This window comes from Eumetopias jubatus, unplaced genomic scaffold (genome assembly GCF_037043125.1).
Source record: "Eumetopias jubatus isolate StellerSeaLion01/CBP00866 unplaced genomic scaffold, mEumJub1_p1.0 scaffold_4, whole genome shotgun sequence".
Taxonomy (NCBI): domain Eukaryota; kingdom Metazoa; phylum Chordata; class Mammalia; order Carnivora; family Otariidae; genus Eumetopias; species Eumetopias jubatus.
In genome coordinates, this window is record NW_028274810.1 from 99,083,454 (window position 1) to 100,069,484 (window position 986,031).

The 986,031-nt window shown below is 48.1% G+C and overlaps 11 protein-coding genes, 1 long non-coding RNA gene, 1 other non-coding gene and 3 pseudogenes across 29 annotated transcripts; 7 read left to right on the plus strand and 9 right to left on the minus strand.

Moving 5' to 3' along the window:
- Positions 1-5,949: 5,949 nt before the first annotated feature.
- LOC114213420 (U6 spliceosomal RNA) lies at positions 5,950-6,023 on the minus strand (annotated as a pseudogene).
- A 214,361-nt stretch (positions 6,024-220,384) lies between these two features.
- CASZ1 (castor zinc finger 1) lies at positions 220,385-273,169 on the plus strand. The gene is made up of 19 exons (XM_088023051.1): positions 220,385-220,521; positions 220,948-220,986; positions 248,559-249,035; positions 252,110-252,944; positions 253,977-254,045; positions 255,562-255,652; positions 256,362-256,526; positions 257,477-257,649; positions 257,862-258,706; positions 261,004-261,139; positions 261,375-261,438; positions 262,759-262,913; positions 263,017-263,139; positions 264,124-264,462; positions 265,974-266,172; positions 266,904-267,075; positions 268,808-268,959; positions 269,123-269,264; positions 272,067-273,169. Exons 1-19 carry the CDS (start codon positions 220,473-220,475, stop codon positions 273,167-273,169), a joined length of 5,328 nt encoding a protein of 1,775 aa, XP_087879177.1. The 5' UTR covers positions 220,385-220,472.
- Positions 273,170-282,105: 8,936 nt separating this feature from the next.
- PEX14 (peroxisomal biogenesis factor 14) lies at positions 282,106-425,680 on the minus strand. 5 transcript variants are annotated; one of them, XM_088022614.1, is made up of 10 exons: positions 425,602-425,618; positions 415,322-415,490; positions 409,548-409,595; positions 373,903-373,987; positions 309,378-309,506; positions 293,529-293,614; positions 290,497-290,599; positions 289,225-289,322; positions 285,305-285,396; positions 282,106-283,407 (listed from the first exon to the last, which is right to left on the minus strand). In XM_088022614.1, the coding sequence occupies exons 4-10, from the start codon at positions 373,973-373,975 to the stop codon at positions 282,975-282,977; spliced, it is 1,014 nt and encodes a 337-aa protein (XP_087878740.1). In that variant the 5' UTR covers positions 373,976-373,987; positions 409,548-409,595; positions 415,322-415,490; positions 425,602-425,618; the 3' UTR covers positions 282,106-282,974. The 5 variants fall into 5 exon arrangements, with proteins under 5 accessions (XP_087878740.1, XP_027964270.1, XP_027964271.1 ...); XM_028108469.2 differs by lacking the exon at positions 415,322-415,490 and having other exon boundaries at positions 425,602-425,680; XM_028108470.2 differs by lacking the exons at positions 415,322-415,490; positions 425,602-425,618 and adding an exon at positions 425,260-425,391.
- On the plus strand, positions 352,607-352,710 carry LOC114213426 (small nucleolar RNA U13). The gene has a single exon (XR_003610212.1). It is a non-coding gene; the product is annotated as a small nucleolar RNA U13 (small nucleolar RNA).
- On the plus strand, positions 416,211-416,324 carry LOC114213418 (U6 spliceosomal RNA; annotated as a pseudogene).
- A 1,525-nt stretch (positions 425,681-427,205) lies between the features above and the next one.
- DFFA (DNA fragmentation factor subunit alpha) lies at positions 427,206-434,925 on the plus strand. Its single transcript, XM_028108156.2, has 6 exons — positions 427,206-427,411; positions 429,150-429,311; positions 430,575-430,717; positions 432,844-433,033; positions 433,238-433,389; positions 434,140-434,925. Exons 1-6 carry the CDS (start codon positions 427,288-427,290, stop codon positions 434,350-434,352), a joined length of 984 nt encoding a protein of 327 aa, XP_027963957.1. The 5' UTR covers positions 427,206-427,287; the 3' UTR covers positions 434,353-434,925.
- A 5,737-nt stretch (positions 434,926-440,662) lies between these two features.
- Positions 440,663-455,397, minus strand: CENPS (centromere protein S). Of its 3 annotated transcripts, none has more exons than XM_088022615.1 (5): positions 455,248-455,397; positions 452,603-452,726; positions 451,871-451,904; positions 447,718-447,784; positions 440,663-440,878 (listed from the first exon to the last, which is right to left on the minus strand). In XM_088022615.1, the coding sequence occupies exons 1-5, from the start codon at positions 455,302-455,304 to the stop codon at positions 440,663-440,665; spliced, it is 498 nt and encodes a 165-aa protein (XP_087878741.1). In that variant the 5' UTR covers positions 455,305-455,397. The 3 variants fall into 3 exon arrangements, with proteins under 3 accessions (XP_087878741.1, XP_027964116.1, XP_027964115.2); XM_028108314.2 differs by lacking the exon at positions 440,663-440,878 and adding an exon at positions 445,455-445,991; XM_028108315.2 differs by lacking the exons at positions 447,718-447,784; positions 451,871-451,904; positions 452,603-452,726; positions 455,248-455,397 and adding an exon at positions 442,133-442,264.
- Positions 455,398-462,319: 6,922 nt separating this feature from the next.
- On the minus strand, positions 462,320-478,245 carry PGD (phosphogluconate dehydrogenase). Of its 2 annotated transcripts, none has more exons than XM_028108154.2 (13): positions 478,131-478,245; positions 477,454-477,529; positions 476,498-476,677; positions 474,403-474,468; positions 473,329-473,447; positions 471,159-471,228; positions 468,810-468,944; positions 466,858-467,047; positions 464,004-464,134; positions 463,686-463,819; positions 463,204-463,303; positions 462,947-463,069; positions 462,320-462,849 (listed from the first exon to the last, which is right to left on the minus strand). In XM_028108154.2, the coding sequence occupies exons 1-13, from the start codon at positions 478,136-478,138 to the stop codon at positions 462,730-462,732; spliced, it is 1,452 nt and encodes a 483-aa protein (XP_027963955.2). In that variant the 5' UTR covers positions 478,139-478,245; the 3' UTR covers positions 462,320-462,729. The 2 variants fall into 2 exon arrangements, with proteins under 2 accessions (XP_027963955.2, XP_027963956.2); XM_028108155.2 differs by lacking the exon at positions 478,131-478,245 and adding an exon at positions 477,695-478,029.
- Positions 478,246-487,098: 8,853 nt separating this feature from the next.
- LOC148164566 (uncharacterized) lies at positions 487,099-490,796 on the minus strand. 2 transcript variants are annotated; one of them, XR_015768022.1, is made up of 4 exons: positions 489,858-490,796; positions 487,660-489,011; positions 487,452-487,586; positions 487,099-487,343 (listed from the first exon to the last, which is right to left on the minus strand). It is a non-coding gene; the product is annotated as an uncharacterized LOC148164566 (long non-coding RNA). The 2 variants fall into 2 exon arrangements; XR_015768023.1 differs by lacking the exon at positions 489,858-490,796 and having other exon boundaries at positions 487,660-489,359.
- Positions 490,797-494,048: 3,252 nt separating this feature from the next.
- Positions 494,049-635,399, minus strand: KIF1B (kinesin family member 1B). 4 transcript variants are annotated; one of them, XM_028108143.2, is made up of 46 exons: positions 635,112-635,399; positions 620,001-620,181; positions 597,370-597,446; positions 596,443-596,622; positions 592,985-593,050; positions 588,810-588,988; positions 588,135-588,246; positions 585,313-585,390; positions 584,522-584,587; positions 580,005-580,080; positions 579,193-579,271; positions 577,991-578,133; positions 574,012-574,145; positions 566,912-566,991; positions 565,149-565,224; positions 561,335-561,414; positions 560,729-560,835; positions 559,860-559,943; positions 559,194-559,374; positions 558,992-559,064; positions 538,909-539,002; positions 537,731-537,879; positions 535,752-535,930; positions 535,065-535,202; positions 528,330-528,448; positions 527,327-527,412; positions 526,861-526,990; positions 526,508-526,670; positions 523,013-523,103; positions 521,204-521,322; positions 520,528-520,583; positions 518,357-518,465; positions 516,947-517,013; positions 516,042-516,126; positions 513,324-513,429; positions 508,461-508,575; positions 507,478-507,611; positions 506,640-506,701; positions 505,302-505,447; positions 504,661-504,900; positions 503,479-503,550; positions 501,545-501,666; positions 499,838-499,987; positions 499,276-499,468; positions 498,949-499,067; positions 494,049-494,487 (listed from the first exon to the last, which is right to left on the minus strand). In XM_028108143.2, the coding sequence occupies exons 2-46, from the start codon at positions 620,104-620,106 to the stop codon at positions 494,313-494,315; spliced, it is 5,196 nt and encodes a 1,731-aa protein (XP_027963944.1). In that variant the 5' UTR covers positions 620,107-620,181; positions 635,112-635,399; the 3' UTR covers positions 494,049-494,312. The 4 variants fall into 4 exon arrangements, with proteins under 4 accessions (XP_027963944.1, XP_087878742.1, XP_027963945.1 ...); XM_088022616.1 differs by having other exon boundaries at positions 574,012-574,223; XM_028108144.2 differs by lacking the exon at positions 494,049-494,487 and adding an exon at positions 498,154-498,427.
- A 23,183-nt stretch (positions 635,400-658,582) lies between these two features.
- Positions 658,583-787,397, minus strand: UBE4B (ubiquitination factor E4B). The gene is made up of 27 exons (XM_028108147.2): positions 786,685-787,397; positions 746,534-746,720; positions 730,888-731,023; positions 724,585-724,672; positions 723,423-723,567; positions 721,303-721,531; positions 712,934-713,075; positions 711,924-712,024; positions 710,595-710,709; positions 706,518-706,601; positions 703,748-703,804; positions 703,076-703,192; positions 702,882-702,980; positions 702,187-702,300; positions 700,533-700,731; positions 698,037-698,175; positions 686,531-686,630; positions 685,159-685,286; positions 684,208-684,306; positions 683,081-683,316; positions 675,255-675,381; positions 673,349-673,493; positions 669,251-669,385; positions 667,480-667,671; positions 660,937-661,111; positions 660,227-660,373; positions 658,583-659,939 (listed from the first exon to the last, which is right to left on the minus strand). The coding sequence occupies exons 1-27, from the start codon at positions 786,706-786,708 to the stop codon at positions 659,878-659,880; spliced, it is 3,522 nt and encodes a 1,173-aa protein (XP_027963948.1). The 5' UTR covers positions 786,709-787,397; the 3' UTR covers positions 658,583-659,877.
- Positions 787,398-833,121: 45,724 nt separating this feature from the next.
- RBP7 (retinol binding protein 7) lies at positions 833,122-846,769 on the minus strand. The gene is made up of 4 exons (XM_028108163.2): positions 846,697-846,769; positions 836,311-836,489; positions 836,085-836,186; positions 833,122-833,272 (listed from the first exon to the last, which is right to left on the minus strand). The coding sequence occupies exons 1-4, from the start codon at positions 846,767-846,769 to the stop codon at positions 833,222-833,224; spliced, it is 405 nt and encodes a 134-aa protein (XP_027963964.2). The 3' UTR covers positions 833,122-833,221.
- Positions 846,770-852,286: 5,517 nt separating this feature from the next.
- NMNAT1 (nicotinamide nucleotide adenylyltransferase 1) lies at positions 852,287-883,128 on the minus strand. 4 transcript variants are annotated; one of them, XM_028108160.2, is made up of 8 exons: positions 883,052-883,128; positions 882,661-882,850; positions 882,034-882,157; positions 862,429-862,599; positions 861,151-861,334; positions 858,290-858,432; positions 857,570-857,945; positions 852,287-857,325 (listed from the first exon to the last, which is right to left on the minus strand). In XM_028108160.2, exons 4-8 carry the CDS (start codon positions 862,541-862,543, stop codon positions 857,301-857,303), a joined length of 843 nt encoding a protein of 280 aa, XP_027963961.1. In that variant the 5' UTR covers positions 862,544-862,599; positions 882,034-882,157; positions 882,661-882,850; positions 883,052-883,128; the 3' UTR covers positions 852,287-857,300. The 4 variants fall into 4 exon arrangements, with proteins under 4 accessions (XP_027963961.1, XP_087878743.1, XP_087878744.1 ...); XM_088022617.1 differs by lacking the exon at positions 852,287-857,325 and having other exon boundaries at positions 857,373-857,945; XM_088022618.1 differs by lacking the exon at positions 852,287-857,325 and having other exon boundaries at positions 857,373-857,945; positions 882,633-882,850.
- On the plus strand, positions 877,139-878,232 carry LOC114213135 (RWD domain-containing protein 2A pseudogene; annotated as a pseudogene).
- Positions 883,129-883,174: 46 nt separating the features above from the next.
- Positions 883,175-896,310, plus strand: LZIC (leucine zipper and CTNNBIP1 domain containing). 2 transcript variants are annotated; one of them, XM_028108162.2, is made up of 8 exons: positions 883,186-883,219; positions 883,838-883,940; positions 888,910-889,018; positions 890,055-890,190; positions 892,368-892,466; positions 895,334-895,429; positions 895,604-895,685; positions 896,168-896,310. In XM_028108162.2, exons 2-8 carry the CDS (start codon positions 883,886-883,888, stop codon positions 896,224-896,226), a joined length of 636 nt encoding a protein of 211 aa, XP_027963963.1. In that variant the 5' UTR covers positions 883,186-883,219; positions 883,838-883,885; the 3' UTR covers positions 896,227-896,310. The 2 variants fall into 2 exon arrangements, with proteins under 2 accessions (XP_087878745.1, XP_027963963.1); XM_088022619.1 differs by lacking the exon at positions 883,838-883,940 and having other exon boundaries at positions 883,175-883,219.
- A 19,564-nt stretch (positions 896,311-915,874) lies between these two features.
- On the plus strand, positions 915,875-966,599 carry CTNNBIP1 (catenin beta interacting protein 1). 2 transcript variants are annotated; one of them, XM_028108165.2, is made up of 6 exons: positions 915,875-916,075; positions 923,813-923,866; positions 939,449-939,533; positions 944,198-944,316; positions 944,885-944,975; positions 964,149-966,599. In XM_028108165.2, exons 4-6 carry the CDS (start codon positions 944,221-944,223, stop codon positions 964,205-964,207), a joined length of 246 nt encoding a protein of 81 aa, XP_027963966.1. In that variant the 5' UTR covers positions 915,875-916,075; positions 923,813-923,866; positions 939,449-939,533; positions 944,198-944,220; the 3' UTR covers positions 964,208-966,599. The 2 variants fall into 2 exon arrangements, with proteins under 2 accessions (XP_027963966.1, XP_027963965.1); XM_028108164.2 differs by lacking the exon at positions 923,813-923,866.
- The last annotated feature ends 19,432 nt before the right edge of the window (positions 966,600-986,031 follow it).

Genomic DNA, 986,031 nt, shown 5'->3' on the forward strand with positions numbered 1-986,031 from the left:
AGGACGTGGCTGCAGCAGGAGCTCCAGAACCTTCCTTCTCTGCTCGCGGGGTCACCTTTGTCACCATCTGTGAAATGGGGAGAACGGTGCCCCCCTCGGGGGGGGTGGCGGGGCTCCCGGGCCGCACAGTGACCAGCCATCCCGGTCGGCCTGGGTCTGCCCTGGTGTGGGCACTTGCAAGTCCCACAGCAGGGGAGCCCCCTAGGTGCCGGGGAAACCGGGATGGGTGGTCACCCCAAGTGTGGTGCCTCTGGTGTGCATGCGCGGGCCATCGGGGCACTCCCTCCACCCCCGACTGCTGGATCTGAAAAGGAAGGAGGAAGAGTGAGGGAGGAAAACAAGACGAGAGGGCCTGGGAGACAACCCTGATGGAAAGTGGGTCCCGGAGCGCGTCTGTGCCACGCATACCCGCTCTCGGCCCACCAGCTGTGCCCGGGACCCCAGCTGCCCCCTTGGCCGGCCCCAGGGCGGCAGCTGAGGCAACGACATTTCTCGGGGTCTGTTGACACTTGAGTCCCAGAACATAAATGATTTTCTCGTCTTAATGAGCAAACAACCCAGCCGGCACCGTTCTCTCGCTGGCCTCCTGCTGGGGTAATTGCCGGCGCTTATGTGCTCAGGCAGAAATGTTTACTCACTCACCTTTGCTCACCGCTTGCCAAGAATTTGTTGCTTCCTCTTTGTACTGCAGTCTCCCTGACACTGCCCCTGGGAAGCGCCACTGGCCAGGTATGTGGGCAGGAGCGACTTTCTGGAAGGCCCTGCCAGGCCCGGTGCTCGGGGACACGCGGAGGCAGAAGGTTTTGACTTCTCTTCTCCTTTGGAGAGGGGCTGGTGGATGGTGCCAACTCTTCTGGGCTCGTGTCTTGGCACCCGAAGCCGGAAGCTTCCCCTGGTGCCCTCCAGGCAGAGGTCTGAGGCCATTTGAGAGGAAATCCGAGGAGGGGTCCCGGCTTTGGGTGGGAGGCTGGGCAGGAGGTCCCTCCCGTGCTGAGATTCTCCGAAAAGTCTCCAGTGCCGAGGAGCTTGATCCCTCTGCAAGGCCACGCGTTTCTTTGGCAGAGCTGTCTGCCCCCACTTCCCTCTGGCTGGTCCCGGGTCGGCCCTCAGCAGCCTCCTGGAAGGAGCTGGGCCCTTCTCCGTTTTACATCCTTTCCAGTATTTGAAGTCAGCGAGCTTTCCCTTCCTCAAGTCTTCCCCTGAATTCCTCATGCCAGTCCTTCTAGCTTAGGGTCTGGGGACTCCCTCCTGTCCCCCTCCCCCTCTCCGGGCACCCACCTAGATTCAAGGCCCCCATCGCCAATGTCCACTAACGCACTGCCGAGGGAGCCGAGAGGAGGACCCCGGGTGCGCCCGGCCAGACGGAGTACGGGCCGGTCTCCTGGTCGGCCCGGCTGGCTGGGGTGACAGCACCCTCATTCTCTCACCCGTGTGCCGCCTAGTGAGTGCACCTACTACGTGCCAAGCGCCCCTGCGAGGCCTCAGCTCCCCTCAAGTGTCCGGTCCGCCTTTCTCCTCGCGTGGCCTGCTGCCCTGCTTCTTGCTCCTGCCCACCCCCTCCTTAGCCCTGTCACCTTCCTGAGTGTCCCCTCAGGGAGCCTTCTCCTTGTCCCCCTAGTGACCACGTCTCTTTGGTCAGACCGTTGATGAGTGTGTCCCGTTTCTTCAGACCCCATGGCTGCTGTCCCTTCGGGGGGAGCTGGGAGCTTTTCTTCAAGAAGCTGGCCTGGTGGGATTCTAGCTGGGCATCGATACCACCCCCATTACCGTCCAAGGCCCAAGGCAAGACCTGCTTCAGAGGCGGGGAGTCAGTGCTGAGCTGGGGGAGGGGCCCTGTGGCAGGGCACCCCCGGAACCCCCGTTGGGCGCCGCTGCAAGGCCCCAAAGAGCAGTCCGCTGCTCCTCCAGTGCCAATTGTCCACCTGGGACACTGGACAGATTTAGGCAGGCGGCTTCGAAAATTGGGCTCCATTAGCGTAAAGTGCTCCGCATGGCAGATGAGGGGCTCCTGCAATCATGCATTCAGCCCATCCTGATCATGGTGGCAGGAGCATAATTACCATCTCTTTAAATAGCCCAAAGTTGCCGTGGAAGAGAAGACGGCTCACATGACATTTGCTCTGAGCTCGATTCCTGCTAAAAATATCCGGGCTAAATAATATTTCCGGGTTGCGTTGAAGCAGCAGCCCCTGACCTGAGCTCTGTGACACCTGGGGCTCGTCCAGAGGCTAGACACCTAGTCCAGAGGCTAGTCTGGAAGGGCGAGGGGGTCCCTGTGGAGGGAGTCCGTTTCTGGACGGAGTGGTTCGGAGGCCACAGGGGGACACTTCTGCCTCACCAGGTGCTGAACCCCTCCAAGGAGCTCCTGCCAGTCCGGCTGGTGAACAGCTCTTAGGCCTGTTCTTTAGAAGCTGCTTGCCTACTGGGTAAGGCCCAGGAGCGCCCCTAAGTCCACCCTGTCTGGCTTCACCTCTCGCTCGTTCCATCCCTTCTGTGTCCCTCCCTCCTCTGGGCACCTTCTCCCCAAGGCCCCACCCCACCTCTCCTCTCCATAGCCCCAAACTTGACCTTGCTTCCCTGAATTGCTTGGGACGAAGAGACCTCTGCTGTCCTGGAGGGTATGAGTGTGTACGGAGTCTGGGTTGGGCGTGGTATATAGTTGTAAAGTGGAATCATCTACCGGAGACTTCCAAACCCGGGGTCTTTATACTCCGGGGAGGTCCCAACATGGGCTCCAGGGGGTCTGAGAACAAAGATGGGAGAGGGTCTGCGGCCTTCAGCAGGCCCTCCGGGGCTTCATGGTCCACCAGAGGTTGGGACCCCAATCTAGACCCTGTATGTAACAACTACTTCGTTCAGCCCAGGGTATTAATACAGAGAGGCTTAGAATCTGAAAGAGCACTTCCTACCTCTGGGAAGTTTAAATCCTAAGGAACTCTGTATGCAAAGTTGGGTGGATCAAAGGCTTCACCCCGTGTGCCTCCATCAGAGAGGACTAAGACTTAGCATGTGATAGAATTTTATCATGGAGGGTTTCCTGACAGGGCTCTGGTGATTTTAAGGCATAAGGGATGGCCTCACCAAGCCCCCAAACATCTCTTTCCTTGTTCATGATGCCTGAAACCGTTTATTTGGAGGCAGGTGCTTTCATTTAGCTACTGCAGAACTGGCTTCAAATGCCCCCCACGAGAAGGCTGACACATGAAACTCTTGCTAAAGTGTAAACAATTGATACGAGCTTTGTTTCTTAAGAGCAGCTTTGGTGAGGATGGGGCGCCAGGCTGGGTCACTAAAGCTAAAGACAGTCTCGGCAGAGACATTTCTGCAGCTTCTGGGGGGCGGTCCTGCTCCTGGCATCTGCTTCCTTATGGGCCTTCACAGATGGCAGGGTACCCTGGATGTTTGGGGATGGCCTTTTTCTTCTGCCAGGCAGTGACACCAAGCATCAAGTGATCTCATGTCACCGATCAGGAAGTGTGCTGTGCTGGCCGTGGGCATGGCCCCTGGCTGAGGTCCTGGCACCACCCTTTTGTCCACATACCTGCAAAGCGTGTATTTTTCTTTCTCTCTTCCTTTCTTCCTTCCTTTCCTTTTCTTTCTTTCTTTCTTTCTTTCTTTCTTTCTTTCTTTCTTTCTTTCTTTCTTTCTTTCTTTCTTTCTTTCTTTCTTTCTTTCTTTCTTTCTCTTTCTTTCTTTCTTTCTTTCTTTCTTTCTTTCTTTCTTTCTTTCTTCCTTCCTTCCTTCCTTCCTTCCTTCCTTCCTTCTTTCCTTCTTTCTTTCCTTCTTTCTTCCTTCCTTCCTTCCTTTCTTTCTTTCTTTCTTCCTTCCTTCCTTCCTTCCTCTTTCCTTCCTTCCTTCCTTCCTTTCTTTCTTTCATTCTTTCTTTCTTTCTTCTTTCTTTCTTTTTCTTTCTTTTTTTCCAAGTAGGCTCCATGCCCCACGCGGAGCCCAACGCGGGGCTTGACCTCACCACCCTGAGTTCAAGACCTGAGCCGAGATCGAGTCAGACACTCAACTGGCTGGGCCACCCAGGTGAACCAAAGTGTGCATATTTCTGTGTCACATATCCTTCCCCATTCCAGGGTCATCCCAGCCAGAGTTGGAGGTCTTGCTTCACATCCCAAAGCAGAGACTGGGTCTGGTCAAAAAAAGGCTCCCACCCGCACCTGCACAGGGTCCCGAAACAGGGACCTTGTGGTGATCAGCCACTTGGTGGCCAGGGTGCTCCGGGTCCAGCTCAGTGTCCTGGTGGTGGCGGCAGCTGTCCTAACCCTCGTGGAGGTCCCTTCGAGCCAGTGACACCAAGTGGAATCAGAGACGTGGAAGGCAGAACTGTGGGGCCAGCTGAAGATGGATCCTTGCCGCTGATACCCCTGGGGCCTGGCACTCTTGCCAGGGTGGCCCCCTGGGAGGATGACCCTGGGGGACAGGATGCACCCTGCCACGTGCAACTAACTCTTCGTGGCCCCACAGCAATGCCTAGCTGGCTGCAGGACCTCTGCGAGTCACTTAACCTTGTTGAGCCTCAGTGTTTTTCATCTGCAACATGGGAATACGGGTACCTGTAGGGAAGACCGTAGATGACAGGGGGAGGAGCTTAGCAGAGTTCCTAGCACAAGATGAGCCATTTCCATTTTGATCCGCCCAGCTGTCTGTGTGGGCTCCAGTTCCTCAGGTCGCTTACGAGATGGATCAGGCTCTTTGGCAAAGAGCGCTGCGTGATGCAACTTATTTCTTAATCCAGGACGAATGCTTTTCTAAACACGGTGTGTGTCCTCTGTGCCAGGATGCCGGGATCCATGTCTTGAAAGAGGTTTTCGGCGAAAGCCCGGCTACCAGACAACCTGGTATTCGCAAAACCACCAGGAGCAAAACCCATTGATATACAGCGTAAGGAAATACACATAATTCACAAATGATGTCGATCACTTTCATCTTAGACTTCACAACTGTCCTCAATAGAAGACAGACGCGAAGGAGATTTAACGCAGATGTTAATAGTGCAAGAATGCCCCGTTACCAGGATATGATGTTTCGGTGCTGCATAAAAATGTAATTATATTCAGAACTATATTTAAAGATTAAAAGGGGGACTGCCTACCACATCTAGCCCCAAATTCAGAATTAGAAACAAAGGGAAAAAGCGGGGTGGGGGATGAGTTCTAACAGTCTGCTGAGAATGGAAATGTTTCTTGAAAGTTTTTACACATTTTGGCTGTTTTTATTTTAACAGTTTCCTGCAGCATTGACATTGATTTTGGAAAGGGAGGGCTAGATCTTTATCTGACAAATATCCACTAAGCACTTGCCTGAGGGAGGGCCCTTATGAGGCAGGGGAGGGAACAGAGGCCTCCAGCATCAGCCCTTGCTCTCAAGTGGCGTCCAGTCTCGAAGGGGAGGAAAGAAATGTCCGGAGAGTTATAAAGTTATAAAGGAGGGCAGGCGGGCTTGGGGGGAGATGTCAAGGGGCAGATGATCTTTGTCCCAGGCTTTGAAGCGAGGGTGGGTTCTCTATAGGGACATAGTAAATAAAATACAAAAATAGCTCAGCAACAGTAATGAGAACAATTTAGGAAGACTTTTTGGCCTCTCTGGAAAGATTTACATGGGGAAAGAATGTTCTCTTCCTCGTTTTATTAATTTAATATCAGCAGCCAGAATGAATCTCTCCTCTCCCTGGCTCCCAGCACACCTTCCCTGCACCTCCCGTCTCTCTTTCTTTCTTTTCCTTCCTTCCTTCCTCCCTTCCTTCCTTCCTTCCTTCCTTCCTTCCTTCCTTCCTTCCTTCCTTTCTTCCTTTCTTCCTTTCTTCCTTTCTTTCTTTCTTTCTTTCTTTCTTTCTTTCTTTCTTTCTTTCTTTCTTTCTTTCTTTCTTTCTTTCTTTCTCTTCCTTCCTCCCTCCCCCTTCCTTCCTTCCTTTCCTTCTTTGTTTTCTTTCCTTCTTTCTTTTAAAATATGGAATGCTTCACGAATTTGTGTGTCATCCTTGCTCAGGGGCCTTGCTAATCTCTGTATTGTTGCTTCCAGGTCTTTCTATTCTTGTTATGGTTATTGGCTCACCCTCCTGTCTCTCCCTCTTGTATGGGAATGCTTTGAGGTCAAGGGCTGTGTCTTGTTCAGCATTTTATTCTTCCTGGGACTTATCATACTGCCTTCCCTTGGTAAGCACTTAATAGATGCTTGTCAGACTACATTTTCACCAGGAATTTAAAAAAAAAAAACGTTTTAGACAAAGAACATTTCTCTGTGTAAATATATGACTAATGCGCTGGAATATTTAATGCGCCGGGATTGCCTAAGCACTCTGTGGTTACAGTCTTTTCCATCCCTCCCCCCACCCCCCGCAAAGTGGTTAGAACCTATAGGAGAAATCCTAATTATTTAAGCTCATAGATGTCACGGATAGTGGAAGCAAGGGGCTGTCCAGCTTGGAGAAGAAAAACCAGCAGGATGGTTAAACTGTAGTTGTTTCACATTTTATCAGCACCATACTCTAACCAACTGAGCTAACCAGCCAGCTCTGTTTCACATTTTAAAGCAGAGGTTCTGACAAAAATGCCTCTATGGGTCAGGCAGGGAGTGTACATGAGTGAGGGGGAGTGAACCGGTGGCCCAAGGGAGGGTGCTGAAGGCCATGGAGAGGACAGGGCGTAGTGGAGATGCCAGTGAGCTGGTGGCCCCCAGACCCCGCCAAATCTTCTGATTTTCCAGGAGAAGCTGGTTACAGAATTTCATCAGTTAATCTAAAATATATTTAAGACCCGCCGCAGGTCGGGGTGCCCGGGAGGCTCTGGCGGTTAAGCGTCTGCCTTCAGCTCAGGTCATGATCTCGGGGTCCTAGGATCGAGCCCCTCCTCCGTGCGGAGTCTGCTTCTCCTTCTCCCGCTACCCCTGCTCATGCTCTCTCAAATAAATAAAATAAAATAAAATAAAATAAAATAAAATAAAATAAAATAAAATAGACCCGTTGCAGGCCAAACCAAACATGTCTGAGGCTGTACTTGACCTATGAACCAGAATTGGCAAGCTCTAACTCGGCAGTTCTCAACAGGGGTATGTTTTTGCCTCCCACGGGACATTTAGCAACATCTGGAGACATTCTTGAGGCCACCAGCATCTGGTGGGTCAAGGCTACGGGTGCTGCTAGACATCCCATGGTGCACAGGAGCCCACAGCAAAGAATGATCTGGCCCAGCAGGTCCGTAGTGTCCCAGCAGAGTCTGGTTCTGTGTGATTCTTGGGACTGGGCTGATGTACATGGCCTCAAAGTAGGGAATGGCTTAAAGATGAAATCAGCTGGTGGCATCAAGCAGGGGTAGGAGTTGGGGCCAGTAGGTCCTTACAGAAAATGTACAATCCTGTGATTCGATTTCAAAAATAGATTTTGACACTCACGTATTCTCAACAAGGACTCCAGGTCCAGGGTCTGTGAAATTCTGCCAATGAAGGGAGGTTGTTAACCCAGTGCTTGAATTTGAGCTCCCAAAGCCTCTATTTTCCCATCTGTAGAAGGGGGACATGAGTGGCCCTTTCACCAGGGTGCGGGGAGGATCGTGTCTCTTTGGGAGGAGAACTGACCCCTGCTTCCTTTCTGGAAAATTCTGGAAGGGAGCTGTCTGCTTGAACTGCCGTGCTGAGGACTGCTCCGTCTCCACCGTTCCCAGGAGAGGAGACCCTTCCTGCAGGAATTCCATCTGCTGTCTCTCCCCAGTTCCAATCTGCAGGATCAGCTGCCGCGGATGGCCTCTGGGAAGGGCTTTGTCAGAGCTTCGCTCTCGAGCCTTCCGAAGCCCAGTCCATCACCTGGCCTCCCCACCGCAATTTCCTCAGAGGGGCCCCAGCCCCACGAGGCGTTGGTGGACCCAGCCAGGCATGAGACCCTTCTCCTTCACCACCATTATTCCCAAGGGAGCCCCACTTTGACCTCCCACCAAGTTTCCTCCTCAAATTCAGAACATTCCCTAGAGAAAGCGGGGGGCCCCCAAGAGTTCCCATCTGAGGGCGGCTCCCTTCGAGCTCTCCTGTCCTTTCATGGCCCCCGGGGGCCTTGAGAGCCGGCAAAAGGAGGTGGTGGGTAAGGTCAGTGGCTGTGCACGTGGAGAAAGGAAAACCAAGGCGTGCCTCAAAAGCCTTGTGGCCGGAGCCTGGGAGCAGGCCTGGGGCACCAGCTTGAGGGCAGAGCTCCCGAGGGCCATCTCTGGGTTGCCATCCTCGGCATGGCCTAGGCTCACATCCTCCGATTTCTGATGCTTTTTCTCTCCACTGCTCTCCCACTGAAGAAGGGGCTTGGACCATTCCTGCAAATAGCTAAACCTGTAGAAGAAACATGGCCCCTGGGCTCCCCCAGGGAACGTGGAGTTACCCGGGCCCGCCCTGGCCTCAGCTGCACTGTCCTCAGAGTCCATGGGAGCCGTCCAGGCCAGCCCCGGCCCCCTTGTCCGGTCTCCCCAGCCCCCACGGCCTGACCATTCATTTGTTCTCAGATGTCTCCTCTCCTCGGCTGCCTCTCTGGGCGTCCGAAGAGTCCGAAGTGTTCCTGGTCTCAAGGCCATCTGTCACCCTGACAGTCTGGGAGCTCTAAGGCCTGAGCAGGGCCCTGCCCAGCCACCCGGAGGGCTCCTCCTGCCGGGAATGTTGTCAGGGGGGACGTGGCTGCCAACTAGCCCAGGCGAGGAGGACCTGGCCGCGCTGGCCAGGAGGTCTGGCCTTTGACGAGGCTCTCGATGACCAGCGTGGATGAAGAGGCACTGGCTTCCTGATGTTCCCCCCACCCCGACCCCCAGATAGCCCCAGGAAACATCCTCCATAATGGAGGCCTCAGGACCATCAGGGAGGAGGGTAAGGGGCACCTAGACCTGCCATCCCAGGACCAAGTCAGGACACGGCGGGGCCAGGACTCATCCTCCTGCTGGGAATGGATATGCCGCAGTCACTGCCCTGCCGTCAGCCCTTCTAAGGTGTGGTGGCAGCAGCTAGGCCCAGCACCCGCCTGAGCCCTCGGGGAGGCACAGGGTAGGCCCAGCAACTGCCAGTCGCAGGCAGCCCCTGACGGCTCTTCTGGAGAGTTCACTGGCCTGCACCTCTAAGGAGCCCGTGGCTTCATCGGAGGGCGGGTAAGAGAGAGCCTGAGGCCTCGAGTCAGCCCCTGGCCAGTGGAGCAGGCTGAGTGGGGGGCCGCGAACATGTCCAGCAAATTCAGAGCCTGTGGGCTCCCGCAGACGTTTTCTGGTCCAGCCTGGCCAAACCCGGAGAGCCTTTCTGCTCAGCAGGGGACACCCTGGCAGGAGCCGACACAGCCTGCAGTGGCAACCTATAACCTGAAAGTTATAGGTCTCCCGAGCTTCAGAACCACGTGGAGGGGCTTCTGAGAGGCCCCCTTGCTGGGGTGAGTCCTGGGAGCACCCCAGGGGATGCCAAGCACAAAGGAGTGGGGAGGACAGTATTCGGGCGTGCCTCCGGCTTGCTGGGACCGCCAGCGTTTGCGTGCTTGCCCACTCCCTGTGATGTGGTGAGGCATCGGGGGCGGAGAGGGGGAAAGCGTGCACGCTCTGTAGCCAGGCTGCTGCGGTCTCTCCGCTCTTCGGCTGTGTGCCTTTGGGCAAGGCGCTAACCTCTCTGCGCCTCAGTTTCCTGATCAGGCAAATGGGGGTGAGAATAGTTGGGGCCGTTGAGGGGTAAGCGAGGAAATGTAAAGCCTTCAGCGCAGGGCCCTGCACACAGCGTGTGCTCAGGACGTGTAAGTCATTCTCGTGGTTACCCTGGCAGCTATTCAGGCAAATCAGAACAGCCAAACTGCGGGGCTCCCAGGCCCAGGCAGAGGGGATGCGTGCTCGTTCCGGGAGAGCACAGAAGGCCTTCAGCCACAGCTCAGACATCTCTGGGGGCGCTGGGCGATGACAAGATCCTGCAGTGTGAGATGCCCTCCCCTGGGCCTCCGGGGCCACGACCCTAGGTCTCTCAAGGACCCCATGAGAGGAGAATGGGGAGTGTTGCTGCTTTGTTTTCATGACTCACTACTCTCTGCCTCCGGTTCCCATGGCAGCAGCTGGTACCCCGCTGGCCTGGGCAGCTCCGGTGACCCCTGTTGACCTCCGGGGACACCAGTGCTCCCAGAAGCCCAGCCGTGGCCTGAATGGGAGCAGCACTGGGTGCTTCCCTGGAAGGGGGGCACCCCCACCCGCTCCGGGCCGGCCCATCGCTGGAAGTGGGATTTGAATCGCAGCCAAGGAGAGGAGGCCGTGGGCAACGCCCGGAACGCGAAACAAATAAATAAATAAATAATCAGGGTTGTCTTGGCTGATAAACGGTCTCTACCTCTAGGACGACTTCTCCCCGCTGCCTGCCCCCCCTCCTTCCTCCTTCTCCGGGCTGATCCATCCCAGGCAAAAGCTTAATAGCCCCATTTAAGGCTTTTCCTTTTCACCACGGAATTGAGCTGCTCCTGCCATTACGAGGTTTTCAGCTTCTCTCTGAAATCAAATTACTGACTCCATTTAATTTTTTAAAAGCTCGGATGATTTCCCTTCTTGAATCAGAGCCGTGACTCCAAGGCCAACCCCTCCCACCCCACCCCCCCGCCCGCCCTGCCAGGCGGTTCCCCTGCGGGCAACCGCTGCCCAGGGACGGCGGCCCCCATGCCAAGGCAAGCCTGACACCTACAGGGGAAGCCAGCAGGAGGCGGCCAGAGGCCGTGGCGGCTGCCCAGGGCACCTGGCTGGGTGGCCCAGCCTGGGGGAAGAAAGAAGGACTGACCTCCCCTAGGCTGGGATCACCTCACAGGAGCCCATGGTTTTCGGGCTAGAAGATCATGTTCATAGGACGGTGGGGAAGGGGGTTAGAGCCCAGGGCTGATGTTGTGGGCTCACTGCTGCCTGGTTCTCCAGACCCCCAGTTGCCTTCTCAGAGTGCATATCACGGCCCCTGTCACTTGACAAATGTTTACGGAGTGCGTTCTCTGTGCCAGACACTATTGCAGCTCTGGGAAGGGAACTGTAAATTGGACAGAGAAAGTCCCTCGTGTGGGAGCGAAAGTTCTAGTGGGCACGTGTGTGTGTGTGTGTGTGTGTGTGAGACGGGGGGTTGGAGATGGACAATAAAGCCACACGTGGACAACTTTAGATGACACCAAGTGCTCTGAAGAGACCCAAACACGCAACCTGCATGGGGCGTAGGTTGGGGCGGGATGGTCACGGCAATTCCTCTGAAGGGGAAACCAGGAAAGAGTGGGGGGTGGGGTGGGGTGGTGGTGGAGAGGGGCATCCAGACAGAGGGACAGCAAGTGCAAGGGATCTAAGGAGGTTTGGAGGGACAGAAAGAAGGCAATGGAAGCTGGTGGAGTGAACAGGAGAGAGCAGGCACGTGGGAGCCCAGATTTTATTCTGGCTCTAAAACGCTTGCTGGAAAGTGGACATCAGAGGGCAGGAACAGCTGAAAGGGGATGGGGGCGGGAGGCCCTGGCTGAGAGAGGCCAACCCACCCCCCAGGAAGATGACTTAAAGGGCTCCTCTCCAAGGTGCCACTCCCATCCTGTGTCCAGATGACTCAGTGAAGGTGGCTGCAGGTGATGTGTGAGACATGTCACCACGCTGGCCTGTAGTCTCTGTCTCTCTGTTCCCCGCCCCACCCCCATCTCCCTCCTCCCCTTCTCCATCTTTGCCGAACCACCCCGCTTTGGGACCTCGAGGGCCGGGCCCCCCCCACCTGCCCCCCCCCCCCCTGCAGCCAAGAGAGTCCTATAAAGCAGGGCTGACCCTTTACCAAGTCCTCCGCATGTTTAACCACCCTGTGCCCTTGGAGACGAGACAAAGGGAAGGGAGTTAATGAAATCTCCAGCCTTTACCTGGCATAAATGGCTCTCCCCGCAGCAGGGAGCGAGTGGCAAGGCTACGCGGATCTGGGCACGTGGCCCAGCTCGGCGGACGGCGCAGCTGCAAGCAACCACTTTACTCCTCTCCCCTTGCTCCACTCCACACTGACTCAAACCCGGGACAAGCTGCGTTTCATGAGAAAGTGCTCAGGCTTCTGGGGAGTCTCCTGTTTTCCCTCAATGTCCCCAGATCCATGAGTGACCAGGGCTCTGGGTCTCCCAGGGCCTGGGTCGCACCTGTGCCCAATCCCGGGGTGGCGTGGGCACGGGCACAAGTGTTCTCCCTGCTTGGGGGGCCTCCACTCGTCCTGTTGAGACCTTCTAGGTCTGGCAATCATTTCTTTGCGACTGCTGTGTCTGTGATCAGTGAGATCCTGGCAAGGAGTGGCTCTTCCCCTCCAGGTCAGCATCCTGTGGGGCAGGATCTCAGACAATCTGGGATTTGGGGTGGTTAGACATTGCGTGACTCCCTCCCCCCCAGTAGCTTGGATCCCCATCTTTTTCACCCCATCAGGGTCTGTGATGCATTTACTGTCCTTCTGTTCTGTTACACGGAGCAGCCATGGGCCAGTTTCCCTTTTGGGTTTTCCTCCCTGACCAAAAAAGCCAATTTTCATGCCTTGTGACATCCAGGCTCATTGTTGTTCCCTCATCGAAGGTCTTGAATACCCAGATTTTAGACGCTCCCACGGCAGACTTGTATGACAACGTGCTCTTCCAGCTTTAGCGGCAAGTCTCCGCTGGGTATTTGAATATTACTTAAACTGGAATTGGAGTCATCAACCTCATAATCCTCCAAATTACTGCATAGCCAGTAAGGGCTTTTTCTGGGTGTCCTGTCCAAGCCGTGCGACCTTGAGCAAGTCAGTTCAATCTTTCTGTGCTTCTGTTTCAGGAATAGGCTGAAACAGGGAGCAGGAGTGGATGGTCAGGCAACTTCCACTCATGGGGAGACAAGTCAAGAGTATCCCGTTGTAGGTCTGCAGGCACCCCGCACCCCTGAGAGTCCATCTTCAGAGAGTCCAGCTCAGCCTAGCCCCGGGCCACTGCCTGACCTCTCTGCTGCTCATAGGTCTTGTCTCTCTGGCAGTGGGGGCCGCCAGAGACACAGGCCCAGCCACTGGGGGGACAAGATGGGACGATATGGACAGATTGTCACTCCCCAGCAGCTGGCCAGAGTTCACCCTTATCTTGCCCCAAAGGTGACTCCCACCGGCTCCTCATTCCTCTCCCAAGGCTCAGGCTGAGGTGCCCCACATCCCAGATCTCAAAGCCCTCAAAACAATGGTTCTCCAAGTGGGGTCTCCAGACCAGCAACATCAGCATCACCTAAGAAATCGGTTAAAAAAAAAAAAAAAAGCGAAATCTTGGTCTCCATTCCAGACCTACAGACCCCAAAGCACAGAGGCTGGAGACCGGTAATCTGTGTTTTAACAAGCCCTCCAGGTGAATCTGATGCACACAGAAGCTGAGGACCGCTCACTGCTTGGGAAAATCTGTGTCAGCTCTCCCTGCCCCCACCCCAAGTCAGAGAATTCCTCTGCCTCCATAATAATAGCAGTACTTGACATTTCTACAGCTTCTAAGTGCTCAGTGCATCTAGCTCCATCTCTCTGAGGAAGAGAAGAATTGTTCTTCCTATTTTATGGACGACGAAACTGAGGCTCAGGACTTTACCCAAGTTCCCACGGCTAATAGGTGGAAGAACCGGGGCTCAAACACCCGCCTCCTCACTCCAAGGCAAGGGCTCTCTGCTGGACACCTTGGGTTTCCAGGGATCCTCAGACCAAAGGAATAAGCACAAGTCCATCAGCTAGAGAGGAAATTCCGCCTTCCAGCCCCCTCTCCCCAATTTCCAGTTGCAATCCCAGGAGAGAGCATCCGGGAAACATAAATTTTGCCTGGCGGCTGAGAGCTCTGAAAGGAGTCACACGTCAGGGGGATGGGACTTTATTTCTCAATGAAATAGCCTTTTTATGGTTGGAATAAAAGTACCAGCGGGAGCCCAATGCCAGGAAGTAGCAGGCACGTTTGATAAACTCCTTCAGCCAGGGGTGGAGCAGCCGGGGAGGGGGCGGCTGGAGAACGTTCTCCACGTTTCGTTTCCAAATCCGTGGTTCGCTTCAGGCTAGAGCCGGGAAGATCCGGGGTCCTTCTCGTGAACCCCGCGGCTGGAGAAGGGTCGGCCCTGGACCTCGCGAGTTCCTTCGCTCCGCAGCCGGGTCCTGAGAGCGGGGGCTGCAATGTGGAGAGTGGGCGGCAGGGGGCAGCATAACCCACCGTTCCAGCTAGGGCGGGGGCCGGGCGGGGGGCGCCGCGGGCGCAGCGGGCAGGGGGGGGGGTCTCCGAGGCACAGAGGGGGTCAGCTGTAACCCACAACCTGGGACTTCTCCCTCCTCCCCTCAGCCCTTCCCACCCCCAAACCCTTCGCAGCCAGGACTGTTCGTCGTCCTTATTCTCGCTGCAGCCTCTGCTAATCCAAATCATCATGGGGTAGCGGTCATGGCGTGGGGTCTTCTCCATCCCCTTGCCTACCCTCTGGCCAGTTTCTCCAAACTTCTCCGGGCTTGACTTTGGACCCGATTAACCCTTTAGCTTCCTTCTGAGGGGTCTCTTGAGGGGGCTCAGAATGCAAGCGTGTGTGTGTGTGTGTGTGTGTGTGTGTGTGTGTGTGTGTGTGAGAGTGTGTGTGTCTGGTGGGTGGGGGACCACAGCCTTCATGGTCACCGGGGGCAGGGGAAAACCCTGAAGGACAAAGAGAAAATGAGGAAACCTCTTCCTTTGAGCATGTGTGTGATTGGCAGGTTTACGGCCTCGGGAAGGTGCGTGGTATTCTGCACAATCAAGTCATTTTTAAAAATAATCTTCCTGCTTAAGTCGTACACGCCGCTAATTGCATTTTAATAAGTCTCTTAAAATCTTGCCATATTTTTTAATATCCTAATATTAGGTAAGTGATTGCGGGGGACACTGGAGGGCACAGGGAGTTTATATAATGGAGGAGGGTGGTAATGAAGATGGGGGTAGTGGTGGCCACCAAGTGGCCTGTGGGGTGTGTGTGTGTGTGTGAGAGAGAGGGGGTGAGTGTTTGTCCATAAGGGAGTGTATATGATGGGTGTGTGAGTGTGTGTGGCCGTAGCCTGGGCTTTCCCTCTGACCCAGCCCACCCTACCTTCTTTTTCCCAGGATGAGGGTCCTGAGCCCAGACAGGAGTTGGGACTTGGCCAAGGCCATGTAGCAAGAGGGAGACCAATGAGGGGGGGGACTCCAGCCTCAGGCTTGTGCGAGCAGAGTGAGAACCACCTTGTGCCGTCCTGAGCACGGCAGCCTTGCACACACATTGCTTGTTCTACTTTTCCCCTGCTTGGTGACGTGGGGAGGGAAAAGGTGCAGAGTTCCCAAGGGTAGCTCCTTGGGTGTCCCCTGGAGCTGAGACTTGAACTTGCAGTTGCAGCCCCAGGCCTGGGGGAGGCTCTTAACCAGGACTGACCGGGAGCCGGGAGTCTGAGCCGGGGTGGGGGGGGGGGAGGTCCAAGGGTCCAGGGCCAGGGACACGGTGTTGGGAGCAGCAGGGGGCCTGGCAGAGGCAGGCAACCTACCAAGGATGGTAGGTGACTGTGGTCTGTTTGACTCCCGACCCCTCTGTAACCGTAGGGTGGGGTCCCAGGGCCAAGGGCAACAGGGCACCTTCTTCTCAGAGCTCTCCGGGGGGGTCAGAAGTCTGGGGAGGGCACTGTGAGGTTGTCAGGCCTTGGACCTTGTGAGCGCTGGACTTCTGGAGGCCTCCCAAGACCCCACTGGCCCGGGCCTTCCCCTTCCTCCTCCTTTCTACACGCCCCTGGCCGGGTGGGAGGCACATGTTGAGCGAACTTCTGAACAGGAAGTCAGCATCCAGGTCGTCCCAAGTCCCTTTTCATGTGGTTTCTTTAATCCCCCGGGCTGGGTTTCAGAAGGGTTTTACAGTTTCAGTTTTACAAAGCTACGTTCCCTTTAATGTTGGCGTTTTTCAGGAGGTGGGGGGAGAGCAGCTTCAGTCAAAACATGTGTGTTTTACATCAGCCAGCTGCGGACCGCACGGCCCGGGGAGGGGAGGCAGCAATGTGGCCTCCAGGCTCGGCGGCACCCAGAGGGTGCAGACGGCTGGCTGCTGGGGCCAGCCCTTGAGCCCGGCTCACCTCTGCCCCTCTGCCCCTCCTCCCTGCCCCCTTCCCTCTCTCTCTCACACCCAGGCCTTCATGGGGTTCCCCACAGCCCGCTTCCAGCCTTCTAACCACCTGGGGTCCCCTCCGGTCCACACTGGTCATCACAGCCGCTCAGGCCTCCCAGAAGTGGGCATGCCCATATGCCGTGCCCCCTCCCCCACCCTGTGTTTTCACTTAGTACTGTCCCTTAAGTCAGCGCTCTCTTTATCACACACACACACACACACACACACACACACTGCCTAAGCAAAAGTATCCGTGAAATTGTGACTTCCATGTGCTGGTTTATCTGTCTGGTCCAACACACAATCAACATATCTACCCCCACGGAAATAAAGAGGGGGCGATGAGCCCCCTAAAGTCATCCTGCCCGTTGTGCATGCTTCCAGAAGTCCCATGTTCTCTGAGCCCTTATCCTGGGAGAGAAGAGGAAGGTCTGGAGGTGAGGCGCCCCGCCCCGGGTCCCAGAGTTTGGTGTCTCCAAGGCCAGACTCCTTCCTGCTCCATCGCATCTGTCCTTAGGGCAGGCTTCTTGTCTTCAGAGTTTCAGGCTTTGGAGAAGCTGCCTGGGGCCACCCTGAGCTCCCCATGAAGAGGGCTGAGTTCCCTGGCAGGGTGGCTGAATGGAACGAACACAGACTTTGAAATCAGTCAGATGTGGGTCCGACTCCCGGCTGCCTTCCCTCCTCCCAAGTGTGTGGCTGTGGGTGACTGTCTCCACGGCTGCCAGCCTCCATTTCCCCATCTGTAAAATGGGGACAACTATATCCTGCCTGGAAACAGTAATGCGAGGGTCCGAGACACGTCTGGAAAGGGTCTGCCTCAGCCCCCCCTCACCCCCCGCAAACCTACTGGTCATCATGGGCACTCTGGACCCGGTTCTTCCCCACTTTGCTCCTTTCTCCAGCCCTGGCTCTACCGCCTCTCCTCCCTGACTCATGAGAAGCAGCAAGATGTCAAGAGAGAGGATCAGGAGAGAGGGGCCTGCCCTGGAGGGGTCACTGATGTGTGTGCGAGGATGCTGGGTCAGCGGTGGTGCCCCCCGCGCCCTCTGCCAGGAGCAGGAGGACAAAGGTGGTTCTTCCTCAGAGGTGGGCTGGCTGGGAGACGCCAGAGGCTGTTTGGACAGGGGTCAGGACCCAGGACACCTGGACGATGCTGCCTGGGACCATACGGGGTCTGGGATTGCAGAAGCCACACCCCTGGTACAGCAGACGCCCCAACCCCTAATGGCAGCTTTGTTGCTGCCCTATTGCTTTAGGAGGGTTCTGGAGGCTCTGCTGGCCTGGGACAGGGGAGGGGCCTGCCGCGTCCCATGTGTGGCTTTGCCTCCGTGGTGGCCGGGAGGTCCTCTGAGCATATCTCTGGTCTGAGCCGCCATTTGGGGGCCACAGGCGTCACTGGTGAAGGTCAGTGGTCCTGCCTCCCCCCAGGCCAGGGGCTGCCCCCAGGGGACCTAGGAGAGAGGAGGAAGCAGAGCTCAGGCCAGAGCTTGAGGGATTAGCCCTGGGGTGGGCACTGTTCTAGTAGCTGGTTCTCTTCCCTCGGTGCCTGGGAATGGTTAAGAGACCCTGCAGAACTTGGAGGTGATGATGATGATGATGATGATGATGATGATGATGATGATGTTGATGATGATGATGCAGGGTGACATGTACTCAGCGATTTCTGTGAGCCAGACACCATGCTAAGCACTTTGCACGCGCCATTTCATTCCATCTGCTCTATGGTACGTGCCAGCCGGGCATCTAGAACAGTGCCTAGCCACAGTAGGCCGTCAGTAAATAGTTGTTGAATTAAGGAGGCTTACAAGGTCAAGCGGTTCACCCAACTCTCTTTTCCTGTGTTGATTCCTAAGAACTGACCGCTCATGGTGGACACTCGGGCCCTGGCAGAAGAGAGATTTGGGGTGGCAGGTGCCCTCAAGTTCTGCACATCACACCTGGTTCCTCTTCTCCAGGGAGGCTGCGGCAGGACACGTCCCCCAGGATGGAGGGTGTTCCCTCCGCTTCTCCCCCAAGCCACCCAGGGGAGAAAGGCCCTTGGCCTGGGGCCTCTTCTGCTCCCCCTGGGGCAGCGCAGAAGTGGGCCAGGCCCGGCTGCAGCTGCGCGGGGCCCAGGGAGGAGGGAATCAAAGGCAGCCATGTGGGCCCCACTTTCATCTCTGGCTTCAAAGAGGTGCAAACAAACTCTGTCCCTGTGCCAGGCAGCAGCAGCTCCCTCCTCGAGGCCCCAGCCCGTGCTCTCCCTCCCTCCTGCTCCTTCCTGGAAAGCCAGCAGCGCCTCAGTCCCAGGGGCACCCCACAGGGGCCCCGACTCGTGGCCACGCGGGAGGAAAGGGGCCTCTCTGCTGAGCTGGGGGAGGAAGGGGGTTGGGGGCCTCGCACTAATACTTGTCCCCACCGTGGGCCTGGCTGGGAGCTGGCGGCTCGCACACCCTTCGCCATCTGATCTCTCTGGAACCTTTCCATTGAGAGCCATGTGGTCCAGCATGACGGCCCCATGTGGCTACGGAGCACCAGATCATGTGGCCAGTCCGGAAGGAGATGTCTGGGAAGGGTAAAATACACACCTTGGACCCCATATGAGCAAAAGTGTATAAAGTGTCTCATTTATCAATTTTGCATTGGCTCCGTGCTGAAATGATAATATTTTGGAGGATTGGGTTCACAAGGTATGTTTTTAGTTCTTTTTTTTTTTTTTTTTTTTTTTTTTAAGTAGGCTCCACACCCAGCACGGAACCCAGTGCGGGGCTTGAACTCACGACCTTGAGATCGAGACTTGAGCTGCGATCAAGAGTCAGACGCTTAACTAACTGAGCCACTCAGGCATCCCTTTTTAGTTCTTTTATTATTATTTTTTTAACAAGGTATGTTTTTAAAGTTAAGTTCACCTGTTACTTTTTATTCCTTCAAGTATGACTACTAGGAGATTTGAAAGTACCTATGTGGCCCACTTTCTTCAACGTCGACCTCTCAGCTCCGGACAACATTCTCATCTTGCAGATGAGGGGCCTGAGGCTCAGAGGGGTTTTGGCACAGGACTCTGAGGTGCTACTCAGTAAAAACCGGTGGAATGAATGAGTCGATGGATGAATGGCTAATGCTGGCTGCAGGGGAGACACAGATGAACCCTGGCCCCATTCCTTGCCCTCAAGGAGCTTCTAGTCCAGGATCTAGTCTAGTTAGGGGGCGGGTGGAATTAGAGACCCCAGCCCTGTAGTGGGGGGTCCCTGGACCTCTGAACAGCAGGGAGATTAAGAGGCTCCTGGGCTTCATTGCTTACCAGTGTGTGACCTTGGGTCAGTTATTTGACCGCTTCAGGCCTCAACTTTCTCATCTGTAAAATGGGGCTGCTGATGATACATTGCATCAGCAATTAGCGACGACGCAGGACAAATGCTGTAGAGTATCAGCAGGACACAGCCCTGCGCTGGAGAGAGCCACACTCCCAGCTGACACTCTCCCTCCAAGTCACTTCTCTGGGTTCACCTGGTGCCAGGAGTGCCTGCTCTCTGAGATAAGCATCTCCCATCCCCCCACCCTCACCCTGCTTCCAGTCCCCTCATCCCTTTGTTCCTTGACACCCCCCCTCCCAGCTCTGTCCCTGAGGTCCAGTGGCCCCTAGAAGTGACTTTAGGACTTTCTCTTTTGGAGAGAACTGAACTCCAGTAAACGCACCTCCTTTTGCTCACTCTGACCAAAGACCTCCCAGGGAGGGCTGGGTGGGGTTTGGGGGAGCCCAGCACGCTGTCTGACACAGGAGGCCCCTCCCTAGGAGGAGAGGGGGACCTGGCAGAGAGGAGAGTGGGGTTCCTAGAGGTCTGGGCTGGACCTGGAAAGATGTGGGTAGGTGCATGCTACCAGAACCCAGGACAGTCCAGACCGGGGGGGGGGGGACAGAGTAGCGAATGGCCAGGAGGCACATTTTGGGGAGGGAGATGACCCATCTCATTCATGGTAGGGTTCAAGGGGAGATGCAGGAGAATGTCAGGGACTCCACTGTGCAGGACTTGCTGAATGCTGAGGGAAGGGGAGCAGGAGGGGCGGGGGTTGGGGGTGCCCAGAGACAGTAGCAGGAAGTGGCATGATTGGAACCACACAGGCCAATGTGGACCAGATGTGATCCGGGTCGGAGGCTCATGGAGGAGGGCGGAGTAGGAGAAGGGGCGAGGCAGGCTGCTCCCACCACCCCCACCCAACGCCCTCCAGGCCAGTGGGGTTCTGCAGCTGCCAGTCACTGAAAGGTAATGAGACCCACACCCGGGAGGTGATTTGCATAACTGCTCCCATAGTGCCCTGCAGCCAGTCTCTGGGGAGGGGGCTGGACAGAAACCTTGTGGACAGTGGTGGTCTGGCTCTCAGCCCCCAGCCAGGCCCAACCCTCCCCTCACTCAGCCTCCAGCCCAGGGGATGCTTGAGGGTCCAGTCTCTGGGCTCTAGAGGATGCTTCCTTCTCCCACAACTACTGTTCTGTCTCATTACTCATACTCTAAACTCCTGCTCCTGCCACTTCTTCCAGGAAGCCCTCCCTCATTCTCTGGTTGGACGAAACACCTTCTCTGAGTTCCCCGAGCCCCCACTGTTTATTCTGGTGGGGGATTATAACTGTCTCTTCCAATGAGCTACTTAGACACCCACCCCACATATTGCCCCCTGCACTTGGCACTGGGAGTAATGGGGAAACCTCCTTGCCCACATCTTCCAATACCCTTAGGCCTCTCCAGACCCCAGCGTCTCCCCCATACGAGCCCCCAAACCTCTCTACTCGTAGGGCCACATGGAGATAGATAGATAGATAGATAGATGGCTTCATACATGTCGCATGAGTCCAAATTTCCTTCTAAATCTTTTTAAAAGGCATCCATACACACAAATGTACACACATATACAGGTGTGGTTTATCCAAAACTGAGAGCAAACGGCACATCTGGCTCTGTGACTTGACTCGTCTCCCCTCCCCAGCGTCCTGGAGATCTAGCTCTCCACGACTGAGAGTGACCTCGTTCTTTGGAAGGGCTGCATACTATTCCACTTTAGTTGCTTCCGACTTTTCCAGTGTTGCAGCAAACACCCTTGTTTGTGCCTCTCTGAGCTCCTCGGTGGGTCTTTCTCTAGGCTGCATTCCTCGAAGTGGAATTGCTGGGTTAAAAGTTATGTGCATTTTAAATATTGATAGATGGTATATATCGATCATTTCCAATCAGCACGCCACACATGACCTCTGGCCTCAAGAATCTACAGCGCAGAGTCCAAATGTTGCGATTTTGGTGTTCAAAGGCCCTCCCATTGCCCCGCTTCTGCTTCTGTCCCCAGCTCTGTGGTCCCTGCACCACTGATGGGTCATGAGGTCAATTTCATGAGTGGTGACTAGCATTTGAAAAAAAATAATGAAATGGGTTAAGTTAGTGTAGAAAACATCAGATGCATTGCATGTGGTAGGGTGAGAACCGCCGTGTGAAACTTTTCTCTGGTTTATATACGTGTGTGTGTGTGTGAGTGTGTCTCTACGTGTGTGCTACAATGTAAAATGTGTTCCTTACTCACAAGCTGAGGTGAAGAATTTTGAGAAACACTGCCTACATTTCTGCACCAGCCAAGCCCCCCCTTAGCATGACGAGCACGTTCTTGTTCCAAGCCTTTGCCCACACAGGCCCTCCGATGAGGTGCCCCCCTTCTGGGTTGCTCCTGTCTAGGTCTTTCCTACCCTTAAAGCTCGGCTCACATGTCCCCTTCTCCAGGAAACCCTCCCTCTCTCTGCCAGTGCACAGGCTGCCCTGCAGGGCAGGTCCCCAGGCCTTCCCACCAGACAGCAAGCTCCTCTAGGAAGAGGCCCGTCCTACAACTGATCCCACCTGTGGGTTCTAACAGGGTGTCCACACACAGAAGGGCCAGAGCCAGGTTTTTGACAATAACTGGGTTGGTACTGTTGCTGGTATCAGTGATCCTGTGCTGGTGACAATAAGTGGCGGTCATCGTAGGGGACCATTTTTGTGCTTGTGTGCCTGCTCAGCATCCTGAGAACCCTCTTCCTGGATTTGAAGTATGTCCCACACTGTGAATCCTGCTCTCCCAAGGCAGAACTCAGAAATTCACTGTCCTAGCCTCCCTTGCAGCTCGAGTGTGGCCACGTGACCTTGCCTCCACCAATCACGTGCAGGCTCAGGGTTCTGATTTGGAAGAGGCATGGGCGGGCTCAGGGCTGGTGAGCACGCTGGAGCATGCTGGAGAGACCAGCAGATTGCAGAGGCAGCAAGGGCCCGGCAGGGGCCCACTTCGGTGCTATGAGCCACCTGTATTCTGACAGCAGCAGAAACCTCTCCTCTAGAGCAGCGCTGGGTGCTACTCCAGCCTCCGGGTCTGGTTCTGGGGTGCCTCCGGAGAGGCTGTGACCTACCAAATACCCCCTTGTTTCAGGCCTATTGAAGCGGAACTTATATACAGTAAAATTACCCTTTTCATATGCACAGTTCTCTCTATCTTGACAAGCTTACACGGCCTTCCAGCTGCCACCCCAATCAAGATGTAGAACATTTCGGTCACCCTCAAGAGCTCCCAAGTGCCACTTTGTTTATTTTATTTATTTTTAAACTTTTTTTTAAAAGATCTTATTTATTTATTTGAGAGAGAGAGAGAGTGAGCGAGAGAGAGAGAGTGAGCAAGAGAGAGAGCATGAGCGGGGAGGAGGGGCAGAGCAGAGGGAGAAGCCGACTCCCCGCTGAGCAGGGAGCCCGACGTGGGGCTCGATCCCAGGACCCCGAGATCACGACCTGAGCCGAAACCAAGAGTCGGATGCTCAGCTGACTGAGCCACCCAGGCGCCCTAATTTATTTTACATAAGCTGTATGCCTAGTGTGGGGCTTGAACCCATGATCCCGAGATCAAGAGTCACACGCTTCACTGACCGAGCCAGCCAGGCGCCTCACAAGTGCCACTTTGTGGTCAGTCCCGGTGGTGTGTTAAAGCTGCTACCAGTGGTGTGAGAGGCAGTTGTTGAATTTTCAGGAACTTTGCAAGCTGGTGGTTAAATGTAGGCATGATTAAGTATTAAATTTTATAAATTAACAAATATATTAAAAACAAAGGTAATAAACTCATCGTGTCCTAATTATTTTGCTACGTTTTACTATTTATGCCCCTGAAATGGTGTTTATCATATCTGTATGGTAGAAATACTAGCTAATGACATGCTGCTGGTAAGTTCTTCTCAACAGAGTCTGGTGACTTTGTGTTGGTAGTGTGAAATTGGGCATGGTGGGAGTATTGATGCCAGAGAAATTGGCAAATGCTACAAATCAGGGTTTGCTTTGTTGGTTGTCGAGACATAAGAGAGTGATGGAGAGAATGTGAATAATGCAGATTAAACCTAAAAGTGTTTTTTGTCTGGGGCCATTACTTGGTGAATTGCACAAAAAAATTAAGGGAATACTCTTCCAGTATTTAAAAACTAGTATCTGGTTCAGCAAAGAACCACCCAATCATTGATGAATGAATGAAGGAAGTTCTTGACATACATCTTAGTGGTTTTGGTTTTGTCTTATGATTGTCAAATGATGGCCCCCCAAATCTTACCCCAATACACCCTGTTGGTAAGATGAAGCTGAGTTTATTGCTTGCCATGGTTAGGAAGAACACCACACCAGAGCTTTGTCAGTATCTCAAGGTGGGGATTCGTAATCAGAATTTACTGAGAATTGTGAGTTTGGCTTAAGGAGGGTCTTTCAATGCAGGGGTTTGATTAGGATTGAGTTAGGGTCACAAGAGAACAGTCCAGAATTGGTAGGGACAGCAAGCTAAGGATTTTTTAACGCAAGGGAGTCAAGGAGTCTAAGGGTGCAAACTGTCTGTTGATGCTTTTCGCTGAAGAATTGATGGGTCTTTGGGGAAGTTTATATAATGAATAGTCAAGTCATTTACCTGAGCAAGTCTCCTGGAATAGCGTGAAGATAACAGAATAGAAAAGTCTTGTTAATGTAGGGATGCCTGAGTGGCTCAGTTGGTTGGGCATCTGACTAACTTTTGTTTCCAGCTCAGGTCATGATCTCATGGGCTCAGCGGGGAGTCTACTTGAAGAGTCTCTTCCTCTGCCCCTCCCCCCACTCATGAGCATCCTCATTCTCTCTCTCTCAAATAAGTAAATCAACCTTTTAAAAAAAGTCTTATTGGGGCGCCTGGGTGGCTCAGTCAGTTAAGTGTCTCTCTTCAGCTCAGGTCATGATCCTGGGGTCCTGGGATGGAGTCCACATAGGGCTCCCTGCTCCGCGGGGAGCTTGCTTCTCCCTCTCCCTGCCTCCTGCTTGCGCTCTCTCTCACTATCTTTCTCTCTCTCAAATAAATAAATAATCTTTTTTTAAAAGATTTTATTTATTCATTTGACAGAGAGAGACACAGCGAGAGCAGGAACACAAGCAGCAGGGGTGGGAGAGGGAGAAGCAGGCCCCCCGCCGAGCAGGGAGCCTGATGCTGGGCTCGATCCCAGAACCTTGGGACCATGACCCGAGCCGAAGGCAGACGCTCAATGACTGGGCCACCCAGGCACCCCTAAATAAATAATCTTTTAATAAAAATGTCTTATTAATGTAGAGACTAACTTGTGTTGGGGGACAGTTTCAGGCTTCAAAGTCCAAGCTGGGTGAGGGCAGGCAGTTTTAGGTCTTGCTCTTTAATGTTAAAGAAAATACCAACCAATATTCATGTTGGAACACACTTACTTGTTAATTGCAGGTATGGGTTGGCTACAGACACATGAGTTTGGCCAAATTAACTAAAGCATTCTATGAGCATCATTTGGCTGTATGAAATGTATAATTTTATTTATAAATTATGAGCTATAAATTCAGCAAAGTTGCAGGGTAAAAGATCAACATACAGAACTCAGTTGCATTTCTATAAATGCAATGAACAACCTGGAAAGGAAATAAAGAAATTCCATTTACAACAGTGTCCAAAAGATTATAATACCTAGGAAACACTGACCTAGAAGAAAACCCAAGGAGGCGAAAGACTTGCATCCTGAAAACTACAAAACATTGCTGAAAGAAAGTAAAGAATTAAACAAATGGGAAGACATCCCATGATCAGAGATTGGAACACTCAATTCTGTTAAGATGGCAATATTCCCCAAAGAGAGGTACAGTACAAAGCAATCCCATTCAAAATTCCAATAGCCTTGTTTGTAGGGCTGGAAATGCCAATCCTCAGAATCTTATAGAATTCAAAGGGGCCCCAAGTGGCCAAAAGAATATTGGAAAAGAAAAACAAAGTTGAAGGGAATGTATCAGTCTGCTAGGGCGGCCATAACAAAGTCCTGCGGAATGGGTGGCTTGAACAGCAGAAATGTATTTTCTCATAATTTTGGAGACTGGACGTCTGAGATCAAGGCGTTGAGCAGGTTCAGTTTCCTCTGCAGCCTCTCTCCTTGGCTTGTGGATGTCCATCTTCATTTCCCTGTGCTTTCACATGATCTCTCTTTGCATGTCTGTGTCCAAATTTCCTCTTCATATTCCAACACTGGTGGTATTGGATTAGGGTCTACCTTAGTGACCTTATTTTAACTTAATCACCTCTCCAAAGACTCTATCTCCAAATACAGTCACAAGCTGAGTTACCGGAGGTTAGGACTTCAACATATGAATTTTGGGGGTGGAGAGGACACAGTTCAGCTCATAATAAAGGTCACACATCCCAATTTAAAGTTACTGCAGGGCGCCTGGGTGGCTCAGTTGGTTAGGCGACTGCCTTCGGCTCAGGTCATGATCCTGGAGTCCCGGGATCGAGTCCCGCATCAGGCTCCCTGCTCGGCAGGGAGTCTGCTTCTCTCTCTGACCCTCCCCGCTCTCATGTGCTCTCTCTCTCATTCTCTCTCTCTCAAATAAATAAATAAAATCTTAAAAAAAATAAAAATAAATAAAAAATAAAGTTACTGCAAAGTGACAGTAATCAATACACTGTGGTATTGGCATAAATATAGATATACAACCAGTGGAATAGAATTGAGAGTCCAGAAATAAACCCAAACATCTATGAACAACTGATTTTCCACAAGGGTGCCCAGACCATTCAAGGGGGCAAAATAGCCTCTTCAACCAGTGGTGCTGGGATAAAAGGATGAGGTGCCTGGCTGGCTTAGTTGATGGAACACATGACTCTTGATCTCGGGTTGTGAGTTCGAGGCCCATGTTGGGTATAGAGATGACTTAAAGATAAATAAATGAAAGGGTGAAATTGGACTCCAACCTCACTCCTTATACAGAAATTAACTCAAAATGGGTCAGTGACTTAAATATAAGAGCAAAAACTATAAAACTATTATTAGAAACGTAGGAGTAAATCTCCATGATCTGGATTTGGCAATGGATTCTTAGACTTGACAGCAAAAGCACAAGCAGTAAATGAAAAAAAAATAGATAAATTTGACTTCATCAAATTAAAATGTTTGTGCATCAAAGGATATTATCAAGAATGTGAAAAGACAACCTACAGAACAGGAGAAAATATTTGCAAAACATGTATCTGATAAGGGTTTAATATCTAGAATGTCTAAGGAACTCTTAAAAGTCAACAACAAAAAGACATACAAGCCAATTTAAGAATTAGCAAAAGAATGGAACAGACATTTCTCCAAAGAAGATATACAAATGGCCAACAAGCATGTGAAAAGGTATTTAATACCATTTGTCATGAAGGAAATGCAAATTAAAACCATAGTGAGATATCAACTCATACTCACTAGAATGATTGAAATTTTTAAAAAAGATTTATTTATTTATTTTTGAGAGAGCTAGAGAGAGAGAGAGAGAGAGCGTGTGCGCACAAGTGGGGGGAGGGGCAGAGGGAGACGATCTTTTTCTCTCTTTCCTTCTTTCTTTCTCTCCCTTCCTTCCTTCCTTCCTTCCTTCCTTCCTTCCCTTTCTCTTTCTTTCTCTCTTTCTTTCTTCCTTTCTCTCTCCCTTTCTCTCTCTCTTTCTCTCTCTCTTTCCTTCTTTCTTTCTTTCTTTCTTTCTTTCTTTCGAGAATCTTTCAAGCAGACTCCCTGCTGAGGGATGAGCCTGACACAGGCTCTATCCCACGACCTATGAGATCACGACCCAAGCCAAAACCAGAGTCAGACACCCAACTGACTGAGTCACCCAGGTGGCCCTACAATTTTTTTTAAAGGAAAATAACATTTGTTGATGAGGATATGGAGAAAAGGTAACCCTTGTACATTGCCAGCAGGAATGTAAAATGGCACAGCCTCTGTGGAAAACAGTTTGGCAATCCCTCAGAAAGTTAAGCACAGTATTACCTTCTGACCCGGCAGTTTTACCTCTAGGTATAGACTCAAGAAAAATAAAAACATACGTATACATAGAAACTGGTACATGAATGTATAGCATTATTCATATAGTCAAAGGCTGAAAACAACCCAAATATCCATCAACGGATAAACGGATAAACCAAATGTGGTACATTCATACAATGGAATATTATTCAGCCATGAAAAGGAATTATGTTCTCATATATGCTACAACCTGGGTGAGCCTTGAAAACACGCTGAGTGAGAGGAGCCGGACACAAAGTTCACATGGTGTATGATTCCATTACATGAAATGTCCAGAATAGGCAGAGCCATAGAGACAGAGCAAGGTAGTAGTTGCCAAGGAATGGGGGAGGGGAGGTTGGGGAGTGATCACTCAACAGGTATGGGGTTTTATAGGATATGAAATGTTTTGAAACTAGAGAGAGGTGGTGGTTGCATAACATTGTGAATGCACCAAATGCCATTGAATTGTATACTTTAAAATGGTGAATTGTATGTTATATGAATTTCACCTAAATATAAAAAAAATGCACTACACATCTTCTATATCAGTAAGATTTATAATAAACGTGTATGTGTGTGCATACATGCTCTGCAAATAGCGAGCGACATAACCACATATAAATACACATATACATGAATATACATATACACACGTGTGTGTGTGTGTATACACCTCCCACGAGCTGGTCTTTAAACCTTAACAGCACATCACTGATGTGCCCTCCTTAACCCCCAGCCTTTTGTGGCCATTCATCTGATTTCTGTTGCTACAGTTTTGCCTTTTCTGGAAAGCCTTATAATAGAATTATACAATATGTAGCCTTTGGGGTCTGCCTTCTTTACCTTTGAGGATCATCATGTTGTTGCCTATATCAGTGATTTGTTCCTTTGAATGGGTGTACCACCCTTGCTTGCCCATTCACCTGTTGATGGACATTTGGATTGCTTCCAATCTCTGATAATGAATACAGCTTCTATGAACATTCACATACAGGTTTTTGTGAGGCTATGTATCTCAGTTTCTCTTTGGTTAATACCTAGAGTGGGATTGGTGGGTCATATGTTTAGTGTATGTTTAACTTTATAAGAACCTGCCTACCTAACAGTTTTCCAAAGTGGCTGCACCATTTTGGATTCGCACCAGCGATGCACAAGCTTTCCATTTGTTCTGCATCCTCGCCAATGTTTCATATTGTTAAGTTTTTAAATTCGAGCCATTCTAATAGGTGTGTAATGGTATCTCATTGTAGTTTTAATTTTCATTTTCCCAATGACTAATGATGTTGAGCATCTTTCATGTGCTTTTTCTCCATCCATGTATCTTCTTTGCTGACGTGTCTATTCAATTCTTTAGCCCGTATTTTTACTGAGTTGTCTCCTTTCTTATTTTTGAGTTTTGAGAGTTCTTTGTATACCTGGTTACTGGTCCTTTATCACATATGCATTTTGCAAATATTTCCTCCCAGTCTGTGGCTTGTCTTTTCATTTTCTTAACAGTTTTCCAAGAGCAGTCATTTTTTAATTTTGATGAAATTAAATGCATCATTTTTTTTTTTCTTTTATGGTCTGTGCTTTTGTCCTAAGAAATCTTTGTTTAACTCAAGGTCTTAAAGAATTTCTCTTGTTTTTTTTTCCCTAGGAGTTTTGTAGTTTTAGATTTTACATTTAGGTATTTGCCTAATACCGTTTTTACTCAAATCAGAGTGGGTTCTGCTGTCTGCAACTGGGAATGCAGGCTGATGTGGAAATGATGGTGTTGGTGGTTATGGTGATGGCACGGGGGTCAAAGTCTGATGGGTGGGGACAGAGGTGCTCATAGCTATGATCTAAGGATAATGTGGGTGCTGGTGGTAATAATGGAGCAAGGGAGGTGTTGTTGATTAGTTTCTAGGTGAAATCCTACTGAGATACAAAATTCATGGCAGCCCTGTCCATTCTGGACAGAGTTGTTATTTGTCACCAACTTGTCCCTTCTCATTAAGGATCTGTGCCTATTATAGACTCCTGCTTGACAATTTCTATAAAACAAAAGAGAAAAAAGTCAGGAAAGTTAGGTGAACTTCAATGCCATTCCCAAAAAACGTGCTGTGGACATACTTGTAGAAGTTTTCGGAAGCACCCATATCATGGTGTCTGTTGCCCCGTTGTCTACTGTAGGAAAAAAAAATGAAATTAGAACAGTCTAAATGTCCACCAATAGGAGAATGGTGAAATTGACAATGACAGATCCATACTGTGGAGTATTAGGCGGACTTCAAACAGAATGAGGTAGATCTTTACGGATTTCCATGGAAGGATACCCATGATATATTGCTAAGTCCAAAAACCAAATTGCAACATATAGGATCCCTTTTTTTTTTTTTTAAGTACATACAGATGTATGTTTGTACACGCAAAGAAAATGTCTGGAACCACACACAAGAAACTATTAACAGTGGTACCTCCAAAAGAGACTTTTCACTTAACATGCTTCTGATCTGTTGGAATACATTGCCTTGAGCAGTTACTACTTTAATCTAAAAATAAAACACACACAATCATACATACAAGGTGAGGTGGGGTGAGATTATTCCCTTTATTTTAGAAATACAAGAATGGAGGCATGGGTGGGGGGTTGTCCTGACTTGCCCAAGTGGGTGGCTCAGGGAGCCAGAGGGAGGAACTGGCTAGACAGGAGTCCTCCTGTCTGGTTTTCCAGCCGCTGCCCCACCCCGCCTTCTTTGGAAGCCAGGAGTCCTGCCTCCTTGCCTGTTCCAGGGCGAAGCTGACCTCTGAGGGCTGGTCAGCCACAAAACTGGTGACGGAAGCCTACAGCCTGGGCTGGCCCATCATCAGCCTTGTCTCTGGGCTCCTGCAGCCTTTCTCATCTCCCCATGTCCTGGTGCCCCAGGGCATGGCGTCCCAACAGCCCCAGGAAGACTTCCTGCTGGTTGAGGTGGGGGATGCTGCTTAGAGGGGTTCGCTGAGCAGGGGCTAAGGATGAGGAAGAGAAAAGAGCATTTCTTCACACATGACCTGGGGTCCGCCTGTGTCAGCATCCCCTGGGAATGTTTTAAGAACGCTGACCCCCTGGGCTCCACCCCAGAGCCAGTGAACCTGAACCACTAAAGAAGGAAATCAAAGCCCAGGTTTGGTAAGATTCGGCTGTGGCAGTGCAAAGCTACGGTGCTCAACCCTGGTGCTTTAAAAAATATTGGTGGCCAGGTGCCACCCCAGAGACTCTGATTGATTGATTGATTTTCAAATTATTTTTGTTTATTATTATTATTATTATTATGTTAAGTAGGTTCCATGCCCCACGTGGGGCTTGAACTCATGACCTCCTGATCGAGAGTTGCATGCTTTACGGACTGAGCCAACCAGACGCCCCCCCAGACTCTGATTTAACCCATCTAGGATGTGGCCTGGGCATTGGCATTGTTTTCAAGACACCCCAAAAATCACTGGCCATCCTTTCCAATGACATCAGAATCTCTGGGCTTGGATCTTGGCATTTGGCTTTTTTAAAACTCCACAGCAGATTCCAATGTGCAAACAAGCCCAGGAGCCTTGATGGGGTCCTTGAACGAGCAGCCTCAGCTTTACCTGGGGGCTTGTTAGAACCTGGAATGCCTGGGTGGCTCAGATGGTTAAAAGTGTCTGCCTTCGGCTCAGGTCATGATGCCAGGTCCTAGGATGGAGCCCCACGTCGGGCTCCTGGCTCAGCAGGGAGCCTGCTTCTCCCTCTCCCTCTGCCTCTCTCCCTGCTCATGATCACTCTCTCTCTGTATCTGTGTCTCAAATGAATAAAAATAAAATCTTTATTTAAAAAAAAGAGAGAGAGAACCCCAAGCTCCAACCCACCGAGACCTACTGGATCAGAACTTCCACTGGATCAGGATTTGCATACACGTTACAGTCGGAGAAGCTCAAGAGGACTTAGCTGAAGCCCTAATACCCCAACTTTAGGATAATCTGGCAGTTAAAAAAAAAAAATCCTCTTTCCCAGGCAGCACCCAGGGCTGGGCGTCACTGGTTTGAAAGGTCCCCAGATGATTCCAGTGTGCAGGGCAGAGAACCTCTATGTGGAAGGCTTAGCCGGCCTGGAGGTAATCTCTTCCCAGTTAGGGGCTCCTCTGGGGTCAGCCTGGATTTCATTCCACTTCCCAGGTCCTGTGATCTGGGGCCGGTTACTTAACCCCTGTGGGCCACCGCTTCCTCATCTGTGAGAGGGAGCTGCTCACAGTGTTTGGCTCCCAGGGTCATTGGAACGAAGTAGGGTACACTAAGACGTCTGGCTCTCGGGAAGTGCTTTGTGTCAGCTTCGGCTTTTCTCACCATTGGGCAGAACCCTTGGGTATGAAGTTCAGTGGAGCCCCGAGGGTTACGAGCAGAGGGTCTGCAGGGAAACCCACCATGCGAAAGTGTGACGTGTAGGCCCATCGTTCAACTTGTCCGAGACTTGCTTTCGCATCCAGAAAATGTTAGTAATACTAACAGTGCCCACCTCGGGGTGTGCCCCCTGCTGACAGGTGCTGCAAGCTCACATCCTTGCCCGCCTGGAGGCCATACATCCCAGACACAGCTCCGTGCGTGTAGCATGAGTCAGAGGCTATTTTATCGAAAGTTCTTAAGCAATCAAGGAAGAAGGTATTTTCATCATGTTCCCAACAGCAACATTGTTTCCAAACTGTCCACTGGAATCTGTTTCTTCACTCTAGGCTCCTCCGCCCTGTTGGCTGCCCCTTCTCTCCTCATCCTCGGACAACCTTCAGAAACCATTTCCAAAGAGAAATTCTACAAAGCCACACTTCACCCAGGTCCCTTAGCAAAACAAGAGCTACCTGCCCTGTGCCGTTCAGAATGCTTTACACGGAGAGGCTCATGCAGAATTCACTTTCATCCTAGGAGGCAGATCTCTTATCACGCCCATTTTACGGGTGAGGAACTGAGGCAGAGTTTGGGTGATCGTTCCAAGGTCACGGGGCTTGTAAGTGTGGAATTGTGTGATTCTAATCCAGGCTGGGTGCCTGTCCCTTAAACCTCTCAGATGTCTCGCGTGTTTTCCTGAGGGTCGGCAGGAATTCTGGGTCTCACTCGGTCCACACAGGGCTAGAGGGAGGAGTAATTAGAGCTTGCTTCACACAGTAACTTCCTTTAGCACATATTTACTGAGTGCCTACTATGTGCCAGATGATAAGGACATAGGGGCAAGCAAACAAGATGTGGTCCCTGTCCTCACAGAAACAGCCCATTAAACTGTTGGCAAAGAAAAGAAAAAAGCCCCCCCCCCCGCAAACCAAGAGGGACACAGGCATTGTTTTGGGGACCCTCTGAGCCTTGCTGGGCTGCTTGGCCTACAGCCAAACCTCCCCCCTTCCCCACAATTCTCCCATGGAGCCCAGGGGCAACAAGCCCCTCCTGCCACTGACCCTGGACTCATTGGGGTTGGTTTCTGGTGACAAGTGAGCAGGGTGGGTCGCCAGGCAGCAGGACCTTGGCCCGCAGGTGAGGTGTAGCCCTGGCCCAAACCTCAGCAACTTCTCAGCCAGGATCTGGGTGCCCCCCTGAGACTTCCTCTCTGCCTCTCCCCGCAAATGCTGGTAATTGGTAGACAAAGGAGTTTCAGACAGTTGGGGACCTGCGTCCTTTGAGTCCCTGAAAACATGCCATTATTAATTAAAGACTTTGGCTTCGGTGGGGCCCAGGCCTGCCTTTTTCTGGCTGGGCCTCAGACTTATGTCTCTCCAGTAGTGTCTTCTTGCTAAATTTTTCAGTGTTTTTAACATCAGACTGATGTTACGTATAATTACCAACTTTGCACCCAAATTATATTTGACATGGCTTGTGTGGGAAATTAGACCATTTCAGCGCCTACAAATTCACCTGGGGAAGCCAAGGCAGGCATGAGGGCGTGCTGAGGGGAAGTAATTTAAATATTACATGTGCCCTCGTGAAAATGCCAAAACTCTTTAAACTGTCAGGAAGAATTCTGTCTCCCCCTCGACTTGCCCCCCCCGCCGCCCCCGACTCACTGAGCATGCTGCGGGTCGGGAAGCCAGGCTCTGTGTGTGGGGGGCTGTGGGGAGCCCTTCCCACTGGCGGCACTCATGGGGATGGCCTGGTTGGCAGGGGAGGGGCCTCCAGAGACACCCCAGGGGTGGGTGGTCCCGGTGTCACCTCTGCGGGAGGAGTCTGTCTGGTTGTCTGTCTCTCCCCTTTCTCCCTCCTGCCTCTGACCCATCTGTCCTGCGCTAGGGGAAAGGAGGCTCCCCACCCTCATCCCTGCCCTGGACAGCATGGCCACAGCACTCAGATCCCAGGCCCTCCCGAAGTGTCAAGGCCAGGGCTCCTTGGTCCAGTCTAAGCAAGGGTCCATCACAGAAACCCCTTCAAATCAGAGAAGCCCTCACGGGATTGCTTTATCATTTCACTTCAACAAATCCTGGATATCTACTATGTGCTGGGATCCAGAGAGGAATAAAACTCATTCATTCATTCGTTCGTTTATTCATTCGTTCATTCCTTCATTCATTCCTCCATAAACGCCTATTGAGCACCTACATGTGCCAGGCACAGTGCTATGCACCAGGAATATAGATTTTTACAAAGATTCATTCATTCATTCATTCATTTGTTCATTTAACAGGTGCCAGGTTCTGTGCAGGGCCACAGAGATGAAGCAGGCTGTGGCCAACCCTCAGCTGCTCTCAGTGAAGCTGGAGAGACAGACTTCTAGGCAAATAATGAGTTACTGAGTTGATCAGGCTGCAGGCCAAGCCCTGCCTCAGTTATTGCTTTGCGGATGGAGGCTGCCCAGTGAGGGAGGGAGGCCCTGGTGACTTCTGAGCACTGTGGCCTGGACCTGTGTGTCCGATGACAAGGCAGGGCTCTGCAGGTGACAGCCCACCCCTGTTCCGGCCCTGAGGCCCACAGGGGCAGGGAGGTGCAAGGCCCAGCCTGGCAGGGTCTAGGAGAGGTGCCGCCCTGTTCTCCGCCCCCCCCCCCCCCGACCCCTGACTCCCTGTCTTAGACTCCAGAGAGCACAGCGGGTCCTTCAGTGAGGTTTACCACTGGCTGGGAAGTGTCCTGGGCCTACTTAGGAGGCAGGGGTGTGAGAGCAGAGGGCCCCCTGTCGCTGCCCTATTACCTGCGCCCGGCAAGGCCCCCCACAAACAGGGACCCTCAGCCCAGAATAAGGGGTTTCAGGGAGGTACCGGGCCTCACAGCCTTCCAAGGTCCTGCCTTCCAGGGGTGGGGTCTGCATCGCTCCCTTCGAATGTGGACAGACCTTAGTGATGGCAATGAGGCTCTGTGACTCCCGAAGCTAGAGCATTAAACTTCCACGCACTTCTGTCTTGTTCTCTCGGGACACTAGCCTTTGGGACCCAGGCACCATGCTGTGGAGGAGCCACACAGAGAGACCATATAGAGAGACAGTGCATGGGGTTCTGGCCTGGAGCCCAGGCTGAGGCCCCAGCCAAAGCCAGATGCGTGAACAAAAAGCCGTCAATGATTCCAGCTTTTGGGTCTTCCAGATGAGGCTGTAGAATCGTGGAGCGGATTCCTACCATGCCCTATTCAAACTGCTGCCCCGCAGTCTGTGGGCCTAGTAAGATGGCTGTTTGAAGCCACTAAGTTTTGGGAGTGGGGTGTTATGCAACCATAATGACTAGAACAATCTCATCTGGACCGCTCCTTTGCCCCACGTATATTTCCCTCCAGGGAGGGAATAGGCCATGCTCTCCCACACTCCCCGCCTTTGGCTGCACTGTTCCCCTGGCCTGGAATACCCTCCCTTCTTCGTTTTTCTGGCAAATGGCTGACTCTTCCTTTAAGAAGTAGTTCAAACTCTGGCTGAGAGCCTCCTCCTCCAGGAAGACTTCCCTGACCTCCTACAACTGGTGAGGTGCTCCTCTGTTTCCCCACAAGGCTCATCTCACTGATTTCTATTTTAGCGGTCCCAGTTTCCCCCACCGGGCTGTGAGCTTCTGGGGAGCAGGCTGCAAGTCCTGCCCCAGCCAGCACCTGGGGCCCTTGTGTCCGGCAAAGGCACGGGCTCATCTGACTGATTGGAAGGCACAGAGGATACATGCTGTTCCCGGGAACCTGGTGGGCCTTCCTTCAAGTCTGGGCACCACCCCTGCCTGTCCCCTGAGCTTCCATCACAGGGATCACCACTGGACACGAGGGCCTGATCTGGACTCCGAGTGACCCGGGGTTGGACTTCCCCATTTCCAGGCCTAACCGCCCCCACCCCCCCCCAGAAATGAGAATGTTGGATGAAGAGGAGGCTGGGGATCCTCCAGCTCATTTTCCCTGGGACCCTCTGAGAAGGGCGAGGCAGCTTTCCCTGGCCCTGGGACCGATGCATAAGACGATAACCGGACAGTGAACCAGGCAGGAACGGCTACGGGAAGGAAGTTCTGTCTGGCCATCTTGGCTCCTTTTCATGGACTTTGTTCGAAGTCTGGTGAGACTCAGCAAAACGCAGCCCTGGGGGCTAAACCAGGGATGACAGAGGGTCTGCTGGGAGCAGGTGCACCTCGAGGACAGGGCCAGGACCGCTGAGGGGCAAGGGCAAAGGTTTGGAGTCTGCCTGCCTCCCTGCCTGACAGTGAGTCCTGATTCTCCTCCGCCCTCGTGTAACTCAGGCAAATCACTCAGCAAGCCTCAGTTTCCTCATCTGGAGAACGGGGATAGCAATAAAGCAAACGCTGTGGGGAGCTGCTCAGAGGATTTGAAGATGGGGGGCATGCACGCCAAGGACTCCATGTTCCCCACCAGCGAGGTCTTTAATGTAACAGAGTCGGCATTGATGGGAACTTGCCTAGTGCAATGGGCTAGGTGTCACTTTTTCTCACGATGTCAGTTCCCACCAGAATCCTGCAGGGGTGAATATCTTTATTGCTATTTCGTAGGGGAGGGAATGCGGCTCAGAGAGGTTGCATGACTTGTCCAAGGCCACACAGCCATGGAGAGGTGGGGCTGGAAATTAGAACCCGGGTCCAGCTGACCCCGGAGATCTCCCGGCCTCCCATCCTTGGATATTTCCAGGCAGGGCAGGGCCCAGAGCTGTGACAGCTGACACCACGGCACAGAGAGCCGACCTCAGCACTGTCCGTGACGATGATGGCGGAAGAGGGGGATACGGCCTCCGTGGGCTCTGTTCTCCAACCCTGCTTACGGCAGATACCCCCACCCCAGCGGCCGAACACTGCAGGTGAGGGGACCCCAGAGTGGGCACCAGGATGGGGCCATGAGCGTGCTCAATGGGTGGGCTGGAAGCTCCCCTCACCTGCAGCTCTGACAGGCAGAGGCCTGAGGTCACCCTGCCAGGCTGGGGACAGACTGAGAGGAGAGGGTGAGTGACACTTCTCCCCCAGATTGACTGGTAATGGGTGGTAATTAAACGAGCACAGTCCTGCCCCATGCACCTCTGACCTCACGTGGGGACGCACGCGGACGCAGGGACAGACCCCCAGCCCTGCAGACACACGGGTACCCACACAGTTGTGTTCACAGGCTCACGCGTGCGTGCTTACCATGTTCGAAGATGCACAGGTGGCTCTCTGGGTGGAGCATCTGTAGGTACGCGTGGCCTGGTACACTCGGGGCCTTGCCCACCTGTCCGGGCTCAACACTGATTCCTGAGACCACCTGCGCGCGTCTACACGGATATGCAGCAGGTCCACAGCTCCTGGTGTTCCTCTGCCCTGTGCAGACGCATCTGTGGGTCTGTCAGGAAGGTGGAGAGGGGTCTTGAGAAGCAGAGGGTCCGGAGCCAAGGCTACCATCAAAGCCACAGATCCTCCCTGTGTTCTGAGCCTCAGTCAGTCCTGGTGACAAACCCATCCATCAGGTAGTAAGAGAGTAGCTCTTTTTTTTTTTTTTTTTTTAAGATTTATTTATTTATTATTTTAGAGAGAGAGCAAGCAAGCATGTGAGCGGGGCGGGGAGGGGCAGAGGGTGAGGGAGAATCTCAAGCCGACTTCCTGCTGAGCCAGGAGCCTGACGCAGGGCTCGATCTCACGACCCTGAGATCATAACCTGAGCCGAAACCAAGAGTCAGACGCTTAACTGACTGAGCCACCCAGACGCCCCAAGATAGTAGCTCTTATTGTTCCTCATTTCAGTAGCAATGAAGCACAGAGGGCTCAGAGAAGTTAAACAGCTCACCGAAAGTCACAGAGCTGGGGTCGAGTCAGGCAGCTGGGCAGCTCTGAGCCCCAGGCCTTCCTCAACCGATGATAATGCAACCGTGGGGGGCCCTTGTGTGCTGTTCCATCATAACCTCCCCCGCTCGGCACCCTGCCCCCTCCCGGGGCCCCCAGCACTTTAACCATCTGTGCTGGTTTAAATACACTGTGAACTGGAGCTATTTGCTTTTCTGCCCCCTCCTCTCCCTCTCCCCACCTGCCCCCCACCAGCCCCCACCCACCGCACACACAATGTAAACCCCACAGACTTACAAACAAGCATTTGTCAATCCCTCTCTGCATTCCCAGTGTCCTGGCACATAGTAGGGCCTCAAGAGATATGTGTTGCATGGAAGGACTGGTGCATAAATGAACAGGGTCATCCAGCCTGGACACATGGGACCTCTCGCTGTTCCAGGTCCCGACGAGGGAGGGCTGTGAGGCAGGAGGCTGCGACCACTGGGGGGCTGCAGAAGACACTCTTAGCTCCTTCCTGATCACTCTCTTGGGAGAACAGGCATCCAAGCTGTGGCTGGGGGTGCTGACTCCTGAGCTGGGCACTGGGCGCCGGGTGTCCTGGAGGTGGCCTCTCCCTGTTCTGTTCTCCCACATGGACACCAGGCCTGGGGCGGGGTAGCCTCTTGGGTGCACACTGATCCTAGGCAGTGCCCGGAAAGGTGTTCCTGGCTGCTTCTCCGGTCCCCATCCTGCCCCAAGGCCCCGCCTGCCCCACCAGGCCCCCTGGTGCCCCTGCCTACCACTAGGTGGCACCAAGTGCTCTGAGACAGTAGGGAGCTGCCCCCCCCCCCCCCCCCGCAAGGTCTCAGGGGTGGGGACGGGTGGAGGTGGGTCCCAGAATCGCCCATTCTGGTCCTGGCTCGGCTTCCTGTGGCCATGGCCCTTCCTTTGAATGGCAGAGCAGCCCCTAAGTGCTGAGCTCTGTGCTAGTGGATTTTTATATACGACCTCACATTCCCCCCCGCAAGCCTCACAAAGACCTGAGGAGGTAGACACCATCCTTGCCCCATTTTACAGATGAGGAAGCTGAGGCTCGGAGAGGTTGAAGCGATGTGCCCAAGTCACATAGCTAATAAGAAGCAGAGCCTGGTTCTGTTCGTAACCGATGCTTCCCTGAGGTTCTCTCCTAAGGGTCCGTGTCCCCCTGAGTGAGCGATGGGATCCCAGAGCTGGCCTGAGGCTCTGAGGAAGTCTTTGGGCGGGGGGACACTGGACTTGGTGGGCTGGGGTGGGTGTGGAGGGAGAAACAAGGGCCTCACAGCAGGTTGGAGGGCGGGGTGAAAGAGCCCCTGCTCCTCCCCCGACCCCCCACCAAGGGGCCAGGAAACGGAGGCAGGACTACCAAGAGGGGGTCAGGGCCTGGAAGGGAAACCGAGGTGGAGAGGCAGAACCAGCTCCCCCAGAGTGCCAAGAACAGCTGGGAGAAACTTCAGGGGGGAGGGCACAGGATGGAGGAGGAGTCATTCCAGATGTTACAGGCAGCGCTGTGTCCATATGGTGCTGAAATTGGGAGGCCCTGTCTTTAACTGTGCTGGCTATGATGGGTCAGGCCCAGATTGGGGGCCCTGACTCTGGCGGAGTGATGGAACCCCCAAATGTGGGAAGCTGGGCCTGCCCTGGGGGCTTTGGGGAGCAGAGCCAGATCAGCGATGGGCCAGATGTGCTCTAGCCTTGGCCACGATGACAGCGTCCATCCATCCATCCTTCCGTCTACACGTGGATAGTGCCAGGTACTGGGACATTGCAGTGAACAAGACCAAGGAGATCCTTGCCTCCCTGGGGCTTTGGTCTAGTTTGGGAGAATCTGGCAATAGACAAGTAAATGTAAACAGAGAGGTAAGATGAAAAGTAATGGAGAGTCTAGTTTTAGACTGGATGATCCAGGAGGACTTCTTGGGGGAGGCGGTATTTGATGGAACGGGCCAGAAAAGACTTCAGGCAGAGGGAACAGCAGACTCTAAGGTCAGAGCGAGCTTAGTGGCTGGAGGACAAGAGCAAAGATCAGTAGCCCTGCTACAGAGTGAGCAAGGGGCAGGGGGTGGGAGAGGAGGCGACAGAGGAGGGCGGGGCCAGACCAAGGAAGATCCTCCTGGGATGCAGAACGTTCCCTGGGTGGGATGGAATGCACTTGGAGAGCATTAGACAAGATGTGGTTTGCATTTTGGAAGATGACACTGGTTGATGTTGGCGAGTGGATTACAGGGGCAAGGGTGGGGCAGAGAGACCAGCCCAAGGGCCCAGGGGCCCAGTCTGGAGACTGCCAAGCACCTGGGTGGCTGGGTACCACGGGAAGGACACGGAACTGGGTCTCTGGGACTCTGCCCTGGATTCTAGTCCTGACCACATCGCTCAGTGGCTGTGTGTGACCTGGAGTCAATAACTGTCCCCCTTTGAGCCTCAATGTCTTTATCTGCAAGAATGTAGGCAAGAATAGCTGCCCAGCCTCCTTCCCTGCGATGCAGCGAAGGTCAGTTGGGGCAGGACAAAGGGCCAGAGCTTTATAAGCCATAAGGTGCTGAGGGTGAAGCTAGAAGGTGGGAGGTCCCTGAGCCTGGGGCTACTTTGGGAGGCAGATTTTTTTTTTTTTCCTGGGAGGAGCTGATAAGAGGATGACACTGTGGTTGAAATCATCCCTGGGGGTCAGCCCCCAGCCCTGCTCTGGGCTCCCCAGTCCCCTGCGCCTGGGATCCCAGCGGGCGCCCGACTCCCTGATCCCCAGAGGCTGCTGCACCCTTCCCCCACCCTATGTCCCTCGATCTTTTTTTCCCCTTGCATCTCCTTTTTAAAATAAAAACGCCGGCCACTCGCAGCTCACTGATGTTTATGCCTCAGTAATACATTATGTATTATTTTGTTTTAAGCACAGCTTTTGCATCCTGACAGTAACAATAAAATGTGACTATGGGATCGCTAATACAGACAGACTAATGTTTCCATCGCCCGCCTCTTTTTTTTGCGTCCTAAGCACTTTTGAAAAGGCTCCTTTTATATTCCTAATAAAATTATAGCAAAATACATCGATTTACTGGAAAAGAGTTTAGGGTCGGGGTTGAGTTTTTTTCTCCCCCTCCCCTTGTGTGGGCTTCTTTTTACCCCCCCCCCAAAGGCTGATGAATATTCTGAATCAAAGCTTCTAAGTGCTTTTTGACCCGGGGCTCAGGTTGTGTCCAGCGCGCTGTCGGATCCTGCGCTGCTCACCTGGCCCCCAGCCAGTTTCAGGGCAGGGGTGTGCATGCGCTGAGCGCTCTGGGTGTTGGGAAGTGGGGGTGTATCTGTGTCGGGGCATCTGGGTGTTGAGGTGCGTGGGGCTGTGTGGAAAGACGATTGCGGTCTGACTGTGTGTTCGAGGCTATGTGCTAGCGTGTGTGCTGGGGAACGCCTGTCCAGATGAACATTTCTGGGGGTCAGACCTGGGGAGTTGTGGGTGTCGAGGTGTGTGTGTCTACACAGAGCTCTGTGGGGTCTGGGTGTGTATGAACGAGGCATGGCAAAGTGGTTCCATGTGTCCAGGGACCACCACCGGCTGGAATGGCTCTGCGGGGCTCAGGGGTTAAGTCAACAGGCAGATACCAAGTCTCTGGAAGGGTTGGGAGGGGTACCCCCCAACTGCGGTGGCCTCCTGGGCAGGAGTGGTTAGGGGCAGCAGGTAGGGGAAGGGTCCCAGACCACGTGAAGGAGAAGCTGTGGATGGAGAGAAGGAACGGGGACTCCGGGGAAGGTGACAAGCCACACACTCAGCATTTTTGCCAACACCCTGCCCAAGTGTGGGTAGTAGGTCCTGGTGGGCCAAGCAAGAGGTGGTAGCCTTAACACTCTGCCCTGTTTACACATCTGGTGGCAGGACCCAGAATCTGGGGGGCAAAGCCTCTCTTTCTAGCTCCTCATGGGTTGGTTTCCTGGGGCCAGACCCTACCAGCTTTCACACTGCCCCCAGGATCAAAAGTCGGGGAAATAAAGAGACCCTCAGTCCCTCCCCACCGGGGACCCCCTGGGACCTCCCGCCCCCAGCCCCCAGCCCCCAGCCAGAGGCGCTGCGTCCTGGGTGTCGAGCTCAGCGGAGGACCCAGCAGAGAACCATGGATCCCCTACACCCTGGCTAAGGCTGAGCTGAGTGCCCGCGCTCCGCCTGCCACTCCAGCTGAGCCTCCCTTCCTCCCACCCTCCCCTCTCGCCCTCCCCGGAGTATATGTGGATTTGCACGATTCAGAAACAGGGAAGGGAAAAAAAAAAAAAAAAAAGAATTGGGTTTTGTGTACTAAGCACTTTTGAGGGCAATCTGGGGCCCCCTAATCCAGAGGTTTATAACCTCCCCAGCTAATGCTCTCTGACACTGTGTTTTGATATCATTACTACATTATACTCACAATTTTTGAGTGAAAAAATACAGTACTTAGAAAGTCGAAATTCATAAATAAATTCATGTCAAACCGCACTTAATATTGATTTTGTTAGTGTTCAGATTCAATAATAAGGTACTGCGTGCATGAATATTTAAATATAATCATCATTTCTGCATCTCCTAATGGCTTCTGCCCCTCTACACTCAATTTAAACACAATTTAAAAACTATAATGTATTGAAAAATACTAGGATTTAGCAATAAATCATCATCGGGAGATTCCAGGCCTCTTATAGGGTGGCTCGGTATGGGTTTCTCCGGGGACTGTACAATTAGATTCATGTTTTTAAACTTCTCAATTATCCATATACCATAATTTTATGTGAAAGTTTGTTTCGCTTCCCCCGCCCCCGCCCGCTGCCGCCGCCCCCCACCCCTCGCCGCACCCCCCCACCAAGCCTCTCTCTGTAGGAAGCGGTAGAATAGCGCTTAAGTGTTCTCTTAGCCTGAGTGGAGTGGGGTCAAAGGTGGCCGTCCTCAAACTGAATTAGAGGCCAGGCCTGCCAGAGGCAGCCGGCGCTGAGTCACTTAATCACATTATTTGGGAAAAATATAGGGGGGAAAGAGATAAAATGACTTAAAATGAACTTGCCAAGGAGGAAGTGGAGTTTTTTAGATTTATTTAAAAAGCAATCCTTGGCTTGATGAAATAGACGCAGGGCTGCCGGCAGGATGTGGTCTGGCGGAGGGGCGGGAGGGGGGCCGTGCGCCGGGAGCGGAGGGGCTTCCATGCTGGTCCCTGGGCCCCAGACCTCGGCGAGGAGCCCCTGCGGATGCGGAAGGCCCCGGGGTGAGCAGGAAGGGGTGCCCTGCTGCCGTCCCGTCCTCTGGGGGCCTGAAGGCGGCTGGAGCAATAGGTCCCCCCGGGAGGACAGGGTGTGGCAGGGCCCCTGGGGGCATCTGGGGCCCTGCATGGTGCCCTGACGGCAGCTGGTGCTGACAGATGGCCATGGAAGGGACATAGCAGCGTTGATGGATGACAGGAGTGGCTAGGGCCCAGGGACTTGGAGGGATGATGCCCACTGGCTCAGAGCACCGAGCCCCCGCCCAGTTACAGAATGGATATTATCATTGACCCCACTTCTCAAAGCACCTACTGTGTGCTGAGTGCTTTACATACAGCTCACTGTAAGGCGTGGTCATGCCCATTTTATGGATGAGAAAGCTGGAGTTCAGAGTGATACAGCGATTTACCCAAGGTCACACAGCTGGGACAATGGCAGGATTTGGCAGAGCCAGCTCATTCTAGAACCAACGTTCTTCTGGGAGTGGCTCCCTGCTTCTCTTGGAAGGTGCAGTTGGAGGGTGGGGATGATGTTGACCCTGAGCTTCGGCCTCTGGCATGCCCCAGAGCTGTGTAGATGTTTGAAGCCCAGGGAGACAGGACCTACATCTGCCCCCACAGGGAAGGGGCAAGGACTTGGCACATCTGGGTTCTGGAAACCTGTCTGATCCCTGGAGTCCGGAGCCAGAGGAGGGTCGCTCGGGTGGATCCAGAGCTGGAACTCTGGTCTTGTCACCAAGGACAACCCAAATATTGGACAGACAGGGAGGGAAGCCCGAGGGCAATGACGTCCCTGGAGCCACCCTAGAACAGACAGGACAGGCAGCTGACAGGAGTGGAGCCTTTCCACGTGGGACAAAAACACCAGGACAGGGGCACCAACTGGGGACGGGAGGGCCCGCGAGGGGGTGACACCTGCTGCTTCATGAGCCCAGCAAGGATGGACCATCAGGAGGAGCCATACCACCAGCAGGGAGGTGGTCAGGTATGCGTGCTCTGGTCCCAACACACCTCTCAGTCTCTGAGTCTCATTTCACATCCGTGAAATGGGGAGAAAGATGGTACCTACCTGGGTGGCTTGTCATAGGAAGTGCCCATTCCCGTGGTAGGTGGCTATCGCAGCTGCTCTAATAATGGCCTATCTGGGATCAGACTTGGGCTCCAGACCTCCAGAGCAATGTTTTTCTTCTGGTCTGCACAGCCCTAGTCCCTTTGGGTGGGTTGGGGGGAGCCAGGCCCCCACCCCCAGCAGCTGGCTCTGCCAAGGGGGAAAGGGGGAAAAACGCTAAGGCTGTGTCGGCAGGTTGCCTCTCCCCGGACCTAGGGCCCAGGGGAGGCAGGAGGGTCAGGGGAGGGGGCGGCATCGGGGCCTGAGTGCCCAGCCCTGCGGCTCAGCCTCTCCAGCGACGCACAACTCCCACAGATTCCTGTTGAGGGCATTCATTCATTCTTCCACTCTTTCAGCAAATACCCACCCTAATCCAGGCACTGGTCCAGGGACAGGGATCCATGAGCTAACAAAGCAGCACTCGGAGCCTAAGACGGAGCCTCTGCCTCTTTCCAGGAGTACTCTGCCTTGGTTTTATCAGCTGTGACAGGGGGATTAACGTTGCCTGTTGCAACTACTTGTGGCTAAATTGTGTGAAATCACAGAGGTGAACGGGCACATGATAAAAGCTGCCCTCGAGTGAGCTATTGTTCTTTTTCCCATGAATGGATCTGACAGGACTCTCATGGATGGGATTATTTTTTCTGTCTGTGTTCCTGCCAGGCTGAGGCTCCCAGGTTAGGTTAAGGGCAGGAGCAAAGGGGAAACAAAATTAAATGTGGGACTTTGGGAAAGTGGGAGCCACTGTGGGTTCTTGAGCTAGAATAAGTCACTGAGGAGGCCAACCCAGGCCTCTCTGTTCCAAAAGACCTGGGGAGAAGCCGAGGGGCAGGGACAGGTGGGAGGGGCCCTAGAAGAGACGTCCAGCTAATTCCTGCACCCCAGTTCCCTGCTCTCCCTGACCTGGCCGTGGGCCTGGGATCGGGTGGGATGGGAAGGAAGGAACTCCCTTTGCCCTCATCAAAGTTAGCATCTAGCAAGAGGCACTGCCCAGAGCCTCCGAACTGTGAGACCCCCCTCTTTTAGACAGGGAGGGAGTTTCCAGGGAGAGAGAAGGCAGAAGGCCCGCAGACAGTGGGCAGCTGGTGGCTCTGGACCCCTGGGCTGGGCCCTCATCTCTGCGCTAGGGGCTAGGGCGGAGTAGGAAGGGCTGAGTCTCCAGAGGATTCTTCCCTTCCCCCTTCAGTCAGCCTCCCCGCCAAAGCACCCAGACATTCTCCCTCGGGAAGCCCCCGAGCCTGCGAACCCCTGGACCACTCTTCAGTTCACCTCCAGCCAACACACTTACATCGACCTTCCGTCTCCCTGCAAACCTCAGTCTGCACATCTGTCAAGTAGAGCCACTCAACCTGAGCCTTTCCAGCAGGGCTGTTGCGAGAACTCTGTGGGTCAAGGAACGCAAAGGGCTTGCTGAACAGGAGAGTCTGTGTGGAACCCCTGAGAGCCCTAAGAAGGAGTCAAGTTCCAAGGCCACTGACAGGCCGCTGACGATGGACTCCGGCCATGCCCTGGTGATCAGGCCAGGGAAGGGCCGGGTGCCTCCCTGGGCTCTGTCACTCTGCATCCAGGGTCCGTTTTTTTCTGGAAAACAAGCGACATTCATCACTAGTGACAGCCGGGCCCTAATGCAATCTCGGCTGGAGCCATGAATTGCAAATGCGCTGCAGCGAGGAGGCTGCTCCATTAGGCCCCCCAGGGAGGTCATGTGCCCTGCGCCCCAGGGTGCTGGACAGTGATGGGGATACCTAGAAGACCCAGCAGGGTCTGGGGCTCCCTGCGGTCACCCTGGGCCCGGCCCCAGCTGCCTCAGGGTCCTAAGGCCCTTAGGGAGGGTGGGGACAAAGACCAGGCTCCAGAGTGGGTGGAAGTGGGGGCCGGTTCCTGGTGACTCAGACCCTGCTTTTGTCGCTCTGTGAGATTCACAGGGAAAAAATAAAACACCCCGGCAATTAACTGGAGCAAGTCAGATGAGTGGGATCAGGCGGGCGGGGCAGCTGCCTGGCAATCTGGAAGGACCTTGCCCAGGCCAGGAGCACTCACGTGATTGGGGGAGCCCTGCCCCTTGCCACCCTAGGGGACCCTGCGCTCTGCCCCTTGCCACAGACAGACCCTGCCTTCCCCACCTCCACGTAGCCTCCGTCCAGCTGCCCACACTCGAGTGTCCTCATCCTCCCGAGTGAGCTGGGCTCTGCTCCATTCCCGGGCTGTTGCCCTCCCTGCCCCCCAGCTCCCACCCCCGCACGTGGGTGCCCAGCACTTCCGGTTGGATCCAGCTCTCTACTCGCATACCTGCTCCCCGGCCTCGCATGTGTGCCCAGCCCCCTGCCAATCCAGCACTGAGTCAGGGCGCGCCAGCCAGCCTCTGGCACCCAGTGTAGACGGGTGGGTTTGTTTTTCCCTGTATGTTTTGGGTTCAGGAAAAAAAAAAAATCCCCAAATGAGCTCTCCCTGGGGCACTTTTCCCTTCATTTTTCTGCCCAGGTGTCTCTAAAGGGAACTTCATTGTCTGTTTCAAATTCATTTGCACTTAACTCATCTAGAAGTTTTGCAAGAGCTGTTTGATGTCCAAGAAGTCTCTGAGCACCCCCTACACACACCTCTCCCCACCCCTGTAATGAGCCCTTTAACCCTTGGAGACCCAGAGCTGCCTTAGGGCTTGAGTCAAAGGGGCAGGGGAGGAAGAGCTCAGGATGGAGCCGGCTGAGGGAGGGGCGTGGGGGTACGGAAGATCTGCCCAGCGTGCCCCCAACCCCCGCCACATGTCCACCTGGGCATCTCTCAGCAGCCCCTATCCAGTGAGTGGCTCTGGCCCCTGCTGGGTGCAGGGCCCAGCTGTTGGGGTTTTGAGCTTCCCCCACTAATTAATGGGTGCCTGTGAGGGTTGACCCAATCAAGCACCCAAATTAATCTCAATTACAGCGATTTGGTAACTGCAGTGCTAGCCAGCCGAACTGAGCCGGGGTGGGGATTTCATCACCTGAGAATGGGGAGCCGGGACAACTCAGCCTCGATGTTATCGGGAGGGCGGAGGGGGGTGCTGGGTGGGGCCCAGGGGCCCCAGGCAGCCTAGCCTTTATCAGCACCATCAAATTAGTTCACACCAGCTAATATTCACGTTGGCAGCCTGGCCCGAGGAGGGCGGAGGCGGCTCCCGGTGGATCCTGGGCTGCAGTACCCTGTTCCCCACCTCCCACCCCTCACCCCCACCCCGGGGTCCAGCAGCTCGAAGCCTTAGGGAAGGGGCTGGTGGGCCAAGTATGTGGCTCCGAAACTCCAAGCTGGCAAAGTTCCAGGCTCTGAAACCCAGGGTCCAGCTGGGGCGTCTTCCCCTGGGCCCAGCACTGTTGGAAGGCAGCCGTGGGCTGATGACTCCCGCACACTGGCAGCTAGCTCCCTGCAGCTTCCAAAGCAGTCCTATCCAGTAGCACTGGTTTGCTCCCTACAACATAACATCCCACAGGGCAGGGCAGGGCAGGGCAGGGCAGGGAGTATTAGCTCCATTTTACAGAAGGAGAAGTCGAGGCCCAGGGAGGAGACACACCTTGCCAGGCGAGCCAGTGCAGGAGCCAGGGCTCTACACAGGCCGTAGGACTCCTGGTCTAGTGCTCTTCCCACAAGAACACATCTCCTGGGAGACCGCACCCCTCCCTCCCACTTCAGCCCTCCCCGCCTCCCACCACACACTCTGAACATTCAGGCCTTCCTCCCTGCGCCTCCGGCCCCGCCTGCCCTGACCCCTTGCCATTTACTCATTTGTTCAGACAGGTGGACTTCCCTGAGCCTCAGTGGCTTCCTTTGTAAAATGGGGATGAAAATCATGCCTCCTGCCCCCCCTGCCCTCCCTCACAGGGCAGGTCGAACTGCTAAAGCCCTGTGCAAATGTAAGCCTTAACTGTTGTCTTTCCTGGTAGTAACGGTGAGGGGGGTGGTGTAGGAGAGCTGGCAGCTCATCTGTGCCCCAACCTGGGGCACTTCCCTGTGACAAAAGAGGGGCAGGGGAAGTCATCCTCTCTGGCGTGGGGAGATAGCTCTCTAATAGTAGAATCCGGGCGGCAGGGGCCTGGGGCTCTCCCTCACCATCCCGGCCCACCCACACCCACACCCGAGACTCTTGCGTCGGAACACTCAGCTCCTGGAGGGCCGAGGAGGCTCCGGCACCGGCCCCGCCCGTCAGGGTAGGGGGAAGGCTCCTGAACACACGGGGGAATGAATCAGGTCCAACTTCCCACTCAGGCGGCACTTAACACGGCGAAGCCAGTTACACTCACCCACCCCCCCCACCCCCCGCCCCGCCAAGCCCCAGCCTCCTGGGGGCTGTTCTCTGTCCAGCTGGGTCTGCCGCACCCTTGGCAGAGCCCCCGGCGTGATTTGCACCCACTCCACCGGCTCAGGCAAGGGACTGAGAACTTGGGATGGGAGTCTGCTGGGAGTTGCTGTGGCCGGCACCTCTCCAAGCGCCCGCCAACCCTGCTCTCCACCCCCACTGGGCTGCCACCCCTGGGGCGAGCGGGCGCCCTGAGAGCCCTCCTGCCTGCCCCCACTTCCCGCAAACGAAGCGGCAGGATGATTGATTTTGCAGGAAGAGTGGCCACGAGGGGAGGGGTGTGGGGCGCCAGGGGTCCTCACTCCATTTGTTTGTGGCTGTGAGTCAAAGTTAGGTCTCTCTGGGCAGGGTGTGAGGTGTTCCCCAGCTGCTCAGCCTTGTCGTTGGAGGACAGAGAGGGCCCTAGGGGTCCAGCAACATGGGGGAGGGGTCCTCTGACCCCGCAGGGTCCTGGTCATCCCCTCAGAGTGACTGGCTTGGCTCAGGGAGGGGTGGACTCCCCAGCTGTCCCTTGCTTGGTCGGAATTTTGCAGTGACTCCTGGGGCTGGGAGTGGAGGGAGGGGGAGGGGGAGCTTCTGCCCCATCCCCCTGAACAGACCCCAATATGGCCTGTGACCCAGGCCCTGAGACCCACGGAGCTCCCTGGGGGCCACTGGGGAAGGAGAGAACTCTGAGCCATTCGAGGGCCACGGGTACGTGTGCCCAAACACACACACATACACAAAAATCCATGCACATTTCCCGGCATTTACACTCACGGGCGTGGGTGTCCTATAGTCTAAGGCTCACACGGCCACTAGATCCCACCAATGTTCTCATGCTTCTGATTCCCATGTCCCCCGCCTCCATGAACGTCTCTTCATGGACGCACACACTCACATACGCACACATGCACAGGGACGGAGCCAGGGCCTCGAGGCATCACACCCACAAAAGTGAGCACTTGACGCAGGTGTGCCCCGTCACAGGGGTGCCCAGATGTGTGTGCCCCAAGAAAACACGCGGCAGGAGTGATTGCTGCTGCCAAGCAGTCCCCGGTGTGTGCACAGGGACAACACGCTCTCCAATGATTAGAAACAGGAACTTTTTTTCCCCTGTTCCTATCGGAGAGACAGGCACACCAAAACCTAGGAAAGAGAAATGATTCAGACTCTGGGTGAGTCAGCAGGCAGCCAACCCCAGGAAGGCACCTGGATTCCCGATGCTCCAGAAAAACAGGCTGGATGCCTCTCCATTTGTCACATTCGTCTCCATGCCCCCGGGCCTGGCACGAGTGGGCGTGTGGAGAAGCAGCTCCTTCTAACAATGGCGGAGGAGGAGATGACTTCCGCCCGCACTGAGAATCATGGGGGACTTTTTGGAGGAGGGGATGGGCAGGGGGATCTTCAGAAAGGAAGGGGGAGACAGGCCCTATGAGAATTGCTATAAGCTGGCTGTCTCGACTTGGGTGAAGGAACGGAGGCAGGCTCTGGAAGCAGGCGGCAGCAGAGAGGGGCTGGGGTGGGCTTCCTGATGGCACATTTGCACACAGCCAGGCTGTGCCGGGTGCTCTGTGAGACCCAGGCAGGCCCTCAGAGGCAGCCTCACCTCCAGGGACCTTGCAGCTCAGCTGGGAGGACAGATCATTTCTGTCATCCAAATACAATCATGAAATCTTGGGGGCATCGAGAACCCCCCACCCAAGTTGGCCACTCAGTTAGCGTCCCTGGAGCTCAAGGGGGAGTTGGGGAGCCTCAGGCTTCCAGAGTGAGAGTGGCCCAGAGACAGGTGCATTGGGGTCCGTACAGAGAAAAGGCAAAGAGGTGGACTCCAGGCTCCAGACGTGTCCAGGGATGCCTGGAGAGACCAGCACAGCCCCCAGAGGCCCCACAGTGCATAAGGGTGGCCCTCAAGCACTCCCAGCACCACTTCATATGCAGGGATTTGCCACGAATCCCTTGTGGGGCAAGGGGCTCCGCCTTACTGACAGCTGTCATGGGTGCTACAGTAGAGGCTCTGATAAGGCCTGCAGAGGTGAGGCTGCTTATGCCATGGTCACGCTTCCCTGACCCCACAAAACCTCCACCTATTCACCTGCTGTGGAGCCAGCATGTGGAAAACTCTGCCCTGCATCTTTAAAATCTCCTTTGTCCTGATTACCAGAGCATTGCGATTTCCCTGTTCGTTGTACTAGATCTGCAATATAACAAAGAATAGAAAAGGTTGTTTAGATCTTTTAATATCTCATCTCCCAGAAGGAACCACTGTTAACGTTTTGGTCTATTTCTTTCCTGTCTTTTTTTCCTTGTGAACGTGTAGGCCTGTGGGGAAGTGCATAAGAACACGTAAATCTAAATTGGGATCACAGAGGGGCACCTGGCCGGCTCAGTAGGTGGAGCAAGCGATTCTGTAATGGTTGTGAGTTCGAGCCCCACATTGGTTATGGAGATTACTTAAAAAAATAAAATCTTAAAAAAATATTGGGATCATATAGTCTTGTATCCTGCTTTTTTCCTGCATTGTTATGAATTATGTAATATGATTAAAGAGTGCACGCACAGTTTAAAAAACAATAATAAAACAGACAGCCAGATATCCACTACTCCATTTAAGAATTATATACTACTTTTTCACTTCCCGTTATACTGTAGACATTTTCCCATGCCATTAAATATTCTTTGAGAACCTGAGTTTTAATGGCTGCCTCATATCCCTTCAAAGGCTGTACCATATTTTATTTAACAAATCCCGTCTTCTTAGAAATTCAGATTGTTTCCGATTTTCTATATTTAAAAGAACACTGTGATGAACGCTATTGGATGTAAATCTCTGCCCATAATCAGAACAATCTCTGTTTCTTTATTTAAGTGGATAAAAGTAGAATTATAACGTTTTGAAATAGTAACAGCCAATATATACTAAGCATGTCTTTGCCAAGCAGGGTACAGACCGCTCTGTATCCATTAGCACATTGAATTGCACAGCTCCAAGTGGTAGGTACTATTCTTACTCCCATTGTACAGATGAGCAAACTGAAGGTCAGGAAGCCAAGCAAATTGCCTCAAATTACATGGTAGTAAGCGGCAAAGCTGGTCTTTGAATACCCGCAGCCTGGTTCCAAAGGCTGAGCCTTTAACCACTATGCCATGCTTTGGTTGGGTATTCATTCAACAAAATTTTTTCTGAGCACCTACTATGTGTCAGGCACTTTTACAGTTGATGGGTATACAGCCGTGAACCAGATGGATGAAAATCTCTGCCCTCCATTCTACTTGGGGAGATAGATGGTAAACACAACCAAAGAAATCTTTAGATTCTTAGAAAGTGGTAGTCTCCCCGCAAAAAATAAAATGGAGAGGAAATGCTGAGGTGGGTGTGCAATTTAAAATGCGGGGGCAGGGGGTCAGGGAAGGACTCACTGAGAAAGAGACATTAGAACAAAGTCTTTTTTTTAAAGATTTTATTTATTTATTTATTTATTTGAAAGACAGGGAACAAGAGAGAAAGCACAAGGTGGCGGGGGAGGAGGGAGAGGGAGAAGCAGACTCCCCACGGAGCAGGGAGCCAGATGCAGCCTCCATCCCAGGCCTCTGGGATCATGACCTGAGCCCAAGGCAGACGCTCAACTGACTGAGCCACCCAGGTGCCCCTAGAACAAAGTCTTGAAGGAGGTGAGGGAGGGAGCTCTCCTGTGATCTGAGGGGATAACACTCCAGACAGAAGGATCTGCAGGTGCAAAGGCCCTGAGACAACAGTGAGCTGACTGTGGAAGGGATAGCAAGGAGGCCAGTGAGGCTGGAGTCGAGTGAGAGGTGGAGTGTGGGAGGAGGTGAGGTCAGACGGATCACAGAGGGTCAGGTCTCAGGGCTCCAGGGACCACTGTAAGGATTTGGCTGGGAGCCATGGAGGGTTTTGGAGCAGAGCAGTGAGGTGATCCTACTCCAACAGGACCTAATCTAACAGGATCCCTCTGCCTAGTGGGTGGAGAACCTCTGTAAGGGGCAAAGGTGGCAGCCGGAGGCCCCTGGGACAACTGAGGCTGGAGACGGTGGTTTATACCAGGCTGTTAGTGTGGGGTGCAAAGAAGTGGCTTCCTTCTGGATATATTTTAAAAATGTCGCTTGGCTATGGGATATTAAGGATTCCAGAATGTCTCTACAGTCTGGAGCTTGAGCCCTGGAGTGGGGGAGATGCATTTAGCACAGCTCAGAAAACTGTGGGAGGAATTTGGTTTGAACTGGTTGAGTTGTAACTGGGTGCTAAGGCACACATCACTGCTAGCCTGACAGCCCGTTCCCTTCTGCTGGGCATACAGGAGGATGGGACATCCTGCCGGCTTGAAGTTAGATGTGACCACAGATGAGCTCTGGTCAAAGAGTTGTGGGCGGCAGTGATGTGTGTAACTCCTGGGTTGGGGTTTTAATCCTTCCATCTCTGCTAGTCCCTTGCTGAGCCTGCTCTGAGGTGGAACCTCCACCAGCCAGGGATCCTGGGTGACTCATGGAGGAAAGCCCTCTGCCCACCTGCCCTGGACATGTCTCATCAGAAATAAATGTTTGGGGGCGCCTGGTTGGCTCAGTCAATTAAGCGTCTGCCTTCGGCTCAGGTCATTATCCCAGGGTCCTGGGATGGGGTCCTGTGTCAGGCTGTCTGCTCAGCAGGGAGCCTGCTTCTCCCTCTCCCTCTGCCTGCCACTCTGCCTACTTGTGCTCTGTCTCTCTGTGTGTCAAATAAATAAAATTTTTTTTAAAAAAAATAAAGGTTTGGTGTACTAAGACACTGAGATTTTTGATGTTTTTTTTTTTTTTAAGAAGTATTCATTTATTTTAGAGAAAGAGAGAGAGAGAACCCGGGAGCAGGGAGAGGAGCAGAGAGAGAGGGGAAAGAGAATCCTCAAGCAGGCTCCTTATGGAGCGTGGAGCCCAACACAGGGCTTGACTCTGAGATCATGGCCTGAGCTGAAATCAAGAGTCAGACACTTTAACCAACTGAGGCACCCAGGCGCCCCTTGATTTGTTTGTTATCACAGCATAATTTATCCTCTCCTGAAAATACAGGCATTTATTAGTAGGACTGCTATGTAAGGTTGCACAGATTGTACACTGTACCAGGGCAGTATCCCCAAGGGGGTTTCATTCTGATCATAGACTTGCCTAACTTCTAAATCCTGCACGCATCTGAAGGACCGTGTCCTGTTGCAGCCATGCTCATGGCACCCCCGAGGCTGCCCCTCTTGTTTATTAGGCTCTCTCAAAGACCTGATTTCCCCCCCACACCTCCCACCCAACTCTAAGCCTGCCACAGCCATCTCACAGGGTGGGGGTGGTTGGGAGTGTTCAGTGGGACTGTTGGCTTAGCGCTTGGGTATAAAATAAGCAAGAGTGTGGATATGAGTGTGTGCCCAGTGAGGGCTACCACTCCCTGGAAAGCTCCTCCCGGGCAGATCTGGGCCAAGCTGAGGGGATGAGTGAGGGGGCACAGCCATGCTCCAGAAGCTTCACTGCTTCCTAACGGGATACATATGCTCTGGCTACAGATTTAACAAGAAGTCTGATTTATGGAACTGCCATTCATATGAATTTAAGCTGGATGCTACCGATTAAACCCCAGAGCTAGTGCTCCCTCCACCTCTCCCCTGCTGCCTCTCTTTGCTCTCCTCCCTTCCCCCTCCTTTATAGGAGGGCCAGTCTGGGGTTGCCCAGCGCAGCCTGGAGTGAGTGGGCAGCTCATTCTGCTTTCTGCTGGCCAGCCTGCCTACAGAATAAGTTTTACTATGTAGGACGTAGTTTTTTTTTTTTTTTTTTTTAAGTTTTGTTTCGTTTCTTAAGGAAGGCACCTTTTCTCTGAAAGAAGACATTATAGGCAAGCGTGGAGCTCTGGAGAGAGGTTTGAGCTAGAGATGCAAATCTGGGAAATGCCAGCACTTATTGGTGTTTAAAGAGCCATGGCACTGGGGGATCACGGAGGGGGAGGGGTTACATGGAGAAGGGGCAGAAGACCCAGCAGGGAGGAGAAGGAGCAGCTGGGACACAGGAGAGAACCAGCCAAGTAAGAAGAGGCTTCCAAGGAGTGGCAGGGACCAGCCCGCGTCAGTAAAACCGAGAGCGGAGAACTGACCTTTGGGCTTTAGCTCCGTGGAGTCACGGGTGTCCTGGCTGAGAGTAACTGCAGGGAACGGGTTCAAGGGAAGATGGGGGCGGGGTGGGGACTGGAGAACAGGGAGCTCAGGTGCCTCTTTCAAGGAATCTTACTGGCCAAGGTGTAGAGGATAAGGTGGTAGTTGGTGGGCAAGTGGGGTTGAGGAAGAAGTGATGTGCAGGAGAAAAGTGAAGCTGATGAGAAAGAGCCTGAAGGCAGGAGAATCCCTGTGGCCAGAAGTTCTGGATGCAGACCCCCACCAGCAGCAGCAGGTGAGAATGGCCTGTTCCCACAACCCCCTGCTTACCCCATCCCGGTTGGAGCATCTCATGCCCTCTGCATGAGAAACCTTATGGGGTTTCCACTTCCCTTCCGACGGGGAACTAATCCCTGGGTTGGGGGGGGGGTGTCTCCCGCCATGCAGGAGTTAGGATTCAGACCTGAACGAAGCTACAGATGGGGAAACAGAGGCCCAGAGAGGTCGAACAATTTGCCCAAGGTCACACAGCTATTAAGTGGCAGGACTAGAACGATCTACCCTAATTCTGCCCAACATCCTCCCCCATACTCAAGGATAAGACCCTGTGGGTTCTGCGGATTCTGCTTCCCACTAGCGTTTGTGTTTCTTCCTTCCGTACAGGGGTACCAGGATCGCCAGGAAGATGTGACTCAAGGAGTAGCCCCCAAAGGGCTCACAGACCACCTGGGGAGATCCATCCACGGTCCCGATTATTAGATGGGGAGTCAGCTGTCCCGAGGATTGTTCAGGGGGTCGGTGAGAAGTGCACAGGTACCCCACTAAGTGTGGGGAGGAGGGGTGGTCAGGAAGGCCTCCCTGGAATCTACTTCTAAGTGGAGAGCCAAAGAATGAGCGTGGTGAGGCTTGGTGAGGAGCGGTGGAAGGACCGACGGGTGTCCCTGCAGAGGGCACAGCACGTGCGACGGCTGAACAGCCCAACCGACAGGGAACCGGCTGCTGGGAGCGGGCATCGGGACGAACTGGGGGCTGACGGGGGCCCGCGGCCCGCCCGTGGGGTCGGCCCCCGCACCCCCTTCCCGCCCGCGCGCCACAGGGGCCGCCTCGGCGGAGCCAGCCCGCCCAGCCCGCGCGGGGGTCGCGCGGCCGGCCGGGGGCGTCTAATGGGCTGCGCGGCCCGGGTTCCGGGGAGTGGTCCCCGGCCGCGCTAATGTGCGGTCGCCCCGCCCGCCGGCAGCTGGTGCCCCCGCGCCGACCCCGGGCGCCGATCGATACGCATCAGGCGGCGGGCGGCCGGGGGCGCCCCCTCCTCCCGGGCGCCTTTGCCCGGTCGTTCCGGGGCCTCCCGCGCTGGGGGTGGCGGCGGGCGACGCGGGGAGGGGGCGCCCCGCGGGGGGGGGGGTCGCCCGGGGCTCCTCTCCGCCGCTCGGCGCTCGCCTCTCACTGCCTCCAATCTCTCGCTCCCTGCCCCTGAACTGGTTCCGCGGCCCCCCGTCGGCCCCTGTCCTTCCCAGCTCGGAGTCTCCGTCTCTCCGTGTCCGGGTCTTGGGGAGGACCCGTCAGGCGCCCCAGGCGGGAGGCTGTGGCCTTTGTGCGCAGCCTGGGGCCAGTGGTCTTGCGGCCTCCTGCCCTCACTCCACCCCGCCCCGCTTCCCTTTGCCGCCCCTCTTGCGGCTGGGGGCCTGGGAGTCCCAGGTGGCTCCTCTGGGGACAAAGCCAAGGCCAGGGGGACCAGGATGGGGCGAATGAGGCCCTGGGCGGCAAAACTTGAGGAGCGCCCCCCCAAAAAACCCCTCAGAAATCAAGATCAAAATAACACTTTAATGCAATATTTTTAAAAAGCGAACTTAATGCAAAAAAATTCTGTAGTGAACAAAATACCAACACTTTGCAAGGTCAGTAACGGCCAGGCAGAGCCATAGTGGGGCCCAGCAGCAAAGGAAAAATCAGAAATACGATCCTGTTTTACTTAAAATGTTGGTGTTTTGGGGCGCCTGGCTGCCTCAGTCGGTGGCATGTGCGGCTCTTGGTCTCTGGGTTGTGGGTTCGAGCCCCACGTTTGGTACAGAGATTACTTAAAAAGAAAATCTTTAAAATAAAATGTTGGTATTTTGTCCATCTTGGATTGTTCCTGACTTTAAAGGAGGCTGATACAGAGGGGTCCTGGGATTGTGGATGGAATTCCACACCCAGGACTAAGACTGACCAGTGAGAAAGGGTCGAGGGCAAGCGTCTTAATTAGCTTTTTGATCATTTACATACCGTGCGATTCACCCATTTAAAGCGTCGGATTCAAAGGTTTTTGGTATATTCAGAGTTGTGCAACCACCACCACACCCACTCTGGAACATTTTCATCACTCCTAAAAGAATCCTTGTACCCGCTAGTGTCAGCTCACTGTTCCCCTCCATTTCCCCAGCCCTAGGCAACCACTACTCTTTTGTCTCTACGGATTTGCCTATTCTGGATATTTCATATAAATGGAACCATACAACATGCCATCTCTTGTGTAGGGCTTTTTCCCTTAAGTATAATGCTTTCAAGGCTCATCCCTGTCGTAGTGTGTATAAGTACTTCATTCCTTCCTGTTGCCCAGTGATCTGCCATTTTACCCACGCGTTCATCAGCTGATGGACATCTGGGTTGTTTCTCCTTTGGGGCTGCAATGAATAATGCTGTTACAAACATTTATGTACAAGTTTTTTGGGGGACATATGTTTTCGTTTCTCTCCGGTGTCTACTTAGAGTAGAATTTCTGGGTCACGTGGTAACTCCGTGTTTAACCTTTTGAGGAACTGCCAGCCTGTTTTCCAAAGCGGCTGTGCTCTGTTATGGTCCCCTCAGCCATGTATGAGGGTGCCGATTTCTCCCCATCTTCACCAGCACTTGAAATTATCTGTCTTTTTGATTATAGCTTTCTTAGTGTGTGTGAAGTGGGATCTCATTGTGGTTTTGATTTGCATGTCCTTAATGGCTAATGAAGTTGAGCATCTTTTCACATGCTTTTCAGACGTTTGTATATCTTCTTTGAAGAAATGTTTGTTCGAACTCTTTGCCCATTTTTTCAAACGTCTCACTTATGTTTTCAGCAAAGGCATCACAACACACTGTTCTGACTTGCGTCTTTGCACTCGACAGTACGCTTTGGAGATCTTTTCATGATTTTTATAGATCAACCTCACTATTTAAAAAATTTATTATTATTATTATTATTATTATTATTTTAGAGGGGGGGGCAGAGGGAGAGAGAGAATCTTAAGCAGACTCCATGCCCCTCACGGAGCCCAACGCGGGGCTCGACCTCACAACCCTGAAATCATGACCTGAGCCAAAATCAAGAGTCAGAGGCTTAACCTAACCACCCAGGTGTCCCGCCCCCCACTATTTTTAAGTAGCTATTTAAGGTTTCATAGTATGGCTGGGCTATAAGTATTTATCCCCATCTCTGATGGATGGACATACATGGTTTTCAAAAATGTTTTCTCTTACAAGACAGGTAAACATCCTTACACACATCTTTGTGTACCTAAGTGAGTTTTTTTTTAAAGCTCTAGAGGTGGAAATCCAGACTTAACATAGTTTGGGTGTGGATTATTTTTCTCGTGGCCTGGTCTTTAGTCATGTAGAAATGTTAAAATTTGATGTCTCTAAAAAGAGTGCAACCCTCCTCCTTTTTGGCTCCTGGGTCTCGTGTCTTATCTTTCCTAACCCAAGGTTGTGAAAATATTTTCCTCTACTATTTTCATATTAAAAGATAAATGGAGAGATATATTTTGGGTGTGATGACAATATTGAAATAAAATAAATTCTTCTTAAATTAACTAATAAATCTAATGCCATCTCAGTGAAGTTCCCAATGTAAATTTTTATCAAACGTGATAGTTTATATGAAAAGGGAACATGTAATTTAAAAAATTCAAAAGTGAATAGTTGAACAGTTGGCAAAATGCACTGTAGAGTCATAGTAATTAAAATAGTGTGGTATTGAAGGAGCCCCTGTTGACTCATTTGGTAGAGCATACAACTCTTGATTTCAGGGTCGTGAGTTCAAGCCCCACGTTGGGCATAGAGATTACTTAAAGCAAACAAAAACTTTAAAAAATAGTATACTATTGGAATGAGATCAGGTAGATTGATCAATGGAAAGAAACAGGTCTGTGTTTATATGAAAGTTTACTTTACGATAAAGGTGACATTTCAGATAAGCAGATTTCAACAAATGGTTCTGATTCAAATTGCTATCCATTTGGTGGTGAATATTTATTCATTTATCCATTGAATATTTGTGAATGCTTAACACAGGCCAGGCACCCTGCATGTGGACACTGGGGTGGAGCAGTGAACAGACAAAAGGACAAAAATTTCTGGCCTCATGGAGCTGACATTCTGGTGAGAGAGGCAGTTAATCAATACAATAAGTAGGTAAGCTATATGATCTATGAGAAATAAAGGAAGGGTAGAGGGATGGGGAGAGAAATGGCAATTTAAAATAGAAAGGGCAGGACAGACTTCAATGTAAAGGTGATATTTCAGTCAAAACTCAAAGGAGATCAGGGCGTCGGCCTTGTCGATGTCTAGAAGGGCCATCTGAGCTCAGGGAACAGGCAGTGCAAAGGCCCTGGGGCAGGAACATGTTTGTGTGTTTTGAGCTCTAATGTCTGGACTTGAACTCTCACCCTGAGGGAGCTGGGAGGCATTGAAGGACTGTGAACAGAAGTGTGACAGGAACTGATTTATGCTTTAACTGGACCACTCTGGGATCTGGGAGGAGCACAGATTGTAGGGGCCAGAGCAAGAGTTGACTTAGGAAGACCAGGGGGGATGGCGACTGCAGTTACCCAGGTGGATCAGGGTGGAAGCTCAGAGGAAGGGAGAAGTCAGGTTCTGGACGTATTTTGAAGATAGACAGGATTTGCTGATAGACTGGGTGGGTGGGGGAAGATGGTCAAGGGAGACTTCAGGGCTTTTGATCTGAGTTTCGGAAGGCAGGAGCCGCTGTTTACAGGGGCAAGAAGGGGATCAGGAGCTCAGCTTTGGACGTTTGGCATTTGAGATGCTATTAGACCTCTAAGTGGAGATGCTGAGTAGGAGGAAATAGTCCTGTCCCCAGCTGAGAAGAGAGATCTGGGCTGGACACAGCGCTGGAAACCGTGCGGCAGCTGTGAACCGCATGTGCCTGGTGAGCACTTGAAACACAGCCAGTCCGACTGAGATGTGCTCTCGGTGTAAAATGCACACCAGATTTCAAAGGCTTGGGTGGAAAAAAAAAAAAAGTAAAACAGCTTATTAATGATTCTTTTCCACTGATGTATCCAAAGAATCATATCTTGGATACATTTGGTTAGATAAAATACAGTATTTACATTCATTTCACTTTTTTTTTTTTACTTAAAAAAACGTGGCTACCGAGAAAATGCTTCGTTGTCTAAGAGGCTTGCATGATATTTCCATTGGACAGTGCTGGTCTAGATGCTGGTTAAAAGGTGTCAGTGTGGGGCGCCTGCGTGGCTCAGTCGGTTAGGTGTCCGCTTTTGGCTCAGGTCGTGATCCCAGGGTCCTGGGATCGAGCCCCGCATCGGGCTCCTTGCTCAGCAGGGAGTCTGCTTCTCCCTCTCCCACTCCCCCTGCTTGTGTTCCCTCTCTCGCTGTCTCTCTCTGTCAAATAAATAAATAAAATCTTTTTAAAAAAAAAAAGGTGTCAGCAGGATGGGGTCGCTGTGGGAGTGAGTGTGGTGGAGCAGAGACCCAAGAACATGCCGCGGATCGCGGATCCTCCAGGGTGGAAGCATTTGAGGCAGAATCGAAAAGGAGGCCAGAAGAAGCGATGAAGGAGGTTGGAGGAAGAGCAGGAGGGGGCTGTCCCAGAAACAAGGGCTGGAGAGCTTCTGGGAGCAGGGAGACCTGCCCAGGGGCCAGGGCTAACCATTGGAGTTGGCAACCTGATCACCAGTCGACAAGAACATTTCATTCCTATGGTATTCCCGAATTCCTACAACTGCTGTTGGCTGGAGTTACAACAATGAATAAGGCGAGCTGGCCCCTGCCCTCCCCGGCTCACCATGTAGCTTTGGGGGGGGTTGCAGAAAGGGTCCCCAAATAATGAGCTGCGAGTCACCTGGAGGAAAGGTGAGGGAGGAGAGCCAGAAAAGTCCAGAACTAAGGTGCGGAGGCCCTGCCCTGAGGGCTTGGGAGAAAACCCCCATCCCTGAGTCCAAAGCCACCCTTCCCCCCCCCCCCCCATAGACCCTGGACAAAGGCAGAACAGGAATATCCTGCTAGGAGCTTTTCAGGGGTAGAGACTCCTCCTAGCATTCCTAGAAGAAGGCAGGATTTGAACTCAGGGCTCTCTGGCCCCAGAGCCTATGTCTTCAACCACTCTCCTCCCTGCCCGGATGTCCATGGGGATGTGGACAGTGACAACAGACTCTTCTCTCTGTGATAGCTCGGAGCTCTTGGGCTGCAGAGTCCCCAGCTCTGTCTCCACAGCCGGCCCCCAGCACTGCAGTACTTTCTGCTGAGTTCCCCTTGGGGAGTCCCTGCAGCCTTAGTTTGCCCATCTGTCTAATGGACCAATCAAGCAGGAACAGCACATTAGTGACCGCACCACACTGCCCGTTGTAGACAGAGTCAGCTGGGAGGCTGAAGCCGGACCATGCAACGGCAGGTGTTTTGGAAGCTGGCCCCCCGGGGAGGAGGGCAGAAGAACTGGCTGCAAGGTCACTGAGGGAGGGCAGGCACCGGGGCACTGGGGCAGGCACGGCCCCCGAGTCCCTCCCTGGCCTGGGTCCCAAGAGTTCTGAGCTCCATTTCGGTGCCCCTGAAGGTCAGGCAGCCCTCTGGCCCCCGCTGCCCCCTCCTGCCTCTGACTGTCCCCTCTGCACTGGATAAACAGCACCTCCGCCCGCCTGCCTCCTCAATCCCTCACGCTTCACCAGAATTAAATTCATCATTCATTTTTTATGGTTTATACATGGTGTAATTTATGTTTTCAAATATATTGAGGTCACACTTTAGCAGAAAAAAAGTATTTCACGTTGAAATTGAAGGCATGTGTGTTCCATTAAATGGGGATGTTTGGGATAATTTTAAAAGGCTAAAAGTAGTAGAAAGTAACATTAAAATAAAATTTGAGAGATGTAATTACCCCTAATCGCACCATAAAATAATCAATACTGCATTCCATTATTTCTGACTTCCCTAGTTATAGCTTTTTTTGTTAAGCTCTTGAATATTGATGAGGTGAAAGGGTCGTGTCTTCTGGCGGAGGTCTGATGGAGGTGGGATTAAGGTGGTGTCCTCTCCGATTATTCCGTGGAGACCCGTGAATGCTGCTCCTTCTCAGATGTGAATCCCAGGGGGCAGCACCAGGCTCCCTGATCTCCCGTCCAGTGCTCTCCCGGACAGCTCTTCCCACATGGGGCCTCGTGGGGAAGCCAGGGGGAGGCCATGGAGGCAGGCCATGTTTCTCTGGGCTATATTTTTGGAGCACTCACTGTGTGCCAAGTCTGTGCAAGCCACGTGGATATATCAGCTCACTACCACTTAAGCAGCTTTCTGCAGTGGGTGTCGGCGAGTCTCCCCACTTTACAGATGCGCACACTGAGGCTCAGGGGGCTAGACTTACCAAGGGGATAGGCTGAGAGGTGAGGATGCCGGCAGGAGGCTACAGGGGTGCTGAATGCCCCCGGGGAAGGATGACTCTGTGCCAACCTCAAGGACAGTTGTCACTGGCCACAGTGGTGTGGATTTAGCCAGAAAACCTCTGGTTCCCTTTAGGACACCTGAGAATTTCCATCCCTTCCTTACAATTTAGATAACGGCTTCACCTCTCTGAACCTCCATGTTTTCATCTGGAAAATGGGAATAATGTTAGAATGCCCTTCACTAAGTGTGTGGTTTAAGGGAGCTCATGCTGAACGCGGTACAAGGCACATGGGAAGTGCCAGTCAGCAGTAGCTATGAGGGTATTGGTGACACTAATGAAGATGTCACTTCTTTTCCCGGGCCTCAGTTTCCCCAGGTCTAAAATGCTCTGGGTGGGGCACTTGAACTGGACAAGGGAAAGGCCTATCTCTCTCCGACATTATGTGTTCTATGATCTATGCACCAGGGTTCTGCCATGTGGGGGAGAGACTCCAGCCTGTGTGCCAGACCACAGAGGGCCCTCAGAAGTTTATCTCATCCAGCCCCCACACTCCCACAGGGTTACGTGTCTGAGGGGTTGCTCCCCAATCCCTCTTCCCCCCACCTTAAAGAACCTGCGCACTTTTTTTTTAAGATTTTACTTTTTTATTTGAGAGAGAATGAGAGATAGAGAGCACGAGAGGAAGAGGGTCAGAGGGAGAAGCAGACTCCCCGCTGAGCAGGGAGCCCGATGCGGGACTGGATCCCGGGACTCCAGGATCATGACCTGAGCCGAAGGCAGTCGCTTAACCAACTGAGCCACCCAGGCGCCCCACTGCACACTTTTTTTTTTAAGTAAACTCTACACCCAACATAGGGCTTGAACTCACGACCCTGAGATTAAGAATCTCAAGCTCTACCAATTGAGTGGCGGCAGGGGTGGGGGGGTGCCCTAAACTTGTACCTTTTTAAGCTGCAGATAATTTTCCTGGGGCTTAGGACTGAGCCCTATGACAGCCTACCTACATAATGAGAGCACCAATGTGGTCCTTTGGGCCCCTGAGCTGACCCTTCACACCTTCATGTCCAGCACCCAGACACTCTCATATCCAGCATATGTAGATATCCTTATATCTGCTATCAAGATATTTATGTGCCAGAATCAAGACATCTCCCTCCTCAGAATCCAGATAACTGTATGCTCGAGATCTGGACACCTCATAGCTGCATTATTCACAGTAGCTGAAAGGTGGCAACAGCCCAAGTGTCCATGGATGGATGGATGAGTGGATGGATGGATGGATTGGTGGGTGAGTGGATGGCAGGCTGGCTGGCTGGCTGGATGAGTGGATGGATGGTTGAACAAAATGTGGTATAACCATGTAATGGCATGTTATTCTGCTATAAACTGGAACGAGGTACTGGTATATGCCATGACACGGATGAACCTTGAAAACACGCTGTTCCATGAAAGAAGCCAGATACAAAAGGCCAGAGGTGCATGATTCCATTTATATGCAGTACGGGGACTAGACAAAGTCAGAGACCCAAAAGTAGAATGGTGGTTACCAGGGACTAGGAGCAAGGGGAAGCGGGAGTTAGGGTTTAATGGATACAGAGTAAGCAAATCCAGAAAAGGGAAATCCATAGAGACAGAAAGCAGATTAATATCTGCCTGGGGAAGGGGGAAACGGGGGAGTGACCGCTTAATGGGTAGGAAGTTTCTTTTTGGGGTGATGAAAAAGTTCTGGAACTGGAAAGTCACATAACATTGTGAATGTACTTAATGTCACTGACTCATACACTTTAAAATGCTTACAATGTTACATTTCATGTTCTGTGGATTTCACCATAATTAAAAAAATTTTTTTAAATGTCTGGGCACCCCAGGGTCCAGTCCTGCGCCTGAGCCCAGCTCATGCTCTGTGCAGGGTTCTTGGTACTGGCTGCTCAGCCCCAGCACGTTGGAAGCCTGGGACAACAGGGAGCTGATGGGCAGCCTCCCTCACTGGGTCATTACCATTAATAATAAACAACAATAGAGTGTATTTTTAAAACTTTCCCTAATGGAGATTCCCAAGCAGCAACCAAAACACTCAGATTACCCATTGGTCCCCTAAAGATACTGACACATAAAAGCCGTGTGGACCAGGAGGGCTGGGGTGAGGTGGATGCTTCCTGGCATCTGGGCAGCGCCCCTCACTTATCCCTACCCCCCGCCTGCTCCCCCCCCCCCCAGCTTTATCCAGAAGTACCAAGGACAAAGGCAAAGGAGGGGGGTCTTCTTTTTTTAAAATTAACATATGATACATTATTTGCTTCAGGGATACAGGCCTGTGATTCATCAGTCTTACACAACTCACGGAGGAGGGGGTCTTCTGTACCCTCCAGGTTCTCACCAATGCCTTGGCCCTTGGACTTAGCATTGTCCACAGGCTCTCTTTTCTGCCTGTCCTTCCAGAGGCTGTGCTCAGGGGTGGTGCGAGGGGACGCTAGGCCGGACACTGTTCGTTCTTAAATTTCATGCCACTGCTCAGCACAGAGCAGCCACCAGAGAGACCTTCCCTCAGGGAACCCCAGGCCAGGTGAGTCACCAAATTCCCAAGCCTCAGTTTCCCCACCTGTAAAGAAAGCAATGAGGGCACCTACCTCACTGGCTGGGGAGGGTTAGAGATGATGTGTGTGATGTCTCAGTGCTGAGCAAATAGTGATCATCATTCCAGACACGAGGCCAAGGCCTCCGGCCTGTGTGGCTCATGCTCTCCGAACTTCCCTGGGTCCACCTGGCACCCTGGCCAGCCGGTGCCCCTGCCCCACTGGGCTCTGTCGTGACGAGGCCCATCTTGATATGGACCACCTGTTAAAACGCTTACTCACATGGCTTGTCAAATGACCCTCCTGGCAGCCCTGGTTGGGAAGGACTGTTGCCCCATTTTACAGATAGGGAAACTGAGGTCCACAGAGGCAGAGAGCTTGCTGGATGGGGGTTTCAAAAGCAGTACTTCAGAGCTAAGAGCCATTGTTCCAAACACTATGCAATGACTGAGTTGGAGTAGCAGGGTCCCAGCAATTATGCAATCTCTGCATACATTTTTCTGGAGTGAAGACACATAGCTCACCAGATTCTCAAAGGGATCAGAGACAGACCTCTGGTTAAGTCCCAGCTCCTCCACTTCATGACTCTGTGAGCCTTGGCCAAGTCTCTTCTCCCCCCGTGCCTCAGTTTCCCCATGTTTTCAAAGTAAGCCTTTGAATGGAAAATTCTCTGAGGCCCCTCGAAGCCCTGCCATTCATTCCTTGGATCCTCCCATTGGATCCTCTCCCGCCCCCCTGTTCCCCCACCCTCACCCCTCACCCTAGTCCTGGCCCCCTCCCCCCGGCCTCGGGAACAGCCATAGGCCCCAGCCAGCAGGCACACCCGGCTAGGAAGAGAACCGGTTCTTGGCCAGAGCATGTCAGGGAGAAGGCAGCTGGCCCTCAAGAGCTCTCTGTCACCTTGACCCCAACACTGCCTGCCCAGTTTTCCTCTGAGGTCAAGAAGGGCCCCAGCCAGACCCTGTCCAGAGGCCCCGGGGCCCCTCACTGACCCCTGAGCCAGCCACAGCCCACCCACCCGGCGAGATTTAATTGGTTTCAATTGACAAGCATAACAAGAAGGCTCTTTAAGGAAGCTTCGGAAATGGAAGGGAGGCCATTAGGAAATTTACATTTGCGAATATGATGTTTAATTAGCAATACCAATAAATTAATAGGAGAATCTTGCTGCGGTTCTGGGTTCATAAAACACCAGCCTCGGTCGGCAGAAGGGGAATGCGGCAGCCCGAGGCCGCCTGAAGGGAGAGGACCAGGCCATGGGCGCATCCCCCGCGCCCCAGCGCCCTGCACCCCCAAGCCCGTCCGTTGACGTTGACAGAGTGGGGGGTGGGGTGAAGCCAGCACCGACTGAGGGACTGGGAGCTTGTGAGTTCATATCCTGGCCCAGCCACCGGCTCCTCGGAGAAGTCACTCCATTCTGAGCCTCCAGGTCCTTGTGTGTCCGGTGGGGACAGTGACGATAGCGTATGGATAAGTAATGTGGGTCGAGGCACATGGAACAGAAAGAAGCTGGTACAGAATAAGACTTAGTTCCTGTTGCTGCTTCTGCTAACATCATTATTGATGGCTAACAAATGAGAAGCACCCGGCGTGGAGGGAGGACTTGATAAATATGAGGTATTTATATGAGGCTTTTACTTTTCCTGTTCGGAGCCCAAGCTGCTCTTCTGGGCTCCTGGGCACTTGGGACGGTTGCCCCGATGGCACTCTTACCCCCCGAGCTGGCCCCCTTGGCGTCACTGGCTCTGTACAGGTCAAGGCACATCTTGCTTATTGCCCTACCCCCTGCCCACAGCAGGCAAACACATTTGTAAACAAACACGGGATACCCAGCTCTGACAGGTGCTTCCCCCACTTCCAGACTGTGAATGCCTCCTGAGGGCTTTCGGTTTTGCTCCCACCTCTCCCCAGGGCTGTCCCCGGACGGCTACCTATCTTCCCACCTGCCGGGCCTAAGGCACCATCTTCTGCCAGGAGCCAGGCTTCTCTGCCTCCCCAAGCATGCCAGTGCCCTCCTGCCCCTAGGCCTCTGTGAATGCAGGGCTTATCTCCAGGTGGCCTTCTCTGGCTGATAAACTTCTGCTCCTTTGCAAAGGCCCAGCCCTACCAAGCCCCCTCAGACTCCAAGTGAGCATCAGAGTCAGCTCCGGGGGCTGGGAAACAGGAAGCTTTAGTCACCTGACCTCCCCCTCTTCTCTGCCACCACCACGGTGCCCAGCACTTGTAACGGGGACCTGCCGGTCAGTCCTTATTCAAAATAGCTGGTGCATGCACCCCGATGAGCCTGTCCTCTGGAGGCTCAGATTACTCTACCTTTCATGGATCCTGAAAGACCCCCTCCATGCCTCCTCTCAAGGAAAACCTTTTCTGGCTGTTTCTCCAGCTTCCATGTTCCCACCTCACTTGGTTCATTCCTTCACCACCATGTTTTCCAGTGCCCTGTAATAATTTGGCTCGTGGTTGTCTCTTGCCCTAGGACTTGGCTCAGAACTGAGCCTTCCATCTCTAGCCCTTTCTAGGAATAGAGCCTGCTCTGCCCAAATGGATAAATAAGCAGATGAATAAATCCGGAAGTGGGGTTAAATGTTGCCTCCTCCAAGAAGTCCTCCCTGACTATCCTAGCGCTATTTGTATACGTTGCATGTGTTTATTGTCTCTCCCACCAGATTGTCAGCTCCTCAAAGACAAGAACCTTCATGTTTTGTTTACCATGGCTTTCCTGGCATCTTTCCTGGAGCTTGTCACATGGCTATACTAATATGCATTCACTGGATGAATGAATGAATGAATGAATGAGGGACTGTGTGAATGAATCAATGACTGATGAGAGTGAATGAATACATGAGCAAGAGAATGAATGGATGTCATCATGAAGGACAGGTGGAAAGAGCTTCCCAGGGCTGGGGGCAGAGCCCAGTTTCTCCTGAGCCCCGACCCCCACCAGGATCTTGTTTCCCCAACTGTTTATTAGGTTGTGTAAAGTGCATAGAAAACACGACAATAATTAAAGCAGACACAACAACAGGTAATTAATTGCATTTCCAAAATTTGATCCATGCATATGAATGAATGGGAGGTCACAGATTCATTCACAGAAGCGTCCCACACTCCTCTATGCTCTGCAGGGAACAGAGGCGGGGGGTCTTTGCCAGGTAGAGCTCCCAGAGGTGGGGAGGACATCCCTGGGGAGGCCATCTCTTCTTCCTCACCCCCTTGGTTTGGCCTTAGCTCCACAGGTGAAGGTGAGGGAGAGATGATGCAGGGAAGATGTGGCAGGAGGGATGCTCCCAGGGACTCGCAGCCCTGGGAAGTCTGGTGGCAACTCCCCCGAGTTTGGGGGAGGTGACCAGTAGCTGAGCTTGGAGCAGGGGATGGGTCCTCAATCCAAGTTCGCTAGCCTCAGGACAAGACCCTGGGGTGCTTGCTTCAAAATGCAGAAGCTCACATCCTCACCTGAATATTCTGAGTCAGGAGGTCTGAATGCGCCTATGTCCCTGCTTAAAGCAAGCTCTCCAGTCATTCTGGAAGCCTTGGGAACTTCTCGCTGGCTAATCTCAGGCAGTCCCTCAGATCCTCAGTCCAGAACTGCCCTCTCTCCTTACTACCCGCCATGAGCATCAGAGGGAGGACAGAGTCTGGACCAGAGGACAGGTGTCCTGGAGTGCAGGATGATGGAGGGGGCAGGGCTGCTGGCCTAACACAGCAACACCGTATCAGGTACCACAGTCAGAGGAGCTTTGGAGCACAGGGGACAGTGGGGGATGAGACCCCTCTAGGCCCCAGAACAGTCTCTGACTCACGATTCTGCTAGGAAAATGTCCCCTCCTCCAGGAAGCCTTCTCAGCCCCCAGGCTAATTGAGTACCCCATCTTTGGGCTTCTAAACAACCAGGGGAACTCCCCCCACTCTCAGCACTAATTCTCTGGAAAAGCAGGCTTCCTCTCTACCCTCCAGCAGGGTTAGGGCTGGGTCTGGCCATCTCCGACTCCAGAGCCTCGGTATGGCCCAAGGTGGGCACTGATGATGACAAGTGTGGCTGGGCCCCGTCATATCCTTCAGCCTGTCCCAGAATGCACCTGCTGCTTTTATAGACAGTCCCCATCACTCTGACTCAAACACCCCAAAGACATCTCTCTGGCCATAGGAGCAAGCTTGGCTCCCGTGCCCCTCAACCAACAACAGATAGAAGTTGGTGGATAAATACCCCAGCCACCCTGGGACAGTCCTGAAATGGGCTCTAGTCTGTGCAGGGTCCCCGGGGGAAGTGAACCCCAGTTGCCCACAGCAGTGACTGCACCTGGGCCCCCCTTCTCTGGCCTATCTCCCCACTCGCTCACTGTTCTCCCTGGGGAGACCTCCCAAATGTCACCCAGCCAGATGGTTGGTCTACTTTCGGGGAAGCCCAAACTGAAAGAGCAACCCTAGGAGGACCCCTGCTTACTAACCAGAATTCTCCCCGAGGAGGCTAGGTTGCCCTACAAAGCCCTGTTCATCCCTCATCTCACTTGGCCCATGCAAGGCCCTGTGAGGCCAGCACTGCTTTCCCTCCCATCTTTACAGATGAAGAAAGCCAAGCACAGAGACGTCAGACTCCTCAGCTGAGCTAACAGAGCAGAGCAGAAGGAAGCCAGGGACTGGAACCCAGGCCGTGCTTGAAGGAGCAAGAAGATTCCAGGGTGAAGGTTGCTTACGGGTTGTCTTCACCACCCTGAATTGTTGTTCTCTTAAGAGCCAAGACTGTTCGTGAAGTTCCCGGGTGACCATATGTTTCCCATGTGTGGTGTTACCAGTCTGGGCCCCGGGACACTTGAGTTTGCAACCCGTTTCTAGTGACCCAGACCAAGTGCTGGCCCAATTCAGAGGGCTGGTGGTCCAGCTCAAGGTTCAAGTCTGACCTCTGCAGTTGGGGTCCAGGACACAAAAGGGCTCTCTGGGTGGAAGGATGGAGTACTTCCTCCCTGCTCCAGGTCTCCCGCTCCATTCTAGCCTCAGGCTCTGTAGAGCCTAAGATTGAGTTCAGATCTGCTGTGTGATCTTGGGCTTGTGACTGTACCTCTCTGAGCCTCAGTCTCATCATCTGTAGCATGCAGATGGGGCTTGCAGTCCTCCTTTGCAGGGTGTTGCTGGGACTAGAGATCCCAACACGTGCCAATCTTTCAGCAGGTGCTCAACAGATGGCCTGGAGATGTGACCCAGAGGCCCAAGGTCCCAACCTCTGGAATGGCTGCCCCTCCCTTCTGGCTCACTGAGGCTGGACTGTGGGGCAGGCGACAGACAGCAGGACCGTCTGGGGGAGTGGGGCTTTCAGTAGAATCTGTTCCCAAGGTCCCCACGGGCCTGCATGACTGGGAGCTAAACCAGCTACTGGAAAGCTCAGCCAAGACCTCTGTTCCCCTTCTCATTACCCGCTTGTCAGGGGGAGGCAGTGGGCCCAGAGCGCAGGCAGTCATGGCTGTGCACCCCCAGAGATCACAGCCATCTTGGGGGACACTCCAGCCCTGGCAGGGGCCCGCTCTTGATGATCACCCTTGGCCTGTATCCTCTGCCACCTGACTTTTCCAGGCGAAGAGCAGCCAAGAAGGTCCATTACCCCCCAGAAAGGAGCCCCCAAGGAAGACACCACCAGAACCCGTGTTCTAAATTGACAGATGCCCTCAGGTACACAGTGGACTTTCCTGTACTTCATTTTAACTTTTTTTTTTAAAAAAGGTATCTCAATGTTCTAAATGTTCTACAGAAACTTGGAAACACTTGTGAAATTGTTTGCACTATTTTTTAAAATATCATTAACTTAATCAGATAATTATATATTTGATATTTACCATGAGCTATAAGAGACAAAAACGTCACCAAATCAGTTGTGCTAATTTTTATAAATGAATTAAGTCACCTCCTCTGCTCTCTGCTGCCTTCCAGCTGGTCCTTCCCCGAGGCTGCACGCCTGGCCCGGGCCAAGTCCTGGTGCAGGAGCCCCGGGGTGGGTGGGAGTGGGCTTCCCCATCCTCCCCCCACCCTCCCCCCACCCCGGGATCACGACCCTGGAGGCCCCAGGCGCTGCGCAGCCCGCCCCGCCTCCTCCCCAAACTCGGTTCCCAGTCTCGGGGTCGTTGGAGGCTGTCCCCCCCTCCAGACACGGAAGGAGGGAGGGCGAGCGCTGGGCGGCTGGGCCGGGGGAGGGAGGACGGCGGCGGGCAGGGAGACCTGCCGAGTCCTCCTGGTGCAGGCTCGGTCCCCGGGCGCGGCGGGGCCGTGCCCCGCGGAGCCCGCGGCCGCCGGTAGGGGGCGCCTTGGTCATGCATTATTCATCGCCGAGCCGCCCGCCGCCCGCGCCGCCGCCGCCTCCCTCGCTTTCCCCGCGCGGGCTGCGGGCTGCGCGGAGGAGCGGGAGCGCGGAGCCTTCACAATATTGTGGCAGCTCCGCGAGTGACGGCTCAGGGGAGGCGGGGGTGCGCAGCCTGGGCGGCGGGCGGCGGGCGGCAGCGGGAGCGGGGGCAGGGAGGGGTCGGGGGTGGGGGCGATGCTGGGTCACACGGCCTAGAGGGGGCTCAGGCGAGGATGGTGTGTGGTTTCCCGCACGGGCAGAGCTTCTAGCGTCCATCCATCCGTCCGTCCGTGCATCCATCTGTCCATTCGTCTCTCCTTCCTTCCTTCCTTCCTTCCTTCCATCAAGTCAACCAACACCTATGGGAGCATCTGCTCTGTGCGAGGTGTAGGGGCCATAAGGGTGAACAAGGTAGGCAAGGTCCCTATCCTGACAAAACTTAATCTCCAAGTGGGGGGCCGGCGGGGGGGGGGAGAGAGATAAAAAGCATGTAAGCGCATAATTAAGATAATTCCAGATAGTGACAAGTGCTTTGAATAAAACAAAACACGTAGGCTTGATAGCAAGTGTGTGTTGGGGGCCGTTTAGGTGGTCGGGCGTGGGGGGCTTCTGCGAGAAGGTGACATTTGTGTAGAGGCCTGAAGAATGGCCTGCATGAGCCTGACCTTGGCTAGTCCCTGGACCTCTGGAGTCTGTCTCTCCTTGCCCCACCTCTGGCCTTCTAGGGGTGCTATAGAGAGGTCAACCCCCCACCATCCCGAGAAACAGGGAGAAGGGTGAGGCCCTGAGGGGGCCCAGGGCTCAGTCGGGAGGGCACCCCTTCCCAGCCTTCCCCTGGGCTGTGGGCACTCGCTGAAGCCCGGGCAGGAGGCCAAGCAGCCAGGCCTGGAGCAGGGGCATCGGTGTTGAAAGGTGCCCCCTCCCCACCCCTGCACTGACCCTGGGCTGGGGAGCCTCAGCGTGGAGCCCTCCAGGAGGGTCTCACCATCCCCGCCCCCACCTGCTGGCGGCCTCCCAGGTCCCTGGCTGGCTTTGGGCCCTCGGGCAGGGGGCAGGGAGGGCGTGGGCTCGGGGTCATCGCCAGCATCGGATTTCCTTTCACTTGTGCAAAGACTCGTTGACGCCTGAGCACATCAATATCCTTAATGACAGTGAGAGGAGCCGGACTGCAGACGCCCGAGCACCACACACCCCCCCCCCCCCGCCCTCTCGCCTCCCCCCTGCCTCTTCCTCTTTTTCTCCCTCATTCCCTGTGTCCTCTCTCCCTCCTTTCTCACATGCCTGTCCCTGTCTCTCCTCTCCTTTCCCCTCTCCCGTCCTGCTGTCTTTCCTCTCTTCTATCCTTGCTGCGGGTCTCGCCTCCCCTCCCTCCCCTCCCCTCCTCTCCCTCTCCTTCTCCCCCTCCCAGGACCCCACGGCTCTCCCGCATTCACAAACTTTCACCCCGCAGCTCAGGGGGCCCCAGCTGGGCCAGTCCGCCTGTGTGTCTGTCCATCCCCAGCTGGGCCCCGACGCCTTCCCAGGAGACAGCCGAGGGGAGGCAGGGCCTGGTGCAGTGGGGCCCAGGGAGAGGCTGCCTAATCCTGCAACCACAGCCCCCCCCCACCCCCGGCACACACACACTCCGGCTTGTGCCTTTTGCCCAAAGGCACACGAGCTTCTGCCTCCCTCTACCCCAGCACTGGGAAATTAAAAAGCCAAGTTTGGGTGTGGGGTGCCGTGGGAGAGGGGAGAGTTTTGGGGAGGATTTTCTGTTTTGTATTTTTTATGACCATATATAATTTCGCATTTCTCCCCTCAGCCCCTGCCTCCTTGGCTCCCAGATGTGTCCCACATTGAAGAATTATCTCTCCTCCCCAGAGTGAAATAAATGCAATCAATATGAGTATTGCTCTCAGGGCCTTGAAATATTACATTAATGTTCCATGTGGTGACATTTTAGCTGGAATTTTCAAATACATTATGATGGTTCAAATTAATATTTATCAGATCAGCTTTTATATTTTGCAAAAGAGAGAGAGAGGGAGAGAGGGAGAGAGGGAAAAGGAAAGACAGAGAGAGCATTATTAAAATACAAAATGCAGATCAAGTCTGAAATCGATGGTCCATTTTCCCAGCACTTTCCAGGGGCTGTCTTTAGCTTTCTGGGTTTGTTTTTAAATTTATTGGTATTTCAGGCAAATCTATTGGGCTCCCTTGGCCCCCTGGTCGGCCTCCCTCCTAGCTCCCTCTTGAAGGCTATGGGCCCCCTTCCTTTTTTGTCTTTCTCTCTTTATTATCCTGAAATGTAAATTACGACATTAGCCGGGTCCTTATTTTTTTTTAAACTCTCCGATGATTAAATCTGCTACACGACATCCTTGTCCTTTCTATAAATTAAATCATCTTGGCTTTGCACCTCTAGCTCAGGGCAGCCGTCGCCCGGGTGTCGAGGCACGGGGCAGCTGCCACTGAGGGCTGGGGTCCTTGTCCACCCCCTGGAGCGCACACCCGGGGAGCCTTTGTGGGGGGCAGGGAGACCGCGGGCCTGGCTCCCCGCTTTTCTGCCAATCAGCAATGTGAACTGGAGGGAGGAGGTGGTAGCAAGTGTGCATTTCACTTTATTTCAGTCACTTCCAGACTGATTACTCTGTGAAGTGGAAAATCCAGGCAGATTAATGGTTTAATTCTCTCTTTTCTTTTGCGTTTTCCCCTCTGCCTCCTGTTTTGTTTGGTTTTGTTTCGCCAGCACCCCCCACCCCCTTCCTTTTGCATCTTCTTTTCCCCTCTCAGAGTTGCATTCGTAGACAGGCAGGCACTTGGGAGAGGGGGACCCGGGAGCCACGGAGCCACGGAGCCACGGAGCCACGGAGCCATGGCGTGGCTGGCCCCGGCATCTGGGAGACACTCCCAGCCCCACCCCAGCTCGACCTGGAAGCGGCAGGGTTAACAATGCCCCCTTGTGCCCTTCACTTTCCATTTCCTCCCTCAAGTTCTGAGTGAGAGTTTGCACCGGCAGGAGCGTTTCCTGTCGTGTGCACGGAGGTACACACGCGTGCATGCACGCGCTCAGCCCCCCCCTCCCCATGGCAGACCGCCCGCGTGCACGTGCAGGCGCACACAAACACGGCGGGCTCGGATCTGCGTAAAGAGAGCTGCCCTCTCCTGATGTGTCTCCCGCCACTGCTGATCCGGCCAAAAGAACGACAGGAAACTTAAAAAAGAAAAGGAGGAGGGATCGATTATTCGACCTGTACTTGAACCCGACTGAAAGAGATAAAGCAGAATTTTCAATAGGTCCCCTGCCCTTTACACCAGGAGGGAAAGAGGAGAAGAAAAACAAGAGATATTTATATGACAGCAGCTGCTGAAAATAGCATTTCAGAGCCATAAAAAAGGCAAAAAGAAATTCAATGGTAGAAAAGGCAAGAAACTCCTCGTCTGCTCCCCAAAAGGCGAAGCAGGCAGTGAGCGTCTCTCCGGCTGGAAATGCATGCATGCCTCCTATAGATCTGTTTGAAATTATACTTGTCATTGAGGGGGAATTTATGCTTCTATTGATCTGCAAAAGGAAAATATTAAATGGTTTGGTTTTGATCTTTCAGTGACCCCAAGGTCAAGGGTAGTAGCGGATTAGTATTCATAGAATTCATCACGGAATTGCAGCCTGCATCCACTTTATGCAAACACGCTCAAAACACGCCTGGTGAAGCAGGCAGCAAATGGCCAATGACAAGGAAAAAGCCAACGGCACCCCCCTCCGTGGGGCTCGCCCCCTTCCCACCCTCCGGGGAGGAGAAAAGAACAGCCAAGGGGTGAGTGCACGGATGCATGGATGGAGGACTCTCCTGGGCTTGCGGTAAAGGCACGGTTCCCCCACTGGGGCAAGTACAGAAGGAAGTTCAGAAGACCACCCACCGTGGGGATTATGGTGTGGGGCCCAAGACCCAAAACACGGAGCGTGGGGGAGGGCAGGCAGGTAGGAAGGGCCCCCCCCCCATCCCTGGAGCAGGATGTCCCCGGGAGGGCAGTGACCAGACACACGCACATGTGCACACGCACTCAGGTAGTGCAAGCCTAGGTCTTTCCTGAAGGGAGGAACATGATGTGCTGACCAAGCGCCGAGAGGTACACTGCTCTCCAAGGATATTGTTTCTCGTTTCCACGCAGAGGCGCGGCCTTAGTGGGAGGCGACCACGTGCCCAGCTTGGGGCGACAGAGAGGCCAGGCATGCGTGCTTCCCTGACCCAGCCAGGCCCTTCGGCTTCCCCACTCTCTTGGGGGCCACGGGACCTGCGTCCAAACGTGTGTGCCAAAGGGACACTGGTGGAGCCCCTGGGGACAGGCCACAAACGCCCCTCCCCGCCCTGCATTCGGCACACAAGTGCCCTCTTCACAGAGTCTGTCCCCAGTGGTGGGAACATTTGGTCAGTAACAGTCACTTGCCAGTGAACTAAAAATAACCCACCCAGCGTATCCCTGCAATGGCAGGAATTCTGGCTGGCCCTGGTTCTGCTGGCTGGTCAGGGGGCCAGCAAGGGGCACAGATCCTGACTCCCGTTGGGGGCGGGAGGGGCAGACCTTGGCGGGGGGGTGGGGGGAGGCGACAGACATGACCATGCTTGATATCTTTATGGGGGTTCCAGCTCTCACGTGCTTTACCTGCATTCTCATCTCGCTTAAGACGACCGCAGCTCCGCAAGGCAGGGGTTGTTACTATCCCATCGTATAGATGAGAAAACTGAGCTCAGAGACGCAGAGTCAAGTGCTTCAAGTCTCAACTCTGTGCTGACACCAAAGTCCACTCTCTTAACAGCTCTGCTCTAGGCGCCTAGCACCGTTTGGGTGAACCCCGGGGTTGGTTCACATTTCAGGTTGGGGGAGAGTGTGGGATGGGGACAGGGGCTCAGAGGCCTTGGGGGGGTTAGGAGTTGTGAGGAGGGAGAGGGAGAGGGGCCCCGGCCCTGCTTCCTTGTCCCTGTGAAGGAGGACAGCGTTCTGCCTATTAATCATGTTTCATTTATATTAGCTTGACTCGATCTACTGTATATTTGAAATGGATTTAATTTTAGATCACGCACTATGGAAGGGGGCCAGTTTGGTGTAAGGAGCATTATGAATATTTTCCATAAGCTGGATATACATTATCCAGGGACAGATATACGAGCAGCAGCCCAGGGCTCCCAGCTGGGGGAAGGGGGCTGCTCTCTCCTTCCTCCCCCCACTCCCCTGCAGCCAAGGGGCACAGGGCTTTGGAGGGAGGCCTCTCTGCCCCCAGCCTGTGGAGGGTGGTGGGGGCATCTCAGCCCCATCTTTCTCCTGCCAGTGAGCTCATCTCCACTGACCTTGAAGCCGCTGCTTCTCCCAGCTCCAGGCCAAGTTGCAAGCCGGCAGGTGTGTGCAAGGAGGGAGGAACCCCCAGGCACGGGGCCCTGGAGCTGTGGGAGGCAGAAGGCCCAGCCTGAGGTACAGGAGAGGGGGTGGGATCAGAGGGGAGAGGGCCTCTGGACTCCCACCTTTAACTCCAGGCTCTGGTGAAGAAGGAGATAGCTCGGCTTCAGGCTGCTCGGCTGGTGAGTGGAAGCTTCCTGCTCAATCAAGCAGGGATGGGCAGGCCAGATTTAACCAACCCCAGGCCTCCCCTCCCCCAACCGTGGCCTGGGGGTAGGCCATGGGCCTTTTCCTTTTCCAAGGGCACTACAGCTAAGGGGCCCCTCTCCAGGAAGCTAAGGCTCACGGTGGGCAAAGGATAAGCCTATGGACACATAGTTGGGAAGCAGCTGAACTTAGTAACCTCCTGTTCTGCAGCGCTGTGTGCATGGGGTGGGGGGGGGGGCTTCCTACCCATCCCCTGCCCACCCCCAGTCCCCGCCGTTAGCCCCATTGGACAAGTGGGGTCTGTGCACTTGCACCTTCATGGTGCTTTCTGGATTGCTCAGGGCCCCCTACCCCACCCCTAGGACTCCCACACCTGTTAGCTTAGTGCTGACCTTCCCACGGGGGAGCCAGGCCTCCCGTCATGCTTTACAGATTGAGGAAATTGAAGCTCAGGAAGGTTGTGACATTCGCATCCAAACGTGAACTTGTTCTGTCTCCCCACCCCCAAACTGGCCCCCACCGGCTTGTCCATCTGGGATCCCCAAGCGGCACCTCCCAAATCCGGCGTGCGTCCCTGCAGCACCCCCACCTCGCCAGGGCCAGCCATCCTGCAACAGTGTCTCCGTCGCCACCATCCCTCTCCTGGAACGCTGCAGGGCCTCCCAGAGTGTCCCCGAAGTCCCCTGCCAACTCCAGTCTGTTCTCTGCACGGTGGCCAGAGAGACCGTGTTAAAACTCATCACGGCTAAGTCGTATGCTCCTCCTGTACTCTTGGGGTTGATCCCAAATCTGTACACGTGGCCTAGACGGATCCTCAGGGAGGGGACCCTGCCAACTTCCCCAGGGTCACTCGCTCCTCTCCAGCTCCATTTCCGGCCTTTCCAGCTGTTGACCTACCATGTGCCATGGTCCCTCCATCACAGAACTTGGGCACAAGCTGGTCCCTCTGCCTGGGTCCCTGCTCCTCCCACTTCACCTGCCTCCCTCCTTTTCAACCCGCAGGTTCTACTTCACCTTTCGGGAAGCCCTCTGATCCCACATACCCCCTCCCCCAATCCAGTCTAAATCAAACCCCACTTCTGCCTTTTGCGAATCTTACCTCCATAAGGGGGTCTCTGGGATCTGGCTGTCCACACCCAGCAGACGAGACTGGGCATGCGCAGGGCCCACGCCATGGGCAGGTACCAGCTGAACTCCCGTATTCACCACCATCCGCTCATCCATCAGCTCCTCCATCGACGAGGAATATAATACACCCGTCACCCACCTCAGCCTGGGCTGGCAGCCTTTCAGAAGTGGCATGCGACGCTTCCCTTATTCATTCTTAATTTAAGGTTTTGTGAGTTGTAATAACCCCCCTTTCCCCCAAATCACTGGGGATGGGACCTCCGTGTCAGCCCAGGCCAGGAGAGCTGAAGGGTAATTGCATTGCACGTATGCTAATGGTTGTCTGGAGAAGACAATGAACTGGGACGGGGGGCTTCTCTGTGCTCAGAGAGCCTGCAGGGTGGGGGAGCCCAAGCTGGGGTGGGGGAGGCTGCAGCCCTGAGCCAGCTGGGTGCATCTGGGGACTGCGGGGTCCACAGTCTACGGTAGAGGGGAAGCTGAGAGGGACTAGGGTCCCAGCCTAGAGGGTTTGACTGGGGACAGAAGGCCTGGAAAGGGGGTCAGAACATTTTTCTTCCTCCAACTCCTCATGCCTCACCACGGCACAAGCCGATCCCCTTTCCTGGGAGGAGACAGCCCCTTGGGAAGAAGGAGAATCTGGGAGGATGGACATGGGGGAGGCAGGGATCATGCAAATCCTGCTTCTGCCTCCCACAAGCTGGGTGACATTAAACAAGCCACTCAACCTCGCTGAGCCTCAGTCTTCTTGTCTTTGAAAAGTCTTCTTTTACTGGTACGTACCTCTAAGCGGGTCCATACGTGAAAAGAGACCATACATTAAGGTAAATTGTAGGGTGCTTGGTTCATGTAGATCTTCAACAGGTGAACTCATTGCTGAAGTTTTTATAACTATTCATCTGATATGGCTCTGCCCACAGCCTGTGGTGAGGTAGAGTGTGGGCCTCCTGGCTTCTTACCTGGAGGAGGAGCGCTCCCAGGAGAGAAGGAGAGTCTTGAGGCTCACGTGGCACCTCCTCAGGGAGGCCTTCTGCCGCCTCCTCTCCCGTTAGTCTCCCTGGGAGCATGCTCTCTGCTCCTTTACTGAACTTATCCCAGCTTGTAACTAAATATTTGTTTTCTTGCTTATTGTCTGTCTCTCTGTCTAGACTGTGGGTTTATCAGGCAGGGTACCTGGAATAGTGCCTGGCACATAGCAGGTGCTCAATGAATATTTGCTGAATGAAGGAGTAACTGAAGGAGGTCCATGCAGAAAAGTGGGAGGCAAAGGGTACATGGAGGGGGATTCAAGGGTAGTGGCGGGCGGACTCCTGGACCCACCTTACTTCTGTCTTGGGCCTCGGGAGCAAACCCTGCTCTGCCTCATGGTCCTGTCCCCATTTGGTCACTGGAATGGACCTTTTTGGCCTCCCTGTGGATTCAGGAGCTGGTGTGAGGTGCTAATGGAGGGCGTGGGGTGGGGTGGAGGGCCCTTTCCAAGCTGGGTGCCCCCTGTGTCTCCTCCCAGGTTCTTCCCTCGCTGCCTGCCCGAGGCCATGCGAGGTGTCTAGGCCCTCTCACCTCCTGGCAGGCTTCTCCCCCAGCCCCTGGGGCTGAAGGTTCCCCAGCACAGTTCAGCTGTCCCTCCTCAGGGTCTAAACAGTGGTCTGACCACCCCCTTCCCCAGGAAGGCTGCAGCCCTTGAACAGAGAGCCGAAGCCCAGCGTTTCAGGTAGGTTTTGCAGGGTGCTGGGGCTTTTGGGGAGCTCATGATAGTGGCCAAGGAGGGTGAGGAAGAAACTTTGGCAGTGTCCCCTCCCATGGCCCCAATCCCTCTGCCATGGTCCACTGGTGCCAAGTCACCCACATCTCAGGGCCTCCCCAACTCTGGCAGCAAGCAGAGGCCAGAGGCCGGCAGCCCACTCACAGCCCAAGCTACGAGGCGTCTGGGCCAGGCCTGCCTGGGCCCTGGGTGGACGAGGCACATGGGCCCGAGGACACTTGTGATGCTTGAGAGCTGCCCGCTCTACCCCACGGGGCCCTCAGCAAGGGCCAGGCTGAAGTGCAGCTCCTCTCAAAACTTCCGTGTTGTGAGGCTGCGGGAGAAAATAGATCTGATGGGGCTGAGCTGGAGAACGGGCCTTCCAGCTTATGGGGGGCCCTGTGCTGGGGGGACTGGGGGTTCTGCGACAGACAGGAGGGAGGAGTGGGGGAAGACAGCCAGACACAGAGGCAGAGAAAGACGAAAAGAGACAGATTTATCTAGGAAAAGACGTGGGGGCGGGGAGCAGAACCAGGGACACGGAAGCAGAGCCAGAGGGACTCCGAGAGAAGCAGGGAATGACCATAAGTGACTCCTCAGACACAGACAGACCCACGATGAGGGAGACTGAAGCAAAGACGCCAGAGTGTGAGGCCAGCGGGGAGCGTGTGTGCGTGTGCAAGGCAGACGGAGAGACACAGCGAGGGCCGGGGCTGCGGCGAGGCACAGAGCAGTTTGGCCAATACTTCAAATCTGATGGAAAATTGAGGCGGGGGCAGGTGTTTTGCATCCAAGAGAATGCATGTCCTCCTCATGTTACCGTTCCCGAGAGTCTGTGATCACATGTGTGGGGTGTGCACGCATGGGAGTGTGTGATGGTGCGCGGGGGGGTGCAGGGCTCAGTTTCCCCCACAGCTGTCCCTGTGCCCCCTTGGTGAGGACTCTGTGTGCAGATGGCCCCGGCCGGAGGGCTGCGGGGCCGGGATGGGTGGGCCGCCAGACGCACGCCCTCACCGGGAGCCATCAGCAGCCAAGGACCAGGCAGGCAGTGAAAGTGAACCGTAGAAGGGCCACTTCTCTGGCCTCTGTTCACTTGACACTCTCTAACCCAGAAGCCACCTGTTCAGCCATCAGTCACCCAAGGAAAACACAGCTTTCCTGAAACTGGGAATTGGATAGACAGTCCTGGGAGGGGGTGCATGTGGGGGAAATGCCTGTTCTCTGCCACTTCCAGGGGGCCCTTCCCTGGGCAAGGCAGGGATGGGCCGGAGGCCTGTGTCTGGCCTGAGAGTAAAAACCAAAAAACCGAAAAACCAAAAACAACAACAACAACAAACAACAACAAAACCAAAAAACCCAACAAACTCCACCAAAAACAAAAACCAAAAACTTCCCAATTTGGCACCAATGTGACGCATTTGGGAGGCTCTGAGAGAGTGGGGTGGGGACCCAGAAGTGCCCACTTTAGGGTGGCATAGCAAGGGCTGTGCCCTGGGGGAGCAGCTTCATGAGCTGTGTGTCCCTGGGTGGGGATGGAGCAAGGGCAGGCGTGGGGTGGGGGTGTCCGTGGAGCCGGGCTGGGCCTTGGGGGGCAGGCAGGGCGGCCGAGGCCGGGGAGGAACCTGGGCTGGAGACAGGCCTGGGGCTCTGCCCAGCGGCAGCACCGGGCCAGGAGAGGCCCCCGCCTTGTCCCTCCCGCCCGCCCCCCCCCCCCCCCCCCGTGCCCCGCCTCGGGTAGCTTGTTAATTTCATCGTTTAGCCCGTTTATGGAGTTCCCAGTTGCTGTTGCTTTTATAAACAAGCATTTTGGTGACCTTCCCCTCCGGACATCAGCTCCACAAGAATCCCGAGCCCTGAACATTTATAAATAAGCCTTCTCTCAAGTTCCACAACAGGTGTGACCTCTCCCCCGCCCCCCTCCTCTGTCCTGTCCGAAAACTGAACAGTTTCAACAAGCAAAGGGAAGCCGCCCAGGCTGTCTTAAAGGGGTCGAGTGGAGGCCATGGTGCGCGTGGCTGCAAGGGATACTGGCTTGCCTCTTCCTGCACCTCCCCCGGTGGAGGGTCCCAGGGGAGAGGGCCAGGCCGGTGGGCAGTTGAACCCCTGACCCCACTTCCCCAAACACCCCAGCCTGGAGACTGTGGCCAAAGAGGGTTCCTCAGCTGATGGAGTGTATCTGAGTCAGGCCTCTCCACTCCAGGGAAGTTTTACCAAACTTCACCCCCCCCAATCCCCTCCAGGGTCTGCTCCTCATTTGCTCCTCTCCTTGGCTCCACCCTGAGAAATATAGAACATGGTCCCCTCTTCTTCCCTGCCAAAAGCTCTCTGATTCATGATTCAGAGGCCGGGCCCAGATGGGTGGGCATTTCATACATTTACTTCACAAGTGTTCAGTTATTCAACAAATACTTCTGGAACTCCTACTCTGAGCCAGGCTCTGTGCCAGGGAGATAAAGCTGAAGGAGACTCAGCCCTGCCCCCAAGGAGCTCACCATCTAGCAGGGCAGACAGCAGAGCAGTAAGACAAGTGAGCCATGGGTGCCAAGGCTCCTGATCTCCGTGGGTAGAATGGGTCCTGGGAGCAAAAAAGGGGATCTCCATCTGGTCTTGGGGCAAAATGCTTCCTGGAGGGGCTGGTTCTTAAGTTATCAGGGGCTGGTTCATGGAGGCGTCAAGGGGACAAACATTGCAAGCAAAGGAAACAGACAGGGCAGGGGCACAGAAGCAAACAAGAACACAGCCCTGGGGAGACCTGTAAGAGTTTGGTCTGGCTGAGTTCAGCAGGAGCGGCTGGGAAGGAAGGACTCTTACAACCCATCATCCGCATGCCCGTCTCTCAGAGCAGCGCAGGGCTTAGATTTAGAAACACCAGAAAACAGGGACCAGGCCTATGATAACTGGTCCCCTGGGGGGGGGGAATGGGCTTTTAAAAGTTCCTTTTGTAGGTAACATAAGACAGATGGTGGCAGGATGATGAAGACGATGATGATGACCAAGAGAGATGATGAGGGAGAGGGGGGAAGAATGATAAGATGAGGAGGCTAGTGACACATGGGGATGCAGATGTTGATAAGGATATACCCGTGGTGACTGTGGCGGTGATGGCAGTGATCATGGCGGTGATGGTGGTGATAGTGAGGGTGGTGGTGATAGAGGTGATCACGGTAGTGTTTGCGGTGGTGCTGATGGTGGGGTTGCTGATGGTGGTGATCGTGGTGGTGGTGATCACGGTGGTGGTTATGGTGGGGGTTGTTGTGGTGGTGGTGGTGGTGATGGTGGGGGTGGTGGTGATAGTGGTGATCATGGTAGCTATGGTGGGGGTTGTTGTGGTGGTGGTGCTGGTGGTGGTGATGGTGGGGGTGGTGGTGATAGTGGTGATCATGGTGGTAGCTATGGTGGGGGTTGTTGTGATGGTGGTGCTGGTGGTGGTGATGGTGGGGGTGGTGGTGAGCATGCGGTGATGGGGGTGGTGGTGATAGTGCTGGTTGGTGCCTGTGGTAAGGCTAATGATGGTGGCGATCAGAATGATCAAAGATGGTGATCCTTTGATGGTTGTCATGGTGATAGCTGAATCAAGCTAAAAGGATTATTTGCCTCAGTGTAGCACTAGGCAGGAAGGTGATAGATCTTAATCATGCCTATAAGAGGCCATCAAGGTCACAATTCGGTTGTACATGTCAAGTATGACAAGGTAAGGATGGAAACAGGGCAAGAAGCAAAAGGCCTCAAACCAGGACTGAGTGCGAGACAAAGTTAGGACTTTTGGGCACAGGGCGCAGGTCCAGGTCTGCTGACAGGGAGCTTGGGTGGGAGTTGTTTGCCTAGGGCCCCCCGTGGGCCCAGGGTGGGCCCCGTGACTAGAGGGCCTGCAGGGCCCGGACTCCACACAGATGACAGCGTGAGCCATAGCTGTGGGAGCACTGGGGGTAGCCAGGGACCCAAGGCCTGGGGGGTCTGACGGAGGAGCCAGGGGACCTGGGACCCCGTCTATGTTAAGGGCCTAACTATTACTTCCTTCCATGTGTCCCGCGATTCGCCGTTTAAAAAAGAACTTTCCCCTCCCTCCTCTCTTATAAACTCGCAAGGCCCTTGGCGATGGGTGCTGTTACTCATTTACGGAGACGGAAACTACTTTGCCTGGGATTTACTCTCTCATCTTTCCCCTTAATAGCCCTGCTTCCCTCTGGCTAGCACAGCGGGTGGCCTCCCTCAGGAGCTTCCCTGACCAGCCTCAGGGGGGTTCCACTACCTCCTCTGGGATGGCCAGGCTGTGGTCCAGTAGCCTGGCGATCTGTCTAACTCCACAATTAGACTAAGTGTGAGCTTGCTGTGGGCAGCCCCCTGCCTTTACCTCCACCCCCAGGAGCCGGCAGGGGCCTGGCTCAGAGAGTGCTCAGGAAATGCCATATTTATTGATCTTGGTCACAAGCTAATTCAAGGCCCCTCCGCTGCCCCCTCCCCCTGATTTTGGCTCTGCTACTCAACTCTCAGGTGGGCACAGGCCTCTGGGCCTCAGGAGAGAGGACAGATGTGGGCGGGCCTGGCTCAGCTGCCAATCTAGGGCCAGCGAAGGGAGGATTTGGGGCTGGGATGTAACAGCAGTGCAGCTCCTGTGGGCTGAGCCCCCTTTAATGCTCTGTCTGTCCCGAGGGGCTGGCTAATGGCTGACTGGGCACCGTGAATTTAACAGCATCAGAACCAAACCAGCCTTGTCTGCCCTTGACTTGTCCCTTCCCCCCTCACCAGGGACTGGGGCCTCCCCGGGGGCCTGCCTTGGAAGAGTCAGCCAAGCTTGGGGAAGTGGTGGGGGGGTGTGGGCTGGATTTTGGCCAGCAGATCCAAGGCAGCAGGGGAGGGAGAGCTCCCCAGGCTCTGTGGGTGGCTGGGGTGGGTACAGCCAGGCCACTGGCCAGGAACCCTAGGACAAGCAGCCTCACCTCTCCAGGTCCTGGATGATCAGGTTGATCACCTCGTAGACACCTCTCAGGATCTGTCAGTGAGAGCAGATTTATACCATCCCGTTTATACCTTCTGGGGGGGAAGTCCATGAAAATACAAGTCGGTGATACCATTACTGGTCATAACAATGAAGTAGGACCCCCTCCCCTTTCGCGCCATGCTGCAGAATCACAAAGAACAAAGCGCTTTCTGCATGTTGTCACATTTGAGCCTTAGAACATCCCTGAGAGTAGGCAGGGCAATAATACTAATAAATAGTAATGGCTCCATTCCTTGCAGCTCTGCTCTGTGCCGGGCACGGTGTTGAGTGCTTCATTCTGGCCCATTGGGTCTTCTGAGGCTCAGGCATCCTCTCCTTGGCAGGTGTCCTGCGTGCTGGCTCTGAACGGGTCATCCCCGCCACCTCCCAGCCAGCCGAGGCCCCAGCCGAGGCCCCAGCACTCACTGACAGCCCACAGCAACCTATTGTCCTGATGTGGAAACTGAGGCTCAAGAGAGGAGCAGTGCACAGCGGGGGAACAAGCCCTGCTGGGCTTCAAAGTTCCAGTGACCCTAGGCAAGCCCCGCCCCCCACGCAGCCCTTAGCTCCCCCAAATCTGCGTAATGGGAGATTGCAGGGCGTGAGATTGAAAAATTCCTGAGCTGCTTTGGCTCCATCCATTTCACGAGCATGTTCTGAGCGCTTATCACCTGCCCGACTCTGTCGCAGCTGCACAAGCAGGGCCAACACAAGCCCTGCCTTCATGGCAGTCACGGTCTGGTGGGACGGCAGGAGGAACTGAGGAAAGGGAAACTGGGTGGTGATAAGCCCTGCGAGGGCAACGGGACAAGGGGCAGGGACAGTGACCAGGAGAGTCTTGGGGAGGTGACACGAGCAGAGGAAGGGCCCAGCTTGCAAGCAGCAACCACCCTCAAACCGGACCCTCCCGCGTCACGTGGCCAGGAACTGACAGTGGCAACACTCGACTGTGAGTCTCCCGGCTCCCATCCCCTTCCAGGGTAGCTCCCTGGGCCAGAGCTGGCTGGGCATTGGGAGAAGCAGATCAGCATGCTGGTTAAGCCTGAGGCTTCATTTTGAATCCTGGCTCCACTGCTTACTAGTTTATGATTTATTATCTATCTATCTATCTATCTATCTATCTATCTATCTATCTATCTATTTATTTATTCTCCAGGAATAATTGTCTTAGGGATCACTGTCCAGTCAAAAGGTATAGACCCTCCCAAAGTTTCAAAGGAGACAGCAATGCAGTCAGGACTAGACCTCGGGGCTCTGGACTCCTGGGCCCGCTGCTCCTTCCTCTGTCCACTTCCCTACAATGAATTGGGTGGGGAGAATCCCTGTGCTTTGAGCCCAGCTGTGGATCTTCCAAGACCTCTTGGGACAGAGGTGATGGGCAGGGAGCAGGGAGCCCAGGGCTCTGGCTTCACAAACACAGCCCAGAGGCTTCTCCAGGGCAGACCTTCGGTCTTTCTCTGATAAAATGGCAGCCTGTTACTGAGCATCAGGACAAGCCAGGCACATTCCATATGCCATCTCATATAAATCCCACAACAATCTGGTGGGATGCCCTCCGTTTGATCGATGGGGAAACGAGTCTCAGAGAGGTAAAGTAGCTTGCCTCAGGTTTCACAGTGGGAAGGTGGCTGAACTGGAATTTGAACATGCCTGATGCCTACGGATTCATTTGGTCAGTGAAGTCACACACACACACACACACACACACACACACACACGTATTAACTAAGCACCTGCTCTGAGCCAGACAGGGATACAGGCGGTCTCCGCTCTCAAGGAGCTCAGTCTGATCAGTGGCAGGTGCTAGACCAATGGCAAATGGACCTCTCGCTTACTTACTATAAATACCAGGTAGCTCATTCTCACACTTTCTCAAGGTTTTGACACACAATCACCTTCTCAGTGAAGCTTGGACATCTTGTCCAAGATTTCCCCCCACCCCCTTTGGTTTGTTGGGTCTTGCTTTTCCTTGGCTCCGATTATCTAAAATGCTGTATACTTAACGTATTTGTCTTGATTATTTTCCATCTCTCCCACCAGATCAGGGGCTGGCAAACCATAGTCCTTCAGATCTGGCTCGCTGCCTGTTTATGTACAGCTGGTGAGCTAAGAATGGTTTTTACATTCTTAAATGGTTAACGAAAAAATAAAAAGAATAGCATTTTGTGACACGCAAAAATGATATAAAATCCAAATTTCAATACCCATAAATAAAGTTTTATTGGAACACGGCCATGCTCATTCATTCACGTATTGTCTCTGGCTGCTTTCACACTGTAATGGCAGAGCTGAGCAGTGGTGGCTGAGACCAAATGTGGCATTCCCTGCTCGCTGCCCAGCACGCTGCAAATCACAGTGACATGGTTACAACTCGATTTCGCCTCTTGGCCCACAAAGCCTAAATATTTACTATCTGGCCTTTCACAGAAGTCTTCTGATCCCTGCATTAGAATGCGAGTTTCACAGGGCAGGGCCTTTTTGTCTATTTACTTGCTACTGCGTCCCCAGCATCTAGAACAGTGATCTGACTTACGCTCTGGACAGATGGAGTATCAGGACTGAGATTTACCCTCTCACCTGAAGTGTTAGAAAACTGGACAAAATCTATGAAACAATGGTTTTCAGACATTGGACGACAGATGGCACAGGACAGTGATCCCTAAGAGAAGGAAAACTTGAAATGAACCTGACGATCACCCCCAGCTTACTGTCTAGAGAAAAGTATCGGACCAGGGAAGGTATGGGTACAGGGAAGGAATAGAGGAAGCCAAGTGGAGCCTGGTGGTCTCACTGAGTTGAAGAGAGGCAATTTGGTTTCAGGGAGGCCAAGAGGCTGAATTTGTGAGCCAAATGCTGAAGAGGAAGCCAATGCAGAATGTGCATGCAGAGATATGAGGAGCGGTCCTCTCTTGCACCCCCAGAGCGGAAAGACTTCCTGCTACATGGGGCATCAGGTAGAGTCCTTGGAAGGGCATTGCTTTAGTAGTGGGGCCAACTGAGCCCCAGACTAAGGCTTCACTGAATTGACGTTAACAAAGTTGAGAGCAAGCCTCCCTTAATGGTGTCAAATCAATTCCATGTAGCCTAACTCATCTTGGAACACAGCCAGTAATATTTAAAGGAATACAACCAAATCCAGTCTTCAACCATGTAAAATTTAAAATGTTGGTGGAAGAAATAAGTACATGGATGGTGGATGGTCGGAGCCAGGTTCCTCATGGTTGGGGAGGGAGTTACAGATGAAGGAGCGCCAGACTGAAATCTGTGGATTGGATTAGTTAAAGACATCACTACGAATTCATGTTTAGTGTAATGTAGATACAGATGGATAGACACAGAACCAGGTATTGATATGTGCATATACATGGGTTGTGTCTGATGGGAGGACCTAGAAGCACTGATATGCTAGTGGCACCAGGCATCCCCAGCCAGATCTTGGTTGTTAATACTATCCCCCAATAAAAGGAGAAATGAAAGATTTTAGGACCAGAGTAGGGAAAACTCAAGATGAGCCAGACCATCTCATATCACTGAGAAGTAAGGAAGTGCTCCAAAACCAAAACTATGGGGCATGTCAAAGGGACACAAGAACTAACCTGAAAGAGCTCCCACTAACCAAAGCAGGAACAATTTGGACAATAAAGTAAATTGTGTGGTATTGGATTATAATCCAATGTATAAAATAAATATATAAGTCCATACTGATATAAATAAATATAAGAGTGACTGAAAAAGGTGGGGGGGGGGAGAACAGGTAAATCTTTCTTACAGAAGAATTCCCGAAAATGTATGTCAATGCTCCTCCTATAGGAGTTAAGGCTTAATTCCCCTTTAGTGTTGTCTAGACCTAGTGACTTGTTTCTAAAGAAGATAGTAGGGAAAGGAAAAAATAGTAACCTTACGGTGGAGAAACCTGAAAAACACCACCTTAACCAAGGGATGAAGGTTAAAAACATGGTGATGTCATGTCAATATCAGCTCCCCCTACTATGATGTCCTAAGAAGGGCACTTCGCCTTGATGATACTCTTTCCAAAAATCCATAACTCCAATCTAATCATGAGAAAAACAACAGACAAACCCAGCTCAGGGGACATTCTATAAGATACCTGGGCCCGTACTCCTCAAGACAGTCAAGGTCATGAAAAATAAGAAGAGACTAAGAAATTGATACAGGCCAGAGGACTTTGGGGAGACGTGACAAATTCAATGCAATGTGATATTCAGGGTTAGATTCTGGATTGGAAAGAGCACATTAATGGGAAAATTGGTGAATCCCAAATACTGTCTGGAGTTTAGTTCATTGTAATGTGCTAATGTCAGTTGCTTAGTTTTGACTAATGTACCATGGTAACGTAAGATGTTAACAATGTGAGACATTGAATAGGAGACATATGCAAGCTCTCTGTACCGTCTTTGCAACTTTTCCGGAAGCCTGAAGTTATTCCAAAATAAAAAAATTATTTAAAAATATCCAGCGTCCAGTAAAAATTACCAGGTAAGGAAAGAAGGAGAAAAACATGACCCATAACCAGGAGAAAATGCAATCAGTAAAGTTCTGGGGCCCCTGGTGGGCTCAGTTGGTAGAGCCTGCAACTCTTGATCTTGGGGCTGTGAGTCCGAGCCCCACTTTGGGTGTAGCAATTACTTAAAAATAAAATCTTTAAAAAATGCCAATCAATAGAGGTAGACCCAGAAATGTCACAGGTGGTAGAATCAACAGATGAGGACATTTAGAATAACTATTATTAAAATACTCTCCATGTTCGAGATAGTAGAGGAAAGGAGAAACATGATGAGGGAGGTTTAAAAATGTCAGAAGGACTCTCAAATTCTAGAGGTGGAAAAGACAGTATCTGAAATGAAAAATACACTGGATGGGATTAACAGCAGGTTAGACACTGCTAAAGTGAATTCAGTGACCTTGGAGTTTCAGCAATAGAAATGACCCAAAATAAAACGCAGAGGGGGAAGACAACTGGGGGGCGGGAGGACGTAGCAGAGCCTTAGGGACAGTGGCACAACATCAAGAGGTCTGACATATGTATAATTGAGTTCCAGAAGGAGATGGTGGGAAAAGATATTTGAAGAAATATTGCTAAAAATTATTCCAAATTTGATGAAAACCTTACACCTGCCAATCCCCAGAGTTTCATGAGCCCCAAGAGAAACCACACCTGGAAACATCATAGACAAATGACTGGAAACCAATTTGTGATGGAAGAACAATGCCTGGCACAAATATTCAATAAATATTTGCCAACTATTGAAATGGATGAAATGAACAAATATGTAGAATGTCAAATAAAAGCTAGGGAGAACAATTAAACAAGATAAGGGGAAAAGGGAGTGCCAGACCCAGAGGAAGGAAGTTTTCCATGGTGGGGGGGGGGTCTGATAACATGACATTGGAGCAGAGCCCAAAGGAGGCAAGGGGAGCAAGAGGTGTGGGTGTCTGGGGAAAGAGATTTCCAGGCAGAAGAAGAGCCTGTTCAAAGCCCTGAAAAGGGACCATGCCTGGTGGGTTCAAGGAAGAACAAGCCAGCCAATTTGACAGGAGTGAGCTGGGGTTAGGTCAGCACACGAGGTCAGTGAGGTTGGGTTTTGTGGGCAACATAAAGACTTTGGCTTTTACGTTGAGGAAGATGGGAATCTTGGAGCACCTTGAGGAGTGGCAGGTCTGAAGAAGGCTTTAGAAGGTTCACTCTGGACCTCGAGGGGCAAGATTGGAAGGAGGGGGGCTGTTGCAATAATCCAAGGGGGAAATGATGGTGACCCAAACTGGGGTAGCATCCATGCGGATGGTGAGAGATGGCTGGGGTCTGGATATGTATCTTTTGAAAGTAGAGACACCAGGATTTGCCTAGGGCCTGGATGTGGGGTAGAGAGAAAAGACAATAAGGGAAGACTTTAGTAGAGGTTTTGGCCTGGTGGTCAGAGGCACTGAGTTACCATTTACAGGAAGGGAAGACTTCATGATGAGCAGGTCTGGGGTAGAGTGAGGATCAGGGACAGCAAACACAGAGCCATCTCCTGTCTCCTTGGTAGACCTTACTGATGGACCGCTCCACTCTTCCTCACCACCCTCAGATGCAGCCTGGGAATGCTTCTCAACACAGCGCACGCAGTAGGCCTTCAGTGGTTCACATAGGAGGCAACAGGTGTAGCTGTTGAGAGTTTGTGCTTGGGGGCCTGATTCCCTGCGTTCAGATCCTGGCTTCACCACGAAGCAGCTTGTGACCTTGAGCAAGTTACTTCATTACTCTGAACCTCAGTTCCCTTATTGGTTAAATGGTCCTGACTTTCCTAGTTGCTTAATATATGGACACTTAGCTCATTGAGTTTTTGTGAAGATCAGATGAGCGAATGTATGGACAACCCCACACACAGCGCCTGGGCCGTAGCGAGGGCCCCATGGACAGCGGCTGGCAAAGGCCACCATGATTATCTGCCGGCTCATCAGTACTTTGCCTGAGGAGGGGCCCCAGGAAGGGGTGAGCGGGCGACAGAGGGTAGGCGCTTAGGTTTGGTCTCTGCCCTGTGAGTCCTTAACGGGAGTGCTAGAGAACCCCACACGGGCCCAGATGAAAAGTCTCCCATTTTTGGACAGAGTGGGCACTCGCTGAAATATAAGAAGTCCCTGTTGAAAAATGTCCCTGCTGTGAGCACTGCTGGGTGGATTAGCTGGCATTCCTTCTCCTCCATTGAGCGGAGTCGCAAGCTCATAAATATTTCAGAATTGGCTGTATTCAATCCTGCGCTTGTCCCGTTTGACGTCTGTTCTCTCAGCTTTCAGAAGGAGACAGGTGCAGAAGGATGAAAAGGAATTTCATTACGAAACATCCCCAACTCCCGACGTGCAAACACATGCTGAACTATACACACACCTACTGCCCACGGTCACATACACCCCGTGTGCCCACGCACGTGTGCAGGTGCGGCCACGGGGCCCTCGACACTCCTGTGTCCACACGGGCACACCCGCACACAATGCACCCGGCAGCCACACATAGAGGTACATGGGGAAATTGTGCCTGTGGACGAGCGTGTGCCCAAACACGGATGGAGCACCCAGGGGTGCGAGCACGAGTGTGTTTACAGTCCCTCTGTGTGGGTGTGCGTGTACACACACATTTCTTATGTGCATACACAGAGGTGCACATACCAGTGATACAGCCACTCAGGGGCACGTGCTTACACGCGCATGCGTGATGTGTTGCTGAGAAAAGAAACATGTAGAAGTTGTATCGTTGTCCAACTGAATTATCCACGATAGGGAAAAATCAGGCGATTTAGGTGAAAAGATGGACGGGAAGGGGCGTGCAGGGCTTTCCTGTTGAAAACTTCTGTTTTCCCTGACATGGTATTGAGCACGCACGCCCCCCACACACGAATGGAGCCCTGTGCGCACAGACCTACAGGTCCACGAGCGTGCCAAGCCCGAGATGCATGTCGGCTCCCCTCTGCGGAGACTGTGTCATGGACACCCATGGTAAGCATGACTTTGACGGGCCACACTCTTGTGCTCGTAGGCATATGCACTCATGTACGCACCAACACACACACACACACACACACACACACACACACACCTGTGCTGGGCATCTCAGGTTTTCCCTCCTCTCTGAGAATTTGCCCACTCTTGCTGCCCGCCCTCTGGGTGACTGGGAGACTCAGAGGCCTGGGGAAACAGAAAGGGTTTCCAAAAATGCATGACCAGGCATCTGGCCCTGATCTGGAGGGAGGAAGTCATGGCTCTGGATCCCATCTTAGTAGCGAGAACTGGAGGTAGATGGGGGAGGGACGGTGGGGAGGCAGGATCCCGACCAGCAGCCCTGAAATTTCCCTGCCATCCACCCTCAGGGCTGGCCCCACTGGCCCAGGGGACCAGGCCCCAGCTTAGAGGTTCTGGGGATCCCATCACCTAAGACCCCAGGTCTTAGAAGAAGATTTAAGCCCACGTAGGTGATGCCTGCTTTGCCCCCATTCATGCCTTTGCTCGTTCATAGACGGAATAGCCAGTGGACACCTTCTTGGTGTCAGGAGGCCCGAGGACTGTTATTTGCTCTGTGCTAGTGAGCAATCCCTAAGGGCCTGTTTCTCCGTGAGCACCCAGTCCCACCGAGATGGGGCTTGTGGGTGGGTTAGCTTCAGCCCTCTGTCAAGCAGAGCCCAACCTTGCTTTTTTTCCCAAACAGAACCCTTGCAAGCAGGCAGGGGTTGGGGAGGGGCTTTCAAATAACCAATCAGTGGACCTTATGGAAATGTATGCAAATTAAAGATGCAAATCAGCACCAAGTCTTTTTGCATCTGCAACCAGCCCAACCTGCCCTAGGTGAGCACTTCCTTCCCTCTCACAGGAAGGATGGGAGTTCCAGTAGCGGTAGGAAGCAGGCCTCTGGCTGGAGTTAGTTCTGAGGTCCCTGCCTACTAGCCTGGGGGCCATCCCCCCCACTCCCCTCCGCCTCCCCACTGCCAGGCCCAGCTAGCTCCCCTGCTAGGGAGTGGGGTCCCCCTCCTGCTCCAGCCTCAGCTGACCCTGTCCACACTCAGCCACACTCTGTCACGCTCATCTGCACACTTGCTTATGCAATATTTTGTGTTACCCATGTATGTGTTCACAGACATCTTTGCACCATTTCACTTTGTCGTATGTACCTACACACATTCACGTCTTTGTATTTGCACATCCACACACACTTACCCTGTAGCACACTTGTTCACACACATGCACATCACTTGCATGTGTTAGCATACACCCACTTGCACGCCCACACACACCTGTCCTTGAACTCGTGGGAGCTTTGAACTCGTGGGAACCTGTGGACCTGTGTCCCATCCAGGCCAAGTGTCCAGGGTCCTGGGAGAGGCAGCTGGGCGGGGCCGTGTGGTGGGCTGGGTGCCCCTACCGGCCGACTTACCGACCGATCTACCGACCGACCTACCTACCAAGACCGATGAGGGGAGGGCGGGAGGGCCCACTTCCTGGGGGCTGCCCAAGAGGCCAGCCGTCAGGGCCCAGTGTGGCGCCCCATGGGCTTCCCTGAATGGATGGGGACCCCCACTAAAAAAACACCCCCAACAGCCTCTGGGACAGACAAGAGGGTGGGTGCTCCCTGGATAATGCCTCCCTCAGGAAGTAGTAATTGCGGGGTAGAGAATTAGATAATCAGCACCGCCAGGAAGTGGGGATGTGCTCGCCTTGCCTTTGTTCCTAGAATGAATACGTGGGGGATGGGAGAGAAGGAACCCAGCCAAGCTCAGGGAGGTTGGGGGGATGCGGAGCAGGGTGCCCTCATCCCTCATCTGCCGCCTGGTGGGTGCCGCTGCTAGGCGTAAGGCGGGCACCGTCAGGGCCCAAGCCCACCAGCGGGGGGGAGTCCTAGGGGAGCCAGCTGGGCCTTGGAGGGGCCTGAGAGCAGCCTCATTGCACTTGCCTTCCCCTGGGCCTTGCCCTCCACACGGGAAGCGGCCAAGGGCCCAGGGAACAACGTGGACCTGAGTTCAAATCTTGGCTCCTTCACTTTTGGCTCTGTAACTTTGGGTGAGGCCCTGAACCCTTCAAGCCCCAGGACCCTTCCTGCTGGCGCGGTGCTCCTGGGTCACGGTGCGCTGATGACAGAGCCCACGCTGACCCTGTGGCCAGGCTGTGAGAGGGCCACGTGTGCACTCTCAGCGAGCCCTCCCCCCAACCCCCCGAGGCCAGGAAACGGAGGCATGGGGAGGCCTACGAATGGCTGGGGTGGCCCATGAGCAGGTGGCAGAGCTCGGGTTTAAGCCAGGTCTCTGGGACACCAGAGTTCTCCCTGCCACGGGCAGCCGCCCCGTGTCTGCCGGTGGCCCTCTCCTGGTCTGGGGAAGGGCCCCCCAGCCTTCTTGACATGCCTCCAAGGAGACTTGGCATGTCTCCCGAGGAAATGAGGCAATTGCAGCCAATTGAGGAGTAGGCAGGCCATCTTCTCTAGCCTCTCCTTGATGTCCATCTGCATCCCTGCCAGGCGCACTGCCGTTTGCCTCCATGCCTGCGGCAAGTATCCTCATACACCTGTAAGGACTTCCTCCTGCCTGGGACCCTCCTGTGCATGCCAGGCCCCCCACAGGGGTCCCTTTGAAAGACTCTTTCCACTTGATCTCTGAGGCTCCTGCTCCCAGGCCATGGATGAAGTGAACCCCTCCAGCAATTGGTACTTTATACACAGGACTGCGCCAGGCTCATTGCACAGATGCAATCACTGAGGCCGGGGATGGGCAGGGGTTTTTCCAAAGGCATTCTTGGGGCTGTGGTTTCCCCTTTTGTAACAGGAGAAGGTTGGACTCTCTCCCCTTCCTTCTCAGATGTGCCTGTCTCCACCCCGACAGGCACCTGGTGCCTCAAAGCCAAGCTCAGCGTGACAAGGAAGGTTTTCCAAGCTGCAGGGGGAGCAAACTCACCCCAGGCCCCTGCAAAGATGGGCCACACGTGCACCAGCTATGGGACTCTTGTTCCTTCCCCAACTTCCCCATCCTGTTCTCTGCCTGTCTGGTTCCAAAGCGCTGGAGTGCAAGTTCCAGCCTGGATGGTGTCTTGACTGCACCACGTCCTCACCTCTGACCTGGAACAGGAGAACTCGGCACCTAGCACCTGGGGCATGACTTGCTATGCTCTCCTTCTCAAACCTCAGTGTTCTCATCTGGAAAATGGGGGACATGAGTCTACATTTCTGGAGCTCAGAGGCCATGGGGTAGATAAATAAATCGGCAAAGAAGTGTGACAAGGGCCATCATCAACACTGCCGTTAGCATGTTGTTTGTGAGCCCAGCCCTGTTCTAAGCACTTTACCGGCGTCCCCTCCTCCAATTGCCCCCCTCCCCAATCCTATGAGGCAGGTACTCTTACCATCTACCTGCCAGGAATGCCTTTCCCTCAGAAATGCCTGGGTCACTCCAGACCTCTTTCTGGGATTGACCTCCTGTTTCAATTTGTAACCCCTCACTGCACTTCCTCTGCTTCCCTCCTAATCCTGCGAAGTATTTAATTTCTTTATCCTGATTGTTGTCTGTCTATTACATTAGGATGTGAGCTCTGTGGGGCAGGGATTTGCATCTCTTCCCCCCCAACCCCACTGTTGCTCTTCTGGTGCCCAGGGCAGTGCCTGGCACATAGCAATTGCTCAGTATATATTTAGAGAATAGACACCCATTTTACAGATGAAGAAACTGAGGCCCAGAGAGGTTCTGTGCACTGTTCCAATGGGTGCAGAGTACAGCCTCCTCAGGATTCCCCAGCACTATGGGAAGCCCACCAGTTCCACCAGTCAGCTCAGTCTGGCCTGGGACTTGTGCTCCCCCTCTGCCCTGCTCTAGGTGGCAGTGGTGGCGGGCAGACAGTCCCCCCCCAACCCTCAGCTCTGTCCCTCCCACCCTCCCTCAGGGACGTGAGGTTGGGAGGGGCCACTGAAGGGTGGGGAGAAGCCTGACCCTCCCCCCACGCATCCTGGGCTGCCCCACCCCCGGCACCCCCCTCAACCCCGGACTGGAAATCTGACACCCGGGGCCCATCTGCTGCCCTCCTGTCCTCCCGCCCCTGGAGGCCGCTGGGCCTGCGGCTGCGGAACCGTGATTGTTCGGGGCTGAATGGGCAGGCCTGGCGCCCGCGCCAGGTGCACCATTGTGAGGGCCCCGACACCTGCCTGGCGGGGCACAGGCTCTGCTTGCGCGGACCCTCGCCTGACTGAGAGGAGCCGCCCACCCGCCACCAGGGGTAGAGCCGGGGGCTAGGCTCCTGCTGCTTCTCCCAGGGTAGGGCACCCCAACCACACCCTGAGTCCCTGCCCTGCTTGGGTCTGTTTCCCCAGCCCCTCCAAACCCACCACCTCCCTGGTCCTCTCTTTGTCTCTGAGCCCATGTCAGGGATGCCACCGCTTGCTGGCCATAATGGGCCAGAGACACAAGGTCTCTGAACCTCAGTTTCTCATCTGTAGAATGGGGATAATCATTAGACACACCCCGTGGGAGCATTAGGAAGATCAAAGGCGATATAGTCCATGCCACACTGAATACCTAGTGGTGACAGAGAAAAGCCATTATTATTATTAAGACCTGGTAGTGTGCAGACAGGAACCCAGGGGAGCCAGTCTCAGCCCCCAGCAGGCCCAGCCAAGGGAGCCCCCAGCCCACCCCCCTGCCTGTCTCCCCTTGCCCGGCCTCCCGCCCGCTCTATGAAAATTTAATGCCGGGTAATGACAGTCTGGGCTAATGAAAGAGGCTTCTCTTCTGGCAAAAAGAGAAAAACAAACAAAAATCAACAACCTGCAAGGGGGCATTAACTTTTCATGAGATGCTCTCCCCACTGACACCCGCCACCCCCCTGCCCTGGCTCACCCGGGCAGCGCCAGGCCCCCTCCTTCCTTCCTTCCCACTCCGAGCTGGGCTGGGCAGCCTGCAGTGGGGGTTGGGTAAGCCCAAAGGGACCTGGCTCTCTGGGGGCATCTTCCGGGGGCTCCTCCCCAGGGCATCTGCCAACTTTGGGGAGGGAGGGGAGCCCCTGGGGGCCTTTGGGGTAGGGCTCCAGCCCACAGACTCTTCTCTGGGTGGTGGGCAGGCATGGGGGTGAACGGAAACCCAAGTGGGTGGGAGAGAAGAGGAAGGGCTCAGAGACCCCCTGACCGCCCCCCCCGCATGCGCCATCAGCCGCCCGTGCCGCGCGAGGCCTCTGCAGCTTGGCTATCTGCTGCCAGGAGGCTGGAAGCGGTTAGAGAAAAGGGCACGGAGCGTCTCTCGCCGCCTTTCCCTCTCTTTGTGGTATCCTGGAGAGCCATTGGCTGCTGCCTGTGATATCCTGAGAGATGCGACAATTAATTTTCTTTTAATCAAGGTCGGATGAAGTAAATTGGCGCGGTTCTGCAGCCCTTCATTTTCTGTTTTTGCAGTGATGCAAAACAAATATGATCAAATTATGCTCCTTCTCACCTTATTGAATTAGGAAGCATGACTGATCAGAGGGAGTGGAAATGGTCTATACCATGGAGCACCCCCTTGCTTTCTCCCTGCCCTGGCCTCAGTCTCCCTGAGATCATGGGGACTCGAAGCAAGTTTGCCTCTGGCAGAGAGAGCCCAGGGCGTTGGAAGACAACACACTGCGTGGTCCGTGCTCAGCGAACTAGTGATTCAATGAGTCTACAAATGAATGAGTGAGTGAGTGAGTGACAGATGGGGTCAAACATCAGAGCCAAGTCGGGCTCAGAGCAGGACGCACTCACTAAAGACCAGAGTCACGTCTGCCAAGCTCTCTCTAGAACATCACCTCGTTTGCTCACCGCTATCTGAGATGATCTTGTTCATGTGTCTGTCGACACATGTATTGTCTGCCTCTCCTTCTCCGATTTGGGCTCCAAGAGCTCGAGGCTTTGTCTGTTTTGTTCACCACGAGTCCTGGCATCTAGTAGGTGTTCACTAAATAGCAGCTGAGTAGCCGAGTGAGTCTGATCCATCCCGATGACGTGGCTGGGCTCCTGGTTCAGCAAGGGCGACAGACATCGACAACCCTCAGGCCACGTCACTGGTGCCACACAGGGATCTGAACTCAGGGCCACCACCAGAGTGGTCCTGATTCTGGGTGGCTGGGTGGAGAAGGTGACATTTGAGCTGGTTCTGAAAAGATAAGGAGGAGGTGGACCCCAGGAGAAGCAGGGGGAGAACATTCAGGCAGGGTGTATACAGAGGCTTGTGGTCGGTGATGACAGGGCTGGCCAGCCTGGGGGGCTACCACGAAGGGGATTTGTGTGGCTCTGGGGTTAGGGATGTGCCCTAGGGCACCCGGCTAACCTGGGCTCAAGTCCCAGCCCCTTTCTTGACATTTTAGATTTTCTGTCACCCTCTCTGCAGTGAGGATGACAGATGACAATCCATCTGAGAGTCATCTGAGGAATGAATGAGTGACGGCTATGTCAGCTGTTCTCCCGGAGTAGGCGCTTGGCGAATGTCAACCACCATCACCACCGTCATTTTTATTTCTATTCGGAAAGGCAGGCTGGGGCTAGACTGGGGAAGGCCTTGAATGCCACAGCAAAGAGCAGGTAGGTATGTGGGCTTCTCAGGCTGCTGGTGAACCCAGCCCAAGATGCTCAGAACAGAGCAGGGCAGGCAGGGTGGATCTCTGTAGACAAATCCATTTTGCAGGTACCAGGAGAGCTGACTGAGGGACTCTGCCAGCATCCTTCTCTAAAGCAAAGACTTTTATCTTAAAAGTGAATGATCCCCCCCCCCCCATCCCTGGGCATTGGATCAGCAAGTTAAGAGTTACTTTTGCTTAGAGCAAGGTGGGCCTGATCTGTGATTCTCAGGAGTGTGCTGGAACCCTCCTGTTGTGGGCAAAGGCTCTTTGGGGCGTTGGGGATGGAGGGCATTGATGATATGGTTGCCACTCTCTGGGAGCTTTGAGCCTAGCTGGAGACAAGACAGGCGCATGCAGTGATAAATGCCATGACGAAACAAACAAGGTGATGCACACACGCACACACGCACACACGCACACACACATACACACACACACCTTGAAGAAAAAGAGAAAAAAGACTGGAGAAGTAACCCAGCCCCCCGGAGTCAGGGACACTGAGTCCAGGGCATTGGGCCTGAGGTCTGTAATGGCTCAGGGAGGCACAGTGGGGCAGGGAGGCTGCCTGGAGGAGGACGGAGAGCTTTAAGCAGGGAAGCAGTGGGACCTGCGGAGGCAGGAATGAGCTGTTCTCAGTGGAAGGAGAGGGGTTTGGGGAGCTCAGGGATGAGGTGAGTCCCCGAGGGCACATGGATAAGTGGGATTGTCCCTCTCTCACGCCCCGGGGGCAAGGTCTGCTGTGAAAACATCCATGAATCTGGTCCTCAGGAGCCTTGGGGAAGCACCCTCTGAGCGCCTGGGCCTGAAGGGCCGCTCCTCCTGAGCAGTCCGTGGTTCTTGGGTTTTAGGAGTAAAAGGCTTAAGACTCAGACCAGCGCCATCTCCAGCTAGACTCTGGGCAGCCTGCTATCACGGGCAAGATCTGGGTTTCCTGGCTCTCTCATGCCTGATTGTGTAACCTTGGGCAAGTGACTTGACCTCTCTGGGTTGGAATGGGATGAAGCTCAAGGGACTTGTTATGTAGTCCAGCAAATCCCTTGATGTCTTTGGGTCTGCCCTGTCTCAGGGAAATCACTTAGCTAGTTTTGGGTCCTCAGCCTGGGCTGGGGTGTAAAGAGACGGGGGGATGCGTGAGCCATTGTGCAGATGGATGACTCTGGGCATCGCTCCATGGGCTTTCCCGGTGTGTGTGTGTGTTGTGCCCGTGGGACTGGGCCACAGCCTGTGGGACCAGTCTTTGGGTGGAGACCTTTCCTCACTAGCTGAGTCATCACCCCCGGGGTGCAGCTGATGACCCAGATGTGGCAAGGTCAGGACCTATCTTTATCTCTGTCATCTCCCCAGTGACTTCCCTTCCCCTTCCTCTTCCTGTTCTCATCCCCTCCTCCCGTCATTGAGTGGGCCAGGCCGATGCTGCAACTACTCAGGCCCAGATTTCTCCTATGCCAGACATCTTCTCTGGTCCTCCTAGGCCTTCTGTCTCTAGGTTCGATGACAATAATAATAGCCGCCATTTATTGAGCAGTTACCAATTATGCACTGCTTTGCATACATTAAATCTAATCACTCTATATGCCAGGCGAGGTTGTTATGATTATTATCCCATTTTACAAGTGATGGAAAGGAGGCTCAGAGAAGGTGAGCGGCTGGCCCAAGGTTGCAGAGCTAGGCATGGTTAGGCGGGGAGCTCAGCTGAGTTGCTCTGACGCCAGAGCGTGCGATTTTTCCATGATGCTTTGCGCAGTCGGTGTGCATCGTCCCCTCCGGGCTCTCTGGAGGTCCTCCCTCTTGTCCGAGTGCCCTGGCCCGGGAACTCCCAGGTCCCTGTCCCAGGTCCAAGCCCATCAGGGCTCAGTTCTCTCAGCAGCCAATCCGATCGTTTCCTCCAGTTAAATGGATGAACTTGCTCATTGTCAGAGGGGCCTTCTAGAGACTCTGCCTGAGTCCAAAGGGCCGTGCGGGATAAGGGGCTGTGAAAATATCCATGAATCTGGTCCTCAGGAGCCTTGGGGAAGTACCCTCTGAGCGCCTGGGCCTGCAGGGCGAGTCTGCAGTCTGCTCTCTCAGTGGAGGAGGCCGGGGACTCCTGGGGTCAGGGGGAAGGTGATGAGGGGGGAGGGGCAGCTCCGGGGGTGGGGGGCGCCCAGCTGGTGAGCGGTGAGCCCTCCTTATCCGCCATCAGCGCCATGCTGCTTATCCAGGTTCGAGTTTCATGTCTCGTTTTCACTCTGGCCTTTTGCTCACACCCAGAGCGGGTGGCATGTGGGCCAGGGAGGACAGGGTATGGGGGAGAGTGGATCCCAAGGAGAAACCCCTCCCCCACGGTCAGGAGTGATGCTCTGAGGACAAGTGAGAAGCATGGCCAGGAGCCCGGGCTCCGACACAAGGCCCCCACCTGCCTCTGGCTCAGTCCTGGGGTTACTTCTTTCCTTGTTTTCCAGATGAAAGTAGCTTTGCTGAGCTCCCCCCGATTGTCAAGGCCACATATGTTTGTCGTATGAGGCTCAGGCAACTCAGAAGAGAACTCCCCAAATTGTTCCTCCCATGGCTGACATGGGGGGAGCGGGGTGCTGTCTCTATGCCCCTGTGCCCACAGACGTCTTTCTCCGCTAGGGGAAACAGGATGCTCTGCCTCACAAAGTTCTCAGACCTGCTTTTTTCACTTCCCATGTGTTCTGAACCTTCCTTCGTGGCCGTTGAAAGCTACGTCCGATGACCAGACAGGAGTCCCCCCTCCCTCCCTTGGGCTGTCTTTAACCAATTCCCTCATGCTGCACGTGGAAATTGCTTTCGCTCTGGCCCTCCCGGCTGGGCATCTCGACCTCCCCCTCCCCCTGTGCTCCTCCAGCTCCATCCACCACGGAGGGTCTCCGCTCACAGGCATGAGCTGGTGTAGGCGGCAGGCAGGGTTCAATGCCGCGGGAGGAACTTGGGTGTGAATGCAAGAGACCTGGGTTGAAGCGTCTCCCGGGCCATCTATGAACCATGAGGACTTGAATAAACTCTTCACCTTTATGAACCTCAATTTTCCCGCCTGAAAAACGGGGGGAAATAATAAACTCCTTTTTTAGGGCCAATGTGAGGAATTTGTGACCAGTGAGGTGGGTGTGAGCCAGTCCTGGGCGCATGGTGGGGGCTCAGCACAGTGGAAATAAAGCCAAGGCAGAGGGGGCAGCTTTGTTCAAGGTAGAGGCAGGCTGCGCAGAGATGTGGGGAGGGGATCCATTCTTTCTGTCTCACACCCACTCATCTTCTCCCTTTCATTCTTTGCTTTAAAAAAACGACACACACATGCTCATCAAGGAGAAGTCAGAAAATACAGAAGGACTCTAAGAAAGTGAATGTAATTCCCTGGTGATTTGACCCCTGTGAATTAACTCCTGTGAACATTTTCTGGTCATGGATTTGAAAGGCAGAGCCTGACCATCCCCGGAGGGCCCTCCGCTACAGAACCAGGAAGTCAGGACGTGGTCGGCAGTAAGTGGGATTGAAGGTAGATTGGGGACGGACTGTCCCAGCTGAGAGGGTCAGCGTCCCTGGCTCAGGTGATGGAGGAAAACAGAGGAGGACGGGGTGCCTCAGGACCGGATGCTGGCCGAGTCCCCGGCAAAAGCGCTGACACTCGAGGGTGGAAGAGAAGGGCCATGAAGTCGGGACAGGTGGCACTTTGAAGATGGCTCTTACAGAGGGGAGGACTGGGGAGGAGGGAGGGACCGTTTGCAGCCAGAACCCTGCGTCTGCGAGGGGGCTGGTGGGATGAAAGATGGTGGTGGGCTCTGAAAATGTGTGTGTCAGCATTGGGCAGACCCCGCCAACACTCAGAGCTGCCAGGCAGGGAGGCACTTTCAGGGCAAGTGGAGAAAGTGCCAAAGAGCCGGGTCGAGCGATAAATCTCTGGCCGGAACCTGTTCACACCCCGAGAACCCCGTCTCCTCCAGCCACCGCTGGGGGAGGGGGGCCTGGGATCTGGGGGTGCCTCCGTCATTCTTCATCATCCCATAGCCATCCCTGTCTCCCCAGGAATGTCCTTCATCTGGCCCGCAGGGTTCATGTCACCCCATGGAGCGCGGGCTCCGTGCCACTGTACACTTCGGAGAATCATTAGCAGAAATCATTAGCTAGAATACAGCCTCCCCCATAAATCTCCCCTGCACCTGGATCGTTTGTCCGTGCCTAATTTCCATCTCCCGAACTTTATGATTTGTCCCTCGTTTGATGAGAGCTTCTCCCATCAATTGTGCCGTAAGTGCTTGCTGAGAAAGACCCCCTGCACTGACCCCATCTCAGACGGACGGGTTTGGGCTCCTTGCCCTGCATGCTGGGTGGAGGCCCCCTCCCCAGCCCCCTCCTTGGCTCGTCCCTCAAAGGGCAGCTTAAAGACGCTGTGCCCGCAGTCTCCCTTAGAGATGGGAGGCAGAGCTGGGCCCAGAGTGTGCCTGGGACAACGGAAAGGAGAGAGGTGGGAAGGGCTGGCCAGGTGTTGGGGGGAGAGTCCTAGGGGAGGGGTCAAGAGGCTTGATCTTCATCTCTGCCTCAGCTCATGGTGTGGTCCCAAGCATGTTGCTTTCCCTCTCTTAGCCTCAATTTCCTCGTCTGATGCACGAGGATAGATGCTGCCCATCTCTCATGGTTATGGTGAGAGTTGAGGTCATTCATTCATTCACTTGCTGATTCATTCACTCATCTGCACACATTCAAAAACCTCTCAATACGTTCATCCACTCTGTAAGCGCCTGACGGACACCTTCCCTATGCCAGGCCGTTCTGCACACAGACAGAATCAGCAAACGACTTGCAAGCTGGTGGAGCTGGAAGCAAGCTTGGGGGTTAAAGGCCGGGGCCTTGTGCCCGGAGATGTGTATTCTGAATCCTGGCTCTACCACTCACTCGCTCTATGACCTTAGGCAAGTCATTTGCCCTCGGGAAGTCTCCATTCCCTCATCTGTAAAATGGGGCTGAAATGAGTGACTGTCTGGAGAGCACTTAATACGGAGCATACTCTCAACACACGACACCCGTTGCCATTGTCATTTTGTCACTGCGAGGACACAGAGAAACAGTGGGATTCCTAAGCCACATAGGGAATTGGAAAATGTGAACGAGATGCTTGGAGAAACGCAAGGGGCGGGGGGGACAGGAACATGGGTCCAAGGGCTTCTGCCCAGGGAGGGAGCATTTATTTATATATTTTTTATTTTTTTAAAGATTTATTTATTTATTTTGGAGAGAGAGCGTGTGCGCAGGAGCAAGGTGGGGGAGGGGCAAAGGGAGATGGAGAGAGAGAGAATCGCAAGCAGACCCCCTGCTGAGTGCAGAGCCAGACTCAGGGCTCAATCTCAAGACCCTGAGATCACGACCTAAGCTGAAAATCAAGAGTCAGACGCTTAACCGCCTGAGCCACTCAGGCACCCCAGGGGGAGAGCTTTTAAAGCCTTGCCTCACTGCCCAAGTGAAGGGTTCAGAAATGTCTGATAAACCCCAGGGGAGGAGAGGAGCGCAACTCAGATCTCCCCCCCCGCGCCCCCCCACACAAGGAAGGGTGTTCCCAGGGTCTGTCCTCAGACACAGTACACTCGCTCCCCTGGTTGGGGTGAGGATGTGGACTCCAGGAAATGGGGAAATCTGGCCGGCGAGCCCTTCCCGAGGCAGATCTGGAAGGCTCCCTGGCCGTGATGAATGTACCTCTGGGTTTTGGGACACAGCGTTAAGCCCTGTCCGCCCAAGGGAGGAAGCTGGGAGAAGACAAGGCCTCTGGGACTGGGGCAGGGCTGGGGAGGCACGGCCCGCGGAGGATGCTTTGACTTCCATCATGCTTTGACTTCCATCAGGACGGTGGCAGGGACAGGTCGAGTGGAGAGGAAGCTCAGGAGGGGACACTGAGTTTCATTCTGGACTGGCTTCTGCCTGGTGGGCGGGGGAGGGGCGAGGCCAGCACCGTGATCACTGCGCCTGGTGTTTGCAGGGATGTCCTTAATTCCCACTGTGGGTGGCCAGAGAGCCTGGCCCTTGGGTGTATGCCTCGTGGCCTCAGGGGAGTTACTTAACCTCTCTGAGTCTCAGTTCCCTCCCTTAAAAGAAGGGTTGATAACCTCACAGATCCCCTCAGGCTGCGGGGAGAACAGACGGTAAACCTCTCAGTTCAATGCCTGGGACCTGGTAGGCACTCAAGAAATGACAGTGTCACCATCCAAGAAACTACCCTTGTTAGGACATATCTGCTTTATTACCTTCCAGCAAAATTACAAAGGACATGATTTTTAGGCCTGTTTCCGGGGTAGAGAAACTGAGACCTAAATCAGCTCCGAACGGACACAGTTTCAAGCAGCCGGCGGGTGGCGAGGCTGGGACTAGAACCCCCGCCTCCTGACTCCCATCTCTCAGTGCTGCCTGGCCACAGCCCCCAGTGCGTGAATTCCCAGGAGCTGCAAACAAAGAGCCCGGGTTCCGATTCATCAACATCCTCCCACAGGGGTGACTCACCTGGGAGAGCGAGAGAGCAAGAGCAGAGCGCACCTGTCCTGGCACATTCCCGCCCCCTGGCCTGGCAGCAACCGCTCAGCGGACCGGAGGGCCCTGGGAAGGGGTGGGGGGGGGTTGGTGTGAGGGGAGGAGGAAGTGGAGGAAGGGGCCCCACCTGGGCAGACCACAGAGCCTTGGGGCTGCTGTCTCCCCCAGCCTGAGGGTCCCCAGGGTAGCGCCCTCGGCCTGAGGGCAAGAGAGTGGACCTGGGCGGGGGGTGGGGGGTGGGGGGTGGGGGGGCGGAGCGGGGCGTGGGGGCCCCGGGTGCCACAGGCTGGGAAGCAGCTTGCCAATTTTACAGGTCACATTATCTTTTATGGGCATCCTAAAAAGAATGTCAGACACTGGAGGGTTTTTTTCCCCTTTTCTCTCTGTCTGTGTCTCTGACTCGGATCACTGCAGGATTTTTATCGCAGGCCTGGCCAGAGGAGCTGGGCAGCCCCAGTGGTACCAGCCGAGTGCTGGGTCCCAGGAGAGCTGGGTATTCCTTCCTAGGGGGGAGGGGGTGGTCTTGTGGCTGGTGAGAGCAGCATACTCCCGCCCCCTTTGGGTGCAAAGGCGGCGGTCCCCCCCTCCAGCTAGGACATCAACTAGAGTTCCAAGTGCTCTCTTCCCTGCTCCACATCCACTGAGTCCACCGATGGGACTGGTTTGTTTGCAGCACCAGCTCTCTGCCCTGCTTATGCCCATGAAGCCCCTGACTCTCCTCATCCCTTCCCAGGTGACTTGATTTCCCCATTGGTGCCACCTTCAGCTGATCTTGCTCCCATCAAGAGCAAGCCCATGGAGTCCCCAGGAACTGGTTTTTGGGCTCCAAAGTCCTGCCTGGGCAGCCTTGCCTCCTTCACCTTTAAAATGGGCTGTGCATTCCCCAAAGGCCTTATGTCTGGGCCTTAGGTCCTTACCCTTAATCCCATTCTGGAGCGGACAGGGAGAGACCCAGCAGACAAGGGTGTAGGGGTGGGGGAAGGGTGCACTTAACCAGGAGAAGGATATTCGAAGGCTCCCTGCGTCTTGGCATTGGTTTTGGGTCCCAGGTCCACTGCATAACATCTCTGGGCCTCAGTTTCCCCATCTATAAAATGGGAGCGATCATAATAGTCCTTATTTCATGAGGTCGGTGGAGGAAGTCACTGAGTTCACAGGGCCTGGCCCATAGTAAGTGCTCGATAAGTGCTAATGATCATAATTAGTGTTATTATTAGTCAAGCCTGGGTCCATTTGGGCTGCTTTTCTCTGTGCCTGGAGACTTCTCTCTCTGCCTGGAGGTAAAGAGGACGTGGCTGATGTGGCAGCGAGAGGCACCGGGGTGACACAGAAGGAAGCTCTCTGGGCCATGATACCAGCGTCAGCCAGGGGGACGGGGGGGGGGGGGGCGGGCGGTGTGTGACAGCTTTTTCCTCTGAAACGGTTAAGAAAGAGGGGAGACTAGCCAAGAAAGCAAGTGCCTCCCAGGAAAATTAGGCAGTGGGCCTAATGAAAACCAGGCAGCGGGCCAAGTCAGAAATGTGACCTTCCTCCTGCCTCTCCTCTTTCTCCTCTCTGAGCCTCGGGTGGGGCGGGGCAGGGTCTTTGCCTTCAGCCGGGTCTCAGGCAGCAGGTACCACTAGGTGGGGGCTGAGGATGGGGAAGCAGGGGCAGGGTAGGCGGGAGAGAAGACCAAGGGGAGGGGTCTGGGAGGTGGCACGGGACCGGATGAGCTGGGCAACCGATTCTGGCCTTAGAGTCAGATAGGTTTTTTGGGCCTGCTGGACTCTTAGAGAAGCTCTAGTTCAAGCTCATCGTTTTATCCACAAGCCAAAGAGGACCCGGAGGAGTGAGATGGCTTGAATAGCAGGCAGGAGCAGAGCCCCAACTTGAACCTGGGCTCTCAGCTTCAACACCCTCCTGACCTTCCTGCTCTGGGCTCAGGCGGAGGAATCCAGAGGCCTTTGGACGCCTGGCTTTCCCAGGCTAGGACAGCTCTCCATCCCTGGAACGTGAGGTTTCCAACCTTCTCCCCCAAAGGGCCACGGAGAGCACCCCTCGCCTGGGCATGCTGATGGTGAGGCCCCAGGGGTCTCCCTCAGGCTTGGCTTTCTCTTAAAATGTGGACAGAAGTTTGAGATGCTATCCCATAATGGATCTGTGCTGCTTAAATAAAAGATAATGCTTCTCCCCCACCCCCATCCTTCCCCACCCCAGGCCAATTTAAAGGAGTGACGTATCAGGATGATGTGCCAGGTTTATCCTGCCGATTCGTGTCCCCCAAGCGTGGGGCAGTAGCTCCGCAGGGGGACAGCTGCCGCCGCTACGGAAGCTCGCGGTTTACCGGTCCACTCAAAGACAGAGGATTCTGTCAGTTCTGGTCGCTGCTGCGCCGTCAGTGGCCAGAACAGCGCTTGTCACACAGTAGGTGCTCCCTGTATGCGGGAGTGACATTCCAGCTGCAGTTTGAAGGATAAGGAGGTGGGAGAGAAGGGACAAGCCTGGAGGCAGAGGGAACAGCACGGCCGGAGGACTTGAGGCAAACAGAGCCCAAATGAGTGAGTGTTGGAAGAGCCCGAATCGGACGAGGCAGATGTGGCTGTAGTGGGACACGGTGTCACCTCGGACAGGTTACTGGTCCTCTCTGAGCCTCAGTCCCCTGGTCTGTCAAATGAGAGAATAAAAGGATCCACGTCACGGGGAGTTGGGAGGACCAAGGCGTCGATGCACAGGGCCAGCCCGTGGCCAGTCCTGAATATGCAGGGGCAATACTACGACGATGACTACTAATTTGACTAATAATTAATAATAATAGTAATTATTGCTCTAACTACCACCAAGAAGCTCTGTTTTTCATTTTAGACCCTGCCCCCATGCCCCATCCCAAACCCACGCCAAGCTACAGCCCAGGGGCGCCCCCTTCCTGTCCCCACTCCTCTTGAAGGTCGGGCCTTCCCAAGGTTATCTCTGTTTTTCTCTGGATTCTGTGAAGTCGCATAGGTCACACACTCTGGGGCTGAAAAGTGTTGCTTTTTATAGCCTTCCCTGATGGCAAGGAATGCCTGTGGGGCCCGTCCTGGGGCAGAAATACCTCCAGGGGCTGGGGGCCCCACAGCCACACCAGCCTGACACCCCAGGAGTCTGGGGCCCTCCCAGGCCAGGCATCCCCCCACTGCCAGGTGTCAAAGGGGCAGGGAGGCTGGCCGAGAAGGTGAAGTGGCCTGGACAGTGAGCCACGGGTCCCCAGTCCCAGCTGTGGCGTTGGGGTGAGCCATGATCCTCTGTGGGTTCAGTTCCCCTATCTGTAAAATGGGGCTACTGGGCCTTGTCGGCCTTGGGTGGCAGGGGTGAAGGGTCAGGAAGCTTTGGAAACGAATGGGGCAGAGGGTCAGTGGTCCTGTGGCCAGAACCCTAGGACGGCGAGAAGGAAAGGGCCCGGGGAAAATGTGGGCAGGCCTGCGTCCGTGTGAGAGCCTCGGTCGTCCCGCGGCGCTAAAGGACTTGGCAGGAGGAGGGAGGAAGTGTTTCCGTGTGGCAGGCGCTCCGCCTCCTTTACCTCACTTAATCCTCCCCGGAGCCTTGGAGTAGGAGCAAGTCATCAATGTGGTTGACAGATGGGGACACCACGGCTGGCAGAGCTGAAGGGCTTCACCCACAGTCACCCGGCGAAGAGGGTGGAGCTGGGATTTGCATTCAGATCTGTCCCTCCTTTGGGTCCTTTCAGCAGGCAGCACCCCCCCCTCCCGCCGATGGCTGGCAACAGGGGGGGTGGCTGTGTCCCCATGTCAAGCCCTCACCTTGCAAAGTTCCTCCCCCCCCCCCCGTCCCATTCCACCAGGCAGGTGCCGGCAGCTCCCTCGCCTCGTCTCTGCGGTCCCCCGTCTCTTCCCAGCGTCCCCAGGAAGGGGCTTGGCTCCGGGGTCCTGGCTGGACCTGACCAGAGGGCTTGCTCAGCAAGACCAACGCTGCACTTTGCTCCTCCCCCACCCCTCACCCCACCTCTGCCTCCCCCTCCCTCCTTTTAATCTAGTTCTTATCAGGGATGATAACATTCAGCAATAATAAACCCGACTCCACTTTCTAACAGCTGATTGCCCCACGCCCTGATTCAGCGATGCCGCAGCCCGTGTCCCGGGCAGGAGACCTCCGTGCGGCCGCCCCACGGCGTCTGCGGCCACTTTCATCACCCCCACCCCCCGCTGGCTCCCTTCGGGCCTCTGGGGAGAGGATGAAGCCTCCCATTTCTCCAAGTATCTCAGAGCTGCTCCCTTTTCTCTGGGAATCTAGAGAACACGCCCAAGGCTCACCTGCGGTGTCCATCTGTCCATCCCCCTCTCTAAATAACAGCAAGCAACAGCTACTGTTAATTGAGCACCTACTTGGGGATAGGCTCTGTGGCAAGTGTTCCAAGCATTTTCTCAATAAATCTTAAATAGCAGGTATTATCCTTAACCCCATTTTATTCAGAGATGAGCGAACTAAGGCTCAGAGAGGTCAAGTGGCTTGCCCAAGATCACACAGCTGGTTAGGGACAGAGTCAGGATTCCGACGCAAGACTGCTAGATTCCAGGGTCCAGACTTTGGAGCACTCTGCCTCCTGCTTGTGTTCTGCCAGGTGGGGAGCCCTTGCCAAGCAGCATCCTAGCCTCACGTAACTTGGGTGGCTCTGCCCCTAGGGAGACAGCCTGAGGACCCTGCTCTTTCTCTCTCTGCCCTGAGGTCTGTGGTGGCAGGGCTGAGTGTGGGGGTTCCTGCTACAGCCCGAGCCTGGGCCAGCTGCCAAGACTGAGCTGGGGTGCCTGCACCCTGCGAGGACCTTTGTCCCTTTAATAGGTCCTTCTTGGTACAGGACGTCCCAGGGCAGAGGGCACAGCCTAAGTGCCAGGCCTGGGCAAGCCCTGCCCAGGGCACTCCCCATGCTCTGGGGCTCGGGGGAGGGCACCCACATCTTTGACTGCAGGCACTGCTTTCCTTGCGCCCAAGAGCTGGGGTTCCCTGTCATCCCCAGCCAGAGCGGGGCTTAGGGGCTCCTAGGCACGGCGGTGGCAGGGTGGGCAGCCCAGATCTTTCTAAATAAAGTTCACAGACAAGACCCTCACCCCCACGGGGCGCCTGGGTGGCTCAGTCGTTAAGCGTCTGCCTTCGTCTCAGGTCATGATCCCGGGGTCCTGGGATCAAGCCCCGCGTCGGGCTCCCTGCTCCGCGGGAAGCCTGCTTCTCCCTCTCCCGCTCCCCCTGCTTGCGTTCCCTCTCTCGCTGTGTCTCTCTGTGTCAAATAAATAAAATCTCAAAAAAAAAAAAAAGACCCTCACCCCCAAAGTTTGTACCGATGCCCCCGTTCCCCCCACCTTGTATCAACCCACCTCGTTCTCGTCCCCACAGCCCCTGCTGCCCCACCGCGGCCCCCACCCCCGTCATACCTGGGGGGGGCCCGTCCTCCTCCCGGCGCGGTCTTCAGGCCCTGCTCCCAGGGCCTCCCCCAGAAAGGCCTCTCTGGCTCCTGCAGCCCACAAAAGTCTCCTTTCCCCCTCCCCCAGAGCCTGCAAAGCTTTGACGGAGACCTCTGTGCTCTGTGTAGTCCTCTTCAGCGGTGCTGACCGAGCCCCTCCCGCGGGCCAGTCCCGGTGCCACGCTCTCTAGGGCGGGGGGAGAGAAAACAGTGGTAACCACAGCCCAGCCTTGTAGGGGAGGGAGAGCACCTCATACATTCCCACAGCACTTTTCTAAGCAGCACAAGCACCACCCCCTGTGCCCCCCCAGGTCCCCAGGTCTCTAGTCCCCAGGGGTGCAGCCGCTCCAGGTTCAGCCCTGGTGTCAGCTCATAGTAGGTCCTCAAAAAGTACTTGCTGGTTGAAGAATGAAGTGAATGAATGAATGAGCCAGTACCTGTGGGTTAGCTTCATTTCCTCTCCTGGATTCTAAGCTTCTTGAGGGCAGGGACCAGGTGGTCTTACACTCAGGAAAAGCAGGTGTCTCCAGGACCTTAGAGGAGGGACATGTAACTGAGGCTAAGGCAGGTAGCCAGTGTTGTCTCATTGCAGAGCTGACAATGGAAGGGTAGGGGGCAGGGAGCAGGGGGGGAGACCATTCCTGGGAACGCCATGCCATGAGCCAGGGCCAGGACCAAGATCACATGGCACTTTTGAGGGAGAGCAGAAGGTCAGTGTTGGAATGGGGAAGCCACGGAGGAAAGAGCAGAGGGCAGGCCAGACCCCACTAGGTGGGACCTGGTGAGTCCTGTGAAGGAGGCTGGACCGGATCATCCTACAGGCCCCGGGGAGCCTCTGATGGGCTCTGGGCACCATTGCATGGACAGCGGGTAAACAGGACCAGCTGGGGGCCAGTGTCCTGTTGGGCGGCTGTAGGATTCTAGAGGAGCCTGAGGGCAGCTGGATTTACTGCTCTTCCTTCCTCAGCACTAGGAATCTTAGCCTCCGGGGACGCTCGGAGCTCATTCAGTCCTGTCTTCAACTTCCAGATGGGAGCACCAAGGCCCAGAACTAGGGCCAGACTTGCTCAAGTTTGAGAAGGAGCTGGGGCGAGAACCTGGGTCCCGGGTCTCAGGCCAGGGTCCCCCCACCCCCACCCGCACCCCCACCACCAGAGAGCAGGGAAGGGTGGTAGGCACCTGTGAGAGCAGGACGCACATGCTCAGGCCACAGGCAAAATAGTCTTGAGTGGTCCTGGCAAGACCAGGGCATTTAGAATAGTCCAGAACTGGGTGCTGAGGATAAAAAAAATCCTTCCAAGAAACAGGGGAGGGGGAGCACATTGAGGACCGGGTTTGAGTGTGATGCAGGATCCCAAGCACACTGAGCCCCCAGCCCTGGGGGGACGCCTGGCAGCCTTGCTGCTTTTCAGGAGGCAGCCTGAGTCATGACGTAATAATGTCATTACTCCACCTACAGTGGTAACAACAGGGCCACCCTCTGTCAGGCACCTCCTATGTGCCCAGCACTATCTTGTTGAGCCCTCGTGATCACCCGTAAGGAGGTTGGGTCATTGCCCTGTCTACCAGGGGAGGAAACAGAGGCACAGACCAGTGACATAATTTATGTGACAGCTGAGAGCGAGTCAGGATTGGACCCCGAGGGACCTGACCCCAGAGCCATCTCTTAGCACCATGGCACAGACCTGGGTTATGCCAAGTTGAGAGTCAGGCAGGCCTGAGCCCAAGCCCCGCCACTAAGTGACCATTGCCATTTATCCTGCTTGCTGAGCCTCGGTTTTCTTACCTCTGTTCCCAGCACGCAGGGATAAGGATGAGCTGACCTCCAGGAGCTGCTCCGAGGACACAGGAGGTGCCTGTATTCCAAGTGTCCGGAGCAGGAGGGGGCTCCGGCAGCCAGCCTGGCCCTGCCCGGCCTCCATCGGTTGCCCGCACCTGGCCCCGGGCACATTCAATCTCTGCCCCACGCCCATTTGCATGCCAAGCCGCCAGGCTTGGCCGCTGAGCCAGGCCCGCCTCCTGGTCTCCCTCCTGTGCAGGGCGAGGGGGAGAGGGCTGGGCCATGGGGCGTCTCAGCCGAGCGCTGGGCGGGGGTGGGGGGTGCTCCGGCCTCTCCTGGCTGGGGCTGGGGGAGAGTGGGCGCTGGGCACAGAGGGCAGCCATGCTCTCTGAAGGCCCAAGAGTTCTGGAGAAAGGGTGAAGCCTCCCCCCCCCCGCCACCGCCCCCGTCATTCCCCTAGGCTGCTTCCTCAGCCCTCCATAAAGGTGTTTCATGAGCAAACATAGATGTAAAGAGGAGACCCGCTTCTGGGAAGACTGCCTCCCCTGAAATGCCACATAAGCCATTCCCTCACCCACCTCCCCTGACTGGCTTTGGTTTAGACGGCTCTGCTGAGCACTCTGAGCCTCAACCTCCTCCTCTGTAAAATGGGACGAGACTTCCTTCCTGCAAGGTTGGGAGGCTTCAATAAAAGCACCTGGAGGGATGGCCACTTCAGCTTAACCAGATACTCCCCTGCCTCAGCTGTCAGGCTGAGGTTCCTCCTTTTGAGCACCCGGGGAGCCTGAGGACCTGTTCCCTCGCTCCTGGGGTCCAGGTGGGGAACAGAACCAGGGCGGGCTGGCTCCTGCCTCTGCCTGTCCTCGGGGTGGCAGCGCCGAGACGTGGTCTCCCCTCCCCAGGGCCCAGAGGAATTTGGACAGCAAAGAAAAAACAACAAGCCCCAGCCCAGTGTTTTTTATTTTTGTCCTGAACAATGCCGTTTCTGGGCTGGTTGCTGAGCAAATACTGCAGGAGGCGGGCCCCATCGCTGACGCAGGCTGGGGTATTATCGGAGCTACAGCCCCGGTCCCGGGGCCCTGTTGCCCACAGATTCTTCCCCAGGGACTCCGGGTTCCCCTGTTCGCCCCTCTCAAGTCCAGCCACCTCTGGGGAGGAGCCCTCAGGGACTGGGTTTCGAGGGAGTCCTGACTTGAGAGAAGTTGTTATGGAGAGCAGGACTGCCCCCCCAACACCAGGCCTCCCCCACTCCATCCTCTCTAGGGCAATAGGGAGTTTGACCGACTGTCCCAGTTTGCTCCAGACTGTGGGGTTTCTTGTGATGGGACTTTCAGCACTAGAACTGAGACAGTCTTGAGCAAACCAGAATGATTGGTCACTCTACAGGGCTCCAAGAGTTGAGAGTCAACAGGGAAGATTCCTTGGAGATGATGATGATGATGCTAACGGACATGGGCTACTACCATCACCACCACCACCATTTATTGAGTGATTGCAACCATGAGGCCCATTTTACAGCTGAGAAAACGGAGGTTCAGAAATTGACCTGTGGGAGGTCATGTGGCTGGGAAGTGGCGGTACAGTGAGGTAAACCCAGGGGGTTTCCAAAACCCTAGCTTTCAGTTACTCTTGGACCCATCTAGGAGACTGACCTTGGCCAACTACAGATGGTAAGACCAAGGTCGAGAGAGGTAGAGAGAGCCCAATCCTTAACTGGTGCTCCCTCGATATGGCTGTGGCTTTACGGTGCCCTTGCCTTTCAGTATTGGGGGGCCCAGATGCCTGGTGGGTGGCCCCACCCCTGAAAAACACGTATCAGCTGGTTTGGGGCAAGAAGATGCTTCTGGCTTATCTAAAGGGCCCCAGAAATGGCCCCAGATATGGGGGGGGGAGTCAGTGTGGCCCCTGGAATCTTGCTTTCCTTTGAGAACCTGTTGTGAAGTCAGACTAGTCACATTCAGGACTCCGACCAGGACAGGGTCCCAGAGCTCCAGCTCTCACGGGGTTCTGAAAACTGGAAGGCAGGGGTCAGAGCTGACCTGGACCCCTTTCTCTGCAGAGATTGGGCCTGGGGCTGCCCGTGTGGCCCCCTCCTCTCTGTCCCCTGTGCTTGGCCAGTGCCTTGGCCTCCGTGGCAGGGAGGGCGCTGGTGTTCGCTCTGGGGGTCTGTTTGAGGTTTCCTCCAGCGGCTGGTGGCGGCGGGTACAGCTCACTAATTAATTAGCGCTTAAGTACTTAGCATCCTCCTGCATCGTGTCAAACGAGGATTTGAGTCTTAATTCCCTGTGTAGGTAACGGCGGGAATGTGCCTGGGAGAGCGGTCAGGACTTAGAGGAAATGCTTCCCCTCGCTTGGATGCCAACTGGGAACACGGGAGCTGCAGAGGCGGAGAGAAACCCAGGGGGGCAGAGCTCCTGGACCCCCAAACCCTCATCCAGCCCCACACCCACTCGCTTACCCACCATGGCTGAGAGCAGTAACAACGCCGGCTCCGCAGCCAGACGGTCTCGCTCTGACTCCCAGCTCCACTGCCTGCTACCCGTGCGCCCCGAGGGAGTCACTTAATCTCCTTGGGTCTTGTTTTGTGTTGCATGGAGGTGATGATCATCGTACCTACCCATAGGATTGCTGCAGAGATTAAACAAGCTAACTCGGAGAAATTCTGCAGACCGTGGCTGGCCTGTGGTCAGCCCCTACTGAAAGGAGCTCTTCTCTTTCATGTATCCACTCTCTTGGTCGTGTTTTTTTTTTATTTCTCCCACAGACATTCATCAGGTGTCTACTAGGTACTGCCCAGCACAGGCCTGGGTGCTGGGGGCAGGGTTGAGCAAATCTTTCCACCTCGCTAAGCTTTGGTCTGACCATTGGTAGAATGGGGATGATGATGGACTATCTCAAAGGGGCAGAGGGAGGCTTCAGTGAGATGCTGTAAGTCAAAACCCTCAGCTCAAGGCCTGCCACAGGCTGAGCCCCACGTTGCTGGGTATTGGTGAGAGGAAGGGGAGCAGGGGCCCCAGGACAACTGGGGGGAGGGGGGCTGCAGGCCAGGCAGGTGGCCCTACCTCCATTACTCACAGCCCAACTTTGCTCACAGGACCCACCTGGGAAGGAGGCTCCATCCCTTGGCTGCTGTGGGCAGGGCTGTTGGGACTGCTTGGGAGGGCTCCCCCACTCAGTGCCAAGACTTAGGGATGGTAGCTAAGCGTCTCAATGGGTCCTTGTCAGGGGAGACACAGGGCAGGTATAGCCACATCTGGGCCTTCTTTTCCAAACACTTTGGCATGTTCATTCTCCCTCGGCATCACCTGGAAATGCTGGGCCCCGGGGATGGTTTTCACTGCTTGTTGTCACAGAAGGGGCATCGGTGGGGTCTCTAGCATAACCCCCCTGCAATGGTGAGTCTTGGGGAGGGGGGAATGCATCTCAGCCCCATAGAATGCTAGTTGACCATCCAAAGGTGCCAGAAAAGGTCCCAGGCTACCTCTGTGTAAGTGAAAGGTATTATGAAGGGGTAGAGGTTGGGGGGTGGGTTGCAAGGCAGAGTAGGGGAGTGGTAGAGGGAGGTGCTAGAAATTGAGTTTGAGGTTCTCCGATGGACCACACGGCTCTGCTCCGTGACCTGAAGAAAGCCGCACAACCTCTCTGAGTTTTGATTTTCGTAGGTGAAAGTCCTGCAGGAGACAGCATCTCCAGCTGAGTGCTGTGTAAATTGATAGCATGTCATAAAACTTCAGGGATTGTGTTATTTAGGAACCAAAATTGGCTGATGGTCCTACAGAAACCTTTATCTGCTACAGAAATCTTTACAGAGACTCAAATTCAGCTGCAGCCATGGTGCAGTGGTCCTAACACGGAGTCTTACCCTTCATAAAAATCCCTGCCGTATTTGCAGGGCCTACCACGTGCCAGGCACTGTGCTAAGCACTGGGCATTTCTTCTTTTTTTTTTTTACTGGGCATTTCTTCTATCTCAACTCCTCACCACGGACCAGCTCACTGGCGAGATGGGTGCTCTTCTTCCCCTCTTACAGATGAGGAATCCCAGGAGCAGTGTGGCTAAGTCTCTTGCCTGAGTTCTTCCAGCTGCTAAGGGGTTGAGCCGAGATTCAAACCCAGTTCGGCTACCCCGAGCACTCAGCGAATGTTTACTGAGTGAATAAATGAACAGATGAATGGGAGGTTCAGGGAAGTTGTTGGTTAGAAGGTAATGAGGGGGCTCTTCATTTTCAGTGAAGCTACGAAGGCGGGGGGGTGAGGAAAGAGTTCCCCATGGCTTATGTCGGTCTCAAGCCATTACCTGTTATTGCACAGAGCTCCAGAAGTTTGAGATGAAAAGGAAAAAAAAAAAAAATCCCAGCCCAGAAGGAAGAGTGCAGTGTTCCATGGCCAATTTGAGTATTCACTGTGTCTTTGGAATGGAGCATCTGCTACCTTCCAGGCACTGGGGTAGGGGTTTGGGATGCAACGCTGGACGGACCAGACATCGTCCTGCCCTCAAGGTGCTTCTGGCACGTGGCAATGGAGGGGCATTGCGCAGGAAGACCTCGTGGAAGGGAGCACATTAGAAGAATGAGAGTCATAATACAGCCTACAATCTGCTCCTTGACCAAAAGGATAGCTCACATCCACTGCGGGGTGCTGAGCCCCTCACGTGCTTTATCACCCTTGGCCCTCCACACAACTCCACTTGACAGTTGAAAAACGGAGGCATAGAGAGGTCACCTTGCCCGAGGTCAAACTGCTAGTAAGGGGCAGACCTGGGATTCGGACCCCGGGGTGTCTGACCACAGAGACCCAGCGGTCAGCATGCGCTCTGGGGAGTCCATTGCTTGGGTTGGCAAAGCTCCCTGCACACAGCGCGGTAGCACAGGAAAGGTGGGGGGAGGGCACAGGCAAGTCCCCAGGCTGGTAGCTGGTGTCCTATCTGCAAGGCTGCCTTAGCAAGCGCAGCCCCAGCCTCAAGGCAACGGGAAGGAAGGGGAGCTGTGGGAACAGAAGGGCTGGGCAACTCGCTGGGCTCCGAGGTCACGAGAAGCTTGGACAACCTCTCTGAAGGTTCCTGGCAATGTCCCTGTGGGAGCCAGTTCATGGATTTTAAGAAAAAAAAAATCATTAAAGAAGTTAGGATGACGGAGAGGCCGTAAATGTAAAATATTGTATCCCAAGAAGCCGCAAGCAGAGTTCATCTTGACAAGGCAGAACACGGTCCAAGAAATAAATCATTTTGTTTTCCCCAGATGGCTCCCCCTGAATCTTCCTAGGATGTCTGCACCAAATCTCAATTTGCCCACCTACCTGGGACCCATGAAGACCGTGGCTACACCTGGCCGATGGAGGGACAAAGCATTGGCAGAATGAGAGAGAGCTGGACCCCCCCTCCCCGTGGTTCGGGCGCCCAAGAGAGCCAATCCTCCAGACATCCCCCCCGGCCCCCAACTTTGGTGGTCAGCAACCATAACCATAATGCCAAAGGCACTTCACTTCCTGGACATTCCAAGGGGTGTCTTTTTCTCTCCTCCCTTTGCCCTGGGGCTCCCCACAGCCAAGCAGGTGCCACCACCCAAACACACTCTTTCATTCTGCTCCCACCTTCCTTGGGCGAGCCGCAGAGAGAATCAGGAGTGAGCTGACTTAAAGGTGTTGAGGACCCCCCGGGGCCCTGCCAGCTCAGATCACATGAAAGTCGGTTGCAGCCTGGGCCTGGACCCCGCCAGCTGAGACAGAGGGCCTGAGGCTGGTGGGAGGATTTCCAAGGTCCCACCCTAGCCCCCAGCCCCCACATCCAGGGTGACTTCCAACAAACCACCTGACCCCCCCCCCCTTCCCAGCTGGGAGACAAGGAGGGTGACATTGAGCGCCGGCTCTGGGGCGTCCTAAGGGTTAACTAATTAATGGTTGGAAAGTGCTTTGAAAAAATAAAGTGCTGGATAATGGGAAGGGCAATTATGTTGGGAGAAACTCCTAATTTGGCTGGAATTGATGTTAATGATAAAGTATCTGAAACATGTAGCAAGCAGGCGTGATTGTATTTTATATGACAGAGAGAGACACTCACACGCAGGGGACATGGAGAGCAGTTAATTTGGTTAAATAAAGTGAAAGATAAAAGGAACGCGGACACCACAGAACTCGCTGTTTATCTGGACTTGGCGTAACACTGTGGAATTGTATCGGGCCCTTTGGCTCTTATTTATTTGTTTGTGATTGACATAAATGGGGAAGTGCCGGGTTTATGGCTCAAAAAGAGGCCACGGAAAGCAGGCTCTGATTAGGAGGCCTCCAAACAGGTGCCGGCTGAGTTCCCAGGAAGGAGCCAAGGTCTCCGACAGAGTCAAGGTGGGTGAGGATGTCCCCACTGCACCCCATCCTGGAGGCAGAAGCCTCACCCACCAGAGCTGGGGGTACTGAGATGACCACCAGCGCCGTTCTCTTCCCTTCCAGAGGGAGAAACTGAGCCCCCAAAAGAAGGGTAAAGAATATTAATCACTCTGGGAACCAACATTTAGGAGCACTTCGGTCTGCCAGGGTATCATTTTCAACCCCCCCACCCCCCCACCCCTGCTTACAGTGGATGAAATGGGGAAGCTCAGAGAGGTGGAGCAATGTGCTCAAGGTCACACAGCCAGGAAGTGGTGGGGCAGGGAGTGGGGCTCAGGCAGCCTGACTCTGGGAGTAAAACCCCACGATCCTGACTTTTGGACTATCAATAACAAGCGCTCTTGATATGCACAGCTCTGCTCTCCCTGACTGGTTCTGCTTAAGCAGGGAACCAAGACAAGGAAAAGGGGGAAACTCTTACACCTGTCCAGTGAGGACTGAGCGCCGGGGCCTCCTGGCCTGACTGGGACCCTCTTGGGAGGGTTTGAGCCATAGTTTGGTGCCTGAGAGGACAGCATGACGTTGCCCCAGGGAAGAGCAGGAGACTTGGTTTCTGGAAGGTCTATGAGGTCCCCGCAGGTCCAGATTAGTATTCAGTATTTATAATATTTCCATAATGGTAAAACAAAAGAAAACAAGCAGAGAGAATGCATTTTTAATCACCAATCATTTCTCTTTGTTTGTTGTGAATGAACAGCGAGGTGAAATAGTATTTCATAATCACCCCATTCGAATTTTCCTCCCCTCAAAGCACCGAGAAATCTCTAAATAAAATAAATAAACAGCCAAGACCTTAAAATAAATTCCAGAGGGCAGAGTGCTCTGTGTGGGTTATCACAGCTGTGAGGGGCAGGGGCTGGGAGGTGGAGAAGGAAGGACAAAGGAACAGGGGCCTTGTCAGTTACCTGGGGTCAGACACCCGACTCTAGGTGACCCACAGGTGGGGTCAGAATAGCACAGTGATGGTTTGAAGACCCAGAGAGCGAGGTGGAGCTGGAACGCACTCTCTACCCTTTGTTTCCTCTTCTTTATTCTTCCAGAATTTTCTGTTCCTCATCCTCTCACTGTAAACCAAGGGAACTCCTGTCCCCTGCTCCCTTGGAGCTTTACAGTGTCCCTCTCAAAAGGCTACCCATGCAAGGGATCGTCTCTGTATAGTGTCTGCCTGTCCTCTGAGCTAGTCCAACCCTCTGAGTGGATAGAGGAGGAAACCATAGCAAAGAGAGAATGCAAGGACATATCCAAGACACGCCAGCAAGCTAGTGAAAGAGCTGGACATGGAACTCTGGGGGCCTGACTCCTCATCAGGCCACCCGTTGTGTACTTGAACTTTTCTCTAGGTGTCTTCGAGAAACCTCCTGTGACACTGACTTTTCTTCACAGCCTGTTCCTGGTATTTGGTTTTGTGCATCTCAGCATCCCCAGATAGTCAGGTTCTAGCAAGTTTCCTGGTACATGGGGGCACTCACCAGGTATTTGTAAGATATATGGATCAGTGAATGGATGGATGGATGATGGATGGACGGATGAGTGGATGGATGGATGGATGGATGGATGGATGGATGGATGGATGGGTGGATGGATGAGTGGATGGATGGATGGATGGATGGATGGATGGATGGATGGATGGGTGGATGGATGAGTGGATGGATGGATGGATGGGTGGATGGATGATGGATGGATGGATGGGTAGATGGATGGATGGATGGGTAGATGGATGGATAGTTGATGGATGGATGGATGGATGGATGGGTGGATGGATGGATGATGGATGGATGGATGGGTAGAAGGGTGGATGATGGATGGATGATGGGTGGATGGATGGATGATGGGTGGATGGATGGAAGATGGATGGATGAATGGATGGGTGGATGGATGGATGGGTGGATAGATGGATGGATGGATGGGTGGATGGATGGCTGGATGGATGGGTGGATGGATGGATGGGTGGATGGATGGATGGATGGATGGGTGGATGGATGGGTGGATGGATGGGTGGATGGATGGGTGGATGGGTGGGTGGATGGATGGATGATGGATGGATGGGTGGATGGATGGATGGATGGATGGGTGGATGGATGGGTGGATGGATGGGTGGATGGATGGATGATGGATGGATGGATGGATTGATGATGGATGGATGGATGGATGGATGATGGATGGATAAATAGAGGCTAAAACTGATTTTGTCCCCTCACTGGTCATTAGCTTATTACCAGATATATAAGCCAATCACAGTGTAGTTTACTTAATATCTGGGGTCTCCAACAATCTCCTGAAGGACCCCAGGAAAAAAAATCACCTTCTAGCAAGTCAGACCCCTTCCAGGTAGAAATATGAGGCAGAGCTCTGGGGCCAAGACGGCCCTCTGTTCAAGTGAGTCATGTGGTGAAGACCACTGGTCTGGGGTGGGAGGACTGGAGCTCTGTTCCCACTCTGCCACTGACTTGCTGCACGGTCCCCGGTGATACACGGCTTCCTCTCTCTGGGCCTCAACAGTCTCTTCTGAAATGTTCTCTATTAAATGTTCTAGGCTCCGAGTCTGGACCCTTCGATGCAGACAACTCAGCCAGAACTCAGAAGAGCTCTACCTCTGGAGGTCCTATTTTATAGTCTGGGCAGCCCCTCTCGGTCTGTCCCGACACCCCCCTCCCATGTTGAGGAGCACCCCTTAGCCCTCTCCAGCCTTTTCCCTGGCTGGGGAGTTGGAATGGGGGTAGATCAAAGCATCAGGATATTCTCAAAGCCGGGCTGTTCTGGCCATAGCCAAAGCCCACACTCTCTGAATCTTATTGAAAAAATAATAAAAAGGTAATTACTTTGTCATTACTGAACACTGGTTTGTCTTTTTTTTTTCCTTAAGCCATGACCATAAATAACCAGCCCACTACCCTTCAGAGTGGACACACATATACATACAGGACCTGCCTCCTTCCAGATGTTGGTTCTCCCCCCCATGCCCTGGTATATACCACACATCCACACACACCGTGTACATCAAACACAGGGGTGCTGCTCGTTCACCTGACATTTTCTAAGCATTTTGCTAGATTCTGGGAATAATAAAAACAACAGTTATTATGTATGAATCCAGGCTAAGTGCTTTGCATGAATTATTTCCATTAGTTCTTCTGACAGTGCTGTGTGAAACAAATACTGATTTTTGTTGCCATTTTACAGATGGGTACTGTAAGTTGAGGGAGGTCAGGAACCTGCCCAAGGTCATACAGCTAGGATGTAGTAAGAGAGTAAGTAGCAGAGCCAGGATTTGTACCCACGTTCCCCGATTCAGAAATCCACGCTCCAGTATACCCATTATTTAAACATAGATTTAAAAATCACACACACACATAGTTGGCGGCGAGAAGATAATTATAATACGGTGTGATAAGTAATGGGACAGAGGAAACAAGGGGGCGGTGGGAGCCCAAATGGCAGCATCCAAGCCCATGTGGGGCAGGGGGATATCAGAGAAGGCTCCCTGGAAGAGGTGATATCGACTTTGGTCTTAACGGATGAATGGGAGCAGAACAAGTAAAGAAAGTAAGAAAGGCCTTCAGGGCAGGAGGAACAGCTTGGACAGAGGCCTGGTGGATCTCTAAGCAGCTCTGTGCAGCTGGAGCAGCGGGTGTGCAAGTGTGCAACAGAGAGAATGTTGAGAGGTGAGGCTGGAGGGGCAGGCGGGCGGGCCGTCGCTCCCATCCCGGCCAGGCTGGCCCAGCGGGGCAGCCCTCCCCCACCCACACTCAGCTCCCTGGCACTCCTGTCCCTGACACGAGGGCACCTCATCAGCAAAACAGCTCTTTCCTGCCTCCCCGGCCAGCCCCGCCCTCTGTGAGACACCGTGCCATGGGCGGTGGCTGGCACCTGCACAGGTGCCAGGCGGGAGGAAGCATGGCTGCTTCCGGAGTCTCAGAGCAGGTTCCTGTGGCCATGGCCCGGCCACGCCAACCTCAGGCAGGACTGCATCCCGGGGCCGAGGTGGGACCATCACAGCCAGGCCATTCTGCTCCTGTCCCCAGAGGTCCGCACTGATTTCAGATCCGGGCGAGGCGGGGAGGAAGGGACAGAGGGGCGACAGGGGTGCACGTGGTCTGCGGCAGGAACGTGGTCCGTGGCAGGAACGTGGTCCGTGGTGGCCGCGGGGCGTGGGTTTCGCTCTGAGCACAGGTGGTCCCTTCCGCTTCTCCATCACTGGGTTTCCCTGGTTCACCAGAGCCCCAGTGCCAGGCCTGCCCCTCCCTGGCAGGCGTGGGAGGGGTCAGGTGTTGCCTGTGGATCTTTGGGTAAGAGGTGATGTCAGCAGTCAGCCCTGCCCTTCACCTGGCTGTACTTCTCTGCATTCAGGTGCCTGTTGACAGCGTGAGCACAATCTTGCGGTGTGCAAACAGCACATGGCCGTACCTCCGTGACCAAACCCTCCTTTAAAGGGACATGGAGTGCACACGCTTGGGTATACCCTCAGACACACACTCTCCCGTTGCAGATAAAATCAGACGCACACCTCCCTACTAGGCATGAAAGTCACTCCTGTCCACACATATCCTCCAATCGCCCAGGCCGACGGCTGGGGTAGGCCCCAAAAGAGGTATGGGGGTACATTTAAATTCATTCTTCTAGTTTTTTTAATCCAATTCATGCCCAAATACATGACTCTCTGATCTCGGGTGTTTTTTTTTTTAATTTTATGAATTATATTTATATTTGTATTTCTCTGTGTTTCCTGAACTGTTAGCATGAAATGTGAATTACCCTTTTCTTCAGAAATTTAAAGCTATTTTTTTTTTAAGTTATTAAAACTGAAAAGGGCCACAGAGGCCAGAAACCCTGGGGCCAGAAAATATTTCCTAAAAGGGAAAAAATTAGTCACCTGCCATTCTCCTCGTGACCCGGCAGGGGTAAACATAAATCCCCCCAAAAAGTGAGTTAATTAGAACAAACTAGAAAGGAGAAGCTCGAACGGGAGCTGAGTGAGAGCCCAGGCAGGGAAAGCGAAAGCAGGTACAAAGTGTGGATCCTGAGCTTGGAAAACAGATAGTATTTATGGCACAGAAATCCCTAAGACTCCTCTGTCGAGAGAGGTTTCTGGAAGGTGTGGGCGCAGAGAGGTAGGAGGAAGCCAGAGTTCATCTCTGTGGAGGCTGAAAGACTGAGACAGACCCCACCCCTCCACCTCCAACAGTTGAGCGGCTGCCCAAGAAGCCTGGGCTCAGGTAGATGTTCTGCAAAAGGACTCTGCTCTCAGCTCCAGGAGTCTGCCCTTCTGCTTATCTCTGCTCGAGGCTGTGGGTCTGAACAAGGCCACTCAAACCTTGAAACAGCCCCTGCTTGTGGCCAGCATGGTTCTAATAAGGATTCATTACTAGAATCACAGACTTTTTCACCCATTAAATTAACAGGGGTTTAAAAAAAAAAAGAGGGAAAGAGAGAGAATACCAAAGGTTGGAGAGCTTACTCAGAGAACACGGCAGTGGGAGAGCAAATCCACACAGCCTTTCCCAGGAAGGGGCAACTGGCAGCAGAAAGGAAAAGCTTGGAGATGTATGCACTTTGTTTACTCAACACTTCCATTTTAAGGATGGTGCACGGTTCTTTCTGGACAAGGATATTCATTAGAGTTCTTTAGGATAATGGAAAGTATTGGAAAGGAGTCTGATGTCCACAATTTCCCAGGGTGAGGGACTGGTTAAGCAAATTATGACGAACTCTACAGTCCAGCCAGCAAGAATCCTGGCATGGAAGAAGAGCCAATGGTGTGAGAAAATGTCCACCCTGCATACATGTGGCAGGCTAACACACCACCACCACCACCACCACCACCACCACCAGGTATGTTCAGCGCTATTCTGATCTTATAAAACAAAACACAACGAAAAATAACAAACAAAAAAACCTAGACTGGCAGGGAGTACACCAAAACATCAACAGTGATTATTCATGGATGGTGGGATTACGGATGATGTAAATTTTCTTCTTCCTGTTTATCTGTATTTTGTGAATTTCCTATGATAAACACGTATTATAAATATATAGTCAGAAAGGAATAATCATGTACTTTGCAAAAAGTATGAGGAAATCGGGGTGGTGGTGGAAGGATTTGTCAAGTTCATCAACTTGGATGGGATTCAGGAACCATGCTTAGCTTTTGGGAAAAAGCCCCTCTCCCATTCTCCCTTCCCAGGACTCCCGAGAGGCATTCGTAAATAAAAGAAATGCATTCAGCTTTTTTTTTTTTTTAATTACAACTTGCCCAGTAATCACCATAATCATTTATCTCAGGCATTTGTTTAATTATTCAGTCACTAAGCATCTATTGAGCACCTATTTTGATGCTAGCACCAGGCTAGGCCCAGGGACCCCAGAAAACAGACCTTGCCCAAGGAAAGTCTCCAAACCAGGAGAAGCTTAGGAGAAAGGGAGACAGAGCACATAGTCTGTAATTTTTTAATTGAAAAAAATCGTCATTTTTGTCAATACTTATTGAGTGCTTACTGTATACAGAATCTGGTGTGGGTCCTGAATCTCCTTGGTTCCTTTTTTGTCTTTTACAACATTGAGATTTGATTTACAGTTAAAGGACAGATCTGTTCTCCTTCGTCCCTCCTCCTTTCCCAACACACTCACCTTCAAGTTTCATCTCTTTATGAGCTCAGAGTAAGGGTAAAAAAAACGCTTGTTGCTCTGGTCTAAGTCACCTCCCGGCCCAAGCGTGAAAAGCATCGGCTCTGGATTCAGACAGCCCATTTCAGCCTTGGGAAAGTTACTCTGTGCCTTGCCTTTTTCATCTGTATAATGGGTATATTACATATACCCCCCCCCACCATTGTTGTGAGGGTCTAATAAGATGATTCAAACGCTTAGCCTGGTGCCTGGCGCATGACAACCACTCAGCAAATAGTAACGATTGACGTCCAGCTAGGTGTTGCTTTCCGTCACCGCGAAGGGACCAGAAACCAAAAGACTGTGACCAGGAAGCTGAGCTGTGATTGCTTTCAAGTCTTTGCCAATTACACAGACAGAGACAGAAAAATTTCTTTGTTCAATAATCATCAGAAGCCTCGTGGGTGCCAGGCACCGTGCTTGTCACCCTGGCTTTTGCCACAAAGGCACAGACCCTCCATTCAGGAAGCTCACAGTCCAGGGGGGAAGGTGGCGAGGGCAGGGGGTGGGGGTCTTCCCCTCGAGACTCAGAAACAGAAGAGGCTCGCAGTGGAGGCAGGGGGCTAGATAGATGACCTCCACAGGGTCCTTCACTGACCCTACCCCCCTCCTGCCTATGGAGGCTCCTCTGTTGGGGCGTAGTTTACCAGAACCAGCTATATCCTCACGGTTGACCCCTGGCCTAAGGTCAGGGAGTGGGAAACTTGGCAAAGCCCCCTTGCCAATCTGGCAACTTCTGGCAATTCCTGGGTTGTATCAGCTCCTCCTCCTTCCTCCAAACTTTGTCCTGGGAACTTTGCTGTTATTCTCCTGTAGCACAGGCTTCTCAAGGACAGAGGCCATGGAGGCTCATCTTGATTTGGTGCCTGACTCACAGACAGTGAAGGCCTACTATGTGCCGGGCACCATTCGAGGTGCTGAGGACATGAGGGAACACAGAACAAAGTCCCTGCCTCCAAGGAGCTCCCATTCTAGCAGGTGCAACCGGACAGGAAATACAAGGACAAAATGAATAAGCAAAATCATTGCAAACACTCCAACAACGTAAAGCGAGAGAGAAAGCTGGAGAACTACTTCAGGGAGAAAGCCTCCCTGAGGAGGTGACATGTGAGCAGAGACCTGAGTAATGCCAGGGAAGCAGGCGCAGAACGGGCCTTCGAGGCAGAGGGAACAAGTACAAAGGCCCTGAGGTAGGGACAAGCTTAGTTTTCCAGGACAGCAAGAAGCTAGTGACTGAGGGGTGACCCAGGGGCCGGCAGTGCCAGGTCTTGCTGACCATGGGGAAGAGTTGGTATTTCATTTTAGGGAAAGCTCAGGAAATGCTCAAATGAAGCAAATGAGGAAAAGAGCACGTGATTTCAGGCTCTGCAAGAGGAGTGGGGGGTGAGCAACGAGACAGCAAGAGGCTTGAGAGACCAGAGGCTACGTTTTAGGTGTGGTGTTCTCTCCTAGCCCCTTGCTTTGTTTAAAACAAAATTTTGTTTGAGTTGGGGGGGGGGGTGGTCAGGAAAGGAAGAGTTAGCGTCCCTGTTCACCTGGCACCAAAGTCCTCCGCCCTGCTCCCCACTCTTGCCACTGTTTCCAGGTTCCCCCTCTCAGATGAGGCTCCTTCAGAGGAGGCAGAAAGACTCCCTGGAGGATGGGAGAATCGCGAAGTATCTGAGAAAAAAATGGAGGGAAGAATAAATGTCTTAATAAAAGTTTGGTGCTTGAGACGTGGCTGTTGGGAGGGGGGGTGAGCCTTCTAGTGAGAAAGCGGGAAGGCAAAAATTAGCGAGCTCCTCCGGCAGCTCCTCAGAGGCAGGGCCTGTCTCGTTCATTTGTGGCTTCCCTGGGAAGGACCCGCTCTTCACTGGGGGCGTGACGAAAGCCCGCTGAATGAACGTATGCGTGCAGGACTCCTCCGGCCACTCTGGAGGAAGAAAAGGACAGAGGAGAAGAAGGAAGGGAGAGAGGACAGGAAGAAATGAGAAGTAGAGGGAGCACTGGATGTCCCAAGGAGCAATGACAATTACTGGCATTTATCGATCACTCACTTGGCTCAGGCGCTTTTCCTGCATTAACTCATTTTAGCCTCTCAACAAGCCCAGGCAGTAGTACTATTATTATCCCCATTTTACAGTTAAGGCAACTGAGGCACAGAGGGGTCAAATGTCTTACTCAAGGTCACTCCGCTGGTGAGTAGCTAGGGTCTGACCCCAAAGCACAAGCTGTGACCCACTTCTTCATACAGCCCCAGGAGTGGAACTAGCCTCAAATCCAAAACTAGAAAACCTCCCTCACCACTACTCAGGTCATTACCCTCACCATGCCTCAGTTTCTCCTTCTGCAGAATGGCAGGATTGGGCTTGAGATCTTTGGGGCCGTGTGTTCTGCTGAGTCACCAGACACAAGGGTCTTTTGCGTGGTAGGCCAGCACACCAACTCCTGAAACTGAGGACTGATTTGATGGTGTGGGGTGGCGCTGGAGAGTAATGGGTCAGTGGTCCATGGGGACTGTTAATTATTGATGTGTTGCCGCTTCCTGTTAATTACAGGATTAAAGAGGGGAGAAAATTCTCTGAACCTGAGAGGTGTGTCCCACCCCCAAATCTGGCTTTCCTGTGTGGACAAATCCCAAACATGGGATTCTCAGATCCATGCCAGGTGGGAAGGAGACAAGCTGTACTTTTGAGGGTTTTTTTGTTTGTTTGTTTTTTTCTTAGCTGGTCTAAAACAAGTAGAGATCACTCCACAACTATGGGATAAGGGGATGGTTGGGCCTCCTCTCTCAAATCTGGAGGCTTTATTAGGGGACAGGGCAAATTCTGGCCACCTCAGGGCCAGAGGGCCATGGAGTCCCGAGTCTCTATGCATTTACCAATTAACTTCCAGCTTAAGGCAGGGCATGGAATGCATCCCAGCGGATGTCTGTCTTGGGCAATTACCATCCAGGGCTTCTGGAAACTTCCGGTCCTGAGAAGCTTTGCCGAAACCCTGCAGATTAGGTCCCAAAGTCTACCAGCCTGCAACACCATTTACCAGCCTGTGGTATTTCCTCTTAGTTTAATGCATTCTGTTGAACACTTCTCCAAACTGTGGGTCATACTCTGAATTTGTATTCATTTATTCAACAAATCATTTAGTTATTTCGTTTACTATTGCGGTCAATTTTTCACTTCTCTCACCATTGGAGTGTTTACCCATTTCTTTCACGTCTGATGTTATTTCCATCATGTCCTTGTTAAGAAGGAAAAACAGGAACAGTGACGAACGAACTCAGTCCTAGGACAGGGCTGGCCTGGCAGGGAAAGGCAGGACCAGCCACTGCACCAAGACTGCAGCTGACCTCCAGGCTCAGCCTGGTGTGGCCACCTCAGACCAACTGGGAGGTGGGCAGTGGGGACAAAGGGAGAGAAGGGGGGCTTCTCCAATGGAGTTCGAAGGTGTCCCCCCCCCCCCCCCCCGGCAAAGAGGCCCTCCTCTGTCACCTGGGAGGGGTAAATTAGCTCTCCCAAAACACGTTATCCAATTGCCTTGCTTTATTTTCTTCACGGATCCTTGCACTCTCTGAAATAATATTATTCATTTGTTTTAATGTTCATTTCCTTCACCCCTTCACACCCCCTCCACTCCCAGCCAGGTTCATTCTTCACGGCCTATCTTGCTCACTTAAGGATTTATTTCTTGCACAATGGACTGAATGAAAAACTCCCTTGCAAAGAGTAAGTGCAAAGCAGATATCAAAGAGTGAGAACATCACGTTCCTTTGGGTTCAACAATTCTAACATTCTAACTTGCAGAAAAGAGCTAGGTCTTCAGTGGGAAAGTGGGAGGCCGACTGGCTCTCTGGGATCAGAACAGGTGAAAAGTAACCCACTCCTGGCCCTTCTCTCTTGTGCCCCAGCCTCAGCTCCACTCTACTAGGGGGTGCAGAAAGCTTCTCCAGCCGCAAAAGGGAGCCGTGCGCTCAGATGCTCCTCCGCAGGCCACGTCTCGCTGCGCGCACGAGCCGAGCTCAGCCTGGGCGGTGGGTGGGAAGGAACCGGGAGGGGAAGGTCTGGGGGTGTGAGGGTGGAGCGGAGCCCGGCCCAGCAATCCGTCCCGGGTTTTGCATGCCACCTACTCGCCCGCTCGGCCGCGGAGAATTCCATAATCACAGCGGGCGAGAGCGGAGACTGGGAGAGAAAAATCCGGGATCCGGCAACTTTGGGCAGCGCATGCGCGCCCGCGGCGCTCCATCCCAAACACACACACATTTTTCCCCCGGACTTGGAAAGTCACCCAAAGCCGCCCCAAGTGCAGGTAAGAGACTCGGCGCTCCCTCCGCCGCGGCCCCCCCACGCCCCTCAGCTCCGAGGGCCTCCCGAGGTGCTTCCCCGCCTCGCCCCCTGTCCCGGTGCAGCCCCCCATGTCCAGGGCTGCCGCTTGCAGCAGGGAACGGGCGAGCGAGCGAGCGAGAGAGCCAGCCAGCCAGCCTGCCTGCGCGCGGCGGCTGCCACCCAACTCCGGCCGTGCGGGAGGCAGGGGGCACGGAGGGCTGGCATCCGGGCGCGGGGCGGCGCGTCGCCCGCCGCGGCCAAGGGAATGCCCAGCGCGCGGCTCCGGGAGAGGGGAGGGCTGCTGCTCCTGGGGGTCACTTACTCCAGCTGAGGGGGCGGCGGGGTAGGGGAGAAGAGGGGGAGGTGCCAGGCGCGAGTGCAGGACTTTGCAAATAGGGTGGGGGCGCCCCCCGCGCTGCAGGCTCGGGGGGGGGAGGCAGGTCCTCGCCAACCCTGGGTAATCACTCCTTCCCCCTACGCTCCCCCCCACACCCCGGGCTGTAGGGGTTCGAGCGCCCGCCAGGGCAGAGAAGGAGGCAGGGGTGAGGGGTGCCTGGGGTGACTTTGCAAGACTTTGCCCAGGGGAAGGGGTGGGTGGGGAACCCCTCCAGCCGACTCTTGTGCCCCAATACCAGGGTGTAGGTGCCACCGGCCGAGGTAGGCAGTGTTCACTTAGGTGCGGGGTGCCAAGGGGTGCCTCCGGGTGGGAAAACGAAGACGAAGGGTTGCATGGCTGGGGGGAGCGGCGCCCCCTTTTTCATTTGTGCCTGGGAAGTTTGTCTCAAGTGCGCTGCTCCGGGCGCGGCAAGTGGCGTTCCTCACTCCCCCCCACCTCCACCCCAGCCTCCCCGGGCGCAGGGCTGGCAATGCTGGGCACAGGGAGCCGGGGCACCGGCTCGGGGCCATGAGGCTGTCCGCCGGAGCCCGCCTGGGTCCGGGGAAAAGTTCGGGGGAGTTGCCGCGGTTGTTGTGTGCGCTGGGAGAGAAGTTGCGCCCGGGGATGTGGGACGTTGGGCTGGCGGGCAGGCGGGTAGAGCGGTGCGCTCCCAGGGGGCTCGGCCGAGGTGGGTGAGGGTCTGGCGGGGTCTGTGCCCCAGGGTGGGCTGAGGGTGACCTCGGGGCTTAGCATTTGGGGAGAGGAAACCCTGAAACCAGGGACGCGCGGCTGAAATAGGCACGAGGCGGAGGACAGAGAGAAGAGTAGCTCGTAGGGGAGCAAGGGGGCATCGACGGAGAGAAGGCCGGACCACCCGGTCACTTGGGGTCGACCTTCAGGGCAAAGGAGCGCGTGGTGGCTGGCGGAGGAGTGTCGCGAAGCGGGGCTCCAGGGGGCGCGCGGGATTGGGGGATCGGGTCGGACCGACAGTCAGGGAGCTCCCGGGGCAGGGGGCCGAGTCGTGCGCCCGGGGTGAGCCGGCCGGGCGGAGTGGCGGCCGGTTTATTTTTACTCGGTGGCATTTGCAGAATGTGCAGCTGATGGCCGTCGGCCGCCAGGAAGTTTTGCTTTCTGTTCTTTCTCTCTTCCCGAAGCCAGCGCGGCCGGGAGCGGGCAGGCTGGGGAGCCGGGCCTGGGAGGGGAGGGGGCGGCCGCTAGGGTGGCAAGGTGCGGGCAGGGGCGCGCTGGGGCGGCGGGCGGGGGCTGGCCGGCGAGGGCGGCGAGCGGGCGCTGGGTCGCAGCGGAGCATTTGGGCGAATGTCTGTCCCCAGCGTTGGGAGCTTCTCGGAGAGGGGAACAGGTGTATGCGCCGTCAATCACGGCGGGAGGGACACTTTGGGGGCGTAGATTAAGATAATAATAATAGATTTTTCTCTAGGGGGTGGGCGCAGATTCTTCTTCCAAGTCGTCCCCGACCCAGGTCCGAAGTTGGGGGAGGAGAAGAGTGCCGAGGGAGGCAGGGGTCCGCTTCTCCCTCTACACAAGTTCTTCCGGACCCAACCTCAGCTTGGGAAGCGGGCCCTGGGTGCGGCGAGGACCTCCATCCAGTCACGCTGGGGAGGGTGCGGGTGCGTGTGCGGGTGCGTATGATTAGTTCACCAGGGAAGCAGCGAAAACACCCCTCCAACAAGCCTGGAGCGCCCCCAAACCCAGCTGGATCAAGGGGCAACTGGGGGGGGCGGTTATGCGTCGCTGTCCCAGCGGAGTCTGGGGGCACGATCCCCAGAGTGTGTGGTTGTTCCGCCAACACCCGGTACACTCAAAGAGATGGGGGCGGCGAGGGGGGAAAAGGCCAAGGGTAGTCGTGGAGCAAAGTTGGTAAATTTAGGACGTCTCGGAGCTGGCACAAGCGCTCGATAAGAGCGCGCGAGGGGACTGGAAAACAGATCTCCGGGTAAATTGGCGCGCCCCCCCCCCGCCACGGCGCGCGCGCACACGCACACACACGCGCGCGCGCACACACACACACACACACACGCACACACCCCACACACGTCGCCGTCCTAAAGGGAGCTGTCCGGGCTGAGCAGGAGCAGCTGCGCCGGGCGTGGTGAGGGGGGTAGTTGGTCCCCGGGGGCTGCGCCCGGGCTGCGCTCCACGTGCCCAGAGGGGGCGCTGGGCCGTTCGGCGCCCGAGCGCAAAGCTCCGGGTTTGCGCCTTGGTGGCGGCCAGGAGTTGCGTCCCGGGCGGGCGTCGCGTCCCGCGCCATCTCCGGCGACTCGCGCTACCTCCCCCGACGCCAGCCGCTTTCCCACTTGCCAAACTTCGGCTTTAGGGTTTGCCCCTCACTCGAGCTCTCGGACCCTCTGCAGGCCAGGGCGGGGAACTTTTCCCTTCCCGGCGGCGGTCACCGTCTCTCTCCGGGATCCCGCGAGCTGGAGAGATTGCCCCCCCCGCCCCCATCTTGTTAGCCACCTTAGAGGCGGTTAACGAGAGTTTATGGGGAATATTGTTGAACTTCAGTAATCAGGTTTCCAGCGATCTTATGCCTCCTGTTTAATTTATTAGACTAGTTATTTATTCTGTTGATGATAATCTGTTGCTGGTTTCTATGGAGATGTTAAACTGATCTCTTTCAGAAATCAAACTCCATATGCACTAAAACGTTTAAAGGGGCAGTGCCTCTCTCTCTGTCTTTTTGATTTTTGTTTTTTAGACTTTGCACCTTGCAGAGACTTCGCGTCTTTCCCTGGGTCTCCGTGCATTTTATTTCCTTCTTACGAAGGAGAGGAGCCGGGAGACTCGCGCTTTGTGGCAAGTCCAGCTTATTATGGCTAGAAGAGAGCGAAGGCTTTGATCCCTAAGTTGCATCATCATTTAAAACAGATCATTTCACCACCACCCCCTTCTTCCCCATCGTATAAGAGCAAAATTCTTTCAAGATCAAAGAGTCCAATCTAAAACAAAAAAACAACTATTGTTAAAAAAATAGGAAGTTAGTCAAATGTGAACCTCTCCTTTGTATCTGCTCCCCTTGTGTTGAAAGAATTTTTTTAATAAGAAAAACAAAACTTGTAGCTCAGCTAATTTTTCATACTTATTAATAGTTTATCTGCCCCCCCTTTTTAATTTAAAAAGAAGTTCAAAGTTAGATTTCTCTGCCTGTGGGGGTTGAGGTATATTTGCTTCTCTTTTAGATCCTGACCATCTGTTTTTGGAAAATTAGCCTCTGGGAAGAGGGGAAAGTTTTTACTCAAACTTAATGGGAGTACTTTAAAAAATTTTTTAAAAATACTCAAATATTTGACAGTCCTAATTTCCCCACTTTTTTGGGGGGGAAAGATCAGTAACCTCTGTCCGTGTATAAGAACATATCAACTTTTTCTCCTTTTCTCCTCCTCTTCTGTTATTTTTCTGTAGACTCCTGACTTTGAGGGGGTGGGTGCAGTGAATTAAGAAAGTAAGGCGAAAAAAAAAATTATCTTGGTTTGTGACACTCTGAAAAATTGCAAACCTACTCTGAACTCAGATATTTATCACGCTGACAGATATGATACAAAGCGATTGCATTTCCTAATGATCCTCTGGGACTGAGTTGTAGGTAAAACCATTTAATGCATTTTTAATTTTAAAGTAAGGCCCGGTTCCATTTTCTTGGTGGTGGGGGGAGTGGGTGTCCCTCTCTAGAGCTGATGCTTTCTGAGTATACTGTTTTCCTTTTTCAAGTAGAATTCCCCACCTCTACCCCTTCACATTTCCATTTACTTTGGGGAGGGGTGAGCCACACACAGGGCATTTGGCTTTCATAAATAAATTTATATCTGGCCAGAAGGTCCAAAGCTAAATAAGAGCACACTTAAAAAAAAGAAAGAAGCAGAAACAAACCTCAGACTCCACCCCTGCTATAGGAAATAAAACAGAGTCAATACTTGACTTTTTTTTTCCCCCTTATGCCATCCTGGTTCTCTTTTACATTATTTTATTTTGGAAGGAGGTGGAGTGGTTGTTGCTTCTCAGCTCGGAGGAGAGAGGAGCCATTCCTGCTCTTTCCCCCTTTGCTATATTTTAAAAATTTGTTTGATTTGGATTGCAAACAGAACAGGCTTACGGGAGAAAAGAGCACTGTGGCTTTAAACTCAGGAGTTTGCATATTCTCCTTGTATCTTTCCCCTTTGCTAATTATTGTGTTGTTTTCAGAGCAAATATGTCATATCCATGGCGACCGGGCAGGTTTATTGTCTTTCTGAAGCAATAGCTCACATAAGTAATTAATGACTTTCTTTTTTTTCCTCTGGCTTAGGTTAAACAGATCATTCAAGGAAAGTCATATCTCTCTCTCCTCTCTTCTCTCTCTCTCCCTTTTTTTTTAGCCCAGTGACATAAGAACATGAGTTAGAACAAGAAAATACTTTAACCAAGAAGTCAACAGCTTATTTTCCCCCATTTCTTTTCAAAGCTGAAGTGTCAGCTTTCAGACATATGAGGCTGTCATTCTGGCGGCTGAGAGCTATGTAGTCCACGCCTGGGTTGGAAATCCATTTGGAGGTTGTGCAGCAGGGAAAGTGTTGGCATGGGGGGGAGTAACCTGCAGGAATTTGCTTTTGAGGTGGGGGGGAAGCACTCCAAAATGAGTATTTCTCCTGTATTTAGCAGAATTTAATTAAATTGTTTACAGGAAAGAAGTAATGAGTTGGTAGTAATGTGTGCCCCCCCTCCTTTCTTTTTCCCAGTCTGGTTAATTGGAAAGACAAAGTTTTTCTTTTTTGATTCACCTTGAGCTTCAGCTTTCTCCAGCCTTTGTCTCAAGTGTTTTTTCCTGGAAAAGTACCTTTTGGAATCCCCTCTGGTTAGTATTTCCAGAATTATAGTGGAGGGGTTGTTTGTTTTTTCCCTTAGACCTACAATTCGAAACTGGTTTCAACTATGATGATTGATTATGACTTGGATTTTTTTTCCACTTTTTTTTGGGGGGGTGGCTTTTTGAGGATGTAACATTATATAGACGGCCTATCTCCTTTCTGTATCAAGAGACAGTGTTGTGGAAGGTAGAAGAAATGTTTTCCTTTTTTAAAAAAAAAATCACCATGTATGTTCCACCTCTTTCAAATGGACTTTTTTGCTAATAAGAAGTCTTATGATGTCACTCTTAACTTTAGAAATACACTAGATGTCCAACTGATATTCTCCAGCAGCTCTCTTTTCTCCCCCCAACAGATATGCATTAATTAAGCACACTTATACTCTCCGCCCCCCCCTTTTGAAATTCCACATATTGCTAAGGTTTGGTGTGTGTCCTTAAGAAAGGGGAATGAGATAAAGAGAAAAGCATTTCCATTATATTTATCCTTGGACACAATTAAAGAGGATATTCTCCCCCCCTCCCATTTGAAGTAAGTTAAAAAAGGCCGTGAGTCAACTGAATGAATCTTGAGGCTTTTGGCATTAAAAATAAAAATATAAAGCAGAAGAGAGATTTCTTTGGTATCTGGTTTCTGAAGAGCAGAAGAGAAGGCCAGGCGAGTCTGGTGCTGAGACTCCAGCGGAGTTGTAATTGAGCCCGTAACCTCTTGATGTCTATATCAGAAAAGCAGACATGAGCAGAGGGAACCGAGGAGAGGCAAACAAGCCTTGTAAAGGAGGGAGCTCAGGGGGAGATTCAGAGAGAGAGAGAGAGAGGCGGGGGGGGAGATTTAATTTATAGACATTTTAAAAACTGTAATTTCATTAGGATCTGTTCTTCCCTTTCTCTGAAGGGCAGCCCGGCAGACCGATAAGGCCAGTCCCTCTGCTGAGATGCCTGGTGTGGCTCGGTGGGCGTGAACTTGGGCATCCTTTGCAGACCCTCGGGTTCCTTTGCTCATTGCCCATTTTCTGACGGCTTCCTTATTTTGGAATTTAAAAAGTCCCACAGAACCAAAAGTTAGCCATGGCCTCTGGCTGCCCGGAGATCTCCCTTGTGGGTGCCATGCCGTTCCTCGAGCGGGTCTGTCTCCTGCCTGGCCTTGGCATCTGTGTGTCTTACGTCTGGCGCTGGGCTGCCCGTGGTTCCGGCTGCAGGAAGCCAATGATGAGGGGGGCACCCAAGCTCTGCCCCCCACAACCCCCCTCAAGTTCACCAAGTTAAGTTGCTGTGGTGCTGAGGCCACCGTGTGGGTAGGTGGGGGGGTGGGGGGGGGAGCTGAAGCCTGTCATAAATTCTGCAAAAATTAATCAACCGTTTAAGAGCCGCACGTTAACGAGGTTGTGCAGGCAAGCCGGGCCCTTCTCCAGTTCCCCCTGCTCAAAGTCCAGCAGAGTGAGGGGTGGCCTGGAGGGAGGGGAAGAGAAGGGGGAGTTGTTTTTTTTTTTTAATCTGAATAATTGAGAACAACTAGGGAGAGGGAAGAAGAGAGAGGGATTTATTGAATATAAATCCTCAAGTGCCCTTGTTCCATATTGTTGGAATTTTTTTTCCCTTTTGGTCTGGTTTTGTCCTGTGTGTCTTTGGTGGAAAAGACACGTAGAGAAAGACAGCAAGGGAGGGGGGTTGGGGAGAGAGAGGGAAGGATAGAGAAGAGAGAGAGGGAGAGAGAGAGAGAGAGAGAGAGAGAGAGAGACGTGTGGCTCCTTTGGAACTCATTATCATTCTTAATAAGCCTTAAGGAATAAAGAAGAGCATTGAGTGTAAATGCTGGGTAATCCTAACACTTCTCAAGGTGAGAGGAGTCTTGAGGACACAGAGAAAAGAGAGAGCAGACGAGGGGGGCAGCAAGCAGTCCTGGGGGAGTGGCGGGCCCAGGGTTTGGGAGGCTCTGCAGGAGGCCGGGAGGCTGGGGTTGGGGGGAGCCCAGAGGAGCCCAGCCAGCCGGTTGTCTGAGATGACACTGGGGATCTCAGGAGAGGGTGACTCCTGAGGCGAGGAGCAGGGGTGAGGGAAGCATCTGCCTGGGTCAGCCCTGCCTTGGGTTGGGGTAGGGAGCAGGGGCCACAGGGCCTTTCCTCTTTTTCCCCCGGGGAACTGTCTCCCCAGCAGGCTCAGCCGCTGGCTCCCTGGCCTCAGGTTCCTGGAGAAGGGGGGAGAGCGGCTTGTCGTGCCCCCTTGGGCTCCCCTGCATTGTTCGCTCTGGTAAGCGGGAGGGACAGAGCCGCGGCCAGAGTTCAGCTCTGGACACTAGGTGGCTTAGAGGATCTTCGAGGTTTTCCAAGACAAGCAGCCGCTGGTTTCCTCTCTTCTCCCCGCTGGTGGGCTCTGCCGTGCCCGTCCTGTGTCGGGCCTGCGGCCGCCCTAGCACACTAACAGGAGGATGAGTGGGCCTTGGCACACGGGCATGGCACAGCTCCCGGGCCCAGCGCTCCCCATGACCGGCTTCCAGGCCAGGCGAGGAGGAGGCCCCGGGGGCCAGAGAGGCAGCTGGTCAGGGCCACTGGAGAGGGGCAGTCGGGGCACGAGACACTGCTGAGCCCGTGGTGGTAGTGGGAGGGGGCGTCTCTGCTTCTTCCTCTTTTGAGTTCCTATGCCCCCTTTGAGAATCCTCTTAATAAAAAAAGGTCTCTCAAGCATAAATACTACTTATTCTTTGAGGGGTTTCACAGATCTTATAAACCCAGCTAAGGACTCTCTAGGGTCCCTGGCTCTGGTGGGCTTCTTTCCAATTCTCCAGGACTGTTGTGGGGTGGGGGGTAAGGAAGTGAGGAGGCAAAATCAGGCCTCATGTCCATTGCCTCCCCTGTCTGCCTCAGTGCCGGGGGAGCAGAGCCATGTCAGACTGTGATCCAGAGTCCCCCACAGGTGGATTGGGGCCAACACTCAGGTTCCCGTCTGAAGAACCCACACCTGCTCAGATCGATTCCCCTCTCCAGGACAAAGGCAGCTTCCCCCTCATCTGGCGGGCATTCCGTGGGATGCCTAGGGTATTTAAGGAAGGGTCTTAGCCAAGGCCATGGGCAAACCCTGGATGATTTTCTCTGGGAACAGAGCGGGCAAGAGATACAATTCAGGTTTGACTTACCATAGTTAGGTTGTGTGTGTGTGTGCGTGTGTGAGTGTGTGTGTTTTAACTCCGTGTTTCTTTTGGGAAAGCAACTTCTGGGGAGCATGCAAAAGGGGGTGCGTGGGAGTTGGAGATGAAGGCTGGTGACTGAGCTGGTGTGAAACGCGGAGGGAGAGCAGAACGGGTTAATGGCGGGTGGATGCTGCTCCTCTGTTGTTTAAAAGCAGTAATGACCAAATCGCATGGCCAGCGTGTGCTTGCTGACGAGATTTACCGAAAGGAAGCTGCGCTGCCTCTCTGCTGGTCTTGGGGTGGGTAAGCGTGCCGCGCGAGTGTGTGTGAGCGCGTTTGTGTGTGTGTGCGCGTGTGTGTGCGCGCGCGCGATGAGAAGAAGCGGTGGGGAATCAGCTCTGCCAGACTGGCACCCTTCTCCAGCACTAATTGCTGGCAGAGACCCATGGGGGCTGTGCGGGTGTCTCCAGCTCCGCCTGCCCCCCTCGCCCCTGGGGAGCTCGGCTGCGCAGCGCTCTGTGAGGGCCATTTCCGGGCCCACTCGTCCTGGAGGCTCCTTTGGGAATTTCAGGGAAATCTGATCCCCGGGGGGACGACCATGGGCCAAGCCCAGCATCCCTGGTCTGGCATGAGGGGACGGGATGAGACCTGGGTGGTCTACTTGTAGGGGTCAGGGGACCGCATTCCTGTTCTAGCTCCGCAGTAAATCACTGTGTGCTCTTGGGCAAGTCATTTGACCTCTCTGGGCCTCGGTTTCCTCTCTTATCAAATGGCCTCTGACCCGATTTCCCTGACAGGGTCGCCCTGCTGGTCGGCTGGCCCTGTAGCTAGGAACGTTCTTTGAAATCGTGAAATGTAATGAGGAATTTATCATGGCCACGTGGTCAAGTGCATGGTGTCCCCAGCGTCAGATGAGCCAGTTTCATGTAATATGGGATCCAGGATTCCAGAAAGCCATGGGCCTGGACATGGTGTGTGCGGTGCTGGGGCTGCATTTTTGTATCAGGTTGTGTTCTGGTTCTCATCCTTGGGAGCTTGGGGCTCAGTTGGGCGGTGGGGTAGTTGCTTTTCAGGCAGTATGGGGGCTCCCTTGAGGAGCTGTGTATATTATGGATCATGCATTCTGAAACTAGTTAGCTAGGGATCAAAGTCATGGCCTTACATCAGTTATTTAACTAGACTGTGCCTCAATGTTCTCATCTGTAAAATGGGGATAACACTCTCTGCCTTGCGGCATTGATGTGAGGATCAGATGAGCTGAGACTCGTGAAGTGTTTAGAACTGGCCTGGCACCTATGTGTGTTTCAGACTCACATGGGAGGGAGTGTGGACACACCTGCTGCCCACCAGGGCACGCTGTGGACGAGAGAGAAGGGAGAACCCACTCTCTATATCTGGAGGCTGGGATGCCCGAAGGTGTGGGCTGTGATGGTGTTAGTTGGAAATTCTGATTTTGTGTTTCATCTTTCGGGGCTACCTTGAGGTCTCCGGGTATTTTTGGTGATGAGTCAGAAGGCGTCGAGAAGCAAGGTGTGCCCACCTTTGGAGTCCGACCCGAAATGGGAGAGGGGCCATTGGTCTCTCATCCCCATTGTGGCCAGAGTGGATGTTCCTGGACCTGGGGAAGCAGGGAGGTTCATCACAGGAGCTCTTTGGGATGGGAGGCAAGGGGTCTGGTGGAGGAAGCTCCTGGGAACCACTGCAAGGTGCTGGTGGCCTGCAAGTTTCATGCTGAGTGCGGGGGGGCCCCGGAGGCCAGCATGGGTGGGCTCTGCCGTGGCGGAGATGGCGTGGCCAGCAGAGGGGTAAGAGCCTGCTTTTTTTTTTTTTAAGATTTTATTTATTTATTTGAGAGAGAGAGGATGAGAGAGAGCACGAGAGGGAAGAGGGTCAGAGGGAGAAGCAGACTCCCCACCGAGCAGGGAGCCCAATGTGGGACTCGATCCCGGGACTCCAGGATCATGACCTGAGCCGAAGGCAGTCGCTTAACCAACTGAGCCACCCAGGTGCCCCAAGAGCCTGCTTTTGGAGTCAGGCTGGACCCAATGCGAACCATGTTTCTCTTGGTTAGGCAGATTAATTTCTCTAATCCTTTGTTCCTACATCTGTAAAATGGGGCTGGAATTCCACCTGTGAGCACAGAGAGAACAATAATCCTAACTCCCGTTCACTGAGGTTTGACTTGGAGGAAAGCGGGGCATGGTGGGGATGGAGCCTCGGCTTCCCCCCTGCCCTTGGGCGATCCTGCCGTGGGGAGCAGCGCCGGGCCTGAGCGGGCCTGGGTGGAGGTGTGGAGGGAAGGGCCAGGAGGAGAGGCAGAGGGGGCTTGGAGGCAATGACCTAAGGAGCCAAGGACGTGGGGGCTGCGAAGCAGGGGGCACTGGAGGGGCGAAGGGCACTTATAGAAGATGAGGTGTATGAATTGCCCCCGGCCTCTCCCCTTTCACTGTGCTATGCCAAAACACCCCGGTTCTTGTTTCACTATCTGAGATCTGGGAGCAGGTTAATTTCCATGACGAACTCCAGGCCACGTGCTCAGAGGATTTATCTAATTAAACTGATGCTTTTTTTTTTTTTCTAAGAAAGAAAGGAAGGGAGGAAGGGAGAAAAGAAAGATAGGAAGAAAGGAAGGAAAGAAGGAAGAAGAAATGAAGGGAGAGAAGAAAGGATGGAGTGAGAAGTAGGGAGGGAGGGAGGAAGGATGGATGAAAGGAAAGGAAGAGAAAGAAAAGAAAAAAAGAAAGATGGGAGCAAGGGAGAGAGGGGCGGAGAGAGAGAAGCTGGAGGCAGACTCGGGATTTTTGGAAGGCTATGCCAGAATGGAGGAGAGGCTTGGTGGCTGAGGTGGGGGCCTTCCGACCTGGCCACACTTCTGTCTTCCAATGCTTTCCAGTTTACTTCCAACATTGCTCTTGGGCTGGGAGGGAAAGGGGCAGCTGGGGGGATTCTGAATCTGGACTGTCCGGTACAGTGGCCCCTAGCCCATGTGGCAGTTGAAAGGAACTGAAATGAAAAATTCAGTTCTTCAGTGAGCTAGCCACATTTCAAGTACTCCATAACCATCAGTGGCTACTGTGTTGGGTGGCACGATAAAGAGCATTTCCAGCATCACGTCAAGTTCTACTGGACAAGGGAGGTATAAGAGGGGCAGGTGCTTCCCTCCTAGAGCCTGGGCTAAAGGGAAGCACAAGCCCCCAGGGGACAGTGATGGAGGCAGGGGTTCAGCTCCCTGCCTGCAGCCAAGGCCTCCGTGGTGCTGGGGCCTCCTCTCTCTTTAGAATCTACTGCAGGTTTCCTCTCTCCCGGGGCAGGCTGAGATGGTGGGTCTACAGTTAGCAGAACAGGATTTAAATCCTTTTCTCACTTGCAGTCTTTTTGACTTGGGGCAGAGGTTGTAACTGTCTGATTGTGTGGACGTGGCTAACAGGAGGTGGTATCTGCTCAGTGGGTCTTTGGGAGCATTGCCTGAGCCAGTGGGTGTGAGCACTTAGTAGAGCACAGGGCTCATCATGAACACTCAGAAAATGGGGACCACAGTTTTTATAATAATTATATTATTGTTGATATTATTTTAATGTGATTATTGAAGAGCTTTTCTGGCTGCCAAGTTCTTAAGGACATTCCCACACCAAATGCTAATTTCTCTATAATCAACCCTTTTCAGAATTAGGTTAAATGTGTCCGCTCCCACCAAAATCCCTACCTTCTGGGAGCCTGATTTGGATCTCTTTCCATCTCTCCCCATCCCTTCTTTCTTTGGGAAAAAAGAAGAGTTGGAACTGCCCTAGAGTTAACTCTTGCAAGCCCTTCTACTTGTGAGAGCCCCTACTTCTCCCAGCACACAGAAATTGTGCCTGTGTGTGCGCACGCGCGTGCACCCGCGCGCGCGCGCGCGCACACACACACACACACACACACACACACACTTCTCTACTGGCCAAACTACATTAAACAACAACAACCCAAACTATTAAAATAGGGGAGAGCAGATGTGGCCCAGGCGGGGCTGGCTGGATTGTTTGGGGCTGGGGGTGGGGGCGGTGGCCTCTGGGAGGGACGTGTGTGTTTATTCCTGGACATTGCCCAGTGCCCTGTGTGCTAATGTGGAACTGAAAAGTCCCCTGCATTGTGCAGGCTCCTTTCCCCGTGAAAAGGCAATTGAGTCAGTGAGTTCTGAATGGATTGGAGCTGACAGTAAATGAGAATTTGGCAGTGGGTAGAAAACAAGCTCCCCCCACCCCTGCCCCCCACCTAACACACACTCACTCATCCCTCCCTAAACTCCCAATGCTCGTAGGGTTGTTAGAGGGGTTTTGAAACAAAACTTACGGTTTCTTTTCATACGTACAACATTATTAGCAGGGGTTCTGCCCCAACCTGCCCCCTTCCCCAGGGATGGCCTAACCCCCTCCCCGTCTCCTCGGTGGCTCCACCAGCGATCCTGAACGAGTTAAAGGCTGAATCAACTCTAGACCCAGCTGTACATTTTACTCTGGGTTCCTGAATGAAGCGATGTGCTGTGGTCAGCATGATTGGAGACTGTCTGCCCCGGGTGGCCCACCGGGCCCCCACCCTGCTAGGCTCCACCAGCTTCCATGGGACCTGCTGCTGGCAACGGGGGAGCCTTGTCCGGGGGTCCCCACATCCGGCCTCCCACGAGAGACCTATTTTAATTTTAAAAGAGAGGTTGCCTCATCTTGAGCTGGTATCATGCCTGGTTTGCAAAGAAGGCTTACAGTTTTGAGGGTTTGTATATGCCATGGGCCCTGCCCCCCTCCCCCCTCCCCCCGGCCATGTTTCGCCTCTCTGCCAAGCCCACCCTAGTAGATTGGTCAACAGACATTTACTTGTACGTGGCCCTTGCAATGATCCCCTGTCCCTAGACCTCCCCACTTAAACATTCCCAAGAGAGCCAGGGAGGGAAATATCACCACCTTACAGGTGCTCCTCCAGTCACTGCCATGTTTGTAAAATGGCAGCTCTTGAACTTGACCATCCTTTCTCAGTGGAGGTGTGGAGTCCCTCTTCTTCCTCAGGGGCAAGAGGCAAGGGGAAGCACTCATTTTGGCAGGATCACAGCCTGCTTTTGGAGGGGGGGGGGTCATGTGTCCCGCAGTGCGGATGTCTCTCCGGGGGTCCTTTTCTGGAAAAGGTCCAGTGGAGTGTGGTGGTTCTAGCAGCTGTGCTGGGAGGATGGCCCCCATGCAGAGGCACTGTAGGATAACTGAGTGCACCCGTTCAAATTCCTAGTTCCTCCTTTATTAGTTCTATGGCTTTGGGTACTTCCCTAGCCTTTGTGAGGCTCAGTTTCCTTCCTTGCCAAAGGGGAGAGATCATAGTGCCTCCAGCATGGGGTTGCTATTGGGATTAAATGAAAAAATGCTGGTAAGGCACTTAGGGCGAGGCCTGGTGGGAACTAGGGGTAGCCATTATTGCGACCATTACTCTTACGACTCCTTGCTCCCCATCTATTATCAGGAAGGCAGGAAGGTGGAGGGCTCGGGCCTGTCGTTGTGTTCAGGCTCCAGGATGCCCCAGGCCAGGCTGGAGTCTTGGCACCCCAGCCCAGAGGCTGTGGCCACCAGAATTCTACTGAAGCATACTTGCCAAACCAGCAGAGTGAACATGAAGAACGTGAACATGTCAGCCCAGTACAGAGCACTGGGGGGGAGCAGGGAGACGGCTTGCCGCAGCCGGAGCTGGGTTCACGGACCCCCAAGGTGGCAGCCCCTGGGCCGGCCTGGCCTGCCTGGCCCAGGGAGGGGTTGGCTCCCAGACACTGGCGCCATCTTGATTCTCCTTGGCCTCCCCTCTGCGGTCGGGAGCGTGGCCCTTGCCCTCCCCCAGGAGAGCAGGTGGCCTTTGCAGCCTGGCACCTGTTCCTGGACAGCGGCTGCCAGGAAGGTGCAAACTGGGGATCGCCCAGTGTGTCTGCCGAGTCCTTGCACGAGGCCTGTTTACTCCCTGGAAGGGCTCATCTGGGCCTGACCTGGTGGAGGAGGTCAGAGCAGGGCTTGTGCTGTCGTCCCCAGAGACACCCCCCACCCCGCCTCCGAGCCCTCCAGGTGAGTCCCAGGAGGGTCCCAGGAGAGCCAGGACCGGCAGCCTGAGGGCTGTGTGTTGGGGGCTTGCTGGGGGAGTGACGAGAGCCAGGAAAAGGGATGAAGGATGTAGAAGGAAATTGGAGAGGAAGCGGGTGAAGCCTCTTGCCTTTGTCCCCAAGGGGTGATTTTACCTTTTCAGTTTATTAAAAGAGGAAGGAAATAGACATTTTTCTGAGCACCAACTAGGTGTCAGATGCTGTGCTGTGACTTTCTGTGGGACTGAAGGACACAGGGAAAGTAGTGGTTCGACTTCTGTTGTACCTGTCAGGAAATAAGGCTCAGAGAAGCTAAGTAATTTGCCTGAGTTCACCCAGCTGGCTAAAAGGAGAGCCAGCCTTTGGACGCCAGCTGATACAACTCTGAAGCATTGCTTTTCTCCATGCGCTGGGAGAATATAACCATATTTTAAGTAGTTTTTGAGAAACGATAAAGGAAAAACATTCACTGATAATTTAACTATTGTAATATCACCTCCTTTAGTATTTAGTGTATTGTTATGTCTTTTTTTTTATCCTTTGGTGACTGTATATATCTGTATAATATACATTTTACATAATTATAATCCTAAGAGAATATGATCTTAGTTGAGAAGTGAGAGGGTCTCCTGAGCTGGGGCCACCGGGGAGTGATTGATTCTCAGCAAAATGGAAACCTGGGTTTTGGCCCTGAGCCATCATTTCCGTAATGAGGTTCCTGAAGTTGCATCGGAAAAAGCAAACTGGGTGAATGGAGAGGCAAAGAAGACCCTTGCGTTCCCTCCTGGGCTGGTTGGGTGCAGTTAAGTGGTAGAATTTTCCTTTTAACTCACTTCCTTCTTGCTTTTGACAAATGGGAATATTTGTACCATTTTCCCGAATGACCTCCTCTCCTTGGGGTAATGAGAAAATGAAAGTCTTTGCTAAGTGCTTTGAGATATTCAGATATAAAAATGGAGAGCAGAGTGTTGTCATGGGCCTTTTGCTGCCAGGGTGCTTTATAAAGAGGAAGTACGGCTTGTGGGGGTGAAGGTCAGCGTGAGGATGAAGGCCATTGCTGGAACCAGCGTCTCTCTGGGCAGGAGGGCAGGGGCGTGCATGACTCGGTACAGGATGGGGAGGGTTTTGGTGGAGCCTCTGCCTGTCCTCCAGGTTCACACTCCCAAGGCCAGGGTGATCCAGATCGTTCAGGCAAATCCCCCAGCTCGGCCAGAAGCATGTGGCTAAATGGTTCAATTCATGGAAAGGTCTCCCACGGGCCCCCTTCTCCCTCTCTGACTTCCCAGCGTCAGCCCAAGAATAACAGGGCGGAAGAAATACTGTGTCACCTATACAAGTAATAATGTTGAAGATGATTTCGAAACATGGAAAAATGTTTATTACGTGAGTGAAAAAAACAAAACACCGAAGGCCAAGTGAACACCATGTTAGAAACTATATAAAAATCACAAATGCGTATGGACAAAGCTTGAAAGGTAATCCTCCAAAGTGAAAATTATAGCATGAGCGGTGGGACCACGGTGATTTGTTTTTTATTTCACAACATTTTCTTTAAATTCCCCCCTATGATTAAAAACCAACAAAGCCAACGTGGCAGCCCAGTAGGGAGCCTGGGGAGGGGGAGGGGGCGGGGCAGCGCCAGGCGGGAGGGCGCCTGCACCCACGGCCCCCGCAGGGTGCTGAGCTCACCGGCTGTGGCAGCCACAGAAACCTATGAGATCTCCAGAAGCCGAGGCGTATCGGTGACTCAGACCTTCGTGTTATGCTGTTCAACAATAGCTTTTGTCCTTTGCCCAAAACCCTAGGCCAGTGTGTTAAAAAAAAATTATAAAATTATGAGATAGTTTGTACTTTCCTTCCCAGCCTGTGCCAGCTTCGGGTGCTTTATTTATTCAAGGTGGGGAGGCAGGGAAGGCGGGGTGGGGGTGGGGGGTAGAGAGAAAGGAAAAGAAAAACAAGGTAGAACTCGGACAAGGCCCAAGAAACGTTTGAGCCTCACCAACAAACTTTCTTTTGTTTCCCCCTTGGGGAGAAAAAAATAGGGCAGAAAAAATGCAGAGGACCAGTTTGAACCAAATAAAACTCCTCGTATTTTGTGCATGGGGTTGTTTCTTGCAGTGGGTTTTGCCTTTTGTTTGTTGAATAAGAAAGCTACTTCATGAAGCTCATCTCTGGGCCAGAACATGGTGAGGGTAGGAATGGAGGGCCCTGAGCAGAAAGGGCTGGAGCAAGAACAGCCAGGTTGGGCTCTGGTGAGCATCGATGTCTCACTTGGCTGTTCTGGCCAATCATGCCCGACTGCCAAGAGCCTTTGCCCCCACTTCTGGTTGGGTTTAAGTAAGATTCCTACCTCCTGGTGTCCCAGAAGCAGCTCTGTGCAAGTGGGACTCAGAATTCCATGTGAATCGGGAATTAGGATGAGTTTGTCTTGGACTAGCTTGGACCAGAATGTTCTTTCCAGAACACAGAGCTTACCGGGGCCCTTACATCTATTTTTCTCCCATATTACCTTGTTTCCCTGACCCAAACCACTTCTCCTAGTGAACCTGTCAGGCGGCTTGGACCCTGGGCGGATTGGCGATTCTTTCTTCAAGATTAGTTCAAAGGATTCTGTGGGCGAAGGATTCTGTAGGGTCTTTGGCAGCAGTTTGACCAGTAAGAGAGAGGAATCTCTTGGGTCAGAGGCAAAGACACAGAGGTCTGTGGTGGCCTGGCCTGGAACTCAGGCTTTCATGTCTGAGGCCGTGCTCCTCTGTCCCACCTTGTCCAGGCCATCTTGGAAACGGATTTGCTGTTGAGCTTCCAAGGCTCTGTGGGCTTTAATGGGCCTTCTTGATCTTTCAGTCGCGGTGATCTTTCCTAAGAAGACAGTGCAGAGGTTATTGTACCTGTTTTACAGATGAAGAAACTGAGGCCCAGAGAGGAGAGGCACCTTGTCCATGATCACACAGCTAGTCAGTGACAGATCTGGAACCAGGACAGAGTTTGGGGCCACTTGGAAACATGGTCATCTGTGCCAGTGGCTCGGGGCAAGGCTGACTGGTCCCAGACAAGGAATTCTGCTTTCTTCCTCTTCTGGGAAACAAAGGGACCCTCCTGGAGCATCAGATGTTTTGTGGCTGTGGTTGGAGTGACTGGTCTGGTTTTAGGGTCTGTCTCTGTTGAGGAAAGAGCTCTGGATGGTGAGCCAGGACAAGGGAAGTGCTAGCCGCACCTCTGTCACCTGTGAGCAACCACATCCCAAGCCCTCAGCTTTGCTGTCTGTGCACAGAGTAAGAGTCTGGCCCCAGTGGTTCCTTGTCCCGTCCCATGTCAGGACAGCTGAGCTTCCTGCCACAATCCAGAGTCCCCAGCTGTGCCATGCAGCAAACCCTCTCCCCCAACCTGTCAAACCAGAGGCGCCAGTTTCCTCAGGGCTCCCATGAGCTCCCAGTCCCTTTCTTATGCCAAGGAGAGCCTTTGCAGGCTTGTGGAGCAATGCCCCCCAGCCCATGCCCCATGCACCTGCTTATTGATAACTGCGTGTCTGAATGTGCCTTGTGTCACAGCCCTTTGGTTTGAACTTGCCAAGTACTGAGAGGCCGAGACGTGAGGAAATTATGAGCAGGGGAGGGAAGTGGTACCCTCTGACAAGAGGCAGCTGTGGTGAAGGGGGTAGGCGCCATGCCCAGGGTGAGCGCCATCTGGGCAGGAGGCCTGGCTTCCAGCTGTGGGGGCTCCGGAAGGGCAGAGCCTGGGAGGAATGATTTTGAAGCCACTACTATGGAGATTAAGGGGATGAGAATGTAAATCTCAAGTAAAAAGGTAATTGAATGTAATAGCAAACACTGCTCGCTCTATGTTAATTTTAGCTCTTCCCCTGGATACAAGGCGCCGTATTAGTGTTTTATTACCATTTTGTTTGCACTAATAAAATAGTAAAATTTATTTCAAGGAAGTTGAAGGATGGTTTTACAATGCAAATTTGAAGAAATTGGACTTTTCATTTATGCCTCTGCTATTTTAAACCCTGACGGGTGTAAATTAGCTACAGGAACCGAGCAGACCCCACTGATGGGGACTTGAGAGGCGAGAGCCCTGGCAGAGGTTCCAAACTACCTCAGAGCAGAAAGCAGAGACTGTTCCACAGAGAGGCTGGAGGGGCACAGAGGTCTGATTGGGTGGGTTGGGGAGGTGGGTGAGAAAGAGTCAGGCACGAATGACCCTGGGGGTATGCAAGCATGTCACGCACCGAGCCTGCGTGGGGAGACACGCGTGGCTGCCGACCTCAGGGCTGTGTCTTTCCTCTCTGCCCTTTGGCCTCCTTCCTGTCTTGACATTGAGCCTCGATTAACCAGGTGACTCCTCAAAGGGAACTGAGCAATGCTTTCCTCTGCTCCTAGAAAGGAGGAGTAGACCAGATGTCCGGTCCTTTTTTTTTTTTTTTTTAAAGGGGCTAAAAATTGAGGGGAGCCATAGGAGTGTACAGGAAAGACCCAGAACCTAAAAGGAGCTGGGGAAAAGGACCCAGGTAGGATACCAGCCCAGCAGAGGTTCCAAGGCATGTTCCCCTTGTCTGTTCTTCCTTCTGTCCTGTGCATACTTAAGAGACAGGAAGCAAAACCTTTTTCAGTAAAAGCCAGCATCCCATCAGGTTGGGCCCACTGGTCCTGGGTATGGTCATACCCATGAACAAAAAGGCTAGAGAACTGAATTTAAAAAAATCCAGTTGTCTGAGTTTTAGGGAACCCGATGATGGCATAGGAAGGTGAAGGGAAGGAAATAGGAGACCGGAGAGTTTCATTTTGAGTTTTGGGTGAAGAATTCAGGTTGGTTCTTGTTTTATCCAAACCGGTTTGTTTATCTCTGAGAAATTATCAGCAGCAGTGGCCCGAAGCAATGCATTGGGGGACCCACTTCCAAAGGGTAGGGACCCGAACAAGTGTACCGATGTCTGGCGAGGTCTGCGACACGTGTTGCCCAGGGTTCTCTGGCCGCCTGCCTGATGTGGGGGAAAACAGTGAGCTGGTGACACCGGTTTCCAGCCCCAACCCTAGGTCTTGTGGGTTTTTTGTCAGTGTGTTCTCTCGCCCTTGTTTGGGAGTGGTGTGTGTGTGTGTGTGTCTGTGTGTGTGTGTGTTTAATGCAAAGATTCAAAGTGTTGATACTGGCAAGACCAGAGTTGAGAGACTGGAACACAATGGCGGCAGAAGGCAATCGAAGATTCCCTTGACTGCAGACGGTGTGAGCTCTGGGTGTCAGCACTCCGTAGGTTTGCAGGGAGCTTGGCACCCGAGCAGAGGAGGATGGGCACAAGCTAGAGTCGGGCCTGTGGGGTCACGTATGGAGCAGACTTAGGTGCCGGGAAATCACCAAGGGTCAGGCTTCCAGCAGTAAAACCGACACCCCACATGGTTATGGTTAAGGCAGGACAAGTTCTGCATCTGGGCCTCTCAGCTTCCTTTTGGATCCAGGGTCTGTGGATGGCATTTCTTGGGATCATGGAGTTCGTGCAGAAGACAAGGGGCTCCGGGCCCAGCCCCATAACAGGCCAGGAAACTCTCTGTTCCCCTGCTGGGTACCCAGGAGGTCCCGGTGGCCGAGGGGACAGAGAGGGAGGACCTGAGCTGGCTGAGGCGGCCAGGGTGAGGACAGCTTTGAGAGGGTTGCCGAAAGAAACCAGAGATGAGGACACTTTAAAGGGGTGCGACTTTTCGCTTTTGAAATAGTTTCCGATTCTCAGAGAGAGCGGGGAGATGCACTGCTGTGTACCCAAGGGTTTAGAGAGTGCATCAGGCAGGGGGGCAGTTACACTCCGGGTGGATTTCGATCCAAAACTGTAATTACATCAAGGAGCAGACAGAAATGGGAAAAGCGGGTTAGTGGCGTGGCCCACTTGGGCCTAGTGGTGGAGGTGGCTCCGGGAGCCCCTCTCAGGCTCGACCTCTGTGCCAGGATCCTAGCCAAGGTGGTTTGCCCCCCCCCCCCACCACCACCCCAAGGAACAGCCAGGATCCTGGGCGCTTCTTTTCTGTTTGTCTGCTCTTAACGGTCCCCAGGCCACCCCTGAAGAGGTGAGTCTCCTCTGTGCAGGTCGAGGGCTGCTCTCCGTTCTCCCTGCTTCCTCTCAATGCTGGCTTTCCCATTCAGTTCCAGCCTAGAATAGAAGGAAGCTTCACTTTGATTGATTGGACTTTCTTTTTGGCATGAGGTCTATGCGTGCGTGTTGGAGAAAGGGTGACCCTAGAGGACACCATGGATCACTCTCATAGGTGGCCTTGGTAAGCCCCCGAACCTAGCTCCCTATCTGCTGCTTTGTCCTATTTGTTTTGGGGGAGCCTGTGGCCTGGTCCACAGCACCTCCCCAGTTCCCCTTTTAATAGGGAGAAAAAGTGGCCAGAACTTTTGGTCTTTGGCCCACAAGACCCTTCCTGTCATCCTCCTCAGCCCTCTGGGGTGTGACGGTGGCATCCCCAAGTATTCCAAACCCCCAGCTCACCTTTCTCTTCTCCCTGCCCCCCCTTCCCTGCACCTGTCAGCTGTTTCATTGACTGTCTGGCTTGGCTGCCACCCATCCTACCTCCCAGGCCTCCCCCGCCCCCTCCCCCCAGGCCCGCACTCCCTCCCTTCCTGTCTCTGCCCACGTCTGTCTCTACCTGCCCGTCGCCGGCACACCTGAGGATCCGAGGCTGCCTAACGGAGTGCGGGGATGGTTCAGGGTGTTTACCAGACAGCAGGGATAAGGTATTAAATCCTGTTGCTGTCTTCCCAGGGCCAGGTTCCTCAGATGGTTTTCCAAATTCCTAATCTCAGTGCCCACATCCCTGCCCAGCCCATGTTTGATGGGAGCTTTCCTTTCCGATTGAAGCTGAACCGAGCAGGATCTGTGAGGCTGGGTCTGGCTTCCCACCGGTGCACAATGACATGGAGGTCCAGCCCCTTCCTCTCTGGTTCTTCCTTCCTCTCCTCCTTCCTTTCTTTGGGAATCTTAGCGAGTGGGGGCCAGGATTCTGCCGCCAGGTGTTCTAGAGCCTTCTTGCGTGCCCCTTTCCCCACCAGTTTTGTCTTGAGGCCACCTGCTGCAATGTAGGGGAGGGGACTCCAGAGTGGGCTTAGTGTCAGAAGCAAGGGGGACCCCAGCTTGAGGATGGTCTGAGATGGGAATGAGCAGGTGAATGACAGCTTCTCCGGAGGACATCGTTAAGATTCTTCCCACTCGAAATAGAAAGGGCCAGTGTGGAGTTCTGCTCATGATGCTGAATACCCTGGCTTGCCCCAGGAGAGAGTCTGCAAGGCAAACCTGTTCCTCCATGGTGTCTCTGCACTGGTTTTGGAGATGCAGGACCAGGGAAGCAGTGTGCTCCTGTCTGTCCTTGTTAAGCTGGCTTACCCTCCAGGAGGAATGACACGGGGGCTCAGAAACTCCCCAGTGAACAGGGACATTCAAGCACCCAGTGATGTTCACTTTCTGATCTGGGGCAGAGGCAGCTTCCAGGGATCTTCACTTCTCTGGGACATCCGGGGCTTGTCTACTTTCCTGCAAACTCTGTCCCCATGCTTAGCCTTCTCTTTCAGAAACTAGACTAAAAGTGCAGATTAACTTACTCTCCCCCATCCACCACCACCCCCAGGCTGGGAACTTTCTAGGAAGGGAGGAGCAAGACTCTACAGCAACCTCCTGAAGCATCACCATGGATCTACCCTTCGGGGGTGCCTGGAACTGATGGATGTGTCCTTTCTCTGAGCTGCCATGGGACCCAGACCAACCCTTCCAATTTCAGCTTCTCTTTCCCTGGCTACAGGCTCCCTCTTCTTTCTCTCCCCTGTGCCCCTTCTCCTTCCTCCGGGCAATGGGACATGGCTTGGGTGTCCCTCGCTCACCAGGTGGTTTGCCCTCGATCCTGCTGCAGATGTTTCATGTCTCCACCCTCTCCCCGCTGCCTGGGCAGTGAGCACGGCACTGGGCTTCCTCTCTCTCCCCTCCTGAGCGCGGGGCACCGACAGGAGCAGTGGGATCTCTGGGGCCCGGCAGAGAGGGGTTTGCAGGGCTGGGGACAGGGCAAAGGGTGGTGGCACGCTGGGTCCTCAGCCAAGATGCTCACCATCGAGGCTTCTTCTGTGATCGTACAAGCCGTGGCTTCTAATTTTATTTTGGGGTATTCTTTTTCTGGTATGTGTTGGGCCAGGATTAAGAAGTGGAATAGATGAAAAGAGGGCCAAGAAGTTCTGGAAGATGACAGTTGGGCTGGTGGGGAGGAGGAGGAGGGAAGAGGTGAAATTAATTCATTAGAAAAACTTGTTTACTGGCTTTGCTTAGGCGCCTCCATTTTAAAAGTCTACGTTTACAATAAGTCGCTAATTAAAATACAAAATGAAGCAACAGCTATGTTTTTTTTTCCCTTACACTTTAATTGCATGATTTTTTGTGATGTAATTTCTGGAAACACCCAGTGTACCTCACAGAGCTGATTGTTTGATAAACTAGAAGCACCTGAAACCAACCCAAAAAATAAATATATAAATCCAAGGGGAACTTAAGGTAGATTGGAAATGACAGAGACCGGCAGACAGCGGGGAACCAAAAATCCATAATAATAATAATAAGAAGAAAAAACCCTCTTAAGTAAGGACATTTATCCTGCTTGCCCCAAAAGGAGAACCGGTCTGCGCATCTCGGGGGGGCGGGGGGGCGGGGAGCTGAAATGGAAACCAGACCGAGTGGGGTAATCGCTCCCTATCCCGCAGCCCCTAGTTGGTGCTATGGAAAAAAAGCAAAATCAACTTGGACTCTTCCCTGGTTCCATTTCTTTGCTGGGGCTGCTTCTTTCATCACAGACCTTTCAAGAGGATTTTCATCGTCCCCCTCGTTCTGAGCCTAAATGCAGTCCCAAGAGGGAGTAAACGGAAAAACAAGCCTCTCTATGCCCACAGAGGGAAGACAGCATGTCCCCAGGCTTGGGCCGCTGGCCCCGAGTTCCTGGCTCTCTTGGAAGGGGTAGTGGGAAAGGTGGTCCATGGTAAGAATGGTGTGCGTTGTCTTTCCTCCGTGGCCTGCCGCCTTCTTTAAGATGCAGACCTGGGTGGTGATTGCAAAACTGCTGAGAAACCTGTCAGGAACTGACTCCGGGGAGGGGCTGGGAGGAAACGATCCTGCTGGCAGCCTGGCTGCTGGAGAATCCTAGGCCCGGCCTCCTCTGTGGGCCCCCAAACTCCTCAATGCTGGCATCTGGACAGTGGGAGCCTGAGGGACAGAGGGGACCCGTGACCACATGGCCTTCCCTTTCTCCATCCAAAAGCCGGAGGCCCAGTTGGCCAGGGGTCCCAGAAATCTCTCTCTACACTCCCCACCGGGGTTGGAAGGATTTGCTTCTTTTTAGGGTCTTTCTAAAAGACACATTTTCTCCCTGATTATAACTCGTGCTTATGGCTCACTGGAAAACACAAAGAAAGTGTGAAGAAAATAATTTAAAAATATTCAGTGCGCTCGTTAAACAGGCTAGGGGAACAGAGAGACCGGGGTTCGCAACCCAATTTTGCCACCCAGCAGTGCGACTTCGGGTGAGTTACTTAAGTTTGCTGAATCTCAGTTTCCTCACCTATGGAGTGGGGATAATGATCGTCTGCATCTTGGAAGGAGGTCAGATTCAGTGTGAGGATCCGTGTAAAATACTGAGCACAGAGCCTGGCACACAGCGCCCGTAAACATTAACTATTTCTGATACTGTAGTTAATAATGATTATTCCACTGCTTTGAGATACTAGGCTTTTAAATTTTTTATGAAGAATTTTTTTTTCCTACATCGATGAAATTCTCTAACCCCACGCCGCCCAATACCGTAGCCTCTAGCCACGTGTGGCTGTTTAAATTAAGTAAAATCAAGTCGAATAAAAAATTCAGTGCCACAGTCACACCCGCCACACTTCAAGGACTCCGCAGCCACACGTAGCCAGTGGCTGCCCATACTGGACAGCACCGAAAGTTCTACTGGACGGCATTCTAAACAATAGAGTCATCTGGGTTTTCCTGCTTTGGGTAAATGTGTGTTGATGGCTGCATAGTAGTTCGTGATGTGGCCGAATCGCCCTTCTCATTGGCTTGAGGCTTTGTTCCTGGGGTGTTGGACCATCCTCTGGGCTCTGATTGGGCCTGCTGGGCTTGCCCGGCCAGGGCTCTGGTGCTGTGGCGCTCTCTGATTGGTGCTAGGCAGCAAGGGGTTCTGGGAAGAGCAGGGCCTTGCCTGCTGATTGGCTCCCGGTGGTGGGGCCAGGGCAAGAGGCGGGGCTCTGCTTGCCCCCAGTTGGTCCTGACAGACAGGAGGAGGCTGCCTCCCCTGAACTCCCAGTGTGTCCCCCCTCAGGCTGGCTCATCCGCATCGTCACCTCACAGGGCCCAGACCAGGGAGAGGAGGGACGTGTCTGAGGTAGTAAAAATGAACAATAATGACCCACCCTCCACTGACCTGAGAATCCCAGGTGTACCTCGAAGCCCCCTCCCCCCACCCGGAACCCCCCCTCCCCTCAGGGAGTCCTCAAGGAGCGGGCAGCCTTTCTTGGTGGGGATGAATGTTGTGGTTGGGGGCCGGCGGAGGCCTCCAGATCCTGGTGAGGGTCTTCAGGCTTCGGGAAGGGCCGGGACTAAAGATGGTGGTGGGGTCCCAGGTCCGGGGCAGCTTCAGGAAGACCTCGCCATGGCAGGTGGCATCCTGCAGCGGTGTGGTGGAGTGAGTGTTGGGGGCTGGGGGCTGTGGCCCGAGCCGCCTCTCCAGCGGGGCGGTCCACGCCCCAGTCACGTGGCTGAGGGCAGCGCTTTGGGTTGGGGGGCTGTGGGTGGGCAGGACGGGCTGCGGAAGTAATCCCCGGAGCAGTGGGCAAGACAGATGGGCAGAGCCAAAACCGGACCTGCTGATGTGGCCCTTTCTGCTCGCAGCGGATCATAAAATATGGCTCAGATTTTCATTACGGGCTCTATCGATTATCTTCTGGGACGGATGAATTATAGAGAACATTAAATTTTTTTTTAAAAAGCAAGTGAGAGAGGAAATATCTGAATGAGTTTGGGTGGTCGATGGCAAAAAGGGCTGAGCCACCAGACCTGCGGGGCCTCCATCTCCGGGCAGTGTGAGGACAAGACCCCTCAGGGCAGGCGGCCTGTGACTTCAGCTTATGGCCTCCCCGGGCCTGGCCTCGCCACAGGGGAGGCCTGTGCTCCCCTTTGCTCCCCTTGCCTGTGCCCCATCCCCTCCAGGGGTCTGGGCTAGCTTCTGGGGAGGCAGACAGTTGGGTTGTTCGCAGGGTCCTGACCCAGAAGTAAGACTTTTCCTGGGCTTTGGGTCTCTGTGGTTGGGAGGTGCTGCTGTGTTCCCTCCGGGGATCTCCTGATTCCGGGGATGCCCACCTGGGCACTGGGGAGATTCAGAGGGCCTCCCCGAGTCAGGGCCGGGATGGGAACTCCTGAAGAACGTGGCCACCTCAGCTTTTCCCTGTTCCTTGTTTCTTCCATCGGCAGTCACTGGCTTGGAGGATCTCTGTGTTCCCTTTGGAAGCTTGAGGAAAACATGTCTGGGTCCCCCTGCTGTGCATCGAGGTCCAGTCTGGAAAGAGAATCTCCTGAAAGCCCATCCCTCCCTCGCTCCCTCCCCAGCCCCTTCCCCCTGCCTCCCCTTGCCAAGCAGTATAGTGCAAAGGTGGCAGATAGGCCTGGGTTCAAACCACTCCTGAGCGTGTGACTTGGGCGGGTCACATTCCTCTCTGAGTCTTAGTCAGTCAACTATCCATTTGAGATAATAACCCACCTCCTTGGGTTCTTATGATGATATTAATGTGTTAAAATCCTTAGTACGTACTGCTTAATAAACAACTGGTTTTTTCCTGTACTGTGGCAGAGTCTGGAGACCCTTACCGCCGCCTTCATTTAGCCTTTTTGATTTATGATTGCATTGTACAGATGGGGAAACTGAGGCACAGAGAGGTTAAAGTTATTTGCCCAAGCTCACCCAAACTGTAAATGGCAGAGCCTGGATTCATGCCTGACGGTCTGGCTCCGGAGCTTGTACACTAAACCCCCGTGTCGCACCGTCCCCAGGATCTGGCAGGGGCGGCCTATGTGCGTGTGCCTGCACGTGTGTGCTCACACGAGTTCCAACAGCCCTGCCCTCGTGGTGGTCTCCAGACCCCCCACACTTCCTGTGGCTCCTTCGGGTCATCGGCGACCCCAGCGTTCTTTGGGGCCCTGTTCTGCGTGGAGTGTTATCTCCCTACCTCTGCACCATCCCCCTCATCCTGGCTTCACCTAGGCTGCCCTGAAAAGGTGGTGGTTTCCATGGATATCCGTCTCCCTCTGGCGACACGCCCTTTTTGTAGAACTCTGCTCCCTAGAGTTGATTGTTTTTGGCACACAGCTCTGTAAACTCATCCAACAATTAAAAGGGGGGAGGGGCAGAACAAAAAGGAGCCGGATAGTAACTGGGGTGAGCGAGAGGCGGGAGGGGCCTCTGGGATGTGGGTCCCCTCTCTGTCTCTGGTCGGCAGCAGGACAGCACCTTACGTGCGACATAAACAGCTGGCCCGGAGTGCCGCCTGCGGGGTTCTGAGAATTCAGAGCCCCGCGTTTCCTTACATTTGGGCTGTGTTCTTGTTCCCCCCTTTTCTGTCCCTCAGAAAGTGAGGGGCCCATCCGCAGAGCCAATGTAGCCATCTCCGGAGGCCACCCAAAGTTCTGAGATGCCAGCTTGGACCAATTTGAATATTTGCTGCCCTTGTTTTGGTTAATTGTGTATGTGTTTGCTCTGTTTGTGTACCATCAAATACCTACTGCTTTGGGCGGACCCGTCGTAGGCTGTGTGAGATCACAGATGAAAAATGCAGTGAAAAACACTTTCGTGCCACAACACATCGTGTAGGATTTTTGTATTAAGATGTGGATTTTTTTATTGTTTTTTTTTTCCCCCTTTTCCATACAGCCTGAAGTTGGGCAATGTACACGTCTGTGTTTTTGTTTTCACTCCGGGTGGTTTATGAAATCTGCTCATTAGGGCTCTGTCCTCTCCCCATCCTGGCCTGGCCTGGTCTTTCAGCCCTTTATCCTCTCGGGTGTAGATCTTTCCCCATCGCCTCCTGTTATCTTCTCTCCTTTGGGGAGATGCCGGGTACCCTCGCCACACGCGCTCACCCATATGACAATCAGGGGTTCCTGTGTCCCTGCTTCTCAGTCCCACATCTCTGAGGCAGATGTGCCTTGTAGTAGGAGGTCCCAGTGTGGAGGAGGCAGCAGAAATCTCTGTGCTACCCCACTCCCTCCCCGCGGAGAAGCCCCTTCCCTTGCCCCTGGTCCGGAGAGAAGAGACGGAAGCTGCCCCATTCCCACAGAACCTTCTGACTCAGAGTAGCCCACTTCTGGGTGGCCTTATTGCCCCCCATCTCATCAAATGACAGCAGTGGGCAGCTCAGCCTCTTCTCCCTCCAGGAGGCCATGCCTTCGGCTGGGACCCCACTTCCTAGGTAGGTTCAGGGGTTTCTCCTGCTCCCCGGGCACCTCACCATAGGCCCCACCTTTCCCCATTCACAGCCCAGCCAGAGGGAATCACCTAAGCACGACCTTTGTGTTCCCTCTGGTTGTGATCTCTGGGTGCTTTCTGCTGGCTCTTCAGGGTTTGAGGGAGACTTGTTTGGGGACAGGAGGACGGAGAGGCAGGAGCGGAAAGAGCATTAGGTGTGGGTCACTGCTGAGACCAGGGCTGGGGACAAAGGGGAACTTGAATGTAAGTTGGGCCTGGGAACCTGTCAGCCCCGAGTCCAGGCCTGAGCTATGTGACCTTTGGCAAGTCACTTCATATCTCTGTGCATCCCCTCCCTAATCGATCCACAGAGACCCTAATCGTGTTGTAAAGATTTGGCGAGATCACACGTGTACAACACTCAGCACGGTGCTTGGTGAATAGAAGGCATCACGTGGGCCTGTTGGCAGAGTTGTGAAAACCAATCATCTGGTGTGCCCTCCACTCCCAGCATGCTCTCTGTCACATAATAGGTGCTCAATCAGTTCTTCTTGGCATCAGGGGACCAAGCGGTCCCCTTGAACCTGGAAGCTGTTCATTCATGGTGCTAATGGAGGAGCGAGAAGACCAAGATGCCGGTTGGGGCTTAGGGGAACCAGAAGGAGTGGAGCAGGAGAAACGGCCAGTGAAGAATTCTGTCGTTGGACAGGGCTGAAGCTGCCCCAGGCCCATCTGACTGTGACATGAGATCAGGGACTGGTTCAGTTCCACAAACACGCTGTCCACTGTGGGCCAGCTGTTGTGCTAAATGCTGGGAACGCAAAGATAATTAGGACCTGGTCTCTGCCCTTGAGGAGTTAAAAACCCAATGGTGGGGACAGACTCGTGAACAAATTACTTTAGTCTGGTACAGATTTAAATGCCACACTGAAGGATGCGTGAGGAGCAGAGCAGAGAGGCATATGGTCCTGCTTGGAGCGGATTCTGGAAGGTTACCTTGAAGAGGTGTGGAAGAAGGTGGTGGTGGTCGAGAACATTTCTGGAGCACTGTTAACACCTTGTCCATCTCTCGGTGATGCCCCACCACATCTGCTAGGTAGGAGGGAAGAAGGTGTTACCTCCATCTGTGGAGAAATGGGGCCTTGGGGAGATCATATGGCCTGTCCAAGGGCCCTCAGTGAGTTAAGTGGCCCGACTGGGACTCAGACCCATGTCTTCTGATTCTCGGCCCTGTGTTATTTCTGTACCTGCACATGGCTTCTCACCCCTTCACCCCGGAGCTGCTGGCCAGAGAGCTCTGTCCTCTGGGCTCTCTACCTACTGACCGAGATTCCTGCTTGCCACCATGGCCCCGGGGGCCTGTGCCGTGGGAGGGCCCCGTCCATGGCAGGCCCCAAGGCCTGTGCCCTGGTTTGGTAAATAGGTCAGGCCACTTGCTTGGGGACAGTCCCTGAGCAAGGCCACACCCTGGCAGGGCTGGAGGAGGGCAGGAATGGGGAAGACTGAGGAGGAGGGGGAGGGAGAGGCCTGGCCACACCCTTTCTCCAGTTGTTCTTGCTGCCAAGGTGAGAAGTTCCCTCTGCCCTGGGCAGGCCCCTCCCTCAGCTGGAAGAGGCCAGACAAGGGCCCCACCAGGGCCTGGAACACCCTCTTCTCCTGGAACTGGAATCCCCTTCTGAGCCAGGACATAAGAGCCTGGTATCGTTCACATTCCCGTGTGTGTGGTTGGGCTCTGGTCATTCTAGCTCCTTGCCAGGAATCAGGGAGGTGGGAGTGTTCCCCTTGACCTTTTCCCTGGGAAATGTATATGTCTGCAAGGGGAGAGTGTGAGCCACCTGTACAAGATGTTGGCTTTCAGGTGAGGTGGGGGCCATTCTGATGGGATATTGGAATGGAGCTCCCCCCACCCAGCAGAAGAATGTTCTGGGAGCAGGGCGCTGTAGGTGGTCTGAGGCACCCCTTCCTCTCTGGCTCAGAGATATTTGGCTGGTGGGTGAGCTGCCCAGGGCTTTGGGCAATTCTGGACCAAAGGCCTGAGAATGTCAAAGCCCAGAAGAGTAAGTCTCACAGTGGCCCTGAAGTTCCCATTAAAGTGTTTTTTCCTCTTTTTTAAAGAAAAAAATATTCCCAAACTGGAAAACAAAGGAAATCCACTTCCCCCAAATCACACGAAACTCACATTAGGGGCCTGGCGGGAATCCATGGAAACCAGGAAACCCGCTGTTAACCCTGTATGGTGCTGAAGGGTGGGGTGGGAGCCGGGCCGATCCGAGTCCAGGGGCCACTGTCACTGGCCCATCGCGGTGGCAGTGCCCCAGAGTCGAGGTGGGGAGAGCTGCTGCTGGGACCTCTCGCTTTCACAGCCCAACAACCCCTTCCACTCGGGGCCCAGCCTTGGGAGGCAGGAGAGGAGGGGTTCCTGCCCTCCAGGGAGGCTTGGGGATCCGAGGGCTGGGCCACGTTGGAGAACCTGCTGGGTGGCTGCCCACACCACGCCACACCGTAGAGTCAGGCTGAGCCCGCTCACACGCCCCGGGAGCACACAGGCGCCATGGATGCTGCCATCCCCCCAGCCACCACCCTCCCTGATGCCAGCCCCATGTGCAGGGAGGGGGGCTGTGTGGGAGCAGATAGAGAGCCCCTTTGGGGTTTCCACACCCCACTCTCCCATCCATGCGGCTGGACCTCCGGGCCTGGGAGCTTGTGCACCGAGGTTAGGTGCTGTATTCGTGTTTGCATGCGCATGGGCTGATTTTTCTAAAAAGGCTGAAAATATTTACAGATTTGAAGTTGAAACGCAAACAGGAAAAGCCCTTTAAAAAGTGAGTGTAGTGGATATTCAAAACAGGAATCACCATGGAAACACCACAATATTTGCTTAAATTGACACAAAGGTTGCCGGTAGCAGGGCACCAACTTTCTTTGGCCACATTTTTTTGGGCCAACACCTATCACACATGAATCTCGGCAGCCCCCTCTCAGTATGTGCCTGCACCCTCGGTTCTGTTCTATGGGATGAGATGGCACGGGACCAGCACGGATGGCGGCGGGGAGTGGGGGAAACAGAAGAAACCAAACTGACCATCCTGGGTCGCTGCAGAGACACCTGTTGATTCCGTTTTTAGAGACTCCCACAGGGCCACTGGGGGGTCACGGGAGCAGCTGGGAGCTGGCCTAGGGAACATCGGGAGGGAGTGGAGGTTGGGGAGCCCAAGGCTTCATTTGGTTGTGTGGCTTTGATCTGCCTTCCAGTGTCAGCGTGATCCATCATTGTCAGGCTGACCTTTCCCCCCGGGGTGCTGAGCCTTGGGTGTGATCCCTCTGTTACTACCTGGGGTGGCATCTGATTGGCCTATCATGGTTTCTACCTGTCTGATTCTTGTGTTAGGTGTGACCGCTGCTTAGCAATTGGCTAATGATTGTGCAAAGGGTGCATTGGTTGTAGGGTCAGGCATGGCAGGCAGGGTCCGAGACTCTTACCAGCAACGGGCTGGCTGGTTACGGTGCAAAATGTTGGAACCACACCATCTGTTGTCCTCTTCTCTGGAGTAGCTTTGTGGGTCTCCGCTGTAGCCTAATAATCTGTTCTCCCTTTTCATTTTGGTAGGCAAACAGACCTCGCCGACTGAAGGCAAAGACCCCTTCCATCTCACCTGCCCTTCCAGCCGCCACAGTTGTCGACCCCCTCCCGTAGAAGGGAATCCTGCAGCTTCCAGCATTGGAGTGGACTTTGGACCCCGGCCTCTTGGAATGCAAAGGTGGCTACTCCTGATTCCCAAGATGTGTCTGGGAAATGTGGGTGGGGGCTGTGGTTGGCCAGTTTGGGGGTTCCTTCTTAGGATAGGGACTGAGGAGGCCTTTCTCAGAGGATTCTGACCCAAATGGCGGTGGCTCAGGCACCTTAGAAGAAAGTAAGAAGACATAGGAGTGAGGACAGAGCCCTGGCCTAGGAACAGGACCCGGCGTATTGGCCCTGGCTTTGACACTGAGTCACTGCTTTCTCCCCTCCAGATCTTGGTTTTGCCTTGGGTAAAATAAGGATATTAGAATAAATGGCCTTTAAGAATCCTCCCAGCATTACCAGTGTATGACATTGAATGGTACCAGCAGCATGCAGGTACTCTAGGCGAGGCCTGTGCCATAGCAGACAGCACTCCTGGAGCTAAGCATTGGGACATTTCTGCACATCCTCTCTGGGAGCAGTAGGTCCAGCCCATCTGCATGTCCAGAGGCCGTGGCGCTGCTCTGAGCTCATGTGTGACTTATTGGAGCTCTCTCGGGTGGTCCTCCAGCCCAGGCAGGACCCTCCTTAGAGGAGAAGCCACAGGTGTCTTTTTTTTCCTAAAGATTTTTTTCATTTATTTAGAGAGAGAGCGAGCGTGTGTGCATGTGAACCAGGGGAGGGGCAGAGGAAGAGAGAGAATCTCAAGCAGACTCCCTGTTGAGCACAGAGCCCGGAGCCCAATGCTGGGCTCGATCCTAAGGCCCTGACATCGTGACCTGAGCCGAAATCAAGAGTCTGATCCTCAACCAACTGAGCCACCCAGGTGCCTCCCACAGGTGTCTTGATCCAGGCTCAGAAATCGCCCCTCGCCGAAGGCAGGTCACTTACACCAGGGATGGGTAGTCTGTGAGGCTGGTACTGTCAGATATCTCCCTACGGGTAGCAGACACGGCAGTTTTTGTGGTGGGGGGTTGACACAACAGCAGGTGACTTACCACATATTGGTCGTCATTCAGTGTTCCCTCGGGATCCCAAGGAAACCAGTCCAGAAGGGTTAGATGCTGATGAAATTGGGCACAGTGTTAGGACAGGGGCCGAGGTGGAGGGTCTAGAAAATGGCGGGGAGGGCAAGGCCGCAAGCCACTCCTCCTGTGTGCGCAGGACAGGAGTCAGCAGCCCCAGCCTACTTACCAGCACCGTCCCTCCCCGTGGGCGCCATGGGCAGGTGTGTCTTGCCCCTCCCTCCGTGGCCAGGCTCTGCAACTCTGGACTTTGAACTTGCACGGAGGAAGCACTTGGCAGCGATGGGTGCCTTGGTGCCCACTGGGGTTTGAGAGGTCCCCAAAGCTGTGGGCCTGCTTGATTCCAGGCCGTGCCACCTCAGGGACTAGAAGCCTTGGATACAGGGCAGGGATTTGCAAATCAGATGTAAATGTCGCCTTGGGTTACTGTGGTGGAGCAACTGCATGGCCGAGACTCTTCTTCCTGGTGTCTAGAATGCGATCACACTCCAGGAGCTGGTCTGTCCACATTTAAGATGTGTCGCTGGTGTCCCCTGATGGTGGTGTCGAGATTGTTTGGTGTAGTGGTCTTGCTGGGTGTTTGGCACGAGCACCTGTCTGTCTCTACACTTCTTGGGCTCTTCTTGCCTGACTCTGCTTCTCTGATCATCGTGGGTCCTGGGAAGGCAGACCCACGTGTCTTCAAGCCTCTACCTGGTCTCCCTGGCCCCGACTGGGCCCAGCACGTGAGCAGCAGGTTGCCAAAGTGCGTGTAGCTCCCCCCTTTGAAGGGGGAATATTGCCCGTTCTGTTCTCAGTGGCCGGCTTTTTGTTTTCTTCATTCCCTCGGCAAAACATGCCTATTAGTTTTTCCCTTTCTGAAGTTTCCACTCACTGTTGACTCCCAGGGGCCATGCTGGCCTAGGGGACGGGCTCCATGAGTCCTGTGGGGCTCCCGCATCCTGGCATCGGCCATCTAAAGCTTAATAATGAAGCTTAGGAACTCTGAGGGCCCTGAAAGGGAATATTGTGGCCAGGCCCCTCCACACTCACCCACCTCTTCCCAGGGACTGGGTTTGGCTGCAGGCCCGCGTCCTCTAGGGCAGGGCTGACCCGTGGTCTCAGAGATGTCCTTCCTCACCACCCTGGAGTGTGGGCCAGGGGTGAATCTATACTCAGGCCCGATCCACAGGCCTGCTCCTGTCTAGTTCAGACTCTCCCTATTTCTGGTTGTGCTGCGTAAGATCTGGTTATATTTAATCAACAGAAACCGAGGGCCTGGTGTCTGCCAATCATTGGGGGTAGAGTGGACAAGACAGCCCCGGCTCTCATGGAGTTCTGGTTGGGCAGGCCAACAAGGAATCCACAAAAAAGGAACAAGGACACCGTTAGCACAGAATGGACATAGGATGAAGGGGTGTGAGGTGAGGGGGCAGTCAGAGGAGGCCTCTTTGAGGAGGTGACAGCTGAGATGGAAGGAGAGGAAGTGGACAACCCTCTGAGAAACAGGCAGAATATTCTAGAAAGAAAATGATTGGTCTAAAGTTCCTGAGGTGGGATGAGCTCAGTACATTTGGTAACAGAAGGAAAGTCCCGGTGGCTGGGAGGTGGACCCGTTTGTAGGGGTCAGTGGGCCTAGGGAAGCTGGCATTTTATTCTTTGGGTGACAGGAAGCCACTGGAGGGTTTTAAGCATGGAGGTAAAGTGATCTGGGTTTTGCTTTGAAAAGCTGGCTGGGGCTGCAGTGGGAAGAATGGATTGCACGGGGCAAGAGGAGAAAGCAGCCCAGAGGGGAGGCTGCTGTGGACGGATGCTGACACGAGGAGGTGGACAGCATGGAAGGGCACAGAGTCCATGCGTTGAGAGGGAGGGTGAGTAGTGCTTGCTGCGGGAGCGAACGGCGAAAAGAGGAGCCAAGCCAACCCCAGATTCTGGGGGCCCCTGATGTGGCCCTGCATCTCCTCCCCTCTCACGCCCCCACCCTGCCAGGGCCAGGAACTACCCGTGGCTTTCAGAGGCCATGAGTTTTGTGATTAGGGAGAAGCACCATCCGGGGCCCGGTGCTGGCTGCTGAGAAAGCGTGGTTGAGTGGGTTAGGCACCTCTTGGCCAGCACCGTGTAGAGGGAAGGCCAGAGGCCCACTCGTCTCTGGCATTGTTTTCAGTAGGTTATTTCCAAACTCACCGTCCTTTTGGCCCAAAGACTGCATGGGAGCCTGTTTTGTGCCTCTGCTCCGTGGGCTCGGTGCTGGGTTTGAGGTTGGGTCTAGTTCATATAGTTCCTGTCACTGTGGTCTTAAATGTGATCTGTGTTCTCAAGGGCTGAGCATCTGCATACCTTCTCCCGGGCATCCGGTCACCCAGGGCCGAGAAGGGGGTTTGTCTAAGACCTCCTCATTTCCACTGGGGCCAGCTCAGCTTCCAGCCCCAGTGTATGGGCTGGGATCCTAGCAGTCTTTGCATGTGGAAAGTCCTTTCACAGTTCACGGTGTGGATTCCCGTAGGTACCCCATCAGATTTGACTTGGGCCACTGTCCCCTTTTCCTGGGCCTCTGATACAAGGCTTGACTCTCCTGGATCTTAGTATCATCTACTTGGGCTAGGATGAGGCAGGCAACCCCAAACAGCGATGCTATCACAGTGAAGCGATCCTGGGCCCTCCGGGGTGAGTGTTACGCGTCCCAGACAGCAAGCCAGAGGCCTGGCAGGAGGGAGCATGGAGCTGTCACAGCCGGCTGCGGGGGCCCCAGTGAGTACTTGCCCAAGCTGGCAACATATTCTCAGCCATATGGGCCAGCTCAGCCCTCCAGGAAAGCTCTGGAGGTTTGACCTCCAGGGGGAGTGACAGGAGGGAGCAGAAGGGCAGGCTGGCGACGTTTGCAGGGGGTGACAGGGATGTCCCAGGCGGGCAGCTGGTGCCTCTGCCTGGCTCCGAGGGGGTGTCAGCCAGCCTTCCTGGGTGTGTCTGCCAACATCAGAACCCTGGGCTGAGCCCCGGGGGAGGGTGTGTCTGGGTGGGCAGGCGTGGGAGGCTCTTCTGCTTTCTGCCTCCATGGCCTGTACTAGATCCATGGCCTTCACTCATAACTGGACTGGACAGTTCTAACTCCTTCCTCCCAGGCTCTGATCTGATGTGGGGCTGGCCGCTCCAGGCAAGCAGCTGGGGGAGGGGGTGTGCGGTGGGGAATCAGGAGAGGTACTGGCTATGGGACTTAGGGGCCCGAGCCCTATGCCACCCCTGGGTAAGATCACGCTCAGGGGGGATGGCTGAACTACAAGGCGTGGGAAGTGTCACCGAACCTTCTGGTTTCTATTCGGGGTGAGAATTCGGCCCTGATGCTGCGGACGCCCCAGCCCTGGGCCTCCTTCCTCAGTTTTCCCCCGTCTCCTAGCAGACTCAGGAAGCCCCTGCATCCCACCAGGCGCAGACCCAAGGGGGGAGGGTTGGGGAAGGGCCGGCCGTACCTGCCCGCCTGGAGCTACCTCAGGGCCCCTCTGCATTTGGGGACACAGTTGTTCCAAAAGGACAACAGCCCATGGCTTTGGGAGGGTTAACGTCTTGTGGACAAGGGGAGAAGCACTTCTGCCCTGCCTCCATCCTTGTGACCTTGGGGCCTCCACAGGGAGAGCGCTCTGGTGGTGTTGGAGGAGCACCATCGGGGTGCCCCCAGAGAGGAGTCCCAGGGACTGTGAACATGTCGTCCTCTCTTGCAGATCCCCGGGCTCCTGCTGTTCTGTCTCCCCCAGCTTCCCCGGCCTCTATTATTCCAGAATCTACCCAGGTGTAGAGCTGGTCTAGAAAGCCCTTCAGCCCAGAGGACACCCCACGGAGGCCTGAGGCAGCCCAGTGCAGGGACCCTTGGGTGGCTGCCCCACACCACCAGCTACTGCTTCTCCGTTAAACCTGCTCTGGGCGTGTTCCTCACCTTCTGCTACCCACTCGTGTTTTCTCTCTGATTTGGTTTCTTGGCCCCTAGGGAGCAGGCGCCTTTTCTGCCCCTGAGCCTCCATATGGCAGCCTGGGGTTGGGACCCCTGTGGCCAGGGTGAGTGGAAATGGGAAGGTGTAATTAATCACTAGTTTCTTCTCCAGAAATGCTAATCGGGAGAAGCAATTAAAAGCAACTTTTTTCCCTTAGTAATCTTCACTAAAAGCTGGTAATGAAGTTTAGGGCCGTCGTGACTCAATATTTCAGCTTCACCGACTCAAGTCAAAACAATCCAAGCCCAGGAGTTTGCCAGCAGCTGAGCTGGGCCCAGGCAGCAGCTGGGAGTCCCCACTCCCTCTCCTCACCCCCTCACTGCCACCCAACCCCCCACCCGTGCTTCTGGGGCAGAGCCCATAGCAGGCCCAGCTCGGGGAGGGTCTGGGTGGCAGGGAGATGGGTCCCCGAGGCCATCCTTCAGGAGACCCAGAGCCGGAAATGCATCTTAAGGGAAATGATAGGACCAGGTAAGAGGAGCACCTTGCCTCTGGGGGGGCAGAAGGGGGAATCGGGGGAGATGGGTACCTGGGAAGCCCCCGGGGCAGCCCAGAGTTCAGCCACATTCGGCTTAGAGCTGGAAGTGGTGGTGGTCCAAATCTTGGCCTTCAACGTCGGTCATTCATTTCTCATTTTCATTCATTCATCAAGCCTTACTGAGAGACATGGTGAAGTGGACCCGAACCACAGCAGCGATTGAACAGTGCTGTGGGATTTGCATTTCAGTGGAGGGAGGCAAATGACAAATGAGATTAAGAAATACAGTATTTGTTGGATGGCCACGTGTGTCCAGGAGAAAACCAGCACGTTTAGAGAATAGGATGGGGAGAGCGTGCGGTGGTGATGGGGGAGGATAGTTTGTAATTCTTCAGTGTGGCATCTGGGGGACGCAGCACTGGGATGGTGGCATCTGGGTAAGGATGGAGAAGGTGATGGAGTGAGCCCCCCTACTTAATACCTGGGAGAAGAGTGTTCCCATCAGGGGGAACAGCAAGTGTGAGCTCCTAGATGCAAGAGCAGCCTGACTTGTTGGAGGGCATCTCGTGGGGGAGATGCCACGTGAGGTCATGGGGGTGCGCGAGGGACCCCAGATCCCCCAGGCCTTGTTGCCATTACCCCAAGTGAAATAAGAGGCTTTGGAAGAGTTCTGGGTGACTCGATCTGATCAGGCACAAGTTCTTTATTAAAAAGCAAGACCCAACTGTCACCGACTCCTCCTTTCCCGGGCCCCTAGGTGCATCTGCACCCACAGCCTCCCGGGTATGTGCTCTTGAGCAGGGGAGGGGAGTGCTGAGGGCTCTGTTGCAAACCGTGCCCCGCCCCCAGCCTCTGCCCACCCTCTCAGTCCTCCTCAGGGAGCGGTTCAGAAACAGGCTCTTGTCACTTTAAGCAGCCCCCCGCCCGGCTTCCCTGGCCTGCTTTATCTGAAGTCCAAGCGCATGTTGTTCCAGGACCGATCCGCTTTAGCTAATTAATAATCTGACAGGAGCCACCCAGGGGATTAGCCTCTGAGCTGAGCTCCACCAAGCCCCAGCAAATGAGCCCTGTACTCCTTGGGGACACAGAGGTGACTTTGAGGGGTGCAGGGAGAGGGGACCCCCACAGGTGAGCTGTGGCACCGGGCTGTGTCGTAGTGACCACTGAGGGGAGAGGGCGGAGGTGGGGGTGGGACAGGGACAAACAGAGCCTCTTGAAAGGAGGACTGCTCTCCGAGACGGGCGGGATCCTCCTTTCTCCCTCACTGCCCCCCACAGTCCTGCTCACCCACCTGCCAGGTGTGACCTGCCGAGAAGCGGGAGCGAGTGGCCGGACTTAGCAAATACAAAAACGGGCTGCATGTTGGACACTTGAAACTAACATGACACTGTATGTTAACAAACTGGAATTAAAATAAAAACTGGAAAAAAAAAATACAGGATGCTCAGTGAAATTTGCATTTCAGATAAACCACAAATAAGTTTTAGTAGAAGTATGTTCCATGTAATATTAGGGACATACGTACACTAAAAAAGTATGTGAGGTTTATCTGAAATTCAGATTTTGCTGGTGGTCATCCTGCATTTCCTCGGCCAGTCCTGAGCGGGGAGGGATAGAGGCTGCTGGGCTCTCTCCCGAGAACAGCCAGGAGCTCCCTCTGGAAGAGGTAGCACCCTTGGGGAGCAAGGCGGGGCCAGGACAGTGACTCCATGGGCATGCTGCTGCAGGACGAGGAGGATGGAACAAAGGTCAGCTGCTTGCAGGAGTCTCTAACCTATATTTAGGCCCAGGTGGCCCTTGGATGAGTATAGAGTCCAAGTCTCCTCCGAAGGATCCATGGCCTCCAAGCCGGAAAGGAAGTCCCAGAGCTGCCTCCCCTGGTGGGGGTGGGGGGATGGCGGAGGGGGGGGGTTGCTGATGTCCGGGAAGAGTCTGGGGCCTCTGCAGAGGGGAAAGTGTGAAGTTGCTGGGGTCATCTGGGTTAGGTGGTCATCATCTGTTAAGGGCATCTATCTGCTCTGAGCCTAGGGAGAGGTCAGCAGGGAGGGCCCACTGTGTGGGCAGGGCCAGGCCAGGTCAGGTAGAAGGTCAGGGACAACAGCCTGCCATGCAGAGCCACCTCCAGGTTCCAGGGCCTCGGGGCACGGATAGAAATACCCATCTGCTGACCCCTCGGCGCCCACCCGCAAGGCCACTGAACAGCCCGAGCTAGGGGTCGGGCAGCCTGGGATGTCATGCTGGTCTTTATTGGAGTCCTTACTATGGGATCCTCCCTGTTCCCTCTCATGACCCTTCTCACCCCAGCTCTGTTCCCAGTGGTCAGGGTGCTCAGGGTGGGGAGAGGGGCCAGCTGCCAGCTGGTGGTAGTCCAGCCTCCTGCAGCCAAGGGGCCTGATGCCAGGCAGGCGGTGCCCCTGAGGTGGGAGCTCTCTTACTCCCGCTCCGTTCTCTAGGAGTTAACAACATCCCGTGCCCTCAAGGCCTCCTCTCCCCCAGCCCCTGGGCTGCCCTCCTCCCAGCCTTTCCCCCCCCACACACAGCCAGCTGTGGAGCCCCCCTGGCGCAGGAGCAGATTGGGCTGGGGGTGCCGAGCTGGTGGGAACCTCTTCCTCCTGCCGAGCTCTCAGCCTCTTCCCCAGCGTGCCCGGCGGTTTGGCCCTGTTTCGCGAGCCGTCTGCTGCCCGTGCTGCCTCTGACCCACATCGTTAGCATGGGCATTTATATTTCATTAACGACATTAAGCCCAAATGGCATTAAAAGCAAAGCTGGTGATAAATAGCTTATTAATAAACAGGGAGTGCTTCGTGCTGCCTGGCCTCTCCCAGCCCCGGTGTTAACCCTTGCTGCCCTAGACAATCATGTTTTGTCCCAAAGATCATCCCCCCCAACTCCATGGTGGGCCTGGAAGATCCAGCCGTGTGTCCGAGTTCTGGCTGCTCTGAGGTGGATGCCTCGTGGAGCCCGAGTGGGCCAGTTTGGGATCACTCAGGCTCATGAAACCTGGCCAGACCCCTCACAGCCTCTAATCAAATCATTACCCTCTCTCTCCTCGCTAGTTTCAGTTCTGGGCTAAACATTGTGGGAAGTGTGGCTTTTCTAGGCCGTAAGCTCAGATCTCCCCCATTACTCTGTAGCTCTGTCTGAAAGGAGGCCCATAGAATGTTTGGACTCCAAAAGAGCGATGCTCCTGAAAATGATGCTCATAATAATAATCATGACAGTAATAATTGAAGCTGGCCCCTCCCGAGGGCTACGTGTGAGCAGTCCTGCTCCGTGCCACCCCAGGGGCCATCCAGCTCGGTTTCATTTTATAAGGGGGAAAACCAACTCCCCGAAGAGTGAGTCGGGTTCATCAGCTGGAGCCTACACCTCATAGGTGCTGGCACCGGGGCATTGGGTGGCCTCCCGAAATAGGGCCTGTTGCCATCCCCACTCCTGGGCCTCTCAGGGCCACCAGGGCTTCTCAGCTGTGGCTCCAGCCTCGATTGACCCTAGCTCCTTGCCCCTGGGATTTGGCTGTTTCATTACTCGATGCCTGGTTGAGTGTGCCTACACAGGCTGGCCACCTGGAGGGCACATTCTTGTCCCTTGTAGGCCACCACCCCACCTAGGACCCAGAGATGTCAACAGAGAGCCCGTGGAAGAGTCCGTGGTACTGCAGAGGCCCCAGTGAGCTTTTTGCTTCTGATTGGAGCAGCTTCTTCTATATGGTGTCCTCCTGGGGCAGGGTAGGGGGGACCAGTCAGCCTTGATTGTCTGGGGTTTTAAGTTGTTTGTGTTTTTTGGACACAGAGTCATCTCTTAACACTTCCAAGAAATAGGGGCAGACTCAGCCCTGGGTCCCCTACCCCCTAGCTGAATTGTTTGAAGGCAAAAGGAAAGTAGAGTCTTGTCTAAACTTGGGCTCCACTTAGAACTCTCTCCTACTGCAAACCTGGACCAGAGTTCTCGTTATTTTCCCCGTCCTTCTGGAGCTCTCTGGGTCCGGGCCTGGCTGAGGGAGAGAAAGGGTTTTTGGAGGGGTTTGCAATATAGAAGGGGAAGATGGACGCAGGGTGTAAGGTGAAGATGTCATGTCATTTTAAGGGGAGGACAGGAGTAGAGGGCATATTGCTGGGACCATCTGGTTGTGTCTGGTGAACACTCGGGGAAGACAGAGAGCTAATTAATTAGCAGGACTCCTGCTACCTCTGCCAGGAGCTTGGACTGCTTCTCCCAGCCTGTTCCCAAGCTAGGAAGGAAGTTGGGAAGCAGTGGCCATAGGGCTTGTCCAGGAGGAATCCCACCTGTCGTGATGGATGGAAGCCTGACCAGCCTCACAGAGCAAGGCAAGCAGGAAGGGGCCAGCAGGGAGGCCCACTTGACCCGGATGGTGATGTGGGGACTGCCTTGGAGGTCAGATTCACACCTGCTTCTCCTCCTGGAAAGACCTTCCAGCTTGCTCTGGCCATGTACGCCTTGACCTTGACCACAGGGCATGGTGGGTAGCTAGGAAAGGAGTTGTGCTTATCACCTGCTTTACACTCTGAGTGCACAAGGCACATGCATTAAACCAGTGCACAGAATCCAGCAGCCAGTGCGAAGGGGTCAGCCAGGCCTAGTGCTAGAGGTTGGACTAGAGAACTGGGTGGCAGAAGGGGCAGATGGTGAGAGACAGGCTTTGGAACTGGACCCACCTGGGCTGCAGTCAGGCCCATGCTTGGTCGACATGTGGCTATCATGTCACCACGCTTAGCCTCGATGTCCTCCTCTGTAAAATGGACATGACAGTTCCTTCTTTGCAGGGGTGTGGCCTCTTCATTGCTTGCAACCGGGTCTGGGCCCCTTAAGGTGCTACCGCCCTTCCTGCCCTTTGGCCCACTGCTAATCTGTGGTCACTGACATTCTGTTTGAGAGCTAGGAAAGGAAACTGGTAAAAAAAACACAGCATATCTGGCGGGGCACAGCCCACCACGCCAGCAGGGGCATGTCTTGGCAGCAGGTAAGGGCCGGCCCATCCATTCGGTGGGGTTTCTGGAGCACATCTTCCTAGGCTAGGCTTAGAAGAGGCAGGGGGCGGAGGAGAGCCAGGGGAGCACTGTGCACCCCACTCACAGTGAGTGCCCGTTCTGGTAGAGGAGCCAGGTGTGGGTGTGGCAGGTGGGGTGACATGGGACAAAGCAGGACGGGGATCTTCAACATGGTTGTCCCGTTGCCTTTGATGCCAGCAATGAGGTGGCTCTTCCTCTCCCTCCCTTGGCCGTGCCCACTTGTAGTAGGCTGGCTTTAGTTGTAAAGCCACCTCACCATCCTGCCACACCGCACAGGTGGGGGACCAGGCTGCCCTATCCTGCTCGCTGGCTTGAGGCAGGCTGGGGCTCATTCCTCTCCTGGGTTCTTCCCTGGGTTCTGGGTGCAGTGCCTCTCTTCTGCCATGGGGACCAGCTGTCGTTATGACATCAGTGCAGGCCATTGCTTCTGCCATGGTATGGTTCATGCTGGTCTTGGCACTTGGCACGACACCCCCACCATGGATTTTGGTTAGTCCGCTGAGTTGCATCTGTTGATATGAGGGGTGAGAGTATGGACACCTTTCTCTGCACACCCCCACCTTCCCTTTTCTTTCCAGCCCCACATACCCAGTCCAGGTTCCCCTATGTCCTCCAACGGCCAGGGCTGGGCAGGGGCTCAAGGAAAGATCATGAGGTGGCCAGTGCCACCTGGAGCCCAGGGGCTGTGCATGCTTCCCTTGCCTGGGCATGTTGTCACCCCAAGGGTTCCTGAGAGCACACCCTCACATGGAGGGACCATGTGAGGAGAGGCCTTGGGGCATTGGCTTTGCCTACATGACCTCAGGGCCACCTAACTCCTCATGGACCCAGGACAAGGGTCTAGAGCCACAGCTTGGAGAATAGCTCCAAGGAATGGGAGCAGTGTCATGTGGGTAGATTGGTCAGTGGCCAAGGAGCCAGGCCTTGTGACTTGATGGGCACATCTTTCAGTGAGTCAAAGGCCATTCCAGACCCAAAGCTTTCCCCTTTCCTTGCTCCCTCACCTCCAGAGCTGGTAGAAACTGCTCACTTTCCCCTTGGCCTCGTGGAGCCCCAACGCTGGGCTGGCCTCCTCAGGCTGGGGCCTAGGAAGGCCCTGGGAAAAGGACCCAAGACCAAGCCTGGCCCTTGCCTGGGGTGTGCCGTGCTCGGCTTCGTGCCTGCCCTCACGATGGCCAGTGCCAGCACTGCAGTGCCCACCACAGGACAGGCAGGCTTCATCTGAAGCCCCTGGCCTTGGGAAGGGGGAAGGGACCACATGCATATTCCCTCCTCAGGGAGCCTTCTACGTTCATTTTTCTTTTGCCACTATTTTTTCTTGGGGTCTAATTAAAGACTTGGAGCCGTTTACAGCCTGTGGTTGGCTTTTTATTTGGGTCTTTGGCAATTACCTCCCGCCCTAAAATAAGTTTCGATGGAACAGGGGTAGGATTTTTCTTTTTGGCCAAGTTCTCAGCTTTAATTTTGCTGTGTATACACGTACACATGCATGCACAAGTTGCGTGTGTGTGTGATAGAATAGGATGAAGCCTTTCCGTTCTCCCTGTTCCAAATCCTGCCTCCTTTTCCTTCTCACTGTCCCCATCTCAAGTGTCCTGTGGCCAAAGCAGAGCCTGGACAGCAGGAACAGTATGTCCTCGGCCTTGCCCTGCCTGGAGGCGGCTCTGTGACAACAGGCAGGTCATCTGTTGACTCTGTCCCAGTTTCTTCAACTGAGAATGGGGCCAACGAGTTGGGCATGCCAGAGGCTTCCCTATCACACTGCTTTGAAAGCAGACATCTTGCCACAAGGGGGAAGGTCATCCTTGGGGTGGGAGGAAGCCACCACCAAACACGAACTGATTGGCCTCACTTTTCCCTCTTGGTCAACACACCTTGTGTTTGAATAGGAGCATGTAATCATGTTCCCAAAGCTCTTCCCCCACTTTGCCCCTCTCGGTTCCCCCGGCCACCGTGAGAGCGGGTGTGATCACCCCATTTGATAGGCGAGGCTCCCTGTAGCCAGAGATAATAAGTAGCTTTTCTGATGTCGCTTGGCTTATAGGGGGAGAGCCTTGGGATTCAAATCCAGATCCTCTGATCTCCCAAAACCCACATCCCAGACCGGCTACGTAATTTGCGGGGCCCAATGCAAAATGAAAATACGGGGCCCCTTGCTCTAAATTATTAAGAATTTCATGATGGGGCACCTGGGTGGCTCAGTCGGTTGGGTGTTCAACTCTTGGTTTCGGCTCGGGTTTTGAACCCAGGGTCCTGGGATCGAGCCCCATGTCAGGTTCTGTGCTCAACAGGGAGTCTGTTGGAGCGTCTCCCTCTCTCTCTGTCCCTCCCCCTCCCTCTTTCTCAAATAAATGAATAAATCTTAAAAAGAAAAAAAAAAAGAATTTCACGACAGTGAAAGCACATGCTCTCCTAAGCGTGGGGCCCTGGGTAACTGTATGGGTTGCCCACCCAGGCAGCACTCCCTGTCTCCACCCCCTTGAGTTCCCTTCTCCTGTTTACCAACACTCCCACCTGCCTGGTGAGGGGCAGGGTAGTTCATAAGGAGTCACTTGTGCTTCAGGTCCCTGGCCACTGTGGCTTTCTCCTGCAGTTGGAGGGGACTCTGGGTTCTCCCTATTCTTGGCCTGTCCCGCCTGACCCCTATCTTATGAAGAATCACTGCATTAGCATGGTGCAGGCTTTTTGGGATTCCCTGAGTCTCTTAGGGTCCTCCAGGCCTCCTTAAGGCCTCCTGAGACTTTAAGTCAGTCAGAGGTGAGGGGAAAAAAAAAAAAAGAGTAAAGAGGATTTGGTACGAACTCCATTTCCATACGGTGGAGGGTGAAGGTTTTGGGGATTGATCCTCCAGGCCCATTCAGGAGCTCTACGGATCTCTCCTTGTGAAGTTAAAGCAGGTGGTGACCTGCCAAAAGGTCCAAGTCATGCTGGGCTCCGATTGCCATGCTTGGGGTAGAAGGTCAGGCAGCCATTCCTGGGGCTGATCTGGAAACTTCCTGGTTGGTTGTTGGGCACTTGGAGTAGCCACAGGATCTTGTGGGGTTCACCGAAGTTTCCCAATAATGGATGGATTGATAGAGTACCCAGTTGGGCATATGTGGAGTGTGTGTGTGTTCTCTGTGCTGGGCAGCTACTTAAAGAAGAGCTGAATGAATGGCTCTCACTGGCTCCCCTGGACAGAGCAGCCTTTGCCTGGCCATCTGGGAGCATGTTCCCTTGGCCGTACATGCCTGCCCCTCACATTCTTTCTCTCTCCTACTAATACATCCCCCCCCACAAGAAGTCTGGGAACCAAAGTCCCGGCCCCAGGACCCCACCCCTGGCTCGCTCTGTGGCATCGCCTGCTTCCTAGAAAACGTTCTAGATTCTGGACCTTGGACATACTTCAGGATGAAACGTGTCCTGAAAGCTACAGCAGCTGGTTTTATGATGGGGGGGGGGACAACTTTATCTAAAATTGGAGGACGGGGTGGCGGTGGGAACCGCATAGGTGTAAGGTCTGAGGCGGTTTGACTCTAGGAGGGAGAGAGTGCCCGAGTTTCCAAGGACTGATTAGATGGCATGCCAAGTGTATTAAATTTTGCAGACATTTTAACAGCAATATGCTAGATAGTTGGGTGTCCCCCGAGGCGGCTGGATTTTTTATATCCTTCACAGAAGGTCGGAACCCTCTTCTGCCTCCCCCCCACCCCATGCTCCGTGCTCCTCTCTCTCTCTCTCTCCCTCCCTTCTTTCAACCATTTTCCTTGCTTCTTGCTCTCTGCTCATAGAGAACCTAAATGACACCTCTGATCTCTGCCCAACAGGGCATTCTGTCCCTCCTGCCCTCCTGTCAGTAGACCAGGGGTCTCCAGGGAAGGGGATAGGACACAAATGAGGGGTTCGATTTCTATGTTTTCTCCCTTTCCCCTTCCTCCCCCCATTTTGGAGACTGTCGTAAGACCTACTCCCCCCACCCTCCTTATTTTTATAGAAAAAAAAAAAAGGCAGGAAAAGAATCCATCTGGCATATGAATAATTGAAATGGCTCAACTCTGTTCCTGTTGCTGCTGTTTGTTCTTGGCTCCTCGGCCCCCAGCCCAGCCCCCTGAGCACGGCTCTCTAAGCAGAGGGTGTGTGGGCATTCTCAGAACGTTCTCGGCAGAGGCCTAGAGCTCTGCTCAATCTTGAGCCCTTTCTCCCCATGAATACATAGGTCTGAGACAGAGGCATTTGGAAATCGGTTGCTTTCCTTCTCACCACCCATGCGGACAGCCAACCTCTGGCTAGAGTCTCCCCAAATATCACTCAAACTGGAATGGTTCCTTTGGTCCTTGGGCCTCAAGGGACAGTTTCCCCTGCCCATGATTTCCCACAGGGCTCCCCCCCTGGAATTTTGTGGCTGATGCCCAGGCTCCTCCTGTCCCCAGCCTCTGCGCCTCTGTCCTCAGCTTCAGGAGATTCCTGTCTGGGAGAAACTGGCCTTTGCGGCCCTCCCTGCACTGCCTCCAGGAGACTGCTGCCAGCCACCCCCCTACCTTGGCACTGACCCAGGCACCTTGCTCACAGCCCTGGCCCGCCGCATCCCTTCTCCTGTCCCCAGTTTGCCCAGCCACGGGCTCTCGCACTCTTTACTTGTGGGAACTGTGAAAGCCAGAGATTTGTAACTTTTCTTTCTACAAGTTGGGAGAAGACAAGGCGGCAGCAGGGTGGGGCAGGGATACAAAGATAATGGACTCACGCCTGGCTAGAAGGGGCCGCCTGTTCACTTTCCAGAGCCTGGGCCAGCTGCACACCAAGCCCCCAGGTCCGGACGGAGAATTCGCTGTCTCTTTAAAACCATTTAGGGGAAAAACAAAAGAACTTTAGTGCATTAATTCTAGATGAAGATGGGTCTCCAGATGACAGGCTGATCCACGTTATTCCCCACAAGACAACTTCCCCCGACCCCCCTCCTCCTCCCCCTCCCTGCCCCTCTGCCCGGTTCTTTGTCGCCCTCCACGGTTTGACGGGGGTTGCTATGAAGTGTAATCGTGTGCTTTGTGTTTGAGAAGTCAATACTTTTGTTTGTCTGTTTGGGACATCATGTTTGTGTCATGTGTGAGGTATTGACTTGCAGCCATGGGTCTTGTGGTTGTAAAGTGCTGTGAGCCTGTGTGCGGTTCAGAGCCGCTGAGGGGTCGTGGGGGGGCGGGCACGTGTGTCATGGCAGAGTGGCGCGGTGTCCCTTTCCCCTGAGCTTTCTGGGTCAGGCACATTAGGTCTCAGAAATATGCACCCCCCCCCCCCAGGAAGAGGGTCTGAGCAGCACCAAAACCTTCTAGCTCTTTCCCAGGTTCGTAAAAAAACAAACAAACAAACAAACAAAACTGCTTGCTAAGCAAAAAATTCAGATGAAATTCAAATCAGGTTTGTTAATATATAACCATATATATATATATAAAATGATATATACACGTATGGTTATGTATATGTCGTTTGTAAAGACTCCTACACATGTTATAAAAGCTGCAAAATGTCTGGCATTCCAGGGCCTGGGACAAATAATTAGATATTTATATCCAATAAAACTGGTTTGATGGGGAAATCGTTTCCCTCTGTGTGGATTCTCAGATGAGGATGAGTTTCGGTGGTTGGGTTTGTTTTTTCCCTAACAATAAAACCAGGGCTTTGGCACCAACTGATGGACTTCCGGTAACTATCTCAATCTTTTTGCACCATGGCTTCTGCTAGGCGGCCCACCACGTCAGCCCAGCTCTGCTGTTCCCTCCTGCCTTTTCATGTGCGCTGGAGAAATGCATGTGTGTGGAGCCCCCCTCCCTGCACGCCGTGCCCAAGCTCCTGACCCAGGGCCCGTGTGGGCGCTGTGCACCTCGTGTCTGCTGCATGTCCCCATCCTCTGCCCTCACCCAGCCCGGGGCCACTGCGGTGGGTCTTCCCTCTGTTCTTTGCTCTTTTTTCCCTTTGAACGGTTCTCTGGAATGGGGCTTCTGCCTAATTATCCTTTAAAGCCCCATTTTAGTATTTTTCTGATTTCATTAAGCCCCTCTTACCCCCAGTTTTCAGCTTCTCTTCCTCTGTCTCCTGCTTCTAGACCCTTCTCTCCCCACTTTCCCGAGCCCTGCTTAACCTCCTGGCCCATTGCCTTCAGGGCCTCTTCTGCAGTGTGGAGCGGACCCAGTGAGCCAGTCTGCCTTACTGTCCCGGCTTGGGGAGAACACCTGCCCCCCTTGATTCTCTTCCATCTGTTACACAGTTGTGAACAGATGGAGCCAAAAGAGCCACGGATGAGGGCGGTCTCCCTCTCCCATTCTACAGATGGAGAGCTGAAGCCTTGCATGGGGCAGGCGGGGTTCCTCACTGGGATGGGGCAGAGCTGCAGTGGGGAGTGTGATCCCTCACTTTCCAGCTGGTTCTGGGAGTGTGAAAGACCCACAGGCCCCACTGCCAGTTGGCAGTAGTTTCTGTGAGACTTTGGGCAATGGGCCTCACCTCCCTTGGCCTTGCTTTTCTGTTTTTGTACCTTGGAGTTGGTCATTCTGATGCCGTAGGGTCACTGAGAAGAGTAAATGTGCCAACACATGACGAGCCCCTGGGTGGGTGCTCGGCCTGTGGGGTGCCCTTCCACAGAAGGTGGTGGTAGTAGTGTTCACCCTAACTGTGAAATGAGGACCCGTTGTGACACGGGGCTGAGACCTTGCCCACCAGGGGTGCCACCCACACAGCAGGATGGCCTTTACCCCTTTCTCCCTGAATGGCTGAGTGCCACCCCTTCAGGTGGACCCCGGCTGGGATCAGAGCACCTTGCGGCTTCCCAGAGCTCAGGCCCTGACTAACTTCAACCCGGAAGGAAAGGGCAGGGATGACGGAGGAGCTGGTGGAGCGTGGGTGCTCAAGTACAGAGGTCTAATCAGGAGCTGGAACCCCAGAGTGGGCCCAGGGAAACTGGAGAGACGACCCACAGCGGCCGGTCGGGGACTGCGGGCCCATGGTTTTGACAAAGGCCTTTCAGATCAAGAATTTGAAGTCTCTTGTAGGGTCTATGGGAAGACCCAACGGGCCAGCAAGGCTGGGAAGGGGGAACGGGCCCTATGGAAGGGGGGGGTTGGGGCGCTCAGGGAAAGGTCTGTTAGCCCAAGTGGGAGCAGCCGAGTTTAATTACAGAGCAGCGAGTGAAGTGAAAATACGGAGCCCTTGATGTGCAGCTGGGGCTGCGGAGCGGCCGGCACACACCACGGCCCCCGTGCCCTTACCCTAGCCCTGGTGCCCTCCGCTGTCCTCTCATCTCCAGGGGCACTGCCCTCCCAAGGTGTGTGTGGCTGGCGGTTCCGGGCCCCTGGGAGGATGTTCCTGCCAAGTGGCACACACAGAGGGGCACCCACCAGCTTTATGTGCACCTGCACCAGAGCGCAGGAGTGACCCACACACACATACCCGGGTTGTCCATACGCATCTTTGGTGGCCGTGGTTGAGTGACACATTTGATGCAGAGCGGACTGGACTCTGGCCTAGAATTGGAAACTACCCTTGAGAAAATTCTTGGGTGTCTTGTTTTCTGTTATTCCTTCCTTATTTTTTTTTCCCTTGCCACCCCCTTAAATAAAAAAAAAAAGAAAAAAGAAAAACTCAACAAGGAGAGCCCAAGCTTCCTATGACTGGCTCTCAGAGAAGCCAGTCAAATCTCCCCTCGTTGAGAACATTTTGACAGCATAAAATTGCTGCCGGAATGTGACTTTAGTGAAAAGTAAAAAAAAAAAAAGAAAGAAAAAAAAAATCCTTCCTTCATGCATATGGAGTTTTTTGGAAAAAAAAATGGTATTTTAATGCTTTCTATTAAATTGGGACTAAAAGTGGTGTCTTAATTTGCATGCATTAGCATATTTGCATATAGATCACTGAAATGGTGGAAGAGAGAAGAGCCTTTAAATGAAAATTCTTTTAAAGGCACAGGCCTGCCTCTCTCTTCTCCCTCTGGAATTCATGCTCACTCTTTGCTTCTCACCTCCCACCCCACCCTTTGTGTCTTCCTTGCAAGCGGACTGGAGGGTCAAGGCCCTCTGTCTCTGGAGCTGGCGCAGGGTGGAATCAAGGGACCCTTGGTCACCTTGTGGTCTTGCAGCCTCCCAGTGCAGGCAGGACCCCACGCAGGCCGCCCGGGCTCCCTTCTGTCCTGGCGGCAGCCCTGGAGGAGGAGCCTGTGTTCACAACAGCCAGGCAGGTGGCCTCATGCCCCTGGTCCTCTGCCAGCCATTGTCCTTCTCCTCTCTCCGTTCTGCCCCTCCTGCCCGTCCTCAGGCCATGTGGATGCTCTGCAAGCCTGCCTCAGGGCACCCGTCCTGCCAGCCACTGGGCCTAAGCCTTTGGGCACCTGGTACCAAGGGAGGGAGTGGGTGGGGTGCTCCTCCTGGCATTTTCTGCTGTGTCAGCCCCTTGGGACTGACCTTCCCCACCTTCCTCGACCGGAAGGCCCAGATTACCCTGTTCCCTTTGATCTTTCTGGTCTCTGGTTCAAATGTCACTTCCTCAGAGGCGACTCAAGTAACCCCAGCTCTCTCCTCTGTGACTCTTTATCTTTGTGTTTTATTGTCCTCCAGCACTCAGTAGTTTTTCATTTACTGGATTAATTATTCCCATCCTGCCCTCACCGAGGCTAAGCCCCATGAAGGCAAGGGATTTGGGTCTGTCTTGTTCACAGCTGTACCACCAGGACAATGTCTGGCACATCATGGTGTTGAGGAACTGTTTGTCGAATGAAGGAGTGGGTGCCAGGACCCTGGTGAGGGCTGACACCATCCCTGGAGTCTCTACCCCTCCAAGCACAGTGCCCCTGGGGTGCTGAGTCCCAGCCTGCGTGAGAGGTGCTCAGCCTGGCGAGAGGAGCAGGGACTGGAAATTGGTCAGCACCTTCCAGTCTGATATGAGGCCCTCGAAGACAGCCATGGTAGCCCACGCTTATTCCTTTGGACAGTAGGTTGCAGCCAGGCCTGACCCTGGAGAACAGGCGTCCAGGACGGCCCGGGTGCAACTTCTGGCTCAGGGGAAGAGTAGAGGCCAATGGAGCCAGGGGTCCCCTTGTGGCAGCCCAACCCTACAGCCACCAGACTCCCCCTTGGGCACCCCCACTCCAGGGAAGTGGAGGCCCCCCAGAAACTTCAGAGCCAGCAAATGAGAACCTCAGCTTTCTAGAACTAGATCGCACTCACCGGCTGGCCCTGATGTGAGTGGCAGAGTCCTAGGGAAACCCCCACCCCCCTCTGCGTTGCACAGGGGCCAGCCGGGGAAGTGAGGTCTGGCTGCTGAGCTCTGCACCTCCCGGCTTCACCACTCTGGTGGGCTGGGCTCTCTGAAAGGCCCCTCCAGGCTGACAGCAGGCAGCCTCGGGCTCCATGCCCAGCCTGAGGGGGGGAGGGGCCAGAGGGGTGAGGGGGACGCCCAGGCTTGGAGTGGGGCTGTGCCTCCACCGCTAATGAAAATCGGAAACCAATTGAGCAGGACAAGGTGCCCAGCCAGCAGGTTGTGGGAACGAGGGGCCTAATGGATGTGGCTGGGGGGGAGCGGATGCCTCATTGATCGCCCAGTGGCTATATTTATCCACTTTGGGTCTGTGGCCCCAGCAGCTGGATGGTGCAGGGATAAATAAATGGCCACTGAAATATTCATGAGCTGCACATGCACATCCGTGGTCAAGGGGACCGCCAAGGGCCTTCTCTTCCTTCCTCTGCCCCATCTCTCTGCAGGGGCCTTTCAGGAAATTCCTCCCACCTGGGCCAGGTGAAGTGTGGCACAGCCCAACTGGGCGCTCAGCCCAGTCAGGTACCCCTGGGGAGTGCCTCCAACCTGGGGCTGGCTGACTCACTGCATGTTGATCCCTGCCTTCCCTTTGTCCCCGGTGTTTCTCCTGTGCTCCCATGGCCCTGTCCCTTAGGGATGGATTGGACACCTCGGGCCATGTCTGTTTGCTTGACCCTCTGTGTCCTCACTGGACCATGCACTCCTCAAGGACGGGCTTTTGTGGTTCCGTTGGTCCCTGTGTTTCCCACGTGGCCTGGCATGGTGCCTGGCACAGCCTTGAGAGAGGGGCATTGCATGTGACGGGTGACAGCTCAGAGGTGGCTTTGAATCTCAGTCCTGCCCTGTCTTTAAAAGTGACTTAACCCCGCTGGGCCTCCGTTTCCTCATCTGCAAACTGGGATCACCGACTGTGTTACCTGTGCCTCTTAAGTGTGGGCCTGGGACGGCCTGCATCAGACTCTCAGGTGAAGCAGGTTAAAAATGCAGATTCTGATCCCTCCAGATGCAGAATCAGAATCTCTGAAGCCGGGGCCTGAGGAGCCTGCAGGTTTAAGGAGGTTTTCCGGCGATTCACTGATCACCAAAGTTTGGAACTCCTTTGTCCAGGTAACAAATGGGGCTCTCCTCTGTGAACCAGAGTTCGACTGCGTGTTCCCCCAAAGCCAAGAAATAAGGCCAGGAGCAGGAGGAGAGAGGCAAGATTCTAAAGCATCTATCACCCGGGTGTTCCAATGAACACCTGGCTTGGGGGTTCCCAGAGACCAAACCGAGGTCGGTCCGGTTGTGCTCAGTGGCAGGGCTGGCCCTCCACAACAGGTGGGTGGCACAGGGGCACGGGCATCTGGGCTGCGTGTTGCTGGCAGAGCCCCCACGGAGCATGCACATGGTGCTCTTTGGGGTCTCTTCTGCTTCTTGCTCTCTGTGGTTCTTCCCCCATTCAAGGAAGGCAGGGTCAAACTGCCCTGTCCCTGGGTAGCGGGGAGCAGCGTCAATAGTGTGGCTGCCTGACCAGAGCTGACTGGAAAAGCACATTCTTCAGCCAGATGTGCTTGCTGCCACCCATGGTCTGTCTCTGGCTACCCCGTACCCCTACAATGCTGCTGCCCACTTGGTGCAGCCCTGGCCGTGCGCGGTTTGCCTGTTGGGTGGCACGGGGCCTGTCCCCTGGTAGGCAGACGCCTGTGACTCAGAAACCATTTGACCCCATTTAACTGAAGAGAGCGAGGTTAAGCTGGCCATCTGTGGAGGGTTCTCTGAGGGCTCAGGGCACAGAAAGCGGGAAAGTCATTTGGGATGGTTGAAGGTAGAACTTCTGTCCCCGGCACTCAACTAAAAAGGCACCTGCTGTCCCTCCTCCTTGCCTGCCCGCCCCCTCCCCCCAGCCAAAGTTTGATCCAAACAGAAGCAAACTTTGGGGACAGCCCTGGCGCTGCGTGGAGCCAGCTGAGCCTGCGAGTGGCAGCGGGAGCAGAGGGAGGCAGCCTCCGCAGCCCTGGCGCCTGACTCCGCTGGTCCCCCATCCCCTCCAAGAGCTCCCCATCCGCGCCTGCATTTGCAGGCGCCTCTCTCGGCAGCTCAGAATGCAGCTTGGGGCCCGTGGCGGCTCAACCTTTCCCTCTCCCAGAGCCCCGGTCTAATCAACCCCTATAATTTATGCAGAAAATATGATTTATATTTAATTTCACCACACTTGCATTGTTAATTTGAGATGTAATTAACCCGTCGCCATGACAACTAATTTTGTGATGCCGTAAATTACCGCCGTCTTTTCATCAAAATTCAGTTACTTTGGCTCCTGTGTGCAATGTACTGATGCAATTAGGTTGCTAAGGGCAACTCAAAAGTGTTCAATTTCTTTTGTGCAACTGCAATGGGGTAGAAGCTCCCTTGCGTCCTCCCAGGGTCCCGTTGGCCGTGGGGTGGGGAGCTGGGGGTATGTGGCCCGCCCTAGAGGAATGTCGTTGGAAAGCCGGACTGGGTGGGCGCCTGCTGTCCCCACTTCTCTCCCTCCCACCCCCCTCTCTCCAGTAATCATTCTTAAACAGTGACCCCTGGACACATGCTCCTCGTGCCCCTCACAGGACCCCAGAGCAGGCAGAGGGACTCCCTTCCAGGCCCCGGACCCCGTTCCATACACTTTCCTGTCCCAAACATCCTGGTGCTCCAGTTAGAAAATGAGAGAAAACCACCTCGTCTTTCTTTTCTCCTGGTGTCTAACTTGTTTATATAGATCTTCCCTTCTCCCTCTCTCTCTCTCTTTTTTCTTTATTTAAAACAAAAACCCTCTGTGTTGCTTTTGTCACGTTAATTCCCATTTTGCCAACACCAGGGGCCCAGGCAGACGAGTTACCAAGGAACACAAAATTTTAATTAGTGTATTTTAATCATTCAGGCTTTCCGAGCTAATCCACATGCCCTAGAGAATTCCCGAGATGCAGCTCTGCCCTGCTTTACCATTTATTGTTGAGTCTATTATAATTACTGTTAGCAGGTGGGGACTGGGAGATGTTTATTATGAGTTTTTCATCTTTAGTATAATTACCGAAAAAAACAAAATAAAAAGATGTCGTTGTATTTTGTTTTCTAGAATTTTTTTTTCCAGGGGAGGGCATGGCCGTGGGATTTTTTTCCCTGCTTCTTCCCAGGCAGGTGAATTGGAGTTTCCATGCTGGAAGATAACACTCATCAAGATCAGCACTGAGTCGTGCTCGACACTCCACAGACCCAGGAGAGGTGGGCAGCTGCCTCCTTTGCTTGTCATCTGCTGGACCGGGCCCTGGGGTTGTCCCCTTCCAACCCGCGTGTGCCTGGTATGTGGAGAGGGTCAGGGCTGAGGCTGATAGGGCCAGGGGGTCTATCAGTGCTCCTACCTGGCGCTGGCAGCTCGGCCTGGTATGGGCCAGTCTGGGGTCAGCCCCAGGTGGACCGGTCAGGGGTAAGAATAGGACCTGGCATGGTTATAAATAGAACACTTAACATTTATGTGGCAATCCCTATCTCATGCTCTTTACCTCCATTATTTCACTTAATTCTCTAGCAACCTTATGATACAGATACTAATATCATCTCTGATTTATAGGGGAGGGGCCAAGGCTTGGAATCACAGAGCTAAGAAGTAGAAATCAAACCCAAGGCTCCTACCACCTATACTGTATTGTCTCTACTGAGCAGGTCCTCCAGATACCACCTCCTCCCAAAAGCCTTCCCAGACTGCCCAAGGCTGTGTTAGGATTCTCTTCCTGCTTTCCCACAGCTTCGCAGTCAAAGTGCCTGCCCCTGTGGCCTGATTACTTCTCTGGGAGTGAGACCTGTGAAGGTGGAGGGCTTTCTGCCCTTGTCCCTGATGGGCACCTAGCATGTAAAATGGTGCCTGGTGCAAAGCTAGCTCTCAGTGCTATCTGTGGGTTGGATAGGCCTGCAGGTGTGTCTAGTAGAGTGCTGCACCTTAAGAGCCTCAGCTCGGGGTATCTGGTCCTAGATGTTTGGCTGGTTGAATGTCCAGAGACTCCCTCTAAGATGCTGCTCTCAGCAGAAGCCATAGGGCCTGTGGGTCACTGAGCTTCAAATTCTGGGAGGAGGTGATGACCTGGGGTACCAGGTCAAGTTTGGATGCTATCCTGGGGACTTTGTGTGTGAGATGAAAACACATAGTTTCAGTGTTCACATCCCCGGTACCCTGTGTTCTGGGGGTACCTGGGGAACCCGGCCTGCCCTTTCTTTTCTTTCTCCTTTTCAAGATCAGTTTTCAACTGTTTTCCCCTCTCAGTGATGATTTTGAAGTTTTCTTGGAAAATTCCACATCTCTGCACCAGAGCCAAGTTTGGGGCTGAGAATCGTTGGTTTACCCAGCCAGAACAGAGCAAAGTGAGCTGGAGCCTGCCTCTGCTCATTTCCAGCCTGGTTACCCATGGGGACCAGTGGGGGAAGGTAATTAACACGTCTCTGGGAAGGGGCCCCGGGCATCCTGTGAATTGCACACTGGTGGCAGGAATCCCTGTTCAGCTCTAAATTCTTGGGCACCCCCGCCACCAGCTCCTCTTTACTTTCTGATGGGGCAGTGGGGCCCAGGGCATGTTACCTCCCTTGCAGCTTGCATTCCCGAGCTGCCGCCACCACCGCCACCTCCCCCCCCCCCCACTCTCCCGGGTCAACTCAGAAGTGGCCGCCTCCTCTCCCTTTCCCTCTGCTCACTCAGGGCCTCTCGGTGGTTCTTTTAATACTTGTCGGGACCATCTCACCCAGGTCACCATCCTGCCCAAGGTTGTATCTCTCACCATAGGATGCGATGTGGAGTTCTCCTCAAGGGCTCTTACTGAGTCCAGGGCCATCCGTGGGGGCAGAGAATTATCCCTGCCAGAGCCCTGCTCCACAAAGCGCGACAACACGTGCCCTCTGCCTTCTTCCTGTCTTCCCCATGCCCTAAGCCAGTGGTTCTAGAACCATCAGTCTCAGTGCCCCTTTATGCTCTTAAAAAGTATTGAGGACCCCAAAGAACTTTGGCTTCATATGGCATATAGCTATTGATATTTAGTGTGTGAGAAATTAAAACTGAGAAAAAAAATTCAAAACTTACTAGTTTCTGTAAAGATAACAGCAGTAACACGTTAACAGTAAGAGTAGCATTGCGTTCCATGTTCACAAGTTTCTTTAATGTCTGACTTAACAGAGGACAACCAGGCTCTCACACGTGCTTCTATCTTCAATCCTGGCTGATATATTGTTTTGGTTAGTCTGTGGAAAAAAATCCAGCTTCCCTCGGATGTGTATCTGGGAAAGGGAGGACTATTGAAGTGGACTTTGCAGATCATAGTGGATGTACTTCTTTGCTATTACACTAAAACTCGGCAAGCGATGGCTTCTCAAAGGTCAGTTGCAGTGTGGAATCTGAAACTACAGCTCTGAACTTTGCGCACTCTTCCATTAAAACCCACTGGTCTGCCTTGCGCTTTGAATGAATCATTTCTCAATGCGTGATTTTGTAACCTGACGCATGGGTCATTCAGAAAATACTGGTTCACTGAGGAATGTAGATCTTCCAAATGTCGACACATTTCATGCCACGATGTTTTAGAAAATGAGGTTCCTTAGTATCATCACGGGTCTCATTTGGAATGAGTGATGTGTTAAGTTGTAGGACGCTGTCAAAGTCACGGTGGCAGAGATTTTTTCCAAAAGTCTCATTTTCACTTGAAAGCTCAGATTTTATCACTGGTGACAAATACTGGCAGTTTTGTTTCCCCCTTGAAGCAACAGTCTTACTTTGTTCAATTTTGAGAAAAATGTCTGCCAGATACCCGACTCTGAAAAATCAGGGTTTGTCTGTCAGTCACTCTTTCAAGTTAAAATGGTGTTCGGTGAAAAGAGTGGCTTTCGGTGCAGTCACGTGGGTACCCGTCCTTGAGGCCAAGCTCTGGATGTCAGGACGCAGCAGAAGAGCCTTGTGTATACTTCCCTTTCCGTCCCTCAGGATGTTAAAAAGACACGTACTCAGGGTAAGATTTCATAAAAATGAACAATTTTTATAGCTTCTTCAAGGACATTCTTAAGTGAATATGGCTCTTCTTTCCCTGCAAGGGCGTGGTGATGACCAACACAGTGACCGCAGAGCACTGGTTGGTGCGGGCGCACCCTCGGTTTTACCTACCACTGCTTTCTGCCCTCAGTGCCCAGGTCGCCACAGTGAGAAAAGCAGTTGCATCTTAGCATTATTATGAAAAGGTCTCAGGAACCCCCAGAGGCCCGCGGGCCACACTTGGAGAACCGCTGCCCTTAGCTACCCCAGTCTCCCTCTCTTGCTCTCCATCTCTGTCTCTCTCTCTGGTCAGGGCTGAAGAAAAGTGTTTCGCTCTGGCACTTGGTCTCTGCCCTCAGAAAAGGCTAAGGTCTTGGCTGGATTCAGCCCCTCCCTTGGGCCCCCCGGCCTCTGTCCGGGGACAGGGCCCTCTTCGAGAGCTGCCATGGGGAGAGACAGCAAGGAGGTCCTCACTGGTGGCCTGGGACGTAGGACAGGAACCACCCTGCGGTCTGTGTCCGTGGACGCCGGCACCCTCCTGGCCGTGGCCTGAATCACTCCAGCAGGGTCTCGTCCTCCCCTAGAAAATCCTCCTGCAGCCCCCTGGCTTCCCATTAGGGCGCAGCCTGTGTTGAGCTTGGGCTCCCCCTGCCCCCGCCCCACAGCGGCCCAGTTTCCCAGCGGCCACCTGCCTTCACGCCGGTGGGGGGGGGGGGTCGGGCGGGGGGGGGGGCGGTATGCAGAGCCAGAGGCAGGCCCGCCTCCCCCTTCTCCTCCCTCTGCTTCCCCACTCGGCTTCCCCCAGCTGCCTCCCAGCCACCTCCCCCAGCATGGCAGCCTGTCCGAGACACTGGGTTTTGTCCCCTAGATCCTGGCACCCTGAGAGTGAGGGAAAATAGCTGTCCTGTGAGCGGTGGGGGGAAGGCCTCTTGTTTTCACCTCCCAGTGGCTGGTTTTCTCAACTTTCCCATCCCAGCTCCTGAGGAACAAAGGGCCTCCGGCTCCCGTGTGCTGGGCCGGGCCCAGTGAGGGGACTCACCAGCAACTCTTTATTGAGTCTTCAAGCGCTGGCCAGGCACTCCATTAAAAAGCCATTCCCCTTTGTGCTGCCCGGCCCCCAGCTGTCCCCCCTCTCATGTGACGGTCGGTCACAGTTGTAAAACAACAACACACAGAGTTGGCAACTAACGAGGCTTTTTTTCACGCCAGGGTCTCCATGGCAACCCCCGTCAATCACCCCTCAGGAGCGCTTTAACCTGACCAAGAGGGGGAAATAAAAAATAAAATAATAAAAAAAAAAAAAGCGAAGAAAGAAAGACTTGGAAAGAGAACGAGAGGCCAGTAGACAACTTGGGGAGGGCAGGGGGTGGGGAACAATTCAGAAAGTTTCTGGGGTTTGCTCCCTCAATGAGAACACAAATGAAAATTTAATAGTTTGGATGGGATTGTCCCAATGACCTCAGGGGAAGGACATTCATTTTAATTTTTACATATAGTACGTTTGTTGCAACTAATTTAACAAAGGCTTCTGGCATTATCCCGTGGTCCATAAAATGACCAAACATGGTTGTCTGTGGACAGAGTGGGAGGTAGGGCAGTCCTCTGGCCCGCTGTAGTGAATAGATGGTACCATGGGCCCAAACCCAGAGATGCCCTGTTTATGGCCTCGAGCCAGCAAGGAGAACCATTCCGAGCCTGGCTGGGGTCCAGCAGAGTGTCTGAGTTCTTCCATGTGCGGCCGGGTGCCAATGGGGTTGGCCCATGGTATGTGGTGGGCATGGCGCCAAAGGGACATTTGGGGGCCCCCGTACTCCATGCCATGCGGGGACGGAGCAGACCCACCCCCGTGACGTGTCAGGGAAAGCCCAGAGTGACAGGCAGTGGTAGGACCCCTAGTTCTTCATACGATGCCATGCCAGCAGATGCCCACTCCTTGGGCACGTGGCATCCCGCCAGGGGTGAGTTCAACCTTCCACGTGTTGGCATGGTGCCGGGGGCATGGAAAGCCTGAATTCTCAACCCCCCCTGCCTCACCCCCTGATACTCATACATGCTGTCTGGCCGCTAGCCAGGGGCTCCACAGGTTCCAAGGTCTGCACAGTCTGGGCACGGGCAGCTGCTGCCTGGCCCTTCTGAGAACTGTGTTCGGGAAGAAGGCAAAGGCCAGCTTCAAGGCCCAGCCTTTCACTCTCAGGGCTGCCGACTACCCCGAAATTGGGGGCCCAGGCCTCCTTTCTCCATGGAAGTGGTAGAAGGTCAGAAGTTTGTGGTTCCCAGCACCTCGGGAGGTTTTTCTCCTTCTTGGAGTCTAGGAATCCAACTTGGGATCTGAGAGGAGCGAGGAGGGGACCCAAGAGGGCAGAGCCTGTCAGAGAGTGGGCATCGGGTCTGCATTTGCTTGGCACCGTTAGGCCATGCTGAATCCCCAGGTCCCTGAGGATAAAAGGGCTGGGGTTCTTGAGTCTGTGGGTTTCCAGGGGCCTAGGTTTTTTCTGGACTCCCAAAGCCTTGCAAAAACCTGGTACCCAGAATAAGCAAACAGCTGATGGTTGTGGATGGATGGATGGATGGATAGATGGATGGATGGGTGGATGGCCTGGCTAGAGCATGGGGTCTCAGGGCCACTTCCTGTACAGGCTGTGGGCTGGGCTTGAAAGGTATATGTATGCCTCACGGCTTTGTAGTCAGTGCTCCACAAGACACCCAGGACGCCCAGCTCCCTCCAGACCTGGAACTGCCATGGGCCACCCGCTACCTCTGCCCAGTTCTCCCACAGCCCTCTCGCTTCCCCCTCCGCCCTCCCTGACAGGTTGTAGGTCTTGACACTGGCTCGCTCCCCTCTCTGCCTGCACTTCAGTCCGGGGTCCTTCGCACTCGCACTCGTGTGCTCTGGGGCTCTGTTCACACACAGGGCCAGTAAAGTGAAAACCTTTCCATCCCATCCCCCACCCAGCCGTCACCTCTCTCCTTTCTCCTAGCTTTGATGACGGGAAGCTCCCCGAGGCCCCATACAGCACTATTTACATGACATCTCAGTGGGCTTGGCAGGGGCTGACTCCCGCCCTGAGCCATTTTCCCCCAAGACAGGGAGAAGGCCAAGGAAGATACCCTGGTTTCAGGGCAGGCCCTGTCCAGCCTGTCTTTGGCCTCCCTTCCGAGCTCCGGCTCGCCGCTGGCATGAGGACCCTCCAGGGACTGGAACAGCCTTGGCTGGGGCTCTGTCTTTGCATCTCTTTTCCTGGGTGCCCTGGGAAGCTCCTGCAGGGAAGGAATGTGAACAATCTGCTGGTGTAGTAAGCTGGCACCGTACCCAGGCAGGGGCCGCTCAGTGCCAGAGCCTAGTAAAGACGTTGGCGAGGGCTCCTCTCCCATGCCCGGAGTTTCCTCTGTCCGGATTGGCGTGCGGCCTTCGGCCGAGCCTGAGGCAGCACAGGGAAGAGGTGGCATCCGGCAGGCCCCAGCCTGGTCTGCCTGGAGGACCACACCTCCTCGCCGCCTTGCTCTCGCCAGCTCGCTCTAGCCCCAGCTGGAAGGAGCACGATGGCGCTGTTCTGTAGCATGGGGAGGAGGGAGCCACAGGGTGCGGGGTCAGCCAGGGCGGGCGGGGGTCCCAGAACTCTCTGGCTGTTGGTCAGCAGCAGCCAAACACCGGAGGCCTGGCTTCACCTCTCAGAGCCTCATTGCCTCCTCAGTAAAATGAGGATATGAATAGCCTATCTCCCTTCTCGGGTTTCTGTTATCCTTTAATGAGGTAGTGGGTATAAAGGGCTTCGGCCCGCCTGGGATACGGTAAGCCCTCACTACACGCTAACGAGACACATCAGTGTTTGTAGCTGGAGCAGTAGTGACAGTGGCTACCCCAGAGGTGGTTTTGAGGAATGGATGAGCCAGAGCCGGTGAAGCACTTAATACACCGCCTGACATACAGCGAACTCAGCAAATGTTAGCTGTCACCATTATTATTACTATTATCATTATTATTTCCTGGTGCACTGAGGTGGAGCTTCTCTCGTACCACACACCCCATACCAGGAGCCCTGCTCTTCCTGCTGAGGGATTCTGGGGATGCTGCCCCCTGCTGAGTCTGGCTGATCCTTCTAGAATATTCAGTAGGTCTTCTTGCCCCCACATTTACTCTCCAGCACCTGCCCCGCTGCCTTACAGACCCCCTGCCATGCCCTCCGTGCCTTCTGTCACTCTCACCCACTGTTCTAGGATTTCCCAGGCACCACCCCTCTGGGGTTTCCTAGCAGAAAAGGGCACCCCCAGAACCCTGCTTCTGCCTCCTACCCCAGCCTGGCCTCCCCCAGGCCTGGAATCTGACTGGGTATTGTAACATAGTAGCTGAATGAACTCCAGTTTCAAAGGTTAATATCAAAATCTGGAGTGGATTACCTAAAAATTACTTACAACACCATTAAAATTCTGAACTCTTTTTGTTGTGGCTGTAAATTAATTTAAAATGTCAGGTTTTTTGAGAAATCCAATAAGAAATTGAGCCAACAGAGCAATCTGCAAACTGTCTGGCAAAGAGGAAAGTGTGTCTCTTCAATCGACAAGGAAAAATATGGAGCTTAACTGGAACCATATGGCTTAGTACTTGAGAGAAATCTGCTGAAGAGGGAGGGCGGTGGGGGGGGAGGGCGGTGGGAGCTCAGCTGACAGCCACACACATGCAGCAGGAGGCCAGAGGGGAGCAGGGCCAGCGCAGCGGCTTTGGTGAAGCCAAGGGGCCTGGCAGGCACCTGGCACACGGCCTACTTGGCTGCCCCCGTCCACGGTCACCAGGCTGCCCCAGGCAGCGACTTGGTCAGTCCGCCGTCTTAACACGTTCTCTCTGTGTCCATCCGGAGCTCCCCGGCCCCCTCGGGAATGCTACCCCACCCCAAGGGGAGCCCACACCCCCTCCTTCCAGGGGACCACGGGCATCAAGTGTCCCTGCCTGGGACAGCCACCTGTGTGTCTGTGAGGGCCGCCTTCCCTCAGCCTTCCATGGGCTTCCTCCAGGCCAACATGTGGTCCCCATTACTCCTGAATTCCCCCAGATTTACAACACATTAAGTAATTTGTAGGTTATTTCAACTCCAATCTGCCAAAGTTGAGAAAATCAAAATGAAATTCAAACCACAAGGGAACTTCAAAGAAAGAGGAAGAGGAGGAAGACAAGAACACTTGAGTGCATGCTCTTCCTCAGGTCCCCCTGGGTCCTCTTATGGCATCCTCTAGGAGCCCTACTGCCTGTCTTCCTCTGCTTCCCCTCTCCTTGCCTGGGTACCCCCCTCGAGATAGGGTGGTGACCCCTGTTGCCCCTCTGAGGGTGGATGCAGAAGTCCAGGAGCAGGTTGGGGGCTTGTGTTAGCTGGTGTTTGGGGCCAAGGAGAAACCCCCCCCCTCAACTTATAACCCGAGCCCCCCCTGCTAGTTGGGTTATTCTGGAGCTCCAAAGCCTGCCTCTTTGCTTTTCCGGCCCATTTTGGGGGACTTTGTGCCAGTGCTCCTCCAGCCCCCATGTGCCTGGGACAGCTGACAGCTGGTAGGTACCACCTGGCCCCTCTGTTTAATAGCTCAGGTTACCTTATTTTGCTTTCTACCCTTTAAAACAGCCTTGTAAATAAGCAAACACTCGGTGCCAAGCACCTTCGGCACTTCGCCAGGCTGGTAAATATTTTAGTAGTGACTTGGTAACAGTTGTGTTCACTTTGATTTCCTCAGAAAGGTTCTTGGTGCTGGGGAGGGGGCCGTGGCTCTGGGAAATGATTTGCTGGTTATTTATAGTCCGGCTCTGACCATGTGGCCTTTGCTCTAACCCTGTGGATTGTATGCTGGGGTATTTTTAAAGCTAGTATGGCATTAACCTTCTACCCCTTTCAGCAAAGATGGGGGGACGCTTCTACCTCTCTGAAAGTGACCCATGGTGAAAGAGCTCCTAGGTCTCAGATTTGGGAAACAGATTCTAGAGTCTTCCCCACCAAGAACCTGAATGATCTGGGAGACCCTAGGAGACCCCCAGGGTTGGGTGTGAGTGAGCCTGGGGTTGGCCCAGTCTGATGTGGTTTGGACTTGATGAGAACCCCAAGGTCCCGGAGAAAGGTACATGGAGCCGAGGCCGTGTTGAATGGGGTGCCACCTGCGGCATCTGGCATAAAGCAGACTGTGGGAGTAGCCAGGTTGCAGAAGGAATTTGGGGGAAATGCAACAATCAGACAAGTTTTCTAGGTGTCTGGTTCTGGACCCATACCCCAGGGGGAAAAAATGGGAGACAGGGCAAGGAAGACTAAGGGATGGAGGGAGCTTCCAGTTTGGTGCCCTGGGGTCTTGACCTTCCCAGACAAGGGCACCTGCAAAGGGCAGGGCCTCTCTGCCCAGTGCCAGGAAGCTGGTCTAGGTTGACCCAAACTTGGACATCAGGCCTTCCATAGGTCAGGCTGCCATCTCCAGCTGGGCATGCTCTGCTCCCAGGCTGGGCACCAGGGGAAGGGTGAGACAGTGGAATAGGGGCAGGCCTCTGGCTTTAACACACTGCTCAGGGCCACAGCCATGTACTCCTTTGTTTTATGGGAAGATTTACTGGACAGATGGGTTGGTTTTAAAGGGACTCTAAGTCATGGCACCGGGAAACCATATCGATGTTCCCGCACCCCAGTGCTCCACAGGCTGTGCCTGGGAGCGCCTGTGGGGTAGACACATGCAAAGTAGGAACAAGGCCTGTCCCCTCTCACCGAGCCGGTGGTGGAGAACAGGCCAAAGGGAAAGTGGGCACTTCCGGCCAGGAGAAAGCCAGGCTTGGTGTTCGGGAGGACCCTTCCTCTGGTTCTCCACTGGCAGGTGGGGCCTTCCCACCGGGGGCTTACAGTCAGAGCCCTGTTCAGCTGACCAGCCAACCTGCTGCCACTCCCCAGCCGCCTGCCCTTCCCCCTTTGGCTCCTGGCGCCATGATGTGCGCCTCCCGTCTGCGCCCACGCACACCCCATTGGTGCTTAGCCGCCGTGGGCGCAAGTCAGGTGAGCGGCAGACAGAGTGGCAGACCCAGCTCACCTCCTTCCCCGCAGGACTGGTGCCAGGGCTGCGCTCTTCCCGGAAGGCTTCCAAGCTCCCCCGCACGGCATCCTGTTGAGCCTGTTCCTGGGGTGCGGGGGCAGGCCTTCTGGGGGGAGAGTGTCTGCCCCGTGCTGCCGTGGCGCCGGCTTTTCCTGGAGGCCCAAGTCGGCGTTGCCAGAGGCAGGCAGCTGGGCCAGGGCAGGAGAGGGGGACGTCTGAGATGGCAGTCAGCTGGGATGGAGCCACCTCGCCACCACCACCGCCGCGGCCCCGCTGGGGACAGCCTCAGAGCCCCAGGCACATCTGTGTTGGTGCCCACTAAGTGGTGGTTGCTTCGCTGGCCCTCAGTGGGATTTGCCCTGCAGTATGCAGACAGAGTCCCTCACTGTGCCCTCAGCTGTGCCCAGCACCCACAGCAGTGTGCAGGGACCCTCATGGCTCTTTGGCCTTGCCGACACTGGCTCCCCAAGCCCCCGTTTTCAATGTCCTTGGGAACTCGGGGGAGTTCTAGGGAGGAGGCAGGAAGGTAGTAGAGGCCTTCTGAGGGTCCAGAATGTTTGAGTCCAAATGGTAAGAGACCAGCCTTGCAAGCTCCTGAGCCCCAAGGCTGTGCCCTCCAGTCTTCCCTGGTCCACTGGCCCCTTGAGTGGGAAAGAAGAGTGCTTGGGTGAATCTCCTTCTCCCTCTTGGCCTTGAGTTTGGAACTGCGTCACACCTGGAACCCTCTTGTTCTTCACCTGGTATCTTGAGCAAAAACCTGTCTTTTCCAGTTTCCTTCTGGCCTTTGGTAATAAGGATGCCTGTCAACACTCATTCCCTTCCGCATTCCCCCTAAAGGAAAAGGAAGCCCCATGGTCCTACTGAGGGGTCTAAGTAGCTCAGGGGTGCCTAGGCTGTAGCAGCTAACCCACCCCCTTCAGCGCCCCAGGGGGCTGACGTGCAGGTGTCTCTGCCTAGCCGGCGTGCATGCCCAGGCATCCTCAAACATTTCCGTAGACTCCCTGTGTCATCTAAGGGGAGGACACCATGCCTCAGTTTCCCCAGGTGGCTTCTCTCAACAAGTGCTGGGAGAGATACATCTGGAGAAGCAAGGGAAGAGAGTCAGGGGTGGGTGCCTAGAGGACCCAAAGAGGTTCCCTCTCATTCCTCTGAACACTTCCTAGCGGAGGCGGGGAGCGGAAAGCAAAAAAGCACCTGGCCGGGAGTGAGGCAGGAAGGTGTGCTGCCTGAGGCCTCCCCCAGCCTGTCAGACCCAGCAGATACCCAGCCTCCCTCTCCCTGGTTTGCGGGCCAGCGCCTGAATGAAGTGCACGTAGGAAGGGAGAGTCACCGGCAAAGTCCTGTAGAAGGTCAGGGTCAGTGGCTGCCCGGTGGGACCAGAAGCAGGCAGAGCATCTGCCCTCAGTTGGTCCCTGACATAGGCCTGGTGGGGAGGGGCCACACAGGCAGGTAGCCAGTTTGCCCTGCTTTTCCTGGATGCCTACGTGGATGAGTCCTGCTTTCGAGCTCCCTGAGAGCTAGGAATGGAGGAGATCCTATGAAAATGATGATATGTGACAATCAGTCACAGCAATTAGTGTTTTGGTTAACAGGCCTTTTTTGTTTTCTCTCACCCAGACAGAATGTCACAAATAAATCCTCTCCTGCATTTGCATATTAATTGGATCGGAGACGTCAAGCATCTTTCATTAAAGAAAATGATCTGCATATTTGGAGACATAAAATAGTTATTTTGATGGGTTTTTTTTCCTAAGATCAGGGGGTGGGGGAGGTAGGTGATGGGTGCAGTAGAAATTGAGGTAGAGTGAAGGCAAAGCCAGCCCCTCTGTCTGAGTTAACCCTGTGCGGTCTGGAGTCCATGGGCCAAGCTTGGGCAGAAGATCATTAATGTGTAAGTCAATCCAGGAGCCCAGGGGCCCCAAGGAATCGCAGGGTTGCCCAGGAGGCCGGCTTGGCCCCTGTGCAAAAGGGACTCCTACCAGAGATGTGGGCGAGAAGGCAGGGTGCCATCCTGACTGCTGTCCTGGGTGCATTTCCCGAGGGCAGGGAGTGGTGGGCAAGGGGAGTAGTTCAGTGCCCACCTGTGTCTTGGGGATCTTGGCTTGCTTTGCCCAGCTCTCTGCCCCCCCCACCTTGACCTCAGGGTCAGCCCACTCCTCCAGCCTCCTGCTCTTCCTTTCCCCTGGGCTTACCCATCTGTGCCCCCTTTCTGCATGCTCTCTGACCTTGGGCTTCCCTGCACCCACCATCCTCCCTGTCCCCACATGGAAAGTTTTCTGGGGGCAGTAGAAGCAAAGCCTGGAGTCATTATCACAAGCACTCGAAATAACCCAGAAAGCCACTGGGCCCATATTAGGGCATGAGTTGCCCAGGAAAGCTGAGTGAATGTAGAGTTTTTGATAGGCAAATGTAACTGCCTAAAGTCATCCTGGTTTCCCCCTCCTGCCTTTAACGCTAGGTCCTTGTGGGCTGCTCATGCCAGTGTGCTGGGCAGGCACCAGGGACAGCCTCCTCTAGACATTTCAGACCTCCCCTGGATTTTTTGAGGAGCACAGCCGTGAGGCCGGTCAGCAACATCTAACTTACGGCCCAGCCTCTCTGCCTTCATTGGGCCTAAAGCCACAATCCCTTGTGCCCTATCCTGGTTAGGTGTTCAGGTGATGATGATGATGATGACAATGACAACGACAAGGATGACTGCCACCACTTTTTGCACATAGGAAATGTGCAGACACTTGGCTAAGCTTGGCACTCTCTGTCTCCCCGAATCCTCACTGCCACCCTCTGAGATAGGCACTATCAGCGCATGCATTTGATAGATAAGGAAACTTGACCTCAGAGGGGCTGGATAAGGTGCCCATGGTGCCATCAGGGTTCAGAACGTGCAGCCACAGCCACGCTCTTCACACAAGGCTGTGGGGCCTCCGGGTCGTGGGGACCAGTGGGATCTGGCTCCTGGTTTGATGGCAGCTGACTGTCATGTCTGCGTATGAAATCGGAGGACGTGGGTTGAGACTCTTGGCACTGCTGCCTCCCCTCACCCCCTGGAGAAAGCCCTGCCCATGTTCACAAGACTTGCAGGGGGCTGACTCCTGTGGGTTCTGTGGGCCCCCGAACCAGAGGGGTCAGTTCCAGGCCTACCCACACTCCTGGTGCGCAGTTTTGCTTAGAACTGTGAAGTGCCCACTTCCCCTGTTCCCACACCCTGCTGGTCTGTGCCATGCAGTTCCCTGGGCTCCTGGGCTCCCTAGGGAATTGGGCTGGCCCCGAGGGCATGGCCAGCTCCCTGGTTGAGCTGTGAGGCCACTCCACCTGTGCAACTCCCCCCACCCCACCTAAAAGGCAGGCCAGCCTATCCTTGTGCCCTGCAGTGGGCCCGAGCGTCCAGTGGAAGGATGTTGGGTTGGTGTTGCCTGCCCCACAGTGCTGCTTCTCAGGGACGCCCTTCTCCGAAGCACCCAGATTCTGAATGTTGGGTGTGTGCAGCCTTGGGCCATCACCTTGAACTTCAGGGTTCTTTCGCTTTTGCCACCTTCCTCCGCTAGCCAGGGCACTTGGGCAGGAGCGCTGCTTCTGGGTCTGAGGGGAAGGCAGGGAGGTATGGTAGAAAGAACCAGGGCTTTTCATTCAAAATGAATCAGTTTGGACTCTGGCCTCGCTGTTTTTATGAGTATGCACCTTGGGCAGGATTTCTTCCCTTGCAAAAAGGGGGCAGTCATTCCTCCCATGGGCAGGGTCTGAGGGTAATTTGGTTCATCTCTGTTGAGTGCCCAGACACAGGCCTGGGATAGGGCAGGCCCCCACAAAGGCCAGCTCAGGGGGCATGTGCTTGGGTCTACTGCCTACTCCCCAGGGGGTCAGGACTCTGGAAGGGCCTCCCTGGCTGGGGGATGGATGTGGTCATTTCCCAAAGACCTGGCAGCTTTGCCCAGTTTGTTCCTTGTCCTCTCTGGCCCTCAGCAACTTTGTCAGCCTGTGCTTCTGGCAGGGCAGGTGGGGGCGCCTAGTGGTCCTCAAATTTGGGGTTCTTGGAGAAGGAGCCTTGGGTGCTCTGCTTGAGGAGCCTGTGGACAGGCCGGGTGTTTTATGGAGTCGGGGGTCCTACAGCAGCTGTATCTGTCAGACGCCAAGAAGCCAAGTTGGTTTAATATGATTGTAGCTGCTGCTTTGATAAATCAAAATAATTAAAAATAATAAATTTGATTCCTCAAACCAACAGGCTGTGTGTGGGCGCAGGGCCTGGGTTGCCGAGCTAGGGCCGGGGAGGTGGCAGTGGAGGGGGGGCCTGGGACACAGGAAGGCCTGCCTTCGTGGGATCATAAATGAGGAGGTGGACGTGAGCTTGGCAAATCAGTTAGGGGAAGAGGGTCTTTCACTCCACAGAGCTGTTGGCCAGCCTGGGCTGGAGCTCCCACTGGGGCCTGCCACTGGCTCTGTGGCCTTGGGCCACCTTCAGTTTCCTCATCTGACCCCCACCTCATGGGGCGGTGTGAGGAGTCAAGCCTGATGTGAACGCAGGTCAGCCCCGTGTTGAGTGGGCCCCAGCGGCCCCCTCGGTCTTCCTTTTACCCCCCTTTGTCACTGCCGTGACCAGGGCACCCCCCCTTTGGCAGTGCTGTGGCTGGGGCACCTTGCTTTGGTCCTGCTGTGGCCAGGGCACCCCACTTTTGTACTCCCAGGGCACCCCCCTTTGGGCAGTGCCATGGCTGGGGCCACCCTACTTTTGTGCACCCAGGGCACCCCCTTTGGTACTGTTGTGGCCAGGGACCCCCGCTTTGGCAGTGCCGAGGCCGGGGCACCCCCTTTGGTACTGCTGTGGCCGAGGTGGCCAGACATGTTCACAGCAACTGAGCAGCCTTGCTGGTCCGGCAGCTCACCAGGAGCTCTTCCTCCAGCTGCCGGCTGTTGTCCCAACACAGGATTGTTCTGTTTATGAGGACATCCCCTGTTGTAGGACGTTTCTATTGATAGCTTCCTTCTGCTTCCAGCGCTGGGGCAGGAAGTACATATGCCACTCCCTGTGGACCGGGGTCCCTGGTCTGGGTGCCGGCAGCCCTGACACGGGTGGGGGGAAGTTGGAGAGGGCAGCTGACCCCTTGGCTTCCACCCTGTCCCCTCTCCCCCTGTCCCCCCGCCATCCTCAGGAGCTGTATTTGGTATCTGATCCAGAAGAGCCTGAGCAGCTGGAAATCTGAACTGAGTGGAGGGGGCAGGGGCTGGTGGGGCGGGAGGGACAGGGTGTCTGTCTCTTTAAATGCACTTTGTGTCAGTGTGATAAGGAATTTGATGGCTTTATCAGAAATACCAAAGCTTTATTTAGCAGGGTGAGGCTCACACCACTCAGCTCCACACAATCTGCTGATAAATTGCAAAAAAGAAAAAACCCAACATCTCACCAACACCCAGCACAGCAAGGGGGAAAAGGCAAGGCAGGCGGAAGGGCAGAGAAGCAAACTTGGAAGTTTTGGGGGTTGTGGAGTTGCAGGGGGTGAGAGTGGTGATGGGTGCAGTGGGAACCGCAGGGGCTTTCTTGAAAGTGCTAACAGGCAGGCGTTCTTCCATTCTCGACTGGTGGCCTTGGTAGATTTTTCTGGCTTTCGGCAAAAAATACAAGAAATATCTTCATTCTTCCAGGGAGAGAGCTGGTGAAAGAGACCTTTCATTCTCCTCGGCTGCTTTTACCTGTTCCTCTTGTCCCTCTGCCATACCAGCCCTCCTCAGTCTCTAGGTGAATCCTCCAGGCCACCCGGCTGGCTGAGCTGGTGCAGGCAGGGAGCCTTGGGAGGGGGACATGTTTGGCAGAATGCACGAGAGACCGTCAGGCGTGGGGAGTTGCAACTCTGAGAAAGGGGTCCCCCCTCCATAAAGCAAAGTGTGGCCAAAGAAGCAGGGGAGGGGAGGTCAAGTCTCTGCCCAGGTCACAGGAGGAAGCTGGAGGTGCTTTGGCAGGCTCTGCCTACTGTGACATTCCAGGACTTTCCGAGCTATCTGCCAGTTGGGTGGCTCTGGGGGAGCCCCCTATCCTGGCCACTGTAGATTTCTGTACCTTCTGGACGGTCAGCAAAAGGGCCGAACGGCATTTCTGTTTCTGTCTCTTCCTCCTCAAGCCTTCTGTCTGCACCCCGGATGCTTCTTCTTGCCCTTTTCTCTTGGGGAGCCCCTCCCTGATCTGGCTTTCTGGCCAGTGCACAGGCTCAAGGGCAACAGCACCCAGTACCCCTCCTGACTGTCCCTACTCCTCCCTTTGCCCTCGGCTCCCTATGCACCTTTTGATGTGAGCAGACCGAATTTCAGCCGCAGTCCCCACAACGCCTCTTTGCATGTGCTATGAAGGTTGTGCCTCTTCCAACTTCTTCCAGAGACGGAGGCAGGTACTACCTTCTGGGTCCAGATGAGAGCCACGTGGAAGGGGAGCGAGTTGGGTGCCGTGTGTAGTAGAAAAGGAGGCACCTCTGTTTCTCTGACTTCCTGGGGGCTGTCCTCTGCCCAGCTAGCCCAGCTCCCTAGCTCCCGGGCCCCTCACCCATTTCTAATGACACGATGGCCTGGAAGAGCCAAGGGCTCGGCGTGGTTACCACGGGCCCCGGCTATCCCAGGTCCAGGGCTGCTACTGCTGCTTTCCTCTACCCAGTGTCCCTCTTGGTGCCTCAGGGGGTTGGTTGAGGTGGGAACATCTCTGCCCACATGGCTGTCCCCAAACGTGGCTAAAGGACTAAGGCTTTCCAGGGCCTTCCAAACAGGGTGGAGGCTGGCTGAGGCCAGAGGATGCTTCAGGAGCAGTTGCAGGGAACCCAAAGTCAGGTTGACCAGAGGCAAGAGTAAGCAGAGTTTGAGAACCAGCCGAGCCAAGGAGGAGCCGAGCCGGTGTGCTTTCTAGAGGCAGTGACCTGGAGGGGGCCCTAGCCAAGGTGAGGCCAGCCAGCCTGAGTGCCATGGCAGGTCAGTCTCCTAGGAATTCCTCAGCTTTAGATGGTGGAGCCCCCAGGATTAGCCTGACTGCCAGGAGAGGGGAAATGCTGGGCGGAGAAACAGGGGAGCTCTGAGGAGAGGGTGGGGGCTGAGCTGGCCAGGGAAGGGCAGAGGGTGGAGGAAGCTGTGGAAAGGCCGCAGCCAGGAGACAGACAGGAGGAGTAAATGGAAGTGACAGGGTCAGGCCAGACCTTTGTCCTCCAGCCTGATTAGAGAGTCTGCCCTGGATTTCTGAAACTTTGGGATGTTGTCGGACAAACTGGAGCTTAATTCTGTCAGAGCGCTGGGGAGATTAGAATTGACATCCTGGGAGCACATTCCTGGCTGGGCAGAAATCCAGCCCCCGCTGGGAAAAACCTGTGAAAGCATGGCCAGCCCAGGGGTGGTGGCGGGGGGTGCCCGTCAGGCCCACTGGCCACTTCAGCCTTGTGGGTTGGAGCCAGGAGCCTTCGGAAGGCCCGGCTGTGTTGTTGGAAGCCTCAGGCCCAGCAGAAACAATGGAGGCACAGCAGAGCCCCTTCTGAGTCTAAACCCAGGTTCTGTGCCTCTGCCTAGTGGGAAGAGGGCTTAACTGCCTTGGGAAGAGAGCTTAATTAAGTTGGTTGGACCTCAGTTTTCGCATCTGTAAAATGGGACGGGTCTGCCTTCTGGACCCACTGAACTTTCCTGTCCTTTGACGTTGAAGGCATAGCCTTGGAAAGCTGAGAGGAAGGGGTCAGGCTTCCCTCAATGAGCTCCCCAGCACTGGTCGGAGCCAGGGAGTGCCGTCCCTGCAGGACGCTGTGGCATGCCATGCGAAGGTGCTCGCCCCTACACCAAGGAGGGCCTTTCCAGCAGCCAGCCCCGTCAGCTGTGAGCAGCCCGCAGTTCATCTGTGCCCTGTGTGTCTAAGAGCTCCCAGGAAATCCCCCTGCTCAAACCAAGTGAGCCCAAGCAAGTGACTCGGGCCTGCCCTGCGGCAGCATCCCATCCAGAACAGCTCCTCTCAGACCAGGAGATGGGGTCGGAGGACCTGAACAAGGACCGAGCACCTTAGCCCCAAACCAGGCTGTTTGGGGAAGAACAGAGTACCCCTCCCCACTTCCCTCCCGGTTCTAATGACTTTTAAATATTGGTAAATATTTTGGCTAATGCAGGCTCTCATGGCAGAGAGCAAAGCTGTCTGCAGTTCAGGACCTACAAATTATTTATTAAAGATCTGAGATGCGGCGCAATTATGTGGAAAGAACCCCCAAAATTAAATAAATAACTAACAAAATAAATAAATAACAGCCACACTGGCCGCTTGCAGGCTTGGGGAGCTGCATACATGATTGCCGTCTTGATGAACTCCCCCCGGATGTAATGAGCTGATTTTCTGCTGTTAATATTGCATCTGCTGATGAAGGATTCGTTAGGATAATGGAACGAAGCTAAAATATAAATGACTCCCTGTCAAGAAGCAGCTTTTGTTTGTTGATCTCCTGACAGTTCCCGGGCCAAGGCAGGGGTTTCTGTGTGCACACGCATTCAGGATGTGGGCAGGAGGGCGGGGAGAGGGCTCGGGGGGCTGCCCCCAGGGCCTGGCTCTCCTGGTATCCTAGGCTTTCCCTGCCAGGTGGAACCCCATACTTTGGGAGGGGGTCCCAGAGCCCTGTAGGTGGAGAAGTCCTTCATCCAGACCCTCCTTCCTCTCTCGGAGGACAGCTTGTCACACCAAGTGGCTGAGCAGCAGCAAAAGTTAATCAGGGGAGCCTGGCGGAGACGGATGGCCGGGGCCGTGCATCTTGGGATCCACACACCAGACGGGATGCACCGCGTGTGCGCAGGGGAATGGTAGCATCACGGAATCCTAGGCTCTTGAGTGACGTAGGCTGTGGGGAGGCCCATCCTTGCAGCCACACTCGCCTTTCCATATTGTCTTTTTTTCCTCAGCGGTCACAAAGCGCGTCTCACAGAGGCCTAGGAATTCCTTGGGCAGGGTGAAAGCCATTCTCGAGGAGGATGGGCCCCATCTGAAATTGTGATGATTCACCTTCCCACCCCCTTGCTTGGCTTATCTAACACCTCTGCTGAGCTGCCACGTGGGGACTATCTTTCTCCTTTCTCAAGCTGCTGGGGCTGCTTCTGCCACTGTTTCTTCGGCTTTTTTACGTTAGCTCGTTGTGGTAAAATGTACGTCACCTAAAATTTACCATCGTCATCATTTTAAACCGTACAATTTAGTAGCATTAAGCACCTTCATGATGTTGTGCAACCCTCGCCGACATCCAGTTCCAGAAATTTTTCATCACCCCGGACAGGAACTCTATGCCTGTTAGCAGCCACTCCCCAGTCCCCCCTCGTCCTGCCCCTGATGACCGCTGACCTGCCCTCGGTCCCCATAGATTTGCCAGTTCTGGATATTCCGTTTTCGTGGAATTGTACGATATGCGCCCTTTGCGTCTGGCCTCTCTCACTCAGCATGTTCTTGAGGTACATCCATGCTGTAGTGCGTATAAGAACTTCATCCCTTTCTGTAGCTGACTGATATTTCATTGTGTGGCTCTGCCTCATTTTGTTTATCCAGTCGTCCGTTGACGGACATTTGGGTGGTTGTTCACCTTTTGGCTCTTGTGAAGAGAGCATCTATGAACATCTGTGTTCATTTATCTGGGTCCGTTTTCCATTCTTTTGGATATATACCCGGATCTGCCCCCAGCTTCTTCAAGGCAGGGACCCTGAAAGTTAGTAACAGGAAATGTATATTGAGCACTTACCATGTGTCAGACCATAGTGCTGCGCATTATTTCAGCAAATCTTTGCCACCACCATGAGAGTAGAAGCTCCGTGAGAACTGTCTTTGGTTTCCCACAGTTCTCTAGGCCTAGGACAGTATCTGGCACATAGTAGATATTCAAGAAAGACTCACTGAACCAACTGCCTTTGAGGTGGGGACTTCTGTTCCTACTTTTCCATTAAGGAAACTGAGGCCTGGAAAAGGTTAAGCAGTCTGCCCTACCAGATTCCCGTGGTTATAAGTGACAGAGGCAAGATTTCAGCCCCACCTCCCTGACTCTGCTCGTGCTCCCACATGCTGGACAGTTTCTCTTCCTCATGCCTAGCACTGTGCCCCATGCACACAGTATGCACTCGCTGAATTCCTAAGCCCACTGTGGAGCGGGGGACAGAAAGAGATCTAGGGTCGATTTACCTGGCAGAGGGGCTGGGTGACGCCCAGAGCAGCTGTTGGCTTTCTGTGCATCTCTCTGGCAGAATGGGACCGTCTTTCTAAGGAGGCACTGCCTGACTCTCATTGAGCTCCGAGGTGGCAAAGACTGGATTGGACACTGCTGAGCACTCCTCCCAGGAAACCTTGCTGACAATCTGGCCAGAATGACTCCTTGCCTTGACCTTCAAGGCTGTCAGATAGGGGAGAGAGCAAACCCAGCCGCCGACCTGGATCCCTCTTACTGGGGAGAGGATGGGCCCCACCAGGAAGGTCTCAGGCACTTCTGCCTTGAGTGGTCAGGCAGGGCTTTCACGAAATGGAAGAGTTTCTTCCTCCCCTGGGGTCTCAGGAGGGATGGGGAGGCTGACTCCTCTTCTGGAAGCCTGAGAGGGTAAGGCAGGGCCTCCCATCACAGGCCGAGTCCCGGCAGCGTTGGTCTCAGTTTCTGAGACAGGAAGAAGAGAGAGGGCAAGCCAGGAATGGGGACCTTTCAGGGCAGCATCCAGCAAAGGGACCAAGGCCTGGGCAGGGAATGTCTAAGGCAGAGAGGGTGAGCAGGAGGCCCCGGGGCTGGTGGGAGTCAGCTGAGTACTTCCCTGCTTTTTCATTTATGTATTTATTGAACACATTTCCTGAGCCAGGACTTGACAGAACAAGGTGGGAAAACCCCTTTCCTGCCCCCAAACGACTAGACCCTCTCTCCCTGTTGACCCTGTACAGATTTTTCAGGATTCCGGCCAAATTCCAGCCCAGACTGTGTTTGGAAACCAGCCCCCACCCCCGCCCCCCCAGAGCCAATCCAGAGACCTGCTCGGACTCCTGGTGCTGGGTGCCCGCCCCACTTGCCCCCTGCCTGCCTTGAGGTGTTAGGTCCCTTTCCCTAAGAGGGGACAGGCACCTGCTGGATTGTGCAGAGCCCTTGGACCCCTCTTTGTCCTGCTCACCACTGTGTAAAAGTCAGGCTTCCTTTGACCTTTCCATCTTGCCTGGTTCGGCTGCGGCTGTCCTAGTGACACACATCCCCTGGGGCGTCTGCCGGCTAACTGCTCAGCCCCTGCCTGCCTGCAGCCTCTCTCTCCCTGGCCCTGCTCCCCTGGCAGAACTTTCTATTCTTTCTTTCTTCCCCCTCTATTCCTCCCTCCCTCCCTCCCTTCCCTCTCTCTCTCTCCCTCTCTCTCTCTCTCTCTTTCACTCTTTTAACATGGTTTTCCTAAAAAGTTTTTTAATCAATCAAATTTGAGGCAGAAAATAGGTTTTGTCACGCCTGGTCCCGGGGTGGTGTGGCTCTCACTCAGGCTCCTGACAGCTCCTCAATGCAGGAAGGAGGCCAAACAGAATATTTCTCGGGGAAAGTGCCCGTTTCCATGACACTGCCCCTTGTTGTCTGAGCTGCCCCCCTCCCCAAGCTGCCGGCTGACATGGCCTCAGCCCCTGTGAAAGGGCCGTGGAGAGGGTGTGTGTGTGTGAGGGTGGGGGAGGGGCAGGGGACAGCACTGGGGGGTAGATGGGCGGCCGACAGCTGCCCTGAGCCTCCGTGGCCTGAGAGGGTTGGGGAGCAGGTAGGGGCAGCAGGGCCGAGGAGCCTGGCCTGGTGCTGCATAATCAGCTGAGCCTCATAAATATGGGGCTGGGGAGCCGTGGGCGAGACACTCCGAAGGCAAGTCCAGGATAGTCGGTGGCTCCAGCCAGAAGGGACTGCAGCTGGATGAGGCCTCTTCAGGTCCCGGTATGCCTGGCACAGCAGCTTCTTCACCCTTCCCTCTGCCCCTTCCCTCCTCTCCCGGCCTGTCCCTCCACCCTCTCACCCGTGGCAGCCCCTCTGGCCTCCATCCAGCCCTCCTTCCACCCAACCCTCCTTGTGCCTGGAGGAGCCTCCAGCGAGCATCCCATTCCCCCCGGCTCACCACGCCCCCCCCAGAGCTCCCCGCTGGCCCTCGGCGGGGGGGTCTCCCCCTCTCCTTCCCACTTCCCTCTTCCTCCTTCCCACCTCAGACATTCACCTTCTTCTCTTGCTTCTACTCTTCTCGCTCTCTTTTATAATTAATGATTAGTTTTAATTGGTTTGCTTAGGCAGCCTGACAGCAAATTAACAGAAGCCAGCCCAGGGCTGCCAGGCCCGGGGAGAGACCACTGCACTCCGGCACTGGCCGGGCAAAGCAGGCCAGGCCGAGCCAGGGGACCCGTGGGCCGGCTGGGCGGGCCTCCGAAGGACAGCTCTCACAGCGAGGGTCGAGCCACACCTGGCGGGCGCAGTGGCCGATGGGAAGAAGGCAACAGACTCTTGGCACGCGAGGCACATAACTGGCAACTTTCTCTGTGCACTTCTGTTCTTCTCCTCCTCCTCGCACCCCTCCCATGTTCTCATTTACAGAAGACATCGTCCACATCTGCGGAAATTAGGGCCAGGTATAAAAGGAGGGTAGGGGCCCTGCCTTCAGACTGGGGCAGGGCTGGCTTGATTGTGATCCCACCCATCCTCACTCACGCCATGGGCCAATGGGCTTAGCGGCTTGACACCTCTGGGGCCAAGCTTCTGCTTTTTCATGTGGAGAGGAGGGAGCCAGCCGGTCATCAGGCTGTTTTAGCTCAGCTGCCTGCTTCTAGTCTGGAAGCTCCAGGACCTGGTTCTGTATCCGATTTGCCGTGCGCCTCTGCACAGAATACAACCTTTTGGTCCTCAGTTTTCTGGTCAGAGTACTTAGGATGAAGGCCGTCGATGGGTGGATGGGCCAGTGGGGAGGTGGCTGGACGGCTGGCAGAGAAGAGACACGTCGGCCATGATCCCTGAGCATGTCACTTCTGTTTCTTAGCCAAATGTGGGGGCGCCTGCTCTCCTCTGTGTTTTCCCTCTCTGTGTCTGTCCCCTGGCCTTGTAGAAGCCCTTCCTGAGCCCCGGCAGCTCTTCTGGTCCTCTGTGGGGCCTTGGGTGTGCCCGGCCACTAGCTCACACAGGCCAGACCAGACGTCAGGGACAGTGGGGGGCAGAGAGAGACAGAAGATGCCCCATTGGGGAAGAAAAGAGAGGCGAAGCTGAACTTCTTGGGCTCCCGCTGGGGTTCCAGAATGCACCCAGCTGACCTCCCTGCTCCAGTCTGGCAGGCCACCTGCCCCAGGGGCCTGTGAGAGGCGCCACCTAGGGCCGGCCCCTCAGCCAGCATCCCTGCCCCTTCCCCCCCCCCCCCCCCCCCCCCCGCCAACTCCCGCAAAGTTTCCTGCGATTGTTGTGTGCGATCGGATCTGCAAGTTGCTCTCTCTAAGCTTCTTGTCACATTTTGACTTAATGAAGTGCAACTGCTGAGGGATTTGGGTTCAGCGCTCCGGCCTCCCTCGCTCCCTTGTTGTCAGAAAACAGGGGCGGTTGGGGACGGCAACACCGTGCTGCAAGTCGTTATCATTCCGGTCAGTCTGTTTAACACAAAATTAAACAAAGAACTAATTAGTGCCTCATGAATTAATAAATGCACAGTTGCAGGGGAGGATGGGAGGGGAGAAAAAGGTGGTGGAAGGGAGATACTGGAGTTATGGGGTTGGGGGGCTTTGGGGGTTCAAGGGAGGCTGGCCAGGGCGCCCGGAGAGATCTCAGGCAGCGAGCATAGGATGGACGGGCAGCCGGGTTCTGACAGCCAGGCCTGCCTAGCGCCTCTCAGCAGAGGCCGCGCTCTCCAGCCCCTGCCCTGCAGCCCTGCCCTGCTCCAGCCGGCCTCCGTGTCCCGCAGCTCCCCTCTCTGGCCTCTTCCTCTTTGGCACTTCCTCTGGCACTCTCCCACCTCACAAGCCTCCCCCTTCCTCTCTACTGCCCCCTATCTCAGTCGACCCAGCCCTCTGCTTGACCCTCAGCCTCTCACCCTCAGGGTCAGGTGGGCCTAGGAGGCACCCCCCCAGGGGGGCAGGGGGAGCAGCCTCCCCAACTGCCCAACGCCCCCCAGAGCCCTGGGCCTGGCAGGGTGGGCTCTGCCCCGGTAGGCACCTCTGCCCAGGCAGCCCGACAAAGGCTGCAAAACCTGGCAGAAGACCCAGCCTCCTTAGGAGGACTTGTCAAGTACAATTAGCATTATCTGTCTAAATATGTCCTGGGCAAGAGAGGGAGGGCCGCAGGACTGGGTGGCATTCCGGGAGCCCCGTACAAGGTCACCTCACCTCTTGCAATCCCCCCAATCTGATTTGGGGATTACACAGCCTAAGGAAATTGGTGTTATTCCTCTTGCATCATTGATAAGCCACAAATGAGGGAGTGGGGAGGAAAAAACGTAATAAACAGAAAATTCTTCCTGAGTATGGGTTAGGGTTCTCAGGCCCCGGGGCAGGGGGGGTAGAGGTGGGAGTCCGGGTAGGGGACTGAGGGCTCCTTGGGTTTTCTATCCACATCAGGAGTCTGTCTCCCCAAACTCAAGCTCTGGGCAGGAGGGTCTGAGCCTGGCAAGCTTGGCTGAGTTATATGTTGGCTAAAGATCCTCTACGTTGTTGGACCGTGTCCCTTTCCCTACGTGGGCCCCTAGCATGGGTTGTTGTGTCTCCTTTTAGGACCTCAGGGTAGAAGGTGCTGTCATAGCCTGTTTCTGGGAGGTGAGGCTTCTTGGTGCCATGGCCCCTGGTCCACCCTTGCTCCTCTGTCTCCCACTTACTGTAGTGAACAGCTTGGCATCTGTCATTTTTATTCCCAGGGGCTGGGGAAGAGAGTGAAGGAATGGGCACTGCTGTGCTCTGTGGTGTCCCCAGGCCCCTCGGTTTAGCCACTGCAGCCCCCCCACCCACAGACTCCTATCTCCGCCTCTGCGGATGCGTGTGCAGTAGGGTCTGGCTGTTCTCTCTTTCGTTAGGGGTGTCCCGAGTACCCTATTTCCCCTAGCATCGTCTCCTAATGCTTTCTGAACTTTTTCAAATTTTGGTTGCCATATACTTAAGTGAGCCACAATCCATTTTTGACCCCCTTTGCCGGTCCTGGAGCATTAGCCCCTTGGCCCGTAGGTGGCAGGGAGCCCTTGGGCACAGAGCAGGCTGGAGGGCATGCGCTGGGAAGTTGTGGGCATCCTGCCTTGAAAGACTAACGGGGATCTTCTCTCTCCCTCCCCAGGATGAAGTGACGCCCCTACTCTGAAAGAGGAGCCTCTAGGACCCGTTACGAGGTAAGGCCTGAGACCCCTCCCTGTTCCTTGTGTCCTCCCCCCCTGCACTGGTGACCTGGTACAGGTGTCACTCTGGGCTGGGTCCAGTCGTGCGGAGCACCCAGGGGGTATTGGGAAGATGGAGAGTGGGGATTGGAGCCACACTGCCCATTTGCACCTGGCCAGAAAAGATGGCCCCAGCAGGAACATGTCAGATTGGCTCTTAGGCTGGGAATGGGCCGGAGTGGGGGGGCATGTGGGCTGTGGACTGTGGGCACGGAATGTGTTCGTGGTAGTGTGGGGCAGAGGCATCCCTGGTGCCAGGGTTTGGCCGCCCATTGGTGCCATCCCCAGTTCGTAGCGCCATCTGCCCGCTGTGGCAGCAACTGCTGGCTGTCCCTGGAAGCTCTGCTTGTGGCTCTTGGGGAGCCTCGTGGACTTGAAAGCCCTAGAACTCCAGCCCTGCCTCTCTCCTTGGAGCTACCCAGGCTGTGGGCTCCTCCCCCCTCCATGAGTGGCTGGTAGGGAGGAGCCCCCATCAGGCTGCTGACCTGCCCTTCCCAAGCCCGGGGCTTCCCCGGTCTGGCTGGGCCTTCACAGGCTGTCTCAGTACCCGAGTGGCTCGAGGAACGTCGGGGGCCACCAGGCCTCGGCCCCAGGCAGCGCGGTGTCAGAGGTGACCGGTGGAACGCCAGTGTTATGTAAATAGCGGGACCTGCCTGGCGGGCGAGCTGGCTGGCTGCAGCCATCCATCATCCTCGCTCGACGGGGTGGGGGACAGACAGGGCACCGTGCGCCTGGCTCCAAACCTGTTTGTTTTCCCTTTGTCTCCCGCGTTTCGGGCCTGGCTGTGACCGGCTCCGGGTTTTGTCCTGCTGGCCCCCTCCCCCGGGGAGGATGGGGGGAAGGGAGGAGATTCGTGCGGCTCCCACCGCGGCATCCCTTTCGGACTTCAAAGGCTCCCCCAGCATTGTCTGTGCCTGCGGGCAGTGGCCCTGAAAACGTGATCAGAGGCGGCCGGTGTAGGGCAGGCCCGGCCCGCGCCCTGCGCTCTCGCTGGGGCCCGTAGATTCCTCCCTTTGCCGCCAGCTCCACCCTGGTTACAGCTCTGCTCCCCAGGCCTCTCTCCTCGCCTTCCTCTCCCCTGGCGTCCCTTCTGGCCATCCTGGCCCACTGCTGGCCACTCCCTTCCCCTCTTAGCCACAGCGTAACACCTCTTTGGTGGCATCAAGACTCCTAGAATGTTGAGAGCTCCAAGTCACCACCATCTACCGCTTCGTATCATCCATGAGAATCGGAAGCAAAGTGAAGGGCTTCTTGGCAGGCTAGGTGCCGGGGCCGGTTCTGGGACATCGACTCCCCCCCATCAGTGCTTGTTCTTTCCCTTCCTTTTATCTATCCTCTGCTGGTCATGAGAGCCTGACTTCCACCTGAGGCCTTCGCCCAGCCCTTCCCTCCATTTCTCGGCAAGGTCCAGATTGGATACTCCCGTCCCCAGGCAGTGGGATGGCATCCTATCTTCTGGAGGCCCACTGCCTGTTTTTGTAAATAAAGTTTTATTGGAACATAGCCACGCCCACTCATTTGCATACTGGCGGTGGCTTTGGCTTACTCTACAGTGGCAGAGCTGAGCAGCTACAACAGAGAATGTTTGGCCCACAAAGCCTAAATATTTACTCTCTAGCCCTTTAGCAAAAGGTTGCTGTCTCCTGACCTCTGTTCTTTTTTTTTTAAGTGACAAAATATACCTAACATGAAAATTACCATTGTAACCATTTTTAAGTGTATTTTCCTGGCATTAAGTGTGTCCAGTGTTGACTGTCATCTGCCCTGAGCTCTTGTCTTCCATGGGATTGCTCTGAGGGGCTGCGGGCTGTTTGCAGACCTGGTCTGTTAGGGGCCGCCTTCTCTCTCTCCGCCCTCCTCAGGGCCTTGTCCTCGGCTCAGTCCCACCCACCTAGAAGTCCAGGCTTGCCTTCCCTTTTTGCCTTCCCAGCCACCATTTCCTGAGAGCTTGGCATCCCATCCCAGGAGCCCTGCATAGCCTTTAGCCTTTACTAAGCTCTCACATCCAGTTTCCTCTTCTGTAAAGTGAGCAGAATAGCTACTTTTTTTTTTTTTTTTAAGATTTATTTATTTGAGGGAGTGTGCCTGTGGGAGGGGCGGGTCGAGAGAGGAGCAGAGGGAGAGGGAGAGAGAGAGAATTCCAAGCAGACTCCTGCTGAGTGCAGAGCCTGACTTGGGGCTGGATCTCAGGATGCTGAGAGGATGACCTGAGCCGAAATCAAGAGTTGGGTACTTAATCCACTGAGCCACCCAGGCGCCCCCAGAACAGCTACTTCTGCAGACAGAGTTACTGGGAATAGTGAGTTAATGTGGTCAAAGGTGTCTGGCCTGGGACCTGACAGGTAGGAAAAACTCACATTCCCTCCTTCCTTCATAGCTTTTCACCTCCCAGAGCCCTAGCTGTCCCTGGGCTGCTTCTAAGAGGTTCCCCACCCCTGCCCAGGGACTTGTGAGCCTGACTTCTTGGCGAACGAGAGTCTCCTCACTCCAGTGGGCGCCATGGAAGAAAATGCCCCACAGGTGGTGGGCTGAGGGGCATTGGGGTTCTCAGGTCAGTGCAGGGTCCTCTGCTGCAGGGCTCTGGGAAATCACGTAAGTTCTCTGGGCACCTCTCTCTCTCTCCCTCTCTCTGTGAAAGGGCATCCTGCACCATGCTCTCTGCTTCCCAGGCTGTTGCAAGTAGGAACTAGGTGCTCGGGGGAGAGTCGTGAAGGTTGTGTTCGTGGGTGCTGCTGGAAGTGATGCAGGCCAAGAGTTTGAACGTGGGCCGTTCTGGGGGAGAGGTGGGAACTAGGCCATAGTTCCAATTGAGAAGACCCCGGAAGTTACGTGGTGGGCCCTTGCTCCATACAGGGGCAGGGACCAAGGCAGCTCTGACGTGTTACTGGTGCCGTGAGCTGATCTGGGAGTCCGGCTCCAAGCCCTAGAGGAGCTGGCGGGGGAGGGAGGCCAGGGGAGGGGGAGGGAAGATGAAGCTGGGCAGCAGTTGGAGGTCTGAGGCCAGATCTGTGTCCACTGGCCACCCACTCCTGCTGCTTCTGCTGCCGGCTCTCTTACTGCCCTCTTTCCTTGGGCTCCTGGCCTTTTGTGTATCTGTGTCCCCCTCCCAGCATCCCACTAGTTTCTCTTCCTCCTGGCCTTCCCACCACCCATACTGCCACCCCCAACTCCAAGGCGCACGCACGCTCTCTCCCCCTCCCTCCCTCCATCTCTCTCTCCTTTTCATCTACTCCGAAGGCTTTACTTTACTTCCTTGTCACCCTAATTGATTGCATTAACCTTTCAGCGTATTGGATTCCTCGGCATCGTGCAGAGAGCCCTGCGCAATATGCTTATAATCTGAGCCATAATGGACAGTTTGCAGTCAACAAGCCCCTCTCCCTTCTCTGCCATTGGCCCGGTGACATCTCTCTTGCCCCAGCCACCACGGCCACTTCCCACCCCCCCCACCCCCCCCCCCCCCCGCCTCAGCAGGGGTGGGGCAGGGAAATGAGGCTGGGTGGAAGCAGACACAGCTCGGACCCCCCCTCCACCCCCCAGGGATTTCCCTGCACCTCCCCCCCTCCCGGCTCTGCCCCTACTCTGCCTCTGCTTCTCCTAGCCTCCCGGGCCCCCGGCCCTTCACCGGGCCTCTGGGCTTGGAGAATCCTCTCGGCTCAGCTGTTTGCTCCTGGGACTCTGACTAAGGAGTGGCTGACGGGGCCAGTTTGGATTTGGGGAATAAGAGAGACCCCTGGTTCCACCAGATGGATCTCAGAGCAAACCGTCACTCCTTTGCTTGCCTCGGAGGCTTTGGGGAAAGATGATGGTGACCACTTTAGGAGGCAGAGGGAGGGGATACAGGCAGCAGAGCAATAAGCTGGAGAGGAGCCTCTGCAAGGTAGGCTGGCTGAGGCTCACAGGAGACCTGGCATGGGGGAGGCAGGAGAAAATGAAAGTTGGCTTCTCAGGTTAGTGAGAACAGGCTCCCTCAGGTGGGTTCCTGGACGGGCACCTCCTGGTCCAGCAATCAGGCAAAGGAGCCAGTCCATGCCGGCTGCCTGGTCTTGGGAGCTCAGCGAGCCCCAGCCTCATAGGTCCTGGCTGGGGCTGCCAGCCCTCAGACCCAAAGCCCGGTCAGCTGAATCTTCATTCACAATAGGCTGGACGCCGGGTTGAATACATTAGTGTCAGGCCGGAGGAGCGGGACTGAAGCTCCCCTTAGCCCTGATGTACTTCCTCTCTCCCGCACGGTCCCCCCCCATCCCACCCCCACCCTCTGCCCATCATCTTCTCCTTCCCAGCACCCCCCTCCTGCCGTCACTCCATCACTCCGAAGGGCAGGCTTTGGCAACAGGGGGCCGGACTAGGTCCTTCCCACCCTCTCCCAGGGATTTTGGGGGTGGGCAGAGGGCACAGCAGGGAGAAGCCAAGCAGCGAATTAAAGTTTGGTGATTGTCAGTGTCAGGAGAAGCTAAATAACCCTGTAACTAGTATGAAGGTGAATTCACGGTCTGCTGCACATGGAAAAGATGAGTGCTCTGGGAGACGAGGGAAGCGAACGGTAGAGTCTGCCTGCCACGGTGGGCAGCCCCCTCTCCAGGGACCCAGGCACAGAGGCGGGAGGAGGGCCATGCCCTCTCCCATCCCTGCCAGGGAACAGCCGCCCGGGACCCCATCCACATATGGGGGGCAGCTCAGCTTGCTTAACAACCTGCTGACCCAGCACTGGGGACCCAGGGAGACATCTGTGGGCACACAGCCCAGGGCCCAGGATGCCAACCCATCCGGCCGGGTCCGTGTTCGTCTCTGCTCACTAGTCCTTACTGAGCGCTTACTCTGTGCCAGGCTGCGTGCTGTGCCCTATACCATCACTCTGTAGTAAGTGCTGTTGTTCTTCCTCCCATTTCATCCCCACTTTCTTATAATCCACTTCTCTGAGCTATAATTTACATGCCAAGTGTGCAGTTCAGTGGTTTTTTAGTATATTACCAATATCGTGTGATCACCATCACTATCTAATTTTAGACTCTTTCCACCACTCCAGAAAGAAACCCCATACTCATTAACAGTCACTCCACATTCCTCCTTGACCCCCAGCCCTAGGCAAGCGCTAATTATTCTCTTTGACGCTGAGAAAATGGAGACTCAGAGAGGGTCCATGACTTGGTCAAGGTGGCACAGCCAGCGAGGGAGGGAGCTGGGATTGAACCCAGGTAGTAGGACTCCAGAGTCAGTGCTCCTTGAGGGACTGTCTGCCCGATGTCCTGGCCGCCCCGGCCGCCGCCACCCCCACATGCCCTGCCGCGCGTTTCTAACAGCCCCAGCTCAGGCGTGTACGAGCGCCAGCCAAACACGTAGGCCCAGGCGGCAACACGCATCTCTCTCCCTAGGTACACTTGCGAGCCCATACAGAAAAATCTCACACCCCGCGGAAGGACAGCCAACGTCCCCTCCTCTAGCACCTTCTCTTCCCCAGCCCAGCTCCTGGAAGGGAGGGTTGGCACGGGATCCAGCGGCAACAGGGGAGCTCGAGTGGCCAGTGAGGCCTCGGTGGTTTCAGAGTTTTAAAAGGAGAAATCTCCACATCGCCTGTAGCTGATCATAACTAAAGTCCGATGCCAACACAACATTCCTGAACAGGTCCCGCTTGGGTTGGGGCCACCAGCTAGGCTGTGCGGTGCCCACAGGGGAACTCGAGAAGCTCAGCACCCACGTCACACTTAACTCTCTTTCCGTCCGACTCTCTCTCTCCCCTTTGCCTCTGTCCTGTCCTTCCCACCTGCCTCTTTCTTCTTTACACCCCTGCTGTCCCACCCCAAAACTCCAAAAAAAAAAAAAAATTTTTTTTTTTTTTTGGTAGCCATACTCTTGACTTGCAAAGTTCGGGCATTAATCTGAAACTCGTCCTGCCTCTGATAAGAGATGAATACAGGAGGAAACACAAAGGGAAAGGTAGACCAGAGAATGAGTCTGTTGGATTTGGTTTGGGGTTTTTTCCTCCTTCTTCTCTCTCCCTCTAAAGCGGAGGATCCGGCCGGGCCAGTTTGGATATTTATTAAGAAAAAGCCAAAGATAATTAACTTTTTTGTTTTTGTTTTGTTTGCGGGTGCCTCCCCTGCTGGCACTCCTGACTGCCTGGCAAATTAAACCTGCTCCCTGCTCCCTGGGTGCTGGGCTGCCGGCAACTTGGCTGCTAGCTGCCCAGGAACTGCCCGGCCCCTCAGCCGCCCACCCAGCCACCCACCTCGGGGGTCAGACCCAGGGTCACTTTATGCCGCCCACCGATGCCACGTCCCCCCAGGCTCTTCTGACTTCTAGAGCAGCCTTTAGAGCTGGGTAAGTGGCCTGCGGGGGAGAGAGAGGAGGGCTGCCATTGGGGTGGTGGCCAGCACTTCCCTAAAAAGAGAAGCGGTAAAAAAGCAAGGGCTACCATGGGGCCAGGGCATGCCCCTTGGCCAGTTCAGGGCTGTCGCCTTCCAGAAGAGGGCGAGAACAGAGAATGAGCTGCAAGTGGAGAAGAGGCCAGCTTTGGGCCATGGCCACCGCCCGCTCTCCTAGGAGGCGGCTATATTGCCAGAACCCATGGGCCTTGGGAAGGCTCTGGAGGAGACTCAGGGCCACAGAACCATCCCACGATAGCTGTCTACCTTCAACACTGGCCTCCGTCCCACCCCCACCTCTGACCCAGCCCAGGCCATCTGCGGGCCCCACAGCATGGTTAGGGAACCCCGCGCTGCTTCTGGCCTGCCGCCCTAGAACCCTGCAGAGCCCTGAGGCCAAGCTCCGACCTGAGCCTGAGCCCTGTCCGTGGGCCAAGAAGGTGGCAGTTCTAGACCTCTCCGTGGGGGGACAGAGTTGAGAGTATCTCGGGAGCTGGGACAGCCAGTGGGGAAGGCAAGTCCTCTCTAGGGGCCAGCCAAGCAGAAGCTGAGGGTTGGAGGTGTGGTTTGCCCCTCTGCTAAATGAATATGGCTCAGCCCCTCCCTTGGCAGAGACCTCTCCTCCGTGCCCCTGGCTTCAACCCCAACTGGGCAAGTAGGCAGCGATGCGAGGTCCCTCCAGGTGGGGAACCCGCTTTGGTGCTGGTACAGAAAGGAGGGCATTTTTTTCAAGGATTTTGCTGGCCCTTTTTTTTTTCTCTGAAATATAAGGATGTGCAATTTTTTTGGTTTCAATTTAGCATTGGAGAATTTTATAATTTAGTAATTAAAATCTCTGATAGGCTTTAGAAATTGCGGCTAATTGAATTTAATGGGAAGATGATTTTCAATTTTATTTGATTACCGGGACCCCTGGCATCGGTATTTATGGGAAAAAAATGGGAAATGTGCTGTGTGGGCTAAGATGGCATAATTGAATTAGGGATAATCGGATTTCTCCGTCATGAATTTCACTATAATTTTCCTATAATTTTCCATTAGATATCTAGTTTACAAATATTCACAAAGAAATGAAGCTCTTTCGGAATGGAGATTGCTGGCTAACAGGATTACGGGGCCGAGCGTGCGGCTGTGCCAGCCCCTACATGGCCATAATGCGATCCCTGTATCTGCCTTATACTTAGCCTGAGCCTGGCTACAGCCCCTCGCTCCGCCACCCACTTCCCTGCTCCTCTCTACCCTTTGTACCTTCTCCGTCCCTGTGTGCCCCCTGCCCAGACACCCACCCGTCCCTGGCCCACAGCCTCTTGCGCCCTGGCAGGCCGTCCCTGTGCCACCGTGCTTCCTGTCCACACCTTGCTCACTTGACGCTCTCCCCGACACCCTCCCTCTGTCAGCGCAAGCAGTGCACTCACACGCAAACACACGGACTCCCTCGCAGGTGCGAACATGCTTGTTCACATGCACACACAGTCCTTTGGCCAAGGCTTCTGTGCCCTGGCCCAGTCGCCTCAGAGGGAACCAGTTTATTGGGATCCTGGGGTGGGGTGCAGGAACAAAAGGAGCTTTGTTCAAGTTTATGTGAAAGTTACAAATTCAGAATGAGAGCAGATAAAGCCTGAGATACCTGGTGTGTAAACAGGCTAGTGAGTGAGAAGGCCCCAGGCTCGGGAGGGAGAGAGAATGAGTGGGCACGCTCTGGGGGTGTGAGGGGACCAGGAGCCAACCGTGGAAGCTGGCCTGGGGAGAGCTGATGGTTTTCCCTGGACTCGTGTGAGGGACCCAGTGGCCGGGATTGCTCTGCACGGCTGCACATTTTCTCTTGGGGATGGGATGGGGTGCATAAGGAGGAACTGGTGTCTCTGGGCCCAAGGCCTCGAGACTGGGAGGAATTGAGGCATTGGGCTTTCCGTGCCCTGAGTCCCAGGCACAAATGTCCTCACTGTGGCCTGGCCTCAGGGTCTAAGAGGTGTCACCACATCAGGGTCCTCAAGGCAAAAATGGGCCATAGCTTCAGAGATGCCAGAGTTCTGGGCCTCTCCCCTTCCTACAAGCACACACCCAAGGAGAAAGAAAGAGAGAGAAATCTGGGGACCCCTCCATTAGGCAGCCTCTGACTCACACCTCATGACCTCGACGCCTCAGCCTTCTTCTCAGACTTTCTTAAATCATAACACGCCAAGATGGCCTCATTCTCTGTGCCTCTCTGGCCTGCCCTCCACTCTTGGGCAAGGCCCCTTAAGCCTTAGTGGCTGCCTGTGGCTGTCGCAGAGGCAGAACAGAGGCTCTTCGACGGCCCACGCTTCCCGCCACCACTGTGCCTGACCGGTCCCTCTGGCAGGCCCTGTCGGCTCTGTGCGCTGCCAGATCTCCAGCCTTTGTCCACCAGAGGCCCCAAAGTCACCGTGCAGCCAGTCCAGTTGGCCTTGTCTAGGTAACTGGAAGGTATGCCCTCCCATGCCCTCACCGCCGTCAGCAGGATCCCAGAAGGGTATTCAGAGACAGCCAGCAGGCCGTTTGGGTCACATATGCAGGGGGCTCCCCATACATGCTTTATCATGTAAACCCAGAAATCACCCTTCCCCTCGTATGTGACTCTTATGTCTTCAGGCTTCCTTCCACACCCCAGCTGCCCAGGTGGGGAAGCAGACACTCAGGATTGGGGTTTGGGATTGACTGCCTGTTGTTACAGCCAAAGGCTGTAAGCCTCGCTTCGGAGGGTCGTAGGGGAGAGCGGCCAGAGACATCTGTATAGTCCAGAGTCCTGGGCATGGAGACGCCCTCTCCGACATCCCACGTGGGGAGCAGAGCTCACGGTCTTCTGTGCCTGATTACCCTGTACCAACTCTTGTCCTGGGCTCCGGGTGGCACATGGCTCGGTTAAGCTCTGATCCCTTATGCAGGGTTTTAGGGTCAGGGGACCCTCCGCAAAGTGTCTGGGCCTCTCTAGCTACTTCTCCTACGTAGGAACAGGGCAGGCCCTGGAGGGCAGAGGGTTGCGTGTGACAACCAGGAAAGGGGGTTGCCAAGAAGGCATCAGGGAGGACAGTCAAATAGGGAAGAGATGCTAACCTCCTCCCTGTGATGCCATTTGGAACTAAAAAAAAAAAAAAAAAAAAAAAGACTAAGAAGAAAAATAAGGGGAAAGTGGGAGAACGAGTAGATTGGTTATTCTCTGACTTCTTTGCCCCAAGGTTTCCCTGAGCCTCTCCCTTTGCAAAACAGACATATTGCAGAAATAGGCCAGTGCCATTTTGCTGAATGCTGCCAAAAGACCAGAGAAAACCCGGGGTCTATTCCCCTCCCCTAACTGGAGGCAGTGTGGCTTTCCCTGAAACAGGAGGAGAGGAAGGTGGCAGCACAGGGATACAAGGGACAGAGGAGAGCTAGTGACAGTGAGATCTAGGTACTGTACTGGCAAAGCTGCCCTTCTCCTGCTCACCTGGCTGCCTCCTTCCTTGAGGCCCCCCAAGTCCAACGGGTAACTTGGATCACTAAAATTTAAGGAATTTCAACATATCTGGCCGTAGCAGGGACATCTGGGGACAGAGACCCACCAAAATGCTTTCTCTGGGGGAAAAGGAGGAGGGCCAAGGAGAGCACGGGAGCCCTGGTCCAGAGATGAGCTGGCAGACAGGAAATGCGGCCACTGCCGGAGGGACAGGTGGGGGGACACTTGTTCCCTGGTTTAAGGGTGCCTCTTCGCTCCATGCCAAGATCCTTAATGCGGCTCGGCACAGGCAAGAGGGCAGGAGGGAAGCCCAAGTGATGGCATGGATCTGTGGTGGGTGCTCGGACTAAAGTCTCCCAGCGGAGTGAGGGAAGGAGTAGGTGCTGGATGCCCCTCTCGGCCCAACCGCGGAGGAGGAGGAGGAGAAAGGCCCCGGGCGGAGAGCAGGGATGTGTAAGGGGCCTGGGTCGGTCTGGGTTAGCCCGGTAGGGAGGGCACCAGGGCCCATTTCAAAGCACAGCCAAGCCCAATTGGTGGAAGCCAGGGGTCCTGGCTCTCCTTGGAACCTGCGGGGGGTGGCGTGCAGAGCTGCGCGAGGCCGACGCACACGACCCGTCCCCCTTCCCGCACCCCCCCTCCAGGCCCACCACCCGGTAGACTTTCCTCTTTGGGACTAAACAATCCCGCCACCCCACCCCCCAGCCCCCCCCCCGCCCCGCCATGAGACTCGGGTACGAGGGGAAACACAAGCCCTGGTACCGCCTCACCCGGAGCCCACAGGGCGCGCGAGAGGGACCACGAGGGCGCGCGACCCCGTGGCGCTCACACCTGCGCCCGCCCTCACGGGAAAAGTTTGCGCGGCCGCGCGCGCCGCGAGCCCCGTGCCGGCCGGCACCCGGAGCGAGTCCGCGCGCGGCCGCCGTCGAGTGGCGCCCGCGGGGCCGGGGCCAGGGCGCAGGCGGGAGCGTGCGAGCGCGCGGCCGCCGGCGTCCGGCCAGAGTTGGCGCGGGGACGCGAGCGCCGCCCGCCTCGCCCCTCCCGCCCGGGTCCGCGCCCCGAGTCCCCGCCTCCCTCCTCCCGAAGTCTAAGGTTTGGGGAATCACTGAGCCAATGAGGCGGGCCGCCCGAGCGGGTGTGCTGGAGCTGCGCGCGCGAGCGCGGGCGCGCGGAGGGGAGCGGCGGGGGCGCGCGTGCGGGAGCGGCGCGGGAGGCGGGCGAGCGCGCGCCCATTCACTCCAGCACCGCGGCGGGCGGGCGCGCGCGGGCGGGCCGAGCTGTGCTCTTTCACCTGCCGGGGCGGCACGGCTCGGCCCGGAGGAGGCGGCGCCGCGGCCGCCCTGCCAATCACCTCGGCGCCTGGCAGCGCCCCCGGCCGCTCCCGTCCGCCCGCTCCCTCCTGCCAAACTGTTACCCTGAGTGTTACCGTCAGGAGCAATGACATCAGGGCTTTAAAACAACTTGTTATTCGGGGAGTAATCAGTTGCAATTAGGCATTAATTAAGTATTATGAAAGTTGATTATTTAAGTGAATTCGGCTTTCGACTCTCCGACTATGGTGAGTACGGCAGTGGGGCGGGGGAGGGCAGGGGGCGCCGCCGCGGGGCTCGACCCCAGCGCGGGCGGGGGGCGCGGGCGGGGGCCGGGCGGGGGCGGGGGGCCCCCCTCGGCCTCGCGGGCCGCCGGGCCCCCCGACTCGGGCCGCGTCTATAAATAGTTTCTCTTTTAGTTTAATAAACTCGAGAGCCGAGAGGAGCTGCTCCGAGTGTGCAATGCCGGAGCGTGAGAGAGACAGGGGAGGGAGGGAGAAACTTTCGCTCTCCCTCCCGGGCCCCCCTGTCACTGCTCGCCGGGTCCCGGGGACTTGTCCGGCACTCGCTGGGGGGTGCGGCGAGCCGAGGGGGGCGGGAGGGGGACGGCGGGCACTGCGAGAGACTAAACAGATGTTTTTTCTTTCCCCTTCTGTTTTTGGCGTTCCTCGAAGAGTTTGGGACCAAAGAGAGGAGAATGGATCTTGGTACAGGTACCGGCGGTGGGAACCAGGGGAGGCTCTTTCACTTTTCTTTCGGTTCTTTTACGGAAGTTAGTATTTTTAGCCCAATGAGGTAGCAGCTGAGCAGGGGGTGGGGGCTGGCCTGGAGAGGGTCCAGTGCCCGCTGCGCTTCTCGCCCTGGTTTCTGGATTGCGAGGCTTCTGATGATATTATTGTTATTATTTGTTACTTGCTTAGTGACTGTGACTAATTTGATGCTTGTCATTATGAAAGAACCGAGGGGAGAGGGAGCTGGGGGGCACCCAGAGAGAGGATTTAGGGGGTTTTTGTGGGGGTTTTTGTTCTCCGTGTTTTTGAATGGCTCCGTGTTTGGTGTGTGTGTGTTTCTTTTTCCCCTGCAAAGATCGCTGTATGTCAGGCTGTGGGGTGTGTGTTTTTATTTTTTTAGTGGGGGGTGGTTTAGTTTTTGAAAGCAGCGTCCTGTTGGGAAAGGTGGTTAGTCTGGTTTCGGGGCGACTGTCTCAAGGTAAAGGAATTTAATTTATTTGGGACAAGGCTGTGTCGGATGATCAAGCTGCTTATTATGGCTAATGAGTATTTTTCACCTGAGAATCCGTGGGATGAGGCGGCTGTTATCAGTTCAAAGTCAGGGGCCCAGGACTCTCTCCCATCCCCCTTTTGAGCTTCCCCCAGGGGGTACACCAGGCAAACTACTAAATTTGGACTCTGGGTTTTGGGGGCCCTAGTATGGCGCCTAGGCTAGGGTTCCAGATAGCATGATGCTGGCCTGGGGCAGTTTCTCCTGATATTTTGGTGTTTTTATTGGTTTTAATCTAATTTTTTCAATATTTCGCTTCTCTTCCCACCTTGGGTTCCAACCTGAGCCCAGATTGAGGTTTACCATAAGCTCCTCAGGCTCTCAATTAGCCCTCTCTGTTGAAACCACATTTTGACCAGGACCCCAGATCCTAGCCTGAAAAAGCCACTGTCTTCTTAAATGTTTTTGAAAGAAGTCCATAATAAACAGGCTGATAATTCACTGAGACTGATCTCTGAACCCTTATGTCTCATTTCTGGAAGAATAGGTGGTGGTTAGGATTATTGTTTATAATGGGCCCAAGTTCATAGCATTGCCCCTTGGGGCCCATGAGCTGACATATGACCTTCTGAGGTCAAAGGGGAGTGGGCAGAGAGAGCAGGAAGGAGGCAGCACTGGGGGGCCCAGGGTAGGTGACATGGCAGTCAGCTCTGGGTAGTGGGTGTGTGTTTGTGGGGAGGGAGGTGGCTCAGAGTTTTTGTGACGGTGTCCAGCCAGGTGTGATCTCAGGTAATCTGACGTGGAGGTCCTCGGGACCTCTGTGCCCAGGAAAGATGTGATACCCCCTGCTGGGCAAAGTGATGAAGGTGTGTAAGGCCACTGTTGCCACGCTGCCCCTCCCTGGCCTCCACGCCCACAGAGAAGCAGCCCACCCCCACTCTAATCAGGTGTCTCATCGCCTCCTTCCTCCGGGCCCCACCCCCTTTCTTCAGAAAAAGGGCCCCCACCCAACCCAGCCAAGAGGCAGTCCTTACAGATGGGCCAGGCAGTGTGCACCACCCCCTACCTGGGGCAGATGAGCCTCTGCTTGTGGGCGGGCACGGTGGACCCAGGCATTACTCAGCTGGAAGGCAGGCCCTCCTCGTCTTCCTCCCTCTAACCTGGGTGCCAACTGGAGGTGGCGTCCACCCTCCTACCTTACCCCACACAGTCCCTCCCAGTCTGCTGTGGGCGCACGACTCCAAAGCCCTTCTGGAGGGTGCCTCCGACTGGAGAGAGAGCCTCCTGGGCCTGTGGGTGGCAGAACCTCTTAGAGCATCTCTCGTGGGCCTTAGGGAGACTTGCTTCTCCCAGCATTCCAGGGATAGGCTCTGGAAACTTTTCCTAGAAGTTGGAAGAGTCACTGAGGTGGACTGGTCCGTCCTCTAGCTGGAGCAGGGCTCTCCCAGCGGGGCTTAGACCTGGACTCTGGCTGGCCACTCAGTGAGGGGAGGTCCGGGTGTCGGAGCTCTGACTGCTTCCTGGAGGAGTCATCTGGCGATACCATCTCAGCCTTTTCTTTGAATTTGGAAGTTTCACTTAATTTCAGAACTTCAGAAGAAAAATAATTTTTTCCCTCTTCACAAAAAAAGGGAAGCAGGTGGGAACTCTGAGATCCCCTTCGGAGCCCATCTCTGGGCTGACTCTGTGCTCATCTTCCCTCAACATCTGGAATGTACTTCTGGATCCAGCCATGGCCGGAGGTCTCGTCACTGGCCGGGGCTCGTTGCTGAGACTGTGAGGGGCTCTCTTCTTTGGGGGGACCATGGACAGCTTCCACTGAGAGCTATTCTAGCAGAGGACAAGGCTGGAGGCTCAGGCCCCAAAGAGGTTGCTGGTGCCAGGGACCCTATAAGCACTGGATCATGGGTTTACATCCTCTCCAGCCTGGGACAGGTCCAGGTCCTGAAGCATTCCGTCCAGAAGCCATTCAGTGGTGGCAGAACCTAGGCTTCTCAGGAGGGGACAGCAGGACCTCAGGGCCGTCCAGGGCCACCCAGGGCCATGTGGACCCCTGTCCCCCCACCATAGTTCAGCCAAGGGCTGGATCAATCTGGACGTCTTTAGCAATAAAAAATGCCGATGTCGTCCTAATTCACTAGGCCCCGAGATGACAGCAAATTTACATTTTTTAATTAAACTAGCAGCCAGTTTTTATGAGAGGGGGTTGGGTTATGCAAATCAAATGGTTGTGTACGGAAGATTAGGAGAGTTTGGGAATAAATTCCACAAATGCTAATAAAAAAAAAAAAGGAAAGGGAAAGAGAGGAGGGAGGGAGGAGAGAGAGGAAGAGAGGAGGACATAGTTCCATTAGGCCCTTTTAGAGTGATTTCCCTGGGGGAGGGAGCCGGGCGGGAGAGGGGGGGGAGCTTTCAGACACAGGTAAATCCGTCCTGCAGTTGGGAAGCTCCCCAGTGTTAGGCCCCACTAGGCTGATGTCTAGGCCCCAACAAGACTGGAGGCAGGGGCACAAGGGCCGTGAAGCAACAGTGGAGCTTTGAGAGGGACCTTGCCCTTGATTCTCAGGGTCTGCTTGTAACTGCCCTCACTCTCCCCAGGGAGAGTGTGAGAAGAAGAGGAGAGGCTGTCCAGGGCTAGAGCTGTCCATCAGGATCCAAGCTAGGCCCCACCAGGTCAAGGGCCAAAGAGGCAAGAGAGCAAGTTCAAGGGGATGGCCACGGACAGAGAGCCAGAGAGGGGTGGCACTGTCCACTTGGTAGCCATGGTATCAAGGTGAGGTCAGTGGGAGGAATTGGCGTTGCTCACTGAGCCAGACCTGCTTTTTCCCTGGATAAGCTCTGCTGGAACTCTGGGGCCGGGAACCCCTGGCCTTGTGCACAGACACACCCCCACCCCCACCCCCACCCCGCGCCATTGCTTCTGAGCCCTGGCCTCAGGAGTGGAGGAAGCCTGAAGCAGGTTGTCCTCAATTTTCCTTCCTCAAGCCTTTACTTGGCCAGATACACCCACTCGACCAGTCTAAGCTAGGGCCAGTCCCTGCAGTCAGGTTGGGCACCGGTTTTGCCAGTCTGCTGCAGGGGGTAGGTGCCATCTTGGCAGGAAGGTGCAGTCGGAGCCAAGGACAGAATGGGCTGTCTGGGAAGTAGCGAGCTTCCTGGTACCATTCAAACAGAGGCTGGCTGTGACGTGTGTGGGGACTTGAGCATCAGGTGACCTTTAAGGCCTCTGGCTCTCCAGCTCCCAACTAGATCTTACTGGGGAGCATCAGTGGGGGCAGTTCGTGGGGGCGGGGTTGAGGGGACGAGGTGAGAAGCACATCGTTTGGCTTCTCTTCGGAAGAAGGCATTTGCGACCTGTGGCTCCGGACTGCGAAGTGGCCCTCGCACTAGCCCTGGTCCTGGTTGTGAGACATGAGAGCAGAACACCGGCTAAAAGCCCAGGCGTAGCTGTTCTTGCAACAAGAGGCAGAGGCAGCAAAGGCACATCTGGAAGGATCCCTAGAGGGGCCCCACCCCAGGCCCTTTTCTCCTATAGGGACCAGCCAGGAGAACCCATTAACTCTCCTCTCCGAGAAGGGCACTGGGGCCACTTAGCCAGACCTCATGCGGCCTGGCCATCGCTGCCGCCATTCGCCCATCCCCCACGGCCAGGGAATCTGGCTGAGTTGCAGCTTGGGTTTTTATGATGGAAAAATAAAATAAATGGAGACACCTTTGGAGGGCTGAGTCACGAAGCAGCATCTCCTCATTAAAGCTGCTGCCCCTGGCTCAAGTCCCTGGGCTGGGGATTGGGTGGGGCCCGGGAAGATTCTGGGCGCCAGCTCCTCCGCCTGGACCCTGCCAGGTTAGTGGTGTGCCTGCCCCTCCATCAGCCTCCTCTGGCTGGCCCGCCATGCTTAGAGGGGTCAGGCCGTTTCTCCCCGCTCCGCCCAACTCACCCGGGGCCCCAAGGCTTGTCTTTTACCACTGCCCTCCCTGAGCTGGTTTTTAAACCTTGACCACCCCGGTGGCTGCCACATCTTCTCCTCCTCATCATCATCTTTGCCGTGGGTTCGGGGGAGGAAGTTGCTCTGTAGTAATTCCAGCCTGAGGGTCCCTGAGGCAAGCAACAGCTGTCCCAGGATACCTGGGCCAGGGTACAGCAGGAGGAAGAAGGAGCAGGGGAGGAGGAGAAGGCTGGCGGTCCCAGGGGGCAGAGGATGTCCTACGTCCCTTGGACCGATTGTGAAAGGCAGCCACTTGGTGGTCCAGCATTCACCTCTCTGGCTGCCTGACCGCAGCCTGGCTCCTCACACCCCGCGTTCATCAGGACATAGTGTTCCCTGTCCGGGAAGAGACCCCGTGCAGGTGGTGAGGCTGGCGATTCAGAACGTGTTAGGGAGCACCTGCTAGAGCTGCCGTGGCCGCGAAACTGCCTGGTCCTTCCCTGCATTCCGGGACCCGCCTGGTGGAGGGAGACAGGCGTGTTCAGCTGCCACGGGGCAGAGGGGCACAGGGTGAGGAGCCCAGGGAGCTCTGTGAAGGAGTGGCCTTTGGACTTGATAAAGGATGGGAAAGTAGCGGCACAGATGGAGATAGGCAGCCAGATGTTCCCTGCACCCCCCAGCACGTTCTGGACTTCACATGGCCTTGCTCCCTAGTCCTCTGCCACCCACCCCCCAACAGAAACTCCTGCTTCCCATCCTGCAACCTCAGCCTTCTGCCCTTTTCCTCCAGGCTGCCCAGATCCCTAAAGCCAGGCCCTCCTGCCTACTTTGCCCCTCCTTAGAGCCTCATGCCCAGTTGGCCCTGGAAAGAGATATGAGATAAGAGGCTGGCTTGGGACCTGCATCTCTGAGGATCTGTTTAGGCCCATGGCAGTGGTGTGTCCAGGTGGCACTCAGGCTTCTGTACCCTGGCCCCCAGAAGGTCAAGGCCAGCAAAGTGCTTTCTTCTGCTACTCCTGCTCCTAATGGCGACCATTAGAGATAGGTCTGTGTTGACATCCCCTCACAGCACTTGGTACGGGGCTGGTCTCACGCCTTCCCACTGTTAGTGCTGGTGGAATTGATTGATTGATGTGCCTCTTCGCCAAGTGCCTCCCGGCTTCTTAGTGGGGGCAGAAGGAGGCAGGCAGGAAACGTTGGCCGATTCCCTTGGGACCTGGGTTTTAGCTCCTTGAGAGCTTTCTATAGCCTGGTTTACAGGAAAGAGTGGGGCTGGGATTAAAGATGACATGAAGGGGGTCCAAGGATAGACAGGCATTGTATGGTTAGATGGGGGCCTGCATTAGCTGCTAACTGTGACTCTGGCTTGGGCCTGGGAGGGTATTTGGCACCCGTAGCCTGCTACCGTGTGGGGGGCAAGCGGGCAGTGGCTGATGCATGGTCTGGGACTCTCCTTCCTCCCCTGCCTGTCTCCATCTCCCCCCAGGCAGACCTCACTACAGCATGTCCATCCTCTCTGGTCCTGCTCCCAGTCCCAGGACCCCTCCAACTAGGTAGGCCCAGTGCCAGAAAGAGGGCCCACCCCACATTGCCGATACCTCGGACCTCTGTCCCCTGGCGTGGCATTTGGGCTAGGGCACTGTCTGGCTTTGGAGGAGCGGGGGGGGGGACGGGATTGGACACATGTTATGTCTCCAAAGACCAGGGATCCCCAGAGGAAACCTTCTCGAGGTGAGCTTTGGCCTGATTTGGCCTTTCCTTGTAAGGCTTTCTCCATGAATTCGGGGGACCCCTGGGAGGGAATGTGCTGCATGGAAACTGGTGAAGAGTAAGAGGGGCTTTACCACGTCACCATCACTAGAAGTACATCTTCTCTTTGGCCAGATCATCACCTCCCTGTAGACCAGGGCCTGCCTCCCTGTCATCCCCTCAGCCGGCGAGCCCAAGGCCACAGCAAGCCAGGTGGGCTGCCTTGGGGAGGGGTTGGCCAGGTGCCCCACTGCCCAGCAGGGGGCGCCCCAGTGTATCTGCCCCAGTTCTAAGGACTGGGATGCTGGTCCCGGGTCTGGTCTGAGCCTTCTGGCCATGGGTGGGGGGAAGGGAGCTTCCCCTCCCCACCCCCAGAGGTTCCTTGGCTGAGTTTGTTTTGCCAGGGTGACCTGTTTAATCATCTCATTTTCTGGTGGCCGTTTATTCCTCGTTTCCACGGTTACGGCCCCATTAAGGGGAGAAGCAATAAGGCAGCGAGTCAAACAGGTAATAAAAACATTAAGGCCCATGTGCACTGAGGGAGGGCGGGTGGGTGGGAAGGGGGCTCAGTGAGGTGAGGCGGCCGGGGGAGAAGCAGAGGTAAGGGGCCACCAGGAGGGCTCCTGGCCGGCAGAAGCAGAGGACCGCTCCCCATGCCCCGGCTTCTGAGCTGCACCCTTTGGGGGCCGAGACCCAGGGCTAGCTCAGGACCATCCCCAGCCCTCGGTGCCCTGGCAACAGGCTGTATGTTGGGAAGTAGCACAGGAAGGAGAACCGTGAGAGTGACAAAAGCCTCCCCCAGGACTCCTCCCTGCTGGCTGTGCAGTCTGGTTGCAGGCCTCACCTCACCCTCGCTTGGTGGGGGTGGGGGATGATTTCTGACATTGTTTTGAGCTCTAGAACTTTTTTTCTGCCAACTTTATCAGAAAGCATATTTGTGGTGAGTGCTGCTAACAGGGCCAGTCTGGTGAGTAAATATTCCTGGTGTGGACAGCCCCGCGACCTTGAGAAGGAAGAGCGTAGCAGGGGGGCCAAGGGCATGTAGGAGAAAGGAGACCCAGTGGCCCCAGTGCTGTTGGGCGGCCCCCTAGGATGGAGTGAGGGGGCCAAAATGTTTGGGTTTGGCCTTCACAGTCTCTTCCCAGCAGTGTGGTCCGTCTCAAGCTCAAGTGACACTTGGCTCGGGCTGGGGTGTGTGACTTTCCTGCTGGGGGACTGGGCCGGGAGCCCTTGGTGTTGCTCCCACAAAGGACTTTCTGGCAGATTCTCCTCTGGGCTCCATAGAGACGCGGCCCTCCCTTCCTTTTGGAGGTGGAAGCTAAAAGGAAAGTCAGCCTCTTGCCAAGCCCGTCTGAGCCCAGGGGCACGTGCCTCCTACCCTAGGGGCCTCCTGAGTGGCCCCAGCCCCTCTGGGTGGCCCTCGAGATTGACAAGTGAGCTACTGGTCAGTGGGGTTGACCAGGAGGGGAGAGGGCCCTCAGCCAGGAAAAGTGGGGCTCCGACTGGAGGGGCAGTGCCTATGCGTGCTTGAGCCCGCCGCTGCTGCCCTGAAACCTCGGGTCAGTGGCTCAGAGAGAAGAGCAGAGGTTCCCGTGCGGGGTGCCTCTGAGTGAGGAGTGCCTACTTTCCTTTTCTCCCCAGTGTTCTGATCCTTTGCAAACTCACCGAGGTCTGTGTCTCCAATTATTAAATTCAAAGTTGATTTCTGACTCGAGAGGGAGAAAGAGAGGAAGGTCTGGGAAATGGGGGAAACCCTCTGGCTGGGAAGTGTGTCTTGGGAGCGGACCTAGATGAGTTAATATTCCGATCAAACAATTAAAAATAGAAAATGCGCCCGCGGCCCCAGCTGCTGAGGCTTTTCGGCATCTGCCACCAGGAGGTTCACCAGGCAAGTGGTGCTGGAAAGGCGTTTTTCCACAAACAGAGAATATCAGAGACTACCGTGCACCCCCCCACCCCCACCTCCCTCCCAGGACCCAGGACAGGTGTCTAGGGGCTCCCAGCTCTCCCTGAGCTCCCCTCATGGGCCTGGAGCCAGGGTCTGTGCAGCTTCAGGGCGGCCCTTCTCCCCTGCAGGGCCCAGCCATGGCGGTGAGGTCATCGCCAGATGCCTTGCTAATTGCTTTAAGAATCTAACTTAAAATAAGATGAAAACTTATATTCCTGGGTGAGGAATAATTTCCCATCGAATAGTAAATTAATGGAAGGGTTATACCAGGGGGCCTGGCTGGGAGGCCGTGCTCATCTGATAAATCCAAGTGGCTTGGGCAAAACAGGTCTAGACCGGGGGCTCCCCTAAACCTCAGGCCAGGCCCCGTCCTCCAGCTCTTCTTGGGCTCCACCATGGCCGGCTGAGCTGAGAGGACATGTCCCATATGTGCTCAAGGTTCCTGTCAATGCTGGGGACCACTTTTCAAAGCCCCCAGGTGGGAGAGGCTCAAGTCTGACATCCCTCCGGCATGAGAAGGCCTTGCGTGGTCAGTTCACCTGGGAGCACTTGCCAGCTCCCAGCATGGTGACCAGCCACGCTGGTTTGCCCAGGACCTGAAAGACCCACGTTCCGTGAACACCTCAGTTGTGGAGGCAGGTGGACGGGCTGATTGACAGTGCCCCTCCCTTGGGGTCCCGGGGAGCCAGAGCACCTCGTGGACTAGAATACTCTCCGTCCAGGATGGGTGATTTACAACTGGTTCCACCTAAAATGCCCATCTCTGTGGGCTGCTGCCTTCGGTGAAGCGCGTGTGAACTCAAGCGGGTATGACACACGTGTTCCCAGGCGGGACGAGGCACTGCCTGGGAGCCTCTGCTGGACGTAGGAAGGGACTTGCCCCTGTGCACCCACCTCCACGCCCCTCCCCTTTCTGCTGAGCCCTTCCCCCTATGGCAAGGATGGGCACACGGGGCAGATTTGTGACAACAGAGCGCCGATGAGTTTACCTAGTACCTACCTGCCTTCCGAGAGATTCAGAGCACGCCAAGTTTAATATCCCAGTTCCTCGGAAGAAAGACAGAGAGTTGTCCTATTTCGCAGGTGGAGAAACAGGAGGTCCGGAGACACAGACGGGTCAGGGAGGGGAGCTGCCTTCCACGGGGAAGAGGGACTTGCTGGAGGACCCCTCCACTGGCAGCCCAGTCCTGGATATTTCCCGTGCTGCTGGGCCCACTGCCCCAAACCTCTCTGGGTGCCCCCTAGATCCCACCTGTAACATGTGGGCACATCCCGGGCCTCCCCTGCAAAATAAAATGCTCTTGTTCATGCGGTTGCATTTTGAGCTTTTTGGAGGTAGCCTCCCCTTGAGGCGCTTGTAAGTACCTATCTCCTGAGAAAGGGGTATCCCCTTCTGTTCACAGGGAAGGGTTGAAGGGGAGTTGGAAAACATTCTGACTTGTCTCTTTGGTGAAATGGAAATGAGTGGACTGGACCCAGGGCCCTTCAGGAGGAGAGTCTTAATGAACGGGCATTCTCCTAGGAGACAGGACAGCAGATGCATGTTTGTTGCGTGTGTTTCTGTGTAAGCATAGACTTCGCTAGAGGGGATGATCAGGACGTTTCCGGAACCTGGTTCACCGGGAGACCCTTGCAGCTCGGCTAAGGGGTGCATATCACCACTGGCCTTCATGGCTTCTAGAAGTAATGGGCCTCCTTGGGAACCGTAGAGGATAAACTTGCTGCTGGTCCCTGCGTGGGGTTTGAGCCCAGGGGCTGTACTGAGTATGGCAGGTGTAATCCTCCCCCATGTGGACCACGCTGCTTTCAGAGGGAGGGAGGGAGCAGTTGGGTGTTCTCGGGCAGACTGCGGCTGCTTGAGCTTGAGCGGCCTCTTCCACCCTCCTACCGCACACCTACCAGCCCCCCACCCCCACCCCAGAGGAAGGAATTATGGGGCAGTAGGACTGAGAATTCCTAGTCTAAACAACTCAGGAAACCATGCTTCAGGAGTGAGCCAAGCCGGAACCGCAGATGGCGCGAGCCTGGGTTGTAACTACAAGGACAGTGGCTGCGAATGTTCCATGTTCTATGGCAGTTGCTGTTCAAGCAGACTGATTGGTGAACTCCAGCCTGCTGGGATCTGAGCAGGCTCTCCTCTGTTCATCTTCTCTCACCCCCAGGGTGGGGGAGCGAGGCTGGGTTAGACAGAGGGGACAGCCTGCCAGCCAGCCCTAGAAAAGCAGGTGGAAGGAGGAGGAGACAAATAGGCAGCCTGGGAGCACCCGGGCCCTGGCCAGAGGGTGCAGCCTCTTGCTCGGTCCGCATGGGCCCTTTTCCCAGGCCTGCCTGACAGGAAGTGTCACTTTGGGGGTTCCTGGGAGGCCTTCAGATAGGTGGTGAATGGAGCTCCTCCCTGGAGACTCCGGGGCAGGGCCAAGAGCCCAGAGAAGGAGCTGGGGATGTTTTCTGTTTCCAGGTCCCTTGGGGGCCCAGGGGCGGATTGAGACAGGCTCCTTGCAGGGAAGGTGTTAACAAACAGCAGGTGATTAAACATGACAAGCGGTGACATTTCTGTGCAGGGTTCTTGGTCCCGGCAATGCCAGGAATGAAGCTATAAACCCTGACATTTTGTGTTATGCACTGAGAGGTTTTTAATAGACCTCTCTCCCTCTTCCCCAGTCAACTTCTCCTTCCCTCTTCTCCCCTCCGCTAAACCCTCCACCCCCTTTGTAGCCACTGCCCCCACAGAAGCCTCCTGCCTCCCCATTCAGCCTGGCCTCAGGGAGCCTCCAATTCCTGTGCCTCTGCAGGCCTCCGGCCACTCCCTCCCTCAACCTCCAGCTCTCCTCCAGGGCAGGGGCCAGCTCTCCCAGCTCTCCCAGCTCTCCCACTGCCCCCCACAGCCCCTCCCTCCGCTTTGATCTCTCCCCACAGCCTGCACTCCCTTCTCCTTTTTTTGGGTCCTGATCTCACAGCCTCACCCTCTGCTGTGGCTGTGCCAGTTGTTTGCAATGGCAGGTGGCTGTCCCTGTGCCCTCTTTGTGTTGATAACATTTTCAGACAGACTTGAGAGGGGCTGTAGGGAGGTGGTGGGGCTGGGGCTGGGATTTTCCCCCATCTTTTTTCAATTTCCTTTTCTCCTTTTTTGGGACAGAGACGGGAGGTGGAGGGAGAGCAGTGCGAACAGTTGCTGGATTGATTCCGAAAGGGCCTGGCTGGTAACAGTTGTTCGTCTCCCAGAGAAATGTTGGAACAACTGGGGCCTCTTTTGTTCTCGGGGCAGAGCCCTGTGAAGGGCATTTGGAGGTGAGCCTGAGGCACAAGAGGGTCAGAGACCCAGGAGCTTCAAGCCTCAGTCCCACCCAAGGGAGGAAGGGTTCCTAGAGCTCCGCGGGGCCTGCTTGGTACAGAAGCCGGGCCACACCCCCCATCCGCGCTCTTCCCCTGATGAACTTGAGAAGCACTTAGTTTTCTGTATTCATTCAGTAAATATTTATTTGGGTCAGGCACTCTGCTACAACAGTAGTCCCATCCTACGGACCTTGCAGCCTAGGGAGATAGAAGGGTCATTAAACAAGTTACTACAGAAGCGCTGCCACACGGAGCAGGGCGTCAGGAGAGGACGACGACGGGACCCTCCAGAGTGTGGTGGTCTCGGAAGGGCTTCCAGGAGGAAATGAAATTTCACCTGGGACATCTGCAAGATGCGTGGGGGTCCGGGTGGGATTAGCCTGGCCCTGAACTGAAGGAGGTGGGGGGGATGCTCCCTGTTCCCTAGGGGCTGGCTGGCGGGCCAGGGGTGAGCGGTGAGCTGTGCCAGCCCACTAGGGCCGTGCCCCTTCGCGCTCTGGCTAACAGGCCCGGGACTTGCTCTTCCAGCCGCCCTCCTACCAAGTTGACGCATCTGTGCCAAGCATGGTGCTTGGAGGCAGAGCAGGAACGTGGCTCAGCCCTGTCCCTGTGGGCGGGAGAATAGCCAGGAAGTCAGCAGGTGCCACTGAGGGGTGGGCTGCTCCCACTGTTCCTCCCGCGAGGCCCCTCCGCTGATGACTCACTGAAGAGGGGGCGGGGGAGAGCATGCAGACCCGCGTGGAGGGTAGAGCTGCAGCAGGAGCCCGGGGGAGCCCAGCTGGGACGGTGGCACATTTCTATGTCCCCTCTTTACCTCCTGCACCTGCTGGCCTCCAGGAGGCCCTCCTCAAACTCACAGCTGGCCTCCCTCCCGTGCCTTCCGTGGTGTGTGGAATGCTCCGGTGCTGGTGTGTCTTCCCCAGTAGACTCTGAGCCCTCTGACACCTGAAACCGCGCTCCCCGAGTCCCTAGGGCCAGCAGGACCCTGCGAAGTATCTGCCTATAGGTACTTGGGATGTATTTGAGAAACTCGCCTGGGCCCCAGAAGACGAGGACATGCACTGACCCTTAGAAGTGAGGAGCCCGTAGACAGACCAGGGGGCCCCTGGCGTTGGGGAAGCCAGGCTCTGGGGGTCCAGGTTCAGTTTCCCCACCCAACCCAAGCTGGCCTCACACCCCAGTCATTCAGCCGTAGCAATGGGGCAGCAGTAAGGCCTGCTGCCTAGAAGGGCCTCAAGGAGACTTCTGAAGGCTTCCTTCCCCACCGTCCTCTGCCTTTGCCCGGAGGTCAGACCCAGGACATCCTGCCTCCACACCTGTTCCCTGAGGAGGACCAGGTTAGCTTCTGGTCCCCGTTAAAGGGTCTAGGGCAGATTTCAGTCATAACACCCCTTCCCCACCCCATCCCAATCCGGCCTTTCTGCCAGATTTGGCCTGGGTCCCCTAATGCTACCCTTTGTCATCCACTTCTCAGAGTCCAGCCAAGACCCAGGAAGGCCCCAGAGGCTCAGCCTTCCTGAGCCCTTGGCAGCCGAGAGGGATGAGGCGTGCAGAAATGGGAGGGGAGGGGAGCCCCAGAGCCAGGACTTGGCCCCCTGCCTCTGTAGATCCGGAGCCAGGTTTTCCTGTAATCCCTACATCCTGTTGCAGATCCTTAATCAGCTGGAGCCCAGGTTGGGCCGGACCCTGTAGTGACACTCGGGGCTGTAGGATGGAAAACCTGAAGTGGAGCTTCCGGAGTTGGGGTTGGGGGCTGCGAGGAGGAGGCAGGTGGAGGGGAGGAGAAGAGAGCCCATGCAGGCACAGGATGTGGACAGAGCCCAGAGCCGCCACCCACCCAACCCAGGCTGGGGGTGGAGGAGCAGCTGTTGCAGGCTGGGAACCAGGGATGTGAGAGGACGAGGAGGGGCCCACGTGGGGGCCCCTGGAGAACACCAGAGTCTGTGGGGGCTGCCCATGTTGCCTGTTAGCACCATTGAGACAGCTGACCCTGGAGTCGCTCAGATAGTGAGCAAAGACTCCAGCCGGGAAACAGCAGAGAGGGGGGACCCTGGGTGCTGTGGGTTCCAGGGGTCTACACCAACCTGGGCCCAAGTGCAAGGCGGGAAGGGCTCCTGCCCCGCTGGGAGCTCTGCTTCCCGAGGAGGGCTGAGGCAGGGGACCTGCAACTGTTGTGCTGGGGACTTGGGCAGCCAGGGGACCAGGCTCCTCGGGGGGAGCAGCAGGGGCCCCTGAGCAGGAAAGCGGGTTCCCAGGATTGGCCATTCCCTTCAGCCAGGAGCAGCGGGCCCTGGTTGTCCAGCCCGGCTCCACAGTCCCTGCATGAGTCAGGGGAAGGGTTGGGGACCGGGGGGGAGGGGGGGACGATGTACCCCTCCTGGACCTCAACTCCGTGTCTCCCAGGAGCAGTGGTGGAGCAGGATAGGGGGCAATGCCCAGGCCAGAGACAGCCACGGAGCGCAGGCCAGGAGTGGGCTGGCTGGCAGTGGTCGGGCAGACGGGCGTCTGTCCTGCCAGGGGCCCAGGCTGGCTATGCAGACAGCCTCTTTTCTATATGGAAATGAAGAATTTAGGCTAATGGAGCTCAACCATCTCTAATTTTGCGATGGCAGGAGGATTTTGATTGAAAGTAATTAAGCAAGCTAGCTGTAAAATTAATTAAAGCAAAAGGGGGGGATTTTTTATTGGATTGGATAGCGATATAGCGTCTGTCAGGCGGGGGACGGATGGGGGTGACCTGAATCCTCTGCCCTCCCCCCTCCCACTCGGGACGTTTATGTCACTTTAATCTCCTTACAGCGGCTGCTGTGCATTTGTTTGAAATAATCAAGGAAATATGGTCAGAAATTGTCAGCTTTCAGATCTAATTTACCTGACGGCCCCTGCGCGAGCCGGCGCGGCCCAGGGAGTGAGCGTGCGTGAGCGGGCGGGGGAGCCTGAGTGGGCACAGAGGACACCAGGCTCTCCAGCCCCCTCCCCAGCCCCAGGCCCCCTCCCAGGGCAAAGGGAGGGGCTCCCCAGGCCTGTGGGCACCTCCCTGGACAGGCCCCCGCCCCACCCACCTGCTGCCTCCCCCTTGTGCTGTAACCAGCTTTGGGTTTAGGGCCACAGGATCAGGGAGGTGACGGTAATTCCTTACTCCAGATGGCTGACAACTGCTAAACCCCTCCACCAGGGCCACAGTTTTAAAAATACTCTTAACTTAGTCCCCTCGTGTCGTTGGCAGCCTTAGCAAGGGGATTGTGGAGATGGGCTGTAGGGAGGATGGGATGGCAGCGTCCACCATCACAACCCTCTGCCACCTGCTGCCATCCCCACCTTCTTTCCCGGGGCTGCCTCTCTCCCAGGCCCTTCCTCTAAATCCCAGAATGGTGTTTGCCCTGTTTTCCCCTTCACAGCACAACTCACAAGTTCTGGGGGTCTCAGTCTCTGCAAGAGGAAGGTCCCCTCCCTCGAACACACATGCTCCCACCCTGCACCCAGGCAGGCTCTCCCTCATATGGCCACCCACCCCCATGTCCTGCCTCTTTTCCAGTGGGTAAGCCAGGCCACAGACTCTCCTTGTGCTTCCCCTGGGTGCTGGGAGCCTGAATCTCAGGCCCTGCGCCCTGAAAGTGTTGGCTTGGAGCCATTTGGGGTCCTTGCCCAGGTGGGCCAGTGTGGGGCTGAAGCTTTTCTAGCAGGGAACCCTTGTGGGTTTTGGGGCCAGTGGGCCCTGGAGCAGTCTACAAGGGCTGCAGAAAGATCCCCTTTAAAGCACAAATGTGTAGCAATTTGATCTGCTGGTCATGAGAGGGCCCAGGTGGGGAGTTGAGGCTCCGGATTTGTCTGGTCCTGACGAGTTAGTGACACAGGCTTCTGAGGAGTCTCTCAACCTCCTGGGCCTCAGTTCCCTTGCAGTTCTAAAGTTCTATGCAAATCTAGGACAACCTGTGCTCTGATCGCTGCCACCCTTGGGAGCTCCTTGTCCAGCCAGAGCTCCTTGCCATGCCCCTGGGACAGGGGAGAAGGTGGAGGGTTCTAGAAACAGAGCAGATTAGGATGTGCAGCCTGCTCCCAGTTTGCCCACATTACAGCACACCTGTTAGAAGCCCTCTGTCCCCACCTGCCCTCCTTCCATCAGTCCTTATCCTAACCCTGAGTGTGTCTCCCTGCTCTCACCCCAGCTTTGGTGCTGGGTGACTCGGGGGGAGGGGGGCCTCCTCCAGCAGCAAGGGAGGCTGAGCCCCTGACTTCCTTCCAGGCTGGCTCTTGAGCAGAGCAGCTGGGGGATCGGGAAGCATTGCCTGCCCCCTTCTTGAGCTCTCTCTGCCTGACCCTCCACTCTTCGCACCATGAATCACTCATCTTGGGGCAGGGGGTGGAGCCCCAAAGCGCTCTGCCCAGGAAAGAGTGGGAGGAGAGCCCTTGTCCTCCTGGCTCTTCTCCACATCTTCAGGGCAAAGTTCTTTGTGTCTAGAGCCCAGGCGGCACTGTGGTCATTTGGGCCCAGCACTCCCCTGGCTGTGCCTGCAGGAACTTGGTGAGAGGCAGGGGCATGGCCAGGCACCATGAGGGCCAACCAGAGCCAGAGTCCCTGCCCTTTGTGCCCACCAGCTGCCCAGGAACCAGATCCCAGGAGACACAGGCCCCAGCCCAGCACCTCACCTCCACGTGTGGCTCTCAGCTGCTCACGTCAGCCCCCGCAGCTGAGATGTAGAAGACCCAGCCTGGGAGCCAGCAACAGGGACCCAGCAGGGCGGCTCTCCCTGGGCCAGGGGCCGGTCTCTGGGCTTGATGCTGGTCCAGGCTGCGGGTGGCGGGCACCAAGGTGGAGAGAGGCTACAGCAGAACTCAGATGCCCACTCAGGCCTGGGCAGGTTGGTGCACTGAGGCACAGGGATGTGGAGAAGGCCAAGAGAAGGTTCAAGAGTGCTCTTAGGGTCCTCACGGTGTCCCCATGTTGGCCCTTTGCTCTGCCCTTGTGGGAAGCCCTTGAACTGGGGGTGCTGTCCCCAAAACCGCTTTGGGAATGAATCCTATGCAGTGAGGAGAGAGCTTTGTGCAGTGGCTTCTCTTGGAAGGACAGGCACAGGTAGCGGGCAGGCGAGGTCCACAAGACTGGCCACGGGCTCTGAGATTGTAAGGTCAGAGAGAGCGAGTCCCCAACAACGTAGCCCCGGACAGCCCAGGGAGTCTGGGAGAGAGATGAAGGGTGGGTATTTGGGGGCTGCTAAGTCTGAGGCCCACCCAGGAGTACCTGGTGCCCATCACCTGGCTGGGGTTTGAGAACACACATGCACTGTGGCCTCCAAGGGTTCCCGCCCACCCTTCCTCCTCGGCCCCCGAGGCTTTAGGAAAAAGCAAAGCATGCTGGCCTTGTCCAAGTGGAGCCCTCCTCTTTCCGGGGCTCCTCCCTGGCTCTCTGCCATCCCCTACAGCCAGGTGTCTGAGCCTCTAGGTGGAGCTTGTGCAGGGAGAACCAGAGAGGGTGAAGGATGACTGGCTCGGCCTTGGACCAGCCCTCCAGGCCTGGCTCCCTGAGGCCCTTTATGAATGGGGAGGACTCCCACCAGCCGGGGCCCACCCTGGCCTAGCTAGCCCCATGCTTCCTCTTTTTAGGTGGGGCCCAGCATGAGCGGGGCTGGCTAATCTCCCCGCCACTGAGGGCAGAGAGGAGGGTCTGTCCTCTGAGTCCTTGCTCATGCTTCCTAGTGGCCAGTAGCTTCAGGAGAGTTCTCAGGGGTATGTGGTGCCCCAGCCACAGGAGCTGGGAGAGGTACCTGCCTGACTGGGAGAGGAGCCCAGAGTGGCTGGGGTCCAGCCCTGGGAATCATTCACGGCGGGGTCTGGCGATGCCCACGGTGCTCCCCCAGCCAGAGCCATGCTGGAGTTGGCTGGATGTGACCAAGGCAGCGGGCTCCCGGAAGTGCCCGGGGCCAGGCTGGGCTCCGGCCTGGCAAAGCCTCCGCCACCCGGCTCGGCGGTTTCCTGCCGGCGTCAGGCCTTCTCTCCTGTTCCCGTGGCACCCACCCCGCTCCTCCGGATCCTGGGGCGGGGGTGGGGGGGTGGGGTGGTGGTGGCTGGTGGCTGGTGGCCCCGCACAGCCCCGCGGCAGCTTCCCAGGCCCCTCTTCCCCTCCCTCCAGCCTGGCCCCACTTCCTCACCCTTCAGGCCTGAAGCCCCCCTGGCCCAGTCCCGGCCCTGTCCTCCAGCCCCGTCCTCCGGCCCCCCTGGCTTCACAGTCGCATTTGGCTGCCAGCATAGGGTACTGCAAAACTGCTGGCACTGCCAAAACCCCGTGTGCGCTATGACTCCCCAAACATCCCTTTATTTTTATTGTTCTGTTAATTACTGTTTAAACTTTAATAAGTCACTTCGTCAGGAGGGGGGACCTGCCGTGAGCTTTTCTGTGCAAACACGGGCCCGGGAGTGACTCGGGTGTAATATAACCCTTTATGCGATGTGGGAATGTTTAGATTGTAACAGAAACTTGTTATTTTAATGACAGTGGGGGGGGGGGATCTGAACATGGAAGGGGAGGAGGGTGGGCTCCCCTTGGGTCCCCACCGAGGGCTGGGGTGGCCTGGCGACAGCAGGGGTGCTCCCTTGCTGCTCCGAGGATGCCGAGGGTCAGGTCCGCCCAGAGGGGGTGCCTCCCAAGAGATACTCCAGGACTCGAGGGCAGGAGAACACTCAGCTCTCAGGGGCCTAGACAGCTGAGGGCCCCAGGAGAAAGGGGGACTCTGGGGGTTGGGAGAAGCAGGAGGACCCAGAGTTCCTAGATCTCTGGGAGGCTGGTTTCCCTTCCCTGCCCCCCCCACCCCGGTCTGGGAGGGAACAGCCCTTCCCCCTACCAAGGCAGGGACCCTGCCCACAGTCACCATCCAGTAGAGGGGCAGGCCCCACGTGCTCCGAGGTGCTGTGCCAGACATGTCACTCGATTGCATCTGTTCAGCAGCCCTGTTTCAGATGAGGACACTGAGGCCCAGGGCAGAGACCAAATTTCCTTAGAAGTGGCGAGCTTTAAGAGGAAGACCCAAGTTTCTAATGTCGATTTGTCTGATCTGGATGCTGTCAAAGTCCCAGCGCCCAAGCGTGGATGGTATGGGAGGGCCAGGCACTGTCCCTCGACGGCAAGGCAGAGAAAGGCTCCGGGCACTGCGCTGGGAACCAGGATCATCCCCCTCAGCCCTTGGGCAGGGTTCACCCCTTGGGTCTCCCCTCCTGCTCCCCATCAGGAGGAAGGGCTGCAAGGTGAAGGGGACATGGAAGTAAGGGTCGTCCCCAAGCCTGGGCATAGGACACTTGCCCTCTTCCTCAAAAGACCTGGCTCCATCTCAGGGAGTTGGGGTTCAGGCCTAGGGTAGGGATGATGGTAGCCAGGTCTTGCTCCGGTGCCCTGTCTCGCTCCAGTTCCCCCCATCCTCTATACCCAGAGGCACTCCTGTCCCAGACCCCTTTCCAGAGCAGGTGATACCTGGACAGGGAGCCTTTCTCCAGCATCTGTGGGTCTCCTTCTGGGGCCTCATGAGGGCATCTGGGCCTGGTTTCCTACTTTGTCTTCACTCAGTCCCTCCGCCTGTCCATCCTTTCATCCATCCATCCACAGAGCTGAGCTTCTGCTCTGTGCCAGTACTGGGTGGCAGAAGGGCATGAGCCCCGTGCTTGCCCTCGAGGGCCCATGCCTGGTGGGGCAGTGAAGAGGAGTTGGGGGGAGAGCACAACGAGGACTGTCCCCTGGCCTGCGCAGGTGCTCTCAGCCAGCCAAGGCAGAGACCCTTGCCCTCCCTCCACTCTCTCCCCTCCCTCTGCAGGCTACGCCCACGAGGGCCCCTCCCCAACCCTCCAGTGGGCAGGGCCAGAGGTTCAGGACCCTGGCTCCCTGGAGCTGGAGGCCAGAGCCCCCCAGATGGCAGCGGCGTGGGTCACGAATCGCTGAGGTTTTCCTTTTCCGAGCAGCGCGTTTCCCTAAATTGTCTTTGACTGCGTGCATGGGTAATGAAAGTTTATGCCCTTGTTAGAAGGACAGGCGGCCAGTTCCAGTTAGAACTGGGGCTGTCTCCCTGCCAGCCCCCCCCGCAGCCCCCCCCGCAGCCCCCCTCCCCAGCAGCAGAGGGAGCAGGAGCACAAGTGTGTGTGTGTGTGTGTGTGTGTGTGTGCCCGCGTGTGCGCGCACATGCACACACACACACACACACACACACACACACACACACACACTCCTCCCTGGTGGATAAGAAGGCTGTTAGGGGAAGGGAGAGGGGACAGGGAAAAAAAGAAAAAAAAATTTCCATATTTGTGTAAGTTGCTTTAAAAGCATTTTATCATGTCATAAAAAAGGGAAAGTACTCTCAGAAATTGATCCTCTCCGCCAGCCCATTGGACAGAAGGACGTTGGGATGTTAATGGCCATCCTGCTCCAGGGTGGCTTATTAAAAAATTTATACATAAATGCTTAAAATTGCATAAATTATTTAAAAAAAACCAACAAAGTAAGCAATTTGAATTCCCTCTTTTCCTCCCCTTCGCTTGGTCCCCCTTCTGTGACCCCCCCTTTTCCGGCCCCTCAGCGTGGCCCTCCCGTTCCCAGGGCCCCCCCGTCCCCCTCCTCGGGGCTCCCCTTCTGCTTCCTTCACTTCCCACCGCACCCCAGCCCCGTCCGCCCTGCCCTCCTCTGGGCTTTCCCAGCCTCACCCACAAATTAACGGAACAGCCGGCCCACCACCAAACACTCACATGCACACGCACTAATAAAAACACCACTAATAATGCCCCAAATCGCGAAATTAAATATTAAGGCCAGAGGAGGCGGACGTGGAGCGGAGCCGGCTGCCACCGTAGCCGAACTTGGAGCTGATGAGTGTGTCTCTCACAGGCGTGGAATGTCACCCACACATCCCGGAGACTGGAGTGGGGAGTTTTATGATGGTTTTTCATTGATTTGTTTCCCCAGCGCAGCTGCCGACCTCTATTGAGGGACAAACATAATCAGCACTGACGCAAATTAGATGGTTATTCGTTTTGAAAATTGACAGAAAAACAATAAAAAAGATGAAATGCTCCCAAATCAATAGATATAATGAAATTCAAATAATCCGAGAGATGAGGTCTCCATGGCAACTGATAATGTGGAAAAGAAAACAATTTAATAAAGGACAGACACACTTTGAAAACAGATTGGGCCCAGGGAGGGGGGCGGGCTGGCGGGCGGAGGGCTGGAGCGGGCGGGCTGGCGAGTGAAGGATCACTGTCCGTCCCAAGGACACCCGCCATAATTAAGCGAGGCTTTCGGCCCCAGAAAGTGCAGATTCAGGTTTTAATACACAAAATTATTTCAGGAGCAGTGAATCGGAAAGTCGTTTGTAATGACCTTCCTGAGAGGCCCGGGCGCGGGGCATGTTGGAGGCTGGGCGGCCGGGCCGGCTGAGTTATGGCATATTTGTGTTTTTATAGTGCGGAGGGGAGGGGGTGGGGGGGAGGGGGGGAGAAGGTTAAACAGTATTTACAGCTCAGTTGTTTTCAGAGAGGAAAGAGAAATAGAGTTCACGGGAGATGCGGCGGGCAGGCGGGCGGGTGAGCCGGGAGGCCTCCAGGGCGAAGTGGGAGAGGTGGGCCCCGGGCGGGCCGTCCCCCCTCAGGCTGCCTTGCCTGGCCTTGGGGATCCACAGAGGAGGCCAGGAGAGGACTCTCCCACTCCGCTGCCTGGTGCGGCCCAGCTACTGGGTCCTTCCGGGTCCGGGGCCTCTCTGGGTGATGGGGGTGGAGGCCTGTGTCCAAGCTGCGTGCACATCCGGCCACACCTACTGGAGTAAAAAGGTGGGGCATCCCTGTGGACAGGTGGCTCTGGGCGCTCACCTAGCCTGGGCACCTTCCGAGGCCGCTGGTCACTCCTTCAGATGGTGCCACCCTTCTTGAGTCCTGTGCTGTGTCGGGGGCAGGCCCGGCCTTGGGTGGCCTTGGCTGGCCTTGGCTGGAGAGGAGCTGGGACCACAGCGTGCCCCTCTGCAGTGGCCTGCGAGTGCTGGCCTCCCTGCGCTTTCCGTGGCTCCACCTCCGCACTGAGTGCTTACCTTGGGCACACAAAAGGAGAAAGCTCGGCCCTTTGGGTTTGCGGAGGCAGGGGCCACAAAGAGTGGAGGGGTTGGAGCGGAGCCCCTCCCCGGCCCTCCAGAGCCACTCGCCTGGGGAAGGGCAGCTCAGGTGTGAGCCCCTGGCCCTGGGGGGGGGGGCCCATGGGAGACTCCCTGCCCTCAGGCTCTGACTCTCTTTTCAGCCGCAGGAGCCCTGTTTGTGCTCTGTTATCATGACCACACATGGCACGCTCAGTTTCCGGGCCGCTCCGCATGTGCACGTGTGACTTCTAATATGATTGTACAAATACGGAGACACCCAAGTGTGTGTGCACGTGCACGGTCTGTGTGTGCGCCGTGTGTGTGTTTTAAATCTCCCCTGGGTGGTAGCTCTTTTTTTCTCTCCTTCCTGTTTGGCTGTGACCTGGGGGAGATTGATAGCCAGCCTGTGCGGTGGATGCTAACAGTTCCCCTGATTTATAGAGTTACTTACGCTAAGTGAGGCCACTTAGACGCGTCTGGATAGTAAACCTTTTAACTGGACTAAAAAATCATAATAAATAAATAAACAAAGGGGGGCAAGTAGGACCTGGTGGCCGGGGCCCCCCCACTTCCTGCCTTAGCGCTGTTGGGGACCAGGGGGCCTGGCTGAGAGCCCTGGGGAGCAGTGGCCCTGCTCTCACCCGCAAAAGCTGGGCGGCCCTTCTGTTCCGAGCTGGGGGTGGGCTCTAGCCCAAGAGAGGAGGACCCCCTCTCCTAGAGGACAGGTGCTGGCTTGGGGGAGGGAGTCAGAGCTGAAGAAGATAATAGGGCTAGCAGTGGGGGCAAGGAGAGAGGTAGGAGGGATGGTCAGGGAGCTTGGGGGGAAGCAGGGGATGGGTCTCTAGGGGGACCCTTCCTGGCTCCCTAGACTCACTGTCCCTGTGGCACCTGGACCTTTCACCACAGTGATGGCGCTTGTAATGACGTGAATGTCCGCCCCCTTGTCTGAGTTTGAGCTGGCTGTGATGGCAGGAACCAGGACAGTCTGTCTTGCTCACCTTGTGTCCTGAGGATTAAGCCCAGGGCCTGGCCTGTAGAAGGAGTTCAGAGGGGTTGTTGAATGAACATAGACACATCCCCCCCCAGAACGGGGGTTGGTGGCCTGTCAAGTTCAAGTTCTTAGGGATGCAAGGGTGGAGGCTCCAACATTGCCACCACCCTGATTGGGAGGCAGTGGGAGGAGTGTGTGGGGTGTTAGACCATGACCTTGGACATCTGAGCCCCGTGGGAGTCCAGTTCCAGCACTGACTCTGGGTCACCGTGCGCAATTACCAATCTCACCAGGCTCTGCTTCCTCGTCTGGAAATGGGGACAGGTCAAAAGCTTCATGGGACTGTTGGGGGGGGGGTGGTCACTGACGTGCCCAGTGCAATCTCTAGCACAGGGGAGGTATTCAGAGGGTCCCAGCTGCCCCATCACTCTGGGCTGTGGGCCCGTGGCCTGGCAGTGTCCGTGGCCCCTGAGCTGCCTGGCCGCGGGCAGGTGGGCCCTGGAGCATCCCCACCCCAGGGATGGGTGCCTGGCCCTTGCCTCCCCACCTCCTGATATACAGCGGGCATTAGGCTGCCCAAAGGGGACACTGCATCCTTAGGAAGAAATATGTCCTCATTTTTCTTAAACACCGTTTCCACTGAGTGAAATGTTTAGAAGGGACGCACAGGGAGAACTTTATTTCCTACCAGGGAGTTCAGAGCCACCAGGCAGAGCCCATAAAGCACCCGGAGCCTGGTAGCTGACAGGCCACCCAGCCCTGAAATGCATTACTCACGAGTTTGGGTTGGGGGGGCTGCCAGGCCTGCCCAGTCCCCAGGGACTGCCCCCCCCCCACAGCAGGACAAGCAACTTGGAGAACCAGGCCATGGACGCTGGGCACTGGAGCTTCTCATCCCCTTGAGCACAGGCTGTGCAGGGCAGAGGAGGGCCTGGCCCCAACCTGGCTGGGAGGTGGAGCCGTTCCAGCCACCCCCAGCCCCTTAGTCCCCAGAGATCCGGGCCCAGGGGCCCAGGTGCAGCTATAGGAGCCCCCCTGTCTCCCCCATAACTGGCAGGAGCCCTGGCCTCCTCAGCCTTTGGAGGGAGTGATGAGATTCCTGCCATAACCGGCCCTTCTCCCGAGGCCCTCCCTTCATTTGATTTCTGAAGCTGGCTGATTTGAATATTTATAAATATCAGTAAATTATTTATTGTAGCAATCTGCTGCACCATTTTACCCATTGCAGTTAACACTTTAGGGGGCTCCGTGTTATGGGAACCAGGAGTGGGGGTGAGGAGGAGACAGGGCAGAGAGGCCTGGGACCTCCTACAGCCCACCCAGGAGCCTGAACTGGGGACGTGGTGGCAGCCTCAGCACCTTGCTGAGCCTGGGGCCTTGATGAGCCCAGGCTCTGGGGTGTCTGCACGGCTCCAGGATCAGTTGTTTCTTCTATCAAAGAAGGGATGATGGCAGTCCCTGCTTCACTGGGTCATTGTGAGGCATATCGTGAGATAGTACCCAGAAATGTGCATGGAAAGTCTGGTTTCTGCCCCACCTGCCTGCCATCAGGATCTGCTCAGCTCACAGAGGAGAGCTGCTTGCAGGTGGGCTGGTGGAGTTTGGAGCCCTGGGAGGGAAGGTTCAGACCCTGGGAGCTGATGCAGGGGAGGGGGGGTGGCGTTTGTTGCTGAGTGGGCAGCCTGTCCCCCGGCCAGGCCCCCCCAGGCTCTCTGGTCTCCCCTCTCTCTTCAGGGCCGGGTGAGGTTTCCAGGTCTTGGGATCTTGTGCCTAGATGTGCACCACACCTGCTTGCTTGTCGTCCCCGCCCCCCCCCCCCCGCGCCAGGACTCAGCTGCCTTTTCGCAGGTCCTTGCTTGCCAGAACTCTCCCACCTTCAAGTCCCGTGGCCCTTTCACGGAGGGGAGAGCCCGCCCAGGGCCGTGAGCTAGCAAGGGGGAGAGCCAGGCTATGCCCTGGGGCTGTGCCGCCTCCTGAGGCTCACCACACGGGGCCAGAGCTGCTGGGGCCAGAGACTAGAGGCTGGGAGAGCCGCTAGGCTTGCTGCCTGCATGCAGGTCCTGGCCGCTCCTTCCCTCGGGCCTGACTGGGCCCACCTCAGCTGCCTCGCCCCCTGCCTCCTTTCTGGAGCCCGTCCCTGGGTAAGCAGTGCAGGGAGTCCCCTCGCCTTCCCACCCTCTGGCCCAAGCCTGCCTCCCGGGCAGTATTGTTCCCAGAGGAAGTGTCCAGTGTAAATAGAGCAGCGGGCAGGCTGGTGGCGGGAAGGAGATGAAAGGGGCAGTGACAGGGCCGGGGACGGATGGCTTCCTCCCATTGAGGCCTGGCCACGGCGTTTATATTTTAGGGAAGAAAGTCGGAGGAATGTTTACATGGACAGGAGCCTGGGGTCAGACCACGAGGGGGGTAGTCTGTATGTCCCAGGGCCCTGAGGGAGGGGGAGGGGAGAAGGGCTCCACGGAGTGGGCCGGAAGGCGGATGGACCTTAGCTCTTTCATACTCCCTACGGCTGCCCTAGCCTCTGCCTCCTGCCCTGCACCCCAGGCCCACACGCCTTCTCCACCTCTACCCTTGGGACCAGCAGTAGAGTCAGAGGGAGGGCAACATCTGGAAGGCAGGTGGGCTGGGGCAGAGCAGCATCTGGAGGGCAGGTGTGGGGGGTGTAGGCGGAGCAAAGGGGCCTGTGGGCTGGGGGTGGGCCCTGGGTGCACAGCTGCATCGCAGCTGGTGGGGGCCCAGGAGGGACCGAGCCAGGCACACAGCCGAGACCAGGGAAGGGTGGGCTGGACTGGGTGGGCCCAAGTGCCGGGAGGCTCCAGGATGGGTGGGAGCCCAAGGAGGGGGTGTCATCAGCAGCAAGTGCAGCCCTGGGAGCTTCTGCTTCCCTCTTCCTTGGGATAAATATTTATAGACCCATTTGCTGTCTGCCATACACACTTGGCTGCTTACCTCCTGGTAAAAATAGAGCAGGCTCCCCTACTCCCCCCTTCCCTTCCCAACCAGGGCAGGGGACAGAGGGGGCCAGGTGAGGCCTGCTGCCTATAGGTCTGCTGGAGGAAACTTGGTGTTGTGCGGCCTGGCGGCTGGCCCAGCAGTTGGGTGGGATGGTGTGACTAGGGGACCCCCGTCAGTGCTTGGAGACTTGGGCATGGGCAGCACAGACTTGGAGATCTGGGTGAACTTGGGGAGAGCGGGCCCCTGGCCTGGGCAAGGGTGGGGCCCAGGAGAGCCAGGGCCCCAGGACTGGGAGGACTGGTGTGAGCCAAGCAGAGCCTTCTCTGGCGCTGCACACTACCTAGACTGGCCTAGGTCGCCGGGCCGCTAGGGCCCCAGGCCATGTGTCCTGGCAGCCGGCTTCAGGGCAGGTCTGGGGCTGCTGGGCATTGTGCAACCACCCAGGTGCACAAGCCGAGTCTCCTCGTGGAACAGGGTCTCTGGGCAGGCCCAGGTGTGATCATCCTGTCTGAGCATGCCTCTCGGGGGGCTTCCAGGTGTGGGGGTTTTTAGGGTATTGACCCATTATAGGGAAGCCCCTTCTGCCCCTGGCCCTGGGAGCGGAGCCCCTGCCCTCACTGAGCCTTTTGACCATTGTGGGTGGAGACTCAGACATGCCCATTCCTCCGTTGAGGGACACGCGAGGGAGCCCTGCCACTGAGAGACTCCAGTGGGGCCCCCTGTGCCCATAGCCAGTGTGGTCTGAGCCTGTGTGCCCAGCCCACCATGGGGTCTGGCCCACAACAGGAGCTGACTAAATGGATGGATGGAAGGGTGGAGGACAGACAGATACGCAAACATGTGTATGCGTGTCCACCCTTGGCCTTTGTGGCAGGTCCCAGGCTGTGTGGTGAGGGGACTTGCCGTGCACCATCCCCTCCACCCCGGACCCTGGACGCCCCACTCAGCAGCCGTGAGGAAGGTGGCGAGGCCTCAGGCGGCCTTAGTTAGAGTTTCTGTCGAGCTGTCATGTGCAGGGATTCGGCACCGCAACTGCAGCTTTTGGGCTCTCTGTTGGGGATGTGAGGAATCCCAACCTGTTCCAGCTGTGGCTTCTCCAGGTGGGGACGTGGGCTTCCCAGAATCAGCCAGGCCTTCTAGGGCCGCGGGAGCTGGCTGAGGCCGAGAAGGCAGAGTGGGATCCCCGGACAGGGATGAGCGGTTCTCGGAGGGACTATCAGGAGTTCTGTCCTTGAATGGCCCTCACTGAAGCTTGAGGAAAGGAAATGGCCAGAGAATTCGAGTGGGTCTGTGAAGGGGAGGGGAGGGAGGAAAGACAGAGGCCTTCAGAGGGCCCTGGGTGGCTGGGGGGAGAAGGAAGGGGTCTCGGGGCTCTCCAGTGAACAGAGGTAGGAGTCCGGTGGGGCCCAGGGACCAGGTCTGGCAGAGGAGCTGCCAGGGAGGAGATGCTCAGGTGGGGAAGAGCGCCAGCCCCTTGTGGCTGGGACAGGAAGGCAGGGGGTTGGTGCAGGCTGCTCCCTGGCTCTCGGCAATCTCCTCCCTGCGCGGCAGGCCATGGCGGGGGGCGGGGGTGGCACATGCTCCCGAGATGCTGTCACTTACCAGCGTTACCCAGTGCCCAGCCCCTCAGCCAGCGTGCATACCTCAGTATCCTTGCGTGTCAGAGGACATACCGCCTCCTCTATCTGGGGTCATGTCTGGCCTGCTTCTCAGAAGAGGAATTGAGGGCCAAGCAGGTGTAAGAAATGCTTCCAGAAACCAGGTGCTGAGGAGAAGCCTGCCCCTGGTGTTTGAAGATCATCCATTGGGATGTTCATTTATAAACAAGCCCTCCTTGAACCACCTAGTACAGGCCCGCCCCAGTGCCCAGCTCTGAGGATGGAGTGCCGGGTGAACTGGGCCCCTGGAGCTCGGGGTCCGGTGAAGGGCCTGAGGCCCCACCAGCCAGGCTCAGGACAGTGCGGGGAAGGTGGAGGATTGGGAAGACATGGGGCCTGGGGGCTGCCGAGGGTGGTGGGGGGGCGCTGAGCCCAGCACGTGCCTGCCCCTGACCTCTCCGTCTGCCCCGCAGCTGAAGGGACCCGGTGCACCGACCCACCTGCAGACAAGCCCGCAATGGCGGCCAAGCGCAAAGGCGGCCTGAAGCTCAATGCTATCTGCGCCAAGCTGAGCCGCCAGGTGGTGGTGGAGAAGGGGGCAGAGGCAGGCCCCCAGGCCGAAGGCAGCCCGCTGCGGCCGCGGGACCGAGAGGCCGGCATGGCCCGGGGCACCCGCAGCGAGGAAGACAAGAGGCGGGCAGTGATCGAGAAGTGGGTCAACGGCGAGTACAGTGAGGAGCCCGCGCCCACGCTGGGCCTGGGACGGATGGGCCGCGAGGGCCTGGAGCTGCCCCCCGAGGGCGTCTACATGGTGCAGCCCCAGGGCTGCAGCGACGAGGAGGACCACGGCGAAGAGCCCCCCAAGGATGGCAGTGGCGTTGCGGACGAGAAGGAGTCTGATGGGGCAGCCTCCAAGGACAACAGCAGCCCCAGTGCCAAGCAGGCTTCCGGTAGGTGTCTGAGCCCCAGACGGACGGATGGATGGATGGCATGACCCCGTCGGCGGGGGGAATGGGGGGGTCCACGGAGCCTGCCCCCTTCCCCCACGTGTGCTCCCCTTACCGGTACCTCATTCTGCCCCGCCCGTTCTCCTGACATGGGGGCTTAGGGCCAAGGTAGTGGCCAGAACAGGGGAGACTTGCTTGGGGTGGCAGAGAAGCTTCCCAGGGTGAGCCGGGCTGGGGGCGACTGTGAGCACAGGGGTGTCTGATGGCTGCAGGGATGCAGGACAGAGGACAGACTGTTGGACTGTCTCTCCACGCCTGCGCAGAGGAGCCTACAGGGGCAGGGCTGGTCAGCTCCAGGATAGGCCTACTCTCCCACCCTCCCCTGTCCTCTCCCAAAAGCCTTACCCTCACTAGGGACATTGGCTATCCCAGGCAGGACCTCTCGGGGGTGAGGCCCAGGGCCGCAGGATGGCCCCACCCAGCCCAGCCTGCATATCCCATCATACCCACCTGCCCGGGACGCACTCCTCTGGCTGACCTCTTTCCTGTGCACGAGATGGCTAAGGCCCGGCTTTTCGGCTGTCTCCTTGTCCTTACAACTCAGAGCAGCCTGGAGCTCCTTCCCCTCCAGGGAGGGAGGGCCTGCAGTTTCGGGTGGAAGGGGGTCACCACCGCTAGGATGGAACCCCAGGTCTGGGTTTTTTTCTCCTGCTCCTAGCCTCCTTCTCAGGCCTGTGCCTGGTGCCCCGAGCCTCCCCTGCCTGCTCCCCGATCCCCTTCCCCCTGCAGCGAGGGGCGCATCTCCTCCCTGCGCGGGGAGCCCAGCGCAGCCACATAATTATGCATATAAGATATAAACAGAGCTGTTTAATTATCCTTCGCCACATCAGTGACAGAGTAATTAACAAACATTGCAAGATCAATGAGGAAAAGTGTGACCTTCAGTTTCCTCTGATAGGAAAAGCCCTTGCCGTTCCCAGACACAAGGTGATTGTGCTGAGCCAGAGGAGAGGGAGGGACAGGGACAAGGGCCGCTGTCCCGTCGGGGCCCCAGCCCCTCCCAGGCCCAGCTCTGCCCTGGTTCCTGCCTTCTCTCAGCCCAAGTGGGGAGCTGGGACCCTGGAGGTAGGGCTGGAACTGCCAGTGGCCTCATGACCCAGGCATCGCTCCTCCTCGGGTTGGAGGCCCCGTGGGACTGCGGTCTGACACCTGGGGCAGCCTGCTCAGCCCAGGCCACCAGAGAGAACCAGCTAGAGCCCTATCCGCCCACCGGGCTCAGGCCACCTTCTCTGGGCCTGGGGGCTCAGGAATGCAGGCCTCTGGGCTGCCCCAGACCCCCGCCAGGCCCCCTCCCTCCGCTAAGCTGCCTGCCCTTCAAAGCCTTCTGTCTCTCTGCCATATATAGTGAGGGCTCAGCTGCCTCCTGCTATTTTTAGCCCCTTTCCCTGGTCCCTGAACCACTGAATCTTAGCAGCCAGAGCCCACTCCTCCCAGGCTGGGCGCCCCCCACCCCACATAGCTTGAGGTTAGGACAGTGGCCCACCGGCCACCCCACCCCAGGGAACAGCCATCTGTTGGCTCCTGGAGTCAGTCTGCCCACCTTGGGGGCCAGGTGCTACCTGCGACTGTCCTTGTCACACAGACCTGGTAGGTGGGGATGTGGGTTGGGAGGTGACCCCCATCGGCCACCCTGCTGGGGTCCTGGGCCTCCCCTTCCTCAGCCACGCCTTCCCCTGCTGTGCTGTTAGGACTCCCGGCCAGGCATCCTGCTTCTCCGAGTATGCCCGGCTTTGTGGGCTCAGACGAGAATGCAGAGAACGTGTGTGTCCCTGAGGCCCATGAGGGTCTCACCCTCCTATGTGCACCCACCCCTGATTCAGGACACAGCACAGAGTAGGTGTTTAGTGAGTTTCTGCACGGGAACGAGCAGGTCTGGGTGCGCCGCAAGTCACACGTCGGCTGTGGTGGAAGGTGGTGTGTGCAGGGAGGCAGGTCTCCACAGGAAAAGCCCACGCAGCATAGGATCAGCTTGCCTCCACCGTCAGGAGACTCATCCTGGGGAGATGCGTGTAGGATTTGGGGTGGTTTGTGTCCATGCGTGTGTTTGTGGAGCTGGGCAGGTAGCTGGGGGTGTGCATGTGTGTGCGCGTGTGCACACGGGTGTTTGCTCATGTCCCTGTGGAGAAGTTGCCCCCACAGTGGGCACAAGTGGGGCCCACAGACGGGCCACAGTCTGTCCGCTGCCAGGGCTGGCAGGCCCAACCTCTCAGGCCCGGACTCTCCTCGGGGGGACCACCCTCACATGCCAGCACAAGGATTGGCAGGGGAGGTTCGTAGGACTTCCCACGTCATAAATCTTCACTGCAGAGAGCCCTGAGTGAGTCTGAGTAAACACATCGGCAGGGCACCTGCCCCCTCCGCCCTGTTGTCTGGGACCCTCAGCCACTGGGGGGCTGGTGGGAAGCCAAGAGGCCAGCTCCTGGGGAGGCTTGGGGCAAGCCCTCCACCTCCCGGGGATGAGGGACTGTGTGTCCACTTGGGGGATCCGGGAGAGTCCCCCAGGTGGGCTCAACCAGTCCCACCCCAACCCTGTCCCCAAGGGCTCCCTCAGCTCCTGGGGTCCCTCCTGATGGCACGGCCGCTGCCCCACATCCCTACCTGTCCCCAGCCCCCATGTCACCCCACCCTGAGGAGGCGGGTTGGGATCTGGCCTTACTTCCAGTAAAGTGACTTCTCTTTCATATTAGGCCAAGGCGAGAGAGAGGAGACATTTATGAAACTTTGTTTAATGTACTGAAAAGCCATCGGCCAGAACATTTAGGAAATTGATTTTCCTGGCATTGATGAACTCGTTTTATTTTACCCCGGTATTAATTACTTTTTTTTTTAAACAAATTAATTTAAGAGTCGTAAAACCTAACAAGTGAGCCAAATGTCCATAGATCATGTCGTGCTCCGCCCCCTCCCCACGCCAGCCTCCTCCCTCTGTGGGTGGGGGCTTGTGGGGAGGGGGTGCCCCCCATCCCTTGGCCACCCTGCTCTTTCCCAGAGGTGACTGGGCTCTCCCCGCACCACAGGAGAGGCCTCCTCACTCCGGGACTACGCGGCTTCTACCATGACCGAGTTCCTCGGCATGTTTGGCTACGATGACCAGAACACAAGGGACGAGCTGGCCAGGAAGATCAGCTTCGAGAAGCTGCACGCAGGCTCCATCCCGGAGGTGGCCACCTCTTCCATGCTGCCTGCCTCCGAGGATGCCCTCAGCAAGCGGGCACGCTTCTCCAAATACGAGGAGTATATCCGCAAGCTCAAGGCCGGCGAGCAGCTCTCCTGGCCAGCCCACAGCACCAAGGCTGAGGAGCGGGCAGGCAAGGAGGTGGCGGGGTCCCTGCCTGGCCTGCGGCTGCCCAGCAGCACAGCTCACCTGGAGACCAAGGCCACCATCCTGCCCCTGCCCTCACACAGCAGCGTCCCCATGCAGGGCCTGGTGGCCCGCGCCTCCAAGTACGACTTCTTCATCCAGAAACTGAAGACAGGCGAGAACTTGCGGCCCCAGAACGGTAGCACCTACAAGAAGCCATCCAAGTACGACCTGGAGAATGTCAAATACCTCCATCTCTTCAAGCCCGGGGAGGGCAGCCCCGACATGGGCGGGGCCATTGCCTTCAAGACGGGCAAGGTGGGGCGCCCCTCCAAGTATGACGTCCGTGCCATCCAGAAGCCAGGCCCTGCCAAGGTCCCGCCCACCCCCAGCCTGGCTCCTGCGCCCCTCCCCAGCGTGCCCAGTGCTCCCAGCGCCCCTGGGCCAGGGCCTGAGCCACCTGCCTCCCTGCCCTTCAACACTCCCGAGTACCTGAAGTCGACCTTCTCCAAAACAGACTCCATCACCACGGGGACCGTCTCCACTGTCAAGTAAGTCACGCCCCATCCTGAGCTCGGGACTCGAGTAGCCAGGAGGCCCACTTCTCTGCCTCTGAAGCCCATGCTTGTGCACACATCCACTCATACCTTAGGCATATCTACCACGCACCCAGGTTAATATACGCTCAGGTTCTCATACATGTGCTTGCACACACACACACACACACACACACACACACACACACACACACACACACATAATCGCTCATGCCCATTTCATGGGCCGGACATCTTGCGGTGTGCACACTTGCTCTCACATGTGCTCATCTGCTAACACGCACACTGGGGCCCGCTGTGACCCCCCATTTCCCAGTGACAGGCTTTCTCCACCTCAGATGCAGCCTTGGGGTTGGCTGGGGAAGCCCCAGTCTGGGTTAGGGGTTCTGGGCTCCAAACTGGTGGTCATGGCTCCCAGGCTCAAAGCCTGGGCTCTGGGGAAGGCAGCGAGAGAAGGCAGGAGTCTGGGGTGGGGGTGAGCCCACTCATTGCTAACCCCCAGGCAATGGTAAAATTCTCTGTGGATCAATTGTGTGGGACTGGGAGACACCCTCCCACACCCTTGAGGCAGAGCCCACAACCTGGGAGCTGATCTAGGGAGTTGCCCACTGGCCTGGGGCGGGGGTGGTTTCTGACCAGCTAACCACACTTGCTTGGCACTGCTCTCACCCCTTCCCCTGGGGTCTTCCCATCCTCCTCCTGACTCGCAGTGTACAACGGGGGCCAGGCCCCAGCTTCTAAGGCTTCCTACCCAGCTGGACTCCAGGTGGGGCCCACGGCTGAGGTGGAGCCCTCCAGCCGGCCAGCTTGGGATGGTCCTCCCTTTGCCGGAGTTGGGTGAATTGAACCCAAGCCAAGGTTCTGCCAAAAGGGCTTTTCAGTCCCACCTTGAGGGCCTCAGAACATGACAGAGCAAGAGAGGGAAGGGCCAGGGCCCCAGGGCAGGGAGCTGCCCCCTAGACGCTCCTGGGGCATGAGGCTACCCCCTGTCCGCTAATCGGCTGTGCCCTGTGTGTCTCTCGCCAGGAACGGATTGCCCACAGATAAACCAGCTGTCACCGAAGATGTAAACATTTACCAGAAATATATTGCCAGGTAGGCCCCTGGGGAGGAGACGGCCATGGAGAGAAGGTGGGATGGTGCCAGGAACGCCTAGGGACTGTGGGACCATATGTCCATCTGACCGCCAGTGCCAAGGTGCCTACTGCTTTCCCACCTTTGTGCACTCCTGCCCTCAAATTCCCCCAAGGGACTACACCCCATCTCAGAGCCCCTGCCCCCTGATGTGGTCTGGGCCAGGGTGGCTGAAGGCCACAGGTGAGCCCAGAGCCCCACCGTCGCTTACATGGAGTCTTGGGTGGGATGCAGGCCAGACATGAACCAGTGGGGATGAGAAGGGGTGTGGGCGATGGTCCTCCCTGACCTGGCCTCAGTGTGCTCCCTGGGCCAGGCCTTGATCCTCACCGCTCGACTCCAGACCCGCTCCTATACATTTCTAAGGTAGCAGGATGGGCAGGTAAAGAACCTTCACCTTAATAGATTCCCCCAAATCAGGCCCCTCGCTGCCAGCGCCCGATGGGACAGCACGTAGCAGGGGCTGTGCCCCGGCCTCTTTCTGCTGATCTTCTAGATTCTTCCCACCCCTCTCTGCCTTTTAGCTTCTCTCTGTTCTATTATTATTATTATTATCATTATTATTAGGGCCTCAGCAGATGGCCCTTTTGGCAGCTTCAGCGTAAATATGTATTTGCAAGTTGTTCTCCCCTTGAAGGGGGTCTCCATCTCTGTCCTACAGTCTGAGGCCCATCTCCTCCCCCACTGTCATTGCGGGCTCTCCCCCAGAGCGGCTTCCCCAGGGTAGCCAGCGCCGAGACCGAGAGCCACACCCCGGCAGCCTCAGGGCCTGGAGAAGGCACGGGGTTTCCCGGGAGGCAGGCAGTGGCCGGGCAGCCTGGGGCTCCTGGCTGCCGAGTTGGCTAGAGAGCACACTCCCTGCCGCAGGAAGCCGAACAGATGCTGTGCTTTAAAAATTCATAACCCTGGGCTGTTTCAAGTGTCAGGAAAGCCCAGGACAGAGAGAGGCTTTAACACCTCTCAGCAGCTGGGCCCTCCCAGCCTGTATCTGCAGCACCTGGCTTAGCCCTGGGTGGGGGGCCAGCGGCGGCACCTGCAGGAAAGGCAGTCGGGCCATGGTGGGGGGCTCCTGCCCTCACTGCCTCATCCCATCCCATCCCAGGCATCTTCCTGTGTCTCTGCTCTGACTTTCGACCTGCCCCGGCTTCTTCCTCCCCACCTTGGTGCCAGGCCTGTGCGCCTCCCTGGGCCCTCGTTCCCGGGGCAGGTGGCACAGGCCTGCAATTCAGTGGCTCTGGGATTCCCAACAGGCGCAATCCCTCCCCCGGCTTTCTTAGGCCTCTGCCACTTCACCCCTACAGACTACCTCTGCTGCCCCTGCACCCCCACACAGGGCCCTGTGCCCCCGTGAACCCCAGCAGCGCTTCCCTGAGGTATGGGCACACATTTTTCTCAGCTGCTCCGGTCAAGAGCCTGAGAAGCATCCTCACTGGGACTGCTGCCCAGAGAGCCCTGAGCCCCCCGCTCGTCCTTGCAGGTTCTCAGGCAGTCAGCACTGTGGCCACATCCACTGCGCCTACCAGTACCGAGAGCACTACCATTGCCTGGACCCCGAGTGCAACTACCAGGTAGGGTCCAGTGGGCACCAGCCCTGCCCCTGCACACCGGCCCAGGGGCAGACGAGCTTCCCGCAAGTGCGCTGGGGGCTCTCAACTCAAGCAGGCAGAGATCCCAGAAAACCAGCCGCCGCAGATAGGCGTCTGATAGGAACCTGAGCCATCTGCATCCCCCGGGTGATAATTGAAGCTCCCATTCACTGGGGGCTTGCCCTGCCCCAGGGGACCAGGCCAGCAGGCAGAGGCCCCTTATCGGACGTTCCCAGTGTCTTCGTGAGGTCAGGACTCCTGCCCCGTCTAACAGATGATCACGTTGAGGCCCAGATAGATTGTCACTTATGGTCAAAACCCTCTTATACGAGCAGAGTAGGTTGTCCCTCTTGCTCACCAGGGAGCTTGCGCTGGCACAGCCCGTTGGTGGTCCTGGGCAAAAGGAGTCATCACCCATCAGAGCCCCTGCCTGAAGGGCTGGGCCCGCTTCGGCTTCTCTGCTCCTGGGCATGACTGCCCGGAGCCTGGTGGGAGGCCAGGGCAGGATCGGGGGTGGGGGTGGGGGCTCCAGAGCCTTTGGAATAGCTCCGTCTCCTGTCTCCTGTGCTGGCCCGGAGGCCACACGGGCTGCCTCCACCCCAGACAGGATTACTCCCGGGGACAGCCAAGGGGCCAGTGGTCTGGGCGGGGTGGGGGGGCTGGCCCCGACCCACGCGGCACTGTCTCGCAGAGGTTCACAAGCAAGCAGGACGTGATCCGCCACTACAACATGCACAAGAAGCGTGACAACTCCCTGCAGCACGGCTTCATGCGCTTCAGCCCACTGGACGACTGCAGTGTCTACTACCACGGCTGCCACCTCAACGGGAAGAGCACCCACTACCACTGCATGCAGGTGCCCCGCCCGCCCCGGGGGCCAGCGTGGCGGGGGAGCGGGGGCGGGCAGGCCGGACGGCAGTGTCGGGCGGGCCGGGTGGGGGGCAGTGTCGGGCGGGCGGGCAGGCCGAGGGGCAGTGTCAGGCAGGCGGGGGGCAGCGTCGGGCGGGCCGGGGGCCGGCCCCATGGCCATACTTGGTGCGGGTGCAATTCAGGGAGCTGTTTATACAGACCAACATTTTTCAGGCTTTAACACCAAGAGCCGCATTGCAAATGGTTCCTGAGGAGGTTTTTGTTTAATTTTCTGTTTTAATGCCACGCAGAGTCTGGGCTTTTTCAAGGTGTCAGGTCCAGGGGGGAGCGACTGGGGGTTGCAAATAGCAGCCGGCGCGCCTCCCCCGGTATTTGTCAGGGGGTTGTTATGGGCTCCGTGGAACAACCTGGGCCGGGAGGAGAGGGGGGCTCGCTCTCCGGGCCCTGAGATGGTGCAGACACTGGCACAGCCCAGCCTTCAAGAGTGCTCAGATTCCACTGGTTTTTACTCAATATGGCCACGTTGCCTGCCTTGGCCCAGCCCGGGTGGGGTGGGGAGGGCCCTGTGCCAGGAACTGTCCACGAAGTGAGTCCCTGGGCTGAAGGTGACCGCCAGGCCCCCCAGGTCCAGCCCTGCCCACCGCCAGGGGCTTTGGAGGGAGAGCCACCGATGAGGACCCCAAACCCACCTAGGTGGGGCTAGACTGCCGCACCTGTGCCGGGAGGCATCCAGGGGCCCTGAAGACAACCCGACCCTGAGCACAGGCGAGGCCTGGAGGGCCGGAGGGGTTGTTAGAGGCTCTCCACCGCCCAGGGGGATGTTTATGGGGCCGAAGCCCCCCTGAGCAGGGAGGTCACTGGCCAGCAGCACGGCTGCTCTGACCTGGGCCCTGGGGTGCCTGGCCTCAGTTGCCCTGACGGTCGTCCTGCCTGCAGGTGGGCTGTAACAAGGTGTATACCAGCACGTCAGACGTGATGACCCACGAGAACTTCCACAAGAAGAACACCCAGCTCATCAACGATGGCTTCCAGCGCTTCCGAGCCACCGAGGACTGCGGCACAGCCGACTGCCAGTTCTACGGGCAGAAGACCACCCATTTCCACTGCAGGTAAGCGGGGCGCCAGCCAGGGAGGCTTCCTGGTCGGGGGGTGGGGAGGGGGGAAGGATGGACACAAAGACGTGGGCCATACAGGGGTGGGGGGCTGCCCAGAAACTCCTCCTGGGCTCCCCCCACCCCGCGCTGGGGCCAGGGTGGGAGCAGGGCAGGACCACCTCCAGGCCCCCCGAGGCCCTGCGACAGGCTCCCGATGTCCCGTCCAGGCGCCCCGGCTGCACGTTCACCTTCAAGAACAAGTGTGACATCGAGAAGCACAAGAGCTACCACATCAAGGACGACGCGTACGCCAAGGACGGCTTCAAGAAGTTCTACAAGTACGAGGAGTGCAGGTACGAGGGCTGCGTGTACAGCAAGGCCACCAACCACTTCCACTGCATCCGCGCCGGCTGCGGCTTCACCTTCACCTCCACCAGCCAGATGACCTCCCACAAGCGCAAGCACGAGCGCAGGCACGTCCGCTCCTCGGGCGTGCTGGGGCTGCCGGCCTCCCTGCTGGGCGCCAAGGACACAGAGCACGAGGAGTCAAGCAACGACGACCTGGTCGACTTCTCGGCCTTGAGCAGCAAGAACTCCAGCCTGAGCGCCTCCCCGACCAGCCAGCAGTCCTCCGCCTCCCTGGCCGCTGCCGCCGCCGCCACCGCCGAGGCCGTGCCCAGCGCCGCCAAGCCTCCCAACAGCAAGATCTCGGGGCTCCTGTCCCAGGGCCTGCCCGCTTCCATCCCGCTGGCGCTGGCCCTCTCCAACTCAGGCCTGCCCACCGCCGCCCCCTACTTCCCCATCCTGTCGGCTCGGAGCGGCGCCTCCCTGCCCGTGGGCGCCCCCGGCCTGCTGGGTGCCATGTCATCGGGGGCAGCGGCCTCAGCAGCCGCTGACACGCCTGTTCTGGCTGCCTCGGGAGCCGGCGACTCTGCCCCGGCGGCTGCCTCCTCCGTCCCGGTGCCCCCCGCCTCCATCATGGAAAGGATCTCGGCGAGCAAGGGCCTCATTTCACCCATGATGGCCAGGCTGGCCGCCGCCGCCCTCAAGCCCTCTGCCACCTTTGACCCAGGTGAGCAGGCCAGGCCCTGCCCCAGGAAGCAGGCAGCCCGCAGACCCCGGGAACCCACAGCCTCGGGTTGCGGAGCAGAGGGGGAGTGAGGGTGGAGACTGGCAAAGTGCCTTTCTACTCCTGCACCCATGGCCCCTGCCCGCCCAGCCCCCCGTATTGCCTGGTCTCTGTCTCCTACCGTTTATTTGCTCTTGGGGGCCTCTCATTCTGGCCTGCACCTGCAGGCAGCCCTGGTCTTTCATCTGTGAAGTGGAGGCGGTTAAGCCTTCACATCCTGGGGGCAGTTGGTCCTCACCCACTGCCCTGACTTCTCACCCCACCTCGTCCCGAGTCCAGCCCCTGATGAGAGCAGTCCCGGAACCCCACGTTTCCCTAGGGCCCCCCTCTGTGTCACCTGGAGGGGGCAGGAGTCCAGTGGGGTGGCCAGACTTCAGGGATGCTTGGGATTCACACCTGGCCAGCCCCTCGAGGCCGAGGACATCCTTCCAGTCTCTCCCCCTCAATCAGTGCCATCTGGTAGAACTTTCTGCGACCACGGAAACGTTCTGTTCTGCGCTGTCCAGTATGGCAGCCGCTAGTCACAGGTGCCTGTTGAGCGCTTGAAATTGGCCATGTGACCAGGGAACTGGATTTCTATTGGATAACTGAGTCACACCTGCCCAGCTGCTGCCATGTTGGACTACGCAGCTGGAGCCTCCTGCTCACACCTCCACTCTCCCTCTGGCTCGCCGAGGGGCACGGTTCTCCTCTCTCACGTTTTCCACTCTTTTTAAATGTCTTCTGTGTCTCTGGAGCTCTTCGGCTTTTCTGTTTACCTGGCTCTTCTCCCCTGTCCCCTGTGACAAAAGTCAGCTGTCACTTCGTCCACTCATTCAACAACCGCTGTGCTTGCCGAGGGCCAGGCAGCTGGCTGGTGCTGGGGACACACAGGGAGGCAGAGTCCTGCCTTGTGGAGCTGAAGGACCAGTGCGGATAGTCTGCTCCCGGGCACACAGCTAGGAGGGGGCCAAGTCTGGACTTGGACCTCAGTGGTCCGACTCCTGAGCCCGAGCGCCCTGCTCCTCTGTGAGGTCATCTCGAGACCAGCTAAGCCCTAAGGTCCCTGTGGCCTAGCCCAGGGATCTGCCCAGACCTCCCGGAGGGCCTGCCAGTGCTTGGCAAGGGGGCCGGGCCGTATCCTGGGGGACCTTGGGCAAGTGACTTTGGGGAGCTACCGGCATGTGGACGCTGAGTTCCAAAAACTCGGCTGTCCCCAGTGGGACACTCCTGTCAGCTGGAAGTGGCGAGACGCACCTTCCATTCCGGGCATGGGACGGACAGCAGGACTGCCCGGGGGGCCATGCCCCTCTGGCCAGCTGCTTCAGGGCCACGTGGAGCTCCGTGGCCAGACTGGCAACTTCTTCCTTTTCATTAGAAAAATCTCCTTCCCCCAAAAGAAAGGGCAAGGAAGGGGAGGAGGCCCATTTTCCTTTATTTTTTAATAAAATGCCACTTGCTGCCTGTGAAGCAGGCCTCTGTCAGCCGCAGCGCCTTGGGGCAGAGCAGTATTTCAGCCACTTGGGGATTGTGGAGAAGGGCTCGGTGGACACGCTCCTGTCAGCAGCTTCTTCTGCCCCTGCTCTGCTCGGCCTCCTCGGTCCTCTGTCCACCCCACTCCAGCCTTTCCTCCAGTGGCGGCACCCCACCAGCTCCCACCTAGCCCCGGTCCAGCCCAACCCGGCCCAAGTGGGCCTCCTATCCCTGCCCTGGACAGCTTGACGGGCGAGGTCACATAGTTTGAACCGCTCTGATTGGCTGTCAGCTTCCATAGCCCTGACACAGCAGATGCCCCTCTTAGGCATGCTCAGTGGAAGGCAGGGCCGTCGCCCCGGCAACAGTGGGCCGGGGACCTGCAGAGGGGGCGCAGCTCCCAGTCTAGATCTGCCACTTTCCCTCAGCATTAACAGAGTCTTTAATAAAAGCCTAAGCGGCAGCCCCACAAATTGACGATGACAGTCGGCGGAGAAAATGAAGGGCCCCCACCCCCGTGCCAGCCCCCTCCCCAGCCTCCCGCCCTTCTCCTCCAGGAGGCCCTGAGCCAGGACAACTTTGACATAATTTTGCAATAATTATCACTTGAAGAATTGCCACACAGGGGTAAGCGTCACAAGCGATCATGTCAGTGGGGAGAATCGCTGACCAGCAGCCAGGGCTCCCCCAGGGCCCCAGCCCACCCAGCCCACTGCCCTCCTTGCTGGGCGGTGGGGGGGTTCCGGTTTGTGCCCCTCTAACACCATCTTCCCTCCCCTCCCCTGTAGGAAGTGGGCAGCAGGCCGCCCCTGCCAGGTTCCCCACGGCCCCGGTGAAGCAGGAGCCCGGTGAGGACACTGGCACCCCGGTTCCCCACGAGGCCTCCCAGGACCGCAGTTTAGACCTGACTGTGAAGGAGCCCAGGTGAGGCGAGGCTGGGGCCTCCCAGTTCTGCTCCACAGCAGGAGGCTCTGGGACAGCACCCCGGAGGCACACCACACAGAGGCCAGGGGCCGACTCCTCCTAGCAGGGGTCATCGTCCTGCCCAGGCAGATGTAGCAGGCGGGGCGGGGGCCCAAGGGATGGGCTGGGAAGGGTGAGTATCTGGGCTCAGTCCCACGTACATCCAAGCTAAAGCCCCTTGGTTTGTGTGTTCCAGCAATGAATCAAATGGCCACGCAGTCCCGGCAAATTCATCTCTTTTATCCTCGCTTATGAATAAGGTAAGAACCATCCATCACACGCCTCCCATTCCCCCACCCAAGAGAAATTAAAGCTATGCTGGGGGGTGGGGGGGATGTGTTTGTTTTTTAATGTTTTGCCTCTAATAAGATGAGTTTGTACCATTTAAATTTTGAGGCCATTTTTCATCGGATATAATTTCAGAGCCCCTGCTTACAAATTAATTTAATGAACTGGCTGAAGAAATATATTCCAGCCTCTGACACCCTTTTTTTCCTTTCAGATGGAGGGCTCCAAAAGCTTTTCCAGAGCCCTCTAACTTCTTCTGCTCTCAGTTATTAATTTTATTTATTTATTTTATATATTTTTTTGTTTGTTTAAAAAGGGGTGGGGGAAGGGCCCTAAAGTGGGAGCAAAGCATCAATTTCCACTTTTCGGGTTGAGTAATGGTCTCGGACGCCTTCTGCAGAGGTCGCTCCGGAATATTTATTTTAAATAATGCAGGGTCTTTGTAAATTATACATCATCTCAAATATATTTTCCCCCTTCACATGATAAATTTGACTACAGCAAGATTAATTTGGTTACCGCACACAAGTGACTGCTGAGGGAGCTGGGCCCCGGCCGGACCTCACGGGTGGGGGTCCCGGCTGGGCCCTTGGGGAAGGAGCCCCCTGCTACCCTCTGCCCTCCGCCGCAGGCCCTGTGCCCTCCGCCTTCCCTCCCTCCCTCCTAGCTCTCTTGCTCTCCTTTTCCCTTCTCGGATCACTGCCCCCCGCACCCCCTCGTTCCTTCCTGTCAGGGCCCCACGCCCCATGTGGGTCGAGCCTTTACACGGGCTCCCCTCCCCACTCCCCCTCCGGGGCCCAGCAGCAGTGAGCCATCTTGATCTCACCCCGTGAGCCTCCCTCCCTCCCTCTCTGCTCCTCCTTTGTGTGCCTTCTCTTGTTCTCAAGGAATTCATAGGGGATCCCCCCCCCCTCCTCCTCCTGCACTTCTTTTGAAAACCTGGCAGGAAAATAACCAGGGAGCCATGAAGTCTGGGAAAAGCTAGGCTGGAGTATGTGCCCAGAGTCTCGGCCTTAGCTTGAGTGATGGATCTTAGCACCACAGGGTTTGTGTGGAGGAGCCCTGGCATCTCCACGGGGCCAGGGTAGTGCTGCACGTTGCCTGGGGCAGCGTTCATTCAGAGCAGGCTCGGCTATGGCCAGAGCCTCGTGGGGCCAGGCCTCCTCTCCTCTCCCACGGCTCTGGTCCGTTGCAAGAGGCCCGAGTGGCCCAGAGCTGCTGCTGCTCCCAGGGCGGCCACGTTTGCGTCTTGAGGTCCCCAGCCTCAAGCACGGCCCCTGTGCTCTTCGCAGATGTCTCAGGGCAACCCCAACCTCGGCAGCCTGTTGAACATCAAGACGGAAGTGGAGGGCAGCGCCGCCATGGAGTCCTCGCCCTTCCTGGGCAAGGCTGTGAAGGCGCTGGTTCAGGAGAAACTGGCCGAGCCCTGGAAGGTGTACCTTCGAAGGTGAGGGGCTTCCTGGCAGAGCAAAGGAGCAGGGAGGGCCACGCCCACCCGTCGTGGTGGCCAGTACCCCAGGGTTTCCTCTGACCACCGGTTCCTCTGCCAGGTTTGGCACCAAGGACTTCTGTGATGCCCAGTGTGACTTCCTTCACAAGGCCCACTTCCACTGTGTGGTGGAGGAGTGCGGTGCGCTTTTCAGCACCCTGGACGGGGCCATCAAGCACGCCAAGTGAGTGGGGGTCCCCGGGGCCCATGGCAACCTGGCCTCATTCATCCCAGCCAGTCTCTAGGCTCTGGGCTGCGTGGGCCCTCTAGCTGCTTTCCAAGCAGACACCCGTGTGCAGCTCCCACCAGACCTCAGAAGCTGAGCTGGCTTCTTAGAAGGTACTGCCTGAAAGAAAGGCAGGCTTCCCCGCCCTTCCACCTGCTCAGGGAAGACCCCTAGCAGGGTCTTCTGAGCCCATCCAGGCCCCACTTAGAGACCCGGAGCAGGGTCTGCTTCTGCCCCCCCCGCCCAGTGCAGCCGGCAGCCTGACCACACATGTTCCCTGCAGAGTTAGCCGGAGAGACCCCGCTCTGACCCAGGCAGGGACCCTAGGGGAAGACCTTTCCCAGCCACAGTATTGTAGACTAGTAGATTCTCTTTGACCTAAAAATAAGGAAATTAATTTGTAAACCCATTGAGCTGAAAAGCAGCAGGCCAGCCACCTAGCATAATTGAACCCAGAACTTGTCGACATTTAAAACAGACCGAGGCTGCTGGGCCCTCGCTCAGGCTCTGCTCACTGCTTAGGCAGCCCAAGCTGCTCGTCTGCAGAAGAGCCAACTTCGAAGGCTGAGAACCGCCTTTAATTCTCAGAGCAGATTCTGGAAGCACGGACTTCATGCGCCAGGGCCTGCTGTCCCTGTCTCCCCCACCACCCCGCCCCGCTCTGTGTAGGAGGAGCTAGGGACAGCCATAGCAGGAAGGTCACATGTAGGAAGGTACAGTTAGGGCCGAGCCAGGAGCCCAAGTTGAGGACCAGAGGATACGGCCATTTGTTGTCAGTCCTTCCTTCCTGGTAGGGTCACGCCTAGGACTGGGGACTGCGGGGGGAGGGGGGGAGGGGCACACTGGGCCCCTAGGCTTGTGATGGGGTCAGACCCCCGGAAAGGCTACCTGCTCGGGGCCCTCGTCACTCCCCACCTGAGACGTGGCTTCTGCCTGTTGCAGCTTTCACTTCCGGACGGAGGGAGGAGCAGTGAAGGGAAACACAGAGGCCTCCTTCCCCGCCTCGGCTGCGGAGACCAAACCTGCCTTGGCCCCCTCGTCCCCTCCAGCACCTCCTGTCACCACAGCCACGGTTTCCTCTCTGGAAGGTCCCACTCCCAGCCCGGCCGCCGTGCCCTCCACCCCCACGCTGCTTGCCTGGAAGCAGCTCGCTTCCACCATACCCCAGATGCCTCAGATTCCAGCGTCAGTGCCTCACCTGCCCACTTCACCCTTGGCAACGACTTCTCTAGAAAACGCCAAGCCCCAGGTCAAACCCGGATTCCTGCAGTTCCAGGAGAAGTGAGTCCCTCGATGAGCCGGGAGTCCCGTGTCCCCCGCGTGTCTCGGGAGTAGGTTCTAGTAAGGGCAGCCGCAGAGGTTCTGCTCCTCACCCTGCACTTAGCCCTGGCTGTCCCCAGCCTCTCTGGGACACTCATCGGGCAATGGCCTTCTAGCCAAAGATGCTGCTTCTCTGGCCTTCCCTGCCTGTTCCCAGAGCGGCCAGCTGGGGGGGTGGGGTGTGGCGGCCGCTGTTCCCGAGGGGCAGTGGTGACACTGTGAGGACCCGTTTGGGTGGGCTGGGAGTGGTGGGCCGCATCTTGCCCTAGGCCTCCTTGTGGGTCTCTTTGGCTCGCGCCCACGGCCGAGCCTCTGCGGGACGAGCGAAGTCATGGGTGGGGGGCGAGGGGGCTAGGCGCCCCCCCCCCGAGGCCCGCGCCCATCTGCACGATGGCCTGAGCTCTCGGGGGTGGAAGGGCCCTTCCTCACTGGATGGTGGTGGCGCCTTGTGGCGAGAACGGTGACTCTGTATCGTTACATGTGCGGCTTCCTGTTCTCAATAAAAGTAATAAATTGGATGTGAACACACACCGCCTGAGCGGCAGCTGTCCTCCCTCTCTGAGCACCTGGGGCTGGGCCTGCGGCATGGAAGGGGACCTGCGCTCCTCCCCATACCTCCCTGAGCTTTCTCCGGTCCCCCTCGCCCTCAGCGGCAACCCTCTTAGTTTCCCCAGTGCGGTCGGCCAGGGCCGAAGTGGTGGCCGTGGGGGCGGCCAGGGCCGAAGGCTGCGGCAAAGCATCCTCGGCGCCTGTCTGCCGCCCAGTGGGGCAGGCCGTGGGACAGGGCTGCTGCTCCCTGGGTAGGCTGGCATGGGGCGGGGGGGGGGGCTCGGCCCAGCACCCCTCCGCCCCCCAAGCTCCACCACTCAGCTGGCCTGTGAGGTTCTCTGAGTGGGCGGGAGCCCCACGCCCTGGGCCGACCCTGGGGGGCCCCCAGCAGCCTTGCGCCTCGGCAGCACCTGACACCAGGCACGCATCCCCACTGGTCGAGGCCTCGTGGTAGCAGAGTTTCCTGGTAGGGCTGCCCACCCATCTGCACCCTGTCAGTCAGCCACACCCAGTGCAGTGCCTGTGCCAGGCCTGCCAGGCCCTCACTGGCCCCCCGCCAGGGCTGGCAGCGCCCTCTCTCAGTTTCACATCCAAGAGGTTACTGCAGCCGTCCTTATCTATAATCCTGAGGTGTGGCCATGGAAACTACGTGTCCCAGCATGCAATGCTCTGGGCAGCCTGCACACTGCAATCCTTCCTGCACCATCCGAGCTCCAAAAAGAAGGCAGGAATGCATGCTGGGATCTGTAGTCTCCTCTGGCCAAAGCCACTTGTGGTGTGGGAGGAGGGCAGCCCAGGGGCCAGTCCTCTGGGCTGCACCCCAGGGGATGAGGGAGCAGAACCCCAACACGACAAATGTCAGGATGTCCATGTGGAGGGCCCTGGGAATGCCAATGACCTTCTGGGCTGTGGTTTCATTCCAGCGATCCTTGTCTCGCAACGGACTGCAAGTATGCCAGCAAGTTCCACTTCCACTGTCTCTTTGGGAACTGCAAGTATGTCTGCAAAACCTCGGGCAAGGCCGAGTCGCACTGCCTGGACCACATCAACCCCAACAACAACCTGGTGAACGTGCGAGACCAGTTCGCGTACTACTCACTTCAGTGTCTCTGTCCCAACCAGGTCAGCACAGGGAGGGGGCGGGGGCAGGGCCGGGGGGTGGGGGTCAGCACGGGGCGGGGGGCAGGGCCCGGGACCAGCTCCTCCTGGCAGGGATTCCGTTTCTCACGCCCGTTTTGAATTGGCCTCCTCCCGTCCCTGGAAAGGGCACTGTTGGCCCCTGGAGGCCCCTGGGCAGGGGTCCAGACTGGGGCTCCATTGGTGAGGTCTATCATGTCATCCCGGCCCTCAGTGGGGACGTCATGCTGGACAGCTGCTCTACACTTGGCATCATTCCGCCCGTCCTGGAACTGGGCTCCCTTTCCCCACACGCCTAGAATTTTACAATTCTAGGCCCACTGGGCAGCTAGAGATTCAATTGTCCGTGCCCCAGACAGGAAGGGCAGATCAAGTTCACCTTAATAAAGGCCTACCCTGAGACTGGTAGAGGCTGTCTGGTAGAGCGCTTTGAGAAGGAATCTGATCCCAGAGCTGGGCGATGCAGAGAGAGTGCGGGGATAGATTAGTGATGTCTGCTCTGGGTGTGGGATGGGAGGCAGTTGGCAAGTTCACCAGATCGGATGTTTCAGTCAAATGACAAAAGGGACAATACTGCTTTTGCACACGTGAAAGGTCTGTACCCGATTCCTGATTCTGAGCACGGAGGAGGGCCTACCATGGCCCAGAGGCGGGGGCCAGGTGGGAGCTCACGGAGGCTGTCCGCCTGCTCCTGACCCCCCTGCCCCTCCCCGCAGCACTGTGAGTTCCGGATGCGTGGACACTACCACTGCCTCCGGACTGGCTGCTACTTCGTGACCAATATCACCACCAAGTTGCCATGGCACATAAAGAAGCACGAGAAAGCCGAGCGGCGGGCAGCCAACGGGTTCAAGTACTTCACCAAGCGTGAGGAGTGTGGCAGGCTAGGTACTTGCGGCCGGGACTGGGGGTGGTGGCTTGTGGCAGGGGTGCAGCCTCGACCCCCTTTCCCAGTACCCACCTCTTGTCCCTGCCTCTCAGGCTCCACAGTTCTTTAAAAATGTCCCAGATCTCACAGGCTAGGAATTGTCACGTGGGCAACACTGTCCAACACAAAGAGCCCAGGAAGAGGGGCGAGGGTGACTCAGAGCACTCCAGCCACCACCCCCTCCCCCCGAGGAAAATGCCACATGGGCAGAGTCAGGCCCTGAACCCGGTGTTCTTTCCTTTTCCCTCGAGGCCGTGCCTGTAACGTAGGAGCTCCTGAAGTGACCCGCCCTGGGATCTCTTTCCAGGGCTTGCACTACAAGGGCTTTGTCCAGGACGGACCCTGCTCTGTCTGCTCGTGTGTTCGTGCAGCAGATGTTTATTGAGGAATGGCTGCGTGCAGAGCGTGCTGTTGCAGGAGGTGGCGGGGTGGGGGGTGGTGGCAGTAAGGGTTTGGGGCGTCTGCTCTGGCCAGCACCGTGCTTAGTGGCAGGGATCTGGTGGGACAAGCAGGTACGCTGCAGGTCAGCCCAGAGCATTTGCAACCTGGGCCACACGTGCCCTGAGCTTAGCAGCAGATGCCAGGGAACGGAGTCTGCTGTGAGAGCTGGGGCCTCAGCCGGGAAGCCGTCCACAGCCCCCGACCCAGGGCCCCCCGAGTTGCTCCCTGGCCCCAGCTTGCCCTGGGGGATGCCTTTTGGGGAGGGGGCTCTGGGATGAGCGGGCAGAGGGCAGAGCCCACCCACGTGCCCCACGACGGAGCCACATGTTCCTGGGCCTGCAGATGTGGGGCAGGAATCTGCCAGCAACAAACTGGAAACTGGAAGGCAGGTGGCCCCGAGGCAGGCGGGGCAGACATCTGGGCTGCAGGCCGGGTCTGCTGGGATTCAGGTGGCTGGAGCAGCAGGGCCTTGGGGGACCAGAGGTGGGGCTGCTGCGTCTGCAGACTGGCCCTTCCAGAGGGGAAGGGTGAGCTACTCAGGGCAACTGCCAGAAAAGGGCAGGAAACAAACCTTTCTTTCAAGTATTAATTCAAAAAGAATTCATGGTCTGGGTGAGGGTTGGTAACTGTGGCAACAGAGGTCAACATTCGCTGGCCTGTGCTGTCCTCAGGCTCAGCTTACGGGTGTTGGGGTGCTCCCTAGCTGTCCGTATTTACTCAACTTTGGGGGTTTTGGGTGGTAGTTGGGGCCAAACAAAGCTGGGGGATGATATAAGACACCTGGCCAGCCCCGGTGCCATGGCAACGGGCAGGCCTTCACCTGCCCTGTGCCGACACTGCTTCAGCCCTGCCCAGGCTCTGTTTGTTCTCAGCCCAGAGCCAAGCGGAGGTGGGGTGGGGGCAGGGCAGAGACCTAAACAGGTCCGGGGACAGGCACCCGGGCTCTCCAGAGGAGACGTGGAGACATGTCTTGCTTGCTGGGAGGGGGCTGACCTGGCGGACGGGTCATCAGGGTCTCGTCTGGAGCCCTGGGATCTCTCCATTGGGGGCCCAGCCTGCCATGTCACATGCCCTCCTGCCACCTGGGGGTGGGGTGGAGTACAAGGCCTCCTCAGAGGAATGCCCCCATGGGTTGGGGGAGACGTGCCCTCTCCCCGGACGCCAGTGCGCAGAAGGCCACCGACACGCAGCAGGTGCAGCAAGCGTTGGCCGGTGCGGGGTGCTCACGGCCAGGCGGGGCTGTGTCCGCAGGCTGCAAGTACAACCAGGTGAACAGCCACTTCCACTGCATCCGGGAGGGCTGCCAGTTCTCCTTCCTCCTCAAGCACCAGATGACCTCCCATGCCCGGAAGCACATGCGGAGGATGCTGGGGAAGAACTTCGATCGCGTCCCCCCCTCCCAGGTGAGAGCCCCTGGCCGGCCGCCACTCCCTCCTCCGCCTGGGGTGGCGACAGGGCATCACCCTGTCCCGCTCTTACTTCCAGGTGGGGGGCCCGTGCCGCCCTGAAGGCAGCGAGACCCCCAGCCCAGCTTCCTCAGGGCCCCCCGCCCCCGCTTCCTTTCAGGGCCCCCCGAGCCTGATGGACACGGAGACAGACGAGTACATGGATTACACGGGCTGCAGCCCTGGCGCCGTGTCCTCCGAGTCGTCCACCATGGACCGAAGCTGCTCCAGCACCCCAGTGGGCAACGAGAGCACGGCGGCAGGTGAGTGCGTGGCCAGGGAGCTGGGACAGCGCCAGCAGCAGGCCAGGAAGAGACCGCGGCAGGGGGGGCCCCCCCGGAGACTTCCAGCCTGGGCCAGGCCCCTCCTCCCAAGGCCCAAGGCACTGCTGGGTCGGTCTTAGGACTGGAAGGTCATGGTCAAGTGGCCTCAAAGGGGGGACAGAGCCAGCCTCTGGGTGTGGCAGAGCCAGCGGGTCTGTGGGACACGGGTCACAGAGGCCACCTCCTGCCAGCACTCAGCCCTTGGCTTCGGTTTCCAGGAGAGGACCCCAGGCTTGTCCTCTCTGAGCGCTAACCGAATAGAGCAGCACAGCCCCCCCCCCCCCCGCCCAGGGGGGCAGGTAGGCCGGGGACCTGCCGTAGCCCCGGGCCCAGCACCCCCAGCGGCCGGCATCGTCCCAGACTGGGCTCCCGCCCACGCTGGGCTTGGCCGCAGGCCCTCCCCGAGCCCACCGTGACCTCCCCCTGCACAGTCTGCCCCTCCCGTTCTCTCCTCCCCCACTCTCTCGTGGCGCCTCTCTGCTCATCTGTCCACGTGTTTTCATATCATACTTGCTTCTGCCATTGGGTTTCTCATTTGGGTTCTTTTTTGTTTGTTTTTTCTTTGTTTTGGTTTCCTTCCCACCCCCCCCCCCTGCGTTTCTCCGCCCTCTCCAGGCTGCTCGGCTCCTCCTCCTCCTCCTCCTGCCGCCGCCGGTGACCAGGCCGCCCGCGTGGCTCCGCCGCCCCCACTGACCCCATCCTTCTCAGCGGCCGTGCTCCGGGCGCCCCTCCCCTCCCTCCCATGCCTCTTTTCTCCGCCCTGTCTCTCATACTCTCTGCTCGGTGCCACTCTCGGAGCCCCCCGGGGCCTGGGCCACCCTGTCAGCAGCCCACCCCGCTTCCCGCCCGCCACTGCCACTCCAAGTCCAGTACAAAGCGACGCCCCCCTAGTTCAGGACGCTGCAGGTAACTCGCACACACCTTCCCGCCGGTGTTTGTCACCCCGGCTGACCCTCAAGGCCGTGATCCCGGGGCCTGACCTTTTCCTGTGGCCTTGCCGGCCTGAGGTCAGGGCCGCCTTGTGCCCCTCACAGCCCAGCAACCCCCAAGACCAGAGAGCCTAGTCTCTGCCCTGCGGACGGCTCCTCTCCACCCCTGCCCAGCCCTGGGTCCAGGCGGGGTCCTGACGTCAGTCTGAACCCCCATCCCTGGGGCCAAGCAGGAAGAAGGGGGGAATCTCTGTGGCCCAGGCCCCAGGCAGTGCTCAATGGCAGAGGCGCCTCCTGCGCCCACCCTCAAGCCCCCCCCCCCCACATATCTGATGCCCTGCAGGGATGAGACCTGCCCTCCTCTCCCCTCCGGGGTGTACTCATCAACCCGGCTCTGTGCCTTCCCTCACTCATTTGTGCCTCACATTCTGCTGAGTGCCAGGCCGGTACTGTGCCAGACCTGGGGGTGTGGCGGAGAGCAGGGCAAGGGGTCCCCCGCCTTGTGGGATTCAGCCCATGGAAAGCTGCTGCTGCCATAATCAGGCAGAAGCCTGTACCAGCCACCACTCCGCACACATCTGGGTCTCCTGGCCCCAGACCCTCCCTTGTCTTCTGCTGGGCACCCCCACCCCATGGCAGACCTTGGTTTCACCCGCTAAGGGTGGGTGACTGGGTCTATTCCCTTAGTGGACGATGCGGCCCAGTGGTGCCACGGAAGCTGGGCATTCTAAGCAGGTTCAGGGCGGGCTGAACACATCAGCCACATGGGAGAAGCCTGGAGGATGCCCACCCTTGACCCTGGCTACGGCCGGGCCCTGAAGCTTTCTCTCTGGTTTCTAGGGTGTGGGGTAGGAAGCGCTAGGAGCGCTAGGAGCGCTGCCCTTTCCCCAGTGGCCTGTGCCACGCCCCTCACCCTGCAGCAGTAGGGGCCACGGTGCATCCCCGAAAGGGGATAGCAGAAGCAAATCCACGCTGCTGGCCAGGCAGCCCTGGCAATGGGGCATCCTAAGTCTAGGGAGGCAGTTGCATCCAGTAGGGAGGGCACAGATGGGCACCCATCTGTTGGCTGAGCTCCTGCTCCAGCCCTGGCCCCTCAGCAGAGCTGCACTCTCCCGGCTGACTGGGGCCAGAAGACCCCAACGAGACCTTAAAGAACCTTCTGGTATGAGGGGGAGGGTGCCCCTCGGGGCAGGGAGTTGCAGTCCCAAACAGCCCTGGGGCGCTTGGCATCCCTGTTGCAAGTAGGCCGGTCCCCTGTGCAGACAGGTGGGCAGCCGGGGAAACTGGTTAGCCAGCTGGAGAAGGAACTGGCCTGTCCCTCATTAGAGGCGGGTACATGATGGTGTCCTGGCCCCCGGCCAACCTGGGTAATTATACTCTGCCGACCTAGATTCCCCCTTCAGCTTCAATTAGCACGGGGACGTGTCCTCACTTCCCACCCAAACTGGCCGGGAAGCAGCCACCACATCCCCCCGGCCCCCCCCCCCCCCCGCCCCGGGCTGCTTGCTCTGCCACCCCAGGCGGATGCCGGTGCCCTCATCCTGCAGACTTGGGATGATGTGAGGGGAAGCCTGGGGCCTCCGTGGCTCTTCTTGGGAGGGGGAGGGGGAGAGGCCCCCAGAGCCCCCTCCACCCCACCCCGGGGAAGCCAAGGCGTTGACCCCCGAGGGGCACCCTCTGGCCGTGTGGTGCCAGGACTGGGGACCCGGTGGCGTGGGTGTGTGATCCGGGGAATAGTGCCCTGGGGCGGGGGTTGTGTGCGGGAGTTGTGGGGGGGGTGGGCACTGACCGCCCCCCCCCCGCCCCTCCCCAGGGAACACTATCTCCCTGCCGACAGCCTCTGGGGCCAAGAAGCGCTTCTGGATCATTGAGGACATGTCGCCCTTCGGCAAGCGGCGCAAGACGGCCTCCTCGCGGAAGATGCTGGACGAGGGCATGATGCTGGAGGGCTTCCGGCGCTTCGACCTCTACGAGGACTGCAAGGACACAGCGTGCCAGTTCTCGCTCAAGGTCACGCACTACCACTGCACGCGGGAGAACTGCGGCTACAAGTTCTGCGGGCGCACGCACATGTACAAGCACGCGCAGCACCACGACCGCGTGGACAACCTGGTGCTGGACGACTTCAAGCGCTTCAAGGCCTCGCTGCGCTGCCACTTCGCCGACTGCCCCTTCTCGGGCAGCAGCACGCACTTCCACTGCCTGCGCTGCCGCTTCCGCTGCACCGACAGCACCAAGGTCACGGCGCACCGCAAGCACCACGGCAAGCAGGACGTGATCAGCGCAGCGGGCTTTTGCCAGTTCAGCTCCAGCGCTGACTGCGCCGTGCCCGACTGCAAGTACAAGCTCAAGTGCTCGCACTTCCACTGCACCTACCCCGGCTGCCGCCACACGGTCGTGGGCATGTCGCAGATGGACTCGCACAAGCGCAAGCACGAGAAGCAGGAGCGCGGGGAGCCGCCCGCCGCCTCCCCAGGCCCCGCCATCGGCCTGGACGGCGCGCTGTCGCTGGGCGCCGAGCCGGGGGCTGCCCCGCTCTTCCTGCCGCCCGCCGCCGCTGCCGGTGCCGCCGGTGGCCCGGGGGGGCTGGGGCTGGGCGACCCCGGCGACCCCGGCCCGCTCGACGGCCCCGGACCCCGCGACAGCCCAGCCGCGCCCGCGCCTGCGCCCACAGCCGGAGAGTCATCGCAGGAGGACGAGGAAGAGGAGCTGGAGCTGCCTGAGGAGGAGGCGGACGACGACGACGACGAGGACGACGACGACGAGGACGAGGACGACGACGACGACGACGACGACGAGGACCTGCGCACCGACTCAGAGGACGAGTCGCTGCCCGAGGCGGCGGCGGCGGGGGGGGGGCCCGGGGCGCAGAGCCCGGAGCGGGCGGCCCCTGCACCCGCCGCGGCCTCGCCCTAGCCGGCCCGTCGGGGGGTGGGGGGGGCACGCGGGGACCGGGCCCGGGGCCGCCTCGCCCGCCCCTCCCCCCACCCTGGTGGCCGTCGCCATTCCTTTCGTAAGAGATGCTATTTATGTGCAACGCTGCCCTCGGTCCAGAGCGAGAAGGTCGCCCCTGCTGCGGGGCTCGGGGCGGCGGCCCCGCCGGTGCTTCCGGACCCCGAGTCCGTCTCAGGACAGAGGCGGGGGGGGCCCTCCCTCTGGTGCTCCCGGGCCGCCCCCACCCCGCCCGCGGCGCGCGGCCAGTGGCCGGAAGGACCGGCTGCGAGCGACCCTCCTCTGGCTGCACTTCGGGGATCTTCTTCAGGGAAACAGAAGGTGCTCTTGTCCGGGGTGGGACCGAGGAGCAGGGCCCCCCCCACCCCCACCCCGAGGGCGAGGTGGGCGCAGATAACCAGGCAGCCGCCCCGCGCGTGCCCTCCCCGCGGCCGGAGACCCCCGGGCCTCACGACCACGCCCGGTGGGATTCCTCATTGCTCAGGACCGGGAAGGGCGCTGGGAGTCACCGCGACCCCCTCCCCTCACCCCTCCCCGAGGCGGGCCGCAGTAGCATCTGGCAGGGCCTCCCATTCGTGCAGCTAAGACGCTCCCTCCCGGCCCTGGGGGGTGGAGGGGGGGGCAGGCAGGACAGAGGCAGCAGCGCTGGCGACACTGCAGGGACCGCGCAGGGAACCTCACGGAATTAGCCGAGCCGGGGGCCGGGGCGCTGCGCCCCACTGCAGGGCCCGGCCCTGGTGTCTGCTCCCAAGGGCTGGGGCCCGGAGGCGGCGCGCCTCCGCCTGTCGCTTGGGGACTCCCAGGCCCCAGCCTCTCCCCCCAGGATCGGGGGGAGGCCGAGGCTGCGTCCGCTTCCAAACCCAAGAGCAGCCGGTGCTGGGGTGCTGGGCCCGTCAGGGGTCTCAGCCACCCACGTGGTGAGAACAGGAAGGATACCACTGTCTGGGGCTTTAATATTCAAAATGGGGGAAAAAATGCGAGAAAGTTGTACAGTATTTTTCCTGTAAAGGTTATTATTCTACATAGAACAAAAAAAAAAAAAAAAAAAAAAGGCAGGCGGGCCGCGAGAGCACAGGCCCGCCTCGGACCAGCCCTGAGGTTGGAGACCGAGTGCAATCGCTCACGTGGGATTTCGTTTCGCATTTATTTTAGAGGCCTTACCAGTTTGAGGCTGTCTGTCTTCACACTAGCACTGACGGGAGCTGCGTGATTCCAACTTTTAACTTGAATTTTGTAGAAACAAGGAAAAAGGACTATTACTGTTGATACAAGTTTGTAGTTAACATTTGAGTTTTTCTCTATTGGTTATGCGTGTGGCTTTATAGGGCTTTTTTTTTTCCAGTTTGTTTTTATTTTATTTTTTTGTTTGGGATGCTTCTTTACTGGTGCAACCCATCCAGATTTGCTTCCCTTTGCAAAACGTGCCCCCTTCCCGGAGTGGATGTGGTCACCAAGCCCAGCTTGCCGGGGGGCGGGGGGCGGGGGCGGCACAGGGACAAGGGCTTCCCGGTGTCTCCAGTCCTGGCCACCCGCCTGGCTCAGGTGGGACCCTGAGACTCAGCCACAGGGAGAGAGCCAAGCCCAGCCTGGAGGAGGCCTGTCACCCAGAGCCTCCCCACAGATCTCCAAGGGGAGCCCCAGATGGCAGGGGGCACTGGTTTCCTTTTTTTTTTTTTTTGGTCCGTGTGTGTGTGTGTGTGTGTGTGTGTGTGTGTGTGTGTGTGTGTGTGTGTGTGTCCTCTTGGCTGCCCACAGCCAGAGAGCCAGGATCATCTGCACTGGGGAGGGAGCAGGGAGGGAGGCGCAGTCAGACGGAGCGTACCTGATTCATCAGGCAGCAAATCGTTGTCTAAAACAGCCCCTACCAGAGCCTCCTGAATTCTGTGGGCGCCACGCTGCTGCTGAGCACTCGCCCAGACTCTGTGCCCTACCGCAGAACCGCTGGGTGTGTGGAGGGAGTTTTGTAAAGGAAAAAAACAAAGAAACAAACAAAAAAAAAAACAAAAAAGCAAAACACAAAAACATTTTTCAATGTAGCAAAATTAAACGAAAAAATAAAAAGAAAAAATCGAAGATGCCGACAGTGCGAAGTCTAGCCTTTTGTAACCTTCATATTGCACACTAGGACTATAAGCCATTGCTAGCTCATTTTGAATTTTAATGTGTAATTTTTGTTTTATTTTCTTTCTGTGGGGAAAACAATGCTTGATCCACCAATGCTCTTTTTAATGTTTTATAACTATGTATGTGTATATATATAAATATAAAATAACATGTATGCACATGTGTGTCTATATGTATATACATATATAGATATATAGAGATATATAGAGAGGTTTTGAGACGAAAAATGCAGAACGTGAAAACCGAACTGAACAGCGTGTGCTCTGATTACTTGAATCTGGTCTCCTCGGCACCTGGTTAACTGAATATTTTTCCACTTGAATTTAGTGCTATTAGAAATTTAATATATGTGTTTTATTTATTTGATTTTTTTTTTTGCATGACTGATGCAAGGTTTGACATTTTCACTCAATAAAAACTGGAAAAAAAATCTATCAAGTTATCTTTTAGTTTTAAAACCAGCCCCAAGTGGCTGGCGGGGACCCAGCGGTGCCGGACGGCACAGGGCAGGGAGGAGTGGAGGGAGCCGGTCACCCCTCAACCCTGGCAGGAACGGGGCAGAGCAGTTCCACCCTGGGACGGAGCCAAGTTCCTCCAAGTTGCTGGGGACAGACGGTGGGGAGCTCAGGCCCTGTCCACCCAAAGGGTGGCCTCCTTCCCCAGCCCTGCCTGAAGCCCCCGCGTGAGGCTCAGCGGCTGCCAGAGGGCACAGCTGCCTGGCATGGAAGCCTCTGGCCGCAGGCAAAGGTTCCATGGGCTCCCCGCGCCCCCTGAGACCCTGGCCAGCCCCAACCTCTCGCAGCCAGGGCTACTGGGCAGGCGTTTGGCAGGGTCATCCCTCTGCCTCCTTCTTCGGTTCCTTCCTCCTTCCTGCAGGGACCTGCCTGGGCTGGGAACGGCGCGTACCCGGATCCGATCCGGATGCTGGCTCGGCTCCTGCCTGGAGCACAGCGGGGCAGAGCCAGAGGGGGCCGACTGCTAGGTCCTCAGCCACCAGCCCCAGGCCTGAGCTGCCGGCCCTGGTGGCCCCTTGGCAGGGACCGGGGGGGGGGGGGGGGGGCAGGGCAGGTGGGCTCCCTCGCAAGCGTGCGTGGACCGCCACCAGGCCTGGCCCAGAGTGCAGGCCTCATGCCTTGTTTGCCCTGACACTTCTAAATGGTGACCCACTTCCCACTAACCCTCATCATCGGCACCATCTTGCCAGCCTTGCCCTGAGCTGACGTCCTTCCAGGTGGCCAAAGCATCCCAGAGCCCCGCGGGGGCGGGGACATTCTTCCACTTGGAGGGGCATCTCCCTGCGGGTCACAGCCCTGCATTGAGCACACCCACTTTCCTGAGCAGGAACTGGGGGCCGGGAAGGTGAGGCCCCACGGCGCCCTGCTCCCGGGGCCGGGGCTGGGGGCTGCCTCTCCCTCCCAGTCTCCCGGGTCTGCACCCGCCCAGCACCCTGCCCCATGTCCTTCCCACCACAAGGCCTCCTTCCCGGCCCAGCCCCAGCACAGAAGGCCCTTCCTTTTCTTCTTTCTTCCTGGAATGCAGCCCACAGGCTATTTACATAAATATGTTTGTAACAGACGCGAAAATATATACTTTTTTCTGTCTTATTAAAATGTTCAAGTTGGAACTCGCCTATTGTTTGTGGATATCTCGATTCTGTTAAATAAAACAGTGACTAATTTATGGGATAAAACACAAGTTCAACAAATTAAAACCATTATTGGAGCTTCCCAGGCCCTGGTGGGCCGAGCAGCCCTCCCGTGGGGCCTGAGGGGCGGCGCGGAGCCAAGCCCGGACCTCAGCTGGGTGAGGGGGTGGCGTGACCACAGGGCTGCTCCGGGTGCTGCAGCAGGGGGCCAGGGGGCAGGCCCCACAGAGGCCTTGGAGGGCCAGCTCTCGGGGGCTCCAACATCAGCTGCCTCTCAGGGACCCCTGGGGCCCAGGGGAGGGAGGAGAGACTCAGAGCAGATGCCGCCCCCAACACAAATGCCCCCTCCCCAGCTGCCCCCCCCCCCAGGTCTTCCCCGCCCAGATGGATCTCGGCAGACCCACACACAGTGGACAGGAGGAGGGAGGCCCAGCCAAGCTGCGGGCAGGCCCGGCTTCCAAGCTAGACTCAGGACAAGGCAGGCACAAGGGCCCAGGGGCATAGATCAGGAGGGCCTTGGACCCGGCCCAGGGAGGGGGGTGATGGGTCTCGAGGTGCCCCTCCAAACAGCCTAAAGGGTGGACAAGGGCCTGTGACCCATCAGGATGCTGCACCCGGTCAGCTCTCACTGCCCCGAGTCCCAGGCGCTGCCCCAGAGGAGGGCAGAGAGAAGTGGCCACATCACCCCCCAGGAGCCAGTGCCCACTGAGACCATGTCCCCCACCCCAAAGAGGGAGGGGCTCGCAGCTGCAGCGGCACCCCTCACCGCCCCCCACCAGGAGTGGGCTCAGGCCCCACAACACTCCCTATGGCTTGCTGGACTCAGTAGGCAATGCAGTAAAACACGGCTCCATTCTTGGGTGTAATTAGCTGCGGTGGCGTGCTACTCCTACACCCAAACTGGGGCAAATTCGAGAGTTTTGTAACCTCTCGGAAAGAGCCAGAACCAGCTGCACAGGCTCATGCTGATGTCAGCGGCCTGCCCACCTCCCACAGACCTGGCCTGGCTTGGGTGCTACCAGCAGCTGAGTCATCCATGGGAGTTGGGCCCCGGCACTCACGAGCAGCCTTGCCCCGGCCCCACCTGGACCCAGTGACAGGCCGGCCCCCTCCCTGGGCCCCGTCGCCAGCAGGCCCAGTCAACCTGGGCAAAGGCAGCTTGCTCTCCAGCCTCCATGAGGTGGCCCTGGCCCCACAGGCGGTCTTGGCCCCGGACCAGAGCACAACGGGTGGCGGACGAAGTGCGGCTGCCCCAAGGCCCGGGTCAGGCCTCCAGGAAGCCAGGTGGACAGCAGGGCCCCTCGGATGGGCTGGAGCCCTGGGGAACCTCGTGGGGCCAGGCCCGTGCCACCCTCGCTGGGAGGAGCCGCCCCACCTCCGGGGGCAGCCAGACAGGAAGCAGCGCCCAGGAGGCCCGCGGCCCCCACGGGACGCACACGGTGCCCGGCACGGCCTGCCGCAGCTCCCACTCGGGGCAGACGCGTGACCTGGGGAAGCCCAAAGCTTTCTCCCGGCCAAAGAGCCCGCTCAGCCCCAGCCAGAGCTCCCCTCAGGCCTGGGGGCTGCACCCTGGGTCCCCTGGGCATCCTAGGAACCGCTAAGGCCCAGGAACGACTCTCCTGGGCTGCTGGCCGCGGAGGCGGAGGGCTGGGCATCTGAGTGTGCAGATGGGTTTTAAAAAATGTGGCCGTCACCATAAAGAAGGTCCTTCTAGGACTTGTCAGGGAGCAAGGAAAGGCTTCAGGCATTCCCCTTACAAAATAGTAAAATCTCACGTTTTCTTCTAGAAGAGCCTAAACTTTAAAGTGCTCAATAACTAAGGTTTGTTCATAATTGGGGTGAAAGGCACCCAACAATACTGGAGTGGGCGGTGGGGGGGAGCTGGGAGCTGAGGGGCCCCCCGGGAGCTGCAGAGAGCACCCCCCCCAGCTCAGGCCCTCACATGGACGGGGTGGTGGTCCCATGTCAGCACCACACCATGAGGGTGTCTCCCCAGTGGCTGCCCCCCACCTCCCAGCAGGGGCGGCGGATCCCAGGGTGGGAAACAGCCATGCAGGGCAAAGGCGCAGGGGCAGGACTGGGGTCTACCCCCAGGTGAGCACTTCACCTGAGGCTGGAGCCACACGTGCAGGGTCTCACCAGCCCCTTAGCTTCTGCTGCCTGGAGCCTTCGACCCTCTTCCCTGGGTGCCTTGGCAGAAACTATCTTAAACAAACAGACGAAGAAACACTAAGGATTAAGTAAACTCCTGAGGATCAGGTTGTCAGAAAACGTCTCCTGCCGGTCCTTCCTCCTCCCTGGGCTCTGGGGTAGGGGCAGCGGGAGGGCTGGGGCAGGGGTAGAGCTGGAGCAAAAGGATGGCTGGGGCAGGGGTAGAGCTGGGGCAGCGGGAGGGCTGAGGCAGGGCAGAGGGAGGGCTGGGGCAGGGGCAGGGGCAGGGCTGGGGCAGAGGGAGGGCAGGGGCAGGGCTGGGGCAGGGGTAGAGCTGGGGTAGGGCTGGGGAGGAGCAGGGGAGGGGCAGGGCTGGGGCAGGGGTAGAGCTGGGGCAGAGGGAGGGCTGGGGCAGGGGTAGAGCTGGGGCAGAGGGAGGGCAGGAGCAGGGCTAGGGCAGCGGTAGAGCTGGGGCAGGGCTGGGGCAGTCACCAGAGAGGGAGGTTCTGGGACCTGACCCAAGAGCCAACCTCAGCGCCTCTGGCTGGGCAGAGGGCAAGGGTGGGAGAAGAACCTTCTAGAGAACCCCTCCACTCCCATTTGGTGTGAGCCCCCAAAGCCACATGACCGTCAGTGAGACCAGCCAGTCCCAGGACCACTGGGTGAGGAGGAGCTTCCCGTCTTCAGTAAAATAAAGGTGGGGTCGGGGGCTGCAAGCACAGCCACACACCCAGGCGGCCCACAGCAAGAGATCTGTGCTCTCCATTCCTCTCTGTACTGATCGGGCTTTGTAAACCTCTTCGATGGCTTCACAATATGAAAAACCCCAAACACTCCAAACTCAGCAGCCCCCTCCCGCCCCCAGAAAGCTCTCCTTCCCAGCCCCAGGGGTCAAGGCCACTGTGCGGAGGGCAGGAGGCTGGGCGGGCAGGTGGGGAGCAGCCTCCTGGGGCAGCGCCAACACCAGGCCACGCTGGCTTGGGGGGCGGGGGGGGGCGGCTTCGGCCACAGCAGAGCTGGAGCCCAGGAGTCACAGGGGGGTGGCTGGGGAGACCTCGGGGCCAGGGGCGGTGGCCCCGCAGCCTCTCCCGGGGCTGGGGCTGGTTCTTTCCTAAAAGACACTTTACAAAACTACATTGTCACTGAGTTTAATAATCTTCCCCCTTCCAGAAAGGCCTGACGGGTGCTGCTTGCTGCTCACTTCTGCCCCATTCCAAATATTTTTACCTTATTTGGATGAAATGCATTATTTTTCTAATGAAAGGCTTTTTTTTTTCCAAAGGGCTGTTTTCCCTCCGTCCAGCAGCTGCCTTTATTAGGCAGCACTCACGCCGTTTTGGGGAGGGGTTTTTTCCTCCCTGAAATCTCGCCAGACTCTCTGTCCTCAAAAGCTGACACTGGAGCTCAGGACCCGCAGGGCAGAAGGCCTCCAGGTCGTTTTCCTTCCCCATCTCCCGCACGTGAGCCCCAGGGCCCCCACCAGCCCACTGGACCCCACTGCCCCTGGCTGGGGATGGCGAGGCCTCGGGTCACCGGGTCTCGGGGGGCCGCCACCCACCGACCCGCCCAGCGCGCCCACCCGCCCAGCGCGCCCACCCCTACAGCGCTGGCCAGCGCCGCCCCGGGCTCCCTGCCCTCTGCCCTCCCCCTCTGGGGCCACTGCAGGAGGGGCCCCTGCAAAGGTCTGAGACCAAGTTAGAGACGGTGACAAGTGGTCACCAAGCTGAAGAGCTGAATGGGGGACCCCAAAGCACCCACCGAGGACCTGGGGTTTCCATTCACTGAGGAGAGGTGGTGGCCCAGCGGGGTCTCCGGCCACATCCCACGGAGGCTGAGGGATGGAACCAGTCCTCCAGCCCTCTGCTCATTTGTCTCGGGTCCGCCCACCCGGCCCCCCGACACGGGGCGGGGGGAGTCCTCGGCCCAGACAGGCTGGTAGCCCCCGCAGACTGAGAAGCCTCGCTGCTTTGGGGGCAGCAAGGAGGCGGTGGGGCAATGCAGGATCTGCTTGGCCCTAGGGAGCACGTGGTGGGGACAAGGGTCCACAGGGACATTACGGGAGATTATGAGCATCAAAGGTAACACCTGAGAGTCGGCCAGAGGGCTGGACACTCAGGAGGGTCAGGAAGAGTTGAGTCACTGTCACGTGACCCGTGCATGGTGCCCTGGGCCATGGAGCCAGGAAGGGGTCTGCAGCAGCGGGGAGGGGATTGGGCTCTGAGCCCCCAAAAGGGGGCCTAGGCAGAAGAAATGTCTTCTGCGACAAAAGAGCCCCAGCGCCGAGTCTCTCACCCGTCGATCCGCAGCCGCCTCCTTCCCCGGGGCTGCCGATGGGCCCGAGGCCGGGCAGCGGCGCACGCACGGCGGTCAGGCCACGGGGCGCAGGCCCCCAGGGGGACATAGCCCGCTGCAGGGCTCTGCCCCCCGGCCGCTCGCCCTGCACTGTGTCTCCACTCTGTAGCTACACGAGGCGCCTGGAGGTGGCCATGCCGTCTGTCCCCAAGCCTGGCCGCAGCACAGGGGCTTGAGGGAGCGGGGGCTCCTCGAAAGGAGGGTCGCGCTGTTTTTCTGGGCGCAGCTGAATGCTACGTGAAGGTTAACGGGAGACAGGGAGGGAGAGCGGGAGACGGGGGAGGAAGACAGAGCGAGACACACGCTCTCCTGGGAGCACATTCATCCATTTAAGGAAGGAGAGCTCATCACACTCAACACCAGGTCTATATACAGTAACATGAGGTCCCTTCTCCTGCATCAGGATGTCGCCCTTCAGCACCGAGGACCAAACCCTCCAGCTCGCAGGGAGCAGCTCACGAAACTCGCCTCGCGAAAGGGACCGCTGCCCCTCGGGCCCAAGGGCAGGGCTACCCGGGCCTGGCCCCCCAGCCGGTCCCCCCACCCAGGGTGCACCTGGCACAGCCCTAGGGGAACCCCGCCTCTGGGCACAGGGTACTACGAGCAGACAGAGAGACACAGGCAGGAATTAAATAGCGACAACTCGTATTTATTACAATTATATACAGTACTATCTTATATTCTGAAACCTAGACCTGATCACACAAATGAACATGTGTTTCTGGGTGGGAAGGGCAGACAGGGAGGCCCTGACGCCTGGCTCCTATGTGGGAGTCAGAACCACGTCTCACCACGGGGTTAGCTGAGTCACAACGCAGCAAGCGAGGACGGCAGAAGTGCAGTGTGATTTCATTCATCTGGAAGGACGGCAGGGCACGGTGGGGCTGGGACAGCGCATGGGGGCGGCATCATCTGGACGAGAACTGGCTGGGAGGCCCTGGGAGGCCCTGGCCCAGAGAGAAGAGCACGGGGCCGTGGCTTCTGGAAACATGACAAGACGGCCCCCACCCCGGCCCCTTGCGGGGCAAGTCAAGGAACCATGGCAGGACAGGAGGGAGGCGGAAGAACAGACACGTCAATGCAGCCCTTCCTCCTCGGAGCATCAGGAGCCAGGTAATTAAACTACCTCTTGTCATGCACGGTGTTAGGTTGGCTAAGATGCTCAGCGGACACGCCCTGGACGAGACCTCTGTCCGGGAGCCGGGGCTGGGGGCGGGGGGGCCGTGCTGGAGCCCAGAGCACAGGCCACCCCCCCCCACCCCCCTGCCCCGCCTGACGTGAGCACAAGGCCGCAGGCCCGTCGGGCTGGGGCTGCGCCGAGGAAGCGGAAGGCTGGGGCTGGCGTTCAGGCGAGGGGAGGCTGGCCACACAGAAACGCGACCCCGCGCGCAGGGCTCAGGCCCCACGGAGGCGGCGACGGCTCGGGCCCGACCCGGCTTCACGCCGCCCCCCGGCGACCCGCTGGCGGAGGCCCAGCCCCGGGGTGGTGGGGGGCACCTAGTCCCGCTCGCTCTCGTTGCTGGCGCCCTCCGGCCGCCGCAGCTTCTCCACCTGCTCGGTGATCTGCCCGTCCCCGCCCCGGCGGTCCTCCCTCTGCACCCCGAGGCGGCCCTCCTCGGCCACGCGGCTCGCCTCGTCGTCGTCCTCCCTCTTCTCCTCCTCGCCCTGCACCTCCATCCGCACCTGGCCCTTGACGTCCACCATCCCCTGGCCCTCCTCCTGGGGGCCCAGCAGGTGGTAGGCGGCCGTGGGGCCCTCGGGGCTGTGGCCCTCCTTCACGGGCGAGGAGGACGCGGACTCGTTGCTGACGGGCGAGATGTCACTGCTGCTGTGGTGGGTGGCAGCCGCGGGGCTGGACGGCGACGGGGACTTGACCGGGATCTGCCAAGACGGGATCTTCGGGGCTGAAGGGGACGGTGGGAACTGCCTCCTGACGGGGGGGGGGGGGGGGGGGCGAGAAGCAGGGCTGGTGCCAGTGCCCCGGGGCCCTCCCTCAGCACAGCCACATTCCCCCATGCGAAGCGCTCCCCCCGCCCAGGGCTGCTGAGCAGGGGGACAGCCTCCCCTCAGCCTCCCCCTCCCGCCCCCACCTCCCTCCCTGCCTGCCTCCCAGAAACAAGGCCTCTTGGCCGTTGGAGGCTGGAGCAGCTGAGGTGGAAGCCAGAGGAGCCCTGTGAGGCTGTGGAGCGCCCTGCCCCACTCGGCGCCTCCTGAGCCCCCCCTGCCTTGGCAGGTACCCGCCCCCTGGCCCCAGGGGCTGCCACACGCGGAAGCCCGCTCTCTCCTGCTCCTTTGCATCTGGGACGGGGTGGGGGGGGGTGGGGGGGTGAGGACAGGGAGCCAGCAGGGCACTGAGACCGAGCCGGAGAAATGGGAACCCAAGCCATGCAGCCTCAAACTCCATCTACCTTGTCCGCAGACTGGGCAGAGGGGGGAAGACCTGGCCACCGGCTGTGGGGTCAGAAACCTCACAACCAGAAGGGTAACACTGGTGCACTTTGCTAGAAAACCTCTGAGCTCAACATTCGACAGGGAAGTCACTTCTCCACTCCTCTTTCCCTGCTCTGGGCCCTGAGCCCTGGGCCAGCAGCCAGCCGGACCAAAGCCGAGTCCATGAGGGACCCGGGAGGTCAGGCCCGCTTGGCAGTGGTCTAGGACATCCAGGCCCATCCCTGCCTGAGCCAAGAGGACAAAGGCCTGCTCTCTCCTGGGCGGCCCACCGTCCACCAGTGCTGGTCCCAGGATAGCTCTAGCCCCCTCGGCTCCCACAGCGGGGGGAGGGGCGGGGGAGGGGGGGCGCACAGCGAAGGCGGCCTGGATGCTAACGAGAGATGCACTTGGCACTTTTCTTGGCTCCAATGTTACCCAAATGCCGGCTCTCTGTCCCTCTGACCTCAGAGGCTCTTGTCTCCGAGGTTCAGAAACAAAGGATTTCTCCTAATGACACACACCTCTCTTAGGGCCACATTCTTTTCTTCCAAGATGGCCTACAAGCAGGTGGCTTGGGGAACTGGATCCCCTGGTTGGGACCACAAGACCCCTGCAGCCCCCAGTCTTTGACCCCAAGTGAAGGGCCACTCTGTGCCTTCGGACTGCCTCACGGAGCCCCCACTAAGCCCCGGAGAAACGAGAACGCAGCCAAGGCCAACCGGAAGTGCCCTGAGGTGAGGTGACCAACTGTCCCAGGATCTGTCCCAGGACGGAGGGGACACAAGTCAGTCCCCCTGCACTCAGGGCAGCACTGGGACACAGCCTCCCGTGTGGAGGCTCAGGGAAGGTGCTATCACCACAGAGGGACAGCAAAAGGAGACCACTGCTTCTGTCCCCTGCCTCGAATCCAGAATCCTTCCAACCAAGGACTCCCTGGCCTTCTGCAAGGGACCTCTCTGGGACCAAGCTGTCACTGAGAGGTCCAGCGTCGGGGCTCAGGACGGAGGAGGAGCTGGTGTCCCTGTCTGGAGGTCCTTCTCAGGACAGGGATGTCCTCCTTCGTCCAAGATCCTGTGCTGTGGCTGCAGCTATCCCTGACCGGGTCTTGACAGGGCTGAGGAACTGCTGTACCTGAGAACTTGGGGGCCCTGTGGACTGTCCCCACCTAGAGTGGAGAGGGAGGGGGCCTCCCGGGGAGGGAAGGCAGAAGCTCCAACGACTCCCAAACTCAATGCCTGAGTCGCCCAGCGCCACCAGGGGCTGGACGGACAGGGGCCCCTCGGGGAGATGCGCCCCGACCATGACAGCTGGCCAGGCCCCAGGAGCTCGGGCTCTGCAGTCCCGGGCTGGGGGCCGGGGCGGGGGCAGAGCCACAGCCACGCCTTCTCCCCTCCTACCGGTTTAAAAGCAGCCCCTTCAAGGAGTTAATTTCCGACTTGAGTTCATTGATATTCTGAGACTCCAGGATCCAATTGGTAGATGAGGTGGCCTGAAAGTCAAAACACGGGAGAAGGAGGATCAGAGCGGCACCTCCCTCCTGCCCTGTGAAGCTCAGACGGCCAGGGTGGCAGGAGGGGCTGCCATCTCCAGAGGACCCAGGGTGCGAGTGCAGGACCCAGGGCCTGCTAGGTCCTGGGTGCCAGCCTGGAGACCCCCTGGGAAGGTTCTGCCACTGCCTGTGCAGGGGTCTGCCTACCTGGGTCTTTCTGCTTCAACGATGGCACCCTCAAAACAAACATGCCCACAACTCTGAACATCGGATGATACTAAGCAATTGAGACATGTATTTAGGTATATGGTAACGGTATTCCGACTATGTAAAATAATGGCAACACAAGAGCCCTTATCCTTCAAGAGATGCAAACCAAGTGTCTGCAGTAGCAAATGATCCACCGTCTGGCGTGTGCCACCACACGAGCTGGGGGCTGTGGGCTGGGGGGCCAAGACCGTGCCCGGCGGTGTGCCGGAAGCAAGCCATCCGCTCTGTGGCCCTCCATTTCCGCCTGTGTTTGAAATGTCCCATTAAAACTAAACTAATAAACTAAGTGAATTCCATCTCCACATCAACTGCTCCAGCGGAGTGCCCCTCCCTGCAGAGACAAGCCCACCACACACAGGAGGGAACCCTGGGGCAGAAGCCGGCAGCGCCACAACCCACACTGGACAGGCCTACCTCGCTTCCCTACTTTGTAGGTACTGTGCTTTTTTTTTTTTTTTTTTTTTACAAAGTGAAGGTTTGTGGGCAGCCCTGCGTCGAGCAAGTCTGTTGGCGCCATTTTCCCAATACCACTTGCTCTCTTTGAGTGTCTGTGTCACGTTTCGGCAATTCTCTCAATATTTCAAACTTTTTCATTATTATTATATTTGTTATAGTGATCTATGATCAGTGAATAGGACTCACTGAAAGCTCAAATGATCGTTAGCAATTTTTAGCAATAAAGTATTTTTAAATTAAGGTATGCACATTTTTTTGGCATAATACTATTACACCCTTAACAGACTAAAGTATCATGTAAACATAACTCTCGTACACCCTGGGAAACCAAAAAAGTAATCTGACTCGCTTTATTGTGATACTGGCTTTACTGTGGTGATCTGGGACCAGACCCGCTGTATCTCCAAGGTGTGCCTGTGCTGGGGGGCCGGGGAGACCGCTGAGCACTTGCCTGGCCCGGCCCCCAGCTCCAGTGGCAAGCAGGCCCAAAAGGCAGGCTTCGCCTCAGGAGCACCTTCCCGCACTGCTGGGCAGCCCTTGGCTCCCACCGCAGCGAGGTCAGGCCCTCAGGCTTGCACCCAGCTATCTGCAAAGCTACAATGTGCGGGCCACTCCATCCGTCCACAGCCACTGCTTTGGGATAATTCTGAAGGCTCAGCAGAGAGCAAGAAGCTGTCCTAGGACTTAACGCCAATTCTTTCCCTGAAGAGGGCCCACGGGAGAAACTGCCACAACCCCTAGGACAGACGCCATCCTTGACCGTTTTCCAAATAAACTTCAGAGAACTACACCTTTCTTTGGCAAATCTCGTTGGGATAGACGGAGAAGAGGAAAGTCCAAACGGTGGTCCCCCAAATGGTAGTTGCTGGTGGCCAAGCGGTCTGTGAAGTGTTTATGGGCCAATTCCAGGTGTGATGGGCCCAGGTGTATGGGCCTGCATCCACCAGGCTGGAGGCCACCTCCAGGTGGCTTCAAGTACACGGATTAGTCGTGTAAGGCCCCAGCTTCCCTAACACCTCTACCCTGGCCTGACCCAGAAAACCGGAACCGTAAGTTCAGGAGAACATGGGGAGGCACAGGCTGGCAGAGGGGAGGGGCCCCGGATGTTCCCACCAGGGTGGCAGGGGTCTCTGACCTGGGGTGGGGGCCCCACTCAGGTGAGCACTCCTCTACAGGGAGAAGCCCTGCAGAGGGGCTGGAGGTCTTGGAGGGAGCGCACACAACCCCCCTGCAAACACCAGCCACCCGCACACACATCCCCTCGGGGTCCTCACTCCAGACCACCAGACAGCGCAGATCCAGGAGCCACCGTTCTGGCTTCTCGGAGACCTTGAAAGCCATAGCAGCGCATTAACAAGGGAGCAATTTCCACTCACCGGCCTACAAAGGACTCAAATTTCCAAACGCATATGGTGCCAGATGCCAGGATTTAGAAATAAAATCTGACATCTGGGGCTTTTTAGCCAGTCTCTTTAAAAAAACAGTTGTAGAAAACTCTCAACCTTCAGTTTTATGTAGGTTTTTTAATTACTTAACGCTCCTCTTTTTAATTTTTTACAGTGCTGCAGTAGGAGTTTGGAAGCCAGATATAAAAACTTACATTACAGCTGAGAAAACACAGCTCTGAGTCGCTGGTTTATGGGGTAACCAAAGTCTTCGCGCATTTGGGTATAGACACCACACCAGTGAGCCCCGCTGCAGTACAGGAGAGGATGAAAGGGGGCTGGGGACGCGGGCGAGGGCGGGGGGAGGCCGTTAGGGAAGCAAGCAAGCACGAGAAATTCACAGAGACGGCTCTCAGCCGCCAAGCACAATCTCGGGCCCCCTCCCCTCTTAAAATGCAACATGTGGTCTTAATCTTAATGCTCAAGGTCTGCAAACAGTTTTCCAATTTCCGGAATGGCTTCTGGCCATTGGCAAGCCACCACTCCCAAAGATAATAGAGGAGAGCAGGGTGGGGGCCATAACCCGGCCTTCCCGGCTGCTTTACGGGCTGCCCGCCCACAGGGAGCACATACCGTGGCTAGAGGTGGCCACGGGCAGCCACGGGCAGCCGCCACAGCCATCTGAGGAGGAAGTGGGGTACCCAAGAAGGGGGTTCTTGGGGACCCTCTTCACAAGAGGCACCCCAGATTCCATCGGAAATGGAAAGATTCCTGTTTCACTTGGTTTTGCGAATGTAAAAGATTTGAGCGCTGGCTCACATCTGGTTCTGCACCGGGTGGGGCTTCTCCTGGGAGAGCCACTCAGAGGAGGTTCCTTGACTGTACAGGCTGTGTGGAAACAACTAGAAAGCAGCACGGGGAAGGGGATGGAGTGGGGAGCACAGCGGACGTCCCGGAGTCACTGGTGGACTACTGTCTCCTGGCTTGGGTCTGTCCAAGACAGTGCCCTGGGAATGAGACTGTCGCGCACCCACAGACCCAAGCCAGCAGCCTGCCATGCTGGGAGCCGACGGAAGCCAGGCACTGTTCTGAGCGCATACAGACAACGAAGGCGGTGCCATTAACAGCTTCACTTTACAGATGAGTAAACAAAGACTCAGGGAGGTTAAGTAACTTGCCTGTGCTCACACAGCTAGCTGGTGGCAGAGGCAGATTGAGACCCAGGTGGTCTGATCCTAGGATCTCATATTGCCAAGACTGGTCAGATGTGGGAAGTGAGGCAAGGAAACTGCTCCTTCAGGGGTCACCTGACTTCCCGAGAGCTGAGTGTAGAGACTCTGCCCACTGTAGCCAACTTCACCCGGTGTCTTGGCACACTCCCCCTACCTCCCTGTCCCCTGGACTCGCTCTTGGCCACGCTGTGACCTGTGATCTAACATGCTCGGGGAGACCATCCTGTGTCTACCCCAACCACATCCAGAGCTGGGTGTGTGCTGCCTGCCACAGGAGGGCCACAGGCAAAGAGCTGCTTCTCCTCCCCCTGCTAGGAGAGGGCATGGAGAGACGGTGACTCCCTCCTCTCTCTGCAGAGGGCATGTGGGCCCCTGCTGTGTAACGGGCACGAGAAAAGACAGAGTCGGCCCCCATGGAACACAGTGAACTGGGCACAAAGGCCCCTAGAGGAGCCCTGGATCTGGAGAGGGTCAGGGACAAGTACCTTGGCTGCAGCCAGTTCGTGGGCGAGCTCCTGGACCTTCTGCTGCTGCTGAATCAGCAGCTCCTGGACGGAGGCTAAAGTCATCTGTAACTGAGTCACTGGGAGGAGAAAGCAGTCGCATCTCTGTTAAATGATACGGATTCTTCCCCTCTCTGTCCACATACCTAGAGTTGCCGCATCTCACTGATCTGCAGACACCCCCCCACCCCGCAATGCATGTAATTTATCTGCGCTCTGGGCCATCTACCTGCACCGCATCTAACCTCTAGCATTCCCACTCCATCTTTCCATTGTGCACTTGTCCGTGGTCAACAGTATATCCGTCCGAAACCTCTCCCCTCCAATTACACGTGCTTATGATTTGCTCGGCTCTTCCGACTCTGGTACCGTCTGTGTCCCTCATCTCAGCCCCTCACCTCGTGGGAACCCGTGGACTCTCCCAGGCTGGCAGAAACGCATCTCAGGCCCGAGATCCCGGCAGTGGTTCAAGACTCCAAATCCTGCTCTCTGGCCGTTCCTCCCTGCTTTCCACACCCAATCCCGAGGCTGCCGGCATGCCCCCGGGTCACAGTGTCACAGGACCGTGTGGGAGCCACAGGCCCCAGTGTCAGCCTCCCTGGGGGCGGACACACCAGAGCCTCTCTGGGGGCTCTGCAAACGCACCCCGGGGGGACAGACTCCTGCCTGGGACAGTGGCTCTGGCGCTTGCCTGAGTTTTTAGATTCAGAGCCTCCGTCTAGTAAACAAGTTTATAAAGAGGAAAAGCCACCTCTGGTGCGACAGGTCCCAGCTAATCTGGGCCATCGTTGGGGCACCGGGTAATGAACGCCAGCCCCGTGGAGTCGATGACAGAGGAGGTGGCTGGGGTCCCCGGAGCCGCAGTAATTACAGCCTTTCTTGACCCTGCGTTGGATTCTTAGAGGGAAGGGGGAAAGAAATCACTGAAAACCCCCCTGAAAACCTCACAGAAGCAGAAATTAAAAATGAACTTTACAGCCCTTAGAAAGGCTGTCATTTTATTCCCCTTATTAATATTCTGAGGTTGGGAGCCTTTCCGTAAAAACATAATTAATTGAGGCCGCGCCGACAGTAAACAAGCAATTTCAAATTAAACCGAAATGACGGCGGCTTCATTTGCAAATGTGAACAGATTCTCAGAGCAGATAAATGAAGTCACCACATAAAGTGGAGACGGAGGGGGAGGGGCGGGGCAGAGAAGGGGCTGCTGGAGAAGGCTCGAAGGGGCGACTTGATGGAGTCATTAATCTTTACCTGTCTGTGCCACGCTGCCACTCAGCTCCGAGAGACTCGCCTCCATACTCTGCAGGTGCTTCCTGTCCTCTCGGCCACCCATGACGAGGGGGAGCAGGTACCTCTACAAGGAGCAGGGCAGGCGTCAGCAGTGGACACACACTTGGGGTCATTCTCCAGCCACCTCTCAAATTCTGCCCACCCACTTTCTCTCTGTCACCTCCGGGTTTCGGAAACCCGCCACAAACACCGTCAATGAGATACTTGAAAGTTACGAGGCTGATTAAGATTCTGCATAAGGACAAGGACCAGGAAGTAGGGACAAGTTAAAGTCAATTTGGTCTATTTTTGGTCCTTTTATTTAATTATCTCAATGATGCTACGTATATTTCCGTAACAAAAAATATTTAAAATTCTGCTCTGGAAGTTGTAAGATAAAAATGTAGAAGGTGATACAAGACAGTGACACCACTGGTGGCCTCCAGGGAGGAGCGGCAGGGCCGCGTTCGACTGTACACTTTTCTGATCCTTTAAACATTTTGATCCACGTGAATGAATCACCATTCAGAGACAAATGCATAAAATAAAATAAACAAAAAAATCATTCGAGAAACTAGATGAAAATCCACAGCACATTTCTGGGCCTTTGGTCCTTTTACTAGGGAATAATACACGGCATTCCGAGGCCATTGAAAGAGGTCACACCTCAAGTTTTTTTCCTAAACTAAGCCTTGCATCCTCAGAGCCAGCGCCCTTCGGGTAAGAGTCAATCAAATGCAGTCAAATTCCCCCAGACACAAGGGCAGAAGGGAGAGTAAGGGGCAGAACCAGAAGAAACTGACCCCGGGGAGAAGGAAGCAGATGCCACGGGGCAACCAAACAAGGTGGCCCAGAATTCGGGAAGCCCAGGGGAGGATAAGGGTCTCGGAACATTCAGGAAGAAGGCAGGTGGGGCATAGCTGGTAACTGGCTGCCTGCTTTGAGGTGGGAAGGGGTGGAGGGTGGGCAGCAGGGCGGCCGCTGGGAGGGCTGGATGACAGAACATGGGCACTGCACTCCAGAAACCCTTGTTTTAGAAGCGTGAGCCCAGTCTCCAGTTTTAATGGGGGCGGGGGGCCCTGGAGGCAGCACAGGTCGGCAGGTGTGGTAACTGACAGGTGGGACCAAAGCATGTGGCTTCTAATTCCATTTGGGGCCCAGATGGGAAAAGAGACAGCAGCAGCTTCTTCATTAAGGGTTCTGTACCAGGGAAGGAGAAGGAGGTCTCTCACAGAACTCACTTCAGGAGCAACTCTGGAGTGAAGATCATTATTTAGCAAAGACACAGAAGCATTTTCTATTTTGCAAAAAGCTTTTCAACCACTGTGTGAGTTATTACCCACAACTGAGCCGAAACTCATCAAATGTTTAGCCTTACCTTCCAGGTTGAGTTTCCTGAGTGTAAAAGTCAAGGGATTCTCACACACATAACAAACAAAAACTTCTGAGATCAAAAAAGCCAAAGGAAGGAGCACATACACTCCCCTGAGCCTAAATCATTACATATTTATAAAACAAGGTGATGGTTCTTACTTTTTTTTTTTTAATGTAAAGAAACTAAACAAAAAAATTCTCATCACCATTGCCACTGATCTTTCAGTGTCTCTTACTTTTTAAGGCAAAGAGTAAAGATCAGAGCTTGGTGGGAAAAGCTGATGATACCTCTGCTTTGTTCCAACAGGAACTATACCCACTTCCAGCAGACCACAGGCCGTCCGAGGGGGGCCACGTGATGATTAGGTACTGCTTAGTAGAGCTGGGACCTTATTTTGAGAATTCTGTCTTAGCATTTTATTCTTCTTCTTCACACAGGGTAAACGAAGGGCATCAGGTCAGGGGGAGAAGTCCCAGGACCTAGAACATTTTGCTTCTGGATTTCTGACATGGAAATTTCCAATTCCAAGAATAGACGTTCCTCTGAAAAAATTCTACTCTGCTGCAACTCTGTCACTAGCTTTTGCATGAAGTCAAAAATTAAGAATCCCAGAGCACAGTGTTTAAACATGTTTCCCGTGCTGAAAGTTACAACAGTGAGTCTGGGTATTCGTTGCAGGTGACATCAGGAGGAAAGAGGCCTTCTCTCCAGGACCAGCAGAGAGTAAGTCCTCTGGCCACTGTTTTGCCTTTTGTCTCCGGGACCTACCCTGGCTCTGCATCTTCCAGAAAAGACTCGCTCACTTCACATCAAAGTTAGTATCTGGTAGTTCGTATCCGGTTAGTATTTGGTATTCCAAGTACTTCCTTGATACCAAATACTAACCGGATAGGAAGTACGTGTTCATTTCATGCCTGCAGTTCTTCTGGAAGCAACCAAGTCTGGGATCCTGAGGGCTGACTATGAAGTTTGGGGAAAAAAATCCTAGATTTACAGGGATGCCAACACAATATGTAGGAAACAAAAACAGAGCCCATAAATAAAATGATACTGGGATTCTCAAAGCCGGTTTCAAATACTCAAGTAGAATAATAGCACAGAGTGCTTCCTGACTGCCGGGCACATAGCACTTTCCAAAGGAGCTTCACGACAGCCTCGTGAGGTAGGTACTATCGTCCCCATTTTACAGATGAGACCACTGAGCTCCTGCTAAGTGGCAGAGCTGGGATGCAACACAGCAGCTGGGCTACAGGGTCCCTGCTCTCAACCACCTTGTCATTCTGTTTCTCAAAATGTCCCAACTACTCAGCATATGCTGGGCACTGTTCTAAGTACCCGACATGGCCGGTTGATGGACGGGCCCCATGGTCACCCTGCGCAGCAGGGACTCTGAGGAGCAATGCCCAGTGCAGCAGATGAGCAGTGTCTGAAGTTGCCAAGAGCACCCATCCAGGTGGGGGCAGGACAGAGATTGAAAAAGACGCCCCCCGCAGAAAACGTGCTCATCCGTACACTCTGCCCCTGCAAGCGGCCCCTCTCCTGCCATCGCACGCACTCCAGGGCTGGGCACCTCGACACAGATCAACCTTGGAATGGGGCTGAATGCCGGCCTGGGGGGCACAAGGAAGGGCGGACGTACCTTGTAGAGCTGGTGAAAGCCGAACGCAATGCCTGCCGTGATGACAGCCAAGGCACCGTAGTCTCTCCATCGGGACCCCACAGAGCCTGAGGTTGGGAGAAAACGTGCATCAGGAGAAGCACACACATCCTTCCCAGGCAGGGGAGAGCACGTGTACTGTTTCTTAATCTCGAAGGATCAGCAACTGTGACACACAACGGCGGGAGACAGCGTGTGACAGTGAGGACAGTGGCATGGCTGTGTCTCTCTCTTCTGTCCAGGCTCTCGAACAACCCGCCTCAGCGACACACCTGCTGTGTGGAGGTGGGTAGCCGTGAGCCAAGTCCTCGGTGGCAGTCAGGTGGCAGAGGTGATCTGCGGACCTACTACATGGACTCCACTCTTAGGGAACAAAGGGTCCTGTGAGGCTGACACAAACACTTAAGTGTGCATAAATACACATCCCCATGCCCTATTACACACAGGGATGAGCTAAGAGCCGCCTCAGAACCGGGGGAGGGGAAAGGAGGAGACTGCATCATTTGTGTATTCAAGACTTCATGAAGCATCAACTGTGTGCCGGACAGTGTTGTAGGCCCAGGGGCGTGGGGTGATGAGACCCCGGTGCCCTGGAATGCTCTCATCCTGAACCATGCAGCAGACAGCTTACAAATGACTGAACAAGGTAACTCCAGAGAGTGATCAAGAAGGCCCAACAGGGTGGGGTGCCTGGCCGGGCTCAGTCGGTGGAGCATACGACTCTTGGTCTCGGGGTCCTGAGTTCGAGCCCAACATTGGGCAGAGAGACTATTTAAATAAATAAAATCTTTAAACAACAACAAAAAGAAGGTCCAACGGGGCAATGTGAGGTGGGAAGGGCCAGGGAGGAGAGCCAGGGGTCAGCAGGGCCTTGGAGGAGGCAAACACTGAAACATGCGGGGTCCCGGGGACAGAGCTCCAGGCAGGGGACGAGCAAGTACCAAGGCAGGGGTTGACTTGTGCTCAAGGAGAGAAGGTGGCCACTGTGGCCCCAGTGAGCAACTGGGCCTACCTAAGAGGGGAGACTGGCCAGAACAGAGAGGGGCCAATCAAGCGGGAGTGGTGGAGAGTAGAGTGGAGGGAAAGAGCTGGGGCACGCAGCGGCCAGGTGGAGAGTGTGGCCAGGCCACCTATCACCGTGTCACAAGCAGTCGGGTCACCAAAGGCTCTGAATCCGGGAGTGGCCCAGTCCGCCCTGTATTCTGGGAGAACATCAGGTACCCTCAAGGGCAAGACACAGGCGGGAGGGGAGGGAGGCCAGGCAGGAGGAGGCTCCTGCCAGGGGGTAAGACGGACCAGGAGGGAACAAGAGGCTCAGAAGAACCCACGCTGCTGTCGGGCGGGGACCAGACACGGGCAGCCCGTCCTCCTGCAGGAGCAGGACCCTGGCCCAGTGCTCTAGAACACACCATTTCAGGAGCTCCCCCCCGACTCCTGAATGGGATTCCAATCCCACAGGAGGAGAACAGAGTGTTCTACCTTGTGATCTCTCCCACGGACTGTTTACAAAGTGCCTGCACGTCCATAATCTTCTCTGACGCTCTGCCTCCTCTCAAGGGATCTGCCACGGAAGGCACGGCGCACCATTTCCAGAATGATCAGTGGTGCTGGACTCTAATCGGGTCTGCAGAATCAGACCACAGTGCCCACGGCAAGTTATCCAGAAGGCACCCACCCAAGGCGTGCTGTTATGACAAGAAAGCTGGGGTCCGGACACGCACGAGAGAAAAGGAAGAACAACAGCATTCTCAAACTTCTTGAAAAGACCACCACAGCTCCCGGAGCAAAGCCCCATGGCAAACCGTGGGGACAGACACTGTGTGTCTCAGCCTTCACCTCTCCCTGTACCTGCAAGCTCTCCAGGTACTCGTCATAGCCTGGCATCTCCTGACAAAGGAGAGCAGGAGAGGGACCTTCTCCAGGCTCAGTGGCAGGATGTGGGTACTCGGTGAGGAGGGCCTGCTGACGCACGGGCCACCAGGGGGATCCAAGGGGCAAAGACCTCCAAGGGTGCGAGGGAGACGCTCCCTCCTTACCCGAGCTGCCAAATTGGCTTTCAGGAGGCAGATGTGACAGTGATGCAGGGGCCTGAAGGAGTCTCTCCTTGCCCGCCTCCCCTTACTGCCAGCACGGCCTGTGGATCCCAAACCAGTTTCCCAGCGTGGCCCAGCCCTGGAGTCTCGTGCACAAACTATAATCAACAGGTGGCCTCTCCCTCAGCCCTCAACTCCCCTTTTCGTTTTACAGCTTTTGAGCGGCTCATAGATGCATATGGTCTGAACAGCACATAGCATCTGTCATCAGTCTACTGCCAACAGGCTCCCTCCACCACCCAGAGCCACTGTGAACAGCTTCCCGTCTGTCCGGCCCGAGACTTTTTAAGCACATATAAGGCAAAACAGATATGTATTATTTTTCTTCTCATACACCCTACCTCTCATCCTACTTTTTTCCCCACAGCTGCGTAATAGTCCATTTAAGCCATTCCCCACTGATTTCCGGCCTCTTACTATTTCACACAGTGCTGCCCCCAAGGGCCATGTACACATGTCATCTCACATATACGTGTGAGGATGGCTCCTAGGAGCCTGGGTCAGAGGTACATGCGATTAGCAATTCAGAAAGATATTTTCAAATAGTCCTCCACGGGAGCTGAACCAGGCTGCTCCCACCAGCCACATCCCAGAGTGCCTACTTCCTCACGGCCACCAACACTGCGCATTCACCACACCCGCACTGCTGCCCATACGAAAGCAGAAAAGACTACTTCACGCCCGCTTTCATCTGCATGAATCTTACCGTGAGTGAGGACTGAGCATCTCTGCACTGCGTGTCCTTTTTGGCATATTGCATATGATCCCTACTCTCCTATTCAATTTCTTTATTAATTTCCTCATCAATTTATAGAAATTTCTTATATAGCTGAATGCGGCTTTCAGGAGGCAGAGGTGACAGTGATGGAGGAGCCTGGAAAATGAGCCCTCTGTCTATGACAGAAGTTGCAAAAATCTGGAACGCCTGGGTGGCTCAGTCAGTGAAGCGTCTGCCTTCGGCTCAGGTCATGATCCCAGGGTCCTGGGATGGAGCCCCGTGTTGGGCTCCTTGCTCAGCAGGAAGCCTGCTTCTCCCTCTGCCACTCACCCTGCTTGTGCACGGGCACTCTCTCTCTCTCAAATAAATCAATAAAATCTTTTTAAAAAATTGCAAAAATCCTTCCTGGTATATTTTTCTTTTGACTCTGCTTATGGTGTCTCCTGACATGTAGCATACCCATGTTTATATAAATGTATCTGTCTACTCTCGCATGGGCTCTGGGGTCATCCCCACTCCCTCCCAGGGTTGTGCAGTGACACTCAGGGTCACAGAAGCTGTCTCCAGAACGGAGCTCCGCTGGGGCGCCTGGGTGGCTCAGTCAGTTAAGCGGCCGACTCTTGATTTCAGCTCAGGTCACCATCTCAGGGTCCTGGGATGGAGCCCTGTGTTGGGCTCCGTGCTGAGTGTGGAGCCTGCTTGGGATTCTCTCTGTCTCTCCCCCTCTGGGACTCCCCCTGCTCCCTCACTTAAAAAGAAAGAAAGAAAGGAGTCCCGCTGCTCTGCTGTAGTGAATATCCCCGTCCAACAAGCGTCTACGTGGCTAAGCAGCTGCGGCTCATTAAATCGAAAGCTCTGAGACCACTGACATAGATGGACCTTTCACCCTGGGCTGGAGGAGCCAGGAGGCTCTGAGTTCCGGGCAACCTTCTCATTTGTCTCGTTCCAAGCCCACTCTGCTCTGAGTGCCTGGATGCAATATCCAACATCCAGCACAAGCTCGTTTTTAGGGGGAAAAGTGGAGATAGAGTCACCTTATCACTCTTCAAGAGAGTCACTGGTCAGGAGGGCTTTCGTCCACACCCGGAACATCCATCTGTGCTGTCAAAGTCCTCAGAGAGAGCACCTTTAAGATAGGCACATGTCCAGAATACTGTATTCACCACAGACTTCTCAAATCCCCACTCTGTACCTTGCAAGAAAACAGCTGCACCTGGGCAAGGAACTGGACCAGAACCCAAAGTTTGCCTGGCTCTTTCTTTCCCGAAAACGTATGCAGTCTTGAGAAGCTCAGCCTCTCATTCTGGGCACTGGAGCTGGAAGGCTGAACAGGTGATGACAGTTCAAGGGTCCACGAACCAGAACCCCCGTGACAGCTGCAGCTGCCTTTCCAGAGCTCTGACCTCTCAAGCACCAAGCAACACCTGTGGCTCCCTGCTGGCCGCACCCTTCAGCCCCCGCACCGCGACTCGTTCCTGACATGCTCGCGTTAAGAACATTTTATTGCCCCTTGGTTTTCATTATTAATGAAAAGGGACCAGAATGATCTTTCCTAAAGTTCAGAGAGTCTATAAAGACAAGAAGCTGAAATGCCATTTTACTCGTTTTGGAGATGTGTGATACAATTCTGTCTTGTGGCAAAATGAAAAAAGAGAGAAACTTAGATGGAGGGAACTCTGACCCACTGCACGCCTTTCAAAGGGTAACAGACCAGGGCTACTGAGAAAGCACTCGGCGTGATCCCAAACTGGCTCAAAGCCCCAGCCATGGCCACGTGGAGTCCTCTCTGCCGCCCACCCTGGGGCCAATCTACCCCAAAGCCAGTGCAGACCCCCCCGAGGGCATGGGGAGCAGGGCACCGGGTCCCCACGCTCCCCGAAGGTCCAGAATTTTACAGGCAAGGGCAGAAAATGGGGTCAGTCACCTTTCTGCTCTCTCGGAAGAAAGGGGAGTGGAATGAATGAGCTTTTTAAAAGCTTCAGAGCCTCCAGTCTGGAAGCAGATGCCCGCCTGCGTACAAAGCAGACAACGAAGCCTGAGATCAGAGATCCTGGTTCCACACCACCAACCCAATGGCTCCCAAGGACGTTTTTCTCTTCTCATCAAGCACAGGCCACTTGACTGAAGGCGGCAGAGCTTTGCTACGTTGGAAGAACGGAGGAACAATGATCTGTTTACTGTCACTCAGATTCAAATGGTCCACAGCACTTCCCCAACGGGCCCGACCAGCTAACGAGCTGAATGGCCCAGAACTTTACCAAGACTTCATCACAGGCATCTCACAAAGAATGATGAGACGGTCAGTGGTGGCAGCAGGTGTCCCCCCGCACAGCCCAGCATGCTGGCGCTGCCCCGCTGCCTCAGGCAGCAACGAGGTCCGAGGACAAATCACTGCAGGAAGAAGAGCACAGGGCTCTTCGAAACTCAACGCCTTCTTTCACCTCTCGAAGGACTCTGTCAACTAGCCTGAGCTCGGACAGTCTCCAAAGAGGTCCTCCTGCCCAAAGGCGAATCCAAAGCATACGGTGGCCCTGTCAGGGGCAGGAGAGATGCATCCCTGTGACTCCTTAACCATTCCGTGAACACAACTAAACCAACCTGACTCCATTCCTTTAGTCAAACCTCCACTGAACAAAAAATTCTCACCTAGCAGGCAAGAACAAACATCAAATAACACGTGTGGGGCTGGGAATCCCACACACAACACAGCAATGTTGAACCTGAAGTCCCCAAGTCATGAACCTCCACTCACTGATACTGTGGAAATCCCACAATCCACAATCCAGTAAAAGGTCATCAACAGTACAGAGCTGGAAACGTCACAGAATCGTCCTGCTGAGATAGTCTGAGGTGCTTGCTAATGACGGGGAGAAACTATCAAGTCCTCGGGGAGGCCGACAGCTTGAGCACAGGGCAAGGTCCCCTCCACGCTCCGCAAGGCTGGGGCTATGACGCCACACGGTGCCCTGTCTAGCTGCTCAAATCATCCCAACAAGCCACCCTGAAAATTAAGTAAGACAGGCTCTTCCACAGTGAGGTCCTGGAATCAAGCCAGTCTGCCAACCCCGTGCTTGCTATAGCACAGAGTGGCGGGGCGAGCGGCACACAGACCAGCGACCTGCTGAAGGGTTATTACGGGCAGAGCTGCAGGGGCCTGGCCACTGTGCGGGGCCCACTGAGGCACATGGCTGAGCGTGGCTGGCGGCTGGAAGGACACACCAACCAGACAGCAGAAACTAGAAGCACTTGGGCAGCTGTGAGGCAAAGATACCACTGTCACCCCACAGTGGTCACATCTGAAAATTCAAGGTCTGTCTTCACATGAACATCCTGTGAAAGACAATCCTTCCACTTCTCACGAGCTGCTATGCTATCGCTGGTGTCATCTTTAGGCAGGAAGGACACGGACAGTCATATCTATACCCTCACTCACAGATTAAAATATATGAGCTCTAATTAAACTGTAAGAACTCAGAAGAGCCCAGGAATAGGCCCAGGTGTATGTAATCTAGGGATTTTTTTGATGAAGAGGCCCAGGTAATTCTATGGGGAAAGGATAATCTGTGTAACAACTGTGCTGGGACAAGTGGAGAGCCACAGGGGACGAAACTGAATCTTGACCCTCACCTTGGGTCATACACAAGCGTGAACCCAAAACGGACCACATGCCGAAGCCAAAAAGCAAAAACTCTAAAGATGCCGTAAGAAAACAGAAAACAGAGAAGAAAATCTTTGGGGTGGGCAAAGACATCTTAAAATTCAAAAAGAATGAGCCATAAAAGGGGGGAAAAAGAATAAAATGGACATAATCAAAAGCTTAAACTGGGGCTTTTCAAAAGACACTGCCAAGGAAACAAAAAGGCAAGTCATAGGAGGGGGAGGGAATATCTGCAAAACATATATCTGATAAAGAGCTACATCCATACAACTCAATAAAATGACACGATTTAGAAAAAAGTGTGAGAAAATTGGAAGAGATGCTCCATGAAAGACCTATGCATGGCCAATAAGCACATGAAAATATCATTAGTCATTAGAGAGATACAAATTAAAAGTACAATGATTACATACACATTTCTAGAATGGCTAAACTTAAAAACTGAGAATACCAAGTGCAGATAAGGATGTGGAGCAACTGAAATTCTCCTACATTGCTGACGGGAATGTAAAATGGTGCAACCGCTTTGTAAACCAGTTTTATAATTTCTTACAAAGTCAAACATACACCTAACGTGTGGCTAAGGCAATCTACTCCCAGGTATGAGACTAAGAGAGAAGGAAGCATACATGCACACAAAGGCTTGCACTTGCACACGAATGTTCACGGCAGCATTCTTCATAAGAGCCCCAAACTGGAAACCCAAACAACTATCTATGGTCAATGGACAAACTGTGGTATATCCAAAGAGTGGAGTAACAGGAGTTAGCAAACTATGCCCACTTGGCTAAGCCCCACCTCGGCGAGCTTTTATTCAGAATAGTTTTTGTATTTTTAAAGCAATGTGGGGGAGGGGGACACGTCACAGAAACGTGTATTTGTGTGTGTGTGTGTGTAATATGAACGGTATATATATCTCAACATGGATCTGTCTAAAAGAATTACGTTCGTCGGTAAAGAAACCAGACACAAAAGACTACATGCTACACGATGCCGTTTACATGAAAAGTTCTGAAAGGCGGAACTTTCGTGATCCAAAGTAGACTGCTGGTTGAAAGGAACCTGATGTTGAGAAGAGCGCTCGTGCAAGGGGCACAAAGATGCTTTTTGGGCTTGTGGGAATTTTCTATATTGTAATTGTAGTGTTGCTTACATGAGCTATAATTCATGAACTCACCAAACTATACACTTAAAATTGATTCTTTTTTTACAGGTTTATTTATTTATTTGTTTGTTTATTTATTTAATGGGGGGGGAGAAGGAGAAAGCGTGCACACGCACACACGCAGGGGAGGGGCAGGGGGAGAGGGAGAAGTAGACTCCCTGCTGAGCAGGGAGGCCAACACAGGGTTCGATCCCAGGACCTCGACATCATGACCTGAGCCAAAGACAGACGCTTCACCAACTGAGTCACCCAGTTGCCCCTAAAATTGATTAACCTTACTGTGTATAAATTATACTTCAAAAAAGCTGACTAAAAAGAAAAACGAAGAAAAATCCAGAAATATAACTGCCATATGACCTAGAAATTTAACTCCTAGAGGTCTATGCAAGAGGACTGAAAACATATATCCACTTCAGATTTGCACACAAATGTTCTTAGCAGTGTGATTCAGGTCAACCAAAACTAGAGATAATCTAAATGTCTGTCAGCTGGTGACCCACTAGACACAAGATGGTACACGCCCATACAATGGGTGCTCTTCAGCAATAAAAAGGAAGTGCTGCTATATGCCACCACACAGAAGAACTTCAAAAATACTGTGCTCACTGAAAGAAGGCAGGCACAAGGGACCACCTATAGTATGATTCCATTTACCTGAAATGTCCAGAAAAGGTAAATTTATAGTGACAAAGTAGATTAGTGCTTGCCTGGGGTGGGAGGTGAGATTCTCGGTAAATGGGCACAGAGCATCTTATTTGGGGGAATGAAAATGCTAACACTGATTATAAGTGCATCACTCAAAAAGATACTGAAAGTTAGGAACTGTACATTTGAAACGGGTGAGTGTTATGATATGTAAAATGTACTTCAGTAGCTTTGTTTAAAAAAATTTTTTTAAAGAAGAGTCTAGAAACAGAGCCATGCATATATTTATATAAACAATTGATTTTTGATAGAAGGACAGGTAACTCAACGGGGACAGGAGAATCTTTTGTACATACAGTGCTGGCACAACCGGACATCCAGACAAGCAAAACTGAACCTTGACCTTCACATTGCACCATACATAAAAATTAACTAAAAATGAATCACAGATCTCAACATTAAAGCAAACACTCTAAAACTTCTAGAAGAAAAAAGTAGAAAACCTCTCTAACCTTGGGGGAAGTAAAGTCTTCACAGACAGGACACGAAAACCGTAAGTTGTAAAAACAAAAACCAAAACCAAACAAAACAAAACAAAAAACAAAAAAAGAAACCCAGATAGGACACCAAAACCATGAACTGTAAAAACAAAAATGAAAACAAAAAACAATAAAAGAAGAAACCCAAAGATAAATGGACATCATCAATTTTAAAATCTTTTGCAAAAGGCAGTGTCAAGGAAAAGAAAAAGGTAGCCACGGGCCAGGAGGAAATACTAACAAACACACATCTGACAAAGCACGTGAATCCAGAAGATGTAAAGAACTCTTCCAACTCAAGAAGACAATTAAAAATAGGCAAAAGATGGGAACAGCCACTTCACAAAAGAAGGTGTGTGCAAATGCACAAAAAGCATGTAAAATGACGCTCAACATGATTAGCCAACCTGGAAATGTAAACTCAAACCACTATAAGATACCACTGTATAGGCATGAAAATTGCTGGCGTTAAAAAAGACCGAGAACACCAACAGCGGTGACCACGACTCTCACACGTTGCTGATGGGGATGTGAAATGGCACGACTGCTTTGAAAACCAGTTTGGCAGTTTCTTATCGAGATAGATATGCACTTAACATATGAGCCAGCAACTCCAATCCTAGGCATTTACCCAAGAGATATAAAAATGTACAGACTTGTACACGAACATTCACAAGAGCTTTGAGCGTCCTAGCTCAGAACTGGAAACAGCCCACAACCCCTCCACCGGTGAATGGACAAATGTGGTACATCTCTACCATGGAATACCGCTCAGTAATAAAAAGGAAGGAACCCCTGCTATGCACGGCGACTCGGATAAAGCTCAAAAACATTATGCTAAGCATAAGACCAGACGAGAGAGTACATACTGTATGATTCCATTTATATAAAACCCCAGGAAAGAGAAGTCTAGTCAGAAGCAATGGAAGGCAGACCAAGGGTTGCCCCAGAGCCAGGCTGGCTGGGAACAGGGCACAAGGGAACGTTCTGGGGTACTGCAAATGTTCTCCAATGTGGTGATGCCCACATGGGAGTATACTCCTGCCAAAACTCAAAATCACACAAATAAAATAGGTCTGTTTTATTTTAGGTAAATTATACCTCAATAAAATCGATTTAGGGGAAAAAAAAACTCAGAATTTTTAAAACAAAGAGAAAAGGTAAAGGGAGCCAGCAGTGATTGAGAACAATACCCAGCAGTGTGGGCTCTAGGTTCTCTCTCTGCTCAGTTAGCAGCTGACACCAAGGGGAAAAGCAAGACCTGAGAATGCAAATTCAACTTTTTAAAGTATCCCCTGCAACTTCTGACACATACAAAAGAATATAACATTTATATAAGTTATAAAGCATGATAATAAAATCAGTAATCCTAAACCCACCTACCGTACCAGCTAGATCTTTCCAAATACCACTGAAACTAGCCATGCGTTCCTCTCCACCCAAGGGAAGCTATCATCCTGAAGTTAGTGTTTATTCCAACTCAAACCTTCTGTGGGATATGAAAAGCTGAGAACATGCCCCACCAGGACCAGGACTGCACTTCTCAGCCTCCTGTGCAGATGGGTGTGGCCGTGTGACGGGGTTCCAGCCAGGGGGCAGAAAGTGAAAGTGATGCGGGCAATTTCCAGGAGGTGTCCTTAGAAGGCTGGTCCTCCCTCCTGTCCCTCCCCTCTTGCTGGCTGGACAGGAGATGGGACGGCTGGAGGGGTCACACCAAGGCACAGGATGGGTGCTGACCAGGTATCAGGGGTGCAGAGCATAGAGCCCCGACTGCCCATGTTTACAGAAGCAAGAAATATTCTTCCATCTCGTTTAAGCCACTCTTATTTTGGGTTTTCTGTTATTTGTTGGGGAATCTTATAAAATGAACACAGGCTGCACTGTGGGCAAAGATATAATCCTACCTACCACCAACACCAAAGACTCTTTCAATGGCCTAAGAAACCTACGGAATGGATTTCTTCACTTGGTTCTTTCCTGGGACACTTGCCCTCCTCAGTATCTACAAATGGCATTTATGCAGCTCCCACAGGGCAGCACAATGAGAGTAGCACAAAGCAAACAAAACAGACAGGGTGCTAGCTCTTGAAAAGCTACTATTCTAAACCAGTCACATGGACAAAAGAAAAAAGACAATTTCCTAAAAATTAGAGAAATGTTTTCTTCAATATATAAACCAGTAACTTCTATGTAAGTAAAAAGTGAGATCTGCCTTCATAAATTCCAAAAGCTCTCATTACATTACATCACGCCAAGCAAGATGGAATGGGTTAGTCTTCACTGTACTCCCCCAAGCACTGGGCTTCCCTCTAAATGGTCAAATGGTGGCCTTCTGAAGGCAAGGCCTGTCCGCTCCCAGAGCCCGCATGGCCAAGCACACATGAGGCCCCACTCATTGGCTCCCTGGGAAGCTCCCCCTGCATGGTGGTATTACAGGACAGCCTTTCAATTCCTAAGCACATTCCCACCACCATCTATCCATTCAACAAGCATTTCTAGAGCACCTAAGTCAGAGCCTTGGGTTATAGATTTAAAAAAAAAAAGAAAAAAAGCCTCTAATTCAAGGAATTCCAATGTAATAGAAAAGACAAGTGAATAAACATTTAAGGGTAGTATGGCAGAGAACAGGGGACTGGGCAGGCCAAGGAGAACCTCCGTCCCACTGGAACGGAGGCATCTGGGAGAGTCCCGGGAGGAGCTGACGGCTGTCCCCAACCCTGAGGGACAGCAACGCGCTGGCCGGGCAAAGAAGTGGGGAAGGCGCTCCGGGCAGAGCATCCGGGACAGCTGCCTCACACACTCCCAGAACATCTTCCCTACCTCTCCGTGCAGCATCTTCTCAGATGATACAAATAATCTTAATATTAGTCTAAGAATTATATGGTCAAATAGGTAATATAGCCTCAAAAATGATTAGATGACACATTTTGAAGTAAAAAAAATCAATGTGCTTTTGACTGTCCTCCATTAGGGTGATGGCCTGGCTGCCACCTCCCTCTCCAGGCCTCTCTTCTGGCCCTGCCATCCCAGGCTCCAGCCACTGAACATCGCATGGTGTCATGTCCATATGCCTTTGCCTTAGCCTGGCTGCTCTTGTCCATCTTGGTTGGTCAAAAAACTGACCATGTCCGCAACCACCCCCCCAATCCAGTTAAACATCTCCTACTGTCTGATGTGTCCCTTTGCCTCGTCTGTGCCACTGGCTTCACCTGGACCTACTTCATAGGCACCACTATCTGCTTAACTGCCTTTCCTACTCGACAGGAAAAACTGGAGAGAACAACTAGGCCTTATTAATCTTTTCACCACAGGGGTCTAGCACAGTGCCTGGCCCATAGCAGGAATAAAATAAATGCTTGCTCAGTGAATGAAGATAATTACGGGTAAGTATATGTTGCTCAACAGGGCTATGAAGAAGCACAGTGAGAAAGAACCCACAGTCTCAGGATTTCTAATCAAACTTTGGTCAAAGCCTTTCAATAACCTCACACATGTACGTCCCAAATGAAGCTATAAAGGTCAACCTTTAAAAGACCTAAGTTAGGTATTAAAGACAGTGAGGGAAAATATTTAAGCCTAACAAAAAAATATTATCCTACAAAATTTATAATGGCCCTGCCTAAATCCCAAAGCTACCTTGCTTCTTGTTTCTTTGGGAGGAAATAAAGAAAATCAGCTTGCAACAAATCAATCAAGCAAGCATTTATCAGAACTTCATGTTCAGGACTGGGTAGGTGCTGCGGATATACACACACACCGATTCCTGATTCAAAGTCGAACAAAAAGAAAGCAAAACGAGAAGCAGAGAACGTCAGATTTCCTCTCGAATCCCAGCCTGACTTTCCTCTGAGCCCTGACAACACTGGCTTATTCTCACACCAGGTGACATCAAGCTTCCCCTCAGTGTCAACCTCCTACAGCTTTCACAAAGCCTTCTCTGACTTCTCTAGCCCACATTAATTTTTCTCTTTTCTGTATTCTTATGGAATTTCTTGTCTGTATAATTAATTTTGGCATTAAATCACACTGTATTCTTATGGAATTTCTTGTCTGTATAATTAATTTTGGCATTAAATCACACAAATATAATGTCTTATATTATTATCCTTTTCTTACGAGTTTATCTTTTCTCTCCCAGAGAGCCTATAAGATTTTTAAGGATCACGTTTTGTATCTCTGACGATACTGTACTAAGCACACAGTAAGTAGATGCTCAATAAACACGGATGGATAGACCTGGTACCTTTCTGGCAGGTGTCCAAGTTCTCTTTGCTGACACAGGCATTTACTACCATCTCAAGGTCAAACACATTCACCAAAGAGCAGAGATACCAAAAGAGGCACAGAGTGGGACATCTCCCACCAAAGCAGAAAGGCCAGCGAGTCCAGAGGTGATAATCCAAGACCACCGGGCTCCATGGCGGGGGGGGGGGGGGGGGGGGGACGGCGGGGGTCTTGAAAAAACTTACCCCTCCCTGAGACATGAGCACCTGGGGCAGAGCCCAGAGAATCCCATTTTCTAGGCTTGGGTTCAGAGAAGGACTATCTGTCCTTAAAGAGCCAAGACATGGGAAGGAAAGGGCTCTAGATATAAAATGGCAGGAGCACACATGAGTGGAGGCCATAAATCCCTCCCAGGACGCAGACAATGCCTCAGTGATAAGCATGCAGATTGCACACCTAGTTCAGAAACTCCCCTGAGTTTGCTTGTAATTAAAGGGGTTAGAAAGGTAAAAAAAAATATATAAACCCAATTAATCATTTAAATATTTAAAGTCAGATTTTTTCCTCACTCCAGGATTAGTATATTTCATAATGCCAGCAGCAGACAGCCCTGGTTTTTACTGGGGTTCATTTTAGAGCATGTTTAAACTAGTCAGATTGAGTGATGCTTCCAGCAACTAATCGCATGTCAAATAAAAGATATTTTATGTAATAAATTACCACTACAAGTAATTCAAATGTCATTTATCAGTTTTATTATCAGTCAGGCAAAGTCTTGTTTCTCTATATTAATCAAAATCAAGCTTTTTTTTTTCTTTTTGAGCAGTTTTGACACCTCTTGGCAAAAGTACAGAAGTGAAGAGGTAGAGTCACCCCGGGAGCTGAAAAGAGCAGTGTAACAGTACAAGAGGAATGAAGCTCAACAATGACAAGTAGAAACTTCAGGGATTTAAAATTGCCATTACCATTGTTTTTATACTAGTGTCAAAGCAGGAAGGAGTCTGTCTCTAAGAAGATGTATTTTATTTTTAGGGCTGGGAGACTCTTAAAAATACTCCTACCTAAATACCTAAACGTGCTATGCTTCTTCTCAGAGAGACCTGGACAGAAGAATCTAGATGACGGCATTGTCCCCCTCCCCGACTTCTCTCACCTCTTTCAGAAAGACCAACAGTTTAACCCTTTGTGCCTACCATAAAGTAGGCAAGCGCGTGATGTTTTAGGCCAACTTTGTGACCAACCAGAACAATTTGTTCTGAGCAAGAAGTTTCCAAATAGCCAAGAGACCTGTTTGGTTTTAAGCCATGGAGGAAACAGCTGGACCAGAACAGATGTGCATCTTAGAAAATTCTGCACCCCAGCTGCCACTGCCTGTCCTCAACAAATCCCATTAAATGGCTGGGCCCAGGGACACAACTAAAGAAAAAGTGTGGAGACCTAGCCTTTGGATAGAAGGAAAGACGGAGAGTATGTTTAGTGACCCAAAACAAACACAATGGATCGGCAAGAATGCCGGCCAGGAAGGAGACGTGAGTCCCAGCCTGACAAGTAGTTGCTACTGACTCAGTAGCTCCAATACAAGGCTTACCCCTGAGCACCATTTCTTGGGTCTCAGAGGTCAGGGGACGCCAATGGTTTGTGAGACAAGGTGACCACAGATGAGGTGAACTTGAATTTGTGCCACCTGGCCTCACCCATTCAGCCTTATCCAGAAAGCAAAAGAAAGGAGGTATCTAACTGAGATCTGTGACACCATAACCCACTGCCCGGCCCCCCGCACTGTCTAAGCCAGTGAGGAGGACAGCAAAGCAAGAGCCAGAAGGTAGCTGCAGACCACGTGGTGGGGGTCAAAACAAACCTGGCATTTTGTTATGCCTTCCAAAATCTGACATCTAGCACTGTTTTAAATTAACATGTTTTGAAAAAAATAAACCTTCTAAGATAGACAATTACAGAAAAGGCATTTTGAAAGACAACAGATCCAACAGATCCAAGGCTGAGTTATGTTAAAGACATGAAACTTGAGCTATCTTCCAACACTTTGAAGTGAATTTTAATCTTTTTAGACTTTTTATAAGTGACTTAAAGAAGGGGTTCTGGTTGTATTTTGGAGACTGTACATTTATTACTAGTTTGAAGAACAGTTATTCCTCAAACAGCTTCACTTAAAAACAACATGGGTCCTGTTCTCATATAATTAAAAGCTAATTCAAAAAAGGACCTTTACATTTAATCTGAAATTCTCTAACAGACTGTCACCAAATAAATATACGTGGTATAGCCAGGACAAGGAAGGAAAGAAGGAAAAAAGGAAGGAAGGAAGGAAGGAGAGAAAGGTGATGGGAGAGGCCACCCCAAATCTACTAATATTAACTTTAAAAAATAAAATTAGGAGAGGAGTCATTTCAGTGAGCAAACGAGAATGCGGCCATGAATCAGACATTCATGTTCTTCATGAAAGAGTGACATGCAAAAGCATGATGTAAGAAAATAGAAACAGAACCAAGAAATACTTTTATAGATTCTTACTTGTAACCAAAATATTTCAAACAACACAATACACTCATTTATTCTGGTCCCTCGTCTCTTCTTAAACCTTTGTCACATACTTAAAAGTTTGTCTAGGAGAGGATTTGGGTGTGGCACATTCTTTTGGAAAAACCCAAGAGCTGTCTACTAATCCCGGTTTCTCCCGGCTTGCTGAGTCTGGGAGTTGGGAGGCACTGCTCTTTGGCCGGAATCCTGAACCCCAGTCAAGGTTAAAGCAGGAGTTTGAGCTGGTGACTTACTGTACGGCTGAGAAATGAGGTGAGGGGGCTGGACAGGAACCACCTGTGTGCCTGGGCCCAAGGACGAAGGCTCATCGGCAGCCGTGCCCGACTGCTGGAAAGCCAAATCAATCTCTTCATCTGTCAGCCCTGGGGGGAGAAGAGGACATAATTGCAGGTGAATACCTTTTGCCACTGTCCCTGGCCGCAATGAAATCTTCATTGAGAAAAGACCCTGAGAGCCCACAGAGTGCCTAGCATCCTGGTAAGTTTCCTCCCCGATTTCGGATTCTCTGGAACCTCTCTCAGTTGCAATTTAACCTTAAGCGACAGAATATTAGCCTCCACACTGCTTCCAAATGTGGCTCATTCAATTTCCTTAATTTATCCTTGAGTTTATTGCTGCTTTTGAAGTCGCTCCGTACTGCAATTCTCCGTTCTTCCCCCGAAAACAGATACCATCAACTGCAAATGTGACTCATTTTAATCTGTAATGGTGTTAAAAAAAAGAGGGGGAAAAACTAACAATAATGCATGAAAACAGACAGGGAAACAAAAAACTAATTATTGGGTGAGACGACTAATTAGTCTCGATCGTTTCCGAAGACGGGAATAATTTGCTTTATTTTATGACAAATGCAGAAATAAAAAGAAAAATCAGGACTGACTGTGATTAGTATGAATGGGATACAGAATGTAAAGAAGAAAATAAAACAAGAAAACAGATCAAAACAAGGCCAGGCCCAAACTTTCAGATGGTTATTGCTCCAGCCTAGCATAGGCTGCTGGTATCGCCTTTGGCAAGCTCTTCTGCCTCCCTTTGTTTCAATCCTCCCCACACTAGAGCGCACTGCGCTCAGGACAGCCCGGAAGAGCAGGGCGCCATCTGCAGTGGCTGCAGCGCGTGGAGAGGATTTGCCCATGGGAGAGTAACAGGCCGGGGAGGGCCCGAGGAGACCCCATTTCCAGTGGGCACACGGCTGCAGCCCACCGGGGCCGCTGGCCCTGTGGCAAGAGGACGAGGATGCCAACCAACCCAAAGAACAGGAACGAGGTGTGGCACACAGGTGTGAGAAACACTTGCCCACACGTCCGAGAAGTGGGTACAGTGGGTATGAAAGTGCTCGGGCCGCCGACAGTGGGAGCGGCAGTGAGGAGGTCACTGCTAGGTCTGTAGAGACCCCTCCGGCCAGCCCGGGCCGTTCCAGGAATCCCAGTATCCAGTGCAGCCGCCACGGAAAGCCTTTTAAATGGGGGCTGAGAGCTTTTCCCCATCTGGTCAGCAGCTCTCCATTAGGGGCCCAAGGCACGGCGTATTTGCCCCTGGGGGTAGATGAAGTTCAAGGAGCTTCTGAGGATCAGCATCTTCCAGAGCACGGGGCCGCCCGCTCTGTGCCGAGGGGCTAACAGATGGGGCGCATTACTGCTCCCAAGCACAGTACCACCCAACACCACACTTGCGTGTAGCTGGTGGAGCGCCTCTGCCACTTTTCAGGCCCCACCGCCAAGCGGTCAGGGAGAAGGCCTGCACTACTCTAAACGGCCCTGGACCCTCCCTACGCTGAACAGATGAGGGCTGTCCCCCCTTTGAAACCGCAGCCTTGCCCCTTCCCCCTCCGCACACAGGGGAGCCAGCCAGTGGTGGGCAAGGCTGCCCCTCAGTGAAGCCTGACTGCTGCTGCGGGGTGGGGGGGGCAGCGCACCCCACTCTCAGCGCACCAAATGGGCAGATGAAAAGGCTGGTGCTGAGCACCTTCAAATACAAAAGCTACCTTTGAGTATGCGCGGCTGTACTGGGCCGTTCCTCCTCCCAAATTCCCTAGCTTGCCCCAAAGGCCTCCCGACAGAAACAGGGGCAGGACAGATGGACAGGTACCCCGAGCGTGTGCCTCTCGGGCTCCATCCAGCTTGGGAGTGACGGCTGGCCAACTTCCAAAGAGAAAGGGGAACCCCTTTCAGAGTTCTCGGAGGAAAGACCCAGTTTTAACCAGTTCGTCATCCGCCGCGGGAGCAGCAGGCGCACGTGCGGCGTCAGCAGGGGCGGATGGTCACTGGTACACTGCGGCCTTTCATAAACCTGGTGGTTCGTGTGCCTTGTCAGCCGCTGGCTGCAAATGAGGATAATTTTCCCAAAAGGAGCATTCAGTTGCTTTCTCATTTTCCCTTTTGGCTCTTTCAAATATAAACAAGTACGATAATGTTTAACGCTGGGGAAATATACAGTAAGTCAGGGACTATGCCGCGGCCCTGAGAGCCAGAGCTGGTTAAAGGGACAACACTCCCTGCCCGCTGCTCTGCCCTCTGGCCCCGGGCTTTTACGAAGCCTATTTTCCTAATAAAACATGTTCCTTGCGTTATTGCAGCCGAGCCCACTCCTGAGGCCGTGGTTTAAAGGGCATCAGCACTTCCTTCCAAGCTCTTGTTTTTCAGAGACCTTATCATTTGATGCTCTAAATTTACATTGGCTGGAATTCTGATATCCCCAGTCCTCCGGAGAGTCAGGATTTTGATTTAGTTACATAAAATGAATCACTTTTCTTCTTGTAAAAAAAAAAAAAGCATTTTCATGATCTTACTGAATAATATAATTTCATAGCTGGACCACGATCCCAGCCACTGCGTTCATTTAACAGATAAACAACAACAACTAAGGCCCGCGAAAGGTGAAAACATGCCTCAGATCCCATGAGGCAGGGCATGGTGCTGCCAGCTCGACAACCCACGGCTCTCCATCTGCCGCCTGGTGACTGCCCCTCTAGCACAGAAACAACAAATAGCACATTCTGAAATCACGTCTTAAGTCTTCAAGCTTGTGAGAGGTTGAGAGAAGCGCTAAATGGTCTCTCAGCCCCAGCTGGCACCCCATCTACAGGTGAGGGCTGATGAATGGCGTTTGGGGGCCAGACCAAAACAGCACAGAATCCAAACACCCAGATCCTATCTACAAGTGACACGGGGACAACTTTTTGAACAACTCCAGAATGACAAGGGTAGTGTTCCCACCTCGTTCTAATATTCTAACTCCCAATAAATCCAAAGGCCTCTCACAGATCTTAGAGCCCTCTTCCTCAGAGTGCCCCCAGCTTGGGGTGCACTGGCCAGCCAGATTCAGTGTTCTCTCAACTCAGGTTGATCCATCTGGGACTCATGGAGACTCAGCGGGAAGGGGTGTCATCTCCTCAGAACACAACAGTTACCTACGCAGTCATGGGCTCCGTAGATGAACTGACCCTGCCTTCAGGGAAGAGGGACAGTCACAGGACCCACACACAGGATATCCAGGCTTCCTTACCCTCCCCCCCCACACAGACGGCAGAGAGCTTAGATTGAGACCTTGCAGAATCCCAAAGGTTAAAAGAAATAATAAAGGAAACCGCCAATTGGAAGTGAATTATATTTGGCTGTGAAAGCAGAGGCATAGGCTATATTATAAAAGGCATCTCTTTGCGTTGTTTACCATCACCCTGACTAATGCAGACCTTTTTGTTGTTGTTGTTTTAAATAATCTCATGCAAATTAGACACACACACTTCCTTCCAGTTGATTGCTATCTGCAAGGAATAATCTAACCGCAGAGGGACCAAGCAAGGGCTGAGCAGAGCAGAGACGAGGGCAAAGGGTGTTGCCTGCCATGGAGTCTTCCTTCAGCCACCACCTTTGGAAGAATTAGCCAATTTCAATAAAGCCCAAGAGTTTCTTTTAGTTGGGGTATCAGTTTGCATTATGTGATATCACTAGCGCTTTGCATTTAGATTCTTTCGGTAACGTCAACCTTTGCCACTTGCCAATTCCAAGAGCTACCCGCCTTGGTCTGTGATAATTAAAACGTTATCATTGGGGTGCCTGGGTGGCTCAGATGGTTGAGCGTCTGCCTTCGGCTCAGGTCATGATCCCAGGGTCCTGGGATCGAGCACCGCGTCCGGCTCCTGGCTCAGTGGGGAGCCTGCTTCTCCCTTTCCCTCTGACTCTCCCCCTGCTCATGCTCTCTCTCTCTCTCTGTATCTCTGTCTCGAATGAATAAATAAAATCTTAAAAAAAAAAAAAAACGTTATCATTCACAGAGAGTAAAACCAAGAAAGTCCTGCTCAGTTATTCCAACCACTCACTAGCTTTAGCCAAAAGGAGGAGAAAGGAGTGAGGGCACCGGTCCAATGTGAGGAGGCCGGAACACCTGTCTCTGAGAGGCAGTGTCATTTCACCTTTAAGATCACAGGTGCCTGGAGGTGCCTGGGTGGCTCAGTCGGTTAAGCGGCTGCTTTCAGCTCAAGTCATGATCCCAGGGTCCTGCGATGGAGCCCCACGTCCAGCTCCCTGCTCAGCGGGGAATCTGCTTCTTTCTCTCTCTCTCTCTCAAATAAATAAAATCTTTAAAAAGAAAAAAAAAAAAAAAAGGACCACAGCCGCCTGACTGGCAAAACTGAGAGCTCTCAAGTCCCACCGTGCAAACGAAGGTCCCGAGCGCCCGGAATCAGAGTGGAGTCCTGGCTCTCTGAGTTCTCTGGACTCTACTTCCAGAACCAGTGCCCTTTACAAGGAGACGGCCGCGGCCCTGTGCAGAAGCCGCCCAGGATATTTCTTTTCCAACACTTTCCCCAGGGTGGGATTCTTTTAAAGAACAGAGCAAGCAAGTTACAAGCTATTGATTAATAAAGCCCCTTGTTACTGCTGTGGGCAACTCAAGTGAACGGCCTCCTCGGGGCTGCCACGTTTGTATCCCCTAGAAGATACACAGATTTGTTTTCTTTTTCTAAAGGTTTCGATTCAAATGCAAACAAAACCAAACTGGTTGACTTTGTGAGCCGCAGCTGGGAGCTGGGACCTGGGAGCTCGACGCTGCAGGTCCTTTCCCACAGACTCAGACAAAACTGGGCACCGGGCACCGGGAAGAGCTGACTTTTAACTGCAGGACTGGCTGTGCAAGGGCTTCTCAGAATAAGTCACCTCGGTGCTGTCCCCAGTGCCCGCTGAGCACTGCCACGGGGCCTGGCCCTATGCAGGTGAAGCAGAAAGACAGGTGACAGCAGACAGCAGCATTCCCTGCATCTTGCAGGTCAAACAGGTCAAACAACAGCCAGGACAGCGGGGTTAGGAATAGTTTGGAAATAAGCAAAGTAATGAACACCCGACGGCACCTTCCAGCCGGGCCTGAGTTTTATAATAAAAATGTCAAGTCTAGCTGGGATTGGGGAAGAGGGCCAGAGGGCCAGCAGCAAAGGGCGGCAGCTGCAGGCTGGCCACTGGGGCCACCTTCCTCCCACATCACAGTCCCTCCATGTACAGGGTTTGGGTGATTCATCTGGGACGTGCGAAGACTGTGCGGGGGTCACCTCCCTGAGAACACAACTAGTTATCTCCCCATGCACACTCTGAGAGGAGATGAGGCAGAGAAGACAGCTGGCTAAAAATACTCCCCAAATTAAAAGAAAAATCAACTCTCTCAGAAAAGGCTGGGGGGGGGGGAGGGAAAAAAGTATTTTTTATTTTATTTTATTAACATTTTGTTGGAACAGTAGAGTACAATAAGGACTCTCAGAGCCTCTAAAAGTCGTTGGATGACCTGTAGACCCCTATTTCCCAGTGCCTTGTATAAAATTGAATTTTTTAAACATAAATTACACGTAATGACGACACTGTAAAAACTAACAGTAATGGAAAGCTGTGCTGTATTTCATTAGCCTGTATTATTCCGTGCCACCTGATCCAGCCGGGCCTTGTTTATGAGTTAGTGTGTTAGCAGATGCCGATGGAAGCATTTGCTTCGACCTTGCTCTTCTCATTGGGGCATGAAATTACGACGGCAGCACCTTGATATTACAGCCATAAATACAGTAAACTGCAAATTTAAGCCAACGGCTCCTATTGTCTCTGAACATAAAGCTGATCGGTATTTATTTAAAAGGAGAACAAAAAAAATATTATATATCACCTTGTTTATGGGGCCTCCCCCACCCACTTTCTTATCCCCTCCCCCAGCCCCCCAACCTGTCTAATTCACTTGGTTAAAATATTAAGCAAATAAGCCAAGTGCTTTCTCCTCTACTGATTAACTATTCTCAAGCGGTGAAAACAGTTTTTGAGAAAACTAGTTCCAAATATCATTAGCCCCTGAAAGAGTTTTTATAAAAACTGATCTGACAATAGGGCTGGTCCCCACCATCCTGATACTAATATGTAAATTCAGGAACAAGACATGAGACTTTCCTGTCTCCTTAAATGAGGAAAGTTCAAACAGTAGGAGAAAAGCTGCTGATGATGCCCTGAAATTGAATGTCCTCTCAGTACCCTTCTAAAAATCGTTAGGTAGAAATGCTATTTCAAAAAGCAGCAAAACACTGCCTCCTGCCACCTAAGGAAAGAAAGAAAGATACCTAACCAAGAATATAATTCTCATCTCAACACAGGGAGCCGGGGACCTCTCATTAAAATCTGCACCAACCCCCTCCTTATCCCAGTGAACCATAAAGACAATATATCCTTTAAATACATTAAATGTGCAAGAAAAATAAACACAAAGACAAAAGGACACTGGATACCACCCAGCCACGTCTCCTAGTATAAATCACTGAGTAAAAAGCCAGTGCAAAATGTATTGCACTCTTAGCTTTGAGACTGAGGAACCAGGCAGCCTTGCTCAGCTGTCAGTCTGAAAAGAGAAGGCAGTCTGTTCTCCTGATGTTGGTGGAAGAGGATCCCTCTGCATCTCAGAGAGGCAGCCGAGAGATGTAAAAACTCAGCCAAGTCCAAGTTTGGAGATTTCTAACAGTTGGTGGTGAAAACACCAGCACACCAGCAGGCAGGCTCTGCAGCCACTACCAGCAAAGCCCCGCAAGACTGTCTGAGCCGTGAATTACATGCAAGTTTCGGGGAGCAATTGCATTCCAAATCAGACAGGCTGGGGCCCCGGGGCCCAGTGCTCAGTAGCATCAATGGCCAGGATCACTAAGTTTTGTACATTTACTTCGGATACGTTATTCCACAGGCAGACGTACTCCCTTGGAGCCCTAAATTACTTCAGCCACACCAGTCACCGAGCTTAGCTCCTTCCGCATAAGGAGGAAACTTCCCTATAAAATTTATTGAGCTTCTCTGGGGAGTAGTATAACTGGTGAACAAGACAGAAGTGAGCTGCCCCTCCGTGTAACACAAATTGAGATCTCTCATATGAAAGACTGGGAGGGTTTCCAATCAGCATCCATGATGTCTATTTTTAGATCTATAGTCTAAAGGTTTTTTTTTCTTTTAATCCCTCTCTGCTAAATTAAAAACAAAAACAAAGAGGAGTTGATTTTGTTATTTGATCATCAATTCCAGAGGATTAATAGCACGGCAAATATTGTCGCCGGCTGCTGTGGACAGCAGTATCTAAGCCAGCAGGTCCTTGGCAACAGGCTGAGAAGTCAGCCCTGCCACTGTGCGCTGAACAAGTCCTGGGGAAGGAACTGTGTCTTTAAAGACCGGAGGGTATGATAATCAGGAATCATAGCTATGTGAATGCCAAGGGCCAGGTAAGCCAAAGGTATGTTTGTGCATATGCAGAAAAGCCAAATTAATAAGCACTTTTAACTATACTTGAAACCTGCTCCTGTTTTAGAAGAGGCAGAGAAGTGTATTTAAAAAAAAAAAAATTTTTTTTTTTTTTTCACCTTTGACAACCAAACCAAGAAATTCAGATCTGGAAGAAAAGCTGAAGCTCATCTGGTCGATCTCCTATTCTTTTCCTTTCCTTTTTCTTCTGTTTTAAAAGTCGAGAGAAAAGGACACAGAGAGGGACAGTGACTCACCCACAGCCCCTGGTGAGCCCCAGAGGCAGAACCAGATTCTCAACACTGAGTTCTTTTTACAGGGTGGCCAGTGGGGGGCTGGGGGGGTCAAGCAAGAGCAGCCGGACATGCGTGCTCCCCTCTACTATCTGACACAGCTAGGACATTTTTAATAAGCAAACTCTTAGAATCAATTGCCTCGAAAAAGAAGAAAAACAAAAGAATATATATGGAGCATAGGGTGAAAACAAGGGAAAGGGTATACAGAAACTCTATGTTAAAAAAAAGAACATATGTATCTACACACATGCAAACACATCTATTTAGTTGTGTGTGGGCATAAAATAGAGAGAGATGACACAGGTAACACTGGTTACAGACAGAGAGGGGACTGGCAGCTGGGGACAGAGACTGAAGGCAGACTTTACACTGTCTACCCTTGGGAACTGTATTCCATGTGAATATATTTCCAATGCAAAAGGATAAATTACTTTTTAAGAATAAAGAGAATATCTGGAAGGGGAGAAAAAAAAAAAACCCAAAAGCCTGAATCCTGAGCAAAATCACTTAAAAATGTTTATCCCCATTTTCTGGAGGGAAAAACCAAGACAGAAAAAGAGCCCAGAAAACTGGGATTAGATCAATTACCACATTTTCTAATTTCTTGCTTAACCCATTGTGGCTGTAACCACAGCAGCCAAGTACAAGGTGGCTTGCTTGCTTTCTTTTTTTTAATGTGTGTTTTTAAAAGGCAGGCATCTGTTCTATTTTGACACATCCTGGCCGCCCAAATGTTTCTTTCAGCTCTAAATATTTGCTTCACCAATGGAAATGTTTCCATCACTGCAACAAAACAAACATTTGCTTTGGGATGGTAGGGACAGCCATACGCTGTTTCATATGTTAGTGATCTGGGAGACAACTCACCATGGGCCCCAGATCAAGGCGGAGATTTCTGTTCCTTAAGAAGAGCACTGGTGTAAGAGCTCAGTGTACCAAGACACACTTCAGTCACTCAGCTGAGTGCTGGGACGGTTCAGTGTTCATTTGGGGTTTTCTTTAGCATCCTGAATCTTAAGTATATGATCAGAAGGTCTATTATTCGGCATTCAACTTACTTCCTAAAGTTTTAAATTACCATGGAACTACCAAATCTTTTTAAAGTCCTCATATTTATCTGATATTAACACATTAAAACACGCTGTGTCTTAATAGGTCAATACCGTATGTAAATTATTTTGTCACCACCTATTTGTGTAGCTCAAATGACTTTGGTATTGGTTACCATCGTCAACATTACTAGTGTACAGATAAATATTTAGTACTCAACCAAATCCATAAATGTTTGAGTGCTTATTTTGCTAGGCAATGTGAGAGCCAAGACCTCATCTTCCCTACCTGTTAAATGGCAGCCTCCCTAAGACCTCCTCCCCTCAATTTCTTATGTTGAAAGAGTATTTTGTCTGTCTTCTATTTATAATATAATACATGTAATATTGTATAATATACAAACATAAGATCTACAATACATAGACATATCTATCTACTGACAGTAAAAATAGCACGTCACTTGCAGAAAACACGGAAAATAAAGAAAAGCAGGGAAAGTAAAAATCATTCCCATTTCCACTCTCCACCTAGAAATAACAGCCAAAATTTATAAAGCCCAAGTGTCAAAGAATAATTTAAGGAGCTTTTTATATTTTTAACTGTTTGAATGCCAAACAGGAGCAGGGCCGCCAAGGGGTGCAACGGCAGGGCCCCATGTCACTGTGCCTGTGGCACCTCGTGGGCCTGTGCAGCATGTAACCCACGCGGCGAGAGGTGACCAGGGGTGGCCCCTTGGCTCCCAATTTACAGATAAGGAAGCTGAGCTACAGGGACAGTAAGCAGTCTGTCTCAGGTCCTAGTGCCTGCAGGTGGGGACAGGCAGGAATCCCCACGACTCCAGACAACACAGCACAGTATTCCAAACCTCTTGTTCATGTTGAAAGGAGACACTGACATCCTGCTCTCACTTCTGGCATATCATTCAGATGTGTTGGTAAAGTTATTAAGATGGAATTTTTTCAAAATAAAAATGACTTTTTTGGCATCAGAATAGCCCAAAGCTGGCAAAGGAGTGCCAACTGAGAAGTTTGCTGTGGAAGTACAAACCGAGAAGCTTCTAGAAGATAATTCCGCACTCTATCTCAAGAGTATTAAAAATGTTCAGGGGCGCCTGGGTCGCTCAGTCAGTTGAGTGTCCGACTCTTGGTTTCGGCTCAGGTCACGATCTCAGGGTCTTGAGACAGAGCCCCGTGTTGGGCTCTATGCTCAGCATGGCATCTGCTTAAGATTCCTTTTCTCCCTCTGCCTCTGCCCCTCACCCCCCAAAGTAAATAAAATCTTAAAAATAAAAATAATGTTCATAACCCTTTGACTCAATAATTTTACTTCTAGGAAATCATAAAATATACAGTATAAGACTAATGTACAAAGATGGTTTTAAGAAAAGCAAAACATTTAAACAACGTAAATGTCCAAAGAGGACTGATTAGACAAATTAGGACACATTTCAGTAATGTGATATTATTCAACTGTGCACATGCTCATGAACAATTTCTGATGGCATGGGAAAATGCTTTTGATACATTAAGACATAAAAAGCAGATGTTGCATTCATAGCTTGATCTTAATTACATTTTAAAAAAGAACAAAAGGAAGCAGGAGAGTTGCATCATTTTTAACTTAATCTGAATCCAACTTACACATCTTCAGAAGAGAGAAGGGAAATTAACACTACAAGCAGTGGTGAGGGCCCACCATTCCATTCAAGGAGTGTTGTGTTTGCAAGCAGGCGTGACACAGGACGTCTGAATTTGCTGTCTGCTCATCAACTCATTCCCATGCGCTCTACAGTCTGAGCATCCTGCCATGGGGAACTTTTCCCCCATATATCTTGGCACCCATATGCAAAGCCAACCATGTCATCTGGTGTTGAACCAAAGATCTGCTTCAATGGGAAGAAAAATGTTGCCATGCCAGACCTACTGAGAAGCGATACAGCAGTATCCTGCAAAACACCTTTCTATGGGATTTTTAACAATTGTTTTAAAAATATTTAACAGATATATTTCCATAGTACAATTCTGTATTCTAAAGATACAAAAGGGTATACAGTGAAAAGCTGTCTCCCTCCCACTCCTGCCACCCCTACCATGCAGTTAGATCTCCCAGAGACAACCACTGCTACTAGTTTCTTATATGCCTTCTAGAGATAGCTATGAACATGAAAGTGCTCTTCTATATCCATATAATATACATTTTATATATTAGTGTATATATGCATAAGTATATTTTTTGTATAAATAATAGCATGGTGTAAACACTATTCTACAAGTTGCTATTTTTAATTAGTGCATCTTAGAGAGTATTCCTTATTAGTATCTGCAGCGCTCTCTCATGCTACTTAGTAACTATAAGGTATTCCATTTTGTGGACATACCATAATCCATTTAACTTGTCCCCTATTGCACATATATTACAAAGCCCCAAAACAAGTCCTTGTATGTACCATTCATACATGTGCAAGGTGCCCCTGGGAGTAGGCTCAGATATGTGCAGTTCTAATTTTGATAAACATAGATTAACCCTCCTGAGAGTGGTTTCCATTTACTTCCCACCAGCGTGCGTGTGTTGTTGTGCGTTCCAGAGTTGTGCTTCCACAACTCTGCCTGCATGATGCTATCAAGCTTTTTCTTTGTCATCCTGAAAAGTAAAAGAATGGCCTCATTGTAGTTTTAAGTAAACTTTTGTTGGCGTTCAACATACATATAGAAGAGCACCCATTTTAAGCCGACGGTCTGAGGTATTTTCACACAGTGAAAATCTCCATGTAGCTACCACCCAGATTAAAAAATAATAATAATAAAACAACAGCCTGTGGGAGGAGCCCTCATGTGTCCTTCCCGTCACCACTGAACTTCTACTACCACAGATGAAATGCGCCTATTTTTGAACTATATAAAAATGGAATGATTCCGAAAGCATTCTTTCACAGAGGACTTCTTTTGCTCAACATCACACTTGTGTGATGCGCCTACACTGGTGTGTGTTGCCGTGGTTCATTCCCTCTGACTGCCATATAGTATTATCACACAGGACAAGCATGAACTACAACATATCTGCTTGTTCCACAGCAATGCTGCTAATCACATTTTGACACATAGACTTCGGAGGGGACCTGCTGGATCATGTGGGGTGTGCATATTCTCAGCTGAACAGACACTGTCAAGTTTCCAAAGTGGTCAGGCCAATTTACACTCACACCAAGAATGTGGGAGAGTTCTAGCTGTTCTACATCCAACACCAAAGTTCAGGGTTTTTCCATTTTGGCCATTCTGGTGGGTGTGAAGTGATTATCTTGTTCCGAATTTAATTTGCATTTCTCTGATGACTAATGAGGTTGAACTGTCTTTTTGCATATTTAGTGTCTTTACTGGGTACAGTGTCATATACACATATGTGTAGATATACACTATTTATATACGGATGCATAAATATGGTAAGTTTGTTAACTGTGTTGTTGAAAACTTGATTTCTGTGTGTACTATCAATTATTAAGAAAGAGGTTTTAAAAAAACTTTCCATTGTGATAGCAGATTTGTCTAGTTCTCCTTTCAGTTCTGTTTAGTTTTTTTTTGCTTTCTGTATAACGAAGTGATGTTATTTGGTATATACATACTTAGAAATGTCAAATCTTCCTGAGGACTGATCATTTGGAAATTGCCTTACCTCTCACTCCACTTTTAAGTCTATCTTGTCTGATATTAGTATCTGGTTTCTTTTGGTTGGTATTTGCGTAGTATCTTTTCCCATCGTTTTACTCTTAATGCTGTGTGTCTTTTCATTAAAGGTACGTTTGATGTAAGCAGCACTGAATGGGGTTAGCATTTTTTTAAATCTAATCTTGACAAACTTTGCTTTTAATGGAGTAGTTAGTCTATTTACATTTACCGTGAATACTGAAATTTGGGGGTTTATCTCTTTGATCTCACAATTTGTTTTCCTTTTGATCTGTTTAATGCCCTCCTTTCTCTTCTTGCCAACTTTTTAATTCAGCTTTCCCCTCCACTGGCTTGTAGTCAAGGTGGTTTTTGATGGATTTCTTCACTGTAGTGTTACTAACTTTCCTTTTGTAGTTAACTAAACAGCTTGCAGGAGAGACTCTCAAACTTTCACCTCTAATTTCAGCATCCATCAGTGGACTGTGTGTCTGCGATGATAATTACTGTCATGTTTGCCTAATGGGGGATCCTCAATTTTTAAGAGTGAAAGGGGTCCTAGGCTGGAAATGTCTGAGAACCAATGCCCTAGATACCACCATACACCCTTGACTTACTATAGTTTTATATAAATGAGAAATATTACCATTTTGCCAGCAATTCCAACACTTTCATCCATCCTTCTGCCTGTGTTAACTGTCACACATTTCAATTATACATGTGTCTTAAACCCCACAAGAAAGACACTGTTATTTTATACAGCCAATATCCATTTCTTTTTGTCCCTTCCCTTGCCTGCCAGCATTTCTGTCTTCAGGTAGGATCATTTTCTTTCTGTCTGAAAACTCCAATAGTGTTCCTTTCAGTGCAGGTATGCTGGCAATGAATTCCCTCAGTTTTGTTTATCTGGAATATCTATATTTTCCTTCACTTTTTAAAAAGTGTTCTATTGTGAAATAATTTCAGGCTTACAGAAGAGGTGCAAGAATAGTACAAAGAATTCTCATGTTATCTTCCACCCAGACTCTTCAAATGTTAAATCTGCTTTATTATTCTCTATCAATCTATCTACCTAGTTATTTTCCCTGAACTGTTTTAAGACTAAGTTACAAAGAGGATGCCCCTTCCTCCCTAAGTATTTCAGTATTCATTTCCTGATTCTGGGGTGGGAGTCCATGCTCATACATAACCGCAGTACAATTATCAAAATCAAGAAGTTAGCATTGTTAAATTTTTATCTGTAGCTCAGACCTCCCCTCTGAACCCGATTCCCATTAACCCATATGCCCACCTGGGGCCTCCGCTCGTATGCCTGATAGAGACCTCAAGCCTACCATGTCCAACACTGAGCTCCTCATCTTGCCCCACCAAGATTAATGGCAACTCCATCCTTCTAGTCACAAGGTCAAAACCCTTAGATTCATCCTTAGCTTCTGCTTCTCTTTCAGACCTCAGATCCAACAAATCAGGATATTCTGTTGGATTTGCTATCACGTAATAGCCAGGGAGGTAACTGCTCTACCATTTCCATTATCGTTCTCCAACTGTCTACTCTTACCGTGGCAGCCAGGGTCATCCTGTAGAAGCTTAAGTCAGATCATGTAAGCCCTCTGCTTAAACCCTATGGTGGTCTCGCATTTTATGAAAAGTAAAACCAAAGTCCTCATGTGGATCAATACTGCTCTATACAACCTCGCCACCTATCAATGCTGCGTCCTCAGCTCTCACTATGATCCACCTTGCCTGCACTCTGGCCTCCTTTCTGTTCCTAGAATTTGCCAGACAAGCTCCCTCTTCACGCTTTTGTACAGGTGGTTCCCTTTTCCTGGAACTCTTCCTGCCCAGAAATTTGCATGGCTTGCTTCCTCATTTTCTTCAAGTTTTTGCTTAAATGTCACTTTAGTGGAGACTTTCCAGACCATTCCATTTAAAATCACAACCTTCCAAGAACTCTCTATTGATCTTACTCCACTTAACATTATGGTTACATTTCATTCCCCTAACGGTCTCCTTTTCCTCCCACCATCAGAATGTAAGCTCCATGAAGGCAGAGACTGGGGGCTATTTTATTCACTGCTATCTTTCCCGGACCTAGAATACTGCCTGGATTCTATTGGTACTGGTAGGTGTTCAACAAAACTGTGTAGAAGGAAACCCAATATGCAAAACAGCTACTCACAGGTTTGGGGAGAGCCAGCTGGAGCATGGAGCAAACCTGGAGTCCCACCTTCTTGATCCCTCTCTGCCCCTGAAACATCCCGTTAGAACCTCCAAGGCGCCCCAGAGGGGAGTGTAAAACTGTAGCCATATATTCATTCTGCACTACGGCCAACTAGGTTGTTCCCAACCCGACAGGCCTTGCCCTCCTCAGTCCTCCACCCCGATGCTCCACCCACTGCAGACGCCTTACAGTCCTACTCGGACCTTGTCCCTCGTCCTGGGTTCTCTCTCCCACCACCAGAGTCTCCTCTGGACACCCCAGCCAGATCACTTGTCTGTAGCCATTGCCATCTATACAATATTCCTCTGGTTGCCAAACATAGGTAGCTCTGTAACTTTCCTTTTGTCTTGTATGGTTTTCTAACCATTGTTGAACTTCTACTGTCTTATTCGCAGCTGTATCAACTAAGCCTAACCTACAGATGAACCTGTAGTGGGCATTCACTGAATATTGTTCAATGTGTGAATAAACATGAATAAAGCATACAGGTATTTAATGGACTGCAGATTGTTAGCAACTGAAAGATATATTTGTAACACTTGGGGACAATCTCTTTTTTCTCTCTTTAAAATAAAGTTCTTTACCATAAAACTCATTGCCACTGCCACAATAAGCATGTAACATTATTTTTGAAGTTCTATCCCATGCAATAAGGCAGGACATAAAATATTTAAGAACTGGAAAGAAGATCACAAAATAGTCAATTGTAGACATTAGGATTATATTTCCAGAAAAATCAATTCAATAAAAAAGTTTAATGAGATGGTTAGATTTATAATATATACTTTTAAAAAACTGAAGAGCATTCCTACATACCAGCAACAAGTAATTAAAAAATAAAATGAAAATAAATTCCTTTCACAATAGCCACAAGAAATATAAAATTACTATGAACAATCTTAAAGTATGTTAGATCTATATAAAGAAAACCTTGCAAGAGAAATAAGAATGTTGATGGGGCACCTGGGGGGCTCAGTCGGTTAAGTATCCAACTCTTGGTTTCAGCTCAGGTCATGATCTCGGGGTCCTGGGATCGAAATAGTCAGGCTCTGCGCTGAGCATGGGGTCTGTTTGAGATTCTCTCTCTTTCCCTCTCTCCTTCCCCCCAACCTCTGTCTCTCAAAAAAAGAGAAATAAGAATATTGAAATAAATGGAATAGTCTTTTCAAATTAATTTGAAAGATTTGATCCAATAAAAATTCCAATTATTTTAAATTTTTTCAAAAGGTTACCCTGCATAAGCAAGTAAGAATGTCCAAGTAAGAATAATAAGGAGTGTTTGGGAATTCATTCTGTCTCCTTGCTGGATATTTAAATATGCTGCTTTGAAATCTATTTAAACTAGCTCCTCTAGGGATTTCAGTATGCTTCCGTAACGCATCAGGGTCTACTCTGAATTAATGTTCTACCACTTTACATATTAAGGACCTTAATCTGATACATATTATTATATGTGCCATACCGTATGTATTAACACATTTTATTAAGAATCAATCTCATTTACACCTCCTGTGCCTTCTGTGCTGCTGTTCTACCATTCATCCCATATACACATATATGTATGTGTTATAAACCCCAAAATATCTTGCTTTAGACAACTTTTACAAAATTTAAGAATAAAAATAAAAATAGTATTTTATAGTCACCCACAAATTTCACATTCCCCATGCTCTTTATTCTGTCTGGGGATCCAAATTTTCTCCTGGTATTATTTTCTCTTCAGTATGAAGATCTCCCATTGATATTTATTACAATGTATGTCTGCCAGCAACAATTTCTCTCAGCTTTTACTAGAAATACCATTATTTCTTCTTCATATCTGATGGATATTTTTACTGTGTACAGAATCCTCGGTTGACAATCTTTTCTTTCAGTATTTAGAAGGTATTATTCCACTGTCTAGTGGGCTACCTGGCTTCTGACTATAACTCAGCCATCATTCTGATCACTGTTCCTTTTTCTTGTCTTTAGTATCCAGCAGCTTCACTACAGTAGGTTTAATTTTCTCTGTATTTATCCTGCTTGAGGTTGGTCATGCTTCCTGGTTGCTCTGTGTGTGCATGTTTTAATCAAAATTGGAAGTTTTTCAGCCAACATTTCTTCAAATATTTTTTCAGTCTCAATCTTCTCAGATTTTGAAGCTGTGACTCCTTGAATGTTAGGCAACTTGATCAGTGAAGCTCTGGTCTTATTTTTTCAATCTTTTCCCCCTCTTTGTACTTTAGTTTGGAAGAGTTCCACTGACCTGTCTTCAAGATCACTGATCCTTTCTTCTCTTGTGCCCAATCGGCTATTAATCCCATCCAGTGAAATTTCAGTGACAGGTTTTATCTTTTTCAGTCCTAAAATTTCACTTGGTTCTTCTTCACAGCTTCCGTACCTATATGGCATCTCCTCATCTCTTTATCCTTTCCCCCATATTTTTCACATACACTCAATATATTTTTCAGTTATTTTAAAGTGTTTTGTGTGTGTGTCCTGTGAGTCTATTTCTATTGATTTTCACTTCAAGTAAGGATCATAGGTTCCTGTTTGCTCATCTTCGCATCTCTAGAAAGGTTTTATTTTATACTGGACATTGTGGATGGTAAGCCGTAGAGGCTCCGGATCCTGCTGTCTCCTTCTAAAGACCTGAGTTTTGTCACAGTAGGCAGTCAAATTACTGGCAGATCACCTTAATCTGGGGCAGACCATTTTATACTTTATTTCTTTTTTGTGCTTAATCCTTAATCCTAGGGAAAACGCCATAGTCGTAGGCATTTCCTACATGTTTCCTCCTAATGGGTGTTCCTTCTGGGGATTCAAATGGAAGTCCAAAGGGTTTATTATCAAGACCCTCTAACTTGATAAGACTTAAGCTCTAAATGCTTCCTTTCCTACAGTAGGTAGCTGCTGAAATCAGCCTAGAATCTGTGACACCTGCCCTGTGCATGGGCAGTTCAGGGTTAGCCTACAATTTGAAGGGTGTTTATATGCAGGCTGGGGTTCCTCCCTCCAAAGTTCTTCTTCCTGTAATTTCCATTTTAAGTTCTAGCCACTCTGGCATCTTTGAAATCCATCCCCCAATTCCTCAAACCAACATGGTGGCAGCTTTCTGCTTAACTTCTATTTGCTAGAACCTGATGGACAGAATCCCTCAAGGAAAAAGTCATACGGAGTTGGCTCTCACCCAAAGTGGTTCCTTCTCTCAAGAATCAAATTCTCTCCAATTTCTGATTGCATTTGGTTGCTTTCTTATGCCTTCAAATAATATTTTCAAAATATTTTGTCCAGAATTTATATCTGTTATTGGTGGGAATGTTATTCTGATACAAGCTACTCGGTTATTACTGAAAGCCAGAACTCTAACTCAGAATGTTTTGGGTTTTTTTTTTTTTTTAATATTTATTTATGTATTGGAGAGAAAGGGTGCACGTGTGCATGCATGCAAGCAGGGGAAGGAGAGGGGGAGAGAGAAAATCTCAAGCAGACTCCCTGCTGAGCATGAAGCCCCACACCAGGCTCAATCTCACAATTCTGAGATCATGAGCTGAGCTGAAGTCGCACACTTAACCAACTGAGCCACCCAGGTGCCCCTCAGAATGTTTTTGAAAGAGAAAAATGATGGAGTGAATTTTATCCTTGTACATATTAATATTGATGATAAAGATAGAGGAATTAAAACATTGTGGCACTTTTGTAAGAGTGTATAGGTCAATAAATACAATACGATACCCCTGAATGAGACCTTGTTACACTAAAATTTAATATATAATAAAGGAAGCAAAACAAATGGGGAAAAACTATTTGAAGAACATTTTTGGGAAAACTGATGTTTGAAAAGAGTGTCACTTCATATCATTTCATTAAATTCAGGAATCAAAGAGTTAAACATAAACCATATACTAAAATAAAATGTGTGTGAATATTTAACTTATTGCTGGTTTTGTGTTTGTGGATAAACTACTGAACCTTTCTCCTTAGTTTCTTTCTCAAATGCAAGAAGATAATAAAAAAAATACCCACCTCACAGGGTTCTTGTGATTAAATAAAGCCACTTAGCCCATTGCCTGACACATAATCACCCCTCAATAAATGTTAGCTGTTGCTGTTGTTGTTACTATAATTATTATTATTTAATAATTATGGAAAAGGAATCTCTTTCATAAAAATAATAGAGAAGTTATGAGAAGATTGATAGATTTGATTATATGAAAATAATCACTTTTATATATTAAAAAACATAAAAGGCAAGGAACAATGGGGAAATGTTTGCAAACATGACAAAGAATTAATATTCTTAATATATAAAGGGCATTTAAAAATCAATAAGTAAAGCACTAGTATCCCAGCAGAAAATAAAGGATTGAATAAACATTTCTGAGAAGAAATAAACATATTTTAGAAGTTCAACTGTGTTATTAATCAAATAAATGCAAATGAAAGTAATCTGAGGAAGTGGTCTTGTTCCTGTTTTGTTGTTTTTTTAGGGACCAGACACATTTAGTATATTAAGACAGATATTCTCAGTCCCTGGTGAAGGAACTGGTAAGACCATGTGGAAAACTATTGCTATGTATCAAGAGTCTTAAAAAAAAATCATAACCTGTGATTCAATACTTCCTCATTTCAGGCATCTATTTTGAGGGAATATTAGACATCTCTGGGGTTTTGGTTGCCTAATTCCTAAAAATAAAAATTAAGAAAGAAAATAAATTAAGTACTCATCTCAAGAAGGTAAAAGAAGAACATCAGAAAAATCCAAACATGGGCACCTGGGTGGCTCAGTGTCTGCCTTCGGCTCAGGTCATGATCCCAGAATCCTGGGATCAAGCCCCATGTGGGGCTCCCTGCTCAGTGGCGAGCCTGCTTCTCCCTCTCCCACTCCCCCTGCTTGTGTTCCTTTTCTCGCTGTGTCTCTCTCTGTCAAATAAATAAATAAAATCTTTAAAAAAGAAAAATCCAAACAAAGTAGATGAAAGGAATTCTGTAGAAGAATGTTACAAATTTTCCAGTGGCCAAATTTTCTTGCAGGTCTTCTTACTGTAAATTTTACTTTTATTGTCTTCTGGTCAGAGAAGGGGGTGTTATACAATCTCTGCCTTTGGACTTTGAGACTTTTCTTTGTGGTCAATTTACCTAACTTTTTATAAATGTACTGAAAAATTGAATATTACCTGTTTCGTGGGTACAAAATTCTTTTTTTTTTTTTTAAAGATTTTATTTATTTATTTGACACAGAGGGAGACACAGAGAGAGAGGGAACAAGCAGGGGGAGTGGGAGAGGGAGAAGCAGGCTTCCCGCTGAGCAGGGAGCCCGATGCGGGGCTCAATCCCAGGACCTGGGATCATGACCTGAGCCGAAGGCAGACCCTTAATGACTGAGCCACTCAGGCGCCCCGGTGGGTACAAAATTCTATATATTTATATACCACACAAGTTTATTCATTGTTATCCAATTATTTCACATTCTTACTTATTTTGTGACTGTTGGCATATTAAATTCTGAACCATGTTAATGTCTTCAACTGTACGGTTTTAAATTCTTCTTATATTTCTAATAGTTTTGCTTTATATAGTTTTATAAAATGTTTTCAAGTGCATAAAGTTTCATTGATCATTATGTCTTCTGGGTGGAGTGAACTTTGTAATGGTATAAATTGACCATTCTTTTAAATATTTTCTAACCTGGAATTTCTAATCTGCCAAATATGAATACTGCCAATTCTGCTTCTTTTGGTTGGCATTTGCTTCACTACATCTGGCCCATCCCTTGTTTTCAATTTTCCTATGTTGTTTCATTTCAGGTGTTTCTCCTGTAAACAGCATAAAACTGGCCTTTGTTTCTTCCTCAGGTTGTAGTGAGTCTGTGATCTGTTGTTTAATAGGGGACTGTTTTAATCCCATGAATATTTATTGTGTTCACTGCCTCTAATGTTATAGTTCTTGTTTTTCCTTTCCTGACCTTTGTTGATCATCTTTTCTTCCCTCTGAATGTGACTTAAAAGTTCTAACTCCTATTTCCCTCTAGTCTAATAAGAAGAATGAGCCCTGTTTTTTTAAAAAATTGAGAGATAATATACCAGTTACTCTTATGTACACAGCTTGAAGAATTTGTACACATGAATATACTGTGTAACCACCACTCAGATTGAGACCCAGAACATTTCCTAGTATGCCTAAAGGCAGCCCTTCCCATCCACACCCTCCTCAAGGCAACACTATTACTCTGACCCTTAATATTAGTCTTCCCTGTTCTGAAACTTCATATAAATGGTATCTATTCTTTTACATCTGACTTCTTTGACAAAATGCTTTAAGATTCATCCATTTGATTGCACAAAGCAGTAATTGATTCTTTTTTTCTTTCTGTGTAATATTCTATTATGAGTCTACACCACAAATTACCCATTATTCTGCTGATGGACATTTCCCCCCAAGTCTGGGCTATTTTGAATAGAAATAAAAACTGCTACATATATTCATGTACATGTCTTTTCATGGATATATACACATACACTCATTTCCTTTGGGTCTATACCTAGTACTTGAATTGCCAGATCACAGAACAAGGATATATCTAACTCTAGTGGAAAGTGATAGTTTTTTCAAAGTGGGTGCACTCCCACCAGCAACGCCTGAGGGTTACAGCTGCTCCACATTCGTGTTGCACACTTAGTATTCTCACTTTTTAAATTTTAGTCATTCTGGTGGGCATATAATGGTGACTTGCTGCGGTTTTGAATTATATTACCCCAGTAAGTAATGATGTTAAGGCATTTTTTTATAAGCTCATCAACCATTTAGAAATGCTCTTTAATAAAACATCCGTTCAAATCTTCTGAACACTTTTTTTTATTTTATTTTATTTGAGAGAGCAAGAGAGAAAGTGTGAGCAAGCATCAGCAGGGGGAGGAGCAGAAGGGGAGGGAGAGGGACAAGCAGACTCCCGTGCTGAGCGCAGAGACTGACTCAGGGCTCAATCTCACAAACCTCAGATCATGACCTGAGCTGAAAACAAGAGTCGGACACTTAACCGACCGTGTCACACAGGTACCCCTTCTGAACACTTTTTAAAATTAGGTTATTTGACTTTTTCTCACTGATTTGTAGGAGTTCTTTATACATTCTAGATACAAAACCTCTGCCAAATACATATATCATGAATACCTTTTCCTGGATGTATTGCTCTCACTGTTATTGCTTCATAAATAGAAGTTTTTACTTTTGATGTTGCTTTTTTTTTCTTTTTATAGTAGTAGGTTTTGTGACCTAAATAAGAAATCTTTGCTTATTCAAAGATTATGAAGATACTCTGCTATGTTTTTCTAGAAACTTCACAGATTTACCTCTATTGTTTATGTATGTTGTGAGGTAAGAGTCAAAGTTGATTTTTTTCACATGAGTATCTGATTCCAAAACCACTTTTTTGGAGGAATGGCACGTTCTGTTAACTTATTTATTCATCAACATATATCACAGAGAGCCTACTAAATCAGACACTATGTTACAAATCAGTAAACAAGAAAGATATCATTCTTATCCTCATAGAATCTAGTGAGTGTCTGTCAGCCCTTAATTTCAGAAAATTCTTGATCTGCAGAAACTGACTAAAATCTCTAACTTGTGTCCAGTATCTAGCTACCTGATTGCACTAAATTAATTAAACTCTATGTTCTGCTTCAATTTTTCCAAATATAATACAGAATGATGGTATTTAAGGAAGGAGCATGAAAAAAACTTACTCCTTTTGATATTTTTCTGATTATGAAAGTAATATTCCAAAACTGAAAACAACTGCTTTAACAGAGAAAAGCTGAAAGAAGCCAAATGAGAAAAATCACCTACATGCCTACCATCCAGAAGCAATTACTGTTAATATGTTGAACATAAAATGAAATCACATCCTAGCCAGAGATTTTAGTTATTTATACAGTGAAAACTCTGTAGAGTCAAAATAGCTCTTGAAATCCCTTTTAAGGGAGACTTCCAGCTGGACATGGCAGCTTGAACGCACACAGCTCTGACTATTATTTTAACTCATTCTACATTAACATGATAAAAAGGATTCATACCCAGGGACCTTCCAATTAGTTTTTTTTTTTTTTTACAGCCTCTGTCTTAAATATCAGACAGCAAAGGATCATCAGACATTTAAAGGAAATTTTGAAAATGAAAATCAGAGCCCTGAAAACATAATAAAAAAGAATTGAGGAAACAAATTATTTAGACAACAGGAAAAAATAATATGCTCAGAGAAAAAAAGAGAGGCTGCATCCAAGAAACAGGAACAGAATGCCAGAGAAAATGAAGACACTTAAAGATCTGAGCAAAACAAAAACAAACAAAAAACCCTTTTTCAAGAGAAATATTGGAAGATAAAATTATTAGAAGATAAAATATTGGAAACTATCCACAAAGTAGGGCAAAAAAAACCCAAAAAGATGGAAAACAGGAAAGAAAAAGTTTTTAAAAAATATTTGAGAGTCAACCTGGGATATCTAAGATCCAACAGGAATTCTTGGAAAACAAAACACAGAACACAAAGGAGAGAAAATTATTAAAGAAATAGTATAGGAACATTCCACAAAGCTAAAGGATATGAGTTTTCTAATGAAAAGGTCAGCGAATGATGAACACAGTGAATGGGCGGGGGAGCTCCCTAGCGCACAGGGAAAATTTCAGTGAAATTCAGAATATGTAGAATAAAGATAAGAAGTAAACCCTTCAGGGGCACTGGGGTGGCTCAGTTGGTTAAGTGTCTGCATTTAGCTCAGGTCATGAGCCCAGGGTCCTGGGATCAAGCCCCGCATGGGGCTCCTTACTCGTCTGCTTCTCCCTCTTCCCCTGCCCCTCCCCCCACTCATGCGCTCTCCTCTCTCTCAAATAAATAAAATCTTAAAAAAAAAAAAAGAAGTAAACCTTTCAGAGGGAAATAAACAGTTCACAAAAAAAGGATCAGGAATCTGAATGGCATCAGACTTCTCAGCAGCAACACTGGAAGGTTAGAAGACAATAGAATGTACCCTCAAAATTCTGATGCGACATTATTTCCAATCTAGAATTCTAAACCCAACCAACCTAAAATTGAAACATGAAGGTAAATTGAAACATGAAGGTAAAATTAAGAATATTTTCAGAAATACTAGGTCTAGGGGCTCCTGGGTGGCTCAGTCATTAAGCGTCTGCCTTCGGCTCAGGTCATGATCCCAGGATCCTGGGATCGAACCCCGCATCGGGCTCCCTGCTCGGTGGGAAGCCTGCTTCTCCCTCTCCCACTCCCCCTGCTTGTGTTCCTTCTCTCACTGTCTCTCTCTCTCTCTGTCAAAAAATAAAGAAAATCGTAAAAAAAAAAAAGAAGAAAAGAAAGAAAAATACTAGGTCTAAAAATGTTTACTCCCCTCCCCCCATATGCTTCTTAGGAAGCTTCTGAAGGATTTGTTCCACCAGACCAAAGAAGCAATCCAAGAAAGAACACGAAGAAGCCAGATAAGAAGAAATAGATCAGGAGAAAGAGATAAAGGGAGAAGCCAGATAAGAAGAAATAGATCAGGAGAAAGAGATAGAGGGACTACCCAGAATAACGGCAGAAGGATGACAGCTAAACAGCAGATCTAGGGAGCAAAAAGTTCAGACTAGAGGGCGCCTGGGTGGCTCAGTTGGTTGGGTGTCGGCCTTCAGCTCAGGTCATGATCCCAGGGTCCTGGAATCTAGTCCCTCATCTGGCTTCCTCCTCAATGGGGAGTCTGCTTCTCCCTCTACCCCTCTGCCTTGCTCATGATCTTTCTCTCACTCTCTCTCAGATAAATAAAATCTTTAAAAAAAAAAAGTTCAGACTAGAGCAGGAGAGCAAATGGCACTAAGAAAAAAAGTAAGTCACCTGATGTCTTTGATGATACTGAGGGGAATTACAGCTCCAGCAGAAATTCTGAGGATTACTTAGTGATAAGTACATAGAACACTAAGCAACCTGACCCACCAAGAAATAGTAAAAACTCTTTTTTTTTTTTTTTAAGATTTATTTATTTGACAGAGAGAGACACAGCGAGAGAAGGAACACAAGCAGGGTGAGTGCAAGAGGGAGAAGCAGGCCTCCCGCTGAGCAGGCAGCCCAAAGTGGGGCTCGATCCCAGGACCCCAGGATCATGACCCGAGCCGAAGGCAGACACTCAACAACTGAGCCACCCAGGCACTCCTAGTAAAAACTCTTAATAAATATTTCCTTAACATGATGGAAGGGTGGGGAGAGGCAGATAGACAGATGCAGGAGTACTTGTATATGTGTGGGTTAGTGTCACTCTCCAAAGCTGACATCATGTTTAACAGGGAGACATAAATGCATTATAAAGCCAAGAATAGGACGAAGATGTTCACAAAGCATCACATTATTTATCACTTTTCTGGAGGTATTAGCTGATGCCACTGAACAAGAAGAGACAGAAACACTGTAAAGGAACAGGCAAAAATGTGATTTCCCAATAGTACCAGGAAAACTAATATGAGTCAACTAAAAAAAGAAGAAAACCCACCTTTTATAAACCATATAGTTACATGTTTACATTCAAAATTAGTAACTGACTGAACAACTCTGAACAATATGGGTTCGAACTAAGTGGATCCACTTACGTGCGGTTTTCTATCCAGTACTATAAATGAAATTTCTCTTCTTTATGATTTCCTTAATAACACTTTCTTTTTTCTAGCTTACTTTATTATAAGAATGCTATATAATATATAACATACAAAATATGTATTAATCAACTGTTACCAGTATGGCATCCAATCAACAATAGGCTATTAGTAGTGAAGTTTTGGGGGAGTCAAAAGTTATACACAGATTTTCAAGCACAGGAGGGACAGGGGTGGTACCCCACATTGTTCAAGGGTCAACTGTATATTAAAGGTGATGAAAATCACCTTTAAATTTAAAGTCTGGGGGCACCTGGGTGGCTCAGTCAGTTAAGCGTCTGGCTCTTTGATTTCAGCTCCAGTCATGATCTCAGGGTCATGAGATGTAACCCCGTGTCCGGCTCCGTGCTCAGCAGGAAGTCTGCTTGAGATTCTCTCTCTCCCTCTCCTTCTACCCCTTCCTCTGGTCATGCTCTCTCTCTCTCAAATAAATTAAATCTTTTTAAAAAACTAAAAATAAGATACCACTCTAAGCAGCAACAAAAGACAAAATATCAACATAAATTTAGAAGTAAATGGGCAAAATCTATATAAAGATATTAAGGTATATTAAGGAAATCTTGAATACTTGGAAAGGATTACCTTATTCTTATATAGGAAGTCTCAATATTATAAAGATTTCATCTGTCCTGAACTAATCTATAAATGTAATGTGATTCCAATATTTCAAATATCAACACTCTTATGTTTCTTTTCTAACTAGGCAAGCTAATTTTGAAAATTATACAGAAAGTAATAAGAATAGCCATAAAAATTCTGAATAATTGAAAAGACAATGAGGGAAGATAAACCCTAATAGATAATAAAACATACTCTAAGATAATATGACACTCGTACAAAAAGAGACCAATCAGAGCAGATGCAAAGGAATCAAATGGAAACTCTACAACTGTAAAACACACTTCATTGAAATTAAGAACTCAACAGATAGTTTAACAGCAAATTGGATGCAGCAGGAGAGAGGATTAGTTAACTAGAAGATAGGTCAGTAAAAAGAAAGAAGAGGAAATGGATGGACAACACAGAATAGAGCATAAAAGACATATGGAACCTGGAAAAAATGCTCTAACATAATTATAATCGGAGTCTAAGAAAGAGAACTGAACAAGAGCAAGGCAGAAGCCATATTTAAAGATATAATGGTCAATAATTTCATAAAGCTAACAAAAGGCAATCAAGCCACATATTCAAAGGCTCTATAAAACTCAAGCAGGATAACTATAAAGAAAACCACCGTAGGCAGATCACAGTAAAACTGCTTTAAAAGTAAAAAGAAAAATCTTAAAAGCAGCTAAAGAAGAAAAGGACATATTACCTTAAAGGAGCAATAAGACTGATAAACGACAATGGGAGCCAGAAAATAATGAAATAACATCTTCAAAGTGCTGAAAGGAAACAGCTGCCAATCTAGAATTCTGTACCAGCAAGAACATATTTCAAAAGAAAGGATTAGAAAAACACCATTCAGCAATCCTCATAATAATTGATCTGAGGCAACTGAAATGAGGATTCAGCAATCGCCACAATAACTGATTAAGAATCATTAATGGGTGGTAAAAAGAGTGGATGAAAGTTGATGAAAAAAGAGGATATTTACATAATCCCAATGTATCTCCTCAAAAGACACTTATTAATTACAAAAGGGAAAAAATATTAACTTTACAGTGGAGAAACCTGGGAGGCACCATCCCAACCGACGGACCAAAGTGAAACCACCAACAGTGGGACAAACCAACGTCATACGCCTCCTTACACGATGCCCTGGGAACAACACAGTATCGCTGCCATGGTATTCCCACTCAAAGTGCAGCAACTAAATCTAGTCATCAGGCAACATCAGAAATCCAAACTGAGGTACAGGGTGCAAAACTGTCCTATATCCTACAAAAATGTCAAGGTTACAAAAGACAAAGCCTTTTGTGTTCCAAGTCAGAGGAGGCTAACAAGATAACAGCAGTCATAAGCAACTCATGATCATGGATTACATGGTGGACCAGGAAAGAAATTTCTTTTTCGCTACAAAGGACATTATTAGGACAACTGACTATATTTGACCAAGGTGCACTGATTACATAATAGAACTTTATCAAATTATTTTCCTGATTTTGATGCATGCATACACGTGTCTATAGGAAGGGAGAGAGGAAGGGGAGAGGAAGTGGAGAGAAAGTATATATGGTGAAGTAAATGATAACATTTGAGGAATTTGGGTGAAAGATATATGGGAATTCATTGTGCTACTATTGCAATTTATTTAAAAATATGATTAAGGAGATGGGCGGAGCAAGATGGCGGAGGAGGAGGAGACCTAGATTTCATCTGGTCTCAGGAATTCAGCTGAATAGGGATCAAACCATTCTGAACACCTACGAACTCAACAGGAGATCGAAGAAGAGAGTAGCAACAACTCTCTGAACAGAGAAGCGACCACTTACTGGAAGGTAGGACGTACAGGAAAAGTGAATCCGAGGCAATATTCGGGAGGATAGAGGGCGGGAGAGGGGGCCTCCGTCCGCGGCTTCTGGCAAGTGATAGAGCCGCGGAGCACAAAATCGGAACTTTTAGAAGTCGGCTCCGCTGAGGGACATCGCTCCAGTGGCTAAGCGGGGGGTGGAACCCTCGCGGGACAGTGCGGTCTCAGGACCCTCGGGGTCACAGAAAGACCGGGGGAGCCTGAGTGCGGCAAAGCTCCCAGGGATCGGAGCGGGGAAGCCGGCTGCAGAGACGGAGCCGAGGCGCGGGCTCTCAGCTTGGGGTGGCCATAAACTGTGATCCGCGGTACACTCGGGCTACTGCTCCTCCAGCACGGACCCAACAAGCGGCAGAGCCGGGGAGACTCCCCTTCCTCCCCCGGGAGGAGCGGCGCGCGAGCGCACGCAGGGATCTACTGGGTTTGGAGACTCCACACAGGGTCAGGTGCCACAGACAGAAATGCTCGGTCACAGGCCGGGTAAGCACAGAGTGCAGCCAGAGACTGGGAACCCGGGAGTGACTGCTTTTCTCTGGGGGTGCACTGAGGAGCGGGGCCCCGAGTTCTCAGCTCCTCTGGGTGGAGAGTGGGAGACCACCACTTTCACCCTGGTCCTCCAAAGCTGTACCGAGAGATTGCAGGGAACAAAAGCTCCTGAGAGCAAACCCAACCAGCTTGCTTAGCCCGGACCAACAAGGGCAGGGCAGTACCACCTCCGGCAAAGACATTTGGGGACCACGGCAACAGGACCCTCCCCCAGAAGATCAGCACGAACAGCCAGCAAGCCAAGACCAAGTTTACCGATCAAGGAGAACGGGAGAACTCCAGCGCTAGGGGAATACTGCACATAGAATTCATGGCTTTTTTACCATGATTCATTAGTTTTTCAAAGTTAATTTTTTTAACTGTTTTTTTTTTTATTTTTCTTTTTCCCTTTTTCAACCAACATCTTATCAATCCCTTTTTAAAAAAATTTTTTTTATTTTTCATTTTTAGAGTCATATTTTATCCCTTCAGAGTAGTTACCCTTATTTATGGCATATATAGATGAGTTGTTCTCTCTTTAAAATTTTAAGATACAGTTTCTTCTAACAGATCAAAATATACCCTAAATCACTAGTGTATGGCTTTGTTCTAGTCTCCTGCCTGATCACATTCTCTCCCTTTTTTTTTCTTTTTTTTTTTTAAATCTTCTTTCTTTTTTCAAACAACTTATTTTATCAATTCCTTTTATAAAATCTTTTATACTTTTCATCTTTACAATCATCTTCCATACCTTCATTGTATCAACCCTTATTTTGTACATATAGGAGTCTTTCTTCCTTTAAAATTTTAGGAGGCACTTTCTTCTAACAGACCAAAATACGCCCAAAATCTAGTGTGTGGCACTGATCTATGCACTAGCCTGATCATATTTGATCATACTCTGTTTTTTGTTTTGTTTTGTTCTGGTTTTGTTTTTATCTTTTTCTCTTTTTTTTTCTCTTTCTTTTTTCTTTCTTTCCCTTTCTTTTCCCCTGGTTTCAGGTCTTTTCTGATTTGTATAGAGTATATTTGCTGGGGACGTTGTTAACCTGTTAGCATTTTGTTCTCTCATTCAACTATTGTCCTCTGGACAAAATGACAAGATGAAAAAAAATCACCTCAGCAAAAAGAACAAGAGGTAGTACCGTCTGCCAGGGACCTACTCAATACGGACATTAGTACGATGTCGGACCTAGAGTTCAGAATCATGACTTTAAAGATACTAGCTGGGCTTGAAAAAAGCATGGAAGTTATTAGAGAAACCCTTTCTGGAGAAATAAAAGAACTAAAATCTAACCAAGTCGAAATCAAAAAGGCTATTAACAAGGTGCAATCAAAAATGGGGGCACTAACTGCTAGGATAAATGAGGCAGAAGAGAGAATCAGCGATACAGAAGACCAAATGATGGAAAATAAAGAGGCTGAGAAAAAGAGAGACAAACAACTACAGGACCACGAGGGCAGAATTCGAGAGATAAGCGATACGATAAGATGAAACAACATTAGAATCATTGGGATCCCAGAAGAAGAAGAAAGAGAGAGAGGGGCAGAAGCTATATTGGAGCAAATAATAGCAGAGAACTTCCCTAATGTGGGGAAGGAAACAGGCATCAAAATCCAGGAGGCTCAGAGAACCCCTCTCAAAATCAATAAAAATAGGTCAACACCCAGACATCTAATAGTAAAACTTACAAGTCTCAGAGACAAAGAGAAAATCCTGAAAGCAGCTCGGGAGAAGAGATATGTAACCTACAATGGTAGAAACATTAGATTGGCAACAGACCTATCCACAGAGACCTGGCACGCCAGAAAGGACTGGCAAGATATCTTCAGAGCACTAAACGAGAAAAATATGCAGCCAAGAATACTATATCCAGCTAGGCTGTCATTGAAAATAGAAGGAGAGATAAAAAGCTTCCAGGACAAACAAAAACTAAAGGAATTTGCAAACACGAAACCAGCCCTCCAAAATATATTGAAAGGGGTCCTCTAAGCAAAGAGAGAGCCTAAAAGCAGCACAGATCAGAAAGGAACACAGACAATATACAGTAACAGTCACCTTACAGGCAATACAATGGCACTAAATTCATACCTTTCAACAGTTACCCTGAATGTAAATGGGCTCAATGCCCCAATCAAAAGACACAGGCTAACAGATTGGATTAAAAAACAAGACCCATCGATATGCTGTCTGCAAGAGACTCATTTTAGACCCAAAGACACCCCCAGATTGAAAGTGAGGGGGTGGAAAACCATTTACCATGCTAATGGACACCAAAAGAAAGCTGGGGTGGCAATCCTTATATCAGACAAATTAGATTTTAAAACAAAGACTGTAAGAAGAGATGAAGAAGGACACTATATCTTACTTAAAGGGTCTATCCAACAAGAAGATCTAACAATTTTAAATATCTACGCCACTAACATGGGAGCAGCCAATTATATAAGGCAATTAATAACAAAAGCAAAGAAACACAGACAACAATACAATAATAGTGGGGGACTTTAACACCCCCCTGACTGAAATGGACAGATCATCTAAGCAAAAGATCAACAAGGAAATAAAGACTTTAAATGAAACACTGGACCAAATGGACTTTACAGACATATTCAGAACATTCCATTCCAAGGCAACGGAATACACATTCTTCTCTAGTGCCCATGGAACATTCTCCAGAATTGATCACGTCCTAGGTCACAAATCAGGTCTCAACTGGTACCAAAAGATTGGGGGGATTATTCCCTGCATATTTTCAGACCACAGTGTTTTGAAACTAGAACTCAATCACAAGAGGAAAGTCGGAAAGAACTCAAATACATGGAGGCTAAAGAGCATCCTACTAAAGAACGAATGGGTCAACCAGGAAATTAAAGAAGAATTAAAAAAAATTCATGGAAACCAATGAAAATGAAAACACAACTGTTCAAAATCTTTGGGATACAGCAAAGGCAGTCCTGAGAGGAAAGTATATAGCAATACAAGCCTTTCTCAAGAAACAAGAAAGGTCTCAAATACACAACCTAACCCTACACCTAAAGGAAAACAGCAAATAAAGCCTAAACTCAGCAGGAGAAGAGAAATAATAAAGATCAGAGCAGAAATCAATGAAATAGAAACCAAAAGAACAGAACAGATCAACGAAACTAGGAGCTGGTTCTTTGAAAGAATTAACAAGATTGATAAACCCCTGGCCAGACTTATCAAAAAGAAAAGAGAAATGACCCAAATCAACAAAATCATGAATGGAAGAGGAGAGATCACAATCAACACCAAAGAAATACAAACAATTTTAAGAACATATTATGAGCAACTCTATGCCAGCAAATTAGATAACCTGGAAGAAATGGATGCATTCCTAGAGATGTATCAACTACCAAAATTGAACCAGGAAGAAACAGAAAACCTGAGCAGACCTATAACCACTAAGGAAATTGAAGCAGTCATCAAAAATCTCCCAACAAACAAAAGCCCAGGGCCAGATGGCTTCCCAGGGGAATTCTATCAAACATTTAAAGAAGAATTAATACCTATTCTCCTGGAACTGTTCCAAAAAATAGAAATGGAAGGAAAACTTCCAAACTCATTTGATGAGGCCACCATAACCTTGATCCCAAAACCAGACAAAGACCCCATCAAAAAGGAGAATTACAGACTAATATCCTTGATGAACATGGATGCAAAAATTCTCACCAAAATACTAGCCAATAGGATCCAACAGTATATTAAAAGGATTATTCACCATGACCAAGTGGGATTTATCCCTGGGCTGCAAGGTTGGTTCAACATCTGCAAATCAATCAACATGATACAATACATTAACAAAAGAAAGAACAAGAATCATATGATCCTCTCAATAGATGCAGAAAAAGCATTTGACAAAGTACAGCATCCTTTCTTGATCAAAACTCTTCAGAGTATAGGGATAGAGGGAGGGTACATACCTCAATATCATAAAAGCCATCTATGAAAAACCTACAGCAAATATCATTCTCAATGGGGAAAAGCTGAGAGCTTTTCCCTTAAGGTCAGGAACGCGGCAGGGATGTCCACTATCACCACTGCTCTTCAACATAGTATTAGAAGTCCTAGCCACAGCAATCAGACAACAAAAAGAAATCAAAGGCATCCAAATCGGCAAAGAGGAAGTCAAACTCACTCTTTGCAGATGATATGATACTGTATGTGGAAAACCCAAAAGACTCCACCCCAAAACTGCTAGAACTCATACAGGAATTCAGTCAAGTAGCAGGATATAAAATCAATGCACAGAAATCAGTGGCATTCCTATACACCAACAACAAGACAGAAGAGAGACAAATCAAGGAGTCGATCCCATTCACAATTGCACCCAAAACCATAAGATACCTAGGAATAAATTTAACCAAAGAGGCAAAGGATCTGTACTCAGAAAACTATGAAATACTCATGAAAGAAACTGAAGAAGACACAAAGAAATGGAAAAACGTTCCATGCTCATGGATTGGGAGAACCAACATTGTGAAGATGTCAATGCTACCTAGAGCAGTCTACACATTCAGTGCAATCCCCATCAAAATACCATCCACTTTTTTCAAAGAAATGGAACAAATAATCCTAAAATTCGTATGGAACCAGAAGAGACCCCGAATAGCCAGAGGAATGTTGAAAAAGAAAAGCAAAGCTGGTGGCATCACAATTCTGGACTTCCAGCTCTATTACAAAGCTGTCATCATCAAGACAGTGTGGTACTGGCACAAAACCAGACACATAGATCAATGGAACAGAATAGAGAGCCCAGAAATGGACCCTCAACTCTATGGTCAACTCATCTTTGACAAAGCGGGAAAGAATGCCCAATGGAAAAAAGACAGTCTCTTCAACAAATGGTGTTGGGAAAATTGGACAGCCACATGCAGAAGAATGAAACCGGACCATTTCCTTACACCACACACAAAAACAGACTCCAAATGGTTGAAAGACCTAAACGTGAGACAGGAGTCCATCAAAATTCTAAAGGAGAACACAGGTAGCAACCTCTTCAACCTCAGCCGCAGCAACTTCTTCCTAGAAACATCGCCAAAGGCAAGGGAAGCAAGGGCAAAAATGAACTATTGGGATTTCATCGAGATAAAAAGCTTTTTTGCACAGCAAAAGAAACAGTCCACAAAACCAAAAGACAACCAACAGAATGGGAGAAAATATTTGCAAATGACATATCAGATAAAGGGCTAGTATCCAAAATCTATAAAGAACTTATCAAACTCAACACCCAAAGAACAAATAATCCAATAAAGAAATGGGCAGAAGACATGAACAGACATTTTTCCAAAGAAGACATCCAAATGGCCAACAGACACATGAAAAAGTGCTCAACATCCCTTGGCATCAGGGAAATTCAAATCAAAACCTCAATGAGATACCACCTCACACCAGTCAGAATGACTAAAATTAACAAGTCAGGAAACGACAGATGTTGGCGGGGATGCAGAGAAAGGGGAACCCTCCTACACTGTTGGTGGGAATGCAAGGTGGTGCAACCACTCTGGAAAACAGTATGGAGGTTCCTCAAACAGTTGAAAATAGAGCTACCATACGATCCAGCAATTGCACTACTGGGTATTTCCCACAAAGATACAAATGTAGGGATCCGAAGGGGTACGTGCACCCCAATGTTTATAGCAGCAATGTCCACAACAGCCAAACTGTGGAAAGAGCCAAGATGTCCATCGACAGATGAATGGATAAAGAAGTGGTATATATACACAATGGAATATTATGCAGCCATCAAAAGGAATGAGATCTTGCCATTTGCAACGACATGGATGGAACTGGAGGGTGATATGCCGAGTGAAATAAGTCAATCAGAGAAAGACATGTATCATATGACCTCACTGATATGAGGAATTCTTAATCTCAGGAAACCAACTGAGGGTTGCTGGAGTGGTGGGGGGTGGGAGGGATGGGGTGGCTGGGTGATAGACATTAGGGAGGGTATGTGCTATGGTGAGCGTTGTGAATTGTGCAAGACTGTTGAATCACAGATCTGTACTTCTGAAACAAATAATGCAATATATGTTAAGAAAAAAAAGTTAGCAGGAGGGGAAGAATGAAGGGGAGTAAGTCAGAGGGGGAGACGAACCATGAGAGACAATGGACTCTGAAAAAGAAACTGAGGGTTCTAGAGGGGAGGGGGGTGGGGGGATGGGTTCGCCTGGTGATGGGTATTAAAGGGGGCACCTTCTGCGTGGAGCACTGGGTGTCATGCACAAACAATGAATCATGGAACACTACATCAAAAACTAATGATGTAATGTATGGTGACTAACATAATAAAAAAATTTTTTAAAAAATATGATTAAGGAGCAGCGACTGGGTGGCTCAGTCAGTTGAGCGACCAACTCTTGGTTTCGGCTCAGGTCGTGATCTCAGGGTCATGAGATCAAGCCCCATGACAGGCTCCACATTCAGCACGGAGTCTGCTTGAGATTCTCTCCCTCTGCCCCTCCCCATGCTCATGTGCTCTAATAAATAAACAAAATCTTTAAAAAATATATTAAGTATTAAAAGAATAATTTCAAAATTAAAAAGCCTTTAAAAAATTGAAGAGAAATGAAGTCATTTTCAGACAGACAAAATCAGAGAATTCATCACTAGCACACCTGCACTAAATGAAACACTCAAGGAGCTCTTCAGACAGAAGGAAAATGATTCTAGACAGAGGGCAGAAATGCAGGAAGGTATGAGGAACAAAGGAAAAAACAAATATAAATAAATATTGACTGTATAAAACAACAATAATGTCTTATAGGGTTTGAAATCTATGTAGTATTAAACTACAAAAAATCCCACAACACAAAAGGCAGGAAGAGAGTAAACGGAAGTGAAATGTTCTAAGCACATTCAGAAATGGTAAAGATCCTCACTGATTGAGACTTAGGTAAATTAAAGATGCGTACTGCAATCTCAAGGTCAGTGGTTCTCAAACATTTTGATCTCCTGACCCCTTCACACTCTTAGAAGCTATTAATGATTTCAAACAACTTTTGTTAGTAAAGATCATATGTACTGATACTTACCATATTAGAAATCAAAATCAGAATACTAAATATATAAAACAAATAGTAACAGATGCAAAGGAAGAAACTGACAGTAACGCAATAGTATGGGACTTAACACCCCACTTATTTCAGTGGCTAGATCAACCAGACAGGAAATTAATAAGGAAACACTGGCCTTGAACAATGCATTAGACCAGATGGACTTAATAGATAGACAAATAGAGAGATAGATAGATATAGAACATTCCATCCAAAACTACAGAATACACATTCTTTTCAAGTGCACATGGAACATTCTCTAGGACAGATCACATGTTAGGCCACAAAATAAGTCTCAATAAGAAGACTGAAATCGTAGCAAGCATCTTTTCTTCCCACAATGCCATGAAACTAGAAATCAATTACAGGAAAAAAAAAACAACACACAAACACGTGGAGATTGAACAACATGCTACTAAACAATCAACAGGTCAATGAAGAAGTCAAAGAAGAAATGAAAAACTACCTTGAGATAAATGAAAATAAAAACACAATGTTCCAAAATCTATGCGATGCAGCAAAAGCAGTTCCAAGAGGGAAGTTTATAGCAATAGAGGCCTACCTCAAGAAACAAGAAAAATCTCAAACAATCTACTTTACACCTACAGGAACTTAAAAAAAAGAACAAACGAAGCCCAAAGTAAGTAGATGGAAGAAGAAAATAATACAGATCAGAGCAGAAATAAATGAAACTAAAACTTAAGAAAAAAAGACTAATGAAACTAAGAGCTGGTTCTTTAAAAAGATAAAACTGATAACGCTTTATCAAGACTCATCAAGAAAAAAAGAGAGAGGGCCCCCAAAAATAAAATCAGAAATCAAAGAGAAGTTACCAATACCACAGAAATACAAAGGATAAAAAAGACTACAAACAATTATATATCAACAAATTGAACAACCTAGAAGAACTATTTCCTAGAAATATACAATCTTCCAAGACTGAATCAGGAAGATATAGAAAATATGAACAGCTGATTACTAGTAATGAAATTGAATCAATAATCAAAAAACTCCCACCAAACAAAAGTCCATGACCAGATGGATTCACCAGTAAGTTCTACCAAATATTTTAAGAGTTGATATTTATCATTCTCTAACTCTTCCAAAAAACTCAAGAGGAAGAAATGCTTCCATGCTCATTCTATGTGACCAGCATTACCCTGATACCTAAACCAAAGACACTACAAAACAAAACAAAAACAAAAAACAAAACAAAACCCACACAAGCCAATATCCCTAACGAACAAAGGTACAAAACTCTGCAAAACTGAATTTAGCAATACGTTAAGAGGATCATAAACCATGATCATGTGGAATTTAATCCAGGGATGCAAAGACAGTTTGATACCTACAAATCAATCAACATGACACAACACATCAACAAAACAAGGGATAAAAATCAGATCATCTGGAACACCTGGGTGGCTCAGTCGGTTAAGCGTCTCACTCTGGTTTCAGCTCAGGTCATGATCTCAGGGTCATGAGATCAAGCCCGGAGTCAGGCTCTGCACTCAGTGCTGAGTCTGCCGGAGATTCCCTCTCTCTCCCTCTGCCCCTCCCCCACCTTTCTCTCTCTCTAAAATAAATCTTTTTTAAAAAATCAGATCATCATCTCAGTAGATGCAGAAAAAGCACTTGACAAATTCAACATCCGTTTATGATAAAAACTCTCAACAAAGTAGGTAGAGAGGGAATGTACCTCAGCGTAATAAAAGCCATATATTACAAACACCCACAACTAATATCATACTCTATAGTGAAAACTTAAAAGTTTTTCCTCTAAGATCAAGAACAAGACAAGGATGCCCACTCTTGCTACCTGTAGTCAATACAGAATTGGAAGTCCTAGCCACAGCAATTAGGCAGGGGAAAGAAATAAACAGCATCCAAGTTGGTAAGGGAGAAGTAGAACTGTCACTATTCGCAGATGACATGATACTATATATAGAAAACCCCTAAAGCCTTCACCCAGAAACTACCAGAATAAATGAATTCAGTAAAGTTGCAAGATACAATATCAATATAGAGTAATCTGTTGTGTTTCTATATGACAATAACTACCGGAACAAGAAACTAAGAAAACAATCCCATTTGTAACTGCATCCAAAAGAATAAAATATCAAGGAATACATTAAACCAAGAAGGTAAAAGACCCATACTCTGAAAATTATGACACTGATGAAAGAAACTGAAGACAACACAAATAAATAGAAAGATACACCATGTTAAAGGACTGGAAGAATTAAGAATTAATATTGTTAAGGGGCGCCTGGGTGGCTCTGTCAGTTAAACATCTGCCTTTGGCACAGGGCATGATCTCAGGATCCTGGGATTGAGCCCTGCATTGGGCTCCATGCTCAGCAGGGAGTCTGCTTCTCCCTCTCCTTCTGCCCCTCACCCTACCCCACTTGTGTTCTCTTTCTCTCTCAAATAAATAATCTTTTTTTAAAAAAAGAATATTGTTAAAATGTCCATAGTACTCAAAACAATCTACAGAAAGCAATCCCTATCAAAACACCAGTAGGATTTTTCACAGAACCAGAACAAATAATGCTAAAATATGTATGGAACCACAAAAGGCCCTGAACAGCTAAAGCGATCTTGAGACAGAACAAGCAGGAGGATATATCATTCTCCTAGATTTCAAACTATACTACAAAGCTACAATAATCGAAACAGTATGGGACTGGCACAAAAACAGACACAAAGATCAATGGCACAGAACAATGATCCCAGAAATAAGCCCACCATATATGGCCAATTAATCTACAATACAGAAGACAAGAATATACAATCAGGAAAAGGTAGTTTCTTCAATAAATGGCACTGAGAAAACTGGACAGCTACATGTAAAAAGATGAAACCGGACCATTTTCTTACACCATATACAAAAATAAATTCAATACGGATTAAAGACTTAAATTAAGATCTGAAACCATAAAGCGCCCAGAAGAAAATAGGCAGTAAGTTCTTTGACATTGGTCTTAGTAATATTCTTCTAGATCCGTCTCTTCAGAGAAAGACAACAAACGCAGAAATAAATGGCACTACATCAAACTAAAAAGATTTTACACAACAAAGGAAACCATCAAGGAAACGAAAAGACAACCTACTGAATGGGAGAAGATATTTGCAGATGATATATCCAATAAGTGGTTAACATCTAAAACATATAAAGAATTTATATAACTCAATATCAAAAAAACAAACAATCCAATTAAAAAATGGGCAGATGGGCGCCTGGGTGGCTCAGTGGGTTAAGCAGCTGCCTTCGGCTCAGGTCATAATCCCAGGGTCCTGGGATCGAGCCCCGCATCGGGCTCCCTGCTCGGCGGGGAGCCTGCTTCTCCCTCTCCCTCTGCCGGCCTCTCCGCCCACTTGTTCTCTCTCTGTATCTCTCTGCCAAATAAATAAATAAAATCTTTAAAAAAAAAATGGGCAGATGACCTAAAAATAGAGGTTTTTCCAAACAAGACATACAGATGGCCAATGGGCACATAAAAAAGATGCTCAACATCACTAACCACCAGGGAAATGCAAATCAAAACCACAATGAAATATCACCTCACACCTGTCAGAAGGGCTGTTATCAAAGAGACAGGAAAGAACTAGTGCTGGCAAAGATACAGAGAAAATGGAACCTTCCTGCACTGTTGGTGGGAATGTAAATTGGCACAACCACTATGGAAAACAGTACGGAGATTCCTCAAAACATTAAAAATAAACTATCCTACAATCTAGCAATTCTACTTATAGGTGTTTATCCAAAGAAAATGAAAACTCTAATTCAAAAAGATATATACACTCCTACGTTCATCACAGCATTATCTACAATAGCCAAGATCTGAAGCAAGCTAAGTGTCTACCAAAAGATGAATGGATAAAGAAAACCCTGATATATAAACAATAGAATATTACTCAGCCCTTAAAGAAAATGAATGAAATCTTGCCATTTACGATAACATGGATGAACCTAGAGGATGTTAGGCTAAGTGAAATAAATCAGACAAAGACAAATACTGTATGATTTCACTTATACGTGGAATCTAAAAAATAAAGCAGAAATAGACTTCATAGAGACAGAGAACTGATGGCAGCCAGAGGGAAGGGGTGGGGTGGGGGGAGATGAACAAAATCAGTGAAGGGTATTAGGATGTACAACCATCTAGTTATAAAATAAATAAGACACAGGGATATAATGTACAGCATAGGGAATATATGGTGAATAACACTATAACAACTTTGTATGGTGACAGATGGTAACCAGCCTTATCCTGGCACCATTTCATAATGTATATAAATACTGAGTCACTATTTTGTACACCTGAAACCAATACAATATTGTATGTCAATTATTCTTCAATTAAAAAATCAAAACTGAAGGGGCACCTGGCTGGCTCAATCGGAAGAGCATGCGACTCTTGATCTCGGGGCTGTGAGTTCGAGTCCTGCACTGGGTGTAGAGATTACTTAAAAATAAAAAATCTTTAAAAAGATATCAAAACTGAGAAATTTAAAAATAATTCATTTAAAAATAATAGCAATAAACTTATTATACGTTAATATGAATAACATTTTTATTAAAAAAAAAAAAACATAACTAGGGGCTCCTGGATGGCTCAGTAAGTCCAAGTCTTGGTTTCGGCTCAGGTCATGATCTCATGGGTCATGAGACTGAGCCCTGTGTGAGGCTCCATGCTCAGCGGGGAGTCTGCTTGAAGATTTTCTCCCTCTGCCCCTTCCCCCACTTGCACGCACAATTGCGCTCTCTCTCTCAAATAAATCATCTTTAAAAAAAGAAATAGCTAGTTTCCAGAACAAAAAATAATTAGTGAGGAGGATAGCACAAGTTAACTTTTCTGCAAATCTTTTATGTCTGGCTTAATAGAAGACAACTGAATTCTCATATCTGCTTCTGCATTCCATCTGTTGTGATATGTTGGGTTGGTTAAAGAAAATGAAAATACAGACTAGTACAAATATATATTGCAAAAAGAGAGGAGTCTCTTATTTTTTTTTTAAAGATTTTATTTTTTATTTGAGAGAGAGAGAGTGTGAGCACGAGTCAGGGGCAGAAGTAGGGGGAGAGGGAGAAGAAGACTTCCCCGCTGAGCAGGGAGCCCGACACAGGGCTCGATCCCAGGACCCCGAGATCATGACCTGAGCCAAAGGCAGAGAGTTAACCTACTGAGCCACCCAGGTGCCCTGAGAGGAGTCTTTTATTTTTTTTTTTAAATATTTTATTTATTAGAGAGAGAAAGACAGCGAGAAAGGGAACACAAGCAGGGGGAGTGGGAGAGGGAGATGCGGGCCTCCCACGGAGCAGGGAGCCCGATGCGGGGCTCGATCCCAGGACCCTGGGATCATGGCCTGAGCTGAAGGCAGTCGCTTAACCGACTGAGCCACCCAGGTGCCCCGAGAGGAGTCTTTTAATAGCTTTCTCAGATAACTGTGGATATTCTTCTGTGATACTACACCAAAAATTCCACAAGTGGCAGTTTCTTAAGGATTCGTTGCAATGTGAAATCCTATCGAGAAACTCTCATATCCTGTTCCATTAAAATTCATTGGTCTATCTTGCACTTTGAATGGACATTTTACTCATGTGTAATTTTATAAAATCATGCATTGATCATTTAGGAAATACTGGTTCACTAAGGTATGCAGAGCTTCCAAACGCTGACACACTTTTCATACACTATCAAAACAGCACGCTCATTAGATCACCATGATCTCCTCAGAATTCATTAACTATGGGGAAACTGCCTAGTTCACGGTGGTGGGTACATGTTTTTCCAAAATTCTAATTTCATTTGAAAGTTCAACTTTTATTACTGACAACCAATACTGTCAGTATGTTTTCCGCAAAACAACAGGCTCACTTTCTTTTTTTGAGAAAATGTCTTCCAAATACTAAAGTCACAGTTTCTCTGTCATTCCCTCAAGTAAAAGTGATATCCAAGAAAAAAAGCAGCTAGTTCAGCTCATAACTCAAATGATCACACAAGAACTTCTCCTGAGGCAACCACTCCGCGGCATACGCAGAAGTACTTTATGCCTATTTCCTATTTCGTCACATGAATATTACAAAGATGCATACTCAAGTGGCAAGATTTAATAAAATTAATCATTTTTACTCTTTCATCAAGGACAGTCTTCAATGAAATAGCTTTTTTTTTTAAACCGCAAGTGCATAGCAGTAAAAACTACAGCGAAAGCCAGCAGTTTACCCAGCATTGCTTCTGCACTGTCACTGCAGAAGCCAACACAGTGAAAGAGGTAAATAATGTCTTACTGCTGGCTATGAAAATCATTTTGACCTGACTCCCTGAAAGGGTTTTGGGGGGGCCCCAGAGCTCTATAGACCTAAAACTTTGAAAACTTCTAACCTGATCTAAGGACAGAGAACTGGAAAGATAGCTCAAGCTTTCTTAAGCTCCTCAGTAAGAGAAATGTTGATGATAATAAGTTACAAACTAACTTAAAAACCATTTTTCTATATGAGAAACAATAAATGATAACCATAGCAAACTTCTTAAGAATCCAGTTTCTCACTGTAAGAAAAGATATAAATGCAAAATAAGAGATGAAAGGAAAATCCTGTAATATTCGGTTTGAATTGTGTGTATATGTATATACATACGTATCATGTGAATAAAAACAAATAAAACTGTGTGTGTGAGAGACAGAGAGAGAGAGAGAGAGAGAGAAAGAGAGAGAGAGAGAGGGGCTGTGTGTAAAACCAGTGTCCAGATCCCAGCTTCTAAGTAACATTCCTACTGAACAACACTTGAGGAAAATGTCTAATGCCTGGCTTAATTCACAGACAGTAAAAGGTGCACCTGAGACGTTTGTGCCAAAAAGCAAGGGACCCAGGAGCTAACCTGAATAGGCGCCCACTCATCTGACTTGGAACAATGTGAGCATTAAAATGAAATATGGTAATAATGGACTATTCTGAACTAAAGAGTATACAGTGATACTCAAAAGAGAGAGCAAGAGAGAGAGACAGAAGAGGGAAGGTGAGAAAGTTCTTTTTTATAGAAAAATACTAGGCAATAAATGTATATAAAATAATTAGGAAATAGCTATTTTTAAAATCCCAAAGAAACAGCTGATTCGAGCAAGGATCTCCAATGGTCACTAAAACCACTGAATGAAAGGTTGTTGAGCAATAAGAGAACATGCTCTCAAAGAAGCACTCTTCTCAGATGACTTATTTGTTACAAAGGAGAATTTTACAGTGGAGAACTCTGGTAGCTACCTGACGAACCCAGTGATCGACTTAACACCACCATTAGGAAGAATCTGACATTTCTCACCTTCTGATGTGATGCAAAAATAAGGACATGATGTTGCTTATAGGGTATCCTTGCCAAAAATGTTTAATTTCAATCTTATCAAGGGAAAACGATGAGACAAATCTGGTATGTATGATATTCTATAAAATTGACCTGACTGACCTTTACAAAATAGTCAATGACAAGTAAAACAAGAAAAGGCAAGAGGACAGTCACTGATGAAGAGACACAGCAGTAAAATGCCTCGCATAAGCCCCTGATTACAGGGCACAGAATGAATTTGGGGACTGGGAAAATTTAAGTATGGACTACACATGAGATGATTTTCTGGAATTAGTGTTAATCTCTTAGGCGTGGTTATGTGAGGGAATGCCCTATTTTAGGAGACAGACTGGTGTAACTGGGGTTGAAGTGTCATGGTATCTACACTTACGTTTTTTTTTTTTTTTAAGATTTTTTTAGATCCTTTGGTAGTTCATAAGCGTGATGATTGGGTGTTCACGCTGTTGTGTGACATGTGCCTCCCTCCAACCTTGTTACAACCTCGGCACATTACCCATCTGACGTGAAAAAAAAACAATAATAAAAAAATAAATTTTTTTTATTTATTCATTTGAGAGAAAGAGAGCGCAAGCAGGGGTAGCGGCAGAGGGAGAGGGAGAAGCAGGTTCCCCGCTTGCTGAGCAGGGAGCCCAACACAGGGCTCGATCCCAAGACCTGGAGATCATGACCGGAGCTGAAGGCAGACGCTTAACCATCTGAGCCACCCAGGTGCCCCTGCAACTTACTTTTAAAACAGAAAAAAAAAGTATGTGTGTAGAAAGAAGAGTGAGAGAGAGAGAGAGAGACAGAAAGCAAATGTGGCAAAATGTTAACAACTGAGAGACTGGATAAAAGGTATCTGTTCCGTGCACCATTCAATTCTTCAGTAATTCTGAAATTATTCAAAATAAAAAGATGGCAAAAAAAAAAAAAAAGAACACCCCAAGTTGGAAAGAGTATACACAGACAGGATTTGATCCTATAAGAAATGAAGAACTACAGAGGCGCTTGGGTGGCAAAGTTGATCGGGCCTCTGACTCTTGGTTTCCACTCAGGTCGTGATCTCAGGGTCGTGAGAGCAAACCCCGAGTCGGGCTTGGTGCTCAATGGGGAGTCTGCTTGAGATTCTCTCTCTCCCTCTCCGTCTGCCCCTCCCACTACTGTGCCCACACACGCGTGCGCACTCTCTCTCTCGATGAATAAATCTTTAAAATTAAAAAAAAAAAAAATGAAGAGATACCCAAAGTTTCCATGCAAGGAAGAGACCGCTAAAAGCAGAGTTCGAATTTTACCAACTGGTGACAATGCGCAGAGGGACCAGAATCTGGTGACAACAGCAGCCCAAGTGCCCTACCCGGCGGCTACCCAGGCCCACGTTAATAAAAGGACTCCATGTTCCATCCATTGCCATAATCTATCTCGGGGTGAGCCTGATGACACAGAAGCTGCCATTAGTGCACATGTCCTTGAGACAGAAGAGGTCACCTTTGATGTCCCACAGTATTCTCGTCTTACGTCCTCTTTAAGTCAAAAACTTGCCCTTTCCACCCCCAACTTTACACTGTTTGTAGGAAGGGCTGGCAGTGCTGGGAGATGGCAGCAGCTCTGACTATTAGCCACCAGCCCCTCCGCCTCCCTCTCCAAGGCACTGGCTCTGTTTCACACAGAGAGCCGCAATTCTGGAGTCTAGTCACTGATCTATTGGCCAAGTGACTTTGGAAATCATGTCCACTGTCTTTCAGCTTTTCTGCCTGAAAAAAATGTTGACTTTCTAGTCTAATACAAAGTTGTTATGAGCATGTCAAACACTTTTGGCCCAAGAATACATATTGGCCAACATAGGTAAAAAGTTAGGGATCATTATTATTTCTTTCATATTCCTATGCCCTTCATTTCTAAACTGATGCTTTGAAGAGAAGCATTTTACTTCCTTGAGCATATGTATTTAATTAATCCTGCTCTGGAAGGCCCAGCCAAAATAATAACAAAAGTCATGTAACACTGGAAAGGGAGAATGTTGTTATTTTCACATAATGTGTTACTAAGAAAACCAGTAAGAACAATCAGGACTATTAAAAAGAATACAGTAAGATAATTTTTAAAACATAAAAATCCACAGCTTTCCTAAATATCGGCAAAGATTAGAAAATATAATAAAAATAAAGGCCCTATAAGTGTAAATGCAAGAAGAGTGTCAAACTTCATCAGTGAGGAACGTACTTTACTTGAAAGATAACACCACATTCATGAGTGGAAAACAGTGTATCGCAAAAGTGCCAATTCTCTCCAAAGCCATTTCTACGTTGGATGTAATAATCCAAATTCCAAAGGGATTTAATTTTTGATTGGCATGGAAAGGGGAGGGGTGGGACCAAAGAGGAGAGGAGGAAACGTGATACGGTGATTCTGACATGAGCTTAGAAGTACACAAGGGCCACAGGGCACCTGGGTGGCTCGGTCGGTTAAGCGTCTGCCTTCGGCTCAGGTCATGATCCCAGTGTCCTGGGATCGAGCCCCACATCAGGCTCCCTGCTCGGCGGGGAGCCTGCTTCTCCCCTTCCCTCTGCCTGCCACTCCCCCTGCTTGTGCTCTCTGTCAAATAAATAAATAAAATCTTAAAAAAAAAAAGTACACAAGGGCCGGAAAAAACGGGAATATTCTTTAAAAGGACAAAGGAAGAGTACAACTTATGCTACGGATAAAAACATGTAACAAATCTACAACAATCAAGATACAACAAGCAATACATATATCCAAGAACAAGAACAGAACGTCCTTGATCACACATCAGCCTATTTAAGATAACGGTGACATGTGACGTAAGCAGGGAAAAGACATCATTTGAAAAATGGTGCTGGAACAATCGAGTTGGTCATTAGGAGAAAAGAAAGTTATATCCCCTGTTACTCTACTAAAAACAAATCAAATTCCATACAAGAAAACTAAATCCATAAAAGAAAGGAAGGAGGTGAATGTTTCTTTGCTGTTGAGGTATGTGTGTGTCTGGGTGGCGGCTTCTAGGCTTGACCGAAAGAAGACACGGTGAAGACGACACACCCGTCGACATGGAGCTCACGCTCGGGGCTCAAGTGCCCCAATGGCAGCTGCTGATGTGGGAGCCAGCACAGGCTGTCAAAGCGCAGCCCAGCAATGCACAAGGAGACAAAAACAGGCCCATTTCCCTAACCCGGAGTTCTACTCTAAGGTTTAAAAGGTCTTTTTACTCTAAAAAGGTAATCACAGAAGGAAGAAAATTACCTATTTCTCAAGGATATTAAAGAAGATTTGCTATCATGGTAACAAACAGAAACAATCTAGATGTCCATCTAGGGGACTGGCTAAAAGAAACGAGGGTGTAGACTCTCAGCAGAATACCAGGCAGCAATTACAATTGATGACAGGGATCTGTATTTATGAACATGAACTTAGGTCCCAGACATAGCGTCAAGTGGGAATCAGGGGGAAGGATGGGAGGAGAAGAAAACCCAGGTGATTTTCTAAATGCCTCTAAGGTGGGACCCAACAGTTCCAACAGAAGCCAAAAGGCAGGGAGCTCTAATCTCAGCTTCTAGATCTGTGGTCCCCCTCGGACCCAAGTCACAGATTCTTCCAGGTGCCTCAGTCTCTCAGTCTATAAAATGGAAATTAAAAAATGTCACTGCCCTTATGAACCCCTCCATTGTCCCCAGGGCACTCTGAGGATTAATTAGCTGGTATTTGTGGAGTGGCTGTACTGAGTTATTACAGAAAATTTTCCATTAGGTTCATCAGCTCTTGAAAGTTCTTAAGCAAAACTGAAGAAGTTTTGATGAAATGCCCCAAAGACAAGCAAGACTGATAATAATGAAGCAGGAGAAGAAACACCCTGCAACCTTGTCCCCTCCCTCTCCATGGCAGGCAGCGCAGCAGCCCAGGTTTCATCAGCTCTCCCCCAGGATGAGGTCAGCGCACACAGACTGCCTCAGGTCCTCCAAGGGGACGATTATCACACTGTAACCAGTGTCCCCAGGGCTCCTTATTAGTCTAATAGAAACCCTTCATGCTCTCGTAGAGACCGGCGGGGACTGTGAGCCTCCAAGGAACACGGTGTACCAGCACCCCCGCCCCAAGTCACTGAAGAGCTCATTCCCTAATGAGGGGCACAGGGACAGATGTGCACGGTTCCCCTTTGCCACGTGTCAGCCTATCCTGTGGAATGCAGACTGTAGCTGCCAAGCTCTGGGAATATCTAGGGAGAAACGGAGCAGCTTCCAGAGGGCCAGAGCATTACCAATGTCACAAACTCCAGCCAGGGGCACAGAGAGACAAAGGTCGCACACTGACGGGGCAGACAGCACACAAGGCCAATCCCCGTCGTTCACAGAAATCCCAACGCATGGCGGCACAGGAGGAAGCCCGCCAGCAGTCGTGAACCCTGGCAGAGGAGGCTGTACAGAGAAGGTGGCCCCTCTCCCTTTTGCCCCATGCTCTGTGGAGTGTCCAGCCTGGCCTGTGAGCGCCAGCCCTGTAAGTCGGAATGCTTTGTCCTAAGAGTCTGTGCCATGCACATTCTTTAAAATTATTCCGCTTTCTTCCTTCCCTAATTCCTGTGTCTCTCTTTCTCTGTCTGTGTCACCCAGCCTCCTCTCCAATCTATTCCTGTGTGTCCCAGAGGGGCCAGAGTGAAGCAAGTCCTACGGTTATGATGCAACGCCTGGCCACAGGTGAGACCCGGACTCTTCTGGAAACCTTAATGAACGGGCAACAGCGGCTTGTGTTCTTGACAGCACACAGGTGCTGATAAATACCGACCTCCAGGGTATTCTCTGTAAACACAGGCAGCGCGGCCCCTCACCCTCACCCTCACGGGGGCGCACACATGCGCGCACGCGCACACGCGCAGGCACACTCCCAACCTCCCTGGCTCTGCTCTCGCACCTCAAAAACAAATTATTTAACTATTCTCTTCCCTGAGGATTAGAGCTGTAATTTCAAACCCACAGCTCCTCGGCTTGTCTCTCACGCATGCAGAACATTCTGATAGGTTAAATGCTGCCATTTAATTACTATAATGAGAGGTGCTTTTTTTGGGTTTCCTCAAACATTGATTTTTCCCTCTCGTTTTACACTGGAAGTCATCTTTAACATGTTTTTCTCCATAATTTTCCCCATCCTCCCTTCCCCCCCCCCCACCATGTACACAGGGAGGGAGGAAGGAGAAAGGCTCTTTAGGTCAATGTCTTGAAGAGTTACCAGAGGTGAATGGAAAGCAATACCACACATCCAAACCATTAATTAACAATCTCTTTTTAATATAATGTTTAAAAATCTTAATCTAAGAAAAGGCAGAAGGAAGAGGCAAAAGCCACCAAAGTGGACTACAGCAGTGACCATCCCAGACAGAAATGGTCAGTGAGAGACCAGAAAGGGCTGGGGGTGGGGGTGGTAGGGAGCCGTCCCGTGGGTGACTCTAATGAGGGGGCCAGAGGAGTGATTTCTGGAGATGTCCAGCTTTAAAGCAGCCCCAAATCAAATAAGGAGGCTGTTTTCCATGAAAAGGCTGGATAAAAGCCAACTGAGCAAGATGCCTACAAGGAAGAAACTTGCTTTCACATACACTTTTTAAAAGGTATGCAACCTATATGCTTTCTAAAACTGCAGATCATAATCCACCGCCAAAACGAGTGCATTCTGCCTCAGGAATGGGTCCGGACGGAGCTGCAGGGCAGTCTGAGGCTGAGTGTCTGGGCCTGGGGTAGAGCTGGACCAGCACCAGAGAAGGAGTCTGAGGAAGTGAAATGCTCTTCCCCTTCCCTCCTCCAGGGGACCTGCCCTGAGCTCTGCGACCTCCCAGGGAGTCATCCATCACTAACAGCACTAACTGGGCCTCTTCCACTCTCACTCCTGCTGGAGCTGCTGCCTTAGGCTTTCTGCCTTAGCTCCACACACTTTCTATCCCTCTGACTCATCGATTCACAAGAGTTAAGGTACCGAGAAGGCCATCTGCTACCAGAAAACCAAGGCACATGCAGAGTCAGGTCACTGTAACCATCAGGTCGTACACTGTGCAGGGAGGCCCTGACACCCGTGGAGACCACATCAGCAGAGCCTACTGGCCGTAAGGAGTGGATCAGTGGAAATACATACAAACATAAATGGACCAAATAAATAAAATAAACAGTCAGACTTAGGGCAGATGGCAGGGGGAGTGAGGAGCTTTCTGGAAGAAGCGTTTCCAGTGGCAACTCACCATGATCCTGGTCCATTTCCATGGAACCCTCTTTGGAAAGGAGAGGCAGGCTTCACCAGGAAGCAGTGATCGCCTTCTCACAGAGAAGCCATTTCCAGATAAAATACCACTTGCTTTACAAACGCCATCTTCTCTGTCTTCAGAGAGCTTCAAATTTCAGTGAAGCCACTCACCCATGTCTCTCCACACAGAAAGCACGCCTGACAGTCACCCGTGGAAGCAGCATGAAAGCCAGGAGACCCACACCATGCCACTGGTGTCTGATGGTGACACACTGTGGTGCAGCCGCGGTGTGAGCACTAATCACACGGGGGCCTCCTCTGGAGCCCATGTTGTCTGATTCCCAGCCCCGCACTCTCTCCACTCTATCCGTTCTCCTCCATCCAGGTCCCCAGGCCAAAAACCTTGACAGTGACCACAGACACCTCTCTTGCCTTCACTCCTCGCATCACTCAGCCACCAACTCCTGCAGACTCTACCTCCACACCGTCCCTAATCCATCCTCTCCAACCCCACAACAACCGCCCTTGTCCATCCATCATTTCTCACCTGAATTACTCAGCGAACTCCCAGCTGCCCACCCTGCCTTCAGAGAGCTTTCTCAAACACAAACATATGATTCGACATAAAACTCTTCATAGCTTCCCCACTGTCCACATAATAAAACCCAAACCCTTGAGTTAACATACGTGAGGTCTGACCCCTGCCTACCTCTCCAACTTTCCAGCCTGTTTCCTGAATCTCCAGGCCATTCCTGGTCTCAGAGACAATGTTCCATCCCATCCCTGCATAGATTAAAGTCAGCACGGCTCCCCAAACCCTAAAGACAACGAATCCTCTTGGGAACACCTGTAGGGGTAACCTCTCCTATAATGATGCCTTTTCTAACCCTTCCACTATAATCCTCCCCCCGACCACAGAACTGATCACTCCCTCCCCTGGGCCCTACACATACACCTATTATAGCCCCTGTAATGTGTTATCACCCATATGACACCTGTTTACATATCATGGAACCTCACTAGACCACTAATATTAAATCTTATTTTTATATTTTCAGTGCTTAGCACAAATGTTGGCCACAGAGGAAATGGGCATTTAATAAATTAGAGAATGGATGGATGGATTTTCCCACTGTATTATACTGTCCCTGTGTATGAAACTGGGAACTAGCAATTCATACAAACACATACCTAGCCATATACCTAACAATCCATATAAAGGAGAAACAAACTCAGAGCAATGATTCTAAGAAGCAGATAATTTAAAAATGCTTGTTTCACCTAAATATGCATTATAACTTCCTGACTGTGTTTGTTGTTAGACTGATATGAAAACTAGTTTGCATCCCGGATCCATCCCTGGGTGGAAAGGGAGCAGAGCTACAGAGAATTAAAGAACTGATCTAAGATTAAACTTTTGCGATGAATATTCACCAGCGAATAGCTGAGAAACAACCATACTGTGTGTACTACTCTCAGTTCATCATGAAATGCTTTTAAACAAATACCTACCATTTCCTCAAAACAAACAGAATAATTATGGTAAGGCCTTGTTATCATTCAGCTGTACACACGATATACAATAACGGCCCTGGAACCACCTCAAAATAATCTCAAAGCCAGATCTGTGTCGCTGGGGCAAGGTTTCCTAGGGCACCAGACTCCAGTGTTCTGTGTAATGCAATGACATCCGAGCTGATGGAGGTGAGCTCTGCTCCGTGGAGGTTCAACTCCTGAGAGTGGATCTTAAAGGTGAGGCACAGCAGCTCAGGAGAAAGTCGATTTAATTTGTTTAACATCATAAAAAGGGACATTTCCACATGGACAGCAAGGACATGAATATCATGTGTGTATGGCAGAATTATAAACGCATTTTTGGCGAAATTCAATAAAGCTGATTCTACTGCATAAGGTCAGCAATTTACTATAAAAAATGATATGATTGCAATTTTTAATATAACCCATGTATTTGCTGCAAGATGCTCTAGAAGATTGTGTAATGTAACCATTCGACCTCTCCAGTGGAGCAGAGATCACCCTATTTACCCTTTATTGTCCTGATAAAAGCCTCCGCACAGAACAAAGTCAACAGCATTTACGAACACAGCCATCCTCTCAAACCTGAACCTTCCTCTCCTCAAACACAAGAATGAGCTCTCTGGGCAAGAACCCTCACAGAAGGCAGCAAGAAAATCTCCACGACTAAATAAAACTAAAATTACCTTCGTCTTCTATTCCTGATAATAGAGATGTATGTGAAAAGGCATGCATGAAATAAATAACCTCTGTGGTCACTCCGGATTTCATTTCTGATACCGGGATTCTTCAAGGAGAGCACCCTAGTCCTCATGAGCAGACGGTGCATTGAGATTCAACGGCTCAGTGATGACAGACACCTGTTCCTCAGACTCACTGGGTTGCCCAAAGCCCTCATGCTCACATGCACTTTTTTTGAGGAACTAATTCATGTTACCATGAAGATTAAATGAGTAAATGTATGTGAGAACGCTTTTTTAAATGTAAAGCAATCTACAAAGGCTAGTGGTGATCATACGGTCTGTATCAAACCACCTCGGGCTTGCTTATGAGTCACAGTATCTCTATCACTAGTAGTTTCTACGGTCTCAGCACCAAGTTCTCCAATGGCATAGGCCCTTTGTGTCCCCACTTCGTGCACTTAGCATAGTGTTCACCAGACTTCAAACTAGAAATGCCTGGCGAACGGGGATGAACTTGGTCACTGATGATATGAAAAATTACAGACAGGGATATGAAACTCCAACGGAACTTTTATTTTCAATGGCATCTCTAGATGGAAGCTGGTAAGATGTTGCTCTCCTTTTCACTCATGACTACTATGGGTTCTTGGATCAAAGCAGGCTCGTTTTCTGCCTTGGAGTCTTTGAGATGGCTGTTGCCCAGCCGACACTCCTGTTCTTCATGTCCTGATTTCAGCAACCCTCCCAAAGCAACCCTCCCCACCCTCCTGCCCCCACCCTCCCAATACCCTCTATCAGAGCACCTTTGCTTAACTGCGACAATTCTGCACATTTCGCATTTCTGTACCCGCCCCCGCCCTCACACCCCCCGCCCCCCGCCCCCCGGCTCAGAATGCTGCATTTTATTAGCCCTGATATTCTTGGTCCTAGGGCCAGCATAATGCCTTGTAAAAAAAATATGCTCAATAAATACTTGCTGGATGAATGCATGAATGAATGGTAAAAACCTTTCAAAATCAGGTATTCAGGTCCTGCACACAACGGCACTATTTTCTGTTCTATTTTAGTACTTAGTCTGCTCTTTTCAGTACTGCTTCACGGAGAGGCTCTAACTAAAAAAAAAAAATGTAAGTAAATATCAGAATTGGACTCAAAAGAGGTCATCATGAATCTCCATATTTATTCTCTTTCAATTACATTCTGTACAAATTAGCTCCGTTTGTAAGTTAAACCGATTTTTCTAACAGCCTCTTCTTCAAACTCAACCTGTGTTCTTTCGGCCAAGACCCCAAATTTTGCAATTAGAATAATTTAATTGACAATTCTGTTTGTGACTCACAAAGCAGGAGAGGGTATGGCTTTGTTCTTTAGCTTCATAGGTTTACCCCTGTCAGTGGTAAAATATTTTTCTTGTCAGCTGAGAGTAGAGATCCAGCTTGAAGCCAAAAACAGAGTGGACGAGAGTCCCGTTCCTCTGCACTTTTAGATTTCATTGACAAGATGACATTTGTGTGGTTGTGATATTTAATTTATCACAGAGGGTCATGATTTCTTCCCCTGAAATGCCATAAGGTAAACTTCAACTTTATGAATGAAAGCCTTTGCGATCATTTAACAAACTGAAAATCTACACAAAATTTAAAGACCACCGTCTTACTACAGACAATCTCCTCAACAATCTAATTACAGAAAGATTGCTCGAAAGGGCTTTAAAACTAAAAAGAATAATTAACAGTAAGAGACTGGAGCATTCACAAGTCTTCTGTCTGATGAAAGGGGCGACATCTGAGAAGACTAGCTCCTACCAGGATGGTTTAGAAACCAGACGCAGGCCTGTGGAAAGTTGGAAGGGAAAAAGTAGTCGAGTTGTTCAATTTAAATAGGAGCCTGCTTGCCCCATCATGCCACTGCCTGAGGACCGTTACGAGGGACCTCTACTTACCATCACAAACAGAAAGAAGATAAAGCTCTTGACAGACCAACTAGCAAGCCTACAACAAAAAGTAAATTTAAAATAAAAGCACACTAACTCATGCTTCGCAAATACAGATACTCATGCGCGCACACACACATAGCAGGAGAGGCGCAAAAATACTAATATAATAATGGATTGGTACATGAATGAATACTATTCAAAGTTACTTTAAAATTTTTCTAACTATAGTTCAATCAACATAAAATATTGTAAAGCAGAGATTGCCTAACGTTATACCTTAGGTTAAGTTTCCGAAGTCCCCACTTCCAACATTTTCCAGACAAACCCACATATCATGTAGTCCCTTTGGTGAAAACTCGCTTGCCCACCCTCAGCCGCTAAATCTCATTACGACACCCATCCCTAAGTGAGCCAGAAAGGACTGACAAGTATTCTTACAACAAGCTCAGAAAGCCAGTGGCGATAAAGACCACGTCAATATTTATCTCTTGGACAAACTGAAGATATATCACCACACAGCTCTTGTTAACAATCAAAGGTCCAGCTCTTCTCAAAAACAACAAAAACAGTTGACTAAAAACAATATCCCCCCTTCACATATACATACAATTTGCTCTTCGTTGAATGAAATACTTTAGATTTACAACTAAACCACTGCCACCTGCTTAAAGACTGAAAACATGAACTCTCTTTTGGCGGACTTTTTTTATTAGCGTGTTTTGGAGACAAATGAATGCCTCCCTCATTTTGTGGACCGTTTATCTAAATGGCTTGAAAAATCCCAAGTTAAGCTTTCAGTAAGAAAGAGGCTTATGATAAAGAGGTGCTCAGACGCTGTTTGGGGGCAAATATGTTGTATGTGTGAATCTAGAAGATTCTAGAAATGCTAGAAGAATTTTTCTTCTACCGGCTCCTCCGATGGCACTCAGCGTCCGTTCCCACCTCTTCCTAGTGTGCCTTCCTCTGTTAGAGAAGCCGGATGCTAAAAGTTACCCTTCCCTACCCTACTCCTCGGCAGCGAGAGTTCTGGATGGGAGTTAGGAGCACGCACAGGTGATCTGAAAAGTGGAAACGAGGTAAAAGATCTGTACCTTGCTGCTTTTGACTGTGGCAAACATGGGCCAATCAGCAAGCCGGATACTGGAAATACCTAGGTTCCCTATCACAGTGCCCCATCTCTAGCCCTCGCTTCACGGGGATCAAGGGACAGTTTTACAGAGGTAGAAGCCAAGTTCATATCCCAATGTCCTGCCACTGTTTTCACGGATGTAGAACACACAGCAGTGGTGGCAGCAGCAACTTCCCGGTCCTGAGTCACAGCTACGAGGGTGTGCTCTTGACCTCGAATGTTCCAGTGGCAGCCTCCCAATTCCCCGCTTTCCTGACTGGAGTGGAGGGCGGAGCGGTGCCCCTGGCGAGTCACTCCTTCCATACTCTGAAAGTCATTCCTGGAGGTCTGGTCTTGATTCCACTCCTCTGGCCCTTTTTACAGTGAGCAAGCCCCTAACTGCCTGTATTAAATCCCTCTCTGCTCAAAATTCCTAGAGGTTCTCGTGACGTGAATTTTTATGATACCAACACATTTGTCTTTTTAACATAACATTACAGCAAACTGACTACAGCCCATTAAGAGTACAAGTTCGAAGAAGATATACTCTGTCATATCATGGTCATCGTCAACTAAGCCCTTATTTTCAGTGCCAGGCACTCTGCTAAGCGCTTCTCACCTTACTTTCTTTAATCCTTACAAGAACCTTTTGTAGTAAATGCTACCATTAACCCCATTTTACAGATAGATAAACCACAGCACAGTGAGGGTAAGTATTTTATCCAGGGCCACACAGCTAGAAAGTGGTGATGCTAGCATTTCAACCCAGACAGTCTGTGCACTATTACCTCCCACGCCGGAGTACTCCAAACGTGACCTATTATTTAGTCTCTTAACAATGCTGCCAAAGCCACGTGGTTTTACTACTAGAAAGACATTATAAATATGACACCTGCATCTTCCTCTTCTCCAGGCTCCAAACCTACACACTCCTACACGACTGGGGAGAACATAAAATGCCACAACCACTTTCGAAAACAGTTTGGAAATTTGTTCAAGAGTTAAACATACACCTACCACATGATCCAGACATTCTACCCCTCAGTACCTGCTCAAGAGAAAAAGAATATGTCTCTACAAAGATTTATACACAAATATTCATAGCAGCTTTATTTTTAATAGCTAAAAACCAGAAACTCCAATCAACAGGTGAATGGATAAACAAGTTGTATTATATCCAAACAATGGAATACCATTCAGCAATAAAAAGGAATGAACTGCTAATACACGTAACAGTGTAGACAACTCTCAGAACATTTATGCTGTGTGAAAAAAGCCAGACCAAAACGTATACACACTGTACGATCCCATTTATATAAAATTCTGGAAAATGCAAATTAATCTGTATGAAAGAAAGCAGACTGGTGCTTGCATGGGAACCAGAGTGTGGCAGGAGGAAACATTTGGGGGTGACCAGAGTGCTCACTATCTTGACTACAGTGATGGTTTCACACCTATACACATGTCAAAGTTTTAAATGTTGCACAATTTAAATATATATAGTTTATTGTATGTCAGGTATACCTCTATAAAGCTGCTTAACATACCAAAACCACCCTAAGAGTCACCTTCAGTCCTGTCTCCTGCACCTCACGCACCCAATCTCCTACTGAGAATGGCTTACTCTTTCCTACAATGTCTGTGGCTGTCCTTCCTTCCCAGAAAGTATGTGGGAGAGTTCAAAGAACTCTAGTCAGAAGACTTGGTCCTACGTCTACTTCTGCCACATATTTGCACTACTTAACCTTTCTGAGCCTCTGTGTCCTCATCTATAAAATGGGAGATTTGCTAAATCACGTATTCATTCATTCAACAAATGTTTATTAACTTGCCTACTAAAAGACCATAGTGAAGAAATTAATCTGTGTCTTGCAAACCATAAAATTCTCTACATAAATATGCTGGCATTTTTTTAAAACGATTTTATTTATTTGAGAGAGCATGAGCAGGGAGGTGCTGCAGAGGGAGAAGCAGACTCCCCACGGAGCAGAGGAGGCTGACCCAGCACTCGATCCCAGGACCCTGAGATCATGACCTGAGCCGAAGGCAGAGGCTTAACTGACTGAGCCACCCAGGCGCCCCTGTGCTGGCATTTTTATTTCCATCTTTGCTGCCACCTTCCCAGTCCAGATCCTCCACACTTGACAATGGACTTGGGCAGTGCCTTTCTTTGTGGCTGGTTCTACCATTGCCAGGCCTATAATACAGTTTAAATACAGAGCCCAGAGTTAACTTCTTCGATAGCATCGTGACAGAGTTTCAACTGATTCAAATAATGCTGTCAACCATGATTTATCATATTGAGTCCTAAGGCTGGCTCCTTCCTCGCGGCCCATCTCACCAACCTCATTTCTCTTTTCTACAGAGCCCATGGGCCAATCCAGCTAACAGCACGTAAGCCTCCGCATGAGCCTCCCGCACTAACACTGTCTTCCCCACTCTTCTCTGAGCATCTACACCCACTGCCTCCCTCGTTGTCTATGTTAAGACAGTTAAGAAGGAGCTCTGCTGACCTAAGTAACTGGAAAGGAGCACTTTCACTGGCTACTCTAAGGCTAAGGACAAAAAGAACTGCACACAAACACTGTACGCACTCGAGCTGATGATGGCGTACAGCCTAGCAGCTTTGAAACTACCTTACGTGTGCACCAGAGATGAATAGATATGTGCAGTGTTGACTCAAGAAAAACCGAACTCCTTCTGTGACTTGTCCTGGTAAGCACCTTCTATTTCTAGTTTGCCCAGGCCCTCCTTCAGTAGCCTCTCACTGGGGCCGGCTCTGCTGGGCATGGAGGAAACCGGGAAGAGTGAGGCACAGTCTCTGCCCTCAAGGGACTCACAGTCCAGTGAGCTTTACACCCCGGTCCCTCCTGGTCGCACAGGGCCGACTTCTAACTGAGACACTGCCGCTCGTCGTGGATACGCGTAGACACTGCTCAGAGGCACTTCGCCCCCATCCCTGCCTCCTTCCTACGAGCCTCTTGCACTGTGAAAGACGGGTACTTCATTTTTCTCTCAGGAAGTGCCTAACATGATAATACTCTGCACACAACACGTACTGAATAAAGACCAACCACCTAACCCATGGCCGAGTACCCATAAAACATCGCATAACGACAAAAGAAAACTAAGCCATGTGTTTCATTTGGAACAGACTGCGACCAAGTTTCTGAAGCTTTCCATTTATTTGAATGCTTTTTTGCATCAAAAATTAAACTTATGAGCCCACATCCCTTCAAAAATGAGCTGAAAAAGGATTCTTTTAGAAAGCATTTTTGCTGTAACCAATGACCAGAATGTCCCCTCAGAATCCAAATCTGTGCTAAACGTTAGTGACAATTTGTTATGCAGCCTTTTTTTTTTTAAGATTTTATTTATTTATTCATGAGAGACAGGGAGAGAGACAGAGAGAGAGAGAGAGAGAGAGGCAAAGGCAGAGGCAGAGGGAGAAGTAGGCTCCCCACTGATCAGGGAGCCCGATGCGGGACTCGATCCCAGGATGCCAGGATCATGACCTGAGCCGAAAGTAGATGCTTAACCATCTGAGCCACCCAGGCACCCCGCAGCCTTTTTTCTCTTATTGATTTCTTCTTACCTATAGTCACGTTTATATTAGAAAAGTTTTATATTCTTTCTATATTCTTTATATTCAAAGTCTCACGAAATTTTAAGAAAAAACACACCCTAGCCTACTCACATATGCAAAAGGCTTTTACTTTAGCATAGTGCCAAACCAACACAGCGCCAACAATGTCTACACAAGGATATTCACTGGGGCGTTGTTTGAAACCTCAGACGGCAGGAACCAATCTAAATGTCCACTAATCTGGGACTGGTTAAAAAAAATTCTGATACACGCTCATCCTGGAGTACTACACAGCCACTGAGAAGAATGAATCCAATCTGGAGGTGCTGATGTGGAATGACTCCTCAAATGGAATGCAAGTGTAAAGGTGAAGTGTAAAATACTACTGCATTTAAAAGGTGTTTGTCCTTCTCTGGAAGGAGTAATAAATATTAACATGCTCTTATGTGGATAGATGATCTTGGGAATGATACATAAGAAACTGAATAAACAGAAGCATCCTCTGGAAAAGAGAATGGGGGCGACAGGAATAAGAGACACAGGGAAGACTAATTTTTCACTGCATATCGTTCTTTACGGTTTGAATTTTTGAAGCCACGTACATACCTTACCTTTCCAAAAAATTTTTTAAAAAAACTTCAAAAATACTACTACCATACATGACAACGTCACTTTGCTTTTCTTTGTAGCGTTGTCGTAGGCACACAAGGTTAAGAAAAGAGGAATCACTCTTCACTTTCAGGAAAAACCTCAAAGCAACTGGGTAAATCCAAAAGAGCTCTGTCCCTCTCCCCACCCCGCCCCAAGAACCTCTGGGCCACAGCCCCCCGTGGTAGGGTGAAGTGTAGGAACCCATGTGACTCAGGCTTCTTGGGGGAACAAGTGCCACCAGCTCCCCCTCTGAAGGAGGAGGCCATAGCGTCCCCATTTCCACGGCCTTCAGCCGGCCCAGCTGCTGCAGCTCTCATCCTGGATGCTGAAAAAATCTCTGGAGTTCAAGACAAGTTTGGATAACAAGGGGAGCAGGAAAATTGATGGGGGGAACACCAGTCAGTGTGATGGATAGGCTGGTCCAGAACAGCAGGTGACGGATATGCAGATGCAAGACTGGCAGGGAAGGAAGATGGTCCGTTCACAACAGATGGATGGAGGTGCTCAATCATCCTCAGGAACGAGCCCGAGGCTGCCACACACTGCCCTGTCTGCTCCGCCACCGGCAGCTCCTCACTCACCTTCAGGGCACGGCCCCAGCCCAGAGGCTCTCTGCACGGGACCCACACCAGGGCGGGGTCTGCGGGACTGACGGCGGGCAGTGTTTGAGGAAATGCCACTTGACTGCAGGCGGGACTCTCGGGGACTGAGTGCTAGTGAACTTCCTCCAGCTTCCAAAAACACACTCATTTTGTCTCTCTGGATAGCTCACACTCTGGGGTGTGGCTTGCCCTGCTGGGGTGACCTGTTTGCCCAGACCGAAGGGACACAGGAATTCTAAGACATAGGAATTCCAGTGTTAAAGCCAGGACAGCGTGGGGCAAACCGGAACCAGTGGCCACCCGACTTACCAGCCATTGCCCTCTCGTTTTTCTTTCCCTCTTCATCATCGGTGAGAGAGACCCCGCATCACCTAATTCAGTTCAACCTCCTGACTGAGCCGAACTCCTCAGGTCAGGTATTTTGTTTCTTCCAGTCATCTAAGACTAACAGAGAGGTAAGACAGTAAGAAAAATCACCCACCCCCCATCTTTGCCCAGAAGGGGAGCATCTTTTTAAAGCATCCATGTTAGGGGGGACCCAGCGGGCTCAGTCGGTGGAGCGTGTGACCCTTGATCTCGGGGTCGTGGGTTCAAGCCCCACACTGGAGGTAGAGATTACTTTAAAAAAATAAAGAAATAAAATAAAACATCCATGACAGAGAAGGCATAATTACTCCAGCAAATGCAGGAATGAATCTAAATCTCGATGCCACAATCCACGTCTCATTAACAAAGAAATCAGAAGGGCCAGACAGCCCCTCCAGAGCCAATACCCTTCCTTCCAGCTCAGCCACAGGAGTTTCTGAGGGTGAGAAAATGGGCCACAGCCAAGCATGGGGTCTCCCTTCCCTGCCCCCTCCAAGCTCTCTGCTGGACCCAAGCTCTAGAAAAAACAGTGTTATAAAAATACTTCTGGCTTCACTAAGACACATTAAAGAATTAATTATAAAGTAAAGCTGAAGGAGAAAATTAATTTTAGAAACATATGAGGTTACAATTTTTTTTTCCTGGAGATGGGGGAGGAAACACAGTTATTTTAGTTCTCATCCTGGGGGCACAAGCTGGGAGCTGTCCAGTCGATAACCTGGCCATCAGAACAAGGTTTGTAATTAAAAGGTCAGTGACCTGGAAAGCCAGGGCCCCACTCCCAGAGCTTCTCAGTAATGACGGAGCTATTAAATTAAGACTGTTATGAAATCAATGCTAAAAAAGCTTTCATGGTAACGAGATTCCATTCAAGGACATGCAAACTACCTCATGAAATGGACGTAAATGATAAAAAAGAAAAGTAATAAAAGAGAGTTAAATTGAAATCTGTGTTAAGAATTTACTCCCCCTTGAAATACTCCAGCGAGAGCAGCCCTTCACCTCTACCCCACTACCAAGGTTGAGACCATCAGGTTTCTTCCTCAAGTTCATTTCCAGCAAGGAGGCGGCTTTGCTACCGGGGGTTCTGCTTCCAGGAACAGAAGAAAGATAAGATCTTGTTTCACCTTTTAGAATGAGAAAGGATGGTGGTATGTCTCATTTGTTTAGTTTTCCTTTCCCCCTGGACTATTTATTAGATGAGCGAGAACACAGCCCTTTACTTACACACTTGAGAAAGGCACAATAAGCAAACGTCTCAGCCAACACCACCCAGGCCCCATTATGCAGGATTATACAGAGAAGTGTGTGATGCTCATCGTTTTTCTAGAAGCCTGTTTTGCAACAGATAGATTAGGAGTAAGCTAACAGACAACGCTATCTTCCCCCCACCTCACCTACCCCCCCCCCAACGAAGAAGCATCACTTTTACCCACCTTACACTCAGCCTGCCAACATGTTTGGAAGCAGCCTGCCTCCTACACTTTGTGGTTGGATAAGGTGTCAAATAAACATAAGCCTATTGACAACGCTGTCCAAGCCTCTAACTTTTTGGACCGATTCTATTGCTGTTTTTAAGCTACTCTAACCTCCTGGACTGCAACCCACTTAAAGTCCAGACATGATGCCTCCCTGGTGAGAACTGCCTCCCTATGCAGTCCAGTTCCAGGAGGGCTTAAACCCCACACATAGTCCAGTGATGCTCATGTGCGGCTGACTACGCGGCTGACGTGCCATCTGCAGAATCAAGCAGTTGGAAGGAAAACAAAAACGTTTATTCTAATACTCCAAAGGTGAACAGCTGCTTTTCTCTTCCATCCAAAAATTCCCAATAAAAGAAAGAAATGTCGTAAATTACATAAAATGGCAGTACAAACTTCAAGGAAAATGATAAATGATTCCAATAACTTCATATTTCTCATTAATGACTCCATATTCAGACTTTAAAGCATCCAAAAGAGAACTCAAAACACAAAAAACAAAAACAAGAAAACCACAAACACAGAAGACCTTTGCAAACCAAAGCTCTTGCGTGTGCATCCCATCCACTCCCCACTAGCCTGCCTCCGGTCCCCTCGGCACCCCGAATCAGAGAGCACAACATTTAACGTGTCAGTAACGGAGGCAGGCTGTAGCCCTGCTCTGGGCTGTGGTTTCACATTAAAACAAACTCAGCTGATGTGCCTAAAGTAACCCTCATTTTCCACTGAACTGACATGCACTACAGGGACCTCAATTTCTATATTAAATATTAAATAATATTAAAAGAAAAAAACAAAATTGGATTTGCCTTTTCAGGAAAGAGATGTTTATTAAAAAAAAAGAAAGTCAAGATTATAATTCAAGACAGTGCTCCATTGCAATTCCCTGAAGTGACATTTGCTAGGAAAAGCCAAGACTACAGTAGCTGCAAGCTCGCCCAAAGCCAGCGCTCCAAACCCACCCCTGCGACGAGTCCTGCGAGGAGGCATGGGGAGGATGCCAGAACCTTGGTCCCTCCCCTCAGGACACCCTCCCCGCCCGCACAGACCAGTCCACCAACTCTCTTTCCTTCCCAAGTACAGTTAGGGACAGGGGAGACTGGCTCCTTCGCAAAATCCCCTCCTCCCTCACCCCACTGGAGCCAGTGCCAAGTTCCGCGGACCATGTACACCTGACCCAAGGAAAAGCTGGAAATTTAAAAAGTGAAGTGTAAATCCACAACGGGGCACTTCTTCCCCAGATGCCAATCAAACCATGGAATCCTCTGCCCAGAAAAGGTCCTGCCAGAACTTACCCTATTGGGACTCAACTCAGAAACAGATAATTACTGACTGAAGCAGCATTTTACAGGATAATGGAGATGGGTGATTATGGCCAGTGATTCTGGACTGAGGCTCAGCGTAGACTCCTGTGGCTCTCTTTAGAGGAAGAAGGGTAGGAGGCCTCTCCGGGTTCCCGCTGCCTGAAATTCTAAAAACTCTCATCCACATTAGGGGTCAAGGAGGAACTGTGCCCACTCCACACTGACAAATACTCATCTCCCTCTCAGGCGTGCTCCAGTCGCCCTGTCTAGGTGTGCAAGCCGTTCCCACCCCAGCGCTGGGGCTCCTCAACCCCGGGCACCCAGCATTATTTTCCTCCGTGGCACTTGTCACCTGACATACAATGGATCTCATTTTCTCATTGGTTAATTGTCTGCCTTTCCCCCTTAGAATGTCAGCCCGGTGAGGGCAGGGATGCTGTCTGCCCTCTTCTCTGCTGAGTCCCTAGGGCCCAGAACGGGGCGTGTGCAGGACAAACACTCTTCGATGGATTAACTAATCGACTGGTTTTGTCTTGCGTTATTTTTAAAGGAGCAACAAATAATAATTGCACAAAACAGTTTCCTCTCCACAGTAATTATTAGCCAACTAACTCAAAAGAAGTATTATTTGGTCCAGAGTTTCTCTCTCTCTCTTTTTCCTCTCCCTCTCCCAGTCAGGGATTTATTAAAATTAAACAGATTAGATGGAGCTCCTGATACTAAAACTGCTCAGCAAAGCCTGCGGTGGGGAAGTGCCGAGCAAACACCAGAGACATTTGTCTCTAAATTGCTCTAAATACCTTCTGCAAATGAAATTCTAACCCAGCTGCGTTTGAGAGAAAATGAGGAATAACTGGTCATTGTCAGTGGAAGAGAAGATCAGGCAGTTATAATACCGCACAATATACTGGGGCAGAGGATCTCTCGGCAACCATAGATTTTGTCTCAGGTTACTCCGGGTAATCAGCACAGCTTTTAGGCTCAGCTTTCCCCGGCTTCGATGCTTTGATGAGAGAGCTGAAATCCCCAAGCTTTTATGATTAATTACTCCCCATAGGTACACATATTTCAAGGAAAAACTCTTTTATGGCATGATGGTTGCGGAGTGCAGAGGCCGGCCAACGCACTCCAAATTGTAATAACCACCTACGGATGGGGGGCGAGCACGATGCTGCCAGCAAATGCACAACACCCCTCACCAACTCCGTCGCAGGGGCCAGCCCTGAGGCTGCCTCTGAACAGATGCCTGCGAATGGAGAGCTTCAGGCTCATTCTGCCCCAGTGCTAAGGGTGCAGGCCTGGGACACGGTCCTGCAAGCATCTCTGTGGTGGGACGCCAGGGAGTAGACGGAGGAAACACCACCAAACCACTCCGTCTTCTATTTCCAGCCACAGATGACTTCAAGCTCACAACCTCAAATTCTGAAGCTGACATTCCAGCTCCTGAAGAAAAAGGAGTTTTGTTTAGGGGCGGTGGGGGTGGGAGCGGCAGACAGGAGGAAGAAAACTCACTCCCCCCCACCATGGTATATAAGGGCCTCTACACAACTTTCCAGCTTTCTAGAAAATTAGACGTTCAAAGAGTGAAAAGTCAAGATTCCTTTTTTGTTTGTTTTGGGGTTTGTTTTGTATTTTACAGAACAAGAAAAATATCCTAAATTGCAACAGAGCCAGAAGAGATTCTTTCTGCTTTGGACAATATTGAATTTGTCAAGATCCATTTAATCCCTGCTTACAGAAATACCATAAAACCAGTAATTTACCACTTCAATCCGTAAATCAGACTGACCCCCAAGCTTGACCTTAACCTGACCTTGTTTAGTCATCTCATTTCCCTAGTCTTTCAATTTCTTTCTTCCTGATTCTTTACTGAGGCAGCTGACCTCCTAACCTAAAGCCAGTCACTGTGTAGCCAGGGTCATATTATCAGAAGAACGGACCAGAAGCAGAAGTCCTCCACAGTCTCATCCAATGGGCCTCTTCTTGCTGCCTGTGCCAGGCTGTCCTGGGCTAAGTTGTTGGCCTCACGTCTGGTGCTGGATCATCCAGACAGTATCATCTCTCTGCTCCACTATAAGGAAAGAAGCCTGCATTCCCACTGAGGGGGCTCCCCTCACCCCCACACCAGTGGGACAACTACGGAAGGTCCTTTCAGCAACAACGTGGCTTTCATCTGCCCCATCCCCAGTCCCTTTCTGCAGGCCACACTGTATGGCCTTGGGAAACCTGTACCTTTCTTCTTAAGGAATGCTCTCCTGGTCGCAAGTGGGCTCTGGCGGACCCGGGAATTCTGCAGAAACTTCATTGCTGTGGCAATCTGGTCAGGGAGATAAAAGAAGAAAAGTAAACTTCAATAGGCTGAATTTCAAGATGAAAAATCCTACCAGTTTATCCCAGGTCCAGAGAAATAGGCACACCATTGTGGTCAAATATATAACCAGTTATTTCTCACATTTAAAATTTACCTAAATAAAAGACTATGTCAGGTCCCACTGGCTCCCTGTATCTGATTCTATCAAACCTAACCTCCTCAGCCTAGCTTTTAAGACCTGCAACAATCTGTTCCTTTTCTCCCTGTTCAAGCTGTATCTTCACACTTCTCGGCAGGTAGCCAGCCCTCTCCTGGCAATGCTCATCCACGTCACTATACTTGTGCTCAAACTATGCCCTTGTTCTAGACGGCCTCCCTTTCCCGCCTCTACCTGTCTAAACACTGCATACACACACACACACGCACACATGTACAAACACACGCACACCAGCACAGCCCTTTTATAACCTGTGCTAACTCCTCAAAGTCTTCCCTAAATAAGCAAGCCATCTCTGATCTCCCTATTCTCTTAAATTCTTTAATGCTCGTAGTGTGTACCATATAATTGAAGACATAATTATACTGTCTTCTAATGTTCAGGCTGCCTCCCCAACTACACTGCAAGCACCTGAGGAGAAGAGACCACACTGCCTCCACAGAGCCTGGCAAAGTGCTGAGCACAGACCGGCTGGGAAGGATTATAGAAGAGACAATGCACCCAGCCATTCACACCGGTCCCTCTAACGCAACGGAGCTCAGTCCTGAAGAGATTTCAAAGGACAAAGTTTGGGATTTCACGGCTAAAAGCTGACAGACTGACAGACGATCCCCCTACCTCTGGTAATGATATTATTTAATGAAATCTTCGTATCTGCAAATAAGCCAAGGAGGGGGTGGGAGGAAAACTGCTGAAGGCATTAACCTTCGCATCACTCAGCACACACACAGTGTGTGTTTGCACGCCGCCTGTGTGCTCTCTGACCCGCACACTGGTGCAATGGGTGGGACACGCCAACCTGCCCCAGACAGGAAAGGGGCCGTTTTAAATGACTGGCATTATTCATCTCATCAAGACCAAAAGAATAATACAGTCTCGCGTTACAGGTAAAGTCAACAGACCCTGGAGTTCATTCCTAAGCTGTTGAAAGAACATATTTCTAAGGGACCAAATATAAGGAACTTTTCTAAGATCCTTCAGACTAAGGGTAGCAGCTATCCAGAGACTCAAGCACAAAGAACTGTGACTATCAATGGAATACAACTTACAAATATTCTCCTATTTTATATGAATTTAATCCTGAGTCCAGCCAGACTTCCCTGGTAGCAAAAGATAGGAGGATAAATGAGGGGAAAAAAAAAAAAGACAGAAGGCCAGGGCAACTCCCTTATGTGCCTTCCCCTGTGGTCCCTCTGTTGGAGGCGAGCCTGAGACATTCTCCCTGAAGCGTGAATTCCGGTGTCCCAGACCTTCAGATTCGGGCCTGGTGGCGGTAAGACACACTCGTGTTCCTAGAGACTGGTTGTAATCCATCCAGCACTGCAAACCTCTTAACCCCCATCATGAGCGGCAGTGGTAACCAACCAGCTCTGGACTAGAGAGAAACCGATGCTCCAGATTCTAGACCCCCGAACTCCACATCCCACGCCCCCTCGGCCCCTCAACCGTATCTCCTCGGGTTGCACCAAACTTAAGAACAATCTGACACACATCTACAAAACGGATGCGTTTTAATGAAGCGATGGGAGAAGGGAGAGAAAGAAGAGGAAAACAGAGGGACTGGGGAGCAGGAGGGAGCGGCAGGGGAGAAGGCAGCCACGGGACAAGTGGAGAAGGCAGAGGAGCTGGACCAGAAGGGGAGGCAGAAGAAGTGGGGAGAAGTGAAGTGGGAAGGGGACGTGGGGAAGGAGGAAGCAGAGAGACAAGAGGAAGAGAGGCCTGTGTTCAGGAAGGAGTGGACAGCTACACAGTCACAGGCCTCACGGGGTCAGTGGCCATCGGCCTGGTTCAGGTGGCTCGGGGATGACTGCTCTTCACCTGGAGAAAAAATGCACCTTCCATACACAAGACAATTACAGCACCAGTACCATGCGGCAGTGCCTGCATGCGGCGATGTGTGCACCAGGTGTCAGAGGGAATGTGGATGAGCGGCCCTTAAGCAGCAGATATTAACAGCACAGCTCCTCTCATTTACCCATAGAAGCATCGACCTTTCCTTCATCCTTCCAAAATTTTCCATGACAGAGAAAGAAAACAGAATCCCACCACTAAAACGCACAGGTTTCACCTTGCTTTTTTAATATAGTCCTTGGTATATGCATTTCTGGTCAGAGAGCAAAGTTCTGATGGGTTTAATGGTGCACTCAATGCAGTGCTTGGCGCATTCCATCAATTTTTTTTAAAAAATTGCATCTCTTATTTCTTTAAATACATTAATCAGCCTAGTGTAGGCAAAACGGATCCATCGGACAATGCAATAAACATGAATTATCATCTATCCAACACGCATAATGGCTTAAAAATACATAATAGCAGGTGTAGTTTAAATGATTAGTTATTACACCTGTGGTGGGTCTGATTCAATTGGGAAAAATCATCTTTAATAGGTTAAAAGGTTTAGATCACCATGCTTTCCTTAAAGTGGCTGCAGAGAGGGAATGATGGAGTGCTCTGTCATTAGTAATTCATTTAAGAAAAACGTGGGGGATATAGCAAAGAACAGCATAAAGGAGCGAATCCAATTTAAACATCAGGTAAAGTAGAAAACACCTTTTAAAAAAGCAAGATAAATGAATTCGGAAGGGAGATGAAATTGACGTATTTATTTTAACGGGAATTTGACAAAGTCCCGGCACACTTCAAACTTGCAAAAATATGAACAATTTCTTTTAAAGTTTCCATTCACTAATTTCAAGCCATATAAAATCATACTGCCAAACACCTACATAAAGTATATTTGGGGCTTGTTTATGTTCCTCTTGATCTTTGTCTGAAAATGCAGGCGACAGGCAAATCACATATTTAACAGCATCGATATCACTACGCCAGATGCAAAAATATAAAGCATCCAAACTAACAGCCTCAACATAATGTGCTGAATAAGAAAGATACCCAAATAAGCAGCTACATGTAAGTGTGAACATATGAAAACCTCTCTCCGCCGTTCACTAATTATTTCTTTGGCTACTCTTTACTCCCCCACCCCACCCCCGCCGCCCAAGGACCTGGCGCTACAACAGGGGGGAAAGGCCTGTCCAATCCGGAATTTTATATGCCCGGGAATTCATCCACAGATGGTAAAAGATTTCCCCCAAATCTTTACCCATAATGCAAAGGTTTTAGCACACTAAGTAACTGCCAGCACCCTCGGTCCGCATCTTTCATTCACCCATGGTTGGACACTTTTCATTAACTTCATGAAGCAACTCAACTGACTCTTCCTCTGCCGAGGTCCAACACACACAGCGTGCTTTTGTTGGCCGAAGGGATGCGGTGCCTGCAGCCTGTCCTGTATTATCGTTTGATTTTCTAATTAGGAGATGAATGTGCCTATTCATGGGTTATATCTGTGCCCAACTAAATTACATAAATTCAGGCCAAATCTTCCGCCTCAATGTCAAAGATGTAAAACGGAGACAGGAACTTTATTGCACATGTTGTGGGAGTGCAGTAGGCCAGGGAAAATTCTGGCGCAAAGCACCTGATGCCGCTGTGGGAAGCCACTCACTGCTGAGTCCACGAGAAACGTGGAATCGGCTTTCCTTTCCCCTCCTCTTGCACTGAGAGTTCCTAATGAGTGCACCTCGGATTACCAGGAGCTGCACCATAAAAATACAGATGACGAACTCGGAAGAAAACAGAAGGAAAGTTTCTTGCCACCCCTATTTCTGTGACCCTATCTTCTGCTTCCCTCCCCCAAAAAGCAAAATAAAACCACCCTGGCACCATCGAACTCCTCAGTCTTAGGGAAATTTTATCATTTTCCCTGTTTATCACTAAAGTGACTGCCCGCCTCTGCACTGGGCGCGCCAGAGGGACTGCTGCAGCCAAGAGGGAAGAGGGGACTTGGGGCTGAAGGACACCTTTTGGACCCCAGATGATCAGCCAATCGCGAGAGACCCTTGTTTGAGAGCCCAGGATTTGTAACTGTAAATCAATGGAATACAGTATACTCGGGGGCTCTCTACGATGAACTATGTGCTGTTAAATGCACTGTGTAGGGTAAGTAATCCCTGGTGAGAAGAATCGAGGTTCTGGCAGTCCTCGCTGAAGAGGTGCTTCCTATGTGTTTCCCACTCTCCTACAAAAGACCTGTACACTGTAATCTTCAGAACGTACACTTTGTTTTCTGCACGAGGGGGACGGGAGAATAGAGCTTGCCTAATAACGAGCCTGGGGTGTGAGGAAGCCTGAGCACTTTGCACCTGACATGTAAACCGGATGCATTGTCTCCAGTGACACTTATTTGGAATGCCACCAATTCCAGCACTCCTGTGTGTTACATACACATCTATCTCCTAAACCGTGAGCATTCATGAGCCATTTTAAAATATTAAAAATATTCAAAAATTAATGACACTAACAACCAAAGCCAAGTCCTTTTTAACCCAGAGAGTTCACAACCGGAGGGCAAAAGAAATGACCGATGTGCGGGCCTGAACCCCCACTCCCGACGCTGCGCCGGCGCACGTGCACTGCTCAGAAGATTAAATTGCCTCTGAAAGGTTCCTATGCTCGTGCTCTAAAGTAGATAGATACCCAGAATCCTGTTAACAAGCGTTAGACCAAAGCCAACTCGAGTTTTAACAAGGACTGACTTTAAAAGCTAGGCAGTGCTGAGAACGAGAGCACCCTCTTCAAACAGAAATGCTGCATTTTAGTAAGAAATCAGTACTCTGTCAGGAGTTCCTTGACAAATATGGTCATCGGTGGCACAAGGAAATAGTTGCAAAGCAGCTGTTAATCAGAGAAACACATCGTAGAACGCTGATGCTAGCACTCGTGAAAAAATGCAACGGGCTAATTATGAAGCTATATATCTCACTAAAGAGGCCATGTTCCTTGAGATTCCAGGCAAAGCAGTCTCAGATCCAGGATCCTAGGACAACATAATTCTGGCTCTCTGCATCCAGAATCCTCTCTAATCTGCGGCCGCCAATCCCAGGCTCTTCGTTCTCTTTCAAGCCTCCTTGCTCTCCTCCTAGCTAGGGAAGGGGCTGAGAAGGGTAACCGCTCTGAAAGCAGGGGCACCCGCGAGCCACATACCAAGACACTGCACGAATGCACCCAGAAGGTGTCAGATCCTAAACCAGAATGAAAGGAAATCTATGAGCCCGCAAAAGCAATGTCAGAACCCTCGTTCTAAGTGCGGCAGGGGAGCAAACGTGTGTGAGCTTCAAGCAAGGGGGGCCGCCCCCGCCCTCCCCCCACTCCCCCCCCCCCAGTCGCCAAAATGAAAAGAAAGAAGAGAAAGCAGCAGCAGTAAACATAAAAACTGAGACTGTTGTGTTTGAAATCCCAAAAGGAGGAAGGGGGCCTGGCAGAAAGCTGCTCTCAAGAGTGTGAGGTGCCACTCAGGGAAGCTGAGGTGCTCGCAGGCAGGTGAGGGGAAAGTTAATATGCACAGGAAGGCTCGGTCAGCCAAAATTCAATACGATCCCGTGCAAGGACAAGGAGGAATGAGGCTCCCCGAAACCAGACTAGTGGGAGTGGGGGGAGGGGCGCCACTGAACGCTCGGAGCAAAACCACTGGAATGGCAAGAGGGGAATAACCTTGAAGTGGACGCGCACCGCTCAGGCAGCCCAAGTGCAGAGCCAAAGTGCCCCCTAGCCGGAGCCAGCGGCCACGCAGGCCAGGGGCGGCAGCCCCGCTGACTCGCACAGCCCCAGTGAAGTGTTTTCACTCAGGGAAAATGAAATGTTTTGCAAGATGAAACAGAATGAAAATTGAGGTTTTAGGTAATTACTAGTTGGCATTTACATATCACGGGCTGGTTCAACACCTATTCATTTTCCTCTTTTATTTTCAATTTTTTAAAATTGCTCATTAAAAATGAACAGATGACAGTGACAGGAATTTTTTTTTTTTTTTACTCTTTCTCCTTCTCTGAGGGTTACAAAATCAAGAGGTACTTCTAGCCCGTTTATCTACAGTTAACACACACACACAGAGGTATGTTTCATTTACATCAAGGGGGAAAAGAGAGGGGAAAGTCAACAATAGCCAGGAAGTTCAAAGATAAAGACAGTGCGTTGTACGTGAGCCAGCCTCCTGCACCTGGGCAAGGAGTGCCCTAGTCAGCGCCCCAGCACTCAAGGAGTTAAAGGAAAGAACCTCTCTTTCAACTTGGAATTTCCTGGTTTTTGTCACTGTGTCCTTCCCATTGTTGATTTGGGTTACAACCCTATACTAATTAAGCTTGTGGGCCCTAATTTCCTTTGTTTTACTTTCCTCTGTCCTTTTGTTTTTCACATTAAAGAAATAAAGTATCTCTAGTAGGAGTGCACAAGAGTTGACATGATAGAACATAATATTTTTAAGGTCTACTGTGTAAATCTGTATTTAGGGAATTCCAAAGCATGCATTATTGACCCTAGTCTCCCTTAAAATATATTGATATATGTAGTAAAAGCCTTTATGAAAAGTGGCAACATCGTGTGCACCAAAACTACCTTTCAAAGTGAAATACCTCTGCATTTAAATTTTTCTTCTTCTTGGCCCGAGTTAAAAATATTGCATGAACTGCTTGTCAGAATGTCATTGTTTTGTTATTTGATTAAACTAGTTCTTCCAGAAATGTGTGTGGAAATTAAAAAGCATCTTAAGCCAACGTGCACGGCTTAATATCAAGTGACAGTGATTTTTAGGGGCGCAAGGGTGACCCTGGAGGGTACTCTGGGTGCCAGCCTGCAGCCCACGGGGAGCCGGTGCAGTTGGGGCAGCAAAGCTGAAAAGCAGAGGAGCTGCCGCTGCACGGCCCGCCTGTGACCGCGCCACACACAGGGCCGGAGTGCACACGCTTGCCAGAGAGGAAATGAAAACCCTTGCTTCTGGGTTGAGAAGATCAAAGTTCCTTTTTAGGAAAGGTTGAGAAGGAAAAGGATTTTCTCCTTCAGGGAGAAAGAAAAGCAAATTTAAATGCCTTGTCCCCATGCATCCCCACCTGAATTTAGATAGCAGCCCCTCTAATTTTTGATGCGACCAACAAAGCAGTTACCCAAAGAGGGGAGGAAAAAAGGATGACATTTGCCTTTTCCTTGGCTTTGAAATCCAACTGGCAGCAAATTGTTTGAAGTCCTGCTTAGAGAAGAAACTGTAATAGCCTCCATACTGAAAAGAGGAGGAAAATGCCATTATACACGGATCACGGTAACAGTGACCTCAGCGGAGAAGGCAAACGAGCTGGCTGCAAGTCGGAGGTCCGGCCAGCATGCCAGGAACAGAAATAAAAGGCTTATGTGCCAGAGACATGTGGCAAGAGTTGGGTGCTCGGTCCCAAGAGGTACCAAGGAAAGGCAAGGAGTTCAATTCCTTAACACGGTGTCTTTCAACAGCTCCTTGACTGCTCCTTCTGCCAGTTTCCCTCGGTTTTGCATTTTCTATATTCCTTTAATTTCCCTGCGCTGCTAAAGAGGAAGCAGAGAGCACCCAGGCTTCGTGTTGTAAAATTAATGAAGGTGTCAAGCTGTTGAGTTGAATCACTCCAAAGGAATGTAATGACTCAGTGTCCAAGATGCTCCCTAGGAGAACTGTGAGCTCACTCAGTGACGGTGGCTGGTGACTCCAACACTAAAAATATGTAGCATTCAGTCCCCAGGACCTTCCTAATGATACCACTGCTTCTACCTACCCGTCCCTCTCTCTCCACCACAGGCTGAATTTTCTGCTTTCTGGTTACGGCTCTCCAACGCCACTTCTCAGATGTTCAGCAGATGGAACAGTGCTTCACGTCCCACTTCTTTTGAAGTCGGGGCCACAGGGAGATTGGCAAAGCCCTCTCCAGTCATGCACTATCGAGATGTGGGGGGACGAAGGTTATGTCACGGACAGTGTCAGTAGGGGCTGGACACTGAACGGATGACCACCAGGCGGTGCAGGACAGGGTCCCCTCAGGATGGCTTAGCACCTTGGGCTCTGAGAGCAATGAGATGGGCTCCTGGATTCCACGGAAGATAAGCTCTAGACCAAGAAACTCTGTCTGCAGTCACCCCACATACAACACAACACTAAAACCTATGAGGTGTCACTAAATGCCACTCCTACCAGACATCCCACAAAGAAACTAGAGACTTAATGTTAAAATAGATTTGAATACAAAAGAAACAGTCTTTTTTTTTTTTTTAAAGATTTTATTTATTTAATTGACAGAGAGAGAGGGAACACAAGCAGGGGGAGTGGGAGAGGGAGAAGCAGGCTTCCCACCGAGCAGGGAGCCCGATGCGGGGCTCGATCCCAGGACCCTGGGATCATGACCTGAGCCGAAGGCAGTCGCTTAACCAACTGAGCCACCCAGGCGCCCCAGAAACAGACATAGTCTTGAAACAGTTTGAATGCAAAGACAGCAAGAAAAGAATTTAAAATGACAAATGTCATTATTTACAATAGCCAAGATATGGAAACAACCTAAGTGTCCAATGGATGAATGGATGAAGAAATTATTATGTGTGTTCTCCCTTTCTCTCTCTCTCTCTCTCTCTCTCTCTCTCTCTCTCTGTCACACACACACACACACACACACAGAGGAATATTATTCAGTCATAAAACGAAAGAATGAAATCTTGCCATTTGTGACAACATGGATGAATCTCGAGGGTATTATGCTAAGTGAAGTCAGACAGAGAAAGACAAATACCATATAATCTCTGTTACATGTGGAATTTAAAAAAACAAACAAACAAATAAGGGGCACCTGGGTGGCTTAGTCGGTTAAGCCTCCGACTCTTGGTTTCCGCTCAGGTCATGATCTCAGGGTCATGGCATGGAGCCCTCTGTTGGGCTCTGCCCTCAGCAGGGAGTCTGCTAGGGATTCTCTCTCTCTCTCCCTCTCCCTCTGTCCCTCCCCACCGCTCGCAAGCTCCAAATAAATAAATACATACATACATACATACATACATACATACATACTTAAAAAAACACACACACACACAAGCTCATAGATACGGAGAACAGATTGGTGGTTGCCAGAGACAGGGGCTGAGAGGTAGAAGAAATGAGTCTCTCCTTTGTCTGTGGGACAGCACTAAAGAAGAGCTAGAGGTATACCTGTTATTATTTATGAAAACAATTTTATCTCTTCTTTTTACCACTGTCCGTCATCTGTCTGCTTATTTGCTCAATCCTAGTACATATGTATAGCAGTGTCAGGATTGTTGACTTGCACTCCCCTGGGAAACAACTTTATTAACTACAGGTCAGTGCTTATGTATGATTCCTTTAGTCCTCAGACTACAGTCTCCACGTGTTTCCTAAGGTACGTACGTAATTTTCCCCTTATGCCCTTGAATGAAGTTATGTCCTAGACTTGGAACACAGGTTCTTTTTTTAAAATACATTTTTACCCCCTTCACGCATTTCTTCTACCCCTCAGCCCCTGTCTCTGGACACTTTCCATACTGTGACATTCTGCTACACTTTTTTGCTTTTGTACGTGATCTGCCCTCTCTGCAGGTAGCATTCCCTACTTAACCTACTGAATTAATTTGTACTCCTCCAAAACAAAAAAAGAAAAAAAAGAAAGAAAGAAAAGAGGAATTTTCAGCTAGGCCCGCCTGGACTCCATTCTAGCTCACGTGCAATTGCCTTGGCCTCCAGGCTGGATATCGCTTAACTAGACAGTGTGTTATTTAAAATATTTTGTATACAGGGGTGCCCAGGTGGTACAGTCAGTTATTAAGCCTCTGACTCTTGGTTTCAGCTCAGGTCGTGATCTCGGGGTCATGAGATAGAGCCCTGAGCACAGAGTCCGCTTCAGAGTCTCCCTCCCTCTCCCTCTGACCCTCCTGTTCGTGTTGTCTCTCTAATAAATAAATATTTTTTAGAAATGTTAAATATTTTGCATATAAATAAGTAAATAAATAATGACAAATGTGGACAGCCTTTAAATCACCTTTAGATCTACTGGAGATCCCCACAAAGTAAGCAGTTAATATCTGCACTAACAGAAGACCACCAGGTCCTAGTTTCTGCTATTAGTTTAGGTTCTTTTATGGCCTAAGAGGAAAATAAAAGTATGAGATCCAAAAGTATGATTCATAATACTGGCAGACTCAAAAATCTTCAAATTTACAGTAAGATGATAGGGATTAGAAACGGTTTCTATTCAACTAGTGAAATGAAATCAGCTCCTCTCAGAGGAAAAGCACCCTCCTCCCCAAGCACACAAGCCCCAGAGAGTAGACAGGAATAGGCTGTCTACAGAGGTGGGCCACGTCGGGGGAACCGACTCTGGCTATCTGGCATCCATATGAAATAAGAAACTTGGTGGTCAGGTTCTATCTTCTAAGAAAGGGGTATCTGATCTGGGTCACGCCCCTGTAGCTGACTTTAGGAGGAACTTATCCACACCATGAGTACGGAAGAGAGAAGCAAGGCAAGCTACACCTCGGACATAGATGGGGAATTAGGCATCACTCTTTCCTTGTATCTTCCAGAAGCACTGACACAAGAGCTCTGGAACTGACTCTCATCCCCACTGTCAGATTTGTACCCACAGGACCAAGGTGTAAATTCAGAAGACAGAGTGAATCAAACACTATCACTCTAGTTGCCTTCTCTGATAAACTCCAATTTAAACTTTTAGCTCAGCAAGGAAATCCACAGTGGGAAGGAAGAATCAAATGGAAGAACCATCATGGCTTTGAACCATTCTGTAATCTTTCACTAAACATGGTGAACATTCCTATTATTAACAACCACAGCTACCAATAAAAAAAAAAAAAAAACACCTTTAAAGATAAAAGATTCAAGAGAGGCCTACTAGACACCAGAGCCACCTTAGCCATGAGGCCCTCATTACAGATCTCCCACCTCTGACGGGCAGATCAAAAGGAGGGTCTTTACGCCCTGCATCTGATATTCTTACCAATCTTGGTCATCTAAAATTAGTATGTAATTTACTTACAATTAACGCAACATTTAAACAATTTTCACCATTAAGCAAGTCAGTTCTACTGAGCACCCTGCTCCTCCTCTAAATTAATAGTAACTCATTTCCAATTTCTTCCAGCTCTGTCTGGGAAACAGAGAAGTTCACTTTTTGTTATCTGAAGGATTATGAATTACCATCTTGCTCTGCAACCTTCTTGATTCTCCACACCCCAGTAGGAGGGTGAATACTTTGAAATCACAAAATCCCTACATTTCCTCAATCTGGCAGAAGCTTCCTGAGACCTCGCTCATCGTTCTCTGCTCATTGTCCTTTCTCTCTCTCTTCCTGCCTGTTTAAACACATGGACACAGAGTTATTAACTTTTACAGGAAAACCAAATAAAATAATGTCGAAGCAAAACTGCGGTGATGTCAGGCTGCAGCTAGCACCATTCATCTGTGGGAATCTGATTAGCGCTCGAGTGGCAGAGCTACCTGGAAAAGTGCTCACAATCAAATAAAAAAATGATACCAAAACATTAACCTGATGGCTAAAAACTCCACATCTAAACAGTTAAAGTAATAAAGGAGCTTTTATTGAGTATTTTTTATATTTCATTATGCCCCAAATTGACGAGGACTCCCGGATACATTTTCTAGACTTTTGGTTCCTCAAATCAAATGCTCTCTTGGACTTTTTTTTTTTTTTTAAACTAAAAGGAAACAGCATTTCTTGTAAATTTGAATGAAAGGATTAAAGCTTCTCCTACAATATCGATATCAGCCTTGAGTGCAAACACAGCCAAACACTGCAACAAACAGAAACCTTTTTTGGTTTATGTACTTTCATTCTAAACCTGACCCTAGCCAGCAGAGAATTTTTCTCTATGAGTTTACCTTACACAAACCCTGTATTTCCTCATTCACCCACGTTTTGCTCAAAATTGGTAAGGAACAGAACCTAGTGGAATGGCAGAACAGAAAGCAGGCTGGGTCTCAAAAGACACCTGCACACGGAGTCCAGCCCTGACATTAATGGGTCCTGAGACCCAGCCTCTCATGTCCCCGCTCTGGGCCGCAAATTCCTTCATTTCTGTAAAACGAGAGCTAAAGCAAATGACCTTCTGGACCCTCCAGCCATCCACTCTATAATTTCTAAGTTGACTCCGAGAGGCAGCCTGTCATATCCTTGGCTCAGGCCAAGGATAAGACCCAACCCTTCTAGAGCTCAGCTCTTTAATCTCACCCAAATTAAAAAAAGGGAGAGAGAGAGAGAGAAAACCAACAGAGAAGAGGAAGGAGAGAAGGAAAGGGAGGAAAAAAATCACCGTTGCCAAAAAAGAAATGACAGATTCCACATAATATGGCACATAGCAAAGCTTTACTCACACTACTTACACTTATTTTACATACAACTTAGTTATCTGATATCCAAATTACAGAAGATTAAAACTGAAAATGAGAAAGGAGATACAAGCCAGCTAACAGAGAGATACTTAGGGAAAAAGACCAGACAGCAAAAGAAGCCTAGCAACAAATGTCAAGAGAGAAACATCTATGAAAAGCAAACAAAAAACTCAAAAAGTTTATTAGTTGGGGGTTGTTCGGCGTAGGTGGAGTCATTCCGAATAAGAGCAAATATACAACAGATCTATATTCCAACAGTTTTTGAAAACAGAGCTCACTTTCAACACAATATAAACATTTATGTCTACAGTGACAATAGTGAGTCATGAGGACTAAATTATATTCCAGATACTCTGCCTAATAAAGTAAGAAAGTATATAACCCATTTTATGTAATTCCCAGCCCAAAGTTTCAAAGTGTTTTGTTTGGTTTTCACACAGATCTTGATGGCCATTTCATTGTGCCTATCCAAAATGACTCATCTAGGAGGGAGCCAGAGATGGTGGTTTTCTTGGACGGAACATGAACAGTTTTGTTTTGTTTTGTTTTAAAGATTTTATTTATTTATTTGAGAAAGAGAGAATGAGAGACAGAGAGCACGAGAGGGAAGAAAGTCAGAGGGAGAAGCAGACTCCCCACTGAGCAGGAAGCCCGATGTGGGACTCAATCCCAGGACTCCAGGATCATGACCTGAGCCGAAGGCAGTCGCCCAACCAACTGAGCCACCCAGGCGCCCAAACATGAACAGTTTTTACTCAAGTTAGATTAAGAAGCAGGAAGCCAAAGATTAAATAATGAATAGTTCCTGAGCAGTAACCGGGTCCACACAGTACACCAGGCACTTATAAAACCAGGTACAACAAGCGAAGATGCTGCTTTTGCTGTTACAATCCAGAACAAGGAAAGGAGTCAAAAGGGATCTTACGCCATCCAGTCCCACATACGATCTAAGACTTCCCCCCTCTTCAACAACCTTGACAAATGATCAGTGGGCTTCCACTTCAATGCTTACAGATAAAACAAGAGAAACAAGAGAACTCAGTCTCAAGAGACTATCAATTCATTTTCAGGAGTCCTTTTATTTTATTTTATTTTATTTTATTTTATTTTATTTTTAAGTAATCTCTACATCCAACGTGGGGCTCGAAGTCACAACCCTGAGATCAAGAGTCCCATGCTCTACTGACTGAGTGGCCAGGTGCCCCTCAGGAGTCCTTCTTTGAACAGAGGTGAAATCTACTTTCCTGAGCTTTCTATCCACTGGCCCCAGTTTTCTGTAGGAGAACAGTAACAGATCCAGTTTTTGAAACAACGCTGGGTGAGGAATTAGGAAAGGCCTCTGTCACTTGGCTATCTTTTCTATAAAAGCATTTCCCTTACTCTGCTTATTAACTAAATGTGAACACCAGTTTCTCTGTATAACAGCTTCATGAATTCTGCTCTTAAGCTTGGTAAGAGCAGCCTTGCCCTTTGTGGGAGGGCCAAGGCTACACCTGTAATGTCAGAATGCATTAGCAATAATAAAGGCCACAGTAATGCAAGAGACGACTTCATACACACGTCATTCCCGAGTGGGTAAATTCAATCAAATATGGCAATGCTTCCTACAATGCTCTGATCACTGGGGCCAGTGTGTGTGACGTGGGCCCACTTACTGGAAGCTGCTGGAAGCAGAAAGTGAGCGCTCTGCTTCAAGACTGTAACGGACGGGTTTTTACCAGCCCATAAGTGGTTTGGCCTCCTCCTTTCCCAGGAATTACCTAGAAATTCATTTATGTCTAAAGACTACAAATGTAAAAAAAAAAAAAAAAAAAAAAAAAACTTCAGAAGGCTAAAAGCAAGGACACGAAGAGAAGGGTAAAAAGGCATAGTAGTAACCCCTCAGCCTCATCTTACAGACATCTTCCAGGGAGAAGAGTAAGCTCCGAAAAGGAGGGGATCATCAACGAAGCAAAGCCAAAACTGACCTGGTCCTAGTTCTAACTCAGTCACCGTCTTTGGTAACTTTCCAAGAAGTGCTTACCTTTCCTGTTTCTACTTCCTCATCTGTAAAATGGGACTAAGACTGCAGAGAGACGCACCAAAGTGTCACGTGGAAGAATTAGTTAGCATTTATACCACACTTTTGATCTTCAAAGTAAGATTATTAGTCTATAAACTAGAGTAGATGTGGTTTGAAAAATCTTTTAAAAACCAAAAATGAAGCGTGCAAGCAAATTCAGAGAAGCAAAACAGGCTGACGTCACCTCGCAGCAGCCAATGCCTCTACCTCCCCAGGCACCTACTTTCTGCCCAAATCTGCATCTGCATGTGGAGACAAAGGTGTAAGAACGTTTTATTAGGAAAAATGGGAGGGGGTGGAAAGAAGAGAGAAAGGAGAAAGAGAAGGTTCGAGAAAAGGCACTGAAGAGAATGTCAAGGGGAAGAGACCGGGGGAGAGACGAGTGGACGGGGAAGAAGGAACAGGGAGCAGGCAAATCTATCCCTGGAAGCACAGCAAGAACAGGAAGGGAGGAAGAAAGAGAAAAACAGAGAAATGGAAAAAGCAAACATCAAGGGAGCAAATATGAAGTGTACTGTTTTCAAAGAAAGCAAGACAGTCAAAAGTAAAAGTTAAAATCTGAAAGTTTAAAAAAGAGGAGGACAAAGAGCAGAGGATAGAAAAGGAGAGCATGAAGCTTTCGGGAGTCTGTCTGGAAACCAGAAAGCTGGAGGAGAGATCATTAGCAAGTCCACAGTGCGTCTACAGCAATACCGCGCGGGTCAATTCATTTAACGCTGCCCTGTACATTTACAGAAAAGTACCTCTGATATAATAAAGGCTCATAAACACGCAGAAATTGGGTTAGACCCGTTTCGAATTCCTGCCAAACAATGGTTCAGAAAAATGAAGCTCTATTTTAATTAGCTGGATTCGCGAGTGATTTGATAACAGCAGATGCTGTCTGGATGCTTTCAGCTTGATGGGCTCCACATATATGAACTTAGAGTGGTTTTGATGCAATTAGGTATTTCTTTCTGCTCCAACATGCCAGGCCCAAGGACCTGAGCCTACGTGTAGCCCCTGCATATTACTATATTAATCTACATGTCAGTATTTCAAATTACAAAGATGAAAAAAGCGACCACATAAGTAGAAAAGTCGTTTTTAAAAGTCACTGGTAGGTAGAAGAGGACACTCTCACAACGAATTTTTCTTTCCACTGTGGAAAGAAAAGTTGGGGACCTGGGGAAAAGCCACACAGGGCAGCACCTGTAACAGAATCATTTACTGCCAAAGCTGGAACACAACCGCTTACTTCCAATTTTGTGATTCTAGGCCAGCGTTACGGCAAAGGATTAGCTGCCTAATGCACAGCCCAACCTGGGACTAAGTGGCCTTCAAAATGTTCTTTGTAATCAGGCATCCTATTATAACCCAGAGTGCCATTGCTGAGACAGGCGATGGTGTTCAGGACCGCAACCCTGCAAGTCCAAGTATTTTCACCAGGTGCTTTCAAGCTGGGCACCTTACTGCCCCCTCTCTCCCTTTTAAGCACTCTCTCTTCCAAAGAGCGTTCTGTTCGCTTTTCCCCAAAGCACTCACTGCCTTCGGCTAGGACCACTTAGAGCACCACCACCCACAAGTGCAGAGCTGCTAAAGGACCTGCACAAAGCGAGAGCAGCTTCCAGCATCGCGACTTGCCTAATAGGAGGACCTGATCTGTTCATTACCCGCCAGTTTGTCACGGCTGGGCTGAGAAGGGAAGGATGATGAAAAGGGGGGTGTTGGGAGGAAGCTCTCTACTAGATGGTGCGCTACTCTTCCTGAAATTCTGAATTAGGCTTTCAAAATCACTCACCCCCTGTTGGATGACATGTAGTAGAGAGGGTAGAAAAGAGACACAAGAGTTTTGGCTGATTCATTTGGACAGAGCGGGGAGCACCTGAACCCCACCACTACCACCACAAGCACACAGGGAGATAAACACACCCCTCACTCTCTCTCCAAGAGGACAAAACGGACATAATGACCTTCACACCACCTCCCCTTCGCCGGCGCTAACAAGCTGAGCACTGTAAATCAAGGATGAAATCCCTGTGCCAGGAAAGCAAAGAAGAAGCATTTCTTCTGTAAAGAGCCCAAAGATGCCGCCTGCTTCTGAATCAGCACTTCAGGGCAAGTGTTTGGAAGGCAGGAAGCTTGATGCCAGCAAGCGAAGGAAAAATAGGTATTTATTATATGTAGTAGGCCTTCTTCAAAAGTTATTTATTTCACAAAACCACTCTGCTAAATAGAGGTTTCAATCTAATTGGAATTGCAATCTGCATATTGTAAATGCAGCAAATGACAGCCTTCGAGACTTTTGTTCTACTCCACAGTTTATGGGTTCACTAGAAGATTTCCCAGTATACATACATAAGCGAATGGAATAAAAGAGTACAGAAGATTATCTTTTAACATATATATTTATCTATCTGTGTGTATTTATTTATTTATAATATTTCTTCAGCCCCTTGTAGTCCCCAAAGGAGAGGCAGAGGGTCCACACTGTGAAATAGGATAATGTTTGCAAGACCCCCAAGAAGACAGAGCCACTAAGGACAAAGGAGGCTCACAGAGGCATCAGGTTTGTGCTGAGCTGTGTGTTTGGCCACACAGGTCTCTGGTGAGATCCCACTCACCGCACGCCTCCTCTTTCCTTCTTGGGGGAAGTGAAGAAGGGACCCCTACTCATCTTCATTTCCCGCCTCTTCTCCACATTCCAAATTAGCCATGTTAATTAACAGGGATGCAAATAGTCACCGTCCAAAATAAAGGCGTTTAACAAGAAGTAAAAAGAGACCTTATAAATCGAATAGAAATTTTTAAAAAAAAGGGGGGGGAGGGAAAGAAAGAAACCACCCAAGGCAAAAGGTCAACCTACAAATAATTAAGGAAATGAGAAAGAAAAGGGACAGGTCAGGACTTCCCACAAAGGTCTGAAATTTTCTGTTTATACCTCTGGGTTCACATCAAAAAGTGATTTATGGCAGAGGGGACACTATTCTGGGGAAGAGAAGTAGGCATAAAGATTCTAGAGTCCCGCACATGCCTGGGACTTCTCTCCCTACGTCGCATTCAAAATAACTTTCTGTTCCCTTTCCCCCTCGCTCATTTCAAGAAAGAAGTTACTTAATTTTTTCAAACACTGCATCCCTAGAACCCAAAGATATCCCTTGCTTCCTTAAAAACGAAGCATCTTGGGGCACCTGGGTGGCTCAGTCATTAAGCGTCTGCCTTCGGATCAGGGTCCTGGGATTGAGGCCCGTCGTCGTCGTCGTCGTCGTCGTCGGGCTCCCTGCTCTGCGGGGAGCCTGCTTCTCCCTCTCCCACTCTCCCCGCTTGTGTTCCCTCTCTCACTGTGTCTCTCTCTGTCAAATAAATAAAATCTTAAAAAAAAAAAAAGAAGCATCTTCTAGTTTATATTTTTTGCCCTCCATACTCTGACAATACCAGCCTGTCACAGGGTGTAAACTTCATCAAAAAAAATAATGATTATAACAATAATAAAAATCAGAGCTTCAGCTTCCCATTAAAAAAAAAAAAGATAAAATAAATATGAATTTGAAGGGGAATTCTGCCAAAACCTGAACCTCCCAAATCTGGTTCAGCCACATTCTTGCCCACAGCCTGTACTTCTTGGTGCCTCCCTAACATTTTTCAAAATGCAGCTGCACAGACCTCTTAAAATTCAGATTTCTAGCACCTATAATTAGAGGGCGCTCAAGCCAGGCTCCTTTAATTAATGAACCTGACTCCTCACTCTTCAAAGGAAATCTGCATAAGGGATATATCACAGGGGTGAACTGACCCCCAATCAGCGCTATCTGCTCACTCTGCCTGATGGCAGCCAGCACTCTGCACCTCCAACAGGAGAGTGAGGTTGTCCCCACCCCCCCCCACCCTCCGCTACACATCCCAATCTGGCACAAGCCTATTGTGCGGTTAAGGCCATAAAACATTTCTTGGAACTTAAGGGAAGAGAAGCAAGCTTTCCTGGGTGTGCCCAGCAAAACCCAAAGAGAATTAGATTCCCCCTGGTCTGAGTGTTCCCTGATTTCACTTTCTTCCCTCTGCCAGGATGAAGTGGGGAGTGCAGGCGGGAAAGACAGCCACTGTTCCAGGGTCGACAAGCAACAGAGGGAGCAGGCCTGGGCTTTGAAAAACTGTGGAAAAGAAATAAACACAAAAGACCTGGGATTGACATTTCATCCCAAGAGCTGAAATGAAACTCTTTAAGGCAAAACAGGTGGGGAAGGAGTCATGACCTGAAGATACTGTTCACAGGGTCTGGAGAAGAATCTGTGCACATCCCAAGGATGACAAAATGACCTCAAGATCTGTTTCCGGGGGTTCCTCACCCATTCCTGACACTACTCCCTTCTAAGCCAACACTTGATTACCAGTTTTTAAAGAACTGGTTTTCCTTCTGGCTGTCTGGGCAGCACAGCCCAGTACTGTTTGTACAGTGCCTGCACCAGGACAGCCTGCCGCCACTCCTGAGAACGGTTATGAGCTGGCTTGTAACGACGTTCACTGGAGAGCAGGCTGCCTTTGGCTGCAACAGAGACTGGAAATGGTTGCAAACAAAGTCACAGATGCCAGAACATACAAGGCCTAGGTCAAATCAAGACGACCCCAGGTAAAGTTTCAGGTAGATCTGAGATCTGAGATCCAGTAAGAGACTCTAACGGATCTGGCAATCATGAAAACAGGTTCTGTCTGGTCACTATCATCTGATAACCATTTCTCAAGGGTCTCTCAGGCCCACGGCAAACCCAGGGGAGCAAATCTGCATCACTGACCAAGTAAACACACCTCCTCTACCGGGGGGGAGAGAAAGTTCTCAAGACTATATACCCAGTAACACACTTGCTGCAGTTTTCCCAGTTTCTCATGTGATTTGGGCTATAAAACGATGCTGGCGAGCTAGGGGGAAATAGCATCAGGGTGAACAAATGAAAACTTGGGGCGCACTGTCCTGGCTTCCCAGTTCTCCTAGGGCACTCTACAGCGCAGATGCCAAAGACTGAATTCAGTTATCTGTACTCTGCCAGAAAAGGGGGCTTTAACTTCCCAGTGTTTCTGCTGTTGTGAATATGATTTTGGAAGACAGGGAAACGAATACGAACGTCAGTCTCTCTGATGGTTAAACCGTCAAATCCATGTGAGGCATGATCAGTCACCGACCAGTGAGTCTAACCCCATGGCACCTGTCTTGTTTCCTGGCGTGGTGACCTTCGGCCTTTATGCCCAACACCCAGCCACTAACACCGCACATCATCTCTGCACTCCCGTTAGATCTGTCCCCGAATCCATCAGCGCACTGTGACCTGGACCCACTGACTACGGTGCTGCAGGGAGTTCCAGGCTCGGAGCACCACGGATGATGATAAGGAACAACCACTTCTGTATTCCCAGACACAAGCAGCCAGAGCTGGGTGAAGGATTTTTTTAATTTCGCCTGGTTTTCCAACCAAGACACTCTCAAAGTTCATCGGTCTTTGAAGTGGAAGCATTTGATTTTCGAACAAACAAACAATTAGAAGCACGGAACTAGCGAGAACACGGAATTGAGGACGAAGGTCGGGACATGTGAAAACGCGGGGCCGGGAAGCAGCTGAGATCAGAAATGCCCAGGGATTCTTAGCATGGGAGCTCACACCAGCAGGCCAGGCACTCTCTTCCCAGGGTGTCTCTAGGGGAAATCACCCATCGATCCTAGGACACATGCGTTCTAGGACCAATCCCTTACCTCAGAACAGCCTCTGCCTCAAATTCCTGCTTGTGCTTTAATGTTTAAATTATTAAGTGCATTAATGTATTTACATTATTCAAGTCTTATGTGCATTTTTCTGAGATAATTTATGTATAAGAGTTTGAATGTCCATGACTGTTAATGTCTACAACCCTTCCTGTTCATTATTGATTCTGGAAGAAAAAAAAAAGTCAGAGTTTTAATGCCTTATTTTTAATGTATTAAGAGTCTGAATAAGTGCCTTCTTTTTCTTTTGTAATTTCATAATTTAAGTAGTGCATTTATTAAACTGACACAGTATGAATTGTGGTGAAGCCTGGCACGGCTCCACGCCGCCGGAGCAGCCAGCTGGAGGAGCGTGCCCGCTCCTCCGAGACCAGGCGGCAGCTGGGCGCTCAGCACCCGTCCCACCTCCACGAGGCCAGGACAGGCAGCAGATGGGCTGCAGGCCCTCACCGAATTTAGGCCATGCAAGCAGATTTCGCTTCCTTCGTTTTCAAGTTCTTGCCCCGCCCCTCTCCTTGTTCAGTAAGGGTTTCCAGAATGCTGTTGAGCTGCCTCTTTCTATTAAGGCAGAAGTTTTCTGTCCACGGCAAGTCCCCGCCCTGCGTGCTCCAGGTGATACCCAAACTGGCCATCAGCGCAGTTTTTTCAAAAACAACATAAATTCCAGGGCTTGGCATAGCAAAAACAAGCAAACAGAACAACTATTTTTAAAACGGAGGGTCTCAAAATGCACACAGACATCTCAAAGACAACACCTCCAACTTGAGCAGAACTTCTTGGAGATCCAGTTCCCCAGCAGAAAAGCCCTCTTTCAACTCTGGCCAACAGAGCGACAGTGACACCCAATGGCCTGTTGGTTCAGTCCCAACTGAGCATTCCCCGTGTCTCCCGCAGAGATGGGTCTCAAGCCGAGTTCCTGCGAGAACACAGAAGCTCAAAAGAAACTCAGACAACAGGTACTCATCGAGAAACTGAATTGCTAATGGATAAATTTCCTGCCGCTACACGGAGTACATATACACACCGTATGTAACAATACACGTGTGCGCAAACTGCACAGCAGAACACACATCAGTACGGTCTCTTTCTGACAGGGGATGTGAGCACACGTGCACATGCACACACACCAATGCACGATGCATGGACTCTGCCACACTGTACAAGTCAACTTGAAGTGGCAGAAGGGATGCCAGAAGTTGTTCGTGCTGTTTTACAACCAGACTGTTTCTAATGTCATCCGTGTACGTGTACACGCTTCTAATACATAAACATTATATGTGTTCTTAATATATCATCTCCCTTTCTTTTTTTTTCACTTTTCCCTGTTTCCTTCTTTTCTTTTTTGGCTACTCATTACCATTCTTTAACTGTTACAATTTATATCAGCATATAATGTTAAATAATTACAGGGAGCGGAGCTCACTCTAGTGAGGATATAAACGCGCTGTGGGAATCTACAGATTTAAACAAATAACGCTCACAGCAGGGGGTGAGCGGATGAATTAGCATTAATATCCTGCCTGGGAGATCCCAGTGCACTGGTACTGCTTAAATACAGATCTTTTCTGTAACAGTCAATATGACAGCTCCCGGCAATACGGCCCCTTTCCCTTTCCCAGTCAATATAGCAGCCAGTGAAAATAGAAATGTCCCTGTAGCAATCAATATAGCAGCCAGCTAAAATAAACCCTTCCCTTTTAAGGGCTATATAATAGTCAGCTAAATGGAAGAATTGGCACCCCTGCTGGATAGCTCAGCAGAGAAGCCATGAGCACTAAATGATCCTTCTGCTTCTCCAACAGGCCCTGCCCAGGAAGGGCGAAAACATCCATAGGTAGGGAATCCGGGGAGAGCCTGCAACAGACACTTGGCAGGCTGCTCCTGGTCCCCAGGAGTAAATGTCATTCGCAGGCTTCCAGGTACCTCTCACTGAAGTTTAATTAAAATGGCCAGAAACTCCAGAATCCTTGCTCAAAAGGTCAGCGGGAACAGGGGAACATCTGTCTCCAGTGGGGAGTGAGAGTATCTTGATGTGAACCCCGTGCCCCCCTCCCCGCTCCTGCCTGCCCACTCCCGCCCTGCTCCCAGCCTGCTCCCCACCCTGCTCCCACCCTAGCCCCAGAAGGGAAGAGTATTAAGTTAACAGCCTGTGGTTTTCTGTTTTCCAGCAAAAGGGATGGCGGTTGTGTCAGAATCAGACATCCAGCCAAGTGGGTGAGAAACAGCATTCTATGTTGAATGCCGCCCAGCAGACAGATACACAGAACTCATTTTTAAAACTCACAGCCATCACTCTGTTAAATATTATAACGATATCCTATTCCCCCTGCCACGCCCTGATTCTGATTCACAACTTGGAAAACACTCTCCTTCCTTGGAGACATATAGGAAAGAAGTTTAAGTATAACAGAATTCAGAGGATGGCTTGCTCTGAAGGCCAAAACAGACCAAAAGCCTTTCAAAAAGAAGAAAAAGAAAAACAAGGAGTATCCGATTAAGACAGGTTCCTGTTCGTTTGAAGTCCTCGCTCTTTTTCATTCTAACTAGCTACTTCTAAAATTAGTTCAGTTGGATGTACGAATTTGACAAACGTGGAATAGAACCACTGACATCAGTGCAGGCTTCCAACCGACACTCCTGAAGTTAATGCTGGGATTCTGTTATGCTCCAAAGCAGATGAACATCAGGGACTCACCCCACCTTCATTAAAATTCCACAATCTGTCTGCCATCCTTGGGGGAAATCCACTGAGGGTCCCTGTTTCCCTGGCCAGGTGTTTAACACCCAGTGTTGCTCATGTCATCAATCAGGTGACTCAGTCAAGTGCCACAGTGTCAGAAACCGCCGGAAAAAAGATCCTGCAAGTCCTGGTTTGAGAGCTCAGGTCCTTAAAAATTTAGATCCCAACATCCAGCCTAAGCTATAGGACTCAGCAGGTGCTCTTGACTTCAGGAATTCCAGTTAAATAACATCTTGGAGCAAAAAAGGTTGGCATGCTTGCACAAGGCCCTCTCACGGAAATCAGCACTTCGCTGAGGGAGACGGGTACCTGGTCCTCCAGTCGGTCCTAGGAAATCCTAGCACGCTCGCCACCGTGATCGTGGCAGCCACAAGGACAGAGATGGATACGTGGGGAGACCCGGGAGTCACCCATAACTGCAAAACGTAGATTCACAGAAGGTGAGTAGCTATTATGATCTGACATGGCACTTAGCTTCTAGAGCTGCCGCCAACGAGTACTTTATAAACTTTGATGTGCAGAGACATTTGTTTCCAAGTCTAAGCCCCACACAAAAACTGGAGGGTGCAGACTCTCAATCAGGTGGCTGGAGAGAACGCGGCATGGTGTTAGCAGACTGCTCCATCTGGGTCCTCAAAAGGCAGAGGGGAGGCAGGGAGGAAGGGAGAGAGAGAGAGTAATGAAAGAGAAACAAAGTATGAAAGGGAAGGAGAAAGGAGAGGCATGGGAGAAAAGATGGGAGGTAACACAAGAGGAAAGAAAATGAAAAAGACGAAAAGCCCACTTTGGCATTTGCAGTTTAAAGCTTTCAGGGCATTTTATGAAATGACAGTTGCAATAAAACAAACAGAACGGTGAGTCATCGGGTTTCCAACTTCTGAGTCAAAAGGGGCTGTTTCTAGACAAAGTGCAAAGCAGCTCTGCTGCAGGCACACTTACGGTGCCTGTCAGAGCGACAGGACAGGATGTGGAGAGAGGACAGGGAGGCGGGAGTGAGCACCGTCTTTGCTGGCCCCGGTGTCACTGCGGATAAGGACCGTCAAGGTTTAAGCCATAGTAGTGGGAAGGCTATAGGGTCTCAGCTATGATGCCCCCTCCGACGCTCCCTGTCATAAAACGCCCGCTTCATGTTGCTTGCGCGGCAATGACACACCACACGCCCGCACACGTAGGCACCAGTGGGCACCTCACACCCTGAGCCCCCAGTCAGAGGCAGGCAGCAGCTGTGCCCCCCAGCTCCCAGGCCCCGCACACCGCCCACCAGTGAGTACACGCACACTCGCACACGCACGCACGCACACTCCACAAGTACATGCTGAGTGCCTACTTCCTGCCCAGAGCAGAGCTATAAGGATATTTCCCCATCCCACAGAGGGGTCAGCATGATGCCTAGGTGCCAAACACCCAGGAGACAAACAAATGAAACGCACATTCTGCTTGGAAATACGGCCATACAACATGGGGACGCCTATGCTACGTCTGCACCTAACAGCCTTACACCAGAGCTTGCTAACCTAATAGTGAGATGCAACTCTTCCCCCTCCTGTGCCTCCTATAATACAAATCAGATAAAAACCCGACAAGGTGACTAAACTGAGCAGCCACTAGACTTGCCTTTACTTGGACACAGCTGACAAAACTACAGAAAACCACTAATATCAAGAGCATCTTTTATCTGCAGCCTGCCACCTAACCATTCTAGGCTCACAGGGAACCGCAAAAAAAAAAAAAAAAAAAAAAAAGAGAAACAAAACCTATGCTAATACTTCATAGACATAACAAAGAGGCAGGAACTAATAAGCAAGAACAAGATGGACATGAGAACCACACACAGGGATAAATAAAATGAAGTTGACATCTGTAAGTCAGGGAGACCGTGCTCAGCAATTAGAAAAGCCAAGGTACAAAATTAGGAAAGGCCTGATCCAGTCAAGCCCAGCCCGGTGGCAGATACAGAGTGATAACTCACAGTTGCTAGGTGGGCAGCCAGTGCCAACCACAAACCATCACTGGGCTGTCTTCCCTGTTGATCTATAATTGGCAAGTCTGTGATAGAGCTACCAATTATCTTTAGGCCCCCTGTATTTAGTTCACAGACAAAGGGAAGCAGGAGAGACCAGTTAGTAATGAGTAAGTAATGGCCACTAAAATACATTGTATTTTACAGAGCTCCTTCGGCAGGAAAAGCCATTCGGAAAATAAAAAGTGAAAGAATGAAATAAGCTAGAGAAACTCAATTTTCTTCTCCCTTCTTCCCAAAGCCACACTTAGGATAAAATGAGGTTTGTGCAGGTTAATCCTTATGAGGTAAGAAAAAAATGATTAAATACATTAAAAAAATCAATCGTACATTAAACCAAATCCAGGAACTGCGAAAACAACCACCACAGCGTTGCTCCAGCCAGTGTTAGCTCTGCCAGGCTGGCCAGTGGGGGATGCCCCACCTGATGGAGCCCGCGGAGGCCATAGAAGATGAGCAGAAAGGGGAGAGAATGTAGCTGGGGGGTGGGATTCCGGGTGGGAGGGACTACAGATCTGGATTTCACTGGAATAAAGTTATTTTCTAGACATAACAAAGAAAGAAATAAAATGTTGTATCAATGGGGCTCTGGAGACCCGGATGAATTCTTCAAAAATCCAATAGAAGTAACAATAATAATTATAATCATTTGATAAACAGAAGTTATAAACCACTGTCAAATGACTTGCCACTATTTCTAGTTATTTCTTCTGTTCATTAGCAGATTCTATTAACTGCTATTTTTCAGAGAGAGAACTGGAGGGGTGAGGTGAAGAGGCATGCCTTTGTCTTTGAGGAAAGCCACTCTCGGAGCTGGCATTGAAACTCCCACCCTTCCCCGGTGCTCTCAGGCTCAGGGGTCCTCAGATGAAAGCCCCTGCAAGCAGGCAGAGCCCTGAGAGCAGCCATCAGTCACTAGCTCCTCCCACAGTGGAGTCAGGGCTGAGAATTCTTAGCTAATCCTAAATAAACCTCCCAGGACTGAAATGTCGTGGCCAATTTGCTTCTCGGTGTGTACTGCAACCATCCGGTTCTGCCTGCAACCAAGCCTTCCCCTTTCCATCACTCGCCTGAGCCACGCAGCTGGAAGATCTGAGGGACAGGGCCCTGGCAAAATTTGGGCTTGTGGGAGGGTGGTGCTAGTCACTCACTTCAACAAGGCACAAGTTGGCCATGTATCAGACTTGGGCCGCAATGTCTAAAACAACTGGCAAACGCAAAGTCTCCCCTTCGATGTGCTCGTGAAGTGAGTCATTTAGAACCGAAAACACACCTCTGTAAAACCCAGCTTGGGGTGGGGGAGAGAAGGGGAGGGAAGCCCAGGGAAGCGCCCAGAGGAAGAACAGGTAATCAAGCATATGACAGTCGTGTTCCCAACAGAGTAAAGACACGTGCCCACAGGGGAAAATTTCAAAACATCTACACATTATTAGAGTGGGTTATCAATGGCAACAAGTAAGATCTGACAAAGAGATTTTACCCTCTTAAAGACATCGCTACGTCTCTTATCTTCAAAGCAAGTGAACTCTGCTGTTAACTCTGACAGTGAGGGATTTATGGATGTCGATGGGGACACAGATAAAGGATCTACCTGAGGGGGGCAGAGAAAGCAAGGATGGAATACCCTGGATCCTGCAGTTTCTTTACTTAATGTGGATTCAGGTGACTCCCCCGAAGACCTGCACAGCCCAGCACCACTAAGAGCTAGAGTCAAAAGCAAATTGCTCAATTGTGGAACCTTTCCTCCGACAGCAGGAGGTAAAACAACAAGCAGCTGCTGCCCCCTAGAAGCTGGCAGGGACATCGCACTTTGCTCTAGAGACAGATGAAAAGATCCTATTATCGCGCCTCGATTCCTCAACCTGTCATTAGTGAGGTACAGGGGTGCAGCCGCCTCCTCCAGCATGAGGAGGCCCACATCACCTGTGATAAATTAATAGGTGCCTTTTCAACAGCTAAGATGCATACAAAAGACTCCCACCGGGGAGCACGCACGAAGGCAGCAGCTTCAGAGGCAGCACAGACGCACCAGGCAGCCCCTGAACAGAGCCAAGGCCCCTCTTGCACACTCTGGCTCCAGGCGGCGCAAGGTCAGCACGCTGTCCCTGCCTGGGACTCAGACAAGAGAGCTGGGCTGTCCGCACCTGGGGGGTTCAAGCCCAGTCCCGCCCCCTGCAAACTGTAGGAACTGGCCTGCCCTGGGCTTGTTTCCTCATTGTAAACTGAGGAAAAGAGTAGTTCTCACCTGTTTGTTAGGATGAAACAAGCTAACAAAAATAAAGAGACCAGCGCCAAGGCCGGCAAAACACCCCGTTGAAGCCCTCCTGACCTAGGCCATCAGAGCCGGTAATTGGTCAGTTAATCGAAAAATCGGTTAAAGCCGGGAATCATTAAAAATGGAGCCTACTCTATATACCTTAACCATTTTACATTAACTTAAAACCTATAAACATACAGTCATTTGTTAATCTTTTGATGTGGAGCCAAGACCTTTTCTTTGAGTGTGGGCCCACAGACTGAAGTTCCCAGACGTCTTTCTTGCATAAACCCCACCCATGACACACCCTTCACAATTTCTAAAGCAAAGTGAGAACTTAAAGACACTAGTAACGCAAATCAAAGTACTTAATACTTGTAGATTTTTATGATCTTCCCCCAGTTTGTCATCTTGCTCACACCTGAAAAGACATTCTACTTGCAATTCACATTTACCAAAGCATTCAAGCTTAGCTTTCACAGAAACTTCTTTTCACACTTAATGTTTATAAAACACTATATTTGTAGCTCCCTCTGTTCACTTTTGTATTCTACCTGTTTATAGCATATTTAACAAAACTGCCTCATTCGCTAACAAATAAAATTGGCACCCACAGGTTCAGGGCAAGCTGATGACCTCTTGGTCTGCAGAATAGGGGTGGGCATGACGGGCCGGGAGCCGCCCGTTCAGAGCACCCCAGGCCTCCTGGAGCGGCTTCCCTGGTGCCATAACAATGGGTCCGTCGTTTCGAGGAGTGTGTCTAATGTGAGTTCCTGACGCTTTAAAAAAAATACTTATTTACTGATGCTGCCGCTTCACATGACAAGAGGTTTGAAATAACTCCCAGAGGTACACACAAGCCAAAAGGATGCAGCAAAAAAAAAAGTATAAGGAAAGGGGAGAAAAGATGTTTAATACATATTGTCCACGTTTTCCCCTTCACCATCAAAATCCATCTGCAGTGAAGTGTGGAAAAACTAAACCATTTATACAAATCATCAAGTTGCGCACCTGATCCTGTTAGCAGCTCCTCCCCACCAGGCTGGAGAAAGCTGCCCTGCCCCAAAGACCCTCTTGCTGTGGCCCACTGGGGCCACAGCAGACAGAGAGACAGGGAGGGAGGGAGGGAGGGGGGAAGGGGGGGAGGGAGAAAAATGGAGAGAGATAGAGAAAGGCCTCTTGACAGACACCACAGGGTGAAGGCTGTGACTGGGACCCAGAGCGCCACGCCACAGACTCAGTAAGCACAAAGAGGCCCCTGTGCCACCAAGGACACCGCTAAGGCAGGGGGTCACAAAGATGGCAGCACGTCTTTTTCTCGACAGGGGCAATTTATCCGATCCACTGGGGGCTATGAGTTAGCTCCTCTGTGACTCTGAGCGTCAGAGAGTGCCCCCGGGTAGATTTACCTCAAGAATCACTCAGTGTCGGCCCCATCTCTAGACTGTTCAGACAAACTCATAATGGCAGGGAGAAGATTTGTGGAGCAACAAGCATAAATCTTGGTTATAACTACAAACCATAAAAGAAAGGCGAGCTGGGAGGGAAGAAGGAAGGGCGGCGAATGCGTCCTCCTGCAAAGCACCACTTCATCTTCCTGCGGCTTCTCATAGCACAGAAGTGGGATTAACTACAAGATCGTATTTTTCAAACCCAAATTGGTCTGCATGGTTTGAGAACGTGTGAAAATATTTCAAGTGAAATTATCCTGGAAAATGTGGGGCACCTGGCAGTCCTCAGTACATGACATTCAGCAGTTCTCAAACCAGGGGCTCGTGGGAGATTTACAGAGTTTGCCACATGGAATACCCATCTTTTAGGTGGCACTTAAAAAAAAAAAACGCTTCTAAGTGAAAAGACTTTCAAGTAAGATAATGATCGATCTTAAGCAAAAGAAAAACCTTTGAACGCCCTCTGCCCAAATAAGAGCTTCCTTTACCCCCACCTCAGCAATGACCAAGGGCACCTGAAGAACTCTGAGACCATCTCCAGGAGAAAGGGGGCAACCACAGCCTTTCCTTCTGGAAGAATGATGCGGGTGACAAGATTACAGACTGAATTCGCTCAATTTCTGTGCGACTCTGCAAAAGGCACAGGGGTGCTGGGCTCCTGAGTTTCCAGGACACTTGCCCGGTTGGTCACCCGACAGTCAGGGCCTCTGACTGCAGGAACTGTAACAAATACCAAGTATTACTATAAAAGCCAAGAATCCAAAGTATAAACAAAGCTGAGTAACTATTTCAAATTCCATTTCCCTAATTATTACTCCTAAGAGTTTCGATTCGTCTAATAACTATTTGTAAAAGGATACCTTAAAACTGAAGAAAACCACCTCTTCATTTACCTGAAAGAGGAAAGAACTTAAAGGGCCCCACCTAACTTATTCAATAAACCTCCTCTAGAATAGGAAGGACGAAGTAGAGAGATACAGTAATTTCAAAATCAGTAAGTGGCCTAGAGATGATAGACAAGCCACCCAGAGCCGGAATGAGGCTTTTCTCAAGTTCATCCAGCTCCGAGGACTCTCGTCAGCTTCCTCCCCCAACGACCTGAGGACTCGCTGGCACCCTCCTACAAAGGGGTATCACTGTCAAAAGAATAGCATTTTCATCACTGAAGGCACCAGGCCTGAAGCCTGCTCCCAGGACGAAGGCGTCAGAGGGGTACCCCGCCAGCCCCACCCTTCAGTTGTCTCTTCCTGATTTCAGTCCCAAGTTTCTCAGCAGCAGTTGTGAGGGGCTCACTCCCGCCCATGTACTGCTAGTAATGGTTTAAGTACTAAAATCTGCAGATGATTTGCTTTTAAAAAATAAATAAGTAGTTAGCAGATTTAGGATTATCCCTATGATGTCACCCCCATTCACCTGTATCCAGACAGATGTCCCTGAGTGGAAATTACAGCTCACCTGAGTAAACCTAACTCAGCACAGGAATCAACCACAACAGATTCTTACAATAATAGTGCTTAATACTTTAGATTTGCCATACTGATTTATTTTTCCTGAAAAAAATGACAGTTTTCTGAAATCTCTAAATGGGCCAGTTTCATTACCCCTGTGCTTGTGAATACATCTTCATGAATACAATATTAAAATGAATTTGGGCCGCCTGGCTGGCTCAGGTAGTAGAGCCTGTGACCTTTGATCTCGGGGTTGTGAGTTCAAGCCCCCCATCGGGTACAGAGATTACTTAAAAATAAAATCTTTTTGGGGGTGCCTGGGTGCCTCAGTCATTAAGCGTCTGCCTTCGGCTCAGGTCATGATCCCAAGGTCCTGGGATCGAGCCCCGCATCGGGCTCCCTGCTCCGTGGGAAGCCTGCTTCTCCCTCTCCCACTCCCCCTGCTTGTGTTCCCTCTCACGCTGTGTCTCTCTCTGTCAAATAAATAAAATCTTTAAAAAAATAAAAAATAAATAAAATAAAATCTTTTTTTAAAAAATCCATTTTATTTCTCCACGAATTGCTTTGAAGTTTATGAAATATATGCATCATATGCTCCATATATGCACATATACATACACACATATGCACATGAGTATACACAAAGAAATGGGTTGAACATGTGAATGTCATCCTTCAGAGATTTTTGGTGGAGACAGAACATGAGAAGCATCTGTCCCCAGTGAGCCCACCAGCAAGTATGTCCAAAGAAGTCTAGCCACAAAAGATACAAATACAGGGTGAGTGCCAGGAATACACTCACTCGCAAGGTCTCTAGGAGACAGGCAACAAGCCATAGGCATTCTTAAAGAAGAGCTCACAGACTAAGTCCCTGAATTCATCAAGATATTAATGGCCTTTTGATTACCTGCCTCTGGTCAACTGACTTAAAAACCAAAGAGAAAATCTTCGGTGTCCCAGGCATAAGGTAGATGAGCTCCCCAAGAAGGACTGAGGTCAGATCGATAATGTAGGACCCCCTGGGCAAGGTTCCATCAGCCTCAGGGAGAAACTGGAGGCCACCGGATACTTCTATACTTAGAGGGCAAAGCTGAGACATGGCCTGGCTCAGCGAGTGCAGAGCATCCTTATTTTTAATAATTCAGCCTACTAAAAACAATTAATCCTAGGTAAGGTGATAAAGTAGAAATGACCATCATATTTTATAAAAATAAATCTGTCGTAGTTTGGGAGTATTGGGGTGGAGGGATGCAGGGAAAGGACAAAAACCAAAACAGAACCAAAAACCTATACCTGTTAAGTCACAGGAAGAAAGAATGGCAGAAGACACATCCATTAGGAAGAACTTGGTGTCAAAAGAGCAAAAAGTCAAAATGCTAATTTAACCCAAATGCGTAAGCATTGTATAAAATAGGTGGCCTGCAGTATTGCTGGATATTGAGGAACATGTGTTGAAACCTGTGAGCAAGATGCAAACGAAACCTTATTTATTGCTCACTTCAAATAACCTAAACTCAGATGACTAAAAGGACTCTCAGATGGTTACTTAACCCTAGTTTCTGGGGCGCCTGGGTGGCTCAGTCGGTTAAGCATTTGCCTTGGGCTCAGGTCATGATCCCGGGGTGCTGGGATCGAGCCCCATGTTGGGTTCTCTGCTCAGCGGGAGCCTGCTTCTCCCTCTCCCTGCCACTCCCCCTGCTTGTACTCTCTCTGTGTCAAATAAATAAATAAAGTCTTAAAAAAAAAAAAAAAAACAACCTAGTTTCTGAATCCCAGCAAGACAGAACCCGAGTTACTCCATGCCAACAACTGTCCACTCATTTAAAGACCCCTCGGCCAGGTGGGGCTTGATCCTGCGTGAGCTGTGCAGGGACCTGACCCAGCGCCCGAGCACATGCCCACACAGAGGATGAGAAAACTGGGGTCTGAGAGAATTTACAGAAGGTTTTCAACAGGTCGTTGGGCGGGTGGGGGGCGGGGGGCTGGAGGTCGGTACTCTGGAGGACTGTCAAAACTCCTTGCCCCAGGAGGCAAAGCTCAGGGAAGAAAGTATGAAGAAGAAAAGGCAATCGGCCATTTTAACTTTGGCAGAGTTTTATCATCAATAATAAGGGAATTTCAACTGGGAGTTTACAGAATTTATCAAGACCGGTCTGTTCACCAGTCTCCAGCCCTGAGGGCATTACGACATTACAGAGCAACTATCTCACTAACACGGCCAGGGTTGCCAGGGTGGCTTTCTCATGGCGGGGAGGACCGAGGGGCAAGAGAAGGTAACATGCAATCACCACGTGGGTGGGACCCAGACAAGGGGGCGGCTAAAAACACCCGTGTGTCGTTTCCAGACTACAAGACGATACTCCTCACCACCCCAATCACACACCGTTCTTCTGGTCGAGAGAGGGCAGAGACGAAAATCAGGCCCTCCTTCTCTAGCAGATAAAGCAAAACACTAACGCGAGCCCCCGAACATCACCTGTCCCGGCCATCTGCGTTGTACCGACCACTCCATGGAGCCTCTTCTGTCACAACTCACTTCTCTAATAAAGGGAAAAATTACTCCAAAGTGATCACCTAGTTCGGGAGACCAAGAATAAGATGATGTGTCTTCAGTACCCTATTCTTAGCCATTTCAGTGTAGAGAACAGGCAGCTTCCACGAAAGAATTTTATGGAAAATATGCTCTCAGTTAAAAACAAAAACAAAAGCAACTTAGCAGGGTGTTCCCTCAACACTGGAAAATTCTATTCCTCAAGACCTGGCTTCAAGTTTCACAAAAAAACATCCCTAAGTACACCCCAGGCAGAACTCTTCCTTCTCTGAATAATGAGGGCTCTTATACTCCCAGCCAGGCAATTCTGCACCAAATTATATGCGATTCTGTACTGTTTGCTAAAATTATATATGGTCTTGCGCTGTCTGCTAATTGTTTCATGTGTACAAATGCCTTTTCTTCCCCAATAAAATGAATAAATTACTTAAGAAGAAGGCTCAATTTTCTTCTTCAATTGTCTGTTCCTCCTGAGCATCAACAGACGGCTAATGCACACGCCTGAGAAACCTCCCCTAGGGAAGGGGGACTTGGACAGAGGGCTGTGGGCTTTCTATGGGTGGGGGATACCACCCCATCCCTTCACCAGCACCCTGTGACTCTCACCCAGCCTACTGCCAGCTCAAAGTCCTGTACCCCTACCCACCACGAGTCCTCACTAGTCCTTGGCAGGCCCCGCTGCCTGGCACCCTCCCACCACTGCTCTCGAGAGGCAAAAGTAGCTCACACAAGACCATACAACTCGGCTGGTGCCCTCATTTAATCAGGCTGCTGCGAGTGGTTGGCCAAAAGCAATAAGGGCATGACTGAGAGACTGTGGGAGTTTAATATAAAAAAATTAATAAAAAAAAAAGGGAAGGAGAAAGGGTCTACCTTTTAATAGGGCCCTAATTACCCAACTCATAGGATCAGCCCAAGTGAGATGGGAGTTTATTTCAGGGTTTTTTTTTTAATTATTGTTTTTTTTATATATATATAAATTGCTGCTATGTGTTTTCTTTCCTCTGAGCAATTATGTAGCAAGTACGTAAAGAGGGGAAAAAATATTAATTAAATATAAGGTAATTGTAGAGTTGGCCTGGAGAGAATGAGTCTGAACTCTGGACAATCACAGGCTACTAGGGTTTGAAGACTGCTCGGGGCCTCCCAGAAAAGAAAGAAATGAAAATACAACCAAACAACAAGCAGATGCAGAGTACAGCAGGAAAAGAGCAGCATCCAGAAACGTTAGCACAGCAAAGGGGCTGCCGGGCTCCAAATACCCAGAAATCAGCAAGGCTGCCGTTGCTTAGGGCTCGCTGCTAGAAAGAACTCCCAAGAGTTTACCCAATCATGCTGCAAAAAGAAGCACCAGTCAGCTCTGCCGGGGATCAGCAGTAAAGTCAGTAGATAAAAATGTAAAAGGAGGGCGCCTGGGTGGCTCAGATGGTTGGGCGTCTGCCTTCGGCTCAGGTCATGATCCCAGGGTCCTGGGATCGAGTCCCGCATTGGGCTCCCTGCTCCTTGGGAGCCTGCTTCTCCCTCTGCTTCTCTCTCTCTCTCTCCCCCCCCGTCTCTCATGAATAAATGAATAAATAAAATCTTTAAAAAAAAAAAAATGTAAAAGGAGACCAAGGAGGTAAAGGGCTGCAGAGGACTACAGCATTCAATTTGGACTTTAGTCTGAAACTAACCACAACTCCAGCCTGCAGGGCACTGACAGGCCCCAGGGGAACACTCCAGCTCCCTAGCTAAGGGCCTGGCAAAGCAAAGTCCTTCTGAAGCCTCTGGCTTTCCCACCACCCTGACCTCCAGGACAAACCCGGGCAATACCAAGAGTGAAACGAAGCCACTGTGGGGTGTGGTGGGAAGGGAGCTGGACTTGGTAACACTTGGTAACAGTGGGTGTCACAGAAGACAACCACACTTCCCTGAAACAGCCCCAGCAGGGCTTACGTCACCCTGGTCTTTAAGCCTCAGCCAAATCCAACTCACCTTCTGCCTTGGAAAGCCTGAGTACGGGCTAGAATTCAGGCCTGTTCACGCCAGCTAAGGACCTCACATCACCTCCTCCCACTACTACCGGAGGAGAAGCAAGAAAACCAAACCTGGGAAACCAAAACTGGGCGGTGCATCCCTGAGCTTGCTATCACCATCCAAACAAAGACAAAGCTCTAAAAGCTGGCCCTCCATAAAACTTATCTGGTTAGTGCACAACAGGTCTTGCTACTCAACAAACAGAATTTGCAGTAGGCCCTGAAATGCAAGCTAGGATGAAAATGGGGGGTGCTGGCAGGGACTGGGGCTCAGACCACCAAAGCAAAAGCGCTTCGTGAAGAAAGTTACCTTCAGTACTCAGGAGGCCGCTGCCCTGTCAATACTAGAAGCAGGTAATGTTGGTACGAGCATCACAAATTACCGACCAGGCAAAAACAGAACTCCCTGCCTTACCTGTTCCTCAAAGGCCACCTGACAGCGCTCTCACCCTGAAGGGCAAAATGGCTATTTCAGACAATCAAGTAGCAACTTGGTCCCAACCCCACCTCCGAAGGGTTCAAGCAACCCACTGATTACTACTGATCAACAACAAACAAAGTGGTGCGTCAAGCCCTGAGGTAGATGCTCTCTGTTTCAGAAAAGACCAGGCTTTACTAAGGAGGGAGCCCACTAACCCTGCATGCCAGAAAAGAAATCAGAAATCAAAGGTCATTAAGTTAGTCTCCACACAGCACTTACTTTTGAAGAGACACTAATGATGCAAAACTATAGGATCCTAGGATTTCACACACTCACACAGTATTTTAATGATTAGAAAATGATACTATATATCTTGGGTACTTACCAGAGGCTCTCGAGGCACCACATTTTCACTTCCTGGAGTAGAGCTTGGCTGCAAAGAAAAACAGAAACAAAAAATAAGATCACAGTGCCACCCAATGGACGTCAAAAAAACAAAGACACTCCATTCTCAAACAACACACACCAACACCTAGTCCTCTTATTTCTCACCAGCTTCTCAGACTGTAGAGTGTTCCACGGTGGGCTGCCTGTAAGAAGTGGCCCAGCCACGGAGTCTGAATTTGCCGGTGAACATGAAGAGACTGCTTCTGGATTCACTGCCATAGCACATCAAGGAGAAGGCTAGGCTTGGCTTAGGAGGGCCCGAGATCAGCAGCTGAGCAGCAAGGGCTGGGGACCATCACAAGATCCACAGCAATAGCGAAGTCCAGAGGAAAGGTTTCATGTGAGAGCAAAATTTCCCTTTTGCCACCTTCCCACCAACTGATGGGGAAAAGCAGAGCCGAAGTGGAAAACCAGATCCAGCCACAAGGGGGCCCCAGGTGCCCACACTCTGGATTTTCTCCAGGCATCTACTTGGAACCAGAAAGCAAAGAAACTATGGACACTGGTTCCGATTTATCACCTGTCACTGAGGACAACAATCCCCAATACTAAGGAAGCTTGAATCTGTTGTGTAAATAAGGCAGTGACAGGCCGAAAGACCAACCAGCAGGCAGGGAGCATGTGGCCCACCGGCCTGGCTCCAGTCTGTCACCCTCTCCTCTCTCTGGAGCTCACATTTGCCTTCAACCCTTGGCTGATGATCTGGCCAAATTTAGAGAAAGGGAGAGACAGAGACAGACAGACTCGGAGGAAACTCACAAATCTCCAAAAGAATAGAACAAGCAGTTTGAGAGAGTTATGATTAGTTTACTGTTACTGATGTTCAAGCCAATTTCCAATTATCTACAGATAATATCCAGACAAGTGCAGCTAATCTGTGGGTCTCCGGAACCAGCCTCCAGCCTCCATACTCCTCCCAGTTTGTTCAGATAGCAAGTGCCAGGCCTCCGGCGGGGGGGGGGGGGGGGGGGGGCAAAGAAGGTGGGAGAGGAAAGAGTCCAGTCCACGGAGGGTTCCCAAAGATCTCCTCATGCCCCGTTGCCCCCGCATGGATGGCACACAGCACAGTGACAAGGACTCTGCTGGGAGAAGGACAGTATCTCTTCATCTAAAGTCCCAGCACAAGGCCAGCCTAAACAAAACCAAGTGGAAAGTCTCAGGGAATCTGAGCTCGCGTTCCCTGCCTCCCTTCCCCTGCCCTGCTCGCTCCCTCCTAATGTTCCCAGCAGGCAGCAGTGAGGGGCAGCAGGGATAACCCCCCACATTTAGATCTCTAGCCCAGACCCCCCTCGGAGTTCTCCATCCAGCCGCCTTCCAGCCTCCTCTGGACTCAACAAATTCCTCGGCAGATTCATAAGCCCCTCCCGTGGCCACACATGCCCTCTTCCACTGTTCCCTGTCTGCAAGAACGGCACAACCTTCCACCAAAATACACAAACTGGAGTCCAAAGGACCATTCTGGACAGCTCTTTCTCTCCCACTCACCAGAGCTAACACAATTATCAAGTCCTGCCAACATTCCTTCCTAAATATCCATGGAATCAGTCCATCCACTTCTCTCTACTTCTACTGCCATCACTTGGGTCAAGGCTTCCAAAAATCTCCTCTCTGGACCACTGCCAAGAGCCTTCGCATCAGTTCACCCACATCCATGCTGGCTTTCTTCTAATTCACTTTCCACACTGCAAACAGACTATCATTTCAAAACGGTAGTAATCAGATCTCACCCTTGCCCACCCCAGTAAACTTCTACAACAACAGCTCTAATACAGAAAACCCTCTCAACATGGCCACAAGGCCTTGCGTCCACTGACTAATTCAGGTGTGTGTGACGCCACACTGCCCGGCTCTGCCCACCAGACACCCGGGCCTTTGCACATGCTATCCCTGCCCACACCTCTGACAGTTTAACTCGTCCTTCAGATTTCAGCTATGTCACTTCCTTGGGGAAGCATTTCTTCTCTGACATCCAAAACAGGGTGAACTCTCCCTAATCTATACTAACACCATCCATCTCTCTTCCAAGGACTGAGCAGAACTGCAACTTTACCTGTGTGATTATCTGACTGAGGTCTGTGTCCCTCACCAGATTATGAACTCCACAGGGGCAGAAACTGTGTGATTCCTGCATCCCTGGGGCTTAGGACAGTATCAGGCACGGATCAGGCCTTCCACAGACATCTGCTGAATGAATGAAAGGCAACAACGAATTAAACAATGGTTCTTACTCAACTGAATGGATTATAGACTCAAGTTCATTATCTTCCTGAGGGCTTCCTTCACTCCACTTGGCAAATACGGAATGCTAACATTTATCTAGCTCTTTCTTCATTTAGTTCTACAATAAATTCTGAAATTATTGCTGATGAGAAACTGAGGCAAAGGAGGTTAAATAACGTGCCTGTGATGACTCAGCCAGTAATTGGGACTAACGGGATTTGAAACATTCTACTTAAAATCATAGAGTTTTAGACCACATTTCATTAAGCAACACTCTTAATGCTACCCCTCAAATAATAATGTGGGTTATTTGACTCAACAAAACTAACTCAAACAGCTTTAATACTTAGGAAGCCTCATTCTGACTTAACCCAAAGTTCTCTTCTTCCTGAAATACAACTAATCAGTATGAATCATTATCACCAAGGAACTTCCCTTAAGATTAGTTCATCTCTTGAATAGCCAGTATTTGCCCGAGGGAAAATAGTACATAGTACTAAGGAAGTCTCTTTCATCATATACCCTTTTGTACCTTTTTAAACTGTAAGCCACAGAAGTGAACTCTGCTTAAAAAATAGAATATTAAAATTTTCAAAAAGAAAGCTGCTCTCTCTTTCCAACACTCCCCTCTTCCTTGGGGGACCCACCACTGATGCTGGTTCCTTATGGATTCTTCCAGGGACATTCAGAGCATTTAAGAACCCATACGCGTATGTATACCTCCATCAAGGAATCTGAATAGTGACACTCTCCAAACTCCTCAAGTCTTGACTTCCAGAGCCTTCCTCAGCACACCAAAGCCCGGACTCCAAGCCCAGCCTGAGGGCTGCTAAGAGGAGCAAGATTTCCCCACACCCTGTTTGAACTCACAGTGCTACCGAGGTCTGTCAGACTGTATCAGTGGGCTCACAGAGGACCTCTCACCAATCTGGGAATTGCCCAACACTGATTATATTCTAGATGATTCTCCAGCTCATTTTGGAAGATCTGCAGTCTAAAACGGACCATCCCCCATTTCTCATCTCAATGTTCTTTAGAAAGTGGTTTCTTGATGACTAAAACAGCCTTCATCCTTACTACTCTCCACACTGATTTCCTTGATAATACCATCTGAAATTCTTCGTTCAATAACTAGTTTATTACCCCACTAGATTTTAAGCTCCCTAAAGGCAGACACTTTACCATCTTACTGAAGGCTGATCTTCGGCACTTAAAAGAGCACTGGTACCAAATAAATATGATCTTAACCTTTTTTTAACTAAAAAAAAAAAATTAAAACAAAGCAATCACTTCATACACAAATACATAAAGGAAGCAAGTAGAAGACCACAGCAGGACGTGCCCATCTTGGAACATTTCATCTACAACTTAACACAAACCTAGCCTACTCCCCAGTGCAGTGTTGTGGTCCACTGGTTCTCAACCCCAGAGCAGAATCACCCCCCCACACAACACCCCCTAGAGGGGCATTTGAAACTGTCGGGGGCGGGGGGGGGGGGTGGTTTCTGTGGTCACAATGACCAGGGGATCTCACTGGCATTTAGAAGGCAGAGGCCTGGGAGGCTCTACGTCCAGCACTGCATGCAGTGAACAACTGTTCCTTCCAAACACCAACAGGACCCCTTGGAGAACGCTGACCATTCTGCTTCCTCATGCTGAGGGGAAGCACAGACTCCCATCTTTAACATGCAGCATTAGGTGTCGCTTCAAAGGGCAAAGGTCTGAGCAGCCAACTGCTTGTCAGAAGCTCAGTCCCCCAGCCCGCGGGTCCGTCCAGCTCACCAGCCCAGCTTTTATGAAAGCCCAACACTTCTCAAACACCTGCCCCTGCATCGACCCCTTTTAAGTGGTCAAATCTATTTTCTGGCTTGAGACAAATCTCTACAAATTAAATTCCACCTTGATCCTGGAAATTTTGACAGGGCGGTCTTGACTTCAAAAATAACAATAACTTGGGCGCCTGGGTGGCTCAGTCATTAAGCGTCTGCCTTCAGCTCAGGTCATGATCCCAGGGTCCTGGGATCGAGCCCCGCATCAGGCTCCCTGCTCCGCGGGAAGCCTGCCTCTCCCCCTCCCACTCCTGCTGCTTGTGTTCCCTCTCGCTGTGTCTCTCTCTGTCAAGTAAATAAAATCTTTTAAAAAAATAAATAAAATGAAATAAAATAAAAAATAAAAAACAAACAGACAAAAAAAGACCACAGTGGCACAGAGAAATGCTCCCAGTTTGATAGGCACAGAGGTGCTCTCACTCCTGCTGCCAGGCGCTGACCTCCCCCAGCCAGAAGGTGTGCCCAAGTGCTGACCTTGAGGCACAGCAAAGACCAACGGCACACGCAGCTCAGGTCGGAGCACCTGGCAGAACATCCCGTCCCACCCCTGCCACGGGGCTCTGTCCTACACCGGTCTGGCCTATAGTTCTTTGCAGAGAAGAAGAAGGTTCAATTCAACAATTATTTTTTGAGAGGCACTGGCACAGAGGCAAGTGCATGAACTTGGAACCTGTAACTGAGTGACTGTGGGTACACTGTTCAACCTCCCTGAACCTCAGTCTCCCCACCTGTGGGAATAATGGGAAAAATACCACCACCTCACGACCAGGCTGAGATGAGATGATAGAAGTTCTATCCTCTCGCCCCTCTGCTCAGAATCAACCAATAGACTTCTGCGCTGTCTGTGATGGAGTAATTGGGACCAGATTTAACCTCCCACCGTGAACAATTAGAAAACTAAACAAACACATGACACCACTGTTTGTACACACTGGACAGTAGTAATTCCTGACAGAACAGAAACAAATGATACGAGCCCTAAGGTCACTCTGGTTTTCTGCCAAGAGGCATGTTTCAGACTAAGAAGGGGGGCGGGCGGATCCCAACAGAGCATGGCGGTCTCTTGCTGAGTTGAGGAAACAGAGATTAGGGTTCAGGGAGGCTAAAGCAGCTGAAAGTTGCAGGACAGAGTTCCAGACAGCAGAGGGCTACGCCAAAAGAAAGCTCCAGAAATCTGCACAGAGGTTCCCTTACGTCTTTGCTGCACAGTAAAATGTGTGCACACACAGAGTGAAACTCCACAAGGCTGAGAAACAGCAATGAAGAAGCCGTGAGGTGAATGGCTCCCAGAGTGGGGTGTCCTCACTGCTCAGTCAGAGCACTCAGTAGAGACTGGAAGGGCCACATCCTGGTAGGGGAAGGGCAGGTTATTCCTAGGGTAAAGGTCACCCTAGACCCACCCTAACAAAGCTTAAAAATGGGACTTGATGGAATCAAAATGAACCAAAAGTAACTTAACTACTCACCAGAACAAATCTCAACACTCTTCAAAGTAAGATCACAAAATTCAGACCCTCGACAATGTAAAATTCACAGTATCCAGCACCCAATCAATAACCTCAAAGATGTCAAGAAGCAGGGAAGTGTGATCCATAATAACAAGAAAAATTAGAAGAAATCATTCACAGACAAAACAACATTAAGACAGGTGTTACAGGGGCACCTGGGTGGCTCAGTTGTTAAGCGTCTGCCTTCGGCTCAGGTCATGATCCCAGGGTCCCGGAATCGAGCCCCATGTTGGGCTCCCTGCTCGGCGGGAAGCCTGCTTCTCCCTCTCCCACTCCCCCTACTTGTGTTTCCTCTCTCGCTGTGTCTGTCAGATAAATCAAAATCTTTAAAAAAAAAAAAAAAGACAGGTGTTATAACCTTATTCAAGAACTTAATGCAATTTTAAAAAATACATACACTGCATCATTATGTTCCACACCTGAAACTAATATAACATATGTCAATTATGCCCAATAAAAAGAAAATTCAAAGGAAAACAGGATCATAGTAAGGAGAGAAATATATTGCACAAAAAGAAAGTAGAACTTCTAGAGATGAAAATATACTATCTGAAATAAAAATTTCACCAAATGGGAGTGACAGTAGATTAGATACTGCAGAAGAAAAGGTAAGTGCACTTGAAGATACAGCAACAGATACTGACCAAAATGAAGGACAAAGAAAAAAAAGAAAAAGAACGAAAAATATTTGAAGAAATAATAGCTGAAAATTTTCCAAGGTCGATGAAAACTACAAACTCCCAAATCCAAGAAGCTCACAAATCCAAAGCAAACACAAAAGCATTCTAAGGCACTACACAATCAAACTGCTAAAAACCCATGAAAAGGGGGAAATCTCACAAGCAGCCAGAAAAAGAGAACCATTACCTACAAATATTAATCAAGACTAAGAATGACTTCAGACTTCTGATCAGAAGATATGCAAGCCAAATAAAAAATATAATAGCATTGTATCTTTAAAATGCCTGTGAGGGTAAAACCTGTCAGCCTAGAATTCTATATCCAGTGAAAATATATTTCAAAAAGAAGTACAAAATAAAATATGTGCTTCCTTCAGCAGCACATATACTAAAATCGGAACAACACAGAGAAGATTAGCATGGCGCATGGCCCCTGCACAAAGATGACATGCAAATTTACAAAGCATTCCATGTTTTTTGTAACGTGTAGAATTTTTCACTTATTTCTTCCCTCCTATTTTGGGTTTCATTTGCTTTTTATTTCTCTAGCATATTTTCTAAAGTTAGTATGGTACTCAAAATGTTACTTCCTTCCCAGCACTGCTTTGGTTGCATTCCACAAATTTAAATTATATTGTTTTCATTTTTGTTCAGCTCAGAATATTTTACTTCCCCTATGATTTCTTCTTTCACCCATAATTCAGAAATCCATTGTTTAATTTCCAAACATTTGGGATTTTTCCAGATTTCTTTTCTATTATCAATTTCTAGTTTATTTATTTATTTATTTTATTTTTTAAAGAGTCTACTTGAGATTCTCTCTCCCTCTCCCTCTGCCCTCCCCCTGCTCATGTGCTCTCTCTCTCTCTCTCAAAATAAATAAAATCTTTGAAAATAAATAAATAAATAATAAAAAATTAAAAAGAAATTATGTAATGAAACTTAAAAAAGAAAATTCTAGGCCCAGGTGGCTTCACTGGTGAATTCTAGTAAACATTTAAGGAAAAAGTAATGCCAATCTTATACAAACTATTTCAGAAAAAAGAAAAAAACAGTAAAATTTCCCAACTCATTTTATGAGACCAACATTACCTTAATACCAAAATTAGACAAAGATTTCACAGACACACACAAAAGAAACCTACAAATCAATACCTCTCTTAAACATAAATGAAGAAACCCTTAACAAAATACTAACAAACCAAATCCAGCAATATATAAAATGGATAATACTTCATAACCAAGTGGAATTTATCCAACAAAGTTGGTTTGACATTTAAAAATCAATCAACACGAATCATATTAATAAAGAAAACAACAGGATCAACAGATAGCAAAAAGAGCACTTGACAACATAATTTTTTCAAAAACACTCAAAAAATTAAAAAGTTGAAAAAAAATTAAATCTCCTCCATTTGATAAAGGGCACCTTCAAAAAAACCTAAGATGGAGGGGCGCCTGGATGGCTCAGTCAGTTAGGCATCTGCCTCTGGCTCGGGTCATGAACCCAGGAGTCCCGCATGGGGCTCCTTGCTCAGCGGGGAGTCTGTTTCTCCCTCTGCCCCTCCCGCCTGCTTGTGCTCTCTAATAAATAAATAAAATCTTGAAAAAAAAAATAAATGTGAACACTGAATTTTCTCCTAAGATCAAGAATAAGGCAAGAATGTCTATTCTCAATATTCCTCTTAACATTGTATGAGAAGTCCTAGAGAGCATATAAATTGGAAAGCAGTAAGTAAAGCTATCTTCATTTGCAGATGACAGGATCATCTACAAAGAAATCACACAATCTACAAAAAGAGCTATTAGAATTATAAGTGAGTGTAACACAGTTACAGATAGGAGGCCAACATACAAACTCAATTTTATTTATTTTTTTATCATGGTAAGTGCACTCTTTAATCCCCATCACCTATTTCACCCATCCCCCCACCCACCTCCCCTCTGGCAACTTTCAGTCTGTTCTCTATAGTTAAGAACGTTTCTTGGTTTGTCTCTCTTATTTTTTTTCCTTTGCTCATTTGTTTCTTAAATTCCACATATGAGTGAAATCATATGGTATTTCATATGGTATTTGTCTTTCTCCAACTTATTTCACTTAGCATTATACTCTCTAGCTCTACCTATGTTGATGCAAATGGCAAGATTTCATTACTTTTTATGGCTGAATAATATTCCATTATATTCATATATGAGATAGACACACACACACACATATATATCTCACATCTTCTTTATTCATTCATCTATCAGTGGACATTTGGACTGTTTCCATAGTATGACTATTGTAAACAATGACACAATTTTATTTTATTTCTATATACTAGCATTCAATGATTAAAAATGAAATTTTAACATGACATCCATAAACAGCATGCCAAAATATGAAATATTTAGAGAGAAATTTAACAAAATGTGTACATGACCTACAAACTTAAAGCTACAAAACACTAGTGAGAAAAATAAGACAACCTAAATGAGACACATATCATGTTAATGAATTAGAAGATCAATATTGCCAAGATGTCAATTCTCCCCCAAATTGATCTATAGATTCCACACAATCCCAATAAAAATCCCACCAAGCTTTTTTGTAAGAATTGATAAACTGATTCTAAAATTTGTATGGAGGGGCACCTGGGTGGCTCAGTCGTTCAGCGTCTGCCTTCGGCTCAGGTCATGATCCCAGGGTCCTGGGATCGAGCCCCGCATCGGGCTCCCTGCTCCATGGGAAGTCTGTTTCTCCCTCTCCCACTCCCCCTGCTTGTGTTCCCTCTCTCCCTGTGTCTCTCTCTGTCAAATAAATAAATAAAATCTGTAAAAAAAAAAAAAAAAAGCATCTGCCTTCAGCTCAGGTCATGATCCCAGGGTCCTGGGATTGAGCCCCACATCGAGCTCCCTGCTCGGTGGGAAGCCTGCTTCTCCCTCTCCCACTTCCCCTGCTTGTGTTCCCTCTCTCGCTGTCTCTCTCTCTGTCAAATAAATAAATAAAATCTTTAAAAAATAAAAAATAAAATAAAATAAAATAAAATTTGTATGGAAATGCAAAGGACCATAGCTAAAACAATTCTGAAAAACAATAAAGTCAAAAGACATTACACTACCTGATTTTAAGATTTACTATAAATCTACAGCAATCAAGACAGTATTTCATGGGGCACCTGGGTGGCTCAGTCGTTAGGTGTCTGCCTTCGGCTCCAGTCATGATCCCAGGGTCCTGGGATCGAGCCCCACATCGGGCTCTCTGCTCAGCAGGAAGCCTGCTTCTCCCTCTCCCACTCCCCCTGCTTGTGTTCCCTCTCTCACTGTCTCTCTCTCTGTCAAATAAAATCTTAAAAAAAACAGTATTTCATTTGCATTAGGATAGACAGAGAGATAAATGAAACAAAATAGAGCTCAGAAACTGACCTATGTATATACAATTTTTTAAATTTTTTTTAAAGATTTATTTATTTATTTGAGGGAGAGACAGCACGAGTAGGGTGAGGGGCAGAGGGAGAGGGAGACTCCCTGCTGAGCAGGGAGCCCAGTGTGGGGCTCGATCCCAGAACTCCAGGATCACAACATGAGCTGAAGGCAGACACCTAACCAACGAGCCACCCAAGCACCCCCAATTTTTTAATTTTTGACAAAGGTGGCAATTCAATGGAGAAAGGTTAACCTGTTCAACAAATGATGCTGGAATAAGTCATATCCATATGGGGGGAAAAAAGGAATACCAGCCTCTACCAATAAGCACATGAAAAGATCCTAATGTTATTAGTCATCACAAAAATGCAAATTAAAACCACAAGGAAATACCACTACACACTCAGTAGAATGGCTAAAATTAAAAAGACACAATGCCAAGTGTGGGTGTGGATGTAGGACAAGCGGAATGTTCATATACTGCTGGTGAGAATAAAAAATAGTACAACTTTGCAGAAACACTTTGTTTATAAGACTAAACATATACTGGGGCACCTGGGTGGCTCAGTCGTTAAACGTCTGCCTTCAGCTCATGATCCCGGGGTCCTGGGATCGAGCCCCACATCAGGCTCCCTGCTCAGCGGGAAGCCTGCTTTTCTCCCTCTCCCACTCCCCCTGCTTGTGTTCCCTCTCTCGCTGTGTCTCCCTCTCTGTCAAATAAATAAAATCTATTTAAAAAAAAAAAGACTAAACATATACTTACCATATGACCCAGCAATTCCACTCATAAGTATTTACCAAAAAAAATGAAAACATATCTCTTCACAATACATGAGTATTTATAGTAGCCCCAAACTAGAACCAATCATGTGGGGAACAGACTCTAAGGTGACTCCCAGGATCCCCACCTCCTAGTATTCATGCCTTGTGTGGTCCCATTGAGTGTCACTTGCTTCTGACCAACAGGACATGGTAAATATGACAGGATGAATGTAATTACATGTATATGGTTACATTATGTAAGACTGTAATGTCTATTTTGCTAAGGGACTCTCTTCCTTACTAGCTTTGAGGAAACCAAGTGACCATGTTAGGAAGACCTCTGTGGCAAAAAAAAATGAGGGTAGCCTCTGGCTGACTGCCAATAACAAACTGAGGTACTCATTCTGCAGGCCATAAGGAACTAAATGCTGCCAACAGCCACATGAGCTAGGAAGCAGATCCTTCCCCAGTCAAGACCCAGATGAGATCACAGCCCCAGCAGACACCTTGATTTCTTGCCTTGTCAGACTCAGCTAAACTGTGTCCTTACAGAAACTGAAACAAAAAATGTGTGCTCTTTTTGGTAATTTGTGTAAATGTGTTGTAATACTGTTATGCCGCAATAGATAATCAACAGAATCCAAATGTCCATAAATTGGTGAACAGATCAACAAATTGTGGTATATCTATACAAGAGAATATTACACACTAAGAGAAAGCAATGAATTACTGATACAACAATGTAAGTTTCACAAACATTACTCTGAGCAAAAGAAGTGAGACACAAAAGAATACATACATTATGAATTCATTCATATGTAATTCTAGGGAAGACGAATATAACCAACAGCAACAGAAAGCAGTTCAGATTTCCTGAGGCCAAAGGCTAGGATTTACTGAGGCATAAGGGAACACTGAGGAAAACTGAAATTGTTTTGATCTTGGTTGTGGTGGTGGTTACACAGGTATGTACATTTGTCAAAACTCATTAAATTGACCACAACACACCTATTAGAATTCCACAGTAAAGTTTTTGGCCATAAGGACTTTGTCGCTCAATAAGCTATTAAATTAATCTATGGATTTTAAGTTAGGATAGGGGCAACCTTTAGGGGGTTGGACAGTGACAGGAGGGACACCAGGGGGGCTTCTGAGGTCCTGGTAATGTTTGATTTCTTAATACAAGTACTGGTTACACAAGTATGTTCACTCTGTGAAAATTCACCAGGCTGGACACATAATTTGTGTGCTTTCTGGGTATATGTTAAACTTCAGTTAAAAAAAAGAAAAGAAAAAGAAAAAAATTTAAAGACTAGGGGATCATTCTGGATTAAAGCACACTAAAGAGAAAAATCAATGCAATCCCTATTTTTTTTTTTTTTTATTTGACAGAGAGAGACACAGCAGAAGAGGGAACACAAGCAGGGGGAGTGGGAGAGGGAGAAGCAGGCTTCCCGTCGAGCAGGGAGCCCAATGCGGGGCTCGATCCCAGGACGCTGGGATCATGACCTGAGCCAAAGGCAGACGCTTAATGACTGAGCCACCCAGGTGCCCCTGCAATCCCTATTTCTTGAATGGATTTGGATTTTTCTTAATTGGGAGAATATGAATGTGGACTGTATTATTAAATAGTATTTTATCAATACTGAATTTCTTGTATGATAATGGTATTACGGTTATATAAGAGAATAACCTCACTCTTAGGACACTCTTAAAGGAAAACCCTGAACGCTGGTGTTTATCTTAGCTGTCCTAGGATGAAACACCGTGATGTCTGTAACTCACTCTCAAATCTTTAAAAAAATACATGTAAAGAGACAGAAATAAAGCAAATTCAGCAAAATGTAAACAGTGTATCTTGATGTTTTTATAAGAGTTTTACAAGAGTTCTCTGTATTATTTTTTCAACATTTCTAGAGGTTGGAAAATTTTCAAAATAGAAAAAAGTTGAGGGGGGAAATATCTCGTTTGAACTACTGTTATTCAAGAGTTCACAGACTTCCAAAGCTGCCCATAGATTCTTGGAGAAGGAAACGAACACTCATTGAACACTGCGCAGCAGAGGCTCTTTACGTCCACGATTTCAGTCAACCCTCAGAACAACCCTGGGGTAATTATTATTTTACAAAGGGGAAAACAGGGTCAGAGAGGTGGAGTGACACGTCCAATAGCAAGTGAGTGCTGGAGTTCAAGGTCTGTCAGGATACAAGGCCACACTCTTCTAGTCCTTAATGTCTTCGCTGTGTTCTTTTCCCTTCCCTGCTTCTGCGTTTTCTCAACCCCCAATGTACTATATCCAGGGAATCTCAACAGATTTGAAATCTCTGTTCCGTAATATAGTCAATATTGAATAAGCACTAAATAATCAGACTGAACCACACTTTTGCTCTTCATTGAAGATAACTGGTGGAGAAGTACAGAAATAGGGATAACAGCTCCCATTCCTATGGGCCATACCATGTCCAGACTACAAGGGCCTCTCCTAAGAGATCAACCACGCAAACAAGGGTAACATGGGGAAAACAGAACAAGGAGAGGAAGCAATGCATGTGATTTCTAACTCCAACAGACCATCTTGAAGAAAAACTAAAAAGAACACCATGATGAATAAAGCAAGTATGTCACTGACATCTAAAAGTCACAAAGGACAGCTAAGATAAACACCAGCATTCAGGGTTTTCCTTTAAATTGGAAGGAAATTACTCGAGAACAAATAAAAGAACAACTTTAGTGGGCTGGTAGTCAATATGTGAAAAATCATACCCCCCAAAAAAACATTATAATAAGGCCTGAAGAAAGATTTCTCGTTTGTGAGTGGAAATCCAGAATTTAATGAATGCAATAATAACAGATAACACACTATGTCAGGCACTGTTCTAAAATTAAGTTAATTTAAGGGCGCCTGGGTGGCTCAGATGGTTAAGCGTCTGCCTTCGGCTCAGGTCATGATCCCAGGGTCCTGGGATCGAGCCCCACATCGGGCTCCCTGCTCAGCGGGGGGTCTGCTTCTCCCCCTGCTCATGTTCCCTCTCTCTCTCTGTGTCTCGAATGAATAAATGAAAATTAATTAATTAATTAATTAAAATTAAGTTAATTTAGGAGTGCCTAGGTGGTTCAATTGGTTAAGTGTTCGACTGACTCTTGGTTTGGGCTCAGGTCATGATCTCAGGGTCGTGGAATCAAGCCCCCATCAGGCTCCACGCTCAGCAGGGAGTCTGCTTGAGACTCTTTCTCCCTCTCCCTCTGCCCCTCCCCTGATTGCACACACGCATGCACTCTCTCTTTTCAAATAAATAAATCTTTAAAATAAATAGAGTAAAATAAGTTAATTTATTTATCCTCAGAGAAATCCTACAAGATAGGCAATAGTATCATTCCTATTGTGCAGATGGAGAAACTAAAGCCAAAGAAGTCAAGTACCTTGTCCAAGATCACACAGCTCCAAGTAGTGGGGCTAGGATTCTAAACCAATAGGGAGGGCTTTGGAGCCCATACCACTGTTCTACATTGCCTCTCAAAGGAAGAAAGGGTTGGCTATCACCCTGTATCTTTCAAAATGAGAGACTGAGGCCACAAGGCCAACCCACAGACCTTCTATGAAACAAATACTAACTCAGCCCCGAAGGCAAAATGAGTTCATTCTTACAGACCAGGTTTGCGGGGAATTATCCAAATAGTTCTTTCAATTCCACTCTGCTTTGACTAGAGAAATGGGAAGCCAAGTAGATCAGGATTTGAAAATAAAATGACAAGCAACTGCTGAAGAGAGATGGTTCACTTAATAAGTGTGCATTTGCAGCTTATTGTTAAGACAGTGACAGAATTTGGCATGAAGAGCTCAAATTTTCCCAAAACTGCCAGCGTATTCTGACGCAATCCCAACTCTACCAGCTTTGGAAAGGAGGGCAAAAGAGAAGCAGAGCTGAAAACCAAACAAGTGCGGGCCAAACCCCCTCAAAGGACCTTAGATCCCTTCCACATGTACCGAGAGGACAATTTCCAGAACCAAGGGAATCCTTGGGCACTACAATGGCTCCAAGTGGCAAGCTTTTTAGTAACCTTCACAGCACTGACAAATTAAAAGTCCTAGAAGAATCAGGGATGGAAGGTACCTTTAATCCCAGGCTGTGGGCATTCCTAACATACAACAGTTCAGAAAAGTCCAGATTCTGAGGAGCCTCAGCATTTCCGCAAGCTAAGTGGGCTAAGGCAAGAAAGGAGGGCCCTGCCTCTGAGACACTCGCACAGTCCAGAATTTCTGACAGTGAGAAGGCCAGAATCAGTCCTAATTATTTCCCCTATTTTACAATCCAGATATCTTTCTGAATCACTCACTCTGCTAACAGAAGCTGGTCTGGGGAACACACAGCTCCTCTAAGTGCTATTCCTGTAACAGACTTATCATGAAGAATAAAACAGTAAGAAACTTGAAGTGGTGTTCTTCTGCCAAGGAAGGAAGTGAAATACCAGTAGGCTGTGAAGTCTACAGGTGTTTCAAGGAGGTGAGAGATGAATGATGGAAGTCCAGACTGGAACCATTTTCTTCTTCCTCTCACTAATCCTAACTAAATTTAAGCATGTGTGGCTAACTAGTGGAGCCACACACATCTGGGTTTAAATCCCGACCCAATCAGATACATGATTTAGGGCATGTCACAGACCTTTAGCATCCACTTCTGTGAAATGGCAGTTAATAACTGCCTGATTTTCATAAAGGTCGTAATGAGCACTAAAGGAGATAGTTAACGTTAATTTGTCCCCAGCATGACAGCACACCCTCAGTAAATACAAGGTACCGCTTACCCCATCCACCTCACTCCAGCCCACCCCGCCTTTGAACTTCAAATCCTTTCATGGGCCTTATCATCTACTGCTTCCTGACAGCAGACGTACAGGCAAGACCACTGGTCCTCAAGGTCCCCTTAACGGAGCGGGATTTCGCTGAAAAGCTAGAGCGGAGTCCTCTGGCCGAGAAAACCAAACTCTGGGGAGCAAGGATGGATCCTCAACCAAAAGCCTGGTGGCGTCTGTTGTTTACAAGTGAGACCCCTTCCTACCAACGCACCGAGAGGATCCGAGTACATTTCCGACCCTCCAACTTGGCAGAGAAAGCACAAAGGTGACGAAGAGGCTGGCGATGGGGCCACTTCAGCGAGGCTGAGGCTGTGGGAGAGTGGGAACCCTGACAGATTCAGGGCCCTCCTGGGAGGGGACAACTGAAAACGATCGAGCCTCTCACCCACCTCTCCTCAAGCAGGGGCCCTTACAGCTCAGGGCTGAAGGCTTCTCAAGCGTCCTGCCACCGTCCCGGCCAAGCGCAAGTGGGGCCCGAGGGGCCCTGAGGCTGGAAGTGGGGGCCCACGGGCGCACCGGAGCCCCGGCTCGGCAATGTGGTCTAAGAGGGGTCACCGGGGGAGGGGCCGGGCGGCGAGGACCTGAGGAGGGGCGGGGCCCAGGAGGGGGCAAGAGGTCTGGGCCACCGGCTGCGGAGGCTCAGGGACCCCGCCCGGCTTCCAGCCGCACGCCGAGCGCCCCCTCCAGCCAGGGTCCCCGCCACTACGGCGGAGCAGTCCCACTCCCCTTACCTGGCTCGGTTGCTCTGCCTGCTCCGAGGACGCCATCTTTCTGAGGCCTAACTAATCTATCGCCGCCGGGCGAGGCGTCTCCCAAGCGCCCTCGCTCTCGCTCACCAGCCCAGACCAAAGTAGCCGGAACGGAGCCGGTCGATGGCGGGCACGCAGGGAGCGGAGCGAACACCCACGTCTGGGTCACCTCGCACTGTTGCCAATTAGGTCTCCGCTGGCCAGGAAGATCCTAAGTCCGTCCTTTTTGCATTTTTAGATGTGTATTATTCTCACTGAATTAAATCTCTGCCCATCCCCAAGGGGCCTTGGGCACAGGCAGGGACTCGCTAAGTCTTTAATAAATGGGAAGAAACTTGGAAATTAATTAATTAATGGTTCGGTTCAGTACCATTTGTTGAGTACCTACTACTTGCCAGGCACTTTGGTAGTCGCCAGAAATAAAAAGATCCAAGACTCACCTCCTGCACACACAATTACAGCATCTTGGAGATAGGAGTCTGAAACTGCAAAACTCCGGTTTGCAGATCTATTAGGAGGACACTGAACGGGGCTTTTTGGAGAGGCTTCCACGTTCTTACTTTATAGTAGTTGAGTTGTTAGATTTTAAGCTAAGTATAAAATTACACGAAATGATTGCATGTATTAGAACTACCAGTTTGTATTGCAGTTGGGTTTTGATTGATTATGTATGGAGTATTCAAAAGGGTTGCCTCAAGTAACAATTCCCCCTACCAAACACTGTTTTAAATGCCTACCCTTTTCTTACGAGATAATATCTTATTTTCTTATAAAAAAAAATACGAAAGAGACTGTATGAATATGGGCTATTTCTCTTTACATAATATGCCCTCACCTTTTAAGCGAGGAACCATTTTGATTTTTTTATTATTATTTTAATGTTAACTCTTTTCAGAGGGGGTAGGTAGCAGTATTAGAACGAAGATGAATTTATTGCCAAGCAGCATCTGGACAATCTCAAACAGTGATGTGGTTCGCATTTTCCCTTTCCCCTCTAATTTCTTTGAGACCTTAATGTTTAATCTAGTTATGTAAGCATTTTGTTCCGGGATCCCAACCCAATTTGCACAACTAAAGCAGGGAATCGAACTGGTGGAAATGTGCGAGTATCTTATGCTTCTCTGTTACATTTTCAGCAGGACTGAAAACTACACTCATCAATTTTTAAAATTGACTTCCTTCAGATTATCCTGAGGGTTGGGACATCTTACAGATCTTTTCAGTCTGGACAGGGAAAACAAATTAATACAGTACAATGACAGACTGTTTCATCTAAGTATTAATATTATGCATCTATATATGTAAACAAGAGTGCTCTGAAAACCCAAGGTAGTATATATGCGTGTCTTTCATAATGCAAAACAAATCCCTATTGACCTCATTTTGAGCCCGCTACTGAAACTCCTAAATACAAAGTAGAAAAACACTCCCCGGGGCCGTATTGAGCAACATAACGAAGTCGGCTTCGAACCCAGAGACTACAGCTCCCCGCATGCCCCCGGAGCCATACGTGATTAGCCGCAACCAGAACTACATCTCCCAGCGTGCCTTGGTCCCACGCGTGATTTGCCACAAAGAGAACTACACCTCCCGGCACGCCACAGGTGGGGGGAAGGTGCCGCGCTGAGCCTCCCTGATTTCCCGGAGTCAGGTCCCACCCTGAAGAGGATGGAAGTGGTCGGGGAGGCCGAGACTGAGACGCGGGCCCTGAAGCCGTGTCTGCTGCGCCGCAACCACAGCCGCGAGCAGCACGGCGTGGCGGCCTCCTGCCTCGAGGAGCTGAGGAGCAAGGGTGGGCGCGGGACGCGGGCGGAGGCTGTGGGGGCCCGGGCCGGGGCTGCGGAGAGCCGGGCCGGGTGAGGATGTCTGGCAGGGGCAAGGCGGGGTCAGCAGGAGCGACTTGGGACGGAAATAACCGACGTGGGCATAGCGATTATCTCGTGTGAGACTCGTAATGGTGGGAAGGTAGACGGGAATCAATACGCAAATTAAGACCGACTCGACTTAGGTGCCTCGCCTAAAATAACTGACCTTGGACCAGACCCAGCCGCCCGGGCTCCGTACGGTGATACCGGCGTCCCCGGCTGAGCTCCCGGCCGGGTTGGGAGCGCCTTTTCACCGTCAGTTCTCGCAGGCACTTGTGCGGCGAAGAGAGAGCCGACCATTCTGGAATTCCAGACAAGGAGCAGGTGCTGTGAGTGACCGGGGTTCTGAATCCCGGCCCCACACTTACTAGCTGCTTGACCTTGTACTTAAGCAGCCCGCGACCCTCAGTTTTCTCATCGGCAAAATGGGTATAATATTTCCAGCCCTGCTTTACAGGATTGTTGGAACTCTCAAAGCAGATGATATATTTACAGACTTACAAGTATTATGAGCCGGTAGCAATAAATTGTTTATCCACGGAAGTTCTACTGGCTAAAGGTGTGAGCGGAGCGGTCCCGGAAATGTAGTCAAAGGGGGTGTCAGGGTTCAGTGGGCTTCCTCTCAGAGTCACCAAGACCCAAAAATTACCAGACAGAAATCTTTCAGAGACCCAGGAGCAGCCAAAACATTATAAATGCTTTAGTGAGATCGTTTTTGCCATATCAACCTTCACATATTTTTCCTTGGCATTAGGGTACTTGAATTTTAGTTCCCCTTTGTGCATCGGCTGGGTGCACTTGGCACAGAAGCTTGTGTGTTTATGTTCTCTGGAGCTCAGCCTTTGGAAGGCTTGCTGTTCTATTTGGGTGCTGGATAACATTGCCCAACCATATACCTAGTCTTGTGGCTACTTTGCTGCTCACTCTCATCCCATTTGCATTTTAGACTTTGTCATCACTAAATGGGATGGTACAGATCTGCCCTGGACAAACCTTTTTGCCCTTTGACAATAAAGATGAGAAGCTACTGATACAAACTTCTGCTTCTCTTGTGCCTTCCTATAGGTTAGAAAGGCTGCAGAGAACGATGCTTCAAAGAACACAACACATTTCCTTTTTCCTGTTCTATTCTTTTCTTTTCTTGCTTTTCTTTCTTTCTTTCAACATTTGACACAGGAGAATTTATAAGATGACCACTGAGTAAATGAATGAAAGACTGCTCGTTCACAAGGAATCAAATCAGACTTTGGTTTGTTTTTCATCCAAGTAAAGATGGGCGGGCCTTCTAATGTGGAGGTAGAGCAGCCGGAGGAAACTTTTTCAGGAGTCAGGCGGTGGGTTTAAATCTCAGCTCTGACACTTACTGTGTGACTTTGGACAAGTTACTTAGCCTCCCTGAGCCTTGGGTTTGACATCTGTAAAATGGGAATAACAATCGTAGATACCTTATAGGATTTTTAGGGGAATACTGTATACAAAAAGTACTTAGTACCAGGCATGTGGGAAATGGTAATATTAGTGCTAATAGTTAATAGTTGTTATTGTAGTTACTGTTAACTACCAGGAGTTCTGCTATGCTCTGGGAGCACATATTTAGTGAGCACAGGGACAGATGTAATTTCCTTATGGATACTTGTCAATCGCCAAATATTTTATTCCTCTCAGCCTGTGACATTCTGGCCATTGATAAGTCCCTGGCACCAGTCACCCTGGTCCTGGCAGAGGATGGCACCATTGTGGATGATGACGATTACTTCCTGTGCCTACCTTCCAATACTAAGTTTGTAGCGTTGGCCAATAATGAGAAGTGGGCATACAGCAATTCAGGTAAGAAACTCTGGCCACATATAAAGTCATCTATGCAATACAGCATCCACCATGATTCATTTTACTGCACAGGTACTGGTTGCCATTTGTCTCGTTCAGCATCTATGCAGCCAACATTTACTGAGCACCTTCTGCATGCCAAGGCGTGATGCTGAGTCTTGGGGTAAAGAATGAGACGCGGGCCCAGTTCTCAAATAACTCACAGACCAACAGTAACTAAAATGCAGTACGACAGAGAGATCAGTGCCACAGGCAGAGTCAAGCTGCCTGGTTTCACTCCAGACTATTTTTTACTAGCCATGTGACCTTAGGCAAGTTACCTAACTTCTTAGCACCTTACTGAGGTAATAATTATAGTACCTTTCTCTCTTAGGGTGTTGTAGGGCTGATCGAACATAATATATATCAAACCAGGGTTTCTTGACAATACTACTGACATTTCGTGCTGGAGAATTCTTTGTTGTGGGGGCTGTCCTGTCTGTTGCAGGATATTTAGCAGCAACCTCAGCCTTTGCCCACTAGATGCCAGTAGTATCTCTTTACCCCCGTTGTGACAACCAAAAATGCCTTCAGGCATTGTCAAATGTCTTCTAAGGGGAGGCAAAATCACTCCCAGTTGAGAACCACTGATAAAAAGCATTTAGATCTTGCCTGACACACAGAAAGGGCTTAGTAAATGTTACCCCATCATCATTACTGGAGATACAAAGGGAACTAATATTGATGAGCAAGGACCAAAGGCTAAAAAAGTGTCCCCATTGAAGACAGTCCCCATGCCACTAAATTGAGGAAGTCACCCTTCAGCAGTGGCTCTGCCAGCCACCTTTGTGCTCCAAAGTACGGGGACAGCAAACAGTGGCAACAGCTCCTCCAGTCAAGGATAAGACTAATCCCCAAGCACAGGAGAAGTGCTGGTGACAGTGAATGTTTTTGTATACAGAAATGGAACACAGAGACACAACAACTCACCTAAAGGGAAGTGTGGTAGGATCCTGGGTGTGCATGACCATGCATCAGGTTTAAAGTGGCTTCTTTCCGTAAGAAGGATACAGAGCAGTTCCACACAGAAATAAATCCAGGGTGGAAGAGAAGGGAAAATGTAGGTCCTAGATGAGGATTGGCTTTCCCATGAATCCCTGAGGAAAGGCTCTTCCTTCACCACTGAAATTATCCTAAATGGCCAGTCCGAGGCCTGTGTGTTGGAGGAGGAGGTGAACACAGCACCTCAGGTTACCTGTGACTGGCTGCTTCTCCCCATGTCAGATGGAGGCACGGCTTGGATTTCCCAAGAGTCCTTTGATGTGGATGAAACAGACAGTGGGTCAGGGCTGAAGTGGAAGAATGTGGCCAGGCAGCTGAAAGAAGATCTATCCAGCATCATCCTCCTGTCCGAAGAAGACCTCCAGGTAAGTCCCCTCCACAACTCATAGCCACGCTCCTCTGGCCTCTGCCACCCCCAGCCCCTTAGTTTCCATGTGTCTTCCCACAATAATTTCATTATGGCTTAATTTTCAAGCAATGCTTTGGTGACAACCAAGATTCTTTCATTTTCTAATTCTCGCACCTAGAGTAGAAAATACAGATGCCCAGGGGCGCCTGGGGGATGCAGTCGGTTAAGCATCCAACTCTTGATTTTGGCTCCGGTCATGATCTCGGGGTGGTGAGATCGAGCCCCACATCAGGCTCTGTATTCGGCACGGAGTCTGCTTGAGAGTCTCTCTCTCCCTGCTCCTCCCCCTGCACTCTTGTTCTCTCAAAATAAATAAATAAAATCTTTAAAAAAAGAAAAGAAAATACAGATGCCCAGGCCTCACCTAGACCTATTTAGGCTCACTGGGGCGGCGGGGATGGGGGGCGTGGGGGGTTGTTAAGGAGGTAGTGCCAAAGAATGGGCACTACATCAGGAGGAGCCGAATTAAATCCCAGCTCCATCGATATGACTTTGAGCCAATCAGATGTAGCCAGTTTGCCTACATTTCCTGTCCCGTAAAATTGGGATAAAAATAGTACGTGTTAATTCCAAAAAATATTTCTTGAGCCCCTGCCCTGTGCCTGGCAGGGTTCTGTCCACGGGGCATGGTGGTGAACAAGCCAGACACAATTCTGATGGAGGGGAGCATCTTAGATGGGTAGCAGGTGGGGCAGTGTGCCGAGAGTGGTACGGCTAGTAGTCTAGATTGGGAGGTCAAGGGAGGCCCCTTCAAGGAGGTAGCTTTTTAGTAATTTTTTAAACTTATATATTTGGATAAATAATATGAATACATTCACATGGCTCAAAATCTGAGAGGTCTATAAAGATATCCTGGTAGCCAAAAAGTGAAACCAACCCAAACGTCCATGAACTGATGAATGGGTAGATAAAACGTGGTCCATCCACACAATGGAATATTACTCGGCCCTGAAAGGGAATGAAGCATTAACACATGCTGTGACATAGATAAGCCTTCAAAATATCGTGCTAAGTGAGAGAAGCCAGACATGAAAGGCCACGGATTTTTTTTGTTGCGTTTATATGAAGTGGCCAGAATAGGCAAATCCATAGAGATAGAAGACAGGTGAGTGGCTGCCTAGGGCTGGGGTTGGGGGGACTTTGAGAAGAAATAGGGAGTAACTGCTAATAGGCACAGTTCTTTTCGGGGTGGTGAAAATGTTCTAAACTGGATCGTGGCGATGACTGCACAACTCTGCGAATGAACTGAACCCACCTAGGTGTACACATCATATGGGTGAATCGTGTGGTGTGTGAATTACATCTCAAGCTTTTGGGCGGCGGGGAGAAGATATACATAAAAATCTGACTCCTACTCCTAGCCACCAGGTTTCTCTTCCCAGAGATAACCAATCTCTCAAATTCCCATTCTAAATTTTATATACCAGGAAATACAAATATATTTTCTCCTCCCCTATATTACACAAGTGGAAGCATATCTACTCTTTTTTAAAGAAATATTTGCCTGGGTGGCTCAGTTGGTCAAGCCTCTTGACTCCTGATTTTGGCTCAGGTCGTGATCTCAGGATCGTGAGATCACACTCTGCTACAGGCTCCATGCTCACAGGGAGGCTGCTGGAGATTCTCTGTCCCTCCCTCTCTGCCCCCCGACCACCACTCATGTGCCCACGTGTGCTCTCTCTCTAAAATAAATAAATCTTTTATAAAAAAAAAAATACTTGGAGAGTAGTCTAGATGAGTATATAAAAGACACTTGTTCTTTTTTACCACTGCATAATATTCCCTTTTGTGCGTATACTGTGACTTATTTAAGGAGTCGCCCCCCCATTGGTGGATCTGTGGGTTGACATCAGTCCTGCTGGTCCAGACAGTGCAACAAAAAACTTAGATCAGTGTCATCTCACACACATGCTTGTCCATAGAATAAATTCCCAGAAGTGTAGTTGGCAAACATGGGCAGGTTCCCTAGAGGAGGCAAGGACACGGATTGCTGAAGGGAGGAGGGAGCCTGCCATGGACGGGTCGGGGCCACTTTGTTTTGAAAGATTTTTAGGTTTGTTAAAGTCTGTATTTGCTTGTTAGGTGCTTATTGACGTTCCATGTTCAGACCTGGCTCAGGAACTATGCCAAAGTTGCGTCACGGTGCAGGGGCTCCAGAACACCCTCCAGCAGGTACTTGACCAGAGGGAGGAAGCCCGACAGTCCAAGCAGCTCTTGGAGCTTTACCTCCAGGCTTTGGAGAAGGAGGGCAGCATCTTGTCAAAGCAGCAAGGTAGGACTCACTGGCCAGGGGAGTCACCCTGAGGGCCGAGGGCCTGGAGAGCCTTTCCTGGGGAAAGAACCATGGTTTATAATGGGATCAAACAAGGGGGGAGCCGCAGCTGCTGGCGTCTTGAGACCACGTGCTTCCGTCCTGCCTGACGGAGGGCTGTGTGTGCGGCAGTGGGGCCATCTCCGTCTCACGTCTGCTTTGCAGAGGCCAGCGCTGGCTTCAGTGACAAGATGGATGCAGTGGACGCGGGGAGTAACCGCGAGAGCGCCTCCGAAATCACCCTTACCAGCCAGGTCCTTACTGCGCTGAAGGAGAAGCCGGCCCCAGAGCTGAGTCTGTCTAGTCGGGATTTGGAGGTGGGCAAGACCCAGGGACCCTGAGCTGCACGAGCCACTCCCCCCCAGGGGTGCAGTGTTTGCCTGCAGAGGCATGTCCGAGAATGCTTTTCACCTCTGCAGACCCTGACTCACAGCTGCCCACTTGCGTGTTACATGCAAAACATCTCATTTAATCTATATCAAAACGGCTTGACAAAACGGGGTACACCCCCTCAGATCGTCAAACATTATTCTCTGGGGCACAGCAGGTTATGGAACGAGCAAAACCTGACAGGGAGGCAAGGCAGGGCTCAAGCTTCTGGTTCTATCAGCCCTTGAGGAAGACCCGTAGTCAGTGAGGCACATACATGATCATGGTGAAAGGCACGCCTGAGCGGGTCCTCCCGTGCTGGCTCCATGGCCAGGGAACCAGAAGCCTGATGCCGAATCCATCAGAGTGGGCGCTGCTTCTCATTCTTCATCCTTGTCGCTGTCCAAAGCACCTCCCCAGTGTCAACTGGGAGGGAGGAAACCTGTTGACTTGGGCTGGGCTACATTTCCTGTAAGTGGAGGACTTGGCTTTCCAGAGATCCTTTCCTGGCAGTATTGGAGGGTAAGGAAAGGCCCGTGGCCGCTGAATGCGAAATAACTCTGGCATTTCAGCGCCAGGACATAACATAAGCTGGTACTGCCTGGTCCTGCTCCCCCAAAGAAACTCCCAGGAGCCTGAGAGCAGCAGGTGAGGAGAGCAGAGGTCGTGGTTCTCAGTGGTTCTTATTCTTGCCGCAGTTGGTCACCAAGGAAGACCCCAAAGCGCTCGCTGTTGCCTTGAGCTGGGGCCTAAAGAAGACAGAAACGCTGCAGCAGGCCTGTCACCAGGAGCTCAGCCTGCGTCTCCAGCAGGTGCAGAGCCTGCGTTCTCTCCGGAGCGTGTCAGCAAGGAAGAGCTCACTGTCCGGAGAACCGCGGGAGCCCAAGCGAGCCAAACAAGAGCCCACATAGCCGCCGCTGGAAAGCCTGCGACCTTGTTCTTATTCGCAGTAAATACCGTCAGCCTAATTCCCCAAGCTGTGGCCTTCCTACTGGCCTCCCTGCCTTACAGCGTGTTCTCCTGGAACAGGCTGGAAGACCAGCCTCCTGTCCCTTCCAGAAGAGCCCTGCCACCTGTTCTGAATGACAAGGCTGCATCAACAGTACCTCCCATCTTCTGATGACACCTTCTTAGGTTCTCCGTTTGAAAGAAATTGTCAAGGACAGTGAAAAGAAATTGTCGCATTTCAGACTCACTGTCCTCGTTCTGAAGCCAGAACTGCAGAATTTTAAACACAAGTGATGGTTGAGAAGGTGACAGAACAGAGTTGATGTATAGCCACAAACTTATGTCTCAAGTTAATGAGTTTTTTGGTTTGTGTAAAGGCGCATATTAAGTTTGCAGACCACAGGGACATATGGAGAGTGTAATTCGCCATTTCTAATTGTGAAATTATATCTGTTACCACTGTGAGACTGTTTCCAGTTTTCTAATATGTTTTATCAGTAGGGGGATGAAAGGTCATTAAATTGATCTCCATGTGATATGACTGTGAGTCTCTCTGGGCGCAAAGCAGAGCCTTCTGGTTTATATACTTCCTGTTTCTGTACAAACTTGGTCTTTGGGTTTTGTACTCTTATTTGGAACAGATTTTCATCCAGATGAATGTCCAGCCTGACATTCAAAAGCCACGCAGGATTGCAGGATATGGGCCGATTCTTCATTATGCAGAATCGTCCGGTACGTGGCCGGAAGAACTGGCATCCCCCGCATCCCCCTACCCGCTCAATGACAATAGCGGTCTGCAGGCCCCGAGACAACTGAAAACATCCCCACACACTTTCAGAATGCCCCTGGAGGGGCACTAATGCCAGTTGGGGATTTTTCTAGCAGGTTGCAGTCTGCTCTGGGCTAGCACTTACCATCCTGGAGCATCACAAAACTGAGTGAGCTGGCCAGGGTGTGGCTTGTCATCTCACACACATGAGTGAAGCTGTGCTCCGCGAGGTGCAGAGATTTGCCCCACGTCACAAGGCTGATTGGAGGGCCAGGATCCTGGTTCTAATTCCGGTGCTCTTCCCACTTATTTTTTTGAAGACTTTTTTATTTATTAGAGAGAGAGAGAGAGAGAGAGAGCAGGTGCACAAGCAGGGGAGAGGGGCAGAGGGAGACGCAGACTCCCTGCCAGTCAGGGAGCCCAGTGTGGGGCTCAGTCCCAGGACCCCGGGATCATGACCTGAGCCGAAGGCAGACGCTTAATTGACTGAGCCGCCCGGGTGCCCAGTGATCTTCACACTTACGTGTGTTTTCTCTTAGGTCCACACATTCTTCCTTCTACATCCAGATCACTGGTTTTGTTACACCAACATAATAAGTTAGAGTCAACTCAAACTGGAAAAGACCTCCTGTGTCTGCAACATAATTGCCAATAGATTTCTGACTGCAGGCACAGTGCTGGTGGTATAAGAGAAGCAAATAGCCCGGTGAACACTGTACAGTTAGCCCAGTGGTAAAGGAAGCCTGGATTCCAGAAACAGAATGGTACCTCTACTCACCAGTTCTATCAACATCTCCATCTTTGCCCTACTGAATTAAAAATACTGGCTCGAATTATGTCTGTCAGATACACAGGAGAGCTTTAGTTGCCTGGCCTGGGTGTTGGTGTTGGTATGCTCTACTAGAAACCGATCTACCAAACATCTTGTCTGCATAGAATAATGGAGGAAGTACTGTGGGCTTGGAGGGAGCCAAGCCCATGGATGAAAGTGATGAAAGGGTTAAATGAAGTAGTGTCTGAGGAGGAGGCCAGGATCTAGCCCAGGCAGGAGAGCCATTTCCCTTATCTCCCCGGGCCGGGGGAAGAGCAGAGACAGAGCTGTATGAGGCCCCTGTCTATGGGTCTACGAGGCAAAGATGTTAGTGTGCAAACTTGGGCCCAAAATGCGTAACACGTGGGGCTGCAAACACATTATGTTGCCCCTGGTGCCATTTACCTTCCCCGCGCCCCTGTGCCTCCAGGCCTTCCAGAATAGAAACGGAGCAGCACGGCAATATGTCTAAAACTAGGAGAGAGTGAGCAGGGCAGCCTGTTCTTAACGGTAGCAGAAAAGAATGTCAGAGGAAGCAGCTGGGACTAATGAACTCTGCATTAGCCATATTCCATTCTTTCAACTCAAGTCAAATGTCGGTCCCCATTAGGCAATTGGCTTTGACAGAAGCTGTGCTAATTACCACTTACCAACCTTTAATTTCTGGGGAAAAGCAAAAGGAAAAAAAACTAATGGGTTTTTCATTTTCCAGAGAGAAAGGGATAAAATAATAGTAGTCTGGGAAAAGAAAACCTGCATTAATTACAAAAATGATTAATGTGACTTTACTAACCAGATCGTTTAGCTGTTTTATTTCTTACCATCCACTCAATTTTTTCTTTTATTCTTTTATTTATTTATTTATTTATTTATTTGTTGGCCTTCAGGGTTTTTTCTCCATTCTATTTTAATTGTAGCGTTTTGCCTTAATTATCTTGCTGTGTCTCGTATTACTTGAAGTGTTTAAGGACTTTGTAAGTGATGTGTTCTGAACACCCAGCCACTGCCTGAGTCCTCTGACAGTGGGGTCCTCCGTCCCGCTGGAAGGCCTCCAACGAGGGGGATAGACTCGTTCCCAGGAAATGCTTTGAATTTTCAGATTGCAGAACCTCAAAGTTCACTGTTTGCTCAAACTACATCAGAACACACTTTGCAGGGGCGCCCGGCTGGCTCCTTTGGTATAGAACATGGGACTCTGGATCTCAGGGTTGTGAGTTCAACCCGTGCTGGGTGTAGGGATTACTTGAAAATGAAATCTTTTTAAAAAAGAACACACTTGGCAATTACAAGAAAGTGAACCACCAGGTTAATGCATAGATACTGGATTTTCCTCAATATTTCCCAATACCATGTTCTAAGAACTATCACCAAAAATCTAGCTTTTCCCCCAGTTTATAATTATTTTAATAAGACAAGCACATGTACTTTTTATCACTTAACTATAAGTGGAAGAGATAAATTAGCGTTACTTTTATTAGGGTTATGACAAGCTAGAAATAGTGGGTAGCCCAGCTGCCCTTTGCCTTTTCCTTTCTCATCTAGAAACCAAAAATTTCCTTCTTTTTAATACCTACCTGACTTTTCCTCTTCTGATTTGTTCAAAACGGAACCTAGGGGCTCCTGGCTGTCTCAGTTGGAAGAGCATGTGACTCTTGATCTCAAGAGTTAGAGCCCCACATTGGCTGTAGAGATTATTTAAATAAAGTTTTAAAAAATGGAATCCGTAGCTCTACTAAAGAAGCTGCTACTAAGATGTGGGTGATCCCTTCAGCAGGTGCTGTTAAATCAAGGTCTTTAAGTGTCTCCCATGAGCCCACCGCTCTGAGTTTCCTAAAGCCTAGAATGGTTTGCCAACAGTCCTGAAATATGAATACCATGAAGGATTTCTGTCGAATGTTTATGTCACACTCAATTCTTCCCCAGCGGTTAAGGATCCATTCTGGTGCCAAATATTAGAAATAAATGCAAGAGGGGCGCTTGGGTGGCTCCGTCAGTTGAACGTCTGACTCTTGATTTCAGCTCAAGTCATGAACTCAGGGTTGTGAGATCGAGCCCTGCCTCGGGCTCTGCATACTGCGTAGAGTCTGCTTGAGATTCTCTCTCTCCCTCTCTGCCCCTCCCCCTGCTCGTGTGTGCTTCTCTCTCTAATAAATTAATAAATCTTTAAAAAGAGAAATGCACAAGAAAGAATTACAAGTTGTCCAGGTGCCGATGACCACATCTACACACTTGTCTATATTGAACTACAGAAAGGTTAACTTTGAGAAAAGTCTACCCAAAACCTGATGGTAGAAAATTACCCTAATATATCCATTTCACCCTAATGTATTCATCATGAGCATATTAATCTAGTCTACCCTGCAATTGATGCCAGTTAACATTCTATTCAGCCCCCTGAACTCAGGTAAACTTAGATGTGACAGATTTCCTGCCAGTCTCATTAGCATAGCCTCATTATCCTTCAGATATTACTTAGTTCAAAGTTATAAGTCCCCAGTCCTAAGGACTGTGTATGTATGACCCCAACTGAGGGGCGCCTGGGTGGCTCAGTCGTTAAGCGTCTGCCTTCGGCTCAGGTCCTGATCTCAGGATCCTGGGATCGAGCCCCGCATCGGGCTCCCTGCTCAGCAGGGAGTCTGCTCCTCCCTCTCCCACTCCCCCTGCTTGTGTTCCCTCTCTCGCTGTCTTTGTCTATCAAATAAATAAATCTTTAAAAAAAAAAAAAAAAGAAATTGAAAAACAAGGAGCATGCTTTTCTTCTAGGAAAATCTTAAAAGACAACGTTCCGAAGGTTAGCTGGCCTTCCAGGCTGGCATCTTGCACCAGTGCACTAACCCAATAACTGGTCTCTTCAAGCTGCTGTGTCTGGAAATTCGGATCTATTAAGGTCCTCCAACACATTATACTTTACTCAGCTAGTAATTATGGATCTGAGCTCAGCTCTGCAGAAAACAGAACGGAACGGTCAGCAGTCATACTCTGCGCCTTCTCCCCTGGTATCCCAAGAAAAGATACAATGCTCCTCCAGCCAGCCTTTGCCAATTTTCCCCATATTAGGCCTGACCCTCAGAAACTTCCCATGACTCCAGGTAATGAATCTCTGAACTTTAAAGTTTAGTATCTAAACACCTTCACCCTGGAAATATTCTTCAGAGTCTGGCATTCAAGAGCCATAAACAATATGCAGAATCAAGCAAGGATTTTGGTGCTATGGGGGAGAACTAAAGATTTGATTCAGGTTTTGAAACAGTGATTTGTTCGCTCCTCATTTCATTGGAGCAGCCGCAAATCCTGGACCGCATGGGCCTTGACAGCTGCTCGGCCCTGTATTACAGAAAAAGGAACTCCCCTCCTGTGTAGCCATCACTCATTGTCCCTTCTGTGGAAATTCTTGGGGAATGGGAAAATGATATTCAAGTCATATATGCATGTGGAGGCACCGGGATGGCTCAGTTCGTTAAGCGTCTGCCCTTGGCTCATGTTGTGATCCTGGAGTTCTGGGATCGAGCCCGCCATCGGGCTCCCTGCTCAGGAGGGAGCCTGCTTCTCCTTCTGCCTGCCGCTCCCGCTGGTTGTGCACGCGCTCTATCTCTATCTCTGTCTCAAATAAAATCTTTTTTAAAAAAATTACATGTATGCATCTGTCACGGAACAAAGTCTGGTTCCTGCGATCCTGAAAGGCTTAAATTAGAAGTTGAGGCAAGGGGGCGCCTGGGTGGCTCAGTTGTTAAGCGTCTGCCTTCGGTTCAGGTCATGGTCCCAGGGTCCTAGGGTCGAGCCCCGCGTTGGGCGCCCTGCTCGGCGGGAAGCCTGCTTCTCCCTCTCCCACTCCCCCTGCTTGTGTGCCCTCTCTCGCTGTGTCTGTCAAATAAATAAATAAATAAAATTTTAAAAAATAAAATAAAAAAGTTGAGGTAAGCAGGCCACAGGCTCAACAGCAGCCCTGCTCTGTACTTGGTTTGAAATAAGGCCTTTAAACAGACTTCGTTCTTCACGACGCAAACGTAGAAGCTCTGATCCATGAAAGAACTGTAACAAATTAAAATTAACTGACTGATGAAAACCAGTATGGGTATTTTATCAGAGAAGGTTTGAATGTAACTCTTCTTATGAGTATGTGAACATGAGATCATGTTTGAGCGCGTGACATTTGTTTTTAAATTGGTTTTCGCCAAAACACAAGAAATAATCATTTTGCTCTTTGAGCACAATGTTAAAAATTTGCTTTTAATACGAGGGCGATATTTTTTAAGTTAGACAATTTCTATGAAAACAAACAAATAAGATGTTATTCTGGGTTCTTAAATATGTCGCCTTTAACTGTTTTTTAAATCAAAGGAAAGGAGACAAGGGCAGAACTTCCAAGCACATAACTAAAGTGAAAAGAAAGCCCAATGGGTACACTACAGCAGAAAACGTAAAAATCTTTTTCAAAAATGTTCACTTTGGGGAGCGCCTGGCTGACTCAGTCAGTGGAGCACGGGACTCTTGATCTTGGGGTTGTGAGTTCAAGCCCCACGTTGGGTGTGGAGATTACTAAAAATAAAATATTTTAAAATATAAACAAATAAAACGTTCCAAATTACACAGGAAGGAGAAGACAACTGTGTGAAGAAGAAAGATCACGGCTGTTAATACATTTTATTCAGATCCATGGTCACACTCCTTTGCATGAGTGATCAGGGGTAGAGTTTTATTTGCAGGAGGAGAAGGTCTTCCAGAAGAAATCCTTGCAAGGTGCCTTCTCCCGCAGGGACCGCTGAGGGGGCGGGACATCCTGCCGCTTGGCCACCTCCCCAGCTGCCCCTCCTGTGAAGGGGGCTGCGCCCACCTGAGAGGCCCACTGGTACCGCCCAGCCAGGAAAGTCAAGAGGCTGTTCTTCTTCATTTCTATCACTTCCTGCAGATGCTTTTAAAAAGACGCAGAGGACAAAGGAAAGAAAAATAATCAACCATCTGGTTGAGCCAGCATTAAAAGATCTACAATTCCTTACTCAAAAAAAAAAAAAAAAAAAAGATGCTTCAGAAGAATAAATCACATTTCCATTTAAAGGATGAGAAAGTGGGGCGCCCGGGTGGCTCAGTCGTTAAGCGTCTGCCTTCGGCTCAGGTCATGATCCCAGGGTCCTGGGATCGAGCCCCAGGGTCCTGGGATCGAGCCCCCGCATCGGGCTCCCTGCTCCACAGGAGGCCTGCTTCTCCCTCTCCCACTCCCCCTGCTTGTGTTCCCTCTCTCGCTGTGTCTCTCTGTCAAATAAATAAATAAAATCTTTAAAAAAAAAAAGATGAGAAAGTTAAAAGAAAAATAAAATAAAGAATGAGGAAGTTAAGAGAACACCTTAATGAAATTGTTCTAGTTAGAGAAGGAAAAGTTAAGAATTTTCAGTCAAGGAAAAAAAACGGCCTGTTTGGCCCATAATCTTGGCTGAGGTCCTTCATTAGACGAGGTCAGGAAATCTATCATTTTCCCTGCCGCCAAGTGCCTGGTCTGACTCCTGGATGTCCACAAATTACTCTTTGAGACAGATCAGATTGAGACGTGATATTCCCCTCTTTCAAATTCCTTAGAGAGCTTCTAGGAGTAACCTGATGATAAATGATTTGTGTGAAACTCATCTGGTAATTTTAGAGAAAAATCCATTTTTAATGGCCAACTTTATGTACTCTTTCTTGGAACTTTTTCAAAATGGAAAAAAAAAATAAATCACCTCACAAAGTTACGAATTCTCACGACGGAAACTGTAATGATGTCAATGAATCTGAGCCGATGAGAAGAGTCCCATACCTATAAATTAAGATTCTAGAAGCATGTGTGGCAAACGCAGGCCGCTGGCGGCCCCACGATTGCCCTGCGATAGACTGGTACGATCACTTAACGTTTCAAAGATGAGCAGGTGGAGATCGCTGGCAGGGAAGCTCCCCCCTTGAGTTTCGGAGCTCTCTGCAGGTTGTTGGGACCACTGGAGATAAACAAGATCCCGCAGTCTAAGAGGGGACATCGCAGGCCGGGGGGGGCGGCTGGGGGGGCACCCCACAAAGGTCAGCCCTGCCTGCCATCTGTCCTACACACGCTCGCCCTGGAGCTGCCGGCGAGCCACGCCAACAAGGCCAAGGAACAAGACAGCCAGAAAGTGGGCTAGCCTGTGGCCCCGTCACTACTCACCCGGCTGTCGTGTCCGGCGAGGCCACCCTCCAGGGACAGGGCCGCGGTGGCCCCCGAGAGCAGGAGTAGGAGCAGGAAGAGGGGCGGCAGCATCCTGCAGGCTGACCGGCACTTCTCTCCAGCTCTGGGGCCGCTTATCCTTGGGCGGCCCCGAAATCCGTGTTTTGTGCACTTGGGTCTCGTCGAGCAGCCGAGGGGAGGGGCGGCGGGGGGGGGGGGCATTTTAATTAAGCTCCACCTGCAGCTGGTTTTTTTGTCTCTGTCCCTATCAAAAGCCTGTACCCCCTCTTCCCTTATCCTCAAGCAGTGATGCACCTGCCTAAGCTCTCAGCCCACAAAAGCGCTTTTGGATCGGAGTTAACCCCTTCATTAAAGCCACCATGGTTTCCCGAGTTTAGAGCGGATCTGCTTACTTTGGAGGACAGTGCGCTCGCTCCTGAAGGAGTCCCGCTTCCTCATAATCACCCACAGGCGGCAGGAAGCCTTGAGCACAAAGCCAAGTGATTTCGCACAATATAAAATCAGCGGTGGCTGAGGAGCTGAGAAGCTGAAATTCTGCCCATGTAAGGTGTGGTGGAATCTGCTGTGGGCCGAAGAGACAAGGGGGGGCTGAGGGGTGCAGGGAGGTGCTCGGGGCACCTGCCGGCTCTCACCGAATCGCAGGCAAGGAGGCTGAAAACCCAGACAAGAGGGCAGGTTCAGGAGCGCCCGGGGATGCTGGCCCCAGAGGGGCCTGGCTACTTCTTACTCAATGACCTGCACTTGACCCGCTTTCCCGGGAAGGCCAGAATGTGGAGTCCTCCTCTGTGTACCCCCCATAACCCCCCCCCCGGCTTCCCCTCCCTGGTCCCAGTTTCAGAATCCCACAAGCAAATGCGCAGACCCTCTTCATCCAACTGTGAGAGAGCCGGTAAACTGAGTCACGGGCCGCAAACCTGCCACACGGGGCCAGGAGCCACAGCATGGTTCCAAGTGGAAGTTAAGCAACCGAACGGACGCTCTCTCCAAAAGTGAAGGCTGACTTTCAGTTTTCCAAAGCCCTGGTTTACACCCCTCCCCCAAGGGAAATCTCCATCTTAAATTCCATGTCAGCAGAGGCGTGTAAAGATTCTAGGCAAAACGGGCATGGCCTGAAGAGTCATGGCTCGTTACTGCATGTTGCTTCGTCTTTTTTTTCTATACAAAAATATTTTTTTTTGCCTAAGAAAATTCCCACAAATGGTATTAAAAATTGAGATTCTTTTTTTAATTCAGTAGACTCCACGCCCAACGTGGGGCTTGAACTCATAGCCCTGAGATCAACGGTCCCATGCTCTACCGACTGAGCCTGCCGGGTGCTCCCCAAACGGAGAGATTCTTACAGATGAGAAATGCACGGCAGCTCGGCCAGCTTCTTATACCCTTGGTATATTTTGCAGATTTTACTGGACAGACTCCTTAGACACTCTGAGCACTTAGTGCATACACAGTACACAGGACCCACACCACCCACACCAGCAGGGCTGGGAGAGCCTAGCCAGGGGGCAGGACCTACAGCCTCCAGTGCAGTGGCAGTGCGCCAGGGAGGGCGCCACGGGTGGAGGAAGCTTACATGCCCTCTTTTTCATGGCCACCTTCAGGCAGGCGGCCACCTGCCTTGGTCCTTCGAGGAGAGGGCTGAAGACTAAAACCCTGGCTTTGCTCCTGGCCTCTCTGTGGCCTGTTTCCTCATCTGTATAATGGGGATTAAAAAAAAATTAGTACCTACTGCCCCCGTCAGAGAGCTGTCGTGAGGACCGAAGAAGGTCCCATAAAGCACCCAGCCCACGTGGAACCCATGGCAGGACGCACGTCGGGCAGCCCTAAGAAGACATCCTCAATCCTTCTTGTTCCCCAGGGTAAGGAGAAGAGCCGCACACCACAACATGGGGGAGCCCCAACAAGACCCATGCAACCCAAGGGCTCCTACTTATTTCACCAGCACATCTTACGTGCCAGGGTCCAAGTATCTCGGGGTGCCTCCTGCAAGCCCCGCACTGCACAAGGCACCACCCATCACGCTCTCCAACCCAGAGCCTGCCCTCCGGGAGATGATAACCTAAAGTCTTAGGCAAGAACGTGTTTCTGAAAAGATGTCGAATGGGAACTTTTGATTAAAAGAAACTCAGTCCAGAATTATTTTGAAAAACAAAGAGTGCTCCTTCTAAAGGTCCAAATGGGACCAAGAGAGAAGTTAGAGAGTGGAAGACTTCTCTAAGTACAGAAGAAACCTAACAGTGAGTGTCCCATGACCGGACGGGCTCTCTGTCCCTGGAGAATTCTCCCGGAGTTCCTAGGTGATGGGGAACCTGGACTATATGACCCCTAGGGGCTCTTCAGAAATTCCACAATTCAGTAAAGGAAGAAGCATGTCCCGATGTAGCCTTTCTGGGACATCCAGGTTTTAAAGTATCAGCTGTGTGCGAGCCAGTGCACATTCCAGCTGCTGGTGTGTGCAGAAAGGGATGCTTTCAAAGTTCCCCGACTCCGGTTAATTTCAGTAATAACACATCACCACGAGCCCTTTATTTCCAGCGCTTCGAGGAACCGGTGCCACAAGACGACGACAAATACTGTAAATATAAGTTGCCCCCATCTATGTGACCAGGACACATTCCTTCTTTATTTGGTTCATCATCTGGTAAGTGGTTAATAGGTTCACGTTTAGAGGAGCTTCCAGGACGCTGAGGAAGCCAGCCCACAAAAACAGGGCCCTCCAGAAGCCCTTTCTGCCATCTGTCCCCAAAGATGGAATCGCACAGTACGATTCACCCCAGGGTGAATACTGTCTTGACTGGTCAGCAGACCCGGGCAGCGCGCTAACCTCGTCAAGCCTCGGTCTGCACGCCAGTACAACGGGGAGAATCACATCCGCCCCACAAGGCCGTGAGGATGCACTGAGGTCCCGTGTGGAGCCCCGGGGCAGCCCGGCACAAAGAGAGGGCTCCCAAATGCAGTCCCGTTCCTTATCCCTCCTGCCCCAGCAGGGAAAGGCACGCCCTGGGCACCCCTGACACCCCGCAGAGAAGACAGCAGGACTGGAAGCTCCGGCCCTCACAGACCGAACCAGAGCACCACACAGGGAAGCGTTTTGGGAAGAGAGCGGGTTTCCTCTCAAGCAAAACCTCCATCCCGTAGAACCAGAGTTAAATTACAAAATAGCCGGAGAAGAGTTATATAAACTGTGTTTCTGGAGAAAATCACCTTTAAAAAGTAAAACGGACACTTTCCAAACGTGCACCTGTGAGCACCACATTTACCTTGTGGTCACACGCGACACAGGCTTAAAAACCACACCGGTGGATCAACAGAACTAAACAAACAGCTTTACTCGTCTCTCGGGGACTGTCAGCCGGAAGAATCATGGAGAAGAAGAAAGAGGTAACTGAGATGTTTGCTTGAAAAAGTCAGTCACATCTCATTGCTGACACAACCTTATTAATGGCAAGAGACCCCACTTCCAGTCTTGGCCCCTCGGACTCCTGTGTTAGCACAGGGGAGACACGGAGTGTTTGCTTGAGCGTCCCCGGCTCCAACGCTATGGCTTTTGCAGCCGATGACCGCAGAACACAGCCCAGCAAGCCTCTTAGCCTTTTTATTTTAATCTCTACTGATCCCTTCGAAGATCCCTTTGTGGCAGCCCCTGCCCCCCGCCGCGCCCCTGCTGAAGGGACAGAGCCGGCCGGTGGCGATGGAGTCAAGAACCGTCCTTTCTGGCGGCGGCAGCCTCTGCCGGCACCACTGCTCTTGTGTTGTCTTCCTCTAGCTTCTGCTTCTTCTTTGCTTTTTGTTCTGTGTTAAACTGAGCGAGCTCTTCGGTTTTCTCTGTGATGTATTTTAGCTACCAAAAAAAAAAAAAAAAAAAAATTAAAGCATTACAAGTTTTATCTGGTTGTGAAGCCACTCTATAAACCTGGGGGAGCGGAGGGGAATCTACCCCTCCTAACCACTCCCGCCCTAAGAATTTGAGTGGAAAAGCCTGGGTTACATTCCTCAGAGCGAAACAGAACTTCCACTTTTTCCTGGAAGAAGCAATCAACTCCAGAAATCAACCGAATGCTGCCCACACTCCTACCCAACAGGCAGGAGCTCCTTGAGTAGTCAAAAGAGTTAAAATGTGGAGTGTGCAGAAGGCACGCCAGGCCTAAATATACTCTACCAAGCACCAGTACAATCAACAGCCCCCTAAATGTATCCAACTGACATCACGGAGCAGCTACTATGCACCAGGTCCCAGGGATACAGGGTAAATGACGCAGGTCCCTGCTGTCGGGGAGGATTTTATCGAACGCGTAAATTTAGCCACAACTCTGTCATGAAAAGAAATTGAGAGCCCCAAGTAAAAACGGTATTTGGAAGTAAACAAATGTGCAATAAACAGATAACTTCCCAGCTAACATTCTAAGATGACTGGCACTGCCCATTCCTTTGCCAAAGGAAGAAAGGGCTCACCGAAGCCGGCCAGCTACCAGCCATGACCTGCACAGAACGGATGGAGAGAGGGGAAGTGTCTTTCCGCGGATGCACAGCACCACCAGCCACCTTAGCTGTTTTCCTTAGGAATCACATCCTTAGCCTTGACTTTAACTTTGGAGAGAGGGTATCAGAAGAGCGGAGCGGGAGGGGGGTGGGGGGGTGGGGGGGGGCGGTGCCGCCCAGTGGAAGCGGCACCAGATTCCAGGCTCGATGGTTTGGGTTCGGCAATCCACCCAAGAGCTCCGTGTTCAGCTCTGCGAGGTTCCTGAACTCCAGCGGCCTCCCCTGTAAAATCGGGCTAATAAATGGGGTTATGAAAAACCCTCAGAGGGTGGCTGTGAGGTTTTAAATAACATATGTAAAATAATAACTATAAAAGCCCACTGTAAACTGTCAACTGCTATATAAACTCATTCAGCAACTACTTCTTGAGCACCTGCTGTATGCCAGGTCCTATTCTAGGCACAGCAGATGGAACAGAGAAGAGACAAAGGTCCACCCTGGTGGAGCTCACATGACGGGGCACGAAAAGTGTTCTCACTGCTAGGATGAGACAAGGTCAGAAAACCTCAGACGCCCTGGGTCTGCCCCTGGTCACGGCCACTAGCCAGGGATGATCACAGCATCACCTGTAAAATGAGGGCTGGTCAAGCTGAAGTCTAGATTTCTTTGGAAAGACAGAGAACATGCTCGCTTTCCTGCCCGCCCTGCCTGTGCAGACACTGCCTCCATACCTGGCCCATCAGAGCAGAGCCGTGGGCACCGTAACACAACTCTCCCCACACGCTCTAGCCTGTGGCCTGTCTCTGACACCACGCTGTAAATGGAACACAGGGCCAAAGTTTTGAGATGTTACGGAAAAGGCAAATTATGAAATCCAGAGAGTGCTGATTAGAAAATTTCAAATTGGCTTAGCGAGATCCATCATGATGAAAGAGAGACTATAAATTGCGGGCAGGTCTGAATGGTTCAACCGTCTCTCGTTTTTAATGCAAGGTGCCCTGGGGAATCGCTTCATGGCTGCGAGTGATTAATTGGGAATAATGTATTCTGCTGGGAAAGGGGAATGAGGAAAGAAATTCATCTCTCACCAGTGAATTACTCCTCCTGGCTAAGAGCTTCACATCTTCGGTGTTAATTGTGCTTCTTTTCGCGTGTCTGTAGAAAGGGCAGGAACAATTCACCAAAATGTTTAGTATCACTTCCAGTTTTGATGAAACCCAAAAGTTCATGGTCAGACTCCAAACTAGCAAGGCTCTCTAAGAAGCCCATCTTTTTAGATTAAATTCATTAAGCAACAATGACATAAAAATGAGTGAAGTGACTTCGCCAAGATACTAATTAAATAAAGAGACCAAGGAAAGCAGCAGCCCATCTGTCCACCTCCGCCCGAGGCCATGGGTGCCTGAGCAGGGACTTGCTTGGGCACAATGGTCACAGCGAACACCACACAGCACGTCTGCACACACCTTTAGTGAAAAGAGAAAATGGCACAATATCAAACAACACAAAGATCGCCTCTGCTTAAACAGATGTGAAGTAGAAGAACAAAGATCCCGAGTTCCCGAGGGCTAAATTACAGGAAGCAGCTCAGGCAGATGTCCCCCTACACCCCACTTCCCAACAAGGAGGTAATGCACTCCCTCAACACAGCCGAGCTACAAGCTAGAACAAAGAACATCTTTTAAACTGGAGTCTGTGTCTTGCTCACAACTTGGACTCAAAATCTCATTCCAATCTCTTATCTTTGCTTTAAAAGGTAATTTCAGATAATAAGCTACAGTCAATAATTTATTGCTCTAATTACACCATTTCTTGCCATTTCTCACTTCCTCCAAAAATAAGTAGAAGCCTTATGCACAAAAGTAGGCATCTTTGTATCCTTAACAACGAGTAGAGTGGCCAACACACAGTCCTCCCCAAATATCTGTTCCATTAACAAGAAAATCGCACAGAAATTACACTCCATAATTTGGCCGAATTAAACCTTCACCTCCCACTAAATATGCAGATGGCACGTGTCATCTCCTCACGACTGACAGCATCTGCCTGCGCCGACAGTATCCATATCAGGAGGCGACTTCTAATCGGCCATCCGCAAGGACCGGGAGAGAAAGGGGAGGGTCAGAAGGGGACATCGGTGCAGCCACAAGGTCGGCAGCCGGGCCACAGGTGTACCGGGGGAGGCGGTTAGGCGCCATGCACACAGAGTGGCCCTCAGCCACACGATCGGGCCGCTCGGCCGGTTTTCACATTCTTCACAAAGTGCCACAAGAGAACAAGCAGAAGGAGGCAGCCTAGTGAGCTGTTTACAGAGTAAGGTCAGTGGATCTGTTCACAAGGAAGCGTTCAGGAAACAGCAAAGCCAAGCCTCGCCACCACGCAGCTTGGTATGTGCTACCTCTGCACCACGTCTTAATGCTCCTTCCCTCTGCACCACGTCTTAATGCTCCTTCCCTAAATGGAGGGGCGGGCATACCCGACGCCGGCCGCCGCACGTCAGAGACTCTCCTAAATCAAACCTTTTTTTTTTTTTGCATTAGATTATTTATTTATTTATTTATTTATTTATTTATTTATTTATTTGACATAGAGACAGCGAGAGAGGGAACACAAGCAGGGGGATTTGGAGAGAAGCAGGCCTCCTGCCGAGCAGGGAGCCCGACGTGAGGCTCGATCCCAGGACCCTGGGATCATGACCCGAGCCGAAGGCAGTCGCCCAACCTCTGACTCCAGAAAATTACCCAAGGGAAAATTACAAAGCAGTTTTTCATGTAACACTTTTAGCAACACAGGTTTTAAAGAGGATTCCCAAAATGTTCCTAAATCTATTCACTGTCTAATGTCTATCTTCTTCAAAATGTGGCATCTTTAACGTGTTAACGGTATCAGGTGACTAGAGATTTCAAAGTAAAGGAAATTCGCAACTTAAACTGGGAGATGATTTTCCAAAGTTTACAGGTGAATTATTTCAAATTTAAACCCATTTTCTCATAGAAACAATGTTACAAATATCGGTTAGGTTCCCAGCCAGCTGACAAAGACCGTTTAATATACAGCTGGCCTGAAACGGTCCTTCAGACTCCTTGTAGGACTCACAGTTCTAGAAGACAGTGGCCTCGGGGAAAACACAAAGCCACAGGATAAACAAAGCTGACCTTCTGGGAATATCAATTTTATCCTGTGATAAGCTTTATTTTTTAAGATTTTACTTATTTGAGAGAGAGAGAGAGCGAGCACGAGCAGGGAGGAGAGGCAGAGGGAGAGGGAGAAGCAGACTCCCTCTGCTGAGAAGGGAGCCCGATGTGGGGAGCCCCCTCACCCCCACCCCGAGATAAACTTTAAAACAGGATTTTATATATATATGACAGCAAACTGAACTATTTTGAAGATCAGTGTGAAATTAGACAAAGGACGAGTCTTCGAAGAAAATCCGTACTTGCGTTGGCTCAGGGTTCGGGGCGGGGTGGGGGGGGGCGTGAAGAGCACTGGAAGACACCCCTGGACACGAGAAAGGGGAGACATTGCTTCATCAGTAAGCCTCTGCCTCTCTCACTTAGACAACAGCAGCGAGACAGCCTTTATACAGACCCCCTGACTGAGATGATGCCCTTCCCTGGGGCACTTACACTCTAAGTGACACACGGCTCTCCCCCCACCCAACAAGTACCCAGCAAAAGAAAATCAACCTCGGGGCGCCTGGGTGACTCAGTCGTTAAGCGTCTACCTTCAGCTCAGGTCATGATCCCAGGGTCCTGGGATCGAGCCCCACATCGGGCTCCCTACTCAGCAGGAAGCCTGCTTCTCCCTCTCCCACTCCCCCTGCTTGTGTTCCCTCTCTGTGTGTCTCTCTTTGTCAAATAAATAAAAATCTTAAAAAAAAAAAAAAAAGAAAATCAACCTCTTAACGTAATCATGAAACACAGAGTACCTGAAAGCGCAATGTATTACAATGCTAAACATTTCCAATTTCATTCTTATTCCCAGTATTTTTACAGAAGCATCTAAAAACACTTGTTGTCTTTTCCCACAGCTAACACAAAAATGGCAGGAAAAGCCACGACTGGGGGCTTACTGCTGGCACCTAACCAGGCAGAGGCCAGAGAGGCCCAGAAACACCCTACGACGCGCCGGACAAGTTCCCACCACAGCCCAGAATGAGCCGGTCCAAAACACCAACGGTGCTGAGATGGAGAAACCTGGCTCGATGTCGATAAACTTTATGTTCAAATCAAATAATCATGTGCTTACATATTCACATTTTGTGCCACCCTTTGTAATAAAAAGAAGTTGTATTTTCCGAAAAAAGGAAAGACGTGGCAAGAGGGGTGATAAATGTATTTCGCAAGAGACGCGGGGCTTCGGGGGGAGATAGTGGGCGCCACGTAAGGAGCCCCCACCTGAATGAACAACGAACACACCACAGGAGCTGTTAGTATCCCATAATATTATCTCATCCCTTCTGGCCAAGCTGGCGATGCTAAGCAGTTTTTAGGGATTCATATACACAGGGATAGGAAAGATTTAGAGTCTGCCCTTTGAGAACCTACTGCTTTAATTCATTCAAAGTACTCACCCGAGCAACAGAGAGCTAACAGGAACAAGGTGAAAAGCTCGGGGTATGGGAGAGACTGGCACCGAATCAGCAGTGTGAGCAAAGTGGAAAGCTTTAGCCCCTTCCGGCCTCAGTCATCCAAATTGCTTCATAAAAGCAATTCGTTGTGCGATTGTTTTCAATTACCTGAGGTACTAATTGAAGAGATGAGCATAAATCCCCTGTAAAAGCTCAAGCTTCCCCACTGAAAGCAAGTCACCCACTTTTCAAGGAGTGTGTTTCTCGGGTGACAGACGCTGTGGACCTGAGGCTGAGTGCCGGCGGGCGCTGGGTGCTGTCACTGCCCCGACACCCACCAGCGGTCACCACCGGGCACCCAGTGCGGGCGCGCCCCACACCGCCCTGCAGGGTCACAGCCCTCGAGCTGTTCTTCATACCTTTTTAACCAGGAACTGAACAAAAAGTACTCAGAAGACATTAAAAAAAAAAAAAAAAGCCAAATCAAGCCTGAATGGACGTGATTAAAGCAGATGTTATATTCTGGCAGAACCATGATGAGAGAGAAGCCTCCAATAAATCCACACACACCCAAAAAAAAGACTAAAGCTCTCCTGAAATACACCACCAGATGGAGAGTGTGAATAGGACGTGCACACACCCAGCGGCAGATACGCAAGCTCTTTACCCACCTTGCAAACATTTCAAGGTCTTTGGCAAAAGTTTCTGAAAGAGAAAAAGACGTGCTTTAGCTGCCCTCGTGTCAATCTTATTTCAGTAGGAGGGAAAGTGCAACCTCAGCTCCCCCCGTACGGCGATGAACACAACAAGCCCTTTCCGTGCTGGCTGGATGCGCTTCGGGCCGCCTGATCCCTGGACAGGAGCAGGAGCCTTCAGCTCCTGTCCTTTTTGCTGGCTGGTTGTTTTGTGAGCCTTTAGCCTAGGCCGTGTGATTTATTCATTAGGACCTCCTTGTCGTAATTGTGGTAATTGTGGCCACACCTCTTCTTCCATGAAACTAACTCTAAATGTTAAATTTTGCCCCACGTTAGGGCTTGAGAGGACATTAATTTCCTCGGACGTCAAGCAGATACCAATGTCCAAGCTCAGCTGTCATATAAGCCATGGCATGGGCGATATAAAAATGTTATAAAGCAATGAGATAAAAATGTAATGCCTAATGTTCCAGGCAGTTTAAAACAGAGTAAAACAAACAGGTTCATGCCCAGTGTTAGGTACTAGAAATAGATGTTTCCATAAAACATCTGAATCTTACAGCCAAGAAATGTTTCGTGACTAGCACCTGGTGGTAATGTTCTCCGTCTGTTGGTGGGACGAGCCACAGCACCCGGCCACACATTTCTCCCGGACAAAAGCGACTTGGGGGATTTCTACCCACAGAGAGGAAGGCCCTGGCTTCGTACCGCACTGCCGGAAGGTCAGCTCCGAGACTGCTGCGATGGTTTGTTTGCTGAACGGCATCCCTCTGTCCGATGCAACTTCCTCACAGAGACAGCCCACAGTGTAGTGGACAGCCGCTTTCAGCCTCTGCAGCAAAGAGTCAAAATACTTCATGGGTGAGGCTGCAAAGAGCTTTCCACACCTTCGAAAATGAAGACCAAGGAGAGGGATCTGCTCAGCCTAATTCCTTCAGCACTTTCCATAATGGCTGAAGACTTTTCAAGTGTACTAATAAATTAATGAGGCCCTCTGGAGTGTGACTTGGAGAAACATTACTTCCTTGTTAACGGTTATGATTTAGGTCAAGTAAAGATAAGGAATTACAATGGCAGGTCAGCGGGGAGAAAAGTCAGACTTGCACTTGCAAGGTATCTGCATGACTTTACTCAGGTATTCCACAAATGTGCACCTGTTCCTACTGAGTAAAGGCATATGCTAGGTGCTCAGGGAACAATGACAAACCAGACAGGTTACTCCAGTGAAATGCAAAAGGATCCCATCCCTCTGCAGCAAGTCTCTGCCAGCCCCAGGCCTACATGTGACAAAGGACAAACGCTCAGGACCACCCTGGGAAAGGCCTGTGAGGACACGACTGACCCTCCTTTGATTTGCTGGCTTGCTAGCCCACCTCACCAGGACGGACCCTCCCTGTTCCTTAGCAACCCTTTTAGATACTGAAGAGCATAGCTTTCCCATGCAGAGGAGCAAAGAAGCAACACAAAGCCAAGCCAAGCCAAAAATCTCAGTCTCCTGTCAACAAACTTACTGCACCCCTGGGTGTGCTCCTTCTCTATGCTGGAGATAGACCTGAACTGGACAGGGGGACAGCTGAACCCCAAACAGCAAGTGTTCACAGCTGAAACAGAATGAGGAGGAACGGCAGAAACAGGTCCAGGACCCCAGGGTAGAGGCCGATAAGCAAGGGCAACGACCTTTCTTAGTTTCAGATGTCAAACGACTAGGTAAGTTGAGGCCTATGGTAGGAGGAGACAAAGGGACCATCACCCTGGGAGGGATAAAGAGCCCCCAGGGTCATCTTTTTTAGGTACACGTGGGGGTGTCAGTAGCGGAACAGGACAGGGAGCCTTCTGAACGTCCCAGAAGTTTTTTATCCCTCCTCGTCTGCACGCCTCCTGGACAGGGCCAAGTGCCCGTGCCTTCTTTAATGTTGCAGACAACACTGCACTTCGAGCCTCAATCCCCAGATCCAAATTCCTCGAGGGCAGGACCCTGTCAGTTTTGTTCACGACAACTGTCCACCCAGCACCAAGAACAGCTGGATGAATGGGTGGCGGGATCCTCAACCTGCTCACCAATTTCTCAGCCCATCTTTGCAGCCTTACTCATTTCTTCAGTTAAGTATGGACGGTCCACTGGGAGCCAGGCCCTGCACTAGGGGCTGAGAATACAAAAATGAAAAGGACAGCCTCGGCTCTCAGGGTTTATCTCCCACCACACCTTTGCCATCAGCGGACTCTTCAAAACCATCAAGGTCAGGAAAAACAGAGGGTGGAGAACTGTTCCAGGGAAGATCAGAGACAGGATCTTACTAAATGCAAGTTATGCCCCTTGACTGGATCCTGGATGAAAGAAAAAAGACCAGAAGAAGAAACAGCTTTGGGACAACTGGGGAAATGTGCATATGGACTGATCGTCAGAGAACAGGATTTTACCAATATTAAACTTTCTGAGTGGTGATACTTGAGGTTATTATGTACGAAAATACCCTTGTTGTTGGGAGAGGCATACGAAAGCACTAAAACTTAAAGGGAAGGTGTCAAGGTACCTGCAATTAAATCTCAAATGATTCAGAAAAAAAAGAGAGAGCGAAGGAGCAAATACAGCGAAGTGTTAACTGGTGAATCCAGGTGAGGAGCACATGGCTGCTGAGCGCACTATTCTTGCAACCTTTCCTGAAACCTTGCGCCTCCCAAAAGAGAGCAGGCGGTGGGTTAACAGCTCTGAGACGGAACCCGCGCAGCTGAGCTCACTGCCGGCTCTTCAGGCCACTCTCTCTGAGGTGGCCGCCCTGGTTCTTGCTTTTTACCTCTTCAGGGCGTTGCGGCTCTCCGTTCTCACGACTCTGCCCCTGTGCTCGCTCCCGGCGGGGCCCGCAACCGCCCCGGGCGGAGTTCTGACCACCGGCTTCCGCGTGCGGGAAGGCGGGGCGGGAGCAGAGCCGCGCGCCGCTGGCGCGGGGGAGCCGGGGCTGGGACCCAGGCGGGAAGGAGCCGCCGGCTCTCGGGCTCGCAGGCCGGGCCCCGCGCTAAGTGGCTGTGCCTGGATCGCCTTCCCGGGAGCACACCCTATTCTCACTACAGCCCTGAGAAGGGAGACCGCGGCTGTCCCAGCCAGACGGGGGGGGCCCCCCCGTCCCACTCCGACCCGCGTTACCCTGGAGACCGCCTCCCAGCACCCCCCGCGGCAGCCCAGTTGGCGCAGGCGCAGGCCGCCGGAGCGCGCCCTACGCCCCGGGGGACCCGCCCCGGGGGACCCGCCCCGGGGACCGCGCCCCGAAGAGCGCCCGGCGGAGGCCTCGGGGCCTTTCCCTCTCCAGAAGCTCCACGCCGTCCTCCCCCGGCCCGGCAGGGACCCGACTCTCCTGTACCTGTCGGTAGGAGAATTGCTGCTGCTCCTCGCCACCCCCTTCCTCCTCCTCCTCCATCACAGCAGGGCCGACCCGGGCAGGCGCGCGAGGCCAGAAGGAGGCGGCGGCCGGGAGGAGCCGGTCGGATTTCCCGCCGCCGCTCGGGGCGACGGGCCGCGCGGGGGGACAAAGCGCGAAGCCCCACGCCGCCGCGCCGCACGCGCCCTCTGGCGGCCGCTCCGGGAACGGTCCTTCGCCGTCCGGGGGCGGGACCCGGTGGCCCGAGCCACCTCCCGGCCCCGTGGCTTTACAGGAGCCCTCGGGAAGAAGGCGTGTGTGCGGGGACAGCGTTGTCGGGCGGCACCGTTCACTGTGAATTCCGTGTGGCTCTGACCTCCGCTGGCCTTGCAAAACCCACCCAGTGTCCGTAACTGTGCCACCGACAGCAGTGTTAGGGCGTCAGACCGCAGGCAAATGCTGGATGACTGTGCCAGTCAGCAGCGCAGAGTCAGTGAGTAGGTCACAGAGCCCGGGCTCGGTCACTCAGCAGCAGTACAAGGGCTCCCAATTAAAAAAAAAAATTTTAAGTAAGCTCTGTCCAACATGGGGCTCGAACTCACGCACCCAGAGATGCATGCTCTTCCAACTGAGCCAGCCAGGTACTCCAGGGCCCGCAACTTTTTTTTTTTTTAACATTTTTAAAAAGATGTTATTTATTTATATATTTTATTTTTGTAAAAAGATTTATTTATTTATTTGACAGAGAGAGACACAGCGAGAGAGGGAACACAAGCAGGGGGAGTGGGAGAGGGAGAGAGCAGACTCAGAGCCGCTGGGAGCCTGAGATCATGACCTGCCCGGAAATCAAGAGTCCCTGCCCTCCCGAGGGAGCCAGCCTGGCGCCTCAGGGCCCTCAGTTTTTAAAAAGGATTTTGACTTGGTTACATATTTTCTAAAGTCTTGCTGTAGTCATCAGGGAGAAAACACTCTCCTTGGACCTCCTCACCCTTAAGGCTTAAGGTTGTGTTCCTTTTTGATTACATATGGAGGTGAGCGTTGAGAGTTCCTGGGGGTATTTCGAACCCCTTCCCAGGGCACGTGGAAATCATCAGCCTTTCCTGACAAATATGAAACTAAGGAAGAAAAGGGTGCTCGGTGTGTATTTGTGCTCAACTGAGAGAACACACAGGCAACCTCCCCTCTTACCACCTCTGTGGAGAAAGTCAGGGATGGGCGGGGGAGGGGGAGATCGCCAGGGCAGAATCCCACAAGGGTTTCCTGTGACTCATCACCTGCAGGTCCACATCCCTGCTGAATCCTAAGTGGTGGAGGCTGAGGAGGCAGAGATGTGACATACAAAGTTACAGGGGTGATTATATGCCTAACCTGGAGATTTTGTTCTTCAAAGTAATCTACAAAGGGTTCTTAGAAACACGAAGCTCTAACATATTTTAATTGCCAGTTTGTAGAATGAGGACATTAAGGGAAAGAGACCTTGCAGACCAGTATGAACCGAATAACCTTATTTTTGTTTTTAAAAAAGAACATATGCATCCATATGGAGATGTGGGATATTTGAAAGGAATAGAAAGCTGGAAGGATACATAACAAATACCGTGAACTTCTGAGCAGTGAGTTGAGGAGAAGGCAGATAAAGACACTCAGATTTTCACTTTATATATTCCTGTATTCTGCCTTTCTTAACAAGTATGTGTGTCTTTCCCATAAGCCACTCTTGATCTTCCTCTTCCACAGAAGTGCCCCAAATCCCATAAGCGTGCCGATGGCTGAGACCCAGAGAACCTCCTTCTGGAGGAATCGGCCTTCTGATCAATTTCCATTGCATCGGAGGTAACCTGTACCTCTGGCCTCTTCTCCCCGTTGCTCCCTGGGAGAATCCCAGTGTCCAGTCTCCTGGGATGGTCCCCAGTGCCACGCATGGCAGGCCTCTCACGGGATGTGCCTGATCTGCAGCCTCTGCCTTAGCAGGCCCAGTTCTGCCCGTCAGTAGCCGCCTTGCTCCCCATGCTGCCACTCTTCGGTCTCCAGCAGGAAAGGGGCCGGGGGGTGTGGAGTGGGCGGAGAGCAGGTGGGGAGCTCCAGCCCTAGGCCCAGACCTCGGGTTCGGAGCCTAGCCCCTATCACAAGCTTTGTGACCCAGGGCGAGCCGCAGAACCTCTCCAAGCCCCAGTTCCTGCATTTATAAAGTGGGGACCCTAGTACCAACATAGACAGTGGTTGTGAGGCCGAGGTTGCACCTAAGTGCTCAAAAAGTAGTCATGGTCTTCTCCTGGGCAGTTTTTGTGCTTTGTACCTTGCATGTTATCTCATTTTAAAGCAGTTGCTTCCCAGGGCACGGGGGTGGCTCAGTCGGTTAGGCGTTCGTCTCTTGATTTTGGCTCAGGTCGTGATCTCAGGATCATGAGATGGAGACCCGAGTTGGGCTCCGTGCTATGTGTGGAGTCCGCCTGGGATTCTCTCTCTCCCTCCCCCTCATATATATATATATATATATATATATATATGTATAAATTGCTTCCCAGGGCAAAAGAACGTTATTCTAGTGATCTGTGGAATGTGCACGCACTTCAGAGTCTGATAGAGGAAGGTCCAGAGCTGAGGTATCACGTCACAGAAAATGGGTCTATTTGGATGGAGTGATTTTGCCCGGTAAGGACCCAGCCACAACAGGCGGCCGCTAGGTGTCAGCCTTGTGTCACGTTGTGCAACAAGGCCAGCCCTGCAGCGGATGACCGTACCCTTCCCCAGGGCTTGCCAGCTCCTGGCCTGTTCTCCGCGCCCTCACACGTAGGTACTGGGACCCCGTTTGATATGGGAGGGAACCGGGTCACAGAGGTGAGAGAACTTTGCCCACGGTTAACGTGCTAGGAAGTGGTGGAGCCCAGAGCAGCCTGGCTTCTGAGCCCGAGCCCGAGCCCTCACCGTAAGAAAGACAGGGCTTCCTGGATCCTTTTCAGCTGCCTTAAATAGGGTTCCATGAATAATTAATTCAATAACAGTCATCATTTATTTCCTCTAAAACTGCCCTGTAAAATGCTGATTCCAAAAAATCAATCTCCTTTGGTTGTCGTGTGGATTCTGTGAGCGCCCTGAGGTTAGGACTTTCCATCTGCTCTCCCCACTGCCACGTGGTCGCCCGCACAGCGCTCGGCAGGTGGTGGGTGCACGGTGAGCAGGCCGTGGCCGAGGGGAGGAGTGAGCTGTGCACACGGAGCGGGAAGGTGGTGCCGCGGTTAAGTGTGCGGGCTCGGGCGCCAGGTTGCCGTGGTTCTGGCTGCAGTGTTTCAGGGGCTGTGACCTCGGACAAGTTCCTTCACATCCTTGTGCCTCGTTTGTAAACTGGGGATAATGACAGTACCTGCTTCAGAGGGTGTTGTATTAAAAGAGTTCACTTAAAACAATGCCTGCTGCACCGTTATTATATTCCTGTATGTGCCATTTATATGGTATGAGGCCCTCAGGAAAACTCCCAAATAGGGCCAGAGGTCCTGACTCCTCCATTTAACAAATTGTCTTTTTCCAGGGAAGCCTATGGGACAGATACTGGCCCGAAAAATCGAGCCAGTGTCTCCTGATCCACATGCTCCTCTAGAACCTTGCCACTCCGCCATCAAGAGGTAGAGTCTCATCCTCCACCCATTGAATTTGGGGTGCTCATGACTCCCTTGTAGCTGATATAATGTGGCTGAGATAATGCTGTGTGGCATCCATGGCTAGATCTTAAAAGGCAAGGCTGCGTCTGCTTTGTTAGCTGGAACACTCACGTTTGGAACCGAGCCCCGGGTAAGAAGTTAGCCCAGCCTGAGGCTGCCATGCCGTGAGGCAGCCCAAGGCCACATGGTGAGGCCACATGTACCTTTCTCAGCCCTAGCTGAGGTCCCAGCCAGCAGCCAGCATTGAACGCCAGATAAATGAAGAGGACAGACATCTCCGAGTGACCCCAGCCGTTGAGTGGCCCTGAGCTGTCCAGTCTTTTTGCTGAGGCCCAGATACCGTGGAACAAAGACGAGCTATGCCCCCTGTGCCCTTCCAATTCCTAACCCACAGAATTAGGATAATAGTAATGGTTATTACCTGTGTTTAGGGTGGTTTGTTAAAACAACGTACAGGATTACTAGACAGTGAACGTATATGTACTAACATACATGCTAAGCATAGTACTTATATCCTGAAGGTCTCTGCCTCTCCTAAAAGGATCGGCTCCACATCCGCCTCAGTGACTGTTTAACATTGTCAGTCCCCTGCCTAGAGTCTCCTTGCTGAGAAATCCTGTCTGCTCCCTTGCCTGATCCATCGGTCTTTATAACCAACCTCTCTGTGTCCAAAATAAAGCAGAAGTTGTGGCCAAAAAGTCATTAATAGGATTCCTGCCCAGAGAGGCCCCTTCCTGGAATAGCCAACAGGTTGTCCCTGCACAGTCAGGTTGAAGGGGGCAGACTTGGCTGGGGGCAGAACCCCTGTGCGGCCACCTCCATCACCTTCAGGACTGTTGACCAGCTCAACTTCCACAGGAGCCGGGTAAGAGATGGCAGACCCTGCGCAGTCACTGTATGGCGGGCACTAATTTCCCCCAGAACAGCTCTGTGAGGGAGTCTCATCGCCCCTTCCGTGCAGACAAGAAAGCACATGGGCACAGAGGGTAACGAGCGGGGCAATGGTGAGTTCGTGGCGGGGCTGAGCTCGGGGCCCAGGCCCCCAGCCAGGAAGCTGGGCTGCCCTTACTGGAGCTAACGGTTTTTACTGATCTGTTCTTCAAGTCAGTCACGGGATGTAAACTTCAAAAAGCAGGAATGCCTATCTAGTAAAAATAGTCTCCCCACCAAGGACCTAGGCAAAGGACTGTTACATTCTTTAACAGTAAAAACAACTTCCTTTTATTGTGCCCTCACTGTGTGCCAGGTACTGGGCCAAGGAGTTGATATATAATCTGTTACCGCCCCGATAACCTGGGAAAGTCGTTTTTAACCCCGCTTCGCAGATGAAGAAATGGCAGGGCGGAGGACGTCGATGCCAGCCAGCAGGGTCCGGGTGCACGCTCCGGCCCTTCTCTCTGGCCCAGGGGCCAACGTGGCAGCAGCTGGGAGCTCATTAGAGACGCGCAGCGCGGGACCGCACTTCTGTCCTGCTCAATCCCAGTCGGCCCTTTTTCTCAGGACCCATCCCCGGGGCTGGGGGCTTGTGTAGTTTGAGAAGCCCCACCGGCCTCCCCTGGCCCTTCTGGAAGATGTCTGTCTTAACCTACACGCCCCGCCGTGGGGCACACGGAGGAGCCCCACCAGGAACCTTCTGAGGACTGGTTTGCAGAGTGAACTCCCCACTGGGTGCTGAGACGTAAATCTGGTTTCTAACTCTCAGAAATCCCACTGCTTCAGGACAGGTGCAGCCTGAAGTGGTAATAATGCCACACAGAGGTGCTGATTACGTGCCAGGCACTGGCCTTCTTACTCCCCGAATCCTCAAAATAGCCTTGAGGAGACAGGTACTGTTATCCTGTTTTACAAATGAGAAAACTGAGAGCAGAGGTAGTAAATAATTTGCCGAAAGGCCTACAGCCAGTAGGTGGAAGGGCCTGGATCTGAAGCTTCATTGCTTCCGGATGGTGAGCAGGGGCTTAAGCTCTATTGCACATGATCAGTAGGATTTCGGACACTCCTCTGGACAGTCCCGCTTTCCTGCATGTGCTTTTGCCACTTAGCCTCCCAGCCCTCACAGGTGTTTCTCTTTGAAGGAACTCGCTCTCCATCCTAGGAGGACCTGTCTGCCTCAGAGCAAGTGGTCAGAGATCACCTGCGAGAAAAGCTGCATCGAGGGGTTCCCATCCCTTAAAAAAGAACCGTGTCGGGGCACCTGGGTGACTCAGTCGGTGAAGCGTCTGCCTTCGGCTTAGGTCATGATCCCAGGGTCCTGGGATCGAGTCCCATGTCGGGCTCCTTGCCCAGCGGGGAGCCTGCTTCTCCCTCTGCCGCTCCTCCCGTTTGTGCGTGCGTGCTCTCTGACAAATAAATAAAATCTTTTTTTTTTAAGATTTTATTTATTTGACAGAGACACAGCGCGAGAGGGAACACAAGCAGGGGGAGTGGGAGAGGGAGAAGCAGGCTTCCCACTGAGCAGGGAGCCCCATGCGGGGCTCGATCCCAGGACCCTGGGATCATGACCTGAGCCGAAGGCAGACGCTTAACGACTGAGCCACCCAGGCGCCCCAAATGAAATCTTTAGAAGGAAAAAAAAAAAAGAACCCTGTCATGAGCAGTGACTCAGCACCTCTTAGATTTGATGGTGGGGCCGGGGAGGGCTGCCAGAGCCATGTCTAGCGAAGTACTTACATCCACGCTGAGAGCTTCAAAAGCTGAACATTTAATGAAGAGGATCGCCTCCCATGTCAGCTCTGTGAGCCCCTGCACTTTTTGGAAAGAGGTCAGGGGTCAGATTACACACCAGCTGTCAAAACAAGGAAGTCCTTTGCTCTATTCTAGGATACTCTCAAGACTTTGTAAAGCATTCCAGAGAAACCTTCTAGAGTTAAGCTGCTGGAATAAAACAATTACACTGGCGCCAGGCCATATAACACTATCAGCAAGTGTGCTAGCAGGACTTTTGTTCTTGACCAAGATAAAGTGAACAGGCCCCATTCAAGGAGGCGGCTTAGGTTGCTAAAATTCCCGCCCCAAACCCATGCGCCTGGCTTAGGGACAAACAGAAAGAGGTGGGCACACTGAGGCCCCCGTGTCGTTTAAATGTAGTTCCCTAACACGTGCAGTATGAAGTGTGACACACACAAGGCATGAAGACTTATCAGAGAACATCCGCAGACCCAGAACCCAACCCGAGAAAACATTCGGGTCCCGTGTCGCCTCCTCGTCCCTCCTCGCACAGTTAACCAGGATCCTAACTTTGGTGTGTTTCTTGTATTGTTCTGGAGTCTTTTTTTAAGGAAAACGGAGAGGAAAAAGTGAACACGGCTGGAAGGAAACAGCCTCCAATGTGATGAAACCAGCCGCAAACCTCCCTGCCAGTGGTGAGAATGGCTCAGTGTGGCCGAGGGGAGAATACTGAAGAGTCTGGAGAAAAAGCATACGTAGAATGTACCTTTTATTAAGTAGAGAAAAATGGGAAATCTACTACGTGATACAAAGTTTCCAGTTTGAGCAAAGTCCACAGAAGCCCTTCCGATTCCCGCGTGCCTCTAGCAGGGGGACCCACTGCCCCCTCAGCACAGGGACACGTGGGAAACGGCTTCCGGGAGCTGATCACGCAAGCACACACGTGCTCGCCTCCTGCTCAGCTCCTAGAGGCCGGGGCAGAGGGCATGGTGCTCCTCACAGAGCTGCTTTGCACGTACACTCACGTGACTTTTTTAGGAGTCTCTTATGAGACTTTATTTTAAAAGGTCTGAGCAGAGAGGAGGGCGGAGGGCTGTGTAAGCAGTGTTGGTGGCAAGTGGAATGTTCCAGTCCGGGGAATAGCGGCAGGTGACCGGTCTGATCAGGCATTGTATGAAGAGGACGACACGCTGCCACCGTGGCCCGTCCAGTTAGTGTGGATAAACTGCCCGGGTTTGGCTAAGAGTTCGTAAGTGTGAGCTCCAAAGTAGTCCCGCTGAGCCTGAAAACAAGAAGTCGAGTTGGTTGGGATGATACGCGGACAGGCCGCCGTCAGGCAGCAGCCAGGTTAATGTTTACCACCTGCTCAGAAAGCTCACCTGGATGAGGTTGGCCGGTAGCATCTCGTGTCTGTATCCGTCGTAGAAGGACAGGGCCGTGGTGAAGCAGGGCATGGGGATGCCCACCTGGACCCCGGTGCTCACTGCCCGCCGCCACGAGCCCTGCGGCAAAACAAGCCCAAGACTAGGGGTCAGCCCCCCGAGAACTGCTTCCTTTCTAAGTGACAGAATTCCATATGCACCGAGGCTGGGAAGTGAAAAATAAAATTCCCAGCACCCAGCTCTGGGCTACCTACCTGGCAGTTTTCAACAGCTGACTTAAAAAAGTCATCTAGGAGCAGATTCTGAAGTTGTGGGTTCCGATCAAACGCATCCTTTATCTTTCCTAGGAACACGCTGAAATGATCAAGAGGGAAGCAATCGTGACTCTTAACCTGAGCACGCTGGACACCTGACAGAAAGCAGCTGACACATACCCTAGTGACGTACAGAGTTACTCCTAAGCCCTGACAGCCAGTGGTTCGCTCAGGGACAACAGGGGGCCTGAGGTCCAAGAGGCAAGGCCAGAGGGTGTGATCGTTCTCACAGAACTACTCTACAGGGTACAGACAATCTAGTCAGAACAGGTAACGTACAGGAAGAAAGTGGGACATGACCATCTAAACCAGTCTTGTCGCCAGTGCAGAGACCCACCGCACCACTCCCAGGGCAACTGTCCACACAGGCGCAGAGACCACCACTCTCCGACACGGGGGCTTGGCGTGTGCCCCGCACTCACCTCCTGATGATGCAGCCCCCTCTCCACATTAGGGCAATGCCACCATAGTTGAGGGTCCAGCCAAATTCCGTGGCCGCCTGTCTTAGCAGCATAAAGCCTTGCGCATACGAGATGATCTTGGAAGCATAGAGGGCCTAAAGAATGACAGACCCACGAGAGCTAGAGTTAGCCACGGCCTCCCCGCACCAGCAGTGCGGGTCTTAGCAGGGACAGTGCTAACAGGACAGGGCTCTGCTGCCCCCACCTGGGCCTCCCACGCCCTCCCACCCCCACTGTCACCCGAGGCACCAACGACCACGCCCAGGGACTGGGCCCCACCTTCCGAATATCCTCCAGGAATGCTTTCTTATCACCTTCAAACTGGATCTTCTGGGGACCCTTCAGCTTTTTGCTAGCCTGAATCCTCTCATCCTTCAGAGATGATAAGCATCGAGCAAAAACGGCTTCTCCTGCGTAGGGGAAGGGATAACATTGCCGAAGTTCACTCATAAAACCGAAGGGAAGAGAGTACACGTAAGCCAGAAAGAATGAGGAAAATTAGAAAAGGAGCTGATTTTCAGTTGCCAAAAGAGCTGAAGTTTCAACCTTAGGCCACAAAATTTAACCTGGCTCAGAAAGAGTTTTGAACTTATAAAAAGCTATAGACAGTTAACTTGGTAACTAAAACTCCAAACAAGTCAATCTTCCAACATGAATGTAGGGTATCAATCACAAAGATCAACATGAAATTCAAAAGGGGACTTCTGAGCGCCTGCCAGGCTCAGTTGGTGGAGCCTGCGACTCTTAATCTCGGGGCTATAAATTCGAGTCCCATGATGGGTGTGGAGATTACTTAAAAATAAAGTCTTAAAAAAAAAAAGGGAGGAGTTCTAGGGAAAAAACAAGGAAGTAAAAAACCACTTTTATTCAGAATTACTCTGTTAGTCCATATGTAAAATTTCAATTTCACTTGAGAGGACTTTTAATTTTTAAATGCTCACCAAAGCCTCTCTGTACTCACTACCCCTTGAAAACTAGTTAACATCAGGCAGCCTTGGAATTCAGCTAGATGCTCAACTACGGTGGCATTGCCTTGATAACGGGGGTTGTCTGCAACAGCTAGTACAGTGAGAAATAACAGACTCGCCCCTCAGAAAACTCCATTTTTTTTTTCTTTAAAGATTTTATTTATTTGACAAAGACACAGTGAGAGAGGGAACACAAGCAGGGGGAGCAGGAGAGGGAGGAGGAGGCTTCCGGCGGAGCAGGGAGCCCGATGTGGGGCTCGATCCCAGGACCCTGGGATCATGACCTGAGCCAAAAGCAGAGCCTTCTGAACCACCAGATGCCCCCAAAACTCCATTTTCTAATTATTAAAATTTAGTTTCCAGTACATCCTTGATCACCATAATTTTGTTTCATTTGAATAAACATTTCAATATGGTGGGTTTTTTTCAAAGATTTTATTTGTCAGAGAGAGAGCGCAAGCAGGGAGAGAAGCAGGCAGAGGGAGAAGCAGGCTCCCCGCTGAGGAAGGAGCCCGACGTGGGGCTCGATCCCAGCACCCTGGGATCGTGACCTGAGCCGAAGGCAGACACTTAACCGACTGAGCCACCCAGGCGCCCCTCAATATGGTATTTTAATATCAAGACATTTAGCATCTTCAAAATCAGCCCTTTGAAAAGACAACTTGCTCAACTGACACTTTATTCAATTAAAATAAATTACTCTAACTAATCCCCCCCCCCCCCCCAGACAAACTGGAGTAAAACCTCTGGCCATTCACTTGACAGGCCGCCCAAACTCGGAACACAAGCCGGCTCGGGCGGGCGGCTCCGGGGGGGCCCCGCCCCGCCCGCCTTGCTCGCGCACAGGCACGTGGACCGGGCGCCGGGGCAGAAGCGATGGTGTAACGCAGCGGGCGCACGGAGGCCGTGTTACCCAAGGGTCAGCTGCAAGACTTCCTTCCCCATTAGTTCAACAAACACGAAGGGCACCCACCCAGGGCTGAAGCCTGGCCTGCCTCGGGCGGGGAGGAAGGGCGCACGAGAGCAGGGCTCTCTTTGAACCTACACTGCTCTTCCACTGCAGTCTGGGACGAGGGCCGTTCCCCGCCGCCGTGCCCTCGTTGCCCTGGCCCTCGCTGGCTAAGCAGCCCGCTTCTCCCCACGTGCCTCCCGGCACGGCCACTGGCAGCAGGGAGCCTAATTCATAGGAAATGAAAAGGAGGGAGCGGACTAGGGCGGCGAAGCAGACAGGAAAATCTGTTTTACTGGAGGGGCGCCCTTCTGCCAGGAGCAAAGATGAGCCTTTCGCTCGGCAAGCTAGGCACCTTGTTTTACTGACCGTTCTCAATCCTGCCAGAAGTGTACCTAGTTTACTCTTAAAGGACCAGCTTGTTTTATGAATCCTCTTATTATTTGTTCTGTTTATTTCTGCTTTCTATGATTTCCTTCACCCTGTATCTTCTCGAGTTTGGTGCTCAGCTCACTGCTCTAAAACAACATGCGAGAGAAGGACACACACAAGTGGTCAGGATAGTGGCTTTCTTCTAAATGAAGAACGAAGGAAGAGAATATTAAAGGACCTGAAATGTATAGGTAATATTTTATTTTTAAAATATCTGGAGGAAGGGCGCCTGGCTGGCTCAGTAGTAAGAGCATGTGACTCGATCCCAGGGTCATGAGTTCAAGCCCCATGTTGGGTGTAGAGATTACTTATAAATAAATAAATAACCTTTAAATAAAATAAAATGAAAAATAAACAAAATACTGGGGGGGAACCTAATCAAAATATTAACAATAAATGCTGAGGATGTAAGCTTATGTCGTTCGGTGAACTTCCGTATGAACAATTTCGTTACCGTGATCTTCCGCACTGGAAAGTCATGGAAGTCACTGACCACAGTTCAATCCCTAAGACAGAAGCTACCCCGAAGGCCGAACTACATAAGAGAGCCAGGAACTCCCAAACGCATCTCAAAGCCCGTATGACTGAGAGAAGGTTATCAGGAAGAGACCCGCAGAGTGTCAGCCTCTCACACGGGAGGAGCAGAAAGCACTGAACGCTGATGAGGGTTGCACACATTCTCCTGAAAACCCGGTCCTTAGTGGCCAGTCCACCCCAACATCCCAGAAGGACAGCAAGAGCACACCAGTGAGGCGAGGGGCCTCAGCTGAAAGCCACACGTTACCGATGAGGGTGACGGGAACGCCGTACTCCAGGGCAGAGATGGCAGTCCATTTCCCTGTGCCCTTCTGCCCCGCGCTGTCCCTGATCTTCGGCAGCAGGTGTTTGCCGTCGCTGTCTTGGAACTTGAGAATATTGGCCGTGATTTCAATGAGGAATGAGTCGAGCTCTGTCTTATTCCATTCCTCAAATGCCTAGTGCAGGACGTGAGAGCAAACAGCGTGAGAGAAACCAGGCCCACGCACAAGCCCCCTTCCCTGTGAAGAGTGACCGGCGCTCACAACTTGCCCCGCCCTGCAGGCTAACAGGCTCCATGTACGTGTCTGAGCCCTGCTCCCCCCGAGTTGAGTTTTCTGTTCACCACGAGTCAGCTGTATTTGATTTGAGCCTGGTTATGCCCATTGATGACCAGCACGGCTCTCCCCTCAGAGCTAAGCGCTCCTCACCTCACACCATCACCTCTTCGGAGGCCTTCCCTGCTCACCTGACCTACTCCTTACACCCATTTCCTCTTCTTCGGAACAGTTACCGCCACCTAGTTTTACACTGTCTGTGGGGTTACTATCGTGTCTTCCCAGCTCCGTGCAGGCAGGGACTTCGGTTTTTTCACTATTACATCCCCAACATCTAGAACAGTTGCTGGCATACAGAGCAGCACTCGTATATATAAATACATTAAGTTTTAAGTAAATCAATTACATTTGAACACAAAAAAAGAAAAGCACGGTTTCTATGAACATAAGGTTAAACTTCTGGAAAGGAGTAAAGGCAAGTCAGTGAAACAAAGTGGGGATGACAAGTTTAAAAGTTAGAAGGAGGGGCGCCCAGGGGGCTCGGTCAGTGGAGGCTGTAGCTCTTGATCTCGGGGTTGTCAGTTCAAGCCCCACATTGGGTGTAGAGATTACTAAAAAGATAATAAACTTTAAAACAAAAAAATTAGGAGGAAAAACTGTAAAAAATCTGGAAGGATTCTGCAGTGTCACCTTGCAAGAAGTGTCCCTAAATCATGTTCCACTCAAAGTCACTGGAAGTAGAAATTCTAGATGATGAGAAAGACAACTCTGATGCTGCCCAGCAGAGCCACACTTCGAAGAAAGGACTGGAATGGTGATGAATGTGCCTTCCTCTATTTTCAGTGAAAATAAATGTTTACCTAGGAACGATGCTGAAGTCTTTAGAGAAAAGAGTACTGGTGTTTACCTCGAAATGTATTTTTAGAAGATCAAACTGAGAGAGGGATGGGCAGACATTCAATAAAGCAAGTGTAGTAAAATGCTAGTAGGCGAATATGGGTGGTGTGCACACAAGTGTCCACTACCAAAGTCTTTCAACTTTGCTGTGTGTTTGAACATCCGGTTCATAATAAAATGCTGGGGGGGAATGTTTATGTTTCCCCCACTTTGACTAACTTTTGATTAACTGTCAAACAGCCAGTCCCAACCTGACCAGGAAAGCAAGCTTCCAGCCTGCCTCTCCTATGGGACAATGGGGGGACCAAATGAGGTAATGACCATAAAAGGACACAGGCCTGACACATGAAGGGTCACTAAATGGTGGTAATGATCACCGCCAAGATTTTCGGGGGACTTCTGGCTCGGCGGCTAGCTATCCTATCGTACAGCTTTCCCTTAAATCAGGCTGAGTCCATTCTTTTTTTGTTTTTACTTGAGAGAGAGAGAGAGAGAGAGAGAGAGAGAGAGAGCGCGCACAAGCGGGGGAGAGGGAGAAGCAGGCTGCCCACTGAGCAGGGAGCCTGACGCTTAACTCAAATCATGACCTGAGCCAAAGGCAGACGCTTCACCGACTGAGGCACCCAGGTGCCCCTGGGCTGAGTCCATCCTGCCACCAGCATGACCACAGGAAGGAGGTGGAAGAAGGCTTCACTGTTGCTAGCAAATCCCTCTCATCTGAGCAGCGGTCACCTGCTGTAGCCCGGAGGCAGGGCCCGGGACTCACCTTTGCCATCTCGTCATGCCCCATGCCCAGCACCTCCTTCATCAGGTGGTAGGCCTCACAGATGAGCTGCATATCCCCGTACTCGATCCCGTTGTGCACCATCTTCACGAAGTGCCCTGCTCCTTCACCTCCCACCTGTCAGGGCGACGAGCACCGGGAGGCCTTCAGAGGCAGGCAATAACCCAGAAAAGCCCGCGTCATATTCTTTGGCGAGGCTCCCTCCCCATACAAAAAAATAACAAATAGGGAGCAAATATCTGTAGTACTTTTAAATTAAGCGTCACTAGGTAACAATTCAATCCAAGCTTCAGTCCAGTCCAGTGTTCCTTCAAACTCACTCTGAATTCGTTCCTTTCAAGATTTTTCCAACCTCCCATTCACTGTAAGCACCCACATCTCGTCAGCCTGCATTTCCCACCTTCCCTTGTTATGAAGGGCCCCTCGCTCCCAGCCCTGCCCACAAGTGAAAGACCTCCTCTTCCCGAGGTCACCATTCTCCTAGCCACTGGGGGTTAAAGTTGGCTAATGAAGTCACTGGCACTGTTAAGTCTATAACTGTGCTGTAGTTGTTTCCAATGGCTACCAGGGGGTAAAATGACCTTAGATCCCAGGTCTGGCCCTCAACCTGGTAAGCCCAGAAATGTGTTCTTGCCGTGTCTCACAGTTGACAAGATACAGATTTATAGTAAAGCTGGCAAGATGTATACAGTCAGAATGCCAGTTTATGAATTTAGGGTAAGAAACTTAACTACGGATTTTAGTGGCTACAAGCGTTAGTCCCGACAGCACATTCTGTCCCTACAGACGAGCTGCGCAGGAAACCAAATCATCTGAGAATTGCTCAGTGGGCCAGGAATCAGAACAAAGGGAGTTTCAGGGTCAAATATTCAGTGACAATGGGCTCTGCAGTCAGGCGCATCCATCTCCACAACAGGCATCTATACCTGCGCAGTGGCCCCGAGGTTTGCTTGACCTGAGCGGTCTCTGCTGTCACCGCTGGGATCCATACAATTGACCTTTACATCCAAGACTCCCGCCCTCTGAGTTTCCACTGCTGACCTGCCCCCTTCTGATTCTGACACCTTCTTTGGCTGCTAAGTAACATGGCTCATAAGATCTTACTTCTTCACCCCATCCTTCCTGTAACTTCAAGAGTGAACTCAGGAGTGCCTGCTTTTAGTATCTATACCAGTTTTCTCAATAGCCTGAGAGTAAGCCTGAGGCTGAAGAACGTCAAGCTCCGACTCGATCAAGACACAGCAGGGCCAGTACTGGTTTTTCTTCATGATTCTGTTGTCTACAAGAAACGTCTACAAAGGAGTGACTGTGGCTGTCCTTTTACTATAGTAATCGACTGTCATGGCCTGAAAGTTCCCTGCCCCATCCATACTACTGAGAAAATCCTCAACCCTCCAAATCCAGCCCAGCCTCTCTCCACCCTAGGCAGACTTTGCCTGACTCGGGCACCACTGGTTAAGATGTCCGGACCAGCACTGGGGGCTACAGCTGCCGTCAGGCCTCCCCCCATTCCTTGTCCACCTCAGGCCTCCTTCCGTCTCTGCCTTCTACCTTCCTCATACGAAATAAAACTAATAAAGGGGATTAGGAGCTAAAGAGACCCCGGAGACCACCCAGCCCACCCCTCATATTTTACGGACAAGAACACTTTTCTGACTGACTCGATAATGTCCCACAGCGAATGGAGAGACGGAATTACAGGTCAGGTCTCTCAGCCTAGTGCTTTGCCCACCCATGGCATGGACTGGGGCTGCAGGAGGGATAAAACTGATTTTGGTAGCAACACAAAATGCAGAAAGGGAGGCACATACGAATGAGCCTAGGCCTCCCTCCCATTTCGTGAAGGCGGAAGGCCATACGTCGCATACTCTGTTCAAGCACAGAATACCTGCGTCCCAAGCTACAGGAAAGAGATTTTCCACATCCGTGGCCGGGACATCTGACAGCACCAGCCCTTCAATCCTCCCCCTTCCATGCAGGCAGACGGAGCCCACCTTTCATTCTGACATTTTCTTCACTTTCACGAAGTCACACAGCTAATAAAACAAGTCACGCTTCACCTCATCCTTGCTGTGCCTTCTTAAGAAATCCAACTTTTAGATGAATTGAGGAGGGCAGTTTCTAATACCAACCTCAAGGCTCTGAAATATTCAGTTAGGAGGCAAGGACACGGGAAACAGGCATGCATCCTAGGCCTCAGCTGCGCTAGCAACTTCAAGATTGAGAAGCTTGTCACAAAACTAACGACTGCCACCAGGCGGTCCTGGCTCTGTGCTCTGTCATGTCCGTGCCCATGTTACCAGCTGGCTTGAAAGAGGAGCCAGAACTTGCCCAGTCACAGCAGGGTTCCCCCGTCCCGACTTTCGCAGCGATGCCTTGGAAGATTGTCTTGATGTGGGGCCTGTGGGAAGGAACCACGTAGTTTAGCTGCTGAAAAGAGGGACTGAGATCTCAGTTAAATACTCAAGGACCTCCCGCCAATCTTTTTCTTTTGAATGGGAGGTGAAAGTGCCAAGTCCACGCGGAAAAAGTAATCAATGTGCCAAGTCCACATGGTAAGCCCCGCAGAGGCTGCAGACTATCTGGTTGGAGAAGACAGAAAGGCCAGCCGGAAGCATCCAAGTACCAGGAGAAATTTCCTTTGCACTATAAAAGGAGCTGTGATGCGAAACAGCAAGCAACAGGGAAGTTCCCGTGGAGACGCCTGTTACCGGTCTGGATGCATGCTATCAGGCACAGCATGATTCCGCACGCGCACGCGCAGAACCGGGCTAGAGTTCCCAGGGCAGCACTCTTCGTTAGTACTCGGAGAGAAAGCAGCTGTTCTTCACCCCTCCCACTGCCCCCCAGGGGGATCTGTGAACTCACAAGGCTTTCTGCTCACGTTCTCACTACTGACCAATAAAGAGGCTTCTCCACAAGAAGTGTTTGGTAAAGGCACAGGGCTGCCAGGGTTGCAAAGTGAACGCTCAGGATTAGAGCTAAGACAGCTGCACGTTAACCTTTAGAACTTCACTGAACTCGTACTGTGCATTTCGGGCCATGGCACCACTCCTACTTCTACTGGGGCTCGATTTCACCAGCCTGAGACCGTGAGCTGAGCCTAAATCGAGAGTTGGGACGCTTAACCCACTGAGCCACCCAGGTGACCCCGTTTTAAACACTATATTAACCATCATTCCTATTACTTTTAGCAAACAATTTGAATGAGTCTCATATATGCTTAAGTTTACCAGACCGGTCTGAAAGAATGAGCCAGTCAATGAGCAACCGGAGCATCTCTGCATTATCAAAGATTTTCATGTGTGTCATCTGCATGTCTAGCCCAGGATAAATGTTTGTAAACTATTGAGAAGCAGGAAGGCCTCTATCTACTTCTCGATTTCACAAACTGCAGGGGCGCCTGGGTGGCTCAGTGGGTTAAGCATCCGACTCCTGATGTCTGCTCAGGTCATGATCTCGGGGCCAAGGAGATTAAGCCCCATGTTGGGCTCCGCACCCAACGGGGAGTCTGCTTGTCATTCTCTCTCTCCTCTCCCTCTGCCTCTCCCCCTGCTGACACACGCTCTCTCTCCTCTCTCTCCAATAAATAAATATATAAAATCTTTAGATTTCACATACTGCAGAACATCTCCGAACTTACTCATCAGAGAGGTAATTTAAAGAATAACCTTCCCCAGGAAACCCTTCACCTCTGGGAATTAGATTTGATCACTCCTTACTTCAACTCCTAATATAATTCTAGCATATTGGAAATCAAACTCATTTAGGAAAGAATGGTACCTTTCCACGTCTCCCTCAAAAGGATCCCTCCTTTTCTGTTTCTTTCTCTTCTGCTTACCTACCTCCCTCTGTCTGGCTCACCTCTCTGCAAACTCAGCAGCGGGTTTCCCTCAGTCTGCGTCAGGCGTGGTTATTACTTGCACCTTTTCATTTTGATTCTCTGTCCCACTCACCCCGCACCCTTATGCCTTACGCACCCCACCCCTGCTCTTACATCACCACCGCACCCTCCCTTCTATGACCAGCATTTCCTCTTACATACAGCACAGTGCACAGTGTAAAACTTGTCTTCTCCCCAAGTAGATACAAAACTTCCACCTCACTCTCCCAGGGACAAAACAGGCCCTGTCAGATTTTTCCATTACTCACGATTATTAAATAAAAGTTATTTTAGGACTGTCCATCACTTAGAGAGGCAGACTTTACTTCTAAGTCCAGACAGTGCCCAGGACATTATTCGAACGGCTTCCTTAAAGCCCCTGAACTTGGTAAGCCTGTTTATAGAGTTTCCAGTATCAGTCTTGGAGGGAATAACAGAGGAGGCAAAAGAGAATATGCACATACAGGATATCAAAGCAGCAAAATGTAGAGACAAAAGAAGTGTTTCCCGCATCTCCACCACTCAGGGGCCACAGAGATCAGCACTGCCCACGGCTCACTCCCCTCACAGCTCAGGCTCCCTTGTGCTGAAGTGGGGGGTGGCACCTCTGATACCCACCAGGCTTCTTTGTCCCCTCCTGGCATAAGTGAGGGGCCATACCGGGCTCCCTCCTCTCCACCACTGACTCCGCTCCCCACAAACAGGATGCCCTTGGCCTTGAGGTCGCGACATCGTCTCTGTATGAGAGAAAAATAATTTTGTTGTGCTTCCATAAGACAGTTTCTCCCGATGAATGAGAAGAGGTATAAGACAGGTATGGAGAGCCCACACTGGACATGAAATGACCCCAGCATCCAAGAATAACCTGATCATTCAAGAAATTGTAGCCCAGGGTGCCTGGCTGGCTCAGTGGTAGAGCATGCAACTTTTGATCTCAGGGTCATGAGTTCAAGCCCCACATTGGGTGTGGAGCCTACTAAAAAGAAAGAAAGAAACAATTTTAAAAAGAAATGTAATTCCCTCAGTTTGGGAGTTAAGAAAAAAAAAATCCAGGGAGCCTGGCTGGCTCAGTCAATAAAGCATGTGACTCCTGATCTTGGGGTTTTGAGTTTGAGCCCCATGTAGGGTATAGAAATTACTTAAAAAAAAAAAAAAATCCATGGAAGTTTAAAATAGCTATCCTTCCCCCAAAGGGAAATAATAAATAAAGCCAAACATACAATCTCATTTTCCTAGAAGATCTAGTACCATAAGACTCCATTAAGAGTTGGTGGGTTTTGAAGAGGCGGGGGGTTGGTTTTTAACAGTTGGTTTCATACAAGTATGACCTCCTGCCACTCAACACTTGAGATGGTACAGGGTCTTCCTTCAGCCCACAAGGCCAGTAAAGCCATGGTTCTCAACCACGTTGTTCACTGATGTGTCATGGCTGCTGGCAGAGGAGGGAAGAGCTAAGCACAAACTGTCAGCCTGCTCTCTCTGAGCAGAAGTCCTCCTTTTGAGTTACAGGTATGACTGAGGAGACCTCAGGTACGTCTCAGCAGAAAGAGAGGCTGAGGACTGCAGTGTCCGCACCAAGCTCTAGCATCAGCACTGCAGAAGGACGGTCCACTCTTTTATCACGTGTGCAATGCTGACACTTTTTTCTAGAATGTTCTCAGAAAGGAAGAATTTAGACTGAAGAATACTTACTGTGGTGTCCCTGTATTCAGAATTTCCTCCATCAATGATGATGTCACCAGTGTCCAACAATGGTACCTGTAACCAGACGCTAGCATTAAGGTGGGCCAAAGAAATGAAAGACAAACTAGAACGTACCTTGACCAATTAAAACAAACAAGAATTTAACCCAAATAAACCCAATCTAAAAGCACATGTTACTTAATTTTCAGTAATCCTCCCTGTGGCTAGAGCTGGAGCCTATGTGCAAGGTTAGGGCTTGTAAACCAGTTGGAACTCTCTGCAATGAAGATCGTTCTCTTTAAAATTTTACGACAACCAAAACCTACTTGAAAAATTTTGTATTTCCACTGTGTGCCACCGGACGCTTTACAGTCGCAAACCCTGGGAACAGGACTCATTCTAAAGGATCCCATCATTTCCTGTAAAATCTGCCCAGAGCAGGGTGGGGGTCCGGTAAGTGGCCATCAGCTGGTTTGGTGCCTGACTCAGCGATGTGATCAGCCCTGCCTGGAGATGGCAGAAGACCAGGCCTCGAACAAGCGCATCTTCCTACGGTGCACAACGAGGCTGGCTTTATTAGTTATTCTTCAGTCTCCCCCTGCCAAGGATCCAGCGAACATGACTTCATGTTTTCTTATGCTGAAGAATAAGCTACCACCTTCCAGGCCATTCTTTCTATAGCTAATCGTGACCAGCTTAGCATCTCGCTACACAAAAAGCTTGGTATGTCCTCTCCTTATCACAGTGTTCTTCCTTTCTAGGTCATTTTTTTCTTTAAATGGTAGCACACTGGTTACAAACTCCTCTCCGTGCAGAGTCACCCCCACTGTTAACAGGACTCCCATAGAAAAGGAATGTTCATCCCTTGCCTTTGTTTATTGTCACTACATTCTCACAGCGAAACTGTTTCTTCCCATCAGCTAATGCCCTGGTTTTTCCAGAGCTGTTACTGAGAATGGTTTTGAGTATCTTCGTAAGTTATTTCCACACACGTTCCCCTTCGCCCGTATGCTGTGTGTGGTTTTGTGGGTTTCGTTGCAAGGAAAAGCACCCAAGGCTACAGGGCACCGGCTGCGAGCTTGTCTCCACTGACCCTCTGACTGTCGGCGAGGTGTGCTGAGGGGCCCCAGAGGTGCCCCAGAAACCCCTCACAGCAACAGCGCTTCACCCCAATGTTGCTGGCCACGCTCCCTGGGGAAGAACGTGTTGTCACTACTGGCTCTTCCTCTCCCACCGCCGTCCCAGTGGGAGAGTGGCCATCAGCCCCCCTGTGAGGGGACAGCCTGGCGGAGACCACACGGAGGAAGGAGTAAGCCCACCACCCCCTAGCCCTGGGGCCGCGGGGGAAAGCCTACAGGAGGGGTCAGACTAAGATGTATCAAAGAACCAGAATGAGCACCTGCACAGAGCACCCCCGCTTCAGCTGATGCGCAGGGTCAGAAGTGAAGAGAGGCCCTCTCCGGGGCACCCACCCTGGGGTCACCCGCCTGCCCTAGCAAGGCCACTACAGCCCATACACGTTTTTTCTCCCAAAGAATATACTTCCAAAAAATATATACACTTGCTAGAGACAACAAATCATTCAGATAAAGTACCCAGCATGTAATCCTAGGATTCCCTAAGGGGATCTCATCATTTATATTAAATTATACAATGACTTACATATAGTTACTTTATACAAATGCTGAAAAAAATCTACTTCTAAATTTGGACACTACGGTTTATTAGTGAATAGCACTAGACATGCATAATGTACAACCAAAACAGTTAAGTTTTTTTGAATATCAAAGAGAGAGAGAGACCGAGACTACTACTGTTTCAGTTCCTACTGTTAATGAATTCTAATTGAAATGTCTCTTGGGGTCCCAGAGTTTCACATATATGGAATTAGTACCACCTGAGGATATGTTGTGACTTAATTAGTGCCAATCAAGTTAACCAACACTGAGACATTGAGGCACTGTTTTGTCTGGACTAAGCAGTTCACATCCAGACCCTGAAGAGAAAAAAAAAATCTCTTAAGAAAAAACTGGTGAAATAGCTGAAGGACTGAAGGAGAAAAGCTGCCCCCACCAGCAGCAGCCGGGAGCAGACCTAGCCTCACCAATTTGTCAATGAAATCATCAACAGCTTGACCAGCCTTGACGAGCAGTATGATCCGTCGTGGCTTCTTCAGCTTGGAGACCATCTCCTCCAAGGAGTGAGCACCAACCACTTTGGTTCCCTTTGCCTCATTGGCCAAGAAATCATCAACTTTGGAGACTGTCCTATTGAAAGCACAAACCTAGAAGGACAAAAGGTCTGATTAGGAGACCCAGAACACAGAAGACCTTCAGACCCTAGATTAAGCGGCAGTGAAATTTCTACTCAGCTGCCTGAGGCAAATCAGGCTGGAGTCTGTCACTAGCTGATTGGGACTCAGACTCAAGCCAAGGAACCAGCTGCTGCAAACTGTTTTATCTTTTGTCACCAATACTCTTTGTATCGAAACAAGCTTAGTGTTTATACTATTTAAACTTTCACTCACCCCAGTTCTCATTAGACAATAAAGTTTGAGTTCTACGAACCCAGGGCGGATTTCTCCTCAAGATACGGTTAAGATGGGGCGCCTGGGTGGCTCAGTCAGTTAAGTGTCTGCCTTCGGCTCAGGTCATGATCTGGAGGTCCTGGGACTGAGCCCTCCTGGGCTCCCTGCTCAGCAGGGAGTCTGCTTCTCCCTCTCCCTCTGCCCCTCACCCCTGGCTGGTGCTTTCTCTCTCCCTCTCTCTCAAATAAGTAAATAAAATCTTCAAAAAAAAAAAAAAAAAATCCGGGTAAGTTTATTCAGGTTGCAACCTTACAGATACATTTAGCAAGACTCTCCTTCAGAGAACGGTGGAGCTGCCCCTCCCCCCATGTGAACTGGTGCTTCCCCTTCCTTTGCAAAAACCTCCTGAGCAGCAACAGGGAATAATGTATCAAGAGAAGTAAGCCGCAGTTGTATAGGATCTTGGAAATCAACAGCGGTGCACCGATGCACACCAAGAACCCACAAGAGAAGTGTGTGTCCTCCAGACTTACCACAAAGCCATGGTCATTCATGTTCAAAATTAAGTTCTGGCCCATGACAGCCAGTCCAATCAGTGCAATGTCAGCTCTAAAAGACCAGGAAAGGGAATAACGAAAACTGTGTTAGTTCCACTTAATCCATTCCAACTCAGGGACCCAAGAGTGTCCTCGCTCTTGCTATGAATGAATAATTCGCCTTCCCTTTTCCTCCGTCCCCTTACTCCCTTTCACCCTTGAGAACCCAGGCACGCACCTCCCAGGCCCCTACAGACAGGCCACCCTGCACTCTGCCACTTCAAAGGACCTCAAGTTCTCTTGAGATCAACTAATCCTGCAGGAGGAGGGCATGCCATCTTTGCTGTGCCCCAGTCTACCCGGCAATGACTCATCGCGGGTGTCCTCCCCCGCGCCCACTGGGGAGAAGCCCCTGCAGGCACGGCCGCCGACGGGCCAGCCACTTCCCCAGCTCGAGCCCTGGCTTCCCTCGGCCATGCCGCTGCCCTCCGCGCCGAGCCCCTTCTGGAAACGGGGGTCCGCCCGGCGCCGCCACGACGGGCCTGAGACCCTGAAGGTCCGGGGCTCCGGGCGCCACGAGGCCCGGCTCCCGCGACGCCGCGACCTCAGGAGTAGCTCCGCCCTTCGCGCCGGGCCTCAGAAAGTTCCCCGGGCGTCCGCGGGCCGTCACTCACTGGGCCATGGCGGCGGCGGCGGCGGCAGACCGGGTGGAAGTGGACGAAGCCGATGAGCTGAGAGCGCGCGGCCCGTCTACTGAGGTGGAGTCGCGCTCCCGCACGGGCCCCCAGACCCTGGCCGCGGCCTTCCGGCGCCGACCAATCGGAAGGAAGGGGCGGAGCTGTGCAGCGACGCCATTGGCCCTCCCCCGCGCCTGTTAGACCACCTGAGGCAAACGGGCCCGCCCACTCCCGGGGGGGCAGGCTCAGGAGAGCGCCGAGCACATCGATGGCAACGCCGAAGCCGGCGGGGCGGGGACTCCTGGAACAAGCCCAAGGGGGCTGGGCGCGCGGTTGGGGCTCTAGAACAGGTGGAGGAGGCCGGGAAGCGAACAGGGGCACCCGGGACGGGCACAGAGGCCTGGGAAGGGCGCGGGCACAAGTGGAGGGGCGCCCGGAACAGGCACTGGGGGCCCGGCGGCTTGCGATCCCTGGTGGAGGGGGCGGGGGACGCGAGCCAGGAGGCACTGGGACAGCGAAGGGGGCCGGGCGCAGATCGGGGAGCGACGGCTGAGGGGCGGCGGGCGGCCCCACCCGGACGCGGGAGTAGAGGACACGCGGGGCCGGGGCTCGGCTAGGTTGGAAGGGTGGTAGCTCACTCCGCGCTGTGCTTTCCACTGTCCCCGGCCCTCGGACGCCTAGTTGTCCGAGTGTCCCTCGCCCCTTCCTCCCATCCCTGCCGCGCACTGTGGGGTTCACCCCGGTCGGGGACCCAGGTTCGTTCTGGCACGCGGATGTAATGAGCGCCGGGAAATGTGGGTCCTCGCCCACGACCGTGCGCGGGGACCGCGCGGCCCCTGGTTGCAGGAGAAGGCGCAGGCGCAGAGCAGGCGGTGAACGAACTTGCTGGGATGCGATGGGGCGGTCATTGAACTTCCCGTACAGCTGAGGCCCTGGAGGCGGCCCCACAGCCTCCTCAGGAGGCCCGCTCCGTGCTCCAGGCATCTTCCCGTCCGCGCTGAACCCTCCTGCCTCTGACAGCAGATGCTGGTGAACCAGGGTTGGCGCCTCCAGCACATTTTAGGATTTTTTTTTTTCTTCCTGTGAATGCTTCCTATCATCTAACATGTTACCTTGCACATATTAAGTGCTCACCGGAAACAAAAGTCACACAGCTGTTTAATGGCTTGTTAGGGGCCCAGAGCTGGTCCCATCACACCAATTGCACAAGTTCCTTTGTAATACAGGTTTTAACAGATATACTATAATAACTTACATGTAAGCCTGTGTCGCACTACAGGGGTCTTTTCCTATTGGAAGTTGAGTATGAGTAAATCACAGTTGACGGTATTTTTGAATGCAATATGGAATCTCGCTCTGAATATTTAAAATACCACGACCTATCTTGCATGTAAAAACTTTTGTGTATTGTTTTCTGCATTAAAGGCATTCTGTTAATTCGTTCTTTTCCTTGAGTTGCTTCCCTATTTGCCGGTTTTGTACCAGCCAGGGCTGACACTCCTGAAGGTCAAATTTTCCTTTCTCTACTCTCCCGTGTGGAGCATGGCGTTCATGGACTCTGTGGTTGACTCACTGTACAATGTCCAGGTGGAGCCAAGATTAGAACAGAACTTCCTCCTTAGGAAGAAAAGTCCCTGCCCCATGAGGCCCTTTGCGTCATTCGTTCTTGCTTTTCCTGGTTGCAGAAATATACAACTGGAAGCAAGCCCAGAATTTATTTTAATTATCTGTTGGTTCAACATTAGTCATTTTTTTTAAATTCCAGTATAGTTAACATGCAGTATTATAAGATGTCTCAGGTATACAGTGTAGTACTCAATAATTCTATACATTTCTGTTCATCACGATAAGTGTACCCCCTTTTTTAAGATTTTATTTATTTGACACACACACACACACACACACACACACAGAGAGCACAAGCAGGGGAAGCGGCAGGCAGAGGGAGAGGGAGAAGCAGGCTCCCCGAGGAGCAGGGAGCCTGACATGGGGTTCGATCCCAGGACCCTGGGATCATGAGCCAAAGGCAATCGCTTAGCCAACTGAGCCACCAGGTGCCCCTAAGTGTACCTTTTGTTAAAAGTAATCTTTACCCCCAACGAGGGGCTCAAACTCATGACCCCAAGATCAAGAGTCACATACTCTACCAACTAAGCCAGCCAGGTGCCCCACATTAAGTATACTCTTAATCCCCAACACCTATTTTACCCATCCCTCCATCCACCTCCCCCCTGGTGACCATTAGTTTATTCTTTATAGTTAAGAGTCTGTTTTTTTGGTTTGTCTCTGTTTTTCATTTGTTTCTTTTTTTTTTTTTTAAGATTTTATTTATCTATTTGAGAGAGAGAATGAGAGCATGAGAGGGGGGAGGATCAGAGGGAGAAGCAGACTCCCCGCTGAGCAGGGAGCCCGAGGCGGGACTCGATCCCGGGACTCCAGGATCATGACCTGAGCCGAAGGCAGTCGCCCAACCAACTGAGCCACCCAGGCGCCCCTTCATTTGTTTCTTAAACTCCACATGTGAGTGAAATCATATGGTATTTGTCTTTCTCTGACTGACTTATTTCACTTAGCATTATACTCCCTAGATCCATCCATGTTGCAAATGGCAAGATTTCATTCTTTCTTATGGCTAATATTCCAATATATATATTTTATATATATTTACTGCATCTTCTTTATCCATTCATCTATCGATGGACACTTGGGATGCTTCCCTAGTTTGGTTATTGGAAATAATGCTGTTATAAACATAGGCGTGCATACATCTTTTCAAATTAGTGTTTTTAACTAGGCTCCCTGCCCAGCATAGAGCCCAACTCAGGGCTTGATCTCAAGACCCTGAGATCAAGACCTGAGCTGAGATCAAGAGTCGGACACTTAACCAACCGAGCCACCCAGGCACCCCTCGAATTCATGTTTGTTTTTTTTTAAGATTTTATTTATTTATTTGACAGAGAGAGACACAGCGAGAGAGGGAACACAAGCAGGGGGAGTGGGAGAGGGAGAAGCAGGCTTCCCGCTGAGCAGGGAGCCCGATGTGGGGCTCGATCCTAGGACCCTGGGACCATGACCTGAGCCGAAGGCAGACGCTTAATGACTGAGCCACCCAGTCGCCCCTCGTGTTTTTATTCTTTGGGTAAATACCCAGTAGTGGAATTATTGGATCATAGGGTAGTTCTATTTTTAATTTTTTGAGGAACCTCCACACTGTCTTCCAGAGTGGCTGCACCAGTTTGCATTCCCACCAACAATGTATGAGGGTTCCTTTTCCGCCACATCCTCGCCAACACCTGTTGTTTCTTGTGTTTTTGATTTTCGCCAATAAAGCCCAGAATGTATTTTATTTTTTTAAAGAGGAACAGTAGCTTTTTTTTTTTTTTAAGATTTTATTTATTTATTTGAAAGAGCACGTGAGAGAGAGGCGGGACAGAGGCAGAGGGAGAAGCAGACTCCCCGCTGAGCAGGGAGCCCAATGTGGGACTCGATCCCAGGATCCTGGGATCATGACCTGAGCCAAAGGCAGACACTTCACCGACTGAGCCACCCAGACGCCCCAGAATGTATTTTAAAGCTACACGCGTGATGCCTGTCTGCCCTCACTACTTCGTCGAAGGGAGAAGGAAGTGAATATGGGAGCTGATGAAGCCAGGCAAAATCAGGGAGGGCAGAGCTGCTTCCATCACTGGTCACCGGTCACTGCTGAGGCATAGGGACCTAGGTCTTAACACCAGCTTTGGTGACTTTGTAGTTTTGGATGAACCAGGCTGGCAGGAATCTTGGGGCCCTCACACACTCTAGTGTACAAGGAAGCTTCATAAATATGAACTCCAATTCCATAGATCTGGGGTAGGCCAGGAAGTGCATTTTATCACCCCAGGTGATTCTCACTGCAAATGGTCTCTGGACCACCTTTTGAAATAGTTCTTAAAGAGTGGTCCACGACCCCTGGAGGTCCCTGGTACCCTTTCAGGGAGAAGTGGGCACCAAACTATCTCATTAGCACTAGCAAGATCTGACTTGCCTTTTAAATCCTCATTCTCGGGGCACCTGGGTGGCTCAGTCGTTAGCGTCTGCCTTCGGCTCGGGTCATGATCCCAGGGTCCTGGGATTGAGCCCTGCATCGGGGCTGCCTGCGGGCAGGAAGCCTGCTTCTCCCTCTCTCATTCCCCCTGCTTGTGTTCCCTCTCTCGCTGTGTCTCTGTCAAATAAATAGAATCTTAAAAAAAAAAAAATCCTCACTCTCTTACAAGTGTCCAGTGGAGTTTTCTAGAGGCTCTGCGACACGTGATATGGAAGAGACTAAATGCAGAAGCAAATACGAGATTCCAGCCATCTTAAACTGTAGTAAGCCAGACGTTAGAGAGATTTCAAAACCGTCAAACAATGACACATATCACTGAATTTCCTTTTGTTTTGGGAAATTGTTATTCAAAAGTTTCTCAGTTTTGATTTCTAAAATGGTAACTATTGATAAAATTCACATAAACGAAAGCTCTTTGTATCATCAGTCCTTAAGAATATGAAAGGGTCTGAGAAGGGTGGTTTTGGAACCACGGATCTAGCCCAACTCCTCTTTGAGAGAGGAGGAAATTGCGGTTCAGAGAGCCGAGACTTGCTAATCAGAGAGGTACATCAGAACTGCCCCTCTGGGGACAGATTAGATGCCCTCCAAGGTTCCTCTCAGTGGACCCTGGGGTCCAGAGACAGATTCAGTGGTAGGACAGCACCCTGTCGCAGAAGTCAGATGGAAGGGCTGCTTGACAGAGAAGGGGAAGAATGGGTCTTGGTGTCATACTGTCCTTAGCTCGCTCCAGTTCCACCTCTTTCTAGCTGTGCAATTTGCGGCAAGTTGAGTCTTAAGAGTTTCATGTGTAAAATGGGAAGGACAAAATCTCAGAGGGTAGCTCTAGGGTGAAATGACACAAACAGGGACTTGCATCTAGACTTAATGCCCACATGCTAGCCTCTTTTTTTTATGGAAAGGACACAGAAGAGATGCAAGAACTTTGCAAGGTTTTCATTAAGGCTCACGTGATTTGCTCAGTGAAGTGGGTGCCTTGATCACTGGAGATTACAGAAGATATACCCTAGTGAGAGACACATTTTTTAACAGTTTCTTTGCCATTGTGAGGGCAACAGCCGTGAGGCAGGGAAAGGCTTTAACCCACCTGGAAAACAGATACATAATGACAAGGGCGTATCGGTAACTCACACTAGGTGGAAACCGAAGCCCAGCTGCAGGTGTTCAAAGTGTCCAGAAGGAGGAGGGAGGAGGCCTCTGGGAATAGACAAGGCTCTTCCAGGATTATGGACCTGACAAGTCAGACATTGCGGTTAGACGGTTTCTGTAATATTACAGAAGCCTCGCCACCAGTGTCTGTCTATAATTTGAGTCATCTTATTTGAAAATGCCCTATGGTGGGTGAAGGAGTGCAGAAACGGAAAAATGGGGTTTGCCGGGGAGTCGGGAAGGACCAAGTGCCATCCTGGTTTCCCCAAGGCCCTGACGGTTCGGTTAATTTACAGACACCGGTCAGCCCCCTCTGATTCAGGAGCAGACTGTTGTCATGTCACCAGGACATCAGGATGGCAAGTCTGGCAACGAGGGGCCATTACTGTAGAAGCAGAATGGACTTTATCCACATCTGCCACCATCATACAAATACAGCATAAAGAAAATGAAGTTTTGCTTCTTATTTGACAATGCTTCCCATGAAATGTAACATAGCAAATAAGGCCAATTAGTTGAACAAATCCTTTGGAATGTTCCAGGTCAAAAAGACTTCAGCAGACCAAAAGTAAGACAAAACAAAACAAAAAACCTTTGTCTATTTATTTATTTATTTTTAAGATTTTTATTTATTTATTTGAGAGAGCGCATGCAGGGAGAGAGGGAGAGGGAGAAGCAGGCTCCCCACTGAGCAGAGAGCCCAGTGCGAGGCGGGCTGGATCCCATGACCCTGAGATCATGACCTGAGCCGAAATCAAGAGTCAGCCACTTAACCGACTGAGCCACCCAGGCACCCCCCAAAATAAACTTAAATAAATAAAATAAAATAAACAAGGGGCGCCTGGGTGGCTTAGGCATTAAGCATCTGCCTTCAGTAGCAAGAAGGCTGCTTCTCCCTCTCCCACTCCCCCTGCTTGTGTTCCCTCTCTCACTGTGTCTCTTTATGTCAAATAAGTAAATAAAATCTTTAAAAAAAATAAAATAAACAAAAAACCCCACCCATGTTACTAAGGACCCAAACATCTATAGTTTCTGTGAAATGAGGAAGCCAAAAGTAGATAAACCCATGTTCAGTAACTAATATTTTAGTATTATATCTTATTTGGAAATGATCTACATATTTAATGAAGTTAACTTAATTCACCATTTAACCTAACTCAGCAAAACTTTTAAGATTTTGGGTTACCAAAATCTTTATGGGTACATAGAAACTTTATGAGACATCAAAGTCCATCATTCTTCCGAGTATTTAAAAAGAGACAAAAAACATTTTGTCTAAGAGATCATGATATCAACCTATTCGAGTTTCAGTAAACCCAGGCAGAATGAAAGTTTTAATTTTAATGCTGATAACTCTAGAGACAAGTCTATTTTAAGTAAACCAGGAACTGAATATTTTCCCAGATCACGTGAACTTGAAAAAGCATCTGGATTAGCTTCAGTGTGTCTTAGAGTTTTAGAATGCCCTATCCTTACAAGCACTTGTCCAACTAAATAGAGCTCTTTGACAAATTAATTTTAGCAATACTATTGGAGGTAGAAAAATCTCACATTTATACCATATGTATGTACGGACACAGAGACAGATGCAGGGACCCTGTAGTTACTAATATTTGCGGAGAAGATTTTCAAGATTTGTCTTTGTTCTTGGAATTGATCCTAAGGAAGAGGTGCATGAGAACCCTTTTAGCAGTTTATATTATAAAAAGGCCTCTTTCCCCCTTTATTTTCCCTTCAATCTCAGGTGATTGTGGGCTGTATTGACATTTCAAAGTCCTGATAAGATGATTTAAGTTTGAGGGACAGAGAAAGAATGCACATTCCTCTAGAAGGACTTTGGTTTCTTAAAGCCAGTAGTTTACCAGCGGTTTAAGATAATTAGGGGAAGTTTGGGGACTGGGACAGGAACAGGTGGGCTTTGAATTGCCTCTAGAGCTGCTGTTTCTAGTTCCGTAAAGATTTGAAAGATAAGGACAGTTGCTTTCAGTTCCTCAGACAACTGGGTTATAACTTAAATGATATCATGGGTCAATCCACCTACTCGACTACTTTATCTCAATTTGCTTTTTTCCCCTCTGGGTACATAGTTCTTTTTTCTTTTTTACACTTTTATTCATTTATTCAGGAGAGGGAGAGAGCATGGAGGGGGGTTGGTCAGAGGGGGAGAGGGAGAAGCAGGCTCCCCACTGAGAGCAAGGAGCCCGATGCGGGACTCGATCCCAGGACCCTGAGATCATGACCTGAGCCGAAGGCAGAGGCTTAACTGAGCCACCCAGGTGCCCCTGGGTACATAGTTCTAATTTTAAATATTTCTGGCAGTATTGAATAATCCCCCCTTTGGTGTAAGATAGTCCACAAAGAGGGTGTGAAGGATAATAACTTCCCAAGATCCAGAGTTACTCCCGAAGAGAGCCAAAAGAAGGAAACAGGACCGCAAGTCCCGGGCAGGGCAGAAAGCCCAGCCCAGCTGTGCGACGGAGAGAAAGGCAGCAGCTGGAACAAGAAGAATCAATTTGGAAAGGGACATGAAATTTTCTCCCCGTAACTGGGCACTGCAGATAGAGATTCAGAAGAGCTGATTCTGGTAAGAATTTCCACCCTTTGCTGGCTTCTGCCAGATTTTCCAGGATCCCCTGTGCTGGCTCTGGGATCTACCAGAGTCTCCCCTTGGCTGTTTACCGGAAAACCCCTCAGTTTCGTCAACTCTGGAGGGGCCTGTGTGGGGGTCCCTTCTTTGAAGGTAGATAGGGGTGTGTGTGCAATTTTTCATTAGCCTCTTGCAGTGAATCTTTTTTTTTTTTTTAAAGATTTTATTTATTTGACAGAGAGAGACACAGCAAGAGAGGGAACACAAGCAGGGGGAGCGGGAGAGGGAGAAGCAGGCTTCCCGCACAGCAGGGAGCCCAATACGGGGCTAGATCCAGGGACCCTGGGATCATGACCTGAGCCGAAGGCAGACGCTTAACGACTGAGCCACCCAGGCACCCCATTGCAGTGAATCTTTTAATGAAACACTCAGGGCTTTTGAAACCTTTTCGAGGCTTCTGCTTGCCAATTAAAACAGGTATCCCATTTGGCTTAATTTGGGAAACTCTGCTTCCAAGGGTACTTCCTAAATAAATGATCTTTTCTAATTGGAATGTTCCCCATAGGGACCACAGTCTTTTCAGGCTGCAACTCTGAGGGCTTGCAGCAGCTCCGTAGGACCCTGGCTGCAAATGGAATTAACTCCCAGTTTTGCACAGCCATATCCAACTGCCCGTGGGGGGCAACTCGCATCTCTGTCTGGCCTTGTTTTGGGGCCTCCAGCCTGATGGTTCCCTAAGCCAAATTCCTCAGGAAACAAAACAAGCCTAGTGAGATTTTGCTGTTTTTGCTAGGCATCTGCAACTTCTAAGAAAAACTTATGTTGTTCTTAGACATAAAATAAGCAGGTGTGTTGGAAGGTTGAGCATGTGACTCTTTAGAATTTAAGGATCCCATTGCTAAGACTTTGGGTTTCTCAACAGCCGAACTGACACCTAAATGGGATGTGCAGTGAAGCTGAGGACTGTGTGTGTTCAACAGTGTACCTCGTTGCATGGAAGTTTTCTTGAGGTTGGTGGGTGACCTGATGTCAATATAACCTGTTCCATGACCAACTTATCCTATCACAGGATCTTCTGAAGGTGGCAAGTGCTCTAACAGTCTTTATTTATTTATTTAAGATTTTATTTATTTATTTGACAGAGAGAGACACAGCGAGAGAGGGAACACAAGCAGGGGGAGTGGGAGAGGGAGAAGCAGGCTTCCCGCAGAGCAGGGAGCCTGATGTGGGACCCGATCCCAGGACCCCGGGACCATGACCCGAGCTGAAGGCAGACGCTCAATGACTGAGCCACCCAGGCGCCCCTCTAACACTCTTTAAATGTTCAATCTGTGCCAACCGATTTTTGTGGTTTTGGCTTCTTCTGAGATCCCCGCTAGTAAGCCTTTATCTATAGAAAATAAGACAAACATACATATGCATCTTAATGCATTGGCAGTAACCAAGAGACGTTACAGTATCGGCCACAAGACTGCCCCGTGCGCACCACCACCGATACCTGTGGACACTTGCTAGAGTTTTCCATCTGGGAACTTGTGATCTGAAAGGCCAAGGGCTTGGCTCTGGGCAGACCCCCTGCCAGCTCAGCTGGGCTCCAGGCATAATAACTCTCTGCCACTCAAACTGACCTGCCCTGTAAAGGAAAGCTGATTAGATCAGGAGCCTGAACACAAAAAGGGCAGAGCTTAGATCCAGGAGGAACTCACCAACAGCCCTTGGAAACAGGGAGAGAGGCAGTGAACTCAAACGGTTCAGGAGTATAATACCAGTTTCTCATCCCTGAATGCTGCTGGAAGTTCGCTTCGAATCCCACTGCTGCCACCAAATCTGTTAAATAACAAAAATTCAGCCAAATACATTTTAAAGATCTAATTGGCTTTCTTAATCGATTCATGAGTCGGCAGCATCCTAAGCAGGTAGAGGGGGGCTCCAAAGGGCTACAGAAGAGGAAAGCCTTTAAAGGTAGAGAGGGGAGTAGAAAAAAAGGAAATTGTTAGCAAAGAATTTGTTGTTTTAGGCAAGGTCACCCCCCCACGCCGCCGCCAAGAGGAACCCAAGGGTCCACCAGGAAATTTCCTAACGTTGACCAGGAAATCCCCATGGTCACTGGTACATCTCTGGGGGGCTAAAACTGCAGTTAGGTTGGGTACTGAGGGTCAATTTAGTGATTTGGGGGCCTGCACTTGTGCAGGTCCCCGGCAGCCTGGGAGGTGTGGAGCGATTACCCACTCCTACCGCACTCTTGCTCCCACAGTCTCCCTGATAAATTTCTGGCTCATCGGCTGCCTGACCTGCTGAGACCTCAGGCTGGCAAGCCTCAGGTTCTTCCCATTCATTTCTCACCCTTTGCTGCTTTTGGCTGATAAAAAACCTACAGCTCTCCTCCATGACCCCCAAACAAAACATGATCAGTATGCCCCTTCAGAGCAGCGCCCTGATCTGGTAAAACTGCTTCCCTTGCCGACAGAGAGGGTGGGCGGTGGGGGGCAACTCCAGGCAAGAAGACTGCAGGCCTCCACTGCTCTTACCTGCCGCTCTCGTAGTTTTTCCCAAGAATAAATGCTTTTTAATTTGTCTTCATTTGGTCAATTTCCAGAGCCTTGAAACATTTTTTTAAAGATTTATTTATTTACTTTAGAGAGAGAGAGGGCACAAGCGGGAGGGGCAGAGGGAGAGGGGGAGAGAATCTGAAGCAGATTCCGTGCCAAGCGGTGAGCCCACGACCCCGAGACCACGACCCATGCTGAAACCAAGAGTAGGCCGCTTGACTGACTGAGCCAGGCGCCCCACCTTGAGACATTTTTAATACTTCTTCCAAGTGTTATGCTTTCTTATTTTTTGCAGAGAGCACGGCCTATCCTCTCCACGCTGCCAGAGCCCGCACTCCGTCCACAACTCTGTCCTTCCATCTGCGGTGGGGGCCTTCACCGTTGAGTCCACCAGAGAGCGGTCAGGGTCTGGAGGTTTCCAGACACTGATCTGGGGGCAAACTGCCAGACTGTGCCGGGGCTGCCTCCACTGTCATTCGGCACCTCAGCTTCATAAGAGAGGAGAGCCACTGAGAAGCAGAACATGCAGGGAGAAGCTTCAAAGAGGACAAAGGGATCAGGAACTTCCCCTAATTCCTGTTATTCTCCAGGGCTAACAAGGGTTGGCAGGGCTCTTCGGGCGCCTGGCTGGCTCAGTTGGTAGAGCATGCAACTCTTGTTCTTGGGGTTGTAAGTTTGAGCCCCACGCTGGACAGAGTTTACTTAAAGAAAAAAAAAAAAGTCTGTAGGGTCCTTGACCACAGGGTCTGTCCTGCCTCCTTCCCAGGGTGGGCAGATCAAAGTGAGCTAATCTAGGAAAGTTCCTTGCAAACTTCAGATTGCTACATGGTTTGTTGTAGGTTTTTTTTTTTTTTTTTTTTTTTGAGAGAGAGCATGGGGGGGCAGGGCAGAGGGAGAGAGAGAAGCAGACTCCTCACTGAGCAGGGAGCCCAACACGGGGCTCGATCTCGTGACCCTGAGATCATGATCTGAGCTGAAATCAAGAGTCGGATGCTTAACCAAGCCACCCAGGCGCCCCTCACGATGCCGTTACTATCTAAAATGACAAGGAGACTCAGCGCAGGGAAGGAGACTTGCTCAGCCCGTTAGAGGCAGAACGGAACTTAGGCCATAGGCCAAGCTGGCTAAGGCAGAGCCCAGCACTCTGTCCTCGTGGGAGTAGCAGGCCATCATCAGGAGGCTCAGAGACACGTTTCCCCAGCAAAACTGGGTTCAGCTGCATATTAGTGACCTTTAGTTGACTTTCAAAGGAAAGCTAAATCGAAATGGCCTTTCTGTGACTGGTTTTGGAGAACAAACCGCCCTTTGGAAATTGTACAGGTGGCTCCCTCAGGAGGGCCTTGGTGCCCACACACCTTTCAGCTTTGTTGCAAGGGTTCCCTCCGTCCGCTGGGCTCGGCTGCAAGGAGAGCCGACCACCAGGTTTTGTTGCAGGAACAAGTTGATTGCTCTAGTCTGAGATTTGGCAAGTGAGAGAAATTATGCTGAGTCAATGTGACTAAACATCTGGACACACCCAAGTTATTACTGAATAGGCGTTGCTTTAGGCAAACATGTTTAAATGTCTAATCCAACAGTCCCCATTCATTTCCTTCTATTACTAATGTTGCATGCAGCACAGCCGTCCCATTGCTTTGCTAAGGTGCTAAAAACCAGCAAAAAATGCTGTTTCCCAGGACCGTTGGCAAACTACCACAAACTGGCTTAGGAGAGGGCAGGTGTCAGGACAGTGACAGTGAGGTTTTCTCTTTTCTGCCAGCCAGGCCACTAGATAAAGAGCCAGCACCCCCCCCTCCCCGAGACTCCCCAGGCTCTTCTGTTTTAGAGATCTTGATTAACTGACCATTTGCGCCACTTGTTTCTTCTTCCTCCTTTAAATTCCCTTTTTTTTTTTTTAATTCACCAATAAACAGTGAGCCCAGGGATGCCTGGGTGGCTGAGTCAGTTAAGCGTCTGCCTTCGGCTCAGCTCACGATCCCAGGGTCCTGGGATCGAGCCCTGTATTGTGCTCCCTGCTCAGGCGGGGGGAGCCTGCTTCTCCCTCTCCTCCTGCTTGTGCTCTCTCTCCCTCTCTCTCTGACAAATAAAATCTTAAAAAAAAAAAAAAAAGACTGAGCCCAGCTAAACCCTGGATCTCCTCCTCCCCTAATAAAAGCAGAACCCCAGGGGCGCCTGGGTGGCTCAGTCGGTTAAGCGGCTGTCTTCGGCTCAGGCCATGATCCCAGGGTCCTGGGATCGAGCCCCGCATCGGGCTCCCTGCTCGGCGGGGAGCCTGCTTCTCCCTCTCTCTCTGCCTGCCTCTCTGCCTACTTGTTCTCTCTCTGTGTCTCTCTGCCAAATAAATAAATAAAATCTTTAAAAGCAGAACCCCAGGCCTGGGTGCTCTCTAACTGTAACCTTGCTGGGTGGCCCCAGGAGTGCCAGGCAATTTCCAGATCCTGTAAAAATAATAAAACTTTTTTGTTGTTGTTGTTCCCCAGTTTCCTGATTATTGCCGAAAGGCACCTTGCAATCAAAATAACCACAGGGCTGGTCTAGCCACAACACTGGTTACTGATGGGCTGAGCCCAGCACACAACAGCAGGGCTGGGACAAAGGCAAGTCTCTCCCAGAGATGAACAAAGTCAAGCTGACATTTAGTTTTTAGAAAATCCTCAAATGCTTGGCTTAGAATGCTTAAGAAAAGTCAACTCAAGTTATTCCTCACCTTAACTTTTCACCTTGCCCTAAATCCCCAAATCCCAAATCAAAGCATGGGCATGAATTCTATAAAAACAGCCCTTCTATGCAACTCTCCCAGGGCAGAATCCTTTGTTAGACTTACGTAAGAGGGTGTCTAAGTTAACAAACCTACTAGCTGGGGCAGATTTGAAAATCTCAGCTCTGCCACTCACTTGCTCTAATTCCTGCAACTGAACTCAAAGGACTCGTTCACCTGCTAGGTAGAAAGATCAATTATGGAAAAAAACCAGGAGACCATATATTCAAAAGCCAGAGGAGCAGGCAGGTGATGTACTCAGAAAAGCTAAATTAAAAGGGACTGTGCACTCTCTGGAAGCCTTCCCTTCGCTCCACACATGGCTGTCTGATTTCTCCTAACCCGTAATGCTTTTATCCCTGAAGATACCTGTTGTTCTTTGCCAACAATCTCAACGCTCCCGACAGCATCTGTACATGTCAAAAATTGACATCAGAAATGTACATGCTCCAGTGTAGGTTGGCATGATACTGGTGTAATGGTGCAGACCTACTCATCCCTCATCTGCTGGGATGTGCTAACACCTAACTGTGCTCAGCTGTGTAAGACTTATTCCCCGGCACGTTTCTTAGGAATATCTCAAGTTTGGTATCTGTGTTTCCAAAAAACTGTTGAACATTGGAATTTTACTCATGTTTCCCTGACATTACATTCCTATTGGTATCATTGAAGACAATGCTCAGTGGATTGAAAATGGTACTATTTTGTGGTGCTTGTTCTCAAGCTTAGATCATTAATATGTAGAGTGGTGATGCTTTTGGGGAAAAAAAAAGGGACTGTGCAGAGACAAAGAGTTCCTACGAGACGTGGAAGAATCTCCAAACCCGACCACAAGTGGAATGACAAGAAATAACAGGTAGGAAAGTAACACATTCAACGTACACAGTTCCAGGGGACCTCCTGATGTTCTGTACTGTCAACTTTGTGAGAGACATGGCGACCCTCAAGAGAGCGACCCTGGTGAGGGGCCAAGCCTACACAAGCCTAGGGATGAGGTGTGGTTGCAGGAGAACACCCACTCTATAAGACTAAGTCGGTGTCAGTGCAAATCCAGTGGAGTTCAGGAAGGCATGGCTGACATAACCCCTGGAGCTGACTTAGCTTTTAAGGCCGAGGAGTCCCACAGAGAGAAGCTGTAGCAATTGGAAGAGGCCCTGCATGTGTTCGCAGCACTGGCTGCCTGCGGCTGCCCCTGGGGGACCTGAGACCCAGCATGCCCCCGCACCAGCCTGCAAAGCTCCACACGCTGGTCTCTTCCCCTTGCCGGGTTTCCCTTCCTGCTCACTCATCCCGTCTGCACACAAACATGTTTGTCCTCTCCCTCCCGACTCGTCCTGATGCCAGTGTTCCAGGACCCGAGCCTTGGTTCTCACCGACTACTCATTTCCGGGCCTCCTCGCCTCCTGCCTTTCTCTGCCACCCTCACGCTGACAACTCCCAAATCTGCGTCTCCGGCCCCACCTGTCCCCTTGAATCCAGCTGCCTTGGCGTCTGTATAGTCAGGTGGAAAAGTCGGGGTCTCCAAGTGAACATGACTGGAACCAGATCCTTCACTGAGCACCGCCAGCCACCCCCACCCCATTCTCCCAATCTTCTTCATTTTAGGCAATTGCAACATGTTCTTTATGCTCGGGCACACATCCCGAGTTACCTTTCTCCCCGACTGCATGCAGTGGCTCAGCAAATCCTTGTTAGCTCCGACATTAGAATATCCTCAATCGGACCACAACTCCCGCCTTTACTGGTCCTACCTGGGTCCCAGCTGCCACCCTCCTCTGGGGACACTGGGCAACAATTTCCTATTTTGTCTCCCTTCCTCCACTAGGCCCCCGCATCCACACCCCCAACAGGCTGTTTCTCACCCAGCAGTCAGAATGGTCTTTTGAAAACACAAATAGGACCATGTGACTCATCTTCCCCAAACCCTTCACCGGCTTCCTATTTCACACTAATGAGAGTTACCTAAGCCTTAAACCACCTGGCTTTTAGTTACTTGCTGCCGCCAAGGCTCTTGTGTTCTCCCCTTACCCAGACGGGCCTCCCTGCTAACTTTGGGACCGACAGAGGACACTGCTGCCCAAGGGCTTAGCTTCTCTGCCTGGAGACCTCCTTGCCCAGGCTTTGCACGCATATGCATTCCCTCATTCAAGTGTCTGCTCAAAAGTCCTCCACCAACACAGGCCTTCCCTGACAAGGTCTAGAAGGATGCCTCCCTCCCACCCATCCCTTCCATTCACCTGCTGTTTGCTCGGTCACTGACCACTTGACGTTAGACATTCCCCATTCGTGATATAAAGGTCTTTCCTCACGGGGACGGGAATGCTGGGGCGCATTGTTTGCTGCTGAGTTCTCACACACTGGGCGCGGGCATGGGGTGGGCGCTCAGATGGGCACTGACCCAATCACTGCCCTTTACCTGAATGCTGCTTCTCCCTCCCTTCTGTCTCCCCGCCAAACAACCAGGACGGTGGTCCCTGCTCATGCTCTGTTCACAATGGGAACTTGTTAAATGAAGCACAGGGTGAATGATTCAACCTCTCCGCCCAGAAAAACCACACCACCACTGGAGAGTCACTGGTAGGTATCTAAGGAGAGGCTTCGGGAGAACCCACACAGCACTCAGGAGGAAAGCATTTTCAAAAGAAACAGCACCTACCTGGCTTTATAATAACCCTACTCTGAATGATCAGAAAAGCCATAGGTCACACCACAGTAGTATCTTTGCAAGTCAAGAAACCTTGTGTAACTACCTTTCAAAGGATGCAAGAATAAATGCACGTCAAGAGCCTTCTGATGCACTGGTTGTACCTTTATTATGTTTACCTCGTTCACTAAGAGTTCCGTGATGCAAGGTTACCATACACAGTTAGATAATGTCCGCATTGCACATCTAAGGCTATACAGCAAAAGAACCGGAATTAGTACAAATACAAGAACTATATTTACATTCTGTATACTCAAGCTCCAAACATCAGATAATATTTACATAATAAAACATGAAAATGAAAATCTGAAATTAATAATGTACATTGTTGCTAATGAGCTCAACTCCTTACTGGGGAGAGATCAGTTTGCAAAGTCTTGGTTCAAAAAGGCCACATGTGCTCCACAGGTTCCGTGGCAGCACATGCGGATGGTGAGAAGAGACCCGAAATCCCGACGGGTGGCGCCTTGCACGCGAGAAGGCCAATGGAGTCCTCAGGTGAACCGATGCCAGAATGTGCAGCCTGGAAAAAGGGAACTTGAAGACATGAAGACAACACACAACAGCCAGGGTTTGGCAAGAGACCAACCTCAGCTCGGACTTCCTGAGCACAGCTTTTAACATGAAATTTGCATCAACTCTCATTCTTTCCTTTAAATGATCAGAGGCTTTCCTAAGATTCATGGGGGCTCAAATCCGAATTTCATAAATGGCCTTTTGAACAACTACAGATAATCTCTCAGCTGACATTGCCATTTCCTAAGGAAGCACCATCAGTACATCCCTGCTACACAGTCATGGTTTGGCCGCACACTGGGGTGAGTCATTACTGGCCACGGTGGACAGCCACAGTGCACACGAGTCAGAGTCCTCTTGCAAATACACTCAGCAAACCTTTTGAGAGCTGCAGCAGAATTAGTGTCTTCTTTTTAAGGAGCAGGTTAACAATCACATTTTAGAAAGGGAATCCAAAGCAAAAACGAAGGACCCAAGTCAGAGAGACAGACAAGCCCTGACCCCGTCCTGGAGGACCCGAGTGGATGCAGCACGAGGAAATGGCAGCGTACCGGAGCTGCTACGCACTAGGTCATCCGTTCTTTCCCAGTCCAATGTGCAATTAATTACAGTGTATAAATATACAAATACCTTACAAAATTAAATATCCCTGTAAACCACAACAAGCAGCAGGCAACACAGTCTTTGCTTTGAAATGTGCCAGAAGTCATTTTATTTTTAGATCCCTGAAGATCTTTCCCAATGATTTAACTTACTCCTTCATCTTAAAAGAACTGAAAATATGAGTAGCTGTAGAAGTTCAATGGCAGCCGAAGGGGGAAATAAAAATGTAAAACAACAGTGGTTTCTTAGCCGGGAAAAATCATTCTCCTTCCCCTCACAGTGACGGCGCGAGTGTCTTAATGACGTGCTAGGATTGGGGTGCCCACCCGGCTGCCAGCAGCAGCCCTTCCCCACGCCCCTGGCTGAGTGCACGGCTGGTCGGCCCTGCACAGCCTGGCCCGAGAGCTGGCTGACTCCCAGGCAGGCACAGAGGTGAGGAGGCTGTGGGCGCTGGTTTGGTGTGGGCTGTGAGGTCCTGTTTTGCTTTGGCAGGAGAAAGGAGGGTGGGGAAGGAGGGGAGGACATGATTACTTTTAACTAGCACTCATTTCTTCTTAATTTGGGTAAGAGCTTTTTCTTTGTTTTTTGCTTGTTTAAAGGAATGCTTTAGGGGAAAAAAAACACATAAAAAACCCCAAAAGGTAGTTTTCTTAAATACCAATATTAATATTATATTAATATTAAATATCAACTTTTCTACCACCATGGCTTCAGCTAAATCCTCATAAGTAGTTCCTGCCATAAAAGCTCTCTCAGCTTCGAAAGTGGGGATGGATCTGTCCAGAAAGGGAACATTAATCTTGAAACTGTTCCAACTACAATCTGGACATGGGCCGCTAGAGGAAAAGGGGGAAACCAATAAGGGCTGTCCTCAGACTTTCGGTGGAAAGCACACCTGCCAGGGACCCCTGCCGGACGTAATGTCCTGCTTCCTCAGGGTGCCCTCTCCCCCGGGGGTGATACGAACAGTCCAGTTCTACCTGTCCTAATCTCTGACACCTCCAAAGCAAAGACTTTCCAAGCCAGTTCTGAGTTAGAAGAAAAACCAAATGCCATTTCAGTGTATCACATGATGTGACTCCCCCTCAGCCTTCCCCACCTCCCTCTGTCATGGACATGGGTCCCTCTATCAGACTTCGTGACAAACAGCAGCGGCACCTGTGACTTCATTCTACAACGCAACCTTCGAATTTCATCTTCATTTCCCCTGAAATCAGATTTCATTCCAGTCCAGGAGTGATCTCTAAGCACCAACAGATCCTGGATTTGAGTCTACACCAGAAGGGCATACTGTGTCCACTAGACAACTAAGGAACCTCTAACTACATTAAAAATCTCACGCACTGCTTAGAAAACAAATAACATCACAGTTAATGACCTATGTTTTGAGGAGAGGAAGGAAGTTAAAAAAAACCTACTGTAGAGTTTTTATTGATCACTTTCCAGCTAAGGTCACAGACTGGGATTTCTAGCCTTTTAAGCTCTCCACGATTCATGTTTCCTCCTCTTTGCAGGGCAATTCTACCGAGGCCAGGAGACCTGTTCTTAGCGATGAGCCCAACCAGGAAGTCAGAAGCAAGGGTCTGCTGACACGCACCAGCCCCTGCCCCATGCTGCCTGAAGCAGAAAATCAGCCGGACCCCACCACCTGGGAGGCAGCAACTTCAAGGCTGGAGACCCTCAGTCTCCGCGAGGTGGGAGAGAGCAGATACTTCCCTGAATGCCTGAGGGATGGTCAAACAGAGATGTGCGTGAGGGAGGTAAAGGATGGTACAAAACACCCCAGGTCAGATGGCAAAGCAGCTGAATTAACCCGCAGGCCTTCCTTTCCCCAGGCCATTCCTATAAAACTTACTGGCAGCTGAAAGAAAAAGAGTATTTTCTTCCATGATGGCGTCTGGATGCAGATGACCCTGTTCTGTCAGAGAGGGAGACTGTCAGCAGCGAGCTTCCTCCTTCCTCCTCTGGCAGTTATTTCCACATCCCATGAAGGTAACCGAGAGGCAAGGCGGAGGCAGCAGCAAGCCACTGCGGCCAGGGCTCAGGTGCGCCTCTTCTCTGCCCCCAGGTGTCCTTTTGGTTTTTTTTTTAGTGGTGGGAGGGGATTGGTTTTAATCCCGGGATCCAGAAAGCAAAGCCTGCCTAGTCTGCTTATTTATCATAATAGGGGGAGAAGCATTACTGAAAGTATTTTCAATTTGACAAGGATCATTGGAAATGACCACTGGATTCAGAGGGAGACTTCCAAGTCTATACTTGAGGGTTACATTTCTTTGATCAAATGGAGCTACATCAATCACAGGGTCACTACTCAGCATTCCCATAATTATAATGACAACAACGACCATCAAGTTCACGAGCAGAAGTGAGTCATTCCCCCCTTGTGGGACGTTTGTGTCTGACACTGTACTAATTCCAAACTGTACCATCACTGACAAGAAGAGAAATGAGAAACTGAGAGAGAAAAGCAGTTCACAGGAGCGCTGCTGTGAGGAGCTACCCTCATCGTACTGTCAGCCCGCCGTCATGACCCACTGTCAAGCCCCACGGTCCTCTCAAATCCACAGGCAGTATCCTTGGCCCTTCCCTTCTTACAAAGTCAGCAGCAGCCACTGTTCCAGGTCCGCTAAGAAGTTCTCCCTTCTCTCTTCCACTAAAAGAAAACCGCATAACTACGTTCTAAATAAGCTCCACTTTCAGAGAATACACCTGTGCCATTTCTAAGCTCCCCACAACCTTTTCCCTGAATGGAAAATGCAGGGATTAGCAATGGCAAAGAGATGGAAAGGGAAAAGGTAAGTTTTTTCCTTTTAGGTTCTAAAAAAAAAGCCAGATGTTTCCTCCCGTAGTCTCTAAGCCACCCCCCCCACCCAAAATTGAAGTGATATCACAGAGAAAAGGAAAAGTATTATGTTGTCTTAAAAAACAGACAAAGATATCCAAAGACAGCAGTACAGACATCACAGGGGGTCATAATGGGGACCTATCATACAAAAGGAAGCCAAGAGACACACAAAAATAATTTGGAGATTCACTGGATCCCCTCTGGGTTGTTTTGTTTGTTTTTCTCCCTTTTGTTAGGCCACATGCTAATACCAAGATTCTCAGCACAGGAAAAAAAGAGAAGGGTACAGAGCAATGGAGACGGGGACCAGGAGAGCTAGCAAGAGTATTGACAGGAGGGAAAGCAGTTACCCCACAGGCTTACACACGAAAGGGGCCATCAAGAATCAGAGAGAGAAGGAAGCAGCAACACTTTCTTTATGTCTCGAAGGCGAGTGAGGACGCTCGGCAGGGTCCCTTAGCACTTCGGGTCGCTGGGGCACCTGCGAGAGAGCTTTGACCTACAGGTGACAGAGGAAGAGGGCGGATTAGAGGAGCTGGGTCCAGATGTCTCTCCCCTCACAAGTCTCCCTCCTCTACAGTTCCCTCCTTGAGCTTCTTCCCCTCCAGCACTCAAGCCCCAGGTCTCTAGGCTCCCTGAATAAGCAGGTGAAGCTGTGGGGGCCCCTGGGACACAAGCCCCTCACAGGATCAGAGGCTGGATCACAGGGTGGAATACTGGGAGACCATGAAGGTTTTCACCACCTTCCCCTGACTCAGTCAAAAAGTAAAAAAATAAGAAAAAAATCTTGAGAAACAAAATCAAAGCAGGACATTAACTGGGTACAAATGGGACCAGGTTCCCTTAGCCATTCAGGGCACCAGGTGACACCTATGAGAAGCTGAGGCCTCATCACCACCTTACAGTCACACTTACGCTGCTGTCCTTCCTCTATAGTCAGCCTGCTGTTGGGGAACAAGACTTCCTTCTCGATTCACATTGGCCAGAAGCCAAGGAGAAGGAGACATGAGGACAACTTACCGTATTGTGCCAGCAAGGAGTGGGTTAAAGGCATATAACCAGTCGTTCATGTCTTTGTCATTGAGAGCCTGTAAAAGGACCCCACGGTGCTTTGTGCATACAGCAAAGATGTTTGGTGTCTGAAAGAGACACAGGGGGACGGGAAGGTTACGATGGCTGCTGACAACGGGGACCACCCTGCCATATTCCCAGGGCACACAGCACCTCATACTGAAGGTTCAGGGAGACCAGACACATAGGAGAGATGCCACACTACACAACAGAGAGTTCAGAACTCAGAAGGGAAGGGGGCAGGCGGCAATTAGTAGCCAAGAGAGCAGGACTGACCTTCACCATGGCCTGCTGGTCCTCGCTATATTCCACCTGTGCTGTGGACAGGTTAATGATGCCACGCTCCACTGGGTCTTTGTCGCTGTTATAGATAAAGACATAAGGGCGACGGACCACAACAAAATGTTTAGCCCAGTTGCTGTAAAGTGGCTCCTTGAAATGCAGGTATCCTTTCTTAGAGACCACGGAGCTAAAAAGGGCAGTACAAGAGAGGTTAGTTTCTCGCAAAAACAAAGTGATCATGGCCTGAGGAACATGAAAATATGTCTCACCTAGGCCCAGTCCCTAGGATGAACAAAACAGGCAAAAGATCTGTTTGGCCGAGAATCTTCTCTGCTAAATTAACACAGCAACAGAGCACAAAGTACTGCCCCCACAGCATACTGTGGTGTGGTGGAGATGCCTGACAGGGCACAAGTGCAGCAGGAACCCAGCCTGGCTCTTTATCCCAGATTCCATTGATATTAGACAATAATATTCACCTCAAGTACAAGAGCAGAGAGTAAATTACTGTGATTTGTCTTTTATACCTGGCATCCCTGGTCAATACAGTACTCACCCTGGCCTAATTTCTTCAATATCTGGAACAAGATTGAGAAATTCATTTTTTCCTGCTCGGGCTAAATAAGGTGTTTCCACAGTTGGGACGATCTGAAACTGTTCAAATTCTGGGCAGGGACTAGAGGCCCGGGAATTGGCTTCTGGGGTCCTTTAAAAGAGAAAGGTTATAGGAGCTTCAGCAAGGTCAATGCATAATGTGTACAATCCTCTCACCAGGAGGAACAAGCCCTCTCCTTAAGAGCAGGGGCCTTGCAAACATCAGTTTCAGAGAGCTCAGCTAAGACAAGTGGGTGTCAGAAAGTTAATTCCAACTTCAACTGCGGTCATCCTTTAGAAGTTACAAAAGTCACCAAGGCCTGCAGTCCCTCTTCCTACTCTGAAGCCCTCTGAACAGAAGCGTCTGGGGCATGAACTCCATTCCCTTACATGTTTCTATTTCATTTCAAGGCCACAACTAGGGCAGTGGTTCTCAAAGTGTAATCCCTGACCAGCAGAATCAACTTCACCTGGAAACTTGTTAAAAATTCAAATTCTTGGGCTCCAACACAGACCTACGGAGTCAGAAATGATGGGTGGAGTTCAGCCACCTGTACTTTAACAAGCCTCCCAGGTGACGCTGGTGTGCACTGACATCTGAGAACCACTGCCATAGGGGGCTGGCAGAGAAAGTAAACAAGTGGGAAGAAGCTGGCTTCCCAAACGACCGCCGACTGAGAGCAGCCGGGACCATGACGTGAGCAGGAGCTCCTACGCTCTGCACCACAGGTTATCGTAGAGCAGCTTAGCCTGATGAATTGTATCCCACCAACTCTAAAAAGCCCATCTTTTAATACTTCACCATTTCTCAAGTTGGGATGCATCTTACAACTGATGACACACGTCACATTTTGGTTGGCAGTGCTTTCTTCTTTCGTAGTGGCACATAAAATAATGTTACGGTTGATGACATCACAAATTAATTCAATTACCTGGATGTGTTACTTTCTCAGCCACACTCAACTGTCGCCATGTTGGTACACTAAGACAGACAGCTGGACGACACCCAGGTGGGTTCTGACAGGTGAGCACAACGAACGGAGACGGGCCCGGGGGTGTGATGGTGAGTCACAAACAAGTGATTACAGTGATGAATTCATGGGATCTAGACTACATTTGTCTCTATTATTCTTACCAATATGTTTCATTGTGCCATCAAAATATATTTTCCAAACTAGTTTTAAACTGTTTTCCCCAAGATGGGACTTGCTCTGTCTGGTATGACCGGGGAACCAAACAGGAGTGGGAATGGAAGGCCAAAATGAGCAGGGGAGGGATTCCGAAGAGGAACCAAGGGTTTTCTTGCAGAAAGTTGGTGAGACATGGTGTTAGAAGGTACAGGAGCATCTCCCTGGGACTGTGATACCCAGAAAAGGCTCCCACATACTTCTGAGTGCTGTCAAGATAGATGGTCCCGCCCTCAGCAGAGAACCACTGAGCTAGAGGAAGGCTGGCATTTCTTTGGTTCTTAGGCTAGCTTTTCTCAGTGAAGTCTGGGTACTTACAGCTTCTTTCTTTTGTATGTACGTATGTGTTGTAATCATTACCACCAATGTGGGACTTGAACTCAAGACCCCGAGGTCAAGAGTTGCATCCTCCACCAACTGAGCTGGCCAGGTGCCTCTTTTAATTATGATTATTTTTTTTTAAAGTAAACTAGGGTACTTACTTCTGATCCAGAGAGTTGCTCCTAGCCTCTACCAGAGAAGGGCAGGTGGAGGAGGGAGTGAGGGTCGAACTGCTGAAACTGGACACAGAGGGATCCCGTCCGATAGGAGAGATATCAGACAACTGGAGGCAAACAGGAGACAGCAAGTGAGATTCAGCTGAAAACCCAAAATACCTCTGCAACGAGGAGCTCTGACAGCCAGTAACCTCACATTCATAAATCTGCTGCTCTAGGTTATTCAAGAAAACGACTTATAAGTACTTTATGACCTGAATGTCACATTAGGAATCATTTACAAAAGAGGCAAGGCTGGCTTTTTATTTTGTGACTGTCCTGCATTAATTAAATGAGCCTATCCCTATGAGCCCAGTATTTAGAACAACAGGCACTATTCTAAGAATATGGCAGAGGCCCTGCCCTCCTGGAGCTTACGTTCTAAGTGGAGAAGGCAGACAACAAACAAATCAACAGACACTTTGCAAAGTGTCAGGTAGTCCTAAAATCCAGTAATTCTACTTCTGGGGGTTTACCCAAAGAAAATGAAAATACTAACTCAAAAAGACATACACACACCTACGTTCACTGCAGCATTACCCACAAGAGCCAAGATATGAAAGCAACTCAAGTGTCCACTGATAAGATGAATGGATAAAGAAGATGGTCTATATTCACAATGGAATATCATTCAGCCATAAAAAGGAATGAGACCTTGCCATTTGCGACAAGATGGATGGACCCAGAGGGTATTACGCTAAGTGAAATATGACCGAGAAAGACAAATACCATATGATTTTACTTATATGTGGAACCTAAAAAACAGAAACAAAACCAAGCAAAAAACCAGACCTTTAAATAGAGGAAACAAACTGAGGGGAGACCGGTGGGGGGATGGGGGAAACAGATGAAGGGGATGAAGAGGTACGACGTCGAGTTATAAAATAAGTAAGTCACGGAGATGAGAAGTACAGCATCGGGAATGCAGTCAATAACACTGTAATAAGGTCGTGTAGCGACAGATGGGAACAATACTTATCGTGTGGTGAGCCCTGGGTGAGGTACAGAACTGTTCAATCACTGTGCTGTACGCCTGGAGCTAATTTAACACCGTGTGTCAACTACACGTCAATAACACAAAGCATAAGGTAATGGGAAGGGCTACAGCAAAAACTAAAGCAGGGAGAGAGGTCAGACACAGCTTCAGAGAGCTGCTGCCTTTACAGAGGGGGCCAAGGAGTTCATTTTTGAGCCAAAAAATGGACACGATAAGGGCGCCAATCATGGGCACTTCTGGAGGAAGACTACCCCGGGGAAAGGAACAGCAAGGCTGCCAAGGCCACCTAGGCAGCTGGAGTCTGAGGATCAGCAAAAAATGTCACAATGACTAGAACTGCATGAGCACTGCAGACGTTCTTCAAAGTGCTCACCTCATTCTTTGTTGAGGGCGACATTTTTTTTTTTAAAGATTTTATTTATTTGAGAGAGAGAGAGAATGAGAGATAGAGAGCACGAGAGGGAAGAGGGTCAGAGGGAGAAGCAGACTCCCCGCTGAGCAGGGAGCCCGATGTGGGACTCGATCCCGGGACTCCAGGATCATGACCTGAGCCGAAGGCAGTCGCTTAACCGACTGAGCCACCCAGGCGCCCCGAAGGCGACAACATTTAATGCCACCATGAACCTCAGGGCTTCTGGTGTCCTGTCACACGGTGACATACCAGCCCCTACAGGGTCTCCTCCGAGGGATTCGGGGAAAAGCCAAAATGTTTCCCATCTGATAACACTCTAAGAGACACAGGGGGATGCGTTTATCTGCAGAAGTCTGTGTTCTGCCTCTGAGAAATTAAATAAATACAAGAGCAGATACGCCCTACATCCTTAGACCCATCTGAAGCCACCTCAAAGCAGGGAGCCTGGGACGGGATATCTGAGCTGCTCACCTTACAGTCACTGATGCTGCCGTGCACCTGGCTGAACTCCCGGTTGAAGGTGTGAGTGAGAAGTTGCAGGCACTAGGGAAGAGAGAGGAAAGTGTGAGTTTCAATGGTTAAATGAAGCCCTGGATGCAAGGCAGGAAGAGAAAACAACAGGCTAACACCCACAGTGGAGCTCAGGTGCTGCCCCAACACCTCTAGAATTAAGTTAGAATTTAGCAAGGGAAGCCTGGAGTATGCCTAACAAAGACAAATTAAGTGGATAAAAGGGCCATTCTCAAGAGGACAAAAGCAAATAGCTGCCAACACCACAGATGAGAAGTGCTTAAGAACACAATAGTGCCCCTTCCGATTCGTCCTGGTACTAAAAGCCATGGAGACTTCTGGATGGACATATTTTTCTAAACTGACTAGAAGACCGTTTGGTTATTGAAACAACATGCCACAGAAGCCCTCTCGCCTCTATATTCCACTGTGGGCCAGTTGTCCAGACACCATATGCCTGAGTGTCATCCTCAGCAACCCCTCTGCCCTCTCCCACCCCATCTGGGCAACAAGGAGTGCCGCCTCTACCTCCCCAAAGTCTCTTCCGTGACGACTCTTCCTCTTCTCCCTGCAGCCTCCCGCCTCAGCTGAGACCCACACCATCTGGAGCACCGCAATAAAGAGCTCTTTGTGCCTCTAGGCTCTGTCACCCCAAACCCACCCTCTTTCTTGCTGCCACAGCAATCGTCCTAAAACACAAACACCTGTTTAAAATATTTCCGCGTCACCCCCAGGACACTCTACACTCTAGTCCAGTCTCCAGACCCTGCAAGATCTGGTCCTGCCCCACGTCTCTGACTCCATCTCCTGCCCCTCCCCACTTTTCCCATGTGATTCCATAGCACTGAAGGTGTAGCCTACGAGGCTTTCCTCTGGTGCAGCCTTCCAAGCTCAGCTCAGCAGCACCGGCCCGTGAAGGCCTCTCCTCGGGCTCCCCCAGACTCCAGACACACACCTCTATTATATGCTTGTCACTGAGTCACCTGTGAGTTAAGGGTAGAAATGGAGTCTTATTTATTTCTACCTTCACAGCTAGTACAGGCCTTAAAACAGAGGCCCTCAAAGATGAAAACGAAAAATCCAAACTAGCTCACGGGAGTCTCACGGTGGGAAAATGCTCGGCAACAAGGAAGGGATTCACACCTTGGTAGCCAGCTCCTTCTCTCGATCCACCAGGCTTTCAATGTCTGTCGAATCGTAGCCGCTGCTCTCGCTGGGAGTGATGGCACTTTCAAAGGTGGTGGTAGAGATCTGAGAGGAGATGCTGGTGGAGGTGCTGAGGGTCCCACTGCTGAGGCTGGGGGACAACGAGTCACTCAGGGACTTGGGGATGCTGTCACCAAGTCTCTCACGCAGCAGCAGGAAGTGGCGAGTTTTTTCCACCTAAGAAGATCAACACAAATGCCTCAGCAAACATAAAACTTGTTAAGATTCCTTTCTTTTTTTAAAGATTTATTTGTTTGAGAAAGCGAGTGTGCACACATGTGAGCAAGGTAGGGAGGGGCAGAGGGAGACTGAAAGGGACAGAGAATCTTTAGCAGACTCCCCACCAAGCAAGGAGCCTGACGTGGGGCTTGATCTCATAACCTGAGCTGAAAACAAGAGTCGGACACCTAACCAACTGAGCCACCCAGGCACCCAAAGCTCGTTATCTTAATAAGCAAAATATGCCTCCATCATAACTGAAAGCTGAAAAGCCAAGATCACACAGAGAAGGTGAGTGTGACCGATACTTTGGGAGTCGTGCTCAAGAGTTCATCTGAGCGTCTCCTGCCCTTGGATACCTCGTGAAGGAGCTCCAGCTTCTCTAACTCCCACTGGTGCTCTAGGATGAGACTGTCCCCGCGGGGCCGCCAGCCTGCTAAGTTCTCTTCTCCCCGCACATAGGCCACAGATGTATCCAAGATTTTTCTTCTCCTCCTCTGCATGCCTGAGACAAGAGGAAATAATTTTTTTTTCAGAGAAAAATCTGATTGCATTTTTAGCTCAAAACAAACTAATAATTCATATACATGGCAAACCAACACAGTCAAGACACATGGGATTTTGATTATTAATAAAAATTCATCCCTTTTCCCTCAAAGCAATTCTCTGAACTTCTTTTAAAAGAGAGTTTTACATTCTTTGATAACTATGAAGACTATCATGCAACTTTAGAAAATGCCCAAGTTATTGTGTTACATGAAAATATAGAAAGACTGACTAGTCTGTACCCTACGGTTCCAAATATATAAAAATACACCCATATGAAAAAAGTAAGAAAGGACCACCTCTCCACCCCCAACCACACCCCACATGCAGGAGCTCAACTGGGACTGCAGATGACAGACAGCTTCAGCCCCATCATTTTCCATTAATTTTAAAAAATGTACTGTTTTTACATATCAAAAACACAAATTAACCTTAAGTAAGAAAATTTCTCAAGGATGTATCCGGACACTATAATTAGCTGCTATTGAGACTTGGATTCATACTCCAAATTCTTATTTTAATCTAAATCTTACCTGTGGGACCTGACCTTCTTCTGTGTATGTTCTCTAAAATGAATGATCAAACTCACCTTAATCAAATGTTTTTTAAAAACCCTGACTTTTGTCCACGTTCCGGCTTATAAACATAGAACTGCAAAGGGCTGCTTAAGGCCACCAAGCTAGAGGAACAGCAGCAGGCCAGAGAGACATCAAAAAGGACACAGCACAGATTCAATTTAATCATTTGTCTCCCTAGAGCACAGGAACTTTGAATTCTAGTTTGACAGCACCTATAAAGTTACATTTTGCCAAGGTATCTTTGGTGCTAACGTGGAAAGGGAAATGGTTATGAAGTTTGCCGAGCCAAATTCATTCTAATAGACTCAAATTTTTTTATAATATATTGCAACATCATGACATTTTGTTCAATACAGATTTTATAACTGTTTTTTGCAGGTCACAAACCAAATAGTGTTGTAACTCAGAAAAAGGTAACTCTCATCACCACCAAAAAACTGGCTTATAAAATAAATATACCTGGTTTCTAAAAAGTTTTCTATCTATCCTACATGGGTAGGATAGATTTTTGACATAATATACTCCAAACACAGGCAAAGATAACTATCACCTCCCCAATCCATACAGGCTTACCTGGACTACCCGTGTCTGCCATTTTGCATAAACTGAGTTCATAAATTCCAGTGACTCGATTGCTATTCGAATTAAAACAAACAACTGTTTAACTTCTTATAGCACAAAAACAGGAAAATCTCAATTCCTTCTACTTAAAACACTGTCTCCTGTGTAGCAACTGCAGCCCACCCTCAAATATAATTACAGACATTTCTTATTTCTTTTCTTATTCTGAACTTAAGAAGTATATTTTTCCTAGAAGGAGTTTGTTTTCATCCCAATCTTTTGAATTACTTCAACAGGAGGACTAAAATTGAATGATAAACTCAAAAGTTTATAATACAAATATAAAAAATAAAAATCTGCCTTACCACAAGAGAAGAGATGAGGGGGAAAGTCTGACTAGAATGAAACGATGAGCATCAAATTTGAGGGCATGTGATTAGGAAGGGTACTAAACCTTCCACGTATTAGTAACACTTGTTATTTAGGCTGGATAGTGAGGCACAGGTAATCCCTGTATTAGTCTTGACGTATTTTGATATACCTTAAATAGGAATAATCTTTTTTAAAAGAAGAAAACCCCAGTGGTAATCAGTTAGAATTAATGAAATCTGAAAGAACATTTAGTCCCTGCAAAATTGTTCTGCGAGTGCTCACGATGTAATACTCCTTCCTTCCTTCACACACTCATGTGTCCATCAGTATTGCAGTAAATGCCAACACTTTGAAGTTACTGCACTCCTGGTATCAGGTTGTAAGCCAACGCTGAAACAGCAGGCGACGGACACCGAGGGCTCAGCTGCTTCTGTAGTGGACAAACAAGCTGGAAGCTACACTTGTCTCTGAAACTTACGAGTCTGGTGACTTTGAGTAGCCACTGCCGAAGAGGCTGCGCAGAGAGCGTGGAGGTGAGATCTTGGCGTCCCGGGAGTAGAAGACCATGCACACGTCCTTGGTGATGACCGCCGGCTGGATGCAATGATCCAACTGAAAGCACAAATGAGTGGGCTCCATTTAAATGCAGACAGAGCCTCTGTGGCAGGATTCTGTGCACCAGCTTAATCGGAAAGCTGGTCCCAGAGGTGGGGGCTGGAAGATTTATTTCAGCTCTACCAATTACTTCAACAGCAGCTCAGCAGATAATGTGTGCAAGATTAGGTTGTAGTCCTTGCAGCTGCTTTATTTTCCCCAATTTTTAAAAAACTTTCTTCTGAAATAATGGCTAATAGTTATTATCTATTATGTGCCAAGCACTGTTCGAATGCTTTTGTATCTGATCTCTCTACACCTTTCTGAGGTAAATGCCATCATTACTACTCCTGTTTAAGAGATGAGGGAATTGAGGCACAAAGAGAGCCCCTGTGGAAGGACATGCTGGCAGTAAGTGGCAGCACCGGGATCCGAACTCAGACAGGCTGGTTCCAAGGTCTGTGCTGTTGATCACTACTAGGTTCTGCCCACAGCCGCAAAAACAAGAGGCAAAGTTTTTTTTAAATTGTATCTTCTTTGAAGAAGGCGATTAGGTTACTAAAACTGAAGTTATAATAGAAGCCATGACTTTAAGTTTATTTATTATTTTTTTTTAGTAATCTCTATACCCACTTATGGGGCTTGAACTCACGACCCCAAGATCAGTTGCACGCTCTTCTGACCGAGCCGGCCAGACCCCCCGTTGTAGGATTTTTGTGATTACATAGAGATGAGGAACAGAAGCTAATAAAATCACAACAGTAGCAAACAGTTGACAAAAAAATCAGTCGAATCTTTCCTCCTCATTTCTTGTGGTAATGTTCAGGCCTAGCCATTCGTGGTGATTTAGGTTCAAAGTCTCCTCACCTCTAGGTATGCTGACAAGGTCATGTAGATCTTTTCCCCATAGGGCGTCACTCGGTTCAGAAGGAGAGAGTTATGGAGGGAGCTGTCCCACACAGCCTCGAAACGGTAGAAGGTCCTGAGGTCAGAAAGGCAAGAGGGAGCCATCCAGAAGAAGTGAAGTCACCTTAGTCCAGGTACTCAGTAACACTACTGAATCCTACACCAACAAATAACTTGGAATACACTGAAATCATTTAATGACACGGTGGATGGAGCCTTTATCCCCTAGAAGGAAAAGATAGGCCCCCAGTCTTTCGCCCCACCCACCATCCAGGAGCACTTAGTTATGCTTTTTTTTTCTGGACAAGTCTGCTTCTCTGCCTATAAACATAAAAACAGATCAATCAAAGAGATTAAGATTGCCTGTGGACAGAAACTAAAGGAAGAAAGCCTAAGTAAGCGCCTCCACAGTCAACAAAGAGGGCAGGAAGCAAATCCTCAGGAGCCTGCAATCCTATCTTCACATCCCAGTCCAGTTCCGCTGTGCCTTCGAAATGTCACAAACACCTGGGAGGCCTGACAGAGAAAACAGGCAGAATAATTTAAGTACAGAGTCTAATTTTAAATAAAAGAACAGGAGGCTATTCTTAGCTGATGTTTTAAGTAAAAGAATGATTTTAATACCAAAGCTGGCTAACTACTATTTGTTACTTTTCAAAAAAATCCACATGAAAAGCAATCTTCCGCTTCAGTAACAACTAGAAGCTTGACTTAATAAGCACCCAGAAACAGTTTTTTAAGTTGTTCTAATATCTTCCTTTTCTCTTACTGGTAAAGCCCCACAGACCTGACCTGACATCCGTTCCGCCAGTTCTGCAGCGTCGTCCGAAGCACCGCACTGAATTACAGCCCAGCTCCCAGCCCTGCCCGCAGTGCCCTCCACCCCGACTCCGGCCCCATGACGAGTGTCTACTCTGCACAATGCACGTTCCATCACCACTGGCTCGCACCCAGTTCAGCGACTTTCTGCACACTTTGCTTCCTTCTACATTCCTCCTTGCTCCTTCCCAATGGTAACCTTGCTATTGCTGTCTTTTCTAGATTTCCTATAACAAATAACTTCCTCAAATCAGATGAAGAGAGATGGGAAAGACTTCCTTCACTACTGAACCAGGATTTTTTTTCTACCCCAAAAGAAGAAAATAGATGAGACAAGCAGCTCTGACAGCAGAAAGAGAAATGTTTAAAAATAAACAACCTATTTCTCACAGCCTCAGCTTCCCAAATAGCCGAACTGGTCTCTACTACCTCACAGGATAAAACCAAGAAAACTGAATAATTATGCAAAGCTACAGAGCAGCAAACCTTCAAGCTTCTGACAGAGAGGACAGACAAGGAGAACAGAAGACCCAGGTTGAGATTCCATATGAAAGGAGGGGGAGTAACACTCTAATTTGTAATCTAGCAGAAGAAAAGCTGAAGATGCATAAGAATAAAATGGACAAGAGTTTAGTAAATGGGATGAGAAAAGAAGAGCTCTACCAATCACTTAAGAAGCTGTATGTGAAACTGTACACACAACAGGAAAAGCCAGGGCACAAGGGTATAGGATAAGGTGCTGCTCTATCCTAGGTCTGCATGGGGAAAAACTACTAAATTAAAACAGTAGTCTAAGCAACATAAGACATAAAGCATTCTGATAAACTAGAATCTTCATGTGCAAAAAAGCAAACAGAAAATACCTAGGAATATCCTTATCAAGAAAGAGCCTGCAAAAACATAGAAAAGGCTTTTGTTAGTGAAGTTGCGGAACAAAAAAGTAAAGGAAAAGAGAAAAGCAAAAGAGAAAAAAGTATATAAAAAAGGACAAATTTGCTGTTAAGCAAAGTGAATCCAAGTGGACAATTAACAGAGAACTCCATGGGGCACAATTTGATAGACAGCTTACAATGACATGGGTCCCTCTCCTGAGACATTTAATTAAGGAAAATGCTGGGCACAGAAGGGATGGTGAACACCACCTCTATTAACACCTGTCTGCAGGTGACTCAGTACTGGAAATGGTAGGAAGCTGCTGTGGAGTGACAGGAAAACCAAGTCAATTAGGTAACACAGAAGCAGGACTGGGAAGAAAAGCAGGAGTGGCTCTTGTGGGCTACACACCCAATCCACACGCCAGAATAGCTCTCACAGATAAATGTATATCACACACCCAAACTGCAGTTCTTTTAAGTTCAACTTTAAACATTAAACCTTAGGCAAACAGAACAAAAGCTCTCTTAACCAAATTCCACTTAGCAACTTGCTAAATTAACTTATGCTCTCTGTATTCCTAATATAAAAAAGGATGTCCATTTTGCACTGAGCATCCTAAACTAGTGGTATCTCATATGCCAGACAGTTTGTTTCTAAGAGTTGAGTATTGTGCTTATCAAGTATCAATAGTATTTGGTCCTGAACCTGTTTATACAGTTGTACTTATTATAATCATCTAATTTAATAAAGTATTAGGCAAATCCATGAAACATGAGGGCAAAAGGAATTTTTGTTTAGTGAGAAACAAAACTACGTTTAACTTAAAAAAAAAAAAAGAAGAAGATAGCGGGAGGGGAAGAATGAAGGGGGGTAAATCGGAGGGGGAGACGAACCATGAGAGATGATGGACTCTGAAAAACAAACTGAAGGTTCTAGAGGGGAGGAGGGTGGGGGGACGGGTTAGCCTGGTGATGGGTATTAAAGAGGGCACGTTCTGCGTGGAGCACTGGGTGTTTTGCACAAACAATGAATCATGGAACACTACATCAAAAACTAACGATGTAATGTATGGTGATTAACATAACAATAACAAAATTTTAAAGAAAACTACGTTTAACTTTATTTATTTATTTAGAGAGAGAGTGAGAGAGTGAGAGCGTGAGTGAGCAGGGGGAGGGTCAGAGAGAGAGAATCCCAAGCAGGCTTCTCGGTCAGCACAGAGTCAGACACAGGGCTTGATCTCATGACCCTGAGTTCGTGACCTGATCCAAAATGAAGAGTCAGATGCCCAACCGACTCTGGCACCCAGGCACCCCAAGTTGAATGTTTTTAAAAGATGTGATAATGCTGAGTTAAAAACCACCTGTTAAGTTTGGGTATGATCAATGTAAAAAAAAAGGGGGGACAAATAATAAAATTTTAATGATAAATTATAAAAAGTTTAAAGGATTTTGCATTTAGATTCTTCATAGGTTTCTAGTTCTTGTTCCACCAAACTAAAAACCAGATGATGAATTATGGGCATGGTTTTGCAAGAAAGACAATCAGAAGTTCAATAAATGAGCCTACAATTTAAGGAAAGGCCTTGGTCCTACAGTAAGAGCTTGACAAATTAATGTACGTTTATATAGCTTAAATTAAAATGTTTAACGTGCGTATCTTTTTTATTATACTTGACTTTAGCCAACTTTTTTGATTAATTAACTCTAAACTTCTCCTGTGAAAGAAGCTGCTTCTAACAAAAGCCAAATTAATCTATAGCATCTGACTCGTAGCTGGGTATGAATCAAAGGACTTTTGAAGGTTACTCTAACGTAGGCAACCAGCATTTCAACCAAACATCATTGTTCTGTGTATTTTGCTAAGTATTCTAGGGAAATTTAAGATCTATTTCTCACAGTTGCCAAGAAAATATGGTGAATGCCACCTGAATATCTGCTATCAACGTCCAGCTGGAGAGAATACCATGTGGGCTTAATGTTGACTTCAGAGAAACAGGATTCTTCACGATCCTGCCCAGGAATAGATCGGGCAGGGCCAGAGCATGCTTCTTTACTTCTGCCACCCCTGCCCTACCCGCACACCCTCAGATTCCTTCCCTCTCTCTCACAGTGCCTGCAGCCCCACCTACAGGCAAAAAGCACACAGTTGCTTTTTTTCCCCTCTTTCTATGCAAAACTGTTAACACAAGGAAACAATGGAAAAAAATTAATCCGGGCCCAAACTTCTAATCCTGTTTCTGCTTTCTGTCTCCTTTTTCCTCTCCCTCTTTCCAACACAGATGTGAGCACATTTTTCAGGAACAGAGAGAGGTATACAGAAGTCCTCCTGTAATGCAAAGGCCACATCAGAACACACAGCCACCTCTGCTCCCCAGCCCTTGCCACATAAAGGAGTGGGGTCTGTGCACAGTGACATAACCCCTTTCCTGGGGACAGAAGGGGGCCCCAGGAGATTTATCTCCAGTCAGACATGGGAAAGCAGACTGGCTATGGACTTCATGCACTGTCATCACTTGATTATAAAATGGAATTTTAAGGGAAACTAATTTAAAATTTGAAATAAAATTCACTACTTATAGCAGACAACCTTGTTCAGAAGAGTTTATATATATTAACTTATCACCTTTATGAGTAAACGAAAATGAAAAGCAAACATTGAGACTCCTGGAGCCTCTGCTGGCAGCGGCCAAAGCTAAACACAAGACCGTTCGTTCGCTATGCCTGGGAGGGCATGTTTCCATGACACTCAGGACCAACAGACCTTTCTCCACAGCAACCCCTTCATAGGAAAACACTTAGCTCAGCAACAATTAATTTGTACTTTTAAACCCTTGGGTAGCATGCTGCATTTTCTTTTTCTGTTCTTGTCTCTCAGACTCTGTTACATCTACTCTAACTCCACAAAGGACAGAACATTTTCATTCTATACAGATAACTGATCCACATACACTGATCTCTATTTATTTATTTACTTTTGGAGAGCAGGGGGGCAGGGAGGAAAGGGATGTCTGAAGGGAGAAAGGAATTTGTTTCTGCACCTGAACAGCAGTCACTGGTGAACAAGGAATCTAATGGGGGAGCATCAACCCCCAGAGGGTGGACTCATTGGGCTGCGTAGGGGCCCTACCTGCTGGAGTTGTGGGAGGACTTCAGGTACTTGGCAGAGATAATATTTAGAGAGAGGATGGCATCAACCGCAGCCTCATCCACCTCAGCCTTATTCCTGATCCGGCCTACAAGGAAGAATAAAGAAACTAGGAGAGGGGTACACTTAAAAACACAAGGGAGATTCATTAAGCCAAAGACAGACTTTTAAACCCAGGTACCTTCAGGTGCTGGAAGGTCACGTGGCTCACCACTGAGTGGTCTCCCACAATCCGTGTCGCCTTCCACTTACTTCCCACATTTAGTTCACTGTGAAACCCGACTGACTCTGTTCAAAAAGTGTCTCATATTCATCTCAACTTTTATTTCTGATATCACTGCCTGCTCACAAAGATCATCCCCTTCCTGTCTGGAACACTGTGATGGCCACTGCACTGGCCTCCCGGCTGCTCACCTCTCCCCCTCTCCAATCCACCCCATGCTCACTTTACATAAACTTCTTAAGCCACTACCTTCATTATACCACTTTCTTGTTCAAAATCCTACAACCGTTTTCAAATTAACACTAGGGGAACCCTAGGGGATGTATGGCATAGAGGTCAAGAGCACAGCTTAGGGAGCTGGACTGCCTGGGTTCAAATCTCAGCTTCAACACTTTCTGGCTGTGAGGCTTAGGCATATTGCTCAACCTCTCTGAGTCTTGGTTTCCTCATCTGTGAGGTGGGATTAACAATTCTTCCCTCACATGATTGTTACAACCACGTTACATGTTTGTTATATTATCTTAAATAAACTAGTATTTCTGAGCATTCAGAAATGTACCTGTTACAGAGTAAGCACTACATAAATGTTCATTAAAAAAAACCCTTGAAAACCACTGCTCTAGACAGAAGAGTGTAAAATCTCCCTTTTAAGGGTTCTTAATCTAGTCCATAGATACTCAAAGGGTCTGTGTATAGAATTCAGGAGGTCCATGTGCTTAAATGGGAAAAAAAATTACAACTTTATTTTCATAAACCTCTGACTGAAATCTGGCATTTCCTTCAATTATGAAGGGAGGGGACAATCCACAGGAAAATCAGCAGTACCTGTGACTTTGTCCACAGCAGAAATCATGTAAGTTTTCATATCATACTAAGGTAAAACATCCTGACATTCCTTACACTCTGAATGACAGAAATCAGACCCACTGCTTCTTTAATGCATTTAATGCATTAATATAAATAACAGGTTTTTTTTAAGATTTTATTTATTTATTTGACAGAGAGAGATCACAGTAGGCAGACAGGCAGGCAGAGGGAGAGGGAGAAGCAGGCTCCCTGCTGAGCACGGAGCCCAATATGGGGCTCGATCCCAGGACCCTGGGATCATGACCTGAGCCGAAGGCAGACAGACACTTAACGGACTGAGCCACCCAGGCGCCCCTAGATAACAGTTTATATTATAAATCCGTTTAGTATTTGAGAAATTTCAGTACCATTAGTTCCCTTTGTAATCCTATGTACAGTTGACCCTTGAACAAGAGTGTTGTTGGGTGTGAAAGGCAAGGGTCCACATATACACAGATTTTTTTCTATAAATACATTCAGCATTGTAAACGTATTTTCTTTTTTTTTTTTTTTTGAGAGAGAGCGCACATGCGTGAGCTGAGGGGAGCAGAGGGAGAGGGAGAGAGAGAATCTTAAGCAGGCTCCAAGCCCAGCACACCCGACACGGGGCTCAGTCTCCCGACCCTGAGATCGGGACCTGAGCCAAAATCAAGGGTCAGACACCTAACCAACTGAGTCACCCAGGTGTCCCCTTACAATTTCCCTAATAACATTTTCTTTTCTCTAGCTTACTTTAAGAATATAGTATATAACACATATAACATACAAAATATGTGTTAATTGACTAAGTTATTGGGAAGGCTCTGGTCAACAGTGGGCTGTTAGGAGTTAAGTTCTGGGGAGTCAAAGGTTAAAAGTGAATATTCAACTGTGCTTCTAACCTCATGTTGTGCAAGGGTCAACTGTACTTTATTTTCTACATTTAAAAAACATAGTTCTGAGGCTTCACCACTGTCAAAGGGGTTCATGGCAATAAAAGATTCAGAACCCTGCCTTAGACTCTAAAGCTTACATGGTTTAGTCAATTTTTTCTTTTCATCATGCAACCCTGGCCATGGGTTTCTAGCCATTTGCATGTTAGAGACGTTCCTGACTCTCTTGCTCAAGATGTTTCTGTGTGTGGAAAACAAAACAAAACAGATGAAAACGGATCCTTTTTGCTGTTAATTCTCAGCACAGATCTTTCTCACTTGCCCTTGCACTTACTCATCAAACTGTTTTGTTATTTTTTTTTAAAGTATATATATTTATTTAAGTACTCTCCACATCCAGGGTGGGGCTTGAACTCAGGACGTTGAGATGAAGAGTTGCATACTCCACCAACTGAGCCAGCCAGGCACCCCAAACTGTTTTAAACATCCATAGGTTGTCTCTTCAACGAAACTGCAAGCTCACAACGAGCAGAAACTTCTCTTATGCCCTCTCTGAGCCTCTAGCACAGAACCATTCGGTAACAGAGTAAAATAAAGGTTGGTTGAATAACATATCCCTAACGATGGGAGCTGAGAAACAAGAGCAGTTTCAAACTACATGTGTTCTCCACAGTCTCTGTTTTCCAGTACTCCTTCCCCACATTCCCCATGTTCCTCGAAAAAGCTTGGCTCCAACCTCAGCCTGTGGAATGTACTCACCTACCACCAGCTCACGAACATCCTTCCAATGGAGTTCACTCCCCTTCTCGTGGATGATGGTCACTGTGATCCTTCGCTGGATGCCCTAGGTAACGGAGCAGGGTTGCAGTTTAGGTGGCACAATCTATGACTTCTGGACTATATGGTGTAGGGCTGGGCAAGGAGAGGTCTGGAGAGAGGGGGAAACGCCGCCCCACTGTTACTCTAAACAGAGGGATTTTAGGTCAGGGGATGAGGAAGAACCAGGTTCTGACATGGCTTTAAGAACAGATGACCAGATCGTATGACCCAGAATATGAGACCCTCAGCTCCTATGCCCACCTGGGTTATAAGCATTTTTTTTTTTAAAGATTTTATTTTTAAGTAATCTCTACACCCAATGTGGGGCTTGAACTCATAACCCTGAGATCCAGAGTCACATACTCCACAGATTGAGCCAGCCAGGTGTGCCAGTCAAGCACTGTTGAGCACTGACTGAATCTACTTTTGATTTACAAAAGGGGGACCTACACTTCATGGCCAGATTTTTAGTCTACTGCAACTTCCATCCTCTATCTCCATTAAGAACTTTTAACTGTGAAAGCAGTTTCCAAACATGAAAACTGTATATAAAACAATAAAATTGTTTAAAATGACATGGGAGCTGCACAAATTATAATAATTGAATAAAACAAAGTCTTTTTCAAAATAGGTCTTCTAAAATATATTTATATATATAAGCAAGGGTATAATATCAGCCAAGGTCTGAGGACGAAATTAAAAAACAAACATACAAAAAAAGAAAAAAAAAAAGGACAAGGTCTCTTCAATCCCCAAATCCACTTAAAATGAAGAGGAAAAGCAGAGAAAGAGAAAGAGCTCTGTGTCCATCCTTCCTAGGCCCTCTCTGGCTCCCTCGTTAGTACCTGATGGAGCAAAAACGTCCCCTGGCAGGGCAAGCCTGCTGTGTGGTCAACCACAGCTGGGATGTACCTATAAAAATAGAAATGCACAAGAAAGCAGTTAGATGGGATGCTTGTGCTGAGTGCCACCTCATCCACAAGGTCCTCCCTGTCGCTACATCCCCCATGGTCTCTGTTTCCTGTCTTCCTCGCCATCTGGGCACTTCATCACACACTCATTTGCATTTAATGAACCTTTTCACTTATCCACACCACATCACCCTCACTAGACCAAAGTGCTCACAGCACGGTAACATCCTTCAGCCCCATCCCATCCTCCTGCGTAACAGATACGCCATAAATAAATGTACAGCTGCAACAGGAGGTGTCAGGAGGGAAGAAAGGGATCGTTTCAGATTTTAGTAGTTTTTAAGAATCAGAAAGCAAGGAACTCAGTAGACACCATTACCACTGTAACTATGTGTCCCTCATAATGCAAGTTATAAACACATTATAGATCTCTCTACAGAAAGTACAATTTCTTAAAGCAACATCACTATTGACAATTAAATACAGGACTGATGCAGCCATACTCTCACACAGAGTAGGAACTCAAAAAATGTTCCAGGGAGCTGATCATGATGGCGGTACTCAGCATTATAAACAGAGGATCATCAGGGTAACATTTATTCCCTACCCCTTACATGAACTGATAAAGCCCCTTGCCTCTGTTTCGGAATGGGATCTTTTCTGTGTGTTTTTCCAAGAGCATTTTAGAGACAACTGTGAACAATTACATTCACCACTTACTCTAACACAGCTCACACAGAGAAAGTAAGCTGATGTTGATTATTTTTATCTAGGTCAACAATCCTCAACTGGGGGTGATCTGCAATGTCTGAAGACATTTGTGGTTGGCACACTGGAGGGCAGGTGCTACCGGCAACTTGTAGGTAGAGGACAGGGATGTGGCTCAATATCCTACAGGACAGCCCCCCATGACAAAGGGTTATCCAACCCAAAATAGTGCCAAGGCTGAGAAGCCCTGGTCTAAAGAATCATTCTGTCCCCAATCCTCTCACTGAGATTATTAAGGTTAAAGTCCTGACTATATTATATGCAATATGCTTCTGACTCCCTTTGCTTTGCTGCTGACAAAATCCACTCTGTTAAGTTTTCCTTCCTCATACAAAGTGCCAGTCTCCGTGTTCTTGGCTCTTGCTAATAAGAAGGCAAACTATTATTCTGGACAGTCACTTCTTTGACAAACATCTAATTCCAAAGAATAATACCAACACCACCAAAAATTCAATTCAAAACTGGAATTCAACAGTGACAATGATTCTTTAACCTGATAAGAGGAGACTCAAAATAACATTTTTTTTATTTTGAAAAACTTAGCCTTTGTTTAAAAATTTGGAAAGTTGGACTTACTCTCCTGTAGGCTCCAGTTCACTGATCTCAAACCAAACCAGAAGATCATACTTGCTCATGCTCTGGCCAAGGCTGGTTTTGCTCATGGTGTTTAACTTGGTGGCTGGAACTTTTAAAAGTTTTTAGAAAATATCAAAATATGGTCCAAGTCTACTTAGTAAAAGCATAAGCTCTTCAAGGACACACTTGGGAAAGGTAACAAGAGTCGGGGTGAGATTTCAATGTAGAAGACCCAGATAAACGTCACCATCAACAACATCAGTGCCTCTAAATTCAGAGAACTGGGAAAATGGAGAGTTGGTATCTTTCTCCCTCTCACCAAACAGTGTATCTAATAACAAGAAAATAGATTTTGTGCAGAGTAAATGTGCTCATAAAACCATTCAAAAACCTTCCTTAGACTCTCCTATTCTGTGGCATGTTGAGCATGGAAATGATGTGGGAGAGACAGTGTGGGCAGAGCCTCACACCTCACAGGGTCTCCTCAAAGCTGGAGTGCATGAGGGAAGACCCATGCTCCAGCCCAGTGGTTCCCAAACCTCCCTGCATATGGGATCTTTAAGCAAAGCCCAGGCAATTAAATGACAATCTCTATGGGTGGGACCCAGTCCTCTGAGAGGACTGAAACCCTTTCAGGTGATTCTAATGTGCCCATTCTCTGCTCAGAACCTGGGAGCACTGGAGTGAGAGTCCAGTGACTTGGGATCTACTACTATTCAACCGCTAACTACTAGGCGACTTTGGTTGAGTCACTTAATCTCTGGAAGTATGTCTCCTCATCTACAAAAAGTAAATTAGAATATTTAGCCTGCAATCTTGAAAAGGTATCGTGATGACCTACTGACATGACATATCTAAAGGGGCCTCATGACTCAAACAGTACTAGTCAAAGGTTAGCCTATTTGCACTATGCACTCCAGCTGAATTCCACGTGAGTTGGTGCTGCTAGTCAAGAAAAAATCAGTGTCACTGATTCTGGCAGTCATCTGAGGGCCAAAAAGCAAAATCTGAAGTATTAAAAACAAACAAACAAAAAAAAACCCAACCCACCTACTAGTAAAAATCTTTAAAATTAAAGAACCATTGCAGAAAATCCAAGTGAACAAACATAAGGAGATTCCACAACACCCCCCATCCCCCCGCTCCAGGGTGATGTGAAAGAGGCTCAAGTAGAGAAGGTGTGTCCTCACATCTCTCCAAAGGAAACGTATTCTTGCCAATGTGCTAGACCCTAGATCCGGTTCAAGCAGCAAACAGCAATGCCAGTATTTCCTACACTGAGAGCCAGGCTTTAGGCTAAGCCCCTGAGGATGGTTCTACACCTAAGGCAGAGCTAAGTCAGCTACTAACCATCTCGTTTGGGTGCCCTCTCACTCTGGCAGCCTGGCACTGGCAGAGAGAGAAAAGACGGCCCTGGGTCCGCCCCATCCTGGAAGGTGGCAACAGCGGAGGAAGCAAGTGCATTGGCGTGCTCAGAAAACGCGTCCAACACATGCACATTCACATAGTCAGCTATGAGAAATCGAACCAGTTCAATCTTTCTCTCATGGTCTGAAGGCAGGATGGAGAACAGGAGTACAGAGGTGGACAAGTACAGGGTAGGGGGGGAAGGTGGCAAGTGGGCAATGAGGAAAAAGGATGAAAATAAAGAAAAAGCAAAACAAGATGAATGAACATGCAAAATACATCTGATACGCAAAGAAATGCCCAGTCACCCAACAGTTAGAAGGAGTTACATATAAAGCAGAGAGATTTAGGAACAGGTATCGTGATGACCCACTGACACGAGGCATCTAAAGGGGCCTCATGACTCATACAGTACTAGTCAAATGATTCTGGCAGTCATCTGAGGGCCAAAAAGCAAAATCTGAAGTATTAAAAACAAACAAAAAAACCCAACCCACCTACTAGTAAAAATCTTTAAAATTAAAGAACCATTGCTTATGGTTCTTTATGGAGCTTATCAAAATCTACAATAGGAAGACCAGAAAGTTGGCAGGGAAGGAGCCCTATCGTTTCTTACTTCTTATTTAAATCAGGAACCAAGAATTCCAGTTCCTGCTAGACACGGGAACATGGAAGGATACACGGGAGTGGAGCGGGCACGTAAAAATGATTTCTGTCTGAAAAGCCATCCGAATAAGAGCCCTGTCACCCAGAGAAGGGCTCACCTGGCTTGGAGAGCGGCATGGGCGGAGGGAAGAAGCGACGAGATGGCTGAGGTGGGCTGCAAAGGAAGGAAACAAAGTTCAAGGCTGAGAAAGGGTCTCATGTTGACATTAATGGCATGTTTAAATCCCCTCTAGAAACAGATCATTTGCACTTTCAGATAAGGCATAATATCAGACACCAGACATAATCCCACCTAGTCAAACTGAGGCTCAGATATTTTAATGAAAGTCCCCTGTGGGTCCTAGCTAATAAGTGAAGTATGAGAAGTTTTCTGTCAACACTGACACTCTGCCATCACCCAAAAGGCCCCGTGGTTGCTCTCTTCACCAACTGTGATGTCTCCACTTACAGCTCATGCTTCCTGAAGTTCTGGGTAATGAGGAACAATTACACACAATCCTCATGTCTTATCACCTCACTTTCTATCCTGTTCAGTCTCTTCCTACAAGAGATGGTACTCCAGGTCAGCTGGGCAAAATTCAACGTGCTTTACCTACAGTTAGTGGTTCCATGGCTTAGAAAAAAGGTGGTGATGTTTCTAAAGAGGAAACATCAGGTAACAGAGAAAACTGTTCTTCAGTTATCTTAATCCCTTAAAAGATTTCTTCCTTCCCGACAAGTGGCAGTAAGAGTAACAAAAGCAACAACAAGAATCTTTGCTTATCTGGTTCAAACCTGTTAAGTTCCTGTCCTTGCAGATGAAGTGGGTGCTGCTGATAATGCCCAAAGACTTCAAATACTATCGGTTTGGTTTTGATATAGTCCACAAATGATTCAGTGACCTCCACTGCAATCTAATAAGGAATAAAGCCAAGCTAGATTAGGGAAAGATTTACGATAACAAACACACACGTTTGCTGCAATCAGAATTTTAGCACTTTTGAGCAGCCAGTATGAGCTGGGTATTTGACTCTGCAGGCCTCTCACACCAAGACAGGGGCTCCTCCCTGGCTTTCATTCTAAAGCAACTTTACCAAGCTCCAGGCCTTCAAGACCTTCCGTCACCTGCCCTACCTGCTGCCCTTCACACACTTACTGTTTTGGCACAATTTCACCTGCTGCTCCTCTTGCCTGCGCTTTGCTCCCCTGTGGTGCCTGAGGACTGAACCAGGGGACAGCTCTGCCTGGAAGGCCTGCCCCTGTCTCTGTGCCTCTAAGTTATTTCCATACTTCAAGGCCCAGATTTAATAGTAACAACAGTGAGAAAAACATGACTGTTGACCAGGCACCAGGTACAATACCAAGTTGGACCCACCTTTTCTTATTACACTATATGCTTCAGGAAGTTCCCCACCTCCTTTCTCCACCCAACATAACTTAAAAGTATCTTTATATTAATGGAAATAACCTTCCCTTCTTTCTACTCCCTTTGCATTTAAGGAATACCTTTCTGGATCGTGTGCTACTGCTGTTTAAATATTCATTTTATTTCCCCTAAGCTCTTCGGGGGCATGATCCTCTGTGATTCATCCTTACTCCCCAGACGTGTCAGGCACAGTCCTTGTGCACATTATCCCAATGAATATTTATCAGTTACGTGCATGCTTATATTCATGCAATGAAACGTAAAAAAGAAAAGTTTTGTGTTTGCTGTTCCATTTTCAGTGTTGTCCTTTCTGCTTGCACTTTAGAGAGTGGATATGGTTAGCAAGACAATGAGAGTGTTTCATGTCGTGGTGAAGATCCTGGATACCAGAGCCACATTGCTCTGGGTTTAAACCCCATCTCCGCCTCTTCCTAACTCTGTCCCCCTGGTGAGTGACTTTAACTGTTCTGTGCCTGTTATCTCAGCTATCACGTGGTGGTTATGAGGGTCTATAGTATAAAGGTAAGGATTAAATGAATGAAGACACAAAAAAGGCATTTGGAACAGTGACTGACACGAAATAAGCTCTAAAAGAATGTTAGCTATTGTGATGAGGATAATGACTTTGAACAGAGTTTGGGTGACCCTTCCTAGAAGAGACGGAAGGCCAGTTGTCTTATTCCACAAATGAGAGCTGTAAGGGGCACTCATGGATTCATCATACTATCAGCAGAAACGAAAAGAGACTGAATCTTAATTTAGCTACAAAAGATCATTTTAATTTTTTCTACAACTGAGCAATCTAAGTATCTTATAAAGGACAATACATTAACTTTAACAAAACTCATATTAAATGCACTTATTTTTCTAGGATGGAAACACTAAAAACAACTCCCTACATTCAAACTGATGGAACATTTTATTGGCAGCCCAACCCCCACACACTCATGGGGCCCATTGTAACTCCGAGAAGGCTGGCCGCTCAGTCCACTGAGGATTACCTCACCGCTCTGGCCACTCCCTCCATTGTCTATTCTCAGCACAAAGCAGCTTGGATAATCCTCCTTCCAGGGCTGAGAAAGCCAAAGGCCGCCCACACAGGATGAATGCCTAACACTGGCCTCTCAGACAGCCCCCAGACCTGCAATGCGTTTGGCAAAAACGTCCATGTCACTTACATTCTGCACGTGATAAAAGCCCAGAGGACTTCCTCTGCCATTGTTTTTGAGGGGTTCAGTGGAGAATGCTTCGTCATGGCGATGCAAAAAGCTTAATTAAAAAAATAAGACACATGAACTTCGCATTACACAATTTCATCAAGATCTGTGTTTTAAGAACCTGACTTGGAGGGGTGCTTGGTGGCTTAGTCGGTTAAAACGTCCGACTCTTGATTTCAGCTCAGGTCATGATCTCGGGGTCATGAGACGGAGCCCCGAGCTGGGCAGGGAGTCTGCTTAAGATTCTCTCTTTCTCTCCTTCTGCCCCCTCCGACCACCCTGCTTAAAAAAACAAACAAACAAACAAACAAACAAAAAAAACCTGACTTGGATTCTATGGAAAAAAGCAGTCTACTTAAGCACAGTCTTTAACTGAATCAAGTAATTTGTAGTTCCTTGTAATATACATTTTCCATTATCACTCAAACAGCATTTTAGATTTTATTTCAAAAATGACTGAAAGATAACTGACCCTGACCACTTAGCTATGTGGACACAGATGCAAGAGTATCTCAGAGAGCATCAAGAGTGAATTCAGTGAATTCCTGTTTCTTTGTAGGACATTTTTTACTGAGAATAAAAATTATGAAATCATTTTGTGCAGAAAAGATCTGGCAGATTCAAGCTTCCATAAGGCAGTACTAAAGCCTGTTAGTGTTCTTGCCTAGGAGAGTCTCTGACGACCTGTAAAGATTAGATTTAAATGTCACCTCTTCCAGGAAGTCTTCCCTAACTCACCCAAACAGTTGTGTCTTCCCACAGCACTAGGGACCCATTTCTCTTCAATAGCAATGGTTTCACTCTTTGTAATAATGTATTTATATGCCTGTCTCCCCGAAAGACAGCGAGTATCTCCTATAGTGCTCCAGATATAGAAGATACTTCTGAAATACTTGTGAAGCAACAAACTATGTTTATTTATTCTCACAGATAGTTTTTACTACTCGCTCCCTCCCTATTAGTCTGAAATAAACAGAAGTAGAAAATTAAAGAATACTGAATACAAAGATTTACTCCCAGACAGAAATATCCATCAGAAGGACACCCCACACCCCACAAGAGAAAAGGGGGAAAAAGGGAATACTTTGCATAGGGTAGAGAAACCAGGATTATGAACTGCCTGTCTTCTGAATCAGTTCACTGAGTGTGAGGACGGCGTGTGCTGTCGTCCCACGTTCCCCACCCCAGACACCACCCGTTACCCGCACCGAAGCAGTCTGGACTACACGCACCTTCGTCTATTTGCTTTCTTTCCTCTCGTTCTTCTTACCCGCCACCCCCTTTTTTTTTTTTTTTTTTTTAAGATTTTATTTATTTGAGAGAGGGAGCGAGCTCATGAGAAAGCACGAGTGGAGGGGAGGGGCAGAGGGAGAGGGAGAGGGAGAAGCAGACTCCCCACTGAGCAGGGAACCCGACTCCGGGCTCGATCCCAGGACCCTGAGACCACGACCCGAGCCAAAGGCAGACGTTCAACCGACGGAGCCACCCAGGTGCCCCTCTCCTTCTTTTATTTCTTACTCTTTTTTTTCCTCTCCAGACCATAAGCTGTATATGCCAGGGCATTACTTGATTTGTGATCTACACTCCTCCCATGCTCTGCTTAGAGCAGGTACAAATATCCTGGGGTTCCACACTGGTGATGCATGAAATCATTCGTACTGCCCGACAGCTGTGTCTTCTCTGTACAGTATAGGCCAGATGAGAGTTTGTAAAAGCTCAAGAAGAATCTGGCCCTTCTTTATATATGAGTCAACATTCCGTCTTCTCCACAGCTGACACCAGGTGGAGATGCTGCTCTCTTGCTGGAGATTTTAGGACAAAAGATTAACATAACATTACTGGCATTTCACATGCCAGTTAACCAAGTAGGTCTTTTCCATAAAATATTTCAGTTGCAGGGCGCCTGGGTGGCTCGGTCGGTTAAGCCTTTGGCTCAGGTAATGATCTTGAGGTCCTGGGATTGAGCCCCAGGTTAGGCTCGCTGCTCAGCGGGGAGTCTGCTTCTTCCCTTCCCTCTGCCCCTCCCCCCTGCTCATTCCCTCTCTCTCCAATAAATACAATCTTTAAAAAAATACTTCAGTTGCCTAACTGGTATAATAATGAAAGCTCAAAGCAACTGGATCATCTAGCCAACTCCACCCCCCACGTTAACTTAGGGCTGCTAGTGAAAACACACTGAATGGGCAAAATCAACACTGGATAGATAATACTTCAACAACAATTGTGAGTTACAGCAAATGATATTAGTGGCTTACTATGCAGTAATCACATTTGATTCGGGACTTGGCTAAAATCTCCATAAAGGCAGTGCTTTGTCAACTGTATTAGGACCCCTAGAAGGCAGAGAGGCACATTCTGAGGGAGAGGGATGGCAGAACTCTAGAGCAACCTCCTGGTGGCGCCAGGGGCCAACTGCAGACTTCAGGAAGGAGGCGCGTGAGACAGCACTCTCTTGTACTGTGGCCCTTCATAAGTACTGAAGAGATACACTGATGTCTGGAGGTATTAAAACTTACGACTGTCAATAAAAGTGTTTTCCAAGGGAGCCTGGGTGGCTCAGTTGGTTAAGCGACTGCCTTCGGCTCAGGTCATGACCCCAGGCTCCTGGGATCGAGTCCCGCGTTGGGCTCCCTGTTCAGCAGGGAGTCTGCTTCCGCCTCTGACCCTACCCCCCTCTCATGCTCTCTCTATCTCATTCTCTCTCTCAAATAAATAAATAAAAATCTTTAAAAAAAAAAGTGTTTTCCAAGGGGGGGTCATGAGAAGAAAAACTCCAGAGTTCCAGAGGGTTATAGGATAGAAAGAGCTTGTAAGTGGCTAAGGAATGAAACCTGTCACATCTTTTCTACATACTATTCTTCAGTTGACGTGGAATTTTACTCTAATTTATTTGTTTTTATCCCCCAAGTATTGAACAGGCATAACTGGTAGCTGGATAATTCATGGCCTTCAGACTTGTTTATTAGTAAGCTATTTCCCCATGAAGAGCATTAAAAAGATGAATAAACAGGCTTATCTACCTCAGATCCTATATTTCCAGCAGAGGGGGACAGGCCACAGTGTCCAGATACACAAGATACTCCTGAAATATCTATGTGGTCAATATGGCAATACCAGACTGCTTCCTGTTGCTTTTTCGGCAGAGATAATCAAGAAATGCAAATGCTCGGTAAAGCAGCTGACAAAGACCAACTTACACCAAATTACTCCCTATATAAACCTCTTAGCAGGATGCATGGTCACACTCCTCCCCACAGCGAATTCTATTTCATACCATTTTAGGTTTCTGGTTCTTATTCCCCCCTGGAGTGAAGAAAGCTGTTTTATTTCAGAAACTGGTGGTAGTTTCCCTCTTGAGAGTGTTAACACCTCATATGTGTAAAGTAAAGCACCGGGTGGTGCACAAAGGATGTCACCTGGGTCAACAGCTAGGTAGGCAGGCAGAGGGGGGCTTACTTGAACTGACAGAAGATATCTGCATACTCGGGGAGGATCCCACTGGCCTGTAGCACAGTTACTCGGAAAGTGAAGGCACTGCCCAGTTTCAGGTGGTTGCCGATCTCTTCAGAAAACCCTTCCATGACCATCTTACCATCCAGCAAAGTGCCTGACTTCAACTCTAAAGAGGGTCAAATGAACACACATATGGTTCAAATATGGCACAGAACACCTTTCAAAGAGGAGAGAGGAGGGCATTCTTTCCATTCCTAGTCGATGAAAGCAACTATCTCCCTTGACAGTGGTCAATATTTTGCCCTCTTTGAGAATGTCCCCAGTCTCCCCAGTCACAGTAAACTCTGTCTACGTACCCAAGTCATTCATTCGACTGATTTCTTCTGGAGGAGTGATGACCTCAGAACTCTGACCCTGCCCTTCCACAATCCTCAGTTCCTCCAAGGACAGACCAGAACGAGTCATTGCAACTGAAGAAAAGTCATTCTGAAAACAAGGCAGGAACAGGTAGATGATCAAGTAGCACAACAGCATATTTCCCCCAATCTCCTTACTTAATGTCTATTTGCCCAACAAGCAACAGTGACTGGAAAATTATGTGAGTTAAGAGCTGCCTGAGAAAGGGCAATACAATAAAATATAAGTAAGGACCTTTACCTCTGTAATTGTTAGACATGCCCTGTGTTCTATGGAACAAGCCCGTAGTTACCTGTCTTTTGTAGTTCTAGGTAGAAGAATTGTTTCCTAGTGAACGTTCTCCTTATAAACCTGTCTTCTACTTTCTCCTTCTATGAGTTTTTCTCTCCCTGTAAGGCTTCTCACCTGATTAAAGTACTCGTTGTCAAAAGATATTTTAGCTGTTCCTGATTGTCGAATTCCGGAACCATAATCAGGAGCTTCTTCATCCGCTAGAAAACAACAACAAAAAAGAGAAGGATCAAATGAGACTACATACGGGCCAGACGAATGGCTCCTGTTGGATTGTGAAATAAACAGGAAAGTAGTGGAGTCTTCCGGTTCAAGGACTTTAGTAAAAGGAGATGCTAAACAACCTTTTGCTTCAGAAAGGAAAAGCCGGAAGCAGCAAAGTCACAGGGGCTGCTCCCAACTCTACTCAGGTGTATTTACCACCCTGCTCAGCTCAAATGAGACTAGTTAATAAAGAATTGGTTTTATTCTTGCTATTGTTCAAATGTATACCTAGAAACACTGATCCTTCACTTGGCAAGATGATGCTCAATACCACCCAACAAATATTTGAAGGTACTCAACTGTACCTGCACAAACTTTCATAAACTCAACCCTGGTGACCGTGCCACAGATTTCCACAGGGAAAAGCTGAGAGGTCACTCCATACCGTATGGCATTTGGAAATTAAAAGAGAAAATTTATAGGAAATGGCCACATTCTTTCCTCAGAATGTAGGCTGGATCATGGAGAAGTGTAAAATATCAAAATCTTGATCCATAAACAAAACAGTAAAGGACAGAAATGTCTGGCACAAGTACCGTGAGAGAAAATTAAGCAAGAAAAAAGTCCTGAATATCCTTTGTTACTTCTGAAGCAGTTTTATAAACGACTTTCATATAAGAGTTGTTCTTTATGTCAAAGGAAATCTCTTCATCCCATTACTCCAAAATAGCTGTGGCCCAGACTAAACAGAATCTATTTATGATAGTGGGGAATAATAACTAAAAGGAAGCAATAAAAGCTTTCTCCACGACAGAGAAGCCATCATGCAACTGAAGTGTGGCCCATACAGAACTGGCCTGCTTTGTCTCTAGGCAAAGAATCCAAAGCTCTCACCCGGAAGAGGGTCACCTACCTGCAATGGCCTGCACAGCCACACGTAGAAATCCCCGCACTTCACCTTTCTCACTGACAATGGCCACCCTATGAATCAGGGGCACAGGATACAGCAGGTTGCTCAGGTAAACAAATGCCCTAGAGACAGAAACCGGGAGACAAACATCTGAGCACCCCGCAGACACAGAAGCTGGCTTTCAGATTTCCCGAGAATACCTTCAGGGCTTCTGGGCCCTGTCTTAAGGCCACCTTTCTGTTCTGCACTACCAGACTGCTTCCTGTTGCTTTCTTGGCAGAGACAATACAGAAAGAAATGCAAATGCTTGGTAAAGCAGTCGACAAAGACCAACTTACACCAAATTACTCCCTATAAAAATGACCAGTTAAAAAACAAAATGACTAGTGTAGGTAGAAGAGTAACAATTGGAAATAGACTTTCAAGATGACTGTCCTATGGATACCGCTAAGGGTGGAGAAAACGGAACCCACTAAAGAACTTAACCTTTTAACATAATGGCGTTTTATTTCTGCCAAGAGATAAAGCAGAAATCAGGAGACAAAAAAGGCAGGAGATGTGCCTGAAATACAGTTAATAACTCTAAAATAGATTTCAAGTCACAGCATTATGGAAATGCTCTAGGAAATAACTATTATTTTCAGGCAAGTGACTGACACATACGAGCAGAGAGGCTTTGCAGCCAGAAGTTTCTGAGTAGCAAGCTTATAGGAGACTCTGGCTGGACACAGAGACAAATATCCAGGGAGAAAAAGATAGCTCATCCCTAAAGGACTGCTTTTGTTCCTGGAGTCCAAAACTTAACTCAGAAATGGAAACACAAAAGGGAAGTTACAGACCTAATATCGTCTATTTCAAACAAACTAGCAGAGTCCCATCACATTTGTACTCTTTTTACTTCTTTCATTATTTTGTATGTATTAATTTTTTTTAACTATAAAAAGGTGATCACCAAGCTTAGGTATGTTCATTTCAATTAGTGGATGTGATATAGAATCTAGTTCCTACTGTTACTCTTGTCTTCCCACTGGGTATATGCTGATCTTCGAACACAAGGCAAGACAAAAAGTAAACATCTGCACCAAGAAATCAAACATAACTGAACGTGACACATATGCCTGTCTGCTGCTTTTCCTGTTCTGAATCTACATTAGAACAAAGAGAAACGGGAAGATGGAGTGGATTTGTGGGATTTCAACTCAAAGTAATGAAAAAAATACTGAAAACAGACAAAATACACCACAGAGAAACACGTTAATAAAACTTTAAGAGCATAAATGAAATGTGAATGAAAAGTATAACAAAAATAACTGTAAGTAAAACACTGAGTCAGATCAAATGAAGTCTACTTCCCTTTCAGTCTGCTCCAAATGTGGGGAAGGAAATGCTAAGAAACAGAGGGTTAAAGCTTTGTTGTGTAAAAATTAAAAAATGAAAAGTCTTCTAAAAAGGATTACAAACAAGACTCTCAAAAATCAGCTACTGTGACAGAGTTTAAGGACTAAGAATTTGGCATATGGTACCAAACAGACTGCTTCACTTCCCAAGTCAGCACCATACAGACCACCTTTGTCTCTTAATGGTATTCCAGCCACACGTGCTCACTTTCAATGCCTCGCCATTACAGAGTCACAGCACATACCTGTCCCCTGCGTAGAGTCCTCCCTGAACTCTACTACCCACCTCACACCTTTGATTTCATATCTGCAGGTCTTATTCTGAACACTCTCATGACAGGCTCCCCCAGTGTTAAGTGATCTCAGCAACACACATGATTCCATCATTGCTATGATTTTCATTTATGTGGCTGTTTAATTTGTCTGTCTCACCCAGCAGACTGCAAACCCGTGAGAGCAGGAATCATGTCTGATTTTGCCTGCCACTGTCTACAGAGGGTCTGGCATATTTATTGAGTAAATACACTCAACATTCAATCAACATGATTGAGCATCTATGTACATAAGTGAATAGAAAATGACTTGTCCTCTATCTTTAAGTAGAAGTGGAACATTTTCCAGAAAAATGGGTTACAACAGAGGTAGAGAAGCAAAGCCATCCAACTTTATATACTAGGTTGATTTTTCTAAGATAATACTCAAGATGGATATTAACTATAGAGAACATGTTTAGGTTCCTAACTATACTTAATGTGTATAGTTGTTTTTATACTTACACCAGGAACGCCTGTTTCTGATTTTCAAAAAAGCTTCCCACTTGAAGGCACTGCATATCATGTTCACACACGCATTACAACAAAGTACTGTTTGACCACACATTAAAGACAAGAATCTCCTTGCCACCTATGGCAATGGTTATTCCAAAGGTGAAAGGACAGAAAGTATTCTTGTGTATTTCCCATCTTAGAAAAGAGACTTCTCTGATTCTCTGGCTACGCAACTGCACGGTCACTAGCCAGCTCTCCCTGTCCTATTATCAGAAGACGACAGCCTTAGCCCAAAGTCAATGCTGTAGAAGTTCTCCTCTGAAGTTTTTTGAGCTGGAATTTTTATAAATACTCTGCATTCTTGAGAGTCCTTATACTTTGACCTAGCAGACTGAAGGAGAACAGGAATGAGAGAGGGAAAGATGTAAAGGGTGTGTTAGCATAAGTTCTGTGAAGTTACATCAAAAAGGGAAACAAATTTGGTCAACATAAAGATAAGACAAATCAGCCTAATTATGGTTCTAGTTACAGAACACAATGTCGGTTCAGACTCAGATGTCAGGATAACCATCTTTTGCCCCCTTTTAACCCAGAAGACTAGCTTAAATATTTTACATTTCATCCCAAATTATGATGGATGGTTCATAACATCCCAGCATGCCATAAGAGAATAGCTAAAGGGACAAGCTCTTTTCATTTTCATATAAAAATTCACCAGAGGCAGCCAAGGCCAAGAAACAAAACCTACAAATGGAATTTCACAAGAAACTGGAAAATTTTACAAGTGAATTGTATTTGCAATTATGCGCCAATATGGGAAATCCAATCCTGCCAATCACAAAAACAGGAAAGAAGTTACTTCTCTTACACATACAATGACCACTACATATCTGGGTGATGTTGCAGAGTTATCGATTTCGATTGTAGATGAGAAATGTAGTCAAGGGCGAAAAGTAAAGAGCTATCCTTCATTTTACTGATGGCCATGATTTCACCTCCTCCACTAGCCTCTTCACCGCAAGTTAAAGTTAAGTTTTGGAACCTGGGAAGCCGAACATATGGAAATTACTTGAAAATCAAAGCAGAGCTGATTGCTTTATACCTACACTTAATCTGATATGATTAAAATGAATAAAACAACAGAGAAAATAATGCATGTATCTTAAGCCAGTGAATGTCCATATTAAGTGGGATTCTGACTTAAGTTCTCCATACAAATGACTCAAAATACAAATGCTTTGGAGAACTCTTAACCAGGATATTCACTTTGCTAGTGTGGATGACAGAATCTGAAAGATAAAAAAGATCTTTAAGGCTCTCTGCTTTCCTACCTAACTCCTCATTTATACTTGAGAACCCAACAGGCCTCAGTTTCAGTTGAGCTGACGTTAGGCCTCAGACATCTCTTAGGGTCAGTGTTCTTCCCGATGTGCCATGTAAGATGAAACTACATAGTCCTCCCCGTGCAATGGTGCATAACACAGACGAGCAGCATTAGAAGCTGCGCAACTGGCACCAGGACCAAGCAGTTTATGAACAGAAACTTGGTTCTAACTTCCAACCCTTTTAGAACACACAGCCATAAAATAAGAAAAAGCACTATGGTCCCATTATTTGTACATAGAACTACTGTTCTCAGTTTTAATATAAATCAGCTTCTCTGAAATTCTAAGCATCTATTCCTGGCAATACACCAACAGAAAACAATATTCATGGCTGCACAATCCCTTAATGTTTATTCATAGAAAAACTGAAGAGATGTCCCTCCGGTATCACAGAACCCCGAGACTGTATAATATTAAATTACAATCCATGGTCATAATTGAGGCTTTCATGTCTACCAGAGATCTTGCCTTTCCCTCTTTCCACCACAGTAACTGTATGCTACAGTAGTTATTTAATCCTTGCCAGGTGACCAACATCACACCATGAGCTCAGTGCTAGAACTTTACCTCCCTACCGGGTCAGGATACTTGCCACGCTTTAATTTTTAGAGAACTGGTGTTTATCCGTTTAACACTGGCATAATTCCCTCTTTTTAAAGGACTCAGCAATATGTGGTTCTAATGCACCGTTAAGATCCAATTTCATACCTTAAAACCTGGACACACTTTTTGTTAATGCAGCACGTGCTGCACTGTTGAATTTGTAATAAAATTACTTCAGCATGAAGACTGGGTGTAGACAAAGACCCCAGTCCAAGGAGTGTGCACGTGAGAGCTCTGCATCACTGACAGATGGAGTCAGAGACAAGGCCTGTTTGGAAAACCAAACTTAACACAAAGCAGTTTCATGTAGTGCGGAACAAATATCCATTGTTGATGGTGTCAATAGATAATTTCATGAGATTCATCATTATAAAACCTATAGGTAAAATTCTGGCAGAAGCCAAAGATCTACAGATAGGCTCAGTGAAACTGGCCAAAGAAAGGCATCCATTTCAGACAAAAGGTAACTTCATGTTCCGGATTCTTTTTCTGACTCAAAGTAAGTAAAAAATAAACCTAACACTACTCCTTTATATTTACTTATTTTTTAAGATTTTTAAGTAATCTCTACACCCAACTTGGGGCTCGAACTCACAACTCAGAGATCAAGAGTCGCACACTCTATTGAGTGAGCCAGCCAGGCATCCCCTTTTTATTTATTTATTTATTTACTTACTTATTAAGGTTTTATTTTTAAGTAACCTAACACTACTCCTGATTCCACTTTTGTCCTCTCGATTCCTGCCGGTGTTACACATCCTTTAGTCTAACCTTGGCCTTGCTCCGATCTCCTTCTCATGTCATCCCCATATGCTTCTTCACTCACATTCCTACAAAAAGGAAGCATCAGAACATAGTAACATTCTTTGACCTTGTAACATTAGACTCTTAGCTTTAATTACTTTCTCCTCTGGGGTTTTCTCCTTCAGAGGGAAAATACTGGGCAGTTTAAGACAGGGGTCCTCTGCGTAGAGCCTTTACACATTGCCGTACGCCGTGCCAAGCAGACTGCGTACCTCACAAACACTGCCTGAGGGCTCTCCCTCGCCAGATCAGCGTGTCACAAACTGAATCTGCTAAGGAAAGATCATCCAAAATTGCACAAGGAGCCTCTTTAAAGCAAGAGCTGGTCCCTTTTTGCCCTTCTCACAATCACCTCACCAACCTTCCCACTAAAATGAACCATGGGGATCGGTCGTAAAACGGGTCATGCCCGTCACTGAAGAGATCTGATCCCTCCTCCGTCCCTGCGTCAGAGCCGGTGTCATCCACGAACGCCTCATCATCAAAATCCTCCATTTCATCCTGCTGCTCGTCAGCCAGCTCAGTGATGTCGGAATCGGCCGTGGAAAAAGTGGGGGAGGGTGTGCGGTCAGCAAGGCGCTCATTCACACAGCCGTGGAAAATGGGGGAGCTAGACACCAGGGAAGACGCCAAGGGACACAGCCAAGGAAGGAGAGAGGAATAGTTGGTTAAACAGGAAGCTATATGTGTCAACAGGACAGAACCCACTGGGGAATCAACACAATAAAAGCAAGTGGAAAAGCAAAAGGATAAAATGCGCATAAAACATCTGGTTCGGGTGAAAGGAAATAAGGACTGGTCCTTAGAATAAGAAAAGCAAAGGAAATACATGAGTAGAAGATCCAGATCCCAGGTAAATAGGGTGTTGTAAAAATGTTTATATTTTCCAGTTCACACAAAAGATCAGCAGCCAGGCCTCAAAGGAGCCACTCAACATTTGGTGAAATAAAAAAGGTGATCTTTATTCCAGTTCCCATGGCATCTCGGAGCAGAAAACAAAATGGATGGAATGGTATATGGCAAAGCAAGTACGTGTCTTGCTTGGATAAGATGTGTTTCGCCAATTCAACTCTTTAGAAACACTCCACTATCAGAGTGGAATGGAACAGATTTAACTTCATTTCTACAAAATACTATGACTTCAGCTCCTCCTTTCTTCCTAGTTCCTTTAAAAACGGTCAGAAAAATTTTGCAATTGAAAAACAATTCAAATTCCGAAATCATTAAGCTCAAAACTTGCATCTCTCTGCTTTTTAAATTCTAAACCTCTAAGAACTTGGGACTCAGTATGGATTCACAGGGGCACTACTTGTTTTCATTACAAGTTGGAATTTATGTACACACAAAAGAGGCTCAGGCATATGACCAAGATATGCAGTTGGCTCACCCTTGGCAAAGACTAATGTAAGATAAATTGCCTTAAAAAAATGAGACACTGGATCAAGGAGAGGTTGCAAGCTGGTAAGCTGTAAGTCATACTATGATTTTAAACTGTGCAAGATATAGACATAGGCTTTCTTTTTCTTTTAAATTTATCCTCTTCAACTGTAAGAGGCAGGGAAGGCTGTCAATTACTCCGGATGAAAGATAAGACTTAAGTGCGCACACTGAATAAAACAAAGGGAAGTACACCAGGTGACACATGGCTGTGTCTGAGTGGATGAGATTACACGTGGAGCATTTCTGCACACTTTTTCTTTGAACTTTCTGTAATATCTGCTGAGGTTTTAAACAAAATCATTCACTATTTAAAAAGAAGACATTGATGAAATCATCACGTACCTTCCTACCAGTTTGAACCAATGGAACCGGTCATAAAACGGATCACTGCCAGTCACGGTGGCTTCGCTTTCATCCTGGGCACCCGAGGCCACCTCACCTGCCCTGTCATACATCTCTCGCATCAAATCCAGCCTCTGCCTGCATAAACATAAAGTGCACTGGCTTAATATCATGAGATTGCATTAAAATTTCACTTTGGAAGTATCTTCCATGCAAGATTAAAAACAAAAAAGCTGCTCCCACCATTTAATGATATTAAAAAAGGATGAAGGTCAAAAGTACAGGAACTCAAAACACTCAGTATCCAAAGTGTCTGAGTCTAGAGACAAGCCACCAAAAGGAAAAAAGGCCAAGTAACCCCTACTGAATCATAACAGAAATGTAGTTCGATGGTATATGACATCTCAAATATACTGAAACAGTAGGAAATACCTCACCATATTACAGGCAAAAGGAAACCACATTATAACTTTCCCGTTTATGACCGATCATCAGATCCAGAACAGAAAAGATGAATAATTACTAGACCCAAGATAGAACTAGCTACTGGAGAGCAACAGCATTTAGCGCCACAGAAAAGGAAGCAATAGTGACATCACAAGGCAGAGAGTTTGAGGGAGCCCACCTGAGCAATTCATTATTATTTCCTAAATAAAACAACTGGTTTTATGAGGAATGTTTTCATACCTGAGTTTCTCCAAAGACCAATAATGTGTCGCTCCATTCTTCAGATCCTGGACTTCTACTGCCACCACAGTACGAGGGAAAGGTCTGTCTTCATGAGTTTTTTCCATCTCAGTGGGAAGTAATTCCGGAGGCAAAGGGGAGTACAACGTATCCGTCAGCAGAACAAACTGAAACTGCACCTACGTGGAAAGAATAAACCATCCAAATGGCCTTTATGTTTTCAGCAAGTCAACTTCAGAAACAAGGCAATATAACCATGCCCCACGGGAAAGAGGTCAAACATGTATCACGCTCAACAGACAGCTTGTGATTAACTGGGGGAAAAATGGCCACTTGTATACTAGCTGTAGAATAATCCTAATTTCAAATTAAACTATTTACAGACTTTGTTCTCCTAGCCTGGCGCAGTGTTTTTACACAAACTAAAATCTCAGTACATGTTTTGGTTGATGGAATTTACACAAGAGAACAAAAGTTGGACCCACGAGGACATCTCTAGCCTCTCACTGAGGTGGGTGCAGAAATGTCAGTTTTCCATCCTAAATTCAAGTATCACAGGTGCTACTCTTAAAAGTGCTTACTACATGGTAAGTGCTTTGTGTGCACCCTGTCATTTATTTCTTGCTACCGCCCTATATTTTCACCTATAAATATTAAGTAAATGCTAGGTACAGCAGCAGGAAGAAAAGACATAGTCCCCTGCCTGTATTTCATCTACTTGAAGAGAGGGCTGAACATTTACAAAATGAAATGGGATGCCGAGATTGAATGAAGAAGATATCCTACCCTATTTTACAGAACTAGAATATAGGGAAGAGAATGAATCTCCCCAAAGCTGAGCAGTCCGCTCTTTCCTGCCATGTGATACTGTCCCCTGCTGTCATCCTAGTAGCCTCTAGACCATCCAACAGTGGGACATACAGAAGAATCAATCTAAGATGTGCTGTGACCTTCTGGTAATAAGGAAAATCAGTAACATTTATGGCCTTTTACCAAGTCCAAGAGCTATTTCAGCTCTTTACATCTACTCCTCCTTTCATGCCTCACAGAACCCCAGGTGGCAGGGGCCGCTGCCAAGTTCATCTTGAGGGAATGAGGGAACGTAGGCACAGGGCCATTAGGGTCAACACACAAGGCGCGCTGGAATTGGTGCCTGGCTGGCTGGCTGAGTGCAGAGGGCCCATCCGCTGCACATACCTGCCTCCCAGAACCTAGAGCAAGAAGGGCACTTAGGACTTACAGGTGCAAATGTAATGGTCGAAAACTAAAAGAAAATTGAGATTTTCAGAAACCCAAGAATAGCATTCTCCTATTAATATGTTTCCCTAGGTCTTGGGGCACCTGGGTGGCTCAGTGGGTTGGGCGTCTGCCTTCAGCTCAGGTAATGATCCCAGGGTCCTGGGATCAAGTCCCACATCAGGCTCGGCAGGGAAGCCTGCTTTTCCCTCTCCCTCTGCCTCTGCTCACGTGCTCTCTCTCTTGCTCACTCTGTTTCTCAAATAATAAAATCTTAAAAAAAAAAAGTTTCCCTAGCTCTTGTCAGAATACAGTCTTTTCATTTGTAAATAAGATAGAAAACAAGTTATTTTAAAAGTGTCGTGTAATTGGGATGCCTGGGTGGCTCAGCTGGTTAAACGTCTGCCTTGGGCTCGGGTCATGATTCCAGGGTCCTGCGATCGAGTCCTGTATGGGGCTCCCTGCTCAGCGGGGAACCTGCTTCTCCCTCTCCCACTGCCACTCCCCCTGCTTGTGAGCTCTCTCTCTCTTTCTCTGACAAATAAATAGATGAAATCTTTAAAAAAAAATGTAGTGTAATAAATATTTAATGAGTACCTACTACATTCCAGGCACATATGGTAAATAAAGGCATATATAACCCTGTTTCACAGCAAACGGCAGCTGAGTTCAAGATGAGAGCCATGAGCCCCCTGAGGGTCATCTGCACCTCCAGATGACCCATGGCCTCCCGCCCTTCATACCTTCTTCTTCAGTTCAACACTGATGGCGTTGGCCTCCTTCAAGTAAACAGCATTGCCCCAGAGTAAATCCCTTAATGAAGTAAACTGGTGAGACTTCCACTTCCGGAAGGCCCACTGGGCCAGCTCAAATTCATGTTGTGTCCAAGGAGCTGAAAGAACAAATGAAGGGTAACAAATGGTGATCTCATGACTACATAGAAATTACATCTCTCCTCTACCTCATCTCTCTTATCAAGTTAAAGTATTTTTCCATATTTCTCCATTCAGCTGCTTTTGTTTTCTGCTTTTCAGTAACGCTTACTAAATTTTGTTGATATTATGATGGTAGTATGTACATTTTAGAGAACCTAAAAAAATCCTATTTAAAATAGTGCATGAAAGAAATAGACTTTTCTTCCTTTTTAAGAAACATATACATCCAATACATGGCTTATAATGAAGAACCCTCTGGTATATTGTACAACTTCATGTAATACCTATTTTTTTTGCTAGTGCAAGAAATAAAAAGGTCATATTTTACTTTGATATTAAAAAATTTAAGAATTTAATACATAAATTAGAGATTCTCCAAAGCTAATCTGAAGCCTTGAGGTTACTGGGAGGTTGGGTGGAGAAACAAAATGTGATCAATGTTCATACTGTATTATAAGGTAATAACAAACAAGGCCCTGATTCAGCTAAGAGATTCTGAAAAACTTAAGGCAGGTAGGCATGACTAAGCAATAGGATTAGAAATCTGCCAGAAATGGCTTTAATAAACATTAATATATTCCAAAGTCCTCTCTGGGTAATCCTGGGCATAAACCACAGATCAGCAAATCAAAGAGTATCTTAACAAAGATTAAGCTCTGTATTTATCTGCAATATATACACAAGCTTCACATGTATAGTAATTTGAGACAATATATGTAAACTGCCCAAGAGACTTCTTATAAGGACCGAGCTAAGAAATCTTGTGTTCTAAGGAACACAGTCAGCGCCGCTCCCACCTCAGAGAGCACAGTCTGTGTTCTCAGCATCGAGAATCTTTTGAATCACCTTTAAACTGTCTCGGTAAAATATCAATAAACGGTAGGGCCAGCTATGATCAAATCCAGCTTTGATCACAGATGAAGGGCTAATCTTATAGTACAGATCCAAAAGCTACACAGAGGGAAGTTTCCATCTCCAGATTTCACCTTCTTCCTCCTCTTCCTCCTCTTCTGTCGTCTCTGCAGCGAGGGAGCGGGTCTCCACCTGCTTCTGCAAGGCCTGCAACTTACTCTCGTAGTCCTGGATGAAAAGAGAGGAGAGGACAGGTAGGAGAGGGAGGAAGTGGATGGAGGGGAGGAGGAATGAGAGCAGTGTTGGGGAAAGTAGAGAAAGCAAAAGATAAAAGAGAAGACAGAGGCAGGAAACGACAATAAAAAGACATACAGAGAAATACGTAGGAAAAACCCACAAAGCACACAAGACAGTCTGTAAGGGGTAAATGCTGAAGAAAGCGAACTGCAGTCTCTTTCTACTCCCTCAGACTCAAGAGTTCTTTATTTGGGGTTGAGGTCCAGACAGGGGGACTCTTGAGGGGAAAAACACGTGTATCCCTTAAATTTATTTAATAGTATTTTTTTTTAAGATTTTCTTTATTATTTGACAGAGAGAAACACAGCGGGAGAGGGAACACAAGCAGGGGGAGCGGGAGAGGGAGAAGGAGGCGTCCCGCGGAGCAGGGCGCCCGACGCGGGGCTCGATCGCAGGGCCCCGGGACCATGACCTGAGCCGAAGGCAGGCGCCCAACGACGGAGCCGCCGGGCGCCCCTAATAGTAGTATTTAAGTAGTACCTTCACACATCAAGGAATTCTAGAAAAAACAGTACTGGAAAATTCACCAGTAGCACCAACAGTTCTGATCCGCTGTTTGAATGAGAACCGTGGACTCTGAACTCCCTGTGGATGACATATTGGTACTTCTGCAGCTGTAGTATGCGAGATGTAGCCTCCAAGTAACCAAAGACCACAGTGTTATTAGGGCTGAAATAATCTACAGGTTGTATCTAGTTATTCAAGAAGGGTATTTTAAAATATAATATTATAATACAAAATGTATTATTAGAATACAAATCAGACGTATCCTTCATTTCTCCATTTACTCACTCCACGCATTCTCAGTGAGGGTGGTATCACCTTGAAGAGGGCAAAAAAAATGGTTCTTGAAGGATACAAAAAAATCTTACTCTTTTGATGCATAAAGCACAAATATACATACAGTACATAAACAGATGCACTATATATCTGAGTATTAAAATTTCATGGTGGGGAGAGATTAAGGAAAAAATATTTAAAAAGATTCCTTGGACTGTTAATGTTTAAAGCTTGTGTTATTGAAAATAAATCAAGTAAGGTTAAGAACAGAGACCTTCACATAATAAAATACCAAATCATAGCATAAGCATTGTATTTTAAGATAAGACTGCCTGGGTTTCCTGCTTCCTTGGACTGACCCAATTATGGGCTGTCCTGAGACAGAGGGATTCAGTACGGCTATGTATTGTTTTTGAACAGAGCTCACCCCAAGCTGTAAGTGAAATATTCTTCTCATTACAAAGGACCACTGAGAGCCTCCTAGCAAACTCTATTACGAAAGGAGCTCCCAGTGGCGATGCTAAGAGGGACGCAGATATTCTCAAGGCTCATCATTTACCACTGAGTCTCACAGGGGAACCTTCTCTCATTAGAGGAGATGGCCCTGAGCAGGAGCCAGACACAGCTTCAGTCAATATCGAAACACACTTTTTAGGAGACTATGTACTGTGGCAAAAAAAAAAAATTTCAATTTGCAGGTAAAAGTTCTGCTCCTGGCACCTGCTCTTACTGGTCTTATAATTCTGGGAAAGTTAAATCCTCTCTACACTTCATTTTTGTCATCTTTAAAATGAACAGTTTAGTTCCTGACCTGTCTCCTACACAGGACTGAAAGAAGAACCAAATGATGAACCATTTAAAAATGCATGTGGAAGTCTTCTTCATTGGTGACACACACTATCAAAGTGACAGGCTGTGTTTTAAAAAGTTTATTTGCTGGGGCGCCTAGGTGGCTCAGTCAGATAGGCATCTGACTTCGGTTCAGGTCATGATCTTGGGGTTCTGAGATCCAGCCCCGAGTTGGGCTCTGCGTTCGGTGGGGAATCTACTTGTCCCTCTCCCACTGCCCCTCCCTCCATTCATGCTCTCATGCTCTCTCTCTAATAAATAAAAATCTTAAAAATAAATAAAAATAAAAAGTTTATTTTCTAAGTATACCCAGCACCCAGATCTTGGTTTCTAAATACGATTCCCCACTAAAAGGAACCAGGGCTCCTTGGGAAAACAACCAATTCCAGGTCTGAAGCAAGGAAAGCACAAGGTGAGCTCAGAATATCTTGTGCCAGAAAGCACAGAGGTGCTCAAACACTGATGGGGCCATTTCCAAAGGGCACAGAACCCCAGTAGCCAGCATAAGAGTAATAACAGAAACATGATATAGCACACTGGGTATTAAAAGGACTCCAGGAGTCCACAGTGTTACTAAAAGAGGGAAAAAAGGGAGAAGCCCTTCTTTGCTCCCCCACAAAAGCCAGCTAATAAATAAATGCAGAGGAATGGCAATTAGAAAAACTACATTGAAGCCCCAGATGTAATGACTAAATCAGGCAAGAATCATTAATAAATGCTAAAACAACTGAGTGAAAGGCGGATGGAGAACAGAATAGTCACACAATCCCAAGTGCCACCCTAGATACACGTTAATAAGACAGAGAAAGAGCTGGGGAATGTCACATATAATTTATAAACTTTAACATTACTGATAACAGGACAATTGGACATTTTGTCTGCCAATGTGACATGAGAGAAGTACACAATGTCACCCGGACAGCTTTCTTATGAAACATGCTTAACCTAAATCTAATCTTGAGGAAATAAACAGACTAATCAAAATGTAGCCTATTCAAAAATACCTATGTAATGAAAGAGAAAAGAAACATCATAACCAAATGTAACACAAACTTTGCTCCGAACTGGGATTAAAAAACGCACACACACTTGTAACCATTATATTTTTTAGACAATTAGGAAAATTTGAAAATGGACAGTATATTATATAATCCTGAATCAGTACTAAATTTCTCGGATAGGTTAACGGTATTAAGAGAATACCCCTGATTTTAGGATATACACAGGGCAATATTTAGGGGTAAGCTGCATCATGCCTGCAACTTACTTTCAAATGATTCAGAAAAAATACACAAATATGGGTACATGAAGGTTCATTATACTACCTTTTCAGCTTCTTGGTATGTTTGAAATATTTCAAAATAAAAGGTTGTGGAAGGGGTAGTTTTTTTTCCCTTAGAAAACCTATATGTTCTATGGGATCCTTTCAGTAAAAAGAGAAAGATGGCTGATTTACCTAAAAATCCTCAGGTGGGAAAATGTTAATATTTTATCTTGAGGATTTTTTCTTGTTTTTCATTTTCCCCCAATTTTTTATTATAGTAAAACGCATGTAACATAAAATTTACCATCTGAACCATTTTCAAGTGCACAGTTCAGTGGTGTGAAATACATTCACACCGTTGGGCAACCACCACCACCGTCCACCCCAAAACTCTTTCCATCGTGCAAAACTGAAACTCCATACCCATTAAACACTAACTCTCCATGCTCCCTTTCCCCTCCCCTGGCAACTACCATTCTACTTTCTATGATTTTAACTATTCCATATAAGTGGAATCACATAATTTTAGTTTTTAAAAAAGATTTTATTTATTTATTTCAGAGGGAAAGACAGAAGGAGAAAGATGAGCAGGGGCAGAGGGAGAGAGAGAAGCAGACTCCTTGCTGAGCCTGACACAGGAGCCCGATGCAGGACTCGATCCCAGGACCCTGGGATCATGACCTGAGCCGAAGGCAAACACTTAACCAACTGAGCCACTGAGGTGCCCCAATTTTAGCTTTTAGTGACTAGCTTATTTTTGAAGCTTTCTTCAAGACTCAGTTTACAAGTTTTATTGCTCAAACTACCAATAAAAACAAAATCCTTAGATTCTGACAGTTAAGGTATGAAGATGACCTTCCCTTTAAAGGCTCTGGTTATGCGTTAGTGGTAGTAAAGCTTACATAAAAAGGTCTCCTGTAACACTATGGACCTAGAATTTTAACTGCATTTTGACTCAGGAAAATTTCTATCAGCAGTTGACAGTTCAAATTATCAACACTATAACCTGAACTGGCCCTCCTCTTCCCCAAACCAGGCTGTATATGAGCTTCCAACAAGGACATTTTGTATGTCATCAGAAAAACTCGAAGTATTGGATTTTCCTACAACAAATGGATAAACAGATTTGAATACTATTGTTCTGTTGATTCCACAGTGGAAACTAGGATAATTATGGAAAGCCTATCAAATAACAATATATTTATCAGTAGCCTTTTGTGTTTATAAGAAGTCCCAACTAGTTAGATATATCCCCATATTTATAAAGGTACTACAGTGGCTGTTCCCACTTCTAGAATGTTCTCCCTCTCCTGCCCATCCTTGTTTTTAAGTTTAGTTTGCACCAGGAACTGTTCTTAATATTTTGTATAGGTTATCTCAATCTTCCCAATAACCCTATGAAGATGGTACTACTGTTACCCTCATGTTAAAGAAGAAGAAAAAGGCTTAAAGAAATTAAGTAATTTTATAAAGATCAGAGTTAGTAAGCATGGATATGGGATTTGAACTCAGGCAACTGGATTCTAGGGCATGCTCTTTTAACCACTATCATGTCTACTACATGCAGATGTTAGGAGAACAGTGGTCAGTTAAGACAAAAGTCTCACTGGTGAGGGAGAGAGAGATGATCAATAGTAAACAGACACAAGACACACCATGAGTTCAGTAGCAAGAAGTACTGTGAAGGAAAATAAAGATTGGTAGGTATGGGGGTTGATACAGAGGCAAGAGGAACAGGAGGAACTTTTAGATTAGGTGCTCAGGGAAGGTCTGTTTGCAGAAAGGACATTTAATCAGAGATCTAAGCAGGCATGCTGAGAGATCTCCGGGGGGAGTGTTGGCAATGGTGATGATGCCAATCGAAACAGAACTAACAACAAGTACAATGGTCTTGAGAGGAAAAGGTGCCTGGTGTGTTTTCAGGAAAAGCAAGAAAACTTGTGTGAGTGGAGTGAGGAGCTACAAGGCTCAGGGATGCAGTTGTGAGGGAGGCAGACAGGGAGTGGGTTATGTCCGGCCTTACAGGACATGGTAAAGACTGTGGATTTCATTCTAAGGGAAGCCACTGGGCAGTTTAGAGCTGGGAAGTAATATGGGCCTAGAACATGTTTTAAAAACATTGCTCTCCGTGGAGGAAAGCATGGGGACAGCAGTGCTAGGGAGATGGTGGTAGGTGGCCCAGGGTGTCAGCAGTAAAGGTGGTGAAAAGAGAATGGAGTTGGGCTATGCTTTACAGGTAGAGGAAATACAACTTACTGATGATGTGGTCATGGGGTATGAGAAAAAAAGGGGGAAACTGAGGATGGCTCTTGGATGTTTGGCCTGAGCTGGCTGCCAGTCAGCTATATGGCTGTGAGGTCATAGTTGTGTGTCAGCGTCTTGAGGTCAGGGCAGAGGACTGAGAAAACACCACTGGGTCTGTCATCGTGGAGATCTTTGGTGGGCCTGAGAAGAGTGGCTTCAGTGTGGTGATGTGGAACAAGAGTGTGACTAGAGTGAGTTCAAGCAAGAATGGGGAAAAGAAACAACAGAAGAACAGTAAAAAGAAATAATGGGGGTGGGCGAGTGGGAAATAATAGAGCAAACTCTTTAAAGGAGTGTTTCTATAAAAAGTAACAGAGAAATGGAATGGTGGCAGCTCTCAGACAACATGGGAGTGTTTTGTAAGTGGCAAAACAAAGCTGTGCTTGAATGGAGGTGTTCAAGAGAAGGGTAAATGCATGGTGAGTTCTTGAGAAGGTGATGGAGGATAAAATGCAGGGAAAATGGGTGGGGCTAAGGTAGGAGCAAGGCCAGTCCAACCATCATCAGGAGGGAAGGATGCGTGATGGATGCACAAAGTAGAAGTGGGCAGAAAAGAAGTTTTCTTAGGATCAATTCTTTTTCTCAGTGCAGCAAAATGGAGGTCATCAGCTGAGAGCAAGGAAAGGCCACCTTTCATTCCCAGAGTCTCCTGGCTGTAAACTTTCAGCGCACCTCATAGCATTTTCCGTCATAGCATTTGTCACAAATATACCCTGTATCTCCTGGTGTGACTATTCATCTAATGGCTATCTTGTCCACAACTGTGAACTTCCCAAGGCTAGAGATCTGCCATTCACCATGGAATCACCAGCATTTGGTGCCTATCTGTCTTCTAGATCAGATACATAGAAAGGCACTAAGCTTCTAGTGGAAGTTCTCAAAGTGACTATCTTCTAAATCAGGGTTGGCAAACTACAGCCTATGTGACGAATCTAGTCCCCTGCCTATTTTTTGTAAATAAAATTTTTACTGGAACACAGCCACACCCATTCCTTTGCATACTGCTGCTATTCAGCTATAACAATGGAGCTGAGCAGCTGCAACAGAGACCATGGGACCCACAGAGCCTAAAATATTCACTCTCTGGCCCTTTACATAAAAGGTTTGCCAACCCCCCATTCTAGATCAGTGGCTCTCAGAGGTGGATGCTGGTCCAGCAGCATCAGCATCACCTGGGAATTTATCAGAAGTGCAAATTATGGGGTATCTGGGTGGCTCAGTCAGTTAAGTGTCCAACTCTTGATTTCAGCTCAGGTTATGATCTCAGGGTCATGGGATCAAGCCCCGAGTCAAGCTCTGCACTGGGTGTGGAGCCTGCTTAGGATTCTCTTTCCTTCTCCCCCTCCTCTGCCCCTGCCCTCCCCCATCTCTCTCTCTAAAAACAAAAAATAAGAAGAAAAGAAAAGAAAAAGAAAGAAATGCAAATGATCAGGCCCTACCCCAGACCTCCCGAATCAGAAACTCTTGAGGTGGGCTCAACCATCTCTGTTCTCACGAGCCCCCAGGGAACTCTGATGCACATCAGTTTCAGAACCACCCTCTGGATAATGTGTACTGAGGAATGGTGGAGCTAACAGGATAGGTAGGGCATTTATTCTAGGTGAGTTTATGTTCCCATGGAAGAACCAAACAAGCACAAAGACAGGCTGTCATTATTAACCTGTGAGAGCTGGCCTGGCGTGGGCTGGGGCAGGAGAAGTGCCTTCGAGTGCAGGTCTGAAGAGGAGTCACACATGATGAGGAAGGACTCGAGTGTTGGGGAAGTGCAAAAGCCCAGAGGTGGGGGACACACTTGGCATGTTCAAGGAACAAAAAGTCTGAAGTGCTTGCCGCGTGGGAATGTTAAGAGATGAAGTCAGAGAGGCAGGCAAGCAGCCAGAACACGGAACACTCCGTAGGCTATGGTAAGAAGGTTAGAGTTTAAAGCACAATGGGAAGCCACCAGAGGCCACTGACAGGATCTGATTTTTGTTTTCACAAGATGATTCTGGTTGCTATGCGGACAGTGGCTTAGGGTCCAGGACAGAAGTGAAGAGACAAGGTAGGAAGAGCACTCTCAGGAAAAGATGCTAGTGCCACACTGGAGCATCTCCGAGGAGGTGGCATTTAAGGTGAAATCAATGTCACCATTCTAGGGTTTCTGGTTGGGTCTGTTTTTGACATTAGAGACTTGGCTCCTTTTGCTAATATTGCCTTCCCCTCTTTTAATGGCAGATTATAATTAGCAAGCAATAGCCGGAAGGGAGGTATCCACGCCCCGGTTCTTGTCAACGCCTAACCTTGCTCCCCACCTGCGGCACGGTGAGGACGAAGCCTCAGTCAGACCTCTCCCTCCAGAGATCCCCAAACCACCTATTCTTAGACCTGAGTGGCTCCTATTTTCTCCCAGTCCCCCAGGGCCATCTTGGTCTCTTACTTTCCAACCATGATCCAAGTGAGAGCATTCATCACCTTTCCAGTCGTACATACAGGGTTTATCCCACCCACAGACTGATTTGTTGATTCTACTTTCCCTCTCTCCTTTGTCCGTGCCTTTGGAAAGTATTGTTTCTCTTTTAGTCCATACAGCAACTTCCCAACTGAGGCACTGAGCTCTAAATTTGCCTCCTTCCAACTCAAGCTTTAACCATTACTAAAAGGTGAATCTAATCATGCGATCCCCCTGTATAAAATCATTTGGTAGCTTCCCATCACACTCAGGATGAAATCCACACTCCACAGCATGCCATGATGTGGACCTTGTCTATTACCTCTCCCTGGCACACAGCTGCTGTGCTGACCACCGCGGGTTACTCGCAAATACTCGCAGTTCGCCGGACCTGACATGCTGCTTCTCTCCCCCTACCATTCTTCACTTGGATAAATTCCCAGCTGTACTCTGGGACTCTGCTCTTGGCTCAGGGCCTCCTTCAAACACCTTTCCTCACTCTCCCCCTGTGCACACGACTATCACTGCACACCTCGTACTACATTGGAATCATCTGTGTCACCCTAGAAATGGTCAGTCAGATCTTGGCAACTTTTCCACCAGTTTCTCCACTAGCAGAGAAATACAAAGTACCCTGAGGGACAGAGTATAAGGCCTGAAGCAGACCAATCCACATATAACATTTTTCTCAAGTTCCAAATTTCATATCATAAACTCAAAGGGGAAAAAAAGAGACTCATGTAGATTTTGTATTCTACTCCATAATACAGGATTGTGTCTATCATTTTTCAATATAAAAAACAATGTCATGTCCAAATGATCATTAAGATTGATGGCCCACTCCAGAAAACTCTTCTGCTTTATCCCGTGTCACCTCCAGCACACCACGAATACTCTGGGTGGAGAAGAGCAGCAATTAAGGGTAAAAAGAGAAGCTAAACAGAGTTACTGAAAGCTCTGTAGAAATTCAGTTTCTATCCATGTGAAGGGAACTATACTATTTCATTTTAAAAACTTTCAGATTGTATGATAAAAAGATCGAAAATACAGCTAAGATAAACTCAACTTATACTAGACAAGTTTTTATTTAAATAAAATGTGGCATAAAGTAGGGGTTAAAGATCCCTTTTAAGATAGAATTTTGATAAACAGAAAAGGGAACAGAAGCAAAAGCTTTAAATGAATCAAGTTCATGCAGAAATACATTAAGAAAAAAAGATCTGGTTTGCAACCATCTTCCGATTAAAAAGGAATAAACAAAAGTCAAGACCAGACTTAATCACAGCACCACCCTGTTTCACTTTTCCTTCTTCCCACATAAGAGAGAAATCACACTCTTAAAAGATGGTTTCAGCTTTTATTGAACGAGGACTTCATTTTCTAACATGAAAAACTAACTCTCCCTTTCTGCAAAGGTAGATCTTACACTCAAAGACAATCTTCATGCATTTTATTTTAGAAATTCGGGGAGAAATCCATAGTTCATTAACAAGATTCACAACTTCTTTTTACAGTAATGATGGCAGGAAACCAACACATTTCACAACCTGGAGCGGTTCAAACTAAGTATGTAGAGCAGATTTTGAAATCTTGGGAAAATGACATAAACTGGACAATTATGAAAACTGCTCATAATGTGGACTCTGGCTCTTACAGTTTAGGACAAATGTTGGCTCTACACTGTATCTGAGAAGGGGTCTTCACTATGGGACATTTTCACACCATGGCAGCTTCCCCTCCTCCCAGGCTTTTGAACAGATCATTAAGGCAGGTCTACAAAGGACCAGTCAGGCACAGGGGTACCAGCAGCTGACCAGAGGAAATCTATGTAACTTCCTGTAGTCTGACAGCCTTTAATGCAGACATCAGTGTGGCAAACTCTGTGCTGTGTTGTGTTTATTTTCAGCATCAACCTGCACCTAAAGCACAAGAGGTCACTTCAAGTCACTTCAATGGAATAAACAATCCCCAGTCATTGCATTTTCAGTGAATGGAGCAAAGAATCTGAAGTGCTAAAAAGAATTAGAGGGAAAAATAAAGGAAAAGCCCTTTGGTTTAGACTTATTAGATGAACAGAAGATCTTTAACTCTTTAGGGAATACCACTGTGGCATACAAAATTATACTAATTAATTAACACTCCTTCACATTTCCTTAATTTTCAGATCATATAATTTCAGCAGCATACTTTCCCCATTTTTCTATAATAGCTATGAATACTTCAGTAATATAATAACGGTTTAATGATGACCATTTCTCTTTGGTCATGTAGTATTTAGGCTTAGGGAGAGATTCTGTCAAATTTAAAAACAAAAAAATATAAGCTATACCAATAGCTCACAAAAGCATGGCACTAATAGCTTATTTAGTAAAAAAAAGTCAATGAAGTCCTTTTATTCACATTCGCCCAGTTATCTTCTAAGACAAACATCTGCTCTGAAATGCAGGAGGGCACATATGTGGCAATCAATCAAACCTTGGTTCATTTTCTGGTCATCTGAAATTAAGGGCTCCTTTAGAGATCTAAACATTTTTGCAATTCGAGGGCACCTAGACCAGCGGATGAAGCACAAACACAAACCTAATTCTTTGGAATATCAGTGTGGGCACAGTGCTTACCACAACCCACATTTGTAAATGCAAATGCTGTATTACTTTCCATTCTATAATGTCACCTGATCACCAGTAGAAACTCACTCCTGTTGTTTATCCGGAAAGGGAGGCACCTGCTCATAATAAGATTAAAAGGCCACCATAAAAATGAAAATACATACGGCTATCCTATGGTATTTCAAGTTAGGGAAATGAGAGCCCACTTTTGCTATGGAGTTGAAAGCGGAGTTAATTATTACTAATATTAATACAGGTATCCCCTGCATCTCGAAAGTGTGTGTTAGGCCACTTTGCTTCTATGAAAGACCCCACGTTAGTACCTGTTTTTGCTACCCGAAAGAAGTCCAAAGAGGATTTTTGCTTTTATGAAAAACTGCACTGTGTGTGTGTGCGTGTGTGTGTGTGTGTGTGTGTGTGTGTTTGCAGCGAGCCAGTATAGAGGTAGCACACACATCCCAGGCAGCTAGTGGCCCCACCAAGCTCCTTCCTGGGAAACACACACAGCATGTCAGCCTCCAGCCACCAGAGCTCTGAACCGTGTCAGTGAGCATCCGGGCTTTATCTCAATTTATTTTGCGCATCCATCAGCAAGATGTGTCATAAGGTATCAGAAAAGCCTAAGACAGGTGATTTTTTTGAGTCTGGGAACCTCAAAAATTTTTTCCATATAAATTAATAATAATGGCTTCTTCACTTTACACCATTTCAGCTTATGAAAGGTTTCACAGAAACACTCTCTTTCGGAAAGCAGGGGAAACCTGTCATAGAAAACGAATTTTTTTTTGCAAGAAAGGAACAATTAATATATCTATGAATCATAAAGAAGAACAACTGAGGCTTACACAAGACGCACTGAAGTGACTGATCTGAAGTAGTCTAATGAGTTCATTCACCCACATGGTACAGGAGATTGTCTCAATTTAAGTCTATCCGTTACAAACATCATTCACCCTAATCTGCCTAATCTGTCTAATCTGCCATAATACCTCAGCTGAAGACGAGAACCGTTCTAGCTATGAAAGCAAAAATATCCCCAAAGTTAATCAGAAGCAACTTTCTGTGCATTAAGAAAGCATTTTCTTAGAAGCAAAAAAAAAAATTAAAAATTAAAAAAATACTATGATTAAAAATAATGTGTTCTAATAAGGCATAGAGCCCACACGCAAAGGAAAAGAAAACCACATAGTCACAATCTTTAACAGCTTCCTTGAATGCTACTTGCTATGATGGCTGCAATTCTACACCGTCTGGAAGACAAGTGCTGGGCAGGTGACTCCATGACTTAGAGGAGTTGTCATCACGAAGTCAGGCAGTATCCCAGACATCTCTGGCTCTTCGCACCGCCTCTTAAAAAAGTTGCTGAATAGTTCAAGAGATGAGGAAGGATGTAGAAAACTATTCTTTTCTTCCCATTAATATCCATCTTTTTTAGTGGATTCTCCAGTGAGGCAAACTGAGACCACGACACGGTAAAATGAGGTATTGATACAATTAATGTTCATCAGGACTTCTCTCCTTGCTTGAGCATCTGTGAGCATTACTACTGCACGCAAAGAATAGTTTATTATACATCATCTCCTTTATTCTCAATCCAACCAAAGTTAACTTATTTCATGATCTCATCATCCACTAAGAATAAACAGCACAGAGCCATACACTGTGGCCTTCTCCCCACGTCCCACCTCTTCCCTCTCCACCAAATAAGCTCCCTGTGAACTTACACACACTGCTCAAAGAGCCATACAAGTGTTTTGTTGGCGTTTCTGTTGGCATGATTTTGGTGAATGGTTCAGAGTGTGAATGTGTGTGTGTGTGTATGTGCGCGCACGCGCCTGTGTGTGTGTCTGTGTGAGAAATGGTATGTTAAACTTCAAAAAGCAAACTACAAACAAATCCAGAAACGGTGCCAATTTAAAGATTTCAGTATTATGACAAATTTCATACACATACTGATACATTCAAAAGAAAAACACAAACAAACCTACTGAATCAGTTCTATGTAAAATATGGTAGAAGAAGAAGATGGGGAAGTTCTGTGGAAGTGCAAAGCTGTGTACTATAAACTATGTCCAAAGACATTTAGTTCTGGCTTATGAAAATTCCAATTATATTTAAAGACAGGAACAGACATGGATGAGAAATCCAGAGCTGTGTCCACAAAGTTGAATGTTATTAAACTAATGTCTAACATTTATGGGGAAATAACAGACACTTAAATTCTGTGTATCAAATTCCCCCTTTGAATGTCTGCATAAACCAAGAGGCAGGGCTTTCTGGGTGTCAGATCAGTTTACAGGCATTATAAAAACATAACAAACTTACACCAAAACAAGACCAGTCTGTGTAAGTGTATTATCTAGGCACCAAGAAAGGAGGCAAGTCTCAGAAAAATAAGGGAGGTCTCAGTGTTTTGTCCAAAATTCCAGAAACTGCCCATTTGTGGCATACAAACAAAAGGGAGGTGTTGAACTACCAGTGTTTTATGTTTTAACAATATTAAAATCAGTTAAGATTTGTAGGAACGCAACATTAAAACCATAATGGAAAGAGTAGAAACTCAAGGCCAAGGCTAGAACCAACTCAAATCATGAGCTAACATTGCCTGTTTCCTCCACCAAGATTTCAAGTTTGTCCAGTAATTTATACTGTGGTTTCTCGACCAGCTTTGAGATTAGGTGCCGAAAACTGGCGCCTCATCCTTGGAGGTGTCACAAACTGGCTACAGTGGTTGGGCTTGTCCGTCTGCTTCTGAAAGGAACTGGCTGCATTGCCCTCTAACTGACCTCCAGTGTTGTAATTACAGTAAGACTGACGGTGTTGGTGAATATGGCGCTTTGCCTGGAAAGTCTGCAGATCGGCAGTGGGGTGACCACTGTGGGAATTTAATGATTCTGAGGAGGCAGATGCCTGGCAGCGCGTACTTTTCGGTTGGCCATTATTAAGAGAATTGCTTCTCCAGCGTAACTGAGGTGGCTGTTGTTGGGTGTTAACATGCTGCTTGCTAACTTGGATGTGATCTTGACTTCGTGTGCCCTGAGAGCCCCATGGTAACTGGGGATCCTTAGAAGGTGCTCTACCCCCCTTTTCTTGGCTCTCCTCTTTATTTCCTTTCCTTCCGTCTTCATCTTTTGGGATTCTAAGCTCTATGACCTCATCTTCTGTTATGATGATATGAGTCCCAGGGCTCCAGGAGTTTCTGTGTTTAGGGTTGCTCTTAAAGGGGAACCGGGGCTTGCGGTTCTCAGGAGGGATGAACCTATGAGGTACGTTCTGCCTACGCAGCTGCTTTGCTATCTCCTGCTGTTGCAGATTCTTAAAGCGGATTTGCTCTTGCCTCATCCAGCGCAGACGTCCGCGTCTAAAAGCGGGATCCCCGTTCATCAGCTGGGAAACGCGCTCCTCTTTCCCAAGTTCTCCACTGTCCCCTCTGCTGCCGTCATTTTCAGACTTGCTACTGACACCAGCACCAACAGGCTCCTTTGCTCTGTGGTTTCCTTGGCTTTTCTGTTCCTGAGATCCAATCAGGGGCAAGACTTTCTCCATTTTAAGCATTTTGTTTCTTAGGACTTTTATTTCCTCATCTTTCATGTTATTTTGCTTTTTTACTTCTTGCAAAATATCTTCCAGTTTGTCAATGTGAACCTTGAGGTCGTCTACATCAGTCCCGCCTTTACCACTGGCCATCACGTCTTCGATCTTCTCATCCCCTACACCGACAGTGTCCCACACATCCCTGGCCACTGCCCTCCAGGAGTCCCGCTCATTGGGATCTTTCTTCCCATACATGGCACAAAGCTCTTTCATCTTAACAATGGCCAAGGCTTCAATCTCCTGCCGACTGTGCCTAAAATCGTTGAGCGCAACCTCATAGCATATCTCTTTTACAGCCTGAATCTTAAGATCTGAGATGGTGACCCACTTGGAATCTTTACACAGGCGCCTTCTTTGGGGGATTTGATACATTTTAATTGGCTCTCGTTTCTTCCCACTGCTAGGGAGGCCACACTTTTTAACAATGGTTTGCAACTTGCTGGGAGGTAGCTTTTCTCTCAGAGAAGTAATCAGTTTCCAGCTCTCTTCGCAGGACCTCTTGTCAGAATCGTCCCCGCTATCAGAATCCGCGTCCTTTGGAAAAACAAAATCAAAAAATGGCCCCAAAATAACCAAAATTAAAATGTAAAAAAGGAAAATCAAATCGAAGAAAAAAAACAAGTAAAAAAGCCTTAACCAAATTTAAAACCAAAACCAAAAAATAAGTAAATAAAACTTAAAAAAAAAAAGATAAAACAAAAAACCCCCTAAGTGGTGTGTAAGTTTATTAAGACTTATGTATATATAGGTCATTAATATAAAGATTTGCTTGTTTAGTAACACCAATGCGAATTCCCACTTTCTGGCTTAAGTGATGAAATCTGCAATCCAATTTCTTAGGAGGATTGATACGGTGACCTTTCCCTCTAAGGTCATGTGAAGTTATTAACAAAATGCTGTGAAGTAACACCTCCACCATCCTGTGGAAATGTAGTAAAACCTACGCCCCACACATGCTAACACCCCATGCAGCCATGTCCCCACATTTGCCTTGGTTATTGCTGTTGCTTCTTCCAGAAACTCTTTCCCCCATGAGTGAGCACAGATGCCATACAAGATGTGACGAGCAGGCGGATTAACAAAGGTTAGTAAGGCTGTAGGATGCCACGTTTTGTTTAGCTTTACTAAAAAGAGCAGCCCTAGAAAAAAGTTAGAAGAGGAGAAGGTAGAAAAAGAAGCAGTCAAACAGGGATGATGTTAAAAATGAATCCCTATCAGCAGACCACATGGGGTTCTTATCAACCAAACTTTTCTCTAGAAGACAGGTGAGTTTTGAAACTAGTCCTTTCATGAGCATATACTGGATTTACTATTTTCCTGTCATGCTAAATTGATGTGCTACATTTGTACAACTAACATTTGTTACCCATAGAACAAGGAAGCATAAAAAAAGGATCCTCATAGTGGGTCTGCTTTTTTGTTTTCACACACTTAAACCAATAAACACTTCACCTCCAAAATTTTAAGAAGTTTCCAGAACATAAATTAAGCTAGGCAAATATACTTTCATTAAACATCATTTAAAATTCCCCAAGTAATATTTTAATAAATATGACCTAAAGATGTTTTCTATCTATGAAAACCCATGGCATTTCTAGCTATTTGAGGAGTATCACTTTAAGTGACAACTCTACCTATAAGCACATAAAACAGAAAGATTATATTCTGCTTAGGTAAAATAGATCCACTTTAAAATGCTGTCTCTAATTCTGTCTTCCCAGCTATGTTTGCACTTTACCTCATTTTCAAAAACTTTAGATGGGCAGTCAGGCTGCTGTTTACTTCTGTTTTAGGCCCAAGTAAAACAGCAGCCCAGGGGTGCCTGGGCGGCTCGGTCGGTTAAGCTTCTGCCTTTCGCTCAGGGTCCTGGGATTGAGGCCTGAGTCGGGCTCCCCACTCAGAGCACGCAGTCTGCTTTTCCCTCTCCCTCTGCTGCTCTCTTGCTTTCTCTCAGATAAATAAATCTTAAAACAAAACAAAACCACAGCCTGACTGCCCAACTAACTAGTCTTCAAGGGCTACCTGGATAATAATCAATCGTTCTTAAATAACACAAGCACATCTTTATGACATGCAAGCAATGTTGGATCTACACAAAAACAATGTTAGATTTAGAATTCCCTATGAATTAAGGAAGGCTTAAGGAAGAATTTCTATTCAGGAAATAAAAGTTCCTTGGAAAAGAAACTATTCACTTAGAAGAGTAGTTCAGGACAGTCTAGTTAAAAAAAAAAAATCTTAATACTCTCTTTTACTTGGCTGTGATTACCAAAATTATCTCTAGTAAACAGTATCTTGCTTTCTAGGCCAAAGATGCCTATGTACAGTTATTTCTAAAAAATAACTTTTAACAATAATGACAATAATTTGGTCCCTGAATTTGGAGGTGCTGATTTGTATTATTTCTGTTGGTCTATAAATGGGTACTAAACCCATTTATAGCCCTACCTATTTGAAAATTTAACAAAAAGCAGAGTTAAATTTATAGACTCTATACTAATTTTTTTTCATTTTTAGTTTAAACCTCAGAATGTCTCATCTGAGTGATAAAAGAGGACATTAATAAACATTAGAGGAAAAAAATGTGTCTGACTCCTAAAAAAGGTCTTCCTGCCAGTATGTATAAACTAAATTTTATAGAACATAATATACTCTGACCGTTCCCATGTAACTGACAACTATCACTCTATCCCCCCACCCCCAGCTTCTTTTCTTTTCAAGATTGCTCAAGGATGAAATGAATACTACCTAATCTACGAAATAACAAATATTCTAATCACTGCTTTCATAATATCACGCTTGAGAGGCAGAGATTAGGTCTTTAAACTCTAAAATAAAACATAAATAAATAAGAATGTTTACATAAATCCAAAGGAACTCAAATTAAACTAAGCGGCCATAATTTTCATTCTTTTTAAAATACTATCACATTGGGGGCACCTGGGTGGCTCAGTCAGATAAGCATCCAACTCTTGATTTTGGCTTAGGTCGTGAGATCAAGCCCCACATTGGGATCTGTGCTAGGAGTGGAGGATGCTTAAGTTTCTCTCTCTCTCCTTCTGCCCCTCCCTAACCCCCCCATAAATAAGATAAAATAAAATAAAATACTATTTTGTCTTTGTAGAGTATGTTCTCCTTACAGCCCCCATATCACATACTGACCATGATACTAAAAATTCCGTAGGCAAAGTTTATGTGCCAAGATGTACACCCTATCTCATGTCAAAAAAGATTTAAAGATATTTAGATTCACTTATTACAGAGTTGGAAAAACTACTACTCAGGTCTGGCCAATTCGTGTCACTAAATGATGCTTCTGTTTTCATTAAATCCCAAAGCAAAGGCCTCCTGAAGAGACTGTGCAAGAAGCTTGTGCAGAAAGAAGAAAGAAGATACCTAAAAGACATAGGTGAAAAAGCAAGCACAGAAAGGACCAGGTGTGCAATACAGCACTAACTAGAAGAGAAGGTTCAGCACTGCAACTATATGACGCATCTGGGGAACTATCATAATAGAAAACTCATAAGCCTGAATTCCGTTTTTTAATGTTGTCATTATGCAAAAAATGATTACATATATTAAATACATATTTACTGAATAATTATTCCTTTATACCCTCTCAGTGTTTATTCATAGGGTGCATTCAAAATGTATCTGTTGGCTGAGCAATACAGGGTCATAAAAATACATCTTCCATTCAGTATTGTTACTGCTAAATATTCTTCAGGCTAAGGCATTAGAAATCAATTCCTCTGGGGTGCCTGGGTGGCTCAGTTGGTTAAGCGACTGCCTTCGGCTCAGGTCATGATCCTGGAGTCCTGGGATCGAGTCCCGCATCGGGCTCCCCGCTCAGCGGGGAGTCTGCTTCTCCCTCTGACTCTCCTCCCTCTCGTACTATCTCTCATTCTCTCCCTCTCAAATAAATAAATAAAATCTTTAAAAAAAAAAAAAGAAATCAATTCCTCTGGAGGACAAGAAATCTGAGTGGAATAGACAGTTGGACCTAGGGGGGAGGAAAGCAACCTTCTTGCTTTAAGCAGCTGCTCTTGAAAATCCTAGCTTGCTTTCAGATACACAGAACATATGACAACCAGAACCTGATCCCTTGCAGGCTAAGTATGTCCCCTGGAAACTAAGTATGTCTTAGGGACATTTACTTTCTCTTTATTTGATGGTCATCATCTTTATTTCAGAGCAAAGAATGATCATCAGCTCTTGGTTATGGAGAGCACCAGCCATCATCATTCTTTCTCACCTGGTTACTCAAAGGCTGGTCTTGGATGAGCAGTGCTGGCATCACCTGGGAACTTGTTAGAAATGAAGACTCTCAGGTCCCACCCCAGGCCTACTGAATCAGCATCTGCATTTTAACAGGACTCCCAGCTGGTGAAGAAGCACTGCTCTTACTGGACAGAAAGAATATTGAAGCAATTCAGAAGCCCCAAGATTAAGCTTCAGACCCATGACTTAACAGATGTTTAAGAGTGAGCAAGACAGCATTTTTTAGCCTTGGTTTCCTCAACTATAAATTGGAGGTAATATTACTCTTTTATTTACATACACACCTATCAAGGAGGGCTGTTTTGGGAATTAAAAAAAAAATGATGGCTGTTAAAGCTCCCTGTAAATTATAAAGCACTATACAAATACAAGGCACTACTGTTAATGATACATACAGCTTAATGATACCTGTCCTCATTTGATCTGTCACAGACCATCAGAGGCATGTTATTAGATTATACATTATTAAGATAAAAGGCTCCTCATGTGTCACACTTTTCAAGCTCCTAATCACACTGTAGCCAAATCCTTCTGTTTTCATTAAAAACTAAATGTCAACTAGGCCTCATAAAGGGATTTGAACACTGCTATTGTCTTGCCCCAAATACTTGATTTATTCTTTCTTGGACTTCACTAGAGTTTCTAAGACAACAAACTAACTGGTTTAACCCACTGCCAGGCCTAAGAAATGAGTGACCCTGGAAGAGGCTGCTTTTGGCATTTCTGGCCCATTTAGCACCAGCCTCTTCTCCAAAGCAGAGCATGACCAGAAGGCTGCAGTTTACACACACTATTTTAGATGCTATGTTTTATGCTAAGGGAAGAAACCAGTATCCCAGCTTTCTCCTTATCTTAAAAGAAGTCTATGGGTCTTAAAATATCCTAAATTGTATCCACAGTACCCAAAGGTTTATTATACCTTTTCCTTACATATCAAATGAATGCCAAGAAGAAGCTTTTTATGACCAGGGCTTTGTTAACCAAAGCTGGATGGCTTTAAAAATGAAAATCTAACTAATGGGTCAACTTATTTATTCATGAGATTCAGTTTCTATCAAACTTAGAGAATCAATTTACATCATAAAATGCTAAATCCATTAGAATTATAAGCTGCAGCCTCAAACCAACTTTTCAGCGGCTCACCCAAATCTTTCTCAAACCGGAGAAACCAGGCTTCCTTCTACTATCTGAGCTGCTGTGTAGCCCCTGCTTCCACTGTCATCCCACAGGCCACGGAGACCCTTATTGAGAATTCAGACTCCATGCAGGGGAACAGAAAAGGATTAACACATGCAACTGTGTAGCAACACTTTTAGACACAGTTTAACTAAAAAAAGAAAAAGAAAAAAAAAGTCTGCCCAGCACAAGAACAATCCCCAAGTCAGCCCAAGAGCAGAGAATTAGTACTATCAGGTGATCAGAAACAAAACCAAGGCAAACACTCACTAAATTCAATATTCAATATATTTATCATTAAAAGAATCACCACTGCAGCATACTCAAAAACCACCATCAAGAGGTAAAGCCTACCAGAAAAGCTCCCACTAGCTCCTCAAAAAGCACTTGGTTTTGCTAGAACTAAAGATTTAACTTTAAGACATAAAAGGCCCAAAACTGTACCTTTATGGACACTTTTTCAAGCTAAGGCTACCAGGAGATGTAAGTTCATTCTCCATTAAGTAAATGAGAGAAGAGCATATGGTATCAGTGAGAGCTGGACAAGCAACTGGGCAAGTGCTCATCTGTGGAACAGGGAAGGTATGAGAGCAAGCTGCCCTTTTCCTAACAGAGGATTCAGGATGGACTCCTACCAGTCTCTGCTGCTCCAAGAGAAGATCTGCTTCTTCCTTCTCCTTTTTGTATAGGATCTCCATCTCCTGTAGTCTAGAAGGAAAAGAAAAACAAGGGAGGAAAGAACAAACTGTGAAATCACTGGGCTGTTTCATGAGCACTATATACTGCATGTTTAAAAGAAGTGATAGTCATGGGGGCCATATCATATTTGTGCATTACCTTTTCTCCATCTCCTGCTTCATATCAATCCCTTGTTTTTCCAGAAGTTCTCTCTGGGCAAATGTCCAGTCCACAGGCTCAGAGGGGGTCTCAGCAGAAGGAGTCTTCTCCCGCTCTGCCCGTGCTTGCTCCGGGTGGTTGAAACGAAACACATGGTTTTTACCCATGATGATACGGTTTCCTAGCACAAAACAGAAACAGAGTTAAGAAGCCATTTTTTAAAGGTATACCTATCTAAGTTAATAACCTCACTCTCCCTCCCTTTCCCTAAGGCAAAAAGACAGCTTTTGGAGTTTTACAAGAACAGAAATCCTAATGCTATCATACTTCAGTCTTTAAACAAAGAGTCAAAAATTAAGAGTTGCTCACACAAACCACGTGTTCTTTACTGAAGACTTCAAACCTTTCCCAGTCTCAGGGGCGCCTGGGTGGTGGCTCAGTTGGTTAAGCATCCAACTCTTGATTTTGGCCCAGGTCATGATCTCAGGATCCTGAGACTGAGCCCCAAGTGGGGCTCCCTGCTCAGCGGGGAGTCTGCTTCCTCCCTCTTCCTCTACCCCTCCCCCCAACTTGCGTGCACTCTTTCTCAAATAAATGAAAAAAATCTTTAAAAAAAAGGAAAAAGCAAAGGACTTCAAAAAAACAAAACAACTTTCCCAGTCTCACCTGAGCGCAGCTGAACAGGCTGGGCCACCCTCTTGCCATTTACGTAGGTTTCTGAGCGTTCACAGGGCTCTAGGGTCACAATAACTAAGAAGAACAAACTAGTATTAGCATCACAAACCACTGGAATAAAACAATGGAAAGAAGATGACTGTGAAGACTCAGGGTAACTAGAATACATTCCTGCAATCAGCCAAGCGGCAGATAATTTATATAATAGTTCATTTTAGGGTATCAAAACCAGGGGTGTGGCTAAGAGAAACATTTAAATGAATGTGACAAACCTCAAAAGAAGATGGGAAATGGTCGTTTTGGTGATATGTAACAGTTCAGTCCATAAAACTGAAAACCATCAGAAATCTTAAGTGTAAGATATAGGTACTAAACCAGAAACATAAGATCAAAAGCAGCTAAATATTTTGATTAAAGGAATGAGTCATTTAGCACAAAAATACCATTAGATTATTGTTCTGTTAGTAACCCAGACAAAAATCAAGACCGACTTTTTCTTCCCTTCTAGAAAAAATACGTTCTGGGTTAAGATTAGGGGTCCTTCAAATCTCCCACTACCCAGGATATTTGTTCTTTTCGTACTTGTCTATTAAATAATTAACATTCAAGACCAAGCCTAATTGCCTATGTCCTGCTCAGTTCTTGGCAGTTACAAAAGGGCTCCTTTTGTCCAGGCTATTTTCATGTAAAACAGCTATGTCCGTCCCTGCATTTGTAAGCAGGCCAGGTTTCTCCATTTTCCCAAATATTAGATTGTACAAGAAAGTATCACTGAGAGAGACAGGGAATAGCAAGCCCTGGGGATTTCTAGTAATACAGAATGAAAAGGTTGTTGGAAAAGCTATGCCAGGAACTCTCACCGTCCCCACTGTTGTTTCTCTCGCTCCGGAAGATACAATGCTCTTCTTGAATGTGAGCCCCACTCAGCACGATGTCCTGGCGCCGTTCAGCATCTGCTTGGCCAACCCTGAACACAAGAGAAAGTGTTTCCCAGGGAAATTCAGACACAAAAAGCACTGAAAACAATGAACCTCTTTCTCCCAAAGAATATTCTTTGGTATGCACAAAAAAGGTATCGCTTCTTTTTATCAGAGGCTTTCAACTGCAAATTTTATTTTCACATATGACCAACCTCCCTACATTAGAATAAGAAACCAAGGAGCAAGGATACATCAATGTAACTCACTCAGCTTTATAAAAAGACACGAGTGAACTAATCTCCCTAATGAATTCATATAAGAAGTTAGAAAAAGAAAATTTTTACTTAGGGTTTTTAGGGAAAACTACATGTTAACTGGTTCAGATGGCTAAAGCACTTACATAATTTGGGAAGACAGGATAGTTTGTAACTATTTCAGACACAAAAAACAGCAAGTCATTACAACAATTTTTCAACAAATAACATCTCTTTAGTTATTCATTTACGAGAACAGAAAACAGTAAATGACCAAAAGAAACAAATATACCTTGTAATTCCATCTTTGATGTAATAAAGCAGGCATTCAGACATTAGTGGGTCCTCATTGAGGTTAACAAGATGTGGGGTCTGAAAAAGGGTACAGATGATCAATTTGGAGCAAGTACCACTGGGTGGGCAGTGACAATAACAGTGACCTACAGGAGGCCAATGGCTTCCTGGATTACCCACAGTTCCTAGAAGAGGAATGTCTTTTATTCCTAGTTCCCAGCTGCAATTCCATACAAAAAGAAAACACTCTCTTCAGGCCTTCTCAAACTGCACTAATACATTCTATTTAAAAACATGAGTTCAGGGCACCCGGGTGGCTCAGATGGTTAAGCGTCTGCCTTCGGCTCGGGTCATGGTCCCAGGGTCCTGGGATCGAGCCCCGCGTCGGGCTCCCTGCTGAGCAGGGAGCCTGCTTCTCCCTCTGCCTCCCTCTCTCTCTCTCTGTCTCTCATGAATAAATAAATAAAATCTTTAAAAAAAATAAAAAATAAAAACATGAGTTCAGGGATAAAGAACAAGATCCAATTCTTGATAAGGTCAAAGCGTGAAGAATACAACAGAAAAACAAGGAGAGGACGAGTGCCTGGATGGGTTCACCATAATTTTTGTAACTATCTGGACAAAAATCTTGAAGGGTGACAAAATATGCTGTCCCAAAATATGCCACTTTACATATTGATTATTTTGAGCTGAAGGCACCTGAAAAACAGCAAATGCAGGGAGAAGCTTCCTTCGAACCCCCTCTCCTGCCTGAAGACAGGTCCTCCCAAATGGCCTCGGCCGCCATGTCCCCTCGGGAGTCCCTCAACCAGGAAGGAAGGACTTGAATCCCAGGAAAGGGAACCAGAAGTCGACACCACACTCACATAGACTTTGTCACAAACGATCACACCTTCCATCTATTCTTCCAAGGGCCCCTTCATCTTTCCTGAAACTCATTTATTCCCTCCTGAGAGGCCTACATCCCCACTCCCCTTTTCCTACTAGGATGGTATTTAAGTCTGAACTCTAAGCCACCTTGGGGAGTCACTTACTCTCCCTTGGGTAGCTCCCAAACATACCTGAGGCAGACATGTTAATACGTTTATTTTTGTTTTTCTCTTATTAACCTTTTATTACTGGGCTCTCAGCCAAGAACTCAAACAGGTAGAGGGAAAATTATCTTCCCTTCCTACAATCTCCAGAAATACTTAACTTTTCATTTACTTTATAAAAATGGGTTTTTCTTTCAAGATTTCATTTATTCATGAGCGAGAAAGAGAGCGAGCGAGCGATAGAGAGAGCACAAGCAGGGGGAGAGGCACAGGGGGAGAGGCACAGAGGGAGAGGGCGAAACAGACTCCCTGGCAAGCAGGGAGCCCAAAGCGGGGCTCGATCCCAGGATCCTGAGATCATGACCTGAGCCAAAGGCAGACACTTAACCCACTGAGCCACCCAGGTGCCCCTATAAAACTGCTTTAAAAAATGGGGGACTGGGTGGCACAGTCAGTTGAGCATCTGACTCTTGGTTTTGGCTCGGGTCATGATCTCAGGGTTGTGGGATCAAGCCCCACACTGGGCTCTGCACTCTGGAGTCTGCCTGAGATTCTCTCACCTTCTCCCTCTGCCCCTCCTCCCCCTAAAATAAATAAATCTTTAAAAAAAAAAAAAAAAAGTCCCCACATCCCCTGGCATTTCCCTCTATAATTTTTATCACCTCTTCCACGGTCTCAGCTATTGTCTTTAGTTTATTAGTCTTTACATTAAAGAAGAAATCAAAATCACTGACATTCAACAAATGTACACATCTTGTAAAAATCCTCTTCATCTATCTCTAATATTTCTAAAATCTTTGAAAAACCAACCTTCTTTGGTGAAAATACCCCACTGGAATCCAAAAATAAGTCACATGGTCTTGGGGTCAAAATCTACTCAAGACAGTGCCAGCAAATGTGGAAAAATGAAAGAAGAATCAGATGAGAGGGTTAAGAACAGGGAATGAGAAAGATGATTAAACAGAAATTAGAAAAAGCTCTACATCAGCATCTGCCTCTGTAGTCTAAGAGCTCTGCTGGTTTGAGAAAGTCAAGGCCCTCTGTGGGCTGTGTTCTTTAAAGCCCATTAGGACACTGGCCTTAGAAAAAGGGAATCCTGGAAACAGGTTTTGCCTGTTTGCCCCTTGCCTTAAAAGTATTTCCCCCTGACCCAGTTTTATGGAGGTATGATTGACAAGTAAAAATTGTATACATTTACGTTGTACAACATGTTGTTTTTTTTTTTAAGGTGGCGAATGTGCATGCAATGATTACCACAATCAAGTTAACATATCAGAAACAGGTTCTAAAACTGAATCTGGATGTAGCCAGTGGTGTATCCCTTCCTTTCCTGAGGTAGTCTAGAAAGTTAAAACAAGATGCATAAAATTAAAGTAAGAAAAAGCTTTGGAAACAGAGATCTCAGTGTGGAATTCCGTGCTGTTTATATCACACTTATTTAAATTATTTATGACTTGTGTTAAATGCCATAGTTTTACAAATGTTGTTACAAAAATTTTCCATATAGTTCTTAACACTCAAAGATGTTGTAAAATCTCTTTCAATATACACAAAGGCACAAATCTGATCAAACCCGTAACTGCTAAAATCTCCACAGTCCTAAGTATGCTATCTCAACAAATAATGTCTTACTGAAGGAAACACTATTAAACTGAAAAATCACAGACCGTTGGCAATACACACACAAAATACTCTTATTGTTATTCCAGTTCTACAATGTGTACCAAAAATGTCTTTAAAACAATCTTCTTTGTTGATAATAATGCAATGGAATTCCTAAAAAAAAGTTATGTGACCTTGACAGAAAAACCAAACCTAAAGAGTCCTAGCAAAAACCAGGAATATTTCCTATCACATAAACACAAAAATGGAAACCCCCCTGCCCATTCTATGCCAACCTAGAGAGATCATCATCAGACCCTGCAGAACATGTGTAAGTCTCTGATAGGCAAGCTGGGGTCATCTGAAATGAAGAACCATTTATTACTGGCACGAATATATCTGCTGTGTAAATAAATAAATATGTTCTATTATTGTCATATAAGAAGCACACAAAAATAATTTGATAATAGTTTTCCAATATCTAAGAATAACTAGGAAGCAACTTAGTAAAACAAAACAAAACAAAAACAAAAAACCCCCAAAACCAAAACCTACCTTACTCTTCTAATTAGCTACAAGGAATCTACTACCTAACAACTATAAGATTATGTAAGTGGGAGGGTACTACTGGAGTCATTTAAAAAAAAAAAAAAAACCTAAGAAAGGAGCAGAGGAGGCTAGAAGGGTGAGAACAGGAACTGCTTTACTCAGTATAATGGTTGTCTGTAACACAAACTACAGAAACAAACTTGCGTGGTATTTTTCTACACAAACCTGAATAGCTGAAATTGCTTCCAAAGAGTTATAAATCAGGGCTGCTGGCATCTGTGGGAAAATCTACATAGAAAGAGTAGCCAAACTGAAGCAAGGTATGTGAGGTGAGAGGCTGGGTATTTTAAGAGAAAGCAACAATGCAGATGAGTAAACATACTGAATCATGACCGAAAGTTAGATTTACTGCCTTAGGTTTTATTTTGTAAACGGCAAACACAATAGGCATTTTAGAAACAGGCTGCCCTTGTACTGTAAGATGAAATCAGAAATGTCTGAAATTAAGACAAATCTTAAGATAAAATGAAGGGAGGAGGGGCCAGCCCTGAAAGACCGGAAGTGCCTCAGTGACCAAGACAAACAGGAAGTGCTTCTGTTGGGTTGAGTTTCACAACAGGCTCCTACCTTCTTAGGTGAAAAAACTCCCAGGGTTCCTCCGTCTTCCCGAATGGCCACTCCCATCTCAGCCAACAAGGCCTCTCTAGAAAAACAACAAGCACATCAGAATACCAATATCAAAATGTCAATTAAATCAGTCTCTTGTGAACTGGAAAGTAAAGCATGCAAAGCAAAAACTGTTGTCTGTGTTAGTAATACAAATGTGAAAAATCTGTCTCTCCCATCATTCATGAGAATTTAAGGGAAACAGCACATTCAAAATAAGTTCTGTTCCCATGTTAGGTAAAGTTGAATTCACCCAAATAAGAACTTTGTCTCATCTGACGACTTTGGAGGCAGACAGTAATTCATAAATAATATGTCTATTAATACAAAAAAAAGGAAGATGGGGTATTCCTTAAGGCCAGACATCTAACTCAAAGAACCATTTCTTCAAAATCTAAGAAAGAAATCAGAAAGTAACTTGGATATATGAAGACTGTCTTTAAGTGTGATTTTCTCAAATGTGATGCTCCCATGCCCAACATCATATTGATTCAAGAATTTTAGCTTAAAATCCCTGTAATAAGAGGGGCGCCCAGGTGGCTCAGTCAGTTAAGCATCTGCCTTTGGCTCAGGTCATGATCCCAGGGTCCTGGGATGGAGCCCCACGTTGGGCTCCCTGCTCAGCAGGGAGCCTGCTTCTCCCTCTCCCTCTGCCTGCCTCTCTGCCTACTTGTGCTCTCTATCTCTCTGTCAAATAAATAAAATCTTTAAAAAGAAAAAAATCCCTATAATAAGAATATTCTAATTGTTTGATACATCCACTGCATCAATACATCAGCACTTACTTCTACCTCATCTTCCATAAAGGGGGATGACAAGTCTGACCTTTTTTTAATGTATATTCAACCCAAGAGGAAAAGTATTATTTTGGGTTATGCTCACCTTCAGGGTAGAGAACTGAGAGGTTAAAGTAGAAAAGGGATTTTAAAAGTCTGCAACTCAGGGCGCCTGGGTGGCTCAGTCGGTTAAGCAACTGCCTTCGGCTCAGGTCATGATCCTGGAGTCCCAGGATCGAGTCCCGCATCGGGCTCCTTGCTCAGCAGGGAGTCTCTGCTTCTCCCTCTGACCCTCCCCCCTCTCATGCTCTCTCTCTCTCTCATTCTTTCTCTCAAATAAAATATTAAAAAAAAAATAAAAAAAATAAAAGTCTGTAACTCAAACTACTTCACCTCTTACCAAAGAGGTTCTATAAAACATAACTCATAGATAATCATCAGAGAGCTTTATTATTTGGGCCTTTATCAAAGGCAGTTGTTTTACAAAGTAAAAACTCTATCCCAGGGTACCTGGGTGGCTCAGTCAGTTAAGCATCCAACTCTTGACTCTTGATTTCAGCTCAGGTCATGGTCTCCGGGTCATGGGATTGAGCCCCGCATTGGGCTCCATGCTGGGTGTGGAGCCTGCTTGGGATTCTCTCTCGCCCTCTGCCCCTCCCCCACCCTAAAAAGAAATGTTAAAAAAAAAAAACCCTCTATCCCTCAATATCTTCCATTTTACATGGGCCCTGAACACGATGCAATATGGTAATGAGCACAGGACTCCCTAGAGTAGGTCTAACTATATAAGCTCTGCTGGGGGAAGACCTAGAGCAGGCTGAGTTCTATTCTGTCTGTGGTTGGCAAGGGGGCCCTTCATTTTTACTTCCAGCTAACTTCTCCTTCTATAAAAGGAATTCCAGTTCCCCTGAGAATGTGCAGACAACCCCGAGAGCTTAACTTGCTGACCTCTCCATTCTGATGGCCTCTGTTTTACGCAGCTTCTCTTCCCAGGTCTCATTCAGCTCAGCAATGATCTTCTCCGATTCCTAAGAGGAAGTCCACAGTTAAAGTGAAGAAGTGCCTTATGATGTAACACACTATGTCTAGGAAGGACAGCAAGAAGCACACAACGCCCTTTGTGGGTATGAGGCAGAATCTAATACAATGAGATCTTTTTCCTTTCTTAATATATGTGCAATAAAATTCATGAAGACTAGGTCTAACATTAAATCAGGCATAGATATATAAATTCTCCTAAGTCCTAATAAAAATGCCTAATAATGAGTGAGTGTGTATGTGTGTGTGTACAGAAAGAGAAGTAACATTAACACCCAAAATGCAGGACTCTATTTCTGAAAACAAATTCTACAAAAGAATAAAGCCACCAAAGGTATTTATTGCTTTTGTTTCACTATAATTTCACTGTAGCCCTGATGGGGCTCAGAACGTGTTCCCCTAAAATACGACATCTTGGCACATTGACTATTTTAAGCTGAAGTAATTTGAGAAATGGTTTCTGCAGGAAGGACTCTGAACTCCTCAAGCAGGTTTTAAGACCCTCATGAGAGGAGCCTCCCTACACCTGGAGGAAAGGCGCATCCTCATCTCCAAAGATGGAAGAACACTAAGAGGAATCTGAACAAACAGGCCTTGATAAGTTTCCCCCAGGTCCTATCATAATTTCCCACAACTCTTCCCTCTTTATCAAACCTAGCAAAAAAAATGCTTTAACACTTCTTTGGGTCTTTATTTCCTTATGAAGGCTCCCGTGTCACATAAAACTTATATTAAATAAATTTGTGTGCTTTTCTCTTATTAATCTGTCTTTTGTTTGCAGAAGCCCCAGCCAAAAACCTGAAGGGTAAATGAATATTTTAATTCCTCTACAACATAACACCCTTCTGAACACAACCCAATACCTGATAGAGAAAGAGTTAGTATTAATCTCAGCCGAAGGCATATAGCCACTAAAGTGACAGTTTCCTAGTCTCCCGCTGAGTTTTTATGAATGCCAGAAATTAAGAACTAAAACATGTTTCCTGCTCCCAGGGAGTAACTAACTGTACACGAGGAAGACAGAAGTAACTAATGATTCATTCATTCAATAATTATACAGAACTACATTATATGTTAAGCCCTGTTTCAGGCAACTAGGGATGTGGCAGGGAAAAATCCCTGATTTCATGAGACTTACATTCTAGTAAAGAATGTAATCAATTTTAATCAATAATTCAAATATATAGTACATGGGATAGTGGCAAGTGTCTTGGCGAAAAAGCAAGAAAGGGAAAGGGGTAAATGAGGGAGCAATTTGGAATGGGGTTGTCAGAACAGGGCTCACTGACAAGGTTCTGTGTGAGCAGAGACAAAGCAGGAGCTACCACATGAACATGTGAGGGAAGAGGTAAGAAATGCCTGGCATTTTCCAGGAACCACAGTGTGGCCAGAGCAATGCGCTTGCAGACTGTGAATGGGTAGGGCAGGAGAAAACAACAGAACACTGTGTCACGTGCTAGAACTGAAGTGTTCACAGGTCGCTGGAGAATGGGTGAGCATAAGAATGACGCTCAGACTGATGAATGAAGGACAAGTAGGAAATCAACTCGGTGAAAAATGGAGGGAGGAAGACAACCTGAAAGGGGGACAAAGCACATGCAAAAAGCAGAGGAAGATCTGGTCATGGAGACGGAATTAGAAAGTCAAAAGATGATGCCAGGAGCATAACAGTGATGAGATGCCAGTTCTGATGACAGCAGCACTAGTGATTCAGGATGAAAACCCTGCACAGTTTACAAAACAGCTCACTGTCTGATTCATTAAACAGGCCATTGTAAGAAGCCTCTGGGATCTGAAAACATAATTATCTACAAAGAAAGAAACAGTGAGCACATAATACAATCAATCCTAAGGTGTCTGCAATTCGGTTTTCCGGAAGGAGGCATGGGAGCATGTTAAAAAGCCATGAGAGAGAATTCCAGGCGGCAGCTGCAAAAGCAAAGGAGTACAGGAGTCAGGAGAAACAGACAGGGGAGCATCATGATGACGACAGTGAAGAACAACTAGCTAAGCAGGGCAAAGAGCAAAGGTAGAAACAGCATGGGCATCAGTATGGTTCCCATGAAGGGGGCTGCTGAACAGGTACTCATTCAGAAAAGGGTCAGTCACAAAGGGGTAGATGCCAGAACAAGTCAACAGAGGGAGTGGGGAAGGTGGGGAGGAAAGACAGAACCACCTAAATTGCTCTCATTAACTCTCCCAACACCCAGGGGCTGAAAGACTCAAACAGCTACCTGAACAGCATCTCTCCAGTGGCCTCCAAGAGGACGGATTTAGCCTGCAGTGCACATACCCCTCCCAAGCTGAGACAGGAAACAATGTGCCACGCTAGAGGGCCAGCAACCAAAAACACCCATACAATTTCAGCAAGGAGGGAGATGGCCAGGAACCAAGTGGTCAGTAAGCACCACGAAAGTTATTCAAACAACTCTAACAGACTAGTACTAAATGCTTTTACACAGGACCATGAGAGGGCAAATACAAGACAAGTTGGCACCATACCCTACATGATAGTAAGGCTTATTAAAGACAGCTGGGTAGGAACCTTTACAATCTCAAAATGGTAACTTCGAAAGAAAGGACTACAATAGGCTGCCCAAACAGAGCATCTAGACTAGTGCTTATTATACAGTGTGGCACACAAGCCCTGACGTTGGTGATAGAATACAAACTGACCCATGAGAAACTTAAATTTGTTTTTTCCTGGTTGTTATTTTCAGGAAAAGATCATGTCTGATAAGAGATTTATCTGGCTGGGGCGCCTGGGTGGCTCAGTTGGTTGGGCGACTGCCTTCGGCTCGGGTCATGATCCTGGAGTCCCGGGATCGAGTCCCACATCGGGCTCCCTCTCAGCAGGGAGTCTGCTTCTCCCTCTGACCCTCTTCCCTCTCATGCTGTCTCTCATTCTCTCTCTCTCAAAATAAATAAATAAAATCTTTAAAAAAAAAGAGAGAGATTTATCTGGCTGTATGAAAGCTATTCTATTTTGAGGCAACTGTAAATTCACCCAAGGTAGCAAAATCACTGTCTAGGGATCCTGTTGTCATTCTGCTGCCAATTCTAATGCGAACTCTCTAATTTTACTTCCCACCTGGAGGGTAAATCAGGACATGATCTCTTTGTAAAAAAGAGATTTAATGAGTTAGCTGAATATGGTATTCTTTTATTTTTCATTACAGCTTCACGTGGCAATTTTTATGTTGTCTAAAAAGCTATTTTTTAGGGGCGCCCGGGTGGCTCAGCCAGTTAAGCATCTGCCTTCAGCTCAGGTCATGATCCCCGGGTCCTGGGATAGAGCCGAAATCAGGAGTCCCTGCTCAGTGAGGAGTCTGCTTCTCCTTCTCCCTCTGCTCCTCCCCCTGCTCTGGCTCTCTCTCCCTCAAATAAATAAATAAAATCTTTAAAAAAAAAAAAGCTATTTTTTTTAAAACTCTGAAGAAAGGTTAAAGAAAATGATATTAAGCAAAAGTTCAGTGCTAGAAAAAGCCATTTATTCCAGAACCATTCTAGAGATAAAGAAACTGGGGACCAGAGAAGCTAAGAGACTATCCTGAGGCCACACTACATCCTGAGCCACTAAACCCTAGAGTGGGGTTTCCTGACTCTTGATGCTCTTTCTTCAATTAAGGTAGAATCACTAGGCTTTAAAGAAAATATTCTACAGAACAGCTCACCATCAATTAAGAAAGCATGAAGGATATTATTTCTTCAAGCCCGAATAGCAAACTTAGCATAAATAAAACTGAGATGCCAACAGGAGATAACTTTTGATCTCTGAGTTATCAACTTACCCTGCAGGCAGGCCTGGCACACTGGTGCCCAGTGCTGCCCATTACCCACTCTAGAAACCCAACTTATAAGATTAAATTGAAATTGGGATGCATGCTTCAGAAATGAGGAGTCCGGACAATCTTTAAGGGTCCTTCCTTCCCACAGGTAGTACACACAAAAAAATTCCAAAAACAACAGTGACATCAGGAATCTATTTTTAAAGCTCCAAGAAATGTTGGGCTCAGGCGCCATTCAACTTTGGTCTCACATCACGAATGTCTAGCTATCTATGCAGCACTTGTTAATAATTATGTTCACACAGCTAAACACAATTTAATTTCTCTGTCATGATTCGGTTAAGGTGGCAGAGAAATCCACAGAACAAGTCAGAAATATTTCCATGAAAAAAAATTACAGTTTCAACTGTGATATTTAAAAGATTAAATGCTTACTACATGGAACATTCCTTGAAGCCATCAGATAGCCAAGGTTTTACTGTACTGAACATAGTACGCTTCATAAGTGTGTTCCAAGTGTGGGGCCCTTGGGCTGCCTAGCACAGCACCTGCCCTTGCATGCTTCCGTAGTGGATACTTGTGGATATTTATAGTCCAAGCCTAGGCGATGGCACTCATAGTACTAACTTTGATGCCAGACTAATAAACAAACCCCAGAGCCACCGCACAGTAGCTATAGTTACATATTTAAAACCTTACTGAATAAGAATCTAAATCAAGCATACATACATCTCAACCCAGTTTGAGTTGTGATTAAAAAATGAAAGGAATTACATTTCACTCTATTGCCAGAGAGGTTTGTGGAGGGGTCAAGATCGTTTATGATGAGGTAACATGGGTTTCTTCCATATGGAAAGAAGTTATTCAAAAAACGAAGCAGTAGCAACACATTATACAAAAGTATTTTACAAACTGATCATATTTTTAAATTCAAAAATAAAGAGAAGCAAAGGGAAATAACATGTTAGGGAAGTGAATTAACCTCTATTCCTGTTTTCCATTACAGTATTTTTCTCCTGCAGTATCATGTCTTAGGAACGCAGCTCCTAAACACTCAACAATGAAGTAGTCCAAAAATGAATTCTCAAGCATTTCTGTTGTATAACCACTGCTTGCACTGTGCATGCAAGATGCTATCTGCCTGAGGCATTACAATGCAGGTCTGCTGGACTGAATTCTCACCATTCACAAAAGAGGAGCAGAACGGAGGCATTTATGCCTCAGTGGATGGCCATGCTGCATTAAAAACTCAAGATCCAATGCAAAACCATCAAGAAGCAATTTTCTAAAGGTAGGGAAAATGGAAGATTTCACTTATGCTGACTTAAAGGAAAATTAAAACACAGAAACGTATTTTCTGATAAAAGTAATACAGTTTTGTTTTGGTGGGAAGTAGGAAGGTTGGGGGGAGGGTTCCTTGAATATTGGCAGTGTTATTCCCCAGAAACTATGTGGATGACATTGGGTGACCTAATTCTTAAAGAGTCTGGTTAATGTTTTGACTCCTAACATTCAATGTTATTTTCAATTGGTCCCATTTGGCAGTTAGGAAAATTATTTTCTTTTACATCAAGACTTAAGTTAATGGAAATTATAATCTTATTTGTACACCAAGGCTTTAATAGGCGATATAAGTAAGATTCAAAATCCCCAAAGAAAAAGAACATCTTATATTAAATAGTAAGTAGGAGATTTCACTTCTTTCCCACGGAACCCCTGCATTTCCCCCACTGGCCCAAACAGAATCCTGCACTGCAACTTTGTCACCAATGCCCATCGTAAAAAAAACACACACATAAAGCTGTCCTGCACAGGCTTCACTAATGTCTTTATCAAAATTTCAAAGGCAATTTCACAAAAGCAGAAATTACCCTTCAATTTGCAACAATTAATGAAATGAAAAGATTTCTCACCCTTCTCCCTCTGCTAGGTATCTCAGAACTTTACCCACTTCCTACAAATATGTTCTGAAGGAAGAAACAAGATCATTACTTTTGTTTCTGAAGCACCTTAGGTTAGAAGTAAGTAAAAAATGCGAAGGAAAAAGGTAGGCTGACTAAGAAGCAGAGGCCCAGTCTTCATATAAAATCTTTCTTGGCCTCACCTGAAAACTGAAATGAAACCTTCTGCCATCTTTAATTATCAAGCTTCATTCCCTTTTAGCGGTGAAAAACCAACAAACCTTTTCCATCGTTCATTTGCCCAAGTGTGTTACTGTTCTCAACAGTGCTCGAGCGAGCGGCAGTTGTGGAGAGCACTGAGTGCAATACAAAGAGGCCTGCCAATACAACTGCAACTTCCCAGCTCCCGAAAACGCTTTCTCTGCCCTCCTTGTTTTCCCTGCCCTGGCCCTTGGGAATACAAAGGCCCAAAAGCATGGATCAAACGATCACCCTGGAGGCAATGAGCAGGGAAAGAAAAAGCATCTGTGATACTGTCAGAGTGATTTGATGGATGGCATGGTCTGTTCTCACTGCAGTCACTGAGGGGAAGGAAGAAGCCAGGAATCAGCAGGTGCTGCTACCGCGCACTTTCATATTCACGAAGAAGACAAGAACATCCCCAACAGAGCCAACCACAGACTGGGAAAGTGAAGCTGGGTGCCATGGCAGGTGGACCTGCACATGCAGGATGCAAGCGCACAACATGGCACTGAGGCCCCTGATCTCATGGGCACCAGCACAGGAGGAGGCAGCCCTCCCATGGCAGTTATAACAGGGTTCCAAGACTTCCTATGAGCTTCCACAAGTTATCATTTCACATGTCTCTCAATAAACCTGGTAAAGCCACTCACATGCTCAAGCCTTCTTTTGGCTGTCTATTTATTTTACTAACACAAACATGGCTCCATACAGAATTCCATCTTCAAATGAATCCAAATGTTCTAACAAATTAGTTTCCAAATAAATTTCTAACTACACAATGTCCCTGTGACTTATAAACTACCTGGGAATTAAAGGACATTATCTATTTATCAGTTATTTTCATGGCCAACCTATGATCTGGCCACGCATCTCTCTAATCTCTGCCTGGCCACGTGAGACTCAAGCATTCTGGTAAAAAGAAATTATCTTATAAAGCAGCACATTCCATTTTCAGGACACCTCTAAGAGTTAGAAAGTTCTTCCGTATCCTTAACAAAAATCTCAGTGATTTTTAAGACCAACTATGCTTTGTGGAGCTACATAGAACACCTTTCATTCAGTCTGAATTATTACTTACCTTTAGACGTTCAATGGCTTCCTCTCCTCCAGGTGTAGACATGATCCTCTCCTGAATACTGGTCACAGATGTTAAGCCCACCTGACTATTGAGTGAGCAGGAAGATGGAGATGAAGTAAGGGACCCCATGGATGCTGTGGAAAAATTGCCAGGGCGTTGATTCTCAGAGGCTAGCAAGTACCTATGCTTATTGTTCTGAAAATCTTTCAGATCTGGGAGACAGAAAGAAGGGAAGGCAGAAAAAGTGGAAAAGAGGGAAAGGAGCAGAGGGAGAAAAAAAGACAGGAAGGAACACCAGCGTAAGAAAGGATAGCATTAAAGCGCCCAAAGACACACTATAATACAAAGACAAGTTACAATTGTTCTAGATGGCAGTTCTAAAACATGTCTGTCTTTAATACTGGTATCTCCTAGAGGTTAAGAACCACTTCTGAAACTAAAAAATTTAGGAACTAAAAAATTCCAGGGTGGGTTAACATTGTATTTGATAGGGGGTAACCAGAGCCTCAAAGGATAATGCTCAGGCACTCTCCGTAAACAAGACATGCTACATTCCTTCTATTCCTTCTAGAGCTCCAAATCTACAATGTTTTAGATTTCCACTACTCTTAAATCCCAGTAGTTTGTAATGGTATAGGAAAAAAGATGAACATTTACTTATCAGTAATATCAAACTGGCCCAGTATTTTATGGCATTCAGCAAAAATTCCCAAGAAGATACTATAGTTAAAACAAAAATCTGTAGTGTCCTTTGTATAGCAACATTTCAACATGCTAAAATGCATCTTTAACATATGCCTTTTTTTAAAAAAGGAGAGGTGAATGTAGAAATCACAAGAATTTTGTGTAAGTTCTGGTTGAGAACTCAGGGCCAATTACCTCAACAGGGAAGAACAATTAGCAAATTAATGAAGTTGGTAGAGTTTACACTCATCTATCAGCACAAGCAAAAATCAAGGCTGATTATTTGCTTATTATTGCAAAGTGAGGCTCTTACTCTGCCTAACAGTACTCCATGAGTCATGTGTGAGCTGAGTTCCTAGTATGGAATTCAAGTTCCAGAGACATACTTTCACTTACTAAGGTCTTTAACAGAACTGTAAGTTTTGTTTTTAAATTTAGTTTTGATAAAAAGAGCCACAAACAACAAAATTCATTAATTTGCTGTTTGTACTTTCCTTCATTAGTCATCTTTGTCGAACAGACACCAGAGGAAAACCATAGGTATTGATGGATTTCTATTTTAAAATTAGCTCATGTTTAAAAATGTGAGAAAACCTACATTGTTTAAAATTCATACCAAAAATGAATTAAGTTTTCCTTAAATGATATGAGTCAATGCAGAGTCAGAAAACATTATTATTTGCTCTCTCTGGGTCTACTCATTTCTACTTAATCAAAGCCAGTTCTTGAAACCCCTTAAAACCAGTGGTTGCTTCAAGACAGTTTGAAAACCACCATCTGCAAATAAAGAACATAGGAAAACAAGCAAGTTTTTAAAGGGGGATAGGAACTGGAGCAAAAAATCAGCCATCAGGTGATGGCAGCAAGGTAGGAAAGAAGAGGATGGGTGGAGCTTAGAAGGTCCAATGGACACATGCAAGCCCTAAAAGAAATTAAGAGTAGTAGACTGAAATGGAAATTCAGAAGTAGTCAGGGCTGCTCTCCTGCATGGAGACAAAATTAAAACTTAGTCATGCATAGCTTTTTGGGAGATGCCACAACTGCTCAGAAAAGAGTGAGGCAACAAGCTGACAGCACCACCTGGGGCACAAAAGCAAGAACAAGATGGTGTTTTTCTCACATCAGTATCAGTCAGCTTTGGAAATCTCAGACAGAGCTGTTCCAGTCAAGAGTCACTCTGTATTGGAGTGTTATTGTGTCTTCAAGGCCTAGCCTCATCACAGTGGCCAGGGCTACATTTGTTTTCTCCTATGTATTTCCTCCCTTCAAGCCCTATTACATGCCTCATTAAATGAACAAGCAAATCAATTAAAATCTAAAACTTAACCAAGAAGTCAAGATTCTTCATTTCTTCTAAGATAAAAATCCCCTCGTGAATTATCTTAAAATCCCCTCGTGAATTATCTTAAAAGGGTAAGAAATCATGTCCTCACCAACTTAATGATATCTATGGAGAGAACGAGGTGTGATCCTTCATAAAAATGTCTCATTTCAAACACACATTTTAGACACCCAAGTTTTTAAAATCTAATGTATAATTCCAGAAAAGGAGAGGGGGGAAAAAACGTCTTCCTAACCACCATGTAAGCTGAGGCCCAAGATATGGAGGAAACTAACTTAGCATAAGCACAGGTGAGTGCTAACCCAACACTCAGAGCTACTCAGTCAGGGATAGTTTAGCCAACCAGAAGTGATTGTTTTTAACTGTACATACACCAAGGCTCAGAATTACATAGCTAATTTAAAATGAGTTTTCTATTAAATAATCAGACACGTGAAGGATCTCAAGAGGCCAAAAAGGTATAGCAATGATATTAAAAGCTGGGGCTCTGAGTTACACTATCCAATTGAACTACACAGAAACCATGGGATCTCTGGAGCAAATTAACTACCCAGGCAAGGGTGTCCTCATGGGTAAAATGGGCATAACAGAATCTTTTCCAGAATCGGTGACAGGATTAAGTGAGATAATACATTCAAGGTCACTATAAACACTCAGGAAATGTGAGCTGCTGTCATCACCATCATCATCCTCTAGGACTTTGGATTCAGTTTAATCACGTAAGTGGAAAAACTGAAGAGCAGAAGCAGCAAGAGACTCTTAAGCCTCTAAACTACTTAACCCATAAACTGAAATTCAGCAGCATTTGCTACATGGAGAAAGGCAAAAACAGGATCATTTCTGAATCTATAGTATGCTCTGTCTGGGATTTCCCTGTTAGGATTGCTGGCATGCAAAGCTCATTTTAAGGCTGATCCAGCAGAGGCAGATTAGCAAATCAGAGTACTGGAAATAACCAATACATGAAATACACACATTTGCCTCCACTTCCAGAGTAATCATCGATCAATGGGTCAACTGAAGGTAAGCAGGAGGGAAAATACAAGAAGGGTCAAAGTTCAGGTTCAGCAGTGACACAGAGAGGGAACAGAGCAGCATTTGGGAAGATGAAAAAAATTAACACTTAGAATAGATTATCATTTTGCACACTGTATTCATTTAAACTCAGGTGTTAATCAGTAAGAAGAACTACTAAACTAGAAGAGACTTTGAAAATCTTATTAGAATTTAAATATTAATTTTTCACTCAAAAAATAAAAATATACTTTATCAAATAAACCCATATACTAATCTATCTGAATCATCCAGTTAACTTCTGATTAGACATTATGCAGACAGATCATAGAGGTTAAAAAAAGATTCATTTTAAGACAACACCGTAAAATAGTATTCTCTGGAAGTCTAGTTCTTGAATTTGACAGAAAATGGATATTTTTCCCTTCGTGTGTTCATAGGGAGCCAGGTGGGGAGTGTCCTTCAATCATTCTGCAGGAGGGGAAAGATACCACTCAAAGGTAAATCTTATCTGAAAGGGGACTGGAATGGCGGCTTTGTTACACATATATTACCACTACTACATTAATCCAGAGAAGCCCCAGTACAAAAACAAAAATTTCAAGCAACAATTTTACAAAGTGATTAATTTCTCCGTGAGAATAAACTCAACATTCCAAATAAACTTCACTGCTGATCTAAAATGAAAATCTAATAAAAATATAAGTGGTAACATATTTACTAAAACTAATTTCATGAGTTCAGCTGGATAGCCTGGTACAGACTACATAAAGAAAGATTCTGAGATCATTTTTGTTGGATTTTTTTAAAAGAAAAAGCAAAAACAAAAAAAACCCTTTTATACCATCTAACTTCATCATGTTCTTTGAATCTAAGTTTAAATATAAGAACCCTGAAGAGGAAAAGATTAGAGTTTATGTTGATCCTTAATTCACTTACTATCAATAATATCTCCCAGCCCCTGAGCACGAAGAAGGTCCTTCAGCCGTGTCACCTCCTCCTTTAATTCACGAACCAGTTTGGCATTGGGGTCCTCATTGATAACAGCATTGCACTTAATTTGTTTTGCACGATCTGCATATCTATATCCAAAAAGAACATTCATTTTTGCCATTCTTCAGATACTCTACTTCTCATAAGTAACATGCCATTATTTCTAACTCTAAATCAAACAGCTTGAGTATTTACACATTTTATGAGCCTTACTAATAACATATGCATAGAAAGTTTTATAATATCTTATCAAGATGAGGAAAAGGGCTCAGATGAATTTTAGTGATTTACCCAAAATAATAAAAGAAATAAATACCAAAAAGAGGACTCAAAATGCATTTGTGAGACTATATAGGGTTCTTTCCATCCCTGGGAGAAGAGCAGAAAGTTCCAGATTAAAGTAATGAAAACTATTCATATATAGAAATACAGCTGACCCTTGAACAACGTGGGTTAGAACTGCATGGGTCCACTTATAATCAGATTTTTTTCGATAAACACAGTCCAGTACTGTAAATGTATTTTCTCTTCCTTACAATTTTCTTAATAACATGTTCTCTCCTATAACTCACTTTATTGTAAGAAAACACATGACTTATATGCAGATACATATGTATTTGTACAACATACAAAATATGCATCAATCAACTGCTCATGTTATCAGTAAGGCTTCTGGTCAACAGTAGGCTGTTAGTAGTTGAGTTTTTGGGGAGTCAGGTTATATGTGGATTTTTGACTGTGCAGAGGGTTGGCACCCCTAACTACTGTGTTGTTCAAGGGCCGACTCTATTCTATTAGTGAACATTCTGTAATTTTTTTTTAACACTATGTGTACTCATAATTGTATTACTTGTTAAGAGTTGAGCATCTCTATAATGATGAACACAAGGGAACTTCTTTTTACAGAAATGAGTATCGTAACAAACTGAAATTGAAAACCATAAATAGGTAAATTCTATTACAATAAAAATCTCCCCCGCCCAAAAAATAAATAGAAATCCCCCCAACCCATGTTTTCGCTGTTATGAGAGGGATGGATCATTACTTACATAAAAAATTACCCATAAAGCATAAGAAAACCAGTGGCATAACAAAATGACTTATGGTGGCACGGTATTCTATTTAGCTATCAGGAGCAATTGGAGTACCTCAGAGTGCTCAAAGTTTCATCATAGTTGATATCTGCTGGGCTCAGAGCAGCAACCATTGCAGTCCGAGAATTGCCACCTAAGAAGATGAATCATGGTTATTGCAAATCATACTCATTTTAGAAAGAAGAATTTTATTAAATTTATGTCAAATTAGTTAACACCATCTCAGATCCTAAGATTTAATCAAGAGTCAACAAGTGTCTTGAATGCTCCCATGCCGGGCACTGCTATACTGTTAATCTTGGTGTGTGGATCTACTGTGACCAGTTCTCCTCTCCCCACTCCAGTTAAGGCCTCAGCCACACCACCAAAGTGCTCTTAGTGAGTCAAAGTCATAGTTACGTGGACAGTCCAGCAAGCCATTCTCAGTCTCTTCGTCTGTCAGTGTCATTTGACATAGCTCATCACTCCCTTCTAACAGGAAGGAGAGAAAGAGGCTAAAAGAACAGAGAATAAAGAGAATGACCTGAAGGTCAAAACCATCAGCAAAAAGGTAACATGGAGTTTCCAAAGAGGTTTGAAGAAGGAGCGATAGTTTGAAGCAGGTATGGTTAGTAAGAAAACCACACGACCACACCACAGTCCATGTTCCCAGGTCAACAAGATGGGGGAGAAAACCCTGATTAAAAAGTAAGCATAACATAATTAAAAAAAAAAAAAAAGTAAGCAAATCCAACCAGCTTAAATCAAGAGTAACATGGCTATCTGGAGATTATTTTTCTCCAAAACAAACATATAAGACAATTAACCACAAAAGATAATCAATAAACAGCTTTAAAAAGATAACTACACACCAGTGATCAACGTACCTAGATTTTCTCGAAGGAGCCAAGTAAGTACAGAATCCCTGTAAGGAATAAAATCAGTCTTCTTCTTCTTCTTACTCTATTAAACAGAAAGAAATGGTCTTAGTATTGTTAGGGAGGAAAAATCCATATGAAAGGCAAACAAGTCTAAAATTCCTGAGTAAACTATAGTAGAACCCTATCACTGTTGAAATTTAACACTCATGGCTTCAATTCTTCACCATACCCAAAGTTCATGCAATAAAGTAATTTTTTCTCATTATATTTTATTTTGAAAAACTTCCAACGTACATGACGGTTTAGAGAGCAGCATAATGACTGACCATATATCCATCATGCAACTCCAACCGTTATCAGTATTTTGCCAATCGTGTTTCTATTATCCCTCAAACACTTTATACTTTTTCTTCCTGAACGATTTTGGAATAAATTGCAGACACCATGCCCTTTTATCCCTAAATACTTCAGCAGATAAGGACATTCTCTTACACAGTCACAGTTCAATGACTGAATTCAGGAAATTTAACATCAATATAATACTATTAATTTAATAGCCTGTCTATATCATATCTTTTACAGCTAGTAGTGTTTTAAAGTAAATCCAACATTTCACCTATAAATAAATATTTCAGATACATATTTCCAACAGAGAAGGAGTTCTTTTTTTCTTTAAGTCTCAAACAATGATTTTTTACTTTTGCAGAGGGGCAAATATAAATCCTGGGCATTCCAGGTTAGATGTGCAGGAGCCAAGTCATTTAGTTAACGAATTTACTTGGCCAATCACCAAATCATTAAGTGGACTGTTGCATCTCTAACAACTCTTATAAAGTAATACACATTTGGTTTCTTTAGAAAGAAATCACACCCCAGATAAATTTAACCAACAGAGTTAGGACTCAAAGTGAAAAGGTCTAAAGACAGTGATGTGATTTGCTAATCTGGAGATTTGTAAAGACTGCAAGATGAATCGTCTGTATATATGTATCAAGCATTGACTTAGACAGTTATGACCCTCCTCATTATCACAGGATACAGCAAAAGGCACCAATACAAAGCCAGTACTAAAATGGAGGAAATTACATCCTTTGAAAGTAAAAATTAATGCAAACCCTTTGCAGATAACAGCTACTGCAGTATGTCCTGGCTGACGACTAGGTCGTGCTAATTTAAGAAGCCACTAAGGGGAAGCCAGGGTTCACTGATAAACTTCTCTCCCCAGTCCTGGTACAATCTGAGGTTAAACTAAGGACGATCTAGTTCTTGCGAAAATATGGGTATTCAGAAAAAGAGTACTAAGTAGCTGACCTCTGGTCTGTAGAGGAGGAAAGGAAGTAGGCAAGTAGCAATTTAATTCCATCTCTTATCAAAAACATTCCCTCCAATTCATCCTATCCCGCCCACAGACACACTTTCCACCAATGAGAAAGTCATTTCCCATAGCAGGATCTATTTCCAAATGACAAAGACCTGTGGGGAGAATTAACCCTCTCAGTCAGCCACAGCTTAGTGGGACTATCAGTCCATTGCAAAATTCTTGAGTCCTGAGACCTCAATTCTTCCTTCTCTAGCCCCTCACTACACCTAAACACTCCACTTTGCCTACAGTTAGTACTGAAAATGCTGCAAGATCTAAAGTACGTCACTTACAAACATTGCAAACAGTACTATAAAAATAAGCAGTTTCTCTTCGCCAAAAGATGTTCTATTTTCATTTTGGTCAATTAGACTAAATTAAGAAGGAGTAGCTAAATAAAGAAGCATGAAGAGAACTTCCATATTTTCCATATGAAAATATCTCAGAATTTTAGCCACTTCTTTTCTATTTGCTCTCTTACACAAATTAATCTCATCTATTCTCATAAATAAGGGCCTCAGTAATTACCCAAACAGGTTTACTTACTTACATCACTAGCCTCTCTAAAAAGAAGTGCTATCAAGTATGGACAATAATAATCCTGTTTCTCTCCCCAGTGGGAATAACGGTATATTTTAATTCACCAAAAATTATGCTTATTACATAAAAACTAAAATTTGTCTTTGATCCGTTATAGTTATGGCATAGATGCAAAGTTCTAAACTGGATTTTCCAAAACTAATTCTAAAAAAGTCATTTGCAAATTATTGTGGCACAGAGCAATATGGGAAATATGCAGATAAATGTAAAACTTTTCCTTTGGTTGATAAAGAATGTTAAAAAAAAATGAGCAAATGGACAGGACAAGTTAGAAAAACAACTAAATTTTAACAGCTTTCATGGTTCTGGGACTCAGATTAGATATCTGAAGAATATCCACACTATTGCGTAATATCAAATAACAGATAGACTTTAAATCTAAGGCAGCTTTGGGGTGCCTGGGTGGCTCAGTCGTGAAGCGTCTGCCTTCGGCTCAGGTCGTGATCTCAGGATCCTGGGATCGAGCCCTGCATCGGGCTCCCTGCTCAGCGGGGAGCCTGCTTCTCCCTCTCCCACTCCCCCTGCTTGTGTTCCCTCTCTCGCTGTGTCTCTCTCTGTCAAATAAATAAATAAAATCTTTAAAAAATAAAAATAAATAAAATAAATAAAAATAAATAAATAAATCTAAGGCAGCTTTTTCCAATAAGCCAAAAGAAACAGGAAAAAAGTATTACTTTTTTTTTTTAAGATTTTATTTATTTGAGAGAGAGAGACACAGCAAGAGAGAGAACACAAGCAGAGGGACTGTGAGAGGGAGAAGCAGGCTTCCCTCGGAGCGGGGAGCCTGATGCAGGGCTCAATCCCAAGACCCTGGGATCATGACCTGAGCTGAAGGCATATGCTTAAGACTGGGCCAACCAGGCGCCCCAGTATTACTTTTTATTAAGTAATTTTTATACAAGTAGAGAACAAAACTATATATTTTAAAATACAAGTATAAAATATTTCATCTTGCAGGGGCACCTGGGTGGTTCAGTCAGTTAAGCGTCTGCCTTTGGCTCAGGGTATGATCTCCGGGTCCTGGGACCAAGCCCCACATCGGGCTCCCTGCTCAACAAGGAGTCTGCTTACCCTCTGCCTCTGCTCACGCTGTCTCTCTCTCTCTCAAATAAATAAAATCTTTAAAAAAAATAAAATATTTCATTGCCGATATTGCCTTTATCTCCAATGTTACTCATGTGATTCAGAATTGTTGAGTGCTCTATTATAAATGCAAAATAGTACTAAGAGATTTTAGAGTACTTGTAAGGAAATATAAGGAAAAGTCTATCACATTTGGATTAAAAGGATGCAAAGACCATGTGTTCTAGATACAGACTTTAACTTGATTCTACAGCCTTCACTTTCTGTATAACCAAAGAGTAGAAAAAAAATTTTTTTTAACAATTTAAATAATCCATGACTTTTCATGATAGGAAACAAGATTATACAGAGGTTTAAGAAAAATATCCTAATAATTTCAAGAAGGCAGCTATATTTTAGAATAGTACCCATAAGAAATATCTTTATTGCCCTTTCAAGAAGTTTATAGGTGACTTCTTCAAGTGACAGTCCTACAGATCACTAGGAGAAACATCATTACGATAACACAATATAGAAGCTTCCTCAGTTTCTCTCTTGTGCCTTTATTCTGAATTCCTTCTCCAAAACACATCATATTCCCTAAATTAGGTTTGATGTGCAGTCTCATGATTCATGGTCACTCTAAACAGCAATTCTAAATTCCAGAGCCAGAAAGCAAGTAACAAGAAGTTATTTTTCAAGGTTCCATTCCTACTTATGCCTCCATACATCCTGCTGAGGATTTACAATCATCACAATTGATTCTACAGCTAGTTCAATGTCTAACAAACCCCACCGTACCTTGCTGGTGCAGTTATCCTATAGATGAAGCATTTAAAAGAAAGAATGAGAACACAGGGTAAGCCTTCAAACAGAAAGTACTTTAAAGTAATAAATTGATTGTGATTTTTCAGAAACAAGCAAGAAAGCATTTGATTCTTTTTAGGGATTCAAATGACATACTAAACTAGAATGCACAATGACTAGTACTTCCTTAGCCTTTAACCTAAAAAATGAAGCCCCTGATACAAAAGTGTTTCAGATTTAGTGTCCCACTGTTAAAGAATAGGAAAAGAATAACACAATTTTAAAAAGTATATTATTGGCCCCCCAAATCAACAGCATTCACCAAGGCAAATGCTTAAAAAACTCCAAAAGGTACTGCATCCTACTTAAAAAAGATTGTATAGGAAAAGAACATGCAACAAAAACCCTTAGTTTTGATGAGAAATCTGAAGTAAGGCTGAACAAGGAATCAAACCCTAGGTCTTTGTAAAGAGCTAGTTTTCAGTCTAGCCTTTATAGATCTATGTTTACTTTCACTCTCCTTAATCTCTTTTACGTTCAGTAGAAAGTCAAAGTGTGTTATACCTAGGATCTTATCTGAAAAGATTACAGAAAAGGGCCAAAAAAGGTCGGTCTTCATAAACACATAAAATATCATCAAGTACATTTGCTGAACAGACAAGTTTTCCCATGTAACCAAGTATATAATACTTACCACCTCTGCCAAGGCTGAAATGACTTTGCCCAGAGTTGTGAGAGATTTATTAATATTTGCTCCTTCCTGAAATCAATACCAAACATGAAAGAATTATGATGAAGAATTTCTTCTACTGCCACATCATCTATAATGCATAGGATACAATTAAGCCTTATATTAGCACTCTTTGTTTACTTATGACCACAAGTTCTAAAAACCTCTCTTAGTCCTCAGTCTCTCCCCTGTTCACTTAATGCCATGCCAGGACCACACACCTAACCCACAGTCCTGAGTACTGGCAGATGGCTTGCTCCAAAAATTTATGGACGCAGCCTTCTTCCCCCCAACTCACCAACATACAATTTCTGCTCTTGTTAAATAAGCATCCCTCTGGAGAGGGCTGTGTGTGTTCTCACATTTGGATCTTGTACCATCAGTGTCGCTTCCATCCAGCCTGTTCCTCAAAACACCTTTCACCTTTCACCTTGACCATCAAGTCCTCCTTAACTATTACATTATGTTACTTATCTTTCATTGAAGTTATAGATCAGGCATCAGCAAAATGTTTCTGTAAAGGTTTTGCAGAAGTTTGCAGAAGTTTTGCAGAAGTTTCTGTAAAGGTTTTTGCAGAGACCATGTGGTCTCTGTCACAAGCTCTCAGACTTACTGTTGTAAACAGCACACAAAGGTGGCTGTGTCCCAATAAAATTTTATTTACAACAGGTCAGATTTGACCTACTGGCCATAGTTTGCTGACCTACGTTACAGAACATTTACTGACTAGGTCAACTGTTTGATAAAATAAATACCTTTAATCGAGTCCCTTTGGCACCAGTTGAATCAGCTCGTTCACTTCCTGCTAGATCCACCAAGCTGATTTTACTGACCTGGTCAAGAATAAGAACACTGGGGTAATTCAAAAATAAGCACTGCAGAACTAGAAGACATTAAGAGGCAGGAAATTAAAAATCAGGCATGAAGAAGACTACAAATATTAGTTAGGGCTCTTACATACGGCACAAAAAGACACCGCATGCACAAAAGTTCACAGCAATTTTCTTGGTTCAAATAAGTAATTTTAAAATACACATGACATATTTTATAACGGTGTGTCATAAAAATATAAAACTCAATAACCCATTAAATGGCATATTAAATATGAAGCCTCCGGCAACTGGAACTCTCACACACTGCTGGTGGGAATGTAATATGACACAGTCACTCTGGAAGACAGTTTAGTAGAGTTGTAGACCTACAGAGCTAAGCATATACCTACCGTAAGACTCAACCATTGTACTCCCAGGTATTTACCAAGAGAAACAAAAGCAAATATCCACACAAAGACTTGTACACAAATGTTCACGGCATTTTCTTTTTTTTTTTTTTAAAGATTTTTATTTATTTATTGAGAGAGAGAGAGAATGATGGAGAGAGAGTATGAGAGGGAGGAAGGTCAGAGGGAGAAGCAGACTCCCTGCTTAGCAGGGAGCCCGATGCGGGACTCGATCCTGGGACTCCAGGATTATGACCTGAGCCGAAGGCAGTTGCTTAACCAACTGAGCCACCCAGGCGCCCCATTCACGGCATTTTCATTTTCATGATCAAAAACTGGAAACAATTTAAATGCCCACCACCAACAGGTGAGTTAATGCACTAACTGTGATATATCTATATAGTGGACTACTAATCAGCAATGAAAACAAGTGAACTACTGATAGACAAAACAACACAGGTAAATTTCAATTATGCTAAGTGAAAGAAGCAAGGCAAGAAAATAGTACATACTCTATAATTCCATTCATATAAAATTCTGGAAAGTGTAAACTAATCTGCAGTGACAAAAAGCAGATCAGAATTGCCTAAGTATCAAGGTGGAAGGAGTGATAGTTAGATTATAAAGCGGCATGAGGCAACTTTTCAGGGGAATGGACGTGGTAATGACTTGGACTATGATACTGGTTTTAAAGGTGCATACACAGGAATCCAATTTTATACCTTAAATATGTGTGGTCTATTGTACTTCAACAAATCAATAAAGTTGTTAAAAAAAATAAAGCTTCAGAAAAGTCAGACAAAAGTATCTAAAATGGATTATCAAAGAAGCTATGGTTATAGGATTAACATCATTATTTTTGTAGATGTGACATCATAGAAGAATAAAATGCTTTCACACAAGATGTACTAAATAGCATTAATACTGTAACTAGCTAAGCAGTGTCAAGTTATCTGATCACCTATATGAAGGGTATGTTTTTTTAAAATAATTTTCAGCTAGGGAGACAAACCATAAGAGACTCTTTTTTTTTTTTGACAGAGAGAGGCACAGTGAGAGAGAGAACGCAAGCAAGGGGAGTGGGAGAGGGAGAAGCAGGCTCTCCGCTGAGCACGGAGCCCGACGCGGGGCTCAATCCCAGGACCCCAGGATCATGGCCTGAACCAAAGGCAGACGCTCAACATCTGAGCCACCCAGGCGCCCCCCATAAGAGACTCTTAACTCTAGGAAACAAACTGAGGGTTGCTGGAGGGGAGGTGGGTGGGGGGATGGGGTAACTGGGTGATGGGCATTAAGGAGGGCACTTAATGTAGTGAGCACTGGGTGTTACATGCAACTGATGAAACACTGAACACTACCTCTGAAACTAATAATATGATATATATTAACTAAATTGAATTTAAATACAAAATTTTAAAAATAAGTAAAATAATTTTCAGCTAAAAACAAGTCACCAAGTAAAAGGTGATCCTAGTTTTTAGTGATGTCAGTATCACAAAGTACTCAGTTTATAAGGCAAAGGATCTTTTATCACTGCCAGTATAATAAATCTAACTTCAGGTTTAAAAATCCAGCTGCATGCTACTTAGCTATGTAGGCAGAGAAGAATTCAACATAAATTTATTACTAACAATAACAATGCTAAAATTCACATTTACTGAATGGTTACTCTGAGCCAGGCACTATTATATGCACTAACCTGTATCAATATTTAATCATCTTAACAATCCTATGAAGTTGAGGAAACTGAGGCAGAAAGAGGTTAAGTAACTTGCCAAGGTAACAGTGCTACAAAGTGGTAGAGGCAGGATCTAAAGCAAGCAGTTTAACTCCAAAGTCTACTATATTTACCTACTATAGAAAAGGAGACATTAACAAGCAAGGTATTCAAAGAGCATCAGGAATGCTGTGCAGTCCTTTACTTTCAGAGGAAAAAGACACTTTGTCTGCTTAATTGTTTGCTTAAATATTTAATCCCACAATAACGTTATCAGAGCTCAAAACAAACAAAAAAACCTATATACCAAGCAAGTAATTAAGAGGTTCTAGTTAAGAAGAAAAAAAAAGGAAGGATTTTCTCCCCACAGAACTGCTTAACTCTCTTGCACAGAGTAATTTTTGAGACCCAATGTCTTTGTTTTTTCTTAACTCTATTTTCTATCTTGCAATTTCACTCAAAATCCCATGCTCAAAATTGGTTTAGAGTGGGAATAAAAATGACAAGCAAAAGATACAAAATATTCTCCGTTAAGTTAAAGGGCAACTTTCTCCCCTCCATAAGATGCAGAGAGTAGCAAGAGAGACTTCTGAAAATCCCCATTCTATACAACTCAAGCCCAGACACTGAAGTTGTCCTACCTTCTCAGTGGAAAGGTTGGTCTCAGTATCATGTTTCTTCTGGGTGAAAACAATGGTAAACACAGCATGGGAACGGCTACTTGTTTCATTCATGTTGGTAGCTGCCACCGTCCTAAAAAAACATAAAGATGACATGTGACAATGGAATTCTTAGATGAAAGTTAAAATGGACAGCAGGCTCCATGTTAACTGTAACAATCACAAGCAACAACTTTATTCATAGATCATGAGATTGTCACTTACATAAATTGTTCTCAATACACCTTATTTGTGAGCCTATCAAGTTATCCCCAACTCCAAAGGTCCCCCATCAGAATCATTTTTCATACCTCAGCTGTCCCTTTAGAAACCACCAACGCATTTAATTTGTATTCTTTATTTTGCAATCAATTACTTCCATAGGCATGTGATTATCCAACATTTTACCATGACTTAATCAAAACCTGGTATTAAAACTTAACCAAAGTTCTGACATGTTTCAGCACCGCATTGTTTTGATGAGAAGATGCTGACTATGCGGAAGCCCTTACTTTTTACCCCAGCACAGCCAAAGGATCAGAGGATCTACAATTAAAGCAAATTTCAAAAGTATAAAGGTGGTCTCAATCCTTAACTGGGAATAAAGGACCTGAAAATGTGCCAAAGCCTTCAGTCATTAGTCTATTTCTACCATACCTGGCTTTGTTCCCAGCATCCATGAGGTCAGCAATGTCTGTGTAGGAAGTGACTGCCAGCTTGGACAGATCCTCCACATATGGGCCAAGAAGTGGGTGTTCACGCACACGCAAATGACCCTTGTTTTTTGGATTCAGCAGGTCTCGTACTCGTTCACAGTAAATTTCCATGTAGCTCACCTAGGAACAAATTATTAAAGTGAACTGGAGGACTTGGAAAAAGAAATACTATACATTAAAAACATTTTTTAACAACTTTTATTAAAAGCTCTACAATTGGGGTGCCTGGATGGCTCAGTTGGTGAACCATCTTCGGCTCAAGTCATGGTCTCAGGGTCCTGGGATCGAGTTCAGCATTGGGCTCCTTGCTCAGTGGGGAGCCTGCTTTTCTCTCTGCGGCTCCCCCTGCTTGTGTTCTCTCTCTCTCTGTCAAATAAATAAATAAAATCTTAAAAAAAAAAAAGGCTCTACAATTAGGGGTGCCTGGCTGGCTCAGTCAGTACAGCACACAACTCTTGATCTTGGGGTCATGAGTTTAAGACCCACACTGGACACAGAGATTACTTTTAAAAAAAGCTCTACAATGAGAGATCAGCAATCTTTTTTTTTTTTTTAAGATTTTATTTATTTGACAGAGAGAGTGAGAGAGCACAAGAAGGGGAGCAGGAGAAGGAGAGGGAGAAGCAGGCTCCCCGTTGAGTAGGGAGCCCAATGAGAGACTCGATCCCAGGACCCTGGGATCACGACCTGAGCTGAAGGCAGATGCTTAACCATCTGAGCACCCAGGCGCCCAAGATCAGCAATCTTTATAAAGGGAAATGCCATAGGTCTAGTCCATTTTATTCTATTAACAGTTGCACAGACATCACTGACCAGCTTAGAATCAGCCTTCTGACGGTCTCAGGAAAGTAAGGAGGTAAGGAGGCTACCTCCGCAATCAGTAGCCGCTACTTGTCTAAGTCAGAAAAAATACCATTTTTAGTAGCAACTTACCAGTTACCAATACACTTTTAAAAATGTATGCTGTTGTCAATAATTAAGGATTACAGTGAGGTTACTCTAAAAGCTTGGAAGTAAAAATTCTATTAGTGTTAAAATCAAGCAACACTATTGATATTCCAGAGCAGGGAAGACAACAGAGGCCAGCAACCCCAGCGCTGTAAGACTGACCACACACAAACCCTGTATCTACCACAAGGAGTGAGGACTAGTCAGCAGGGAGCCTGACTGCATGGTGGGGCCCATGAACAACTTGTGAGGAAAGAGGAAGCCTCGGCAAGTACACTACCAGAACTCCCATCCCGCCAGCAGGACCGTTCCTATCGTGGAGAGGAAGTTCTCAGACTATCCTTTCTTTACCTGAGCCAAGCAAGCATCTCAATCGTCTAGTCAACTCCCTCTCTAATTCCATGCTCACTAAAAAAACCAACAGGGTTCCAACAGAAGTCTGTCCACAGGGAGATAAAAAGATAATACACCAGGCTTGCTAATATTGAGTGTTCTGGTCTAGGGAAGAGTTTTCCTCAAGGGAAAGTAACAAATAAAACTAGTGGTTTTATAACCTAAGTCAAATGAGCTTCACTAAAGAGTCTGGCTTTGAAGGATGCTTCTGGTCCTGATTTATCTATAAGATCACACTTCTAAGCAAATAAAGCTCTGGACTAGGGGAAATTCACCATAGGAAGCCTCATTATGGTCTTCCCTTGTGTATCCTGAGCTACTCGAGCACACAATAAAATTTCAGCACTTGTCAACTTTAAATTTCTATAGACACATTTCTGAGTGTCTGAAACAACAGAATCTCCATTTCTATTGCTTTTTTCTTTCACTCGGTCTCAGATCTGACTGTATATTTATACTGTATTTCAAAATCAGTTTTTTAAATATTGAGAACCCTTGAAGTAACTGATCCCCTATGAGATTAAAACAACAGGACAAATATTCCTTCTTAAAGCAGGTCTTCCTACAAAGTGAAATGGTACTTTACTCATTCTTGTGTAGTACTTAAACTTGGACATAAACTCCAGAATCCCAGAAAGATACTATATCTTCTTGGAAGACTTACCTCTTTTTACCGAGGTGTGGGAAGCATGAGAACCCAAGTAAATGAGGTAAAGGCTGCTGTGCTCTGCTACTTACTCTCTACCACGCAAACCCACCTCAAGCCAGCACTAGTTCTTTTACTTCTGAGCCAACCACTACAGACCCCACTTGGAAAATTCAATTCACTGAGCAGCATTATCTTCCAGGCACTTTCTAGGCACATGGCATGTATCAGTAAATCAAACAGACAAAAATCCCTGCCCAGCAAGCTTATGATTCTAAATAAAAATAAACAACACACACATAAATAAACAGAATTATAAAGTAGGTTAGAACACGATGATTACTATGGAGGCAAAAGGAACAGGACAAGAGAGACCAGTAGTGCTGGGGTAGAGGGCAAGTTGCAGTGTTAATTAAGGTGGTCAAAGTACACTTCGTTGAGAGGGTAAGACTTGAGCAAATGACTTGAAGGAGTTGAAACACTTAGACAAAAAGATATCCAAAGGAAGAAAATTTTAGGCAGGAAAAAAAAGTAAATGTAAAGGCCCTGAGGTAGGAAAGTTCCTATTGTTCCAGAAACAGCAAAAAGCCACTGTGGCCGGAGCAAATAGAGGGAAGCAGAAGAGGAGGTAGAGGTCCCACAAATGTAAGGAACCACAGTATCAACTAGGGATCTACACTGCACTCCAAGCAAGCCTATGAACTCTGATATGAAAGGAAATGGCATCTTCTTTTATTATCTATAAGCTCAAAAAATTGTCACATTCTCTCACTCTCTATCCTTTGAATTTATTTAAAATATGTGGTATTTTAATAAGAATAAAAATCTACTGAATTTGGGCGCCTGGGTGGCTCAGTTGGTGAAGCGACTGCCTTCAGCTCGGGTCATGATCCCAGAGTCCTGGGATCGAGTCCCACATCGGGCTCCCGGCTCAGCAGGGAGCCTGCTTCTCCTTTCTGACCCTCTCCCCTCTCATGCTGTTTCTCTCTCTCTTTCTCTCAAATAAATAAATAAAATCTTAAAAAAAAAATCTACTGAATTTTCATTTGCTATACATCTAGTCTTCAAAAAGAATAGTTATAGGATGAGAAGTTATTTGGAGAATTAATTTTAAAAAATATTTTTAGAGCTTCACATTCCCCTTTTGGTGTATCATAGTCACAAGGTAGAATTCTCTAAAATTAATAAAATTTATGCAACACTTTATAGGTAAAGAAAAAAACCCAAACCATCTAGGTGGGTCAACTAGGAATTGTGTAAGTCCTACAGAAAATCACAACACATACATAAAAAAGAAAGTTTGTTTAAAAAAAGCTTCATGTCTCAGAACAACAGGCTCATGTTAACAGAACACTTTAGTAATTTCAGTTTCTATGGAACTGAGTACCAAAACTGAAGATAAGTGAAACACCAGCTTCAAAAAGCACATATCAATGAGTAGAAATGTTTATCAACTATATTAATGTATATAATGTAATTCTATAGACCTCCTCTTCAAAGAGCTGGAGTATACACTAGATGAAGAATAACTGTCTAAGATTATAAGCAATTATAAAGGAGGAAGAGGAGAAGAGATCTGATTATACAGATTTTAAAAACCATGTCAAAAATCACTATTAATAAATATGAAAGGGGGAAAGAGTTCACACAAATGATTAAGATAAACACTGCAATCCCAAAACGTAAACAGGCATATGCATAATTTAGAAGATGTTCAATTACACTAATTATCAAAAAAACTAATTTAAATAAATGAAAAAGAGTGCCCTTATCAAGCTGGCAGAGAAAAAACAAAAATATTAAAAGTTGGCAGGACACAGTGGGAGCTTACACCCTCCTGATGGGACTGAAAATTGGTAAAGTGTTTCTTTCTAAAAAGCCATTTGGCAATTCACATGTATTGTTTGATAACCTAATACATAAAGGAAGTAACTAAAAATAAAGCTTATGAACAAGCTTCTGACTTAATGCAACATTACTGATGATGACCAAAACTTAGAAATAGCCTAAGAATACAAAACTGGGGGAGTGGTTAAATGATCTACTGTCATCATTTGGTACCACTGAAAAGTAACACTGGAGGGAATGGAGTCCAGAGGCCTATGGCTTTAATCCACGGTTGTACTCACCTCTACAGAGTAAGACATTTCTTCATTACAGTTGTCATTGATTTTCTCGAATAGTTCTTCACATAACTACAGAAGCAGAAGGAGAGAGGCACGAACAGCATAAATGAGAGCAGTACAAAGATACCCATGAGTGCTAAACGAATTAGTGAGATCCCTTTTCTCTTTCTCAAAATATTAATGGCAACAACATCAAAGGAGAATGGCTTTGAATGAAATAAAGAGACAGTTGTGAATGCATTCTCCTCATCTCATCTTTATTCTCCCTTGATGACAGCACCCCAGAAATGTTTCCTTAGAGGAGTAGTTCTGTCTCTTCCTGTGTTAGGTCCCTGGCACATTAAAGTTATGTGAATTCAATTCTTCACACTATCCTAGAGTAACTGTGACTCTACTATTAGTATTATTATGTAGCAGTCAAACCAATGTTAAACTACATTTTGGGGACGCCTGGGTGGCTCAGTTGGTTAAGTGTCTGCCTTCAGCTCGGGTCATGATCCCAGGGTCCTGGGACTGAGTCCCGCATTGGGACCTTGCTTAGTGGGGAGTCTGCTTCTCCCTGTACCTGCCGCTCCCCCTGCTTGTGTGCACGTGCATTCTCTGACAAAAACAAAAAAAAACAAAACAAAAAAACCCATTTTGCACACATTTTATTTATCATGCTATATAAATTTTATTTTATACTGTCAGTTACTATATACATTACAAATCATACATACATATGTATAAAGAGAGAATGCATACTCTTTCAAGGGAGTAAATGAAGGTATTTAAGAATAATTTTGATAGTATGAGGTGCTCGCTGGCTCAGTCAAGGGAACATGCAACTCTTGATCTCAGGGTTGTGAGTTCAAGCCCCACATTGGATGTAGAGAGTACTTAAAAATAAAATCTTGGGCGCCTGGGTGGCTCAGTTGGTTGAGTGGCTGTCTTCAGCTCAGGTCATGATCCTAGAGTCCCAGATTGAGTCCCGCATCGGGCTCCCTGCTCAGCAGGGAGTCTTCTTCTCCCTCTGAACCTCCCCCCTCTCATGCTTGCTCACTCTTTCTCTCTCAAATAAATAAATAAATCTTTTCTAAAAAATTAAAAATAAAAATAAAATCTTTAGGGGCGCTTGGGTGGCTCAGTCGTTAGGCGTCTGCCTTCAGCTCAGGTCATGATCCCAGGGTCCTAGGATCGAGCCCTACATCGGGCTCCCTGCTCGCAGGGAAGCCTGCTTCTCCCTCTCCCAACTCCCCCTACTTGTGTTCCCTCTCTTGCTGTCTCTCTGTCAAAAAATAAAATCTTAAAAAAAAATAAAATAAAAAATAAAATAAAATCTTTAAAAAAAAAAGAAGAATGTGACTATAAAATTTCCCTTTTTCCTCTGTCTTAAGATTTCAAGCCCTTTAAAAGAGCCTACTCTAGCTCACAGTGACATTTTCAATAGAAAACATTAATTTTTCTAGATCAGGAAAAAAATCACAAGATTTCACTGTCCCCATCCTTTGAATTTATCCAAAATATGTGACATTTTAATAGGAATACTTAATAAAATTCTATTGAATTTTCATTTGCTATACATTTAATGTTTAGGCAATCAATACAGATTTGGAAAATGAACTATATGTGATTCTCTGTAAGTCTAAATAGAATAAAATTTATTATAAATGGCAGTTTCTAAATGATAATCCTGTTTTCAAAAATTAATGCTTTTGCATTAAAATAAAATGTTCCAAAATTCGACCAGAAAAGAGATATATATGTAATTATACAAAAACAAATTAAAGGAGAAGGAAGGAGAAACTAAGTGTGATGATGGAATAAAACGACTGTTTAGTATAACTTGCTATAATCTACAAAAAATTGTTTCATTGCTAAAGAAGTATTATATAGTCGTAATAGCAAAGCCTCCAGAACCACCTTGCCTGCATCTGGATTCTGGTCCTGCCACACTCCCTTGGGCAAGTGACATGACCTCTCTGTGCCTCAGTTTCCTCATCTTTAAAATGAGGGAAATAAATAAAATAATAAAAGAAAGGTAACAACTGCATCTACTTCTTAGGATCAAACTAGGAGGATTAGCTGAGCAAATATCTGTAAAACACTTAGACCAGTGCTTGCACATGGTGAATGCTACACAGTATTTTCTCTAATTATTATTATAATTATTGCTATTCCTATATATAAAGGACAATTCCCAAGTATATGTCTTAATATTGACATATTCTTTACAGAAGAAAATATGCTAGTATATTTGATTTTTTCTGAAAAATTCTTAATTTTTACTGATAGTTAAGCATTTCAATTATACAGCTGAATTTAAAATTATAGTGCAATAATCCAATAGAAAAAGTAGCTATTGCTCTGTTTTTTTTTTAAGATTTTATTTATTTATTTGACAGAGAGAGGGAACACAAGCAGGGGGCAGTGGGAGAGGGAGAAGCAGGCTTCCTGCTGAGCAGAGAGCCCAACGTGGCGCTTGATCCCAGGACCCTGGGATCATGACCTGAGCCGAAGGCAGACGCTTAACGACTGAGCCACCCAGGCACCCCAGCTATTGCTCTCTTATGTATTTTATTCTCAGAATACAGAGAGGTCACACTAGGCCTATAGTAAAGAAAAAAACAAACAAACAACAAAAAACACTTTAAAATTAATTCCAAATATCATCAATAAAAGCAAACCACATTTCTGTTATTAATGAGAGAAGTTCCTTCTAAATACCTATGTCACAACTCTTCTCCATTTGAAACAATACAAGGTTAAAAGACACTGCTCTTAAGAATTCTCAGACTGGGGTGCCTGGGTGGTTCAGTCATTAAGCGTCTGCCTTCGGCTCAGGTCATGATCCCAGGGTCCAGGGATTGAGCCCCACATCAGGCTCCCTGCTCAGTGGGAAGCCTGCTTCTCCCTCTCCCACTCCCCACTGCTTGTGTTCCCTCTCTCGCTGTCTCTGTCAAATAAATAAAATCTTTAAAAAAAAAAAAAAGAATTCTCAGACTGTTCAAGCTTAACGTGGTAGTATTAAATTAATAAGATAAAAGGAAAATATCTCTGATAAGGCAACCAAAAAACTAAAAAATAATCACATGCTTAAAAGATGATCTATATATGGGAGATGGGAAAAAAAAATCTGACCAACAACACCGATCAGGCGTCCCCAGGATTCAGAACAAAGCCTGGTATATACTACCATTTTTTTTTTAAGAAGCTGGTAACACTGTTCAAGAGATAAAATACCCAGACAAGGGTATACAGCAAAACCTTTACAGAATGCCACCTTCCCCACCTTTAAAGACAGACATGTATACACATCAGACTATTAGCTCCTTTGAGGGAAAGGAACAAGTGATTTGTTTTTGTGCCTTGCATATGACAGTCCCTGAATAAATGTTTGCTAAATAAAAATAACTGTTACAGCAATCAAAGACTAAGAGTAATACTAAACAGAGGTCTTTTGTTGTTTTTTGTTTTCTTACCTGTGGAATGATGCCAGCCTGGCTTTCTTCTTGTTTACCCATCATTGTATAAGATTTCCCAGCACCAGTCTGCCCATAGGCAAAAATACAGACATTATATCCCTCAAAGGCATGTAAGAGCATTTCCTTTCCAATGTCATTGTACACACGGTTTTGAGATGCAAAACAGGGATCTTCAGGCTGTAAAATTAAAAGAAGAAATAAATGACATTTTATTCGTACACTTTCCTATGCTTATTTGATTACTGCTATAATAAATTCAAGTGTTTGGAATCTCAACAATTATTAAAAGATATTATAAAATTTTTAAGGCCCTCCTACACATAGCTTATTTTTCTCTTATTAAACACACACACAGTCATCCAGCTCAGCCATACATAAAAATAGCTACATGAAATTATCTCACCTGATTACACGTCACTTTCCATAACCTTAAAAGTATCACTCTTCCATTCACAGAAAAGTGCAAGAAAATTTTCTTAAATGGAAAATGGTACTAAAAGCTCAAAGGTCAAGTCCACATATATAAATACTTCCTTGTACTCACTCCAGGTAGTATAGCTATTTCTCAATAAACCTAGCTTTCAGTGACAAATGTTGTCCAACTCCCTTCACAGGCCCTTCTGTTGGCCATCAGGCTCTGTCAGTAGTTTAAAACCTCTCCTACTCCAGCACAAAACAGAAAACAAAACCCAAAAAACTAAAAACATGTAATGAAGAAAAGCAAATGCAAACTGTAGTTCTGGACCAATCCCTAGAAGCCAACGAGATTTGGGGTCCTCTACTAAGGAGGATACTACAAAGGGCCTCGCTCTCTCCATTCTCCTAGGTGTTGGTCATCTCTGTACTCCATCTGGACCTTCAAGCTTTTTCAAAACTGTTCACAACCTGCACTGTTCTATTATACTGCACCGTAAGTATACTCACCGAGGTGTGAGACCAGTAGGAATAGTCGAAACTAAAGGACTTTGGAGCTTCCTTTGGGTTCTTTGGGTTAATAATACCTAGAGAATGAAAATGATTTGATTTTATAAGTCACTCGGTTACATGCTCTTTAGTTCAACATGAAGTTATGTTTAAGTTCAAAACATCCAAATCAGTAAATTCATACCACTGAATCTGAAGAAGGTAATCGAAAAATAAAAATAATCACACTTATAAAAGGCAGGATCTGTATATAGAACTTAAAAGAATCAGACCATCAGTATTCACTGGGTACCATTAGGATTCAGAACACAGCTTGGTACATAGCAGGTGCTCAGTAAATATTTTATGGCTAAACCATAGGTAAATAAACAGCCAAAATTCAGAAACGGGCCACATAACTATTTGCATAAATATTTCAATACATTAGAAATAAAAATTAGAAAATTACTGAATACAACTACTACCTGAAATAAACCCTTTTTAAAGATCTTATTATCTACTTTAGAAAAGCATTTTTTTTAAAGATTTTATTTATTTATTTGACAGAGCGAGAGACAGCGAGAGAGGGAACACAAGCAGAGGGAGTGGGAGAGGGAGAAGCAGGCCTCCCGCCGAGCAGGAAGCCCGATGTGGGACTCGATCCCAGGACCCTGGGATCATGACCTGAGCCGAAGGCAGATGCCTAACGACTGAGCCACCCAGGCACCCAGAAAAGCATTTGATAATTAAGTATTCATCGGAAGACAGTCTTATTTCTGAAATCCACATTTGATAACATGTTATATACATGCATGTATACACATACATAAGTGTATTATGCATGTACAGAGTGGAATCACAGACCACAAATCATCTGCAGAATGTTGTAGGCAACAAAATTACTTTTTCTTTAGATTTTATTTATTTATTTGAGAGAGAAAGCACACCCGAGTACGAGCAGGGGGGAGGGGCAGAGAGAGAGGGAGACGCAGACTCCTCCCTGAGCAGGGAGTCTGACTTGGGCTCTATCCCAGAACCCTGAGATCATGACCTGAGCCAAAGTCAGACACTCAACCAAATGAGCCACCCAGGCGCCCCTAGACAGCAAAATTACTCTTTGACTGAAAAGCATGAAGCCTTACTGTCCCTACTGAAAGTATTTCTTGTGTGATTAGTCCAATTACACTATACTTCAGGGACTGTCTGAACGCTGAGGCTTAGCCTCTCTTCCTTTCTCATACACACAAAGCTTTAGAGCCTCATATTTCACATGGAATAGAATCTTTATAACATGTAGTCATGAAATCTCCTCAAAGACCAGATATCTCAACCAATCCACTTCTCTAAGGCACGGCCCCATCCCAGGCTATCAGTGAGATCAGGATTAAAAAATAAATCTGTCCAGGGCAGCTGCTGCTCAGGACACAAATAGCAACAGTTGCTATGGTGCTTAGTTCTCTCTCTTGCTGGATTCCAACGGGTATGGCCACACACTTATGTTCAAATCTCAACTGCTGACAGAGTATGAATAAGGCTTGCACTGCACATAATCATGTGACAAGGAGACATGGTTCTAGAAAGAACATCTCCCCACACACAAACGGCAACCTAAGCAATGGAGTGTGCTTCTAACCAAAAGGCACTAGGGACAAGATTTAAATAATAGCCAACATTCGTGGAGCACTATAAGCACTATAAATAAGCACTGAGCTCTAAGAACTTCCTGCTACCACTAAGGCAGACAGAGGTTTTATTACCGCCATTGTATAGATAGAGACACCATCACAAAGAGGTTAACTAACTTAACGAGGCAGCAATCCAGGATGTGGACTTGGACAGTTTAATTCCAGAGCCCCCATTCTTAGCCAAGACACCTATATGCAGGTAGAGAATATGTATGTATACCTATATGTACGTAGCGACTGCCAAGGCAAACACAGTAAGGCATTTTATGCATATGCACACATATGTGTGCATGTACGCACATGTATATGATGACCTCCCTAAAATTACATCACAGGTATTGTTTAAAACTCTCCTTACCCATTTAAAACTAAGAACTATGAGGATTACAATTCCTAAAAGATGAAAGACTACACACAAACTTTACCAAGCAAATGGAAATTAGTGTCATGCTACATGCACCAGATTCAGGTTTCAGTGGCTCAGCGATAAAGACAATGACAAGACATCAGCTATGACCCCTGAAGTAGTCTTCACTACTCAAAAACGAGTTAATATAAACACTTTCTAACTTCTAGGAAATCTGCTATTGTCATAAAACTTTGAAGCCATACTTCACTCACTTTTTTTTTTTTTTTTAAGATTTTATTTATTTATTTGACAGAGAGAGAGACAGCGAGAGAGGGAACACAAGCAGGGGGAGTGGGAGAGGGAGAAGCAGGCTTCCCGCGGAGCAAGGAGCCTGACGTGGGGCTCCATCCCGGGACCCCAGGATCATGACCTGAGCCGAAGGCAGACGCTCAACGACTGAGCCACCCAGGTGCCCCCTTCACTCACTCTTTTAGCTACTCACTGGTGGTACCAACTTTGCCAAGAACACCTTGAGAAAGGCTAGTTTTCAGATCCCACCTCTCTGTTCTCTTTTTTCCTAGTACTAAGAAGCAGAAACATTACACCAGCAAGCAATTTTCTTGATTCACAGGAAATCCTTTTCCTCTTCCTCAAGATTCCCTCCTTCCAGATCTTTGCAACTTCTGAATCTAATCATCTCCTAACTTACAGATCTGAAACCAAGCTGCCTTTTAAGTAACGGCCTGTATGTACACAAAACTCTTTTTTATTTTAACATAAATAAGTAAATCAAAATATAATTCTGAAGAGCTATTTTCATAATAGTTATGTCAAACAAGATGAAACTTACCCACAATATTCAAAAGATTTTAATTCCTAAATGAAAGATATTTACAGAAAACACCTTAGAGCAATGTAAAACTCAATACCGCTGTGAAGTGTTTGAGGGGGTAGTGTAAGCCCCAAAAGGCATGGATAATTTCTATATGTTAGCTGGGGACTATTTAATAGGCTAGTTTGTTTTATATAATTCTTTATATTTATATATGCATTGTACTATCTTGAATATATGAAAAGTTTACTAATAAAAAATTTTGAAACTTCCCAACTCTGCAAACAAAAACACTGTTATAAAAATAAAATATCAGTAACAGCCCTTCACATCATCAGAAGCCCATGAACTCCACCATTATTTCCAAGGACAACGAACTAATGTTTTTTAATGTGCCAAAGGTTTTCTCTTTCTGAATTAGTAACAGTTGAGATCTAACTTACTTCCCCTTTAACCCAACTAAGAAACAGGATGTTTCCAACTATGAATAAAAGGGGGGAGAGGGACACAGTACTTGTAATGGAAAGGGCATGGGATTTGGATCAAAGGACCACTTAGAATATGTTAATATTCTAAACATATGATGAACACTTAATATATTTAGGATTTTTTGTCACCTTGGGTATCGCTGCACTTTGAGTCCTCTCTAAAACTGAGATAATACCTAGTTCAGAGGATTAAATGAGTAAAGCACTACACAAATGCTAATTTTCAAAAATAGGTATTTTATCTTGTTTTTAACTCTCTCAGTGTTTTGGTGGATACGTTAACCCTATTCCATGGTCCTTAAACCAAAGTGAGGAAAGTTCATCCACTAACTGATAAAATAAGAATTCTATTTCACGGCAAGAATCAAAGTACTACAAAGGGGTCCTATAGCTGTGTCACCACATCTCTGATGTTCCTACCACATTATAAATCCCTTCAGTATATGGACCATGTCTAGATCCTCTACAATGCCCTACACCAAATAGGCACTCAGATGCATGTTCTTCTTTTGTCATGTATAATTTTAATTTCATTAAATCCTATACCATTTTCAGCCTAAAAAGAAAAATAAAAACAGTGCATACCTATGCAATATACACATAAAATATCAGTTCATCAACTTTAACAGAAAGAATATGGAGAGAATAACCACAAGATTAGGCAATATTTAATACGATGGTTCTCTGTATCAAAGTCAACTGAGCTAAGAAAGCACATAAGAATAAAATAATAGTAATTAATGAATATCTTCAACATAAAAACTATTTTCACCAACATAAAAGCTGTTGTAAACATAGCATACCTCCCAGGGCCACATGCCATCAGTGTGCAGGCTTTGTTTAGGATAAATCACCACTTTTTCCAAGGAATGGACTCCAGGCATATTCTGAGGACTGGAGTCAGAACATAACTCTATTTTAAGTGCTGTACCCCTCATATTACTTTATTTCCTATAAAATCACCTTTCATGCCACTTTTCAAGGCCCCTTTTAAGCAATTTCCACACCTGAGGCTTCCCCTCCTATTGAGACTTCTCTGGACACACAGTATACTCCAGACCTAGACCCATCTCCACAAGTAACTGTTCACACATGATCTTAAGAGTCACCTCTAGGGACGCCTGGATGGCTCAGTTGGTTAAGCGACTGCCTTCGGCTCGGGTCGTGATCTCAGGGTCCTGGGATCGAGTCTTACATCAGGCTCCCTGCTCAGTGGGAAGCCTGCTTCTCCTGCCCGCAGCTCCCCCTGCTTGTGCTCTCTCTCTGACAAATAAAGGAAAGCTTTAAAAAAAAAAAAAAAAAGTCATCTCTAACGTTCTTTTCTCACCCCACATCGGATCTGTCCTGTCAGCTCTACTTTCAGAATGAATCTAGAATCCCATGGCTTCTCACCACCACTGTCATTACCACCCTAGTCCAAGCCACCTCTCACCTGGGGGACCACAGTAACTCCTCACTGGGCTCCTGGCTTCCCCCCGGGCCCCTGCAGAGTCTTATCTCCACACTGCGAACACTGGTTCTTTTCTCACACTAACCCAGACCATATCCACGTCGTGCCTCTGATGAACATTCCAACAGCTTCCTAACATACACCGAAGAAAACTCTACTCCCTCTCTGACCTACTACCCAGGGACTGGAGTGATTCACCCCCTACTCCAGCCCCGCTGCCCTTCTCACTGAAGATACACACTCTCATTTCGGGGCCTTTGCACTTTGGCCCTACCAGGAACACCACTCTCTCAGGTATCTGAACAGCCCACTCCCTACCTTCATACAGGTCTCTGCTCAAACATCACCATATCAGACGGTCCTCTTCTGACCATCCTACTTAAACAGCATGCCTTCACGCTCCACCTGCTTACCCTGCTTTGTCTTCACTGCATTCCTGACTACCTGACTTGTCATGTGAGTCACTGGAACATAGGTTCCATGACACGAGAAATTCTGTTTCATCTACTGCTGTATCCCAGCTCCAAGGAGAGCACATGACACATAGTAAATACTCAATATATACCCAAAGAACCAATGACTATGTTAGTTTTATCTTTCCTTACAGATTATTACTTCTTTGTAGCTGGAAACCATGACTCCTCTTTCTGCATCACTCAGTGTTGACTTCATAAATAGGCGATGCTTATTTGTGAACTGGTACATAGCTCACCCAACACAACTCGCTTCCTGAGTCTTTTCTCCCTGAGCAGCCAACTTACTCAACTTCTGGCAAGAGAGTTCATCTCTGGGAGAGGAGGAATCTAAATTTCTATTTCAGGAGTAGAAATACAACTTCTAGGAAACAGCAGTAATGGGTAAACAGGGGACAGAAGGAAAGATGACCAGGTTTCAAATAGGAAGATATGCTGATGGGGGTCACCAGGAAAGAGAATGGTAAAGGAAAATATAATGGGAAGCAGAGAGTGGGGTAGGTACTGGAAAACCCCCTTCCTCCCCAGGTCTTTAGAACTATCTCTTACAGTATGCATTTCACAGGAAATATGGAACCTCAGATCAGACGATGTACCTTACCACCCAAATTTATTGCTGTAAAATTTTCTCCAGTGTTCTAGATATGACAAGCTTGACCTGCATAAGGATTCTTGCGTGGGTGTGAAACAGATTCTTGTCCTCACACTCAAGACACACACCCAAGAGGCAGTGCCATATGATAAACACCAACAGACATAAATAAATGCTAATATTCTCAGCATTCATCTTCCTAAGCAGTTCCTCTGGAACACACAGTTAGAAGGGTGAGGTGCGGGGACTCAATAAGCACTGGCTGAGCCACTGCTGAATACAACTGTACCCAGGATGGTGCAAAGATCTTCAACAAAAACACTTCGTTAGACGGCATCCATCCGAACAAGTCCATTTTCCTGATCTTTCTGCCTGTCTTCCAACAGTCCCTGCCCCTTTGCCTTCTGTACTTTTACTCATTGTGCTCAGTTTTCCAAGTCTCCCAAGTTGGAAATAATGCTAGCTTCCATGCTAACATTCATCTTTCTCAAAAAAAAAGCATAATTGGGGCACCTGGGTGGCTCAGTCGGTTAAGCATCCAACTCTTGATTTTGGCTCAGGTCATGATCTCATTGTCGTGAGATCAAGCCCCACGTTGGGCTCCATACTGGGCACGGAGTCTGCTTAAGATTCTCTCTCCCTCTGCCCCCCCCCCACAAAAAAGCAGCAGCACTACTGCAAAAGATCCCAAGATCCTATTTTAAGAAAGGAAAAGTTAAACAGCACTTTCATTCATTGGGAACATTTATTAAGCACAAATTATGTGCCAGGCAATGTGCTGGAGATACAATGACAAACAAGTTATTTCTGCCCTTCTAGAGCTAATAATCAATGGAGGAGACAGACATATAATCACATGAAATAAATAAACACTTTCAAATTATGGTAAGAGCCATTCTAGATAAGCATGGAGTCCTAGAAGAACACAGAAACAGGTATGTATGAAAAGAAACTTTTAAGAGAGATGATTTTTGAGTCAGTAAACTCTGATTTGATAAAACAGAAAAGGCTGGGCTGAGGATAAATAGGAGACAGGTAGGGAAAGTGGAGAGATAACCACAGCTAACACTTATTAAATGCTTACTATGTTCCAAGCACTGTGCTAAAGCATTACATGTATTCACTCACTTAGTCCTTATAATAACCTTATGAGGTAGGTAACTGTTATCACCTCCATTTTACATTTGAGGCACCAAAGAAGGCACCTGCCCAAGGCCAGAAGCTGGACTAAAGTTTGGAAGATGCGGCTCCAAGGCTCCAAACCACTGGGCAGTATGCATCCCAAGAAAGGAAGGAAGCCCTTGGGCAAAAAGACACATGTGGCATCCAGTTACTGGTTTGGCAGGTGTGGCTCAAGTACAAGAAACAACAAAGGATTAGAAAAGCACTAAAATCTCAGGGCCAAATCACTGATGGACCTCAAGGAGTTGGTGAACCCCTGGACAATGAGAAGCCACCGAATTGATTACATTTATAGACTACAGTATGGAGAAGGGACTGGAGGAAGGCATGAGTGGAAGTGTAGAAACCAATTACACAGAACACAGCAGCCACTGCAGAATGTTTGGGAAATTTTGCTTGCCATTTACAGAATGACTCCCATGAGAACTGCACTTGGCATCAGAAATCCATGAGTTCCACCATGCGGCATTTGTGGGGGCAGGGAGAGAGAAAGGTCCATTCCCATAACAAAAACATTGTGTCTCTTGATCCAAAACTGAATTTTGCCTTACAGTATGATTCAATATTCAATGATCAAACACAAGTTGACCTAGGAATATAAAATTTTTTAGAAGACATTTTCAAGGATTTTAGCAATGAAGGAAACAATACTATAGCGGCTTTAATCTAACCCTCCCTCCAAGTATCCAGTATTAACCTAGCATCTATCTATAACTTGGACATATAACAAACTCTCTGAGCCTCAATTTTCTTATCTGTAAAATGGGTACAATAATAATATTACCTAACTTTACAGAATTATTGTGGGGATTAATGACTAGTCTATGTCAAGAATTCTAATACAAAGCAAATGTTCAAAATATTTTCATTTAACAAATATTTGAGTGCCTACCATTGCCCCAGACCTGAAGTATCTAGTGAAAACTGGTCTCTTACCTTCAAGGAGCTTATATTCTAATCTGGAAGTCAGATAATTAACTAATGTAGACAGTATCACCCGGGGAAGACAGACTTAGGACATATAAGATGACAGTGGGGTAGCAGTGGTGACTTTATTTTTTTTAATGTTTTTCTTAAGATTTTATTTATTTATCAGAGAGAGAAAGAGACAGAGGCAGGCAGAGGGAGAAGCAGGGTCCTTGCTCAGCAAGGAGCCCGATGTGGGACTCGATCCCAGGACCCTGGGATCATGACCTGAGCCGAAGGCAGACACTTAACCGACTGAGCCACCCAGGCGTCCCAATGACTTTATTTTTTTTTAAGATTTTATTTATTTATTTGACAGAGAGAGACAGCAAGAGAGGGAACACAAGCAGGGGGAGTGGGAGAGAGATAAGCAGGCTTCCCGCCGAGCAGGGAGCCCGATGCGGGGCTCGATCCCAGGACCCTGGGACCATGACCTGAGTCGAAGGCAGACGCTTAACAACTGAGCCACCCAGGTGCCCCGGCAGGGGTGGCTTTTAAAAGTGAAAAGACTGCCACCTCTGGGGCACCTAGGCAGTGTAGTCAGTTAAGCATCCAACTCTTGGTTTGGGCTCAGGTCATGTAGTCAGGGTCGTGAGATCAAGCCCGCTTAGGGCTCCGCACTCAGTTTGGAGTCTGCTTCAGACTCTCTCTCTCTCCCCCTCTGCCCCTCCCCTACCTAAAATAAATACATAAATGAATGAATGAATGAATGAATGAATGAATGAATGAATAATTTTTATTTATTTTCTTAAAGGTGGGCAGACTGTCACCTCTGAAAAGGCAGTATTTGAGCAGGGACCTTAGTAACATTTAAAGAAAAGCAAGACCACCACTGTAGCCAGAAAAAAATAAATAATGATGAGATGTAGGGTACCCTGGGTGGCTCAGCCAGTTAAGCATCTGCCTTCAGCTCAGGTCATGATCCCAGGGTCCCAGGATCGAGTCCCACATTGGGCTCCCTGCTCAGCAGGGGGTCTGCTTCTCCCTTTGTCCCTCATCCTGCTCTCATGCTCTAATAAATAAATAAAATCTTTTAAAAAAAAATAATGAGAAGTCTAATCAGATAGCCAGCCAGAGGCCAAATTCTGTGGGGCCCTGTGACCAAGGTGAGGATTTTTAGTTTTATTCTCAAAGTGACAGGAAGTAAACAGGATTTGAAGCACAGAGGTGACATAATCCGATTTACATTTCCAAATAGGACTCCAGCTACTGTATAGGAACAAAGGCAGAAGCAGAAAGAAGCTACTGCAGCACTGACTCAGGCTAGAGTAGAAACGGTAAAAAGTTAACTGGATTCAGGACACACTGTGAAGGCAGAGGGGACAGGCCTTACTGATAGACTGCAGGCAGCCTATAAGAAAGAGAGAGATGGCCAGAATGACTCCAATATTTGGTCTGAGAAACTAAAAAGAATGGGTGAGAATGAAGGAAGGGCCACTTTAGGTGTACAGGGAGGAGAAAACAACAGTTCTATTGAGGACATGGTAAGTTTAAGATACTTCTCAGGCTTTCAAGTAGGGTTAGGTTAGCAGCTAGGTGGACAATTCTAGAGATCTACAGAGAGGTCAGTCCAGGTTGGAGAAATGAATCTGGGAGTCATTGTCATCTCATGACCCTTACAGCCTTGAGCCTGAATGAAATCACCTAGGGAGTCTGTCTTCTCTGGAGACAGAGGAGAGATAAAAGAAAAGAGACAAAATCCTGGTGCACTTCCAACCTAGGAGGTGAGGACGAACAGAGGGAGAATGGCCTGTGAAGGAGGAAGGCAAGCGGGAGAGGACAGGGATCCGAGAGCCAAGAGAGGAGACGGAAATGTTTCATGGAGGAATTAAGCTATGCTACCTCTTATTATGACAATGTTGATTACCACAAGCTTCTCTGGCCCTCCTGGAGGAATGAGTCTTTGTTCTGGGGATCTCCTGACTTCCCGATGAACAACTTCGTTCTGCTCCTCCTCACCTCTGTGCCTTGGTTCCCATCCCCATCCAGATCTCATCTGGCTTCAAGGCTGTTTTCTTAAGTCCCTTTCACAAATCAGAAAGGCAGCTTCAGGACTGAAGGTCTGACGAGATCTTTCCCCAGTCCACAGGGAAGAGGATCTTGCATTTCTCTCTCCCTACGCCCTACACTCCTTTCCCCCTTTGTGTTCAAACATTTTATTCCTCATGCTATAGTTGACAGCCATTACCTTCGGAGAGCTGGAGGAGAGTGAAGAACAGGACAGCTTCTTTCATGTGAAGGCTTACCTGAAGACCCTTAACCCAAGACAAATGGAAATGCCTTTAAAATGATTATCACAAAATGGTCAATAGTTGTTAGTTTACCGATGAACCATAAGACCCTCTTCTCTTTCTTAGAGATTCTTCCAGTCAAAATTGGCCTTGCAAAGTCTGTTACATGCCCCAACTTTTCCCCCTATTTTGCCTTCTTCCCAACTTTGTTACTTCAGCATAAAGATGCAGAAATAATGTTTTAATTACTAAGCCCTAGAAAACAAGGCAGTCAAAACAAGATTTGTACTTAAAAACCTTTTTATTCTCCAGAATGAATTTGTTTATCTAATTTCTCAAAGTCTCTATGTAGCAATTATACTGCTGTTGGAAAACTATGAAAGATTTTGCCCACAACTACAATTAACTTATCATTGTGCAACACTGTAACTTTGTATTAAATTTTCTAACAGCAATGTTTGGGGCTTGTTAAAAATCCCAGTGACAGGGGCGCCTGGGTGGCTCAGATGGTTAAGCATCTGCCTTCGGCTCAGGTCATGATCCCAGCATCCTGGGATCGAGTCCCGCATTGGGCTCCCTGCTCCTTGGGAGCCTGCTTCTCCCTGCTCCTTGGGAGCCTGCTTCTCCCTCTGCCTCTCTCTCTCTCATGAATAAATAAAATCTTTAAAAAAAAAAAAAAAATCCCAGTGACATCTTCAGTACAAACTTCCTCTTCCAAAAGCTTCTATACCCAAAATTTTTAAAAATTGTACACAATAAAGCTATTTTGTACACCTATTCCAAAACCATTAAACCAAACCCATAACATATTTCTCAGAATAACCTATTTCTGGAAACATATTAAAATGATATAAAAGCATATTGCCATGAAGTATAATTGAGCAGAAGAATTATAATCATAAAGTTCCTTCATCATTTAAAATAACAATCTTAGACTCCAAATCCTATAAACAATATAAATGTACTGTATGTGTTCACTATATACTCAATCCCAGAGTATTAAAAATTAATATACAGTGGGGGGAAAAAAAAACCTACCAACTCTGTAATGTCACAATGTCATCAACTGGGTATAAAATAAATATGCTAGCTATAATAAACATTTTGTTTTAAAGACTTTACTTTTTTTAAGTAATCTCTACACCCAACATGGGGCTTGAACTTACAACCCCAAGATCAAGAGTTGTATGTATACTCTACCAACTGAGCCAGCCAGGCATCCCAAGCTCTAATAAACACAGAACAACTATTCCTAAGCAAATGTTGAATGACTGGAAGGGAGATGCTCTAGAAGGCCCAGCTCTTGCTCAGTCTAAGTGGCATAAAGATGGTGGAACTAGGAATAGTGTCCTTCTTATTCATAATTATCCTGCATCAAGAAGGGTCATCAAAATAAATTTTAACCTAACAGTTAAGTTCAAATTACACACAGACAGTACTTATACACAGAATAGTAAATCTTACTAGTTTGAGAGGCAAGATGTACTGGACAGAGCTTAAGAGAGGGGTTCAGGAGCCAGGCGGCACATTTTCTAGTTCTCCCAATGCCTAGACCTGTGACCCCAGACAAGTCATCTGTGACATGGGGAAAATAGGAGTATCTGCCCTAGGATTACTGTGAGGACTAAATGAGTTAAAATCTGTAAGTGCCTGACTGTGGCTGGCAGAGCTTAAGTGTTTATTACTGTTTTTGTTGTTGTTAATTACTAATCATGGTTTGTTTTTTTCCCCACTAACAGGCATTTAAAAAAGCTGCTTTTGTTTCTTCCTTCACCCATTTTGCCTCCTCAAGTTTATTCAGAGTTACAAAATGAACTCTTGGTATCAGAGCAGAACAATCTCACAGGGAAATAGTAAATGCAGTTCAGTCATTCACATGGCTTCTGCTAAATCTGGCCATACAGTTCTCTGTTCTGCCAAAACAAAAAGACTTCCCAGACATTCCCTACCTTCCCCCCCCATCCCTCAATTATTCAGATGTCTCTCCTTGATGCTTTCATGAGTCATCACACTGCTGTGATTATTATCTCTAAGGCTCTGAGAGCCTGGTGGCCTGGTGGCCTCCCAGCCTATGCTTTCTGAATAACAAAAATTAATTTCTTATAGATGTTCTCAAAAACCTAATTTCATATTTCTTATTCTTACTATCTGTATGTACAGAGCATTCATCCCTAAGCATGCAACTAAGAACTATTTTTACCTCACTGGAAATGATTTTGACAAAATTTATGCAATTGTTAATATACTCCCAAAAATTAATCTAAATACCTGCCTGCCTACCAAAATCAGATGCTGCAGGCCCTTTCCTGGTCTCACCAAGAGCTCTCCAGACTTTGCTAGCTCCCATTACAGCACTTCACATCACACTTCGTGGGCAACTACCAAGAGCAATCAGCACCATGTTATCAGCATGGACTTTTAAAAATGAACTCCAAAACATCTCTTGAGAATCGGAAGGAAGGAAGGAAGGAAGGACAGACGGACGGAAGGACGGACGGACGGACGGACGGAAGGAAGGAAGGAAGGAGTAAAGGAAAAGGAGGGAAGAAAAGCCTGGGATGGTTGCTTTCCCTTTTGGGAAAAAAAACAACAAATGCATATATAAAGGACACATGAAGTACAGTTTGGATTTAATCGAGGCAACCTCAAAAGACTACAACAGTAAGATGAAAACTGGCACAGAAAGAGGACTAGGTTTCCTACATGATTTTAGCTAGTCTTCTTCTCTTCACTGTTTTGGAATCTAGATGGCAGATTTTTTAGGTAATTGAAGAAGTTTAAATTATAAAATGTAATAAAAAGCAGTTACAAATACACAATACCAAAGGCCTCCTCCAACTTGGGGATAGGTACAATTGTTTCTGCCTTTAAATTTATATTTCCATTGAAAATAACAGTTTAGGTACCAAAACTAACCACAAAAAAAAAACAAGCTAATGAGTAACTTTTCAAATACCATCCTACGCAGTATACCCGACTCCATCTGATCCTCACAGCAACCCTGGGACATTAGGCTAGGCAGGCACTAGCAACACTTCCACTGAATAAACAAAAGACTGAAGGTTCAAGTGTCTGATCACAGAGGAGAAGCTAAATAATGAAGGCTTCATAAGTACAAAAGAAGACCATGTAGCCACTGAAATCACATTCATAAGGAATATGGGGAAATGTACCCAATACACTATTAAGTAAAAGACCAAAGAGGCTACAGAGTCTTTACAAAGGGAGAGGAGAGTCAATGAACAAACTTTAGCTTTTATTGTGAGTGAAATGGGAACCATCTTAGAGTTTTGTGGGAAAAAAAACCAAAAAAACAATCTGATTTCCATTCTACAAGTATTGTTCTGGCTGCTCTGTCGAGAAGAGAGCCCTAGAAAACAAGGGTTGAAGCCCAAAGACTCGCTAGGAGGCAACTGCGGGGGGTGGCAGTAGGGGAAGAGTGGTCAGACTCTGAGATCTTCTGAGGCAGAGCCCGCAGGCCTTTCTGACAGAGGGAGGAAAGGAGAGAAGTCAAGGATGATTACATTATTTTTGCCCCGAACCACCACCAAGACAGAATCTCCACTGAGTTGAAGGAGAGTGCAGGGGAGCAGGACTGGAAGAGCACATATTAGGAATTCAGTTTTGAACATGTTGGGTTCGACATGTCTAGCTTCCCAATGCCTTCCTTCCCTACCTGTGTGGGCTTACACTCTTGTTTACAGCGGGCCTAAGAAGCAGTTTTAAAGCTCAATTGTTTGATAATAGGGGTTAGCTAAATAAATTATGGTTTATTACTGTGACAATACTACATAGCCATTACAATCATGGTCTTGAAGAATACTTAAAAGAAATGTGCTCAATAAGCTAATGATAATTTATCTCATCTAAAAGAAGGTACACTCCAGGGATACATTTCAGGATATCAGCTTAGTAAGTTGCCACATAAGAAGTCATCGTGTCAGATGTAGAAGAAAATACAGTCTGTTTTGGGCCTGAGGAAAGGGAGGCAAAAGCTGCTTTAAAGGCTGACGGGGGTAGCAGAAGGTCAGGGTGTAAAAAGGTGCACAGCAAAGTCAGGGGCCAGCAGACAGTGCTAAATTGAGAAGGCTAGCCTCAAAAATCATCTAAAGGTCATTCTAAAGGACCAACTCAGTTTCCGTCAACTCGGAGTAAATGTAGTATCATTTCTGGGGCACCTCTGTTCCCCAAACCCAACACCCCCACACATACCCCCCTCACTGCTGTAACTCCTAGTCCTGACTAGAGGAAAAGTGCTTCATTTCAAATTTTTTAAAAAGTTTAATGCCACTGGTACCCAAGTTGATTTCAGTAGATTTTACTAAGCTCTTCTCCCAGTGCCACAGAAGCTCTTGTTGCTGCTTACTGTCTTCCACTCCAGAGACCAAATGAGTGTCATTTAATCAATAAGCACATGCCACTTAAGATAGTAAACATGCCTCTCTTCGGAAAAAGGAGTGAAAAGTGTCTAGAAGGATTCAGAAAGAGGGGGCACGAGAAAAATGTCATGGGTTTGTGCCCCTCACATTGAGAAGCCCTGGTCACAGATATAAATAGGCACGGTACATAGTAGCTCTATTTGCAAGGTGAGGACTTAAGTTTTTTTCCCTTTGTATACTTTCCAAATCAAGTACTTAGTATACAAACAGTAGATAGATTCATAAAATTTATAATTTATAGGGGCACCTGGGTGGCTCAGTTGGTTGAGCGTCTGACTGTTGGTTTCAGCTCAGGTCATGATCTCAGGGTCATGAGCTCAAGCCCCACACATTGGGGTCTATGCTCAGCACAGAGTTGGCTTGGGACTCTCCCTCTCCCTCTGCCCCCCCCCCCGCCCCCAACTCGTGCACATGCACGCTCCCTTTCTAAAAATAAATAAATAAATCTTTATATATATATATATTTTTTTTTTAATAAAATGTACAAGCTGTGACAATAGGACAAAACCCCAGGTACCCACCAGACAGTTATAGAACAGGATTCTCACCTCTGCAGCTCGCCTGTCTGACCCTTCCAGATCTCTCTGCCCACCGTCTCAACTCTGAAGCATGCTGAATTTTGTCATTATCGCCTTACTTTTCTTCATAGTTTTACCCGTGTCTTTGTACGGCATAAAGAATACAGAGAACAGCTTTGCATGCTTTGAAATCTATATAAATACACCGATTTCTTTTTTGAGTTGCTTGTATAGCTACAGTTTGTTTATAATTTGTGTGTGTGCACATAGTAATTCTTCTCTGCTGTATTCTATTTTATGTAAATCTACCATGATTTATTTATCCATTCCCCTCTTGATGGATACTGGGGTTGTTTCCAGTTTTTTGCTCTAAGAAAAAATCGTGCTGCTAAGAGAGTTTAAATACCCAAGTGGCACCTGGGAGGCTCAGGTGGTTAAGCATCTGACTCTCGATCTCAGCTCAGGTCTTTGATCTCAGGGTTGTGAGTTCAAGGCCCTTGCATGAAGCCTACTTATATAAAAAAAAGAAAAGTCTAAATGCCCCAATCTTCAGCAGCAGTTTTAGTGACTCAGTGAAATGGTAGCAGGTTATAGAGACACATGATTGGGCATGAGTGAGATATGCAGCTCACAGAATGCATCCTGAGAAAGGGTAGGTTAAGAACTACTGAGCAGTCCACAATAGCCAAACTGTGGAAAGAGCCAAGATGTCCATCGACAAATGAATGGATAAAGAAGATGTGGTATATATACACAATGGAATATTATGCGGCCATCAAAAGGAATGAGATCTTGCCATTTGCAACGACGTGGATGGAACTGGAGGGTGTTATGCTGAGTGAAATAAGTCAATCAGAGAAAGACATGTATCATATGACCTCACTGATATGAGGAATTCTTAACCTCAGGAAACAAACTGAGGGTTGCTGCAGTGGTGGGGGGTAGGAGGGATGGGGTGGCTGGGTGATAGACATTGGGGAGGGTATGTGCTATGGTGAGCGCTGTGAATTGTACAAGACTGATGAATCACGGATCTGTACTTCTGAAACAAATAATGCAATATATGTTAAGAAAAAAAAAGAAGATAGCAGGAGGGGAAGAATGAAGGGGAGTAAGTCGGAGGGGGAGACGAACCATGAGAGACAATGGACTCTGAAAAACAAACTGAGGTTTCTAGGGTGGAGGGGGGTGGGGGGATGGGTTAGCCTGGTGATGGGTATTAAAGAGGGCACGTTCTGCGCGGAGCACTGGGTATTATACGCAAACAATGAATCATGGAACACTACATCAAAAACTAATGATGTATGGTGATTAACATAACGATAAAAAAATTAAAAAAAAAAAAAAAAAGAACTACTGCGCAGTCCACCTCTAAGGTTAGAGCACCTGGCGTGGAGGTGGAGAAGCACAGCTGAAGAACTGGCCCTATCCTGCATCTCCAGCCACACTGGAAAGCACTCTGGATGCTGTGTTATGGAGTTGACACCTGGAGTCTGATCTAACTAATTATGGCTTATCCCAGAAAAGACTTAAAGAGACCTCATTCTGATTGTCGGCTAGAAAACACATTCAGATTTAAAAGAATTCCTTTCAAAAGTCTTTCTTTCCAAACCTCCACTTTGTTCCTTCCTCCATCCCAAATTTTCATTAATGGACATGAAGTCATTCTTTGTACCAGTTGTGATGTACAGCATTTCATTTAGAAATGTACACAGGTGAACGAAAAAGCCTTAAAAAATGTACCATGTTAGTAATTAACAGGGGAAAAAAAAACTGGGTCCCTTCTATCCCACTAAGATTTGGGCACTAAAAAACAAAAAGACCCCGGGCAAAAGAAGATTGATAAATACATGAAGGAGACTTACCAAAGGGCCAGCTAGAGACAGATTCCTGTGGTTAAAGACGAAGCAAACGTTTACAATTTAATCACCTAAAGGTCTGTGTCAGAACCAGCTTTATCTACTCTCCGGTTTTTCGGAGGGGAATTCATGCAGTTTCAAAGTCTCCAGATTTACCATAAATGTGAGCAGTTCAACCATTAATTCTGCGCCACTTTCCTTCTTAAGATTAGACAAAAAAAAAAAAAAAAAAATGCTTCCAAAGTGGGTGAAACTTGGAATATAATGGGATATTTTTAAACAAAGCCATTTGTATGCACTTGGGTCTCCAAAATGTCAAGGCAGTAACATTTATCTGCGCCATGGAAAATATTCTCTCTGAGACCAGAAAGTGCTTAAATAAAACTGCTACTACTCAGTTTTCAGATTTGGCACATTCCCTAAAGTACTCTTCACCCTCTTCTACTTTTTCATAGGAGACCTTATGGCAGGAACATTCCATTGCATTCCATGTGCAATCAGCTATAATTCCTGTGAGCAACAGTCCAGGCCAGCCTGCCAGCACAGCAGTCTTTTAATACAGCTAACACATGTGGCTATAGCAAATTTATTTCATTTTTTACAACAAAATGCATGCTTTCTACCAATCTTAAGCCCAACTTTTTTTTAAATAAGCCATTAATACTTTCTAACAGAGCATATAGTTTGCTTAGAATCTCTCATATAAAATTATTTGGATTGTATTTTAGTCAAATTACTAAGAAATTGCCACATAAAATTGAAAAGAGAAAAAGAAAACATTAGTAGAAAACTGAAACTGCCAAAAATTCTAGAGGAAAAAGTCTCTCATACAATTAATTAGTTTTCCAAGAACAAATACCTTTCAAAGGAACCAAAATTACCCCAAACCTTCTGAGCCATAACAAACTAAATAGTTAGAAAACCAACCCTACTTTTCCCAAAGCTAGTTCATCAAATGAGGATTTTTGTTTCAGTAGACTAATGTTAATCTAAGAGTCACAAATTTCTGGGGGTACCTGGCTGCCTCAGTTGGTAGAGCTCACGACTCTTGGTCTTGGGGTTGTGAGTTCAAGCCCGACACTGGGGATGGAGCCTACTTTCAAAAAATGTCAATAAATGAATTAAATAAATGTATGTATGTATGTGTGTCACAAATTTCTCCTGCTAAATGTTTATGTACAGAGAGGCAATGTGGTATAGCCAGATGAAGGTCAGGAATACCATGTCTAGTCCTAACACTAATAAGTTCTAAAAAGCTGCAATTCTGAAATTTTCCCCAAACATACTGGATGTTTAGTTTAAATCCTCCTTACTCCACAAGGTCCAGCTGAAATGCCCTATCATCTACAAATCTTACATGTGTCCTTTGCCAAACTCACTTCTGCACTTTTTAAAAACCCTTGTTTATGGCAATTATCACTTTGATCACTTTTACTTTGTATTGAGTTTATTTCAGTATGTCTTGTGTCTTCTACCACACACTTTTAAACCTCTTAAAGGCAGGCTCCTATAGTACATACAACTCTGTGATTCCTATAGACTCACATTAGAGCAAACTCTGAAAAGAGAAAGGAAAAGAAAGGGTAAGGCAGAGCAGAGCCACCGAGCCTGTTGTCTATAACAGTTCTGAACAAAATATGATGAAAAACCATTTGGGAGTTCAGCACTGTGCTTAACATGGTCCAAAGATTGGTTCTCATATGACTAGTACAATATGCCCAGGCCTACTGTAATCAAATTATTACTTTGAATAAAAACTAGTCATTTCTTAATATTTCATAAAAATATAAATCAATATACCCAATAATTCTGGAGAGATTTTTGTGGGAGATAAGATCGGTGAATAGGACTTATATTCTTGGGGCGCCTGGGTAGCTCAGATGGTTAAAGCGTCTGCCTTCGGCGCAGGTCATGATCCCAGGGTCCTGGGATCGAGTGCCGCATCAGACTCCCTGATAGGCGGGGAGCCTGCTTCTCCCTCGGCCTCTGCTTCTCTCTCTGACGCTCATGAATAAATAAATAAAAACATTAAAAAAAATTTTAAAAAAAGAACTTATATCCTCACAAACTATAAAATTACAGCCCTAACCTCAAAAGGCGTACAACTAGGGATCTTATTTTCTCCTTCAGTTTGCTACCTACTACAAGTGAAAACATTGACATTCTTCATCCAGAGTTAATATCATATTTGGATAATTTTACTTTTTTTCCCCTAAATCGACAGTATTTTCTATACAACAAAACAACAAGGTCAAAAAGAAATCTATAGATCTTAGAAACAATGAGCTCTAACACCTTTCTTGTAATCCATTAATAATTTCTTATGAGCTTTTAATCTGTATGATAAAAAAAAATAGCAAAGTCAGAAAATCTAACAGACCCAGATCCATTTCTCAAACTATCCAGAACTACAAAACAATCTTCAACTTTACTACATAGTATAATAGTGTACTTCTCCTAGATGGTCAGTTGATTATTTTTTTTGATATTCTATTTAGTACTCAGCATACCATTATATATATGGTAGACACAAAATCCTATTAATTTACACGGATATTCTTTCATGCTAAAATCTCAAAGGAAACAACTATTACAAATTATAAACATGAACTGCATTATTCAGGTATTTAAAACATACGCTGCTGGGGGAAGGGGTAAGAAATAAATAAACAAAACATACAAATCAGTCAAGACTGAAAAATAAGCTAATATTATAACTTATCACTAATTAAAATGGTAAAAAAAACTATCTTAGAAAAAGATGTTGCTGCTTACACTATCTCTGAAGGGAAATGAAACACAAGTTGCTTCTGGGGAGAGGAACAGGTTGGCTACATGATAGGGGAGAGGAAGTGTTTTAACTGTATATTCTTTGTACCTTTTGAGTTTTATACCATGTGAATGAAGGTTTCACCTAATCACAGAAATAAAAACTGTGGGGAAATGAACACAATGCTATTTGACTTTGACAATGAATATAAACTGACAGCCAATTTAAGATGTGGGCATTCTAAAACGATTTGTCATCAAGGAAAAAAAACACTAGTATCATGATTTATATTAATAAAACTTTCCATTTGTTTTTGTTATATAACAAATTGATTTTCGCATTTCATAAATATGGCCTTTTAATACTCATTCTCTACTTACAAGTTTTTAGTAAGATTTGCAACCCTGTAAGTAAAGTAGCAACAGATACCCATGACACTGAGGACTTCTCCTGGATAGTTCAGGATGCAAAACATATCACAGAGAAAGTAGTTCTTTTTAGGATTAATTCTGGCTCCTGATCGAGGATTTCCTAAAGTCTACCTTTTAAAAGAACTTGTGATATATACCAGCATTTTTAGAGGCAATGCCAACAGCCAAAAATGCCTCCAAACTAAGTTATAATTAAATACTTTTTGCAGAGAGAAACAAGAGCTCAATAATCAGGATTTAGTGGGTTCACTTAAGCAGCACATATCCTAAAACTGGACTGCTACAAATTAGCATGGCCCCTGTGCAAAGATTTACTTATATACTACGTGAAATGTAACTCTTAAAATGAAGCACAAATAACAACATAGCTTAAATGAGTGACATTTAAGAGCATAAACATTGGTTCTCAGGGCACCTGGGTGGCTCAGTCGGTTAAGCATCTAACTTTAGCTCAGGTCATGATCTCAGGGACTCCCACAGGGAGTCTGCTTATCCCTCTGCTCCTTCCCATCCCCCACCCCGGCTTGTGCTCTCTCTCAAATAAATAAATAAAATTGTTTATAAACAAACAAACAAACAAACATTTGTTCTCTACTTCAATTACAAATCTAGCTCAAACTTTAAGGAGCAAATGATCAATACTGACATTTCTTAAAAAAACTTAAAATTGCTGGGGCGCCAGGGTGGCTCAGTCGTTAAGCGTCTGCCTTCGGCTCAGGTCATGATCCCAGGGTCCTGGGATTGAGCCCCGCATCGGGCTCCCTGCTCAGCAGGAAGCCTGCTTCGCCCTCTCCCACTCCCCCTGCTTGTGTTCCCTCTCTCGCTGTGTCTCTGTCAAAATAAATAAATAAAATCTTTAAAAAAAAAAAAAACTTAAAATTTTCATACCCTATAAAGTTCACCTTTCACCCATTTAAAGTTTACAATTTAATGCTAAATTTTGCATCCTTTTCTTTTACAATTACTCATAGGATATAATTCATGGACTCATATCTTTAAAAAAATCTAATAAAAGAGGCAAATTCATAGTAACAGAGAACAGAATGGCGGTTACCAGAGGGTAGGGATGGGGGCAAAGGGGAGATACTGATCAAAGGATACAAACTGTTAGTCCTGAGATGAGTAAGTTCTGGAGACCTAATGTGCAGCATAGTGACTATAGTTAATAATAAAGTATTGTATATTTAAAATTTGCTGAGAAATAGATCTCCACTGTTTGTTTGTTTGTTGTTTATCAATCAGAGAGAGAGAGGGAAAGAGCACAAGCAGGGGGAGCAGCAGGCAGAGGGAGAAGCAGGCTCCCTGCTGAGCAAGGAGCCCAATGCAGGACTCAATCCCAGGACCCTGGGATCATGACCTGAGCTGAAGGCAGACGCTCAACTGACTGAGCCACCCAGGCGTCCCAGATCTCCAGTGTTTTCACCGCGCACACACAAAAAAAGGGTAACTATGAGAGATGATGGTTACATTAATTAGTGTGGATTGTGGTAATCATTTTGCGATGTATACATATATCAGAACATCACACTGTACACCTTAAATATATACAATTTTATTTCCCACTGATAGAATCCTCTACAGAGAACACTGGCAAATGGCCTACAAATAGATGAAATCAGAATGGTTTCCCCAACAACTCAGCATTAACTTGTGTCTGGGAGAGCAACGATTCTGCTTTATCACAAAGTTGTAGGTTTCAAGACAGTAGAACCTACCGCTACTTTAATAATTTGCCTACAGATCTATAGCAAGGCATTATTAATGCAAGTATAAAATAAACCAGCTTAAGTCATTTTTCACCTAAGCAATTATATATGAAGAAAGAAGCTAGAAAGCAAGGACTTAAATTTCAATAATAAATCATCTTATTTGTAAAAAAAAAAATTATAAGCAAATTATTACTTACAATCTTAGTAATAAATTTACAAGTTTATTATCGATTGTAGCTAAATCGGTTGTTCAACTCAAAGAACCATTGTAAGGAAGGAGAGTAAGTTAAGACCATCTTGGTAAGCTCAAGTACCATTTAAAATCAAGAAAGAAAAGTAATCTTAGAGCCTCAATAGATACATTTCACATCATGATTAAGTAAAAAAATCACTGCTTATACCTTTATTATCATTAAGATTTCAATGTAAGAACTCTAGCTAAATTAGTGTAGTTCTCCAGGATTTCTCAATTGTAAAGAACAAAATAAACAGTCCATATTTAAACATGCTACAGCAAATATCAGAGGGATCATATCACAGGAACCATTTAGTGGATCATTCAGAGTAGCAAAGTTCAAAGTGTTACTATCCAAATGTTCATTTATTCTGTTCACAGTAAGGGAAAAGAAAAAGGACAGGAAGATGAGATATAATTGATAGAAAATAACATGAACTCACTGGTCGAGTTGCCTTGCATCTGAATGATGCATTTGGACTCTTTGCTGGTCTCTCGAGAATTGAAGGGCCGAACCCGCACAGCCACCTTCACTGAGGCTCCCGACATTCTGATGGTCTTGTTATATATATGCAGTCCAGAAATAAAGAATAAAATCTTCTTTTGAAGTTATGTTCAAGTTTCCTTGAAAAAGAAAGCAATCCCACACAGGTAGTAGTCAGAATTAAAGAAAACATGGGCTAAAGTCTCAGGACTATTTTTATTTCCATTTCTAAAAACTTCATCCCTTTTCTTCCCATAGATCTTCTATTCTCAAAAATTTCCAAATAGAAAATTAAATACTGAAATTTATTTTCCTATTCCATTATCTCTTTCCCATACCTAAAAAGTCCCTAAGCTTAATAATAATAAAATAATAACAATAATAATAACAATAATAAATATAATTGCAAAGTAACAGGCATCTTTCTTGCTCTCTGTTTTTCTGGATCAATCTTCAGTAATATATGAAAAACACCAAACGTTGGGGCGCCTGGGTGGCTCAGTCAGAAGCGTCTGCCTTCGGCTCAGGTCACCATCCCAGGGTCCTGGGTTCGAGCCCCACATCGCGTTCCCCACTTGCAGAGAAGCCTGCTTCTCCCTCTCCCACTCCCCCTGCTGTGTTCCTGTTCTCACTCTCTCTCTCTGTCAAATAAATAAATAAAATCTTTAAAAAAAAATGTTTATCTGTTAAAGAGTTCCTTACACAAGTAACTTCCCATCTGCAAAGCCCCTTCCTTTAAAGAAATGCTCTGAACTTCCTATACTTTAATTGCAGTTTGAAACATTCAGTTACATGATATATAATTAAACAGCAAAGGACAAAGATAAGCTCCAGCAGCTCCTTCCACTTCTAAGTACCCAGGGATTCCTTTAATTTCCACATGTACCTCATGTGACCCTTTAAACCATCCTTTACAACAAGCAGAGAAGTTTCCAGAGAAGGTTCTACCCTCAGATGTGCCACTGACTCACGGCAAAATGTATCACTACATTTCACTACTGAATGAAGCCACAGGAAAAAATGTGAATATTTTTCAGAGGAACAGTTTCCCTCCCAAAAGAACAAAGTAAACACTATTCTGTGAAAAGAACCCACATAAGCTCCACAAGAAACGACAGATCTCAACCTGCACTCTATCCATTATATAAACGTCTTCAAGAGGAACCAAACAAAATACTGAAAAGAAAACCACTTATAAGTCCAATTATCAGGGAACCCCAATAAAACTTCAATCTCATTTTTCCCACATAATTAGCGATTAGCAATCCTAAACTACAGCTGCACAACTACTAATGCTTTCCAATAAGAAAAGGCAAATATCAGGGGCGCCTGGGTGGCTCAGTTGTTGGGCGTCTGCCTTCGGCTCGGGTCATGGTCCCAGGGTCCTGGGATCGAGCCTCGCATCGGGCTCCCTGCTCTGTGGGGGGCCTGCTTCTCCCTCTCCCACTCCCCCTGCTAGTGTTCCCTCTCTCGTTGTCTCTCTCTGTAGAAAAATAAATAGAATCTTTAAAAAAAAGAAGGAAAAAAAGGCAAATATTAATCAAAGAAAACAAAATAAAAACCAAAAGCCACTCTCTACCTCATTACCCTTATTTTCCTAATAGCACTATTTGAAATTCTTGTTTTTTTGGAACGCAGCTATTGTCCATCTCTCACACCTCCGTCCGAAAGCTCAGAGATCTTGTTTGCTACCACCCAGACCAGTGCCTGATGAAAGCGCTCAATAAATGTTTGCTGAAGGAGTAATTAATAAATTGCAGCTGACCATTGAACAATATGGGCTTGAAATGCACAGGTCCACTTGCACGTGGATTTTTTTTTGACAAATACAGTACAGTATTGTAAATATATTTTCTCTTCATTATAATTTTCTTAACATATTCTTTTCTCTTTTTTGTAAGAATATAGTATATAACATATATACCATACAAAATGCCTGCTAATCAAATCGTTATATCATCAGTAAGGCTTCTGGTCAACAGTGGACTGTTAGCAGTGAAATTTTGGGGAGTCACGAGTTATGTATGGATTTTCCCCTACAAGGGGGAGGGGGAGGGACAGGCACCCCCTAATACCTAATGCCTACATTGTTCAAGGGTTAACTGTATATTTCCCAGTTGTGAGAATTATCTGTTCAAGTCCTTTGCCTGGTTTGCTGACATTTTTTGGTTTTGTTTCAAATAATTGTAATATTTATTGATATTAATCTTTTTATATTTGCTGTGATGTTTTTCCAGTCTGTTTCCCATTTTATTTAATATTAAACAGATGGTTCTTGTTTAATATATCAAACATTTATTGTAATCACATTTATCAAACGAAAGCTTAGAGTTATTAACTCTCCCAGTCAACAGAGCATCACCTATAGTCACTAGCTGAGTACTTTGCCAAAAGAGTGAATGAAGCATTCAGAAAAAGCAACCCACAGAACATACTTCAATTCCCCCCTACAAAGTTCACTGTGATATACAGCCACATCTGAACACTCAACATGCTCCATTATCTTCTCCCCCAAACTAGCAATCTCTGCCAATCTTCCCATTTCTATCTGACCCCATACCATACATCTTGCAGTCATCTTTGTTTTTCTCTTTGAATCCTTTTATTAGTGTTAACATTATTAATTACATACCATATCAAAACTTTTAAAACACAATACATATTGCTATCAATTCCTTCCTCTCATTCCCATTGCCATTACCCTAACCCACTGCCACTGCCTAATCTAGTCCTCGCTACCTCATGCCTACCATACTCGCAATAGTGGAACTGATCTTTGAGTTTTTCATTCGAATCCAATAGTCCTTACACAAGGTTGTACAAAACTGAACCACACAGGGATCTTGTGAAAAGCAAATGAGCCTGGCATTCAACAGTTCTGAAAAAGGAGTTTTTGTTTTTCATTTTCCAAAGATTATGCTGCAAATCTCTTAGCCTTACTGCAATATTAACCTTTCTAAAGCATTACTTTCAATTTCACTTCCAAACTCAAGAACCTTCTCTTATTCCCCATGCTTACAACATCAAGACCAAAGTCAAGGTACTCTGTGTTCTAGTCAAGCTCCTTTACCATCCCCCACACATGCTCTTTTACATTTTCTAACAATTTCTCCCCTATAATGGGCACATGAATTTTCATTTTTCTCCTATTTGATGGACCAGCTCTAGTCTTACCTCTTCCTAAATGACTACCCAAATATTTCAGGAATCACTGGTATTTCCTACAGTACTTAAAGCCCCAAACATATTATGAGAACCCTGCTATCATTTCATGTGACTGCATTCTATCTTGTACTGTTCTTTAATAGCTTCCCAAAATGAAACTCCTATTGCCTTGAAAAACTCTTTGAACTTGGGCTCCTTGAAAAAATGGCTAATTCCAAGGCTGGGCAAGAAATTTCAAGATGATCCTGGGACATTTTATTGTGATCACAAGCAAGAAATCTACCAAAGATGAACAGAGTCATGGCAAAAGGACACAAGTGCCAACTTAAAGGGGCTCCCAAACATGGAATTACAGCATAAAGATAAATACATTCATACAAACCACAAATAGATTGAAGAACATCAAATATATAAATTCACAAGTTCATAATACTTTTAAAAAGCCTCATTATTCTGAAAACTGGCAAATAAAAGAAGTAAGCATACACCCAGTCTGTATATCCTATATAAACTATACTCCAGGACGGCCAAATAGTCAATGAGGGCAAGTTCTTCTCACAAAAAAAAAAGTCTGGCTAATAATTGCAGAAGAGATGACAGAATTGGAATGCCACCATTTCCAACCCTACTGATATAAAGGCTCTCTGCAACAATAATCACTAGCTACAAAAAAAAAAAAAAAAAAGGCCCTAGATGAATGGTTGGTTGATGTGGGAACATTTTATTGCTTGGATTAGGCGGACAGTAACTGAGCTAATTAATCAATCTTAACATCACTAAAAGTGGGACACCTAGGTGGTCTATGCTTCCACATGTGCTACAGTGGGAAACACACAGCACCACCTAGGAAGCATTCTTATCCTACACCCTTAAAAAAAAAAAAAAATGAAGAAAATGAGCCTCAGCTCGGACTACCAGTTACAGGACACACAGGGGAGCAAATGAAAAATTTAAATGATACCTGAAAGATACAATCAGCCAAACCCAGAATACAGAAAAATCTATAGGTCCTGTCATCCAGTTTCTTAAAATAAATAGCATGGGGCGGGGGGGTGTAATAAAAAAGACTTGTGTTAGTTACCGAACAAATGCAATGATTTTTTTAATCAAGAAACTCTGCAAAAAAAACATTTCTTAGATAGCAGATTAGTCTGAACATAGACCGGGTATCAGATAATGTTAAGAAATTTGTTAGGGGAAGACAGAAGAAGCGAGTTTGCCAAAATGACAATTATAGAATATTTAGATATTTAAGTTAAAAAAACAAAACCTTCGGGACGCCTGGGTGGCTCAGTCATTAAGTGTCTGCCTTCGGCTCAGGTCATGATCCCAGAGTCCTGGGATCGAGTCCCACATCGGGCTCCTTGCTCAGTGAGGAGACTGCTTCTCCCTCTCCCTCTGCTGTTCCCCCTGCTTGTGCCCTCTCTCTCTGACAAATAAATAAATAAAAATCTTAAAAAGATTTCCTTTAAAAACAAAACAAAACAAAAACAAAAACAAAACCTTCTTCTTTTGTATTCTATCCAAGGCCTGCCAAAGCGTTGAATGCTGCTAACTGATTTAGAAACAGACAACAAAGGCTGAAACGTCCTTGCCAGGATTTAGATATAAAGAACCATGCATTTGTAACTAGGAACCAAAACACTAACACCTCCAACACCTGCTTGCTTCTTCTATCCATCTAATCAATTGCCAAATTACACAGCTTCTACCTATAAAATTTCTTTCCATTTCTACCCCTGCTATCCCTTTTAGATCTTCAATAATTCTTACCCAAGACTGTTAACCTTACCACTTTCTCTTGCTTCTATGCAAAACCTACTGCACAATACTGCCACGTTCATCTACTCCATCCATACCATGCAGTACTGACAAACTGGTCTTCCTGAAGCACAGGTCTGTTCATATGAGTGTCCACTTAAAAATCCTCAAAATTCCTCTACTGTCTCCCAAGCAATGACTGCACTTCCCACACTGGTGTTCAATGTGCCCTGCAACATAAACCACCTACTTTTACAAGCCCACAAAACACTGCCTTCCATCCACATTCCTTAACAACCACCCACCAGAGGGCTTCCTGAAAGTATCTCATGCTTTTCCTGTCCCTGTGCCTTTGCTCCAATGTTCCTGAAGGAACACTGTGCCCTTCTTCCTCTACCATTCTTCTCAAAATCCAATTTAGTCTTCTAAGATCTTCTTGTATGCCACCTACGTCTATAGCCTTCACAGAATCTCCCCACCTCCCAAACTAAATGCTAATGCTTCTCCATTTATTACTACTCAGTTCACCAACCTTACCGAGGCCAAGGAAGTTACCTTTCTTATCTCTACTATATATTTTAAGTTCCTTATGGATAAAAACTGAATTTCAGTCATGTTTCTAATCCCCTAGATACAGGGTCTTGAATATGGTAGTTAAAATATTTTGGCTGAATTCCTGGTTATTTTGTCAACAGGCTGATGCCTGAATGGCATTAATAAAAACCATTAGTTGTTTCAAAATAGAGACAAGTCATTTGATCAAAAGGAAGAAGGATAAAATTTATTTCAAATTCCTTCCTAATTAAAAAAGCTAACAGTCATTCTTTTTTGGAAATGATAAGTGCATTTTAAAATTACTCCCCCCCCCAAGTAAATAAATAACAAAATCACTTTTCTCAAACAATTTGAACCTAAATATGTATTTTTTCTGATTTAACTGTCTTAAGGTAAAACTGTAACCACCTTCACGAGTTAAAATTTTACACAGTAGGGGCGCCTGGGTGGCTCAGTCAGGTAAGCGGCTGCCTTCAGCTCAGGTCATGATCCTGGGGTCTTGGGATGAAGCCCCGCAACCGCTACCTGCTCAGCGGGGAATCAGCTTCTCCCTCTGCCCCTCCCCCCTGCTCATGCACGGGCCGCGCTTGCTCTAATAAAAATCTTTAAAAAAAATGTTTACATAGTAATAGGAAACTACAGTTAAATGAACTACAGAAAGTGTTACTTTGTTACTTCTCTACTACTATAAACAGTATCTTTTTTTTTTTTTTTAAGATTCTATTTGACAGAGAGAGACACAGCAAGAGTGGGAACACAAGCAGGGGGAGTGGGAGAGGGAGAAGCAGGCTTCCTGCCGAGCAGGGAGCCCGATGCGGGGCTGGATCCCAGAAGCCTGGGATCATGACCTGAGCCGAAGGCAGACGCTTAACGACTGAGCCGCCCAGGCGCCCCAAACAGTATCTCTTTATAACAGAATTACATCAAAGAATTACAGCTTCAAAAATCCCTGGCTCTTTAAGAAAAATTACCAGTTATATAAGCCTGAAATCAGGCTTAAATTCCAGTTGGAAACAATAATTACAGAATACTTTTAGGAAGTTATAGGAAAACAATAACTTCTTTTAACTAGCATAAAAATTATTCTCCAAGCTTTGAGCAGCCAAAGGAAGAAAGGCAGGTAGGAAAGACAATCACACATACTCTAACACATACACTTACACAGCCTCAGTTCTAGACTGTTCCTCTGACCGGTTTTCCTTCCTATGACACACAATTAGAAGCATCAGGAAAGCGGAATGGAGCAAAAATTCCAGAAGCATTCACTAACAATAAAGGGATAATAAAACAGGCCCAATTTATTTGAATTTTTCTGAAATCTTGCCCAATTGCTTAACTTTGATCTTGTGCAATTGAACCTGCCCTCAGAGATTCCCTGGACTATTAGGAGCCTAAGGAGAAGATTAATTCTCAAACTGACCTTTCAGCAAAAGGAATAAACAGGAATGAAATAATACTAGTTTTTGGTTCGTTTGTTTTTGTAATATTCCTTTTCTATAGAAAAGAGCCAGGATTATATTCCTAAAACAGAAGTCAGTTCATGTCATTTCCTCTACTTAAAAACCTTCCATTGGTTTCCGTAGCCTCAGAACATAACCTAAAAATTCAAGGGCCTCCACAATCCAACCTCCTTCCCCAGCCTCCATTTTCACTGCCCAGCTTCAAGCCTTCTTCTCTACCAAGCACCCTCTTACTGCACCAAACACTCTACTCCTGGAAGCTCAATCTTCCTTCTCAACCTATTACAAATCCATATCTTTTGAGGACAAGATCAAATATCACCATGAAGCAGGAAACGTTAAGTCACACATTCCTTAATGTGCCCCTTTCTGAGCCACAAGTGATACCTTCTTTCTCTTTCTTTGCTCCTTAAAAACGTTGTGTTGATTCATTTTCCTACTTACTCCATCCGCCCTGTGTTGCAGCCAGTAGTTCACTTAACTCTCATACACTGATACAGTATTCAGTACGTGCTTAGCACAAGTGAAAATAGAATTTAACCAAGAAATTCAGTCTTTTAAATTCAATAGTCACACAATTTGCCATACAGCAGCAAATTTACAACAGCAACAAGCAGTCTGTTTAAAAGATCATCTTTTCCAATGAATTATGGCTTAAAAAATGAATTATAACTTAAAGAATGAATGGGTCCCCAAAAGTAAATATCTGTAGCTAGTGAGCCCATTTTGAGATGCTATGAAAACTTCGTTATTATAAGGTTTGCATCTCTCAGGCCAATAATTTTCATGAAGACCAAGCAGATTTTAGGACCCAATACTCTGTCACTGGCCATGGCTATACTGATAAAATGCGCCCCCTCCAAAAGGTAAGAATTTATTTTTCTCTGTGTATGAATTACCTGTCTATTCTTGGTCTTTGACTCTATGAATAAAAATCAGCCATGAGCCAAGCTGTGAAAGCTCAAAATGAATCACATGTTGGAAAAGCTTCTTTCTGCATTCTAGCCCAATGCCAAGAATCAGACTGCACAGAGTCTCCTGACAGGTCAGATTTTTTATCTCAAATGGGGTTAAACTAGCTCACCCAAACTCTCCAACTGTTTTCTTTTAACTACTATCTAATATAAGTTTTAACATACAATTTTGGATTTATTAGGCACATGTCCTCCGGTCACTGCAATTAATAAATCAAGGATCCTCTTTTTAACCGGTAACATGATTTTATTCATAAACCAAGAGGTGCATCAAGAGACAACAGCTCCTAGGGGTACCTGGCTGGCTCAGTCGGTAAAGCAGGTGACTCAGGGTCATGAGTTCAAACCCCACACTGGGCATAGAGCTTAAAAAATAAAAATAAATTAAAGAGACAACAGCTCCTATGGCATATTCTAAATGAAAGTGATTGTTTTTTCTTCCAAAGATAGTTAATACTAAACTCTAACCAGTAAGTCAATTCATTCTAATATCTGAAGCTATGTCTCATAATTTTATTTTAGCAGACCTGGGAATTCTGCCACTCAAATCCCACATTCCCCTGAAGCTCTTCTATTGTCAAAGTGGATGACAGACAACACCTTCTCCTGGGATTGTCCAGGCTAAAATGAACTCAGCTCAGCTATAGTGCAGAAATGGTAAGTTTCAATCAGAGGTTAAACAATTATTTTTATTTTTTTTAAAGATTTTATTTATTTATTCATGAGAGACAGAGAGAGAGAGAGAGAGAGAGAGAGAGAGGCAGAGGGAGAATCAGAGGTTAATTCAAATTTGGTATGAGTTGAGTCCCTGCCCTTAAAGAGACAGCATGACAAAAAAAAAAAAAAGAAAGAAAGAAAGAAAGAAAAGAAAAAGAAAAAAAAATTTGGTATGAACCAAGGTTCCCTCCTTCTGAAACCTCCCCATGACCACACCTCTGCAGCTAGGGCCTAAGAGGTAGCTCATTATCTGGGCAAGAACGCAAGTCAGACTTTTCCATCCAAGTGTCAACAATGTGTCAATCTTGCCACATGATAAACATACAGAAAGTACTTTTCATTTAGATGACAATACAAGTATTCCGGACTCTCACAAGGGTTAAATAATGAGTCTTCTGCTGGTAAATTCAGGTTTATCTTTTTTTTTTTAAAGATTTTATTTATTTATTTGAGAGAGAGAGAATGAGAGACAGAGAGCACAAGAGGGAAGAGGGTCAGAGGGAGAAGCAGACGCCCCGCGGAGCAGGGAGCCCAATATGAGACTCGATCCTGGGACTCCAGGATCATGACCTGAGCTGAAGGCAGTCGCTTAACCAACTGAGCCACCCAGGCGCCCTAAATTCAGGTTTATCTTTATATAAAGTTACATATCTGAACCATATTAGTCATATCCTTCATAAAAAAGACTGATTATGGTTTAGTATATTTTCAGTTTGGAAAGCAGGTGGATTACTTTTTTTAAAACGGTCTCTGAAGAACATCTTTTCCTTTCACCTGTTGAAAACACTTAGTGTGTACATCCTTGTATCAGGATGTCTAACACTTTTCTCTTACAGTTTTAGAATTTATTACCCCCCCAAAAAGTTTCTCTTGATGAACCATTATATATATGTACATGTATATTTTCTTTCCCTTTTTACTTTGACTTCTAAAAGTTTCAAAACTAAATTATAATAACCACATTACACAAATTGCTGTAATTTATTTATTTAGTTTTTCCTCCTGTTACACAGTTTTCTTTCTTATCTATACTTTAGCAGCCCCTCTTATATTTATGCTATTTGTGGGAGGCTGCTTAAAACCTTTTTAGAAGCAGTAAGTGGTAGAAATTATAAACCAAAAAAAGTTCCTGTAATAAACCTATTCTGCTATTTAACATCAGAAATATGTCAAAATTCTAGTTCCTAAAAACAAGACTTCAAAAATTATACAAAAATTTGTGCTGAATGAATTTGATAACTGTGAGTGGCCAGAAAAGCAGGCCAAGATCTGAAACGAGATCCACCAAACAGAAGCAGACAAAAGTTCAATGAAGGAGGGAGTGTGAAGTAAGCAATACTTCCAGTGCAGCAAAGCCATGAAGTATGTCTCCTGGTTTCAGCAATAACAGGCTGGAAACCAGAGCAAGAGCAGGTGTCCGTGAAGTGAGGGACACAGAAGCCAGTCTATGGTGGGCTGGGGAGTAACTAGGAGGCCAGGAAGTGGAAATACAAGTATCCTCCTTGCTTCCAGCACTTGGCTGTGAGGGGCAGGAGAGTGACAGCTAGGAGGGAACAGGAATGAAGGAAGAATTTTTCTCCCCTGCTTCCCCGTTTTTATTAGGAGAGATCTGCATGTTTCTATACTTTATTCAACAGCTATTTATTAGGTGCCTATCATGTGATAGGCAGTTCCAGGAGTCTGGGATAAATCGATGAATGAAACAGATAAACATCCCTGCCATGGAGAAGCTTACATTCTAATTCTAGTAGGGGAAGTGGGGACATTAAAATAATAATTTCTACAGAATGCTATGTGATAATAAGCATTACCAGGGAGAGAAAGTACAGCAAAGGCAGATGGCTCAGGAGTATGGCGGGGAGGAACGCTGTGTACGTACATAAATGAGGTTAGGGTAGGCCTGCTGAGGTGGTGAGGTTTAAGCAGAGACTTGAAGGACATGAAGGAGTTAGCCAAGCAGCCTCCAGGGGAAGAGTGTTCTAGGTAGAAGAGTCAGAGCAAAGGCCCTAAAGTGGGACTGTAGGGAAACAGTGAAAGGGGAAAAGAGTAACCAATACAACAAGTCCCTAAAGATTACAAGGCGATGACATCCAGAACACAGGCCAAGGGATTAGCTGAAGTTGGGAGAGTAACCTTTTCTCTATGACTGGAGGAAAGAAGGTAAGAAAGAAGGCACAGAATTCTTTAAGCAGAGGAAGAGGAAGCACGCGGGGGGGGGGGGGGGGCCCGAGGTGCATGCCCTTTTTTCCCTATGAGGTGGTAGGTAAGGTTTTAAGCCAAGCATGGGGCAGTGGGGAGGCTTGAGTAAAGCAGTCAAAATTTTAGAAGTCACTGTGAAGAACAGTGGAGGGAAATGGACAGAATTACTTCAACAGACACCAAAGACAGATTCAGAGGAGACCTAAGATTACACATTAATTGTGGCACTAACCCCCAGCACTGTGTGAGATTTCTCCATGGCAGGCTAAATATAGAAGGTATGGGTGGTAGGAAGGATGTAAGACTGGCATCTGCATAATGGGTCCTGCAGAATAAAATAAAGAATGAGAGACTGCAAGTGCTGGTAAGAAAAGAGCTGAAGCAGTGCACCCCAAAAGTCAAAGTGTAAAATCTGGAAGAGGCTGATGGACCAGGAGACAATGTGGAAGAGCATCCGGAAGGAGACTACAAAAGTGAGAGCTATAAATGATCAGAGCTTCAGATCTGAAGGACAACCTGACATTAAGACAGATCTGAAGGTGATGACAACGTAGAAGATGGGGCCACAATACCGAGTTACTGGAACAGCATGGAGCTAACGTTTGCTTGAACTGAAGTCAAAGAATTTTATGGTTAAAGGTAGTTACAGAAGAAGTACAGTACAGTGGCTACGTACTTATTTCTAGTGACCTGGGGGAAGTCACCTAACCTGTTTCTTCATCTGTAAAATAGGGGGTAACAGTATCTATTTCATACGGTTGTTACAAGGATTAAACTAGTGAACAATGTAAACTGCTTGGAAAAGAGCCTAGCACATAGAAAGGGCTCAATATGAGTGAGCTATTTCGTCATTATTGTTGTTGTTATTGGTTATAGTCATTGACATCTGCCAGGATGATGTCAGAAATTCAGACAGAGGGAGAATTAAGCCAAGTATCAAAGACATCACACAGAGCAAATGGTAGAGGATGGTATAGTTGAATGATACACTTTGGAATAAACAATGTGATATTAAATATAAAAAAAATTTCTTTAATCCATCAGGCATTTACAATCTTGTGACTTCAAACACATATACAAACAACGACAAAGCAATCATAAAAGTACCAACTGAGCAGTAGGTAAGTATTATATGGCAATACCAAAGGGAAAAGGCTCTGACTATAAAAACCATGGAAACTACCACGGCATGGACTAAATTGTACTAAACCACTAAATTGTACTAAAACGGAAAAGACCTAGGGTTAACTCTATCTTACCATGTCTGTATACAAATGGTAAAGTGTACATTCCTTGAGAGTAAAGAACTAAATCTCTATATGCACTGTCAATAAACTGATAATGAATGTCATAAAAGTGAGTGTAAATGAATCACTGGGCCATTAACCAAAAAGCCCACCTCAAAGAGAAGTCCCAGGACCCTTCTGTACTTCTTGTCAGAGTCACATCTGCTTCATTTATCTTCTATTCTAATGAGCTGCACAAAGAAAAGTTCTGAAAGTATGTGTATTTATCCGCAGACTTCTGGGGTGCACTGCTATTCAAACTTTTATGAACTCAGAAATTCATCAGTTTGTTCCAACAAGGCCATCTTTCAAAGAGGACGACATGAAGTAGGCAGGCTATACCTTTCACTTCAAAGCCTTGTAAAATTATATCAGTTTACAAGATCAAAAGGATATGCTTCACTCCTGGAAAAGACCTGCTGTGATTAGCAACCCGGGAAGGAGTTTACAAACTAGAAGGCAGGGGCCCAGTGTTGTCCTTTACTTTGTACACGGAACAAGACCATGACAGGGAAGTGAGCTAGAAAGCTTTGGCCTGGGAGAGACTATTGGCACTCTTCTTGAGAGTTTATTCCCTGAACAAATTCAAAGTGGGAAAGAGAAAAAAGGGAAGTTGCATTCATATCTGGTGTTGGAAGGAAAAATGGTCTGTTTAAGCCCTTCGAAGCTGTACTTAATTGGATAAATTTTGGAAAAACTTCATCAGAACAGAGCTGCACAGATTCATAAAATTCTGCCACCAAATCAGGTTCACAATCAGGTCTGATTTTATCAAATGCTGAAAATTATACTTAACCACAATTCTTCAGGTCGTTTTTTGCTAGTAAAGTAACTGTAAAAATTTAAAACTTAGAAATAGTTCTTAATTGGGGCATGGAATTTTAAAACAGACATTCTGTATTTCTCTCATGCTAAAGTAATACAAAAAGCACTAGTTTCCATCGACACCATTTTTTAGTCAACTAAGTTTTTTTTTTAAGATTTTATTTATTTATTTGACAGAGAGAGACAGCGAGAGAGGGAACACAAGCAGGGGGAATGGGAAAGGGAGAAGCAGGCTTCCTGCCGAGCAGGGAGCCTGATGCGATGCGGGGCTCGATCCCAGGACCGTGAGACCATGACCTGAGCCGAAGGCAGTCACTTAACCAACTGAGCCACCCAGGCGCCCTCAACTACGTTTTAAAAGGAAAGCTTAACGATAAAACTACAAAAATAAAGTATTAAGACTTTTCTTAGAAAACCCTAACTGAAAATTTTTAGATAGTTCAACTTAAGAAGTCACAGGAATTTGTTCATTAAGAAATGAAGTTTGAAAGCAAAAGGCACCAAGATCGGCATGCCACTCTCCTCAAGCATGTAGGAGAAGCCAGATTTACAAGCTCACACTGAATTCAGTTATTGATCATTTCCAGATCTGCTTTACAATCCCAAGGTGTGTGCAATCCTCATACTCCATCCTCACACGGTACATTTAACTCCACCTGCCTCATAATCCAACAGCCACACCAAGTTAATTAGAAAGCACCACCTCACTTAAGAGAACACAAGCTAAGATTTTATTATGACTAAGCTAAGCTGACAAAATGCCAGCCTTTAAATAAAATATCCACCATGATATCACTTAAGAGCTATTCAAACCCAATCATCACACTTTCATGGGGCTCAGACAGACCCATCTATGACACAAAGCAACATATTCAGTGTCGGCAGAACAGCTGCCTAGAACAGTAAGAGATATGTGAGCACGGGATCTGTTGACAATCTAATTTCAGCCACCTCCAGATTCCACAAAGATGACAACCTGCATCTTCAGAAATACTGCTGCATGCCTCTCCCACTGTCAGAACATGCCAGGTTACTAAATCTCTGCATGGTGAGCTACTCTGAAAATCTACCCATCCAGTGCAATATACCAACTCGAAGCCTCCGTACTGGTAAACTGGCCTTAGCAAACCTCAGATCTGCCTGTGTACATGTAAGGTATTATCATCAGGCCTCCACAGTCCATAGCACTGGCCGTACAAGATGAATAGAGAAACACAGTATTCACCCCAACAAGAATGGAAGCTTGAAGGCACTTTAGCACAGAAGCTCATTTAGCAATTCACCAAGGAGAAAAAGTGATTCGGGAGTTCAATTCTGGTTTTAGGGCCGGAATGTGTTGTGTTGCATGAACAATGACTAGCTTGCTCGAGCAGGCTCCCAACCCCCACAACTTGGCTTCTGGCGCGGCCAGTCACCCTGAAAGCTGCCAGGGCTGTCACTCGGTGCCTTCCAGCAACCGGACTTGGCTACTAAAGGATTTGTCAGATCATCCTCCCAATATGGCTGCCAGAGTAATCCCGGGCTGCTGAACGCCGAGACCACACCAGCCTTCCTTGCGCCTGGCCAGCATCCCACACGCCCCCTCCCTCTCCATCGCGCTCCTCTCCCCGCTCCTCGCGCCATCGGCTTCCCCTCCGCCACGCCAAGCCCCTTCCTACCTTCATCTGGCCAAAGCGCATAACCCCATTCCCAGGCTCAGCTCCGACGCCAACCGTAATGGGGGAGAGGGGATGGGGGAAACGAGAACCGGGGGCTTCAAAACGGCGCGGCGCCCGCTCCACAGAGCTGCAGTGTGCGCAGAGAGCGCAAGCAGCCGACAACGGCGGGCCAGCTGACCGCTGGGCACAGCGCGAGTCCGGCGGCTCAGGGGAAGCCGAGGGCTGGTGCCAGGCACTACGGGCGACCCAGCAGGCCGCTGGACCCGAGGCCGGGACTCGCCGGCCCGGGAGGGTCCCCCGCCCCGCCCCGCCCCACCCCGTGCGCCGGTGGGGCGGCGCGGCTCCCGCCCGGCCCCGCGCTTCCTCCGCTCGGACCCCGCCCGGCCCGGGCCCGGCCTCCCCTCCCCCCGGAGGCCCCCTCCCCAGCCCCGGCGGCCGCGGCGCCAACCGCCGCCCGCCCCCAGCCTTACCTCAGCCGCGCTGCGGACCGACGGGCGGACGGACGGGCCGGGTCAGCAGGCGCCGCGGCGCGCGGGGGCGCTGGGGGTCCGGCACCGATGCTCCTCAGCGCGAGCAGCGGCAGCCGCGAGCCGCAGGGCGCCGCTCCGCAGCCCCATCACGCAGCGGCCCGGCCCCGCATCGAGGGCCGTGGCGCGGGGAGGGCGGGAGCACTGGAAGCCGGGGCGCGGCGACGAGCCGGCGGTGGCAGCTGCTGCGGATGGGGAGCGGCTGGGACTCGCGCTGGCGCCTCCCAAGGCTGCCGCCGTCCGACTGCCCCGCGTCGCTCCTCGCGAAGCTCCGCCCGCAGCCGCCCGCGCCGGACACCGCCCCGAGCCCGGCCGCCGCGCGTCACCTCGGCCCGCCCCGACGTCCGCGATTGACGCGGGAGGCGGCCAATCGGGACTTAGAGCTCGCGGCGGCCGGCCAATCGCAGGGCGAGCCAGAGAGGGGATGGGGCGAGGAGCTGAGGAGATGCCCGGGCGCCTCCTGGTGGCCCGGACGCCCGCGCTGGAGCGGGGCTGCGGGGCTGCGGGCCTGCGGGGCTGGGGAGGCCGGCGCCCAGAGTCCCCTCACGGGTGACCCTCGAAGGACGTCATTCGGCAGCGGTCGCGCCTGGCCCACCTGATGATCCGCCTTGTAAGGAAACAAAGCTTGGCCAAGCGGGGCGGGGCGGGACTGTGGGGGCCAGGCGCCTGCGGAGGGGCTGAGATGAATACGGGAGGCGGCCGAGTGTGGAGTCGTTGTGCGTTTGGAAAGCCGCTCGCTCGGGGAAGCCGCCAAACACGGCGCAGTCGGAATTGAAACACGCAAAGGGATGAGTGTATTATCCCGCAGCAAGCTTCCCGGCCTATTCTTATCGAGCCCGATCACAACACCTCCCACACGCCACCTTGGGAGAAAAGGCGGAATGAGTAATGGAAAAGCAAGATTTTAGTGGGCATTCAACTTGTCTCCTTGGGAGACGGGGTAAGGGCCGTGAGTAAAAGAGCAAAACGCTTTGTATCGTCCCTGAGCTAACGACCCGAGCTCCCCTCCGGGAGATGCCCTTGAAGGAGGGTTGTTGGAATTGAGCAACCCGGAGAACACGAGCACTCTAGTAGCGATTTTCTGAAAATCAGATTTAGATTCAGCTCAAAAGGAGAAGCCCACGGCTGTTCATGAGTGGTCCAGTTCAGTACCTAATGAAATAAAATACTCAACGGTATACATGTGCAATTATCATGCCAAGCGCCGTTATTTTATAAGGTGTGAAATGCTTTTTTATTTACTAACAGAAAGTAAAATTGGATTTCCCCCCTGAATTCAATACAGGTTTGGGTGTTTTACTTATAAGCAGACACTAAAACATCAAAACTAATTTCCTACACTAATGATTTTGGAAAATCTGCATCCCCACTAAAGTCCTCATACTCCAGCCAGTCAACATTTATTGAACATTTATCATTTTATTTAGAATTAAACTCCACCTGGGGCCCCCTGGGTGGCTCAGTCGTTAAGCGTCTGCCTTCGGCTCGGGTCATGATCCCAGGGTCCTGGGATCCAGCCCTGCATCGCGCTCCCTGCTCCGCGGGAAGCCTGCTTCTCCCTCTCCCACTCCCCCTGCTTGTGTTCCTGCTCTCGCTGTGTATCTCTCTGTCAAATAAATAAATAAACAAAATAAAACAAAATATTTTAAAAAATAAAATAAAAATAAAAAAAAGAATTAAATCCACCTACCCACAAAAGGATTTGATATAACTCCCATGGAAGCATACGAGGAATAGAACTGTATAGCATTAACAAAGGAGTAAAGTTAATAATTAAAAAAAAAAAAAGAGGCTATATGGTGGGAGAGAAAAGCTATATGAACAAGCCCAGTGCATAGAAAGAAAAGTAACATTAAAAAGCAGACTCAGGGGCGCCTGGGTGGCTCAGTTGGTTAAGCAACTGCCTTCGGCTCAGGTCATGATCCTGGAGTCCCTGGATCGAGTCCCGCATCGGGCTCTCTGCTCAGCAGGGAGTCTGCTTCTCCCTCTGGCCCTTCCCCCCCCTCATGTGCTTTCTCTCTCTCTCATTCTCTCTCTCTCAAATAAATAAATGAAATCTTTAAAAAATAAAATAAATAAATAAAAAATAAAAAGCAGACTCAGGGAATGTGCTACCACTGAGCACAAAACTCAGCCCTTAGTTTCCTGAAAACCAAGACAAAAATGAAATTCCAATGGGTTAATGAACAGAAGCTCATCAATTCATCAGTAGACACCAAGTTTTTCCCAGGCTGGGACTCTTTGTATAAGTACTATGATAAGCACCATGGAGAGTTACAAAAACCTGAGTGGTAGTTAATATTGTTTTGGCTCTCAATGGAGCTCAATCTGAAAAGAATCTAAAACTGAGTAAAGGGCATGTGGTGGTAATCACCACTGAAATTAAGCAAAAGCATACCGAGAAGGGTCAATAGAGGCAGGTAAGGCTGTTCTAGGTTTCAAGGCCAAAATAGCCAGCTCTGCATAAGCCTTTTGACCCTTTGATAGATGAAGTTACTCTGCGGGGTCATTCAATTTCTCTGTAACCTAAAAGATTACAGATTTTGTACAAAGGCACCTTTTAAAAGCTGTCAAGTTCTAGAAAATTGAATTTAGCCATGGCCCCATTGGGTTATCCCTGGAATGCCATAGAATAACATCAAAAGATCTATTAATGTGATGCACATGCCCACTCTACTACAACTAATAGGGTTTCTGGATACAAGATTACTATACAAAAATCAACAGAAATAGCCAATTAGAAAATGATTTTAAAAGATCCCATTAAATCATTAAATATGGCAATAAAACTATTAAATATGTAAGGTTAGGTTGGCAAAAGATGATCAAGACCTATATGAAAAAAAATTATACAGCTGTATTGATGAAACACTTAAAGAATACATAAGTATTATAGCAACATTATCCTAGATCTGTCTCCTAAAACAAGGGAAACAAAAGTAAAAAACTATTAGGACAACATCAAAATAAAAAGCTTCTGCACAGCAAAGGAAACAACAAAACTAAAAGACAACCTCTGAATGGGTGAGATATACCTGATGAGGAGTTAGTATCCAAAATACATAAAGAACTTACACAAAATGGGCAGAAGACATGAACAGACACTTCTCCAAAGAAAATATACAGGGGCACTTGACTGGTTCAGTCGGTGGAGCTTTTGATTCTTGATCTTGGGGTTGTGAGTTCAAGCCCCACATTGGGTGTGGAGATTGCTTAAAAATAAAATCTTCTAAAAAATTTTAGAAAAAAAGACATACAGATGGCCAACAGACACATGAAAAGATGCTCAACATCATTCATCATCAGGGAAGTGAAACTCAAAACCACAATGAGATACTACCTCACACCTGTCAGAATGGTTAAAATCAAAAACATGAGAAACAAAAAGTATTGGCAAGGATGCAGAGAAAAAGGAATCCTCATGCAATGTTGGTGGGAATGCAAACTGGTGCAGCCATCGTGGAAGACAGTATGGAGTTTCCCCCCAAAATCAAAAATACAATTACCATATGATCCAGTTATTTCACTACTGGGTATTTACCCAAAGAATACAAAAACACTAATTCAAAAGGATATATGTACCCCTATGTTTATTGCAGCATTATTATAACAGCCAAATTATGGAAGCAGCCCATGTGTCTATCAACTGATGAATGGATAAAGAAAATGTGGTATGTCTATGTATATATATGTATATGTGCAATGGAATATTACTCAGCCATAAAAAAGAGTGAAAGCTTGCCATTTACAAAACCATGGATGGAACTGGAGAATATAATGCTAAGTGACAGAAGTCAGTCAGGGAAAGATAAATCCCATAGGATTTCACTCATGTGGAATTTAAGAAAACAAAGAGCGGCACCTGGCTGGCTCAGTCGGTGGAGCATGTAGCTCTTGATCTTGGGGTTGTGAGTTAAGCCCTACGTTTGGGGTAGAGTTTGGAAGAAAGAAGGAGGAAGGAAGGAAGGAAGAAAAGAAAGAAAGGAAGAAAGAAAGAAAGAAGGAAAGAAAGAAAGAAAGAAAGAAAGAAAGAAAGAAAGAAAGAAAGAAAGAAAGAAAGAAAGAAAAAGAAAGAAAGAAAGAAAGCCGACTCTTAACTATAGAGAACAAACTGATAGTCACCAGAGGGGAGTTAGGTGGGGGAATGGGTTAAGTAGGTGAAGGGGATTAAGATTACACTTATTGGGATGAGCACTGAGTAATGTATAGAATTGCTGAATCACTACATTGTACACATGAAGCAAATGTAATAGTGTATGTTAATGATACTGGAATTAAAATAAAATTAAATTAAAATAAATTAAAATCAGTCGGTTGAGCATCTGCCTTCGGCTCAGGTCGTGATCCCCAGGTCCTGGGATGGAGCCCCACATCAGGGTCCCTGCTCAGCGGGGAGCCCTGCTTCTCCCTCTCCCTCTGCCCCTTCCCCCTCGTGCTTTTTCTCTCTGTCTCTCAAATAAATAAATAAATCTTTAAAAAAATCAATTAAAACAATTCATCTAATCACCAAAAAGTAGAGGGAGAGATAGTCCTTATTTTTAGACAGGAAGAAAATATTATGAAGTTGTCTGTCCTCTCCAGGTTTAATCTATAAACTTAATGTAATTTCAATGAATACTTGAACAGGATTTTTCATGGAATTTGACAAGGTGATGATAAAATTAAATAATAAATCTATTCCATGTCCATTTAAAAAATTCATATGCTAGAATGAAGCCAAGATTATCCACAATTTTTAAGAACAAGATGTGGGGACTTGCCCATAAGTTAGCAAGATTTTCTGTAACATCATTCTAATTAGAATTCTGTTGCATTGGCACAAGACTATACGAGTCCAGAAATGGAACAGAATAAAGTCCAGACCACATGCACATGGTAACACAACATATGACAGCATTGGCATTACAAATCAGTGGGAAAATGGTAAACTATACATGATAATAAATGATGCTGAAATAATTGTTTAACTATACAGTTAAAAATGTGCTCCTTATACCATATAAAAAATAAATTTCAGATGGAATGCAAACCTGAATCAGAAAAACAAAGCTTTAAATATTTTAGAAGAGGGCGCCTGGCTGGCTCAGATGGTTAAGCGTCTGCCTTCGGTTCGGGTCATGATCCCGGGGTCCTGGGATCGAGTCCTGCATCGGGCTCCCTGCTCCTTGGGAGCCTGCTTCTCCCTCTGCTTCTCTCTCTCTCTCTCTCTCTTTCTCTCTCCCTCTCTCTCTCATGAATAAATAAATAAAATCTTTAAAAAAGTAAATATTTTAGAAGAAAATACAAAATATTTTATGATGTTGAGATAAAGAAAAATATTTTTATTTTTTTTAAGATTTTATTTATTTATTTGAGAGAGGGAATGAGAGAGAGAGAGAGCACATGAGGGGGGGGAAGGTCAGAGGGAGAAGCAGACTCCCCGCTGAGCAGGGAGCCCGATGTGGGACTCGATTCCAGGACTCCAGGATCATGACCTGAGCCGAAGGCAGTTGCTTAACTAACTGAGCCACCCAGGCGCCCAAGAAAACTATTTTTTAAATTTTTATTTATTTACTTTATTTTCTTAAGTAAACTCTATACCCAACGTGGGGCTCGAACTCATGACCCCAAGATCAAGAGTCACATGCTCCACCAACTGAGCCAGCCAGGTGGCCCCAATGAAAAAAAAATATTTTAAACAAGAAACAAAAACCACTAACCAAAAAAGACTGACGAACTTGACTGTGTTTTTTAAAAACCACACACACACTTCTACACAACAAAAGATATAATGAAACAAAGCAAACAACAAACCATAGATGGGACAAATATATTTGCAACACATATAGCCAGGGTTTCAGAATATATAAAGAAATCCAATCAATTTACAGTTATATAAACCAATATGGAAAATACAAGCAACCTAACAGAAAAACAATGGGCAAAAGGATATGAGTAGGCACCTCACAGACGAAAGAACGGAAAGACACTTAAATCATGGAAACGAGATACCATGCCAAATCCATCAAACTGCCAGCAATGGCAAGTGTGACAGTACCCAGTGATGGAAGAGAAGGCAATGGGACAGCTATTTTGGAAAATTTGTTAGCAGCCAGCCAAATGGAAGATGAGCACAGCCCTTTAACCCAGGATTCCAGTAGATACTCTAGCGAAAGTCTTGCACAGGTAAGCGAGGAAACAGGTCCAAGAATGCAGTCTTTCCATTGTTTGCGATACGGAAAAATCAAAATGCCCATCGACAAGAGACCGGATGAATAAACTGAGTCATAGGAGAGAATACTATGCAGCAACTAAAATTAATGGTCCAGCAACTAAAATTAATGCAGCAGTCAGGGCCCAGTTAGAAACCCCACTAGTCATGACAAACACAGGAGATTTAATAGAGGAATTGGTTATGCAGATGTTGCAAGCTTGAAGAGAAAAAAGAAAAGAAAAGGAGAAGGGATGCTAATTCAGAGACTAGAAACTGCAGGAAGGTGCCAAAATCCTAACACTGGAAGAATAAAGGAGGAGGGAGTGTTCCGGAAGCTAGGAGACTGGGGGAGGGGCCAGGACTGGAGCTGAGGTGCGCGGGGAGAGGGAGAGGCGGCAGCCTCAGGAAAAAAGCTCCAGAAGGAAAAGAGCAAAAGAGAAAGGAAAACGAAGACTTCGCTCCTCCCCTCAACGCCTCCTACTGGCAGAACCCAAAGAGAAACCAACTGGCGAAGGAGCTTGAGGAATACAAACAGTATGGAACGGTGTCCACAGGGCTGAGAAAGAATAAGAAAACAGCTAGCGCAATGACTAAATCTCAAAAACATAAAGCTGAGCAAAAAAACAACAACAAAAAAAAATAGTAAGAGTTTCAGAATAATTTGTGCGGTAAAATGCCATTTATGCATGAAGTTTGGAAACATGTGCGGAAGAACACTAGAGCGCGCAGGACTCCATTCCTGCAGAGTCAAGGAGGAAAACCTGCACGGGAAATGATCATCAACAAATTCAGGAAAGAGGTTACCCTAGGAGAGAGGAAAGAAAGGAAGCAGGAAGCAAGACACAGGAAGCTAATATTTTATTTCTTGGGGGAAAAAAAAAGACACAGGATGAAAATGTTGGGGGGCGGTGGGATGGGTAGATAGGTGGGTGCCGTTATGCCGGTCTCTATACTGCCTGTTAGAAAATATTTCATCGTTTAAAAATGTATTTGTCCAAAGGCATCCCAGCAGCGATGTCACCAGTAATCCTCTGCAGGCTGGGTCAGCAGCTGGATCGGAGGGGCCAGGACTCACCCGTGGCAGCTGGGCGAGCCTGAGGGGCTGAGTGGGCGGGAGGCCATAAGCCATAATCCCCTCCCTGACCTGGTTTTAAGATGCCCTAGTCCCACAACCTGCCTTGCGAAAGGTCACTGCCTCTTGGCCAAACAGTTGGCCTTCCTGACTCAGAGAGGCCATATTCATTCAAAATTGCCACATGCCGCCACTTGCACTGATGAAAATGTAGGGAGAATTAAGACCGCAATCCTTTGCAGGACTGTCCGTGCCCATAAAGAGAATTACCTTCCGGGTATTTTAAACAAGGTCAGGTAACACATGTACTTAAGTCTTGGATCATGTTGCGCATTTAAAAATAGGAATCGCTTATATGTTTGGACCTATGAGGCTACTGTGTTGAAGCTGGAAAGTATCTGTTTTATAATACAAAGTCCTTGTAAATGTTAATGTCTATTTGATAGAAGTATGTGTGTACAGATTGTATTGAACACTGTATTAAGTGACAACAATACAGAGCTGGAGACAAATCAATAAAGGCTCTGGTGTTTTTGTTTGTTTGTTTCTAAAGATTTTATTTATTTATTTGACAGCGAGAGAGACAGCGAGAGAGGGAACACAAGCAGGGGGAGTGGGAGAGGGAGAAGCAGGCTTCCCGCTGAGCAGGGAGCCAGATGTGGGGCTCGATCCCAGGACCCTGGGAACATGACCTGAGCCGAAGGCAGACGCTCAACGACTGAGCCACCCAGGCGCCCCTGGTGTTTTGTTTCTGTTTTTGTTTTTTTCAGTGAATACTTGGGATGCAATCTGATCTAACTCATTAATATGAATATACAGTGACACGACTTCTGCTGAGGTTATTTGGAATCAGAGAGTCAAAAGGGGAAGATACTTTAGTACAGGTTAGTCCTCCCGGTCAGGAAACTGATGAGCACAGCAAGCCTCCAGTTTGCTGAGGACTGATTTTTATTTGGTGGCTTCAACTACCCAGAATCCAGAAGGAAAGAAAAGAAAATCAGCCAAAACAGATGTCATGAAACTCATGCTTTTTACTCACTGAAAAGTTCCTCAAGCCTGTCTCTTTACTTATCTTTTTCACCTCGAATTCTAATAAGCTCCACTGCCTGAATTCTTTGCTAATGAGATTGGTAGGAACAAGTAGGAAACGGGAAATAGGGGAGTGAGCTGCTGGGAGAAGTGAGTCTTATTCCAACAAGATTAAAAATTTAAAAAGCTTGTGTTAGGTCTCAGACAACATAACCACCTGACAGCATTTGGATCCAAGTGACTTCTGGCTATCCGCAAAAGCCAGATTAATACAAAAGGTGAATTCTGATACTGCCTGGAAGAGTCAAAATCATGCTTCAGGATATAAACACAAATCTAGAAAGGTAATTTCAAAAATATGTGGACTAGGACAAGGCTTCTGCCTTTGAAAAGAATTTTCTAGTCTTCTTGGGAAGCCTTGAAGAAAAAAAAAAAAGTCTCTGCCTAGACCACATTTTCTGAAGTCCCTAACGCCAGTAGCGAAATCAATTGGTGTCATTTTTTTCTTTGCCTCCAATGTTCAATTATATTGAAATGAATATCCATTTATAAGGAACGTATACATCACAATGCAAATTAGCACAATTGCTGAGATCGCTGTGGCCCTGAGGACCCCACAGTAAATACCAAACATGATATTTACCACGCAGAAGTCACGAATCAAGAACCCAACACTGACATTTGATACTTTTGTAAAGACCAAGAGAATGGGAAATTTTAATTTGGTGTGTTCCCTTAGTTCCCCCCGATTAGTGCAAGGTTTCGTTTTAATCAGCTGTTGGCTCTTTGCAAACACAGTCAGCTAAAATCAGCATGTCTGGCTGTATCCCCTGGTCATGACTGGGGATCTATCATTTCAGCCAGATAAAAATACCCTGCAGAGATTCCCCTCTTCTGAATTGCAGTTTATGTATACATCATTTTTCTGTAACAGGAATTTTTTTACTAATTAGGAACAACCTTGTATCAATTAACTTTGGTCTTAAAGCCATGATTGAAGAAACCAAATTGTTGTCTCTGGGAATTGCAGTGACAGATGGTCCCGGAACACATGGGCAGAACATGGTGCCTGAAATGGGCTTCCTACGGCTCCAAAGAGTCCAGCCACCAGGAGCGATGCCTGAGACACGAGAAGAGGAAGGATCTGGGCAACACGGAGAGCTGGGAGCACAATGCCCAGTGAACAGTGCTCAGTAGGGTCAGGATATCTCAAATAACCCCGCCGTTTCCACCATTGCCAAGTCCCCAGTCCAAGGAGACTATCCTGAAGACATAGCCCTCTCCAGAGCTCTAGCTCTCAGTGTCTCCTGGAAATTGCATTTTCTTACTCTCACTTACAGTGTAACCACTTGAGATGAATACATAAATCATGCTGAGAAACCATCTACTGGGAAGAGGGAGTAGGGAGGGGTTGAGAGCACCTGGTCTTTACAGTCCAACTGTTTGGATTCTAATTCTATCACTTGCTATGTGCCCTTTAGCATATAACCCCTGTGTCCTCATCTTTAAAATGGGAATGAAGATATTACCTAATTCACCCTTCCCATTGAATCTTTATTCTCTCTCACCTTCACTCTCCCTAAGTGATCCCCTATCATCCCTTTCCTTCGGTGTCCCTATCTACAGATTACAGAGTCCTAGTATCTAAAATGTTACAGTGAGAGGCACCTGGGATCAGCGTGTCAAGACAAGAGTCTGCCTTCGGCTCAGGTTATGATCTGAGGGTCCTGGGATGGAGCCCCTCATTGGGCTCCCCGCTCAGTGGGGAGTCTGCTTCTCCCTCTCCCTTGGCCCCTCCCCCTGCTTGTGCTGTCTTTCTCTCTCTCTCTCAAATAAATAGAATCTTTTTAAAAATAAAAATCTAAAAAAAATGTTACAATGAGGAAAACCTGGATGACTCAGTTGGTTGGGCGTCCAACTCTTGATCTCAGCTCAAGTCTTGATCTCAGGGTCATGATCTCAAGCCCTGCATTGGGCTTCACGCTCGGTGTGGAGCCTACTTTGAATGAATGAATGAATGAATGAATGAATGAATGAATGAATACAATGTTACAACGAAATAAATCTGCTTCATTCTAGCTGTGGGATCCTGAGCAAGTCAATGCCTCTAGACTTCTGTTTAACCTATATGTCAGAGTAGATGAATTCTAAAGTGTGTCCAGGTTTTACAATCTCAGCATTCTGTCCTTACTGGATTTTTCTCATCCTCTCCAAGAGAGGGGAAGAATTTGAGTAGGTGATGGTGATGATGATGGTAGGGGTAGGGATGATGGCAGCTGATATTTATCGAGCATGGACTCTAAACCAAGAACTACTGGAAGCACTCCACGTTCACTGTCTCGTTTAATCCTCACCACAGTCCTGTAAAATAGGGACTCTTACTGTTCCCATATGATGAAACTTAGCTTGTGGGGGCCCCCCCCAGCGATAGCAGGTCCTCATCTCTGGGACCTGTCAATATTACCTTATAAGGAAACAGCGTCCTTATGGATGCGGAGATTATCCTGAACTATCTCCATCAGCCCTCACTGCAGTCCTACGTATCCTTGTAAAAGGGAGGCCGAGGGAGATTTGACGGCCCACACAGACGTGCAGACGGCAGTACAACCGCGGGAGGGGGAGCCTGGAGGGATGCAATCCCAAGCCTAGGAACAACAGCAACCTCCAGAAGCTGGAAGAGGCAAGAAGCACATTTTCCCCTGGAGCCTCTGGAAGGAGCACAGTCTGGTCAACACTTAAGAATTTTCGGCCCCAATGATACTGATTTTGGACTTCTGGCCTCTAGATATGGGAAAGAATACAAAATTTCTGTTCTAATTTCACCTGGTTTATTTTTTTTTAAGATCTATTTATTTTTGAGAGAGAGAGAGAGATGGCACACGAGAGTTGGGGAGGGGGCAGAGGGAGAGGGAGAGAGAGAAAATCCCAAGCAGACTCCCCACTGAGCGTGGAGCCTGACACAGGGCTCCATCCCAGGATCCTGAGATCATGACCTGAGTTGAAAGCAAGAGTCAGCCGCTTAGCCGACTGAGCCACCCAGGTGCCCTGTAGGTGACCCGGTTTATTGTTACAGCAGCCCCAGGAAACTCCCACCGGGATGAAGTCATTTATTCAAGGTCACAGTCAATAAGTGGGGGGTGGAGTCAGGATTCAAATCCATGAACATCTAGCTCCAAACCCCATGCTCTTCAGCACAGCACTGTATGCCCCTTAGAACACCTAAAACAGAAAGTGGACTAAGTATTAACAAAGAAAAAAGAAAGAAAAAGCACTGGAATTCTATCAATAACAAGGGAGCATTCTAGTGGTGGATTCAACCACATTCATTCTCCCGGCTGCAAACATCTCAGCTTTGGAAGCACTGCTTTAAAAGTTGATTCTCCCACACACTTAACATCGAAATTAGGTCATACCTGCATCCCAGCCAAGAATGTGTGCACTTCAACAAGAAGATACACTTTGTGAAAAGATAAAAGATGATATATTTAGCTTATAGCTGAAAAGGTTACTTGGCGGCAATTTGAGACTCAGTCCACTCTGGGCAATCAGACAAGCAGAAACCTCTTATCTTTTTAAAGGGTTTGTTTCCTTTTATTCTCGCTTTCAGTTGGGACTCTGTCTTCAATTTTCTCAAAAGGAAAGTGAGTAAGAACTAAGAACCTGATTTTTATTCCCCTCACTTGCTACTTTCCTGACTATTTGAGTTCCCAGGCAAATCAACTCATGGGAGAGTTGGGATTTGGGGCTTGAATTTAATCCTAAACTTCAAATGAGCCCACATTTTTCTCTGTAGGAATGGGACCTGCATTTCATACTCTTAACACTCATTAAACCTTCTAGTTTATACTCTGAACCTGTAATAGTCATCAGTCCACCAACTTTATTCATTTTATCCACTCCCCCCTCCCCCTTTGGCCATTTAAATGAATATACACAATGTTTGAAGATGAGTGGTCGTAATAGGTTGGTCTGCAATGCTCTAAATTCAATGTTCTCCCCCAAATGAAAGAGCATAAAGCTGTAAGCAGGCAGACAACTGAGGATGGGACCCCCTTGGCTGCCATGGTATTTCTCAATCATCCTAAAGAAATCAACTGGAAAAGAAAAATGTTTTCGCATTACTGATGGCCTCAGTAGGTTGTGGTTTGGAAGGACAATAAAGCACAGCCTTCTAAGACAAGGAGCCAGCCTCCAAGGAAGAAGCTAAGCATTTAGATCTATAATATTTATATAAACAGCTGACTCTGTGGTTTTGACTAGAAATTAACCCTATTTATTTATAATGTGCTTTTCTTTATAGAGCTCTTTTTTTCTTTTTTTGCTTTAAAAAAAATCCATTACATCAACAATTTCCTTCCAACCATATAATGTTGACAGGTAACATGCTCATTTTACAAAGAAACTGAAAGGTACAGAAATAATCTCCAAAGGCTATAAACCCAGCTGTGATAACCAACCAACCAACTCTCTCCTTCTCTCTCTCTCTCTCTCTCTCTCTCTCTCTCTCTCTCACACACACACACACACACACACACATACACAGCCTGCACCAAAAGAATCTCCAGGTACCAGGGTCAGAGATACTATGTTTTATTTTTTTCTAAATCACAATCCAGTCTGCCTGTCCACTTTCTACCCTCCAATGGGCGGCAATTTACCCAATGTGCTTAGCTTTCAACAAAACAGTATAAATAATTTAAACCTCCATAAAAAGTCATACTTGAGACAAAAGGACGAAAGATTTAAAGGGGACTGTCTCCTGGAAATCAGCAACAATCCTGTTCCTTTGTCTGTCCCAGGATCCCACGGGGTTTGGAAATGGCTGAAGCAAAGGTCTTGTCCACGCTTCTTTATTTTGGGGACAAACGACTCCAAAGAGTGGGGTATAGCCTTCGCAGGCAGAGAGGAAGTGATGAGCCTCAGATTTTCACTTAGCAGCTGCGTGGTTGCAGGCAAATAATGTAACCCCTCCGCATTTCAGTTTCAATCTGGAGAAAGACGTGGCTAATAGGATCCACCACGAGGGTTCTTGGGCAATGGGATGGGGCTGTCATGTACACCACTGAGCCCAGCCATGGAGAGTCCAGAGTCAAGAGGGAGGCAGGGGAGCCTGAGAAACTAGAAATGGAGAAATGCAAGAGGGGAGAGAGGGTGGTCAGGCTGGAGGAGGGGGGCGGTAACGGCAGCAGGGAGCAGACCGGGGTGTCGGCCCCGGGGAGAGGGGAGGCTGGACAGGGGCTGTTGTGTTCCTCTCACAGATGTCCGGCTGCGGGGAGCAGCAGGTAGCTCATGCCGGAGGATGGCCACATCGCAACTGTTCCCTTCTGCTCCTCCATTCCCTCAGTACCAGGCGATGACATCCAAGCGAAGAGGTCTCTAGAAAAGAACTGCTCGTTGGGACATCTGGCTGGCTCAGTTGGTAGAGCACGTGACTCTTAATCTCAGGGTTGTGAGTTCAAGCCCCATGTTGGGGTTGGAGCCTACTTAAACAAAACAAAACAAAACAACTGCTCGAAAGAGATACAGGAAGGTTTCTGGAAGGGCACAGTGACCTGTAGCGAAGGCCCATAGGGGCTTATGAGACCTATACTTTAATGCCACCAACTCCACCCTGTGACAGCCCCCCAACACACACACACACACACACACACACACACACACTGCACCAGGAGGGCAGAAACTGGGCCCTGAGCTTTAGCCTTGCTCACTACACACTACCACTACCATCCAGGTAGTTTCTGACACCCAGGGGAAGATGAGCTCATGTGAAAATAATTGCACATCTAAGGAGCAAAACAGCCATACTCCAAATCAAAGACAATAAACTGAAAAGCTTATATTTGAGGAAGCAGAATTAATGGAGAAGACCCAACAAGAACTTCAAATATCTTCAAAGAGGTGGGCTGAGTGGCTCAGTCAGTTAAGCATCCGACACCTGATCTCAGTTCAGGTCTTGATCTCACAGTGGTGAGTTCAAGCCCTGCACTGGGCTCCACGTTGGGCGTGGAACCTACTTAAAAAATCAAAGAGATAGGTTATTGGTAACAGGTCAGGAAATAGGCAGTTATTAAAAAACCAAACAGCTAATTGGAGAGAGAGGTTTCAATAGGAAAATGCATACAAAGAAGGAATTAGTGACCTAGAAAACCAGATTGAGAAACTCCATCAGAAGACACCAAGAAGGGAACCATTAATATATGTGTAGAAATGGCATCATAGGTTATAATGCTGAATCACTGTGTTATGCAATGTAGGGATCTGAAAATTGGCACCTCCCTTGTGAGAAAAACTAAATGGGGAAGCTACTAAAACCAGAAAGAGATACTATAAGAAAAGAAAACTATAAACCAATATCCCTTATGACACAAATGGTAGATATAGAGAGATGCAAAAATTCTTTCAAAAATTTTAGCAAATTGAGGGTGCCTGGGTGGCTCAGTCAGTTGAGCTTCAGGTCATGATCCCGGGGCCTGGATCGAGTCCCACGTCCAGCTCCCTGTTCTACTGGGAGTCTGCTTTTCCCTCTGCCCCTCCCCCACCCCTCGTTTTCTCAAGCTCGCTCTCTCTCAAATAAATAAATAAAAAACATATTTTTTTAAATTTTAGCAAATTCGGGGCGCCTGGGTGGCTCAGTCGTTAAGTGTCTGCCTTCGGCTCAGGTCATGATCCCAGGGTCCTGGGATTGAGCCCTGCATGGGGCTCCCTGCTCCGTGGGAAGCCTGCTCCTCCCTCTCTCTCTCCCCCTGCTTGCGTTCCCTCTCTTGCTGTGTCTCTCTCTGTCAAATAAATAAATAAAATCATTAAAAAAAAATTTAGCAAATTGGGGGTGCCTGAATGGCTCAGTCGATTAAGTGTCTGCCTTTGGCTCAGGTCATGATCCCAGGGTCCTGGGATCGAGCCCCACATCAGGCTCTCCCTGCTCAGTGGGAGCCTGCTTCTCCCTCTGCCTCTGCCGCTCCCCTTGCTTGTGCTCTCTCTCCCTCTCTCTCTCTGTCAAATAAATAAATAAATAAATAAATAAATAAATAAATAAATCTTTAAAAAACTTTTAGCAAATTGAATCCAACAATACATAAATAGAATAATATATGATATTCTAATGGGATTTCTCCCAGGATTGCAAGGTTTATTTAACTTTCAAAAATTAATTGATGTTACTTCACCGTATTAGCCCAAAATTTAAAAACCATATTACCATTTCAACAGATGCAGAAAATGCATTTGACAAAAGTCCAAAATCCAACATCAAATGGGCCCTGAAACATATCCAAGAATGTTCACGGCCACATTAGCTGTAATAGTCCCAAACTGGTAACAAACCAGGGTCCCTCAACAGTAAAATGGATACAAAATATTTTGGTATATTTAAACAATGAAGTATATGTAGCAATGAAAGTGAATGAGTCACACGTAACACAGCAATACTGATTATACTTACTCTTATGATATAAGATCAAAACAAGAAAAGCCAGATTTAAATACATTACCTTTAGATATGTATATATATTTTAAAGTTTTTATTTAAGTAATAAATATTTAAGTTTTATTTAAGTAATCTCGAATTCACGACCCCAAGATCAAGAGTTGCTCGCCTTTCCAACTGAGACAGCCAAGTGCCCCACCTTTAAGTATATTAATATAACATTTCAAAAAAGGCAAAATTAAACTATGGCGTTTAGGAATATATACCTAAGTGACAAAACCATACAGAAAAGTAAGGAAATGATTACCATAAAAATCAGGATAATACTTACCTATGGATGGGGTTGGGCCTGGGAAGAGCAGTAAAGGGGCTTGGGACACTGAAAATGTTCTGTTTCTTTGCCTAAGTGGTAGTTACATCAGTATAAGCTTTATAGTAATTAATAAATTTGTCTGTCTATGTTTTATGCATTTTCTAAATAGGTGTACTATTTCATAATAAACAGGGGGCAAACAAGGAAAAAGGAATATATACTAGGCAAATATCAACCAAAGCAACACCAAAGTACCAATTTTAATATGAAAAACTTCATAACAGGGGCGCCTGGGTGGCTCAGTCGGTTAAGCGTCTGCCTTCAGCTCAGGTCATGATCCCAGGGTCCTCGGACCGAGTCCCGCATCGGGCTCCCTGCTCAGCGGGGAGCCTGCTTCTTCCTCTACCCCTCCCCTGCTTGTGATCTCTCTTTCTCACTCTCTCTCAAATAAATAAATAAATAAATTTTTTTTTTAAAAAAAGAAAAACTACGTAACAGAGAGATGACAAAAGGAAAGATAATCAAGAAAATATAACTATGAATATATCTCCCTTATAACATAAGCTCAGAAGATCCGAAGCCATTAGTGATAAAACCACACAAAGAGATAAGTCAACAACTGGAATAGAGATCTTATCATATAGTCTTGAAATAAATAGATCAAGCAGAAGTCAGACAAAAAAGTAAGCAAAAATAGAGAGGATTTCAATAATACAATCAATAAGCTGTAAATAATAAATACAAGTAAAATTTTATACGTCATAAACAGAGAAGACACACTGAGCTCCAGGGAAGGGTCACAAATCTTAATCATGTTCAAGGCCACAAGGAAGCCTTGACAGATTCCCAAGGATCAACACCATTTTGACAATTGTTCTCAGAGCATGGTGCAATAAAATGACAAATTTCAAACTGACTTAAATATAAGTAGAGATGTGTGTATACACTTTGTTTTTTTTGTTTTTTTTTTTAAAGATTTTATTTATTTATTCGAGGGAGAGAGAGAATGAAAGATAGAGAGTACGAGAGGGAAGAGGGTCAGAGGGAGAAACAGACTCCCCGCCGAGCAGGGAGCCCGATGTGGGACTCGATCCCGGGACTCCAGGATCATGACCTGAGCCGAAGGCAGTCGCTTCACCGACTGAGCCACCCAGGCGCCCGTGTGTATACACTTTGATCGTCCAAGTCCACTGCTAGGAATTTTATCTTCATATTATGTTTGCACACGTGCAAAAATGGTGTATTTATGAGATTGTTCACTGTGGAGCTGTTGGAGGCAATCCAGATTGCAATCCGCTAACGTGCTATCGGTCAATGACTTGGTAATAACAGGACAGAGGCGCTGCTGGAAGAGAGGATCCCGAGGTATATTTTACGTGAAAAAAGCAAGGTGCAGCCTAGCTAGGATGGCCATTTCCACTGAGAAAGAAAACGGGTAATAGTGCAAGGGCCATGGGAGGCTGGGGGATGGGGTTAGAAAAGAGGAGGCAGTCCTTTTCCTCCATACTCCTTGGGTTTTTCCCATTCAAAATATTAAATCAGGGGCGCCTGGGAGGCTCAGTCGTTAAGCGTCTGCCTTCGGCTCAGGTCACGATCCCGGGGTCCTGGGATCGAGCCCCGCATCGGGCTCCCTGCTCCGCGGGAAGCCTGCTTCTCCCTCTCCCACTCCCCCTGCTTGTGTTCCCTCTCTCGCTGTGTCTCTCTCTGTCAAATAAACAAATAAAATCTAAAATATATATATATATATATATATATATATTAAATTAAAAAATCGAAGCCCTAAAACCACATCTATAGTTTTGAAACCAAAGAGAGCTGGTCATTGCCCAGCACTGTGTATACACTAAACACCACTGAATTGTACCCTGAATTAAATTAAAAGGGCTAATTCTATGTTGTATGAATTTTACCTAAAAAAATACGTAAGCAGAAGGATAGCTAGAACAACACAAACGTTCAGAATTTCTGTTTCAAAAAAGAGACCACAACAAAGCTATCAGAGAGACAACAGACGGTGAGAAGATATCCCCAACATCTAAAATGGACTAGGGGGTAAGTTCTAGAAAAATACATAAGAATGCCTGCAAAACAGCAAGAAAAGGGGCAGGAAAACAAAAAGGTAAGAAGTGACCATTTACAGAAGGGAGAGACGGTGTGGATGATTCTGTTTTCTAAGATGGCAGCAACACGATCTCTCATCCACATGCTCCTCTTGAAATGTGACACTGACATTCCTCCCACGGAGAGCTGGGGGCTCCGCTCCCTCCCCCGGAACCTGGGCGGGGCTGTGTCTGCAGCAGAAGAGGCGCTCTGTCTCCTGAGGCCACTAGGTTGTCAAGATCCGTTTCTGCCTGCACCTCTTGGAGTGCTTGCTCTTAGAACCTGGTCACCATGCTGCATCTGGAAGCCAAAGAGCCCCAGAGGGGCCACATGTAGGTGTTCCAGCCACCGGCCGGATGGAAGGAAGCGTTTCGGGTGACTTCATCCTCCGCAGGCTTGCAATTGCCGCTGTCTGGAGTCCTGGAGCAAGACCTGGCTGCTGAGCTCAGTTCACCCCAGAACCACGACAGACGATGATAAATTAATAGCAGCTGTTTTAAGCCATTAAATTTGGGCGATCTGTTTAGCAGCAGGATTTAGGACCTGGAAATGGGTGTGGGTGTAACAAAGCCGAAAACACGTGGCGTTGGCTTCGGGGCTGAATGGTGGACAGAAGACGGGGGTGCCTTTGAGGATGCTGTTAGCCCAAAAGCCATTGAAGAGGCTTGAAAGGAACGTGAGGAAAAGTTATTGGAAGCTGAAGGAAAGAAGCCCCTTGTCATACGGTGGTGGAAGTTTTGGCAATGCCGTCATCTGTGTTAGAGGAAGAGTAAATGTGGAGGAGTGGACTCAATGATCGAGGTCAGGAGATTGCAAGGCAAAACAGTGAAAGTGTCACTTGGCCTCTTTTTGTTGCCTCCGGAAGCCATTTAGATCCTTAGAAACCATCTACATACGAGGCCAAGAATGTGACTACTTTAAGTAGTTCAGAAAGATGTAAGGATTTCACAAGAAATCCTAACTAGGGAAAAGTTTATCTGGAAGAGATTTAGGGGTGTAGCTTTTGTTTAGTAGAGTCAAACCCAAGGAGATTCATAGAAAACCCACAAAATTCTAAGGGAATCGTTCTGAGGAAAGTACCTCCGGCTTAGAGGAAAGGCGATAGAGAAAGAAACTTCTGAACCCCACCTCTTTTTATGAACAGGAAACAGACTGAGATGCCCACTTCATTGCGATTAGGTTTTGTTATGGAAAAGGGAGGAAAGATTCAGGGGCAAAACCCAAGAGCCCAGAGGGTGGAGTTGAGAGTCTTGGTGAACAAGTAGTAGATTGTAGGATGGATTCCTACATAAGGAACTGGCAACACGTGCCAGGTGGGATTTCAGAATTACTACGGGCCACTGACTCCTGTGTGTTTCCATTTTCCAACATTTGGATAGGAGCATCTATAATGATTTTTCCATATCTGTCCCATCATTGTATGGTGTGTGTGTGTGTGTGTGTGTGTGTGTGTGTGTGTGTGTGTAGATAACTTGTATCTTTAGTTCACAGAGCTTTAAATCAAGAGGAGTGGCACTCCAGGGACTGGACCTGAAGAATCACATCAGAGGTGACTCACCTGTACCTGGAGTTGTCTTGGATGATGAGATGTTGGGCTTCAAGCTGATGCCATAATGGGATGAAATCTGGGAGTCTTTGGGGGAAGAGATGGATGTATTTTGCATATAGGGAGCCTGTAAATTGTTGGCGGGAGGGGAATGCAGCAGATCTTATTTTGCAAGGTGACCAGAACAGTATCTCCTATCTCAGAAGCTATCCTTACGGTGCATTGCTAACATCCTGTCATGCAGTGGCTTCTACATCCCTTGCCCTTGCATCCAGGTGGGTTTATGACTAAGGCAGAAGTCACACTGTGTGACTTCCAAGCCTGCACTGTAAAAGGTGATACAGCTCCTGTCTGGTCCTCCTGGATGCTTGTTCCTGGAACCTCCAGAACCAACGGAGATAAAATCACTGTTACTGTATCAAGCCACTAAATTTTGGGGTGATCTGGTTCTGCAGCAACAGATAAATGATACAACTGGAATGACAAATATATGAAGAGGTCATTCACTCAACAGATAGACTGAGCATTGACCCTGTGCCAGGCACCCTTCCAGGTGCTAAGGCTACACGACAGACTAAAATCCCGCCCTCCTGGGGCACACATTCTAGTGGGGGAAACAGACTGTAAATAAATAAGTGATATTGTACATTAGCTAATGATAAATGCTAAGGAGAAAACGCAAAGAAAGGGAATCGCAAGGGACAGCAAATAGTGAGTGTGATTTTAAACAGGGAGGACAAGGAAGGACTCACGGAGGTGATAGTTGAGCAAAGACCTAAAGCCGTACGGGAGCTGTGTTCCAGGGGGATATCCGTGGGAAGAGGATTCCCTGCAGAGGGAGCAAATACAAGGGCCCTAGCAGTGTGGGGAGCATGCCTGCAGGTGAAGGAGGGCAAGGAGGCCAGGGAGGCTTGGTGGTTGGAGGAAGGGGGAGCTGTAGGTTGTTAGTTCAGAGAGATCATGGAGAGGGAGCGTGCTGCCTTCTAAGCTACTGTAAAATCCTTTTTATTCCTAGGGGATTGGGAAGCCATGGAAGGTTTGAGCGTAGAAACGGTGTGATCTTAGTCAAGTGGTTTTTGTTTGTTTCTTGGTTCTGGTAATCTCTCCACACCCACTGTGGGGCTTGAACTCATGACCCCGAGATCAAGAGTTGCATGCTCCACTGACTGAGCCAGCCCGGCGCCCCTGATCATAGGCAAGTTTTAACAAGACCGCTCTAGCTGCTGTTACGAGAAAGGAGAACAACAGGGAAACAGGGAGAGTAGTCAGGAGGCTATCGCAATAAGCCAACTCACTGCTAATGACTCAGACCAGTCATACCAGTGGGCCTGGTGAAGAGTGGCTGAATTCTGGGCACATTCTGCAGGTAGAGCTGAGAAACCTGTGGACAGGCCGGATAGGAGGAAAGCACAAGAGAGGAATCAAGGATGACTCCCAAGTTTTTGGTCCGCGTCACCTAGAAGGATGGAGTTGCCATTTATCATGATGGAGGAGCGGGTTGGGGGTGAAACAGAAGGAACTTAATTCAGAACTCTGAGGGCATCGGAGAAGACTAGTGTGTTGGGCACGGGAGAGAGGCCTGGGCTGAAGACACAAACTTGGGGCTTGACAATGAGTGGCCAGCAAGCAAAGCCCTGAGATTGAAATCATTTCACCATTTCCCATGAAGGTTGGGTCTGGAGCTGACCCCAAGGCCAAAGCTCCTTCCAGAATCGTATGCTGCTTCTCTGTATGTCCTTGGGCCTTCTGAAGCCGGGCCATTCTGGAATACTGCCATACAGCAGGAGCGTTGGCGGGATGACTCTGAAGCCCATGTGGCTTAGTCTCACATGCCTGTCTCACTAACACCATCGCCTTCAGACAGTTGTTGAGGATTAAGTGAGTTATTACATGAAAGAGTGGCTTGAGCATAGAATATGCTCACGAAAGACGAGTTATCTACAACCAACGTGGTTTCCTTCAGCCCAACACTAGTAGGTATCAAGGCCAAGCTCACAGGCCACTGTGGTCTCTTTCCATCAAAAACTTACCTAGTGAGACCAGGCCTCTTGATGTCTCCTTTCCACTCCAACCAAAACACGGTGAAACTCACTACTTTCGGCCCCAAATCCAAAGGTTGCAAAACGTGCACAAAATAATGTGCTCAGCTATCTTTTCAAAAGATATTTTATCAACTCCTTTTAAAATCCCACACGACAGTGAGTCACAAAACGAGTAAGAAGTTATTTTAATCATCTCTCTGCCAAGGACCATTTCTCTCCCGCTCATCTGATACTCGGATCCTCCTCATTTGACCATCTTCCTTGTAGCCAAGACCTACTTTTAAAATATTTTGGCATTTATCTTAATATCCGTAATTAACAGATTGCATCAAGCGTAAGTTTCTATAAAACAGTAACCCCGAGACTCTAAAAAATAGAAACATGAATTATCATGCCCCTAGAGATGGTACATACAGAAGACATGTCCTACCCAGCAGATCCTTGAGACCTCTGAATTCTGAATATTCAAAGTGCTGAGGGCGTACGGAGGGATATAGTAGCATTCTATTACATTCACAGAGACGTGCAGACAATATGACAGAATCTGTGCCTCTGAAGACTTTATAATCTGGTTAGAGAGGAGATAATACATATGCATAAGATGGATAAACAATTAGGCACAGAAGCCCCAAGACATAATTTTTTAGGCATACACATAAACATGTTTAGTAAAAAGTGAACCAAATTAATGGCATTATTTGCATGGTGGGATAATGAATGCATTATATTCTTGGGGGGAGGGGAAGTGATTTAGTACAAATTTGCTCAAGAGAAGTAGTAGTACATACGGCAGTTGGGGGCATGGACTTCGGAGCCTGGACACTTGCTCTTCCACTAACTGACCAGGTGGCCTTGAGCCAGTTACCTAACCTCCCCTCACCTCACTCCTGATGTGTGTGTGTGTTTTTTAAAAGATTTTATTTATTTTTTTATTCATTTGAGAGAGAGGGCATGAGAAGGGGGGAGGGTCAGAGGGAGAGGCAGGCTTCCCGCTGAGTAGGGAGCCGGACATGGGACTTGATCCCAGGACGCCAGGATCATGACCTGAGCCAAAGGCAGTCGCTCAACCGACTGAGCCACCCAGGCGCCCACTCCTAATGTGTTTAAAAACAACCTGAGACAGTAGTATTGTCTTCTTTTTTAAAGACTTATTTTAGAGAGAGAGAGTGCGTGTGCGTGCGAGCAGGGGAAGGGCAGAGGGAGAGGGAGAGAGAATCCTCAAGCGGACTCCCCGCCGAACAGGGAGCCCGACGGGGGTCTTGATCCCAGGACCCTGAGATCATGACCTGAGCCGAAATCAAGAGTTGGCCGCTCAACCCACTGAGCCAACCAGGTGCAAAAGCCTCTTTGTGCGGTGCCCAGCGCACAGGAAATGCTCGCTTTCATCATCGCACGATGACACGGGCTGGCCTTGAGGAAGAACTGGAGAAGTCAGGGAAAAGGTACCAGCCATGGGGACCAAGTTGGGAAGAGCAGAGACCGAAGGTGGCAAAGCTCAGCCCCTCACACACACAAACGGTGAAATAAGAACCAAATGGAGCACCAAGACTGATACAAAGGCAGAAGTTTTATTTTAAAAATAGCAACTCTTAATTGGCTGCAGACAAGAGGATTCACCACATGCAAACTCATTTGGCTCTTGTCCTTCACCCACCCCTTTGCTTTCCACAAAAAGAAGAGACTCAAAGAAGGTTCCTTCTGAATGTGTATCACCATTTATTGTAGTTTGCGTTAGGAATCGAACAGAGGACATTGTCTGTGGAGGGGGTGGAAAAAAAGGAAAAGAAAAAGAAAGTCTGTTCTCGTAGCTTAATTTCTTCAAAACACTTCACGGTTTCAGACCCTTTTTTACCCCAAAGGAAATGCAAGAATTCAAGTATGTTAAAGTCGGGAGCAGTAATACAAAATCTTATGTTTGTGTGTGTGTGTGTGGGGGGGTGTTTGTGTGTGGCTTTACAAGCAGGCACACGCCCACGTTTCCTGCACCCCGTTTTTGCTTTGGTAAAGGCCAAGCCCCAAAGGACACGTCCTACAGATGATCCCCTGCCTCGAACTCACAGGCTCCAGAGTTGAGGAATTTCTCTTCCCTCCTAGGATAACTGTAATGGTTTTGAACTGTCCACACCACCCCCCGTGCCCGCCCCCCAAAACCGTTAAGTGATGTAAATCCTGATATACTTGAACACTTCCTTTGCTGCAGCTGTTCCTCAGATTCCTAATAGAGGCCTTATGACAAGGACCAGAGCAACAGGTTCTCTTCATTTTGTTTAGAATAAAAAAACTTTAAAGGGACATTTCAAAAGAAAAAAAAATAAAAACTGAAATTCGAATTCTGAAAATATCTTGCCTTTTTTATTAATCATGTCATCTAACACCAATTAAAAAAAACAAATATGTGAATATGATATAAAAATACGATCCCAGGATTAACACTTTGTTGCAGGCACAGTTATCTCACAGAGTATATGTTTGGAGGGCCAGGGGGAAGGAGTTTATTTTTGTTTTTGCTTCTCTTAAAAAAATCCACAGCAGTGCAAGTTGGGTCAGGAAGGGAGGGGGGTAAGGATTCTTTAGCAGCAAAATGTCCAAGGTTCTCTAATCACAATCAAATCAACGGATATTGGATTGGGGGGGGGGTGAACGGGATGCTGCCCAGACCCATTTGTCATCAATCACTAAAAGACTTCCGTTGCAAAAGCCCCGATGGTGACATAGGAAGGACGAGCTTTATTACATAAGCAATCGTAAAGTGTGTCCCTCAAGCTTTTGACCATGTGTGTCACTTAAATATATGTACAGGAATGGGGCTCCTCTCCTCAACCACGTCCTTGCAGCTCTCCACCGTCTGGTCACTCTTGGGGGGGGGGGGCTCTTGGCGTCTCTGCCAGGCGGGGCCGAAAACATCTGAACAGCGTTTCCACCACCGACGCGGCTTCCGCCTGCCTGGCTGGCCTCGGCTGTGTCTTGCAGAGGGTGGGCACGGGGGACGGTTTAATGGTCACTGTTTTGTTTCTCTCTCATCCAGGCGTGAATCTGTTCTTTCAGTTCTGGCACTGGGAAGAGAAAAGGAGAGGATTAATGGCCCCGGACGGGAGGGCTCTTCCTAGGAGATGCAGCCTGCAGTTCTCTCCAAACAGAAAGAAAAGGCCATTCACTCCCTCACTGACACGAGGACTGAGGAAGCAGCAGGACCCGAGGACTAGACTCCCACAGTGAATCAGAGCAGACAATGTTTTGTGTCTTTCCCGCGAAGTGCCGTAAGCTATGGAAGCTTCTGGATTTGGTAAATCACCCCCTTCTGATGGATCTCTGGCATGGGACTCAGGTGCCACTCCTCTACCTGGTTCCAGCATACTCTCGGTCAGCATCTGTCGGTTGAAGGGGTCCGTGGGAGAGTTGAGCAAGTGCCGCAGGATGATGGAGCGGTCCATGATGGTGCCCGAGGGCAGCCGCACGGGGTCGGTCATCAGGGTGTCCATCAGAGGGTCTGCGGAGACAAAACAAAGCAGACTCTCATCGCGGCATCCAAAACTGAAACTGAAAACGAAACAAAGCCCCTCCTAACAGTGTCTATCCACAGACACAGCAATCGTATGGTCCGACCAGGCCACCAAGTGCAGCCGAAGTTGGCATGAGATATAGATGTCCGCGGTGCCTTTGGGGGAGGGGGACACCCCCTTCGTCAGCTACAGCTGGGGGCGGGGGAACAGAGGAAAAAGACCAGGGCTCTGCCGGAAAGACAGTGGCTGGAGCCCTTCATCCGAGACCTTCCAGGACTCTTCTTTGGAAATGCGAATCCCCTCCGGCACAGGCAAGGCTGATCTTGGCATTTGCATGGTTGGTACTTGGTTTGAAATCAAGATAAGGACTTTTCCCCCCTTTTAACTTACAACAGGAACTAAAAGTAGGCAAATGTAATTTCAGACAACGTGTCTCAAGGAGTAACACTAGCACACCATACAAAAGTTAAAAGCACAGAACGCTGTCTTTTCATGTTACGTGTCTCCAGGTAATTCAAAGAATTCGGCACGAAGAGAGTGGCCCGCTTGCCTCGGAACTCGTCGGGGGCGTCGCTGTAGTCGATTTCTGCGCGCGCGTTCTTGGCCACTATCTCTTCCACCTTCTCCGCGAGGAGCTTAAACTTCTCGATCGCTATGGTGGATTTGATCCCTGCCTTCCGCATCTTCGAGATGACTTCTTCAAACAACTCTTTGCTGTAGGATCTCTGCGAATGAGGGAAGACAATGTGAGAGACATCAATATATTTTAAGTGGGGAAAAAAGCAAGCTGCAGAAAGTGCCTGAAGTATGATCCATTTGTGTCTTTCTAAAAAAGCCCTAAAATGATAACGTGTACATAGTTTTACATGGCTACAAACACATACAGACTGGAGTAACACATACGAGACTGAGCCAGGTCATTACCTCTGAGGAGGACTTTAGGACTGAGGCAAATGAGGGGAATTTTGAATTTTGGAATTATTTTCTACATCAAACATGTATTTCTCTTAAAATCTGAATTTAAATTATTTATTTATTTATTTGAGAGAGCGGGGGAAGGGCAGAGGGAGAACCTCAAGCATACAAGCAGACTCCCTGCTGAGTAGGGAGCCCGACTCAGGGCGCGATCCCAGGACCTTGAGATCATGATGCGACGAAATCAAGAGTCCGACAATTAGCTGACTGAGCCACCCAGGCGCCCCTAAAATTTAAATATTAAAAAGAGAATGAAAATCGCGTCTGTGTGGGGCTTTGAAAGGCACTGTGCCCTGCAACAAATGTCGGCTCTTTTCCCTAAAGGTCAACATGGTGAAAACAACCCAATATGGTTCATAATCAAAAGGAGCTTTATTCTGTTCGTGGTCAATCTTTCTTCCAGAGCTCTCAGCTCAACACTGTTAAATGTCAGGTGCTCTGCTGAGAGGAGCATGAGGGATGGTGGAGAGAGGACAGGTCCCCACCAAAGACCCAGATGAACTTGGACTTGAATTCTGGCTCCACAGTCTACCCACTGGGTAGTCTCAGGCAAACCCCCCTGGGCCCCAGGTTCCTCCGGCATAAAATGGGGGGTGGTAACACCCACCTGACACGTGCCTAATTCATATACATCATTGCCGTTTCGAAATATCACAGCATATCTGAATTTGCATTTATGGCAAAAACACTGGCCACTTGTCAATTCAGTGACAGTGATGCGAACAGAGGAGACTGATCAAGGCCGAGACTCCGAACGATGGCCCAGTAACCCCTGAGCGGTGCCTCCCTTCCAAGGACTCAGACGAATGTCTATGGGATGAATTCATGTCAATACCTGTATTTTCTTAGAGCATGGGGTTGAGATTTCTCAACCTTTCTTCTTTTCTTAACTTCAGTTTCCAAGTGAGTGTACGCACCCACACGGAAGAGAGAGGGAAGGGCACGCACTAGCATCGGCCTGGCAGGAATCCTAAAAGCCATCTCGTAATCTCGTACAATCCTGAAAAGTTCCGAGAGCCTCAAGTGTAGTTTTCTGAAACTAAACTACTACACGGATTCAGCAAATGCCTTATTTGACATCTCCTTCTTATGAGCCAGGAAGCCACAGTCTCCATCCCTTTGGGGAGGGGCACGGCGGATAAGTGGCCAAAAGATTATAGGAAGATGTTGGAAGGGCAAAATTAAAATATTGCACACAGGGACTTATTGTGGGTTGGGCGTTGCAACTGAGACAATTTCACTTTGAACTGCTCTTTGTAACAAGGAGCCACTTGCTATCCTTGTGAAACATCACCCACTCTATTTCTCAAAACGATGATGAGTTTTTAACCAACTGACTTGTGCTTACTTATAAGTCAACTTCTAAGAGCAGTGTGGTGGGCATTATCAGAAATCAAAGGCAACCCGCGATAAGGGGACATGGCATTCAGCCTCATGGAGCAATGGAATCAATGCATGGAAAAAAGGCACATTACTGAGCTGCTGCTTCGAGTCTGATGTGGGTTGGGTCAGAGACGCAGTCGTTCTTGTCCTCAAGGATCTTACAGAGTCTTTCAAAAATTAAACACAGAAATATCTACAAATCATATATCTGATGAAGGCCTTGTATCCAGAATATATAAAGAACTCCTACAATTCAACAACAAAATACAAACGATCCATTTAAAAAAAAAAATGGTGAAGGACTTGAATAGCCATTTCTCCAAAAAAGATATACAGATGGCTGAGAAGCACATGAAATTTGTCATTATGAAAATGTGAATCAGAACCACAGTGAAGTACCACTTCACTCCCACTAGGGTGGCTATTAAAAAAAAATGAAAAAATAACAAGTGCTGGTGAGGATGTGAAGAAACTGAAATGAGACCCCTGGTCCACCGCTGGTGGGAATGGAAAATGGTTTGGCCATTGTGCGACACAGTGGGAAAGGTCCTGGAAAAGTTCAACATCGTATTACTGTAAGATTCAGCGATTCTACTCCTGAGTATATACCCAAAAGAATTAAAAACAGGCAGGGGCGCCTGGGTGGCTCAGTCGTTAAGCGCCTGCATTCAGCTCAGGTCATGATCCCAGGGTCCTGGGATTGAGCCCCACATCGGGCTCCCTGCTCAGCGGGGAACCTGCTTCTCCCTCTGCCTGCCACTCCCCCTGCTTGTGTTCCTCTCTCACTGTGTCTCTCTGTTAAATAAATAAATAAATAAAATCTTAAAAAAAAAATTAAAAACAGGTATTCCAATACTTGGTCACAAATGTTCAGCGCGTACCATTTATAACAGCCAAACGGTGGAAACAACTCAAAGGTCCACCAATGGATGAACAGATGAGCACATCATGATAGATCCACGTAATGAGATATTATTCAACCATAAGAAAGGAATGAAGTACTGTACATGGATGAACCTCAAAAACATTATGCTAAAGAAGCTAGACACAAAAGGTAACAAATTGTATTATTTCATTTACATGAAATATCCAGAATAGGCAACAGGTAAATCTAAAATTAGGTAAAACAAAGACAGAAAGCAGATCAGTGGTTGCCCAGGGCGGGAGTGATGGGGGGATGGACAGTGCCTGCTTAACGAATATGGCATTTCCTTCTGGGGGAGATGTTTGCATATGATGCTGGAACCAGAGAGAGGTGGAGGTTGCATAACACTGGGAATGCACAAAAGTCACCAAACTGTGCACTTTAAAATGGTGAATCTTGGGGCGCCTGGGTGGCTCAGTCGTTGAGCGTCTGCCTTCAGCTCGGGTCATGGTCCCAGGGTCCTGGGATCGAGCCCCGCATCAGGCTCCCTGCTTGGCGGGAAGCCTGCTTCTCCCTCTCCCACTCCCCCTGCTTGTGTTCCCTCTCTCGCTGTGTCTCGCTCTCTCAAATAAATAAATAAAATCTTAAAAAAAATAAAATAAAATGGGTGAATCTTATGTGAATTCCACCTCAATTAAAAAAAACAAAAACAAAAGGAAAGATGGATAGGAGAAATGTGACTTCAGATGGGCTCTTTATTCTTTATTTTCATTTTATTTTACTTTTCAAAGATTTTATTTATTGATTTTACAGAGAGAGAGAGAGAGAGCACTTGAGTGCGAGCAGGGGGAGGGGCAGAGGGGGAAGGGAGAGACTCTTTTTTTTTTTTTTTAGATTTTATTTATTTATTTGACAGAGAGAGACACAGCGAGAGAGGGAACACAAGCAGGGGGAGTGGGAGAGGGAGAAGCAGGCTTCCCGCGGAGCAGGGAGCCCGATGCGGGGCTCGATCCCAGGACCCTGGGACCATGACCTGAGCCGAAGGCAGACGCTCAACGACTGAGCCACCCAGGCGTCCCTCTTTATTCTTTTTTTCTGAACAGACCCCAGTGCTAATGGACAGTGCTCCAGGAACAGCAGACCTGCAGTCCATGCACAAAGTCTGTCCATGAGAGCTAGTCCTGCATGGCCATCAATGCAGCACACAGAGTCCCCCTAAAGCCTCCCTGTCCAAGGCACCCTCATCTCCAGGACAACTGTTCTCCACTCCTCCTCTGACAAGGGGCTCTCTCCTCCAGTCTGTGAGCATAAAGCTCATTGGCTCTTCATGCCAGTCCTCCTGTCACCTCTTCCGGACACTTGTCTTTAGCCTGCTCTTGGCTGACGGGGAGAGAAGCTTCTGAGTATCTTTCCTTGCACGGCCGCCATTTTCTTCTTCCTTGGTCTTCCCAGACATACCAGGCCAAACCAAGACCACCGCTCCCAAAGGAGAAAACAAAATTCCACTACTATTCCCCTGGAGCTTTCTAGACTTCCAACCTTCCTTCCTCAGCCCCCCAAACCCTCTTCTGAGACGATCATCAGGGCCCTAATCAGCTTACAGCCACTATAAATGGAAAATGCCCAACAATCAGAACAAACACCACACTGTAAAAGGAAGCAAAAAGCCCACGTAAAATGTTTTCCTGTCCATGGTGACACTGGCACATGTATGTCTTTGCTTCATGAGTCTGGAAGAGCAGGGCTATTTAGACATTCAAGAAAAGCCATGTGCCACGGTGCAAAAAGTGTGGCCTACGACTCAAGCCGGGTGCCACCACAGGCCCCCACCCCACCCCACAGGTTATTACTGGGCACTGTCCCCCACTTGGTCTTCACCATCTCACGGGCTGTGCTGTGTTTATTCACACTGCAAGTTGGTTACCTGTACCACTCGTGATGTGGCAGCCACAGCAAGGCCTACCAGCAAGACCCTGCTACGTGACTCTTCCAAGTCTCTTATAGTAAAGAGCAGAACAGTCTCTGGGGACTTCTCACACCGTGACCTCTGGCCGGGCTACCACAGCCTGGCTGCAGTCGGCCTGCTGTCCAGCAGACACCCCCATCCGGATGGGGGTGCATCTTTGTTTTGTTTGTCTTAACTGCAGACTGCCACTTACCGTCCATAGGTCAGCATGGGCAGTATTGTAGTTATCGGCTAGAAAAACATCCTTGCACCTCCCCACAGTAACTGCAAACTCTTACCCCCTCTCCTATACCACCTTTTTTTTTAGGATTTTATTTATCTGACACAGAGAGAGAGAGAGAGAGAGAGAGAGAGAACAAGCAGGGGGAGCAGCAGAGGGAGCAGGAGAAGCAGGCTCTCTGCTGAGCAGGAAGCCCAATGCAGGGCCTGATCCCAGGACCCTGGAATCGTGACCTGAGCTGAAGGCAGACCCTTAACCTACTTAGCCACCCAGGCGCCCCTATAACACCACTTTTTATGGAAAACCCACTTTAGACATATGTGTTGTTTCCCCCTGTAGGCACTCTGTCAAGACCGACTCTCTTGCTTACATCCAAAAGTACCCACATATGTGAATTATATCTCAGTAAAGCTGTTATTAAAAAAAGTAGTACCTACAATTTCCATATTTTACTATCATTCCTTTGGGTGGGATATGGGTGAAGAACCTTCGAGAACCCCTACTGCTAGTTAACCTGAAACGTGAGTGAGATTTAGACAGAGAGTGTGAACAAAGATGGAGAGACAGGGCGCCTGGGTGGCTCAGCTGGTTAAGCGACTGCCTTCGGCTCAGGTCATGATCCTGGAGTCCCGGGATCGAGTCCCGCATCGGCTCCCTGCTCGGCAGGGAGTCTGCTTCTCCCTCTGACCCTCCCCCCCCATGTGCTTTCTCTCTCTCTCATTCTCTCTCTCAAATACATAAAATCTTTAAAAAAAGAAAAAAAAAGATGGAGAGACAGATGAGCATAGAACTTTTTGGGTGTTTTAAGTAGAAGGCAGAGAGGCTGGGAGCACCTGCTCAGGGCCAGACTGCCTGGGTGTGAACCCTGCCTCTATCCCATACTCCCTGCTGCCTGGAGCAAGCTGCGTCAACTCTCTGTGCCTCAGTTTCCTCAGGTAAAAATGAGGAATCTAATAGAACCTATACCACAGGATTTTGCGAGGATTAAGTCAACGAAAACAAGCCCAGTGGTTAGAACTTGGTATTCAAATGATAAACGTCAGCTCTCAGGATGCTGCCATGATGCAGGACAGAACACGGCTGGTGGAGGAGCCCTTTATGAGACTGCTGGGAAGTCAGGGGGTGGGGGTGCTTGGCCTACATGGGCAGGTGTGGAAATCACAAACACGGAATGGGCGTCATGACAGCGGCGGACACAAGGAATAGAGCAGAGCGGACTGGGAAGACAACCACACGAGGTCTGAAACCACAAATCGCAGTAACAGCAGCACCAGCGCGGGGCGCTTGGGAAGCAGACCGGGACCCCGAGCCCCTGAGAAGGCTGGACCTTGGTGGGAAGGTGATGGATCTGCTGCATGAGGCCCTTGGCAGGATGGGCCAGGAACCCCACTGGAGACGGATCCGGGAGCCAAATCGGCTTTCACACCCGAAGGAAAAGAGCTGATTCATCTTCATTTACACCAGACAAGATCCCCTGGCCCATGTGGTGATCACTTCCACTTACGTACTAAAAACCTCCCAAACCACAAGTTGAAAAGTATCGCTTCCCCTGATTCCAAGTGGGGAAAACCCAGGGACAGATGGGTCTGCCAGGAAGTCCAGAGAGATGCGAACTCTGGCCAGCCGGGTCGGCAGCCTGAGGCCCCGGTCTCCCCCTGCAACGGCCTGCTCCCCGGGCACTGACCTGGTCGTCAGCAATGGCTTTGGCGAACCGGGCACAGTCCAGCTGCAGGTAAATATCCGTCAGTTGGTCCAACAGCTTCTTTGGTTCAAAGCCGTACTTCTCAGGGTTTTCAACTTTCAGGTCACGGCACTTGGGGCCACAGAGTTGCTGAAGATTAAAGTTCAGCATTGCAGCCAATCGGGGTCCAAGTTCCTAGGAAATCACAGGTAAGAGGACAATTCGTGCTGTTGAGACAAGCGAGAAGGACCAAAACTCCCATTTCAGTGGAGGAACATGAATTGGCTGGATTAATCTTCAAAGAATCCCTTAGATGTACTGTGAGTCATAAGCTGAAGGACATTTATATGCAAAATTTTCTTTATTCTCCATCTCCAATCCAGTAATTCTAACACCTAATAATGTTACAGGTTGGTGGAGTATCTATAAATACGAACAGAAGGCAACCTTTTCTTTAAATTCACGCTTTCAATGATAAAAACAAGTCACTCCAAATTCACTGAGAAGCAGGTAAGAGGGAAAATCACTCATAATTCCATCTCAAATAATTTATTATAGTTTCCTAACAATCAAAGACTCGCTGAGCTGGGAGTTCCTAAACATAAAATAAATCATGTTTTTAGTGCAGGGATTGGCCAACTGCTACCTGCAGGCCGAATCTGGCCCAAATGCTTGTTTTTATGAAGCCTTATTCAAACAGCCATACTTACTTGTTTATATGTATTTTTTCTGTTACTGCTTTTGTGCTACAACAGCCAAGTAGCCGTGCCAGACTGTGCAGCCCACAATGTCTAACTCTTTACTATCTGGGCTTTGTAGGAAAAGTTAAAAGAAATTCCATTTGCAAGCCCCAGGGAAGCAAGGGTCTGAACTATCTTGTTTAAATTAGTTGCGGTGTTTGCATGCTTTCAATAGTGAGCTCGGCTTTGTTTCACGTTCCACTGCTCCTTTATGAAGAGAAGTGAAATGGAAAACGGACAGAGGAGACTCATTGCTGAGAGGCACCCAGGCCAGGGTGTGGCGAGAATGCTGAGCCGAACGGGGAGCATGGACACTGGAGGAAGTGAGGAATAAAATTACGTTCCATTGTAAACCTGTCTCCACATCTCCAGGCAATCAATGACCAGCTTCCAGGCCCCTTCCTTGACTTCGTCACCACCCTTGTCCCGGCCACGCCATAAAGCTTCTGTGCCGTGCGGCAGCGGGAGGGCAGGGGTCAACACAAAGCAGCGATCTTCAGTTAGGTCACTCAGTTCCCATTTCAGAAGCAGGACTCAGGGCTTCATAGTGTCAAGGCCACATATTCTGACTACCTTCAGTCTGTCATAAACCCCAATTATGGCTCTCATTACCCTTTGGCTTCTTGAGTGTAACAAAGCTACAACCAGGAGAACCACAGATCTTACCCATTATCAGTGATTTCTACTTACTATAATTCCTAACTGATGCTACTTTCTACTTTTCCTATAAATAAAATACAGGAATCAATAACAATAAAAATATGTCACAGCTTCAGCATTAATAATCCCATGTGCTATGTAAGCAGAAAGCGAATTACGTTATTTTTGGAAGAGACTTGTTTGCAGACTTTTTCGGTCTTGCCCCAGAGTGCTAGATCACTTAGCGTAACTGGGAACAAAATCAGCATCGAGCTTTCACTTAGCAACTCGGAGCTGAAACGTCCAGGATCTCAGTAACCACCTTTAGTGACAGGTGACGGAGCTTGACTGTGGAATCCGACACACAAAATAAACATCGCGAAGTTTCTACTCACCGGCCTGAGGAACGGCTTCTGGACCTGCTTCGTGAGGATATGGAACATGTCCACGGTTTCTGTTGCCAAGGCGAGATAGGAGCGGGACACCCGCTCGTCCTGGGCGAGCTGGGACTGGCGGGCTTGCTGCTGGTCCTAGGAAGGCCGAGCAGAAGTCAGCGCTGGCCGAGAGCTCACCGGCGCGCCCAGCGTGAAGGAGAACGGGACGAGAGCACAACAAAGCCCACAAGCTGAGGGGATGAGAATGACCCAAACCAGAGAATTTTCCAGATAACTGAAGTTTATTCTTTTTCAGCGTGAGAACTCTCTGGGTCTCTGAGTCAGGTGACCCTGACACACTGTTTAACTTACATGAGCTCCTGTTTCCTCAGAGAAGTCACTAAAAGAAGTCACCTCCAACTTCTGTGCGGGATGAAATTAGTGAATCTTCCATCACACCTGATACATGTGGTTGCTAATCCAGGACAGTGTGTTTCCCAGAATAACAACTTGTAGTCACTACTATTTTAAAAACATGTGCTGTGCTATGCCACGATACTGGGGCCTAGAGGTTTTGCCCCTACACCAAGAGCCTCCAGATTGCTAAGGTTTTGAGTTTTCGTCTCGCTGTACTCTCAGGGTGTCGCCCCGGACAACTGTCAGCATGCTTGCCTCTGGCACCATCTTCCTCCTTCATTTTTGCCAGGGGCCGGGAAACAAGGTAAAAAGGTGTGCTTGACTCGGGGGTAAAGCAAGGTGGAGCACTGAAGGCTCTGGGATGCAGAAAACACCCAGGAACAGCAGTAAAGTCGGAAATTCTTGTATCTCGGCTCAGAGGCCATTTTACTTCATGCTGAGGGGAGGGCAGTAGCCAGAGCAGCTGATGCCGCCACAGGAGGACCTCCTGGGGCAGTGCCCTCTGAGAGGGTGCGTGGGGGAGGCTGTTACCCAGTGATGCTGGGTAACCTGCCCACTGCCCCCTTGGCCAAGAATGCGCCTACAGAACACACGTCGAAGCGGGAAGACATAAGAACAAGGTGAGAACTAGTGCAATGCGTGTCTGCATGTCACACGCTTTCCTCCACACATGGTATCCGGGCCCTCGTCCAGGCCAGGCTCACCTTCAGGCACTGGAGCGCAGAACATGACCATCAGGCTCGCAGGCCTCATGAAGCTTAGCTCGCAGGCAGGGAGACAAGCAATAAACAAACACCCACACAGACGCATAACAAGTCTGAGAGTGATGGAGAAAAGGCAAGCAGAAGAAGAGAGTGGTCAGGGACAGCCTCTGAGAAGGTGACAGTTAGGTGGATGTCTGAAGAAGAGACTCAGCAGAAATCTGGGGCAACGGTGCTCCCAGTCGAGGGAACAGCAAGCGTGTCGCAGGAGGGCAAGGAGGCCCATGTGGTTTGGGGAGAGTGGGTGACGGGGAACATGGTGGGCCGGAGGCCCACTCTAATTCGGGACTGGACTCTGTGTGAGAAGGGAAGCCTGGACGAGTTCTGAGTCAAGTGGTGATAGTGAGCAAACAGGTTTTAACAGCATCCCTCTGGTATGGACACGGGCAAGAGTGGAGGCGAGAGACCGGTCAGAGAGGCTACAGCAAGCCAGGCAAGAGAGGGCTGTGGCCTGGAGGTGGGGCAAGAGGCCAGATACGGGCATTTTAGGGTAGAGTCTTGAGGCACTTGGTGAGGGAGAAGAATCAAGGAAGACTCCCAAGTGTTGGGTCAGAGCACTTAACAGAATACAGTGGTCACTCAGTGAGGCTGGGCCGACCCGGAGAGGACATGTGGAGGACCCCACCGAGGGATCCTATTAGACCACCGGGCAGAGGGGCAAGTCAATAGCTGGTTGGTGAAGCAGGTCTGGAGTCAGGAGAGATAGGAGCTGAGGAGACACCTTCTGGAATCTTTAGAATACAGACCGTTAAACAGATGAGATCGCCCAGCACTGTGTTTGAGCCGGGGCACCAGGCCTCGCGTGGGAGTGCTTCTGGCTGCCTGACAGGGTTTGGGGTAGGAGGGTACATCACTGGCCCGAGATGGTAACTGTCCTGCCACGTCGGTGCAGTCTCTCCTAATAACGAACTACTGCTACAGCAAGATTCCGCTGCACTCACGATTCCAACGAGCACCCTCGCTGAGAGACAGCAACCTCAGGCGCGGGCGTGGGGAGAGAAGGGGAGAACCTGAGGGCCGAGCAGCGGCGTCCTCCAGCATTCAGACGACGGGCCGTGGGAGGAGCAGGCATGGAGGGGGGTGGCAGAAGGTGACTTCAAGGTCAAACGGACAGGACGTCGGGAATAGCACTTGCTTGAAAGGATTGTTTATGCTGTCTTCTCGTCCACGAGCACGGAAGAGTCAACAGGAATTGTTCGGCCATCTCACAAGCAAATGCTAGCAAGCGCTGACCGCGAATGAGATAATGTGCCACAGACCAGTATCGCACCAGCTCCGCCGTTAGCCGGGCTGAGAGGAGCATCTCGGGCGACATAAAGTGGGTGCTACAGAAGCAGAGAGAAAGGTGAAGATGTGCAGCCGCGCTGACTGGGGTGGTCCCAGCACGAGCGACCACCTGCACAGGACCTTACTCAAAGAACGGGGAGGGTTTTAATACGTAAGGATGGAACGTAGAGAACCGTGGACAGAAGGAATGTCTCAGGGCACATGAAACAACAGAAGCTAGCCAGTCCTGAGCTACGTGGTGACATCTACCGTTCCTCCTCATTGCTTTTCTGCAAAGCAGGGATCGTCTCTGGTTTGTGGACAAGGAAACAGAGATGAAGGAACTCTGAAGGCATGGCAGTGTCTGTTCTCAAACCCAGGTGCCCTTGACTCCAAAGCCGGAGCTCCTTCAACTGGCCTCATCTGCTTCCCAGCCTGTTCTGCAAGGGCCTGGGGACCGGTCCGGGTTGGAGCCAACAGACCGGAATGGGAAGTAAAGCTTGGAAGGATCTCTTAGAGCCACCGTGGCGGGGGGCCATGGAGCAACAAGTCTGGGCCACCTCCCGCCTCTGGGACATGGCGGGGTGCAGGAGGCACAGTAGCAAAACAGTCTAACGGGTGTGTAGACGTGAATACGAGGGTAGAGGGTAGGCCGGACTCGGACAGGTGCCAGTGCAGTGCCAAGGACAAAGAGGAAAACCACCGCATCATCTCAAGAATACGGTAAGAGGGGTTCTAGCAGTGTGGCAGCCCGGACGCGGGAAATCCAGCATTCACGGGCCCTGGGCAAAGCTCCCGGGAGGTTTCAGTCTGTGGTGTGAGCACATTAGCTACAGCAAGATGGAAACTTCTCATCAAAGCTGCAGGAACACTTGGGATGAAAACCTTTCCTAAACGGGCTTTCATATGTGCTTACCTTATCTTAAGCATTAGAAGCTCGACAGCATTTGCGTTTTGAGGATGCTATTGCTAGTCAAGAAAAAACAGTCCTCCCTACTTTTCCACGAGAACTCTTTTTGGAAAGCAGTTCTGATTCTGAGCCTGAGAACACCAGGCACAGAACGAACCAACGTATGAAGTCACCCGTAGCTGTCGAGGGCTAAGTAACTGATCAGAGAACCATCTACATGGCTGCAAGAAATGTCAGAAAAGCGTGTCAGTGTGCTGTCACTGGCACAGCATGAATTTCTCACGGAACCTGGCAAAACAACCCTCTCTTCCATTAATAACTGAACATAAAAACCAAGATCAACTGGAAGGGAAAAACCCACCAGAATCCTGCGTGAGTCACATAGCTGTCTGAAGATCACATGAGCAAATCAAATGCCTGTCTGGCACCGCATTCTAGAGATTTCCTTCCTACTTTCATAAATTGACATCAACACATTCAGATAATAAAAGCTCTTCTCCAAAAAAGCCCTTTGAAATTAAAAAGGCAAGGAAGTTTTCAGGACACGTTTTGAAAGACTTCTCAACTCATTTCTTAGCTTTAGATCAGGTGTCTAAGCTTACTCCTACCCCAAACCTGGGATGTAACTTCATGGACGCCCACAGGTGGGAGGGGACAAGTCAGCCAGAGCTATGTCACCAGGGCCCACAGATGCGGCCCCGAAGCAGAGCTCCGCCCGGGGCCAAAGGCAGCTTCCCCGCCACAGCTGGCCCACTATGTCCTCACCCGGGGCAGCTGGTCCCACTGTTCTGTGTTCTTCATCTCTTCTTGCACTTCGTGGATTCGCTTCAGAGACTCCAGACTTTCATCGAGCAAAAACGTCGTGTCATTTATCAGCATGTTTATATAGCGAACAAACTGCTTCCCCGAACTGAAAAGGCAATTACATTGGACATGGTCATACAGCTCCCTGAGGCAAAATGCTGCAGCAGATCCCAAAGAAAATGGGCCCCCGCCCAAAGTGCCAACCACGTCGTCCTGTAAGGCTGCCCACCTTGGCACCACTCAAGTACTGCAGAGGTCAAGGACTATGGAGTTTCTCCTTGGATTTTGTTACTCTTTTTAATTATTAAAATCACTTCAGTGGTGCAATGGAGGTACTCTGCACAGTTTATGAGAGCCAGTTGCTCATACTTCAGGATTTTGTGAGCAGATTCCCTTGAGAGCTTAAATTTGGCACCAGTGCAAGTATTTACATCCCGCTTCTCGGCCTTTTGGCTAAGATCAAGTGTGGAAAACCAGCAAATGCTGAATTTTTTCCCCCTTCTTCAGAGAGCAGGTTTATCAACACGTCCCTGGCTCGTTCTCTCAATGACTTTAAGTAGAAAAGACACTCTTCCAGACAGAAAATATGCTTAAACTCACCAAGATACAAAGAAAGCACAATTACCCACATATGAGACAAGAGAATTACCAATACAGTGATTTTTCATTATAAGGAGACAATGAAGAAAAGCTGGAAGCTGCAATATTGATAAAGGAGAATATTAACTTACTTTCTAGAACCTGAAGCTTCCCATCTATAAAACTGTCCTGCATATCCTGTTACAGTGGAGGGCTCGCTGGGGCACTGAGATGCTGGTGCACCGTCAGGCTTTGTAACTGCAAGATTAGTGGAGCAAAGAAGAGCTACATACACTTTAGGATCTACTGCTGTGTAATCAGGGGGCGGGAAGCCCGTGCCTGGGGAGGAGAAGTTCCTGCGAACAAGGGTGGGAAGCTTAGATTTCAGGAACAAGGAAAGTTCAGGGCAAGCACTCCCACTCAGCACCATGCAGATCAAGCCACGGGCCTGTCTGGTCTAAGCTCATGCCAGGGCTTGTGGGAACATAATTCTGACCATAAGAGCAACTTTTGGAAAGAGAATTAACTTGAAGAGTCTACTCTGCAGAAACCTATCTAGCAAATGGTTACTCCACTGGTAATACGAAATTTTATTGACTAGTAACTTAGCTAACAAGTGACAGCTAGACCTGATCAGTGATCTAACATGGGTTGCAAAAGATCCAAGCAGATGGGATAAAATTTCTCCTGAAGATTATTTCAAGAGTTCAACATTTTCATCTCCCTTCTTTTTAAAGCACCTTTCCTTTTAAAGTAACTTAGATGAAATGACTAATGTCCAGATTTAAGTAGCCACTAAAATTTCAGGTAGATAACAAAAAGTCCTTAATCAAGGTTTAGGGCCTTATTACAAAGAATGACATTTGAAATGACAACCCCAACCTAACCACTTCCAAATCAGAAGTCTTCCTAACATTTCGCATCTAAATCTTGACATCATGTTCGAGAACACTCTACGATCTCATTCCAGTCATTCTGACAACTTCACTTAACACTGTAATCGCAGAAACACCCAAAAACACTTCACGGATCATCTCAGAATATTTATAGATTCTTTATGTATACATACCATCCCCACAGTGTCTTGACAAATCTAAAGTTCAGCGATACCTTGCAAGCACAGACATTTAGTTAACTCTGCTCACGTGTAGCAGAACCATCTAGAAAACTTAAAGGAGGCTGAGACCAAGCCAACAGTCCAGGAGAATCAGCTCGGAAAGATTTAAGCAGTCACCCTACCTGTGATTTGCAAGAGAGCAACCTGTGACATCGGGCGCCCGATACTCACTTGAACTCCTCCATGAAGGTGCCATGGTGAGCTATGTTTTGCCAAAGGCTTTTAAAAATGGTGCTAATGTGATAGCGAATGGTGAACTTGTCGTAGAACTCACTGGTGGCTCCGGTGTGCTCAACATCTAGAGAAGAGAGAAGGATGAGTACTGCCTTACCTTTCTAAAAGCAGTTACTGCGTCCACGATGTTACTGAGTGCATACAAATCTGTAAATTTAGAGATGTGATAAGATCGTGCCCCTATCTCTCACATGTAAGGCAGGACAGAAATCAGGAGGTGGTTCTGAAGACACAAGCTTCACAGTGAAGGTCCGGCAATGACACAACACGAAATGAATTGCTCGGAAAGCGGCTGGCCTCATCGGCACAGCACCCACTCGCCAATGACCAGAAAAAAAAAACTGGGCTGAATTTTCTTAAGGTCCACATGCTTATTAAATGTGACTATATAGGCCAGGTGCCTGGGTGGCTCAGTCGGTGAAGCGACTGCCTTCGGCTCAGGTCATGATCCTGGAGTCCCGGGATCGAGTCCCACATCGGGCTCCCTGCTCGGCGGGGAGTCGGCTTCTCCCTCTGACCCTCTTCCCTCTCGTGCTCGCTATCTGTCATTCTCTCTCTCTCAAATAAAATCTTTTAAATAAATAAATAAATAAATGTGACTATAGGCCTACCTCATTTTATTGTGCTTCGTAGACACTGTGGGGTTTGTTTGTTTGTTTTTTAATTACAAATTAAAGATTTGTGGCAACTGTGCATCGAGCAAGTCTATCAGCCCCATTTTCCCAACAGCATTTGCTCACTTCATGTCTCTGTGTCACTTCTTGGTAATTCCCACAATATTTCAAACTTGTTCATTATTATTATATTTGTTATGGTGATCTGTGATCAGGGATTATGACCCACTGAAAGCTCAGATGATAGCATTTTTAGCAATAAAATATTTTTATTTTTATTTATTTATATAAAAGACTTTATTTGGGGCGCCTGGGTGGCTCAGTCATTAAGCATCTGCTTTTGGCTCAGGTCATGGTCCCAGGGTCCTGGGATCGAGCCCCGCATCAGGCTCCCTGCTCAGCGGGAAGCCTGCTTCTCCCTCTCCCACTCCCCCTGCTTGTGTTCCGTCTCTCGCTGTGTCTCTGTCAAAGAAATAAAATCTTAAAAAAAAAAAAATTAAATTAAAAAAATAAAAGATTTTGTTTATTTGAGAGTGAGCGAGCAAGAGAACACGAGTCGGGGGAGGAGGAGAGGGTGAAGCAGACTCCCTGCTGAGCAGGGAGCCTGACAGGGGCTCGATCCTGGGACTCCGGGACCATGACCTGAGCCAAAGACAAATGCTGAACTGACTGAGCCACCGAGGTTCCCCAATTTTAAATTAAGATATATCCATTGGTTTTTTAGACATGATGATAATGTACACTTAACAGACTACAGTATAGTGTAAACGTAACTTTCATACGCACTGGGAAAGGAAAAAATCCATCTGACTTCCTTTATTCTCGTATTTGCTTTATTACAGTGGTCTGGACCTGAATCTGCAATAGCTCCGAAATATGCCTTATTATTTTAAGTACTTTTGTACAATTAACATTTTCAAACATGTACCCAAGTAGAGAAAAGCTTAGTAAAATCCTATGTACTCATCACTCATTTACCAATTACCAACATCCGTGTACTATTATTAAAATGGAACAAAGATCAAACTTAGTTATCCAAAAGACAAATAGCTTAAGCGTGAGAAGCTCCTGAGTTTATGACAAGTTTTAAAAAGAGGGAAAGTTGTCAGGTAAAGACAATAAGGCTCAAGAAAAAGATAAAAATGTAAGTTAAAATAAGATACCATTTTTACCTATCAACTAGTAGATTATTACAAAAATGACAAAACTGCGTGTGAGAATCTGGGCGGGAGGTACCTTCTGACTGCTGGTGAGAATGAACAGTGACACAACCTCTTGAAGGCAATGTGACAACTTGCATCACAAGCCATCAATGAGCCCATCTCCCTGACCCAACAATTCTATTCCAGAAAACACATGCAGGCAGGTTCAAAGACTGATCTCCCAGGATACTCTCTACAGTACTATTTATATTAGAGAAAAAATGTAAATGCAAATGCCCAACAGAGAACATGAAAAAATACTTGTGATCTACGAAGTGAAAAACACAGGTTACTGAATGGGGTCAATCATATTTAAAACCACACACACACACACACACACACACACACACACATGATACTGAGCAAAATGTTAACTGAGATTCTGAGGGCAGAGACTATCAATAACTTTTATTTTCTTCTTGGTATTTCCTATATTTTGCAAAAGAACGTATTTTTTTGTGACAAGAAAGATTATTTAAAAATGAGAGGGGTAAGATAATTAGCACTTATCATACAAAGACCTGAAAGCACTTATGCATATTCATTAGGTCAACCTTTCTTTACAATGAACTAAGTGTCATTTTGTTAACTGTAGAAAAGTGTGAACTGGGGCGTCTGGGTGGCCCAGTCGGTTAAGCGTCTGACTCCTGGTTTCGGCTCAGGTCGTGATCTCAAGGGTGGTGAGACTGAGTCCTACATCAGGCTCTGCACTCACTGCGGAGTTCGCTTGAAGATTCTCTCCCTCTGCCCCTCTCCCTGCTCATGGGCGCTCTTTCACTCTCTCAAATAAATAAATAAATCTTTATTTAAAAAAAGTGTGAACTAAAGTGTGGAGAGCTGATTTAAAGAGTCTACTTGAGAAAGACGCTGGGGGACTGATACAGAGCCTCTCATAGCCTCAAAATCGCCCTTAATACCTGTACCACTTCCTGAGCACAGCAAAAGCTAAGTAATGCCAACATTTAAAAAATTTCACTCCTGGGCGCCTGGGTGGCTCAGTTGGTTAAGCGACTGCCTTCGGCTCAGGTCATGGTCCTGGAGTCCCGGGATCGAGTCCCACATCGGGCTCCCTGCTCAGCAGTGAGTCAGCTTCTCCCTCGGACCCTCCCCCCTCTCATGCTCTCTCTCTCTCTATCTCATTCTCTCTCTCAAATAAATAAATAAAATCTTTAAAAAAAAAAAAAAAAATTTCACTCCTCATGCTCCCTCAAAACTGCAGCGGCCCGAATTCTACTTCCCAAGTTCGAGTTCTAAGAGGCCTGAAATGAACCACATCCTGGCTGGCCTTGCTCCCCTGCTGCTCACTGTGCTCCCCCCCACAGGTCTTCTTATTCACTAAGCTGCCCAGGCCTCAGGGCCTTTACACTTGCTATCCCAGTTGCCTGCCACACTGTGGCTGAGATCTTCGTCTGATTCACTCTTCCGTCTCATTTCCAAAGTCACCGTCAGAGACCTTCCCTTACTGTGCTCCTTAAAGTAGCATCATGCCCTCCTCCCACACCCACCACCTGCAAGTATCTTATTTATTGGTTCCATTGTCTATCTCCCAACTAGAACACCTGGCTCACAAGACCAGCGACTTTGACATCCTCACCACTAGGCCTTAGCATCAAAACCAGTGCTGACACACAGTAGGAGCTTCATAAATATTTGTAGAATTAGAGACTGAATCTACTTGGGCTAACGCTGGCTTTGCCGATTCAGATCCACCTGGGGAGGAGAAGAGTCTGGAAGTAAGTCTTTGTTATCAGTGTTCTTCTAAGTTCTGAGTAGGCAGGTTGGGAAAGCTGGTCCTTAAGGAACTGACGGCTGGTACAAATAAAATACTCTGATTTTGGAACTTAATTTTGTTTTTGAAACAAAAATTTGATCTTAAGCATTTCCAAAGCAGGATATTCTCTGGGGGTAGAAAAGAGGAGCCTGTTCCATAGGTCCATTTCTAGTTCATGTCTGAGAGTCTGTACCTAAGTCAGCAGGTGTTATTATGGGGCGATGCACGAGTGGGAGGGGCTGTCTTCTTTGGTGTCCCACTGAAGGGCTCTCTGGGCACTGGTCCCCTGTGACCACAACAGTAACAGTGCAGCAGTCAGGAGCACCTGTGCTAAGGTCCACCTGCCGAAATTGCTGCCACTCACTAGCTGCTGACCTTCAGCAAGCTTCTGGACCTTTCTAAGCTTCGGGTTCCTCGTTTGGAAGACGGAGATATTTATAGCCCCCATCTTGACGATGGCTGTGCAGAGTAAGTGAAAGGATTCGTGAGGATTCGGTAAGTGGTGGCTATTATTAGTAGGGGTATCATCTCTCTAGGACTGTAGACGTGGTCCAGGGCCAGGGGGTACACCGCTTGGTGGCAAAGGGGAAAAGAAGCCCCTCGGATCTTACTAGTGGGGCTCTGCCAGACCCAGCACTGGTCTCCCAGGAAGAAGCCCACCCCTCTGCACCCCCATGCTGAATTCCAAAGCCACAGTGACAGGCCCAGGGCACTTACCGAGTATAAAATACATTTAACCAAACATTTTTTGCTTTTAGTACTAACGATACATGTTTACTGCAGAATAATTAAGTTCAGATTAATTTTTTAAAAAGAAAAAGAAATAAAACCATTTACAGTTCTACCATTCAAAACTAACCAGCTCACTGTTAGTGTTTTGGTATATGTTCCTCCATGCGGTTGTCTGTCGTACGGATGTGTACCAACATACTGAACGTACTGGTTCATTACTTGACATTTTTAATGTAAATAACACAGTATTTTTCACAGCTCATATAGACCCACTTCATGGATAAACTGTGATTTACTTAATTTATCCACAGCTGGAAGAAATTTAGGCTGTTTTTAGTATTTTCACTACACTGCATTATAAATGACGCTGCAGTGAATATCATTATAAATATGCACACACATTTATAATTATCCCCACAGAGCAGATTACTAGAAATTAAGTTTACATGCAGAAGGGTGAGCTGTTTGTTTAGCTGCTGTCTCTCAGTGCCCAACCCACCCTTTATACTTGGCTTTGCCAGGCTGGGGCTAGGACTCTGCAAGTTTCCCCTTGCCAGCCGGCCCTCTGCCGGGTTCGCCAATAGGGGGTGCTGCAGGAGAACTGGAAAACTACAGGACAGCAGGGACTTGGTCCCAGGCCGTAGGCGGGCTGCTCCTGCCAGCAATGGTCCTTCCTCCAATCGGCAGCAGCTCCCTCCAGGCTCCAGCTCAGTCCCACAGTCGCAGAACTAGTTAGCCTGCGCTCCTCAGAGACAGAAGCGGGCCAGTGTCCTTCCTCAGAGACCTAGGTCCCAGTTCTGCCCTGGCCCTCATTCGAGCTGCCAGATTTTACTTACTCCAGCCTCTTCCCTGGGTTCCCCCAGCTCTGGAGACAGATGATGGCTGCTTCCTGAACCCATAATCTGCCTTACGCCAAAGTTCTTATTTGCCTTTCTGTCCTCCAATATCTATTTGCCCAGTTCCTTATATAGTTGCTCCTTGAACAACAACAGAGGCTTGAACTGCATGGGTCCACTTACAGATTTTTTTTCAATAAATATACATACAGGACCATAAATGCATTTACTCTTCCTTATGATTTTTTTTTTTTTAAGATTTTACTTCTATTTATTTGAGAGAGAGCAAGAGAGAGCTAGGGAGCACGAGTAGGGGCAGAGGGAGAGGGAGAAGCAGACTCCCCGGTGAGCAGGGAGCCCGATGTGGGGTTTGATCCCAGGACTCTGGGATCATGACCTGAGCTGAAGGCATCCCTCTTCCTTATGATTTTCTTAATAACATTTTATTTCCTCTAGTTTACTTTCTCATAAGAATACAGTATGTAATACACATAACATAAAAAGATGTGTTAGTTTATGTTACTGTTTATGTTACTGATAAGGTACTACATAACAAATTCAACATTCTGGTCAATAGTAGGCTTTTAATAAACCTGGGGGAGTCAAAAGGTAAAAGTGGATTTTTGGCTGTGTGTGGGGGGTCTCTAACTCCTACGTTGTTCAAGGGTCAACTGTATTTAAATTCTATTAAAATAACTGGTATGGGGGCACCTAGGTGGCTCAGTCATTGAGTGTCTGCCGTCAGCTCAGGTCACGATCCCAGGGTCCTGGGATCGAGCCCCGCATCGGGCTCCCTGCTCGGCGGGGAGCCTGCTTCTCCCTCTCCCCCTGCTTGTGCTCCCTCTCTCGCTGTGTCTCTCTCTGTCAAATAAATAAAATCTTTAAAATAAAAATAACTGGGATGTTTCTATTTTCCTTACTTGACCTTGACCGATACATAGGATATATACATTTTTAGGGCTTTTGGTGTGGACTGCCAAACTGCCTTCTGGAAAGGTTTTACCAATTTACATTCTCATAAGAGTTTCTTAGCGCTGATTCCACATACTAGCTAAGGGGGAGATGAAACAGGCATTGGCAGGTTAGAGTTGTTCTCTACAACTATGTTATTAGCACTAGGCATTCTTATCTTAAAAAATAAATAAACAGGTGAAAAGAGGTGGTACCTTATTGTTATTTTAAGAAATGCAGAATTATCTTCACCTAAGTCTGATGCAAGTGCAAGACCCTGAATGAGGTCGTGTCCCGTACATATGTAACTCATCATCTGGACCTGAATGGCCCTCTCTGCCAGGGAGGGAGGCCCTCCCTCCCAGGACTAAGAAATGAAAGAGGACTAGAGGGCCGAGAGGCTTTTTACCCATGAGTGTTCTCTCTGCTGTTGCCAAAGTGAGGGTGTTAACAAAACTTCAAAGGGCTTGTCTATTTGCTTTAGGTTTAAGAGGATACCCAGAGGCTGGGAAGAAAAGAAACTCTTTCTCTCTCTCTCTCCTTCCTTTTTTTTTTTTTTTTTTAAGTAATCGCTATACCCGACGTGGGCCTTGAACTCACAACCTAGAGATGAAGAGTCGCATGGTCTACCGATGGAGCCAGCCAGGTACCCCAGAGAAACTCTTATTAGATGTTACAAAGCAATGGTGACAAAAGAAAAAGGAGGTAGATGGACTGTTGGAACCCTTAGTAGTGAAGAGAGAGGTGACGGCACCAGCTCCAAATGAGCAGGAGCAGGTCTTGGTCAACAGGGAAGGGATGTTCATCACTGATGGCTGTCACACAGAGGAATCCACAAACTTCTGTTGCTGCAGTGAACAGCAAGTGGCCGTACTCACGGACAGCCAGTGTTTCTCCCAGAGTATGGCAAGTACACTCTACTAAATGCTAAAGACACTTACTGAGTGCCCAGAATGTGCTAGGTTCAACAGAAGAGAAGGCAGACAAGACATACTTCCTTTACTGCAACATGTACAAACTGGAAGGAAAATGTATCATTAGTAGAATCCCATGCCTTTACTAGCAGACAGGTCAATAAGGTCTCAAGCTAATCAGTTGATGAAAACACATTTGTAGTTCAAAAGCCAAATTAAGCATAAAAATTTGGAATCCAATTCATCCAGAAGTGGAGGACCTCCTTACAGAGGGTCTGATGTGTTCTCTGTCTGTTCACCAATGTAGCCTAGCACCTAGAACAGTGCCTGGCTATTAGCAGGCACTCAATAAATGTGTGTGGATTTAGTGAATGAGAGAAGACTCCCTGATATCCTGATTCCACTGATTTAAATGGGGTTCAAAAATAAACATTTTTAACAAGCTCCTTGTTTTACCCACGTTCTAGAAACTCTGAGTTACACAACAGTATTATAAAAGTAGCTAAAAGTTCATCTGATTTTCAGTGGATCCTGGCGCATCATCAAGGACTAGTGCGTAGAATAGTCAATGGGATATTTCCACTCCTTAGGGAAAACTAAGCAACAGTACATTCTCTGCCGGTGGTGGGGTTAGTGGGGTTAGTAGGTTATACTTGTAAGTGGCCATCAGAATATTAGCTACCAGATTTAGAGTAACTCCGTCCACTGGCTTTAGACGACCTTGCCTATCCGAATACTCTTACCTGTATAAAACTTCATCAGTGAAGGGACCAACAATTTGGTGGAGAGAGGATGGTTTTCGATCATTTCAAAAAACTTCTGGGTTCGTGGCTGAACAGCAGGGTTGGTCATAAACATGACTTCTACCAGTTTCGCCACCAGATAAGGATTTCGGATGTAGTTCTGGTTACACAACATCACAACGAGGAACATCACAATATCCTGAGTACAGGGCTCATAAAGCACCTGAGGAGAGTATCTGGAGAGAGGCAAGAAGAGCAAGAAATAAAGCTCCCAGAAACTCTCACTGGGCAGATGCTGGGGTCATCACGCAGGGAAGAGGCCAATAGGTCTAGGAGCCAAGATACTGAATTCCTTGGAACTTGCTGAGTTTCAAATGACTGTTTACTTTATAACTAGACAGATTTTAAATCTAGTGTGTCTACTGGCTGAAGCATGTTATATTAACTTATATTATTTTAGGAAATAAACCAAAGCCATGATTAAATTATGAGGTAAGTTTCATAAAAGAGCTTTGCTACCAAAAAAGACTTAAAAAAAATTTTTTTAAAGATTTTTGTTTAAGTAATCTCTACATTCAATGCAGGGCTCAGACTCACAACCTCAAGATCAAGAGTCGCACGCTCCACTGCCTGAACCAGCCAGGCACCCCTAAAATTTTTTTCTGGTAATTATTTTAACTAAAAAAAAAAAAACAAAAAACTTCAAACATCAGTTATAAACTCAAACCATTTCTTTGTAAGCTTTCTCCAATGTTATAATTGAAAAAAAATCTGGTACAAAATATAGACGTGGGTATTTCTGGCTTTTGAATGTTCAGTTAGATATTTATAAACTGTTTGCGCCTTCTGTTTCTCAGAAACACATACTCAATTATTAGAAATTCAACTCAGTTTTCAGAGAGTACATTCTTATCAGCATTGTTAATCCTGCTTCTGTCTTGAAGATATTATTGGAACTGGCTTGGTGCCATAGTTGGATTTATTTTACCAGTCTCCAGACAGTATTCAGTTACAGCAGTTACGTAAAATTTCAGGCATAAAATGGAGGGCTGCAACATAGTTCGTAATACAATGTACATTCTGTATAAAAACAAATTAGAACCATGCAGTGTGTCAAAGGCACTTACTGTACAATAAAAAATAAAAATTCAGCGACGTCTTCTACATAAAACTCAGGCAATGCTGCAAATACCTTGGGGACATCTGAGTTTAAAGGCAGTGTTATACTGTCAAAGAGAATAAAAGCACAAGTTATAGAACAAAATCATGGCACCTGGAACCCCCCCCCCCGCAAAAACCCCAACCAACCAAACAAACAAACAAAAAAAACCCACACAAAATCATGGCACCTGAAACTATAAAGACTATAAGACGGCCATTACAAGTAAGTATTTTACTGGGGGAAAACCTCCTCTAACACAAATATGGAAAAGGTACACAAGCCAGGAGACTAGAACCTGAAATGAACAGGGAAGAATGAAGACAGTGGATGTATTATGCTGTGTAGGAGATGTTTCTCCTTTTACTGCTTTTCTGTTAAGGCTAATGTAATAAAATAGGAAGGAAATAAAAGGGTCATATTTGGTCATTTTATGCAAATCAAACTGTTTCGAGGCAACAGAGCTACACATATAACTTTAAATAATATTTTTTACTCCTGCAGAGGGCCTTCAGCCAACCTCATCAACATCAGTCGGTCCAGACACTTCAGAGTAACAATAAACTAATAACACCTGGCTGGGTATTTTCCTGGACCCAGTGCTCAAACGGGCCTAATATCCTGTTACCTCCAGGTTTTAGTTTCTAATTTGTAGATTTCCTTTTCTATCAATCTATGGCCAATTTGTAAAAAGGACCAGGTCAAAATTAAACTCATAGGTGCTGACACTCCCTTCTTACTGTAATCACTGGGAAAACACTAATATTACTACTTTTGTAGTCTGCACAGGTACAACCCGGAAACTGAAGAACGGATTCTTGACAAAGTAAGGGTTTGGGTTTTAGCTACCGACTGGAGGCCAGTGGAGACAGCACAGGACACCGAGGAGAGAGGAGGTGAGGAGGAAGGGCACACTCACTCGGGATAGGCGGGGTCCAGGATGCGGAGCAGCAACTGAATGAGAAGGCCATAAAAATTCAGACATCTTCTCAGAAAGCTCTCATCAAGTAAACCAGCGTCAGCACAGGCCTTGCACCGTACCAGTTTCTGTGGAAGGAGGTATGCCCCCACCCACAGATTAGTTGGTAGCCAAGTGCCTGCAGCGTTGACTGGCCAGGGAATGGGCCAGGAGATGGGAATTCGAGGTTCTAGGCTTTTCGCAAGCTTCATCTCTAACTAGCTATAATGTGCTGGTCATGTCCTAAAAGCTTACCTTGTTCTGAGAAAAACAAAAGTACGCCATGCAAACCACTGGGCGGAAAGCCGAGCACACAGTTACGGCTCAAAAAGGAAGTTAATACTGTCATATTTAAATAGCTTGACTGGGGGACAGGGTTGATGGGCGTCAGAGATGGTTAGTGGAAAGAAGCCAGACAAATCTGCACCTGAATTCCAGGTCACCATTTATGAACTGCCCCTGGACAAAATGCTTGTCCACTGAGGGTCCCACACCCACCTCAGAGGACAGCTGTGAGAAGGAAACCCAAGGCATGCATGCGCATTGGCGCATCTGTTTAAAGTTTCCAGGCACCTTCTAACATGTCTGTGGGGTGTTCACGGGGTCTACAGACGCCAGGAAAGGGCCCATGGTGTATTCTGCATCTCAGCAGGTCTAGTGTATTGTAAATAAAACAATTCTATCTTAACTTGCACCAGAAATCGAAGTTAAAATGTCCACATATCCTCCTACTAATTGACAGAAAGCAGAACCTGCTAATATTCAGTTTTATAATTTGAACAAAAACACAAGATAAATGCATAAATAAGCTGTCTACACTCCATTGTACAGCCTTTGCCCAGCATCCGTCTTCAGCTGTGTCTCACCAGCGGAAATCTTCCTGTCTACAGTTAGGTTCCATGCAGTGGATCATTTTTAACGACAAATGAAGAAGGAGGGATTGGGGGGGGCTCTTCCCACTGCCACAAATCCACTCAGCCACACATCGTGAAAATGCATGCCTGGCACACTGGGTCACGGGCTGGGAGGCAGTGGAGGGGAAGAACCTTGCAGAAGGGTTAAGAAAGGCAGGTGACGTCAAACTGAGGATGCTAAAACCGGGAAGAATTCATGCTGTCACGGGCATAAGCACTTGCAGATTCTGTCTTGATTTAAATACTGTATGTAGACCCAGGTGAGGTCATCAACTAGTTTGAAAGTGCCGTGTTTTATCTTTAGGGGAAAGAACAATGAAGGATAAAGGATGCTGCGCGGCTCACTCAAGGCACACATTCTGGTAGGAAAATCGCTACAGAGAGGCTGACCTAGAATGACTGCAATTCACTTTACAAACCTTAAGCTGAGTTTTGCAACGCTTCAGCATTTCGCGGTGTCTAGTTGCCAGTGGGGAATCTTTCCATTGGCTCTCATTATTTTTCAAATCTTCCACAGTTCTGAAACCAAGGACTAATGGTCAAACACAAGAAGACACACAGATCCATCTTATCTATTCATTTTGACCATTTCAAGGACTGTCAGATACACATTTCCTCCCACATTTTAGCATCTTTAAAGTCAGAATATTTCTTATCATTCATTGGCGGAACTTTTCTTTCTTATTGGTTCCTAATATAATGAATATCTTGAAATTGATGGTACTTTAGATTTAATGACATATAATAATTTCTTTTGGAAAGGAATACATTGTTCCCTTATTTTCCTGGGAGGGAGAAAAAGAAGTCCCTTGCGAAAATTCCCGGTTACTAGACCTGGTCAGTTACCCCAAACAGAAGGCTGGTTCAACAACGGCAGCTCCTTTTCCTCTCCTGCCACCGCTCCCTCTGTATGGAATGCTCTCCTCTGAGGTTATCTTTGCAGCTTGCCCCTTCACTTCCTTCGGATGCCCGCCCAAATATCACCTGCCAGTCAGGCCATATCCTGCCTATCTTAGAGACTGGCTCACTAAATGCTGTATCAACCCCTCTCTATCAAGATAACGCACAGAAAACTGGAGGTTGGTAAATTCTTTGAACCTACACTTTCCCAGACTCCCTTGCTGCCAGCGAATCTGCCCATGACCTAGCTTCCATCAGGAGGTGAACCCTCGCTGGAGGCAGAAGTGAATCCTGGGGAGTGGCAGCCACACAGTGTTTCTGGAAGCATAGTAGTGGAGGAGTTCTGCCAGAAGCACTGACAGAGGCTCTACAGTCAGGATGAACCCTGGAGCGGCTTCCTGCCCAGTCAGGTTTAAAGGTGAACTCCAGGTACATACCTCACTCCCCAAACTGATGATGATCTGACAGACTGACTGCGGCCACTAAAACTGCTGTGTGACACCTGTTTCTGCAGCTTATGAGGGGGAGATGGCACTGGAAGACGCTCAGAAGCCCTGTGGGATGGCAGATTGGCCTGACGGGTCAGCTCTAGGGAGCCACACGGGACAGGCTCATGGAACAGTGAGGCAAAGTGCAAGGCAGCCTTGTTTGGCTTCCAACTGGATGGTCTTGATAACAAATGTGGTAACATATTTGTTTTTCCAAACAAACTGCTGTAGATTTCAAAGCACTGGGACTTAGTCTCTTCCACATCCTTGGCTCCTTACCATGGAAGGTGACAGATCTATAGGTTTTATGGGCTGGGACGTGAGCGACTTTGGGACATCATTATTCTACCTACCACATTTGTAGTGACAGAATGTGGGAGTGTGTGCGGAATGGATCCTGGAGACACCTGATCAGCAAGAGTGAACCATGCAAAGATCCTTCTATGTAGAACTAAATTCACGGACATGGTTACACCTACCAGAGATCCTGGATTCAAGATTATCATGAGTAGCTGGGAGGGGTCTGAAATGTGCCACCAGCTAGTGGACTAAAACTTGGAATTTGACAGTGACCTATGCTGAGTGAAGCTGAGCTATCTGGTATCCCTTGACAGAATTCTGAGGAAGGAATCTAAAGTTTAACAAGCTGAGAATATTAATATATAATACTGTGTGTGACTGGCTCAGACAAACCTTCCTCCTGAAACCTGCCCTCTCGCCCTCCCCATACCCTAGAGGACATCTCTCGTATCACAGCACTGGGAAGTACACAGGTGAGGGGAACTCCGACATCTTTGAGAAGCACAACAGTGACCGTCCACAGTAGGGTGGGAGCGAAAGCAGTCGATGGTACCATTGAAATGGATCATCCAAAGTCAGTAAAAGAGATGGGATCCCAGGGCTCCAAGATGAAGAAACAGACAAATTCACAATCACAGTTTGAAACTGTATAAGCCTCTCTCAATAATTGATATAATAGGTCGCCTGGGTGGCTCAGTTGGTTAAGCGACTGCCTTCGGCTCAGGTCATGATCCTGGAGTCCTGGGATCGAGTCCCGCATCGGGCTCCCTGCTCAGCAGGGAGTCTGCTTCTCCCTCTGACCCTCCCGCCTCTCATGCTCTCTCATTCTCTCTCTCTCAAATAAATAAAATCTTTAAAAAAAATTGGTATTATAAGCTGATAAAATGAGCAGAAAGAGAAAAATCTGAATAAAAGATGAACAAACCTGACGTAACCGACAAAATATGAGACTGTGCAATAAGCAACACAGAAAGCACATTCTTTTCAGGTCTCTGTGGAACATTTACTCAAGTACATGTTAGGCTATAAAGCAAATTTCAGTAAAGTTCAAAGGACACAAATCAGAACACGTCCTCTGACCACAATGAAATTTAGCTAGGAATCAATAACAAAAGATAAACAGACAAATTCCCCAAGAATCTGGAATTTCAACAATATATTTTTCAATAACCCACAGGTCAAATAAGAAATAATAAAAATTGGAAAATATTTTGAACTGAACAGTAAAATGTGACAAATGTTACAAAAATGAGGGATGCAGCTAAAACCAGGCTTCGAGGGAAAGAAACAGCCTCAAATGCATATATAAGGGCTGAAAATGAATGATATAAGTACCAATCTTAAGAGGCAAGAGAGGGAACAAGATGGCGGAGGAGGAGGAGACCTAGATTTCGTCTGGTCTCAGGAATTCAGCTGAATAGGGATCAAACCATTCTGAACACCTACGAACTCAACAGGAGATCGAAGAAGAGAGTAGCAACAACTCTCTGAACAGAGAAGCGACCACTTACTGGAAGGTAGGACGTACAGGAAAAGTGAATCCGAGGCAATATTCGGGAGGATAGACGGCGGGAGAGGGGGCCTCCGTCCGCGGCTTCTGGCAAGTGCTAGAGCCGCGGAGCACAAAATCGGAACTTTTAGAAGTCGGCTCCGCGGGGGGACGTCGCTGCAGTGGCTAAGCGGGGGGTGGAACCCTCGCGGGACAGTGCGGTCTCAGGACCCTCGGGGTCACAGAAAGACCGGGGGAGCCTGAGTGCGGCAGAGCTCCCAGGGATCGGAGCGGGGAAGCCGGCTGCAGAGACGGAGCCGAGGCGCGGGCTCTCAGCTCGGGGTGGCCATAAACTGTGATCCGCGGCCCAGTGGGGCCACTGCGCCTCCAGCAGGGACCCAACAAGCGGCAGAGCCGGGGAGACTCCCCTTCCTCCCCCGGGAGGAGCGGCGCGGGAGCGCACCGCAGGGATCTGCTGGGTTTGGAGACTCCACAGGGGGTCAGGTGCCAGAGATACAAACGCTCGGTCACAGGCCGGGTGAGCACGGAGTGCGGCCGGAGACCGGGGACACGGGAGTGACTGCTTTTCTCTGGGGGCGCACTGAGGAGCGGGGCCCCGAGTTCTCAGCTCCTCTGGGTGGAGATTGGGAGGCCACCATTTTCGCCCTGGTCCTCCAAAGCTGTACCGAGAGCTTGCAGGGAACAAAAGCTCCTGAGAGCAAACCCGAGCAGCTTGCTTAGCCCGGACCGACAAGGGCGGGGCAGTTCTGCCTCCGGCAAAGACATTTGGAAACCACAGCAACAGGCCCCTCCCCCAGAAGATCAGCACGAACAGCCAGCAAGCCAAGACCAAGTTTACCCATCAAGGAGGACAGGAGAACTCCAGCGCTACGGGAATACTGCACATAGAATTCATGGCTTTTTTTTTTACCATGATTCATTAGTTCATCAAAGTTAATGTTTTTTAACTTTTTTTTAATTTTTCTTTTTCCCTTTTTCAACCAACATCTTATCAATCCCTTTTTGAAAAAAAAACATTTTTTACTTTTCATTTTTAGAATCATATTTTATCCTTTCATAGTAGTTACCCTAATTTTTGGCATATATATATAAGTTGTTCTCTCTAAAATTTTGAGATACAGTTTCTTCTAACAGATCAAAATATACCCTAAATCACTAGTGTATGGCTTTGTTCTAGTCTCCTGCCTGATCACATTCTCTCCCTTTTTTCTTTCTTTTTTTTTAAATCTTCTTTTCTTTTTTCAAACAACTTATCAATTCCTCTTATAAAATCTTTTATAATTTTCATCTTTACAGTCATCTTCCATCCCTTCATTGTATCAACCCTTATTTTGTACATATGTCTTTCTTCCTTTAAAATTTTAGGAGGCACTTTTTTCTAACAGACCAAAATACGCCCAAAATCTAGTGTGTGGCACTGATCTATGCACTAGCCTGATCATATTTGATTATATTCTGCTTTTTTTGTATTGTTCTGTTTTTGTTTTTATTTGTTTTTCTTTTTTTTTTCTTCTCTTTCTTTTTTCTTTCTTTCCCTTTCTTTTCCCCTGGTTTCAGGTCTTTTCTGATTTGTATACAGTATATTTGCTGGGGACGTTGTTAACCTGTTAGCATTTTGTTCTCTCATTCATCTATTCTCCTCTGGACAAAATGACAAGATGAAAAAAATCACCTCAGCCAAAAGAACAAGAGGTAGTACCGTCAGCCAGGGACCTACTCAATACGAACATTAGTACGATGTCGGACCTAGAGTTCAGAATCATGACTTTAAAGATACTAGCTGGGCTTGAAAAAAGCGTGGAAGTTATTAGAGAAACCCTTTCTGGAGAAATAAAAGAACTAAAATCTAACCAAGTCGAAATCAAAAAGGCTATTGATGAGGTGCAATCAAAAATGGGGGCACTAACTGCTAGGATAGATGAGGCAGAAGAGAGAATCAGTGATATAGAAGACCAAATGATGGAAAATAAAGAGGCTGAGAAAAAGAGAGAGAAACAACTACAGGATCACGAGGGCAGAATTCGAGAGATTAAGTGATACGATAAGACGAAACAACATTAGAATAATTGGGATCCCAGAAGAAGAAGAAAGAGAGAGAGGGGCAGAAGGTATATTGGAGCAAATAATAGCAGAGAACTTCCCTAATGTGGGGAAGGAAACAGGCATCAAAATCCAGGAGGCACAGAGAACCCCTCTCAAAATCAGTAATAATAGGTCAACACCCAGACATCTAGTAGTAAAACTTACGAGTCTCAGAGACAAAGAGAAAATCCTGAAAGCAGCTCGGGAGAAGAGATATGTAACCTACAATGGTAGAAACATTAGACTGGCAACAGACCTATCCACAGAGACCTGGCAGGCCAGAAAGGACTGGCAAGATATCTTCAGAGCACTAAACGAGAAAAATATGCAGCCAAGAATACTATATCCAGCTAGGCTGTCATTGAAAATAGAAGGAGAGATAAAAAGCTTCCAGGACAAACAAAAACTAAAGGAATTTGCAAACACGAAACCAGCCCTCCAAGAAATATTGAAAGGGGTACTCTAAGCAAAGAGAGAGCCTAAAAGCAGCATAGATCAGAAAGGAACACAGACAATATACAGTAACAGTCACCTTACAGGCAATACAATGGCACTAAATTCATACCTTTCAATAGTTACCCTGAATGTAAATGGGCTGAATGCCCCAATCAAAAGACACAAGCTATCAGACTGGATTAAAAAACAAGACCCATCAAAATGCTGTCTCCAAGAGACTCATTTTAGACCCAAAGACACCCCCAGATTGAAAGTGAGGGGGTGGAAAACCATTTACCATGTTAATGGACACCAAAAGAAAGCTGGGGTGGCAATCCTTCTATCAGACAAATTAGATTTTAAAACAAAGACTGTAATAAGAGATGAGAAAGGACACTATATCCTACTTAAAGGGTCTATCCAACAAGAAGATCTAACAATTGTAAATATCTATGCCCCTAACATGGGAGCAGCCAATTATATAAGGCAATTAATAACAAAAGCGAAGAAACACATTGACAACAATACAGTAATAGTGGGGGACTTTAACACCCCCGACTGAAATGGACAGATCATCTAAGCAAAAGATCAACAAGGAAATAAAGACTTTAAATGACACACTGGACCAAATGGACTTCACAGACATATTCAGAACATTCCATCCCAAAGCAACAGAATACACATTCTTCTCTAGTGCCCATGGAACATTCTCTAAAATAGATCACACCCTAGGTCACAAATCAGGTCTCAACCGGTACCAAAAGATTGGGATCATTCCCTGCATATTTTCAGACCACAGTGCTTTGAAACTAGAACTCAATCACAAGAGGAAAGTCGGAAAGAACCCAAATACATGGAGGCTAAAGAGCATCCTACTAAAGAATGAATGGGTCAACCAGGAAATTAAAGAAGAATTAAAAAAAATTCATGGAAACCAATGAAAATGAAAACACAACTGTTCAAAATCTTTGGGATACAGCAAAGGCAGTCCTGAGAGGAAAGTATAGAGCAATACAAGCCTTTCTCAAGAAACAAGAAAGGTCTCAAATACACAACCTAACCCTACACCTAAAGGCGCTGGAGAAAGAACAGCAAATAAAGCCTAAACCCAGCAGGAGAAGAGAAATCATAAAGATCAGAGCATAAATCCATGAACTAGAAACCAAAAGAACAGTAGAACAGATCAACGAAACTAGGAGCTGGTTCTTTGAAAGAATTAACAAGATTGATAAACCCCTGGCCAGACTGATCAAAAAGAAAAGAGAAATGACCCAAATCCACAAAATCATGAATGAAAGAGGAGAGATCACAACCAACACCAAAGAAATACAAACAATTATAAGAACATATTATGAGCAACTCTATGCCAGCAAATTAGATAACCTGGAAGAAATGGGTGCATTCCTAGAGATGTATCAACTACCAAAACTGAACCAGGAAGAAATAGAAAACCTGAACAGACCTATAGCCACTAAGGAAATTGAAGCAGTCATCAAAAAATCTCCCAAGAAACAAAAGCCCAGGGCCAGATGGCTTCCCAGGGGAATTCTATCAGACATTTAAAGAAGAATTAATACCTGTTCTCCTGAAACTGTTCCAAAAAATAGAAATGGAAGGAAAACTTCCAAACTCATTTTATGAGGCCAGCATTACCTTGATCCCCAAACCAGACAAAGACCCCATCAAAAAGGAGAATTACAGACCAATGTCCTTGATGAACATGGATGCAAAAATTCTCACCAAAATACTAGTCAATAGGATCCAACAGTACATTAAAAGGATTATTCACCACGACCAAGTGGGATTTATCCCTGGGCTGCAAGGATGGTTCAACATCCGCAAATCAATCAACGTGATACAATACATTAACAAAAGAAAGGACAAGAATCATATGATCCTCTCAATAGATGGAGAAAAAGCATTTGACAAAGTACAGCATCCTTTCTTAATCAAAACTCTTCAGAGTATAGGGATAGAGGGTACATACCTCAATATCATAAAAGCCATCTATGAAAAACCTACAGCAAATATCATTCTCAATGGGGAAAAGCTGAGAGCTTTTCCCCTAAGGTCAGGAACGCGGCAGGGATGTCCACTCTCACCACTGCTCTTCAACATAGTATTAGAAGTCCTAGCCACAGCAATCAGACACCAAAAAGAAATCAAAGGCATCCAAATCGGCAAAGAGGAAGTCAAACTCTCACTCTTTGCAGATGATATGATACTGTATGTGGAAAACCCAAAAGACTCCACCCCAAAACTGCTAGAACTCATACAGGAATTCAGTCAAGTAGCAGGATATAAAATCAATGCACAGAAATCAGTGGCATTCCTATACACCAACAAGACAGAAGAGAGACAAACCAAGAAGTCGATCCCATTCACAATTGCACCCAAAACCATAAGATACCTAGGAATAAATTTAACCAGAGGCAAAGGATCTGTACTCAGAAAACTATGAAATACTCATGAAAGAAACTGAAGAAGACACAAAGAAATGGAAAAAGTTCCATGCTCATGGATTGGGAGAACCAACATTGTGAAGATGTCAATGCTACCTAGAGCAGTCTACACATTCAATGCAATCCCCATCAAAATACCATCCACTTTTTTCAAAGAAATGGAACAAATAATCCTAAAATTTGTATGGAACCAGAAGAGACCCCGAATAGCCAGAGGAATGTTGAAAAAGAAAAGCAAAGCTGGTGGCATCACAATTCTGGACTTCCAGCTCTATTACAAAGCTGTCATCATCAAGACAGTATGATACTGGCACAAAACCAGACACATAGATCAATGGAACAGAATCGAGAGCCCAGAAATGGACCCTCAACTCTATGGTCAACTTATCTTTGACAAAGCAGGAAAGAATGTCCAGTGGCAAAAAGACAGTCTCTTCAACAAATGGTGTTGGGAAAATTGGACAGCCACATGCAGAAGAACGAAACTGGACCATTTCCTTACACCACACACAAAAACAGACTCCAAATGGTTGAAAGACCTAAACGTGAGACAGGAGTCCATCAAAATCCTAAAGGAGAACACAGGTAGCAAGCTCTTCGACCTCAGCCGCAGCAACTTCTTCCTAGAAACATCGCCAAAGGCAAGGGAAGCCAGGGCAAAAATGAACTACTGGGATTTCATCAAGATAAAAAGCTTTCGCACAGCAAAAGAAACAGTCCACAAAACCAAAAGACAACCGACAGAATGGGAGAAAATATTTGCAAATGACATATCAGATAAAGGGCTAGTATCCAAAATCTATAAAGAACTTATCAAACTCAACACCCAAAGAACAAATAATCCAATCAAGAAATGGGCAGAAGACATGAACAGACATTTTTCCAAAGACGTCCAAATGGCCAACAGACACATGAAAAAGTGCTCAACGTCGCTCGGCATCAGGGAAATCCAAATCAAAACCTCAAGGACATACCACCTCACACCCGTCAGAATGGCTAAAATTAACAAGTCAGGAAACGACAGATGTTGGCGGGGATGTGGAGAAAGGGGAACCCTCCTACACTGTTGGTGGGAATGCAAGCTGGTGCAACCCCTCTCGAAAACAGTATGGAGGTTCCTCAAACAGTTGAAAATAGAGCTACCATTTGATCCAGCAATTGCACTACTGGGTATTTACCCCAAAGATACAAATGTAGGGATCCGAAGGGGTACGTGCACCCCAATGTTTATAGCAGCAATGTCCACAATAGCCAAACTGTGGAAAGAGCCAAGATGTCCATCGACAGATGAATGGATAAAGAAGAGGTGGTATATATACACAATGGAATATTATGCAGCCATCAAAAGGAATGAGAGCTTGCCATTTGCAACGACGTGGATGGAACTGGAGGGTGTTATGCTGAGTGAAATAAGTCAATCAGAGAAAGACATGTATCATATGACCTCACTGATATGAGGAATTCTTAATCTCAGGAAACAAACTGAGGGTTGCTGGAGTGGTGGGGGGTGGGAGGGATGGGGTGGCTGGGTGATAGACATTGGGTAGGGTATGTGCTATGGTGAGCGCTGTGAATTGTGCAAGACTACTGAATCACGGATCTGTACTTCTGAAACAAATAATGCAACATATGTTAAGAAAAAAGAAAAAGAAGAAGATAGCAGGAGGGGAAGAATGAAGGGGAGTAAGTCGGAGGGGGAGATGAACCATGAGAGACGATGGACTCTGAAAAACAAACTGAGGGTTCTAGAGGGGAGGAGGGTAGGGGGATGGGTTAGCCTGGTGATGGGTATTAAAGAGGGCACGTTCTGCATGGAGCACTGGGTGTTATGCACAAACAATGAATCATGGAACACTACATCAAAAACTAATGATGTAATATATGATGATTAACATAACAATAAAAAATTTAAAAAAAGAGGCAAGAGAAATAACAAAAAAGCAAATTTAAACTAAGAGAAAGTAGAAGGAAATAATGAAGACCCTGCAGACATTAAAACGATAAAAAGAAGATATTATGAACAACTTTAGGCCTAGAAATTTTGAAACTTTAGATGTCATAGAAATACTGACACAAGATGAAATAAAAGTGTAAATAATCATATATCTAATAATTGACTAAAACACATAATTAAAAGCTTTCCTGTAATGAAAAAACTAAGCCCAGACAGCTTCATCAATGAAGGTTTCCAAACATTTAAGAAAGAAATAACAAAACTGTTATATAATAAACTCTTCCAAAGAGCAGAAAAAAGAGAGAATCATCTCCAGCTCATTCTATATGGCAAGTATGATACCAAAATCTGAGGAAGACTTAACAAGAAATGAAAATTATAGGTCAATCTTTCTTTTGAACAGAGACTCAAAAATCCTAAACAGAGTATAGCAAACTGAATATCCAATGTGTTATAAAAGCAATAACATAAAAGCTGAGTTTATTCCAGGAATGAAACTCGTTTATTTATTTTTTATTTTTTTATTTTTTAAAGATTTTATGGATTTATTTGACAGAGCGAGACACAGCGAAAGAGGGAACACAAGCAGGGGGAGTGGGAGAGGGAGAAGCAGGCTTCCCGCCGAGCAGGGAGCCTGATGCGGGGCTCGATCCCAGGACCCTGGGATCATGACCTGAGGTAAAGGCAGACGCTTAATGACTGAGCCACCCAGGCGCCCCTGAAAGACTAGTTTAATATCAGAAAACTAGTTGACATAAAAAAAAAAGAAAAACCTAGTTGATGTAATTCAACCACATTAACAGAAGAGAGGAGAAAAAAATTTCTGATCTCTTTAAAAGCTGTGGAAAAAGCATTTAATAAAATGCAACTTCTGTTAGGAATAAAACTTTTAAAATACTAGGAATAATGGGAAATGTTCTTCATCTGGTAACAGAAGTTATAAAAAACAACTTTCCCCTACTATTGAATTGGCAACAATAGAAAAATTTCAAGAAAGCTGCCTCTGTTCAAGATTGTACTAAAAATTATAGCCAGGATACTAAGGGACAGAAAAAAGTATAAGAAAGAAAACTGACTTCATTTACCAACAACACGAATATGTGTAGAAAGAAAATCTTAAAGCATCTCCAGAGTAACCATCGGCATTAACAGGTGATTAGCAAGATAGATACACAGAGATAGAGTTACAGATGCAGACATGACATCCTTTTTCTCATAGTCAGACGTGTCTGCAGGTCCCGGACCAAACACAGTGGCCACACTATGTGTTTGCTTCCTGTTCCTGTGATTTGTTTATTTGGAGGTGTTGGTACACGGGGAAAAATGCTTAGACTAAGAAACACAACAATGGTGCATTGGAAACTCAGGCTACTATCCAGCCATTGTGGGTTCCTTATGCCACCAGACAACATGCAAAAAAGGGAATTCCATGATGGCAGGAGTCAATGATCTTGATTATCAAGGGAAACTAGAGTTACTGTTTCAGAGTCCAGGGAAGGAGGAGAATGTCTGGAACCTGGAAGATCCTTTAAAGTGGCTCCTGGTCAATACCATGCTCAGGGGAAAAAGTTAACGGAAGTTTAGTAACCACATACTGAGGGATTGAGAACTCTCAGAAACCAAGGTTGGGTCACTCTGCCACATAAAGAACTCTGGTCAACTGAGGATCATGGACAGGGAAGGAGAAGCAGATTTACTCCCCACATTCGAATCCACTGGTCACAATGGAACTGCTTGCTTTGTGAGAACAAGTGGTACCTCAGGCAATCCCAGGACATGGAGTCACACACATACCTATTGAGCTCCCGGATGGCCCGGAGTCTGCGGATGTAGCGACGGCAGCTTGGCAGAATGGAGAGGTGGTGGGCGTGCAGGGTAAGAAAAAAGCATTCTGTAGGGAATTTCGGCTCAGAAAATGGAGGCTGATCTCCATCTAGGAAAAATAACATGATTCCCTAAAGTCTCTAACAAGACTAAATCAGGAGAAAAAAGCACAATTAAGACAGAATTACCCTTGAGTTTTCAAGAAGTTTAAGCATGTTTTTTAAAAAATATAGACTAGGGGTGCCTAGGTGGCTCAGTCGGTTAAGCGTCTGCCTTCGGCTCAGGTCATGATCCCAGGGTCCTGGGATCGAGCCCCATGTCGGGTTCCCTGCACGGCGGGGAGCCTGCTTCTCCCTCTCCCTCTGCTGCTCCCCCTGCTTGTGTGCTCTCTCTCTCTCTCTGTCAAATAAATAAATAAAATCTTAAAAAAAAATTAAAAAAATATAGACTAGTTATGTCCTGCTTATATGTTCTGTCCTGCTTAAGACAGAATTCCTATGAGCTCCATTTAATGACTAGGTATCCTGCCCCATCTGATTAAGTGTTTGCACAGATGTACATCAACAATCTGTTGTTATATGCCTTCCTGATGTATTTTATATAACCATTCCTATAATTCAACACAGGTCATTGAAACATCACCTTGAATCTCAAAATGTTATTGGACTATGTTAATAATCTACAGATTCCAAAGACACTTCCCTACTGTGCGCATGTTTGTCATTTTTTTTCTTTTAAAGATTTTATTTATTTATTCGAGAGAGAGAGAGAGAATGAGAGAGAAAGCACATGAGATGGGGGGAGGGTCAGAGGGAGAAGCAGACTCCCTGCCGAGCAGGGAGCCCGATGTGCGACTCGATCCAGGGACTCCAGGATCATGACCTGAGCCGAAGGCAGTCGCTTAACCAACTGAGCCACCCAGGCGCCCCATGTTTGTCATTTTTAATTTTTCTCTATTATAAACAGTGCTTGGAAGATCTACGTATGAAAAATTACTCCCTCACCCCACTCCCAGCACTGGGAGCATGTTCTAAAATGTAAAATTATTGAGAATGACAGTGTTATAATTTTGGTATAAATCAGAATTCATTAAATAAATTGAGTAAATGCCATCTATTTCCTCACAAACTTATATTCTATCTTATCAGTTTGTTTTTGGATTATCTATTTATTTTTAAATATTTTATTTTTAAGTAATCCCTATGCCCAATGTGGGGCTCAAACTCACAACCCTGAGATCAAGAGTCACAAGCTCCACTGACTGAGCCAGCCAGACATCCCTGTTTTTGGATAATTTACACATATACAACAGTAACCTGAATTTCCAATTTGTATCTAATTCCTATTAGTATGCATATTTTTTCCAACAAGTATATTTTATTTTCTATGATATATACTGCCTACATTTCTTTCCCCAAACTAAAACTATCTCTTGGTAGAATTTAGTCTGGGCCTTATACATTTATAACGGTTCTACATTTTGAAAGGCACGATTCTATCAAACGTATGACATATATTTTGCCCCATTTTTAAGTTTTACATATTCATTTTGTCTCATTCTACAAAAAGCATATTTATCTATTAAGATACTGTACATACATATTGTCTCTGATGATATGCTTCGTCTCTTAAACCATTATAAATTTCTGTTTCCTTCATGGGTGGGTCAAATCCTGTTTGTTTTTTTCATGTTTTATGTTTATTTTGTGTGTGTGTGTGTGTGTGTGTGTGTGTGTGTATACACATATATATATTTTTTAAATGTTTAACCCTTTGATTCTTCTGGAATCCATGATATGATTCCAAGACGATACCAGGGACTAATTCAAATCACACTAATCAAATAATAACTTTATTGTTCATCAGATACTTAGTTCTTATTATAGTTTACATGTTTCTCTGGAATGTGTGCACGCATCTGATTATGATACTGACAGGTAAGCATGGAATCCCTATCCTATTCCATGAATGATTTTATAATATTTAAAAAATAAATGCCATAGGGTTTTGATGTCTGTTATTAACATGTTTTATAACACAGAAAGGAAAAAGATCAACAACTGTTACACCTTTAAAATATTCATATTTTAAATACCAACACAGCATCAAGATCTATGAAATATTTCATGAGAACTTTAATTGGTATATAAAAATCTCTATCATAAGTCTCTGCTATTGTTTTTATTATATTTCTTTTTGGGTTTTGTTTTTGTTTTTGTTTTGTTTTACTCTAAGTGGGTATATTTCCTTCCACTTGTTCTATGTATCTGTTTGACTTTGGCCAAGCCAAATAAGAACATTTTTACTGTGTTAATTTTTATTGTGTATCTCTGGCTCATAAATTCATTTTCTGGAGAGGAAACAATTTGTGAGTAATCATTAGCATCCAAATAAAATAAATTTACAAGAAGTTTTTAAATAAAAGGGCAGCGTTTTAATGACCTCACAATGAGCAATGTCACTCACAGAGTTCAGCCAGCCAGTCATTCACGTCCTCCATCGTCGCATTCACTCTCGTCTCGTCATTAGGAAGAGTAATCCGACACCTTGGGTGGAATATATATGTGGGATCCACTGTCTCTAACTTGATCTTTGTACTTAGCTGCTGCAGCACCCAAAGGAAATTCAGCATGAATCCATCTGTAGATACCAATCTATCATCTGTCTGCAGAATATGAAAAAAAGGTATTTAAAATAACGATTTAAATGGAAATTTTGGCACAACTTTGTAAGGAAGGAAACCGGACATTCATCCCAAAGTCAGTGAGAGGACATATATCATCACCATTGTCATTTTATCAGCAGGTGCTCTTTGTGGAGTATTAATCCTATGTGAAGCATTTTATACATTCACTGAATCTTCAGAAGAGCCCTTGGAAGTCAGTGATACTGCTATTCACATTTCATAGAGGGGGAAACTAAGGCTCAGAGAGTTAAATGACATGCTTAAGATCTTCAAAATTAATTAAGGTAGAAACACAATAAATGTTCCTTCCTTTCTCTTCTTTATTCCCCCTCAAGAGATTCAAAACCCTAGTTTCACTCAGTACCATTTGACTAACAGTTTCTCTGGCTGACATCATTAGTGAAGTCCTGTATTAACAGCGTGACAATTATTAATAACGGTAGTTAACAACAGGCACTGTTCTAACAGCCTTACGGATAGTAAACCCACAGTTAGGAACCATTATTATCCCCATTTAGCACTTAGGAAACCGAGGCACAGAGAAATAAATGTCTAAGGTCCCACCATTAGTAAACGGTGGGACCACAACAGGAAACCCAGGTAGTCTCATGCAGGCCATACTCTTCTCTAGACCTTTTTTCTTCTTCTCAGTAGAAATGTCACATCATTCAATCATTACTTATTAATAATATAGGAAGGATGGATGCCCTTTCAACTTCTCTACCCTTGCACAGTAGTCCAGGCCACCAGGCTCCTCACCAGATCTGATACACTTATAACCTTGTAACTGGTCTCCTCGGGTCTGCTTCTGTCCCTCCTCCCACTTTAGTCCATTTTCCACACAGCACATTTGGTGGTTTCCTTGCTGAAAAACCTCCAGGGGCGTCCCATTACAGTTCTTACCACGTCAGCCCCAGCCTGATGGAGCCTCTGCCCGCCCTGCTAGCCCGTGACCCGCCATTCTCCTTCCCGTACGCTACTCTCCAGCCACTGAAGTCTGCATGTGGGGCTTGTTCCAAAGTTAGATCATTCCCACCTTGGTGCCTTACACAGGTCTAGAAAATTCTCTTCCCAGCCTTGAAATGGCTGACTTTCACATCAGCTCGGTCTCTGATGAAACGTCACCTCCTTAAAGGTGTCTACCCTACCGCTGATCGAAACTCCCATACCTTCCTTCTGGTACCTCCATGGTTACTCCTGTGTCCTCTACCTTGCTTTATTTGCTTCACAGATTCTACAACTGCCTGAAATAATATATTTATATCCCTACTCATTGAGCCTATGGAACATAAGCTGCACAAAGGAAGGAAGTTTTACTACCCTGCTCAATACCATGTCACCATTTCCTAGAACAATGCCTGGTAGATACTGAGTGAAGACAAGTTAGATGAATGAATTTAGCGAATCAATAAAAGTGGTCTTTATGAATCCTACCTGCATCTGTGCTTTCTTCATGTTGGCATTGACGACAGCTGCCATGTAACTAAGAGCAGCCTCACGGGTCTCACCGTTTAACAGAATACTATGCAGAATCTTGAATAGCTCTTGCTGGAATTTATTTTAGAAAGGAAGAAAAGAGAAATTAAGGCTTGACTTTAAAAAAAATGATTCCTTTTGACCTCAAGAACAGCTGGACTTCTTTCCCCTTTCTCTCCTCTCCTTCCGCTCATTTTAAGAGAACCTGACTACAAGAGGAACAGAAGTGTCCAAATTCAACTGTGTCAAGACAATTCGCGTGAAAGCAGATGGTGGGCTGGAGGAGGCAAGTAGTTAGAGTTTTAATAAAATAGCCTTTGCTATTGCCTTTTAGGGACAGGATCAAAATTACCTTAATTATGCTATCGTTAGCCTCTAATTTTGCTGCCGAAAAATCTCAGAACTGAAGACATACTAATCTACACTTGAGACACACGAGTCATCAAGGAGTACGTGCAAACTAACAGCGCTCGTTCACTCTCGTGTTTTAAAGGCCTACGAGCAGGCTGGAGAGAGAGCGTGGCCACTAACCTCAGAACCAGTCCCCAGTGATGCTACATACTACTGTTGTGGCAGTTATTACTCAAGACACTGGTTACTTATATACAGCCTCTCTGTCACTTGTCCTTTGAATTCATTTTCCAAACACCTACCCTTCCCAGCTCCAAGTAATGCTGCAGTGATTGGCTGACCACGCGAGTGTTCTCCAGGGTAATGGCAGGCCCTGAGAAATATTTTTCAACCACCTTAGCCTGGGAAAAGAAGGGAAAAATTCCATCGATATATGCACATTTAGGAAGGAATCTGAACATCAGAGCAGCAAAGTACAAATGGCCACTGTACTTACATCATCTTCTGCAAAGACTGAGAAGCTGAAGAAAGCCCCCAAATAGGAGAGTCTCTGCAGCTCCCGCCCAGAGCCAGGGCTTAAAGATTTAGGCAACCACAACGGCAAAGAAGCCACCTACGCAAAGAATGGAAGAGGCAAGTCAAGCTGCTACATCGGCAAGTCAGGGGAAAATGTAATGAACGGAGTTCTCGACAGCTAACCTGTCCAGCTGGGTCCCAGCCTCCGGTACCATGGCTGACAGTTAACACACAAAAACCCAAAGCTCACAAACGTGCTAGGATCCCTGTTGGTATTTTCTCATCTCATATGGAGGCAGAAAAGCCTCCAACTTCTCTACATTTTCACAGGATAGTCTTTTGATTTTTATGTTTCGAGAAGCTCTTTTATAGAGTTCAGATGAACTATTTTTACACTATCAAAGGACTCAGGTAAATTTTTCCATAGGATTTGTTTTCCTCATTGCACGATACTTATACAAAAATCATGGAAGAAAGTAAATAACATATAGGGTTAAACAATTTAACTACTGAGAGCCACCCAGACATGTTACCTACATCTAATCTAAATGTCCTCTAAGAGAATTTTTTTTTCCATATAATGTTACTTAAGGGTTATCTTCGGAGTTACCCGTTCATTGAACATGTGCAAGTCCATCAGGGAGGCACTCACCAAATTGCACACAGGGTGTGTCTTCCCAAACTTGGTTTCGCAAAGCTCACCTAAAGCCTAGAAATAAGATCAGAAAAGTGTCATTTTTTAAAAAAGATTTATTTATTTGAGACAGAGAGAGAACAAGCAGGGGGGAGGGGCAGAGGGAGAGGGAGAAGCAGACTCCTTGCTGAGCAGGGAGCCCCATGCAGGGCTCGATCCCAGGACCCCAGGATCGTGACCTGAGCCGAAGACACATGCTTCACCGACTGAGACACCCAGGCACCCCGCAGAAAAGTGTCATTTATATGTATTCCATCTTAAACTGAATGCCATGTGTAGTATCAAGGAACAGCTCTAATGCTGCTTTAAATACATCTGCATTCCTTCCAAAACACTAAGAGCTTCACTGTTTTTCTGATGAGTAAGCTAATACCTGCATGTTGTAAAAAACTTCAGATAAAACAGAAATACAAAATGAAACTAAGAATCACTCATAAACTTTACCCGAAGAGATTAACCTCTATTGATATCTTAGTTAACAACTTTCCAGCCATAATTTTTGTGCCTGTACACATTGAAATCATTATATACAAAAGTATTATATACTTTATATACAAAGTGATTTTTTCACTTAACATCTTTCCATGTCAAAAAAAAAAAAGATATGCTTCATAAACTTGAGATGGCTAGTCTTGCCAGTGCTAAATAGGACTATAAATCATTACCATCTAATAAGCTACCAAATTCAGAACATATTTAAAAGCATTAGTTGGCTTCAAGATCTCGGATAATTTTGAGAACTCCCAACATTTTCCTTTGGAGCTGCAATCATTCTCACATTAGAGAATCAGGAAAAGTAGGTTTTAGGGACATAAACAGTTTAACACAGCCGGCGTATTCCAGCCAAACACTATTTTAACAGTGAGCTTCATTTCCTGTGATTTGAACATGGCTACCAAAGTTCCCGAGCCAGCCAGCGGAAGCTGCTTCTGAGGCAATGCATGTAGGCACTGACAGGTCTCTGAGGTGCCACTGAGAAGGAAAAGCTCTTGCTGCAGAGGGCAGGGGTTCCCAAACGGTGCTGCACGTTAGGATCACCAGGGGAGGTGGAAAAACCCAGCGCCAGGCCCCATCCCCACCATACCCGCGGCCAGCGGAATCACAATGTGTGGGAGCCAGGTACCGGGTGTTTTTTAAAGATCCCCAGGTGATTCCAGGGCATGGCAACCTTGGGAGGCACGGAGCCAGAGAACAATCACGATTGTTTCTGATTGCAGCTCCAGTGGTCTTCCTCTTCCTGCTCCCATTGTCCTTCCTCACACAGCGCTCTCTCGGCTGTACAAGCATCAATAATGGTATAAAACAAAACTATTGTCTGTCATAATGGAGGCCTTTGTCTTTTGAGCACGAGGAACATTTTGTTGATATCTGACACTGAATGCTCCTTACTGAGACATCGAGCCAGTTCAGACCGCAACGGAAAAGCTAACCATTCTGTGAAGGAACATTTACATCAACCGCTGAGAATGAATGTGCACTCGAATATTTCATCACTGGACTCAAACAATCAGATGGTTTCGCTTCCTTTTATCTGGCACGGACAGAATTATGCATAAGGATTAACAGAATTTTATTTGGAACCCAAATGACATGGGCAGTAGAAGGAGCCCTGACACAAATCCATTCAAAGTTATTCTAAAAAGAATTGCTATTTCGCCTTCTAATTTCCCACAGTATCTTCGCCTCTTAGCTCCATTTTGATTGATTAAAATTGAGACATGCATCCTTCATGTACACCTCTGAGTTAGCATTTATCATGCTGTGATTATCTGCGCTGTTGCAAACTTGAGTTTTGCAGTGGGTCAGGAGCAACTTGTAGAGAGGTGCCTGGTCTAATTAGCCCCAGTGTCTGGCACAGAAGAGGTCCTCAGTGATCCTGACTTAATGGTAAGATGGAATTAAGTCAGTAGAATGAGTACAAGGAACAACTGTAGTAAAAAGATCAATTTAACCAAGGCCTTAATTTATAAGACTGTATTTATTCAGAGTTAGCGAATTTTGTATTTTGATATTTTTTCCTTCACATCCTAGAGTGAAAAATATTTAGTCATATGTCAGAGTATTTTTCTCCCCAAATTTTCAAGAAGCCAATTCACAAAGAAAAGGGTCTTTTCTTTTCTTTCTGGTTCCAGTGTGTTCACAGCAGTCAGGACCCTCCGTGAGAGTCTAGGGGGAAGTCTGCCCACAATTTACGCTTGCTGTAGGTGCCTGAAAGAGCTAAGCAGGTCTGTTTCCCACAGGAAGCTTAAAGGAAATGGGGAAGGGAAAGAAGAAAACTACTCTGAGGTTTTTCTGTCACTGCATGAAGCTCTGGGTTACTTTTCCTAGTAAAACTATGCCTTTTTACTTGCATTTGTAATAGTTCTTTTTCTTTTTTTTTTAAATAACAGAACTGCATTCCAATCATGGTATGCCTGTTGCCAGGAAGATCAGAAGGATAGATCGAGAGCCAACATTTTCGTAAGCTACACAGTCAGGCGAAGTGTATTTTAGGGCCTACGTCACTGACTCCTGCCAAGGGCTCGCGTGTGCAGATCACGTCCTAGGCTGCTACCTCCCTCTCTTCACTGATACATCTCACTGCACACCAAACACTGCATGGCCAACAAAATGCTTTCAGATTTTAAGTGTAAAAACAAGGTTGATCACCTGAAAGAAAAGTGTGTGTTACAATCATCTGGAAGAAAGCGTCTGGTGAGTGGCTTAAAGAAAACGAAGAGAGGTTTACCATGAGGGGGTACTTAAAGTAGTCACTATCGAGGGAGCACTCTTTGGCAGCGAGAGCCAGGCCTTGTAAAATGGGGATAAAGATCTGTAAGAAAAAAGAAATTGGAAATATAAGCTTAGGAAACATTAAGAACAGGAGGCATGTTAAAATGAAGTGCTAAATCTGAATGTCTAAGCATGTCCACCTTCCCCAAGGAAAAGCTGTTTTGTTTATAAAGGAGTCTAGTAGCCAACCACGGAGTGCGGCTCTGTCCTCCAACGAGGCTGACCATAACGTGACACAGCTGAATTTTCCCGAGGTAACAGGATCTGGTGAGCCCTAATTCTCTGGCAAGACTCCGAGTGACTCAACAGAAACTCACAATTTTTGAGCCTGCTACAGGAGTCCCCAGGGGTCCTCGCTCTAGTCAACTGAATTCTCTACATCTCAACAATGAGTATGTTTCTGATGACCAAGCACCTACAATCTGTAAAGAAACTGGACTAAATGTTCCACTATTTTCTCAACTCTACCAGTATTTTAAAAAATTATTCGCAGCCACTCTCCCACCTCCATCTGATTCTTCCCATCTCTCCCTGTTTATTTTGAAAAGAAAAACACACCAGTAACGGATATTATTATCCCTACATTAACTTTAATTCCGTAGAGCAAAGAGATAGCTGCTAAGTGTGGAATAGGCAAAACTAAACTTGACTAGAATGACTTACCTCCGTTTGTGGTATAATGAAAACACGAGCATGATGCCAGAGCTCGAGGGCACCCATATTTATTTTTACAAGTTTACCATAAACACCAGAGCATGCTATCACCATGCAAGATTTGCTCAGCACAGCTCATCTACAAATGTCACAACACACTCACTGACCGACTTATTTAGAGAGTTGGTTGGGATTTAAGACTAATAACATTAACTAGAAGATGGTATAAACAACAGCCGACAACCTGTACGTCAGCAAGTTGAAATGGGAACGCTCTATAAAGCCACTAGAAAATCTGAAAAATTCCCTTTCCGACTAATTTCATCCCGTTGTACTGAGCAGCTTGGTCATTTAAGGAGCACAGGAAACTTACACAGTTTAAAAAAAAAAAAAAAAAAGGTGCCCTGGATTACAAAGTGCCTGTGGGGTGTCTTCAGGTAACAAGATAGCTCTGGAAGAGATCGTTCGTTCCAGTTTTTGCAACTCAAACCATCAGGGTAGAAGTAACGTGCTGTCAGAAGCCAGCTAAGAACGGATAGGTAAAGCTGAGGTGTGGGGATGGGGGAACGATAACATCACAATCAGGAAAAACAAAACTGAAGTTCCCAAATCACCAAAATAAATTTTCACAATTGGTCATTTAGAATAATCTCAACATTTTTTCCAGAATGCTATAAAGAAAACATCTTTATGTTTTCTAGTAGACTTAACCTCTTCTGCAGGTAGGATTTAATTTATAATAGACAAGGTATTACTAGATATATTTTTCAAATAGTCAAGCATTATAATATTTGTGTGACTTATGTATTTTTTTTTAAGATTTTATTTATTTATTTGAGCCAGAGAATGAGCAGGGGGTGGGGCAGAGGGAGAGGGAGAAGCAGACTCCTTGCTGAGCAGGGAGCCTGATGCAGGGCTCGATCCCAGGACCCTGAAATCATAACCTGAGCCGAAGGCAGACGCTTCACCGACTGAGCCACCCAGGCGCCACTATTTGTGTGACTTATGTATTTTAAATGATTCTCTTGTTTTCAAATAAACACCTTGGAGCAATGACAAAAAAAAAAAAAAATTACAAGTATTCATCTCCAATCCTAAATTCTAGCTGCTATTTGTTTATTCATCTGTGAATATCTCAAACATTAAAAGGAGACTGAAGTTTCAGTCAGAAGATTTAATAGTTCAAATCTGCCAAACTCTTCAGACAAAAAAAGTGAAGTGTTGTTTTCCATTCACTCGTCATTTTTCTCTAGAAAAAAACACCTGGTAACACAAAGACAGACATGGAGTGTTCAGGACCAAGTGGCAGGAAAGGCATCTGAATGCTATAATTAAAAAGAAATAGTGGGGGGCACCTGGGTGGTTTAGTCAGTTAAGAGTCCGACTCTTTGATTTTGGCTCAGGGCATGATCTCAGGGTTGTGAGATCGAGCCCCCTGTTGGGCTCCACGTTCTATGCGGAGCCTGCTTAAGATTTTGTTTGCCCCCTCCCCCCATCTCTCTTTCTCTCTCCCCCACCTGAGGAGGAAGAAAAAAAAAAAAAAGAAATAGTGGATGCACAACACTGTGAATGTACCAAATGTCACGGACTGGTTCATTTTGTTATGTGGATTTCATCTCAATTAAAAAACAAAAAAGAGGTCACTTCACAACGTCCGTGTAAGTTTCTTTATGAATAAGATCGGTATAACCCAGTCCTTTCAGCTGATCGCGGGGCTGATTTTATAGAGCTAAAGCTACTCTGCGTTCCTCGAATGAAGACAACAGGAAAAGTGTTCTCATTTTTTTTTTAAGAATTTATTTTTTTAAGTTATTTCCCACACAGCGGGGGCTAGAAATCACAACCCCAAGATCAAGAGTCGCAAGCTCCACTGACTGAGCCAGGTAGGTGCCCCGGAAGAGTATTCTAATTAATGCACATCATATACACAACAGAGGGCACCACTTAAACCTTCCCAAATGCTTATTTATTTTCTTTTTTTCTTTTATGTAGGCTGCAGGCCCCGTGTGGAGCTGGACATGGGGCTCGATCCCACAACCCTGAGATCAAGACCTGAGCCAAGGTCGAGTCAGATGCTTAACTGACTGAGCCAGCCAGGTGCCCTGACAGTTACTTATTTCCATCATAGTTCACTTCTCTCTCTAGAGAGGAAAAGCTCACTATGCTGCCTTGAGTATTCCTGCGAGTCAACAAGACCATCATCTAAGAAACTTGGTCAATGAACTCCTAAGACAGTCATGATACTAACTAGGAGTTTTGCTTCTGGATTCTTCTTTTACTAATATTTTGGAAACTGTTAAAAACACAATTCCTGAGATTTTAAATTAATGGTTACAAATAATATTAGGTATAAAAACAAATAAAAAGGAATCATATCGCTTACAGCTACTGCCTCTGTTCTGTGTAGAAAGAAAACGATCCTACGGTAAATTGTAAGAAAGCGTCATAAAAATCCTTCCATCACTGGAAACGGTTTGTGTGGAAGTTGCTGTGGCCAAGTGCTCATGTCACGGTGCAGGCTGGGATACAGCAACCAAATGTGATGCCCAAGTTTCACCTTGGAAGAAACTTTCAAGACTAAATAAGTAGCTTTATTACTAAATATCCCATATCTGCATTTGCACTTGACTTCACAGAGTGAGCTATAAAAGCTGTATGAATACTTAATGAAAGAAGTAATTAGTAAGATATGAGACATCGTTCCCAGTTGAGTGGTGAGACGACAAAAGATTCTGTGTGGTACGCAAACTGCACTGAGCTAATTTCGTCGCTGGTTAACTAATCTCCTTCTTGCAAACTCGGAGAACTAATTTTCAACATGACTCAATTGGCAAACGCACGTCGTGTCTTATGCCATCTCTTGGTATTCTTGTGTTAAAAGCACCTTGAAATGAGGGACAGGGCCTTACACTTCTTCCCTCTCAAGGCACTTAGCACTGTTTAAAATACTTGACGCTTGGGGCACCCGGGTGGCTCAGTCGTTAAGCGTCTGCCTTCGGCTCAGGTCATGATCTCAGGGTCCTGACATCGAGCCCGCGTCGGGCTCCCTGCTCGGCAGGAAGTGTGCTTCTCCCTCTCCCACTCCCCCTGCTTGTGTTCCCTCTCTCGCTGTGTCTCTCTGTCAAAAAAATAAATAAAATATTTTAAAAATAAAATAAAACACTTGATGCTTGACTGCTTGAAATGAACAAATGATTTGAACAATGCAGCTATCAATCTGATTATCTCAAGAAAGAAATACCAGATCTCTCTGAGCAATCAACACATGCATGTTCAAATTGTGAAACAGAAGTTTTCAATAGATGGTGTCTTTAGAAATCAGCCTTGGCATAGAAGCTCCTAGGTTAAACGTCCTGGTAGCAAATTCACAAAACCTCACCTGCTTGAACACTTCTTCATCCTGGTGAGTGGTCCTCACCAATTCCTGCATAAAGCCATACGGGAGATTCCTGCAGAGCATATACGGCACCAGGAAGGACGGCTGCTGCATGGACCTGCGAACCCACAAGAGTCAAGGACCGTGATGGCTCAGCTCATCCGTGTGCGATACACGGCACACGGGCTGTCACGTCAGCTGACGTGTCCAGCCAAATGTCAAACTTTAAATCTCCCAAATATTCTACACAACAGTTTCAGGCAAAAGACCACCCTTCTTAAATTGTTCATAATCACTTTTTGGTCTTTTTAATGAAGAGACTATAGAAAGTTTCAAAGAATCCATTCTTTCCTACAGTCAAGCCCTTTAAAAATAAAGCATTACCCAAAAAATGAGGCATTATATGTCTCTTTTACCTATTTGTTTATGGCGCATCCAACTGAAAAGAAAAGATCAGCGGTGGCTGAGGACTTTTAAATAAAACTCTTGTTAATTTTAATCATAGAATATTTTTTTTGGTTTTGGTCCACGTTTATCCTTTTCTTTCTTCTTCTTCTTTTTTTTTTTTTTCCTTTTTAAGGTTCATTTATGTAATCTCTTTACCCAACATGGGACTCGAACTCACGACCGACCTCAGGAGATCAAGAGTCCCTCGCTTCCCTGACTGAGCCAGCCAGGCGCCCCCAAATTTTTCCTTCTTTTTGACAATTTTCAAAAACAGATTGTTCTGGTACAGAAAATAATATAAGAACATCTAGAACACATAAATGTTGTAACTCTGCCATTTCTTCCTCAGAAATTTTTGCATTACTTTTCCTTCAGATATTTTCATAAAATAAATGAAATATATAAATACTCTTATATTGAACTAGAAACCTTGATGGGACTCTCCGAAACAATCGATAATGTAGTGTATTCTGGGTGATTCCCAAACTAACTGCTCTCCCACTGTTATTTATCACTGAATAACAGAAATTGATTGTATGTACATTTTTTCACATTTTTTCAAAGATCTCCCCTGATTTCAAGGAGCTGCTTTTAAACTAAATACTAATTCCCTGCCTTGATGCTGACATATTTCAACAGTGGTCTAGAAGTAAAGCAGACAGTGTTTTATTTTCATGGTGTTTCAGAGAAGGAAAGGGACCCCTGGGTCACCCATTCAACCACTTTTGTCTTCCAGGTAAGAAAGTGCGTGATCCAAGGCGAGGGGAGTCAGCCGGACAGCCCAGTGTCCGCTGACGGATAGGCTCCTCCCCCTGCTACCACGAGCGCTCCGCTGACGGATAGGCTCCTCCCCCTGCTACCACGAGCGCACACGGTTTTCCCTACCTTGGCTGCGTGAGGGAGCCTTGTAGGACTAACGCAGTATGGGATATGCACTGGGAGCGGACGTTGCTCAGAAGCTGGCTGACTGCTGGCTGGCTGCACATCTGAAAGAAAAAGGCAGAGGAGGTCAGGACTGCAAAAACAAACAAAATAAGCCTGTACTGCTGAAAACTGACAAGAGTCAGGAGACGTCAATCTCCAGGCAATGGCACGCTTTTCTCTTGCTTGACTCATAGGGAACGAACCAGAGTAATTGTATCGTCCACGTGTACGGCCTCCGCTGAAATCTACAGTCAAAGAGCGTACAGTGAGGTGACGAAGCGGGAATCTCAGAGCTGTGCGCCCACTCTCCGCCTTTGCTTAAGGTTCAGTGCAACAAACTGCAGAGAGGCCCTTCACAAATAGATAACTAACAGGTGGACAAGTGGACTAGTTTGGAAAACGAGAAGTGGACAATGAACTGGGAATGAAATCATAATAAAGACAGCATGAAACAGGAGAGAAAGCATAGCTTCTGGAGTTTAAACCCATTTTTGTAACTTTTATGTGATTCTGGACAATTACTCAGTGTCTCTGAGGTTCATCTGGTTATTCATACAGTAAAAATAATACCTATCTTACACTAGATTAACTGAACAACTGTGAGAATCTGAGCCCCTGTAGGTGAAACACAGGGTCAGCAGTCCGCGGACACTCCATAAATGTGGGTTATTACCACACTTGTTACAGACTACCAGGAATTGTAAGGGCCATGTAAGTCGCTGGTGGCAGTGGCACTTGCCCCCGTCACTTCTTCCCTCCACTAGGATGTGAGTTCTGTGAGGGTGGGGATCTTTGTTTTGTTCACTGGTACGCCTTGAGCTCCCAGCACAGCGCCTGGCACATAATACATGCTAGAGAACCATTTTCCTGATTGAATAAATGAAGGGAATGTTCCTTAAGGGGGCAAAAGATTATTTATCAAAAAATAACCATGTTCTTAGGGGTTTTTAAATGGGTCTATTTCATGTTACCTTTGGTGCTTTTTTTTCCTCTATTCCAACTCGGTCAAAACACTCGATGAGGTAGTTCAGCATGTCTGTCTCCTTGCAGGTCTCAATGGTGAAATGGTCGCTGTAGGAATCCCAAGTACTTGCCCCACCAGAGGCTCCCAAACTTTGGAGAAGAGAAAAGAAAACTGATGATTCTTACCTCTTCTCAATGAATTATTTTCGACAGAGTTTGCATTTCTGCAGCAGAAAGCCTGTTAGGATCCCTGCACCCACAACAAAGCAAAGACACCCATGCAGCCAAGGTTGGAGCTGACTGCTCATTGCACCTGCTCCAAATCCAACAAGAGTAACTCTTAGTAAACATTGTATTGACCTAAGAAGAGAGTTGGAGCAGAAACCCAACATCTTATCTTATTGGGAATGGCAGCTTACAAAGCCAGGAGGACTAAGACCTGCTACTGTGCTGGGCACCTGAAGGGACAGCACATGTACTTAAACCAAACTAGCCATCTTCACTCAGACAGACTTGTAGGTTGAAACCAGACTACGCTACCGCAATCATCGAACTCAGCAGGAGTAAAGTTATAAAGATTAACAAAAAACCCCTTCTCATGCCTTCTGACATAATCTCAAAAGCCTTCATCCAGCATTTGGCAGTAGGACCAGAAAAGGAAAACTGTCCAGTTAGAGAAGGAAACATAAAACTACTTGTTATTAACACAAAAATTTATAAAACTTTCAGTGAAAAAGGCAAAGTTGTAGAGTAAACACAAACAAAACAAAAAAATCTTGTGCAGGGGTACCCAAACTTGGGTTCTATTCCAGCTGTACTGCTTCCTTGTTACCTGAACCTGGAACCCCATCTCCTCTGCAGTGAGGCTTAAAGGAAACCAAATGGAAGTGCATTGTAGATTATAAGCAGGATACACCATGAAGCATTGTTATGATTAGTAATAACTAGTCACCGAGACCAAAGCCAAACATTATCTCAAGGGTTAGGTGTGAGGAAATTAAAGTTTAGATCAACCATCAACAAGTCACATACCAAATCTGATGTTTAACTCACAAATTTATTTGATATACACAAAAGATACAAAGAGAGTAATCATGGCACAGGGAGAGGCTAGGAATTTTGAAATGAAAAGGAAATGAGAAAACATAAACTTAGCAAAAAAAATTACATATGAAAGATGATAAAGGATAGGAAGAATATCACGACCTTGAAAGACCCATCCCTACTTCAACTGGGGCAGACAATTAAAGGCTAGAAACCAACAGGACTAATAGGGATTGAGCTATTAACAATACGTTATACAGGCAGACGCATAGATATACATAACTAATTCTGGAATATATGCATAACTGACCATAGAATTTTAGAAAAAGACAGCTGACCCTTGAACAACACAGGGATTCGGTTGCCACCTCCATGCAATTGAAAATTGCATTTAACTTCTGACTCCCCCAAAACTTAAAGCCTAATAGCCTACTGTTGACCAGAAGCCTTACTAATAACATAACAGTCGATTAACATGTATTTTGTATATGTATTATATACTGTATTCTTACAGCATATTCTTAAGCTACAGAAAACAAAATATTATTAAGAAAATCATAAGGAAGAGAAAATACATTTACGGTACTGCACTGTATTTATCGAAAAAAATCCACATATACGTGGACCTGCGCAGTTCAAACCCATGTTGTTTGGGGGTCAACTGGATATATAATTGACCTTGGAATGAAAGTACGGTATTAAAGTTAAAGAGATGAAAACAATGCCAGTTTTAAATCCAAGGCTTTCAGGCCAGAGTCTAGTAAATCTGAATTCCTACAATCTGCCCTATAGGTCTGACAGAAGGAAAGGGAGAAGAAAGCATGGCGGGGGCGGGGGGAGCAACATCAGAACAAAAGAGAAAAACCAACCAAAAATATGAGAAGTGTGGTGAATTCTCAAAAGTAGAAAGGGAAAAGGGAGATATTTTCTTACAGCACCATCTCAGTTTCAAGCTATCTGCGATTCTTTCCTCTTCTGTCTGAGGTCAGGGACCCAGTGACTCTATTATTCACTGCACTTCCAAAGGTGACCTTGACCAACACAGGCTTTCCCCAGACACAACTAAGGTTAATTTTCCTTTGAGTGGCTCTCTCTTGCAGAAAACAATGAAAACCGATCTGCCTCATGTTTAAAATGAAAATTTCAACTATACATTTCCTTGATGATAAGGCCCAAATTGTTCACATTTTTACATTTCTGATGAAAAGCATCTTACATTTGATGCCGATAGGTCCTTGCCAGCTCCAAGGGGTCACTACCCACAGCCAGCATGCAAACACCTTGCGTGAAGTCAGCATGCTTAAATGGTGGCCACTCACATGCTGAAACTAGGTTCCATTCTTAGCCAACACTTCCCACTGAATTTTTTTTTTTTTAAAGATTTTATTTATTTATTCATGAGAGACAGAGAGAGAGGCAGAAGGAAAAGCAGGCTCCCAAGGAGCAGGGAGCCCGATGCGGGACTCGATCCCCGGACCCTGGGATCATGACCTGAGCTGAAGGCAGACACTTAACCATCTGAGCCACCCAGGCGCCCACTTCCCACTGAATTTTAACTTCAATGTGAACACCTCAAAGCCAACTGAGGTACCGTCACAATTATTTCACTGAGACATGAAGAGTGACAATGTATGTAGAAGATTGCTTGTCTCATGCCAGGCAATGCAATGAAAGGCATCCAGAATGTATCAGAGAATTTTCAAAGCTAAAAGAAGTTGGTATATTTTGGTGATCATCTGTCAGACACCAAACAACACTTCAGCTGACTCTCAAGAACAGACGACCCCAAAAAATGAAATAAAATTTAACCAAATAGGAAATGTAGAATAAACTCCAGTATTTGTTCATAGATTACAAATTTTAGGATTGGTTCTAAAGGTGCTAAAGTAAACCATGATCCCCTAGCATGAAAAGCAGCCAGTCTCGACAACGCTACACACAGGTCTCAATGATCAAAACGCACAACAATCTTTAGGTTCAAAGTGAAAGCGCTGGACTTAAGTTTTGAATGCCACACTGAAGGAGTAAGTGGTGTAGTGTCTATGTGCATATGTTCATGCTATCAATAAGCATTTTTAAAGTTTTAAAATAACATTTCATTTTTCCCTAAACAAGTTATTCCCAAATTCATGATGCTTTTACAACTGTGACACATGGACTACCACACTGGAAATATGTCATATTCAAGTCCTATGAATATCTACAAACTTATACCTCATTCTGGGAGAATGTGTGAACCGTTTTCTGATAACTACACCGACAGTCCAATTTAATAAAGTGACTACTTCGCATAATAGAAATACACCTGACTCCTTCTGAAAACACAATGCAAATCTTCCAGAGGAGCCGACGTGCATTAGATCGGTGCAAACTGAATCCCATTTGAAATGCACCAAGAAAACATGTTCCTTGATAATTTCTTCTATAATGGTATGAATAATCTCTCTCCTGTGTAACTCATTTTTTTGAATGCAGACTTTAGAATGTTGTGTTTTCTCAGTGCAAGGCAAAGTCAGAGCAGTGCGGGTTCAAGCAACGTGAATTCACTGAACAAATGTTCACAGGGTACTGTGCATTCCAGGCGCTGTTGTAGGCTCTGGGGGCAGACACTGAATGGAACAGACCCGGCTGGTATGGCGATTACACTCTAGAGGGGGCGATAATCCAAAATAATATAGGAATGCTATGAAGAACAATGACAGCAGAGCATGGTGACAGAGACGGGCAGTAAGTGTGTGTGTGTGCTTTATATAATGCGTGATACGACCCTCTGGGAAGATGGTGCCTACACGGAGACCCGAGGGCGTCAGGGGAGCAAGCCATGCAGCCATCTTGGGGACAGCTGTCCAAAGAGAGGAAGGAAGTATGAAGGCCTAAGGTAGCAGGGAATATGCCAGGTGAGGTCAAGAAAAGGGTGGCGAGCAGCAGAGAGCGTAGGCAAGGGGAGGCACGTGAGGTCAGAATGGAGGAACGCGTGTGTGTGTGTGTGCATGTATGGGACACGAAGGCTCTCACTCACCAGGGCAAGGCTTTGGGTTTTACTCTGTGTGAGCAGGGGCACACTGCGTGGGAGGGTTTGGAGACACACACGATGGGACTGTTTCCATGTTTCATCTCCAAGCAGTGACAAGCAGCAGAAATGAGAGGGTAAATGTGAACATTTTTCACCATTTGCTAATTTTTCCCTTTCTCTATTCACACAGGTTCACGATACTGAAGATTCTACCTCCTTCACTGAAATAATTAAGCAGTTACAGATTTCTTTCCTAGGAAACACTCGGAAAAATTTTCCTCCAAGCAAATGCTATGGTATTTTTATTACAAGACAATTCTCTCACTTTGTTCATTCCACTCCTGCAACAGGTTGATCCTTATAATTTACACAGCTCTTTCCGGAGGACTATAGAACGTCACAGAAGGAATGTTCTACCTTTCTTAAATTAATCCTTCTCATCCCCACTACAGATACTTAACATATGTACGTGTGTCCCAACTACTTCCAAAAACATTTGTAACGTATCAACTCCACCGGGCGAGCCAGAGGCGGGCAGGAGGGGGACAGACGCGGCCTCCTGTTGCTCTTCTACAACATTCATCTTACCGGGCAAGGAGTAGGTGTTGAAATTGCTTACTTGAAAGTAAATAAAATTCTGGAAAGATCGATTGGCAAGAAAATAACTGTTATTTCCTGATCACTCAAATTAACCTCCTCTTGGTTCTGGCCCTATGTGCATTCTTGAATTCCTCTCTATTTGCTTAATCAGTTATATATTTTTACATATCCTCTCACATTCTGCTTGATAGCTATTCAAGAGCTGTAAGTTGCCAAAATCTGGATAGATCGGATTCTGTTTTAACAGCCAGCAAAGGACCTGCCAACTGAATGGAATTTTGTAATTACCAAGTAAAATGCTGGCACTTCCTTGCCAAGGAACAGAGTAGATGCATAAACACTCGGCTGCGAAATAACTAGTTAAGGAACAGGAACAACACGAGTCCTGTTGGGAGCACAGTGTGGTGGTGAAGCAGGTGAGTTCTGGACTCAGGCCTTGCCACGTACTTAGTTATGTGACTGACCTCCCTGTCCCCCAGGTTCCTTACAGTAACTGGAAGGGCTGCTGTGAGGACAGAGGGATAATGTGTGCAGAGTGCTGGCACGGGATCTGGCCCACGATGCTCAGTCAGTATCTGGAGCTATTATTACACAGTTATCTCTCCTTGTAGCTATAGAATCTAGATCAGAGACAAGGTTGGGATGCCAGGAGTCTAGTGCTAGTAAAAGCAGCATGCAATCTGGTATCTTGGTGAGAGCAAGCTGGAACGAAACAGGCCAGGGAGAGAGAGCATTTCTCTCACAATTTACAGTAAAACAGATAACAAAGCACTTCCATCATGTATGGAAATTGATTCCTAAAAAGGATGCCTGCTGCTTTACTATAATCGTGCAGTAGGATTTTATCCACATGAAAAAGACACTCTACCTTTGGGAAATTCACTTGAGAAACAGTAATACAACGTTCAACCTAATACAAATATCAACCTTCCTGAATCAATATTCAACCTTGCACCAACATTCCTTTCTCTCTTTATGTACTCTCTCTAATGATTCTTCTGAACACCGTCAAATTTAATGAAGTGTACCTAACTCCTACTGCCATCTCTATTTATAGCCTGGAGTTATTTTTGAGCAGTGCTGGGCACAAATACCAAATCAGTCCAGTGGAAACTTCGATTTAAGAGCAAAATCGTAAGACAATGAATCAGAGGTTCAGAAAGAAGGTGCTATTATATTTTCTTGCCCAAAATCACCTAAAAAACCCAAGCAGTCTTTTTTCACACAGTTTTCATGGGGGAACATTCAGCAGCATCACGAACTCAGTTTCAGCCTCTGTTGTCATTCCAGAGGCTGTCTAAACAAGGGTCTAGCTTCACTGAGGTCAAGGAGGTGATCAGTGAAATTTAAGGTTAGAAGTGAAAGCAGAATCAGTTATACACCAGACAGGATGGCCCCATATCCTCTTGAACAGACTGTCAGCCCGAGCTGGGGTGGAAGGGGGGTTAAAAGACACACACACACACACACACGCACACACGATCCCAGCCCCTTTGCCATTCCTAAGTAGCAGCAATCCATGCAACTGTACGTAAGGAAACATGCCCCACCGAGTACGTGTTGCTCACATCTGGCAGCTCACAAGAACACTCGCCATAGTTAAATGAAGGGCACCTCATTTCAGATCTTAGGGTGGGTGTGCTTGATGGTTCATCTCTAATCTGTCATTTGTTTCTGACAAATGATTACACGTAAGTTTTCCTCCAAACTTACCAGGCAACAACGATGAAGATTTTCCTAACGTGCCACTTTACCCCAGGTAAGGTCCTAAAGCCTCGGTACATGCAAGCTCCGCACATCTTGACTATCCAGGCTGTCTCATTTGACCCCACCCTGTTTAGATCCAAAGCATGCCCATAATGGGGGCTTATAAAAGTTAGTTCCTAAGCACCTATGCACATGCAGGGGTAAGACTCCATTCCTCTGATACCTGGACCCAAACTGGACACAAGAAAACTCATCACCACCACCACCACCTTCATCATCACCATCATCACCATCATCATCTTCTTCATCTTCATCACTACTGTCGCCAGAAAGTGCGAGGAAGAGGAAGGAGAAAGGATTGTCGTACATACTACCACAACAAAAGCAAAAAAGGTCATCAGGGAACAAAGGAAAAACAAGAGGTGGAAAGCTTTTGCAACTGCTACCCCTTTTTAATTAAATGTTATGCTAAAAGTTCTGGTTACTGACATGCAGAAAAATAATTCACCTCGATGACATAAATGCACAGGTACATTCGGCGGTGGGGGGGGCGGTGGTGGAGGGGAGGCACTGGGTTAGTGGAATTCTGATACTACTTCTTTCTAAGAGGCTCAAGTCAAAGGGTCAAGACACAAACACCGGCCCAGCCCCAGTGATCAGAGGTGAGGGACACGGGCCCAAGACTTGCTCCCACCACCCCCTGGGCTAACGGTATTTCAACTCTGATTGACAACAGTACAAAGAGCTAAAAAGTGCTCCTGTGAGCCCCAACGCTCAAATACAAACTGCCCACAGCCTCTGGAATTCATCTGTAATGAGGAATGACACATGAACTAGATTTCCAAAAAATGAAAAGTGACTTCATTTTTTGGCCAGGAAGGAGGAAGAGTGAAGGGTAAGAACAGACGGAGGGAGGCACAATGAAACACCCACACCTTCTACTGTTATCAAAGCCTAGCAGAAGCATGGACTCGGGGCGCGAGCCTACCAAACTAGTTAGACACACAGGTTAATAACCCCAAACAGGAAAGCACATGTAACTGAGGTCAGCGTCACACAGCAGTTCTTCCAAACCGAGTTAATCACCTCTCCTGGCACTGCAAACACGCACGCGGCTTTCCTGCTGAATAAATACCTAGGAGAGATCCTTAGGGATGAGGAACGTCTGCTCGTGGCACTGGGGGAGGTGGCCAGGGAAGGTGGCCCCAGGCTGCCGGGTCTCAGTCTGGGAGAGCTGACAGGCACTGCTTGAGGGCTACTAGCGAGGGCAGGGAGGCTGGGCGAGCTGGACAGGATGGAGATGCCGGGGGACCGCGGGGTAGGAGAAGCTGAAGAGCCCCATGGGGGGGTGAGAGTGTAGGGGCGATACCGTGAAGACGCAGGCTGGCTTCCTCCGGCAGCGCCGGGAGCCGCGCCATGAGGGCTGAGGGGAGTGGACGGCACAGCCATCTGGCCGGCTGCACGGGAAGGGGAGGAGGCAAAGGATGGACTCATCATCGGCACCGAGCTCCAGAAACTTGTCCTGGGAGCCGGGCTAGTTTCATAGAGGCTAAATCAGTTGAGAAAGAGAGGAAAGAAGAGAAAATTGAAGAAAAACTTGAGGTAAATAACTAAAATGGAAAATATCAAGCTTTTAAAGAATAGTACAAGGACACTTTGCATCTCTAAGCATTCAAGTGTACAAAGCTCTCAGATACTCATCTGAACGGTTATAATCTAATTACCGCACCGATCTCGAGGCTGCATTTACAGTCTGATAAAGCCCTCTTTCCAAAAAATAATGTACTCTATACAGCCACTGGCTTCTAAATTTTACCAACAGCCTAACCATGGGAAGCCAAACAAACCAATCTGGAAAAGACAAGATCTCCAGCCACGACTAAACACACCCACCCAAATACAACACATGGCACAATCTGACTGGCAAAGGCCCGTGAGTGAGCAGTCCCTTCCGTCACATACTTCATGGCCGTTGGACTACCAAACTAGATGTGCAAAAGGGAGCGCACTGACCTAGAGAAAGAGCTGGTACCGAAGGAACCCACACCGCAGAACATGGGGCTTGTTCCTGGGTTGGAGCCAGTAGTGGGCAGGAGATTTCTGTCTGGTGACCGAGCTGCCGCTGCGATTGGCTGTGATGTGGCCGTCAGACTGGCAAATGGATTTTCATCTCTAGTCTGAGTAGACATCATTAGCACTTCCATTAAAATCTGGCCAATCAAGTCCTTAAAATCAGAGAACACTGTTGGAAAGGCAGAATAAAGAAGAGGTTACACATGCTTCTTCATATACACGGTCCTTGAATCAGCCAACTGGAACCAGAGGTTCAATGTGGTATCCGGACTGGATTCTGGAACAGTAAAAGGACATTAGGAGAAAACCTGGTGAAAGTTCCAAATGAAGCCTGAGTTCAGGTAATAGTGATATCTCAGTTCTGACAGACAGACTATGGCTACATAAGACGGTAACATTAGGGAAACTGGGTGAAGGGGATATGGGAACTCCCTGCACAATCTCCAAAACTTTTCTGTAAGTCTAAAATTATTCCAAAATACAAAACTTATTTAAAAAAAAAGAAAGAAAGAAAATTGGAGTGCACCCAGTGAGAATCCCTGCTGATATATATTAACCGTATAGCTACGGTCTTGCTACTCCCAGCTATGGACATTTGTTTATCATACTAGAAATAAAGCTGGGTTACATTTCTTCACCTACCTATGCTTTATATAAGGTAGAACTACTAAATGTGAGGTTCAAAATATTTTATGAAGCATCTAATATTTAGTCACCATCTGGCTTTCTGGAGCAAATTCTATTTTCTAACTGCTTCCTTAGTCTTTGAAGCTCCCAAATGCTTTCCTCGAGGTCTTTGGATACATTTTAAATATCACTAAATAAGAGCTGTAACACATGTAAATCTTATCTGATTTGGCTATTAAAAATGATCACTTACATGTGTACAAGACAGATTTAAGAATCTTAAGGTTTACAATAAGAAAAATAACACGGGGGCGCCTGGGTGGCTCAGCCGGCTAAGCGCCCGACTCTCGATTTTGGCTCAGGTCGTGATCTCAGGGTTGTGGGATCGAGCCCCACGTCAGGCTCCACGTCAGCAGGGAGTCTGGCAGAGATTCTCTCTCTCCTTCCTCCCTCTGCCCGTCCCCCTCCTTGCTCACTCTCTTGCTCTGGAATAAAAAAAAAATTTCTCTTTTCAAGTAGCTGTTGCTCAAAAAAAAAGGAAGAAGAAGAACAAGTGGCAGGCTTTTGAAACACATGGGTGCTAGGCTCATATCTACAACCAGTTAATAAGAAGATCCCAGTAAAATCAGAAGTAAACTATCCATCTGCCAGGAACGTGGGGGACTTTTCTTGCCAGGGAAGAGGGGCAGCACAAAAAAGGGAAAGATGATCTCCTTTTCATTCACTCATTTAAAGTACATCTATTGAGGGATTATTAAGTGCAAGCCACCCTTCTAGGCACCGGGGATGCATCAGGGAGCAAAAGAAACAAAAATCCCTGCCGTCAGGGTTATATTCTAGTGATACGCAAAGGAACACTACAGCAAACCACCCCTGCCTCTTCTGCATTCCAAATGACTTCTGTAAAGAAGAGTATCAGTGCCTGAAATGCTGGTATCTTGCTAGAGGTTTTATTACTTTGTTATAAAAGTGTGGTTTAGGGTAGTCTCTTAAAATAGAATCCTGGAAACACAGCAAAATATCAATGTTTTATCCTGCTAATAAGCAATTTAATCAAGTGGATTTACTCCATTGTCTGCACATGACCTGACAGGCGCTTAAAGCAAGTAGAGGTCATACAGAGCACCTCTCCCAGGATCCCTGGGGACCGTCCGGTACACTCCCATTTATTAGAGACATTAATAACTTCAACTCTGAAACAATGGAGACCATTAACTTATCTATATAGTTTTCTTCTAGAGAAATCATGAAAGTAGAAAAAAAAAATTTATCAATAAGATCAGTGGAAAGTGGCCAAACAGCAGTGTCCTCATCAAGAACTATCTCTGTAGTCAAAAAACATAACCCCAAAGCAAGAGAAAGTGAATGCCGGTAACAGAAGGGCAAAGATCTTACATCCTTGTTTTCTCTTAACAGCTAAGATGGATTCCTACCTTCTTTTGGGTTCTGCTTAAATTGTGCAGAAAGAGAAGAAAGAAAGATGACATCTCTGTCCCGGTCCTTCCAGGAGACACGAAAGATCTTACAGACCAGCTGTAAGGCCTGTTCTTCAGACACTTCAGAACCCGAGGAAGGCTCCTTGTGAGGAAGAAGATTTGGGGGTTAATTTCAAGTAATTCATTTATTAATGAGGATATTTTAGAAATACATACAACTGTTCACCCATTGACTAAGGGAAAAATAAACTTGTTACTATGACTTGAAAGTACCAACATGGAGGTTTCCTAAGCTCACAATTATCTACGGGGGGGTGGATAAAAGAGCGGGAACATTACCTGTAATCACCAAGGGAGTAATGTGATAAAGGATGTACATACATCCTATTTGTTTACTTTCCTGAACGCCAAAGGACCAGGATAACATCAGCACAGAACTAATTTTCATCCAAAAACTTTTCCAGAATTTAATGTTACTCACTAGTTTCTGTCACACATAAAATATATATAAAAGAATTCTGGAAACACGCAAGACCTCTACAAAATGAAGCATCGTGCCATCAGAAGGCCACAGTCCAACAGATGCCCATCACCAAGTGCTGCTGAACATGCATAAATCATTGCACAGTAAGTGATGCAACTGTCTCTACCAATTCTACCCCATGACACCCGCCAAAAGAAAACACCTCTCACTGGCTAACTATAGGGAACTAAGCTCAGATGATAACAAAATGTAAAGACCTCATATTTTAAATGAGCTTCTAAGTGCTACTGGACTTCATGTATTCTTGCCTCAATTCCCAGCCATTTTCCTCAGAATACTATGGAAGATGTGATGACCTACTTGTGTAAGCAAAAGACCAACAGAAAAAGTTCAAGTTAGCGTGAAATTCCTGCTCATTACAAACTCACTTTACTGACAGAAATATGGATCTGAAACCAAGGTAAATGAAGGATTTGACCAGATGAAAGAAGTGAGCTCTCCTTCCATTAGGGCAATCTAGGCTCCATTTCTCCTCAAAAGAAAAAAAGAGTCACCTCAATAGGATTTGCTGACTTGGGGCGGTGCACTCTAATCGACTCTGCAGATGGAAGAACTAAAAGGGTATTTATATTACCTGTTCTAAAAACAGAAGCAAGGGCTTCATCTCTTACCAACCTTATCGCTGAGGCTCCTCTTTTCTCTTCGATCGTTTTCATCAACCTCCATATTTTCAATTCCTGAATCCACATCCACCTGGGACATGCTTTAAGTATAAAAGACAAATAAGGCTTTTACCTTTTATAAATCCACCCAATGTCATAGCTTCCTGGTTGAGGAAAAGTTCTTAAGTATCAGTCAAGAAGGCAAAATAATAAAGCAAAGAAGTCAAAATCAGTCAAGAAGGCAAAATAATAATAAATAAAATCTTTTTTCTGATTGACTTTTAAGAGCTCTTCATAAACTAGGATGTAAACATTCTATCTATTATACTTGCTGGAAATATTTTTCCTAAGTTGTCATTTTCTTAGGCTCACTTTCAAAAGCAAATTAGAGGTTATTTTCTATACATATTATTTTTAAATGGTATACATATGATCAGAGCCTATTACAAAAATCTGGTTAAGCACATATATTTTCCCACATTAAATAAATAATTTTCCCAGCACACCATTTATTTAAAAGCCCGTCCTTTTTATGCTAATATGAAATCACCTCTCAATAGGTCCAATGGACATGTATATATGGGTCTTTTCCTGGATATTCATTTCTGTTCCATGAGATAATCTGCTTGTCCCCAAACAAAAACCACTCTATCTTACTAATACTTCACAATAAATCTTGATTATCTGCTAGGTCAATGTCTCCACCTTACTCTCCCACTTCAAGAGAGTCTTAGCCATTCTTGGCCTTTGGCTCTTCCACACATAGTTAAGAATCAGCTTCACAGACTCCTTGAAAATCCTGTTGGTATTTTCACTAGGATTTCATTGACTCTAGAGATCAAACTGGGGAGAAAGGACATCATTATGTTATTGAGTCCATAGATAAGTAGCTTTCTACAAGTACTTAAACCTTCTTCAAGGTCTTTCAATAAACTTTTTTTTTCTTTAAATAGGCTCCACACCCAGCATGGAGCCCAATGTGGGGCTTGAACTCACAACCCTGAGATCAAGACCTGAGTAGAGATCAAGAGTCAGCCATTCAACTGACTGAGCCACCCAGGCACCCCTGGTCTTTCAATAAACTTTCTTAGTTTATTGAAAAGTTTATTTTCACTTCTTTTGTTAAATTTATACATAGGCACCATATGTTTTTAAATGAAACAGTGAATGGTACCTCTTTAAAAATTAAGTTTTCTAATTGCTTGTTGCTAGTCCATAGTAATACAACTGATATAGACCTCTCAGAAGCAACTTATTTACTTATATGTAGGATTTACTAGGTAGAAAATAATTTCATCTCCAAATAATAACTGTTTTATTTCTTCCACTCTGATCCTTATTTGTTGTACTGCACTGGGTAGGATCCCCCCACACTGACCAGACATAGAAGGAGCAGCCATCTTTGTTTTTTCCCTGATTTTAAAGAGAGTGTTTCTAATTTTTCACCCCAGAGTATGAGAGTTGCTGTAGTTTCTTGAGAGACTATATTAGTCAGAATAAGGTAAGCTATGCTGTGCTTACACACACACACTTGGAAATCTTAGAGGCTTAAGACTATAAGGGTTATTTCTTGCTTACGCCGAGTCTGGTGAGAGTGAAGCATCCTTACTCCATCTTTAATCTATGCCATCTGCAATACACAGCCTCCAAGGTCACTGGAGCAAGAGAAGAGAGGGATGGAGGAGGAACATCGGCTCAACTGCCTTTACCTAAAGGTGACACATGTCACTTCCACTCACAGCTTACTGGACAAAATTAGTCACTTGGCCCCCATCTAATTGCAAAGGTAACTGGAAATGCAGGGGATCATGTGGAGTATTTGCTGAACTCTGTCTCTGCCATATTGTCAATTTAGGAGGCACCTTTGTTTCCTGTTTGCAAAGATTCTTATCATGAATTGATGGTGAATTTTATCAAACTTCTCCAACTACCAAGATTATATGGCTTTTCTCTTTCATATATAACGTGGGGAATGATATTTATAGATTCACTAATGCTGCCCCCTTGCACTCCTGACAAAAATCCAAGTTGCTCATGTTATGTTATATTATTACTTTAAACTAAACTTATAATTGAAATATCTGTACAGACCTATCCATAGACGATCGTGTGTCTTTGGTTGAATAAAGCTTCACAAAAGAAACACTGATGTAATCAGCACCCACATCAAGAAACAGAGCATTACCAGCACCCCAAGAACACCCCAATGACCCTTCCGCAACTAAGCTAGCCCACAGTAACCACTATCCTGGCATCCAGCCCCAAAGAAGTTTCGTCTGCTGTTTATGTGTTATAATATTTGATTTGTCAGTATCTCAAGATTTTTGCAAGTATGTTCATGAGCATGATTACCATGTAATTTTTTTCTTTTATATTATTCTTGTCTGGTTTTGATATTAAGGTCTTACAAGCTTTGTAAATTGAGTTGGTTAAGTATTCCCTATTTTTTTTAATTATCTGGAAAAATCTGTGTATAAGTGGAATGGCAGAATCTGCCCATAAAATCATACGAGCGAGGGGCTTGCTTTGGAAAATTTTAAAATACTGATTCAATTTATTTCACGGTTTTTGATCATTCAGGTTTTCTCTTTCCTCTTGAGTCAATTTTGGGAGAATTATGTTTTTCTAGGAATTTGATTTTCATCCAGATTTTCATGTTTATTTGCACGTTACATATTTACATTTTTTTCATGGAATTCTCTTTTTTAATAACAAACACTACCGAGATCCCCTTTCTGTGTGGGCATTGTTCTAGTTGTCAGAGAGGTTGGTGAACAAACAAAAGGGACAAAACAATCCCTGTGTCATGGAGCTTACCTTCTAGTTAGAGGGAGAAAGACACCAATAAACATAATAAGTAGAATATATCATATAATGATAACTGCTATGGAAAAATTAAGGAAAAGGCAATTGAGAGTGCAGGCCTTTCCATTTTAAATGGGGTGTGCCTCACTGAGAAATGCCACAGGAATACAAATAGGAGGGGGGCTGGCCATGCACATATCCAGGGAAACAGTCTTCCCAGAAAAGGCTTTTTATTTCCAATACTTAGTTATATTCTCTTTTTCCTTGTTTCATGTAAATTATAGCTTTATATTTTCTTCAGAGGACCACTTTAGCTATGACACACAGCTCGTAACACGGAGTATTTCTTATTGTTCAGTTCTAGAGCCTTTCAAATTCCCCATTATGATTTCTTCTTTGATCTGTATTTAGAAGCATGCTCTGTTTTAAAAATTGCCAACCATATGAGGAAATTTTTAAGTTTTTTTTCTTCTATTAATTACCTAATCTAATGCCCTCATCAGAAAACATGATCTATGTGAAGCGTCACATAGAAACTCTCTGGTCGTTGGGTATTAGGAAAGAACGTGTATTCTCCAACTGTAGAGTGCAAAGTTCTGTATCTGTCAATTAGATCAAGCTTTTAGCCGTGTTGTTTAATTTGTTCATATGCTTACGGATGCTCATTCTTTTTGATTTATTGATGGACGAAAGGGATGTTAAAATCTCCCATTTTGATTATGTGTCACTTTCTCCTAGTCCTACTATTGTGTGCTTTACTGCTGCCGCTGTCCTCTTACTAAGTGCATATATTTTGGAAACTGTCAAACAGTACACAGTGCTTATTTCTAATAATACTTTGTGCCTTAAAGTCTAATTTATGAATATGTTTACCCCAGTTTTCTTTTGTTTAGTATCTGCGTGGGATATCTTTTCCCTTTCTTTCGCTTTCAATGAAAGGTTGAAGATCTAACCTAATGTTTCAGGTGTGCCTTCTGTAAACAAGGATAAAGCTGAGTTCTGTTTTGTTTTTACCCCAATCTAAGCCTTTTCACTGATTCATGACCAATTTTCATTTCTTTTGACCTTCTTATTTGGTGCTATTTGTCCCTTTTTTTAAACTTGTGTTTCTTTCTTCCCTCCCTTTGAATTGACTTAAGTCCCTCCAAACTGCCAACTCCCATTCCATATTTTCCCTTTACTTGTTTGGAAGATACACTCCATTCCTGTTCTTTTAGTGGCTACCCTTAAATTTTATCAAGTATCCCCAACTCAAAATCTAAAAGTTGGCCAGTGTCTTCACCCCTCTCCCACGTACACAGGAACTTTAGAGCTTGCTCTGATAATCACCCCGCTTCTGGCTTCCCTGCTATGCTGTCCAGCATGTTACATCTAACTCATTGTTTTACTTCTCTCCCCCAATATTATTTTATATACTGTTACTACTGTTTATACTGCATTTGTTTAGATGTACCACATTTATTATCTTCATTCATCCTTCCAGCTTGCATCTCAGACATCAGTCCTGAGATCACTTTCCTTCTTCTTCAACTACATCTGCTAAAAGTTGGGGTCCTCTGGTGGCAGACTATCAGGTTGTTTTTGTTTGGTTGTTTGTTTTTTGAATCGATAAATGTCTTTATTTCACCCTTGCTCCTGAAAGATAGGTGCACAAGGGTACACAATTCCCAGTGGGCAGTTAACTTACTTTCAGCGTTTTGACACTATTATGCCTCCATGTGACTTCCATCATTCAAACATCTATCATTCTTTGGCAGATAATCTCTTTTCTCTCTCTGGCTGCTTTAAAGGTGTTTTGTCTTCGATGTTTGGAAATTTTACTACAAAATGACCAGATACGAATTTCTCTTGGTTTAATCAGCATGCGAGTTTCTGGGCTTTTTTAATCAGAGGATTAATATCATTTATCAACTCTAGAAAAATTCTTAGCCGTTTATCTTTTTGATAATGGCTTCCAAACCAGTAGAGGAAAAACCATGGAATAAAGAGGGGTGTGGGGAATTGCTTTAAGTCTCCCTACTCTCTCCTTTTGAATTTCCATTAGGTATATATTGGCCCTGTGTCCATTATATCTCTAAATACACTGCGTAGTTTTCATCTCTTTTTCTCTTTGTGGCACACTCTGGGTAATTTCTTCAGCTCTACCATTCAGTATATTAATTCTCTAGCTATGTCTAATCAACTGTCTTAACTCTTGCATCAAGTCTTCCGTCTGAATTATCTTTTCATTTCTAGAAATTCTACACGGTTCTTTTTCAAATGTGCTTGGTTGTTTTTATAGTTGTTTTCCCCTTATTCATGTTTTCAATTCCCTTTGTCATTTATTTAAACATATGTGTTTTGTATCCTGTATCTGGTAATTCCAAACCCCAAGAATCTCTAGGTGAATAATTCTGTTGTTCCTGATTCTGTGGTATCTTACTCATGCTGGCTTTTATCTAGTGTGTTCTGTGATTTCCAACCATGAGCTCACACTTCTTGGAAATTTTTCTAAGGAAATCCTCTAAAGACATGGATGATTTATGTTTGCTTCTGCTAGATGCCTTATAGGCAGTGTAGACCTGACTCCACTGTATATGGTAGTTCTCAGCTTGAGGCTTTTCAGACTATACCAATAGTGTAAATCTAGGTGCCAGACCCAATGAAGTCACCCACTGGCCATGAAATTGCAGAGATGGCTTGATTTTTTTAAAACTTTATCTACTCAGAGCTAAGGTAATAAGAACACAATTGTTTTTACTCTGTGGGGTTGACTTTTTTTTTTTTCTACTTGATCTTTTTCCTGAGAATGTAGTCCTTTCTGAATTCTTACCTACTGTGAGGTGATCTCTCATCTGGCTCCTTACCCCAACCCCACCAAGTGCTGAAACTCTATGCCAATGATTCTTAACCTTTTCCACATCATAACACACATAGAAAAATAGTATTTGGTCCACTGACATAAACTGTGGGAGCTGCTTCAGGGCAGAGAAGACAGGTCCTGGGCTGGGAGGTGGGGGGTTCTGGCCTGTGCAAGCAATAAAGGAATCAGTACCTCAGCAACTCTGTCACCCACTCATGGCACTCTGACAGCACAGGCAGACTCTGCTCTAGGACGTCCTGACCCTTGTGGAGCTCCGAAGGTACGTGGCTTACCTGTCTGTACCTTTCCAAACTTTTAAATTTCACTGATCAGTAAAACTTCGAAGAAATTTTTAGGGACTGACATATGCTTGCCAACATGGTATGTACAAATAAGGACATTAGAAAAAATTTAAAACAATTTTCTTTTTTTACCACTTATACCATTATTTCCTAAAAGATGTCAATACCAAAACAAAAAAAAAACTTATAAAGAATATTTCAGAATAATACAAAAGACCCATAAATCTCATAGATCTCACACTAATTTGCTAAGGACTGGCATAAATCTCTGGGCTGGCACTTGGGACTAGCGGACTAGAGACTAAAGTGACTGAATCTCTCCCTTTCCATAAACCCGACAGCTTACTGGAAAACTGGCTTACTTTACCTTTTTTCACAAGAGACACCATCGATATCCATGCTCTGGGAACGTGAGAGAGACTGAGATTGGGTTTCAAGGCTATTGGAGGGCGAGCTGCTGAGAGAACTGACTCCTTCACTGCTCTGGCTTCGATGAGCTACTCCTAGCCAGAAAAGACAGGAAAAATTAAGTTTCCTGTGAAGTAACATTAAAGCCAACTATACTGGCAACAGTAAACATAGGCATTCACACCACGATAGTCAGCAAATGAGGAATCTCTATCAGGAGATCATGTTAAATGTTCAATATTAAAATCATAGAAACATTAGCAAGAAATCATAGTTTATCCATATATGTCATATGAGGTCAGTGACAAAGCTACATCTGATAGCCAAAACTGACTCATCACTTCTTCTTTCACCAATTCGAATATGGTCGCCGAGTACAAATTAGCTTCCGTGATGGTCCAGAAAAATCCTTGAAATGTACCAAAAGTAAGATAAATTAATAAATGGCTATAGAAATATACAGATGGATAGATGTGTGACTCAGCAAATATACCAAAATGTTAACAGGAGAATCTAGATGGTGTGGATATAGGTGTTCATTGCAAAATTCTTTCAACTTTGGTTTAGGCTTAAGATTTTCACAACAAAATGTTGAAAACATGCCAAAAGAGCCATCTAAGCAATGTCCTTAAATACAGATCAACTCATTTATTGATTGAACATCTCATCGAATGATAGTCTGGGGAAAATAAAATCCCCGACAATGCCCTTGCCTTCATTGAGCCTACAGTATAAAGAACAACAGCGATGAGCACAGGGCAGATTATTTCTTATCAATGTCTTTAAAACCATGTTTTTCTCATAGAATTAAAAAAATACTCTATCTTTCCATGGGGGGGGGGAATGTTTTACCCAGGCATTTGCAAGTACTGTAAAAAATATATACTTAAGTTGCTGAAAAGAAAATGAGACTGACACTAATAATACATTATATGTTAATTGCATTTAAATTAAAAAATGAGACATTAAAAACAAAAACAAAAAACACAACAACTGGAATTACCATCTGTAGCTGAAACAAGTACCAAGTGGATGAACTTGAACACTCCCAGCATTACAAGAAAGTAAACTTGCCACCCTTCCCTCTCATTGAAGAATATCAGAAAACGTTCATCCATTCCTGATGGCGGGTTTTAACACGTGCCTGTTTATTAAAGCTTCTGCAGGACTCATGAAAGAAAAGAGAAACGAAATCCTCTATTCCTAAATAGACTCAAGGAGAATACAGAAGGTACCTAATGTGGTAAAAACTCTGAAATAAGCCTGGAGAAGATAGTAAAACCTTCAATTCCTGAATTCAAGAATATAACCCAAAGTAAGTTCTCAGTAACTATTTACTGAAGGAATAAATAATACAACTTCAACAAGGTCCTTGGGAGAATATTATTTTACCTAGCACAATAAAAGGTCTAACAATTTTTTTAAAGAATTTATTTATTTACAGAGAGAGAGGGCGCACATGAGTAAGCCAGCATGAGCAGGGGGAGGGGCAGAGGGAGAGAGAGAGAATCTCAAGAATCTCAACCCTGAGATCATGACCTGAGCTGAAATCAAGGGTCGGACACTTAACTGACTGAGCCACCCAGGCGCCCTAACAGTTTTTAAATAAAATTAATCAATAATAAAAGTTCAACAATTTTTATGGCATAGCAATTAAGCAGCTTTAAAATTTCTACCTTATAAAACCAGTTCTAAAATTAAACAGAGTAAGTTGTTTAAAAAAAACCTGTATCTGAGGGCGCCTGGGTGGCTCAGTCGTTAAGCGTCTGCCTTCAGCTCAGTCATGATCCCAGGGTCCTGGGATCGAGCCCCGCATCGGGCTCCCTGCTCAGCGGGAAGCCTGCTTCTCCCTCTCCCACTCCCCCTGCTTGTGTTCCCTCCTCTCGCTGTCTCTCTCTCTGTCAAATAAATAAATAAAATCTTTAAAAAATAAAAAATAAAAAAAACAAAAAGAACCCTCTATTTGTAACACAGTATCCTACGCTACACTACAAGTACAATGCCCCTCCAGTAATACAACGCCAGAGTATACCGGATAGCATACTGTGTCTGCAATATTTTAATAAAGCATCAAGGATATCATCTGAATTCTTTTTTTCTTGAACCCTCCATGTGATCTTCAAATCCTGGGTCCAGTGGGGCAATTCTCCCCAGAATTTATTGTGTATCACAGTGTTCCTCAATCCCATCTAGAATCTGGAGTGACCCCACTGCTTTCTTAAACTTAAAAAATGGACGGTGTCTTTGACTTTATTTATAGTCAATATAAATTAAATACTGTGGCTAAAACCAAATCAAAGCAACAGCACAAGATATAGCTTTGTTTCCAAAGCACAGACACACATGACTCCTGTGGTACTCATTCTCTCCCGCTCCCAACTTGGGAAACTTGTCAGGAAGCCCAGTTTCAAGGAATGGAGATTCCCCCCCTTCTTCATCTCCATAAAGGCAGATATTAAAGAATTAAAACAGGGGCGCCTGGGTGGCTCAGATGGTTAAGCATCTGCCTTCGGCTCAGGTCATGATCCCAGGGTCCTGGGATCGAGTTCCGCATCAGGCTCCCTGCTCCTTGGGAGCCTGCTTCTCCCTCTGCCTCTTATCTCTCTGTCTCTCATGAATAAATAAATAAAATCTTTAAAAAAAAAAAAGAATTAAAACAGACATAATCTTCTCCAATTCTCCTTTACAAGATGAGAAATCCCCTGCATTATCAATTTAAAAACAAGTCTTCAAAAAGTGAGGGTGTGTGTAACAAAGAATGGAGAAGGCCATGTCTGCTTAACAAAAGATGAACTACAAACTTTCAAGATGGCAGCTGTCCAAACTTTTATTACTAATAAGAGCTTGTTAAAGGAAAATTATACATTCTGGGTGGGAGGGCCATAATTTTAAAGGAAATAATAAGGAGGGTTTTACTTCTCTAAGATTTTCCCCCCACTACTGTAGTATTTCCTGAATGCTATTCTCTTTCAGGTATAAACCGGACCAAATGCCTATTTAAGCTGTAACACTAGATCTAGCCCAGCATTTTACACACATACACACACACACACACACACACACACACACACACACACACACAGAGGTTTGCTAAATTCTAGTATAAAAAGAGGCACAGAATTGCCAAAAAGGACCTTAAAACCCCAATAAAGCTGTTAAAAAGGGGTGTGGGGGGTGACTTTAAAGGTCTTGGCCAATCCTCTTTATAGATGAGAATACGAAGATCTGTGAAGTCTAAGAACTTCCCTTATTAGCAAGTTAGAAATAGAGGCAAGATTAAAATGCATGTCTCTTGACTCCAAAGAAAATGCTATTTCCACTACCCCAAACTGCTGAACACTTCTTTGATCACAGCTATTTTAAACCAAAGCTATATGTTTCATGCATTCTAAAATTATAAGAGCAAAACTTAAAAAGATATTAGTGTTATAAAAAGAACCATCATTCTATTACTAATCAAAATTCTAAGGCTAATTTACATAGATCTTGACAATGAACTAAGCTAAAGGGTTAACATTCATGGAAAGCACAAAGTACCCTCATATTTCTTTGGCCAATACCAAACCTCACCCCTGGAAAGTACTTAGGATGAGCATATTCTATTCCACAAAACCAAGTGATACATTCAGTCAGCAGCTAACTTCCTAGTGAAAACATTCTGTTCTTGTGAATTAACACAAATAGAGTGAAATTTCAAACCTGTAAAGAAATACAGTGGTACCTAAAATATTAAGAGAAGAAAACCAACAACTCAAATTAGAAAAATGATTTAATTTTACTTATGCGATAGAGTTTCTCTTCCTTCATGTCAAAAGGGTGAATCATGCAAAGAATCATACACCTGGAATCAAAAGACCTTACCTGCTCCTCAGAGAAATGGTTGAGTGGAGGGCTAGTGCAGAGAAAAGACAGGATGAGCCTGGAGCATCTTACAGCGCCAAAGAGACAATACTCGAAAAAATTAAAAGATGAGCATGTCAAACAGAGGAGTCAACCCAAAAGAGCTCCCAATGGCCAAAGCCAGAACAATTTGTGCAAAATAATAATGCAAAATTAAATAATACAGCAATTTGAATTAGAACTCAAAGTACAAAATAAATATACACGAGTTCAAACTGATGTAAGTAAGGAGGACAAACGTCCCTTACAGAAGAACTCCATATAACGTATCTACATGTAGACATTCCCCACTCCAGAAGGTAAAGCTTAATTCCCACTGCCTGAGTGGGGTGGGCTGGACTTAGGAACTCTGATTCCAAAGAACTGAGTCTGGAAAGGGGAAAAAATCGTAACTTCACAAAGGAGAGACCTAGCGATCACCAGCTTAACCAGGTGGTGAAAGTGACCACCACCAGAGGGGTGGTATGGAGAGCGTGCACCCAGAGAGGAAGGGATGAGAGGGGCCCTTAGCATGTGTGATTCTCTTCGCTCAAAACCCCAAACCCCAGTCTAATCAAGAGGAAAAACATCAGACAAAGCCAAATGAAGAGACAGATATTCTACAAAGCTCTTCAAAACTGTCAAGATAATGAAAACCATGGAAAGACTAAGAAACTGTCACAGACCAAAGGAGACTCATCTTTAGTTTAGTCAACAGTAGTACCCCAAAGATATTTATGGTTTCAGATCTCACAGTTAGGTCTAGTTCTTCATATATTTTAAATATTAACTGCTTATGAGATATATTATTTGCAAATATTTTCTCCCATTCCATAGGTTGCCTTTTCATTTTGTTGATGATTCCTTTGCTATGCAGAAGCTTTTTACTTTGATGTGGTCCCACTTGTTCATTTTTGCTTTTGTTGCCTCGCTTTTGGAGTCAGATCCAAAAAACCATCACCAGGACTGACATCAAGGAACTTACCGCCTATGTTTTCTGCTAGGAGTTTCATGCTTTCCGGGCTTACATTCAAGTCTTTATCCATTTTGAGTTTTTATATATGGTGTTAAGATAGTCTAGTTTCATTCTTTCGCATGGTGGCTGTCCAGTTTTCCCAACACCATTTACTGAAGAGACTGTCCTTTCTCCATTGTACATCCTTGGCTCCTTCATTGTAAATAAATTAATTGACCATATATGGGTGGGTCTATTTCTAGGCTCTCTATTCTGTTCCATTGGTCTATGTGAATGTCTTTATGTCAGGCCATATGATTTTGATTATTATAGCTTTATAATAGTTTGAAATCAGGTAGTGTGATACCTCCTGCTTTGTTCTTCTTCCTCGGGATTGTTTTGACTATTAGGGGCCTACTGTGTGGTTCCATACAAATTTTAGGATTCTTTGTTCTGTGAAAAATGCCATTGGAATTTTCATAGGGACTGCATCAAATCTATAGATTGCTTTAGCTTAGTATGGACATTTTATCAATATTAATTCTTCCAATCCGTGAGCACAGATCTTCCCATTTACTTATGTCTTCTTTAAATTTTCATCAACATCTTGCAGTTTTCAGTGTATAGATCTCCCACCTCCTTAGTTAAATTTATTCCTCGGTATTTTGTTCTTTTTGATGCAACTGTAAATGGGATTATTTTATTCCTTTTTCCCATAGTTTGTTATAACTGTATAGAAACACAAGAGATTTTTGTTGGGGCTCCTGGGTGGCTCACTCAGTTAAACATCTGCCTTCGGCTCAGGTCATAATCCCAGGGTCCTGGGACTGAGCCCCGTGTTGGGCTCCCCGCTTAGCAGAGAGTCTGCTTCTCCCTCTCCCCCTGCCCCTCCCCCTGTTCCTGCTCTCTCTCTCTCAAAAACAAATAAAATCTTTTTTAAAAAACCCCCAAAACAAGACATTTTTGTATATTAATTTTATATCCTGCAACCTTACTGAATCCATTTATCAGTTTTAACAGTATTTTGGTGGAGTCATTAGGGTTTTGTACATATAGTATCAAGTCATCTGCAAATCTGAAAATAGCAACAGTTCTACTTTCTTTCCAATTTGGATGCTTTTTTTCCCCCCCCAACTGCTCTGGTTAGGACTTCCAAAACTATATTGAATAAAAGTGGCAATAATGGGCAACCTTCTTTTGTTCATAATCTTGGAGGAGAAGCTTTTGACTTTTCACCACTGAGTGTAACATTAGCTGTGGACTTAGCATACATGGCCTTTATTATATTGAGGTATACTTCCTCTGTACCCACTTTTGTTGAGAGTTTTTCTCATGAATGGATGTTGAGCGGTTATTCTGAAAGCTCATGATTTTTACCCTTCGTTTTGTTAATGTGGTGCATCACCCTGATTGGTGTGCAGACATTGAACCCTCCCTGGGTCCCTGAAATAAATCCCACATGATGACAGTGTGTATACGATCCTTTAATGTACTGTTGATTTTGGTTAACTAATATTTTGTCGAGGATTTTTACACCTATATTCATCGGGGATACTGGTCTACAATTTTCTTTTCCTGTGGTGTTCTTTTCTGATTTTGGCATCAGGGTAGTGGCTGGCCTCATTAAATGAGTTTGGAAGTGTTCCCTCCTCCTCTTTTTTTTTTTTTTTTGGAAGAGTTTGAGAAGGATCGGTATTAATTCTTTGAACTCACCAGTGAAGCTGTTTGGCCCTGGACTTTTGTTTGTTGGGAGGTGTTTGATTAATGACTCAATCTCCTCACTAGTAATCAGTCCATTCAGATTTTCTATTTTTTTCATGACTCAGTTTTAGAAGGCTGTATGTCAAAACATTAATTTTTTTTTAAGATTTTATTTATTTATTTGTCAGAGTGAGAGAAAGAGCACAAGCAGGGGGAGTGACAGGCAGAGGGTGAGGGAGAAGCAGGCTCCCCGCTGAGCAAGGAGCCCCACGCGGGACTCGATCCCAGGACCCTGGGATCATGACCTGAGCCGAAGAGAGACGCTTAACTGACCAAGCCACCCAAGAGTCCCCAAAACATTAATTTTTCTTAAACACACTCCCTCAGACTCCAATTGGGAGACTGGAGACAGATGGCGAGACAAAGTGCCAGCATATTCGCAAATCAAAAACAGAGAATTACTTCCTGGACATATACCTACTACGAGCTCAACAGATAGAAGAGAAATATAAGACAGCTTTATTCAGAGTTTTCAATCTAGTTAGGAAAACAAGATAAATGCACACAAAACTAAGAATGGCTTGTGCAGCACGATTCCTAAGGGTTATCAGTGTCTGCTTTGAGTATCATGGTGACTAGAACAGGAGCAGAGATGCTCTGAAAACAGAACATGGAGTGAAATCAAAGGAGGCTTGATCACAGAGGACTCTGAAAGTTCTTGGACTACATTATAGTGACAAACATGGAGACAAAGAAGACTTCTGAGCAGGTGACATGTCTGACCTCTCCTACTAAGCCATAAATTCCCCAAGAGACAGGAAGTACATTTTATGGAAACCACTCTCACACACTATTGACCTCTGAGCCCTCCCGAGACTTGAAAGCATGACCTAAGCAGTGAAAGCAGTAGTGTCATAATGTTCATGTCCCATGGAGTCAGATGCAACAGAAGTTCAAGGACCAGGTTAGCCTAAACGGGGACAGAGGAGGAGAAGAAAGGGACCAACCCCAGATCGAGACAGGAAGCTGATTCCCAGAGCTACATACCTCTCACTAACAAGCTGTCGGCACTTTTTCCAGACTCACAAAGTAAGTATCATGACCCTAGGAATAATGCTATATAATACAGCCCATTATAATAATGCAGCCAGCCCAATATATAGAACATCCTGCCCCTCTGGTGGCCAAAATACATGTAAAATATACCCCCCTTGGATGACCAAAGAGCCACTCCAGTGAGATGAAATAGTCATGCGGGTATAAGACACATCTGTCACAACTAAAGCAAAAAGGATTTCAACCACCGCCAGGAGCCTCCCGAGCCCTGCAGTCTGCGAGGGGTCCCAATGCAGCCCTCTGGCCCTGGAATTTCTGCCTGAGCCTCTGCCCCCAGCTCGCTTCTCACTCAACCTCAAGCCCTCTTCCCTGCCCTCTCCCAAGCTGCAGACCAAGTTGAAACAATAGGGCTTCTTTCTGAAGGAAAAAAAAATGTAAATACTGGATTAGCAATCAAGGATAGGATGAAAGGTTCTAATTTTGTCATTGCTAATAGCATTCTTAGCCAAAGACAATTAACTATAAAAGTGTGATTTTGCGGGCGCCTGGGTGGCTCAGCCGTTAAGCTTCTGCCTTCGGCTCAGGTCATGATCCCGGGGTCCTGGGATCGAGCCCCACATCGGGCTCCCTGCTCAGCGGGAAGCCTGCTTCTCCCTCTCCCACTCCCCCTGCTGTGTTCCCTCTCTTGCTGTGTCTCTGTCAAATAAATAAAATCTTTAAAAAAAAAGAAAAGAAAAAGAGTGTGATTTTGCTGAAATTTCTACAAATGTACTGCTATTTAATAATGACGTTCAGTATCAGAACCGGAGAAGGAACTGAAGAGGATGGCACCATCACAGGCCTCGCATCAATCATCACCGGGCCCATTTCTGCCCTAGGACCTTTGCATCTGTTGTTCCTTCTGTCAGAAAAGAACACCCAACAGATAATCCCTTGGTTTGCTCCCCAGCTTCTTTCAGGCTTCTTTTGAAATGTCATCTTCTTAATGAGGCCTACCGTCGACTCTCTAACTGAAAATAGCTATGCCTTCATACCCTGGCAACATAATTCTCTAGTTTCTCCACAATAATTCTCATCACCTGATAGATTTTATGGTTTTTAAAAACTGTTTGTCTTCTCCCACGAGACTACAAGCAATGTGAGCTAGAAGAGAACCAAACAGACACGTGAGGGGATTTAAACAAATAGGTAGTAAATGAAAGTTGCATGAATTTACAGCATTCAGTAGATCACTGATAACAACCGATATAAAATGAAACGTAAAACAGATCATAAAACATGTCGAACAAATCTGGAGGGTCTAGAATAACAACTGTAATGGGATATGGAAGGATGTTCCCTATTTTCAGAAGTAATAATCCTGTGTTGTTGTTTTAAGGCAGAATTTTCAATCAGATAAATCCTTCAGTGAAAATTCTCCCAAATAGTTGACCACCACAAGCGGGAGTGTGGGGCAGAGAGAGACGACCCGTGGTCGAGCAGTGTCAGGTGTAGTGCGCGAGCCTCCGTGAGGACGTCTCCTCCTGCCGGACTAGGGGCCCTCTGACACCCCACATCTTGGCTGGCTTGCAGCCCTGGCTCCTAACACAGTGCCTAGCACACAGAAGGCATTAAACAAGTGTCCAAATGCATAAATGGAAGCAGGACGAAGATCATTTTCAAACATAAGAAGAATTTAGGTTAAATTATTAACTATGTTGAAGACTAGCAGGCAGAGGAAATGGCTTCTGTGTTTCTAATCCAAACCCTGGAACTAGCCCAGAAGCCAAACATATCATTTGGCTTCTTACTCATTCCAAACAGGCCCTGTCATTCATTTCTGCTCCCAGAGCAGAGGTGCTTTACAAGAGATGGAAACAGAATTTAGGGGGTTGAAATTATAGCAGCTGTTTGATTAGCTGCTAGATCTTTTATTTAAAGGATTTAACACAGAAGCACATAAATTACTATGCCACAATCTTTAAAAATATTGTGATAACTATATTTCTGTATCATTGGTTTCTATATCATTCGCATTTAAAAATATACTTTGAGATGCCGATCCAAGGCTTCATCAGTTTGCCAGGAGAACTCATGAAAAGACAACAGTCTTTTTTTTTTTTTTTAATATTCTATTTATTTATTTGACAGAGAGAGACACAGCGAGAGAGGGAACACAAGCAGGGGGAGTGGGAGAGGGAGAAGCAGGCTTCCCGCGGAGCAGGGAGCCCGATGCAGGGCTCGATCCTAGGACCCTGGGATCATGACCTGAGCCGAAGGCAGACGCTTAACAACTGAGCCATCCAGGAGCCCAAGACAACAGTCTTTTAAGAACTCCAGTTGGGGACACCTGGGTGGCTCAGTTGGTTAAGCGTCTGCCTTTGGCTCAGGACATTATCCCAGGATCCTGGGATCGAGTCCCACATCGGGCTCCTTGCACCGCGGGAAGCCTGCTTCTCCTTCTCCCTCTGCCTCTGCAGCTCCCCCTGCTTGTGTTCTCGCTCTCTCTCTGACAAATAAGTAAATAAAATCTTTAAAAAAAAAAGAACTCCAGCTGGATGGGCGCCTGGGTGGCTCAGTTGGTTAAGCAACTGCCTTCAGCTCAGGTCATGATCCCAGAGTCCTGGGATCGAGTCCCACATCGGGCTCCCTGCTCAGCGGGGAGTCTGCTTCTCCCTCTGACCCTACCCCCTCTTGGCTCGATCTCTCACTCTCTCTAATAAATAAATTAAATAAATAAATTAAAAAAAAAAAAAAAAGAACTCCGACTGGAGAGGGTAGAAAAGGTACCCAGGGAACTTGCTCCACTAGACCTGAGAATTCTGTCAAGATAAAACCAGCTGATAAAGGATTCACTGGGGAACTCTTGTGCAAGAAAGGCCACGTCTTCGGAGAGGTCAGGACAGCCAGGAAGGGTAAGGATTTCCTTGGATATATTGAAGATGTCGGAGGGGCGGACATCAAAGAGAACAGAAGGAAGAGAAGTATAATTTCAAAACAAGACTATAAAATTAAAACCATTCAAGGGGGTTAAGAATTTCCGAAGGCTGGCAATCACCAACCGATCTAAAGAGGGGGGAAGAAGTAAGAAAACCAGTTCATCCTCCCAAGAATTTAATAAGCAGAGATTCTTAAAAGGAAATGAAAGAACACCTTCTCCCGTACTGCACTGTAAGCTCTTCCAGGAAAGAAACGGAGCCTCACTCGTATTTGCATTCCCATGACTTAGCACTGGGTCTGGCCTGCTGTAGGCCCTAAATAAAAGCAGGCTGAACTGAAACATAAAAGCAACATAATCAATGATGACTGTAAAAAAGTGGCAATCAGCTGTAGGAAAAATACTACCCATACTTATAAAGTTTTCAGACAGGCAAAAGCAATGTCATATTAACAATGCAGCAAAAAAAAAAAAAAAAGAAAGAAAGAAAGAAAAGAAAAGAAAAAGAAATATCTGAGCATGATAAATGCAAAATTCAGAACAGCAATGGCCTGCTGGTGTGGGAGAGAGGTGTAGAGAGCCAGAGATTGCATCAGGGGTTCACAGGTGGTACTATGTCTCATGGATGTTATCTATCACGTTAAGTCCAGAATATTCTATAATAACTTTTTGGTAAAATTTTAGAAAAAAATAGGCTTAGGGATTTTTAAAATTCTGTTCAGAATGCCAAGAAAAGCAGAGAGACAGCTAGATCTGGTCAGGGTGCAAGAGTAAGCTTTCCCGCAGTGGGAAAGGAGGTCAGAGCCAAAACAGGCCCAGGTCATACACAGCCCCGGGTCAAGGTAAGGACTGTGACTTTCATTCTTTTTTTTTTTTTTTTTTGTGACTTTCATTCTTGAAGAGGCGGGGAGCTAATGGAGGGAGCCAACAGAAGACTGATGTGGCCCACCTTATGAGGTGCTTATTTTCTGTTTCGTTTAAACTTGTTTATTTAATAAATTCGTGAAAATTTGTTTATTCAACCTGCCAGGCACATAGCTAATAATATCTACCTAACTGTGATTATGAATAATGATGATTATGTGAGAAACATAATCAGGACTTCACAGCATAGAGGTGCACTGGCCAGAACTAACCATCTAGAGCTGCCCAAGTTTTCCAGTAGTTTGTGATGGCAACGTAACGAGCTTGCTGTGAAAAATAAGCCTGCTGTTATACAAGGTTGTACTTGTGCTTTAGTGGGACCCAGTCTGGTGCTACCCTAAGAGACAGCAGTTAGGCGGCCACTCCAATAATCCAGGCAAGATATGTTGGTGCCTTGGACCCCGCATTTGGACCACTCTTCGTTTTTGTAAATAAAGTTTTATTGAAACACAGCCACACTCATTATATATTGTCTATGGCTGCTTTTGTGCTACAGGGGCTGAAACGAATAGTTGTGACAGAGATTATACAGGCTGCAAAACCAAAAATATTACTACCTGGCCCTTTACAGAAAGTTTACTGACCCCTGATCTAGAATATGAGGTAAAAAGAAGAGGTAATGTTTTAGGCTTAAGCAACTAGAAAAAAAACAAGCTGCCATTTATTGAGATAGGATTCAAGAAGACAAGATGTGAGGAAATAGCAGGAGCTCAATTTTGGACGTGTTAACTGTGAGATGCTTCTTAGACGCTGCAGGAGTCTGAGGTTCAAGGAACAGTTCAGGGCTCAAGAGATCAACCTAGGGACCAGCAGCTTAGAGATAATACTTAAACCTGGGAAACCAGATAAAGTCAGTAAGGGAATCCACACAGATGGAAAGGCCAAAAGGTTAAATATTGAGCCCTAGACCCCTGACATTTACAGGTCAGAGAAATGAAAAAGAACCATACAGAGCAGCAAGAGGCAGACAGAGACAGGATGAAAGCCACGAGAGTGTGGAGCTCTGGAAGCCAAAGGAAGAAAGTGTTTCAAGAAGAGGGCCAAAGCCCCACCAACTGAGGCCAAGATGGTGACCGAGAGCAGGCCGCGGGAGGCCGCGGGAGGCCGCGGGAGGCCGCACTCGGCTGGATTCGGATCAGCAGTGGGTGCAAGGACAGAGCAGACAGAGGACGGGCAAGTCACTCCAGAGGCTCTGCTGTGACGCAGAGCCAGCGGGGTGGAAGCTGGCAGGGGAAATGAGACCAAGAGAGTTCCTTTTTATGTATTCCCATGATGGGAGAAGGAACAGCATGCATAACGACTGTTAAAAAAAAATAAAAGTTTTCCACTGGAGACAGAAAACCTGACGAAGCAGGAAAGATGGGAAGTGCCTGGGCAAAGGCTCTGAGTAGGACAGAGGAGGTGGGGAGGATCTGGGGACAGAATTCGGTCGGGGGTGGACGGTCCAAGCTTAACAAGAACCGGCCACACGTACAGGCGGGTGGGAGGCTGCGATGATGGGGAGCTTACAGACATCCCCTTTCACCTGTGTCTGTTTTCTCCATGAAACAGGAAGGCAGGCCATCAGCCCAGAGCTGCACGGAAAATGAGGTGCTGTCCACTGAAGGAGGAGGTTTGAAACGACCTGTGGAGCGGGGGAGTGAATGGGAAATACACTCTAACTACCTGCGAGAGTGTGCGACCACAAATCTGAAATGAGACAGATAGCATGGTTCTGGACTCTTCTCTAGTCCTGTCCCACAGCATGAGACAGGAAGGAGCCAGGAAATGGGATCTGAAACCAGGAGCACGGACGGGGTTGCCTGGCTGGCTCAGTCAGTAGGGCATGGAACTCTTGATCTCAGGGTTGTTGAGTTCAAGCCCCACACTGGGCGTACAGTTTATTAAAAATAAAATCTTTAGGTGCACCTGGGTGGCTCAGTCAGTTAAGCATCCAACTCTTAATTTCGGCTCAGGTCACAGTCTCAGGGTCGAGATGGAGTCCTGCGTCAGGCTCCGCGCTCAGCGAGGAATCCACTTGGGATTCTCTCTCTCCTTCTGCCCCTCCCTCTGCCTATGTGTGCATCCGCTCTCTCTAAAATAAATAAATAAATCTAATAAATAAATACATAAATAAAATCTTTATGAAACAAACCAGGAGCATGGTTTAACCAAGGAAGTAAGACGAAGTGAGAGGGAGGCAAGAGAGGAGTGACAATGAATGACTGTGGAATTTAAATGGGGAAAGGAGGGAAGTGGGGACCCCAGGGGAGGGAGAAGTGAAGAAAGTGGCGGGGGTGGGGGGAGGCAAAAAGCTGAAGGTGGGAGTCAGGAAGCCTCTGAGATGTAAAGGGCTAGAGCGTGACCACGGCCATGAGTAGCTGATGTCGGATGGAAGACAAGGTCACTAAGGGAAAGCAGCTCACAAAGTTAGAGGGCAGAGTCCGGGAGGGTCATCCACGTGGCTACTGAAATCACCATGAATCGTGACACAGGCAGTACTGGGGAGACAGTGGGCCGAATGAGGCAGGGAGAGCGGGTTCAGGGGATGGCTGCACCAAGGACCGGAGTGGGGAATACAGTCCGACGACGCCAAGTTCAAATCTATGTGCTCTTAGGGAGGGGGAAGAGTGGTCTAGAAGAAGAAACGAGAAAGCAACAGAGGAAGAGTGTAAATTCAGCGAGAGCCCCAAGGGGAAGGGCTGTCCAATGAGAAGGATTCTGCCAGGGACTGACCGTGAGCATTTCAGAACCGGGAGTGGGGGTGGGGGTGAGAGGTGTCTATAACAAGCCATACACAGATTAGAGACGGAGAGGTTAAGGGATGAGGACCTGGGAGACGCGGTGGCTGACATAAGCAGGAGAGGGCATGTGCTGTGATGATTCCTGGTGCTTCCCAAGAGGCACGGTGCTACGACCGGGTGCAATGACCATGTGCATGCGGAGCTCCGGTCTGCAGTCTGCCCACCGCTACTGCAGTGAGCTCTTCGGCCCCTCCCCATCCCACCAGCTCTCCCCCAACAATGTCCAGCATTCCAGGTGGGACCTGGTCGTGGTGAGACAAACGACACTGTCTCTAAGGAAAGGGTAAAAACCCAACTAGAGTCCCGAGCCCTTCCCCTACCGGAAGACCATCACGGCTTCTCAAAGGTGTACAGGGGAGACATTTCAGGCAAAGGCACTGTTTATTACTAACTGATGATGTGTCCTAAGCATCTCTCACTTTTATAATCAACAGAAGGATGTATAAGCTTTTATATTTACATGGGGAAGAGTCTACCATGATGCCTAACAAGAGCTATGGTAACAGAAACTCTGCAAATACTCTTAATTGACGAGTTACCTAGTTCAGAAAGACAGATCATGTGGAAGGCAACTAAGGGAGTGCTTTACATGACTGCAGAACTAACAATCATATTAAATTAGTCAATGACATGATGATGAAGAATGCAGATCTGAATGCACCTGCTTTTTCAAAATTAGAATCCTAATTATAATACTTATTATAATGGTAATGATTCTTATGTTCAGTAGAAAAGTTCACTTGATAAAAGAGAGATATTTTCAAATATACAGTATGCGTCGGTATCACTGTTTCCCAACAAAGACAGTCATGGATATCAACTGTGAGCCCATTAATTATAAAGAAAGAAATTTTCACAACAGTTATATAATTGTCAATGAGATAGCTATAAAACATACCATCAGATAAACTTTTATACCCTGAAAATTCAGAGAAAGAGTTACAAGACAATGTAAAATGAAGACAAGGAAATCCATAATTAGAGGCTTGTTATTTTGACCATTATTTCAATCTTGCATTTTCAGATGATTTTATCATAAAAGAAAAGCACCAACCAAACTCATAAAATCAGCTGAGCCAAATTAAGTCTTAATCGCCTTGCCATCAGAGATTAAGACCTGACCCTGTTTGAAACGAAGGATGAAAGTTATGGAAAGGAAAACAATTAGTTTTAACAGATCACCATCAAAATGAATAGAGATTAACAAAACACGGTATAATGATCTTAATCTTTTAAACTACTGCTTGCAGATTTTTTTTTGCTTGCAGGATTTTAAAAAGCTGCTATCCAATTCATTTTACCCTGTTGTGAAAACGTCACAACCATAAGTTTCCTAGAAAGCCATGACTGAAATTATAAACGTGTCCCAGGTATGAAGAGTAAAGCTTACCTGATGCACCTATTGGGGAGGTAGCTGGGGTCATGTTGTGGACATTGAGACCAAGGCTCTGGGAGGGGCCTGGGGCTGATGCTGCTATAGGAGGTCCCAGAGGGTTCTCCCTCTGGGGCGAGGTGAGCGGGGTGGTCGGCTGGGAGGTCTGTCCACCAGCAAGTCGTGCAAGGCGCCTCCGTCGGATCTACAAGAGGGAAGAAAAGACATTCTATAACTCAACCGCAGAAACACAATTCTGCCCAAGAACAACACTAACGTTGTCAGTAAGCATCGAAAACCACACCAGAGCTTAACAACTAAATATGCTTTGAGAAAAAAGGACTCATTCAAGACAAGTAATAACCTGGCATTCCAGTACTTTCACAAACTACCACCTCACTTTTTAAAAACTGCATCTTGGGGCGCCTGGGTGGCTCAGATGGTTAAGCGTCTGCCTTCAGCTCAGGTCACGATCCCAGGGTGCTGGGATCGAGCCCCGCATCCGGCTCCCTGCTCGGCGGGGAGCCTGCTTCTCCCTCTCCTTCTGCCTCTCCCCCTGCTCATGCTCTCTCTCTCTCTCTCTCTGTATCTCTGTGTCTCGAATGAATAAATAAAAAATCTTAAGAAAAAAACAAAAACTGCATCTTATTGCCTTACAATCCCTGTTAATCACACTTCCTTAACCGATTGCGTGAATCTGCCATAAACATGCTACACTTTTAAACACACCGAAGCTTGTTATTAAGATTTTATTTATTTATTTATTTGGCAAAGAGAGATACAGCGAGAGAGGGAACACAACAAATGGGGAGAGGAAGAGGGAGAAGCAGGCTTCCCGCCGAGCAGGGAGCCCGATGTGGGGCTCGATCCCAGGACCCTGGGATCATGACGTGAGCCGAAGGCAGACGCCCAACGACTGAGCCACCCAGGTGTCCCGAAGTTTGTTATTTTAATAAAACTACGTAACTTGGTTATTTTAAATATGTGAGATAGGTGAGCTGTTTGTGTGTGTGTGTGTGTGTGTGTGTGTGTGTGTGTGTGTTATTTTTTTTTTAAGAGAAGGTGGTGGGGGAAAGGGCAGAGGGAGAGGAGAGTGAAAATTCCAAGCAGGCTCCACACCAACGCAGAGCCCAGCGCAGGGCTCGATCTCACGACCCTCGAGATCATGACCTGAACAGAAATCAAGAGTCAGATACTCAACCGACTAAGCCACCCAGGTTCCCCTAAATAGGTGAGATTTTATTTTTTCACTTATTTTTTTATTAACATATAATGTATTATTTGTTTCAGGGGTACAGGTCTGTGAATCATCAGTCTTACACAATTCACAGCGCTCACCATAGCACATACCCTCCCCAATGTCCATCACCCAGCCACCCCATCCCTCCCACCCCCCTCCACCCCAGCAACCCTCAGTTTGTTTCCTGAGATTAAGAGTTTCTTGTGGTTTGTCTCCCTCTCTGGTTTCGTCTTGTTTCATTTTTTCCCTCCCTTCCCCTATGATCCTCTGTCTTGTTTCTCAAATAAATACCCAATTTAATTTACTAAAGCAAAAGTTTCAAAAGTAACAAACATTACACTAAGACACAAATTTTGCCATCACTTTCAGGTGCAAAGCAATTCAATTTGTCTTACTTAATTGCAATAAAAATATAATCTGCCACTTCTTCCTTATAATAATACCCCAGAGTTATCCAGTGATTACAAATATCTACCACAAAATCCCAGTGGATCCCAGAAATGTTTCCCTCACATTTTCATAATCATTAATTTATAACCAGGCAATAAACTCTCACTGACCACCTGCTGTCCCAGGCAGTGAGGACATCTAACTACTGTGAAAGGCTTCTGGCTCTACATAGGCATCAAAGAAGCAAACCAACTAGGCTGCTCCACTCATTCCTTTACAAATAAGGAAGATGAAAAAGTTAACCAATGACAAATGCTAACTGGGATGGACCTCATCTGAACTAAGAATCTGTCATTCTAACACTGCAAAAAATCTGCTCCTTTTATTCTTCACACAACCAAGGACCAAGGATTCTTGACCCCAAAGTTGAGAAGCCCACTCCTATGCCCCTGCTGCAAATACATCTATCAACGAACTTACACAAAATCCTCAAGTTGTCTGGTTGTTCATCTATCTACTTCACCAGATTAAAGCCCTTGAAGGAAAGATCAGGTCTTAATTATTAAAAATAAACACAGGAGCACCCAGCTGGCTCAGCTGGTTGGACATGCGACTCTTGATCTCAGAGTTGTGAGTTCAAGCCCCATGTTGGGGGCAGAGATTACAAATTAAAAAAATAATAATAAATTTAAAATAAACACTGATGTGGCACTTTGTCTTCTAGCAATGTTCTCAACACTTTATAAATCCATACTCATTTAACCCCTATAATGAGCCTCTGTGGGTACTTATGCCCATTTTATATATGAGCAAACTGAGGCCCAGAGGTTACATCCTTGCCTAATTAGTAAGTGGCAGAGCTGGAATGTAAGCTCATATAATCTGGCTCCAGGGCCTATGCCCTCACCACTAATCCAATGGTCTGGGGATCTCTGGGGATCTCCAAGACCCTTGCAGAGGGTATGCTGAGGCCAAAGCTATTTTTACAGTATCACTAAGACATCTGCCTCTTTCGCTCTCATTCTCAAGTGTCCAGTGGAGTTTTCCAGAGACTATGTGACATGTCATGTTGCAACAACTTAAATATGGAATTCAATATGAGAATTCAGCTGTATTCTAGCAAATCGGACATTTAAAAGACTTGCAGAAGTGAAGATAATGTCAACTTTTGTCACTAAACATGTTGTTTTGGAAAAGGTAGTTTTTTTCATTAAAGATATATTATTTATACTAACACACAATGTTTTTATTATTTTGTTCAGGTTTCTCACTTCTTATTTCTATTGTGGTAAATATCAATGAATAGAACCCACCTAAACAAAAGCTCTTTGAGATCTTCATGGTTTCATAAGAGCATAAAGGAGTCCTGAGACCAAACCTCTGAGAGCCAGACCGTCTTCTCCTATCCATCCTTACCTCCCTACTGTCAAGCATCACACCTGCTCTGTAACAGGTGCTCAGCGCTCCCTGACCTGAGCTGAACAGCGAACGGTGAAGGTCATCACAAATCATCCAACGGAGAAGTGGGATTGAGATGAAAAACCTCACTGAAAGAAATGACTGAAGTGTTCCATGAACACTTACCTGGGGTGGAGGGTGGGGAACGTGGACCAGAAATTCCCGATCCAATTACTCAAGCCAGAGACCCAGGATTTTTGTTCACTGTTTCCTTGCCTCCCCTCATGTCCTCAAACACCCAGTTTATCACCAAGCTCTGCTCCTTCGACCTGGGTCCACCCTCTCCCCTCAGCTCCTCTGCCACCACCCTATCCAGGCCACCACCCTTTCTCACCAGGCCCTCTGCCAAAGGTCCCAAGGAATCTATCTGTGTCCACTCTGGCCTGGTCAAAGCAAAGGCTCCACATTCCTTTCTTTAAACACTTTCAAAGTTTCAGATTTCTGAAATGCAAATCAAACCACGATGAGATAACACCTCATACCTATTAAGATGGCTGCCATCGAAAAACCATAAAATAACAAGTGTTTGTGAGGATGTGGAGAAACTGGAGCCCTTGTGCACCGGTGGTGGGAATGTCAAGTGATGCAGCCACCACTTTAAACAGCTGGGTGGTTCTTCAAAAAATTAAACATAGAGTCACCATAGGATCCAGTAATTCCACTCCTAGGAAGTACTCAAGAGAAATGAAAGCAGGGACTCAGTGAGCTGTTCACCCATGTTCACAGCAGCATTATTAGCGAGAGCAACCCAAATGACCATCAATGGATAAATGGGTGAACAAAATGTGGCACATACACACAATGGAACAGTATTCAGCCTTAAAAAGGAAGGATGTTCTGACACGTGCTGCAACACAGATGAACCTTGAGGACACGACGCTAAGTGAAATCAGCCAGTCAAAGGAAGAAAAATACCGTATGATTCCATTTATATAAGGTACCCAGAGTAGTCAAATTCATAGAGACAGAAAGTAGAATAGCTGTTGCCAAGGGCTGGGGCGATTTTCAAAATCTAAGTATAAAATAAAATCCTAAGTGATAAGAAAGCATGTCATCCTACTTTTCCCTACAATCTATTCTCCACGCAGCAATCTTTGAAACACAAACCACCCTCCCCTGCTCAAACCATTCAATGGCTTCCCACTGCACTTGGAATAAAAACCCAGTCCTCACCGTGTCCTACGGTGCCACCAGCTGTTTCTCCAGGCTCCTGGTATGCCACACTAGGCGGCAGCCATGCTGGCCCTCTGATACCTCCTAGGGCATCTTAAGCTCTAGCTTACCTTCAGCCACTTGCAATTCCTTAAGCCTAGAAGCAATTTTTCTAATATTTGGCATGGCTGGTTCTTTCTCTTCTTTCCATTCTCAACTTAAATATCACCTCCTCCTAGAGGACTTCCCTGATCACTTTATCTAGCACTATCCTCCCCTCCATACTCATTGATATTGTAGCCCCCCGATCACATGCTTCAAACACTCTGCATGGTCTGTCATTACATTACCTACTTCTTTTGGGTTTTTTTAAGATTTATTTATTTATTTTAGAGAGAGAGAGACAGAGAGCGAGCATGCACGCCCATGCACCCACGAGCAGGCGGAGTGGCAGAGGGAGAGGGACAAGCAGACTCTACGCTGAGGGCAGAGCCCCATGTGGGGCTCGATCCCACGACCCCGAAATCATGACCTGAGCTGAAACCAAGAGTCTGATGCTTAACCAACCGAGCCACCCAGGCACCTCTGTCATTACATTATCTATTTCTTATGTCTTGCTTACCATCTGTTTCCCTAGTAGAACGGAAGCTCTATGAGAAAACCGCAGCTATGTTCTTTTCACTGGTGTATCTCCAGCACTGAGTGTAGTGCCAGGCACATAACAGCTCTGTACATACTGAACAATGGGAAAAAGTAATACCGGGAAGCAAGACAGGCGAAGCAGTAAAACCACACAGGAGAGTGTTGAACTGAGAATTCAAAGCCCGGACAGAGTTTCAGACTTCTGCCATTAACTCCTCTTCAGATAGCCACTCATTCAACAAATACTCATCAAGTACGGGAGAGTAAACTGAATAGTTCCTGCTCTCATGCTGCTCAGATTCTAGCGGAGGCCAAAAAGACAATAGCCAAATTAACAAAAGAATGCCAGGTGGTTATGAGCACCATTAGAGAGAAATAAAGTGGGGGAGGGAGGGACAGCAGGGCATGCTGGGGAGAGGGTGCTGCGATTTTTATGTAAGGTGGATGGAAAGGCCTCTCTGGTAAGGCGTCTGCAGACATGAAGGGAGGAAGAAAACCAGGTAGGTATCTGGGAAGTATGGTGGGAGTGTGCTTGGCTCATGTTCAAGGTCAGCAAGCCTTGTGTGGCTGGAGCAAAATGAGCAAGATAGGAACAGTTGATGATGAGGGGCGCCTGGGCGGCTCAGTCGTTAAGCGTCTGCCTTCGGTCACGATCCCAGCGTCCTGGGATGGAGCCCCGCATCAGGCTCCCTGCTCGCACTCTCCCACTCCCCCTGCTTGTGTTCCCTCTCTCGCTGTGTCTCTCTCTGTCAAATAAATAAATAAAATAGAAAAGAAAGAAAGAAACAGCTGATGATGAGATCGGAGGCATGAAGGGGCCCTGTAGGCCACGGTGAAAACACTGGGAAGCTGCCAGGGGGTTTTGACCAGAAAAGTGACATAATTCAACTTACATTTTTAAATTATTATTTTGGCTGCTATGGAGAATAAACTGTAGGGGAGAAAGGAAACAGGCAGAGAGGCTACGTAGGAGGATGCTGACAACCTAAACTCAAGTGGGTGGCTGTGAAAATCGTGGTGAGTGGTCAACTGGGATACACTTTGAAGGCAGAGCGCCAGCTCACAGGATCTGCTGATGGACTGGATTTAAGTAGAACAGAACCAAAGGAGGTAACAAGGCTGACACCAATGTCCTGGGCCCAAGCAACTTATCAAATCAGTTTACTGAGACAAAGACAACAGTAAAAAACATGGAGGGAAGGAGGAGATAAAAGTTATTTTAGAAACATGATTATTAAACATGCAGATGGAGTTGTCTTTGTGTGAATTCTATGATTTTTTTAATTGAGTATGAGATAGTAATTGGGGGGGCGCCTGGGTGGCTCAGTCGGTTCAGCGTCTACCTTCGGCTCAGGTCATGATCACAGGGTCCTGGGATCAAGTCCTGGGTCGGGCTCCCCGCTCAGCGGGGAGTCTGCTTCTCCCTCCCTCTCTGCCCCTCCCCTGCTTGTGCTCTCTCTCTCGCTCTCAAATAAAGAAATACAATCTTTTGGGGCGCCTGGGTGGCTCAGTCATTAGGCATCTGCCTTCGGCTCAGGTCATGATCCCAGGATCCTAGGATCAAGCCCCGCATCAGGCTCCCCACTCCTCAGGAAGCCTGCTTTTCCCTCTCCCACTCCCCCTGCTTGTGTTCCCTCTCTCACTGTGTCCTCTCTGTCAGATAAATAAACCTTTTTAAAAAAAGAAAAAAGAAATACAATCTTTTTAAAATAAATAAATAAATAGTCATTAAGTAAATAGCAATTAAAATGAAAACATGATCTGACGTGCAGGAGAGGACAGGTTAGGGTGACCCTTGGACAGCTGTTAGCTTCCAGACAGCACGAAGAGCCATGAGCCAGGATGAGGTCACCTAGGCACTGTGTGCAGACAGTGATTCAGGAGTCTGAGGATGAAGCCCTGCAATATACCAACAAATGGAGTGGGGGAGGGGAAGGGAGGTGACACCAACAGAGGAGACTGAGAAGGTGTTGGGAGGCCTCTGGGTTCACCAGGAGAACTGACCCTGGCTTCCTAGGAACCAGTCAGAGACTTTCAACGGCGATTAACATCACCCCGTGGACAGGCTGAGCGACGTGAAGACTGAAGAGTTGCTGGCTGGAACTGGCAATGAGGTGGGAACTGAGGGCCTCATCAAGACCTATTTTGATGGAATGTAGGGGCCGAAAGCTTGACCGGAGCAGGTCCAACAAAGAATGGGAGACTGGAAGTACCAATTCCGGAGACCCTTTTACTGTAAAAAAAGAAAGAAAGAAAAGAGCATACGTGGGGGGAGGGGAGGGGAGTGAGCCCACCCTGCCGAGGAAGAGAAGGAAAGATGGAAGGGTCTGAAGACCGATGGGCTACAGACCCCAGTGGCGTTACATGCATGACGCAACAGGAAAAGTGGTTGCAGCAGAGTGATGTGAACCCAGGATCCGTCAGGAAACCTGCGTTCTGGTGCCACCACAGATTGGCCGCAGTTGCTGTCATCTTGGATAACACACTTAACTCTTTCCCAGGAAACTAGGAAACAGGGATAATAAACTCAGCCCTAAATAGCTTTCCCAGGTAGCCGTTATGGGGTGGTATTTGTAAAAGTGCTCTAAAAACTACAACGAGGATAAATTAATGGTGGTACATTCCTACTCTGGAATCCAGGGAGCAATCAAATGAGTGAGCTGGTGTTCTACACAAACAGCCCGGATGACTCTCACAAACAATATTAAGCAGAAGCAGCTAGATACAAAAAAGCACAGATTGCATGATTCCATTTATACCAAGTTCACAAACAAGAAAAAAGCAGTGTGAGCAGGCTTCTAGGGTGCCGGTGACGGTCTTGTTTTTTAAATGACACTAGTTTCACAGGTGTGTCCACTGTATGAAAATCCACTGGGCTGCACGCTTTCAATGTGGGTAGTGGGTTTGTGGGTATTCATCTTGTTCTTCATAACTTAAATGTCAAATGTAGCCTTTTTTATGCTTCCAACATGATACAATTTTATTTTTTTTAAAGATTTTGTTTCTTGGGGCACCTGGGTGGCTCAATCGGTGAAGCATCTGCCTTCAGCTCAAGTCATGATCTCGGGGCCCTAAGATCGAGCCCCGCATCGGGCCCTCTGCTCAGCAGGGAGTCTGCTTCTCCCTCCCCCACTCCCCCTGCTTGTGTTCCCTCTCTCCCTGTCTCTCTCTCTGTCAAATAAATAAAAAAAAAAATCTTTAAAAATAAATAAATAAATAAATAAAGATTTTATTTATTTACCTGAGAGAGCAAGCGAGAGAGAGAGAGCATGAGCAGGGAGGCGGGGCAGAGGGAGAGGGAGAAACAGTGTCCCCTCTGAGTAGGGAGCCCGATGTGGGGCTCAATCCCAGGACCACATGATCATGACCTGAGCCCAAAGGCAGACGCTTAACAGACTGAGCCACCAGGTGCCCCTCAAACATGATGTAATTTTTTTAAAGATTTTATTTATTTATTTGTCAGAGAGAGAGAGAGCGAGCGAGCAATCAGGGGGAGTGGCAGGCAGAGGGAGAAGCAGGCTCCCTGCTGAGCAAAGAGCCCAACACGGGACTCGATCCCAGGACCCTGGGATAATGACCTGAGCCAAAGGTAGATGCTTAACTGGCTGAGCCACCCAGGCTAACATACCAAACATGATAAAATTTTTTAAAAATGAATCCTACTTGTCCTTTAAGGCCTACAAATGTTGCATTCTTTGTGTGGATTCTATAATTTTTTTTCATTTAGCATAAAAGAATAATTAAATAAGTAGTAATTAAAATATCTTATATATCTGACACTGAAATTAAAGTAGTACTTTAATTTTTAAAATGTGTTTATCTAGGGGACCCTGGGTGGCTCGGTCGGTTCAGTGTCCAACTCTTGGTTTCGACTCAGGTCATGATCTGGGGGTCTTGATCTTAGGGTCATGGGACCGAACCCCGAGTCGGGCTCTGCACTCAGTGCAGAGTCTGCTTGAAATTCTCTACCCCCCTTCCCTCCCCCTCTGCTCCTCCTCCTGCTCTCTCTCTAAAATAAATAAAATCTTTAAAATGTGTTTATCTATATACACCAATACAACAGAAGGCCTGATGAAGGGAGACTTAAATTTTTCACGGAAACCACCATTTGGGGAGATCTGCTTAAAGATGAGTTTCATTACCTTAAGGGCAGCTAACTTAGAAGCCCATGCTTGGTTTCAAATTCAAGTTCAACTTTGACTACTTACTACCTAGGCAGGATCAAGGTAAGTCACTTAACCCTCCCTGTGCTTCAGGTTCCACATCTGTACAGTGGGGGTAAAAACTGTAACCTCTGCACAGAGTTGTGAGAAAACCACCATCTGTGCCCTGTTTTCTACTTCATTTTTCTCCATGGCTCGTATTTGACCTCCTATATATGTGATGTTGTTTATGTATTGCTTATTCACCACTCCCCGACTCTAGGTTTCTTAATGCAAGGACTTCTCTCAGTTTTCTCTCTGATGCCTCACCAGTGCCTAGAGAGTACCTGGCACATGGAAGGTGCTCTCTAAATAGTTGCTGAATTAATGAAAGAATAAATGAAAAGTACTAGAAAATGTCCTGCACATAAAATTTAGTGTTTAGGAATTTATATTATCATTTTGAAAAAGCACACATATTGTTTTTAAAAAAAATATAAAGCCACTTTTAAATCTGGTGCCAAGTTCAGCCTGAGATGTTAAATTTAAATGTTCTCCTGGGTGAAACAAACATAGAATAAATGTCCTGACTCATTGCAATATGGGCTTGAGGGAAGGAAGTTTTCCAAGAAAGATTTCCACTGCACTGGTGTTCCCCAAGCCCTACCTCCAACACTCCACAAAGGGGAAGGGGAAGGAAAGGAGGAAGGAAGGAAGGAAGGAAGGAAAGAAAGAAGAAAGAAAAAGAAAAAAAGAAAAAGGGTGAAGAATCAGGACTTTGTGAAGTATACTGTGGACTATTAACGAAGACAGAGGAGTGCAGTAAGGGACACAGGCAGGCCCGTGCATGACGCGAACTGGTAGGAGATGACTGATAAAACCAGTCCTCACCCACCCCCATCTTAAAAGACCTACTGGGAAGAGGAGGAGGAGCCACGAAAGGGTCAGCAGTCTGGGCCACCTGCACAGCACTCAACGGAGGACAGTGCCCTTCAGGGGACTGACCACCTTCTATGACAGGGGTGGCCATGAACTGGTTTAGCAGCCCGAAGACCCAGGGACTATCTAGACAAGAGACCCCCAGGAGATGGCTTGGAGCAACCGAAGGTATAAGGGCTTATCTAATTAATTTGACTATTAAAGAGATGTGACCTCACTTTTATCACAAACAGAACATCACAACATATGAGACACAAACTAAAAATAGCTCGGCACATCAAAATATTATTAAACTTTTTTTCTCTTTGCTTACTCTACTTTTTAACACCAAGCACATAAGATTGATATAACCTCTCTTAAGTTAAACAAGTCCTTTTTGAAAGAATTTGGTTTTCCCAGATGTCACAAAGAGAAAATACCAAAAGCATAAAAAAGGAACTTCCAATTCCTCAACTTATGTCCTGAACCACAGCTCAAACCCAAACATACAGATCGCGAAATCTCATTTCTAGAGTTTTACAAGTGACATTAAAACAGGGCTTTCCCCAGAACTGTTCTATCTTGATGCATTTCCTAATCTCACGTTCCTGATCAACTAAAAATAGACTGAAAACAGCTACTGTTCAAAACAGCAAGGGCCTCTGCGGTGGCGTGGGGCAGAGGCTCTGACAGGATGGGCCAAACTGTTCCTCTTATTTTTAGCGGGTTTTTTTTTTGAGGGGGGGAGGAGCGGTAAATCCAAAAAACATTGTTTTAAATTTAGTAAATAGTCATTCTACAAAAGCATCTTTCAAAACTCAAAAAAAATTGAATTCCAACATAAACACGTTTGAATATTTACTCTTTGGAATGGTGTCCTGGAGATGTCTCTTATTTTGATTATTGCTGGTTTTGTATCTCAGAGTAAATGAATTCAAATCTGAACATCACACCTCTGTGACCAAAAGTTCACCAGTTGCCTTTTAAAAATTCACGATTTTAAATTAATTTTCACTCAAAAGCTCCAAGACTCTTGTCATCTAAATCCCTCCCCCATTTGAAAAAATATATTAAATTCAATCTGCTACTGTCACCCTATATACATGAGTCCAAAAATATAGAAAAATCCTTTCTCTTTTTTTAGGTAGGCCCCGTACCCAATGTGGATCTTGAATTCAGGACCCTGAGATTAAGGGTCCCATGTTCTACTGACTGAGCCAGCCAGGTTCCCCTACAAAAATACTTTTTGCTTCAATTTTAACATTATGGCAGGAAGTGTCTTAAATTCTCCTTCAAAGATTTCAACTGAACACAAGTAATTATCTCCTTACTTCTCAATGCAATCCCATTACCTACTCTCCTGCAAATAGGAAGCAATTGAGCACTCAGAAAATAAAGTTTTCTAGGCTAGTCACTGACAACTATTTCCAGAAGGGTGCTGGAAACTCTAAGATAAAACAATAATTTTTAATAATATGATTAACACTTCAGAGAAAGAGAAGTATCATATGATCTCACTGATATGAAGAATTTGAGAAACAAGACAGAGGATCATAGGGGAAGGGAGGGAAAAGTGAAACAAGATGAAACCAGAGAGGGAGACAAACCATAAGAGACTCAATCTGAGGAAACAAACTGAGGGTTGCTGGAGTGGTGGAGGGTGGGAGGGATGGGGTGGCTGGTGATGGACAGCGGGGAGGGTATGTGCTATGGTGAGGGTGAGCGCTGTGAATTGTGTAAAAACTAATACATTATATGTTAAAAAAAAAAAAGAAGATAGTAGGAAGGAAAAATGAAGGGGGGGGAATCGGAGGGGGAGATGAACCATGAGAGACTATGGACTCTAAGAAACAAACTGAAGAGTTTTAGGGGGGGGTGGGGGGATGGGTTAGCCCGGTGATAGGTATTAAGGAGGGCATGCAAACAATGAATCATGGAACACTACATCAAAAACTAATGATGTAATGTATGGTGACTAAAATAACATAACAAAATAAAATTAACAAAAAATAAAATAAATAATATGATTAACACTTACCCAACCCTTAAACCCTGCGCCAGATGCTATTCTAAGGGCTTCAGTTTATAAACCTAGTTAATACTCCAAAGAGACCAGTACATTTATCTTTCCATTCTACAGATGAGGAAACTGAACTCAGAGAGGTTAGATGACTCGCTCAAGGTAACACAGCTAGAAAACGAAAGAGGAGATTGAACCCAGGCAGTCTAACTCTGGAGTACCCGATGTTAACCACAACCCACGGATCTTTATAGCAGAAAATCCCTTCTGAAGTTACAGTGATTTTCACATAGAGGCATCCTCACTCCCCTGAGGACATAGTACTTGTTCATTATCAGTTATGAATTAATGAATTTATTTTTTTAAAGATTTTATTTATTTATTTGACAGAGACAGAGTCAGCGAGAGAGGGAACACAAGCAGGGAGAGTGGGAGAGGGAGAAGCAGGCTTCCTGCTGAGCAGGGAGCCCGATGCAGAGCTGGATCCCAGGACCCTGGGACCATGACCTGAGCTGAAGGCAGACGCTTAACAACTGAGGCACCCAGGCGCCCCAAATTAATGAATTTATGTATTAATGTTATTATTTCAGATACTGTGTTCAACTCTAACAACACTGGAGTATTAGTAAGCTCCCTCTTTGATGAGTGCGTACACTGAAACAAAGAACATTTCTATTTTCTGGTCCAAAGTATATAGATTACCAGCAAATAAAACAAACAAAAATGACATATGAACATAATCTTGCCCCCATATTCAGTCCTTTATTGGTTTATTAAGTGCACTGAAGTCACTGTAGCAGGCACTCAAGGTAAAGACAACACCCAAGCCGTAATCCCCACTCTCAAGGATTTCCAGATCCACGGGGGAAAGACATGGGCAAAAACCAACCATTATGATACAGCATGATGAGGTCTGCATAAGATGTAATAAAGAGTAGAGAAGACACAAAGGGAGGGCAACTCAGACCCCAACTCAGTCTGGGGTATCTGTTATCGCTTCATGGGGAGGTTACAGATGCGTGCATACACACGTACATACACAGGAGCTCAATAATGCTGTATCTTTAAAAGAAAGCAATGTGTTTTCTTTTTTTTTTTTTAAGATTTTATTTATTTATTTGAGAGAGAGAGAGAGCGAGCGAGCACAAGCAGGGGGAGCAGCAGAGGGAGAGGGAGAAGCCGGCTCCCCGCTGAGCAGGGAGCCCGACGACGTGGGGCTCGATCCCAGGACCCTGGGATCATGACCTGAGCTGAAGGGCAGACGCTCAACCGACTGAGCCACCTAGGCGCCTCCAGCGTGTTTTCTATTTACTTCAAGATCTCCTGTTCGTAAAAGGAGGATTTTCTTTTTTAAAGATTTTGTTTTTAAGCAATCTCCACACCCATTGTGAGGCTCAAACTCACAACCCCTGAGATCAAGAGTCCCAGGCTCCACCAACTGAGCCAGCCAGGCACCCCAAGGAGAATTATTTTTATATGTGTTTTACCACAGTACTTTTTAAAAATTAAGTTGGAAAAGCAGGTTGCAAAAGGACACACAAAATAATTCCATTTGGGCATATTTACATTACCATGGATATTATTATAAGTGCAAACTATACATAAATGAAAATGGCAATGATACATAATAAATTCCTATTTTTTCCCATCTTCTCCTTTCCCACAATTTCTGAAGAAGAAAATGAAACCATCATTATTTCCTGCACTGCCTGCAAACCCTGAAAACACTCAGGTGGAAGAGCAGCTCTGCTCAAGATCATCCTTGCTCCGACAAGCCAGGATGACAAAGGAGCCTCCACCAGGCACAGGCTGTACTGGCCAGAAGGGACCCATTCATTTCTGCTCCCATTTCATTGGCTCTGACAAGTCACACGGCCACACCTACAGCCAGCAGGGCGGAGGAGAAAGAGACCCTCCCCCCAGGAAGGGGCAGTGAATCGCTGAAAAGAACACAGTCCGGTACACTAGACTTTCTTTATAATTCACCACATACGTGATGTTAGGGGTCACTTACGGTACCGTTGCCTCTGTCTCCCCGGGGACACTCCTCCCCAGAATAACTGCCCAGCATCCCCTCCTCAGCTCTTTGCTCAAATGCTACCTCCCCAGGCACGCCTTCCCTTACCACCTCCTATTTCCCATCTTTGCTTTATGGTTCTCCACGCTTTCAAACAGCTCAGCCAAAACCGACAGGTGTGTGTATGTACGTACGCATGTATGCATGCACACGCGTGTATGTACGCACACGTGTACACACGCATACAGAGAGAGCTAAGTGAACGTGGCAAGAAGGCAACACCAAACACTGATGCATCTAGGTGACTCAATCAACCTTTCTGCAGATTTGAAAATTCCTGGAACAAAAAGTTGAGGGAAAAATGAGATCCACCAACACGGCTTGTGGTTTTTCCAGCTGGGCTTAGCTGCACAGAGTAGGCACGAAGCTGGGTCTCCGGGGCTGCTAAGTGAGGACGAGGAAAGTAACGGGCAGTGTGCACAAGGCGTGAGTATCACGAAGCAGAAAGCCAAGGCAAAGTTAGCATCTGGATTCGGGGTTCCGGTCTCTTCCTGTAACCCAGCCATCTTTCTGTCCTTGGGTTCAGAAAGAAGACCCCTGAATCCTTAAAATAAATCTCATTTTCTGCTTCAGCTTGATAAGCCGTTCTGTTACATACTGTATGTGTATAACTACTTCAACTCCCCAGAGGTACTCTCAGGAATCTGTGCACACAGCATCACCTCCCTTTTCTCACTAGTGGGTTTTCAGGATTCAAATTCACTTACACCGACTATATATTAATGTCATGACAAATCACCCTAGGCAATGATTTTGAAAATCGAGCAACACACCAACTCATATGCTACGCATACACGTCACCTGACTGGAGTTTCTTCTTCAGGACAGGTCGGAGGAGTTAGGCAGGTGAAGGGACAGAGGAGCATTGTCAAAAGCTGGGAGGTTTTATGAGAACACAGTGTTTTAGGGAATTCTGAGTTGTTTAAGGAGGAGCGTGTACAACCACGACAAGGCAGGCTGAGACAAGCTCACGGTGCGGTCTGAATACCATCCTAACTGAACTTTTTCATGAAGCCAAGGGAGAGATTTTGAAGGAGTTAAGCAGGGGAATAACTGGGTCAGATTTGTCTTTTTTTTTTTTTTAAAGATTTTATTTATTTATTTGAGAGAGAATGAGAGATAGAGAGCACGAGAGGGAAGACGGTCAGAGGGAGAAGCAGACTCCCTGCTGAGCAGGGAGCCCGATGCGGGACTCGATCCTGGGACTCCAGGATCATGACCTGAGCCGAAGGCAGTCGCTTAACCAACTGAGCCACCAGGCGCCCCAGATTTGTCTTTTAAAACGAATCACTCTATCTACTATGTGGAGAATGGACTGGGCGGGACAAAGCAAGCCTGGGTGATGGGGACTGTGGAAGGGACAGTTCCAGGGATATTTCATGTGTTCAATCAACAGAACTTGATCATTATTTGCAAGTGAGATGTGAGGAAGAATGGAGTCTAGATTTCAGGCCTAAGTGGATGGTACCACTCCCTAAAATTGAGACTGTAGAAGGAGATTTTGAGAAGAGAAGGTGAGTTCTGACTACACTCTGGGGTGAGATGCCTGTAAGAACACCCAAACAGAATGCCCTACAGGTACCTGACACGGGAAGGTATGTATGTATTTATGTATGTATGTATGGAAATGGTTTCCATTTCCTTGTTCTAGCGACTAGATTCAAAGGAATTAACAACACATAAGAATATTTTTAATTTAGGGGCACCTGGGTGGCTCAGTTGTTAAGCGTCTGCCTTCGGCTCAGGTCATGATCCCAGGGTCCTGGGATCGAGCCCCGCATCGGGCTCTCTGCTCGGCGGGAAGACTGCTTCTCCCTCTCCCACTCCCCCTGCTGTGTTCCCTCTCTCGCTGTCTTTCTCTCTGTCAAATAAATAAATAAAATCTTAAAAAATTAAAAAAATAAAAATAAAAACCACTCTCTCGGGGCATGCATGGGCTGCAGAGCCTTCATTTAATCCGCTGTAAAAACACGCGCCCAACATTACTCCCGATAAGCACTGAGCCACGGTGAGGTTTAGCGGCTTTCCAGTGACGCCCCCAAGCAGAGCCACATGTATAAGCGCCGCAGGTTGAGAAGCTGGGGAAGCTGGAGATCTGGGTGCACAACTCAAGCAGGGGATAGGACCATCGAGGGGATTTGAGGGTCGTCAGTAAGTACTCAGTATCTACTTGGTACACTATGTGCTGGCAGATAACCATAGGTACTAAGAGGGCAGAACTCTGCTATCTCCTGAGCACTTCAGAACTCACCACGGACCGCAGTACCTGGGGAATAAATAAAATGAATGCCCCCAAACAGGCTAGTCATTCATTCACTCAACAAATGCGCCTGGAAGGTAGGAAACGAAAGGAGGACCAAGAATAGAGTCCTGAGAAACATCATTTAGGGTGTATCGGGAAAGAGCAGTCTGCGATGGAGACAGGAAGAAAGCCATATATACCCATGGCATCCAGAAGACACTTGCCAAAAACCGTGATCACCAAGGTCAAAAGCCGAAGAGAGGTTAAAGGACATGTTCTGAGAAGTGCCCGGGATCTGACAATCGTAGCAAGAGCAGTGTGGATGCAGTGATGAAAGGGGAAGCGTCCAAAAGAGCACAAGGAGGGAAGGCACTGGAAAATGAGGGGGCCGGGAGATCCGCTCTTGTAAGGGTCTGGTCTGTGAAAGGGGAGGACAGGGATAAAGCGACAGCTAGAGGAGAGGCCAGGACCAGAGGTGGCATCTTGCTGTTTTTACAACTGGAGTGAACTGGAGAGCTTCTGAATCAAAAGGAGTAGAGAGAAGGCAGGCAGAAGTCTGAACGATTACCAAGAAAGCCAGGCACAGGGCAAGATGGGGCAGAACAAACACCGATGAAGATGCTGCCCCACACAGCAGAGATAAAAATCCAGCACTTAGAACAGGGGGTGGCACCCCATAAATACCTCCCCTCCATCACTACCACAATTATTATTTTTATTAGGAAGAGGCAGGCTTCATGCCCTGAAAATGGAAAGAAGTCAGTGGGAATGAAGGAGGGAGATAAAAGGAACAGGCAACAAGTGCCTGACTACTTACTTCTTTTGAAAAGCAGAAGACAATGTAACCTGCAGGGAATGTGAAGGGGCTGTCCCTTCAGCAAAGTGGGGGGCTGGGGGAGGTGGGTACTTCTAATATTTCTGGAGGGCAGGAGAACAGCCTGGAGTGCAGTGGAAGGGCGAAGAAACATATCTCGTGTCTTCCTAGGTAACTCTGGCTGCTTAAGACTCCTTCTTGCTGGGGCGCCTGGGTGGCTCAGTCGTTAAGCGTCTGCCTTCGGCTCAGGTCATGATCCCGGGGTCCCGGGATCGAGGCCCACATCGGGCTCCCTGCTCCACTTCCCTGCTGCCTGTTTCTCTCTCTCCCACTCCCCCGCTTGTGTTCCTGCTCTTGCTATCTCTCTGTCAAATGAATAAATAAAATCTCAAAAAAAAAAAAAAAAAGACTCCTTCTTGCTCTAGCAAGACCCCTGTTTTCTGGACGTCAGGCAGATAGAGAGGGCTCAACAGACCACCAGCAATGGCTGGGTGACCTGGGCAAGTGACTGAGTATCGCTTTCCTTGTACACATATAAAATGAGAACATTGACCATAGCCTCACTTCATAGGGTCAAATAGTTATCACCCATGTAAAGTGTGTAGCACATTCTAAGTGCTGGACACATTAGCTATTATTGCTATCATTATTACCATCTCTGGCATGCCAAAAAAAACCCCAAAAAAACCCACCACGTGTTTTTTAAGAATAGGCTAGGAAAAAAGGTAATTTGTCATGATAAGTGCTGGATTAGAAAAGATTAGTGAATGGTTTAAAAAAAAGAAAAAGAAAACAAGGGACAAGATCAAAGTCAGTCATTCTGTAATATAATCAACATACAAAGAAAAGTAGCCCACTGACACTTGTGCCCACTGACACTACATTTTCCTTCCAATTACTTTTCTTCACATCTCCTCACAGCCTATTTCTTACCCCAATCCTAACCGAGACTCGGAAGGAGCCCCCCCACAGGTGCAGCACTAGGTCAGCATCACTGCCACTTCAGAAAATGATGCTGCATCACAAAGAGGTGACATCAAAAATACTAGCCCTCCAAAACAGTCTCTTGACACTGAGGTAGTAGCCCCACCCCTCTTCTAGAAAGCAATCTGGCTACATTCTAGAAAAATCCTTAAAGATGATCACACCCTCTGATCCAATAATTCTGCTTCTAGAAATCTTAGGGAAATTATCAGAAAATCAGAGGCACCTGGGTGGCTCCATCGGTTGAGCATCTGACTCTTGGTTTTGGCTCAGGTCATGATCTCAGGGTCATGGGATGGAGCCCCAAGTCGGGCTCCACGCTCAGCAGGGAGTCTGCTTGAGATTCTCTCTCCCTCTCCCTCTGCCCCTCACCACAGCGCACGGTCTCACACATGTGCGCTTTCTCTAATAATAAATAATCTTAAAAAAGAAATTCAAAGATTCATATACAAAGCTTCATCACAAAATCAGAACAATATTTAAAAAGAGGGGTTCCTGATTGGCTTAGCTGGTAGAGTGAGTGACTCTTGATCTCCGGTGGTGAGTTTGAGTTCCACACTGGGAGACGAGCTTACTTAAATAAATAAAAATAAAAATAAAAATAATTTTTTAAAAAAGTTCAAAACTAAAGAAATAACATTTTAAAAAATATATATTAAAAAGGAAAAAACTGGGGCGCCTGGGTGGTTAAGTTGGTTAAGCATCTGCCTTCAGCTCAGGTAATGATCCCAGGGTCATGGGACTGAGGCCCGCACAGGGCTCCCTGCTCATCGGGGAACCTGCTTCTCCCTGTTCCTCTGCTCCTCCCCGCTCCGCTCATGCTCTCTCTTGCGCGCGCGCAAGAGAGAAAGCGAGAGAGAGAGAGAGAGAGAGAGAGAGAGAGCGAGCGAGCAGGGGCAGAGGGAGAGGGAGAAGCAAACTGCCTGCTGAGCAGGGAGCCCGATGCGGTGCTGGATCCCAGGACCCTGGGATCATGACCTGAGCCAAAGGCAGCCGCTTAACCAACTGAGCCACCCAGGCGCCCCAAATAAAATCTTTTTTTTTTTAAAGATTTTATTTATTTATTTGAGAGAGAGAGAATGAGAGATAGAGAGCATGAGAGGGAAGAGGGTCAGAGGGAGAAGCAGACTCCCTGCTGAGCAGGGAGCCCGATGTGGGACTCGATCCCGGGACTCCAGGATCATGACCTGAGCCGAAGGCAGTCGCTTAACCAACTGAGCCACCCAGGCGCCCCCCCCCCAAATAAAATCTTAAAAAAAACTGACAACTACCTGAATTTCCTACATTTGGGGAAAAACCTTACCAGTATACCTAATGATGGAAAAATCTGTAGCCATTAAAATTGGTGTTTTAATTTGTAAGGATGCAAGGAAATGCTTATAATGCGATGTTAAGTTAAAATGTAATATATAAAACTGCATACGATATGATTCAAATGATTTATTCATTGATTCCACAAACTTTAACCAAGCCCCAACGTTTCAGGCAGAAATAAATGGGCTTTGGAAATTAAAAATGAATGTGACTTGTTCTGTGCTGTCAATCTAGTAGGGGAAACAGACACAAAAGCAGATTGCTCTAATGCAATATGGTAAGAGCAAAAGTGAAGCCAAACCACAGTGGGGGCCTGCAGGAATGTAGGGTGTTGAGGGAAAGGTTCCAGGGGAATGTGACAAGGCAGCTGAGTCTTAAAAGAGGGCGAGCTTGTCATGCTCAGGGAGGCAGGGCTTCAGGAAGAACAGAGCTATAGGAGTAAGGAACAGCAGAGTACATCGAATACACACAGTTAAAAAGAGAGAGACAACGGGCCCATAATGGAATCACTTGTGCTAAGCCCCGTATCAGCAAATCAAGACTCAACGCCTCACCTAACAGCAGTTTCAGCCTTTCCCAGGAGAGTAATCTTAAACCAGTAAATGTGGAATTTCCTGACAGCACCAGGGAGGTGATCTGCCTGACAGACCCTTTCTGGCCCCCACAGAAAAATGAGGTGCTCTACTCTTTCCTTGTTCCTAAACCCCTTCTGCCCATAAAAGCCTGCCATTTTGTTTGGCTCTTGGGAACTCCTTTCCATTTGCTAGACGGGATGCTGCCCGATTCATGATTCATTGAATAAAGCCAACCTGATCTTTAAACTTACTCCACTGAATTTTGTTTTTTAACAACACACAGAGAAAATAATGGAATGCCAAAAAATAATAGGCCAAAAAATTAACAATGATTACCTTTGGATAACAGGATTACAGGTAATTCTTGCTCTGGCCTTCATTCTTGATTTGGAAATCTTCTTATAAAGAATCATACAGAACTCAGTGACTCTATGCTAGTAAATTTATAATAAAAAATAAATAAATTTGAGTGAAGAATGTAGGCTACAAAGATTTCTAAAATATTTGCAAGTTCTAAAAATCTGTGATCCTAAGAGAAAGAAATGACATTAGAAGATTTAACTTGGGGGCGCCTGGGTGGCTCAGTTGGTTAAGCGACTGCCTTTGGCTCAGGTCATGATCCAGGGGTCCTGAGATCGAGTTCCACATCGGGCTCCTTGCTCTGCGGGGAGCCTGCTTCTCCCTCTGCCTCTGCCTGCCACTCCCCCTTGCTTGTGCGCTCTCGCTCTCTCTCTCTCTGTCAAATAAATAAATAATAAAATCTTAAAAAAAGAAGAAGAAGAAGATTTAGCTTCGAAAAAAATAAATCCTAACCTAGAAAAAAAAACAGTATCCTTGGAAAGTGTGATTCTGAACAAAGATTTTCTTTTTACCTTCTGCTTCCTATTTTCCTTTTTATGTTTGCCTCTATGTTTCACTGTAGAATGCATAGCAGTCTAACCCTGTCTCTGCTGTAGCATGAAAAGGGAGACATCAGAAGAGAGGAACAGGCTACTGGCTGTTATCCTGGAACTGCACCATCAGCGTTGACAGGCATGAATCCAACATCCCCGACCCCCTTGCCCACACTGACAAATGAAGGACCAAGGCCCCCAGTCAGCTGAGAATTGCCACGGGACACACCAGGGCACAGTGGGAAGAGAAGAACACAGGAGCACTGTCCCCTCTGCAACCTTGGTTTTCCAATCATCTGCCTCCCTTCCCAGATTACTCACCCAGCTCAAACAACACTGACTCGAAGTTACCAAGAGCCTGATTTCTTCTCCAAAGGATATTATGACCATGTCCGGACTGAACCCCCCAGGTCAAAACCTTTATAAAGCAGCTAGTGCTTTTACCCAAATGCTTCCCACCAGCCCCAAAGTGTCACAGAGGGCAGGGGGACTCCGGGGTTCCTGTCTAATTCTCCCTCTCAGAAGAGTCCTAGTTTGGATGTGATCATTTCACAGTCACCCTACATCCATCTGACAGTCCTCCCCGTACTCCTGCACCTCTCTCTACCCCCATGCCCTCAGTTGCCAGCCATGCTTCCCTTCCCTGAGAAAGGAAAGCAGACAAGGCAAGTTACCTTACTTCCTCCACAAGTCCTATTCTAGTTGAATAAATCTCTCAAAAATAAAGTACAAAATTCTTACAAAGGCCAAGTTCTAGCACTTACTAGCAAACCACACAACTTTCAAACTTGTCATCTTTTGAACTCCTACTGCCTTGGCTGCAATAGAACCAAAGAAATGGTCCTACCGTCATCAGAAACAGACTGTGAACCATATTTCCTTACAGAGCAAAACATGCTGTGGCGCTTACAATTCTCTGATGTAATCCAGCGATCCTATTTTTTTCATCACAAGGAGTTTTATAAACTGCAACAATTGCTCACACCAATAATTTCTGCCTGATCAATAACATGGAAAACATTAAGTAGGCCTAACCACGCTCTGCTGGCTGGTAAGGGCTAAAAACCAAAGGCATAACCTGCCTAATTACCAAAGGTACTTTCTTGAGTCACCTGTAACACTGAAAATATTACTATTGTTAGTTCAAATTAGAATAATAAATAGCGGGCGCCTGGGTGGCTCAGTTGGTTAAGCGACTGCCTTCGGCTCAGGTCATGATCCTGGAGTCCTGGAATCGAGTCCCACATCGGGCTCCCTGCTCGGCAGGAAGTCTGCTTCTCCCTCTGACCCTCTTCCCTCTCGTGCTCTCTATCTCTCATTCTCTCTCTTTCAAATAAATAAATAAAATCTTAAAAAAAATAATAATAAATAGCTTATAAGAATAAAGACTTATTCTAGACTCTTCATCAACATTTGCCATTAGAGCAATCTTTTAAAAAGCATTCCAGGGGCGCCTGGGTGGCTCAGTTGGTTAAGCGACTGCCTTCGGCTCAGGTCATGATCCCGGAGTCCCGGGATCGAGTCCCACATCGGGCTCCCTGCTCAGCAGGGAGTCTGCTTCTCCCTCTGACCCTCTTCCCTCTCATGCTCTCTCTCATTCTCTCTCTCAAATAAATAAAATCTTTAAAAATAAATAAATAAATAAAAATAAATAAATAAAAAATAAAAAGCATTCCACTTGAAAGTGAGACAAGGGGCCAAACAGCGGATGAGTGAATTGCTGCTGTGTAGCCCTATCTTCACAAAGTCTTCTACACGACTCAGGGGGCCAGCTCAGGGGGCCAGCTCTGGTCACAATCCTAGCTGTACCCCTTTCTAGCTGCGTTAGCTCTCTGAGCCATGGGTTCCCCATTTAGAAGAAGGTGATGACATAAATATCACTTATCTGGCAAGAGTCATCAGAGATAACAGTAATGTAACACACTACCTGAATTTTATCAGTCTGCAGTCTGTCTCCCCCAAGCACAATGTAAGCTCCAAGAGGGCAGACACTTGATGTACTATATTCACTGCCATCTCCCCACTGACTAAAACAATGCCTAAAGCAGACAGCCCACAGTAAATATTTGTTGAACAAATGACAAGCGTCTACCCGACACACAACGAAGTTACTACTTTTTTTCATAACTTCAGCCCACAAGTTTTCTCCATCCTTTTGCTCTTTTCCATCTTTCTTTTAGGCCCAGACACTGTTTTCCTTGGGCTCAGGGCTCTGTCTCACCCCAACAATATGAGTATGTAGCACAGCTACTAAAAATTAGCATCAGATCTGTTAACTGACTGTGAAACTGGCAGCAAGAGAAACTACTAGGACCAGGAGCCTAAGTCCACCAACACTATACAGCAGAGAAGCATCCTGAGATGCTTTTTAATTATATCTGGTTTTTGAAAAAATGATTCTTGCAACTACAATTTTATGTCCTCACCAAAAATATCCCAAGTGATAGAGATGATGTGGGCCCCATTCTCATCTCTGACCCCAATTGGTTAAGCAGACAAGATGACAAGACCAAGTAGCAGCTACTTCTGACACTATTCCATAAAATGGATTCTGGTCACTTAAAAGGGACCAATTGAAATTGACAGCATTAAACATTTTTAAAGAATTTTTTAAAACCCAGGTACATGAAAAGTGTCTTAAATTGACTCACAAACTAATTATTGCTGAGACCCAAGGGTACATTCTTCTGCAGGAGGGTTCACACATTTCCTCTGATCACTACCAAAGCTCTACAATCCCACTCAGTCTGAATACTCAAAGCCAATATTCTAGCAGATCTAGACAACGGTGTATAGTGCGCTCTTTCAGGGAGAGAAAATACTCCTCTGGGCGCTATGTTCTTGGTGTGAATACAGGTTTCCTTCCTAATGTGAACTGTTAATGTTAACTTCCTCCTGCAGGTTATGTATCATCACTCCACCAATGCCAACAGGCCCTTCTCCCTTCTAAAAATCAGAATGGTGGTGTGCCTGGCTGGCTCAGTCCTCTTGATCTCAGGGTCATGAGTCCAAGTCCTACACTGGGTGTGGAGCCTACTTAAAAAAAATTCTTTTAGGGGCGCCTGGGTGGCTCAGTAGGTTAAGCGGCTGCCTTTGGCTCAGGTCATGATCCCAGGGTTCTGGGATCAAGCCCCACGTAGGAGTCCCTGCCCAGCAGGGAGTCTGCTTCTCCCTCTCCCTCTGCCCCTTTCCTCTGCAACTGCACACACTCTCTCTCTTTCTAATCTTTAAAAAATAATCTTTTAAAAGATTTTTTAAAAATTTTTACATAAGTAAATAAAATCAGAAATGGCCACATTTCCACATAACCATCTCATTCCAGGATGGGTGAATGGGCTTACTATAGGCAAAACATAAAGGAGGAAGAGGTGTCCAACAGGACACTCCCACGAGCATTTCTCCCACTTGGCATTCACTGAAGTTCTCCCACTCACAAGCCATTCTAATCATAACGTCGCAAGGAAAAAAGACTGCTTGATTCACATTTCCCTAGGCCATACATCACCCAAACTTTTTGAGTGTGAGGACATCTAAACAAAGTAAAAATGAACAAACCAGAGTAGATGACCACCTCATCTGCCCCAAACTGTCCGTGAGGGGAAAAGAATGTGGAACTTTTTTTTTTTTTTAAAGATTTTATTTATTTATTTGACAGCGAGAGAGAGAACACAAGCAGGGGGAGTGGGAGAGGTAGAAACAGGTTCCCTGCTGAGCAGGGAGCCCGATGCAGGGCTCCATCCCGGTATTCCAGGATCATGACCTAAGCTGAAGGCAGAAGCCCAATGACTGAGCCACCCGGGTGCCCCAAAAATGTGGCACTTCTTTTGATGAAACTCCACAGAAATGGTATCTGGTCTGTACCTAACATAAGTAAAAGATTAACTACTGTAAAAGTAAAAGGTTCATTCATTAATTTTCATCAAACACAAATGTATACGTGCTGTCATACGTTAGCATCCTAAAGCAAAACACCAAAAACGACAATCTAAACATCTACTTTACATAACTGGTGTTCAAAGCGCAACAGGGCTATAATTTTTTTTAACTGGCCCACAGAATAATTAACTGCCGAAACCAACGTGTAAATTCCTCAGGCAGATCTATATACAATATGGAAAAAGTGGTTGGGTATTTTTTTTTTTAACTTTCAGCATTTTTTCCCTTCATCTTGCCTATTGTCTGCTTTTTTCTGGTTGTTCATATCTTTCAATACCCTACACATGACAATTTTATGAGTAAATCAAATCATACACAGAAAGTTCTACTGAGTAGATTATAAAGAGTGCTAGACATTTTTAAATTTTCCATCAATTTTCATTTCTTTCTCAGAAATAAGTTTTCCCCACTAGGACATCCGTATACACAGAATTTTCCAGCTCTAATATTAAATGTACTTTATTACTTTTGGAAAATTGGTCACCTAGGGGCGCCTGGGTGGCTCAGTTGGTTGAGCGACTGCCTTCGGCTCAGGTCACGATCCCGGAGTCCCGGGATCGAGTCCCGTGTCGGGCTCCCTGCTCAGTGGGGAGTCTGCTTCTCCCTCTGACCCTCCCCCCCTCATGCTCTCTCTCTCTCATTCTCTCTCTCAAATAAATAAATAAAATCTTTAAAAAAAAAAAGAAAATTGGTCACCTATACATGATTATTTTTGGTCAGTCCTAATACCTGACTGGCCAGCACAGACAAATATTTACAGAGAAATACTAATACTTTAAAAAACCAGCCTCTGGAGGACATTTTTTAATTTAAAATTTTTAAAATGTTAAAACCAACATGAGTTGCAGTTTTTTTTTCTTTTTTCTTTTTTCTTTTTAAGTAGGTTCCACACCCAATGTGGGGCTTGAACTGACGACCCTGAGACCAAGAGGTGCACGCTCTGCCGACTGAGCCAGCCAGGTGCCCCACATGAGTTATAGCTTTAAATACAACAATCCATCTTTCACAAAAAAAGGAAGTGTTTATACTGTAAAACCCTGACCAAGGTAATACTATACTGGGTAAAATGCAAAAGAAGTCCTATTGAGACTGGAGAGGTAAGATGTACAACATGAAAAAGATAGTACAGAAGTAAATGCCTCTATGTCAAAAACCCCAATTTTTAAAAAGTGAATCCATTGGATGAAGTGAAATAAGTTATCCAAAGATTTCATATCACGTAGAAGTAGAAAATTGTTAAAAATTTCAAGAAACTCTATTAATGACATGGCGTTACAGTGAGACATATACTAACATTTTCTCCATAAGAACATGAACATCTCTCTTTGGTGAGTTTTCATATGGTTTTCTATAATCTTGGGATCTGGTCAAACTCTTCCCAGACTTTTATCCACCAGACAGAAAATCAGAGACAAAGCAGGACGGGCTACAGAACTGGTGGGGCCTGGCACCAAATGAAAATGCAGGGCCTCTTGCTCAAAATTTATTAAGAATTACAAGACAGCAACAACAGAGCACTGAATCACACGTGCATGAGGCCATCTGACTGCAGGTCACATGCCCATGACGCCAGCCCTGGTGACAAGTATGGACACAGTCTAACAAAAGACCCTGACCTGATACGATTCTAGAAGAATGCCTGGCAGGTGATAGGTGCTCACTATTCTCTGCCTGGAAGTCCTAGGAGCTCAGCTCCCCAAAAGGCCCATAAAAGCAAAGTACTACTTCATCTAGCCAGAAAATAGAACTAATTAAATCACGACACTAGTACACATCTCGAATTTATACCAAACACTGACAGGGAACAAAGAAACAGTGTGCACTGAACACATTCCACAATGTTTAATTAGAAAGCTAATTAAGTCAAGGCCCAGCACTTCTTCATACTAGGCCCCAAAAGATACCTCTCTTCCCAGCCTGACTATTGTCTTCCAAGAACTGGATAAGATGCTAAAGATAGAGCAGCCGGTGAGCAGTTACCACAACGGCCTCCAGTTCAGAGATTTCCCCTCCCTTCCCGGCACTGCAGGACCCGCAGGCCCTTCAGAAGACAGAGTCAGTCCTCTGGTTTGGGTAGACTGGGTCACTTTGGGCATTATTTTTTAGGTCTGATATGGAACGTTGCTTCTGGGACTCCTCAGGTCCTGCCTGCACGGCTCCCCCTCTTTCAAACCTCCTGGCTCCACTTTGACCCCCTAGTTCCTTCAGGCCACCAGATCACTCCCAATTTTAGAAAAAGCGGGAGAGAAGGCCTGACGAGTGATAACTGTACAGCTTAATACTGAGTGAGAAGAGACCAGGAAGATTAAGGGATAGAGGGGGAAAATTCCAACCCAACCTTTCACACAAGCCAGGGCCTGTTCGCTACCGTAACCAGTAAGATACGGCCCCTTTATGCTCTTGGCATTATTACAGGTATACCTCGTTTCATCGCACCCTGCTTTACTGCACTTCGCAGATAGTATGTTTTTCAAATTGAACGTCTGTGGCAACCGTGCTTCGAGCAAGTCTACCGGCGCCATTTTTCCAACAGCATTTGCTCACTTTGTGTCTCTGTGTCACATCTTGGTAATTCCTGCAATATTTCAAACTTGTTCATTATTATCATTAAGTGTTATGGTGATCTGTGATCAGGGATCATGACTCACTAAAAGCTCAAATGATGGTTTGCATGTTTTAACAATGAAGTATTTTTTAAATTAAGGTATGTACATTTTTATGCTATATTTATATGCATATATACATACTTTTTTAAAAAATATACATACTTTAATGCTATTGCACACTTAACAGACTCCAGTGTAGTGTAAACGTAACTTTTATATGCACTGGGAAACCAAAAAAATTTGTTTGACTCACTTTATGTATTTGCTTTATTGTGAATAAAACCTGCAATATCTCCAAAGGTGTGCGGTGCATGCGCGGAGTTTTTTAGATCTTGTATGGGCAGCCACTAAAATTCTAATTTTGTACAATTCCATCTTACTCCAGAAAAAAGAACTAATAGGTCCCAGGAATCTACTCTGCCAGGGCACTGCACTAGACAATCTACATACCACTGCAACTATTCTGAAGAACAATGCCACGAGATAGATATTCATAACTTTTACAAGTTGAAGAAACTGAGGCTCAGAAAGTACTTTGCTCAGGGTCCTCCAATTGGTTGGTTCACTTAAAACTCACGTTTATCTGACTCTGAATTACAATTCTGACAATAAGGTTTCTTTCAAGTGCCTACCTTTACCTAACTAATGCAACTTAATGTACTACCAACAAAAAACAATTACGACACCTGGGTCACTCAGTCAGTTAAGCATCCAACTCTTGGTTTTGGCTCAGGTCATGACCTCAGGGTTGTGAGACTGGGCCCCAAGCCGGGCTCCCTGCACTGCCTGGGATTCCCTTTCCCTTTCCCTCTGCCTCTCCAGCTGCAGCTCATGCGCTCTCTCAAAATAAATAAATAAATCTTAAAAAAAGAGAAAAAAACCCTCCAACACGAGAATTGGGACTCACAAAGAGACACCTTGTATTCAATTCATGCATTCAACAAATATTTTCTTTTTAAAGATTTTATTTAGGGCTCCTGGGTGGCTCAGATGGTTAAGGGTCTGCCTTCGGTTCAGGTCATGATCCCAGGATCCTGGGATCGAGTCCCTGCATCGGGCTCCCTGCTCAGCGGGGAGCCTGCTTCTCCCTCTGCCTCTCTCTCTCTTACGAATAAATAAATAAAATCTTAAAAATAAATAAAAAATAAAGATTTTATTTATTTATTTGAGAGAGAGCATAAGCAGGGGAGTGGCAGAGGGAGAAGCAGACTCCCTGCTGAGCGGGGAGCCCGATGCAGGGCTTAGATCCCAGGATCCTGAGATCCTGACCTGAGCCGAAGTCAGACACTTAACCGACTGAGCCACCCAGGAGCCCCTCAACAAATATTTATTGTGGGCCACTTTGCGCCAAGCCCTGTGCTAAGAGCTGGATGAGAAAGAGTGAATGAGGATAGTCAGGAGCTTGTGTTGCACCAGTCAGTACATCACACACACAGGCAATTCCAGTGCAGTGTGACTGGCATCAGGACAGGAGAAGCAATTTTAATGAAACACCTTTTCTGTTTTCTCTACTTCTCCCCCAGCAACCTCCTTCAGCTTCTGCCAAATCTTAATGGTTTGGGGAGTTTGGAGTGACATAGCTGGCTGTGCCTCATACATCATAAAACCTTTCAGATCAGCAAATACCTACCCCTATCAGATTTTTTCACCATCTCCAATTTTTTGTCAGTGGTTCTCATAATTTCTACAACCAATTTCAAAAGAATGAATGTTAATTTAGTTTGCCCAGAGTAAGAAATAACTGAAACGTTGATCCTCACCACAGATTTTTGTCAATGTCAAAACTCCGACCATCTTTAAGGACTAACTCGATCCTCCTAGAGGAAACAGTCAGCATGAAGTGCTCCCTCAACAGCACTCCGTTTACTTAAATATCTAGGGTAGCACCTGAACTCTAGCTGCCTGTGTTCTTGCCTCCCCACTGGAGCATGAGTTCCTGAAGGAAAAGACCAGGTCATGTTCATATTCGAGATGGTATCTCTCTATGTGTATCCCTCAGTACCTAGCAGAGAGTAAATACCCTACCTATACTCGTCGAAAGTAAACAGAATTAATAATATTTACCATCTACATATTTGCCACTCTATTATTTTTTTTTATTAAAGGTTTTAAAAATTAACTATAATATGATCTAGTGTTCCTCTGATTACAGTTCAAAATTTGTATGTGCCACTCTTCAGGCCCAAAACACCTTGCTAGGAACAATATACAAAATCTACCTCTATGCCTTTACTTCCTACTTCAGGGAAAGAAAGGAGCAGAGTAAACACTGCATAAATATTTACTGAATGAAGAAAGGCATTGATGATTATAATAGAGAATAGTAAAAGTCAAATTTTAAAAGATATGCTCACCAAGTATTTTCTCCCCACTTCTTTTTTTTTTTTATAAAAGATTTTATTTATTTATTTGAGAGAGAGAGAGAGAGCGCACATCAGAGGGGGGAGGGTCAGAGGGAGAAGCAGACTCCCCGCCGAGCAGGGAGCCCGATGCGGGACTCGATCCCGGGACTCCGGGATCATGACCTGAGCCGAGGGCAGTCGCCCAACCAACTGAGCCACCCAGGCGCCCCTGCTCCCCACTTCCTAAACCCATTCTACCACTTTCGGAGGGCTCCTCGGCCTATCCCTGGAGCCTGTGCCTCACTCCTGAGCTATCCATTCCCTTCTCCCATTCTCTCTTGAACCAATTCTGGTCAGCAGGGAAACTAAACTGGCCTTGTCAAAGTCGCCAACAGCCTCCACGTTGCCCAAACCTACTGTCAAGGCCTAGTCCTTTGCTAACTTACTTTACTGACAGGACACAGAGTTGAACACTCCCCTCCGGCATGAAACACTTTCTCCCGCTGGGCGGCAGGACTCCATGACCTCTTGGCCCTCCTCCCACCGCACTGGCTGTGCCCTGTCAGTCCTTTCCTGGCTCCTCTTTATCTCCTCCCCACCTTTTAACTGAAGGGGCTCAAGGCTCGGTCCTCTCACTTCCTCTCTTCTCTATTTACACTCACTCCCTATGTAATCTGTCCATTCTCATGATTTTTTTTTTTTTAAAGATTTATTTATGTATTTGAGAGAGAAAGCACAAGCAGCAGGAGCAGGAGAGGGAGAGGGAATCCCAAGCAGACTCTGCGCTGAGCGCAGAGCCCAACACGGGGCTCAATCTCACAACCCTGAGATCATGACCTGAGCCAAAACCAAGTCAGAAGCTTAACGGACTATGCCACCCAGACGTCCCCATTCTCATGGTTTTAAATATACCGACACATCCTGACTGGTATCCCAACCCCAACCTCCTTCTTGAGCTGCAAACCAACAACCGACTTAACATCTCCATGTGGATAGTTGCTAAGCAATATAGTCATAATATGATCGAAACATAACTTAGTTTCTTCCTCTAATCTTCTTTCAATATTCCTCATTTCAGTATATGACAACTCCACTTTTCAAGCTGTGCAGACTAAAACTCTTGATATGACTGTGGTAGAAGTTGCTAGTTGCCTCCTCATTATATGTTCAACCACCATTTGGTTGTGGCCATGTGACTAAGTCCTGGCCAAGAAGGTGTAAGCAATGATGTGTGACACTTTCTGATCATGTCCTTAAGGGATAGGAACATGCCCTCCCCTCCCCTTTAGTCCCTAAGTACTGGAATGCAGATGTGCGAGTAGGTGCTGGAGCCGCCATATTGGACTACAAGCTAGATGCCTCACACTGATGAGAGGGCACAAAACAAAATGAGTCTGGATCCCTAGGAATAGTGAAATTACTAAACCAGCTCTCAACCACCTACTCAGATTTTTACTTGAAAGAAAAATAAGCTCCTACCTTGTTTAAGCCATTATTGTTTTGGATCGCTAGGCTCCAACAAACAAACCAATATCTTAACCAATGCACAGCATTTTGAATCTGGAAGTAATCAACCTAAATAGACTACAATTATGTGGCAATGGCTTGGGGGTCAGCATGGGCACAGATATTGCAGGACAGAAGGTTGGTAACCCTTGTTAGACGACAACAAAATATTTGGTAAAACCCGTGACATCTTCAGTAACTGCCTGCATGCTAACATGGCCTGTAATTCTAAGGGAACTGGTTGAACAATTCAGAATTTGGGTGCTTACTGGCTTCTTGCCACTTTTTAAGCAAGAAGTCCCTTGAAAAGGAGACAGATTCAAGCTACAACCTGCCGATTTGCATGCAGAGATAAAAGGGAATATAGGTCTGCCTAAGGCATGTCCACAGCCTACAGTCTAAATCTCCTCAGAATCTCGTAATTCGGAGGCTAAATAGGGTTGATAAAGCCAACTCCTTCAATATCCAGCAGGAAAGAAGCTGGAGAAACTGTTCATCGCCCGGAAGGGGATATTTTCCAATGACATATCCCCAGAGGAAAACAGATACTGAAAAACCACCACAAAGGGCAAGGGAGAAGGGAGTTCCTCCAAGAGAGCCGACCAAGGGCTGCTAAATGAGCAGTCAGGAACTCCTGCCAAGGCAGGAAGTCCCCACAACATGGCCCGGCAGGAGCTAATAATGGCTAAGGACCAGTGAGGGGTCTGTACTCCCCATTTTTCCCTTTCCCAAACTGGAGTTCTAGTTCCATAATTCTATCCTACTCAATCACGGTACATAAGGTGGGGACACACGCACATGACACCTTGTATCTCAATCTAAAGGTTCTTAGACTGTGTATCAATCAGCCAGAGATTCTGGACTCTGAAATTGACTGAGGGCTGTCTCTTTTGGAAAGGTGCACAGTGTGTTCTAGATTTGGGAAGAAGGGTCTGGAAAGGCCTAGACTGTCCTCCCCCTCTAACATAAGAGAACTTTTAGGTAAACATTTGGCTACCCAGTAGGAACCCATACTTCTCAGCTTCTCAGCAAGAAGCTGTGGCCATGTGCCTTAGGTTCTGCCTTTATTTTTCATTAGCCAATGGGAGGTGAGCAGAAGTGATCACGAGGCTTCCAAGTTGTGCCATTGGAGAGAAGGAATATGACTTCTCCTTCCCCTCTCCTCTCTTCCCTCCTGCTAGAATGCAGACATGTACAGACCAAAAGATGGAAGCCATATGTTAGACAAGTTAGTACAATGCAACAGAAGGCACCTCGGCCCCAAATGAACACAGAGGTGCCTCAGCAGCCCCAGCCTCCTATTTGGAGAGAAATAAACCTTGATCTGGCATAAGCAGCTGCGATTGCAGGTCTCTGTTACAAAGGTCCGCCCAGTGATATCCCGACTCACATGGCTATTCTCGACTTCACTCTTTCACACGCCACGCCCACCCCATTACCGGGTGCTAGGGTCTCCCGCCCCTATCTGACCAATCACTATCTGACCCTTTGTTACTTCTTCACACTAACTCTGTCCTGGGACTCCTGTGACCGCCTCCTTTCTGCTTTCACCTTTCCCCTTTTGTCTACACACTTCACAGCATATAATTCTTTTAAGACATAAATAAGAATGGGGCACCTGGCTAGCCCCATCGGTGGAGCATGAGACTCTTTGATCTTGGGGTCGTGAGTTCGAGCCCCACATTGGACATAGGGATTAGTTTAAAAAATTTAAATAAATAAAGTAAAAAAAACCATAGGGGCGCCTGGGTGGCTCAGTCGTTAAGCGTCTGCCTTCAGCTCAGGTCACGATCCCAGGATCCTGGGATCGAGCCCCACGTCAGGCTCCCTGCTCCTCGGGAAGCCTGCTTCTCCCTCCCCCGCTCTCCCTGCTTGCGTTCTCTCTCTTGCTATGTCTCTCTGTGTCAAATAAATAAAATCTTTAAAAAAAAAAAGTAAAAAAACCATAAATCAGAATTTAAGCCCCATGAAGGCAGGGTTTCTGCCTGTACTTTTCATTGGTATATCTTCATGGTCTAGAACAAGACTAGACATATATTTCACCAAATTTAAGATGTCAGTGATTATAAGCTGCACTATTATTTTTTGCACTGCCAAGGAAAAAAATACTGCCCATTAAACCGCAACAAAATGGCTGAAAAACAGACCAGGACAGAGCTGTAAATACTTAACACCAGCCTCCCGTTGCTTTGAGATTTCTTTCTGAGGAACGTCAAGTGTCTGTGACCTTTAGCTGCATTGCCTAGGTATGAAAGGCAATCCTTCTAACTATATGTTCAATTGCAAAATGTGGCACAGCTTCATAAACTTACAGGCTGCTGCCTTTCTAAAGCTCCCTGATGCACTTCGTTGGTGCTTTGCAATAAAATATGGAATCGTGGTTATTCCTCCAACAACAAACATTTTCTTTACTAATATCATACTGAGACCCCACTGCTGTTGCCATTCCTCTCTGCATACAAAGTAACATTTGCTTTTAATTACTGCTGATCAAAGTATGATTTGGGGGAAGGCATTTAAAATGGCAACTAAATTTTACATCCATGGCACTCAACTGAAGGGGCAATAATATAAACAGGTAAAACCAGGTGTGCACATAAACAGGAAGTGATAAGTGTCAGACCTGCCACCTGGCCAATAGTGATGATACCATTATAACAAGCATCCCAATGTAATAGATGTTAAAATGTGAAGAAAAAAAAGGGGTGAGGAAGGGAATCTCACAACTGACTGAACCCCAGTTATAAGAACTCAAATTTCTGCTGACAGAATGACTGACTTCTGCTCCTGTGCCCTTGCTCAGCAGGCTCCAACCGTACTGTCCTCCTTGCTGTTCCTGGAGCCAACCAAGGACGCACCCCTGTTTCCTGCTGTTCCTTGTACCTGGGAACACTTTCCCCCCAAGATGGCTCCCTGTTATCCCTAAAATTTCTATTCATAAGCCACCTCCTGGGGCACCTGGATGGCTCAGTCAGTTAAGCATCTGACTCTTGATTTTGGATCAGGTCATGATCTCATCCTGGGATGGAGCCCTGGGTTGGGTTCCACACTCAGCATGGAGTCTGCTAGGGATTCTCTCTCTCCCTCTGCCCCTCCCTCCGCTCGTGCTCCCCCCCCCAAATATATAAATAAAATCTTAAAAAGAAAAAAAGCCACCTCCTAAAACTGTACACACTCCATGTCCCCATTACTCTCCCACTCCTTTTGCTGATTTGGGTTTTCTTGGTAGTCTTATCACCACATGACATTCTAAGGGTACATGTTTGTTTATCATGTTTCCTCCCACTGGAATGAAGCTCCATGCAAGCAGCCTCCTGTGGTATCTGACCCACAGCAAGTAAACAGTAAATACAGTTCAATGAGCTGCTTATGGGAGGACACGTCCACCTAGACGTACTCCAAGCACTTTGTGAGCAAATGCACTCTGCACCAAGCAAAGGCCTGGAGACCCAAGGGCCTCTCATCACCAGTCTTTCTGTCTTCTTCCCCTACAAGAATAGGGGGCTATTTGATGAGCTCCACTCCTAGCAGTAACTGGGGCTTCCATTGCCCATCTCAAAAGGAACAGTTAAAATGCTATAAACAGGGCGCCTGGGTGGCTCAGTTGGTTAAGCGACTGCCTTCGGCTCAGGTCATGATCCTGGAGTCCCGGGATCGAGTCCCGCATCGGGCTCCCTGCTCAGCGGGGAGTCTGCTTCTCCATCTGACCCTCCCCCCTCTCATGCTCTCTCTATCTCATTCTCTCTCTCAAATAAATAAATAAAAATCTTTAAAAAAATGCTAATAAACATCACAAACTTGCTTAGATTATTTGTTTTCAGGTAGTTTAGTAAACGGATTAAGAACTCTGGAATCAGGGGTGTCTGTGTGGCTCAGTCGGTTAAGCATCTGCATTCAGCTCAGGTCATGACCTCAGGGTCCTGGGACAGAGCCCCACATCGGGCTCCCTGCTCAGCGGGGAGTCTGCTCCTCCCTCTCCCTCTGTGATCCCTCTTGCTCTGGCTCTTGCTCTCTCTCAAATAAATAAATAAAATCTTTATTTGACAGAGAGACACACAGCAAGAGAGGAAACACAAGCAGGGGGAGTGGGAGAGGGAGAAGCAGGCTTCCCGGGGATCAAGGAGCCCGATGTGGAGCTCCATCCCAGGACCCTGGGACCATGACCTGAGCTGAAGGCAGACGCTTAATGACTGAGCCACCCAGACACCCCCAAATAAATAAATAAAATCTTAAAAAAAAAAGAACTCTGAAATCAAACTCTGGATTAGAAAGAATCCAGACTCTGCCACTTCCTAGCTGTGTGTCTTTTAGCAAGTTAGTTAATTTCTACCAGCCTCAACTTTCTTATCTGTAAAATGGGGTGATATTACCAACCTTGCTGAGCAAGTTAAATGCTTAGCACATATTAAATGCTCAATAAATGTTAGCTGGTATCATAATCGTTCTCTGTCTCTTGACTAAGATGAACAGAAAGGGTGAAGAACGAAGTGGGAGGCTACATCCACTTCCCCTCAAGCCTTCTCAAGGCTTGAGAAGGAATCCTAGTTATAGAGTGGCAGCAATTACCTACCAGGAAGAGTGAGCTTAGGTTCTGAGGCCTGTTACAAAGAAAGAAAAGGTCAAAGAGATGGAGAGGTCAGAGTAGAAAGGCCAGAGGTGGGGGGTCTCTAAGTTGGCTCATCTTTCAATGGTCCAAAAATCTGCTTGTTCCTTGTCTGGAATTCCTCATCCTCCTTCTCTCAAGCTAGAAACCAAGGAATCATCTTCTTCTCTCATCTCCCACCCCCGCCTCCTTTACATCAATCTGATCATTAGAAGTGGGTTAACTTAGATCCTTGATATTCCTGGTGTCTGCCCTCCTCCATCCCCACTGCCAATGCCTTCCTTCGACTCCACTGCCTCGCTGCTAGAGAGCAACACGAGCCTCCTAATCTGTCTCCCGGCCTGCAGCCACCATCTTCCAACCCACTTTTACACCTTGCCAGTCATCTTTCTAACCCCTTCACATTCCTCAAAGGCTCCTTATAGTCTTACTGACAAAGTTCAAACTCCTAAGTACTTCTGAGACCCTCCAAGATCTGGTGCCTGCCTACCTGCAGCCACTCCTCTGGGCCTGCCTCTGGGCCCTCATTCTTGCTTTTTTCCTGGGCTCCCCAGCCTCACAGCCACTTCCAAGAGCCTGTCACCTGGCAACTACTGCTCAGCATTCAGCATCACATTTCTTGAAAGTTTTCACTACAGCACTGCCCCACCAGGGGTCCCTTCTTGTTTTTCTTAATGTCTTGTGCATCCCTCCACAACGGCACTTAGCCCTGGATTGAAATTGTTGGATCTCCTACCTCTATCTATCTCTACCCCCACCCCCCCAGTTAAATTACAATTTCTTTAAGAAAAAAGGACTGTCTAGGGCACCTGGGTGGCTCAGTTGGTTAAGTGACTGCCTTCGGCTCAGGTCATGATCCTGGAGTCCCGGGATCGAGTCCTGCATCGGGCTCCCTGCTCAGCAGGGAGTCTGCTTCTCCCTCTCCCACTCCCCCCTCTTGTGCTCTCTCTCTCTCTCAAATAAATAAAATCTTTAAAATAAACAAATAAGGGGCGCCTGGGTGGCTCAGTTGGTTGGGCGACTGCCTTTGGCTCAGGTCATGATCCTGGAGTCCTGGGATCGAGTCCCACATCGGGCTCCCTGTTCGGCGGGGAGTCTGCTTCTCCCTCTGACCCTCTCCACTCTCGTGCTCTCTATCTCTCATTCTCTCTCAAATAAATAAATAAAATCTTTAAAAAAAATAAAATAAAATAAACAAATAAATAAAAAGAAAAAGGACTGTCTTTCTCCTAACCTAACTAACACATCACTGGAGATAACACAACACCTTAAAAAAAAAAATGTTTGTGGAGTGAACAATTTTGGAGAGGTCTGATGAAGGGTTAGTACCAAAAAGACTATAAACTTGATCATATCATGAATGCATTCATGAGAAACAACACTTCTACAGAAAAACTATGTAGATCAAGCATGTTAGTAGGATATGTATATGGACGCTGCAGTGAATTTACTGTCAGTTGTTAAGCAATAAAATGTAGTAAAAACAGTTTTTAGATCAGGCACCTTAGGTTTGAATTCCAACTCTGCCACTTCTAAGCCAGATCACTATGGACAAGTCGGTTAACCTAAATCTCAGTTGCCTCATCTATAAAACAAGAAAAATTTAAGGACCCTCTTGATCGCACTGTTGTATTTAATTAGACAATGGTTGTAAAGTGCCTGGCACCGAGCAGGTTTCTAAGGCTGTTAATAAATGTTGGTCCCTTTCCACTTAGAGAACACTGCTAAAAAGTGCAAGGTCACATATTCGGCATTTGGGAAGGAAGACTTAGCACTCTTCTAAAACCTTGACCACACCCTAACTCTCCCAGCCAGCCATCTTGAAGATGAACTAGGTCATAAAGAAGATTAAGCCAAAAAAAAGAAGAGGAAAAAGCAAATCATTTCAATGCAATTTCATCACCACAGTTGAAAAACAGTTTAAAATACCTGTCGTGCCCTACTCATAGCATCATTTTGGTATAGGAAGAACAACACATGAGTAGGCTACAGACTGAATGTAATGTACATAATGAAGCCTTGGAATGTAGGTTCCTGAAGGGGATGAACTTAGTCATGGATCTGCTCCATAGAGCAATGAACTCACCGTAATGTGCCACATAAATAACAAACAACATGGCACTTAAAGAACTACTCTACACAAGAGAATTAAAGTGTAAGAATTTCAGGTGATCTATGACAGGGACCCATAATCTAAAATCTTCTAAAGCTACCAGTCTGGTTATACCAACCTCTATTTTGTAGGGACTATATTCTCAGACATTTTCATTTTGTTCGAATATAAAACTCTGCCTTACCTAATTGCCTAATTTAGATGGAAAGATCACTGTCTTGCCTGTTTTCACACTGAGATGTATGTTTGAATTTTCAGCAAGAGAAATGTCTTATTTTCTAACCAAATGAATACCACCTACCATATCTGTGACACAGTTTCCACCAAGCAAGTAACAATACAAAGGCAAAAGCTCTGGAAATGGCTCTGTTGAGAACGGTTCACTTAATCCCAGAATTAAGGAAATGGATTCAAAACAAAACAAAACAAAAAAAAAAACCCATTAATTTGTTCTAGGTTCTGCTGAGACTGAATTACCAGTTACTGAACTGTTCCTCTTCGTTCAGGTCACCTAATTGTCAAACGTAATTTTATGTTGATCTAATATTAGTGAATGTGATTTTTCACATTTATTTCAATATTTGGTTGACCTTGAAAAATGTTTTTCTGATCTCCTCCACAACGATTACATTTGTCCCTATACAGTCACAAAAAAGTTACAACTTCCTCAAAGACTGGTTAAAGTCAAGTGTCACAGTGTAGATTATGCAGTATCTTTAAATGGTCTCTATGCTAAGGATTTACCATTTCTCAGTGAAATATCAAGTATGTAAAAACTCTAAACCAGCAGCAACTTAGAGAATGTTAAGAAAAAAAGTAATTTCTGGAAGCAAAGGACTACTAAAAAACATAAACTCTTTGCCTTAATTTACCCATTAGAGTTACTATTAAGAAAGGGAGAGCAGATTTTTAAAAATTACCTAAACAAAGTGCCTTTAAGGGCATCTCTTGAGAGTTCCTACTGGAATGAAAGAAACCGTTCAATATTCTTCTAATTTCAGTTAGATTACATTCCTGATGTATTTGAGAAAAAAAAAGTAACACAGAATGAGCAATCCTGACTCCAAATAGCCAAGCATCACAACCCACAAAAATTGTTTCCCTTCCCACCTGACATCTGAACTCACCACTTGCAAGCCCCATCCCTGGAGAATTTTAGTCCCTAAGTAAATATACTGACTACTCTAGCTAAAACGGAAGCATGTACTTAGCCAACCTGATGGATGACTACTTTCATAGTACTGTAGGGAAGTTTTATATGAACTAGTGAAAGAAATGAGGAGGTAGACTGAAGAGAGGGAGGCCAGCAGGGGTTCTGAAAGGGTAGCTCCTCATTTGTAAAAAGGAAGGGAAAAGTGAGTAGAATCACAGAAAATTCCTTGTACCCTAATTACCACTGTTTTCATGACAACCTTATTAAATAATCTTTAAAACATCAAGAAAGAGATCTGTAAAACTCCTTTCATAAATAAAAACAGGGGGAGCTTACAAAGTCATTTGCTACCATTTGCTTCCTGTACAGTGTCCGCTACAGCAAAAGACAAGTTGAAAGGGCCTAAAACTAGAAAAAGGCTGAATGAGAGAAGTATGCCAGGGGTCATTAGTACTTGTTACATCACAGAATTTAACCGGAATTCACTAGGCTTTTGAGAAGATATATATTTTGTTAAATATCAAAGAATCTGTCTGTAGGCCACCCCCAAACACAAACGTATGTTTAATCAACTTATACGATGCAACAGCCACACATACTTGGGATTTCAAATACTGCCTTTAAAAAACATACACCCAAACATTCTAATTCCACCCAAAATTATTCTTTAAATCTCTGCAGTAAGGCGCGCGTGCACGCACACACACACACACACACACACACACACATTTAACTTGATGTAAATCTAGCCCTTCTTGCTTAAACACCCCGAGGAAAAGAATGAACGCCTCAATAGGCTTTCCTCTTCTTCAGACCCTAAAAGACTCGAAAAGAAGCCAATGGAGTTCAGAACGAAGAAAGAAGGCAAGGTAATAACAGGAGAATACAATTGGAGACCCTCTCAAGGACTCATTTTATTCTTGGAAAATGTCATCTCCATTCCTTCCCCAAACCCAAAAAGGCCAGGCACCACTGGCGCAATACCATCCCTGTCCAAAGCGCCAAAGAGTTGCCAACTAATCTCCCAAGGTGTCCCCCAACCTCCTCACCTCGTCAGCGCTCAGCTCCTCCATCGCTTTCCTCTTAATGGTGAAAGGCGTTGGGGAGAGATCCTTCTGTTCTTGAGACCAGGGCGGGAGGAGAATGGAAGGTGTCTATCGGGCTGTCTGGTCCCCCGAATGGGGGAGGTTTCAGAATTGCATAGTCAGAGGTTAAAAAATAAGAACACGAGAGGCACTGAACCGCCTTGGCGTCGGTCACTCCAATCGCCCCAGAGACTCCTACAGCTGCTTGTGCCCCGAGCAGCCTCCTTTGGCCGCCACTGCTGCTGCTCTACAGGGTTATCTTAAGGCGCCACTATTGCCCTCTGCTTCCCAGGTTACCCAGACCAGGGACTCGGGTCTCCAGCTCGTCTCGTGCCCCGAGCCTGCTGTGTCTTCGTGGTGGTGGCGCGGCAGGTGCGCTTCCTCCAGCAGATCCTGCTCTCCTTCCTACCCTTTGCCCCAGGCGGGAACTGGTCGACTGCAGAGCGGATGCCCCGAGGTAAGGCGACCCCAGAGCCGCCGAGGCAGAGCCCAGCACTGAAGAGGGAAGCCCCTCCCCTCCCAAAGCAGGCCGGCCACGCCCCGCCTCCACGCCGGAGCCCGGGCAGGGGGGAGGGGGAGGACAGGACTCGCGATGCTCCGGATGGAAGAGTAAATCCTCCTACCCCTCCACCCCTACTCTTACCCCCTCGCCCCACCAAGTATTATTCATCAAAACAACAGGGCGGCCATCTTTGAAAGGGATCACGTGACCCCTCCAGAGAGGCGGGGCTCCTGGCCCCAGGAGTAGGCAACCAATGGGCCGCGGGCGTCGCGCCGCCGATTTCCTCTCGCCTGCGTCTCCTCCCCCCCCCGCCCCACCCCCTCCCCCGCAGCAGCGCGGGGCGGGGGAGGGGCGAGCGGGGCTGCGGGCGGGAGGGCGGGCGGCGCGCGGGGGGGCGGGGCGGCGCGGTGCCATGGCGACGGCCCGGGTGGCGGGCGCGGCAGGCGGGTCCAGGTAGGCTCCCGGGAGGGCCTGGAGGGGCGGGAAGCTGGGCGAGGAGGGGATGCCGGCCTGCGCTGCGACAGCGCAGCGCCTGCGTTGTTTCCAGGCACTTGCTTTTTAGCGACTCCACGATGCAGACCAAGTAAAGGAAAAGAGAAGACCTCTTCTTTCTGGGGCCAACGTTCTCTAACGCGTTGACCGCTCACATTCTGAAAAACCCTTGGACACTTCTCCACCTCCACAGAGAAAGCCCATCTGGAAGAAAACTAAGACAAGTACAACTTCGTTTTATTTGACTTTAGCCTTTTAGAGAGTTCCTGCTTTGGCTTTTTTTTTTTTTTAAACGTGTTCCAGAGTGATGGTAAAATTTGAAAGTATAAATGATTGGGAGACCTAGAAAAAGTGTCTGCACATATACAAGAAAGGCTTTTGGAGTCAATGAAAAGAAGCCATCTTTACCTGCTTAAGAATACAATTTTTTTAAATTGAGATATAATTGACGTATAACATCCTATTCGTTTTAGATATACAGCATATAAAGATTCGTGGGGTTTTGGGGGGCTTTTTTGTTGTTTTTTAAGTTTTTATTTAAACTCCAGTTAGTAAAAAAATAAATAAATAAATTCCAATTGCTTAATATACAGCGTAATATTAGTTTCGGGTGTACAATATAGTGATTCAGCACTTCCATGTAACACCCGGTGCTCATCACAGCAAGTGCACTCCTTCATCCGCATCACCTATTTCACCCATTCCCCTCCCCCCCCACCTACCTCTCCTCTGATAACCATCCGGTTGTTTTCCATAGTTAAGAGTCTGGTTCTAGGTTTGCCTTTCTTTTTTTTTTTTTAACATTTGCTCATCTGTTTTGTTTCTTAAATTCGACATTGAAATTATATGGTATTTGTTTCTCTGACCCACTTATTTCGCTTAACATAATACTCTCTAGCTCCATCCATGTTATTGCAAGTGGCAAGACCATTCTTTTTTATGGCTTTTTTATGGTTGAGTACTAGTCCGTCGTGTGTGTGCATGCCACCTCTTTATCCATTCATCAGTGGATGGACACGAGCTGTTTCCATAATTTGGCCATTGTAGATAATGCTGCTATAAACATCATGTATCCCTTTGAATTAGTATTTTTGTATTCTTTGAGTAAATACCTAGTAGTGCAATTGCTGGATCATATGGTAGTTCTATTTTTAACTTTTTGTGAAACCTCCATGCTGTTTTCCAGTGGCTGCATCAGTTTGCATTCCCACCAGCAGTGCAAGAGGGTTCCCCTTTCTCCACAACCTCACCCACACCTGTTGTTTCTTTGTGTTGTAGATTTTAGCCATTCTGACAGGTCTGAGATGATATCTCATTGTAGTTTATTATTTTTTTCTTTAAGATTTTATTTATTTATTTGACAGAGAGACACACAGCAAGAGAAGGAACACAAGCAGGGGGAGTGGGAGAGGGAGAAGCAGGCTTCCCGCGGAGCAGGGAGCCCGACGCGGGGCTCAATCCCAAGGACCCTGGGATCATGACCCGAGCTGAAGGCGGATGCTTAACGACTGAGCCGCCCAGGCACCCCTCATTGTAGTTTCGATTTGCATTACAACGTAATGATTTGATATGTGTGTATATATATAATGCAAAATGATTACCAAAATTGTTTAGTTAACATCTGTCACCACGTAGAGTTACCATATTTTTTCCTGTGATGAGAACTTTTTTTTTTTAAAGATTTTATTTATTTATTTGACAGAGGAGACACAGCAAGAGAGGAAACAGAAGCAGGGGGAGTGGGAGAGGGAGAAGCAGGCTTCCCGCCGAGCAGGGAGCCCGATGCGGGGCTCGATCCCAGGACCCGCGGATCATGACCTGAGCTGAAGGCAGATGCTTAACGACTGAGCCACCCAGGTGCCCCTGTGATGAGAACTTTTAAAGAATTATTGTCTTAGCACTTTTCAGTACAATATACAATGCAGTATTGTATATATATATAACAAATCTATAATACAGTATTGGTTACTGTGGTCCCCATGCTGTACATTACATCCCCAGGACTTATAACTGGAGATTTGTACCTTTTGACCACCTTACCCATTTGGTCCACCTCTACCCCACAATGGCGATCACCAATCTGTTCTCTGAAGAATACAAATATTTTATAATATAGAAATCTAAATTGAGCGGTCAACATAGCAGTATCATGAAATTCTAGATTTTGCCACATCCTGAAGAATATACTGTATTGGATGATTTACTAAACCATAATCTTAAAGATTGTATTACAGAATTAAAAGAATTTCCCCCCCCCCTTTGGTACTTGCTTAGAATAGTAACCTGACAGCTAGATATGCAAGGAATTTGTGAGTAAAATGAGACCACTGCTGGCTTTGCATATTATCTGCTCTCCAGGAAAGGAATTCTGTCTAAGCCAGAATTTGGACTCTTGGTGACATTGATGTTAATATGTTCACTTCTCACTTCTTTTTTTAAACATCCTTATTGTAATATAATTCGCATACCGTACAATCCACTCATTTAAAGTATACAAAGGTCAGTATATTCACAGTTGTTCGACCATCACTAATTCTAGAACAGTTTCATCACCCCCAAAAAAAGACTACATATGTATTAGCAGTCACTTCCTATTCTCCCCTCTCCTCCCTGGACAACCAGCAATCTGCCTTCTGTTTCTTTTCTTTTCTTTTAAGATTTTATTTATTTATTTGACAGAGAGCACAAGCAGGGGGAGAGGCAGGGAGAGGGAGAAGCAGGCTCCCCGCAGAGCAGGGAGCCCAATGCTGGGCTCAATCCCAGGACTGAGCCGAAGGCAGACACTTAACTGACTGAGCCACCCAGGCGCCCCTGCCTTCTGTTTCTATAAATTTTCCTATTCTGGACATTTCACATCAATGGAATCCTACACTATGCGGCCTTTGGTGTCTAGCTGCTTTCACTTAGCATATGCTTTCAAGGTTCACCCGTGTTGTAGCATGTATCAGTACTTCCTTAATGCCAAATAATATTCGCTGAATGGATATATCGCATTTTGCTTATCCATTCATCAATTAATGGACATTTGAGTTGTTTGCACCTTCGGGCTATTATGAACGATGCTGCTATAAACATTCATGTACAGGTTTTCTGTGTAGACATGTTTTCATTTCTTTTGGGTATATATCTAGAATGAGAATTGCTGGGTTATATATCTAGCTTTTATTTTTATTTTTATTTTTTTTAAAGATTTTTATTTATTTGACAGAGAGAGAGAGACAGCGAGAGAGGGAACACAAGCAGGGGGAGGGCCAGAGGGAAAGGGAGAAGCAGGCTCCCCACGGAACAGGGAGCCCGATGAGGGGCTCGATCCCAGGACCCTGGGATCATGACCTGAGCCCAAGGCAGACGCTTAACGACTGAGCCACCCAGGCGCCCCTAGTTTTTATTTTTAGATTTTATTTTTAAGTAGTCTTTACACCCAACGTGCTCGAACTCACGATCCCCCGATCAAGTTGCATGCTCTACTGACTGAGCCAGCCAGGTGCCCCATAGATGTTTAGCTGTTTGAACAACTGACAAACTGTTTTCGCACAGCAGCTGCACCATTTTGCATTTCCACCAGCGATGTAGGAGGAGGTTCCCATTTATCTACCTCCTCTCCCGCACTTGTTACTGTCTGTCTTTTTTATTACAGCCACACTAGTAGGTGTGAACTGGTATCTCGTTGTGGTTCTGCTTTTCATTTCTCTAAGGGCTAATGAAATTGAGCATCTTTTCCTGTGTTTGGTAACCATTTGTCTAGGGGCACCTGGGTGGCTCAGTTGGTTAAGCGACTGCCTTCGGCTCAGGTCATGATCCTGGAGTCCCGGGATCCAGTCCCGCATCGGGCTCCCTGCTCAGCAGGGAGTCTGCTTCTCCCTCTGACCCTCCCCGCTCTTGTGCTTTCTCTCTCTCAGATAAATAAATAGAATCTTAAAAAAAAAATAATAACCATTTGTCTATCTTCTTTGGCCAAATAGTGTTCACTTTTTAGTTGAGTTACTCATCTTTTTATTGTTTTCAGTTGTCAGAGTTCTTTATATATTCCAGACGCCAGCCCCTTATCAGATGTGCAATTTGCAAGTCTTTTTTTGAGTACAGTTGACACAGTGGTATGTTAATTTCAGGTATACAATGCAGTGGTTCAACTGCTTTGTACATGATGCTGTGCTCACCACTGCCGTCTGTCACCACCCAATACCATTAGGGTACCACCGACTGTACTCCCAATGCTGTACCTTTTGTTCCTGTGACTTACTCCCTAGCTGGAGGCCTGAATCTCCGACTCCCCTTCACCCACTTGGCCCATCCCCCTCCGGCCAGTCCATTCTCTGTACCTATAGGTCTGATTGCAATTTGTAAATATGTTTTCCCATTCTCTGGGTGGTCTTTTCACCTTCTTTTTTTTTTTTTTTTTTTAATTTTTTTATTTATTTATTTGCGAGAGAGAATGAGAGAGAGCACGCATATGAGGGGGGAAGGGTCAGAGGGAGAAGCAGACTCCCCGCTGAGCAGGGAGCCCGATGCGGGACTCGATCCCAGGACTCCAGGATCATGACCTGAGCCGAAGGCAGTCGCTTAACCAACTGAGCCACCCAGGCGCCCAAGGTCTTTTCACCTTCTTGATGGTGTCATTTGCAGCACAAAAGCTTTTATTCTGATAGAGTCGGGTTTATCTGTTTTTTCTCTCGTCACTTACACTTTTGATACAACACGTTGACTTTTACAAGGCATGTTTAATCATTTAATATTGTCTGAGCTAGTTTGGGCTGCTGTAATGGGACACCATAGACTGGGTGGCTTAGAAACCACAGAAATGTATTTCTCAGTTCTGGAGGCTGCAAATCCAAGGTCAGGACACCACCGTGGTCGGGTCTGGCGCAGACTGCTGACTTACTGTGTCCTCACGTGACTGAGAGCAGAAAGAGGAAACAAGCTCTCTAGTGACTCTTATAAGGGCACTAATCTCATTCATGAATGCTTCACCTTTATGAACTTATCTACTGCTAATTACCTCCCTAAGTACAGCTGACCTTTGAACAACAAGGGTTCCAAACTGCAGATCCACTTATACAGAGATTTTTTTTCAATGAAAGCACTGTAAGTGTATTTTCTCTTCCTTAAGATTTTCTTAATAACCTCACTTCTCTAGTTCACTTTATCATAAGAATACAGTAGGGGCGCCTCGCTGGCGCTGTTGGTTGGGTACCCGGCTCTTGATTTTGGCTCAGGTCATGATCTCAGGGTCAGGGTCGTGAGATCAAGCTCCGCTTTGGTTGCAGGAGGCTGCTTGGGATTTTCTCTCTCCCTCCCTCTGCCCCTCCCTACCACTCGCACTCTCTCTCTCTCTCTCTCTCTCTCTCTCAAAAATAAACAAACAAAAAAAAACCTATCTTGACTCTACATCTCCTTCAAACTATGCCTTCTTTCTTTGCCTCCTTGACAGCAAAACCTCTCAAAAGAGACATCTTTTTTATTCCCTTACTCCTATACCGTTCTGAGAAAATTCTCTTGTCAGAGTCACCAACGACCTCCATTAGGCCAAGATCAGTTCCAGCACTGTGTCCAATACTTACTGGCCTTGTCAACAGCATCCAGCACAGTTCAGCACTTTGGAAACCCTTTCCCCTATATTGTCTTCCATGAGGCCACACACTCTGGTTTTCCACTGGACGCTCTTCCTCAGGTTCATTTGCTGCCTCCTCAACCCAACCTTCTAAATATTGTAGAGGGGCGCCTGGCTGACTCAGTCAGTAGAGCATATGACTCTTAATCTTGGGGTTGTAAGTTGGAGCCCCACATTGGGTGTAAAGATTGCTTAAAATCTAAAAAACAAACAAAACCCCCCAAAGGCATAATAAATGAATGAATGAATGAATGAATGAATGAATGCTGTAGAGCCACAGGGTCAGTGTTGAACCCTCTCCTCTCTGTTGACACCCCTTCCCTAAGTCTCGGTCCCGTGGCTCTAGAGAGCATGTACGTATGCTGGCTGCCAAGTATATACTTGTAGCCAAAATCTCTTCCCTGAATTCCAGTTACATGTCCAGCTGCATAACTGTTATTTGTATTGGGCTGTGTAATAGATGGTCTCCACCAATCTGTCCTCTCCTCCTCCCCCAGAGCAAATGTCATCATTAGCCATCCAGGGGCCCAAGCCCAAACCCTTGGCATCATCCTTGACTCCTCCTTCCCCTCACACAGTCTATCAGCTAATTAGAGTTGGTTGTACTGCAGATATTCAGAAACTTAACCATTCTCTTCTCTCCAACTCACCTGCAACCCCAAAATCCAAGCTACCATCATGTCTTGTCTGGCTATTTCCCTGGTCCTGTTTTGCTCATGTCCCTTTTCAACCTACACTTCAGAAAGCAGTCAGTGTGACCTTAAATCATAAATCATGCCGTTCACTCATTCAAAATCCCTCAGTGATTCCCATTGTTCATTGAAAAAAACCCAAGCTCCTTATCACGACCTGTAAGATCCTATGGCATTTGGCCACCTCTGCTTCACTTGCCTCATCTTATACCACACTCCCCTTCTCCTGTGTTTCAACCTCACTGGCTTTGGCTCATCAATAAGACAAGCTCTTTCTTTTCTAGAGGCCTTTGTACTTGGCATCTTGTTTGCCTGAAAAACTCTTTCCCTGGCTTTTTGCATGGCTGGTTTCTTCTCATTCTTCAGGTCTTAGCTCAAATGTCACCTCCTCATTTGTGCATTAATTCATTTAACAAATATTTATTGAGTACCTTGCATCTTAGGCCCTGTTCTAGGTGCTGAGCGTACAACATCCATGTTTGAGTGGCTCCTCCAAGAAGCAGACACTCAGATAGAAATAGACGTGTTAAGAGATTTATTTAGGAAAATGCACGTGAAGGATAAGGGGTAAAGGAGAAGGTGGGGAGAGGGAAGATTTAGGTTTAGATTTTCAGACTGCATACAGGTCAGCTACCATGGAAAGGGGAGAGGAAAGTGATGGGGTTTTGGAATATAAGTGAGGTTTGGTGGGGTGAGGCTTGGAGCCCATGACCAAGCAAGAATTCTTGAGACGTTTTTGGTGCAAAATGGTTTATTAAAGCAAGGGGACAGGAGCTGTGGGCAGAAAGAGCTGTGGCACTGGGGTCTCGAGGAGTGGTGATTATATACTCAGGACTTGGGAGAGGTATGGAAAAGGGAGGTTTCAAAAGAACTTTCATATGCTAAACAGGACCAATCTACAAGATACCTACAAGATACCTACAAGATAGCAGAGGTCTTGCCATTGTCAAGGTAAGGTTGTTTTCCCTTCTAGCAAGGTATTAACGTTAAGATAGTTGGTATAGGGGTGCCTGGGTGGCTCAGTTGTTTAAGCGTCTGCCTTTGGCTCAGGTCATGATCCTGGGGTCCTGGGATCGAGCCCCACATAGAGCCCCACATCGGGCTCCCTGCTCCGCAGGGGGCCTGCTTCTCCCTCTCCCTCTCCCCCTGCTTGTGTTCCCTCTCTCGCTGTGTCTCTCTCTGCCAATAAATAAAAAATAAAAAATCTTAAAAAAAAAAAAAAAGATAGTTGGTACAACCCTGGAAGAATGTCACACATGTCCCACCCAGGAGTGGAGGGTGGAGGGAGGTTGCAGGGTATCAGCCTGGGCTTTGTCTTCAGCTAGCCTTCTGCTCCCTCATCAGAAAGGAAGTAGCATCAAGTAGAAAGTCTCACTCTGCAGAGCAGTTCTGAGAACAGTTTTTGGCCAAGCTGATGGGTCAAAGTTGCCCATTGGAAAAATCCCACCACTTGCAGGAATGGGCCTGAATTAGCATTGCACCCTGCAGGTGGGATCAGCCCAGGGGGAGCTAGGCCTCTCACAAACACTGTGGTGGATCTAGAGGGCAGGAGCCGGGGTCCTAAGTCCACCTCCCTCCCCTCAGCAGGGAATCTGAGTCTCCCTGCTGCTACAGCATGCTAGCAGGAAACACTTATCTTCCTTATGTTTCCTTGGAAGACAGAATTTGAATGTCCCTTCCAGCTGCACACTATCAACCCACCTCACTCTTCCCCAGGGTAGGAAGAAGTTAGCTGCTTGTTGAATTTGGAGTAGGAACTGCGCATGCTAGACTCAGTGCCATGTGGCTTTTCGCTCTGATACCCTAGTGCTTGCCCACCTGCCAGGAGCAGAAATTCTGGTCTGCTCTCCTTGAGGGCATAAGCAAACTGGGGCAGGCTCTGTCCCTCTTGGGAAGCCTATGGTTGTCCAGCTGTGCCACCCACTCATTTAACATTAGTGTTTCTTATTTAGGGGTAAAGTTTGACCTTATCTTATTAGTAATAATGATAATTTTTTTAAGTAGGCTCCACACTGGGCGTGGAGCCCAATGCAGGGCTTGAACTCACGACCCTGGGATCAAGACCTAAACAGAAATCACAAGTCAGACGCTTAACCAACTGAGCCATCCATGGCTCCTAATAAAGATTTTAGGGTGCCTGGGTGGCTCAGTTGGTCAAGCGATTGCCTTAGGCTCAGGTCATGATCCTGGAGTCCCAGGATCAAGTCCCGCATCGGGCTCCCTGCTCAGCGGGGAGTCTGCTTCTCCCTCTGACCTTCCCCCCTCTCCTGCTCGCTCTCTCTCTCTCTCTCTCTCTGTCATTCTCTCTCTCAAATAAATAAATAAAATCTTTAAAAAAAAAGATGATTTTAAAAATCTACTTTTCGGGGGGTGGGGGGATGGGTTAGCCTGGTGATGGGTATTAAGGAGGGCACGTTCTACATGGAGCACTGGGTGTTATATGCAAACAATGAATCATGGAACACTACATCAAAAACGAATGTAATGTATGGTGATTAACATAACATAATAAAAAAATAAAAATGAAAAATTGAAAAAAAACCTCTACTTTTCCATCTCCTGGGTCCTGTTTCTCAACAGGTTCCAAACTGAGACGCTCCATGCCCACCCTGGAAAATCCCATCACCACTCTAAACAAGATAGGCAAAGTCTGAATACTCATGGGGCTTACATTCTAAGGATGAGTGAGTGAGCCCTCCTGACCACCCTCTCTTAAGTCACCTTCTTTTCTCCATCATTCCTTTATTATATCTGCTGTTTAGTTCTTTCATGGCACTCAATCAAAATCTGAAATAATTTCATTTGCTCGTTTACTTATTAGATAGCCTTCCCTCCTCCCCGCACTATCCTCCACCAAGAGAATGTAAATCCTTTGAGGTCAGAGACCTGCCCCGCCTTGTTTATTGCTAAAATTCCAGTACCTAGAAAAGTGCATGACTCTTCAACAGGTATTTATTGAGCACTGACAAGGTACACAGGTGTAGCAGTGGGAAAACAAAACAAAACAAAACAAAAAATTCCTCTCCTTGTGGAGCTTACATCCTACAGTGGGGAGACAGACAATAAGTTAAGTAAACAAATTGTATACTATATTTTTAAAAATTGTGTGGTATATTAAAAGGTGTTAAGTGCTCTAGATTAAAATAAGTCCAAAAAGGGGAATAATGCTGCAGCTGGGTATTTCCATTTTAGGTAGCGTAGTCAGAGAAGATCTGACTAAGTAAGTAACATTTGAAGAAGGACTTGAAGTGAGTGGAGAAGTGAGCCAAGTGAGTACCAGTGGAAGAGCATTCAGAGCAGAGGGAACAGAAGGCCCTGAGTCAGGAATAGGCCTGGCAGGGCCAGTATGGCCAAAGCAGAATGAGTGTTAGGGCAAGTAGAAGGTGATATTGGTGGCTTTTGACTCTAATATGGAAGCTGCTGGCGAGTTTTGAACAGAGGAGTGACCTGATCCCCTTAGGTTTTAAAAGGATCACTCTGCCAGGTGGAAAATAGGGGAGCAAGAGGAGGAGCACGGAGACCAGTTATGCAAAAGGCGCAATGATGCAGGTGAGAGGAATGGTCCAAGTAAGAGCTGCTGGGGCTCGAATCAAGGTGGCAGTGATGAAGGTAGGGAGAAGTGGTTGGATTCTGGATATATTTTGAAGGCAGAGCCAACAGAATTTGGGAGTGGTTGTGAAAATGAAAAAGGAGAGAGAGAGGTCAAGGATGACTGCAACTGTGAGTGGTAGGATGATGTTGCCATTCGCTGAGATGAGGAGGACTATGGATGGAGTAGAATTGAGGAGAAGATAATGGGTTCAGTTTTGGACATACTAAATCTAGGATATGTATGAGAATGTGAAGTAAGGATGTCAGGTAAATAGTTGGATGTAATAGACCTGGAATTTGGGAAAGAGGTCCACACCAGAGACATCAGCTGATCATCTTTGGTGCATAGATGAAATTTAAAGTCATGAAATGGGATGAAATCACCACAGGGGTGATTACAGCAAGAGAGGAAGTCTCTTCCTGAGCCCTGGGGCCTCCAACATTAAGAAGCAAAGAGTGGTTAAGGATGCAGCAAAGGAGACTGCCAAGGACTGGCCTGGACTAGGAGGAAAACCAGGGGACTTTGTATCTGTTAAGTTCAGTGAGCAAAGTATTTAAAGAAAGAAGGAATGATCCCATGTTTCAAATGCTGCTGATGGATCCCGTGAGATGAAGACAGAGATTGTCCACTGAATTTAGCAACAAGCAGTTCTTTGGTGACCTTCAGAGCAGCTTTGGTGGAAATGATGGGGCAGGAATCTGATTGGAGTGTGCTTAAGAAAGAATGTGAGAGGGGCGCCTGGGTGGCTCAGTTGGTTAAGCGACTGCCTTCAGCTCAGGTCATGATCCTGGAGTCCCGGGATCGAGTCCCACATCGAGCAGGGAGTCTGCTTCTCCCTCTGACCCTCTTCCCTCTTGTGCTCTCTGTCTCTCATTCTCTCTCTCTCAAATAAATAAAATCTTAAAAAAAAAAAAAGAAAGAATATGAGGACACACAGAAATCAGTTGCATTTCTATACACTAAGAATGAGACAGAGGAAAGAGAAATTGGAATTTGTCCCATCTACAATTACACCAGAAACCATAAGATACCTAGGAATAAACCTAACCAAAGAGGTAAAGGATCTGTACTCTGAAAACTATGGAACACTTATGAAAGAAATTGAGGAAGACACAAAGAAATGGAAAAACATTCCATGCTCATGGATTGGAAGAACAAATATTGTTAAAATGTCTATGCTACCTAGAGCAATCTATACATTCAATGCAATCCCTGTCAAAATACCATCAACATTTTTCACAGAGCTGGAATGAATAATCCTAAAATTTGTTTGGAACCAGAAAAACCCTTGTAGCTAGAGGAAAGCTGAAAAAGAAAACCAAAGCTGGTGGCATCACAATTCTGGACTTCAAGCTCTATTGCAAAGCTGTAATCATCAAGACAGTATGGTTTGGGCACAAAAACAGACACATAGATCAATGGAACAGAATAGAGAACCCGTAATGGACCTTCAACTCTGTGGTCGACTAATCTTCAACAAAGCAAGAAAGAATAATCGGAAAAAGACAGTCTCTTCAACAAATGGTGTTGGGAAAATTGGACAGCCATATGTAGAAGAATGAAACTGGACCATTTTCTTACACCGTACACAAAAATAAACTTGAAATGGAGGAAAGACCTAAATGTGAGACAGGAATCCATCAAAATCCTAGAGGAGAACACGGGTGGCAACCTCTATGACCTCAGTCATGGCAACTTCTTGCTAGACACGTCTCCAAAGGCAAGGGGAACAAAAGCAAAAATGAACTATTGGGACCTCATCAAGATAAAAAGCTTTTGCACAGGAAAGGAAACAGTCAACAAAACCAAAAGACAACCGACAGAATGGAGCAGATATTTGCAAATGTTTTATCAGATAAAGGGTTAGTATGCAAGACGTACAAAGAACTTGTCAAACTCAACACCCAAAAAACAAATAATCCAGTCAAGAAATGGGCAGAAGACATGAACAGACATTTCTCTAAAGAAGACATACAAATGGCCAATAGACACATGAAAAAATGTTCAACATCACTCAGCATCAGGGAAATACAGATCAAAACCACAGTGAAATACCACCTCACACCCGTCAGAATGGATAAAATTAACAAGTCAGGAAACAACAAATGTTGGCGAGGATTTGGAGAAAGGGGAACCCTCTTACACTGCTGATGGGAATGCAAGGTGGTACAGCCACTCTGGAAAACAGAATGGAGGTTCCTCAGAAAGTTAAAAAATAGAGCTACCCGATGACCCAGCAATTGCACTGTAAAGATACAAATGTAGTGATCCAAAGGGACACCTGCACCCCAATGTTTATAGCAGCAATGTCCACAATAGCCAAACTATGCAAAGAGCCCAGATGTCCATCAACAGATGAATGGATAAAGAAGATGTGGTCTATATAGACAATAGAATATTACTCAGCCATCAAAAAAATGAAATCTTACCATTTGCAACAATGTTGATGGAACTAGAGGGTATTTTTTTTAAGATTTTATTTATTTGTCAGAGGAGAGAGAGAGCACAAGCAGGGGAGGGGCAGAGGGAGAGGGAGAAGCAGGCTCCCCGCTGAGCAAGGAGCCCAGTGTGGGATTGGATCCCAGGACCCTGGGATCATGACCTGAGCCAAAGGCAGACGCTTCACTGACTGAGCCACCCAGCCATCCCAGCTAGAGGGTATTATTAATGCTAAGCAAAATAAGTCAATCAGGGAAAGAATTATCATATGATTTCATGCATATGTGGAATTTAAGAAACAAAACAGTGGATCATAGGGGAAGGGAGGGAAAAATAAAATAAGACAAAATCAGGGAGGCAAACCCTAAGAGACTCTTAATTATAGGAAACAAACTGAGGGTTGCTGGAGGGGAAGTGGGGATGAAGTAACTGAGTGATAGGCATTAAGGAGGGCACATGATGTCATGAGCACTGGGTGTTATATGCAACTGATGAATCACTAAACTCTACCTCTACACTAAACTCTACCTCATTAACACTATATGTTAATTAATTGAATTTAAATAAAATTTTAAAAAAGAAAGAACGTGAGGGGGGCACCTGGCCGGCTTAGTTGGTAGAATATGTGACTCTTGATCTCAGGGTTGTGAGTTCAAGCCCCATGTTGGGTGTAGAGCCTACCTAAAAAAAAATAATAATAATAATAAATAAATAAATAAAAATAATAATAAAACAAGGATAGACAACTCTCTCAAGAAGTTTTGGGCAAAAGAGAGCAGAGAAATGGGACCTTAGCAAGAAGTAGGTAAATGTATTTTGTTTTTAAGATTGGGAGAAATAATCACATATCTTGTATGTTAATGAGAATTATTAGTAGAGGGGGGAAAATATGAAGATTTAGGAAAAAGTAGAGAGAAAACAGGAGCACTGTTAGATTCTGTGCACTGTTGGTATTTTTGAATTCTTTACCTCCCAAGAAGCATATCCTTATCTTATAAATTGGAAAAGGCTAGTTCCTCTTGAAAGGAAAATAATAGCAATTTTTTTTTCTTACACAAAGCCTTTAAGTACTACATCTTGTTTGCTATTGCTGCTGACTTGGTGTTAGCAATTTCCTAGATGTTTCACTTTCTTCTTGCATAAAATGCTGCAGCATGCCTGCCAAGGGCTGCCTTCTGTTTATGAAGCCTTGTTGGTAGCTCTGTGTCCTTTCTGGCTATAATCACAGGTAGTGCCTGTGATTGGGTTAACACCTCTAAACATTAACTATTTTAAATCTGTCTATTCTGACTCTCACTGGGGTTTAGGATTCAGAATTCCTCTTGCCTGGCGCGGGATTTGATCTCCATGGGATTACATGGCCATGCCTAATGTCTGGGGTTGTTTGATACACTCAGCAGATGTGGCTGCCAAAGCCGGGGGAGGTGGGGAATGCCGCTGACTCAGTCTCTCATCTATTCTCCTGTCCAATAACCACTAACTGGGCAAAGCATTGGGCAAGACACAAAGATGAACTGGAGAATCAGGACACCCCAGGTCTTACCTGGCCTGTAAGATACTTACAGTCAGGGAGAGAAAGAAAATACCTATACAGAACTATAACACAGGGTAGAACGTAGTAAGTGCCATAAAAGAAATTCAAGGAAAGGGGCACCTGGGTGGCTCAGTCGTTGGGCGTCTGCCTTCGGCTCGGGTCATGATCCCAGAGTCCTGGGATCGAGCCCCACATCGGGCTCCCTGCTCCGCGGGAGGCCTGCTTCTCTTTCTCCCACTCCCCCTGCTTGTATTCTCTCTCTCTAATAAATAAATAAAATCTTTAAAAAAAAAAAAAAGAAAGAAAGAAAAGAAATTCAAGGAAAGCACTAAAAGAGTCCAAAAGAAAAAGAGATTATTCCTTCTGGTTTGGGGGACAGAGCTCTGACTCACTGAAGCATGCAGGGATTCTGATGGAAATCTATCCATCAGCCTTCCTTAAAATGATCTCAACTTGTATTAGTATGTCCCCACATTTTAAAACATAATGATTCATTTTTTATAATCTCCTGAGAAGCAGGAACATTTTGACCCCACTTTCTTTTTTTTTTTTTTAAGATTTTATTTATTTATTTGAGAGCATGGGCAAGAGAGAGAGAGCATGAGTGAGGGAGGAGCAAGGGAGAGGGAGAAGCAGACTCCCCACTGAGCAGAGAGCCTGCATGGGGCTCAATCCCAGGACCCTGAGATCATGACCTGAGCTGAAGGCAGACACTTAACCGACTGAGCCACCCAGGTGCCCCAACCCCACTTTCATTTTACAGCCAAATGGACTGATTCCACCTCTTTTCGATAACATTTTTCCCATTAATATTGTATTTAAAATTTAATATTAGAAGAGTTTTGTTGAATTTTTTAAAACCTAATGAGTAGTTGCATTTTAATAAAAGTAAGTTTGTTTTTTTCATCAGGTGAACCCATTCACCAATATCGATATTTTTATTTCCTTATTAAGTGAAAAGAAAAATGTTATCTGAAGGAAACTCTACCTCTTGCTGTATTTTCATAAGTCACCTACCTTCCTCTCTCTTTTTGCTTAAAAAAGATTGATAAATGGGTCAGCTAGCATAAAAAAGGGACAAGGTGGAAGGTCACCACCTCACGTTGGAGTAAATTAATCACATCAGATTTGAGGGGTTTGGGGAGAGAAGAGAGGTACCTATTATCACAAACAAACAAAAATGTTAATTGTGCCTCTTTCCCCTCCTTTTCTCTAAATATTTCCAGTAGCTTCAAATGTGACTTAGCTGATGTCACAGCAGATCCAAAAGAGACAGGAAGAAGTTGTACACTGAATTTAGAAAACCACCCAAAAAATATAATTTGTTTTGTTTTAGAAAGTTATAAATTGGATGTGAGCAAAAGGACAAAGAGCATATTCCCGCCACTCCCAGCTTCCAGCATAGTGTGTGTGTGTATAAGAATAATTGGAGAGGTGATAGAACTGTTTAGAAGACAGTAAGTCAACCCTGTAAATTGTGAAACATAAGGCACATTTCTATTTTTATGCAACCACATAAAAATCGCAAGTTTTGAAGTGCCTGGGTGGCTCAGTCGGTTGAGCATCCAATTCTTTTTTTTTTATAAAGATTTTATTTATTTATTTGATAGAGAAAGGAGAGAAGGAACACAAGCAGGGGGAGTGGGAGAGGGAGAAGCAGGCTCCCACTGAGCAAGGAGCCTGACATGGGACTCCATCCCAGGACCCTGGGATCATGACCTGAGCCAAAGGCAGATGCTTAACGACTGAGCCACCCAGGTGCCCTGAGCATCCAATTCTTGATGTGGGCTCGGGTTATGATCTCAGGGTTGTGAGATTGAGCCCTATGTCAGGCTCCACCCTGGGTGTAAAGGCTGCTTAAGAGTCTCTCTCTCTCCCTGGGGTGCCTGGGTGGCTCAGTCAGTTAAGCGTCCAACTCTTGGTTTTGGCTCGGGTCACGATCTCAGGGTTGTGAGATTGAGCTCTACAACAGGTTCTGTGCTCGGCACAGAGTCTGCTTGAGATTCTCTCCTTCTCCTCTGCCCCTCCCCCCACTAAAAAAAAATCCCAAGTTTTTATAAGTTTTATGTATGTATAAAGAGCTATAAAAAACTTAAAAATGAACCTATGTTATTTGAACATTGCTATCCATTGGTATATTTAGTACCTGTTTTCTGATATCTCTAGCTGACATATATTTTTTCTTGTTTTTCTTTTTTTTAGTATAGCTGACATTGACAGCACATTTAAAATGAGGTTCCAGAATGCAGTTCTAGTTTGCACTATTCTGAGAAACAGGTTTCCAAATGATATTCTGGTACGTTTCTGTTCAACTGGATTTCATCACAGAGATTTTGTCTTTGTTTCTGAAAAATTGTACCAACAGTAAAATAGCAAATAATCACAGGAAGATTTTTTTTTAAGATTTTATTTATTTAAGAGAGAGAGAGATACTGAGAGAGAGCACAGGTGGGGAAGAGAGGGAGAAGCAGGCTCCCCGCTGAGCGGGGAGCCCTACATGGGGCTCAATCCCAGGACCCTGGGATCATGCCCAGAGCTGAAGGCAGACACTTAACTGACTGAGCCACCCAGGCGCCCCTCACAGGAAGATTTTTAATTCTTACCTGTTTCTCTAAGGATATCCTTTTCTTTGGGGAAAAAAACAAAAACAAAAACAAAAAACCCTTTCATCGTGAAATATAACACACGTACAGAAATGTGCACAAAAGTTATCATAGAGTAAAACCTGTATGTTCACCACCTTTGTCAAAGAAATAGCGTTGCCAGACTATAGTCACCCACTCACCTTCACAACCCTGTGCCTCGTGTCTAGAGGGTCACCATCCTAACTCCCACAGTGATTATTTCCTTGCTTTTCTTCATAATTTTACCATTGATGTGTGCATCCCTAAACAATATACTGTATGTTTTGCCCATTTTTGAAGTGTATATAAATGAAATTATACTATAGTATTTTTCTATAACCTCTTTGTTGTTCAACATTATAAGATTCATCCATGTTATTTTATTTGGCTTGCATAGTCCATGCATGTTTATTGCTGTAAAATATTCCATTGCACGAATTGTATGCCACAACTTATTCATCCATTTTACTCTTTTTACATTTTTTCAGCTTATTAATCTCCGTGAAACACGGTGCAATCATTGCAGAATTGTTCCTGCTTGTTGCAAGCGCCAACATTGGCCTTTGCAATGCCCCTGACTTTCCTCCTTCTGTTTTAGTGTAAAAGTTCACCATTTTCTCGAGATTTTTTTCTTCTCATACAGCCCATGTCTTGCAAATCAGGGTTGGGTTTATTTTATTGTTTTCTCTAATCCAAGAAATTGTAAATTATGCTGAGGCCAGCTGTCCTGCCACACACCAAAATGGGTGCTGAATCCAAATACAAAGATGACATCTGGTGTGGTCTTGTACGTTTTGGCTAGCTTCCCCCGAATTTCTTTTAGGTACTTCACTTTTGCAGGATGAAGGATTGTTTCTGCTGAAGTAGTGATTGGTCAGGAACTTCCATCCAGACTGCATCATTCATGATGGCAGGCTATCCTTAGGCAGCCGGGGTGGAAAAGAGCCCATTTTATTCTTTCCCGATTTTGGCAGTTATAAACAATGTTGTTATGAATATTTTTGGTTTTATATCCTGGCACACCTAAGCATATGCATCCCTTTTTTTCTTGACTTGAAAACAACAGTGTCTTCATTATAATGGAATTATTTTTTTTTCCTGGCAAATTCTCATATTTTTCTTAGTTTATTTATATTCATGTGCTTGAATAGAAAGTTTCTTAGTTTATTTATATTCATGTGCTTGCACCCCAAGTTATATATTTAATATTGGGAATATATATATCTTGTTTGTTCAATCTGGTGATGCTATCCATCATCATTCAATGTGCAGAAAATAGGAGTACTTACACAGGTCAGGAGAACTACTAAAGCACAATGGTAAATTACGTGGGCCCTAGAATCATGTCAGCTTTAAGCAAATTTTAGGCAAATTAAGCTTCTCCAATCTTCAATTTTTTAATCTATGAAATTTGGGTAATAATACTTACAGTGTTACTGTAAGGCATGTCCACAAGGACTCCTTACAAAGCAAGCAACAAGTCCAACTCAAACCACGTTAGATACTAAAGGACTTTATTGACCCACCTGACTTGAAGAAAAAGTGGGAAGCAGGGAATGGGGAATAAAGGGAGAATGAAATTTCTTCCTGCCAACAATAAATAAAAATCCTTCAGTCTGAATGGGTCAGCTATGCTCCCGTTACCCAACCCTGAACCAATCACTAGGGATGTGGGAAATGCCAACCACGATCAAACCAGTCACAGCCCTCTCTCAGACCTGGGTGGCCAATCCCATTCTAAGCCTGTGGCTGGGACAAAATGGGAAAAGGACAAAATGGATGTTAGGGAGGCAGCCACAATGTCCACCAGATTCAGGAATAACAAGGTACAGGGCTCAGTCTAAGGCTTGGGGCTCAACGCCCTCTGTCAGCGCTCATTGTTCTAGGGGCTGCCAATACCAGAATCTGCCCTGCCAGTCTCAATATTAAGATAAGCACTTTTCAGAGTGGTGAGATAAACCTACATGTCCTCACGAGAAAAAAAAAAAGGTTATCCTTTAATTTCATGACTGGTGATTCTTATATTTGCAGAAAACATTTTCATAGCATGAATAGGACTGGGAATGTACCTGTTCTTTTCACACACAACCAAAAGCTGGTTTGTTGTTACTGATTAAAAGACTATTTTGCAAAGGGTCCAAAGTGTTGCACCCCAAAGATATAATTAAATGCTAATGAGCACGCCGAGTAAATATTAAAAGTAAACCTGTCATCTGTGGAGAACTAAAAACCTTTCAAATGAAGGGAGGATAAGAAAATTAGGGGAAATAGTATCCTACAAAAGATCTCAGGGGAAATAAAGTAGGGATTCTTGCTCTGGGCAGAAACAAAGTGAATATAAAAAGCATCCATTATAAGTATATTCATTGAGTTCACTGTCTGAGACTCCAAACAAAAAGGTTATAAAATAACAATAGTCGGCAAACAAGCTGGAAGGAACTTTCTGGAGTGATGGATGTTCTCTGGAATGTCGGGGTATGTGGGAATGGTTGCATAACTGTATAAATTTATTAAAAATTATCAAACTGTACACTTATAATGGATGGATTTTATGGTGTGTAAGTTATAATTCAATAAAGCCATTAAAATGTTCGAAAACACGAGTCACATTCCAAGAAATTACATTTTTATTACCAGTAAAATTGAAATGCTGTTTTTCCTCCTCCCATCTTCTTCTCTTCCTTTGATTTTTTGTTTGTTTGTTTTTTGTTTTTCTTTTAAGTGCATTTGGAAGGGATAGATAATGGAGGTGCCTGCTAGGAGACATTCCTTTGCTAAAGGATGGGCCTGTCCAGCTAGTTGTCTGAAGGGGCCAACATCTGGTAGTGATTTTGTAGAAAGATCTTTGATCAGTGCTTCTCGGAGCCAAAACACGAGAGACCTAGACAGAGTCAAAGTCTGAAGCTTCTTTATGAACAGCAGAAGCACTGAGCTCATACATTTCTGAACCAGGACTACTTTGAGGGACAGGCTTTTTTTTTTTTTAACTTCAGCCTTACTGAGGTATAATGGACCTCTATAATAGTGACCTTAACCATGTTATTGATTTGACCTACGTGGTTGGCAGATCATAAAACAGAATCTAGGGGTGCCTGGGTGGTTCAGTCAGTTAAGTTGCCCACTCTTGGTTTCGGCTCAGGTCATGATCTCAGCATCGTGAGATCAAGCCCCATGTCAGTCTCCACGCTTAGCGGGGAGTATGCTTGTGGGTTCTCTTTCTCCCTCTGCCCCTTCCCCCCACTCATGCTCTCTCTTTCTCTCTCTCCCTCTCAGATAAATAAATCTTAAAACAAACAAACAAACCAGATTCTGGCACATTTTTACCTGGAGGTCATGCCCTAGTCTGGGAGTTGATGGGGTGAAGCTGCCATGTGAAGCCTTGAGAAAGAACATGTAACTCACAGTATCCAAAGATGGGGGAGTTGTGTTTTCAGCTTCCTTGTTGTCAAGTTCTTTCCTCACCTTGCTTCTACAGTTGGAACCAACACCTCTGAATTTGGGAGCAGTGACCTGGAATAAAGGGATGAGACTGCTGTATGTGGGGAGCTTTGGAATCTGCAAAGCAGAACTCACTAGAAACGTTAAGTGTCCCTGGACTCCAGACCACCAGCTCACACGAGCACGTAGTAGACACAGGGTATGTTGAAGAAATGAAGACATGAATAATTGAAAAGTTTTCTCAGGGCACCCAGCTGGCTCAGTCGGTAGAGCATGCAACTCTTGATCTCAGGGTGGTGAGTTCAAGCCCCATGTTGGACGTGGAACCTACTTAAAAAAAAAGAAAAGAAAGAAAGAAAAGTTTTCTCTATAGAAATGGTTTCCTGGTGTTCTGGTGGCCCAAATAGCAGAAGTAAGAGGAGAAACATATATGAGGAACAAAGGTGCAGCATTTTATGAAGCACCAGGGTTGCCCCAAGACAAAATGATTCATGATGTGGGACATATTATGTATGTTCAGCATGGGACTACAAATACACACTCTGGAGCCAGATTACCTGATTTCAAACTGACTTCCCCATTTTACTGTGACCTTGAGCAAGTTCCTTAACGTAAGACAATTCGTGTTTTTTGGGGGGGTCCCGGACCCAATTCTGATGTGGGAGAAGGTGTTCCCACGCACACAACCCAAGCAATTCTCAGACATCAGTAGGGTGTCTGACAATTCAAATCCATTCTGACACCATTTGCCAGAGATAGCATCAGATTCCACAGGTTAAGGGCTCAGTCAAGACTGCCCCCACAGCCCCACACCCTTGCTCCAACACTTTAGATGCCAGTTGCAAGCCCCAGGCTGTTCCCTGTGCCTCTGACTCAACCGGCTATAGATGGGACATTCCAACAATCACCTCCTCAGGTTCCTTTAATTTACCAGAGAAACTCACAGAGCTCAGGGAAACATGTTTACCAGTTTATTAAAGGACATCATAAAGGATACAAATCAACAGCCAGATGAAGAGATGCACAGGGTGAGGTCTTTGGAAAGGGCACAGAGCTTCCATGCCCCACCCCAGCCCCCGGAGCACCATTCTTCCTATTCCATGTGTTCACCAACCCAGGAGCTCTCCAAACCCAGTCCTTTTGTGTTTTTATGGAGGCTTCATTGCATAGTCAGGACTGACTAGTTGACTGATTCAACCTCCAGTCTCTCTCCCCTCCCTGGAGGTCGGGGGGTGTGACTGAAATTTCCAACCCTCCTATCACATGGTTGGCCACCCTGGTAACCAGCCTTCCACTTTGGGTGAGATCCAAACGTCACCTTCATTAATGCAACAAAAGACACATTTATCACACTCAGCACTTAGGTTTGGGTAGCTGTGAGCCAGAACTGTGAATGAAGACCGAATATATATAAGAAATTTATTTTGGTCATCTGAATGACCAGATATATATTTCTTAAAAGTCGCAATACCCAGGTTCTAAATTGCCCATCTATAAAATGGGAGTAAGAACAGTGGCTATATCATATATTGTGAAAATTAAATGAGCTGATCTCTGTAAAGTACTTGGAAAATTGCTCGACCCATAGTAAGCATTATAGAAGTGTTTTATTATTATTGCCTAGTTTTTCAACTTTCCTTTTAGTGAATAGCACTTTTCAGCCTTTCTTTGTACACCATACCCTTCCCCACTTAGACCCATCCTTTACTACCAAAGATATGTGTACTTAGCTGAGATGCTCACTTCTGAATGTGAGTCTTGCCTGACTCTTATCCAGTCTTGTGGATTCCTAGTGTCTACAGTGGAAAGATCTGATCATCTACATCAAAGGACATTAATACCGACCGCCGTTATGAGAACATTAAACCAATCCAGAAGGTGCTTCGTATAGAAGTTAAAGCCTATGGTTCTGTCACTAACCCACTTCATGACCCTCCTGGGAAATCACTTACCCTTTCTGCAACTCTGTGTCCCTCATCTGTAAAACAGGGATAACACTTACCATGAATACTTCACAGGGTTTTGAGTCTCTTCCCATTGGCAGAGCATGATTGTTTAAACCCAAAGTGTTTTTTACTTAAGAAATATTTTAGATAAACAAAAAGGTGCAAAGAATAATGTAACGACACCCAAGTACCTACCGGTCTAACAAACAAGGCATGACATGCAGAGTGGAAACCGTGGCTTGAAGGATTTTATTTGGTCATATTTGCATTCCTCACCACATGTTCCTGTATTGAGAACGTATCTGTATTTTTATCATGATCATTACCCTTATCAATATTTGGGTCATACAGACTAAGGCAAAGAGACTAGGAAACATGAGAATCAGTTCCTGCCTATTTTTCACTGTTTTTATTCAATAATGCTTAGGATTTCCCAGGTGCTTCTCTGTAACTACACGGTTTCATTTTATGACACCTTCTGTGCAAGTAAAAGAAAAGCACACCTATGGGGCACCCGGGTGGCTCAGTTGGTTGAACATCTGACTCTTGGTTTTGGCTCGGGTCATGACCTCAGGGTCGTGGGATCTAGCACTCTGTCGGGCTCCACACTCAGCATGGAGTCTGCTTGAGATTTTCTTGCTCCCTCTCCCTCCCATTCTACCCCTCCCCCTGCTTCCGTGCGCACACTTTCTCTCTCTCTCTAATATAAATAAATAAAATCTTGAAAAGCACACCTCAAACTTGCTTGTCAACAATGAGTGGATCTTACTTACTGATTTACAGAACTAGAGTCCAAAAGTAGACTTTCAGGTCACGCTTGTTCTGATGCTGAACAGTGTACCCAAGTTTCTTCTTGGTCCTCTCTCTCTGCTTTCTGCCATATCCGTTGTTTTTCCCGGCTGGCTTCCTTCAGGGTGTTCAAATGGCCCCTGGGCCGCGACATATTTCCTCATCCAAACCTTGCATGGAAGAGCGATCATCTTTTCCCATAATTCCCAGCTAGAATCCTAAAATCCACTCAGATTAGATCACCTTGGACCACATGCGACAACAACAAGAAGTGTCACAGGACTTAGTCTTGGTCACATGTTATGGATTTCACATCTGGAGCTTGGGTAGAGTTAACTTCAGCAGAACCAGATAGATACCTTCCTACCAAAAGAAAGTCCCATCATCCACCTCAGTAGGTTTTAGACAGTTTTTTTCTGAGAAATAAGTGGCTAAATAAATAATATTAGTGAGATGCTATTTTAGATAGTACCAGTACAGGGATGGATCCGGGTTTTTTAGCACCTGAGGGATGAATTGGGAGGAGGGGTCTCCTTTAAGAAAATGAATACAAAATTAGTTTCAAGTATGAATATTTAGAATGAAAAAAGAAACTTAAAAATTCAGAAAAACAACAATTTTATTAACTGCCTCTATACTAATTCTTTCTGCAGCTTTGCCTCTCCATATGACAATTTCATAAGATAATTTTTAGGTTCAAAAATTAATCTTTCTGCCAGTACGGTTGAACAAAACTTACTTGTTATTATTGGTAGTTTCCAGAAAGTGTCTTTTTGCTTCAAAACTCATTATTGGTGGGGCGCCTGGCTGGCTCAATTGGTAGGGTGTGTGACTCAGGGTTGTAAATTCAATCCCCACACTGGGTGTAGAGATTATTTAAAAATAAAAAAAATGGGGCGCCTGGGTGGCTCAGTCAGTTAAGCATCTGCCTTGGGCTCAGGTCATGATCCCAGGGTCCTGGGATCAAGCCCCACATTGGGCTCCCTCCTCAATGGGGTGTCTGCTTCTTCTTCCTCTCCCTCTACCCCTCCCCCTGTTCATGCTCTGCCTCTCTCTCAAAAATAAATAAGACCTTTAAAAAATAAATAAATAGGGCACCTGGGTGGCTCAGTTGGTTAAGTGACTGCCTTAGGCTCAGGTCATGATCCTGGAGTCCCGGGATCAAGTCCCGCATCGGGCTCCCTGCTCGGCTGGGAGTCTGCTTCTCCCTCTGACCCTCTTCCCTCTCGTGCTCTCTATCTCTCATTCTCTCTCTCTCAAATAAATAAATAAAATCTTAAAATCAATCAATCAATCAATCAATAAATAAATAGGGCGCCTGGGTGGCTCAGTTGGTTAAGCGACTGCCTTTGGCTCAGGTCATGATCCTGGAGTCCCAGGATCGAGTCCCACATTGGGCTCCCTGCTCAGCGGGGAGTCTGCTTCTCCCTCCGACCCTCTTCCCTCTCGTGCTCTCTATCTCCCATTCTCTCTCTCTCAGATAAATAAATAAAATCTTTAAAAAATAAATAAAATAAAAAATAAATAAAATAACCCCTCATTATTGGTAAGGACATGTATTTTTATGACTGTTTTTAAATTTGTGGCTATTTCCATGAAGCTTCAGAAATGAACTGCAAGATTTCAGGGCATTTCAATTTTTTTTTACCCTGTGTTTAGTGGTAATGCTCTGAATTGATGACATGCATCAACCAGTTTGGTTTTGCTGTCGTCGTGATGTGTTATGTTTCATATCAACTCATTGGCATATTTTATGCAAATTAACAAAAATTTAAATCTTTTTATTCACCCCTTGCCATTCATTGGATTATCAAACAATGCCAGAACTTATTCATCACACTTAATTCAACATGAATTGTCATAATGAATTACTGCTTTTGGTATGACTTAAAATTCTTTTTTTTTTTTTGGTTATAATTCACTTCTTAGTGGCAGAATAATTTCTATTAAATTTGTCGTTCATTTTTCATGGCTTTTGTTTCATATTCTCTAAACCTACTGAGTCTCTTTGAATGTGTGCTGAATTGAATTCAGTATAAGCAATTGTGACAAAATGCTTCCAATAGTTAACTATAGTAAAACACCATGAAGGTAGCCTCTTGCATTTTTTTTTTTAAGATTTTATTTATTTACTTGCGAGAGTGAGCGAGTGAGAGAGCACAAGCATGGGGAGGGGCAGAGGGAGAGGGAGAAGCCGACTCCCCGCTGAGCCAGGGAGCCTGACGTGGGGCTTGATCCCAGCACTCTGGGACCATGACCAGAGCCGAAGGTAGATGCCTAACCAACTGAGCCACCCAGGTGCCCCAGCCTCTTGCATTATGAGATGACAAAGAGATCCTTCACTTGTTTTCTGGATGGTTCTGATGCAGTCTGGCTGGGTCTGAGGACCCAGAGGGGGGTCTGGCAGGACCAGCCAAGAGGGTCACTGGCTTCACACAGGATAGAAATCAGACAAGAGGAAGGGAGAGCAGAGTTTATTAAAGATATAGAGAGAGCGAAGATACGGATAGGGCATCTGAGAGACTAGAAAGAAAAAGAAAAGAGTCTTGTCTTTCCTTGGGATCCAGGGTTTTCATTGAGGACTGTCATCTGGTGACATGTCTTCTCAGGCGTCCAGGAAAAAAGACAAGTTTTAGGCATTCTCCGTAAGTTACTTAAGCCCCGGAGACAGGGCTCTTGGTGAGTCAGTGGTCTGGAAAACGTTCATGGTGCTGCTGCCTGGTCACTCCCTGGATGTTATCTATTGTGCTAGAAGAAGTTGTTAAAAATCCTAGTCCTTTACAAGGAGGACATACATTATCTGTGCTATAGGGCATGTGTAAGGCGGGGGTATAAGTCCTAGCAAGAATAGAAGCAGGAAAAGGAGTGGAAAAAAATGTTTTTCATGGGGTCCCTATAGTTTTCCTGTCTCGGTTCCAAAACGCCTTTCCAAACGGAGGTTAAAGCAGTGTGATATAAAAATATATATTTGGTCTCTGCCCCTGGTTCCTGGCACAACGTTCCTAAAACCCTTGTAATTTCCTGAATGATAGGAGTGTCTATCGTCATTCCGAAGAGGCCAATTTTGAGCACATCTAAGTTTATGCTAAAGAAGTGACTTGCAGTGCGCCCCAGAGATAGCCTCGGGATGGAGGCAGCTCCCTGAAGACCAAACACTTTACTAGAGGCTGGGAACCCTCTGTTCCAACCACCGATCTCCAGGAGAAGGTGGGGGACTGGAGTTGGAGCTCTGTAAAAACTCTTTTTTTTAAGATTTTATTTATTTATTTGACAGAGAGAGACACAGCGAGAGAGGGAACAAAGCAGGGGGAGTGGGAGAGAGAGAAGCAGGCTTCTGGCCAAGCAGGAGCCCGACGCAGGGCTCAATCCCAGGACCCTGGGATCATGACCTGAGCCGAAGGCAGACACTTAACGACTGAGCCACCCAGGCGCCCCGCTCTGTAAAAACTCTTGAACAATGAGGGTCGGGAGAGCTTCCAGACTGGTGAGCACATGAAAGTGTCGGGAGGGGGTGCCCAGACGGTTCAGTCATTAAGCGTCTGGCTTTGGCTCAGGTCATGATCCCAGGGTCCTGGGATCAAGCCCCATATCGGGCTCTCTGCTCAGCGGGGAAGCCTTCTCCCTCTCCCACTCCCCCTGCTTGTGTTCCTTCTCTCGCTGTCTCTCTGTCAAATAAATAAATACAATTTTAAAAAAATATCATTATAAAAAAAAAGTACTGGGAGGGTAATACACCACGCATGCCAGCCTGCCGTTCCCAGTACCCAGCCCTAAGCATCTCTTCCATTCGGCCATCCTTGAGTTGTATCATTTCTGACAAACCAGTAATAGTAAGTAGAGTGCTTTCCTGCACTCTGTGAGTCGTTCTAGGCAGCTGTCATGGGAACCTCCAAATTTGTAGTCAGTTGGGCAAAGTGTAGGCAGCCTGGGCACCCCATTTGCAGTTGGCATGGAAAGTAGAGGCAGTCTTGTAGGACTGAGCCCTTTAACCTGTAGAGTGTGATGCTCACTCCATGTAGGTAATATTAGAATTGAGTTGAACTGTTGTACATCTAGTGAGTGTCAGAGAATCCGAGAATTGGTTGTTGGTAAGGGAAAACACTCCATATATTTTGTGTCAAAAAGAACCTCAGAAGCAATGAAAAGTGAAAAGTCTGCTGTCTATAAGCCAGGAAGCAGGCTCTTACCAGGCACCCAATCTGCCACCTTGATCTTGGACTTCCCAGCCTCCCAAACTATGAGAAATAAATGTCTGTGGTTTCAATCCTCCCAGTCTATGGTATTTTGTTATAGCAGTCCAAGCTGATTAAGAGAGAATTGGTCCTGGGGCGCCTGGGTGGCTCAGTCGGTTGGGCGTCTGCCTTCGGCTCCAGTCATGATCTCAGGGTCCTGGGATCTAGTCCCGTGTTGGGCTCCCTGCTCAGTGGGGAAGCCTGCTTCTCCCTCTCCCTGCCCCCTGTTCGTGCTCTCTCTCACTGGCTCTCTCTCTCATTAAATAAATAAATCTGATGGGTGGGGTACTGTTGCAACAGATACCTACAAAAGCAGAAATGGCTTTGAAGCTGTAACGGAAAGATGCTGGAAGAGATTAGAGGTGCACACTAGGGGCGCCTGGGTGGCTCAGTTGGTTCAGCGGCTGCCTTCGGCTCAGGTCATGATCCTGGAGTCCTGGGATCGAGTCCCGCATCGGGCTCCCTGCTCGGCAGGGAGTCTGCTTCTCCCTCTGACCCTCCCCCCTCTCATGTGCTCTCTCTCTCTCTCTCTCTCATTCTCGCTCTCTCAAATAAATAAATAAATAAAATCTTTAAAAAAAAAAAAAAAAAAGAGGTGCACACTAGAAGTCCAGACTGCCATAAAGGGACGGCTCACAGCGATTCTGATGAAAGCGTAGGAAGGAGAGAGGCAAGCTGGAGAGAAAGCCTCCACCTTCTCATGGGCAAAATGTTGGTAGAAACATGCATGGCCACGGTCATTCTGATGAGGTCTCAGACAGAAATGAGGAACACGTTTTTGGACAATGGGGAAAAGGCAATCCTTGTTATAAAGTGGCAAGAACTTGGCTGAATTGCGTGCTGGTTCTAGTGTTTTGCCGAAGAGTGATGGAATTGTTGGATATCTAGCTGTGGAGATTGCTAAGTGAAGTGTTGAAGGGGCGGCTTGGTTCCTCCTAACTGCTTAGAGTAAAACATGAGAGGAAAGAGAGGAATTGGGCGCCTGGGTGGCTCAGTTGGTTGGACGACTGCCTTTGGCTCAGGTCATGGTCCTGGAGTCCCAGGATTGAGTCCCTCATGGGGCTCCCTGCTCAGCGGGGGGTCTGCTTCTCCCTCTGACCCTCTTCCCTCTCGTGCTCTCTGTCTCTCATTCTCGCTCTCTCAAATAAATAAATAAAATCTTAAAAAAAAGAGAGAGGAATTGAAGAAGGATTGCTAGGTAAGAAGGAATGAGAACTTGAAGATTTGGAAAAATCTCAACTTGTCCATATTGCAACAAACAAGAAAGTGTGCAATAAAAAGAAAACATCAAGGATGTGGCTCACTGGCCATTTGACAAGATTGGTATGGGTGTGAACCATGGACCTAATCAACCATCTCAACAGAAGTCGGGAATAGAGAGGAGATTAAAGGGAACAGAAGTAGCAGGACCACACGAAGAAAGGCTGTTGGATTCTGAGATCCTACAGGACCAGGTCATACTGCTATGCAGCTATGAGCAAGAATGGGGTGCCTGGCTGGCTCAGTCCATAGAGCATGTGACTCTTGATTGATCTCAGAGTCATGAGTTCAAGTCCCATGTTGGACATAGAGCTTACCTAATAAGAAAAAAAAAGGAAAAAGAAAAAGAATGACCTGGAGTTATTCAGACATCATCAGAGCTCCCTTCTTGGATGGGGGGTGGGGGCAGTTGCCTCAGTTCTAACAGCCCAGGGCCTCAGGGTGTGGGGCCACTCAGCAGAGCCTCGGGGTTAGGGGGCAACCCCACCCCAGTGGGTCCTGGGAGTGGGACTGCGGCCCTTGTTGGTCTAGAGGTCAGAGTATCTAACCGAAGAGGATCATTCTTGGAATATCTCTTGGAATTTGTCTTGCTAAGTTTTGGACTTGGTTGGGGCTCATCAGCCCCTTCTCTTTTCTGATTTCTCCCTTTGGGAATAGAAATGTCTATCCTATGTCTGTCTACCACTCTGGGTTTTGGAATAAGAATAACTTATCTGATTTTATAGGTTCATAGCTGGAGAGGAATTTTGCCTCAGGATGAATCATACCACAAATCTCACCTGTATCTGATTAAGATGATGGTCTCCTGGGAAACTCTGGACTTCAGACTTCGCAGTTGATGCTGGAATGAGTTAAGAATTTGGGGGCTTTTGATTTGGAACGAATGTATTTTGCATGTGATAAGAGCATGGATTGGGGGAAGGGCCAGGAGTAGAATGCTATGATTGGAACATTGTTTTGTTGTTGGTCTGTTGTTCAAGCCACCCAGTCTATGGTGTTTTGTCATAGCAGTCTGAGCTACTAAGACATCCAAACAGTGGAATATTAGTCAGCCATAAAAAGGAGTGAAGTACTGATACACTACAAATGGATAAGCCTAGAAAACATAGGGTCAAATTAAAGATACCAGACACAAGGGGCACCCGAGGGGCTCAGTTGGTTAAGCCTCTGCCTTCCGCTCAGGTCGTCCTGGGATCGAGTCCCACACCAGGCTCCCTGCTTAGCGGGGAGTTTGCTTCTCCCTCTCCCTCTGCCGCTCTCTTTCTCTCTGTCGAATAAATAAAATCTTAAGAAAAAAAAAAGATACCACACAAAAGGCCACGACTTCATATTGTATGATTCCATTTATACGAAACATCAGAATAGGCCATTCCATAGAAACAGAAAGTAGATTATTGCTTGCCAGGACTGTGGGAAGGGTTGACTGCTAATGGGTAAGGGGTTTCCATTTGAGGTAACGAAAAAGTTCTAGAACTGGACAGTGGTAGTGGTACAACATTGAGACTGTACTTACTGCCACTGAATCATACACTTTAAAAGAGTTAGAATAGTACATTTTATATCATGTGTATTTTATCACAATTTTTTAAAAAATGCGTTTGGATAATGCATGGCTATTATCCAAAAATGGAAAACAAATGTTGGGGAGGTTGTGCAGAAACGGGAACCCTTGTGCTCTGTGGGCAAGAATGTGAAATGGGGCAGCTGCTGTGGAACAGTGTGGCAGGTCCTCAAAAAGTTAAACATAGAATCACCATATGACCTAGAAATTCCACTTCAGAGTTGATACCCAAAAGAATTGAAAGCTGGGATTCCAATGGACATGTGTACACCCACATTCCTAACGGCATTATTCACAATCACCAAAAGGTGGAAACAACCCCAGCATCCATAGAGGGGTGACTGGTTCCTCAAACTGTGCTCTATGCCAACAATACAATGAAATATTATTCAGCCTTTAAAAGGAATGTAATTCTGACACACGCTACAGCATGGATGAACCTTGATGTGAGCTATATAAAGCCAGTCGGCCACAAAGGACAAATATTATATGAGTAGTCAGAGCGAGTGGTAGAGACAGAAAGCGGAACGGTGGTTGCCAGGAGCTGGGGAAGGAGGACATGGGAAGTTGTGTTTAATGGGGACACAGTTCCAGTTTGGAAGATGGAAAAGTTCTGCAGATGGTTGGTGGGGATGACTGCACAGCAACGTGAGTGTATTTAATGCAAATGCACTGTACTCTTAAAAACTGTTAAAATGATAAAATTTGGTTCTGTAAACAAAACACCCTAAATCTAAAAAAAAAAATAAAAAAAGGAGCGAGGGCCCCCTCCCTCCCTCCGCAGTGGACCGGCGGAGGAGGTGCGGCTGGGCCAGGAGGGGGCGCTCTCGGCGAGGCCCCGCAGCCTCCGAGCTGCCTAAGAGCGGCGGGGAGGAGCCCGCGTTGCAACCTGCAGCGCGTCTCCCCCAGGCGGCGCCTGGGGTGCCCCGCAGCCACGCTGGGGACAGACAGCATGGGGGCCGCCGCCCCACAAACAGCAGGCCCTGGGCCTGAGCCGCTGGGCGAGCAGTGCAGCCCTGCCGGGGAGGGGGGGGAGGGGGGGCGGGGCGTCTGGGGCTAGGGCTGGGGAGGGGGAAGGGGAGGGGGAAGGGGAGGGGGCGCCCCGGCCAGGGGGAGAGGGGCCAGGGGCAGGGGGCGGCGGGGCGTCCCCTGGGGGCAGCCCAGCAAGAAGCTGCCACGCGGTGCCGCTTCCCCAGCCCTCGGGATTTGGGGCCAAAATAAGGCCACAGGAAGGTGGGTGCCCGTCCTTTCCTTGGAGAGCGAGGAGAGTGAGAGCCTCAGGAAGTTGCATTTTCCCATCTGATTTCTGACACTTAAAACTTTCCTTAAAAATATCCCTGAAGGGGGGGGGGCGCCTGGGTGGCTCAGTTGGTTAAGCGACTGCCTTCGGCTCAGGCCATGATCCTGGAGTCCCGGGATCGAGTCCCGCATCGGGCTCCCTGCTCAGCAGGGAGTCTGCCTCTCCCTCTGACCCTCTTCCCTCTCGTGCTCTCTATCTCTCATTCTCTCCTTCTCAAATAAATAAATAAAATCTTTAAAAAAAAAAATATCCCTGAAGGGGCGCCTGGGTGGCTCAGTCGTTGAGGGTTTGCCTTTGGCTCAGGTCATGATCCCAGGGTCCTGGGATAGAGCCCCACATCGGGCTCCCTCTCCATGGGAAGCCTGCTTCTCCCTCTCCCACTCCCCCTGCTTGTGTTCCCTCTCTCGATGTCTCTGTCAAATAAATAAATAAAATCTTGAAATAAAAAAAAAGATGCCTGAAGAAGCAGATCCTAAAAGATGAAGGTTGAAGGAATACAACCATGCACTTTGATTTGTGTGCTGCTTAAGTCAGGAACTGTTTTTTTTTTTTTAAGGTTTTATTTATTTATTTAAGAGAGAGAGAACAGGAGAGGGAAGAGGGTCAGAGGGAGAAGCAGACTCCCCGCTGAGCAGGGAGCCCGATGCGGGACTCGATTCCGGGACTCCAGGATCATGACCTGAGCCGAAGGCAGTCGCTCAACGGACTGAGCCACCCAGGCGCCCAGTCGGGAACTTTTTAAAAAGAAACGTTTTCGGGCGCCTGGGTGGCTCAGTTGGTTAAGCAACTGCCTTTGGCTCAGGTCATGATCCTGGAGTCCCGGGATCGAGTCCCGCATCTGGCTCCCTGCTAGTCAGGGAGTCTGCTTCTCCCTCTGACCCTCTTCCCTCTGTCTCTCTATCTCTCATTCTCTCTCTCTCAAATTAAAAAAAAATAATAATAAAAGAAAAGAAACATTTTCTTGGGGCTCCTGGCTGGCTCAGTCCGTGGAGCATGGAACTCTAGATCTCAGGGTTGTGAGTTCAAGCCCTACCTTGGGCATAAAGATTCCATACGTACAAACATAAATATTTACAAAAAAATAAGGGGCACCTGAGTGGCTCAGTGGTTAAGCATGGGGTGCTTTATTTCTGCTCAGGTCATGATCTCAGGGTTGTGAGGTAGCGCTCCTTCAGCTTCCTCCCTGGCACTGGGCGTGGAGCCTGCTTAAGATTCTCTCTCTCCCTTTGCTCCCCCCCTAAATAAAATAAAGTCTTGAAATAAAATTTCTAGACGTGAGGAGGAAGAAAGGAAGGGGATGAGGGAGAAGGAACAGGGAAGGAGGGAGAGACAGAGGAAGCATTTCAGGGAGAGACAGAAAGTTCTCTGGAGTCTTTTCCAGAACACTGATTCTGTAGGGTCCGGTTAAGTGATCTCACTTAACCTTAACCGCCTCATTAAAGTTCCATCTCCAAATACAATCACTTGGTCGTTAGGGCTTCATCATGAGTTTTGGGGGACACAATTCTGTCCACAGCCCTCACATATACCCAGCTCCAATAAATTATAAAAAACTTTGCAACCCTTGTTTCATTGATACACCTCATGTTTTGCATTTTTAAAAATTTTTTTGTTAGAATATGTCAAAGAAAATTCCAGACGTATAATTTTACATGTAAATACGTCAGATGTCTTGAAAGGTAAGTTTAAGAAACACATACCCCATTAACACACAGAGAAATCAACAGTTTTTTATCATCTAATATCCACTCAAATTTCCCTAATTTCCCTTTTTAAGTAATCTCTACACCCAATGTTGGGCTCGAACCCATGACCCCGAGATCAAGCGTCTCATGCTAATCCAACTGAGCCAGCCAGGTGCCCCTAAGATAGGTCTTTTCTGTTTGCTTTATTTTAAGCAGGACATACACAAGCTCCACATATTGCATTTGATTGGTAAGGCTTCTACTTCACTTCTTTTAATTTAGAACACTTCTCCTTATCTCTATTTTTATCATGTTATGTTATTGGGTGACATAATCCCTTATTTGTCTTCTAGAATTGAATTCCTCACATTCTGGACTTGACGGATGGTGTAACATGCCCTGCTTTCTCCCCACGTTCTCTATGAACCAGTGGTTAGATTTACAAGCTGATTTCGATTCAATTTCTTTTCTTTTTTGCTTTTTTTAAAGATTTTATTTATTTATTTATTTAAGAGAGAGCGTACATGTGCATGCAGGTGCCCGAGTCAGAGCACGGTGAGGAAGGGAGGGAGGGAGAGAATCCCAAGCAGACTCCTCGCTGAGCTGGGAGCCTGACTTGGGACTTGATCTCACGATGGTGAGATCATGACCTGAGCCTAAACCAAGAGTCAGCCACCTAACCAACTGGGCCACCCAGGCATCCCTCTGTTCTTTTTGGAAGAGGATTCACAGGTACTCCCATGGCACCTCTCACCGCCTCATACCACCCCCCCCCCCCCACAGTACCTGGCCCTACCTTGAGTGGTAAGATTGATCACTTGGGGGTGTGTGGCGGAGGGTGCCTGGGTGGCTCAGTCGGTTAAGCGTCTGCCTTCGGCTCAGGTCATGATCCCAGGGTCCTGGGATCGAGCCCCGAATCAGGCTCCCTGCTCCGCAGGAAGCCTGCTTCTCCCTCTCCCACTCCCCCTGTTTGTGTTCACTCTCTCGCTGTGTCTCTCTCTGTCAAATAAATAAATAAAATCTTAAAAAAAAAAAAAGAAGGTAATTTTGTCCTAAATAAGATAGTTATTTAGAAAGAAATGGCTTGGGACAAAATCTGAATGCAAAAGAAAGTTGTAGGAGGTTTGTGAAGGGAAATCTTTGGAAAGGAATTTTAGGTGTGGTCAGGATGGACTAAGATTGAAACGAATGGATTTTAAAGGCACATTGGCATAAGATTGAAAGTCTGCTTTCTCTCTGTTCAAAGAGACAAGTTTTCTTGAATTATTGTTCTGCTCTTGATAAGAAAATGTAAACAAAGGTTTTTTTTTTTCTCTTTTGTCTGTCCACAAAAGCAGTTTCTCTGTTTTGCCTGTATCAGGTCTTTGACGATCCCTAATCCTATTCAGGCATGTGTTTTAAAACTTTAGCAACTTCCCCAAGATTTAAATCATAAATGAAGTCTCTTTGACTCATTAGGCCTTTTTATTTGGTATGTTAAGTTATTCTTAAACAAATGATAAGCCTTAGGTTAACATGTGGGTAAATGCTCTAACTATTCTAGAGATGATATGCAATTCCTAAAGTTATAAAGTTTTAATATAAGACCATTACTTAATTTTGGCTAAGTGTTTTGTGTCACAGAAATAACTGAGTTTCCTTGTCAATTGCATCATAATGAATTCTCAGATCATTAACAGTGTCCATTTCTGAGTTTTTGTCATTTATAATTGTTCTTATTCTCTTGCAAAATGAGTTTCATCTTCAAGGAGTTTCATAAAAAGGACTTTTAGGACAAATACAGGTATTCAATATCTTTAAGACCAAAACTGAAATGGGTAAGAATCGCCAGAACTAAAGCTGCAAACTAAACAAGAAATAATAACATGGGACTAAGTGAATCGGGGAAAATGATTATAGTTTTTTGTTAACTATTGGTTGAAACACTGCTGGTTCTCTAATATTTACTCCTCCAGATTAGGGAAACTTTCTCTTAAGATATCTATGACTTACAGAAACGTGATAAACAAAGCATTTAACTTTTCTCTCTACCTGAACCCTGTGATGCAAAAGGTCTCAGTGAGTATTCTTCCTTCTATGGCAATCGTAATCATTTGCATAAATTCAATAAGAATCTGTTCTCCTCGTAACAGGACACCCTTGGAAATGCTGGTTTTAGCAAGGCTTTGACTGGAATGTCATATTTGAGAGAGATATGCATAGACTCAGATATGACCAAACAGCTTTGAGGAACTAAGGTTGACTTTATGAAACTTGGAGCCATAAAGCCCCTTGGCCTGATCCCTTGCTTACTGAGTTCCCAGCAGCCTCACCAGGTGAGTAAAGAATGTCACTTCCTGGCAGATGCAGGAACCTCAGGATATATTGGGGACCTCATGAAGAGGAATCTGCCCAAATCTACAGGTATTGCAGGCATGTCTGATAGCAAGTACTTGGCTTGGCTTCTGGCCTGGAGAGGCTACTGAAAGTTCAACTTAGAGATTCCTTATAAAAAGTTCCAGCAAAGCAGAGGCTAAAGATCTATATGATCAATCACTATTCTTGCTGAGCTTACGTAAATAACTGGGCCAATTTTGTTAAAACTGGACTTGTTTTTCAAATAAATTAGTCCTGGGGCGCCTGGGTGGCTCAGTTGGTTGAGCGACTGCCTTTGGCTCGGGTCATGATCCTGGAGTCCCGGGATCGAGTCCCAGGATCGAGTCCCGCAACAGGCTCCCTGCTCGGCAGGGAGTCTGCTTCTCCCTCTGACCCTCCCCCCTCTCATGTGCTCTCTTTCCGTCTCTCATTCTTGCTCTCTCAAATAAATAAATAAATAAATAAATAAATAAATAAATAAATAAATAAATAAAATCTTTAAAAAAAACGAATAAATTAGTCCTGATTTGGCACTTTCTGATTAAAAATGAGGGTTATTTTAGAGAGAAATTGTTTCAATAACTCACCTTTGTAGACGTTAAATTCTAGATCTGATTGTCTTTGAATGTTGTTTGCCTAAGCTAGACAACTTGTAACTTCAGAGAAATAGCTTTTCTATTTCTGCCCTGTAGCTCATATATAGATAATCTTATCTGTTATTCTGTGTGGATGACAGGACCCCATGGGCATATGAGTATTTAAACAACCATTACCAACCCAGCCAAACTTCCAAATTTAAAATGATGGTGGACGTGGTCAGTGTTACATTGATATGACCACCTAGCATCCATCTTCGAGACTGAAGGATGTTTGGCACATGGAAGCTCTTAATAAGTACATGGTCAAAGCCCTAAATGACACTCAAAATAGCATTTCTCTTAAATACAAATGTGTAAAGCAGCTTTATAAAATAGAATGGCTTTAGATATTTTAACTGTTGCACAAGGTAGAACTTCCACTATCATAAAAACAGAATGCTGTGTATACGGTCCAGATGACCACAAATGTTTCTGGGTTTCTAACTGACATGAATACTCAAGTTGGCGCTTTTTGTCTTAAACTCCTGGACTGGAAGAAAATTATGGCCATTAAGGATCTCTTTACTGGACTTCTCATTCTTATAGTCATACTAATGATAGGGAAAATCTGTGTCCTAAGATGGCCGACTGAGCCAGCGAGAGAGTCCCAGTCCTTGCCCCCGGGGCGCTTCCAGGTTCTTCTCCCTGCTCTCCTTCCCGCCCACCAATCCGGTTCTTCTCCCTGCCCCGCTTTGCGCACGCGCTAAAAGTGCCAGTATGCAGAAGTAGCAGTGTATAAATTGCCCCTGTTGTTTGTGCTTGGGGCTCAGACCTTTGGAGACCACTCTCCTCTGAGCCCTCTGGCGTTAAGTAAACCTCCGATCCTCCAAGATCTCCGGGTGCCACTTGGTTCTTCCGTTGGGCGATCCAGTCCAGGTTCGGGAACATTTGGTTCCCTGACCGAGAAACCCAACCGCGCTGGCCCACTGTTGCCACTGGTTTGGGGGCAACGGCGGGGCGGTGGCAGAACGAAGGACCGAGGGATGGTAAGGGAGAAGGCGCGCCCTGCCTAATTTTTGTCAGTCTCCTGCCCTGGTCGCCTCGGGCCGGCCCTGCTCTGCTCTCCCCACCAGACTTGAGAAGACCTGGCAGGTGAGGACCTGGTCCCGACGTTGGATTCCGGTAAGGCCTGGGGCCCCAGGACCCAGACAGGCCCACCCCCACTGGAGTGGAAGGGGAGCCTGATCACCTCCCAGAGACCTCTTAGAGGTCTCACAGGTAGGGATTCCGAGGGAGGGAATGTAATAACTTCTGGAGTGTGAATGTGTGAGTGAGTGTGCAGTCCGTCCTGGCTTGCTCAAGCGGACGGATTCCGTGACTCGATGGGCGGGCACCCTTAAGGTCCCCAGAAGCCTATGGAGTCTGAGTGGGCCCGTCAGTGATTCCGTGGTGAATGGCATACAGTCTTTGGTGGCATCGGAATAGTTTCCGATCATAAGTCGTTGCTGAGACCACTATGGCTAAGCCCTCACCTAAGCTTCTTCAGGACACGGCCAAATGGGCATCTGATTGGTCTCCTCACCTCAGGAGGCACCCCCCCTTTTGTCTCTGCGCCACTGCACACGGGGACATCACCGTGGGGTCAGGGCAGAGGAAACCTACGGTTCTAGAGACCATGATCAAAAATTTCAGGAAGGGGTTTTCAGGAGACTATGGAGTCAGGATGAACCCTGGCAAGTTGAGAACCCTATGTGAATTGGAATGGCCCACCTTTGATGTCGGGTGGCCTTCAGAAGGGACATTGGATGTCCCAATGATTCATCGAGTATGGTGAGTCATAACAGGAGAACAGGACACCCTGACCAGTGTCCGTACATTGACTCCTGGCTAGGAATTGCTCAGCCCCTTGCCCCCTGTGTGCAATTTGCTTGCAGTAGGCAGGGACAGGCCAGGGTCTTAATCGCCTCATCCAAGCGACCTAAAGAAAATCAGCAAAAGCCCCAGTCTCCACAAATCCTAGCTGGAGATCCGAGGACAAACCGACCCTGTCCCCATTGTATGTACCCCCAAGAGGGGCTACACCTGGCCCTTCAGCTCCAGACACTCCACCGCCATCAGTTTCACCGGTGCCCCCAGGCCCAGAGGATCCACTGGCGCCCCCAGGCCCAAAAGATCCACGTTCTCCAGGACCAGCAGCCAGGCTGCACCCCAGGCCAAGTGCAGGCGCCCTCCAAATGCTGGTTTGAGAGACGCGGGAACCCGAGAGGCACAGTGAAGACGGGACGGTCCAGCCCGGCCGTTCCATGATGTACTATCAGCCCTTCTCCACCACCGACCTCCTCAACTGGAAACATAACACCCCATTCTACTCTGAGGAACCACAGGTTATGGTAGACCTCATAGAATCCCTCTTCCAGACTCATCGGCCAACCTGGGAAGACTGCCAACAGTTACTCTGCACCCTGTTTAACACAGAGGAAAGGAGGAGAATAATGAAAGGTGCACAGCAGCACCTAGAAGAGCACACATGCTGCCTGGGCTCATACGGCCGCACCCGAAAAGCACCCAGCATGGGACTTCACCACAACCAAGGGACAGGCCCACATCCACCAGTACCAGGAGGCCCTCCTCCGGAGAATCCGGGCAGGAGCTAAGAAACCCACGAACATGACTAAGGTACCCTCGGTCACTCAACAACCGGGGGAGTACAGATGGATATACACTCCATCTGACCCCGAGGCACAGGAAAGCCAACAGATGGTAAACATCTCCTTCGTGGCTCAGGCCGCCCCAGACATCAGAAAAAAACTTCAGAAACTAGAGGGTTTTGCCGGGATGAACATCACCCAACTAATAGATTGCCAATAAGGTCTACATGAACAGGGAAGTCGCAGCTGAATGGGAAGCCGACAAAAAGCTGAAAAAGAAAGTCAGCCTCCTCGCCGCTGCCCTGAAAGAAAAGGACAACACAAAGACACCCCAACGACCGAAAGGGGGAACCCAGAACCCCCTTGGCAAGGGATCAATGTGCCTACTGTAAAGAGAAAGGGCATTGGAAAAAACAAATGGCCCAACCAGGAAAAGGCTCAAAGGCCCAGCTGCTACCAGGAAGAACCCCGAGAGGAGGACTTCATAGGCCTTGTGGGAATGGACTCAGACTGAGGGGGACCGGGCTCTTTCCTCCTTGGTCCCCGTGAGTCCATGGTGAGAATGAAGGTGGGGGGCCGACCAGTGACTTTTATGGTTGATACTGGGGCTGAGCAGTCTGTTGTCACCTCCCCAGTGGCCCCTTTCAGCAAAAGGACTGTGACCATCCTTGGGGCCACCAGGTTGTGGGCGATACAACAGCCCTTTTACCAGGCTCGCCAGTGTGAACTCGGGGGCCACAAGGTCCGACATGAATTCCTTCATCTGCCTGATTGCCCCATCCCTCTCCTGGGCCGAGACATACTCTCCAAAGTTAGGGCTCAGATAACCTTTGAGCCCACTGGACACACTAGCCTCTGACTGAACCCAAGGCAAGAGGAGACGGGGTCTCTAACACTAGCAATTACCATGCCAAGGGAAGAAGAATGGAGGCTATTCTGTGCCCAGGCCCAACCAAGCAGCCCGCCGGAGTTCAAACTTGCCTTCCCTTCAGTATGGGCTGAAGACAACCTACCTGGACTAGCCCGGAATTGGGCCCCTATCATTGTTGAACTGATCCCAGGAGCCCAGCCTCAGAGGCAAAGGCAGTACCCCCTTCCACAAGGGTCATCATCTCCCTGCCACAGCCCCAGACAAAAAGGGGCCTGCGAGAATTCCCGGGGGCTGCAGGATTCTGCCGCATCTGGATCCCTGGGTTCTTGGCAATAACAAGACCCCTCTATGATCTCTTAGGGGGACCAGATTGAGAACCCCCTGCCTGGACTGAGGAGCAGAAGCCACTTTCACAGAGATAAAGACCGCCCTGGGGCAGGCTCCAGCCCTGGGCCTACCAGATGTAGAAAAACCTTTCAATCTCTTTGTGCATGAAAAGGAAAAAATAGCGCTTCGGGTACTCACCCAGACTGTTGGACCCTGGCAACAGCCAGTTGCTTCCCTGTCAGAGAAGCCCGACCCTGTGGCAGCGGGATGGCCGCCATGCCTCAGGGCACTGGCAGCCACAGTCCTACCCATCAAGGAGGTGGACAGACTTACCCTGGGGCAAGACTTAACCTCAAGGTCCCTCCTGCAGTTGTGTCCCTCATGAACACACAGGGACACCGCTTCCTTTCCACCTCTTTGCTAGCACAATACCAAGGGCTCCTCTGCGAAAACCCGAGGGTCACCCTCGAAACAGTTAAGGACATTAAATCCAGCAACCTTTCTCCCTACGGAAGAAGGGGAACCAGACCATGACTGCTCTGAGGTGACTGATGAAGTCTATGTGAGCTGTCCAGATCTGCAGGATCAAGCCATAAAGAATCCAGAGCTCAGGGCGCCTGCGTGGCTCAGTTGGTTAAGCGACTGCCTTCAGCTCGGGTCATGATCTTGGAGTCCTGGGATCGAGTCCCACATCAGGCTCCCTGCTCAGCGGGGGGTCTGCTTCTCCCTCTGACCCTCTTCCCTCTCGTGCTCTCTGTCTCTCATTCTCTCTCTCAAATAAATAAATAAAATCTTTAAAAAAAAAAAAAAAAAGAATCCAGAGCTCATGCTGTTCAGTAATGGCAGCCGTTACCTACAAGAGGGTGCCCAGAAAGCGGGTTATGCAGTAACCACAACCACTAAAGTCCTAGCAGCTAAGGCATTACCAGCTGGATGGTCAGCTCAACGGGCTGAATTATATGCCTTAGTCAAAGCCCTCACCCTTGGTGAAGGCAAATGAGTCAACATCTACACTGACTCTCGGTATGCCTTTGCTACTGTACATATACACGGAGCCATCTACAAGGAAAGGGGCCTCCTAACCACCACAGGAAAAACAGTCAAGAACAAGGAGGAGATACTGAGACTCCTTGAAGCCGTCTGCACTGTAAGGGACACCAGAAGGGAGATGACCCCATAGCTCAGGGAAATCGTCTGACAGATAAGGCAACCAAGACCTCAGCCAGTGATAGACAGAGCCCCTTCCCTCACCATGGCCCTAACACCCCCGGAAGAAGTCCCTCCGCCCAGTTAACACTGAAAAGGAAAAAGAATGGGCCATGGCTGAGGGAGCCACCCTGACTGAAAAGGGGTGGTGGATGATGCCAGATGGGCACATCTTTGTTCCAACAGCAACTGGAGGGCATCTTGTCAAGGAATACCACCGACTCACTCATCTGGGGAAAACTGCATTAGAAGCTCTTCTCAAGATGCACCACTACATCAGTCAGCTGCCGGCACTATGCCGAGCAACGAGTGAACGGTGCCTAACATGTGCTAACAATAATGCTCGGTCTGCACCACAGCCCCCGCCAGGTGTCCAGAGGTTGGGAGCAACCCCCTTCGAAGATCTAGAGGTAGACTTCACAGATGTGCAGCTGAGCAGGGGGTTCAGCTATCTCCTAGTAATAGTATGCACATACTCTGGGTGGGTTGAAGCCTTCCTGACCAGGACGGAGCAAAGCCAGGAAGTAGCTAAAGTCCTCTTGTGGGAGATCGTGCCCCAGTTCAGCCTGCCATTGACAATCCATAGTGACAATGGGCCCACCTTTGTGGCAGACATTGTACAGGTATTGACCAGATCTCTCAACATCACCTGGAGACTCGACACTGCTTACCGGCCCCAAAGTTCAGGGAAAGTAGAGCGAATGAATCACACCATCAAGCGAACCTTAGCAAAGTTTTATCAGGAGACTAACCTCCCATGGCCGGATCTCCTACCCCTAGCTCTCCTGCGTGCTTGCTGCACCCCCAGGACGTCAGGTTTCTCCCCATCCGAATTAATATATGGACGGCCTCCCCCGTGCTTGCTTGGGAAGCCTTCCGGGAAACTTGCATCAGGTTGGAGATAAAGGGATAATGGAGCAGGTTCAGGCCCTGGGGGCCACCCTAAATAAATTAAAAAAGTACACCATTGAGAGGGCCCCAATCTCCTTTGGGTCTCAGGTACACTCCTTCCAGACAGGGGACTCAGTTTGGAAAAAAGACCCCCTCAAACCGCAGTGGACAGGGCCCCACACTGTTGTTCTAACTGCCCCTACTGCCCTCAAGGTCTCAGATGTCACCCTGTGGGTCCACCATTCTGGAGTGAAGAATGCTCATCATTTGGACGAGGAGCTGCGCCAGTGGAGAGTCCGGCCAGACTTCACGAACCCGCTCCGGCTTCACCTTCGACGAGACCCCACCGACTGATGGACACCTGCTCCCCGTGGCCCCTGGCTCTCATCGGTGTGCTTTCCCTCATCTTGGGAGTCGGACTCTACACTGTTGCCCCTCCTGACTGGACTTTCCCCCAGAGGCTTACTATTGTCACTGCTTATTGGGTGTCCCTAGGGTGTATTACTGCACTTACTTGTCCACGGCTTTCATCTGCTGACGGGTTAGCCGTGATGGCTCCCTCTACCTAAGGTCAAAGAGCCCACCTTTACTGGCCTCGATCCCCCAAAACAGGCATGGGCTCGACTTGCTCACGGCTGCGCAAGGGGGGCTCTGGCTCTTCTTACAGGAGGAATGTTGTTTCCGTGCTAGTGAGTTGGGGGTGGTCCAAGAAACTCTGACCCAGTTACAGGAACGAGTGCATCGCCGGTGGGAATCACTCCAGCGGACACCTTGGTGGGATGCCCTCTCACAGTGGTTCCCTTGGTTCACCCCCCTCGTCGGCCCCCTCCTATTGCTTCTCCTCATAGTAGCCTTTGGGCCTTGTATTCTTAATGCCCTTACTAGGTTTATCACTGCTCAAATTGCTAAAATCAGACTCCAGTTACTCCTTACCGTCGCCCCTCAGAAGATGAAGATGACGCCCTCTAAACTAGGTGTTTAAAGGGGCATCAAAGGGGGGAATAAGGAAAATCTGTGTCCTAAAATGGCCGTCCGAGCCAGCGAGAGAGTCCCAGTCCTTGCCCCCAGGCTCTTCTGGATTCTTCTCTCTGCTCTGCTTCCCGCACACGCCAAAAGTGCCAGGTATGCGGAAGTAGAAGTGTATAAATTGCCCCTGTGGTTTGTGCTCGGGGCTCAGACCTTTGGAGACCACTCTCCTCCGAGCCCTCTGGCGTTAAGTAAACCTCCTAGCCTCCAAGATCTCCGGGTGCCGCTTGGTTCTTCCGTTGGGCGATCCAGTCCAGGTTCCGGAACATTCATCTTAATGCATTGTCTTTTTCAGTATCTCTCCGCTTGGTGTCGAGATTCCATCCCTACAATGCCCTCTCGTAACTCCGCGATGTGTTCCCCAACTGACCAATAATTGACCCATAGGTAGGGACATCTCTACGCCTCTATTCAGCAGGAAGACGTTACAGAACATGCGACCTTCCACCTTCACCACCTTCCATCTAACCACCTTAAAGATTTAAGGGTCAAAATTGTACAGGGCAGGGAATGATGAGGGAGCAGAAGGCTAGCTGAAGACAAAGCACAAGCTGACACCCTGCAGCCTCCCCCCACCCCCAGGGTGGGAAATGTGTGGCCTTCTTCCAGGGATGTCCCAACTATCTTAATGTTAATACCTTGCTAGAAGGGAAAACAACGTTGCCTTGACAACGACAAGACCTTTGGTATCTTGTAGGTTGGTCCTCTTTAGCATATGAAAGTTCTTTTGAAACCTCCTTTTTCCTTACCTCCCCCAAGTCCTGAGTATAAAATCACCACTCCTCGAGACCCCAGTGCCACAGCTCTTTCTGCCCACAGCTCCTGTCCCTGGTCTTTAATAAACCACCATTTTGCACCAAAAAGAAAAGAAAGATTACTCACCACATAATTCTCAAATCTGGTGTCCATCTGCCAGCTCAGCTAATCCACTTACTACCTGATTTCGACCCTGAAACAATTTCATAGTCTTTCTGTTTGGGGTCACCATATCTAATTGGACCCACAATTGCCCTTTCTCTGGCTCTAACGTCACTGCTTCTAAGGTCAAACTAACAAGTCGGTTTCTGTTAGTTGAAACAAAAGTTAGATCTGATGCTCAGACTTTAATTTCCTCTTGAATTCTGTTACTTTCTGAAGTCTATAAGCTCCTTTCAGGCATAGAGCTTTCCTCAGCTATTGTCCAGGGAGCCCCTAAAGCCCAGCTTAGAGCCTAGCTCACCGTGGGCACTCCTGACTTCCCTTACCCCACGCTGACTCTGTGATCCAGCAGTTCCACCCGTCTGAACTAGTCACTCCCTCACAGGCCTCCCTGAAACTATCCCTGCGTTCCTTGTGCTTCTCAGCCAAACGCACCCTGTCTGTACTTGCTCACCTCCCCTACTTCCACACCCCCAGCGTGCTGGCTCAGCACCAGCCCTGCCCCTGAACCAACCTCACCGAGGCAGAATGATCCAGCTTGACTTACTGCTGCCTCGGGCATCTCAGTGAGTGCCCACCACTCCCCGGACCCTGAAACGTTTCCTGCCTTTGTTTCCTGGCTGCCCCCCTGTTTCTCCAGCCCCTCTGGCCACCCCTGCTAGTGTACCCCTTTGGGCCTTAGGTTTCTCTCTCCTCACTTGGAGCACAATGTCCCTGGGGCACCTGGCTGGCTCCGTTGGTAGAGCATGCCACTCTCGATTCTGGGGCTGTAAGTTCGAGCCCACCCTGAGCGTAGAGATTACTTATAAATAAACACAATATCCCAGACAGTCTCATCCATATGCAGTTTATGTGCTTCACATCATCTCATCCTCTCCTGATGGCCTGGCTTAAACTGGGCACAGGTCCCTCAAGATCCAGAGCTCATTCTTCTGTGTTGCCTTCTGATTGGCTCCTACCTTCCTTCCTACAGCCGCCTGAACCCCAAACAGGGCATCTCCCTTGACCCCTCCCCTTCCATCATCCCTACAGCTCATCGGCTCATTGACCACCTTGGACTATGAGTCTGGGTCCTACATGATTAGCTTTTTCTCTCCAGGCCCGAGTCCATTCACTGTATTTGAGACTTGGGCTCCAGGTACTCCTGATCGTCACCACCTCACGCTGGGATTTCTAGCAGTGCTTTCTAAACTGGCCCCCGAATTGCATCCCCCACCTAGAGCGTTTTCTCCCCTGTGCATTTGGGGTTCCCTTCTGTGAGCCAACCTGGCTGTGCAGATCTGCTTAGAGCCAGGCACCATCTTCCTATGACTTTGGGGACAAATCTTAGCTCTGTCGCCCAGCCTTCCAGATTCTTCATGAAAGGGCCCCTGCCTGCCTTCCAGCCTCCTCTGATAATCTCTTACCACTTCATCCACATACACTCCTGCTCCAGCAACACAGTCTTTCAGTTCCTCAAACGTCCCTCCAACTTACCCCTAACTTTTTACCTGGAATGCTTCCCGATGCTTCCTGCCCGCCTGTGCTTCAGTTCTAAGCCTGGAGACCACCTCCGCTACCCCTGACCCCTGCTGCCACTTGCTCATCCCCAAAAGTCAGGCTTCCCCTCCTGAGTTCTCATAGCTGCCTCTACTTATCACGGCGGTTCCGATGCTTGTTTTGTCCGTTTCCTCACTAGACCTTGAAGACGGAATTACATCCTGTTCATTGGTGTGTCCATGTTGCACCTAGAAGGCTTTCAAATACTTCTTCAAATAATGGGATACACTAAATTTAGAAGGAAAAAAAGTCAGGGTTGTTGGACAGGTTTATTGAAACGGAGCCGTTTTGCCCCAGTTAGAGTAAATGGCTTCTGGTACAGGCTGTGGGACATCTCTCGGACCACAAGTTCCCATCGCCAAACCAGGACAGACGAACATCTGTTCATGTGGGGATAGATTTCAACGTTAAGCTGCAGTCACACATGGGCTCTGTGGCTGGATACAGCTCAGGCTCTCTGGAACGTCTGTTTGCACACTTGGCCTTCACAGAACATTTCCTAGGGACAAGGAGGTATAAGAGGAGAAAGAAGATGAGAGGGCATGCAGGCTATTATTGTTACTTAATACTCGCAACACTTCTGACTCCAGATATGCGGTGTCTTTTCCAACTGGGTGTCCAACAATTCAATTCGATTCTGACACTAATGACCCAGAGCTAGCGCACACCCCACAGGTTAAGTAAGGCTCAGTCCCGAAAACTGTTCCCACTTCAGACATCTGTTCCGAGTCCCAGGCCACCCGAACTTCTGACGGGCCAGCTATGAACAGGATTCCCATGACCCCCTCCTCGGGTTCAGTAATGTGCAAGAACGGTTCACAGAAACACTCTTTACATTTACAGGCTTATTATAGAGGATACAAGTCAAGAACAGCCAAATAGATGCATAGGACACAGTATGGGGGTGCGTGTGCGGACCGTCCATGCCCCTTCCAGGAGTGACGCCGTCCCAGCACATCAACGTTTTCACCGACTAGGAAGCTCTCCAAACCCTCGCGTTTAGGGGTGTTTGTGGAGGTTTCGTTACATAGGCATGATTGATTAAATCTTTGACCATCTGGGAGACCCCAACCACCAATCATCTCATTAGCCTACAGGAGACACTCATTAATTACTCTGGAGGTTCCGAGGGTTTTAGGAGCCATGTATAAAGACCAAATACTTATTTTGTATTATATCACAGCATAGCAAGATTGCCCTGTGAGTATCCTCAGAGGAAGGCTCCTTCTGTTCTCTGCTTGGGCAGAGTTCATGGATATGCCAAGAAGGATGCATGCAATTTGAACATTACTTCTTACAACCAACTCACCTGTATATCCTCAAACATATTTGTGTTTTCCTTGAGGTTCCATATTACATTTTTGTGATGGCAAGTTTCTTAATTTTGTTTCTATTGTCAGAAGAGTATAAGATTTATCAATCTAGAATCAAAATATCTTTTTTTTCTTTTTCCAGAGAATGCTCCACACCCAACCCGGGGTGTGAACTCATAACCCCGAGATCAAGAGTCACATGCTCTATGTCTGAGCCAGCCAGGCGCCCCCAAAATAAAAATATCTTCAATGCCTTTGTAATCGAAAGACCACCCATGTCCAACTTTAAGATAAGTGCTCTAATTTTGTTTTCGTGGGTCTGGCTTAGATTTCTGTACATTAAGGCAAAAAGGCATAGAGTTGAAAGCACACATTTTTATCAGATCTGGATTTGAATCTCTACTTGGCAGCCTTGGGGAATTTCTAAATCTCAGTCTCTTCATTTGTAAATGGAAAAAATAGTGTCCCTTTCACAGGATTGTCTTGAAGACCAAAATAGATAATGCATACAAAGATTTAGCACAGTAATTGAGCAAAAAATCATCACTCGAAAAAAGTAAGCCATTATAATATATATGGCAAGAAGCAATTTTCATTTAAAAAGCCATAATTAGGGGCACCTGGGTGGCTCAGTCGTTAAGCGTCTGCCTTCGGCTCAGGTCATGGGATCGAGCCCCGCATCGGGCTCCCTGCTCGGCGGGAAGCCTGCTTCTCCTTCTCCCACTCCCCCTGCTTGTGTTCCTGCTCTCGCTCTCTCTCTGTCAAATAAATAAAATCTTTAAAAAAAGCCATAATTAAGCCTTGATGTACAATTTTATACCTTCTCTCTCTCTCTTTTTTTAAGTAGGCTCCACGGCCAGTGTGGAGCCCAATGTGGGGCTTAAACTCACAACCCTGGAGGCGCCTGGGTGGCTCAGTCGTTAAGCGTCTGCCTTCAGCTCAGGTCATGATCCCAGGGTCCTGGGATCGAGCCCCGCATCGGGCTCCCTGCTCCGCGGGGAGTCTGCTTCTCCCTCACCCACTCCCCCTGCTTGTGTTCCTGCTGTCGCTATCTCTCTCTGTGTCAAATAAATAAATAAAATCTTTAAAAAAAAAAACAAAAAACTCACAACCCTGAGATCAAGACCTGAGCTGAGATCATGAGTCGGACGCTTAACCGACTGAGCCACCCCAAGCGCCCCTATACCTTCTAAATTATATTTCAAAATTATTGATCAGCTTGAGCTGTAACTAGTATGTTCATGAAGTGCTGGTGGCATCTGCAAGGAGACGATCTTTCGGAAGTAAGGCAACTAAGTAGAGAGCGGCAGTGATGTGAATGCCTCTGACAACACTCCTCTCTGTGAATTCTTCCTCAGGAAATAAATCCACGGATGCAAAAGGCTCTATTTACATAAAGTTAAGCAATAGCAGAAAACACCCTAAAAACAATACTCCTGGACACTGAGACTATGGAAATGTTTTCTAAAAATGAATAGTTCACCAACCTGGTAGAATACTAGGAAGCCAGTTTGCTACCTTATTTTATGTATATAAAATATATATTAAGGTAAATGTAATATATGTATGTATTATATTAAGAACTGTATTTTTTTCTTTTTAAAGGTTTTATTTATTAATTTATTTGAGATAGAGACTGAGAGAGAGCACAAGCAGGAGGCGGGGAGAGGGAGAAGCAGGCCCCTCACGGAGAAGGGAGACTGACCCCGGGCTCCACCCCAGGACCCTGGGATCATGACCTGAGCCGAAGGCAGACGCTTAACCGACTGAGCTACCAAGGTGCCCCTCTATATTTTTTTCAGTTAGTACATGATGAATTCAACAGGAAAATTATTTTGAAACCTGGAATATGTTCTGTCGTAAATGAAAAAGACTACTTCACCAGGCACTGGAAGGTAACATGCCAAGTTGAAAACAGTGGGTTGGAATGGCGGAAACACTGTCATGGTTTAATCCTGTATCATCTCATGGGACGTAAGAACAAAATGTGGCAAGTACCAGATGAAGTTTGTCCCCTTCGATCCAATGGGTCCAGCCTCTGTTCTTCTTCTCCCCCTTCTGGACACAGGTGAGTCTGTCATTGTCCCAGGTGACCAAGCTCTGCATGAGACAGGGGAGAAGAGGTTGGTTTGCTATGGCAGGCTCCTCAACGGGTACTAGGAAGGCCCAGTTAATCTTGCAAAATCAAGAGCCTATGTTATCATTTGATTTTTTTTTTTTTTACCTTGCATTTCTTGTTATCCAGGCCTTTATTATCCTCATCAAATTCTTCTCCAACTTTAAATGTAACAAGGTAGTTCCTCAGGCTGCTGTATGTGTGGATGGTAAAAGAATCCCCGTTTTGCTCAATCACTTTCTGTGGCTTCAGCAACTTGGCTATCTTACGAGTAGCAAAGTCAATACCTTAAAAAACAATTTTTATTTATTTTTTGTTTTATTTTTATTTTTTTAAAGATTTTATTTATTTATTTGAGAGAGAGAGAATGAGAGATAGGGAGCACGAGAGGGAAGAGGGTCAGAGGGAGAAGCAGACTCCCTGCTGAGCGGGGAGCCTGATGTGGGACTCGATCCCGGGACTCCAGGATCATGACCTGAGCCGAAGGCAGTCGCTTCACCGACTGAGCCACCCGGGCGCCCCTAGAAAACAATTTTTAAAAAAGAAGTCTCAACGTTGACTCGAGATGCAAAAGCAAAGAATTTGGCAGCTGTCCTCAGACCATTGTATTTCTTTTTTTTTTTTTTTAAGATTTTATTTATTTATTTGACAGCGAGAGAGACAGCGAGAGAGGGAACACAAGCAGGGGGAGTGGGAGAGGGAGAAGCAGGCTTCCCGTGGAGCGGGGAGCCCGATGCGGGGCTCGATTCCAGGACGCCGGGATCATGACCCGAGTCGAAGGCAGACCCTTAACGACTGAGCCGCCCAGGCGCCCCGGAACCATTGTATTTCATCACTAGTGTTTCTTTTGTAATTTCAATGCCGTTTGCTGCCAAAATTGGATCTGTAGGGAGTTGTCCTGGTAAAACTCTATCCAGAGGCTTGGTTAAAAAGCTTGAACCGCTTTCCGGGAAGAGTCATTGGCCGGCTGTGCCTTCGGTAATAATGGATCTGAAGCGGGGCCTGGGAGAAGCAGCTCTGGGAGTCCCCCCAGAGGCAGAGAAGAGTCCAAGGAAGCCAAGCGTACAGGACTCAGGCCCCAACCCAAACGCAAACACAGCAGCTCAGCCTTTGTCTGCTTTGTGTATTTACACTTTGGATTAAGACAGCATTTGTTAGAGACAACGGATGCATCACTGAACTCTACCTCTGAAACTAGTAATATAGTTAATGAATTGGATTTAAATAAAAATTTTAAAAGCATTTGAAGAGTTTCTAAACAAAAAAAGTCAAAAGCCACTGTAAATATGCATATACTACTATCCATTTAGAATTTTTTTTTTTTTTTTTTTTAGATTTTATTTATTTGACAGCGAGAGGGAGAGAGCACAAGCAGGGGGAGCAGTAGCAGAGGGAGACGCAGGCTCCCCTCTGAGCAGGGAGCCCCATGCGGGGCTCGATCCCAGAACACAGGGATCATGACCCAAGCCAAAGGCAGACGCTCAACCATCTGAGCCACCCAGGCGCCCCCAAATCTTTAATAAACCCTAAAACGGGACGCCTGGGTGGCTCAGTCGTTAAGCGTCTGCCTTCAGCTCAGGTCATGATCCCAGGGTCCTGGGATCGAGCCCCGCATCGGGCTCCCTGCTCCGCGGGGAGCCTGCTTCTCCCTCTCCCACTCCCCCTGCTTGTGTTCCCTCTCTCTCTGTGTCTCTCTCTGTCAAATAAATAAATAAAATCTTAAAAAAAAAAACACAAAAACAGAGTCACACACAGAAATATGGAATGCTGAGAAGATCCAGGCTTTGATATAGACAGTGGATTTGAACCCCATTTCCCTTTTAGTAGCTTTGAGCACATTATGTAGCTAGAGGTAACTGTTGCTGTTTTATTTTACTTTATTTTTTTTAAGATTTTATTTATTTATTTGAGACACAGAGATAGAGAGAGGGAGGGAACACAAGCCCTGGGAGAGGGAGAAGCAGGCTTCCCGCTGAGCAGGGAGCCCGATGCGGGGCTCGATCCCAGGACCCTGGGATCATGATCTGAGTGGAGCGCAGATATTTAACAACTGAGCCACCCAGGCACCCCTACTTTATTTATTAAGTAATCTCTACGCCCAACTTGGGGCTCAAACTCAAAACCCCATGATCAAGAGTCACACGCTCTACTAATTGAGCCAGCCAGGCACCTGTTGCTATCTTAAGTAGGGTAGCCAGATGACACTTCAGGCAGGAGCTAAATGAGGGGAAGAAGCAAACCATGCAGATTTCTGGGGAGAGCATAAGGCAGAGATCACAGGGAGCCCAGGGACACCAAGGAAGGGTATGCCAGATGGTTTCAGGAACCACCAGGAGCCTGGGGTGGCTGGAGCAGAATGGGGGAGATGAGGAGCCGAGAGGATCATGAGTTGAAATGTGGGGGTACCATAAGGACCACTGGGCTCTAACTCAAGAAAATGTAGATGGGTGCCACTGGACCATTAGGTGCAGGTGACATGGTCTGATAGGCAGTCAGCCGCTACTCTATGCTGGCTCATCACCGAGACATTTCTGTGAGCCACAGAGCATGCATGGTTCCCCCATTTAGGATTATCCTACTATGTAAAATAAAGTCCCAAGAATCTTCATTTCAGAGAATTACATGCCTTAATGAAGGTAGTTTGGTTCCAGAGTTGACCCCTGTATCATTTTTTAATTTTTAATTTTTTTGTTTTTTTTTTTTTTTAAGTAATCTCTACATCCAACGTGGGGCTCGAACTTACAACCCTGAGATCAAGAGTCGCACGCTCCACCGACTGAGCCAGCCAGGTGCCGATCCCCATTTTAATTTGTTTGCCTAACAGATTTCCTTTTCATCTGACATGAAACTGCCACTCAGGGCTTCACAGAGAGCCTTTCCAGTCCAGAAAACTTGGCCAAGCACGGAGCAGGGCTCCTTCAGCATCTCATTAACCCCAAAATAATATAAATGTCCTTATTTTGAGAAAACTTTTTTTTTTTAATACACCTAGAATGCAGGGTTTTAGCTTGAGCTGCAAATGATCCAGTCTTAACTGGTTTTCAGCAATGTTTAAGCACTGGGGCTAACGCCTTAAAATACTTATCCCATTATAAATAGACCAAGCCAAATTTAAAATAGTTATTGCTGACTTTCCTTAAACCCTATTCTGTAAGTCAAACACAACCAACCAACTCAACAAACAAAAAACAAACTTTAGATTATTACTTTACATCAGTTATACTTTTAAAATCTGTGAGCCCGGGGAGCCTGGGTGGCTCAGTTGGTTGGGCGACTGCCTTCGGCTCAGGTCATGATCCTGGAGTCCCGGGATCGAGTCCCACATCGGGCTCCCTGCTCGGCGGGGAGTCTGCTTCTCCCTCTGACCCTCTTCCCTCTCGTGCTATCTCTCATTCTCTCTCTCTCAAATAAATAAAATCTTTAAAAAAAAAAAAATCTGTGAGCCCCACACTGGGTGTGGAGATTACTTAAAAAAAAAAAAAAATCTGTGAAGTGATTCATTGCCAGTAACTTTATAATCCGTACTACCATGTTGTAATTGTTACTTAGGGCTTGTCGTTTTAAAGATGAAAATTTATTTTTTTTTAAGATTTTATTTATTTATTTGAGAGAGAGAGCACGAGCGGAGGGGTAGGGGGAGAGGGAGAGGGAGAAGCAGATTTCTCATTGAGCAGGGAGCCCCACAAGGAGCTCAATCCCAGGACCCCGGGATCATGACCTGAGCTGAAGTCAGATGCTCAGCCAACTGAGCCACCCAGGTGCCCTTAAAGATCAAAATTTAAATCAGCTTAAGGTCTGGTCAATTTCGGCCAGTCCACCTCAGTGGTCCAAATGGCTTTGTGCTTGTAAGGCTTTTATCCAGGCTTTTCCATACCATTAGGTTTTTCCGTAGGAAATAAGACATTCATGCAGAAGGAAGAGATGATCTAGCTATTTTGCATTCTATTACAAGTGTGTATACCCTTTAGGGCAGGATCTCAAAGAAGCCGACAGACATACACTTTTCTAAACTTCATCTGTTCACATTAACCCTTAATCCCAAAGCCACTTCTAATCTTGAGGCGACGTGGGTTTTGGAGCCAAAGAGAAATTGGTTTTAAATCCCAGCTTACATGGTGATCTCCGGCAAGGTGATCACACCACCACCTTCTCGTAGTCATCGGGATTAAGGACGATGATGGGGACAGAATGGTGAACACCTGCAGCCATTTAGCAGCTGGTTCCTTCCTGCCTGGAGCTTCACACCCTGGGTCTTCCTTGGCCACTGTGGGGTCCACCAGGAACTCCCAACCCCCAGGCTACCTCCTCCAGACTTTTTTAAAAAATATTTTATTTACTTATTTGAGAGAGGGGTGGGGAGAGCACAGAGGGAGAGGGAGAAGTAGAGCCCCCCACTGAGCAGAGTGCCCGATGCGGGGCTCGATCCCAGGACCCCGGGATCATGACCTGAGCCGAAGGCAGACGCTTAACGACTGAGCCACCCAGGAACCCAAAAACAAAACATGTCTTAGTTCACTGTGTAAAGTCATAATGATGTAGGAAAGATGTTAGGGTTCAAAGCTGATGGCCAAGAAAGAATTCTTGAGATGTCTTTAGTTTTATTAAAGCTCGGGGACATGATCCGTGGGCAAAAGGAGCTGCACTGGGGTCATGACGAGTGGCCCATTATATACTTTTAAGTTGGGAGGGGGTCAGGGATAGCCTAAGTCTCCCAGATATTTTGGAAACAAGGTTTCCAGGATCCCGGGGAGCTAGCTATTGTTAGGAAAAGGTCCTTTATTACTGTTCAGTAAAAACTCAGTCATGAAACTCTTCAGATGTATATCGGTGGGTCATATGCTTGGAGGATGATTGCCAATATGTATCTTGGGGGGTAGAGACAAAGGAAGTTTCCAAAGGAATTTTATATGTTAAAGTAGACTTACAGGATCCCGGGGGTCGGGCTAAGATTGCCTTCTGCCCTTAGCAAAGTGTCAACACCGAGGCACCTGAGCTCCCAGAGGAAGGTTACTCTGCCTGTTTCAAGGACTTGTCAATGGGCTGTAGGAAGTAAGGAAATTTAATTTTTCTTTTTCCTTTCTTTCCCACATCAATAAGACATGGTGAAGATAGGAGAGAAGGCTAATTCATAAAATGTACTTATTAATTCAAACAACTGCATTTAAAAGGAGTTTCAATTTTTTAAATGTAATACAGGATTTACTGTAGATTTTCTACTAAAGTCTCCTTGCAATAAAATATACCTAACATAAAATTTACCATTTTATCCATTATTAGGCATACAGTTCAAGGGTGGTAAGTAGTTCCACAGTGTTGTCCAGCTACCACCATTATCCAATTGCAGAATTTTTTCATCCTCCTAGGCAGAAACTCTGTTCTTGATGGGGCATAGGTCACGCTCCCCCAGAACATGGTAGCTTGGCATACTGAATAGTTCAAGCTGAAAGAATTTGAGGAATGGTATGTGGGAGAAGAGCTTTCTGACCTTAGCCCTAAGCAGGTCCTAAAACCGTCATTCGAGAGGTGCCTTCTCGACAACGGAGGTTAGGAGCATCCTTATCTCTGAAAACCTGGGACACAGAAGGGAATCTGAAGAACAGAGCTTGCTAAATTTCTACCTTTGCTTGTTATGTTTCATTTCTAGAATTTCTATTTGTTTCTTTCTCGACTCTGCTATGTTACTTTGTATAGATTCCGGTTCTTTGCCATAATTAAGCTCAGCATAACTGCTTCTTGTTCTATTTCAGATAATCCCAGTGTCCGGAGACCCTGTTTCTGTTGTTGTTTCTTCGGATTCTTGCTAATAGGGTCTTTTAATTTTTTAACAGCTATACTGAGGTATAATTGATGTACAAAAAAACAGTACATATTTAATATGTGCAATTTAATGTGTTTGGACTTAGGCACACACCCATGATACCGTCACCACAGTCACAGCAACAGACAGAGCCAACACCTTCCAGAATTTTCTTGTCATGTGTTTTTATCTCCATATGTACTTGTATTATTTCCTGGGCATTGTTTCTGTGGAGTGTGCATATAGAGCTGGCATGACGTTCTCTTCCTCCAAAGAGGGTTTTTTTTAATTGCTTTTAAGGCCACTAGCTGTCTGGGAGCACCTGAACTCAAGTTCAGGTCTTGAGATTTTTCTGGACCACCAAGATGATTCACAGTGAAACTACAGTCTGTTCAAAAGCTGTTTACTTCCAGGTCTCCCTTACTCCTCAGGCGGACCTTTCCAGAATCCCAGCCCAGAGTAGGGTGTTATAGAGTCTCTACCCCTGACTGACTCAGGACTCCCACTTTTGCCCCCTCCCCCAATCCCATGCCGCTCCCCAAACTGCAGCTTAGTCTCACAAACACCCTGAAGGTAGGAGCCATCCGAAGAGCAAGGCTCCCTTCTCTGGATTCTTATTCTCTCCTAGACCTTGACATGACAATTCTTTATTATTTTGGTAGCTCTCGCATGTTCCTTAAGAAGCTTATATATACATACATATAAACTGTAGAAACAATTCAAGATCTTGCTCTCTTCCTCCAAAGAGGATTTTGTGTTTTGTTTTGTTTTTTTAATTGCTTCTAAGGCTACTGGCTGTCTGGAAGCACCTGAATTCAAGTTAAGGTCTTGAGATTTTTCTGGACCACCAAGATGATTCACAGTGAAACTGCAGTCTGTTCAAGAAATATATATATATATATAGTCCAGCTTAATTTAGCTATCTTCTTTGGGAGAGTTAGTATAAATTGATTTGCCATTAGCAGAGGCAAAAGTCCTCAGGAAAGGTCTAAATACTTCTGCATAAGTTGGCATTAGAACATACATAAACATGGACAATAGGTTTTACAGTACAGTTCACCCTTGAACAACACTGGGGTCAGGGTTAAGGGAGTGCCCACCCCCCCGCCGCCCCGCACTTGTGTGCTCCGTTGAAAATCCTTGTATAATTTTTGGCTCCCTCAAAACTTAACTATTAACAGCCTCCTGTTGACCAGAAGCCTTCCTGATAACACAGTTAATACACACTTTGTATGTGTATTATGCTATATTCTTACAATAAAGCTAGAGAAAAGAAAATGTCATTAAGAAAATCGTAAGAGAAAATACATGAACAATTCTATACTGTATTTATAAAAAAAAAATCCTCATATAAGCAGACCCACTTAGTTCAAACCTGTGTGTTCAAGGTCAACTGTAGTTATATTCTGCAGTTGTCCCAAGGACCACTTGACACATCAGAGAGCCCCAGCACGTCTTAAATTTTAATTGGCATCTGAATCACCTGAGAATCTGGTTAAATGCAGATTCTGATGCTGTAGATCTGGGATCTGGGGTGAGGCGCAGAGTCTGCAAGCTAAGAAGCTCCTGCTAGTTCTGAGTAACAAAACCCTACCCTCATCTGCTCCTGAGCCCCTAATCTGCCCAGGGGAGACTGGGTTGACCCTGGAGGCTGTGTTCTTTATAATGTTTGCCAGATCACTTTCTTCCCAGCTTATGAGGAACTGGCAAGAGGTTTTAAGTCTGATTTCAGCTATCATATAAAATACAAGAGATCTCTTGGTCCGTAACTGAGATCCTTAGAATATCCGATCTGGCCCAACTACCTTGTTTAACAAAAAGGGAAACTAAAGGAACTCAGAAGTTTTGTAACTTTGACTCTATGACCACAATCAATGGCTAAGCTAGCTGGGTTTCCGGTGTGACACTCCGTTACACTCAACAGTCTCTCTATTCCAGAAATCCTTAGCATGCTTACATTTCTTTTGGAAAACAGATTGCAAGTAAGAGTTACATGTGTTATCGGGATCCAGTATCTTTCTGGAACCTGAACCAAAAGTAAGAATAGGGGTTGAGAGGCAGGATGCTGACTCAGTACTACATGGCTTAGTCCTCTGGGACGGGAGTTGGATGATAAATAAATATGTCAAGTAAACAAATAAATGGCCTCTGCTAGCCTCTAGGACCTAATATGGTGGCAGATCATTGTTAAGCCTCTACTGACATCATGGGAAAAAAAGGTATCAAACAAGGGATCATAGCAGAGCATACCGAAAAGCAAGACAGTGTGGGGACAGGAGACGGATGGTACTATACACATGTGAAAAACACTAATTCTGACATTCAGAAGGCTGCTTTGTTTGTTTTGTTTTGTTTTGAAAGATTTTATTTTTTATTTGAGAGAGAGTGAGAGCACAGAGGGAGAGGGAGAAGCAGACTCTCTACTGAGCAAGGAGCCCGATGCGGGGCTCAATCCCGGGACCCTGGGATCATGACCTGAGCCGGAGGCAGATGCTTAATTGACTGAGCCACCCAGGTGCCCTCAGAAGCCTGCTTTGTGATACCAGACGGACTTAGCACAGGATGTCTTCCCATACTTGGAATGGTGACTCTTGACTCCATTCCCTGTTGTCTCAGAGGTTTGCTCTAAAAGCCACGGAGATTGTCACAAACACAGTACACAGCAAGGCAACATTCGAAGCCATCACCTGACATTTAGCCTTTATCCCCCACACAAGTAGCCAGATCGCAGCCAGATAAATCAGGGAAGAAAGCACTTAGGGTCACATGTCACCACTAATTTGGAGGTGAGCAGATAAGTAAAATATCAGGACCTACCACCTTTGGGAAACATAAGCATTCATTCCTACCTAGAATTGGAAACAAAGGAAATGAGATTCAGGTTGAAGGGTGAGCAGGATATGCCATCCCAAAATAGGCCACTCTGGCATACTGATTATATGGAACCGAAGGTACCTGGGAAGAAGCCGACAGAAGCAAAGCTCTCTGCCCTCCTCCATTTGCCTAAAAGCAGGACGTAAATTTGTCAAGTTGTCCCCTCTCCCCTCTGGTCCAGGACAGGCAGAAGTTAGGGAGGCAACTCTGGTCTCTTAGCAGCCTAGAGATGGCCCCAGAACTTACATGATAAACCTTCCCAACCAGCCCCTTTGTTAGTTACCTTCCCCACAATTCGCTCCCCAGAAACTAAACTCAAAGTCTCCGTCTTGTCACTTCTCGACAAAGTTACTACTCTTTGCTAAGATGCCCTACAGACTCGCTCAAGTTCCAGCCACGCAACATTTGAGTGCACCCAGGTGCCCTCCCCGCCCATGTGCAACTAACTTCTGGTGGTTAAGCTGTCTTTTGTTCGTCTAATTTACCCGGCCCCAGCCCAGGAACCTAGGATGGGATGAGCAAAGTATGTCTTTCCTCCGCTGCGGGGTTTTATGGTGGTCTGAATCAGAGTTAGCTTGAGAAGCCCCGGACTTCCCTACCTGGTGTGAGAAGGGAGGAGAGAAGCCTACCAAAAGCACAGAACTCTTAAAAACACACTGGAGCCACAGAACTGTACATTTCAAAGGGCTTAAATGGCCCATTTTATGTATGTATAGTTTACCACAATTTTTTTGAAAAGAAAAAAAATCGGACCCCTCCCTCCGTCTGAACTTACAGATGGAGAAACAGGCCCAGTGTCAGATAAGGAGAAGCCAGAGCAGCTGCTGGGTCCCCATGCTCCCAGCAGCTCTAGCCACTGATGGGTGTCACTTAGGGGAAGCGCTTGGCACCGAGGTGCTCTGATGCCCCACATCTGAAGAATGACAGAGCAGGACAAACTGGGAACCGGTAAGGAAGGGAGGCGTTCTACCATCAAGGGCGGGAAACATTCTCCAAGCCCTCTGGGAAGCAAGGACATGGGTCAGACCCCCGCCACCCCTTACACACCCCTGGCGGCCACCAAGTACCCTTCCCTCTCAGGCGAAGAAGCGACCCCTCCGGGCACCCACGACTGTCGCCCCCCCCCCGCCCCTCGCCCGGGCAGGCCCTGCCTTCCCTGGGGCCGAGGGTGGGTGGCCACCAAGGGGTCTGGATTTCCTGTCCCCACTCAAGACCTGGAGGGGAGCGGGGAAGTCAGAAAACTAAAGATTTCCAAAACGGTTCCCAAACTCCAGCGGGCACCAGAGTCGCTGGGCGGGGTGGCGGGGACCTCCTGCACCACAGCACAGCCGGGAGCTCGGACTCCGAGGGCCGGCGACCTCCCTAGCAGAGCCACCGGGCTCCGGGAAACCCAGAGCCCCGCCGCAGAGAGACCGGGACGGGGATCGGAGCCCCTAGTCCTCCTGCGAGGGGGCCGGCGCCTCAGTTGTCCGCGGTGGGACAGGAGACTTGGCCACCGGGCGGGTAGAGACCGACGGGGGCAGAGGCGGACCGAAGGGGGACGGGGGAGATGGAAGGACGGGGGGGGGGGGAGACGGAGGATGGACGGGGGAGGGTACGGAAGAGGGGGGAAGGGGTGAGGGGACGGGGAGACGGAGATGTAGGGACAGGGGGTTGGGGGGACACTGGATGGTCGGGAGTAGGGCCACAGGACGGGGAGACTGGGAAATGGGGTGGGGGGGACGGAGAATGGACGGGACGGACGGAGGAGCGGGAGACGGACGGGGGTACGGGGGTGCGACGGCCGCCCCGGGAAACGGACGGCCAGGCCAGGCCCGCCCTACCTAGGGCCAGCATGTAGCCCTCGAAGTTGTCGCTGCTGAGCAGGTTCCAGGTGCCGCTGAAGTCGGCGGGCATGGCGCGGCAGGGCGACGGCGGCCGCGGGCGGCGGGGCCTCGGCTTATCTGCGGGCCGGGAGGGGTGGGGGGAGGCGGGCCGGGGCGGGCCCGCGAGGTGACAGCAGCGCGGGGCGGAGCCGAGCCTGGACGCACCTGCTGGGAAACCCTCTGGGCTCCGGCCGGCCCCGCGCGTGGCCACCCCTGCTTCCTGCGCCTTCCTCCTCCTCCTCTTGAGCTCTAAACCCTGGCGCGCCCCACACCGTGTTCCCGGCCACACTTTTTCCCTCTGCCTGCATGGTAATAATGACCGAGGGAATTCAAACGCATGGCATCAATTAGCGTCTCCGGCCAAGAAACCCAACTCTGGTGGTCTCAACATACGTAGAGGTTTGTTTCTCTTAACTATCAAGCAGTCCCGGGATGGGTGATGATTTGGCAACTCCCCAAGGTCGAAGTGGCGTCGCTGTGATTCTCCTGGCCTTTTATGCCTGCTGGTTACGTCGCCATCATGAACTGGCTGCTGGGTTTCCAGCCAGGACATCCACGTTCCAGGTGAGAAGGAAAGGGGAAAGCACCACCTGCCATTATCCCGTCATTAGATTTCTGTTTACAGTCATTGGCCAAAGCTATGTCACATGCCATTCTTTTTTTTTTTTTTTAAGATTTTATTTATTTATTCGACAGAGAGAGACACAGCGAGAGAGGGAACACAAGCAGGCGGAGTGGGAGAGGGAGAACCGGACTCCCCACTGAGCAAGGAGCCCGATGTGGGACTCGATCCCAGGACCCTGGGACCATGACCTGAGCCAAAGGCAGACGCTTAATGACTGAGCCACCCAGGCGTCCTGGCACATGCCACTTCTAACTGCAAGGGAGCCTGAGGAATCTCCCATCTCCTCTTCAGTCTTGACAGTAGAGAAAGGCAACAGAGAAGAGGGTTGGGAATGGAGGCTAACCTTCAGTGTTAGTCACAAACACCATCCATATAGGCTGGCTCCAAAACTTAGAGTCTATTTCTGATCTCACCCATGAGCTCCAGACTCTCAAATATATCTTTATATTTAATATACATATTAAATATAAAGATTTACATTTATATATATTTCAAAATATTTATATTATTTATCTTTATATTATATATTAAATATAAATCTTTAAATATATACTTGTATATTAAAGATTTTTTTATTTTTTTATTATTTTATTTTAAGTAGGCTCCACACCCAATGTGGGGCTTGAACTCACGACCCTGAGATTAAGAGTTGCATAGTCTACCAACTGAGACAGTCAGGTGCCCCAAGATTTTATTTTTAAGTTCTCTACACCGAATGGGGGCTTGAACTTACAACCTGGAGATCAGGAATTGCATGCTCTACCAACTGAGCAAGCCAGGCGCTACAGACTCAAATATATTAATAGTTAACATTTATTGAGCGCTTACTGCGTATATTATCATTCGTCACAAAATCTTACTTCTCCAATAGTTACATTATTATGTCCATTTGACAGAGACAAAAACTGAGACAAAGAGAGGTTATACAGTTGGTGGGAGAGTCTGGATTCAAACCCAGGCAGCCTGACTTCTGACTTCCTGTGCCACCTCTCACTTCCTGCTTGGTGTCTCCACTTGGATGTCTGAAACGCATCTCAAACTGAACACATCCAGCTCGGCACGCAATAGTTATTCTTCGCTTTCCTTGTCTCCATAAACCACATGACTGGTTTACCAGTCACCTGGTTGCTCAAGCCAAAAACCCAGTAGATACTGTGGATTTCTCTCTTCCCTGATCATCCATTTCCAATCCGTCAGCAAGTCCTGTAGGTTCTACTATCCTAAGCTAAGCTGCCATCATGTCTTGCCTCCTCCCTGGACTTGCTGCTTCCCCTCTGATCCCACCAAACCATTCTCCACACTGTAGCCAGGAGGGCAAGCTTTTGAGAAAAGTAATTCAGATCTTTTCACTCCTCTACTTAAAACCCTTAGGTGTTGTCCTATTTTTCTTAAAAGGAAATTTGCACTCTCTCCTATGGTTTATAAAGCCCTTCCTGATTTGGCCTCTGGATACTTCTCCAACAGTATTACATTCTGTCTTCCCCAACTCAGGAGCTCCAGTCACAGCAGTTTTGTTTCCTTCTTCAGGGTCTTTGTATACAGTGTTCCCTCTTCCTGGGATGTTTTTCTCTGGTTTTTGCATGGTTAGCTCCTTTGACTTCCAGTTCAAAAGTCACAATTAGGGGAACAGTCTTTTCTAATCATGCTCTTCATGGAGAGAAATTCCCCCTAAACACCTTGGCTTCTTTCCAAACCTACTTCTTTCTCGTGGAAGTGGAATGAGTTCTCTGCTTGGGGGCAGCAAGGGTGACCACCCATCCTGGTTTCCCCAGGACTGAAGGAATGCCCAACACATGGGACTTTCACTGCTCCAAGTGGAAAAGTTCCAGGAAAACCTAGAATGTGTTGCTTGCCTTAGGCACACAGCCACTGAACCAGTTTTCTCTACTAGGTAGAGTTAATCTATCAAACATTCTAAATGCAGGGTATTTCCACTTTTTCCTTCTCCCCTTTTGACATGGACTCGAGAGTGTATTTTTTTTTTTAATTTTATTTATTTGACAGAGACACAGCGAGAGAGGGAACACAAGCAGGGAGAGTGGGAGAGGGAGAAGCAGGCTTCCCGCCGAGCAGGGAGCCCGATGCGGGGCTCGATCCCAGAACCCTGGGATTGTGACCTGAGCCGAAGGCAGACGCTTAACGACTGAGCCACCCAGGCGCCCCTCGAGAGTGTATTTGTTTTACAGATCCAAACTTTCCCTCTGGTTGACTGCTCCAAAGTCTAGTCTAGGGGAGTTAGTATATAAGCTATTATTGCTCCCCCCAATTTAATGGCTTAAAAATAACAAAAATCATTAATTTCCTCTTAAATCTGCAATTTGGGCATGGCTTGCAGGGGAAGGCTCATCCCAGCTCCATGTAGTATTAGCGGGAGTACCCTGACCCTACATTGGCAGGGTAGAAGAAGATATTTCCAAAATGCCTCATTCTCACTGTTAGCAAATTAGTGCTGGCTGTCTTAGCTTGGAGCCCAGCCAGGGCTGTGGGCCAGAAGCCAGGTTCCTATCCATGGGGGGACCTGTCCATGGGCTGCTTGGGCTCCCTCACAGCATGGGTGGTTGGGTTTTGAGAAGGAGCATTCCAAGAGAACCAGTAAGATGCCGCACTGTCTTTTATGCCCTAGTCTCCGATGTCACATGACGTCATTTCCGCTGGAGTCACACGCCTACCCAAGTCCAAAGGGAGGGAACTTGGACCTCATTTCTCAATGTCACATTGTAAGAAGAGCAAGTGGGATGGGAGGTCTCATAATAGCCATCTTGGAAAACACATAATCTGTCACGGTTACCTAATTCTGCTTTGAGCCTCACAGCAGGCTTCAACTTTGAACGTTTATCAGACTTTCTCAGTTGTAAAGATGCTATTTTCTGGGTGCCTGTGGGCTCAGTCCGTGGAGCATACGACTCTTGATCTTAGGGTCATGAGTTTGAGCCCACTTGGGTGTAGAGATTACTTTAAAAAATTTTTTTAAATGCTATTTTCATTCATTTGTTGCTTTTTTCATTTTTCATTTTATTTTTCAGTTGGTTTAGAATGTGGACAAAAAAATAATTGACTCTCTTCAATAATGACTCTCACCCAGAATGAGACTGTTGATTCTCCTAACTATAAGACATTGATTCCTTTGGTGGAATATGACAGGCTGATATCAAATCCTGGATTAGCTATATTTTGCCATTTAATGGGCAGAGAACGATGAACTCTGACCAGATTCTGGAGCATGGAGCCTATTTAAATTCCAGAAAACTAAAGGAACAGGACACGGAGAAGTCACACTTACTTCCTACCTTTAAAATCTTATTGTTCTAAATGTTGGCCTGAAAATGAAAGTCACAGAAACAACTAATAATAATTTTAGCATCTGTGCTTGTTGGTATGGCTTTTGGCTAGCTTGAGCAAGGGCCATGTAGTATGGATAGAGTTGAATTTCAGTTGAAGTGGACATAGACTGAGCTTGGCCATGGGATAAAGAGTAATTTTCTCCTCCACAATTCTTGGATCTTTTTTCTAGACTAGGACCAAAAGTTATCTCTGGAAAGAGGGGTGAAATTTATTTGGCCAATTTGAGCCCTTTCTTTCTCTGCATTTGATATTGGCCAAGTAAATCATAACATTATAGCCAAGATGAGATCCTAAACCTGTGTACCAACTCTGCTCCTCCTCGACAGAAATGGATGGGAATGAATGGGGGGCACTTGGCAGTGGACCCACTCTTGTCTCACCTGGTGGAGTCTGGCACTGGTTGGGCAAAGGAGGGCATGGACACTGTGGACACTTCCTGCCATCCTTCCTTCCACCCCCTAAGGCAGAGAAGCATTGCCATCAAGGAGCTTGGTCCAGGTCTAGGAGTGAGATCTGGGTTAGTTTAAGACTAAGCCAATCACAGAAGGGCTACCTCCTTTGACAGTGATGGGTTTTAGGGACAAGCAGGTTTCAATGAATTTGAATCAGCCAAGGATATATGATAAGTTTGGTAGGCCTGCTAGGAAAGATGTTTCTTTGATTTTAACAAAGCCCTAGGGAGCCAGCCTTTCTCCCACTTTTGAACAAGAGCAGGGAAGCCCTGCTACAGTGACCATCCTCCTACTGAAGGAGCACCAGACTCAGGAGGCCGTGAGCTGCAGAGTTGGGGGATGGAAAGCCCCTGGGTCCCCAATGACACCACTGGTTCACTGTTCGCGCACCCTGAATCCAGCCCTCCATCTGCGCTTCTGGGTGTTAAGTGTCCTTATTGTTTATACCACCTGGAGTTGAAATTCCTGTTTACCTGCAGTGGAAAATATCCTGATATAGAAAATAAATTAAATTAAATTACTCTTGTCTCAAGTAACTTATTTGCCTTTTTGAACCTGTTTGAGGGCAGCAGAGCTAATTATGGTTCCATTCTGAGCATGTTTAACTTGCTGAGAGTACTTAGCAAATGTTAAATAAAATACTACTATGGGGCTCCTGAGTGGCTCGGTTGGTTGAGCCTCTGACTCTTGGCTTTGGCTCAAGGTCATGATCTCATGGGTTGTGGGACTGAGCCCCATGTCGGACTTCCTGCTCAGCTCGGGCGGGGTCCGCTTGAGGATTTGATCCTTCTGCGCCGCACCCCCCCCCCACTCATGCGCACTGCTCTCTCCCTCATAAATAAAGCAAGCTTTGGAGAGAGTGAAACAAGCCGTAAGAGACTCTCAACTACAGAGAACAAACTGAGGGTTGCTGGAGGGAAGTGGGTGGGGGACGGGCTAGATGAGTGATGGGTATTAAGGAGGGCATTTGTTATGGTGAGCACTGGGTGTTGTATGTAAGTGATGAATTCTACTCCTGAAATCAATACTGCACTGTATGTTAACTACCTAAAATTTAAATTAAAAAAAGAAAAAAGAAAATAATCTAAAAAAAATACTACTTCAAAAAAATTTTAAAAATACGGCTTTTTACTTTTTTAATTTTTTTTTAAGATTTTATTTATTTATTTGACAGAGAGCGACACAGCGAGAGCAGGAACACAAGCAGGGGGAGTGGGAGAGGGAGAAGCAGGCCTCCCATGGCGTGGGGAGCCCGATGCGGGACTCCATCCCGGGACTCCAGGATCATGACCTGAAACGAAGGCGGACACTTAACCGACTGAGCCCCCCAGGCGCCCTGAGTACTACTATTTCAACGAGAACAATGTGGCCGGAAGCTCAGGTCTGGGAGTGATACTTCTAGCTGCACTATTTTAAAGCCTATTAATCCAGAGAAACTTTGGATGCCAAGAATGTACCTTGAAGAAGGTAGCCGGGACTTTGCTTCCCGGAGCTGGGCCAAACACAGCCCACCGGGGCCCTCAGCCTTGCTCTTCTGTGTTGTGCCGCAGAGAGAAAGATCCAATGAGGCCGTCCAGATCTGGGGCCGAATAGGGCAAAGGATTTTTTAGAAAAAAATACCTCCTCTCTTCCTTGACTGTCCTCGGCTCCTCAGACCCTCCTGCGAGCCTTTCGTGCAACTGTGGTAACATACGGTGGCATGGCGCGCCTTCTCAGTATCTCCTTGTAGGTTGTTCCTCCCGCGTAAGGTTGCCCGCATTAGAAAAACAAAAGCCTCCCAAACAGAACAGAAATAGGACTCCTTGGCCTTCGGACAAATGACAAATCATTCCCAGTGTAAGGAGCTCCCCCTGGAGGGCCCTCCACCCTGATTTCCTGGCCGGCAGGGCCCCAGGGCGCTCACGTTTAGGAAACCCTCAGCAGTGATACCGGAGAGCCCCTTGCTGATGCTCCAGATGTAGTCTTTGTTTTTCTCGCCACCTAACTGTAGGCGACCTGGCGGCAGAGACCGACTTGTACTCGTGTGCTCCCCGTTGGCACTTCACGTAATAATAGTGTTCCAAGAAATGCTTCCTAGTCACACGGAGGAGAAGGGACAGGTGCCAACTATCCATCGGGCTGATCTCATTTCACAGCTGGAGGGACCCCAGAGATCACTGCATTATTCTACAGAAGGAGACTCTGGGACTCAGTGACCGCCCCCCACCCTCCCCCCGCAGTCAGCTGGCTGGCACGCCTGGCGCTGGCAACCCGCGTCTGGGGCAGAAGCTGCTTCTGCTCTGTCTTGCAGGGAACAGTGCTGCCCGGTGGCACTGCGGTACTGGCCTGGGCGTCTGGGTGCCGTTCTTCCTGCTTCTGCTGATGAAGAGTGAACCATGGCTCCTACCACTCCCCGCTCTGGGCATTCACTGCCCTTATTCCAAGGAACTGCTAACACCGGGCAGGCTCCACTGGGTCCTTCTGTGCGTTCAGAACACATCACATGTCCCCGTCAGACTACCATATGTTGCAAGTGTGCTTATTTGTACTCGTCCACTTGGGGTGGATGAAAACGCCAAGATTTGGCTACAACTTCATTCCTTGAAGAGTAATATGTTACATGAGGCATAAAGAGGTTAAGAGCCCAGGCTCTGAAGACAAACTGCTCATTCGAGCCTCGGGTGTGTCATTTATACCAGTCACCTAACTGTGCCTTGTTTCTTTCCGACTCACACCCGCCCAGCACACCGTAGGTGCTCAGTAAGTGCTGGCATTCTGAAGTTCAAACAGCACCACTGCTAAGCTAGGTACAGATTTCAGAGATGGACACCGTACAGCCTCACAGGTGGGTGGACGCTGTGATGAATGTTCTAGATCATGAGGCCTGTGGGAACGGGTATGAGGATGGCAGTGGAAGGGACGTCCTGTGGCACCCAGAAGTCAATGCTAAAAGAGCCCATTTCACGATATGGTGACTTCTGGGCTGACAGAAGTGAATCAGAGTTTGGGGTAAGAAAAGTAGCCCCCCCTGGGCGCCTGGGTGGCTCGGTTGGTTAAGCGACTGCCTTCGGCTCAGGTCATGATCTTGGAGTCCCGGGATCGAGTCCCACATCGGGCTCCCTGCTCGGCGGGGGGTCTGCTTCTCCCTCTGACCCTCTTCCTTCTCGTGCTCTCTATCTCTCATTCTCTCTCTCTCAAATAAATAAATAAAATCTTTAAAAAATTAAAAAAAAAAAGAAAAGTAGCCCCCCTGCCGCCAGGCATGCTGACCCCAACGGCTTCCCTCCACCCTGTGGGGAGACCCTCAAGATGACAGAAAAAGAAAGAGCATCTTTTGATGCAAGATGGGCCTAAATCATGCCTCTGACTCAATCTCTATCCTGATCATCAAGGAGAACCCATTCCTCTTTATCTAAATGGTTTACTGTTCACACCTGTCCCCTAAACAGGTAAACAACAAAAAATTCTCCAGATGTTGTACATTCAACCGAATTAAGCTGCCAGTAAAAGACTTTTGTTCATTTGCTGCACTCAAATTACACGATGTAAGGGGTAAAGGAGTACAACACGTAAAAAACACCAGCATCAAACACACAAAACACCAGCTTGACACATTTGCTAAACTCAAAAATCACATTACAAAAGCAGATTATGAAAAAGCCATAATAGGAAATAGTGGCGTATTTTCCTCTTCCTCAATGGAAGTCACAATTATTAATATTTATTCCCCTGTGAAGTTCATTGTTCTAATTTCCATTTCAAAACAGGAAATTCTGCCCTTGGGGTCACCCAAAACTATGTCATTATGCTGTGGCATTAGCAGCATCCTTGGTACTAGGACAAAGCTAAAAGCAGCTTGTTCCCTGTACAAAGGTATTGATCCATAAATAGCGAAACAACAGGATCATTTCACTATTACCAAGTCTCCTGGGAGGTCCTCAAATGCTTTACCCAGTGGGTCCTGAGGTCAATACACTCACAGCTGAGCATGGCTGGGCACTTCTAAGTAGGAAGGCACCATGGTATAAAAGAAGTTTCTACAAAGTAACAGGAATTTCTAGCATTTCTAGCATTCTGCAGTCCGTACACACACCAGATGAGCTAAGTGCAGTCTTCCAGGAGCAGAAATCAAAGTTACACACTTCAGTAGCTTCATTTGCTTCTAGATGGTTCTTTTTCAGGACCGCTTCAACTCTCAACTCCAAAAAGCTAAGGAGGGGGAGAAATGACCCTCATCTCTGCGATCCGAGACTCTAACCTGTCACTCCGTCAGCAGAGACTGAAGCCCGCTGGTGGCAGCCTCTTCACCCCTCCTGGTCTTCGTCAGGTCGGCCTGCTGGCTTCAGTAAGAAAGTCAGTAGCTGCAGAAGATACGTGGGCTGGCCTTCACATTGTCCCTTTGCAGGCTGTGTATTCAGATTTGACTGAACAACTGCATAGTTTTAAGCATTTTTTCCTTCCACAGAGTCATAAGCCCTTCATCTAGGTGTGAGTATGAAATATAAATTGCAAAAAAGTAAATTATCGTACTGTCATGAGAAATTTAACTTTAGTCCTGTTTCTATCACAGGATTATTTTCCTGAATCATAAAACTACTTTATAAAAAGCTATTTCTAGTCTTACTGCTTTACCAGTTGGTAAAACCTTCACAAAATTTTAATCAGCATCCAACTGTATCACAAGCTTGTGCTTGTAACATAAAAAAAAGCTATGACCTCAATTATTATTTGGGAGTTTTACTTTGGTTAAAGTGCATATAAAAGGACATGGGGAAAAGAGTAAGAACGTAGACCCTTTTTCTGCTTAAATTCACAAATGGCAGATTCACAGAGGGTTGGAACAGAAGCAGCAAAGCTCTTCAGAAACTCAAGAGAGTTTTAGACTGAGATCATGGAGCGTTCTTCCAACCAGCCATTTGTCAGTGCCCAGAATTCTGAGCAGGAGGGACTGCTGAGCTCATCCAGTGCGGCATTTCCCATGTTTGTAGGATCTCTGTTCATCTTTGGTTTATTAAGCTATTAAGAAAGGCCAAGAGGAAGAAAAAAAAAAGGCTAAGAGCACTGATATTTAATAAAATCCTTGAATAAGTTCCCTCATTCTCTGTGGTTCTCTCTGTTCCAGGTAGCATGACATCATCCCTGAAGTTATTCCTGAAGACAGCAAGATGGCAGATGGCCAGAGCCACCAGAGGCTGTGCTGAGAGAACATGCATAACATGTAACCTGATTTTAATTTACTATTGGTTTTTACCAAACTTCTAAACTTTAGTTTATGAAACAGGTTCACAATTCCTTTCCCCAGTTACTAACACCCACACTGCTTCTCTACCTCTGCGTGGGCAGCAGAAACACCGGTGCACCTTTCTGAACATTTGAGGCCAAAGGTGGAGCTCCAGGCATATGTGTCTTGGCAAAACTTAACTGGCCAACTTCGGATGTGTGCCAGAGAGACTGAACCATTAGCATCAAGTTTACAGCTGAAGATGACTGATTAGTGGTGCATTTTATAAGTTCACTATTTTAAGACTTATTTCCTTGGCCACCCTTGGTGAAGAATGCCTAGAAACAAGCATGCACAAAATGTTAATTCCCTTTATAGCTAAAGTTAGGATATTCATTTTTTTTTGAAGACTTAATTTATTTATTTACTTAAGAAAGTGAGTGAGCAGGAGAGGGAGAGAGAATCTGAAGCCGACTCCACGCTGAATGCACAGCCTGATAAGGGGCTCGATCCCATGACTGACTGCGAGATCGCAACCTGAGCCGAAGCCAAGAGTTGGATACTTAACCAACTGAGCCACCCAGGCACCCCTAAAGTTAGCATTTTATTTATTTATTTATTTATTTATTAAAGATTTTATTTATTTGACAGAGAGAGAGACAGGAGAGAGGGAACACAAGTAGGGGAGAGGGAGAAGCAGGCTTCCCGCTGAGCATGGAGCCCAATGTGGGGCTTGATCCCCGGACCCTGGGATCATGACCTGAGCTGAAGGCAGCCGCTTAACCGACTGAGCCACCCAGGCGTCCCCTAAAGTTAGCATTTTAAATGGACTCTTGCTTTTCCCACTTTGTTCCTCTTACGTGGTCAAGCCAAAATGTCCTTTTTGACTTCATATTTGTAGTTAAACTGAATGTCTTCTGATTTTAGTGCCATTAATCCCATTTTAAAGATTCAAGGATTTGTACATTCTTTAAAAAAAAAAGAAAGAAAAAAGACTATATTGAAAACCTTCATCTTAGCAATTTCCAATAAAATGATAAACCTGATTTTAATCTACTTCTGATTTTTACCAAACTTTTAAGCAGCTTTAGTTTATGAAACAGGATCACAATTCCTCTTCCCAGTTACAAACACCCAGACTGTTCCAAATTCCCAAGCTGGAAATCCAAAATACCATTCTGTAGGATTTATGAGTTAGCGTCCGCAACTTGCCTCTGCAAAGGAGCCAGGATGACCCCGACATTCTTCTCCTCACTCTCACAGCTATATAAATCATGCTTTTCGATATATTCTTGGACAAGGTCTGGTACCAAGTAGCGAATGCTCTGGCCCCTTCTGAGGGCTCGCCGGATCTTTGTGGATGAGATGTCATTGGTGATCCATTCGTTTACCAGGTGAATGTTGTTCCGGTGTTTCCACAGTGCATCAGATTCATAGATGAATTTCTGGGCATCATTTCCAGCCCGAGTAATACATATGAGCCCATAGTCTTCCACAATTTGGGTGATATCCTCACTCTTCCACAGATTGGGAACAGCAAAGGACTCCAATAAATCTGCCCCACACAGCAGCTTTACCTTTGGCACATCTGGGAAAAAGAAGAAAACACAGCTCCAGGGTCTGCTTTGCTAATAATTCCCTGCATCAAAATGAACACAACAATGTGTTTTTCTGGCTAGAGGGTTCATCGTTTTGATCAGAATCAGATTCTCAAAAGAGATCTAGGCTACCACAAAGGTTAAGGATCACTGTAGGAGAAATAAGCTCGAGGTGCCTTTTCCTCTCCTTCCCTCCCTCCCTTCACAAAACTAACAAGGGGCATTTTCCAGGCACTCACACATACTGAGTATGAAACGAAAATACAAACGGGGGCTTGCTCAGCTCTAGAATTTTATCTACTTTAGTCGGTAAGTCTTGATGAAACATACAGACCTTTTGGTTTTGGCTCTAGCAATTTCTTTTGACTAAAATCTTGTCTTTGTTCCACCCACTTCCTTTTCTGTCCGGGCTTTCCCGGCATTGGTGAATCCTGCTGGTGATCACAGCTCCCAGCCTCCAGTTTCTCCTGATGGTGTCTATAAGACAACAAAGCAACAGAGCATTTCTCTTCTCACAACATTCAATTAAAATACTGTCTCTCTGGAGATGCCCGAGAGCCTCTGACCCAAAGTGAAGGCTGTGTGATATTAAAAACATCTAACCACAGGAACCCCTGATGCCTGACCAGTCAGCATGGATGCTGACCAGTATTCAGTACTGCCAGATCAGCCTGGATGCTGGCCAGTGGTGCTGGGGACTGGCTGTCGGGAACAGAAAGCAAGGAGATCCTGGGAGCACAGCAGATGGTGGCTATTACTGTTCAAAGCTTTATGTGTGTGTCATAATAACAAGAGTGAATATTAGTTATTTATTATGTGCTAAGCACTACACTAAGTCCTTTGCATGGATCATTTGATTAAATCTTTTCAATATCCTGTGCCATAAATATTATTATTGCTATTATTATTCCCATAGCGGAGGGAAGTGAAGGCTTGGAGCTGCGACTCCAGCTTTTGGTAGACTCCTTGGGACACAGGAGGCACTCAATAGCAATCTGATTGAGTGAATGTTTTGGTTATTATAAAGCAACTCTTTTATTCCCACTATCATATCAGAATTGTTCTCCCCATCAAGAGAGGTGAACTCTAATTTGCCCAAGGCCATTTTTTTTTAACTAGGCCCCACACCGAACACAGAGCCTAATGTGGGGCTCGAACTCATGACTGTGAGATCAAGAGCTGAGCCGAGATCAAGAGTCAGATGCTCAACCAACTGAGCCACCCAGGCGCCCCTGCCCAAGGCCATTTAGCTAATAAGTAGCAGAGCTAGTATTTGAACCCCAGCAGTCTGGTTCCAGAGCCAATACTCTTGACCACTAAAGAGTGTGGCTTGACCTAGTAATGGAGAGCCACAAGGCCAAGGATAAGGTCGTAGAGGGGACAAGTGCCCGAGGCCTAAAAGGAAGGGACCACAGGCAGTACTTGTGTGTAGCTTTCTTCTTGACTGGCAGCAGGATGCCCACCACTTTACCACTGAAGTTACCCAGAAAACATGAACTACAGTTGGGGGAGCCAACTGTGGGTCCTTTGTGCCCCTAACTCCTTTCCGTCTTGAGCAGCTGAGTTAATATGGAATGGACAGTACGACTGCTGTGGAGCCAGAGAGGGAAGGCTGGGTAAGGTGGGCATGCAGAAGCCTGCTGTTTGACGGGAGAACTGCTGGCCAGTGAAGGGGGCAAGACTCTTCCCTGCCAAGCCTGAAAAGTCCCTCCTCTTCTTAAGTGCTGCATACTGTCTGCTGGCTCAGTGTCCAATCCTGCCCTAAACACACTTCCCAGAGGTCCTTGCGGCACGTTCTCGATGTGACAGAGATTCTGCTGATGAGATTCACTCACGAGAGACTCGGAAGGAAGAAGGGAGGCAGAGGCCATCTTTCTGGGCTGTGGAGCCTGAGAAGCATCTCTTATGGCATGAGCCTGGTGGCCAGACTCCATATTCCACTGTCCAGTCGCCAACTCTAGGAGACTGGGACAGGTGAACAGCAGTATTTGCGGTGGCAGAGGCAGGAACAGCTTCCTGAACACTGACTGCAGCTAAGGAGGTATGACCTTGGAACAGGCCCGACTTCCCTGCTGCCAGCCCCTTGACACTTCCGCACGAGCACCTAAATCCCTTTCTGCTTTTGGGGCGCCTGGCTCAGTCAGTTGAGCGCCCGACTCCTGATTCTGGCTGAGGTTGTGATCTCAGGGTTGGGGGATCGAGCCCCACAGCTGCCTCCATGCTCAGCATGGAGTCTGCTTGAGGGTTCTCTCTCTCCCTCTGCTCCTCCCCCAACTCGTACTCTCTCCCTCATATAAACAAATAAATAAAACCTTTAAAAAAGCAAAAACAAGAAACACTCAGAATGGTCTCTATTTCCTGTTGAAACCCTATCTGATATGTTTAGAACCAAAAGAATCAGAACTCTAAGAACAGACATTAGACATGAAGGTTTTTCAGAAAGTTCTGATACCCAAGATAATATTAGTAATAATTAGATGTCACTCCCTCTAGTTTCTGAATCCTCACCTGGAACTGTTTCAAAGGTGAGAGCACAGAGATCTGGGACAACCCCCATATGTGGTCACAGAAGCAGCATGTAAAATCAGGGCCATCCATGACCAAGCACCACGGCTTCTCTCGCTTAAATTACCTGCCTCTCTCTTTTCTACTTAAAAGATTAACGACAAGGGGCACCTGGGTGGCTCAGATGGTTACACATCTACCTTCGGCTCAGGTCATGATCCCAGCGTCCTGGGATCGAGCCCCACATAGGGCTCCCTGCTCATTGGGGAGCTTGCTTCTCCTTCTCTCTCTACTGTTCCCCCTGCTTGTGCTCTCTCGCTCTGTCAAATAAATAAATAAAATCTTTAAAAAAAAAAAAAAAGAAAAGATTAACGACATCTTACAACTTTGCCTTTCTCGTCTGGGGCACAGACAGGCCAGGCAAGCTTTTCTCTGCATTCTCTCTCGCAGAGGTACAGTAACAAGCATGCAAGCAGCTCAGAACATGATGAAAGGCATAAAGTCTAAGGTACCCCCATACTCTGCGGCTGTGTGCTCTACACCCAAGAAATCACCGAATGTGGGAAGCCCTCCCGACCCGAGTCACAGTTTGCAAATCTGTATTTCACAGACACAGGCAGCACTGGAACATGGCAAAAAGCCCCTAACCCATTTCTGAAGAACTGACAAAGCTGATTTCACCATGAATACCTTAGCACCTTAGCAGTCTCTACCCATTCCTTCTGAAGACTTTCCCAGGTGTCAACTTCCACCCATTCCGAATTCTTGGTGGCGAGTTCTGCCATGATAACTCGGTGGTGGGCAGAGATGAGTCCTTTCTTCTTATATGCATCGCCAACAGGAGAGATTATGCCTTTGATAACTCTGTATTTTCCTGGATAAAGAGTCAGATTTGATGTGAGGTGTAACAAGTTAGATTTTATGCACAGGAAATATTATCATCAATATGGTTTTATAACAGACCCCCCTTTTCAAAACAGGGATTCAGGTTCACTCATACATTCATTTACAAACAAGGTGAAACAGACAGAACATAAAATTCACCGTTTTAAGTGCGCAGTTCAGTGGCATCAAGCACATTCACACTGTTGTGCAGTCCCCACCACCATCCGTCTCCAGAACTTTCTCATCTTCTCCAACTGAAACTGTGACCCCATGAAACACTAACTCCCCAACTCCCTACACAATAGAAGTTTTGATATTGCCAAATTGCCTTGTAAAAAGCCTTAATCAATTTGTACTGTCCACCTACAGTGTATGTAAGAGCCCATTTCTCCCCAACCTCTGATACTTGACACTATCAAATTTAAACATTTTTGTCGATGTGATGGGCAAAACAGATCTCATTTTTTTATCTTAGTTCCCTGATTATTAGGATTATTAGTGAGTCTGAGCAGCCATCCATCTATCTAGCAGCATATGCATGATCATTTATGTAACAAAACATACTGTGTAGGGAAGGTAATAGTTTTCCTCAACCCTCCTTGGGTCCCTGGCTGGGTCTGAAAATTAAACTGACAAAAACAGAAAAACAGAAGAAAAATGTAGAAATTTATTTAATAGAAGGTTTATGTGACACGGGTGCCTTCATTAGGAAATGAAGACCCCAAGAAACAGTTAAACCTATTTTTATGCCAGGTTTAGTGAAGAGTGGACAGTCGTTGAGAAATATGATAGGGCAAAGAGTGCAAGGGAAGGGTAGTAAACTCAGGGAAATTTGGCAAGGCCCATGAGTTTAGATTCTTCCAGGCATCGCTCTGTCTTTAGCAATAAGGATGCTCCTTTCCTCCCAGTATACGGAGGGCACTTCTCACATCAAGATTTTATGAGCTGCTTCAGGGGAGACTGGTTCGGAGGAGGTCAGAGGGACCTAACTGGTTCTGCCATTTTTTCAAACTCCTTCAGCTTAAAATACCCAACAAGCCAGAGTGCCATATTTTGGGGTAGTGTCCTGGCTACTGTTCCTACCTGTTTCATTCATGTAGTCTTTGGCCAGCTCAAATAGCCGGAGGTGCATGTTGGTGATAGGATTAAAGGAACCACAAGCAAGGAGAACCACTTCTGTCTTCTCTGAATTTTCCATGCTAGGAATTTGAAGTTCTTGATCTGAATGGAAAACTCTGACACTTTGCTTGTGGTCTGCAAAGGAAAAAGGAAACAAGTTCAGTTCTAGGTCTTTAGATGTCCTTCCACCTTCCAAGTGGATGGACAAAAGCCTGTGGCTTCAATGACAAAGACAGCCCCATCCTCCACCCTTCCTTTTCAGGGTGCATTTGCAGCTCCTGCTGTACAGGGATGGGATCTCCTTCCCCCTCTTTGTGACTTGCTTTGGACAAAACAATGTAGCAGAACCGGGTTCTGAGCCAGGCCTTTGAGGCTTTGCACACTTCCACACTCTTCTGGACTCCTACCTCTGCCATGAAAACAAGCCAGGGCCAGCCGGCTGGAGGATGACAGACCGCCTGGGAGAGAGATTGTACTCCCGCTGCTGGACAGCCAACCACACCAGCTATGCGGCGGGGGCCATCCTGCACCAGCCAAACCACAGATGACACGCTCGGACACACAGGCAAGCCCCAGCGAGATCAGCTGAGCCGGGCTTGTATCAACAAACCCACAAGCTGACCCTCAACTCATGAGCAAAAATTAATGTTTATTATTGTATGCTGCCGAGGTTTTGTGATGCACTACTGTGGTCACAGTTAACTGATACAATGACATTATCAACTACCAAATAAATAGGACTCCCCGACAACCTGTCCTTCAAAACAGTAGTCTGGGGCGCCTGGGTGGCTCAGTCAGTTAAGCGTCTGCCTTCGGCTCAGGTCATGATCCCAGGGTTCTGGGATCCAGCCCTGCGTTGGGCTCCCTGCTCCTCCGGGAATCTCCTTCTCCCTCTTCCCCTGTCCCTCCCCCTGCTTGATCTCTCTAATAAATAAATTCTTTAAAAAATAAGAAGAATAGGGGCGCCTGGGTGTCTCAGTTGTTAAGCATCTGCCTTCAGGGGCGCCTGGGTGGCTCAGTCGTTCAGCGTCTGCCTTCGGCTCGGGTTGTGATCCCAGGGTCCTGGGATCGAGCCCCGGATCGAGCCCCGGATCGAGCCCCGCATCGGGCTCCCTGCTCGGCGGGAAGCCTGCCTCTCCCTCTCCCACTCCCACTCCCCCTGCTAGTGCTCTCTCTCACTGTGTCTCTCTCTGTCAAATAAATAAATAAAATCTTTAAAAATAATAAGAATAAAATTAGGAATGCATTTCTTCATTGTTTCCCAGCATCCAACCCTGCTTTTGGAAGTCTAACACCATTCTGACTCTTGTTCTTTTTTTACATGACTTTCTTCTTTTTTGGCAGATTTGTGGGATGTCCTCTTTACCCCCAGTGCTCTGAAATGGCATAATGTTTTATCTTCATGGGGGTCTTTTTCATTCATTGTGCTGGGAGTCAGCTGAAGGGGTTCAGAATGTGCCACTTTGGCATGCAGATTATTTTGAGTGGAAGGCATCTGAGACCCTACAGGCTCAAGAGAAAGTTTTGTCCCTCCCTTAATTACATAGAAGAATCTAAATTGGGGTCTTTCCCAGAATAAGGGTTATTAGCAGAGATAAATTTTATCTAAGGGACCCATCTGTATGGCAGGGCAAACATCTAATTACCAAACATCTGCTCTTCTTGCTGCCCTGTGAGGGGCATTCCTTTCCTCTGAAATCCCAGACCTCCACTCTCTTCGCCTTAGTTCAGAATGACATAATATGCCTCATTTTGCCTGTCTTTGGAATTTCCATGTCTATGTGGATTCCCCATATGTACTCTATTAAATTTGATTTTCTCCTCTCTCTCTCATGTCGATTTGATTCTTAGTCCCTAAGCTAGAAAGACCTGAGAGGATAGGAATTCTTGCTCCCTGACACAATGAACCTTTCCAGTCCTCAAAGTCAAATCACTCAGTTCTGAGTTATTTTTTTGATAAACACTGCTTATGAACCATCAAAAAACTATTTTGTTATTATAAAGTTTTATTTTTTTTAAGATTTTATTTATTTGACAGAGAGAGACACAGTGAGAGGGAACACAAGCAGGAGGAGTGAGAGAGGGAGAAGCAGGCTCCCCGCGGAGCAGGGAGCCCGATGCGGGGCTTGATCCCAGGACCTAGGTTCATGACCCGAGCCGAAGGCAGATGACCAACGACTGAGCCACCCAGGCGCCCCTTGTTATTGTAAAGTTTAAAAAAAAATATTCTTATGTATCCAAATTATGTTTCAAAATAATCATTCTGAGAACTTATAATTCCAGTGATGCCAAATTGCTGAAAGCATTTTGGGAACTTTGGGGAACGACCTGTAGAGGTCAGGGTATTTTTATAATTAACGTAGAAATACAGTAAATGGCAATAAACAAACAGTTGTATGACACTTTTTTTTTTAAGATTTTATTTATTTGAGAGAGAGAATGAGAGAGAGAGAGAGAGCACATGAGGGGGGGGAGGGTCAGAGGGAGAAGCAGACTCCCCGCTGAGCAGGGAGCCCGATGCGGGACTCGATCCCGGCACTCCAGGATCATGACCTGAGCCAAAGGCAGTTGCTTAACCAACTGAGCCACCCAGGCGCCCTGTATGACACTTTTTGACGTATAAAATGCTTTCACACACATGATCATTTAGTCTTCACCACGCAGGGGTGCCTGGGTGGCTCAGTCGTTAAGCCCTGCACCCTGCTCCGCGGGAGGCCTGCTTCTCCCTCTCCCACTCCCCCTGCTCTGTTCCCTCTCTTGCTGTGTCTCTTTCTGTCAGATAAATAAATAAAATCTTTAAAAAATCTTCACCACGCAAACACACAAAAACTTGGCCAAAGTCATTAAGCTTGTTACCAAAAAAAAGCTATTGTTAGATATTTCATTTTTCCAGTTAATCTTCTATCATTGGACATGTAGGTTTTTCTAATTTTTCAGTATTACAAACATCTCAGAGAAAAAAATGGGTTGAGAATGAGCTGGAAATGAAGGCTATACAACACCTCGCTGTGCACTTCTAAGACTTGCCAATGCTTGGAAGATCTGTGTGTCAGGACCATTTATTTGTAGCCCAATAGTGTTCAGATCCAACTGCTAGGGTGACCAACTCCTGCTCAGATTCTATGCTCATTGGACAACGCTCATTGCTCATTGCTCAAAGCTAGGGAGTGAAAGAACCAGGGTTAGCATCTCAGTTTCCTGACTCCTAGGCTCTCTCATCAAGAAGAAAAATGGGAGATACCCGGAGCTGTGCAGAATGGAAATGAGCCCTCCTAGCTGAGGAATGTGACCGTTAACCCCTTAGGCGATGAGAACCTCTGAAGTTTTCTGAGCAATGGAGTGACAACAGGGTTCTATAAAAACAATGTTTTAGAAAAATAAGACATGGGGCACCTGGATGGCTCAGTCGTTAGGCGTCTGCCTTCGGCTCAGGTCATGATCCCAGGGTCCTGGGATCGAGCCCCGCATCGGGCTCCCTGCTCTGCGGGGAGCCTGCTTCTCCCTCTCTCACTCCCCCTGCTTGTGTTCCCTCTCTAGCTGTGTCTCTCTCTGTCAAATAAATAAAATCTTAAAAAAAAAAAAAAGAAAAAGAAGACATGGGTGCTTAAAACCTTTATACGGTTTTACCAACTTAACCAAATCACTTAATTATGTGTCTTCGGTCTCCTCATCTGTAAAATAGAGACAATGACAACCAATTTCAGTTACTTTGAGGATTAATTCTGATTAATGGCAAAGTGCTGAGCATATTGCCTAGCACAGTGTAAAAATAAATGCTAGCTGTTATTTTTGAGGAAAGTGACAATACTGATGATGGTAATGCTAGGGGATTAACTGGAAGGGGTAAAACAAGACAGGAAGGCCAGTTACAAAGTCATGAGTGCCTCATTTAAGTAATCAGTGAGAATGGAAATAAGAAACACTTATTCAATAAACATTTGAGGTTTCTCCCAACAAAGCATAGTGGTAGGGATCAGAGAGATGCTAATTGTTGCTAAGAAATAAAGGACAGAAGGGTCAGTAATGCTCCATATGGAATTAAAAAAAAAAAAGAATTAATTTGTAAGAATGATTTAAATGTCCTACCTTTCAGTTATCAGCCTAGGGATGATACCGGGTTTCACTTGAGGCTCGTTCCCACTCCTCCCATCCCTACCCCCAAGTCCCATAGGAAGTGCCTGTGGTATTATGGGGTGGTGGTGAATACAACATCCCCAAGGGTACTCTGGGCCCACATGGAAACCAGGGTAACCTGCTGCAGCAGAGCAGCTCCAGCCCCGCCCACCTCAGGCTTCAGGCACTGCTCCCCCCTCCCCCCCAGACTGTGCTATGAGCTGCAAGAACAATAAAGCTAAGAACAGGAGGTATAGGTCCCCAAGGGAGCTGCCTGCCGTTCAGGGAAGGACAGAACAAAGAGCTTAGAGCCCTTCCCCAACCTTGGAGATGCACTCAGGTTTCCTGGTCCTCCCCAGGGGAAAGGCTGTGAAAGGGGCTGGAGGAAGCTGATCTCTCAGCTAAAGGAAGCTTTCTCCCTTGTCACATTCAACCCATCTCAAATATCCAGCTCGGTTCTATTAATTCCCCGTGAACACAGCCAACTTGAGCTAGGACCTTCAAAACCACGGAAGAATTAAGTTACAGTGAGCGTCCATCATAGCCCAGGGTGGCTTTAGAAGAACAAAGATCTGTCCCTCTCCAAGGAAAAGTACTTCCTCGGGATCACTGCAGGGTACCAGAGTACTTGCGCTGGGAAGCGGGACAAGCTGGGGACAAATGGGGGGAGAAGTAGTTTGGGAGCTCTAACAGGGCTGCTCTGGATCCTCTGTGCCCCGCTCCAGGTGCTCAAGGACCAGCGTCCCCATGATTCACTTCTGTCTGGCCCACACGGCGTACCACCTGCACGGCTGGCTGCCGAGATCACGCCGGCTCAGGCTGTAAGTGTCTCTCCCCAGCTCTCGATGACAAAAAGCCCATTTCTTCCTGAGACAGTCTCAATGTTTAACTAAAATTTATTTTCAATTTTTAAATCATTTTATAAAACACTGAGGTATACTTGACATAAGAACTACTGACTTTAAGTTTTAAAACCTGATATGTAAACATTAATGAAACATTTTGTAAACATTAAGCCAGTTTTTTAAATGTTAACATTTAAAAAAATAGTTAACTGTCTTCTCTGGTCACATTTCAGAAATGCTCAATATGATTAAATCTATGTTGGCTGACTGTTAAAATAATGTGATTGACTTGACAACTGATCGGAATTTATACCCCTAAAAAGATGCTATTCCTTCCAAAATAGTCACATTAAGGCTATAACTATATCCTAGTTGTAACAATGTGCGATTACCAACCAGTCTGGGGGTATTTTAAAATTGTCTGTTTTGTTTTTTTTTTAGTACTTTCAATAGGGATAAATCTTTGTCTTTGGAGGGCAGATTTGATTTCTACAAATACCCTAAAATCTTTCAGTGTTAAACCTGATTAATAAAATAATTAAGGTAAATAATACAGCTTATGGTGAAGAGAACTATTAGTTATTGCAGAAGATTTTCTTATATGCATGGAAACTATGTACACATAATCTCAAAAGAATTTCAAAAATGGGCAGAAATAGCAGACTTCATTTGGTTGTGTAAGTTGTGGTAGGTAGGTTTACTCTGTTCATGAGTTACACTCAGTGTGAACTATCTGGCCAGCACAGAGCTAGCGCAGCACAGAGGCATGGTTAAGACTCTCGGACCCGGTTCAAAATTCTAGCTCTGTCACTACTCAGTGTTTGTCCTTGGACAGGACACTTCATCATTCTGAGTCTCGGTTTCCTCAATAAAATGGGGAACCACAGTCCTTACCTCATAGAATTTTGTGCATATTTTTTTAAAGATCTTATTTATTCATTTATTTGAGAGAGAGAGAGAGAGAGACCGAGCTGGGGGGAGGGGGGAGGCAGAGAGGGAGAGGGAGAGAATCTCAAGCAGACTCCCTGATGAGGGTGGAGCCTGACATGGGGCTGAATCTCACAACCCTGAGATCACAACCAGAGCCAAAACCAAGAGTTGGACGCCCAACCAACTGAGCCACCCAGGCGCTCCAGATTTTATGCATATTAAATGAGAAAGTGAATAAAAAGTGTGTGACACATTTGTTTACTAATGATGAATATTAACTTTTACTATTACCTGTGGGTTGTCTTACAGCATTAACTTATAGTCATGGTAAAGGAACGAAGGTTCTAAAGATTCCTTAGAGACCAGTATCAACAGTGCCTGCTACATAGTAGGAGCTCAATAAATGGTAGCCATTATTCTTAGTGAAGTATTATTAGACATAATTTTGTTCTAATGGGATGATCTCAAGTCATCTTTGTTTTAAAACTTTATCTCCATGGTTTAATGTAACGTTGTTATGAAGCAGAACCTAAATTTGGTTTTTCTTTAAGATTTTATTTATTTGAGAGAGTGATAGAGAGAGAGCACAAGCAGGGGGAGCGGCAGGCAGAGGGAGAAGCAGGCTCCCCACTGAGCAGGGAGCCCGATGTGGGGCTTGATCCCAGGACCCTGGGATCATGACCTGAGCTGAAGGCAGACGCTTAATGACTGAGCCACCCAGACACCCCATACATTTAGTTTCTTGAAGCCATTTTATCACTAAAGAAGTAACGTAAAATGTAACTCGCTGTGTCCCATGCAGGCAAGTGACAGTGTTCTTGTTTGGGATCACGGCTCTGGTCCTCCAGTTGTATGTTCTGCTAAGGTAAGTTCTTTCACGACCAACCCCTTTACCTGGCAGCCCAGCATGCATGTCTTACCTCTGGAGATGGTTGGGGTATGCTCTGAGATTCCTGTTACATGTTCAACTGCAGCCTGCCCCATTGTTTCTGCCCCTATTATCAATGGTAGTTACCTGCTTTACCTCTTTGAAAAGTCAAAAATCTCAACACCAAAAGAGTACTTGGGAATAGGGCAGACTGAGTTTAACTTAACAGATTTCTTCTGGTACAAGAAGCCATTAAATGGGAGACAACGAGGGCACCAACATTTCAACGTACAGATTCCCTAGAGACCAGTCCTGCCAGCCTGATATGAGCTAACGTCTGCAGGGCTGAGGGTGACACAGCATATGTGACCAGATTGTGACTTGATATATTATTTTAGATTCTATGGAGGACATTAGTCTTGGCAGAAAAAGTCAGCTAGTAACTGGACAAATGAAGCAAATGCCATTTGATACATCAAAATAAAAAAAACTGTCTCTCTAAAAATGTGGAAATTCTAAAACAATCTGAAAACTGAGAATCTACTTAAGTGACAAGAAAAGGAAACTGTGATACTCACTGTAATTAGCCTAATTTAAACTTGCCAACGTCTGTCATAGGAGTTTTGTGTGCAGTAAGGCCTATTTCCTTACTCCAGAAGGCCAGAATTTCCACAAGATATTTTCTCACCAAAATATCTGGTTAACATGAATTAGAAAGATGATAGACATTATTTGTCCACCGATTGTAAATATTAACAACTCTTGCACTACTTGTGGGCTGTTTTCACATTATTAATTTGCAGTCATGGTAAAGGAACGAAGGTTTGTTTTGTTTTTTTTTTAAGATTTTATTTATTTATTTGGGAGAGAGAGAGCACACACAGGGGAAGAAGCAGAGGGAGAGGGAGAAGCAGACTCCCCACCGAGCTGGGAGCCTGACGTGGGGCTCGATCCCAGGACCCTGAGATCATGACCCGAGCTGAAGGCAGATACTTAACCCCCTGAGCCACTCAGGCGCCCCAGGAACGAAGGTTCTTAAATGAGTTGCCTGCAGCCAAACGAACCTCAGGCCAGAATCAGGATTAGAATTCAATGGTTAGTGCCTTCTGGTATCATGCTTACAGGGCAAATTTCTTCTAGTAATTGATAAATTAATGACCTGTGTATTGATTTTAGGCCCAGATCTTCCCGATACTGCAGGCAACCTCTCCTTACCAACTTGGTTGGCAGTATCATCTTTACTTTCTTCACAATTGGTAAGTGTGCATTTATCAAGCACTTATTAAGTGCCTATTATTTGCCAGATATTGCCCGAACAAAAATGGGTAAGACTTATTAAGTGCCTATTATTTGCCAGACATAGCCCAAACAAAAATGGGTAAGACTTATGAAGTGCCTATTATTTGCCAGACATTGTCCAAACAAAAAAGCTCCTTGGGAGCTCAGACTGAAACTTTAGAAAAAATTCACATTTAAAATTCAAGTGAAGGAAATTTTTTATAAGTTCCTTAGTAACTGTTTTAGTTGTCCTAAAATTTGGGCCCATATAATATGCTGTGTTGGTGTTATAAAATTCTTTAGTGATAATATAAAAAAATACCAGATTCATTCATTCATTTAATAAATGGTTACTGGACAGGAGATAATACTGTGGAGAAAACCAGAGACCTCGACAATTTGAAATAAAGAAGTGACAGAGACGTGTTGGACTCTGAAATGTAAAGTTTTAGGATTATCTTAATACATTTTGATTACATTTTCCTATGTGTGTGCTTAGAAGAGCAATGTGTGATTTAAATAAAAACTATGTCTAAGATTTTAAAAAAAATTTTTGAAGAGTTTATTCATTATTCATTTGAGAGCGAGCGAGCGAGCACAAGCAGGGGGAGCAGCAGGTAGAGGGAGAGGGAGAAGCAGGCTCCCCGCTGAGCAGGGAGCCCGATGAGGCGCTCGATCCCAGGACCTTGGCATCATGACCTGAGTTGAAGGCAGATGCTTAACCACCTGAGCCACCCAGGTACCCCATCTAAGGTTTTTTTTTTTAAGATTTATTTATTTATTTTAGAGAGAGTGTGCCCAGGGGTGGAGGTGGAGGGGCAAAGGGAGAGGGAGAAAAGCAGACACAGGGCTCAATCTCATGACCCTGAGATCATGACCTGAGGGAAAATCAAGAATTGGACGCATAACCAACTGAGCCACCATGGAGCCCCTAAAATTTTTTAAGATTTTATTTTTTTAGGGCGCCTGGGTGGCTCAGTGGGTTAAGCGACTGCCTTCGGTTCAGGTCATGATCCTGGAGTCCCGGGATCGAGTCCCGCATCGGGCTTCCTGCTCAGTGGGGTGTCTGCTTCTCCCTCTGACCTTCCCCCCTCTCCTGCTCTCTCTCTCAAATAAAAAATTTTTAATGAAAAAATAGTTATTGGGGCGCCTAGGTGGCTCAGTCGTTAAGCATCTACCTTCTGCTCAGGTCATGATCTCTGGGTCCTGGGATCGAGCCCCATATCAGGCCTCCTGTTCAGCAGGGAGTCTGCTTCTCTCTCTCTCCCTCTGACGCTTCCCACTGCTTGTTCTCTCCCTCTCTCTAAGATAAATAAATAAAATCTTAAAAGAAAAAAAACTGTTGAATGCCTTAGGCACTGTTCTAGAGTCTCCTGCTGAATCCCAGCTCCACAAGAGGCAACATATGTGATGGTGAAAGTACTGGCTTTAGAGACAGAGGGAGGCCAGCTGAAACATTGACTCCACAACGACAGGAGCTACCTAACCTCTCTGAGCTTCCTGCTCCTCATTTATGAAATGGAAATAAGGGGCGCCTGGATGGCTCAGTCAATTAAGCATCTGACTCTTGATTTCGGCTCAGGTCATGATCTCAGCGTCGTGAGATTGAGCCCTGTGTGAGGCTCCACGCTCAGCAGGGAGTCTGCTTGGGATTCTCTCTCTCCCTCTGCCCCTATCCACCCCCATGCTCTCTCTCTCTCTAAAGTAAATAATCTTTTAAAAAATCAAATCTAAAGTGGAGATAAAAAAAAAAACAGGCTTCAGTTTTGCTAAGGTTTAAATGAGATAATAGAATTGTGAAAAAAGCAGAGTTCTTATAACCAGTAATGCCAATAATAAGAACACTGCCCACGTCAAAGGAAACCTTAGCTTGGCTACGTTTTGAGCATCTGTGTCCCACAGGAGGGAAGCGAGGAAACATCCTCTATTTAGGTTTGCATTCAAGAATGTTTTTCCGAGATAACTACACCCAGTAAATGGATGCTGTTCTGTTGTCCTTCTAGGGTTTACTGTGCTGCTTACGCATATGGAACCAGTTCCACAGGCACTCAAGAGGATGTTTGCTCTATTTGGTGTGGGATCCTTCGGCGAAGGAGCCTGTACCATGGTGTTAACAGTTTTGGCAAATGACTGTGTGTGTTTCTAAATACTGAATTTCTCAAGGGCTCATCTTAATCTGAAAGCATGTCTATATATAATATACCATTAGTCTTCAATATTTATTTTCTCCTCACACTAAAAATAGAGATATGTAGAGACAGAATTCCTAATTAGACACATGTCACAGTTAAAACATTTCACCAGGGGAAGTTTAAAAATTCCATGAGAGATTTTTCTTTTTGTGGGTGAATTCCACTTTACTAGCCTTTGAAAAAAAAGAAAAAAGATAAGCTATCAATCAACAGTGCAAGCGCTGGCCTGCTTTTGGTGCAGGGAGCAGCAAGCCTTCCATCTCTTGCTAAGCCGGTGCCATTGTTTAAATCCTTTGGCAAAAATGTTGTAAATACAGGTTCCAATCAAAAGATAAGTATTCCTCACAGTGCTTTTTCCTCCCAAATATAGGAAAAAACGACCCCTGAACTTTACTACTTGTCTGTGCTGCTGTCAGTGAGCAGCTTGGTTTCTACAGGTAAGCAAAACTTTCCAAGTAACTTATCCTTGTCAAAGGCTTCAAGGAAGTACCTGCTCAGCTAGGGTTGTCACAGTGTAAGGAGGAAGCCCTGGTTCCTCCTAAAGCAAGAGCTCCAAGAAGCAAAGGAGTAAAAAGCCATCCTTTTCACATGATTTTCCATCCATTTAATTAGATCCCATTCATCCTGCAGTGCTTTTCTCGTGCCTGGGGCTGAGTTGGCTGGCCAGTGCGGCCTGCACACAACCAGACACTAGACCAACGGTCTGATGCTGACACATGAGCCCTCTAGTCTCGGCTTCACACAGATGTCTTCGGCAGGTGAGCCTGTCCCAGCAGCACTGCCCCCTGACCGCTGCCGGAGCAGGAGCTCCTCTCCTACCCTGCTGCTCCTGAGTGAAATGGTCAGCTGACATCAGAACTACGACAACAGGAAGCACATCAAAACCAGTCATCTGAAAGTTGTCTTTAAATATCGATTAGCACTGACAATCGATAAAAAGGAACAGTTCAACCCAAATCACTGGATTGACATCACAACCAAATTCACCCCAAATAAAGATACTCTATTAAATACTTTCAAGATTATGACACTGACTTTCTGAACCTCCTTTTTTGTTTCATGAAACTATTATCATCAGCTGGATGGTAGCTACAGAAATAAGCACTGAAAAGGAAGAAGGAAAATATAAATCTTAGTAATGAACAAAGGTTTAGATTTAGTTTTAAGAGGATACAGTGATTCAGATGGTATATTTGAACAATTTGTTCTTTAAAAATGTAGTAGGAAATTTTAGAGTAAAAATAACCAAAATCTCCTCCATACGGGTGACAACAATCTTCTGCATCATGACAGTCAAGGTTGTCTAGAGAAAATAACTAATTGATCCACATAATGTTCGTCTTCTTGCTTTTCCTGTGTGTATTCACAGATTCTGAGGTATTTTAAGTAGGAGCTAGTTAATCACAGATGCTCTCAACGTTTTTAGAAAGTGAAGACAACTCTATTTCTTGAGGAAAAGAACTATCTATTGGCAGGAGGATCAAATTCAATATAAACATCTCCCAACACATCTATGACAGGCACAGACCTTCACAAGTGGGAATGACTGTTCTCCACCTGCTTCTCTATTCAGGGGGCACCTGTCAGAGGAAAAGTTACCTAACAAACACACTATATATCCAGCTCACTGACATTTCTGAGGGCTTTCCACATCTCAGACATAGTGCTGAAATTTATGAATCAGAAATCTGATTGGGGGAGGTGGGGCACCTGGGTGGCTCAGTCAGTTAAGTGTCTGCCTTGGGCTTAGGTCATGACCCTGGGGTCCTGGGATCAAGCCCCACATTGGGCTCCTTGCTGAGTGAGGAGCCTGCTTCTCCCTCTCCCTCTGCCCCTCCCCACCACCTCTGCTCTCTCTGGCTTGCTCTCTCTCTCTCTCACTACCTCAAATAAATAAATAAAATCCTTAAAAAAAAAAAAAAGAAAGAAAGAAAGGAAGGAACCTGATGGGGGCGCCTGGCTGGCTCAGTAGAGCATGCAACTCTCAATTTCTGGGTCATGAATTCAAGCCCCACCTTAGGGTTAGAGAGTACTTTAAAAAATAAAATTAAGGAGCACCTGGGTGGCTCAGTTGCTTAAGCAACGAACTCTTGGTTTCAGCTCAGGTGATGATCTCAGGATCATAAGACAGCCCCGCATTGGGCTCCACACTCAGCAGAGTTGGCTTGGATTTCTCTCTCCCTCTCTCTCTGCCCCTCCCTGCTGCATGCGCCCTCTCTCAAATAAATAAGTAAATCTTTTAAAATAAATAAATTAATTAATTACATTTTTAAAAAATCTCCAAATCCTCAGCACCTGGCTGGCTCAGTTGGTAGAACAAGAGACTCTTGACCCCGGGTTGTGAATTCAAGCCCACAATGGACATAGAGCTTACACTAAAAAAAATAAATAAAATAAATAAATAAATAAATAAATAAATAAATAGCATATATACCCCAGAAAGAAATGAAATATGTATGCTAACTAGCATACATACATAAATAAAAACTTGGAGGGGCCCCTGGGTGGCTCAGTCAGTTAAGCAACCAACTCTTGATTTCGGTTCAGGTAATGATCTTGGGGTCCTGGGATCAAGCCCCTTGCTGGGTCTGAGGGGAGTCTGCTTGTCCCTCTGCCCCTTCCCCCGCCTATGCTCTCTTTCTCTCTCTCTCAAATAAATAAATAAAATCTTAAAAAAAAAAAAGTTACCATGGAACTACTGGAATACTGTTTTCAGGGTCTTTCCACCCTCAAATGTGATGTTAGGGAGACTGGATTTTATCCCGTAAGGAATGGGGATATATTCACGGATTTCAACAGGAAGTAATGTACCGGTGAACTTTAGAAATAATTCTCATGTATTCATCATAGTTTAGCAAATTTTTTTAAAACTTTTTATTTATTTATTCATGAGAAACAGAGAGAGAGAGAGAGAGAGGCAGAGGGAGAAGCAGGCTCCCAAGGAGCAGGGAGCCCCATGCGGGACTCGATCCCAGGACCCTGGGATCATGACCTGAGCCGAAGGCAGATGCTTAACCATCTGAGCCACCCAGGCGCCCCTTAGCAAATATTTCTGAACAATCACTTTGCTGTAGATGCTGGGAATATAAAGCAGTAAATGAAACTGTCAAAATTCCCGATCCACACTGGAGCTTATATGCCAGTGTCGGGAGACAAACAATAATCAAAATAAATACACATATACTCTGTATATTAAATAATGTGGCTGTGAGAAAAACAAAGCAGGGCAAGAGGTTAAGGAGAGGTGGGATTCTAAGTAGGGTGCTCAGCAAAGGCCCCAACGAGTGACATCTGAGCAAAGAATTAAAAGAGGCAAGAGTGAGCCATGCAGATTTCTGAAGGAAGAATGTCATAAGCAAAGGTAACCATGAAAAATCAGAAGTATGCCAGTCATGCTCCAGGAACAGAGAAACCAGAATGGCTGAGTCAGAGTTCACAGACAGAAGGTGGAGCAGATGTAGTCAAAGAGGTGAAAGAGAGCCACTGTGAGGTTTTGAGCAGAGAAGTGACATGGTCCAACAGATTTTTAAAGGATCTTTTCTGGCTGTTGAAGTTGAGAACAGAACGTAGAGAGAAATAAGGGTGGGAGCAGGGAGACCAGACAGGAAGCTACTCCAGTCAACCAGGTGAGAGCTGATGCTGACTTGGACCAGGGTGGCAGCAGCAGAAGTGTGACAAGGCACCAGAGTCTGGAAATAGCATAAATGGAGAGCCAATGTGATTGCTGAGGAATGGAATGTGGGCTGTGAGAAAAAGAGGAGTCAAGGACAACTCCAAAAATGTCTGGCCCAAGCAACTGAAAGAAGAGAGTCACCTTTAATTGAGAACAGAAAGATGGCCATGGAGGAGGTTTAGGGGAGAAGATCTGTAGTTCAGTTTATACAGAAGTTACATTTGGGAGGTCTATTAGCTATCCAAGTGGTCATGGTAAGTAGGCAAATGGAGAACAGAGCCACGTTCAGGGGAGAAGTACAGACTAGAGATTTACTAGCAATTTGGGGTCATCTGCATATAGATGGTATTTAAAGTCACAAGACAGGATGACATTACCTAGACAGGGAGTGAAAACAGAACGGGCAAGTATGGGCATCGCCTGGGGGCTGGTTAGAAATGAAGAATCACAGGCCCTACCCGAGGACTGCTGAATCAAAATCTGTGTCTTAACAAGATCCCCAGGTGATCTGTATGATTCTTTAAAGTTCGCAAAGCACTGCTTTGGAGCACTCCGTTGGTTCAGAGGAGAGACAATGAAGGGTAGTAACAGGAGGGATGATGTCAAGTGTTTACAAGTGGCTGAATGGAGGAGAGAAGCAAATGCAGGCAGAAGGAGGAGATTTCTGACTCAAGTGACGGGGTAGATGGTGTGCCACTAGCTGACAAAGAATAGTAGAGGAAATGTGAGCGGATCATGTGCAGCTCGCGCCTGCGGAACTGCGGATCCCGGTTCTGAGAGGGCTTGGGGCTGTTTCCTTTGAATGACCGGGAAGGCTGTCGGTGCGTAGCGTTCCTGCAAAACTGCTTCCACGGAAAGGGACCTTCGGGAAATTTCTCTGGACACTGCTGAAATTAACAAACCTAGTGCTCCTGGGCCTTTCCAGTTTTCCTGGCAGGTGGATTTCGAGGCAACATGTCTTCTTCAATGAAAGAATGCCTGCAGCTTCAGCTGCTAGAGATGGAAATGCTGTTTTCTATGTTTCCTAACCAAGGAGAAGTAAAACTTGAAGATGTAAATGTCCTGACGAATATAAAGCGATATTTGGAAGGCACAAGGGAGGCGCTGCCGCCAAAAATCGAATTTGTGATTACCCTCCAGATTGAGGAGCCCAAGGTGAAAATTGATTTGCAACTAACCATGCCTCACAGCTACCCCTATGCAGCATTGCAGCTATTTGGACGGTCGTCTGAGCTTGACAGACAACAGCAACTACTTCTCAACAAAGGTCTCACTTCTTATATAGGGACTTTTGATCCAGGTGAGCTCTGTGTATGTGCGGCAATCCAGTGGTTGCAGGACAATAGTGCCTCCTATTTCCTGAACAGAAAGCTTGTTTACGAACCATCTACACAAGCAAAGCCAGTCAAGAACACATTCCTCCGAATGTGGATCTACAGTCACCACATATATCAGCAGGACCTAAGAAAAAAGATTTTGGATGTCGGGAAAAGGTTAGACGTGACTGGATTTTGCATGACAGGAAAGCCGGGTATAATCTGTGTGGAGGGCTTCAAAGAGCACTGTGAGGAATTCTGGCACACAATTAGGTATCCCAACTGGAAACACATTTCCTGTAAGCATGCTGAAAGTGTCGAAACTGAAGGAAATGGAGAGGATCTGCGCCTTTTCCATTCTTTCAAAGAATTACTCCTTGAGGCCCATGGTGACTATGGATTAAGGAATGACTATCACGTGAATCTGGGCCAATTCTTAGAATTTCTAAAAAAACACAAAAGTGAGCATGTGTTCCAGATACTATTTGGTATTGAAAGTAAAAGTTCAGACTCCTAGGAAGCTTAATTAAGAGGCCTATGCTTATAATTTCACTAAGGCAGTATTTCTGTTAATAAAACCAAAATAAAAGGGCCAGTGGCTGTTTAGCATCCTCTGTGAGACAACTAGCCCCCAAATTTTTACCTGGTAATGAAACACAAAGGCCTTTTAACTTTATAACAGTGCAATTGTGATGTTATCTCTATGTTCTTGTGTTAACTGAAAACTAAGTGTAAATTAATAAAAACAGTCAATTAAAAAAAAGAATATTAGAGGAAATGTGGAGGGAAGGCATACAGAAGCTACTGTTTTATAGGTGTTGAGTTTGAGGCACACACTGGACATCCAGGTAGAGATCTTGCAGGCAGACAGACACAGAGAGAGAGAGACTAGAACCCAGAGATTTTTTTTTTAAAGATTTTATTTATTTATTTGAGAGAGAGAGAATGGAAGAGAGAGCGCATGAGAGGGGGGAGAGTCAGAGGGAGAAGCAGACTCCCCGCTGAGCAGGGAGCCCGATGCGGGACTCGATCCCGGGACTCCAGGATCATGACCTGAGCCGAAGGCAGTCGCTTAACCGACTGAGCCACTCAGGCGCCCTAGAACCCAGAGATATTAAACACTATCTTCATTGAGATATCATGATTAAGAGAAGGGTTTTTTTTTGAAGAATAAGACTATTGCTAGGTTGGGGAAGTCACAGAAGCTTCAAGAAAGTGAATAATTGATGGAGGAAGGTCCTCAGGGAGACTACAGAGAAAGGATTTTAGGTACAATGTAAAAGGATGGCTTAAAAATACTGGGGAGAAGGGCGCCTGGCTGGCTCAGTCAGTGGAACCTGCAACTCTTGACCTCAGGGTCATGAGTTCAAGCCCCAGGTTGGGTGTAGAGTTTACTTAAAAAAACAAACAAAAAAACAGGGATATCTGGGTGACTCAGTCAGTTAAGCGTCTGCATTTGGCTCAGGTCATGATCCCAAGGTCCTGGGATCGAGCCCTATGTCGGGCTCCCTGCTGGGCGGGGAGTCAGCTTCTCTGTTTCCCTCTGCCCCTCCCCCCGCTCCTGCTCTCTCTCACTCTCTCTCTCAAATAGAAAATCTTTAAAAAAACAACAAACAAGGATGCCTGAGTGGCTCAGTTGGTTAAGCGACTGCCTTTGGCTCAGGTCATGATCCTGGAGTCCCAGGATCGAGTCCCACATCGGGCTCCCTGCTCGTCGGGGAGTCTGCTTCTCCCTCTGACCCTCCCCCCTCTCATGCTCTCTCTCACTCTCTCTCTCATTCTCTCTCTCAAATAAATAAAATCTTAAAAAAAACAAAACAAAAAACATTAAAAAATAAAAATAATGGGAAGAGATGAAAACATATGTCCACACAAAGAATTATATGGTTTGGCTTTATACATGATAGCCAAAAACTGGGAACAACTCAATTGTGAATCAAGAGATGAATGAATAAATGAATGAATGAATAAGCAAAGTCGGTACAGCCATATAACAAAATACCATGGAGCAATAAAAAGGAACAACTGATAAAAACAACATGGACGAATCTCATTATTTTGAATGAAAAGATCCAGATACAAAAAGGCACACACCGGGGTGCCTGGGTGGCTCAGTCGTTAAGCATCTTCCTCCGGCTCAGGTCATGATCCCAGGGTCCTGGGATTGAGCCCCACATTGGGATTCCTGCTCGGCGGGAAGCCTGTTTCTCCCTCTCCCACTCCCCCTGCTTATGTTCCCTCTCTTGCTGTGTCTATCTCTGTCAAATAAATAAAATCTTGAAAAAAAAAAAGAATGTGGCTTTAAAAAAAAAAAAGGCACACGGGGCACCTGGGTGGCTCAGTTGGTTAAGCAACTGCCTTCGGCTCAGGTCATGATCCTGGAGTCCCAAGATCGAGTCCCGCATCGGTCTCCCTGCTCAGCAGGGAGTCTGCTTCTCCCTCTGACCCTCCCCCCTCTCATGTGCTCTCTCTCTCTCATTCTCTCTCTCAAATAAATAAATAAAATCTTAAAAAAAAGGCACACACCATGTGATTCCAGTTATATGAAATTTTAGAATAGATTATTTCATCTATAATGATAGAAGGTAGATCAGTGGATGTGTAGGGTCAGGAAATTGACAGAAGCGGGGCAGAAAGCTGTAGGGTTCCTGCTTATGGTATCCTCATTTAGTCTTGTGTGCTCCTCACTGAATGGCAATACCTTCATTGATTCTCTTTGGATGGACCTGTTCCTTATAAATATACGTCTAATTATGCTTATTTAACTGAAATGATGATGACGATGATGACTAACATTCACTGAGTTCTTCCTGTGTGCTCGGCAATAGGCTAAGCACTCATACAATCTGTACAACACTCCAATGAAGTTGGTACTATTACTATCTCCTTTTTTAAAAAAGATTTTATTTATTTGAGAGAGAGAGAGAGAGACGGAAAGCGCACGTGCAGAGACAGGAGCGCATGAGCTGGGGTGGGGCAGAGCGGCAACCAGACTTCCCTGCTGAGCAGGAGCCTGATGCTGCTAGATCCCAGGATCCTGAGATCATGACCTGAGCTGAAGACAGACACTAAACCCACCAAGCCACCCAGGCACCCCTCTCCTTTTTTTTTTTTAAGTTTATTTATTTATTTTTTTAGTAATCTCTACATCCAATGTGGGGCTCAAACTCATAGCCCTGAGATCAAGAGTTGCATGTCTTTCTCACTGAGCCAGTCAGGCACCCCTACCATCCCTTTTTTTAAACAAACATGAAAAAACTAAAGCTGAAAGAGATTGATTAACTTGCTCAGGATCTCATAGTTTGTCTAACAACCTTGACACTAAAACTTCATGGTCTTAACCATGACATAAGACTTACAATGGTACAAGCTATCTACTGGTTGGCATTTAAAAGAGATCCACATGTTCAGAGAGCCTTTGGCTCATGTGCTTCTTATTAGCCACTCAAGCTTCATCTGCCCCAGCATCTTCCCTACCTCGTTGGAGCAACCTGCACTCGCTGGGCTTCCATCCCAAGTCCAAGTCAAAATGTCCTAAAATCCTCCAGCTGTCAAACAGTACTTATCCCAGTTATGACTCCCAGCTCTGAGGTTATTTCCCCCATGCTCTCTCCAGTGACTAGCTACCTAACATGTTATTCCTATCTTCCCAGTTTCTTCTCTTCCCTCACCAACCCCTCCAAAGCCTTGTTTTTGTTTGAGAACTGGAACCCAAACCAATTTCTCTTACTTATGCACTAGGAATACTTTTTCATTATCCGTTAAATCGAAACAAGAACCCAAGGAACACCCTCAGCATAGAAGTGCTGAATCATATCAAGTCACTGAGAAAGAAGAGCAGGCAAACAGAATGCATGGATCAGGTGAGGCCTGTCCTCCACAGCTCCTATGATTGCACACACTAAAACCAACACAAATGCCTGAATAGATCATATTAGCATCCTCAAAATTAAGGGAAGTAGGGGCGCCTGGGTGGCTCAGATGGTTGGGCGTCTGCCTTCAGCTCAGGTCACGATTCCAGGGGCCTGCCCAGAGTAGGGCTCCCTGCTCAGAGGGGAGTCTGCTTCTCCCTCTCCTTCTTCCATTCCCACTGCTTGTGCTCTCTGGCTCTCTCTGTCAAATAAATAAATAAAATCTTAAAAAAAAAATTTAGGGGAAGTACACTATGAGCAAATATGTATTTAGCAAGTTCTTCCAATGGTGAAACAAAAAAGTGTATTTTTCAGTTTTGTTTTGTTTGGCACTGACCCTATTTGTCACCGGGAGTTCGGCATTTCTCAAAGCCTTGACCCGTCCACACGCATTCACATATCAAAAATTAGAGATGATTACATTAACATAGCAGTCCACTTACTTTCACAAAGGAAACTCTGTGAACACGAAGCGTTTTGCAAGGTAGGTTACTGGAACCATTCCAACTGTGCCAACAGCTTCTCGAAGTTGGGCTGCCACAGCGGTTTCACATCCAAACTGTGACTCTGAAAAACAACGTATCGTAGTAAGTACGAAATCCTACAATTCGAACTGGCAGAAGTAATTCTCTCTGGCAGACTCCTACGGTAACTTTAGTTGGAAGTCTGTTTGGGGTGGCTGGAAGAGAATTAGCCTGAAAGGCAACATCTCTGAAACAATTTTGCCGTCAACCCCGATGTTGTCTTGGGGACTACGGACTCAAGGAGCGGGGCTGGGAACAGCTGGTAAAAGGGTTTCCGCCCAGGGTCTCAGTAACTTTAAAAGAGCTGCCCAACAGCTAGTAGTGTCCTCAAGGGGCCGTGAGCGTCAAACCGCTTCCTGGGAGGCGGGTCTCGTCTTTATGGATTTGGAAAGACAGATTTCCGAGGAAAGAGAAGTCCTTCAGAATGGAAAACTTCCTTCTCCGACCCCCCCCCACCTCCGCCAAGCTCAAGTAGCCTCTACAAAGGGATTTTTTTTTTTTTCCCCAAGGTGAATCACCTGTTCAGAGGGCCAGAGGAAAAATTACCGAGGATTTGGTTCCACAGAAAGATGCAAAGAGGGCGTCTGGGTGGCTCAGATGGTTAAGCATCTGCCTTCGGCTCAGGTCATGATCGCAGGGTCCTCGGATCGAGTCCCGCATGGGGCTCCCTGCTTAGCGGGGAGCCTGCTTCTCCCTCTGCCAATCTCTCTCTCTGTCTCTTATGAATAAATAAAATCTTTAAAAAAAAGAAAGAAAGATGGAAAGAATGAAGGGGCAAGTCTCCTTGCCCCAAACTGGAATATGACCTTGCCTCGGGGACCGTTATATCTGCCTCTCAAAGGCTCCACCATCTTGGACTGCCCCATGCTTGCGACAGAGTCCTGCGCTGACTCCCCTAGAGACTGGTTTCTCAGGGGGTTCGGGCCAGAGGGCTTACCACGTCCTCAAAGTCGACCGGCCCGAGGCCCGCCGGAGACGACCCGCAGCCCGGACGCCAGACGGGGAACACCCCTGGCTACATTCTCATTGGCTCCTGGAGGCCGGAAGTGCCTGTGTCCGGCGGAAGTACTCCTACTGTGAGCGTCGGCCAGGCCCGGACCTTCAGGTAGGCGGGGCCCCTGGCTCCGAACTCTGGGACCAAGGCTGTGGCACGGGCGGAGGGGGGACCCCGAGGGCCCCAGGAGGTTGTCTGGGTTTTGGTCTGGGAGGGCTGGAAGAGTTTCGGGGGCAGGGGTTCGTGGCGACCTCTGGTGGCAGCCGGGGCCTAGTGGAGCCCGGCCACCGCAGGACCCAAGTGCGGGAGCTCCAAGTTCCCCCGTGGAGACGGGGTTTGGGGCGGTGGCCCGAGCTGCTCCGTGTCGCGTCCCGATGCTTGAGGTCCTTCGCTGCTCACGTCCAGCCGGGAAAAACGTGTGCTCTCCGCCCTTATCAGTGCTTCTGGCTTTGACAGCCGCGCTCCGGACACGCGGGGGTGCAGGGTTTCCCCCAGGAACACCCGCCGCATCGCTAGGGGACACCTCAGCAAGGCTGCCCGAGGCGCTGTCAAGAGAGAAAACGTCTTCTGCCCCTCCTCGCCCCGCTCCCCTCTCTCCCATGGTGTCTCCCTAAAAAGAGAAGGGTGTGTGTCAGATGCAGGCTCCTCAGGTGGGAGTTATCTGGACTGCTCTCGGCTAGTTTCTGTAAAGTCAGTGAAACTACTTGTTAATGATTCCCTATTTCCCAGCCAACTCCACCTTTAAGTGGTTTGAATTTTGAGCCTCTTGTAGTCCTGATGAACAGTTTCGCTTTCCTCAAGTTTATGACACTTGGAACTTCAGCAGTTGGAGGTTTATGCACTTTGGGACCGGCCAAGAGTGTGCCGAGTGTAAAGTACTAAGGGGCAAGGTGAGCATGAATGAGTACATCTTCCGCTCCAGGTGACAGTTTTTGAGTGCTGTTCGGCAGTTTCTGTGAAAGCTGCACCGCCTTTATTGGATACTAGGTGGTGCCAGCGAGTTAATCTTTCTGGGATAAATTTCAAATAACGGGCAGCACCAGGTTAACGCTTTCAAAGTGCCCCATCTTCCCTGAAATTTATTTAAAATAGTCTTACCTCCTTTAAAATATCTGGTGCCTTTATACGCTGTATCCAGTTATCAAATACCTATTCTCTCTTAAGTGCTGAGCATGCTAAAAGAGGAATCAGACTCATTTTCTCCTCTCCCAGAGTTTATAGTCTGGAGAGAAAGACCAGTAAACAATGTGCTATAATGAAATCACATATAATTTAAGGAAGAAATGAGTACTAAATAGAGAATAAGTTGTGAAATGCCGTGGAAGAAGCAATCAGTTCTCATTATTCATTTACCAATTACTTATCCAGTATTTTCTGTCTGCCTAACGTTATGCTGGATGCTGATGCATAAAGAAAAAGTAGGGGCCCCTGGGTGGCTTAGTCGGTTAAGCATCTGCCTTGGGCTTAGGTCATGATCCCGGGGTCGTGGGATCAAGCCCTGTCAGGCTCCCTGCTGAGCAGCTTCTCCCTCTCCCTCTCACCCCGCCCCCAGCTCCTGCGATCACGTGTGTGTGCGCGCTCTCTCTCGCTCTCACTATCTCAAATGAATCTTTTTTTTTCCAAAAATTTTATTTATTTATTTGACAGAGAGGGACAGCGAGAGAGGGAACACAAGCAGGGGGAGCGGCAGAGGGAGAAGCAGGCTCCCCGCTGAGCAGGGAGCCTGATGCGGGGCTCGATCCCAGGACCCTGGGATCATGACCCGAGCCGAAGGCAGACGCTTAAGGACTGAGCCACTCAGGTGCCCCGAATAAATAAAATCTTAAAAAAAAAAAAATCCCTGCTCACAATTTAGTGATTGGGAGGGAACCAAGTAAGACATGGAGAAACTGAACCTTGAGCTAGACCTTGAAGAATGGATTACGTGGGCTTGGTAGGTTGGAAAATAAAAAAAAAAACTGGCTCAGAAGAGAAGGATGAGAGTGCGTGGCACGTTTTGAAACAGCAAGTTGTTCTTGCTTCGGCTGCACATACACCAAAATTGAAACAGCACATAGTTTAGCGTGGTTAGACTGTAGGAGATTGAGCCTGAAAAGACACTATCCGTTTTAGGTTTGGCTTTACTTTTACTGGAAAATTCAGGAGAAATAAAATAAAGTTTAATTGTATGTGTCCCAGGAGAAATTATACATGAAGCATAGCTGTAATAAATTATGTGCAATAAATTACACTTCTGGCTAACCTATTATACATGAAATTACACTTTTGGCTATAATTAGCTCATTTGTATTTACATATCATTAATCATTGTAGATAAGCCAATTTTAAAAGATACAGTAGTAAGAATAGATTTTCACTGATTACATTCTATTTTGAGTGTAATGTAAGGAATCCTCTTCATTGAAGTTCACATATCAGATCATCTGGTAATGATTATGTGTAGGAAAATTTTAAATGCTTTAATAAGTTATCCTAGGATTTAGGGTTTTTGTTTTGTTTTGGTTTTTTAAATTTTTGTTTAAGTAATCTCTACACCCAACATGGGGCTCAAACTCACTATCCCAAGATCAAGAGTTGCGTGCTCCACTGACTGAGCCAGCAGGCGCCCCAGGGTTTAGGTTTTTTTTTTTTTTTAAAGACTTTATTTATTTGAGAGAGAGAGCATGAGAGGGGGGAGTCAGAGGGAGGAGCAGACTCCCTGCTGAGCAGGGAGCCCGATGCGGGACTCAATCCTGGGACTCCAGGATCATGACCTGAGCTGAAGTCAGTCGCTTAACCAACTGAGCCACCCAGGCTCCCAGGGTTTAGGTTTTAATGAATGGTTGTATCTAATATTAAGCAAAATGTGTTTCCTGAAAGGAATGTAAGTTTAATTTTTATAAATGAAAAAACTTAAATACTACAAATGTTAAGGTAAATGCATATAATATCAACATGCCAAAATCAGTAACTTTTCTATACACTAGCAATAATCAGAAATTTTTGTTTTTACGTAAACTCTATGCCCAACATGGGACTGGAACTCACAACCCCAAGATCAAGGGTTGCATGCTCCACCGACTGAGCCAGCCGGGTGCCCCACAATAATCAGAAATTGTAATAACAAAAAGTCTATTCCCAGTGTTAACAAAAAATACAAAATGTCTTAGAATAGCCAATGTTCAAGACCTTTGTGAATAAAACAATACCTTTTAAATTAAAGATCATGAAAGAAAGCTGAGATAAATGGAGTGATATATTGCTTAATAGGAAGATTCAAATTTCAAGGATACAGATCTTCTCATATTAGTCTCTAATTTTAATGTAATCCCTGTCAAAATTTCAATCGCTTTTTTTTTTTTTTAGATTTATTTATTTGAGAGAGAGAGATCACGAGCAGGGGGGAAGGGTAGAGGGAGAAGCAGACTCCCCGCTGAGCAGGGAGCCCAATGTGGTACTCGATCCCAGGACCCTGGGATCATGACCTGAGCAGAAGGCAGGCGCTTAACCAGCTGAGCCACCCAGGCGCCCCTCAGTTGCATTTTTAAGGGAACTTGACAAGCTGATTCTTTAGTTCATCCAGAAGAGAAAATGCATAGGAATAGCAAGAGTTATGGGGGGGAAATTCTGTAATAATAAAGGCAACTCCTTGTCAGTTATCAATGTACACCAGCTCTGCTGCTAACAATTACAATAGCAAGGTAATGTCTTAGGACCCGAACATTATCAGTGAAATTGACTTGAGTCTGTTTCTATTGAATCTATATTAAAAGTGGCATGGGGCACCCATGTTGGCTCAGTTGATTAAGCGCCCGACTCAATCTCAGCTCAGGTCTCGATATCATGGTTGTGAGTTCAAGCCACATGTTGGGCCCCATGCTGGACATGGAGCCTATTTAAAACAAACAAACCAATAAAAGTGGCATAAGTACTGACTAGTAAACAGTGTTGGGGCAACTGGCTCCCCATTTGAAAGAAAGTAAAAGTTAGACTCCTATTTTACAGCATTAACAAAAAAAAGTTGCAGGTAGCTTAACTGAATGTAAAAAGAGAAAAATTTATGTAAGTCTTAGAATATAATATATATATATTTTTAAATCTTGAGATGGTTAGGGCCTGCCTTCATGGGACATAAAACTAAAAAGCCTTAAAGAAGAAGACAGATTTGGCCATTAAAAATAATAATTTATTGTGGGGCACCTGGGTGGCTCAGTCAGAGTCTGCCTTCAGCTCAGGTCATGATCTCAGGGTCTTGGAATCAGTCCTGCATCAGGCTCCCTGCTCAGCGGGGAGCCTGCTTCTCCTTCTCCCTCTGCCTCTGCCTCTCCCCCTGCTTTGCTTTCTCGCTCTCAAATAAATAAAATCTTTTTTTAAAAAAGTAAAAATAATAATTTATCATGACAAAAAACAACATTAGTGAAATTTAAAGTCAAGAGACAAGGGAGGGGTGCCTGGGTGACTCAGTCGTTAAGCGTTTGCCTTCGGCTTAGGTCATGATTCAGGGTCCTGGGATCAAGCCCCGCATTGGGCTCCCTGCTCCGCAGGAAGCCTGCTTCTCCCTCTCCCACTCCCCCTGCTTGCGTTCCCTCTCTCGCTGTGTCTCTCTCTGTCAAATAAATAAATAAAATCTTAAAAAAAAAAAAGAGATAATATTTGCAACATAACTACAAAGGCTTCATACTCCTATAAATCAGTAAGAGAAAGATAATCCAGTAGAAACATGGGCACATTTCCAAAGAAGAAATTCATATCAAAAGTTGTTAATGCCCATAAGTCAGGTAAATGCACATAAAACCAACAAGATAAAGCTAAGAGTGTTCTGAGTCCTGGAGAGTACTTAGTAAGAATGAAAAAGAATGTTATAAAAATCTTTTTGTAACACAAAGTCACACCTGATCTATTTCTTTTTTCTTTTTTTTTTTAAGATTTTATTTATTTATTTGAGAGAGAGAACGAGAGCACGAGAGGGAAGAGGGTCAGAGGGAGAAGCAGACTCCCCGCCGAGCAGGGAGCCCGATGTGGGACTCGATCCCGGAACTCCAGGATCATGACCTGGGCCAAAGGCAGTCGCTTAACCAACTGAGCCACCCAGGCACCCACACCTGATCTATTTCTTTATAAAATTGTGTTTCCAATTCATTTAAAGTAAGAGGGACCAATAGTGAAGATTTCTTTCTTTTTTTAAAAAAGATTTTATTTATTTATCAGAGAGAAAGAGAACACAAGCCAGGGTAGCTGCAGGCAGAGGGAGAGGGAGAAGCAGGCTCCCCACTGAGCAAGGAGCCCAGTGCGGGCTCGGTCCCAGGACCCTGGGATCATAACCTGAGCTGAAGGCAGCCGCTTAACCAACTGAGCCACCCAGGCGTCCCAATAGTAAGATTTCTTTTTTTTTTTTTTTAAAGATTTTATTTATTTATTTGAGAGAGAGAACGAGAGATAGAAAACACGAGAGGGAAGAGGGTCAGAGGGAGAAGCAGACTCCCTGCTGAGCAGGAAGCCCGATGTGGGACTCGATCCCGGGACTCCAGGATCATGACCTGAGCCGAAGGCAGTCGCTTAACCAAGTGAGCCACCCAGGCGCCCCAATAGTAAGATTTCTAATTAACTTGTCAAGTCAGTTAGGAAGACTGCCAGGCATTTTTGTGGGGTTTTACTAGTATGTGAGTTTAAACTTTTATATGTAAAATGAAATTCTCTTTGCACAACTGCCTTTCCCACACCTGTAGCTCAGAAAGAGTATAGCCCATTTTAAATTGTACTGGTATGTTGAATCATTTCAAATAACCAAATAATACTATATGTGGGCTTATTGTTCTACTTAGAGATCAAAATGGCTTCCAGAGGAAAGACAGAGACAAGCAAATTAAAGCAGAATTTAGAAGAACAGTTGGATAGACTAATGCAGCAATTACAAGATCTGGAGGAATGCAGGTAATAGTATAACTGCTGCTCTGCTGTCAAGTGGCTTTTTTCTGCAGCTAGATTCCCAGCCGTGGGTGCAGGCCCATGTGTGATTTTGGTTTCGCCTGTAGTGTTCTTCTCAGTGCTTTGTCTGTTGGAGAAATAAAAGTGCAAGCTTTGGAGTCATAAAAGTAAGCCCCTTAAGTTTCCATTTCCTTGAGTGTGAAGTAGAAATAGTAACACCTACCTTGTCTTCAGTATTTAAAATAGCCCTGCCTGGAATGTACTTGAACTTCTATAGTGTATTTTCAGCCTTAACCATTCAAAGGATCAAAACTGTTCATTGCCTTTTTTAACAACTTTGAAAGGTTGTTGTAGGTATTTCAAATGAAGAGTAGGCTTGGCCCAGAGTAGGTGCTCAGTAAATGGTAGCTGTCATTATTTGTAGTAAATGTTTAATAAATGGCTTGTTCAATCAGTGACTAAAAATAGCCTCTTAGCTAACTGAACATAATAAAAAAAACTAGCTAGCCTCGTGCTCAGATGACAGGTACTACATTGCTCTTGTATTTCACGATGGACAAAATTTTACCTACCATTAATGATGGTGATAAAAGTAACAACTATTTTGTCAAGTACCTATTGTTTGTCAGGGACTTTCTGTAGTTTATGTAATGTTCATAGCAACCCTATAAGGTAGGTACTGTCATTATCTGTGGCTTGTAGATCAAGAAACTGAGGCTTGGCTGTGTTAAGTATCTTGCCCATGGTTATGAATCGATTCATAGACTGCTTAAGAGGAAGTTATTATGTGGTTTGTTAAGTGTGCCTCACTTTGGTAAAAGAAAAATATTTAATTATCAAAGTAACCACATTGCAGGAAAACACCCATATTACTAACATCTGAACACATCTATTGTTAGCATTTTGTCATTTCCTTTCAGCCTTGTCCCCCCAGATATTTTTTGTAAATATATGTATCTGAAGTCTTAGAGTACAAATATTAAGATTGCTTTTTTCACTTGGAACTCTTGTGTTTTTCTATATTATGTTCACTGTACTTCAGAGAGGAACTTGATACAGATGAATATGAAGAAACCAAAAAGGAAACTCTGGAGCAACTAAGTGAATTTAATGATTCACTGAAGAAAATTATGTCTGGAAATATGACTTTGGTAGATGAGCTAAGTGGAATGCAACTGGTAAGCATAATTTACGTACGCTGGTGACACAGGTGGTTTTTCTCTCTTTTTTTATAAGTATATTTAAGATAGAAGAGAAACCCTGTCCCAGGCAGCCAGCATTCATTGTACAAGTTTCCCCTTTGGAAAACGGTGTGTGGGTGTTCAGTTCTGTGTCTGGTGTATATGAACAGACCGTAAATCTCCCTGTGATCTGTGGTAGCTGTGAGGCAGCTCTGGAACGTGAAGAGCTGTTTGGTTTGAACCTTGAAGAAAACTGTTTTGAGTTTAGCTGAGATTAAAGAAAAGTTCATCAAGTGACTGTTAATGTACACCTGGTTATTAAAATAACTATGAAATTAAAGAAAAGAAAAGAAAAGAAAAGAAACCCTGTTTGGGGGTTTGACTTCTAGATGAATGTCTGCTTATAGATAAAGCAGCATAAGCTTCCAGATCTTCATTTAGTTATGTATTTGGCTCCAATGACATGCACAGAAATAGCAAATGGAAACTAAAATTTTTTTTTAATTTAAATTTTAGGTAGTTAACACACAGTGCAATGTTGGTTTCTGGAGTAAAATTCAGTGATTCATCACTTACATACAACACCCAGTGCTCATCCCAGCAAGTGCCCTCCTTAGTGCCCATCACCCATCTAGCCCATCCCCCACCACCTCCCTCCATCAACCCTGTTTGTTCTTTATCGTTAAGAATCTCTTATGGTGGGCGCCTGGGTGGCTCAGTTGGTTAAGCGACTGCCTTCGGCTCAGGTCATGATCCTGGAGTCCCGGGATCGAGTCCTGCATCGGGCTCCCTGCTCAGCAGGGAGTCTGCTTCTCCCTCTGACCCTCTTCCCTCTCGTGCTATCTCTCATTCTCTCTCTTTCAAATAAATAAATAAAAAGTTTTAAAAAAAAAAAAGAATCTCTTATGGATTGTTTCCCTCTCTCCTTTTTTTCTTTCCCCCTTCCCATATATTCCTCTGTTTTCTTTCTTAAATTCCACATATGAGTGAGATCATATGGTATTTGTCTTTCTCTGACTGACTTATTTCACTTAGCATAATACTCTCTAGCTCCACCCACATCATCGCAGATGGTAAGATTTCATTCTTTCTCGTGGCTGAGTAGTATTCCATTGTGGGGGGTTGGTGTGTTTACAACATACAGCATAAGTTGTAAATTATGCTTACACACACCACCCACATCCTTTTTTTCCATTCATCAGTCAGTGGATATTTGGGCTCTCTCCACAGTTTGGCTATTGTTGCTAATGCTGCTATAAACATCAGGGTGCATGTATCCCTTTGAATCTGTATTTTTGTGTCTTTTGGGTACATACCTAGTAGTTGCAATTGCTGGATCGTAGGGTAGTTCTATTTTTAACATTTTGAGGAACCTCCATACTGTTCTCGAGAGTTTCTGTACCAGTTTGCATTCCCACCAACAGTGCAAGAGGGTTCCCCTTTCTCTACATCCCCACCAACATCTGTTGTTTCTTTTTTTTTTTTAAGATTTTATTTATTTATTTGTCAGAGACAGAGAGAGCACAAGCAGGAGGAGTGGCAGGCCGAGGAAGAAGCAGGCTCCCTGCCTAGCAGGGAGCCCAATGCGGGACTCGATCCCAGGACCCTGGGATCATGACCTGAGCCGAAGGCAGACGCTTAACAACTGAGCCACCCAGGCGTCCCCAACATCTGTTGTTTCTTGTGTTGTTAATTTTAGCCATTCTGACAGGTGTGAGATGGTATCTCATCATGGTTTTGATTTGTATTTCCCTGATGATGAGTAATGTTGAGCGTCTTTTCATGTGTCTGTTAGCCATCTGGATGTCTTCTTTGGAATAATGTCTATTCATGTCTTCTGCCCATTTCTTAACTGGGTTACTTGTTTTTTGGGTGTGGAATTTGTTAAGTTCTTTGTAGATTTTGGATACTAACCCTAATCAGATATATCGTTTGCAAATATCTTCTCCCATTCTGTAGGCTGCCTTTTACTTTTATTGATTGTTTCCTTTGCTGTGCAGCTTTTTATCTTGATGAAGTCCCAGTAGTTCATTTTTGCTTTTGTGGAAACTAAAATTATAACAGTGTTTGACGAACAAGGAAGACCTATTTGTAATTGAAGACTCATCAATCAGTTATTATAATATTTGATTCATTGGAATATTTTGCTCAGTTTTTACCTTCTTGTATTCTAGGCTATCCAGGCAGCTATCAGCCAGGCCTTTAAAACCCCGGAGGTCATCAGGTTATTTGCAAAGAAACAACCAGGTCAGCTTCGGACAAGGTTAGCAGAGGTAAAGTTTCTTTAAATTGATTTATTTGCTGTGTGTATTTGTTTTCTCAGCTCCAGAATTTCATTATGTTATTCTGAAATTTTAAAATTGGTCAGTTGAGAATGTATAACACCACCAAGAGTGAACCCTAATGATGTATAGACTATGGAATTGGGGGATTATGATGTGTCAGGGTAGGTTTATCTGTTGTAACAAATGAACCATTCCAGTGGGACATATTTATGATGGGGAGGCTGTGCAGAAGTGGAGGTGAGGGGTATATGGGAAATCTTTGTACCTTTCACACAATTTACTGTGAACCTAAAACTGTTCTGAAAAATAGTCTGTTAGAAAAAAAATTGATCAGTTGATTTTTTTTTTCAAGATTTAATTTATTTATTTGAGAGAGAGAGAAGAAGTGGGGGGGTAGGGAGAGGGAGCAGACTCCCCAGTGAGCAGGGAACCTGCTGCAGGGCTTGATCCCAGGACCGTGGGACCATGACCTGAGCCGAAGGCAGATGCTTAACCGACTGAGCCACCCAGGTGCCCCTGATTTTTTTTTTTTTTTAAGATTTATTTATTTATTTTAGAGAGAATGTGGGGAGCAGGAGAGGGAGAGAGAAACTTTAGTAGACTCCTCACTGAGCTTGGAGCCCAACACGGGACTTGATCCCATAACCCTCAGATCATGACCGGAGCTAAAACCAAGAGTCAGACCCTTAACTGACTGTGCCATACTAGGGCCCCTGATCAGTTGATTTTAGAGCCACAACCCATAGTTTTCTGACAAAGTTAGTCTTTTGAGCAATTATTATTGATAACGAATATGGAGGTTTAAAAAGCATATGACAGTTTATACTGCTACTAACTACTTCTACTTGGACCCTACCTTTAAGGTTTTACCATATACTTCTGGAGCCCTGAGTTGAAATTCCATCTAGAATCCATTAGCGGCATTGCTCTCTGCACATGTGGCCTTTGTCATCTAAGAATTTCAAACATCTCTATAAACCTGGTACTTGAGGAAATCTGTTTATAGGCTTTAATATAATTAAGACATTAACAGGTGATTGGCAACCACTGGTAATTCAGTAGCATAGTGGTTAAGAGCATGAACGTGGGTCAGACTGGCAGGATTTTTATCCCTGCTCTACCGTGAAGGTAGCTGACCTTGGGGAAATTATTTTTTTTTTTTTAAGTTTTTATTTATTTATTTAACAGAGAGACTGCAAGAGAGGGAACACAAGCAGGGGGAGTGGGAGAGGGAGAAGCAGGTTTCCCACCACCGAGCAGGGAGCCCGATGTGGGGCTCAGTCCCAGGATCCTGGGATCATGACCTGAGCCGAAGGCAGATGCTTAACGACTGAGCCACCCAGGTGCCCCTTGGGAAGTTATTTTTAATTGTTTTGGCACAATTAATAATATTTTTAACAAATATTATTATTGGAGTTGGATAAGTTATCTTATTCAACTTCTTTGTGCCTCAGTTCCCCATCTATAAAAAGGTGATACTGGTAGTCCCTACTTCTTAAGGTTGTTATGAAGAATAAATGAGGTAATATATGTAAAACACATACTATGTATAATATGTAATACATGTAAAGTATGTGGAATAGTACCCAGGCTTAGTACATGCTATCAGTGTTTCTGATGATAGAGGTGATGATAACCAACATTCCTAGAGACATGATACTAGTTATCTCATTCAAGCCTATAGACCACACCTCAGTTTAAGGGAATGAGTTCTTAGAGGACAGCTTCTCTCTAAAGGAAGCTATTGACCTCCCAGTTCTCAGTAGAGTTTTTAATCAAGACAGTGGTTATGATTATCATTAAGGTTTATTAGAATTGGGGCGCCTGGGTGGCTCAGTCGGTTAAGTATCTGCCTTCGGCTCAGGTCATGATCCCAGGGTCCTGGGACCGAGCCCCGCATCGGGCTCCCTGCTCGGCGGGGAGCCTGCTTCTCCCTCTGCCTGCTGCAACCCCTGCTCGTGCTCTCTCTCTCTCTCTTTCTCAAATAAATAAATAAATCTTAAAAAAAAAAAAAAAGATTTATTAGGATTGAGGGGCACCTGGCTGGCTCAGTCAGTGGCGCATGTGACTCCAGTTCTTGGGAGTTGTGAGTTTGAGCCCCATATTGGGTGTAGAGATTACTTAAGAAATAAAATCTTAAAAAAAAAAAGATTTACTAGAGCTGTGTAAATTGTGTTGCTGGCATGTTTGCCTTGAATTTCTGTAGTTCTCTATATTAGTCCTCTAGAGGATCTTTTTTTTTTTAATATTTATTTATTTATTTGACAGAGAGAGACACAGCGAGAAAGGGAACACAAGCAGGGGAGTGGAGGAGGGAGAAGCAGGCTTACCGCTGAGCAGGGAGCCCAATGCGAGGCTCGATCCCAGGACCCTGGGATCATGACCTGAGCTGAAGGCAGACACTTAACGACTAAGCCACTCAGGCGCCCCTCTAGAGGATTTTTTTTAAGAAGTAGTAGATTTGGGGGTACCTGGGGTGGCTCAGTTGGTTAAGCATCTGACTCTTGGTTTCAGCTCATGTCACAATCTCGTGGTTCCGGTGATCAAGTCCTACATTGGGCTCTGTGCTCAGCAAGGAGTCTGCTTGAAGATTCTTCTCCCTCTTACCCTCTCCACCTAAAACTAATAAATCTTAAAAAAAAAAAAAAAAAAGTCATAGTAGTTCTGGGGGCACCTGGCTGACTTGGTCAGAAGAGCATGCAACTCTTGATCTCGGGTTGTGAGTTCGAGCCCCACATTGGGTGTAGAGATTACTTTACCAAAAAAAAGTAGTAGTGGTAGATCTGAAAAGCTGGATTTTATGGGCAGAATGTTTTTAACTTAAGTACCATATACTTTGCATTCATCCATTTCAGATGGATAGAGATCTCATGGTAGGAAAGCTGGACAGAGGCCTGTACACTCAGCAGAAAGTGGAGATACTAACAGCTCTCAGGAAACTTGGAGAGAAGGTACCTGTATTTAATTTACTATAACAGGGATAAAGAAAAGGTATAAAGTATTTGGTACAGAACTTCTTGATCTGTGATCCACTTTGTAGTCCTGAGACATTCTTAATGGTGTTTCTTAGAACCACTTCTTAACATCGGAATCCACTCCCTTGGGCTTTGTTTTGTTTTGTTTAGCTGACTGCAGATGATGAGGCCTTCTTGTCAGCAAATGCAGGTGCTATACTCAGCCAGTTTGAAAAAGTCTCTACAGACCTCGGTGAGTACCCTCGTATTTCTGAAAGCTGAGCATGCATTACTGCTCCAGATTACTGGATACCATGGGTAAGATAACAGGATGGCCTTTTCTTGAGTTTAAAGGTAAAACCAGATTTCTTTATAAATCCCTCTTACTGGGTTTATTTCCTAATACTTTTTACTTAAAAATAGTTAAATTAATATAACTTAATATTTTAAAAATACTTGTCAACTAAAAGTAAACTAAAATTTTATATATTCTATTTCGCATTTAAAGGTAGAGTAAGGTTTTGTAAGCAATAAATCACCCCGTGTATGTCAGATGTTTGTGCAGGGAAAAGGAAATTGGGAATTGGCACTGGGCAGGTTTGGGGTAATGCTCTGATAATAGAAGCTCATTTTATTTTCTATTTCAGTATCTATGGGATAGATTTTCCCCTTGTTATCTGGAACTGTAAATGCATTTGAAATAACCTTTTGTTTATTATGTGTCTTTCTCCTTAGGCTCCGGAGACAAAGTTCTGGCATTGGCAAGTTTTGAGTTTGAAAAAACAAAAAAATGACATGGTGTGGAGGCTTGGAACATTGGTCACATTCTTGCTATAAATGGCGTTTGTCTTCTAGGGATTTTGAATCATTGCAGAGCAATCAAGAGATTCTTGAAATGCATTGATAACCTAAGAAAAGGTGACAGAAAAACATACTTGTGGCTTCTGGTTATACCCTTCATCATTGTGCTTTGTGTAGGGCTCCTGCCTGAGTCATCCTAGACTTGTTGGGATGAGGGACCCATTGGACCTTATTCATTATGTCTTGTGTGTTTGAGAGAGAGAACAGAAAAGTTTCTCTGCCTGTTTTTTTTAAGCCTCCTTGTTTTTAAGTGCTGATAGTAAATGAAAAGATGTGAACTAATGATTCTTTTCTGTTCATAATTTATCCCCATTTATTGGAGTGAATAGTGTACCAACATCAATAGACCTCATGTGTGTTCATAGAATTTTAGAGTTCTAAGTGATCTTAGAAATCATTTTCATTTTATAAACAAGGAAACTGAGGCTCAGAAAGAGCAAGTTGACTTGCTTAACGTCACATCCAAGACAGAGCTGGTGATAAGACTTGGGTGTCCTGACTCTCAACTTTGTGTCCATTGAGTTTTATTTCTGTATTTTGTGCTGTTTTTAAAAACTAATTAAGACATATTTGGGCAAGTTTGTGTTTATGAAAAATTCGGTGTCCCAACAGAACATTGTCACTAAGGGACCGTTCCTCAGCCTGTAAGGCCTCCGTATGAATGGGGCCCATTGTATCTCTGAGTTTTGAGCTTGGAACAATGGGAGCCCTGTTGAGAGTCTCCTGGAGTAACTTAACCTCCTGCCATTGTTCCACCAGGGAGGCAATTGAAAGTGGCAGCTGGAGGCCCTCCCTGTGTGTGACCTCTTTGCTGAAACCCAGAGGGTGGTGACTGTAAACTATTATTTACTCTTCAGTTTTTGGAGAAACACAAAATAAGTTATGAGGAAAAGCATACTCTTGAGTGTTTATGTTTCTCTGCATGCTTAAATATATAGATTTCCCCATGCAGGTGTATGTTAGCTTATATTCTAGGCTCTGGCCACTTTATATTTTTTCATGTATTTCTCAGTTTTCTTTTTCTTTGCACTTTATACAAATTAAAAACATTTTTAAAGCTTCTTGTATACTGTAAACTCTACTAGGTGCTCTGCCAACTGGACAAATTAGGGACCTCAGCTTCATTAATGCCTTATTTGGAACTTTTAATGGGTAACTTTTTATATATGGGTTTACGATGGTCAAAAACTCATTGAAATTGTGACAACTCAAGAAGAAGCAAATGACCTGCTGTTCATCTAGGACTTTATGGTCAATCATCATTTCATTATTCTGCTTTTTGCTTGTTTGTTTTATTAAGTAATCTCTACACCCAACATGGAGCTTGAACTCATGATCCCGAGATGAAGAGTCGCATGCTCCAACTGACTGAGCCCTCCAGGCACCCCTATTCTATATATTTTTTTCAATCAAGGTGAAACCCTCATAACATGAAATTCACCATTTTAAAGTGTACAATTCAGGGTGTTTAATACATTCAAAATGTTGTGCAATCATCACCATCTTGTTCCAAAACATTTTCACCCCCCACAAAGGAGACCCCGTGCCCATTAGGCAGTCACTCCATGCCCTCCTCTTTATCCCAGCAACCACTAATCTGCTTTCTGTCTCTATCTCTGGGTTTATCTGTTCTGGATATTTCATATCAATGGCGTCATACCGTATGTGACCTTTTGTGTCTGGCTTCTTTCACTTAGCATCATATTTTCAAGGTTAATCTAAGTTGTAGCACATACCAGTACTTCATATCTTTTAATGGCTGAAAATACTTCCTTGCATGGATACCACATTGTGCTTACCCACTTATCTCTTGAACATTTGGTTTTTTCCACTTTTTGGCTATTGCAAATAGTACTGCTATGAACATTTGTGTAAGTTTGTTTAAATACCTGTTTTCAGCTCTTTTGGGTATATACCTATGAATGGAATTGCTGTCTGTATGTGTATTTTTGGGTATTTTTCGTTTTGTTTTTTAAGCCATAACAAGATTCTCCCTTCCCCTCCAGTAGTAGGATAAGGAAAATTAGGAATATTTGGTATTTGAAAGGGGCCTAGATGAATCCCGAGTCCTTAATTTTGGTTTCTCTTACACTTTTTCTAAGACTAACATCAGTGAAATATTTTGTCATTAATCTCATTAGTGTATTCATTTTGTAAGCAATGACTAGTACTCAACTTAAAATTAATCTTCCTTTAAAAGTTGCAAAGTTTTCAGTGCCTAGCAATACACTGTCATTTATGGCCATGTGACCTTTGGTAGGTTATTTAATCTTTTTGAGTCTCATTTTCCTCTTCTGTTCAATGGGGATAAGTGGGTAGGACCTACCTACCACATAGGATTACTGTGGATTCCCCTCTTTTCCTTAATGCAGAAAGGTTTGCATTGGAGCTAATCTACCATTTAACAATTCTTTCAAGGGCCATATGATATGTTTGGTTACACAGATTTGGTATAATTTAGAAAAATAAATTGGAAAGTGAATAATTTGAAAATTCTGTACAATTATAGTTATTAAATGATGTGCAAACTATATTTCCTGTTCATATTTTACTATATTTAATCTTCTGGTTTTTTGAACTTCTTGGGAGGTTTCAGACTGCAATAATTAATGCCAAGGCAGCTAACTTTTTGATATACTTAGGTCAAGCTAATAATGAGAAGAATTCCTGCATTTTTCAAAGAACTGGGGTTGAAGCAGAAGTAAATTCCAACAAGCAAGCATACAACCGGGCTGTTGAATAAAAGTTAATAATTTAAAACACTTCCTAGGGGCACCTGGCTGGCTCAGTCTGTAGAGTGTGTGACTCTTGATCTCGGATTTGTAAGTTCAAGTCCCACATTGGGTATATACATTACTTAAAAATAAAGTCTTTAAAAAAATAAAAAAAAAAAACAACAATTTCTATGTTTCAGAGCTTTGTTTTTTCCTGTGAGCGGTGAGATAGGTATGCTAGGTGGGTGGTACAGGAAGAAACCCAGCAGTAGAATGAGCTGTTCCCAGGGAAGAGTTGGAGTTGAGACAGAGATTGTTAACTTTGATTGTTAGGCGCTTTTTTGAAGACAACTCAGCCAAAGAATGGTCATCTTAGCCAAAATAAAAGACTATACAAATCCACCATTGGATGGTATCTGATTACAGTGAATGATGGATAGTTTGAAATTATTACAGAAAAAATAAACCCAGACCATTTTGCCTAGCGCTTTTCAGCCACTTTCCTGGTTTGTTTTTTTTTTGTTGTTGTTGTTTTTGCCCTTACTCTATTCATTACTAAGGCCAAAGAATGCTCTTCTTTGCCTCTCAAAATGTTTTTCAGCATTAATATGTAAATTAAAACTGTCAGCATTCCCACAGACCCCCATGAACAAGCCGTAATTGCTTCCAGTCTGTTTGGCCCTGGAATTAAAAAGATTTAGAAACTGGGTTAACTAGTATTTAATATTTTCATTAAATTGCTAAAAGCAGGTTAAAAATACGGTTCTTCTAGCTATTCCCCCAGAGTGTGGCCTTTTGACATCCTAATTCACTTTGTTTTGAAGTCCCTCTCCCCGCCATACTGACAGCGGAGCTGGGAGACTAAGCTGCTGAAAGCCGCCCGCACCAGGCTCACCGCATGGCTGCACGCTGTCTGCCATCCATGCAGAGGACCAGGGAAGTTAGGTTTGAGGCTGTCCGTTGGAAGCCTCATAGTTAGTGCTTGGTGGTTTTCCTTTTGAAAAGACCACATTCCTTATGGCCTCAGACAATGGACTGCAATTAAAAATAAGTAAACAAAATTATTTTCTGTAAAGAAGGTGAAGGAGAGTCACCAGTTTTGTGTTTTTTGAGGTTTTGTTGTTTTGGTTTGGTTTGGTTTTTTGAGTAAAGAGTAAGATTAGGTAAGGGTTTTTTCTAAGATAATGCACCAGCCTCTGCCCCCAATTTCTGGCCACTTTGGGAATTTTGGAAGCCTTCCCACAAGAACCTGTGACTTTGTGTTACAGTCATAATTGTAATACATGATTTAAGGGCTTAGGTTATCTTGATTATGTATGTTTAAAATGTCTGAGTAGGTCAGGTACTATTCTTTGTTACCACTAAATTGTCATGTGGGGCTGTTCTTTCCTATAAGAGGAGTTTAAGGATTTTTTTTTTGCTTGTGTGAAAACCTTGTTCTTTCAGGCCTGGCATCACTCCTCCAACACTCATAAACCAGACCAAGTTGAAACTGAGGCTGTTACCTGCAGTGGTAATCAAAGAGGTAGGTAATGAGGTAAAAGCAAGCATTTGGCCTAGATTAGATTATAACTGATTGCCTTAACCCTGTGATTTGACCATGATCTTAGAAAATGTGGTACTTTTACTACTTCATGTATTTAAAAAGAAAAGAAAGAAACTTTCTTATCACAAGTTTTACATCAAATTTAATCTAGGTTTTGGTAAATTATAACTTAGATTTGGTTTATAAAGCTCTGAGCTTATACTCAAATATTTTATGTCATATTTACTCAGGAAAGGAGCATTTGTACTTTATGAGCAAACATGTAAAATCTCAGTCCCTTAGCCTTAGTCTTATGGCATTTCTTTTCATCCTGTCTTCTGGGAGTTTGAGTGGTTTGTTCCTCTGCAAGAAAATACCATGAGCAAGACTGTATAAAGGAATACATATAGACCTACCAAATCCACTTTCCAGTCTCAGAAGAATGCGGACTCTGTCTTTAACTTGTGAACTTGGAGGAGAAATGAGGGATGTGAGCACGCGCGTTCTTGTTCATGTGCCTGCCTCTCTTCTGGGAGTCTGACTGTAAAAGTGGCTTGTCTGCTCCCATCAGGCACTCAGGACCTCCCACAGTGCTGTTCTTGCCAGAGTGGGAGGTTGACTGTGCCAGGTTAATTCTATTACAATCCAAGCACTGGGCAAATGGTGTACTCTAGGCCCTTTTGGTTTGAAAAACTCAAAATGTGCTTTTCCCTGGTGAGGATTAGGTCTTGAGATTGGAGAGAAGAAACCATGTTTTGAAAAATCTTTTTTTTTTAAAGATTTTATTTATTTATTAGAGAATGAGAGACAGCATGAGAGGGAAGAGGGTCAGAGGGAGAAGCAGACTCCCTGCTGAGCAGGGAGCCCAATGTGGGACTCGATCCCGGGACTCCAGGATCATGACCTGAGCCGAAGGCAGTGGCTTAACCAACTGAGCCACCCAGGCGCCCTGTTTTGAAAAATCTTAACAGTAATTACTATGTGGGAGCAAGGACAGTTTCTATCGGCTACCTCTTCTGACTATGATGTCATTTCTTCTTTCCTCAGACGTTTTCTTTTTCTTAAAGATTTTAATTTATTTATTTGTCAGAAACAGGCAGAGAGCGTGCACAAGCAGGGGGAGCGGCAGGCAGAGGGAGAAGCAGGCTCCCGGCCGAGCAAGGAGCCCGATGTAGGACTTGATCCCAGGACCCTGGGATCATGACCTGAGCCAAAGGCAGACGCTTAACCGACTGAGCCACCCAGGCGTCCCTCCTCAGACATTTTCTGAGCGCTGATATATGCCGGACACATTGCTTGGGTCTCTTTTGTTAAATTTCTTTCCTTCCTTCCTTCCTTCCCCCTCTCCTTCCCTCCTCCCCCCTTCCTTCCCCCCTCCTTCCTTCCTTCCCCCCTCCTTCCTTCCTTCCCCCCTCCTTCCTTCCTTCTCCCCCCTTCTTCCTTCCTTCCCCCTTCCTTCCTTCCTTCCTTCCTTCCTTCCTTCCTTCCTTCCTTCCTTCCCTAGTCTCAACACCCAGCGGGGAGCCCAACACGGGACCTGAGATTGAGACCTGAGCTGATATCAAAAATCGGACACTTAACTGATTGAGCCATCCAGGTGCCCCGTTAAATATTCTCAATTGGGTATTGGATAGTCTTTAAAAAAATTTTTTTTAATTTATTTGCAGGGGAGGGAGAGCAGGAGAGGGAGAGACAGAATCTCCAGCACACTCTTTGCTGAGTGCAGAGCCCGACAAGGGACTTGATCCCAGGACCCTGAGATCACAACCTAAGCTAAAACCAAGAGTCAGACGCGCAACTGACTGGGCCACCCAGGTGCCCCTGTGTCTTTTTTTTTTTTTTTTTTTTAATGACTCTTTAGGAGGCGCCTGGGTGGCTCAGTTGTTAAGCGTCTGCCTTCAACTCGGGTCATGATCCCCAGGTCCTGGGACCCCCCAGGTCTGGCTCCCTGCTCAGTAGGGGTGTGCTTCTCCTTCTCCCTCTGCCCCTCCACCCTGCTCGTGCTCTCTCACTATTTCTCTCTCAAGTAAATAAATGAAATCTTTTTAAAAATGACTGCTTAAGGGTGCCTGGGTGTCTCAGTTGGCTAAGTGTTTGCCTTCAGCTCGGGTCATGATCCCAGAGTCCTGGGATCAAGCCCCATGTTGGGCTCCCTGCTCTGGGGGGAGCCTGCTTCTCCCTCTCCCTCTGCTGCTCCCCCTGCCTGTGCTCTCTCTGTCAAATAAATAAATAAAATCTTTTTTTAAAAAATGACTCTTTACTATTTATATAATTAATACAGGTTTAGGGGTGCCTGGGTGGCTCAGTCGGTTAAGTGTCTACCTTCGGCTCAGGTCATGATCCTGGGGTCCTGAGATTGAGCCCACGTTGGGCTCCCTGCTGAGTGGGGGTCTGCTTCTCCCTCTCCCTCTGTGCTCTCTTTCAAGTAAATAAAATCTTTAAAAAAAAAATTAGAGGTTTGGGGCTCCTGGGTGGCTCAGATGGTTAAGCATCTGCCTTCGGCTCAGGTCATGGTCCTGGGGTCCTGGGATCGAGCCCCACATCAGGCTCCTGGCTCAGTGGGGAGCCTGCTTCTCCCTCTCCCTCTGCCTCTCTCCCTGCTCATGCTCTCTCTCTCTCTCTCTCTCTATCTCTGTATCTCAAATGAATAAATAAAATGTTTAAAAAAAGATATTTAAAAAAAATAGAAGTTTAGATATCCAGCTGCATTACCAAGAGGTTTATTTTACAGTGATAAAATTAGGTTTTAAATAGACCTAACAATAATAAAAAAAAAAGATATCTGTTACTCTAGCATAGTTAGCTGGGTTCTTAGAAACATTACTTCACTGTGTATCTATATATTGTAAAGAATATTATGCTGGGGGGCGCCTGGGTGGCTCAGTCGTTAAGCGTCTGCTTTCAGCTCAGGTCATGACCCCAGGGTCCTGGAATTGAGCCCCGCATCGGGCTCCCTGCTCAGCGGGGAGTCTGCTTCTCCCTCTGACCCTCTTCCCTCTCGTGCTCTCTCTCTCTCATTCTCTGTCTCTCAAATAAATAAATAAAATTAAAAAAACATTAATTAAATTTGTATCTTTTCTCTTGTTAATGTCTTTTGTAATAGGGGTCCCACTCAACAACATTAAAGGGTAGAGGAAAGATATTTTTCCTCCCCTACAGAAGTATTCCAACCTCCTCTCCATTTAATATTCTCTAAAACAAGACAAATGTTTTCAAATATTCATGTAGCTATTTTGTGAAGAGTGGCTATTAAATGTATAAATTGCTTTGAAACTGCAGCGTAAGGAACTATATAAAAGCTAAATAATACCACTTTCATTAGAATAAAATATTTTAAATCTCAAAACATGCATTTTAAGAATACTAAATAAAATGGAGGCATTGTGTTTGGTTTGACTAAGGGAAGCTCATGTTCATATTCTAGATATTTGAAGTAATGGGAAATTAAGATCATAAAATTAACTGGGAGTACCTAATGGAAAAAGCCTACTTTTGTTATTTTTGTTTTTTCCTTTCCTGGAGGTGAGATAAATTACTTTTTCTGTTCTATTTCCTTTTAGTGATTTAAATTCTGCTAAGGAGATCTTAAAATAAATAACCCAAGACATTCTTTTTTTTTTAAGATTTTATTTGTTTATTTGAGAGAGAGAGAGAATGAGAGATAGAAAGCAGGAGAGGGAAGAGGGTCAGAGGGAGAAGCAGACTCCCCGCCGAGCAGGAAGCCCGATGTGGGACTCGATCCCAGGACTCCAGGATCATGACCTGAGCCGAAGGCAGTTTCTTAACCAACTGAGCCACCCAGGTGCCCTAACCCAAGACATTCTACTGAAAGAATGTTACTGAGTTTATGGGAATTTGTGCGTTAATATTATAGTCTGTCTCAGCAGGGTGTCATTAGCTGCAGAAATGGAAGGCATATTAAAACTAGCCTCTTTATCTTTTCCAGACTCTGCAGCCCCTTTAGCAGGCTGCTCCTATGTGTCTCTTACTCTGAAAAGAAATTAAATGGAAATTGCCTGCTCAAAGTTGTTTTAAAAAGTCTCACGTGTCACCTGTATGCTTGCTTGAGGAATCCCTGCCTCCTGTGAGCCTGTCTTCTCTTTCCTCAGAAAGCTTTTCTACTTATTAGTGAAATAAGTGTCCCTTTCTGTTCTGTCTGTACTTAGCCACCAATTAGTAAGATGAGCAGAAATGCTCCCATGCTGAGCCTGTGCTGGGGGCACGGAAGAAGTTGACACTACTTCATGATGCAAGCTATATAAGCACCTTTTTATCTCCTAGGAGAGGTTCTCAATAGGTTCGGTCTACCCCCTGGAGCCGGGAGCTATTTCAGTATCAACTACTCATTAAAGTCAACCTAAGATATTGCAAAAGCCTTTGGGTTCTTTAAGTGAATTGCCTCCACTTGAATTCAGCTAAGAATAGTTCACTTTTACTCCCCAGGGCTGCTTCCAACTTAACTTGAACTTTCCCCTCAGCCTTACACCCCACCAAAAATGTTGATGCCCATAACAAGCCTAGCTTCTTATTACAGACGCAGGACAGTTGCTGTGAATACATGCCTAACTGCTAAAGCTGAGCCCAAGAATATGAGATAAGAAATCAGGGCTTGGAGGGGTGGGCCACAGATTTTCTTTTTCCTGCAAAAAAAAATTTTTTTTTTAAATGCAAAAAAATAGGGTGACTGGGTGGCTCAGTCAGTTAAGTGGCTGCCTTTGGCTTGGGTCATGATCCCAGGGTCCTGGGATCAAATCCTGTGTCGGGCTCCCTGCTCAGCCGGGGCGGGGGGGTCCTGCTTCTCCCTCTCCCTTTGTCTCCCCCACCCCCGCTCATGCTCTCTCTCTCTCATGCTCTCTCAAATAAATAAAATCTTTTAAAAAATAAAAAAATAAATGCAAAAAACAAAATTATACCTAAACATTGATCAGAGAGGGGCGCCTGGGTGGCTCAGTCGGTGAAGCGTCTGCCTTCGGCTCAGGTCGTGATCCTGGGGTCCTGGGATCGAGCCCCACATCGGGCTCCCTGCTCGGCGGGGAACCTGCTTCTTCCCGTCCTCCCCGCTCTTGCTCTCTCTGTCTCTCTCTTAAATAAATAAATAAAATCTTTAAATAAATAAACATCGATGAGAGTACATAGCACTATGCCAGAGCCATCCATCATAAATTAGGTACCTACTCTGACTTTCTCTCCTCTCCATTTGGAGCCCATTGTAGAACTGGTAGCTTTGGAGTAACTGGCAGAAGAGGGAGCGTTCCTGGGCAAGGTGGAGCCAGCCCTGACAGGAAGAAACCCCTCTCATGTTTCCATAGAAGTACGTGCAAAAAGGGGTCAATCTGTTTCTGAAAACTTGTAAAATCATCATTGCATCCATAGATCCAGTGAAAAAATTGGGGCTGAGGACCCTAAACCATTCTGTGAATGATCAAAGTAGTTCTAGGCCAATATTACACCAGTTTTATACTATACCCTACCTGTTAAAGGCTTTGGGGAAATTAAAGCAGTTGTTTGGGGTCTAAAGCAAGGTGGCTTAGGATGAGGAAAGCAATGGCCTCTACGATTTATTTGGTTTCCATCAGAATGGAAAATGCCTTGCTCATCTTCACTTTGTTATGTTGGAATATTACTCACCATCCCACTGTTTTGGGCTTGGCCATGAGACTGCATGTGGCCAATGGAATGTTTATGGATATGACTTCTGGAGAGGTCTTCAATGTGCATCCATGGTTTAGCTTGGCACTCTTGCTCTTTTGTCATTCATCATAAGAGAATATGTCCTATGTAGCCTCTAGTCTAAGGAGAATGAGGAGACATGTGAAACAGACTTAATCCCATCCTGAAGCTAAAACCTGCTGATCTCAGCCCAAACCAGCAGAATCAGTCAACCCACAGCCTGAAGTAGACCCACACCAAGCAATTCGCAGACGCCTGTGCTAAAATTATAAATGTTTGTTTCTGCCACTGAGTTTTGAAGTGGCTTTTTACTCAGCAATAATTGACTGATACATCATTTTTTTGAAAAAAGATTTTTAGGGGTGCCTGGGTGGCTCAGTTGTTAAGCGTCTGCCTTCGGCTCGGGTCATGATCCCAGGGTCCTGGGATCGAGCCCCACATCCGGCTCCCTGCTCCGCAGGAAGCCTGCTTCTCCCTCTCCCACTCCCCCTGCTTGTGTTTCCTCTCTCGCTGTGTCTCTCTCTGTGAAATAAATAAATAAAATCTTTAAAAATAAAAAAGATTTTATTTGAGAGAGAGAGAATCAGCAGGGGAAGGGGGAGGGGCAGAGCGAGAAGCAGACTCCTGGCTGAGCAGGGAGCCTGGGATGTGGGGCTCGACCCCAGGAACCCAGGATCCCAGGATCATGACCTGAGCCGAAGACAGAGGCTTAACCGCCTGAGCCACCCAGGAGCCCCTAATACATCATTGTTGTTTTATTTTAGTCCATTCTCCATATTAAAGCCATGGTTCTTTATTTATTTGATAGAGCACGTGCAAGTCAGTGGTGGGGAGGGCAGAGAGAGAGAGAGAGAGAATCTCAAGCAGTATCTACGCTCAGTACAGAGCCCAGTGCCACGCTGAATCTCACTATCCTGAGATCATGACCCCAAGATCATGACCTGAGCTGAAATCAAGAGTCGGACGCTTAACCAACTGAGCCACCCAGGTGCCCCATATTTCTCTATTTAAATACAAACCCACCATATCACGTCCTTGTTTAAACCTCTCTAGTTCTTATTTTGGAATAAAGACCAAAAGTTTAGCATGATCTGTAAAGTGCCTGGCCTCTTTCCCAACACTCTGCACTCCAGCCACCCAGCCTTCTCTCAGTTGTTTGATCTCACCATGCTTTCCTTTCTCCCCAGGACCTTTTTATGGACTGGTCCCGGTGTGTGCTAACCTCTCCTCCCCACCCTCTGCTTAGTTAATGCCTAGTTCAGTGGAAGCTTAAATGTTACATTGCCAAGGAGATTCTCCTTGACCCTAATGCAAGGTTAGATTCTCCATAATATGGCCTCACAGGCTGGTGTATTTCAGCTTTTAGCACTTAACTATAGCTGCGGTGAATTATTCAATTGTGTAATTCATCTTACCCATCACGAGGGCAAGGACAATGTTTGTCTGATGTGCTGCTTTATCCCCTGCTGAGAGTGATGACATGCACCTGGGAGGCAGCTAATAGTTCTTGAATGAATGAATGAGAACAGAGACTGTGCTTGAACAGAAGTCAGGGAATAGGCCACATGTGATGTTGATGAAGATCTGAATCAGTTCAACTAAAATATCCCGTAAGGACTTAATGTAAGAGAGTGTGAATGCTGGAACAAGGTAAAACAAAACAAAACAAAACACCTGCAAAGGAAACAGTCTCTTGTTAGTCACAGAGCCAGGTTGGTTATAATAACAATGAGAGTTGATTTCTAAATGGGACTGAATGAGAAATGAAAACTGATTATAAGAGGAAAGGTCATTAACTGAGGGACTGACAATGTGCGAAGGTTGGACTAGTTTCAACAAGGTGAAGATAGTCCAAGAATTTGAAAATAAAATCAGACCTATGCCCTTTTGTATTCACAGCTTTTGGGTTCTTAGCTTTTTAAATCGTGTCACAGCTTGGGCGCCTGGTGGCTCAGTTGGTTAAGCGACTGCCTTCGGCTCAGGTCATGATCCTGGAGTCCCGGGATCGAGTCCCACATCGGGCTCCCTGCTCAGCAGGGAGTCTGCTTCTCCCTCTGACCCTCTTCCCTCTCATGCTCTCTCTCATTCTCTCTCTCTCTCTCAAACAAATAAAAAATCTTAAAAAAAAATAAATCGTGTCACAGCTTACCTGAGAGAGAAAAACTGTTCTCAGTATCATGATATTTACAGAGAAAAAGTAAAACATACCAGGAATGACACGAGCTTTGAAATTTGAAGTGAAAATCTCATGAAGGTTTCAGTCCAAAGAACAAAGGAAAGAAAATCAGGGTGGAGGGAGCTTCAACTTTCAGGTTTCAATGTCCTTACCGCGTATGAACACGAAAGACATGTCTTCAGGGGAGCCTTGGAACTCACGGCCTTAGGATTCACTGGCACCTGCAAAGATCTGACTGAACCTCCTTCAGTCACCCCCCTGCGACACCCACCCCCCCTTCCATCAGTGAAGGGAGCTGTGGAAGCCATTTCACTGTCCTGTTCCAGTTTATCAGCAACATACACAAATGTAAGCTAAATTGTCTTTTAAGGGAAAAAAAGTGGTAAAGAAATTTTTTAAATTCTTCAGCTATTAGGTATGTTGGTCTATTTCCCTTGGCTCCGTAGCTTGTGCTAATTAAAATGGTTTCAACAGAGGATCCTAGAGTGCAGCTTCCTTTTTTTTTTTCCTGCCTGTGTTGGCTCTCATGTTCTTTGCTCAAATAATTAATAATCATTATTATCTGTTATGCAGCATGTGGGAGAAGAGTGAGTAAATCTTGGATCCCAGGACATTTGCACCATGCCTGTCCCCTTTGCATAAGCTTTCATCTGAGGCTTAAAAAAGAGCCCCATCTGATGCACCAGCTGGGGGCAAATACCTGCTGATGGGAAGAAATTTCCCAGAAGAACAGTGATGAAGAAAATGAGGGGAGGGGGACATGGAGAAAAGAAAACCACAAAGTTCGTTTAGATTGAGCAATCGCTGCTGGACCAAAATGCAAAATCTAAGTGTCTGTCACATTACCCCAAAGCCAGGCTTCAGTGTCACAAACAGCAAAGGATTTCAGGAACTCCCTGACAACCATATGAATGTGAAACAGGAGGGTTTATAGTCTCAGGTTTGAAAATTTCTGCTCTTACAACAGTGCAGAGTGGGAGCAAAGCTACACATATTTAATCAGAACAGGCCCCTCTATTTGTTTACAGCAGTAAACTACTGGGCAATCTGTACCCCAACAGGGTGCAGAACTGCCTGTCAGGAATGTTCTTCAGTCTCACCCTGAATACGTTGGTAGCATTGCAACATCTACTGATAGGAAGCGTGCTGGTATGCGCTGGGGAAAAGAGCTGTTTTTACTGTTTATTCCCAGAGAGTAAAGGCTATTTGCTTTTAGGAATGGTACATTTTTTTTTATTACTCATTTTGAGAGAGTGAGAGAGCTAGCTTGCACAAGCCAGGGGGAGAAGGAGAGGAGAGGGAGAAGCGACTCCCCACTGAGCAGAGAGTCCAATTTGGGGCTCAATCCCAGGCCCCTGAGATCATGACCTGAGCTGAAGGCAGATGCTTAACTGATTGAGCCACCAGGAGGCCCTGGGATAGTAATTTTGAACGATAACCAATAGGGGGAAAAAGGTGACAAACAAACTAGTATGCTTAAAGGGTGATAAGCTGAGTATTTGGATCCAAATTGGAGTCCTGTGTTGGTTTGTCTTTACTAGGTGATTAAAGTGTTTCTGCACAGGGGCGCCTGGGTGGCTCAGTCAGTTAAGCGTCAGCCTTCGGCTCAGGTCATGATCCCAGGGTCCTGGGATTGAGCCCCGCATCGGGCTCCCTACTCAGCGGAGAGTCTGCCTCTCCCTCTACCCTTCTCCCCTGCTTGTGATCTCTCTCTCTCTCTCTCTAATAAATAAATAAAATCTTTAAAAAATAAAATAAAATGTTTCTGCACAGACAAAATACATTTACAAGACATGTTGGTCTACCCTCAGCCAAAGGAATGAATAATCGTCTCTTTCTGTTGTTCCCAAGTGCAATACGAACAGGGTTCTGTGATTTAGGAGGATCTACCCATGCAGAAACCAATGCTCTGGGGACAGGTTGGCAGAGAGCCAGATGTTCACAGCTGCACATAGCCCACTCGTGACACAAAATATGTATATTCACTGATCTACAAAATGCTTTCATCGTTGTGTTTAATAATTCCTTATTATCTCCCAAAGTAAAATTAGATGGCAAGTCATCTGCAAAGCGAAACACAGGAGAATGGCGCATGACTGTGGCGCTCCTTGCCTGCTGTGCCCTTAGCCCCCTTATCACTCTGTCCTCCGAAAAGTTAGAGCTGCACCAAATGTAAACAGGAAGACAAACATCGGGACCAGAGCAAAAGACAAATTATTTTCTTTCTATCTTCCTGGAAATTATTAATTAATATTTAAAATGTGGTTCTCAAAACAAAAAAAGAATGGGTTCTCATTTTTCTTTCCTACCAAACCTCGTCCTTATTTGGTACAAAGTCTCTTCCTTTCTTTCCCATCCTCGCTTTGTACTCACTAAACTCCTAGGCAGGAAGGCCATCTTATGGGGTAAAATTTGAGGAACGCTTTTGGCAAGCCTACTTCAGAATAGCTCTCCTTCCCCGTAAGCCTGTGGCTCTGCTGTTGTTTCACACGTGGCCTAAAACTTTTTACTGTTATAGTTATCCCTTTGGCAGAGAGGATAGAGTTTTTTTTTTTTTTGGCCCCGGAAAACAAGTATTTAAAGATACATACATGTCTGGGAGCACAGAGCGGCCCTCCCCAAAGATGAAAGGATAAAATCCAGAATCATAAATGTGATGAGTGAAGAGCCAGAGCGAGGAGGGGTTGATAGCATTGGGGTTGGGGGTGGAGCTGGGCAAGCAGGAGTCGCTGCCCAGTGGAAGGGACAGTCCTGGGCAGGGTATCTACATGGGTTTTATTTTATTTTTATTTTTTTAAGATTTTATTTATTTATTTGAGAGAGAGAGAATGAGAGATAGAGAGCACAAGAGGGAAGAGGGTCAGAGAGAGAAGCAGACTCCCTCCTGAGCAGGGAGCCCGATGTGGGACTCCATCCTGGGACTCCAGGATCATGGCCTGAGCCGAAGGCAGTTGCTTAACCAACTGAGCCAACCAGGCGCCCTCTACATGGGTTTTATTAATTTATTTATTCATGCAACAATATTTGGTGGACATCTGCATGTGCCAGATCCTGTGTTAGGTGGGAGTGGTTTGCAGGGATGTCGTTGCCCTCCTGGAATGTATGGCCATGCTGGACTGGGGCTAGCATAGGTTAAGAAAAGTCTCCTTGGGGCGCCTGGGTGGCTCAGTCAGTTAGGCGTCTGCCTTCGGCTCAGGTCATGATCCCGGGGTCCTGGGATCGAGCCCTGTGTCGGGCTCCCTGCTCAGCGGGGATCCTGCTTCTCCCTCTCCCTCTGCTGCTCCCCCTGCTTGTGCTCACTCTCTCTGTGTGCCAAATAAATAAGTAAAATCTTAAAAAAATAAAAGTCTTCTTAAAGAAGATCAAATATTCAGTCATGTGATGAAGGGAGAAGCGGAGAACCACTGAGGCAAAGGGAACTGCACAACTAGAAGTCATGAAGCACAAATTACCTTTTGATCAAGGAACAGAGAGAAGGCCTACGTGGGGCTGGAGCCCAGTCAGCAAAGCCCAGTTTAAGATCAGGCTGGAGCCAGAGGACACAGGGCTTTGTAGCCATGCTAAAAAGTTTGAACTTCATCATGAAAACAAAGAGAAATCATTGAAGACCAGAGGACTGACAAGATTAGTACATTTTAAGAAGGACAATGGGGGGACGCCTGGGTGGCTCGGTCGTTAAGCGGCTGCCTTCGGCTCAGGTCATGATCCTGGGGTTCTGGGATCAAGCCCCATGTCAGGCTCCCTGCTCAGTGGGGAGCCTGCTTCTCCCTCTGCCTGCCACTCCCCCTGCTTGTGCTCTCTCTGTCAAATAAATAAATAAATAAAATCTTAAAAAAAGAAAAAGAAAAAGACAATGGATTGGGGGTAAAGCCTGAAGGAGAGAGCATTTGGAAGTTACTGTTGGAGACGGGATGAGAGCTGATGATGGGTTAAGAGAAATGGAGGTGGTGGGCAGTGGGGAGATTCAAGAAGAGGTTTGGGGGCAGAAATGATATGGACTGGATATGAGGGATAAAGGAGACAGCGTGTCAAGGAGACTCTTAAGCTTCTGGTGCAAGCAACTGTGTGGAGTGTGGTGGTGGTTACTCAAGATGGGGAGTGTTGGGGGAGAGGCTTATTTGGGGACCTATCAAGTGTGAGATGGTGTGAACAGAGCTGGTACAAGGTCCGCTGAAACTGGATGTTAGAGGTCTCTCTTCTTCTCTACCTGTTCCTTTTTCCTCCTTCCAAATATTGGTCCCTTTCTGTCTTGTAACACTGCCTTATTCTTTCAGAATTTTCCATGTGGTGTGTGGAAGATGATACTAACATTTTCGAGGTCATATCCTTCTAGTTCTTGATCTAATGGGAAAGAGGGCTTCCCTTCATTTCCAATTCAGAAAGTTTTAGGGAATGGGCGCCTGGGTGGCTCAGTCGGTTAAGCTTCTGCCTTCGGCTCAGGTCATGATCCCAGGGTCCTGGGATCAAGTTCTGAGACCAGCTCTGCTCAGCGGGAAGTCTGTTTCTCTCTCTCTCTCCCTCTGCCCCTCCCCCAGCTTGTGCTCTCTCTCTCTCTCTCTCAAATAAATAAAATCTTTAATAAAAGAAAGAAAAAAGAAAGTTTTAGGGAAGGACTTCAATTGGTTCAGCTTGGGACTGCTTCTTAGCCAGCAGTCAAGAGAATGTAGTACTTGACTGGTCCAGCTTGGGTCCCATGTCTCTCCTGTTTTTGTTTTTTGTTTTTTGTTTTTTTTTGTGGAGAGGAGAGGGCAGAATACTGTAATTGATAGCCTCCTCGGGACCTCTAGGGGGTACAGGGTAGGGAGGAGCAGTTTCCTAAGGGGAAGAGACAGTGCTGGACTGTCAGAACTAACAGATGTTCCCTACATCCTAAACCTCGGGTCAGTGTTTCATTCTAAGACCCTACAGATGGGTGGAGCCTGAGTTAATCCTGAAGTAATACTCTTGTCTAGAAAGGAAGAATTTTCCAGCTCGGAGCTGATAGGGTAGCTGAGGGACTGACTGTGATGATGAACTTATTGTAACTTTGAACTATAAAAACAATAGATTTATGAAAAATTTGAAAAAAGGAAAAGCATCCATTATTTCACGCGGACACATTTTCATCTTCTGCATTCCTTTTCCACCTTTGTCCTTAAGCATGTGTCTTTTTTTTTAAAGATTATTTATTTATTTATTTATTTATTTGAGAGAGAGAGCAAGAGCAAGGGGGAGAGGGAGAAGCAAGCTCCTCCCTGAGCTGGGAGCCCGACACCAAACTCGATCCCAGGACCCTGGGACCATGACCTGAGCCGAAGGCAGACGCCCAACTGACTGAGACACACAGGTGCCCAAGCGTATGTCTTTTATTTTATTTTTTTTGAAGATTTTCTTTTTTGGGACACTTGGGTGGCTCAGTGGGTTAAGCGTCTGCCTTCAGTTCAGGTCACGATCCCAGGGTCCTGTGACCAAACCCCGTGTAGGGCTTCTTGCTCAGTGGGGAGCCTGCTTCTCCCTCTGCCTGCCGCTCCTCCCTGCTTGTGCTCTTTCTCTCTGTATCTCTCTCTCTGACAAATAAATAAATAAAATGCATACATTTTTTTAAAAGACATATGCTGGGGCACCTGTGTGGCTCAGTTGGTTAAGCGGCTGCCTTCGGTTCAGGTCATGATCCCAGGGTCCTGTGATCCAGCCCCCTGTCAGGCTCCTTGCTCAGCCAGGAGCCTGCTTCTCCCTCTCCCTCTGCAGCTCCCCCTGCTTGTGCTGGCTCTCTCAAATAAACAAATAAAATCTTTAAAAAAAAATGCGTTTATACATTATGTCTTGAATACCAAGCAACTTGTTTAGTTTTAATTCATTTGTTTAAACATCAATATTTACATCATAATTTGAATGTGTACATTTTTTGCATTGGTGTGCTATGGGAAACTTGAAGGATCCGCTGGTACAGTGTGGGCAAATATTGGTTGAGCCCTCGCCGTGGGCATAGTAGCCTGGATACTAATGGGGATACAGACATGACTAGGACCTATTTCTGGCCTTTGAGTTCATAATCTCATGACTTCAATTTTTTTTAAGATTTTATTTATTTGACACACAGAGAGAGAGACAGCGAAAGAGGGAACACAAGCAGGGGGAGTGGGAGAGGGAGAAGCAGGCTTCCCGCCGAGCGGGGAGCCCGATGCGGGACTCGATTCCAGGACCCTGAGATCATAACCTGAGCCGAAGGCAGTCGCTTAACCAACTGAGCCACCCAAAAGTCCACCTAATTTTGATAAAATATTCCTCAGTTGTAACTAAAATAGTTATGAACTCAAAAAGAGTAATATGGACATTACAAAATGTAAACACAATAAAGTAAAAAAAAAAAATCTCCTATTCTTCTCGCATAAGGATGGGGAAGAAATGTGAGGGGAGCGGAAGAGGATGGGACTGAAAACAGGCCAAAGGAAAGGCTGGAAAAGCCAGGCAGGAGGGCTTCTAAAGTGTGGTTAGCGTAACACTATGTAACTGTTAAAAATGTTGAAAGTGAGGCCATTCTTAAAGACACGCGTCCCTTTAAAAGGGAAGTGGGTGTTCAAAGCAATTCATATTTTGCCCAAGAAGGGCTGTTTCTCCCTGTATTCTCTCCAGTCAGAGCCATCTAGCAGATAAACATTTTAATCATGGACCCTTTCTCCTCCCCACCAAGATACATGATGTTTTAAGTTGAACGGACCCACGGAGGCCCATCCCTGAGCTTTCTGGGCTCCGTGGATCCCAGGTTAGACAGGCGTCCAATTCAAGAGTGGGCCTAGCAGCTTCAAAGGTAGCTGTGTTCCCAGTTCCACCGCGCAGGAAGACCACGCCTCGAAATGTTTTGCAACCTCGTCCGTTTCAGATTTTTAGGGGTCCTGGAGAAATCGGCCTCACCGAGGATTCCGCCCCGTCTGACCGCTCCCATTTTTAAACACAGACTCGTGTGTGGGAGAGGCCATTATTTTTACGGGATCTCTGTGCCTCTGGAGCAGCTAGGGACGGGCAGACTCGCTTCACCGCAGAACCAGCTCCATCCTTAATCCGCCCTCAGCTCCGCCCTCAGACCGCCCCTGCCCACCCTCCCCGCCCCCGCTCCCGCTCCACCCCTTCGTTCTGAGCGCGGCTCGGCCACTACCCACTGCCCTGTTTCCACCCGCCCATCTCGTGGCCCCGCCCCGGGATCCCTGGCCCCACCTTCTCCCGAGGAGCCCAATGAGCGTCCCCGCGCTCCCCCCAGTACCCTCCCCGTAGGCAGGAGGCCCCGCCCCATGGGCCGATTGAACCAATGGGCGTCCCACGGCCCCGCGGCCCCGCCTCACCCTCAGGTCCCTCCCCTGGCGCCCGGCCCTCCTTCCCCCCCAAGTCCCCCCACACACACCCCCGGGCCTTGCGGTGGCCGCGCCTCCGCCGCCCGCGCGGAGCCAGGTGCCGCCCCCTCCGCCGGTCCCTCCCCCGGCGGCCTGGCGCCTCCCTCCCTCCCCGCCGCGGTGACTCACGGAGCGGGAGGCGGAGGCTCTGGCGGCCGCTCCCGCTGCTACTGCTGCTGCCGCCGCCACCACAGCCGCCGCCGTCGCCGCCGCCACTGCTGCTGCTGCCGCCGCCGCCGCGGCTGCTCGGGCTGAGCGCGCCCCGGAACAGGCCCCCGCGCGCCGTGCGCGGACCCGCAGCCCCCGCCGGCCCGGCCGGGTCGGGCGGCCCAGGTAAGCGCCGAGGCCGGCCCCGCGCCCACAGCGCCGCGCCGGGGCTCGGGGGAGCCGCCGGCCCTTTGTCTCCCGGGGAGGGGCCGCGGAGGGCGCCCCTGACCCCTCTCGGACCCGCTGGCTGGCCCCCGGCGCGGCGCCCTGGTCTGGGCCCGGCCTCCTCGCCCCGCCTGGTCGCCGCCGCCTCCCGCCGCTCGCCGCCCCCGACCCCGCCGCAGACCACCCTCCAGCCGTCCTCACCTTCGCCCCGGGGTCGCCTCCACAGGTGTCCGAGCCACCCCCTCTGTGGTTCACCCCACCGCGTCGGCGCGGTTGTCACCGTCTGTCAGCACTCCAGGTCCCGTGCCCTCCTGACCGTCCCCTCACTTGCTCCCCACGCTCAGCATCCCGACCCTCTGTATAGAGCCCTTCCATATTTCCCCAAAATAAATGCTGCCAACGTCTGGCCGCTGGGCCGCCCTTCCTCTCTCTCGTGTGATTGAACTGTCGCTTCCCCATTCCACCTCTCCTGGTGAGTGTTCCTGGATGGTGCACATTGCAGGCACATGTTTCACCTGTATGGCGGGTGTGCATTCGTGAGCCTGCAAAATGAACCACTGGGAGCCCCAAACTGCACTTGTCATCTCCTTTTCATCACCCCCACCCAACCACCTTCCTCATTCTTGAACCTGGTAACCGAGGCACATAGATTGGTCTGGACACCCAACCTCTGTTAGGCCCCCCATGCCTCCCTCTCTCTTGTGTGCTGAACTTGTCTGAGCAGTACCTGCTGTCAGGTTAGCCCCTGGGAAGGCGGAGGAGGCTTGCCTTGGCAGCAAATCAAGAGTTTTATGAATAATGAGATGTGTGGCTTGCAGCACCTCCTATCTGAGAATCTAAGTATGCTGTAGCTGTTAATTATTTTGTCTCCTGTCACTCAAAGAACTTAGGGAAGTGTGCCTGGCTGGCTGCTGGGTAAATTGAGGCACGGGGTGTGTCAGTATTGGACCTGCAGGCAAGTCAGAGTTTGTTCTGAGATTTTCTTCCCAAGTGCCTTGGCTCTTAGCTCCCTGCTGCAACAACTGGGTTTTTGTTCCTGGTTTTGGGTAAACTGAGGCACGAGGTGTGTCAGTACGGGACCTGGAGGGAAGTCAAGAGTTTGTCCTGAGGTTTTGTTCCCAAGTGCCTTGGATCTTAGCTCCCTTCTGCAACTACTGGGTTTTTGTTCCTGGTTTTGGGTAAACTGAGGCACAGGGTGTGTCAGTATGGGACCTGGAGGGAAGTCAGAGTTTGTCCTGAGGTTTTGTTCCCAAGTGCCTTGGATCTTAGGTCCCTTCTGCGACTACTGGGCTCTTGTTCCTGGCTCTAGACCCTAAGTGATACTCATCTTTTGGGCCATTAAAAAATGTCCAGAGATACCAGTTTCCTCTGATTTAAAGTAGGACTTTGAATCATAAAAAAGGTGCTAGCTGTTAAATGTCAGTGTGTCATTCATGGTTTTCTGGTGGAGTTAGTGGGCCTTGTAAATACAAGTTGCCTCTATAAGTTGGAGACTCATCCATAAGTGGTGAGTGCTCACTATGTGACATGCACCATACTGAGCACTGGGGCTCCAGGGGTGAAAACAGACCCAGCCCCTGCCCTCCCGAAGCGGACACTCTAAAGAGGAGGGAGTAAACAAATAAGCAGACAAAGTAATTTTAGTGGCGTTAAGTGCTATGAAGAACCAGTTTGGATCGTATTCCAAGTGCAGTTAGAAGCTGTTAGAGGATTTTAAGCAGAGGTGATAAGATCTAAGCTTTCAAGGATCCGTTCTGGCTGTTGTATAGAGACTGGATTGTAAGGCGCAAAGGTAGAAGCAGGGATACCAGTTGGGAGATAGACGAGTGCAGCTTCTGGGCAAGAAATGGTGGTGGCCTGGGGGACCAGGCTGGTGGTACTAAAAGTGAAGTGAAAAGCAAAACTTCAGGAAACACCGACTCAGATTTATACGTCTAGCAGATAATTTCTATATCATACTCAGGTTTAGTTCAGCTAACCTTGCTCAACCCCATATTGTGAGCCAGGTACTGTGCTAGACTCTAGGGATATAGACAAGAACAAGGTGAATAGGGAGTGGGCCCCACGTTATAACAATGTGCTCACGGAAGGGTCACCCCCTCCTTGATGATGGAAGAGGTTTTGTGGGTTTAAAAACCAGTTAAAGGTGGAGGAGCGCAGAACACACTGGGCTTCGTTCCCATATCTGGCTGCATTATTGGAATGAGAGTATTTTTATTGCCCTGCCGATGCTGTTAAGATGTTGCTCAAAGAAATTGGGACTGTTCTCATGGTAGATGAGACGACCAGTCAGTGGCCATGCACTTGAACTATTAACCAGAATAAAACTTGATCTCTGTGCTACTCCCAAACTGTGCTATCAGAACATGTGAGAGGCAGAGGACCTTGGGGGTTGTGTAGGCCAGCCCCCTCTTTTCTGGCTGGGGACCTGTGGCCCCTAGAGGCTACGTAACTCCTGAAATCCCATAGCAGTTTGTACATTTTTTAGTGGCACCTGCCAATTTCGACCTCTGTTTCAGCTTCAAGTGTACCTGCATGACTCTCGGCTTTCTGAGGCTAGGATCTCTGGTGGATTCATCTTTGCATCGCTCCCAACGTCAAGCTCAGTGTCCTGCACAAAAAATAAACTCATCAAATATTAGTTGACTTGTCTGGGTGTCTCAGCACCTAGAACTAGAAGCCAGGAATCCTGGCCCCGTCCCTGTCTTGTCATCAGACCACACCTCCCTGCAGATCCCTCCTCATGCAGGGTGCAGTACAGTGGTAAAGCCAGCCGTCTCCACCTCACTGAGCTCACAGAACAGGGCAGCCCCTCCTCAATGGATCTGCTCTCTCTGCAGCCCTGCCTACAGAGAACAGCTGTGGGCGCCGCTGACCGAGTCCTTATTCAACACTCAGCAAAGCGGAAGTGTAGCTCTGAATCAGAGCATGGACTTTGTGCCAGGACTATCTGGGTTTGGATCTTGGTTTCTGCCATTATAAGCTACGTGACCTTCAGCAAGTAACTTAACCTCCCTGTGCCTCAGTTTCCCCATCTGTAAAATACTAATCCTTCAGGGAGTGGTTGGGAGGCTTAAATTAGGTCATACCCATCAGATGCTTAGAACAGCACCAAACACTTAGTATGTGGTTGGTTGAAGTAGTGGTTATCATTCCACTGTTATTTATCTGTTTCTTATTTGCCACCAGAAGCTCTTTGAGGGCAGAGATTTTGTCTTTTTTTTTTTTTTTTTTTTGGTCTACTGTTGTAGTCCAGTGTCTAAACTTTGTAGGCGCTCAGTAAATATTTGTTAAATTGAATGACGTACTGAACACCTACTTTATGCCAGACCCCGTGGTAGGTGCTGGGGATATATAGCCAAGAACAAGGTCACCAGGATCCGTGGTCTAATGTAGATTATACTCTGGTGGGAGAGACAAACAGTACATAGGTAAACAAAGTAATGCAGGGTGGTGAAAAGAGATATGGGGAGAATAAAGCAGGGCACTAAGACGGAGATGACTGGGATGGGGGTTGGGATCAGAACTCTAGCTCTCTCTCAGAGGGCGACTTTGAACGGGGACCCGGCTGATGGGCACAGAGGACAGCCGGAGCCCTAAGTCCGGTGGGGCTGGAGTGTGGTGACCGAGGAGATGACGGGCTGGATCTGTGGCCGTGGTGAGGAATTTGGATCTTACTCATCAATTCTGAACAGTGGGAACTCACTGCCTGGGAACTTTTCCTTGAGGGTCCATGCTAGGAGAAAGAGCAGGATGCTAGGAAGAGCAGTGAGTGGCTTCTCCTTGTCCTGGGAAAGCTTCTGGAGGCCAGCAGGCCAGCAGTGTTGACTTTATTCCCATCAGGTTCCTCTTTTCTCTGGCCTAGGTGCCCAGGAGATACAGGAGCCATCAGCTAGGCTAACAAAGGCCCAGGTGTGTGTGCGTGTGTGTGTGTGTTTATGTCCTGCAGATTCCTTTGAGCCTTCTTCCTCATACCTCCCCCCTGCCCCGCCAAGAATGAGGATAATCAGTTTCTTGAGTTGAACGAATGAACATTGCCTGTTCTTAGCATCTTGCCTTATACTGTGGCGTGTCGTATGTTCTCTGCTCTTCTCTGTATGAGTTAAAGCTTCTTTTTTTTTTTTAAATTAAATACCTCTCCCACCTTTTTTTTTTTTTAAGATTTTATTTATTTAGAGAGAGAGCACAAGCAGGGGTAGCAGCACGCAGAGGGAGAGGGAGAAGCAGGGTCTCCGATGAGCAGGGAGCCCGATACAGGGCTTGATCCCAGGACCCCGAGATTGTGACCTGAGCCAAAGGCAGATGCCTAAACTGACTGAGCCACCCAGGCGCCCCGAGTTAAAGCTTCTTATCTTGGCAGTGACACTGAAATAACGGAGTTTTGCTGTTGGTCTTCATGTGTGCATCAGGGATGTCCACACACATGTATGTCACAGCATCTTTGTTGAGATTGACTGGGTAGCTGTCTCCCTCCAGCCCACCACCACTTCTCTTCCAGGCCCCTGTTCAGTATCACCTGGCCCTCTATAGAGAGTCTGGCCACACCTGTCACCCATGAACACTTCCTGTTTGAGCAGGAACACAGTGGTACCTAGAAGGCATTGGCTGTCTTGTCTTTGGTCTGGGCTGAGAGCAGTTGGGAAGCTCAGCAGAGCACTCAGAGAAATGGCATTTAGAACCCAGGGGTTCGGTTGGCCAGGAATCCAGAGTTGGCCTCGTTAGATGGGGTGCTGTTGGCCGGCTTCTCATTCAGGCATCCCCCTTGTCACTTGGTGTTCATGATGCCACTTGCTCTGCTAACCTTGAGGGGCCAACACAAGTCAGTGGGAATCTAAACTTGGTGTTGGCAAGTCACTTTCAGGCTCCTGGGACATTTCATTGGCAGATTCCAAAATGCCTGTTAGTCATATGTCATCTGCAGCCTTGTAAAAACTAAGCCCAGGGTGGGTGCAACCCTTTTTTCAAGTAATTTTTTTTTCAATGAGAGTGATGTGTGCTCATTGAGAAAATGAATGAAAATGGCATTTTATATACATTGTCTCATTTAATTCTCACCCTGGTTTTGGAGATCGCACCATTAGTTCCATTTTACATATTCAGACGCTGAGGCCCGCAAAGGTTAAGTAATTTGTTAGAGATCAAGCTAGTCAGGAACAGAGTCAGGATTCAAACCCAGGCAGTATGTCTCCTGGTCACGAGCTCAGAGCCCCATGTTAGATACTGCTTCTCGGCAGAAACAGTAGAGAAGAGAAAAATCTCTTAAGCCCAGCGTGGGTGACACTGTTCGGGTGGCCAGAGTTAGCTGACTGGCTGCTGCAAAGGGTTTGAATCCTATACCCTTTCCCTGTCTCATCTGACCTTGGGCAAGCTAATTAACCTCCCTTTACCTTACTTTCCCCAACTGTAAATGGGGATAATGATACTTGTACCTTCAGAGCTCCCAGGGGCATTGTGATGTTTGAGCCAAAGTACTTTTGAACTTCTTTTATGAAAGGGCGCTGAGCACCAATTGCTGTTATAACTCGGGTATTAAAGACCCATTATGCCCTGATCCTCCATGAAGCCTTGTTAAAAGGGAAAGACAACAGTCCCCAGAGGGAGAGGTGTCCTTGCGTGGTGGACACAACTGGACCAAAGCATTGTTTTCCTCCTTCCGAAGTTTCGTAAGGATTGAGGATCATGACTGTTTCTCCATTTTTCCTGGTTGTGTTGTAGTGTACAAGCTTCTGTAAGCAGGTCTGCATGCCTCCTAACATGATTGAGGACTACTGATGGCAAGGCAGAGAAAGGAGATAAAGGGCTTGGTTTCTAATCCTGGCTATGATATCTTTATAAGATAAGCCAAGAACACAGAGATACCAAGAAGTGACGGCCTTCTTCCATTCGTCCTTCTTCCTACCCCCCTTCCTTCTAATGATTCACTGATTCAATTAATAAATATTTACAGAACTTTTATTATGATCTGGGCTCCATGGTAGGCACTGGGAATATTGTGATGAGCAGAGTAAAAATAGTTCTTCCCCATGCAAAGCTTATAGTCTAGGCCAAGAGTCTTATTATCTAGATGGAGTCATGTGAATAAAGAAAGAATGTGTTGGTGAATGTTTTGAACTCTCAGGGAAGAGTGAGGATATAATTTCCAGGTGTACACGTTGGCTCCCCTGGGTACCTGCCCTAGGTGGGCCTTAAGGTGGAGGACTGTGTTTGGCTTCCCAGAAGAGCAAGGGGAGAGTTAATAGATTAGAGCCCTTTTATGTCATGCTTAACAAAAGCTGCACTTGGTGTGGACAATAAGAACTCATTTCCAGGGCGCCTGGGTGGCTCAGTTGGTTAAGCGACTGCCTTCGGCTCAGGTCATGATCCTGGGGTCCCGGGATCGAGTCCCACATCGGGCTCCCTGCTCAGCAGGGAGTCTGCTTCTCCCTCTGACCCTCTTCCCTCTCGTGCTTTCTATCTCTCATTCTCTCTCTCTCTCTCAAATAAATAAATAAAATCTTTTAAAAAAAAAAAAAGAACTCATTTCCACTGAAAGCCTCAACCCTTTGTTACTTGAGTTCAAGTCAGGAAGGAATGATCATAGGCTCTTCCCAATTTTTTGTTGTTGTTGTTGAATTTATGCCACCAGTCTGGTGCCTTTCTTTATGCCTTGTCTCTCCTGCCTGTCAGGTCTCCCTCTGCCAACTCTGGAAAGCAGGTATATGGCAGTGGGCGGGCTGTGGGGCTAGCGGCTTGGTGCTCTCCGGTAGGCCCACGGGGTTCCCGAGGGAACTGGTGCCTATCGACACCTGTGTGGGGTCAATTTATACACAGTGGGGTGGGAGGATTATTTCTTCCCCAAGTCTTCCCAGCATCAGGCCTCAGGATCCCTTCAAAGAGTGAGGTCAGGGAGGCCCAGCAGGTCATGGGAAAGCACACAGCGTTCTTCCTCTGTCCCTCCAGTAGGGCAGGGGTGGAGAGGGCAAAGGGCTGGCAGAGGCATCTGCCCATATTCAGAGTGAGAGGAAGACCCAGCACAGCATACTCCTGGGTGATGTTACTTTCACCCGGCCCCTGACATGTCACTGCCTTCCTGGGGCTAGTCAGCTGCCCCTTCTGCCTGGGGGCTCATCACCATTTGCTGCCAGATCAGGAGGAAATGGCCAGCCCAGCAAGAAGGCCAGGTCACTCAGTGTCCCTGGACTTCTTTAAGTGTGGCTGGAGCCCACAGTGACGCTGGTTCAGCCGGGAGAATGTGACCCACTTCCATGTCCTCTCCCACGTGGAGAGCTGGGTGGGAGGCTTTTGGAGACCAGCTCCAGTTAAGGTTTTTTGCAGACCCGAGTATCTCCTGAGTATCCTATGCCACCCACATGTTTCCTGCTGCTGGAATCCTGTGGTCCGTGCCCCTGAGCTGAACAACAGCTCCAAGACAGATGAAGTTACCGCCTCATCATCCCGCAGTCCTGGATTCTGCAAGCGAGGCTTCCTGTGGGAATCAGGATCCCTGTGGGTTCAAACACCTTTCCTGATGTGGGCCCCACCCTTGTTCTTCCTGCTAAATCACCAGGCAAACCAGAGGCCCGGTTTCTAAGGACATGGGTTAGCCTTGACAGCCCCCCTACCCAGACCAAGGCTCACAGGCCCCCACAGGCAGGCAGCCCTGGCTTCCCACAGACCCCTTCTGACCCTCGCCTCTCACAGAATGTTCTTCTGCTGCAGGAATATGAACTGAAACGTGTTTCGGACCTTCCAGGTTTCTTCTATTCTCTTCAGGTAGAGAACATTTGGATGATTTTCTCTTTGTGATTTTGTTTCTTCTGTGGGGATGGGGGGGGGGTGGAAGAAGGCTGATTTATAGCCATGAAGATGTGAAAACTACCAAGATGATTTGGGGGTTTTAAGCAGGTAAAAGTGGTAGTTCTGAGCCCCGGAATGATCCAATCGTATTTACAAAGGTGGGAGCAAAAGGTGGTAGGGCAACTGCCAAGGTCAGCTCGGGTAAGCCATGATCTCAGACCATGTGCTCAGCTTCCCGACTGAGACAGAAACTGTGTCATCTCCCCCTCACCCCTGCCCCCCACCCATGTCTGTCCCCACTGTTGCCACTGCCTGGTGGCTTCTCAAGGCACACGGCGTTCCTCTGGCCGATCGCTGGAGTTGGAGGAAGATGGGGTGCCGGTGATTTTTAGGAGGACATGGTGGGGCCTACAAGCCCGCAGGTTGGCTGTGGGGGCGTCTCTCCAGGGCCCTGGCTCTGCTTTCCTGCACAGAGCAGCCTTCTGGAGCTTACGGGAGAGTGGAGTTGGCCAGGACAAGTACAGAGTCCTTCTGCACCCCCCAGGGTGAAGCTGCAGCTCTGCCCGAGAGGCTGTGTGCCCCGTTTGCCGCAGCTGTTGGCTGCCCACGTTCTGTCTCGTAGGGAGAGAAGAGGTTTGTTAGGCCTGAGAGCCACAGACAGAGGAGCTTTAATGCCCCCCACTAAGCACTTCCTAGGCCGGCAGGACCACCCAGAGGAAGAGCTCTCTCTTATTCTTGTCTTCTGACCCCATCCCCCTTCCTTTAAAAAATAGCATTCATTTCTTTTGGCCTGGGTCATCGAGACATAGTATAGAATTCAAAAGGCTATATAGTCTTCCTTCCTGGCTTCCCAGCCCCAAAAGAGACCGCTGTCAGCCAGTGTCCTGTGTGTCTTAACCAGAGACATTCTACATGTGTGCACATGCTTCGTGCACAAGCGTGATCACACACACATGCTTGACATGCACTGTTTGTTTTCACACCTGTCATACACAGTGTTCTGCATCTTGTTTTTTTCACCTCACAATAAGTACTGGAACTCATTCTTTTTTTTTTTTATTAAAGATTTTATTCATTTATTTGAGAAAGAGAGAAGAGAGAATGAGAGACAGAGAGCACGAGAGGGAAGAGGGAGAAGCAGACTCCCTGCTGAACAGGGAGCCCAATGCGGGACTCGATCCTGGGACTCCAGGATCATGACCTGAGCCGAAGGCAGTGGCTTAACCAACTGAGCCACCCAGGCGCCCTGGAACTCATTCTATACCAACACCGTCATCATTGTCATCATTCAGTTCATACCTCTTGAACACTTCTTGTGTGCTGGGTATTGCTTTCTTTTCTTTTCTTTTTTTTTTTTTTTAATAGACTCCATGCCCTGTGTGGGGCTTGAACTCGTGACCCTGAGATCAGATGCCCCATGTGTGCTGGGTATTGTTAAAAGTGCTTTACTTATATTACTCATTTACTCACAAAAATCCTTTGAACTAAATACTGTTACTGTCTGCAATTTGCAGATGAGTAAACTGAGGCATGGAGAAGTTAAGTTATATCTAAGGTCATTTAGAACTCTTACTCATTTTCATGGTTCTATGGCATTCTTTGATTGGTTGTATTTTATTTTATTTTTTTTAAAGATTTTTTATTTATTTGACAAAGAGAGAGCACAAGCGGTGGGGGGCAGGAGAGGGAGAAGCAGGCTCCCCACTGAACAGGGAGCCCGATGTGGGGCTCAATCCCAGGACTCTGGGATCATGACCTGAGCCGAAGGCAGACGCTTAACGACTGAGCCACCCAGGTGCCCTGATTGGTTGTATTTTAATTTCTTAAAACCGGTCCCCCATTGGTGAACTTTTAAGTTTTCTGTCTTTTGTTACTATTTTTTTTTTTATTTTTTTTTAAGATTTTATTTATTTATTTGACACACAGAGAGAGCGAGAGAGAGAGAGAGCGAGAGAGAGAGAGGGAGAGCACAAGCAGGGGGAGCGGCAGGCAGAGGGAGAAGCAGGCTTCCTGCATGAGCAGGGAGCCCGATGTGGGGCTCGATCCCAGGACCCTGGGATCATGGCCTGAGCTGAAGGCAGCGGTTTAACCAACTGAGCCACCCAGGTGCCCCTTTTGTTACTATTAACAAGGAATATTCTTATACACATTTTTGTGCACTTAAGGGTATCTATAGGATAAATTCTAGCTGAATTGCTAGAGCAAAGGGTGCATCTGTTTAGATTTGCAGTATTGTCAACTCATTCTCATGGAGATGGTAACATTTTATATGCCCATTAAAACTGTATATGCCCATTAAAACTGTACACGAATACCTATTTCCCCCAACCCTTGGCAGAAGTTGTCAGACTTTTTTTTTTTAAGATTTTATTTATTTATTTGACAGAGAGAGTACAGGCAGGGGGAGCAGCAGGGAGAGAGAGAAGCAGGCTCTCGCAGGGAGCCCGATGCGGGACTCGATCCCAGGACCCCGGGATCATGACCTGAGCCGAAGGCAGATGCTTAACCAACTGAGCCACCCAGGCACCCCAGTTGTCAAACTGTTTAATTGTTGCTAATCTGATAGGTTAGAAATGGTATATCATTATCATTTTAATTTGCATTTTCCTTATGAAGAAATAAAGGAATTTTTCATTTCATAGCTTCAAGAGCCATTTATGAGCAATGTGTTACACTGTTTGCTCATTTCTTTCTTGAGCTGGCAGTCTTTTCTTATTGATCAACAGGTGTTCTTTATATATTAAGAAAGTTTGTCTTGGGGTGCCTGGGTGGCTCACTTGTTCAGCAGTTACCTTCGGCTCAGGTCATGATCCTGGGGTCCTGGGATCGAGCCCTCATCGGGCTCCCTGCTCAGTGGGGAGCCTGCTTCTCCCTCTCCCACTCCCCAGCTGTGGGCGCTGTCTCTGTCAAATAAATAAATAAAATCTAAAAAAAAAAAAGTTTGTCCTATGGCTGTGATATACATTACACATAGCTCAACAATTTGTCATTATTCTTTTGATTATATATTTCTTTCCATGAATAGAGTTTTGATTTTATGTGATCAGATTTTAAAATCTTTTATAATGTTCAGGTTTCATTTCATACTATTTTCTTTTTTTTTTAAGATTTTATTTATTTGAGAGAGAGAGACATAGCAAGAGAGGGAACACAAGCAGGGGGAGTGGGAGAGGGAGAAGCAGACCTCCTGCCGAGCAGGGAGCCCGATGTGGGGCTCGATTCCAGGACCCTGAGATCATGACCCGAGCCGAAGGCGGACGCTTAATGGCTAAGCCACCCAGGTGCCCCCATACTATTTTCTTGTCTCACTGTTTTCCTGCATTTTCATGCAATATAGCTACTCTCTATTTTAGATATTTAAAACTTTGTTCCACAGCCAATGAATCAAACCCAGCATCACCAGAGATGGGACGAACCAGGATTGGGTGCCTCCGGTGGGGTGTTGGCAACAGCTGTGATAGCTTCTTGCCAAACAGTTAGTCTTATTCTTAATTCTAGGGAACAGTTAGGCAAATCTAGGTTGTGGGATGTCCTAAAGACTACGTTCCTGGACTCTAAAAAATGTTCATGTCGTGATAGACAAAGAAAAGCTGGTGAACCATTCCAGGCTAAGGGAGGTGAAAGAGCATGGGGATTGAATGCACTTGAGATCCTCCATTGGATCCTGGATTGAAAACCAGTGATGGCCAGAGTGCCTGGCCTCTGGAGTCTGTGACTCTTGATCTCGTGGTCATGAGTTCAAGCTGCATGCTGGGTATCAGGATTACTTAAAAATAAAATCTTAAGGGGCGCCTGGGTGGCTCAGTTGTTAAGCGTCTGCCTTCGGCTCAGGTCATGATCCCAGGATCCTGGGATTGAGCCCCGCATCAGGCTCCCTGCTCAGCAGGAGGCCTGCTTCTCCCTCTCCCACTCCCCCCTGCTTGTGTTCCCTCTCTTGCTGTGTCTCTCTCTGTCAAATAAATAAATAAAATCTTTTAAAAATAAATAAATAAAATCTTAAAAAAAATTAAAGAAAACCAGTGACGGTCACACAGCAGGGCTTGGAAACTGGGGCATGGGTGTGCATCACAGAATACTACTGGGTCAATATGAAATTCCTTGGGGGTGCAAATAGTGTCCTGATTCTATGTGGGAGGATGGCCTTAGGAGACAGCGGTGAGACATTTAGCAAAGTATTGTGACGTCTACAGCTTACTTTCAAATGGCTCAGGAAGAAAAGCAGGGTACACACCCCCATATGCCCACAACATGGAGAGACATGAGACGAATGTGGCAAAATGTTAGCGAGCGCTGACTCTAGGGGCAGGTATTGGGATGTTCCCTGTACCAGTCTTTCAGCTTTTCCATGGCTTTGACATTTGTCACAATAAAAAGATGAGGAGAAAAAAAAAACCCAACTTTGTTCCATCTGGAATCTATTTTGGTCTGGTTCTCTTGGCTTTGCCTGGCGCACCTGGGTTACCGTCCTGGATTTCTGGCTTCTTTCCCCTTCTCTTACAGCGTGCACAGTGGTCTATTTCCCTTTCTCTTAGGAACCTCTTTTTTTGGGGCGCCTGGGTGGCACAGTTGTTGAGCGTCTGCCTTTGGCTCAGGTCACCGGGGTCCTGGGATCGAGCCCCGCATCAGGCTCCTTGCTCGGCGGGAAACCTGCTTCTCCCTCTCCCACTCCCCCTGCTTGTCGTTCCTGCTCTTGCTCTCTCTCTATCAAATAAATAAACAAAATCTTAAAAAAAAAAAAAAAGGAACCTCTTTTTTGGGTGGGTTATTCTTTTTTTGGAGTTGGAAATTTTTATGACCTCATATCTTTCTGGTAGACTTACGTGCTTTTCTAGAAGCAGGTAAGAACCGGTGCGCATTGGTGCTGGTATTCTTGTTTTGTTCCTATATTGCATTATGTGCTCCAAGTAAATTTGCAAGGAAGTTTAGGTCTCTGAGACCAAAAGCCTCAGGCGGTGAGAATACCCTCAAACTAGTATGTAGTGTCATTAACCTCTCTCTCTGCGAACCTTGATAGAAGCTTTTTCTTCTCAACTGAGAGTTTTTGCAAGAGGTCAGGCTCCACTTGCGTTATGTGGATATGGTAAAAGACTCCTGCGTCTCATTTTATGAAACGTGATGGTCTTGGGTGGGTAGCTGGCCTGTAAAACCAGGAGCCTTTTTGCCAGGGGAGTGGTAACAAGCCAGTTTTGCTGGGAGCTTCTGCTCCCCGTCGGTGGCTTGGTGACTAATGGTTTCGTGGCTTTGGGAATGAAGGATGTCATTACAAACGGATGATGGGGATTTGGCTGCTGAACTGGATTATCTGGGTGTGCCTGGTCTGGGTGTTTATGCCTACACCCATTGGGAATGGGGACAGTTTCTTTCTCAGCCCCCGCTCGGGCCCCAGCAGCCTCCAGTCCATTTCGGTCCACTGTTCTGAGCTTCTCTGGTGGTCGTGGCCCCGAGCAGACCCTCTAGGTGACCCTCTAGGTGACCGTGGCTGGATTCCTGCTGTGTTAGGTGCTGTGTTTTCCCTGACCGTCCCTCACCTCTCCAGGCGCCACCACATTTGTCCTCAGGCTAGAGCTTTGTGGCCCCCATCGGGGAGTCCTCATCTCCATGTTACTCCCCTTCCCCCACCTATCTCAAGCTAATGGAATAAACGCATATGGATTCTGGAGTTGTCTTTGTTTGAAACATTTTTGTTTTTGATTATCAGCTTGTTAAACATTTAGAAACTGAGTCTTCACAGCTTCTTAGGGGGAGGTTTCCTCCTTCCTCAGATTATTTTTTTGTTCAGAGGTAGCTGGAGGGCAAGGAGAGGGGAGGCTACTGCTTGTGTCATAGAGCAGAAGCAGTTATCCAAACAAACTGGGTGGCTAATGGGCCGTGTGGGTAGAATGGATCCTTGCAATTTGTAGCAATGGTATGCGTATGGTTTTGAGGTAAACAAACATACCTATGTTTTATGCAAATTAACGCACGCCTATATGTTGAAAGCTTACAGGAGAGAGGAGGCGGTAATCCTAAAACTTCTTCTTCTTTTTTTTTTTAAGATTTTTTAAAATTTTATTTATTTGAGAGAGAGAGCGAAAGAGAGAGCAAGCACACAGAGGGAGGGGAGGGGGAAACAGGCTCCCCGCCGAGCAGGGAGTCCCATGCAGGGCTTGATCCCAAGACCCTGGGATCATGACCTGAGCTGAAGGCAGATGCTCCACCGACCGAGCCACCCAGGTGCCCCCTAAAACTTATTTTCTTAAGGGTCTATATGAAGAATTTTCACCCAGGAGGCCACGCCTCGAGCCTCCCGGCCAGATCCCAAGGACGGTCATCCCCAGAGCTGAGCGGTAAGGACCTGCGGGCTCTGGAGGCCAGGAAGCGGCCAGCCTGCTGCCTCTGGGGGAACTGAGCCCTCTCCCCAGCAGGCGACCCCATTGATTTAATGACCTAATTCTCACAACAGGAAGTTGGAGGCCTTCCTGGCCCTGGGATTCTGAGGGGATGCAGTGAACCCATTCAGGAAGCTTATTTACTTGAACCAATTATAAGAGAACTTTAATGGAGGGAAGGGATGGAGGGAGAGCTGAGGCAAAGGAAGAAGAGCTGGAGAGGCCAGTGCGGGGAGGGGCGGGGAGGGCTGGGCCGGTGCCATGCTTGGGCCTGCCATTACGAGGGTGGCATGAACGCGTCCATAGGCTTCTGAGTGAAGGGACCTCATGCAGCTCCTGAGAAATAAATAGCACTGAATAAATAGTCTTTCCCCTTCCTCTTAAAAAAAAAAATATTTTAAATTTCTCAATTTAATTAAAAATGTTAAATGGTGACCTGCAAGAATTGACATAGCTGTGGGCTGTGGGGTTGACAGGACTTCCATGGGTTGAGATTACCATTCTCGCCTCCTTCTCTGGAGGTGACACAGGTCTGTGAAACCTCCTGGCCAGGCTCCTTCCCACCAGGCCTGCAGTGGACTTCAGCTCTTTCCCTCAGAACACTGACCATTGATGCAAAGTGAGTTTTCCCTTGGTGGAGGGGAGCAGGGGCGTCAGCAAACTGGGGGGCATCTCAGATGTCAATCTAGTTTACAAGAGAGAAAAAGGGTCCTTCTGTCATCAACTTGCACGGGGTGGCTTCGGATGCTGCCAGGTGCTCAGCCTGTGGTGAGGGTCATCCAGCCTGATAGACCTCCTGCCCAGGGCGGGGGACAGAGTACGCTTGCACCCATTTGAGAGCAGGAGGTTCCAACCTCCATTCACTTATAAATAGACAGGAGTCTGCTCTGGAGTCTGCATTACCCACTCCTTGGAACCTGCCAGAGGCCGAGGGTCGTGAATCAGACTGAATCAGAGGAAGATCCGGAGCCGGGTTTTGTAGGCACACTGGTTCCTGACTTCAGGTCTCCGGCTCTGGCTTGGCCGGGTTTCAGGGCTCCAGCTGTTCTCTGGGAAGAAAAAAGAATATTTTAAAATTAGGTCAAAAGATGCTTTTTTCCTTCTGTCCTCATTCCCCTGTTGTGCTGAGAGAACACCACCACCACCTGTGTGTCCCTCGGTCAGAACCACAGCCTCGAAACTTAGCCCGGGATCAGGAGTGTCCCTGTGCAGCTGGGGAAACTTCCTCCGGCCCCTCCACATTCCCTTCCTGTTTGCATTGTTCTCAGCTGAACCGCCCTGAGACGCTGTCACAGCAGGCCTGCCAGGTACTCTTTCTTAGCTGTAAAAAGAGGGGTTTCACCCCAATCAGGACTTGAAGAGACAGCAATATCCGAGTAACTTCTTTTTATCAGTCAGGTCAAAATCATAGGAAAAAAATTTTTTTAAGCCGGAAGTGCTAAACAGATGCCTTATATCAATGCAACCACATCAACATTATATAGTCCAAACATACAGGCCCCTTCTAGTCCTCGATGTCTCAGATTCCCTGTGGGGACAGCATTGGGGCTGGGGGCTCCTTTGTGGTTCCCAGGTGACTCAGGTTCCCCGAATCTGTTCATTCACATAACAGAGCCCAAGATGTGACTGGCGGCACTGTTCCCTACCCCCCCTCCAGTGTATCAGCTCCCTCTATGAGTGAGAGAAGAATTAGATTTAATGAGATGTGTGGGTTCATTTTAATGTCTCTGAGAATAAGGCTGCCTGGGGCCTGCCCGCAGATAGCTTGCAGCTTGGAGGTGGGAGGAGATATGCAGACACCCCGGAGCAGGGGGGGATGTCAGGCGGTGTCTTGAGGCGGGAAATTTGGGCAGGTGTGAACCCAGGGCTCAGGGCAGCCCTGGGAAGGTGCTACAGAGCAGAGAACAGCAAGTAGGAAAGGGCATTCTAGGCCGAGGGGCCTGCAGCTGCTATAAGCCCCAGAGGTGTCGAAGGAGCCCCACGCAGCTGGTAACTCTGAGGTTACCAGAGGTAACTGAGGGATACCACGGGCATCCCAGGGCCCTCGGCAACATCCCTGGCCCCTGCCCACTAGCATCCTCCCCATTACAACGACCAGAAATGTCTCAGACATCGCCAGATGCCCCCGACTGAGCACCCCTGCCGCGCAGGGACGTGGTGGACAGCTGGTCCTACTACCTGCCCCTGCCCAAGGCGGGATGTGGGGCAGGTGCCCTTTCTTCTCGCCTCCTCTCCAGCATGCAGGTCCTGGGGAGCCCTCTCTGGGCAAGTCTGTGCCTGTCCTGCAGCCCTTTGTTGTTATTGTTTAAAGATTTATTATTTTGAGGAGAGAGTAGGGGAGGAGCAGAGGGAGAGGGAGAGGGAGAGAATCTCAGGCAGACTCCTCACTGAGCGAGAAGCCCGACACGGGGCTCCATCCCTGGACCCTGAGCCGAAATCAAATTGCCTCTTAACTGATTGAGCTGCCCCCCCCCCGCGCCCCCTAGAGCCCTTTGGTTTATGCTACGTGCCCTCGGGTGCCATGTGCCTGTGGGCCTTGCTCTGAGGGGGAGTCTTATCCTGGAGGCCCTCCCTCCCGATGCTTCCAGGCACCCCCTTCCCAGCCTAACCACGCTCTTCTGTGTGGCTGCCTTCCCCACGGTTGTCAGGACAGCCGGGCAGGGCAGCCGCGCTCTGCTTGCTGTTGGGTTGTTTTGAATCAGGTCCCATGAATTTGATTTTAATGCCACGAGAACCTTCACCCAAGGGCCTTCATCAGAGCGGTTCACGCCTGGAACAGGATGCGCCGGCCGCATTGCCATGAAGGGCAGGTTATAGCTCTGAGGTGGGAGGTGTTTGGCGGGGTGAAAAGTCCAAGAGTTTGGACTCACTCCTGTGCCCACGAACCTGCAGCTAGAGAGGAGCAGGGCTTATCTGTGTTCGGGCCTCAGAGCTGCTCCCCACTGCAGCAGGGCCTTCAGGTTGGACTACACACAGCTCCTCACATACACACACACACACCCACCCCAGAGCGAGGGCAGGCCCCTCCTACTGCCTTGCTTGACCATTTCCCAGTGGCTTTTCAATGTTTTCCCGACTTTTCATTTTGATTTCAGATCTGCAGAAAAGTTGAAATAGTAGTGAACTATGACCTTTACCTAGTGTCACCAGTGTTCACCTTTTGCCATAGTTGTTCACGCACCCTCTGTGCATGCTCACACACCCTTAGGCACACACACTTTCTTTTTCCCCCTGAACCACTTGGGAGTAAGTTGCAAGCATTGAGGTGTCTCACCCTTACGTACTCCAGCCCGAATCGCTTAAGGACCAGGGTGTTTTCCAGAGCACCCAGGATAAAATCACAGTCAACACACACAACATTGATACAATACCATTATCTAATCAATACTCCCTAGTAAACCTTCCCTAATTGCCCAATAACGGCCTTTATGACTCCTTCCCCCTCTGTCTCTCCCCGGATCCCATCAAGGACCATTCACTGTGTTCAATTGTTATGCTGTATTATCTTATTTTCTGACTGGCAGGTGTTTGGGGCTCTGGCCTTTTTTTTTTTTTTTTTTTTTCTCTGCAGTGGATTTTTATTTTAATTTCAGTTAAAATGGCTGACGCTTCTCAACTTCTGAGCCAGGAGGCGCTTGATAGGATGGAGGGAACTCATGCATTCAAATCCGGGCCCTGTCACTTTTTAACTCCTTGGCCTTGGGCAGGTTACTTAGCATCCCCGAGTCGCAGTTGTCTTATCTATCAAATGGGAATAATTCTTACCTTGCAGGCTTGTTGCAAGGACTAAAATTAAATGAGACAAATGTGATGAATGTGACTGACAGTGTGCCTGTCCCTTGGAGAATGCTCCAGCAACAGCAGTAATTATCATTGTTCTGCCACATAGCCTGGCTTCACAGAGCAGGAAGGAGCTTTGGATCAGGTTTGGGAACTTGGGTTGGGGACCTCAGGAGGAACTCCTTATCTCCAGCTCATCCCGGGAAGAATGATGCCGCGTCCTGCAGACTCCCTGACTCGCCAGAGCTGCCATTAGACCTGTTTTGCTCATGCTGGTGGAACATGGTTCGAGAATGCTGAGCCTGGCTCTGGATTGAGGAGGCTTCAGTGTGGAATTTATTAATTAAGGCAGTTGCTCATGAGGCCCCAGAGTCCAGGAGGTTGCAGCTTAATTACCGAGAGCAGAGCTTGTGGAAATTCTCTCCAGTGCCCTAGTTTTGATGTTGCTGAGGGTCTGAGCTGCCACCTGATACAGAGCCGCAGACCGGGCTCGGGCCCGCCTCCCTCTCCTTGGCCCTAAGTGCTTTCTATCCATTTACACATATCCCGGATAGCAGTGTTGCATAGTGGTTCAGAACTTGGACAATCTGAGTTTGAATCCTGCCTCAGTGCAGAGTAGGACGGACTGGCCGAGTGATCACTGGGTGATCTCTGCATCTCCATGTCCTCATTTGTTGAACCTTACAAAGATGTTTGCTCTGAAGCCTGAATGATTCATGTACCTGAAGAGGTGAGCATAGTACTTGGCCAATAGTTAGAATGTGTGTCAACTATTTCTTTAGAGGAGTTCTCAACCTGGGGTGATTTTGCCTCCCAGGGGACACAATGGCAATGTCTGGAGACATTTTTGGTTGTCACAACCAGGGAGGAGCTGCTCCTGGCACCTAGTGGATAGAGCCCAGGGTTGCTGCTAAATATCCTACGACGCCCAGGACTGTCCTCACAACAAAGAATTCTAAATTCTCCATTGTGCCAAGGTTGGGAAACTCTGCTTTAAAGCACCCCCAGTGATTCAGGGCGGTATGTGGAACATGGAGGTGGGGTCCTGCCCTCCCCCCGACCCCATAACTCTTCACCCTTATCATTCCTTTGAGCCAGTTGGGGGCCGATGGGTAAACTGGGAGGGAAAAGGGAGGAAAGGAAGCTGGGTATGTTAAGCCTTTGAATTCTTACTGTTTAGTCTTATTCCCACCACCCCCCCCATTCTATAACAAAAATATCACTTGCATTATCTATCATCACCTTGTGATCTTATCATTAGAGTAACTAGTGTTTATTGAGCGTTTGCTGTGTGCCATGTACTACGCCTAGTGCTCTCTCTCTGTTGTCTCATTTTCACAGCCCTGATAGGCAGGTGCCATAATCATCCCCATTCTACAGATAAGGAAACTGAGCCTTATTGATGGGAAGGCTCTAAGCTGTCTGAAATTCAACCCCTGGTCCTTTTCCAAAACTGTTCCACCTGCATCTCTCCCATCTTGGTTGATAGGAGTGCTGCCTTCAGTTGCTCAGCCCCCAGGCCTGGCAGTCCCCACCCCACGTACCTGCCCCCACTGCGTGCCGCGCCCACTGGCCCTCCTGATGTCCCGTCCACTCCTTTTTCCTGGATTCCTACCATGCCCTCCCCCTGCTTCTGCTCTCAGCCCCCCACCTCCTCTCTGTGTCTGAGTCAGGGTGGACCTGCCAACACCCAAGTCAGGCCAGGCTATACCTCTGCTTGCTGCCCCTTCTTACAGGTCCAGGTCAGGGTTCCCAGAGGCCTCAGTGCCCTGGGCCCCTTGTCCCCGTGCATGTTCCCTTCCTATGGCTTTTCTTGCTCTTCCTCCAGCACACCCCACCCTGGGGGCCTCCGTCCAGCTCTGCTCTGGGCTCCCGCGGCTCACTCCGTCACCCCGTTCCAGGCTTGGCTCAGGAAGGCCCACCCGGCCACCCCACCTTCCTGATCCCCTCCCCCAGCTTGGCTTTTATCCTAGAGCTTGTTGGTCACCTTCTTCCATCCACGCTATATTATTTCCCATTGGTTGATTTTTATTTTGTTTTGTCTGCTCTCCCCTCTCACCAGAGTATGTAGGGATTTTTGACTTTTTTTGCTGATATATCCCAATACGTAGTAGGTGCTGAATACATTTGTTGATTGAATGACTTCCCCACGGCCACCTGGCTGGTAATGGGGTCACCAGGTTGCCACATCTTCACCTTCACGCATGTTGCTCCGTCCTCCCCATCCCATCCAGGGCAGCATCTCCCAGATCTGGCTGCTCACCACGTTTTGACTCTGTCTCCGGAGCACTTTGCAGATGTCCACTGTAGGAATGACTTTATCTGAAGGGGTTCTGCCCTACTTGCCAGCCCCCGTGGGCTTCTCCGTGGCCCATGGAGTCCAGCCCTAGCTCTTCAGCCTATCCCCAGGGCCCTTACCAGCAGGCCTCCCATGCTCCTGCCTGCAGCCACCCTGCCAGTCCATGCTCTTACCCACCTGCCAGCATGCCCCCACCCTCCCCTTCACCGTCCCTTCCCTGCCACCCCCCAGCCCAGGCCCTGGCTCCCTCCTGGTCCGGCGGGAACTTCCCCTCCAGCTCTGCCCCAGAGTCTTCTTCCCGCTGCCGCCACAGTGGTCTTGTGAAGCTCAGACCTTACCTGAGGACCCCCTTTTTCAGCGCCTCTCCTCACCCCTCTCTGAGACCCCTGGGGTCCAGGACCAGCTCACCTTGACACCTCTCACCCGACACCTTCTTCCTCCAGGTTTTCCAAAGACTAAATCTTCTCTGGATGCCTTCCCGCAGGGCTGGGTCAGGCTCCCAGCTGCGTGTCCTCAGGGCACCTTGCTCTTACCTTTGTGTCTGCACTTACCCCAATGTCTGTGGGTGCGCATACCTGGGTGTGACTCTCTGGGAGCCCCTCATCATAGGCAGACTACGGCTGTTTTGCTCAGCTGTCTATCTTCGGTGCCTAGCACAGGGCCTGGCATGTAATAGACGCTCAGTAATCGTTCAGAGAACATCCCTGTGCCTCCAGTGCCCCTCTTCTTCCTCTCTGCCAGCAAACTCCTATTCATCCTTCAAGACCTAGCTCCAGTTTCCTCTCCCCGGAGCTCCTCCTCTGTGTTCTCGCAGAGCTTCGCACATTCCTTATCCTGCCACTTACTCCCTTGGGCGCAGGCCCTGGCCTTTCCCTGCTGCTCCTGCCACTTACTCCCTTGGGCGCAGGCCCTGGCCTTTCCCTGCTGCTGTGGAGCTGCTCTGGGGGAGGGGGGAGGCACGGCGCGGTCCTCGCATCTGACACTCTGGTGGTGTTTGTGTCTTAGCCCGAGCTCCGTCTTTGGCTCGTCGTTGCTGTTTGTATTGTTTTCCGTTTGCTGTGTGTAGTGTGATTTCCTCAGCATCATGGTCGCTTCCTGGAAGGAGGTGTCACAGCCCCACCTTTGTATCTCCTGTTCCCTGAGCCTGACACAGGGCTGTGTACCCCAAGAAAGGTTTTAGTGAATCCTTCTTGAGTCTGTGTCACGTCTACTTCAGGTTCCAGGGCCCGTGGCAGCTTGAGAGGCACCTTGACATTCTTTTTCTCATTCTGGACCAGCTTTATAATTTGCGGGGCCCCATGCAGGGCCCCTTGTTCAAAAATGATGAAGCGTTTCAAGACTGTGATAGTAGAGCTCTAAACCAAGGATGGGGCCTTCTAGGCCTCAGCTCATGAAGCCTGCCCTGATCTCATTGTATCCAATGAGGGAAGACATGGTAGAGGTCATGATTTCCTTTTTACAGAGGGCAAAATGAAGGGCCCAAAGGGCAGTGACCAACCTCAGGGTGCACAGCTGATCGGCAACAAAGCAGAACTGAAAACGTTCCAGCCCCTGCAGCATGCTTACTGCCTTCCACTGGCTCAGGGGCCCCCAGGACTTTTGAGCCTCAGTTTTCTCTGTAAAATGGGGACATTGAGCTGATCATAAAATGCCAACTAGAACAGCTGGTCGCAAATCCCCGGACAGTCTCATCAGGAACTGTGGCCTTTGGATGCCTTCCCCTTAAAGTCACTAATGCAAAGCTACTCTCTGCTTCTTGGAAGGACCTCAGTCCTGTAGACAGTAGGAGGCTAATTGGCTCTTGTGGTAGTTGAAGAAATTAAAGCCCTCAGAAGTGGGAGAAGCCTGTCTCTTCTCATCTCATTTTGAAGGAATGTGGGGACTTGGGTGGAAGTTTCCCCAGGGAGCCTTGGTATTTTGGTGCTTTGATATCTAGAGGAATAAAAGAGCAATTAATTGCTAAAGATGCCTGTTCCCGTAGGGGTGGCTGTTCCCGCAGTCTGAAGGTGGAGAGAGTGTCCCCATAGGGGCAGTCTGAGGACAGAGGGAGTGGCGGGGGTGGGTGACAGTTCCTCCATCCGAGGGCCCTTGCTGCTTGAAGAGATACACAGACCAGAGCCCCGGAGGGTTCAAGCTTTTCAAATCTCACTCTCCGGGAAACACATTTTCTTTAGGGGGCCCCCTCACCGCGAGTGAGCATCTTTCTTTGCTGAAAGACAGTGGAAGAGGGGTTTCCCAGCTGTCCTTGGTCCCACATCTCCCGCAGGACAGGTTTCTCAAAGTGTCATCCTCAGACCTCTGTCCTCACAGCAGGGCTGAGAGTTGGGAGTCCGCCGGTTGGAACCGAGATCAGTGCACACAGTGGAGGAGGTGGCTGGCCTGGTGCAGTGGGCACCGCTCCCTGGTGCCCCCCACCTGCCTCCGCCTGTGCTCCTGCCAGAGTAACCTGCACGGGACCTCAACGATGAGGCTATGCAGCAGGGGCAAAAGAGAAGACAGTGTTCTTTGATCCCTGTAAGAGATGTGTTAGGGGCCGGGAGACATGCAGGCAGGCCGGTAGGTTGTAAATGACCTGCAGCTATGTTCTATGTGCATGGGGGGGGCGGTTAGTTTATGCTTACATGTCCAGCTACGGTTGTTCACTAGGCATAGGACAGACAGAAACACATGTCTGAGTGCAGAGCAGGTAGAGAACCGTGGTGCCCGTGCCTGGCTCAGGTTCTGTGTGGTGGGTAGGATGCCTTCTTGTGCAGGTGCAGGACTGCGCATCAGCTGCCTGGAGTGACTCACCTCTGGGGCTACATCTCTGAGGGCAGCTCTCAGCTGGACTTGGTGACTAACCTGAGGCAGGAGGGTGTGCGGTGACCTGCTTCAGCCAGAAGTGACAGGCGAGTGTAGCTGCAGTCAGCACCTGATCCCAGAGATGTTGGTGCAGGTTCCCCGGGCTGGCCAGACACACAAGTATTTCCGGATCGTGGCAGAGCCTGCTGCCAGGAGCTTCCCGCCAGTGTGGTGGGTCCATCAGCGTGGGGCGTGAGCTCCAGCTTCGACTCCGGCAGCCCCGCGGGCCCTCCCGGCTCCTCCCATGACCCGTGTTCTGTGTTTCCACAGGGCCCCACCTTCCTATTTCTCCCCGGCCACAGCCCGCCCATCACAGTTGAGCAGCTGTTTGCCTGAAGTTAATTTCCAGAGGCAGGTAAGGACCCCAGGGGAAGGACTTCTGGTGGCAGGCCATAGGGTAGTGCTGGGGAGCGGGTCTTGGGTCTGGGCTGCGGGGCTCGAGTGGAAGGGAGCTCCTCTCGCTTCCTTCTTCCACCAAGCCCGCTACTGCTCATTTCTCCTGCCGCTGTGGGCCCTTCTCGTCAGTGCCGTGGCGTGGCTCATTTCTTAAGGCTAAGATGTGTGTAGTCTCTGGATTAATATTTTGTGTCAGTTCTGTGAATCACAATTATATGATGTTGTTTTACATTGCATACATATAAATGTACCTTTTTTAATGTGAGCATTTAAAAGATATCACAACTTTTTAAAAAAATGGATAGAACAAAAGACAAGTGCTAGGACCCACGGAGCAGAGGTGGGTTGTGTGTGTCAAGGGTGCTCTGGCTGTCTGGCCCCGGCCTGAGGTGACTCACTGTTTTCCAAGCAGGTGTGAGACCACCCCGGGTATAAATGTAAATTCCAGTTTTATAAATGTGGGTATTCAAACAGCATGAGCTTCAAGTGTATAAATAAGAATGCGCGCAGGTGGCTGTGTTTGCATTCAGGGCCGCTTATGCCTGTCCAGAGGAGGCCGGCTTTCAAAGCTCTTTATCGGAATGGGCCTGATTGCTGCAGGGGACACTCGGTGGTCCAGCTCTGGGGTTCCTCCTGCGCCACGGTTCTTCTAAAGTGACAGCCACTGCTTCAAAGCTGGAGACCGAGTTCTGGGAGAGGCTAGATCCCTGCAGGGCAGGGCAGGAGCATGCTGTCTCACCTGTGGCCTCGGTGTCTCCCACGGAATGCAGTGTGGCCTCTTAGGCCATGGGCCACTTTGTCACTTTGGATCCCTCCTGGCGGTTGGGATCCCCGTCCCAGTGAACCTCCCTCCCACAGAGATGCGGGCTCAGAACCAACAGGAGCATGGGGGTGTGGTAGGGAGTACGTCTGTGTGTGCGCATGGAATGTACGTCCCTTGGTTTCCCCAGTTGCACTTGTCCCATTTGCAGATGTAAGTTTCTGGACTCCTCCCCACTTTTTGTATAACACGTGGCTATCTCCAGCAGCATCTGTAGCCATGGGCCCTGCCCTCACCATTCATTTGGGTAGTTGATGGTTTCCTGTTTCTGTTTTCATTTTCTGGCTCGTCTACATTTTTCCCTAGTTAGCTCCCACAGTGGTAGCAAGCAGAGGGCGCAGGTTTGTCTCTGACTTGGGCCGTTAACACTGAGGCATTTTCTCAGGACTTAGAATGGTAATGCCGCCACTGTAGATGACGGGATGCTTCCGGACCAGCTGGGAGACCATAACTGAGAAGCACTGTTACCTTTGCCTCTCATGGCTCAAGTCTGCACAACTACCGTGTCCAGATTAGTTGCAGTTTGGACTTAGGTGATTCAGACACATCTCACTGGAGCCCAGTTCTTCATCCCTACAGGGGAGAATACGGATTTTCCCAAAAGAAGTTAATCTGATACTTGTCAGAATGATGAGGAAAATTTAATAGCATGTTTGCTGGGATAGGCACCAAACCCAAACATGCTTTAATAGACTGGTAGCATATCAGCGACTGCAGTGTCTGTTGTTTGGGTTGGTCATGATTTACTCTCTTCAGTTATTAATTTTCTTCACATCGACCCCCTGATGCAGACTCTGTTTAGGACAGAACCATGTAAACCAGCCATGATGTCCTCTACTGGACAGCCACGTGCCCTCGTGGCTCCTACGTTCTGCCCCAGATCCAGCCCTGGGTGTTTCCCCTTGTCAGGCAGCAGGACAAAAGCGACTCGAAGTAGAGCTCGAAGAATACTAGAGAACCAGAATTTTTAGAAATGACGAGTCTGCCTCAAAGCAAGCCTGTCTCTGCCAAGGAAGCTGAGGTGGGAGTAACCTGGCCCCAAAGATCCATTCAGGCCCCATGACACCCTAGGCCCATGGCTGGGTGGCGAACCGCCCCCCCCCCTGCAGGAATCACAGTTTGAGTGTGGGGGCTCCCTCCGGACAGTGAGGCTCCAGTGGAAGACAATGGAATGACATCCATTTGTACAGGATGCCAGGATTTTGGGACAGAGCAAAATTCTGTAAAAATGGACCATGTAAAATGATTCACACACACTCAGGCTCATGGTCACACTCACACATTTCTGCAGGTTCCGAGCCTACCTCTCTATTGGAGGAAGCTTGGCTGGTCAGGAAAGGACAGTGAGGAAGGGGTCCCCAACCACGGGGAAGCCAGGACCCCTAGGTCCTGGTATGCATAGCAAAACTAGATATGTATCTTTGCCTGAGTAGGGCCGGCCCCTGAATGATGAATAGATCTTGCTGTGGGACCTGGGACTGGGGTGTGGTTTGTGACATAGGATCAGAGTAAGGGCTTGAACCAGATGGGCCTGTTGGGGAGTTGGGGTGAGGGTAGGCGGGGAATCTTGCTGGAACTCTGGTTTTTTTGTGTGTGGTGACACCTAGTGGCAGGTCACCGGTCTTCAATGCTGCCTTTCACAAAGAGAGAGCAAACTGACCATCAGCCCTTGGACACAGGTTGGGGGTGGAAGATTTTTACTCCCCGAAGCCCTGACTCCCAGTTTGAAGGCTTTGTGGAGTGTTTTAGAAGTCCTCTGGAGAACAGGAGAGCCCAAGGCACTCCAGTTGCTCGAATGGGAGCCCTTTGTCAAGGCTCAGTTTGCGTTATGGAGACTAGGTACTCTGGTCAGTGTCAACACAGTGACATTTGCCCCTAAATCAACATGGATATTGTAGAGAGGGAGAAGCTTAGACACCACAGGCCATCCTGATTTGCCAGCCAGCCAGCCGGGTGGTATCTGTTAAGTACCAGGCAGGGTGCTGGGCTATGGAGGACGGGGTGAGCTAAGTGGGCCCTGGCCTTCTAGTCGGGCAGGGGAGAGACGATAAGCAAGTACTCCAGCAAGACCCTCTCAGAAAATTGGGACTGGGCTATGTGACCCAGAGGGGTTGGCGGGGGGGGTGGGCACAGAACCTGCTTCAGTTACGCTGTCAGGAGAGGTTCCCTGGGAAGGCGTCTTTAAGCACATTGAAGGATGAAAAGAAGCCAGCCCGGGCTCAGGGGGATACCCAGTGCAAAGGCTGCTGGGGGAAAGAGTTTCTTGGTATGTTCTAGAAATAGACTCGGGTTAGGAGGGCAGGGTGCAAGGGGAGGTGTGAGAAGGAGGCAGGGCCGCCGATGCAGGCCTCGTGGGTCCTTGTGTGGGACAGTGGAGTGGAAGGAAGGGAGGAGGGGTCCATGTGAGAAGTGATGTCCCACAACTGGGCTTTCCCACTCAGCTGGCTAGGGAGTTAGGGTTTGTCCGCTACACTGGGGATGGCGGGGCTGCCTTCCATCAGTGGCCCTCTGGAGGTGGCTTACCCCTTTTCCTGGTTATCGGTGTTCATTAGGCTTTTTTCTGAGCCCAAAGGAGGTGACAGGTGAGAAGACAGTACAATAGGGAGCCTGGGTGGGGGGAAGGATGTGGGGGGAAGGAAGGCCCCAGAAGGAGACATGCTACATCAAGTATACAGCTCTAAGTAAGCCCCAGCTTGCCAGCTTTTTAGCCCCTCGTGGGGACTTTTGGGCCAGAGCCCGTGTGAGCTTATGGGAACTGAGCAGTTGACGGGGACCTCCAGGGAGGCACTGCCCAGGGCTCTGGCACATTTCTGAGTCTGCCTTCTGCACAGAGAGCAGGCCGGCCTGGGAGAGCCTGCTGGTCCAGGGCTTGCTGGCCCCTGAAGGATGGACGGCGTGAGGAGTGTCCTTGGCTCGCAAGCCAGGTTCCCTCGGTCCTCCCAGCGCAGCTCCTTGGCACCAGGGCTGCCGAGGCTCCACCCCCACCAGCTGCTGCGTTATTTCTGACTCATCCAGGGGTTACAAGTGTGTAACCCAAACCCCTCCACGCCCGGCTTCCTCTCCGCCAGCTCCTCCTAGAGGGGGGAAGCCCTGGGACTTTTCTCCTGGGACCTTTCTGCAGGTCGGGTCCCTGCTGTCCCCGGACGCAGCTGCTGCCTGCAGGGCGCTCCCCTCTGACGGGGGGTGGGCGCGTGAGGGTGACGGCCGTGAGCTCAGGTGGGTATCTGTGCCCCACAGCCCCGGCTTGCCTGTCCCCATCGAGGGACTCCTTGGAACCCAGCCCAGGCACCAGCCTCTTGAATTCATCAGGGGCTTTTGCGGAGAGGGGCCACCCTTGTGTTCGGGGCTGGGCCCCGATCTCTCGGTTTCTCCAGCCAGAGGCGCCGGCTGGCTGCCTCTGGTCATGTCACTTCTGCTCCTTGTGGAAGTTGCATGCTTTGAAAACCTGGGACACTTTGGGCTTCATTCAGCACATCTCCGGTGGCTCATCGCAGGGTTGTTGCTGAGGGGGTGGCTGGAAGGTCAAACTGGCCAGAAGTTCTGGGTCAGCTCAGTGCCCTGGGCCCAGCAGCTCCTCACAGAGGGTGCCAGCCCCCAGCGCCTGCTCCAGGACCGAGCCGCTCAGTCTGGCGGGCTGGGGCCAGCAGGGGTGAGGCAGGAACAGGCAACTTGCCACCTGCTCTGGGCTCTCAGCAGCGGGACCCTGAAGCCCTGCGGGCTGCCTGACAACTCCTGCCGAGTACCCGGTCTGTGTCTGGTGTGTCGTCCTGACCCCCGCTTCAGTGCCTCTCCTCGCCCTGCAGGAGTCCCCAGGGCTGGCCAGGGAATGAACCGCGAGGGGGCTCCCGGGAAGAGTCCGGAGGAGATGTACATTCAGCAGAAGGTCCGAGTGCTGCTCATGCTGAGGAAGATGGGGTCAAATGTGAGTGCCTTCGGGGTGCCGAGCAACAGATCCCCCAGGGAGGGTGCCTGATGGGGGCGGAACAGCGATCCATAGCCACCTCCTGTGACAGCCCTGCTCTGGGAAGGGGGATGTGGGGCTTGTGGTTTGGCTCTGTGGCCCATTCTTGTCACCCAGAGCCCTGCCCGTCCAGTTCGGGGGAGGACTGCTGGGGTGGCCTTCCCATCCCTGTGCCGAGCGTGGGCCGGGGGGGGGCGGTGTGAGCCCCTACAGGCCCTGACCTTACTCTCCTCCTGTCTCCGCAGGAGCTGCCCAGGGGGCGCTGGGCAGGATGGTCCCTAAGAGGACAGCATGATTCAGAAAGGGATGGGCTCCCTGCGCAGGCCCCGGGCTGCACGGAACCCAGTCTCAGATCTGATCCGAGCGGCAGGGCCTGGGCGGCCATGGGCCAGGCTTCGGGGTGGGGGCAGGGGGTGCTCGCTCGAACTGAAGGGTCAGGACTCGGGAACAGGGACCCCGGGATAGGAGGAGGTACCTTCGGGGAGCCCGTGCGTGCCGCCCCTCACCCGTGGCTGTCTCCCCCTTGCAGCTGACGGCCAGTGAGGAGGAGTTCCTGCGCACCTATGCGGGGGTAGTCAACAGCCAGCTCAGCCAGCTCCCCCAGCACTCCATCGACCAGGGTGAGTCCCGGCCAGGCTGCCCAGCCACGCCCTTCCCAGAGGCGCTAAGTTGTGGTTCTTGGGGAAAACTTAGCTCCTGGGGCCCATGAGGAGGGGCTGTAGCTGCCGCCCATCCACAAAGCTGAGCCCCAAGCCTGGGCCCATCTCCTTCCCCAGATGGGAGCCGAGGAACCCCTCAGGTAATGGTGGGATCCCCCCTTTCTAGGCCCGGAGGAGCCAAGAAATCGAGGCATCTGGGAGCCCCTGTGACTGCAGAGGCTCTGGGTTTTTGCATTTCCTCAATCTTTGGCTTGACCGCCGCCAACCCAGCACCTGGTGCAGGGAGAGCGTGAAACCACCCTCATGGGCTAGGACCTGTCCTGGGCACGGCTGTGCAGGGGCTTGTGTGTTCCTGGCTCCACCCAGGCGAGAGGCCCCAAGGGCTCTGTGTGTGTCCCTGAGGTCTCTGTCTGCCCTGGGGACTCATTTCCATTTTGGGTGCCCTCACCTGATCATAATAATGGTAGCAGGTAACACTCAGGTATTTATTGTCTAGCAGGCACCTGCTGGGTGCCGGACACACATCATTTCATTTACTTGTAGAGAGGTACTGGGGGTATTACTCGCACTTCGCAGGCAAGGAAACGGGTTCAGAAGCAGTAAGGGATCGCCCTGGTCTTACAGCCCGTTAGCAGAGGGCTCAGGATGCACAATCTGCTGCCCAGCTCAGGGCAGGGCTTGTCACTGTCTGTCCTGGGGTAGCAGGAGGCTGGGCACTTACGGGCTCTCCCATTCTGGAAGGCTTACTCTCACCCTGGAGCCCACAGTGTCCTCACTGGCTCTTCCATCTAGTCCTTTCCTTTTATTTTTTTCGCCTCATTGGCATTATCGGCCGTGAAATAGTGCGGCCTGTGGGGCATCAGATGTGAGCTGGCTCCCGGCAGCGGAGCGCCGAGGGGCATGTGGCTGATCCGTGGGGCCCAGGAGGAGAGCAGGTGTAGCACGAGAGGCTGCTTGTCTTGAAGCTGTCCTTGCTCTCCTGGAGATCACAGGCCTCAGTTCTGGCACAGGGCCCGGCTCCCCGGCTCTGACGCTGGCTGTCACCTGGCCTGTGCACCCAACTCAGCAGAAACGTACAGGGCGTCCCCATGGCTCCGGCAGCTCCCGACACAGCCACTCACCAAGCACAGTCTGCCTGGGTCACACTCATGCCGCAGCCTGTTCTGTACCAACGGCCAGGGGTGGAGTCTGCCCCTCCTGGGGTTTGTTTCTTTCTCACCCACGGCTGATCTGGGTTTCCAGCACGGGCCCACCCATACCCCCCAGGCTCCTGAACCATATCTCCCTGAAACCCTCAAAGCTCCTGGGTCCTTAGGACATTGCCTTTTCTCCCACCCTAACTTTAAGTCACTGAATTAACCAGAATTGGGGCTGGGTGATAAGGATGCCTCTAGGAGGATGCACTTCAAGGAAAAAAAAATCATAGTAAGTTGTAGAACTGTATGTCATTGTAGAAAGCACCCCCCAACACACACACACTCACACATGTATGTGTATGGGGAAAGAAAGCTGGAAGAACATAGACCAGGCTGTTAATAGGAAATTTTAATAGAGAGTAGAACTATGTAAGGGACTTTAACTTTCCAAGTCACACGTTTTTTGAAAACTAATTTTTTTTAAATTTTTTTATTGTTGTGTTAATCACCATACATTACATCATTAGTTTTTGATGTAGTGTTCCATGATTCATTGTTTGTGCATAACACCCAGTGCTCCACGCAGAACGTGCCCTCTTTAATACCCATCACCAGGCTAACCCATCCCCCCACCCCCCTCCCCTCTAGAACCCTCAGTTTGTTTCTCAGAGTCCATCGTCTCTCATGGTTCGTCTCCCACTCCGACTTACTCCCCTCATTCTTCCCCTCCTGCTATCTTCTTCTTTTTCTTTTTTCTTAACATATGTTGCATTATTTGTTTCAGAAGTACAGATCTGTGATTCAACAGTCTTGCACAATTCACAGCGCTCACCGTAGCACATACCCTCCCCAATGCCTATCACCCAGCCACCCCATCCCTCCCACCTGAAAACTAATTTTTTAACATTGCACATGCATTTCTTCTGTAATAAGGGGAAGTTTAAAAAAGCATTGAGAGAACTCTCTATCTCACCTAGGTAAGCCAGCAGTTGAGAATAAAAATGAACTGTGTGGAGTTAAGGTCATGATAGCCTCACCTGGCCTGAAACTGCTGAGCAGTCAGGAGTGAGCCATGGGCATGTGGGTGTGACCCCAGAATCTAGGCCCTCCTAGTTGTGGGGTGTCCAAGGGACAGCCAGGCTGGCCTCAGAGCCATCTCCCCAGGGAGCAGACTTCTGGAGCTGCACCAGGGCCCAGCTGATGTCTGGGGTGATTCTCTGCTGTCAGGGCCCCCTGCCTGCTGCCCTGGGTCCCCACGGACTCCCCTGAGCTGAACTGCACAGGAAGACACGCTGCTGCAGGAAGTCCTGAGGATTCCTGTGGACTGTTGGGGGCGAATGGGCAGCTGTGCCTGGAAGAGCTTTAGGAGGGTAGCATTATTTTTGTGTGCCTAAGGACACTGCAGACAGATGCACAACACAACAGCAGTCGGTACAGTCTCTCCCGTCGTGGGGGCACAACCCCGGGAGCAGGACCCTGCGTCTCTGCCCACACTGGGGGGCCAAATGGGTCTTGGCTAACATTCTAGCCTGTCCACCTTATCTGTTGGCAGGGCCGACCCTAGCTGATGCCACAGGGATGCTGCTGGCAGGGGCTCAGGTGCTGTCCAAATGGTAAAAGTCCCGGATCATTGCTTCCAGTGCATGGGATCCCAGCATAAGAGGCCCCTCCCCCCCCCGCCCCCCAAATAAAGGCCTAGGAGCAGTCAAGGTGACAGTGGGCTTGACAGTCTGGCAGAAATCTGGTGTGAGCACCTCCTGCCACAAGGTGGCACTGTGTCTCAGCAAATGCCCAGCGCTAGTCTCTGCAAGAGACAGAACAGACTCCTTGAGTTCCCCTCAGTGGGGGTCTGAGGCCACCCACCAACAGGACAGAGCTTGGCATTGGTCTACCATCGTAGACTCACACACGCTTCCCCTCTGGGGCTGGAGAGGTCTGGTACTGGGAGCCCTGCTGGCCCTCCCTAGCCCCAGGGAGGAGAGTGGGCTGGGCATCCCTTGCCCCACGCCCGGGCCTCCCGCCCTCCTGGTCTTCCCTTGGTGAACTGTGAAAGTGTGTACAGTATCTGCTGGGTCCGGGCAGGTGCCAGAGCCCGTGCTGTGTGGGCCCGCACTGTAGGGACTCCCTAACCAGTGCTGGCCTCTGCTGGTCTGAGACCTCCCATGCTAGCCTCCTTTTGGAAGCCCTCCTTCCCCTCCGTCGTCTTCTGTGATGCACCTCTCCCTGTCTCTCCATCTCCCCCAGCTCATCTTCTGCCCCTCTCCGCTCACTGTCTGTAAGTGCTCCTTTTCCCGCACCCCACTGGTGCTTTCCACATTCTGCCCTCCCTTCTGTCACACCTCCCCACTGGGGGTCTCACAGGCTCTGGCCGACACCCTCCAAATATATACCCTCAGCCCAGACCCTCTCCTGAGCCCCCAGAACTTTACATGCAACTCCCTCCTGATCATCTTGCCACAGACAACCCACACTCAGATCCGGATTCATGCTCTACCCCCACGAATCTATTCTTCCGCCTGTATTCTCAGTGACGGATATATCACCAAATAACCAGTGTGCCAGGGACTCCTCTTTGAAGTCCCAAGTGTCCATTGAGTTACCAAGTCCTTGTAATTCTTCTCCCTTAATGCTCCTCAAATCTGCTCTGTCTTCTCCACCTTGGTTTGAACCCTCATTTTGTTCAGAGCTCATACTCATTTTTGTCTTGATCCCTGCAAGCAGTTCCTGGCATCTTGCCTTCTTACCTTGCCCCCTCCCACGCACTTCCTACCCCTACCTCAGCAGGTCTTTCCCCAACTTAAAATCTTTCAGTGGCTCCCCACTGCCTTGCGGCTGAAATCCAGCCCCTCATGTGATCAGCAAGATCCCCTGACACGGTGGCCTCATGCACTGTAAACAGCCATAGCGAATGGCTTTCAGCTCCTGTCTCAGGCTGGTCTTTGTGCCTCTGCATTTGCCTCTGGGCTGCTGGGAGCTCAGCCCTGACCCCCAGCCTTCCCCTGCCTCTCGCAGGCTGGGCCAGGCCTCCTGTGGTTAGCATCACACACATGTACCCCAGCTGTGCTTCTCCTCACCCTGTCTCCTGGTCCATCTCTTGAGCAACTCTGAGCCCCTTCAGCTTGGGACTGTGGCTTCCCCCCTTTTGTATTTCTGGGGCTGGGCCCCCATGAGGCCCAGGGCATGCTTGTACAAATGAATGGACCAGGCTGTGGGTCTGAGGGCCCACTGTCCCCCAGAAAGGCAAGAATGTGGGGCCAGTTCTCTGAGCACTGTCTCCTGCTCCCCCAAGGTGGTCAAGCAGAGCTGCCGGCCAGGCAGGACTGACTCTGAGCCAAAGGAGATCAATACCTCTCTGGGAAGGTCGCCTTGGTGAGAAAGCCAGCTGGAAACACAGGGGTCGAGAGCTGTAGCTTCCAAAAAGCAGGCTCGCCAGAATGCTGAGTTCATTCCTTTCTTATTGCTGGTGCTACTCTCTCCATAACACATATTGATCTTTTTTCCTGGTTATAAAATAACGCACAGTCATTGTTGAAAGCGGGGAAAGGGAGAAGTAGCAGAAAAGCTGGACGGATTGAATCCGACCACACGGCTGCAAGCACTATTACCTCCTGCTCAAGTTCCCGTCAGCCTTTTAAAAATAGGCTTGTATTGGGGCACCTGGGGTGGCTCAGTCGTTAAGCATCTGCCTTGGGCTCAGGTCATGGTCCTGGGGTCCTGGGATCGAGTCCCACATTGGGCTCTTTGCTCGGTGGGGAGTCTGCTTCTCCCCATGCTGTGCACTTGCTCATGCTCTTCCTTCCTTCCTTCCTTCCTTCCTTCCTTCCTTCCTTCCTTCCTTCCTCCCTCCCTCCCTCCCTCCCTCCCTCCCTCCCTTCCTTCAAATAAATAAATAAAATGTTTAAAATAAAATAGGCTTGGGGGCGCCTGAGTGGCTCAGTCATTAAGCGTCTGCCTTCGGCTCAGGTTAGGATCCCAAGTCCTGGGATCGAGCCCCGCGTCGGGCTCCCTGCTCAGCGGAGAACCTGCTTCTCCCTCTCCCACTCCCCCTGCTTGTGTTCCTGTTCTCACTGTGTCTCTCTGTCAAATAAATAAATAAAATCTTTAAAAAAAATAGGCTTGTATTGGGGCACCTGGGTGGCTCAGTTGGTTAAGCGACTGCCTTCGGCTCAGGTCATGATCCTGGAGTCCTGGGATCGAGTCCCACATCGGGCTCCCTGCTCAGCAGGGAGTCTGCTTCTCCCTCTGACCCTCCTCCCTCTCGTGCTCTCTATCTCTCATTCTCTGTCTCTCAAATAAATAAAATCTTAAAAAAAAATAAAATAAAAAATAAAAAAATAGGCTTGTATTTACATTATAAATTTGGGACCATACAGTATAAATATTTTAATATCCATTTTAACATCTGTGTTTTATTTATGGTAATTTTATAGTATTTTCTTAAAGATTTTATCTACTTATTTGAGATAGTGAGTATGAGCGGGGGAGAGGGGCAGAGGGAGAAGGAGAAGCAGACTCCTCACTGAGCAGGGAGCCCGATGCAGGGCTTGAACCCAAGACCCTGGGATCACGACCTGAGGCCAAAGGCAGACGCTTAACTGACTGAGCCACCCAGGCACCCCAATAATTTTATAGTATTTTAAAACAATTTTCTTTTTCTTTTTTTTAAAGATTTTATTTATTTATTTGACAGAGAGAGAGAGAGAGAGAGAGCACAAGCAGGGGGAGCAGAAGAGGCAGAGGGAGAAGCAGGCTCCCTGCTGAGCAGGGATCCCGAAGTGGGGCTCGATCCCAGGACCCTGGGATCATGACCTGAGCCGAAGGCAGCCTCTCAACCAACTGAGCCATCCAGGCGCCCCTTAAAACAATTTTCAAGAAAACATTTTCGCGATCGCATAACATGTGGCCCCCTGGCTGTGCCATAATTCGTTGACCAGTCCTTTCCCGCTGGACATTTCTTTTTTTTTTTTTTTAAGATTATTTATTTATTTATTTGTTACAGACAGAGAGAGAGCACAAGCAGGGGGAGCAGCAGAGGGAGAGGGAGAAGCAGGCTCCTCACTGAGCAGGGAGCCTGACACAGGACTTGATCCCAGGACCCTGGGATCATGACCTGAGCCGAAGGCAGACGCTTAATGCCTGAGCCACCCAGGCGCCCCCCCCCGTTGGAGAGTTCTTTCTCATTTTGCCATTAATTACAGTAACAGCAAACACCTGTTGAGCTCCTCCTGTGTTCCCTGGCTTCCTTGCCACGTAGCACACAGTGTGACCCTGTGAGTCCCCGAGATCATCCTGGGAAGCAGGTGCCGTCACGGCCCCACCTTGGAGAGGATAGAACAGGCCCGGAGAGGGTTAGGCCGGCGCTGGGCTGCAGGCTGTCAGGGCGGGCACCGGTGTGCCAAGCGCCAAGCAACCGTCCTTGCACGTAGCTTTTCCTTGTCATCATTTATTTTAAGGTGAATTCTTGGAGTGGCTTTAAGGTCATGTGCGTTTTTAAGCAGGACTGCGTTTTATCTGAGGAACACGGGTGATTTAGGCAATTAATGTATTTCAGGAAGGTGCAGAAAACATTTGGAGTTTTTCGCTGCCTTTTAATCCTGGGCCCTTCACCCGAGGTGCCTTTGAATGTGCTGGTTCTCTGAGCGCTCTCTCCCGCCGCCCCCCCCCCCCGGGACTGTGCAAAACCCCCCCGTGACAAGGTGCCCGCAGAACTCTTGTGCAGTGCCGTGGATACGCTCTTGTCCAGGTGTCCTGGGGCTCTGGTCTAGACGTGGCCCATTTGTGAAGGAAGCTTCTGTCCCTTCCCTGCCCAGGGGCCTCCCAGGACATCCTTGGTCTGCCGCCGCCCCCGCTTCTTGGCCCTGGGAGCCACGGTGCTGGCATGCTGGCTGCTCAGGCCTCTTCTAGCCTCTGTCCGATCACACTCCTTCTCCAAGAGACTTTCCAGGGAAGGTCCCCAGGCTGGAGCCAGCTGGGCTGTCCCAGGGCTCTTCTGACTTTTCCGCCTGGAAGCCAAAGCTGCTGCTCAGGGTATGCTGCCAGAGAGCCTAAAATAGGTCATTTGGTCTCAGGGTTACACTGGGAACCTTGTTAAAATAGTTGTGGTCACAGGCAAACCCGCAGGAAGCCAGCGACTCCGGGGGAGGGCCCACCGCCACGCGGGCTTCACGGTTGACCAAGGCAGTGCCCTCCTCTGCTCATCCCCCCGTCGCGGCCCTCTCAGCGCCCCTGGCGAGGTGCTGGCACCGTGGGGCCCATTCCACAGCCAGCCTTCTTCCTGGAGTCCTCTCCCACGCCCTCCAGCTTCTCTTTCACTTCCTCCACGGAGCCCTCTCTGACTCCTTCCGGGGTCAGCCTGGGCCCCCCTCTCGCTCCGGAGCTCCCTGTGACCTTTCGTGCAGTGTCGCTGCTGTCACGTTGTTGGGAGCCCTTTGGGACCCAGGTCTGTGCTGTGTTCCCAGTGACACGTGCTGCCCCTAGTCCAGATTCTGGCACAGAGCTGGAGTTTCCTGAATCCCTGTACAGGCCGGGCCTCCAGGAGGCGAGTCCTGTAAGAGTGGGGACCGTCTGCTGGGGGTTCTGCGTCCTCTCTTCCCCCAGGTGGGGCTCCAAGGCTTCTCCCAGAGGCTCCCGGCGATGACAAACTCTGGACTGAAATGGCAGTCAGGCCTCGGGAGAATTCCAGTCTAGGGAACGGGAAGATGATTTTTTTTTTTTAACTTTAATCAACACTTAGATGAGAATTACCTGTAACCTAGTAATAATAAAATTGAACGAAAAAGATCACATATACATTGAATCAGACTGAAAAGCCAATCAGAAGAATTGGGTATACGATAACCCAGGTCACAGAAAAAGAAAAAAGCATCCCAAGACCAGGTCAAGGGTATGCTGAAATGTAGGGCCAGTTGCCCCGTCCAGCCTCTTGTCCTGGCCTGGGAAGGGCTGCTTTGACCTTTCTTTACCCAGCCTAGTGGGTTCTAGTGCATAGAACCAGAACAGGGGCCTCAGAGGTCTCAAAGCCCCTCCCGCAACATGGCATTGACCTCCCAACACCCCACCAAAGGCAGACCTCTGTCCTGGAGCGGAGCGTCAGGGGGCGGCTCAGTCCAGCATCCATGGGACAGTGTTGCTCGCTTTGGCCCACCAATCCATGTGCTGGGCGTGGTGCCAGGTGATAGCCCCCGCCCTCGAGCTGCCAGTCCAGCGGGGCAGACGGATACACGAACAAATGCACAGATTGAAATATGACTCATCCTGAGGGGAGGGAAGCCCACCCAGAATTGCCTGAGCCCTGATGGATGTGTGGGAATGTGTGTAGGGGGGAAATTGGAGGAAGCCTCTGGAGCCTGCCCAGCGTGAGCGTTGGGTGTCTTCGTGTCCCCTTAAGAGACTGGTGGGGTAGTGGCCAGGTGGGTGGTGAGTGGCCGGAAAGGCACATGGGCTCTGGACAGAGTTCATCTTGAGGACTGCGAGAGGTCCTCACGGATCCGAAGGGGAGGGATGGCTAGGTCAGGTTGTCATCCATTTAGGGCGAGCACTGGGGAGAGGTCACAGGACAAAGGGTAAGGCAGGGAGATAGCTGGAAGGTCACAGTGACACCCACGTGTGAGGTGAGGCAGATATTTTTCAGAGGCGGGACATTCAGGACCCAGGACCTGCAGGCAGCGTGAACAGGTGGGGGTGAGGTTTGAGACCCAGGGCCCAGTGGGAGCTGCTGCGGGAGGCAGGAAGGGGAGCTCTGAGTGGCAGGTGCCTGGGGCTGTCTGGCAGGGGCGGGAGCCAGGTCAGAGCTCAGGTGCAAGGTGGGAGCGGGTGCAGGAGTGTGGGCCAGGGGGAGGCGGGGAATCAAGGGAGGTCGTACAGGGAGAGCAGGCAGCGTGAGAGGAAGACGGAGCCTGGCGAGCACAGCACTGAGGGCAGCTCTGGAAGGAGGGGAGGGGCAGGAGGGGCATTGTCAGGGTCCCCCAGGCCTGTCATGAAAGGGTCAGTGGCGACTTTTCTAAAACAGTTTGTGTGGAGCCTGGGCTGGGAGCCAGACTGCCGTGGGCCTGGGATCAGTGAGGAAACAGAAGTGGGAGGACAGAAGCTTCTTTCAGAATGCTGGAGGACAAGGGACATCGGCTCAGGGTTGGGGGCCAAGGGACGGCCTGCGGCATTGAGTTCTCGGCGTATGGGCCACAGACCACCAGCCCTGATTCACGGAGGGTATTTGTTAAAAATGCAGACTCCTGGGCCCCACCCCAGCTCTGCTGAAGCAGAGTGCCTGCCAGGTGAGCCTGGGAATCTGCATTTGAAATACGCCCCCGCCCCACCCCCAGGGTGATTCTGATGCCCACTAGAATTTGAGAATATACCAGGACTTTAGATGAAGACCTGGTCATTCCTGACCCCTCCCACCCACTCCTGCTAGGGTCTGTCCCTTCTGCATACAGCCAAGCTCTCTGGTCTAGGAGAACTTACATTTTTGGGGGGACCGAAGAATTTGAGGAAAACAAATACCTCACTTGGGAAAACCAGCCCAGAGGTAGAGGATGTGTGTATGTGTTGGGCTCGGCGGGGGTGTGGGAGGGCGTGAGGTGGGTTTGAGGGAGCTTGCCTGGGACTAGAGCAGAGCAGGTGTACTAGAACTCCCAAGCTGTGACACCGTCCCCCCGGCCCAGAAGCTGTTTATGATGCTTTCTGCTGCAGACGCCATCCTGGCCGGTCAGATGGGTGGGCTAGGGGGCGTCCGTCACATTTCACAGGTGAGAAAATGGAGGTAGGTGTGCGGGCACGTTGCCCAGGTGGGCAGGGTCAGACCCAGGCCCAGGTGCTGGGGTGCCAGGGTCCACCAAGAGAGCCTAAGCCCAGGGAGGCCCTCACTGGCTCCGGTTAGGAGGCCCAGTGCCTCTGCTAGGAGCCCATCCCACGTCTGGTGCTATGTGCTCACCTTCGGGCAGCCTGAGCGCCTGGTGATGTGGTTGTCAGTCTGGAGCCCAGTAGGCGCCACGGAGCCTGGAGCCTGGTTTGGCTGCTGAGACCTTGGTGGATCTGCGGCCGCTGTCCCTATGGCAACCAGTATCGTGCCGTCTCTAGGTAAAAGCCATCCCCTGGGAACTTTAGGCATCAGCGTTGAGATGTATAGAACCCCCGGGGCTCCTAGACCGTGGCTGCTAAAAACAGCGCGTGCCACGCAGCGGGTTTGTCTGGAAGGAGGCCTAGCCCAGTGGTACTGGAGCCTCATCCCCATGGAAATTTTCCCCCTTGGAGGAGGGTCTGGGACCTGTTTTTCCAGAAGCCTTGCTGCCTGGCTCATCTCCCTGGAGCTGGTAGCTGAGCCACTGCAGTCTTGGGTAGCTAGGTAGCAGACCCTAGCTCATATCGGTGGCAAGCTCCTGGGGCTCAGGAGGAAGGACCGCAACCGACAGTCCTCGGCCAGAGAAGGGGCAGACCTGGGAGGTGGGAGTTGCCCTGGACACTTTGGAGCATGTGGCCATGTTTCCTCTCTAGCCCGTCAGCCGTGTGTGTGGAGGATGGCCGGGGCTTGGCAGGCCAGATGCCGGGGACTGTTTGGAAGCCCTTAGCTGAAGCGAGCTTCCTTGGTCGTCTCCGGCTTCCAGCAGCCATGGGAATTTGAAACCTCTGAGGTTTCGCGGTTCCATTTCTGAGTTTTCCAGTCCCTAGTTGTTCACTCTCACGAGGAAGGTGCGAGGCCCCTTCGGAGGTCAGGAGCTCCCTGGCCCCAGAACATGGGACTCTGGAGCAGTCCTAGGAAACTCTGGCCAGCGAGGGGCGCAGGGGTTTCAGAGCCCGCCCCGTGGTTGTGGGAGGCGGGGCCTGCACGAGCTCATGGCTCCGAGTTGGGTGATGGGGACACCCCCACCAGTGACTGATGTTCCTGGGAGTCCCCCTTTATTTCAATGACATCTGTGCAGGGCTGTATCCTGGACCGTGGGGCCCAGGGGCCAGCCGCCTGTGGGAGCTGGACCAGGCTTTCCATACCATGGGACCAATTTCTAGGCAGGGTCTGCCCTAAGAGCTGTCTTCCCTCCCTATCCACCTTTGAGTGCTGGTTCTAAGGTGGCCTTTGCAGCATCCAGAGCTGGAAGAGCTCTCGGGGTCTGTTTGTCCCCCTGCAGGGAGGCGCTTTGGTGGAATGCAGGCAGGAACTGTGTGGTCGGCTCATCAAAGCTGCCTAGGAGGCCTCCCCCCCACTCCTCCCATGCCTGCCTCTCGCTGGGCAGGGTCCCTCCTGGAGAGGGAGGGTGGGATCCGGAGCTGACCTCATCTGCCCCGAAGCTTGCGCTCCAGGGTCTGTGCATTTCTGAGGCCAAGCTCTGCCTTTCCTGGAAAAGGAAAGGGGCTGAGGGGCTCCACTAGGATTTCTCCAGACGGGTTTGTGTCACAGGCCATGTGCACCCTGTCCACATTGGCCTCGGGGCTGCAGCTACCTCCTTGCTCCTCTTTCCTGTTCTTTGTTATCCAGGATCACCGAGCCGGCTAGAAACAGACAGCTGATAGGGGAGTGTTCTGGCAATTCAGGAAATATATCGAGGTGCTTGTGTATTAATGAAAAGACCTTTGAAAGACTTTATGTTAGAGCCTCAAAGAGCAAGAGGGATTCTCCAGACGCTGGGGGTTGTGTGTGTGCGCCCGGGGCATTCTCCATACCATGCTGCCCCCTGCCCCCAGCCCCCTACACCCTGTAGGGAGCCACGCTTCTTGAGGGCCAGGTGCAGGTGCCTCCATAAGCCGGGGACACGGCTGAGGGTGGTGCTGGTGGTGGTGTGTGGAGCCTGTTCTGGGCTTTGGATTCTGCTGCTGTGAATTCATCCTGAGCTTGCAAACAGACCAGTGAGCCCATTGTCTGTCTCCCACCCCCGGCGGGGGGTCAGCTTCTCTTTTCTAAGCTCCTGCATAGTTGTCATTTTTCTCTGCCCAGTCACTTGACTGGATTCTGTTAAAGGGGCAAAGCTGGCATCGGGTGTGGGACGGGTGCCGTGCCCTGGTTCAGAGAGCTATGTTCTCACCAGCGCCTTGGCCCTGTTTCCATGGCAGGTGAACCGTGGGACTGGGGAGACATCTGGCAGAGCCCTAGGCCAGGGTGGGAATTGGGGGCTGGAGGCAGGGGTCTGGGCTCTGGGGTCTTCCCGGGATGGTGCTTTGGGCTCCATGTTGAATTCTCTCCAACTATCCCAGAGCTGTTTTGGTGGTGTTCTTTAAATCCTGGGTCTTGGTTCCATTCTGATAGGGGCTGAGGGATGGGTCCAGTCTCTGCCGGGAAGCCTGAGACGCCACAGTGCCCTGGGTGACTGGAGCAGGTCAGTTATTGCCTTCTCCCGAGGAGAAATGACGGTGTGTGGTAGTGGTGAAGGCGCAGACTTCAGGGTCTAGTCAGGGTCCTCCCTGTGCTACTGACTCACCGAGTTGCTTCTAGTCTCTGAGCTTCAGGCTCCTCATCTATAAAATGAGGATTCATCCTGTGTCCCAGGAACTCTCTAGGTGCTTCGAACATGCGAGTGAACAAGATAAAGTCCCTGATTCCATGGAATGTGCTTTCCAATGGGGAATCAGATCACATCAATATATAACTCTGTAGGTCATGCTGAAGCAGGCTACAGCCCTCTGAGGGACTGACGCAGGGCACTTTTTAGAAACTGTGTTCAGGGAGGGCCTGAGGAGCTGATTTTGCCCAGACTCTGGTATGAAGAGCAAGAGCTATGACATGAACTTGGGGAAGAGCACTGAGGCAAAGGAAACAGCAAGTGCAAAGGTCCTGAGGTACAAGTTACTTGTGCCTAACGGACAGAGAGTCCAGGAGACCCATGGGCTGGAGTGGAGTGAGGAGAGGGGTGTGTATAAAAGGTGAAGAGGCCGCCAGAGACCAGAGCATGTTGGGTCTTGCAGGCCAGGTATGGAGTTTGGCGTTTGCTTTGAGCGCAATGAGAAATCTTGCATTAAGAAGCCTTTGGAGAGTTTTGAGCAAAGCAGTGGCAGGGTCTGACGTGTTTTTAAGAACTTCTTTCTGACTCCTGTGTGGAGAATGGACAATCGGAGCCAGAGTGGGGAGATCCAGGAAATGGGGTACAGGAAGCTAGCGAGGGACAGTGATAGCCTGGACTGGGTGGTGATAGGGGAAGTAGTGATGTATTCAGGATATAGTTTAAAAGTAGAGCCAGGGGCGCCTGGATGGCTCAGTCACCGGTAGTTGAGCATCTGACTCTTGATTTCGGCTCAAGTCGTGAACTTGTGGTTGTGGGATTGAGCTCTGTGTTGGGCTCTGCTGAGCACAGAGCGTGCTTAAGGATTCTCTGTCTCTTCCTTTGCCCCTCCTACCTCCCCCACCCCCTGCTGTGCTCTCATTCGTGCTCTCTCTTTCTCATAAATACGTACATACATACGTACACACGTACATACGTACATACGTACGTACATACATAAAAAGTAGAGCCAACATGAGGCACCTGGCCGGCTCAGTTGGAAGAGCATGCAACTCTTAATTAATCTCAGGGTTGTGAGTATGAGCCCTACGTTGGGTGTAGAGATTACTAAAACAAAATAAAAACAAAAACACTTCAAAAAAAATAAGAGGGGCACCTGAGTAGCTCAGTCGATTGGGCATCTGACTCTTTTTTTTTTTTAAGATTTATTTATTTGAGAGAGCGAGAATGAGAGAGAGAGTACATGAGAGGGGAGAGGGTCAGAGGGAGAAGCAGACTCCTCACCAAGCAGGGAGCCCGATGCAGGACTCGATCCTGGGAGTCCGGGATCATGACCTGAGCCGAAGGCAGTCGCTTAACCAACTGAGCCACTCAGGTGCCCTGGGCGTCTGACTCTTGATTTTGGCTGGAGTTGTGGTCTCGGGGTTGTGAGATCGAGCCCTGTGTAGGCTCCGCACTGGGTGTGGAGCCTGCTTGAGATACTCTCTCTCCCTCTCCCCGCTCTCTCTCTCTCTCTCTCTCTCTCTCTCTCTCTAATAAAATAAAATCTTTTAAAAAAATAATAAAAGTAGAGCCAATAAGATTTGCTGGTGTGCTATATGCAGAGTGTGTGTGTGTGCGTGCACACAGGACGGGGGTGGGGGTGGGGAATCAGGAAGTACCCCCCACGCAGGGGTTTTGAGCAACTAGAGGACGGCTGAGGGTGGAGTGGGCTTGGGAGCCGCACCATTTGGCATTCCACCAGCACCATATGAGGGTTCCAACTTCTCCACCTCCTCCCTAACTCCTGTCATTGTCACTTTCTGATTCCAGCCCCATCCTAGTGGGTGTGAAGTGGTGTCTCATTGTAGCTCTGATTTGCATTTCCATAGTGACTAATGATGTTGAGCATCTTTTTGTGTGTTTGTTGACCATTCTTATATCTTTGAAGAAATCTCTATTCAAGTTCGTTGCCCATTTTAAAAATTGAGTTGACTTTTTACTATTATCGCGTTGTGTTGTTTATATATTTTAGGTACTGGTCCCTTACCAGATATATGACTTATGTATCTTACATACAGATATATTGTAATTTATTTTAATTTTGTTTTTTAAAGCTTTTTTTTTTTTTAGGTTTATTTATTTAAGTAATCTCTAAACCCAACGTGGGGCTCGAACTCACCACCCTGAGATCAAGAGTCACCTGCTCTTCCAACTGAGCCAGCCAGGTGCCCCCCACCTTTTCACTTTTTCGGTAGTATCCTTTGAAGCATAAATGTTTTTAGGTTCGAGAAAGCCCAGTTTAATTGATTTTTTTCCTTTATCACTTACGCTTAGGGTATCATATCTGAGAAATCATTTCCTAACCCAAGGTCATGAAGATTTACTCCTGTGTTTTCTTGTAAGAGTTTTATAATCTTAGCACTTATATGTAGGTCGTTGGTGCATTTTGAGTTAATTTCTGTATATGGTGCAAGGTAAGGGTCCAACTTCATCCTTGACATGTGAATATCCAGTTGTCCCAGAACCATCTGTTCACTTCTTTCCCACCCAATTGTCTCGATACCCTTGTCAACACTTAACTGACCCTAAGTGGGAGGGCTTATTTCTGAACTCTTTGTTCTGGTCCATCATCCTGCATGTCTCTCCTTACGCCGGTCCCGCCGCGTCTTGTTTGCTGTAGCTTTGTAGTAGATGTAAAACCCCCAAAGTGTGGGTCCAACTTTGTTCTTCTTTCTCAAGATGATTTTGGCTGTTCTGGATCCTTTGCATTTCCCTACGAATTTTAGGAGCAGCTTGTCAATTTCTGTGAAAAAGGCAGCAGGGATTTTGATAGGAGTTGTGTCAAATTTCTTCCTATGATGTTTTTGAACAGTGATGTTTTGTACTTTTCCGAGTACAAATTCCATACCTCATTTGTTAAATTTATTCCTAAGTGTTTTATTATTTTTGATGCTATTGTAAATGAAATGGTTTCCTTCATTTCATTTACAGATATTCATCGCCAAGGTATAGAAATACCAATGGTGTTTGTATATTGATCTGGTATCCTGCAACTTTATTTGTTCTAATAGTTTTTTAGTGGATTCCTTAGGATTTTCTGTATACAAGGTCCATGTCACCTACAAATAGAGTTTTACTTCTTCCCCTTTCTAATTTGGATGCCTTTTATTTCTTTTTCTTGCCCAATTGCCCTGAATTGAACTTTCAACACAACGTTGAATGGAAATGGCAGGAGTGGACATCCTTTTCTTCTTCCTAATCTTGAATGGGGAGAGCTTCCAGTCTTTCACCATTAAGTATGATAACAGCTGTGGGTTTTTAGTAAATGCTCTTTATCAGATTGAGGAAGCTCCCTTCCATTACTAGTGTGTTGAGCGTGGTTCCATGAAGGGGTGTTGGATTTTGTCAGATGTGTTTTCCGTGCCTGTTCAGACAATTGTATGGTTTTTGTCTCTTTTTTCAGGTGTTAAAACACCCTTGCATTTCTGGGATAAGTCTCACTTGTTCAGAGTATGGAATCCTATTTGTATATTGCTGTATTGTTTGCTAGAACTTTGTTGAGTATTTTTGCATATCACAGGTATTATGAATATCTGTATTCGTAAGAGAGACGGGTGTGTGTTCTCTTTTTCTCGCGATGCCTTCACCTGGTTTTGGCCATCTTTATCTTTCGGTATGTTAGAGAGTGTTGAACAGGAGAGGCTGCTCAGCTTCTCTCCTCCCGTGCTCACCTGCGTCAGGTGGGGAGGGATGGACGGAAGCTCTGAGCCCGAGTCCAGACAGTGCCAACAGAGCTAACAATGGGATGGACACAGCCTCATCTGTAAAATGGTATAGGAAACTAGCTGACAGCCTGGAGGCATGTGCTGGGCCTTCCTGTTCTGAGCCTTGTGATTGCCAGCAGGGAGAGCACCCTAGGGATCTGCCACATACTGGACTTTAAGGGAGCAGGAGGGACCGTGGGGACCAACCTGATGCCCCCAGCTCTAAAGCTCTAAGAGCTCAATTTACAACAGCTAACTGAGCAGCACGCCCTCCCTGTTAGGCTGCTGGCCCAAATTTCATGGAGAAGAGGAGAGAGAAAAGCAACATCCTTGCCTAGAGGCCTGCACAGTTCCTGGTCAGGCCCTTGTGGAATGGTGAGTGCAGGCCAGCCGATGATAAGGACAGGTCAGACAAGGTTCTGGCAGGGCCTGTCCCCTCTTGGTGAGGCCTGGGAAAAACAGCAAGTCCTTTGGGAACGGAACAGGGCACAGGATGGGCAGCAGCTCTGTGGGCCCTTTCCGCACCCGGCTCCAGCAGCAGAGTGGGAGGCTCTAAAAATGGAAGCTGCCGATTTTCCCACCCCAGCCGGGGCCGGGAGACCAGCCAGCACCGTGGCACCAGTGGGACTCTGGCAAATCTTCTGTTTCAGGTGTCTTGCTAAATAGGAGTCATCGGAGTCCCTGTGTGACCTTGAGGAGGTCACTTCCTTCCCCGACTCAGAGCGTCACCCCGGTACACATGCCAGGCAGGCCACCGTGTTGCGAGTCCCAGCCCCTGGTCTGTTCCCTCTGCAGACTCACCATTCCCTCCTAGGGTAGCCAACGCTATTTCTGTGCCTGCAGCTCAGCAGAGAGGCCTCAGGTCCCTGCGAGAGAGCCCACGAGGCAGGCAAGGAAAGAAGCAGGTAGGCTGCCACCGCTCATGGCTGACCACTCCCCTTCCCCAGCCCCCGCCGGCCCCTCTGGAGTAGCGAGCTGGGCAGGCGGCGCGCCCCAGGAAGAACCGGCGTCTGGTAGGTAACCAGCTCAGCTGCTCTGCAGGCTATGATGTCATCTTGGATTCTGTGGTTGCTAGGAAAATTCTGCCTGCAGTGATATTTCATGGTCCTAGGACCGAGGCGAGAACAGAACGTTCCCAAGAAGACAAGGGGAAGGATTCGCAGGACTTCCCAAGCAAAGGAGCCCCCATCCCAAGAAGTCAGATAATTGGAGCTTCTTGCTAGATGCTTATTCCCCTTTTCAGGAATGGAAGTTGTGCTGGTAACAGCAGAACCCCCTCAAGGCAGATTGGGGTGCCAGTGGGGGGCTGGTTGCCTTGGCAGGACCTTGGTGCCCTGGTGGCCAGAGTGAAGGCCCATCTCTGTGATGTTGCGTCCTTGTGGGTGAGCTCTCCTCCTGCAGCACCCACAGTTGGGTGCCTCTGCCAGCCCTTGGTGTGGTGGGACGGTTAGGAAGGAGGAGGGGGAGCTCCTCTGTGGTGTGGAGGACGCGGGCCAACACCATGCCTGAAACTCTGCCATGCACCAAGCACACTGGCCCCCTCTTCTGTGGCCTTTCCTGTGTCTGCCCTTCCCATCCTCCCCTCCTGGGGAGAATCCCTCCAGTGGCCCGGAAGAGAAGTATGTCCCAAAGGCCCTGGCCACCGATTCTTGTTCAGGGCGTGGTGAAGAACCACCCGTGAGAAAAGGGGGAGGGGCGCCTGGCTGGCTCAGTCTGTAGAGCGGGCGACTCTTGATCTCAGGGTTGTGAGTTTGAGCCCCACACTGGGGGTGGAGATGACATAAAAATGAAAATAAAAAATTCTTAAAAAACAAGTACTATGGAAAGAAAGAAAGAGAGAAAGAGGAAAAGGGGAGAAAACAGTAGGCCCCAGGGAGGGCCAGGGCCCAGGAGGGGGCGGGACCTGCAGGTCAGCCCGCCTTGCCCTGCAGCCTCTTCCTGCCCGAGCAGTCTTGGGTGGCTGCAGCGGGTCAGTATTTTGAGCTCTTTCCCTCCTCCCTCTTGCCTTTTCTGGCTGCATGTCAGAGCCTGTCTTATGGAAAACAAGACAAAGGAAGTGATTTCATGAGCGCCTGGACCAGAATCTCAAATCTATGATTAAAAATAACAATACTAAAGATTCTGGCCATTATCTATCTCTGTAGGAGGCAGGCCGACTGCATGCTGGAAATGGGCACCCGGCTATGCTCCTTTGAGCAGGTGCTGGATTTGGGCAAAGAGGGATGGCTATTAGAAGTCCTGATGAGAGGCGCCCGGGCGGCTCAGTCGTTGAGCGTCTGCCTTCGGCTCAGGTCATGATCCCAGGGTCCTGGGATCGCCCCGCATCGGGCTCCCTGCTCCGTGGGATGCCTGCTTCTCCCTCTCCCACTCCCCCTGCTTGTGTTCCCTCTCTCGCTGTGTCTCTGTCAAATAAATTAAAAAAATCTTAAAAAAAAGAAGTCCTAATGAGCAAGAACCTCCAAAGGGATCAAGACACAAGCCTTGAGAAGAAAGACAGAGGTTCCCAGCACCCCTGACTTTGGTGACCTTGGAGCAAGGGATGTGAGCAGAGCCCTGCGCTAGGACAGCAGCCCTGGGTTCTTGTCATGCAGGCCTGCAGTGCCATAGCCTTAAGCAAGCCTCCCAACTTCACCCCTACGGCCCTCCTGCCACCCTACGGCAGGGTTGCTGGCCTGTCCCCTGGCCAGGCTGTCAAGAAAGGTCTAGAGAGGAGGTAGGCTGCCTTGGAAGCACTGGGTACTGGGGAGGACCGCACTAGGCGGACCAATGCTGCAACGGGCCCCAGCCGCCTTGCATTGCCCCGTCCAACGGTTCTTGTCCCCTGGTCTGCAGGTGCCGAGGATGTGGTGATGGCGTTCTCCAGGTCGGAGACGGAGGACCGGAGGCAGTAGCGGTGAACCCCCTGGAACACCCTGGAAGCTGGCAAGGGCCAAGAGATCTGTGAGGACCTCGGCCAGCTGAGTGGCAGCAGAGCACCTTCCCGATTCCCCCGCCCCTACACCCCCACCCCGCCCCACCCCGCCGTCACTCAGCAGGGCTGGCCTCGAGGGAGTCACCGGTGGTGCAGTTACAATTGGCTTAAGGGGACGGACTCATGATTGGCTGCAGAAAGAAACCCTTTTATTTTTAAATCTTGACCAACAGAAACCTTTTATTTTTATTTCTGACTTTTTCTTTCTTTTTTTTTTTTTTTTAATTTGCGCCTCGGTATGTGGCTTCCCAGGAAGCTCTCCGAGATCTGGTGCTTTATTTAGGTCACTTTTTAGGAATGTGAAGAGGCCCGATTGGCTGCTTAAACTGGAAAAGGATTTTGATTGGCCGGCTAGTGGGAAATGGTTTTTTTCTTTGATTGGCTGCAGGTGTTCTGCTGATAGCAACAGCTTCTCTCTTTTGAATGCTGAAAACAGGGTTCGGGACATTGGTTGTTATATCTGACTTGAAAAGAAAAAAAGAAAAGAAAGAAAGAAACCAAGTGCGCTTTGCAATATTTATTACACAAAGAGCTTGCTGCTGCTTTCCCGTGTTTTGTTTGTGTTTGCATTTGATTGGTTTTTGATACGTGTGTTTGGGTTCTCATTGGCTCGTCCAGGACTCCCGTTGCCATGGGCTGCCCCCCCCACTCTGCTGCGAGCAGTCCCTCTCCAGCCGGGGACCCACCTGGAGGGTGCATTTGCTTTAACGACCACACCTGGCTTCCCCAGTGAGGGGACCCCCCAAGACCCCATGCAGGGTCTACAGCTGGAAAGCGGAGCCCCCAAAGAGGTTTGTGCGGTCCCGAACGCGCAGACCGCAGCTTAGAGATGACCATTAGGCAGGATTTATGCGCATCACTTCCATGGGTTGGCAACCAGCCAGCTCCCCGGGGGGTGGGGGGGTGGGGGGGGGAATGGAATTGCTGGGCCTCTCCAGCCTGCCCATGCCGAGCACAGGAGCACCGCACTGGGCGGCTCTGTCTTTTCAGCCCTTCCCTCCAGATCTACTTCCTGAGGCCTCATCTGGGGCTCCTCCTGCAAAGGGCAGGAGCTGCTCCTGGCTGTGAGACCCCACAGTGGAGCAGAACTCTCTGCCTAGGAGCCCGGAACCCGCACAGAGCTTGGCTCACAAGGCCCGGGAGGCCTTTGGCTCTAAACCCCCCAGCCCTGACCTCCGCCAGCCAGGCTCCCAAGGTGCCTGCCGCTGGGCAGTAGGCTCTGGCCAGCACCCGGAGTTCTCGGATCCCAGGCCGGCGCCCCTCACTGCACCGCCTTCAGGAGGGTCTCTCTCCATGTCAGCCTGCAATGGACAGAGTCATTATTTATGAAGTGCCATCTGAGACAGCTGGCTGGGCCTTCGCTGAGCAGGTCCCACCAGGCTGGCCCTCAACTCAGGTCCCCGGAAACACATGGCCGAGCAGCCGTATGTGAAGGGCTGGAAGAACCCCGGGTCTCACCCACCCGTCCTCCCCCTGCCCTTGGGGTGGTCCTCCCCCTGCCCCTCTCCCTGTGTCTCTCACCAGAGTGGAACGCGGGGCGTGGGGAGGTGGAGAAAGATGTAGGCCTCAGGGATGGGGAGCCTACACGCTCCTCCTGAGATAGTAAATGGCCGAGGCCCCCTTTTTGCCCCAGGTATCCAGATCCAGGAGAAGACTCTCGGAGCCAAATTTCCCCCGTCTCAGGGCTGGGGCTTCATGGATCACAGGAGCTGCCCTGGGACCATGTGGGCGGTTCATGCTGTGCTCTGAGCATCGTCTGGGCCTTGCCCCAGAAGGACTTGTGTGTCACAGCATAGATGGCCCCGACCTCCTCCACACACGGGCCCCTGGCCCTGGTTAGCTGACCTGGCTAGGTTACCCTGCAAAGACTGTTGCTCCCCAAGGAACGAGGACCGTGCGGACTCCAGCAGGGACCTGAGAGCATCTTCTTCCCGGAGAGCTGGTCGTGTGTGCACACACACACTCCCAGTCCCAAGTCCTGCAGCTCCAGTTGGAGCCCCTGGGGAAAAATGAGCTTTTTCCCAGCCCCCTCCCCCCAGGTTATGACATCTGTCACCAGGTGCCAATGCCGTGTTGCCATTTGCCCTCTCTGTACCTGTAGCTCCCACAAAGCGGCCGTGTCCTGGCCAATGGTGTGTTTTCTGCCCCAGCCTGCCCTTGTCAAGGTCACGGGTGTCCCTGTTGTAACAGCAATGGCCCTGATCTGTCTTGTCGTCTGAACGGGAGAAGTGAAGGTGTTGCTGTGGCTCCATATTTCGACTAAAAATATATCTGTTGGAGAAAAAAAATTAACAATAAAGATTTTTAATAGCTTGGTGTGTGAGCTGAGTTATCTCCCTCAGAGTTGAGTGCACTCACTGATTCCTCGTCTCATGGGCTCTGCTGCGGGGCCCTCTCTCCTCAAGGAGGCACCACAAGGCGGGTCAAAAACACCACATTTGCTAGTTTAATTGTCTGCAACCTGGCGTGGAGCTTGGGCTTTGGAAGGATTCCAAGATTTACCTAGCGCGGCTGACAGGTCCATAGGAGGCTGAGCCCGCTTTTTGACCTGGAAATTCTAAATATCATCCTAGATTGGCCTGGGGTCAGTAGTCTTCAGAGGTGACCTCGCCCCTCCATGCTCCTGACCAGACACGAGCACCCTGAAAGATGCTTCCTTCCACCCTAGACACCCAGCATCCTGTGTGATGGCCGTGGTCTTGGGCTGCTTATAACAGAAGTCCAAACAAAATATCCGGTCCTTCCGTCATCCCAGAAATGGGAGATTTATTGGTGTTCAGCTGTATATTCAAGTTTAGAAGCTGAAATCATTTCTCCTTTAGGAATTTTTGCTTTGGAAGCATTTTCTAGAATCTTTCATTTCTACCCTTCATCATCCCATTTTAGGTCTTCTTTTTTTTTTTTTTTTTTTTTTTTGCTGCTTACATGGACTCACTGCTTCTATTTCCTTTTCAAAGAGTTTCACTGGGTGCTAAACACTGTGGGGTTCATAGAATATGAGGACGGATGGCACAGTCGACATCATTCCCTCTTAGTGTTGGGAGACCGATGTTGGAGGTTGCCTAGCAGCCCACACAATGGCCAGATGTGTGTGTCACCTCTGAAATAGCTCTAAAAAAGGCTTATCCAGCCTTTGCTTGAATCCCCTCTAGGATGGGGGACTCACTACCTCACAAAATAGCCCATTCGACCTTCAGGTAACTTACATTCATCTTTATACTGAGTTGGCCTGCCTTTCTCCGTACCTTCCCTTTCCAGGAAGGACTTTATGGTTCTTGAGAAACAGACAAAAAAAGATAGTTATGTTAGCCAAACATCACAGAGACGCATCAAGGGCTCACGTTGGGTAAATTATTTGTGTTCTGAGTTGCACTGTCGGGGAGTTAACCTCTCAGCCAATCTGTTCCTCTAAGATGAGCCGCGGAGCAGAGGGAGGGGCTGGCTGGCTCTGGTGCCCACTGCCCAGCTCCCAGCAGCGAGCCTGGAACTGGAGCCGGGAGGGAGGGAGGCAGGCATCCTGCAGGGGGATGGGGGGTTGTCTAATGGGAATTAGGCCACCAAGAAAGAGGACTTGGGACACCTCAGCAGGCCAAGGGAAAACACTGGGGACAGCACTGAGTCTTTGAGGGTCCCTCAGCCCACACAGCAGGCAACCATCTGGGTTCATCTTCCTAGGTACAGGTGCATGCAGCCAGCATTGACAACAACAGGTGGCCCTGGGACCGCTGAGGCCTGAGGCCAGCCGGGGGCCAGGCTGAGTCTGGGGGAGGCCGGGGATGGACTGAGAAGGGGGGCAGGGCACCCTGCCTTTTGTTGGTGTTTCCCAGCCCTGGGGGGAGGGTGGTTGAGACTGAAGGTCTGCTTTGCCTGTCCCTGCAGGTGCCTAGCAGCTGGGAGAATCCAGGTTGCTCCACCCTTTGAACGGGACCCTTTGTAGCAGGGAGACCGATCCCTCCATGGCACCTGGTTCGGTGGTGGGGGCAGGAACCAGCTTGCAGGGCCGGGAGCTCGGGGTCGGGGGGCCCAGGGGACCCCACCACTACCCACTTGCCCCGCCTGCCCGGGCCACTCTCCCAACTTGTCTGTTGCCCATGGCACCCACCCCTTTCCCAGAAGATGAAGATAGTCCCAGACTGATCTGAGGCCATGTTTAGAAAACGTTTCTCTGTCCAATGAAGGAACTGACTTTTCTTGGGCAATAACTGGGCGTTTAGTAGGGGATTTGAGGGGGAGGGGGCTTGGGGGTGACCATGGCTGCTAGTCCTAATTTAAAGAAAGGCCTCCTCAAAGAATAAGGGCAGGGAAATGCTTGTTGAATATCAGCCAATGCTTTGCCTTCACTTTCCTCCTTGACTTTGGAACTGCTCCCTCACGGATGGTTTCCCAGAGAGACCTGCCAGTCCTGCCGGGCAAGCAGGCCAGGGGGAGCTGCTAACAGGAGCCGAGCTACACCCTGCCGGGGCCTCTTCCTGAGTCCCCAGGGAAGGTGCACAGTGTGCAACAGGTGGCCTCCCTGTTTGCACACCTGTGGGAGCCCCGCCCCACATACACAGCCCCGGGAGGTGACTTCAGACCTAGGACCTCTGAGAGTTTCCACCTCCTTGGCCTTTGGCCTTGGCCCTTGAAGGTGGGTTTTCACAAACATCTTTTATGCAGGTGACTACCTTGTCCCCGTCTTTTTTTTTTTTTAAGATTATATTTAGTTATTCATAAGAGAGAGAGAGAGAGAGAGAGAGGCTGAGGGAGAAGCAGTTTCCCCGCTGAGCGGGGAGCCCGAGGCGGGACTCGATCCCAGGACCCTGGGATCATGACCTGAGCTGAAGGCAGATGCTTAACCATCTGAGCCACCCAGGCGCCCCCTCGTCCCCGTCTTAATGACACAAGGAATGTGTGTTGGGCGCCACCTGTGTGCAGGTGCATAGCGCTGTATGGTATTATCCCCATTTTACAGATGAGGGAATGGGGGGTTACATAGTTTGCTAACGATGATTGTGCTACAGTCAGAACTTGGACCCAGGTTGTCTGAGCCCAGATTCCATGCTTGTAGCCACCATTTTGATGGGGGTGGGGGTAGGGGAGAGTAAACCCTAGATCACCGGGTTGCCCAGTGCCCTCTCCGTGACCCCAGGACCAATCTGGGGTTTGCTCTTGTTCTCTAAGTCCCGCTGTGTCCAGCTATCGTAGATTGTTAAATATTTGTCTGGTGCTGGGTCCTCAGGCCAGCCCTTACCTCTGGGGTGAAGCCTCTGCCTTTCCAGCCTGGGTGTGAAGCTGGCCTCCCACCACCTCACGGTGCCCCAGCAGCTGCCCAGAGCCAGCCATCGAAACTCCTGCTCTTCACCTTTCACCACTCTGATGCCTCACGTGGGGACCCAGCAGTTCTCCAGGCTAAGCTGGTTTTTCTAGAATGGTTTCCTCTTCCACTTCTCCTTGCCTCTTCCTGTTCACAGCCCCGGCCAAAACTGGCAGTCCAGCCTCAAAGCACCCCTGTCCCCACGTGAGTCAGTGAAAGAGCTCAGAATTGGGAGACTGCAGGCTAGGCTAGGAGCCCTGCCTCCCTACTGTGACCTCTGTACTCTTGGGCAGGTCTCAGCCTTAATTTTCTCATCTGCACAATGGGAATAATAATAAAGTCTATTGTACCTTTGACAGATTCTACACAAAAAAATGAATCCAATAAAGCCCTAGATAAACACAATTGTCTCTTGACCTGGTTTATACTGTTTAGTCCCACAGTGTAAATCTTTATGTCCACGCAGGTGGGGGCTGGGGAGACAGTGAGACCTCTGGAGGCTGGCTGGTGGGACTGAGAACTGGCCCTGCCACTCGGCAGCTGCGTGACTTGGGGCAAATTCTCCAACTTATTGGAAAAATGGGAACGAGAGCATCTATCCCATAAGGCTGTTGCTGAGAATTATGATATAATGCAAATGACCAGTTTAGCAGAGACCTGTCCACAGTGGGCGGTCGGCACATATGGGCGTCATTAAGTCACGTGATGGTGTCCCCCCCACCCCCATCCTCTCTACTTTGAAGTCATTCAGAGCAAGGCCTGTGTGCAGCTCCTGGAGGGGAGGAATGTGGCCCCAGGTCCAGTCAGGTACTTGTTAAATGCTGCCTTTTCCTTTTTTTTTTTTTTTTTAAGATTTATTTATTTATGTGAGAGAGAGAGAGAGAGAGAGAGAGTATGCGAGGGCGAGCAGGGGGAAGGGCTGAGGGAGGAGGGAGAGGATCCCAAGCAGACTCCCCGCTGAGCACAGGGCCTGATCCCACGACCCTGAGATCATGACCTGAGCTGAAGTCAAGAGTCCGACGAGTAACCAACCGACTGAGTCACCCGGGCGCCCCTGTTAAACACTTTTTTGATGAGTAAGAGAGAGCTGAGATGATCCCTTGTTAGAGGCTGAGGGGGAGCTACCTTCTGCTCCCCTACCCACCCCAGACCTCTCCCTCTGCTAAGCAGCTTTGTGAGGGGGAAGGGCGTTAATTGGAGCAATCCGTCAGCCTCCGCGCGAACCTGCGGGGCTGAGGGGGTCCCCCAGATGGACCTTGTCTTATCTGGACAGGCAAGGAGGGGCCTTGCTGAGCCTGGGGGCGGGAGTCCTGTCTTCCAGGGACCCTCCTGCTCACTAGCTCGTGCTCAAACTCCAAATAGAATCAGAGCCAGCCAGAGAAGGGGATAAAATTAAATCCTTGATCATGATCAAGTGGTTAAAAAAAAACCCCATCACAGCCAGAGGCTCCTTCCCACTGCAGCCGGCTCTGCTTCCAAGCAAACAGGCGGAGGACAGGGGGGCCGCTGAGCCCTGAGCCCTGAGCCCCCAGCAGCCCTCCCCGGCTGCCCTCCTTCGGGCCCTCCCAGGTCACAGATCTCAGCCCCCAGGGCCTAACGTTACCCTTCCCACACTGAACCCCAAGGAGTGGCATGAAGCCCCTCTAGGCCTCAGGCAGTGGCTGCTGTCAGGGGAGGCCCTCCTGGGCTCCGGGCTCAGCTGCACACACCTGGGATCCGATTCAGCCTCGGACCGTTACAGGCTTTTTTTTTTTTTTTTTTTTTTTGCGACAAAGTCCATCTGGGGGACCCCCTCGAGGGACTGCTCCAATGAATGCCCTTCCCCCTCACAAACCTCAAGGTTTCTCTCCCGCGTGGAGCCCGACTCCAGGCTCCCTCTCACGACCTTGAGATCAAGACCCGAGCTGAGATGGAGTGTCGGACGCTTAACCCGACAAGAGCCACCCAGGCGCCCCTAGTTACAAGCTGTTGGATGGGGACGCATCACTCAACATTGTCAAGCCTGCTTCCCAATCTGGAACATGGGACAGTAATGGCACTAGCTCTCGGGTGCTGCCTGGAGTCAGCGTGTGAGAAGCCGCAGCGGCCTGTCCCCCCCCCCGCCCCCCAACGCACACCCCGACAGGCGATAGGGGTGTACCGGCTGGGGAGGATTTCACAACCACAAGGCTGACTGAAGGCCAGACTCCTCCTTTTTGTCTCCAGGACCCAGCAGCTCAAACCCTGCGGGCTGGGGGTACGGGGGGGGGTGGGGGTCCCCATTTCAACCTCCCCCGAGGCAGGGGCTGGGCTGCTCCAGGGGTTTTTTCTGAACAGGCCGTGGGTGGAAACAGTCAGATGTTGGGGGGAAGACAGGCTGAGAGGCCCACCGTGGTCATGGGGCAGGCTCCCTCAGGCCCCCCTTCTGCAGACCGGCCCCGAGGCTGCCCCCGAGGGAGAGCTGGTGGCTGCGCTGCGGGCGCCTGGCAGGGCAGAGCCTGTGGTGGTCAGGCAGGCCCCGGAGCCGGGGCTGTGAGGACGGAGGGCTGAGGTGGCCCTTGGCCTGGGAGCTAGGACAGGGCGAGAGGAAACAATGAGGCGGTAAAAATAGCTCTTTGTTTACCACAGGCTGCACATCCTCATGTGTCCCTGTGTTTGTGTGAGAGAAAAACACCGACCACCCTGGGGAGCCCGGGCAGCACTCCCCGGCCCCGGGCGTGCTGGGGGGCTCAGCTGTGCGCGGAGAAGGGGCCTGGCGGAGGGGACAGCGAGACAGGTCCCCGGTGGGGCCAGCCTCCCCCTTGGCTGTCCCCACACATGCTCCCACCCGTCGCAGGGCTCCAAACGGCCTCGTGGGTCTCTCTGGCCTCGGGGGGCCGCTCCCTCAGCAACAGCCCAGCCCACCCACCCTTGTCAGCCCACTGCTCCTGCTGGCTCGTTCCTTGGGAATCCGTCTGGGCGTGGTGGTCCAGCATCCCAGGCGAGGGTGGTCTGTGGACTCTCCTCTGGCCGATTCACCCCCCGACACCCCATCCGGAGCTGCCCGAGGCGACAGACAAGCCATTCCCTGGGAGGGGCAGCCTGGACTCTGGTCCCTCAAGGTTTCTATCTGGAACCTTCCTTCTTCGTAGCTCTCACAGGTCTTCCCGGCTGATGCGGCTTGCTCCAGAGGCGGGTGAGCCCTGGGCCATCCGGATGACCCCCAGACTCCCCCAGACTCCCGTTGAGTTAACCCGGCCCGGCTGCACCACTGAGCCAGTCAGGAACTGCTGACCGAGGACCTGCCATGGGCGAGGTGAGGAGGCACGGACGAGAGGATGCAGCCTTGCCCTGTGGTCTCCGAGGCCACTGGGCCTGACTGACCTGGAAATAGGCTGCAACAGAGCAGCATCCCGCGGGGAAGGAAAACCCTGGTCACCAAGGAGGCTTGTCCGCAGGGAGCTGAGGTGGTCAGGAGGGCCCCTCAGAACTCCTGCCCCGCCCGTGGGCCGTCCTGCCCCCGGCCCCGCTGTGCCGCTCACGCTGGGGTCAGGGCAAGGAGGTGGCAGAGGCCTGCTGTGTGCCCTGGCTGGTCCCTGGCTCCTCCCCAGTAGCCAGACCGAGAAAGGGCGGCCGGGGAGGCCCCGGAAGCTGCTTCAGAAGGAGAAAACATTTGGAGTGATGTGTCAGGGCAGGTCCTGGAGTTCAGGCTGGAGCCTGGGGGTTGCAGGAAAACCAGCAGCACAGCATGATCTGCCTGGCCTGGAGCATTCCTCCTGGTGCTGGACGGGCTTGCTCTTATCACCCCTTCCCTCCCCAGGCTGTGTAATCTCCTCAGGGCCCCAAGCGTTTGTCCCTGGGGGAAGGAAAGACAGAAGTAGTCTGTCCCCACTCTGAGAAGCCAGGAGGACAAGCTCAGGCCTGGGTGTGGAGGGCAGAGAGGCTTAGGAGATTGAGCTCCTCAAGGTCATTTGCCAGCGGAGGAGGCTGCGGTGGGGGGGGGGGGTGAGGAGGGGGTGGGGCCCTGCAGACAGAGCGTGGGACCACCCTCAGGCCCCTGACCTTGGTTGATTCTCTTCCATGTGCCTGAGCCTCAGTTTCCCAGCTGTAAAACAGGGTTGCTGCTGGCCTCAGTGCAGCACCTTGGATCCTCCCGGCCCCGTACCTGCCAGGCATGTGGAAGGGTTGTGTCGCCCTGTCCCCCTTTAAGTAAGCGTGACCTTGACTGGCTTTAGCTAATGAAGTATGGGTGTAAGCGATGGGTCAATGCAGGTAGAAGCTTGAAGAACCTCTTGGGAATGTTCCAGAGGCTGCTGCCCAACCGCCTGCGTCCTGGCAAAGCCCCAGCCAGTCCACAAGTGAGCAAGGAAGTGTGTGGTTTTGTGCCCTGGGGGTCTTGGGTCTGCCTGTGTCCGCACCATCAGCTGGCCTCTCCTGACCACTACGTTGCCTCAGGGATCTCGAGCCCCTGAAGCTGGGCGGCTTCTGACTCTTGTCAGACCTGAGAATACCCTGGTCCACTCCCAGCTCCACGGCTTCCCCGAAAGGCTGTGTCCAGGAGCCGCCGCTCGCTTTTCTGGGATCTGAGAAAAACACCAGGAACACCTCCTGCCCCGGTCCCTGCCCTGGACTCTATAAGGCAGTGGCTGCCCTTTGCACTCAGGATACAAATCTCCCTTCCCTATTGTGGGCGGCCCTGGGGCTCAGGGCCCTGGCTCCTGGTGACCTCTGACCTCCTCTCCCACCGCTGGCCCCTCCTCCTCACTCGCGGCCCTGCATCCCTCAGAGCTGGTGCGTGTCCTCCCTCTGCCTGCACTGTTCTTCCCACAGCCCTGAATCCTCAATTTTTAGCTGCCAGCTTAAATGTCACCCCCTCTCTTAGACTCCTTGGGATGCTCTAACAAAATCCCACACACCGGGTGGCTTCTAAACAACAGAAATTCATTCCTCGCAGTTCCGGAGGCTGGAAGTCCAAGATTAGGGTGCCAGTGTGGTCGGGTTCTGGTGAGAGCCACCTTCCAGGTTCTGTCTTCCCTCCGCGTCCTCCCATGATGGAAGGGCCAAGCGAGGCCTGGGGGCTCTCTTCTACAAGGGCACCGCCCCCACGCATGGCGCTCCACCCCCATGACCTAATCCCCTCCCCAAGCCCCACCTCCTAACACCACCACACTGCGGGGTGTTCAACATGTGAACTAGGGGGGACACGAACATTCGGACCATAACACCCCCCCTCAGAGGATCTTTTTTTTTTTTAAAGATTTTATTTATTTATTTGACAGAGAGAGAGAGAGAGAGAGCGCGCGCGCGTGCACAGCAGAGGGAGAGGGAGAGGCAGACTCCCTGCTGAGCAGGGAGCCCGATGACGACTCGGGGCTCCATCCCAGGACCCCAGGACCATGACCTGAGCCGGAGGCAGACGCTTCACCGACGGAGCCACCCAGGCGCCCCGTGCCCTCAGAGGATCTTAACTGACCCGCCCTATTTTGCTTTCTACTCTGACGTGCTCTATTTTCTTTATGTGAAACATCTGCTTGTTTCTTTCTTGCTCCGCTAGAAGGTAAGCTCGTGGGAGCAGGCCACCAGAGCCACGTGCAGGGGGCAGCAGTGGTCCCTAAAGGGAAGAATGCTGGGTGGTCAGGGACAAGCCGTCCACTATCGGGCTCTGGTGCTGGCTGAACTTCTGCGTCAGGAAACCCCACGGTGACACCAACCCTGGTGCTCAGCCAGCCTGCCTTGGGGGACAGGAAGAGCAGGGGGAAGAGCCCTCCCATTGAGCTTGAAATCAGAGCTTCCTTCTTCCCCATTCGGACCTGGCTTTGCCAGCCTAGAGCGGTGCTGTCGGTGTCACGCGGCCCTGTCTGAAACGGCAGGTGTCCCGCGGAAGTAAAAGAAGGCTGGAAAATGCATGCTGTACACACTCGTTTGGAGAGTCACAATATAGGGAAGGTTCTGAGAAGTCCTGCAATGAAGACATTCATTTCATCTAGCTTCTACCTTATCTTTTTGACCACAGAACTCATAAGTCTCTTATGTATTCCATAGAATATTCCATAAGAACTGCCCTTGTGGAGGAAGAGTACAAGGTGTAAAATCGGAACTCAAGTTCCGAGTCCTGTTTGTTACGGGTTATGTCTGACTTCTCCAAGCCTCAGTTTTCCCCACCTGTAAAATAAGGGGGAATTCTAACCCCCGCAGGGTTGTTGTAAGTGTGGAAGGAGAACAGACCTTTGGTAAGTCTCTCGTAAGCTGCAAAGCGCTGTGCGGCTACCTGACCATTACAACGGGCTTAACCTGAAAAATAACATACGCTGTTTACCTTACAAGGTAAGGGGACGCCAAAGGAAAAGAAAGTGACTCATCCAAGACTGGCCAAGCCGGTGACTGGTTAGAGACGGTCTCCAAGGGGAGGAGGAGCTCTAGCAGGAGTACCGTGAAGAATGAAGGCCCAGGGGCCAGGAGAACAGAGGTGACACTGATGGGTGGCAAGCCCTGGGAACAGGTATCTGGTGGGAGGGAAGGACTGACTCTCCCTGCTGATCCCTTCTTGAGACTTCTGAGCAGACAGCAATGCTGATGTTCCCTCTCCTTGTCCCCCTGCCCCTGCACTGCCTGCCGGGTGGGGGGGGGGGGGCGGTGCTCTGCCTGGAGCAGGGTGGGTCTATGAGTTTCCTCGGGCTGCCTCAGTGAAACCCTTGTAGGTGCTTCACCAACGGAAAGGGACCGTCTCACGTTCTGGAGGCCAGAAATCCAAAATCAAGGTGTGAGCAGGGTTGGCTCCTTCCAAGGGCCGTGCAGGAGAACGTGCTCTAGGCCTCTCTCCTCGGCTTCTCCCTTGTCTCTTCATATTATCTTCCCTCAATGTGGCTAAATTTCCCCTTTTTATGAGGACTCCAGTCATATTGGATTAGGTCCACCCCAGTGACCTCATTTTAACTCAGATGATGTCTGTGAAGACCCTGCCTCCAAAGAGGGTCACATTCCCAAGGACTGGGGATTAGAACTTCAGCGTCTGGTTTTTGCCAGAGGAGGCCTGGGGGGGGGGGGGGGACACACCATCCAACCCATACCAGTGGGCATTTGCCCCAGTGGGCACCTCTCTCCATCTCACCAGCCCAGTTCCTTGGCCGAAAGCATGTGGATTCTGGCCTGCCGGAAGAGAGAGCCCATAATTGTGTTAATTGCCACAATACTAGATCTGCAATTAATATGCCATGGGAACAAAGAGCAAATGCACTAATAGCACATAATTGGGCCTAAACTACACCCTCGGCAGAGCACTGCAACTGAGCTCTGCTGTTTATGCTCCTTTTCAAATTAGCAAAGATGAGCAAATTAACATCCGCTTCCCCTTCACCCTGCTCAGAGGGGAGCTATGGGGAGGGAACCTTGGGTTGGGGAACGGATGGTGGGGCACCCTGGGCAGATCCTGTCCAGAGCCAAGCACCCGGGCCTGACCTTTGGAACTAGAGGCAATTGAGGACTTTGAAGGAAGTGAGGAATCCAGACATCACGACAACCTGTCTGGGCCTTGGCTGATGCCCGGCCCCGGGATGGCCGGGATTCTTGCAATTGGGGCGTGTGGAGTGACTCACAGAACACTGCAATTATTTGGTGCCCTGGGGCAGGTTTGAGTCAATTTGGAGGCTTGAGGCTTAAGTGCCACACCTCTCCTCCTCCATTCCTGGGGTGGCGGTCAAGTCCAGAGGCAGGGGGCAGACCCCCTCAGAAAGGGCCAACAGATGCTCTTGGCCTCTCTTCCTTCCACCCTCTCAGCACGCAGGCCTGACTGCCCCGTGTCTCTGTGGCCCCGGGGACGGGCTGTCTGGGGCCTGCCCTGCCCGTGCTTGCCTCCTTCGGCTGGAGGCGGCTGGCAAGAGCTTCAGCCTCAACTTGTCCCATTGCCTGCCCAGTGAGGGCCGGGCAGGGCCTCCCCGCCCCCCCACTGCCTGTCTTGGTCTCCCCATGTGCCTCCCCCCGCCCCCCCCCCCCGGTGGACTCAGCCTGCAGCCTGCAGGTCAAGCACCCTTTCCTCGTCCACCAATCCCTGTACCTCGCAGGGCCTGTGAAGCCAGGGGGCCCAGCGGATGTAGGATTAACCGACTCCTCAGCTGGTCCCTTCCCCTCCCCTCTAGGCCACTAGGTCGCCCCTGCCTCCCTGGACCTGGGCAGAGGGTGACGGCCCTACTTGCTCGCCCCTCTCCTGCAATTTGCCTCCCTGCCCTTCCCGGGCTGTGCTGGCCTCCTCCCTGGCTCCTGCCAAGCCAGCCACAGCAAGGCTCGTTGAGAATTCTCTGAGACCTATCTGCCCCCTTCCGAGAAGACTCTCTTCCTCCAACAGACAGCCTCCTCATTTGCATCCCCTAAATCAATGCCCTCAGCTGATCAAAGCCCAGCACTACAATCTCAGTGAGGTTGGCTTGGGATCGGAGAAGAGGCAGGACTCCCATCCCCCTTTCCTGCTGCCCCTTGAGCCCAAGGGGAACTGGAAACAGGAGGCGCTTGGGAGTGCAAAAGGGGCAGGAGCAGAAGTCCCTCTCTAGGTGAGGTTCTCTTCCCCTGCTTTTCCTGCAGGCTGAACAGACAAAGGGACAGTGCCAGGCCTGTGTCAACAAGGCTTGCTGTGATGTTCCAGGCCCTGAACATGACTGGGGCCCTGGGTCAAGCCCAGAAGGAAGGGAGGCTCTGGAAGGAAGCCACCTACCTCCTCCTCCCCAGTCAGACCTGCCAGGGCTCAGGCCTCAGGGTTCTTAAAGAACCAGCAGGATTCAGGAGGCAGAGAGGAGAGGGTTAATCCCCGCTCCCCCCCCCCCCCCCGCCACATGTGACCAAAAACGTCCTCATTGGAATGATCGCCAACACCGACTGAGCACTAACTATGTGCCAGGCCTAGTGCTGAGTCCTCCCGTGCATTATCACATTTAACCCACAGAGCATCCCTATAAGGCATGTATCATTCTGATCCCCATTTTATAGATGACAAAACAGAGGAGAGGCCACTGAGCTGGGAAGTGGCAGACTTTGGGTTAAATGAGAGAAGGTGGGGCGCCTGGGTGGCTCAGTCGTTAAGGGTCTGCCTTCGGCTCAGGTCATGGTCGCGGGGTCCTGGGATCGAGCCCCGCATCAGGCTCCCTGCTCGGCGGGAGGCCTGCTTCTCCCTCTCCCACTCCCCCTGCTTGTGTTCCCGCTCTCGCTGTGTCTCTTTCTCTGTCAAATAAATAAATAAAATCTTTAAAAAAATAAAATAAATGAGAGAAGGTCCAAGAAAGGCTGAGTAATCTGAAAAGAGCTACAGGCAGGGGAGAAGGCCCTGTGTGCTGGTGTGTGAGGGTGGGAGGCGGCGTGGGGTGATCAGGACGTGACTGTCCTTACACAGAGTCTTGGCTGCCCTTTGGGATGGAGCAGGAGGCCCGGTCCTTGGTCAGGACATCTGCTTCCCCTCATGCCCCACTGAACTTCTTGGCTCCCTCCTGACCACTCACCATACCATGAGCCAGACGGGGATCAGCCAAGCAGTTCTCCCATCTTGATGTCTTCTGACTTTCCAGGGCCATGCAGAAACTTTCGCCATCAGGCAGCTTCTGGGAGATAGGAACGTCATAGGTAAGAGCCTCTGCTTTAGAGACAGAGAGATGTAGGTTCAAATCCTGACTCTCCCACTTTGCTGCGTGGCCTTGGGAAAATTACTTTACCTCTCTTAGCCCCGGTGGTGTGCTCTGTAAAAGAGGGATAATAACAGTGTTCAGTGCTGCTAGCACAGAATCAGACCAGGCTTCGGGCAGGGCTGGCCCACAGCAAACACTCACTATGTGAGCTCCGGATCTCCGGGGGTGGTTAATCTCTGCAACCCAGATGAAGAAGGAGAAAAAGTAATCCTGAGCAAGTAAATGAGCTGGAGGCTTGAAAAGGCCAGAGATTCTGATGTCTGGCTCTTGATTTTTATTGGTGCTTACTGGTCTGGGGAGCTTGAGGGGCAAGGAAAAAGCACAAAAAGGCCAGAGGAGCCTCACCCGAGGCCAGCAGAGCTACTTCACCACTGACAAGTCACTTAAGCCCACTGAACTCCTGCTTCCCATCAGTTAAAGAGGGATGAGTGAAAACTCTACCAGGAAGATTGCTGTGAGGCCCCAGAGTGTAGAGAGAGATGCCCTTCAAAAAAAAAAAAAAAAAAAAGGAGAATGCTGAGCAAATCCAAACTGTAAAGTGCTGTGTGAACACAGTTATTTATTATTATTATTATTATTATTAGAGAGGGAGAGAGAAAAATCTTTTTTTTTAAGATTTTATTTATTTATTAGAGAGAGAGAGAGAATGAGAGATAGAAAGCAGGAGAGGGAAGAGGGTCAGAGGGAGAAGCAGACTTCCTGCTGAGCAGGGAGCCCAATGTGGGACTCGATCCCGGGACTCCAGGACCATAATCTGAGCCGAAGGCAGTCGCTTAACCGACTGAGCCACCCAGGTGCCCCGGGAGAGAGAAAAATCTTAAGCAGACTCCCCACCCAGCGCAGAGCCCAATGTGAGGCTCCATCTCACAACCCTGAGATCATGACCTGAGCTGAAATCAAGAGTCGGATGCTTAACCAACTAAGCCACCCAGGCGCCCCTGGGAAAGCAGTTATAACCATCATCATCTCCTCAGACCTTTTTTTAAAAGATTATTTATTTGAGGGGCGCCTGGGTGGCTCAGATGGTTAGGCATCTGCCTTCGGCTCGGGTCATGGTCCCGGGGTCCTGGGATCGAGCCCCACATCGGGCTCCTGGCTCGGCGAGGAGCCTGCGTCTCCCTCTGCCTCTCTCCCTGCTCATGCTTTCTCTCTCTCTCTATCTCTGTGTCTCAAATGAATAAATAAAATCTTAAAAAAAAAAAAGAAGGAAACCCCAACCTTTAAAAAAAAAGATTATTTATTTGAGACAGAGAGAGAGAGAGAGAGAGAGAGAGCACAAGCAGGGGGAGCAGGAGAGGGAGAAGCAGGCTCCCCACTGAGCAGGGAGCCCGATGTGGGACTCGATCCCGGGACCCTGGGATCATGACCTGAGCCAAAGGCAGACGCTTAAGTGACTGAGCCACCCAGGTGCCCCTGTGAAAGCAGTTACAACCATCATCATCTCCTCAGACTTTTCAAAGCATATTCATATATATCATCAGCATGGTGAGAACAGTAACTGCTAACTGAGCACTACTATGTGCCACACACGGAGCTAAACCCTTGATATGCATCCTCTCGTTCAATCTCCCCAATAATCTAAACGGGGTATTATTATTGTATGCCCATTTTACAGATAAGGAAACTGAAGCTCACAGTAATTAGGTTGTCTGGTCTTTTCTGCTAATAACTGGAACCCAGCTCTGTCTGAATCCAAACGATGTAAGTAAGACATTTCTCCTATTTTCTTAAAACCGCTTTATCCTACTCTACCCCCAATTCCAGGCAATACGATGGAACTATGGGCAGAACCTAGGTTTGGTGCTGCTTCTACTATGACCGAGCAGTGGCCGTGCTCCCTCAGTGGTGCCAGGGAAGCTGTGCTGTTTCTGCCCCTGCCTTTCCCTCCTCCCTTGCTCCTTCCCAGACACCTAACCGCATCCTGTCCATTGGGATGTTGTGTGTAGACAGGGCACATCGTGTTTGCCTTGTGCGTCCACAGAGGGACCGCGCTTGTCCATATGTTGTCTGTTCGTGTCATGCGTTGGGTGGGTAATTCATGCTGCAGAAGGAGAGAGCCACCCCTCCCCTCCACCACACAGAAGAGTGAGTAGGTCCTGTGCCTTTCCCAGCTGTCTACCCAAAGAGAGGAGGGGACTATGCTGTGTGTCACCTTGGGGAAAGCATAAGTAGGAAACCCCAATCCTTGTCCCACGTTTTGGGGGTGCAAAACCGAGCTGCCCGGCTTCCATGGGAAAGTGAGATTTTCCTCCTTTGGAAATTCTCAACAGCTAGTGATGGCTGATGTTGCCTGCGTGGGAATGCCTACTTCCTTTGCAGAGGGAGAGCCATAGAGAGCTTTAAAGGGAGTCTGAAACAAACCGTCAGGCCTCAACCTGACTCCCTGGAGACCACGGGGATGTCCCTTCCTAAGTCAGGGTTTCTGCCACTGCCAGAGAGGCACGGAGCTCTGAGCCATGGACAGTAATGAACAGTAATGATAGAGACTGTTGTGTGTTGGCTCATCTATTCCTCACTCCCCTCTCCCCTCAGGGAAGCAGGCACTGACTTCTCTCTGTTTTACAGATGAGATACTGAGGTTGGAGAGATGAAGTGCCTTATCCAAGAGGTAGAAACCACACAGTTAGCAAGAAACACAAAAAGGCTCACTGCCGCTGTCTTTGTAAAAGCAAGAGATTGGAAACAGCCCATCAGTGTGGAAGAAATAGTCATCAATAGAGGACTGATTCAGTCAATTCCGGTACATCCACATGAAGGAAAACATATGTATGCCTGTCAGATGTATAAACGTGACATGTATGTCACATTTCTGACACCAGACATGTAGGTTTTCCACGCCAGCCAATTCTCCGATTCTCTGTGGACACCAACTAGGTGTGCTACAATTAAATTCAGTTCTAACCCTAACTCCCTAGAGTTAGCACAGACCCCACAGGTTAAGGGCTCAGTCTCCCACTGCCCCCACTTCATTTTTTTAAAAAATGGATTCCCTGTTTATTTTTTTAAAGATTTTATTTATTTATTTGAGAGAGAGAGAGAGCACAAGCAGAGGGAGGAGGTGGAGGGAGAAGCAGGCTCCCTATTGAGCAGGGAGCCCGATGCGGGACTCGATCCCAGGACCCTGGGATCATGACCTGAGCCGAAGGCAGACGCCCAACCGACTGAGCCACCCAGGCGCCCCCCACTGCCCCCACTTTGGGTGCCAACTGCAAGTAGCGGGTCCCCAGGTGACCTCCACTTCTGTCTAACTTGGCTACCTTCCCAGGGATTCTCATGACCCCCTCCTCAGGTTCAATATTTTGCCATAAGGGCTCTCAAAACTCAGGGAAATGCTTTACTTACATTTACTAGTTTATTATGAAGACTATTATAAAGGAGACAAGTGAATAGCCAGATGAGGAGTACATTGGGCAAGGTGTGGAAGGGTCCCGAGCACAGGAACAATTGTCCCTGTGGAGTTAGGCTACACCACCCTCCTGGCACGTGGATGTGTTCACCAACCCAGAAGCTCTCTGCATCCTGCAGTTGAGGGATTTTGGAATGGCTTCATCACATTGGACGATTGATCCACTAATTTGATCTCCAGCACCCCCTTTCCCCAATTTGGTGGGCAGGGGCCTGAAAGTTCCAAGCTTCTAATCATGGCTTGGTTATTCTGGTGACCAGCCCCAAACCAGGAGCCATCCGGGAGCCTGCCTAGAGTTGCCTCTTTACAACAAAAGATGCTCCTCTCCCCCAGGAAATTCCAAGGGATTTAGCAGCTCTGTGCTAGGAATTGGAGATGAAGACCAACTATCTATTTCTTATTATATCAGAGTATCACACTGCACAAGAGAATGCATTGCAGCTCTGAAAGGGATCCTGAGATGGAGCCATCTCCAGGATATCTTATTCATCAAAAAAAAAAAAAAAAGCAAGATGTGGATGTGATATGCTTCTTTTTATCTAAGAAAGGGGAGAGTAGTATATTAGAATCCTAGCTTGTATTTTAAAAACCCACAGTGGAAGGATAAGCCAAACCCAGACGGAATGGTAATTTTAAGGGCAGGAAGGGACAGGGAGGAGCACACGTGAATGGAATCGGACTTTTCCGAGCAACTTGTTTTCCGGATTTGCCTATGGAGCCTTGTAACTATTTAATATGGCCGTAAAACAAAATTAAATGGGAATTCCGCAAAAGGAAAGGAAATGGATAGAGATGTGTTTGAGCCCGGTGCGGCGGGGGGGCGGGGGGGCAACTGGAGTCTCTGCTGCTTTTGCCCCTCATCAACTATCCCTTCTTACAGCCATCAAGACACCTGACCAGGCCACCAGAAGGCAGAGACAGGGCCAGATCTTGAACCTTCGGGGGCTCCAGGGGGACCCTAGTGGTGGTGCTGGGGGTTGTGGTTTTAGTATTTTGGGGGCATTTGATTGGTGGCTCTCATCAAGATTCCCACAGCCACATTCTGCTGCATCCTTAAAGTGGGTCAACTTTCAAGCATATCATTCATAGTGGCCACAATGAGTGCTTACCCCTCTAGCTCAGTCCCACCAACACTGGCCCCTATAGGGCACACTGTTGCTTACAGTCCTAACACGCCACCCGAAAGGGGTTCAGCTTCCTGGCCAAGAGATTTCCTGCATGCGACCATGTTTCCTCCTCTCGGCAACTCTGGACCTGGGAATGACTGTCTTGGTGAGAAACCCAGGCTGGATGAGAATGCCTCCCATGGCTTCAGAAGGTGGCAGGGCCCCACCTCTGACTCTGGTGGCCCAGGCTGATGACTCCACCCTGCAGGATCTTGCATAGGGCTTCCCCGCCCCCCCTTTGGTATTTGTTGTGTCGTTTCACGTAGGGGCTGAGGCATTGTTTGGGGCTCAGACCTACATGAAATTGAATCCCAGGTGTCCTGCTTTCTAACAACGGGCTCTTTATCAAATGTTACATTTTCCTCATCTAGCACAAAAGCACCTTCTGGAAAGGTTGCTGGAGGCAAAATGAAATGTCCCCGGTAAAGAGCTTAGTGGAGACTGTTGTTACTAGCAGGAATCATTACAAAAGACGCAGCACCCTGGAAATTCTGTGTTCTTCTATCTATTGCACAGATGGGTTGACTATATGCTCAAAAGCTCAAGTCTTCCTTGGCCTGGTTATCAAAGCCCCCTCCTTACTCTCCCGTGTCTGACCCTGACTAGGACACACCTGGGGTGCTGCCTCATTTCCCACTGCTCTGGGCCCCCCTGGTGCTGCTCTCTCAGTGGCTGGCTCAGCTCAGGAGAGGCCCCTCTCTGCTAACTGTTAAGGCTGGATCGATCCCCATCTCAGGGCCATTTTGAGGATTAACTAATCCATCACGTGGAGACCTTTGCAAAGTGCCAATATGGCCAAGGCTATTGTCAGGCCGACTGGAAACCGAGTTCACTGGTTTTCCTGGCTTCCAAGACACTCAAGCTGAGCCTTGCAGCTGGACGAACTCTCCTGTGGGCAAAATCTCAGCGTGCGCAGGTTGCACTGAGCTCACCGGCCGTCTGTCTGCCCACCTGCCGCCGAACCTTTTTGATCTACCTCTTTGTTTCTTTAAGGGACAGTGAGGGTAAGAAGATAAAGGGATCAGGATTCCAGACACCAAAGAGCCTTTGTTTGTGTTTCTGATGGAACTGAATACATTACATTTTCCCTCTTGGCATCAGCCTATTGTCTCAAGACATAGGTCTGAGATTTATACCTTTCTGACTTTATGTTTTGTAAAACTCAAAGGTCCCTGGAAACCTACAGGGTATGTTTTTTATCCTCCGAGGTGTGATCTCCACAGTACAAAAATGAATACAGGAATTCATTGAGTTCATTGCTGAGTATTTATTGAGTGCCTACTGTATGTTTAGCAGACACAAGCAGCTCAGAAGGTCCCCGAGGGGAAAAAAAGAAGTTCCTATGTGTTTAGACCTACTATGTACTACGCTCTGTGAGGCACTTTCATTGCATCGTCTCATTTAATCCTGACAACTCCAGGAAATAGGTATTGCTATCCCATTTGACAGGTGAGGAAAAAGACTCAAAGTTCCGTGACTTGTCGAGATCATTCATAGTAGAAGCAGCCAGAGTTCCTGTCTGGTACTGTCTGGGTCCTTTCCCCTAGAACATAGTGGGGAGCAGAAAAAGACACACACGGGTTAGTTAGTCAATGGCACAAAGTGACAGATTGTCAATCCTGGACTGCCCGGTTCGGGCTGGCCTGACGGCTCAGGAGGACTTCCTGCAGGAGATAGCCCAGGTCTGACTCCGAGCAAAGGTGGGGAGGATGTGCTATATAATGCTGGCCCTGGGCAGAAATGAACGTGAGCACAGGCTGTGTTGAGAGAGCAGGTCCTGAGGTCAGCTGGGTGGGGCCTGAGGTTGAGGGGTGGGAAGCCTGGCAGAGCTGTCTGGACCAGATAAAGCGGCAACGAGGAGCTAGCAGGAGCTGGAGGGGGAGGCTCGGAGAGGATGACTCTGCAGTGCTGGCTGAAAGGAGTGGAGCTGTGAGGCCTGGAGATGGTAGGGACCAGGCGGGTACCTGGGAGGGGTCCACCCAAGGGGAGTCTGGTCCTCTTGGACCCAGGGAAGGGGGTGGCAGGGGAAGAAGAGATGGAATCTGCAGGCTTTGCTAGAGGATGCCTTCGAGGGACAAAGGACAGGGAGGAGCATATTCCATTGCAGGATGCTTTGAGACTCCCATCAGGTCACATCAGGCCTCTGTTCACCGCTGTTCAAGGTCCTCCTGCGGCCCGGAGCATCATCTGGCCGTGAAGGCACCTCACACTCTGGCCTGAATCTACTTTGTGGGCTCTTCACCCACTACCCTCCTAAAT

Coding starts and splice junctions, on each gene's coding strand:
- CASZ1 (XM_088023051.1), top strand. CDS start 220,473: ATGAAAGTTGATTATTTAAGTGAATTCGGCTTTCGACTCTCCGACTAT. Junction 249,036..252,109: donor CAGTGCCAAGCAGGCTTCCG/GTAGGTGTCTGA, acceptor CCCGCACCACAG/GAGAGGCCTCCTCACTCCGG. Junction 262,914..263,016: donor TGGAAGGTGTACCTTCGAAG/GTGAGGGGCTTC, acceptor TTCCTCTGCCAG/GTTTGGCACCAAGGACTTCT.
- PEX14 (XM_028108468.2), bottom strand. CDS start 411,740: ATGCAGGAATCACACAGTTTCTGCCCCTGTGGAGTTCATAATCTGGTG. Junction 309,507..373,902: donor AGCATTCCTTAAGAAGAAAG/GTACAGGTTTCC, acceptor TTCTCCCCCCAG/GGCTGACAGATGAAGAGATT. Junction 293,615..309,377: donor CCTCATTTCTCAGCCGTACA/GTAAGTCACCAG, acceptor TCCCAACCTCAG/GCTCTGTGGGGTCCCGATGG.
- DFFA (XM_028108156.2), top strand. CDS start 427,288: ATGGAAGTGGTCGGGGAGGCCGAGACTGAGACGCGGGCCCTGAAGCCG. Junction 427,412..429,149: donor CGAGGAGCTGAGGAGCAAGG/GTGGGCGCGGGA, acceptor TATTCCTCTCAG/CCTGTGACATTCTGGCCATT. Junction 433,034..433,237: donor CATCTTGTCAAAGCAGCAAG/GTAGGACTCACT, acceptor TCTGCTTTGCAG/AGGCCAGCGCTGGCTTCAGT.
- CENPS (XM_088022615.1), bottom strand. CDS start 455,304: ATGGAGGAGGAGGAGGAAGGGGGTGGCGAGGAGCAGCAGCAATTCTCC. Junction 452,727..455,247: donor AGCAATTCTCCTACCGACAG/GTACAGGAGAGT, acceptor TCTTTGCTGCAG/AGGCTGAAAGCGGCTGTCCA. Junction 451,905..452,602: donor GCTGACCTTCCGGCAGTGCG/GTACGAAGCCAG, acceptor TTTCTCTTTCAG/AAACTTTTGCCAAAGACCTT.
- PGD (XM_028108154.2), bottom strand. Junction 463,820..464,003: donor TCCTGGAGGATATTCGGAAG/GTGGGGCCCAGT, acceptor GTCATTCTTTAG/GCCCTCTATGCTTCCAAGAT. Junction 463,070..463,203: donor CAGCTGTTGAAAACTGCCAG/GTAGGTAGCCCA, acceptor GTTTTGCCGCAG/GGCTCGTGGCGGCGGGCAGT.
- KIF1B (XM_088022616.1), bottom strand. CDS start 620,106: ATGTCGGGAGCCTCAGTGAAGGTGGCTGTGCGGGTTCGGCCCTTCAAT. Junction 597,447..620,000: donor GATGCAAGGCAACTCGACCA/GTGAGTTCATGT, acceptor TTCATTCTCTAG/GTATTATTAACCCAAAGAAC. Junction 596,623..597,369: donor CCTACTGGTCTCACACCTCG/GTGAGTATACTT, acceptor TTAATTTTACAG/CCTGAAGATCCCTGTTTTGC.
- UBE4B (XM_028108147.2), bottom strand. CDS start 786,708: ATGGAGGAGCTGAGCGCTGACGAG. Junction 700,732..702,186: donor TGAAGAAAGCACAGATGCAG/GTAGGATTCATA, acceptor CATATTCTGCAG/ACAGATGATAGATTGGTATC. Junction 686,631..698,036: donor GCCATCCGGGAGCTCAATAG/GTATGTGTGTGA, acceptor CCTTGGTTTCAG/AACTGTGGAAGATTTGAAAA.
- RBP7 (XM_028108163.2), bottom strand. CDS start 846,769: ATGCCCGCCGACTTCAGCGGCACCTGGAACCTGCTCAGCAGCGACAAC. Junction 836,187..836,310: donor TGGATAACAAGAAATGCAAG/GTAAAAAAAAAA, acceptor TGTCTCATGCAG/AGCTTGGTCACCTGGGACAA. Junction 833,273..836,084: donor AAGGGGACAAACTTCATCTG/GTACTTGCCACA, acceptor CCTTGTCCCTAG/GAAATGTTCTGTGAAGGCCA.
- NMNAT1 (XM_028108160.2), bottom strand. CDS start 862,543: ATGGAAAATTCAGAGAAGACAGAAGTGGTTCTCCTTGCTTGTGGTTCC. Junction 861,335..862,428: donor AGACTACATGAATGAAACAG/GTAGGAACAGTA, acceptor CTCTTTATCCAG/GAAAATACAGAGTTATCAAA. Junction 858,433..861,150: donor GAGACTGCTAAGGTGCTAAG/GTATTCATGGTG, acceptor GTTGTCTTATAG/ACACCATCAGGAGAAACTGG.
- LZIC (XM_028108162.2), top strand. CDS start 883,886: ATGAACAGTTTCGCTTTCCTCAAGTTTATGACACTTGGAACTTCAGCA. Junction 890,191..892,367: donor AGCTAAGTGGAATGCAACTG/GTAAGCATAATT, acceptor CTTGTATTCTAG/GCTATCCAGGCAGCTATCAG. Junction 895,430..895,603: donor TCAGGAAACTTGGAGAGAAG/GTACCTGTATTT, acceptor TGTTTTGTTTAG/CTGACTGCAGATGATGAGGC.
- CTNNBIP1 (XM_028108165.2), top strand. CDS start 944,221: ATGAACCGCGAGGGGGCTCCCGGGAAGAGTCCGGAGGAGATGTACATT. Junction 944,317..944,884: donor TGAGGAAGATGGGGTCAAAT/GTGAGTGCCTTC, acceptor TCCCCCTTGCAG/CTGACGGCCAGTGAGGAGGA. Junction 944,976..964,148: donor CCAGCACTCCATCGACCAGG/GTGAGTCCCGGC, acceptor CCTGGTCTGCAG/GTGCCGAGGATGTGGTGATG.